We start from the raw sequence: 1,153,433 nt of genomic DNA, 5'->3' as shown, positions 1-1,153,433 counted from the left end.
TCTAGAGTTAAAGTTTACCTTAAAACAAACAAACAAACAAACAAACTTAAATGGTGGAATCCTTTCAAGTACCGAGTTACTCTGTGGAAACGGTGAAGAACAGTAAATCAACCGTGCAGGGCAGATTCGAGGCAGTAGCTATTAGATACATACAACAGTAAGTAAGAGGGGGCTGCCTGGGTCGGCAGCATGGAACCGCTGTCTTCCACTTCCACTGGAAGGACCACTTTGCATCCAAATCCCTGCTGTTTTAGTTTTCCCCAAATATGAGACATAGGTAAGGAAGAGGAAGGTGGAGAGAAAAGAAGGGAAGGAGGAAGGGTGGGGAGAGAAGAAAAGGATGGGGAGGAGACAGAAGGAGAGGAGAAGCAAAGAGAGGAGAAGAGGAAGACCATGGCTTTATGTAGTGTAGTTGCTGACCAGATCCTCTCTATGGCTTTTGCTGTGAATTTGAGGGTGAGAATATTTACCTCTCCAAGATAGTATCACATAGGTTCCACACGTGCTATATGTTCAATCAGGAGCCTTGTCTTCAGGAGTGTGTGTGTGTGTGTGTGTGTGTGTAAATCTAGTGTTGTCCCAATACTGTATTCATTTCAAAGGCAGACATTTGTATTTCGGCTCCAATAAGGCACAGTTGGATTTTCCATTGGCCAGATGATTAAGTAGCCCCACAGTGTGAGACTGGACCTGATTTTCAGAAGAAATCTGTCTTCAAGATTACAGGACAGAGTAGAGGGAACAGAGACAGTTACCAGCAAGTACAGTAACTGACACTTTCACGTCTCTTCCTTGGAGTACTTGCCTTCACAAACTTATAATTTACCTGACCCCCTGTAAATACCACATCTGTCAATCACGGCTGCTTTAGAAAAGTTACTCTGATTCTTCATCATCATCATCATCATCATCATCATAGAAAAATAAGTGCACGCACCACCCCTTCCCCCCAACACACAGGCACAGAAAGTCCCGTTGGAGCCACAACACTTACTTAATTGGATGACACTCCCAACTGTGAACAGTCAATGGGCTACAAAAAAAAAAAAAAAAAAAAAAAAAAAAAAAAAAAAAAAAAAAAAAAAATAGGTTCAAAGTCCCAGAGAACTTGTGCTGACCTTAAATAACGGTGTTTCTTGCATATGATTAACATGATCTGAAAGCAATTACCGTGGAGAAGAAATTGTAAAAGCTGAGGAACAGGTTAATTTTTTTTTTTTATCTCAATGGTAGCTTCCCCCTTTTGTCTTCGGTCCACCAAAGTTTCAAAGACCTGTCTGCAAATGGCATTTCTGAAAAGCTTTTGTCACCAAAGTGTGTGAAGCCACTCTTCTAGAGGAGGTAGAAATTTTACACTAGCCCAGGATCTCTCCGAGTTAGCAGCTGGGACCCATCTGTAACGGTGTTAGCTGGCCTGAAAGCAGAAAATTAGCGACCCCCGAAGCCTGGCTGGCTGTTTAGTCTGTAGAAATGCTTGGGCGGAGCAGCAGACTCTGGAGAAAAGAAACCCCACGCTGGAAGGAGAGCTTATTGTGAGAAACTGGACTGCTGCCGGTGCCCATCCTCAGGCGTGGGAAACTCCCTGTGCAGGTATTAGCCTAGGTCTGACACAGAGGAAGAGACAACAAACAAGTGTGTGGGAAGAAGTGGGGAAGAGGATGGGAGCTCGGAGGGAAGGGAGGGTCACCTGGTCCACCTGAGGCCATCTTCTTTTCAGGGCAGCAGAAGAAAAGTGTGACCTCTGTCTGACAGAGCCAGACCTCGGAAAGGAAGCTCCAGCTAATGTCATGCCCATGAGATGATCATCTCATCAGAAACTTCACTCCTAATGATCTTTATCAAAGAGGTTTTGAAATACCAAGCTCTAGGGTCACTCCATCCATGAAAATGTCACCTCACTGTTTTACCAACTATTAACCAGTGTACGAACTGATGCAATCTCTTCAGGTGAAATTCGTGAAAATGAGAAGCAAGCACCACCGGGGAATCCAGAAGCTAGGTTCCCTTTAGGTGTCAGATGGAAATACAGGAGTTTAAAGTCTTGCTGCGATGATGCAGCTCATCATTTTAAAGTGTAATTAATTTCAAGAAGCCAACCCCCAACCTCTTTAAGTGATCCCTAGGTTTAGTTTACCCTGAAGATCACTGAGCAAGTTGGGCTGTAGTAAAATCATTACCGTCAAAGGGGCCAGTAAACAGCAAATTGCCTCTAGAAGAAAGACAAGAGGCTTGCCCAGACAGCCCCTGTGGGGGTTGTGGTGGGATATGCTAATAACGCCCAGCTACAGGGACCAGCCTCCCTTCCCATCCCCCAGGAATATATAAAGAGCCCCAACCTCAGCCACTGACCGACCCTGGCCAACAGGCGTCTGTCCTTGCTAATTACAGAGAAACAATCCCAAACCCGGGAGCTCCGCCTGGATTTACTGGCCTGCAGCAAGCCAGGGACTGGCGTTTCTCCCTCTCCCGCTGCATCCAGGTATTCCCACTTGGTTCTCTGAAGAATGGACATGACGGACAGCTGCCAGTTCTCACCTTCTGAGTACTTCTATGAAGGCTCCTGTATTCCCTCCCCAGAGGATGAGTTTGGGGACCAATTTGAGCCGAGAGTGGTAGCCTTCGGGGCACATAAAGCTGAGCTGCAGGGCTCAGACGATGAGGAGCACGTGCGTGCGCCTACAGGCCATCACCAGGCTGGTCACTGCCTCCTGTGGGCCTGCAAAGCTTGCAAGAGGAAGTCCACCACCATGGATCGACGCAAGGCTGCCACCATGCGCGAGCGCAGACGCCTGAAGAAGGTCAACCAAGCTTTCGAGACACTCAAGAGGTGCACCACAACCAACCCTAACCAGAGACTCCCGAAGGTGGAGATCCTCAGGAATGCCATCCGCTACATTGAGAGCCTTCAGGAGCTACTGAGGGAGCAGGTAGAGAACTATTACAGCCTGCCAGGACAGAGCTGCTCTGAGCCCACCAGCCCCACCTCCAACTGCTCTGATGGAATGGTAAGTTTCAACTCCAGGACCCACGATCTTTTCCCATAGTCTTTGTGAAAAGTCCTGGTACCTCTTCTAAACCAGGTATAGTGGGACCATTGCTTTCAGAGTAGTATTCACAGAAAGATTAAAAAAACAAACAAACAAACAAACAAACAAATCTGTTGCACAGGATTTTAGCTTGATTTCCTAGCTGTTTCCAGATGCATGTGGATGGTAATAAAAGGTTGGCATGTTCTTAAGTGACCAATGAAGTGTTTTCTCTGTTATTTCTGCCTTACAGCAGTCACCCAGTGTATATAACTCAGTAAAGAATTAAAAGGCAACCCCAGCATCATCCTAATTTCTGCTCTGAGGCGGGGATGGTAGGAAATGTTGATACATTGTATTCAAGAGGGCATCTGCTCCAGTGTTGGAAGGTTTTATAATGGGTTTTTGCCCTGGGAAAGTGTTCTCTCCCCGAATTAGTGTGGCTTCCTTCTACCACAATCCATTTTGCATGGTTAACCCAGTGCACATTGCTGCGGGATTTCGTCTTCTCTCTGCTTCTGTTTTCCTCTTCTCTCAGCACCGAGACTGACCTTGGTGCCCTGGCGATTTGGAGACAGCAGCCCCTTCCTAAATCAGTGAGGCAGAGAGAACTAAGACCATTCAGTTTCCTGAGCTAGGGAGCTGGTATGATCTCACCCTAGGTCTGTTTGTCTTTTGCCAAGGCTTGAAAATTATATTTCTGTGTGGTTTGTGTTACAGCCTGAATGTAACAGTCCTGTCTGGTCCCGAAAGAACAGCAGCTTTGACAGCATCTACTGTCCTGATGTATCAAATGGTAAGAACTAATAACTTCAGACACATTTAAAGATCTGTTCAGTCTCATAAGTCAGTCTGTCATGGCAGTCTGTCCTTCCCAGTAGTATTTGGTAAAGGAATAAAAATGATGGCTGTAATGGGGGAGGCTTTGGACCATTTTCTGCTCCAGATTACCCTGACAGACAGACAGACAAACAGAACCACATACACACATGCACGTGCATGCACCCCCCACCCCCCTCACACACTCACTTTTGCTTGAAGTATTACCAGGGGTCTTCCACACCTCTACCCCGGGGAATCGCTAGTTATTTACTGCAAATTTTTACATCAGTCTCTCTGTGATCACCTGACCTATGCGGTCAAAGGTGCTGACCTGCAGTTTAAAAGGGCACCACAAGCAAGCCTGTCTGCGTGGGGATAGTTTTCTTAAAGCACTTTTCTCCTTGTGCTGTTAGCATGTGCTGCAGAGAAAAGCTCCGTGTCCAGCTTGGATTGCTTGTCCAGCATAGTGGATCGGATCACGTCTGCAGAGCCCTCTGAGTTGGCTCTTCAGGACGCAGCTTCTCTCTCTCCAACTGCCAGCACCACTTCACAGCCTGCAACCCCAGGATCCTCCAGTTCCAGACTTATCTATCATGTATTATGAACTATCTCCTGATGATCAGTCCTGCTAGCGGGCAGTACTATACCCGAGAAACGAAGCCCCGTGACTGAGCGGAAGACAAGCTGTGCAGAATATATACTTTTCAGTGGTAGATCCTGTCTTGCCACTTTATAAGAACATGTATTTCACTGAAAGTCACCTTTGCAATAATGACTGCTTCTCCGCCTGTTCTTTTTGTTTTCAGTTTTAGCGTTTGTTTGCTTTAGATATTTTCCAAAAAATATTTTTCCAATGGAAGGGATTAAGTGACAGTTGCTTATAGTAATTTTTAATTTATATATTGTAAATATTGCTCACAAAAATAACTTTGGTTTTTAGAGCTCTATTTTGTTTTCTTCAAAAAAAAAAAACCATTTTAATAGCTTGGAATCCATTACAGGGAATAAAAAATTATATTTAACTTTTGCTTCTCTCTTTAAACTTTTGTTAATAATGTATCAAATGAAAATATAACAATTCTGCCTAATGATATATATTTTCATCTTTTCTTATAAGAACTACTTCTTTCAATGTAAGCAATAAATAATATGTTGTGGATAATTTCAAACTATAAAAAATGTGTAAATTTCACTATAAATAAAATTGTTAACCGAGATAATTACTTTGTTTCTTGGCCTTTAAAAATAACATCCCTAATGAAATTAGCAAATCAAGAACACGAAACAATGAAGTATGTGTTAAATATAATTACACAGTTAGCCTTCTAGATAAGTATGAAAATAATTTAGGAATTTCTTTTAGACTTATTGATATCACTTATAGAAATATCACATTTCCATTTTAAACATATTTCAAGAATGCCTGGTAAATGAAGTCCTCTTTTCTTTGTTGTTATGCCATACAATGTCAAGTTGTATATAAAAAAAGAATAGTAAAAATTTACAGGATAATATCATTTGTTTAAGCAAAAAGCCTAAAAGATAATTTGTCATTTTACTATATGCAGTACTTGACCAATCCTGAGCCATGAGAAGGTTTTATTACCTTCTTGCATATGACTGAAAATAACTTGATAAATAAATATACTATTATTATAAATAAATATTTAAAGAAGGTGGATATTTTCCTATTATTAGAAAGCCAGTATAAGAAATCTTCAAAACCATATCTCAAAGTGAAATATATAGTATTGTCCCTCATTTTTATAGTCTTTTAGAAGTTTCGTTGTCCACATTATGAATGTGTGTACATATGCATCTGTGAGAAGGACAGGTACTTTTTATTATTCCCTTGAATCTCATGTGAGAAAATTCAGATGAAAATTAGATGATAAAACAGAAAATTAAATGGAGATAATCATTGAGACATTTTTGGGGTAAGTATTCCACCTGTGAGGGATAGAGAGTAGATGTTAACAGAGACCAAATATAGAACATACTCTCATCCTTTTAAGTTGCTTGTTTTTATTTATTTTTTGAAACAGTTTTTGCTCTGTAGTCCTTGCTGATCTCAACCTCACCTCACGGGGATAGCTGTGAGCCTGCTGTGATCGCTCTACCTGTGCCTCTCAACTGCTGATATCACAGTGGGCATCCCAACTCAATCTCTTGACTTGACTATTTGTGTAAAATGGCTTAAGGTTTTGCATGTAGACATTACTCCAGGTTGGCAGTACTCCTGTTCTCCAGAAGGCTTCACTATATCCAACTGGTTTTGTGTGAGTGTGTGTGTGTGAGAGAGAGAGAGAGAGAGAGAGAGAGAGAGAGAGAGAGAGAGAGAGTGTGTGTGTGTGTGTGTGTGTGTGTGTGTGTGTGTGTGTGTTTGTTCAGGCATGAGGCTCAAAGGCGTATAAGCCATTACATAAACAAGGGAGAAGTCCTGAATTAAGATTCTATTGTGGCCACTGTCACTAGATTACCATGGTGATACCACAGTATGGGTGGTTGCTTCTACACAGAAAAAGTCTTTCTTTTCCATGACTAGGGATCATAAAGATTCTGCATGAAGAGGATCCAAGATGCAAGATAAAGAGTTCTATGTGGTTTAACATAAATTTGACTTATTAACTTGTACTATGCAAATTTCTTCACTCACTGTTTCTACAGAAAATGGAGAGGTTCATTGTTCTTAGTAAAATAAGGAAGGACAAACTTACTCAAACGCTGGTTTTAAGGTCAGGTTTTAAATGCAACCACATCTGTTCCATTAAATTAGTTTCTCTCCTACAGGAGAGCACACCAATTAGTTATCTAATACCGATGGTCAACCAGTAAAGCATATACACACAAGTAACATTATATGGACTGAGAAGATTGTATTTATGTGTTTAGAAATATGTGTTACTATATAAAAATTATATATATATGTATATATATATACATAAAAGTGTTTATATATAATTTTTAAGGGTTATGAATTTGAAAAAGAGAAAAAAGGGAAATATATGGAAAGACTTGGGAAGGAAAGAAAGAATAAAAGTGATATAATTTTATTATAATAAAATATTAAATATTAAAATCAATATTAAGTAAATATATGGCAATGGTTTTAATATTAAATATTAAAAACTCTAGGAAGATACAGTTTTATAATTCCCTACAAAACTGAAATAAGATGATGTAGAAAATGTAATGAAGCTTTCACTTAAATGTATTAACACTGAATTTGTCTGTGAAATCTATTTTTACAAGTGCACAAGTGCACTTGATATCTTCAATGAGTAATAGAAAGTATTTCTTTAATTCACATATGTATTATTTCATAAAGTATTCAGAGTATTGAGAGCTTTCCCAGTGATCTAGATTTAACTCAAATGTTTAGCAAAACTCCCAAAGCCAGATTGTTCAATGAACCATGCTTTTAACATCACTCAGGAGGCTGGGGGGGGGGTCTGTTTAGCCAACAGCCCACCACAACACATTACCTTCAGCCCATCCATTTCTTCTTGCAAGAAGAAGTCCCCTTCCCCTTTGGGAAATTGGTCCCTTAATGATTGTGACCAAGAGAAGACTTCTTTACTCCCTGGACACTGCAGGGCAGGAGAGACAGCATAACTGAGAAGCAAGCAGTAAGGTCTTTTTCATCTACAACACTCAGGCAGTGAACGCATCATTTGGCTGCCTCTGACTTCGTATTAGACCACTTCGCTTCAGCTGAGGGTCTAACCTACAGACAAAGAAGTAATAGAGTTACTTTAGTTCCTTGAACTAAAAACATTCTGGGGAGGAGTTTTCCAGGGAAGAGGCTGGAGAGCTCCTTTTTTCTCATACCCATGTTGCAAGTTCACTGAGATATGTACGAAAATTGAGTCTGGGATACTGGAGAGCTTGGCAGCCACCATATGGAATGTATGAGTAGCTAATTGCTATACTCAAGATCTATATTGTCTTCAGTTTCCGTCCACTTGAAAGATGTGAGAGAGATGAAATTCGTGGCTATTTAATACCCATACATTCCTGTTTAGAATGACTTCCTTACTATTATTTAATCTGAGAGTGGTATTTCCTGGAACTCTCCCTTTGGGGTTATAACAGTTGCTAGATTAAAGAAGAAATTTAATTCTCTGTCCTATGAGGAGGTGGTGTTTCTGGGAATAATATCAATGTACAGCTATTTGTTACCCCAGGAAAGCCCTGCTTGAATAACAAAGGACTTCTAAAAATATTAGCATCTAATGCCCCCACATTGCTCACAAAGCACAGACTATTAAATGTATTTACCCACAAAATTATAATTATAGGTATTTTAGTTGGTTACTGATTTACTTTGTAATAAGATTATAAAAATTGACCACTACAGTTGGTACACTTATAAAGTCTTTTAAAAGTTATCATTTGCAAAGCAGAAAGTAGGACAGATCCTAACTTCATACCAGTTAACACACATCACTTTAGATGAAGCAGAAAATAATAAAAAAGCAATGACTAACAAATATTGAATTTTTATTGTACAAATAAGAGATGCAAACCATAAAGAGAAATAATGCCTGAGAACACATACCTAACAGAACTGCTTCTTATCCCATGTTTCAGGAGACTCAGGCAAACGTTTGTAAGGCTTCTTATAACTTGACAATAAAAAATAATCAGTATTTGTGCTGTATTTTCTGAACCAGTTACTTGTCTTACTGCTGTAGCATCAACAACAACAAAATATTGAAGAAGAAAAATGAGAAAAGAAGTGTTTATTTTGGTTTATACTCTGTCGTGGGTGGATCAGCATGGTAGCAAGAGAAGGCAGCTGGTCACACTGCATTTCCTCCGGAAGCTAAGAATGAGGAGGAAATGGGCGTGGATTACAAAGCATAAGGCCAACCTCCAGTAGCACACTTCCTCTAGGCAGCCTCACCCCCTTAAAGAGTCCACCATCTTCCCAACTGTTGTCACCACCTTCTGAAATTGTAGTGTTCAGACATATGAGATTGTGGGGCCATTGTACATCCAAACCATAATTCTCTTAGTAAAGCAAGTTATAAAAGTCAGGCAAGCGTTAGAAAGAAGGAAGTAAACCCACTACTTTTGGTGGTGGGAAGAGTCACGAGTTTGTCTCTAACTTATCACAGTGACTGGAACTCTCCCTTCCTTGCTTTGTACTCAATTCATTTCTTGATTTGTGTTTCTAGCATGGCCCACGACATTTGACAGTCTTGAAATATGTCCTGGTCAATGTTATCCTGCTCTGGCAGATAACCTCTATCTAAATATCTCTAACTCAGCATACTTCAAATTAGGCTCACAGTCAAACGTAACTCAGCTCAATGTACAGCTTCGGGAGTCAGATTATATGTCAGATTCACAAGGTGTTCCAAGATGCCAGCCATTCTGCATTTCCAAACTTGGCTCCCAATACTGACTCATATAGTAAATGACACCAGAGGTTACTTCTGCCATTTCTGTCTCCCTTCCTCTTACACTCTTGTTTAAGTCAGTATACAATGCTCTTAGTTTACTTTCTTAAATACTCTACAAATCTGCCCCCCCCCCCCATACTATGACTCTTTCTCTCCAAAGTTGTTATAGAACCTTGTCAGCCTTCCATAGTTATCTACTTCTGGCTATAATGTGCACATTTTTGTGGTAAAGACTTGATATTTCCTCTTCTTGGGTCATGAGGTTTGTGGGATTGACACTATTGGCTGTAAAAGTGAGCAGGACATGTGTTCATCCTCTTCTGTGGCAGCAATGATTATTTAATGAATAGACATAGGACCCAAGTTGCTCAAATAGTGCCAGCCTTGGGATCTCTCTTCCTCCCTCCCTCCCTCCCTCCCTCCCTCCCTCCCTCCCTCCCTCCCTCCCCCCTCTCTTCCTCTCTATTTGTCTCTCTCCCAGTTTCCTCCCTACCTCTTCACTCACTTACTCACTCACTCACTCACTCACTCACTCACTCACTCACTCACTCACTCTCTCTCCCTCCCTATTTGCTTGCCCCTCAGTTTCATCCCTCCTTCCCTCCCTCCCTCTCTCTTTTGTTTTCTGCTGACAATATTGTGGATAGAGCCTAGGGCATCATGCATGCTAGACAAGTGCTCTTCCACTGAGTTGTAGCTTTAACCCTTGTTGGAACTACAAGGAAAAAGAATTCTCTTTCTGCTGGAGTAGTAATATATGAGATTTTTATTTTCTTCAAAGCAGGCATCTGTCTTCCCCAATGAGGGCAGCTCCTGTTTAATGATAAAGCCCACCCAGTAGACACATTCCTGAAAATGATCATTGGGCAAAACAGATCCTAAAATGTCTCAATATGTGCTCTTTCCTGTATTTTATGCTTTTTGGAGCTGACAATTTTTTTTTTAAATTGGTACGTGTGTGGATGTTATTAACTGAAACAGGCATAGTTTTATATAATTCCACTGTCTGAATACTCTTAGCAATTGTCTCAGAACAATTATCCAAACATATCATTTAATTTTCCTTCCTAGCTAAGGAAATATACATAGGGTACACAGGGCAATAACAAAGCAAATTCGGTAGCAAAAGCTACGGAAATGTTTGTTTTGCTCTTCTGTCTACCTCTCATGAGTTGCTGCTTTCTAGCTGAGTCCCTGTTACTTACACCCCTGTAACTGCAGTTATTGTGATCCTTTACATTTTCTCTTCTGTCTGTTAACTCTGCACCTTTTCTATTTCACCTGTATAATTCTTAGAGATCTCAGCTCAGACACCAGTTCTGGAAGACTCTCTGACTTTGCCCTGACCTCTGTAAAGAACTTCATTGCCTTCTTCTTCTGGAGAGCCTCACATGAATGCCAAATTTAGGGTAGGTACTCAATGGCCCAGAAGTCCTGAATTCAAGTAATTTTCCCGTCTGTCTAGTGTAATTAGGATTGCAAATGTGCACCACGTCACATAGCTGAGACATCAAGCACCAGACAGGCTCCAGTCTCCTTGTTCTTTTTTCTTGGAATACATACCCAGCTCTTTAGTTCCATGGAACCAGTGCTTGTTCTTTATGCACTCCTACATTCTGCATATGATCTGGTTCCAGAAGGCCCTCAGTGAACCAGGTCATGTTTGACATCTTCCAAATGCTTATCTGCGGGTTTTTTGTCATTAGACCACTCACCATTGGAAGAGAAATATGTAGATGAAAATAGGATTACAACAAGGGTAGAACTGACAGCAATTGGAGTCTGTTTCTGTTCCCCAATTTGTTCGAGGCAATTAATTATGTGGAGCATAAGACAAAAGACACATAAAAATAATAGCAGTAGTGATAATAAAAGCAATAGCACCTGTCCTTAGCAAATATCATTTTCTCTTTCTTTCTTTTTTTCTCTGTCTCTCTGTCTCTTCTCTCTGTCTCTATCAACCTCTCTTTCCTCTTATCTCTGCTTCTCTGTCTCTGTCTCTCTGTCTGTTTCTCTGTCTCTCTCTGTGTCTCTCTTCTTCTCACCCATCCACCCTCCCTCCTTCCCTCCCTCCCTCCCTACCTCCCTACCTCCCTCCCTCACTCTGTAACACTAGCTGTCCTGAAACTAACTATATTAGACCAGGCTGGCCTTGAAATCACACAGATCCAAGATCTGCCTGCCTCTGTCTCTGCTTCCTCTGCTGGAACTAAATCACCATTACTCCTGAATCAGCCGACTTCATATGTGAAATCATCCTGAGAGTTTTCCTGTTTGTTCACATTCAGGAATAGCATTCTTTTTCTCTTTTTTCTTTCCTTTTTTTTCTTTCTTTCTTTTTTTCCTGAAAACCCTTTGTCTTCAAATTGTACATCTTACAATCAGCAGGAGTTTGTAGTGAAGGAAATAAGGTGCCAAAGCAATGGATATGCATTTTTATTAAACAAACTTTTCACTACAAAGCATGGCTTATGTGTATTAATAGAGCAACAAATGATTAAATAATCTCTATTCATTGAGCTATTACCATTACCTATTTTAAAAATTCTTTTGAGAGACCCCTTGGAACTATCATGAAATCTGATACATATTAGATGCAGTGAAGAATGAAAACTGCTCAAAGACTTGGATAGTACCCATTGGTTTTACTGTCTGTAATCACAGTTACCCAACTGGCTATTAATCTTTGCTGAAGAAGGACTTAGAATGTATGTAACATGATTAGTTTGCAAATGGAGTCATTTTAAAGCATTCTATTATGGTGTTATTCAGCAATGAGTGTTCAGTGGAAGCCCAAGGCAAGGCTAAGAACTAGAATCAAGTGACTGAGACTTTGCAAATGGTATTTCAGTGTTCTGATGCCACCGGAATGGGTGGGTAGGGAGAGCGATTTTGTAATACCCCGTGCAGGAGGTGACATTGTCTAGGACTAGGTGTTCCTCATTGAAAGTTGTCTATTGGACCACTGATGCTGTTTCTGCATGATTCTAGACATCTGAAAATAGAGGGTGACATCCATCTGTTACAGTTTCATGACATGTCCCCCTCAAGCCTTTAGAAACGTCAAACTGAGTGACTATCATTTTGCTCTCCCATCCAGGTGAGTACACCGAGAGGTTCTACTTAAGCCAATATCCAATACAATCACTTGCCTACTCCTAGTGAATGTCTAACCAAGTTGCCATTGCTCACAATCACTAAGGAAAGAATGGGTGGCCACAGCAGACAGATCAATACCAAAATAAGAGATCCACTAAATAATGAAGAAAGGGAAAAATTATTATCATCGAAGTGTTATTTTCAAGATTAGTTGTTATAGCTTGTTGCCTTCTAATTCAGAGACTTTCCATTGGTTAGCTTTGTGCCTCAAGCTTATAGACCTACAGTTCTCAGAGTATTATTTTTCTTTTCACATCAAAGCTAACTCTGAAAATATTTCACAGATAATTAAATGTTAACACGTTCCTTCCGTTAACATGTTGTGCACTCAGTTAAAATGCGATATGGAAACAGCACCGTGAGCCCGCCTGTCCCTCATTGAATGTGTCATCTTCCAAAGTAACCAAAATAACAGTATGTTATGAAATTTCTTGACTTAACAAAACCATGTTATTAAAATTAAACACTAGTAGTGATGTAAATATATTTTCCTTTGAGGGAAAAAAAATCTATAAATAAAACTTGAAAACATGAGAATTTATGATCAAAGATAATTCATACCATTTTTATGCTCCAGTGGAAGGCCACACATGAAGCACTAATTGAATTTAGTGGGTTATTAAAAGAAAGAGGGACAGAGATAGAGAGACAGAGATAGAGAGACACACACAGAGGGGACACATAAAGAGCAAATTTGGCAGAAATTACAGAGAATTAATGGGATGATTTTATTATATGCATACAAAAATTCTCAACAATAAAAAAACATTAAAATGATAATTTCTTTAAGTTAATCCAGTCTGATTGTAAGTCAATTATATCCACCCTGTTTGAAATGGTATAACCTGTTTCAGAAAGACAAGATATACTATATCAATAGTCTAATATAAATTTAGAATCTACTCATCATGAAAAAATCTACTACAAAGACATCATTTTACAATCATGGAGTTAGAAAAATAGTCTATGAACATGTGAAGGATGGGAAGAATTTTCTATAAAGTCAGAAAAAGAATTTCAAAGTCTTTCATGCTGGCTGTGTTTGAGAGAGAAGTGTCTTGAATTGATACGTTGCCAACTCAAAGCATCTAAGGATCCTTTTAGAATTACATATAAATAAATAAGAATCATTGCACCCACCTCTGGGGTGGAATGTGACAGCTGGTTAAAGTAAGCATAGCAACACTGCACAACTGTGCCAAACAGGATGACTGGCTTAACTAATCAAAAATAGAGCCTCAAAGTAAAATTGTTCAAACTAAAATCCTGGACAGGATAAAACCCAAATAGTCTCCATTCCTAGCATCCTTGATAAGAGTTAAGTGTCATGTTAACATTGTCAATCAAGTTCAAGGTATGCACTCCCAACCTGAGACTTTGATACTGTCACACTGGGAGCTTTGTGGTCTTCTAAGCCAACTTAGATAATGTGGGCGGCACTGGGTATAACAGCTAATGAAATCAACTTTGAAGTCACAGTGACCCTGGTCAAGTTACTAGGTCCCAGTTCATTAATCAAGCTATTTCCCCCTGTTGTATGCTGTCTTCCTCGATCCTAACAGCCGGGTTTCAATACTCACATCCTTAGTTGGAGATTAGTGATCATGTGTTTTGGGCTCCAAAACCCATTCCTAGGTATTTATTTATGTAGGTGGAGACAAAAAAAAATGTTACATGCACAAATAGCCAGAAAAATAAAGTGGGAGGAGACAATACATTGCACATATAAATATCCAGAAGAATTTCTTAGATGGAGACAATATGTATAGCCAGACCAATTCATACTAAGCCTGTGAGAGGTTTAGAGAAACATTACCCATACAATAGCTTATTCTTCACCTAGAAATCTGATAAGTCAATGGCTCAAGAGATAATGTGGAATTTAGATGGTTGAGCAATAATGAGAAATACTGTAGCCAGAAATTAGGTGAATGAAGAAGAACATAGAATATCAATGTTTCCCCTTCCTTGTTTCTGTCAACAATACATTTGTGTTCGAAATTCAAAAATGAATGGTTTAAAACTGTCTGAAGCTAATTGCAACCCCATAGTAAGAACAATATCAACTAACCTGACCACCCAGAGCTCCCAGAGACTAAACCACCAACCAAAGAGTACACATGAAGGTAGCCACAGCTCGAGATGCATATGTAGCCGAGGATGGCCTTATAGGACATCAAAGGGAGGGGAGGCCCTTGGTCCTGTGGAGGCTGATGCCCCAGTGTAGGGGGATGCTGGAGTGGTGATGTGGAGTGTGTGAGTGGATGGAGGAGCACCCTCATAGAGGCAAAAGGGAGTGGGGGAGGGGCAATGCAACAGAGGATTGTGGAGGGGTAACAGGGAAGGGGGATATCATTTGAAATGTAAACAAAACGATTAATAAAAAAAAAGAGAGACAAAAAACTGTCTGGAGAACTCTAGAATTTCCAGCAAAACGTAAGGACTCACAGAAATCACAGCCTGTCCTGTTACTAAACACACTCAATACATTATCTAAAAATTATTTCTTTTACTCAGTAAGTTTAAAGGGCTTGATGAATTTTACTTCAACGTAAAAGACGGTTACATCTAAACTGTTTTCTCAACTCTGAATAGCTGAAGATGTTAGGATTTAAAACACTTCTACAATAAAACATTCTAAGATATCAATAAATGTGTGATTACATTTAATATTAAAGTATTACAAAACTATTTTCTAATCACATTTTGAGGAAAAAAATTCTGAAATCATTTATCAGTGTTGGATCTAAATGGATTGTATCTCTATTGCTGTTACAGTGTTATTTATTATATCTGATGCTACAGATATTGAAGCATAAATAAGATTATCCCTTCCAATTCTTACCACAGGATAATGGTGAAGTCCTTCATTTCAAATGTTTTATGCAACAAAAGAAAAGTGTTGTGCCAAAGCTCACGTTTTGAAATCCGAGGACATGAGATTGTTACTGCATTCGTGGCCCAGAGGTTGGTTGCTAAAACTACAGCTACTGCTTGCCTGTGTCAAATTTACTTTTGTACTTGAAACACTGAGTATCTCTACTTGATTCTGGCTTTACTATGAGTGTGTTCACTTGCTGTTCAAATTTTGTGTGTATGAGGGTTTTGGGTTTTGCCTGAAGCTAATGCAGGTATGCATTACATGTGTGTAATTTTCACAGCAGCTAGAGGAGGGCGTCTGATCCCATGAAGCTGTGGAGAGGTGGTAATGAACAGCCTGGCATGAGTGTTAGAAGCCCAATTCTGGTCTCCTCCAAGAGCAGTACATGATCCAGACTGCTGAGACATCTCTCCAGAATATCTTTTGTAATATTTTCCAGCGATCTGCTATATTAGCTCCCACTAAATAATCAGTAAAAGGTAATGATATTCCCCAGAGCATTTCAAAAAATCTTATACATGGTACTTAGTCTATATGGACAAGGGAAAAAACTATAGATATTTAATTTTATTTTTCCATATGTATTCTAAATGAACAAGGAAATAATGTAAACAAAGTAGGTGTAGTGACACAGTACTGTAACTTCAGCAGTTGGGAGGCTGAGCCAAGAGGACTGTGAATTCAAGGCCAGCCTGGATCACATAGATGTCTCCAAACAGCAGCAACAACAGAACACTAGATAGTGAGAAGCAACTCATATTAGCACATCCCATAGCCACACTGTCCGTGTGAAATTTCTCCTTCAGGTAGTTAATTCCCCAACGTGGATCTAATGCTTATAGTAGGTGGATATACAAAATATCTTTATGTTTACCTTGAGGATGAAGGCTGCGTTGTGAGAGAAAGGAGATGGATACATAAGTAAGTGGACACTGGTTTACTTACCAGGCGCTTACTAAAAACCCAGTAAGCTCCAAGGAAACCCTAATAAAAGGCCTGTAAAAGCTAATCGTAGTGAATCTATTTTGATATTGCTCCTCCTTTAGACTACCTCTTTCTCAAACATATTGATTATATTCAGGCAATTTGGAAGAAAATATTTAATACACAGAAATATTAATTTCAATCAAAGAATTTATCCCCAGTATGTTTTATAACTAAAAATAGGTACTGGTACTTTTGACAAAAAAAAAATTCTTTTTCTGTTCAGTCATTAATTTTACAATTATATTTCTTTCATATCTTCAAAAGTATGATCAATACTTATATTTGGGTTTTTTGACAGTATATTTCAGAGTGGGAACCAATTTCTCCCTAAATTAAATTGTTAGAGTCATTTAGTGAATATACCAGAAGTTGAAAGAAAGAGATTATTCATTTTTTTTTTGTCTAAAAATAAGTGACTAGCTACATTTTAAAACCACTGATAGAATATGAAGGCATATTTCAAGTAAATTTTTCTAATAGGATTTTCAGAAAGCTTTTTTTTTCTTTTTATAATAAAGTGGATGGCCTGGCTGTATGTTATGATGAAAAGAAAGTCAACGACTAAAAGTACTTTGGTGCATTGTAGCTCGAGTAAAATGTACGGAAGTATCAAAAATAATACAAAGTGTGGCCAGGGTAGGAAGAGACCAAAAACTACATCTTCCATTACTCTCTCTCTCTCTCTCTCTCTCTCTCTCTCTCTCTCTCTCTCTCTCCCTATATAAGATCTTGTTCTTGTTCTCTTGTTTTCACTGACATAACTTCCATATTTCAAATTATCTTCCCAGTGAATTATTGAGTCACAGACTATGTTGAGTAATGTCTGCCGTGCTTGCCTTCTGAAGGGCTTAAGCTAGTCTGCATGGTTTATAGCTGATAAAGTAGGCGTCAACCTTTCACGGTAGTGATGCATTCACTGCACAAAGAACCATCTCCATTGTAAATTAATTCTTAAAACATTAGACCATAAATGTCACCAGTACCATTACCCGTTCCACTCCATGCCCAGAAGCAGAGATTGTCAGTTGGATACAGGTGCTTGGTTCCTAAAAAGAAGGTTTTCCAAACAAGGCACATTAAACCATGACTCCATTCTAAGGGCAATTCCTTTCAAAGGCGTCTTTACTTCATGCTGCTTGGCAAAAGATTAATGGATGCTATTTCTGATATGCAATTGGCTTCAGGGGTTTTTCTGTGCCCTTTTAGAAAGAAGTACTCCTGAGTGTTCTTTAACAAATATGTTCTTAAACATTCCTTTATAGAAGCCTGCACTAGGTTTAGTCAGAGTTCATCTGCTTACGAGTCCCTCTGGAATATACGGATTTAAAATACAACCATTTGACATGCCTTTATTGAGTCATCAGTGGGCATAGAACTTTCCAGGAATCATGTAAGGGACAATAAAATCAAGTTCCCCTTGAGGAACTCAAGTTTTGTAGAAAAAGAAATAACCTACTGGCTAAGTTACGAAAGACGGGTAAGCAAATTTCATCCTATGAAGTCTCATTCTTTCATTCTCCTACCCTTTATGATGCTGGCTGTATCTGAATAAGTTTATATGCTATGTGATAATTTCTAAGGAGAAAATATTAAATTCTTAGGAATTAAGGAGAAAATATTAAATTAATGAGAATTACCTGAAGGTATAATTACTTCATATAAATGATGTTGACTGGTACATCATTTTAGAGTATTGGATTCCACAGTTGCCGTATCTGCTATGTTTATCTGCAGCAGAAGACCTCAAAGCAGTTGTCTTTGGGTGTTGTATTTGGGTGGTTTTTTTTTTTTCTTTCTTTCCTTTTTGGCAGATGATAGAGATTTATTTGGCAGAGTGTTCAGGAAATCAAAAGCTCAGGATGTGACCACCTGGTGAAAAAGCTACCATTGAAAAACATTTTCATTTCTTTAACTTATTTTTGGGATTCTGCATCCAGGATAGTACAAGAAGTACTCCACCCCTTTAAGAAGTCAGTAAGAAAAAGTTAAAGGGACATTCACCCAAGAGAAGAATCTGATTTGAATCAACTCTAAACTGTCACTTTAAACTGAGCTCATGATGTGGTGACCTCAACCATAAGATTATTTTGTTGCTACTTTATAACTGTAATGTTGCTACTGTTATGGATCATAATGTTAATATCTGTTATGCAGGATATCTGATATGTAATCCCTATGAGGCTTGTGACCACAGGTTGAGAACCACTGCTTTAAAATGTTATTGAAGATGTGTTGCCCCTCGGTTCTCAAATATGTTTATATGCCTATAGTTAGGACTCTATGAGTAGTGCTTTATCTTAGGAATAATTATTTATTGAACCTGTTTCAGATAGTCACTGTAATGGGCCCTTGTGTGCACTATTTTATAGATGTTGAAATGAAGGCTAAGATAAATTAAGAAATTTTGGCCAATTTGAAAGAAATAGTAACAGATAGTGTTGTTTGACCATATTGCAATTTATTTAGATTTTAAATAAATACTATATATGTATAAAACCACATATTACAGGATCCCGAAACTATACTTTTAAATAATTGAAAGGTAAAGCAAAGGTTAAAATGGATTTGGAGAAATACTATAGATAAACATTAAATACGATGCTAAACATGTGGGACACATTCAATTTCAAAATACCATTTTAGAAATAAATTTAATTAGCTATGAATGTAAATTAAGAAATTATAAAAAGAATAGAAAAAGCTTCTAGCCCTCAAAATTCAACTTATAACTCAATGCCAAATGATGAAACAGAGGTACAGAATAAATAGATATTTACTAACTACAATATAATGAAAGATGTCTCAAGCATTTGAAATGAGGACGAATTTCAGGGGACACTAGTTTTGGAGTTTACTGTTCAGAAACATGTTCCAGTGAATGTAATGGATGACATAGGCAGTGTCCTAGAGCATGATTTCTCAAAATAGAGGAAACATAGAAAAGACTTGTATTTAGCAAAACTAAATCTGTAATTATAAATCTTCCAAGGAGGAAAACAATTAGTATCAAATTATCAAACTTAGAAGTGTTGCATATTCTTCCATTTAACGGCACAAAGTTCGTCCGTCCTAATTTGTATCATATGGATGAGAGATAGTAGCAGTATCAGAAAAGAGAAACTACAGATCAGAGGAACCCTAAATAAGTATTGGTAAACTAATGATAGGTTGCTACATTTTGGAGATGTGATGAAAGAGGGAAACCTCAAATCACCATTTTATAATAGACACAGAAAACCATTTTACATGATCGACATTCGTTTATAATAAAAAAACAAAAGAAAAAAGAAAAGACACTGTTATTATCCTGATAGTCATGTCCATAAAGTCTTAATAACAAACATCTAATTTAATAGTCAAACAGTACAGGCCTTCCACTCTATATCACAGTAGAAGCCCATTTGCTGTCCCTGCTCTTGTTAATAGCCAAACTTGATATTCTATGTGTAGAAGCAAAGTAAGGAAAACAAATTATATATGACCCAGAAAACAGGCAATAGAGGGATGGCAGCTGTGTGAATCTGGCTGTAGAGGAGAGAAAACACACTCAGCACAAAAGACCAGCCCATACAGAAAACACAGATAGGAGTGAAGGATCAAGATTCAGGTTCCACGCAAGTGGTAAACATCCACCCTTCATTTCTTAGAGTAAGAATTTGCCACTCTTCCAGCTAGAGCCCAAGACGGAGATTTGTGAAGAAGCTGTCTATTAAAGAAGTGTTCCCATGGAAACCTGGTACCACGGTCAACAGATCCGGAAGAAAAAGAGGACGAGCAATCATATAATTGCAGACAGAGCTCCTGTGTCAGTTTGATCCCACAGACAACTATAAAACGTGAATTTCAGCTCTGAGTCTGTTCTTACTAAGGAAAAAGAACTGATTTCTGCATTTGAGCATCAAGTTAGCGAGCGAGAGCCTGCATGAGAGCTATGACCTTTCCGGAACTTCTTGCTCTGCACTTCCAGGTCAACTAGGTCTGGCTAAGGGCAGCTTGCTCTGAGTAGAGAGAATGCATACAGACCTGGGAAATGGCAGCGCAGGGTTTTGTGTTGTGAGCAGGTGAGTAGTAGTGCCTGCTATAATTTAAAATGCTTTTCTCAAAGCCACCAAGGTGGCTCCGTACATAAAGGTGTTTGGACCCCAAGCCTGATGATCTCAGTTTGATTCTCCAAACCCATGTAAAGGTGGGTGGAAGGAATAGACTCCACAAAGCTGTGACCCACTGATCTTTCACCTCATCTCATGCACCATGGTACGCATGTGCTCAAACATCTCACCTTTTTCTATGTCTGTCTGTCTCTCGCTCTGTGTCTCTCTGTATCACTTTCTGCCTCTCATACACACGCTCACACATACAACTAGTGATAATAATACGATTTAAAACTCTCTTCTGCATTTTACTTTTTTTTTTTTTTTTTTTTTTTTTGGAGAATTTTAACACATAAGTACTCTCCTCTGCCTCTTACAAACTTTTGTGCCCTCTTCCGTGATGTTTCCTGGGCCTTCCCAGGCACAACGTCTAAGGGTTGTGTTGTGGATGTATCAACTGACGATGGGTACCCCGTGGTCAGTTGCTGTCTGAATTTTGACCCAGTTGTAAGTTTTTGTTTCTGTGTACTGTAAAAGGAAGCTTCTTTAATAAGAGATGAGAGCTACACCTAGCAGTGAACATAAGATACGTTTTTAAAATGCAACTGGTAATTTGTTCTAATTTAGGAAAAGGCAGTAGAAGGTTCTCCCCTACGATCCATGACCCCATCAGTTACAAGCAGTTAGCTATGCTTATAGTGCCACATGTGAATTCCCTCCTGTCGAGCGGGCCTTAAGTCTAACTAGGTGGCTGTCAGTTATTTCAAAGACACAAGTGCCCCTACTGCACTCTTGGGTACATCTTCCTGCACTGGACATAGTGATGGTTCATAGGCTTTGCAGCGAGGTTAGGAAACAGTGATCTGGAGAGGCTCGATGAAAAAACAGACATATAAATAGGAAAGTAATCAGTGGATCCAGGGAAAATTGATATCACAAGTGTTTGCATACACATGTGCCTGCGTGTGTGTGTGTGTGTGTGTGTGTGTGTGTGTGTGTGTGTGTGTGTTGTGTTTGTATGTTTGTGGGTATTACCAAGCCTGGTTCTTTACCTGACAGGTAGAGATCTGAATTCACATTCTTACACTTACAGGCCAAGCACTTGACCGACTTAGCTATCTTTCCAGCTTCTCCTGGAAAGCTAAAAATATAAACAACCTGCCAATAAGATAATTTTTTAAAAAATATGACCTAATACAAGAGTTAATGTGTTTAGGATTTTATTATTCTAGTTGCTTCAATTTCTTTACAGACATAGGAATAAAATAACTTTGCCATGCTGGTAGTATTAGATGAATATGATTTAATTACACCATACTTTATAAGTTTTAAGTGAAGGACCTATTTGGCTTCCTGTGGAGGTCACTGAAAGGTCATCAGATGCATGTATTTCTCAAGTCAATACCAACCCTGTGCTTAGACCCTCCCAGTTTACTGAAGAAAAAACTTCCAGAAGCAGTGTCTAGGTAACAGTATTTCTTGGCTATGTCAACATCACATGAGACGTCTAGGAATCCAGGTATAAATAAAAACGTTTGACTGAAAAGCTGGGGGCTCCTTTTTTATTAGATTGCTCAACTATAATATTAGTAATAAAAGCTGGTCTTTACAATCATATTTTTTCATGAAAGCAACAGAAAAGTAGAAGGGCAGACTAGTTGAAGCACAGCTTCTGCAGACATATTTTGTAGGTCTTTTCTGGGGATAACTAAATTACATTGTTAACTGGATGATTTAGAATCACATAAGAGATACATCTCTGGAATGTCTATAAAGGGATTTACAAAGAGGTTTCACACAAAAGAAAGAACCTTGTACTGGCTGGTTTTGTGTGTCAATTTGACACAAGCTGGAGTTATCACAGAGAAAGGAGCCTCCCTTGAAAAAATGCCTCCATGAGATCCAGCTATAAGGCATTTTCTCAATTAGTGATCAAGGGGGAGGGTCCATTGTGGGTGGTTTCATCCCTGGACTGGTAGTCCTAGGTTCTATAAGAAAACAAGCTGAGCAAGTCAGGGGAAGGAAGCCAGTATGTGACATCTCTCCATGGCCTCTGCATCAGCTCCTACCTCCAACTTCCTGCCCTGTGTGAGTTTGTGTCTTGGCTTCCTTTGGTGATGAACAGCTATGTGGAAATATAAGCTGAATAAACCCTTTCCTCCCCAACTTGCTTCTTGATCATGATGTTTTGTGTAGGCATACAAACCCTGACTAAGACAGACTTGTTTACAATATGAGAGGCACCATTTCATGGGTCAAGGTTCTGGATGGAAGAAAGGGAATTATTTTATAAGGGAGAAATTTAAGCACTCACCTCTGGTCATACAGTGTGAGCAGCTGCTTCATGTTCCCCGTCATGCCTTCTCCATCACGAAAGATGGATCTCCCCAGACTATCAGCTAAACAAACTCTTTATTCCTTAAGGTACCCTTTTCAAGTATTTTGGCCATAGTAATAATAAAAGTAATTAGTGAGCCTATTAAACTTCAGAAAATCATCAAGTTTCTCAGTATATGCACCTAAAACGTGGGGTGCAAGCAAAGTTGTAAAGCATGTAAAACGAGCGAACTGTGCCTGCAAGTACACGGGGTAGCTGAATATAGTAATGTATAATTAAATAGCTCAAAATATGCTTTGAATTTTATAGGGAAGACAGGAGAACATTTTTAATGTCATAGATCTTTGTTAAATGGGAAAAAAATAACCAAATTAAACACGGGAAAAATTAGTGAAGGAGTAGAGACTGTTTTCTCCATAATAATCCAAGCTCTGTTTGTTGCAGTGGATTTTATGTTTCTGGCCAGTTAAGCTGTATTGAAATGTGGCATCAGACACTTTATTTCTGTCTTATATATATTTTTTAATTATTTTATTAAACAAACTGAGCTACTCATGTCCTGGGTATCTGCTGATAACAACCCCCCCCCTTTCATATACATTGGTGTTTTGGTTAAATGTATGTCTGTGTTAAGGGCGTTAGATCTCCTGGAGCTGGAGGTACATACAGTTGTGAGCTACCGTGTGGGTACCGGATATTGAACCAGGGTCCTCTGGAAAAACAGCCTGTGCTCTATGCTCTAAACCTCTGCATCATCTCTCCAGCCTGTTGCCTTATATCTTAATTAAAAGGTAATTTGGGTTTTTGTATGTATGAGTCTATTTAGGCTTCTTTTCTGCTTTTAAAAACCATTACAATACAGATTCCATCCTTTGTGTAGTCATCTCACATTGATTAACGTATAGATTATTTACTGTGAATACTGTAATGAAAGTGTTTATTTGGATCCTTCTTTGAATACATCCAGATGGCAAAACTAACCAATAATATGAAAAAAAAAAAAACCAAAAAACCTAGGATTGACTATTCTAAACTCCACTTGGCTACTCCCACATAAGCAGCCCATTTCCAACAACCAAAATGACAATAACAACATCAACAATAATAAATGAATGAATGAATAAATAAGTAAATAATTAAATAAAAATGAAAATAAGACAAAGCACACAGAAAAATGTCGAAGTAAAAAAAAATACAAGAAACACATACAGTCACTGGCACACACATTTGTACACAGAAAACTTATAAAAATAAAATTGAAAACCATAATATATAAGTAAAAGTTCTTTAAGATTTTTAAAAAGTCCCAATAAAGCATTATAATGCACACACACACACACACACACACACACACAAACACACACCCTCCCAAAATACCACTGAGTTTGCTTTGTGTTGGACATCTATTGCTGGAGATGAGGCCTGACCTTAAGTGTAGTTTGTAAACCCAGTGAGACTTTGCTGGAGAAAATTATTTTTTTCTTTTTTAAGTTGTGCTCAAATGAAGATTGCTTCAGAGTTAGGAATGGGGGCTCATGAAGACTTCTCATCTCAGCTCTGGAACCCATGTGGCTTAAACCTATTCAGGCTCTGTGCTTAGTGCCAAAGTCTCTGTAAGTTCATATGTGTATCAGTCCTGTTGTGTCTAGAAAACATTATTAAAATAACAGTATAAATCTTATAAACAAAAAAGATAGAAGATTTCAAACTGACACGATCTATTGAATGTCTAAGGTGATGAGCAAACACCACTCCCTACAAATAAACAAGCTTCTTTTTCCAGGAGATTTTGTCAAAGAACATTCTATAAGCCCCCAGTATGAACAGAAATCAGGACTCAGTCATCTTAAGAACAGAGGGAGGCAGTGAAGTACACGTCCTTGATTCTATGTGAAAATCTCTTTGTGTCTAGACTTTTTTCAATTAATTCTAAGAGTGGAATGAGACCAATGTTCCATCTTTTGCATGATTTTAAAATTATTACCTTCTGTTACTAGAGAACGTGCTTTATTGCTGCGAAATGTTCACAAAGAACAAGACGTAAGAATTGTGATAGAGGACATCAGTCACAGGAAAAGGCTAAAAGCTAGATCTCAAAGGCATTGGTGCTCACTAAGGATTGGCCAGACAGAAACTTCTATCAAGGACATCTTCAGGAAGATGAACTGAAGAGTGCCTCTGTTTCTAAAAGTAATCACAGAGATGCATAAAACATGGGAGAGTGAGGAGTGAATTAAGTCTCAACCAGGAAAATAAAACTATCATTAATTCGATAGGAAAAAAAAAAGCTTTTCCAGGAAAAGAAAAATAATCCAATCCGTCTCATGATGATCAGGGCTGGAATTTGTAGAGCCATACAACAAAAGCCATCAAAGGCCTTATAAATGGTTCTTCGTTCAGATTTGTGTGGTCAATCTTTGCTCCTCATGAAGTATCAGAGTTTACTGCGGTTTTCATTGATCAACAAAATGTGCTGTGAATTTTTGTATCTGAGACTGGAAGGTCTAACTTGTGTCATGTTTTCCTACGTGGAACCCCCAAGGCTATCATGCTGGAAAGATATTTAATCAGGGTTTGTTGAGAATGAAAGACTGTTAAAGAGAAAATGGTGCAGCTTCAGCATCCCAGATGAGCAGGGGCCCTAGCCATCGAATAGCTAAAAACAATCTTCACAGGGCATATGTGAGCCAATAGAAAAATCCCATTCAACCTGCAGAATTCAGCAAGTTAAACTGCTACAATACTAAAATTTTTGAGGCACATGCATGAATAAAAAACATTTGCTTCTTTCAGTAATATACATCCCTTTCTTCCTCAGACTGGTTTAGTCAATCTTACCACAAATGTTGTGAGCTGCTGAGATTTCTAGTAGGCATTAAATATATCCATCGTCAAATCTGATGGGGCTCGGTCTGATGCTGCTATGTGTTCAAAAGCAAAATTCTGTACCCCAACATCTGGCTGCCCCAAGACAAGTGAATTCCCATGTATACCAGCTTTTGTTGTGTAAACCTTGCTTGTCAAATTAAAACTATTGGTTAAATAAAACTGGCCACAGTCAATTACCAGGTAGAATAGAAGGAGGCAGGGTTTGAGTTATTGGGATCCTAGATAGAGAGCACGAAGAAGACAGAGGAGAATGAAGGAGGAGCAAGATGGAGAGAATAGGATGTTTCCATTAGAAGTGATGGACCAGGAGAGTGTGCCCGAGTAAAATGTTCCCCTAGAACACACTACTGGAGCAAAAGTAACCCAGGCAAGATTCGAACAGCAAGTTCTTAGGTAATGCATCTGGGAAGTAGACAGTCTAGTGTTAGAAATATAGACTTAGAGGTAATCTTCTGGTAATTGTGCTATAGATGATTTTAAAAACAATCCACAGGATTCTGCCTTGATGATTGGGAGCTGGCCATATCATACTAATAACTAATAGAGTTTATAAACCCCGTGTACAATTTTCTTTCCTATTTGTTTGGTTTCACACTCTCTTCGAATATATACTTAATGGTGACTATGGATTTAGCAGATAATATAAAAGACGTACCTTCTGACTTCATCCCTGACTATCACCCCATTCTATCCTCAATTGCCTTCTTCTATGTGACATCTGTCCTAGGCCTTTTAGTCTTGGAGATATAATTCTTTTTCACTGGAATAATCTTCCTGTCTTGTTATACTATTGCTATTTTCTTGCAATGTTTAATGTTTGCAATACAGAGAGTCTCCACTGAACTAGCTTCGTTATTTGTTGTTCAGCAGACTCAAGCTCCTTCATTCCAACCCCCCACCTAAAAAAATTTCTTTACACTGTACTTCTGCACCAATTGGGAATGTCCCTATTTTCTCACAAACATAATGGCTTCTGTCACTGGCTTGGGTTTATTATTTTTGCAGGCATCCAGAAGTTAGCTCGCTAAGGAAACTTTCACTTCATCTGCATTTATTCCGCTGAAGACTCACCTCAGTTGACTAATTTATCCTGCAGCTGGAATATTGATAATTGTGCTGGAGTTCTCTATAATGAAAGACCAATACATACCCCATTCCCTAAGCTATCCTCCTCCCGAAGACTTCCGTTGCTTGGGGTGTTCTGGCTTTCTGTTTGCTATATTCTAATTTCCCTCTGACGTTTCCCTGCTCCTTTGGGAAAACCTAAGTTCAGTGTTAACATTTTAATTGATTCTGAAATTGTTCCCTTTTCTACTGATACGGGTAGAACTGTGAAGATTTTGCTGAATTGGAGTGCTTATTATTTTTGTCTTAACTGGCTCAAAGTTTATTCCTCTAGATTTTGTTTTGTGCCACACATGTAAGTAGGAGGTTTGAAATACTGTTAAAAGGTTGCAACACTCATAGAGCTTTGCACACCTCTATACGTCTAAACCAGGTAGTCAGTCACATGCAGGAGATAGTCTTCTATCATCAGGAACACACATAGATCAGGTGGGCCTGCGTAATCATTCTTCCCAGATGCCTTTGTATGTCAGGAACTCTAATTTTCCCTGAATCCATCCATGCCAACTCTCCCTAGAGCATGACTCCTTTAATGTCTATGTCATGTATGTGCATGTGTGTGTATCCTTGGTATCAATCATTTTCATGTCAACAATTCACCAAGAGATTCTTGAGGGATATATATATATATATATATATATATATATATATATAGAGAGAGAGAGAGAGAGAGAGAGAGAGAGAGATCTATCTGTGTGTATGTATATATGTATATATATGTATATATATGTGTGTGTATATATGTATATATATATATATATATACACACACACATTGTCCTGCTTTCTTTGTCTCAGATCAGTTCTTCCATTTGAAAAGTTATCTTTAGCTTTTCTGTGGTTCAAGAAGTTTTTCAAGGATGCTCGCTTTGATTTTGTACACATTTTACGTGAACTGAATCTTGCTCAAGAGCAGTAATTTCTTCTCTTTGTGGAGGAGTCATTTTATCTCCTTCAAGATCTTTGTTCTTTTCTTCTATTAGAAATCATTAAACTCTAGACATCTTGTACGAACTGATGCAATTCCTCTATTTTATATGTCAATTTAAAAGAAAGGAGACTGGAGTCTTTGGCTCTGTTTTGCTTCACACCCAGACAGTGTGTTCTAAAAATTCTAAATAATTTTCATTTCATATCTAAGGTTTTCTGTATGATTTGAAAATTAAGTAGCTTTCCCCCTCATCAAATTTAATTACTTGTGTTCTTTTTGTTTTTGTTATTTCTTTGCTGCTGTCTGGTATATTGCCTATGGTAGTTTCAATATGCTTGGCCAACGTGGATGGTACTGTTAGAAGGCGTGGCCTTGTTGGAGGAAGTGCATCACTGTGGGGGTGGGCTTTGAAGCTCTGACCAGTGCAGAAGAGTCAGTCTGCTCCAGGCTTTCTTTGGATAAAGATGTAGAACTCTTAGTTCCTCCTGCACCATGCTTGCCTGGATGCTGCCATGCTTCCTGCCTTGATGATAATGGATTGAACGTCTGAATCTGAAAGCTACAAGTAAATACTGTCTTTTATAAGAGTTGCCTTTTATAAGAGTGTCTCTTCATAGCATGGAGGCCCTTGCTAAGACATTACCCAAACCTGCTATGTTGAAGTATTTCTTAATTGTTTTATAACTACTGAATCCACGACAAATACTTTTCAAGAACAGAACACTTTTATTTCTTGACCATTAAAAGTTTTGCAAGATTTTGTTAAAATTTTTTTTGTTTTTCTTTGTTTTTGTTCTTTTACCTCTAGACCAAAAATAGTCTATCTTCTTCATATTATAGGTGCACATATACATATACTTATACATAAACACATTCACTCATGCATACACATATGTACACACACATACACACACATCAATACACATGTACGCACTAACATACATACACACAGAGCCACACATATATACATATGTATACACAAAGCCATACCTACATACACACACGCATATACACACAAAACACACATACATGCATATACATATATGCACACATAAATACATATACTTATAGACCCACATACACTCATATACATACATACACACAAACACACATGCATATACATACACACAACAGAAGGCACACACACATACAAATACACATACACCATGCACACTCATACATAGATGTACACATACATATGCACACACTTATACAGACTTGTGAATGGAACTTTTATTTACCAGACATTATTGTCATCTTGGAGGCTTACTGTTGAACCAATTCTAGTTCTTTTTGAACTCTGGCTGTTTAATTCAGCTCCACTGTTCTGGCTCAAACCTCCTCTTCAAGCTGACTTGATTCAAATTGGCTTCACTCAGCCTCTGACGGAATTGCTCTGCGTGGCCTCAAACTAATTCTGGCAATCTGTTCCAATCTTCTGGTTTCTTTTCATTCTCTGGCTCCTTCTGTCTTCACCTACAACCAGTTTATAAAACTGTCCCGGTGAAAACTGCCTCTGAACTTCACAAACTGCATGCACTCACTAATGAACTCAACTCCACTGCACTAACTCCCAACTCACGGACTCTCCCTGCATTGCTCTTAAATACTCCCTTTCCTATGCTGTTCTCTGACTCATCCTGTCTAGTCTTTTCTGATTCTTCACTTTGTCTGTACCACAATTTGATGTTACTTTCAAACATGGTTCTTTCTATAAACTAACATTACCTTAAAGGTGTGTACTAAGGGTATGTCTTCGCTCCAACCAGATCACATGGACTTTGAAGGTCTTTGGATGTGATCCTTTGCCAGAGTAGCTAGGTTGCTGGATCAAAATTCCTCTACATACATACATATGCACACACACACACATACACGCAGGTGCACACAGTTACACACACATACACACACACACCATGCACACACACATGCATACATACGTACACAAAATACATACATATGTAAATACATATGCAAAACACACACATATATACATGTACATACCCACACATACATACACATGTAGTGGAAATCTTTTATGCACTATATGGATACCTCACTTGTCAATAAAAATCTGATGGCCTATTAGCTGAGGTAGGAAACAAGAGGAGGGAGTTCTGGTAGGAAGAGAGGATTCTGAGATAGAGTCAGGCTTGGGGAAGATTTGCCCCAGAATTTTGATGTAGACAGTTGCATGAAGCTGAGGAGAGGGAACCATCCATGTGGCATTCATAAAATAGAATGTATGGGGTATTATGTTATGAATTATTTGAAAAACAGACCCAAACGATTGTTCTAGGCATTCATTCATATATAAGAAGTCAATGTTTCAGGGAACAAAGAGGCCAGATGGAAAAATATAAGGTTATATATGGTACCAACTATATATACATACATACAATACATGTACATATACACACAGAGACATAGGTATCCCACACATACATACATAGACACACATACTCCCAATATGTACATACATACATATACATGCATCATACACACATACATATAGCATGTACACACACATGCATACACATACACTGTAATTAACAAAATCAACTTTCTGAGTAATAGTACAGAAGGAGCTTATGAAACCTAAACCAGAACTTGTAGAATAATCAAGACTATGGCCAATTTTGCAACCATAGTGGTAGGGGAGGAATACATGCAGCTATGCAGACAAGGCATTTGGAGCTTATTTTACCAAGAATGAGGTTCTTCAAGATATCAGAAAGGAAGAGGAAATTTCAGGCAGAAGATCTAGTACTTTCTCCTTGGAACTGGAGCTAATATTTTAAAGTTAAAATTCTCTGATGAAATCCACACAGCTCTCAACACTTGGTGTGGTTCAAAGACTCAGTCTGAGAAGCCTGGCTGATAAATATAAGAAACCAATATTTTCCCGCCTAACAGTGTTCTACAAGAAGAAGACATTCCTCCACCCTCTTTGCGGTGCCAAGATGAAAACCAGTTCCTGATCAAATTGCTGATATTTGGACTCTAGACCAAGAAGTTTATATCTGCCCAGTCCCTTATGGGGCCTTTTTTTTCTGAGATAGAATTAATTGTCTGAGACTGGAGGCATCCTAAAAATGATAGCATGCCAAGTTGTGCTCATCAAAATTTCAACTTCTAAAGCCATCCATATAAATGCTGCCAGATAAAAACCAAGTAAGCAAACCAAGTGTACCCCATAAGCGAATCACACAGTATGGTTTTGAGTGTAATGGAGTTTTTGCAAAAGTGAGCACTTATGAAAAACTATTCCCAGATGTGTGTGAACAGAATATAATGTATTTTCTGGAGCAAACAAATTCCCAAGGGAATTCAGTAGTCAGTAAGCCTTGAATGTTCAGTTTCTGCCACTTTATGAAACCACACTTGGAATTCTCTCATAGGGCAGTCAGACAGTTCTACTAGATTTCAGTGAAGGTGGTTGTGTCTCCCAGCCTAGATGCATGCGGCAACTGATAGAGGAATTTGAGGTTGCCATAACTGAAGGGGTGTTCCTGGCATCTAGTGGACAGATTATAGGAATGTTGCCAGATGTCCATCAAAGAATGACAGGGATTAATGTGGCAGTGGTGCCACCGAGGTTAACATGGCCCACTGAATCAACTAAGCAGGGTTCATATGGACTCCCATACACTAAAGCTGCAAACATGGGATCCTCATGGGCCTGCACCATGTCCTCTGCATATCTGTTATGGCTGTTTGTTTTGTTTTTGTGTGATTCCTACAAATAGGAGCAGGTCTAGCTCTTACTCTTTTGTCTGCTCTTGAAACTCTTTTCCTCCTACTGGGTTGCCTTGTCCAGCTCGTTGTATCTTCTTTTGTCACATTTGGTTGCTGTCTCTTGGAGGCTTGATCTTTTCTGAAGGGAAGACAGAGGACCATTGAATCTGGGGGAAGTCGGGGGAGTGGAAGGGAGGGGAAACGTGGTTGGGATGTATTATATGAAAGAAGTGGTTATTTTCAATGAAAAACAAATTAAATCACAGCTCATACAAAGAAAAGCATGTGTGAAGAATAGTATTTTTCCCTAGCCCTAGATTTATCATCTCATCAAAATAGCATACTAATGATATGCTGTAGTGTTATTAGAACAAAGGGAAAAAAGGGAGAGATGCTACACGAAAGAATGGCAACTGCCTCTTTAAGAGTTTGTACATGTGTGAGCTTCATAGAGTCACTGAGAGCAGCTGTCCATGACCATCGTTTTAGATGACTTTAACCTGGATGTTTGCGTTTGTGCTCACATGTTAACAGTTCTTGAGTAATTAGTGTTTTTTTTTTCTTGGTACATTTTAAGAAGAAAATTCCTTACTTAAGACTTCTACCTAATTCAAGGGAAAGAAAATGTATATTATGAAACTATTCAGGAGCTTCCCAAACACAGCAAGAAATGTATGTTCCAATTGTGAATTCTACAAACCATACTATTAAATTCTTTGAGCCCTGGTGGGACTAGAAAGGTACATCTTATAATTATTGTTATTTATCTATCATGTGGTCTCAAAATTTCTCTACTCCGACAAGTATAAAAGAACACATGACTCTTCAAATTCTTCCCCATGAGTTTCTTGACTCTTATTTTCTCCTTTTTTTTTCTAATATAAAGGGAACGACAGAGTTGCTTGACTCTTACCATATTATTAACCGTAAGTCACATCTGAAACGGGAGCCCAGCAAGAAGGCTGCAGATAACAGCACATCAAAGAAAGAACGGAGTCTAAAAATATTTGGTTTGAAATCTCATTCACAATATGCCAGGTATTATGTTACTTGACATCCTTTCTTGACTGCCTTTTGAAAATTATAATTAGAATGACTTCCCACTCATATGCGGTTGAGAAGAGGGTGGGGAATCTCATGACCCAGCTGGCGAACTTGTAGAAATTGAGAACACTCTAATTCAGAGAACTCTAAAGTCACAAAGTTGTAAAATGAAAAGAAAATTAGGAACATCCAGACTGCTTTATATTTTAGAAACATAGCAGGTGATGCCCTGGAGTAAGGCTCACATAGCACTATATGCTGTTCCCTACCTGGGGTAATCTCTTTCCTGCTCAGAGGCCTTCTTACATATTTTACAACATTTTTTCATTATATCTACCCATCATCCATTATGAACTCTAGAAATTCAAAAATAAACAGTCAAACTGTTCTGCCCATAATAGCTAAACATAGGGAAAGGCTTTCAAGATTCTAATTTAAAGAACAAACTGATATACACAATGAAAGAAGAAGAAAAAAGTATCAGAGAAATAAAGCCAATCCTTTATAGAAACTGGATGGTGACAGAAATGAGACGAGAGGTCGTATGGTTAGAATGAATGAAGGAGAATTGCAGCCATCGATAAAATTTGGAACATGTGAACTGTTAGCTCTGGGTATAACCATAGAGTGACACAGGTTCAGTTGCTCCAAGATAAACTAAGCTTACATAAAAATGGTCTTACTTAAAACCTCTGATTTTGTATATGTGTTGTGAGAAAGAGGATAATGAAATAAAAGAGGAGTAGAATAGAATGATAGATGGCTTTGGGGTTGAGCATCACAAACATTAGCATGTGCTCTTGTCCCAGCATCCTTAGCATGTCCACATCGGTTTTCGTTTAGTTTGTTTCAGCATGAATTAATGAGGTATTTTTATTATATCATCTCATTATCTTAGTAAGTGACCCAGTCTCTGGGCCTCATAGGCTTTACAAGCATACTTGGGCATAGTGCATTCATTTACAGACTGATATGTGAACATTTCTGCAGCTTGTGGTCTATCCCTCCGATGGGCAGTGAATCTCTTTTGTGACAGCCTTGTTCTGAAACTACACAACAGATGGAAGTTGGCTAGACATCATAAGGAACAGAGAGAGATCGGCCATGAATTATGATTGCCAAGAAATCCTCCAACGATATTCATTAAGTAGCATGGAATACACTGGAACCCAGGATGCTGAAATAATGAAGTTTATTGTTTTCTTCAAAGAGTAGTGAAAGCTTTTTGATATTTTTGATAGATTATGAGCACCTGCTTTCTTTCTCTTCTGATGGAGATAGATAGTGGTCTCCATTCTGTCATAATGTGGAGGAGGACCTGATGGATACTCTGGCCCTCTTCCCAACTTCAGTGTACCACTCAAGTCAGAAGTGTAGGTGCTCATGGTACTGTAGAGAATACCTAACTTGTATCTTTTAAGACACTTAAAATACAATAATTCCTCAAAAATTGAATGGATGCTGTTTTAGTTCTGTGTTGATAGAACAAAAGGAAAAATCTCCACTTCTCTGGAAGTCACTATAAATTTTTTGTGGATAATTTCTATAGTTATCAATGGAGAACTTACAACTATTGGAGCAAGCATTTATTAAATATCAAGCATTTTCAGGTTTTTACCATTGTCTACCAGCTGGGATTTACTAGATAGATAAAGAGGTTTTACACTTAGACCAGCTAAAAGCTGGGCAGGCTGGAATGGTTTTTTTTTTTTTCTTTCTTTCTTTCTGAAATGTAAATTTTATTCTCCTCCTACGCTGGATTTTATTTTATGGGATTCCTTCCTTTAGAAAACAAGGCTGGATTAAGAGCTTTGCCTATAATCTCATTAAAGTGCTTTTGCCTCTGGCATAGCCTTGGATGCCTTTCTTTCCTCAGTAGACTAACATGAGCAGAACTACATTTAGTCTTAGCATATCACACATGCTTATATAAATATTTGAATGGTTGAATGGATAAGTGGGTAGATGAACCACAAAATAGATTGTGGATAGATGGCTAGGGGATGTAGGTAAGTGGAGAATAATAAGATATAGTCTAGATTACAGAACGTGGAGAGTGAGACTCACTTCACCTGTAGGTGTTGATTAAGAACATCATTTTGGAATAGATATAAATATTGATTCAAACTGTAGACATCCTTTAGCTCATGTAGGATAAAGACTTTTTGCATGTTGTAACAGGACCACATACTTTCTGACCCTTCTGTCCAATGAGAATCTCCCTGTTCTCAGACCTTACAGTTGAGTACAAGGAGGCTAAATGTTTACATACCTATCTATGCACACGTGCAAACATGCACTCATGGCGATGATTAGTACTGTGGCTAACATAATATAATATTGTATAAAAGGGAATGAGGGAGAAGCAAAATGAACTCACTTGTTTTCAGGGGTAAGCTAAACCAAAAGTCTATAACTTATTCACAATTTATAGTTAAGATTTCTAGCTTCTTGCCTACTTGAAGCTGTCTTAGAAAATTCATACCAGTCTAGTTTGGTAATCTCCTTAGTATTTGGGGGCCGTTTCTTCTCCCTGTTTTGGACTTCTTTTTTCTACTTACCAAAACTTTTCTTCCTTATCATGTTAGCCTAAATTTCTTAGGAAGCACTTGTATGTTCTGATATCCTTAATCAAGTGATACAATGGTTATTCAAAGAAACAAAGAACAGAAGGATGTATTCTGATTGGGCTTACTTAAAAAAAATGGGTTATAGGTCTATTTGTTAATTCTATCGTTGTTGTGACAAAATACCTGAAGAAAACAACTTAAGAAACAAGAGGGTTTTTTGTTTGTTTGTTTTTGTTGGGTTTTTTTTTTTGTTTTGTTTTTTTGTTTGTGCGCTTGTTTGTTTGGTTTTGATTATCATCATTTTAGGGTACTCAGTCTATCATTGCAGGAAAGGAGAGCCCAGTGGCCGGAGTAGGAGGCAGCTGGCCATGCTGTGCCTATAGTCAAGAAGCAGAGAGAAATTAATGTTGCTACGTAGCTTATTTTCTCCTTTTTATTTGACAGGACCCTAACCTAAATTAATCTAATTTATAAATCCCCTCACGGGTGAGTCCAGAGATTTGTTTCCTAAATCCTATCAGGTTTAAGATAAATATTAACCATCATATTGGGTATGAGAGATCAGCAAGTACAAAGGCAAAGTCTGTGAGATGTGAAAGACATTGCAGAACAACTGCATTACACTGAAATTTCTGTACAAACATGTAATAAATTTTGCCCAGATAAAGATGAATCTAGGTTTTTAAAGTCCTCTGGTAGCTCTGTTTAACTAACAAACTAAAAGTCAGGATGGTCCTCAAACCATTTAGTCCAAATTTTCTTTTGGTGGTGGTGGTGGTAGTGGTGGTGTTGGTTTTTTGTTTTTTTGTTTTTTGGTTTTTTTTTTTTTTTTTTTTTTTTTTTTTTTTTTTTTTGTTTTCTGTTTGGTTGGTTGGTTGGCTTTTGTTTTTCTGTTGTTTTTTATACACAGTTTCTCTGTATAGCCTTAGCTGTCCTGGAACTCACTCTGTAGACCAGGCTGGCCTCGAACTCAGAAATCTGCCTGCCTCTGCCTCCTAAGTGCTGGGATTAAAGGTGTGTGCCACCACTGCCCAGCAGTCCAAATTTTCTAGTGGGAATACTTATGTGTTGGCAAATATAGCAAAGTTCTCCTCCTCCTCCTCCTCCTCCTCCTCCTCCTCCTCCTCCTCCTCCTCCTCCTCCTTCTTCTTCTTCTTTAATATGACTGAGCTCTGGTTTAATTCAAGCATTATGTGACTTGTACCAGAGACACCATGGATATGTTCTACAAAGACTCCAACTTTATTGTAATTATGATGCTTAATAAGCTGAGTTCCAATCACATTGATTACTTAATTAGCTGTACTCTTCCAATTCTAATGCATTAGGTTTTAGTTATTTGGGATAATTAATAGCAAATCATATCTGTTGTCTAAAACATCACTAAACATGAATTATGATGTCCATTATTCTAACTTCTGCATTACTAAGCATGAGGCTCTCCCAATTCCATAGTAAATTTAAGATGCCCGAATTATATGCAGAACTACTCAAAATAATATAGTGCTTCTAACCTACTTTATGTTTGTTTGCTTGCTTGTTTTAAAAATAACAAATTATAATGTTAAGGAGGCTGTGCCCTTCCAGCAGCACTCAATGACAAGTCCTTTGTTTGTATGAATGCATTCAGCATAGATAAACAAAAACCTACAATGCATATATGTTAGTTTCTTTTCCTGCTGTCCTGATAAAATATTCCTCAAAAGTGGCCTTGGGGTGAATGGGTTTATTTTAGCTCAAGTTCCAGTCCATCAGGATGGGTAAGTCAAGGCAGCAAAAGCTTGAAACACCTGGTTAAAACAACATTCACAGACAAGAAGCAATGAACACATGCTAGTACTAAGTTTGCCTTCTCCATTGTATACAGTCCAAAACTATCTGCTTAGGAAATGGTCACACCCACAAGTGAGATGTGGCTTCCCATATCAATGAACGAAATCAAGGTAATCCTCTGTCTTAGTCAGGGTTTGTATTTCTGCACAAAACATCATGACCAAGAAGCAAGTGGGAAGGAAAGGATTTATTCAGCTTACACTTCCTCATTGCTGTTCATCACCAAAGGAAGTCAGGACTGGAACTCAAACATCTCAGGAAGCAGGAGTTGATGCAGAGGTCATGGAGGGATGTTACTTACTGGCTTGCTTCCCCTGGCTTGCTCAGCTTACTTTCTTAGAGAACCCAGTAACTACCAGTCCATGGATGGCACCATCAACAATGGGTCCTCCCACCCTTGATCACTAATTGAGAAAATGCCTTACAGCTGGATCTCATGGAGGCATTTCCTCAAGGGAGGCTCCTTTCTCTGTGATAACTCCAGCTTGTGTCAAGTTGACACACAAAACCAGCCAGTACATCCCTCATAGGTTTGCTCTGGTGATTCTACATCCTGTCAAATGGACACCACCAATCACTATAGTAATATTGTTGGGAAACAATATAATCTACTTTCTAATTACAAATTAGTAGTATGAAGAGATACTTACAAACTATATGATGGCCATGCAGTATTTCGTACGAGTGTAAGAGGGCCCTGGTATAGGCTGGAAAAATCAGAAATTTTTCACTGAGAAAGACATAAGTGACCTGAAACTTTAGGGACTTCTTTGGGATACTGAGCATAGCTGGAATTTGTTTCATACTGTTATGATTTGTCAAAGTAGTCTGCTCTCTTTCCCCTTCTGAACATACCTCAGATCCAGTAGCTTCCTGTTGCCTGCAGTGCACATTTGTTCTAGGTGCTATTTTACTTCAAGACCGTAGTCGTTAACTGTTCTTCTCAACTATTCTTCCTTCACATAGTGTACAGCTTGAAGAAAATGTTCAGCATGCTAGTTGGAACTGTCACCAATGTGAAACACACATCCAACCGCACTCTGTCTCTGCTCCAACACTTTGATGCTTTCTCATCCAAGTCAACATAAGAGTTGCATTTCCTTAAGTGACAGATAAAAGCCAAGATACAGTCCTGTTAACGTTTCTAATCTATATAAGCTTTATTGCCCCCCCCCCCAACTGCTTCTTCTGTCTTGAGTTTATCTTTTCTGAAATTACAAAACACCAACAAGGGCCCACACTTTTATTTCACTTCTCTTTCTTCCCATTCATTAATTTATTCACTTTGCATTCTGAATGCAGACCCCATCTTCTCCTGTGCCCCCTTCACACAGCTCCTCCTCTTGCCCCTCCCCCTCATGTCTGAGAATGGGGAAGCCCCCCTGGGTACCAACCTATGCTGGCATATCAAATCTCTGCAGGGCTAGGTGCATCCTCTCCCACTGAGGTCAGACAGGGGAGCCCTGTTAGGGGAACAGGATCTACATGCAGGCCACAGAGACTGGGACAGCCTCACCCCCTCCCTGCTCCAGTTGTTGGGGGACTCACTTGAAGGCTGCATATCTGCTGCATATGAGGAGGCTAGGTCCAGCCCATGCTTGCTTGCTCTTTGGTTGGTTTTGTTGTTGTTGTTTTGTTTTTTGTTTTTAATTTTTACATAGTATTTATTTGATGTGTATTGGTTTTGCCTGGATGCCCATCTGTGTGCCACTTGTGTTCCTGGTGTCCACAGGAGCTGGGAAAGGCCAGGTTGTGGGTTACAGATGGTTGTGGGTTGTTATGTGGGTTCTGGGAAGGAAACCTGGGCCTTCTAAAAGGGCAGCTAGTATTCCTAACCATGAAGCCATCTCACCAGCTTGTCCCCTTATTTAACAAAAATATCACTTTCTCAGAGCACAGACATGTTTCTCGATCATCTCTAACTCCTCTACACTTTCTGCATCTCTGTCTTGTTCTTTTCCTCCTCTCACCAGGAACATCTAACATCATTTAAATGTTATTTTACATCTTATTTATTTTACCGATAGAATATAAACTCCTAAGGGGCTGGTATAGAAGCATACTCCTTTAATCCCAGCACAGAGGAGACAAGTAGACTTTTGTGAGTTCAAGGCCAGCCGAGACTATAATAGTGAAACCTTGTCTCTATAAATAAATTATTTTTTTTAAAAAAATAAATATTAAGTGGACTGGTATTTGCCTACTTTTTTTTATTATCATCATGATTATAAAATGTAAGCTTTTATATTTGCACTTACAACATGAGACCTAGCCTTAAAATATATTATTATGCAGAGGCAACATTTTCAAAAATTAGGGAAAAAAATGTCCAAAGTCTGAAACACTGAGTCTGGGGAAGGAATGTAGTTGAGATGCTCTAGGATTTGGATATCTGCTTGATATCCACTCCTATACATTAATGCCTTGGCTGAGAAAGAGCTTTAAACCACAGTGAACATGATATTATTCTATCTAATCAATATCATGTTACATGCAAACTAAGAAATTCATCTGTAGAAACAATTCAATTCATTGCACAAAGCTACATTTAATAGGACAGTAGTTGATATGAATGAATGCCTTTTCAAACTAGAATCTGACTGCTAACTCATTCCACCTTCAGAATATTCTAGCATAGGGGAAAAGCTTTCACAAGTGGCTTTAAAATCCTCCTTTGTGAAGTAAGACACCTGTCTCTCTCTGTGAACAAAAGTCAACTCAGAAATGGATAAAAACTCGAATGTGTGTTTAAAAGCTCTGAGACTACTAAAAGAATCCACTGGCTGGCTGGTCATTATATCTTCCATGACAGTTGTAACAGGTGAGGGAGGAAGGGAGGGAGAAGCCAGCAAGTGACAGGGGTTAGGGCAGTAGTAGCATGTGAGAGCTAAGGGACTAGGAGGGTCCAACAGACAGGTCCAAAGATCATTTCAGCTGAACTCTTTATAAAATGGTAGCTCTCCTTTGAGAAAGGACTTCTAAGTAAAACCTGGGGAGGATTTTTTTTAGCATTCAGTGATTGATGTCTATAAATTAAAGGTATATAATATGGTGGGTACATACATCTAAGAATAGTTCATTTAATTTTTTGGTAAGTGTTTTGCTTCAATTTTGTTGATTTTTATAATTAATGGACTGGGGTTTAACATAAAACTGACCAGAGAATAAACTGAGCGTGGCCTTTCTGCACCAAGTCATGTACTGATTATTATTTTTTTAATGCCAGAAGGCTCTGTAAGGATAAAACACACCTGTAAAGGAACTTTGTCTCAACAGAGAAGCTACAGTAGTTTACAGTGTTTCCTTCAGATGCATCAAGCTATTCCAGGAACTAGGTAGAGCACATGCAGACATTTGCAGTTTAATAAATACTCGCCCACCTTAAGAGAGGGAAGTTTCCCGTAAAGATACAGTTGATAAAAATTATCCAAAATATTGAGATAGATTGATTTTTGTTTTAAAATATATCTCTGGATTCTTTCTTTTAAAATTAAGTTTTACTTTATTGAAAATGTATTTTTTTCATGCAACATATTTTAATTATGGCTTCCCTTCCTCCATCTTCTTTCAGTCCCTCCCCACCTCCCCTCTTAGCAGGTTCCACGTCTTTCTGCCTCTCCTTAGAAAACAAACATCTAAGGGATGATAATAATATAATAAATGTGGTGTAATATAACATAGTCATATAATATAAAAGATAAAACAAAACAGACTAATTTGAATAGGATGAAGCAAACGAAGGAAAATGGCCAAAGAAAAAACTCAAGAAAAACAGAGATGCAGAGATACACACATTTGCACTCACAGAATTCCCATAAAAACAAAAAACAGGAAGTTATAATATATATTCAAAAGAATCTGTAAGTTAGAAAGAAAGATAGAAAGAAAGAAAGAAAGAAAGAAAGAAAGAAAGAAAGGAAGGAAGAAAGGAAGGAGAAAGAGATGAATAGAAAAGAAAAGGAGAAAGAAAAGAAAAAGAAGAAAAAAGGCCCTGACATAGCTTATGAGACAAAGAGTCTTCAAAGATACGCTTGAGTTTTTTGGTTTGTTTGTTGGTTTGTTTGTTTGTTTGTGTTTCTTTGTTTCTGTTGGCTGTCTATTGCTGGACATGGGACCTACCCTTTAAAGTAGTTTGTTTCACAGTGAGATCGCCTTGTAGAAAACTCATTTCTACATTTGTAAATAGTTATTAATTGAAAATAACTTCTGGGTTTGGAATGGAAGAAAGTGTCTACTTATCCTTTCAGCTCTTGGATCCCTCCTGGTACAGATCCATGCAGGCCGTGTACACGCTACCTTTGTCTCTATGAGTTTGTATGTGTATCAGTTCTGATGTTTAGAGGTCAGTTTTCTCCATCCCTTCCAGCTCTTATGCATTTTCTATCTTTTTTTTTCTGCAGGGGTCCTTGAACCCTGAGTGGAAGAATTGTGGTGGAGACATCCCATTTCTGGCTGAGTGTTCCAAGTTCTCTTACTTTCTGCATGATACCTGGCTCTGTGCCTTCCCTGTCTGTTTCCATCTGTTGAAAGAGGAAACTTCTCTGATGATGGCTGAGCAAGACAGAATGCCATTAGGTGTCAATTAATTGCCATATTTCTTTAGTAAAACGGTAGTATTTGGCTTTTCAATACATCCCTGGGCTATCTAGTCACAGTCGTATGGTCACCCAAACAGTGTCCAGTGTAGAGTCCAGCTGATGGACTAGGCCTTAAATCAATTCAGATAGTGGTTGGCCACTTCCACTTTGTGCTACCACCACACAAGCATATCTTGCAGGTGGCACACCACTGTGGGTCACAGGGTTTATATCTGGGTCAATGTACATGTTTCTGCTTTGGTAGTATGTAGAATAATTTTGGATCCAATGATCCAAAACCGGGGGATGTGCTCCTGAAGAAACACTCACAGACAGGGGATTCGCTGCAAAAACATGAGGTTTAATGATAATAACCAGTGGACTGGGGCTCCCTTGCACACAGGCACGAGGAACCCCAAGCCAAAGTTGGGAGCAATTTTTATACAGAGTTCACGAGGGCAACTACAAAGGCTGACCTTTCCAGGTCTGGTCTCTAGGTGATTCAGATTTCCACTTAATTTTTATGACAATGAGTGTTAACTAAGTGGCTTCCATAAGCCCAGGTTAAGGGCCTGGCTTCCTGACCACCTCCCATCCTGGGCCCCTCTCCTGGAATGTGTCTACATGCTCTGAGCCTTCCTCACCTGCAGGTGGGTTCCCTCCCCTATGGTCTGAGGAATGTTAATCAGCCTTTCCCTTCTTCCTCTGAATGTTAATCCAACAAGTGTCCTGTGACTAAGGAATGTACTCCTCCTGGGATGTGTCCTGGGACAGTGAGATTTTTTTTCAATTATAAGTTTAGACTGAGACCTGAAATCCTACAATACCTTCTGGTACCAAGACCAATTAGCAGATAGGGATGAAGGCTCTAGGTAGGTGCCAGCTCAACCTCTTCATATTCAATGAGTTCTGTAGATGTTGTCAGCAATGGGGCCTTGCAGTCAGTTTATGGGGAGCAACCTATAGCCATTGGCAACCCCCATGGGACCTTCTCTGACTGACAAATCAATTGGACTTAACCCATTCTTGGTACTGGAAGTTCTATTTGGTGATGAGAAACATTCACTTGGGACACAAGTCTCCCACATAATTGCGGATTTCAATTAGATTGCCTTTCTTGTATATATGGAAGCTTCTACTGCAATGGGTTTCCAAACAACCCCTCAAATGGCTCCAAACTTAGTTTCCTCCTTGTCTTCCTCCCTCTTCCTTCTCTTCCTGCCTACTCCCAATTTGCTTCTCTGGTTCCACTACCCCTCCCCATCCATTTATAACTATCTATGAACTACCTATTCATCTTCCAAGGGAAATCTCTTCCTCCTTATCCTATATTCTGTACATAATCTCTGTGGTTTTATGGATTTATAGGTTGCTTAACAGATAACATCAACAGATAATCAAATACATACTATATTTGGGTTTCTGAATCTGGGTTACCTCACTTAGGATGATTTTTTTCCAAGCTCTGTTCATTAACCTGTGAATTTCATAATTTTACTTTTTCATAGATGAATAATATTCATTTGTATAAATGTACCACATTTTTAATTCATCCATTGTTGGTTTACAATTTATAGATATTATGACTGTAGCATCAGTAAACACATATAAGTGCCTCGGTGGGAGGAGAAAATATCCTTTGGGTACATGTAAAAGAGGTTAAGCTGGACCATGAGGTAGATCAATTCCCATCTTTCTGAGAAAGTGCCATGATGATTTTCATAGCAATTATACAAGGTTACACTTCCACTATCAATGGATGTGTGTTCCCCTTACTCCACATCCTTGCCAATCCACGCTATCATTTGTTTTACTGAACATGGGCATTCTGATGCAGGTAATCAAAGTAATTTTGATGAGCATTTTCTGGATGACTAACAATATTGAACATTTAGGGTTCTCAGTCATTTGTGTATCATCTTTTGATAATTCTGTTTAAGTCTGTAACTCACTTCTAATTGGGTTATTTGTTTTCTTGATGACCAGGTTTTTTGCTTTTTTGCTTGTTTATTTGTTTGGTTCTTTATACATTTTTATTTAGTCATATATATATATATATATATATATTAGTTAGAAAGATGTTTTCCCATTCTGTAGGCTGAAACTTTGTCTGAATGATGGTGTCCTTTGCCATACAGAATCATTTGGTTTCATGAGGTCCCATTTATTGTTGATCTAAATGCCTGTGCTAAAAATATTTTGTTCAGAAATTATTTTCCATTGTCAATGAGTTCAAGGTTATTTCTGTTCTATCAGATAAAATGCATCTGGTCTTATGTTAAGGCCTTGATACATTGAAGTTGTGTTTTTTTGTTTGTTTTGTTTTGGTTTTGCTTTTGCTTTTTGGTGGGGTTTTTTTTTTTTTTTTTAGTTGTTTTTTTGGTTTTTTGATTTTGTTTTTTTTGTTTGTTTTGTTTTGGTGTTTTTTTGGCTTTTCGAGACAGGGTTTCTCTGTGTAGCCCTGGCTGTCCTGGAACTCACTCTGTAGACCAGGATAGCCTCGAACTCAGAAATCTGCCTGCCTCTGCCTCCCAAGTTCTGGGATTAAAGGCATGCGCCACCACTGCCCAGCTGAAGTTGTGTTTTGTAAAGTATGGTGATAAGTTTGAGTCTATTTTCATTCTTCTACATGAAGTCAGCCAGTTTGACCAGCACCATTTGGATAAGATGCTATCCTTTTTCAACATATATTTTTGGATTCTTCATCAAAAATCCGATGACTGTAGGTGTGTGGACTTATTTCTGGGTCTTCAACTTAGTTTCATCAGTTGACATGTCTGTCTTTGTACCAATACAATGCTGATTTTGTTACTATAGTTACTATAGATCTGTAGTACAATTTGCGATCAGGATGGTGATAACCTCCAGCTGGATTGTTTCATGAGCTATCCTGGGTATTTTTGTTATTTCCATATGAAGCTGAAATTGTCCTTTCAGGATCTATGAAGAATTGTGTTGGAATTTTGACAGGGATAGCATTGAATCTGTAGATTGCTTTTGGTTGAATGGCTATTTTTATTATATTAATTTTAGTAATTAACTAAATTACTAAAATGATTAATTTGTGTGCATGGGAGATCTTTCCATCTTCTGTTATCTTTTTCAGTGTCTTTTTAAAATGTCTTTAAGTTTTGATCATACAAGTCTTTCACTTGCTTGGTTTAGAGTGACCCCAAGATATTTTATATTATTTGAGGTTATTGTGAAAGGTATTATTTCCCTGATGGCTTTCTCAGTTCGTTTTTCATTTGTATTCAGTAATACTACTAATTTTTATGAGGTATTCTGTTCCCAGCTACTTTGATAATTGTGTTTATTAGCTATAGGAGTTTCTTGGTGAAAAATTTTAGTGTCACTTATGTATATTATCATATCATCAGCACATAAAGACATTTTGGGTTCTCTTACCATGGTATTCCCTTGATCTCCATCAGCTGTCTTATTGCTCTACATAAGACCTCAAATGCTATACTGTAAATAGGTACAGAAAGGGGAGTCAACCTTATTTTGTTCCTGATTTTAGTATAAATGCTTTGCTTTTCTCTCCTTAAGTTGACATTGAGGATAGGCTTGTTTTTTGTGCTTATTAGATTGAGGCATGTATGTTTCATCTCTAATTGTTCCAGGACTTTTATAATGAGGGGGTGTTAGACTTTGTGAAAGAAAATCTTTATTTCTAAATGAAAGAGACATTGGGTCACCCAAGCCTACTATTTATTTTTCCTGTCATTTAGTCATGATTGACGAGCCTTTCTTTCAAGGCTCTCGTCTGCTACCTGGTGGTCAGAGAAAATATTGCACCCTGAAGCTCAAAGTTCAAGGCTACATTAAAATGATTTTAAATTTACATTCCGAACGCGTTCCTTCAAGTTTTGTTAGAAAGTAGGTCTTATCATAAATTAAACCATTGTTGTATTTATTTTGTTGATACTCTAAATGTCACTCTGATAATAACTTATACAGAACAATTTCTATTCACATAATTTCCAGTACGACCTAAACAATTAAGCTAATTGTTAAAAAATAATGAAGTAGAAAAGGAAGATTAATATTTATTTCTGGATCTATAAGGATACTTTGCCAATGTTTGTGCTTGTAAGGACAAGATTTTCTGTTTTTTTGTTTTGTTTTGTTTTGTTTTGTTTTTACTTCCATGCACACACTGGACAAGCACATTTAACACAAGGAAGCAATGAGCCTCCTTCTACAATGATTTGTAACTTTTCTTAATTTTTCCATACAAAGTTTGTTACATTGATTTATATATTATGTATATGTGAGCATATCTGTGTGCGTGCATATGTAACCTTATGCCAAGGAATGAATGTGGATATCAGAAGACAAATTGCCAGAATCTGCTCTCTCTTTCTACTACACAGGTCCTGGAACTTGAACTCAAGTGATCTGGTTTGACAGTGAGAACCTTTGTGTCCCCAGCCATATTTCTGTGCCCCACTATTCTCTATTTTGATGTTCAATCTCTAACAGAATGGGTACTGCTCAGAGTCTAACCATTACCTGGAGAGCTATCACTTAAGCTTTTCCTGTCTAGTTTTTATCTGCTGTATTCTTGTTTCCTGAACAGAGTCATCTATTTAGAAACCCACAATTTCCAAGCCAACCGCAAACTACTGAAACCTCTACCCCAGGAGCAGCAGAATGAGATGCTGATGAGACAGTGTCTACAGTCACCTTCCATCTGCTTCCTCCAGGTTGCCTTCAGGGTCCATTCACATTGGGCTTTCATGTCATCTTACATTTCTACACAGTTTGCAAAGTGTAAGGCATTTTAATGCATTAGTTGAAATCACTAGACACCCTGATACTACCACACCATGGAACCCAAGCAGGGAGTTCATAATACTTTGTTTATTAGAAATGGGCAAAGGGATCAGATTTTAAATGTCCTCAGTGCCCTCTCTTTCAATTCCTTCTCCCAAAGGAAACTCAGTTTTCTCAAGTAAAGCCTAATGGCAGTGGTTTTGCATTTCAATAACCACATAAAGTTTTACATCCCCTATACTGCTGAGAGGTCTATGTGCATAACCTACTTGTGCCTTTAAAGCTTGCTTAGGTACTTAGCCTGCAACAGACACAACAAAATCTAAAATACTTTAAGTACTTCATTTGCATTTCACTTCTTAAGACTCAGTTTGATTTGGTTATTCTGTTTCATTTCAAATATATATACATGCATATATATAATACATAATAATTATATATATAATTAGTAATATATATTAATATGTATATTATATATTATATATAATATAATAGTATAATATATATTACTATATTATATTATATATTATATATTATATTACTATATTATATATATTATATATAATTATAATAGTATAATATATATGTATATATTATAATAGTATAATATATATTACTATTATATTATATATTATATATTATATACATATTAATATATATCACTATTAACTCTGTCTAATAAAAGACAAAACTACTACTATCGGATATTCTCATGTCAGATTTGTAGTTCAGTGAGACATGAAATATGTGTTTTGTTTTCTTTGTTCAGCAACTCCCTGTGGAGATATACATGGCAATGACATGAGAATGCTATGAGGTATTTTAATCCATTAGGAAAATGAAATGTATTAAACCTTTGTTGCACAGATCTTTCTCAAAGAAACACTAATGGGCTCTCCAAAAATGTATGTCAATCTAACAGATACATTTTGACAGGTCCAACTTCACACACACACACACACACACACACACACACACACACACACAGCACCCAGAGAGGGTCTTGTCAATTTGTTCCCCAGTACAACTTTCTGCCCACAAAACAGTCTAGTTCAGTAGTTTCTCTGTATCATCAGGTCTCCCCTCTAGGTGCTGGTCCACGTTATTCCTTTAGCAGCCTGGACACCTTTCTCTTTCTTGGAATCCATAGGATCTGAGCTGAGAACTTATCTAAGTAATATAAGATGAATGACTATACCAAGGAGTTAAGGCAGAGTCCTAAGAGGGCTGACCAGAGATTCTGTCTTAGACACAGGAAATCCTACATGAACGTCTATGTGCTGAAAGAGTTTCACTTGGGATCTATACTTGTATGGACTCTAGCAATAGACCACACTATTGATTAATTTGTTCTTTGCAAAGGCAATGAGATGGATTAATTAACACATTGGCTTCATCAATGCTTAATGAAGGAGACATATACACCAATGACCTAAGATGTGGTACTTTTATTACAGAAAAACAAAATCCAAGTTTGTAGAACGACAGACTTACCCAGTCTCCCAACTTCTTAGGATTGGATTTTGTATGCAATCTTTCGTTCCAATCTTCTAATAAACTTAGGTCCTTAGGTTAAGAAGTGTAGGAATGGATACAAGAAGAAACATTTTAGATTCTTATGCTTATGGACCTTAAACAGCAATCAGGCACAAATAATTTGTCATGAATTGATTAGAGTTTACCTGTAGGTTCAATCTTTGATTTTCAGTCTTGTAGCTAACAAGCAAGATTAAATGATTTGTCCTAAATATTGTAATTGCTTTAAGAACTGAGATTTCATTAATAATTCACGAAGAATCATATACTGAATTGCGTAGAATCAATCTTAGAGAGACTCTGAATTAGTCAAGATTTCTGACCACACGTGAGCCAGTGTGAATTGGTGGATTGGCTCAGTACTCTGTAGCCGTCTTGTGGAACTGGATGGGGAAGGGACACGGAGTCTCTTCAAAGACAGCAAAGAAATTCAGAGATACAGAGTTTATTTCAAAACTCTGAAGAAGAGATTTTAATATTTTAGAGACTAGAGATTGAATTCATGCAGAACTTAGCATTCATTAAATGTGTTTGGTCCGGCATGGTGGCACACATTTTAATCCCAGCACTTGGGAGGCAGAGGCAGTCGGATCTCTGTGAGTTCAAGATCAGCCTGGTATACAAAATAAGGCAAGGATAGCCAGGGCTATTACACAGAGACTGATGGTTTACAGGAGATTTGCTAGGCTCTCCCCATGGACTTAGCAACAGCTTACATCATCTTTTGTGCTGTCTCCAGGTGAAGGTAGCCGGACAGTGTATAATAGATCTGTTTCCCTTCTCTGCCCTCCTGGCTTTGCACTATCCCTTCTCCAGGCCCTCACTCTCTCCCCTTACCCCAACTAAACCTTCTTTATACTGGGTCTGTAGCATGGTTTGATTTCTTAGGGGGACACCTTGGCATGAGCCTGCCAGGTACACCTTGCCTGCTGTCATCATATTTCACAACAGAAACCCTGCTTCAAATAAAACAAAGCAAAGGCAACAACAACAAAAGATGCCTTCACCTGAGGGATCTGCCTTACTCCATTTTGAAGGCAGGAGCCATTATGCTGTGTTGTTAAAAATAAGTTCCCAGTTACTGTAGAAGATGAGTTTCTGTTTGAAGTCTGTTTCCTGGAGCCTGACCTGCCACAAACTTATTTTTGAAAGCACCCAGACCTCAGACCTCTCTAATCTCTATAACCCTTACTAATCACCTAGTGACCACTGGTGATAGCTTGGTTTTTGGTAGCTTTGTTTGCTGTCTTCTGTAAACCTGCTTTGAAACTACTAGTGATACTCCTCTCTTAAAGGGCCCTAAGAAATGAACTTACGGCTGCTCCCCACCTGACTTAGAAGGCGGTCATTTGCTAGCTCTTAAGTGTACCACAATAAAAACCAAGCTTGCTTCCAAGTTCCTCAAAAATTGTGGTAGTGGTAGTGGTCTTATTCTTGCCCTAGGAACTAAAATAGCACATGCAGGTCAATTATAGTTTTTGTTTGTTTGTTCTTGCTTTGGTTTTGACAGTAACAACAAAACAATCCCAAATCTCAGTCTTTGATAGATGAATTCTTCCCTTTGGTTAAATCAGTGCTGAAATATTTAAAAATCCAAACATCTTTTTAAGCTAAGAAAGAGTGAAATCCTCACCACCTTCTTCTTCTTTTTTCTTTTTTTTTTATTGGATATTTTATTTATTTACATTTCAGATGCCATCCCCTTCCTTTAGACAAAATACATCTGCAGAAACAATACTTGGTTGGTCCTGGAGAATTATTCAGATTTTTCTAAATTTTCAATTAAATACTGAACTTTTTTTTTTAAGAGTTCTGTCTATGAGGCTGACAGTAAATCCACTAATTTTGTTATTTGTTATTCCTCACCCATAGCAGCTGTAATGAACTATGTAACCCAGTCTTTATGACCATTGGTTTTGGAGCTAAGGTGGGTCTTTTCAAGCTATTTCCTGGAAACATAGCAGTAAGTACATAGAGAAATTGTGAGCCTGCCAAACACTGTGTGGGTGGCATCCTCAATGCACATCACACACACACACACACAGAGAGAGAGAGAGAGAGAGAGAGAGAGAGAGAGAGAGAGAGAGAGAGAGACCTATACACACACACACACACACACACACATCCCACGCAAACAAATGAATAAAGCAGGCACACTGGGCAGGATGGGGTGAATATATAGGATGCAGATGAGATGATCTTGTCTGTTTTCCGGAAGTTTAGGGGTCTGAGAAACACCCCTTTATAAGTTCTCCTTTATAAATCCTTGATCTGCTTTAACTAGGGGAAAGTTGTTGCATTTGCAAATGAACCTCAGAAGGCTGAAAGTCAGATCCTTTTCTAAGTTAGATACCAGTTAACTGATCTAGGAAGAGGGAAAGGGAAGAGCCCGTGTGTAATCTCTCCCCTTTTGCTTCTCCAGACAGAGCAACTTCCCTCTTCAACATTTGCTTTTTACTGGCAAAGAGGGAAGCCTTGGAGGGAAGCAGAGACCATCCACCCTGATTGGCAACCCTCCCTTTTGGCAAGGAAAAGGTAGTAACTGTAAAGTGAGTGCCCCAAGCTGGGCTGGCCTCCAGCTCACCTAATTTCATTCTGGATAAGGCCTGAGCTTTTCTGCCGAGATCAGCATTTAGGAGGCAGCCCTCTGGCACTGCTAGAGTGTAGAAAAAGCAAGAAGTAGCTGAATGTAAATGGCTAATCTCCTGAGTAATCTTTCACTGACCCCACTCCCTGTATTTTGCCCCAGGCTAGCCTTCACCTTTCTTCAACTGGTTAGCTCAGGAGAGCCTTCTTTCTCACAAGGATTATTGCAGTATTATTTTCCAAATTCTCTTCTCTAGACGGCTTTTCTAAGAAAGGAAATGTTCAAACCTAGCCTATTTTACCATTTTGGCAGGATTCTGAATTCCATTAGATTTTTAAATGACTATTATAGACTAAAGAAATGCTGACAGATCTGCTAATAGAAAAAGGGACTATACATTTTGAGGAAAAATACTGTATTTTTTTTTTCTGCTTTTCTATTTTGTGCCTGCCAAAGTATATAATAAGCAAACCTGTTACTGCACTTGATTAAACATTAGAGCAGGCAAGTTTATTGCTTTGGCTTGATTTTATTCAAATATAAGTATTTGCATCATGGTAAGATAATGAGACTGTATTACAGTTGGTCTATGGAATAGGTTTATTTGAGGCTCCCTGCACCTTAGAGTTTGAAAATGCTTCTGTTCTTTGCTGTTCCTGTTTCTTGGCATTGTTTTTAACAATGATTTCGGCAATTCCTCCTTGCACACACATTAGGCAGTACCACAGGCTAAGTCTGAAACGTCCTGGCCCTTAACATTTACAGAAATCAAAACCAGTTTTATTTTAAACTGCTAAGTTTTTATTTATTTGATCTAAAGTTCTTTAACCCCAAAGCAAGTATGCTTTGTAGTTGCACTGGTTAATTTCTTATTTATTTATAACTTGACATAAACCTAGACATATCTAGTAAGAGGATCTCTCAACAAAGGAATTGCCTTGGTCAGATCGGTCTGTAGGCAAGTCTGGGGGGCGCATTTTCTTGGTTACTAATTGATGTAGAAGAGTTTAGCACGCTGTGGAGCATCCTGAGGAGGTGGAGGTAGGAGACTGAAGAAAGATGAATGACTGTGAGCCCAGAAACAAACTAAAAAGCAGCGTTTCCCATTCTGTTCCTGCTCCTGCCTCCAGGCTCCTCTTATCTTGAGCTTTCTTCTTGGCTTCGCTTGAACACAGACCGAACCTGTGTGTTGAAATAAATCCCTATTCCCTATGTTGCCTTTTATCGGTGCTTTTTATCAGTGTATCAGCAACAAAGAATAAAACTGGGACACAACTGTAGGAGGAGCTAAGGTGGGAGGAGTAAGAAGAGGAAGAGGAAAAGGAAGAGGAGGAGCTAGAGAGGGCAGAGAGGTAGGAGGATGAAGAGCCATGCAGGTATGGTGAGCAGTCCTGGGTAACAACTTATATTTAGATTAGCTAAATGGGCACACCTCTAATTGTATGGGCATATTGTTGTTGAGCTTTACCAAATATATAAAACCTTTGATTAATCTTTAAGCTTTAGAGTCTCATTTCCTACCAGGCCCGTGTAGATGGTGGGATGGTCTGGGCACAACTCAGCCTTGTAGAGACAGTGTGGAAGATTGGCAAGGCCATCTTCCATGCTGGCATCTCATGGGTGGCAGGGCTGGTGTTTCTGGGTGGCTGTTTCTAGCTGCAGTGTGCACATGGCCTCTGGCCACGGAACATGGCAGCTGAGCTAGGCAGAGTCGCTGCAGCTTAGATAATCGGCTTGACCAGCAGCCGTTTTAAATAATTATTACTTCAACACACAATGTTTCTCAAAGTGTGGCCCGTGGACTCTTTGGGGGCAGGAATGGTTTCTAATTTGTCAGAAGCTAAGTACTTACTATAAGCATTTAGAAATCTGTATGTAATCAAATGTACCCTGTGTGTTGTTTTGAGGTAGGATCTCACTATTAGCCCTGGCTGACCTCATTCAGCTTGGCACAGACCTATTCAGTGTCTTGATTTTGAATCAGCCCTAACCTGGGAATCATCTCAAAACAGTCCAAGAACCTTCTAATCTCATTCACTACAATGTGGAACTACAGATATTTGCAATTCAACATTATCTCTATCTATGAAGAGGTCAGCTCAGGAACTTTGGAAAATTCCACCAGATTGCTCTTCTCCTGGAAGAGAAAGGTCATAGAACACTCAGGCACCTCTCCACCCCTAAGGACTATTGGCAACACACAGACAAGGGAAGTCCTCGACGCCTCATTCCCTAAAGACTAATCAGTTTAAAAGTCACACTGTTCTGCCAATCATATTGTGCCTAATTGCTATTTCTCTAAAAACTGTATAAAAGCTCACTGACAGGGCTGCCTGGGGTCCTCGTCTCTCCTTTTGGATGCAGAATGACCCCAGCATGCTGGAACAATAAAATTCCTCTTGCTTTTGCATCGATCCCTGGCTCCAAGTTGTTCACTCAGGGGGTCCCCAGTAAGCTAAGGTTCTTCAGAGTCTTATAGCTAGAGGCAAGTTTCTTCTCTTTATTTTTCTATTGAAACTAGATTTTTATATGATGTATTCTGATTACATTTTCGATTCCCCCAATTCCTTCCCACTTCCCCAAAATTGAAACCCTATCTTTCTCTCTCATGATGATACAAACAGGTATCTATGATGATGATAATATTTAAAAATAAGATAGAATAGGGCAAAACCAAACAAATAGAAAATAAGAAACACAAAAACACATACAGACACTGAGACACACATTCATACACTAAGAAAACTCACAAAAAATAAATTGGAAACCATAGTATGTAAAAGATCTGTAAGGAATAATAATAATAATAATAATAATAATAATAATAATAATAAATTTTAAAAGCATTATGAGACAAAACACCTCCAAAAATACCATTATGTTTGTACTGTGTTGGCCATCTACCACTGAGCATGAGCCTGCCTTTGAGTGTGGTTTTTATACCCAGTAAGACACCTCTGGAGAAAACTAATTTTCCTTTGTGAGTAGATATCATTTGGAAATAGCTTTTGTGTTAGAGATGGGAGTTTGTGCCTACTCTCACCATGGAGACCCCTGTGCCTTGCTCAGCCATCATCAGAGAAGCTTCCTCTTGCAAAAGATGGCAAATACAGAGACCCACAGCTTGACAGTGTGCAGAGAGTGAGACACCTTGGAATATCGAGTCTACAAGGGAAGTCTCCATCAAATCCCTTCTCTGAGGTTAAGAAAACTCTGTGGAAGAGGTGGCAGAAAAATTATAGCTAGAGAGGATAGGGGACACTAAGCAAACAAGGCCTTCTAAACACAGAAGGACTGATGTACACTTGAACTCACAGAGAATGTCATAGCACACATGGGGCCTGCACAGGTCTAACCCAGAGGAAGTGCTTTTCTTACAGTAGAATTGTTTCTCTAGAGACCATGATATAATTACATCATTCCCCCTTTCTTTCCATCTGTCCAAGTGTCCCTCCCAAACACCCTTAGTTGTTCTCATTCAAACTCCAAGCCTCTTTTTCCACTAATTGTTGTTATGTGGATATAAATAATGTATTAAAATAAAATATATAATCAGCTCACCTTATGAAGTTACTTGTATTTGTTAGGTCTCAAAGAAACCTGGGACAAGTCTCACTACATACCTGTAGCTCCTCACCACAGCCCCTAATCTAAATCTCTCCCTCCCAGGAGCTGGGCCTCTGTTTCTCTTCCCCAAGCTTCTCTTTCCCATATAAACTCAGCCATTTTGGCTGCATGGACTCTTGTTCTCTGGGCTCCTGGTTGGGTCTGCTCTTAGGTCCCTCTTGGTCTATTTGACCCTGCTCCCTCCTACCTCATGGCCTGCTTCAGTCTGCTGGCCCTGCTCAGTCTGTTCTCTCCCTCACATCTATAATAAACTGTCTCCTCAGCCATACCCTGGAGCAGATACATCCATATTTTTTTATTCTTTATTATGTTTTAGCGATTTCAACATTCTTAATTTTAGAGGAACAAACCACTGGGACAGTCTAGATGGAGTTTATTAGTAAAACTAATGCCATCAAGTTCAAGATCAAAAGCTCCTTGCATTTTGAGTTCTTATTCTTTATCAGACATTAGAGCCCTTCGCAAAGTCACTGCTTGGGTTTGCAACTGCACACATTAAAATCGACAGTAACTAGAATGATTCAGCATCTTTCCCCTCCTAAACTAAAAGTAATCTAGAAAGGCAATTACGCTACAATGATGAAGGGAATTCATTTTTCATTAGCTCAGAATTAGAGCTAAGAAACCAAATTGAAATCAAATGTACCACATATTTTCATAATCTAAATAGAGAATTAGACCCTCAGTAAGGGGTCTCCATGGTTTCCCTCTGCATCAGCCTTTGCCATCAAGTGTGACATGAGAGAGGTCGAGCCCAAGCTAGGTGAATGAGAAGAGCTTTAAGATAAAGTCTCATAGCCGAAATGGAGGCATATGCTTGATATCCAAGCACTTGGGAGGCTGGAGCAGGAAGATTGCTGTAGATTTAAAGCCATTGGGATACATGGTACATTCTAAACCTGCCTGCACTACAGTATGAGATCTTCTCAAAAAAAAAAAAAAAAATCAAAACAACAACAACAACAACAGAAATCGATGAACTCTAAATTTTTATGACGGTGGGTGAATGGTTATAAAAAACACATTGTGTGCACGAGCATGCGCCCCCACTTGAGGAAACGTTTTATTATAAGTAAGAGGGAGAGTACAGCTAGAGGCATCTGGAAGGGTCCAGACTGAACATGACTAACAGTCTGAACCTGGTCATGAGAGGAGGTGAGAGAGAGATCAAGAAGCAAGAAGAGGAGATGGCAAGTGGACCAAAAGAGATCCAGAAGCAGAGCCAGCTAGGAGTAAAGAGAGCAAGAGGGCAAGAAAGAACAAGTCGAAAATGGCTGCCTTATATAGCGATAAGAAGTTAGGGGAAGGGATGAGTTAGCCTAGCCCTTGGCAGGGACAGGTTTCAGGTAGAGGGAAGGGCAAGAATGGCTGGGAGGAGCCACAGGCCCAGAGTTAGACTTTTCCCAGGTTTCTTTGTGACCGGGCATTGCAGATATTTGTCGATGACAAAGGAGCAATGTAATCTCTTTTATAACTATTTCCTGCGAAATTTGGCTGGTTTCGTAGGGACGCAGGATGGCTGGAATGATGGTTGAAGAATCCGAAGGCAGAAGTGTAGGCTGGGGAACATCTGTTTCTCAGGTTGCTAGCTGCCCAGATTCTGTGGCAGGACTACCTGGGGTTAGGGAAGTGCAGGCAGCTTTGCAGCCTGGGACTGGGGAAGTGTAGGCTGTTTTGGAGCCATCTGGGATCAAGAGGCCCAAGCTGGATGAAATTCCATTAGAAGTACCTCAGGCTGGCACAGTTCAGAGCACTTTGCAGTCTATAGTTGATCTGCTGGAGAGATATAGACTAGGGAAGAAGGCAGAGCTGAGGAGTTTAAGGTGTTTAAGGGAAAAGGTTTATTTACCTTGGGTGTATATTTGAAAATTCCAAGCTGATGTTTCTGGTAGCAGGGTAGGAGTTCTAAAGAACAGGACACACACACACACACACACACACACACACACACACACACACAGAGAGAGAGAGAGAGAGACAGAGACAGAGACAGAGAGAGACAGAGGGGGAAGAGAGAGAGAGAGGAAGAGAGAAAGACAGAGGGGGAAGAGAGAGAAAGAGAGAGAGACACAGAGAGAGACAGAGACAGAGATTGACTTAATAATTGGCAGTAGGCAGGAAAGATTAAACCATGATTGACAGGAGTACTTATCTGGAGTAGGCTTGATCTGTGAGAAGCCTATCCACATCAGTGACTCCCTGAAGCTTACTTGAAAAAAAAATTTTTTTTTAAGTTCACACAAACACACACACACCAAGATAAAAGTTTTAAATACATTAGTACTATCACTGTTTGTAATCGGTACTGAAATCCACAATGTAGAAAAAGCAGTGGGCTCATGCCTTTGAATCATAGCTTTTACTGTAGAAATTATTTTGGGTTAAAAGCATTAATACTGTTTCCTCTATCCAGAGGGCTGGATATATAGATTAGACAGAGATGGTTTCAGCACAGAGAGAAGCTCTTTTTTTCTATTCTTAGAAAACAACCAAAGGACATTTAAAGTTTTGATGTTGTTAATAATAGTAGCCGTGTTTTGCCAGGGCCAGGTGAACCTTATCAGAACTCCATTGATAAATTTTAAAATTCTGGGGCTGGAGAGCTGGCTCAGGGTTTAAGAGCACTGATTGCTCTTCAGGAGGTCCTGAGTTGAATTCCCAGCAACCACATGCTGGCTCACAACCATTTGTTATGAGATCTGATGCCCTCTTCTGGTGAGTCTGACGACAGCTCAAATAAATAATAAAAAATAAATTGTAAAAAAAATGTGAAAAAACAAAAAAAAAATTCAATTCTGAACTTTTGAAGTCTTAGTGTAAGAATAGCATAAAGAGGGAAGAATCTGTCAGCATCTCCCCACCCCATGCCTTTACGACTTGCATTTACTTTCTTAGAGCTTTACAATTTACAATTTACTCTAATCTTTTCTTTCTAACCAGTCATTTATCATGAGACACAGTGGCTGATTGTTTTGTGTTAGCACTGCAAATCAAGTTCCTTTAAATGAAGGAATAGATAGTTGTGTGTGTGTGTGTGTGTGTGTGTGTGTGTGTGTGTGTGTGTGTGTGTGTGTGTGTGTGTTGGAACCTGCATTGTGAGTTTATCTCTTTCAGAGTCTGCCAACAAGGTAAGCCATCTGTGCCTGCTTCTCTCAGCAGGAGTCTAGCAGCTCTTGTAAAGAGAGGTCTGATTTTTACATATGAAATGAACTAAGAAGGCAGCTGAAGTGATGGAGAAAGCTGTTTTGCTTGCTGCTGTTAACATTAAGTTACAGTTAGATGTCAATATCACCCACCAGTGGTCTGCAAAGGACAAATTATAGAGAAGTATGATCCAAATAGCTATGTATCAGTTAGAATGACAGAGAGACTTACCCATTACCTAGATAGTTACCCTCGACTTCTGTGGGCTCCATGGCTTCATTGGACACAGTGGTCATAGGTCTTTGGCTGTTGCATAGGTCAGCATTACATCTTCAGCTGCTGAACAGGACAGCATAGGCCTTTAGTTGCCAGACCCAGAAGGTCTCAGTGATATTAGTGTGGAAAAGGAACCTGGCAAAACTGAGCAGATGTGGCAAGGCATAGCAGGGCAGTTAATCCAACAATGCCCCTAGTATGGGGAAAGTCCTGGCAGCAGATACGGAATGGAACAGTTCCTCCCAATGGTTAGCGTTACCATAATCCAAGTGGAGTCATTTGTGTCCCATCTTCTTTGGAAACCTTAGAATGGCCTCCAGGGGCTGACATTTCTCTGTATCATGGAAATTTTTTCATTGAACTTTTAAAATGCCATATTCACCAGATCTCTGAAGAGTTTGACTACTGTTATCTTTTATGTATACATGATTTTAAACAAGATTTATTTGTTTTTAGTTACTAGTGTAGAGTGAAAAATTATAAAAATCATTTTATAAAATATATACAGGCTTATTCTTTACCCCTAGACCTGAGCAAAAGAATCCAGAAAGCGGAACTGAATGTAAGATTTCAGGTCTTCACAGCCCCAGGATACATTCCGGGAGGAGTATGTTATCCCTGAGTCAGAGGATACTTGCTGGATTAACATTCCTCAAGTCTCAGAAAAGAGAACCCACCTGTGAGGAAGGCCCAAAGCAGGAAGACACATTTCTGACCACAAAGAAAAATGCAAGTCATCTAGGTGAGACTGAGAATAGTTGAGCAAGTGACAGGACAAGACCACATTTTTGAGAGGAATGGGTATACAGAGTATTTTCCACATGACCCTGATTCACTTAGGTTGCGTTCCTCTGGAATTCTCTGCTATTTTTATTGTTATATTTCCTTAGCAACCTTTCACCCCCTCCTTACTCTCCAGGTTTGTGGTTTCCCCCTTTAAAAACCCTTCTCAGACTGACTGGCTTTGTCAATTCAGCTCCTCCATGAGCGAATGAATTGACCTTGGCTGGCCAACTCTCCCTAATAAACCTCTGCTGATTGTATCCAGGTACAGTGTCTTGTGATTTTTGGGTGGCCGTGATTTCCCGAGACTTAAATAAGGGTCTCCTGAGTTTGGGGGTCTTCACTAGCTTTAAGCTTAACCTTTGCAAACATATACAGCAGGCTAAATAAAGCTGGTTCCTGTAAATGAATGAATTGCATTGGTGGTTTTAAGCACATTAAAGAATTTGATCATTTATAAGGTGACAGCATTCATTTATGTCTTATTTATCTGTAATAATTATAACAAGCTAGTAAGTTTTCTGCAATGAAAATTTCACAGCTTTGTCCCTGTTAAGTTTAAACAACTTAAGCTTAAAAAACTGAGTTGAAGACTTAATTGAAGATCCTTTTGTATCAAAATAAAACTTTAAATGCAGTCCATAGAGAAACTGGGAATTTTACTAGATAATACTTACAGTTCATAGAGAGATTGGGAACCTTACTTTTTTGATCCGTTTTATAGGGGAACATTACAGAGCATTATTTTCAAGGCAGTTACTGTTAATCTGAGAAAACATCAGGAATTTATAAGCCTTATTTATCAAATATATTATTTATTAAACATATGTTGTTATTTATCTAAACTTTTCTAGAATCTTGGTGTTGAATATAGCAAAGATGTAAGTGTTTAGGCATTTTGTTAACCTGATTATACCTTAGAACCTTAAGAAATTATCATCCTAATCTAAACTATTTTGGAGACCTGGTGTTGCCTCCTTGGTTTAAAAAAGGAGATACAATGATAACCAGAGACCTCAGCAGGACTAAGCTATGCTCCTCTCGCATAGCTGTAGCCATTTTGCTCCATGCCTGTTAGCTATTTCATATTGTTGCTGTAATATGCCTGCCAATCACTGATGCAGAAAAAATAACTTGACTCAGAGCAGAATCATGCTGAGCCCATACTCTGCTATGTTCTGTATGTCCTGAGGTTTGTTAATCTTTAAAAATTCCACAACCATAAGCTTTACTTAGGACCCATCAAATTAAAGGTCAATCTGAACTGTTGAGTAAAATAGCTTGAGTCAAGGCCAACCACTGGACAGCCCTTCCAGCACCTGCATATGAGATCACTGTTGGTTTTGCAGTTTTAGCTGGCCCTGAGAAATGTTCAGGGTCATAGATTCAGCTCCCAAAGTCTGACATGTGCCCATGGTGGATCAGTTTTGGAGTATGCATTCAATAAACTATCCCTGTCTGGTGGATATCAGTGTTTGTGTGGTTTGTGGGGTGACCCCTGAACCCCAACACTAAGAAGTTTTCTAATTGTTGCTTTAATTGCTTTATATATGTGATCCTCTTACTCAGTATGGTGGTGAAGTCACATGGCATGTACTCTTTAACACTCTTTAATCTTAGGAAAGATGGTGGCCAGGCACATGTTTGCTTTCATCCTAATTAGCCCATTAGCCAAGACAGAGACAAGTCATATGATTGTTGTTTAAACATATCTATTTTCCTAGTAGATCTATTTTTTAAATGAGTTAAATCCAAGTGACATGTGCCTCCCCCACATGCATATAAAGAAGAATTAAATTATACATAACATGTTCTAGCAAATTAAGAATTGCCTATGTACAGATTTTTAATTATCAGCTTTTGGTTAAAAGTTTTAAGTTTTTTTGTTACAGATTTTACAGACTTCTTTTTTTTTAAACCACACCCAATGAACTTCCAAATCCTGAGATCGTGTTTACATAACAGCCTTAGCAGATTTCTTGAGGCAGAGCATCAGACAACCACAGATAAGAGACTTTGGGGAGTGTAGAACAGCGGAAGTTTATATATAAGAGATTTTGGGGTCATTTGTGCAGTACCAGAAGTTGTTGCAATTTGGGAGAATTTGAAAATCCAGTGTGCCAATTTTTGGCCATTGATTGATTGAGCTGTATTGAGGCCAAACCATTTTTTTAATGGTGAAAAAAAAATAGTGTATATTTAGAATTAGTCATCTGGACTCAGTTTAGATGACTGCAATCTTGTTGGTACCATCTAGAGCTTCATAATCAGGAGTCAAGCGAACACACGCCTTCTTCTCTCCATCAGGCCTTATCAGGTATTGACTTTGGCCACATCAATGTCATAGAGTTTCTTCACGGCCTGTTTGATCTGGTGCTTGTTGGCCTTGACATCCACAACGAACACAAGCATGTTGTTGTCTTTTATCTTCCTCATGGCTGACTCCGTGGTCAGCGGGAATTTGATGATAGCATAGTGGTCAAGCTTGTTGCTCCTGGGTGCACTCTTTCGAGGATATTTTGGCTGCCTCCAGAGGCGCAGAATCTTGGGCTGCCGGAAGGTGGGTGATGTTCGGATCTTCTTTTTGTGGCTGTGGACGCCTTTCGGCACTGCCTTCTTAGCTTTCAAGGCCTTCGCTTTGGCTTTGGTTTTCAGAGGGGCAGGAGCTGCCTTCTTCGCTTTCGGCGCCATCTTGACGGAAAAAAAAGGAGGCCAAACCATTTGTAGTAAGACAGCTAGGCTTTGATGAAATCTCTGAGTCCAGGAAGGAAAAGGGGGCCATATAAGGCCCAGGAGGGTGTGAGGAAGTTAGAGGCATGAGAAAGAGGCAAAGCAAGCAGCTCAGAGGGAGAGGTAAGGAAAGGGTGGCAGGCCCAGAAGGCCTTAAGCAAGCTAAAGACTTGCAGCTTCTAGGAAGCAGATAAGAAGTTCCAGGAAGAAGCTTAGAACAAAGGGAGGAAAAGAGGGCTCAGTCTCAAGGTGAAAAGAATTTTAACCCGGGGCATCCCCAAGCTGTTTTGAGACTTGCCCAAGAGAAATGCGTCATATCACAAAGGACAGTCTTACCTTTCCATGGGATAGGGACCCAGTAGGTCAAGAGGAGCGCGCCAACACTGGTATGATTTTTTTTTTTTTTTTTTTTTTTTTTTAATAAAAATAGACAAAGCACGCAACTCTGGGTTGACCCTTATCCAGTAGAGGAGGAGAGGGGAGTGGCTTTTGGGGAAAGGGTGGGTTCCAGTGGAGGCAAAGGGGTGTTTTAAATAAGTAGAGAGCTGCCTAAGTGCTTGAGATGCCCGTAAGGTAGTGAGTGCTAAGAAGAGTGTAGCGCCTCTAGAATCAAGAGAGAGGCTACTTCCTGAGCAGAGGCATCTGGATGGGTTCAGCCTGACTTAACAAGGCCAGTAGATTGAGCCAGGCCCTGAGAGGGGGGAGAGAAGGGGAAAGTGAGAGAGGAGGGGCTAGGGGCAAGTGGTCCCAGACGGACTCAGGAGCAGAGGTAGCAAGACCCAGGAGCAAAGAAAAAGCAAGAGACCACACAGCCCAAAGAGCTGCGGTTATATAGGGATCAGGAAAGAAAGTCCAGCCCCTGGGAGGAAGGGAGAGGTTTAGGATGAGAGACAAGATGAGAAGTGCTACAAATGAGACTTGTCTCTGATTCCTTTGATACTTGACAATTAAGAGATGTGAAAGTTTTGGAAGGTACCTGATATTTAGTAAACAGTCTTGAAGTACTTGTCAGCTTTAAGTTGTGATGACATGCTAACCAAACAAGTCGTCACTTTTTGATACACCTTTCAATTCCCTCACTTCCTCAAGGTGGCACATTCAGACATCTGTATTATCTCAGAACTTCCTGGTGATCGATGATCATTTTCGTATTGGTCAGTTAGCTGCTGAGCTCTTTAGAAAGCTAGAGTAACACAGAGATCGGCCACTTAAATCCAGAACAACTCCCCAGCTGATACCAACTGAAACAGCCCTCTTTCATAAGTGTGTGTGTGTGTGTGTGGGGGGTCCCACTAAGTCGACAGCGTGCGTTTGCTTGTATGGTTTCTGTTCCGAGAAGGTGTTTCTAAGTTTTCAGGTAAAATGTTATCTCAGTAACCCAACGTTACTCTCTCTCTAGGTTTCTCAGAGACAATACATGATCCTAGATGTGCAACAGTGAGGACTAGACTAGTTACACAGGGAAGGAGACACACGTGTGTATCCATGGGCAGCCCTCCATGTGTCTCCTTCCCTGTGGTGGCCAGTCTGCCTCTCACTTGTGCAAGGCCCTTTACAATTTTTTAAATACTGCAGTGCAGTATTTAAAATTTAAAAGTTAATAAACCCTCACAGGAAGCTTCTAGGTAACAATGAAATTCTTTGGAACGATACTTGTGTGATGCACTTCTTTATGCAATCTAACTTAAAGAATAAATATATATATATATATATATATATATATATATATATATATACATATATATATATATATATATTACATCTCATGTATGAGTATTCCCTCCAGGGTCTTGTAAGTTTTCATCCTTGAAGTAAACAAAAGGACCAAAGGATACTTTGATACTTTGGGTAGGATCAATGTGAAGTAATCTGTGTCTGTGTCAACTTTGTCGTCATTATGAATAAATACCAGGCAGAAACCAGTGTACATAAAGGTACGTTTGCTTTCCATACAGTTTAGGAGGTATCAGTTCATCCCTATTGGCCCTGTAGCTTTGGACCTGTGGTGAAGCAGCACTGTGGTATGTAGGGGAAAACAAACCCATCAGCAACCATGTGGCTGAAGTCTAAAGAGAAAGGGGCTGGAAACTCACTACCGTCCCTCCCTCCCTCCCTCCCTCCCTCCCTCCCTCCCTCCCTCTCCCTCTCTTTCTCTCCCTCTCCCTCCCCCTCCCCGTTTCTCATTTTAATAAATATTTTATTGAGTGTCCATACAGCACAAAGTGTAGATTATGGCCATCTTATATGTATATACAACATTAGTAATTAAGAGAGAATGAGATTCTCCATTTCTCCAAACATTATGGTTTGATTTAACTTTTAATTACATGTATGTGTGGGTATGTGCACATAAGTATACATATTCATCCATGCAGGCCAGTAGAGGGCATTGGATTCCCTGGAGCTCTCATTACAATGGGTGTAAGCCATCCAGTGGATGTTGGGAACTGATATTGGGTCATCTGCAGGAATTGTTTGCATTTTAAAAAATTAATTTATTTACATCAAATGTTGCTCCCCTCTTAGTCCCTCCTCACAGAGACCTTCCCCTCAATCCCCGTCCTCTTCTCTTCTGAGAGGGTGGGGTAACCCCTGGGTATCCCCCTATCCTGGCACATCAAGTCTTTGCCAGGGTCTACTACCCACTTCCAAGGGAACTCTGACAGCTTCCACTAAGCGTTGACATCTCCCAGTAGACCATGCTGTCATTATGCTTTACCATTTGGTCCCCTGTGGGACACTTGTCTAAATTATACTAAAATATAAATGTTGATCTCAGGGGAAACTTAATGTTGACAACATGATAGAAAAGTTAAGGATAACTAAATCTTTTACTCTTTATTAGTAACTTTTATTCACCTCAGTAACCAAATAGCTATGAAGATGGTTATTATCCTCACAATTGGAGCAGGTTGGGAGAAGCATCCTATAGCTGAGCTGATGGCTTCTCCCATGGAATAATGCATGTGGGGAAAATGGGAGATGGAGATACTGTCATGAAAGATATTTACATGAAAGATATTCACACTCAGAGGATAAAACTCAGGTCAGGAAGGCTGAGTGAATAAGAGAGGAGGCTCAGTCTGTGGACCCAGAGGTTAGAATGCTATAAAAGCAAGAGGACCCCAAGTTCAAATCAACAACATTCATGTCAAACAACGCAAAGCAAAGTAAATCAAAACAAAACTAAAGCTAGGTGTGGTTGCATGTGCCTAGACCTTAGCACTATGGAGACAGGAACACTACTGGAATTTGTCACCCAGTGATCCATCTTTAGGTTCATGGAGAAACACTGTTTCAAAGGATTGAGAAAAGAATGACAGTGCAAAATCCCTGATGTTGTTCTCATCTGGATCAAATACAGACAACACACACACACACATACACTCACACATACACACACACACTCATGTACACACTAACACACACATTTTAAATGAAGATAAAGATCACTTTTATTTTTATATTCTTCAATTAAACTATTCAATATTTAAGTCTTTAAAATTGTATGAAACTGAGTTTTCAATTCAGATGAAGTCTGGGCTTAAATACGAAAACCTAAGTGTTCCTAGAATTATAGTGAAGCCTTCTAGACACACACACACACAAGCACACACACAGACACACACACAGACACACACACAGACACACACACACACACACACACACAAAACACCCAAATACACAGAGACAGACACAGAGACACACACATACATATAGACACAAACACACAGACACACACACAGAAACATCCACACACACACACAAACAAATAGAAACAGACACATACACACACATATACACACACACACACATACATACATATATACATACATACATACATACATACATACATACAGATACATAATACACAAGGAACTAGTTTAGAATTGATTCATAGTCTGATATAGTGGTAGAGTGTTTAACCTTATGCTGAAGAAAATGCCATACCATTTCTCAGTTATGTGGCAAATTTTATTCTTATTGTGTTTCATGATCTACGACTTTCACATTTATGAATAAGTGCACCATGTAATGACCTCCTTTTCTGATACTATATTCATGTCCAAGTTTAGAGAATCTTAAAAGTCTGACAGTTTTTATATAAATGATTAGTTTATGTAAACAATTAGAATTTTGAAGAATTCTGAAAATCGGAATAACTTTTCTATAGAAAATCTTGGAGAGGTGTGGCAGATAACATCTAAGATGAGATTTCAAAGACCAGATTGGTGTCTGCTCTAGAATGGCTTCAACTCCCCCAAACTTCAGCCTCAGAATTTATGTGGAATGCAAAAGAGGAAAGAAAAATGTGTGCTCTCTCTTTCCTTACAGAACCTCATCCCTCCACAAAAAGATTTCACTATGTGTTATGAATAGAAAAACATGTGAGACTTCACTTGGGAGCACACACATCTCAGCAACTGATGACTCCTCCCCCCCACCCCTGCAATGATAATAAAAACAGTACTTCCAGTTTGGTATCTAATACGTTTACTTCCCAGCAGCATAATACCACTTTGGTCAGGTTGAACCACTGCACAATTTTGCAGCTCTTTCATAAAAACAACGCAAACAATTGGAGAGACACGATGTACATGCAATGGTGAGAAACGGTACAGTTGGCCAGTCCTCCCCTATAAATATGAAATGCCCTTGGTTCATCTCCACACTGTGTATTTATAAGCCCTTGGATCAGGGGTTTTTGTTCTTTCTGGTTTTTTAGTAGCACCAAATAGACACAGTGGCTGACAATGAATAATTCTGAAGTCATTGAAACATTTTCACAAGTAGAAATTTTCTGGATCAGAACTTGTATGGACGTCCCTGGCTTGAAGTATTGTATTTCATGAGAGTATGCTATCGTGTAAGATTCCATTCTAATCCTGTTTTTGTTTCTGATGTGATTTGTTTGCTATAATGAGTTATAATTTACTAATATCTTTTAGTAACTACTTTACAAACTCAAGATATTTCTATATACAATGATTCATTCGTTTTAATGTAGGAGTGCCCCCCCTCAAGCCTACAGATAATGCTTAGGTACATGGACCACTGTGTTGGACTTTGTGGGTTCAAACCCCCAACTCTGCCAGCTAATCGGGTGACCTTAGAAAAGTCAGGCGTCTGTGCTTCAGGTTTTCTGCGTGTAAATGGAATCCAGTGAATAGTGAGTCCAGTGAATCAGTGAGCCCTGGTGGGAAATGCTCTGAACCTGCAACCTGGCAGAGATGGATGCAATTTTAAGACTGTTAAAATTGCCTACCGCCCTGCGTTGCAACTCTGCTTTATGGCTAAACTGTCGGGCAAATTTGAGTGGTTATGTTCAGAAAGGCAAGCTCACGTAAATCTGTGCAGGAAGTATTGACAGGTTCCCACGTGGCAAGGGCTTGTTGCTGTTGCTTCTCTAGCATTTGTGATGAGGACCCAGTGGATGATAAACTGGTTAGCCAGAATTAGAGTCCCTTAGGATGGGATTACATTTGACTTGTTTCATATTGTGTTTCTAGAATCTAGCATGTACTGGGAACACAGACATATTTGTTAAAAAAAAAATAAATACACGGAAAAGTTTGGAAGGGGGTGGCAAGTGAGTAATTTTTAGCTCAGGTATATTCTAGGAGTCAGGGATAAAAGAAGGGGCATATGAAAGCCCACATTTAGAAATGATGCTTTCAATGACCATGGATCCTTTGAAAAATACAAGTGTCATAGGGCAATCTAATATGCTTGATGATTTAACTGCTTAAAAAAAAAACCCTAAAGTATAGTGTTCTGTAAACTTTAGAAATAAAAATTTATTTTTGAAGCCTACATGCCAAATTAGCCATGCGCTTTTGTAAAGAGCTAGAGAGATTTCTTTTACTCATTTTGTGTGTGTGTGTGTGTGTGTGTGTGTGTGTGTGTGTGTGTGTGTGTAAATTTTCAAGCATTGCTCCTGACTTAAAGGTCCTGGAACCTTTGAGATATTTAATTTAATTAGATTCCTGGATGTATATTAGAGGAAATTCTGGTTCTGGCTATGGCATGCAAAATTATAATGCTAATTAACATATGTTAGTCAGAAGTCAAAACGAATTTATTTACCCTCCTCTTGAATAAACTCACTCATTCAACAAATATTCATTGAGTGCCCAGAGAGTGCCAGCTCATGTGCAGGACCAGAGTCACATTCCTTGGTCTTATGGAGTTTGGGGTCTAAAGGAGGATAGGGTGCTCTTGAAGGGCTTACTCATAGGGGCGTCCTGAATCTTCAGAGAACGCTCTGTATCTGCCGTCATTTTGTTTGAAGCTTAAGTATAGGCAAGGTGTGCTTACAAGCAAAGTCCAGCTAAGCGGTGAGAAATCCAGGGACTCATTCACCCACAAATGGTGACAGATACTGAAAGCAGTGCACCACCTTTGGAGTCCTGAATGTACAGCTGTATAAAAGGAAATAAGGTCAGCTAGATACCACGTTTGCGAACTGCATTTGTAAATGGGCATAATTTGTCTCTAGCTAAAGTTTAGAGACAAACTCCCCTTAACAGGCCCCTGAATGCTAGATTTTTTTTTTATTTAGATCTTAGCATTGTCTTGAAAGGTAGCGGTGGCTCTCTTTGCTAGAGAATTCCCTATTGATTACATGATTGAGGAACACAAGAGTCTGTTATTCTTCCAAAGTCAATTGTAATTTAAGCTCATTATCTTTCTGCAGATGTTCTGTTGCAAATGGCTACAGAATCAAAATGTAAACGCTCCAGTGAAAAGGTTCAGGAATTCTTTTACCTTTTGTGCTTGCCTTAGAATCATAGCAGGGAAAAGATGCAGAAAGAGCTACTTGCACTTGACCAAAGGAAAAAGCTGAAATTCACTACATGAGGTCCCTGTTGAGAAGTCACAATCATTTCTCCCTAACTTTTAACACCCCATTTATTATATTTATATTGAACTGCATGGATGCACAGTCTATGTAAGATGCTTTCTTTTTTTTTTTTTTTTTTAATGGATGACATCAGACAGGTCGGAGGCTCTGTATGTGACTCTTGGGAATAGAGAAGTTCCGTACAAATCATGGTGGATTTGTTCCTCCCTTCCTATCTTGCTTCAGTGAAACTTCAGAGATGCTCCAGGGGCTTCTGTAAGTCTTTGGGGGGTGGGGGGAGTCACTTTTGATTAAGATTCTAGAGAAATGCTTACATTTCAATGAGCTAAACTTCACTAAAGAGAACCAGCCATTTGTATGTAAGACCATGGAGACATATAACCTATCCCTTGGCTTCTGTACGTGTGATGGATTGCTTCATTTCGACGGACAACCTGACATACATTTATCAGCACTACATGTGGTACAAATGAAGCATAAAATTCAAAGACTTCTAGAAAACACCAGCATAAAGTATCTGCTTATTTCATAGTTGCTTCTGACAATACTTGTACTGATGTGAAATCACATGTTAAGTTTGGCATTAACTAAACACTTAACGGCTAAGGGAAAACATTTATCTTAAGCTCCAAATTTATTCAGTGTACTGAAACTCATTGAAATGACCATTTTCTCATAATAAGGGTGAGATGATTTCCTTTTATGAGATTTTTGTGGCATCTCCTGTATAGCTTTAATATTTCTTTGTTAAATGATAAGTAAAATATATGTTTATTACCTATTTTTTTTATAAAAATGAGAACTATCTTTCAAACTGAATAATACTCAAATAGTCTGCACTTATTTCTTTTTGTCATGTTTGTTCCTTTTATCGACCTATTTTATATAACATTCTGGGTCCTCGCTGACCCCTTCCCTAACCTCTCTCTAGTAAAAAATGATACGTTTTTGAGGATGGGAATTTGTTACCACAACAGGATAGTGTTGAAATAAATTGGTGTAGCTCTTGGATTTCTGACTGTTTGTCACCCGGTTGGGAGATGCACTATCTAAAGCAGTAAGAAATTGCTATTGACAATAGTACCACCGGATGGTGTGAGACAGAACACGCTGGGTACATCTAATTGGTTTTCTTTAGTTTCAAGAAGATGGCTTGTAAGCTGAGCTTCACAAATTTCTATGCTGGAGGACTATCTGAAATACCAAATTCTTTGTATCTTGGGAAACCATTTTCTGCTTTTGAAAAAAAATGGACATATTAAAATAACGGACTCTGTTTTGATGATCCATCTGGTTGCTTTAACTAGACAGTTATTCTTTTTGGTGTGTGTGTGTGTGTGTGTGTGTGTGTGTGTGTGTATACACTTTTGTGCTTAAGGTGTTTAAGTGCCTATTCATTACATTATGGAAAACCAGATTACGTGTCTAGATTTACCCTAAATTAAAAAATATTGTGTGTACGGGAGGTTCTAACAGATCTTTGTGAAAGCTGAAATAATTGATTGCTTATTTACAAATGGGAATATGCAAAAATGAAACAGATTTCCCCTTGGAGAAAGCAGTATCTGTCATTTACAATACTGGTATTACTGGATTCCACATACTTCAATGTAAGAGGGCCAGTATCTTTGATCTCAGACTGTCAAAAATATAAGATTTATATTACAGGGTTACTGATCTAAACTTTGTGTGATATATTCCTTTGGATGTATATATATGTGCACATATTATAATTCAGTTTTATAAATCTCCAAGATTTAAAATATCAACTAGATTTCTATGAAAGTACATCAATGTGTGCAGGATGGGTTTAGACTTCTCCAAAGCTGATCAATGGAAATGAATAAATAAAATTTAAGAGAAAATATTGAGGGCAGGTTACATATATCAAGTGAGGAGGAATTCATAAAGCTGAGAGAATCTTTTACCAGAGTTGTGACCCTTGTTAAACAAAGAAGCAAGTTATAACATGTACTCTGGTCTTATATATTGTGTGGAACGAATATATATTATATTCTGTCTAAATTAATAATAGATACAGGCAATATTTAACTTTTTAAAAAGGACAGCATTGAGTTTCAACCTTTACTGCTAATAAATTAAAAGTTCAGCTAAAATATCCTAAAATAATAATAATAAAAAAACTTCTGCTGATGCATTTGGAAATTGGTAGAAATGAAAAATAAAAAGCCAACTGTTTCCAACTTCAGAACAGATTTATGTAGGATAAGAACTTGGCATTTTCAGGAGAAGAGTGGAGGTTATAACTAAATCAAATTCCAATTCAGACAGCTCAGCAACATAGACTGTGGAAGGGTTAGGGCAGAGGTCAAAGTGTAGGTTCCTTTCACGTGGCCACAACCTTGAACTGATGCAGTTTGAACTATAGCCTAATGAAGGGTTTGCTAATCTCTGGAAGAGCCTTAGACCAAAGATTTACTTAATCCTAGCCCAGGTGATTTGTTCAAAAGTCACAGACTTTATTCTTACACTGTTTCAGTCTGCAGACTGGAATACTTCTCTCCCTCAACACACTGCGAGTTTCCACCTGCCGTGAATGGAAGGTCTGAGTAGGTAAAAAAAAGCAATGAACAGGGGGGCTGGTGCCCAGAGGAGGAAGATGTTGAATTGCCTTGGTAAAGAATGGAAACACCATGTGTTCACAGCTTTTGTGAGAGGTGTAATTACTGGTGTTCTTTTTCCCTTTTTCTATGTGCTGGGATTCCGGAGCACGGGGTCCAAATTTGTGACTGTTGGATGATTGACCTGCTAGCTTTCGCTTCAAGTGCCTGAAACGGGATGGGGTCAGGTAGGGTAGGGTGGGGTGGGAAGAGAGTAGAGAGAAATCAATGATTAGTATTCATTTTTAAACTATAAATCACTACAACTTTCAAGAGCATGTACTATACAAATGTCTTAATTACTGGTCCATCGCTGTGAAGAGACACCATGACCAAAACACCTTATACCACAGCACCTTATAAAAGAAAGTAATTGGGCAGCATTGACCAACTTTGGAGAGTATTGTGGCAGGTAGGTAAGTATGCAGCTGGATCAGTAGCTGAGAGTTTGCATCTTATCCACCAGCAGGATGGGGGGGGGGACTGGTCCTGATCCTGGTGGTAGGTTTTTGAAGCCTCAAAGCCAGCCTCGTCTTCTACTTTCTACCTTGTCCCCCAACAAGGCCACACCTCCTAATTCTTCCAAAAATAATCCTACCAACTGGGAGCCAAACATTCAACTGTATGGGCCTGGAGGGTGTGCTGTCTAGTTGTACACCATTTTGACACAGATTGGAGTCATTTGAGAGGAGAGAATCTCAACAGCAAAAATGCTCCCAAAAGACCAGGTTGTAGACTAGGCTGTAAGGCTGATGGGGGTGGGGGTGGGGGAGCCTGTTGTGGGTGTTATCACCCCTGGGCTGATGGTCCTGGGTGCTATAAGAAAGCAGGCTGAGCAAGCCACTAAACAGCATTCCCCCACAGCCTCTCTGAATGAGCTCCTGCCTCCAGGTTCCTTCCTGGTCAGACAGAGTTCCTGCCTTGGCTTTCCTTAATAGATTATGATTCAGGATATGTAAGTCAAATAATCCCTTTCCTCCCCAAACTGGTTTCATCACAACAATAGTCACCCTTAAGAAAGAGAGGGAGCCATACTCATTCACACCCACAGTGAGAATGGCTGGAAATATTTGGAGTGTCATCCTTTATGGCGCAGCTCCCACACACGGAAGAAGAAATGCTATGAAGGAAGTAGTTGATGAAGAAGGCAGGAGAAACCACAGCATCTCCACAAAATAAAATAAAGAATTTCAGTTTGGAAAAAGTTCAAATGTTTAACATCTCTCCCTATCAGTTCTAGATGATTCTAATTCACTCCAGGAATGCAAAAGTTACAAATGACATTCATGGTGTAACTATAATTAATACGAGAGCACTTAGTAATGCTTTTACTGAGATAGGAGCCTGCAAAGCCTGTCACTCACCAGGAGGGAGCACCAATATCCCTTCTATGAAGAAGAAATCGAGGTCCTCCCCCAGGGTCAGCCTGATACTACATATAACAGGCAGTGTCTCGATCTGAAGATGCTGCTCCCCCAAACACCTCAGAACTGTCACTCATCCACTAGTATAGAGTTATTTCTCCCAATCTTTGTTTTTTAAAGATGTTTTAAAATTTTCAATTAATGCCCCCAAAATATGCAAAACAGGTTTTAGAAAAATTGTTCCACCTACTTTGCACCTACCCTCTGGCGGAACATCTTCTAATGATGTGCCAGCAACTCAGGGGCTACAGAGTAAACAGCAGACATGCAAGAAGCTATTGTGGTTCTTCTCAAGTTGCCTACCTGCATCGTGGAAGCAGGATTGCATTAACAGTTTTAACCACTGCAGCATCGGTAGCAGCAGCGTTGTCGTGACTGAAATGTATGATTAGATGGCTACAAATTGACACATTTTAGTGAGTTTACATCATTTTCTCTCTTTTTTAATCTCCCCATGAGGACCTTTTACTGAATTTTAGATTGATGGCTTCCTATAGCGACAGAGCTAGAGACTGATTTTTTTTTTTTAAGTAGCCAGATTATCACATAGTCACACATTGTAAAGAAATAGGGATCTAAAAACAGTTTTCATTGTCAGAAAACTGTAGAGTTTCTCATATACCCTGAAGGTGAATGGGACTAAGAAATATACCAGGAGATGAGAGGGAAACAAAGTAAGGGTCAGGGTAACTCCTGGGAGGAGCCATCTCATTATTTACCTAAATCACATGCTATATGACTCAGCAGATTTGTGATTCATTTTAAGTGGATTTACTTTTCAAGTGTGTGTGTGTGTGTGTGTGTGTGTGTGTGTGTGTGTGTGTGTGTGTGTGTGTTTAGAGGTCAACTTTGTGGGCTTGATTCTCTTCTTCCAGCTCCTTATGGGTTCTAGGAATCAAACTCATGCCTCCAGGCTTACAGATGCCTAAAATAATTCAGTGGATGAAAGTGTGAGACTGAAAACCAGCAGGGTTTTGTGACTTGTGCCTCCATCCACTAAGACGTCTTGCTTTTTCATACACAAATGTCATTTTTGTTTTAGCATGAGTTTTGTTCAACAGCTCCTTTGTCAGCTCTCAGAGGGGCTATTGTGCTCCCCAGAATTATTCTCCTCAACCTTGTTTTGATATCGATACCTTCTATCTTGTAAGAACAGTGGATATGCTGGAATACATATGAGTGGGTAACTCGGGCTGTAGGTGAGTGTTTGATAGTCAGTGTAAGGTAAGTAAACCAGGCACAGAGAGGCACACGGCATGTTCTCTCTCACGTGTTGAACCTGGGTTATGCATATATGGCATGTATAACGTGAACAGGGAAATTAGGCAAATGGAATTGTTTGAAACAGAGAAAGCTTCTTCACTGCAAAGGAAAAAATAAAGTAAGGAGGCAACCAGAAACCGGGAAAAAATACTCGCAATCATGCATCTGATGAAGGGCTAAGAGCAAAAATGTGTTAAAGAAATCAAGCTATTCAATGGCAAAACATAAACAGTGAATCAAAAAGCAGCCTAAGTACTTAGATGATTATTTCCCAAGCAAGATAAATAGCCAAGAGAGATGATGAATAGACAGACAGACAGATAGACAGACAGACAACTTAATAAGCTCATCATTATGAACTATTGGGAAAGTGAAGCTGTAAATCAAGATGAGATCTCTCTCGGCTCCTGGGATGGTTATTTAAAAGGTTAAAAAGGACAGCAAATGCCAAAACCATTTAGAGAAAAGGGAGACCAGTGTTGGTGGGTACATAATCTGTGATTTATGACAGTCATCGTGGGAAAGCCGTATAAATGCCTCTCCTACGCCACGCTGTTTGCTTTACGATGACTATACATTTTGAAGGTGTGAAGTAATGTTAATTCCAGTTTGTTTGTTTTTACTCTAGAATTTGCTTGAGCTACTTGAGGCTGTGATGGCTTGAAAAGCTTAAGATTATTGTTTATAATTTTGTCAAAAGTGTCATTGGCATTTTTACAACAATTGCATGGAATCCTACAGAACTATAGGATATTAAGATTGTGTTATTTACAAGCACTAACTTTAGAGTAAATTTTTATGACAGAAAAGGAAAAACTAGTACTGCTATAATGAGCAAGGATGGCATCCCGCTTTGGAGGTGATTGGTGAGGGTGGATTGGACATGGTTAACTCTAAGCAGTGTGAAACTGAGTCTCCAGGAAGTCCCCGAATACACAGTAGAATCAATCAGCAAACATTCACTAACATGAACAGTGACATAGTGTTTCAGTGTGGTGAGGACGAAGAGGTGTTGAAGCCCACATTTTTCATTCTATATTCTGCCCTGTCACTTGAAAGTTGTGAAATGTTGCATATATTAAAATAAAAATATGTCTCTCTTTTGTAACTTAGAATACAACGAAAATGTACCCAGCCATCGTGGGGCTATTGTGTGGGGGTCATTCAGCAGAGTTCTCGATGGTATTAATTGAGTCATAAACACATTCTTATTACTTCGGCTTTGGTTTTCTGTTTTAGGGACTACGGATTACTTAGGGCTACTTTTCTCAGGTCACTGTATGAGATCTGCTGTTCTCAGTGTCTGGGTCAGTGTTTTTTGGTAATAATTCCTTGATATTATCAGGAGGTAGAGAAGGATTTCAGGAATGACAAATGACAAATGAATGTAAAAGAAACAGAGGTCTACAGGGAAGGGGGAAGGTTCATCAAGGCAGCTGACAAATGCCAGCTTCTGTGTTCCTCTGTGGTGGCTTCACAGCTGCTGAGTTCTTCATGCTCTCCTTGCCCAACAATGGAAGGCAGGATGTGTTTGGGAATGTTAATGTCTGAAAAAGTGTTAGTGTTCCTCTTCTTTTTTTTATTCCTTGAAAGTCAGAGTGAAAATCCAAATGTGTGCATGAAGCCATGTTTTAAAACTAAACAAATCCATATAAGCTGAGTAAACAGCACTTTCTCAAAAGCGTGCCGTCACATGGCCAACCCTATAATCATATTTTCTGTTTGGATTTCTTTAATGTAACAGCAGAGCAGCCCTATTTTTGCATTTTTGGAAATAAAATCTAGTCTTCTCACTTATCAAACACAGAAGCGGGATGAAAGACAAATCTTAGTTCCGCAGAATTTAGAATTCAAGAGGGTATAAAAAGACAATTCCCTCCTGTATAGCTTACATTCAGTATGATTTTCTTTCTTATCTATTTCCCATTTGTAGTGACTTTATAATATCTATATTCTCAGCACGTATTACTTCTGATTTTGAAAATATTACATGTTCTATTTCATTTCATACTTAGTGACAAGTATTTTGGTTATCTGATCTTTCAATGTTGACCAAAAAAATTTCAAGATCTGTTTCCAGTTGAATAGATTTAGTAAGTCTGAAAAAAAATGAAAAACAACTAGTATAAATGATCACGTGCTGTAAATCCTTGCTGCCCTTCTAACGATCAAGTTAATTAAAAATTAAGCAAGAGCGAATAACAGGTCTTTTTGACTGAATTCACCACAAAATCCATGGGTGACATGCCTTGGGTATGTCTTGATTCTTCTTGAATGGGGGCAGACGCTGTGTACTGCAGTAGCTCTCATGATGGGCATAAACGGAAAGTTCATGTTCAAGCAAACATAACTCTACCACATCCTATGTAAACAGCAGAAGACAGATTTTTTTTTCCTGGTTAAATATGTAAGTCTTCCTAATGAACCATAGGAAATCCCAAGGCAACTTAGTGAAGACTGAACAGGGAATAGAAATACCTAGATAGGACCAAACTGTGTATTTCCAAAGATAACGGAAGGAGTAAAACATGGCAGTTTTCAGTAAAATTTCAGAAGTCAACCTGAGGCTTTCAAACAACCCCTGAGCAATTTTACTCAGGATTGATGACATAAATCTGTCAGGAGAATATGGATGGATAGCTTATGTTACCAGGGATAGGAGAAACACTAGTACTAGCAGAAAGCATATTAGTGATTGATTAGAACATCATGGATTTCCTCTATTATCCAAAGGATTTTTTTGATAGGATTCTGGTTGTATTGATTAGGTAACTGAGGAAAAGCCTTTAGGCTAAATGACTTATCTGTGTCTATTCATGGTGTCTGTCCAACTATATCATTTTACTCTAGGCCACTCCATCTCTCTCTCTTTCATTTATAGTGCTATAATTCTCTATTGTCACAGAAGCCAAATTATTCTTTTAAATTAATTAATTCTCTCATGTATTATGTCCTGACCACAGTTTCTCCTCCCTTCTTCTGTCCCCCTGCCTCCATCACCCCTATCTCTTCCTCTCAATCTATTTTTTCTCCTTTTACCTTCAGAAAATGACAGGCCTCCCAGGGATACCAGCTAAACACAGAAAAGTAAGTTGCAATAAGATTAGGCAACACCCTTGTCCAAAACCACCACTTGTGTAGAAGCTGGACAGGGACCCCTGTAGGAAGACAAGGGTCACAAAAGCAGGAAGCCAAATTATCTGAATGGCACATAAATCAAATCATGCCACCCTTTTGATTAAAAACCTTGTCTCTCATTGCAAAAACATTGAATTTCTCTCAGGGCATTGCTAGGCTTTCTGTATCTGGTTCCTCCATGTCCTTTTGACCTCATAATCCACTGCTGTCTTTATTACTCATTGTTCCCGGCTATCTAGGTTCTCTTTCTGTTGCTCAAATATCAAATAGCTCATAAGCTACCATACTGGCTATTTTCTCTTATTATTTTTTGGGGGGCTTCTCCTTGGCATTGGGCTTCATCTGATGCTACATCCTTTGAGCAGTCTTGAGTGACAACTGTGTCTAAGGTAACTACCTTGGTAGTCTCCATTCAGTCTTGTTTTAATTTTTTAAAGTACTGCTCTCAAAAAGTATGTTGACTTATTTTCTTGCTTATTTATTAATTATCCCCTCCTAGCAGAATGCAGCTTCATGCAGGTGAGGTGTTTGATCATGTTACCTGTGGAGCTCACTGGACAGTACCTGGACACAGCTGTGCCAAAAAGACATCTGTTGTTGGATTAATATACTTTTGGTGAGGGATTTAATTTTAAAAGATGTATGTATGTATGTATGTATGTATGTATGTATGTATGCATGTATGTATGTATTTTCTCATCCTATCTATCTATCTATCTATCTATCTATCTATCTATCTATCTATCTATTTATCTATCTATCTATTGTATGTGTTGTGTGAGTGTGAGCAATGTATCATCAGAAGCCGGAAGAGGACACCATAACTCCTGGAGTTAGAAGTATAGGTGGTTGTGAGCTCTCTGATGTGAGTGTTGGGAACCAAACCCAGGTCCACTGGAAAGGCATTAAGTGCTCTTAGCTACTGAGCCATCTCTCCAGTCTGAAAATATACTTAAAAACTGAAGAAAGACCAACAAACAAAACCACTCACTATATAGCTTCTCTTTTTCACAAGTGTCATTATAAAAGAGGTGTGTCTCATGTCACAATCAATATTTCTGTTAAGCAACAGTAAGTTAATAAAGAAAAACTGAAAACCATCTACACCTGTTGCTACTTTCCCCAGAACATGTGAATATCTGTCCCAAGACACACTTAAAGACATCATGGTACACAAGTGCCTTCTGATAGAATTGATCTTTTCCAATGAATAGTTTGAAAAACATATAAAAATGACTGTGGAGCATCTGATACTGGCAGGAGGAGAACCCTAATTCCAAGCTGCTTGCTAATGGTGGCTAATTGAAGCTTCAGACTGCTCCTCCCAAAGATGTGTCTTTAATGGTAATTTTCTTGAAAGCTTCTTCACAGGCTGAAGGGTATGTGATGAGGGTGTCACTAACACATAGTGGACACTTCAAAGGTGGGGGACTTTTGATATTAATACAGTTTTCTTGAAAAATATCCACAGAACTTGATATACTACTTTTTGTTGTAAAGTGGGATTTGGGAGAAGGTAGGAGAGTCAGAATTCAAACAAGCAAGTCTCTCACACTGTGTTAACTGTCAGTCACTGCACTCTTCATGTGGAATGCATTTCATAATCCTCTGTATCTTTCTAATCTAAAGTACATATAGCCAGGAACAGCACCATGGAGTTGTGCAGTTCGTATACTTTGTAAAAGTGACTAGCCAAAAGGAGAAGTGGGGACTAGAATCAACTTGCTGTCCATATATAGAGCTGACAAAAAGAATGCATTATTATAGTCTATAAACAGGTATCCTAGAGTTAGCGGGTACCTCTCCTATAGCATTCTATTTTCCAAGATATCTCTCTTGTTCGGAGACTGTAGCTGAAAGACATGTGGAAAGAGAACAACCTGTTTACATTTCTGAACATCATCATCTCTCATTTGATTAATTGTCCTTGGAGTGTTTATTATGCCTCTCGATTTTATTTTGGCTGAGTAGGGAGATACCTTTGGGATACCAGGAGCTTGTACACAGGGAGGAGAATGGGTCTCACCTATGACATGTGGTTTTGTTGTGGTTGTTGCTGCTGCTGTTGCTGTTGCTGCTGAATGAGCAACTGCTGCTGCTGCCGGCGTCGAGCTGTCCGCAGCTTTTCAAAACGAGCCTCCATTTCCTCCAGGACTTTTGGGGTGTATCTGACCACCAGCTTCACACTGTCCTTAGCAGCCTTGAGAAGTTCCACAGCTTTCTCATGGTGCTCCCCTTCCACACTCTGAGAAGACAAGGAGAGAGCACATTTGTTTCCTCCAGGGACTAATCTAAAATTTCTACTCAAGTAAAAACCCAAACTTTGAGGCAGGTATTATTATATAGCTCTTGTCCATAAATTCCGATACTCATAAGGCTGAGATATGAGAGTTGCTGAGAGTTCACAGTATGAGCCTCGGCTGCACTGTAAGCTTCAGGTCAGCCTGACATATGATGTGAAAACTACATATACATCATACATAAATATTAAATTTAGTACACACACACACACACACACACACACACACACACACACACACACACATATATATATATATATATAAATCAAATCAAAACTGAGTGTCTGGTGTAGTATGCCACTTTGTAGGGTGCTTGCCTAACATAAATGCTGCCCTAGGTTCTATCTTAAGTATCACATACAAACTTGATGGCAGATGCTAATCATGAGGCAGGGACATCAGATGCTTAAGTGATATATATGACTTTATAGGGAGTTCAAGATCAATCTAGGATACAGGAGATTGTCTCTCAAACATAATAATAATACCACCACCACCACCACCACCACCACCAATAATAATAATGATAAACCCTCTCCAACAACTAAACTCTATAAACTACAAAGAATCCAAAGTCTGCAACTTCTAGAAGACATGGCAAATAAGATGTCATTATTATTATGTTCATAGCTGAACTGCAAGTTTAGTTAGGCCATATTATGACACAGGGTGGATTCGATGGCTTGAATCAGTGGGGCTAAAGATGGGAAAGACCTAATAGTAAATTAAATACTAAAAATGGAATTTTAAAATTTCACCTGGAAGGGTAAATGTATGAGTTGAAAAAACTGAAAACAAGAAAGTTAAAAATTGTAACACAGAGAGGCTTTCTCTACCTGAAAATAACCCCTATTAAGTATCAATAGTGATTCAGATCCTGAAATTTAGACACAAGGAAGAGATTATTAGGGAAATGATGCTGAAACAAACAGTAAGAGCTAATCTATCCCTCATTCTCATACTCTGAACTCTCTAAACTACATTTAATGTCTTCATTCAAAAGCTGAAGGGTTTGAATTTCAAAGGCTTGGAGAGATGGTTGCCATCTTGCCATGGAAAGAGGATTCATCAATGCTAGCCAGGAGTGGTATCTCAAGAGCAGATATCCAGAGTTTAAGGTTCTTTGTTTCAAACACTGCACAAGGAAAGGAATCAAGCAGGAGAATGTCTGCAGTGTATCAGTGGATTTTTCAAGTCTTTCACTGGGTGCTCTCTTAAAAGTTTGTCAGCAGAGTGAGCCAGCGGCACACATGCTTAAGGAATAAAACACAAATGGGAAGAGAAGCCATCTGTTTTCTGTACAATCAAAGAAGTATAGCTCAACATATTTCATTTTAAAATTAAGAACAGCAATTTACATATGTTTCATGGACAAGGATATGGGCAAATGAACTTTGATCTAAATCAATTTTTCTGGAGGTGCTCTCATTACTAACTGAAAAAAAATAGCCTATTATGATGAGTGTTTTTACTAAGCATAGCACTAGATATATACCTGTAGATATGACATACAAAATACATACCTGCAAGTGTGTAAATAGGATACACATAAAAAGATTAGAGTTTGGGCTTTTGAAATTCAGTTAGTCTTTGGAAAAACACAACATGGACAAACGATTGGAAAACTATCATTATTTCAAGAGAACCAGGAACTACTGAAGACAAGCCCCGTAGGGGATTCTCTAGGCTGGGAGAAGGGAGCTGTTAAAAGGAAGAATGTTGAAGTTAGATGTCATAGGACCTTATAAAGGACACTGCCCTCTTAGCTGACACTGAAGGCATAGATAGCACGATCCCATTTTACAAGATTAAGTGCAATGGCTTTTTGCCTAGTTATTTGGAATAAGAAGTGAGGGGTGGGGGAAATGACAGAAGATACAGATGGGATCTAGGTGAGGCTTAAATATTATCAGAACATCTGGAGTGGTAAAGACAAGCTGACTCCCCCATGGGTTAAGATTTCTTTTCACACCACAAGTGGAATAAGGACTCAAGACTCATCAGCAGGAACTATGAGAGGGGACAAAACCTGTAAGAACTAAACAGGGCATCAATTAAGCTTGAGATTCATAATTACTAATATATAGCTTCGGACATTTTAGAGGCTATGTTTAACTCAATCCCTTGCCTTCAAGAGGTGGGCATGGGCTGAGGGGGAAAAAAGTTTCAATTTATCAATTTGGTCAGTTGTCGCTGCTGCCTGCCTGTGAGGACAGAGTTTGTTTGAGTACCAAACAGATAACACAGGTTCACAAAATGGCCATAGTGAGCCAGAAAGACAATTTAGGTAGCTATGTCCCTAAGTCTGGATTAAACAGAAAAAAGAGGATTAAAGGGAAATAGTTTACACAGCTTTTGGGTAGAGGGAATTTTTATCTCTGGCTAAAGCCCAAGAAAATAAACGTGTTCTCTGATTAGTACATACTTTTGGTTATTCACCTGATCATTGATAGTCACTAATCAGAATGTTATTAAGCATTTATCTTAGTGTGTATATCTAACAGAAATTTCAAGTAGATAAAAGACAAGAGATAATATTGACCACAGAAATCTCCTTTTTGTTTGTTGGTAATTACTTGGCAATTTGTCCCAAAATGATTTATTACCACATGGACTGTTGCTTTCAAATGAAAGTGTGGTTTGTTTATCCAAACACTTCTTTATTTTTCCACATTAAAACTTTCATGGGGTTTTGTTGTTGTTTGGATTTAGAGAGGTCTTACGTAGCATGGGCTGGTCTAGAATGCCCTATGTGGTAGACGGGTAGGGGATAACTGTTGCCTTTGGTCCTCCTGTCTCTACTTCCAAGTGGCAGGATAAAAGGTGTGTGGCATCCCACCAGATTTTTCTATTTGGTAGTTGGTCCACCGACCTCTGAGGCCAGCTGGTCAGCCTTAAGAATTTACTCTTATATTTTGTAGTATTTGCTTTTATTTAATGAGCTGAAAGGCTTTAGGACAGACTTGGAGTGGCTCATTATTCACCTTTAAGCACTGTGGTAGTCATTCAGAGGGTACTATCAACTTTCATGGGAGTGAATTAAGTCTATTGGAAGAAGTCCTGAAAACATTTACATCTGTCTGACTCAAAATATTTAATACTTATTAAAATCAATATTAAAAAAATCAAACAATGTATAACTATTTTGAAATTCACTAAGTACAGCTCTTGTGTAACACCATAAGAGCTGGGTTTCCTGTAAGATAAATGCGTAAATTCATGTTTTCATTCAAGAACCTGGAAAAGAAACGAGCTCAACAAATATTCCACTGTACATTTGTTTTGTTAGCAACCTCGTGCAGTAGTAAGTACTAGGACGCCTTTACATTTGTCCATTTATTGGAAACATAGCAAAGTTATGGCTGCTAAATGAACCAACCTTTAAACTCAGGTACATTTTGAGATTTCAACCCCTTAGCTATGTCACATAAAGATATCAAAATGCTATTTCTAGGATGATCTATTTCTGGAGTGATTGAGAATCTTCCAAAAAGGAATTTGGATTGTACTGCCTACGTGAATTTGCTCACTGTATGTGCCTCCCTTTGTGACATAGTTACACTTTTACCTTGCCAGGGCAGCAGCTAGAGGAGACACCTGGCCTGGGAAAGAATATTACACACTGGACATATGAACTATTCCCGTGAACTGCCAATGCTCAGATTTTTTTCAGTATTTTCTTCTATAAAATTAATTATAATTTCATTGCTTTGTCCTTCCTCTTTCTCTCTCCAACCAGACTTTTCTTACGGAGATCATATTGGTCTTAACTTGACTGAGTTTGATGTTAAGTGAAAAAGAGGTAGTAGCCTGCTTCATGGGTTGTCCTTGGCATGGCCAGGTTTCTAAGTAACATCTGTCATTTGTGTTGGGGGGCTAGATGATCTTGTCAAGGAGTAAAAGATAGGAAAGGTATAAGGTTATGATTCTTTAGTACAATTAAGTAGCTCAGACTGTTGTCTCAGGAAAGACCCTTAAAAACATTCTCGTTTATCGTTTATTTTTTCTTTCTTTCTTTCTTTTTCCAAAATAAAGAAATAGGGATCAAATCAGCTGGGACCTATCTCAAGTAGAAATCTACTTGTTTCAGGACTCATTACAGACGAGTGCTTTTAAAACAGTCTCATCCTACTTTTCTAACTACTCTAGGAATGGGACACATGGCTGGTCTGTTTTTCTTTGGGTGAAAGGACAGGAAGTAATGGTAGGAAAATGACCTGTCAACTCCCAGCTAACTGTGTAAGCTGACTAATGCTGGAGCAGTGGGGAATGCCTGAAGTGGTCTCTGTTTTGAGTTGTGGCTCTCAGCTTTGAAAAGGCCCCATGTAGTCACACAGAAACCAAATCTTCTCCTGCACAGAGATGAGAGTGATTATTTTATATTTTTCTGCTTATAACTTTACAGGAATATATTAAAGTTGATCAAATGCTGATTCTAAGTAGCGTCCACCCAGCTGTCTTTCAACGTGTAAAGTGCACACTTGCTGGTGGCAGGAAAGCTCTTGAGTATGGCAGAGTGACATGCTCTTTCTTTACACACACTAAACATGGCTGTATAGTAAAGGAAACATAGGATGAGGTATTTGCAAACATCATCACAATACAAACCCTTGAACAATTTCAGTACAATAATGGAAGACTAAGTTCTTTTTAAGAGTATGAAATTGCATTGTTGCGATGAGAAGGGATCCCTTTATTCTTATGACAGTTTTATGCATTTCTGTTGCTTTAATCTTGTTCTATTTGAATGTCTACATTTATGTATATATATGCATACATATATTATAGTATTATATATGATATAATATGTATATTATATCATATATATAATATATGCATATATATGCATACATATGTATATTATAGTGTGCCTACTTAGTGCAAGGCTTGTTTTCTTTCTTTTTTATGTGCATTAGATATACATCTCACAATAAGTATATGAGACAGGTCTTGGAAAAGCTTAAAAATTCATATTTCTTGTAGTAAGAAAAACACACTGACACGAGCTGACATCTAGCTTTTTTGAGAAACCTTATGCTTCCCTGAGTCTAAAACAAAATAATAAAAAGCAAATATGGGAATGGGGCTTTCTTTTGTGGAGAGGGCAATATTTTAGACCAACAGTTTCTAAGTCATGGCTGAAGAACTTTGTGAATAGAGATAGCTCGGTGATTCCATGGTGTGTTATGTCAAGAGCCACAGCACCTTGACCTAAGCATTTGACCATGTATAAAACTCAGACCCAGTCATTGATGTACAGCTTGCATTTAGATGCTATACTCTAAACTGTGGCAAAGTCAGAAAAGCCAATGCCCTCTGCAGGGTCTTTTATGGTTATTTCAGTGTGGCCAGATGTGGGAAATCTAATCATCTTTAGCTTGGTGTGGAGCTCTGCTGAGTTGGTATTTAATTAGGACAGGGATATTTTTGAACATTTAAAGATATGTTCAGGAAAGAACTCTATGATTCTTTGATCCTTCTCTTTTCTCAAATATGCTAATTTCCCCTTTCTAACTGTATTATCTTCTGCTTAAGAAATGTGGCAAGTGTATGAAAAGTGTCACATTTATCCCTTGGAAACAATATGCTAATGTTCTCTCAGAGTACTTTTGTTCCTGCCTACATGCTAATATCCATCTCCGAGTACTATAATTTGTCAGTTCACAATCATTCTCTGCTACTCAATTCTACAAGGGGAGATGAGTCTTGTTTAGCAATCTCTGAGCCAGCTTCTATTATGGGCCCAATAAGTATGTGGTAAATAAATCTATTTACTCATATACTGTCTCTCTTTAATCTATGATAGATTTACTTAGCAATCTATTATCCATGCATCTATTTACAAATCTATGTATCTACTGGTCATCTATCTATCTATCTATCTATCTATCTATCTATCTATCTATCTATCTGTCTATATCGTATATATTCTACTAAACGAAAGAACCAGCACTTCTTTGGTGTGAGTTTGTGCTTTTTCAGTTACCACATCTGTGGACCCAGGGGAGCTGCTTCATATCTCTGGGCTTCAATTTCTTTATTTGAAAATTGAGTATAGAACACCTACTATGTAAAAATTATCATAAACATTTGGAAGAATGCCTGGCATTTACAAGGGTCCAAATAATGTTAACTCCCTGTTTCCTTCTTACATCTTTGTCAGTCTTCACGTATGGATTCAAATGCTTAAGAATAACAAAAAAAAAATGTAGTTCTACAATTGAAGTTTCCTTTATATATTCTGGGAAGCAAAGGTTTACTAGATAAATTAATAGATGGTAGGAAATGGGCTTGAAACTACAGGAGTCCACAGCTTTACCTACCCTTATATGATTTAGCTGCATTATTTCCATACATACATACAGTGATATGCTAATTGCAAGTGATAATTATTCTAAAACAACAACAACCACAGCAACTACAACCCCCCAAACCAAAACAAGACAAAACAAAATAAAACAAAACACCTCTCTGTCTTTGTTCCTTGTCAGTATCATCCTTAGCTAAGGACAAGACTACTGTGTGGGAGATTTACTTGATAGGGGCATTTATATTGTGAGGAACCTTGCGAGGAAGATCATCAAGTCATTGAATACTAGAAAAGAGCATGGAGGTTAATGGAGAAAAGTGTGCACAATTATACATATTTTCATCCTATGAGAATAGTTACAAAGAGAGGAAGTTTTGGACCATGAAAGGGGGAATGCAATATACTAGCACTAAGTTGCAAGGGGGAAAACCCTAAATTAAACAATTGCTTCAGAGAAAAAATCCTGCCAGAAATAAGAGATTCATAAATCTAACGTTTAGTTGATCTCAGCCTGTCGTTCAGATCTGGGGACTAAAATTGGAAATGTATTCAGCTGCTTCATCTCAGTAGTAATGCTTTGTAGTAACTCAGTAGTGATGTTTCATAGTAATTCTATGACATCTCAGCAGTAATGCTTTGTAGCAATTGCACCTCAGTAGTGATGTAACATAGTAACTCCATTGTAGCAACTGCACCTCAGTAATGATGCTACATAGTAACTATTGTAGTAACTGCACTCAGTAGTGATGTTATAGAGTAACTCTATTGTAGCAACTGCACTCAGTAGTTATGCTACAGAGTAACTCTATTGTAGCAACTGCACTCAGTAGTGATGCTACAGAGTAACTCTATGGCATCTCAGCAGTAATGCTTAATTGTAAGTGCACCTCAGTAATGCTTCACAGTAACTTTATGGTGTCTCAGCAGCAATGCTTCATAGTAACTGCGCTGTATCTTAGTTATGATGCTTTATAGTAACTCTACTGTATCACAGTGGTGATACTTCATAATAATTCTACTTCCTCCCTGTAGCACTGTGTCATAGCAACTCCAGTGCATCTCCATTGTGATATCCTGAATTAACTTTATTTAACACCTGTGCAGAGAAGGGGAACATCTTCAATAGTAGATGAGTTGAAGACTGAACCCCACACACTCTCTCAGACATTCATGTATCTGTACACACACACGCACGCACACACACACACACACACACAGACACACACACACACACACACAGAGAGAGAGAGAGAGAGAGAGAGAGAGAGAGAAAGAGAGAGAGAGAGACTCACTTTCAAGTCTGAAGTTATGAGCTGTAAAGCAAGGTTTAAAACCGAAAAAAGCTGCCTAGAAAATTATATCAGGCAATGCATAGTTAAATTAAGGTTATTATTTTTCCCTATTTTTATTATTTTGCAAATTAGCAAACAAAGTAATGAGCTTTCTTACGATATTTTCATACCAATTTGGGCATGTTAATATACCTTGTTCCCTTCTACCACTGTCCTGCTGCCCCCTTGCTCTCTGTCCTCTTGCCAGTTTCCTTTCTCTCCCTAAGTAGTCTTTCTGCAGTCGTTTCACATGTCTATTGCTATCCTACTCCACTCCTTATGAGCTTGGTCTATTTCATGATACACACACACAAATGAGAGGGGGGTGGGAGAAAGAGATCCTAATATTGAGTGGTAGGGGTCAGTAGTCAGCATCACGCCATTTTCTTACACTCCATTTTGGTTGAACTGTGACAATTCCTGAAATTACAGCAATTTGATTTCTAGAACTGTATCTCTCCTTTGTATATATTGTTGGCCTCTATGTTCCATTGACCCTCAGGAACGGCTGGCCCTGAGAGATGTGTATCAATCCAGAATAGGAAACTTTTTCATCACCCCCCTTTCTGAGTTTTTCTAGATTTACCAGGTTTCTTGAATTAGAGAAACCATCCCTATTCCATGTGTTTTCTGCCCCTCAATTAATCTTAACATCCCAGGGACAAATTTGCAATGGAGTTGCACACTGAATTTGTGCTTCTGAGATACATTTTATGCCCACCTATGTCCTCTAGTTGCATGCCCCTCAGCCACCATTTCCTTACCTACACAACTTTCTCTGTCTCTGTCACTCTCTCCTAAACAAACAAACAAACAAGCAAACAAACAAACACACAAAACAAAAGCAACCAACAACCCTCATCCCCACCAAATCCCTGAACGAGCCTACAGAGTCCTGATTCTCCATTTTGAATTCTAAGTTTGAAGGAACATTGGGGATTGTCCAGTGTCCCCATATTGGGACAGTATGGCTGAGATGCCTATGTCACATATCACTGACCACTAAGTTCTCCCAGCATCCCTCAGTCTCTACATGTTTCGGGCTCTTCTGGGCTTCCATACCCCAACCCAGTACTCTACCCTGAATTTTCCAGCCCAGGGGCCTGGGCTGCTCTTCCCTATATAAACCAACCATTTTGGACCTTCACTCTTTTGGCTGATGCACCTGGTCCCCCTCTCCACCTGTTCCTCTCCCCCTCCCCTGTCTTGTCTCTTCATATAGCTCGGGGTCGTGACTGCTATGGATTCTCCCAGATATATCTGCCTCTGGCTATGTTCTCTGGCATATATATATATATATGTATATATATATATATATATATATATATATATATATATATATCCTTTTTCTTCCATCATACCTAAGAGGGAATAGTTGCAGCAATGGGGAACCTCTCTCCACATACACTCAAAAACTGTTTCCCCATACTCAGCACTATAGCTCTAGATAAAAAGACCAAATACATTTAGAGACAAAATTTAGTGTCGTTCCTCAATGAGATCACAAACGCAGATCAGTGCCTGTGTGAGGGGACAGAAAGACTAGAAATTGTCACCAGGATGGGCTGTGAATTGTGAAGATATACCTGATTAACTGTAACCTTTAGAACCTGACCTTTCCTGTATCTCGATTCCCAGGTTACTGCTGCCCTGCTTTTAATACCAAAGAATCCAAGGAAGGCTTTAATCCCAAGGAAATGGAAATAACTGATCATTCATTTAAGACTTGGTAAGATGTTCCAGAGTTGGAACAATGTGCATGTACCTAGCATTAATTCAATAATTTGAAAAACATAATTACTAACCCTCAAGGAGCTGGAATTTTCAGAGAAGAAAGCAAGCAATTGCAAAGGTCAGGATCACCATTGGACACAAAAGGGCTGCATGAAGGATAGATAGAGAAGCACAGACCTAAGGGGAGATTGGAAAGAGTAGCTTTGAGCATACCTAAGTCCTTTTTTGCTCTCTCTGGAATTCTGCTTAGGCAAGAAAGGCAGATATAGTATTAAGAGACATTACCTCCTTTTTCTGCATCTTGATCTAGGCAAGTGAGGGCTTTGGAAAGCTATGAAGCAGGTCTGTATTCCATATACTACCTGAAAACCTTAAGGCCATAGTTTTAGTCTTGACTGATGATTTTAACCAGGAGTGGTTTACCATTATAATGGGTACAGGTCTAAAGCTGTAGTGTTCTGTGGGAGATTTCACAAGTTAGAAAAGAGGGTTAAGCCTTTAGGACATTTTGGGGAAATCCTCCTATCTCAGAGAGAATACAGGTCATATTGTCACCTCTCCAAGAAGACAAATCCATTATGTGGCAATGACATATAGTATTCATTCAATCAGAATTTTTTTCTATTATGAACTCATAGTTTTCTATCATAGAAACAATAGATGGCTACATTATCCAAACCATCCTTTTCAAAAGATATCAAAAAAATGGATGGGCATTGTTGCTGCTGTGTTGCATGAATAATAGAATGATATATAATCTAATTGCAGGGCTTCAGTGTTGCAGCTGCCTTCTTGCAGAAGTAAAAACTTAGAGGATATATCAAGAGCACTGTCCAATATCTCTTGGCTCTACATACAAAGGCTTTTCCGATTAAATGCACAGCCACAGACGATCCTTTGCATTTGTTATCATTGATTTATTTATACAAAGAATTTTCAGTTGTTTTAAATGTTCTAATTTGCTCAAACTTTCTAACTTTCTAGATTGCTTTGGAATGCCTCCAGCTTAATTGATCATGTGACTAGCCGGGACCATAGACTATGGAGGCATCTTCAACTCCTTCCTCAATACATGTCCAATTATCTACCAGTATGTACAAGTACACATCCGTCTCTCTGCCCCCTCAGCCTGATTTAATAATTTTCCTCAGTTTTGATATTATAATTTATTATTTCCCCTTCCTTTTCTTTCCTCCCATAAACCTCTTCTTACTCTGCTTCAAATTCATGGTCTGTTTCTTCATTAGTTTTTGTTGGGTACATATATGTAGGTATATATATTCTTAAGTTTCTAAATATATAGACTGAACCTCCTTAGTCCATATAACGATACTTTATGTATGTTTTCAGGGCTGACCATTTGGTACAGGATAACCAATTGGTGTGATCTTTGGGTACATCTACATCAAACCTCCAGCACCTAAGGGTCAGGGGTCATTTCGGAAGAGGGAGTGGAAAGGTTGTAAGAGCCAGAGGATTCAGGGATTTGCTCTGAGATTGTGTCTTCTAGGGATGCCAGAAGCACACCCGCAACAGTAACATCATACCACTTCTTGAGCTGCTTAAACGTTAGCTGAACAAGGAGAATAACAACAGACATGCTAATGGCTGAGAATGGGGAGAGACCTAGGAGGTTCTAACCTAAACAAAGAACAACAAGTAACTAAGGAATGCTGAGAGAGGAAGAAGGAGTCTGCTCTTTACTTCTTATGTCCTCCAGACTCAGAATGGAGTCACCTTATTTTTGTACACTTCTGTTTAAATAAAGTCTATTGGTAAGCAACAACAACATGACTCTCTCTGGCAGACACTGTCCCCAAGTGCAGGGGTTTAGCCACATTACTAATCTTTCCCGAGACTAAGTGTAGCATACAATACTGACCTCACACTTGCCTGTCTAATGTGGAGTGTGCTAGTTTTAAACCTTAAGCCTAATGAATATAGTAACAAATATGGCACCCATATCTGAAGACTAGTCTTCACTCCTGGAAATGAGCATTAAAATGTCTTAAGCGTACAGCATCTTCCATAACAGGTCAGGTCCAATTCTACCTCCTATATTAATCTTCCTTACAGACATAGCACCATAGATTTGTAAGATTTTTATGCTCTTTCAATTTTACTCATTAAGCCCACAATATTCGTTTTCCCAACCATTGCTCAAATCCCATTTCCAGTAGCACTTGTTCTCCACCATGTAATTTTTCTGTTCAGCTTAAAACACTGTTTTTCATGCAAACAAACAAGCCAACCAGAAGCAATTAAGTACTTGGTCTCCCCAATTTAATTTTCCTGCTCAATTTAAAGCACTGTTTTTTTTTTTTTTTAAATGGAAACAAACAAGAAAACCAAAAGGGATTGAGTAATAAAGTAAATATCCAACAATAGAAGAAGTTTGTATCAATTATGGAACCCATGTATCACAGAATAATATACGTGACATTAAGAAAAAAAGTCTGTGTAGACAAGCTCTCTAAGACATATTTCTGATCAAGAAATCCAATTAAAGTGTAATACATATGTGCATGAAACAATCCAGTAAACCTTAATAATACTATCATTCAACATCTGCTGGATTTTTATGATCAGGCACTTTTCAAAGAGTCTTAGCAACTCCATTTTATAAGTAAAGAAACTGGGATTGTGTAAGGGTTAGACAATTTTCTGGGGCCACACCTTTAATGAATCACACGCCTACTGCTAGAGCCTGACCTTTCAGTCGCTTCTCACAGTCTACTTTAAAAAAAAGGGAGGCTAAAAAAAGAAAAAAAAAGTTTGTATGTATGTGTGTGTGTGTGTGTGTGTGTGTGTGTGTGTGTATGTACATGCCTGCACACATGACTATTTTGACTTCAAAGCAAAAAAAAAAAAAAGTTTGGATACATCTCCATCATGAAATTATTTCCTTGGGAGAGGAGGGAATAGAATAAGAGAATAAAGAAAACAGTAAAGGGCTTTATTTTTGTCTGATTTTTGTCTTTGCATCCGTGTGTGTGTGTGTGTGTGTGTGTGTGTGTGTGTGTGTTAGTAAACATTACCTGGTAGGACATTCTATAACATCCTATAATAAACCAAAGTAGGTAGAAGAAATGATAATATTGCTTAAATAGTGCTTTGAGGTATTGTTTTGACCAAATTTGAGCAAAAGGAATAAATAAATTACAACTATAATTACAGAGGCAATTGACATGAAAGGAAAAGATTTTAGCTGAATGTCACCAGTGATCATGAGTAAAGAAGTATATTCTGTGGGGTGTTTCAATAGCCTTATCCTCTGAGACATGGATCCACTGATCAGTCACAACTAGGCCTGTTTCTTCCTTGTATCTCTCCTAAACTGGAATGTGAGTTCTTTCCTTCCCCTCTACTTCCTCTCTGTGGTTTATTTATTTTGTGTTGCCTCTGTGTCAGTTACATGCCTGGCAAATAATTCATAGTTGTGTCTATTGGCTATCAATCCACATTTTTAGGGAATAATGTTTGACTGGGAAATGGTGAGGAAGGATTGCAAAATACTTCATGTTTAATTTTTGCTTTTCGCTTAATGGCTCCTGAGATGAAAAACTGTAGTGCTTTTTTCAATCTTGACAGATGAGAGACTGCAGAGGGAGTTACAAATCAATCGACCTAGGGATTTATTTTCTGAAAGTGAAATGAGTCAGCTTTGTATTGTTTTCTTGGTACAACTAATATTGAGCCTTTCTTCTCCCCACCCCCAGATAGCATTCTGTTGTAACAAAGAAACAGCATTATTTATTTTTTTCCTCCATGACAGAGTCATACTGAGATACATTTCTTCTCTTCACATTAAATTATTTCCCAACCAGGTGGCCTTGCCTCCAACTCTGTCCCCTTCAAGGCCACTGTCTAAACCCTGTAATCTCAGGAATGACTCAAACATTCAAATTTGATTATATGTTATTCTTGATTTAAATCACTCTGGTTTCTAGTATTGCTAAAACCAAAATCTTCAGCCTAGTGTAACTCATCTTTCTTGATGTACCTGTACTTGTATTTTGAACACTGGGTTGCTAGTCCTTGAGTCTCTACCCCAGTGGTTCTCATCCTTTTCTATGCTGCAGCCCTTTAATACAGTCATGTTGTGGTGACTCCAACTATAGGGATAATGTTTATATGCACTGTGTGAAGAGGTATCTCTGTCTTTCTTTGCTTGCCTAAGGCACCTCTGACTTGTTAAAAGAGAGCCTACGACAAAAGGCAGACTAGAAGCTGGGACACATCAGCAGAGACAGGAACTCTGGGAGAGAGTCAGTACTTAATGCATTTTTGTTGACTACTGGCCCTCTCTAACATTTCCCAAACTAACAAAATGGTGGAATAACTGAGCAGATAATCTGTTAAGCAGATGAATGTACTAGCTTCTAGAGAGAGTAGCAAATCATATATAATGATAAATAATAGTGTGCTGGAGGTATAGCATTCCTATAAATGACTGAAAAAGCATAAGAAAGAAATTATATGACTCCATCCGAGTCATTCCAGTCTTAGAATATTTGAACACACATAGTAAGATTTTTCACATAACCTAGTTCTTGTTTTATTTTGTTTAAAAAAAAATATGGAAGAGCTAGATAAATGGCTCAGTGGGCAAGAGTGCTTGCAGTACAAGCAGAAATGCCTTAGCTCAGATCTCTAGCACCCATAGTGAAAGCTGGCTCACTTGTGCATGCTGGGAACCTCGGTGCTAGGGGCAGGGACATAGACAGACAAATTACTGTGGCTTGTTGGCCAGACAGCATATCACCAAAGCATTGAACCTTAGGTTCAGTGAGAGACCCTTTCAGAGACTAGGGAAGAAAGTGATAGAGGAAGATATGTACTTGTTTCTCTGGCCACCATATGTGCAACCACACACACACACACACACACACACACACACACACACACACGTGCGTAGATGCATACACAGCACATGTAACACACCTACACAGCACATACATATTAAAAAAATAAAAGAAGCCAATCAGAATGAAATTGGCTTGACTTCTTTGTGGAAATACGCCAAATACATGAAAAACTATATTCAAAACACCTGAAAGAAAATCTATTTTAAATATTGACACCGTAAGACAATATGTGGTTGGCAGTCAATATCATATCATACAGAATGCATCGTCCCACCCATCACTGTCATCTAATGAAATAGAAGCCATGTAAAAACAGAACGTGTAATAACGGTCTTGCCTAACTAGCTACAACTCAATTGCCATAGCAGGGGCAGCACTTTTGGAAGGCATCATCACATTGCCTTACAGCAACTAGCAGAACAATTATCATTCAACTTGGACTTTGAAAGCCTAACAAGAGCCTGTTTCTTACAGTGACCGTAGGTTAACAGAACCAGAATTAACTGAATTCCGCTCCTTTTCTCTCAGATCTGTCTCCATTCTGCATAAGCAAGAACAAAGCCAGGAATATTTACAATTTGCCCCACAAATACTTTCCACTGGAGCAGAACTCAGGTGGTCAGAGTGGAAGGAACAAGCAGACTGAAGGTTGAGAAATGAGCTCTCGGTCAGTCTGCATGGGGTCGTGTAGCCTGGAACTGGGGTCCTCTGGCTCTGGTCTTCCAACTCCCCCCATGAGAAGCCTGGACTTTGAGGATCTGCCTGTCCTTCCCTTTCCAGAGCACTGCACTTCAATGGCTCTGTGTTTCCTTTTGAAGCTGCAGTTTTTATAGAGCTGCTCAAAGCACTTGTGTTTGCTAACTTTATGACTCTGTGTTAGGAAATGAAATTTGAAGACTATATAAGATGTGGGAAGATTTAGATTAAATATGGGATACCCTGCCCTACCCCCCAAAACCCCAAATCTATGAAGAACCTGGAAAGAAACACAAGGGCAATTTTGGGACCAGCAGGTGCTGGCCCTGTAGCCCAAATGCTGATCTCTTTTTAGACCCATCACACACCTGGAGAGCCGAGAGGTTCCCTGTGGAGTTTAGTTATAGACTTTCATTGAATTTTCTAGACTTGAGCAGAAGAGCAAAGTGGCAAACGTTTGTTGTATTTCTTTCTGCGGTGTGTTGGCACAATACTTCTACAAACCATCCAGAGCTGAAGGTAAAGCCAGTTAGGAGTAGTGCAGCCAGTTCTACTCATGAAAAACAAGACACAAAAACCCAAACCAAATCAAAACAAAGAAACTGGATGCTTCTAGGACTCTCAAAAGCGCCTTTTGGGTACAAGGCTGTGTTCTTTTCCCCAGCGTGAGGCACATGGGGCAAGGCTGATACTTTTTTTTTGGAAGTCTTATTAAGAACTTTAAAGTGATAGTCTCACAATATTCTTTTCCTCTAGAGATGAAACCAATGACTCGTCTAATCCTTGTGAGCTGTGAGTTACTGGCAGTTACCCTTTCTATTATCATATACCATATGATATATAATCTGTGCAATTAGATCTTAATAATCCAGTTTGCTCTTTGGTTTTTATCCATTTTTCTTTTCCCTTTTTCTTTTTTAAAGACTTATTTATTTATTATGTATATAGTATTCTGCCTGCATGTATCCCTGCAGGCCAGTAGAGGGCACCAGATCTCATTATAAATGGTTATGAGCCATCATGCCATCATGTGGTTGCTGAGAATTGAACTCAAGACCTCTTAATCTCTGAGCCATCTCTCCAGCCCTGTATCAGTTTTTCTTAAAATTTGCTGATTTAGATGAAGATTATGGTTCTCAACCAAGCATATTTTTTGCCTCTCAGAGTGGGCAGGTCTGAAGACACTTCTTATTTGTGTGTGTGAATGGGATAGGATGTCAGTGTGTATTGAGTGTGCATATGTGTGTATTTCTCTCTCTCTCTCTCTCTCTCTCTCTCTCTCTCTCTCTCTCTCTCTCTCTCTCTCTGTGTGTGTGTGATTATGAAGTGGACATTGGGTTCCTTCTTCCATCATTTCTCACAATACTTTTGAGACAGGGTGTTTCACAACACACAGAATGTATCAACTGGCTAGGCTGGCTGGCTGATGGGACACAGGATTCTCCTATTTCCATCTTCTCAGTTTTAGGCATATATATTCCCAGGCTTGCACCAAGCTTTTATATGGGAATCTGAACCCAGATCCTGGATCCTGGTTGTGCAGTATCTACTTTACATACTGAGCTAATGCTTCAGCCTCTGAAGCCACTTTCTAATTAGCACATCTAGAGAGTTGGGGTGTTACATCACTGAGGTGAACATCCTCCAATAGGTAGAATAGCATTTCCAACAAATAATTATCCAGTTAGAAATGCAAAGTACTTGAAGGATAAGACATTCTTATTATGATACATTCAATCTACTGAGGAATTTCATTGTCAAAGTTGTAAAAACATAGTAGTAATAGCACGATTGTAAAAACATAATAATATATAATTGTAGTAATAAAGACTTTCACACTGAATTTCTGTTAGTTTGGTGGAACACAATCAATGTTTCATTTTGCTCTTACAGAAGCTAATGTTAAATTATTACTCTATCCCCATCCCATTTCAGTCTGCAGCTACTACACATGCCTGGGTAGCCAGCTCCTTGTCTGCTCCTCTTAAGCAGCACCTTTTCTTGCAATACTATCACCACCACCACCACCACCACCACCAACAACAACAACAACAACAACAACAACGACAACAAGATACAGGTTTGGGGAAACAATTCGTTTGCCAGTTCCTGTCCTTCATTTATCATATCCAATCAACTGCTGGTCTTATTCTTGGTATCATGATCTCCAAAATAATTTTCAAATTTTTTTCATCCTAGTCAGTATTCTCCCACTAGAGATTTTAATCTGTTTTTTCCCGCTACTTAAGATTTCAGTCTTTTTAAAATCTTAAGAGTTTCCTAGTTGTTCTTACTAACTCCGTGTTTTCTTCATAAAGTTCTTGGCAGAATAATCTAAGTATAAATAAAGTCATTTGGGGTCAATTTCTTTACTTTAATTGATAAACGCAAGCTCCCAGACAGGATTTATAGGGCTTTATAGTAAATCCTTTCAGTGCTACTTGAGCTATAGACTTCATGCTATGGTTATGCTATATGTTCCTTCTGATGTAAGACACTCCATTAACCTTATCACTCTGATTGTGAGTGCTTAAATCTTAAAGCTTATGAATGATCAAAGAAGTGTGAGTTGACAAATGGATGATGACAAGCTTGTCCAGACAGAATTTGAAGATGAAGACTATATTCCCTTGAGGGGAACTGTATGTTTCTTGTCCAGAACAGAAAGATCATTATTGTGTTTACAATGCTTGCATCTACAAATTAAGACTTTGTCATGATAGGAAACACAGACAAATTTATCTAGGGGTTGGATGAGAAGGTTCCTGAATAATTTAATAACAGCAGGGATGCTGTCTTTGGAGAGGCATTAAGGTATATATTTTCAATGCCTTAGGTTTTTTTTTTTTAACCCTGATTGTCATCAGCAGAGAAACATAGGGCACTACTGTTACATTAGTCCTGAAGTTGTAAGGGCACTGGACATTTTAGTGACTTTCTGATAACCCTACCAATAACTAGTATCCAACTGATTTTAATGAGGTATTTTTACTGTCTATTGTCAGACAGAATGAAAAATGAAGGATTTATACTGGGCTGAGAAGTAAACTCTATATAAGGACAAAGTTCTAAGACAGGAGCAGCCATTGGGTATATCAAAGGTATCCAGCATAGTAACAGACTAATATACTGTCTCCCACTTAACCTGCAGATTACTTTCAGCGGAAAGGTGTTGCTACTTTTGCTTCATGGGCGATAAATCAGAGTCACAAGATAAATGATTTTACTCTGGCTGGAATATTCTCAAACTTCCAAGAAACTTTAAGAACCTGAAAATTAATCAGTCCCTTCAAAAACATTGAAGATAATAGTTAAGTATATATATATATAAAACCCTGTAATTTCCATTATTTGTAACAACAAAAATTAGGGTTACAATGTAGTTATCAGATACTAACTTCTAGTCAGGTGATTTAATGATGGGTAAGAAGAATTTTTATTAAGGAAAAACTTGAATAGAGATTAAAAACTAATGGAGATAATTTCGTAATGAACGGCTTCAGGAACTACCAGACACTCTTAGCACATCCCGGAACTTCAGAGTGGCTGTGCTAAGTTGAGATTCTTATCATACCTAAAACAAAACAAAAGCTTTTGTCTACAGCTGGTAAGCGTCTGGTGGTTGGATCTCGATCAGTGTTTCTGCCTTATTTTATCTCACAGACAGTGTCTACGTCATCCTGATCTTCTTTTAGTTACATGGAAAAAAATCTTAGGAGCGTGGGCTTTCTTACTTTGGTAACGTCATTCAATGTCCCCTCATACTCCAGTAATGAATTAAATTTTTGGTTAAATTCTTTAGCATATATGTTATCATTTTTTCTTTTTTATTGGATATTTTATTTATTTACATTTCAAATGTTATCCACTTTCCTGGTTTACCCTCTGGAAACCCCCTATCCCATACCCCCACTCCATGCTTCTATGAGGCTGCTCCCCTACCCATTCACCCACTCCTGCCTCCTCACCCTGGCATTCTCCTATGCTTGGGCATCAAGCCTTCACAGGACCAAGGACCTCCCCTCCCATTGATGCCAGATAAGGCCATCTCCTGTTACATATGCAGCTGGAGCCATGTGTCTCTCCATGTGTATTCTTTGGTTTGTGGTTTATTCCCTGGGGGCTCTGGGGATCTGGTTGGTTGATATTATTGTTTTTCCCTATGAGGTTGTAAACCCTTTTAACTCCTTCAGTCCTTCCCCCAACACCTTCATTGGGGTCCCCATGCTCAGTCCGATGGTTGGCTATGAGCATCGGTATCTGTATTGGTCAGGCTCTTGCAGAGCCTCTCAGGAGACAGCTTTATCAGGCTCCTGGTCATTCCTAACACTGTGGAAATCAGCTCTCACTGCTGTGTCTTACAGCTTTTTGGTTGTTTTGTTTTGTTTTCCTTCCTTCTACATCAGTCAGTGTTTAATTATGATGCAGTGATACACCCTTAAGTACCAACTTTTGTTCCTCACATGCTATCCCTCTTCCTTCACCCTGTACCTAGGAAGGACAAAGGACCCCAAATACCTAAAGCATTGGACTATACAGTCAAACAATGGCTTCATCTTTTCAGATACATATTCCATATCACATTGGGACCATAGGGTGGAAGAAGAGGAGACTTATAGGCATCATTGGATGATTCCCATTGCAAAAAGTAAAAGTAGCAGAGAACCCAAACTAGGAAGAGAGAACCTGCCCAGAGTACAGAGGAAAAGACTGCAAACATGCTACCTGAGAATGGCAAAACCAATGTTGCCATGGATGGTAGAAAACTGGTCTCAATCCTTAGCCGGGGAAGGTATTTCTGGTTTGTGATTATGCCCAACAGAGAAGAATAGATAAGAATAGAAACCATACTCTCCTAGAAAACTATAAATGCTTAAGATCTTGAGAAAAGTAATCTTGAGATTGTACCATATTATGACAGTGGATTCCAACTGCAGTCATTAAGTGTCCTATTACTCTGGAAGTAGAGGGAGATTTGGTATAAGAAAGAAGGCAATGTTACTACAGAGAAGACCAGAATGGAAAAGCTACACGTGGAAGAACTCAGGCAGCCCACAGAGATTGGAAAAGCCAAGAATCTGATTATTTCCTTGAGAATCAGGTGGAGCACAGATCTGTTGACTGGCTGTTTTGGAGCCAGCAAAACTTACTTAGGACTTCTGGCTCTCAGAACTGTGACAACAGAATCAATTCCTGTCATTTAAACCACCAGATATGTGGCCATTTGTTACAGGTACTCTAGGAAATACATATATAATTATATTGTAATGCACACATAAAGTAAAAAATCGGATTTTTCCAACCCATCTGGAATTCGACAGACTCTTTGGGGAAACTTTCCTTAAGTTGGGAAAGTACATGAGCTCATCACGGTTACTTACAAATACATTTGCATGTATATATTTACTATCATCAATATTGCCTTCTTACAGTTTATTAGACAAAGTTCCATGGGGGGCTACAAGTTGTTTGGTTTGTTCCCTGATCTGCATCCAGGGCATAATAATTGTTCTACAAATAACTGAATGGATGAAAAGCGTTGTCAAAGGAACATTAGTGAGGGCAACCCCAAACAGTAAATGGTAGAAACAACAACTATGGGAAGGTATACACCAGACACTAAGTTGAATAATCAAACCCATGTCTAGCCTGTGACCCACACAGCCTTTTGTTCTATTGTGATAGTGCACTATTTTCTTCTGTTTTTCTAAACTGAAGATCTCTGTCATGTGGTGGCTTGGACGGATGGGGGCAGTGTAAGGCCTGCTCAAGGTCGCAAGCATAGCTGTGCCTGTGTCAACCAGCACGTGACTGCCATAAAACACAATTGGACATCTCTTGGCTTCTTCGCCAGTGTGAGCGATCCCATGATGTCATCCCCGAGAACAGCAATGTTCCATACATAACTGAAGTTCCAGTTGGCTCTCCTGTTTAATTCTAGCCCAAGCAATCTCCCACGCTTGGCTGTCAAGAGTGGTTAGAAACCTGCAAATGGCTCATATTCGGAGAGAGGATGTGAGAATAGCTTTATGCCAGACCTGAAATCTGAGAATTACGTTGGGGATGCTCACACTGAGCCCATAGGGGAACTGAGGGTCCAAGTTCCCCGGTGCCAGTGGCCAACCCTTCTAAGACCCAAACGGGTTTGCAGTGGTTGTTCGCCTAGCTGAGCGAAGGTGGTTGGCTGTTCAAACTTCACTGATGTACCCAGTTAAAAACAAAAAGTGCAGTGATGGACCAGAAAGGTATGAAACAATTTTAGACACAATCAAGCTGAATGTTTATTCCCCACTCCTCAGTACTCTGAGACATTTAAATTAAAGGGCATTTCTTTTTTCAAAATAGTACGACCTTTCTTGTGGTTCTAAAACTTTTGAAAGGTCAAGAGTAGCAATGAGAACACTTCACCTTCTTCACACTGAAAGTATAAGGGCATAAAGGTTAAGGAGCCTTCGTCTTTTCTATCACATGCTTGAGTTATTTATGGCTATAAGATTTATTTGTTTTTAAATGGTAAAGGTGGCCAGAGTCCAAACCTCCAGCTCTGCCATTCAATAGTTGTTAGGAGCTTTGATAAGGTACCGGATTTCTCTCTTTCCTCATTTGTAAAAATGGAAATGATATTAATAGCACTTGCTGCAAAATATTATTATGAGGAAAATAATCCACCCATTATGTAACATCCTTACAGTGGTGCCTGGCATCCAAAAAATATTTATGGAGCATCATTAAACTATGCGGTGGGCCTCTTCTTTGACTGGACATGAAGCAATAGAGAAAAATTATTGCCGTTCATGGTGAAAGGGTTTTATTGTAGGACATAAGCTTGAAGACATATCTTGTGATATATTTCACGGGAATTAAAATCCCCTTTGGTTATTTTGGAAAGTTTACTCAAAGAACAAATGAATAAGATTTGAGTTCAAGTTTCTTTGTTGGGAAGCTATAACTTCACATGGACTCAAGTCTATTGTCTTAATTCTTGCTTTTCCTTGTGGTTGTTTTTGTTCTGTTTTGTTTTGTTTTTGGTTCTGGGTACCAAACCCAGGGCCTTGAACATGCTGGGCAAGCACTTCAGCACTGAGCTACAACTTTAACCATCGCTCTAATTCTTCATCAGTCCTCACAGTACACCTGACAGTGCTCTGCAGAGCTAATTTGAGCTGTGAATCTCACCCTTAACTTGGCATAGGCATTTATAAAATGGGAAAAAGGCCAGGTACCAAGAAGACTATCTATTCCCTTCCTTTCCCACATCTTTATTCATTCATCTGTTATGCTCAAAAGGTAATTAGTGATGTGCATACACTGTACCAACAACTTGATTTAGATTTAACTGCTGAGTGAGGCAAATGTAATTACAGTTGTCCTGCCAGGGGGCTCTGGAGCAGTGATAGGATTTCAGACACTAGCCACATCTCTTCTCTATAGGTCACATGACTGAGGTTCTCACGCTGTTGTTTGGTCTTTCTTTCTGTCCTTTGCTGTCTTGCTCCCACCTTTCTCTTGTCCCAACAGTACTAGTAGGCTAGTATTACTAATATTACTAGTACTAGTAGGCTAGTATTACTAATATTACTAGTACTAGTAAGCTAGTATTACTAGTAATAGTATTGGGGGTTGACTGGGAGTTTCTCCTTTTAAAAAACATTATGAAATAATTGTAGCTTTATAATGAAGGGTGAGAAATTGTACAGGAACCTTTCCTGTACCTTTTACACAGCTTTGCAACATGCTAACATCTTATAAGACTATAAAATAACATAAACCCCAGGAAATTGACATTGATGTAGCGATTGAGTTCGTTCAGATTTAAGTGGGACTGGTTTTTCTTTTTTTCTTAAAAAGATTTATTTATTTATTTATTTATTTATTATTTATATGAATACACTGCAGCTGTTTTCAGATACACACTAGAAGAGGGTATTGGGTCCCATTACAGATGGTTGTGAGCCACCATCATTGCTGGGAATTGAACTCAGGGCCTCTGGCAGAACAGTCAGTGCTCTTAACTGCTGAGCCATCTCTCCAGCCCAGGACTGTTGTTTCAAACCATCACATTTTACACTTGATAATTAAATAACATCACAGTAAAGATTGAAGTTCACTTCATGTGTTTATTGTGGCTCTTGGAGTTTATGTGATCTGAGTGAAATCACTGACGTGTGTGTGTGTGTGTGTGTGTGTGTGTGTGTATGCACAGCAACAGCAGCAGAAGTGCTCTCCTCATTTTGTGAGACTGTTTTAAGCAACTGATGGAAAAATAATATGTAGTATGCTTAAGAACTATAAGGTACTGAATACAATGGAGGACGGTGCCACCGACTTTCAATTATCTCATTTAAGAACAGTGTCTCAAGACAGGACCTATAGACAATAGGTTGTACTAATTTTCAGCCCCATAATATAGGGTGGTCTGTGATGGACAACTGATGTTTACTGTACGACTCAGCAAATTATCATCCTAATCAATAGAATCAGGGTCACAAAGGTGTCAGGGACCTTTGAGCTTGATACAACTGTGCACACAGTACCTGTATTTTGAAATACTGAATGGCAGATGGTCTTCTAATCTTCGATTAATGCTTCAGACAATGGGTATATTACCTTTATGGGTGGCTCTCCTTCTATTTAGACTTTATAGGTATATGAGGTCTTTATTATGAAAACTGGACTCTGACTTCCCTGAAACCTTCATGCACTGGTCTTGATTCTTGTATTTGGAACTTGTCACAATTGGAGATTGCCTGGAGATATCATTATTTTCCTAAACTTTCTCTTCTCTGCATCAGATGACTTAAATCCTTTAACAGAGTGCACCTCATGGAAACATTCTAAGCTATGGCCGCATTCACTAGCTTAGGCTACAGCCATGTCTGCACTGACCACTGCATACCACACTCAACAGCTGGCACACAGACTGTGTCTGTCAAATGTATTTGAATTAATGTTCCTACAGAGACATTAACATGGTTTTGATTTTTTTCACTTTTTATTTCAGTTTACTTCATATTGCTTTTAAAAATCAGTTAATATATCCTAGGGACATTATTCAAGTTTCTGTATTTAGCCATGCTTCCCTGATTCTGTATAGACATCGTGTCTGGCATCTAAGCGTGACTTCATGAAGAACCTTAAGTGAAGCCTATTGTGACAACTGCTGGGTTTTTACAAATATCTTGACTCTATCACTAAGTATATTTATTGGCCCTGTTGGATCCACACTGGCTACAATCCTTAGTAATGGTCCTTGAGAGAACACTTGCACATAAAAAGGTGAAAGGAGACCATTAGACAGCTATAGATTCATACTGTGACACTTTGACCTCCTATTAATGTTAAATTTTAATTCAGCTATTAGACATTTTTTTTGCCAAGGCTTGACATAAGACATAGCCACACACAAAAGGACTCTGTATTTTGAATGAGGCTATATTAGGTGATTCAATGTCTCATTTGTAAGAACCCCATGGGAAATTTCTTTTCTAGCCAGAAATGATAAAAAAAAATTCCATGAGAGTTAAGCTGTTATGAGTTCCCTTCTGTTTTGACTTATAAGAACAACAGGAAGAAAAAAAATCAATTTCTCAATTGCTGTATCTTTTCTTTATTTCTATTTATTGATTCTTCCTCTCTCTCCCTTTATTATCTTGTATTTCAAGTTACCAGTTATGTGTTAATAAAATGATAAATTTTGGCAGATATCATGACATTTCCTTTCTAAGTGTAACATATATATATATATATATATATGTATATGCATATATACATATATATGTATATATGTGTGTATGTGTGTGTATGTGTATATATAATTATAATTATATAATTAACATAATATAGTTTTAAAATGGAAACTACTAGCTAATGGTAGCTTTTAAGTAAATGTGAACTTGAGAGTCTTTGGAAACATAAGCAGGGTGTAAAAATCCTATTCTTACTAACAAGGGGTTAGTAAGAATGCTGCCATAGGAAAAATGGATGCTTAATAGAATTTTGACCCAGGAATATTCTCACCTGACTCAAGTGGATCTTCTAAGATTTTTGGAACACTGGATGTACAGAGAGGTGGAACTATCCAGCTTCACAGAAGGGAGGTGATTGCTACTTTCTTATTAATAAGTATTTGCTACTTTGCATATAGCTATGTGTACAGCAGAATTTTCTTTAGGGTTTAATAAAAAGCAATATTCCTGGCAGGTTAAAAGTCTCACTTCAATCTTCTTTAGTGATCACAATTAACTATCAAAGGTGCATATGACCAGGTGATTGATTAGGAGGGGGGATCTTGGTAGACAGGTTACCTCACTAATTTTCACCAATGCCCTTATAATTAGCAACTTTTCTGCCTGTCTTTTAGAAAGTGGAGCTGTGGATTAGGCACAATTAGTCTGTAACAATATAGATGCTAAGCAGTAAAACCAGGTCTGTTTGATTTCATTGTTGCAATGTTCCCTGCTGTTTCCCAGGTTCATCACAAGGTCACTGCAGGAATGGATGACTGACTGTGAAGTGCTTAGAGCTCTGCTGCTTGCAAATGGGTGGGTTAAGCAGAGGCTGTTTGCTCCCTTGATAGATAGTTCAAAGCCAATTTACCTATTAGATTGATGATGATGACATCATCATACATGGCTGTGTTTGCTTTGTGTAACTATAATGACTCCGCACATATTTGAGTAATTTTTTTTGCTACTCTTCTTCCTATTTTTAAACCTATAACTCTTTAGATATGCAAAGTGTACTCAGAGAAATCATAAATTAATAACCCAAGGCATAGCTCACCATGAATCATAATGTTTGACCCTGCTTGGGATCCTCTACCAGAAAGCTGTGTGCTACAATTTTCATTTGACACAAGCCTTGAAAATAGATAGGTATTGAAAGGTCAATAAAATGCTTATCTCAAAGCATTATCGCCTAGAAAAAGTAGAGATAATGGTGATTTGGGGATTGAAGTGATGATATAAAATATTCATGGACTGCTCGTTTTGATGTTCATTAGAGAAGAGCAGAGTGCAGTGAATAGCTTTTATGAATATAAAACCACTTCTTTTTAAGTATGAGCACATGCAAATAAGATAAAAGATATACTCAGAAAATGTATACCATGGTTATCAATCAGATATGGTTTTTCAAATATGATATGTTAGATATTATATCTTAAACATGAATGAATGTCGCTACAAAGAACTCAAATCTAGCTTACATATTAAATCTTGTTCTTATAATAAATGTTTTTAGATCAAAGGGTAAGTATATTTTGATAAATTCCTGTGTGATAAATTTCTGAAATTTGTGACACTAGATTGGTTATGTTTGATACAAGTAAGAGCTAAGGGAAATATTTAATTTGCTTCATAAGAAGCTATTGCTTGGGGGTAGTATCTGTCTTGGTGGTACAGAACTTGCCTAGCATGCACATGGCTCTGGGTTCAATGCTTAGCACCAAAAGAAATGAACAAACAAACAAACCAATTAAATAGCTAACTAACTAAAACAGAACAAAACCTCAAACTCAACCAGTTATAGGAAGTTGGGATAGAAGTGGCATAGAAATCACATTCTTCTGAACACTCCCTTAATAGCAGTATTCTGAGAAGAAAATTCTATGTGATAATTTCTTGGCATGATTTCCTGATTTCCTAACTGTTGATATTTATCATACTTGTGGAAGATGAAATGAGATATAAAGATATGAAATTACTGCCTTTATAGGTTTATACCCATCCAAGTGCTGGAATCCATTTGGAGATGGATACAAAATTGCTGTTTGTATTGTAATCTCAACATTGGCTTCAGTAATGCGGTGGGGGTGGGGGAGTGGAGAATGTACTTAGTGAGAAAATGTCTGGGTATTTTATCAACATACCACTCCGTTCACTGATAGCAGCTGGTCTCCTCTTTTGAGGCCTCCGTGTCTTTCAGCCACCCCTCCAGGGATGATGCGGGAGATGTAAATTGGGGAATTCTGTTCCTTCCCTCCCATCACGTTAAAACCCAGGCCTTCATCAGTCTTTGGCAGTTCGACTACCCGAGGGTGGGAGTGGCCTTCGCTGGCTGCAAAAGCTGCAACTGTTGCCTGAAAGAAAAGACGTCCTTTTGGTAATAAAACATGGGAAGTAAGGCTAAATATGTGATCTTCAGGAAACAATGTCTTAGACATCTCTCTAGCATTCTCCTGTAGAAGGAAGAACACAGAATATCTACTTTTCGATTCGGTATATGAATATGGTCTTCAGTACAGCCTCACCTAGTCATTTCAACCTTTGTAAGGCTTATCTCCTATGAAACATAAAATCAAAAACAAAATCAATGTAAATTCTTTCAGAGTTCCATCAGCTACATGTAAATCCTGATCAGTGACTCCAAATATTTGTACACATATTACCCTAGTATAATCATTGAACCCATGTTGGTCATGAAGCAGGGGCACACCTTTCCATGCTTTTGCTGTGGTATACAGTCTAAGTTGTTCCATGAGCATATATATCCATCAATACTTATTCAACAGACTGATGAGAGCAAGTTTGTATGTATACATTCATAAAAGACGTCTTACTATTGCTGAACCACTGGTTTAGTAAATATAAAGATTTTTATTTGTTTTAAATCCATGATGCCTAAATGAAAATAAAAATTAAAATGAAGTGCTAGATTCAAAGATGTTATTGTTACCTCATACCCATATTCTATATTACAATGAATATGGTATCTTATGGGGTCACTGATTATATTTCTCTTAATTCTACACTAACATGTTAGCTAGGACAATGAGATGAGCAAAATGAATGGCTTGGGGAATTATACCTAGACATACAAAATTTTATTTAATACCATCATAGTTTTATTGTAAAATTAATACACTAGTTTCTTTAAATTCAAGAAATCAACTTACCATCAGTTCCCACCCAACAGGAATAAAATAGTAGTTTCAATCAAGCATAGATTCTCTGCCTGCTTCTTGTATTCCACTTCCATTAGCTTGCCTTAACCACAGTTGATTAGATGTCTAGTATAAAGTGATTTACTCTCAACACTGTGAAAATATTGATTTCCAACTACTGTACGTTCTTTATCCACACACCGCATTATCACATCAATTTAGCATTATGCTACCGCCTGTGTTTAATGAGAGATAGTGAGTGACATGGAAATAATGGCTTGGTTTTAGCTACATGCATTTGCTCATGCAAACCCTGTTGTCATGCAGGGGTCTTAATGGCTGACATGGATGCAGTGCAGACAGCCCAGAAACAACCAGAAAAAAAATATTGTGCTATTGCAACATTACGCTGCTATCCTGCTGTTCTACATGAATAAGAAATGAGAATGGTAAAACACTACATAATTCACTTTCCCCTTAATTAAACCATGTAGGGATCATTTTTCTCTGTGTGCTCCACTTCAGAACAAGCAAAGCATGATGTAATGGTAATCGTACCCTCTATTTGCTGGGATGAGAAAGGAACTAAGAAAAAGAGGAAAAAGAAGAGGAAGGAAAAAGGAAGGAGGAGAAAGAGGAAGGAGGAGGAAGCAAGAGGAAAAAGAAGGAAGAAGAGGAGGAGGAAGAGGAGGAGGAAGAAGAAGAAAAGGAAGAGGAGGAGGAGGAAGAGGAGGAAGAACCTTGCAAGTCAACCGTGTTTAGTTACAGAGTGAAAACTGAATACCAGGGGAGAAATCAAACAACAGGTGATAAAGAAGTTGAATGAAAATTTCTGATTTTCTCAGTGGTTCTCACTTCTTGGCATGATTACAAAGTTACAAGCCCTTTATGAGGAAAGGTGTGTTCTGTTAAAACATTTCTGTATTTGTAAAACACAAGCTGCATGTGTGACTTTAAATTACCACGATTGTTTCCTAGTGATCCATCTTCCAGAAAATTTCCGGGTCCTCTTTCTGTATCCTTTCCAGTGGGCCCTTTGCAGTCTCTGGGTTTGATCCTTTAAAGAACAAAAGTGGTGACTGCCACAAAGGTGCCAGGCCTGTTAGATCACTGCCACTTTCAGCAAGTTACCCATTGCCCAGCTGAGGACAAAGAAGGGTGCTGGCTCAGGGATGTTGGGTGAAGTCTTTTCATGTCTAACTTACATCAGGGCTTTCGGCCTATGCAAATGAGTTTTCATGCTCTACATAGGCTTTGGGTCCTTTTGCATCCTCAGGATGTACCAGAAACCATGTAGAACTCAATACAGTGGAGCAGCAGATTTGCTTGTGCCAAATGGACATTTTGTGATTTTTTAATGAAATCATTCTCCTTCCTTAAGCTACAGAAGCAGCAGAAAAGGTCAGTTTTTCCATTAGGATTTTTTTACCTGGTGAGTAGTACTGGTTCTAGACTCTGGGCTGCCACTGAGGTCTAAATTCTCTTACAGTGTACACACGAGAATACCTGAAACACACACGCGCACAGTCAATTACTACATCACTGGGGTCAAGTGTTCTTTTAAAGTGACTCAAGTCTTACCTTTGCTGTGGCCCTTGCACGGAATTCAGGGCAGCCATTAACAGTAATCGTTTCATGCATGTATTGATACACCTAGAATAGTCACGTGAAAAAAAGAATATGTAAGAATATCATAAGAACATCAATTCTTCCATTACAGATAAGAGGACAGATTTTCATTTTAGGATGGATGCTTTCTATCACAACAGGTTGAATCAATCATCTTGATGATTTGGACCAAACAGACTTCTTCCTATTTTGTGTGTATATATGGGGACAGGGAAAGCAATTGTGTTTATTTAGAAATATTTATTCTGTTCATATTTATGAACTACAAACAGCCCTTTGATTTCCGATTTTATAAGACTGTATCAATACTTTTAATATTTTTGTATGCATCTTTGTATGAATTTCTATTTATAAAAATATACTATTAAGTTACATGGACAGTTACTGCTTGAATTTGGCAAAAATTTTACATATAATTTTCAAAATCGATATTCCATCAAGCTAACATAACAGTATTTTTACTTTGGTTTAAACTTCAACATTCTGGGAGGTGTGTTATTATTAATGATACACATTTATAATTTTGAATGTTCAGAGCTGAACATTTTCCCGAGCAAACAAGATACTCAAATAGTCCTATAAGCACAGAGGTTAAAAAAAAAGGTATTTATTTCTAGAGAAACAAATATGGTAAGAGGTTTGTAAAATTAATGTATTAGTTTACATGGTGCATTGATGAAGGTCAGATGAAACAAAGGATGCTGTGAGCCTGGAGCCCTTTAAGTCAGAGAATGTTTTCTGTCTAATAGACTGAAGCTGGCACCTTGGGGAACAATGAGGCTGTTCCACAATACTTTCCATCTTCTGCCAATCTGGAAAATGGGTAAGAAATGTTTACTAAGTATGTTTTCTTTCTTCCTCCCCTCTCTTGCTTTCTCCCTTCCTCCCTCTCTTCCTTCTTCCCTTCCTCCTTTCCTCCCTTTCTCTCTCTCTCTCTCTCTCTCTCTCTCTCTCTCTCTCTCTCTCTCTCTCTCTCTCCCTCCCTCCCTCCCTCCCTCCCTCCCTCCCTCCCTCCCTCCCTTCCTTCCTTCCTTCCTTCCTTCCTCCTTTCTGTTTTGAAATAAAACTTTCAAGGGATCTGGCCTCTTAATGGAGCTCCTTAAACAGCAAGTAACACAACCAATTAGTGTTTTAGACACAACAATAGAAGACATTGTTACAACATAGTCAATAAAATACTTCCTCATAAAAGTTGAGATGATAACTATATTTATATTGATTATTAAAAACAAAATACAAAGAGTGCTTCATCTTACAAAAACTAAAACATGGGGAGTGGTTTTTAGTTGTATACTTTAAAAAGGATGTTGACCAAAAGGAAAAAAAAAGGCTCAAAATGCTGGACTGTATACTTATTTTGAAATTATGTAACAGAGTTATAAAATCTATCACATATTACATACAGATTAAAATGTCCATTTGTAATCATGCTGGAGAATTTTATTTTGGAGAGAAGGATGAACTAATTCTTTTCTGAAAGACTGAAGTAGAAAAACTGCCACTAGAGGTCGAAAAGAATATTCCTTTCTGTTAGTTACTCCTTCTTTAAATACATGAGTCAAAGCTTCTTAAGAAGGACACAGCATTTGATTAATTCACCATTCAACAACCATTTACTAAGATCTGGGACCAGTGTCTCTCAACAGGTTTAGCTGGCCCACCTTTTTTCAAATATATTGGGTTGAGCCTCCATCTCTACTGACTGATTAACCAGTTGAGGTACCCAGAGGCAAACTGTTGCAATGGTCTAGCTCAGAGAGGTAGACCTGCAAGTTAGAACCGATCTTGTAGTTTTGGAACCTTTACTAAATCAAGGATGTTTTTTAGATGTTCAGTTTCTGTGGGAAATCTACGTATGGTATGAAGATTCAGAAGATTCAGAAGTGTGTTACTCCATAATTCTGCAGGTTCCTAAAATGGCTGCCTAACCATACTCCCCGGAAGTACATTATTTTGCTTCCTTGATAGTTCTTTTTAAAATTTTTTTTTATTATTATTTTTTAACTTAAGCAGTCTTTAACGAAAGCCATGCATGAGATGTCTCTACTCCTGCATCTTCTCGATAGTTTCTTTCTTGTATTTGCCCTTCTCCTTTCCTACTTGTCTGGACTTGGCTTTCCTCTCCAGGAGCTTCTTGCGGTCCTTGTCCAGCTTCAGCCTGGTGATAGCCACCTTGCTGGGTGGATGCCCACGTGGACAGTTGTGCCATTAGCCTTCTCTCACTGGACTCTTTCCATGTAGATGACATATTTCTTTCTGTACACTTCGATCGCTTTGCCAATCTGCTGGCCTTTGTAGTGTTCGCGAACAACCTGAACTTCATCATCCTTTCTAATGGGCATAGACCGAATGTTGTACTTCTGTCTCAGCTCTTTGGAAAGAGGGGGAAGACATGATCTTCCTCTGAATGCGAGAAGGCGCATTGAAACTCTGTTTGTGGTTCTTGCCTCTGTCAGAAGTCACGAAGGGATTGAATTTCATTTTGGTGGTGATGGCTGCTAAAGAAAAGAGATCTACACATGACTTCCGGTTCTGTAAGGTCCTTGATATTTTCTACTTATTTATTTTCGTAGTTGATTAAAAGGAAGAACCACTCCTCCCCTGCCTTGCTTCTCTTGTTAATAAACTCTCTCATTTGACACATTTGTCCACCCCAACTCATAATCTCATGCTTAATATTCTTTTTTTCATGCACATAGTCTCATAATTACGAAACACCCTTTACCCCAACTATCGGGTAAAGTACCTACCTGACCCTGTGTCTAGTGTGATTTGTGCTCCTAGCTCTTGCAAGTTCTGTAGTGAACCCTTCCACTAGTCCAGATCTTTGAGGTCTTTGAACATCTTTATAACTCTGACAAAAATATTTCTCTACCTGGCAGGCATTGGTTTACCAAAGTTTACGAGGATGTTCAAAGGTCTAATTCAAGATTTATCTCCCATGTTAAATGTTTTCTACATCCCTCATAGAGTTCCTGGCCTTCTGAACTTTCTACGGGTCATGCTGATTAGTGTCATCTTTGTTTGTATTCATGGATGTTTATAGAGACCATCACTTAGCAAATAAATAATTAAAAGATTGTCATCAACTGATTACAACAAAAGGTCATTTTTGTTAGGGAGAGAATGTAAATACTTAATAACTATGGCAAATTAAAAATTATTATCCTCAATATTCAAATTTGAATTTTCAATTAAAAACTGGGATACCAAAAGGGCAGAACTGTCTAGATAATTGCACAGGCTCTGAGGATGACTTGGAAACAATCCCTGGCTGTCCAGCTTTCCAATTGTATGATGTCGGCCAGTTCAGTGCCTGATTTCCCTGGGGCTCAATGTTCTCAATTGGAAAATGTGCCTTAAAATGGTAAGTTTTTTATGAGGACTGGATAAGAACAGAACTGTTTGCCATATGTAGTTAGATAACTGAAAGTTTGCTAATAGCACTGCTGTCATGATGTTGGTCATCTTATTTGACCCTGGGATCTTCAGGGAAAAAAATCTCCCAGAATAAACAGTATATGAACAGCTGTAGCTCTCAACTGGGGACAAATTTGTCCTCCGGAGGAGGCATTTGACAATGTCTGCTGCCTTTAAGCAAGTGGCAGTCGCAAATGTAGAAGGCAGTAATTCTGTATCACCTCAAAAAAAAAAAAATCTATGACTCCAATCAAAAATGATGGAGATAATAACATTTTAAACTTTTTATAATGCTAGCATACTAAGTGAAATCAATCCAGTACCATTGTCTATCTTTTTATTTCTACAAAAACACAATAGACTTGGAATGCTTCAGAAGTGAAATAAGGAACAGAGTCTAGTGATCCAGTCAGGTCAAAGCTTTGTGATACTCAGTCTGCATGGGGTGGATCACCTAATAAACCTCCTGCGCCTCTCATTTCCTAAGGGAAAACGATGCATCCTTGCGTGTCTTTCCCGTCAAGGACAACTATAAACACGTCTGTCTGTTTTGAAGAACGTTGTCAGGGAAAGACACTCATTTTGCCAGATACCCAGAAAGGGTTCTTAAAGGCAAAAGAGAAGAGAGTTGTTGGTGCTTCAACACAGGAACGTGGGGTTTATTATCCGCTGAATTCCCAGTCTCAGATGTCTGATAACTTTGAACTATGGCATTTGTAGGCAAATTTCATTGAGCAGCATAGGCTTCATAACTCAGCAAGTGAGATCGTTGTTTGAAGGTCTAGTGCCTTTTTGCCTTCTTTTTTTTAACATTAGTGATTTCCTACCTTTGAAATCCTCCAAGAGATCCCATGATAGTTTGAACATTTAGCACTTTTTCTCAGATGCTAAAAATGTAGAGAGGCAAGTCGATTCGATACAAACAAACAATGGGGGGTATGTTGGTTCAAAAAGTGCATTGAAATATGAGTTCATCTAACACTCTTTGCTGAGTTGTTCTGTGCTAGTCAGCTGTGCTAAATTATTATAGAAAATAGTCTACTTCCAAAAACTGAAAACAAAACATGATTTTCATCGCGGAGTGGCTACTTAATATTGTTCCTTTTTATTTTTTCCTATTTATTCACTTCATGTCCTGTTCAATGACCCCCTTCCTCCGTCTTTCCCTCCATCCCTGCTCCTCATCTCCTCTGAGAGGGTGAAGCCCCCCCCCCTTGATATTCACCTACTCTGGTATCTGTGGGGCTAAGAGCTACTGCTGAGGCCAAACAAGGCTGCCCCGCTAGAAGAATGTATCCCACAGATATGCAGCACTTTTAGGGATAGCTCCCACTCCGGTTGTTTGGGATCCACATCTGCTACATGTGTGTGTGTGAGAGAGAGAGGGTAGGCCTAGGTTCAGTCCCTGAACTGGTTAGTTCAGCCTCTGAGAGCCCCAAGAGTCCAGGTTAGTTGATTCTGTTAGTCTTCCTGTAGAGTTCCTTTTCCTTTTGGGGCTGCAATCCTTCTGCCTACTTTTACACAAGAGTCCCCAAGCTCCCTCCACTGTTTGGCTGTGGTATCTGCGTCCCTCTGAGTCATCCGCTGTGTAGAGCCTCTCAGAAGACAGCCATGATAGACTTCTGTCTGCAAACGTAACAGAATATCATTAATAGTATCAGGGATTGGTGCTTACAACGAACATAGTGGAGCACATGTCCTCGTGGTATGGTGGAGCATCTTTTGGATGTTTGCTCAGGAGCAATATAGCTGGATCTTCAGCGAGAACTATTCTAATTTTCGGAGGAACTGCCTGATTGATTTCCAGAGTGGCTGTACAAGTTGGAAATGCCACCAGCAATGGAGGAATATTCCCCCTGCTCCACATCCTCATCAGAATGTGCTGTTGCTTGAGTTTTTTGATCTTACCCATTCTGATCAGTGTAAGAAAGAATCTCAGGGTTGTTTTGATTTGCCTTTTACTTGTGACTAAGGATGTTGAACATCTCTTTAAGGGCTTCTCTGACATTTGAGATAATTGATAAAATGCAAGGGGTTATTTCAACCTTTGTGTATCTGGCTTGCTTGGTGACACACTATGTGGTTGACTTTGGAGAAGGTTCCATGAGCTGCTGAGAAGAATATATATATATATATTTGCTTTTGGGTGAAAGGTTCTGTAGATATCTGTTAAATCCATCTGGTTCACATCTGTTAGTTTCGTTGTTTCTCTGTTTAGTTTCTGTTTTGATGACCTGTCTATTGATAAGAGATCTTGATGTCCCTCACTATTATTTTATGGGGTTCAATGTGTGATTTGGGGTTTAGTGAAGATTCTTTTATGAATGTGGGTACCCTTTCACTTGGGGCATAGATGTTCAGAATTGAGATGTCATCTTGGTGGATATTTCCTTTGATGAGTATGAAGTGTTCTTCCACATCTCTTTTGATAATTGTTGGTTGAAAATCTATTTTATTAGATATTAACATGGCTACTGCTGCTTGTTTCTCGGGCTTATTTGCTTGGAAAAACTTTTCCAGCCCTTTACTCTGAGGTAGTGTCTAACTTTGTTGCTGAAGAGTGTTTCTTGTATGTAGCAGAATGATGGGTCCCGCTTATGTATCTAGTCTGTTAGCCTGTGTCATTTTATTGGTGAATTGAGTCCACTGATGTTGAGAGGTATTAACGACCAATGGTTAGTTCCTGTTATTTTGTTGCTGGAGGTGGTATTCTATGTATGTGATTCTCTTCTTTTGGTTTTGCTATGAGATGATTAATTTTTTGTGTTTTCTTAAGTGTAATTTCTTTCTCTGTGTTGGAGTTTTCCTTGTAGTATAATTTATAGGACTGGATTAGTGGAAAGATATTGTTTAAACTTGGTTTTGTCATGGAATATATTGTTTTTTTCATCAATAATGAATTAGAGTTTTGCTGGGTATAGTAGTCTGGGCTGTCATCTGTGGTCTCTTAGGGTCCCATTTGTGCAGGGTCTTCTAGATTTTAGAGTCCGTGTTCAGAAGGCAGATGTAATTCTGATAGGTCTGTCTGTATATATTACTTGGCTTTTTCTTCTTCCACCTTTTAATATTCTTTCTTTGTTCCGTACATTTAGTGTTTTGATTAATATGTGGCAGGAGGATTTTCTATTCTGGTCCAATCTATTTGGTGTTCTGTAAGCTTCTTGTATGTTTATAGCCAGCCCTTTCTTTAGGTTAGGGAAATTTTCTTCCAAGATTTTGTTTAAGGTATTTTCTGGTCCTTTGAACAGGGAATCTTCACCCTCTTCTATTACTATTATTCTTAGGTTTGGTCATTTCATAGTGTTCCAAATTCCTGGATGCTTTGAGTTAGGAACTTTTTACATTGGCATTTGCTTTGACCGTTGTATCAATTTCTTCTATGGTATCTTCAATGCCTGAGAAGATTCTCTCTTCCATCTTTTGTATTCTGTTGGGAATGCTTTGTCTGCAGTTCCTGTTCTCTTTCCCAGGTTTTCCATCTCTAGGGTTGCCTTCATTTGTGTTTTTTTATTGTTTCTATTTACATTTTTAGGTCTTGGACTGTTTTATTCATTCCCTTCACCTGTTTGATTGTAGTTTTCTTTTTTTTTTTAAATTGGATATTTTATGTATTTATATTTCAAATGTTATTCCCTTTCCAGGCTTCCCCTCTGAAAACCCCCTCTCCCATTTCAACTCCTTCTGCTTTTATGAGGGTGCTTCCCCTCCCATGCATCCACTCCCACCTCACTGCCCTGGCCTTCCCCTACACTGTGGAATCGAGCCTCCACAGGACTAAGGGCTTCTCCTTCTATTGATGCCAGACAATTCCATCCTCTGCTTTGTATGCAACTGGAGCCATGGGTCCCTCCATGTGTATTCCTTGGTTGGTGGTCTAGTCCCTGGGAGCTCTGGGGGGGGGGGTCTGGTTGGTTGATAATGTTGTTCTTCCAATGAGGTTGCAAACCCCTTCAGCTCCTTCAGTACTTTCTCTAACTCCTCAACTGGGGTCCCTTAGTCAAAGGGTTGGCTATGAGCATCCACCTCTGTATTTGTCAGGCTCTGGCCAGCTATAACAGGTTTCTATCAGCAAGTACTTCTTGGCATTTCCAACAGTGTCTGGGTTTGGTGTCTGTATATGGTATGGATCCCCAGGTGAAACATTCTCTGGATGGCCTTTCTTTCAGTCTCTGCTCCACACTTTGTTCCTGTATTTCCCTTAGACAGGAGCCATTCTGGGTTAAGAATTTGAAGATGAGTGGGTGGCCCCATCCCTCAACCAGGGGCCTTGCCTAACCTCTGGATATGGTATCTACAGGTTCTTCCTCCCCTTTGTTGGGCCTTTCAGCTCTCATCCCTGTTGGGTCCTGGGAACCTCTTGCTTTCCTAGCATCTGGGACATGCTGGTGGCTATCCCTAGTTCCCCATCCCCCACTGCTTTACACTTCTGATCATATTCCTGACCCTCTGTATATCATCCCTGAGTCCTCCCATACCTGATCCTGTACCCCTTTTCCCCTCCCCCTTCTCTCTTTCTCCTAAGTCCCTCCCACCCTCTACTTTCTGTATTTCTTTACAGAAATTATTTATATCCTCTTAAAAGCTGTCTATCATCTTCATGAGATGGGATTTAATATCACTGTCTTGCTCTCTAGTTATGTTAGGATATCCAGGGCTTGCTATAGTAGCAGAGCCAGTTCTGATGATGCTAAGTTGCATTGGCTTCTGATGATTATGTTCTTGCACTTGCCTTTTGCCATCTGGTTGTCAATGGTGTTGGCTAGCTTGGGTGTCTTGGGTTGGAACAGCTATTCAGGGAGGCAGGTAGAGCTGTGTGTCCCAGATTAGACCAGGCCTCAAGGGAGGCAAGCAAAACTGCACAATGGGGGTTGGTGTGCTGATCAAAGACTGCAGTTGAAGGTATCTGAAAGAAGGTGAAACTCTGATAGGGTGGGGCAAAGCCCATGGCTTCTGGGCTTACAGGGGTCCCAGCAGGTGGGAGATTGGGGTAGGGAGTCTCACCTTTGTGTCCTGGGTTAGAAAGGATAGTATAGGTCTCCTGGGTGGCTGGTGGAACTGTCAGTTATTTAAACATTTTAATAAATATTTTTTTCTTTATACTGAAAAGCAAATCAACTTTTTTTTTTAAATAGAATTTTATGTGTCAGAGACTAGCTAGTACACATGAAATGGAACCTTCACTTTGATTCCAGTTTATCAACTAAGGTCTCAGTAGCATTGTCATTTAGAGTGAAACTAAACATCTCAAATTCTAAAGAAGACTTTTCGCTTTAAACTATCATTGGTACAGAAGCTAAACAACACAATAGAAGCTTTTAATGTACAGTTTTCAATCTTGAAAATCCTCAATAACATATAGAGGTAGGAACGAATTGTCAAGATTTGGCTATAAATTTCTCATTCTGCATCCCTTTTCTAGGAGACTCTATCTGTTTACCAGTTGTGAACCTTATTTTCCACTACATGTCAAGCAGGGGAGTGAAAGAAAGATAAAGCACATGATTTTGTTGGCATAACCTATTATTCTTATTATGCCCTAGTTGTAGTAGTTAAAACAGCTTTTATTTCTATTATTCCTTTCCCCTGTATAACTAAGGTCTTTAAAGTTGATGTCTTTAACATGGAGATGTTTAGCTGGCTTCAAGTGTATTTTTTGTTCTTTGCATTTAATTAGACTTTGATTTTTCTGTCTTCTATTATAATACAATAGTTTCATTGTCTTTTTCCTTTTGATGTTATTTAGATAATGCTATGTTTTCCTGATATCATCAGTATTTCATCTCCCCATCACAGTTTTATCTGGGCATATGACTCAGTTGTATTGAGAAACAATTTAGTTAGAATTAAGCGAGATGTATCTAGGAAAGCACCTCGCTTTCCTCATTTTTTAAAACCAGTGTGTGCATATCCAGCTGTGGTTACAGCCTTCAACTTCCAGAGAAAAGGCATAGAAATGTATACAAATCAGAAGTGATTAATGAAGGCCCCAGGTCTATGGCATATACAGCTGCTCATTGCTCTATTTGTTGCAATAATGAAAAATGGCATTTTTAGAGGACCAGAGATATAGCACAGTGGTAGAGAGCATAGGCTGCTTTTAAAGAGGACCCAGGTTGACTGCTCAGCATCTACATGTCAGCTCAGCTATACAAGTCACTAGTTCCAGGGGATCTGACATCCTCTCCTGGCTTCCACAGGCACCAGGCACACAGCTGATGCATAGTTATACGTGTATGCAAAACACCCACATATAAAACCACAATTTCAACATAGTATTTTTAAGTCAAGCCAGCAAAGTTACAGTCATCTGACACTTTTAGCCAAAAGAGTTCCCAGTTGCTATATACTCTAAGTAAACTCACTTATCAGGCAAAACCTTCGTATCCAGAATGTATAAAGACCTTGAGGTGGTCAATACAAAAAAAGAAATATTAAAAAAAATCACTAAAATATTTGGGCAGGTAATGTCATCAAGGAAGATCCATATGCATGTGTGGAAAATATGAAAAGGCTGTCATGAGGGAAATCAAATTATGATAATAATAATTAGATTAATCTACAAACTTACTAGAACATGAAATTTTAAAAAAACCACAAACAACATAAAATGTAGGCAAGGACATCGAACAATGCAGACTTTCAGGCATTGCTAGTGGGAATATAAAATGGTGCAGCCACTTGAGGAAACAAGATAACAGCTTTCTACAAAGCTAAGCCCACGTGTACTCAAGAAATCCATTTATCTACCCCGACCTATTTGTTCAAGACAAATAAAAGTCGTGTTCATGTAGAAATGAGATGTGGGTGCCAAATAGCATCTCTGTTTGTAATTGACTTAAACTAGGAACCATCAGCATAGCTGTCAGCAACTTGGTGAAACCTGAAAGTGATGCTAGACTCAGTTAAGTCGTGAGCAGGCGTAGAAAGCGATGTGCACTCAGGATAAAAGGAACAATTGTGGGAGAAGCACAGAGCACATGAGCAATGATGTGGTCCAAGGCTCAGCACATCGGAGTGTGCACAGTAGCACTTGGTAGATGTACAGCTTTTAATTAGGAGTGTCAAGAGTTTGTAATGGCAATGAAATTTATTGTCTGGAGCAACAAAATCCCAGAGAATACTTTTAAGTATTTCTATAATGTCATTAATGTTGTTCGACAACACATGTCACTTCTTGAGACAGACAAAGCATCAGTAGACTAGTATCACTTACAATTAACGACAAAATCAGACACACTGTATTTAAAGACTTAAGGAAAGCATGATGCGTTGGGATGGAAACCTTCTGATGCAACTTACACATTTTAGCTTTAGCACGCTCTCTAATTGCTTGCCACACCTGCTATGGAAGGACCCTCGCTCATGTGATTGTTCTGCAGTCAGCAACTGTATTAGTCAATGGTTTAACTGGTGCTGGTGATATTGTCCCTAAAAGATAACAGCCACAAGAGTCAGAGAAAAGCTTCCTGCTTTTGGGGGCTGGTGTAGGGAGTCCTTTTATTTTATATTCTACCATCAGATCAGCTCAAACCAGGCAGGTTTGATTCAGAGAGCAGCTTGATTCAGGTGTCTGGGCCCAAGTGACATTCTCTGCATTTTTTTCCAGAAAGAAGTGTATTAGAGAATATTTGACAAAGTGGCACCCTAGCTTTCATTTCCTGTGGTGCTCTCCCCTTGCCTTATTGGACTGGCAGTGTCAGGAAGAAGAATGGAACACAGAGGAGGATGCAATCTCTCCTCACTCTGGGACTACACTCTCCTCTGAAAAACACCGAAACCTCAAGCCTGGTTCTCACTGACCACATGCATATTTCTAAGCTCAGCTGTGCGACTTCTGCACTCTGCTTCGAAGGAATCCATTTCAATTAGAATTTACTTTCAAGGACAAAAACTGGACTGCAGCTGGAATGGAAATTGTCCATAATTTGTGACAAATCTTAGGTTTTGAAGTGAATTTATGTGAAGTGGTGTTCCTGGACTGAAGGAAAATGTACTATTAAATTGCAAGTGATCTCCAATGCCAGGATTTAGATGTAAATTAGGAAAGTGTGGGGCAAAATGGTACTTTGAAATATATGATCATTTGCTTACTCAATTTACAAAAAAAATGAAGGCTCTTTTCTGAATTATTGTTTATAGATAAAGCTCATTGAGAAGGACACATTAAGAAACTTCTCTTGTGTCCTACCACCTAAATCATATGGAAAAGATATGAGACTTCTTTAGGATGGTGTTTGCAAAAGAAGAAGAAAAAAAAAGGATTAAATGTTCCATCTATTGAGACAGCAAATGGTTTTTCCCTTGCTTTTAGTGTGAAAATTCAGAAGTGTGTACGAGAGCTGCAGGTATGTTACATAACACATCCTTTAAATCTCTACCAATTTAGAAATTTGCTGGAAGTTATTTATAGCACTCGTTTTTAAGTGAATTAAAATGACTAGGTAATACACTTAATTTTCCCAGAGGAATAGAAAATACTTTGTTCAGTTTTATGGCTTCACGACTAATTATTCTGTTATATAAAAGCAAAATAATTAGTTGTGCAACTATAAAACTGAAGAATGACTCTAATTTTAAGAAACTGTAACATTAACCTTTATTTCAATGCTTATTTTTTATAATTGGTTTATAATTCCAATGGATACTTAAAACATATAACTTTCATAAGGTAGCACACATTAATTCATATGGGTAAGTTAATAATATTGAGGAGGAAACAGAGAACACAAATAACAGTGAATTTCTTCAGGGACCATATGGCAGGTAGCCAAGCCACCAGGGAAAAATATCTTTCCTTGTAGTTCAAACACATTATTCCCTTGAGGGAGATATTCCTGTCCTGTCCCTGTCACACAGCCAGATTCTCCTGTGACAGGAAATGCCTGAGCAAAATTTTGGGAACATGTCATTTCCAATTAGTGTAACAATATTCAAAGCCAGTGGATTATCTCCACTTGCTTATTTTGAGAGGGGGTTGAAAATGCTTTAGCTTAAGAATGTTGTTTGTTTGTTTTCATTGAAAAAATCTTGGCTCGACAGTTTTAAATTTTGCCAGGAAGAGTTTGTAAGATATGTAAAATCAGTTTCACTTAAAATTTGTTGGGAGAATCAATCAAATATTTTGCACCCCTTAGGTGTGTGATGTCATGGTTACAGGCACCATACCAGCTCATCAAATGAGGATGGAGGAAAAGCAACTCAGTTACTAAGAATCAACCTGATGACTCAGCAGGTTAGATTTAAATTATAGTCAATAAGGCTGTAATAAAAAATTCTGGATACCCAACTAAATTGGAATGTTAGATAAATGGTAAAAATTCTAGTCCATGTTCTCTCTCTCTCTCTCTCTCTCTCTCTCTCTCTCTCTCTCTCTCTCACACACACACACACACACACACACACACACACACACACATACACACACATACACACACACACACACACACACACAAAAAAAAAATCAGGGTGGTGTTATTCATGCCATTAAGGAGCAAACAGGAGAGTTTGGTTATGTTTGGCTCTAGAGGAGAGAAGATGGAAAGAGAGTCAGTGGAGTGAGGATAGAGGATGTGGGAGAATAAGATTACCTTGGACAACTGGCATCTAATTTCTGACATTCAAGAGATGTTTTAGCAGACAGCTAAATATGTAGGTGTGGTATCCAGAGGAAAAAACTGTATGTTCTAAAGTATAATTTGCTTGCTTTACATTTAAATGTCTTACAGACCTCTGTGTTTATGTGATCCTATCAGAGAAATATACAGCAAGAAATTGAGTCAAATTCACCATCTTCTTTCTTTTAAATTTATAATCCTAGCCTTTATCCTATGTTGGCACTAACCAAACAAGCAAATATTACTTTTTAATTGGAATAAGTTACATATGCTCATTTTCAACTCAAATATATCCCAGGAGAAGGAATAAAGAAACAAAGTTTTTATGAAGTGACTTTGAAAGTAAAAGTAGTTTACTAACATTACATAAACAGCAAAATATAAAACTATATGAGTAAGAAATTGAAATAGTCTATGATTTCCCCTGAAAGAACAACTGCCAACATTTTTTTTCCTTTTTTAAAATTGGATATTTTATTTACATTTCAGATGCCATCCCCTTTTTCCATTTCCCATCCCTAGAAAACCCCTATCCCATGCCCCCTTTTCCTTTTTGCTTTTATACAATGTTTTAAAAATGTTAATCAAAAGCTTTATAAGTTTGGTAATGCTCAATCAGAAGTGTAACCCAATACCCAACCTAGATATATCAACTATCTTTGACTGGTGGAGACACATGAACATCTGCCTCCATGTCTGCCCCCCACTTCTCTCTCTCACTCTCATCACCTAGCTTCTCCTCTCCTTCTTTTCTCCTTGCTCCTTCTCTTCCTCTCAGTACTCCTCCCACCTTAGCTCCTCCTACATATTACCCTTCCTGTTAAAATAAAACTTTTCTCTCAAAATACAATTAAAGCATAATTATGCCTATTTGTACCAGTGAGGTACAAGATAGTCCTAATACCCAGTCCATCATTTTGCCAACAATTTTTTTGTGTTTACTCCTTGTCTATTTCATTTATCAATTACAAATATCACGTTATTATTTTCTTTTATAGAGTGTCTTTGTTTTATCTTTTAGCAAGATCAAGGAAATTACCACCTCTTGATACATATTAATGCTGTTTCTACTTAAAGCACTCTAATACAGATGTAACACAATCCATTGGATCTATCCAAATGAAGAACACTTTGTGTTCCCATCTTATCCCAACACAAATAAGCTTGGGTTTTATAAATCTCAAACTACCTGTTTATGAAAAGTTTTTTAGGTGGACTTCTGACTCACAGTCATATGCATTCCCAACACTGATAGATACTGATATATTGCCTCTTCTATAAAGTTTTGCAAACTGCAACCAGTGTTTAAAAAAACAATCTAATCTAGTCTATCTCCAGATGGCCCTAAAAGCAACCCTACTTCTGATGGGATAATCCAGATGCCCATTAATGGGTGAATCAATAAGAGATGTATAACTCTAAAATAAATTACTACTTAACATAATAAAGGGATGAATCCTTGATTCATGCAAGAGTATTTATGGTCTTTCTTCTGAGTGAAAGAAATTGGAGAGAGAAAGAACAAGCATATAATTTATTTATGATTAATTTGTTAAAAAATCATTCATCAGAATTTAGTGCTGGATTCACTGACTGTCATATGAGAAAAATTAAGCAATGTCACAGTTCAGCATTAAAAATTTATTACTTTTCACATTGTAAGAGGTTTAAAATAATATCCAATATAGAAACGAGATTCTTTCAGAAAACTTATTATTCAAAGCATGAATGCAGGCAATGTTCTTCAAATTGTAAAACAAAATCTCTCCAATTCATAGTCCAGGTTCATATTAATCTCTCGGCTTTTTCTTTAGCAAAATAATTGCTGGAACAACATCTTAAACAACACAATCACCATTCTGCAGTTGAATTGTCTGGCGGTTGTTTTGTCCTGATGGCATTTGCTTTCCAGTCTTGAAAGAGTTTTTTACAAATCCTCGGGGTACATTTAAGTTTGTGAATGGTCCATTCCCAGAAATGTTGGCAGGGACTGATTCCTTCAGAAACCAGAACAGCTGAATAAGCTATAAATATCTTTGAATTTGGATGGACTAATTGGCTTATTCTTCACAAATAGCAGGCATATTTTATCCTTTGAAAGAGGTAGATTAGGATGTGCTGTTTGGAGGTCCAGGGGTACATCTTGAAATCTGGGAGTGATTGTTGCAGAGTGGAGATTGTGGAGGAAGCTAACACCCTTCCTTAACCTGGATGAATACAAAGCTGATACCTATCCTGGGTCTTCTTGACACCACCCATCAGAGGTTGCAATTCAGATAGGAGATTGTAAACTCTCCTCTGCCATCTTCCTCAGTAGATCTTTGAATATGGCAGTACAGATAAAAAAAAAAAAGGCTGCTATATCTCTACTGAGTTACTGTTGAATTTCCAGTGTTCATCAGATAACTTTGAAGTGAGTCTTCTCATGCCTGAAAACAAATTCTAGGACTCAAAGTCTAAGGATGATTTCTGTATATCATTCTCCACATTATTTCTGACTTCTAAGGTTTGTGCTCCTTGCACTTTTTTTGTTCTGTATGTTCCAGAGAACGAAGTAGCTGTGGTCCACTTTAGAGAAGAGATGAAGATCTGATTGTGCTCTTGCACAATCCCATGAGTTATATAGTTCCTTATTCTTGCTCTTGATAATGTAGTGAACTTTGACCATTCTGTCATCCTATTTAACTTGTTTTTCTTGAAGTGTCCTTCCTGGCACTCATGATACCAAACAAGGAAGAAAAACTATTCTATGCATTTATAAATGTCTATCAAAAGAGTGACAGAGGTTGTGTTCATAGTTGATGATGATGCCTTCACTCAAGAAACCTAGGCAGATGGGATAGATTGCTTTTGCCTGGACTCCTACCAGAACTGTCAGCCAGCCACTGGGCTATAAGGGAAGTTCCCTTCCAGAAGGGTTAGGTTGGACTACTCTACAGTGAGAGGTAGACACATCCTTGGATCTCACTCTATTGCTGTGCTATTGCCTTTTTTAATTGGACAGAAAAATTCCCTGTGTCCCTTGGTCCTCAGTTTGAGAGGATGTTGCCCAGAGGGGCTCCACTTACAACCTGGAATGATTTGTTCAGTAGGCAACAAGTTACTTCTGAAAAACAAGTACAGCAATACTAAAAAGCAGTTCTCTTGGTCAGAAAGCAGATACAGCCCAAATGTGCCCAGTGTAGATAGTTATGTGATAGGTCTATGAGGTATATATGAGTTGTTTATGAATTTGTCTAGATGATGTATATAGTCTTATTTTATATTTTAAATATTTTGGAAAAATGTTTTCCATAAATTCAATGCTGTCCACAGTATCTTCAAGGTGATGCCATATTTAACGTTACAAATGTACCATAACATATATATGAAAAGATAATTGAAAGACGAAAAGCCACTGTTTATTTTGCTAACTGTCATGGTCTGAATGTTTGTGGTCTTTTAGAAAATTCATATGATAAAATCATTTTAGATCCACTAAAGACTGACTGGATGATAACAGTAACTCTCAAAATAGATCTCAACATAGGGAAATGAAGGATTTGGTTCCTTCTTTTTTCCCTCCCTCCCTCCCTCCCTCCCTCCCTCCCTTTCTTTTTTCCTTCCTTCTTTCCTTCCATCCTTCCTTCCTTTGTACATTCTTTCTCTTTTCTTTGTGTGTGTGTGTGCATGCTGGTTTGTGTATTTTCCTGTTTGGACAAGTACATTTGCTCTTTTGTTTTTTTAAATGAAGGTACAACTTGTAGGTTCAAGGCTTGTTTACAACAAGGTGTGTGTGTGCGTGTGCGTGCCTGTGCGTACAGAGGATAGAGGACAAACTTTTGTGTTACTCCTTCGGAACTACTCATCTTGTTTTGTGAGAAGTGGAGTCTCCTTGGAATGCAATCCACCAGTCTCCATCTGTCTCTACTTCTCCAGTTCCGGGATTACAAGTGTGTTGTTACATACATAGTTTTATTCTGTGGCATACAGGGATTAAGCTCCAATCTTGGAAGGCAAACATTTTATTGACTGAGCCATCTCCACATTGAGTCCTTTTCCAATATAAACATCCAACGGTTGAGGTTATAACTGTGTTAACTATGACCAAGTCAACTTTTGTGAATGCTCTATGTGGGTGAAACAGAATTTATTAATCTGTAAACCTCGTAAAATAGTTTGGTCTCCATGTTTATGAACTGTGTTCCTTTATACGATGGGAATGTATCACCTAGGCCTGATCTCACATCTTAAATCGATCATTTGAACAGAAGGACTAACTACCATCGATTCCTGTTATAAACAATGATGGTCCAGGAAAACTCTGTAAGCATGAATTAGGCAATACTTCTTCCAGAGACAATACAGCAACAGGTTCCTGTGAGTTTCTCATCACCTTTTCAAATCTCAGTTAATGTTTAAGCTTTTTTTTTTTTAAGAAGTGAATCATTATCAGTGAGTTCAAGTCCAGTAGTAACACAGCATGCCTGAGAAAATGTGTTTGAAATAAGCCCTCTCTCTACATGGCATGCAGCAGACTTCTAATGCTCCGGCACACTGACAGACCTCCAGCTTGGATCACTTTAAAGAGGAATATCACTCTCAAAAGCACAAGGGTGTGACAAAGAGGGTAAGAATCATGTTTCTTATGAGCATGAGAGCTGAAAGGAGGCTAAGTATTTTCTTCTTCACCCTCAGCTGGGAACTGCAGTCTGAGCAGTGGGTTATTCAGATTTTTATAAAGAAAAAAAAAAAGTGTCAGGATGAAGAATGCTGGATTGGGCTCTTGTCTTTGTTTGCACCACCCTGATTCATCAATACCAGAACAGCAGACTATACTCTTTACAGAAAGGCGCTTTCTGTAGGAAAAATTCTAACTGTCCTCCCGTGTTCTATAGTACATATTCTAAGTATGTGCTTGTTGTCTGTAATTAATCTCATAAGATGAATAGTAGTCTTATAACACAATCACCAGGTCTTAAGCGGTTACTAAAGTGGAGTTCTGGCTCAAACATATATCGCCTTGAAAAAAAGTAAAGGGAGAAAATTGGCTGATTTTAAAATGGATGAGAATTTGCAGCCGACATCACTAAGGCCCTCTACTTTCAACTCATTTATTTATCAGCAAAATATATACTCCCTAAAAGTGACTCTGTTTTCCATTTTGTTGCAGATTAAAATAGAAAACTGAAGCAGATCAGGGAAATGAGTACAAGTCAACATTTTTCTTTTGTTTTTTAAATGAAGGCAAAATCTAGGAAACTGAAGTAGATCAGGGAAATGAGTACAATCCAACATTTTTCTTTTGTTTTTTAAAGGAAGGCAAAATCTAGAAGTTCAAGGTTTGTTTTACAGCAAGGTGGCTACTGTGTTCTCTCAATGAAGGCTTGTAATCCGCTTCCATATGTACACAGGGACCTCCCCAAAATGCTATTGACATAGATTTTAGTTGGCTTGGCCTATGCAGACTGCCCATGCTCCTTCTGTTCTGTTGAGTTTTGTAATCGTATGCCCTAATGATGATGGTTCAGTCACCAAAGAAGTGTAGGGCACCCATGATAAATCCTCTATTGATTAAACACAAACAAAGCAAACAACATTTACACTTCATTTGATATAATCTTTTCTGGTTCCATTTACCTGCAAAGTTCAGGATTTCACTTTTCTTTCCAGCTGAGTAGAATTTCATAGTGTATATTTACCACATTTTCATTAAGCATTCATCAGGCAAACATTGTTTCCATTTCCTAACTATTCTGAATAGAACAGCAATGAAGGTGGCTGAGATATACCTGTAGAATATGATGTCTAGTCCTTCAGGCATATGCTAAGGAGTGGTAGAGCCTGATCATATGATAGATTTATTTTTAGCTTTTTGAAAACTCTCATTATGTCAATAATTACCAATCTTCCTAAATACTTGAGTTTCTTTAACACAGTTCTCATGCTATAGTGACCCCCAAGCACAAAATTATTTTGTTGTTTCTTTATAACTATAGTTTTTGCAATGGTTTTGAATTATAATGTAAGTATCTGATATGCAGAATAGATGATTTGCGACTCCCAAAGGAGTTGTGACCCACAGGTCAATAAACTGCTGCTCTATGCTGATTTTCAGAGTGGATAGATGAGTTTGCAAAACCACCAACAGTGAAAGAGGATTCCATTCCCTGTCCACCCATCATTTCTTGTGTCTGACATATATGTATGTATGTGTATACACATATATGTCAAATATATGGCTGGCAAACATTCTTTCTCATTCTGTGTGCTTCCTCTTCAAACAGTTCATTGTATCTTTAGCTGTACAGAAAATCTAGTTTAGTCCCACTTGTCAATTGTTGGCCTTAATTTTTGGACAAATGGAGTCCTTTTCAGAAAGTTCTTTCCTACACCTATATCATGTACAGTTTTGTCTATATTTTCTTCTAGCTGTTTCATGCATGTTTTCTCTTGTTTGAGGTTCCTAGTTCCAATTCTTCAGGTGTGATTATATATCGAGGAGTAATAGCAGAAACCAGAAAAATAAAATGAATCCATTGCTAAGATGGAGGAGACAGAAGCAACAGAGCATAGAATAATAGGGTAGAAGTGAACTGATGGGAAATATGGGGTGGGGGCAGTTGTAGCTATGGAGTGGGAGGGAGGTAGACTAATGAAGAAGAGGAGGAAGAGGAAGAGGAAAAGGAAAAGGAGGAGGAAGAGGTAAAATAACCAAAAGGATGTCTAAAAAGGACACAAGTAATTGTACCCTTAAGCATTAACCTAAAAAGCCCTATAATATACCCAAATATACATATGTGGTTTAAATGAAAATTTCTACTCTTGGCTCACATTTCTTCCTCCAAGAGTCAAAGATCACTTAACACAATTCCAACATCAGGCATGAGAAGCCCTCTTGAGTTCTTTGTCAAGCATACACATTATTGCCATTGCCCTTAGTTGACCCCTTGAAATGGAAGGTAAGTCCTTCCTGTTGAAGACTCCATGCACTTCACATAGAGGGCCCAGAGGCCTTTTATCTGAAAGTGATTTGAAAACTTCAACCCTGAGAAATGGTTCATGGTACCAGAAGTCTCCATGCAAGCCTCCAAAGGAGGAAAGCAACCCAAAGTGCTATATAGCTTTGATGACTATGAACCAATGACACCAGCATGGCACACTGACCATAAGGTTCATTAGTGGCACGCATATCTCAGCAGTAACCAACAGCTCTCTAATTGGATTTTAGATGAACTCATGAGCTCAACTAAAGAGGAAATCATGCATTGTGCTGGAAACCCTGCCAACTAACTACTCAGGGCTAGTAAAGTCATGGATCTTTGTTGACCCATCAAGTAATAATTGGGGAGTAATGTTTATACAATATTGAGATAGGAGGTTCTCAGAATAAGGATTGTAGTCAGATAAGGGAGCACAGAAATCAGCATAATCCCTAAGTATATTGTAAATATTTATCATTATATTCAGATTATTTTAGTTCTCACCCCTCATTTAGGGTAACATATTTTACAGTAGTACAAACCATAGCCAATCAAAATGCAGTTTTGAAGCCCAGTTCCAAATGGATACATCTACAATAGAACTCCTGTACCTGAGTTGTTAGTGTTATTTAAAAGAGTGTTGGAGATCTTTTTTCTTAATCCAGCTAGCTCCAAACTAATTGAGACTCGACTACTTTATTTAACAATCTTTAAGGGTACAACAACTGAACAATGTTACTCTATTTTAATCCTCTAAAATAATGTGGCTATCTCCCATTTGAAAGCCCTATGATATTTCCATTTTAGTACTGATCTGGCTCTCTGGGCTCCAAGTGGTTTGTTGTTTTTTTTTTTTTTTTATTTTTGTTTTTTTTTTTTTTTTTTTTTTTTGGTGGTTTTTTTTTTTTTTTTTTTTTTTTTTTTTTTTTTTTTTTTTTTTTTAATGGTGTCCACTGGACTCTATCCCAGTGGCTAATCCCCTCTTTGTCTCTCTCCTCCTCCCCTGGCTGGGAGGAAGTCCAGCCCTATTCCCTCCCCTGCTCAGCTAGCTTTATTGACCCATCAAGAAATAACTGGGGAGCAATGTTTACACAACATTGAGATAGGAGGTTCTCATAATCTCATATTGCAATCAGAAATGGGGGCATAGAAATCAACATTTGGCTAACACAAGGGTAATTTTTATACACTGCACAATAACATTATGCTTACTCAAAGACTTATGTGTCATTTGGGAGGATATGAAAAGATATTTGATACAAGATTGTATCATTTATACCTCAAATCATATCTTGAATTTTCTTTTCCAAATTTCAGTTGAATTTTATAGATTTTCACTTTTTAAAAACATCTGTTAATATATTGATAACGCAGATCTTTTTTCATTATTTCCATGTATTCTACTAAATTACACAAGGCATTCCTACCCATAAATCCAAGAGTAGTGTATCTTGGCGCACCCCTGTTTATGTCTGGGTTGAGAGTGGAACAATTGTCCAAACATAAGGATTGAGATGACATGGCAGATCTCTTCTAGGAGACAGCTTGTAGGACTCAAACACTGTAACTATGATCATTCCCCACTCCATTCTCGACCTGCTTAAGAAGCTTGAAACCCCCAAGATTCAACTCACAGACCGCATGAAGCTTATGAAGAAGGAAGAGCAAGTGTGGGTGCTTCGGTCCTTCTTAGAAGGAGTAACAAAATACTCAAGGGAGCAAATATGGAGCAAAGTGTGGGACAGAAACTGAAGGAGGGGCCGTCTGGAGACCATTCCACCTGGGTATCCATCCCATGAGCAGTCACCAAAGGTAGATGCTGATGTGGATGGCAGGAAATACATGTTGACAGGAGCCTGACATAGCTGTCTCCTTAGAGATCTGCCAGAGTCTGACATATTCAGAGGCAGATGCTCACAGCTTACCATAGGGGTTCCCAATGGAGGAGTTAGGGAGAAGGAGCTGAAGGAGCTGAAAGGGTTTGCTGCCCCATGAGCAGAGCAACAATACCAACCAACCAGAGCCCCCAGGATCTAAACCACTAGCCTGGGAGCACATAGGGAGGGTCCCATGGCTCCAGCTGTATATGTAGGGGAGGATGATCTTGTCGGGCATAGGTGGGAGAGGAGATCCTTGGTCCCATGAAGGCTGGACGCTGAGTGTGGGGGACTTCGAGGATGGGGAGGTGAGAAGGGGTGTAGGTGGGGGCACATCCTCATAGAAGCAGGAGGATGGGGGATAGGATAGGGGGTTCCTGGGTGGGGGAAAATGGGGTAAGAGGATAACATCTGAAATGTAAATAAAATATCCGATAAAAAAATTAAAAATATTTTAAAAATTTTTTTAAAGTACTTCTCTGCCATTTGAGATTTCTGTGTTGAGAATTCTCTGTATAGCTCTGTACTCCATTTTTTAAATTATGTTATTTGTGTCTCACTTCTTGAGTCCTTTATAAATTTTGGAATATTAGCCCTCTGTCAGAGGTAAGGTTGGAAAAAATCCTTTTCTAATCTATAGGCTGCCATTTTGTCCTATTGACAATGTCCTTCGCCTCTCACTGTCTGTTCATGGGATGTGTTCTTCTACCTGGGCTGCCTTGTCTGGCCTCAGTGGGAGAGGATATACCTATCCTAGCAAAGACTTGATATACCAGGGTAAGGGGATACCCAGGGGGACTCTGCTCAAAGCAGAAGGGCAGGGGTGGAGAAAAGGATTTTGGGAGGGGATTCCTGGGGGAGGCAGTGAGTCAGATGTAAAGTAAATAGGTTAAAAAAAAAAGGAAAAGAAAAGACAAAAAGAAACCTTCAATGAAAACCTTTAATTTTAATGTTTGTTAAAAAAATAAAAGATTTTGTATCAAAACCAAATGGGGGAAAAGAGTGAATGAAAAGAAGTAATTCTCTTTATTGATGCAACAGAACTCAGCAAAAAAACGATGTGGGGACAGCAATCATTGTTTACATTTGCTATGATAGGGTGAAGGCATTGGAAAATTTTGTTTGGAACGAAAAAAAATTTTATTTGCCAGGAAGTAGGCATGTATTTTCATTAGGGACATTGTTGGAAAATCCCCATGAAGCAAAACATCTGCATCACGATCACAACTGTCAGAAAGATTCCCTGGCATGCAAAGCACCAAACGGGCTTGTCTCAGTCAGCAGAGATGCTAACTCATTAAAAACGCCAGGCCTGAAAATGAACCAAATTTCATTTAACATTTTGAAGTGATATGCCAGCTTTAATTATAGTATGAAAGAAGAAAGGCACCGAAAGGCAACATTTCTATATGAAAAAAAAAAAAAAAAAAAAAAAACCAAAAAACCTCATAGGACGTTTTCTCTCTGAGAGATGAAAAGTAGGTCAGTTTTATCAATGTGAATGATGATTTGAAGCTGAATGCATTATTAACCTGCCTTTGGGGATGACAAGGATCTGCCTTTGTATTTTCATATCTCCTGGATTAAATCATATTTAAAAAAATAAAAGTAGTTTGGAAACTGTGAAGGGCAGATAAGCTCAGGAAGTTCTAATTGGGTTGAAGTGTTCCCTTAGTCACCTTTTCCCATGAGTGTTAGCAATTCCAGATGGACACACAGTCTGAAGACTGCCACATTGCCCATTCATTTTTATCTGAGATCACTGTTAGCATAACTCAGTGTTAAGTGAAAACAATCCTTGGATTACATGGCTATTTCACAGTCTATGTTCCCTTTTTCAGGTTCTCACTGCCCACCTGGATGTACATTTTAAAGCCTTGTATTCAGATGTGTAAGATCATTTAATCCATTTTATTATCTATGAGGCAAATCACCTATTATAAAATGAAAGAAATTCTGCGTTGCTGTAGCTGAGAGATGTGAAATCTACGGTCTGTATTTTCAAACTGAGTGGTCTGTCTTGCTGTGTGATAAAATCAAAAACGTATGCTCACTTATAACCTATAGGTTTTCTAGCCTGCATTATTATTTGTAGAAAGGAAAGGTAATAATGGAGAAAAGTAATAACATCAACAACACAAGAAAAAATTCAAGAAAGCCATAAAATTGGAGATTTTTCTCTGGCAGCTGTCAAATTCGTGTAGGATGACTAATTAGATCATGTGATCAAAACCATGGACAGACTGTGAATTGTATAATCGCATCCTATAAATTCAAACATTCTCTTCTAGAAGAAAATCCAGAAATCTTAAGAAAGTTACAAGGTTCTGAAATCTTAGAAAGCTATGAGATTGATAAAGCCTGTCTCTGATATTTTATAAGAAGTGAATTTTAGGGGAAAAGGAAAATATTTGTCAGAGTTGCCTGCAAGTTGGGCAGGAAGCTCTAGGTATGCAGGTATCATGAGTTATTATCCATCCTCAAATAGACCAATCATGGATGCAACTTTCTTTAAATAATACAAGTTCCTATAAGTAAGCCTTCCCAACAATGATCCTGTAAGTAATTCCCACAAGTTCACTCAACTAGATTAATGCCCTGCCTGGACTGAACAGGTATTTGTTCATGTCTCATGACTGAAAGTTATGCAATGGGGCCATGAAAGTACCACAAATATTTAATCTTTGCCCACATTAACACAGAAACTCTCATCAACGTCTTGGTTCTCATGTCTTATGAATGTGAGGATGAAAAGGCAACTGGATATGGAATAAAGAAGAGTGGAGAATTAAAAACATGTGATATTTACTGGAGAGAATGATGAGAAATCCCTTCCCTTAAGATCAGAGGAAGTACATCCTTCCAGGGAGTTCAAAGGGTTTCTTCTTCAAGTTGGCTGGGTCTCAGAATTGCTGGCAGGATTCATACTGACATGTGGGAGTAGTTTGGCCTATATCATTCCAGTTGGCATGAAAGCCACTATGGGCCATTTCAGAGATGGGTTCTTAAATGGGAATTTGTGGACTAGGCAAGGAGAAAAATGTTAGAGGGACCCAACATAAAGTGTATCAGTGATTAAAGAATGTGTGTGTATGTGTGTGTTTGTGTGTATGTTTATGAGTATGTATGTGTATATGTGTGGGAATGTGTGTATTTATTGTGTATGTGTGTGTTTATGTGTGTGTGTGTTTACACATGTATGTGTGTTCACATATGTGTGTATGTTTATATGTGTGTGAGTGTGTGTATGTATGTATACGTGTTTGTGAATGTATGTGTGTTTGTGTGTGTTTATGTGTTTGAATGTATGCATGTGTGTACGAGAGTGTATGTGAGTGTGTGTGTATGTGTGTGTTTGTGTGTGTGTTTATGAGTATGTATGTGTGTATGTGTGTGTGTGTGTGGGGGTACTGTGGCTGGGGATGCTGAGGGTTCCTCCAGGCTGGAAGTTAGGCACTGAGAGGCTGTGACTACAGCAGCTTCTCCATGGCTTCTCCATGGTTCCTCACGGCATGGCCCCAATGACACGAGAAAGTCCATGAGTTTTACAGGCTTTATTTTCATGGTGGATGTAGATGGATCTGGATGTGCACACCCCTGAAACCCAGGGCAGACCTGAGTAAAATAGGGAGGAAGAGAGGGGGGAGGGGTTGGGGAAGAATGTTTAATTGGCTCCACCCTCTGACCTTCAGGTACCTCATTAGTATGTAAATCTCTGTAGGGCCTGAGGCCTGTTCCTTCTGACTGATGGCCATAGACCACTCTGTGGGAGGAGTTGTGGAGGGCTGAAGCTAAATGAAAAGAACCAGGGCCGGGAGCAGAGCCAAACTCCTGCTGTCCAATAAGGGTCCGGGGTTCCAAGCTCATGCTCGACCAAGCACCCAGCTGCTTCTCACAGCCCACTGCCCCACATGTGTGTGAGTGTGTGTATTTATGTGTATATGTGTGTGTTTATGTGTGTGTGTTTATGTGTGTGTGTTTATACATGTATATATGTGTGTTTACATATGTGTGAGTGTGTATATTTGCGTTTGTTTATATGTGTATGTGAGAGAGTATGTGTATGTATATGTATTTGTGAATGTATGTGTGTGTGAATGTGTGTGTTCATGTGTGTGTATTTATGTGTTTGAATGTATGTGTTAGGCATGTGTGTCCGAGAGAGAGAGAGAGAGAGAGAGAGAGAGAGAGAGAGAGAGTGTGTGTGTGTGTATGTCTGATCTTTCTTGGGGGAGTTTGTTACAAATAAGATGTATAACTCCTCTTCCCTTTTGAAACTGTAAATACTAGCAACAAGTATTTGTCTCCATTCAATGAACATATTCTTCAAACACCAACATTAATAAAGAGAGGAAGTCTCTCACTTTTAATTATTTTACATAAATTAAAGGTTAGTCGATAGACATAAGGTTTTATAAAAGGAAATAATCAGTGAGACTAGTCTATCAAGATAACAAGTCCTTGATTCCATTTGAATATTATTCAGTTTGACTGCTGAGTCGCTAAGAATCCCTTTTGGGAAACTCTAACTGGCTTTTTCTGTCTTCAATGTGGCTTTTCTTAAAACAGCTTCTTTATTTTATCCATTTTGTCAACTCATACAAATAACAGTCTTTTCCATGTGTTTAAAATTGAGTTTAAATTTCCTTGTTTGGGTTCAGAAGAACTCAGACAGAGATGAAGGTTTTAAGGTGGAATGGTTTAAGGCAGATGTTTTCTCTAATGTTGCCGCATAATCAAATCACCTGAAGACCCTTAAAACATCTTGGAGTCCATCTGGTTCCCACCGCCAAATACTGCCCAAACTGAACTGAGGTAAGAACTAGGCCAAAGATATCATCTGAAAGCTTTCCAGGCGATTCTCTTTGTGAGCAGGCAAGACACTGTAGATCAAACATAATAATGCCAAAATTACAAGAAATGCCAACAATAAAAAGAAAGTTCTGGATAAAGTCAATCCATGTTATCATTTAAGGATTTTCATCTTTCTAACAAGATACCAGGTGTTTACCTTAAAAGAGGCTTGAGAAGGCTGGCTTTGCTTAGAGACTTGTTTTCACATTGTCCTATAACTGTGGTAGTCTCAAAAACCCATGTCAGAACAGCAGACACTCACCCTTGAACTTCCATACACAGAACAGAGTCAGAACTGCACCATCTCCTTGCAGCCCGATGCTTAACAAGGAGAATGAGACTAAGAGTTGAGCCTCAGATCCCTTAGTAAGTGACCCTCCTTGCTTGCTGAGTCATACTGATTAATCGGTGAATACAAACCTGACTACAATCATGGTCCAACCAGCCATGGAGAAGAGTCAGGGCTGGACTCACTGAGAAGCTGGTACTATAAGTGTTGTTTGTGTGTTTTCCACATTCAATTACACAGTCTGATATCCACTTGAATAGACTACCCCTCATGCAAGAATTCCACTGAGTTTTCTTCTACTCCTCTTTTTCTATAGACTTGTGCTCTGTATTAAGGAGAAATCATGACAATTCCTAGGCTCGTAGCAATAGCAGTTGATAACTACAACTATTTATTGAAAACCACAGCTTCCTGGGTGGCAAGGTTTTACTATAAATTTAATTTCTTTCCTCACTTATGTTGTGTAAGAACTCAGTGTCACAAAATATCAACTCCTTTTCTTTCACACTTGGTTATATTTGCCAGCTGTTTCCCCCATACCCACAAACATGTAAGGAAAAAAAAAAAATCCCACGGCATGTGTTCCATGTTGCCAGTTTAACAGGATAATGCTTCAAATTTCATTGAAGAATATTTTAAGTTTACTATACATATATCTTCCCCTTAAGTGTATGCTTATAACTAAACAAATTAGAGATGAAGAACAGATGTTTTCAGCTTCTTGTGTTAAAAGATAACAACTTGATATGATTTTGCATGGTTTCTTTCCTTTGATAATACATCAGTCACCACCCACAAGACTGTAGCAGTAATTATCAGAGACCACCTACCTAGCACCAAGGTAATCATTTACAAAGGTCTTCCAACATGTCAGTATTTGCATATGCAAAGATGAGGAGAGATTTTTTTTCCCCTTACTGGTAAGAGATGAAAGAAACTACAAGGGTTTCCACATTCCTGGTATACGTGTGTTACTTCTCTTTTGATATAGTCTAAGTAGGAGTTCTCCGGAATTAATCAGTATACTAGTCTGAGAGTGATTCCTGTTGTCTATCTAACAGTCTCTGATTTGGGAGACCAGAGATGCCTCCTGCCCAGCTGTGCATCAGAGATCACTGCTTACTGTTAATTAACAAATTGGAAATACATAACCTTTGGATGTGGTCATTAGAGGGCAGGATTTCACAGAAAAGCTCCTGTGAGACATGCTTAGACTCAGTTCCATGCTTGGGGAAAACCTAAGCACAGAGACTAGAACTTAATGTCAGAAACCAGTCATGCTATATATCACAAGGCCCTGCGCTTGATATGTAAGGAAGATAGATACAAATTTGATACCCAATCTAAACAACGTTAGAATTAGCAGCAAAGGCTAGAGTATGAAGCAGAAGACAAAGTTAAGGTGTCCAGTTTCTTTCTTTCTTTGTTCTTAGAGGCCAGGGCAAAGGGGAACTCAATGGAGAAAAGAAAGAAACAGCAATTGTCCCTTTGAATCAGTGTAAAGCCTTTGGTGATTCTATTTCCTAAATGATCTGTGGTGTTCAACTGAAAATGTTTATTGAACATCACTGTCTGAAATAGTATCTCTAAAATATTACTTCTCTATTTTCAAAGCAAAATAAGATTAGTTCTTATGAAGCTGCTTTCAAAGGCAATAAAATAGTTTTGCATATTTAAATATTTAAATTAGTCATTGCAATCAGGAACTTCAGTTTTTCTTTTTTTGGTAGTTGTCAATAGGAATATTGATACAAAGTACGTTGACATGGAATTCAGTAAATGCTTTTCTAATCAGTATAGAAAGGAAATCAATAGTTCTATACATGTAGACATTTTTCATTGAATAATCAAAGTATCCCGAGAAATAGATGGCTGAATTATTCACATTTTGCTTATAGACTTGTGTATAATGAATTATGCATTGTAAAATAATTTTTAAAACTAATGTTAATATTGGGTAGTTAACTGCTTTTAGCACTTTTAAATACAATGTAAACTTTATTGAATACAGAGTAAAAGAAAAATGAGTTCTAATTCCTTTATAAAATGGTAATGTTTTCTAAAACATAAACACTAGCAAAAGTATGATTTCACTGTTTGTTCACTAAGATTATTTAACTAATGAACCTAAAGGTAGAATAAATACTCTAAAATTGCCTTTAAAGCCATAATTTAACAGAGGCCAACATTCACTCTATGGAAATTTAAGTTAGGAACAATTTACTTGCATAGTTACAGGATCATATTATGAACACTTCAGTTTTTGCCACTGAATTTTGCCAGCACTTGGAGAACTATAAAGCCATAACTCGAATAAATTACATTTTTATTATTATGCCACTGTGACTAAGTTAATATATTAAGAAGATTCTTTATTATCAAAGTTTATCTTTATTTACATAAAATTTAAATATCAAGTATGATTCAGTGATTGTATTACTTGAAGTCCTAATGTCATGAAGAGCTTAAAAAATGTCTCTCTTGGCTGTCCTAATGTACTCAGATTAATTAAGGTACATGTACACTGTAAATAGCTCTCTTTTTCTTAACTACTGTTTAAATAATTGCCTTTGCTTGACAGGTATTTTGTATGAATTGTCAGTATAATGATTTGAATCACACTCATAATTACAAATTTTAACCACATAATTAATAAATTATGGTCTTTTCGTTCTATCCTAAAATACTTTAAATATTTATTATAGAGAAGTTCAATTGTCCATAATTTTCTGTATCTTTTGGATTTCATCCAGTCTTGCTTTTTCTTGGCAATTTTTCATTTGAACTGGTAAATAATTTGCAAATCTTTATTATAATTTTAGTTAGGAAAGATTTTCTAACTTCTTTAAGTGAGTTCGTTCCTTAATCCCCAGCATTCTGATTCTCTCAGTGAGCTATGGTTGTTGGTTAGATACTATCTTGTACCAGGACTAAGTCCTTTCTTATAAATAAGGAAATTGAGTGCTATTAGAGAAATTTCAATAGAAAATAAATGTTTTCTCAAATAAGGAATCAATGGTCAATGTGAAACTTGTTCCCTTTGCTTCTTTGTTGATTGACATTCCTCAGAACTTTGCTTGAGAATTCTGCAGAGACATGTTTGGCACTGTTGTCCTTATGTTGTCATAACCTGCTGTCATTTCCGGTTAGAGAGACCTTGTGATTTTATGTTAAAAAAAAAAAAGGCTGAGCTAGGTACCATTGCACACCGTTTTAATGACAATGTCAAGAAGGGAGACAGAGGTAGCAAGATTTCTCTGTGAGTTCTAGGCCAGCCTTGTCTACATAGTTTGGCTATGTAGACATAACATAAGGTTTCCAAAGAGTATAGATTAGTTTAAGAAGTGAATATGAAAAATTAAGAATTTTATTCATGAAAAGCACATGAAAAACAAATTAGCAACAACAACAAAAACACCTGCCATTGACTTTGTGTATGTGTGTGTGTGTGTGTGTGTGAGAGAGAGAGAGAGAGAGAGAGAGAGAGAGAGAGAGAGAGAGAGAGGTGAATGAATAGCTTATATGGACGTGGAGGCAGAGCATCTGTTATTCCCTTTAACCTTGTTTAAGACAGAGTCTCTTGTTTGGACTTTTAATACTCCTGGCTAGCAGGACCATGAGCATCCAGGATTTCTGTCTTCAGGTCCAGTCTTGCTGTAAGAGCATTGGCTAGTTGTGGGCTCTAGGAATTCTAACTCAGAATCTCCTGCTTACATGCCAAGAACCATGCTGATTGTGACATCTCTATGCCCCTCATTATCTTTAATATTAATTATTCTTGTACCTTAGCCCATTCTGCATATGTACCCCTGAGAGTCTGAGGTCCTCTAACAAGAGGCTTATGTGTATCACTCCTCATAGTGAAGACATGGAAACAAATTAAATGACCATCAAAGGGAGAGTATATTAGTGACATATATTAGCATTCACAGTAGAATTTTATGCAGAAGTCAAAACAAAAGAATCACAACACAAAAAATGTGACTAAATCTTAGTAATAACTGTTAATTAGGAAAAAAATGTATGATTTTATTACCATAACTTTTTGTTACATTTTCAATAAATAAACTTGAAATAAGTATATTTAATATATTAGTATGTTTAATATGTATGTCTTCTTTAAATTTTTCAATCTGAAATATGTCCTTCTGAGTGAAAAGGACAGGAAGATATGGGAGAGGAAAGAAAAAACATAGAGGGAAATAGGTGTCTTGCATATATTGGGATTATATCTGATAGCAATTTTATTTATTTTTTTGATATATGTGAATCACTGTTTGAAAATAACAGACAGCTGGATGAAGAAATACCAATCTGTAAGCTAACAATTTCAACAAGCTTATATGAATAGACTTGTCTTTATCTACACTGGCAATACTAAAGCAAGAAAAGGCTAAGTGACTTCTTCAGCAGGAGGGAAGGCAGTTGTCATCTATGGTGCCCAAAATAGATGTTCTGGTTTCCACTCCCGTGATCATAGCCAAACACAGCACGTTCACTTCCTTTGACTGATAGAAAACACAGCTTCTCCAAGGAGTCTATTATTTTGAACTACTGTGTAAGTACATGTAATTACAAGCTTCTTGAAATATGTACTGTTTATTTTATCATTTGTAATAGCAAATAAAAGTGTGGGCCGAGTATTTACTCAACAGTGACGTTAACAGCCTCCTGTGGCATTGCACACTACTACGAGGGTCTGTTTAGATTACTTTAAGATCAATGACCCATTAGAACAATTACAGTCTAAGAAGGTTCCTGCCACACAGCCCCTCTTCTTGCTACCAGAAAGTGACATGTTGAAAACACTTTACACATCATTGTTTTTTTTTTAAAATGTGTCTACTCAGATAAAGCTACAGAAACAGAAACTACAATTGCATTTGAAAAATTCTTTTCCTAATGAATGATGCAATCATTCTATTGCTGCAATTTCCCAGATGAAATTATGAACCATATCCTCAAAAGCAACTGCAGTGAGTACATTTATTCTTTGTTGTTATTATAATTATTATTTTAATATGCATAGCATTTATGCAACAACAGACAGGGAAGCACATATGGCCAGTGATTATAAAAAGAGATGTTCAGCAATTTAATGATCAAATAAATACAAATTCTGACTGCAATGAGATACCACTTCACTGGTGTATATTCAAATGTCTTCACTTTTGTTTGGTGAATATTATTTAAAGGTCTCACATACATTTAAACATTCCATTGCAGCTCATCTTCCTATTCCACCCTCACACACATAATCTTCACATACCTCTACCATCCATATATGATGCCATCTTCCCATGCAGATGATATACAAAGCACGTGAATAAAAGAAAGGATGTGTAACTACAGATGGGTAGAATTTGTAAGACTTTGTTTTCTAAAGTCTAAAGACCAGTATAACAACATTTCATCTTGGTCTCCTAATCTCTTATTGGGAAATAGTCTTTCTTTGAGGGTGAATAACGGGAAAAGTAGGAGATGGATGTTTTTGAGAATCTGGTGAAATTGTGGGGCTATCCTAAATCAAATCCACCATTGTGGTTTGCCATGGCTTGAGTGTTTCTTTGCCACAAATCAAGTGCTGTCACTGTGATAGTGTCAGGGAATAAGGACTTCATACATGTAAGCCATAAAAGCCGTTTATTCATTTGTGAGAGTAAGTCCTTATAAAGGAGGCTCCATTCAGCAGCTAAGCTAGATTCTGAGCTTCTTTTTCTATCTTCTGCCATATGGGTGTGAAGCAAGAAGACACAACAGGCCAAGATGTTGCCACCTTGATCTCAGGCCTTCTAGTATCTGTTCTTTATAAACGATGCACAGTCTCCTTGTTTTCTTCCTTCCTAAGTTCCTTCCTTTCTTCTTAAGTTCCTTCCATCTTCTTTCCTTTCCCTTTCTTCTCTTTCCTGTCCTTCCCTTTTCTTTCTTTCTTTCCTCCTTCCCTCACTCCCTCTCCTTCCTTCCTTCCTTCCTTCCTTCCTTCCTTCCTTCCTTCCCTCCCTCCCTCCCTCCCTCCCTCCCTCCCTCCTTCCTTCCTTCCTTCCTTCCTTCCTTCCTTCCTTCCTTCCTTTTAACAACAAAAACATGGACTAAAATATATTTGACTTCTCATTCATTCCCACCCCTGAATTTATCTTTGGTTTATGTTATACATTACAAAGGATTAACTTTTTTTTTGATAAAATTAGAAGGCAACTTTTTGGAGATCAATGAAGCCAAATTGCTTAATTAAAATGATTTATTTTTGTTTATAACAAATTTCAACAAGTAGTACCCTTCATTGGCTTGGTCAGACATTAAAACCTAGAGGTTTTTTTTTTTTTTTTTAATGTTATTCTTAGTATTCAATCACCTTTGTGCCCAGTTCAATAGCAAGTTGCAGCTTATATTACTTTTAATAAAAAAGAGGATCAAATACCCAGCATAGGCAGAATGGCTGTCACTGGGACACTTGAGTTTTCTCTAAGACACTTCAGTTGAATTCAAGCTTCCCACAGTCCTTTGTCTTCAAGAAAAATAAAATCATCTTGAAAAGTTGTCATCAATAGCCTTTATTAGCAAGGAAAGGCATTTTAAATCCTTCTTTCAAATTTGAATGTTCTAAATAGAAGTGACCTTTGCATGAGTCCTGTTCTCTTCCTCAGTGTTTGTAGAGCTTCCTGGGCATACCTGGGAGTAGGTATCTTACTTTTAACTTCCTTCACCTCTCTCTTGTGGCAGAAAGGCTCTTATTTTTTTTTCACCTCTAACTTTTTGCTCAAAAACAGCAGGCATTCAGAGGAGTCTCCTACCAGCAGAAAATCTATAATTGCAAGAATTTTGGAATTGCTAGACCTCACCTTTAAGCCTCATATTTACAACAAAGTCTTGTCACTAAAATAAAATTCCCTTGTCAAATTGTTCTAGGAGTCTTCTCTCCTGGACACACACACACACACACGCACACGCACACACACACACACACACACACACACACACACACACACACACACATTGAAACTTCTGACCCTAGTTCAGCTACATACATGAATAGTTTTCTTTCTTCTGGAAAAGCCATAAAATCTCAGGTAGCTAAAACAATGCACTTAGTTCACATTCTAAATAAAACCTTTAGAGAATATACTTCCAACGATATGGCTATGAAATTACTAGGACACGGTCAAGGGCTGAGGAAAGGCATCTGTTTAGGGAGAAGCAAGGCTTTTGACACTAATGCATACTGATGGCAAAAGCAGTAAGTGCCTCTGGCTTCACCACACTGAGTGGACTAGATTTTGGATAGAGAAATTGCGCATATAATCCACACGTACAGGCTCTGCCAAGACGTTTCTTCCATTAGGACTTTTGCCTCGTTAAAAAAAAAAAAAAAAAAAAAAAAGAACAGTTCACTGTTGGAAGAACTTGGCCTTTAAAGGTATCCAGGAAGCATCACTCATATGCGCCATGGGTCATTAGCCTTCACATGCTACATAAAATCCAGAAACAATGACAGTTTTCACCCAGTTGCACACAAAATGGGAACGACACAGCTGTTATTTTCACCACAATTGGCTTCAAAAATATTAGCAAAATGTCAGAGTTCAGGAGGAGGTTATAGCAAGTGAACAGAGGCTCTACTTGAGTTTTCTTCCTTTTTGTTCTACCGCCAAGTTCAACCATTTCTAGATCACTTAAGTTGATGAAGCTCTCTCTGGTTACTTAAGGTTTTAGTCTTCTCTTTTTTATTTCATGGAAAAGTGTCAAGATTTTCATGATTGGGCAAATATAAACTTAGTGATGTGCTTTCTTTTAAAGTTTGTGGTTTTTTTCATAATGAAAATCTAAATGAAAAAAAATCATGCAGTTTTGAGAGATTGAGAAATTAGCTTTCCTGATTGTGTATGTTCATTGGTAGGAAACTTAGCACAGAACAGTCTGGCTTTGGTGTTCACTCTACTTGGCAATGGAAATGAAATCTAAAGAAATGAGGCCATCAATTTCCTTTTCTTTGACATTTTTCAGTTTAGTTTAATGTGAAGAGAAAGAGATATGTGTAACCCTAAAGTAGATACATTTTCTTTAATATTGTTGAACGTGGTGATACCCTAAGTACGTTCATACAAGGATGATAGTTGTACATGAAGAACCCATGTAACTCTACCTGTGCTAAACCCGTAAAAGCAAAGCAAAACAAGACAAAACCCAACCCATGCACATTTCATATAAACAACCCATAATAACTGTAGCTTTGGCAGGCTAAGGGAAGGTACTTAACATAATAAAACTTAAATAAAAAGTATCATATATATTCTGGTGTCTCTTTAGATCATGTAAATCTTTTGCCTTTTTCTAAAGACTTCTGTAGAGAGGAACAACTCTGAGTCTTTTTTTTGGAGGACGGGATTAGGATTTTTTTTCTTTTATTGGATATTTTATTTATTTACATTCCAGTTGTCATCCCCTTTCTCCATTTCCCCTCCCTAAAACCCCCTATGCTATGCCCACTCTTCCTTTATGCTTTTATACCATTTTGGTTACATGCATGTATTAAGGTCAGGTCTAGGTTGAGACTCTAGCAACACAATGGCTGCAAATAGTCAAGGAACAAGCTATTCAATAAACACAAATAGTCAAAGAAAAAGCAAGGCAATAAACAAAATTCTGTGAACACTCCCATGATCACTGTTTCTAAGGGCTCATCAGGATGAGCAAAATATCTGAGCCAAATTCCCTGTGCTAGCCCAACTCTGAGTCTTAAACCAATTTTTTGAGGCCTTGTCTTCTTGACAAGGCTCCACATATTGTCATAACAATAAAGTACTTCGAAAAGTGTCATATATGCACATATACTTCTATGTGTTAACTCTTACTTTACCATGTTTATACATAATCTTCAGTTTATGATTTCCTGTTACAGAAGCCTACATATGGCACAATGCATTAGCAAACTCTTGCTCTAGAGTCTTAAAGAGACTTAAGAGTAAATTTGAGGGGGGTAATTTAATGTAAAAAATGGATGAAAGAGTGTAGTATGCATTTCTTAACGCACACAAAAGTCCTTTGTCACTGGGGAAATACAAGTAAAGCCATGATTAGATACCACCTCATTCTAGTTGGCTGGCTATTGTCAAGCAGAGGAAAAGATAACCAGAATTGTTCAAGACAGGGAGAGAAGGGGACACGGAGCACTGCTGACACACATGCTCATATCTAAAACTACTTTGAAAAATGTCACGAAAAGTTCTTCAGAAGATTAAAAATAGACCCAATGTATGATTCAGCATTCCCAGTCTGGGAATATACCCAAAGGAAATTAAATTGGAAAGTGAGAGATCTGTGGTTCTATGTTTATTGAAGGACTACTCACAAGAACTAAGAGTTAAAAGAAAACCTGCAAGAAAGTTCTGTAGATAAAGATGCTTGCTTGCCACCAAGCCCGATGATCCAAATTCAATTCCTGGAACTGCCATGTTGGAAGGAGGGAACCAACTCCTATTATCTGTCTTCTGGCCTCCACACTAGCACCATGTATGGTATGACCCTCTTTGCAAATAAATAAATACATGTAGCTGTTTTTAAGGTATTAAAACAGTCCTAAATCTCTAACAAAGGATGAATACATAGAGATGATGTGGTGCACATACACAATGGAATAGTATCCAACCATTAAAAAGGTATGAAATCCTATTATTTGAGACAGAAATGGATAAGCTTTCAGGGTATTGTGGGAAAGAAGCTGTGTACCGGGGATCAAATACAATGGTTAATGAACGTAATCACTTTGATTGAATTTGAAATTAACTAGCAGGAACACCTCAGAAAATATATGAGGGAGTTTCCATCCATTCATGGTTAACTAAGAAAAGGGTGCTCATTCTCAAGGTGGGAGGTACTATACTATTAATTTAGGTGCCAGATTGAATAAAAATTTAAACACACACACACACACACACACACACACACCAAAACAAGACAACTAGAGTTGCTCCAGCATTCATCTGTGTCCTGGTAAAGAATGCAAAGTGATCAGCTCCCTTCTCAGCCACCGCGTTTGGACCACATGCCTTGTTAAACTATGAGCCCAAATGTCTTTCTTAAGTTGCTTCTCTCAGGTATTTGTGTTAGAGAAAGTAGAGAGCCAAGCGGTACAACAAACGCTGCATAATCTCACTCAGATGTGAACTCTAAAAGCAGCTCATTAGAGGAAAAGAAGAAAAACAACATCTGGAAGAGGGAGAGGGGAGTGGCAGGAGAGGGTTATCACAATCAACAGAAATAAGCTCTGCTGTTCTGCCGTGCAGAATGGAGATGGCCGTTAACCATAAGGTATTTTACATCTCAAAATAGCTAGAAAGAAGCTTTGGAATCAGCTCAACACCGTGACATGATGAATGGATACTCACTACACTGATTTGTCTGATATACAAACAATATATGTATCAAACATCAAATCATACCATGCAAATAAACATGAAAATCTCTGTGAAATATATGCTTTTTGGTTTATCATTGTTATCAGAGATACTTAAATTTCTAGAGAAGTCATCAGTGGATATTCTCACATATGCTTGGGTTATCTATATTCTTAATTTTCTTATGTGGGGCTATAAATGGCTTCTTGTCATTCTTCTTATTCAATCAAATTGGGTAATGAGTCCTATGTTGCATAAAATTTCTCTTCTATGACATCATCACTATCCTTGCCTGGTCATCATATGTCAGGGTATCCAGGTCTCTTACTATGTTGGGTAAAATATTAAAAAAGCAATACTGTGTGTCAATGTCTCCCTTAATATGCCTAATATAATATAATATGTAATATATAATATACAATATGCAATATACAACATACAACATGTAACATACATATAATTAATATATAATATAATATGTAATATGTAATGTGTAATATGTTATATGTAATATATAATGTGTGATATATGATATATTAAATATAAAATAAAACTGATAAGAACAGATACTACACTTGATCTTAGCCAAAGGCCAAGAAGCATCTTGTTATTGAGCATTACCAAACTTAAAAAGCCTTTGATTAACATTAAAAAAAATAATATAAAAGCAAAAAGGAGAAGCAGGGATGGGATAGGAGTTTTCTAGGGAGGGGAAATGGGGAAAGGGGATGGCATCTGAAATGTAAATAAAATATCCAATAAAGATTTTCACATCAAAAAAATAAAAAAATATATATATAATATGTAATATAATATGCCTTTTATTAAAAGCTTCCTTTGCCCCCATGATTTAACAAAGAAACTGCAAGGATACTTTTTTGTCTCAACTAATGTTTCTATTAAAACATATCAAACATTTTAATTATTATCACAAGACTCAGGAAATCTTCCCTACTCTTTTTTTTTTTTTTTTTTTTTGCCATTTACTGAGCATTTACTCCCAGCTTAGCATTCTACTTGTGAAAATATTTAATATTTTATTTCATTTTATTTAGTCTTCTCATAAACTTATCATTGTCTTATTTTATTTTTCAAATAGAAGACACAATCAAGATTGCAGAATTTAAGAAATACAAAGATAATATTGTAAGACGCCCCCACGAAGGGAGGACCTCCCTCAAGCCTCAGGAATTTGAGGCCACCCAATAACTCACAAGACACCATTCTTGATGCAATAGCAAGAGGTATATTTCAGGATCAGGCGACTGATGGTCAATTTATAACCTACACAGGAGCAGAGGAATTGACCCTGTTGGCTGTGAGTGGAGGGCTTATATAGGAAAGAACCACAAACCAAGGGGGTGTGAGGGGGTAACCAAGGAAACATAACATAAAACAGTAGAAAGTCTTAAAAAGTCTCAACCCAAATTTAGTCAGAGTCATGTGGAAAACATCTTATACACTTATATTTTGTAAGGATGTAATCTTGCCCAACCATTTATCTTGTGGTTAGCCAGTTCCTGGGACCACCCAGATGACTTGCATCTTTCTTTGTGGTCAGGAATGTGTCTTCCTACTTTGGGTCTTCCCCACCCACAGGCGGGTTCTCTTCCCTGAGGTCTGAGGAATATTAATCAGCCCCTCCCTTCTTATCCTGATTGTTAATCCAGCAAGTGTCCTCTGACTCAGGGATAATGTACCTGTCCCAGAATGTATCCCAGGGCAGTGATGGCCTAAAATCTTATATTCAGTTCTGCTTCCTTGGAACTAGTGAACCTGCATTCTTTTGCTCAGGTCTAGGGGTCATAAAAACTTTCTATATTTTTCATAAGTTTTCTATACCTTTCAATATAATTAAGTAACTAGCGAGGGAGTGGACCTAGGTTTGCCTGAATTCATTGTCTATAATTTTTGCACATTTTCCTACTTACTATATCAGTCCATAATACTGCTTACTTGCCTGCGTCCTTTCCTTCTATCCCCCACACTCCTATTCTTTTTTCTTCTCCTTTTTTTTCTTTCCAGTTCCTTTCTCCTCTGTTATCTTTGTCCAGTCTCTTGTTACCACTGATCCTACTGCATGCTTCTCTGGGAAATTCAGCTTCTATACTCTATCTTCTAAATAATCATAGCTCTCTCTTGAGGTTATTATCTACATTTTGGTGCACATGGTAGACTGAGCCATATAGAACACCATCAGTTTATGCATCTTGTTAAATGTGCTCCCCCTAACACATGCTGGGAAACCCTGTCCCCTGGGGAAAAACATGGTTTAATAAATATTAGTCTGATGACATCATAGTATTTTCTTTTATACCTTTATACTTGGTTATATCTTTAAGTCTGTGGTATTTCTCATACAGAGAAATAGTATAAGAATTATGGTGAACAGACTGGCAATGGAGGGCTAATGAATTCTATCCCCAGGAACAAAAGAAAGGAACAGAGAAACAATATGACTCACATTCCTCAAAGAGTTATAAGGTATATAGTTGCCATCGGGACTTATACTGACTATTGTGTTTGATACTGGGATTTAACTAAGACCTTACTAATGTTAGGAGAAATATTCTACAGTTCAGCAACAATCCCAAGCACCCTTTTAAATTAAAAAAAAAAAAGGAGGGGAGACATGGGGTGTGTATATCACATCAATTAAAGATACTGCTTTCAGGGTTTACCAAAATAAATAAATAAAATAATTTTGTTTGGTTGTGACATTTGGTCAGTCAGAATACCAAGGGTACTTGGTTATGCTGTGGATCAATAATCTTAAAAGTCTTGAGGACTGGGAGTAATAATCATTGATTTCTGGCTTTGGGTATGTGTTCATTAAGGTTGACTAGACCATCTATTTCTCACTCTGAAACTCTAGTGGACTGATAGCATCATACTATAAACTACCTAGGGAAGGGAGTGCAAGTCATGTACTAAGTCAATGGCTTCCAGAGGAATTCAGAGCAAAGTGAGGCTTCCATTTACACACCACTGGATGAACCATGTCTAGCTTTAATGATGATGGAGAAATCCAACTCTAGTGTATGATAAGTAGAAGATGAGAATTAGGATATTTTGGTTCAACCTTACAGACTATGACAACATAATATGCATGTAGAGGTGGTATACTTTCTTACATTTCACTACATTAAAAAAATTTAACACATAGTGTATGGTGATTGGTGAAGGAAAGTAATTTGGGTGACTATATAATTTTGCTCTATACTTTTGGTTCAAATATGTGTATTACAGTAATAAAGGTTGGAGGTCATGCTCTCCAGGAACCATTCTGGGCAGTTTGTCCCACTTAAGTCTGGAGCACATGATTCCTGGAGAGTTGGAAGGTCAAGTGGAAGCTTTACAATATGGAAAATGGTCACAGTAAACAAATTACTAATTAAAATTTTTGATTACCTTGGCTATGAAAATAATTTATATTCAGCTGCTGAAATTGAATTTTCTCTCTCTCTCTCTCTCTCTCTCTCTCTCTCTCTCTCTCTCTCTCTCTCTCTCTCTCTCTCTCCAGTAATGGTTTAGTTTTTATTATTTTTAGTTTTTATTTGAGAACTTAACACAGTATATTTTATCATCTTTCCTGTCCCCCAGTTCCTCTAGGATTACCTTCACCCAACTTTACGTGCTATCTCTTAAAACAAAAGAAATATCCCCCAGTATTCATGGAGTTCTATTTATGTCAGCCATCTACTTCTGAGCACAGGGCTGTCCCAAGAGTAACTGACACACCCAGTGTTACCTCACTGAAGAAAACTGATCTCCTTCAACTCCCAACAGCTACCATTTGTGAATAGCTTCTTGACTAGGAATAGCATTTTGTGACCACCACCCGATCTTAGTACTGGTATTTTGCCTGGCTTGAGTTGTACTAGTCTTATTCGTGCCTTCACGGTTTCTGTGAGTTATTATGTGCATCAACTCAATTGTGTCTCAAAAATGCTGTTTCTTTAAAATTGTCTACTGTCCTTGGCTCTTACAATCTATCTTTTTTTTTTCTTTTCCTGCATGGATCCTTGAGCCTTGAGGGGGAAGGGTACAATAAACACATTCTGTTTAGGGATGAGCACTCTCCAAAGTCTCTCACTCTTAAAGGGTGGTAGATCTCTGTTAATTCCCATCTACTGCAAGAACAAGCTTATCTGCTCAGGGTTGTGGGATGCACTGAGCCATGAGAACAGTAATATGTCATTAGGAGAATTTTTTTTGTCTTCTTTTCTCTTTCTTTCTTTCTTTCTTTCTTTCTTTCTCTCTTCCTTCCTTCCTTCCTTCCTTCCTTCCTTCCTTCCTTCCTTCCTTCCTTCCTTTTCATCAGGATCACAGCCCCCCTCCTCTCCTTCCAGTTCCACCTTTAAACCCCTCCCCCATTCTTCCTCTTTTTTTCTTCTCTGAGAAGGGAAGGGTCCCCCTACCATGGGTACCCACCCACCCTGCCTTGACACATCAACTAGCAGCAGGACCAGATGCATGCTCTCCCACTGAGGCTAGACAAGGCAGCCCAGCAAGGGGGAAGGGCTTCAGAAGGAGGTGACAGAGTCAGAGTCAACCCCTGCTTTACTTGTTAGGGGCCCCAGGTGGCACATTTGCTACATATAAAGAAATGTTCAACATCCTTAGCCATCAGGAAGATACAAAGTGAAACGACACTGAGGTTTCTTCTTACACCCACCAGAATGCCTAATGTCAAAACCCCAAGTAACAGCACATGCTGGTGAGGATGTGGAGCAATGGGGACACTCCATTGCTAATGGGAGTGCAAACTTGTACAGTCACTTTGGAAATCAATTTGGTGATTTCTCAGGAAATTGGAAATATCTCTACCTCAAGGTCCAGCTATACCACTCCTGGGCATATTCCCAAAAGATACTCTACCACCCCACAAGGACACTTGCTCAAATATGTTCATTAAGGGTAATTTTTTATTGCTATATTCGTTTAGCAAAGTAATAGTGGCATGTTTTCCCCTAAGTCATGTGATCTGTCTTGTCTCAGATTTTGACCTCATTAATAACAGTATAATTCCAGCTCATGTGGGCATTAAATCTAACAGAAAAGTGGTCCACTGCTCTCCTGACATACATGCCACCATTGTTCCAGCCAGATATTTTGCAGATAAATCATTATTGCAGCTTGCAGGGTTGTAGCTGTGTGAGATTCATTGTTTGTCTTCTACACTAGCATGTATAACAGCACCTCCCAGAACTATGAATGGATGGTCTCTTAAATATGGTCATTTATACACTTCTTTCTTTATCTGATGCACTGAACATAAAATATTAGGGGGGGGGGAATCCTATGTTTTAGCAACCATTTTGTCATTAAATTGATCCTATGAAATGAAACATCACCATTTTGAAATCATGAAATTTGTACCTTAACTTTAAAATTTAGACAGACCATTATAGAAGTTATCTATTCAGTGTAGAGCTAAAAAGCGTTAAAGTTACTTAAAACACACACACACACACACACACACACACACACACACACACACACAATGATGCCCACTGCTGTACAATTCTTATTTTATCATTTATTCAATTCTTATGTGAATATTCTCTTAACTGCTTGTATAGATATATCTCATTATAGAATTCTAGTATCACATACTACCCCATTTCTTGATCATGTACTCTGAGGTTATTCACAGAATGGGTGCAGTTTAATCATTGATCAAGTTCTTTCAAGATCTGTCAACAATCAAGCACACCCAAAAAACAAAACAAAACAAAACAAAACAAAACAAAACAAAACCCTCTGTCACTCTGTGTGCCAAGTTTAATGCTGTGCGTGGCTTGGCATATTAATATGTTACACCTATCTACTAAAAGAGCAACACCTTTGTTAAATGAGGACTGGTCTCAATATGCATTTTCTAGACTTTAGTGTTACACATTACTGAAAAATAGTTAAGAAGACTTTTATTATTTTCCGAGCATTGATTTTTTTTAGCACAAAACATAAAATCTCATTCAACTCTTCCCTTAAAAGCATCATACATATGCCAAGAGTTGGTTTAGTAGGCTCACCATACTTGTATAGCAAAGTATGAAATTACCTCATAATATAAGGATAATCATTGTTGCATTTGTAAAAGGCATTGTTTACAAAGGATAACCCTGCCTTTTTATTTTGAGCATGTTATGGGCACTTGTGTGATCTGTATCTTGTTTTACTATGTTAACAACAACAACAACAATTGTTTCAGTTATATTAGGCAATCTTTACAAGATAGGCTAACCCTATCTTCTTGTTTTGAGCATATGCTATTGGCAGTTGTATGACCTATATCTGGTTTTGCTCTGTTGGTTATAACCAATAATACAGTTTAAATTTTAGGTAGCAGATATTTCTGTAAAAAAAAAAAAAAAAAAAAAAAAAAAAAAAAAAAAAGCAGGTAATTTTCAAAAAATACCCTAAAGATTATTCAAGTGAATATCAAAAACTTCAGAGATTTTGTGCCTGCCATAGAGAGACTAGGAATGAACATTTTCTTGGCCCAAACTTACGTCACATTGAGCTATTTGTTGCCAGACTTCCTTGAGTCACTTTCTTTATTGGCTTTTGATTCACCTATCTGGCAACATGTACTTAGATTCTTTGATGTATCATCATTTTGAAGGAGTTTTCATTATTTGATTCACCTATCTGGCAACATATACTTAGATTCTTTGATGTATCATCATTTTTGAAGGAGTTTTCATTAAAAATACCATTTAAAGTTGTTGTGTTACGATGTTGCCATTGCTTCCCACAGCAAATGTAATGCAACGGAGAGATAATAACGAAGATAACTGCAGACTGAAGCTGTATAGCCCATTCTCCACCACTAGTACAAATGCCAGACAAGATGATTTCATAAGAGTTGACTCTAAGAATACAATTATGACTATCTACATTAGTGTGAACTTAAAATTACTTTTACCAGTTCAAGTTTGTACACTCTGCTTTTTAAGTGAAAGTTGTTTTATATTCTTAGTTGTTAGCATGTATCTATTATACTGAATAATGTTCTTCATTGTAACATTTTTCTGCATGTCTATCCATTTTTCAAGCCACACACGAAGAACCTGCTGATAATTCTGTCCCTTAGATGTTAGATACTCAATTCCCCATCAATCTCAGTTCATCTTCATCTCAGAAATATATGAAGCAGTTGACAGCTTTCTGCCATTACATGGCTGCCACCATCTCATCTCTGATTTGTTGCCCTGAGTACTTTGTTTCTGGTCGCTTGTTTTTACTTTTGTACCAGTGTTTGTGTTTTGTCATTAGCCAGAGAGATTTTCTCAAAACAAGTCAAATCAGGTCAATGTTCCCCCAGAATGCCTCACAGGGAATAAAGTCCAGTTTTTTTATATGACCTATGAAGCTTTATGTAACCTGCTCTCAGGCTGCTTTTAGGAAATGTACTTTGCTCATTGCATGAAATTATGCTGCTTTTTGGACTAGTCTATTCATGCACTGAGAACATGATTGCCTTTGAGGTTTTGCATTTGTGATTTGCTGTGCCTGAGATACTATCTTCCTTGGAATGTATGTGACTTTTTTCAATATTTCAATAATTTTTTTTCTGACCTTAAATTGGTAAAATCGAATTCTATCACCTCTGAGTCTGATTGTCTCCTGTCTATAGTATCATTGGGCTCTTGTGTTCTAGTGTATGGCTCTTCGATACTGTTTTCTTTCAGGAAGAGTACAAGTTTTGTGAACATGGAGGCTTTGAATTGATCATGATCCATTTAGTTAGTGAGCAGAGATTCCTTGTCCTTCAGTCAGAGAAACTAGAATGTTAGGACTCAGAAGAGGCGATAGAATCTCTGAAAAAAAGAAGTCTTCCGCTACAAACCCTCAAGAGATTAAAAATTCAAAGACGTAGAAAAAGATTCCAGAGAATTCAGGTGCTTTTTCTACAGCGTTCACAAGAGGTTATCTGAGAGGAATCCACCAGTTTTGGGGCACCTTGTACATTTGGTACTAAGGTGAAGACTTGCCATAGAACTAGTACATCTTGAGAGATTTCCTTTCAGCCTTTGATTAACTGACAGGTTGAAAATTCAATAATGTAATTTTAGTTATTTATTCAGACTCTGCTCAGTACCAATGAAGAGCAAATAGTGATCAATTTCATGAGAGAAAAACTGAGCACAGACATCTTATAAGGCAACAACACCCAAATTGAAACTCTAAATGCATTGCAGTGGGTAGAGTTTACATCTGCAGAGTATGTGCATCTCTGCCACAATAAAGTAGGTCTTTTGTACCTATTGGTACTTATAAATCAGCAGCACCCACTTGAAGTTACAAAGCCTGGTGCATCTGTCCTTCAGAGGCATGCTCTCTGTGCTAAAACAAACTCTTTCTGGTATTGAGTGGGTTCATGTGGCCTCTAGGAGGAGACCAGCAGAAGATTCATCAACTGTGACTCCTAAAACAACAGCTATGCTAAATTTATAGGCTATGGTTTCTGATTAATAGATTTTTAGTGAGTGATGGATGAGGGATAATAGGTTAATAAATAAATGAGAAGGCTTATGTATCTCAAGGAGATTTTCTTGTGACCAATTAAATTAATCAGTTGAATGAGTTGATTCCATCAAGATCCAATTTATGAAATTTAAATTGTCATATGAACACACGTGTTTTACCTCACTAAACAAAACCAATGATTAGCCAAGAAGTGTTATGAGGATTTGCTACAAAGGCATGGCAGTCTATATAGAAATATTTCCATTATCACACTAGGCATTAATATTTGAGTAAGCATAACTTCAATTGGTAGGAAATTATTCTTTAAGACTTAATTATGAAAAATGTACTCAAGTATACCCCTAAGAAATCACCTCATTAATTATGATTATTTCTATTTGAATTTCCACTTGGTTTCATGTGACTGCCCAGTTAATTAGAATGCACACTACAGACACTTGCTGAAGCAGGTCCTTTGCTGGTATCATAAAATCAACATTCAGTTTTATATAAAAGTATAATTTCTGCCTGGGTCTAATTTAGGAGTTTAGCAGACCAAATTATATTTTATCATCTGTCCAAGGAGCTAAAAACAGACAGCAATGATGTACTTCCAAGCTTAACAATTTCAACTGTTTATATGGCAAAACGTGTTTTCTACTCAGAAGACATATGTCCGAAGGCAGTTGTTAAATTCTCAGCGTCCTACCTCTCGGATTGCTGTACAAAACTCACTCTGAAGCACCTTTTTGAGAGACTGGAGCTTGTGCACTGGTACTTCTCCAGATTCTTGTAGCTTTTCCAGTAGTTCGATTGCTCTTGCAACATCTGAGGTGGGGGGAAAAATATTAGCATGAAGACAGAGAATAAATTATTGCATCAGAAAAATGCCATAATTTCAAGTGATGATGTCATTCTACTTGGTCATCATGTGGGATCCATTGTAAAAATCAGAATTCATAACTTGGAGCTTATTGATTGCATCTTCTGGTCAAAGGCCATTTAACTCATCAAAGTAAGCATTTACTTCTGTCTTTGATGGTGTTTCTTAGCCTTAAATGCACTAAGTATTCCAGACTCAAGATCTTTCTACTTTAGCCTCTTAAAATACTTAAGTATGCCCACCACAAATTGCCAGGACTGATTTCTTTCTTTCTTTCTTCTTTTTCTTCTTCTTTTTTTTAGAGTTTGCTTTTTCTTTTTTACATGACATTTATCATAGATGCAATGTTACAGTGATTAGCACTATGATTTGTTTGTTGTGCAGCTCCTTTCTTTGTCAATAAACTCTTTGAGGAAGAAACTTTACGAGTTTGATTGCCTATGCTCCCATAGCCTGATATGATATTAAAAATAACTATTTTATGGAGACAATGATTTGACTGACACTTTCTGTCTCACCACTTGTTCCAAGTCCATTAAGTACTGTGGTGGTTTGAACATGCTTGGCTCAGGGAGTGGTACTATTAGAAGGTATGGCCTTGTTGGAAGACGTGTGTCATTGTGGAGTGTGGGGGGGAGAGGACCTTGTTCCATGTCCTCTTCATCATCTTCTGCCCAATGGAAATAACTTATTCTCCAACATCTACAATGTTGCCTTTTCAAAAGAGATATGGTCATATCCCTATCTACCAGCCTTTGGAGAAATATTGAGAGAGTTTTCAAACATTAAAGTCAAAGGTTAATGTAGCAAGAATTATGTTATCTTTTACAGCCAGCAAAGAAAGCTGAAATAGTTGGATTATTTCACATTGCCAAAAGAAAATAATGTAATGAAAGCCTATTTAAAAATATTTATAGTGATTCCTTCCCACACAGTTGCTGTAGTCAGCACCCCACCAAAAAGCCACTTAGGCATTAAACAGTAGGATATTAAGCTTTCAATTCCTAGGCAACAACTTATAGGAGATATTACATGTCACTGTAGTAAGATTATAAATTCATTCATCCATCTGTTTGTCCATCTATCCACTCATCCATCCATCCATCCATCCATCCATCCATCCATCAATCCATCCATGCATCTATCAATTTAAGGTTCTGTTATATGTAGTACAAAGCTTATCAAGAATAATATTTTTTTTCTGAAATCATGGAATTTCCAATCTGATGAGAAAGAATATAACAGCACAGTTGCCAATGGGGGGAAAATGGTTACACTTCTGAATTTGGGCAAACTTAGCATTGGTATATGTATCTAACTGAAGCAAATAACCAAGAAGGGACTTTAAAATCTCCCCCTGGGGTAGTTATTTTTATTGCCAATTGTAGCCCAAAGTAAAACAAATCATGAAATCAATGCTACCCTGTCAGATCCTGAAGTCTGACTTCTAGTACATAAACTGGAAGACGGCACAGTCAATTCGACAACACCAGGCACATCTACAATTACTGATGCACCAGCTGAGATGTTATGCCTTGTCAGCACATAAAATACTCTACCCAGATACCCATGGGCACAAAGAACTCAGTGTGTTTAAAACTGAGCTCATTATTATTTTTTTCCTTGAAAACCAGCTCTTCTCTTCCTGCATTCTATATTTCCATTAATAGGACCCCAAGCAGCCTGACTCCGAAGCTTGGCTGTGGCATCATCTTTCACGCCCACTCCCACACGCGGTTAGTCAGCAAGCGCTATCGATTCCATCTGAACGGTGCCCCCGAACAGAATTCACTACTTCATTATTTCAGGGACGCCTTCATTGTCTCTCACCTGCTCTACTAGAACACAACCTGCCTAATTAGTCTCTTTTTCAAATGAGTCTTTTCCCTTTTCAGACCAGCCATGGCATTTGTTTTTAGAGTAACAATCCAGAATGAGAGATCTGGTTCTTACACTCTTGAACATTAAACTTCACTGATGTCCACTTCCTAGCAGATAAAATTCAGGTCATTTGGGGATTTATTGAAAGCTTTAGCAACCAAACTCACTTCCTGCATTACTAAATACCTCCTGCTCCTCATGCCATAGTTTGGAAACCTGTTTTTGTGGTTGTTGTTGTTTTGATGTTGTTTGTTTGTTTGTTTGTTTCTTCTTTTTCCTTGGTCTAAAGCAAGCCACAGAGCGCCAGACACACCATTACAACATATTTCTATTGGCATGCAGCCCGTGCATTCTTTCAGTAATGCTACCTTTGTTTGTGAATGGAGACATGTCGACAGAGGAGATAATCCCTTCGCTTGCTTTTATGAGATGCACTGTCTTGGGTCACAGATATGCCACGAAGATGCATATGCTTTAAGCAGTGCACTACAGGAGATCTAGGCATGTAGAGCAAAGAGATATTTCCTCATGTGGGAGGCCAGGGAGGACTGACACTCAGCAAGCTCATAGGTAGGCAGTGAGAACAGGAAAAGGGTGAATGAAGAGTGTTTCAGGAAAACACTATTAGGGAGGATGAAAGCCTTGATTAAAGAAGTGTGGGTCATTTAAAGTCCCCTGAGAGGCTCTGCCAGAGCCTGACCAATACAGATGCAAACGCTTGCAGCCAACTGGACTGAGCATGGGGACCCCATTGGAGGTGTTAGGGGAAGAACTGAGGGAGCTGAAGGGGTTTGCAACCCCATAGGAAGAACAACACAACAATATCAACCAACCAGAACCCCCAGAGCTCCCAGGGACTAAACCACCAACCAAAGAATACACATAGAGGCACCAGATGGCTCCAGTCTCATATGTAGCAGAAGATGGCCTTATCTGGCATCGATGAGAGGGGAGGCCCTTGGTCCTGTGAAGGCTTGATGTCCCAGTGTAGGGGAATGCTAGGATAGTGAGACGGAGAGTGGTTGTGTGGGTGAAAGAGCACCCTCATAAAAGCAGGGGGATAGGATAGGGTATTTGTGGAAGGAAAACTGGGAAGGGAGAAAGATTTGAAATGTAAATAAATAAAATAAGCAATAAAAAAGACAGAAAGGAGTTCAGTAGGATTAAAGTTGCAACAAGAGAGAATGCACAAGGGGATGAGGCAGAGAGAAGGCACATCATGCAGGATGCTTTAGTCCCTGTACCAAATAATCTCTCTACAAGGATGTCTTCACTGATATCTGTGCTGTGCTCCCATAGCTCTTTGTTCCCTCATTGGTTACACTAGCTATTACTCTCACTTTGTCTCAGTTTGCACACTTGTCTTCTTCCTTTATCCATGGGAGTTTATGCATTTCATATGTACGTGTTCCCATGTGGTATATGTGTGTGTTCATGTGTGACTGTGTGTGTGTTGGTGTGAAAGTGGAGGAGTACAAGATGGCTGGCTACACTGATCCACAGTCGGGAAGCAGAGAGGTGACTGTGGGTATTTAGCTTGCTTCCTTCTTTTTATTCAATCCAGGACTCCTCCACCAATGACCGTTCCAAACACATGCAGAAGGCATTTCCTTTCTTCCTTTGAAACCTTCGAGAAATAGTACCCTCAAATATACTCAAGCATGTTTCTGTGATGATTCTGGATCTTGTCAGGTTGGTGGTGAAGATTAACCATCACAGCTGAATATGATAATCACTCAGGGAACTTAAAAACACAGACGCGCAGTCAGACACATGCAAGGGATTCCAATGTTACTGGCACAGCACTGTATCTGGACGTGAGGCATAAAGGCATCCAGGGTTGATACCAGTGCTCTAGAGGGCATACATATTTTAAAGTCCCTGTGGGATTCTACTGTGCATCTAGGGCCTTTAAAATACTGTTGTAGATTAATGGCTCCAAATATAACTGGTTTTGAGCTCATGAAAGAGGGCTGGCTGATATACAGGCTCCTCACCCTCATCTCCATTTGAGAGATGTTGATCGACAATATCTTGTTTAAAAGAACTGCTCAGAGTAAGAGTGCAGATAGTGGTACTGATTCATAAGTAATAAATGTGAAAACCTTGTAGTCTATTATATTTTTGAGATAGCTTATAAAAAGATGCTAAATTGGATTCTTTAAGACATCTAAGAATTACTAATAAGAGTGATTGTGGTTGAGTTACACTTTCATTTTAATACTTTGTTTTTTTAATGACATTTGAACCCTGACTGATGAACCCCAAGTCTCTGAGTAGTTTCCAGTCTTCTGTTTTTTTGTTTTTGTTTTTTTAAATTTATGTTTCCAGGAAATTTCCATGGCCATGCAGTGATGAGAAAAATACTGTCCAAGTAAAACAAAACCAAAAACAGATCCTGTTCCAGTATGACTTACTGAAAATTAAAGTGACTTAATTATATTGCACCATTACATCATTCACACTCCTTATATGGGGTCTCTGGGTAAAGATAGAATATTTCCAAGGAAATTTTATTTTTACTAATTTTGGACAGAATCACATAACATTTGCTTCTGCTTCATTAGCTAAGGGAGGAAGTTCTCAGAGGAACAACTTTAGAGAGTGGAAGCTCTGAGAGGGCTAGCATGCCTTCCTTGGCTGCATAGGCAGTGGGGGTTGTCATCATCCTGCCTCCTATGTCTATCTGGGCAGGTCAAGAGGGCTTAGGCAGAAATGGCACTTGGGCCCTGAGCCTTCTTGCTGATATTGGTCCATCTGAATCCAGTAACAGGAAGCCAGGGAAACCCAGAAGGTGATGAAAGATAAATGGATCCTGAAAGCCAACCTGAGGAAAACAATGGGCTCTCCAATATAAGCCTGGCTAGGGCTGAAAACAAAAGGGAGTGACTGAGACCTGGTCATGAGACCTGGACCTGGACACAGAATTCTGCTTCTGTACAAAACACACACACACACACACACACACACACACACACACACACCAGAAAACAAAACTCCCAAGACGAGGATACTGGAAGGCAGACAAACTTTGGAGTCAGCTCAGTATTTAAAAGTACTACAGTGAAGCTTGTGGCTTATGTATTAGAATGCTCTTGTGGTTCTTGCTCAGAACTTCCCTGCATTTATTTTATGAAACCTGGATTGGTTACGAACATAAAAGCTGCAACCTATGTGTATCTTATTGGGATGGATGCTAGATAAAGATGGAAGGCTTCTAAGCAGCCACAAGGAAAGAAGATCCCCAAATGGTTTTTCTTTCTGAAAAGTTCACCTTAGTTACTGACTCTTAACAGTGCCACCCACTATGAAAAGAGACCACTTGGAAACCATACGTCTCTACCCATCCATCTTTATAACTTCAGTTCTATTTACCCTCCTCTTAAAACCAGTAGCAACCTTTAATTGGTCATCTGAGATGTGACAATCTTAGTCCATTTTCAGATGTTCTATATGAATGTTGTGGACTGGCTACTTTGTAAAGAACACTTTATTTCTCACAGTGGATCTTGAGGCTGAGAAGGTCAAGATTGAAGGGTTGCATCCTGGTGAGGGATTTCTTACTGAATCATGATACAACAGAAGCTATCACATGGGAAGAAGCCAAAACAGAGCCAGCTCCTAGACCCGAGCCACTCTCAAGAGAACCAAACCACATCTACAATAATGGAATACACTGATAATTAACCCATCCACAAAGGTAGCGCTCTAGTGACTCATCCCTCTCAAAATGTCCTGGTTGGTATTGTTTCTATGGCAATCAAATCTCAACATTGATTTGACAGAGCTATTCAAACCACAGCATGCTTCTGTGCCTCCCTCCCACTTAGATTCTTCTGATATACACAATGCATTCCTTCCATCTCCAGAATTTGAAAAGCCTAAATTTATTCTGGCAACAACCCTGATGTTTAAAGTTCAAACTTTCATCTAAATCAGATATAAGTGACATGCAATTCACAGCTCAAGCTGAAACAATTTCCTTTATCCGGGAGACTATGAAATCAAAATTTAATCTACTCTCAAAATACTGTGATAAGACCGATGTGAAACAGACTCTAGCACTCCATAAATAAATAAATAAATAAATAAATAAATAAATAAATAAATACAGGCGAAACAGATAATTTGAGAACAAATTTTATAATTAGGACAAAGTACAAATAAGGCTAAAATGTGATAACAGGAACCACAGCAAGTCTTAAAACTGGAGAATTAATTTAACTTTATATCTTACAAGATGGCCGTAGGAGTATACAAATAAGAATCTGATGTCTACAGGTTTACGCTCTCCTTGACTTCCTCCCATTGCCTTGGTCCCTTTCTCTGCATATTAATTTCATCAAATAGTTGCATGGTCATTTCATTGGTATTCTTTTCCAAACACAATTCTTTCTTTTACCCATGTAAATTCCAAGTTGTTCAAATCTTTATCCGATTCCCAATTTTCTTTTAATTCTATCTTCCATTTTTAAGTAACTTATCTGCTGTCTCACAATGTATATAGTTAAACGTAGCCATGCAGCTGCCTGGGTGCTTGCTGCTTAGATATTTTTGGGGGGCTTGCTATTTTAGTCCATCACACTGATGTTCTGTATCCCATAAAGCCTTAGAACATGGGCATAATTCCACCAACTCCTTTGCTACTATATAGCAAGAGTGACCCTTTCCTTGAGTCTCCAGTATCTTATTGCTCATTTTGATCAGAAACCTCATGTACTTTATTGACTGTATTTCTATCAACATTCTTACCATGGCTGCAGTAAATAATTCTGAGACATTATAAAGTTTCCCTATTCTTTCCTACTTCTTACCTCTCATTAGGATCACCCTTAGTACTTTATTTACAGTGATGGAGCCTGCTGCTAACCTCTTCCTCTGCTTTCTGAGTGTTTCTGAGCCTTTCTGGTTCTTGCTATAGCTCATCATCTGGATACCAGTCTGTGTCAGTCTGTTCTCTGTGTCTATAACACAAACTCACAGACTGGGTCACTTATAAAGGAAATACATCTATTTCTCTCAGATCAAAAGGATGGTGAGTCCATGGGTATGGTGCAGACAAGGAACATTTTTTGCATAAGAACATGAATGAAGGGCAAGCAAGCACACACCAGTCAGGACTCATGCTTAAAGAATACTTAGCCCACTCTCTCATTAATGGCATGGATCCATATGGAGCATAGGTCACTGCTTACCTAATCACCTGTCAAAGCTTTTACTGATTAACATTTAACTGATTACAACTCGAGAAGCACAAAGATGGCGAGGAGACACTAAAACTACAATTTAAGGCCATTGTATGTTAATATCTTCATAAGTTTTAACTCACTTTATTTTCAAACATGATTGTGCAGGGGGTAAATATCTGTGTGTTACAAATGTTCTCATCATGGTTATGCAAGGTTTAAGTAACTCACTCACAAATGGGGGATTTAGTGGAATCTGGGTCTGAGCAATGCTGAACCTGGTGCCCTTTGTTCCCATTTCCACCAATACTTGACTTTAAGCAGCTTTTATTCTTTGACACTCAGTACTTTCACAAGAGTTCTGTGCTCTGCAAGCTTTCCTGATCAGACAGTGAGCTCTTAATTTTTCCTCTTTCAATAAAGATCAACCCTCATGCATACACCAGTGTACCTCTCCCAGACAGGAGTTATTGATCAACAGGATCACCTGAAGGACTTTCTAATGACAGAATAGAATGGCTATTACTCTAGGCAGCCCACTGCAATTACTTGGAAGTACTGGGAAAAAAACCAAAAAACAAAAAAACAAAGATGCCTTGATCCTATTCACATACATATATTTCTGATCTTATTGAGCTTGTGTTTGACTTGGGCATCCTGGGCATCAGAATCCTGAAAGTTTCCCAGCAATCAAAATGTAAAGTCATATTGAGACTCATTGGCATGGATTCTCAGTGTGCCCTTGCTATTTTAATTACAATTATATTCATTGTATAAAAGAGGAAACTCAGATCCAGTGGGGGGGGAAAAGCTTGTTCTCCAGGGAAAGAGCTGACAATGAAGAATTTAAATTTGAATGAAGCAATAGTGTTCTAGAATCTGGGCAACATTTGAAATGTGGCTTAATAAACCAAATGCAGCCAGATGTTTGTATCTTGAGGTTCTACTCTACAGATGTAACTAAACATCAGTCACACATACAGCTAGGATCCATGAATGAATCTGTTCGGAATCTCTGCAGATCTTTTTTTTTTTTTTTGCCATTATTCCATAATACAGCAGAATTTAACAATGATTTACATGGTATATTTGATTTATGCAATAATTTAGGTATATTGAATAATTTTGAGATGACAAAATACACATGAGGGTATCCTTATGCTTCTTTCCTATAAAAGATCTGAGCATTTACAGACTTGTTAGCTATGATGGGTGGAGATATTCTTGAGCATTTACAGACTTGTTAGCTATGATGGGTGGAGATACTCTTCTGAATCAGTGTGAGCTAGTGGCTATCATTCATTGAGAGCTAACAGAGCTTAGGAAAACCCTCACATGCATACAGAGAGATTACTATTATTTCTATCATACAGGCATTGCAAAACAAAATAAGACTTAGATATATGAGCTATCTGGCAGAAAGTTACACAGCCAATAAATGGGAAAGGCAGGCTTAAAAAACAAAAATCATCAGTATTTAGTCCTGTTGCCTATAAATAATCCTCTAATCTGATACTTAAAATAGATTGAAAAAAACAGACAAGTTTCACACAAATTATCATTTAAATACGACAATAAACAGCACCATGAGCTGGAGCAGACATTCATAAGATAGTCTCAGGATGCATTTGTTCATAATGATAAAACTGTATTGTAAAGAAATGGTTAAGGCTCTATCTAGAGATTACTGAAATTTGATAACACTTCATTAAAAAATAAAGGGATGCTGTAAACAAAATAGCAGTATCAAAAAATAGTAAATTTAATAAATGGTGGAACTCAAATGAAACAAGCTGCCAGTAATCTGGAGTAATTTCAGTCTATAATGATGACTTTTGACTAACGTGATTGATCCGTAATTCATCTGAAGTTGGAACTTGGTCATTTAAAGCTATTTTGTATTAGGGCAGCAAAAGTGTATTAAGTACTATGACAGATAATATGAACTATCTACTCCAAAGTCTCTTATCCTTGCTACCATCTACTGCAGAATGCAGAAGTTGAACAGACTTCTCCCTCCAGAATATATCTTAGTTTTGAGCAAGTTATTATAAGTACAAAGTCCACAAAGGTCTTCAAGATGGACAGACTGCACATGCGAGCTCTCACAAGTTTGATCTGTGCTCCTTTCTTCTTTCCCGTTTCTCTTGACAGCTAAATATGTTAACGTGTGGAGAGTTGAAACAACCATTACATCATTCTAAAAATGGCTTCCGGGGTCCTAAGGATTCCGAAGCAGGAAAGGTAACGGCTCTAGCTCTTCATGTCTTTACCCAGCTGTTGTGCCCCTGTCTGTATGACCTCATGATTCTTGGCAATTAGACAACTATATGCTTTACTGTTTATTTCTCTGTGGTTTAACATCAAATGCAAGCTGCATAGTGTTGAGGAACATGAGCTTGGTGGCACGGTTCTAACATGCAGGATTGAGATTATACAGAAAATAGTTGCATGTCATATAATGGTCTCTTTGATTACAGTAGGTATGGGATGTTTCTTTAGGAAAATTTTGTTTAGGGTGAGAAGGACCCAGTGATGACAATCAAAGGAGGAGAATCCCAATAACAACATCATAAATAAAGGTCTAAAAGTGGTAGGAGGAAAGCACGCATGCTAGAAAGTCAGTGTCCTACTTGCTTTTGGGGGCTGTGATGGAATACTGACCTAAGCTGACATAAGGGAGCAAAGGGTTTATTACAGTGTCAGGTTACACTTCATTATTGAGGGAAGCTGTACTGGCTGGTTTTGTGTGTCAACTTTATGCAAGCTGGAGTTATCACAGAAAAAGGAGCCTCCTTTGAGGAAATGCCTCCATGAGATGCAGATATAAGGTACTTTCTCTATTAGTGATCAAGGGTGGAAGGGCCCATTGTGGGTGGTACCAACCCTGCACTGGTAGTCTTGGGTTCTATAAGAAAGCAAGCTGAGCAAGTGAGGGAAAGCAAGTCAGTAAGCGGGATCCTTCCACGCTCTCTGCATCAACTCTTGCATCCAAGTTCCTGCCCTGTGTGAGTTTTTGTCCTGACTTCCTTTGGTGATGAACAGCAATGAGGAAGAGTAAGGTGAATAGACACTTTCCTCCCCAACTTGCTTCTTGGTCATGATGTTTCATGCAGGAATACAAACCCCGACTAAGACAGAAGCCAAGGCACGAACCTGGAGGCAGGAACTAAAGCAGAGATTATAGAGGAATTCTACTTACTAGCTAGCTCCCAATGGTTTGTTCAGCCTGCTTTCTTATACTACCCATGACCACTTGACTAGGGATGGTACAACCCACAGTGAACTGTGCCCTTCCACATCTATCATTAATGAAGACAGGTACACAGGGCAATTTTACGGAGGCAACGCCATAATTGAGAGTCCTTAATCCTAGGTATGTCTTGCTATGTGTCAAGCTGATTAAAACTTACCAGCACAGCCAGGCAAATCCAAACTCAATAGAACTTGGCAGATGAGGCAGAGAGCAGTAGCAACAGTTGTGTGATGGTTGATGATTAACAACCCACACTCCAGAACAAACATGCAAAATCCAAAACAGCCTTGACTTCCAGCACTCACTGATTCTGTTGTGTAAATTCTCCTATCAAATCCTTCTTGAAGCTCCTGATAGGGTTGTCACTGTCTTGCAAAATTTATAAATATTTAATGATGGTTTCTCACAAACCAGGGAGCAATGGATCTGCCATTCTTACCAGATAGGGGTCAGTGTCTGAGAAATAAGCAAACAGTCAGACTTTGTTCAAAGATTTCATAAGTGTGGTTTGTTGTTGTTGGATAATTACTAGATGAAGTTATTAGAGATCATTTGGCCAAAGAATAAGGCAATTTGGTTCACACTTCATAAACATTACCATGGATGCTATCTGCAGGATTAGTTCTAATGGACCAAGTGTATATACAGAATGCTAGTTAAGAAGACTGGTATTCCAGCAGCCCTGTCAGGGACAGAAGAAGCTTAGCTGAGCAGGTGGCAGTGAGGACAGCAAGACATGGAGGTAAAACACAGGTAGGTATGAAAAGAACCAGTGTCCTGATGTTTGCCACTGCTGTCTGACAAAGTCTCTACAGAATGCCTATCAGGCAGAAGTGGGTGTATTAGTGCCAGTAACTATATTATCAGTGCTACCTTAGTTATTCTGAATTTTTGAATATCTGGCTATATCTTAATTATTCTGAGTAGGCAAATGGTGTCAACAAATTTCATAAGAATCAAGAAGGCAAAGACAGAAGAAGAATGAAAACTAAATTGTTTTTAAAGTAAATGATACCAATACGATATGTTCTTGTTATCCACTTTGTGGACATAAAAGATGCTTCAAGCCAAATCAGTAAGGGATTATCTCAAATATTTCATCACTGCATCAATCAGCTGAAGGATGCCACAAAAAATATAAACTCAAAGTAGCCCCAACGTTATAACTTGGTAGCACCCATTTCACATGGTTATCGTGAGCTCTAAATTCGAATTAAGTTTAAGTTTTAATGTAAGAATCCGAAATATCACTTATATTTGAAAACAAATGTTTCTTAGTTTCTCATTATTTTTGGTTACTGTGAGTCTTCACTTACTGTTTTGTTACTGCCAACAAAGGAAGGAATGTAAAGTTAGTGAACAAAGTTCTCGAAATTGGAAGTTTTTCCAATGAAGTGACTAGATGTCTTGTTTTAAAAGACATATTCCTATGCTTGACCAACCAAAGTTTGAATGCAACCACTATGCACAGCTATATTTAGCCCTAAGCCAAAATTTTCTACAAGGTATTTATTGGAATATTTACTGTTAAAAATATGTCTCAACAAATGTACACATGAAACCCCAGTTGATAGCTTTTTTTAATATATGAAAAAGCTGTGTCTAAAGTGACGCAACAAAGCATGTGTACCAACATGTTAAAATCAGTAGCCCACAGTGCTTTGTATCTCCGCTGCGATATAAAAGGAAATCCTGCCAACTTGCAAGTTACTAATGAGAAATGACAATTAGTGTGTCCTCCCCATTTGACACTGTTGCTGCTTTGATTTGCCAACAACTTCCTATGTTTCTTAAATGCACACTAATTGCTTCACCTCTGGAAGAACTGGCTCAAATTAAACAAAAAGATATTTCCTCATTGCGCCGTTGAAATGATTCCACCTCGGAGTTACCGTCAAACACTGGGTGATCGCTACATGGGATTTGAATCAACATTGAGCTCCATCACACACAGAGAAGTTTGACAACAATGAACATTTAAATCATGAATTTATATAATGACAATCTTGGCCGGAGCTGCTCAAAACTGTTTGCCAAGCCCACTGCTTCCAAGAGAACAATTTATGCTACAAAATGAAAAGCTGCAGTTGCTAAGAGATTCTCTGCCATGGAAGGTATCTGTTTCATTTGAAAGTGATTACTTTCCCAATAAACAAATCTTTAGGTACACAAAGCTTAAGATAAAGTGGTCTTTGTTAAACAATTGCTGTTATGTAGTTGGAATGAGTAATACGTTCCCATTTTCTCTGGGTTGCTATATTCAGCATTTCATACTTTTTTTTCCCCCTTTACTTAACGAAAATCACCCAGTTTTCTTTTTCAATAAGATAAAGTTGTAGCTTGGTTTGCTTACCATCCCCTGGGGACCCAGGATGCTGAAAACCTCCTGCTTTCTTCTGCACACATACATTTTCCTTTCTCGTTTTATTTCATGTATTTCCTTTTCTTCTCTATTCCCCACCCCTCCCATTTATCTAGTTATCTTGCACCCGTGGCTTCACATGATTACAGCCCTTCACTGTGCAGTCTTATTCTTAATCAGAGTGAAATCAGTTCATCTCAGTCTTCTGCTTCCTGACCTTGAGAGCATACACACAAATGCATACCTATCTCGATTTTCTTTTCAAAGCTTCTGGGACTGATTTGGCCAAAAGGTAATTTGTCTTAATATGTCAAAAAAAAAAAAAGTCATACAAATCACTGTTCTCCTTTAATACTAAGCAATAGAATACCTGGTTGTTTCTTTCTTTCTTCCTTCCTTCCTTTTTTTTCTTTCTTTATCTTTCCCTTTTCTGTTTTCACAAGTGGGGACATAGTATTCATGCATGTTCATCTTTGTATGTGTGTGTGTGGGTGTACATGCATATGAGTAGAGCTGCCGATAGACTACCAAGGTTGGTGTTGGGTATCATCCTTCATAGCTTGTGCATTTTATGGGATGGTCACTAATCATGCTCAGAGCTACCACATTTGGCTAGATTCTAGTCAAGTTGCTCTGGGCAATCAGTCTCCTGTCTTTACCTTTCAAAGCAGCAATCATAGGAAGGCTGCTATACTTACCTGGCATTTACTGGATTCTGAGAATTCAAATTTGGGTCCTGATGCTTATACAGAAAGTACTTAACCACTGAGTCATTTTCCTATCCCTGAAATCTATTTTTTAACTTAACTTTTATATATGCATTTAAATATAATACTGTATCATGGCAGTTGAAGACACTTTTAACATTGTTAAATTGAAAAGATTATATTAAATATAATTTTTATATGATGTAAAAACTTTTACTCACTTATTATTAGCAATGACATTGTGTCAAGTTATATTTGGCAAGATTTAGATTATAGAATATAAATTACGAATAAAATAAGATTTAAGGGACTGGAATCCACCTATCATTAATGATCCCATTTAATCTACAAATTAGAGCATCGATGAGTTTAGATCACACTTCATTTTAGAACTCATGAAAACATTTAGGGACTTCAGTTTTCTAAGCTCTGTTGAATAGTGAATGAAAACTGAACAGTCTAAAATAAAACATTTTGTAAGTAGATATTTTGTTTGAAAATTTTATGACAATCTCAAAAACTTAAGGAAAAAGCCCTACATCCAACAGAGAGCTAATCTCCAAAATTTGTTGGTACCTAACTCATGAAGTTAGGCACCAACAACCCAAATAACCCAATTAAAAATGGGGAACAAGAATAAACAGGAAATTCCCAACAGAGGAATCTCAAATGGCCAAGAAGGACTTAAAGAAATGTTCAAAGTCCTTAGTCATCAAGGAAATGCAAATCAAAATGAATTTGAGGTTCCATCTTACACCCACCAGAATGGCTACAATCAAAAACTCAAGAGATGGCACATGCTGGAGAGGATGTGGAGCAAGGGGAACACTTCTTCATTCCTGCTGGGAGTGTAAACTCTTACAAACTCTTTGGAAATCAATTTGGCATTTTCTCACAAAACTGGGAATAGTTCTACCTCAAGACCCAGCTATACCACTCCTAGGCATATACCTAAAAGATGTTCCACCATCCCACAGACAATTGCCAAACTATGTTCATAGCAGCCTTATTTGTAATAGCCAGAAACTGGAAACAATCCAGATGTCCCTCAACTAAAGAATGGATAAAGAAAATGTGATTAATCTACATAATAGGTTACTATTTAGCTATTAAAATCCAAGACCTCATGAATTTTGCAAATGGGTGAAACTAAAAAATATCATCCTGCGTGAAGTAATTCAGTCCCCAAAGGACATGCATTGTATGTACTCACTGATAAGTGGATATTAGCCACAAAATATTGGCTATCCATGTTACAATCCACAGAACCAAAGAAGCTAAACAAGCAGGAAGACCCAAGTGGGAAAGCTTGAATCTTACTTAGAAGGAGGAATAAACTAGCCATAAGAGGCAGATGGAGATAGGGAAGGAACTAAGAGGGAGGTGATACGGAGAGAGCAATGGAGGGTTTCAGGATCAAGTGGTGGGAACGACAGGAGAGATGGATAGATGGCCATGAAAATGAATGGAAAATTGCAACTGAAGGGGGTGAGGAGGTGGAGGGCATCTCCAGGAGAAGACAGAGACCTGGGATAAGGGAGGCACCCAAGAATCAGTGTGGGTAACCTTAGCTGTGACTCACTACATTGAGGGATATGGAACCTGAAAAGGCCACCTCCTATAGCCAGACAGGAAACCCAGTGGAACAATAGAGACACCAACCCACCCACTAAACTTTCAAACTCGAAATTTATCCTGTCTACAAGAAAGATAGTCATGGGGGATGAAACAGAGACAGAGGAAATGGCCAACCAATAACTAACCCAACTTGAGACCCATCCCATAGGCAAGCACCAATCCCTAACAATACTACTGATACTCTATTATGCTTGCAGACAGGAACATGTTGTCCTCTGAGAGGCTCCACCTAGGAGCTGACCCAGACAGATGCAGACACCTGCATCCAAACAGTGGATGGAGCTTGGGAACTCTTAGGGAAGAATAGGAGGAATGATTGTGGGCCCCAAAGGGGATATGGACTCCACAGAAGTCCAACAGAGTCAACTAACCTGGACCCTCAGTGTTCTCAAAGTCTGAACCACTAACCAAAGAACACACACAGGCTGGACCTAGGCCTCCCCGCTCATGTGTAGCAGATGTGAAGTTTTACCTTCATGTGGGTCCTGAATAACATGAACGGGGTTTACCTCGAAAGCTGTTGCCTGTACCTGGGATATGTTCTAGCTGGGCTGCTTTGTCTGGCTTCAGTGGGAGAGGAAGCACCTAGCTTCCCAGAGACTTGAAGTGCCAGGGTGGAGGGGATACCCAGGGGACACTCACTAAGAAGAAAAGGGGAGGGAGGATGGGAAGGGATTGTGGGAGGGAGTGACCAAGGGGGGCAGTGAGTGAAATGTTAAGTGAGTAAGTAAAATAAAATAAAATAAAACAATAAATAAATGAATACAGTGTGGATTTATTCACTAATTAATTGAACTATGTTGTGCATAGGTCAGTGAGTGGGGTGTAAAGTGAATAAGTAAGATAAATTAAATTAAATTTAAAAGTAAATAAATGAACACAGTGTGAATCTATCCACTAATTAAGTGGCTTGTGTTGTACATGAGAAAATTTCAAACCAACATGTGAACATTGATAATATGAGACCTCAGCAATGCACAACCAGCTTCCTTGGTTGGTTGTCCATTCTCTTTATTATTTTCAGTTCCTACGTCATGGCGTCAGCTGATGACACCATGCAGCTCTGTGAAAGAACAGAACACTCTCCACGGGGGCTTAAGTGAAATCTCTGCATCTTACCTTTAAACTTAGGTGTAAGTGACATCTGTATCTTTTACCTTTTCTTCTGTGACTTATGTATCCAAGGGTCTCTTGGCAACAATTAGCTTATTAGTTGGCATCTTAAGATACTGGGGACTAAAGTGAATCAGTTGCGTTGTTTCCAAAGTTTAGTAAATACTCAACTAGACGCTTGCTATGGTCCAGTGATTCTACCTGAGCATGGGCACAGAGTACGTGCATGCGTGCATGCGTGTGTGCATGGGTGCATGTGTGTGTGTATTGTATATGATGTATGTTTGTGCTCACACGCACCACGCATGCACGTTTGTATGCATTGTGTGTGTGTAATTATCAGTAAATTCCAATTCCCTTTTTGTCGAGCTGCCGAAATTGGAAGAGAAATACAATCATGAAGTTGCTGGAGAGATGAGCAATCAAATTGGTTGTTTTCTGAAAGGCTGTTATAAAAAAAAAAAAGAAAAAGTCCACTTTTCTTGTCCTCAAGTACATCTGATACTAGAAAATGGATGAATATTTTTATCCAGACTGACAGTTTGATATATTATTCTGCTATCAAGCTACTTAATAATATTCTTCCTCTTTTACCTTATCACTACTCTATCGTAATGTTTTCCAGCCACTTGGCTGCTTTGGGAACTGTGTAGTAAGGTTAGTGTAGTCCAATCTGCATCTTGAAATGATTCGAGGGTGAAGGAAAGCTGGGTGGTTGCTGTAGTTATCACGAAGGGTGTAGGCATTTTGTTGAGTACTTGGGTATTATCAGGGAGCATAAGAAAGACTTTAAACTTCTAAGTAAAAATATCACAAAATAATGAGAGTTTTTTTTTTCATTACTCTAGATTCCCTGGAGCTGCTTCCTCAGACGTTTCTGTTGGTGTATCTCTTGTAAATCGAACATGAGGAGTAGAGAAGGAAGAAAAGCAGTTGCTTTGGGATCTTCCACATTTGGATAACAAATAGCTAATGAAATGGTATTTAACCGTAAGCTTAGTTATATGAAATATTAGATAAATTGTAAACAGTATAAAAATTCACTGGAGTATTTTAAATACTTTCTTTTCTAATTATAATAGAGACTAACATCTGGGAGCTTTATAGAGTAAACATGAAGCCCGATTTTATGCTTGAGATATTTCTCTAGACTTGAAAACGTCTTTCAATTTCTTTTGTCTATGTTGCCATCACTACAGAAATCACCCCACCCCTTTTAACAAAGTGAAAGATTGTGGCATAGTTCACAATAATTTAATTGAATAATTTTAGCTTCATATTAAAGAACCTTTCATATGCTAGGCAAGTACTATTTCTCTGAGCTATACTCTTAGTCTGTTAATTCTTACTAATGTTGTAAAGATTTGTTTTTATTGTATATGTATGAGTGTTTTGATCACACACACATATATACATGTATATCACCACTTTGTGTGTGTGTGTGTAGATGCCACAGTGTCTAGTTCCTGTAGAGGCCAGTGAGGTCATAAGATCTCCTGGAATTGGAGTTACAGATGTTTGTGAGCTATGTGGATGCTGGGCACTGAACACAAGCTTTCTATAAAAGGAGCAACTGTCTGAATCTCTGAGCTATCTCTCCAGCCCCTTTATTCTTATTCCTCATGTATGTTTGTGTATTATATGTGCATGGTGTATGTATGTGTACACCCACCCATTCATGTGTATTCATAGAGGGCAGAAAAGATTAGGAATCTTCCTTCATTTCTTTGTGCCTTGGTACATTGAGACAATGTTGTTCACTGAACTGGAAGCTCATCACTTTAGGTAGGATAACTTTAGTTTTAAGTTTAGAGAACTTCTAAAATCTGCTTGTCTCCTTCCCCAATGCTCGGTTATAGATACATGTGGCCATGCCCAACTTTTTTGTGTGTGTGGATGCTGGACATTCAAACACAAGCCATTTCCCCAGTAACTATTCACTTTTTATATTCAAAATATTTGCTCACATTTTTTTTTCATAATCAACGCAAGATTTGATGCCTCTGCTTTTTACGGGCCTGTTCACAAAGCCTGTCACCATATGCCTGGTAACGTGCTAATTTTGTGGCGAGAACACTTAAATGAAATCTCAATAATTTTGTACAGTCAGTCTCTGGAGTTTATTATACTTCTAATATTTTGCATCCTCTGACCACTATGTGTGAAATATTTACCCATCCTCATCCCTTCTGGAAATAATCATTCTAATTCTTTGGAAATAATCATTCTAATTTTTTTTTTCTGTACGTATGCTCAATTTCTTCTCATTTTGACAATTCAGTGAGACAATATAGTCCTGTCTTTCTGTTCCTGTTTCATTTTGTATAATATACTGCTTCTCCGTGTTAGAGAGATGAAATGAGTCCCTTCTTCCTTAAAGGCTAAGCAGTGTTACACTATAGAGAGCCTATTTCCTTTATTCATTTATCTTATGGACAGTTAGGTTGAATCCACATTTTAGTGCTACTGAATAGTCCTAGAGTGAGCACAAGAGGGTAGCGCTCTGTCTTCAGCACTCCAATGTCATTTCCGGTGTATACTACGCATAGAGCAGGGATTGCTGGATTATATTCTAGCTCCGTTTTTAACCTTCTGGGAACGCTGCATATCATTTCCTGCAATTGATAGATTAATTGGCATTTCTCCCTAACAGTCTATAAGTGTTTCCTTAACTTCTATATGCTTGCGATACCCACTATCATTCATATTTCTCATAAAGGCCATTCTAGTTGATACATCATGTGGCTTCAGCATGCACTTTCCTCATAACTGGAGATATGGGGCATTTTGCTCATTCATATCTCCTTTGGCCATTTATTTCTTTTCTCTTAAGGAATATCCATTCCTTTGGTCCTTTGACTCTGTCTCCTCTCCCAGTACTTTTGACTGTTTTTAAATTGGATTAACTTTCACCAACTGAGTTCTGACATATTTTGGTTACTAACTTCTTATCAGATGCATGGCTTGTGAATATGTTCTTTTCACACCATGTATTTTCTCTTCACTCTGTGGCTTGTCGCCTTTGTTATGCCGATGTTTTTCACTTTGAAGTGATCACATGTGTTTACAGTTGCTTCTGCTGCCTCTGGGTTAGGGCTGTATTTGAAACAGACATTGCCCAGCTAATGATCAGGGTTAAACCTCAGGACATTGAAAAAGCTGTGTGAATTTGCTACCAACCAAACAACATAGGAGCCCTTAAGCTGTTAACAATTCTGGGTGTGAGAACAAGGTTTATTCTAAGTGATTTCTTCTCATGGATACAGGTAACCCACCATTGAAACATTGAGCCATCTTACTAGTTCTGCAGAATCCTACTTTTAGAGTACAAAAGTTAATAAGGAATGCATCCTACACATCTATATAGTTGTATTAATTCATAGATTAAATATAAATAAAATATGATACTTTTATAAAAAACTATCAGGGACCCAAGAGGTTCTCAGGACCCAACAGGGATGACATTAACCAAAATACTCAACAAACAGGAGAGAGAACCTGTAGCGACCATATTCAGTGCATAGGCATGGCCCCCGGGATGAGGTCACCCATCCACTTCAAAAATATTAATCCAGAATTATGCCTATCAAAAGGAAATGCAGGGACAAAGAGTGGCACAGAGACTGAAGGAAAGGCCATCCAGAGACTGTCCCACCTGGGGATCTATCCCATATACAGTCACCAAACCCAGACAGTATTGAAGATGCCAAGAAGTGCATGTTAACAGGACCCTGATATGGCTGTCTCCTGAGAGGCTGTGCCAGAGCCTGACCAATACAGATGCAGATGCACACAGCCAACCATTAAACTGAGTGCAGGAACCCCAATGGAGGAGTTAGGGGAAGGATTTAAGAAATTGAAGGGGTTTGCAACCCCATAGGAAGACCAATAACATCAACAAACCAGAACCTCCAATCCCTAAGGGAATAAACCACCAACCAAAGAGTATATATGGAGGGACGCTAGGGCAGTGAGGCAGGAGTGGGTGGGTGGCTGGGTCGGGGGAGCACCCTCATAGATGCAGTGGGGAGGGGTCATGAGATAGGCGGTTTGTGGAGAGGAAACTTGGAAGAGGTATAACATTTGAAATTTGTAAATAAACAAAATAACCAATAAAAATTATCTATCAATATTTCAAGGAATGAGCAAGTATCAGAAAGTTGTGGTACTTCCTACCTTCCCATCCTTATGTTTTACATTTAAAAAATCTATTGTCAAAGGATAGACTGTCATTTACCTGAGGTTCTGAACACAGAGATATTTAGGGGAACATCCACATTGATTATGAATGAAAAACAAGTACTCAAGAGACAAGACTTCAGGCATCGAGACTAGAAATAATTCTCGGTCATGAGAGATGAGCCATTTTTATAATGCACTCATGAGAGTAATAATGTAAAGTTTACCTCCTTCACCCTCATACATAAAAATGAGGCCTTTAAATTTTGAATAGGAATATCTAGGTGCCATTTTAGTTTGCTTTGTCCCTGAACACTAATGGTTGAACATCTATGCTTAGTCTATGTGCATTTTTTTTTTTTTTTTTTTTTTTTTTTTTTTTTTTTTTTTTTTTTTAGCGGAGTGCCTACTCAAATCTTGGTTCAGTTTCAAGACTGAATTAGTTTCTTTTATTACTGAACTTTAAGAGTTATTTATACGTTCGTAATAGAAATCTCTTATCAGTGTGTTTTGGAAATACTTTTTCCAGTCTTTTCATTCTACTCTTCCGTGTGTGTGTGTGTGTGTGTGTGTGTTCATGATAGCATGTGTGTGCATGTGCTTGGTCTTGGACATGTGCATGCTACTGTATGAGTACAGGAGACAGAGACCAATGTGAGAATGTTGGTATTCACTTTGTTTGCAACAGTGCTTCATGGTGATTGTCTCTGGTACACCAGCATAGCTGTTCTATAAACTTCCAGGGCTTCTCCTGTCTCTGCCTCCTTACTTGTCAATGGACTATGAAAACAACAGACTACACTAACATGCTTACCCTTACATAGATTCTGGGACGTGTAAACTCAGGCTCTCATACATGCAGGCCTTTTTGGTTACATTGCCATGAAAAAAAAAAAAAAGATGACCAAATGCAAATTGGGGAGGGAAGATTTTATTTGGCTTACATTTCCATATGGCTGTTCATCTGTAGATGAAGTCAAAACAGGAGCTGAAGCAGGGAAACCTGGTGGCCATGGAGGAGTGCTGTTTATTGGCTTGTTCTTCATGGCTTGCTCAACCTGCTTTTAGAATAAGGTCCTCTTACAGAATCCTGGACCATGAGCCCAGTCACAATGGGCTGGACCCTCTCCAGTCAATCATTAATTAAGAAAATAACCTAAAGGTTTGCCTTCTGCCCAGGCTATGGCAACAGTTTTCTCAATTGAGGCTCCCTCTACTTTGATGACTATATAGCTTGTATCAAGTTGACATAAAACTAACCAGGATTAATGGCAAACACTTTACCCACTGATCTCCCCAGCCCTAGTTTTTATTTTTTTAAAGGTTTCTTTCTTTCAAATTATTTCTTTTATTTTTTGAGATTGTATTATACTTACATTATTTCCCCTTTTCCCTTCCCTCCATCCGAATTTTTCCATATATCTCTCCTTGCTCTCTTTCAAATTCATGGGCTCCTTTTTTTGTTACTTTTTGGTGTGTGTGTGTGTGTGTGTGTGTGTGTGTGTGTGTGTGTGTGTAGAAAGTTAATACCAATTGGTGTCCTCTTGCCTGGGAAAAACTATTTCTTCAGCTTTAGTATTTATTTCATTCTTTGTGTAGAAGAGAATACTCAGGAGTGTTCCCTTAGTCCTCATTAGCATGTCTGTTGGCGTGTCCTTGTTCACTTTGTGTTTAGGCAGTTATGCTTGTGTGACATCATGGATGCAGCTTCCCAGGAGAGACAAGCTCATAGCAAGCTCCTGGATCTTACTGCTCTAACATCCTCTCTGTTTTTCTATAAGGTTCCCCAAACCCTTTGGGCAGTTGTGTTATACATGAACTGATCGGGACTGGGCTTCACAACTCTGCAATTTGTTTGACTGTGGTTTTTCTGTAATGGGCTTGGTCTGTTGCAGAGCAGAGATTTTTCCTTAAGGAGAGGCAAGGTTTTTGTAGTTTTATTGGTAGATTTTAACCAAATTTTCTATGTAGAGAAACACTGTCCAGGTATAAAGTTTACTTCCATTCAAAGCTGCAGATCAATATTTTACTGCTTTTTAAAAAATATTTTAAATTCATTCTTCTCTCATATTATTTCCTGACTGCTGTGGCTCCCCTCCTAGTTCCCCCCCCCCCAAGCCCCCGCCACCTCCCCTCTGTCCCATCTATTCACTCCTTCTTTCTTTCTCTTCAGAAAAGGGCAGGGCTCCCAAGGATAATAACCAAACGTGGCATATCAAGTGGCAGTAAGACTAGGTACCTCCCCCTCCTATTAAGGCTGGATGAGGTAATCCAGTGGAGGAAAGGGGTCACAAAAGTAGATAAAAGAGTCAGAGACAGCCCCGCTGCCACTGTTAGGAGTCTCACAAAAAAGACCAACTTATACAACTACATGCAGAGACCATAGGTCTGACCCCAGCAGTCTCTTTGGTTATCAGTTCAGTTTCTTTGAGCCCCTATGAGCCCAGGTTAGTTGATTCTGTGGTCTGTCTTGTGGCTTGATCCTTGATCCCCGTTTCCTTTATTCCTTCCTGTCTTCCCCAGGATTCCCTGGGCTCTGCCTAATGTTTGGCTGTGGGTTTATGCATCTGTTTTTCTATCTGTTGCTGGATGAAGCTTCTCTGATGACAATCGGGCTGGACACTGACTATGACTATAGCAGTATTTCATTGTATCTTGCCACATTAAGGAAGACTTCTTGGGGAGTACTGAATCAATGTAATGAGAGCACATATGGTTCACTTGTGCAAAAGAGGGAGGAATTCAGCCCTTTGCTATTAAGTAAAACATCTGGTATAGTTTTATATAAAATTCTCTTATTAATTTGAAGAAGATTTATTCTTAATTTGCAAAGTGTCTATACCATGAATGGTTGTGGGATTTAGACAAATACTTTCTATTAAGTTTTTAAAAATATTTTATTCACTTACGTGTATGCATGTTTTGTGTATATGGGTGTCTGTGCATCACACCCATGCATGGCCTTAATGGAGGCCAGAAGATGGTATTATATTTCCTGAAACTTGAATTACAGATGACTGTGGTGTGGGTGCTGTGGACTTGAACCCCAGTCTCCTAGCAGAGTATCCATGGGTGTTATCCCCCATTCTTTCCAACACTGGCAAATCTTTTTTTTTTTTTTTTTTTTACATATTTTTGTATTAGTGATTATTTGAATTGATGGACAAATGCTAAAGCATGTCTGATTTTCTAGGATTGGTTCACCTGATATATATTACCTTCTATTCACAGATGTGTCTACATGTATGTCGCTTGTGCTCGATTTTCTATGATAACATATTATTAAGCATTTGTACATTGATATCCATGGAAAATACTCAGTTTGATTTTTTTTTTTTTTGGTGTTATTTTTGTCTGGTTTCAGACTCAGGGTAACTCTCTACTATTAAAGTGTTAGTAGAATCTTGTATTTTGAATTTTTTCGTTGACTTGATAATACTTGTTACTTACATATTTAATAGGATTTACTAATTCACCATCAAGCAGTAACACATTTGTGTATATAGAGGTGACCGTTTTAAAATAAAGACCTCATTTCTGTGTCTATCAGATCAGCTTTTATTTACTCTAAATAACCAGTTATTCTCAAAAGTTTGTTCAAATGTCCCCTATTTTTATGCTTCCTCCTTCATTCCTCTGGGTAATTTAATTTTTCCCATCTCCTTAGTTTTTTCTGTTGAGTGTAACAGTGAATATAGCTATTTTAAGTGAATATTTATTTCTAAAAACATTGACATTGGTAAGCACCCCTTGAAGGCCATGTGTTAACTTCTCTGTCCCTGGTTAATAGTTTTAGGAGGAGATAGAATCTTTAGAACATGAATCTTAGTAACAGGTGACAGATACCGAGGGAAGGATGCCTTCAAGGCAGATGTTGTAGGTCAGTCTCTGCCTCTGCCCCTTTTCTCTCAGCGGATGGACCTCCTTTGCTGCTGCTCCTCTGTGCTGATGTTCCCCTGACATAATTTCAAAATATTGGGGAAAACTAGTCATGACTGGAACTTTTTAAACTGTGAGCCAAATAAACTTTGATGTAGAGTTATCAGCTCAATTATTTTTCTACAGGAACAGAGAGCTGACTAACATAAGAACAGAGCAGGTAAGAGTATAAGGTTAGTCAATTTAAACCCATGTTCAGAATCTCCTGTGAGGATAGGTCTTTCTACCTTTTCATACCTGTCGATCTCATTATCCTGAATCGTTTAATGTGACATCCCATTGTTACTGCTTTGCTGAATTCTCTCTTTTGCCTCGAATTCTGTTCTCTGGGATGCACTCTGCCTTTTGTATAAAGATCATCACCTGTCATCTGAGGTTAAGTTTTATAGAAGGTTTTTTATAGCCAATATTTTCATGTTATGTATATCAAAACTACTCCATTGCAAACATCCAAGTTGAAATGACAACCAGAGCAAACCTTGGAAAAAGTTCTCCAACCAGTAACTGCACTTGAAATTCAACTTGTTAAGTTATACTTTTTGAGAATTTTATACCGATTGAATTTTTATTACTTCAACTGTCTATATCCCTCCTCAACGTCTCCTCCCATCTGCAATTTATGACCTCCCCCTTTCTCCTCCTCTCAGTTCTCTTTATTAGTGTGTATGTGTGTGTGCATGTATGCATATATGTCTCTGTGTGTATGTGTGTCTCTGTATATAAAATACAACCTGCTGAGTCTATTTAGTCTTGCCCATATGTACATAGGCTGACCACTTGGGAGTGGATAATCTATCAAGGGGCTAATTCTACCTCTTTAGAGATATTAACTGCCTGAAGCTCTTCATTTAAGAGTGGAGCCTTGTGAGATTTTCCCTACCAACATTGGCATGTCAACTGGTGCCATTATTGTGCTGCTCTTGTTTAGGCAACCATCCAATTGAGTTATCAAGCATGCAGCTTCATGTAATGTACAAATGACGTTATGCTACAGCAGATATCTTGGTCCTCTGGCTCTTAATCTTCCGTCTTCCTCATCTGTGATTTTTCCCTGAGCTTTATATTTAGTGTTTGTGGCCTATGAACCACAACAGTGAGCAACATGGCACTATATCTCCAAACATGTAATAGTGGCAGTTGTATTTTGGAACAACCAATATCCCTCTAATTGATTTCAGGCCTGATTCATGCCTGGTACTGCAAATATAACTGTCTGCATTGGCTGGTGAGGTCATGGACCGCACATGCCTACTTCCCTGAACCAGTGTAATTCTCAATAGCATTAGTGTATTTATTTCCACAGATAAGTGTAGCTTTTAACTCTCATCAAAGATACTTCTTTTATGTTAAAGATGGAGATCATTATAGAAATTCACTAATGTTCAAAATATAGAGAACTGTTGACCATGGCATGTCCAAAATCAGTTGATTCTATATCTATATTGATATAGATATTGATGTCAATATTGATATCGATATCTATATCTAGCTACAGCTATATATATTACCTACAACAACATTTAATTTTTAAAGCTTGAACACACTTTTCCCTTAGGTATTTGTTGTTAGGTGTTTTGATTTTGTTTTTGTTTGGTTGGTTGGTTTAACGTTCAGATTTATCTCTTGAATAACCTGTTTTCAAGAGCTAGATAGAAAAACCAGAAATACAATGTGTATTTTCGTGGACTGCCCCTGCCCCAATAAAATTCTTATAAATAGTAGCATTGTGATGGCATGTTTGTCAACCCACCAATCCCTATTTATCTTCCTCATTCTTTTTTTCTTACGCCTCACTTGCCTGTGTTATTGAGTTTCCTTACTTTTGTATTTTCATTTTGCTCATATTAGAATCTCTCTTCTATATAAAATACTCTTCTTATGAACATCATTTCCTCCCATTATTATTTCCACTTTATATGCTTTATACATTTTTTTTAATGTATAAAGTAAGTCCTTTTTAGACATCGTCTCCACTTCAGCTTCTTCTGGCACCATGACCTTCTTTAACATCTTACAACTTGGTCTTTGCCTTTACTATCTGGTCATAATTTTATGTTTAATTTTGTCTTAAACATTCTTTCCTATGCTTTTTTAAACCATGGAATAATTGCTTATACTTCAGATCTCAAGAAAGATAATACTTTTTCCAGGTCTTTTCTTGGGCTAATTCCCTATGTTATCTCTATGATTTGGTTTTACTTTTATAAATCCAGCCAATTAATGTTAGCAGTCTACCAGTGAATGTGTAATGCATTCAATGCACTGAGTGCACAGGTCTCTTCTAATATGACTTATTTTTGCTTTCACATAATATCATTGTTGTAATTTAACATTTGAAGTCATTATTATTTGATGAATAACTATCTTCTAGATATTAAACTCCATGAGAACAGTAACTGAGCGTATACTTTAATTTTCTTTATGACTTAGCTTCAAGACATTATAAAAAAATGATTGAAAAAAGAAAATACCTGTTCCGAGAATGGAAACAATATTTTGAGTATTTTTTCTCATCTGGTACTAATCACTATGTGTTGTTCAATATATTTTTCTGTGGCTCTGTAACAATAACTCAATATTGGTATATATGAAAAGGTATTGGAAGAATTTACAAATATAATTTTAAGAACGCGTCAGGAGATTCATGGTTAGAAGTTAGGAGGACAGCAAGATTGAGAAGGTAACTTTACATTTTATAAACAAATCATTTAAAAGTAAAAACAGGTGCCTCCTATTCTGTTGTAATTTTGTGTTATTTTAGCTGATGAAGTTAAGCTCAACTTATGATCCACTAGATACCATTAAAATTATATTTGCATCTTTTCAAATTTATGAGCTATTTGGCTCTAATTCACTCAAAAGAAAGAGGCAAGTGTAATGGGCTTACAGTGACTCGTTCAATGAAGTTTTGAACTTACAATAAATAGCTTGGTTTTATTCCATCTGGGAGAAGATTAAAACTGGCTTGGCTTTCTTTTATCGTTTGAACAAGATAATGAAGATCCCAGTACTTAGATTCGTTTTAAAAAATACAAGACAAATTACTCGTATATAAACAAATTTCATGTGGAAGGCATTTGTTTTTAAGTGACATTAATATAAACAATTCCAGTTGTAATTTACTATTCTTATCTTATCTTTAATGGAACACAAACTAAATATCTATACTTGGGTGCATGTGCTCCATCACACGTCCTGAGTGCATTGATCATCCTGCTATGGTTATTAAGGGTAACTCTAACAGATAAAGAAGAATGGAATATGTCTCCTTTAGGAATCTCTTCTTTTCTACATGTGTCATGTGTCGGTACTTATTAATTCACATAATGCAAAAGAAAGAGGGAGTCATTGTGCTGGTTTATTAAACCCTGATGGGAGGGGTGGCTTCCTGTCTTTATCTGACATTTCAATAATGGAATGCCAACTCAAATGCCAGAAGAGTTTGAAAGGACAGGCTAAGAAATGCACACTGCTTACCACATTGTTTATATAAAAGGCAGTATGTTCTTCTCATGCATGGAGATGGAGGAGGGGAGAAAACCCAATGTAACATTTGGATGACTGCATTCAAAGAAACTATTTAAACCTGTTAGACTTGAAGTCCACATAGCTATTCTTATCACACTTAATAGAACCTTTAAAAAATATCTATTCTAAGTAAAATAAATACCACACGTAAAATTGCAAAAGTCTCAGGTTGCTCAAGCCAGTCCTTAGAAAGGGCAAAATGAAACAACTGATGTAGATTTAGTCACTATGTCTGTGCTTTGATCCAATCAGCTAATAAACTGTAAAATGTAAACAATCACGTCCGAAACTCTAAAATATTAATATCATCCCAAGCAAAAACAACAAAACACACGAGTGTTTTGGAGAAAAAAAAAGGTGTCTTGGAGAAAAAGAAGCACCAGGATTTATTGTTTTTATTTGCAATTATAATGACAAATGCAAGGATTCACCTGGCAGGGAGTGCATTGAAGAAAACACAGGTGCCTCCTTTACAAGCTACAAAACACAGTAAAAAGGTGACCATCTGGGGAAAGCTGGCTGTCTTAATTTTCCTATGAGCTTACCGTCTGGCTCCATATTTCTCTTCCAAACTCCATACTCTGACCTTGAAAATGCGCCTGCATGGTTTGCTTCATGTGCTTTCTGAACGTAGATGCAGGTAGGCATAATTATGCACTGGATTTGAATACAGCAAAGGACATTAGGTGGTGCATTTTATTTAGTCTTAGGGATTCTTTTTACTCTTGAATTTTAAAAGTATTTAATTTTTGACGATTGTACGCCAGCCTTTCAGGCACTCTAATAAACCCTTCCCTTGCCCACACCTGCAGTTGCTGACAAGTACTGCTCTGAGAAACACGTTCTGCTTTTTGTTGGGTGGGGTGGAGTGGGCAGAGAGTGAGCCCTGAGAATGTAGAGGAGAGGAGAGATGGAAAGTTAGAATTGTAACTCAGGTGTTTACACAGAGGATTGCCATGTAATTAGCACATGATGGGAGAGATAGCTTAAACAGGGAGAAGTCCTGTACACTGACTATGAACCTACAATCAGCATGCCATAAGTTTAGGGGAAGGTATTCCACTTTACTTCCTTGGCATAATGATTTTCTAATTTATAGATAGATAGATAGATAGATAGATAGATAGATAGATAGATAGATAGATGGATAGGTAGATAGATGATAGATAGATAGATAGATAGATCTGAATACTGAAAATGACCAGGAGACCCAAAGCACTTACATTTAAGTTAACAAATTTAGAGCTATTACTTCTTAAGATCCCTGAGGTAAGCTTTATATTGGTATTTTTCTTCATCAACACATACTAAGTGCTATCTGTGGTTCTAACTTTTTTATTTTAGCCTTGAATAATTTTGCTATGCAAAAAGCCCTACAATTGATGTCCAGCTTTAAGAAGTTTTGAATAATTTTGCTATGCAAAAAGCCCTACAATTGATGTCCAGCTTTAAGAAGTTTTGAATAATTTTGCTATGCAAAAAGCCCTACAATTGATGCCCAGCTTTAAGAAGTTCGCTAAATACCAAGCTAATCTCCTCAACTTCATGGACCAACATGCTTCTTTTGACATTTCCCTGTCCTAATTTTTATCATTAATTAGTTGGTCTCACATCCCATTAACAGCTCATCAATCTGTCTGATTTTTATAACGTCTCAAAGTCTGGCCAGGTCATCCAGATACCACAGGAATATGGACTAAATCACTGCTGATTCAAAAAAATAAGCGAGTTCATTAAATTCATTAAAAGTGTTGCACCGTCTGCATATTTCATAAAATCTGTAAATCTTAAAAGTATACCATTGGGTAAAAACATGTCTATTGACTTAAGAAAAACAATTATTTTCTAATTAATTTTATTAAGGATATTTTGCTCAATGATGTTACTTCAACAAAATGTCCCAGAGTAATTTTTGTAAGACATCGATCCACTACACACAATTTATTCTGTAAGTAATGTTCAAATTAGCTAGTAAATATGTATCTCTGATTATTTCACTCCCTGCTCAATATGTGGTAGCACCTAATTTCCCTCAAGGAAAGTTAACCACACACATACCATTAACCAATGTCTCACCATGTCTGTCCTCATTTCAGTCATATCTACAGCTCCTCAGATGTCATGCTTAGTATTATTACAATTTCCCAGGCTCAAACTACATATGTGCTTCATTAAATCAATGTGCATCACCAACCAGTAGTGGAGAAACTTTTTCCACATAGCTATGAACTCTGGGCAAGCTGTTTTAATGAACAGGTTGAGATGCTGTGAAGATTTGAATCAAATCCTACTCTGCCAAAGAGAAACACACTCCTTTTTCTTATCTATGATTGTTAATACTTCGATAGCTAGTTTTCTTGAATATCTTTACTGAATTAAATTTTCAGATTGCATGTTTTTCTAAAATAATGGCAGTGTATAGGACTTATATAACTGGATCAGATGGAGAACTGATGACTAGTTACAGAAAAATCTTATGGTCTGTGATCTGTTAATGAATATATATATATATGTATATATATATGAATATATATGTATATATCCACATACATATATATATGTATATATATGAATATATATATGTATATATCCACATACATATATATTTATATATATATGAAAATGTAAAGAAAATTATCTCATAGGTAATCATTCTGTCATAATTTTATCTGAAGCGATACTTATTTCTCCAGGTTTATTTAATTGAGTCTCCACTACGTTGGGACATGTGTTGGAGTAATTACAAAATAGTCAAGAAGGCAGACATAGCTGTTACCACACAATATAGTTCTTACCAGTACTACAGATAGGAATATCAAACTGGGTGAGCATTATTTCTTACCCAACGGCTGTCTTTGTTTTTTGATCTTTGTAAAGGGCACATTCTAATAAGTTGCTTATTCTTTCCGTGTGTGTGTGTTCTCAACTCTTGTTAGCTTATACCAGTGAAGTCCCTATATACTGTTACAATTACATAACTAAATGTCAGGTCCAACAATGACCTGTACACTGCTAGAACAATGGTCAATTCCCAATTGACATCATTCTTCATCCATTAGTACTGTGCAAATATGATCTTTTCCACCTCTTTAACACACATACACGTCAACATCCATTAGTACTGTATACATATGATCTTTCCCACCTCTTTTACACACGTGTTTCATTTCTTTTGGTTTTCCCACTGGCCAGTCTTCTCAACTTAAACATGTTCAAACTGTCCAGAAATAAACTCTCAAATTTTATATCTTCTCATTCTCCAGATGGTTTTAAATGTCATCTACATATTGATAATTCCCATATTTACATCTTCATTCTGGACAGTCTCTCTGGGTTCCAGAATGCTGTATAGATCTGCTAAGATAAACTCATCATTTGATATTTTATAGATGTCTCAGCATGTCAAAAACGTATGCTGCTCAATGCTATAGCTACTCCCCACCCACATTATTTACAGGCTGTAAGTTTTGATTTCATTCTTTCAGATTCTCATGCCAGACTACTACCTTGGTCCCATTACCACCATCTCTAACACTGCACAGTTCTCCCAACTTTCTTCTCTGCCTATGCTTGACCTTATTTCCCACACATTAGAGTGAGCTTATGCAAGCATCAGTTGTGTTGTACAATTCTTCCACAAAATCCCTTTCATGGTTCAGTATCTGAGAGAAGAATGCAAAGGGTTTCAAATAGCAAGCCTTAGCTTCAACAGCAACTCCTTTACCCTCTCATTTTCTTCATCTCTTATCACTCTCTCAGGTCAGTCATAAAGAGATGAAGTTCAGTAAGGTGTGTTGATATGCTATTCATTGCTGTGAGTCTCTTACTACACCCCACTAGGAAACAGGTTCAGAAATTAAGACTGCTCTTACTGTATTTACTACTACAATGCAACAGTCCAAAACAAGCACTTAGGTATAGTGGAATTTCTCCATTTCTTGAATGGTGATTGAACAAATTTACAAGCATGTATTACAGGGCACATACAGTGGCAATGGAAGCATGGGACACAAGGTTCTGATTCTTTGACAAGCCTGCAACCTAAATGCTAAGGAGACAGGTTGAAATTTTCTACAAATAAAATAGAGGATGACGAGGAAGAGTAGGAATGGAGAGGGACCCTTCCCTTAAACAAGAATAACAATGTCCAGATCATGTTTATTAATTCAATAAATATTTATTAAACATCCACAGTGTGCCAGATGGTTGTCTAGTCATTTGCAATGAAAGTAATAGAGAGCAAAGACTCGCTATGAATAAAATGTAGTCATTAATGAACGTCAACTTGACAAGATCTAGAATCAACTAGAAAACAAGCTTGCAGGAGTACCTGTAAGGGTTTATCTAAATTAGGTGAACCATGGGCATTGTGGGAATACCTATAAGGGCTCGTCTATTAGGTGAGGCCTGGGCATTGCTGAGGGATTCTCTTGAATATGTTACATGATATGGGAAGAGCCATTCTAATTGTGGGCAGTTCCACTCTCTGGGCTGGGGCCCTGAACTGAGTGAAAAAGATAAAATCAGCTGACCTGAAGCATTCATTGCTCTTCACTTGCTGATTGCAGACCCCCCCCCACCAGCTGTCTCATGCTCCTACTAATTAATATAAATTCACCACAAAGATGGAGCCAAAGTAAACTTGTACTTCCTTAAGCTGCTTTTGATAGGTATACTGTCACAAAATGAGAAGTTAATACAATCAATTAATAAATATTTTAAAAAAGAAATTAATCTGTGATAGGCAGTAGAAATGATGGGGAAGAGACAGCTTTACATATGATAGAAAACACTTTTGGAGAGATGACATCTCTGGATAGACAAAATGAACCTCAGAATGAGGCACTTTTGGAAGAAAAGATGTTCTAAGCAAGACAATAGCAAATTCATAGAGAGAAGAATATGTTTGTAAGTAAAAGGAACTAAAAATGCTGGTATTGAGGACAGGGATGCTGTGGAAAGAACTACCAATGCAGTCAAAGGCCACAGGATGGCTACATTAAGAATGGTGGATTCTGGGAGGAAACTGAAGTTTCTGATGTCATGAACAGATCTCAGTCTCAGAAAACTGAAAGCTGACCACAACTCACTTTGTTTCAAACCTCAAGTCACAGTAGCTTCTGTTTAACGTCAAGTCATTTCAAAAATTAGGCTAAAGCACAGCCTTACTTAAGCGTGCTTGACTCTGGTAAAGAAGTCCTTGCTAGCTAGGGGAGGGTGCTGGGTAACAGGTCATCCATAGACCATTTGAAGTTTCTAAACGTTCAACAGAAAAATTAATTTCATATCTAAAAAGTCCTTAAGCATTCTTTTTGTGTATGTATGTGAGGAATGTATGCATGTTGGCATATTTGAGAGCACATGTGTGTCGACATGTGGGATCATGTGCCCTTTTACAATCCTGTCTGTTATTATCTCAATTTGATGTACTTACTTTACACCTTCTATTTTTGATAGTACGTATTTTTAGTTGTACGTATATTTATGTCTCTGACTTTGCATTTTTCAGCAGTCTTTGCTCTGAACTTCTGTTGCCTCTGTCTGTGCCGCAGGCTCATCCGTATGTTGTTTTCCCAGGCACTGACTCTCCATCCACCTCGTGTGTATAGAAATTTTAGCTGTGAGAACATTTTTGGTGATGGCTGGTTGTAGGACATACACATGCCAGAAACCAAGGTAGCCCGGTAGACCTTAAGAGTAGCCCCTCCTTTCTTTCCTAACATAGGAAGGAGAAAATATAAGAGAGGACATAGTCTACATATCAAAATAGTGGCTTAGCTGTGGAAACAAAGACCCAAGATAAAATGTGCTGTCAGTCTGTCTTCTCATCTAAGAGTACACATTTTAACACTACAACTTGTAGATGAATCATGGCTTATAGAGGATGGGCTAAGTTTTCAAAATGGTAGTACTACAGATTACAGCAACCCCTTCCTTATGGACATTGACTGGAACCCAGTGTAAGACCACGACACAATATGAGAGAATGAGACTCTGGGGCCATACACATTATGCAAGAAAAAACTCAGCATCTTAAACAGATAAAACAACAATCAAACAAAAAACGAAAGTGTGAGCCAGCTGATAACATAGCATCTCATGTCTGAAAGTGCAAGACCTCAAAGACTCTTTACCATGAATATCCCCTGAGGAAAAAAAAGGTACATCAGGAGAAGGCTACTGATGAGCATTGCCGTACAACCAGGAGGAAAGAGATAAACAGTTGGTTCTGGAGGTGAGATGAGAGGAAGGAAGCAGAACACTGCCCTACTTCCTGGAAGCCATGCCAATGCTGAGAGGTCTTATGCCAGGAGGAATGGGCAGAGAACTACCCAACATGAGACCCTCTGCAGTTTGAAGGTGAGTTGTATCTGAGTAGCCACAGAAGCAGAGTTAAGGAAGTTCCAAGGGTGAGACCCAACGTACCAAACCTTGCCTAGACTAAGTAAGGCTAGTAATGGTGGTCAAGCAACAAGCAACAGTAGTCTGCTCCTGCACATAGGTAGAGGGCCGGAAGATAGGGGCCTTCCATGACAGGTGCATGTGGAATACGAAGGCTGAGGATAAAGCCCCACAAATGTCTAAATTGAAAAAAAAAAAAAAACAAAACTGCACTTTCTCTGTTCTCTTATAGCTTTAAAAACATGTTCACCATACAGTGAACAGCTTAGGTTTACAGAGTCTATCATCTGTATATCAACTAGTCAACAAGGCAGCTCTAGTGTGAAATCAGCCATAGACAAATGTGAATGGGGAAGCACAGCAGGGGTTCCAAGAAGGCTTTACCTGTAGACAATGAAATGGAAACTTCATCCCTGTTCATTTGTCATGAAATAGTCTCTTGAGTTTTGTGACCATTAAAAATGTAGACACCATTTATAAGTCACAGATATCTATGGTCTAGAGCTGTCATTTGTGGCAAGAAGTGATTGAAAGTACAATATATATAACATTATCTTAAGAAAAATTTAGATAAATTTATACTATAAACTCTAGACTACAGGGGTACCAATACAAAGGGTAAAAAGTAAACCCCCAAAAGACTATATTAGATCAAGAAAACGTCAATTCATATATGAAAATCCATCAGGCAGAACTACTTGACATCTGAAGAGTTTGCCCACTTACAAAATGAAAAACAACAAAAAGAATTCATCTCAAAACACATTCATGTAAAACCTTTATTTTTTTCCTTTTCTATTTTGATGGTACTAGGGGTCTTGAATACAGAGCCAAGCACCCACCAGGTAAATGTTCTGCCAACTGAGCTACATCTCCAGTCCCCAGAAAATGTCTAAAAAGAGTTTTTAACTTTCGAAATGTGTTAAGAGTGTGTGTGTGTTGGTATTTGTAAAACCAGAAAGAGACTATGAAGGCGAAGTTTATATTTTAATGTGTACACATGTACGTTTGTCTAGTTATAGCTAAATTGGCTATGTAGGAAGGGCGATTACTGAGGTAATTGTCATAGAAAGAGGAAAACATTATCTTAGCTCTAGCCATTCCAGGATTTGAGCTACTTCTATCCCTCCAAACTTCATCTTTTGTAACGAGTTGTGAGTGCAATGGCATCAAGAGATGTAAGACTTGGGATACAAAGTCATGAGAACCAGAGCCCTCATATATAGAATGAGTGTTATAAAAATAGAGACTCCAGAGAGCGTCAGTGCTCCACTGAGTAAGGACAGAAAAAGAAAATGCCATCTGTAGGAACTGAATACTCTACTTGGGCCTTGAACTTCAGAAAGCCTCCAGATTTCCCATGAGAAATGACCGTTGGTTGTTTATAAAGTAACTAGTTTATGGCACTGTGTCATAGCCATAAACTGCTTGGATGAAGCAAAGCAGACTATCGTAATCCACCAGCACAGTCAGTTCTTTAAAAACAGAGAAATATTCTCCGTAGAATCCTGGTTCTTTCGTGTGACAGGTTTGACCCTCTCAGTTTACACAGTAGGGCTCTATGTCTGTTTTCAGATGGTTGAGTTCCTTTGTATGAGGTAAGGAAGAGGGGGAAGCAGAATGAGAGGGAGAGATAAGAAGAAGGTGAAGAAGAAAGGAAGGAGGAAAAAGAGGGAGAAAGAGCGAGAGATGTAGGACAGAGAGCTAGGAAGAGTCTTCATCTTGTACAGACACAGTTATCCAGTAATGGGAGCCCCACCCTCTTGACATAATGTAACCCAAGCAATCTCCCTCAAACTTCATCTACCACAAGTGCTTTTACCTGGGAAAGTAACATTAACATGTACATTTTCAGGAACAAAACCATTCAGTCAGTAACAGTCTGTCATTGTAATACACACACACACACCCTTGGTGACAATCTTTAGTATGCCTGTGTGGCAAGAGTTGGATGTCTGGTGATAGAAAAAAATTGATATGTGAGCAGACACAGAATGCAGCACTTATCCATAGCATGTCTGTTGAACTTAACTCACTAAAATATGTTGAAGCTGGAGAAATGCAGAACTTCCCTCTGAACTTTCAAGATAACTCAACATTCCTTCAGTGTTGTATATTCGGCTTTGCTGTTCCACTATTGACTTAGTCAGATTCCATTTATTAGAAAATGATACACCATAGTGAAGAAGAAAACTATGCCAATCTACAAGTGTTGTATAAAATGATTAATAAGAACATTTAGCTTAAAGGAAACCTGGGCATGGCAGCTCATACAACAGGTGATCTCAGTACCAGGGAACCGACTGTTACAAGTTTGAAAGCAGCCTGGTATATACAGTGAGGGTCAGGGGAAGTTGGGACTACAGAATAAGACCCTATCTCAGAAGACCCAAGAAAGAGCAAGCAACCAAAAGAAATGAAATGAGAGAAATGAAGTTCCAGCTTCCTTTAAACTTTACTGAGAACACCTCTTCCACGTCTGATGCTTGTACTAATGTAGTAATTGGGCCAATGATGTTTGTACTGAACTCCAGAGCTTGTATTTTGGTAAGGATGTGTAAGCTGAGTGTGTTAATACACCCCAGGACATCCAGAACTACTCTAAAAGCAGGAAAATATACTCGAATTTTCTTCTTAAGCATGCAAGTCAGGCCATGCTATAATCCCTCAATCCCTTTTGCTTTTCCTGTTGGGAAGTAATGACCACAGAGGCCCTATTACCCTTTCGAGAACCTGTCAAAATTCCAAAGCATAAAGTTTTGTCTGTGCAGTAAAGATGACTGAAAGGTCATCTAAAAGGCCACAGCCACTATTTCTTGCTTCATTGCCATAGCCCAGAAAAAGGACACATGATATTGCTGGTATATCCCTATAATTCTCTTGAAAGATTCTTTTTTTTTTCTCACCCTAAGAACAACCATTGTAAACAATGCACACAGCCATGTACAACCACCAGCTATTTTCAACTATATCTGTTACGATTTTAAAGTACACAATTTACATCAATCACCTCTAGCAGAGTAATAAATATATTTTCATGAGCACAGATGAAATCTCTGTTCTCTCTTTTCTCCTGGCTGCTCTATGCTCGTCTGTGATTCTCTGACCTGTCTTCCCTTTGAAGCTTTTGCAAGCGTTGCTACTTCTATTTTTCCTTACAAGTTCATGTTCCTCAGTGCATGTTACGGACCTCTGAACTTGTTCTTGACAATGTAGCATAGCCATTAAACCCAGGGGTTAAGAATCAATCCACCTGTGCTAAAATTCTTTTTGTGCCTTAATTCCCAGCTCTTCAAAATAACAATTACACTTACCTTGCAGGCTTTTTTTTTTTTTTTTTTTTTTTGACTGAAATGAAATATTTCAGTAAATATGTAAAGACCTAAGAATAATGTTTGGCATGCAGCCAGTGATTGTGTGTACCAGCTATGGCCATTATGACTCAAAATGTGTCCTCAAATGTTATCTGCCAAGTGCCTCTTGTCCCTGCTATATTGAACTCTTGCCTTGGCAACTGGCAGATCAGAGGCTTCCTTCTGCTTTTTTCCTGACTAAGTGAGGGGGGAAAAAGGAACCGAAGAAATGTATGACCATGCAAAGTAGGTGTCATTGCTTTTGATAAAAGGACATAAAACAAACAGAACGTAAGCACTAGTCCAAGCTCCAGTGCACAGCAAGCAACAGAGGTATCGGCCAAATGCATACCAATCTAAGTCAGAAGTCTCTGTGCTATTCCTTTATTGAACTGGGAAGGTAAGCATGACCCTAAAGGCAGAGGTGGGAAATAGCCCTCAATAATGAGCATTTCCTATAGGGATGATGTTTGAGCTCTTCTATGTGTACACCTGTTAGTGTGGTCTCTCAGCTAACCTTTCCCGCAACTTAATGAGATGGAGACTCATTATTGTTAGTTTTACAGAGGGAAAATAAAAAGGATCACAACAAAAACAGACCAAGGATACACAGTGCTACTGTTTTCTTTCTACTGTTGTAATAAGCACCAAAAGGTAAGGATTTATTTCATGTTATAGCTCTCGAAGTTTGTTCTGTTGCTATGTTTGGTAGTGCTAAGTGTGGAGGGCCGGGGTGGGGGTTGGGGTAAGACCTGATTGTCCCAGAGACTAGAGAGTCTGCAGGTAGACCCAAGTGAACCTATGAGATTTTGTGCCCAAGTTATTTCTGATTGCTGAGTAAAAAATACCTACACACTATAGCTGGACAGAATTGAGGTCGGCAGGGCTGGGTGTTCCCAGGCTTGGCAGTCAGAGAAGACTAAGAGGAGGAAGAGAAGAAGGGGGAGAGGAAAAAGATGCTATGGGTTAGGATTCAAGAAAGCATGGCCCTGAAGGCAGATATCTACCCTCTAAGCTATTAAAAGCTGTTTCTTATAGATAATCCTGAGTTATTACTTACTATGTTTTATCTAGCTTTCTGTTAACTCTAATTGGTCAGCCATTAGGGTCATGCTTTTTTTGACTCCTAACTCATGGTGTCTTTCTCCTCTCTTCCCCATTCATTCCCTCCTCGTGATCTTTGGGAAACACCAAACCCTGCTTACCTCAATTCTGCCCAGCTATAGGCTGTAGGTATTTTTATTCACCAATCAGAAATAATCTGGGGTAAGGTCATATAGTGTCTGTCACTTGGGTCTACCTGCCAACTCAGACTCTCTTTGTTCTCTGGGGAAAACCAGGCCGTGGGGGACCTCACTTGGCATTACAATACACAGCAACTGACCAAACCTCAACATACAGCTTATAGTTTATTCATTAAAGGAAGGAACCTGGATGCAGGAACTGAAGCAGAGACCATGGAGGAACACTGTTACTGACTTGCTCTTCACGGTTTGCTCATTTTTATTTCTAATGATACAATCCAGGATCGCATATTAAAGGCTGCACTATCTGTAAGTTATCTCGATCTTCCCATGCCAATTGTCAATTAAGAGAATGCCCCCAAGACAGGTCCACAGCCCAATCTAGAAGACAATTCCTCAACTGACATATCCTCTTTCCAGACAACTCTGGTTTATGCCAAGTTAACAAAACCTAACCAGCATTCCTAGATGGTAAACATAGTGAGGTCAAGGTATGTGGCTAATACTGGGAAGGGAGACACCAGACTGGGAACCAGCCGTCTGGATTCATACCTCCTTCTCTGACCTACCATGTTTGCTTCTGAGAATCATACTATACCTTAAAACTAAATAATTCTAAAATAAGGGAAGCCAAAATCACTCTTTTGCTTTTTTCTTTCTTCTCCTTTTTTTTGTATCTGTGTATGGTTAACTTATACTTGGAAAAACACCACTGAGCACACACTCAAAGCAATTACTGAATATTTAATCTGTCTTGAAAAAAATTGAAGTTTGTTAATCATCTTTTCCCTGGACAATGTGCACAAACAAAATGCTCGATAATTTTAGAAGAGACCAATTCTAATTTTGAAGGACACAAATATGGGAATATTTCTCTTTGTTAAAAATCTACCATGTCTCCTTCATTTTTTTTGCTTGTTTGTACTACCTTGAAACTATGCAGGCCAAAACAATAACTCATTCAGCAAATATTAGGGAACTTATATTTGCATTACTATGATACCACAAAGCATACGATGGTGAATATTAGAAACTTATGTGTACAGTATTCCTATGGTGAAATGGAAGGCAGAGACAGAAGACAACCTCAGAAACATGTGGACCAAGTAACCTGGAATGCAGATGAGTGACCACCAGCAGCCAGAACAGGAGACTATCTCAAACTAGGCAGAAGGCAAAGATTGACACCCAAGCATGTCTCTGTCCTCCATACCAGCATCATGGGATATGGTGATCAACTACACACACACAGACACACACACACACACACACACACACACACACACATTCACCATATACACAAAACATTAAAACCATGTATGTTTAGGGTGATAGATATATAAAACAATAATTTCAACCACCTCTTATAAATATCTTTATAGAATTATCAAAAATCAGTGATGACCTATCAGAAAATGAACAGCTTAAGGAACATGTGTGTACACACCAAGTTGCATATTCAGAAAACACTTTGTTTGGATCTCTAATCATTTCCAATAACTTCCTGTGACTTTTGAATCCCAAACCTAAGTGTGATCCCAGCCTCTTCATCTAACACAATGAAGGAAGTATTTTCTATCCTTGCCCTGTGCATTGGGATTATATTACATTCAGGGCTCAGGGAAGAAATGATGACGGCTGTTGAGCAAATACTAAGTGTGAGACCTAGTCTGAGTATTTTATGCATATGAGAATATGAAAATCAACAAATCTACGGCACTACATCTTTGATATTGTATTAGCTTTACAATTTGCACTTTACAGATTAGAAAACTGAAACTCAAAAGAGTTAAGAAACGGCTGTGGATGTTGCAGAAAGCAGAAAATCTAGCAATTAAACATAGGCAGGACATCTCTGACCAGCATGGTTTTAAGCATCTTACTTGCTTTAAGCAAGCTAGTACTCTTGAAATGATGGGGAAAAACAGAGGAATGGAAGGAAAATGGCATTGCACTACCCATTTACAATCTACACAGCACGGGCTAGCCGTCGCTCCTTGCATCCTTAAAGCAGGTATTGCTACTGGCAACTCTATATCCTTTCTCATCTCTTCTCCTTTTTACTGTGCCCTGACTTTTCCTTTCCCTTGCATTTACTCATCGAAATGATAACTTTTGCACTTCCGTGTTCATCTTTGCACAATGCCTGCTTCTGCTCTGATGACACATCCATCCTCACATAGCCTTCCAGAACTTACTGTGTAAGTGGCTTTTGCTCCTGCTTCCCTGTGTCCTGTTCTCTGTATGGATTGTTCTATGGGGTCCCACTGGTTTCTCACCTATTTAAATCTGTTGTCTTTCTACACTAACTGCAGAGCACGCACATCATTGACAGAGACCTTGTCCATCTTTTTTTCTTCTCGATTCCCTATTCTCAAATACATAGCAGGCATGTCACTCGGTGGACAGTCAAAATGTATCATCTTTTAGTCCTGCCTTTTTCTTATTGTATTTTGCAACTGCACTTTATCTTTTCATTGACTTTTTAAAACTTGCTATTTGAATGCCAGACTACTATTTTAAGTACTGTGTGAGCTATGTGAGCACTGGTTTGTGGCATTAATGATTACATCTGGGGAAATTCAATTATGCCTTCTAATAGCTTTTCAATTGATAATCAAACACTCCGAGAACAGGCCATTTTGACAGCTCAGTGTTCATTTTTTTTTGCTTATATTTATTTATTTTTATAGCATTGGTTAAATCGTTTTTTTCCTGTATTGTTCTAGAGCTTAAATATAGTTTCATCCTGAGCGTTTAAAATACAGCGTTCAACATTGCATCTGATAGCTAATCCATATCATGTTGAAGAAAAACCCTGTGTGTGTTGAAATCACATATTAAGCTTTGATTTTTATCACACGTATAAAGCATTGAAGTAAAATAGTTCCTAACGTTGAACCACACTACTTTCTAGGAACTCTGTGGTTCACAGCTGAGTGGCGTGATATTTCCTCCCAAGAGGGAATCTAGATATTTACCTCGTGTTTCTTTTAGTTAACACATGATGGGTAATGGTGACTTGTAAGCAGGGCTTGAGAATTCTAGGAATTCTATTGTTATGTCTCTTGTTGAGCATTCTATCTCAGTTGAGTAATGTTTCTGAGCTGGGATGGTTTTCGTTGTGCTTTAAAGCCTCAGTAATATCAGGAATCACCAACATAGACTGATTTGTAACTTTGAAAATTTTTAGTATTTTGTGAAACAATTCCCATAGATTATGGAGTAGTAGTATTTTATTACAGTGTTGGTACATGTTATACCTTTAATTGTCAAGAAATTGATATTTAATATTTTGATGATTTAATCACAGCTTGTTTTGACTTTATTAAATAAAAGGATCAATAGTTTTCAAATCAACCACTCTTAAATAAGATTGTCCCTGTCATATACCAAGGCCATCGATATGAATCTAATCACATACTAACTTGATTCCAGGTAATGAATGAGAGCTACATGTTCCCCTCCATTGAATTTTATTTGTTTCATTGTAATCTTCCATTTTAGCTAGGTACAATCTTAGAATACTGATATTGTTGGCATGACTATTTCTGATTTCCCCAAGCCACACATCACCAATAAATTTGATTAAAAGATAATCCACGGCACTCAGCCGGAGTCTCAGTAACGATGCAGAGGACTGAGAAGCATTCATTCACAGAGCAGCATTCAGCCACTAGAAGCCCACTTCACACGTCGCTCCATGTTTTCAACAAGACCTCTTGCACAGAGAATAGCATCCTGAGTGTGGAACACAGCTGTGCTGTGCTTATGAAATCCAACCCACCCATCCTCCCCGACCCATGTACCTGCTGCAGAACTCCCACTTTCTTTTCCAACGGTCAATATTTTATTATTTTAATAAGATGGTTTATGTTCTGCTAGGAGACAGCATCAAATAGTTTAATCTGTCATTCCTTAAAACATAGATTTTTCTCAAAACCAGGCTCCTTGTTCAACCTCCTGCTGTCTAATTTTCCCTCAGGGTCATTTTCAGTAGTCCCATGGCCACATCGTCCAGTATTCCATGGCAGTTCAACAGACCCAGCTATCACGTGATGCTCACTTTCCCCGCCCCCCCTCCCCCATTTAACATGGAGGTTTAAAATCCCTTGAACATTCTGTGACTTCCATTAATCTATCCTTTTTTGGTAATGGCAATTCTTTGCTAGAAGACCTTATGCAGGATTAATGTTACTATGACAACACTGAGCAAATAAATAAAAAGAGCAAAACCAGGTGGACTTGAAATAGCTCCAGTGTTTCTAGACGTGATGATTCGTTTAAACCAGGAGCTCTGTGCTTTCTGGGCAACACGGACAGATGTCTGAGTACAACTTCAAAAGAAATTTCAGTCCCGCGTGGCTTTTAAGTGGTTTTGAGCTCATTTGCTTCCAATAGGCAAAAGCCTTCAAGTACAGCTAGCACATGACTTAGCAAAACTCAGTCTCAAAAACTTCTTGCTTGGAGGTAATAATTGGTAGGATCATTATGACATTTTAAGACGTTTTTGTCAACAGAGAGTGCTTTCAGAATACATCTATCTTGACCTATTTATCATGTTCTATCGTTCACTAATTGGTAGTTATGAAAAACAAAAACACTAAGTAGCTTATTTATGTGTACTGGGCTGAGGCAGACTGCAGCCCCATTTGACACTACAAAAGTCTTTCCGGGGGCTGGAGATATACTCAGCAGTTAAAAAGAGCACTGGTTGCTCTTCCAGAGGACCCGGGTTCAATTCCTAACACCCACATATTAGCTTACAACTCTCTGTAACTCTAGTTACACAAACATAAACACACACACTAGCAAAGTGACAACTTACGGTAGCCATTGCTTGTGAATTATTTTAAGATGGTATTAATATTTATTCCTTAGGCCCTACTACATAGCTAGGAGCTTACTGTGATCCTTAAAAATGTACCAGCAAAACAAAAATATTAATATCATGAATGGCAGAATCACACCAAAGTAGATGTTCAACAATAATAGTTTGTAAAATGTTTATTGGTGCCTTCAGAAAAATAATTTCTTAAAGTGAGCAACCACGTGATGCTCACGACCTAACTCATATCAGGCTGCAGCTGTTGGTGAAGCCTTCGGATGAGACATAACATATCCTCAGCGCCTTCTTTTTACCTCTCTGTCAAGATAATCAGGCATACACCTTTGAAACAGTATTTAAAATTATAGTTCTTGTTTTTTTTTTCTGCCATAAAAATCCCCCAAATAAAGACAAAAACTGAAAACTGAAGCACGGGAGGGAGAGGGAATGGACCTCTTTGGACTGTGAGCAAAAACAATTTTGAGATAAATACAGATTTCATATAAACTAATGAATGCCATTTGATTAGAAAAGCTATAGGCTCCCCAGAGCTTGAATTGGAAGATACATACAGGAACAGGCTGTGTGTGCCTTGAAAAGTAAGAAGAAAAGAGAACGTGTTACTGCATCACAACTGCTATGGAGAATATGGGATCCTCACTGACATCCATTTTTTTGGTCCCCACGACCCCCACACCATAATATTGAGATCCATAATATAAACTTTCTTCGTTTCCCAGTGGAAACTTTAAAGGACAAAAGTTTATCTGTTAAGATGAGGAAATACACTTAAGACTGGTTTAATCAATAATTAAAATTATGACTGAGAGAAGCCAAGAAATAAGGATTTCCATTTCTGTCTCTGCAACTTATCTAAATTGAAGTCCAGTTACAGAACAGGTGGACAATGGCAGCTGTAACACTTTACCTTGTGTAGCAACTAAAATGGATCGTCAGCTGTTGAGGGCGTCGCCAAACATCCAAGAATTTTAAATTGTGCAATTTTAATCAACTCCTAGAAATGTATTTAAAATTATTCATTTTTATTTTTAATTGTGCCCATATTTATTTGTTTTAATATGTGGAGATATTTTCACATGAGCAATGCACCTGATAAAGCTAGGAGCATTGGGTCTTCTGGAGCAGGTGTAACAGGTATTATGAGTCCACGGAAATGCATGCAGGGAAACAAATTTGGTTTCTGGGATCAGTATTTACTCTTAACTGCAGAGTTATCTCTCTAGCCCCATGGGGGAAAAATAGTTATTCACTTTTTTTTTTCACAATAGATTTTGTATTCTCACATTATAGTTCATAGTTTCTTTTTTTAAAAGCAACTTGGTTTCGATTTAAGCGGGGAAAGTTAATAATCAAGGATGAACATCTAAATGGTTTTTTTTTTCATATTTTCCTTTCTGACCTTGAAATTGGACTTGAAGGAGAGTTGAAGCTATTGTACCCTCTGGAAGCCCCCAGAAGGACTTAGTGTTTAATACAGGGAAGCATTTCTCTTTTCTATAAAGATGATGGGATTAAGTATCAGAAGCTGCACTCTGCCTTGTTGCTCTGAGCTTAGCTGAAGGTCACCCCTAGTTTTAGAGATTAAAATCTGGGCAAGCCAGTCTTTGGGAATTGGAAGAGGGTCTGAGAACATTTTAAAGCTGGGAAGAGATAAATTTCACGCTTCTCCCATCAGAATCTTCCTTTGGCTCAAGGGTAAATTCTAGGTACTACTATCTACACTGCTGTCTATCCCGATAACTATCCATCCCATATTAAGAAAGGCCACCTGGATCAAGATGGAGATTTACATGCAGCTGTATGAAAATTATGGTGCTTAGTGTATTATCTTTGAAAATCAAATGATCATATATAATATATTAGCTTGGCAATAAAACCTGGAGTAATGCCGATCTGTAGATTTCCTTGGTCCGGACAACCACAATTTTAACCTAAGCTATATCCGTATGGTATAATCAGTTCTTCGGTTGTCTTAATCTTCCGACTGTTTTCCTATCAGTGCATTAGCCAGATGATAACCAAGTAGTAAATCTGGAACCTCAGTTATGCATATCTGCTTCACTGGGATTGCTTTTCCTCAGGATTGAAGGCTAACTGTAAATTTTCCTTTCTCAGTGAGCCTTACTTGAGCTACATGAACCAAGTAGTTCACAACCACGTAGTCTCTTCTCTGATTGTTTGCTTCTGAGCATTGCACAGTCTCATATAATCTACCATCATTGTTATGAGTCATATTATCTGGCCTCTGGCCACCATCTTCATCTATTTCTCTTCTAAGGCTCCCCTTCTGCTTGCTTTTGCACAGTAGCTACTTTGATGTGCTGGGAGGCTGGCAGTTCTTCATCCTGAGCCTATTTACCCCCCAAATGTCATTAACTTGTTTCCTCCCTTTATTCGGTGGTCCTCTCAAATGTCACAATCTCAAGGGGGTCTTTCCTTGACTGATATACCTACAATGGTGGTTCTTTGTTATTTGTTCAGTTTGAGTTTTGCTCCCTCGGCCTCATTCTTGTATATCGTTATCTCTCTCATAAGCAGGGGAATACCATTAGATTTTACCTATGTTGCTCTATTTGCTCACTGGCCCTATCTCAGTGCTTGGAGAAGTGTTTGGAATGAGGCTGACGCTCAATATGTTTGAGTCAGTCGGCCCGTTACCGTTTGTCTTCCCTATGGATGCCTCTGATTCATGGGACTAGGAACCCTTTCTTCTTGTGTTCCTGTAGCACAGGGATTCTTAACTTTCCTAATGCTGTGGCCCTTCAATACAATTCCTCAAGCTGTGGAATTGTATTGTATTGTACCCCCCCAACCATAAAATTATTTTTGTTGTTACTTCATAACCATAGTTTTGCTACTGTTATGACTCAGAATGCAAATCTCTGACATGCAGGATATCTGATATGCAAGCCCCGTGAAAGGGTTGTTTGGGTCGAGGCCCACAGGTTGAAAACTGCTGCCCTAGTATATAGTATGCAACAGGTAATACATGTATGTTGAATGAATGGATGAATGACTTATTTGTATGCCAAAAATAAACAAACAAACAAACAAACAAACAACAAACTTTTCCTACCGGCTCTTACTTGTGACAGAAATTAGAATTTTCATTGGTCTAGCTTCTCAATATACACTAGTCCCATAATAAAGTGTGATTTATATTAGAGTCTCAGTAAGTAAATGAATATCAATAAAGAGTGAATAGGAGTGTACTCTGCTGATAGCTACCCTGAGGTCTGCAATGCTGTCTGCTCCAGTGTCGTGATGGCAGCTAGAAAACAGTTTGGGGATACATTGAGAGATGTGAAAGCCATGGGGTCACCCTCTTTATTCCTTTGGGACATTCTGGATCTTAAAGTCTTGGTTATCACACAGAAAACCAAGGTGGGTGTGACTTCTAAGAGTCTTACTTTCAGTGACCCATCTCATTTGAATTTGAAGCAAGTAAGTCTTCATTTCAACCCTGTAGCTTCGACTTGTTTCCTTCAAAACTTGGGCATTAGAAATTTGGGTCTGATCATTATGAAGCCGTTCAGCTTTAACAGTCTGAAATCCAGGTATTCTAACGTAGGCCTCATCGTTTGGCCACCTACTGGGGACTTTAGGTCACTCCAAGCTTCTGGAGTTCCATTTGATACACTATATGGCATACATATGGAATTTATTTCTACTCCTATGGATACTATGCTGTTCATATTGAGCCCCCTCCAGTGGTTATACTGTCCCACTGGACTCTACATCCTTGATTCCAAAGGACATCAACTGAGAATCAAATCTCCCACTTAGAGGCAGCATAGCCTTAAAAATATCTATTAATGTTTCTTTTCTGTAAATGAAAATGCTAGAAAAGTACCAAAAGTCCTAACCATACCTCTTCTGATTTGGTAAGATGCACTTGGTAGTGCCTGACACAAGTCCCATTTCCTTCTTCCCTGTTGTTTTAATTCTACTTAGGGCCTGCTGGCACATGCCTTTAATCCCAGCACACAGGAGGCAAAGGCAGGCAGATCTCTGAGTTCAAGGCTAGCCTGGTCTACAAAGCAAGTCCCAGGATACCATGACTACATAGAGAAACCCAGTCTTGAAAAACAAAAGACCCAGCATTGGTGAACAGTGGTGCCTGGTAGAAATCCACCCAATGAATCTGGGAAAGGTTCATAACCACTGCCGTGCATGCTCCTTTCTAGCATCCTTGCCAGCTCTGAAATGTCGTAACACCATGAATTGTACTCCAGTTCCCTCTGAAATCCGTATAATTAACAGCTCTTGATTTACTCTAGGCTTCAGTTCACTCTCACTAATCTACATTAACTTTATACTCCATCACAAGTCAGGGGCGATGAGGAATTCAAAGATGAATTAAGAAATGGCTTCATCCCTCAAGGGGCTTTACACATCAGGGGAGACAAAAGTAAAGAAGGGTTATAAAGGCCATGATGAGGCCAAAAGCCTTTGAGTGGGCAAATTTGGAGTATATAACGTGGGTCACCACCGCCCAGCCAATGTATCAAGTGGCACTCCTCCAGAAGCTTGGAGTGACCCAAAATCTCCAGTAGGTGGCCAAAGGATGAGACCTAAGTTGGGAATAACTGAATTACAGACTGCTAAGGTTGCACAGTTTCACAATAATCAGACCCTAATTCCTAACGCCCAGCCAAACCAGGACAAAGTTTAGAATTCCATATTTCATCAACCTAATAGAATTACTTAACTAATCATACTAAGTTACGATCACAGTGAAGTAGAGGGAAGATAACTTTAATAGTCGTCTTACACACCAAGCAGTTAAAGCCAGTGGTTGATCAATTCAGATGTTCACGTAGATAACCTAGCTTTGCTTCCTGTGTTACTTATTCTGTGGATCTAATCACAGAAGGAGAGGTACCATCTGAATATAAACAAGAAAACACACTTTAAATCTTGGTCTTCTTGAGACAGCTGACTGGGCCATCCAAGGGCTAAGATAAACTCCCCCAAAGTGGGCTGGTTGTATCCCTAATAGCAGTGATGAGATTTAAATTTGCTTGGGTATGTGGTCTTCTTGGGGTGTTTGCTTCTAACATAGTTAGAACTTGGGATGCTTGATATAGTTAAATTCGGGATGTTTAATGACTGTAATCCAGTAATGGGACAATAGAAGAGCTCATTACATTAAAACAGAAATACTTGGGAAACCCATCGTTTTTAATAGCCTGCCATCTGCTTGGCTCTTACCAGCAATGGATTTATCCTGCTTAGTACAGATGATATTGGGACTAAAAATCATAGATTATACGGCGGACTTCTGAGCTCTTTACCGTTATTAATTTGCAAGCTTGTAAGCGAACATTTCCCAACATAAAAATCAATTATTTCTCAACTCTTACCCTAAGTAAGGTTGCTATGGGCACCGCATAATATCCATTCTGGCACCAACAGATTGAGTTAAAGTCACCAGAGATCTCTCCAAATTAAGAACCTCAAACACAGTTTACAAGCGTTGCCACTGTGCTCTCAGTAGGATGCTCTTTTTGCCTTGCTGGGCCGCTAGTTTAATCCTCCAGAAAGAGAAATTTTAGAGGGACAAGGACTAAATCATTTTCTTCTGAGCACAGCATTTTCAAATGGCTGCACCGGGTCCTAAGCCCTGCCGCTGCGGACCCAGAGCTAGAGGTGCCCTCTCTCTGCAGAGCTGGAACTCTGGCGCCCTAGTAACTGGACCTGGTGAGGCAGAAATGAAACTCCCATTCCCAGCCAGGTACTACTCGTGTGCACTAGGCAGGGCCGGATCCTAGAGGAGAAACCAGTAACCAGGTTTGGGAAGGTTTGAGCAACCGCTGTTTCCCATTCATCCAAAGAGTAGGACGCACAGGTCACAGGCTAGAAGTTAAACAGTTACCCAGCCAGCGCTTTGTCTCCCCGCCTTACACCCAGGCACTGAGGTGCACTTGGCTGGTGAAGAACAAGGTTTGCTGGAGCAGGAGACAGGAGTTGCTACCTCCCGGGAACTGCAGGCTGAGGGAGTACCACGACCGGAGCCGCAGCTCCGGACGGGAAGCTGGAGCCTAGCCGGCTCGGCTCCGGGATGCGGTGTCCCCGAGCCGGTGAAGGGTGCCCGGGTTCTGCTCTGCCCTTTCGCCTGAAGGCAGCGCCCTAGCTCGGCAGCCCCACGGCTTTGCACCCAGCTACCCAGCCAAGCGCCCTGCCGCCCCGGGGCGATCTCCCAGTCACCGGAGCTGCACAGACCCCTAGTCTCCAGCGCGGGGACAAACTTCCTCCCTTCCTGTCCCCGCGCCGGCAGTTGGCAGCTGGCTTCCCCACTGGTCCCTTAGCAGGTCTAACTGGGAGAGCTTTCTCTGCCCCTCTTCAACCTCCAGTCACCAGCGCTCAGCGGTCCCAGCTCATCCTCTCCAACAAAGCCGGGGCCCGCAGGCGACCCGGCGACGGACTGAGACTGGCAGCTGAAGCATCCGAGCCCTGGCAAGCACCCACGCCCGGGCGAGCGCAGCAAGAAGGGGCAGCGGAGACCAGGCGAGGAGAGAGGGGAAGAAAGTGTCCTGCTCCGGGCGCGAAACCCTCCTGGGCTGATCCTCCTCCCCCAGCGGCCCCTGCCGGAGCGCATCCTGCCTTCCCTGTGGGACTGGTCAGGGCGGAGGGCGAAGCGGTGCGGACTGTGTGGCCTGACGGACCAGCCGCTCCCTTACCTCTGTCCAGAGTAAGCGGCTGGACCACTGTCAATGTCGCCATGTCTGCCGTGGGAGCCGAAGTGACGCTCAGCTTCAGCATCAGCAACCGCTTGTAGTGAGAAAAAGAGGAGGAGATTGGGGGCGGGGGTGGAGAGGGAAGACGGAAAGGAGGGGGAGGAGGGGGAGGCAGGAAGGTGGTGATGGAGGAGAAGAAAGCTTGGGTGGGTTGGTAGCCAGATGGAGACTCAACTGTTCCGCCGCGGCGAATCTTCAGTGCGGCGCCAAGCAGGGCAGGTATCCGCGAGCGCCTGCCTGGCCAGGAGCTGAGAAAGGAACGCTCAGCCCTAGAACTTTGCTCATCCACCCATCAGGAGCCCTGGCTTGGCTGTAAGCAGGTTTGCTGTTTTTCAACTTTCCACCCAAGCATAATGGTCAGAATGCACTCGAACACAGAGGAAAAGGACACAGAAACGGGAGAGAGACAGGAGTAGAAAGGTGGGGACAGAATTCTTTTCAGATTAAGAATCATTTCAACCTGTCTTTTCCACATCCTTTTCCAGAGGAAACACCACCAGCTATGGGAGATGCTGCTATATCATTGTAGTTGTGGTTAATTTCTGTTGAAGCTTTTTGTTTAGAATGGCCACTCTCAACAGTACAAGGTAACCGACGGAGGGCCAGGGTTCTTCAAGTCAGTGTTCATTTTTAGGAGCTAGGAAAATAACTTGCCTTTACAAGCAAACTTCCTTAAAAGGTTTTAAAATAAAAAAAAATGAGTTTCTGTCTGTTTTATTATATGTTTGTATTATATGAGATCCTCTCATGTTAATCTAGAAGAAACTTGCATTCAGAGGTGTTATTTATTGATTAGTTAGCATGCATGACAAGAGTTGAGCCACCGATGTTTGGTACCATTTATTACATCTGAATCCCTGGGGATTCAATTTTTTTCTCTGCACCCTCCGAATTACAGGTAGATAATGTGAAAGGCCTTATTTCAGAGTCAGTGGATCATGTTTCAGTTCCTAGAGCCTTCAAATACTGACTGTGGGTCCTTTATTCCCAACTTTCACTAAATTTTCACCAAGCCTCATTTCCTTATCAAATCATGAAGAAACATGGAGAAACCTCCTCTGGGCTTTACAGAGAGGAGTGGGCAAAGTGCTGAGATGACGGTGCAGCCCCTTCCATGTGACAGCTAAATCATCATTGTGACCCAGAGACTCTCAGAGGTAGACCCACTGGATTGCAGAGTATTCGAGTATTCGACGAGTATTTTTGCATATGACCAATGCTACATTCTTCTAATGACACCAAGAGGGGGAAAGCCGCAGGAGTTCAGCAGTAATTGAAAAGTCAAAGATGATTGGCCATCTATCTATTCAACGGATCCTTAGAGACACGCTGAATGTAGTATTCCAATATATGCATCTTCTAAGAGTTTTAAGTTTAAGAACTTTGATCATGAAATTCAACTCTTCATCACTCCTATTATCTGACAAACTCACAGTCCCTTGTAGATCTCCAGGTTCTTCATCTGTCAAAGAAACCGCTTCATTCAGTTGGAAAGTGATCAGGTAATAGGAGGGAACTGATCCTAATTTGCAAGGTCTCTGCTGTTTCTGAGCTTTTGATGGAAAAGAATGTACTCCAAGTTCATAAACATACAAGTAACATTATATGGACTGGGTGGGATACATTTATATATTTAGGAAAATATGTATATGCACAAATTATATAGAAAATATATAAATAATATAATTACATATAAATTATGTATTTGTAAAACAATTAGAGAAATAGAGACCACAATGAGATAAAGGCAACATCAGTACATAGAGATTAGAGGTAGGAATCAGGGAAATTATGTAATTATACTTTTTAAATTAAGGATAATAAAATGAAAGGATATACTCTTTCTTGCTACAGAGATGGAACAATGGTTAAGAGCATACATTGCTCTTTCAGAGGTCTCTAGTTCTGTTCCCAGTGCCTACATCGATGGCTTCAACTCTGTTCTCCTAACTCCAGCTCCAGGGATCTCTGACACCTCTGGCCTCCTCAGCCACTGGCACTCTCATGCACAAACCCTCACAAACACATAATTAATGGTAAAATAACTCTTAATGTTTTTTTAAGAGTAGTAGACTCTATAAATTTATTAGCATAAACTACTAATTATATATTTATTATATTATTACCTATTTATTATTTTAAGGACTATGCGAGGGACTTGTCATGCAAAGGTTGACAAGACTTACACTCTTTTTTTCTACTTAGTCCTTGTCATGTGACAAACAGTGAACAAAGAGTAGAATTCCGCACAGTAGCAAGTTCCCTTAGTGCCATAGAAAGAAAGCATTGCAGGGGAAGGAATCTGTAACTCTTAAGTGAGCATCAGTATACATATGCCCTAAAGGGGGTAAGAGGAAGAAGAAACTCAATTGTTTGTCTTGGTAGTATCGTGTGTTTCAAGGTTTTGCACAAAATATCAAGGCTAATCTAGTAACCGAGGATGAAAACTTACCAGCCCCTTGGCCATTAATGTAATACTTTAAACATAATTTGTGATATAAAATTTGTGCATCAGCAATTGGATTCATCTATGTAAAAGCCTTAATTGTATCCATTTCCAAATGAACTTCAGATTGTGAGGTTTATGATGGAAGAATTTTTGATTTTTTTTTTTTTTGTTTCCCAAAGGCTCTTTATCAGAAACGTTTGATAACATGTTTCTTACATTTTGAGGGCCTTGACTGAGAATTTACTCTGCCATGTTTCTTTCACGTTGTCTCCTTTTATTTTTTTCAAGAACTAGAAGAGGACGCATCATTCACAAGGTAGCCGTCGGTTATTATTTCTAGTATTGATAAATTCAGCATCTTCAGCTTCTGTTTAAACACTTGTAGAAAATTATTGAGTCAGCATGCGTAACCACTTGTTTTCATTAAATTTACTTGAGAACTAGCATTTGTCATTGTCTTTCTGAGACAAGGAGAGACATAAAAAAGTGTCTTCAGTTTCTTCTTGTGCTTGAATATATGTGCCCATGCTCAGGTCTCATGCATGATTGTGTGGTCACTGAAGTTCCAAACATCGTGTTTCAACAGAGTCAGTGGGCTTGACTTATTCATGTACTATTTCTTTTTTATTTCTACTAGAGTTGTTGAAATACATGTAATTACATTTTAGTCTTAGCTGTTTGGTTATCCAGTCACTATATTATTTCCTTAGAAGGTAATTAGTGGTTTAATTTATTGGTAAACACGTTTTCAATAGAATTAATTTAAATTAATGAATACCTTATTAATCATCTCATGTGTTCAAGGATTGGGCGTGTGTTTGATATTCTCCCAGACTTTTCAATCCAGAAAGGTAGATATTTTTATTTTATATTAGAGATAAACAAACTAAGGCTCAGAGATACTGAACCTCTTGCTTGGTAACATTAGCACCTATCTCCAGGAGAGCCTATGTTTTGGGGGAAATAAAAGCTAATACTTTACCTTGTTGAATACTTAGTGTTTCAGACATTTATTTCAGAATCACAGGTGTTATTCTCATTCAGAGTCTCCCCCTTCCCTCTCCACTAGGCACTCTTCACTTTGCTGGAGATCTAGTCAGAGGCAGGAACTTATGGAGGCAATCATTCTGTTTCCAGTGTAAACCAATACAGCTAATAATAAAACAACTGTCTGCTCTGAAATATAAAAATCTGTTCTTGCTAGAAGTTTCATTCAAAGCTAGTTAAATCCTCTTCCTTTAATTGAATCTTTTTAAATTACATGGCAGAATCAAGAAAAGGTTTGCAAAAGGCATTAGCATACCAAGGAAATATGTTTAGCCAAGTTTTAAATGGGGTATAGCAAGCACAGTTTCATATGAGAAAAACAGCAGCTTTGAACTGAAACTCTATCAACTTGAGTGTTAGAAATTATTTTTGATTTGAATTATTTTGATTCAAGGTATCACAATAGCTTTCGTAACTCATATGGCTTTGTCAAAATGGCATTAAACTAAGAGGAAGACTCAGCCTTTACTCCAGTATGTAAATGTTTTAAACTTATCATTAGAAGACATCTATGTTTTTTTTTCTTACTATGTTTGGGTAACTAGTTGTTTGTTGCTTCAACAGATTCTTTGTATTCTTACTGTATGCTAAACACTGTTCTAGGCACTTGAGATAATGTAGTATATGAAACAATAAATTAGGAACTACATACTGTGTAGAGAGTGAAAAAGCTGGCAATTAAATTAGTTCTAGTATAATTTTAGGTTCACTAAGGACAGAGGTACAACATACAGAATCCCAGAGGAAAAGTGAGTCAAGCTAGGGGAGCAGATAGATATATCTGACTAAAATCAAGAGTTTGTCATAGACTATGAAAAAAATAAGCCATTGAGAGTCAAATAGTAAAAATAACATAATTAACAGAAATGTAATGAATCTTTCACTTCATTCCAATTACAAAAGAAACTATAAATAATAAGAGGGAAATTGTTTGGTAGCATCTACAATAAAACTTGCTAAGAGCAGAATGAAGAGTTACTAATTCAGAGTTGGATATCAGAAAATTAAAGATGAAGTGAAAAATTTAAAAGTCAATTCTCATTATTTTTAATTTACCTCAAACTAATAAAAAAAGAGTCTTAAAGGCAGGACAGCTGAAATCTGAGTAATTATTTCTCAGATGCAGGATCTTATCTGTATCCACATCATCATCATCATACAAACTATAAATATAATATTTTACTCTGCCTTTTGTGGGGGGAATAACATGATTCTGTAAAGTCTCTCTGATTTGTGGATGTCTTGTTTATGTCTATTTGGTTCACATAATGTGAAATGATTTGAAATTATTTTTGATTATCATCTTTAGTTGTGATTGGCATACACTGAAAGGTTCGTTTTGAAACAGGACGTTGCAGGGCAGTGGTGGTGCACTCCTTTAATCCCAGCACTTGGGAGGCAGAGGCAGGCAGGTATCTAAGTTCGAGGCCAGCCTGGTCTACAGAATGAGTTCCAGGACAGCCAGGGCTACACAGAGAAACCCTGTCATGAAAAACAAAAACAACAACAACAACAAAAAAAAAAAAAAAAAAAAAAAAAAAAAAAACCAGAAAGAAACAGAATGTCATTTTGAATTCACAGCTGAAGTCAGGGGTGTTCTTTCAATAAAAGAATTAAATTCAAAACTTTTAACTTCCTCTTGTTATTATGTAGCCAAACCTCTGATTTTCCTAAATTGATATTTATGTCTTTTCAGACAGCACAGGGGATAGAAGAGGTATGATAAAGCACAAATACAAGAAAAAACTGTACACAGTTCATCTTTCCTCAGTATTTCTCCATGTTTCTCATTTTGAGTGGGGTTCTCACAATATTTAATGTTTTTTCATCACTATGAAGTTAAATGTTTTAGTTAACTCTGAGTAAAAGATTGTATCTGTTGTGCCAGATACTGAAGATTATTAACAAGACTACAGGGGCAAAAGCCACATGCTTGCGCACTCTACCACTGGCTTACTAAGCCATGGCCCCAGGCAGCCCTGAGTCAAAGATTTTCCATTTATTCAATGTTCCTTAACCACCTGCTGTGTACCAAGCATTAATCTGTAGCTTTTGCTTAGCTTTGATGAAGAGAGAAAATGAAAATATAAATATAAATCACCAATAAAGTAGATACCTTTAGGTAGAGGTATTCATAAACTCTGGTTCTGTAGGACCTCATTTTGTGTATTTTATCTTAGTAATATTTCCACGTATGTCTCGCTATTTTTATACGAGACCTGATGACAGCAAATACTATATAGGAAAATTCTTTTTTCTGGAAAGAGAATTGTTATGCCCTTAAGGCAGGGCTCATGTTGGGCTTTGAATGAGAATGGCTCCCATAGTCTTGTATATTTGCATGCTTAGTCCCCAATTAGTGAACAGTTTGGAAAGATTAGGAGGTGTGTCCTTTTGGAGTAGGTGTGTCTTAGTTGGAGTAGGTGTGTCTTAGTTGGAGTAGGCTTGTCTTAGTTGGAGTGGGTGTGTCTTAGTTGGAGCAAGTGTGTCACTGGGGGTGGGCTTTGAGGTTTCAAACACCAAGCCAGGCCCAGCGCTGCACTCTCCAGCAGCCTGGTCACAGATCAATTTGTAAAGCTCTCTGCTACTGCTCTGGCATCACGCCTACCTGCGACCATGCTCTCTCCCATGATGATAATGGACTATCCCTCTGAAACTGAAAACAAACGAGTCTTTAATTAAGTGCTACCTTTTCTAAGAGTCACCTTGGTCATGGTGTCTCCTCACAGCAATAGAAGAATTACAAAGACAGCCCACAGAAGGATCACATTGTACTACTTGATAGCACCCTCATAGAGGCAAAAGGGGTGGGGGGAGAGGAAGGGATGGGATGGGAGGGTTGTGAAGGGGTAATATGAAAGGGAGATATCATTTGTAATGTAAATGAATAAAATGATTTTTAAAAACCACTTTTTAAATGCTACCCTTGTATTTCTTACTGACCAGGACAATGGACTTGGGATAAAGTTAGAAATAAGAAATCTCCATGCTATTTTTGAGGGGTTTAATAAAATAATTAGAATGGGTTCAGAAGCATGAAATTAGTATATGATGTATCCCCAAGAAGAAATGACACTATAAATTTGTATGTTTTAAATGTATACAGAAACAAAAAAAGGAAGGAAATCTGTACTGTTAACTGTTTTGGAAGTTGTTCATTTTCTTTCAGGAGAAACTAGGGATATTTTCTTTCTTGCATGTAAACAATAAGGTGATTCCCCACCCCCCACTAGTCATGAAGAGACATACTTCAGACTTTGATTAGGGACACCTAATTGAGCTGCCAAGATCTCCTAAAGGATTTAACGGAAAAGTAAGGCAGGCAGTGATGACGTCAGTGAATTTTCCATTATGCTAAGAATTTACCAATGGTGAATGCACTCACCACCTTGATCCTTAATGAGGACCCCGAACACCTAAGGCCTTACTTTGGATCTCAGTTTCATGTGATTCTTATTGCATATATTTGTGAGGTGTTTATGTGTAGAAGAGAAATATGCAAAAGTGCCAAGGTTGCAGGACTGGAGGTCAGAGTCAGTTCACTCCTTCTACCAAGTGGGTGCTGGGGTTTGGACTCGGGGCATCAGGCTTGTTCACGAACACATTACCTGATGAACTATCTCCTGGGCCCCGATTTTAGCCTCATTTAAAAGAGAATTCAAGTAACTTTCTCTAGAAAACTTGTAGTTTTAATTTCTTTAAATCCAGCTTACCTTATTCCAGCCAGCAGTAAAATTTCCCTCTAAATTTGGCACTGTAGGATTAATTAAAGATATTAGGAAGAAATAGACATGAGGGCCATTTTTTGAATTCTTCTCACATTCTCTCACAGTACAGTAATTGGGGCTAGTAACAGAATTTACACTAGGCATGCCAAAAACCATAGATGTCAGTAATTAGCAAGTTTAAGGGCTAACCTTGCCATTGACATGGTCAGCACATTCAAGGGAGTTCCATGGTTGTTTTCATCCTCTAATATTATAATTTATAAGGGGAAAAATGGTACAATTTAAATGTGATCTTTCTGATCCAAAACATGAATTTCTAAAATTAGTGAGGGCAAATTATGATTCCCTAGAGTGGACTCTCCCGACCCCCAACCAGCTTCTCACCTTTCTGACTCTTCAGATACTGAGTTGAACTATCCTTTCTGGATCTTGACTTTCCTGACTCTTAGACCTCTCTGAGTCTGTACAGATCTCAGGCAGATCTGCTTGCTGTACTGCAGTGTGTTCACAACGTTTCCTCCCCTGAAGATTTTAAAGAAGTTTTATTTCTTCTTCAAATCATCAATTCCTGTATTAGATCCGCTTAAGGCTTTATGATAGCTTCTTGGAAATTTCACTGTGAATGAAAAGGAAACGGACAAATGAAAGTTTTAACTCGGCATTAGTGTCTCCTGGTACCTATTATCTAGGATGTAGTATAGATCAACTATGCCATATCAAGTATAATATATATTTTTATCAAGGCTTTCAAGCTGGAGCTGTCCTTCACTGTGGAAAAAATAGAAAAAAAATCTCATGCCCTTACCTAGGTAAAATAAGGTAGGTACATTTTGGTTAGCTTTTATTTATCCTATAAGTTTCTTTCTTTCTTTTTTTCCTTCTCCAGACAGAGTTTCTCTGAGTAGCCAGATTGTCCTGGAACTCACTCTATAGACCAGACTGACCTTGAACTCAGAGATCTGCCTGCCTCTGCCTCTCAAGTGCTGGGATTAAAGGCGTGCGCCACCAGCTCTTTGTGTAGTCAATTTTATTTTTCATAAGGATATTGCATTGAATATTTAAGATTGAGCCAGTCCATATGGTAAACAATCCAAGGATTATTCCAAAAGCCCACTCACAAGGAATAAACTACTACAAAGCCTTTTCAGTATATACACACACTGCCTTGAATGTGTGTGTGTGACACAGACATAGACAAACAGGCTCACCTACATATTCAAAAGCTCAATTATCATGCATATATTGTATTTAATTGCAATGCTATTGCTATGCTTATGAGAACAGAGCTATATAACCTTTCTTGCCTAATTTCAAAATATTTCGTCAAAATGTTGAATATATTTTCAGAGTTTTCCTAGAATTTTACTCTTAAATATTACCCCCACACACACACACACACACACACACACACACACACACACACACACACACACACACACACCACTTCTTTTTATTTATATTGCACTGGTGACATAGCTTGGTGGTTAAAATTGCTTGCTTCCAAACATGATGCTTTGCGTTTGGATCCCACAGCTCATGAAAAAGTAGAGTGTGGGCAAGCACCTATAACCTAGCACTGAAGAGGGCATATGAAACAGTGTTCCTGGGGTTTGTTAGCTATGAGTCCAACCCCAAAAACCAGGTTTGTCTACCCTAAGTCTCTGTGAGAGATCTTGCTTCAAGGAAATGAGGCAGAGAACGACAGAATAAGACACCTCCAACCTCTAGACTCTGGAATCAAAGGTGCATGCATCCTTTCTCCCACGCACTCAGAGAGCATCTTTCTATTTGTAGCTATTTGAATGTGAGTTCTACCTATCTGTGGCCTTCTACACTCTCCAGCATCTATCTAGATACTGGTTTTGTTTATTATTTTATTACACCAAAAGAAATAACATAGGGGCACACAAAGGACATGGAAAACTTCAGCAAGATGTTGAAGTGCCTCAATTATCAAGTAAAAAGAAGCCTATCTTCATTAAATGGCTAAACTATAAAATTTAAAACAATAAGGGATATGATTTCTGTTAATTGTAATTCAAAGACTATTTTAAAAGTTAGTGCATGCACTGCTCTCTACTGGCCTTATCGTTATTGCAACTATAACCAGTGTCGTATTTGTAGTTATGTGAGGTGATGAATTCTGTTTGTACCAAAGGGCTCATAGAATTTTAAGGTCTATTGATGTATACAACATAGCTATAGATATACTGTAGATGTGCATAATAACTCCCTGTATTTTTATAGTACAGTCAGTTGAGGAGTCTGTAAATATGCAGTTAGCAAACAGACTTACACATAATTATGTACTAAAGAGAAAATACAAAATGGTAGATATAGACCATAAGTTTAAGGCAAAATGTGTTGCAGTTCAGCTAATAAATGTTGACAGTGGTTAAAGTATTTGCTTCCTCTTTATCTATAGAAACAAGTGAAGGCCTCCAAGGAGGAGGATGGGTGGCTATGCATATTCACCAACTTACCTTGTGCTCACCATAATGGACTCCTTGTTCTGTTCTCTTCCTGCACAGTTTCCCTTCCAGAACTTCAGTGGTGGTCTTTGAATGCATGGGAAAACATTTTAACACTTGTAGTCACAAAAATCATGGGTGGAGGGAAACTTTTAAAATAATTCCACACTTCGTCAAGGAATGAAGATTCAACAATACTACAGACAGACAGACAGACAGTGTCCCAGTGTGATTTCTGGTATTTGTGGAAGCATTACTCAGTTGAAACAGTTGCAAATGCTGTTAAATCAGGAAATGTGCATAGTGTAATTTACACCAGTGTAATTTGTGGAATGGGTGTGTAAATTGAACTGAGGATTGAAACGGTTCAGAAAAACACATTAGGGATTTATGGTTTTATCCCAAGAGAAACAGAAGACAATAATGAAGCTACTTAGGAGAGTAAATAGAATAAAAAAATTTTAAAAGAATCATTTGATCACAATGTGTAGAGTGACTGGGCCACAGGCAATAGGTATGAATTTGAAGAGTACCATTTAAAAAGCTAGCCAAGAATTCAGGTGAGAGTATTTTGTTGTCTTGAACCTAGAAAATAGAACTGAAATTTGGTAAAAAGAATGCATACCGGACATGTTTGGTGGTCATTGTTGACAAGTCTTGGTAAAAACTTGAAAAAAAGAAAGAAGCAAAGAAGACAAAATATTAAAAAAAAAAAAAAAAACTTGTAAATGTCGATTTTATTTCCTCAGATGAAGGGATGAGCTGTGCAAATACATTGCTTGGGCTGAGCCCAGAGCATTTTCTTCTCTGTTGTAACTATCCCTAAGTCTAGGCTTGGAAATTTGTACCTTTCCTCCATACAATCTAATCTTCCAAGCTGACTGATTCAATCCAGTTTTTCTCAACTTCTGACTGAATTGCTCTGCCTGGCCTCATATTAACTTTGACAATATAGTCTAATCTTCTGGCTCATTAACATTCTCTGGCTTGTTCTGTTTTCACCTGTGTCTGGCTTGTTCTTCCTGCCACCCCTCTCTGTAAAACTGTCCCAACAAAACTGTCATGCACGCACACCCTTCTTTCTTTTTTTGTCTAGGTAGTCTCTCTTTCCTGTGCTGTTCTCAGGAGAGTTGGGTGTATCCTATCTCTGACTCATTCCATCAAATCTATACCTGTTTCTTCACTTTGTCTGCCTGTTAATTAGATGTCACTTGCAAACATGGCTGCTTCCTTCTATAAATTACATTTACTTTCGTTATTAGGTATTAAAGGTACTAAGAGCACCTCTGTATTCCAGCTAGATCACATTGTAATCTAGGACATAATATCTGCATCTCAGCCAGATCATATAGACCTAGAAGGTCTTTGGATATGATCCCTTGTCAAAGCAGTCATGTTGCTGGATTACAATTCCTCTACATCTTCCCAGGATTTCTTGCACGAATGTATGGATAAGTTATCCAGAGAACATGAAATTAGCAATTCCTTATAACAAAAAGAAGATAGATTTTTCTTTGAACGCACGGAGTCTGATGTAGCATTGAGGTATGGAAATAGGACATTTGTGATATACTCATTTGTAACTTAGAGAGTTCTGAACTAAAGCTATAAATGTGAAAATAATAAAATTATTTGAGTCAAGAAAACACATAAAGGAAAACTGCTGAATTTTAATTTAAATGTATTATTAATATACCATGAAGTCTAATAATATTTTAAGCCATATAATTTAAAAAATCAAAAATTGGCCAACAATAGAAAATGAAACCCATAGAAACCACGTTAGCCCCCCATCTTTTCCTGGATAATTCACAATAAGGCTGAGACCATGTATTAATCAATACAGTGTACTTCTATTATACTACTAATATACTAGATTTTAAATTATGTAAGCAGATAGACAATGCTCGGTTTTCCACCATATAGTCACTACCTGGCATAGAACTGGTACTTAATAAATGTTTTGGGATATAAAAGAATATATGTTTCAAACCAATCCCAATTAGCATAATGTTACTGTGCACTATGTAAATATTATCCTTGTACTATTTAAATGCTGATTTCTGTACCATCTATATCTGGTTGCAATCCTTATTATTCCATATACTTTGACTCATCCCCAGGTTATACCTACCACAATATGAATAAGTTGCTATATCATGTGTTCAGGGAATAATGACATGATCAATACAATTCCAATCCTTAAAACATGTTTTCTATCTGTTGTTGGTTAATACCACAGTTATAGAGCCAAACACAATAATATTTGTTACCTGTAGATCAAATTAGTAGCACACGGGAGCATGGAGAGGCTTGGGTCTAATTCTAGACACTCGATATTTCTAAGCACCCTTCAACTTTCCTAAAATATCCCCCTATACAACCAGAAATAATTCTATGCTTCTTTGTAGTCATTCTGATTTTTGTAGTTGCTTTTATCTCCAAATAGTATTGAAACATGACACCAGTGAGATATTACAGCTCTGTAAATTGAAAAAAAATAGTGAAATTGAAAGACATATGTTGTTGCTGTTGTTGTTGTTGTTGTTGTTGGTGGTGGTGGTGGTGGTGGTGGTGGTGGTGTGCGCTGCTGAGGATTGAACCTAGAGCTTCACATATATTAAATAAAGTAGTCTACCTCTGAGCTACATCCTTATCCTGAAATAGAACATTTCTGGTAGAGATAGAAAAGGACAAAGACAAAATGCCAACATTTTATGAGGAATAGAGGTATAAAGGGAAAACAGTGAAGAGACTGCTTCATTCCAGATGAATTCACTGCAGAATGAGGATGAACTTCAAAATAATGATATGATCATTCAGTTAAAATGTTTGCAGGAAAATGAACTAGAGGAAAAGAGTGTGACTGTGAGGATTCATCAGTTCTGTAGCAATTACCATTAACACCAATTTCATAATTGCAGGGGAAGCCAGGGGAAAACAGAACCTGCACCTCACTGAACCTGCAGAAATTATATCATCAAGCGGGAATCCTTTAACTTCCACACCTCAAGCTTTTCACGTGTTCACCAAGGATATCCCCCAGAATCATGTTTGGTATATATGTTTGTCATTTTTATTCAGACTATTGAACATATAAATCACAGGCATATATGAAATACACATGTACAGCATATTTTAAATATATGTATATATTTGAACAAATATATATATATATATATTTGTGTGTGTGTATATGTGTGTGTATCATCTAGGTTTCACTTTTATGTAGAGGGTATATAAACATTGCGCTCTTGAGACAGTCCATCTACATATGGTGTCAGTGGGGCTTTCACACTGGTTGATGTAATAAAATATTTAGGGGAAAGAAGAGATTGCAAATGAGCAGGTTAACAGTTTTCTGGAAAGTGCGGCTCATAACTAGTGATGTGAGGGACTCATGCTGAGTCGATGTGTGTGTGGGTGGAGGTGAGTGCCAGGTTAATTGTTGCATTCAATATCATTCAGAAGAAAACAATAAGAGATAAAATTGCAGCGTTTATATCCCTGTCTTTCAATTTTATTCATCCCTTTTATTGCTTTTATTTTTCTGTTCCTATTATTTGTCTCTCATGTTTGATATTGCTTTCCTCCCCTTTCTCCCCGAATTTCCTTTTGAAAGGATTTAGTTTGTAAGAAAAATTCTTTCCAGATGACTTAAAAAATGAATAAAATACCATTTATTCATTTTCCATATAGAGTTGGAAAGATAGGTCCATGGAAAATATTGTCATGTCTGCTTGAAAAAAATGGTCTTTTGCAGGGAGAAGTGTGCTGCAAGAAGTCTCCATTGCCTGTTCTGGTTATAGGACAGCGACAGGACCAAGCCTGTGGGCAATGTTAATTATTACCTGACAGGTCATTTTTCTTTCTTAGTAGTTTTCCAGCCTTTGGGACCCACTTCCCTATTTGATTATGGATGTTTCTTCCATGTAATGAAATAACTCTGACTTCAGGTACACAGGTTCTCTTCCCATTCTTCAGGAAGGTTCACATCTTTGTGGTGTGATTTAGAGATGAATGATGACACAGTCATGTGTCAAAGATTCTACACCTTTACATGACACCCAAGCCAGGCTGAAAGTCTCCTTGTATTCAAAGCTTCAAATTACTGTAAAAATTTCTGAATTCAGAAAGCTCACAGTTATGCAAGCTCGAGCAGTCTGCCTTTTACTTTTTGCCTGTGCACTTTCTTTTATGCCTCCTTTCTCAAAATGGCCCATAACCATGCTTGGTTTTACTTGAGTATTTGTAATCAGCATTAATGTTGACTCTCCAAATTCTTGATATTTGAGAAACTCATTGTTTATATCTGATACTCCCTCAACGGACATGTGTTAAAGGCTTGGTGGTTGTCTGATTGGCTTTTGGGTGTGATGGAGTTACACATGCTTTAAACTCACCGGTAGGTGAATCCACTTACAACAAATTATGCACTAGGGATTGATTTATACCTACCATGACTTTATTCACTGAAGGTAAATCTAGAAGATGGTGCGTACTTCGAGGGATGAGTTCATGCAAGGCATGGCTGTACCAGCTTCATTCCTTTCTTCATGACTGTTTCCGAACTGTCATTAAGTGATGAGACCCTTCATCCATCATGTCCTGCTACCATGATGTTTCTGCTTCTTTACTGCCATAAAACAGAAACCTCTGAAGCTATCGGTCCACATGGGGTAATTTTGAAGACTCTCTTATGTCTTTGTAGAATGTTTATTTGGTCATTTTTTTCTGCATGCAAACTGATTTAAGTCAATTAAAATATGTTAAGATGTCTTTCTGAACCTCAGCAGTATCATTACTAATACGAGGTAAAATCTTTTCAGATGCACGCCATTGCAATGAGAATGCAGATGTTTTTGTTTTCCTGCAGAAGACACCCTGGTTAAACATCTTCATCTTCCTGGCATGAACTTCTTGCTTCCTCAGCAATTTATTAAGATTGCCATAGCATCACTCATGACTCAGATGTTTTCATGTGGATAAAATACAAACTGGGCAAGCAGCCATTTTCTTATTCTACTTATGCTGTTGGAATATTGGAAAGTTAAGACCCAATAATTTTTACTTGAAAGATAAAGTGTAAAAATATAAAAACAGGAGAGAAATTGACACAAATGATTCCCAAGGTTGATGACAGATAAAAATGTGTTAGAGCCAAACACATTATCTTTATTATCCACTCATAAATAGAAAATACCACAGTGATAGATGTTCAAATTATATTTTTATAATTCTCACTATACACTAGAATTTGCCCATTAAAGTTCTAAAATATGAATACTAATATGTAATTTTGTGTATCTTAAATCTGTCTGTAGATTTAAGCAAAAATTGTTTTAAATTGTGTCTGTATGTGTATGTGTCTACATGCATGCGTGTGTGTGTGTGTGTGTGTGTGTGTGTGTGTGTGTGAAGATCACAGGTAATTCTTACATATCATTCCTAAGGTACACTCAACCTTATTTACCTATTGATCAATTGATTGACTGATTAATTGTGTATGAGTATTATGTCTACATCTATATCTTTGTACTACATGCATATCTGGTGCCTGCAGAGGAGAGAAAAGGGCAGACTCTCTCCTGGAACTGCAGTTATAGATAGTTATAAGTCATCATGTGGGTGTTGGGAATGAAACCTGTGTCCTCTAAAAGAGCAGTCAGTGCCCTTAACCACTGAACAATCTTTCCAGCCTACAACTTTCTATTTAATTGCACATGTTTGTCTGGACACTATGTTTGAATGTGTGTATGTATGTTCATATGTGAGTGCACATGTGTGCACATAGAGGACTGAAGATGATGTCAAGTGTCTTCCTTGATAACCCTCCTCCTTATACCTTTAGGCAGCATTTCTCGTGGACCCAGAGCTCTCAGTTTTGGTTAGTCTTGCTTGTCAGTTTGTGTTAGGTGTATTTCCTCTTCCTGGTCCACCTGGGCTAGGGCGTGAGGCAGGCTGCCATGCACACACAGCTTTTATGTGGAGCCAGATTTAAGTAGTTCATGGATTACCAGCTGAGTATCCACCAATACCTGCTGACAGCCCCTTTCACCACACACACACACACACATACACACACATACACACACACACATTTTAAATACTAAGTCTCTTATGAACTTGTAACTTTTTAGATATCTGTCTCTGGTTCTTTAGTGCTAAAATGACAGTGCAAGTAACCAGCATCTGGCTACGGAAGAATTAATTCTGGAATGGGAAGATGACTTGGTGGGCAAAAGCACCTGCCATGGAAGGGCGAAGACCAAGGTTTGAACTGCCAGAACTCACCCAAAGTGAATGCTACATGTCTATAATCCCAATGCTCCAAAGATGAGATGGGTGACTGCGAAAGACAAGAAGACACTAGCAATCTCCTGGGCTTATCAGCAATCAATGGAAGGAACCCTTCATCAAATATCGAGGAAGGTAAGGAAGGACTGACCCTCAAGTTAGTTTTCTGACTTCATATGTAGGTGACATGTGCACACCTCACACACAGACACAACCGTGTCAGACACAGAACTTTTTAATAAAGAAAATTCTGTTGTTTAGCATTCAAGCTGTTTTAAGTTAATCTAATGTTGAGTGGTATGAAAGCTTGTTGCCCAGCAAAAGGGAGTATGGTGTTCATTAACAGAACCATGTACAGGTGGTGTTTTGCTTGGTTCACAAACAAAGCCCATGGTTATGAATGAGTAATGAACAGAGAGGGTGGAAGAAAGGGAGTGGGAAAGAGAAGTCATGAATAGATCAGTGGAGCAGATATGCCTGATGTAGATTAATTCTACTAAAACGTCTGGCCACTGATGAGTTGGTAATTTATCTGTGATTAACATATACCAGCACAATGCTAAGGGCACTGGTTTGCAGCTTGCATGCAATTTTGTGTATTAGGGTAAGATTGCTTTATAGGACGTTTAATTTCTTCAGTTAGTAAGGAAAAATTGCTGTTGAAATCCCTAACACTGCCAATCAAACTTGAGTTGAACATGTATTCATATATATATATATATATGAATATATATATATATATATATGAATCTGTGAATGCATTAAAATTTCAGAAACACTACAATAAGTTTAAGTAAAAGCAAAGCCAACACCATGGCTAGTAATTTACCCATCACTCAGTTTTAATAGAATTCTTAGTTGGAAATCAGCATGTTTTTGTTGATCTCTAGTCCATAATTTAGTGGCTGTGCAGTATTAGCCAAACCATTTGATATCTCTTGCTTCGTTTCCACATCTGTGAAACTGGGATGTGATTGCACCTGTAGAATAAGTTGGTCTGGGGGAAATCAAATGAGATAATCTGTGTAAAAGACTCAAAGCGGTATTTGCCACGCAGTAAATGTGTTTGCTATTCCTCCCAACTTTATGATGACTATAAAATTTCTAACAGTGGACAAGTGATAGATGAGAATTTTAAAACGTTTCTGATGCCTGAAGAATTTACTCCATTCTATTTTAGTAAACTGCCACTCTAAACTTGAGGTACATAAATATAATGTTTCTTGGGAAGAGGTAAAGGAGATAAACATTGTCCAGCACATACTATGGGATGCTTACTGGGTTTTTATTTAAATTTTGCTTGAGTAGATTGATGTGAACACTATTCTCAGAAACAATGTAGAGATGCCCTAGGCTGCTGGCACCTGATCTTTCCAGGCTCTCAGTGCTATTTTGAGGCCCTACAGAACAGGAACCTGTCCCATGGTTTTAAGCATGAAATGCATTTGAATTCAGGTTAGATTCTCAATCCAGTTCAAAATTAAAATATAGTGGCAGGGTGTCCTACTACAAATTGTTTTAGCTCCTACATTATTTGGTCATATATTATAGATTTAAAATCTCCAAAAGAGTGATTCTTCTACCTGTTTCACTCTGGAGCTCTTAAGGTCTACATGAGTGTGGCATACATGTGTGTTTCTGTATGTATGTATATATACACACATATATATGTTTATGTGATATATACATATATTTCTATACATATATCAATCAATATATATGTATCAATGTATATATATGCATATATATAATATATATGCATCTCTCTATATATATCTATATATATAGATATATATCTATCTATATCTATATCTATATCTATATCTATATCTATCTCTATATCTATCTATCTCTCTCTCTCTCTCTCTATATATATATATATATATATATATATAGAGAGAGAGAGAGAGAGAGAGAGAGGCAGACAGGCAGGCAGGCAGGCAGGCAAACAGACATATTCACTCTTCCTGTCTCACTCATTGCTGACACTTCTATTGCTTTGTAATCAGCACAACTTTTGAGCTGGTCTGTGGTAGAGCCACCAGACATTAGCAGACTCTCAGTCTCTGCTTTTGTAAGTGTCCGGTTTCTCTTTTCCTGCTGAAGGAGTAATGGCACACGTATTCTATTACCTGCATAACCAGTCTGAGTAGTTCACTTTCCACCCAATGCCTTTCCGTGCCACAACCCCAGAGATCACATAGTAGCCTTAACATAATAGGTGAGCAAGACACACCGATTTCATAATACTGACGATTTGGAAGAGAAAATTTAAAATTATATTAAGGAAAGTTTGTTGTCCTATATGCCACTGGTATGAGTCTAAAGCTAACCTACTTTGTAGACTGTTAAGAAAAGAGCACATCCTAAATAAATATGAAATATCTGTGTGCACTGAAGAACGTACAGTACTCTCATTTGTGTGACAAGTACAGCGATTTGAAAAGTAACCACGGTTTCCTTTCCCACTTCTGTCTGTGCGGGAGGAAGCACAATAAGAGTCTAGTGTGTTCTTCCCATTCTCCCAGTTTGTTAAATGGTCACTCTGGGGTCAGTCTTTCCTCCATAATTTAAACAGGACAATGAGGAAAACCTTGTTTCTCAGATGCTGACCCGTCATCACATATTTAAGTACAAACTGTTATTTTTCCTCATTTTTAACTCATGCTAATGAGTAAGATAAGACCCCCATACTGGCTAAAGAGTATTAAAATCCTTAATCCATATTCGAATGCTTTGAAATATCACAGCAATGTTCCTTTGGTATCCTGGATTACACTGTTATCTCATAAAGTCAAAGTCATTATTGACAGAAACGACAAGCACCCTGGTGACTGAGGACTTACTGTGTGTTCCAGCTACACAAGGAATGTTTCAGAGTATTGTTTTGTTTAACCATTCTTGCGTATCTGGCAAGGGTGATAACATTCGATATTTAAAGATAGGAAAGGCAGTCTGTGGGAGAGCAGGGAACAGAAGCACTTTCTCTGCTGAGTTACATCCCAAAACTCATTTACCTTATCCCTCACCATCACATCTTTTAGAAAATTACATTTAAAAATCTACTGGTGCTCTGTATTAGCCCGAGTACTCTAAAAGAAAAGAACTGAACAAAGTCAGTGTATATTGTGAAGAGGGGTGATTTTAGGTTGCAATACAGGATGCAGGGTGAGTAGTCTTAAGGGTGAACATTTTCCCAACGGCAAGTCTAAGAACCCAGTTCTTGCTCAGCTGATGAAGCTGAATACCTTTCCAGTCCTAGCTTGGCACTAATGACCTGTAGATTCCTGAAGAGCTCCCGGACTTCAAACTCTCTTAGGAGGTTGAAGACACAGGGTTCTGATGTCAGTAATGGTGGAGGAACCAGCAACAGAAGTAGATGCTGAGCTGGGTTAATTATTTTGTCAACTTGATACAAACTAGAGACATCTGGAAAGAGGGAACCTGTAACTGACGAATCTATTCAATGAGATTGACCTCAGTTAATCATTTGTGGAAATGTGCTGCTCACCAACCCATCCAGAGGTGCATCCTTAATTGAATTCAGGTTCAATGAAATGACAACTACGGATGATACAGGTTTGAACATGAACACACAGTTCAAAAGCCACTTTGTTTGACTCTACTACCGTATCTTTTTGGTTAGTTTGCCAGATATGATTGGTCAGGCTTGTCAGTTGCTTAAAAGCCAGCCTTGCCAAGAGTTTTTGAATGGATACAAAGACCACTTTGACAAAAATTCTAATGTCAACAAAGTAATATAACCGAAACAATGAGGCCGAAATTAGATTGCTGACACTGTAGTTCGATTTATCCGGTGTTCCGCTATATTTCTTGTGAAAATCAGCAAGAACATTTTCTTTAACTGTTCTCACATGTGTAAGTCATTACTCTAAGAAGCAAGGGGAGGTTCGAATACTCTACACCCATGAAGACAAGTGATGCTTCTTTTTCATTAAATTGTGCCTCTATAGGATTCCATAAAAAGTCTCCAAGAGTTCTCAGATGATAGACCCAAGGGCTCACATATTACTTTATTTTCAGCAATTTCTATTACAGATAATGGTTCCCTTTAGTTTTTGTGCTCCATCTCGAAGCTTTGTTCTGGTTTCCAAATGTCTTTTTGAAAGCTTGAGAAGTTCAGAAATAGCAAAGGACCACATGCTTTCATCCTGGCTGGCTCCTTTAATCTCAGTAATATCTCTCATCTGGTTTCAAAGAAACTTTGGGCATGTCTTTTGTTCTCTGAAATGATAGCTGTAGGCCAGTGCAAAGCAAGAGCATGAGCATGGTTATCTCAAAGGAGTTTGTTTGCAGCTATTTCCTTTTATGGTCCTTCCCTGGACTCTGTCTGTGTCTTCCCTGCTTCATTAACCTTTGGAAATTTGTACTTTGTAACTGTATTCTGACCATTTCTACTTAATAACATTTGGAAATTGACTGGCAGTTTTCTAATTTGTATCTGGAATTATCATCTGTTCTACGAGTACAATACATTGAAGTTTATTATGACTTCTTATTTTCATGATGTTTGTCGATAATTATTACAAACTCAAATTCACTTTTGGAAGTGCATGATGTCCAATTTTAAGAGCACCAATAAAGTTGTAGGATCTTTACTGTTTCTAACTTTAGCTGTTTCATCATTCCCAATGGATAGCTCATTCCAATTAGTACTCCCTTCTTAAGTCAATAGACCCTGGCCCCTAATCAATCTCTCTACCTAGATTCACTACTCTGAATAATTAATGTGCATACAGGTCTAATATATATGTCTATATTTTAAATGTATATTTTTATTATTTATATTTTAAAGCCTGTTTTCACTTATTGTCATAGTATTTTAAAGATTTTACCATTTCATACTATATATAATGACTTCCTTTTGTGTGTGGGAGTGTGTGTGTGTGTGTGTGTGGTTGTGTGAGACCAAACAATACTCTTTTGTATGGTTTCAATCTACTGTTCAGTTGATGGGTATTTGGATTGTTTCTGGTGTCTTTGTCATCACAAGAATGCTTCTATGACTAGCCATGTATGAATTCTCCTGTGGATACATCTTTACTTCCCTTGACTATAAAACAGCATGATATCACTATGTGGTAACACAATTTGAGGAGTTGCTGTTTGACGTCATAGGTCACCAACAGCATACGAAAACCCCAGTTTTTCACCTCCTAGCCAGCACTGGAGAGTGCTGTCATCTTTTTATTGTATGCACTGGGTTGTGATGGGGTGGTACCACATTGCTCTTCCCGTTTGTACGTTTTAGTAACGAGTGATGTTGATATTGAGCATCTTTTCATGTGTGTATTGATCACTTGCGCATCTTCTTTGGATATATATCCATTCATTTTACCTTCTATAAATTTAAATCTCATCTTCTGTTGTTTATGAGTTTCTTTGCATATCCAAATACAATTTTCTTATAGAATTTTTTTTTCTTTTTTTCTGTGCTTTATTTGTATTGTACTAAATAGCAATACAAAGGGTTGTAAAGGAAAATGTCTTAATTCTATTTTTTATTTTATTTAATTTTTTTTTACACTCCAGATTTCATCCCCTTCCTGGTCCACCCTCTGACTGTTTCATATCCCAAACCTCCTCCCCAACAAGGAAGTCCAGTCTCTTGAGGGTTAGGTGTATCTTCTCTGACTGAACCCAGACCTGTCAATCCTCTGCTGTATATGTGTTGGGGGTCTCATATCAGCTGCTGCATGCAGCCTGGTTGGTGGTCCAGTGTCTGAGAGATCTTAGAGTCCAGGTTGATTGAGACTGCTGGTCCTTCTACAGGGTTGTCTCCCTCCTCAGCTTCTTCCAGCTTTTCCTTAATTCACCCACAGGGTTCAGCAGCTTCTGTCCGTTGGTTGGGTTTAAATATCTGCATCTGATTCTTTCAGCTGCTTGTTGGTTGTTTCGGAGGGCAGTCATGATAGGCCCCGTTTTATGAGCGCTCCATAGCCCCAGTAATAGTGTCAGACCTTGGGACCTCCCCTTGAGCTAGATCCCACTTTAGGCCTTTTGCTTGTACCTCCTTTTCCTCAGGCTCTTCTCCATTTTGTCCCTGAAGTTCTTTCAGACAGGAACAATTATGGGGCAGAATTTTTAACTGTGGGATAGCAACCTCAACCCTCACTTGATGCCCTGTCTTTCTGGTGGAGGTGGGCTTTACAAGTCCCCTCTCCCTACTCTAGAGCATTTGATCTAAGGTCTCTCCCTTTGAGTCCTGAGAGTCTCTCATCTCCCAGGTCCCTGGTACATTCTGGGGGTCACTCCTATCTCCTGCCTCCCGAGGTTGCCTGTTTCCATTGTTTCTGTTGGCCCTTAGAGCTTCAGTCCTTTTTTCTCACCCAATACCTGGTCACATTCCTCACTCTGGAAATCAATCTGGAGATTCCTCAGAAAATTGGAAATAGATCTACCTGAAGATACATCTATGCCACTCTTGGGTATATACCCAAACGATGCCCCACAATGCCACAGGGGCATGGGTTTCACTATGTTCATAGTGGCTTTGTGTGTGATACCCTGAAGCTGGAAATAACCGCCATGTTCCACAAAAGAATGAATACAGAAAACGTGGTTCATTTACACAGTGGAATACTATTCAGCTATTAAGAATGAGGACATCCTGTGATTTTTGCAGGCAAATTGATAAAACTAGAAAATATCATTCTGAGTGAGGTAACTCAGACTCTAAAGAACATGCATGGTGTGTATTCACTAATAAGTGGATATTAGCCAAAAAAGTACAGAATACCCAAGATACAATCCATAGAATTCAAAACTTTTAACATGTGGAAGGGCACAAGTGAGGAAGCCTCAATCCCACATGGGAGGGAGAAGAATGCAATCACAGGAAGGGGGAGAGAGGGAGGGAACTGGGTGGAAAAGGGGACAGGGAAGGGAAGAGGGGAATATAATCTTATAGAATTTTCTAATACTTTTTTTCCCCATTCAAGTGAATTCTCTTTTTATTTTCTTCATGGCTGCTTTACAAACACATTTTTTTGTTGTTGTTGTTGTTAATTTTGACACCGTTCAATTTACTCTTCTTTTTCCAGTAGGAACTCTTGTCAGCCAGAGCATGGCAAAAAAATGGCCCTGGCAGGACTTGAGTTTCTCCCCTGCTCCCTCTGCCTTTCTAAAAGCCTTTAGATTGCATTCCTAGAGCTACGTGCCAAAGTCTATTCCCTTATTTGGCTATTTTCTTCTCCTGAGACTGACTACCAAGGTCCAGCTATCAAAATATTGAAGTCCATCCATGGAAATCCCCATTGGCTCTCCTAATTCATACACCCAATTAAAATTGAGCACCTCATCCTAACATGGGGGTTTTCCCTTTTATTATTATAAACCACCATTTTCCTTAGGGCTGCATCTGTCTCCTCTCTATCCAGAGGCAGTCCTTTGACCCTCCAGGACAAGTACCCCTCCCTCTCTCCATCTCCCTGTTCCTTTTCCCTTATCCTTTGTCCTGTATCTCCTGTTTTTCCCTCTTATTCCCTGTCCTATATCCCTTTAGGGCAGACAATATCTCCTTTGTGCTGAGAACCTGGTCTTGGTGTGTTCTGAGCCCATAAGAATTCCTTTCATTTCTTTCTTTTTCTGTTCAGGCATTTGATATTATGTCTAAGAGACTATTGTATAACTAAGGGTCACAAAGATTTACTCCCGAATATTCCTCTAAAAGATTTATAAGTTTTGTTGTCACATAGAGGACTATGGTTTAAGAATCCTTATGTGTGATGCTGAGGTGATTGGAGGAGTTTTCTCACATTATTTTTTTTCCTGTATGACCTCTACGCCAAATATTTTAAAGCATTGAAGAACTATTTCAAGGTCACTTTAATTTCTCCCTTGCAACATACAGGATTCCAATACCTGCACGTATTAATGTACCTTTGTAGTTGTCACTGTGGTAGACAGAAAAGATTGGATGCTGAGCTTTCAAGCACTATTTGTTCGAAAAAAAATTTCTTTCCATTGAATCGGCCTACCACTCTTATTGAAAATAAATTGAACGTAAGTCCAAAGTTTCCTTTTTCCTGCTGGAATTTCTACTCCACTTACCTGTATTTCTGTTTTATAAAAAGCATCCCAGCATTTGATTACCACAGTTTTGCAGTAAATTTTGAAGTAAAAAGGTGCAATATGTTCAACTTTATTCTTTTTCAAGATTGTTTTCACTTCTCCTTCCCCTCTGTATTTCAGTATGGATGTTAGGGTCCTTTGTTAAACCCTTCAGATGAGGTGGCCATGATAATGAGAGAGCTTTCAGGAGGTTACTGGCACTTAGTCGCGAAGAGCTTCAGGATTCATTACTATGTATCTTTGCATGTCTTTGCATTCATGACTCTCGCAAGTAAAATTGCCTAGCTTTACCAGATAAGTCCAAACTGTAGTCTATGGCAGGCCTCAGGTGTCTCAGAACAGTTAGCAAGTGAAACCTAGCACAGATGTAGTTGACAAAAATCATACTGTATGATGCTCGTTTTAATTGTCAACTTGATAGGGTCTAGATCACCTATGATGTGAGTCTTGGTGATGGATTGTGAAACAAGGATAAAATTGGGCTACGAGAATGTCCGTGAGGGATTATCTTTATGACATTAATTGACACGGAAAGCCTCAGCCTAAATGTGAGCAGCATCTTTCCCTGAAACCAAGTTCAGCATCCTATAAGACTAGAGAAAGTAAGCTGACAAGTGCACACACACTTACTGTCTCGGTGCTTTTGTGTATGGATGTGACTATCTGCTCTGGGTTCCTTCTTGACTTTTTTTTTTTTTTTTTTTTTTTTGTCTCCTCAAAACATTTAAACATTTTTAACGATGGACTGTTACCGGGAGGTTACTCTGTCTTAAAGTTTTTTCCCTTCAGGGTATTTTATTACAGTCATAACAAAAGAATTGAGACATGTTGCAATGCCAAGATGTTGGTTACACTTGGTCGATCTTCACTAATGCAAATGAATCTTATGGTTAATTCAGTTTCTGTTTGTTTGTTTGGGTCACTACATGTCCAATCATATTTTCCATTTTATTTTATAATTATTTTATCTCATATTATTCTATTTTAATAATTTTTCAATTACATGTACATTGTTTAATTTAATATCTCAATGCTTTCAATGTTATTTATTTATTTATTTATTTTTATTTCTGAGAGGGAAGTGGTAGAATGCTCCTTGTTAATTCTGATTTCAGCCATTTGACTCTTCAGGATTCTAGTTAAGTTGGGTAAAGTTACATATTTCGTTGATAGTTTCAAAGAACCAACTATTTCATTCATTGGTTTGGAGTATTGTTTTTCTATTCTCTCCTGAGTTCCCAACCTTAATTTCCTTTAGGTAGGTTTGTTTTCCTGGTTATTTTGGTTTTAACCTTCTATATTGTTTCTAAAAGTAAAAAGATAGGCTCTTCACTTGAGACCTCTGTTCTTTTCAAACATAGATTTTACGAATGCAAATGTAGCACTGAACAACATATTGCCTGAATCTCATAAGTTTCCTTATGTTGTGTTGTTTTGTTCTTTGATGTCTCAAAATAATTTCCTTTGGAATTTCTTTTGCATCAATTGTTGCTGAGGAGTGTTTTATTTAACATTTTTAACTGTACATTTCCTCATTTGTTTGTATTTTTTCTCTTGCTTTTTAGCTATGTTTCAGTGGATATGCAAAATCTATATGATTTCAAACCATAAATATACAGGGAATTATTTGATAGTCTAACATATAATCTATACTGATGGAAGTCTGCTCCTTACTTGAAATAAATGTATATTGTGCTATTACTTGAAGTAGTCTATATGTGTCCATTAAGTCCAATATTTTGTCATCATTTTTGAGTCTTCTGTTGGTTTGAGGTTTACATTTCTATCTTCTTTCTAAAAGTGTCCCATTTAGTGTTTTATCTAGTTCCTTACTTTCCCCCGGTCTGGTTACATTATTCATTGTTGAAGGTTAGATATTGAAAGCACTATATTTCTCAAGTGTAGAATTTCATTCTTTTAAATATTTTCTGCTTTTTTGTTGATAATCCATCCAGTTCAAGTGTCCTCATATCTTTGTTTTGTTATTCAAACATAGTTTCTTTTGGTTCTTGGGATAGTATTATAATAATTTATTTAAGGACACTTGTCTAGAGACTGTGCTAATTTCTTCTCTGTTACTGCAGCAAAGTACCTGAGAAAAATCAATTTAAAAAAAAATACTCACTTCCCTGTAAATGTTTGTTTAATCCATTTGATGTTTGATGTCAATTTATTCTGACATCTCTCTACCTTTTTCCAGATGGCTTTTAATTAGAGAAAATGGGGTATTGAAATCAGCTACTAATAATGAATAGATGCTAACTGATGTCTTCAAATCGAGTAGTAGATTTTTTTTTTAATGAAATTACACATTCTAGAGTTTGTCACATACATGTTTAGGATACTAATATATTTTTGGTTTTAACTGCTTCCTGTTTTCTTGATAAAATGCCTCTCTTTATCTCTTCTGATTAGTTTTAATTTGAAATCTTTTAAATCATGTATCAGGCTAGTAATGGCTGCTTGCATCCTGGTCTCATAAGTGTTTTGTCTGTCCTACATTGGAAAGATTGAACAGGATATATATATATATATATATATATATATATATATATATATATATACATACATACATATATTCTCTTTCATATATATGTTCTCTTTTTCTTAATTGTATTTACACACAACATATATATACATATATGTATATATATATACACTCTAGAGTATATATACACCATATATATACATATATGTGTATATATATATTGTGTGTGTAAATACAATTAAGATAAGAAAAAGAGGACATATATATGAAAGAGAGAAAAGGAGATTACATAGGAGAGCTTGGGGGAGGAAAGGGAAGGGAGAAATGTTGCAAGCATCTTATGATCTTAAAAAAAAATTAAAATGAAGAAGAAAATGCTTATTTTGGCTTCCAGTTTCAGAGGTCTCCACTCTGCACAGCTGCTTATAATGAGAACAGCTGTTAAAGGAGACTGTTCACCTTATAGAATGCAGATAGAGGGAAAGGAAGGGATCAGAGTCTTACACAGCCTTTGAGGGCATGCCAAGTGACTTAGCTCCTCACAATGAGCACTCACTGCTAAAGCGTCCAACTGCCTCTCAAGAAGTGCATTTCCTGTGTACCAATCCTTCAACATGTGAACTTTTGGAGACATTTAAATCTAAATCACCACACTCCATCATTCTCCCCAGAGGATAATGTCTACCTCATCATTTGAAACTGCACCCAATCCAGTTTCAAGATCTCTCATGATGATATGTCTAGCCTTGTGCCAAAATTTCTAGTCAACCTTTCCTCTGAGACACACGGCAAACTTATCTGTGAGATCGCATGAAAACAAAGCATTCCACAATATAATTTTGCAAAGTAAATATCACTATTTCAAAAAACGAACAGCATCAAGGAATCTGATCAAACCAAGAAACAAATGTATAAATATTAAAGATTCCAGTCCCTTTCTGACACCAGGATCAATTATGTAGTGGTCACAATATTATTGGCATTCCAAAGCTATGTCTATGCAGTATGATAAATCTATCTCTTGTATTCAAAGAAGCTTGAAGTTTTGATGGAGCTCCCAGGTAGATTAAATGACATAAACTGAGGTCACTTAAGATTGCAATCCTATCCTGTACTCAGCCTGTTTGTTTAACCTGCCTTTAAAAGAACAATGTAACAACCAATCTTACTTGTCTATGGATATCCCATGTAATCAACATTTACAACCTATACTGATACATATGTGTAACTTTAAATTATATACTTTCTATGTCCCTGATCTAACTATAATGTGCATAACAATCATGACTGAAAGTGACAAATATCAAATATAGGTTGAAAGCAATCTTATAAATGAATATCCACTATAAATGGTAGGGACACATATGGATATTGCTTGATAAACACTGATATTTGTTGTGCTGTTTGTTATCATCTGTGTCAGTTGGGGTCAGTTGGGGTCAGTTGGGATCAGTTGCAGTCAGTGGCTTAATCCTTGTAAAATTCTACAAAATACCCCCCTTCCCCCCCCCATTTACTGTCTTATGTGCTGTTTAATGAAAAGAGAGAACTTTGTTAGAGAACGGTATGTTCAGACTGAGAGTAACAGGCATAGACACACAGAGAGAAACAGGGACAGATTTGCATGACTTCAGGCAGTCACTGATTTAGATTCATATAACAGGCAGACATGGAGGGTGGAAAACAAGAAATGCAAAGCAGAGAATTTAAATCCAGGCTCCACCTTTGTTAAATAACACAAAAGGGAAGTACTTTGATTTCTTTCCTTAACGTGACCCTAGTGCATTATTGGTGACTGAGTTCATTATTAATATATTTAATATATTTACTTACTGCTACTAATATATTTAAAGTGCCAAAGTATATAGCTATTCCTGCCTTTATGGAGTTACTGCTGCAGTATCACTGCTAGCTGTGGCAAGAACTTGATGTTACTGGCCTGTCTGGTTTCCTGGAGTCTCCACTCTAACACCAGCTTCACTTATACTGCTTCACCTACTGCCCACTCAATGCACGTGTCAGGGACTCTGACCCAGCCCCAACTGCTGCTGCGTCCTTGTTTGTGTTTGAAACACTAGCGGAAGCATGTGTGACACTGTAATTCTTCCAGGCTTCATGTTTGTGAAAGCAGTGTTACATGAGCAATGCTGTTCCTGGAGATGCTGGAGTCATAGCTTTGTTTTAGCATCCCTGTTGAGCTGGGCTCAGCCCTCCACCCTCAGTATGGCAGTTACAAAGAAAAATACTGTTAAAAAGGCATAAAAAGGAGATTTATTCACTTTAGCCATAACAAGAAGAGGATGATTCCTCCCCACTGATTCCTCCCCTAATATCTGTGGTGTTATAAAATAAGATTTAGGTTTAAATAGCTTTCAATGGTTAAGCAGTCCTATTTAAGGTGTAGTCCCAATCTCCATTGACCCATCATTGTCTCCTGCTCAGTTTGTCCTACAAAGTCACCTGAAAAATTATCAGAACCGTACAATGGCTTCTCTTGGGAGACAAGTTTTCCCTCTGCCTGGCACCAGGCTTTAGCTTTTTCCTTCTTAAAGGGTAAGATTATTGGGGAATTTTCAACTTCTTATTATCTACTGCTTCAAAACTCTGGAAATTAGGTGTGTGGGCACAAGTATGTTTTTCAAATCTCTTCATTTCTGGCAGGGAAGCCATGGTGGGTGTGAAGGTCTTAGCATTCTCAGAGTCCACTCAGTAGCTGAATATAGAGAGACAAATCTTGAGGCACCATCTCCCTGTGTGGTGCCCTTGTAGCAGGCATCCAGAAGTCCTTCTCTCAGATTGAAACTGAAATGTCTACATTTTGATAGCACTGAACCTAAGATAGGTGGGGACTTTCTGATTTAAAAGCTGTTCTCAAGATGAAAATTGCTTGGGATTTTCTAAAATGAGGGCCCACTCTGAGCATTTCACCCAAGTGTTCTGCTCTTGACCTACCTACCCAGGCTCCTTTTCACTTTCTGCTTTAAAGGAAGACCCCATTATGCTGTTCTGACTTCCTTGCTATGTAGCCAAAGAAAGTCTTTAACTGGTGATCGTCTTGCCTCAGCCACTTAGTAGCTTAAATTACAGAACTGGCTTCATTCTAGTGACACTGATCTTTAGAAACCACATCTTCTTTGGCTCCAACTTTAAAAGAAATCCTCTTCTAGCCAAAGAAAAAGATTCTCAAAATTTTCCACTCAGAGGTATTTACTCTTGATTCTCACCCTAGGTCTAATGGAAAGGAGCCAGCCATTTCTGGGGCACCTCTTGAGTACTGTGTGGCCCTGACATACCTTCCATCATAGTAACTAGCTGTCACCTTAAACTTAACTCTTTAAAGACTGGAGGCATGAACAGACTTAGCTCTTTCTACTTCAGAGCATAGCACAGATGGCCTCTGTTCAAGGTGCCCAGTGCATGGCCTCATTTCAATCTGGAAGTTCATAAGCAGAGCCTTTTTTTGTCCATAGTCTTCATCATTCTGGTTTAAACTCAGACCATGGCCACCCATTAAACTGGCATATTCTTTATTGTAAACCTTTAAGCTTCCTCCAGTCTTCCTATCCATGCCTTTCCAAACTCCTCCTGCAAATAAATTGAAAGGAATTTGGATCATATGGCATGGTATTATCATTATTATCATTATAATTGTTCTGCATTGATTGCCATTCTATTACTATGACAAAAAAACCCAACTAAATAAATTTATAGATTCTTGGGGGAGGGCAGTAGAATAGATCAGTGGGGAAAAGTAGTAGCCATATATGCCTTATGACCTGAGTTGGATTTGTGGAATCCACATAAAAGTTCAGATGTGGTTGTATACACCTGTGATCCCAGTACTGTTACCTCTAGATAGGAAGCAGAGATAGATCCATTGCCTGAAAGCTTTCAAGCCAGCTAGCCAAAAATAAGAGAGACAAGAACAGAGACCATACCCCAACAAGATAGAGGGCAAGAACCAACTTCTCTAAATGGTTCTCTTATTTCCACATACATGCTCTAGCACACATGCATGCATGCCCACACATATGTATAACACAACAATAAGAAAATAAATATAATTTAACAAATTCTTATTTTAGCTTATACTTTAAGTGGTCTAAGTAGCCAATGGCAAGGCAGAAAAATCATGTCAGGGGAAGAACGTGGTAGAGTAGGCTGTTTGCATTCTAGTAATCTGCAACAAAAAGTAAGAGAGAAAATAGCCCAGGTCCAAGCAGACTTGTCAGGGACATAGTATCCAGAATGACTTTGCTTTCTTTATCTGAGCTACTATAGCTTTTGCCTTCTCCCAGAGCATCATCTGTCAATCCTGCAATAGAGATGCTTTTGAGGTACATTTATGGGCCAGTACATGATATAGAATTTTCTATTGACTGTATTTTATGTGAACATTCTTTTTATACATCTTCTTCTTCTTCTTCTTCTTCTTCTTCTTCTTCTTCTTCTTCTTCTTCTTCTTCTTCTTCTTCTTCTTCTTCTTCTTCTCCTTCTCCTCCTCCTCCTCCTCCTCCTCCCATTTTTCTGATAAAAATAAATAATAATATAATAATATTATTATTATAATAAATAAATTAATATAATTTAGCAACACTTTAAATTTGAAAGAATACTCCATAACTTTGCTCTTACTTTTGCTATGTGTTGACTTTTTAAAATATCATTGCCATAATTGCTCTTTGCCTATTTAATATCTTTCTTACCTCAATCTGTAAGATTTGTGTTCGTTGTTCTGTTTGCCTATGAAATTTATTCTCTGTTAGCTTAGTAATTAAACAGGCATTTCTTTACCAGCCTTAATACAATAAGCCAAAGTTACATAGTGTGTATACTTTCAGGCTTCTAGCACATTCAAATGTCCTGGGTTTTAATTCTTTGTTTGAGAAGAGCAGTATAGATCAAGGGTGAAAGACTGAGGTCTTCTAAAGTCATTCCTGGGCATATATACAGCTCTTCACTAAAATGTAACTTTCAGTGATACATTGTATCTTTCTAATTCCCCAGAGACCAACTCATTCCCATTGTCAAGTTTTGGTAAATTTCCTGTTAGCTATTCATGCCTTTATTGTTTCATCCACTTGCAATAAAGACTGTTTTTTCCAAATACCCTAAGGCAAGAGCCATAGAGCGAGAATTCTGTCTTTGTATCAAGTAAAGGCAAGTCTGAGACTAACCTTTAATTGGGAGCTTCTATGAAGATAAAATTGAAATGTGTTTCCTGGATGGGGTGTTTAGAATCCTCTCCAAACCCACTTGCTCTCTTTCTTGTCTGCTGCTGCTGCTATACTATGTGTTCCAGTAACATTACTGTGAACTTGCTGACCATCAGAGAGGTTATGGAATTAGAAAGACAATGATGGAGGGAGTGGGGTGTGAGACAAAATGCTATGATGCTCATTGTCTTTGTAGACTTTTCAGCCATTGTTCTTCTCCATGCAGTTCTAAGATTTGGGTTGGTTTTCCAAGTTTTAAAGTAGCTAATTTAGTTAATGGCTTGTATTTTCACTATTTCTTCAGTGCATGATTTCAGAGTTTTGGGTTTCTAGTTTGTTTGTTTGTTTGTTTGTTTTATTCCGACCTCCTGTTGTACCTTCACTCTTGTTTCAGTGGTATGTTAACCTTCTAAAATGTACTCTATTCTACATTGTCAGAGTCTACATCATATTGATTTTTCTAGTCTACCTCAAAGGATAGTGACAATATTTATGCTTCAGTAGCCAAAATTCCTGAGGCAACTTTTTCATTTGTTTGTCTTTATTTCTCTTTCCTTTTGCTCAATCTATCACTATGTACAAATTATTCTCTACATGATCCTCATATTTACCCACTTTTCGGTATCCTCAGAGAAAACAGTCTCGCTGAAGTTCTCATTACTTGACTCCCCACTCCTTTACTAACCTTGTAACCTGACTACCTTGTATCTACACCAGCCTATTTTCCATTTAGACACACTGTAGACCCTGGGAGCTTCATGAAACACACACACACACACAAAATGGTCCTTTGTTTTTGTTTTTTTTTTTCAATGCCTTCCTATTTTCTTAAGAGAAAGATAAGCATCCATGTACCTCTTCTAGATTATTATTTAAGCAATTTCACCTTGGTTTGGATGATTATTTAATTAATACCAATTAGTTCTGTGAGGAAGCAGACTGGTTTTCATGACAGTTCTGGCCTCAAAATGTTTGAACGAAGTCTGGTGCAAATGTAAAGGTCATTGAATATTTGCAAAATAGGATGTCATTAATTGAACTGTGCCCAGGCTATCCCGAGACAAGCATAATAAATCAATGGAAACCGTCTGTTTGCTTAGTTTTCCATCAGCATTTTCCTCCCTATTGACCGACATATCAGGAGCAGTTCTTTTCATTGTTCACTTCAAACAATGGCATCAGGCAGAGGCACCCATAATGAAGTTGTGTGCTCAAGCAACATAATCTCATTTTGAGAATTACTTTGTCAATTACAGTACAATTACGTATCATACTGATTTCCTGTTTAATTCCTAACGTATAATATAAAAACAACTAATGAATGTTTTCTTTTTAACATATATCTCAGGTCTAGTATTATAAAATACATAGATGAAATTACTATGTTTTTTAAATCAGGAGCCATGTAAAGACTAACAGTGTTCTTTAAATATAATTTTTACATCAAAGTCAGGGTGACTTTTGCATACTATTACGCTGGAGAAGGATTGAAAGTATTGATCTTTGGTTAACAATATTCATAATAATGAGTCACTTAGATTGCTTACTTATGCGTCTATAGATTGAAAATGGGATTTCCTAAGGATTGAATGAGGATCCATCTTTTTGTGTTTGACAGCAGAGGGCGGAGATGCCAATGATACTGTGTCCTGAGGGACAGAACGACCCACCCCTCAAACAGTTACCAGTTTCCATTTCGTAAAGATTACCAGTAAGCTTAATCGGCTCAGAATTGATACTTTACGTATGTTATAATGAGTGGCAGCTTTGTATGCCTTCACTTAAGTTTTGAAGGCTTTCAAACTTCACTAGTGCTTAGGTTGAACTGTGTCGATTTTAGATCTCTTCTTGGCATAGAAATGTCCTTGTTTTATGAGCCACACATTTTCTACCAGGTGGGAACTATTTCGTCGGAAATACACTGTGCTTTAAAATGTTTTTTTTCTCGTTTAAATGCAGGAATTTTCTCCTTCTTATGCCGATTTCCCTCCAAAATAACAAATGAGCTGTTGAATCGCTGTATTGCTCACTGTAATGTCCTGGAGGTTGTACTAAGACTTTTGTTGCTTTTCAGTTATTTCCAAAACACAGTCTTTGAGTTAACTGTGTCCCCAGTAGACTATGCCCTTTACCCACAGCCTCTCCTCTTTTGATACTGTTATCATGGGGAGCTTCTGAAGGACTCCAGTGCAGCTAGAGAATGACTGCAAATTCCCTCTCCTTTTGTTCTTTCTTGAAATGGACTGCCACATTTTTCTTGCACTTTTAGGATAGAAGCCCGTGAGTAATAAATGGGAAGATGGCAAACATTTTCTAGTGAAATGTTTACTAACTTTTCAGCCACCTCATCTTGCTTTATTAAAGTAACGTCATTGATTACCTCATAACACAAAAGACACGGGTGTCTGGGAGAATACATTTCAGGTGTCTTCCGCCAAACATTAAAATTTTAATTAAATTAAATTATTTTATTAATTTATTTTAATTTAATTCATTTAAATTCTAAAAGTTTTAGATTTACTGACAGATTTAGATTATAAAATTTCAATTACAAAAAAATAATAGTGTAGATCTACCCCACAGCCATTTTTCCTTATTAGAATTTTTTAATATTTGTTTGATACATTTGTTACAATTAACAAGATAAAATATTGTTATGGTGTCATTATCTAAAATTTGTTTATTAACATTCTGCTATCATTTTTTAGATAATGACTCCTCAGTGATTTCCACACAAGAAATCAGGCTGAGTTAGTGATCTCTTAGCTTGTCTTTGATGACAATGGAAACTGACACAGCAGTCATGAAGTATAAGTTTCTACTTCAAAAGGATGACCAGAATGACTTATTTTGGCTTAGAATTATATTGAATCACCAAATCACTTTGGTTTTAAGCAAATATAGCTATAGAATATAGTTGAGCTGAGATCTCAACTATCAAGTACCTTCTCTAGAATAATATAACAATATTGAAAGTCACATTAATGAACACCATTAACTATTCGACTTAAAATTATATATAATACGTAAATATGTAATTTTAAAAAATACGTATTTTTGAAACTGCCACCAAAGAACCCATGTGCCAATGATCTCCAGTGTTCACACTTACCATAATAAAACTGTTCCATCCTTGTAGTCCATAATACTAGATTTGAGATACTTTTACTAGCTTTGAATTACTTTGATAGTTTCGAGGAGTACTTGTATTGTTAGTTTTCCATTAAAAAAAAAAAAAAAAACATACCAAAATGGGAGAAATCAAAGAAACAAATATTTTTTTTTCTGTGCTTCATCAGTTCAGGAATTTTGTTCATTTTTATTAAGCACATACATAATCTTAGTGAGACAGAAATGTCAGGGAAGAAAATAGGGTTGTGAACCACTCACTTTTTGACAACCAAGAAGGATAAAGCAAGAGAACGGGAAACTACCTAGGGAGAAAATACCTTTTGGATGAATGTTCCCAGTGACCTGTATCCTTCCTTGAGGCCCTGCCTCCTAACAACACCGCCTGCCAGAGGACAAGTCTGTAGTAGATGAGTCACTGGGAGACCGCAGATTCCAGCTATAACAGTAATAGGCAGGTATTCTGCAGTTTTTCCATTAGAATTTATCTAATGTTTTTCTGTTGAGTAAAACTGGATTATGGTATAATTGGTTTTCCTTTTTTAGGGCCTTACTAGCATTTGAACACAGGACCTCTTGCATCCTAGGCAAACAATTTGCCATTGAGGTATATCCCCAGTAGAGGGATAAGGAAACCAACCCACCCACAAAATTTTCAACCCCAAACTTGTTCTGTCTAAAAGAAATGCAGGGACAAAGATGGATCAGAAACTGAAGGTGTGACCAGCCAATAACTGGTCCAACGTGAAACCCATTCCATGGGCAAACACCAATCTCTGACATTATCAATGGTACTCTTCTATGCTTGCACATAGGAGCTAAGCATAACTGTACTCTGGGTAGCTTTCCCCACCAGCTGACTGAAACAGATACAGATAACCACAGCCAAACATTGGGTAGAGGTTGGGGTCTCATATGGAAGAGTTGGAGTAAGAGCCCTCAAGGGGATGGCAACCTCAAAAAAGGATCAACAGAGTCAACTAACATGGATGTTGGGGAGCTCTCAGAATCTGAGTCACAAACTGAAGAACGAACACACATGGGCATAAATGAGGGCACAGGCACACATGTAGCAGATGTGCAGCTCAGCCTCCATTTGGGGCCCCCCAACAACTGGAGCAGAGGCTCTACCTAAAGCTGTAGCCTGAGTGTGATATCCATTTCCCAACAGGGTTGTCTCCTCTGGCCTCAGTGAGAAAGGACTCACCTACCCTGGCAGAAACTTGATGCATCAGGGTGGGAGGATGGGAGGGTACCTGGAGGTGGGGCACACTCCCAGAGGAGAATGGGAGAAAGACCACAAAGTAAAGTAGTTATCTCAATCATCGTTTCAAGGGTAGGCATTGTCAACCTAAGTTTTGCCTTATGTCAAATTTACATGTTATTGTCAGCCTAATGTTAGCCTTAATTGCCTGGCTGGCTGAGGTAGTGTCTGTTGGATTCTTGGACTGCAAAGTTATTGCTTTTTCCATCCTGCTATACTAATTCTAAATAGATGACCATGCACAGTTCAGATAGAAATAGACGGTGATGATTCCCCTTCCAGAAGTTAGATGGGCTACATAAATAATATCAGATTTCTGCACCAAATGTGTCTGGTATCTCCATTATTACTTTATTCAGTCATTTTTTTATATTCAATAACTGGCCCAACTTGAAACCCATTCCATGGACAAACACCAACTTCTGAAATTAGTAATGATACTCTGCTATGCTTACAGATAGGACCCTAGCATTAACTGTCCTCTGAGTGGCTTTACCCAGAAGCTAACTGAAACTGATGCCGATAGTCACCCCCAAATATTGGACAGAGGTTGGGGACTCTTAAGGAAGAGTTAAGGGAAGGGCCCTGAAGGGGATGGGAACCTCACAGGATGTTCATAAAGATATATTTGTATTTTGAGTTAGAATCCAATATTTAAGGGCCTATGAATTTCTTACCTTTCTCAGCTCGGTCCAGCTTTGACCACTTTGAAAATAATAATGTAAGACCACATGAAGCTCAGGAAGAAGGAAGACCAAGTGTGGGTGCTTTGGTCCTTCTTAGAAAAAGTAACAAAATACTCAAGGGAGCAAATATGGAGACAAAGTGTAGGACAGAAACTGAAGGAGGGACTGTTTGGAGACCATTCCATCTGGGTATTCATCCCATGTGCAGTCACCAAAGGTAGATACTGATGTGGATGTCAGGAAGTGCATGCTGACACTGATATAGCTGTCTCCTTAGAGGTCTGCTAGAGTCTAACATATTCAGAGGCGGATGCTCACAGCTTACCATTGGGGTTCCCAATGGCGAGAAGGAGCTGAAGGAGCTGAAAGGGTTTGTGGCCCCATGAGGAAAGCAACAATACCAACCAACCAGAGCTCCCCAGGGTCTAAACCACCAGCCTGGGAGCACATAGGGATGGACCCATGGCTTTAGCTGTATATGTAGGGGAGGATGGCCTTGTTGGGTATAGGTGGGAGAGAAGATCCTTGGTCCCATGAAGGCTAGATGCCAAGTGTGGGGGAATTTGAGAGTGGGGAGGTGGGAGTGGGGGGATAGGTAGGGGCACATCCTCTTAGAAGCAGGAGGGGGATGGGATAGGGGTTCCTGGGCAGGGGGGGATATAGGGTAAGGGGATAACATCTGAAATGTAAATAAAATATCCAATTAAAAAAAAGGAAATCACAATAGGCCTCTTTTGTCTTCTTGATATGCCTATATTTATATTTGCAAAATATTTTTTTCTCTTGTTTCGTGGCATGCTCTTTACTTTTTGACAGGAGCTCACAGGTAGGTTGGAAAATGATGAATAATATTCTGTATATATTAATGCTGGAAATTAATATGGTGGCACCTATTCCTTAACCAGCTATTTCCCCAAATAAGCACAGTTTCAAAGCTTAAGCCTTATCTGGACAGACTCTCAACTCATCTAACTTGACCACCTAGCTCATCCTGCCACGTGGCTAGCTATACCTTTCAGTTCTTCAGTCATGTAAACATCCCTCATGTTTTCTTGTGAAAGGGGCTTTCCTCTTCTTCCCACAGTTTTTTTTTTCCCACCTTTCACTTCCTGCCCACATCTGCCAAGATGTTTATTAAAGGTAATCTGAGAATGCCTTAGGTAGGTGAAGAAGGACAGAGAAACAACTTCATAAAATGTACACCAAAAGTGGATCTTGTATAGAATTTTATCCTGCTCCTGAAATCAGGTATCCGTCCCACCCCCACCCCTCCCCCCAGGTATCTCTAGTTCCTTTCTCGTTCATGCTGCTAGCAGAAATTTGGTGTCAGGTACTGCATTGTCTATTTCAAGCCAAGTAAGTAAATAAATATATACATCCATAGTTTCTAGCATCATCTGTATCAGAGGTCAGCCAATGTTTCCTGTAAAGTGCCAGATGCTAATTATCATAGAAGATGTAGCCCTGTGGTTTCTGTCTCCACGACAAAACAACTTTAGAAGAAGCACAAACAGCCAGAGTTTAGTATGCAAACAAATGGACGTGACTACGTTCCAATAACATTTTCATTACTAAATCAATAGCAGGGTCCGTTTGATTCCCATTCCACCAAGTGCTTTCCTGACACTTTTCTGTGGCTTCTCTGTGTGTGCATGATGAGGCCTATTAGAAAGATGAAGATGAGAATGAGAGCAGAGAAAAATGAAGGGAGAAGAAGAGGGCAGCGTGGGAGAGAGAGCGGGGGTGGGGAATTAAGAGTTATAGGTTGAATTCAGGTGCTCTCGTTTTAGAACTAGCACTGTTATTTTGCTCTCTCCATATCAATGACTCTTCCAACTACATCCAAGAGCTAAATGTATTTTTTTAGTAATAGACTATCTCAAGTATATACTAATCTCATATTCCAAGAGGTAAAACTCTGACAATGACTGTAATTCTACATGCTGTACTTGACTATCAAATCTTCTTTATTTATATTAATGTAATGTGCAGTTATATGCTCTAGTTCACTAACAAAATGATAAACCTACCCAAAAGCATATTTTCTAAAAATGTTTCTGAAAAAAAAATTGTTCAATACAGACATCTTCTAGCTAACAGGTTCAATGCTCAGCTATTTATAGGTCTAACTGCATAACAAGGAGCCTGTTGTCTGGAAGCGCAAGCCAGCATTGAAGGTGACAGGTTCAGCAATGGTGCTCTCCAAAGCCTAACATAGAAAGACAATGAAGACTGATGAACATGACAATTTAAAGACAAAATTAAACCCTTAAAGAAAGAGGAGAATGGGAATCAAAGAAAATTTAACAAATAGACTGATCACCGCAATCACAAATGTTGATTAAATTCAATTGCTATGACAAATACACTCTGTCTACTCAATATTGACTTTTCTGGAATATTATCTGAACTATTTTTTTTAGTTGTAAGTCCTCACAATGAAAAATCTTGCATATGTATATATATATATATATATATATATATATATATATATATATATATATATATTTGGATATTTAATGCATTGACCTATGTGCCTTTTACCCAGACAGACCAGCTGTTAGAAACAAATTACCTTTGCTTTGCTGTGAGACAGTCTTATCTGTGGAGTATATATTTCCTCCTTTCAAATGGTTATAAGTCATGACTAATCAATAAAGAGCTGAAAAGATAATGTGTTAAAGGTAAATCACACAATATTTTTAGACAAGCTTGCCTTGTAGCACAGAAGGACTCTTCTATTATTGATTTTACATTTTTCTAATTGTCCAATAATCTGTACTCCAAAATGCCAGTGATCATAGACTTATTTTAAATAAACTAAATCTCTCTTCCCATTAGACCATTGATGAGAGATGAAAATAAACCTTCAGGAACGTTAAATGAAACATGAGCTCATATAACTATTAATTACCCACTGTGCACAATTCTAGGTTAAGGACAGTTTCTGTGGAACAGGATGGGAGAAATAAATTGTAAAAGCCATGTAGAAAGGTTATGCTGAGAGATGTTTCCATTTCTAGTAAGTATTTCTGCAGGACGTAACCATGCTGCTGCAATGGATAGTCACAACAGTGGAAGCTGTTGTGTGCAGTTTGAACAACAGAATCTAAGCATTTCAACTGTAGGGCGATCTGCTGTGAGGAATTAGTCACAAAAGAAAATAGAATCAACTATTGCTCCAGAGCTGGTATTATCAAGGCTTAGTCCTGTTTTGCTCTGACCTTCCTGAAGACTCTGTCCATGTGATAGTAGCATCACAGAAGCATGTGAGAACCACTACATCCATACTGATGCTACATCTGCCAATTGACTTGCCAAGAGAAGTGGGTAATGGTACCATTTTCTCTTCTTTCCGATCTCAGAGCAAATCATAAATGCTATGCAGTCCGCAAACCATCATGCCTGTAACTTAGAGGAGATCATAAAAAGGAAGACGCAGAACTTATAACTAGAGAAAAAACTGGCAAAATGTGCTCAGGTATTTGAAGTATTTCTCTTTCAAGTATTTGAAGACATGTGGCAGATATAAACTGATAGTCTGCCAGGAAGACAGACGATATTCAATTTTCACCACAAGCTTTATGGCAGAAATGCTTTAGTCCATATTTTAATCATTGGGAAACTGAAGCATAAATGATTTTATTTGACTAAATTCCCATAACTACAAAGACGTCGAGCTAGGACTTAAACACAGGACAACGTGAATGTAGCATTCATCTTTTAAAACATCGCCTATAATTCAACATACACTTAAACTCTGTGCTCTAATTGCTTGACTGAAGAAAAAAAATTCAAGCTTATTCACCCAATAGTTTTTGATATGCGTCTGCCTAGATATCTCATTTATGACCTCCATTTGCCTCTTACTGGCCAAGCTGGATCCAGATGGTGTTTCTGCTTTGAGCACTCAACAACAAAGTCAAATAATTCCATATTTGCTTAATTCTTCTAGGCACCTTCCCTTATGTTTCCATTATATGGAACTACATTCCAAAAGAATCACTATTCCATTTTTCTTACACTCATGACAAATACAAATCCTCAAATACTTCATCCCCAAATGGAGCAGTCCCTTGCTTTAATTTCATAAGACACCAGTAAAGAAGAAGTTATAAATACCTGGCCATAATTTAGTCAGAATTAGGGAAAACAAAAGTCCATTCTTGAGTGCTCATTCGGACTTAGTTTCTGGCCTTCCCCTAAATAGCTGGGGCCAGTTGATGGCTACCTACACGGAGTGACTCTTGAGTCTGTGTTTGTCACTATCCTTGCTGGCAATGCATGCTCTAGTCAGCAAGAACATCTTTTCATTCAAAATTAAGATGGGATTTCCAGATCTTATTTTATTTCTTCTACAATGAAAAAAGCATCCAAACTTTGGCAGTGCAAGAAGATGGTGAGCATATACCCGCCCTCGCCTAAGCTTATCCAATTCTCTAAGAAGCTTCTGTTAGGTATGATTTATATTAACTACTGATAATACTGCAGACTGTATAATTAAGTTTAACCTTTAGAAAACTGTTAGACTGCAAATGATTTTTGTCCAGTTGAGATGCAAATGATTCTGTCTGAGAGAGAGAGAAAAAAAAAATAACCCCAAAGGTCACTCTTCACGGTCTTGGTACTAGAGGACATTAAAGGGTTTGGTATTTAATTTAGCAGTGTTCTCAGAACTTTTATCTTCCTTTGAGTACACATATCTTTGTCCTCCCTATAATGTGTTGAACCAGTTTGACATTTGTTATAATCTCTTATTAAAGTGTTACCACGAACAAGGCACCTTTCTTTGTTTGGATGAGTTATAGTTTTTCCTTTTAGGAAAGTGCATTTCGCCTATCTAGCTTCTACAAATGACTGGTGAAAAACTCATGTTCTTTCCCCTTCTAAACATACCTCAACATCAAGGTTATATCTGCTGTCTATGCAGCCTGGAGACCTACAAATATGGTCTACATATGGTATAACTTCATACATGTTGCAAACTGAGTTTACAGCCAAGTGAAATCCCTCGAATACCCCTTCCTTGACTGTTATTATAGTTATCTTGAAAAACCGGTTATAAGCACCACGTGTTTACTGGCTGTAGGCTCCAAACATATTCAAGATTGATAAATATTGAAACTTCTAAGTTCCCATATATCTATAAAACCATTTTTATCTAATTTTAAAGGTACGATTGTATACTTGGACACATCCCATAAGATTATCAGATCTGTCACAGAACTGGTCAAAGGAGAATTGTGTTCTTATGACAGAGTGTCAGTGAGTTAGAACTTCCCCAGGAAAACATATGGAAAATGTTTTGAGAGACCATAGTTTGGTTCAATTTTTAACACAAAATTCAGAGACTTCATAAATCATTTATAAGGCAGAGTAAATAGTCCAAGTATCAGCTTCCTCAGCATCTTCTGAGTTGAGAGTGTGGCTTAACCTTCATCTTTGAGAAACTTCTGTTTTCTTAACCCCCTTTGTGTATCTAATTTTGGTAGCACTCAAATACTTTGGTAGACACTTCTATACTTTGTCTGAGAATGGCTAGAAGATGTCATTTGATATTTGTTTTGATATTTCAAAAACCATTTTCAGGGCTGGGAAGATGTCTCTATAAATAAAGACCTAGCCATGCGGACCTGAGTCTGGATCCCTAGTATTCACATTCAATCTGGATAATCTCATAAAATCAGCACACAGGTGGTTTGCCAGTGCTGCTTGGGGGTTGGGATGTCAGGCAAGTTTCTTTTTTTTTTTTTTATTGGATATTTTATTTACACTTCAGATGTCATCCCCTTTCCCCATTCCCCGTCCTTAGAAAACCCCTATCCCATGTCCCCTTTTTCTTTTTGCACTTATACATTTTTTTAAAAAATGTTAATCAAAGGCTTTATAAGTTTGGTAATGCTCAATCAGAGGTGTAACCCAATACCCAACCTAGATATATCAACTATCTTTGACTGGTGGAGATACGTGAACATCTGCCTCCCTGTCTCCCCTCTCTTTCTCTCTCTCATCACCTAGCTTCTCCTCTCTTTCTTCTCCCCCTCTCCTTACTCCTTCTCTTCCTTTCAGTACTCCTTCCCCCTTAGCTCCTCCTACATATAACCCTTCCTGTTAAAGTAAAACTTTTCTCTCAAAATACAATTAGAGCATAATTATGGTCAGGCAAGTTTCTGGAGCTTACTGGTTAGCTGGTGTAGTATCACTGCTAAGACATAGGTTCAGTGTGATAACCTGTCTCAAAATATAACCTGGAGAACATTATGGGAAGGCACTGATTATTAACTGCTGTTCTCCACACTTCGGGATGTCGACCCATATACACATATACACAGACATGCATGTAGCACACAGACAGACAGACAGACAGACAGACAGACACATACACACACACAAGCAAATTCTTTTTTCTGTTGGTATAGTAAAGTCATGTATTTTTGTTTTTATTTTCTTTGTAGCCGTTCAACAAGAACCTATATATAGAATAACAAGTGCTACTCTTTGTAGAAGATATATATATATATATATATATATATATATATATATATATATATATGCCACACAATGATATTTTATAAGCTTGCTCTTGAGAGTCTTTTATATCGCTGAATTAAATCACACATCTGCTATTTGCTGTCCAGCAAGGTTCCTCTGAGAACATTTGGTATCATCTTTGTGTTAAACATAGAAAGTGCCATCTAGTAGAAATCTGTGAGGTATACTGAATTTGGAAGGTTTTTATTTTTCACAATTCAAAGCAGCAAAATAAAAACTAGAGTTAATCTTAATGTTCTTTATTCTGTCAACATACCTAAGATGTCATATAAACAAGTAATCAAGAGAAAACATTGATGTATGTGCTATAGTTTCATACAAAGTCTATGCAATTCTGTTTATTTTGCAGGTCTTTGGCTTTCGCTAATAAGTATCACGCTGGATAGTACCTAATCTATACTGAGGAACAAATTTAATATTTTATGTTTCCGACTTCTACTTGTGCAATGTGTTAAAAGTGTCTTTGAAATAATCGAAAGTAAGACAATACTCAGTACTATTGTTATTAACAAAACATAACCCAATATCATCAAACTTTGTTTCATACCTGAGAGAAGGGATCTGGTAAAAAGTATCATACCTTTTACCACACAATCTGTATCTTTTATTTTTTTTATTTTTTATTTTTTAATTTTTAAATTTTAATTTTTTATTCTTCTCTTTCTTTTCTTATATAGTATATCCCGACCTCAGTTTCTCCTTGCTTGACTACCTGCTATTTCTCCCCTCTACCTCTCAAATTCCCACCCTCCAAGAACATCAATCAAACACAACATAATCATGCCACAGTAAGACCAGGCATACACTATGATATCAAGGCTGGATAAGGAGAGAAGAGGCAGCATCCTTGTTTTATTTGTGTATAACTAAATACCTATAAAGTCTCATTTTCCAGTCAAACAAGCTCTGACCTATGGTCTGCATTACACCAGTTAACCTCAGTTCCTGTCCAAGCTCCACCATCTAATTCTATCTTTTTTTTTCTCCAAAACTGATCACTTGAAAAGGTTAGTGTAAGATGTTTTTCTAGGCAATTCATTTGTAGAAGCAAATTTTAAACCACATCTGTTCCATTCCAGCTATTATTTTAGTCACTGACAGTAAAAACGCACTATCTACACTTGTGGTTTTTTACAATGGTATGTCGTTTTCTGGATTATTTACTTGCCTTGGTGAAACTATTACTGTAGATAAGGTGCATGAGGAGCACAGAAGGGACTATTAGACAAATGGGCACAGCAGCCATTCAGAGCTATTTCTCCAGGGTAATGAGAATTAAATTCAATTCCCTACATTAATCTGCATTCGCTTTCTGACTACTGATGACTTTGGAACCACGAATAGACACAATTCAACTTGGGAGCTGATCGCAGCTGGAACCTCCCCTTCAATAATGTGCTAAAACCACAAGGGGAGAAAAACTCAACTCAGTTACAGCCATGTGTCTGTAATCCTCACCACTGTCTGTACAGCGCTCAACTGCTTATTCTGATGGAGGGATCAATGGATTGCGGCTTCTGATAACTTACATCATTGCTCCTCTTTGTTTAGGGATGAAATGAGGGAACTGAACAGCACCGTTAAGATTGAACAAACAATGGCTTTTAGAAATTAATGCTAAGAATGTAGTTTGTTAGCTCTGGACAGCTGTTGACTTAAGTAGAATAAGACATCGTGTTTCTGAGCTTAGGCTCAACACTTCCAAGCACTTTCCAGTGCATCATGGTTCTTGATGATGTAATAAATTAACTTAAAACAAAATAATGAAGTTGGGAGGGAAAAAAGTCGGACGTATCCCCAAATAAACTGAATCATAAGGTACAATAATTCACTAATTTCATTATTGAAAACATTTATGGCATTGTATTTAAGTAAGAAGGAAACAGCTCATCATATGTTCATTCTGTAGTTCATCAAAACCATAATGTCAGTCCAACTTACACAAATATATAAGTATGCACGCGCACACACATACACATACACTTCCAAGTACTTCAAAGTATACTCATATGTATTAACACACTGCCTTCACAATGGGCCAAGAAGGCACAGTGAGGTTTTATGTATCAATTCCTTAGAAAGGTGGGATGTGAAAAACAATAGCTTACAGGAACAGAGGCAACCATAAATTGATTCGTAGCTTTAAAGCCCTGCAAAATGAAATCATGCTTAGTTTACAGTTTATTTTTTTAGAAATAATGGCTTCCCAGCTGTTGTAAAGGTAGTATTTATTGCCGTATGCCTTATCTGATAATTGTAAAATGTACTGGCTTTTTTTTTTTTAGTTACTCTAGAGACTCATTTTATTTTACACGATACAGTCACCTAAGAAAATAATGCCTGAATGATATGTACCTAAAATTCTAATAAAATGTTGATCGATAATTAATTAATGAAGGCGCTTCAATCATTTCTGCATATGCATGAGCATGCGAATAATTCGTTTATGGGTAAATGTCAGCGATGCAATTCACATTTCCTGGTAAGGCTTTACTCTTCTGAACATCTCTCAGTAATCATTCACTTTCAAATGTGTCATATTGAAAGGTTTCATGAGGATGTAAAACGGCTCATATACAATTCAAATTACTTTTATAACCTTGGTTCAAATCAAAAGGTGGGAGAGGGGAGATGCCAATATATTTAGTAGCAAAAACAGCAACAACAATACCAATAACAACAACAACAACAACAACAACAACAACAACAACAACACACACACACACACACACACACACACACACACACACAAACCCTTGACGATAAATAATGAACCTCAAAACTCCTTTGTTAATAGAATGACTGATCTTGAATGCTGGCCTTGGGGAACAGTTTAATTTATGTCCTTGCCTAAGGGGGTCTCTAAGAGGCTTCCAACTCATGCCCAGACATTTACCTTTTCTCTTCCTCCCTTGTCAGCATTAATACACCATTTTCTTTACTGACATTGATTTTGTTGTTGTTGTTTTGTTTTGTTTTTGGAATCTAAGTGAAGGTGACAAAGTCCTTTGTTTATTTGCTGCTTCAGCTCTTAAAAAAGAGCATATATATTTGTGTGTGTAATTCACACATAGTTAAAAATTGACTGTCCCTCTCAATACAGTGCTACTTAAAGATGAACCACAAAGAGGCACTTACTCTCTTGCTGGAGTCTGCAGACTGCTTTCTTGTACTGATTAACTGCACGGATTTGTTATGGAGCCTCCATGTCTGTGTCCAGGCAAACACTGCAGAATGACTAAGAACATGACCTGAGGCAGCGTAGAAGGACAGAGTCCAATGCTCCAATAATTATGTCTTTCTGACACTGACGGGTACAGGAATGAGAACTATCCAGCATCTTGTCTGAGGAGTACATCTAAGGTTTTAAAGAAACCTGGCTACCTTCCCTCTCCTCCTTTCAACTATACAGATAGTGTGGAAGCCTTAGTTTATTTTAACAAGTAAGAGAGATGAAGAGCGACCATGCTTAGATTCCTGTGCAGTGTGGCTCAAAAACAGCCCTCCCTAGCACAGACAAGAAGCTCAAACCACTGTACTTGAGAATTGTTGCATTATTTGCTTTGTATTTAGCGTCTCCAAATAGCTGTTCCATTGGTCATTAGCACAGAGCAGTGCACCTTTGATGCTATAAGGTACTTGGCTTCATCTGGTTGACACTTTAAATTGAGTTTTGATAAGAATAATTACCCTTTGATCAGTCAGCAAAAACTCTGTGGTAAGAATGATGGTGTTCGGTGAACGTCAGACTGATGACATTTTCAAGCTGAAGTGAGTTGACTTTGTTCATCTCTGTGCCTGGAACATTGCTCAGAGAAGAAAGCAGAGAATCAGATGGCAGTGTGATTCACATCATCCCGAAAACCCTGTTGTTCTTATCATGGAAAGTATCCTAATTGGGTTTGCAGCAAGACTGAATACTGGAGAAAGGACAAGTTAATGGTGGAAAGAACCATTAGAAAGGTCAACGAGATTCTCTGTCTGGAGCCAGAATGGCTCACTAATTGTTTTTACTCCCAAACTAACAGATTTTTAAAAGCAGTCTCTCTCCTTTGCTACTGTTGTTTATGAAGTTTCCTTATTCTGTGTAACACAGATGTAGTTCAGAGGAGGTTATATTGTAATAGGTGTATCTATGGCATGCTAATGACATGAAGATTGTCCTCTCAGCTGGTAATCTAAAATGAACCCCTTCTCCCAAGCCACGTATAACCCTTCATTTCATCTGATCACCTTTTGACATTCTCAAGTTTACTTGGTTTTCTTTTGATTTTCTGTTTCTTATCTATTTTTCCTATGAGTTTAGATCGCTTAATACAAAGAAAGTGTGCATGTGAAGGAAGGTCAAAGAAAAAAAGTAGTGTAGTCATTTCTCTTTCCATCTTTTAATATTTTTGATAATTTCATACATGTATACAGCATGGAACAACCCCAACTCCTCACGCCCTTCTCTCCAACTCCCCCCACAATCTAACTACCATCTTTCCCTATCAACTTTTTAAGAAACCAACCAACCAAAAAACATTGAGACCACTTAGTGTTCTTTCTGTGGATATGGGTGTGGGCCTATCTACTGAGGCATTAGTAACCATCCAGATGCTATATCCCTGAAGAAATCTGAGTCTCCTTTCCTCACCAACAGTTAATTTTCAAAAGCCCTTCAGCTATAGGTAGCGCTTTGTGAGGCCCTCTCTAGTCCATGCTGGATATTTGGCTGGTTTGATCTTGTTATAATAGGTCTTATGCCTATAGTCACAGCCATTGTGACCTGTATGTGCAATGGTCCTGTCATGACTGGGCAACACTGGTTCAAGGCAGTTCTCTACTACATCTGGGTCTTTCAATAATTCCCCTTCTTCATCCATGATGGTCGCTGAGCTTTGAGAGAAAGGTTGACACAGTTCATTTCATATTTACCTGAGTCCTGTTAATCAAACTCATGTGTGACAAAGTACTTTTACCTGCTGAGCATCATTGTTCACGCTGACACTATCACAATTCACAATTCTCATGAACACAAAACAAACTGTATGAATAAATGAATGAGAAGAATTAAAGATTTAAGGAAAATTTTCTTGAAGAAATTATTATTCTAAGGCTAATGGCTTTAATGTAACTTTGAATTTTAGATACGTCTTAGGTAAATTAAAATAAAAATAATCCAATTTTTAACACTATTGGTGTTTTTTCTTAAAATGAGAATTTTCTAAACATTCACGTTCCCATATTTCTTAAGACCTATGAAGAGGCCCAGTAAATCTTTAGTACTATGAAATAGAAACCAAAGAAAACCTGGAGTTATTAGATCATAGGAGTTTAGCTGATACTAAATCAAAAGAAATAATGTGAACCAAGCAAAATCTAATTCTTTATAAGAAGAATGAAATATTGTTAGAAGGATACTGGACTAGACAAGAAGGTTCTGAGTCTTTTGAATCTATTATTTATCAGGAGAACAGTTAAAAAAGGGACAGAGACTGTTCTAATTGTATTGTCTACCCGCCATCATAATATAAACTTTTCTAGAATTTTTATTTCTTGTGGGTTTACATAACCTTGTGAGTTATATAACCTAGAAGTTCTTGCATTTGACTCATAAGTATAAGCAATGATTAATGAAATCTGCTGTCTTAGTTTGGGTTTTATTGCTGTGAAGAAACACCATGACAAAGACAACCCTTATAAAGGACAACATTTACTTGGGGGTGGCTTATAGTTTCAGAGGTTTAGTCCATTATCATCACAGCAGGAACCATGACTTTGTCCAGGCAGACTTGTTGCTGGAAAAAGAACTAAGAGCTCTACATATTGGTCCAAAGGTCACCAGGAGAAGACTTTCTCTTTTACACAGTAAGTAGGAGGATCTCTTCTGCACTGGGTGGATCTTGAGCATAGTAGGAGACCTCCAAAGCCCACCCCCATAGTGACATACTTCCTCCAACAAGGCCACACCACCTAACTAAGCCACTCCATATGGGCCAAGCATATTCAAACCACCATGTCTGCTAAGATACATTGAATAATGATGCTACGATGTTAAACTGAAGCTCACATTAGCCAGGGATCTATACAGCAATCAATCTAGTGAGAAATACATATCTAGGAAGTTGTTCTTCTCTGTAATCAAGTTGATATCATGAGATCTTCCCTGGTACTAGGAGCATTAATATTAGTTTTACAACTTGTGCTAACAAATATGCATATAATTCAGACAATAGATATTTAATATTATTCACAAAGTTGTGCTACAGTAGAAAACACCAACATCTTCATTATATAAACCAACGTCTGCTTCTTCCTTACATTTGCATCCAAATTCTGAATAATATGACAACATAAAGATCTAAATGGAAAATCTGTGTAATCAACTAGTAAAGTCAGATTCAAGTTGAAGCTTGTGTGTGCGCCTTGGCAATAAAGGAGAACAAAGATATTGGCTGTCCATTCTGAAATTTTCCTATCAAAATCAGGCAAAGACACATTCAGTTGGTACTGACATTTAATGAAACCAAGCAGGTCAGCCTGACATCGCAGCTTTAAAAGAACTACTTTTCTTCTTGTACATACCCGCATTATCGCTTTCAGTTAAAAATCTGTGGCTCCTTAATTGTTGACTCCTACTATATAAAAAGCATCTACTCTCTGAACTGTTGTATCATGAACTAAGTAGATCTCCACAGCCTGTGAGTCTGTTTCAAATACTTGAGGATCTTTGTTTGTTTGTTTGTTTTGTTTTTGTGTTTCTTTTTTTAGGGCAAACATAAAATAGCAACGTTAACACATTGTGGTAGCCAACAGCAACCAAAGAGCTTATATGCTACAAACAAACCACCTCCAAGTCAAAGCTACATGTTTCCAACTTTTAAGCAACCAAACAGTTGAAAGTAGAGTTTTCTGTGATAATGAGAGATGCTTGGATAATTACTTTATTTCTTCCCAATCAATCATAATTATTTAAGTACAAGTGCATATGCTCATTATTGTGGCAAATTATTTTAATACTGAAGACTAAATTATTTTTCAAATTTGGTTTGGTGATCTCACAGTCTTAATATAAGGTGAATATTAGTTAATAAGCCCTGTAAGGACTGTCTCTAGGGTTTTTTGTGGTCATAAGCATAAATATTACATAAAAGCGTTTTAAAGTAGAAAATCCAGAGGCATATAAATGAAAGTCATAAAATAATAAAAACATTAAAAAGTGATATATATTAGAATTAAAATAGACTTAATAATAAAATACAGCAATGGATGAGTTAGGAACATTCCCTGTGTGACAGTCTTTTGGTTAGAGAGTCTTATTTAATCTTCACAGGAATCTTGATACATACAGTCTGTCATCATTCCTAAAGTAAAACATGAAGAAGCAAGATAGAAAATAGCTTTTATTAGAGATAGAGACAGGACTATGCTCTTTTATCTCAGTAGTGGTACAGGTTTCTGGTTTTTTTCTAAATAAATGCTCAAGAAGCAATTATAACAGAGGTACAGTTCTGCAGAACTCTTCCTGAAGAAATCAAATTATACAATCTTCATTGAGAAAGGCAAGCTTTGAGTGTGAATGCCCAGTGGTATTGTGAGAACAAAAATGCATAAAAGTAAGATAAACAGGGGAAGCATAGGAATCTGACTTAGTCAGAAGGAAAGAATTACAAAGCACACTTTTAGACTTTTTCCATTTGAATCTAAGTTTGCAGAGTAAGTTTTGGGAAACCATAGGACAATTCTGAGCAATATGCAGCTTTCTGATACTTGCTTTTGAAGTATACTCATGGCAATAAAAGATTAACTGCCATCATACAGAAGGAAAGTAAAGTTCCAAACATATTGTATAAAGGTAGGTTACAGAATTATGTGAATACCATGGGTTCAAAGCCACACAGGGTGAGATTGAAGCAAGTTTTAGCATAATAACCTTGTAAGCATGAGAACACTGTATAACATCTTAAAGAATGGTTTTCTAGTAGTAAAATGACAACAATAGCAGCCCTTATCCTATGGAAACACTTGATGATTAAAACATACTGGTCATAAAATTATTAGACAAGAACCTGGGACATGCTCTGTATTTGAACACATCAGCTATCATTGTTGTGAAAATGCTTCAGATAGCATTAGATACATAGTGTGTGTTTTAGGGTTTCATTGCTGTGAAGAGACACCATGACTAAGAAAACTCTTATAAAGGAAAACTTTTAATTGGGACTGGCTTACATCATGGTGGGAAGTATGGCAGGGTTCAGGCAGACATGGTGTTTGAGAAGAAGCTGAGAGTTCTATATCTTGATCTGAGGGCAACAGAAGGAGACTTGGACTCCACAGTGGGTGGCTCTTGACCATTGGAAACTTCAATGTCTGCCCCCAGAGTGACAACTTTCCTCTGACAAGGCAACAACTCCTAATAATGATACTCTTCATGGACTAAACATTCAAACACACCAGTCTACAGAGGTGAAACCTATTCAAACCATCACATTCTTATCCCTGCCCCGCCATAGGCTTATATCTATAATGTAATGCAAGATGTCTTTATTCTAACTTCAAAAGTCATCATAGTATATCACAGTCTCAACAATGTTTAAAAGTCCAAAGTTCAACATCTCAACTGAGATTCATGCAATCTCTTAACTATAAACCCAATAAAATGACAATCTTTAATCAAATAAAATACTTCCAATATGCTATGGCACAGGATATACATTACAGTTCCAAAACATAGGGGAGGGAGCATAGTGAGAAAATACTGGACCAAAGCAAGCCCCAAAACCTGATAGGCAAACTCCAAACTGTATCTCCATGTCTGATGTCAAAATGCTCTTTAGATCTCCAACTCTTTTTTGCATTGTTGTATACAACACACTTCTTTCTCTTGGGCTGATTCCACTCCCTGTTTCAGCTTTCCTTAACAGGTATCTCATGGTTCTGGCATCTCTAACTGCTTTGGGTCTCTGGAGGCAATCCAGGCTTTACCTTCACAGCTTCCCACAATGGTCTTTCAAACCTTTACACAATGACCTCTCTGGGCTTCCGTGCAGAGACACCTCTGCCACATACTTGTCTCAGAGAATTGTCTTTGTCAAGGAGGGAGATTCTATAACTCCTTTTCTTCTCTCTTTTTTTTCCTTTAAATTCTTGACTCAACAGCCAGAGCCACATGGCTGAAACTGCCAAGTTCTGCTGCTTGCTGGGGCTGGAACATGGCCTGATTGTTCTACAACATCTCCACCAGATTTTTGTTTTTGATGATTTCCTTCACCAAGAATGCTAAGTTTGGCTGTCCTGGAACTTGCTCTGTAGACTGATTTTACACTCAGAGATCTGCATGTCTCTGCCTCCTGAATGTTGAGATTGAAGGCTTGTACCACCCTGCTAGAACCTAAATGTTACTTTAATTCCTTTTCACAAGATAGAAGCTTGGTTGGGTAGGATCTTGCATGGATGGTACCACTCCCTTTATAACACTTACTATATTTAATGTGATTATCTTCTTGAACTCAGGATTTAGCTCCATTCAACTTCCTGGTGCTCCTTTAATCCTTGAACCATATATTTTTTTAGTTTTCCTTGCTGAGTTTGCAAAAATCTCTCTTCATAAGAGTACGAGGGCAAAAAAAAAAAATTCCTCATTCTTCACCAAAATATCACAAGAACAATGCCTAGTCAACATAATATTCTTCTCTAAAACCTTTTGAGTAAGGCTCCCACAGTTCAAATCATCCTCTGAATAACTGTCTTCCATGCCCCTACTAGTACACCCATTGAACCCTGCTTAAATATCCCACAGCTTTCTGAAATCAAAGTTCACATAACTATATTTCTCTAAAAAAAAGCATGGTCAGGCCTATCACATCAATACCCCACTCATGGTACCAACTTGTGTTTTATTGCTGTCAAGAGATGCCATGACCAAGGCAACTCATAAAAGAAAACATTTAATTGCGGTTTGTTTACAGTTTCAGAGGTTCAAGCTCATTATCATCATGGTTGAAAGCATGGGAGGGTCCAGGCAGACATGGTGCTAGAGAAGGAGATGACAGTTCTACATTTTGACCTGAAGGCAACACTTGCCTGGACTCTAAACTTGACAGAGCTTGAGCATAGGGTACCTTAAGGCTCACCCCCACAGTGACACACTTCCCCCAACAAGGCAACACATCCTAATAGTGGGACTCCCCATGGGGCAAGCATTCAAATACCTGAGTCTATAGGAGCCATAACTCTTCAAAAGACCAGTGTGCCTTCAGGAAATTGTAGCATTTTTATATACATATCAACATCTTTATCAACCTGATTATTGTTTTTTTTAGTTCAGTCATAGCAGCAGAGTATATTGTAAAGAAAATATTCAAATACCAGACTGAAAACAATATGAATATTAAATAACCCTTGCAAATTATTATTTCTCCCATTAAAAAATATCAATGAAATTATCATACATTATCGATAAAGAACAATCAGGAGAAAGCAAGAGGAATACTGTGTGAACCATGGATCACACAGCTTGACACATTGCTGGCCTTGTAACCAACTCAAATGAACAGTTCTCCCATGTTAAAGTTGGCACAGAAAGCAATAACAACATCAAGGCATGGAAGATGGTGTCATGAGAAAAAAAAAAAGATATACGGACATCTTCCTATAAAAGTTAACTTTCAAAATATCACATGTGTAAATAAGATTCTAATTCCATAATACACAAAAATGAACGTGGCATATACTCCAACATACACATATCAATTGGGCTCCAGGAATAAGCAATAGAAAGGATGCCAAAAAAATTATTTACTTCAAGGACTTAAGAAATTGAAAACTCATTTAACAGGTGGAGTAAAGAAGAGGACGGCATTTCTGCAAGATCACATCCTTGAGTTAGAAGCCAGCCTGGGCTAGATAGAGAGTAAGACTGTTGTAACTAGACAAAAAAAAAAAAAAAAAAAAAAAAAAAAAAAAAGAAAGAAAAGAAACAAAACAAGACAAAACCCAGAAAATGCCTCTATAATCGGAACGTTTCCCACCAGCTTTCTCAACAGTGTGGCAAAGCATACACAGATCCACTATCTCTGCTTAGAGATGCCTGTAGGTCCAGGGCAGGTATTTTCTGAAGTATTCCCAGAGGCAGTTGCAAAACTTCACATCAGCTTTAACTCACTCTATGCCACTGTAGCCCCAAGAACTAGAGACATTTTTAGCTTCTTTTCTGCTTCTCATTTCTTGCATGAATGACTCGAATGACTGTTATTGGTGAATCTGGGGCAGTATCATCTAAACGAGGGGGAAAAAGACAGAAAATAAGATTGAAGAATGCTACTAAAAGTTCTAAGTAATCTGATAAAACAGAATATTTATCTTTATGAATATATATATATATATTCATATATATATATTTGCTACTACTGTCTTACAACAATCATAAAAATTTTACCCAGGGACTTTATAACAATGACTAGTGTAACATTTTCTATCGATTTGTGTGCTTTAAACACATTTGCCAGTATTAAATGTATGTGCTAAGTTATGTCTCTGCCAGTGAAATGAGTGAATTCAAGCCAGATTAAAATATATAAAGACAGGTTTATTGCCATGAGGAAGGAAGAAGAGGGTGGGAGGAAGAGAAAGAGCACAAACAGAAAGAGAAAAGGGGGCAGGGGGAGGGAGAAGGGGATGTGGAGAGGAAGAGGAAAGAGACACAAGGAAAAAGACAGGAGAACAAAATGTTTGGGTTATACTTGGAAGAGTCTCTGAGAGATTGGCAGACAAGCACCTGGGCTGAAAAGTTAAGAGTAGGTTAAGGGGGTAGGGTATGCCAAGCAGGATCTAAGGGATGCTGGGAGAACCTGGAGGCCAGGTCTGCTTCGGTATTTAAAATATTCACTTCAGTTTCTTGTCCCAGGTCTGAGACCAAACAACATGCATGTTCTATAGATGAGCAATAAACAGAAACGCTTCTCACTGACATTAATAGCTAGTACAATCTTTGCAACAAATGTTGGAGATCAGCCGGACAGTCACATGCAGATGAGTAACAATAACGCTGAACCAAAACATTATATCATAACAGAAAAGAACTGTAAAATGTTGAGACACCAATTTAGATCAAACCCCCACCATTGTCAGAAAAATAAAACTTTATGGCTTTAGGTTAATCCATGTCTTCTTAAACATGAGAAAAGAGATACAAGCTTCATAAGCCAACATACGTCAATAAGAAGGAAAACTGTTGTCTTCAAATGGCAGCATTCGTAAAGTAAAATCATTACAATGGGAACAATTTATAGATGATAAAGGACTTATAACTTGTATCTAGAACATATAAAACTCTTAGCGATTTAGCATTAAATTGCCATTGATCTAAATGGAAAGTAGGCAAGGGATTTAAATAAACATATCTCCAAAGAAAATGAAAACATATACATATGCATGTGAAAATAGGTTTAATCTTTGTCCATTAGGAGGGAAATGTAAACCTAAATCAGAAAGAAAAAATACTGCTTCACATATCCTAGCATGATCGAAAGGAATAGAAGAGAATGCCCACACATCCAAGTGCTGCTCAGAGTGAAGAGAAACACATCCTCATGCACTGCTGGTGTTGCCATGAAAAGCTTTAACTGCTTTCAGAAGTATAGTAGCATTTTCCCAAATGTCAAAAATAGAATTATTGCATGAAACAGCAATTCGTTGTCTTTCTGCACACTCAAGATAACAGGAAACATGTATTTATAAGATGTAAATATAGATGATCGTTACAGTTCTGTTCATGAGCCAACCCCAGTCTCAACCAATTGATGTAGTGTCAAATCATATAAGGTTTATCTATACTGCATTATCTCTTCATTAAAAAAGAATTCAAGTTTGAAATATGCTTTGGCATAAACAAACCTTGAACATTTTCATGTTTGAGTGAAATCATACGCACGTCTGTAAGATATATGAATCTACTTTTATGAAATGTTTAGAATGGGTAAAAAACATACAGAGAGAAATTACATAGTGGTGTCTAGTGAAGGGTGGTGAAAAGGACAATTAGTGATGTGATATTTTGGGGGGGAATATAGTGGATTGATAGGAATGGCCCCCATAGACTCATACGCTTGAATGTTTGACCGTATAGAATGGCGTTGTTAGGAGGTATGGCTGTTTTGCAGCAGATGTGGCCTTGTTCAAGGAAGTGTGTCACTGTGGAGGTGGAATTTGAAGTAACATACATTCAAACTATGCCATTGTGGTACAGAGTTTTATTTTTCTTTCTGCTGCCTACAGGTCGATGTAGAACTCTTGGCTCCTTCTTCAGCTCCACCTCTGTACACTTCTATACTTCCTTCCATGATAATAATAGACTGAATCTCTGAAACTGTAAGCCAGTCCCAATGGAATGTTTTCTTTTATAAAAGTTGCCATGGTCATGGTATTTTTTCATAGCAATAAAACCATGACTAGGGCAAGAAAGAATATTTTTTTTCTAAAAATTAAACAGTAGTAAATATACTAAAACCTGTGAATTACACCCTTCAATTGATTGAATTTTAAGCTACATAAATATTTCAGTGAAGACTGTCTTCCTAAAAAAAAAAAAAAAAAAAAAAAAAAACCAATGGTGTACTGAAAAGTGAAAGATTCTCAGAATAGAATTCTACTGATTTACCTTATATTAGCAAATTAACATTAAATATCTATGTTGAGAAATAAAGAAAATACAACACACTGATAAAAAGATATTAAAATAATTTATTCATAGGTGTGTAAAATGAGGATGATTTAGACTGTTTTATACATTAAATAATATATATAATATGCATATGCATATGAATGTAATAAGTGCCAGATTTCCACAGAAAAAGGGTTGTGTATTCTTTGTGCTGTAATCAATGTAGGATCAATATTCTGAGGATGCCTGACACATACTTTTAATGATTCTTCTTTCACCTGCGCATTGTTGCTCTAAGAACATAAAATGCTAATACTTAGATCTAGTGAAGTTAAGGCCCTGGAAGAGGGATTCTAAATTTTTAAAATTCCACTACATTTACATAAAATATGCACCATAAACATGTACTATAAAAAGATACCATAAAAATGAGCTGTAAAATAAACACAGGTAAAATATCATAAAATAAGGTCATAAGATGCAAATTTTTAGATGCAAAAAGAATTAGTAAAAAGAGTAGTTGTAGAGAATTTAGAGAAAAACATTTTTCTTCTATTTAGTTTGCTTCAGCTGAAGCAAAGATTGTTGTAGTTTTCCCACTAGAAACAGTAGTGTGGATGTGACTAACTGCACCAGCAGAGAATAATGAGAATTATTCCACAGAACTGTTTTGGTATCCCAGAATAATGATTACTCTTAGTGCAAATAAAAGAACCTGTATATTTGGGTGTTAAATACGTAGTTATTTTGCACACTTATATTTCAAAGTAAATGTCTGAATTTCTTACCATCAATATCGTAAAAATATTTTCTTCTTCACCAATAATTAATAAATGATCACTTAGATATTTTTCCTTTGAATTTTTTTCTATTTTAAAAGTGAAGGTGATTATGACAGGAAGAATGACTCCATTAATTTGTCATTCGTGAGAAACAAATTTTAAAAGATAGTGGCAGTTTGTTTCCACCTATCAGGATACACACACACACACACACACACACACACACACTGGCTCCCCCATCAAGACTTTCAGTCCACTACTTTGATGATAATCTTTGAACCTGGTAAAAATATCCTTGTCCTCTTGGAATGACAGTTACCAGAAGGTAGGAGTGAGGATTCTCTGTCAGATTAAATGGAGTTCTCTGAGCTCTTGGTTGTAGACTATGAACATCTTTCTCTTTTCATTTTCTTAATTTGTCAACAAACTTGTCATTGAGCTAGCAAGAGGACAAATCACTATTGTAGAACCCTGGGTACTGTACCTGACCAAGAATCCCACAGACTCTGAGACAAACGAGAGATTAAACTCATATCCATGAGATGTACTGATCTTCCTAGGGATTCTACTCCCTAGAAGCACAGGGGAAACGTAAGGAATTGGATTTGAGAAAATGAGCAGAATAGCCCATCTTCATACCGCTCTCTCAATGCCTGCTGGTTTCTAAGTGAGGATAAAGCAACATTCTTATGAAGCTAGAAATTAAGTTTGCATCCTTAATGGCTCATGGTAATGAGCCCACAGTCCAAGAAAGGTCTTACTGAACAGTTTGGGCTGAATGATTCTGATTATTAAGAGGAAATGAGGTTGCTGTTATGCAACCATAAGAGACATAAAATAAGGGGAACATTTCTAGAAAAACCTTTCTTTTCTCTTTCTGTAGTGGGAGATGCTGACAGGAGACTTCAGCATTTCGATGAAGATAAAGTTCTCAGGTCTGGATACTCTACCTAGTAAAGGTCCATAGCAATGAAGATACCTGCTGAGCATGCGTGAGAAAACTCCCAGCTTTCCAGAAACAAGAAAGGTATTTAGTATCAATTATTGCTGCCTAATCCAGTTCAGGAATAACTGTAATACCCAGCTATAACCTCATTTGTATATGCTAGCATATATAATTTTGTATGCAGCAATTTGATAGAAAACAACCCAATATCTTATGTGAAGGTGTATGAAAATGTGTTGTTACTAAACATCACCTTGATTTAAGTAGCTGATAGAATTTACATTCTTTTTTTTTTGTAGACAGACCCCCTCTCTACATTAATAAGAAATAGTTGCAATGGGCTAGATTTGAGGGTGCTGTTTTATTGCTGTGTGTAAGTCCTCAATAGCCACAGTGGTGAATACGTTACGCGATATTTTCCAGAGAATAATTAGCGTGTACTGTGGTTTCTTTTTCTGGCTGTCTCCATTTCACAGTGACTGGAGGCCTAAGAAACACATTATCCAGAATGCTTGCCAGCAGCTTTCTGGTTTAGAATCTACTAAACATAGGCCAAAAGCTTTGAAAGGTCAAAGACAAGAAGAAACTGTTATTCTCTGTCCAGGAGTGAATCCTTGTGGGTTTCAACAGATTTTGACTCTTTTGTAACCAAAAGCCCTGGGAATTATTCTCTTGCTGCTTTGGTGATCAGAGAGCATGGAGGGAAGACAATTCAATTCCTCTGATGCTGTAACAATACTAGGCTTCTCATAGCAGCTAATGAAACTAAGAAAGAATGAGCTCTGTGTTTGGCGGCTCATGCTCCATCCCTACTCAAAAGCTCTTGGGTCACTTTGTTTCTGTTTAAAATATTAAATGTGCACTTACTTCTTTTTCAGTCAAATTTTTCTTTCCTTGTAAAAAGAATAGGTTTTTCTTATTATTTGAAAACTTCATGTATGTATGTATGCTGCGTGTCCTGATCATATATTGTCATGCACACTGGTACAGTAGTATTAGGAGTGTGGGGGTAATCAATTGTTTCATGCTTGGATTTGCAAGCCTGCTCTACAGGCCAGAATTCATGTCTGGCAATCTAAGAGTTGTCAAAACCCATGGATGTTGAGGACATAAGCCCATGGGCAGATTTAATTGCTGTTGCTTTGTTAAATAATTGTGTTTGTCAAATTTTCTTCTAAATATATGTTTATTTCCATAGACTGGAGCTTCTTTAAATCTTGATCAGGGAAACTTCTCATTGTAATGGATACTGGCGTAGTTTTCGTCTTAAACTATAAGTAAGATCACAATATTATTGCAAACAATTCTGAAAATTTGACATTTGGCAACAGCACCAAATTTAGCTGTGTATTTTAAATAAAAACTGATAGACCAGCTTTTCAAACAAAAATTGGTAAATGTGCTTTTTAAATAAAAATTGATAGATCAGCTCTTGGCCCTGAGAAACTCCTTTATCCAAGCATTACAGGATGAGAAATGAGATAGCAGATTCATGGAAAATATCATCAAAATCCTACACTCTAGGTTGGGGAAATGGCTCTGGCAGTAAAATACTTGATGTATGAATATGAAGACTGATTCCAATCCCCAGAAAGCACATAAAAAAGGCCAGACATAGTGGCATACTGTTATAACATTTGACCCAGGGTGGTGGGAGAGGATGATTTCTGGGACTCAAGAGTCAGCAAGCTGAGCCTAACGGGAGATTCACAATGCACAAGGATGAATCATTGGGAACGAAATCTTAGGTTGACCTCTGGCCTCCACTTGCACATAGGACTTCATACACATAGGACTGTACAAGCTCACGCGCATACACACACACACACACACACACACACACACACACACACACACATGCGAAGGCTCAACAAATAAAACTTTGCAGCATAAATGCGTTGAATCAATATTCCTTAAGCATGTACACAGGACTAGACTGTTCTTGAAAATTCAAGTGGACTATAATTTAAGCCTCACCACAACTCCTTGGAAAAGATACTGTCATAAATTATACCCACAGAGGCCTAAGGAAAGGAACTTGTGGACATCGCCGAGTTTGAATGTGATGAAAACACATTTGTGTTCAAGAGTTCCGGAGACTTCACTCACTTTTAATTATGGAAGACAGGTATTGTGTCCACTAAACAGTGAAGCTGGGATGGTGCTAGAAAGCATATTAAAGGAGGATCTTCCAGAAAGATACTTCAACTTCCTATTTTCCTGAAAGGATTTTTTTTTTTTTTTTTTTTTGGTTTTTCAAGACAGGGTTTCTCTGTATAGCCTTGGCTGTCCTGGAACTCACTCAGTAGACCAGGCTGGCCTCGAACTCAGAAATCCGCCTGCCTCTGCCTCCCAAGTGCCGTGATTAAAGGCGTGTGCCACCACCGCCCGGCTTTCCTGAAAGATTTAACTGCTGCTCACTTCACTGCCGTTGTTTGAAATAAACTAAAGGTTAGTCTAAAGAGATACAATCAATAAAAAAAAAAATGGTTAGACAACAGTTCTTTAATTCAACCAAAAAGCCACTCAACAAGAAGAAAATACCACTCGGGAGAAAGGGTAGGAGTATTATAAGAGCCAAAGGAACAAAGATTCTGCTAGGACATTGTGTCTCCTAGTAACATCAGAAGCTACACCCATGAAGTCTCACAAACACTGACTGAACAGAAGCTGAGCAAGGATGACACCAGTCACCAATAGAAACGCTAAGGCCACAGGAGGAAATCACAGGGAGTGTCAACCTTATACAAGAACTACAGGCAGCTAAGCAATGCTGACAACAGGAGAGGCAGATAGTCTTCCCCCAGGAAGAGCACACTGATTGGTTATCCAATACCAAATGGTCAGTCCCTAAAACATATATACAACTAACATTATACTGACTGAAAAGTTTATACTTAGGAGTGTGTGTGTGTGTGTGTGTGTGTGTGTGTGTGTGTATGTGTGTGTGTGTGTAACACAGAAAAAGGCAATGAACATGAAAGTGAGTGGAGGAGGGGTATATGGGAGGGTTTAGGGCGAAGGAATGTACAAGAGAAATGATGTAATTATAATCTCACAAAAATGAATGAAATGGCTTAAGTGGATTACATAGATATGTATAAGGTTTTTTGTAAATTGGAACATGAATACACAAACTTCCTCTGGATATTTGCAAACACATTGCTCTCCTCCTCTAAGGCACTGGCATTGGCTAAGTTGAAAGCTAAGATTGATGGAGCGCATATTGTCTAGGCATTGCACCAAGCATTTCATGTATGTATTTTGTGTGTCTCATTTACACTTAACTGTTGTTCACATTTTACTGACTGACAGGTTAAGGGTTAGGCAATTTATGTGTCCATTCAAAGGGATACAAAAATGATACAAATTCATACCTCTGCCCAGTCATCCTAAGCAGGGGACCTACTAGCTAGTTCTGCATCCTCATGAATCTTATACCATGAAGGGATTGCACTCTGCTCCTTGGAGAAAGGTCTAAGCACTTCAAGGCATTGAAAAAAATTTAAATTTAAGGTTCTCTCTCTTCTCTTCTCTATAAATACCTTTGTGAAAATAAACTCATACCCAGGACTTAAATTAAACTAAAGTGGCAAAGAAAACGAGGACAGTACCCTAAAATAAAATCTACTTTCGGCTTTGTTGATAGTAGTTTTCTGGGAATCTTCTGGTTCTCAAAAACTCTGGATTTATTTCCTACAGAAAGAAACCTTTATTATCTTCATTTAGGAGAAGATGGAGTCAACCCAGAGAATAAAAAACTCTATACTTCTAAAGCAGAATTTTATATCTGTCTTGGTATTTGAAGCAACCTGAAGGCATTTATTTGTCTCTTCATTCGTGTCTTCCTCAAGTGATATGAATGTTTATTTGACAGTGTTGTGGGGTGAGGGTGGGACAGTGGAAGGCTCTTCAACTTCACAACCTTGAGAGGGAAATATTGATGAATGCCAGCAGATGAGCATGTTGCATATTGGCTTGCATTTTTCATTTTGACCTTCATCACACATGCTAACTGGACTTCTGCCCTGTAACCAATGCGACCAGTCTTAGTATGATTGGGTTTTCCTCGTTAGCTACCTCCTAAGAACCCACTGTTTCCTTTCAAGGAAGTTATCCTCCAAGTGCCTCATGAGCCTTCTCTTCACTTTCTATCATACTCTGAGGTACTTAGCACAGTCACTGTGCATTTCCGAAACTTTTCATTTCATGGTAACCTCTTCTTTGGGATGGGGTTGTGTTATATATTACAGCAGGGAAGTTGACTTAGTCATAATTCCTGTAAACTAACAATGGGAGATTATAGCCACATGGGATGTAAAGGGATAGTGAAGTAGCATTTTTATCTTTTCAGGAGAGAGAGATACTGGAGAATGTCATCTTTCTGTTTCAGAATCTCAACGGATCAGGCGAATAAAAGTCATCAGGCTTAGAGCAGGATTTAAGAGTCTTTCTGGTCATGCAGGTATTTCTGTTAAGGACTGTCAAACAATGAAGTGATAAATCAAATTTACTTGGAGTCATTTATTATGTACACACTAATTTTGAAGTAAATCATGCAGAACTTTAAGCTGTGTTTGGCTTTCAGATGGCTTAGCCAGGAAAGGCACTTGTCACAAATCCTAAGGAAGTTCTCTTCCCGGAACCCAGATGGTAGAGAGTCTCATTTTAAAGTTGGACTCTCCCTTCCATACTTGCTTTGTGATATGTGCACACACACATGATAAATTCACGTAAAATTTAAAAACCTCACAATATGTAATAATAAGCTGGAAGCGATCTAAATGATAGCCAGATAGCCAAACTTCACATGTAGACAGACAACTTTTAAAAGTAACAATTACTAACTTCCAAGTTGATATGGAAGATGGTGGATTTTTCTGCATTAATTACCCTTTCCAATAAGTAAAAGACATTACTATGGATCATAAATTTGTATCAGCTGGATTATAGAAAGTACCTTCTGTTGCAGAGGAGAGAAATGGACTCTGGCTTGCTGTAGTACAGATAGAATTGGAAGAAGTATTCTAGAAACATGTGAAATAACATTCCTGTGAACCGGCTTCCTTTGGGTCAATCAAAGGCAGGCTTGGGTTGAAACCTACTAACTTGTAATCAACTTACCAAACTGCAGTCACCTTTCATTTCAGATTGACATAACTTTGAGAAACGAGGAATTCATGATGGTTTAGCATATCAATGCCCTAAAGTTCTGGACAAATCTTTCTCCAGGGAGCAGTTACATGGATGAATAATAACAAGTGCATACTGGGACGCAAGTAATTAAGGCCAGTGATTGAGCTAATGTATTGAATTGTGAATCTCTGGGATGTGTGCTTATAGTGATATCATTTTTAAAGTTCATTACTTTCTACGTTGTTAAATATGCTTGGCATCTGCTTTCATTTATATTCATCCCCTCACATTTACAGATAACAGTTGTTAAAGTTCTGAAATTCTTCATACAAGTTTCTGCTTTAGTTAGAATTTCAACTCTGTAACAACAACAACAACAAAGTTTAGATTTCCCAAGGCAGAGTAGATTTATTTCAGCTTATGATTTTAGTCCATAGTCCTTGGCTCTACAGTGAGGAAGGTCATTTTGACAGTAGTAGAATTATTCTGCTCATGGTAGATAGGAACGAGAGAGAGAGAGAGAGAGAGAGAGAGAGAGAGAGAGAGAGAGAGAGAGAGAGAGAGAGAGAGAGAGACTCTAAGCTCTAAGGCCAAGATATATCACTCAAGGCCAATGCTGTCAATAATCTTTTATCTCCAGATAAGATCCACTTACTACAATTTGTTTTCTAGGACCTCTCAAAGGAGCAGCTCCATCTGGGGACCAGGCTTTCTGACACACAAGGCTTTGTGAGTCTAAAATACTGTCCTGTACTAAGACAATGAATGAGACTATGAGGAACACATTATAGCCAAATCCTAACATATATTTTGCACCCTCAAAACATAACTCATATTTCATAATACACAGTGCACTTTGTCTATTCCCTATAGCTCAAGTAGGATTCTAACAGTGTTCAGATGTTTGGCATCAGGACTCTTCGAGGCAAATTTAATTACGAGTTATTTTAAAATTTAAAGAAGTTGATTACTAGACAGTAATATATATGTGTGTGTATATGTATTATACAAATATATATTAATATATTATCCATTTTCTCATTAGGAAAAAAGGGAACTTGGAATAAAAAAAGCTCAGAGTACACATTATCCTCTCCACAGAAAGCATAGAAATGAGGAATGAGACCCAAGTAAGATTGAAGGCCAGGAAGACCTTCAAATCTGGAGATCCATGTTTGGTATTCAGAGCCCACAGTGGCATGATATGAGCCCTGAATATCATGGACAGCTCTTCTTATGGGTTTGCCATTTATAGCCCATAAGGTCTCCTTCTGCAGTTGGGTCTACTTGTCTGTGTCTTCCTTTGGTCCCACATTTGAGACATCTTCTCTAGTTTCTTAGGGTCTTCGATGTATCTTTTGCTTCACTATCACATCTTAGTTAGTCACCGTCTCAAAGACTATGTGCTCTGATAGTGGCTTTCCAACACATTTCCTGACCCCACAGTCTTCCTTTTGAAGGCTAAGTGAAGTGTCTATAAACTTACAACTTTTAAAATTTGCATACCTGACAAACAAGAGTTATTTGGTTCTTGTTCATGTCTGCTCCTATCTTGAACATAGAATGAAATATGCCCCAGGGCCCTCTGAGACCCTAAAGGAATAAAGCTGTAGACACATTCCTTCGAAAAGGTTTCCAAGCAGTATTCTTCTCTCATGGGATAGTCTTTCAAGTGAAGTTACTCTTTCATACTCCTGAATCTGCAGTGGGTTCAATCTGACTCATATTCTTTAGAAACTTACAAGACATTCTTTACTCCTTCTGATGCAAAGTACTTGTTTGTTTTTAGTGAGTGACAACAATATTGTTTAGAACCATTGGTCTGCAATCTCAGGTATACATGGACTTTTCTGACATGAGGTTCAAGTTTCTCAGTGTTTCTTCTCTGCTTTTATCCCAGTTCTCAATATTAGTGTGGGAGAAATCAATTTGTAGTTGGTTACTATAATGCCATAGTGTAAATGCTGGGTTGTCTTAAAAGGACATCAAGTAGATTAATTAGTCTCTTGGATAAATCAAACAAGAACATGGTAGGTGATCATTTTGATATATGTGTGTATTAGGTTTGCAAGTATTTTATTGAGAATTTTTGAGTCTGTGTTCATCTGGGATATTGGCTTGTAGGGTTTTTAAAATGTATCTTTGTCTGATTTGTGTATAAGAGTAATCCTGACTTTGTAGACAAAGTTCAGAAGTGTGCATCTTTCATTAGCTCTTCCTCTGTTTCTTTTTAAAATAATTTAATGAGTATTGATTGTGGGCTAGGTACAGTGGTACACATCTTTAATCCCACCACTCTAAAGGAAGAGGCAGGTGGGGCTCTGTGAGTTGCAGGCCAGCTTGGTCTACTCCGTGTGTTCAGGAACACAGCTGGAGCCACACATTGAGTACCTGTCTCAAAATAAAAAACGAACAGACAAAACAGCAACAGCAGCAACAACAAAACAACCACGAAAATTGTTGATTACAGATCTTCTTTGAGAGACTGGTAGAATCCTGCTATGACTCTATCTACACTTGGGTTTCTTTCAGTTGGAAGGCTCTCTATTAATGCTTTAATACTCTTAATTGCTATGGGTCTATGTAAGTTGTGGGTTTCTTCTTGGGTTATCTTTGATGGTTTAGATAAATTTAGATATTAATTTCTCCTAGGCTTTTTAACTTAGTAGAATAAAGGTTTTCACAGTATATGCGAAACATATGTGTGTGTGTGCAGTGTTATATGGTGTGATGCAGTGTGGTGTTTCCCTATTTGTCTCTGCTTCTGCTGATTTGAGGTTCCTTTTCTTTATTTTTGGTTAATTGGACTAAGAGTCTGTAGATCTTGTTTATCTTTCCAATGAACCAGTTCTCACATTGATCTTTTGGGGTTTTTTGTTTGTTTGTTTGTTTGTTTCTGTTTCATTTCTGGTTGATTTTAATAAGTTATATAAAGAAAAAGTATCATTAAGCAAGGCAGTATGGTTCCAGGAGAAAAGTGCTCAAGTATGTGGATCTGACTTCTGATTCCCAGCACCCACACACAAAAACAATTTGGCTTGGTAATGCCCTTCTTGTAATCCTAGTGCTGAAAAGCAAGACAGAATCATGGAAGGCCATGGGAGTGTTAGTTTAGACAATTGCTCAATAAAAGACCCTGCCTCAATAAATAAGATGGAAAGTGATCACGGACCATGTCTCATATTGATCTCTAGCCCCTACATACACAAAAACACTTATGTACACACACATGCATGCAACACACACACAGAGAAAAAAATGTGTTGTTAATATTTTGATGTGTTTCTCTGTACTGGAAGTGATATTTTTCAAGCTGGCCTGGCCAACTTTGACATTGTAAAGAAAACATCTTGTTAGTTGTTATTTAAACAGAGATCAAGTTTTAAAAAGATTAGTGTGTGTGTGTTTGTGTGTGTGTGTGTGTGTGTGTGTGTGTGTGTGTGTGATTTATATGCTGGTACCCATGGAGAAGATAGTAGTGGATTCCTTGGAATCATAATTACAGGAGGTTATGAACAACAGACTTGGGTGCTGGGAATTTAACTGAGGTCCTTTAGAAGAACAGAAAGTGCTCTTGATTTCAAATTCCTCTTTCTAAGCCCTATAGAGCTATGAGTTTTATTTTGTAGAAGTCAAAAGAAATAAATTGTACAAATGCAAGAGAAATATATGAGGAAAGGAAGACAACATTTTTGTTTGTTTTTATTTTGGTAAGAACACTTAACATAAAATCAACCATCTTTACTTTTTTTTTTTTTTTTTTTTTTTTGCAGGGCACAACATAGAATCGTTAACAATAGGCACCATGATATGCAGAAACTCTAATTTTGATGTTGCCAGAGCCTGAAAATTCTTAAGAAAAGGAATCATCTAGTTCTTAGAATAGCTTAAACAAACAGCAGGCATCGTCTTTGTTACAGTACATAGGCAAGTGTATTCAACATTTGTCTTTTTTTTTCTCTTTTAATTGAAGAGGAAGACAGTCACAGAATGCCACCATTTATGTTAATTTCAGTGCAACTATGTTAAGATATACAGCATATTTTTATCTCCATTTGTCATGTCCTAGACTTCAAAGATTGGGAAATTATGTACACTGTCCTGCTACCCTGCTCGCCTTTCATATTTCCTATGTAATTAAATGTGAACATAGCAGGGTAGTTTAAATGAACTCTGTAGGATCAAGGGACTATGATAAAACCTCATCACACCAACCAACAGACTCTCTTAATTAAGAAGAATGTATGCCTGACACAACACAGCTGAATTCTGACTCCAGGGCTGACAAACACATAGCAATGTAGAATGAAGAAAATTTAAAAATGGGTTTTAATCTAATTCTGATTGACTCACAATGGGAAATTGCACAGAGAAAATCAGGTGTGAAATACTCCACATTCTAGTCTAATTTTCTGTGTGTTTTTTTATCTGATGTATCAGTATAAATTTTAACCTATTTAAGAATTCATTGGAAAGTAAAATAGTATTCGATTGGATCAAAGTTCAATTTGTAAAGTAAGGATAAATCGAACATTACAAAAATCAGCTGTGATTTTGTTGCTTAATTTTACTGTCTATATATTATAATGAGCTTATATTAAGTGCCTTCTAAGAGAACATTCTGAACACATAATATTAAGTCATATACCTGGGTGATTAATTCAACTTCTGTACAATGATTTGAAAATGCCAATTTGGTAAATGTGTCCCAGATGATTATATTGCAAGCAATTTTATGTAATCAGCTGGCTAAGTGACTTATCTCCACCTGGCACATAGCTACTTTCTTTATCCGTATCAGTCATAAGTGCCAAAATGAGATATGACTCCAGCTGCTCTGGTACTGATGCTCCCGCCTATTAAGTTATAGAGTGCTTTGCTTCATTAGACACCAAGATGGACCTTAGCTGGAAGAACTCTGGCTGTACATGCAGCCTTTATTTCTCCAGTACTATGTGTATCAGACAATCAGAAAATCAATAGGAGCAAAGTGTCACATTGTTTTTTCTGTAGAATACTCATGGTGCTGAGAAATGAGTCACAGTGAGGGTGACCGAATGGGGGAGTGCATCTGAGAGAAACTAGCGGTTTATTGCTAGCACATCTGATTCACCATTCTAACTTCTTCAAACTCTCATACTTCATAGCTAATCCTCATCTCATCAATTAGACTAATAATTAAATATCTGCACTAAATATATAAATCCAGAATACTGAGGTCTGCATCGTTCTTCTGTTTCAAGATTTTTTTCAAATGTCGCTTGATAAAATTGTATATATTAAAGGGGACTAGAAATTTGTAATAAAACAAAATAACTGTCCCCAAACCCTCCTTCTGTTAGTAAATTAATTTGAATGTTATATTACTTAACACAACAAAAATATTTTACCAAAAACATTTTTCATTGCAATTTGATCCCTCCTGATATTTTGTAAACATTTTATTCTTTAATGGCCATCTCATTCTAGGTTTTGTTTCCTGTTCGTTCCATAAACTTTTAATGAGAATCTAATGTATTCAAGGAAATCTCCTAGTATCAGTTGCTAGAGCATCAGCAAAGACAGACAATATCCATCAGGTCATGAAGCTTCATGATGCTTCTCCCTCCTCCCAGATGCAAGGCAGATAATAGGCACATGCACCAGAACGGTATATAAAAGGCAATAAATGCAATAAGGAAAAACAATCACAACTCATTACTAGTTTCAACAGAGAAATGAGTAACTGTGGGTTGGCAGGTGAATTACATCAAAATGAGGTACTGTTAACATTATACAAATATTAGCATGATAATTATAATATTATTTTAACACCTTGTCAAAAATATTGTTAATTCTCCTAAGTAAATTTCACGTGACATTTGCTTGGGAACTGCTAAGGAAATAACAATAGGATGTCGGAATGAAAACCACTAAAGAAGGATGCCCAGGAATTCATGGTAAACATATGGTATGGGAAAAATGCACCCTATATATACTACTCAAAACAAAACAAGGAAACAACTTTTCAGGGTAATGGTGTGTAATCATTTTAAATGTGCATGAGCCATAAGACAATGTTTATTCATATAAATGTATCACTTAGAATCTTCTCGAATTTAATAAGAGGTTAACTGGAACAGAGACTACACAGCAATGATGAATCAAGATTTCACTCATAAAAGGTCAGAGGTTAAAGAATTATATGTGTGTGTGGTATGTGGTGGGGTGTGTATGTGTGTGTTAGTATGTGTGTGTGTTTGTGTGTATATACAGGTGCCTTTATTTAAAGCCAAAATCACAAAATTTTGAACTTTGATCATGTTTCTTTTCCTTAAGATATATACTAAAATAAGGCACTCAGGCACCTATCTGTAATCCCAGCATGTACGGCATGAAAGCAAGGGAGTTGTAAGTTGCATCCCATTCTATGCTATAGAACAGACATTTAAAGAGAGAAATTCTAAAACATTCATTTCCTTGCTCAATTTGTGTTTGAAGCAGTTTTCTATCTGAAGCTTAATAGAGTCCAAGATTAAAATTTTGATTTGACTACACACATAAATTAACTCTATTAGACTCATAAAAAGAACCCCAGAGTGGTTCTGGATGTCATAAGAATGAAAGTCTAAAACCTGGTAAAATCTCAGATCATTACAGTGATTTCCTTAGGATGCTAAAAATTGATTTTTTTTTTTTATTTTTCAAGACAGGGTTTCTCTGTGTAGCCCTGGCTGTCCTGGAACTCACTCTGTAGACCAGGCTGGCCTCGAACTCAGAAATCCACCTGCCTCTGCCTCCCACGTGCTGAGATTAAAGGCGTGCGCCACCACCGCCCGGCGAATTGAAAACCTTGAAATAACTCATTGTGAATTTTTTCAGACTCATATTATTTTTATCAATATTCTATAAATCACCATGCAATCCACCTACTCTTGACAGTGCAATTCCCTCGGCATCACTCCATTTAATTTTTAATCCTACATTAAATAGGCTCAGGATATCTAAACATTAATTAACCTAAAATAGAATACATGATGAGAAAATTTAATTTGACATTAGCTTTAGTATTAAGAAGATGCTATAAAAAGCAAATGAATATATATATTTAAAAGTGCTAAAGTACATGGTGTAGCCAGGCTGTTGGTCAAAGCTAATGACTCAGAGGGTAATCTTAAAGATCATAAAAATAATAACTTTACAATTTATTTACAAGCTGCATATCTGTAGTTATTCACAGTTAAGAATAGAATGATACCATGATATATGTTGATATCAATGTATCATAGAAAAGCCATTTCAATACACTCATATTTAAATTTTATTTCTGGTGTTATTAAGTGCTTAGAAACTAATGAACTAGGAGGAAAATGAAGCCTCACAAAGACTTTTAGTATATTTATGTTGACTTGTGAGGTGTGTGATATTTGTTTGAAATCTAGTACAAACAATGCAAGCCACTCCACTGCTTAGGTGCAAACTCTGTTAACAGTAAAGTGGAGACCATTGTGGGTTGATAGTTTCAGTAAAATCCCAGAGGAAGAGAGAATGAGGAGAAAGTACACAGAGCATGTGTGCTTATCTATGTGATTAACAGGACATAACTATCATAGATGGGTATAATCCTGTATTCTTCTGAATATACACCAATATTAATATACATTGGTGAATTTGAACTCTACAGAATAATGGGCTTCCTAAAGATCCATGGTTATATTTAGCTTGCATTATCTCCCTTCTTGTCCCTCTGTCTTTACTATTCCATAATGATTTCAATTCTCCTCCAGTCCTGGCTGGTTTTTGTGTCAACTTGACACAAGCTGGAGTTAGCACAGAGAAAGGAGCTTCAGTAGAGAAAAACCTTCCATGAGATCCAGCTGTAAGGCATTTTGTCAATTAGTAATCAAGAGAAGAGAGCTCCTTGTGGGTGGTACCATCCCTGGGCTGGGTAGCCTTGGGTTCTATAAGAAAGAAGGCTGAACACTCCCGTTCCGTTTCTGTTTCTGTTTCTAAGGGCTTATCAGGATGACCAAAGTATCTGAGACTACTTCCCTGTCCTAGCCCAAAGTCATTTTCATGTCTGAAGCCTACTTACTTGTTCTAGCCTACAATTTAGATTCCTGTCTTTATACTAGCATAATATTTAGGTTCCTGCCTGAATTTACTTCTTTGTTCTAGCCTAATGTCAGATTCCTGCCTGAAGCCTACTTCCTTGTCCATGGTCAATGTCATATTCCTACCAAGCAGCCCACTTCCTTGTCCTTGGCCTATGTCAGATTCTTGCCATACAACCCCAAAGGCTCTCCATCTCTGCCCCCTTTTTATTTCAATAACAAGTCTGAGCCTGTCTTAGGTTCTTCTGACAAGAATGCCTTCCTTACCTGTCATGGAATATGCATTATCAAAAGCAATGCACTTCTGTCTTAGGTTGGTAAGGCTCTGTGAGGAATCTTACCCATGACTGTTTGTGTTTATTGTATTGCTTGTTCCTTGACTATTTGCTTCTATTGTATTGCTAGACACTCAACCTAGAACTGACCTTAATACATGCATGTAATCAAAATGGTATAAAAGCATAAAGGAGGAGGGGGGATTGGATAGGGGGTTCTAGGGAGGGGAAATGGGGATAGGGGATGACTTCTGTATTGTAAATAAATAAAATATCCAATAAAAAAGAAAACAGGCTGAGCAAGCCAGAGGAAGCAAACAAGTAACATCTCTCCATGGCCTCTGCATCAGCTCCTGATTCCTGACCTGCTTGAGTTTCAGTCCTGGCTTCCTTTGGTGATGAACAGCAGTATGGAAGTATAAGCTGAAGAAACCCTTTCCTCTCCAACTTGCATCTTGTCATGATATTTGTGCAGGAATAGTAACCCTGACTAAGATACCTTCCATGACATGTTAACGCCATACATGAAAGACATCTCCATACTGGTCTTTCTGTTCTTACCTTACTTCATTTAACACAATGATCTCCAATTTAATACATTTCGTCCTAATTACACAATGGTTTCCTTTTAATGGTTGAACAGTACCTCATCCTTTACATGTGCTGCATTTTATTTGTCTGTTCATTTGTTGATGAGCATCTAGGTCGATTTCATAGCTTGTCTATCATAAATAGTGTAATAATAAACTATAGGATGCAGGGATCTCAATCATATACTATCTTTGCTGCCATTAACTGTATATCAGGATTGGTATGGGGGAATCAAATGATAGTAATATTTTTATATTTTTTTTAGAAAATAAGATATTTATTTCCATAGTTGTGGTTTTAATTCATCAAAAACAAACAAAACAAAAACCTTAACAAACTTACATTGTTTCATTGCTGTATGTTCCTTTCCTGATCAACACTTGCAAAATTTGTTGTTGATTTCCTTATGATGATTGCTGCTGTCTCATGGATGTAATAAAATTTCACTGTACTCTTGATTTGCATTTTTCCAGTGGCTTAAATTATTGAATATATATTTACTGATCTTTAATAATTTGTCATTTTGAAAATGTTTAATTTTTAGTTTTATTGATTAATTTATTCCTTTAGTGGTTAATTATTTAGTTCCCATATATTCAACATAATATTTTTAGTTATTTATAGCATTAGATATATTATTCCCCTTTTCTCCATATTCTAATTTGATGTGAAAGCAGTACAGAAAAATTCATTTTTCCCGTTACTTTTTTATTTGCTTATAATTATTTATATCCCAAAGACTGACTCCTCCTATTCCCTGCTCACAGAGACCCTCCCCCACCCTCTCATTCTCCTATGAAGGGCAGGGTGCCCTGGGTTTCACCCTACCCTGAGTTGCTATTACTTTGAATATAAGGTATCTTCTCACTTCTAAAACAGTTCACTTACTTGCCTTTCATAGTCATTGGTGATTTAATTATGCTGCTATTGACTGTATCATCTTTATATAAATATGTGTTGAATTAACCTTTGTTTTTGCACCAAATTTATCACATGGCTTTCAAAGCTTGTCTGTGTTATTGTTCATACCTCCTTTTCTAGAATTCTAGTTTCATGTATTTCAGATTTAGTATTTATTACCATTCACCAAGACCTCATTTGTTTCCATTTTCCATTAGTTTATTTATTAAATAATTCATTTAAATTTGTCCTAAGCCTACTTCCTATCTACAGATAGCATAATTTCAGTTGTTATCTGTTATTCTCTTCTCTTCTCTCTAGTCTGTTGTTAGATGCATTGAAACTATGCCTAGTATCATCTGTGGATCCTTCATCTGACATTTCAAACACTTGGCGGCCACCTTGGAGCTTTGAAAATTACATTTAATCTTTATTGGAAACGAGTCATATTTTCTTCCTTCTTTGAAAATAAAACTTTTCACTGTATGGTACATACTGTAAAGAAAGTCATAGGGCTGCTTTGAATGTTTGTCCTCTGAAAGTATTGTTGTTGGTTTTTTTTCCAATAAATAGTAACATTTGTGGTCATTTTTTATTTGGGTTTGAGGAAATTTGATTGATATTTTCTTGTACCATTTTGACATCTGAAATGTAGAGGTTTAATGACTGTCTTAGGGTTCCTATTGCTCCAACAAAACACTGCAACTTGGGGAAGAACAAATTTATTTGGCTTACAGGTTCATATCACTGTACCTATGTACATGTACACCAAAGGAAATGAGATCAGGAACTCAAACAGGGCAGGAACCTGGAGGCAGGAGCTAATGCAGAGGTCATGGAGCAGGGCTGCTTACTGCCTTGCTTTCCATGGAATGCTCAGTCTGCTTTCTTATACAATCCAGAACCACTGCCTGGGGATGGAATCTCCCAACATGCACTAAGCCCTCCTCCATTTATCACTAAAAAAATGCCTTAGAGCCAGATTTTATGAAGGCATTTTTTTTCAGCTGAGGCTTCTTCCTCTCTGATGTCTCTAGATTGTGTCAAGTTGACAGAAAACCAGCCAGTACAATGATAAAATGCTAAGACCAGCTGAGAAATTCTTGGGAGAAGCTATACGAATAGCTGTGTACTACTCATGAACTGATATACTTGAAAGCTCTTCCATGACCTTCCCTGAGCCTTAATTTCAGAGTTGGAGCTATGTGGTCCAATTATGTGTACATTTTAAATAACATTTATTCTAATATATTATTAGAATTAATTCCTATATTTTATTATTAATGTTTTAATCTCTTACTGCAGCCCAGTTATAAATTAAAAAGAACCATAGGTATTCATATGCAAGAAACAATGTGGTATGAATAGGATTTGTTACTAGCTAAACATTTTGCCTCCTGTGGGAAAGGAGAGCCTTCTGTCCACTGAGACTGGGAAATGAAGAAATCAAAGCTCTTCCCCTTACTGCAGCAATAAATGCAGTCTCTTGAGATTGACATATACCATCTCCATCGCCCTACCCAGATGGTCTGTATATTTTTTTCATTCCCTCTTTATTCTCCTAATATCTAGGAGTAGAAACTCATTCAGACCAAGACTCTGAGCTTTTGCAAGTGCTGTTCTGCACAGCGGGGATCCTCTTGCAGAGAATATCTTTTAATGCCACTCACATGTGACTGCTTCAAAAACCTGGCCTGATTCTTTCAGGCAAAGTTAAATCCATCACCCTGAGCTCTCCCATAATACTTTATAAAAGTGTCTATTACTGACCTGGTTCAGCATATAATGTCTTTAGAGGAAGGCCTCTAATTCACTTATTTAATAGCTACTCTGCATATGTAATACACAAGACCATGGTCTGAACTCTGAGGATGTAATGATTAAGGCTTCATGTACATCTTCTTGCCACACAGTCTTGTGCACATTGCATCCAGATTTTATGGTGAGAAGCGGTCTCGACTGAAGAATCAGAACAGACCTAGAACTAGCTTTCCTGGTTTAGAACTCATCACTATTGAGCCATGTATCTGTTCATGCTTGAGGAAATTAAATTCTTTGTGGACATTTACTCAGTTTTAAATGGTAAATTTACATCACTCCCTCAGAGTCTCAAGGATCATCTAGAAAGAGAAGGTGGATGAAGAGTGAGAACTCAAGATGGAGGAATAGTAAAGTAAAGAGCAGTCTTTTGGATATGACATGGCCAAAGTAATCACGAACATGTGACAGCTATGAGCACCAGTACAAGGTGCACAACACATACACACACATGCACACATGCACACACGTGCATGCATGCACACACTTACAAAGAATACATGGCAGAAAGGAGGAAGGAAAACTAAAGGAAAGGAAAGGAAAGGAGGGACATAGGCATAGGAGGCAGGATATTGTGAAGAAGAAGGTTATCAATAGGAATGGAAAGCAGCGGAAGTGAGTTAGTACTGGGAAGGTGAATACCATCAGAGTGCATTGTTTACAAGCAAGAAATTTACAATAAATAAATAAAATAATTTAGTAATTTGTTATACATTTAATAATCAAAATTATTTATCAAACATATTAAAACATGTTATTAAAACATGGTAAATATTTTAAGGGTCCTTGGCACATAAGAATGAGAAAAATTTGAAGGACAGATTTTCTGTCTCTCCTATGGTGTCTAAAATATGATGACTCCATTTAATGAATGAATAGATGGGTGTCCATGGTCCTTTACTACAAAGGTCAAACTTCTTGTTGTTTAGCTCTTTCTAAAACAAGACCAGATTTAAAAACAAAATAAAACAAACAAACAAACAAAAAAAAACCAGTACTCCAAACACACAGTGATTGTCTTGATTTCATTTGTTTAGTGATATCTGGATTAACCTCTTCTGATTTGTTTCTCTACTCATCAAGTCTCTGAATGCTGCATATATGTGTGTGTTTATCTTCATTATAGACAAAACAATGTGGTGGTATTTCTCATCAAGAGTCTATAAAATATAGGAGACATTGACATGCTTTTAAGTGTATACAACAAAACAGTATGAAAAGAATAAGACGGAATCAAATGGTCATACCTCCAAAAATCACCCATAAAATCCTTAAGCATCTATTAGTTTTGATGACATGAAATTGCTAAGACTTTAAGGATTTTTGCCTACCCATGTGGAGGTTTCACATGGACTGAAAGAGTTGCAGATATTAAAAATATTGCATGCTTGAAAATACTGTCAGTTTTAAGAGACAGAAACCTTAGTAAACCTAAATACCTTAGTAAACCTACTTAGAGAAACCTAAATAAGAAGAACAAGTAATATTTTAAATAGAAAACAATTAGAGTGAATCAGAAGAAAAGGTTAAATGCTAGAGAGTGATTAAAGAAATGTGGTCCCACTGTATGATATGAGCAGAACAATTAATGATCAGAGAGAAGCTAACACAGAGGCCATTGTTCCTGTTTTTATAAAAATCATTGCTTCATGCCACTGATTTAATTTCTCATGATATACAACTCCCTGAAGCTGTGGGTGTTGGAAACTGACAAACAACAGGTATGGTACAAGAGATGAATTAGCTTAAAAATGAGAATTTCCAAATAAGCAACTAAATATTTCTGTAACTGGCAAACTTTATAGGCATGATAGTAATTTCAAACATCTAAGTGTGTGTTCCATGTTAATATTCTCCTTTTAAAAAATTGAATATTTTATTTATTTACATTTCAAATGTTATCCCCTTTCCTGGTTCCCCCTCAAAACCCCCTATTTCATCCTCCTCCCCCTGCTTCTATGAGTGCGTTCTCTCACCCACCTACCCACTCCTGCCTCCCGCCCTAGCATTCCCCTTCACTGGGGCAACAAGCCTTCACAGGACCAAGGGCCTCTCCTCCCATTGATGCCCAACAAGGCCATCCTCTGCTGCATATGCAGCTGGAGCCATGGGTTGCTCCATGTGTACTCTTTGGTAGGTGGCTTAGTTTCTGGGTCTTTTTATTAAATTATTGTATTTATTTATATTCCAAATGTTGACTCTCTTTCCCAAGTTCTTCACCTCCCTCCCACCTCCCCTTTGCCTCTGAGGGTGTGCCTCCCCACCCACCCACCCTCCTCTCTCTCACACCTCTCAGTTCACCCCTCCACCCTACCCCCAACCCCCAGCAAGATCAACAATTGACACATGGGACCTCATGAAACTGAAAAGCTTCTGTAAGACAAAGGATACTGTCAATAGGACAAAATGGTGACCTACAAATTGGGAAAAGATCTTATTAACCTGACATCTAATAGAGGGCTAATGTTCAAAATATATAAAGATCTCAAGAAGTTAGACCACAAGGGAAAAAAAAACAGACAATATTTCATTTAGGTACTTTTTATGTAATCTAAATGCTAAAGTTAAAGTAAGTAAGGTATATTTTTAAAGTTCTAAAAATTGTCTAACACTAAAATATACTCTACTCAGTCAAGAAAAAAAAATATATATAAATATACTTCTATACCTCCTTGATTTACTTAGACACTTTATTTGCTGCAGGACAGCTGCATCTCCTGTAAAAAGTTGGCTCTTTTATCCAAGTAATTTATTTTAATAAATAGGAAAACGGCAGAGCTGCAGGGCATGCATTCCATATGTAAGTATTGCATAGAATTAAAAATCACTGAATTTATCAAAAGCATTTTCTCTGAAATGTCATGTTTTAAAGTGCAAGCAATTTGAACTCTGATTAAATATAGACTGTTGATGTTTTGCACATTAGGCCTGAATTTATGCTTTTTTTTTTTTTTTTTAAGTGTGGAAATGATGTGTGTGTCTTTTGGGATAACCCTAATTAGCTATGGGAGAATTTTGATTAAATTTCATAATAACTCTATGCTTCAGTATTTTTAATGCTATTTTTTTGTATCTCCACATGAAATAGGTATAGCTATTTGATTTAAAAAAAAAAAAAGCATGCTACATGACTATTAACATCATGGTTGGATTCGGAAACTGACAAGATAATTACACCGACTGACCAGTGCATTGTGCTCTTTGGTTTATCACTAGAGGAAAATTGAAAAATGATACACTAGGAAGTGCATGCTCCCTATAATTTACATGAGAGCAAACTAGAGATTTAGAAGTATTTGAATATCATGAGATCACTTCTGATCTGGGATTTAGAAACCTTTGATTACCCCCTGGGAATGAGGTCTTTAGCTTAACCTGCCTTTAGAAGGGTTAAACTTTGTGCTAGAATACTGGATTCACAAAGAATTGTGGGCTATATAGCAATGTTGAGTGGAAAACACAAAGGTTGTCTTTGCAAGAAGAAAAGCTGTGTTCTGTCTTGTCTGTTTCCTTTACTTCCCTAGTTTAGCCTTGTTTTGCCCAGATACTATATTTGGAGAGGTCTTTACACTCAAAAAAAAAAAAAAAAAGATTCCTGTTTAACTGAAAAAAATTAAAAACATAGTAGAAAAGAGGATTCATTTCTGCATTTGAACGATTCACAAGAAATGATTAAAAAGCCATTTGATAATAATCTTCAATGGGTCTCATAAAACCTATATGCATGCACAGAATGAATTGAAAGCAGATTATTGAAGCATCTACAGGAGATACCTTCCCGGGCCAAATGTTTATCCCTAGGCACCTCCTTCCACTGTTCCCACAGCTTCTTTAACTGAGCACTTGTGATCTTTCCCTGCTACACCTGAAACAATTTCCCAACTGGCCCTTTCCTACAGAGCAGCAGACAGCAGTTTATGATCTAATTAACCAGTGATGGATGCATACATCTCCTGGGAACTCAACAACTGGATACCAACGTGACAGCATTTCAATATTATAGTGTATTTTAATAAGCCTTTCTATTATTAGACAAGCAAGACAATAGCCATTGGGAAAATTTCTCATGTGTTTGTAGCTTTGTGTTAAATTTATGTGAATCTTCTTGGTTGTATTTTTGGGGGAGAAAAACCCATTCACATAGACATTACAGGCATAAAATTGTATGTAATAGAAGAGTAGAACAGTGTATGAAATGGGCAATTTGATGATATAAAGAATAAATGTTACTGCTACTACCATAAGCAATGAGAGATATTTATCTAACAGGAAGGAAAGAATCAAGGCAATTTACATATGATGGGCGAACTGGTGTTTAACACTTAGCAGAGAGCATTTAACACACAGTTCAGGAAGAGCAGTCTTGTTTGTGCACACACCCTCTGAACTCTCATTAATTTCTCCAATACCTTCCCACATCCTGCAAGGATGCCCAAAATAAATGAAAATTCCAACTATTTTGACTTGCATGTTTTTGCTATCACTCTATGAATTGAAGTGAAAAAAATTTTCCTTTACTTTTGAAGAAAAAAAAAGTATATTTTTTTCTTGATTGGATAAGGGGAGAATGCATTTTTTGTAAAGCTGGTTTCAAATACATCAAGAGTTAATAGAAATATAAACATTGCTGCTAGATTAAAGCAGGCATGAGACATTTGAATTGGTGAGGCAGATCAGTGGGTAATAGTTCTTGTGGCAAGCACATAGACCTGAGTTCATATCCTTGAACCCATATAATACGATGAGCACCAAGCATGAAGTCTTTTCTCAAAAGGATAAATCAAAAATAGAGCAGGCTAACCAATGTCCCTCTTCTGTTCTCTGCACTTCCACATGGCATGGGCATCAGCACATGAAGGGTTACAAGTACCACATAAACACACACGCAATACAAACTTTTAAGCACAAACTCAAACTTTCTGTCTCTGTTTCTGTCTCTTAGCGGCATATTTTCTAGAGACCACAGATCCACCTGGCACTCTCTTATTGATGCATTTGTATATAAGAAAAAGGGTTGTTTGAAGAAAATACAATGATAAGAAGAGAAAAATCTTTAGAGTAAACACATCAAAGAATTGACAATAGGCACTATAGAAGTCAAGATGAATTCAATAGGGAAATATGTGAATGTAGCAAAGAGACCCAAAGAATATGCAAGATGCTAGGATATATTGCTACTTTGACTATGTCTTTAACACATAAAGTGTTTTATTTTCAATCATTCTTTACTTAAATATGCCTCTTGGTTTTGTTACTTGGATGGAAGCATTTTTCAAAAGGCCAGACAACACTTCTGGCATTTGAAAAAAAAAAAAATGCTAAACACCAGTCCGTGAATTCTCCAACTGCTATACTATAATCTTCCTTGCCCATCTATTAGAAGAAAATTAGTCCTTTTGTTCTACCACTTAAATGGAAAAACAAAGGACAAGAACAAAACAAACAAGAAAACAGAAACATTTGGCATTTTCTTTAAAAATATGTACATTTACAAGAACACTTAAATAAACATATCACATGTATTTGTTTTTCTTATTCTCCCACAATTGACAATTGCTAGAAATTGGAACAAGCATCCTTGGACATCTGATAAACAAAGAAAGTGTGGTACAAATATACAATATTTCATATAGCTCTAAAGGACTAAAACATACGAGTCTTGGGAAAGCGGGATGGAACTAGAGGTCATTGTACCATGTGAAATTAGCCATGCTCAGAAAGATAAGTGACCCATGTGGAATTTAGATGCAAATATTTTTTGAGTGTGTGTGACACGAATATTGAAGGAATTCTATGAGAGCAAACAAAACAGGGTTTTTAACATTTTTTTATTGGATATTGTCTTTATTTACATCTATGAGGGGGCTCCCCCACTCACCCACCTCACCGCCCTAGCATTCCCCTACACCGGGTCATCGAGCTTTCACATGACCAAGAACCTCTTCTCCCACTGATGCCAGACAAGGCCATCCTTTGCTACATATGCAGCTGGAATCATGGGGTCTCTCCATGTGTATTCTTTGGTTGGTGGTTTAGGCCCTGGAAGCTCTCAGCGGGGGGGGGGGGGCATCTGGTTGGTTGATACTGTTGTTTTTCCTATGGGGTAATAAACTCCATCAGCTCCTTCAGTCCTTCCACTAACTCCTCCATTGGGGACCCTGAGCTCAGTCCGATGGTTGGCTGCAAGCATCACATCTGTACTTGTCAAGCTCTGGCAGAGCCTCTCAGGAGACAGGTATTTTAGGCTCCTGTCAGCATGCACTTCTTGGCATCCACAATAGTGTCTGGGTTTGGTGTCTGTATATGGGATGGATCCACCAGTGGGGCAGTCTCTGGATGGTCTTTCCTCAGTCTCTGCTCCATATTTCCTTTAGACAGGATCAATTCTGAGGGAAGGGGAAATGGGAGAGTTAGGACATGAGTGTGACATAAACACAGAAGAGGGAGTTACTTTGAGATGAAGTAAACCAGCTAGAAGACTGAGGGGAAGAGGACAAATAAGGAAAAAAAAAGTACAATGAGATGTCTTTATGAAAACACCACAGAGTAATACATTACTTTATATGCTTTAAAAGTTATTTTTAAAATATTTGAAACTAAGTCTTAGAATAAAAAAAATGCAGGGTGATAATTTTATTTTTATCTCTCTCAGTGCTGACCTAAAGTTTTTCAGAACAATAATTTCATGATGTAGTGGTTTCCGTGTTCAGTGTTGAAGCCATATAATTGCAAACTACGTTCCTCAATTTGCATATTGTTGACCTATTCAACTGTGCAGCCAATTAAGAAAGTAACACATGGGTGGGAGGTTGAGGTGGCTGATACTCTTTACACATCACCATATTTATGAGTTATGAAAATAGGTACTGCAGTAACTTTAGAGACCAGAAATAAGAGAAGGACTTCCCTGCCCAATGTGAGGGTTGAGGAAGGAAAGCAATACACAAGAAAATAGCAAATTACACAGGATCTGTTGAAGAAAATTAGAATAATGGAGGGGCTCTAAGGAGGTAGAAAGAGAAAAATACAGAAGCAGAGTAGCCAAAAATAACAGCAAGAAAGCTTGGAAAGGCATAAGGAATCATACTATTATGGTTTTAGCTTAAAAATCCTGTAATACACATAAATCTGTGTATAAATTATACATATAATTTAAATAAAAATTTACTAGTCAAAGGCTACCTAACAAAACCCCTATCAACAACACGAGAAGCCTTTTTTTGTTTTTTGAGCTGTATGTCAGGTTGACCAAGATGCTCCGCCCAAATTACAGACTAATGGTATTGCCCTTAGTTGTTCCCAAAGAGGTGGAACGTAAGCCCATTTTGCTGAAAATGTACTTCAGACATAGGGCCAGAAGTTCCTGAGCTAGAACTGATTTGGAAGCTTCTTCTATGAGACTAGCTTGCATGGTACCAGAAGGCGCCAAACAAGTTTCCAAGGAAGGAAGAAACCAACAGCCTTACATAACTATGATGCTTATGAACCATAACAAAAAATAGCATGGGACTATAACACTAAAGATACACTAGGGGCATGCATACATGGGCAATGACCAACAGAACTCTAACTAATTTGGTGTAAGGTCTACTGAACCAGAGGTCGACCATGCTTGGTACTGGAAACCTAGCCAACAACTCTGGTCTAATGAAATCATGTGTTTTGAAGGAGAATTTACAACCTATACCTTATTAAACCAACATAATCCATGACTAAGGATTCTAATCATTTGTTCTTATATCCACAGATAAATGTACCGCCACCCCCCAACCCTCAACAAGGAAATGTCTCTTGGCAGCAGATAGAGAGAGCATTGCAAAAACCACAACCAGCCAAGATACAGAGTTGTGGAGCTTAGCGAGGTTGCTGTGAGGTTATATCCCTAAGAATGTCAGAACTGCACCCATAAAGTTTCACCAACATTGTGCCTAAACATGAACTGAACAAAAAGATCAATTAGACATGCTAAGATGAACAAGGGAGATCATAGGAAGCCTCAGCCCTAGACAGAAATTTACAGGCCACTCGGGATTGCCGAGCATGAGGGAAATAGTCTTCCTTGGGAAAGGATACTTCAATTGGTTATCCAACACCAAGTGATCAGCCCTAAAAGCATACAAATACCATTGTACAGACTGAGCAGGTTTTATTTAGTTGTTTAGGAATATATGTATATAAGTCTATATGTATCTGACAACAATTGATGAAAAAAGAGTCACTGAATTGGAAGAGGGCCAGGAGGGGCATATGGGAAGAAGGTTTAGAATGGGAAGTGGGGGAAATGATATAATTACTATAATCCCCAAAATAAAAAATAATTTTAAATTAATTAATAATAAAAACATAGTTACTTTAGAATATTTTGACACCGAACATTTTTTTAAAAGCCGATTGAAGTCCCTAGAAGGCATTCTGCTATCACACTTAGAAAGAAAAGCTTTATGTTAAATAAACTGTGAGTCAATTATCTATCAATTGCATTTACTGAAAAAAGAAAGACCTTCAATTAATAACTGCCTAATTGCATAGCCTCACAGTTTGTGTTTATAAAGCTCTTGGGCGGCTTGTTTTGTTTATTAAAGGAACTGACATATTGTAATATACCTTAGCTACTTTTCTGTTATTGTAGTCTGAGTTTAGGAAACGATCCTTTGAAAAACCATACCAAATAATGAGCTACAAATAACAGGAAGTGAGCTCTGAGTGGCACACATTCGAAGCTGATATAGACATCACATGATTATATTTGAAATGTTGGAATGTACAAATTAGACAACATATATTTATAAGTGTTCAAACTGATGAAATGACTTTACAATTTCATGTATTATTTTGGTTATTTCTCTGAGAAATTCATTTTAATAATGTTGTGCCTCCATTTCATTCTCACTTTTATCAACAACAATTGAAAATTTACATGATTCACACTCATCAGGTATAGTTTTAGGTCTTTGATGATCCAATTATAGTATTGGGATTATCATTTATATTCAGAAACACATCCTAAAGGTGTAAATTATGTAGTAACTCATAACCCATATATACTAAATTTATCTAATCATTGGCTCCACAAGGCAGACAAGAAAATTGAGGCTTATTTGTCATAAATTATTTATTTCTACAAGAGTACCCTAGGTAGCCTGATATCCAGTCTAACAGTACAATTTGACAGATTCATGGACTAATATCAATATGGGCCATACTGCTCTGATACAGTGCAGAGAGTAACATGTGAAAAGATTATCTACCATTAGTTGTGGTTCTATTATTTGTATTGATTAATGCATTCAAATTAAGAAGGACTTCTTAGCACCCATCCAACTATGAGCAAAAACTTATTCAGTGATTGGCATAGAATTTCTTGTTATACACAGTAAGATATAACCAATAATCAAATTATCAGCTCTAAGTGTTTTTTTGACTCTAACTGGCAGTACATGAGACTTTAATAGTAAAATGTATAAAAACAAAAGTGTTTAAGAAGATAAATTAGGAATCAGGTATCCGTTAGTGGTACCCTGTTTGTTAAGTGTACAAAAGGCTCTGAATTCTATCCCCAAATTTGGGAGAATGAAGGAAAACAATAAATATAAATGAAAATAAATTTAAATGAAAAATTAAATGTAGATAAAAATTAAATGTAAGTAATTTGATTATTGGTTTTACCTTATTGATTATACCAAGGAAATCTGTGCCAATCACTAACTTATTGTTTGTATTTGGAGGTGGGTAGAACAACTGAGAAGTCATTATTAATTTCATTGGATTATGCTGATTAATGCAAATAATAGATCCACAACTAATGAAGACAGGAAAGTGAACTAAGAAAATTCTGTAGGAGAGTGACCTTAGTTAACAAAAACAATACCAACACTATCTAAAAGTTTTTCATCTATTGAATAATTTGAATTTAAATTAAAATCTTCAGTGTTACAAGAGTACTTCTTATTTTAAGTGTTCGAAGCAAAAAGAGAAGAAGACACATACAGGAATCTGAAGTGGCTTGTGGGAATCACAGCTATGGCTATAACCTTGAGTGTAGGATGATTTTTACCGTAGACTAAAAAAAAAAAAAAAAATGCATAGAGGAAATATGCATAGTTCATCGCATATAAAATTTAGCCCAATTAAAATTTTTTAAAATACGGCTTTAACAAATATAAACTTCAAGCTTTATCAATAAACCCATTTAAGTGTATAAGAAAAATAATGCCAAGGTGCAAACAAAACGGGTTTTCAGGGCATTTAAAAGGATGGAGTACTTTGCAATGTATTTTATGAAGGTGAAATAAATCTGGTACGGAAGCTAAACAAGAGCTATAAAAGGAAGAAAAAAAAATCACAGGCCATTTTTTTTCCCTTGACATGAAGAAAATACTACCATGCCAATCAAATAATATATGAAATGTACAATGTGTTGAATAAAAAAGATTTATTTAATAAAGGAGGTTTTATTTAGTGCCAGAAAATTTAACATTATGAGTATTCACATAAAAGAATAATAAATAAAATTATGCAATAATTGCCATTTGACTCACTGATGATAAAATAAAAACTTTTCAAACTCAACAATCAAAGTGAGTGTATATGTGTGTGTGTGTGTATATACATACACCCATATACCTACTAATATATCTATATATATATGCATATATATATATATATACATATACATACAGATATATGTGCATATATAATGGTGAGGAGATCTCACTAGCATTTGCCTAGTGTGAGCAATGTCTTAGATACCTTTTCTGTACATCTGAGGCCTCTCCAGAAACCTCGACATTGATGTCATATTTAATGATGTTAAACTATTAAATGGTCTCCACAAATGATCATTTGCTCCTTACTATGGACAGGCCATTTTAATAGCCTCTAATTATAAGAATATGTGTATAGTGAGGGACATATGACACATGGTTAATTTATGATGTATGATGAGTGGAGGGATCCTGCAAATATAGCTATAGTGCTAACAAGTTAAACAAATAATTTTCTGATTATAAGTTCTTTCAAGACTGTTTTGATGGTAGACAACAAAGAAATGTCTCTCTTATCATTCTGAAGCTGCTATTAATTCCATACATCTAATGTACAAATGTATGGCAGTGCTATCCAAGTGTTAGCTAAGACAAGTCTAATTTTAAAATTTATAAGAAAAGGCAAGAGATGGCCATGACCCAAGGAAATTTTGAACAATAAAGTTGTATATCTCCAACATGAAAACATATTACAACAACTGGCCTCATTGTATGAGTTATCAGTGTAAGTAGAAGCAGAAATTCATGACAAAGACGATACTGATTGACCAACCACATATGCTCATCTCTTTTGTGATATACTTTAAAACTTTGTTGTGAAGGATGGTTTTTTTAATAATGATGGAAACTCAAATGGATATTCAAAAGCAATAACTGACTTTGACACATAAAAAGTAATTTAAATGGATCATTGCCCTACACATAAAAGAATAAAGCTTCAAGAATATAAACGTGGACCGCTTTCATGTGCTTGGGGACTATACATGTTTCTGAAACAATTTCAAATAGGATATAAGAGAAGGGATTGACTCATCCTCTTTGATTAAGAACATATGCTCTATAAAGAAGACTTGTGAGGGGAAAAAATCCAGGCCAATCCATTGCCTAGGAAAAGGTGGCTGTGTCACATAATGGAACACAGAACTCAACTGCAGAATATACATACCGCTCAACTGATGGTGAGTTTAAGACTGTCAACAAATAAAAAGATAAACCGCAAGTATATAAGACAACAGTTGAAGAAATTGGACGATTTGGGTGGCCAAGTGACACGAGAACATGGTCTGCGTCGCTAGTTCTAAGGAAAATGCAAATTGGAACCACGATGAGATTTCAGTGCACAGATGCTGCAGTTGTTGACTAATGATACCAAATAAAACTCAGTGCTCTATGGGTGCTGTTTATATTTATTCTCTTTCATGGGTTTGTGTGTTTCAAACTAGTGGATAGAATGGCAATGCTCCCAGGCTTCCATCTTACCATGCTTCTGTGTGAAAGTGGCTACTTTTATGATCTCCGTTTTCCTGAACACAAGAATCCGAACTCCTCCTTCCCATGAAAGCCCCTATCCTGATCTAATATAATAATAACCTTCAAAAGATTCCTTTTATTCAAAGGATAAAAACCTGAGTGAGAATGATTCAATTAGTACCACAGCAGAATTAATTAATGAACTATAAGTAATTCATTGATTTCCCATGCTCATTACTGAGTCATTTGCTAAGGTCCCCAGACATTAGCTGAGAAACTGCAAAATAGTTTTCTTCCTCTGTGTCCAACATCTGCTGATCTCAGCATGTCCCCCTTTTCCCCCATTCCCCTAAGCTGTGATATATCATTTCTTTTGATCACATACCTTGTAACAACAAAACTAACCAGACTGTAATATGCTTTATTCTGGGATTTTTAAGAATGGGATTCATTTTCTTGAACATAGATGAGTGACTCGCTCATGAACACTTAACCTCATCTGATATAATCAAATTTTCTTTTTCAGGAATGTGAAGTTGTGATTCATAGAGATTGGCAGTTTGCATGTAAGTGAGTCTGAAATTCGAAGCCCTGGAGATGTGGGATTCCTGTGCACGGGCAATCATACTCATGCTAATTATAGAATTCTAGATCTCCAGACAGAGAACATAACAGTGGTGTGTGTGTGTGTGTGTGTGTGTGTGTGTGTGTGTGTGCATTCTTTCTTGTGGCAAACTATTGAAACTGAAAAGAAAAGGAGCTTTGAAAGTTAACTCACTGTAAAAGGCTTTGCTCAGTGTTTCACGATGATGGATGGATGTCATCGTGCACAGAAGAGCTCACTAAAATCTTTCACAATAAATGCCACCATCAGGATGAACATAGCTAATGCACATGAAAGACTTCAGACGGTCTTTGACAAAGAACAGATGCTATAGAAGGTGAAGTCGGGTGAATGAAAATAGAAACTTCTGCAATGAGAAAAGAAGAGAGGGAGGAAGTGAAGAAGAAGAAACAATAAAAGATATGTTCATTAGAACATTCCTGAGAATGTTTTCAGAATAGAAAACGCAACCATTGAGTAGCCCAGTTGAGTAGTTGAATAACAGTCAAGTAAAGGAGTTTTCTTCCTTTCAAATTTCAGTAATGTACTTTTCTTTTTCTTTGTAGAAAATGCCCATTTTCTTTTATGTATGCACCTCAAAATTGTTGCAGGGAAGGCAACCATGAACACCTACTACTTGAGAGTGAATTTACAAGCTTAGGCAACAACTGTAGTCGATACTCACAAATTAACTGTTGTTCAGTGATTGATTTTCGTTATTTTTTTTAAATTCTTATTGAAAATAGATTTTTTTTCACCCCATAAATCCTGACTGCAGTTTCTCCTCCCTCCATTCCTCTCAGCTCCCTGTCAACTCCTCTTTTTCCTCAGATCAACTGTGCATCCATTCCCTTTTCAGGAAAGTGGTAGCCTTCAAGAGGTGACAGCCCAACGGGTTAAAACAAGGTATAAAAAGACACAGCCAAGGCCCAAGGAGATGAGTCGATAGTGCAGAAAAGTTTACTTGAAATGATAGTCATAACCCATCTCTCTTCATGGAAACCAGAGCCTGGACATGAAGCCACCTCAGTCTAATTTAGTTATCCTGAATAAATATTCTTAAAAGAATTATTTGTCACATAGAGCATAAAATTTTGCTTTGGGATTTTATATTGTATCCATAAAATGAAATCTAAAAATAAAGTTTTAAATATTTAATATTTAGGCATTTTTATTGTATCACAGAGTCTCTGCTAAGTGTCTGACACATTATTTGTTTTTGTTTGTTTCCCTGTAACCATCCTCTGAGATGGCCTGCAGAGGACGTTGATTCCTGTGTACACTGTGACGTTCTGTGTCTTCCACCATCATTAAGGCACCATGCAGTTCAAAGTTGTGCCTACCTGTTGGCCCTACCTGATGGTGCCTACCATTTCGGCCCTGGTTTGGGCCTCGTGAACAAACCCGAGCCTGGCTTGAGTTTCTGTGGCCTTGTGGGAGAGCTTAAGCCTGGCTCGAATTTGAGACCTGCCTTAGTCACTTCTGAACCGAAGCGACTCAACAGGACCTGTTTGGCCCTGCCTCTGCCCCGCTATAGCTAATGTAGAGCTTTGCCATCGGCCCTGTCAGTCACCCCATACCCTCTGTCACACTTCTCCACCACCTATGTCATCTCACTCCACCAAAACTCCTCCTCCTTATGCTCCGAGTTTATACAAGCAAGAGGTTGTTACCTTAAAGTTGAGGTCCTGCTTCAGGAACTCAAGACTCCCGACGGGTGTGTTTCTTTGAGCTGCCAACACTCACCATCTTGCTCAGCTCCAGAGAGATCAGGGTGAACCCAGACCTCTCTCTCCTCTTTCCTGGACCGACACCCACACCATGACCAACACTTTTTAAGGGCAGCTGCCATTAAGCAAGTCTATCTATATGCTTTTATTTAAAGGTGAGCAAAAGCCAGTTTTCGTATTCTACAAGAAGGATCAATACATAGTATTGCTGCTGTTTTACTACCATTGCACCGAAATCTAAGGAAATGGAGACCTGAGATTCAAAAAATATTTGAAAGCTCTGAAGATTTTTCTTACGTGGTCCAATGTATTCTGGTTAAGGCTGATTTGAGATACGTTGTGCGCCATGAGTAAGAATTTCAAATTATGTATTATTCTCAATATACAAGTGAAGAAGGGCACATTCTGAGTTGTTATCTATCATCTGAGAAAGTAGTCCTAATCCCTAGAGTTAAAATGTGTATTCTGGAAATCTGTGGAGTCATGGTGTATGATGGTGTATGATTAGAAAGGTGGCCTTCCTAAAGCATAGGGCACATTGTGACATTTACTATCAACATATTTAAAGAAATCTTTGCTATCTTTTCATCTAGTTGAAATAAAATTTATGTTTTTAAAGGTAACATACAAAATAATAGAGCCCATTATGATATTTTCATACATGGATTAGCAGTGTTCTTTATCCCCTTCTTCTGTTTTTGTGTTTGGGGTGTGTGTGTGTGTGTGTGTGTGTATCTAGAGTCTGCAGATGAGACTAAGTGTGACATACATCCTGTTTTATTTTTACCCCTGTGTCCTCTATTTCCCCTCTTCTCAGTATCTTTCATTCCCAAATAGTTCCCTTTCTACTTTTGTGTCTTCTCTGTGTATGTGTGTATTTCTGTGTATTCTAAATTCTGCATATGAGAAAAGACATGCATACTTTAGACCCCACATATGAAAAGAAATGTGGTCTGTTTCACCTGAAACTGGCTTATTTTGCTTAATGTTATGATAGCCTGTTCCATTAATTCTCCCTTAAATGACATAATTAGTTCTGTGACTGAACTAAATTCTATTGTGCACACTGACCAGTTTGTTGGCAAGGCAGTTTTTAATTCGTTGGAACGTGCAAGATAATGGTTCAGATAATAGAATGAATGTTTTGCAATTCAAACACATGGGTGACTTTGTTTTTGAAAGTAAAATTCATGTGAAAGATGAAAAATTACAATCAATTTTCAGGTTTTTTTTTTCTAACTAGAAATCACTGGAGTCCTGAGAGTGTCCTTACCTTTCATGTGTTGGACAAACTGTGGAGAGAAAATCTCTTACGTACCGTGTGCATGCAATACCTGCCAATTAACGCTGATTGGCCTGTAGCTGGGGCAGGAAATAGGAGGTCGGGCATCTGTTAGGAGAAAGGGTTTTGGGAGAGAGACAAGCAGGGGAGGATTGGGCCCATAGACGCATGGAACCTGAGCACAAATAACTTGCTATGTGGCTGAACTTAGATCAGAATAAATGGAATATTAATTTATGAGATAGTCAGGAAACAGCTAAAGCTTATGGCATAGGTATATACAAAATGTCATCTTAAATACAATTTGAGTCTCAGAGTTGTTATTCCAGGAACTTGGCTCCTCGAAGAAAATAGCTCGTTACAGTCTGCTTAAAGAAATCTGGAAGGTGCTTTCGAGTTCAGGTTCTTCTAAGCTGGGGTACCTCTAACCAAATGATCAGTCTCTGAAGGACTCTGTGATAACTACCAGCCTTTGAAGTTCGGAACTTTCTTCTAATATAATTAATCATATTCACCTGCATGTCGAATGACTGGGACATGATAATACAACTCTGGGTAGCTAAAAATAATACCTCAATGAATACTATCTAAATTATGAAATATTCTATAAATTCTATGTAATACAGGCCATACTGAGAGTGTAGTGTTTTTTTAAATCCCTAAGCAGTTAAGTGTCTCAGACAATTATTTCTCACAGCATATTTATGATTTCTCTATAAAATAGAAGAATATTCAGAGAAACTCATACGGAACATATTTGGACACGTTTGTCCATTTTTTCTGTTGCATAGGGTATTGGAAAGGAATTTGCCTGTGTACCACAGAATTCCACTCTTAATTCTGGAAACTACTGAGTGGACCATTTGGGCAAGTTGGTGTTTTCTCCCTTGTCATTTACCAAAAACAAAAGGTATGGTTTTATGGACTAAATGCATGGATTAGAACAGATAGAACTACAACTATGCTTAAGTGACATGTCCTGCATAAATTAACAATTGCCTTTATGTTCATTCAGTTTGCCTGTCTTGTCTCCTCACTGAAACCACTGGAGCTTCACATCAGAACCTTCTTTTATCTGGAGAAAGTCAGCACTTTTTAGTGACAAAAACTTCCTCTTTGTGAAATATGAGGAAAACCAGGAAATTCAAAACATCCATCTGGAAATGCCGAATATAGCTCAAAGAGAGGTTTAAAATTAAGCCAAGAGCTGTGTCTCTTGTGCTTCTGATACACCAATGAACTTCTACATAGTACCAGAAAATGTTAGCTCAGAACTTCACCTGACCCAGAAATTTAGGGTGCTCTGGAAGCCTTTGCAGACTTCCTTTTTCCTGAAAGTTTAAAGCCAAATGGTTTGATTGGTGAAATGCATAAAGGATCATTTCATGTAGTTTTGATGCAGATGCATGTTTGCATAGATACACACACACAGAGACATTCCACAACATAGCGAAGCCAAATCGCACATTTCTTAAATAATCTTTGCATTTACATATATAGAAAGATCTCATCTTAGAAACATAAATAATTGCTTCAGCATTCCGTTTTTATGGGCTTCAGTCCACCTTAAATTTCACTCTTTTATGTTAAGTCTGCTGGTTCTCCCAGTAGGTTAGAATGCAGCATATATTAAACATGTTTTTAAAAACCCCAAAAAACAATGCTTTATCATGCATTGTCTTCACCACACACAGTGAATTAAAACTCTCTCAAAGACACAGAAGGTATGGGCGGAATGCTAAGAAGTTGCACGTTGGTTGGCATAGCTCCGTATCTCTATGACCAACAGCACTGATTCTTTAGAAATCAATAAAGGAAAAAGGAAGATAGAACAAAGCAGTAACTGAAAAGGCAATGAAGGCAGGTGCAGAGGACCACAGAATGCAGGGCAGAGTAACGGCGAGCTTTCCCTTTGGGCTTTTGTGGTTTACATACTGAGTAGTAGCTCGGTGTCTGTGGAAGACTGACTTAAAAAGCTATATAACTAAGCTGGTGGTAAAGGCTTCTGTACAACAGAGGAGTATCGTGTGGGGACTGTCTATCATCTGGCACTCCCAAGATTACTTCCAACAAGGGGCTATATTAGGATGCAGACCCTTGTGTTTTATTCCTTTCCCAGTTTTTGTTCTTGGAATGAGGTATCCCCATGAAACTCATTAAATCTTCCATCTTTGCAGCTGACACTCCACTCAAGCGTGAATAATCAAAGGGGTAAACAGAATGTTGATATAAATATTCAAGTGTCTTTTGATGAAACGTGATATAATAGGTAGCTTAGAAAATGAAAACTGCACTTACAAAATGAACTTTGGGCTCTCATTATGTGTAGATATGGGAAACTACATTTGGAGGCTTAAATGCTTTGCTGAATTGCGTGTCAGGGCTCATAAACTGTCAGCTCATCATAGAGGTGTCAGATATTAATATTGTGAATACTGATGGCAGAGAACTGAGAAGATTCAGATAAATAGATGTAAGTTTCATTCACTTAATTATTGTCTGTCATAATTCTTGGGAGATACTTGGTTACGACCAAGGAAGAAATAGGCTTGAGTTCACAAATTCATGCGTGCTCAGAACAGCAACCATTCAATTTTGACAAACAATTTTGCAATATATCTCAAGGAAACAAATCAAAGAAAATGGGATTCCATGCAACAATTGACATATCAAAACTGGGCAATATTTAACAATTGGTAACATTTGTAATTGAATAGAATTCAGTGTGCAGGTAAAAATATCAATGGGAGAATTTCCTTAGGAAAACTGGTCAGTAGTTAATGGATCTGAGAATGAGTAAACTCTTTACAGTAATAGATCCTTTCATAGGTATAACCATAGACAATTTGTGCTTGTGTGTATAGGGGTGAAAACTGTAGTTTCTCATACCAGTGAAAACTTTCTTATGATGTGTACATTAATATAACAAAAAGATCATCATTCACATTGTATTTAAAATCTATTCCTCATGAAGAATCATTTGTAAGAGCAGTCGTCGATAAATTGTTACATATTAGATACACACATACATTTTTTATTAAGCAGTAAAGAAAAAGCACAAAATACAAAGAAAGCATGAAAACGTTCAAAATCATACATCAATTTTAAAGGGTCTTTTATAAAAAGACACTGAAAGGAAAGTTAGCTCTATCACCCCATATCACCCTACCAAAGCTCTGGAAACATCCTGGAAGAACAATAGAAAGAATGCAAGAGCCGGAGGATTCAGTGTGCTGACATGATCCAACAGTGCACACATGAGCTCACAGCAGCTGTGGCTACTTGGACAAGGACCTGCAGAAGATCAAGCCAATCAAGATTGAAGCATGTATTTGTGTTCCAAGATACAGGAACAAAACAGTCAGAGCCTACAATTGAAAAATCTCATTAGGTTTTAAGTGTTGGTACCTCTCTGCATTTCTCTAAAACAAATGTCATGTTGTAATTGCATGTATTTCTTCCTTTATTACTTGGTGATAACATGATTTGAAGTGGTAGACACAGTGCTGGGATTTGTCCTCTATGAATGTGTGTGTGTTAATGTGATCATGTAAGTATCTTGTCCAAAAGATATCTCTTTTTGAGTTTCTTTCATTGCATTGATGTTACCTTGCTCCTTCTAGTTGTCATTTAGAGTTTTATGTGAAATCCCCTTTCTTGAAATCTAGGCAGTTTGCAACTTATGTTTTTCTCATTTCTTAGAGCTCCCTTTGCTCTTTCTGGTAAGAACTTGCTTCTTGGGAATTTTGCTGCTCTAGGACTTCCCCGGGTGTACCTGGACCCCCTCTTCCTCTCCCATCTTTGACCTCAGTCATGACTTTGTAGCCCAGTCTTAGAATTGCTATCATCAGCTCATTATGAAACCATGGTAAGGACTACCACATTGTAATCACTTTGAACTTCTTTATTACTGGCCCCTGTACTCATCTACATTTGGGCATACCAAACTCTTTCCAGATTCAGTTCTGAAGGGTGCTTGTCTGTCAGCACTTCCAAATACTGGATCTGAGGATGTTTTCCTTACCCTTGTCCTGTCTGTGCACATATTACATTGCTCTCTTTCTTTCTCCTGTGCTCCTCTTTTCATCCTGTCTGTAAACATAGATACACCCAAATTATATACATCCAGCTATAATATTCCTAGGCAAATACTTGAAAGGCTCAAAGTCAGCATAACACAGAGATATTTGTATGTTGTATGTCTATTGCTTCATCATTCACAAAACCAACCTATATGTTCATCAACAGATAAAGAAAACAATGGAATTTTATGCAGTTTTAATGCAGAATGAAATTATGACCCATGTAATGTGAAAATGTAGATGCTTATGGCAATCAAAGTAAATCATACTTTGAAAGACAAATATTGCATATTTTTCTCTCACGTGCAGAATCTAGATTTAAATACATGTGCGAGCATGTGTCATGAAATGAGACTAGGGGGGATGAGAGGGAAGCAAGGGATCTAAGGTCAGGACCAAGGGGAAATAAGAGGATACTTGGATATAAGAGGCAGGAAAGCAGAAGAAAGAGAAGCAGTAAAATGAGGAGAAATAAGGGTGAAGAAGTCCAGTGGAGAGATGAATTATATATATGAAAATGTCACAATGAAACCCATTACTTTGCATGTTAACTTTAACAGGTAGTAAAAATCTATGCACAGATCTTGCAGCTGCAACTGCTTTATATCCCACTCATCTATATTGGGAGTATTTAATATACCTTTTCAGCGTTTATTTTTATTTCAAACGTTGTTTATAGTTTGCCAACACACACTTTTCTTGGTTTTATGTAAGAATTTGGAAAGATGGATAAATGAAGCCAGTATTGCAACTGCTAACTCCTTACAGATGTTTTAAATAATGCAGCTTTAAAACAATGGAAATATTCAGCAAAACGAGGCAGGGTAAATGGTTTACAGTATGCAGCAAATACTGCTACAATTTTAAAATGGCTTAAGCAAGGTTAACCTTAGCCAATCCAGAAACATCATTTTTAAATGTTAGTCTTTTGATATCAACATGACTAAGTGGATCATCATCATTTTTTACATTTCTTCCTGGAATGATTTAAAAACAAAAAGAGAAATTTGAACTAACATGTGCATATATTATGTACACGACAACGCCGAACTCAGTGGCTTAAAATGACAATCAGTTATTACTGCTCCCACACCTGCCTGCTGGATGGGCTCATCTGTGCAAGGCTGATTCCTGCTCCGTGCCTGTGACAGCTGGGTTTCCCACTGCAGGTCGGTGTGCCACACAAGGTTGTTCAACTTCATCTGACCTTTATCATTCTTCTCTCTGTGTTTATGATTCTTAAATAGCTATCAGGCCAGGATGCAGCAGCGACTGGCTTAAACAGTAGAGCTGAACACACCACAACTGTGAAGATCTCAGTTAGCAGACCATTTCTTTTGTTCTTACGTAGGGAATGAAATCAGATTCCATAGGCATCCTTTGGATGAGTGATGCCAATAATAAAAAGAGGGTGAGGATGGGGGGGAGAGGAGAATTATTGCCACCAAACACAAAATATATCAAAGACATACACTCTTATTTTTGATAAATCTCTGATATAAAAATAACCCATTTATTCAGCATTTCTAATAAACTTTCTGTCAGCAACAGGGCTCAAACAGTACCATCCTGCAACAGAATAGATACAAATCAGTGTTGAAGGATCACAATAGGTCTTATAGGTCTTATGCTGCTAGATTCCAGTGTTTGTGTGTGTTTGTGAGGGTGTGTGTGTGTGTAGGTGTGTGCACGTGTACGTGCACATTTTTGTAATCTAAAAATGAGGTCTATTCACAACTTTAACAGTCAGATCCTTTATTTTCCACCACATGTGGAAACAGATATCTCTAAAGACTCTTAATGTTAACAAGTTGAGGCATACCTTCAAAATGAATTACAGAAAGTACCCACAAATGTAGGAAGCATCTTGTCTCTGCAGCCACAGGAGTGACCCATTCTGCCAAGGTAGGAACTAGAAAACCTACAACTCTAAAGATTGGCAAACATTTTAACAGAAGGTGAAAGTACACAACAAAAATTACTCAAAGTCATGGGTTTCCAGTTCATTCTGTATTTTTAAAAATGATAAAAAAACGTCAATTTTTTAAAAAGAATGCACAAAAATATACACTGAGAAACGTTAAATGACAAAATATAGAAAAAAACTGATGGCATAGCTGAAAATCAAAGTAAAAAAAAGAATAAAAACTATCAAGGAAAGCAAGCCAAAATGAATAAAGAGAAGAGAGACATTCTCAAAAACTTGGAAGAATATAAATGAGAAAGATATGACAAAAATTGATAGATAAAAAGAGTAAGGTACAAAAATAGAACCAGAGTTTAAGTCAAAGTAGAGATATTCAGTTCAAAAGACATCTCTGGCAAGCCATGAAACAATAGATAGAACAAATATAAGAATATAAACTTCATTGGAGAACTATTCAACCATAAAGAAGAACCAAAATCACATCATTTGAAAAAAAATGGATGAGTCAATTGGTATGTGTCAACCAAAATAAAAATAAGACTAGACCTCATTAAAACAAACAAACAAAAAAAAACAAATAAATTTATGTATTATATTATCTAGTAATTTCCATCTTTAAGAACTGCCCAAACATTCAATAGTACCTTTTATGTTGATATTATATATAGACAGATATCAAATTGGATTTTTAATTATATAAGAATAAATATTAACTACTAATTAAAAATGCACACTAGAAAAGTATTACTTTATTATTTTAGTTAGTCATACTAATGACATGAACTTCTAGCTATACATTTTCTTTAAAATTTTCCTCATATCATAGACATATTGTTTAATTTTTTTCTCTCTCAGCAAACATGGAATCACTCAAAATTGTGAATTGAGAACAGAAACAAAGAAACCATCTATGTACAACTAGAAGTATTGAGGAAAACAGACAGTATTTAAAAGTGCATGGACAAGATATAGGTTGCTTCAATATTGAAGAAAAAAAATTTCCTTTCGTTTAGTAACAATTTAAGTCTTTAAATTCTTGGGGAGCAACATGGCTTCATGGACCTTTCTTTCTTATAACTTTGAGTACCTGTGAATGCTGAGGATGCTTGGAGCCTCCTGTGTCCTCTTCCCTGGTAATGGTCAACAGTTTATAAATCCTTGGCGATGACCAGTATATCAGGAGGCCTCACATTTTCATGAGGAAAAGTTAGTGTGCCTATTTTGTGTAAGTCTCTTTTAGGTAATCATTGCAACCAACAGCCCAACAGAACAGAAGGTATGTCATACCCAGAGGACAGAATTCCGTAACCGTCATTTGGTAGGCTATGATGTTTTAATTGGCACTATTGACAGCTCTTTTATGACTTAGGTATATTTTTCCCCTTTGGACTGAATATTTTGTAGATTAAAAAATAATATATGACAGTTAGCTTTAGCTTTCTGAAATTATTTTTCTGGTGTGTGTGTATACACCCATACAGGTGTTCAGGTACCACATAGGTTGTAGAGGGTCTTTTCTGTTTCTTCCTTACTTATTTCATAAAGACAGGGTCTTTTCTGAACTTGAAACATTCTGTTACAGCTAGACTGTCTGGTAAGCAATGCCAGTAATCCTCCTGCCTCTGTATCTTTATCTCCAGGGTTGGGGTTACAGATATACGTTGCTGTGCCCAGATTTTACATAGGGCCTAGGGATTCATACTCATGTTTGTGTCACAAGCAGTTTAACCCACTGTGCCATCTCTGAAGCCCTCACCCTCTGATACCAATTGTTAATTTGACTGCATTGCAATCACATAATGTCAAGTATCATATTTTCAGTTAGAAAGATTTATTTAGATTTTATTCATATCATAACAAGCACTGAACTCTTATGAATGTTGGATAAATGCTTGAAAAATTATATTTCACATCTTCAATATACAGTATTTAATATACACAATATACATAAATATATGAAGGTCACTTTTGATATTATATTAGATATGGCATGTATGACTATCCTCTGCACTTGTATTCCAAATGTATAAGGTATGAAACTGATGAGAGATTTTGAGCAAGGAACTACTAGCCTTTTGAAGATGCAAATATTACAAAGCCACAGTAGCTCAGGGAGGACAATACTGGCACAAGCATAGAGCGATGGCGCACAGGAGAAAGTCTAGAGGTAATCAAGCTGCTCTAAAGTATTTATTTTTATAGGGAGCATATGAGATCTATGAAAAACTATGCATTATTCAACAACTAGTGTTGCCATAATTAGAAATTAGTGTTGGATGCACTCTTTCTCTTCTTGTTACAGTAAATTGCAAGTACATCACAGATGACATGACATGGAGGAAATGATTAAAAGCAGGAGATGACTTTATGGGTGAAATTTTAATTATGAATCACAATAGAAAATGATGATTTTTGAAAAATATTCAAAATAATACTAAAGTCCCCAATTTTGAAGGCTAAGCAAGTGAAGCTGGAAGGGAAATGATAAAGAGAAACCCTTTCATAGCTGTCACAATATTGACAAAAGCCCTAAAATATAAAAACCCTTGTGTATTTTGATATGCCAAAATGTGATAGTGCAAAATAGTACAAGACAGTGTTGATAGAAAAAGATAAAAAATGGATTTTAAAATTCCCAGCTATGGTTATAATAAAACTTCAATAGGGAAAATACCTGAAGTTCAATACTGTATTAGAAGCATATGTAGAAATGGCACTTCCTCGCATTCTTTTTGAAAGTGTAATTTGTTACACGTTGGGCTGAGCAATTTAGTAATACAGTTGTAATTTCAGATGCAGAATTGATTTGAACAGTTACCTGGCTAAGGACTTTTACTCTGCAGATACAACCATGCGACCACTAAATTGATCCAGGGAACCTAATCTAGATAGGCCCTGTGTAATGACTGCACTGCAATTCAATGGATTCACTGACTTCTCGCGAATCTTAAGTGGTAAGAAAGTGGTGATGACAAGACTTCAAAGATAAGGTTGCCTAAAAATTCCCACCTTTTGTATGTGCCCCTTCCCTTCCGCTCTCTGCCATACATATATCTGCCTATCTATCTATCTATCTATCTATCTATCTATCTATCTATCCAGCTATCTATCTACCTATCCTCTATCTATCTATCCATCTGTCTTTCTATCTATACATCTATCTTCTATCATCTATATATCTATCTATCCAGCTTTCTACCTATCCTCTATCTATCTACCCATCTTTCTATCAATACATCTTCTATCAATCATCTATATATCTATCTATAAATCTGTGTATCTATGTTTCTATCTATCTATCTATCTATCTATCTATCTATCTATCTATCTATCCAGCTATCTATCTACCTACCATCTTCTATTTATGCTCTCTCTATCACACATATCTTGTTTCTCCAAATACTTTCAACAGTTATGATTCAGGAACAGATTTTGCCTATCAAACCTTTAGATAAGAGCACAAGCCTAGCCAACCTCAAACCACAGCCTATAGATGTTACTGAAATAGAAAGAACTTAGTTACACTTTCCTGGATTCTTGGACAACCCAATTACTATACCACAGAAGGTTATTAATATCACATATGTGTCTAAATGAACCTATACCATATACATTTAATACATTATATTTTTTTGTTAAGAAAGCAGAAAGAATCTAAAATTCAATCAATAAATAATGGATTAAATGTGATACGACCCATTCATTAAAAAGGATTCTATACAGCATAAGAAAAAGAGATATCCTTTGTATATCAAAATGAACATATAACATATTAAATATTAAAAGCAATGTACAGAGCAGGACACACACCATGCTGCACTTTGTTTATCCATTAAAATGTCTCTGGAAGAACACAGGAGAACACACAATATTCTGCAGGATAAAGTGGGTGGACGTTGGTGGTTGAGGTACAGCAGTAAGACCTTTGTCTCTTACTTTTTAAATTGATGTCTCAATTATATGAATGGCTCAGACACTCCACAAACCATTTAAATGTTTACATAAGGAAAGCAATACCTCGAGGGCATGCACTGTTTTAAAAGAGACAAAATGTGGAATAAGAAAAAGCAAATTCAATGTTGTATGCATGGTATATATGCATCTACCAGTAAGCAAACCAGAAAGAGAAAGAGATGAACAGGATTGAAGGAGAGAACAGACAGCTTCAATCACGTCATTTTATATTTTTACTTCAAATTGTGCTACATGGATAGGTCAGTAAATATACTGTTGACTTCAGGGACAGGAATTAATTTAGGGTAGTTATTCAAATGTATTTAAACATTTTTATTAAATGTATTTATTTGTGTGTGTGTGTGTGTGTGTGTGTGTGTGCACATGCGTGCATGTATGTGTATACATGCTCCCACCCAGGCTTTTCATGAGTGGAGGTCAGAGGACAATTTATAGAATCTTTTCTTCCCTTCATTCTGTAGATCCCTGGGCTTGATCTAAAGTTGTCAGGCTTACAGGCAAGGGTCATTACCTGCTGAATTATCTTGCTAGCCTGATTTAAATGTATTTTATGATTCAATGTTTTTATATTAACATGTTTCTTTAAAAATCATATGCCGGGCGGTGGTGGCACACGCCTTTAATCCCAGCACTTGGGAGGCAGAGGCAGGTGGATTTCTGAGTTCGAGGCCAGCCTGATCTACAGAGTGAGTTCCAGGACAGCCAGGGCTACACAGAGAAACCCTGTCTCGAAAAACCTCAAAACTAAAAAAATAAAAATAAAAATCATATAAAATTTAAGGTAGCCAATAAACTAAAGTCACTGTACTGATTTAAGAAGACACATGCAAAGAAACATAGAAGCTCACACAGGGTTCTTCAGTCTTGGCACCTGTGACAGCGAAATCATTAGGCTCATTAGGACCTACTGGTTATAAACGACTCTAACAGGACAGTCACAGTTCATGTTCATAATAAGCATAACAATTTGAAATATAATTAGAGTTAATTTAGTAAAAATAAAAAAAATTATCAGCTCCTTAGAAAGGGAAGCAAAGTGAACAAAGATTGTGATCTTTAAGTGTAAAAGGGCTAACAATACATACCATAGGTTCTCTTTCACCAACCAGTTACTGGCTTAATTTCAGTGGATTTCCTATGTAACATACTAACCCCAAACAATAGGTATGTGTAACATTTCTAAAGGTTGGTTTTCTAGCTCTTTTCCCCTCAGGTGATCCTAATTATGCCCCCAGAAACCACGCAGAGCAATTTCAGTTCCTCCTGCAACAGCCCTTTAAATATTTTGGACTCTTCAAATTATCTTCTAGATTTTCTCTTTTTGAAATAGATAATATCATTCTTAAAATATTCTTTCTTTGATAAGTGGCCCAGCCTTTGGCAAATTGTGTTTGAGGGGTTTAATTTTGTCATAAATTTGGCCCTCGAAGCAACTGTCATTGAGGCATGATTTCAGGGGAAAATGTCTTTTTTGTTTTTAATTGAAAATAGATTTGTCTCTTATACAATACATCCTGATCAGTTTACCCTCCCTCCCATCCTTCTAGTCCTCCCCTCCCCTCTCTCCCAGATACATTCTCCCCTCCATTTTCCTTCAAAAAGTAGACCTCTAAGAGACAACAACCAAAGTGGAGAAAGTAAGATACAATAAGACAAGGCAAAGCCTTCATATTGAGCTGAACAAGGCAACCCAATAGGAAAAAAAGAGTCCCCAAAGCAGGCAAAAGAATCAGAAACAAACTTCGTTCAATTATTAGGAGTCTCCAAAACCACCAAGATAGCAACCACAACATATACACAGAGGATTTGGTGCAGAATAAAATGCCTTAAGTAGTAATAGATATTTGATGGATAAATCAGCCTGGTAGAGATCACAGTGAACTAAGTTGCTGACAGCTGTCAGGTTTTATTAACCCCAATAACAAACAGTCCCCAAGGCTCTCAATTTAATAAAACAAATGTTCGTTTTCTATGCAGTCTAGAAATAGGATTAATATGAGAAGGGAACCACAGGGGTGGGAAAAGCCATTCTGTAGGAGGACATAGTAGAACATGTTGGGGGAACGAAGGCACAGAGATGAATACTGGAGTTAAAAACCAACAACTGGGAAAGTGGGTAAAGGCAAAGGACATGGCAAAGAGAAGAAAATACGCAGGTTAGCCAAAGCTAAGGATGTATGAAAAAGCCACATGGAAGTATGTTACATTGTGATCTAATGTAAAACTTACTACAGAAGGAGGAGGGGCTAGAGAGATGGCTCAGTTGTTGAGTCCCTACAGGTCTTCCACAGGATCCGAGTTCAACTACCAACACTCACTTCAGGAGGCTCACAAACTCCTGTAACTCTGTCTCCAAGGGATCCGATGCTCTGGCCTCTGAGGGCACCTATAAGTAAGGACTCATACCCTGCTGCAGATATGCATATACGCATGGTTAAAAATAAAATAAATCTCCTTTTTAAGGGAGTTTAAAAGGAGGTAGCCTGCATAGGTGGGTAATGTTGATGGCAGAAGCTATAGCTTATCTGTTGAAAATCCTAGTGCCTAAGAACTGTTAGTCTGCAAGGCCCCTGAGGCATGTAAAGCCCATTATCATTGCTCAGAACTAGAGACAAGACCTACTGTTGAGGACATCTTATACTTCAATGGCAGGACATGGAGAAAACAAGCTGGCACTGGGACAGAAGCTTCCTGCCTGCTGGCTGCCTTTAATGGTGTCAGAAGACATGCTTCAGGTTGTTTGGAGGGAAATGGCATCAATGTTATTACCCAGCTGTAGATCCCCCATGCACACAAGTCAATTGTCAGATAATAGGTATATACTGGTATATGAATACTGTGACTGCAATCAACTGTTTTATTTACATTTTACAGAATTTGAGAACTATCACCTAGAAGAGCATTTTGCTTGGTACTATGAACCTGGTCAAAAGTCCTTGACCATAGGGGTCCAAAGTCTTAAGAGATAACCTACTTCCAATGCTATGCTAAATGGTCATGTTGAACTCAGAAAAGTGCCTTTATAAGTCTTCCTGTTTATACCTGTAGACTAGTGATATGCTCAGTTTTTGTCAGAGAAGCCTCATTCTGCAATGGACGATGTCATTCTTGAGACTCATAGCTAGTCAAAGTGCTAAGAATAAATGACTGTTAAGTTTTCAGCCAGAAACAAGACATCTATATCTTCCCATCTTAGGCTCAAGGAAGTTCATAGAAGAAAGATCAGAAAGCAGAGAATATCACAGAAAGCTCTTCGAGGCATGCAATGGCTGTTGAAAACAGTAACTTACAATAGCTATGGTTATCGTCACAAAGCTTCCACACAGATGTCAACATTCAATCAAAATTTGGGGTGAGAATCTTGAGACCGCACCCCTTCTATGTAGTATTGTACATAATCAATGATTGCTGAATTACAGGGAGACATTTTTTTCAGTGGTACTACCATTGTTAATTTTCCCATGATACAGCAAGTAAGCCTTCACCTTATGGTCATGAGAACAAACCTAATTAAACCCAATGGGTCATAAGTGAATAAATTACAGGGAAGCAGAAAGGAGTCTAGTTGAGAAGAAGGTGGAGAATAGGAGAAGGTAATGTGGTGAATATGATGAAACTCCCTTATGCACACGTACAGCACTGTAAAAATAAGCCAATGGAAGGTTTATTTAAAATTCAGAGAAAAAAGTTAAGCATGTTCACACAGTAAGAGGACGGGCAGGGATTCTGAAAGCTACACTAAATTTTAAATTCCTCCCTCACTACTTTCCTGTGGCTATATGCTGCTAATTACTCCTCAATCACTATTCAAACCATTTTCAATTTCAGTTAGATATATGACTATTATTAACTTTATATTAGACCACATGATGGAATTCTAGCTATTAATAATAAATGTAAGAACAAGGTGTTCAACTTGCCGGGCATACAGCCATTTCCATCTTGGTTCTTGCTGGGTTGAATGGGCAATTAAATCTGGAACCTCAGCACTTATAAAGGGTCATGGATATGCTGTTGGACAGGTAGCCTGGGCAACATCACAAAAAAGCTAAGGAACTTAGAGCAGAAGCCTGCTATCCTATGAATGGGAGGGTGTTACCATTGCTTATGCTGCAGATACTTTGTGTATTATTTGTCTACTTTCTAATCTTGAATATATTATTTATCTAATATTTCCACTAGAGAAAGAATATATATATATATATATATATATATATATATATATATATATATATATATATATATATGACATAGATGTCTTATCTAAAGGATGCCTTTGAACTTTAACATTCTGTATCATTCAGCAGAAAAATAATTGAAAACATGACTGAATAATTGTATTATTCCATAGCTGTTATAAAAACCTTATGTAAAACTATGATAATCCAGCCACTTACTAAAGTATATTTTAAAGTTATTTCTATGTGAGGAAGTATGCTATTCATCAAATTGAAAATGTAATATATTTCAGTAGGAACCAAAACGCCAATGTATTCCGATTTTAGTCACTGAATGTCACACTTAAAATCCCAAGGTAAATTTCTAATAAAAATATAGAAACTTTAAACAGGTGATTGACATTAGCTTCCACTGGGCTAACATTTCCAACCATGGGCTTTAAATTTACATCTTAAAGGGAAGTGAGCAAAACGCACATATTACGTAAAAGAATGTTTATGTGCTGAAAGTTGACAGGTAAAAACTGTGTCCATGCAAGACGTACTTTGTAATATTGGACATCTGTATACATGGTAGAATGATGATGTATTCCACAATATTGGATGTCTGTATACATAGTAGAATGATTAAGTGCTTATCCACACTTCCTTTAGATATATTCACTAAGTGCATTGGTGCCATCTCAAAAGGGAGATAGCAGAAGCATTTATCATTGTTTAATCAGATACCTCGGCAACACTTCTGTCCATTGTAACATTTTTTTTTTTTTTTTAAGAAGAAGAAGACTTGGGAAACTTACATAGCAAGCTTTTCCAGAATCTTCTTTTTACAGCTCACTGTTTCTCCACTTGGGAAAGTAAACAAAGCCCCGAGGTAGCATATAAGTTTCAATCTGTTTGCTATTTCACTGCACATTCTGCAAGAAAACTGTAAACCTCAGCTCGAGGCTTCCAGAGGAGAATAGAGCTGATCAAGATACTGTCTTCAGGCACCTCGTGCTATTTTGCCTTTGGGGCTGGGCTTCTTGCTGGTAGTGCTCTGTTGTGACTACTCAGAAGACTTATTATCTTATGATAAACCCTCGTCAACAGAGTACACATACTCTGTGCCTTTATGTCTGTGGACAGGTATTTTAAGAAGGAAATTTAGTGATTGTTTTCAGCCTTTCCTTAGCCATAAACCTTACAATCTTACATGAATAATGAAATAGTTGTTTTTCTTTGCATCTGTAAAAAAAAAAAAAAATGAAACCAGTGAATGAATAAAGAGAGCAGTAAAACATTAAAAAAAAATAGCCTCAGTACTTGGAAACATATTCTTTTTAGTACAGTACCATGTTTTTGTTCTTTTTAAATGTTTTGTCTACCAGGAAAACAGAAGTTTTCTACAGAGACTAGGAGACGCCATCTGGTAATTTTTATACTATATTACTAAAATAAAAAAAGTCTCATTTTGCCGATTGTTAATGTATCTAAAGACTCATTCTTCTGAGTAGTTAGAGATTATATCCAGGAAGCCAGACTTTTTTCTCTTCTTATTTGTTTGTTTTGTATTTATAAAAAATAGGCAAAAAAAAAAAAAAAAAAAAACAGGAAGCCAGAACATATTTGTACTAAGAAATAAAGAATAAATAGAAACTAAGATGCATATCAAGAATCGTAAATTCTTAGAATTGTTCATACTCCAAGACTTTTGGAGAAATGTTCTAAAAATGATGATAAACACTTTTTTTTTCTTTTGAAATTCACGATATCAAAGTCCATGCTAAAAACACATGTATTTTGAATGTCGAACAGATGGCAGGTTTTCATTTCATTGAATTGTTTTACAGATTAGTGAGTCAACCATCCGGTGAAATTTTCATTTTAATTTAACTTGCACTTATGATTCTAATTGCATAGAAAACAAAAAAATTAGGATGTAGGATTATTGATTTAAAGACCTTATTCCTGTGAAAACACAGAAATCAGTCAATCATAAGAATATGAAACCTTTTCTCTGAAATATAGGTTAGGTTCATGTTTAAAAATGTCTGGGTTCAGTTATAAACATGTTTGCCATTGATTAATACTAATAAGATGTAATGGTTAAAATACTGAATAAAATAAATGAGGGGCAAGAACATCTGTAAGAGATTACACTGCTGACTACCTCTTAGGATTTTTAGCCAAACTGAATGCACTATAACATGAGACAGAGGGATCCTTTTGTATTTATTTCTAGAACTTTTACATGAGTACCAAATGTAATAGTGTGTATGTAACCGAGAGTAGAAAATATATTCTACTGTCAGCCTGAGGGCTATAGTTTCAGTTTGAATGCAAATATTACCTTGCCCACAGCAATACGTTATGAAGCCATTGAACTTAGGAACCCATCAGACTATGTGGATGATTTGACATGCACAATGTTTGATTGTTATTCTGGATAACTGCTTAAATTAAGAAGTGTATACACTTCAGAATATTCAATTTCAAAATCCAATAAAATATTTCAGTTCATTCTATTTACTTAGCTCTCTAGGAAAGATAGAGATCATTACATTTTCAAAGCTTCTCAGCGGGTACGTGCTCCACTATATTCATAGTGGCCTTATCTGTGATAGCCAGAAGCTGGAGACAACCCAGATGTCCCACAACAGAAGAGTGGATACAGAAAATGTGGTTAATTCTCACAATGAAATACTATTCAGCCATTAAGGACAAGGATATCATGAGTTTTGCAGGCAAATGGATGGAGCTAGAAAATATCATCCTGAATGAGGTAACTCAAACACAAAAGTATGTACTCACTAATAACTGGATATTAGCCAAAAATGTACTGAATACCTAGGATACAATCCACAGAACTCAAAAAGATTGACAAGCAGAAGGCCCCAAGTGAGGATGCTTCAAACCCACTTGGGAAGAAGAAGAAAGCAATCACAGGGGGGCAGAGGGAGGGAGGGAGGAATTTGGGTGGGATAAGAGAGGGGGAGGGGAAATGGGGAACAGAATCAGGTATGGTGGGGAAGACAAGAGAGAAGCCCCCGGAGGGCCAGCTGAATGAATGGAAACATGCAACCTTACAAAAGCGGGGGGGGGGGGGTGTTATGAATACCCATCTAGAAAGTTCCAGAGACCAGGGAGGTGAGAGACTCTCATGACTTAAACGGAGAGACCTTAGATGAAATGCCCAACAGTGGGGAGAGGGAACTAGTATGAGTCCATCTCCAGTAGAAAGACGGCATCAAGTAGAGGGATGGGGTTGCCATCTCACAGTCAAAATCTCTGACCCAGAATTGTTCCTATCTAAAAGAACTGCAGGGACAAAAATGGAGAAGAGACTGAAGGAAAGGAGGTCCAGTGTCTGACTCAACTTGGGATCCATCTCAAGAGGAAGCTCCAAGACCTGAGGCTATTACTGAAGCTAAGATGTGCTTACAAACAGGAGCCTAGCATGGCTGCCCACTGAGAGGCCCAACAAACAGCTGACTGAGCCAGATCCAGATACATACACCCAACCATTGGACTGAAGTTGGGGACCCTTGTGGTTGAATTAGGGAAAGACTGAAAGAAGCTGAGGAGGAGGGCAATCCCATAGGAAGACCAGAAGCCTCAACTAACTGGGACCCCAGAGATCTCTCAGACACTGAGCCACCAACCAGCAGCATTCAGGATCTGGTAGGAGTATACAGAAGAGGACTGCCTAGTCTCAGTGGGAGAAGACTGTGTTTAACCCTTGAGAGACTTGAGGCCCCAGGGAGTGGGGAGTACTGGCAAGGGATGGAGGGCATGAGGACATCCTCTTGGAGACAGCAGAAAAAAAGGAATGGGATGAGGAACTGTGAGAGGGCAGACTGGGATAGGCGTAATAACTGGACTGTAAAAAAAATTTAAAAGTAATGTTAAATCAATTTGTTAATCAATAAAATAAAACCCCTATAAAGATAGATACCTGTAGTAGGAGCTAAGGTGGGAGGAGTACAGAGAGGAAGAGGAGGAGTAAGGAGAGGAAAAGGAAGAGGAGATGCTAGGGAGAGCAGAGATGTAGGAGTGATGGAGAGCCAGGCAGGTATGGAGAACAGTAGTGAGTAACAACTTTTATTTAGGTTAGCTAATTGGGAAACAACTCTCTTTGTATGGGCATATTGTTATTGAGCATTACCAAACTTATAAAGCCATTGATTAATATTTAGAGTCTCGTTTTTGTACTGAGCGCACGTGGATGGCGGGAGGGTCTGGGCTCTGCCCAGCCTTGCAGAGACAGCGTGGAAGATTGGCAGAGCCACCTCCCACGCTGGTGTCTCATGGGTGGCAGGACTGGTGTTTCTGGCTGGCTATTTCTACCCGCGGCAAGCACATGGCCTCCAGCCAGGGAACATGTCAGCTGAGCTAGGCAGAGCTGCTGCAATTTAGCCAGTCAGCTTGGCAGTGGGCATTTTTAAATATTTACTTCAACAGATACCCAGTGTCTTGCTCTCATAAGTATAAGACTTCAGAATACTGGCTGGTATAAATTTAGTGACACCTCAGTGGACAGCAAAGTTCAGAGTAGAGAATAAAGACAACAACAGATGCATGTGCAGTATTCCTCTTATACTATCTTGTATCATACCTTGCATGAAACTATCCCCAAATGTCTAGGACTTAAGAGTACACAATGTTTCTCATTCAATCACACTCCATGGATATGCAATTGCCTATGTCTTACATAGAAGAATTTCCCACTGATTCCTCTGCAGCTGGAATATAGGTAGAAAAGACGTATACATACATACATACATACATACATACATACATACATACATAGTCCCCAAATCTTATTTAAGCTTTAGGGATGAGTCTCAAAGGTTGTATACAACTCAGGCATGCATTATATTGACTGCAATTTTATGAATCAGAATTGTGCATGGTTAGAAAATTACTTTAGTGTCATGCCTTAGTAAAACAGAGAATATGAGGGAAAGAGAGACAGCTAAGAGAACATGGACATGAGAGTAAGAGATCAAAGAGAGAGAGAGAGAGAGAGAGAGAGAGAGCGAGAGAGAGAGAGAGAGAGAGAGAGGTCATTGACTTTTAGGCTTTTTTCTTATCTGAAAAGAAATTCAGCAGACTTGATTCAAATTCTTGAATTTTTTTTGATACGATTATAATAAAATACTATCTTTATGAGTGTTTTATTGTATGCACTCTGTAATTTTTAATCATAATTGATATGAAATTATTGCTGACTGCATGAGATACTTATATACACATTGCCTTAATCCTATTGTAATAAAGAAATAGATTTAACTTTAGTTAAATGAATTAAGTTATCATCATTAGGTTCAATGCAAGTGTACTTAAATCCAATTTCTAAAAATAGAAGATTTTTTTAAAGATCAAGTACTGTTTTCTATAACACTGAAGTAAATAACCATCCCAATCTCAATATTAGTGAAATAGCTTTCTGTGAGATTGTCCTGTACACATTTACCACGTATAATTGATAAGATACCAATCCACAGCAAAAACAAAAAAATTCCAAACAAAAAAACAAACAAACAAAGAAAGAAAAACAATTCCAAGGAAACAAATGTAACAAGAAAGGATTTCCTCTAAACCTTGCTGGTTCTATATCTGATTTGTAATCATTTTTAGCCTTCTATCCTGTTACAGATAAAAGGTCTTAGATGTTTATTTTCAAAACCACTATGTCAATAACTCTATGATTTTTGTACTCACAAAATATTAATTAAATGTGTTCGGTTGAAGATCCAGTTGGTAAAATGGTTGTCATGCAAGTATAAGGACCTGAGTTCAGGTCCTCAGCAAAAATATAAATGCTGAGTTTGGTGGTATATATTTATAATGCCAGAGCTGTAGGGGAGGTTGGAGTGGAGACAAAATGATTCCTAGCGCTTGTGAGCCCGCCAGTCTAGCCAAATCTGTTAGCTCCAGGTTAGCCAGGTTCAGAACTAAATGTTTTAGTTAGAATAGATGACAGAGGAGCTGGTTAGTCAACAAAAGGATGGACTGGGTATTAGGACTATCCTGTACCTCACTGGTACAAATTGGCATAATTATGCTCTAATTGTATTTTGAGAGAAAAGTTTCATTTTAACAGGAAGGGTGATGTGTAAGAGGAGCTAAGGTAGGAGGAGTACTGAGAGGAAGAAAAGGAGTAAGAAGAGGAGAAGAAGAAGGAGAGGAGAAGCTAGGTGATGAAAGAGAGAAAGAGGAGGGAGACAGGGAGGCAGATATTCATGTATCTCCACCAGTCAAAGATAGTTGTTATATCTAGGTCGGTCAGTGGGTTACACCTCTGATTGAACAATTCCAAACTTATAAAGCCTATGATTAACATTTTTTTAAAAAAATGTATAAATGCAAAAAGGAAAAGGGGGCATGGGATAGGGGTTTCCTAAGGGGGGTGGGGTGGGGGAATGGGGATAGGGGATGCCATCTGAAGTGTAAATAAAATATCTAATAATAATAAAAAAAGAAAACTGTCTCAAAACAAAAACAAAATAAAAATGGGTGGAGAGTAACACCACACATCAACTACTGGCCTCCACACATGTATACACACCACATACACACACACACATACACACACACACACACACACACACACACACACACACAAGAGACACAGACAGAGAGAGATTCCAATTGTTCATGCTTGTGACCTCTAATTTACCTTAACTGATTATGCATTAAAATATTGAGATTTTTTGTGGCATTTGATCATAATTCATTCACTTAGATAGGCTAGGAGTAGGAAGCCAACTTAAACTGATAAGAAAAGATAGGCTAGTGCCAGGTTATATAGAACTGAAGATGGAGTGCTAACATGGGCTATATCATGGAGGGCATTATCAGTATTTGGAGTCCATTTGAGAACAGTAGGCAAACACAATTGTCTGCATTTCCTAAGTATTGTATCTCTGTGGCTATTGGCTTTGTTTTGCTTTTAGGTCACAATTTGAGATGAACACCTCCATGAATTTTTTTTTTCAAAATGCACTCATGTTTCTTTTGTTATCTTCCCCCAAAACCATCTCTCATTTATTCTTTTAACTATGCCCTGATGGATTCAGATTTGTTTCCTTCTATATAAGTTGAATATCTAGATTTACCAGATGATACCATCCACGCACAGATCACTGGGCTGCCTGCAACTTAAATTGATATTTTTCAGCGTGGAGCTTTCCAACTATGTGTCTATTTTCTCAGCAGCCTGTAAAAATCCATTTCTGCTCCCTTTACCCTTGAAGATGGATTGATACTGTCTAGATCAATTTCAGTTAAGGGACTAGTAACCTCCAAGAAATAACACTCAACCACATACACACATACACAAGTACACACAGACATGCAAACAAACAGAAAAACCAGTCCAAATGAATAAACACATATCCACATAAGAACACATGTACAGATGATTAAAAAAAACCTTCAGTGGGTCCCAGTTACTGTGAAGATGAGTTCCATTGTACTCTCTGTAGCTTAGAGGATACTAATCTTATAAGTCCTGATTGCTTCTTCACTTCACAGATTCACCGTCTATGCATGAGGTGAATTGGGGCAGGCAGAGAACAAGGAAGAATGCTCCTGAGAGATGTCTTAGCATATAAAAAGAATGAGAAAAGTTTAGGAAAACATATCCAGCTGAATCTATAAAAAAATTGAAGTGTGATTTCAAAGTGCTGTTTTCTCTGTCTACAGTCACTTTCAGCCTTGTTATTTCCTGCCCAGGTCTTGTCCCTTATCTATTTCTGCAGCTTCATCTTTCAGCAAGAAGCATTTGCTACTTTATATCAGTCTCCCACCCTCCTGCACACTTTATCTTCTTACTAAATTATAATTTCATGTTGAAAATCTAGAATGGTTATATTTGTATTTGCCATCCTGGTACGCGTCAGTTGTATGCTCAAATGGAAATCTCTGCCAAGTTAACACCAATTTTAAACTAAGCACTGGACTGATTATGTACATAGTCATACCCAGATCTCCAATAATGTTATGAACGATAATTGTTATTGTCCTTACTTTACACATCTCAAGGAAACTGAGTCACAGAATGAGAAACTTGCTCGAAATCATGTGACCAGTAAAATGGAGAGCCAGGGTTGAAGTCAAAATCTGATTGGAAAGTTTAAGTTCTTAAACTTTATCATATATAATAATTCAGTCTTGGGATTTTTTTAATGTTTATACATTTACTTCTGATTTTCTACGCTTTTTGAAATACAGCAAAGGCTAGTACAGTGATGAGAAAAATCAGCATTTAAAAGTGACTTAAAGTTTTTCTTTTATAAAATTAGATTCACATACTCATTACATATATTTATACCTATTTATCAGTTGTATTTTCATGGCATGTACTTTTAATTATGTTGAATTGCTCATAAAAATGATTACTTGGTACCTTGGTCCACTTTAGTTAAATCAATACCAGATATAGTAAATAGAGTTGAAATAGTTATGTCTTCAGTAAATCTTTCAAATTGGGTAATGCAGTAGCCACTTTTCAGTTGCTGTGGTAAAATACCATGACCAAAACAACTTATAGAAGAAAGAGTTTATTTGTGCTTACAGTTTCAGAAGGTTAGATTCTAAGATGACAGAGTGAAGGCAAGGCAGCGGGCAGAGGAAGTCATGGTTTCACATCTTGAACTGAAAGCAGGAAACAAAGACATTGAAGAAGAGATGGCCTATGCCTATAGAATCTGAAAGCCTGCCTTCAGTGGCAAAAGTCTCCCAGCAAGGCCATAACTCTCATATCTACACAAAAAGCATCACCAAAGACCAAGTGTTTAGGCAACTGAGTTCAAGGGTAACATTTCATTCAAACCATCAATGGATTATAATTTTTTGGACCAATGTTCTCTGTCCAAGAAGAAATCTGGGGTAGATTGTTTTCTTTCTTTAAAATCTTCTGGATTATTCCATTTCTAATTTAAATTACTTATGTATGTTTTGGAAAGCATCACCTACAAAATCCAAGAATATTGTCTACATAATCCAAGACTCATATCCAGATCTTGCACACAATTATAATTACATAACCAAAAACAAAATTCTAGAGGTAATTGTTACATGTATGTGCTATTTTAAATTAGTTACGATGTTTGTTACAGTAACTGTCTTAAATGTCCCCATCAATAATGTTTGTAGAGAAAAGATAGATATGTATGTTTCACGAAAAAAAAATCATACATATGGCTTCAGAGCTGACTACTCAGCAGGCTCATATACATACCAACAACAAAAATGAATGTAGCATATTGTGTTTATATAATGTGTATACACATATGAAAGGCTCTATCGAGCTGAGCCTTAGTTTACCACAGACCCCCTGAGTGAACCATGTGGAGACAAGAATCACTGCAAAAAGCAAGAGGAATTTTAATGTTCCAGCATGCTGGGGCCATCCTGCATCCCAAAAGGAAATGTGATCCCGTGCTCCTGCATGCTCTTGATAACTCCTACAGTGAGTCTTTATACAGTTCTTGGGGCAGCACCCATTAGGCACAATGCGATTGGCAGAACAGTGTGAGTTTTTAAACTGATTGTTCTTTAGGGAAAGAGGCGGCAAGGATCTCCCTTTTCTGTCCGAGACCAATGGTCCATGGGCTCTGTCCCTCCCCCTCCGCCCTCCCCTGCCCCCTGCTCCACACCCCCCAACCTCCCTTTGCCCCACAGGTCAGTACCCACCCACTGTGGTCTGAGCAATGTTAATTATCCTCTCCATTATGGAGGGAAAGAGTGCCTAAGCATTCTATGACCTTTCTCTTCCAGGAGGGGAGGGGTCTGGTGGAATTTTCCTCTTTAATCATTTATGGTTTCCATTGCAACGAAAAGACACCATGAACAAGGCACCTCCTATAAAGGACAGTACTTAATTGGAGCTGGCTTACAGATTCTGAGGTTCAGTCCTTTAACACAATGGAGGGAAGCATGGCAGTGCCCAGGAAGGCATGGCACTGGAGGAGCTGAGAGTTCTACATCTTGTTCCAGACAAACAAGAGAAGACTGGCTTCAAGTCAGTTAGAAGGAGGGTCTCAAAGTCCACCCCTACAATGACATACTTCCTCCAACAAGGCCACACCTACTCCAATGCCACACCTTCTAATAGTGCCACTCACTCCCTGGGCAAAGAATATTTAAACCACCACAATATACATACAATGATAATGATAAAAAAAAAGAGGCTATCAACTTGTAAGTGGGAAGGAGGGCATGGAATGGTTTGAAAGAATGGTTCCTCTGTGGGCTGCAGGAAGGAAAAGGAGATGAAGAATGAGGAAAGTGATGTAATTATATTTGAATTGAAAAAATTAAAGATAAAGCAGTTAGCAGTGTTTACCCAGAACACTAAAGCTGCAGTCATGGAATTGTTAGAAACCTTGGGCCTTCTCATACATCCTCAGAAACAAGAAAGCCAACTTTGGGAGGAGGCAAGCTCAAAGCGCCTAGAGAGGATAGGATCTCTCTCTCTCTCTCTCTCTCTCTCTCTCTCTCTCTCTCTCTCTCTCTCCCTCTGTCTCTGTGTGTATGTGTGTGTTGTGTGTGTTTGTGTGTACGTGTTTACTATTTACTGACAACTTGACTTGTGTTCTGAAACTATGAGTCAAAATAAATACTTATCAAAAATCTTTGTAAAGCAATGAGAAATGTTAAGTAGCACAATATATGTAGATATTGTGTTTTGAATGATAAATGTCCCCCATAGGCTCTTGTATCTGAACACTTGATAGTGTTGATCAGTTGATAATGTTTCGGTAGGTTATGGAATCTTAGGAAGTAGACTATTGCTGGAGGAAGTACATCACATTCCCATTCTTGATTTTTACTTCCTGTGCTTGCATGACATGTGATCTCTCTGTTTCCTTTCCTTATTCTTGTACCATCCTCATTATTGTAGACTTTTTTCCCCCACTGGAACTAAAGAGCTAAAATAAACTCTTTCTTAAAGAAAAACTGGACATCATTGTTATTATTAGTCAGAAATTTATAACATTAAAAATGCCCAGAGAAGCTTAATGTTGTTATAAAAAAATGTCCTTTGTCTATATTATTATTTGGGATTCTATAGAAATTGAAAGCTTTGATCATGAATCATAATTACAAATTACTTACGGCCATTACTACTTCCTTTTAATCAGCACATATGTATTTGTATTGTTAAAATTCAATTTTGGATTGTGGCTATAGGGAGCACTGCTGAAAATCAGTGTGGGGGGGTTCTTTAACATAGACTATAAACAACTATGCAGTAAGTCTTTGTTTGATTTTCTCTTCTCTTGTATAGTCTTCAAAAGGGTAACATTTTACTTTAATGAAATGTTTTTTTACTATTAATATTTTATTCTGTTACTGTTTGTGTCCCCTGTGGCATTCAGACACTTATTGTTCTCAAACCAAAGTGAGGACTTCCTTTAGTGTCTATTCCTTGTGTCCTAAGGAGATAAGATGTAAAGGAGGTGACCATTTACCTGAGTTTCTGCCTCTTCTTTAGTTAGCAATTCTTTTTTGATACTCAATGTTATTCCAGCACAGAGGATTCAAATGGAAAATTATTGTCTTGATAGCACTAAGGAAAAGAATATCTTTAAAGTCACTGATAATTTTATCTAAGATTAAGATATGTTACAAGTAGGTTGGATGCACTAAACCTAGAATATTCATTGAGGGTACTCTTGTTGCAAAGCGATGAACAGTGTGACAAGAAACTCAAACTACTGAGAACAATTTGGCTACCACTTTGGTTCATACCACAGCCCATACAATTCATCTTGAAACTTCAAAAGACCAAAATTGGGATCTGAGCTATTAAAAGTTTCTCTTTGGGTGATAGGTTCCTTTTAGATCCTCAGTGTAGGCTTGCAAAGAAAATTATCAAAGGTTAAAAATGTTTGAAGTATTAAGTGCTTGTCTAGCCAGTGGGTCAAACTACAAATCAGGGGGTGGTAGAAGGAAGGGCTTCCTGCTCTTTAGTCAAAGTCAAGTGGGTTACCAGCTTTGAACTTCTGTTAAATGAAAACAGATTATAAAGAAAGCACACTGTATGATAAAAAAAAAAAAAGAAGAAGAAGAAGCAATTTGAGAAGTAGGAACAGATGACTCATGAAAAGTCTCAGGTAATGGAAAACATTTTACCTTTTATGCAACATGTAATTGTGAGTGGATGTGTGCACTCAGCACAGCTGTTATAAAGTGCCTTAATTATGTTTATACCTTTTGGGGATTTGGACTATCCTTATTCTGGTTCTTACTATAAACCTTTACTATTAATTCTGACTTCCATGATTTATATATTCAATCCAAAGATGACTTGGATTTGCTACCAGTATTGTCTGTTTAATTTACATTTTAATTTTGTAGAAGTTCAGAATTGGTCCTAACTTGACTTTACCTAATGTTCAAGAACCACTCTCAATAGAATTCATTAATCCACCTATTAATCATATGAATGGATGAATATATATTTGACGACAGAGTTCTAATCTTTTAAATGTAATCGTCATCTTTTAATATCTCATTGTAGAGGTTAAATTTCAGTGAGTAGTAAGTTTTAGAGGGGAAACCATATTAAAATATAGAAGATAAATTTGAACTTCAGTGAGAGAGAGAGAGAGAGAGAGAGAGAGAGAGAGAGAGAGAGAGAGAGAGAGAGAACCTCTTAAATGTTGGAATGCTGGAACAGTTTTAATTGAAGTGCATCAAGGCAGTTCTCATTTCTTCTTTTTCAAACACACACACATTAACATGTGTGTGTGTGTGTGTGTGTGTGTGTGTGTGTTTGTATTGCAGTGCCATTTAATATAACACCATGCTTGCATATGTACATTGTCTTGGTTTGAAAGAGAATATTTGAATGTTGGGTCACCAGAGAGTGGAACTGATTAAAAGGATTACCAGAATTAAGAGGTGTGGCCTTGTTGAAATAGGTGTGGCCTTGTTGGAGGAAGTGTGTCACTGAGGGTGACTTTTATAATTTAAAAAACCCATGTCAGGCCTAGTCTCTGTCTCTGTCTCTCTGACTCTCCCTTTCCCTCTCCCTTTCTCTGTCCCTGTCTTTCTCCCTTTCCCTCTCTCTCTCCCTGTTCCTCTCCCTCTCCCTGTCTCTGTTCCTCTCCATTTCCATCTCCCTGCCCTTCCCTCCCTCTACCCTGCCTATGACTCAAGACCTTGGTCACAACTACCTCTTCAGCATCAACTGTCTGCTTTCATGTTCCCCTTTGTGATGATAATGGACTGTTTTGCTACTGTAAGCAAACCCCAATTAAGTGTTTTCTTTTGTAAGAGTTGTCTTGATCATGGTCTTTCTTCTCAGCCATAGAACAGTGGGTAAGACACACATACACATAAAAACAGAACACTACTAATTTTCTTATTCCTTAAGTTAACTTGTATTAAAAAGTATGTCCTATGTTATAGCCCTATATAAAGTATGGAGAGCATGAACTAAGCCAAATTACACAACCAAACTAACAACAAACTAAACCAAATTATGAACCCCTTCATGGGCTCACACCCTTCTGAGTATGTAGAATTGTTACCCACATTTTCTTTTTTTTTTCAGATTTAAGAAATAATTAAGTCAGTGTAATAAATAAATTGACAAAGATGTCAGTGGAGCAGACAAAAGCAGGTGTTCACTATGCTTAATGAAGTCTAGAAACATGTACCACAGAAGATATTTTAACTACATCTAGAAGCAGGATTTGGAAAGGTTCTGAGTGAGAGGAGTTGCTTCACAGATGCCTGATTAGTGAAGATGGAAAGGATGAGAATTTTACAGGGAATCAGGAGCTGTTGGCCTAGGTAGTCCGTAAGCCCATGCCTGTGAGAGAAAGGTAAAATGTCTGACATATTCATGACATCATCACGAAGCTATTTGTCAACACAACTGACATTTTGGTGAGGGACTACAAAACTTTCTTCAGCTCCTACTCATTAAGGCCGTCCTCTGTCCTCCGTCTTTCAGAGATTTGCTACTCTGCACTCTCCACACTGGACCAGAGTTTGTCTAGTCACTTGAATGAGAATTTCCTTTATTGCCTCAGGTGTTTGAACAATGGGTCCCTAGTTGTTGGACATTTGGGGGTTTTAGAGAGTGTGGCCTTGTTGGAAGAAGCATGTCAGAGGTATCAGGTTTTGTGAGTTTAAAGACTCTGCTCCACTTCCGTTTTGCTTACTCTGGTTTGTGTTTGAAGATATGAACGCTCAGCTTCCTGGTCTGGCTACCATGTCTGCCTGCTGCTAGGCCTCATTGGTATAATAAAATCTTATCCTTCTGGAGCTGTGGGCTCAAACAAACCCTTCTTTCTACATAAGATACCTCTGTCATGGTGTTTTTGTAACAGCAGCATAAAAGTTACTACGACAATTCACATGTGTGAACTATTGAGTAAAAGTGATTAATACCCCTTTCTGAGATGACGTCATTGCAGACTGAACATGCACTTCTATTTCCCTTTTTTCCTTCTTTTTTCTTCTCTCTTTTACACACACACACACACACACACACACACACACACACACAGAGAGACAGAGACAGACAGACAGAGACAGACAGAGAGAGAGACAGAAGGAGAGAGCTATGAAGAGTTAATTAATACTTTCTGTGTTCAAGTTTGGGTAATGAAATTTTTTTTTACAAAGCAGTAGATATGAATAAATTACTCATTTCTGTTTTCTAGGGGAGCAGAGCAAACACTAAGCATATTTGGATATTTTACTATAGGCTATAGAAGACCATTGCAATACTTTACAGGAAAATGCTATATGAGTTATAGTGGTTTAGATTCATTGCACGAAGTTTGAACACAAGTTTTCCTATTCTTTTCCTTGGTCTCTTAATTTTTAGTTTTCGAACCGTCTCAGAGCACTAAGAGATTATGGTTCATATAGACCCACTGCCCACCAACTGTTCTCCCATCATCCTAAGAGCTGAGATGGAGCCTTTGTCTTCTAAAAGGATTTTTAAATGATCTTGTAATTTGCTGAGTATAGTAAGAGTCTCAGAATGAGTAATTGCTAATTAATCAATATATGTGGGATAAACATACATTAAGACAACAAGCTAGGTTAGCAAGCTCACTGAAAAGGGGGGAAAGAAATGAACTTTAGACCTGAAAATAAAAAAGAAAATAAGCAGAAATGAATAATTACACACATACAAACACACATTTTTATGGTTAGTTTTGAAGGTATGGCAATTTCCTTTTAAAGAAATCTTTGTATTGCATTTCAGTATTATGACAGAGAGTAAAATAAGTGATTCCAACATCTAAAATACTCTGGTAGATTCTAATTATGTTCCTTCAAAGTCAGAGTTTTAAAAAGAAAAGAAAAAAAGTAAGATTGTTTGCTTTTTCAGATAAATTGTTTTTAATAGATGGATATAGCAAAATTATTACCACTTTCAGTGTAAGTCAGATTATAATTATGTAGTAAAGCACTATACACACATAATTCTAGAGAAAGAAATCTATTCATTCTAACATATGCCAATGGCTGAATCAAAAAGGGAAGTGAATTCACCCACATCCCCTATTGAAAAAAAAAATATCCTTCATAAAGCTATTAGAGATTAGTTGCTCAATTCTAAAACAAATCAGCAGTTACACTAGCAAGAAAAAAAAAGAATAAAGGTATCTCAAGAGCCATCTGTGAATACCATTCATTCAAGTAATGGATGAGAAAAGGCATCCACAGAGCTCTCTACACTTGAGTTATTTTCATTTATTTCTACTCTTCTTTGCCCCCAAAATGTGGTATGATGGTAACTGTTGAGATATGGAACCCACAAGGGTGCAGTGGTTGCACACATACTTTGGCAGCAACAAGAGCTCTAACTGCTCTTAAGACCTACTCATTCAGAGAGAAATCGTGAGCCTTACTGGAATCCTACACTACTATTTATGGACATTGGAGCAGAACACACAGCTGCCACTTTACTAAACTATAATAATTCCTTATTATATTCTAAATATTTATCTTTATACTCATAGGTGTGTTTAGGTCTCACTCCTCAAGAAAACTTATTTCAACGGAGATATTACAGAAACCTACAGCTAATCAAAATGAAGATTCGGGAAGCCTAGTCACCATTGACACATCTAAAATACAACTCTTGCACTCAAGGCTCAGTGATCACTGTGGAAGAGAGGACAGGAAGATTGTAAGAGCCAGAAGAACAGAAAGATTTTCTGTGAGATTGTGTCTCACAGAAACACTTACATCTAATTGTTTTCTTTTCCACAGTATTTCTAATAAACGAGACATCCACTTTCATTCTTAACATAAACTAAACAACTTCATTCTCTCTACGTTCCCTCACATTTAAACTACATTTCAGCTGAGATCTTTGTGCTGTCTTTGAAGCCCTCACACTATTGCTCAATTTTTTTCTGTTACATGAGAGCCTCTCTTGCTTTGGAAAACTGGTCTCACCCTTCAGTTTATAGTTTACTTTTATGCACATCTACCTGAGCATCAAACACATGGGAGTGTACATAGGAACAGGAAGACTAAGCCGCTGCTCTGCAGTGATTATACCTTACAAAACATTACATCAAAGGATGTTCATTTGCCTCTTAATCATTTGCTACCAGGACTCTAAGATCATCTCTTAGGATTATAGTTAGTTTTATGTCACTCGGAATTTTTTCTTTGGGATTATGGAACAGAAATAGTCTAATTCTTCAGGACTTATCCCTAAAGAAGGGTTAAAATGAACCCTGGAAGATTCTGCTAGCTTGATTAAAATATTCATAACTTTTATTGGCCTTCACAGCTACATTAATGAGAATTCTTTTCTCAGTGGCAAACTGTTATGCAGAGGGGGAAGAAAACAAACAGAAAACTAGGATGCTAAAGATGATTAAAAATGATTAGCTAGGTCAGCCTCTTCAAGTGGTGGTCTTTCTCTCTCTCTCTCTCTCTCTCTCTCTCTCTCTCTCTCTCTCTGTGTGTGTGTGTATTGTGTATAGCTATATCATCTCTATCTACCTACCTAATCTATATCCATATAATCTATAGCTATATATCTATACCTATATCTATCTATATCTAATTCGTAGCATTATCTCTATACTATATATAAAATAAAAGTATTTTATATGATACTTTCTAGAAATCTTAGTGGGATGGTAGGTGAATCTTATGTCTTACTTTATTTGACTGAAGGAAGAGCTGGGTACGCAGAGTGTCTTCCCATGCCATGGGAGGTCTTTGTTGTGCCACATTCCTTTCATCAGACTTAGTTCATTATGTTTAAAAGCAATAGGTCATATTTTATTCTTCTTTCTTATCTTATATCCCAACCACAGTTTCCACTCCACCACGCCCAGTTATCCTCCTCATTTCCCTTAAGAAAAAAAAAAAAGATCTGAAAGAGGGACTCCAGTAAGATGAAAAGAGCCCGAAGAGCAGGCAAAGGAATCAGAGACTGTCATTTCAGTCTCTGTGATTCCCTATGAGCTGTTCTTAGTTGATGCTGTGGGTTCTGTATTCATGGTGTTCTCAAGCTCTCCTGAAATCCTCTTCCTGTCCTCTTCTTCATGGTTCTCCCAGAGGCTCCACTTAGCTTTGGGTTGTGGGTCCTTGCATCTGCTCCCTTCAGTTGCTAGATAATATCTTTCTGATGACAGCTGGGCTAGGCTACCAATCTACGAGTGTAGAAAAAAATAACACTAGGATCAGTTTATTGAATTTTGTTCCATTATGTTTGATTCTATCCTATGTCTCTTGGCTGACCAGCCTCTGGTTTCTGGCCATTGAAGGAGTGTTAGATGTGGGGCTCCCTCTCTTTCTGTGGATCTAAATTCAGACCAGTCACTGGTTGGCCACACCCACAAGTTCTGAGCCACCATTTTCCCCAGCACATCTTGGAAGCAGGGTAGATTGTAGGTTAAAGGGTTTGTGTCTGGGTGTGTGTCTTAGTCCTACTGCTGGAACCATTGCCTGGTTATAGAAGATGACTCATTTGGGCTCCATGTCCTCCACTACTAATAGTCTTTCATAGGGTCAGTCTAGAAGATTCCACTGCACTAGGTTTCCACATCACTCTGAAATCCCCCCCCAATTCCAGTTATCTTACCTACTACTCCATCTTTCCCAACCATCTGATCCTCATCTGCCCCCAGGTCACTTGCAAAATCAATCTAGGGATCCATGAATTCCTTCATTCAACCCTCTTTGTTAGTTAGCGTCTCCAGGCCTGTAGATTGTAGCATGGTTATCCTTTACTCAGCAGCTAATGCCCCCTTCTAAGCATTTCCATGTCCAGCAATGGATTATATCACTCGGGATCCTTTTTTCTAGTTCCAGCCATTTTTTTGTTTGTTGTTGTTGTTGATATTGTTGTTTTTTGTCTTGTTTTTTTTTTTAAATAGCTGAGTAATACTCCATTGTGTAAATGTTTACCACAGTTTTTAAAATTCATTCCTTGGTTAAGGGATATCTAGGTTATTTCCAGTCTGGTTATTATGAATAAAGCTGCTATGAATATGAATATGTTGGTTTTATTAATTATGTTGGTTTTATTATTTCTTTGAGAATGTTTTGTAAGGTTTAGGTATTTATGTATATGAGTGCTTTAACTGTAGATAAACCTGCTAGCTAGAAGAGGGCATCGGGTCCCAGGATAGATGGTTGTGAGTCACCACGTGGTTTGCTGGGACTTGAACTCGGGACCTCTGGAAAAGCAGGCAGTGATCGTAACCACTGAGCCACCTCTCCAGCCCAATTCTTTGAGAATCTTATAGAGATAACTTGAACATACTCACTTTCCTTCCTGCACTCCTCCAAAATACCCACCTCTTTCCTACCTACTTTATATTCATGTTCTCTCTGTGTCTCTCTGTATGTCTCTGTCTGTCTGTCTCTGTGTTTCTGTCTGCATCCCCGCTCCCCCACCCCACCCCACACACCTACTCTCCGCATTCACTCCAGTTGGTGCTGACAGACTCCTCTTGGATATGGAGCCTGCCCTGAGATACCAAGTGTTACACCATTAAAGAAAACTGACTGTCTCTTTCCCAGCAACTACTAAATGCAAATAGTTCCTAAGTTAATGACAACAATTCACACCCATCTCCTCCCTTCCTTACTGGGTGTGTGGGTTAATTTAGTCACTTTGACACAAGCTAGGATCATCTGGTAAAATGTAACCAAAATTAAGAAAATTTCTCCATACTGTTTGCCTGTTGTCAAGTCTGAGTGAGAGGGGAGGGGAGGTTTTCTTTATTAATGATTGAGGAAAGCTGAGTCCATTGTGGGTGGAGCCACTCCTGGACTGGTAGTCCTGGGTTTATAGAAAAAATTGCCTGAGCCAGCCATGACAAGGGGCAAGCGAGTAAGAAGCAATCCTCCATAGTATCTCCCTCTAGGTTCCTGACCTATTTGAGTTACTGGACCTTTAAATGGGAGTTATGTGGGGAGTCATATACTCTCCTCTCACCAGCCTTCCCATTCACTGACCCCACTAAATCCATCCACTTTAGTTTTTTATATTGTCATCGCTATGAAGGCAAACAGAAAACAATTTCAAAAATTAAAGTTTACAATGTCATTATATATTCTACTTCATTTTCAGAAGTTTGAAAACTATTTTAGCCCACAGATCTCAGCATATTTCCTAAACCTGTTTTTTGCTGAATCACAGTAAATCAGGCTTTGATTTCAGCTAGCCTTGTACCTGCTTCACAGATAAGTGCTTTCAACAAACACGCTCAGCAAGACCTCAGTGTATTTGGGGAACTAGGCATGCAAGAGTCACAGGACATATTGGTAATAGTCCTGATGCTTTCCTCTAGTTAGGCATTTTGTCAAAGCTAGGCAAAGGCATGATTTGCATGGCTAACAGTGCATACAGCCAGGGAAATTTATTAATAACGTCATGCTTTCTCTCTCTTCTTTACCTTGATTAGTGAAGTCCATTGCTGAATAAAAATTAGAAAGTGAAAAACACCGGCTGGCAAATTGCTGCATCTTTCCCCGTTAATTTTCTTGTTCAACCACTTTCTTAGGCATTTTGCAGTCTCTGTCGAGTTTCCTCCTTTTCCTGCATGGTGGCTTGAACAGGTTTCATTCTTTCTATTCTGCATTCTCTGTATTTTCCATCATCTTTGTCTTTTGACAATGTATTGCATATTGCTGAAAATCTTTGAATCATTGTGTTTTTGTTTAAGGCATTCAAAATGTCGCCCGGAAAAGTACTTTAATTAGAGTGTTATATCAAGAAATACATAGGGTACATTAAAAAAGCTGCAGTCTCACATGGTTTAAACACTTGAGTATCTCATTCTCCAAAGTAATTAAAGTATATTTTTATCTTTTGAAATAGTATAAATATTGCATGCATGTTTAAAATCACATCATGTCTTTTGAAAAAGTCTGATTGCAAAGTTTTAGCTATATTAAGAGGTTTTTGGATGGAAGGGTTTGTTTATGAACTTTACTGCTATCTGGAATTAGCTTGGCTTATCATTTCCCTAATGCAATTTACATATGTATTTATATCTTATATCAATCCTCTGATACGCTATACCCATTCAGATTACAGACATAAGAAATTACGATATGGGAAAGTTAGGGGAACGTTCCAAATTTCAGCATATCATGTTATAGGGTTAGCACTATGAACAAACAGACTCAGATGTCAACGCTTTTAAGCTTTTCCTGTGCTTAGTTATTCATACACAGCTACCTACCACCTCTATATCAAAGGGCACTATTCCATACAATTAATATAAAAACTCAAGGTGATGTGTTGGTGTCTTCAGAGACAAGGTTTTCATCTGGCAACATGAAGATTTACCTTGCCTATATTTTTCAGATCTTCTTTGTCAGCCATAACCTTCATTCTGAATATCCAAAGGAATTCAGGCCTCCAAGTTCTGAGATATTCCAGGTATTAGAACTCGGGGTTATTCTAAAGAATAGTTTCCTCCTTGCTCCCTTTTAAAACATATGCTAGTTTCTTTCCAGTCTTTCATTTGGTTTCTTCCTCTTCCTCTTCCTCTCCTCCTCCCTCCTCTTCCCACCTCCATCCTCTTCCTTTCTTTTTTCTCCTCCTCCTTCTTCTCCAGTTCTCTATGTCCTGGCTGAGTCCATAACACTACTATTACCCAGTTTGGTTCCTATTTGGTGTGGTTTTGCAAATAGAAACTCATATGAATATTTAATTGATTATATTTACTTGAAATTATAAAACAAACCTTTTTTTTAACATGAGAATATAACCAACTGTCATGAAAATTGTGGCCCCTGGAATCAGAGTCCAAAGCACACGTGTATGTGATACAGAGATGTGTGTGTGTGTGTGTGTGTGTGTATGAGAGAGAGAGAGAGACAAAGAGAGAGAGAGAGAGAGAGAGAGAGAGAGAGAGAGAGAGAGAGAGAGAGAAACAGAGAGACAGAGCAATAAAACTGCAATGTAGATTTCCTTTCCTTTCCCCCATGGGGTTGCAGGTGATTTGTGTTGGTTCTTTTTTTTACCCTTAAAGTCTGGAGCTTTCAAAACTATCTATCTATCTATCTATCTATCTATCTATCTATCTATCTATCTATCTATCTATTATTGTATGCATATGAGTGTTTGGCCTGCCTGGACATCTGTGTACTACACACATGCATACTTGGTGCCTGAGAAAGTAGTAAACCTCCATGTGGTTGCTGGGAATTGAGCCAGGGTCTTTTACATCAAGAGTTCTTAACCACTGAGCTTACTCTCCAGCCCAGTGCCCTGGCTCTGAGTCTCATCAATGTTTGAGTCTTCCCTGCTTTCCTTGGTGGCCTTGAGCCCTGCAATGAGTTCACCTATCCCTAAGCTTCCCTGGGAAACATGGGGATGATGTTACTACTTCTATTATAGTCCTGAAAAATCTCAAGACCTTCTAGTTGTTAACATGCTAAGGACAAGGTACATATAGAAAATTTACCAACTATCTAGTTCCCCTCTTGACATTGTTTCTACCAAAACAGCTATAGGTAAGGTAGGCACTCACATGCTCGTTAAGTGATTAGAACATGGTAGTAATTTGGGGTCCAAGAAATTTGTTAGTTAGAGGGCAGCACTGAGTAGAGGGAAGGAGAGGTAAAGAGGTTGAAAGGATTTTAAGTGATGACCTCTTTCCTCTAAGAACATTGGGAGGAATAAAACACGCTGTGGGTGGGTAGGAAAGGTGTGATGTCTTGCTTCTCAGTTAAGGAAAATAGCTGAGGTAGTTACTTAAAGCCATTTTTTTTTCCTGTCTTGCGTTAGATTTAGGCCTGTACCTTTTAGCCTTTATCTCCACATCGTTTTCTCCCTGAAGGATCACGTGTTTACTGCTTTTTAATTTATGGTCCTTTACAGGGTCAAGGGCATTCCACTATTTCTCATCTAAGAATTGGTGATACATTATCTTTATATGTAAAGCTTCAAATATTGTGACGCTACGATAGAGATAGAGTGTGTTTGGCAAGATATTAAAGCAAAAGATCGTGACTTTCATGGAAGTCCGAGAGACGGCAGGTTCTGAAGGAAGTTGAAGCCCTGAAGAAAGTTGAAGCCGGGCAGGAAATTCATCGCACCTGTGTGCTTTGAATTTTCCCAACTTCATCTTTCTTAGGAGTCATTCTATCTTTTGATTTGTTTGAGAATAGCCTTTTGAGACGTAACCCACACGTTACATAATTCATCCTCTAGAGGGGATGTCAGTGTCAGAAGTCACTGTAGTGACTTCTAGTTTCTTCAGAGTTTTGGTGTGGTCACCATATTCGATTTAAGAATATTTTTATTACCCCAAAGAAATCTTGCAACCATGTATTTGTTCTCTCAGAGTTTCAGAAAAACTCCAAAGCAGGTAATAAGAAGGGACAAAATGTTCTAAGTCCTTTGTATTCCTGCCTCTAAATCCTGTGAAGTGGACAGGCAGGTGCCTCCAGGTCCCAGCTTGGCTGCCTTCCCTAGTGGCCAGGCCTGTCAATCACTCCTGGAAACACTCCCTCAACCCTGCTGGGTAACCCTCCTTCCACGCCTCCTCCTCTAGGCTGCCAGGAAATCCTGGAACAAACGATGCCCTGGAGCTGCTTGTGGTTTTAGTAACTAGGGTTTGAGTTGAATTTTAAACAAAGAAATAAATGAGTTAAGGAAAATAATATTCCAGAGCCTCACTATCATGTTCAAAGTTACGTGAGTTTTGCTTTAGGACAGAGATACACACTTTATTTTAAATGAGTCACTGGGTCCTTTGGCCTTGTTCTGGGTGTCCTTGTGTGTACCTAAGTCCGGAGAACACTCTCAAATGACAAGCGGCTGTCATGGACTGGAAATGCGTGTAAGAGTTGAATTTAGGAGTGACGCAACTCAACCCCTGTAGACTCCTGCCCTCTTTCCCCAGGCCTCCGCTCCAGCCTGTTGCTTTCTTGCTGGCTCCAGTTCGGTTTTTATTGCGGACTTCAGTTTGACTTCTAAACTTCGGGGTTAGGGGCTCACCTCCTGATTAGTCCCGCCTCCTGCAGGCTCCCCCTCGGGGGCAGTGCGACAGCTGTTGGGACAGCAAGCTGCTGGGCCTGCAGCTAGGGACCGAGAGAAAGTATGAAGCCATCCTGGTTGCAATGTCGCAAAGTAACAGGCGCCGGGACGCTGGGGGCACCTCTGCCAGGATCCCCTTCAGTAAGAGGAGCCGGTGTGGCCCGAAGGGCATTGGTGGCCGGGTTCGGAGGCAGGGGCTGCAGGGCTCTGACCACCGGCAGTGGTGGCGAGTACAAGACCCACTTCGCAGCCTCTGTGGCAGACCCGGAGAGATTCTGGGGTAAAGCTGCTGAGCAGATAAGTTGGTACAAGCCCTGGACCAAAACGCTAGAGAACAGATACCCGCCTTCCACTAGTTGGTGAGTGATGTCTTAGTCATTTCCAGTATCTCCTAACTTCTTAGATGCCAAGGCTGGAAGGTCTGGGACCAGGAATCTAAAGTTCTAAGAGGAGAAGAAAATCAAAACGTGCGATGCCTTCAGCTATTTCTATTGTTTGTCGGTTTCATTCTCCTCCTCGCTGTCCTACATTTTCCTTGTGAAGTTCTTGGTTATCTAGGGTGACCCCAGTTTCACACAGAGATTTACTTGCAGAGGACCTGCTTGGCAGCGGGATGTTGAATGACCAAAACAAAGGCTTAGGAAAACAAAGGCTCTCTGCGCATGGACTCTGCTGACTGGAAAGGGAGATACTGTGTAAACAAATACAGAGTATGTAATGGATTAGGGAATTGTGGACTTGCCAATTGTCGGGAGGGAGGGGGCGGGGTGAAGTAAAAGGTAACTGAGCAAGCGCTGGAAGGATTAGAACTCATCATTTCAAAGCTGAAGTGATCTTATTATCAAAGTTCAAGGGGGGTATAAGACACCAGAAGTAACTGACACTGTAATTGTGTTAGCTGGTGAAGTGGTGAAGTGGGAGAAAGGCATTGGGAAAAAAAAAAAAGGCTTTCATAGTGTGCCAGATAGCTGGGAGAACCATAGGCTTGTGTATATGAAATGTAAGAATTGCCCGTCGCTGATAGAGGCCCTGTGACCTTACGAGTCATGGTAGAAAGAAAGCTTTCATCTTGATGCTTGATTATAAGTTTCAATTATAAATACTTTTAAACACTGTTTTTATATTATAAAGAGAAGACACTGTAGAAAAGATTTCTAGGCTATTGAGAGTGAGGGAGGCCTCCAGGTTTTGGAAAACTTAAGTGGAGTTTCTAGGTGCCTAGCCCTTTAAGGATATGGTTGGTCCATCAGCTAGTTATTAGGAGATGGTACTATCTGTAAAATTTGAAAAAGAGCTTCTTAGCAGATGAGGGCAATGTGTTGGTCAAGATGCCCTTTGGCCGTTTGGTGGATGACTTTCCTCTCAGAGCAGAGAATTTGTAATGAGACCAAGAAGAGTCTGTTCTGTGTCTTCATCATGCCTTGTTCTCTAATGGTTTTGTTTGTGGGAATGTTTCCATGGTGATTCTTTCAAATGTGAATACATCCCCCCCCACACACACACACAATTTAATTTCTTCTTCTAGTAGTATTTGATCCATTCACTTTTGTGTGGTGTCAGCTAACCAGGCAGTAAGTGTATATAGCAATGGGTGAAGAACAGTGTGTGCTCTCTGGAACACATTGTCTGGTTTGTGTTCTCCTTCACTTAGTTACTGGGCTCACAGTCAAGTGACTTAATCTCCATGTTTTTCCTTTTTTTTTTTCTTCCTCAAAATCAAGTAATTAGTTTGAGGATTAGCTGATGAAAGAAATAAGACTGAGTGACCCTGTGGATTAGAGTGTAATTGTTATCCGAGAAAAGGCTATCTTTTTAATTTCTCAGTGTTTGGCTTGTCTGTCAGAAATTATTGTTCTCTTATAGTCTTATGTGATCATCTTTACCATAAAACCAATATCCAAAGATCTCAGGTAAGAGAGCACTGGGAGCTGGTGAGATGGCTCAGTGGGTAGAGACTCTTGATGTCAGTATTGATGGCTTACGTTCGATCCTGGAGACTCTCGTGGTAGAAGATAACAGACTTCCAAAAGTTTTGTTGTTGTTTTGGTTTTCTGGATATCTGTAGGCATGCCATAGTGCACACACTCATATACATACACACTCAATTAACGCAGTTAACACAATTTTACAAAGAGGTCACTGGGATACTGTAACAGAAAACTAAAGATAGCCAAATAAACCTTGGGCAACAGTAGTGACCAAAGGAGAGATTGAAGTGAGTCCAGAGGCCCAGTGTAGATCAGTGAAGGCCCAAGAAACAGCAAAGAAAGAAAAAAAAAAAACGAATGTGTGTGACAGAAGGTGACTTAAGATGCAGGAGCTCCTTCCAAAGAACTATTTTTCTTCTGTAAACTCTAACTTTTAGTCGACATTTTCTAAAAGTTGTGCAAGTAACACACTGCTTTCAACAAGAACTTTGGAAAGAGGTCCTTGTATGTAAATCATTTCGATGCATGGAGGATCACTGGCATTTGCTAATGTTGCGCCTGAATTCTTTCTTCATCTTTGTATTCTTCCAGTCTCACGTTCTCTTACCTCTCTACAGGCGTCCGAGAAGATAAAAATGAATAATAAATCTTTTTAGTCTTCTCATTAAGTTCATAGGTTTCATTCGGTGTTGCTGAAGTCATTTGTTTGGCATACCTGAGTTGAAGGTGTGGGCAGAGATGGGACAGAAAAGTTCCATTTCATTCAGTAGATGGTTTCCTTTTGAGTTACTGCTGTTGTACCATATTGTTATATAATTTGTGCATGTATTCCTATTTTATTAGTGATTACCAATAAGGTCAAACACAAAAGAAAGGCGAATGTTCTTCACCCTCCTATATATCTCTGTGGCTACAGTAGAGCTAGCATATTGTTTTAAAGATGACAGTCAAATAGCAGCATTCTTAGGCAAGAGGAGTTTGGTTGCTGTGGTTCAATAGTCAATGAGCATAGCCGTGAGTTGAGTTGAGGTAACTTTGGCTTCTTTCTCAAGCAGAACAGAGGTGTTGCTATAGGGAACTTCAGATTGCCAGGGATATAAGCCTTGAGGATGTTATGCCCCTTTTGCAACATAAGAGGCTCACTGAAACTCATCTCTAGCTCTGTACTCTGAGATCTCTGAACAATGAAGGCCAACGTTAAACTGGTGGTTTAAACTTGCAAAACCGAACAAACAAACAGCTCTCCTCATAGCATGGTCGTATCTTCTTGATGCTTTGTTTTCTGGGTAATAATGTCTCTATCTGAGAGCCTCACATTGGAACATTGTAACCACATGGAGAGCAACTGGAAATGCTAGTGATGTCTTTAATCTTGTAACACAATAGTTGCTGTTCTGGGTTCTCTTTCTCTGAGGAAAAAGACATTCTTTCGCCTATCCTGAAATTGAAAGGCTACTGCCCTTCTCTCCAGTATTAGGGAATTTAGTTCTTTATTTCAGACTGTCGTTTACTTTCTGGGCTATCAGTTGATTCTTTTCTATAAAAATATCATGATTCAATTTTATCTCAGCCTTATTTAGACAACATGCACTGTTATGATTTTCAGTATCTGGGGGGTTGGGGGGGGATGCAATGACTCAGTGAGGCTAGGCACCTGTCACCCAATATGGGAAACAGAGTTCAATCCCTGAAATCTATCTGTTGGTAGGACAGAATCAACTCAGCAACATTGTCTTCTGGTCTCTGCAGGTACACCTTGGTTGTTCCACACTAAATATATAAATAAATAAATAAATAAATAAATAAAATGTGCTTTGTTATAAACTGAAAAGGCATTATGAACTAAAAAGAGAGTATAGAAATTAAATATGTATTATTACGATAAACTGAAGGAAACTAAATTTAGATTACTTGAAAATTATTTAATTTAGATCGACCTTCCTCTCGTGGAAATAGTGTGGTTTGAAGGGGTGCAAGGCGTTCATTTCCTACTTGGTTTTAAACGTGCAATACTTTAACCCTGCTAAGTCTTAAATTGGCTCAGAAGACTTTAAGGATGCCAATCTCTTACCCACTGTGTTTTCACTATATAGGAAATGATGGAAGAGGTAACAGAAGGATTCAAGATGATGCATGAGGGACATCATTACAAAACTATGATGGGGAGGACCCGGTGTGTGTCTGCCCTGCAGAGACCAGGGCAGACATTTTTATGAGCTAGTGTTCCAAGGAGGATTTAAAGAAAAAAAAATGCTAGCACTGGAATTCTAGATCTTTCTGTGGAACTCTGAAACTTAGCTGGGCATTTTTGTGTTGCAAACTGCATGGTAAATTCATGGAGATAAGAAAGTCTTAACGCCCTTGGAAGATAGTTATCAGTGTACCAGTTGCTGTTAGATTTTTTTTCTTTTCTGAGTCAGCAGTGTCTGCTTATGGAAGGCAGTTGCATGGTGGCTTCAGAAAGTCTGGAGTAGCAGCAAGCAAAGTCATTTATAGCTTCATAAGCTCTGGGTCATAATCATGGCGGGAATCTGCATATAACTGGGACTGGCTGAGGTGACATTTTATTTATTTATTTGTGTGTGTGTGTGTTTAATTCATCCTTTCACAGCATTGTACGAGTATATTATACCTTCTGGTTATAATCTTCACTCTACCGCCTCTTATTCTTTACCCTACTCTGTCAGTTCCTGTTTCTTCCCACCAAGCCACGATCCCATTTTCATAGTTTTAATTTTTATTTTACAAATTTTGCTTAGTGACCCAATGCATTTAACCAGGGCACACATATGAGGCTATCTACTGCAGCATAAGGAACTCCAGAGGAGTCTCTGTGGAGACAATGATCTCGCCTCTGCCTCCCCACAACCTTCATGCCAGGACTTTACTAGTGGGACAGAATCCTGTGAGCCAGTCCCTCTCTCGTCTATGATGGAATCTTTGTTACTACCTCAGTCTTCTACAGACACTGTTCGCACACGCAGGACATTTGTGAGTCCGTGAGTGCTGTGACCCATGCCCCACTCATAAGACAGCAGAATTCCCTTATACTCTTCTCTATCCCTGGACTCTTACTCTTCTTCTTCTATGGTCCTGGAGCTTTGAAGGTGCTGGTGGTGGTGCTGGTGGTGCTGATGGTGCCGACGGTGATGGTGCTGTGTGCGTTTCAAACTGTGATTATCGTTTAAGTATTTAGCTATTTTATCTTAAATTAAACATTTTGCAAAGAGTTCTATGTCTGGGTTTCTCTTATAAACACCCCTAAGCCCCACCCCTAAGAAACAAAAAGAGAGACGGGGATCGGGGGAGGAGGATGGGCAGGGGAGGGGAAGGGAGAAAGGTGAGGGGGAGAGAGAACGTTTCCTGTACACTGTTCCCACCTCTGTTGCATCATGTTCTACTCATTAACGTTGACCATGGTAAGCATGTTTATTCATACTGCCTTCTGAAGTAGAGACGATCTAGGACAGAAGATCTGTTATGCTTAAGGCTAAAGGGATAAAATCTTTCTAGGTCATATTTGACTTTCTATTTTGGTAGTTCTTGTGTAGGTGTAGAGTGCAGAGGTTAGAGCTATCAGAGGAGCCTTAACCTGAAGCAGTGGGTGGATCCAGTGAAGCCAGGAAGCAACAAGAGGAATGAAAACAGGAACGTCAGGAACATCACATGAGAGAACGGGGGCTTGGAAGTGAACTTGGAAAGGAACGGGTTAGGATAACCCGGGAAGCAGAGTCAAGCATCGAAGTTTAGGAATTGATTGGGCAATGAAAGATAATTGCCTGAAAACTACGAAATAATTTGATCTGGAATTTTAGATTTGAGTAAAAGTTGAAAAGAGATGATGTTTTAACTATTGAGGGGGGTTCATGGAGGAAAGAGATCAAGGGGCAGAGAGGGAGGGACTAAGTGATTGACAGGGAAGGAGGAGAACAGGATGGGAGGGGTAGGGGGCAACATGTAAGAATTACATTTTGTCAAGAAGTACAAGAAATAAAATTGACTGTCATGGGAATGGATGAAAACTTGTTTCAGAAATTGTTAGAAAAGAGAGAAGTGTCCTTTAATTTTATGGTGAATAAAGAAGGGATGATTTTTTTTTTTTTAAAAAAATATGGGAAAGTCTATAGGGGTCAAGTACTCTAGACCTGTTTTAAGAATATTGGATTGGAAGATATTTAATTCTTACTCAGAAACACTTGGTGATGTTTAATCGGGCGATGCCCTCGGAGAGAGCCGTGCCAAGGTAGAGCAGTTTGTTGCAGAGTGACCTGCTGGCAGGCAGAAAAATTCTGTGGACTTGTTTGACAGTGACAAGACTGAGAGACAGAAAAACAGCTCATTGAAGTTCCTGTGCCAAAGTAAAGTCAGTTACTTCACTAGCTATCTTTTTTCTTCTCTCCTCCCTCCCTTTTTTGAGAAATAATGTGTTTCAAGGTTGAAGTGAAGAAACCAGGAAAGAAAGGAATTGTGTTTGTTTGGAAACCCATTGCTTCAGAACTCACTGATTTTGCAAGCTGGACATTTTGTGCTTTTTTGTTGTTGTTCTTTTTGGTGCTGGACGTTCTTGGAAGAAACAGGATAGCAAAATCCAGAAGACAAGATTCAGAGCTACTTAGCCGATCTTTAGGGTATTATTATTTTACCCTGTAATAATTCTAATGAGCTAGATAGCTAAACATTCCATTACGATTCTGGCAGAGAAGATAAGGAAACAGTTATTTTTTTAAGGAAATTATTATTTTTTTTTTAATGCATGCTCTCTAAGCCATGGACTACACAAGATGGATTTGCATGTCTTTCCATTATTGCTTTACTGGGTGCTACAGGGTTGGTAGTGCTCAAGTGCATTGCACATAGGAGGGATGGAAGCCAATCTTCCCAAGAGGCCATTCGGCCAGTTAGTGGAGGGCAGCGATGGTTAGTAATAATAACTGCAGTAGTCCTGGACCAGAGCCCAGAATCTTCATCTACAAATACTTAGGCAACTGTTTCAGAACTCGAGTGCCAAATCTTGAATCATTTCAAGGAGGATTTGGACAGAGAAATTGTTCTAAATTAAAGGAGAATAAAGAGACCTGAACTACTTGCAATAGGTAATTCAGAATTGGATATCGTTTGTTTTTAATTGACATTTTTTTTTAGGACAATTAAAGAACCTGACCAGGATTTGAGGATTATGTAGTTGTCATATGTCAGTGTGAGTTTCCTCAATTTGATGGTTATAGCGTGGCTCTCCAGGGGAATGGCCTTGTTTGTAGCGATTAGGAGATAATTTACTCTGGAGTCATTTGCCAACGTGTCACGTGTCACAAAGTTGTTGGGAAGCACGCTCTCTTGGGCTTGCAACTTTCCTGTGAATTTGAGTTTATTGCAAAGCAAATAGAAAATAATACCATAGTAGACAGTGATTTGTTCTCTCTAATGAACTTTGTCTGTTTGTCAAAACAAATCTGACTACCATTAAAGTATTAGGGATATTCAGTCATTTATTGTATGTTTCAAATGTAGGATTATAAAAAATGTTGGTCCTGTTTATCAACTTTTATGTCCCTTTCAAGTTATATGTCTTTAGCATGTGCACAATTTTCTGATTATATACAGATTGAAGAATGACTAAACTTAATTAGCATAAACACTACTTTATGGTCACGCACACGCGAGTGTGTGTGTGTGTGTGTGTGTGTGGTAGGACTACTTGACATATACTTTCAGCATTACTCAAGAAAATAATATATTCAGATGTTGTCAAAATCATCTTTAATTCTAATTTAAAATGAGAGTTTTGTCTAAGGGTGAGACATGTACCCCCTCCTGACAAGCTTTAAATTAAGCAGATTTATTCATAACATTGTGTCCTGTACAGGTGTACTTAAATTTTCAAATGAACCATCTTTAGAGATATAGATATATTTTAAGAAGGCACACGGTCAGCATGAAAAATCACCTATTAGAAATAATGCCCCTCAAAATAACCTCCTCAGGAAAGACCAATTTGAAAAGATGGGCCTTATTTTGTATTCTGAAGGTCAGGAGCTTGGAGCTGTGCAGTATCTAATTTTCTCAGCCTGTCACACTCCTGAACCTCCAGGACAGAACAGGGTGAACTACAGGAATGCTGCAATTACATAAGCAAGGATGGATTGCCTGGCAAATGGCAGAATCAATGAACAATGGAAATTCAATCAGCTGTGACCGATCAACTCCCAGGTGTGGGGAGAAAATCTGAACCCTTAGTGCCTCCTGCGAGGGACCTTACTTTTCCTTTGTTCTGGCCCTGTGTTGTTAGGAGAGAGAGAGAGAGAGAGAGAGAGAGAGAGAGAGAGAGAGAGAGAGAGAGAGAGAGAGAGAGAGGAGAGAGAGGAGAGAGAGAGAGAGGAGTGAGGAGAGAGACAGAGAGACAGAGACAGACAGAGGAGAGACAGAGAAAGGAGAGAGAGACAGAGAGGAGTGATGAGAGAAAAAAGAGAGGAGAGGGAGGAGAGAGAGAGGGACAAAGCGACAGAGACAGAGAGAGACAGAGTGAGAGAGATGGAGAGATGCAGTGGTTAGAGTTACTTGCTTCATTTTTTTTTTTTAAATTCACTTTTGTTAACAATTAGGAGCCATTTAATAGAAGAGATCATGGCTTTCCCATCATGAGTCAGTGAGGATCGTGTGTGGGAGGCCAGTGGAACTTTACAATACATATATCTGAGCACACTAACACTCTGTAAATTACAGTGGTAAGAAGAACATGCAAGTGCACAACTCAAATCCTTTATCTAAACCACAGTGCAAGAGATTGTTATTCCAAGGGTACTAATTATATTTGCCTTTTCTGGTATGGATGCTGAATGAGGTAAGTTGTGGTGGATAAAAGAAGCTATTTTAATAATAATTAAAAAACAAAACAACTAAAGTACAAGAACTCTGGGTGTGAAAGAATCCAGTTGAAGAGAAAGAAAAACAAATATAAACAAACAAACAAACAAACCCAGACAAAAAAATAAGGACTTTCAAACACTAAGCTAGAGAGGGGTAGAGTGTAATTTTATGTCTTTTAGATAAGTAATCAAGCTTTACTGATTTAAAAGAGCAAATGAACAAACTGGATACAAAACCTGCTAAAATTGTAACTTTTAGATAACAAAAACACCTTCTGTTGAGGTTTGGTTATTAGGATAATAGCACTTCCCAAATATAATCTTTTAAGATGTGTCTTAGAAGTATATGCTTCAGTGAGGTAAAATAACATATTATCCTTGCTAATATTTAAAAGAAATATCGAGAAGTGGAAAACAAAGAATTCTCAGTCTCTCTTGTCGATCTATATGGACAGTTGTAAAAATTAACTAAGATGGAATGATAACACTTTTCATTGTTGAGGAGACATAAAATCTGTATTATTGATCATTTGCTAAATAACATTGTGCTAATGAATGCATAGACACTGAGGACTAAGCCAACATTTTATCTAATGTCACTTTACATTTTCTCTGTCTTCTCTCCCTTTTGACTCTCAATTGAGAGCTAAACTAACTTTTCTGACTCTCTTCATTCAATCAAAATGAGATGAAGGTAAGTAATCATACCGATGGGGAGTTCTCAGATACCCTAATTTTGGTGGCTAGCACTAAATAAAAGAGTTATTCAGTGGTTTAGAATTTGTGGTCTAGAATCCTGGATCTCTTCTTTCAACATTGCCTTGTCCCAAATAATTATGAAACGGGAAAACTGTAAATTGCATCTGTGATACACCTCAGTGGTTGATGTCTTGTGTGTTTTCTACCTTAGACTCCACAGAGAGGAGGGGAAAGGTTGGGCTTCTCTGGACAAGTGTGATTGTGTGATAAGCTTTGGATAATGTAGTAAGTGGAATAAGACTTGTCGCTTGAGTGTGAAGCAAGTCATTGCTACAACTTTAAGCCTTGTGACCAACCATGCACGCAGAACTGAATAGATTGACTAGCAACACTGAATAGAATGTAGTGCATTGGGGAATCCACTCAGAACTAAAATGTGGTAGCATGAGTGACAGAAAAATATTCTTGTAAGCTACTGAGATTCTGAAATTTTTATTATAATACAAGTCATCTCATTATTGTTAGTTAAGAGGAAATGATTTAAAGGATGGTGGCCATTGTTAAGTGTCTTAATGAACACAGACAGTGTTATAACATTAAAATTGGCAACCTTTGTTCTAGCCACAGAGAGACAAGGCACAATGTTGAATGCATTAACCTGTTTCATATTATTACAACCATATGATGTAAAAGTAGGTTTTTTGCCTCTTATATGGGTGTAGAAATGGAGGTACAGACATTGTGAGGGGTCTGACCACGTCCAAAACTCCTAAGTAGAGGACAAACCTAGATTTGAATCTAGTCTATTTTTGTTCTAAACACACTAAATTGCTTCTATAACAATTTCAATTAATTTTAGCACTTCTTTCTTCTTCTATCTGTTCTCCTCTGAAACATATAATGTTGACTTATTTATGTACATAAAGACAAGTGGTATAGGAAAAATAAAAAAAAATTAGATTTGTATCTCAGAAATACTTGATAAATATCATTTTAGCTGTGTAGAAATATATACATGTTGATAAAAAATAACTGTATTTTACTATGCACAACATACCTAACAGTGGGGAGGGAGCTTTAAATCAGCCGACAATTACTGTTTCCAGGAGAAAGCAGTATTAATCTTCATCCTAAGAATCCCCCATTAGTTTCTGGCTTAAGGAAAATCTGTAATGACTGCATTATTCATCATGTGCAGTATGTTTTAATGTTATGTTTTATGAGACGATGGTGATAAATAGCTTAATTAATTCATCTAAGTATGAACATTTGAAATTTTTTTCTTCTAAGCACTCATTAAAATGTTAGGACTCATAGTATGTTTGTAGTTATGAAAGTTGTTGGTTTGGTTTACCTTTGAATACATTTATATATAGTGGTCCTTTTTGCCACCCCCCATAATTCTTTGTCCTCATCCATGCTTTCTTCTGCATCTACAAGGGGCAAGATTCAAGCCAGACAGATCATGATAAATGGTATGCTTAGTAGAGTACAGTGATATATTTCTCAGGAATCCTTACAATCAGATTTTATTAGCTTAAAGAATATCTATCTATCTATGTATCTATCTTCTATCTATCCACCCATGTATCTATCTACCTACCTGTCTGCCTTCTTGCATGTCTATGTATGTATACATCTGTGTATCCTTTCTATCTATCTATCTATCTATCTATCTATCTATCTATCATCTATTTTATCTCTGTCATCTATCATCTATTTTTATCTCTATCGTCTATCTATCTATCATCTATCTATCTATCATCCATATATCTCTATCTATTGATCTACCTATAGCTCATCTATCTCTCAGAACTAGTTGTAGCCTCTATCATTTTTCTGTGTTATTCAGTCAAAATCGTGGCAGTTTGGAGGAAATGAATGGTCTAAAAAAAAGGCGAGATGCTTCATTTCACTATGTTAAAGATGAGCCAAAATGAGAAGCAGGTTGCTGGAGTCTATGATTTATTGAAAAGGAAATACATATGCAATTATTCTCTAAATTATTCTCTATTTCATGACTGAGTCACGGCTTTCTTCCGTACTGATGTGTTACCTCTCAATCATGACAATCATCACGCCATAATTACAACAACAAACAACAGCAAAAGTAGCAATTATTGAGCTCATGTTTTGATCAGTCTCCTTGCTAAGCCTGTCCCTTTGTTTTCTTAGAGCTGACTCACCCAGGCTCTCTTCCTTTTATTCCCTTCTAGTGTGACTAACGATTTTTAACCTAAAATCTTCAGCGGTGATTTCCAAAAAAATAAATAATAAATAAAAATCCACACCAATCTTGTTATCCTTTGTGCTAGTTAGGCAAATAGGAAAAAAAAAGTCTATTGTGTTCATCTTTATTTAATCATAGACACCTGCAGTGTGTATGCTCATGCCCTTCGGTCCTCTTCTCATACCAATAATTTAAAAAATCAATGCCAGGTGATAGAATGGTACATTCAGATTCAAGTCTCCCTTCCCCCATCCCCCCCTCTCTTTCACACACACACACACACACACACACACACACACACACACACACACACACTGTAGATTGTTCAGGGTACATCCGTTGATAAGATTTTAAGATGTCTTACATGAATATTTACCTTTATCATTTCAGACATCTGAGCTCCAATATAAATTACACAGTGATAGTATTTGAATCTTTCATTCAACTAGATTTTCAAGTGGCCTGTATTCCCTCTCTAAAGACATCTAAATAGAAGAGTTCTTCATGACGTTAAGCTTTCTTCTGAGTAAATTGGCTCACTTTTTACTCATTACCTAGCTCAGTTTTAAGGTAGAGGGTATTTTACAATCAACAGGTGTTTATATCCACCAAGACCAAATGTACCTACTACCTAAGGCAGTGTCTCTTGTCTGTGTTACAGTAAGAAATGAATATGCAGTAAGAAAGCAGGGTGGAGCACAGTGGTTCTCTACATGTGGGTCCCAGCCCCCTTTGTGTTTGTATATCAGCGATCCTACATATCAGATATTTACATTACGATTCAAAACAGAAGCAGAATTACAGTTATAAAGTAGGAACAAAATAAATTTGTGGTTGAAGATCACAACAACCCACGGGTTATTGTATTAAAGGGTCGCAGAATTAGGAAGGTTGAGAACCACTGATACAGCATAATAGAGTACAAGGATTTAAGAGTTCACAGCTCAGTTCACCTTCTGTTATTAGATCACTCTAATATAGAAAAAGTATTAAATGATTTAAAGTTATCTAATGCCTCACACATTTAATCTTTGCACTACAGAGGTTGAGGCAGGAGGATGTCCACAAGTTTAAGGCCACCCTGTGTTAGAGTGTGAGGCACTGTCTCAAAAACCAAACACCACAATAACAAAAGAATTCAAAAATTAGTTTTATACTTTTTTAGAACAGGTTTGAAATGACTGTATATTGTGAATTGTTTTATAGTTAGAGGAAAAAACCCTACTATCATATAAAAACTTGATTTTTAAAAAGTATCAAGTTGTTTTCTTTTTGTATTTTTTTAATTCTGCACTATTACATCTCCATGTGTCTATGGTAAACATTTTATTATCTATAAAATATGTTGAATATATTATAAATAATAAGTCTATAATTATAGGTTAGATTTCAAAAATTTTAATTATAAACTTATTAGGTATAATGTGATAAGTCTTTATCTGAGGTTTCTTTGTTTATAAAATGCTTAGTTTAAAATTTATAATTAATGAAAATAACAATAATCAATATTATATTTTCTTATTAAATACCTAATTATTCCAAAGGGCCATACTTTCTGGAAATTATAGCGTTCTTCAATAAAATTCCCTTCAACTAGAGCTTCTTAACCTTCCTAATGCTCTGACCCTTTAATACAGTTCCCATGTTGTAGTGACACAAAGCATAAAATTATTTTCATTGCTACTTCATAACTGTAATTTTGATACTTTTATTAATCTTAATGTAAATATCTGTGGGTTTTGATGTTTTTAGCCAACCCATATATAAAAATTATTCCTTCCCAAAGGGGGTCATGACCCGCAGGATGAGAAACTCTGTCTTACATAAAAGTTGAATTTCCTATGCCTTTATATATTTCTGTGTGGGCTTGTGTAAACAAGTTCGAGTGTGTATTAAAGTGCTATAGGATTCAAAGCATATACTATAATATCAACAACATATCCTATAGTTGTTTAATTTTTCAATACCGGACAATGTTAAAAAATTAGTTCAGGCCATTTACTTAACTGACTAATATTCTTAGCCTGCAAACTCACACTTGTTAGAGTGTAAGGTGCATCAGGGTCGCTTTATGTCATACTTGACCTGGGTAATCCTATTCTATTTATTTTTAGTTTATTATAAATAAATGTCATAACATTAAGAACAAGTCAAGTGCACATATATCTGCATGCACACATTTGTGCTTATATTTCTGTAATGTTTATGGGCCTGACATATTCATGAAAGTATGTTTCTTGGCTCTGTAATTAACTTAGCTCTTTATTCATTTCCTTTTTCATTTGTACTCATCTTTTCTTAAGTTAGTCATTCATCAATATTTATCAAGCACTTTTATGAGCCAGGTAGTATAAATTTGAAAAACATCTAATATATTAGAGAAAAAGTATTTTGTGTATAACCAGGCAGCTAAACAGATGAGCTATTTAATAAGTTGGAAATATTATAGGTGATAGGGACTCTCTAGTTATTAACTTGTGAAATTATGGGTAATGAAGTCCATTTTGTTTTATAACCAGCCCTTGTCTGAATTGCCTTTGACGGTTGAAGTGTGAATAGTATAAACTGATTCTATTCTGGCGAGACAGTGGCTGTTTCCCGTCTAATAGGCCTTTCAGTAGATAAAAGAATCAAGTCATTTTCATTTTATCCTTCTGGGGTGTCTCTCCTTTTTAGATAGAGGTGGTAAGAAGTGGGAAGGTGAGAAAAGGTAGGTAGCAAAAGAGAGAATAAAAGGAAATAATGCCCTTGATTAGCACCAGCTGGATAATGACCTCTTGGGTGAATTAAGTGGGCTGCACTGTATTAAAGCTTCAAAGTATTGACTTGTTAATGGGAAGTGTTTCATTTGTGAATGTGGCCTGTGGAGAGTTAGCCAGGACATAGCAAAAAATCCTGTCTGGCATTATTCTCTGATGGTTTCAGAATGAAACTAGGAAAAAAAATGGCAGGATACAATTTTTTTTCTATTTGGCTTAGTAATTTAAATTATAACCAATAATTAATCCAGTTATCTTTGTAACTTTGTATGTTATGTTCGTGTCTATGTGGAAGGTCATTTCCTTGCGAGGAGGAAGGAGGTTGAATGGAAATATCATGGGATTTAATTAAAAAAGGAGAGGTTTTATAAACATAATCTCTTAGGTTTTACTGCTTAGGTTTGACTTAATTTATATCGACATTGCTTTACTCAAATATAATCCTTGTTGAAGTTTATATCCTTGCCTTTTATTCAACCATAACTTTAATAGTATTTTAAAATTTAAGAAGACAATCATAAGAAATATGAAAATGGTGAAAAACTACTATGTTTCAATATAAAAATGTAATTGGTTTTATGTATTGCTTTTAATTATTAGCTATCTATCATCTATATTTTATCTATGCTGTGTGTATATGTTTATTACAATTTTTATACAATCTTCTTGTTTTCCTTTTCAGTTTTTATCTTGAAGTAGTTGTGGACTCAAAAATTGTACAGATAGGATGATGATTGTACGACTACCCAAATTTCTTCACTGATAACTTCTTGGGAACTATTAAAACTCAAAGAAATTTTGGGGTGAAAAAACTCAATTTTATACATTTTCTGTAGATTCTCCCACTGTTACATGACTTCACATTTTTACATGTATGTGTAACGTTTGCATTAAGATGTAGGTTTTATATATGACTGTAGTATGTTTACTTCTCTTCCCATTGATTCCAGAATTATTGTAATTATATAGTTCTTGTTATCTGATAGTTACCTTTCCACTTCTAATTAATTTTTCTATACCATGATTCAAGAAAGCTTTGATTTTATGGGTTTTAGTATAGCTGCATGTCATTAAAAGGATTCCCTTTTTCCTTCTTTATTTTTTTTATGTTCCTTTGGAAGAGAAAATCAGTGCTAGGTTTTTCTATAGGCTCATGATCTATCTAATTTTCCACCCATTACCTCTAGGCCTTAATCTTTCTGCCTTCTTTTGTGCATAGCCTCTTGAGCCCTGAAGGGAAGAGGTTGATGAAGATACCCCATTTAGGACTGAGTGCTGCAAAGTCACATTCTGCACATTGCCAAATTATGGGCCTCTGCGTTAATTCCCATCTACTGCAGAAGTAACCTCCTCTGATGTGAGTTGGGTACAGCACTGATCAATGGACATAGCAATATGCTGTTTTTGCAGTAGAGGCTTTATTGCTGTTGTTGCTATGTTCCTTTGGCAGAACAATAATATTAGGTTCTCCCCTAAGCCAAGACCTAGCTCATCTCAGGTTCTGGAGCAGTGTCAAGGATGGGTTCCATCTCATGCAGTGGCTGTTACTTCCAATGTAAACAACAACATCAACAAAACAAACAATCAAAATCCCCCAAATTCCACCCCCCCCATAGTTACTTATCCTATAACCTTTGTGAAACATTGCAACAGTATGTCTTATAGGCAAGTTACTGTTATAAATGTGAATACAACTAGAGTTTGTAGCTAGAAATATTGACGATTATCTTTCTCCTTCTGGGAGTGTGCAGAATGTCTTCTGTCGCTACCCACGTCCGACCTCGGAATAAGGCAACGGCAACCTTGTTCTTCTTCAAGTGGTTTATTCAGCTATCCCTGTATAGCATGCTTCCTCTCTCTCCTTCTCCTCCCCGTGCAGTGCATCCCCTTAAAACCTTTTCCTTGTTCCAATCAGTGATTGCCACGATGTCACTACTAATTGGCCACTCCCAATGATGCGAGGTAAGGCGATCGGGTAACCACACCTCTCAGCGCATACAACTCCATATATGGAGTTGTCTTTTCTCTCAAGCAAAGCCAAGCGCTACCGCCACCTTGTAATGGCGAGAGTGGAGCCGCTTCCTACAGTCTTCTAGCAGCATGAATGCTGATCACTAGCTGTGAAACTTCTATTTAGGCATCAGCTCAGTTTCTCTATGTTTTATGGTTAAGTAAGTTTTGTCTTACACAATAGGCCTTCCCTCAGGTTGTTGAGAGAGATCAAGGGCTTTGTCAGTAACCTGTGACATATAGGTGTTCCATTGGCCAATGACCCAACAAGTTGTAACACGCTGTTGACAGTGAAAGTTTTACTTTGTCATTTTTTAGATAGCTAGTTGAGACCTTATCTTTTTTTCTTAATTTGGTGACTTTGTTTGAATTCCTAAGGTAGATGTTTATATTTTAAGGGAGCTTCCAAGTAGGAAGTTTCCAAATGGTTTTTCATATGGTCTTTAGTTCAATGCCCCTCTCTCCACATTCCCTCCTTTACCTTTTCTGCCCATTCTCATTCCTACTGACTCCTTCTATTCTAGTTTTTCTTTATCTTTCCACAACATTTTATTTTGCCTTCCTTCAGGAATCCTCTTCTAACCCCTTATACCTTACTAGTTACCTAACCTGTGGGGCTATTGACTTTGTAGCGTACTGTCAAAGCCTTTACAGCTAGCATCCCTATGTAAGAGACAACATGCAATATTTCTTTTGACAGGACTCAGCATCACCTCACTCAGAATGATTTTAGTTTCAAGTTCTATCCATTTACCTGAAAGTTTTATTTTCCTTTACAGCTAAATGGTATTCCATTATGTGAATGTACATTTTCATTACAGATTTATCAGTTTCTGGACATCTAGGCTGCTTCTAATTTCAGGCAGAAATAAATAAGGATGAACAAGGATCTTCCTAGTAGGATGGAGAATCAGTTGAGAGTATGTCTAAGAGTGGTATAGCTGGGTCTTGAGTTATTAATCAATTCCCAGATTCCTGTGAAACCTCTGTACTGATTTTCATAGTGGCCATACCAGTTCGCCCTTCTGCCAGCAATGAATTAATTGTCGCCTTCCCTGTATTCTCTCTTGCATGTGTTGTCATTTGTTTATTGATCATGGCCATTTTGAATGGGATGAGATTAAATTTCCAAGTACTTTTAGTTGTCATTTCCCTCATGGCTAAGAATGGTGACTGTTTCTTTACATGATTCTCAACCATTTGTGTTTCATGTTTTGAGAATTCCTTGCTTAGTTCTCTACCCCTTTTAAAAATTGAGTTGTTTGTTTTCTTAGTGTTTAGATACTAATTCTCTATCAGATGTATAACTGGTAAAGACCTTCTTCCATTCTGTAGCCTGCGACTCATCTGGCTGATATGTCCTTCGACATACAGAAGCTTTTCAGTTTCATGAGGTCCCATTTATGTTTAATCTAGTGACTGTGCTATTTCTGTTCTGTTCATAGTTTTTTTTTCCTGTACCAATGAGTTCAAGCCTATCTTTCCACTTACTCTTCTCTCAGATTCATGGTATCTGATCTTATTTTCAGGTCCTTATCTATTTGCAATTGAGTTTTGTACACAGTGATAGGCATAGATTTATTTTCATTCTTCTACATGCAGCCATCAAGTTTGACCAACACCATCTTCTTTGTTGAAGATGCTGTCTTTTCTCCAGTGTATATTTTTTGCCTTCTTTGAAAAAAAAAAATCAGGTGTCTGTAGGTAGGTGGAAATATATCTTAGTGTTCAGTTTGATTCCATTAATCAATGTGTCTTTTTAAAAATGCAAATACCATACTGTTTATATTACTATTGCTTTGTAGTATACTTTGAGGTCTGCAATGGTGATGCCTTTAGCAGTTCTTCTATTATTAAGGATGGCATACTGGCTGGTTTTGTGTGCCAACTTGATACAAACTAGAGTCATCAGAGAGTAAGGTGCCTAGGTAGAGGAAATTCTTTCATAAGATCCAGCTGTAATTTTCTCAATTAGTGAACAATGGGGGAGAGTCCAGCCTACTGAGGGTGCTGTCATTCCTGGGTTAATGGTCCTGGGTTTTATAAAAAAGCAGGTCAAGCAAGCAATGAGGAGCAAGCTAGTAAGCAGCACTCCTTCATGTTCTCTGCATCATCTCCTGCCTCCAGGTTCTTGTCCTGAGTTCCTTCAGTGATGCCCAGCAATGTGGAAGTTTAAGCTGAATAAATGGTATCCTCCCCAACTTGTTTTTTGGTCATAGTGTTTTGATGAAGCAATAAAAACCCTAAATAAGACAATAGAAACCCCGACTCAGACAGATGGTTTTAGTTATCCTGGTATTGTTGTTGTTGTTGTTGGTGGTGGTGGTGGTGTGTGAGTGTGTATGTATGTATGTATGTGTGCGTGCCTCTTTCCATGTGAAGTTGAAGAATTCTTTTTAAAATTTCTGTGAAGAGTTGTGTAAGAATATTAATAGAGATTGCATTGAGTCTCCATTTTCTGGTGTCTTCAATTTCTTTCTTCAATGCCTTCACTTTTTGTAATACAACTTTTTGATTTGCTTGGTTAGAATTATTCAGAAACTTTTTAAAAAGGCTATTGTGAAATGTACTGTTTATTTTCTTGATTTTTCGTTTCGGTATATTTGTAGTCTGTATATAGGAAGGCTACTAATTTTTGTGTGTTAATTTTGTATCCTACTACTTTGCTAAAGGTGTTTCTTGGCTGTAGATATTTCCTGGTGCAGTCCTTCATTTTTTGTTTATAGTCTCTTCATCTCCTCCAGTTTCCTTATCGCTCTACTGTGTGGGATAGGTCTTCTCTGTTCTCTCTTTTTGTTTATGTCATTGTGATAAATTCTTAGAAGATAACTGACTCAAAGGTAATTGTAAGTTGTTAATTCTTACTAAATTTTTTCTCCAAAAATTAATATTCAAGATAAGTTCTCATAGTCTTTAATGGAGTATTTCACTTTTACAGAAGCAAGAAACTCTGAAAGAATAGCTATTGGCTTTGGAAATTAAGCATTTTGCCATGTTTATCTGAATCTTTTTACCATAGACAATGAAACAACATGACAGCAAAGCTCCTTGTGTATCTTTTCAAGTTCCACAATCTTTTTATGAAAATTACGGAATATTATATAAGGCTCAAGGGAAAATGTCTGTAGGTATTTGAAATTGATCGATCACAGTCTTCCTCTGTAATAAAAGCTTGCACTCAGTGTCTCTCTGGACTTCTCTAAATAGTGAGCAGGATGAGTTAACAAATAGGGGTTGCCTCTGGGAGCCCTGGGTATAGAAGATAGCCTCATCATAATATTAGAGTGTTCCAATAATTATCCTGGACAGAATGATGATATTTATGTACTTGTGGCCTCCTTTTGAATATCATATTCTAGAAATAATGCATGCCTCAAATTAGAATGTCTCTTTATGAATCTGATCCTGGGAGAAGGACAAATCTGAAAACTGGGTCCAGTTTAACTGTATTTGGTCTTAATATTTACTTCTGACCCTTAATATCAAGTTACCTATAACGTCTTTCTTCCACGTTGAACCAAGTCTTCTTTCTTCTCACTTGAATTCTCTGTTGTTTCTGCATTTACTCATAGAACGCAAATGAGCCATGATAAATTTGTGTCCTCTCCTTCTTTTCTGAATTTACCATCAGGCATGACTCACAGCCTAAGAATCTTGAAGAGCATCCATTCATGCCTTTTCTCCTCACTGACAGTGGATTCAGTTCAGATCACAGGTATTGATTTCCGGAAAGCCTTTCTTTCTCTTCTTTTCACCCTGGGATGTGTTTCTTAACATTGCCAATTCATTCACCTTTCATTTGATATGATCTGGCTGGGGTGTGGATGTGTGTGATGTCCTTTCATGCCTAAGCAGTCTGGTCCGTGCTCAGAACCTTTGTGATAGGTTGTGAGGGTAGATACTCATGGAAAAGGATACGGGGGAATAAAAAACATCTCAATATTTGCACCGAGTTTCTTCGTCAAACTAATTGTCCTTCAAAGAGAAGTTCTTTCCAAACAATTCCACAAAAACCAATATCCCTAATGGTTACGTTAACATAAGGTTATTACTCTGCTGCTAGTAAGCAATTACCCAATTTGGAGGGTTTCCTGGAACAGCCAGTTGCTACTGCCCAAAGCCAAGTGCCTGTAATTTAGATAGGATGTCAGTGTGTGACTAGAGCAACAGGATGCTCTCTCAAACGCGCTTAATGCGCTCTTTGTTCATGTGTAATAGTAGTCTTTCGAGCTAGCCATTGTTTCTGTTGAACTGCAAACTTTAACTCATGAGACTCTTTTCCTATTTCTGTTCATTTGTGTCAGAAGAGCACTACTTGATTTATGCTCATTCAACCCTGTAAGAGTTTATTTAAAAATAAGTGTTGACCTGGCGATCCATCCCATATACAGTCACCAAACCCAGACACTATTGTGGATACCAAGAAGTGCTTGGTGGCAGGAGCCTGCTATGGCTGTCTCCTGAGAGGCTCTGCCAGAGCCTGACAAATACAGAGGCAGAGGCTCACAGGCAACCACTGGACTGAGCATGGTATCTACAATGGAGGAGTTAGTGGAAAGACTGAAGGACCTGAAGGGGTTTTCAACCCCATGGGAAGAACAACAATATCAACCCACCAGGTCACTCCACCCCACCCCCAAGCTCCCATGAACTATACCACAAACCAAAGAGCACACATGCAGGGACCCATGGCTCCAGCAGCCTATGTAGCAGAAGATCTCTTTGTCTGGCATCAATAGGGAAGAGAGGCCCTTGGTCTTGTGAAGGCTTGATGCCCCAGTGTAGGAGAATGCCAAGACAGGGAAGCAGGAGTGGGAGGGTAGGTGAGGGAGCACCCTCATAGAAGCAGGGGGAGAGAGATAGGATGGCGGGTTTACAGGGGTGGGGGGAACCAGGAATGGGGATAACATTTGAAATGCAAATAAAAAATTTTCCAATTAATGAAAAGGAAAAAAATTAGTGTTAAGTATATTGCCTTGTACAATGAATGAGTTACTACAGGCCTCTGGTTGTAGGCAGCTAGTAATCTAGCAGAACATGAAGGTTAAATAAGTGCTGAGAGACTTAAAAATGGAAACACGTTCATATCATTTGCCTTCAAGTCAGAAAACATACTTGTTTCCAATTCTAGAAAATAGATGTCTCTGAGATTCCTTCCTCTCTGCAAAATGGGGAGACCATTGTTTATCCCCAAGGATATTTGTACATTATGTAATTCAATATGCATATAAATTGTAAAACACAATAATACTATGAATAAAATGTTTGTATCTCCTCTTCTTCAAAACTCTTTTTATCCTTGTTCCTGATCTGAAAAGGGCATACGGATTTGATATTTGTAGATCATAAATTCTCTCTCCCTTTGATAGCAGCTTCCCTTATGCTTGTAATTCCTTTTGATTCACCTCCTTCACACCCACGCTTTTATTTCTTATTATGACTCTGCCCGTCAATAGATCCTTCCAGATCCCATTTCCTTGTTTATCTCACAAGTCTTAACATTCACTGTGATCTCCAGGACTTCTCCCTCAAATTCATTTCTGGGAAGCTTTTTACCATGCTGAAAACCCTTTCTTGGATTTCTGTTTATAAACACAGGGCTCTGGCATTGGAGAGGAGGCTGAGTCTTGTCATTCCTGCCTGGAGATCTCCAGTTTCAAAGGAACCCCTTTTCTTGAGTAGCACTAAAGCACTTGACCTTCCCAAGCAGAACCTGATCTTTGCCCTGTTTGCATTCTCATTTCACTTAGCTTGGGCACAAAAACAAACAAACAAACAAAAAACCCAAAAAACAAAAAACAAAACAACAACAACAAAACAACAAAAACAAAAAAAAAACCAAAACCCATCTATCCCATTAATTTTCAGTTCCTCTCTCCTTAGCATTAAACTTTCCATTTCTATTTGCTGGAAAGCAGGCAATAGACTTGTACACCCTGAAGAGAAGCCAGTCCAGCCCAGTTTCTTAAGCATCCTCACTTTCATAGCCTCAGTTTCCACTCTAGTTCTCACCCTGTACCAACCCATCCATGGCTATGGGGCAACACAGTCTATCCTCTATCTAGACTCGTCACCCAAAGGTCTTCAATGACCTGTCTGTCATTTAATTCAGTGATTGAGTCCCAATATGATCTCTCTTCCAATCCAGGAAGTTGCTACTTTCTCGAAATTTTCTATAACTGTCCTACTCTACATGTCATTCATCTGCCGTATTATTTAAGTGTGATTGTTGTGTTGAGTACTTGATAAGTAGCTAGGGTCCCTGAGGACACCTGTCTCTGATGTGCAGTAGGGTAACCTGACCCTTTAGTGAGTGGATGGAAATGGGCTGTAATGCAAAGCTTACTGACTAGAATTCCATAGGCTATGTTGGAAGCTGTACCATGTTTCATTCTTATAAAATAGGATGGTGTCATGGAATTGAGAGACAGAGTTTATATTCACTCAACTCATCTCTATGTGGCAGGATAATTAATGCTACAACTTAAAGGATGTCTATTTCCCATTCATATAAATGATAGGTATTTTTAGGTCTAGAACAATAGTATGTTTTAAAATACTTAAATAATAAATGAAAATTTACATAACAAAATATCTTGGAACACAGGGAAAGAACAGCATGACATTATTGGGAAGGGAGGTTGGTCCTGTGGAGGCTTGATGCCCCAGAGAAGGGGGGATGCTAGAGGAGTGAGGTGGTAGTGGGTGGGTGGTTTGGGGAGCACCCTCTTAGAGGTCAAGGGCAGGGGTATGGGTGGGGGTTCATGGAGTGGAGACCGGGAAGGGTGGTAACATTTGAAATGTAAACAAATAAAATGATTAATTAAAAAAAAAGAAAAAAATTGTGAGAGGAAATTTGCAGCTACCGTTTTAGTTTTACCACTGACTACTGAGTGAATAGAATCAATTGAATAGTATATTTCATCATCATTCAACACATTTTATATATATAAAAAAAGTCAGACCTTTGGGAAATCTCAAAGTGTAACGCCAAATACAGTGTCAAAGTAACACATTATCTTTACAATGAGCCATATTTACACTCTGAAAGAGAAAACAAAATCCTGTGAAGTGTAATTTTTGGAGTATTAGTTATTTTTATAAATGGGAGAGACTGTCATTTAAAAGCTACCCATGGATTTAGAAGTGGCAGTAGCGAGACAGCATGTAGCTTTTCAATTGACCTTTGCTGAAGTGGTTTGGTTGAAAGAGAAATAAACATCTTGTCATAGTAGAGTAATCAGCATCTTGGAGCTGAGAAGTCCCTCGGAGTTCACTTGATTCATTCATGCACAGTGCATCCATCTCTGTGTTTGGCCAATTTGTGCTGCTACTAAGAGCCACATTGCCCTGCTCACTGCGGCACCACAGTTCAGCCGAACATTGCTTGCTAGCCCTTCTTCTTCTGGATTTTCTTCCTAAGTACTCTGGAGGACGTTACTTTTCCCTAAATTTCTTTAAGCATAGTCTCAAAAGAAGAAAGTATACAGTTATAGCAATGTGAATATTAATATATTCAAAATTTAAATACAATAGGCAAAAATCCAAATATAGTGTGTATATGTGTATGTGTTTTTGTATGTGTATGTAAGTTTGTATGTGTGTGCATGTGTGTGTTTGTATGTGTATGTAAATTTGTATGTGTGTGTATGTAAGTTTGTACATGTGAGAGAACATGTCAAAGTCATATAATGACTTTTAGGAGATTGTTTTCTTTTTTCACCTTATTTTATGTTTATAAGACAGGATCTCACGTAGGCCTGGTGGTTTGAACTCAATATGCAACCAACCAACCATGAACTTCATCCTTTAATAGTACTGTTTCTACCACCAGAGTCTGGAATGACATGAGAATGTCACCATGCCATGGTGGGGATCCAACCAACAGCCTTGTGCGTGTTAGGCAAGCATTTTATGAATGAAATTACATCTCTAGTCCCTCTATTTGGTTTATGAGGCAGAGTCTGATTTATTTCAGCTTATTCCAAGCTTGCTGTCCCATAAGCTTCTGCACAGTCCTACAGTTAAGACTTGAATTTCCTCTTAGGCATATTATTGTTACAGACATACTACTGTTTTGTCGATGTGTGCTGGGGATTAAAGGTTATTGAGTTTTCACTCTTTGAGCCATTTCACCAGCCTTTTGTTGTTTTAATGGGTCCATGCATGTGAAGAATTGGCCTATGAATACAGATGAAATAAAAACTAGTGGCTTCTGGTTTTGATTTTAAGTGGAAGACACACTTAACCTTCTTCTTTAGGTTGAGTACAATGGAAAACATAGAACTTTATAATTCATGTCTAAATAGGAAGACTTCTGACAAATGAGCACAGCCAACTAAGAATTCAAGACCTTAGAAGTGGGGATGGAATAAGTTCTCTATGTTTTCTTTGTGCTTCTATAGCACAATTTGTTTGCTGGAGAAGCTGACAACCTAGAAGGACCACAGAACACACATTTAAAAGTGTACTACAATCAGCACTTCTCTCTTCGGGAAAAGAAGCAGAAAATAGAAATCCTACCTGTACAGAAAACACTAAATGATAAGTGTCCTAATCTTTTCTAGCAGTACAGAAAACATTAGTTCAAACAGAGTACTCACCTGGAAAAGCAGAGCAGAGTATCTAGGGATCTAATTTTTTCCCAGGCTGTAAGGAAACAACCCAGTAGTCCTTTCTTCTCTACTGATGTCTGGTAAGTTTATGAGCTAGTTAGAACCTTTATTCTGGTTAAGTTAAGGAGGTCACATGAGGAAGAGTCATGTAGAACCATTCAACTTCTCACTGGGGATGGAGAATGAGAATGTAGTTGAAAGTTGAAATTTCATCTTAGCTAATTTCCTAGGGGTATTAAGGAATTCTAATAACAACGAGAACTTAGACATAGGTTGGGGACGAAGTGTCTCCCTTTCCAACTACACTGTTCCAGAATAAATCAGAAGATTAAAATGTTATATTTAAATAAGCTACAGAGAGATGTAACACCAAATCCATGATGTCCAAGGTATAATCAAAACATGCTATTATACTGAAGACCAGGGAAACATCAGCATGCGTGACAACGATGATCATCAAATAGATATGACATTTAGATGGCTCCAATATTGGACTCATTTGACAAGGATTTTAAAGCAGCCACCATTAAAAAATGCCTCAAATAATTATCAATACATTTGAAGGAGGTAGAAGTCTACAGCAAATTAAAGAGAAAACAAATGAGCAGAAATCGGGATAAATAAATCAGTTATTTGTATCATCTAAATTACATAATTTTATTCCAAAACTTAAGGAATAATATGTAAGTATTTTAAGTGTCACTTCAAATACAACTGAGGGTGGGGGTTGGCCAGTTTGAGAATGCTCTTTTATTCCTGCTTTTATCTTCCACCTTAAATATATCAAAGTTTTTATATATAGTACCAGTAGTGTTCAGTATTTCCAGAATTTGATTACTGAAGCCACACTGCTCACAAGTACACTGAGGCGCCTGCTATGTATCTTCTGACATGGTATTAGGCTAAGCACAAAACTAGAGGAATGACAAGCAGTGATAGTATCTACTAATAGCCTATTATTAGGAGTACTTTGTTTCCCCAGTGACAGTCCATTAGAGAAAACTAAATTTTCATTTGCAATTGGCTATCAATTTGGAGACAGCTTCTTGGTTAAGGACCAGGGCATGTGTCCACTCCTCTTTTTCAGCTAAGGATCCCATCTGGTGCAGAATTACAACGATTTCATATGTTCCATAAATTTCAGTATGCTGTGCATTCATTTACATTCGATTTTAGGATGTTTTCAATTTCTGCTTTGACCCATTTTTTGTTAAGTAGTGAGTTGTTCAGTTTCTTTGAGTTTATAGGCTTTCTTTTCTTTCTGTTGTTGATATGCAGCTTTAATCCATGATAATCAGATAGAATGCAGGGTGTTATTTCAGTTTCCTAGTATTTGAGGATTGTTGAGGGTTGTTTTGTGTCTGAGTATGTGGTTAATTTTGGAGAAAGTTCTATGTTGTGCAGAGAAAATAGTATATATTTTATTTTGGGGTGATATGTTCTATAAATATGTTTTGTTGGCTTATGACATTAGCTCCAGCATATCTCCGTGTTGAAGGTAATATTTATAATGTGGTATCCGATCTGACTTGTAGTTACTGGACACCATCTTCCCAACTAGGCAAGGCCTGAGGCCATGAGCAGGGGTGGGAGCACACCGCTGTTCGGTTCAGCTCAGGCTGCCAGCTCAGGTGGGCCAGAATACCGGCGCTGGCACCAACGAGATGCCAGCGTGGTAGATTGGCAAGAGCCATCTTCCACGCTGTCTTCACAAGGCTGAGCCCAGACTATCCCACCATCAACAGAGTACCCGGTAGAAATGAGACTCTAATGCTTAAAGATTATCCAAAGGCTTTATATGTTTGGTAATGCTCAATAAACAAGATACACACACAATTAGAGGTGTTACCCATTACTTAACCTAGATTACAACTACCTTAGACTGTTAGAGACACGTGCACATCCACTGCCATCTTCCCCTCTCTCCTCTGGTCCTCCCCATCTTCACTTCTTCTCTTCCTTCTCCTCTTCCTCTCCTCCGGACTCCTCCCATGTTACTGAGATTATTGTAAAATATCCAGCTACATCTCTGTTTATTTTTTGTATGGATGATCTGTCTATTGGCAAGAATGGAGTATTGAAGTCTCTGACTATCTCTGTGTGTGAGTCAATATGTGATTTAAGCTTTAGGGTTACTTTTATGAACTTAGGTGCCCTTATGTTTGGTGCACAAATTTATAGGAATTGCAAGGTCCTCTTGGAGGATTTTTCTTTTGGTGAGTATGTAGTATCCTTTTCTATCTCCTCTGATTAATTTTGTTTAAAGTCTATTTTGTCAGATATTAAAGTGGCTAATCTGGCTTGATTTTTAGGTCCATTTCCTTGGAAAATCTTTTGCATCCTTTCATCCTGAGGTGATGTCTGTTCTGTCAGGGTGTGTTTCTTGGATATAGCAGAAGGATAAATCCTCTTTTCACCCACATTTTGTTAGCTTGTATCTTTTTATTGTGGTATTGAGAACCTTGAGGAGCGTTATCAATAAGCAGTATTTGTTGATTCTGTTATTTTGTTGCAGTGTTTGTTTCTCCTGATTTGCTGGTCTGATATTCTTTTTTTTTTTTCAAATCACTCATTTATTCTTATTTTATGTGCATTTGTGTTTTGCATGCATGTTTATCTCTGTGAGGATATTAGATCCATGAAGTTATAGATAGTTGTGAGCTGCCATGTGGGTGATGGGAATTGAACCTGGGTTCTTTGGAAGAACATCCAATGATCTTAACCACTAAGCCATCCCTCCAGGACCCTGTTCTGATATTCTTTATTCCTTATAATTGAGGTTGTGGTTAACCTCTTCAATTTGGTGGGGTTTTTTTTTCTTGTGATCTCTGTAGGGCTGAATACTGCTTAAATTTGATTTACTGTGGAATGTCTTTCTCCTTCTATTGCAATGGAAAGTATATAGTAGTAGTAGTCTGGGCTGGTATCTGTGATCATTGAAGATTATGCAGCATATCTTTCTAGAACCTCTGGCTTTTAGAGTCCTTATGGTGAGGTCAGGTGCTATTCTAACAGGTCTGCCTTTATATGTTATTTGATCTTTTTCCTATGTATCTTTTAATATTCTTTGCTGTATGTTGTATGTTCAGTGTTATGATTATTATGTGCCTAAAAGAATTTCTTTTCTGCTCCAGTCTATTTGATCTTCTGGTTGTTTTTTTTTTTTTTTTTTTTTTTTTTTTTTTTTTTTCTGTACCTTGATAATCACCTCCTTATTTATATTGGGGAAAATTTCTTGTATGATTTTGTTAAAAATGTTTTTCTGTTTCCCAGATTTGGTCTTGTTATTCTGTCCCAGATTTTGTGGGTGGTTTTTGCCCGGATTTTTTTTTTTTTTTTTTTTGGTCTGTTTATTTGCTTTTTTCTTTCTTTCTTTTTTTAATTTAATATTTTTCTCGATTGAGGTATCGGTTTCCTCCACCCCATCTTTAACATCTGAGAGTTTTCTCTTCCATTCCTTGTATTCTGTTGCTGAGGTTTGTCTCTGAGTTTTCTGCTGGAATGCCTATCTTTTTTCATTTCCAGTTTCCCCTCCCAGTTTTAGTTTTAGTTTTTTTTTTATTGACTCTATTTCTGCTTAAAAATATTAAATTGTTTTCTTCATTTCATTCTGGTGTTTTTCTGTGTTTTCATAGATTTCTTTAAGGGGTTTACTCATTTCCTCTTTAAGGGCCTTCTGAAGTATTCAAAAAGGCTATTATGAAGTTGTCGTCTGGTGCTTCATCTATACTGTATTTCTCAGGACATACCATAGTAGGATTTTTGGGCTTTAGTGGAAACATTTTGTCCTAGCTATTATGTTTTTATTCTGCCTTCTAGAATCTTGGGTTTTTGTTGTTGTTGTTGTTGTTGAAAACTAGCTGGACTTGTTTTTATTAGATTAGTATCCCATTTCTGGGTTACTGCTGCCCTCTCTGGTTTTTAGGGTATTGTGTTGGCCTGGTAGAGAATGTCTCTGAAGCTCTGATAGGTATGATCACAGGGGATGCAGGGGTTTCATTAGACTGTGTTTTGCTACTGGAAGATTCCACTTAGAGATGGAGATTGGCTAGAAGAGCGTGTCTGAAGGGGTCCCCATGAGGGAAGGAATCAGGATATAACACCAGGATCTGCTTAATCCTCTGTAATTGAGAGTAGAAAGAGCAAAGAGGCCACAGTTTATAGTATGCTACAGAGATGGGGTTGAGTCTCAGAAGACTGGGTTTTGAGGTAACAAGAATTAGTGAGTCTGAAGAGCACCTACGTGACTCACTGGCCAGTGTGGCCTGTGAAAATGGTTTATTTGGGGCAGGTTATAGTCCATCATAAAGAGACTCAAAGCAGGAACTTCCAGGCAAGAGCTGCAGCAGAGACATGGTAGAGTTCTGTCCCTTGCTTCCTGTCTTAGTTAGGGTTTCATGGCTGTGAAGCCACACCACAGCCAAGGTAAGTTTTATAAAGGAAAACATTCAATTGGGGGTAGAGTACACTTTTAAAGGTTTAGTCCATTGTCTTCATGGTGAAAAGCATTGCAGCATACAGGCCGACTTGGTACTGGAAGATCCTAGAATTCTACATTTTGATCTGAAGGCAACCATGAGGATGAGACTATCTTCTACAGGCAACTAAGAGGAGGGTCTCTCTTTCCACACTGGGCAGAGCTTGGACATAGAGAAATCAAAGCCCACACCCATGGGGACACATTCCTTTTAACAAGCCCACATCTCCTGATAGTTTCACTTCCCATGGCCAAGTATATTCAAACCATAGTTCAGGTGCATCTGACCAGAGATGATATAGTCTACATTGGGCTGGATATACTACCGTTAATTAACAATTTTAAGCAATGACCCCACAGACATGTACACAAGACACTCCAATGGAAACAATCCATCAGTGAGTGTTCTCTCTTTCTAAGTGTCTGTTGACAATTGAAGCTAACTATGAAGATATATTCAAAAAACTGCTTTTGCTAGTGTTTGTCTATTTGTAATAGCTAGCAGGACTTTCACCATACATCTGCCATTTTCCTATTCATAATCTTTAATGCTTCTGCAGCACGCTTCCCTAGGATTCATTTTACCTCTATAAAGTATATTACTCAGGTGCTGTAGACCACACTTTCATCCTCAGCAATAATATCCGCAAAGCTGTCAGTTGAAAGTGAAAAGTATATTTTTTTTTCTGCTATACATTAATATAGATCCATATTTATTCAAGTAAAAATGTTCTTCGGCTGTCATTTTTAAAAATGTGCTTTACCACCCTCATTTCCTGACACAAAGTGCTATAGAAAACACTGTCCTAAGAAATCTCTGGCAGCAAAATATGTAGCAAAGTAGTTAAATAAAAACTGTATTGTGAAAAGAATCATTCATCTTTCTTTCCACTGTGTTTCAGGTTTGTGGAGGGGGTGCTTAATATTTGTTACAATGCTGTTGATCGGCACATTGAAAACGGCCAAGGGGATAAGATTGCTATCATCTACGACAGTCCTGTTACAGACACCAAAGCAACTATCTCCTATAAGGAAGTCTTGGAACAGGTAATGCCATAAACTTTCTGTCCATATTGGTTATTATATAGAAGTTATGTAGATAACATGGGTTCTCATTATATAGCCATTCTAAATATATGTCTTAGCACTTTTTATAATCTTTGAAGTTAGCACTGATTTTCATGTGAACAAATTAGGTAATTTTCTTTTAATTCCTTGGTTGGTAGTTTATTAGTACCAAAAGGTGCTTGTTTTACTGGGAGAAGTGGCCATGTGCTCAGAATAATTTTAAATGCTTTTCTTGCCCTTTCTGCCCATCTCCATTGCCCCTACTGCGATGAAAAGAGACTATTCCTCATGTTTATATGATTGCTGGTCTCCTACTCTCTTCCCACCCAGCACTGCTCATGTTATATTATCATATAATTTTTTTCCTTTCTCATTTTCTTGAAAATTTCAAAGCAGTTTTAATTTTTCATTCATCTAATTACTAAGGATATTGAACCCTTTCACAATTATTTCTTGGCCGTCTTTGTTTCTTCTTTTGAAAATTATCTATTGAGGTCGGTGGCCCATTTTTAACTGGGTCGTTTCTTTTCCTACCTCTTGGTTTTTGAGTTTGTTGTATATTCTGGATATTAATCTTTTGTCAGCTGTGTAGCTGGCAAAGAGTCTGTCCCTGGAGGCTGGCTCTTCTGTTGATTGCTTGAAAAGGCTTGATGGAAGAATTGAAAGGGAAGAAGTGATGTAAATATATTTTAATTACAATGTATTTTTCCTAATCATACTGTTAATTGGAGAGTAAAATCCAGATTCCCATGGTGGACAAGAGACAATCTCATTTCTTATTTATAATCTGCTATTCATTTCCCAATATTCTTAGCCAGTCATACTATGTTTCCTCTTCTGCCTTCCTGCCTTCCTCTTTCCTCTTGTCTGTGGTGTACGGATGTGTATGCACATGATAGTGAATGTGCACACGCCTGCTGGAGGCCTGAGGTTGACTTGGGTGTCTTCCTTTGTGGTTTTGAGACAGGGTCTCCTTGCTAATCCTGAAGATCACTGCTTTAGCTTGATTTTCTGGTTACTGAGATCCTAGGATCTGCCTTGTCTCCTTCCTCCCAGTGCTCGGTCACAGACATGACACGTGTCCACGTAGCCAGCTTTTACGTGGTTGCTGGGGAAGCTCACTCAGATTGTCAGCCTTGTGCTGCAAGCCCTTTATATACTGAGCCATCACTGTGAACAAACTATCATCCATTCCCTCGGCATTTGTGTCTTTGAAGCTCTGCGTTCATCCCTTTTGTCGCACTCACGCTTTTCATATGTTATTTTAGGTGAATCACGTTGTTCATTAATGGATGACAATATGCTTTCTCCTATTGTTAAAACATGCATAAAGTGCTAGAAGTAATTATAAAGATGTTTGAGTATTTTGGATGATTGGAAATTGTAGGGCTGTGAAAAGGGTCTTGGTTTTGGTCAAAGCGCTGGCTGGAAAGCCTGGAGACCCAACAGGTATCTATTGCCTGTAAGGGATGGGCAACTATTCCACTGTGCTCCCAGAATCCAGGAACTCCATTGACCTGCACTGTTCAGTCATGTTCAGGGCAATGCAGCCCCACCCAAAGAGCACAGGTAGAGGGCATGACTACAAGCCTCAGGCCCTAGAGAGATTTACATACTAAGGAGATTCCTGAAGGCCACAGGGCAGAGCCAATTAAGCATTCTTCCCCAGCCCCCCTCCCTATTTAACTCAAGTCTGCCCTGAGTTGGGGGGTGGGGGGGACTGCACATCCAGACTCAACTACCATCCATCATGAAAATAAAGCCTGTAAAACTCATAGACTTCCTGGTGTCATTGGGGCCTCACTGTGAGGAAATGTGGAGAAGGCCTTTAATAAGTTGCTGTAGCTACAGCCTCCATGCCTAACTTCCTGCCTGGAGGAAGTTTCTGCATTTCCAGCCACCCTTCCTACAGGAAATAATTCCAGCTTTGTGGGCATTACACTGTATATGTTTTTAAGGGGAAATAGAATTGCAGGACACTATTTCGTATCTCACTATTGGCATTTTGCATCAGAAAAAATGTTAATGGGGTCAGAGGAGAGTCATCTTCTACATTGGAAAACGTTCAGGAACATCCTGACCTCTACTTGCAATTTGCCAGGAGCAATTGTGCCTGGGTTGAGATGAATACATATGCATTCAAACATTGCTAATTACTTTCCTTGGCAGAATTTCCCCAGATTGTGTTACATAGTCCAAGTAGTTTAATTGGACACACTTAGGTCACATGAGTAGAATTTCTAGAAATGGGGAGGAAATATTTTATCCTCTTCATTTTGTACTATCAGTTGGGACTCTGTCTCACTCTAGACCACTGGTCCTAAACCTACCTAATGCTGCAATCCTTTAATATACTTTCTCATGCTGCGGTGACCCACAGGTATAAAATTATTTTTGCTGCTACATCACAACTGTAATTTCTATATGAATCATAGTATAAATATCTGATATGCTGGGTATCTGACCTTTGTGAAAAGGCCCTTCATCACCAAAGGGATTATAACCCACATGTTGAAACCCACTGCTCTAGAACAAAAACAAAAGAATTTCAGTCCAGTCGAAAAGACTATACATGCTGAGTGCTCCAAGACTTGACAAAAGATAAAACCCAAACAGAATGCTACACTGTATTGTTTAGTGTATTTGGTGTTCTGCAAATTGAAAAATCTATATTTGTGAAATGAAATACACAGAGTTGACACTGGAATCAAGCAAAGAAGTTACTCTATTACCAAATGTGTTTATAATATATGAGAGTCACAATGTTAATATAAGAGGAAATAGAAACCGTATGAAGTACCACATACTTTGTTATAGGTTCACATGGACACATTGTAGACAAGGTTTTATCTGTGATCAAACCTCTATGGTTTGGGCATACTGTCACAATCTCAGCTTGAGAATTTGAAAACTAAAAATAGTTGTACATTTTAATTGATGTTAGATTGTACAGAATAAGATGGGTTTATTCATGCACTGTAAAGCTATTATCTCTATTAGCATATTTGAATTCAATAGATATGCAAACATTAGAGTCAACGAAGATCTGTAGGGAAATTTTAAGCAAGAAGACTGGCATCTTTTTCTGTGGCTTTCCCTTTAAATTACGTAATCGTCTAAGATCATCACATGCCGATGATTATCTCAGATTTTTTTTTTCTGCTAACTCATCTTATTTTCACATTATCAAATCTGGACTCAGACTCTTTTGACTTCTGTGCTAGTTCACTAGTTTCAGTGAAGCCTGCCGTAAAAGTACTTAAGAAAACCATTTCCCTCAGCTGCTGACAGCCTCTGATTTTCTAGGCTTTCTTCTCCAAAGTATTAAAGGAAGAACTGTTCCACAGAGAGGGGGGCCCATTGTTCTGCTGCTTTCATTACCTGTTTCCAGCTCCCCATGGTCTTTATTTTATTAAGTGAGGAAGACAGAAAGATATAATGAACATTGCCTTGAGAACAAATACAAAGAACGTTTTATTTTTTTTTCTCTTTCTTTCTTTCTTTCTTTCTTTCTTTCTTTCTTTCTTTTTTTTTTTTTTTTTTTTTTTGGACCAGGATTCATTTAATCTACTGTGTTTCATTTTCACTTGGCAATTCTGGATAGGTGAAACTGTTTTAAATTTCTTATGTTTCTTATTTAACTAACAAACTGTACATTTTAGACTAACTTGCCTGATAGGGAAGATCTGACAATTTTAAAGGAAGCGCCAATGCCTTTCCAAACTGCTGTGTTCTCTGCAGATCTGATTATTTTAAATAACCTTTTGGTAAGACATTTGTTTAGGGATTAGAGTCCTGCTTAAGGTCTATGTTCCATTCAGTAAAATGCTTACTTTTTTTGTTGTCACGTCTTGCTTGGAACAAAGGATGCCTTATAACTGGACTATTCTTTTACTGCCAAGTGCTGAGAATTTATGTAAATTCAATAAATAAAATAAATATGAAAATTCAATTGTAATACAAGAGTCAGAGTTGGGTGGAGCGATGCAGGAAATGATGAAATGATGAAGTACTCTGCAGGAAAAATCATGGAGAAGCACTAGTGTTTAATGTTTATTCCGCAGTGGTAAACTCCTGCAGTGACTGGATGTGCCAGGGTAGGTTGATGCCCAGGTGCCCCTCCTCCTTCTCAGAGGAGAAGCTGAGGGAGCATGGGAAAGGGGTTGTGTGGGGAGGGTAAGAGGGTGGTTGTGATGAGGATAAAAAGTGAATGAATGAATGAATGAATGAATGAAAAATTATTAGTGATAACTAATTTATTACTTTTTATTTTTGTAGCTTTAATTTTTTAAGTGTATGTGTGTTTTGTCTACATGCATGCCAGCACATATGCTCTCAAGGGCCTTAAGAGGGTGTAGAATCCTCTGGAAATGGAATTACAGATCACTGTGAACTGCATTGTGGGTACAGGGAATTGAACCTGAGTTCTCTGGAAGCTCAGTCAGTGTTCTTAACCACTGAGCCATTTCTCCAGCTAGCCCCTGTAATACCTCGTTTCTTAAGACAAAAGGTTTATTTGAAGCTACCATTCATCATTGCATGGGCCTATTTATTTGGGCCTGTGATGTGTAAAAGATCGACGTGATGGAGAATTTGTGGTGAGGCAAACTCCTCATGACTGGGACTCAGAGCGCCATAAGAGCCATAAACTTCTCTGTAGATAACAAATACCAGTGACCCAAGGAGTCTCCACTGCTGCTTCCAGTCTGTTAGTGATGTTTGTATTATTTGTAGAACATTGCCTGACACATAGTAATATTTATTGAATGATGAATGCATAAACAAAGGAAGAATATACTATCATTTGAAAATCTAATGTCCACCATATTTACTTGAATGGAGTTTTCTAAACTACATTACTTATAAAACTTGATCACCTTTCCTAACTTATTTTTCTTCTGCTTGGTTATCCAAGATATATAGATTCTCATTTGGTTCTTTAAAATTAGTATCTGAAAACTCTGAATTCCAGGAAGCATGTGTATGCTTATTTTACTCTTTTCATTTTAATTATATTCAAGTTAACAGATAATCATATTAAACCTCAGGGTAATATAAGGCACATGAGCTTGTATGGACACACATATATTATGCAGAATGTCACTAATTTAACATTGAACTTGTCTCTCAGTTTGGATTTTAGATTCATTATCCCACCAATTATGAATTTTTATGTTTATTCACCAACTAAAAAGGTGACCTTCCATGAAGGACAGCTGAGAAATTTCATGAACAAAAGTGTATGAAGAAAATTGATAATACATAGTGTGTGTTAAATTTCCCTGATCTAATTCACCTCAAAGTGCCTATTATCTTTATTAAAGGTAATTTTTTGCAATATAATTAGAGCTGTAATTATGAAGGCTTAGTCATTTAGCAGGGGAAATTACTCTGAAATCATGGCCAGTGTTTCGTGAAAAGTCCACTTCCAGGCCCTGCTCTTCAGAAGGCTCTCCTCAAAGTATAGAACCCATCTTCTCAGAAATAGTTTAGGGGACAGCAGCCTGGCACTCCTTTATCATTAGAACTAATATTTTTTTAACAGACTACTCCCCCCCCGCCCCCAGAAGCCAAGGTACAGTATCATATACTCAAATCTATCCCTGCTGGTGATGGACTTGTTGAGGGAAAAGAAAGCAGTATTTCTTCTGTTTTCTATCTCAAGTGACACAAACAAGTATTAAAACCATCATTTATATTGCAGTCAAACCCACAAAAGAGTGTATGTATACAAGATAAATTATTGTTTTGATGCTTGGTAAATAGATGGGAATGATACTGATATATGTCGAAGTTGTAACCATTCATGTAGTTCCCCTCCCAGGGTGCATTATGTTCAGCTGTATACACAGATAACGTATATTGAAATAAAAAGAAAAATGATAAACACATGCATAATTACAAATTGTATTTATGTGGAACTAGACCAGGAAGCGTGGTATTCCACAGCTAACAGAAGTTCTCATTACTGATTCCTTCGTTATTTCTCAACTAGTTCCTATAAAAGTACAACGCTGACATGTACAGACCATTCCTGAGATATGCCTGTGCTTAAGCTTCATACAGATTGAATAATGCAATATTGTTTTAGGTGTATAGGTTTTTCTCTCTCAACTTTCTGTTTGTGACATTCCTTTCATCCCCGGAGGCTGTGATTTAGGTATTTAGGAACTGTCTGGTTACAAGCACTGCCAGCTTTAGCGATGCTATGCATGTGGATTGGGATACACTTGGGCATGAGGTGTTTAGTTCCATTTTGGCTCAAGCAGAGAGTGATTTAATTCACCTTGGTAGCAGCAATTGCTGTTACCCCCTGCTGCATGGGAATATAAGCTTCCAACATTGCTGACAGAAACATGCCTATTTAAATTTAGATCTTTTGGTGTGTGTGTGTGTGTGTGTGTGTGTGTGTGTGTGTGTGTGTGTGTATGTGGTACATATGGCTTTAGTTCATTTTTCCAAGTAGACAATGAAGCTGAGCCTTTTTCCCCCCTGGATTTCATTTTCTTTCCCATCCTCTATTCAGAAACTCTCACTCAGAGTTTCCACCCGTCTGCTTTTGTGCGGGATTGTTAGTCTGCTGTGACCTCAGGTTTTGGGGAGAACCATTTTCACAATTAATAGGAAGTTCTGTGCATATTTGTAAGCCTTTAGGAAAAAATGACAACGATTTTTGTGGCACAAGTTTCAGAACTTGTGTGATTTTAAGAATCTGAAGCTAGAAAGATATTCTTTTCTATTTTTAAGGTAACTAAAGGAAAAATAAACAGAAATCTATACCATGATAGTTCTCCTTAGCTATTCTTTGAAATAATTTGGACAAAAATATTCTCCAGCAGAATGTTTTGAAAGAGGAAGCTTGAGTTCTAGTCTTTAAGTCAGAAAATAACACACACACACAAAAATCCACAAAGATAAACCTGTTTTGATTCTTTTACTAATTTAAAAATGTCCAAGAGCATTGGAATTTCTGTGAGGAGATGCATGGATTCGGATTATGACACAGTTAGGAAGAAGATGTTTGGTTTGATGTTAGCTCAAGCGGAGAGTAAGTTGTTGTGATTTGATTTTGAGTGATCAAATCCAAAGCTTCTTACATTTTTTATGCTTGTGAGTTCTTTTTATGATGTACTATTATAAATACTATTATATATACATTTTCTATGAGCAAGTCAATTCCGCAAAATCACAAGGCTCCTTTATTCATTATTCTGGACTAAAATGGTGAGATATAATGTATTTATGTAAAACACACAGGAGCTACCCATATATTGATACCTTGGATACTTTATGAGGGCCAATAGTGAATGACACTGGCTCTGTATGCAGGGTAAGCACTTTGTCTTTTAACACAATCATGTGTATTTAATTTAAAACAAGTTATACTCAACTAAATACTAACTTGAATGGCTTCAAAACTCTTTACAACTTAGAAAATTTGTTAGGGCTGGAGATTATTCAAAATAAAGGAAACAATTACAAGTCTATTATAATAGACAATACAGGAAACTATTAATAAAATGGGAGAAACAATGATGTGATACTTGCTAGCTTCCTGTTTTCAATATTTGGAATCACTTATTTTTTTTTTTCTGAACAAAAGCTGTCTGTTATTTTTACATCAGTCTAAAATAGCAGCCATACAACCAATCTCCTTCAATTTTCTCAGCTTCGTTTTTATAGATGATGCTATCCATGAAAGCAAGATTACTGTTTGGAATAAAAACTAACTTCTTTGCACTTCTTGCCATGCCAGATGCTATTTTACCACTGAGAGACTGAGAGCACCTTCCTTGTAATTTTCTCCAAAGGACTGGTTTATCCTCCATTTTATACTCTACTTGCTAATGTCCTAATGTGATCTCTTAGATGGAGAAAAGACTCCTGTGGGTAGAAGCAATATTCAATTCATCTTCTAACCTTCACAGTCGCGACACCCGGCCTCCCACAGAGAAGGATCATATCACACACTGACAGAGTTCAGGGATGGAAATTCAATAACGTTCATTAAAAAGTAAAGACAAATCTAGTCTGTGACTAAGAGAAATAATTATTTCTAAAAATATCTCTGTCCTCCCGCATTTTAATTTCCACACGAGGATTTTTATTTTTAATGGGGTGAGCACAGGCCCTGTCTTAATGTGTTTCCTAAATTTGAAGATCTATATCCTATCCTATTTAAAGCTCTACTTATGATATTTTTCTTATGTTGCCGTCTTTAAAGCCTGGAAAACTAGTCTTTATTCTTGTATTTTCTTAGTGAACATATCCTATTCATTGGTTGGTAGACCTTACTAAGTATGTGTCTTTAGGTTAACCACTGAGCTACCAGCAAATCAATTCAATAAAGTTACAAGGCTCTTTTCTTTAATTCATTATTCTGGACTAAAATGATGAGATACAATGCATTTATTTATGCAAACACTCATGAGCTACCCATATATTAATACCTTGGATATCTTATGAGTGCCAATAGTGAATGATACTGACTTTGTAGGCAGGGCAAACACATTTTTGGGGGGCAAATAGATCATGAGGATAGAAGACAATACACTATAAAGAATGCAAAGGATGAATCAAAGACCAGAGAGGAACTTAAGCTGTTCCTTTACATAGGTATTAAGATAAATCTGAGCCAAGCCATAAATACAATGTAACAAATAACATTTAAATATTTATGTAAAAATTTTATCATGCAGAGACTGTGAAACAATAGTAGACCTGGCCCACTGGGAAATCTAGAGAGTGGTAGAAGGTGATGGTGGGAAACCAAATTGTGTAGAACCTTATAGACCAGGATTTTATTCCCAGTATAATAGAAGAATCTCATATGGCTGAAGGAGTCATCTATTCTTCTCAGTAGAAGCACATGAGTTAAAGGGAAGCAGATGACAGCGGTTCAGCAGAGAAATGCATAGGAACAATGTCCATTAAATGAGTCCAGGACAGAAGCTTCCAGTGACAGATAAACAATGTGGAGACAGAGTAAAGATATTTTGTGTCATGGCTTTCTGCTGGCTGTTCCACACATATATGTCATCTCGAATTTCTACCTACAGATTTGCAAAAATCTGTGATCTATCTGTTACTTGCATGAGCGCCCTTTGCTCTCACATTTGAGGTCATGTTCTTTCACCGTAAAGGTCTGCTTGTTTTTATGTGATTTTTTTAATACTAGAATCATTAAAATGATGACATATTTGTTATTTTGTTCTTTTTCTTTTTATGCATTTATTTCTTTGATATAACATCATACAATATGCATGCTTTCCATAATTTAAAGTGTTCATAAGAATTTATGCAGTTCTTTGAAAAAAAAAAAAGAAATATCTTACATGTTGTCATCTGAAGGCCAAGCCACTAAAATTTTAATACTCAGGTTTTCTTTGTACCTCGTCTTGGACCTATGCTGCCATTAACACAGCAAGGAGAAATTCTTGTGGTCACACCTTACCCCCTTTGCTCTCCAACAATGAAGCTACACCAAGAAATCTTTTTCTTTTATGAAGAAATCTTTTCTTTTCCTCATAAAAATATGCTTGTACACTGGTTTAGTTATTTTAATTTGATCCAACCCAATTTCAGTAAATCTTTTTGTACCCTCCTCATCTGTTCTTCATGGCTGTCATTTGTATCATTGAAGTCATAATGAAAGCCCATGTGTTCCAACTCTCGAAACAGTAGGTAAAGATATAAACAGACTCAGATGGCCTTGCTAAATCTTCCATTTGGCTATTTACCCATAAGGAAAACAGGAGAGTAGAGTGTAGTCAGGCGGATTGGATGGGGAGTTACATGTGTCAATTGCAGAGAATTATTTCATAGTTTAAACTAAAGATCTTACATTTAAATAATTACTCTCTGTGAACATCAATAAATAACAAGTCTAAAATGAGTTAGTGCTGAATACAGAGTATCATTTGATGGCTAGTTATAAATAAAAAAAAAATCCATTTTGCTGCAGTATCCCTTAGAGATATAGTGCATGTTTACTTATATATCATTAATTGCAGTAGACAAAGAGATTATAAAAATGAATACATTATAATTCTTAACCCATAGTCTTCCATTGTTTTTCTGGTGAGAAAAACACAGAAAACAATTGAATATATTGTGATACTGTTGCAACAAAGCCTTTTATAGTAACGCACTAACAATCTTTAGTATGAAGAAGGAACCAACCCAGGTTTAGCAGCTCCCAAATTGATACATACATCATTTGGGTCATGAAAGGTGCATAGAACTATATGTCTCTTACCTTAGTGACTCTGCTAGAGCTTGTGCAGGTCCTAAAAAGACTTGCCTTTGTCATACTTAACAATGATGGTACGTATTCTGAAGCTAAAACTGCCCTTGCTGGTAGTAGTTCTTGCTCTCTGCTCATGATGAATTTAGGAGGATCAGAAGATGTGTGGTTGTTAGAGAATAACAGAGGAAGAAAGGTCAATGTCAATGTTCAAAAACAGCAAAGTATGAAAGAAAAATACTTTTATGAGTAGAATTGCAAGAGGTGGATATAATCATGCCGTTTCTCTGTTGATTAGCATGCAAATATCCTGTATACTCAGCAATAGCAGAGCTGGACACCCCAGCAACTCAGTTTCTGACCTTTAATAATTAACATGGGAAATTAGAAAATCATCTTACCTGACATAAATGTCATAAGAACTAGAGGATAAAGTTCATTAACAAATATTTAAAAACACCAAGTGGCTAAAGTGGTGGAAATAAAATCAGGAAATAACATTGCCTTTTGAGTATGTGAAAAAGAATTCTTTATGAGTCTTTTTCAATTATATAAAATAATATCATTATGAAGATAATGTTATCAAAATTATTGAAATTAATTTCATTTGCATCATTTGTCAGTTTTATGTTCATACTTATGCACTTTGTAGAGCTGTATCATAAAGTAAAATAAATCTGAATACAGCAATGGAAATTCACAGTCAATTACATAATTTCAAGATTATAGATCAGGGGAAATGGATGGTTTATTTTATCATGTCATATATGATATTACAAAGCTATATGATTTTATTGTATGTGTTTGTATGGGAAATTTTATATATAAACATTTATGGTATGTTATTATAATAGCTGCTTTGATTATTAGTTAGTGTGTGTTTTATATATGTGCTTTAATCTTCATTTAATTCTATATAGAGTCTTTGGTTGATTCAGTTAAATGTTATTGGAAAATATCTAACTACTGAGGTGGTCCTATATCCTAATCTCATTCCTTATTCCTTATTCTGATAGTTTTTTTTATGAACACTTTATAAGCATTGGTTGACTTTCAGGATGTACCAAGCAACAAAACCATGAAAGTCAATAGAAACATAGCCTAGTGAGGCAAAATGTACTTGATATGCCCAGAGCAATGGTTATATTGTGTACTGCTGATGGCATTTGTTTAATTAGTTCTTTAATTAAATAACAAACACAGAATTGACCTGAACAGGCATGGATTCTGTTGATGTCTTTGTTTATTTTATACCAACCTTTCTTTAAAAGATAAGAGAAAATAAAAGAGTATAAATAAGGTTATCAATCTTTTTTCTTCAAAATCACAAGCCACACAAACATTTTATTTAAAAAAAATGCTTCATCTTTTTTTATTGACTACTTCATTTTAATATGGAATTAAACCTCTTAGTCTCTCTGTTTTTTCTCTTTCTACACACACACACACACACACACACACACATATACACTCACACAAATCAGTCTGATAAGTAAGATAAAAGTAAACCCACAAACAATTAAACTACTTATCATATCAATATATTAATTTAACATAGTGAAATATGTCTCCCTACAACTAAAAGACGGAAGTGATACAGGTAGCTTTGACCTTGAAGACATGATCTCTTCAATGCCTCAATACTTGAATCACATATTGGCGACTGAACTTCAATAAGACTTTTGATTACAAAATGTTCCATGACGATATTGTCTGAATTTACAAGAGATTATAAAAAGGAACACACAATTAATTTAAATGATTGCCTAGAGAACCCAAATATGATTCTACATCAGTGAAAATACAAAAAAATAAACAAAAAACAAAAAACTTTCTTACAGAAAAATGAACTTTGAAAATATTTCTATGGATACCAGTTAGAGAAACCCTGAATTGAACCTTTCATTAGGGCAAGGGAAGAAAAATTTGGCTTCATTCGCATCATAGTTTAGTATATTTAGTGTTCTTCATTAGCCAATTGTGGTGGTTTGAATAAGAATGACTTTCATAGACTAATGTGTTTGAATGCTTGGACACAAGGAGTAGCATTATTAGGGGATGTAGCCTTTTTGGAGTCGGTGTGGCCTTGTAGAAGAAAACACACCACTGTGGGGAGCAGGCTTTAAGGTCTTAAATGCTCAAGATATGGCCAGGGTTACACATAGTTTCTTGCTGCCTGGGTTCAAACTCTCAGCTCCTTCTGCAGCATTACCATGTCTGTCTGGAAGCTGTCATGTTTCCCATTATAATGGTACTGGACTAAACTTCTCAAGCTGTAAGCCAGGCCCAATTAAATGTTTTCCTTTATAAGAGTTGCTCTTTGCAGCAATAAAACCCTAACTAAGACAATAATGAATTTAAAGTATGGAGAGAAAGGGAGCATGCCTTAAAATAATTCTTGCAGAAGTTGGGGAGATGGCTAAGTAGGTAGAGACATTTGTATTAGAATGAGAACTTGGGGGTCACAGCCTTAACATGAAACCCTAGAATTAGGGGATAGAGGGTAACACCAAGAATCTTAGGGATTGCTGGCCAGCCACCCTAGTAAAATAGTCAAAACATTTAGTAAGCTCCATGTTCACTGAGATACTTTGTCTCTAAAAATAAGATGAAGAGTGATAGAGGCAGACACTACATATTTAGGGACACACACATTTATACACACACACACCCAAGTACATGTGCATATACATGTGTACAATACATGCAAGTAAACTAAAAGGCTTTTCATGTTTGTTATTACACAATAAATATGTAGTGTTAATATTGCTAAAATAGGCTTGATGATTATCAAAAGAATATAGTCTTATCTAGAAGAATTACACATAATTTAGCTTAATTGAATAGTGTTCATTAATATAATAGAGCCTATACCATTTAAAACATTGATCTGGAAAAATATTGTATGTTAAACACATATGATAGAGTATTTGAGAGTGTATCTATAAACATATATGAATGTACAATTTTGAGAACTAACTTCTGTAATAGTTAAATTTTCTGTTTCATTGTAGTCTTAGTAGATAATATTTAAAAATTAAAAAAACACTAGAAATGGAGAATTTCATTTTTAAAAGAAAAATGCAGAAAACACTCTACTTTGAGTGGAGTTAATTTTAAAAATTCATTTGACAACTTCAGCGGGAATTCATACATTATTTCTCAACATATCTGTGAATAGTTACTTTTGGGTATTTAAATTTTTATCTAATCATTTTAAGTAGTTTGAATGAGAATGGCATCTTTCTTTCTTGATGTCTTAGTTATTTCTCTATTGTTATGATGTCCTTGGTCTTTTTTTTTTTTCCATCATTAGAAAGTTAATTTAATTTAATTATATAACAATTGTGTTTGTTCCCGGAAGTGAAGAAAGAACAGTGAACAAAGGTCTTATATTTAAATTCTTGGTTCTTAGTTGGTGGAAATCTATGGAAAGGGTTAGGGTTTTTGGAGGAGATGTGTTACTGGGGGCAAGGCTTTGAGGTTTCCAAAGACCGTAACAGTCTGTTTTTTCTCTATGCCTCCTACTTGAAGATAAGGATGTACGCTCTTAACTATTGCCCCAGTACCATGTCTGCCTTCCTGCCTACTTCCATGATCCCTAATATGATAGTGTCGTTATACTCTCACTCTCAGCAACCATTAGCTCCTGTAGTGGTTTGTATATGCTTGGCCCATAGGGAGTGGCACTAACAGGGGGTGTGGCCTTGTTGGAGAAGTATGTCACTGTGGGAGTGAGCTTTGAGACCCTCCTTTGTAGCTACATGGGAGCCAATCTTCTCCTGTCTATCTTTGGATCGAGATGTAGAACTTTTGGCTCTTCCGGCCTTACATCTGCCTGGATGCCTCCATGCTTCCCACCTTGATGATAATGAACTGAATCTCCGAACTTGTAAGCCAGCCCCAATTAAATGCTGTCCTTTTTAAGAGTTGCTTTGGTCATGGTGTCTGCTCACAGCAATGGAAACGCCAACGAGAAAAGAAGTTAGAAACAGGAGTGAGGTGTTACCGTGATAGACCTGAGCATGCTTTCATTTGGAAGACTTTGGATTTGGAAAACAGTGGAATGTTTTAAGTGGAGCTTAATAGGCTATTGTTAACAGGAATATGGAAGACTTTGTTGCTGAGGGTGACTTGAACTGTGGAAACCTGGCTCTAGAGGTTTCAGAGGAGAAGAATTTTAGTATGTGACTAAGAGACGTTTTTGTTTGTTTTTATTTTTTTAATTTTAATTTTTTTTGATATTTTGGTGAAGAATTGCTGCTTTTTGCCCTTGTCTGAAGAGTCTGCTTGAAGCTAAGGTGAAGAGAGTCAAATTAATTGCATTGACAAAGGAGGTCTCAAAACAACCAAGTTTAGATTCTGTGCTGTGGTTCAGTCTCATGAAGAACATTTGAATGAAGTATAACAAGTTTAGAAAAGGAAAAAAAAAACAGCAAATGTGTGGTTTAAGTAATAAAAGGGCACTAGGAAGTACAATGGAGCTGAATACTCTGTTCAGGGAGATAAACAGACTAAGAGAGTGGTAACCTTGGGACAAGATCTCACCCCAGCTAAGCCTATTTTTTATGTGTTTGCATTTGAACAAGGAGTAGTTATAGCATTATTATATGGTTATTGTTTTCATTTGGACTTCTAATCTGGAATTAACTACGATTCAGAAAGGGAGAATACCCTTGTGATACTGACCTTAAGGCTGGAAGACAGTCTTTTGATGTGGATCTTGAGAAAGAGTAGCCATGACAAGTGGGCCATACCTTCTCCTGGAAGCCTACATAAGGACAATAGAAAAAGGAAGGGGCTCTCTTCTTGGTCTGTTTGTACTTACTTGCCAGCACATCTGTTGGAATCTATTTCTTCAGGATTCCAGCTTATACAGAAGACCAGCTGAAACACCGAGCCTTGTGGAACTGAGCGACTACTAGATTCTTGGATTTCCCATTCACAGCTGACCATTGTTGAGTTAGTTGGAGTGCAGACTGTCAGTCATTCCAATATCCTTTAATATATAGATACATTCCATAATTTTTGTGACTCTAGAGAACCCTAATACAGCTCCCAATTCTTTTTTTTTTTGTTGTTGTTTTGTTTTGTTTTTCGAGACAGGGTTTCTCTGTGTAGTCCTGGCTGTCCTGGAACTCACTCTGTAGACCAGGCTGGCCTCGAACTCAGAACTCAGAACTTGGATGCCTGTCTCCGCCTCAATGTTTTATTTTATAAGAAGTCTTGGTCATGGTATTCTGTCCTGACTATAAAATCATTGAACATTTAACTCATAATAGAGCTGAAGTCCTATGTGTTAAGTAATGAAAATTAATACAATCAATAAAGTTAAAATAACTAGGAGGGAAATGAACACAAATGCAAGCCTTTGAACTCACATTTCTAGAAATGTATAATTAAACTTATTGGGCACAGGGATGGTGAGGTCCAGGCTTACAGTTCCATCATGGAGTTAAGAATCACTTTTTGCCTCCATTCAAGAGATCTGACAATACTGGCAAGAGGAGCTCCTTGGTTAAGCAACAATATAAAGCAATAACAAAAACCTAACCAGATGAGGTGATCTGAATGATAAATGGTTCCCCTTAGACTCATATGTAACCAAGGGCTTTTCAACCTGTGCCCCAGTTCCTGAAATAACTACTCTGAGACTTAATTATATATGAATAAATACCTAGGCCATAAGTTTGGCCTTGTTCCCAGACTAGCTTATAACTTAATTAACCTATTTATTCTGTTCTACGAGTGCCACATGGCTGGTTACCTCTTTTCAGTTTCATGCTTCTCCTCAGAGTTAGGCATGAATTTCTCCCGTGACTTTCTCTATCCCAGAATCCTCTCTCCCCATTGGAACTCCCACCTCCTATTTCTTGCCTCAGCTCATTGGCCAATCAGCTGTTTATTGCCAGGTAATACAGAGCACAAGACATTCTCCCTACAGACGCATATATATTTGAATACTTGGTCTCCAGTTTGGTTCTGTTTGGAAGGATTAGGAAGTATGGCCTTGTTTGAAGAGGCATGTATGTCACTGAAAGCAAGTTCTGAGACTTAAAGATTCCTGCCATTCCCAGCATCTCTCTGATGTATGGCTGTGGATCAAGATTCGAGTTCTCAGCTGTCCTTTCACTATGTCATCATGGACTCTAATCTTCTGCAGCCATGAGCTGAATTAAACACTTTGAAAAATAAATGGCCTTCATTATGTTGTTCTATCATACCAATAGAAAAGTAACTAAGACACTAGGGTAATGGAAAGGAAGAAGAGACCTTAGGTAGTGAATATATATGATTAGAGCCACTAAAATATACTGTTTTAGGAATATTGTGCCTAAAACACAAAGTGTTTGAAAACATGATGTGCTTACATTACTTAAGAATGCCAAAAGCTTTTAAAAATAACCACATTAAAAGTTATGAAATCTGATTTCAATTTTTCTGCATGCATTTTTTTTTAACTTCAATCTGCCATCCCCACCCCTCAAAAAACAAATTATAGAATTCTGTTTTGCCTCAGTTGAAAGATTATCTCTACAGACATCTTTGTTCATTTTAACTGCATGGCAAAATTGAAAACTTGAGTGAGTTCTGCTACTTCCATCTTTACCCAATGTGTTCAATACTTTGAAGATAAAAGAATCACTAGTCCATCAAAGTCAGTCCTTCCCCATTCAGTCTCCCACACCTCTGGAATCTTCATGCCGTCTTTAAATATTTTTTTAAAAAACCCTCTCTAATAAATTTCACTCCATTTCAAAACCATTTTTAAACATTCGGCCTTCTCCCTCCAGGGTGATAGGGAAAATTAATTCAAACCCAGGAGCCATGATTGAAACTTTGTAATTAAACTTATAGACTTTCCTGTGGCCACGTGATCTGCATGTTTCTCTCTGTTCACAATTGTCCTTTCTTTGGGACCTGAAAAGCAGTCTTTAAGATCTTTCCCATCCGTTGTTCTCTTAAACATATGTAATATGAACTAGTTCTGGGTCTTTCCTTTAAAACCATGCTTACTGCACAGGAGGATTTGTCACAGGCATGTGTTATAGATTATGCAGTTCTCAAAGTGAGATTATGAATGTCTTCACCATAAAGAAACTGTGTTTGCACAGTTAGACGTTTAACCTGATTGTATCAGTACACAATGTTCGAATGTATTGAAAAATCATATGGAATCTAGTTAGTAATCACAATGTGTGCGCTTTTATATCAATGAAAATTAATTCAGATTTTTAAAGTAACTTTACTAGTTAATTTTGAAATGATAGCCAGTGTGCTTTTTCCTGCTTTTTTTTTTTTTAAATCACATTCTTCCTTAGAGCTCTGTAAAATATTTTGTTTCTGAAGCTACTTCAGATAAAGGAATAAGCATCCTATTATTTTAATACAATCACACAGTCGATATTTTATATCATTTCTTTATTTATTGTCCTTGGAAACTCAGCTCACACTTCTGCCTGCTTCTATTTGCATCCTTCCTTGGCACTGTGTTCTCTCCTTGTTCTCTGTAAGTGTGGTTCTCCCTGGCCCCTCCTTACCACTTCTTTAGGCTTTCTCCTCAGGACTTCTGTTGACAATTTTATTGTGTTCAGCTTTTTCACACTACCCTATATCTTTCTCCAAACATTTACACATTTATGGCATGGGAGTAGATATCCACACTTGGTACTTCATCTTCACTCATCTTCACTCAGTCTTTTTTTTTTTTTTTTTTTTTTTTTTTTTTTTTTTTTTTTTAGATTGGTATATTGTATTTAAGGATGCACTGTCTTCGGAGACACCAGAAGAGGGCACCAAATCCCATTACAAATGGTCGTGAGCCACCATGTGGTTGCTGGGAATTGAACTCAGGACTTTTGGAGGAGCAGTCAATGCTCTTAACCTCTGAGCCATCTCTCCAGCCCTGTCTCCACTCAGTCTTAAACATGCTGAGTCCACCCTTACTCTTTGAATTGACGCGTTGTGATTGATATCATTTGGTAGACAGTCATTAAAGATGAAAACCAAGTCCTATTCTTAAACTTTCTTTCCTTCTACTTCCTTGAATCCATCAATTACCCTTGTCTCTACTCTATAATGAAAATTTCTTATTGGTTTATTTTTAACCACAAGTTAAAGTCTCACAGCAATAATTCATGAAATAACAATCATATTTTAAGAATCTATAAAATTCTTTCAATTATTTTACCTTTTGTGTTTTGAGCATAAAGTATTTCATAAGTCCTGTGTTAAAGGGTTGGAGCCCATAATGGCATATGGGAGATGCTGTGAATCCTTAGGTTGTGAGGTATAATGGGAGATCATTAGAAATGTGCCCTTTAAAAGGTAATTGAACTCCAATATCTTCCTGTCCCTCTGTACCTTTTTCTATCTCATCTTCCCAGTGTAATGTGCTACTCTGCTTAGAGACTTAAAGGCTCGGGTCTGCATATTCTTGAACTCTAAACTCCAGAACCCTGAGCTGAAATAAATATTTTTGTTTACACATTTAATTCCTCAGTTATTTTGTTTTAGAAATTGAAGCTGATTAATAATACCACATCATTCTTAGGACAAGTCTAAACTCAGTGGGCCTTAACAAGTTTGCACATTTGGTATTCTTACTGACTTTTCTAAGCATCTCATATCCTCATGGTGAAATGTTGCCATACCCATTCAGAACTGCTTTGATGTTCTCAGGTAGATGACACAGACAATGAGGACTAGTGATTTGTCACACATTATCCTGTGAGTAAAAGTGGGCGAAAGTTATAATTCTTGAATTATTAACACGTAGAGTTCAGAAATGTCACGCTGGGTATAAAACAGAGGAAGCCGAGGACCTGTTCTTTGTCTGTGTATTTCCTTTCCATTTTGTTCCAAGCACTGTATTCATGCCATGAATATGATAGGCATAAATTACCTTCAATTCCTGAGACTTGGATTTCTCTTTGGTGTCGAATTATTTTTCTCTATCAATAATGGTCTTTTATATAACAGGACTGTTTTAAAATTAACAAGGTATTATTTTCAAGGTGTGATGAATTCTAATGCTGTATGTGTAGGTTTCAACATTTTCATATTAAAAAATAGAAAAATATATCATATTCCCATATTGTGAGCACATAAATATGCAGAAATATGTGATTGAACTAATTTTCTGTGAAATATAGTATGGAATTCACATTAGTTGAAATGTGTTGAAAGCATACAGATTATTGAAATTGAAGTTATTTCAGGCTTGAATCAAATGAATTGAATGATTTTTAATTACACTGCCGGCAAATGCATAGTATTAAAATGGCTAAATATTGATAGAAACTCACATGCGAAGAAAGTGCAAATGAGAAAAATTATTATCAGTGATGATATTTATTTTCACTGGAGAAAATTATTTTACAAAAAGAAACATTACAGTAAATGTTTCAAACAGTCACATAACTGTTTTAAATGTAATACTTTAAAAGTTTTCTTCCAAAATCAGTGTCATTCTTAAGTATTCATTATTTTTTGCTTTAGAAAAATAACAGTAAACATCATTTTTGAATATATATGGTATGGTACTGTTAGGAATTTGTTATTTTTCTTTGTTTAATAACATGTCCATTTCTGCTGTTGTAAGATAGGAGACCTGTCTTAAAACTGACGTAATAATGTATAGTATCATGTTTGCTTAAATCTCATTTTAATGTTCAATATAGTAAATTCCTATTGTCTTCCAAAATGACTTTTCTAGAAGGGTAGGTTATAAGAACAAATGTCCATGCCTAAAATATTAGACAGCTTTGTCTTAATTTCAGATATTAAATAGTTTTCAAATAGTGAGTGTTCATAGCTATTTACCTGGATAGTCAGTTGGTACCAAAAATCAATCATGAAAAATGAATACTTGTGAATGCATTCTCTGGGGTTCAGGGATGCATGATCAATGATCAGTATATGATCTAAAATAAAACAAAGGTATTTTCAGTAATTACATAGTACACCCAGAAAGTCTTCTGTCCCCAAGGGTAGTAATATGTTTCTTCAGGTGTTATTTGTTATTGGTTAAGATTGCTTGTGTGTGGCTGTAATAAAACACTCTCATCTAAATCAACTTGGAGAGGAAAGGATGACAGCTTCTTAGGCTGTCAACCATCATTGTGGAAACTCAAGGCAGGAACCCAGAGCCACACACTGAAATAGACCGTGGAGCAATGCTACTTACTGGTTTGCTCCCCATGACTTACTCAACTTGCTTGTTTAATACTGAGAACCACCTGCCCAAGGGTGAAGCCATTCACAGTGGGTCTGGCAGCTCCCATCATCCATAATGAAAATGCCCGATAAACAAGCCCACAGGCCAATCTAATGGAACCTCAAGTGAGGTTCTCTCTTTCCAGGTGACCCTACTTTATGTCAAGTTGGAGAGAAAAAAAAAACAAAAAAACAAAAAACTAAGTAGCTCACCTTTGGATAAAATAATATATTTACTCTCCTTTTGGCAAATGTCTTTTATTTTTTAATTGAAGTTTATGAACACTTCAAAACTCTGAATGTGGAATACCACTGGTGTATCTTTGGTATTGAAATTTCAATAGCATCCCTTTGGGTGAGCCACTATAAACTCTTAGATGACTGGCGTTTCCTGATGGTTTGCTTTCTGTTGTTCATTGTTGTTTACACATATCTTTTAAGAAATTTTATTTGCATTTGCTCTGTTCTGGACCTTTCCTAAAAATTTGTTCTAGATTTAATTTTATTAAGAAATAGTTAATTACCCGCCCTCTGGTGGCAGACATGTCCTGGCTTTCCGAGTTCGAACCCTGCCCCGGTCTCTCCGTGTGACTCTCAGTGAGTCTCATGGGAAAAAAAAAGACATAGTAAATTATATATCATAAAGTAATATGTATTAAGTCAACATATATTTACTTTTATTGTTATGAACTAATATTACATTTTCATAATCTATTTGTTAGAAGCCTCACTATAAATATTTCTTCCCCTATATTTTTTCCTCTTAGAAACATATTTAAAATTTTAAATTACAGTGAAAAAATTAGAGAGACACTTGATTTTGAAAACATTTAAAAGGAAGTATCTTTATGTTTCTCACATCAAATTTTGTTTTGTACCAATTCTGGTGTTAGCATAGTATCAAATAAAAGGTATCAGGTAGGTCAAACGTACTCCATCTAGTGGTTGCACAGAACTGTTACATCCTAATTTGATGGAATGTCAATCAAAGCAGTGATCTACAGTGTAGTTGCTTGCAGAAGCTAAGCACATATAATAAATAGGTGAAGTAGGTGGATAACAGAAAAATCAGTTCTTGGTGTCTACTGCACTTTTTTTTACAGTTATGAAACTATGGTCTAAGATCCTAGTAGAAGCATATATACCCAGGTTTTTGTAGAAAGTATTTTAAATTTAAATGATATCAGTATATAATATTTATATTAAATACCCTCATGAATAGTAAGTGGCCCTCAGTTGATTAGTATCCTTTAGAGCACAGGCCTGGTATTATGAAACCTTCCAACGTTAGAGAAGTCACCAGGTTCTCTGCATTTGCATATTGTCTTAGCCCATTTTGTCTATGACAAAATATTTGAGCCAGGATAGCTTATACAGAACAACATGAGAGAGAAGAGATCACATAATGGACAGGAAAGAGATTCATAGCTTGGGTGAGTTCTTTTTTATAACAGTCCGCTCTCACAAGAGTCAACTTATCTCCCACAGGAACCTCTTTTATCTTTGCCAACAGTGATGTTTATAATGACCTCATTTTCTTATCTGAAACCTCAACATTTAAAAGATCTGTTACAACTCAAAGAAAGAAAGAAAGAAAGAAAGAAAGAAAGAAAGAAAGAAAGAAAGAAAGAAAGGTAACCTATTCCTGGTCCTAGGCATCTTATTTGATATCATATAATATCTGGTTTGGCCTGTCTCTCCAATTATAAGGCAATGCCATTTAAATTTGTAAAAATTTTCTTCCTACTAATTTTAGGAAGCTTCTCCATTAGTAGATTTCCATCATTTTTCTGTCTTTAGCCTTTTGTCCATGACCAGAGACAGGATAAATTGTCATTGTTCTATGTTACCATTATGAAGTAAAGGGAAGCTCATACTATGTAGTACAGAGACCTTGATGTTCTACAGATGAAGGAATAGGATGTCCCCAAATCCCTTGTTATAGAAACCCACTTACATTACATGGCACCAATGTTGACTTCTAGATGGAGCACTATGTCTACAAAATAAAAATGATGTTATCTAGTTTGCCAATCTGAAGAGAACTCGGGAGAAGCTATTGACCAAGGTCAAGCCATTCCTGCTGTTGAAAACAGTGCTGATCTCCACAAACACTGGTCAGAGTTTACTGCTGACATGGGAGCCACTCCAATTGCTGGCAGCTTTGTGCCTGGGACCTTCACTAGCCAAATTCAAGCAGCCTTCAGAAAGCCACAGCTTCTAGTGGTGACTGATCCTAGGCCTGAACATGGCTCTGTCACACGGGCCTATTATGTCAACCTGCCCACCATTTCTCTGTGTAACACGCTCTCCTTTGTGCCATGTGTGGCCATTGCCATTCCAGGTTACTGTTGTTGGCTCATTCAGTGGATCTAAGGTGGTGATTGTTGGCTCGTGTCATTCTCTGCGTCTATGACATGATCTCCTTGAGCACCCATGGGATGTTATGTCTCATCTCTACTGCTACAGATATCTGGGAGAGACTGAGAAGGAAAGCATGATGCTGCTGAGGTTATATTCAAAGAGGAATATCAGGGTAAATGGACTGCATTGGTTCCTATGCTCACTGGTGTTTAGCCAAAGGCAGCACACTGATCTGAGTGAACAGACTGTTCAGTGGCTTGGAAATACCCGTGTGTGGTCCCGAGCAGCACTGAAGACTCTTGAGTAAAGAAAAATATAGTAGAAGGAAAATAAAGTTTTTGTAAGTTGAGGGGGGAGCCTTTAGAATTACTTAGCTTTCCCTTACTTTATCCTGCCGTCTCATCCCTGACATCTTTAATCCTCCTACTCTGATTTTCCTATTTATCCCTTTATAATAACACTAATATCCTCTCTACACTGGTCCCTTGTGGTCTACCTAACATCTATAGATATTCTAAATGAATCACATATCTGAATCTTAAAAGAAAATATCCACATATGAGGGGAAACAGTATTTTTGTCTTTCAGAATCTGAGTTACCTCATCTAGGATGATTTTTTTTCTAGCTCCATTTACCTGCAAATTTCATTTTTGTTAATAGCTGAATAACGTTTCATCATGTAAATGTACCAAATTTGCATTATGTATTCTTCGGTTGATGGGCATTTAGGCTATTTCCATTATCTGGCTATTATGAAAAGAGCAGTAGTGGACTTAGATGACCAAGCATCTCTGTAGTAATATATCTTTCAGTATATGTCCAAGCGTAGTATAGCTGGATCTTGCAGTAGAGAAGTTTTCAGCCTTTTGAAGATCCTTCAACCTGATTCCATACTCTTCTGTACTCTCACAAGCAATGAATGTCACTTTGTCATTTGTTTTATTGGTCTTGGTTATTCTGACTTGGAAGAGATGGAATCTCAAACTAGTTTTAATTTTCATTTCCCCGATGACTAAAGAGGTTGCACATGTCTTGAAGTGTTTTTTAATATTTGTGCTTGCCATTTTGAGAATTCACTATTTAGTTCTATATTCTATTTTTAATTGGCTTATTGGTTTCTTGATATTCAGTTTTTGACTTCTTAACAATTTCTAGATATTAGCCCTCTGTCAGATGTGTAATTGGGAAAAAATTTTCTACATGCTGGAGGATGACTCTTCTTGAATGATGGTGTTCTTTTCTGTTCATAAAGTTTACATTTTTATCTTTGTAAGGACCAATTTATTAATTGCTCATTATATATACAACATATATAATATAACCTATACATTATGTATTCCATATATAATGTATAATACCTATATTATTAGTCTCCTCTTCTAAAAGTCCTTTTATGTGTCAATGAGTTCAATCCTATTCAATACTTTCCCTTCTGTCTTATTCAGGTATCTGGTCTTACTTTGAAGTTACTGGTCCATTTGGATTTGAGTTTTGTGCAGAGTAATAGATGTAGATCTAAATCATTCTTTTACATGTGGCTATCCATATAAATCGCTGCCCTCAAAATTGCACAATATTGCCAATGTTATTGATTACCATCTCCAACCTGATGGTAAGACCCTACTAGTGTTTCATCAAACATAGAGAAATTGAGTTGGTGTTCAACAATAATCTCCACCCCTACTGACTAGAATTTAGTGTTTAAAGTTAACATATATGCTTCCAGAAGAAATTCTGTAGAAACTATAATACTGACCTACCCACAGGTACAGTTGTGGTACAAATATGATAGGAATTACCAATCACTCTTTATTGAATATAAGAACTGCTCCATAAGACGAAACCCACACCTGACACTTGACCAGAGACCAAGAATCTGAGACTAGATATGTCACAGGCTAGGGTAAAGATATATGTGTGTGTGTGTGTATATATATATATATATATATATATATATATATATATATATATATATATTGAACAGTGCCTCACACAATGCACATCAGAGAAGTTTCTTCTTCTCACAGTTGCAGTAGAGAATAATTTACACAGAAACCCACAAATGGATGGAAGATATTGGAGTACTCACTGTTAAATGAAATGCCCTTACTGTACCCCTACCCTAAAGGCTTAGGGATTCAGGTGGAAAAGTAGGAAGACTCATTGTACGCACCAGAGGTGGTGCAAGATGACAACAAATAGCATTTAGCAAAGGCAACAACAGAACCAGTGCGCACAAGCACTCACAGATACTGTGGCTGCATGCAGGAAATGTACACCAGCTCAAGTCAGACCAATTCCCAACATGGAGAAGAGGAAGTGAGAACCAAGTGTCATCCCTAAACAAGATGTTATTTTAATTCATAGTTGTTGGGAGAGGGAAAATCAGTTTTTTCAATAGAGCGAGACTGGGTATATCAATGACACTCCAGGATAAACCTCATTCTCTGGAATAGTTGGCCAACACAAACTAATACTCTGTACTTTTTGTATGCTTGTTTTCTTTTGATTTTTAAGAAAGAGACAGAAATGAAGTTGAGTGGGGCGAGAAGTGGTAAGAGTTACTGGGAGGAAAAAAATAGGATCAAAACATATTATATGACAATTTAAAATAGAAATGAAAATAGGATCAACAAACCTTGGCCACTTCACATCATCATGGGGAAACAAACTACTTTAAACGGGCTCAACAGCTCACACTCAAACAAGAGCAAATATGAAGCCTAGCACATTTTATACATTGCTTACTTGGTAATATCTGATATAACTCCAACTGAAATTTATTGTGATGTCACATTAGGCCAATGACTCATCTCTGTGAGATCTAGGATTTTAAAAGTAAGTTCTCAAGTCTCTTGATTGTATGTCTTTCAGTAGACAGGAACTTTGTGGGTATCTTCCAGCTGTTCGTGAGCGGACTAAAATATCCAGCTCATGACATCATTCCTAGGTCAGCTTTTATTTGAAGAACGTTTTCAGTCAATAGCAGACATCATTCAAAATGTTGATGCTAATTTTGTAAACAAGCAGTCTTATCCAGAACTCTACTCTATAATGCAGTGTACTAGGCAATGCCATGCCATGCCATGATGATTACATGCTGAAAGGTTTGCCTACAACTTTCTACTGTTTAATTCCTTTTGTGAGACTTATATGAAATTTAAGTTTGGGGTACACACACACACACACACACACACATATATATATACATACATATATATATACATATATATATGTATTTTTCTTTTTTTGGCACAGATTTTTATTTTATTAGATATTTTATTTACACTTCAGATGCCATCCCCTTTCCCCATTCCCCCCCCCTTAGAAAACCCCTATCCCATGCCCCCTTTTCCTTTTTGCATTTATACATTGTTTTAAAATAATGTTAATCATAAGCGTTATAAGTTTGGAATTGTTCAATCAGAGGTGTAACCCACTGACCAACCTAGATATAACAACTATCTTTGACTGGTGGAGATACATGAATATCTGCCTCCCTGTCTCCCCCCTTTCTCTCTTTCATCACCTAGCTTCTCCTCTCCTTCTTCTTCTCCTCTTTTTACTCCTTTTCTTCCTCTCAGTACTCCTCCTACCTTAGCTCCTCCTACACATCACCCTTCCTGTTAAAATGAAACTTTTCTCTCAAAATACAATTAGAGCATAATTATGCCAATTTGTACCAGTGAGGTACAAGGTAGTCCTAATACCCAGTCCATCATTTTGTTGACTAACCAGCACCTCTGTCATCTATCCTAACTAAAACATTTAGTTCTGAACCTGGCTTTAGGATGAATGTCAGCTGACTACCATCCACTCAAATCTTTTTTCTTACGGTAAATAGCTATAAGTTTCAACCCCGTCAGAAATCCAGAATGACTGAGTTAACTATAATTGTGGGAAACACAAAGCATAGCTTCTAAAATTTAGCCAATTTATAGAGACCTTTGAACACCTGAAAAGCCCCTATACTACCGAACGTTGGAGCATCAAATCTTCAGCCTTCTGGCCCAGAATCATCTGACAGACCTTTGTGATGCAGGATTATTAAGGACTGATTACTCTGTCTAGGCAGTTATAATCCGTCGACTATTCTGCATGTGTGTCCTTTTCTGGACAGTAATTTGTCTGTAGATGGGAAGAGGCAATTCTTGCCTAGTGGCTGTTACCACACAACTGGAGTAACTCCAAGGATGCTCAATTTCTTCTTAGAATCCACGACAGGAAGCTGTCAGGAGCAGACAGGTCTCTAATCAATATGAACATTAATATATAAATATTTGTAGCGTCAGTTCTATGAACTTCTGATGTTTTGAAAACCAACTATCCATGTAAGGTAACCTGGACTGTTGTCTGTTCACTCCTCTCAGCTATTTCTAAATAAAATATGGAAAACACCCTAACAATAAACTCAAAGCCATGAATTTGCTATAGTCCCTTAACTCATAGGTTAACCATCCCAAATCAGTTAAAAAAGTTTAAAAAGGGTTGGGTCTAGGCATTGTATTCCTAAATGTTTTATACAGGCACAATGCCCATGAGCGTATCAATATTCATCTCATTTTTATATTAATAAGAGGCTCATACCAATGAAAACCTTAAATTTGAGATCAAAGTAAATTTTGTACCATTTAAGAAATTATAACTTCATCTTGATAATAATTATACAGATTTCTACCAGTAGGTTATGGCTATGCAATAAGTCCTAGCTAATCCCCCTGTTCCAACAAAACCACTACTTTTCCCTAGAAAGACAGACCATTATTAACCACATTAGTCCCCAAGCTCAGGGAATAGGGGCGCTGACTCTTCTTTAACTTCTTCAAGCTGATTAAGGGCGTTGAGATTTTAGAAGAGGGGTGGGGGGGAGAGTAAGTTGATAAGCCTCTGATGCTGTGTCTTCACTGAATCCAGATGGAATTCCAGGACATCAGAGGTTTGGGCAGGTCTGCTCAGTATGCTTGATGAGTAGATACACCAAGGCTGTGTATTCTGCAATATACAATTCTCAGAACAAGTTTTAGTATCAAGAGAAAAAAAATATTATCCCACCCCCAGGGGGCTGATATTTTTTTTAAAGATGTTGGTTCTGAAGACTTTTTTTTTCCTGCTTGTTAAAATTGGTTGTAGTATTTACGTTTCAGATTTTATCCCCTTAGCCTACTTCCTCCCACCACCCAGAAACCTCCTATCCCATCCCCCTCCTCATGCTTCTATGAGGCAGTGACCGCACCTACCCCCCCTCACTATCCCCTCCCCGCCCTCACATCCCCCCCCCCCACTGTGTGTTCATTTTTTTTTTATGGGACCAAGAAACTCCTCTCCCACCTATGTCCGACAAGGCCATCCTCCCCTACATATACCTCTGGAGTCTTGGGTCCCTCCCTATGTGTTCCCAGGCTGGTGGTTTAGACCCTGGGGGCCTCTGGTTGTTTGGTATTGTTGCCTTCCACCTGGGGTCAATAACCCTTTCTGCTCCTTCGGTCCTCTCACTAAGTTCTCCATTGGGAAACCCCTGATCATATCAGTGGTTAATTGTGAACATTGTCCTCTGAGTGTGTTAGTCTTTGGCTGACCTCTAAGGAGACAGCTATATCATGTTCCTCACATTATGCACTTCCAGCCATCCACAACAGTGTTTAGATTAGGTGGCTGTACATGGGGTGAATACCCAGGTGGAATGGTCTCCTGATGGCCCCTCCTTCAGTTTCTGTTCCATGTTTTGTTTCCCTATTTGCTCCCTTGAGCATTTTTGTTTCTCGTTTTAAGTAGAACTAAGGCATCCCCTCTTGGTCTTCCTTCTTCATGAGCTTCATGTGGTCTGTGGGTTGAGTCTTCGCTAATCCAAGCTTTTGGGCTAACATCCGTGGAGATATGTTTGTGTAACTATCTTCTTTTGGGGTTTTTGGAAGATTACTTTCTTGCTTTTTCTAGGTTGTAGTTTCCCTCCTTGTGTTGGAGTTTTCCACCAATTATTCTTTGAAGTGCTGGATTTGTGTTGAGATACTGTGTAAATTTGGATTTGTCATGGAATATTTTGGTTTCTCCATCAATAATGATTGACAGTTTTGCTGGGTATAGTAGTCTGGGCTGGCATTTGTGTTCTCTTAGGGTCTGTATGATATCGGTCCAGGATCTTCTGGTTTTTATGGTCTCTGGTGAGAAGTCTGGTGTAATTCTTATAGGTCTGCCTTTATATGTTACTTTGCCTTTTTCCCTTACTGCTTTTAGTATTTTTTCTTTGTTTTGTACATTTGATGTTTTGACTATTATATGGCGGGAAGTATTTCTTTTCTGGTCTAAACTATTTGGAGTTCTGTAAGCTTCTTGTATATTTATGGACATCTCTTTCTTTAGGTTAGGGAAGTTTTCCTCTATAATTTTGTTGAGGATATTTACTGGTCCTTTTAGTTGGGAGTCTTCCCCCTCATCTATACCTATTATCCTTAGGTTTGGCCTTCTCATTGTGTCTTGGACTTCTTGTATATTTTGGGTTAGTAGCTTTTTATATTTTGCATTTTCTTTGACAGTTGTGTCAATGTTTTCCATGGTATCTTCTGCACATGAGATTCTCTCTTCCATCTCTTGTATTCTGTTGGTGATACTTGTGTCTATGACTCCTGATCTTTTTAGGTTTTCTATCTCCAGGGTATTGTCCCTTTGTGATTTCTTTATTGTTTCTACTTCCATTTTTAGATCCTGCATGGTTCTGTTTAATTCCTTTTCCCATTTGGTTGCATTTTCTTGCAATCCCTTAAGGGATTTTTGTGTTTCCTCTTTAAGGGTTTCTATCTGTCTACCAGTGCTCTCCTTAAGTTCTTTGAGAGTGTTATTTATGTCTTTCTTAAAGCCCTCTATCATCATCATGAGAAGTGATTTTAATTCTGATTCCCACTTTTCTGGTGTGATGGGGTGTTCAGGGCTTGCTCTGATGGGGGAGCTGGGTTCTGATGATGCCATGTAACTTTGGTTTCTGTTGCTTACATTCTTGCTCTTGCCTTTTGCCATCTGGTTAACTCTAGTGCTGTCTGTACTTGCTGTCTCTGACTGAAGCCTGTCTTTCTAGTTATCTAGCTTGTGTCTGATCTCCTAGGGGTCCAGATGTCTCTGTGATCTTTTCCAGCTGCACTGATTACAGTGGTACCTCTAGGATGCCTCAGGATATGGTGCCTCCAAGGTAGTAGTCCAGCTAGGTGTCTGCTGTTCTGGGTGCAGTGTCTCCTCTAGAATATCTCAGGATATGTTGTCTGAAGCTCTGAGTTCATTTGTTCTTCTGTGGCTCTGGATTGAGTGGACCTTCCAGTATGTCTCAGGTGGAATCCGGGGTCCACACAACAGCAGACCTGGCAGAGGTCTGATCCAGGCCTCAGATCTGAGAACTAGTTTCTAAGACACTGTCCAAGTTAGAGCACCTGGGATCCCTGCTTCCTCTGGGTTCTTGGAGGTTGGGGACAGAGCTGCCACCCAAGATCTGCTCAGTGCTCTGGCCCAGACTGGAAGGAACCAGTGTTCCGGGCCGGGAGTGACTTCCTGGGTCCTTTTGGTTCCCAGTTACTCCCTGTTTAGGGCGGGCCCTGCTGTCTGCTTACCTAAGATACTGCCTGAGTTCGATCGCCTGGGATCCCTGCTTCCTCTGGGTTCTTGGATGTTGGGGGCAGAGCTGCCACCCAAGATCTGCTCAGTGCTCTGTGGCACAGATTTTTAATCCCAGCAGTTATGAGATAGAGGCAAGTGCATCTCCATGAATTCAAGGCAAGCGTGATGAGAATTTTGGGCCCCGATCCTTGGACACCATGGTGGAGAGGCTGATATGTCAGTCAGAAACAACAACGACAAGAAATGAACGGCAACATTTTTAGGTCCACAAGATACCAGCCCAACTCCATCAAGACCAGGACATGAGTGCGGCTTGCTGGTTTCAAGCACCAACAGAGAAGGGAGACTCAAAGGTTCTGATCTCCCAGCAGAACCTTCCTGAAGGGTTGGCTATTCCAGTTGTGTTACCAGTTCAGCTCCCGCCCCCTACTGCAGTGGAGGGCTAAGTGACCAGTTCTCAGCAGCCGCAAGTCAGCATCTGGAGTTTTATAGGCTGCTGGGTGGGAAAGCAAACAGGAACAAACTTGAGACATAGAAACAGAAAAGGCCGGCTGTATTTTTCATATAACTTTCTGTTGGGTAGCAGTCCACTATCAGATTTGTAGTACTGGGAAAAATAAAATGCTGTTTGGCTTGTTTTGTTATTTTTGTTTGTTTGTTTTTCCCTCTTGCTTTTTAAAGTTAATTAAAAATATTTTTGTCTTTTTTTGTTTTTAAGGATTTATTAGCAAATATTATATAAGATGTTTCATTATAACATTTTTATTTTTTTGTTTTTCTTATATATTTTATTTACATTTCAGATGCCATCCCCTTTCCCCATTTCCCCTCCCTAGAAAGCCCTATCCCATTCCCTCTCCTCCTTTTTGCTTTTATACATTTTTTAAAAATTTTAATCAAAGGCTTTATAAGTTTGGTAATGCTCAATCAGAAGTGTAACCCAATACCCAACCTAGATATATAAACTATCTTTGACTGGTGGAGACACATGAACATCTGCCTCCATGCCCCACCTCTCTTTCTCTCTCTCATCACCTAGCTTCACCCTTCCTCTTAAAATAAAACTTTTCTCTCAAAATACAATTAGAGCATAGTTATTCCTAATTGTACTGGTGAGGTACAAGATAGTCCTAATACCCAGTCCATCATTTTGTTGACTAACCAGAACCTCTGTCATCTGTCCTAACTAAAGCACTTAGATTTGAACATGGCTTTTTTCTTGGCTTTAGAATGAATGTCAGCTGAAAACCTGTCCACTCAGATCTGTTCTCTCAAAGTAAATAGCCAGGATTGGCTATGAGACTATAGGTCTTCACCCCATCAGAAATCCAGAATGACTGAGTTAACCGAAATTATGGGAAGCACTAAGCATAGCTTCTAAAACTTAGCCAATTTATAGAGACCGCTGAACACCTGGAAAGCCCCTATACTACAGAACGTTGGAGCATCAAATCTTCAGCCTTCTGGCCCAGAATCATCTGACAGACATTAGTGATGCAGAATTACTAAGGGCTGATTACTCTGTCTAGGCAGGTATAATCAGTCGACTATTCTGCAAGTGTGTCCTTTTCTGGACAGTAATTTGTCTGTAGATGCAAAGAGGCAATTCTTGCCTAGTGGCTGTCACCACACAACTGGAGTAACTCCAAGGATGCTCAGTTTCTTTAAAAAAAAATAGATTTAATAACATAAAGGGAAGGATTTAGAAATTTAGGAGGCAATTTCTGTTAAAAATATTTTTGACTTATTAACTCTACCTCCAGCTCACTGCCCCACCTCCCACAATCTTTCCCCCATTCTCCCTTCCCTTCTCCTCTGAGCATGTGGGGGCTCCCCTGGGTATCCACCTCACACTTGCACTTCAAGTATTTGAGAGGCTAAGTGCTTCTGCTCCCACTGAGGGCAGACAAGACAGCCTAGGAGGAAGAACCTATCCCACGGACAGGCAACAGCTTTTGTGATACCCCAGGAAGGTCAAACTGCGTATCTGCTACATATGAGCAGTAAGGCCTAGGTCCAGCCCATGTATATTCTTTGGTTGGTGGTTCAGACTCTGAGAGCCCCAAGGGTCCAGGTTAGTTGTCCCCTTTTTCTTCCATGAAAGCCCTTCACATTAGAGAAACATGGTGAGAATTCAGAGTTGTTTGAACTCACCAGAAAAGAGGTAGAGAGAAGTAATCAGAACCACCAACAGCTGTGTGTCCCAGTTCCCTCTCTCAGTCTTCCCTTGCTCATTTTCTGCAAAATCATTTTTTAAAAAGCCATAATCCTTGTGGTTACCCCCCTGGGCCCTACAGGTACCTCAGCTGTGACCTCATCTGGCTCTCTCCATCCTAAATAGCATAATTATAGATATCTACTTGGCCTTCTACATGTCTTTCCTAAAATGTACCTTCCTTAGGGATGTCTCTACTCCTTGTTCCATCCGCAGCTACTCATGCCTCTCTCAGGAGACTGATGATCTTTGAAAAAAGCACATGCACTTATATTTAATTACAAGTTTTCATTCTTCTAAAATTAAATACTGAGAAGGTAGCATGAGTGAGAGAGTAGTGGGGGAAGGGAGATCAGATACAGTTTCTATTTTGGTAGAGACATTTTTAAGTGGAAGAACAGTTTTTAAGGAATAGAATATTGAACTTATACTGAAGTCTGGGCACACAGCCTACTGTAATTGGGTGTGGAAAGTTTTCTTGCAGTAAATTGCACATGTGCTTATGAGCTGTTTTGGAATATTTTTACTAAAAATTGCAAAAAAAAAAAAAAAAAAGCCACCAAAACGTGTTTTAAGAGGAAAGACTTTTTATAATTCATCCCAAAACATGTGATAAAAGTGTAAAGCGGTTTGTGTACTTGGTTCAAAAGCAAATTACCCTGTAATTATTTTATACAAACATATAGTATAAAAGTATAAAGAAAAATGGACTGAATTATTAAAAAAGCCAAGAAGTGGTCAGTAACCCTGATAATTTTATCATGATTTCATTTATTAGCTATATGCCGTTTGGTTAACAGTGTGTTTCCTCTGAGCCTCAATTGCCTAATCTATAAATGGGAAAAACAATGTAGTGCAATCCACTTTGAGTTTATAGCTTTAGCCATGTTTTCTTTCTGAATGCATTTATTCTCACAGGTATCCCACCATACATACGTCTATGTTTACAGCTCATTTATTTTCCGTTCTGCTTAACAAACTGCTTAGAATGTAAGTTCTACAAGGAATAAAATCTACTCTTTTTCAATATAAATGTTGAGTCAGGCATGACTAGTTGCCTGGTAAATATGATGTATGATGAATAAGCAAATGGAAAACATGGAGGTTTTCTGACCCAGTGATGGTAAACCTTCACACAATCATTTAAAGAGAAGAGACACTGTTGTTACGACGTCTAAAACGTTATCTTCATTATCAAGTCCGCTCTACAAGTCTCTTCAGTTTGCCACGATGGAGACGGCCGTCTTCTAGGTTTACTCCCTCAGCTTCACATTTAGTGGAATCATACAGTTCTAATGATTTTTTCATAACAGGTCTCTAAGCTGGCTGGTGTGTTGGTCAGGCAGGGTGTCAAGAAAGGTGATACGGTGGTCATCTATATGCCCATGATCCCACAAGCAATGTACACCATGCTGGCGTGTGCAAGGATAGGAGCAATCCACAGTCTCATATTTGGAGGATTTGCATCCAAAGAATTAAGTACACGCATTGATCACGCGAAGGTAAGTGCTTTCTTCAGGACCAAGTTGTTCAGCTGTCTATGGCGTACCACTTAACTGTGGAGGACTTATTTAAGCATTATTTTACTATTTGGTCTTAGTCTTTCTTTTTCTATCTTTTTTTCTTCCTTTCTTCTTTTCTTTCTTTCTTCCCTCTTTCTTGCTTCCTTTCTTTTTCTCTTTTATTTTTCTTCTTTTCTTTCTTCCTTTATTTTTCTCTTTCTTTCTTCTTCCTTTCTTCCTTTCTTTCTCGTTTGTATGTATCTACTCATCATACACTAATTTTGGAGTTAGTGCCAGATCAAACACATCCTCCTAGGTGCTTAGAGGGATATAAAATAGGAGATGAAGCATGTGCCTTCCGTGTTATCTTGTTATGTACTGAAATGTATGTGACACCTGAGAAAACAGGTGATAAGTTATTTTCTCCTTAGATATTTCTAAGTGACTGATACTTTTCTTAGAAGTGGGCAATAAATGATTATTATAGAGGTTGGCACGTAGCTACAGGTTTTAGAGGGAACGTTTGGGAGATTGGTGTCATGTGATTAAATTTAGGTACTAAGATAACAAATTTCTTAAACCTACTCTGAAAGATTCTAGAGGTTTAACCTTAAATCCTCCAGTATATGATTTTTGGCTTATATGAATAAAAGATATTGGCTCTTCATTTTATGAATTTAACATTTGTCACCACACATTTTTCTGTAAGCTGTCACACAGCAAATATTTTAGGATTTGCATGTGCCACTTTGTTTCTGGTTCAGCCGTTCCGCTGCTGGTGTAGCACCGAAGTAGCCACAGAGAAAGATGAAGGTGTCTGTGTCACAGTAAAACTTGACAAAAAAAGATATAGCATATGCTTTTAATTTAGAAGTAGGGCAGCTGAGGAGGAATTCCTGGAAAATGGAAATATTTAAGTGGAATCTTGACTGTGATATCCTGGTTGACCAGGATGAGACAATGAGATACTCAATCAATCCAAACCAACATCCAGAGGCAAGAAGGAAGAGTAATTCTGGAGGGAGCATGCAAATTAGCATGTCAAAAAATAGGAGAGAGCTCCCTAATTCTACTGAACCTTCAGAAATAACAGTGAAACTATTATTATTATTATTATTATTATTATTATTATTATTATTATTATTTTGGTTTTTTCAAGATAGGGTTTCTCTGTGTAGTCCTGGCTGTCCTGGAACTCACTCTGTAGACCAGGCTGGCCTCAAACTCAGAAATCTGCCTGCCTCTGCCTCCCAAGTGCTGGCATTAAAGGCGTGTGCCACCACTGCCCAGCACAGTGAAACCTTTAGAGCAGGCAAGCACTGTGTTTTAGGTGATGTTAGAAGACAGCCTTGTGGTGAGGGATAGTCTGGGGGCTTGAGCAAGAATCTTTGGTACATATCCTATTTGCTAAGCTATTGTGCATATGTGGGGGAAATGGTGTTGGGAAGATCAAGGAAGAAAAGAGGAGATGGCTTACCTTACATTCACACAAGCCCCTCATAAGACACTCCTGGGAGGACTAGGTGTTAGTATATTAGACATTGGGAGGCAGGCATGGTGTAAGGCTGTATATCTGCTTCATCTGAAAACCAATTAGTTATTAGAACTGGGAGATAATTTTGTGAATTAAGTACTCGAGTTTGTTGCATTTTGTTGTTTGTTTGCTTGTTCTTCTTTTAAAAAACATATTGAGTTAAGGTTCATCAACAAGCAAACAGCAACAGCAACAAGAAAAATACCATAAAGGAATTATCAGTCACTGTAATTCCTTGTAAATAGAAGGGAAAAAATTGAGGAGGCTGTAGACTTCAGTTTTCCCAAAACCAAAATCCTGAACACCATTTTAACAAATGTATTAGATGCATTAATCACTTTAATGAAAACTTTTGTAACATATAAGAAGATTAATATACAAAATCTGTTTGTGCTATCTTGTTGGAGGAGTTTCGTTACCAACACACATACATGCATACTTAACCTTACTAATGGATTTAGGGCACAGTGCATGCAAAGCCATTCATCATGTCAAATTTAAATAAGTTCATGAGCTGAAATGCCGTTTTCATATTATGATTTTAAAAGTAGGACAAAAATTACTTTGACCAATAAACATAGAGAGTGTGCATTCTGGGAAGTCAGTCCAAATAGTCAGTCCAAACACCTTAAAACCTAGTAAACTGATAATAGAAATGTGAAAAGGGTTATTTCCCAGAGAAAGAGTCTAATTTTGATTTAATTGTTCACATGTCATAAGCTTACATGTGTTCTTTATTCATTGTATTGCTTAGTTTCATTCGTTCCAAATTCTAATCTTAGAAAATGCCATCAAGTACTCTGCTCACAAACATTAAAGATACTGTGAACTAAATTAAAATATGTATCACTCCAATTTAATAAGTTGAATCAAGAATTGTTTCTATTTTCTATCTCCATGATTTTTGAAAAAAAAAAATGTCAATTTACTATAGTGGGATAGAAGTGTTCTGAAGTCAGACAGAACCAGCTTCCTATGCCTCCACCACCTCTAACCTGAGGCAAGTTTTAGAACTACAGTGAGCTTCAGCTCCATGAATATTAAGTGACATTCAAAATGCAACACTGACTGCATAAGCATGTATTTGACATAGTCTAAACCTTCCCGAGAGGACCTATATTGTAACCAGAAGTCAGAATTCAAGCACAGATGCAATACCATGGAATGACTGTTTCCTGATTATCCGTTACCTGGCAGCTTGTCTTGGAACAATATACTAACAAAAATAAGGATGGACTTGTTTCTATAAACTATTGAAAATGTTGGTTTACATTCAAGGTTGCTATAGATGTGGTAAGCACTCTGTTAGGCGTACGAGACACAACGGTGTTTGACATCTAAATGTTTAGTTGGAGTGCTTACTGTGTTAGGAGGTGAAGGGATGTGTGGACCGTAGTTCCATATCTGAGGCATACCCAGCATGTTCCAAAGGAAGAAGACTAACATGGACATCACAGAGACATGTTTCTGTTACAGCTAAATATGTAAGGGAGTCTTCCTAGATGACAGGAGGAAGTCCTGAACTTGTGAGATCTGGACAAGTTATTTGGCAGAAAAATAATCTAAGGCAGGTCTAGTGGCCCACCCCTTTAATCTCAGCACTCAGGGGGCAAAGGCAGACAAATCTCTGAGTATGAGGGTGTTCTGCTCGATGAGGTGAGTTCCAGAACAGCTAGAGCTACATAGTGAGGCCCTGTCTCAAAATAATAATAATAACAATAATTATTATAATATAATATTAGACTATATAGTATGTGCTAGCAAAATTACGTATTAAGAATGAGGAAAGCATCAGTAAAATCTAGTAAGTTTTGGATGGCCTTCTTTGTAGGCTTTAGGAGGGAACACTCTTACAGAAAACCTGATTTGTGATTTCTGCTTGGTTCCTTCTTGCCACTTATACTCCTGTAAACAAAAAGACCCCTCTCCCCCTCCCACTCTCCCTCTCCCTCTCTTTCCCTCCCCCTGTACCTCCCCCGAGTGTGTTTGTGTCTGTGTGTGTCAGTATGTATGTGTGTGCCTCTCTTTCTGTGTCTGTGTGTGCATGTGGGTACATTTGGGTGTGTATATGTATATACTTGTATCTGCATGCATATAACAGGGCATTTTACTGGATGACAGGTGCTTTACTTGCCTTAATGAATATTCTGTAAGGTATTTTATATAGTTCATATTTATGAGCCCTAAGTATCATTGAATGTATAATTTGAACAGGGAATATTTATGTATAAGTAGTTAGACTTATAAACATTTACAAAAAGGACTTAGTGGTTTTTTTTTAGGCCATTTGTTTAATAGCACATAGAAACCAACCATTTCTTTCAAAACATTAAACTGACAGTCTACACTGAAATATTGTGTCATCACCTTCACTATGATTGTTAAAGCTTTCCTTTTTTTCCTTCCCATTTTAGCCTAAGCTGGTTGTTACAGCATCATTCGGCATCGAACCAGGAAGGAAGGTCGAGTACATCCCACTTCTAGAAGAAGCTCTAAAAATAGGACAGCACAGACCAGACAGAATTCTCATTTACAACCGTCCAAATATGGTAACTTGAAGCTTTAATTTCTTCCTTCTGATAGGGTTGTGCCAAAGATAATTTTAGTTTTAGACTTTTGAAAACTACAGTTGAGTCATAAACTGTTAAATAGCCTGAATATAATCGCAATTATGGGAGGGAATGGAACATGATAGTGTGTGTGGAGAGCTAGGTGTAAATAACTAATAATGAGGCATACAGATGCAGGTCAATGTTTTGGGCTTGTGTATGGTTCTCCTGAGCTGTCGGTTATTACTTCAAGTTTTAGGATAATACTAGTAAATAGTAAGTATCTACTATTTGGTTTTCAAGATAATGTGGACATCTTTTTCAAGATTCTAGTAGAATTAAAAAAAAAACCCTATTTTCGGAACTGTGTTAAAGTGTGTTGTACCTCCTATTTGAGGAAGAGGAATCAATGTATGTTAAGATGATGTACCCTGCCTACCATTCCTGATTTGGCCTCAAGTACTTTGCACTGTGCGTGTCTTCTTAAACCCTCCACTGCATGACCTGTTTGAAAAGTCTGATTAGTTCTTATGCAAAATATCTTTTAATAATTAAGGAAAGATTTTTTTCAGCCAGAGATAGATTATCCTCAGAAAATTAAAATTTTCCTATTGCACACAGATAAATTGTTCTATAATCCATGAACGATGAAAGATTGTAATAATAAACATATTCCTTATGATTTTGACCTGATGCTCTCCTTGTATATATTCACAATCAATTCTCTAGATACATACCAAAGGACTAAGTTAAGTTGTTAACTTTTTTAAAGCAAATTCTTATTCTTTTTGCCAATGATAAATTACAAAATCACAAACGTCCACGTGCCCTATGGTAGACCTCTTGAGATCTTTTCAGCAGAAAGTGCTTCACTGACATGCTTTGAGACTAGCCTGCTAAGACTGTGTCATTTTGATGAGTCCATAATAAGAATCATTGCCACATTAAATTCTGTCGTGGAGTTTCAGTGTCTTGGTGCATGAACTGCTACACTCCGTGAATTTAATGTCATTACTATCTCAGAGAAGAATGCTCAGTTTCTTTCAAGCATATATATTTTTAAAGGATGTTTTGTTGCTATTTAAAGCAAGGAACACAGAGTCAGCAGCTCATCAATCTAGGGAAGGGAAGGGCAGGAGAATGGCAGAAACACAGCCACAGAAATGTTTAAGTCTTTACTAGTTACCTGCAGATATGAAATTTCCTTAGGCTTTGTGAAGGTCTTACATTAGACTGGGAGCAAGGTTAAGTACTTTCAAGTACCTGTATGCATTTAGTTCTCACAGGCCTCATAACTAGTTCCATTTTACTACTGAAGGAATAAGAGTCACGAATCAGCAAATACCCACAGTCTCACTAAGTGACAGAGCAACGTTCAAAGTCTGGCTTGCTAACTTTTAAACAACAAGATATATGTTATATCTTCTGCCCCATACACATATCATGTTTAGATATAAAATCTCTTATTAACATTTTAATATGATTCCCTTCTTTCGATAGAATTGTTTTAGCTCCTTACCCAACGTGACTCTCTCACCCACCACCGCTTTGCCCTTTCTCTGTCTCGCCTCTATAGAGATACAGATGAAGGCTTTTCATATATGAGATCTATTGTTTAGGCATTAATTAAACCCAATGGATTGGGTTTGCTTTGAATTTAAGAGAAATAAATGATGAGGTTGGGTATTGCATCTTATTAACTAGCATCCATCCGCCTTTGCCAAATGAGGTAAAAGTTTGGCTGTTGTTCCTAAGCCTCAGGCTAACTATGTCAGAACCAAAGGAATACTACCTGTCACCCTGGTGTACTCTCAATACAGGCAGTTAAGAATTTTAATATCTAAGATGAATTTCCCATAGAGAGAAATACACACACACAAAACACACACACACTCACACACACACACACACACACACACACGCACACGCACACGCACACGCACATGTGTATTCTCGTTTTATGTAACAAATGTTAATATTGTTACTTCCCTCTCTATTTCCTCAGATCCTTTTCATCCACACTTACATTTTCTTTTTTTTAGCCTAAGGAATAACCTTCCATCCCAGTGCCTATTTCATTAGAGGCTTGTAAAAATCAAAAATGTTTGTAATCCTGATTCAGTTCTCATTTTACAGTATTACGATTTTTACAGCTCTACAATTATGATGCTAAAGCTTTGATAGTTTGAAATTGATGACTTTTATCTCATGCATAAAAAGAAATGGAAACATGATTTGCTCACAGTTAGCTGTACTGTTTACGTGATACCAGCTACTACCTATCCAAGGGAAGCAAGAGAATTCAGCTGTGCTTGAAATATAAATGTTACAAATGGTGTTCGGTTCAGATTTTTATCTACAAGTGAATATATTTAGACATATTGTATTTGTGATACTGCATTCATGCATAATTTTGTGAATGTGAATACTTAAATGTGTGACAGGTATTTATAGCCTGGTTAATAGTAGAGATCCTAGAAAACTGAAATTTTAAAAATATTTTTAATATGTTTTATGAATGCCCTAGAGCCTACTAGAGTAGCCCAGACGTCACCTTGATAAAGTCAATAGTTACATACATGTCTGGCTGTGTTGCTCATTTACTCTGCTGAACTTGTATATTGGGTTCTGTTTACATATGTGTTAAGTATAAACATGCTGATATACCAGGTGCATATCTTTAATCCCAGAACTCCTCAGGCAGAGGCAGGCAAATCTCTCTGGGTTTTGAGCCAAGTCTATAGAAGAAGTTCCAGGCTAGAAAGATGCTGAGTTTGAGCAGGTCTCCAAGCCAAACCAAACCACACCAAAAACAAAAACAAAGAACAACAACAATTTTCCCCAGTAAGGAACTGGCTATTTCAAGAAGTAGCCAGCATAGTCTCTTACCTCCATCCATGTTTTTTTCCCATTAGAGCAACTTTTCCACCAGCCCACTCCTTCCTCTTCATCTCTCTTCCCTCTTAATGGTTGTTTACATTTATTTAAAGTCATATTTATTCATGACATGGCTGTTACCATGAAATTTGTACCAATAAATTCTTGTTCTTAAGGAAGAAAAACTGACTTTTTTTTCTCGACTCCATTAATGAGTGAAAAGGAGAAAAACATTTGACTCTGTCATATACTCTCTTTAATTTAAAAAATTGGTTTCCCTCTTGAGAAAACACAAGTGGCACTTGTCCTTATCCTGAGGGTGAATTAAACTGCCCGATTAGAAAGGCAGCTGTCGTGTTACACTCAAATCTCCCTATATAAAAATTATTTGAATGTATGAGGTGATATTTCCTTGTTAAGAACAGAGGATCCAAGTTAAAAATTCAAGCTGGAACTTAGTTTTTCAAGTTACTTGTAAATATTCATATTTTAGACTGTATCTTCAAGTTAATTAAACTATGGATTCATAAAAATATGACATCACCACATTGGAGTACTTAAGGGGAGCTCTAGAGTGCAGTAACAGCATGTGAGAGAGAAACTAACACCAAACCACTAGATTATGTAAAGAAATAGTTTATTTATAAAAAAAAACTACTTTAACTTAAAACTTTGAGATTTATTCATAAATCCAATGTTTAGTGTCATGAAAGCCTACTTTTCTAACGGGTGCTCAAACTTGAAGATTAATCTCCTCCTTCATTCTTCTGTAACTTCATCTCCTACTTATTGTGCATGTCTCAACATTTTTTTGCTGTATAGGAGAAAGTTCCTTTGATGTCAGGTCGTGATCTTGATTGGGAAGAAGAAATGGCAAAAGCCCAGTCCCATGACTGCGTGCCTGTTCTCTCAGAGCATCCCTTGTACATCCTCTACACATCTGGAACAACTGGACTGCCTAAGGTATATGCTTCCTTTGAGATATGCACAATGATAGTTTTACATTGCAGGGTAGGTATCTCTCTGATTAAGAAATGAAAACGCTTGCAGATTGTAGTTTAATGCTTAAAGACAATTTAATTATTCCTAAAATTAATTTTGTACAAGAAGTTTTAAAGGGACAGACTTTCACCATCTTCATTCAAAATTCGCAGCAGTCAGCAATAAGTACTTGCCTTGGTAAGCTGATAAAATCAATATTCAGTTAACTGAATATTGATTGGTTTAATGATATCTTGTAACATATATCACTTGTTAGTCAATGATAATTTACTAATATGAATTAGAGGCATTATACTTGAACTGAAAGTAAAAAAATATATTGGAAAAAATATTTTTATTCTTTTAAGTGGAAGTTTACATTTTATATATTATGAATGGACTTTTCTATTTACATTGTATGTACATGTATGTCTATAAGGGGTGACCCTGTATGCAATAGCATGCTTGTGAAAGTAGAGGACAGGAAATGAGAGTTGGTTCTTTCTTATTGTTTTGTGGGTTTTAGTGATCAAACTCAGGACATCATACTGAGAGGCAAGAACTTGGACCTTCTGAGCCGTCCTTCCAGCCTTGGAATACACCTTTGACCAAGGATCATTCAAAATCTTGTTATAAATGGGAAGTCTAGACAACTTGAGTCAGAGACAATTTATCCAAACCATTCAATTATTTGATTTATAATAAGGAGATACTTGACATCCTTTCATCCATTTCTCATGAAAGGTGCTTTTGCAAAGCAAAAAAAAAAAAAAAAAAAAAAAAAAAAAAAAAAAAAAAAAAAAGGATAGCATCACTACTCATGAATGTTGTCAATATTCATGAATGATGTCAACAAATAGTATGTTAGGGATAGGTCCTGCATACAACTTCATATTTTCCTTGTTTATCTTTGTTAGAAGGTTCAATATTCATTAAACCAGATTTTTACAGGATCAACCTTTCAAAATTTCATATGTCTTTTAGTAGTATTTCTTGACTATCCTTAGGTTTTTAGAGCAACAAAGTTTGGAAAATGTAATCTCAAGCATATTAAGATAATGATGCCGTTAGATTTACTTTAAAAAGGAAACTTACATAGCCCATGAAATAGTTATGTGTGAGAAGGAATGCATCTGTCAAGAGAACACAGCCTCTTAAAGACATGTTTCATCACATTGTTTCCTTCTATTGTACTCTGCATGCAGTTGATGCCCAATAATCTTTTGTTCTTTTGTTGATTATTTAAATAGGTGTGTGCGCATATAAAATGATATTCGCTTTTATTGAATTATAATCTAGGACTTGCTTTTTACAACTCTAGTTACCTGACAAATAGATATTTTCTCATCACTGAAGAGCAAGATTTGTTTGTTTATGCAATCCAACTGATTTATTCTCATTTTGTTTTTCTAACTCACAAGTCCCATGCAGTTCAACTGGACATTTCTCCTTGAAACTGCAGTGAGTTCAGTAATTTTATATAAAAGTCTTAATTATGAAAGGATTAACATTAAAATTTGCATAAGCTCATCAAACTTAAGAGGCCCATTTCGGCAAACATCCCACTTTAGTTTGTTAAAAGCCTAGGCAATCTACACCTCTCTCTCTCTATCTGTATCTGTATCTGTATCTGTATCTGTATCTGTATCTGTATCTGTATCTGTATCTGTATCTGTATCTGTATCTGTATCTGTTCCTGTTTCTGTATCTCTATCATCTCTATCTGTATATCTACCTCTTTCATCTATAGACATAGCTCTATCTATCTATCTATCTATTTATCTATCTATCTATCTATCACCTTACATTCATACCTTAAATGAAAATAATCTTTTGATTTTTCTTCCATATTATATCTTTTCCCAATTAATGGACTATCTTGAAGAAAATTTATTTCAGTGTTGAAGAAACAAACCCAGATAAAATATGAGTAATTCATAGTTGTTCTGACCTATGAGGGTGGGAATGTATGTGATTGTGAGTCACACAGACAGTAGTCACTTTGTGGAGGAGATACACAACAGAGACAAGGAGATTCTTTTTCAGGCTACATGGTTTAGGGTTTTACTTAGAATAGCATCACTGGTTAGTAGGAATCATACTTGGTTCAGAGTTAGGAATGAGACCGAGAAGAAACCAGGCCTTAGAATACATGCAAAGGAAGATGGCTTTGACGTGGGAAAGGCGGCAGGTGCTGAACATACTGTGGGTGGTGTATTTTGGGGATATTAATACTAGTACAGTCAGTAATTGGAAATGAGCCTGATCCCACGAGCTACACTAGGACCTGAATACAGGCCCTTGTGGATCATCAGTGTGGAGCTCTGGCTTTCAAATCAGAGAGTGGGTGGATTTTGTAAAATATGACATGTGGTTTGCCATTGTGGGATTCGTTTTTCCTGGATAGAGGTGAATAAATATCTGTTTCCCACAGATGGGGTACTGTGACACATCAAAGAAATTATCCCAGTCAATCTTGAGATTTTACTGCTATTGCTTACAGAAATATAGGTATGGATTTCGTCTGGAGAACATTGCCAAACTGATCATCTCAGCATGAGACACAAGTTGTATCTCTTGAGGCTCCCCACCCATTTCAATTGCCAGAGACTTTCCATTTCTCTGGCAATTCATTAGTGCTCCTCTGCCACCTCAGTGATGGGTGTTGCAAATTATTTAACATTCTGGTCTTTTCAAGCTTTGTATGTTCCATAATGTTCCTACACTTTATGAACCACTTCTCTCTACAATAGAGAATGTGTCAATTTGGGGGAAATAGCTACATAACTCTTTGTCCTCTATCAATTCGCTTGCATTTTTTCCCATTTGCTCTTTCATCATGTTCCCTGACTCTTGGAGGGTCTGAAATATTTAGTATGGTTATTTTATTTCATTTATGCTGGATTGGGCCATAACACCATGGCAACAGTCACTTATCCTCAGGAGCATGGCCTGTTTTGAAATTCCAGTAATCACCATCTATTGGAGAAATAATTCTCCCTTCACAACCAACCAGTGTTTAATGATCTATGTATAAAAATCCAATATTTAGACAGCAATTAACAGATACCTCACATCCACCTAACCAAATAATAGTGATCACTTACTTTCTGGGTCGTGACCTCCCAGACATAGGTCTTTGTCTTGGGCTAAAATATTAATAATAAATTCCTCAGTAGAAATATCCTAAAACTGAATCAGAAAACAGTTGTTTGTACTTATAACAATCATGCCAAAGGACATATATTGGCCTATCATATTGGTAGTCTAGTATGCATGGTCCATACCAAGTGGAGCAATAGGTGGCAGTTTACCCCTAGTGGTGTGCACAATATCACAAAAGCTACTCAATGGAAAGGAACTTCCACTGTTATCTCATCTTGATTTGTCCACATCCTGTAACCAAAACATATGATGTTCTAGCACTAGGGACCTACATTATAATTTGAAAATAAAATTAAATCAGTCAAAGGCCTTTAAAACTTTATTAGGCTACCTTGGATAGAAATCTATAGGAATATAACCTGTCTCTAGCAAAGGATATGAGGGGGAGGGAAGGGGAGAGAGAGAGAGAGAGAGAGAGAGAGAGAGAGAGAGAGAGAGAGAGAGAGACAGAGAGACAGAGACAGAGACAGAGAGAGAGAGAGAGACTTGTAGATTTTTCTATACAGAATATTTTCTTTCAAACTCCTTAAATGCTATTTATACTTTCATTAGACTTGTTCCCAAACATTCAAAAATAGAGTAATACAGGGAAACCTGATTTTACACATGGTGGCCAAAGTTTCTGAAGGCCCAGCATTGTGTCTTTTATGTCATTGTCCATTGGTCTTAAATGGTTAAGGGAACACAAAAATAAATATTATCATATTCAATACAGTATCAAGATATTCCCATCATTTATATCATTTATTTCATCAAAAGAATGACATTTTTCATTGATGAGATACACTAGCCATTCCACCCTCCATAATTCACATTTAATTTCCTTCAATCATCTGTCATCATACAGACCTTGGGTTACTGCTGTACTGCTGCCTCTGCACATATTCTCAAATCAGACATACTTGATGGGGTCAGACTGTGTGTGTATTTGGGTCTGGTTTATTTCAAAGAGAAAGTAGGGCCATGTTCTGGTTGCTTGCCAATGGAGAGGTCTTCCAAAAACTTATCAATAAATTCTGGAGAAGCTCCATAGCCCTTGACTTTCAGTTAGCTACACCTGGCTACTGGAAGGTCCCTGGACAAAGTGAAAATCTCTACACCCAGAATACTGTTTTTGCAAGAGAGAAAATGTAAACCATATACTTTAATCACCAACTCCTTAATATTGTAAAATTAATTTTACATAGATAATTTCATCACTTGGGTTTCCCATGAATCATTGTCTTAGATTTAAAGCAATCCAGATGTAACTAGCATGGCACTTGGCTTTCTGTTTTTTTCCCTAGGACATCTGGCTGGACCCAGATCTTGCCACATTTTTTCCCACTGACTTGGCCTGACTTCTTTTGTTTGTTTTAACCATTGGTCACCCATCTCTTTCCCAATTGCCTCAGCACTTTGGATACCCGCTTTACATGCCAGCCTAAATCATCTAGATCTTCTAGAACCTTCTTCATAAAGCCCATGTCCCAACATGGCACTAAGCAAAGCTGCCAAAGCCCCAGCTTAATTGGTCTTTTTATTGCTGCCACAAAATTTCTGATATCCCCATTCCTCCAAAAAAAAAAAAAAAAAAAAAAAAAAAAAAAAAAAAAAAAAAAAAAAAAAACCAAACCAAAAGAAAACACAAAGCTAAACTAAACTAAAATGCAAATCTTAAAGAAGAGAATTTAATGCATACTCTGATGCACAGTTCAAGGCTACCATCCCTAATGATAGAGAAGTCAGGAAAGCAAAATTTTAAGGCAGTTAGTTATGTTGTATCTACAGTGTGTGTGTGTGTGTGTGTGTGTGAGAGAGAGAGAGAGAGAGAGAGAGAGAGAGAGAGAGAGAGAGAGAGAGAGAGAGAGAGAGCGAGAGGTATGTGGAGCGGGGGAGATATGGGGATATGTACATACCACTGAGCATGTGTAGTCAGAGGACAACTGAAGATATTGGTTCTTGTCATCACTTTGTTGAGATATCTTCCCCATTTACTTCTTTAGATTCTCATCGCTCTATTACAGCCTTACACTATTTAATAGAACTTTTCATGAGTTCTACCTATTTAAACTCAGGTCTTCATGTTTGCATGGCAAATACTTCCCCCTACTGAGCCATCACCCCAGCTCCCCAATAGACAACTTTTCAGCCATTAACCTCCACTCCTTGTGCCCTTAATCTTCTGGTCATATCATTGTGTAAAATAAATTTAGTCCATCATAAAGAACTTATGGTATTTAGCAATACTAATGCTGTTCAAGAGTCTAGAGACTCAGTCTCTTCTGAGAATCAGAACAATTGCTTGATTTTGAGCTTCTGTAAAATTAAAAAATAAAAACATGTTTCATTGTTCCTATATACAAAGTCACAGAATAAACAGTCCCATTCTACACAGAAGAATGGGGGCAGAGCAAGGAAAAAGCAAACAAAAAGATTGAAATCCAGTGAGGACAAATTCCAAATCCGGCAGCTCCATGCCTGGCACCTAGAGATTGTGATGGGATCACCTGGGAGGCCTTGACTGGCTTTACCCCTGCAGCTCTGCCACCCGAAGCCCATATAGCCTATTCCTTGGGCCAGCTCTATTCTGTGTAACCAGCATTTTTTTTTTTTTTTTTTTGGCAGCCTGTCCATGGTCTTGGCATCTCCAACATCCTCATATCCCCATCGTAACTTGGACTTCATCATTATTGCTTTACACAGTGACCTCAGGAATTTGCACAGCATACAGCCCTGGTTCACATTGCGTGGTTGCAGTGACCTTGTAGACCCTTGGCATATGTTCCATGCTTTCCTATTGCCCTCACTCTTACATCTTTTATGTCTGTAATCAAGTACCATGTATGTAGCACTGTCTAGATTTTCTGTGGTTTGGGGCTTGAGTTGTACCCCTTGAGCCAAGATCGTATTGACATTCACTGGACCTACGGTCTTTGACAGTTGGTTTTAGCAGGGAAGCCCATTCTATGGTGTACTCTATCTAGGCTCTCTCTTTTCAAATTGATTTCCATTTTCAATAGATGGATCCTTGCAAGGGTGGAATTTTATCCACGGGAGACCTATTCTGTTATATCACTGCAGAACAATTGATTTCTCTTTAATGACACTAAACAAATATAAGTACTTTAGAACATGACTCACTTGCGCCTGAATTCACTAATACTGTTTTACTTGAGATTTCTTCTGCCAAACATTAACCTTACTTTTGGATTTAGTCACGCTAAAGTTCTCATGGCACAAGGAGAATGCAACCAGGTTACTTCCCAGAACGTAACACAGGTGATCTTTAGCTCGGTTTCTGATAGATTTTGGAACCTCATGAATAAGGCTGCTGCCATCTGAAGTTAGCATTGGCATTCTGTCCTTCCAAACTCCCAGCAGATGGCATTAGCTTATCAAGTTACCTTTGTGACATTCAAGGGACTTTCTAACCAGTATTTCAGACTTTCCAACATTTTCCCCGAAAAGCCAAAGGCTTAAGAACCACAGGGTCAAGTCCATCACAGCTCCAAACACAGTACAGATTTTCTAGTAGATAATTTTCCTGTCGCTCTGATAGAATACTCTATAAATAACTGTATAAGCAAACGTTTTTAATATTTCCCTCATAGTTCAAAGGTACACTGAACTTATTCCCTCTTTATCACATAGTTTAGGACCCTAGTCCATGGAATGGTAACACACACACACTTAGGATGACTCCTTCTACTTAAATCAATGTAATCTAGAAAATCCTTCACAGACCTTTCTAGAAGTTTGTGTCTTAGATAGTTAAGAATATAAACAGGTTGTCAGTTGACATTAACTATCACAAAGCCTATGCCAGTCCTCTGGTATCTGATGAATCAACGGCTTTTGTAACTTTCCCAATGAACACAGTTCTCTCCAGCCCAGTGAACAGGAGATCAAACTATGACCTCTCTCATAATTAGTGCCATTAATAATTCCCGTCTTCCTCCATGGTCTTCTGGCCTCTGATATTTATGGAGAGATCAGTCAGTGATAACCAATGGCCTTTAATGGCCCAATCCAAATGAGCCAGTGTACCATTGACTGATTTTCCTTATCTCGCCTCAGGGTATACAGTCATTTTTTTCTAGGAATAAAGCAAAGTTAGGGAACCCCATTTCTCCACCTCCACAGCACTCAGACGGATCCTATTAAACCACATGTCCCATAGTCTTACAAATCAGTCTGTAAGAGCTGCTTTCATTCTTTATTTTGCAAATTCTTTACTAATTCAGACTTTCAAAGGCAGACTGCTCCCTGGTTATCTCAGTTTTGTGCACTGGACTACTGTCAAAGCCCTCAAGTACATGCTGAATGATGGACCTATCACTTCCTTTGTATTAAAGGTCAGACCTAAAGGGCACCTTTTTCTCATTTCACCCTTACTCGGTCCTTGACTCAATCTCTAATTCTTCATGTGAGTTTCAAGAGTTTGAGTGTTAGGAGGGAGTCTTCTACACATATCTGATTTGCACTGCCTTCCTCTTGCAGCATGTCAATGTTAAGAAATGACAAGCCAACATGTCCGTTTCATCCTCTTTTTCATTCTACCCCCTCCCCCATCACAGGCTTATGTGGAATGCCCATTTCCATTGTAATTCCTCTTTTATATGGGCATGCTGTTTTTTTCTGTGAAGACAGCCCTGTCTCAGTTGTATTTCTCATTGTGCACAGCAAAGGACACATAACAGGTATATATGTTTCCCATCTAGGTAGATACATGGTATTTTCAGGGATTGCAATATATTCTCTAATCCATCAGGTATGATATGGGAATCTCCATGGTCCTGAGGTGGACTTAACTCAACATGGAGGCATGTGACTCTATGACCTATAAAGGAAGCTGGCTATCATGGGATTCCCCTCACTGGCATTCAGTTGGAAGAATGGAAGAAGGCTTGGCTTTCATTGCAGGACTTATCGCTTACGTCAGAAAGCATACAAATTCCAGCACAGTAAAAAGTCAGAGCATCCCCTGTCATATAGGGAAAGGTAGTGCAGTGGTTTGAATAGGAATGGCCCTCATAGACTCATATGTTTGAATACTTGATCCATAGGGAGTGGCACTACCTGGAGGTGTGTCTTGGAGTAAGTGTGGCCTTGTTGGAGGAAGTGTGTCACTAAGGGGTGGGCTTTGAGATCCCAGAGGAAATGATTCCCTGCTGCCTGCAGATAAGGATGTAGAACTCTGAGCCACCTTCCAGCACTACGTCTGCCTGCCTGCTGTCATGTTTCCCACCATGATAATTGGCTAAAATCTCTGTAAGCCAGCCCCAGTGAAATGTGTCCTTTAAAAGAGTTGCGGTGGTCATGGTGTCCCTTCGCAGTAATAAAGATCCCAAGACAGGTAGCTATACAAATATTGCCTTCGCAAATATTCTACCCATGGAAGAATCAGCTTCCACTACATGTACTCTCACTTTTTACAAGGGTCATGCAGTTTCTCCTCCACGGCGAATCTCTAGTTCTGTCAGTAACTCTCCAGGTACCAATTACATTATGTAGCACTTGGGGAAGAGATATAAACACATGCTTACTTCCTCAGACAGGGCACTGAGGAGAGAGCAAAGAAACAATCTGTGCCAAGTCTATGATGCTGAACTAATGAATGTGTTAGAGGTTGTTCTGTGGAGAGCATAAGTGATGTAAAGGTAGCTGGCTGCATTGCCAAAAGATTGCCACACAAGTGAAGGGCATCTCATGAACTTAGAATCCTTGGAGCTCCCTGTACAACGTGTAGGCAGGTCTACTTGAGAATGTTCTGTCCTCTAACCATGGCTTATTGCTTGTCCCTTGGGAGATAAGCTTTTTTTTTTTTTTTTTTTTTTTTTTTTTTGACTCTTGTAAATTCCTAAGCTCTTGGGCTTTTTAGGTTTTATTAGTTTCCTTATGGTTATGACCCTCCTCTTTCTTGCAGAATGAATTGTTTCAGTTTGTAGGGAATTCCTGCACAACAAATGGCAAGATATCTTACAGAGTCTCAAACACATTTTCTTCCTTTCAGGAGACTTAAGATTTGTAAAAGTTTGGTATATATTGACATCAGACTTTTATGTCCCATACTTTACATGTTAGTGTATGTCTTAGAATATACCCCAACTGCTTTTATCCCAAGCAGTTCTATTATTTATGACCAAGGCAGGACTTCAGAGTATTTAGTGAACAGATTTTCTGTAGTTGGTCTGTTTCACTGCCTTCTTTTTCATGCCTGTAATTCTTATTTCACTTTAAAGGCATAGTAAAAAGTAATTGTGTTCGAAACTATGAACGTAAGATGAGTGTATTTGCAGAATTGAAACAGTGACCTGTAAATTTTATGCCACCATGCAGCATTTTTTCCTGGGGCGGGGGGGGGGGGAAGGTATTTTGTGGTACTTAAAAGTGTTTTAAAACACTCTTGAGCTGGAGAATGGCTCAGTAGGTAAGTTGCTTGTCACAAAAGTCTGATGCCTCAAAGTCAGATCCCCAGATTACACATAGGATTGTAACATAGATTGCACCAGGAGAGCACATGGGTCTGTAATCCTGGTGTGTGTGCCTGGAGGTGGGAGGCAGACAGAAGAAGTACTGGAAGCTCACACATCTGTGCATCTGGGTAAAGCATCAGTGAACCTCAATGCTTCGTCTTAAATAAAGCAGACAGCAAGGATCAATAGCAGAGAGTTTCTTCTGACCTCTGTGCATACGCATGTAACTCAGGGGTGTCTATACCCATCTACACACATCTCACACGCTCCCTTGGAATTCTATACCTTACATGCACACATTAGGTCTACATTAGGTAGTCAGTTCTTTGGTTGAATTGGCAGATGTATGTCAGGGTTGTATTTGCCTCTACATCTACCAATCCTGGAGTTGCCTGGGAACTGCATGGGAGTTTTACCTATTGGCTGCTGCCAATATTTAAGCATCCATGGGTGAACTACTTCTCATACAAGTTAGTTTTGTGATGGTTTTCATACTCTGTCTGCTACTCATGATTGCGTTCAACAGTCATGAGTATTAAGCAAGAGTTTAATAGCAATCACCTTTGTCTCTGTTCAAATTTGCTACCTTGGAAGGACTCTGGTGAACAGAAAAAGGATTAACAAAAAGCTCCAGTGCCAAAAAATGAAAGAATAAGAGGGTAGCACAAGCAGAAGGATGGGGCTGAAACTAAAGCAAGGAAAGAAAGATGGAGACGAGGCTTTTTATACATTCACAGTACTTTGGTACATTTCGTTCCTACTGTGTGAGCTTACTCCTCTTCCCTGCCCTGGGGAACAGATGAGAGAGATAGAGCAAGCGTAATACAAATAAGCGACCATTTTTCTATCTCTGGTACAATTCTTGCTGAAGTTGCTATATCTTAGCCCCTTAACTCAAGAGTTGTACAGATCAATAAAAAATTACATAGCTACTAAAGAATCCTCCGCAGGGATACTCTTGGAGTCCATAAGAACTCATACTGAGAGATTTTGTATTTGATGAAATATCTCAGGTGGAAACATTCCATCTATTCTATGATGCTTCACTAAGTTCTATGACTTAGAAGGATTTCTTCTGGAAAGAAAAAGAAGTTTTTTTTTTCCAAACTATTGTCTTGTTGATACAGGTGCTTAATCACTTCACTGTTTAGTTTCTTATTCAGTCAAAATCTGGACCAGATGTCCATTCTGTGGCATACAAATTGCACTATGTCAGGGCCTCACCCTTAAAATAAACTGACTCATTCTCCCCTTAACCATCCCTTACTTTCATACACATTGAAGTTGATTTTTTTCAATACTGTATCAATCTCTATGTGGTCAAAAATAAAAAAAAATATCTAATTTTCATACTTCCCATTCTGAAACAGTATTGATTTCATGCCTTCTTTTGGGTACTAAGTGCTACAACCACATGAAGAGTTGTCAGCTTTTTTATATCATAAGGTTTACCTATGATCCTGCAGAGTTCAGAATCAACATACTACATGGGGCTTTTCTTAGATTGTATTAGATTCCTAAGGCTTTTACATTTAAGGTGGAGGGAGTATAGGGATAGGTAGAAAGTGGTAGCAGGCACTAAAATGTCTGAAATACTTCAGACTTTCATTTTAGAGGGAAACATTATTCTTGAATAAAATTTTTTTATCTTAACCACAATATTTAATATTTAACTTAAAAATATCCCCCTTAGAACCAGGCCTAGCAAACACACCTCTTGTTTCCTATACTTTAAGCTAAAGGCAGGATGGTTACTTGGGCCCAGGTGTTCGAGGCCAGCCTAGGCAATATAGCAAGAATCACTCTTTTAAGAACATCTATTTTTAGATTCTGATTAATTTCTCTGACTTAGAATGAACAACATTTCTCCTTCACATTGCAATTACTTTTACCTGATAACCATGGTTATAGGTAAGAAACAAAATATACTTCTCTCCCTGTTTTGTTAGCGAGTTGATATTTATAATAATGTCTGTTAAAACCTAATATTTCTTCCTTCTTTTTTTTTCTAAACTGATAAAATATCCACACTGTGACTATGAGTCTGTGTGGTTTTTTTATTTCTGTATCATTAAGAGGTCCCAGAATTTTCTAGTCTGTTGTCTGAATATTTTAAGATGCCTGGGAAAATTACAGAACTATAGTTAGTTAATGAACTGATGCTGACTAATTTTTTAAATTTAATTTTTTTCTTATTCACTTTACATCTTGCTCACTTCCCCCATTCCCAGTCACCCTGTCACACAATCCTTCCTCCATCCCCCATTCCCTTCTCCTTTGAGTGGGTGGGGGCCCCCTGGGTATACCCAGACTCTAATACTCCAAGTATCTGCAAGGCTAGGCACTTCCAATCCCCCTGAGACCGGACAAGTCAGCCCAGTTAGAAGAACATATGCCACATATGCCAGGCACAGCCAACAGCTATTGGAATAGCCCCTGTACCAGTGGCCAAGAACTTGATACTAGATATGTCATGGGCCTAGGGCAAAGACTTACGTTATTATTCTGTTAACGAAATATAGTAACAACATGATTCCTAATGGCATGCTGCTATATCTGTAGATGAGTGTCTCACTCCACCCCTAACAGAAGAGCTTCTTCTTGCGGTAGGTGGCAATTAACACAGAAACCCACAACCGTGAAATATGCAGAAAGTAAGAAACTGGAGTACTTAGTCCTAATAAGGATACCTTTATCAAACCCATCCTCTTGAGTCTCGGCAATCTATGTTGAAATGGGATAGAAAGATTTTAAGAGCCAGAGGTAGTGGATGACCCTAAGGACACAGCATCTTCCTTACCTAGACGGATGGTACACGTATGAACTCATTGAGACTCTAGCAGTATGCACGAGACCTACACGGGTTTAAAGCACGTGGGGTCCCAGCAGTGGGAGGTGGAAATGCACACAGGATACAAATCTAACTGAGAATCTATCTGCAGTTGATATCTATGGACAAGAGAAACCCATTTTTCTCCAACAGAGTCAACAGGGTTCATCAACTACACTACAGAGCAAGCTGCATGCTTACAAGTGGTTAGGCAACAAAAAATGAACCCAGTTTTATTTTTGAAGATGTTTTATTTCATTTTTCTTTTTTTTGATATTTGTGGGTTTTGTTTCAGTATTTTGTTTCTTTATTTTAATTTTTGTTTTTGTGGGACTTGTGTGTGTGTTTCTTATTTTTTTTTCTGTTTTTTATTTTCAAATTAAATATTTGAATTACAGACAGAGAAAACATAAACTGGACGGGGACGAAGGTGTGGAGGGGCTAGGAGGAGTCGGGGGTAAAGCATCATCTACATGTATTGTCTGAATGAAATTCAAGGAAAAAAAAAACAAATTTAGAGAACAGCCTTTCACGAACAATCAGGCAAAGTACTGGGTTCCACACATTGATGCTTCTTCAGATAAAGAACAACAACAACAACAACAACAACAACAAAAAATGGAATAAACTTTATGAACCTTCTGTGCTCAAGAATCCCAGAATATGAAAGTGTTGGGTGCCTTGGTCTTAGTGGAATTTCTCCTGAAAGTTGAGCTTAAAATATGATCAAATCTGTTTCTCTTCTCATAAGCAATTGTTTCCATTTTTCAAATATAACGTAAGGGCTAATGGTTATATCTCACATATTTTGAGTAACAATTAAAATAGTTTTACAAGTCTGTAACAGGAGATACCTTGAAACTGGAGATATTTAAAATATGGCGCTCAATCCGGCTTGTTCCCAGGCAGCCACCATTTTCCCACTGCTGCTCTGGCTCTGACATTGGCTCCAGCTGGCTATCTAGAAACACCAGCCCTGGCACCCAGGAGACACCAGTGTGCCCGCTGGCTCTGCCAATCCACCACACTGCCCCCACAATGCTCGGCTGAGCCCAGACCATTCCTGCTATGCCAGTGGTACCCGGTAGAAATAAGACCCTTAAAGCTTAATGACTATCAAATAGATATATATATTTAGAAATGCTCAATTAATAAGATACCCACACAATTAGAATTGTTACCCAATATCTAACCTTTAGATATTAATTGTTACCCGGGACTGCTCTAGAGCTATTCGTGGTTCTCCATAGCTGCTAGCCTCCTCCTCTCCTTCCTCCTCTCTCTCCTCCTCTCTCTCCTCCTCTTCCTTCTCCTTCCCACTCTTTGCTCCTCCCATATTAGCTTCTCCTCAATTACTGAACTTTATTGCAAATATAATGTAGCAGTAGCAGGAAATTATCCCGCTACCCAAGTCCAGTAAAAAAAAAAAAATCCCAGAATATGAATACTGCTCGCATAAAGCACTTTTTCAATTAAGTTAAAATAAAATGCTGTGTCAGGTGTAGTGAAAAGAAACTTCTAAAACATCATAGTTGAAGTCACTGCTGGTATTAAATAGTGTTCTCTACTGTAATATATGAAAACATATAGTATACAAAAGAAATTGTGTGATGTTTCCTTTTCAAAGGGATGGAAGGTTTTTAGGAAAAATTATTAATACCCCAAATCTTTAAGGTCCTAGACCATAAAAAAAAAACCCAACACATTTTAATTGAAACTAATTAGCAAAGGAAGATAGGATTCAGTTCATCTAGAGTATTCAGATTTGGTGACTAAGTGTGTATTGAATGGTTATTGGAAAGGGGCTTATAATTTCTAATATTTTCAAAGTGAACAAGAAAGCCAGCTACATGCTAATTGCATCCTACAACATAGAAAATAGTTCTCAAATGCCAATAAAGCTGCACCTGATATTGTCAAGAGACCAGGTATTGTTGGTAGACACAGTATGTTCCACAGTTTGACGCCTACGTTTTATTGGTGGAGCCTGCAGAGAACAACAATAATATGAGCTACAGCAAATCAGTGTGTTTTATTTATCTTTTTCTTTTTTATCTCCAGAATCAAGTATACATGTTAAAATTGCACAATGATACCAAAAGTGTACAACTAAAAGAACACCCATTAATTAGGTCATGTTTAGCCCATTGAGCAGAATAATGTTTTGAAGAAAACAACTCAGAGATGCTTTGAAGGCCATATGAATCTTAAATTATTGTTTTTACTCAGTACGCATTTGCCAGCTCATTTTTATAGCCATGTCTTTTGGTACCAATGACCACTAATATTTACAATGGTGAAATAAACTGATCTCTAATTATTGTATTTATCATTCATTCTTATCTTGGTGACTCATGTGCCCACGTTTCAGATATTGGCTGTTGAGTTTGGATAGTTTCCAACACTAAGGGAAGGTACTGGAAACAGACTTGCGAAAATGTAGTAATGCCTTGATTTGCCCCAAATGCAACATAAAACACATCTGTTAGCCTTAAGGCTAACTCATCAGGATTCACTGTTCCGAGTTCTGGAAATCCTCATTAAAGTATTGCTCAACTCCCATATTGTTCTGTGTGATTCCCACTTAGCGGTGTAATTAGGTCTCCAATTAGAATGTAACATTGTTTCCTCTAAGCAGCATATTGTCATCATCATAAGGAATGGATGTTCTTATGTTGGTCTATATTTTAAACTGATAACTTCATTTAGCTTTTTGTTAAATTTAATTTAATTTGGGTTTAGTTTGAGGAGTTTCAATTTTTGTTTTGAAAATGTCATATTGATACTGTGTATCACCACTAAAATCATATTATATATGACTGTGAAAGTGAATGTTTTTGTATACCATTAAGAATGTCATATAACATTTTTCTATAAATAGTAATTTATATTTGTATTGAATATTAGAGAATTAAAAGAAATAGTAATTTAAATGCAACTATATATGAGTCAATATAATTTGTAGCTACAGAATATTGAATGATTTAAATCTGTAAATTATATGGGAGATTATATGAAAACAGTGAATCTTTAACATTATTCATAGATGATAACTTCATTGTCCCCTCTCTTTAAGGGCGTGGTTAGACCCACCGGGGGCTATGCTGTCATGTTGAACTGGACAATGTCTTCTATATATGGACTCAAACCTGGAGAGGTAACCATGATTTTACACTTATAGCACATGGTATTTCTCTGACTAAGACACATGTTTTATTATTGTTTTTATTTATTTATATTTATTTATTTTTTTTTTAGGTATGGTGGGCAGCTTCTGACTTAGGCTGGGTTGTTGGACATTCCTATATTTGCTATGGACCTCTTCTGCATGGAAACACAACAGTTTTATATGAGGTAACAAAGCAGAAGTGATACTATATACAGGACCCTTATTTTACAGGCTTTTCTTGATAAGTAGCCCTGATAATAGTGTTGAAAGACGGATGGCAACAGAAAGCATCGTTATAGATTCTTTACTTTAAAAGTTATTTCAAAAGGGAAACAAATACGAAGAAAATAATTTCCACCTGTTTTTATTGTGTCAATGAAAAAAATCAATAGAAACAAAATTCTGGAGAAAATACAATAACAAGCATAAAACCTATGCCAGGAGAGTCATATGATATGGATTTTTTTTCAAAGAGATACGGATTTTAGCATCATAAGAAAACATCATTGTAAAATGATCAATATAGATTCACATTTTGTTTTTCTACAGAATCAGTGGATTTAACAAAATATCATTGTCTATCTTAATTACATATTTTTCATGGTTTCTAATAACAACTATGAATGTAAAAAGAGACAGAAATCTAGCATAAGTAGATTCAAAGCTGAATGGTTAACAACTTGAAGATTTTAATAATTAATGTTGACCTGAAATAAGGTTTCTATATGTGGAGAAGTCCTCTCAGGAGCCTGCTTTCTGTAGTTCTTTCAGCCATTTACATGAAGACTTATCAACATACTGAACAATATACAGTGTTTCACAACTTGTCGGTCATGACTTCCATAAACCATCCAAAAAACACAGGTATTTACGTTACAATTCATAACAGCAGCAAAATTATCATTCTGATATAGCAACCAAAGTAATTTTATGGTTGGCGGGGTCACCACATCATGAAAAACTGTATTAAAGGACTCAGCATTAGGAAGACTGAGAAGCACTGAGCTAGAAGTTGGGCTCTCAGGTAAAGCTCCTTGGTACTATGTCCGATGATCTGAGTTCAATCTGCAGAACACACATGATAGAAGGAGAGAGCTGACTCCTTCTGCAGGTGATCTATGACTACATCCACAGCGTATAAATATGCATGTTGTGTGCACACAAGAAAAAAAATAAATGCAGTTTTTAAACATCTGGATGTGGTGACTAATATAGTATCCTATTTAATATGATACAAGATTTCCTGGAAAATCTAACAAGGTGTAAAATATAGAAACCTTCACATATTCCTATTTAAATTAAAACATAATGAAGAGGACCCAGAGAGATGCCTCAGTGATCACGAGGGCTTAATGCTTGTGCACACAGAATTGGAGTTTGCTTTCCTAGCATGCAAGGCAGGTAGGTCACGAAAGCTTATAACTCCAGACTTCTGGTATTTATCAGCTTCTTCTGTAGTCCATAGGCACATGCCCTTCACAAGTGCACATGTACATTCATTCTCTCTCTCTCTCTCTCTCTCTCTCTCTCTCTCTCTCTCTCTTTCTCTCTCTCCTCTCTCTCTCTCCCTCCTCTCTCTTTCCTTTCACTCACATGCACACAAGTCAAAAATAAAACAATAATATAAAATGGTTTAAAATCTTATCATAGGGATGAAATAGAATGATCTTCAGTTGTCTGTAGCTTTTGCCTCAACTTTTTCCATGTGATTGCCTATCACTCAGCAAGCTATTGGTATGTTGCTTTAAAAATGTTCAACATATGCAGTGATATAATCTTACTTTTCCACACTTGAATTTTTCCAGTTCACATATCTAAGTGAGAAAGTACTTACTTAATCTCCTAAAAGAGATGGGGAAATTGTCAATAGTTGATAGAAACACCGTGCTTAGTGTGAATATTTTATAACTATCATTGGATGTTCGACTGGCTACTGTATTTTATAGCACTGTACTAAGGCGTCTTTATACAATTATGAGACACAGTTTAGGCATAATCAGGCACAAATGAAATATCTGGCAGTGTAGATGAATGGGCAGCTTCTCAATCATTGACTGTCTTCCACATTAACAGTCTCTAACTAGATGATAAGAAATCTCAGACCAATAAGTGGGGCATGTAGGGAAAAGTATCAGATCATTTAGATATTTTGTTATATTAAGAATTGTCAACTCAACAATTGTAAGGGAAAAAAAAACGTGAGGCCAATATCTAACTTCATGAAATTTCTCCTGCACACTTCACCATTTTAGGACTCCCATAGTTTTTAGTTGGCTAGTTTTCTGTCTCTGAAAAATATATATAATAGACTTTGAAGCAAGTGTTAAAGTATCTCACACTATTATGCTTTTCTTGTACCACGATTTCATATCCTGCAGACTTGATAGACATTTAGAGTTTGTAATATAACACATGAAATAATCTTGACACATCTGCTCCATACTAACATTCTCGTGACACATCGTGGTTTTTTTTTTTAAGTCAGCACTCTCGAAGAAAACAAAATAAATCCTAACACCAAATACTTACTTTGAAACGTGACATTGCCTATTCAAATGTGAGAAGGCAGAATTCATTATTAAGCTTTCCTGACTCTCAGGCTAACCTTAGAGTTGAAATACCTAGAATAGGATCATTTAATTTTGAATTGGCTTTCTATTATTTTTCTTGTTTATTTAAAACATGCTAACACTACCAAGAGAGCATGGCTGTTTATCTTAGAATGATGTTCTCAAAAACAGAATAGAGATTCTATAAACATTTGACATATGGCTGACAAGATATATATTTAAATCTTTGTAAAATTTCTGGATTTTTTTATCCTCCTAACTTATAATATCTTAAGTTTTTTAAAAATTTTTTTTTCTGACCTCAAAATGAAAATTCTTAATTCTTTACCACTTCAGAAGTTATCATGTACTAACTTTTGGACTTTGGTTTTCTTCTATACAACCTAGATTCCCTGAAAAGCCTTCTTCTCCAAATCACTTTGGCTTCATACTCTTCAACCCATGCTTCATCCCTCTGTAATCTTGCTTCCTCCTGTATCACTCCACAGAACTCTCTCTTACCAGATGTCACTATTGACATCATTACATGGCAGCGTCAAAGACCTCTGCCAGTTTGCTTCTGTCAGCAGGCATCAGCCATCATCATCTGTATCTTTCTCCATCCTTATTTATTTCCCCCCATGCTGATGAAAATTTTTAAAGGAAATGGTTAAAACGTCCTTGGAAGCTTAACTTCAAGATACAAGACTATTACATTCTTGAACAAAGTCTCTTTCAACACTGATGAACACAATTGACATGTAATAAGATTTTTTTTCTTCTTCCATAAGTGGACATACAATTCTAGAGCTGCAGGGAGAAGACCTAATGGACATTTTCAGCTTCCTGATCATTTCCATGTTCAAATGCATTAATATGTCTCTCATTAAAATGAACAAATACAATCCCTTGTATCAATTTCTCAGTTGGAGTGTTCTTAATTCAATTAGTGGTGTTTTTAAGTGTAGAGCACTCTCTCCAGGCCCCAACCACACCCTCTTAGTGACTGTCTTCCTTTTCAAGTCTTGCTTTTGTATCTTTGGTTATTCTTATGTTCATTGCTGCCACAGGAACTCACCTATGTGTTGTTACTTTGTTTTTTCAAAAATATCTTTCTGTTATACACCAGATCACATTTCATGTACACTTCCTCAGTGAGACATTTTTTTCTTTCTTGGAAGAGACCAACCAGTTTTGGACAGTCCAGTGCCTTGTGTTGAGCTGACTTGATTCTCTGCTGCAGTTCCGTTTATTTTCAGGCACGTCTAAAATGTTGGCTTGCCTTCTGCTCTCACTTGGATTAAGAGGGAAGACTCATCTGAGTTTTACATAGCATCAGTGCTCAACGTCAAAGCTTGTTTTTCACACCCATCCATTTACCAATAAATACTTGTGAATGGAATGACTGAGCGAAGATATCAAACAAAAGTTGACTTAAAGGTTTTATTTTTGTTGTTGTTGTTTCTTGGATGAAAATATATAAATTTAACATTATTTTTCATCAAGGGACTTCATGAATGGCTTATTCAGATAAATTACATTTTTATAGACAAAGGTGTAATCTTATTAGCTCATTTGAATATATTTGAAGACTCAATTTTGTATTTAATAGTTAAAACAGATCCTCACAATTGGTTTTCATATTTTTGAGAGGAACAAAATAACCAGAACTCCATTAGATGGCTAATTTATTAATGAAATGGTGATTGAAACAGACCTAACTCCAGTGTCATATGGGTGGGGACAGAGGTTTGCTATGGTAGCTACTTAGCTGTCTTTCTGCACCTGTGACAAACTATCTAAGGTAATCAATCTAAAAATAAATACAAATACTAATTTGGGTTCATAAATTTAGTGGTTTCAGTCCATCCTTGCTTGGTTCAATTGCTGTGGGCCTGTGATAGAACAGGAAGTGAGACCAGGGAGTACATAGCAGCAAAGAAACAAAGGCAGAGAGGAACAGGCCACTGTCACAGTTTCCCCTTTAAGAGCATGAGCCTGTCACTAAGGTCTGTCAGATGATCCTGGACCAGAAGGTGGAAGAACAGATGCTCCAATGTCTTGTAGTAGAGGGAGTGTCCAGGGGTTCAGAGGTCTCTATAAATTGGCTAAGGTTTAGAAGCTATGCTTTATGCTTTCCACAATTATAGTTAACTCAGTCATTCTGGATTTCTGACAGGGTTGAAAACTTATAGTCTCATAGCCAATCCTGGCTATTTACCTTGAGAGAAAATATTTGAGTGGATGGTTTTCAGCTGACATTCATTCTAAAGCCCAGGAAAAAGCCAGGTTCAGAACTAAGTGTTTTAGGATAGACGACAGAGGTTCTGGTTAGTCAACAAAATGATGGACTGGGTATTAGGACTATCTTGTACCTCACTGGTACAAATAGGCATAATTTTCTCTAAATGTATTTTGAGAGAAAAGTTTTATTTTAACAGGAAGGGTGCTATGTAGGAGGAGCTAAGGTGGGAGGAGTACTGAGAGGAAGAGAAGGAGTAAGGAGAAGAGGAGAAGAAGGAGAGGAGAAGGTAGGTGATGAGAGAGAGAAAGAGGGGGGAGACAGGGAGGCAGATGTTCATGTATCTCCACCAGTCAAAGGTAGTTGATATATCTAGGTTGGGTAGTGGGTTACACCTCTGATTGAGCATTACCAAACTTATAAAGCCTTTGATTAACATTTTTAAAAAAGTGTATAAATGCAAAAAGGAAAAGGGGGCATGGGATAGGGGTTTTCTAAGGGGGGGATGGGGAAAGGGGATGGCATCTGAAGTATAAATAAAATATCCAATAAAAAAAGAGCATGAGCCTGGGACGAATCCCTCTGGCACATATGTAGCAGACGTGCAGCTCAAGCTCCCTGTGAGTCCTTCACCAAATGGAGCAGAGGCTCTCCCTAAAGCTGTAGCCTGTCTGAGGTATCCATGCCTCAACAGAGCTGCCTCAGTGGGAGAGGATTTGCCTAAATTGATGGAGACTTGATATGTGTGCACATGGAGGTGGGGTGGGCTGCAGGTGGAGGGGGATACCCAGGGGCATTCCTCCCTCTCAGAGAAGAGGCAAGGGGGTCCCACCCTCTCATAGGAGAAGAGGAGAGGGATGGGGAGGGTGGGTCACAGTGAAGGGGAAACTGGGAGAGGGGGTTATTTACAGCACTTGGGATGCACATTAATTAGTTAATTAATTAATAAAAGGGTATGAGCCCAATGATCAAACTTCACAAGTCTGCAGCCCCCACACAGTGTTGTTTCCGTCAGTTCTTGCTGCAAGCATTATAAGACAGTTGAGATTTTCACACCAGCATTTGAGAGTATAACAGATATAATGATAACAATATTTTCGTGTAGGAATTTTGATGCCTAAGTGACTCTAGTATTTTAGTATCAGGCACAAAAATGTGTTGGCACATGGTGAATATACGGATAAATGTTTCTTAGTCTTTTTCTGTCTTCTCTTTACCGTTTGCCTACCCTTTATGACTGCTATCTGCAGAATCAAGCCTAAGATTATTTCTCAAGGGCAAGGAGTACTTGTAGATCCTGCCTTCGCTTTTTACTTTGTTGTGCACCAGCTGCGAATCTGTGTCTTATACACCTATTTTCATTTCGGAATACTGTGTACCCATGTGTCTTTAGTGGCAGCAGTGTTGTTGAGCAAGAAGCCAGCCAAGTATTCTTTAGCTAAATTATTATGTAGGTCCAGAGGATAACATTAGTTATGGTTTCTATTCAATTTATAATGATATTAAGCCATAAACTAGATGGTATACTTGATTTTGACAGAACTGTTGTTGTTCCAATACAATTAAAATTTTAGGAACCCTCAAAAACAGCTGAAAATATAGTTCAGTTGGTAGACTACTTGACTAGCATGAGTAAATCCCTGGGTTTCATCAGCAGCACCAGATAAACCCATGATCCTAGGACACATATATAGAACATTCGATGCCATCCTTAGCTTCATAGTGAGTTTGAGGCCAGCCTGGACTAACTGAATCCATCTTTTAAGCAAAAGAACAAACAAACATGAAAACAGAAAAACTGCAGTCGATTAAAAAGTACATTCTTGCTTTACATCTGCTTGCACTTTCACAGAGTTATAGATCTGGTAGTCTCAAGTGTCTCTTATAAATTCTTCAATATTCTCTTCAGGTTAACTAGGGTGGTGGATCGTTAATGTTAATAATTCAATAATGAACTTCAAAGGACTGGTTTAAAAAAGTAAAACTCTTCGAATCCTGAATTATGGTGTAGAGGCATGGACACTTGTCTGGGAAATTTATATCTGCTTTATTTCCCAATGTGACCCTGGGTAAATTCAACTTCCTTAGGAGAGCATTTCTCATATATGAAAGGAGAAAACTGAAACACACTCTCTCCAGTTTCTATTTCTGCAGCTCGTTTTGGGATCATTTCCCTTTTAAAAAATAAAATATATTACCTGGTATAGTGTTTTAAATTTTATGTTGAAATTCATGCTCTTCTGGACTTCACTCTAGTTTCCTCTTTAGAAATTACTTATAATGTTGTATTTATTGGAGAAACTGCTCTTGTGTGTTAGAGTCTGAATGGCAAGGGTCCTGGTTCTTCTGTGACTAACCTGCTTCAGGCCAGTGACTTACCTGCTGAGTGGCAGATTAACGGTAGCAATCCCTTTGTATCACTTAACTGATCAATTCATACAAAGCATGTAGAATAATTGGCAAATCGTAAAAATAAAGTTAATTTTGAATGAGATTCTTCTAAGTCATTACTCACAAAATAATTTTTCTTTCCTCTAGACTAGGATATTAAAATTAAAATCCAAATGACTCATTCCTCTGCATTGGAGCTAAATAAGATGTGGAGTTTTAAGTATTCCACATTTCTTCTTTCAAAGCGTGTTTGTCCTCACAACACAGGAGTGGTCACTGGAATACGGGAGGCAGCTCCCTTTGGAGCCCATTAATTCTCTTCAAAGCCAAGGCTGAAAGACCAGCACACTAGGTACCAGTTGTCATGCTACCATCAACTTTGAAGAAAGAGGAGTAGATGCGGAGAATATTCTAGGGGTGTCGCTGCTCAAGGATCTGTCCTTTGTGAGTGGAGCTTTTGAGGGAACTAGGTCTGGCTTTGAAGCTTTCATTTGAGAGAAACAACAATGATCATGGCTTGCTGCTACCCATATATATATAACCTCCTACTTCTAGTATTAATCTTTATGTTCGAGGACTTCAGGACATGAAGCTTGTTAACCTTTTATTGCTTGGCTTTTTTTCCCCTGAACTGGTAATAAAAATTGAGAGCTGAGGTATTCCTGCCTCCATTCTTTATAGTATTGCATAGGATACCACTGGGAGAGCATATGTAAATGCATCTTAAAGCCTCAAATATTGTTTGTATGTGAATGTTCCAGTATAAACACATTTTACATGTGTATAATTTATCAATAAACTGTAAGTAATTATAATTATTTTAATTAACACTGATTTTAGGTTATTTCAAGTATGAAAATCTCATATTTGAGAATATTAAAGATGAGAAATACTTAACAGTTGGCTTTTGTAGATGACAAACGTGCCTAGCCATCTATCTCATCTTGGATGGTCTCTGGGATGTCCGTGCTACCCTGGATTTATAGTTTTCATGAGATTATGCCGTGCAATGCTTTGCAAAAAGTTCACTAGTAACGTTTCTTAATTTAGCATCCCAACTGGGCCCTTAAAGAAACAAAAAGAAAAAGACAATGCAACTGTTACAAGAATGCGTAATTGTATTCCACTATGCATTGTTTGAATTTTTACATACTTTCTCTTGTTTTTTATTCCATTCTCAAAGACATGGAATTTCACTTCTCTTTGAGACTTGTAGCTGTTATGTAACTAAGTCATACAGTAACCAGCAACACATGGATTTCCCGTTTCATTGATGTAATGGAAAATTCTTTTACCATTTTCCCTTTTTCTTAAACGTAGCATAGCAGCCATCTACTTTACTGAGTGTTTGTGATGAGGCAATTGCCTAGGTTATTACTGTGATTGGGTTTGTATAATTTGATCTTCTCAAATAAAAAATATGAGGCAGTTGCCAACACCTCTTAAATTCTTCAAAGGACAGGCAGTAGAGAGATACTTATTTTTGAGTTTATTTTTCTTTATATACACCTGTGTGGTGTGCTAGATCAAGCAAGTGAAATGTGTCATAGCTCAATGGGCAATGTTTATAGGAGCAGATTGTCAGTCACGTTGTTCTAGGGGCTGTGTCGGGGGAGGGGGAGGGACAGAATAGGCATTAGATATGGTCCTTATACTATAGGAGCTGAAAATGTAGCCATAGAATTAAAATCAATCTGACAAATGGAAAGCAAGCAAATAAAGTCAGTATCAAAATAAGAAATCTCTCATACAGTATGAAAAGTGCAAATAGGAAAAAAAAAAAAAACCTAGTCACCTTCAGAGAGCTATCAGCTATGGAAGGTATTCCGTAGTAGAATGGAAAGCTAGCTCTGATATGTGTCCATTAATTTTTAAGAGAACATTATGTCTTATAAAAGGGAAGAGTTTGTATACAAGAAAGTAAAGGGAAAAAATCGCTATTATTGATTGAGTCTTAGGGAATCAGAACTCTTTTAAGCACTTTCTATATATGAATTCACACTACAAATCTATAAAACAGGATTTTGAATCTCTGACTTATAGTAATAAAAAAACACGGGCCAGAGACTATTAAATGACTTTCCTAGTGATGAAGTCAGGTTTTCAAGTCTACCTTCATTGTAGCACTCCTAAGTCCTCTCAACAGACATTTGGTAATCTTGTAGCTGATCAGAATGATATATCCAAGTTCAATGTTAAGGAGCAGGGTGACCTTGGGGGTGTCAAGTGGACAACCTTAGGAAGATAGGAAGGACATTGAATACAGCTCTGATGACTTCAACTAGGAGAGCTGGTGGAAAAGCAGTTATCAACTGTAGTTCTGCGGTAGGAAGAAAGGTCAGATGAGAAGGACACAATGCCTTCATTTTTGATCACTAGTTTCTTTATGCTATTCAGACATCTGTTTGTAACGGAAGCGTCAGTTTTGAAGCTGCGGAAAACTTCACTAGCTAGCTGATTTAATAATTTAATTCTCCATGTTAATCAAGAAGCACACTAAAAAGAACATTAAGACTAGAAGTTGGGTGAAATTTTGGAAGCTTAAAAAATAGAGGAGAGGTATAAAGTAAAAATTGAGAAATCTGAAAGACAGTAGCGGAAACTGAAAAGCAAAGTACATAGAGGGGCAGTGGGTTTCAACATAGATGGAGAACAGCATCACACTCTAGGTAAGTGAGACAGGATGACTAAAGTGGGCTTCAGGGACTGGTATGTCTGGAATCACTTGTAAGACAAGAATTACAGGATTTTGAGGGATTGATGTGTTTGATTTTATGGAAAACTATGAGCAGGTCCGAGGTGTATGGGCCATGCTGGACATGGTGAAGGACTTTGGCATCATACAACATCAGATAATGAATATACAGTGCTCGGCTGCTTGCATAGGAGTCAGCTTGTATGGTTAGCAAGAAGCTATTTAACATCGCTACTAATAGCCCACACTCCGTGATCACTGTGAATAAAAAAAAAAAATCTTAATGTTTCCCTCTAGTACACGGTAGCAGAGTGATTGAAAATCAATTAGCATGGAACAGCGCAGGGGTAAGAAACATCCTACTAGAAGCTGTGAACTAGAAGCTGTGCGGAGGATAAATGTTCTCTGTGACTACTGAGGATGCTAAATATGTCAGACCCCTAATTAGCTCGGCACCAGGCTTGCAGAGTTGCCAATTGCATGCTCTGTATCATTTACTTGACACTAACGCTTCCAGAAGTAAGATTCTATTTCCGGAGATCCGTAGATGCTAATCACCTAGAGGAGAGCAACGACTTCTTAACTAGAATTAGTCTCATTTTAAGACCCAGTGTGCTTAGTTTAAAGAGCTAGCAAAAGACAGGCAAAAGGTAAAATGAAAAACAGCAACAACAAAAACGGAAACAAGACTGCTACAGCTTTTCAGGGTGCATTCCTTTAGAACTGCTATGCCACAGACTGCATGATTTTAAGAGTACATATTTTTTCTCATGATTTTGAGTTTTACTGTTTGTTTCCATCATGAAACCTTGTTATACACGCCAGGCAGGGGACAAGAACTGCATTCAAGTTGTAGAAGAATTGATAGATGGTGGGGAGGGGGTATCCACCCTTGCAGACTGTGGATAGCAGCATTAATCAATTCATGGAGGATAAAGATCCTGCCATATAAATGTCTCATTAAAGGCCCTTCCTTCGCAATCTATATTAGGTATTAAACCTCCAATGTGTGGAAGTTATTCAGACCACATAGTACTCCATGTACTTAACAGACATGAATGATACACACATGCACACACACACACACACACACACACACACACACACGTGCAAAGTAGTCCTCTATGATTACAGGAGATACTATTCTAAAGCCCTCAGTGGATTCTGGAAGCCACGAATTGTTCTGAACCCTGTGTGTAAAATATTTTACTATATCTATGATAAACATAAATTCATTAGTGAATAAAGCAAGAAATTATCAACAATTATAAAACAGAAAGTTTCTCACAGAAATAGCTGTATAAACAAAACAACAACAAAAAAGAACAATGACAACAGTATCTACAGACATCCTGAAGGGGAAGTGGGTTAACTGGATGGGGTTCTACCACTAGACAAAGAACGAAAATCAGCTAATGACTTCCGGGAGAGGAGAATTAGCCTCTCTCATGAGTGAATTCTGAGTTATTCAATAAGAAGTGTGGCCATCTCTGAAGCCATGGAAACGATCCCCAGCCATTAATGCTCCTTATTTGATTGCTTCATGTTTCAGAGCATAGAAAAAGGCAAACAAGGGAAATATATCTTTTCTCCATTTCAAGATATTTGAATTCCTGTCACTTGAAATTTATTTTTGGCTATATCTATATCTATATCATCTATATCTATATCTATATGCCATCATATACATACACACATATTTCATATATATACATACATACAATCAGGTAATTAGTGTATCAGCAATATATTTTCTGTGTCATACAAACAGCACTGAGCAAATTCCACACTCTGTTTTGCATTCTGACTTCTTGCAGTAAACAGTAGACGTGGAAGATTTGTTTATATTTTAGTAAGTCTCAAGTTTAAATGTTGTGAGCCAAAATGTTGTCATGCCTCGGTAATGGCATATGACATGAAGTAGAACCTTAACAAATGCTGTTGCCAGATCCACCCCTATTCCAAAACAAACCGGGCGATGCTTCGCAGCACCTGTCTGCCGAAATGAAATTCATACTGGATGGTTCAAAATGTTGTTCTCTTTGCCTCAAGACCTCAGTAAAACATGCCTTGGGTGACATTCTTGAAAATAGTGTTCAGAAAGAAACTAGATGTATTTGTAGCTTGCAAAAACAGAAGCAAGCACTGCACTGGACTCAAAAATATTTATACCAAAGCCTGAAAACCACAAGGAGGAATGATCTCCACCAACAAACTCACATGGTTTGTAAATAAAGGTCTTCATTTTGTTTAGAGTTTAAAGATTTGACTTGGATGTTTATCTCTTTTTGATGAGGGTTTATAATTTCCTCGCACTCTTATTTTTTGAGGATTTAATATTGGTAATAAATATATATGGATTTGAATGGTTCTTTGGTTTTTCTAACCAGAACCTTGTCATCTGTGGTCCATTAATAACAGACTGAATCTTAAAGTGGTAGAAAATTATACAAGAAACAATTTGGAATATGTATATATCATATATATATATATATATATATATATATATATATATGTGTGTGTGTGTGTGTGTGTGTGTGTGTGTGTGTGTGTGTGTGTGTATATCTTGGTGCTTGTACTGTGAAATGTCACTAACTACTTATAAGTCAAGTTAATAATAGTAACTGCTACTTTATAAAATTGATGTTAAAATCAATTAACAAGCAAGATGTGTGGACTAGCAAGATAGATCAGTGGGTAGAGGTGTTTGTGTGGAAACCTGAGGATCTGAATTGAATTGTGGATACCAGAAGGTAGAGAGAAAGAACTGACTCCTAAGAATAGCCTTCTGATTTCCATGTGTGTCTTGTAACATATCCATGCCTATGCATGCTCTTTCTCTGTTTTTCCATCAACAAAGGAAACACATACATAGATATGAGTAACAAATGAAGCTGTAGAATCTCTGCACTGTCAGTATTATTATTATCTGATGTCATTACATAGAACCAATAACATAGACTATTTGAGAGAAGGTCATTAAAAAGTATACAGTAAAGAAGCAATGACATGGATTTAAGCATAGGTTTTACATTTTTTTAATGCTGATTTTTTGGCTGTTCTTTGGTTTGGGTGTATCTTTTCGGTTGCTTTTCAATATCACAACTTTAGAATTGTATTTTTAAATTGAGTGATTGCCTGTTGCGAGTCACTGAAAGGAGAGCTATAGAATTGGGGTCAATTTCTACTGTCAGATCAGCATGGTTGCTGCATTATTGAAAGGCATTACAAAGGTTATATTTTGCTCGTGCACATTTGTTTATATACATGCTCATGCAGAAGGGCAAGAGATGAAATAGTACCCAATAAAATCAATAATGTATTGATGTCACTTTTATTTAATGTTCATAATGAAATGTGTCCCTGGAATTTGCTTCAGTTTTTTAAACTTACTAGTGGCAATAGACTGACAGCATAACACTCCTGTACTCCTTCCATTTATTGTGCACACACCCTGAAGCATCAGCTATATGATTATTTATAATATGTATGTATATATCCTTCCATATCATTTTTGTCATATTATAAGTTACATTAGTGTAGGTCCTTCCCTGGATTTTTAACAAAACAAACCCATAATGCATGCTCAATACGTATTTATTAAATCTATGGTTACTCTAACACAATTCCCTTTTTTAATATCAAGGTGTTTTATGTTGTCTAATGAAATGGCTATGCATGCTCTGCTTGATATTAACAAAAATATTTACTCAGATCATAATATCATAATAATTATGTTTTATCACCAGGCTGGTTTTTTTTTTTTTTTGGTTTTTCGAGACAGGGTTTCTCTGTGTAGCCCTGGCTGTCCTGGAAGTCACTCGGTAGACCAGGCTGGCCTGAACTCAGAAATCTGCCTGCCTCTACCTCCCAAGTGCTGGGATTAAAGGCGTGCGTCACCACTGCCCGGCTCACCAGGCTGTTTTAGGAAAAATATTTTCTTTAGTGTTATTTTTTTAATCAGTCTTGAGATTGTATAGAAATTATTAGGACAATAAAATAGGTGTTTAAAGTAATTTTAAAATAGGAAAACATCTTTTATAATATTTAACTTTCTTCTGGAAAATGGGGAGAAAATTCAAAACAATGGAACTGTGATAGTTCGATTAGTGTATGATGGATCATAAGACTTTATATGTTACTTCAAAGACTCCTGGTATTAACACTACGTCATGCTTTTCCAGTCTTATAATATTGGTATATAATTATTTGACATGTCATTAGAATTGTAACATAGTTATAATCTCATATTATTCATAAAATATTTAAGTGATGTTTCTAATATTTAGTGTATCATTTTGTTATTATCAGATGTGACTAACTGAAGGCATTATAAAAGAATCAAAGCACATCTTGTATGAAGATAGTCCCACATGGCACACTATATTCATTGTCACATTTATGTCTTCTTTCAGCTGACATAAAATACAAGTATCAAGTTTGGTGCAGTATCATTTTCTTCTTACCCTGTCAAGTAGTGAGATTCTATTTCAGTTGGCAATAGAGTGTTTTTTTAGTGGTGGTTTCACAATTTCAAGAGATCATCTCGGTATTGTTGACTTACCAAGCAAATATTGACAAAGTGGTTTATAGTGGTTTATCCTTACTTAGTGGGCAAGAGAATAAGAAGATAGACAGGGAAAGTCAATTGCATAAGGCTTATTTTATAAATCATTTCTCTCTGGGTGAAATCAGATTTATCAAATCACTATCCAGTGCTCACAAGATTGATTGATGCTTAAGATACTTTGAAGACATATAAATCAAGAGTGTTCACCTCACTTTATGAGAAAGAATAAAGATATAATATCATTCTTGACCCCTGGTCTTAAAGCTTCAAATTTTATCTCACATTATGTGCATGTGTTGACATCTTGTTACAGACAGCTTTCTTTACTATTTGAATTTACTGACCCATATAGAGGAGCCATGATATCAATGGAAATTGATTCTAGGATTCATTACAATGAATTTCCAGTTGTAACAGATCATATTTAAACTATGAGAGTAAAAGCATTATTATCCTATAAGAGGCCTGAAAGATTATTATTTTTTTGTTTTTAATTTTTTTATCTCTCTCTCTTTTTTTATTAGCAAATGATAATTTTTACTTTTTAACACAGGGGTTATAAACACAAAATGCAGGATATGGGGAAGGGGATGACACAGGAGCGTAGGTGTTCAGGGGGAGTACAGATATCTTTCAGAACAGGGTATCAGCTGGGTAAAGGTTCGGGGTCAGGTCACTGTGACTCTGTCTGTGAGTCACTTGTCCTTATCTAAGTTGGTACTATCCGCCAAGGCTGCCTATTTACAGTTATATTAAAGAACATTAATAGTGATTGTTTAAAAACAAACAAACAAACAAACAAAAAAACCCTAAGCCCTAAACATGTCTTATCAAATACCCTCTGGGAAATAAGGACTGAGTCTAAATTATTGTCCAGCTATGGTCTTCCTCAAATTGTTTGTCTTAGTTACTTTTCTATTGCAATGATAACATACCATAACCAAGGCAAGATATAGAAGAAGGAGTTTATTTGAGGCTTACAGTTTCAGATGGTTAGACTCCATGATCATCATTGTGGGGGGCATGGCAGGCAAGCAGGCAGGCAGGCATGTCGCTGGGACAGTTCCTGAGAACTCACAGGTTGGAATATAACCACAAGTCAGAGAGAGGAGGGAAGGGAGCGAGGGGGACGGAGGGAGAGAGGGAGAGAGGGAGGGAAGGGGGAGAGGGAGAGAGAGAGAGAGAGAGAGAGAGAGAGAGAGAGAGAGAGAGAGAGAGCTAACTGTGTATATCATGGACTTTTGAAACCACAAAACCCTTTCCCAGGGGCACACCTCCTCCAACATGGCCATACCAACCAATGTTTCTCAAAGAGTTCCACCAACTGAAGAGCAAGTACTAAAATATAGGGTCCTATGGAGTTCATTCTTATTCAAACCACCACATCGATTGACAGTTCTTTTCTAGTTCTCCATTTGAAGATGTTTCTCAGTTTGCTGTAAGCAAATTCTTTCCTCTACATGCCTTAGTTTAGAGTTTACCATGTGAGATTTCTAGAACCAAAGATCGAAGGAAGCTAAGATGGAATATGATCCGTGAAGCTCAGCAGATATTATATAAGGTGCCCCATCTTTCAGGAGTGTCTTATGTTTTCTAGCATATTCAAGGCAGCAAAAATGAACTAATATAACTATATTTTTGATTATTTTAATCTGTGCCTAATATGTTTCACCCTGAAATATGTATTTATTTTCATTCAACTTACATTAATAACCTAGGCACCTTGGTCTAAGAACAGGAAGCCTAGCAATGATGAGAAGAGATGGACAATAGACGGCATAGGGATGAGTCAAGATTTCTGAACACTCAAAGTAGTTGGAAATTACTGGTCTGTTCCTTAAGTCTTTCCTGCTTGTTGTTTAAACGAGCATCTACCAAAATATTTTGTGCTTTTGAGTTACAAAATTTCCAGCATCACTATGTTTTTATGCATTCTCCTTCAGTTGGTACACACACACACGCACACACACACACACACACACACACACACACATACGTATATGTGTGTGTGTGTATTCATTCAAAGACCAAAAGGCATATATTTTTTGCTAGCATGTTGAGTTTTTTAATTTGTAGAAGGAAGCTTCTTTCCTTAGAGTCAAAACTTTAATTGTGAAAACGTAGGAATCATTGTGATTTTAACTTTTTTTTTCTCAAGAATTGCTCCCATCACTTTTAAAGTTGGAAACTATAAATGTGCTAATATTGAGAAAACAATATTTCTCATTTACTATACATCAGAAAATTCCCTCTACATAATATTTTATATATAAATATTAATATATAAATATATTGTTTAGATATATAAGAAATATTAATAGATAATAGTTAATTATATAGTATATGTAATTATTTATACATATAATTAAATATATAATATACAAATATATAGCATATAATCTATATATTGTGTATATACAATTTCTTGACATAGAGAAGATTCTGTTTCTAATTTCAATGTGATACCTACTTCCAAATTTTTATCTTTCAAAAAATTGAAAAAGAATTAATTTTAATTTAAAAGCTTCCAAGATCCTAAAGTGGAGAAAATAATAGCCTGGCTATTTTTCTGTTAGTTTTAAATTATAACAGAATGAGGTAATATTTTAAAATTAAGATTTGTTGAGAAGCTATCTTTGTTAATATTGCTGTGTTTAAATGTGTATGTATAGAACTGTCGCTGAAATATGAGACATTTAGCCAGTGACATTTTAAATGAATCTCATCATAGGGAAAGCCTGTGGGAACACCGGATGCTGGAGCTTATTTCCGTGTGCTTGCAGAGCATGGAGTGGCTGCCTTGTTTACAGCACCAACCGCAATTAGAGCCATCCGTCAACAGGACCCTGGGGCAGCCTTGGGGAAGCAGTACTCTCTGACAAGGTGAACCAGAGATGCACAGGGCAAATTACATTAGAAACAGCAGTCAAAATATAACTGAGCATTAGTTTTTGGTTGTGTGGTACCTCCATAGAAGGAGTAAAATATTTACAATATTGTTAAGAATGGCTCTGTATATGTATGTAACTCAGACTGTTGGATAACTTTCCATATTTTTAAACATTATAGTTTTATTTGTTCCAATTTAACTCTAACCAGATAGTCTCTCTTCTTTCTTTCTCTCTCTCTCTCTTTCTTTCTTTCTTTCTTTCTTTCTTTCTTTCTTTCTGTCTGTCTGTCTGTCTGTCTTTCTTTCTTTCTTTCTTTCTTCCTCTCTCTCTCTCTCTTTCTCTCTCATCTCTCTCCCTTTCTTCCTTCTTTCCTTCCTTCCCCTCTCTTTTTTCTTTCTTTCATTTTTTTGTGGTGACCCTGTTTATATTTTAGTTAAGAGCAAAATTATGATTAAAATTTCAGATACACATTATTTCAGTACTTAACTGTCTTCCAGAAATGTTAATATAAGCATGTCTTAAATGGAGAGATACATTACCTGAATACACATAGACAGACGTAATGTGAATATTACTGTCCAAATTACATCTGTTTTTAATGAGACCAATTATTCCACTTTATCTTCCTAATGCTATCCTGTAGATTAGATACCATAGATATTTTTGTTACTTTGTTGATTTCATTAGTTGTGATAGATATCTTCAAATGTAAGTATTACAATCTACATCCTCAAGACTGTTTCCCACCCTCTGATAGAGCTCACAGCTGACATGAGCTAAAAGATGAGGTTTTACATTTCTTCAAGTTAAAGAGTAGGCTTGATTAAGATAGTTTGAATAGTTCAAACTATAGTTGAAGTTAAATGTCATGATACTTGAATAATATGTTTCTGCGTCCTGAAACAATTAAAATAGATATCATACATCCAGCTGCTGAGATAAAATAAGTTTTTTAATATGACAAGATCTTTAGCTTTGTTTACTCATATCTAAAATTATTTATACAATGAAACAATAAACCTTTTAAAATGCATAATGTAAAAAAAACAGAATTACTTTTCACAAGTGCATAAAATGACTCATGCACTACAATATCCTATTTATCTTCATTTTGTGCCTTCATTTACTACACTTAAGTTGGCCCTAACTTCCATGCTGATGGTAGAATATAGATTTTGGCAGAAATCCTCTGGAAGTTATGTAGTATACATATCCTAAGACAACTGTAGAGATTTTGAGATGGCATTTATTTTCATAAATGTCTATTGACTAACATAATATACCCTGATTGTTTGAATGTAAGGCATGGATTTATATTTGCCAGTAGGCTAAAATGTCATTTGTTTTCCTCTGTGTTCCTATTTATTCATAGATTTTTATGTATCATGTTCCACACAATAATGCTCATTAAATTAACACTTCTCACATAAATAACTATTCACAAGATTTGAGAATTTATCATAAGTCTACTGCAAAAATTTTTCTAATCCTTCTCCTCTCTATTGATTGGAACCTGTGGTATTTATCTGTTTATCGGTGGCACATTTATCTGTTTTTAATTGATATTTGGGAATACTTATATGCTTAGAAGACTTTAATTTATAAGCACCCCCAATCTTGAAAATACTCTCATTAATGAGTGAATACAATGTGTATCAGATACAAGTAGCTTAGGATCTCATTTAGCAGAAGCATTTTCGTTAGTAGACACTGTAAGCATTATCTTCATTTTTCCATTGAGTAAGCAAATCTAGGATCTGGGGTCTTAGGAATATCTCCGGAAAGAAATGAATTCAGGCAATCTCAACAGGATTCACATACTCACTTAAAAGAGATGTGGTGGTACTATCAAGAAAATGTGTTGCCACTCACAAGCAGTTTTGACCTTCATGTAATTAAAGTATTTTTTTGCTTTTCATATTTATATTCTACACAAATGATGTCATCATTGAACTGTTTTAATAGATTCCCATTTGAGCACTAAGGGTACAGTGAAAACAGAGGAGTTTGATGAATTCCAATTCTTTTACTGTAAAAAAAAAAAAGTAATTGGGGTCCTCAAAAGTTAAAATTGAGTCTGAGGTTGAGTATTGAAAACAATCCAAATCTTCTCATATTCTCATACAGCAATATGTGCAACAGTAACATCATGTTTAACACATGTAATACTCACTGGGTAAGAGTAAAGGTAAAATAGAAAAGCAAACAAATGGGTAACACTAACAGAACTTAATTTTAAAGACTTTCATCAAGGAAAGATATGCATGTAGCAGGATGATGGACAGAGACCCAAAACAAGCAGTGCCATAGGGATGAAGTTTATTAGTGAATTTACATAAACACCTACACAACCATGATGGGATGCTGCGTTCGAGTAGAAGCAATCACTTAACAGTAAAAGAAAATAATGGTTAAGCATTACCTCAAAATGCAAGGGTAATCTTTGCTGTAGATTGAGAAAGCATATAAGATATCCCTTTGACTGTGGGGAGGGGCTGTGACTCATGGGATGTGGGAAGATCATGAAACCCTTCTACTTGCGAAAGCATGATTGTGCTGAGAACATTTTTACGTTCCTCCATTTCCATGAAAGCACGTTCATAGGAGACGTGGCTAGTCAAACGAGTGATGTGGCAGACTTAGTTAGATGAGTTTATTGCTTTATTAACCGCCAGTAAAATAGTATTCCCCAAATAGCATTTAAAAATACATCGAGACCAGTTTGCTAGATCAAGGATATAAGGGGAAATGAGCTTTTGATGTTTCTCACAAGGAATATGTGATTTTTTTTTTAAATTATGGATTCTTTGTGAGTTATGCATCATGTACTGCAATCCCACTCATCTCCCCATCCCTTTGTATCTGCCCTCTGCCTACCCTCAAAAAGGAAATAAATAAATGAATAAATAAATAGCATAAAAGACATCTCATCACGGAAGCTGTAGTGTATCACAGTGTGTCCCACAATAATACCACTTTGTCCACACATCTTTACTTGCAAATGTTCGTTTCGATGAGTCAGTGGTCTGGTTCTAGGCCACTGGCTCACGCTTCACCAACAATACTGGATCCTCACTGGGATTTCTCTAGGATATTCTGTTGTTGCCCTGTGTCATGGAGATCCAGCAGCTTTGTAGCTCTAAGGCCTTCTTGTGCTCCAGCAGATCATAAATGGCTTAAATGTTGGGGTAGGCCAACTCAAAACTCTGGATCTAGGCCTGGCGGGTTGGGTAACTTGAGTTGTTCAGCCTGCCAGCTTTCCTGCACTGCTTCTAGTAGGGCCACCCAGTGCTATAGCTGGCAAGAGGCAGAGCCAGCTCTCCTGCTCTCATGCTGTTAGAGCTGTCTCATGCCATTAGAGCCAGCTCTACTGTTGCCCAGTCAAGGAGTGGGGCTCTCTCTCCAAAGGGCCATAGCCAGTGAAATGTGAGGCCGGCCATCTTGCTCTCATCTACTCCAGGAGTTCAAAATCATCCAGTTGTCTTTTTTTGAGCAGGAACTATAATAGCACAGAAAAGGAATTTTCTAAACAGAATCACTTACATGCCACCTTCAACATATTACTATCTCTCCTGACTACCTCAGCTGGCAAAGTAGACATGTCATCTTCCCCACATCCACATCACCTCAGAACAGGTGAGGTGCAGGGCCAGCTCTCTAGCATGCACTCTCTCAGGTATGGCTCACCTGCATCCCAGCCACCAGGGCCATTTCTACTTTGTTGCTCAGGCTAGGGCCTGCTCCCCCAAGTGCTACAGCTGGTGCGAGGTGGGGTCAGTTCTCCAGAATGATAATTAAACTCACTAGAGGCACGGAGCCAGCTTTGCATGGTCCCAGGTGGCAGCCCAGACCAGGGATGTCACATGGTAATATGATCCATGGCCATTGACATAGTCCTCTCCTGCTACATAGCTATGCAAGGAATACCTTTTAAAGTATGAATCACAAACCATTAAGGAAAATATTCATAAAATCTGACTACCATAATTTAGTCAATTGTCCATTCATTTTTTAAAAACTTAAAAGACATACCAAGAGAAGATGTTTATGACATATACAACCATTAAATATTTAATATACAGAATATGTAGATATTCTCAATAAGGAAATAGACAACTCAACAAAAAATGGATGAGTAATAAAATGAGTTCATGAACAAGGAAGCTGGAGCATGAAAGGGTCTTTTAACTTTCAGGAATACAGAAGAAAATTAAATAAGATTATATTGTATTCCCATCATAAATCAAAAACCAAATTACATATCAGTGGCCTTCCTGACAAGGAGAAAATACATCTTACATTGCTACTGAGAGTTTATACTAGAATTACTAGTAATATGTTTATACCCTATGCTCCAACCTTTGCTAGTATGAAGGGATAACAATGAGAGAAAGACAATGCTGCTGTTTGTTCCCTAACTCAAAGAATAGGCTGTTGCCATGGGATACTATTCCAGGGGCCAGAGTCAACACCATGTACTTTCTCATTCCCACAGAGTCTGAGCTGTCACTATGTCTTGTTAGTACTTATTCCTGTATTACAGCTATGCTAGACTCAGAACAGCATAGGCTTGAAAGCATCTTCTTTCTTCCCTGCACCATGACAGGGCTATGCTCTGCAACTTTTCCTATCACCATCATTAGAGCCAGAGTTCCTCCCCATTATTTGTATTTTGGACTGCTGAGGTGGACCACAGACCTACACGGTGTACTATGTGAGCTGGATTCAGCTGCACAAGAAGAGACTACTTATGCCTCTCTTCAGAAAGTGCTATAGAACTTTACAATATTCTGATTCCAAGAATCTGCCTCCACAGCTTCCTTGAGTGTTTGGATTTCAGTGCTGTTATGAATGGCCACGTGCCTTGTCTGACACATCAATAAAGCAACAAGTTATCTTTAAATATGTTTTCCTAATTGCCTATGCAGCCAGCATCACTTTCATCAACTCCTGTAACCTAAGTCATCAACACATCCATAGCCGTTGTTAACATTTGGTCACCTCTAAGTAACCACATAAAGACTAGACCACTGGGCCATGTGGCAACTAGTTTCATATTCTGACCAATCAACCAGTATTCTCAGGCTTCTGTAAGGAGAAACTTTTTATCTCTGGAAGCCACCTTGTAATGTTTGGGCAGAGTGATTGCAGTCTTAAAGACAGATATAATGAACAGACCCAAGGAATATAAAAAGCAGTTGTAAGACACGACTGTAGAATACAGACTTTCCAGTAACTGTTCTCAAAGAAACAGTTCTTGAACTGCCACAATCATAAGCAATGTAATGGAAGAGTAGATTTCATAACAGACAAACAATTCTTGAAGCTGAAGAATTAAGTCTATTAAATAGAATAAGCAATTTAGAGTTTTAACTGTAAACTAGATAGAGCAGAAGAAAAGTTGAAGCTGAAACCAATTTTTCTTTGGTGACTGGATCAAAAAGAAAACAAGAATTAAAAAGAGTAGAAACCGTTTATGAATACCAAGAACACCATTAAGCAGCCAAAAATTCACATTATGAAATTCAATAGGTAAAAGAGAAAGAATGGGAAGATCACTTATTTAATGAAATAACTGGAAAAGAACTCCCAAATATTAGGAGGAGGAAAGAGAATTCCCATCTATGGCATTCACAAGTAGGCAATTACATTTACATGTTTTATAGTTGTATTTATTTTTGTTTAATTGTTAAATTAGGAGTATTTTGATATAATTAAATTACTAAATTTAGGTAACTAACATATATTATCTTACACTGTTATCAGTATTTTATCAAAATTCCTAATTTTCAAGACTATATTACATCCTAAGCGTGTGTCAGTGTTTCACAACGTATGTCTTCAATCTATTATTCCTCTCTGACTATAAATTTGTATATTGCACTTGAATCTCCTAAACTTATCCTCTCGAAACCTTCCCAGAATGCGAATGAAGCATTATAGTATGTATTAATGTATCATCAGCTGAACAATTTTTAGTCATTTCCAAAATGTAGTTGGAAATGTACCACATTTTCTGTATCCATTCCTCTGTTGAAGGATATCTGGGTGCTTTCCAGCTTCTGGCTATTATAAATAAGACTGTATGAACATAGTGGAGCATGTGTCCTTGTTATATGTTGGGGCATCTTTTGGGTATATGCCCAGGAGTGGTATAGCTGGGTCCTTAGGTAATGCTATGTCCAATTTTCTGAGGAACCGCCAAACTAATTTCCAGAGTGGTTGTACCAGCTTACAACCCCCACTAACAATGGAGGAGTGTTCCTCTTTTTCCACATCCTCGCCAGCATCTAATATCACCCGAGTTGTTGATCTTAGCCATTCTGACTGGCATGAGGTAGAGTTTCAACGTTGTTTTGATTTGCATTTTCCTTATGACTAAGGATGTTAAACATTTCTTTAGGTGCTTTTCAGCCATTTGGTTATTTGGTTTATTGGTGTCTAATTTCTTGAGTTCTTTATATTATTTGGATATCAGTCCTCTGTAAGATGTAGTGTTGGTGAAGATCTTTTCCCATTCTATAGGCTGCTGTTTTGTCTTATTAATGGTGTCCTTTGACTTACAGAACTTTTTCAGTTTCGTGGGGTACCATTTATTGTTGATATTAGTGCCTGAGCTGTTGGTGTTCTGTTTAGAAGTTGTCTCTTGTACCTATGCATTCAAGGCTGTTACCTACTTCTATCAGAGTTAGCATATTCAGTTTTATGTTATGGTCTTTAATCCACTTGGACTTGTGTTTTGTGCAGGGTGATAGATATGGGTCTATTTGCATTCTTCTATATGCAGACTTCAAGTTAGACTAGTACCTTTTGTTGAAGATGCATTTTTTTTCATTTGTATAGTTTTGGCTTCTTTGTCAACAATCAAGTATCTGTTGGTGTGTGAGTTTATTTCTCAGTACTTGATTCAATTCCATTGATCAAATAGTCTGTGATTATGCCAACTCCATGTGGCTTTTATTACTATTGCTCTGTAGTTCAGCTTGAAATCAAGGATAGTGATACCACCAGAAGTTCTTATATTGTACATAATTGCTTTCGCTATCCTGAGTCTTTTTGTTTTTCCATATGAAGTTGAGTATTATTCTGTCACGGTCTGTAAAGAACTGTGTTGGAATTTTGAGGAATATTATATATTGCTCTTTGACTCTGTATATTCCTCTTGGTAAAATGATCACTTATATTATGTCAATCCTACTGATACATGAGCATGGGAAATCTTTCCATCTTCCATCAGGTGGGTGACAGAAGAGGAGAACTGCGTACCTGAAAGAGTGGGAAAGAACCAGGAGGCATCATATTTCGGGAGGACAGAGGGAGGGACAACTGGGAGGAAGAACTAGAATCGATGAAAGGGGCATCTCTTGGATGAGCTAAAAACCTAGAACAATAAAAACTCCCAGGAAACTAGGAGGATGTCCTTAGCTAAGACTCCTAGCAATAGGGGCTGTAGAACTTGAAACCACTACCTCTTATAACGAGGTAAGATTTAACAATGGAGAGATGGAAATACCAGCCTAGCCACCAAAACTTAGACCCTACATACAAGATGAGCAGGGATAAAGTTGGAATAGAAATTGAGAGAATTGGGAGAATGACTCACCCCACTTGAGACTCATGCTATGAGACAGAGCCCACCTCTGACACTATTATTGATAACTTTGCTATCTTGAAGACAGGAGCCTAATATAACTGTCATCTGAGAGGCTTTACAAAGCAGATACTGGAAACAGATGCAGAGACCCACAGCCAAACATTAGGTGGTACACAGGAAATCTTATGAAAACGGGGCAAGAAGGATTTACGAATCCAGAGAGTTCAAGAATACCACCTGAAAATCTAGAGTCATTAACCTGGGTCGATGGTGGCTATTAGAGATTGAACCACCCAGCAGAGAACATGTATAGAATGGAACTAGTCCATTTTACATATGTAAAAGATAGACAACTTGGTTTTCATATGGCACCTGAAACAGAAGTAGCAGGGGCTATCTCTGACCCTGTTGCCTGTCTTTTTATTCCTTACCCCTAGCTGGGATGCTTGTCTGTGCTCAATAGGAGAAGAGGCACCTAATTTTACTACAACTTGATAGGCCAAGGGGGTTGATATCCTTGGGAGGTTACCCTTCTTTAAGGAGAAAGAGAGGGAGAGGGAGAGAGAGGAGAGGCATGAGGGTATAATGCAATTGGGATGTAAAATAAATATATTAATTAATCTAAAAAAAATCCAATTGGCAAAAGTTTCAGCAAAGAAAACAGAGAAGCAATAACTGGCTTATTCTTTGTAACCTGCCTCCATTTATTTTCCCTTTCCACTTCTGAAGTCTCAACTGGTCCTTGCTATTTACTGGTGGATCCAAAAGATATTATTTAAACAATAAAGCTGCTTTTCTGGTTGTATTTTGGAGAAATTGTAACACAGAATGCTGTTTTTTCATTGGTAGAGTTTGCAAAAACCATGGGAGATATCAACACAGGAAACTTTGCATTCCGAAGGTGAATTCTAATGTAAAGCAGAGTGAAGGGAAGGCAGATATGAAAATGAGCGTACAAGGGATAAAATAATGGTGATCCCACATATTGAATGGAGGTTGAGGCATCACTGAAATGGTCTATTTAGTGTCTGTTGGCACAAATGAAGAACAGTTTTGCTTGTTTGGTAGTTGATAGACCTTGTAAGAAAGATTCACTTGTTTCCTTCTGCACCTGCTGGCTGTTTAACTCTCTATTGCAAACAAAATTTATTTGGCAACCTACCTTCTTTCTTTGTTATGGTTCAAGGATCAGGCTCAGGACCTTATTTACACTAGGCGCATTCTGTACCATGAAAGAAACTCATGTGTAAGATAACATTAAATTATAGGTTTCCCTGAGAAAGTAAGATCTTTTGATATGTCCCAAGTTGGCCAGGAATTTAATCTGTAGCCCAACCTGACCTACTGTGAATCTCTATCCAGTTCTCAATGCTGACATTATAGGCAGGTGCCACAATTCTCAAAAAAAAAAAAAAAATTATAGGTTTATAATAAGATATTCTTTTAAATGTCTCATAGTTAGAAAAAAATGGGAAGTCATCTAACAGTTTTATTTACTTAAAGAAATTGGGAGCTAAATGATATTTGATTGAATGTAATATTTCAAATTATTTCATTAATCATTTTATTCTGAAAGCATTTTGGTGTTTTCAATTTTTTGGTTTCACTTTTTAAAGATTTACTTATTTTATATATCCGACTGGTTTTCCCGTGTGTGTGTGTCTGTGTGTGTGTGTGTGTGTGTGTGTGTGTGTAATATCCTCCTCTGGTGCCCATGGAGGTCAGCAGAAGACATCCAATTTCCTACAACTGTAATTTCAGAGGGTTATGAACCACCAAGTGAGTTCTAGGGATTTAATTCAGGCCTTTGTAAGACTGGACCATCACTCCAGCCCCACATATTATTTTATACAAGCAGCAGGAGACAATTTACACAGAAAGAAGCCTTTATACCTCTGGAAAATTTAACACGTAGGTTCTGAAAACTTTTATGTTTCTAAGTCATTACTGATCTCACAATTTTGCTTTTGGTAAATGGTAAAACCATCTTAATAAGCATAAGGAAGGCTGGAGGATCTGCCGATGCGGCTCAGCAGTAAATAGAAACACCTTCCACCTGGAAATCCTTGCTCACAGTGCTTGGAACTCCAGCCTAGGCCATCCATCACCCTTTTGTTTGTTGTCTAATTGGCCATCCAGTATCTCATCCTACTTTGCTTGTTAATGCTCACATGAAGATTATTCCTTCAACAGCTATAATCTGAAGACAATGTAATAAAATTATACGATGAAACAATATGCCACTTAAAAATATACAATGCTATCATTAGCACTCCTTGGATAATTAGCCACAAGATAACCCAGGGCCAATGTGTTTTTCATTATTACTGTTAATTAACATAGTTTACCTTTGCTACTTAAAAATATCCAGTGCTATAATTAGCACTCCTTGGATAATTGGCCATAAGATAACAACCCAGGGGCAACATGTTTCATTATTACTATTAGTTAACATAGTTTACCTTCTGCCAGTAAAGACAAGCATTAAAGTAGATTAGATTAAATCAGTAATATGTGTGCACTCCCAATATTCAGGAAGAAAATGCAGAGGGATCATGTATTCAAAACCAATCCTGGATCCATGGTGGTTTCTAGGCCATCTTGGGTTATAAACTAAGACCATATCCAAAACCAATGCAAAATAGGAGCAATTATTTTAAGAAGTTCCCCATATAGACAGTCAGTTTGACACAGAAACCAAGAACATAGCATCAGGACCACCTTGACTTTGAAGAAATCCGTGGCTTGACAAATGAAAGATATGGTCTTGATATGTATAAGAGCACTTTCTTCTGACTGATGTTTAGGTGATATAAGCCTGCAGATACAGATGGTACTCCTTCACGTGCAGACATCATATAACAGATAGTCATTTGTACTTTGTTGATCAACATGCATTTCCTATCATGTGTCTCCAACTAGTAGCTTCTCCTTGAAGTTTTACTATTTTCATTCCTATGAAGGCTAAGCTACAGCTTTGGGGTCAAGATTAATCATAACTGTACAGCAGGATCATATCCATGAACATTCTGTATATTTAGTAACCCAATTTTTAGTTAACTCCATATCATTTGTTTGAATCACTGGTTTCCCCTTTTCTCACTTTTCTTCTGGGACTTCAGTCAGTTTGTTTGTTTGTTTTTATTTTCATTAGTTAGCTCCTTGGAAAATTTTCAATATTTTGATATTAAACCTTCTCTCAATATTATCATATTTCCTCCAGTGTCTTTTCATGTTAAAGTTTCTCCAGCCCTTAAACTTCGTCTTCCTTCATTACAGACAAGCTGTTAAGATTTCTACTCTGTTTGTCTTACTCTGTCTTCATTTCCACCAACATTTTAATTCTTTCTGGACTTTGATGCTTTTTCTCTAATATTTTCTCTTGAACCTTTCTCTTTTCTCACAATGTGTAATCTCACTATTCTCTGGACCTGCCTTAATCTCCAGATAGTCTTGCTCCAAAAACTACCATTCCCTTCCCTCTGTCTCATACTCAACTTTGATGTCCTTTTGTGGAACACAGAGTTACTCATTAAGTTTGTGAAAACTAAGTTGCTGGCCTAAATTCTTTCAAGGCTACATTACATGTGAAAGATTCCCTAAAACAATAACTTAAAATATTTTCTCCTCATATCACTGTACCTTCATCAATTCCTGTGTTCTGCAAACCCAGTATTCTATTCTTTAATTACATTATTCATATTCAAACTGACACACATTTTTGCTCACACCAACCTCCATAGCTCACCATTTTTGTGAATCTAGAAATCCAATTAATCTTCTTGGGCTTCAGATTCATAAAGATGAAGGTTCATAAGCAGGAATAAGTGTATTGAAGGTGATGTATGCTTATAGCAAATAGAAGTGGAATGTTGCTGAATCACAGAGGCAGGGTTATTTAAAACTGTAAGATCTATGTGATCAATGTAGACAGCAGGAAGATACTGTCAATGGCAGACTGCATTGTTCATGAGGAGCAGGCAGGTTTTTGTTTGTTGAATATTTTTCCTTTGACGATAACAAATTAACTGCTCATCTCCACATTCTTTCTTCTGACACACAGGCCACAAGGGCAATGACCATGAAAGAAAAACAGCCTTTCTTTCAATGAATCACTAGCAGGGTCACACTAGGTCCGTTTTTCTATTTTATTCTTTCTACTCTGGGGCACAGTTTGCTCCATCAGTGATGTTAATTCTCCTTCATCCTTCAGTAACCCGGGTTCTTTGTGATAAGAGTCTGTTTAGCCCTAGAGGCTATGACAATGCTTCTTTATTAGCCATTTTTTTTTTGGTCTGTATATTTCTCAGAATATAGAAAATATGTTCTTGAGAGCATAGTAATCTCTCCGAAAGGAATACATAAGAAAGAATCATGTGTGTGATCAAATTTGCTGCCTTAACGGGTATCTGTGATCATATTTCTGGATATATCTTTCATAAAAATAAAGAAAGAATATTAGGAGTTAAGATTAACAGGCTAAGAATGTCAAGGGGAAAAGGCTTTTCATGTTTGATCACTGGAGGAATGTGACAGGTACATTACAATGTCAACTCGGTTGCCCTTCCCAGAGCTGAAGATCTATGTGTAGTTCTGAATTCTGCTTTTTAAGTACATCAGTGCTGCAAACTACATGTGGTTACATTTGAGTTCATGAAGGTAAATTGTTTCACTTTCCTACAACATAATATTCATAAAGGGCCGTTCTCCACAGATATAACTGATATGGTTAGATTCTAGCAGAAGAGTTTTTAACATAAATGAAATTATTTAACTCCCAGGAAATACTTTGAACGCACTATCTCTCTTATATTCAGGTTCAAGACCCTGTTTGTGGCTGGGGAAAGATGTGATGTGGAGACCCTAGAATGGTCCAAAAAAGTCTTTCGAGTTCCTGTTCTAGACCATTGGTGGCAAACAGGTAAGTGTTTTCTAAACTCTTCATGACAGCTACTCAAGTCCTCCAGTGCAGCTTTTCTGTGTGGACTGAAGGAGGCTCTTAGTTATGCCAGACAGGATCCACAGTTCTGGTTTTTGTAGAAATAAGCAGTTTGATATCAAGTTGTTAACAATATGTACATTAGTCATATAGACACGACCATCCTCTTAGCCACAGGTATACAGTTCTGACAGGCATCTTGATCATCTTGGCTTTGTTGCTTTTACAAAGTGAGTTGCTATATCTCAGCTTGCCCTTCCTGAGTTCACCCACATCCCCAGGGCTTTTGAGTTGTGACAGCAGGGATGGGATCTGACCTGCTAAGACTTACCATTCCCTCCCAGCTGTGCTCTGTGCTCTCTAATTCACTCAGCCATTGCTTCCATGGGATTTGATAAAGCACTGTCCCTGTCATAGGGAGCTCTGTCATCCTTGACTCATCAAAGTCTAATTCCTGTGTCACTCTCGCAGCAGATACATTAAATTTTCTCCAAAAACAGTAATAATACATGGGTGTCATTCATTTACAAGTTTGGCTACGATATATTTTCCTCACACTAAGTGGTCTTTGGGAAGCAAATTTTATATTAGGCAGATAAAATATAAGCTATGGAAAAAGACAACTGGAAAAATCAAATCCTTCCTCTTTGGTTTTTTTTTTTTTTTTTTTTTTCATTCTGTTTATGCACGGATGGCTTGAGTATATGTACAAGTAACTCAGTGATCTGGAATCCAATTTTCTCTCCTTAATTTGCATATTTTTTATTTAGCCCACTAAAAAATAGTTGGCTAGTGGCCTTCAGGTGTTACTCTCACTAAGTCCAGCAACTTAGATAAAACCATAGATGTAATTCTGTCAGTACTTCAATTTTCCTAATGCCGAGGATAGAATATCCAGCTTCTATACAAATACTGAAGTTTCATGGTGAAAATTGCTATTGCTCTTAACCGTAATTGAAATTTGGATATGAACATTCCTAATCACTGTGAGCCTCACTTGATCTTGCTGAGAATGTAGCCTAGCACATTTGAAGATTGCATTGCACCAAAATGTTGGTGCCCCTTATAGGAAAGCAAAGAAAAAATGAAAGTGAAAGTTGATAGTTGACATAATTTTTACTTTATGAGTTTTTATATCTCCTTGTATATTGCCCTTTGGAAAAACATCTTTTCTCTACACTTTTGTAATATATGGTTTAAAATAGCTGACCAGAGCCTGAGACCTATTCTTTCTATAAAGGATAAATACGATGTTTATTTTTTCTGTACGTTTAGTTACTAGAGGAAAACTTATTTACCTGTGTACATATTTTTAAGTATAAATGGACTCAAAAGACAAGAATTCACTTGAATAGACAATAAGACACATTATAATAATTTTTAAAAAAGAAAAGTAATTATGATGTTAATAAGAAAGAATGTTAATAGTATTTTTGTGTTTTCTATTATACATAAAATTTGTTTTTCTGGACCTTACTGGAAGATACAATGAACTTTCAACAAGGTTTTCCTTGTCTGGAAAACTGGAGATGTATGTAATTAACACTTTCTAAAATAAGAAAAAAGCTCAGCAAAGCCTGTAAAATAACTAACTACATACATATACACTGATTATTACATATAAAATATCTATAAGAAAAAGATATATCACTTTATTTTTCAATTTTATGGCCATGTTTTAGAGCAAGATGTAGGCCTAGTTATATTTAAGAATGCAAACTTTTAGGAAAGATCACTTAAAATTGAGAAAACTCTCCAATATTTTGAGGCAAGAATTGAATGCAAGAATGAAGAAAACATATTTTTTTCCAGAATTGAGTTGAAATCTAGAGGATGCAGGTATCAACTGATAATTGCATGGGTATGTGTAAGCTCCTATGCTTACTTACCTGGTCAGGCTACCTGATATAGCTGGCTAGAAATTAAACCAGGCTTTGGTTGGTGAGGTCACAGCAAGACTGAAGCTGTGTGACAATTTTATCAAGAACAATTCAACAGTTTATTCTCTGATTATAGAAAAAAAAAAAAAACCAGAATACAGTGCTGATTGCCAGGATCAATACAGTTGTAGTTGCCAGAATTCAATGATGTTTGTGAACTATACAGAGTACACAAGATGAAAGTCCAAGATCAACGTTCATGTCAAGTCTCCATGTTTCCTTAACTTCTAAAGGAACATGCAGTGAAACACAAGCAATCTGAATGCTTTGCGGCCTGTGAGAGTGCTTCAGTTTCTCAGGAACTGGAAGGCACATTGGGCATCAGGAGCTATGGACTGAAACATAACAAGTATACATGCATGCCTCTTAAGGTGGCTAGGCCAGGCCAATTCTATGGTTCCCTGTAGACACATAGTTAGATTCTTAACTTATTTGCACAGAAAATTATTTTTTTCACTTCAAAAATTGTTGCGGTAAAGTGTAAAGCAACACCAAATTTCATCATTAAGAATAAGTACTGACTTATTCTTAAAGCATGAACTACACTGTGGAGATGCTAGGGACCCAACTCTTGTCCTCTGAAATAGAAGCAAGAGCCATCTCTCCAGCACTCACCGCTTTCCTTCTTAAGGTGGAATTAAAGAAATATTAAATCCTCAGGAGTAAAAGACAAAAAAAAAAAAAAAAATGGGTGATAACTAATTGGCTGAGAAAGAAAAAGGTCTTGATTTTTTAGTACATTAATAAATGTCCTTAACTTTCAAAAATCAAATAGATGTTTGCTGATCTTCCTAGATACATGCTCAAAAACACCAGATAGCATTCCTGACAGGGTTAAGCTTTGACCAAACCGGGTGTTTCTGTGTTGTGAATCTCAAACATTCCCAATCCCCCTCTTATCATGTACATAGAAATTAATATTTTATAAACTTATAAATTTTGTGAGTCTTCCATACAAATATTATTGTGAAAGACTCATGAACTTCATTTGCTCATTGTTTGTATTAATGTATGTGTGTAAGTGAGAAGTTAGGGAATTCTTGTGTGTTAATTTGAAAATAGTAAAAAGTATGTTAGTTACTTAAGAATCTGTATAAAATCTATGAGGTCATACGATTTCAGTTGCATTCAATATGTTCATGTAACTACGATTTTTTAAAATGATTTGTTGTTACTTTTTATGAAGTACATGTGTGTTTGTATGTGTGCTTGTATGTATGTCTCTGTGTGTGTGTCTCTGTACATGTGTCTGTCTGTGTGTGTATATGTGTGTGTGTGCGTGTGTGTGTGTATTTTTGTATGTGAGTGCCTTCATTGGGCAAAAGAGGGTTTCCAATCCCCTGGAATAGGTGGTTGTAAGCCAATTGACTTGCATGCTAGGAATTGAACTCAGGTTCCTCTGAAGATTAGGGTGTACTCTTAACAACAGAATCATGTCTCCATCCCTGATATATTAATTTTTGTCAATTGAAATATAATTTTTGATAACACCAACTAACTTTTAGAGATGAATATTTTCTTTTGGCGTGTTAATAGCAGTATACTTTGATGTTTGATTTAATATCTACTAATCTAATTTCCAATTGAAAGCTAGTCTCTATGTATCTGAGAATAGACATGCCCTTCTCCCAAATATTATTTCAATGAAGCCTTTTTGCTGCTCATGGCAGCTGAAGCGTTAAGCTCCTGCTTTTGATTGTAATAAGGTAAACCCTTAGTGCTATCATGTAGAAAATCAGTTTTGCTAAGTCTAGAAAGGTTATATCAAATTTACTCATTAGTCTCAATGAAAACTGAATTGCTATGCATTTAAAATTTTTATCTAAGCAGTAAGTTATCTGTAAGATGATGAAAGACAGCTGGATTGTTGAATGAGTTTTTTATTTTCATTTTCAGCATAGAAATATGGAAATGGGTGGCATTATCACCATTTTAAAAAAGAATAATTAAAAGAATAGATAACCATTATAACTAAAATATGGCATTTCCTGTACAATAAAGCAGTCTGAAGTTCATTAGTCCCAATCATACAATCCCCAGATAAAATATTGTTATAGGTAGCTTTTAGGACAAAAAAAGGAAGCTTTCCTATAAATCAGACAAGAACATAATTTTCACAGTACAGGACTGTTCATGTCATAAAAGGTGTTCCTTGCAAGAATTCTATTGTCTGATTCAAGATGAGTTAAGGATGTTCTTAAGGTTAAATGGCCAAAGAAAATTTCCCTCACACTTCAGACTAACTTCAACCAGAATAGACTGTCCACATATAAGTTTACTTTCTTCTCTTTTTCTTCTATCTTTCTTTCCTACTTGTTACAAAAGATGATATTACTTTGGAATTAATTACAACAAAACATGTCAGGGTCCTATATTTGAGTCTCTGTTTCTTTCTTTCTTTCTTTCTTTCTTTCTTTCTTTCTTTCTTTCTTTTTTCTTTTCATTTGTTGTCATGTTAAAAAATAATGGTCACTGGGCTAGCGAGATGGCTCACTCTTCTCAGTCAAGGCCCACTACCTCCCCTCTTGCCAATATCCACACTTCCACCCTTGTAACATTAATTTCTTAAAAACTTCTACTTTAATTGATGCTTCTTAAATGCTTTAACCTCTCTTGTAGCACACCACCCACCAGAAGCAGTGGGAAAAAAAGAATATGGGGAAAGTGGACCTGTTTAGAAATCTTTCTTTCTTTCTTTCTTTCTTTCTTTCTTTCTTTCTTTCTTTCTTTTTTTTATCAAATTCCTGTCAGGCAGTGGCAGGCAGCTTGATCTACTCAAGAACATTTCATGGATATACCAGCAGTCCAGTTCAGTAGTGTTGGGATAGCAACAGGGAGTATAACCTATAGGAACACCCATGGAGGAGAGATTCGGATCAGCAGGGATGTCAGGAGCAGTTTTCCACTGTGCCTCTCTCAATGAAGCAATGATCAGAGACAATGTGAGACCAATAAGCATTGTATGGCTAGCTCTGTAAGCAAGCCAAGCTCAGCCTCTGTCACTGTCCGTCAAGTCCTTTTTATCCTACGTATAGACATCACCTGTGTCCTCCGTGAGTCTTGACTCAACACATGAGTCTGTCTCGGCTGAATCACTCTGTCAATCAACTCAAATCCATGGAAGTTGCTAGAAACCTTGGCACTGCCAGAAGGTTTTTTGGTTGTTTGTTTGTTTTTCTTTTTTTTTGTGCATTTCACTCTACGGAGTCCAGACAAATGGAGCTCAACTACGTATGTAAGGTAGACCACTCTCTATGGATTCTTCCTGCTAAATAGGGTCAACGAGAAATTCTTTAAAGGGTTGGGGAGGGGTAGGAAAATTAGACACATTAGGTAGACTTAGGAAAGCTATCTTTAGTATCTGTTATCCAGTTCCTATATGCTTAGAAGACTCAGGGCTCGACTGAAGTTTTGACTAGAGCCATTTGAAAGGTTGAGTGAAGCAAAAACATCTAGAGTCAGCAGTAATTCCTGAAACTGTTTGGGAAGCAAGTCTCTGAGCAGCGTCAGGACAGGGTGCTGGAATAGCAGGTCAGTTCAGTGTCCTGAGAATGAATCTTGCCCAAGTTGTACATTCTGTAACATATGAATCTCATAACCAAAATTTTAGTACTATAAAGATATTTGTATGGATAGTGCAAGGTGCACAGATCAGTTAACGATGAATTTTGCTCCTTGTTTGGGTAGGTGAAAGGCAACTGTCTTTTTTATGAGTTAATTTGATCAATATCCAATTGTAATAAATCTTTATTCATGCCATGTGAAGGATGGCATGATGAATCTTAAGAATTGCAGAACCAACAAGTTTTATTGTTTAAATTTAGTTGAAATTTGGGCTAGAGACGTTTTTATATCTAAGCCAGTTATTGGGCTTTCCCCATGTCAAGGAATCAGCCTATCATGTTACCTGTCCTGTTTGATCTTTTTTACTTTTTCTTTTCTGTCTGTCACAAAGATCTTTAGGGTGTGTTCCCCTATCATATTACATCCATAACATTCTGGAAGGGGTCCAAAGTCTTTTCTTCTTTCCTGTCAACACAAATAAAGAGACTCTCTCCTAAAATAGTATGTCCTTGGTACAGTACCTGGAAATCATTAAAGCTATAGAAATAAATTACCAGCTTGACCTCTCTCCCAGAGGGTTTTTAAAATCATAAATATTACCAAACTTATAATCATCTCCATTTTGATAATTAAAACAATTCAAAGCAGTTGAAACAACTCAGTAGATGAATGATGGTCCCAAGAGCAGTTAAAAATAGTTAGAAACAGCCCCACTCTCACTGTAAAGAGTCCCAGAAGAAGACCAAGCCAAATAACCATAATATATATTCAAAGGACCTAGCTCAGACCTATACAGGCTCTCTAATTGTCTGTTTAGTTACTGTAAGCTTCTAGAAGCCCTGGCTATTTGAGGGTATTGTCCATGTTCTTGGGGTGACTTTGATGCCTCTAGCTCTTACAATCATTTCTTCCCTCTTTCAATAAGCCCTAAAAAGGAATACAATCACTAGAAACTTGTAACACCTAGGTTCTTTAAATACCTTGTAAAGGGGTGCCTTATAAAGGGTTTAGATCAACAATTCCTGAGTCTTTTTAGTTGCTTGAAAAGTACTAGTACTTTTGCTATTAGATGTTACAATGCTTATATGGAAAACATTTTTAATTGTTTTGATGGCTAGGGACTAATGATGTAACTGAAGTTATCTACTCACCACCTCCTTAAGCGTACCTGGGTGACTTAATTAGTTTTTTTTAATTGGTTTCATCACTCCAATGGAAGAATAAAATTCTTCCTAGTCGTTGAAAAGTCCTAAGAAATAATTTCAGAGAGAAAATGATAGTCACCTAATAGACACTGGTGGTAATTGAAATGATTGATCTCCCTCTGTGTGCCTTGACCATGGTTGTTGTGTTCTAATATCTTAAGTAATTAGGTCATTTCTCGCCCTATTTGATTGAACTGCTACAATTTTAATTACAGCTCAAGTTCTGATGTAACTACAGTCTTTATACAACCTAAATATTTGTCCTTTGAAAAAAAAATTTAATCACTCTAAATTTTATTAAACTAGAGGTTAAAATGCTCCAGCAAATGTTGGCTTGCCAGTACATAAATCAAAACTATTTCTCTAAATGGTGCCCATACACTGAGAGCATGTTTTAAAGGACATCAAAAGTGATTGAAGTGACAGATATATTTTTGCTTCATTGGGTACTGTAGTGGTTTGAATAAAATGGCCCCAAAGTCTTATCTGTTAGAATACTACTAGCTGTAGTTGGTGAAAATGTTTGGAAAGGATTCGGATATGTGGCCATGTTGGAGATATGACACTGTGACTTTGAGGGTTCAAAAGATTTGTATCATTTCCAGTGTGCTTCGTCAGCCTCCTACTCACAGTCTTCAGGTGTTCCTGTGTTCCTGTTACCATGCCTTCACTCTGCCATCATGGGCTCTAAACCTCAGAAACCATAAACCTAACCTCATTGTCCCACAAAGCCTTGCTCCTGGTGTTTTGCCAAAGCAGTAGAAAAGTAACTAAGAGAATATACTTCTGAACAATAACCTCTGTAGTTGGTTGGGCTTTCCAAATCACATCCATAACCTTAAGAAAATGTCTAGAAGACTCATTAGACCAGTACTCTTTTATTTTTTGTCTCTCTCTTTCCTTCTTTCCTTCTTTATTTCTCTCGTTCTCTCTCTCTCTTTCTGTCTTTCTTTCATTTTTCTTTCTTTCCTTCTTTCTCTCTTTCTTTCTATTTTAAGAAATTGATGCATGTTTACTTATATGAATCAAACTCACATGAGAGAATAATTAATTTCAGGGTTTTTTTTTTTTAACAATTATACGAAACAGAGATCTTTGTGAGAAATGTTACCAGCACATACTTGCACTATCTTATTTCTCATATATACATGCATATATATATATATATATATATAATATCTCATATATGAGAAATATATGTGAAATATATATTGAACAGTTATAGAAATATATATGTATATATATATATATATATAAATACTAAGGTAATATTTGACAGTTTGATCCATAATGTATCAACCTACAGGTCATTTAATTTTCTAAATTATTCATCTCCTTTCTTATCTTTGTATTCTCAGACTGTCTTCTGCATGTACACAGGTTGGTCCATGTATTGACAAGGGACTTCAGCTCACTAGTCTAATCACTTTACATTACGTCTCCTCGAATAAACCTCAGCTCTGAGAGCTTTACAACTCCTCTTATACCTCCATTTTACCACTTTGCTGACTGCATGGCTTTCTTCCAGTTTCAACATACCTGTGTATGGAGCCTGTGCCAGAGAAGCTTTGTAGCAGTCCCTGCACAATTCCTTCTCAGAGTTAAAGCATGCGAGGCTCCACTGAGCTGACACAGCAATAAGTAAAGTGTCTTTCTGGTGACTTTACCTAAAGGACTTTATTGACAATCCTATTTTCTGGCTATTGAATATCAATTGCCACTAGTCTATATTTTGCTGCCTGTAAATCTGTGAGCAAAATATAACTGTAGGTAATGAAAGGCTGCTTTCTAAATTTATCTTATTAACTCTTTGCTATTTTCTGTATCTGGGCTTTGCCCTATTCTTACTGTTATATCAAATTTATGCTATGGTGAATGTTTCTTCAGAGTATACGCCTACAAATGCAAGAATAGTATATGAGTAGGTACTTGCAAATTGTGTACCTGAAAGGCTGACAAACTAGACCAATATTGGCATTACCCATGAGCTGGATCTAGAAGATTCTCTATAGTATTTTTCAAATAGTAGAATTCAAAATACTTTGGGAAAATATGAATGAATTTCTAATGGATGATTCAAATTTATCTTTCACAGTTTCATGCTCAAAATAGATTCGTCTTGCTTTTTCTTTGTAAAAAGGATCTTTTGGGTATCATAGTATTTTATGCTGTGGTTGGGGGAACAGCAGTTATACAGATGAACTGTCACCTCAGTAATGTGCAGCTAGAGAGACTGTGCCCATATCCATCTGGAAAGAGAGAAACAGAATCTTGATGTCATCCTGGTTGCCTGGTAACTGGATCTTTCTCTCATTTAGAACAGTCTTCATTAGTTCAGAGTAGCTGATTTTAAATGATCATTTGAAACACAGGAGCTTAGAGGTAAGCTATGTGAATTTTGTTTATGGAAAGAATAATCTTCTGTCAAATGTAAGACATGCTTGATAAGATTCTTGTTTGGAAAGTGAATAACTAATTACAAATTGTCAATCCACCTGAAACATGAATTTTCAAACCAAGCAATAATTTCTGAATGAGACATGAATGACACTGTTTGTGCCATTATTTTATTAGTGATAATGTATTGGAAAGAGATTTTACATTAGGAAACTGATCAATAGTGTGGCTGGCTTAGTCTTCGATATATCATGTGCTCTGATTCTCCTGCATTTGGCAGGGTTCTGTTATAACCAAGCCCACAGCAATTAATATTATGTCACGTTTATAAAGATCTTCACAAGAACAAAGTTTTCTCATCCCTTTTCTTGAGAAATACTGATTTGAAAATTTGTTTTCTCCTGTAACATTCAACCCTTTGTTTTAACCCAAGGGAATCAGCCCAGGTAGTTGTTACTGTCATTCTTAGTTTAGAGAACAGCAGGAGACAGTGATTCTGGGAACAGCAAGGTGGAGAGTGTAAGGTGATGTGGAATCCTAATAGGAGAGTATTTAAATCATAGTCCAGCCCCTCACTCTACTGCAACATATGCATTGTTGATCTTCTGCTCAGTCGTTTCTCATTGGGCTTACACAAAAGCTTTTAGTAAAGTGAAATGTGTAAAAGAAAAAGCAATTTCTAGTTTATTACCAAAAAAATAAATATCATTATCATTTTCTTTTCTTGCTATTAATAACCTTTCATTGCTGTAATGATCACCTTTTTCATTCTGCCCTGTAGGTACTCCAGATTCAAGAACACAGAATGCAAACACTGTTAGCCCATACTCAATACGTCTTATTTACATTTCCTGTCTTTTTCTTTTCTTCTGAATCCTCTTACATGCGTGAAAAGGCCGCCTTTAACATCCTGACCTGTAGATACTACAAAATCATGAAAACTTGATTTGCATGCACATGAATGTAAAGGTAGCATTTAACCATACAGAATTTAATTCCATAAAGTCATGGCAGATTTAACTAGAGCTACGTTTGGTCTCTGCAGTCTGGGATGCTTTCTTCCCATGCCTTATCTCAAGCCTTCATTCATTCAGCGTTTCTTATCTAATTGAGCTGCTGCTTATATGTGGGACTCTTCACTGAACCCACCACCTTATGCTGAGATCAGTTTCGCGGCTCCACTGAAAGCTCTGCGTCTAATACAGACGTTAGATTGCTTTAAGTATTTTAAACCATAATTCTATCACCTCCTGAACACCAAGATTAAATTGATTTTCTTTCACCAGTGTACAGAGCTCACTGTTTCTTCTTTCTTTTTGCTACCGCCATTCAAGTTATTTATAGCTCACGGTATAGATTCAGAAGTGGGAGCGAACGATTTCTTTACAAATTGCCTCTGCGCCCACCGTGATGCTATGATTAATATGACTCAGCAGTAGCCAGCCTGCTGAACTGATTTATCCCCAGAACTTCAACCTTGAGCATGAACAACCAAGTTCTCAATCCAGATTGCCCAATGCAGTGTCTCGAGAGTCACCGTAGGAGCAGAAGAGTAGTTTTCCAGATTCAACAGGGACTGAGTCACACAACTGGTTTTGTTTCCTTGCTAACCTTGCCCATTCTCTTGAATGTCACTCACATTTAATGCTGAGTGCCTATCTTCTGAAATAAATCCTGGGAGTTTAAACAGACATCTCTCTTGCTCTATTTAACTGCAGCTATTACTATAACCTTTGATTCTGAGTATAACTTAAGTCAGTCTTGTCTTCTACCTCAGCTGACTATTGCCATATTATCAATTACCTGTTTCATATTGGGTTTATTAACTTAGTGCTTTAGTGTGCAAATAAGGAGACTATCTTATAAAGTAATTGATCAATGATTGTCTCTACTGATGTCTGTGGATCCTCCTGTTCTTGGACTGATGTCCAGATTTCTACACTTGGCATTGGCATTGACAGTCCTTTGTAATTTTCCTCTTTTACTTTGCCATTTGTTTATCTTCTTTAATCCATCCATTCTCTATGGACTTTGCTATGCTGAACAAATGAAATTCTCAGTGGGCTCATTAGAGAAACTTCATACGTGCTGTTATTTCTACTTGGTGTATAATTAATTCCACCATAACATTTCTTTATTTCAAAAAAAATTAACTTCATTGGAGGAGGTGACTGAATCTAACAAACCTATATTGAATGATAGACCTTTAAATATTACTAAAGAAAAAAATTCTGTAATGGAAATATAAATTACATACAATCTTTCTCCTTTTGAAGTCTTCAATATCTTTCTCTGTGGTTCATTTCGGGAGCACAATTGCTGATTTCCAATTTATTTTTTTAAAAAACTGTGATCTTAGTAATGAAAACTGAAGCCTACAGCTGTCAGAGTGTGCATTTGCTAGTTACAAAAGGGTTTTTTTGTTTTGTTTTGTTTTGTTTTGTTTTTTTTTTTTGAACAAAATGAAAAGCACTGAAATGTTCAGACCTGGCGATACAAGTTCAGAATTAGAAAATGTCTACTTAACTCATACACTCATTGTGTGTGTGTGTGTGTGTGTGTGTGTGTTATTTATTTGTTTTGGCAAGGATTATAATACAGGTCCTCTGCACATGTATTATAGGTATTAGCTTATTATTTAATTGGACTCCTGAGTGTGAGATTCTTTTACATGCCTTTGGACCATTTTTTTCTCCTGTTGGATTGTCATGTCCAACTTTGATATGATAGTATTTGCTTCATCGTGTTATGTTTTATTCTGTCTAAAGGGGCTTTGTAATCTTTTCCCTGACGTCTTCCACTTTTGTGTGCAGCTACATAAAAGTAGTGGGTACAGAAAACCAGTGGCTTAATAACAAGTATGTCTCACAATTGTGTGGATCTGATATTCCGTATGCTATTGAAAATACATCTCAGGCAATTCCTAGTTCTGGATGGTTCATTCTGGAGAGCCTGACTTTGTAGAGTGGCTTTCTAGAACCCCTTGTGATGACTGGAAGCCTGCCCTCATCAAGGACTGTTGATTACAGCGTCTATACATAGCATTTTTACCCTGGTGGGTTCAGGTTACTGGCCCATACATTATACAAAGTGGCTTAGGGAGAAGAGTCCAAGAAACTTACATAAACCCTCTTTATTCTTGGTCAAAGTAATCAAAATGACTCCAAGTTAAGTAAAGCTGGCCACTGTTTATTAGGTGGCGTATGGAGATTTTTGAGTCAATTTTCTCACTTTTCAAAGTTGTTGGTGTTATCTCTCTAGACTCTTCCATTTCCTCTTTGAACACCAACCAAAAATAAATTCTCTTATTATTTTCGCATGTGTCTCACCAAGAAGTATGCAAACATAAAATATCCATGTAGATCAATGTATAATATATTTTGGAAAAAACAAACCACTTTGTATACATTGTCTAACAACTTTCTTCTAGATCTTATTTTGTAAAAACCATTCTCCTTTTTACTAAACGTTCGTCTCTGGCACTTGAATGGCTTTACATTCTTTTTAAATATGAGACAGTTCCCACTTGAAAAAAAATCTATGCTTTGATATAAGCAATATAGTTGAAAACATGCTTGTCATTAAGGATCTATGAACTGAATGTATTTCTTTGCACACATCCCTAGGATAAATGTATGAAATATATATGCATTTTAAGGTTCTTGTTCAAATATTGCCAAATTTCCTTTCAGATATGCAGCAATTTATTTTTAAATGTGTGCGTGTCCATGTGTGCACACTTGTGTGTGTGTGTGTGTGTAACTTTACTTTTTGAACATGGATGCAAACACTGAACGATATTGCTTGTTTCAGAAATGCAACAATTTATATACACACTCACATATACAAAAAAAGTACTCTCTTTGCTTTGTGTGGGACAACTACCCATGTGACCCATCTCCCACTTCCCATTCTGGCTCTGGTTCTTTCAGCAATCTTATGCAATGTCCTACAATTGGCCCTTGATTTTCAAGAAGCCACAGAAATCTACCAGCCAGATATTCTAACACACTTTCCATTTGCTTCTACATTTCTTCTCTGTTCTGTATCATAGATGGTGGCAGGTTTTTCTTTCTGTACTAGAAAGCTACTTTATACTGGGCCACCTAGATCAAGAGTGTGTCCATCAGGACTTGTGTGTGTGGTCGGGTGGACACATGTGTACATGATGGTGTGACAGAAGGCTAAGTTGTTATCTTTCTCATGATAATCATAGTTACAAAGACATAAATCTTTAAGTACCTCTTCATCCTACCTCACTCCTATCCAAGACTCCATATTACCCTGACAGTCCTAAGAACTGCCTTTCGCTGGATCATATGAAATGGCTCTCCCTAGGCATACCAGTCCCTCCATGTTAATATAAAATTTAGCAAAACCCTAGTATTTGAATTACTAATGTTAAAGGCATAATCTGTATCTAATTTATGTGACCTAACTGGATTATCTTTTAATCACCCTTACAATTTCTGTGTCAAATTAATAATCTAGAAAATATGGTTTTAATAAAAAAAATAGCTAAAGATTAAAAGATTAACTGTAATAACTGAAACATATCAGGACATGTGTGTGCCACCTTCTCTTCCCGCAGGGCAGGGCTGGGGAAGGCATCTCACTAATCCTTTACTACATTTTTATTTAAGGAAAGTTTTGTTCTTCTGTCTTCTTTCAACAGCTTCTTTCTATATGGAGTAGGAAGATGAGAGTGCTAACACCATTTATAAGATTCCACAATGAGCCAGGCTTTCTGATGCCTGCCTTTAAACCACACTGCTCTGGAGCCAGAGACAGGCGGATCTCTGGGAGCAGTCCAGCCTGGTCTACACCAACATAGAATGCTCCGGGTCAGCTAGGGATACATAGTGAAACCATCCTGGAGTAAATCCCCCACTCTAATGAGACCAAGTACAGTTTAGTAGTTTTGTTATTTGTCCTGAGGTTTGCTTGTTATTACTGTGGGATGCAACACTAGAGTCTGGTAGGCACTAGAGACTTCTGGTTCTTTTATAGCTAGATTTTCAAACTGTTTGTTAACAAGTTGCACAGATCTTACATTGCTAAAACCTGTAGAGGTTTTGAACTCCAGTTGATTAGAGTGACCATTGTGGCAAACCTTGATAGCCAATAATTTTAAATTAGATGACCATAGCTACTGATAGAGACAGAGGCCTGTGTCTCTTTCATAAGCCTGTCCTCTTTCCTAACATGTCCCAATGTCCTGTTAGGTTGTGTTTGTGTACATAAGAGGACTTCCACATCCTGTGTACCATTCTTTTAAGCACACCGCTCTGCTATGGTGCTTCCTGTCATTATCACCAATCCTCTCACACTACGTATAAAGGGGAGCTAAGATGATTATGTTTTCAAAAATATAAAGGAGAAAACACACACAGTCTTTCCAATCATATACATTTCCTTCTTTGCATTCAATATATGGTAAGGGAAATAAAAGTTAGATACAAAATGTCATTTTATGAAAAAGTGAGTTATGATATAAAAATAACCGAATTCTCCCTTAAGACTCAGAACATCTGGTCCTTTTAACTGATTATCTACACCATGCCAGATATGATCATCTTAAAATCTTTAGTATCTTAAACCTTTAGCCAGTGGTTCTCAACCTCTCAAAGCTATAACCCTTTATGTTCCATCAAACCACAAAATATTAAGTAAATAAGTATATTTATTTTCAAGTAACACAGTTCCATTTTTGTTTCTACTTAATATCTGTAATTTTGCTTCTATTGTGAAGCATAAGGTAACATATGTGTTTTCTGATGGTCTTAAGTAACCCTTGTATAAAGTTGTCCCACTCCCCAAAAGGGGTCACGACCCAGAGGTTGAGAACCACTGACTTGGACTTTGGTTTAGGGCCTATGTTTTAATGTTCAAAAGTCCACCTTCTGCTACCAGTGACAAATAAGCCACTAAAGATAATAACGTGAATTGTAAACCTAGCTTTGGTCAGGAAATGAAAAAAAGGCTGTGAACCTTTCCCAACACTCAAGTAACATAGGTTTTATGGCAAAGCTCAAAGCAAAAGGCATGTATTTAGACTATTTGGGTCAATGCTCTTCTATGACTTGCAAAATTATTGTCTTCTTTACATTTAATCCTCTCACCCACTTGCTCTCGCTCTGTGTGTGTGTGTGTGTGTGTGTGTGTGTGTGTGTGTGTGTGCTGAGATGTACACCATGAAGCAAAAAAAGGGAACAAGTCTCTTCAGTATCTTTATCCTGTTATCCTGCTCCTCCATTGCTGTAAAAAAATCCTTTTGATTCCAAATGTTTATGTTACAAATAGTTTTCTCAAAAATGTAATTGCCCTCAGAATTTATGGTTACAAGCATCAACTGGGGTTATTATGGCAGATGATTTAGGGAGTAACAAACTTAACACGTTCTTAAGCTTTGCAGGGTGATCATAAGCCTATGGGCTTGATACCTAGTGTGGTATGCATGTAGCTTTCTGTGTTTATAGCTATGCTGGATCCATGAACAGCAGCGTGGGATTTCTTTGATAAAGTTTTGGTAAATTCAGCTTGAGATGTCTCAGGAGACAGCAAGCTAAAAGTATCAAATTAAATGTATATTGAAAAGTAAAATAACTTTAGATAAGTCCATAAGAAATACCTTTTCTCGTTCTCATTTCTCTTTTAACCTATGTTGTGAAGCCCAGAATGTTGTTATTCCCCATTCTTCCACTTCTTGACCCATCACGAACACCAAAACCCTCTTTTCATTCTTTAGAAGAAACATACCATATGAAGTACTCTAAACACATCTCTTATTTTAAAATCATGAATGCTCCAAACACTGCTGTTTTTCATTTTTAATAATGTTTATGGGATTTCTCTTGTGATATAAGAATATCTGTAAGCTCTGTTAAACATTGAGTGACTCTGATTTTTTGTCACTTCTCTTCAACACTGACCATAAAGCTAAGCATCTTGAATACTAGATTGCAACTAGACTTGAATCTATTCCTAATGAAATGAAAATTATGATGTAAACGTATCTGGGTCCATTGTACAAATACCAAATGTTGAAGCACTAAGTGATAAGCCATACTTTTCTCCCCAGAGACTGGATCCCCCATAACAGCATCATGTATTGGATTAGGTAATTCCAAAACACCTCCACCAGGGCAAGCAGGAAAATGTGTTCCAGGATACAATGGTAAGTTGCTACACTGGTAATTCCAAATGTTCACTGTTAAGGAATTTGGCATTTTCTAATACCTGGTGTATAAAAAGTACTTGCTTTCAAGAAAGTCATACATTGGAAATGAATGCTTCAGTTTTTGCTATTAAAATTAATGCTATGGTCTTTTAATGAGTTATTTTGTTTGAATAGCTAAAACAATCAAGAGTCTTTTAAGACTATGAGTTTGAAATTATTACATGTGAAGTGTGCAGTACTTACGTATATCATTTCAGTTTTGATGACTCACATTTAATCTAAGATGTTGTTAAGTATTTGGTAATGAGTAAATTGAAATACTTTGAGACTGCACATCATTGCTATGGTAACAATGATAATAGATTTTTAACAACATACAGATCACTGGGGTTTGTTTTGTTTCCTTGCTTCGTTAACAAAAAAAGCTATAGCTTATTCCATAATGCTCTTTAAGATTGTTGACAAAGTTCTTGAATCTTGTTGCCCAAAATTAAATGCAGAGTAAAGTACTTTTAACAAGTATCTTTATTTTGAGATATAATGACAATAATGTATCCTACCAATCTTTGATTTTCTTTTTATAGTAGTACCCATTATAGCTAGATCATTTTTACAGGACTCTCCTCCTTTGTTGCAAAATTTTTAACTTTTTAACATTCAGTTTTCTTACTTCTAAATGCCTATAATTGAATGGACTTTGTTGGGCTGCTGAAATGTGATGTAACACAGCAAAGCAGTTACAAAGGCCACAAAAGGCATTGGTGCTATTGGTGCTGCAGATATTTCATAGACTCCTTGTGACCTTTCCTTGTCCACATTAGCTTGTCTATTGCTGTATTCAGCTCATGTTTATACCTTCATGTTTTACTTTTTATTGTAGGAAGATATCTGTTTTATAATTCTGTGATCTCTCTGACTTCTTCTGCTATGGGAAAAATGATCCCATATCCAATGAATCCCTCAACTGAACAGTGGTTGTCCTCTTTGATCAGAAGACTTGCTTTGTGTTGAGATACTTTTAGTGGTTGCCAACTGTGAGGGACGTTAAACACATTTTCCCTTAGTACATCTGTTTCATTTTTATATCCAGTTGTAAGAAAGAGTTAAGCTTTGGTGCCTCCTGAAACTTTAATACAGAAAATTCTCATTGTTCAAAAACCTTTGGCTTCCAGAGGACAGATTAAACTACTGTAGTTGAAGCATCAGGGACTTTGTGACTGATACATTTTTGGTTTGTTTAATGGTTATACAGAACTTTGAAAGTATAAGGTAACATACAACATTATAGTAAAAGAAAGCTACTTTGAGAAAGGAAAGGAAACCTTTCTTTGTGAAAGAATCTATGTGGTATTGTATTTAGTTTTATACCCATTCTCTATATACCACTACAATTAGAAAACATTGCTCTTATTTTATAAACAGAAAGCCAGAACCAGATAAAACAACATGGCTTGGGGCATGCAGTAATTAGGATGTTGTCTTGCAATTTGATGAAACAAGGGTGAATTTGGATGTGTTTTCTCTTACAATGAACTCATAATCAGCGAAATACAGATATTTATAACTTTAATAACTGTCATTATAATGTTTTTCAACAGTGCCCTCCAGAAATACTAAGAAAAGATTGATTAATTTAATCTTAGTTCAGTGCCTTCCTACAGTTGTTTAGGAATAACCTAAGTGAATAGAACAACATAAAAGACTTCAGAATCTGGATAATTGCAATGCATTTTTTATGTGAGATATGGTGTAATCTGGACACCAGATACTCTATTGAATATTTTCCATATTCTATTGAGGCATCATGGAAAATATTAGAAATGATATGTTTCGAAACATTAACTTAACCCAGTTTACATATCACAAATGGATATGCTTGTTCTGTCTTCATTTTATGTATACTTAGCTGTACATTACAGCATTCTTTAGTTCATAAAAACATAAAGATATAGGTAATATTCATACCTCACTATAGGCATGTAAATGGGAATAACCATAAAAATGAGATTATGGTGCTGTAAAAAATATGTATTTTCTTTAGGTATGCCCTGATAAAGTTTATGATCTTGCTACATGTCAAATGCATGTACCTTTTATACTTTTATAAAACATGTTTAGCCTACTTTTGTATCTTCATGGTCTCACAGAAATACAAATATTATTTGGGGCTAGAAACTTTAGAAGTGATTTTAGAAAACACAAGAAAATATTTAATGTTTGGGGGTTAGTATTTGTGTTCAGAATTATATTTATATTTGTGTGCATATTTTTCTTTATAGTTATGATTTTGGATGACAACATGCAAAAACTGAAGGCTAGAAGCTTAGGAAATATTGTGGTAAAGTAAGCAGTTTTATTTTTATTTGTTTTAAATTTTCCTTGGTTATTTTGTTTATTTACATTTCAAATGTCATCCCCTGTCCCAGTTTCCCCTCTGAAAATCCCCCATCCCACCATCCCTCCCATCTGCCTCCATGAGGATGCTCCCCCATTCTTCCACCCATTCCTGTCCCACCATCACCCTAGCATTCCCCCACACTGAGGCATCAAGCCTTCACAGGACCAAGGGCCTCCCTTCTCATTGATTCCAAATAAGGCCATCTGCCACGTATGCAGCTGGAGTCATGGGTAGCCACTGTGTACTCTTTGGCTGGTGGTTTAGTCCTTGGGAGTTCTATGGGGTTCTGCTTGGTTGATATTGTTGTTCATGCTACGGTGTTGCAAACCACTTTAGCTCCTTCAATTCTTCCCCTAACTCCTCCCTTGGGGTCTCTGCACTCAGTCTGATGGTTGGCTGTGAGCATCCACCTCTATATTTGTCAGGTTCTGGCAAAGCCTCTTAGGAGGCAGCCATATCAGGCTCCCAACAGCAAGCACTTCCAGGCACCCACAATAGGTTTGATGACTGTATATGGGATGTATCCCCAGGTGGCTCAGTCTCTAGATGGCTTTTCCTTCAGCGTCTTCTGCACACTTTATCTCCATATTTCCTCCTGTGAGTATTTTGTTCCCCCTTCTAAGAAGCACTGAAGCATCCACACTTTGGTCTTCCTTCTTCTTGAGCTTCATATGGTCTGTGAATTGTATTTTAGGAATTTCGAACTTTTGGCTAATATCAACTTATCAGTGAGTCCATACCATGTGTGTTCTTTTATAACTGGGTTACCTCACTCAGGATGATATTTTTACCTTCCATCCATTTGCCTGAAAATTTCATCAAGTCATTGTTTTTAATAGCTGAGTAGTACTGCATTGTGTAAATGTATCAAATTTTCTGTATTCATTATACTCTGTTGAGGGACATCTGGCTTGTTTCCAGTTTCTGGCTATTATAAATAAGGCTGCTATGAACATAGTGGAGCATGTGTCTTTGTTACATGTTAGAGCATCTTCTGGGTATATGCCCAGGAGTGGTACAGCTGGATCCTCAAGTAATACTATGTCCAATTTTTTGAGGAAACACCAGATTGATTTCTAGAGTGATTGTACCAGCTTGCAATCCCACTAGGGAGAAGTGTTACTCTTTCTCCACATCTTAGCCAGCATCTGCTGTCACCTGAGTTTTGATCTTAGCCATTCTGGTGTGAGTGGAATCTCAGGGTTTGTTTGTTTGTTTGTTTGTTTGTTTGTTTTTTGATTTGCATCTCCCTGGTAACTAAGGTGTTGAACATTTCTTTAGGTGCTTCTCAGCCACTTGAGTTTCCTCATTTGAGAATTCTCTGTTTAGTTCTATTTCCTATTTTTAATAGAGTTATTTGATTCTCTGGAGTCTAACTTCTTGAGTTCTTTGTATATATTGGGTATTAGCCCTCTATTGGATGTAGGACTGGTAAAGACCTTTTTGCAATCTGTTGGATATAAAACAACACCAATGGTCATCTCAGGAAACACGCATACATACAAGTATCATTGTACTGGTGGAGCAGGTTATAGTTAGGGATTTACACATATACACACATATACATGTATGCAAAAGCATATATGCATGCAATAACAATTGGGGAAACAAGAAGAATGTGATCTTGGAAGGGAGATTATATATGGAAGAGATTAGAGGGAAAAATGGAGGGAGAAATTAAAATTATATTATAGTCTCAAAAATAAGAGAAAAATACAAAACAATAAGTAGCTAGTATACTTCCCTCTCACTCAGAAGCACAGCAGTAATTTTGCAGCTTTCATTCCTGGTGACATATCTGCCATGCTGAGTCCATCTTGCTCCTGCAAGATTTCAATGCTAACTTCTTCCTCCTGCTTACATCTTGCAGTGTCAGGGGATTGTGTCACGCTAATGCAAACAACCTACTGTTTCAAATACTCTTCTAATATTTTAAAGTGCATCATATCTAATATGTATGGATTTTTATGTTTGGTTCAGTTAATAAATATCTATGTTATCAGCTTCTATATTCTATACATTATATCACTCATTCATTGCTTCTGTATTTACAAGCAAAGAAACATTATTGTAAAGCAGTTCAGTGTTATACAGTGACCATAACTTATTGATATCATGTTTTATTCTATTGAATACATGTTCAACATTTTGTATGTATCATTAAGTTTGTGAAAATAAACTCTGTGGTGCTCATAAATTTCTTAAGGACATATATTTTTAAAACATGTTGCATCATTAACCAGTTTGTGATTGAATATGACTGTCTATTTTTGACAGACTGTTTATATTCTTAACTCAGTTAATTGTTTTATTGGCTACAGTTTTCTCTTAATCCTGTCTCCAAAGCAGTTTTTTTTTTTTTTTTTTTTTTTTTTTTTTTTTTGCCCCGTCCTCTAAATTTTTATCTCCATTGTGAAATTTGGTTCTTTTGACATTTTTATGATTATTCATAGTGTTGTATTGTACATCTCTTTGATTTCATCTTTTCTCATCTTTGGATGATCTGTATATTATTGAACATTTAACTGAATGCAAAATTATTCAATCAAACAGTAGTATAGTATTAAACTTTTGACAACAGTAAATACCACAATCTCTTGAAACATTTTTTTATCTCTGTCTCTTTATTTTACTTATTTATTTGTTAGTTTATTTTTTTATGTATTGCAAGTAGTGGGCATTACTGTCCCTTTAACTGGCAAAAATGCTGAAATTTGAATAAAAATATTTCAACTTAGATTAATTATAAAAGAGTGGAATTATGTATGATAGTGGAATCTGAAATGGAGTTGATTACATTGGTACCTATATAATACGTGACATTTAAATAATTGATACAGGCTTTCTTGTAGTTCTGATTAACAATTTTCACACCTTTCTTGGTATGTCTGAAGGGGCTGGCTTCAATAGAATGAGTTCTTATGACTAAAGAATAACACATGTAAGATCTAAAACAAGATTTGTCTTACAATTTATTTCTTCCTAATGAATTTTATTACTTTCATCTTCAGATGGTACAAGGTTCCTTTCTTTTAAAAAAAAAGTACATTAAATACTATAAATTTAATGGAAATATTTTTTTTTTTGCTAAATATGTCTTCATGTATAATTATGTTGTGGCCCATAAAATAGAAAGAATCTATATAAATTTTTAAAAAGATAAATCTTGTTATCTTTAAAACAATTTTCTTCTCATTAGACTAGATAAGAGTATATTTATCACGTTTCTATCAGTAAGTATAGAGGTATTATGTTGCCATTTTAGGTGTAGTACATTCAAAGCGATGGAAAATTTTATTATCCAAGGTTCTACTTGTATCCAAGGTTCACATTTCTTCAACGCACATTTGACTCCTGAGCACATACCCATACAACTCTATAACCTATCCTAGAAATGATCTCAGTCGTGTTTGTTGCTGTTCTATTCACTATAGCAAAGAGTTATAATCAACCTAGATGTCCATCAACAGATGAATATATAATGAAAGTTATGCAAATATTCCCATGCACATACACAGTCACACATACTGTAATCCACTAAAAAATATCATAGTTCTTTAAATCAGATTTCCTACCTTCATACATCTGGTTATAATGTGACCTGTTGTGGGAAGAATGGAGAGAGAACAGGCCATGCTAGAGAAAAAAACAAGCCAATTTGTGGGTGGGTGCTCACTTAATTTATGGATGTACATGTTTTTAGAATTTAAAAAAACCAACTCTCTAGTAGCATACACTTTTATATAATCTAACTTTAAATGAGTCATCTCTGACAAAATGAATTTTTTTTCATGATCTCTGAGGTGAGAGTTGAGACTTCGATGGTTTTAAATCATTTATAGTTCCCCTCATTCTAATTACTGATGGCTTTGCTCTGCATAAATCCAGAAGAGGTAAAATACAGTAGTATCATTCATAAGCTATAATTTTTCCTTATGGTTATTACTGTTATTTAAATCCTTGAAGATAAGACAAATCTGGCCTAAAATAATTTCATGCTTAGCCTGAAGCCAGGAAGAAATGGATGGTATTTTTCCTCTGTATCCAAAAAGGTTTTAATAGATAAATTCTGAATTCTACATTTAATTACGAATTATAAAGATTCGATGTGTCATGGCATGGTAGAATTTCATTTCTCCTAATGCTTAGTGATAAACCAATATATTTGAATGTAAACTATACAATTATATTACACGTGGATAGTAGAGTAGATCAGAAAAACAACACAAGAATATCTCTTTTCTCTCATTAACAAAATAGTTTTGGAAGATTTTTGTTAATAGTTTATTTTATCTGAAAAAGAAAAAAAGAACTTAATTCTAGGTTCATATTTCACTATCCATAACAATCAATTCATCAACTGGAAACTTTAGTGCACTCTAGTGCTTGCTTAACTTGTATTTGCAATTATTTTTTTTTTTAAAAATAAGATTCCTCACTAAAACTTGTTTGTACACCTCATGTTTAGAAACAATGTTATGTGGGCGGGGGCTAAGAGGTGGAGAGTGGGGATAAAACAACCAAACCCAAAAACCCAAAACCTTGTGATGACTTTAGGTTCTTCCACTTGCTGTATACAAATTCTAGCATTGTAGAAGTCATTTCTATTTGGGTGACTTTATCAGAAAGCATTCTGGTGATGGCCCAACTACTGTGGGCCCTGGAATGAAGTAAACGGGATTCCGGTGTCTTCGCTGTTTAATGGCAATTACTTTTGTTTATAGAATTTGCATTTCTCTCAGACGAGAAAACTTCCTGTCCACATGGCTGCTAGAAAATTCTTTTGATTTAGAAGCCTACTGCCGCCTGTTAATTTAGTGCGGCAGTTATGGTGTGTGAGTGGCTATGAATGTGAAATGCTCATGAATTTTAGAAGGTGCTCCTGTAATTGCATCCAGAGTTCCAATGTGCAGAAATAAAACGGTGAGTAATTTCCAGACAACAGACCTCGGTGCCTTTAAGATTTTAACTGCAATTGCCTCCCTTTGAAACGCTGGGCTCAAAGTTATTAAAGCCATTGGTCTCTGACTCTTCCTCTCTCTGGGGCGTACATTTTTTTCTGACCAGGTCTATTCCTGCTATGGGAAGTATGGCTTGTACACTCTCTGATGTGTTCTCCTGACCTTGTCCCCAGGGCAGCAGTAAGCAGGTAGGGAATTGTGTGGAGTACGACTTTCTGTTCACTGTCTGCCAATTCCTCATTCTACAGATATCGAACTCCTGACATTTAATGATGTTTGTTTACATCCTGACAGTTTCACACCAGCTGTTCATTTACCAAGGTCCCATCTAGGGAAAAAGCCAAGAATGTTTCCTTTTGGGGACATCCTCTGACTAAGAACAAGTATGCCACAGGGTTATAATTCTGCTGTTTTATAAATAAATCTCAAACCTAGGTTTTCCTATTATCTTTATTGGCCTTGTAATAATACTGTGAGGGAGACTAAGAGATACATTGAGTCCTCAATTTTGACATAAAAAACAAAAAACCAAAAAACAAAAAACAAAAAAACTAAAAAACCAAACAGTAGCATCCAAGAGTTACATAGCCAGAACCCACACAGTTCATACAGAAAGAAGGAAATGTTTTGGGCCCTCTCTTTTAGGAAGACAAAGTAACTTTGTATTCAAATCTGAAGAAACACCAGACTCTGGACCACGTAGGCACTACCAAGGGGACAAACATAGTATTTCATTCCAGAATTCTTCAGAAAATAGGAATTAGGTCTGAATTCTGAAGCCCAGGGTTTCTGCATAAAATAGAGAATAAAGTTCATAGTTCAAGAGGAATAATAAGCACGAAGAAGCTTTGCATTTTATTATTTTGTCTTTTTTTTTTTTTTTTTTTTTTCAGAGCTGAGGACCAAACCAAGGGCCTTGTGCTTGCTAGGCAAGCGCTGTACCACTGAGCTAAATCCCCAACCCTGCTTTGCATTTTAGATGACTTAGGACTTTGCAACTATCTTTGGCAAGTGACTTTCTTGTCTTGTTTTTTAATGATTTCATAACACTCTGGTCTCACATACAGGAGTTGTTGCTGCCTTGGCTATTTCTTTTCACATTCAGTATGGTCTCTTTGAGAAGGGTATTATCTAAACTGAACTACTAATTTAAAATTAGAGAAAAAGAAGACTCTAATTTCACTCTGCTTGCAAGAGCTAAGGAAAGTATCACAGGGGAGTAGAATTTGAAGGATGAGAATAGAAACTAGCAAGATCATTTGAGTATTTTTGCATCTTTCATTTCATCCAGCCCACTGTACTGTGTTCATTTTGCATAATATCAGAAAAAGACCCCATTGTACCATTATTTCAGAGGAAAGAATTGCTCTTCATGCTGGATAGTACTTAAGATATAATACAGTCAAAAGTGCTTGCTTGGAATATTGCCAAAAATGTTATATCTGTCTTGTCCACATTTAATTTCTCTATCATCTATCTATTTATTTATCTATCCTCTATGTACGTATCTGTCCCTCTATATGAATGTGTGTACATTTATATATGAATGTGATATATACATGAATGTGATATATATGTATGTATATATGTATATATATAATATACAAATATTTGTATCATATGCAAATACTTTCAACTCTGAAACTTTTCTGCTCTGTTTTTCTCTAGTGTCATAATGGGTCTTACCTCAAGGTTCTCTGATTAAACACCTTTTTAATATTCTAGAGAAAAATCAACTGAATTTATTGAGATAGCAACCACACTCGAGTAGTGAATAGCAGAGAACATTCCACTCTTGTGTCTTTAGATAATGTTGAATTTGTGAAGAATTAAGCTATTTTCTTGAGGTGTTTTACTGACTTGAGATAGCTCTACTTGTCATTTCTAGCAACGCACATCTTAAGTCCAGATAAAAATTTCATTCTGGAAGCCTCTGGAAGTAGAGTTCAAACAACTGCTATAAAACATTCTTTTCAAAGTATCTTGGGTATTTGAATTTTGCATTACTCAACAGAGAAGGCACCATTAACTATAGCCTTCCTGCTATTTGTATTTGTAAATATTAATTTTTTACACAACACTCTTTATGACTCTTTATGCCAGGATCTCCATGCATCAGAGATCATATCTTATTTCGCTGCATTATTAATGCATGGCACACTGAGTGAGGGAAAGCAAGCACCGAGGAACTAGTAAGTCAAGTAAATTAGAGAAGGAAATGGATGCCTGACTTAACAGAAATGTGATTTTGTGAATGACTGTAACAGTTGAATGAGTCCTCTGGTATCCTTCCGGTTCTCATGCCTTCATTTTCTCTCCACAAGCTACTTCCTCAATTAAGCCATTGAGCTGTAGCTCTCCTGGTGAAGTACAGTATAAACTCTTTTTTTAAAAATATTTTATTGGATGATTTATTTATTTATATTTCAAATGTTATTCCCCTTCCTGGTTTCCCCTCTGCAAACCCCTATCCCATTCCCCCTCCCCCTGCTTCTATCAGGGTGCTCCCCCACCCACTCCCCCTCTGGACTCACTGCCCTAGCATTCCCCTACACTGGGGCATCAAGCCTTCACAGGACCAAGGGTCTCCCTTTCCACTGATGCTAGATAAGGCCATCCTCTGCATCATATGCAGCTGGAGCCATGGGTCCCTCCATCTGTACTCCTTGGTTGGTGCTTTACAAATTTTTAACTGTAGTGTTACCCGGGTGTGTTAGTACATACTTTTAATCTCAGCACTCAGGAGGAAGGTAGGGGCAGGAGTGGGGGCAGGAGCAGGGGTTGGGGCAGGGGGCAGAGGGGCAGAGGCAGGTGGATCTCTTGAATTTGAGACCAGCTTGGTCTACATATGGAGTTCCAGGCCAGCCTAGGCCATGCAGTCAGACTCTTGTCTCATCAAACCAAAACAAACCAAAAGATACAGTATCTGTATTTTCAACTGCTTGTTCCAGTACATTTCTGTTTTCTGGTCTACATTCCAGAAATGACAATTGTAAGAATCTTCAAAATATCTCACTCAGATACTAGTTTCATTATTAAGTAAAGAACCTATTTGAAAGCAAAGTTTGTCATTCATTTGATTCATGCTTGGTCACTATTATTCTTTTCAGACTTTTATTGATAGATACTGTGATCTACTAGTTTCTAATTTTCCTGGATTGATATTTTTGTTATTTATCTTAAATTTTCTTCTTTCTCTTCCATAAACTTTACCTTGATTGTCCCACTAATAATTTCTATGCTTTTTATTCTTCCTGAGTCCCTAACATCCATACCAGTGTTTTTAAACTTCTAGACCTAGGTTTATTATTTATTTCTGTTTTGTGTGTGCATGTCAAGCCGAGGCTGGCCTTGAACTACTGATCTCCCTGCCTTTACCTTCTAAGCTCTTGGGTTACAGACATTAGCCACACCACCTCAACAGACTCGGCTTTATCAAAACCTTCAACGACAGCTCTGCTTTTTCTTTGTGAAAGTCAACCTTGCCATCTCGCTACACCCCCAGTTAAATGAAACACAAGGAAACAGAAGTTGTTGGTCCAAAACTGAGTCTAACACATAATTCATGACATTCTCCAGGGGTGAGGTTATTGGATGGGAGGGCCTCAAGGCTATGAATCAAGCTTCAAGGTGAGACGGAGAGTGTTAGACCAAACAAAGATGATATATATGAACATCTAACATGATAGAGCCTTAAAGGGAAGGAATGCAGGAGCTTTATTATAATAAGAGATGAGGAAGGTTTGTGTGTGTATATTTGTGTGTGTGTGTGTGTGTGTGAGAGAGAGAGAGAGAGAGAGAGAGAGAGAGAGAGAATGCTGGCGGAATGTGAGGAAGATGCACAAATGCTTATGAAACAGAATTTTGCATTTTGTATAGATACAGTAAGAAAAACATTTATTTAACACTATGTTCCTCAGTGTGCAGGTCTCATTATGGAGAATGCATGTGTAGGTAGCTGGGCCCACATTCCTACATGCCATTATTCTCTCTATTATCCTTATAGAGGTTTGGATGTTGGTCATCATTTATTGCCATAGTTTTATTTTCTTCTTTTTTCCTGCAATGTAATAGAGAAGTTACTTCTGAAACTCATGTCTGTGTCCAAACGTGGCACTAAGAGGGTTAGCAGGGGCTCCTTGGCGTGATATGTTTTCTGTGAGAGCAGTTGAAAATGACCTCTTCAGTGTGCCCCCTCCACACTCCATTCTCATTTACTTAATAGATAATCTGGTTCACTTATTATTGTTGTTCCTCCTGGCCCTTTGTGGGATTTGATTTTTCCACTTAATGTCTGTTTTACTTTTTTCCTTCTGGCATCTCCATGATGCTCTTAGCTTGATTATTTGAAGTTATTCTATTTGTGTTATATTTCAGTTGTTTAAAATTGACTTTTACTCTTATTTGCAAAAATGTTAACAAGCTGACCAAAAGCAAACTGATAAAGCAAAACTATTTACGTGGCCTCTTTAGAAGAATTAGCTTAGTAAAGTCATTTGAAAGAGCCTAGGGGGTTTATCACCTTCAGTCTGCTGCCTTTAAACAGATTAAGTGATGAGCAGCAGGGGTTATGAGCTGCAGCTGTAGCAAAGAGTTAGCATTTCTGGAGCTTTTGCTGTTGTTTTGCATTTTGGAATACTGAATGCTTTCACATGCATTTTCTTGCACAATGTCCTGAAATAATAGCCTATTGCTATTTTTAAGAGAGGATATTAAAAGTCCTAATAAGAGAAAGGGTGAGATAACCATGTGACTACTGAACTTGGTGGGAAAGGGAAGCTTCAGCTTGGATGCCCAGGTTGGTATTCCCAGCTGCTCCCACTTGTCTTAACATCATCTGACACAAGTGGGGATAAAAATCAGTGTCAGGAGTACCTGATGGCATTCTGACTATCTTGCCCTGTCTTATCTCTTCATGTAAAAGGCTGTGTGGGGTGGAGGTGACATGTTGCCTTATGTGGGCAGTAGCTGCATCTCCATCACTTTCTTTTTTTCCCGTAATAAAATTGTGACATCATCACTTGACTTAGTAAAAAATAATTAACTGAATGAGTTGAAAGTCCTCACGTTGTCTCTTATCTGAATTTCTAAACTATAAAGCATCTAAAGTCTTTCTATGTCCAGTAAACTACTTGAATCTGCTGCTAAGCACATTTTATTAGGAGCCTTAAGAATTAATTCAGATTTATATAAGCACAGATCATCATCATTTTCTGTGCAAATAATGCAAGTTTAATAGTGTAGAGAAAAGAATGAAGTATGTGACAGGATTAATTGTATAGAAAAGAAACACAGAATTTTATATTCCAAATGTTTCATGTTTCCCTGTGTTCATTATACTTATAAAATATGCAGGGCTTAGTGGTCATAAGAAAGAAGAGTATTTAGTGAAAAGCAACTTCAAGAATGTGGGGGGTATTAAGATTGCAAAGATGTGTTCCGCACCCCTTCCGAGTCCCCTCGCCCGCAAGAGAGACACGGGTGGCAGTGTTCGGGTAGTTACTACAGCGATGCTTTATTCTTGTATCAGCATAAGCGGAAGACCTCAAGTCCAGAAAAGGCACTGCTTATATGCACCCTAGAGTGGCGTGTTCCCTTCTGATTGGCTGTTCACTCATCACCCCATATTACGCCCTGGGATGGGCAGTGGCTTGGCGCGCTTTCGCCTCTTGCACCTGCACAGTTTAGTTGTTTACTTGTGGGAGGACCGGATGCCAGCACCATCTTGTAATGGCGAATGTTGTCATTGCTCGCCACAGCTCCCTACATCTCCCCCTTTTCTATTTTATTAAGATGGAACAGCCTTTTGCCTATCAAGCGCGGCACCAACTCAGTGAGGGAAAGCAGAGGCCTGATCCTCTGTGCAAAATGAGATATTGTAATGGGTTTCTTCTCTTGTCATCCTGCAATGAGTAATACTTCCCATACCCATCTCGATGCCTTTTGTCGGGGAAAGGGAGCCTCCACCCTGGGGCGCCACCAGGGGAGGAGGTTTCTTGGCATCAAACCTTTGTGCAATCAGGCATACTTTCGGGAAATCTATCCACACACGTGGAACATTCCCTGTCGAGTACCCACTCACAAACACCTCTAAATATTCAGGTACCACAGTTATTCAGGCAAGGGCTGGCTAGACTTAGACCTCTCATCGACCCAGTGCAATGGGCTGAACCCTTGGGGTGCATCGACTGAGGGTCTCAGTCATCAGTTACTTTCTTAGCATAGATAGCCAAATTTCAGGGGAAGATACTTGTTCCAAGGCTACGAGTGCTTGGGCGGTAGCAACCTTGTCACGTTTTTGTTGGGCTCTGAGCTTGCAGACCAACCATGACATGAACACTAATCCACAACATAGAGCTGCACCAAACAGGCCTATCCCCACCCTTTCCTTAAAGAAAGAAAAGGCAGAAGAAATTCAAGAAGAAAGTTCTTTAACGATGGAGGGATCCAGGTGGGTGGAGTTGACAAGAATAATTTCTCTTCAAAGTTGTTCAAGAAGATTACCAAAATTTTCAGACCAATTTCCTGAAAGATATAAGGACAATTTACGTGAGAGATTGGCTGCTTTCGTAAAGTTTTTGTATTGAATGTTGGTAATACACAAAGCTCTGAATTTCCTTTCACAGCCAATTTATGTCAACTGAAATAAGATATCCAGTCTTTCCTCAACCAAATCTAATCTCTGATTGAGTATCATAATACCTCCTTTCAATTCTGCTGTGGAGGAAGAGTGGATAGCCATTGCCTGGCTAACTCTTTTTGCCAAATATTGACAAATTCAGTGGTTTGTACTTGGTGAAACATGGCAATAGCTCCAACGGTAGCACCGTCTGCTCCAAGCATAATAACTGTGACAATGGCTGCCGTTATATCAAAATCTCTCTTCTGTCGAAATAAAGTCAAGGTCCCAGATGTCTGAATGGGGATAGGTATCCATTGTGGTATTCTGGCTATTAGGGCCTGCTTATAGACAAGAGCAGACCAGCACTGGTACATAAAGCAAGTTACATTGGTACAAGTATTAAAGGAGTGGTTGGATAAGATGAAAAGAAATGGAGGATACACACAAACTGCAGTGAGGCATTAATTCGCTCGGTATAGTTAAAGGTATAGGAGAAATTCTGTTTAGCAGAAGCGGCACCTTTTAAGAAGGCAAGGGCATAGGTTTTGGAAAAGCAGATAGGATAGCCCATCTAAATTCACTATATATACTAGGAACCCAAGCTTGGAGAATCCATGTAGCGATCAAAAGCATTCGTAGGGGAACCCGCTGAGGAATCATCGTTCACAACTGTGAGGCGTCGCGTCAGGCGTTCTGGCAACCAAAATGGATGGTCTTCTTCCTGTGGAAAAACACAAACTGCTCCCCTGGATCTTATTAAAATAGGATCCGGGCCTTTCCATTGACCCGTCAAAACATCTTTCCATTTTATCATTTCTTTTGGCCTAGTTGGTTCCAGGCAATGGTGATCAGCCGCCGTGTTGCCCTGACTGTCCAAATTCAAAAAATTAAGAGTAAAAAGTGCCAGAGAGATAATAACCCATGGCACCGTGGTCAGGGTTTTCTCAACTTCTTTTTGTTTTATCAAATAAGTTTTAAGGGTACGATGAGCACGCTCAATGATGCCCTGTCCCTGAGGGTTGTAAGGAAGACCCGTCAGGTGTGTCACCTCCATTTGGCGACAAAATTGTCCAAACTTTTGAGAAGTGTAGGCTGGTCCATTGTCAGTTTTAAGGATTTTAGGCTTTCTCCAGGCACTCCAAGCCTCGAGACAATGTTGAATAACATGGGCCAACTTTTCTCCGGTCAATGGAGAGGTGAACATAACTCCAGAACAGGTATCAATGGAGACATGCAAATATTGTAATTTGCCAAAGGATGGGATGTGGGTAACATCCATTTGCCAGATCTGTAATGGCCTAATTCCCCGAGGGTTAATTCTGGTATGGGGAACAGGTAGGAATTGACAGCAGTTTTGGCATTGAGTCATGATATCTCTAGCCTCCTTTCTAGTGATGTTAAATCGACATCGTAGCGTCTCAGCTGTCACATGAAACCCTTTATGAAAGGCTTTAGCCAAATCCAATTTTGGCGAAAGGGCAATTGCAATCAACTTTGTGGCTTGATCTGCCAGGTCATTTCCACAGGACATAGGTCCCGGTAAGCCTGAATGAGCCCTAATATGAGTTATAAAGACAGGGAATCTTTGCTTAGCCAGGGTAAGCTGAATCTTTTGAAAAACTTCTACAAGTCTGCTAGATGTCTTAATTAACCCAGCAACTTCTAATGCTTTTACTGCATTAACCACATAGAAGGAATCTGAAACAATATTTAAGGGACCTGGAAAGATTTCCAGAACCTCTGACAACACTAGGTATTCCACAATTTGAGGTGAGGTTTCATGGTATTGTTTGGATGTAACCTTATCATTAACCACATAGGCACTCACTTCTCTTTTTGACCCGTCCATATAAACTACCATTCCATCTGGGAGTGGCTCCTGAGACACAATATGTGGAAATATGATAGCTTGAGTTAAGGCAAATTGTAAGATGGGCTGCTTAGGATAATGATTATCTATTTGACCATTGAAGGAAGTAACCAGCACTGCCCAAACATCAGAGGTTGCCATTAATATTTGGACTTGATGGGCAGTATAAGGCACTATCAAAACCTTAGGCTCCCTTCCAAAATGGGTAATGGCTGCTTTTAGTCCACGAAGGGCAAGTTGAGCAACTGCATCTGGATACCATTCAATGGTCTTTGCAGGAGAAGCATTGGGATGGATCCATAACAAGGGCCTCTCCTGCCATAACACAGCAGTTGGTAAGTGTCTAGTTTTAAAAACACATAAGTCAAAGGTTTTGGTTTCATCTATGCGTTTTAGTTGGGTATCTTGTAAAGCATTTTCTACTACTTGTAGAGCACGGCTCGCAGCTGGTGTTAAGGCCCTCGGTGAGGAAATATGAGCATCCCCTTCCAAAATATCAAATAAAGGTTTCAGCTCAGCCGAGAGAATTTTTAAAAATGGTCTTAACCAATTTATATCACCTAATAATTTCTGAAAATCATTCAAAGTATGTAAATGGTCTCTACGAATCTCTAATTTTTGAGGAACTATTTTTTCTGGATAAATAACTGTTCCTAGAAAAGAGCCAATTTCTGAAAGTTTTGGGATCTGAAATCCCCAAAGATTCTGCCAGCTGCCTCAGTCATACGGACCACAAAGTCAGAGAAGGACTAACTAGATATCTGAATTATCTTGGACAAATAAAGGTTACTGTCTTCCTTCCTAGGGAGAGACTTCCATGCCTTTATTGCAGCTGATGCTATCTGTGCGTAGACCTGCCAAGGGTGAGCAGTCTGGTCATTGGCATGTGCGCCAACTCCTGCCAGCATGTCAAAAGTCCATAACTGTTGACCCTCAATGCTTGCGTTAGCTCTGGCTTGTGCTTGTAACTGCTCATGCCAGAGCGCTTTCCATTCCAAATATTGGCCCATATTGGTAAGTACCACCTTCACTGTGTCCTGCCAGTCTCCTGGCATCATAGCAGCTGCACTTAATCCCTCTACTTGGGATACAGTAAAATTAGCCCCAATTCCATATGCACGTACTGCCTCAGCTAATTCTTTGACCTGCCTATACTCTACTGGGGCATGAACATGGCTCCCTCTGCCCCTTCAAAGACCGGAAATGCCAGCTGTAGCTGTCTCTGATCTCCTGGGCTGAGAAATGAATTAGAGATGCTGCCCGGGGTCGAGGGACTCAAGGTCTTTCTTGGTCTTATCTCAGGACGGTTATTTTTTGGTCCATATCTGTTTTGTTCATAGGTGGCTGCCTCTTCCTCTAGGCTTTCTTCCTCTCCTTGCGTTAGATCTTCTTCGGAGCTGCTAAGTTCTATGGCGGCAAGCTCCTTAATGGGGTAAAGGGGGGGGGGTCCTTTTGACCTCCACTCTCTCTTCACCAGCCGGTGAAGGGTCATTATTCTTAACAGGCCCTGGAGTGGCCTCTGTTTCTTTTGAGTACTCTCCCTTTTTACCAGACTCCTGGGTCTGCTTCTTTTGTCCAGGCCTTCTTGCCTGCTTCCCTTTCCTAGGCTCCTTGGCCTTATCTTTTTCCCCAGGCTCCTTGGCCTGATGCCGACTAACACGCTCTGTTTCTGATACACTGGAGTGGACCTCTTCTAAAACCTCTTGACTTGCATTAATAGCTGTGCTGCAAGCTGGATCTTCACAACACAAATAAGCTAAAAACGAAAACAACACAAGCAAGAGGCCAACTAATGCAGCGGTGGCAATGGGTGAAAATCCACTAGCAACCAAGGCTTCCACCCCAAACATACCTCTCAGAGATGTACCTTGATCCTGTAATCTTTTAACCTGCCCCGAGTCTCGGGGGGGTCTCTGCAGCGCCTTGAAGTTCCCGTGTCTCTGCACCAGATGTTCCGCGCCCCTTCTGAGTCCCCTCGCCCGCAAGAGAGACACGGGTGGCAGTGTTCGGGTAGTTACTACAACGAGGCTTTATTCTTGTATCAGCTGAAGCGGAAGACCCCAAGCCCGGAAAAGGCACTGCTTATATGCACCCTAGAGTGGCGTGTTCACTTCTGATTGGCTGTTCACTCATCACCCCATATTACGCCCCGGGATGGGCAGTGGCTTGGCACGCTTTTGCCTCTTGCACCTGCGCAGTTTAGTTGTTTACTTGTGGGAGCACCGGATGCCAGCGCCATCTTGTAATGGCAAATGTTGTCACCGCTTGCCGTGGCTCACTACAAAGATGAGATTGTATAGTAACTATCTAAATGAAAATATTCCATTATTCAAACAAAGTTAAAACTTGTTTTTTTTTTTTCAAAAATAAAACTATTTTCCTATTAAAAAAATGTTTTTCTTGAGAAAATAATTCACTTTGATCAATCGCTACATATTATGGTTTCTGCTGAAATACAATGTTCACTTGTATCCCAATGTTGTCTGTCTGTCTATCTGTCTCTCTCTCTCTCTCTTTCTGTGTGTGTGTTTGTGCGTGTGTGTTTGTGTGTGTATGTGTGTGTGTGTGCATGTGTGTGTGTGTGTATTGCCTCTGTGCTTGACTTGTTAAGAAACTATAATTCTTAAATAGTTGTCTTATGACATGGACTCTACTTACCCTCAAATTAAACATAATCTTCCTAGCAAATTTATGGTCTGCATTTGAATGAATTATTTTATTATTTGAGCACGGTGTAAAATAATAGCAGCAGTTATTATTGATTGTCTTTATTATTTATTCACAAATTTTATCTTCTCTGTGTTTAAGGTTGCCGTTACCACCTGGGGCTTTTTCAGGACTCTGGAAGAATCAGGAAGCATTCAAGCACTTGTACTTTGAGAAATTTCCTGTAAGAGCTTTAATAGACTTTCAGAATTTTGTGTGCTTTTGTTTTCTGTTGCCTTGTCACTGAAGCAACTTGCTTCCAGCATCATAGATACAAAAGAACTCTTCAAGTTTTACACGCTGGTTTTCAGATCGCATACATAACAATGTGCAAGCCAGATTTATCCAACTAAGTCATGTATAAGTATGATCAGAGTCTACACACAGAGAATTTTTATCCACTCTTACTATGATATCAGAATATTTAAAAATTAAATCCAGTAAAATTGGACTTCAATAATTTTGCACCTATTGTTGAAATCCTCTACAGAGACTGAGAGCAAGCAACCAATCAGAGCTAGAAAGTCATTAGGAACCCCAGCCTTCTCTACACTTATATGAGTTAAATATAATGTATTTCTGTCCTGTTATCTGTTTTTGACAGTTTCCCTTAATGTTTTTCTTTTAAATATCATTTTACTTTAAATAAAGAAGTCATAAGAGACAATATTCTTGAAGCCGCACCCATTGTCCCAGGAACCTGGATGAGCAGTTTCTCTTCCTGTGTGTCAGAGTGTCATTCATTTATTACCCCATGCCAAGGCAATGGATGCTGTGTCCATGGCAACACTTTTGAGAGTGCAATCCACATCCTACCTTCACCTTGTCCTTATTATGTGCCAGGCAGGAATGAATGAATGATGAGACTATCATAAAGACAATGGGTCCAAGTACTTAGTATCCCATCATTATTGTATGTGAGGGAAAGATGGATGCCCCTCTTAACTAGGCAAATAGCAAAGAGTAAGATAGCTTTCTTTAGAAAGTCATCTGGGAGTCAAGTGACCTCAACAGCCAAGATTAAACATTTTCCTGGTCGAGTGTGGCAGAAATATTTGTCACTTGACTCCAGCCATTCAATTCAGTCTATATCATAGGCCACATGAAATTCATCAGAGTACTGATACAATTCATTATCACCTGATAAGGGCAAGCAGTATGTACATGTGGTTCAGCATGCTTACCTTTAAGATCAAAAGTCCAAGTGCATGGCCAATCTCCATGAAGCACCTCTTCATTTTGCCTTGATTCCTGACTCCAGGCCTCTCATCTACAGGCGTGATAGAAGCATGCATCAAACAACTTAATCAGGGTTCATGCAAATTAGATGTGACTGGGCTGAGGCTGGGACAAACATGGCCTCCCCTTCACTGTTTTATTTCTAGATGGTCTCTCCTAATTGCTGCAGGACGTGATAAGAACTACAACTCCCAAGGGCTTATGGTGTGTCTCATTCTGCCTTCTGCTTTACACACCATTTTATAGAGTTGGCTGAAGTCTGGAAAGAAAGACTGTATTAACTCATCTGAGAGGCTCATACCAAAGATTAGAAAGGTTAAGAAATACAAATAATTACTGTTTTGGATTTGTTTTAGAGACTATTCTTAAACACGAGTATCAAATAAATTAGAAGTATTAAAAATAATAAGAAAGATTTATTTTTCTTTGTACTGTTTACTTTTGATTCTTCTTTGTATTGTGATTTGTAAACAAAGATATATTACTTTGATATTTGTGAGGTGTTATATTTCATATGGATTATTAATCTTTGCTGAAGCCTGAGTTTAATCCCAGTCAATGTCAATAAATTAGTGATGTCTTTCTCTTCTTTGGCTTTTGCTTTTAAAAACCTGTAATGGATGTTAATAATCATAGAGACTGAGCCATAATCCTTAGCATTTAATTTACTGTGTGCCTTCAGAGCTGCTTTTGCTGATTAAGGCTTGCAGACAGCCTCCCTGTTCTTGACATCTAACATTATATCTTGATCAGACTCCCATGTAGAGGTTCCTTCCATTACTTGCTTATATATTTCATCAAAATCTGGACCTCAGTAATGGTTTTTTTTTTTTTTCAGTCACCTACACTTCCTTTTTTTCATGAAGGCAGAAATGGACTTGGTCCAGGGTAGATTTGGAACAATTTGTCAAAGGATTATCTTTTATTCCTTCAAGTGATGTCTCCCAAATGATTTGACCTAGTACTGCTTCATCCAAGTTACCTTGGATGTTACTACCATCCTGCATTACCTTGTCGATTTCATGGTTTGAGTCCTTAATCATAGCTTCATAGAAGAGGAAGAGAATCTGGCATCTCTGTTGAATTTTCCAACATTTCACATGCTCGATACAAGATCCCCAACTTACTTTTCCATCGATGAAGGTTTCCAAATACTTACCCAACGTACCTAGATCTCAGATCATCTGGCTCATCCTATAGATAAGTGGTAGTAGGAAACCATGTAGTCGTTGGTGTTTCGAACCACATAAAGGAACTTACAGTTATTTCTTCAGAAAGACAGTGACAGCAGCTTAGTGGGATGATGGGTCCTTAATATCCTTGGAACTGGTATTGCATTGGCTTTGTCCCCATACCTGATGTCTGGGGAGGCTATGCCCACTTGATAAAAGGGTGCCGGTGTTAGTTGAGGGCTCACTGGCATTTCTCTACATTCCCATTCTGTTCAATAATGTCCACAATTTCTTGAATCCATGTTATCCTGAATTTAGTATAAGTTCTGGCTTGACCGCGAAGGTCTGAATCTGCCTTCAGTTATCCACAGTTGCAACTTGCAGGGGATTCCCTGCCTTGCTTCCTCTTTCAGTTTTATTTGGTCAGTTCTAAAGTCAGGGCCAATAGTGTCTCAGGGTAGAGGGTCCAGTCACTTAAATCTCTAGTTGTCAGTAATCCCAAGGCTGAATTGCCCCCTTTCTGTAATATCTATAGAGAGCTTTGGAAACATACAATTTGAGATGACTTTATTAAAAAACTCCCTTGTAACACCAAAAATATCAGAATTATTGAGCCATTACTTCTCCATTAAAAAAATTAATTGGGTTCACAAACGTTAGAATTCTAAGTTCAAATAACAAACTTGAACACATACAAGGGCATTTTAACTTTCTGTCTTGTAGTTAGAAGGGCAAAACCAATCTAGTTAGGATTCAAAGCTAAAAGCATTTTAATCTCAAAACCCTGTGAAAATAGTTGCATGCTCACAGTAAACCCATTTAGGACACATTTTAAATTTTACCCAGCTTTAAGATGATCACATCTTTACCTAGCACTGCATGCTAACTATACATATTCTCGTTTCAGGGATACTATGACACAATGGATGCTGGCTACATGGATGAGGAAGGCTACCTATATGTGATGTCCCGAATGGACGATGTAATAAATGTTGCAGGCCACAGAATTTCTGCAGGGGCTATTGAGGAGGTATTCATGAATGCTGCTCTTCTGTATCATGTAGTGACTATATATTGTAATGAACTGAAGAAATATTGAGGGTCACCTGAAAACTGATCATGCCTTTATTAATGAGAAAGGCTGGGCTATTTTCTCCCCAATGTTTTGCCTCTCTGTGTCTCTGTGTCTCTTTCTCTCCTCTGGCTTTTCAGTTCTCCACTTTCACCTTTTCTTCCCTATATGAGACATTTAAGAGCAACTGCACATACTTGTTCTTTGTGGAAAGGTCTGTGAACATTCCATGCTTCTTACCTGATACTCAGTCACCCCCAGCATCACTGTTTAACATTCTTTTGTGATTAGGCTTGCTTTTAGTCTTCGGGTGATATGGAATTTTTTTTCTCTCAATTCTTGGACAGTTTTATTTTTCTAGTGTCATTCATACAAATAACCAAAATTACCCTTTTACCATTTAAAGTTCTAATCAAATAGGGTAAATATATTTCACTGTATAAAATCCAAGTGTTTTTATTTGTATAGATTCTTGCATCCATCATTAGAAGACATAATATAAAGAATTTCAACAGTGTAGCTGAATTAATATCATCTTTATATTCTGATTCTCATAACCCTTGATAATCCTGAAGTTTTCTTTGCTCCTAAAATAATGTCAAATGAAATATTTCATATTAATGACATAAATATAGTATTGTAACCTTCGGGACTGAGGTATTTCTTGTAGGCTAATGTATTGATACCCTATTGAAGTTGCTGTGGGCATCCATAATTGTGTTTCTCTATGTCCTGATGAGTTAATATATTTATTCATCTATTGAAAAACTTCTTTGTTCTAATGTTGGACTTTCAGTTTTAGATTCCTTGGATAACAACCATTTTATTGCTGTAGGCTAAATAGTTACAGTATATTTACTAGGTTATATGGAGTACCTAGATACATTTATGACAAACTGCAAAAGTCTTCCTGAATAGATATACTGTCCCAGTCCCACGGGGGGTTGGGGGGGGGGGAGGGTTGAACTAGGTTCTGAAAGACCTGGAAGGGAAAACAGTAGACGCAAAGAATGGTGGCTTGTCTATAGTCTGATCAAACCGCCATTTTAATTTTTTCACACAGGGGTTATATTCACAGAGGCAGGATGTGGGAAAGGGGATGACGCAGGAGCATAGGTGTTCTCAGGGGGAGTACAGGTATCTTTCAGAACAGTTTTGGCTGGGTGAAGAAGCAGGGAACAGGTCACTTATGACTCTGTCTATGATTCATTTGTTCTTACCTAAGTTGGCACTTTCCACCAAGGCTACCTGTCCACAAGCTCTATGACTACTTGTTCTTATCCAGGCTGCTGGTTTTCCACCAAGGCTTCCTGTTCACAAGATCCATAGCTATCTGTTCTAAGGTCAGTGTTTTCCCACAGAGACCAAGACTCTTTCTTAGCAGGCATGTATAACTGAGTTGGGCTTATGGCTGATTTAGGCCTTCAATGTATAAGCAAGGTTGCTCCAGACAATATACCTTTTGTTTACCCATTGACAATATGAGGTAATTTTTTTTATCTTTTGTAGAAGTTGTTTGTGTTACTAGTCTTTAAACCTTTCAAGTAGGTATATAATACTACTTCGTTATGTTTGTTTTTCACTAAGGTAACAATTAACAATGTTGAATTTTCTTGTGCTTATTAGCAGTGTATATAAATATTTTTGAGGGAGCATCTGAAAAATATGCTTGTTTTGTTTTCTTTTAAATGGCATGATTAGTATTTTTGTTAGTACTTTTTACCCGGTATCATATTTGTTTCCAAAAGGTAACACCTTTACCCAGTGGTTCTCAAAATTTGGGTAATAACCCTTTCACAGAGGTAACCTAAGAGAGAGGTACTTTCATTATGACTCATTACCATAGCAACATTACAGTTGTGAAGTAGCAATAAAAACAATGTTATGGTTGGGGGTCAACACCACATGAGGAACTGTATTAAGGGTGACAGCATTAGGAAGGTTGAGGAAATCTCACTGCCTTATTTGCTACAAATCAGCTGGATGATACTTGAGTGGTCTGTGTTTTAGTTCATCTGTTTCATTAGTCTAGGTGTTGGTCATGTCTCCTGTACCAGGCTGTATTGATATGGCAGCCCTGAAGAGGTCGTAGGGTCAAATACTATTTTCTCTGTATTTGATGCACTTTCTCAATATCAATTTAGTGACTCTAGCTAGCTCCCCAACTTTTACAGACAAGATGAGCTTTTCTCTAGCTATGACGAATCCATTCACCAGCGTTGATTGTTATAGAAAAATCCATAGCCATTAAATCTATCCGTTGCCTTGGGAAAATTTATGTCTAAATGACTTTGACTTTCTAACCCATAAGCTTTATGTGTTTCCTTATTGCTCTTTCATATTTTGTTTCTATAATACATTTGGTGAATGTATTTTGTCAGATTTGTAGTCAAACATGTGATGTTTAGCTATGGAAAGTAGGGTATATTTTTAAAGTAGCTTAGGAATGCTCATTGCGATTAAATGTAAATATTCCAGACTCTTCTAAACTTTTAAATACTCGATTATGTTGCTAACTCTATGTAATTAATTCTAAATAGATTTATGTTTGTTTTGTTTTAGGTAACTTAATATTGTATGTGTGCACACTCATATTGTCTGTGAAAGTAGTTCCTTTTTTCTATTTTAATCTTAGGTTCTTATGCTTGTCTTTCTGCTCTTTGGGAACTGGATGAAATTTTCCATGTAACTCTATTCAGAGTAGTGAAAGGCACAAAGGAGGCAAGAGGCCGGTAGAAGTATTTCTATTTCTAGGTTAACTTAGATGTAACCCTAGGCTGTTGTGGCAAGGCCAGATTTTTGTTTGTTTTTGCTTTTTTGTTTGTTTTGTGTTTTTTTTTTAAGTATGGCTTATAGAGGAGAGCAGAATGTTCTGAAGCCTTTCAAAATTATGCATTTCTTTATTCCATACCCAAAGCACGAGGAGATTTTGTCTCCGGCATTCACCTTTGCTTTTAGACATGAAACACAATGTTCTGAAGGCAGGGTTCTCTGAGAAGTTTTCAGCTCTCAGACTCTTCCTTATTGAGCCACACCATTTCATCCATTTCATACTAGGTTTTTTCTCCCCTTTTACTTGGTCTTACGGGTTTCATTTCAGGAGGGTGTGATTGCCTCTCCCTTTTGCCTTCACAGTTTTCCTGCAGTGACCTGTCCTGTGCCTCCACCTTTTAGTGTATTCCCATGACCCACCCCCACCCAATAAACATTGACATTTTCGCTTGGTACCATGATTGGCTGCCAGGATAGAGTACTGACTTTAAAACTAACTACAAAAATCCAAATGTCAAGCCTTTATTCATTCTAGTTTCCTGTCAGTCTTCTGTGTGATAAGCTGATGCTTCACTCTGCCATTGTGTTACCTGGGTTCATCCCAAGTTGTCCTTTAAGTATGATATGATACGAATAGGGAGTAGACAGATACAGGTCTGTGTTAATCTTGTCACTTCCTGGAGTAGAGCAGGGCAAGTCCATATAGATCCGTTCTCAGGGTCTTGATGGATTCTGATGGGGAACGAAATTAATCATCCGTCTCTCTTATGTTTTTAGTATAGAGAGCCTCCTCCTCTTCCTCCTCTTCCTCCTCCTCCTCCTCTTCCTCCTCCTCCTCCTCCTCCTCATTCTCCTCCTTCTCCTTCTCCTCCTCCTCCTAGGTTGTGTTGTTTGATCACGATGGGAAAATAAAGAGAGAATTCGGCTTAGTTTGTGTTCGCTTGGTGTGAAGTGTGGAATGTTTTGCAGTCAGGAATCGGACCTGGTTCAGTAGGGAAGATAAAGCCTATTTCAAAGCTCCTCTACTCCTTCTTGTGGGCCTCTGGCAAAACAGGAGGTTTTGTTGGTTGGTTGGTTGGTTTGCTTGTTGATTTTTTTTTTGTTTGCTTCCTTGCTCGCTTTTTTTTTTTTTTTTTTTTTTTTGATTTCTTTTGTATATACCTATTGGAACTTTCACATTTTGGAAAAAGAATATATTTTTTCTGGGAGGAGGGAGGTACAGATAGGAGTAACAGGAAGGTTAGGGCAGTACACATTGACAAAGTATACAAGAATGCCAGTAAAAAATTTCTTCTAAGCCCATCACTGCATATAAGAAATAAATCAAATAAAAATAAAAATCAAACATAGAAAAGAGAAAATGGAAAATGTAGTCAACCAGTTTACACCAAGTTTGTGAAACAGCTTCAAGTCATAGCTTCTAAAAATCTGTATTTCTGAGAGCTTCATGAAACAATCAAAAAAAAAAAGTACAGTTACCTTAACTTTGCCATTTGTATAAATATATGTGGTAACAGTATTTTGGAAGCATGAAATGTCTTATAGGTATTTTAGCTGGTCAGATTTCATTGTAATTAGAAAAGGCAAAGTAGATCTAGTTATTCATTTTTTTCCTGTAGAAAAAACTCCAGAATAGTTCTACCATTACATGGAGTAAACAAAGAAGGAGAATGTTTAGGCTCACATCATCACCAAACCAGTGGATCAAGCAGGAATGGAAGATTTATAAACCCCATTCTTCTTGTAATTGTCAGATCATCCTCTCTGATGGCCCTGCCTGACTTCATGACAAATTTAAAAACTTACTTTTTCTTGTACTGATGACTGTACTTTATCTTTTAGTGTCAGTCAGTGTGGTATTTTTGAATTAAAAATATCATTAAATATCCTAGAATGTGCAAGCATCATTTTTGTATTATAATAATATTCTCTTATTTTTAAATGGGAGCATTTTCTCATAACCTGAAATAGAAATTTTATTTTTTTTGCTTCAAGTATTTTTAAAATGTTGTCAAATGGTGGTTCTGGTTGCATGAACATTTAATTTGTATTTCTTGCTTCTAGAAGATTAGTACCAAAATTCATATGCATTTCTTGTAGCTCAGCTAATCAAAATACGAAGACACTGTTCACATAGCTTCTATCAGCCAATTACGTAGTTTCCTTTCTTTTAGAATGAAAACTGTTGTATGCCATTATACGTTGTGAATTTTTATGTCTCTACTGATATCTCTCTCACTGTGTGTAATGGCCGAGTTTAGACAAGCTGAAATAAGCATATCAAGTGAAAAAAAATAAAGAGACGGGGCCAGAGTTGTTGACTTCCAACAGAAACATTGTTACAGGGTCTTATTAAATATTATAAGAATAATCTTAGCTTGGTAATCTAACATTTCTCTTTATATAAATAAATGATTAACTTTTATTGATTATTTATGCTTAGTGAGACCTAATCACTTCATTTCATATCTGGCTTATTTGATCTTAATTTGGAGTCTCCTGTAAACTCACTAACTTATTGGCACTTCCCTGATAAAATCTCTTAAAAAATTAATATACAGTAGGTGCCTGCAATGCTCTCTTTAATGATTTTAGTATCTTTTTTGAACATTTTACTACTTAGTTTCTAAAATTTTTTGGTGAGGAAGGCTCGGATGTTAACACTTTTAAAAATAGGCTGTGACATGTTTTAGTAATTCAATGGAGTCCCCAATGGAAGAGGTAGAGAAAGGACCGAGGAGCTGAAGGGGTTGACAACCCCACAGGAAGAACAAAAAATATCAGCCAACCAGAACCCCCAGAGCTCCCAGGGACTAAACCACCAACCAAGGAGTTCACATGGACGGATGCATGTCTCCAGATGCAGATGTAGCAGAGGATGGGCTTGTTGGGCATCAATGGAAGGAGGGAGGAGAGACCCTTGATCCTGTGAAATCTGGAAGCCCCATTGTAGGGGGGCTTCAAGGGCAGGGAGACAGGAGTTCGTGGGTGGGTGGGGGAATACCTTTATAGAAGCAGGAGAGGGGGGATGATAGGGGTTTTCTGGGGGCAGAATTGGTAAAGGGGATAACATTTGAAATGTAAATAAAGAAAATATCCAATAAGAAGTCATTCATAATGTACCCGACAGTGCATGACTTTTAATGCTATTATACTGTTAACTTGTTTTTAAATGACTTTAATTTGTGATAACCAGAACCTTATGTTTTAGTATATTTCAAAAGAATGCAAGGTTCTGAGTGTACTAAAAAACCCCATTTGTATAGAAGTAATAACAAGGTAAAAATACCTATTATATTTAGTTTTACTAAGTAAAAATTTTAATCTTTTTGCTATTTAAATTCTTAAATTAAAATATAGTTATATTAGTTCCTTTTTCCTTTTACTCCCTTTAACCCCTCTCGAATAACATTTTTCAAATCCTTGGACTCTTCTCACGTAAATCTATACCATTTCTATCTTCATCTTTATCTCTATTAGTTACATACCTCTCTTTTAATACATATATATCTATATATCTTTATATCTTTATTCATATATATAAGTATCTCTATCTGTTTATTTTATATTACACTTATATACAGTATAATATAACATAATAACATTATATTATACATAAATATATATTTTTATTTCTGTGTCTGTTTAGTATTGCTTGGGTATATAAGATTTTAGAGCTAAGCACTTGATACTGGATAACCAATTAGGAGGCTAAATAAAAATTTAAAAGGGTACTAAATTAATGAACGTGAAATCAGCAGATAGTCTATGAAAAACTACTGTCAGAAATATTTCAAAAAAATCTGTTCTTTCCACTCTTTGTACAAGAAAATGGAGCTGTCACGTAGTTTTTATAAATTTAAAAGGACATTATTCTTGCAGATCCCTGAACAAGAAATAGCCTTCTGTGACTACTTAGTAATAAGATCTATTTTAAACACTGATTAATCTTTCAAAGCCTAGCAAGGAGCTAGAGAACTGAGAAACTTGGAGGAAGTTCAAAGCGTTTTTGTGAAAATTGTGACTTAAAATTTCTAATTCAGGTTTAGTGTGGCTACGTGAACAGGAAGCAGCATGAGGCCTTTTACTCAGCTTACTCTTATGCTGTAGACAGTGTGCATGGGAAAGAAGTTGGACACTCAACCTTCATTCTTTCATTTGTAGCTAAAGTTTCAGGTTGTTAATTAATCCAATAATATCCCTGTCAGTGTGAGAATCCACTGTCAACACAGTGCCTGGAAACCCAGAGCAGTGCCTTTGTACATTTTTCCCAGGAGAGGTCAGTCTGATCAAGTAAACTGTTTTCAACTTGACAATATATTCTATTATCTTGGAATGATCCTTATTAAAAAGCAAACAAACATAATAGCCGTGTACTGCTATGTCCTCTCTAAGACTCGTGGCAATTTCATTTCCACACAACATAAAATGACTATTGTATTTAAGTAGTGACAAAATTTCTGAGTATATCCTGAGAATCCTGATGAAGATCCTGAACCTCTCTAAGCATGTAGACTATGTCAGAGGCACTAGAAAAGTATCCTCCTCCTTCCTGCAGTGGAGACCAACAATTGCCCCAGAAAGACATAGAGAATGGTTGATTTGAAATATTTCTTTTAAGATTAAAATAATTATTAAACTATTTTAGTCAAAATGATATCATTTCTCCCTTTCCTTATGCCCCCCAACTTCCTCATATGCACCCCCTCTAACTACTCTCTTCCCCTTTAAATTCTCTTACATTCGTGACATCTTTTTCTATGATTATTATTGCTACATACAGCTATAATATATGTGTGTGTGTGTGTGTGTGTGTGTGTGTGTGTGTGTGCGTGCAAATATGAATACAACCTATTGAATCTGTTTAATGTTTCTTGGGTGTAAAATTCTTAAGAACAGAACTTCAAATTTGAGTATATTTCCTTCAGGACTTAGGATCTTACAAATGCATTAAACTCTATAGAAAAGTGGCCATATTTGGAACAGCAATGATAGTTACTTACCAAGACAGCTGTGCTTCAAGTAGTACTCTTGTCTTATCTCCTTAAATGCAAGTTCATTACCAGTGGTTCATTGGCTTCATGTGGAGACAGAGCTTTCACTGTCCTCCCCCGTGGGATTCTGATTGATTTCTTGATCACAGATGTTGTCAACAAGCATTTTGATACTTTTCTCTTAAATTGTCCATTTAAAACTATCATTTGCCATGCAAATGCCATTAGTAGAACAACTACAAAAGCCTCCTTTCTTTCTTAGTGCCTATTCAATGGTTGAATGGCATTATATTTTTTCCACCATTATATTGTACTTTAATGCATGATAATGTACTTTATTTAGAGCTGACATGAGTTTCTAGAAAATGAAACACTGTGATAATATATTCCAGGGAACTGTGTAATTTATTCACAAATTATCCTTGACTTTTAAAGATAATCAGCAGTTCCCTAACCAGTTCAACATGTGTCTCCATTAAAGATAGAAAAGGGAAGCAACTGAATGGTAATTGTTACAAAGTACAATGTTGGAAATTTTGATATTTATATTTGGTTACAAGTATTGTCTAACTAGTTACACAACCAAATATCTAAAAGAAGTATTCAATCAATGTCCTCTGAATGGATGACATTAGCATTTTACAAATTAAGTTGCAGAGGCTTGTGACACTATTGAACACTTTTTGTTGATGACCATTAACTCTAGATAACCAAGTAAAATAGTCCCTCTTCATTCGTGCAATCAAATAGACACTAACTATCTAGCCTACCAAATCTATATGTCACTTGCTCTGGGTAAGCATTCTGTTATCAAGGCTTGCAACCAACTATAGTAACTGTGTAAGAAAATCAGGCACTAAGTTATGTCTGTATTTTCAACATGTGGATTTTAAAACTAAGATTATAAAAATGTGAAGCAGTTTGGATATCTACAGACAGAGAATGAATTCCTTTCTTAAATCACTAACTTAGCATGTATTATTCTCAGCTGTGTACATAGAAAGAAATACAACCCAGGAGTTCAGAGAAGTGATGCAGTCATAACATTTATATACAATCAGGACCATGTGAGGTCACACATTGATTCTGTACCAAATGATTTTGTATTTCTGGAGTATTGTGAGCATTTTGAAAAAAAGAAACTGCAGTTTCACTATGGCTTCATAAGAGAAAACAATAAAACAGCAACATCAACAAACAATAGCAGCAAGAAAAAAAACACTTGGATTTTAAAGGTGGCACATTCCTAATGCTGTTGTGTTTTGTTTTACCTGGTCTTTCTGGCTTTTTATTTTATGTTGTCAGTTGCTCGTGTGTGTGTGTGTGTGTGTGTGTGTGTGTGTGTGTGTTTGTGTGTTCATTAGGTGTTGGAGTTTCTTATGTCCTTCAAACTTTCTTCTTGCTACTTTCTTCCTAACTAATGTGATCTATGTCTACAACTTCCATTGTCATCTTTGCATGAATCACGTGTAATTATGATATTCAGATCATGATTCTTTTCAGATCCCTGTATACAGCTCTTCTACCTGGATGTCTTCAAGGCATCTGAAGGGAACATCTCCATTGTGTTTTCTTCCTAAACCTACCAGTTTCTAGCTACAATCTCAAATCATCTAACCACCTTACAGGGTTTTCCTTATTTTTTTCTAGATTATTCACACCACAGATCCAAAATATTACCACATATTGCCTGGTTTTCTTCTTAGTATATGTTTATATCTACTACTACAGCTTAGTATGTACTATAAGACTCTTAGACTATTGCCCTGTCTAGAATGACACCTACCACTATAGTTTGCTATTCTCCATACTGAAATCAAAGTAAGTCTCTGCTTCTCTAAATCTATTCTTTACTATAAAAAGCCAATCTGAAAATGTATACAGTATGATTCTAATTATATGGGAATTTGGATAAAGCAAGAGGATCATTGTTATTGAATGCTCATGGAAAGAGGGTATGGAAGGTCAGGGAGGGCAGTTTTAAGTGAGCCAGGCTATTTTGTATATTGTACCGTGGTAACACATCTCACATATTGTTGAAACCTATAGATTACAGAAAAGATGCACAAGTATGTAGATGGTGGACAAGAGTAACGGTAACATCCAATATTAGTTCTTTTTATTAACAAATATGCCACTTTGGTCCTGGTATGTCAGGGAGGTTGTGCATCTGTGAGGGCACAATCTATATAGGAAGTTTCAACTTTCTATTTAATTTATTATAATGTTATGGCTATGGTAAAAAAAAATGCTTTAAAATGTCACTCTGAACTTGTGCCGCCTACTCCTGAAGTTGCTGCATTCTTTCCCAGTGTTGCTAAAATAAAAATTGAGTCAAGTCCCCCAAACAGGTTCCATTTAGAAGATAGCTGCTTCTCATCTACTGCCCCCATTGTCTTTCTCTGCTCTCTAGCCTCACCAACTTCTTTCTCATTTGAATGGATGCTGTGAAGTTTCACTGAGATTTTCTTGCCCCCTCTTCCTTACATGGTAAACATCTACCCATGTCTTCTTATTGTCATCTGCTAAGAGATGATATCTCTGAGGTCCATATCCTTGGGTGAGTCTTGCACTTAGATAACACATTTTCTCAGGAGCCACATCCCTTTTATATAAAAATTAAGCATACATCTTCTCTGGTGCACTATGCTCCACAAGATGATACTCTGTATTTTTGCTCTTCCCTGAGCCTACTGCGATAGCACTGTGGTTTAGAAAGCATCCAATATTTGTCAAATGAATGAATAGAAGATAGAAAAAGCTCTAGGAGATGAGGTTTGTATTGAGATTATTGACTATTCTCTCTTGTTAGGCATTTGAAAAGCCTGAAATACACATCAATCCCAGAGAAGGCATAAAAGTAAAACACATACTTTTATAAGTATGTGTTTTATAAATCCCACCTTAGCAGACCATTGAACTACAAGCATGTATGCTTCCTGTGGTAGATCAGTCTTCGACCCTATCGAGATAACTGTTTTGTTCTGTATAACCTAGAGAGCTAAGGGGAGCACTGTACATAGTGGTGCATGCCTTTAATCCCAGCACGCAAGAGGCAAAAATGGGAAGATCTCAGAGTTCAAAGAGAGCCTAATCTACAGAAAGAGATGCAGGACAGCCAGAGCTACACAGTGAAATCTTGTCTTGAAAGAGAGGAGAGAGGGAGAGAGAGAGAGAGAGAGAGAGAGAGAGAGAGAGAGAGAGAGAGAGAGAGGGAGAGGAAGAAGGAGGAGGAGGAGGAAGAGGAGGAGGAGGAGGAGTAAGAAGAGGAGGAATAGGAAGGAAGGAAGGAAGGAAGGAAGGAAGGAAGGAAGGAAGGAAGGAAGGAAGGAAGGAAGGAAGGAATAAACTACTCCCTATGGTGGTGACAATCTGTTACCAGGACTACTCTTCATGGCAAACCTAAGTACTAGAAAATCCTCTCTAGGTGGAAGAAGAATCCACTGAATAGAATTCTGTGTTTATTCTTCAAAAATAAATTCATTCCTTTATCTTGGGGCATCGTTATTAGGTAGGCAGTCCTGTAATGAAGTCAAATGTACCTAAGGCTTCCCATTAGAGAAAGCCAGTGTGCCTTACTTGTGGTACCCACAGCACTTTCTTTGATTTCATTAAGAAGCAATTAAGAAGCAACAAGCCCTTTCTTTTCTGGGTAAGCTAAGCAATTTTTTATTGTCACCATCAGCCCTCCGTAACCATGGGAATCCTAACTGTTCACCTCAGATGTAGTGAAGTGAACCAGTAGGGAATTTCAGGATAGCAGCTCTGGATTATTAATTTTTTATTGAATATTTTATTTATTTACATTTCCAATGTTATCCTCTATTTTCATGTCCCCCAGACATCCCCTATCCCATCTCCCCTCCTCCTGCTTATATGAGGGTGTGCCCCCACCTACCCACTCCCACCTCCCCGCCCTCAAATTCCCCCACACTGGGGCATCCAACCTTTTGACTGGTGTGAGATGGACTCTCTGGGTTGTTTTGATTTGCATTTCCCTGATGATTAAGGAAGTTGAACATTTCATTAGGTGCTTCTCAGTCATTCAAGTTTCCTCACTTGAGAATTCTTTGTTTAGCTCTGTACCCCATTTTTAATAAGGTTATTTGATTATCTGGAGTCTAATTTCTTGAGTTCTTTGTATATATTGGATATTAGCCCTCTATCAGATTTAGGATTAGTAAAGATCTTTTCTTAATCTGTTGGTTGCCGTTTTGTCCTATTGACAGTGTCCTTTGCTTTACAGAAGCTTTGCAATTTTATGAGGTCCCATTTGTCAATTCTTGATCTTAGAGCATAAACCATTGGTGTTCTGTTCAAGAGCTTTTCGCTTGTGCTCAAGTATTCGAGGCTCTTCCCTACTTTCTCTTCTATTAATTTTATTCTATCTGGTTTTATGTGGAGGACTTGAGCTTTGTTCAAGGAGATAAGAATGGGTCAATTTTCATTCTTGTACATGCTGACCTCCAGTTGAACCAGCACCATTTGTTGAAAATGCTGTCCTTTTTCCACTGGACCGTTAAAATCCATTTGGTTCATAACTTGTTAGCTTCACTGTGTCTCTGTTTAGTTTCTGTTTCCATGATTTGTGCATTGCTGACAATCTTGCACTTGTCTTTTGCCATCTGGTTATCTCTAGTGCTACCTGCACTCACTGTCTCTGACTGGGGCCTGTCTCTCCTGTTATCTTGGTTGTATCAGAACTCCTCAGAGTTCATCTGTCTCTGTGATCCTGTGATCCTGTGATCCTGAGCTCCTGGGTGGAAGAGCTCCTGGGAGTCAGGCTGCCTCTGGGATCCTAAAATCCTATGATCCTGGGCATGTTAGAGCCCCTGGGAGTCCAGCTTCCTCAACTGCTTTGAGTACAGAGAATTCTCTGCTGCTCTGAGTACAGTCGTTTTTCTAAGATGGGTCACAATATGGCGTCTTCACAGGAGCAGACTAATTAGGAGTCTGCCCCAGCAAAAAGTACCAAGCAAGGGCTCTATTCTTTTACTTATGAGTTAAGATTATAAGCATATATGTCAGCTAACTGCAGGTCTTTTCTCATTACAGTCAGTCCTTTCACATGGCACTGTGGCTGACTGTGCTGTGGTTGGCAAGGAAGACCCCTTGAAAGGTCATGTCCCCTTAGCACTCTGTGTGTTGAAGAAAGGTGAGACTTGTTTTTCATCCCTGACTGTTTGGCCATGGATGAGTGGCATTAATTTGATGCTTAACAGCTCAACTTTCTCCCTAGATATAAATGCAACAGAAGAACAAGTTTTGGAAGAGATTGTGAAACATGTTAGGCAGAGCATTGGCCCCGTGGCTGCTTTTCGAAATGCAGTTTTTGTCAAACAGTTACCCAAAACCAGGTCTGGTAAAATTCCACGCTCTACACTGTCTGCCCTGGTCAATGGCAAGCCTTATAAGGTAAATGATTCAGAATCTTTAATGCTGACTCCTGAAATAATTTTCACAACGTCTTTGGCATGAGAAACACTCTAATAGGTTAAGGTTGTCAATCACAAATTTTATCTACACCAAACCATCTTCACTTCTGTAAGGAGAGCTTGGGAAAGAAGTATTGGTTAAAATCACGTGCTTTAATCATCGGAACTATTGTTTGATCATGTGAACTTTGCTTTCAGCAGTTTTGCAAATTTCAAACAGACTTGCAGAAATCCATTCCTTTGAACTAAATGTACACATTGCTTGATTTCAGTCACTAATGACTATCCATGATGAGAAAGTGAAGTGTTTGAGAAGTCTAAAATGTTCTAACCTATCACTTCTAATTATTTTTACTATTATGAGAGAATTCATCTTTGGAAAATTTAGACTGATTCAAGCACATATATATTTCAATGTCAAGGCATGTTATTGGCATGCATATCTTATAAGTTCATCGTCAACTTTAATAATAATAATAATAATAATAATAATAATAATAACCTCCTAACCAATTTTTAGAATAAATAAACAAAAACTTTGGAGAAACATGTAGAAACACCAGCAATTTTGCTAAACAAACTCTTTCCTTCACTATCCCCAAAAGATCAATTTTTAAGTCTTTGGCTTAAAGTTCCCTATTTTAGAGGTATTTTATGAAATAATTGGGGGCATAAATTCTATGCACCTATATAAGCTTAGCATTTGGGAGGTAAAGCCAGGCAGATAAAGAACTCAAGACAGATTTCCTACCCAAGACATTTGAAGCCAACCTGTATCCCCAGGAGACCCTATCTCAAGAAAAAAAAATCAAAACAAAGTCAAAAACAACAATACAATGAGCAGTAAAACAAAGCATGTCACTATTTGTTGTACAAAGTCACAGTGAAGTCCAAGGGAAGATGTTCATCTGACACTGTCCATTTATTTTCAGGTCACCCCTACAATTGAGGACCCCAGCATTTTTGGTCACATCGAAGAAGTACTGAAGCAGGCTGTGTGATTTTGTTTACTATTTTCAATTACTTTGCTTAAATTTCTAGCTGGATTTAAGTCATTTATTTCCTATAAATATATACTTGAAGAAATGCCTTATCAACTCAAATATGAGCTATAGTGTTGAGTCAATCTAGTGGCCTCTGAAAGAGTCTGTACATTGTGTTTCATGTGAGCCAGTTTGTACTGTTACCTCTTTTCTGTAACCTGGATCATTATATGCTATGTAGTGTATTAAGGGACATGTCTTTGGTGTATAGTTTTACAAATTCATTTGCTTTACAAACACATTTTAATTGAAAGTATCTGAACTATAAATGTACTTTCTAGAGGTAAGAATCAACCACACTTTGATCAAAATCTAAACTGAAATCAAAGTCAGAATATAGTTTAAAATGTTATTGTGGAGACTCAAATGTCGTTTAATATTTTAAAGGTGGCTACCATGCTTTTAGGTAATTATCAATACAGAATAGGTTGCCTAGCAACACAGGACCCAGTGTTGAGCAGCACTTCTAGGTTGCTTGTTACTGGGTAACGGGGAGGGGGAGACATGTATCCGGACAAGAACCTAGACATCCTTCAACCAAATATTTTGAAGAGATGAAGACTTCTGGAATCTCCTGTCATGGTTGACTCTGTGTATCTGGATGCCTTCATTTTCCAATGGAATCAAGGGAGAACCTCCAAATGGAAAGGCATGACAAGAAAGATGTTACAAGAAATTGAAACGTTTTCTTCTGCTAAATGTCAGTAAATTTTCAGAGCCATGTCAATAGCAATGAGTCTTCTTTCTTTCTTTCTTTCTTTCTTTCTTTCTTTCTTTCTTTCTTTCTTTCTTTCTTTCTTTCTTCTCCCTCCACCTCCCTCTGCCCCCTTCGCTTTCTCTTTTTTAACAATGTTGTTTCCTAGGTTGGCCTCACAAATCCTGGTCCTCCTGACTCTTACTTACATCTGCTGAGGTTAGAAGTGTGTTACTTCCACATTATCATTTATTTTCCTCTTAAAAGGGCTGAACCAAGAACCTTGTGTATGTTAGGTAAGCCCTCTTCCTCTGAGCTATACCGTTGGTGCTCAGTGAATTTATGGTGGTCCTTGAGGTGCATATCCCAACAAGTGCTTTTAAGAACAATATACAGCCATAAATCCTGGAAATTATGTGCTCCATCAAGGGTGCAGGTCTATCAGATCCCAAAGAAATATGGCTCAGGAGAGTGGCTGTACTGAACTGCAAGAGCCTCTGGTTTTCAAGAAAACCCTAAACATTTACTTTTATTACAAGTTTTAATTTGAATTTGAATAAATATCAAATCATCTAAAACTTATGGTCTAATATATATTTCTGTCTACACTTCTCTAAAATAATGGAGCCTTTTCAAAAATGGAGATAAGTCTTTAATTAGTTTATAGAACTATATCCATTTACTAGAATAGAAATAAATTGTTGATTAACCAACTTAGAGTTCTACATGTGTTATGTTTTAGAATGTACACTTAAATTCAAAATGTATACTGTGTTCATTGAATCTCTGAGAGTTCTTGGAATAATTTCTCAATTCTTCATTTTTTTGGAAATATTATGAAGAGCGCATTGTCTTCATAGAAGATAGTCTAAATAGATGAAATGTAGGTAAGAAACAACATATTAGAATTTACTGGTCACAAAAGTTATGCGTATCTTGCATAAAGCTCTCATTTTAACTCTTTGTGGTCTGTGTCCTAACAGATAATTCCAAATACAAGAAATATAGTTGAGAATTAACAGATTGCAACTTGCCTGTCATAAACATTATATCTCTATCTGTCTATCTATCTATCTATCTATCTATCTATCTATCTATCTATCTACCTATCTATCTATCATCTATCTATCTATCTATCTATCTATCTATCTATCTATCTATCTATCTATCATATATAAAGGCTTCATTTAGTCTACTTTGGGCTGAAGATTGGATAATAAATGGCTTCTCAATGGGAAGATTTATTGATTAAACTACCTTCTTTATTAGTAATATCGAAAACATACTTTTTATCATCTTTAATTATTTTGGTGTTCTGAATTAAACCAACTGACATTTTGTAACTTGAAGTTCTTGAGTTTCTTGAATTATTCATTGTATATTTACATTTTATCCATTATCACAACTGTGGGGATTACAAATCAATAATTTTTAATATGTTAGCATTAAAATACAGTTCATTACTTTCTCGACATGAATCAGGTACTTTAACTAAGTTTGTCATTTTCTTATTTGCCAGTTATAAACTCAGGCAGATCTAAAAATTGAGTAACATTTTCATCTTTGTACCACTTGTAGATTTTACTTTTTATCAGATCAGCAAGTAAGCATGGGTTATTTTCCAGTAGAGAAAATCTTAAAAAAATAAATAAATAAAATAGACAAAACAAATGAATAAACATACAAACAAAACACAGTTTTTTTCACACATGAGAAGAAGCTGTTTTTCTTATGTTTCAATGAGGAAATTCATCTTGCCTGCAGACTAGAGACAGTGACCACTCTGTGGTGCTAAAATTGAAGTCATCCAACTGCTTAAAAATTTGGGAGAAAATTAAAGAATGTTATATTTTAACATCTCACCATAAAGTTTTTGTTTTGTTTGTGAAATTTGCATCTAAAAATATTTTGAATTGAATGTGTCTTTAATAGTAATGATATAATCTAAGAAATGTGACCATACTTACATTTACCTTGATGACTTCTCTGTGATCTTGTATTTTGTGAAATTTTTAAATTTGTAAGACACTTGGAAAATGAAAATAAAAGTACCTTTAATGCTTAAAGAGTATGACACTTTAATTTTCCCCATAAAAATACACTAACTAAAAGTAAAACCTGTTTTATACTTCAACTTATAAGTTATTTTACTTATATAAATTTGTATTTGAAAGGGCTTGGTGTGATCTTCTAAAGTGTTTGAATTCCTGACATTGATGGTTAAAGGGAAAAACCAAAACCAAAACCCAAAATACCCAGAAATATAGTTGACTAAATTTTTCTTAAATTATACTCTTAAATTATACTCAAGCATATTTTACATAATTCTTGAGGAAGGTAATTTAATACTTTGTATCACACTATTAGGACCTATTACAGATCATCAGTATTTTGCATGTAATTTCTAAAAAGAAGAAACTGCCTTTGGTGACGGCATGAGTGGTTTATGTAATTGGATATTGATTATTCTCCAAAAGCGCCTGGCCAGGGTAATGCTGGTGCAAAGTGTTCAGGTCACTGAAATGTGCCCTCTATGTGTTCCCAGAAGCAGCATCTTGCTCCAGTTCTTGCGTCAATGAGGCGAGTGGTTTTCTCTAGAAACAGGCTTCCGACCATGTCATTCTACCCAAAAGCATGCAGACTGCAGGTTCTTGAGATGGACCATGGGAAAAAATAAAATGTTCTTCCTTCAAGTTCATTATCACAAGGATTTCACTACTACAGCTATGGAAAACTATTTGTCACACGGGTATATAAATACGTGTATAAATCGTTCTGCAACATGGCTATCAGAGTTTTCTGTCTTCTGTTTCCTTTAGATGAATCAAGAGTCTCAGTGTTCCTTCACATTGTTTTCTCTCAAGCAACTTTTTTTTTTTTTTTTAAATCCAAACCACTTCTATCAGCTGGTTTAGACCTCCCTCTAGTGGCAGACTTGATTTCTAATAAACTTGCATTGGAAATCGTTGAATAATTTTCTTTGTAATTCAAATAAATCATTAAAGTGTTATGCTATTAGAAAACAAAGCTTAAGCAGAAAACTGGAGGCATTTTTTTTATTGATAATGGAGAGGGTTTCTGTTACCATTACCTTTTGATTGAATCTGTTCAACAAAAATAGACATAGAAACAAATGTACGTGCAAATATAACAAATTAAAATACAAAATAAAAATAAATAATTTACTAATGACGGGTCTTGCATTTAATAAGACCAAGCAGCAGGAAAACAGCAGTTAGATCAATGGTATTATTAAATAGGTTTCACTTTGAAATCTCTCATATCAATAAAGAATAAACAACAGTGACACCACCGAATAAAGCCACAGGGAAGAAGAGATTACTCATCTTTACTTTTTATACACTATATACGTTAATCATTCTGTCTTTATTTCCTCTGATGAAAGTGAATTCAGGGAAGTCACAAAAAATGGTTATTTCAGTTAAAGGCTTTTAATATCAGACTTGAGTCTGGCTAATGCCCTGTTAACAGTGATTTTAAAAAGGAGGTGGATTATCGGGTTCTTCCCCTCCACACCACCCCCAGTGGAAATGGACCTCAGACTCTACAATGGTTGACATTCACTGTCCAGTGCTGGCTGGAAGTTCAGGGTCTTTGAATGAACATGTAGTTCTGTGTGTGTGTGTGTGTGTGTGTGTGTGTGTGTGTGTGTGTGTGTGTGCTCGTATGGTCTTTGCATTGAGTAACTGAGGTGTGTGTGTGTGTGTGTATGTGTGTGTGTATGTGTGTGTGTATCTTGGTCCACAGATAACAAGATTAGGTAATGGTTTTTTTAATATAAATTGTTAAAATCATTGCATTTGACTCTTGTAAACAGTTTGGCTTTGTTTTCTTTTGAAACAGGTTGAGCCATCACAGTGCTTTTGTAAGGAGAGAGAGAGAGAGAGTATCACATCCCTGATTGCCTTTAAAGGTCATTTTGAGCTCCAGGTTAAATCACATGATCAGAGGCAGGTGTTCAGCTTTAAGGTTTGACAGACTTGAAGGAGAAGCATGTTGAAGCATGAAACACACTTCTAAGAAACATATTCATTGACTGTTACAATTCAAAAACCGTATAAATGGTGGAATGGTAAAATACAAACAGTACTTGGAATTGTTCAATGTTTGCACTCGAGACTCCATGAACCATATATTTTATTTTTTAAAAAAATCATATTTATATCCATTTACAGAAGACTTACACATTTAAAAAGAAATGATACACAGTAATACATAAATGCCTATTATATTACAACATGAAAAAACAAGTGGTTCCATCTCATAAAAGCATCAGATGTACAGAAGTTATGACGTGGATAATGCTCTCATATCAGATGACTTAAGCATTTTATTACAATCATAGTAAACTAATCAAACTCAATACCCAACTCCCCCCGGAGAGTCATTTATTTAACGTTTGGTAAACCATTACTTATAATATTCCTTTAGGATTCAGTCTTCACAAAGGATTCTCCTTTGTCTTCTGAGGCCGTAGTGCACTTTAGGTTGTGTAGACTGAAAAGATGACATCTGAAAAGGGGACATACAGCATGAGTTCACTGCCAACTCCCAGCCAATGGATCCCACACCTTTCCAGTGAAGCTTGAAGCCTGTCCTAGAACCCCAGTGCAAGCAAGGGTATTAAGGATGTATCTTATAGTAGATAGTGTGACATTTAATACTCTCCACTCTTTATTTATTTATTTATTTATTTATTTATTTTCAGGAGCATTAAGTAGACTTTGTTCAACTTCAGAGAAAGTATAGGTGTACTAGAAACACATCATATAAAATGCAAGCATGCTTTCTGAAGTTTTTTTTAGGTTGCTAATTATTAAACTAGGTTGAGGTTGGCATATTCCATAGAATAGGTTTATATTCTAGTTCATATTTTTTTAGAGTATTTAAGATGATGCTTTTCTTTGATCATGATAGAACATCAAACAGCATATTTTGATGTCTCTGTATTAGCAATATGTATTACACCATAAATTTCAGCCATGACACCACACGGAAAAAATCTCACCTTATTACTGGCACAATAGAGTAATAATAAAAAGTATGTTTAGGATTATTTTCATAACATCTATTTTAATTTCTTACCAAATTAAAAATAAATATTGCCTTTGATTATTCTATTAATATTTTTATTCCATTTAATGGTTAAAAACTAAAAAAAATATGAACTAGAATAACATGCAGGAAAATATAGTTCAAGATAAATTCTACTCATGAGTCTAAAGCTAAGAAGCAAGCACTACTGAACATATTAGTCATTTATGAACTAGTAAATTATTAAGTTTCTGAGAAAATTATTATGCTATGTGTTGAATCTGTTATAAACAGTATTTTGAAAAGTCTCTTATTTAGCCAAATGATTATATAGTGTAGGCCATGACTAATGAGACCAAATTGTATAATCACAAAAATGTTTATATTATTGTACCATTTTGAGAAATTAAATTATTTGTCTGAGTGCTTTTTTTTGTTTTCTGTTTTCTTAATTAATGGCCCATATAAGGCAGCATGTCAGCTCTGTTGTTAGTCCCTCAAGATATGTTGTACATAGATGTTGATTCAAGGCAGTAAGTAAACAGCACAGAAAGGTTGCGTCTCTACCATTTTCTTCTTCCATCTCTGGGCACAAACACAGTTGAAAAATATTTTCTTCCAAATATCAGGCCATTGAATATGATAGTATGGTATATGCAAATTCTGGGTCAATGTATTTTTTTTTTATAAATTTAAAGTTTATATATCTAGGAAACATATATATATATGAAAGTTTTAACATAAAATTTTGTTATATTGATATAGCAATATTTCCCACTGATTAGCATTTCCTTATAAATGTCATATCTTCTATCTGTATAATATGGTTTTATGCAATTTTTATTCCTAATTCTTATAATTTTTGTTTCTATGTTATATTTCCCATGTTCTTAAAATTTATACTTGATTTTAGCAAATATAAATCAAAGTGATAGAAAATATGATGTTGACATTTCAATATTTTTATTTTCAACTTTGTTGTTAATATTAATCCACATCTAATTTCCTGTCTCTTGCACTATTTGGCTGTGAACTTGCACAGATGTTTATTGCTATATTTTGACATCCTTCTAAGACAGGCACTTGAGATCTGTTATTGTTTTCAAATGCCAGACTCTTACTAATAAAACTTTATGGAGTCAAAATAAAATGCCCCTGAAAGCAATCTGCTTAGCAACCCATCAATGTAGAATGACTGAGTGACAGGCCTTTAACAGGCAGACCATGAAATACAGAAGACAGGTAATGATAGGAAACCCAAGGTAAAGAGTTACAGTTTCAAGATTCTTTGAGGGGGCGATCAACTCTGCATGGGTAGGCCATACCAAAAGGGCACGGACTATATTGACTAGACTCTGTAAATCCCATCTTTCTGTTGGTTTGTTGTTGGCCAGCCAAGAGAAACTACTCACAGCAGGTCAGTGCTGCCTCCTTTGAGTGACTTGTCAACATGAGTATGTGCGAACAGTGGAGTTGTCTAACCTCTGCAGTCTTGATGAAGCAACTGCAAAGGAGAAAAGGGCTTTAGCGGTTCTCAGATCATAGATGAGAGAGACTGATTTTCTCTGCATAAAGGGATCCTGAAGATGTTAGTAGACTGTCTTGTCTCAGACAGAAGCCACTCACGTTCCTCTCCTCGAGACCCAGAGACTAATGAAAATTTACCCGAGTGCAATTCAGCTGAGCTCTCCACTTGCTATGTATTCCTCCTTAGATGAAATCTGTTGCAAAGCACCTCTCAAGGGCGCGTCTGCTTTTGTTGTAAAGATTACTCTCAGAGAGTACAGTGTTGTGGATTGTGTTGTTTTCCTCTATGTATTAGCAAACTTCTATGCTAATTTCAGTCATGTTGAATTATTCATGGACCTGCTAACAAGTTCCAAAATATTAAGCTAAAAGAAATGTAAATCAAAGACCACATTTTATGCTCAAGATGAATTTTAATTGCCATAACAGCTTGAAAAAAATGAAGATTGTGTATTATTATCTTAATAATAAGAGAAAGGCTTTTTTTCTTTAATGCCTACCAAACAGAAATAATTTGGGGGATTTCTATTATTATGTCTAAGTTGTCCCTCCAGAATGATGGTTCCCTTTTGTGAAAGATGTATCTATCGAAAGTCTAATGTCCACAGAAGGAGATGTGATTGGTAAATCACTCTTTGATTTGTGTTTGTTTACTTCTCATGTTTGTGCTTGTTTATTTAAGGCTTTGTGCCTTGGTCAGAGACAAACATGTTTGGCGAATCTGAATTTGAAAGATCCAATATAAAATTTGTAATATTTCAACATATAAAAGAGCCAGTTAGAGTAAACTTCCTTATCTAGTGGTATTTGAGTTTAAATCTAACCTCCATTTTAAATGGAATATTCATTTTCGAAATAGAAGAGTAAAGAAACACAAAGATGAACGTTGTTTTCTCTAGATGTGGACATTATTGGAGCTTTTGGGGGGATGTAATTTATTTTTCAAATGCATATCAAGTGTCATGGATTCATGCATTGATTGTTTTCAAATGGTCTTCTTCTTGATAAAAGCAAAGTAAATTTCAAGCAAAGCAAACTAATTTAAGAAAAAAAAATCAGTTCTAGAAGGGTCTGCAAAGTTGAAGAATTGTATAGCGTTGCCTAGACAAGATTTTTACTTCACAAAGAGAAATGTAAAACTACTGTACCATCCGTCGTCATTTTTCTGGACTGGCCAGACGTTGTGGTCAACCTGAATCCAGCTGGTAATGTTTCTGAGGACCCAGGCATCATGCTGATTCCATGAACTTCACGAGGAGGGAATTGCCTCCGCCAGGTTGATCCACGTCTGAAATTCTTGTCATCACTCTGCCAGTACAGAGGTAGAATTCAATGTCATAAAAACAAATAAAGCTATAGTACATAAATCTGTGTGTTTGGGAGCTCATGATAGAGTTTATTTACATTCAGTCTGTCAAATACACATAGGCATGCTTTGCTTCATCTTGAACCCCTCTGGTGATTCCAGATTGAGATAGTAAATATGACAGAAATATGGGATTTAAAAAAATCAATAGGATTTCAAATATAAAGTTTGTCACCTTTAAACATCCTTGAAATTATAAAATGTTCAAGGTTTTCTTCTATCAAAATGGATCATTGGATTTATTTTGTTAAACATCGTGCTAGTTTTTCATTATGAGATGATACACTTAATCTTATTAGTTGTTACACAGAATAGAAAGGATTAAATAGTCAATAAATATCACTTTCATGTACACAAGAGTGAGATAGTATGCAAAATCTATATTTGAGACACTCTGGTTAGTGTATGATCCCATGGGCTATAATGTGAATAAAAAATATTGGCCTTGAAAATTGTGATATTTCCAGGTTATTCCAAGTTAACTAGAATTTTTTGAAAACCTTTGTTTTCAAAAGCCTGGGCTTCACCCTTTCAATTAACACACTTGATTTTAAGGTGATGCCAAAATGAAAAGATAACTCTAGTTAATACATATTACATGCACTCTTCCTGGTTACCCTTCAGTACTTGGTGGTAAGATCCTGTTGCTGAAAATACCAGATATAAGAGCCATACAATTTGGTGAAAAAATAAATTGGAATTCTTCTAGAAACTTCATCCCTATTGACTAGCTTTTATAGTTCTATAATGTACTGGAAAAGAAAAATAATTATTGGTCAATCTTATACAGCTGCAAAACCTGAGGGTTTCAAGGATGATTGGCCTGACAAAATATGCTCTGTGACGCAGTGGTGGCACTCACATTATGGGAATAAACAACCATTTTCAGATTTAATTTAAAGTCTGCTCCATAAGACAGGACTCATACTTAAAATCATCTTCATGGTCAAGAACATGTGGCTAGACAGAAAATAGTTCTTCAGAGAGAACCTACTAATAACGTATTATACTACTAAAGGGATATAGCATTATCCTGACTCCTGATGACTTGCCAGTGTGCCTAAGATGGGTGTAGATCTCAAACCTCAAGTTTTTCTTGCAGTTGATTGTGATTAACCTAGAGGTGCTCACCTGGTCAAGGTGCACAAAATAATAAAAAGTCTTATGTCGGACATCTGCATCACACCCCATTGTCCTTCCAAGGCTCAGGGACCATTGTGAAAGAAAGAGTAGCAGGATCATAAGAGCCAGAGGTGGTGGATGACTACATGGAAGCTGTGTTCCAGGCACAGCAGGGCAGCTGTACAAATGAACTCACAGTGGTTGTGATTGCAGGCCAGAGACCTGAGCAAGCTCATACTAGACAGAATTCCAGACTGGAGAAGGAGGCGATCCTAAATCCCCACCTATATCTTAGGGGCTATTGATAACTGATAGTTTTCTCTAAAGTTGTGGCCCCTGGGAGTATTGGTCCTGTTTTGGATCGCCATACTCCCAATAGTATATACGCAGCATTAATTGAATTTTGTGTGTTTACAACAAACAAACAAACAAACATGAGTGAGTATCCAAAGTTGAGATATGTAAGGGATTTGGGAGAACATTTAGGGGATAAGTAAGCTTAATTAAGATACAGTGTATGAAGTTTCCAATAAAGGCAAAGATGTAATTCTGGTCACCAATTCTGGTGTGTCTCAAGGATAACCACTTTCGTCTTTCTTCACACACAAGGTTCCTGTTCAAAGGCAATTATTTTCCTTTGAATTAGTGAGATGAAACATGTAATTCACCATTTTCTTTGTGTTGATTTCTAGCAAATGTACAAATCACTCCACATAGATCTTACCTTCTTAGATCACCAGGACACACCCTGAAGCTAAGCAGCCACATGTGTAATAAACTGAGTATTGACTCACTAAGGTATCACAGAAGTATGGGCTGTGCACAAACCCATCTTTAACACCAGAACAGGAAGAACAGGTGACTGAGTGCATTGTGATGGGGCATCAGCTTGATGAATGAGCAGAATACTTCTGAAACGTGCTGCAGAGGTCTACACTTGGAGCCATCTTTTCTGCTGCTAACATGGGTTTTTCTCACTTTCCCTTGCTTGACATGCGATCTATACTGGGCAAAGGAACACACTTCTCTCTGGCAGTGTGTAGGTCTAGGAGGTTAGCATGAGCCTCCATGCATGTAGTTTTTGGTTTATACTCTCTGTCATGCAAATAGAGACCATGAAAATCAAGGCAATCCTAGCCGATTAATATCAGATTCTGCTCAGAGGGTCAGGACACAGGACACAGGACACAGGACACAGGGTATAAGGCATCTGGTACAGGACACAGGGCTCTATGGAGTCAGAGTATAGGGTTTTGGGGCTCCAAGTTTGGAAATTTTAAAATACACTTGTGAAAATGAAAGACCTGCTACTCTATTTTCTGATCCAATTGGCAGCCTTTCTTCAACAAGACATCTGCCATTTACTTTGCTACTTCATTTTACTTTATTCTGACATGTCAGGAAATAATTGAAAGTATTGATTTCTAATGGTTTTGGTTCTCTGTGAACAATATAACATATCTCATATAGATTGTCAATTTAATTACCACTGAAGGTCTACTTTGGAGAAAGAATAAATAATTTGGATATTGATCAGGGTTAACATCTCTATTGTCAATACCTAAATCTCATTTATATTTGTGACCATTTTTAAAAATTGAAATGATACGTACTACATCAAAAATGATTTTGGTTGACATTGTCCCACATTTTAGATACTCACAGATGGATAAAATATATTATGCCCTCTCTGACTTCTAGATTTTTGGACAAATTGTGTTCAAGTTAAAATTTATCAATTACGTAAAACCCTATCTGACATTTTAAAGATATATGACTCTTTTATTAATTATTTATTCTATTTATTTATATCCCAAATGTTGCCTCCATCCCTATCTCTCTTGCAGAGTTCCATATGACTTCTTTAATATACGTTCTTTAAGTCAGTGAGTGAGCATCTCAATTATAATACTCATCTACTGTTCTTTTACCATACAAAGGAGCTACTGCAAAAAAACTATAAATACTCAAGCAGCAATAACTTATGAAAGAGTCTTCAAGAGATAAAGTTAAAAATACATCTTTTAAAAAAAATTTAAAAATCTGACTTTGTCTATATATGGGTTTGTTTGTGTACAGTGCCTGCAGAAGCCAGAAAAGTATGTCAGATCCCCTGGAGCTGGCAGGACAGATGGTTATAAATTGCCTGATGTGGGTGCTTGGAACTGATGTATGTGGGGTTCTCTGAAAGAACAGTGCATGTTATAAACAATAAAGCTATCTATCTAGCCCCCAAAGGTTTCTTTTAAATTGAAGTCAAACTCTTAGATATACATTAGAGCTTCTCAAATTATTTCTACAGAATATACATGTGGTCAATAGAAATGCAGAAGTGATTTCACTACAGTTAAGGCCAGTTGCTTATTTAGACTTGTTTATATACAAAAACCAGTTTGTTGTCATTTAGCCTTGTGTTGTTTGTTGTGGGGCCGTGTAGGGTGTCTTGGTTTTTGGTGTGGCATAGGCCTTGAACTCCAATCCCAATGGGGCAATGGCAGGTTTTCGGCTGCACCATCAGAACCCAGGGTCCTGACATGCGGTCTAAGACCTCCATTTGATCTGCACCAGTCAGTCATGTAAGGCAATGCTCCCACCAGCTCCTCCACAGCTAGAGGGTGTGACTACAGGCTTCAGCCTCAAGAGATTTCCATATTAATGAGTTACCTAAAGGCCAGGAGGTGTAGCTAAGTATTCTTTTCCCAGTTCCTCCTTCCTTCTCCCTCCCTATTTAAGTCAGGTTCCCCCTGGCTTAAATGGGGGTGTACATCTAGATTCAACTACCATCCAACATGTCAGTAAATATCTTGGAACCCCAGACTTTCTCATGTTATTGGGGCCTGCCAACTTGTAGCCTTCATGAAGGACTTCCCTGCATTGCAGCCACAGGGACCAGCAGTTTGTTACTCTGTGTGTGTACATGGGTATGGTGCATGTGTGTGTGTTTGCACATATACATGTATACTTGTGCATGAAGGCTGGATTTTTTTTATCACTAATCTTATTTATTTATTTATTTTATGGTAGATATTCTCACTATACCTGAAGATTATTGACTCAACTAGTTTGGCTGGCAAACTCCAGCCATCCATTTGTCTCAGCTACCCAATGCAAGAAACCATAGATGTGTATCTTACCTGGTCTTATGTATTGGTAATGGAAATCTAAATTTAATTCTCCATGCTGGAATGACAAGCACTTACTGGCTAAGCTACCTAATTAGCATTTTAACTGTGTTTTAGAAATTTATACATAATCCTGTTTGGGCAAGATTATTATTCTAGGAGTTGGTTAGGATTATATTTATAAGGTTCTCAAGTTATTTTTTCACAAGATGACATGGGTTTATAACAGCAAGCTCATCTGCCTTGTTCATTTAGATATAGGATTATTGCTATATTTTCTGATATTTCAAGTTAACTATAGTTTGATGCATCTCTGTGGAACTGGATTGGCATAAGATCTTGCATTTTTTAGGTTCACCCCCTCACTGATCTACACACATTTTCAGAATAAAATATATTTTCAACAGCTGCTTTTATGGTTAAGGAGCATCCATACTTTCCACAGGAATTATATAAGACTGTTTTCTATCCCAAGATTTCATTTTTATAATTCTTCCATAAAAATATCTTACTTAAAAAAATGTCCACCTGCCTCTGCCTCCCAAGTGCTGGGATTAAAGGCATGCGCCACCACCGCCCGGCCTTAAGCATCTTTCAATCATAGAGATTGTAAATCTTCATTGCATTCAAACATTTCAGGCATCTTCTTACATAGTCCTTGTTCTCCAAATCATTTAAGTGTGTGTTTACTATGCTCTGGGCTTCTTGGTTTTATTTAACCATCATAGCCAATAATTTTTAAGATGTTCTCTATTTTGAAGAAAATGCAGCATCTCCATATAAAACTATACAATTTTCCCAATTCAATTGAAACAATTTTTTCCACTTTAATACTCTGAAGTTGTTTTTGAAGATGTAATGAGGTTGAGAAAATAAGCATATTCCATTTTTTAAAAGTCAACTTATCAATACTAGTATATCTAGTATATTAATTGTTTGTAATAAAAAAATCTGTTTCTTGAAATCTTATGGTACACACACACACACACACACACTCTTACTTTAAGTTACTTTTCAATGTCCAAATATCAAAGTAAGAACATTCATGAATCTTACTCCTAAATAAAAAGTCAAATCTAGGAAATATAACTTAAAATTAAGGAACAAGAGAAAAGCTTTCTAGATGCTACACTTAGAGCTTCCTCATTGGCAAGCATGGTTCCTCCAAAGCACAGATGTGTTGTCATTCTTCCTGTTTGCTCTCGGGAACATCTTTACATGTTAAAATATAATCACATCATTTCTCTACCTTTTTTTTTTTTAACCCACAACCCCTCCAGTGTTATAACTCTCAAATTCATGGCTTCCTCATTATTTTTGAGATTATAAAGAAAATTATATTTCTTTGTTACTGCTTCTAAACCTTCCTAATACCCTTCTTCAGTCTCTTTCAAATACATGGCATTTTTATCCATTAATTGTTATTATATTCATCTATGTGTGTACATATGGATTCCTACATATAAGCTGGTGAGTCTCTATGTTGGTACTTATATCTATGATTTCAGGTTTGACTATTTTGTACTGGACAGTCAATCAGTGCATTTTTCTCTGGGAGGCCATTTTAAGATAATTCGGAATGAGAGGTAACAACTTACTTCATCCAGTCGCCGCTCAGTTCCCAGGGCCAAGAGGTTATTGTACTCACGTTCAAGAATCTGCCTTGCCTGTTAACATCAAGTAAAACATACTGTCACTGAAGTTACATTTTATAAAAAAAAAGAAAACCATAAAAGTTTTATTTATATGAAGATGTGTTATAAAACACGCTTTAGTTTTAAAGTCTTAAGTTTTTATACTCCTCTGTTTTGCTGTTGATTTTTTGTTGTTGTTGTTCTTCTTGTGTTGTGTAGACTGTAGAGATATACCCTTGTAAGAATGGCTATAGCCAAGAAGCTTTTACTTCAAATGTTTATTTTATTTCAATTGAGTATCTCATTTAAACTTAAAAATATTAAACACGGAATAAAGTTACTTTGCATTGGATTTTAGCAAGCTTAATAGTAGTTCAAAAATTGAAACTAGATTTTTTTTGTGCTGTTTGTTTGCTTGTTTAGTTGGTTTTTCTCTTTTCTTCTCTTACTTTTTTTTTTTTTGAGATAAATTGAAGACTCTACCCCAGACTTGCTTTGAACTAGTTGTCCCCCCTGCCTCAGCCACCGAATTGATAGAATGATTAGCATGCAGCTCAGCACCATGCCCAGTTTAAGCTTCACATATTTAAGGTTTCCTGTGCTGTAGCTCTTAAAATGTTATTTTATGGGCTGTAAAGCAGATTGGAGGCATTTTTAACTTGTGTGGAACTCTGCTGAATCATACAACTCCCCAGATTTAGGGATCACTGGAACACTCAGTTAAAGTAAGTATAATTAGATATTATATTATATTATATTATATTATAATTAGATATTAGAGAAGGACTCTCCCTTAGAGAGGCAGAGACTGCTGGCCGTCACTCACAGACGTTGCATTGGGGATGCATGGTATTCAGGTAGGAGGTTATACCACACAAACTCAAAGTCTCTGCTTTTCTAATTTTAAGATTGTGTTTAGATAGCAGTTCATTACCTTATAATTAAAATTACAGTATCAGAAACAAATCATGACTATATGAAATGGGACAAGCAAGGTGCAGAGAGATATATGCACAAAATCTCAGGCAAATGTCAAATTTGAACTCACAGAATTTGAACTCACAGAATTTGAACATAGGCCTTTGGTTAAGAGTAGAGAGAAGACGGACTGAAGGAAAGGTACTCAGTGGGCACAAAGTCAGAAGGGAGCAGAGAATCAGGACAATTGCATAATACATTTTGCAATACTAAAGCTAGAAGAAATATTCTAATTTCTTTCTGACAGATCTTATCTATAGCCCTGGCTGGCTTAGAAGTCACTGATTAGACAAGGCTTGGCTTAAAGGCAAGATCTGCCTGTTCTTTTTCTTGAGTACAAGGATTAATGTACGTGCCACCATGCCTGGCTGGTTTGAAAGTTTTTACCATAGTAAAATGAAAATGTATGAGAAATTATATGTACTAGCTGGTTTTGTGTGTCAACTTGACACAAGCTGGAGTTATCACAGAGAAAGGATTCTCCCTTGAGGAAATGCCTCCATGAGATCCAGCTGTAAGGCATTTTCTCAATTAGTGATCAAGGGTGGGAAGGCCCCATTGTGGGTGGTGCCATCCCTGGGCTGGTAGTCTTGGGTTCTATAAGAAAGCAAGCTGAGCAAGCCAGGGGAAGCAAGTCACTAAGTAACATCCCTCCATGGCCTCTGCAACAACTCCTGCTTTCTGACCTGCTTGAGTTTCTGTTCTGCCTTCCTTCGGTGATGAACAACAATGTGGACATTTAAGCTGAATAAACCCTTTCCTCCCCAACTTGCTTTTTGGTCATGATGTTTGTACACTATATATGTCTAATTGAATTGAAACAGTACTCTGTTAAACATATATGCATATATATCACATTATCTTATTTTACACATTACTATGTTTATATGTGCTAAATAAGATAAATTTAATAAAAAACAAGAGTACATGCGCAGCCCTACACTTAACTAAATGTTTCATTTGTTATTAACCAAGACCTTGTGAAATGTAGCACAAAGAAGCATGCTTGCCTGGGTGTTCTGTGTTGGAATCTGCAGCAGTAGAGCTAAGCTGCTGTAGTCAAAGTTCTCATCCAGGGCTATAAGTGAGCCATGCACTCCACTCTCAAGAATGTTATTTGCATATTCCCGAAGTCCAATCGCTTGTATCCAGCGAATAACTCGATCATTGCTCCACACTAAAACATCTAGAAAAAGAGACACACATAGCATGTCAAGATACAATACTTCCTAGCTGCAATGAGCACTGGTGTTTGGCCGAGTCACATGTGTGCTGATCTCTCTGAGCTGTAGAGATGCTGGTTCCTTTCTGTTACATGAAGTACTGTTCTTCTAATCGTCAACTTTTGATGTAATAAATACTGCAATAAGTTGGTAGTTTTAGGATGCTTATTGTTACTGAAATGACAGCATAAGTATCATACTGAAAGTGTTGATTCTTTAAAATGAGGACCCCAGGGTCTAACTGCAGTTGTGTGTTTTGCCACCAGATGGAGATAGTTCTCCTTCTCCCCGCCTTCCTTTTCTCCTCCTCCTCATTTAATGCCCTTCTTCGTTTGAAAGGATTAACTAAGACTTCAATATTGCATATAATTAGAAAATCCCATTCTCTTACTGAAATTACATTTAAAACATAATAGCAGCATAATAAACAAAGTACATTGACAATTTGATATTAAGTCACTATTTTTTTCCAATAATGTATTAATGAAAAAAATTGAAATGCACTTTGACGCCCACCACAAAGTTGATTTTTCTTTGTTTAAAAGCATTTTAATGAAGTTGAAAACATTTTTAACATTAACTTCCTAAAATAAAACCTTGAGAGTAAACGCCTTGTGTGGGTGTTTGAGGCGAAACCTGAAAAAAGATTTTATTCACTGTTATTATCCTATGTTTCCTTTATGAATCAGCAGAATGATGCATAAAATCTATAAAATCATATATAGACCATAATGTGTTATACAAAGAACATATAAAGAATTAAAGATTAGATAAGAAAAAAATAAAAGATTTTCTTTACTTGTAGGCAAAAGATTAAAGCGTTTTCTAGTGTGAAACTGAAAGCTGTATATCTATAAATATTTTTCTTTCTGAGTAAAATTTATACTTAAATATATGTATATATGCGTATATTTACATAGTTACAGTTTGCAAAACTTTTATTAACTTGTTCTAGCTTACTTATTTGTCATTAGTATGGGTTTTCTCATGCATAAACAAAAGTGTAGAGGAATTTTAATCCAGCAGCATAGCATGGCTGCAATGGCAAGAGATCACATTCAAAGACTTCCTGGATCTATATGATCCTGCTGGAATGCAGATACACCCTGGAGTGCAGTGTCATCTGGCTGGAACACAGAGACTTCCTTAGTATACTTCTTTTATCCCTAACAATGAACATAGGTTTAGTTTGTGGAAGGAAGATGCCATGTTTAAGATTTATGTCTAATTGAGGGGCAGACAAAGTGATGAATCAGAGAAAGATTTGACAAAATAAATCAGAGATAGCATGTGGCCAACTTTTATGAGAACAGTCAGGAAGGAGTGCTGTTGGGTAGAGTTGTTTCTGTCAGTTCAGTTTGTGGAGTTAAGAGGGAGTTTTTACCAGGACAATTTTGTAGATAGGTTGCAGAGAGAACAAGTGAGACAAGGTAAGATAGAACAAAAAAGAGAATGAGGAGCCAGAAGATTAGAACAGACTGCTAGAGTTAGTTTGAGACCAAGCAGAACAGTACATGGAGAACCTGAGGGAAACTGGTTTGAATCAGTTAGCTTGGAGAGGAGTATGAGCCTCCAAGAACATCTGAGATGAATCAGTATGTTAAAATTCAGAAAGATCTAGAAATAGTGAACTTACTAAGCCTCTGAGATAATCACATCTGGCCAAAAAAAAAAAAAGTTACTTTTACTCAAAATGATACCACTGTCCTATACAATAGCACTATTTATTTTCTCAGTCATAGGTCTCAATAGCCTGCATTAGCTCTGACTGATACTTATATGTGTTTCTCCATTGCTTCTGAGTCTTAATGCTCTTATATTATAGTGTATCTTTTATTCATACCATGTCTATTTTGATTTTTAATTTCTGTTTTGAACACTTCAGTTAGTAATATATTTTATATTATTACTCAGATATCTCAATGTAAATCTACTGTCATTATCCTTGTCTTAGCTTACATTTTCTTACCACTTTATAATTGTATATATTTTTAAATTTTATTCTAACTCCTTAGTATAGTACTTCCAGTTTATATTATTCTGCCACATGTCATAAGAAAACTTAAACTTCACATTCTTAACTTATAAAGCCTTCTATATCTCAGCCCTTATATTATTTTCTAGATAATGCAAAGATCTTAATCATTTAATTTCTTTTGCCCCACTACAATCACTGAAGCATTTCAGTTATTTGCTGTAATTCTTTGTAAAAATCAAAGCCCTCTAGACATTATTAAATGCAGGAGTAATAATAATTTTACTAATACATCGTTTGTTTTTTTATCCATGCTACAATTTGTATTATCTTCACAGTTTTTTGTCTAATTTTTTAAATATTTATTTTTCATTTTAAATTTGTCTCAGATCCTGTTTTCCTAAAATTTTATTGACTCTGCCTTTACTATAGTGTACTTATAGATTCCTAACTATTGATTACCTGCACTGAGTAATGTGGACATTTTATACTACTAGTTCAACTATTTATATTTTAGTAAGTGCATAGGGATTTTTTAATACTAAAGTGATAAATGTTCATCAAAATTGACAATAAATAACCAGTTTTAACTTCACATTATGTAGATGCAGATGTGTACATAAACTTGCTTGTTCATGTTTGATAGTCTAAGACTTAATGGGATTTTTCTGCAGTTATATAGCAGGCAGAATTCCCATCATACATATAGTTAAAAATAATTAAATGAAATAACACATTTATGAGATTAAGACAAATAAGTTCTAATTATAACTTTCCTTATTCAGAACAGCATCATAGTAACTATAATATTATAAATATCTTTCATGGCAAAATTATACCCTGACATTTATACTTAACACGAATCCTCTTGGCCTGAACAACAAATGGCTGGAGATCAATGTCAACTGTTTCTTAGCAACAAACTAAAAGTACACTCTCAACACCTTCCTCCCATCAGAAACCCGTTTTCTAATGTCGAGGTTAATTAGAACTTCCGATAATAACAGAGAAGTCTAGTCAGAGTTGAGAGCTATTTTTCTAAATGCCATCAGATCAATTGTTGGAAGCAAAGGCTATTTATGCTCTCACTCACAGCCACTTATCATAGGTGGCTGTTTGTATGTAATCACAGTGAATCAGGGCAGCTTTTTCTCAGGGCTCCAGCCTAAGTAGCAACTGCCAAATAGAACTTTTGCCGCTGGGCCAAATGAGTAATTCTTCTCTTTCAGATTGATCCAGCTGAAAAGAAGTTCATGTACTGTGAACAGGCAAAACGAAATCTAACTGGGAAAAATACTTCAGGAAGCACACTAGAAAGTGGTATCCCACGGGCAAAATCTGCTCATGAAACAAAAACATCTTTTGTTAGGTCAAACACATTTCTTTATAGGGTCTGTCCTCAGTCCATTAGTTCCCAAATTTGAATTCAACTGTCAAGCAATACATTTTGAACAACCTACAATTTCCTGGGGTCGAAAAAATAAAGGAAAAACAAAGAACTTGATTTTGAAAAAGAGAAAATATATTCTTGTTTCTTGGTAGCAAGCTAAATGAAGTTTAGAAGAAACCAATTGTGTGTTTATCTACTCACATCACAGCACTCAAGTACAGCTTTCTAGAAGTAATATAATGCTCAAAATGACTAGAGATAAATTTTCTGAAGTTTACAGAAATAAATGTAAGGGAAGCCTGAGACAGGTAATTGTAAATAGAAGTACAACAGTGTTAAATTTTAATATAGGAAGAGAGATGTCTGCCATGCACATCATGTTTGTATGTAAAATATGCCCCAAAGAAAATTAAGATAAAAAGAAAGTTGTACCAAGTGTAAGTGGTTAATGTAGCATAGACTAACCCACTCAATATGATGAAATGCTTGCAAGTGTCAATTCCTCGGTCACAGGAAATGAGAATAAAACTGATAAATAATTTCATATCTGTGTTGGATATTTAATGTCAACTTGATACAAGCTAAAATCATCTCAGAGGAAGAAAGTTCAATTTAAAAATGGCTGCAATAAGATCAGGTTGTTGGCACTTTTCTTAATTAGCAATTGGGGTAGGGACAGGCCTGGCCCATTGTGAGTCTTTCCATCCCTGGGCCAGTGGTCCTTCTTTAAGGATGCAGTCTGAGCAGGCCATGAGGAGCAAGACAGTAAGCAGCAACCCTCAATGGCCTCTGTACAGGGCCTCATGCCTCTAAGCTCGTACCCTGTTTCAGTAACAGTGCTGATTTCCTTCAGTGATGAAAATATGAATTTTGCAAGCCAAATAAAAGCTTTCGTCTTAAACTTCATTATTGGCTGTGATGTTTCATCATAGCAATAGGAACACCAAGACAATATTTTTCAAAAATGTTTAGACACAGTTAACGACGATTTTTCCTATTTTAAAACATATGCACAGATTAAAATTGTTTATTAAAAACAGAGGCATGTGTCCACTTGTTTTCCTTTTACAATTAGAAAGATCTAATGGTCTTCAACTAGTGAAAATCTAGCATACTGGCTTTTAAATCATCTTCTCTCCTCTATATTATGATGAACAAGTAGTTTGATATGACAGTGTCCCCAGATTTTCCTGTGTTAGATGCTGGTGATTATGCAATAGTATATAGTGACATTAGTGTGGAATCCTTGAGGGAGTAATGCAATTCTTGTGGATCTCTTGCTAATTTTTATAAGAGGGTGGTTTAAATGACTGAGTCTGGTAAGATTCAGAATATTATCTGGCAATGTAATTGTTTATAACCCCTGTTTGCTTCTCCATTGTTAGCCACCATGAGTTTATAAGGGCAAATGAGATGGCCCACAAAAGTCTGTGCTATGCTGTGTGGATCTTTGGCCTCCCAAACTGAGAGACTCATCTTTTCTTTTGCAAGATAGCTTACCTTGCATATTTTGTTATAGTCATTCAAAACTGAATAATAGAATGGTTAATTATTAAATACAGTCCTTTTCAAATGCATCTGCAACCGTGACTGTCTTTGTACACAGAATGATTGCAACAGCTAACCTTGGTAACTGGTAACACAGTTCACAATTAAAATTATTAGTGGGCTGGTAAACTTCAGAGGGAAAATATTTATAGAATTTCTACATAAATATGCAATATATTTTTATAACTATTTATGAGAAATATTTGAGGGCTGAAATTAAATTCAACTGCAATAGCCAGGATAGACTGCTGTAGCAATGAAATACTATGTTTTCTGAATGATAATGACAACATTTGTTTAAAAGTTTGACAAAAAGTTCTACTGAGAGCAATTTTTAACATAGGCAGAATACATAATTTGTAAGTTCAGCAAGATAAATTTAATTCCAGAAAGTCAAAAGTATATCCCCAAAATGATTAATCCTCTGATGTGGTAATATTCTTTTCTGTGTTATAATTGCAGACAAAATAGCAACAACACTTGGAACAAAATGTAAAATACATTCTGATGATGTCATCATATAGGTCACCTTAGGTTTAAGTATAGAGATGTGCAAATCTCCACAGGAAAGGCATTTATTACTAAAGGAGGGCATGCTACCTTTTATCTCATGTTGACTTGCTTCTCGTCTTCTCTCTAGTTCTTTTCTATCATAGTTCAATCTTTTCAAGCACATAATTCCATACTGTAAACTTGTTCTATTTCCATAAAGAAGAAAAAAGAATATTAAATTGAATCAATAGGTGGAAAAATATTCTGTTATTAAATATGGTCAACTGTACATTACTTCTAGTTGGGCATATTTATTAATTTCATTCACAATTGCATCCTTCCATTGGAAGGATTAAACATAATTATCTCAAAAATAAAATATTTAAAAATAAATTATTTGAGGAACATGCTATCCATAGATTTGAAAATAATTGTCCATAGTTCCACACATATCCATGTGTATACATATACATAATTATACATATTTATCCAGACAATTTTGTGCTTTTCTTCAACTTAGTATTTTTTTCCAGTATACTTAGCAAATTAATATTTTACTTCTTCCCAAAGAACTCAATGTACATCTTTGGAGACAGAAATAAATTTATAAGAAATTATCAGTTCTCTAGCTGATAAAAAAAAAAAACATAAAACAGGAGTGATTTAGTAGTGACGCAGAGTTCCAAATAGGAGAAAATAGCCACATCACTAGAGACAGACAATCATGTGAGAAAGAACAAGCCAGAGTATACTGAGGCTGTGCAGGAAGGGTTCCATGGGAAAGAAAACTTCATGCACACAGTGGACTAGGATACAAGAAATGTTGGGCTCTTAGGGGGACACCGACATTATATATTGCACTGCCGTACTCCGGATGATATTTCCAAGGTGTAGTGATATTGAAGCACACCTTGTAGAGCTGAAATCCAGCCTGGGAATTACGGAGCAAATCCCATAGCATCCGAAAATCTAGGTATGCCAAAGAAAGACTTCATTCCGTGTGTGAGATGCAACTGGGGGAATGTCCAGAGGAGGAAGGGATGATGGGATTAGGACTACTTGTTATTTTTGGTTTGTTTGGTGAATAATAATAACATAGCATGCAGGACACAGGGCTCACAACATTAGTTATGAAAAGAAAACCTCACAGATTTCCAGAGAGAATAAATAATAAAATTAGAGCTAGTAATGATTCATTCAGTAATATCAGAAAAAATGCTGTAGAAGAATAGAATAGAAAAACAAAATGGCTTCTGGAATTAAACGTAAACATCGTTGACTATCATTGATTGCTCCACTGTTTACCAGTAGATTTATAATTATTATTCAGAAACAAACAAACCTAGACAGTCTGTACATATATACTACATGCATTTCTATAGTATACATTTTACTGACAACAATATGACACAAACATCTGAAATCCTAGAAAAAGGAATATGAACATAAGTCTCCCTAAATGTATATATAGAAGCTTTGACTAACGTAGCCCAGAATGTGACTGTGTTTGGACCCTTAAGAGTGAAATACCATGAAGGAAGTCACCAAGTATACCCTGATCTGTTCTTCTAAGAAGAAATAATTTGGAAAGTTAAAGATAGTAGGAGTGTGTACTTACAGAGGAGGGACCTTACACATAGACACACAGGAGGATGGGAGTCCTCCAAAGACAACAGACCTGTCCATACCTTGACCTTAGCCTTCACCACCTACAGTAAAAACTACTAGGCTATAGCATAGTATTTAACAAACAGTGTATAATTCATGATAAGCCATTTGACACCTGATAGAACATAAATAAAATGTTTCTTCCTTTCCCACATATTTACAGCTTTTAAACAAAACAATTGTAGTTTTTCAAAACTAATATGCTTATAACCAAAATATTAACAATTATGTAAAAATCAGAAACATAACTATCTGCTTTGTAGAAGAATTTTTTTCTATTTTTTCCTAGTGTGTTCTTACATTACATGGTTTATAACCATATAGCATTATATGCTGAAACTATGAATATTGAGTTATTCTTCATAAAAAAATTTTGTTCTTAGATGAATTTTCATTTTATTTTATGTGATTATTCGCTTTGAAAGCACATATGTGCACCATGTACATGCTTGATACCCATGGAGGTCAGTCAGAAGAGGGCATCAGACACTGTACTTACTGATGTTTGGTACCCAAAATATGGGTGTGGGGAATAGAATCTGGGTCTTCTGCAAGAAGAACAAGTGCTCTTAATCACTGAGCCATCTCTCTACCCCATATATAACTTTCTTATATAAAATAAAAAGTAAAAATATAATCAAGAAAAAATAAAGTTATACATCATATGACTTACTCTTTTTTTAAAATCTGTGGAATAGAATTGAAGACCCAGAAATAAAATCACACTCTTATGGACACTTGATCTTTGACAAAGAATTCAAAAATACACATTGGAAAAAAAAGAAAGCATCTTCAATAAATGGTGCTGGTCTAACTGGCAGTCAGTATGTAAAAAATGAAAATATATCCATATTGCCACCTTGCATAAAGTTCAAGTCCAAGCAAATCAAGGCTCAAAAAACCTGATACATTGAATCTAATAGAAAGAAAGTGGGAAAGAGCCTCAAACTCATTGTCACAGGGTATGGGATTTCTTAAACAGAACTCTAGTGGCTCAGGCTCTAAGATCAAAAATTGATCAACAGGACCTCATGAAACTGGAAAGCTTCTGTAAGGCAAAGGATATAATAGTCAATAGGACAAATTGGTAATCTACAGATTGGGAAAAAAATCTTCACTAACCTCACATTTGATAGAGAGCTAATATCCAAAATATATAAAGAACTCAAGAAGCTAATCTTCAAAAGACTAATCCTTATATTGACTTTTAAAACCAGTTCAGGGATATATCATAAATATAACTTTCCATTAGAAAACCCTTCAGTGGTATGTCTGAAAACTTGTAAATAGATTCCACAAACCTTGTGAACAGTAAACATTTTATTTCTATTGTTTTATTTGTGTGTGTGTGTGTGTGTGTGTGAGCTAGATATTGTTTGTGGTTTTATTTTCATTATTCTTTGAGGAAAACCTACCGATGGAAACTATCCACCATTTTTAAATGGACACGAAGATCCTTTTTTGTGAGGTGATCTAACATTCTTGCATCAACCAAGCATTCCATAAAGTAACTTCTGTATTGAGGTAACCCCAGGCTGGGAAGCCATTCATTTCCAATCCACTCGTGGTTCATATCTCCATAAGCCAGGGTCTGTAGGAAAACCGGACACTGGAATTGTTTTATAGCAGTCAAGTTTCTTAACCAATAAAATGAGATGGTAAATGGAAGATGTCAACAATTATTATAAGTGAAGTGCCATTGCTATGATATCATGATACTATGTATTAACAAAGCAGAGAAAATACTTAAACTACATGTATTTTATTTTCTTTAGCAGAAAACAAACTGCACAATTTCTGAGAATATTTGCCAATAAAATAATTAACACTGTTGTATATCTTAAAATAGTAAGTTTTGTCTAAATATGTGTCCTGTTAATAGAAAAAATATAGCTAGAAATATGGTATGGGTTTTAAGCCTAAAGATTTCATTTCTGTGCTGGTAGAATTCTTTTATTTCTTTCATTTTAAAGTATTGTGCCATTTCTCTCTCATCAATGCTTCTATTGCCAATGCTCCTGTGTCAGAGCAAAGTCTGATGTGAAACAAAAACCTCTGTAAACTAACAAAGAAAAAACAGTGAGTGTGAAAGCCAGCACGCTGACACTTAAGTCAGCGTCAGAATTATGCTTTTAAAACGAGTGTATATCCAGTATTCCATTATGTTCCTGGAAGAGTCCTTAACCAGAAATTTAGATTATGTATATAAAGCAGACATGATAAAAAAAAAAAACTAAGACAAATAATCTAATTCTCTTTTATAATGTAAGAACTGATCTAGCCACATAGTATTCAAAACAAGTAAAATAAATGTCATGTCAATCATCTTTATGAAACCCAAAATTTATAAAAGGATAATTCATTTTAAGGATACCAATTTAAAATATTTATTATTATTTAAAGGATATTTATTTGAGAGATACCTACTTAGTGTGCTATGAATCCATGGTCCTAATTATAATATGTAAATACAGAAAAATCTGAGTGGTTTTTTAAATTATGAAATTTGTGTTTAGTTTTAAAATTGATTACATAGCATAGCATGTTTAAATAAAGATTCTTATAACGGAACCGGATTTTATTTATTTTCTCAATTTATTTTCCCAGTTACCCAACTTATAGAATGCTGAAGAAAACATGTACTGGTTATTTATTTTTTTGCACACACAGGATTATTTATTATAAATTTCTGTCTTTCGTGATCATATTACTGATTGGGGTTGATCCCACCTTACCCTTGCTGTGTTAACACCTGTCACTCTCAGACCCACACCCAAATACTACACATGATACCATAAAACTTATAGGACACCAAAAAAGTCTTTGTAAAATTTCCCTTGAGATTCAACTTGAATGATCACATATCATAGTTACATATATTAAAAAGAAATTGAAGTTAGAGGAAGAAAGAAAATAACCTTGTTATATATACCAATTATGAAATGATAGTCATGACCTATGGTATATAAAGATGCACTGATAATATTAGGTATGATATTGACTTAAATATAATCAGTCTCATTACTAAGACAAGTGATTATTTCAATTATTATGACCTACAATTGTTTCCCAGTTTATATCTGAATAGTTAACTATATCTCAAAGCATATGAGTGTCCTACCTGGGCCCAGCTTCCTTCCTCAGATTCTTTCTGGGTTAGCAGCAGGAAGTGATTAATAAAGCAGGTAAACATAAATTAATTTCAAATTCTACCAGAAGCATAATTTTAATATAGTATGTTAATTATCTTGACATAAGCAGATATGCATATTATACCCATTCAATTTCCCAGATAAAGAACACACAATAGAGTTTTAATCAATTTTAATGTAAATATACATAAAACATATGGGAGGTTATGAGTTTTGAAAAATTTAAACTGGTCATTTATAAATTTATATACATTTTTAAATTTAGTACACACTTATGATTACGTGTTTCAATATATAATTCAGAAAGGTTACAGATTAGAAATTAATGAATTGAAGAAAATAGCTGTATCTTTCTGTTAAAGTTTTTGGAGAAACACATCCAGCAACAGCCAAACAAGAAAACAGAAGAAAGTATGCTACTAAAATGCAATTTGGGATGTGACTCTGCATTGATAATTTTACAGCATTCCATTCTAGATAATCAAAATTTTAAATGAGAATTAAAGTGAAAATAGTTTATAATGAAATGGCTACAGGTAAAATACATGCTGTGCCCAAATTTGATCCTTCCAATTAAGAACAACTTTAAAACATAACATTTTTAAAGCTGGTGACTAGAGTCCTCAAAGTAATTTAAAACTGTGTTTGTAAAACCAAATGAAGATAACACTTCAATAATTTTTTTATAAAAGGCTACATGTAGGATAGTATAGCCCAAGGACCTATATTATCACATTAAAAGTGAAGATTCAATGTAAGTTTTTCTACATCTGGTAAAGATTAATTTAGTAACCATATTCCTTTGACCATTCCCAGTTCTAAGAGGTACTGACTACCAGCATTTCCAGTGTTTCTAAGTTTTACTAAATTATGTATTACTGTTTGTGTACAACAACTCACAGACCCTTAGGATATAAAGCAATAGCAATCTAACACTGTTTCATTTTAAATTGTCAAACAAATTAAAATAAACACTAAACAAAACATCAGTTATCCTTGTGTTTAACTACATAAATACATCCCATCTTTTGCTGTATAGTAAATAAATTTCTCTCCCTCCCTACCCCCCTTCTCTCTCTCAACAGCAAAATAATTTAGTTCAGATTCAAGGTAGATTTGAAGACTAACCGTTTTTGCTGGAGCTGCCAGATTTTCCATTTCTTCATGGGTCACCCAGACATTGCCTGAAGGCTAATGAGGACCCCAAAGGAAATAATGTCATCCATGGAGGGGAACCGTGGTAGGGAAAGAAGGCACCTCTGTCAGTTAACAGCATTACACATAGCAAATTGATTCTTATCTGCACATGCATCATGAGAAGCTAGCTGAAAGCCCCCTTTATTTTTATTAAATGGACTAATTGGATAGAGACATGCTATGATACTCATTTTTGTAATAATTCTTCAAATCTGAATCTCAAATTGCCATGTTAAAACGTCACATTCTAAAAGAACATGACCATCAGGTTCAATTTTGTAAAATGAGCAACTTTGTCTTCTAACATGATGACTCAGTATACCAGGTGGTTATCAAGAGAATTTCACTTCCATATTTTTATTCATCAGCGTCCTAAGAAATGGTAAATTGACTGTCACAGAAGAGCTATAAACCTCCAAGACTGTTTGAAATACAAAATCAGCTTTATCGAGTGGGTTTTTGAATTCAATAAGTTTGCCCTTCCTTTCCTTCATGGAGAAAATAAAAGAACTGAAACATTTTTTTTCTAGATAATGTTCATTTAGTAAAAGGAGTTTCTTAGCCTCACCAATACTAACAAATTCATATTCTTATTGTTCAGAGGTATCTCAGTACCATCTGTCATGGTTTGAATGGGAAATGTCTTCCATGGGTACAAGTGTTTGAAAACTCTATCTCTAAATGGTGACAATGTTTAGGAAGGATGTGGAAACTTTAGGAAGTAAAACCTCAATGGACAACTGAGTCACTGTAGTGGCCATGTTTTGAGGCTTTACAGGCAGGATCCATTTTTGTACATGTGCTTCCTGACTATAGACACAGCTGGTCGGCTTTTGGTTTCTACCACCGTGTTTCCCTTCCTGCTGCCATGTCTTCCCCACCATGATGGCCTGTGTCTCTCTGAAAGACAGAGTAGGACAGAGTCAATTCTTTCTTCCCTAACTTGCTTTTTTTCAGGAACAAAAAGGTAACAAGGATTCCATTATAATATGTTTTTCTTGTGCATGTAAGGTAAGAGCTTTCCCAGTCATACCCATACTATGGCAGAAAATAGAATAGACTGAAATTCTTTTTCTACAATGGACTATTCTTTTAGGAAGTCTCTCCTTTCTTTTGTAACAAAATAATCTTTGGTATTAGCTCTCTCTATACAATACAGTGAATAATTTGAATCAAAAATCTACTTATTAACATAGGAATCATGATATTATTTAAGGTTCCTTCTATTTGAAACCACTTCACATCAAATTTCACAATTTTTTTTTCTAGAAAATCTGTATGCAAAGTCCTCCAAGTCGTGAAACGTTCTAGTTCCTTGTTTTCAAAGGAGCAGCAAATGAAATGCCAAAATATCATGTTAGTCATGGAATTTTCTATAATTTACCTAGTACGATGTTTAAATTTTTTTATAAAAATTAATAATGCATTTTGATATAATTTTAAATAATGATATAGGAAATAAAATAAGTATTATTTTATATAAGAGAAATCTCACAAAATTATGTATCAGTGAATCACACATATTATTCACATACACATACATATATATCCTATATAATGGCATGTACAAACATATTTCTATTATAAAGATTTATATGGTGAAGATTCATAATTCTAATAAATCAGAAAATTTACAGAGGCTAGATGTCATATCTATACACAAAATTACCCAACTTGACAGCTTCAGAATTTATACCAAGCCAATTTTTTCTATAAAATAAAATTACCCTCTTATGAAACACATTTAGAATACAAGAGCTACTCGTGTCATCAAACGTCCCATTAACACTGAATTATGCAGCTTCTCTATTGATTCTGATTCCAAGTAGTGATGATCTTACTTTTCCCTGAGGGTCTTGACCAGTTTGATGTCTTAATCGCTCAGAACCATTTCACAGGTATTCTGAAATTCTGCACTGGTCAGCATGCAAAGTATTCTGGGATTGGCATGATTCTAGAAGCTAGAGTTGTATTTTTATCTGTACTTACAAAATGAACATAATTATAGGAAAATGTGCAAAAATGTGATTGCCATACTTCCAGAAGTAGCATGTTCAGAAGTTGCATTTCATGTGAAGGTATCTTCTTAAAATGCTCTTTTATTAATTATTTTTGTGCATGTGTAGGAGACAGGGTGTGAGTGGGTGTGTTATATGAACATATTTTCAGTGTGTGTGCAGGTGGGAGCACCTGTCTACATCTGCAAAGTTCAGAAAAAGGTGCTGGAAATCATCCTCTATCCCTTCCTGTCATTTCTTGTTGGGGCATGCTCTTTTCCTGAATATAAGGCTTGAGCCTTCTTAGCAAGACTGGAAGCCATCAAGTTCCAATGATTTTTTTCTTTCTGCTCACTTCATTGGTGGAGTTTACAAACATGTATAGGATGCTTGGCTTGTTACCTGATTGCTTGCATCATAATTCATAAACTCATACTATAACATAAACACACTTAAGCATTGAATAATTTCTCCAGCCCATGATGCTTTGAGCTTGAAGAACATTTCTTGCCTTATAACAGTGTGAATGAACCCAAAATGTATCTTCTATACAGTCCTTTCAGGTAAACAGAAGTTGATGTTTGGGGTTATTGTTGCTTGTATCAGATTTTTTTGTTTGTTTGTTTGCAATATCTTATTCTGTATTCTTTCTTGACCTGGGAACTCATTAGGTATTCTAGGCTGATCTCAAACTCTGTTTCCTTAGAGCTGAGATTAAATATATGTACTACCATTCCAGAATAGCTATGGTTTAAGGTCTTACTAAATAATCAAGCCTACATCCAGCAAGTAAATTAATCAATTTACTTTCTTTGTTCTCCCACTATAGAGGACTTAATTCTCATCTAACTGTATGACACTTAGAGGTGCAAGACTGTAGAGAGGAGCAGGACATCTTATCTAGGAAGCTATGAATAACCAAAGGACTCTTGGACATTGAGAACATGGGTAAAGAACATACCAAGAGTATTTTGCACAAGTATGAGGACAAACATCAAAGAATCTGTGGCTCTCTGAGAAGCTCACCACCAAAGCAGTTTATGCTCAATACCCAAATATATGTGATCCACAGAACAAAAACTAACAGCCTTCTTAGCAGCCAGCATCATCTAGCAGGTGATTAATGAAGTCACAAGTGCATCACTAACTACAGTGTTGGAAGCTTAGCCTCCTGTATTGCCACTTTTCAGTAATTTCCCAAAATGATGCCAAAATACCTTTGAATGTCAAATTCTCCATGTTTTAAGCAGAACTGAAATTATATACTTCATAATGGAAAAATAGCAAAAGTTTAAATCATCACATAAGGGCAGACTAGATTAAGGAGGGAAAGATGTTATGGGGCTAGACTTAAGGAAGTACTCATTTTCATTTTAAGGAGGTACTGAGTAACTCCTTAAACTTTGTTTCCCCCCCCCTTTTAAATGAATATGGGGGAATACTTACAGAATGTTATTAAGTGAGACTTGGGAAAAAAATCCTAAAGGATGTTAAGAATTCTGGTCCCTACCTAACTAAATCATCATGGAAAGAGTTGTGACATAAAAATAAACATCACCTTGACTTAAAGAATAACTCATGAAAGTTAATCAGGAGATATAATTAGTTTTCTGACTGTCAAGTCAGAGCCAGACCTCAGAATGTTCCTACAATGTGTCTTTCTCAAAGTAAAATTTGTTAATATCTGGATTATTCTGAAGTACTGTTCCTCTTACAAGTAAATTACAAAGTAAAGTAACTTAAAATTTACAATTTAAATCTTATAGAACTCCAATCTTAAAGATGTGCATGTGTGTGGGCATACAGGTGACCATGCTAATATGTATGCATATGTGTGCAAGACCAAGGTTTACCCTAGGAGTTATCCTCCAATCAGAATGGGTAAGATCAAATCCTTAGGTGACAACACTTGTTGACAAGGATGTGGAGAAAGAGGAACACTCCTCCACTGCTAGTGGGATTGCAAACTGGTACAACTACTCTGGAAATCAATCTGGAGGTTCCTCAGGAAATTGGAAATAGATCTACATGAAAACCCAGTAATACTATTCTTGGGAATATACCCAAAAGATGCTCCACCATGACATAGGGGCACACGTTCTACTATGTTCATAGTGCTCTTGTGTGTGATGGAAACAACCCAGATGTCCCACAACAGAAGAATTGATACAGAAAATGTGGTTCATTTACACAATGGAGTACTACTCAGCTTGTAAGAATGAGGACATTCTGAGTTTTGCAGGCAAATGGATGGAACTAGAGAATATCATCCTGAGTGAGGTAACTCACACGCAAAAGGACATGCATGGCATATACTCACTAATAAGTGGATATTAGCCAAAAAGGTACAGAACATCCATGATACAATCCACAGAACTAAAAAAGATCAACAAGCTGTAAGGCTCAAGTGAGGATGCCTCAGTCCCACTGGGAAGGGAGAAGAAAGCAATCACAAGGGGGGAAGGAGAGAGGGAGGGACCTAGGTGCGAAAGGGGACAGGTGGGGAAGAGGGAAATGATCTGGTATTGGATTGGAGAAAAGGCTGAAGACCTAATGGCCAGCAGAAACAATGGAAACAGGCAACCTCAGGAGGTAGGAGGTTGGGGGAACCCTCCAGAATGTACCAGAGATCTGGGAGGTGAGACACTCTCAGGATTGTAAGGGAGGGACCTTAGATGAAATGCTCTACAGTGGGGAGAGGGAACTTGCAGAGCCCACCTCCGGCAGAAAAAAACAGGCATCAAGTGAGAAAGGGGTTGCCATTCCACAGTCAAAACTCTGATCTATAATTGTTCCTGTTTGAAAGAACTGCAAGAACAAAAATAGAGAGAAGCCTGAGGAAAAGGAGGTCCAGTGACAGATCAAAAGTGGAATCCAGCTCAAGCAGAGGCCCCAAGCCCTGACACTATTACTGAGGCTGTGTCACGCTCACAAAAAGGGACCTATCATGACTGCCCCCCGAAAGACCCAACAAGTAGCTGAAAGAGCCATAAATAGTTAATATCCTCTGTATAACTGAGAAGAATGTTTGACAAAATGATTGTGGGGTGTGTGTGTGCATGTGCGTGTGCGCATGCACACACACACACACACCCACACACACACACACCCCGACAGATGTCCAAACAGAGACCAGAATTAGACCTTCTGTGTCTTTCTTGGTGGTGTTCCACCTCAATGAGGCATGTTCGCTTGAACTAGGAAGTTAGAGGTTTAACTAGGCTTCCTCTTCCACTTTGAATCTCTGCTTCCCAGTACCAGGCTTACAGACAGGCCAACAAACTCACCCAGCTTTTGACATGGGTTTGAGTATTGAAATTGTTATCCTAAAGCTCAAATGTCAAGTACTTTACCCATTCAAAGATTACTCGGATCTGCAATGATGATTCTTTAGATGAAAATTTAGAATAATTACTATGTACCTGATGACAATTTAAGACCTGTGGCAAGCACTGACATTATTATTGTTTAGTCTAGTCAAAGATGAGGTAAGAAATGGGATGATTTTTAAAAGACCCTTAAAGGTACACACAAGTCACTGCATGGTAGAAAACAAAGCTAGATTTTAGGTTATTTAATAGAACATTTTTTTTCAGAGATGCTACATACATAGGTTAATAATGGAAATGTGTGTTGACGAGGTCTTATGATCCTGGGGGTAGAAAGAATCTTGAAGGAACAACAGCAAACAACAAAATTCTTTTGACCCCCAACTCCAGGTAACTTCTGAATGTTGTAAGAATTCTCCATTTTGTCTGCTTTTTTAAAACAACTTAATGTACTTTTATCTTTGATCTGTAATTTAACTTGCTTCTGTGTAAACCTGGGAAGGGTTGCATGTGCTTTAAAAGGACCAGCAGTCTCAACTAACCTGGACCCCAAGATTTCTCATTACAGCAATGAATAAAGCAATGCCACTTTCCTCATCAATTGTATTTTACTCTCTCACGTGTTGTTATATTGTTTAAGATGTGAAGTGGAGAAATCTAGTTCACACTAGATACCCTACATTTATGGGCAAAAAGTTACTCAATAGTGGAATAAAACATTTGAGACTATTATTTCTCAATGACTGTATTTGTCATTATGAATGTTATATTTTTAGTAATATTCTTTTTTATGCTATGTTATGGATACAATCATAAAAGGGATTTATAAATGCGATGCACACCTTGAAGAAGAGGAATCCAACTTGTATTTATAAAACAAGTCATATATGATTGTTTTAAGCATGAAATTTTCCTATCAGTAATAAATTAAGCAGTGCATCTTCAGAAACCTGTGATGCTTTGGGGGTAATCCCAAGAAGATGCCGGATTAAAAAGAAAAGGAGATTCTGAGAAACAGCAAGCTTTGGGGTCTTTTAGCTAGGGAGGAAAATCTGAACAATCATCTAAATTCTAGCACCAACGTCTTTCTTGGTTGCAGCTTTCAAGTCTGATAGGAGTCAGAGCTCCTCAACTGAAAACCCGATTAAAAGTAGCAGTGAGGTTAATGAGGATCTAGCTGCATCTCTTTAAAATAATTTATGCTGACATTGAAATGTGCCTTGTCACATTTTGCTCTGTGGGGTTAGACAGCTGTGTGGTCAGCATCAGGGGAAGGAGGGGCGCGCATTAACTCACAGTACGGGATGTGGGAGGAGCTGAAGGGCTGGTGAGGGAAACCATCTCCTGGATGGCTAGTCTGAGCTTTAAGCGATGCAGAGGGTTGCTGATTCCAATCTCCCTCTGGATTTCAGTGTCCGATAAAGCTGACATGATGGCACCGCTCTTCACGTTGGCTCTGCATGCTGCCACGTACCAGGCAGGCATGCCCAGCCAGAGCTGTTGTATTGGGAAAAAAAAAGAGTACAGAGTTTAGAATAACCGTGGTGCTTTATGTGTGATGGTTGAATCTTCCTTACAACATCAACATTCTATTTTTCTTGAATGAGGATCCATTGGATCACCTGATTCGCAGACTTTCCTTCATACCTATGCCCTCTCTAACCCCGCTCACCAGCCTTCTATTTCATATGCTAGTTGCACCATCAAAAGCTGAGCCAAGCTCTTAGTGACCGGGAGAGCTCTAAGGTCTGCCCTGCGCAGAACAGTAGACAACGTGGACTTCAACCATTCCCCAAGCTTCTGAATAAAGTGTTTCAGCAACAACAACAACAACAAAGCTGAGCCAAAACTTTCTTTCTTTAGTTGCTTTAGTTACTTTTTTTTTTCACACCAACTGGAAAGCTAACACATTATTTAGTGTCTTTTGCATCTTCAGGGTGTTCAAGGTTATCTTTGATATGTAAATTTATTTGCTGTCTACAACTCCCTGAGATAAATTTTATTAATTCTGACTATATATATATATATATATATATATATATATATATATATATATACATAAAGACACTGAGTATATGTTCCAAACAACATTTAGGTAGGCATTCATTTGAAATTAAAACATAGTTTTATTGCTAAACTGGACAGGCATCAAATTTCTCCTACACGTAATGAAAGGAACAGCTATCTATAAATTCCACTGGGTAAGTGGTTTGGACCCTCTTTAATAATTACATTATAATTCTCCTTTTAAATTCTGGGTGCAGAGACAGTTTGTCTGTCATGAATTGAGACATGGTCCATTATTGCTTGCCTTGTGATTGTGACCAAAGCATAAACTTTAGCCAAACCAAATTTTCTACTCAAATACTTATATCTGACCCATCAAACTAGTGAGATATTGTATCCATGTTTGAGGATAATTTATTATGCAAGGGTAGATAACTAATACAGACATCCTTTCTTTCTGTATAGCTTACAAAATAATAAGTCTATAGTGGGAAAGAGACAATGAACAGAATCCCAAATCTGAATCAAAGTGGCTTGGGTCATAGCTAAAATCAAACACAGGATATGAAGATGTAGTATAAGAATTATATAATCCATGTTGTGTTCCAGAAGAGGAAGCACCAAGGGATCAGCCTCATATTGACAAGGACACTTGAGGTGACAGACGATCAACAATCTTTCTTGCTTCATAGAGTCAAACTTTTCAAGATAACTCAGCATCATATTACTTCTATGTTTCCTAATAATTTCCTAGTTTCCTAGTTGTCTTCTAAGGTGCTTGAATTTCCACTCTGGTTAATACTACATAAATATTATTTATTAATTTTTACATGTGTCATCTGTGATGAGACATTATAGAGTTTTGATGTAGACAATTTATGTGGAAAGCAGTAGACTCCCTCCCAGTCTACATTTTTTTTTATAGACAGTCCAGACAAGGATGAGGGAAAGAGCCTAAGAGTTATGGGCACCCATTCACAGGCTCAGCATGCCTGTTCTCTTTACTTATTCCATTTGTCAGTTGAGTCACATTAGGAAATGCATTTGAGCAATTTCTGCACCCAGGATAGGTTTAATTAGCTCTGGTTCCACTGGCTGTCATTTCTTAGCACCTTAGTGTCAGTAAATCTGTTTTATTTTTTTCTGAAGGATTTGCTCATCTCTTACTAAAATAGCAACCAAGTCTCTGTCAAAACATAGCTCATTATACTGCAATAGCACCTGCACAAGAAATACCTTTGTTGAGGTAAGATTTCTTAAACTGTTTGTCTAGTAGTTACTTCAGCAATTGATTGCTTTTAAGAAATATAACAAAAGTGAAACACAGGTTTATTTCAGTCAGTCCAAGAAAAACAATCTAAAAGGCATATTTTTATATCTACCCATCTAAGAGAAGAGTTTTGAAGCAAAGTAAGCTTTAGTTTAACTTCGCTGACTATTTGCTTAGGTCTGAATTTAGTAGAGTAATAATGGTAAGTTATTTTATAACCCCTGATTATTTCAATGTACTCTATTTCTTGGAGGCAGGACAAACCTCAATGGTGTCCTTTGACATCAGGTATACTAGGGGCTGTGAAGGGAGAACTGAATTCAAATGTCAAGCAATACTATTGATGTGCTACATGGAGCCAACCTGGGGTCCAACATGCCTCTTGTGGTTGTCAGAATGCTGTCCTCCATGCAGGTCAAATATTTCCCTATTATCTATAACATTGTATTGTAGAGGAAACACTAAATGCTGTTCTTGTTATATCAAACTAAATTTAATTAATTGATTAATAAATCTATTTAATAATTATAAAGTAACATGAATGTTCAAGTGATTTAGACAAAGGATGATACATAGTCTTCTGCTTATTCATAGATGTCTAGACTTAGACAATATATAGCCATTTTCAAAATAAATTATACTCTAAGGAAGAGCATATTAGACAGTTCATCAGTATTTATTTCAGCGTGAGAAGAAGTGTTTGTATGTTTGTTTCTTACTGATGATAGGTAATAGACAGGTGCTGTTATTTCCTCAAAACCTCCAAATCATGTCAGTAATTATTTCTTCTCCTATGCATCAAGCATAGTACACATCAAGCAGACTGGATGTGGGTATACTTCTCTTTGCACTATTGCATACCTTTTTCTGTTCCAACACAAAAATAATCAGTCCTCTCTCACTGCTGACAAGTCTGTAGACATACATGTGTTTCCTTTATGGGAAGTTCTAGGACACTGAAGCTGTGGTCTCAGAAATCACTTTTTACATGTCTGTAAACAGCCAGATTACCAACGATTGACTTAGGTTTTGCTTACCTCCAGCCATGCAACCACTGTTGGTCCATCCCACTGGGCAAAGGGTAATCCTTTTCTACGAGCTTCTTCAAGAAGTTCATGCCTGAAGTACAGCAAAGATCACTAGTTAGGTAATATGGAAAAGATGCCTGTGGTTGTTTTGAAACCACAGTAAGCTCTTACAAGTATTTAATGAGGAGGAATACAGAATGGAGGAATTCCTTTTTGCTTCGAATCATATGGAAATTCCCTTTTGATTTCACTGAGTGAAACATTAGTATTTAAAAATAAATTTCTCCAACATTGATTCACAAAGATTTAAACAGTATTAACCAACTAAGCTGAGAGTATTATCAGCCAATATATTTTGTTTAATCAAGGGTACATGTCACATATTCATATGTAATCATGCGTTCTAAGATCTAAATCTATCTTCTATCTGCCTTTTCCATTCCTCACTCTCTTAGTGGTGGAGGCAAAGCTTGTATGTTGAGACATACCACCTGTGGTGGTTTTAGTCAGTTCTCACGATATTTACATTAAATATGACCCCTGAGACAACATTCTATTTTAGAAGTTAGTTCCTTCTCCTGATTGTTTTGAAGTTTTGAACAAAAGCTAATGAATTGGAACCTCTGCCTATATAAAGGCCACCACCTCAAGCTTTTGCTGGTATATATTTAAATACAACACCTATTGTTTTAAAGAAAAAAAAATGTACAGTAAGATAAAAGTCAATAGCAGTGAAGCTTATGCCAAACTAAAAAGAAAGCTAGAATCTCTGGACTTGGGGAGCACAAAATAAGGCATGCTTTTAAGGCAAAAACAAAATACTGTAAAATAAACCTTGCCATCAATGTCTACAGTTTAAGTCTTCTAAATGAATGAGCTGCAGTGAAATCTTGGGGAGCCCCCAAGCTCCCACACTTACTTCTAAAGCTATTCACTTACTGACTCTTTGAGGTCTTGATTTCTCAAGGACAGCTGAAAACTCAGGCCATACTTGAGGACTGCACCAATATAAATTGATTTCCTTCACTAGGAAGCAATGCAAAGTGTATAATTCACCAGAGATTTTTAATTCCTAATCGCTAATATTCCCTAATGAAAGGCTAATACATTAGTGAAAGTATATGCTTCTTTCTGATAACTATAACCTTTATGTATACATGAATTCATTGCACCCTAAGAATTTAGAATTAACACCCATGTTTAAAATCAGCTTAAGATAATTTACAATTGAAATAGTGGAATCTATTTGTATGTAATCTCAAACTATTATACTTATCTGGGGATATAGTGAGAAGTATATTTTCTGTACCTCCATATGCATACTTAGGCATGCAAAAATAAAAATGTAGTATAGTAATTGTTTTATTTTTAATGTATGTCTTTTGTGTTAACAAATATATCATGGATCTCATGTATAAACTCCCCCCAAAAAGCATGTATCTATTTCCAATTACTAATATTTACTTAGTATTGAAGATTCATATATTAAAATACGTGAGAGAAGGCCTTTAGGTACAAGATATATTGTTCTTTTCAATAGACATTTTAAAAATCCATGGAAACCTAGTAAGGTATAAAGAAAAAGTTGAAGGTATTAATAACTTAAAAGACAAATAAGTTAACTGCAGTTTGGGCTGAGGAGACAGCAAGGACAAGTTCTGCATAGAAACTATTCTTCAGTTAAAAATGTGTTTGGAGACATGGATACTCTGAATCTACAGTGGAAAGCACAAGCATTCTCAAATGTAGCCTCGATCCCATCATCCAATTCCCTTGGGCTTCCCAGTGACACCTTGCTCAAAGTCTGTTTCCAGCAAGTTAGTCTTCCTGTGACAGATATATTTATAGAAGTGGGGTGAGGTATCAACTGTCCTGTGTTGTGCACATGCTACAAGCTGAGACTTGTGCTCAGTGAGGTGAGTAGAAATATGGATGTGATTTTCAAGAGAATGCTTGCTAGACACAGCAAATGCACAGAAAGCATCCAAATATATACCATGCACAGATAGCAGCTTAAACTTGTGAACACACATCCTGACCCAAACAATTTTGCTTATTAATGACTGCAAATGTCTAACTGAATGCCAGACACCATTCATATCTTAGTGTGTCTTCAAATAATTGTGTTCCATAATGTTTTAATTTTGCTTATGTGGATTTTGATTGTTTTAGTACAAAGACATTTAGATTTTACATCTAAAGAGTGCTAGCGTTGTTGTGTCTTGTGTCCCTTTGACTATTTCTTTTCTCTCAGAATAGGAGTGGCTTTAGGTGAGTTCAAGCCTTTGATCTGGTTTGAAGTCACTAATAAAACTGTAATTATAATGCTATTCATGTGCTGAGAAGTTCTATTCTCTTTATGAATAGAAAATATGGCATGATTGTGTTGTAACAGACAGAACAATCTAGACCCTAAGAAATCCTTGGTTTCACTTAAATCACAACCTGGAAAACAAATCTTCAGTAGGGTAACTCAAAGAGTGAGACAAAGATGCCAAATATGTCCTAGATATCCAGTTGCTATGACTGAATCCAAAACAATGAGTTTAATGTCATGAATTTGAGACTATAGAAGTGACTGACTTGAATTTTACCTGAATTCACACAATGGGAGAATAATGCCAGACTACCTTAACATTAACACAAGGGTTGTATGAGTTATATTTAACTAGTCAAACATGGTGATTTGTGAGAAAAATCAATGCTGCAGAGGTAACATGGGCAATGGTAAATTTGTTGATCTACTGATAAATATTAAGGAGGTTCACTGAACACATGGAGGATGAGTGGGTTTTTTTTTCTGTTTTTTTTTTTTTTTAAATTGGATATTTTATTTATTTACATTTCAGATGTTATCCTTTTTCCACATTTCCCTCATCAGACACCCCATCCCATCTCCCCTCCTCCTGCTTCTATGCGGGTGTGCCCCCACCCACCAACCCACCCACCCACTCCAACCTCCTAACCCTCGAATTCCTCCACAATGGGGCACCCAGCCTTCACTGGACCAAGCATCTACTCTCCTACCTATGCCCGACAAGGGCAGAGGATGAGTGTTCTTAAGGGAAGTTTCTGTTCAATGTCAGAAAAATAGTGAATGCCCAAACTCTTCATAAAAACAGACAAATCAGTTTGTCTGATGCAAAATGCAACTGATTTGGAAACTACTATATTTGTGTATGCCTGCTTTCACAAAAAGCATTTGAGAGTTAGAAATAGAAAGATCATACATTTATGAGCTCTCCCTGCCTTCCTCACGATTATCTAATGAGCTTGTCTCAAGAAATCAGCAGCTCAGATTGTAATTCAGTAGTGGAAAACTTGTCTTGCATGTACAGGGCTCTGATGTGGATTTCCAGGACCAAAATGAAATAAAACACAAGCTGATTGGAAGCAAACAATATTGATGATGCCTGAACAACTCACAGTTATATATTACAGAGTGCTTTCTCCCCTTAACTGGAATTCAGCCTTTTAAATAGCAAGCCTCAGTTCCAGAATGAGTGTATGACCATTTCATCTGGAAATACTTCACTTTGCAAACTACTCTCTTTCCTCTTTGGGCTAAAAATCATTTCTGTTTTCCTTTCCTATCCAGAGAATATAGTGTTTAATCATTCTTTCCCCAAGGAATCTGTGCACATCATTGTAGGTATGAGCATAAATCTTAGTTCCCAGATTTAGAGTAGATTTTCAAAGACATTGACTGATCTTTCTTTCCAGGGAGGTAACATGCACAGACTTGTCATTGTCTGTGTGAAAATCCAAAAAAAAAAAAAAAAAAAAAAAAAAGTAGTGGACAAATACATCAGGAGTTTGTTTTGAATGCATAAAACTCTCAAGTCATTCTGTAATCTTAAGAAAAGGGTTCTCATCTTCAGTAAAGAATGTACTTAATCCTTTAAGGTCCTGGGACTCTTGCCATCAGTGACATATTTTTGTAATGGGATGTGACATAATGATAAGGTCAAAACTATGGTGAGAATACAAGGATGTTGAATTTGCATATCATCATATAGAGAGACAGAATGAAGCCTGTGCAGCCTAAGTCTGATCTTTAAACGAGAATAAAGGCTGGATACCCTAGAAATTATTGTATGCAAAATTTTCTAGTAAAAAGAACAAGAGCTGAGACCAAAAAGATGGCCATGTCTGTTCTTCCCAGATACCTGAGTTAAATTCCCAGCAACAATGTCGGGTGGATCACAGTGCTTTTTATCTCAAGCTTCTGAGAATCTGTCACCTCTGGCCACTGCCCACACCTGCACTCATGTATATATAGCCCCTTGCCTATACATAATGAAAAAAGAAATCTAAAGAAAAATATGATCAAGAATATTTATAATATTTAAATAAAAACCAGGACCCTTCTCAGTCATGATTTCTAATTCCTCATCTAGACTAAGTAATGTTCTATGATATATTTTTAATTGTTTATTTTGTTATTGCTAAGGGACTGTATCCAAATTGAAACATCAGTGCTCTTTCTTTAAGTCACCTCAGCTATGACAGTTGTGGACAATTTTGCCACAATATGTCAACGGGACTCTAGCCTCTTTTCTGACATTTTTGAGCTACACGTCTACTGTCCTGGACAATAAGCATGCCTCCCTGTGTCAGGTTATAAAGCCAATTTATCTCGGTTTTTAAGATAGTGAACAATGTGTCTGAACTCTTCCTTTCCTTCCCTTTCCTTATTTTCCCTTTCTTCTACTTTCTTCCCCCCTCCACCTCACTTTCATCTTTTATTTTATTTTGTCATTTCAATTCACTTCATTATTTTTATACTGGGACTCATGAATCCCATGGCATCACATAGGATAATACCTAGCCCTAGTCTCTGTGTGTGTGTGAGTGTGTGTGTGTGTGTGAGAGAGAGAGAGAGAGAGAGAGAGAGAGAGAGAGAGAGAGAGAGAGAATCAAACAATCTTCCCGACATCCCTATTTAGCATTTTACCGATTTGAATACTTTATAAATTGTTTTTTTCCTTCTCTTTGTGCTTTGTTTTGCTTGACATACTGCTAAGCAAATTAGCTAGGCAGTCAATCATTCGATATTTATATATTACAGTATGCTATAATCTGTTTAAAGCATGCAGAATACAGTTAAATGAATCCCTTATCTCAAAGATCATAGACTTGAATGAGAAACAAACATCAATATAATGACATTAAAAATAAACAAACCAGACACGGTAGCACATTCTTGTGTTCTTAGCATTTTGACACCTGAGGCAGGAGTTGGAGGCATGCCTGGGCTAATTGATGAACGGGTTTCAGTTTAGCCTGGGCTACATAGATCTTTTCTCAAAAATAGTGATAAACAAAATAAGCTGAGGCAGTTGTATGTATGGCCAAGGAATCTTACCAGGGGTCTTGCCTCTAGTCTCTGAGAAAGTTCTCTTATAAGAGGCATAATTTGATCATCAATATTGTTTTCAAATAAGATGCGAATTTGTGCTTTCAGAAACAAGAAGTATTTCAAGGAGAATAAACAAAATGTATTTTGAGTGAAACGAGTAGACTTAAGTGTTTGGGCGAGAAAAACAATCAAGCCTGGACTATCATGAGAAATGGGTGTGTGACATATGGAACTGGAGAGTCAAGAATATATCAAGATCACAGGCATGAGGGTGCTATAAGCAGAGGAGTCTGGGTGCTAGTGGAAGCAATCAGATGCTGAATGCACAGGTCCCTAGCATGGTGTGTACATTATAATGTCATGCTGGCTACTGACAGTGTAATAGACTTGAAACAGCCCAGAACTGAGTTATGTAGTTAGGTAGCTGTGCCAGTTCTCAGATAAAGAACAACAATGTTTCAACTGGGAGGCTTGACAGTATAAATAGTGAGAGGTTGTCAGGACAGGGACTCAAACATAGGCTGTATATTCAGTCAAATGTAACCAGATGAGCAGATGATTCCCAGTACCTCATCTGATATATATGCTCTGGTTACTTACTAATTTCTTTATACATAGTTTTAAGTTTGTGCTTACAGATGTTTATAGATAAATTCAGTGTAAATTATAGAAATGTAACAATATTCATGAGACCATGTAACAGGAAATAGATATTTAAACACGCTAATTCCTGTTTCAGTTTTTTTCTTACTTGGGTAATACAGGTCATTTTAAAACTCATTATCAGATCACAGTCCTTAAGTGGAAACATTTATTAAATTAGCACAGAGCTCAAGTTTCTGTAATAACCTCACTGACTACTGAATCCTGTTTTCCTAGTAATATCCGAAGCTATGCTAAATTCTATATCTGCTGTGTGTCCTAACATGATATCAAAATCCTTTGCAGTTTACTTCCTCTGCTCTTGGGCCTTCCTCTCCATTCAGAATGGTCTGTACCAGTACTTGTCCCCCAACCTTCCTGATTCTATGAATACGGCTGCTCATAGTATGTGGAGAAGTTCTATTATGGATGAATAAGCCTGGTTTCTTTATGTGCTTGTATCCAGGACAGTTTTCATATCTCCACTTGTTAAAAGTGCATGGTAGTTCAGTGACTATGCATACACACACACACACACACACACACACACACACACACACACACGAAAATTAAGTTAGTTGTAACATGACAACATGCAGAGTAAGCACTTAGATAAACTATTTAATTATCATAATTTGTTTGTATTTTGATCTACCATGCCTAAATTTTAAGGAAATTTAAGAATTTTAAGACTAGGGTTACTTAGAAACTTGGTCCCAAAAGGAAGAAATTTGTTCACAATCTTTTTTTGTTCTACTGTTATATTAGTATACAGATACCCAAATAGGTAGAAAAACAGTGACACAGACAGAAAGACAGACAGATGGTTGGACAGATTGATTCTGTTATAATACATTCACTTTGGTTAACCCACACACAAATCAACATTACCATAATTTATGACTCTGAAAAAATTATTTGTTAAGAAATTTCTTTGAAATAGCTGTCTTTGGGAGCAGTATTTCAAATGGCAAACCTTGGATGATTAGTGTTTGTATTTGCATCTCTGAAAAATGAAATTTATTATTTCCTCAGGAAGTCATAGACCATGGGGGTGATAATGCATGCTCCCTATATATTTTTTGTCAATGTGAAAAGGTCTTTGGTGTCGTTGAAAAGAGACTTTATTTTCAGACTATTGTCCAGAGAATTATTTTAATCCTATCACTTTGTGGAGTGACCATTTATCCACGACATGGTACTTTCCCTCTGTTTCTAAATTGTCCATTCCTTTTACCTTCCGTTCAATGCCTGGTAATCTTCCCTTCATGATTTATACTGCATCTTCCTTTGGTTTTGGTTTTTACTGGCACCATGCTTTTTAGCTCAACCTATAATTGGGTTTTCTCCCCCAAGGCTTGATTCTTCTAGTGCCATGAAAAAAAATTCTGCCTAGGAGAAAAATGGTTAATAGAATACATGAGAGTTTGGTCTCTAAATGGGATTATCTTGTCTTGATTCTTGTTCCTCTTACTTTTGTCTGGATATTTGCATGTATTTTTTTTTCTAGTTTTAGCCCTCTTTCCTCAGTGTATCGTGAAGCTGAACTGTACCTATCTCAAAGGACTGAAGGTTTCATCAGAACAAATGTAAAAACTGACATGGCTTGCAGAAAGGAAACAGGAAATCCATGCTTCTTGTTACTAATTATTGCCTAAGGTGGCACGATCAGCCTATGTGAGAACGACTTTCTGTTTTAGCCTGAACTTACCTTTAAGCCGTTTTCCTAACTCTGAACCAGAGTTGAAAACTTTCTTTTATAAGACTACTTTAGGCATTGCTACCTTTGCTTTATAGAGGGGAACATTTCTAGTCCCATCAACTGTTTTTCTCTGTTTCAATTACCTGAAATTCTTTGGTACGAAATAAGTAACAGTTCTTTCTGTTTAAAATCATGAAGCATTTTACTTTCCACTTTACAGCATATTTAACCACGACTCAAACTCATCCTGCAGCTACACCTCATGTTTTATCCATCATTTTACAATTCTAGGATGCCTCCCGAGCAAACTCATTATTTTATGTGTAAATATGATGTGAATACATCCTAGGTATTTTACTAAATAAATTTTTTAATTTAAATTTTTTAAAGATATGAATTGATTTGGATATATCGAAATGTATTATGTTAGGAGTTTATCTAGCAATTTTCTCTCATTACAATTTTTTGACTTTATAGTCTTGGAAGACATTCTACAGTACTTTGGAAAAACAAAGGTTTTAGTGTAGATAACATAAACACTGCAGGTCACAAGAGATAGCATTCATTAACATTCATTCATGATTAACTACCTGTGAAGCTTTTTGTAGCTCAAATGCAAATGAGGTACATATATATATATATATATATATATATATATATATATATATATATATATGAATTTACTTTCCACAGTAACTCACTGTGGTGTGTATTGACACACATGAACACAGGAACAGATGCTACTTAGAATCAGAGCAATTGAGGAAAAAATCTAAAACTTAAACCCCAGTAATCTGGCCAAAAAATTTGAAACTTATGCATAACTAAATGATAAAGAGAGTAATTGCATTTTCGTTGTTGTAGGTAAAATATAAAGATGTTATCCCAGCTCTCCTTTCCTGTGGCTCATGAATTTATGTGACTAAGCGGTCTTTCTGTCCTTCCTGCTATGCATGGGGATTCTTATCTGTGCACAGCACCACAGGAAGACTGCTTTACATTGCCATTTCTACTGAGTTCTGTGTCTTGCCCAGAAGATGATGGAAATAGCTAATAGAACAGTAATGGAATGTATGAACTTGCTGTTACAGTGATTCCCTGTGCTACTGTCATCTCCTAGTTGAAAGGCTTGTCTTGAGAGCTTATGGTACAGTATACTTCATTTTAAGTACTTAGTTAAAACTAAAAGAAATAAATGTGTGGCTTGAGAAAAATTTCAAATGATTCAACAATTTAATCATCAGTGCTTAATGTTGTGTCAGCTATTATGTCTTCTGAATAAAGTGTTAGCAGGAAGTATTCCTAGATTTCATAGAGTTACTCATTGTGAAATTTATTAGAATCCAACAGATGACAGGGTAAAATTAAATTGTCCCAGCGTTCAGCTGAAGAGCGGGCATACTGTGTACAAGCATAAAATCAGAGCTCTATAATACAAACGTCTGGGAGGCTGAAGTAGGAAGACTATCAGTTTGATGTCAGCCTGAATTACATAAGAAATGAGGGTGCAATTTATTACTCTATTATTAAGAAATTTGTATCTTTTGGTCAAGTCTATGGATATTATACTAACATGTGAAACTAGTTGGAATTCTTGTATGCAAATGTGAATACTGTATGGTGCCACCTAATCTGTGAAACATCTGCAAGCTGATAATGCATATCTTAATTAACATAATTATTCTGAATAGAAACACATCAAAAAATCCCAATCAGATTCCTCAGAACACTGATTACTTAAATATATAGGTAGCTTCATAAATTTAAGTTTCAAATTCAATATTAACAATGTTGATTGATTTTTAAAGTACAGCATACAATGATATTATGTATGGGAAAGAGTATGTAGGTGTAAAGATACGAGTACTTTCATACCAAACTTTGAATTTATTCATATTTAAACCTATTATTGTTTTTAAATTCTAGAAACTCTGGAATATAGGAACTAGCGTCAGGGAGGAAATTGAATTGATTTGTGAGTTTGAGTTGGGATTTACATAATTTCCTCTCCCAATTTATTTTGAATTTAATCACTTTCAAAACCAATAAAAAGAAGTAAACATATACATACACTGACTGTGATTTAGGAATATAATCAGCCATACTGCTTTTGAAAACTGGAGGGATCTTTGGCTCCAGATACATATAAGCAGAGGATGGCATTGTTACTGAGAAGGTTTGATTCCCCAGAGTAGGGGATGCTGGAGCGGTGGGGCAGGAGAGTGTAGGTGGATGGAGGAGCACTCTCATACAGTCAAAACAGAGGGGGAGGGCAGATGTGGGATGACAGGTTGGCAGAAGGGTAACTAGAAAATGGGATATCATGGGATGGGGGGTTGATGGAGGGAGTAACTGGCAAGTGGGATATCATTTGAGATGTAAACAAATGGAAAAAAAGAAAACTGGAGGGGCTTGTATTACTTTCCATTAAACGGTATCATTTTTATTTGTCACTGTGGTCTGAAATCTTTACTTACTTCCTGATAGTCATTGAGGATTTACTGGAAGAAAATTTACTGACGTAAATGCTTTAAAACAGTTGTACATATTTTGCCTAACTTTTACTTTAAAACTCTTATTTGTTTTATGAATACCCTAATTTTATTTCTAAGAACGAGATATTTTTTCACATTTTTAAATCTTGCTATAATTTGGAGAAAAAATTTTAAGTTAAAATATAATTTCACCATTTTATATCTGCCTTTCCTTCCTCCAAACTATCTTGTGCTCTTCTTTGGCTGTCTATAAGTGTGACAGCTTTCTTTTCTTTAATTGCTGTTACACAAACCCTGACTCTCCACTCAGTAATGCCCCAATACCTAAACATGGTTTAGTATTCTAAATATGTACACAAAAGCTGTTCATCTATATAATGTTATATGCTCAGTCCATATACATACACACACTCCACCATATACATATATATGTATATATATATACACATATTTAGACAGACACACATATATGTGTATATATACACATATACACATACATACATACATACATACATACATACATACATACATATGATTTCCAGATGATCATTTGCTATTGGATTACCAGTTGGTGTTCTCCTCCCTGGAGAAGAATATTCTCTTTTTCTCAGCATCCATTGGTTGCCTATAGTTCTTTGTCTAGCAATGAAGACATGTGTGATTTTTTTCCTTTCCATTAGAGAGAAATTTTAAGCTTGAAACAGTTATTTGAGAAATATGTTTGGAATCACTAAAAAAAAAATAACCATTAAAATAATAAACGTTTGGAAAAGGCACAGATGTGGCTAAAATCTAGGGTTACTTTAGCCATCATAAATACCTTGCTGAGGAGATGGCACACGTAACCTGTTCTACCTAAATAAGTCCTGAGAACGGAAAAATGAGTTTCTCTCCTTGAATATAACATTGAAGAAGTGAACCACATGCCCAAGGATAGTGCATTTTCAGACATGCGGTACAGAGGGGCAGAGCTCATCTTGAAATCATGACTTGAGGGTTATAGAGTTCCTAGTAACTCCTTAAACCAGACTCAACCCGAGAGCTAGTAGGATAAGGTCTGCAGGGTCGCCTTGCATGCATGCCATAGAAGTAAGCACTAACAGTGTCTGAAAGGCCAGTGTGATTCAAATGTAAATATTTCTCTGAACCAATGATCCCTTTTTCTGTGTATAAATGAGTGCACATCATGAATTTCATTTTAGGTCAGAGGCAGTGCAGTTTGTGTTACAACTGAAAAGAGAAATACTAACGATAAAACAAAAGAAAAGATGGTGCTGAAAATCAACACGTTCAGCAGTCGTCGTGAGTCAACTTACCCCGATGTGCTTTTCATGAGATGGGGAAGGATGGGTGGAAAAGAAAAGCACATAAATGTTAATGGATACATTTCAATCGAAAGAAAGCCATGGAATAAAACAACAGCATCATTTCAGATGTGAGAAATCTCATGGGAGAACAATATGGTGCCTTAGAAATTATTTCAGTAGTGGTAGTACTGTCTTTATTCCACCATGATTCACAAACTATGTAAAGAAGACTGGTTAAGCTGAAGGCAGGTCTGGCAGTTGACCAATAAGTCTGTATTTAGTGTGAGGCACTCTGAAACATGCAGGACCAAATTTTCTTAGCCTCTAGTACATCCCAGGAGAAAAGCAAAGAACATTCTTTACCTGTGGCCACATCTATGTCATGTTATAAATAGAGAAATTAGCTTACTGAACAGCCTCGTCTTTCAAGGCCACTGTGAACGCTTACAAAAAACTGTAAAGCAGAAAGCCAAATCCATAAGTGGAAAAAGCACTAATTTGAGGGTCAGAAAAGTTGAAAACCATTTTTTTCATAAATGTTGTGATAAAATTGCTAGCAGGTGCTTTACTCGACCTTATCCAGTTGCAGAAATTTATTCTATCAAGTTCTACAATAATTACTATTTTTAAAAGATGTGTGTGCCTGTAATAAGAACTGAAGGATGTACAAAACAACTTGATTAATCTTCTGTTGTTTTATTATATTCTCTTTTAGCTACACTATAAAAACAAATACTAAACTTAATCCAATTATATGGATTTTAGTGGGAGACTTAGTTACTTGAATATATATTTATAAATTTTGCTTAGAAAAAGTGTAACCTGGTGTTTTTTCAGTCCTACCAGACTGAGGTCATCACAAAACCAATCTCATTCAAATTTAGTTTTGAACTTAGCCAATTACTCCCTGGAGGTAGTAGAGGCATTTAGAAAATATGGCAGTTAAATAATCCAACAAAAAGCCATGAGAATAATATTTTAAAATTTCTACACAAAAAAACATAGAATAATTCATAGAAAATGAAACTATTACTACAACTTATAAACTATATTCAGTACAACAAAATATGAGGCAGAAACTCTTATTTCAGAAATTAAGCAAAGTAAAGCATTTCCATTTTTGATTGCAAAGCTATTATAAAGAAAAGCTGGATGCGTGGTAGAACACGCTGCACATGCCTCCTCCAGTAGCATTCATTCAGAGAAACCAGGGAGCTTTGAGAAAACGCATATTCTTTGGCCTCAGATCCAGGACAGCTGCAGCAAGCTCTTTAAGTTTTCTTATAAAAAGCAAAATGTAAATGTCTAAAAGTTGGCAACACAATTTCCTAGGAAACTTATGTCATTTTTTTCCCACATTACACATGGAACAGAAAAAAAAAGATATGACCTAAAAGAGATAATTTTGTACATGTTAACGGGGTTTCTTATCAACACATCTGTGCGCTGTATCGTGAACTTTTTGAACAAAAGGCATAAGGGAAGTTTCTGAGCCTTCCAGGGAAACTGCCCAGTGATCTGGGATGGGTTGTGACCGTGAGCAAAGGAATAGACCTTACCCTGACCATGATTAAACTTCACTTTTCAGTGACATGAGTTGATTAAATTTGTGCACAGGGAAGCATTAATAGTCCTAAAAAATTCATTTGTCACAGTTTTAAAAGTTAGAGATTGTACAGTAATGTAAAAACAATTGAAATATAAAAATAATAGAAATTATGAAAATCAATACGAAACATGAATTTCAAAGTGGAGTTCATATTTGTTAACTTTTCTTATCAGTCTGTTTGTTGTTTGGCATCTCGTAAGCCACACAGTGTTTCTTTTCTTCCATAATTAATGAATTCTGAGTTGATATCCCATTTTAGAATATTAAGCATGTGAGCTTAGACATGTGTTAAGCAAAGAGCAAAAATGTATAGATGAGAAATGACAAATGTCTCTGACATTGTATAGTATTAGTTTAACTAGGAGGTTATATATATATATCCTCCTATATATATATAATTATATATATGTGTATATATATACACACATATATACATATATATATATATACACATATATACCTATATATGTATATATGTAGAGAATATATATATAGATCCTCTTCTATATAAGGTTTATTTTTTCTTTTATAAAACTTAATTTGCCCTTTCCCACAATAATTATTTGCTTATGCTATGTTGTGAACATTATTATTTTAATATTTATCTTACTGATCCATAGGTACGATGATGGGAATACAGGGTTTGTCAAGAATAGGCTTTCCTCAGTTAAGGATCATTAAGTGTAACAATCAAAGATGGTTTCATGGATTCATAAAGAAATGAGTTTTATTACTAATGAAAAAAAACAAATCAATAGGTATATGCTTTGGAAACTTTCATTTATATTCAGCCCCAACAATTACCACATGGTTTGTGTGTGCGTGTGTGTGTGCATGTACATGTATATGTGTCTGTGTAGGTGTATGTTTGTTTGTGTTTGTGTGTTTCTGTGTGTATTTGTGTTTTGCGTTTCTGTGTATGTTTGTATGTGTATCTGTATGTTTTTGTGTGTTTCTGTGTGTATTTATGTTTCTGTGTATGGGTTTGTATCTGTGTGCTTGTGTGTGTGTCTGTGTGTATGTGTGTGTAATTGTGTGCTTGTGTGTGTGTGTTTGTGTGTATGTCCCTGTGTGTATTTGTGTATTTGTGTTTGTGTGTGTGTTTCTTTCTGTGTGCTTATGTTTGTGTCTCTGTATGTGGTGTGTTTTTGTGTGTCACCTTGTGTGTGTCTATGTGTATTTGTGTATGTCTCTGTGTGTTTGTGTGTGTCTCTGTGTGTTTGTGTATGTGTGTATGTGTGTGTGTTATTTTAAACCGTGGAGCTTAACATTTTCAATCATCCCACTGGAGTCTACACAATCTGCTAAAAATTAGGACCTCTGCTTATAAAAATTTTAAACCAGCCAAGTTTAGATTTAAATATTCAGATGAGAAGCAGCTCACTCAGTAAGTCTCTTGCTTTGTGAGGTTCAAGTTTGTGAGTCACAAATACTTTAATTCATTTATCATCATCAAATTCAGGAAAGTGTGGGTAGAAGTTGGAATGGATGAGTGCAATAAAGATTGCACTTGAAATCCACTCACACATGCACTTGAATTTATTGTGAGTTCTTCTCTAGTGAGCATCAATAGTGCATCTTTTAGACTTGCAAACCTTAGATGTTATTTGCCTTGTTAAAGACACAGATGAGGTAAGATAGGAAGAATTATTCATAAAATGGCCTAGGAAATAGGTAGAAATTGATCTTGGATAAGTAGAGTAGTTTAGTTTTCTGGTGCTATTTTTCTCTCTGTCTTTCCATCTCTCTCCCTGATTGATTGTAAGCTAATAAGCAGAAGACGCATGTTGAGTGACTGGAAAAGAAATAACTCACTAATAAGAATAGTAGAAAATAGAAAAAGTATCAGTGAGAGAAAACTACTATCCAGGAGGCAGTGAGACTCCACTAATGTACCAGGCACACTTTCTCTACTGAGTGTTTCTCCAGCAGATCAGACAGTCCTAGTTACATAGTAAAAAATGCAAATTCACTGATGGCTATGGACATGACTCATAGACATTACCACATGAAAGTGAAATAAAAAAATGTAAGGTGTTTATTTTTTTTAGTTGATTGAAATTCTGTGCATGAAATAATAGTACCAGAAGGGGCAAGGGAGTAAATAAAAGATATGCCTAATATGAAAAGAAAGACATTAATAAAAGATCATTGCACTAACTTAACAAAATAAGGACTAGGATTAGGAATCAGTGATCTGTTCAAATAGGTAAGTTCAGAAGAATAATTAGCATTGAATTCTTTGTGATCCTTATTAATGAAAAAGAAAATAGTCTAGAAACTATAGGTATAACTCATTATAACCCTATTTCGTACAACTTTTGTTTGTTAATAATAACTTCAAGTAAATATAATCTTTAAGGGTCTTTGTAAAAGCTTATGAAATCTTTATTTCCATAAGAGTTTAACTCTTTCTTTACAAACAAACCCACATTGTCAACTTATATTTAGAATATGTAGAATTTACAGAATACATTATTATATGTTTGCATATATGTATACATATTACAAAAATTTTAAGTGAGAAGCCTTTGAGTATAAAAATTATTATTCCATAAAATGATGGCAGGTAAGTGGGCCAACTATGAAGAGAAGTTTGTGTCATGAATGGCCATGGTAACTATATACTTCTTCAAAGACTTTAAGATATGTAGATACCGTGGAGGAATTGAGAGGAATTGAAGGAGGAAAAACCATAATCATGATATAGTATGTGAGAAAAGTTCTGTTTTTCAGTAAAAGGAAACAAAAGAAAAGTAATTAAAAGAAATGTAGTTACTATTGCATAGCTGTTTTTTTTTTTTTCCATATTGAATGTACATCCGAGAGAGAGCAGGGGAACCCAGAAACGGGAAGCTCAAAGAACTTACAAAGTTCTGGGCTCATAAATATAAGGCACTGTTGAGATTGTCTACAGCAGTGATTATAAACCTGGGTGACCTCTATGGGGGTTGAAAGACCCTTTCACAGGTGATGAGTAAGATGATTACATTATGATTCACAATAGTATTGAAATTGCAGTAATGAAGTAGCAACAAAGATAATTTTATAATTGAGAATTACCCCAACACGAGGAACTGTATTAAAGGTCGTAGCATTAGGAAGGTTGAAAGCTATTAGTCTACAAGCTTCATGGGAGCTTCTTCAGAAATCAAGTTTTCATGAGTCTTGACTCATGTGGAGTGGACTGACTAGTTTTGTGTGTCAACCTGACACAAACTGGAGTTACCACAGAGCAAGGAGCCTCCCTTGAGGAAAAGCCTTCTTGAGATCTAGCTGTAAGGTATTTTTTCAATTAGTGATCATAGGGGGAGGTCCCATTGTGGGTGGTGTCATCCCTGGGCTGATAGTCTATAAGAAAGCAAACTGAGGAAGGCAGGGAACCAAGCCAGGAAGCAGCATCCCTCTATGGCTTCTGCATCAGGTCTTGTGTCTATGCTCCTGCCCTGTGTGTATTTCTTTCCTGAATTCCTTTGGTGATGAACAGCAATATGGAAGTGTAAACTGAATAAACCCTTTCCTCCCCAACTTGATTCTTGGTCATGATGTTTTGTAGAGGAATACAAACCCTGACTAAGACATTTGAGTTAGACATTTTAGTGATGGTAGCTCCATTTGAGTCACCCATTCTTTTGTAAGTAACTGAATAAACGCCTTAGTTCACCAAGCAAAACTTCAAATGGCTTTTTTTCTTGTTGTCAATGCTACATATGGAGTGAATAGATGCTTATTGAGTCTTTCAAAGAAAAGTTATTCAAAAGCAGAGCCAATATGTAATGCTATATTTGTGGTACCAAATATAGAGAATTATGCTAGGCTAAGGTCAGCACTGCATTTAAATGTAACATAATTAGTGGAATTTCTTCATTTAATAAAGGAGAACAATTATTATATGTTACTAAATTTTAGAGAGATAATTTTTAAAGAAATAAATACTATATTTAAAGAAATTTAAATTTCTTTAAATTTAATTTAAATTTAAATTTAATTTAAATTTAAAAACTATATTTAAAGAAATACTATATTTAAAGAAATATTTAAAGAAATAAATACTATAGTTTCTTATTTCATGTCTTCAGATTATTGCATGGCTTGTTTTCTATGAATGTAATACTTTTACAAACAGTAAAATAATGTGTGTATTATATTTATGTATATATTATAACAAAACATATTGTTTGTATAAACAAATATCTTTCCTTGTTTGAAATTGCCATTTTATTCCAAGTAGTACCTGGAACAGTATGCTTCTCCTTTAAAAATATTTTTTGTTAGAGATGATAGTATAATTATATCATTTCTGCTTCACTTTTCCCCCTCCAAACCATCTCATGTACCATCTTGTTCCTTTTTGAATGCTTGATTTTTCTCTTATTGTTTCTATATTTATATATAGATATGTGTATGTATATATTATGTAAATTTCTAAATTCATGAATATAAACTTTTCAGTCTGTGTTATGTCTCAGTGTGTATAGTTCTTTTTATTTGTGTGTATATGTCTTCAGGACTGTCTATTTGATATTGGATAATCAGTTGTTGTATTCTTCTCTGAGGAACTCAATTTCTCCTGCTATGTTCTTATAACTTACCTGTAGTCCTTTGTCTAAAGTTGAGAACTCATGAGATTCCCCTGATCACTTTAACATATTTACTGATATCATTCTTGTTCAGGTCATGGATTGGCAACTAATTTTGGTTGGACTTCAGGAATGCAGCTTTTGGTCTTTCTAGAAGACTTCAAGAAAAGCAGTTTGTATGCCAAAGACTCCATGTGCTACAAGAGTAATACATATTAAATAAACAGAATGATGCCTAGCCTTGCCATTTTTATTTGTTCACTACCATTATTGGTTAATGCACATAAAACAGATATAGTCATGATTATGACAAAAAATATGAGGAATGAACTTGAGCAGAAGCAATGTACACAAAGCATTAGAGGAAACCCTAACCAATAAATTGATAAGTGTTGCAAAATGATGATATTCAAGATGATAAACAGGGCTCAGTGTGGGTAGTGAGGTAAGTAGAAACCTGGCAACGTGAAGGTATAGAGGCTAGTTGAATGTATTCAAAAATCCTAGGGAATGACTGATGGATTTTAAGGCATTGAGAGAAATAATTTAGATAAATGCAGTTAGCCATAAATGTGAAGAATGAATTATAGGAAGGCAATCTGAAACAAGAGAGATTCATATAGCTTGAGAACCACATCTGCATCGAGGCAAAGAAGCTAGACAAAAAGAGTTGTAAAGGGCAAGATTTACAGTATCGTTGGCAGTATCGTAAAGACTGGACAGGGAAGGATGTGAACAAAGCAGAAGTCTAGGGCTTGGGTTTTGTAAACTTACTAGAAATTAGTAGCTGTGTTTTGATTTTCTCTTTATCCAGTCTAAGTTCCTAATCATGACTCCACGTATTCTAGAAATGTACTTATGTGAGTCAGCTGGATTTAAAAAAAAGAAGAAAAAAAAAAAAAGTCCACATGTTCTTCTGACTTTAATTCAGCTCTGAATTGAACTCCAGAATTGTAGAGTAAGGACAACTTAAAGAATACTTAGTTCAATCTCTAAGGTAAAGTTGATTCACCAATTCAAATCCTACCATGTGGACATGTTGGGTTGGTCTGAGTTGAAAATAATCACAGGTCCATACTCTATTCCAGGTGTTCAGTACTTTCCTTGCAGATCTGTGATTACCAGTAACTCCCTGTTAAAGTTGGCTCAACATTATCAGCTCAGTAGCCTCTGTCTTTGGCTCCAGTTCTTATCAAAAGATCAGAAGATGACATAGTTGATTGATACTGCTCTTGACAGTGCCTGGGATCTCTGTCTACACATTCAAACATACCCCCAATCTTTCTACCAGAATCTGAAAGCATGTCTTGTTGTTTTCTATTTTTGATCATGTTCCTCTGAATTAGCACACATTAACTTCAAGTATATTTTTCAGAATTTGACAAAAAGTACACTTACAATCTGGTTAATTTGCATAGAATTTTGATCCTTCACCAACTTTGCTGAATGTAAAATTCTTTATTAGACATTGTTCGTTTACCTTTTTTATAGAAATTATTTCCCCACCCCTGAGGAGCTGCAAATATATATGAACATGTATGAACATTTATAATGGTCCTGCAGTTGAGAGCAGAATTATATAATTATCTCTATTGAAACTCATACATTTTTGATACATTTATAAAGGAGTTTATTGAAATACTTTAGCTAAAATCTTAGGTGTACTTTTTCTTACATGGTTTGACAAAAATCTGTTCTTATTTTAGACACCTATAACAGTGCCTTGCATCTATTTTCCATTTTGTTCAGCAATCATCAAATAATTTGTTCAGCTTCTTTTGTCAGAAAGGTCATTAGTCTAAATCTTGAAGAATATGTTTAAAATATGAGCAACAGGTGGCTTTCAGGCTAGGACATCTTTATTATTCCCTTTAAAGACTCCTGACTTAGATAAATGGCCATAGAATCAGAAGAAGATAAGTGCACTTCTTTGTTCCCATGTGTGGCTCCTTAGAGACTTGTCTTGTAAAATCAAAATGTCAGTCGCCTTCATGAAAGTCATTATGCTATAACAACCCTAAATGAGTGGATAAAGTGTTGCAATTTGTCAAATTTGTCCTGGACTCATTTTTTTTTTTGGCAGGACTTATTTAGTCAAATTAATAATAGGATTTTTAGCCAAATTTATAATAGAATTTATTTAGAAAATCAAGTTATTACAGCATTTGTAAAACCTTGGAGTTTAGTATCTAGTTAGCCCTTATTATTTTAACCTTTCTAAATCAAAATGTTTCTTGAAAGCATAATGCCTATAGATAATATGAGTTCAATCATGCTTATCCTGTAATCAATTGTTACTCTACTGTTGGATCAAGGTAACTCTGTCTTTTCTCACTCTTCTCCTTTCTTCAAATAGATCATATATAAGTAAACATACATGGAGGAAAGCACTCCCATTTCCCTTAACTTTAGCTTTCATGCAAGAACAGTGGATTATTTTTCCTGGTAGTCTTTGTGTCTTATTTAGTATCACAAAATGCTTTTAATTGTTCTTGGCTGGAGCAAAATAAGATCACTGATGTGATAGCTTGGTCCCAGTACAGGCAAAAATCCAACCTCTGGAATATGAGTAAGAGCCTGAGACATATTTCCCCAGAGAAATAGTGGAAATATTGGGTTTAGGTTCTCAGAAGTTCTACTATAATAGATCATTTGATTTAGCTACCCACTAGGAGACTATGAATGACTATATGTGAACACTTGACTGCCACATATTGGCTGAAGAGCAAATTCCTGTGCTGCATAATTAACTGGATTTCAATGAATGAATGCCCTTGTGAATGCACATTGCAGAAATATGATCTCTTATTTTCATCTGGAAGTATCCTGGCTCTGATGTCTTGGTAATCTGTTAAAGGCTCAGTATCTACCAACTGGTTCTCTTTAATGCTTTATCTAACTAAAGTCCATTTCTACAGTGTACCTAGAAAATGGACATGTGTGAAGGAAGCACAGCTGTTTACCTTCCACGTACTGAGTGCCACATAGAAAGGAAAACATGTTCACACATTTGAACACAAGTTCTGGACTCCAACTCATTTATAAGTTAAAACTGGATCACAGCTACTAGATAAATATTTATCAAGTGGAAAATGTTGCAGAGTTTGTGGTACCTTAGAGTATGAATAATTTAAGTGGCATTTGCTTTGCTTAGAGATATGCTCACTCCGAACCTTTCAAATGCCAAAGATTAAAAGTGAGGCATCTCAAAACATAATACAAATTATGCATGGAAATAGAGCCTCAGGACTGTGATGGGAATAAATTAGTCAAATCTATAGAGCTTCACTCTTAGCTCTTTGAAGTTCTAATATAAAGATTCATTGGTGGTGATTGAGTTTGACTGATGTGCTCCAAGGATAAGGTTGCTTCTCTGGAGTGGATGCTGTTGGTAGCCGAATTGAAGTGTTAACTTCATTTTAATGAGGTTTAAAAATTGAATCAAATACAAAAATCAATGTTCATTTAGTAGTGTTGCCTCTTAAGAAGTATGTAAAAAATTAAACAGAATTTATACAATATGTTTCAATTATACATGAAGACGGGGAGATTGTTTCAAGACATCTAGTTCTTTCATCGAAAAATTTGATACAATGTTTAGAACCCAGGGGGAAAGATAACTACAAAAATTATGCCAACATTTAATGACTAATGCTTTTGAAGATAAATAGTCACTGAACGACATTTATATTGGTTTTTAAAAGTGCCCTGTTTACTCATGGCTGTTTTTAAAGTTAGACAGTTGTGTTATTCAAGCATACATCTTTAACTTTACTCCTTGCAATAACATGTTTCTTGGGATCAAAGATGACATTACAAATGTAAACTCTTTGGATCAATATATGTTAAATGGTCTACAATGACAACCGTATGGAGTGAAAATATAAAGAAGAAAGGCAAAATGTATGTATACTTTATTATGGCTAGGATATAGGTCATTGCTTGAGTGCTTGCTAGCACAAACGTGGTCCTCCAGCATCACAATTAATAAAGCAACTTGATAGAACTTAGAACCACCATGGAGACAAATCTATGGATATGCTTGGAAAGAGTTTTTTAGAGTAGGGTAGTTAAAGGGGGAAGATGAACCTTAAATGTGGTGGTGCTATACACAAGGCTGGACTTCTCTTCTTAATAAGAAGAGCAAAATAAGATGATTGATTCCTTTCTACTTCCTAACTGTGAATAGGACATGGTCAGCTTGCTCCTGCTCCTACTAATACCCGTTCCCCACCATTTAAAACTGTATCCTCTGAAACTGTGAATCAGAAATGAACATTTCCTTCCTTACATGGCTTTTGTTAGATATCTTGTGACAGCAATGAGAAAACCAACTAGGAAAGAACCCTAAGAGACCAAATGTAATCTTGACATAAAATTTGGGTGGATTGAACCTCATTCAGAAATTAAGATGTGAATGTTTTGTCGGATTGTTTGTCTAAACTCATCTGTATTTGGCTAATCCATAACAGTCTATGTTTTTGTGTTTAATATCTATGTGGCTAGCATTAGATTTTAAATCACCCCAAACAAACATATGTATGTTTTAAAAACTGGCTGAATGGCTAAGAAAAGCAAACGAGGACTTTATGATCAGAATGGTAGGAAGGTGAAGATGCAAAATTTTTATTCCCAGTTGTTCCCATTGTCAATTTTTAAAAAGGAGATGTTCATTCCCACTGAATAGAAAAAGGCACCTATAATCCAATGAGAGAAGACAGAGGAGGATGTGAAAGATATCACCATCTAACACATGTGGAGAGGTGTTGCTTGGCTTAACCTGTAAAAGACTAGAAGAGAAAAGGCAGGAACTGAATGATGACTACCAAATCTTTTGATGGGAAATAGTCAAATAAGAAAGTTTCAGCTAGAGAACAAGTCACTGATACATAACGAAAGTAACAAAGGAGTGTAAACTGAAAGGTTTGATACACAACTCAATATCACCTTTTGATAACGTTGCAACTGAAATAACAATTTCATGCACGTTCTGACTAAATGTAAGATTTAATCACATCACGTCACGCTGCACTGACCACCACACACATTTGCTACTGAGTTCTTGTTATGGAGTAGTCAATGTAAAAGAAAATATCTTTGTGTATTTTTTTAATGAACTATGTCTATTGGGCAGATTTGTTTTAAGATTTTGTTTTTTTTTACAGAGTTATAATAAACTAACCAGAATATAAGCAAAGGAAAGAGAAGAAGAAAGTCCTTCACAGATAGCTATGATATTAAAGATTTGCCTTCCATAATAGGATTATGCAAATGAAGATATTTGAAGCAGGTTATGAGAAATATTGATATGTATATTTAAGTTATCAATAACTAAGAAACATTTCAGGAATTAACATCTAATTCTATTCAAGATATAACATTTTCGGTTGAATTTCTATTGGTCCAGTAAGTTATTGCCAACTAGTAAATAATTATCAATAAATAAGCCCGTGTTTTGTAAAATTAGAAATATATCTGTCACAAACTGATATCTAGAGCAATTTTTATTCTTTAGTGGGAGGAAACAGAAACATAAAAATCATTAAGAATAAGTTATAAATATTTTAGAGAGTGGAGAAGGAGCAACTTACAAAGAGAAAGGGGATAAAGTGAAATTATAATGCTTTTAAGGACTATGCTCTCAGGGGAATGCTTTTTTTTTTCTGAAAAAGTTACTATGCAGCTAAAAATACATTATTTATGGAATCCCTTCCTAACAGCTGTTGAAACCAAGATTTTTCCATTTTTTCAAGTCATTTAAATGTTCCATATTACATGTGAATGGAAAGATACACTATCAGTTTCCTGGCAGATGCCAGACAATCTGTTCCCGCCTGAGAAAACTTTATATTCAGCCAGAGAAATATTTTTCCCTTTAAACCCTCCTTTATGAAGACTAGACACATAACTGTCATAAGAGGGAACACAAAATATCACTCCCGTTTTGTCATGCCAAATCAGAACTTCATTTGACTTCAATATGCTGTCAATGTGGTCAATACTACTTCTAAGTATGTTGCAATATAACTACATTGGAAATCAATGTTTTGGTCACTGGTTTCAATTATGTCGTTTCTTGTGTGGGAGAGCTTTATGCCGAATTGAATCTTCATTATTATCAATGTGAATCACGAGCACCAAGTACTTGAGATAATACCAAGAACACAGTTAAGTGGTTTTAGGTTCCCGTTTCTTTCTTCCTTGCAAAAGAAAAAGAAGTTAAAGGAACATAATAAAGCATGAGAAAGATGAGAAAAATTAACCTCCAAACCTACTTTTTCTTCAGCCTTCTGTCCTTTTCGGCCTGAGTTCCAAGTTTGCCTAAGCCCAGGGATTCCTGTGCAGCAGCTTCTGTCTCCATGAAGCCTCCTGTGGAGAAATGACTCGATATCAAAGTAGAGGTATTTGTTCATTCTGAAGTTAACCTCTTGAAGGATTGTTGGAGCAACTACTCAGAGACATTTATTCTTTTAGGATTGACCTGCTCTTACTGTCTGAACATATATCAAAGGACAAGGTTACACACACAAAATGCACTGAGAAAAATCGAAGCAAAAGAATTACATGCCGATGTTCATTCATTCCCATATGCATAGATGTGGAAGATAGTAAATTTGTATGTGTACCAACATCCAATTGTACAGTATTCAATGCTCACACCCATTCTGTTTGACTTTTCTAGTGAAAGGTAAGAGTGAATAATTGAATAGCAAGCTTGTCATATCCCACTTACAGTGAGAAACACTCTACTGAATAGAAACCTAGATGTATGTTTTAGTCCCAAATTTTAAAGCTTGCAGATGCCCTTTGTTGGGTCTTAAAGGTTCTGCATATAGAGTTCTTAGGACTCACTGTGTATATCTGGCTGAGTCTCATGTCCTTATCAGAAGCCTCATGCATTCTAAAATGGCACTCTGTTTGTTAAATATATACCTGAAACAATTTAGGTCTGTTTTCAAAAGACCCCAGTAAGAATATATTTTTATCTAATATACTAAAACTTACTTGAATTAGTGTCAATATTAGTGAGGTCAGTAACTACAGTATGCATGCTATGTATATGCATATATGTATATGTATATGCATGCTGTAGTATGTATAGTTTGCATGGTCTTGATATGAACAGAAGAAATTTCATGTGTGTCAGTTACTGGAATACACATGTTAAAATGTCATTATTTCACTCCAAGCCTCTTTCTATGTATTGATTCATAAATTGCTAACCACAGTAAAAAAATAAAAATTGTGAGGTTAATAATACATCATTCTTTTTGGTACTTTGAGTACATAAAAAAGGGCATGAAGTCACATTCAAAGAAAAGTATTCATTGTTTTCAAGTGGATGAAGATATACATATGCTTTTAAATGGAAAAGAAATCTTCAAATAATACCAATCTGATACAAATCATAATTTCATTCAAATACTATTCTCCAAATTTAACCAGTACACCAGAAACTAATGGAAGTTTCCTCATTATTCAATGGAAGTTAATTGTCATTCATTTCTTTTGTATATTTTCTTGTTTAAAGATTGAGGGCTTGACCATGATATGATTTCCCTTATTACCAGAACAAAATGGTCAATTAGTTACTACCATTTCTCTTTAATTTACTTTAAATTTATTTGTAAATGAATTTAATTTACAGATTAATTTGTAAAGCTGGAGAGTATTAATACAGAATCTTGATAAAAATTAACTTAATTTTTAGCCTGACAATCTTATTACTGGGGTAGATAATTGTTTTTTTTTAAAAAGTCCCCTTTAATCAAAACACATCATTTACTGTCCAGATTCAACTCAGTGTAATGGAGCTAGAAAGCCAAATATATTTTATTTCTTATGTCCATGTGCAATTAATTCTGCAGGAAAGATTTTTATTATGTAAGAGACTCATTGTGCTCTTATATGGAAAGCCACCCGGTGGCGAACTGAGAGGCTCCTAGGGAACATTTTCAGATCTGAAATTTTCCATTATGCATGGTGATAGAATATTTTGGCTCCATTTCTCTCACTTGTGTATATGCCTTAGTGTACATCCACAAACTATCATTTCTAATCAGACAGTAACAATAAAAATGTTCTCTTAAAATGGAAATAAAGTGAATATGACTGACTTAAAAGTCATAAAATTATGGATGGGTCCATATGGTGTCACCGCAGACTGATGAGACAGATCTATTTGATGAGTGAGGAGATGCTTTTGGTTTCCAGGTTGTTGAATGAATCAGGTATTTTTGGTTTTCAGAGTAATAAAAGAACAATTAACTTGTGATTTAAAGTTTTTTTTTTTCAAAATTGTAAATGTTTAAATAAAGCATGATTTTTTTTAAGCAATAAAAGTTTTGGGAAAAAATTCTATGATGAGAGCAGAAATGGATATTGCTACTTCCTGAGTTTGGAGGAGTTGATATGACAGTAACTGTAACTGAGCACAGTTTCATATATTCTGATATAAAAATGCACAGCCTCTGAACATACAAAATAAAGTTTAGATTGCTAGAAGACTGTATTTTCTAGGTTTTAAGTTATACCTGCGGTGATTCAATAAAACACAATTTTGTTTGAAAAAAAATCCTAATGATTTAGTATTTTCTTCTCAAATTCAACTGAAAATAAATATAAAAAAAGACCTAAATGTAAAGGTTAATCAAAAGATTTTTAGAGGAAAAAAGTTAAAATATAGAACTTGATAACCATATATGTTAAATAAATTGTTTGTAAATAAATGATCCCTATGTTAGCAAGCATTTTAACAAAACAATTGTGAGTTATGCTACAATATAATAACATTAGCCAATAATTTGGTAAAGGCCTTAATAAGTCAGCAAATTAGATACAACAATCATTGTTGACTGGTCTGTAGATTTATATTGAAAAACAACCTTTAATTTCATATTATATTTCTATTGACTAAGGATCCCTTCTCTCTCTCTCTCTCTCTCTCTCTCTCTCTCTCTCTCTCTCTCTCTCTCTCTCTCTCTCTGATCTTTATTTACATTTCAGATTTCATCCCCTTTCCCCATTTCTCCTCCCTAGAATCCCCTATCGTATTCACCCTTCTCCTTTTTGCTTTTATACCATTTGAATTACATGCAAGTATTCAGGTCAGTTCTAGGTTGAGGGACTAGCAATACAATAGATGTAAATAGTCAAGGAACAAGTATGACAATAAACACAACTAGTCAAAGAACAAGCAAGGCATTAAAGATAATTATGTGAACACTCCTGTGATCACTGTTTCTAAGGGCTTACCAGGATGACCAAAATATCTGAGCCAACTTCCCTGTCCTAGCACAAGGTCGTTTTCATGTCTGAAGCCTACTTCCTTGTTCTAGCCTAAGATTTAGATTCCTGTCTGAAATTACTTCTTAGTTCTAGTGAATGCTGACGAGGATTCAACTGCCCCGCTGACTTATGCAAGTCACACATGTGCTTCAGCTTTCCACAGTTTCCGTTGCTTTGTGTGGTAGCACACACATGAATGTCAGGGAAGGGGTAGTGAAAAAAATTTACTGTCACAAACTCGCAAACATGAACGTCATGATCAGAAATTCTTTCGTGCTATAGCAGGAAGTTAACCTAAGTGATGGGGCGTTGCATGTAAATACTTGGTTTTTTTAATTGAGCAACCCCAGAACATACCTAGACATCTATATCACTCTATCACTAACCATTAAAAGCATTTTGATTTTTTGCCAATATTTAAACTCTAAAGAGGAATGTACTAGAAGATTCAGCCTCTCACACCTTTTTTCTGCTGACTGATCAGGATGTAGGACGAAGAGCTCTTTGCTTCTGCTCTTGTGTTATCCTTGCCTGATTCCACTATGATGTTCATGGACTGAGCTTTTCACGCTGTAAGCAAGCTAATTAAATAAATGTTCTTTTTCATAAGAGTTGCCTTGGTCATGGTGTCTCTTCCACCAAAAGAACTTTGACCAAAATCATATCCTTCATCAAATGTCAGGGTTATATAATTTATTTCAGCTATTTCAATTGTTAATTTTGGATAATTTTTATATGTAGGCGTGTATGATTGTGCGTAGATACCTTTTTCATTGTCATATCCTTCCTTAGGATCATTTTAAAAGTACTAATTCATATGTTCATATTAGTAGTCACTCCTAATAATTTATCCTAGCATAATTTCTTTATTCTATATGTCATGTCTACATAGGCTCTTCTAGATATGTGCTCAATAATCTGCTTGAATATATAGGTGTGCATGTGTGGTCATGCTTGTGCTTGTGAGTGTCTACTTTAATTGTTCTCCACTTTATCTTTTTATTGTACGTCACTCAATGAACCTAACGTTCACTGACGGACGCATTTAGTATGGCTGCCCAGTAAGCGCCAAGAATCCCTTATCTTTAACCCTATCAGCACTGGAGTTATAGATTATGTGTTTTCAAACTGACTTTCACATGTGCTCTGGCAATCTGAACTCGGGTGCTTATAACCCCAAGTTTGGTATCTTATCAACCGACCCATCTCTCTAGCTCCTTTATGGTGGTCTCTATTCTTAAAAATCACTAAGACTCTGTTTCCTCAACAATAGATTATGTATGGCAATGGTAACACTTGATTCACAGTGTTAGTGCAACTCCATTAATAGCATTAAAACATCCCAGCTTTTATTTAGCGTTAGTTAGCTGAACTGGCTTAACTAAATGGAAAGCTAGCTAGTTATGAAAAAGAACCTACAGGTGAGAAATGAAACACTGGCAAACTCAGAAGCGACAAATCCAAGTGGGAGGAGAAAGCAAAAGCCCCATACTTACGAAGCTGTCCAAGTCGAGCCTTCTCCTTTTTACCAAACAAGCGCCCAATTGAAGACTTGATTCCTTTCTTCTTAGGGACTTTGTGAAGAGAATCTTGGCTGCTATTGGCACTGCCAAGCCCAAGGCTTTCTGGCTCAAGAGAGGCAGATAAACTGCTTCAAAACACAAAGGAGGAAAGACTGTTGATTTTGATGCACTGTCCACAGTGCACACAAGGTTTCTTTCTTTTATAAGCATCAAAAGAAGGAGTAAGTAGATTTTGAATGTAATTTTTTCTCTTTTCTTCTCACCTTTCTCTAAGTTATTGAAATGTATCTTCCTTGGTCTCTGGGGTCTCCAGATTTTTTTTAAATAGAAATCAAACCTCATTTTGTTCCAAACAACTCTTTCCCTTCTTATTCCTGTACACCTTGAAATTTATCAACTACCTCAGCTCAATTTAAAAACAGTACATTTAATATATTTTGGTTGAACATACAATTCATTCCTTTTTCTGTTCTTTTTTTAAAATTTTAAACAGAATGACCAATGGCAATCTGCAAAATTCAAGCTGCTAATTTATCCCTTGTCTTATGGGTGGTCATTTTGGCCATTTTTCTTTCCTTATCACATATTTGAGACTAGTTCACTTACTATAAATAACTTCTTATGGGGATCTCTTAGCAACACATTCCAAATGTTCAACATTCTCTTCCTTATCTACAGCTATCAATAAGATACTATTTTGAATGCACAGTAAAGTAAAATGACTTCCAAATGGTTGGTCAGTCTTCAATTTTGATCAATATTTCTGGGTAATGACTTAATAAAAGTTGTTCGCTAGATATTGTTATGTATTTGCTCATCTATGCAATTTTTAAACCTTACTAATCCTATGTAATCTGAGTTTCTACACTCTATCCTTCATAAAGAAAGAGCTTCCCATATATTAAAACATAATCCTCTACTTTTGAGGAATAATAACATACAAATTTTCAAAGCAGTAACTGAAATCAACCTAATAGATGGAAATGCCTGAATAAATCATACTTTCCAAAACCCGTTTCTCATGAAGCTACTCATTTAGAGAAGCATTGATCTTTAAATCATTGTTTGTTTCAGATACTTGGCTGCAACTGATAAGCAATGAGAAGACCAATGTGTCAGATATAAATTAAATACTGAGATATACAGTACTGCTGTGATCATAAAGATCAATTTGTCTTAGGCATTTGGATAGGTCGTTATGAAGAATGATATAGCATATTGAATGCGTTCTCAACAGGTTTTTTTAAATTTTTGGTCAGTGCTCATTTCCATGCTAAGACCTTCTTAGCCGAGGACTTTGAATCAGCCCAGTAGCCTGGGATCTGCAACAAGTGAGGCCCAGGGGTAGATTGTTTTCAGACCTTAATTTCTCTTACAGTACCACACAACATATTTATTTTTTTCTACAAATCCTATAATTATTTGTCACTAGTCATAAACTTAATAGAAAATGCGTTCTTCATACAGAAGAGGGATTCTTATTTTCTACTTGGCTGGTAACAGAACACAAAGATATAAATGTATTAACCTGCTAATTTTAAAAGTAAAAGGGACACACGACTGCTAATTTTCAAGTGTTACAAGAGATATGGAAAAGAAGAGAACAGGGAAAGAGCATTATAGAAAATTATATTTCAAGTCAAATTATGTACCTAGTAAGTTTATTTTTAATCATGGGTATACATGTATGTCTGTATGTGAGCCACGAACACATGAGAACATGCCCCTGTAGATGATATTAGAGGCTGTTGGATCCCTTGGAGCTAGAGTTCTATGCATTGAGGAGCTACTCAAAATAGGTGCTGTGAAGTAGACTGTGGTCCTCTGCAAAAGCAGTAAGCACTCTTAACAACTGAGTCATCTTTGAGTCATTTTTCTCTAACAGTTTATTTGGCAACAGTAAAGAAAGATGAAGAGTTTGGGGAAGGAAGTATTTAATGTGCACACTGCTTGAGTCTTACCTCCGGGCTTCATTGTGGTAGGAAGAAGGTAAGGTGTGAGTCATTCTGATGGCTCTGGGTGTTGGGGGAGGAGAAGTTTCACATTTAATTGTTGCTTTATCCTCTCGTCCATCTTCTTCCACCACTGCTATCTAGAAACAGGAGCCGTACATTCAGTGAGCTGATTATAAGTCCAAATGAAAGTTCCTCAAAGGTGGACTCATTAAGGTAAGGATGCTAGAGTAATTCTAACACAGACATGCATGTCTTACAAAGGCAAGCTCTTATTAGTAAAGATATGAGTTTCATAGGCATTCAAGAGTAAGGCCAGTATATCTTGAAACTAATGAGCTATTACCTAAAAATGTGGTTTAAGGGTAAAAAAAAATGTCATACATCCATAGAAACCTATTCTTGCCATGCATGGGCATGCATTTTATTTTCGGTACTGCATATAAACACAGCACCTCTCATATTAGGCAAGCAATGTCTCTGACCAACAGTGGCAGTCCCTGGATAGATGCTCTCTACAAAGGGACCTGGACACATTTCAGGAAACTTATTGAGGAAAAGATATTATGCCTAGTAAGGGTCTTACAGCAAAGGCATCCTTAAAAGAGAATATAGAAAAGGGGAAGGAAGACGAGTTGATAAAATAGGTTTTGTCAATAAAAGTGCTTTACATTAGTCAATTTAATGAAACAGAGCAAGCATATTTAAAACATGTAGTAAGAGTGCTCAATAAACATTTATACAGGGAAAACAAAACATGTTGTGGGTTATAAGAAATAGTTTTTTTTCCCAGTGAGAGAATTGAAAGTTAAAAACATAACTCCTGGAAATTGTTCAATTTAGCAACAGTTGATGGAAAATTTTGAAAGTAAGCACAAAAGAAAAACCATAAAAATATGAGAAATTGGATAATAAAGAACAATGTTGTTCAGAATCCTGAAAAACTCCAAAATCATTCAGTTTTCAAGAGATAGAAATACAAAATAATTATTTAACTATTTTGTCAAAAATAGGAGTTGTTATTGCATAATACAGCATACGTAGAGAGATTAAGGTTATGGAAAATTGTTGATATATGACTCTGGAAATGCTCATGAGAATTTTTTCTGTGGGTTTAGCATCCACATAAAGCTGTATACTGCAAAATGCCTTACTGGTTTCTACATTAACTATACTGTGCACAGAGGTTGTTATGTATGATGAAGCCTTAAGGCAATCCAAGATAATTTTACAATTTAGGGAGGTACCTGAATATGATCCCTTCCCTCCATTTAATCACATGGTTCCTATCTGAAGTATCTTTTCAATAATTGTTTTCAGCAGGACTTCAGTGTGATGAGATCAAAGAGTTTTAAACCTGCATCAATTCTTAAGGTCATTAAGCATAGTTCAGATTCCATCCTAACATTAGTATTTTCACAGTTTCATGATCTAACTATAATTCTTTCCTAAAATGGTTCCTGTTAAGAGGATTCATTTCTGCTTCTCGATTTTCTTCCTGATACATCTTCAAATAAAACACACCTCTACGCACCATCAAACAACTCTCTTCCCAATGTCAACTATTCAAAACACCAGACACAAACAGATCTTAGTCCCTGAAGTAGAAGAATCTTGCAATAGGTCAATAAAATAAATATAATGACTATCTTAATTCATTTTTCTGATATTTAAATGAAACTAAATATATAAATTTTTACCCTTACCCAACTTTTGGTCAGTTTTTCCTTCTGTGATCTTATGTTGCAGCCACCAATTTTCCTTACAAAATCTTTCATCCTACCTTTTTATTTTCTTATCAGGCTTTTTAAAACATCAGTTACTTAGATTTATTTCTTTACTCAAATTGTGATAGATCATTTACAACATGTAGAGGAAATCAAAAGCTGATGGACTTGAAAGTGAATTTGATTGCTCAGAGCCAATTGGGAATGTTGACACTATATCCATGTATGTGTTTATATGTGTATATTACAGTTGTCTCTATGTACTCATAATATATATAGATAGATACTTAGTTTTATAGATAGGTCACAGCTAAGAAAAAAAAACACAAAAATTTCCAGCAACTTAAATCATGTAATTGTAGCATACATCTCTTTAAGGAAATAATTAATGATGTTTTCTAGATTCAGATGTGTTTTAGCATATACTAACTACCAAATATTTTTCAATATTTCAAGATGTCAAGACTTATTTATTTTTACTCTATGGCTATTAACGTTTTTTCTGCCTATATGCATGTGCAGAAGCCTGCAGAGGCCAGAAGAGGTCTCTGGATGTTTGTGCGTTACCATGTGGGTGCTGTAAATCAAACTTCAGTAAGCTGTAGGGACAGCAGGTGTTCTCAATGGCCAAGCTATCTCCACAGCTCCTGATCACATCATCTGGATGATGGTAAGTGTCAGAGAGCAAGCTGTAATCTTAAATCTTTCACATGTATATCCAGAATCAAATTCCTTGTATCTTACATTGAATTCACGTCATATTTAGTATCTTTATTGTATCCTATAATTAAGAAAATGTTCAGTGTTTTCTCTATATAATTTTATTCATTCTCTTTCTGTGTGTTTGCATATTCATGTGTGCATGTGCTTGTGTGTCTGAATGTGTTTGTGTGCGTATGCTTGTGCCTGTAGTCTTGGATGTGCCACAGTGTTCCTGTCAGATCAGAGGTAACCTTGAATGAATTTGTTCTTTTTTATTTTCTTCCTCCACGTGGATTTTGATGTCTTAAAATTTGGTAGTAAATACCTATCTTGGATAAGTTATCTAGTTTCCCTCTTACATAAGAAGATTGTTTCTTATAAGGTTAACTAATATATAAAGATTGTAAACTACTTTGTAAGTAATTTTATATGAAAACCTATCGACCTAGAACCTGTTCTGGGAATCACCCTCCCTAGCTGATGACTATACTCTTGATGTAATGATAACTTGACTGAATTGTCCTGGAACAGATGTTTGAGAACTCATGTCACCTGAACTCATTCTATCAATCCTAAACTTGGTTAACCTGTCTTTTCTTCATTTTCTGAAACAGAATTAAAAATAACCCCTACCTCTGTTGTCTTCTTGGTTCTGCCTCTTGCATATCCCTACTGCTTTCTCAGTGCACTGAGTTCCCTCTTCTTTTGAAACTTTTGGTAAAGAACTGTTAAATTATCTTTGATAATTGTACCAAGATCTGTTGGCTCATCATCACTGAGCAACAATTAATGCAACATTAAAAGCAATCAGTAGTGGAAAGAAATGAAAACAACCAGTGCTGTTCTAACATTGATTTTGAGATATCTTGCTCTACCATGGGTAGCTTATATGAGTTAATTCTTTGAATATTTTCCTAGCAACAAGAAATAATATGATTTTAAAATATTTGCTGTTATAATCATATCTTAAAACTCAGTAATACCTAAATACATTAATATTTATTTATGCTAATAAATAGTTTGGACAATAACATTTTCAGTGCTTTAAAGAACAAAGTGATGCACAACTAACAAACATTTTAAAGTAATTTACAGTACCTTTCTTCGATGTTTTCTTAGATCACTTGGCTGCAATGGCAATAATAAAAGAGACATAAATGAGAACTAATTAATGATTACTATTTGATGATGTTGCAATTTGCTTAGTATCTATAACTTGAGTATCATTTTTCTTCATTTCATTCTTTCCTGAATACATCCTAATATTGAATGAATAATATTCAAGCACAAATTAGTTTCAAAACGATTATTTTCTATGACATTTTATGGAAATTAAAGAACATTTCACTATAGATCTTTATAAAATACTATTTTGGTTACAAAGTGTTATTCAATGGTAAAAGACTTCCTGGATTGCATACACTGCTTTAATGGCATAGATATTTAAATTGCTATTTTTCTTTCAGAAATTATCTTATGCAACAGAATTTCAGACCTAAGTTATGATAAATATTTTATTATTATAAGATTAGCAGATGATATGAAGCAGAAAGAAGAAAGTATCATGGGGTTAGAAAAAGAAAGCAGAGGAAGGGGTGATAAATAACATATGGATGTTTGAAAACATCATGTAAAAACCTAGCATTTCATAAGTTTCTGAAATACGTTTATATACATATTCCTATCAATAGCTTGATTGAAATTATAGAGGGATTAGAGGGATAATACTACTCCCTAAATCCATAGGCTACCAAGTAAAACCCAGTGCCAGGAGTAGAATATCTTCCTTTGAGTTGATGTCCTAGAGACATCTAAAAGTATACAAATTATTGTCATTGCTTTCTGCTGCAAACCAGAACTTTATAAGTTTCTATTGCTAAAGATACCATACATTTTTTACCACAAGATATAGAGAAATCAGGTTGGTACTAATAAGAAATTCTCTCCATGCTGTCTAGATTTAAGGTACTAAAAAATATTATTAAGATGATGTAGCAAAGGGGCATCAGCAGTTTTACCTATCTGTGAACCCCCTGAACTACAATTATGATGGATGGTATTGTATGCCTAAATATGCTATAAGGGCAAAAATGTTACAGAGTTAACAAATCAATTTTTATTGTGTTTAAGCATGCTGAACATGTGGAAATACATATCTAGTACTGTAAGTCTGGCCAAGAACCTGTTTAGGGGTCCTATCCATAACTATTATTAATCCTACTATTATTCTGGCAGGTCAAGATAATAATATCACTGCCTTCCAATTCTGTATATGAATACCCATAGATTAGTGTAATGCTCTTAATCAGAGACTTAATCAGAGAGTTTTCTTTTTCCACATGATAGTTGTTAATGTAGAAACTCACAACTGGTCAATGCACAGTGCCAGTGGAATGTTTAGCCACAAAGGAGATACTTATATCACCTCTCCTAAAAGATTCAGGGGCTACTGAGGAAGAGGAGGGTGAAAGATTAAAAAGTACTGAGGTTGAGAAAAACTGGAACAAAACTGTCTTCTGGATATTCCAGGACTGCTGTACTTATACATTTGGTTGCCTGCAAAAGATTTTCCCAAGACTAAGCCAATCAACATTCAAAAATAGAAGGAGGAGGAATGGCTCATGAGCCTTCACTTCTTAGGAGCAATGAACAGTTGATACCTATCAGGAAGGGAGACAAATGTTTTTTAGAGTCTTGCCCTTGTAAGTCAAAGAAAATCCACTGGATGACACCATTCTTTTGTGAGTATACAGGCATCAAAAGCAGGATTTTCCAGGTGTAAAAGAAAAGAGAGAAAAAAGTTGGGATGAGGTTTGGGAGGTGGTGTTTGAAAATGGAAGTAGGTCAGGAAGGAGTGAGGAGTCAAAATGATAAAAATATATTGTATGAAATTCTCAAAGATTGATAAAATATTACATTGAAAATTATAATATCAACATGATATTAACATTAACAATGCATTTTGAAGAGCAAAATATTTTACCATAAAAGTATAAGAGCATCACATATTGCTAAAGTATGCCTGGTATAAAAACTACCTAAATTGTGCTTTATGTCCCAAGATTTTTACTGTAACATTTGAAATAACTTAATTATTAATAAGAGATGCTAATATCTTTAGTTACTGAGATCAGAGAAATGTTGCATAGATTTCCAAATGAGCAGAGCACAATATATGTAAGTATACCTGATGAGTATAACTCAGTGTATTGACAAAATATTTGAGCTATATTTTATTGAGATGAGTTGTGATTAGGTAATTATTATTCTGATTGGTTATCTTCTTGTATATTTTAAAAATATTTTAGATATCAAGGATCCTATTGAGTACAAATAAAGATAAAATACTTGAAAAAAGGCAGTTCTTTTTAGTTCTTTTTATTTTATGTAAAATGTATTGCTTAGACTTTATCTAACTATAGATTTTGAATAGGCTCAATGTTCCAAATCCATACAGATAGTTTTGTACCAATTCCCAGTTTAAAGAAAAAGAATACTATCTAAACTGTAAAATAAGTTTAATGATGGTGACGTGAAATCCTTTGAGCATAAAATAAAATGTCATTTACTTATATGACTATTTTTCTTATAGCAAGAAATATGTGTGTGTATATCTATACATATGTAAATTAAATAGACTCATATAGTCACATGGTTTCAGCTATTTACTATATTGCACATTACTTAAGAACAATTACTGTTAACTTTTAGACATTGAGTTGAACTTCTCAGTTCAAATTATGGAGCATATGCAAATATACATGAGGTCAGTATGTACTGTCACAGTCGACTCAAGGTCTTCTGACCATAGTACATAAAATACAGGTGAACCTATCGTGTCATTAATTTTCCTCCATTTTGTTATAGCTGGCTAGATTTTACAGTGTGAATTATTCATTTGTATTTCAATTAGTTTCTGCCACTAAAGTGTTTTATTTTCATTGGAGTTTTATAATTTTAATATTCATTACAGAAACAGAATTTTGTCTCAGGTTTGCAATGTTTTTAATTTTCATCTGGGTCAAGAATGAAAATTTCAATCATTTTGGAGTTAAGTGAATATGAGGAAAATCCAACTCCATTCATTAGCCAATTTTAGCACAGGCAGTTTATCCATGCTTTCAAAGCCTTAGCTACGTCCTCTCTTCATGGAGAAAGTTCTCCCTTACTTCAATCTGTGATGGACATTAAATTACCACACCTTGCAGCATTCGTTAGTCATTCCAGTGAAATTGACTAGAATTTTTCCTATATTACTGTTACTAAGCTGCCCATTCATTTGCTTTCAGTTTTTTTCTAGTCTACTTCCTTGCATAAATATCCAAATTTAACAATAAGTGAAAAAAATAAGAAGAGGATTGTGAAATATGAAACAAACAAACAACAACAATAAACCCTAAAGATGTGGTGCTGCTATTTGGGAACATTTTATAGAGATATGTATTACAAAATTACATATTTTTATCTTGATATATTACAGTATGTAATTTTTGCTACTAGCTATATTTACAAGTTACTGATGCATTTCTCATCTGATAAAAGATACTCATGGTTTAATCATTCAAAGTTTTGATGTGTATTTAGATCTCTGCCTTGCTAGTGGCTTTGAGGAAGTTTCATTACTGTTAAGGACAACTGTTTCCTTAGCCCATAATGTGATGGATTAGGGATGATAACTAACTTCTTGAGTTCTTTGTATATATTGGATATTAGCCCTCTATTGGATGTAGGATTGGTAAAGATCTTTTCCCAATCTGTTGGTTGCCATTTTGTCCTATCAACAGTATCCTTTGCCTTACAGAAGCTTTGCAATTTTATGAGGTCCCATTTGTCAATTCTTGATCTTAGAGCATAAGCCATTTGTGTTCTGTTCAGGAATATTTCCCCTGTGCCCAGGTATTCAAGGGTCTTCCCCATCTTCTCTTCTATTAGTTTCAGTGTGTCTGATTTTATGTGAAGGTCCTTTATCCACTTGAACTTGAGCTTTGTACAAGGTGATAAGAATGGATTGATTTGCATTCTTCTACATGCTGACCTCTGGTTGAACCAGCATCATTTGTTGAAAATGCTGTCCTTTTTCCACTGGACAGTTTTAGCTCCTTTGTCAAAGATCCAGTGACCATAGGTGTGTGGCTTCATTTCTGGGTCTTCAATTCTATTCCATTGATCTTCCTACCTGTCTCTGTACCTACACCATGAAGTTTGTTTTTTAATCACAAAACAGCTTGAAGTCAGGGATGGTGATTCCCCCAGAAGTTCTTTTATTGTTGAGAATAGTTCTCACTGTCCTGTTTTTTTTAATTCCAAATAAATTTGCAAGTTGCTCTTTCCATCTCTATAAAGAATTGATTTGGAATTTTGATGGGGATTGCATTGAATCTGTAGATTACTTCTGGCAAGATGTACATTTTTATTATATTCATCTGGCCAATCCATGAGCATGGGAGATCTTTCCATCTTCTTAGATCTTCTCCAATTTCTTTCTTCAGAGACTTGAACTTTTTGTCATACAGATCTTTCACTTGCTTGGTTAGATTCACACCAAGGTATTTTATATTATTTGTGACTGTTGTGAAGGGTGTCGGTCCCTAATTTCTTTCTCAGCCTGTTTATCTTTCCAGTAGAGGAAGGCTACTGATTTGTTTAAGTTGATTTCATAATCAGCCACTTGGCTGAAGTTGTTTATCAGGTTTAGGACTTCTTTAGTGGAAGTTTTGGGGTCACTTAAGTATACTATCATATCATCTGCAAATAGTGATAGTTTGACTTCTTCCTTTCCTATTTGTATCCCTTTGACTTGTTTTTGTTGTCTAATTGCTGTAGCTAGGACTTCCAATACTATATTGAATAGGTAGAGAGAGAGTGGGCAGCCTTGTGTGCAGTCACCAAAGGTAGACGCTGATGTGGATGTCAGGAGCCTGATGTAGTTGTTTCCTTAAAGGTCTGCCAGAGTCTGACATAATCAGAGGCAGATGCTCACAGCTAACCATTGAACTGATCAAGGGGTTCCCAATGGAGGAGTTAGAGAGAAGACTGAAGAAGCTGAAAGGGTTTGCAGCCCCATGAGGAGAGCAAAAATATCAACCAACTAGAGCTCCTAGTGTCTAAACCACCAGCTTGGAAACACATAGGGAGGGAACCATGGCTCCAGTTGTGTATGTAGGGGAGAATGGCCTTGTCAGGCATAGGTGGAAGAGGAGATCCTTGGTCCCATGAAGGCTGGACTCTGAGTGTGGGGGAATTTGAGGGTGGGGAGGTGGGAGTGGGGGTGGGTGGGAGCACATCCTCATAGAAGCAGGAGGAGTGGGTGGGATAGGGGGTTCCTGGGCGGGGCAAATGGGGTAAAGGGATAACATCTTAAATGTAAATAAAATATCCAATTAAAAAAAGGATGATAACTAACACAAATGGCTATTGTGGTAAACAAATTTACACATTATTTACGTGTGTAAATAAACAATAAAATGCACATAAAACCACATGATAGGAAATATCTTGTAGTGTTAGTTAAAGAATGAATCATCTTAACAAGTCCAGTATCTTTGGACATATAATCATACCAGGGTCATGACTCCCATGCGATCCATTTCTCGGGCAGGGCTTCTTGGTGTGAGCTTTGGCGTTGAGTGTCCACTTGGGGGAGAAGAACTGGCCAGTGATGAAGCTGTAACAGAGGCAGTGATGGAGGTACCTGGATGGACCCTCGCCAAATTCAGGCCTTCCAAGCTTACACTAGCCACCCTATTCTCAATTTCTTCAGCACGCAATTCTGTAGATTCCTTCTCTTCTTGAATTAACCTAGAAGATAGAGAATTAAGTCTTTTCATTATGAGGTCACTTGATGGCAATTAGATTTCACCTAATAAAGGTTAAAGACTGTGAAAATTTTATTTCAAGCCAAGCATTTCCATTTTTCTTTTGAGGTTGAACAACTTTAAACTTTATGGAATTACCGGTCATGGCTAATAAAAATCAGTTTAGTTTTCTTTTTTAATTATTATAGTATATACTTGAAATTTCAAGCTCTATACGTTTAGTGGCATAATGGAACTTTCCACTTGAACAATCTCGTCTGTGTATAAGAAGTAATTTTAAATCATTGTCATTTCTACTGTGAAATAATTCACATAAAACACATATTCCATATTTTTATTGGCTCTGAATTTTAAAAGTAATGAAGGTAGACCTGGTTGTACAAGATTATAATCCCATTTTAGATAATCTGCAGATTTAATGAGGCACCAGGAGCTGCTAAGCCTAATAGTTTGAGAAACATATTTAAAGTATTAAGGTTTTCTAAGCTCTTGACACAATCAGTATTGATACCTTATTTCTTTGTTGATTGCATCCAATTGTTCTTGAAGCATCATAGCTAGAGTCTGGGCATCAGAATGACCACTTGGAGAAAGAAGATCCATTGAGCTAAAAATCGTTTCTCTGTCATCATCATCAATATCAGACATCTCAGTGTCACTTTCGAATGGGTGGCTGCCTAGTACTCCAATTTGCTGAGTTCTGTTCCATTCATGATCTCCAAGGGATTTCACCTGAATGATAAGTGAACAAATCAGGTATCCATAGTAACAGAACTAATCAGAAAACTGACAACCACAACAGCAACATCAGAACATATGTGCATGCCTTCACGGCTGCCCAGTCAAAGGCAGACTGTGAAGTAATATTTTAATTTAATAGTTCAATAAAATATATCCTGACATCCTATGAGGTGAAGCTATTAATTGTTCACTTAAATAAATATTTCAGCAGGAATAGAGATGATAAATTTCCATATCATTTATATTCCACCAGCTTTCAAGCTGGCAATTGTTTATAAGCTCTTACATTTGCAAAACTTTTTTTTAGATTTCTAAATGCAACAATCCTCATTTAAATGCAAGCATTAACATTTCTTACAGTGACTAGTCATAATACAGTTTTTCTATGCAAAGATAAGCATATAAACATTACTAGGTAGCATTGTATAATAATTGTTCTCAAAATTTACTTACTAGGTTTGAACAAAATATTATTTTCAATAATGGAAAACAATATAATTCATCTATACTCTCATGTTCACTTGTACCCTCAATAACCTTTTGAGTCAAACATGTTAATTTTAATGGCTTAAGTTTTATGTTTTTAAAGTAAACATAAATATTCTTTTGTTTGGGAGTTTTGAGTAACCAATAGATCAACAATTTTGCAAACTGTGATTTTAATAGACAGGCCCTAAAATTTTATGCTCTTAATATAATTAATTTCAATGTTATGGTAATTCAAAATGAGTTATGTAGAAGATAAAGTTGCAGTTTGTGGTATATTGAATTAACAACTAAAGAACTGAAGTAGAATTTGATTTGAACTATTTTGTTATGAAAGAACATAAATTAATTTCTCTTAAAGTAAAAAGAAAACAGACTATTTTGTCTTTATTTGTTCTTTTATATTTTCCATGATTTCCACTATTATTATAAGCTACCATGACAGATTAATTTGCATGTGATCTATTTATGCTAATTATCAACCCAAAGCATTAAGATCCTGTTAAAAGAAAAAGAAACAGAATTTTGAATATAGTTTTAAAATGTTGTATAAACAAAATATGCTTAGGGCAGAGAGGAACTTTGTTAATTATCATACGGCTGTATTGATTAAACAGAAACATGACTTAAAAGTTTAAGCTATATCCAATGAACCAAAAAATATGTTTGTATAAAGAAAACCTGCCCAGTGACAACACCAGTTAGCATGCCAATCAGGAAGGGGGAGTTACTGGAGAGCCCTAAACTCTTGAATAAGAGCTACATAAGAATAATGGCTGCTGAAAGAGGAACAGTCTTCTCTTGAAACAAGTGTTCTGATAGTTTAACCAATTCCAGCAGATCAACCCTAAATATGTCCACATACCTCAGCAGGTTATAGTTATAAAATGCATGCATTTGCAAATGTTGATATTAATTTAAGTGCTATGAATTTGAGAAGTGCAAGTGATACAGGAGGAGTTGAAGGGAGGAAAGGAATAGGGGGAAATGTTGTAAATGTAGTATTCATACCTGAAATTCTCCATAAAATTAAAATTTACTCTTTCAAATTCTCCTTATCATCATTACTCTATATATACTTCTTGCATGTTTGGTAAAGAAGGTGACTTGTCTTAACAAAATATATTTTGGGTCTGTTGTTATAATGCAATAATGGACTTGGCAGGTGTTTTTTGTATATACACATATTCATATGTAGCAATAATAATTAAAAAAAAGTCATGGATTTGAGAGGGAGTAGGGGATAGGGAGGAGGTGGATCAGAGAGAAGCAATGGTGGACATGTTATAAATATAGTATGCATATATGACATTTAAAAGCTAAATAAAAATAGGTTATGGATTACAGGAGCAGTTGCAGTGTGTCTTGAATAAGACTTCACTGGTACTTTTAAAATTCTGTGTTCATTTTTAAAGAGGTGTTTTGCACATAGTAATTTTTAACAAATAATCTTGATTTTAGAGAAAAATACAAACGTCAGTACTCAAGAGTCCAAGGAAATTGAATATCCATTTGTCTGGCAACATAATATAATGGTTATAACATTATATATGTCACTATCTACATCTACTTTCAATTTTGAACCAATCGAGGTGCTAGCCCTGTAATATGGAACATTAAATCCTTCAGAGCCTAAATCTTAAAATTCCTGAAATTGGTATAAAAATTGCACATATATAATGGCAGATAAATAAATATATGGAAATTCTAGTACACATTACACATCAGTTAATTTTAAAATGTATCATTTTCTATGCACAAAACTAACATAAATTACTGCCAGCATTCAGGCTCCTCTTCTAGTAGAAATTCTATTTAGAATAGCATTCTGGTTTTAGCTAACATGAATAATGCTGAAAGAAGAGCAATCACCTTTGGCTCATCTCTTCTCACACCCATGCGGCCTCTCCTTGGTCTTCGTATTACTTTTGTGGTTCTGTAATCAGACTGGCTGTCTACAAGGGACCCAACTGAATACCGCAACTCAGCGGAGGTGTCTATATGAGTTCTGAAAAACAGAAAAAATAAGATTGAGTCTGATAAATTACATTTACAACTATGTGCTTCTAAATTATCAATTCGGCAGTCTCTCAAGCAAATAAACTTTGAGAAAGAACAGTGTTATTCTTGTTAAGTTCTGGGATGTTTGAATCAGGTGATACAGCAGATTTTCATTCTTAAATATAAGGTGCATTTTTTTTCTATTTTAGACTACACTTATAACCTTGTTGTTTCTTATTATTTTGAATGCTTTACAAGGAAACATGCTAACATTAATAATCAAAGTCAACTGATTTAAATTCTAGAATTCTTTAATTGTTTCATCATTTGTATGCATCTGAATATTTTTTCTATATATTTTTAAAATATTTTAGGTTGTACTTACTTACTGAAAATTGTATCATCTTGTGAGTTCAGAACTTTTAAATTATATTGATATAGAGAAAATATTAACATTTTCTAACATGGAGTGTTCTGTTGTCCAATTTAGAGAAACAGTAATGTGATCATTTTACAGTGAATAAACTCATTTTAGTAAATAGCTAGGATTTTAGCTTTGAGTAAATCATTGTTCAAGATGGCAACAAATCTTGGTAATCACACTTGATGCTGCAATCTGCTTAGAGATAAAATAGGTGGAAAATTACTATTGGAAAATATCACCATCCTCATTTTCAATAAACATGGTAATAAACTATACTGGAATCAAAACATGGAGTCAGGCACATTGTCTATATGTAGATTTACAGCAAGTTCGATTTATTCCTGTAATCATGATGATGATAACAAAAGCAACCTCATGCTGTCCTATAAAATGAAATCACTGATTCATCATCAGTAGGTGTTTTCTGTTCAACTTGGGGCTGCTGCTGATTGATGATACCACCTCCCTTAACTCACTCAGAGATTAGAGATAAGCACTTATTATATGTTTGTCAAGTTTATAAAACATAGGTGAGCTCTGGCAGTTAGACACAGTGGGGGATGATGATATAACTTAAGGAAGACTTTGTTTTACCAGATGCTTAATGAGATCAAATGAAATGAGAACTCATTGTGCAAACAGATGACACCGTATTTTTATAGCAGCTAACATAAACTGACAGTCAACTTGTGTATAGTGAATGAGTCATATATAAAAGTAAGCTAGCCAAGCCATACTCAGAAATGGCATAACTTTTTATCTTAATCTCTTGGACTGACCACTACATTTTATAAACATAAAGACTAAAAATTTTACTTGTCATTATTTACTCAGAAAGATGTGTCTTCCACACAGTGAAGACTTCACCAGTTCTGCTGAGCCAGTGAGTAAAAGAAAAACAATTAGTTCACAGACTACCTACATCAAAAGAATGTAAGTGTGTATCATCAATGGCTGCTCTTTGGGCATCACCGTGGATTATCTGACATTACAAATTGCCATTCTGAAAATGGCTTCATTGCTTTGTTTTTCCTAACCCTGAAGTGTATATTATTTTAAAAATTATGGAACAAATCAAAAGTCACACAAAAGTATCGTGTTTACAACACACCCGTGTCCCTTTGCAGTCTCTATAATTTGGGATTTCCTAGTTTGCAGATTCACTTTAGCTACTTCCTCCTTTCCATCCTCCTCTACCCAGCTTAACTGAGCAGCTTTCAGTTCCCTCAATAGCTTACACCTTAGTTCGTTTCTGACCCTTCGAACATGTTATTGTTTCTGTTGAAACTGTCTCTTAGCATGTTTTTATGTCTAGCACTCTTTGGGCTTCAGTTTAAGTGTCCTTTGGTCACATGCTATTCTGGTTTTCTTCGTAGTTCATCTTTGCCAGAGTCTCTAAGGTAGCACTTCCCTGTCCTCTTTCCAGGAGCATCTGTCTTAATCACAGCTGGAGCTCTAGTGCATACCTGTCTGGCAAATAAAACATGGTTAATAGACCTTTAGAGAAAACATCTGAGTAAACACCAAACTAGAAGGGACATCTTCATGTAAAAATTACTGCTTACCTCTCTACACTTTGTCACAATTGTTACCTTGTCTCCTAACAAAAGAAGACAGAGATTATATCTCTACTAATTCTAATTAGATTTTCAAATCATTTTTACACATAAATTATAGGAGAATTAACAAGTTTAAGTAAATTTAAATTTTTTTAATTCATCCAGCAATTATTTTCATGGATCATAAATGTAACTGTATTAACAATTTTTATAAATGCTTACTTATTATATGATGATATGACTGTTAAATAAAACCCTTTTCTATATTCATTTAGAAAGCTTGTGTGGTAACCTGGACTTTATATATATATATATAAAAATCTATGGTAAGAATTAGAACATAAAAAATTATTTCTCATACCAAACAGCAAACATATCTATCCAAAGTATAGAAATGTGGATATATACATACATATATATATATATATATATATATATATATATATATACTTGTCTCCACAACTTTCTTCCTTGAGATACTGATTATTGTGGGCCCGACAATCTTTTCTTTAGGGAAATGCCAAGATATCAGGCTGTCAGGAAACCTCACCATATTAATGGAGCTTTCTATATTTCCACAACACAATTTCGGAGACATAATACAAAAAATGTGGACATAGCATGTGAACATGTTAGAATACATTTGATGTGATTAGACAATGACTGCTCTATGCATTGACTCGTATGATATTTCAAGATTATTCTCTGTCTTCATTTTAAATATCATCATTATATCTCTCACACTTTGTGAGCACATATAAGATTTAGTCATAAATCTTATATGACTAAGTAAGGGTATCTCTGTGACCACAGAACTGTATTTCTCGAAATTTAAAAGCACTCAACTATTGAATATTATGTTATTTTATAGTTCTTCTGAAAAGAGTAAAAATATTTAGTGAAATTTTTAATATTCATTTTATTGAATATATATGAATGTCTTGTCTGCATATATTCATGTTTCCTGTGTAGTTCTCTTCTACCAATGAATGTCAAAAGAGGCAGTCTGATCCCCTAGATCTCAGTGACAGATGGTTTTAAGCAACCACATGGTTTTCTGGGAAATAGTTTTTATCTATGCAGGAGAAATAAATGTTCTTACACTACTGAGCTATCTCTCAGGCATACTCTACAGAAAAGTTTTAGTTTTGATTTTATCTAGTCATTTGAAACATGGAATTTAGGTAACCATTTATTTTATCCAGAACATACTATATATCAAATAGATAGTGTGGTTCCCCTACACAGTATATTAGCAAAGCAGGCATACATTTTTCCTCTTGTGGAGATAATATTCTTAGTACAATAAATGTTGACTTCTAGAAAGTAATAGTTTTTAAAGTTTCATGTGTTATCCCTCTGTGATTCTTTGAAAAATATATGGCTTAATTAATTTCATTGCCTCTTAACAAACATAAGGAAAAATCTAAATTTCACATATATTATTGTCAAATATATCTATATGTCATCCTAATATTTATCTACCTACTAAGTGATCATCTCATGTCTTCTTGCCCTAATTACGGTAGGATAGAATAGATAAGCCTGGATGAACTCCACTGAATGCTTCCTTTTTTCATGAGTAATTTTAGTTGCCATATTAATTTTCAATTTATTAAAATAGGGTTGTATTTGTTCATTTTAAGGACCTATCTTATTTACGTGTTGAAAGCATTAAGAAAAAAAATAGGTCAAACAATGGAATCAGATTGAAGGCTCAGACAAGAATCCATGCAGCTATGGATAACTGATTTTTGATAATGAGGATAAAAATACACATTGGCCAAAAGAGCACATTCAAATACAAAAGATCTTGGTAAAACCTGATGGATCCAGGAGGAGCATCCAAAGAGATCCATATTTATTCACGTGCCAAAACCTCAACCACTAAAGGATCAAAGATCTCAACATAAAACCAGAAAAACTAAACATGTTATATGAGAAAGTGAGGAATAGCCTTAAACTTGGCACAGAAATATTTTTTTTTCTGAACTGAAGGACACCATTAGCACAGGTGCTAAGCACAGGCGCAACTATTAATAAATTAGACTTCATGAAACAGAAGCATAGAAAAGAACACTTCATCCAGAACATTCAGAAAAAGAAGTAGACTAAAAAATGTGAAAATATATTTTACCCACCAACTACATACGTATCAAATAGAGGGCTAATATCCCAAATACAAAAGGAACTAAAATTAAAAATAACTAGATGTCAAGAAAATAAATAACCCAATTAAAAATGTGGCATACATATACATGAACAGAGAATTCTCAAAGGAGAAACTCAGTTGGCTAAGAAATACTTAAATGTTCAACATCTTTACCCATTACGATAATGCAAATCAAATTCCCTTTGAGATTACATCTTAAACCCTTCAGTATAGCTAAGAGCAATTTTAAAAAGTAACAGCGTATGCAGGCAAAGGTGGGAATTAATAGGAACAATCCTACAATGTTGGTGAGACTAAAACCTTGCACAACCGCTATGGAAATAAGTGCCATATTTTCTAAGAAAACTGGATATTAATCTACCTCAAGAACCAGCAATACCATTACTGAGTTAATACCAAAAGAATGCTTCATTTCGTTCTACCCAGAGATACTTGTTCAAACTTGTATTATTGCTGTTCTATCATAATAGTCAGAAATTGAAAACAACCTATAACTCCTTAATATATGAATGGGCAAAGGAAATGGGACATATTTATACGATGGAACATTACCAAGCAGTTAGAAGAATTAAATGAAGAAACTCACTGATAAATGGATGGAACTAGAAAACAAATCATACTTAATCAGGTAACCAAGACACAGAAAGTAAAATATGGAGTGTATTAATGTGGATAATAGCTTTTAAGGCAATGATAACCAAGATAAAATCCATAGATCCACAGAAGATGAGTATATAGTAAGAGACTATACATCTCCATTGGAAAGGGAAACACAATATACAGTTATGGATGGATGGGAAGGGGGAACTTGATCAAGTGAGGAGAGAAGATGACGATGCGATGATGACAATGGAAGGAGTGTAGTGAGAGACAGCCACAATTAAGAGCTACTTGAGGGGTAGTATGGAAACCTAGTACAATAGAAGCTTACATGTATGCACACATACACACAAATGCAGACATTCATACACACAGAGAGACACACACACGCACATATCTATAAATGTGTGTGTGCATATGCGTGTGCACGCATACGTGAGTGCGTGTGTGTGTGTGTGTGTGTGTGTGTGTGTGTGTGTGTATGTGTATGAAGGTGATATAAAAGAAAGAGCCCCAGCTGGACATCTTAGTGTCACTACATGAAGTTTTAAGTATTGATTTGGATTACATCTCATTGAGTGGTTAGCCAAAGTGTTACTTGGGGAATCCACAAACTACTCATGCTGCTGCCAGTCCTATAGATAGGTTTCTTTCTATAAACTTAAGATCAGTCTACATAGCTGAAGACTATATCTCTACAACTCATTAAAATGGAGAAGTTAAAAAATGGAGAAGTTAAAAACAGGTGCTAGCATCTTTGGAATAGGAATGTACTCTGGCCACTACCAAAAAAAAAAAAATATGTAGCTACCAACACAGTTACAAATGCTTTGATCTACAATGAGAACCTGCCTACAAGATATGCTAGGAGAATGGTAGAGCAAAGCTTGTGGGAATAACCAAGCAATATCTGATTGCTTGATTCCATAAGATGAAAAGAATACCTGATGCTGCCTGACTAACCAAGAACAAGAGACTGGCTAGTCCACTGGCCTAAGGTAAAACCAAACAGTACTCTTCTACCAAAATAAATAGCAAGAAAATGACTCCAGTGACATTTTTTGTAGTTATAGACCAGTTCCTTTCTCAGCCATCACTAGAGAAGCTTCATGCTACAGCAGAGGGGAATAAACAGAGAAACCCATAGCCAAAAAATATTCAGAAAATGAGAAACCTTGGAATACTCAGCTCTAAATGGGATACATCCCTCCTTTCATGGCTCAGGGAACCCAATAGAAGAGGGGGCAGAAAGAGTGTAAGAAACAGAAGACTGAGTATGATAGGAAAACAAAACCCTCTAAAATCAACGGGACCATTACATCTATGAACTCAGAGAGACGACTGAGGTAGAATGCACTGGTCCTTAGGGTATATGTTGAGGCTTCCTGTTAGATAGATAGATAGATAGATAGATAGATAGATAGATAGATAGATAGATAGATAGATGGATGGATGGATAGATAGATAGATAGATAGATAGATAGATAGATAGAGATATAAGATAGATATAGATAGGATATATATATATATCTTGTGCCATTTGTCTGCTTCTTATATTTCTGATGTGTTAGTTTTTGTTTTATCTTAATATATTATAATATTATCTTAATATATTATAATTTTTATCTCTAAGAAGCCTTTGTACTTTGCAATTAGAGTGAGAAAGGGAGTGAATCCAGAGGAAGAGAAGGTGAGGAGGAGCTAGGAAGCATAAAGGGAAGGGTATCATACTATAATCAGTATATATTATATGAGAAAAATATATTTTTAATATAAGTTAAATGATTATTAATAAAAACAAAAAGGAAAATGCTAATATATTCTCTTGGAATACAGTGCAATTTTTCTATGTACTCTCATTTTTCCTTTAAGAATTTTTATGCACTTATAACTATACTTCAACACAGAGTACAAAAGATTTTCAGTTATATTTTGATAGGTTAACTTCAAAAGGATTTCTAAATTAGGGAATTATCTTTGAATTCAGAAACTATAGAGTATTAGATTAAATTACTACAATTTCTACTGAGTAATACGGGACCCTCATTTTATGTGAGAAAACATTAAAATATAAGAAAATTTACATTAATGCTTGCTGAACCAGAATAAACATAACTTAATGTTACCTTGATATAGTGGGTTCAATTAGAGAGCCAGTTCTCATTTTCATTTGGTCAAGTTCAGACCTCAGCTTCTCAATTTCTTCTGCTAATCTTTCCTAAAAATAAGACAGTAGTTACTCAGATGATGGACACAACCCATGTATTAGCATTCCATTATGGCAAATAAATGGGTACTCAAAAGAGAACATATTTTAATTTTATTAAAGGACAATGGTTATAATCAGAAAATATACTTATGTTTATCTTTCATAATGAATATGTCAATAACAGAAATAAATTCCCTATTATTTCTTAACCCTAAACATTTGCAAATGTGTGAGATTATTAAAATCATGAATGGTTATAGATATGTCATTTCAAATGCAAAGCACAAATCACAGCTTAGATTTAAATTAAACAATACACCTGTGTGAACTAATGGAATATGATGGCTATTCTTTGGGTTGTGAAGTTGATTACATGTGGAATTAACTTAAAACCCAAGTGCTGATTTCACCTGTGAGGAAGTTTGTTTCATTATCATTATCATTATCATTATCATTATCATTATCATTATCATTATTATTATTATTATTAATTTATTTGAAGTGGGAAGACCCACTTTTAATCCAGAATTTTTGTAGTGGGAAGATACATCTTTCATCTGGGCCACCTCTCCTCATGGCAACCTACATGAAAGACATGGGAGAGGGATGCTTGCTTGCTCTTTGTAAGCCAATTTTTCACTTCCATAAGAGCCTACTTTTTCAGGATTCCAGAGTGCATCAGCTGAGACTCCAAGCCTTGTGACTGAACAACTACGGGATTTTGGATTTTCCATTGAAAGACAGCCATTGTTGGACTAGTTTGACCACAGACTCTAAGCCATTCTAATAATAAAAATCCTCTCATTTTTATCAGTTCTGTTCCTCTGAAAATCCCTAATCAATAAAGTGAAGAATTTCACTTATTTCATTAGGATGAAAGGGCACATCAGTAAAAAAGGGAAAGACAGAGACCTGGGATAAGGGAGGCACCCAAGAATCAGTGGGGGTGACCTTACATGTGACTCATAGCACTGGGGATATGGAACATGAAGAAGCAACCTCTTGTGGCTAGGCAGAAATTCCAGTTGAGCAACTTGAACACCAAACCAAGCAGAAAACTTTCAACCTAAAATTTATTTTGTCTACAAGAAATTCAGGGGCAGGGGATGGTACAGAGGATGAGAGAATGTCCAACCAATAATCAGCCCAACTTAAGACCCATTCCATGGGCCAGCACCAATCCCCAATACTATTAATGGTACTCTTTTAAACTTATAGACAGGAGTCTAGCATGGCTGTCCTCTGAGAAGCTCAACACAGCAGCTGACACAAACAGATGCAGACATCCACATGCAGACATTGAATGGAGCTTGGGGACTCTTATGGAAGAGTTGGGGGAAGGACTGAGGGCCCTCTAAGAGATAGGAACTTGACAGGCAGACTAACAGAGTCAATTAACCTGGTACCCTTGGGGCTCTCAGACACTGAATTACCAACCAATGAACATATGTAGGCTAGACCTAGGCCTCCCTGCATATATGTAGCAGATGTGCAGCTTGGTCTCCATATGGGTCCCAAACAATTGGAGCAGGGCTTATCCCAAAAGCTGTTGCCTGTATGCGGGGATATATTATTCTAGCTGGGCTGCCTTGTCTGGCCTCAGTGGGAGAGAATTTGCCTAGCCTCACAGAGATTTGATGTACTGGGGTAGGGTAAAAGAGAGGGTGGGGCACCAATTCAGAGGAGAAGGGGAGGAGGAATGAGTGAAAAGATTTTGGGAAGAGCACTCTGGGATAGGGTGGGCGCAGTGAGCTGGTTGTAAAGTGAATAAGTAAGTAAATAAATAATAAATAAAAGAAAAATGACTGGAAGAAGCAAAACTTCATTATAAAAAGGAAGCCAATAGTCTTAAAATTTAACATTTCTTGAGATGTGAATAAGTGGATAAGTAAAGTATATTTATGATTGGAAGACCCATAATGAAAGAAAGGCTGTCAATAAACTAATTACACACTTTTAAAATTTTTATTTTATTTCTCATCACAATAAGACTGTATTTACTGAGAATTTCCCCCATAGGCTAATATTTGAGTGTTGGTGGAATTCTTTGGGAAAGGATAGGAGATGTGGCTTATTTGAAAGAAGTATGTCTTTGGGTGTTGTCTTTGTATTATCAAAAGCCCACAATATTCCAGTCAGTTTTCTTTCCTCTTCTTGTGTATGAATTAGATTTAAAAATCTCAGGTACTCCTCCAACACCATGCTTGTGCTAGAGGCCATGTAGCCTGCCATGATGATAATAGACCCAACCTCTAGAATTGGAAGCCATAACAATCTCTGTCTTCAGTGAGTTCCTTGGGCTTGATGTTTCTTCAAAGCAACAGAGAACTAGCTAACATAGTGACAATGTAGCATTTGTGACATTTCTCTTATATCTTATTTATATTATCAGGACCACAATACTATTTACTCCATGTTTCTTGGACATTTTTGTAAATTATTTATTATATCGTTGGCACACATTCTTCTGAAAGCATATCACTTTGAAACGTATGGATAGTCAAATAATTTGCTTAAATAATTTCTTGCTTAATAAATGATAATTAATATGTTTTTATTAATAATAAATAAAATAATAATTTTAGTATTTTCAAAAATACTCATTGAACTTCTCTTCTGTGTACCTAGTGTACAATAAATGCAATGCCTTTCCTTAATGTGCATTAGTAGAAATGGCAACCAATAAATAAAACTCACTAGTAAATAATATTGTTGGGAAGAACATAGAACAGTTGTGCAAGAATGATGCGTAACGTGATGTTGGATGGAAGGTCTGAATAAAACGTAATAACCTATCAGGAAAAAAACATTGCAGATGGAAGTATATTTGGTGAGACAGGGCAGGTCCTCAAGTTGTTCTCTTAGAGATAGCAAGAAAAAAACATAGCTAGGGTATGGATTTGGTAAAATTACCACTGAATGAGGGGAAACCATAGTTCTGAAAGACACTAAAGCATTTGAAAAGTCTATGGTTCTGTACTAGGAGTAGAAAAGAGAGCAAATGGGGAAAATCTGGGCAGAGAAGCATTATACACAATGACTGCAATAGCTCTGAATAAATGCTTGCTTAAAATTGGAAGGCAGGGAAGAAATAAAATGTGGAGTTATTCAAAATCGTATTAGCAGTGTCATAGGATAGACATGAATATTCACTGGAGAAAGTGGATAATTTTTTTTATATTTTTTATTTATGGAACAAACAGAATTTTCCTATTAGGTTCTACAAAAAAAATTATATAAACATGAGAGTTAGTTATTGCCAACTCTTCTACTGGCATATCACTCTGAAACAGAGAAAGTCAAATAAATAAATACTTTAAACGATTTCTTGTTTGGTTACCCAATTCTGTTACTAATGTACATTAGTAAACATTATTCATGCTTATGTATTGGGAGGGCTATATGTGATTTACTCAGAATGTTAATGCTGGTAATCCTGGTTAGGATAAGTAGCAGTGGTGTTTGGTATATCTGAGTATGTGCTAGGTAGGTAACACTGTGGAAAAATCAACCTGTTAAATCAGACATATTTTTTTTAAAGTATCCAGATGAAAATATGAGTTGGCCCTGAAACACAACAGCTTCTTCCTGGAAAAAATATGTAGTAGTGGTTGAAATTAGGAAGTATTTAATTAATAGTGGTGTTGAAATTCATGAGATCAAATAAGCCTGCCAGGGACTGAACAAAAATTGCTTCAGAAAGAAGTGTAAATACCTTAGATTTCAAAGATAGAAGTCATAAAATAAAAAGACAGGAAATGGGTTTGTGACCCCATGGAGAGAGCAATAATACCAACCAACCAGAGCTCCCAGGGTCTAAACCACCAGCCTGGGAGCACATAGGGAGAAATCCATTGCTCCAGCTGTGTATGTAGGGGAGGATGACATTGTTGGGCATAGGTGGGAGAGGAAATCCTTGGTCCTGTGAAGGCTGGATGCCCCAATGTGAGGGAATTAGAGGGTGATGTGGAGGGAATGGGTGGGTGAGTAGGGATATATCCTCATAGAAGCAGGGGGAAGGGGTAGGGGATAGGGGTATCTGGGTCTGGGAGAAAAGGGGAAAGGGGATAACATCTGAAATGTAAATAAAATATACAATAAAAATTAATCTAAAGAAAAAACAGGGAAGACATGCAGAACATATTGTTTAGGGTGATTTGTAATCATAGTAATTTTAGTGGACATTTAAATAATTATAGATATTCTAAAATCAGTGAATATGATTAGCCATATGATATAATCGCCCAAAAATGAAGTTTGGCCCAGGAATACCCTTTTTGGAGATTGACATTAGCAAGGACATATTGCTTAAGATGACTTGTTATATTGGTTGTTGCTTGGGTAGATAGCTGAAGCTGTAGGATTGTGTAGGTGCTGGGGAGTAGGTTTTGAGGATCTTGCCAGAAGCACACAGAACTTTAAATAACTTAACACTGCATAACAGGATCAAGGCCAAAATTCACAATATGGCCAGAACTAGATCACTAAACATGTGGTACTTCCAGCAAAATTCTGATGATTCATCTAGTCACCCATGCTTGCTTCCTCAATGCTATTTCATAGGTCCAACCTCCACCTGGACCACTACCTGCTCACTAAAAGGACCTACAAGCCTAGTAAAATATTGTCCCCTCTGTGCAATCTCTATTAAACATTCAGTAATAAATCGAAGCATTCTTTGAGCAACACCTGCAATAGTGGTGTATATCAGAAGAGCATGAGCATCCATGGTGTGAGACCACATGGTTATTATTTTTAAACTATTGTAACAATGTAAAATGTCCCATTTTCAGTGCCTTCTGTATTATTGTACTGATGCCAGATCTTTTATTCTTTGCTTCCCCCTTCTCCTTTAGATCCTTTCTATTTCTTTTTTACTCTTCTTTCTTTTCTTCATTTCCCTTCCCCCTTCTTTTCCTCTATTCCTTTGTTGTTTGTGTACTTCCAATACACAACGACTCTTACAACGTGAATGGGTAGTCCTCACCAAACTCCTCCTCAGTTTCAAAGTGTCACACATATGAATAACACCCCCCAAACTAACAAGCACCTCTAGGCATGATATGTATTCTGTGCTTACAAGGCCTGCAGGACTATCTGCAATTGCCTAATTCTTTAGTCACATACCAAATCCCAGTTTCCTTTATATCATTAGGATACTCTGTTACTACATGTGGCTCGTGTCACTCTCCGGAATTTTCCCTTGACTTCTGCCATTTTAAATCACTCTTTGCAAGATTTGCTTCTTCTCTTCAATTTTCAATTACCCCAGAAGTAGGAATATGCCAGAAAACACTTACTAACACAATTTTATATAACAGTGATTTTTTTTCAGAAATAACATCCGTAACTTCACAAATTGTAGTGCATATATACCAATAAATATGATCCAAAACAGGATCATGTTTGTCAGTAGAGATATTGATTAATAGTGATTTTAAGATAACATGGGTTGTTTACAGAGTGTTTCCAGGGTTTGTAATGTATTCAATGCTAAAATCTTTTTAGTTTCTACATAAATATATGCTTTGCTATAACGAGTTAAAAATGTTTTAAAGTCTAACAAAATTGTTTCTATCTTATTTATTTCATAATATATTCATCAATGTGAATAAGATAATGTTTTCCCATAATACCTTATCATGTAAGGACTCTTCAAGATTTTTTCTGAAGGTTTCTGATTCTTGAATCAAAACATTCTATGGAAAAAATAAAAGAAAGAAGTATGCTGAAAGTATTTAAATATGTACATGAATACTCTAACACTCAAGAACCTTTTATCATTCTTTCTCTGGTAAATATATTTCCTTGTTTCTATGGAAACCAAGTTTTATTGAAGTCTTTAATAGTGAGAGTGAACCTTTTGAAAAATAAATTTTTTAAGCCAGAATGCTATTTTGCTACACTTGGATAGATAAACAGAACAAATGTTACACTATGAGTTATTACACTGATTCTTCAAGGACTTTATTATAGACAAGAAAGAATTAAGGTATTCTTCAATTATTACCCAACTATTAGTACTATACTTTGACTTCCTACTGTGTCAAAAAATCAAAATTGGCTAACATTTTGTTAAAACATTTTCTCCGATTAAATGGCAACAAAAAAAAATACCTGAAGAGGATAGTGAGTGAAATTCTGTTTATGTTCTGAAATAATCCGTGCTCCTGAAGTTTTAGTATTTACATCTGTGGCTTTTTCTGAGTTTGGTCACCATCTCTAACAATTCTGATTAGTGTGATAGTTTCTAGTTATTAACTTGACAAACATGATTTTGAATCACTTGTCAGCCCGAACCTAAGCACATTTCTGGAAACAATGCAGTTGGAAATAGAGGTTTCTAAACCCTCTATCTTTAACAATAATTCTCTACTACCTGACAGCATTTCGTGCCTTGGCTTCCATGTTAATAATTATAAGAGATCAAGCACACAATAATTTCATGTAAACACATGCTCAATATTTATTTTTGTCTTCTTCTAAATTTAACAAATGATGAGAAGATTAATGAAAAACTTCATCATGTATTCCTGCATGTTTTCATACATTTGTTTCTTATGAAACAAATATTAATTGATATGTATTAATATGTAGTATTTATTATGTGTCATCTTATTATTTGTTCAATTCCTGATGCTGTAGCATTTTGTTGAAATTATTAACTCACTATCTAAGACTGTATTGAGTTTTTTTTTTTTTTTTTAGACTAAGGAAAGTAGGTTGATTGCCTGATGCAAAGAATGAGTACAGCTGGCTAGGAAAAATTACAACCTAGACAATCTGGTTAAGCATACATGTGCTTCTCTTGTCTCTGACTGTACCTTCTCTTCCAAGGCAGCCATCCTTTCCTTCAGGTGTAGTTGCAGGCGCTCATTGGATTCGGTCAGAAGCCTGTCCACGGTATCAGATAACCTTTTATTATGCTCTTCATTCATTTTCTCCCTTTGTCTAGCCTTATAGTTAAGAAAAAGAGAAAAAATATATTTGGCATGGTAAAATAAAACTTGCTGCCTTTCATGCTTAATTTGATAGATTTGTGGGGTTTATACTGAACATAATTTTATGCATGGTTCTGATTAAATTTGTAGAAACTATTTTCTTTCAAATGCCTGGAACATAGACAAATGATTTTAAGCACAGCTTTTAATTGAGAATGTTTTTCTCTTATACACAGTCTGAATTTAAAAACACTAATGATAGAGGAGAAAGCTTCATGCATACTCTTTGGAGTTCTTGATTCTTCTCTTCAAGTTGACCCTCTAGGTGTCTCATACGTTCCTCGATATTTCCATGCCTCTCTTCAGCCTGTTAAGAAACACAAAGATTGGACCTAAAATGTAAGATGAGTTAATGCATCCCATCCAAATAAACGGAAATAAAATGTAAAGCAAGCTACTACCAACTGCAAACATAGTTTCCAAACATAAACTTTCTTTACACAGGCAGCTGAACAGCATTGCTTGAAATGTGTCAGCTAACAAGGGCCTGTTACATCCAAGCATCAGCAAAACACTGGACTTATTTATGAGCGATGAAATCAGCCAAATGTGACATGCAGACTGTGCATGGTTTGAACACAAACCTGCCATTGTCCAATCTTAAGCTCCTGAAGCACTGAACTGCACAGATGGTCGATTATCAATAAATAAAAGTAACATAATCTTTTATATAAATGAAAAGAAAAAAACTTAGATGGATTCTATTATAGCAATAGAAAGTAAAGTCCAGTAGGACTACCTTCCTACGTATGGAGATCATTTCTTGGAGTTTAGCTTCCATAACATATTGATAATCATCAGATGAGGTAGAAGAGGTTGGATCAGACTAACAAGTCAAGGAAAAGGAGAAGGACAAAATTGAAAAAATCAGAACTAAAGACACTGACACCAAACAGAACATAGTACAGAATGCTTAAAATAAAAGTGACGGCAAATTCAATACTTTAATAGACGCTATTCTGGTATCTGGTGAAAGTAATGCAATTGATGGTTATAAATGAAAGACGTGATATGCTCAAATCAAAAGCTGGGAACCTGAGGTATGAAGGGTTAGTGACAGCTGGCAATGATGGACTTTTACAGGGTGAGTTAAAGCAACTCTGTAAATGACATGTAATAACTGGAATTATGAGAAACCAAACACTAGAATATCTCTGATAGATACTTAAGAACATCTTTGCTTTTGTTTTCATCATGTACCTAGAAAAAAAAACCTGATAGAAACATTGCATCTCAACATTGAAAACTGTTCTTCAGGAGTGTCATATTTGGATCAGGATTATATAAAACCTTGTGTGTAGAAATCAGATTTAGGACTAACCCACAGTATATATTATTATGAATATTCTTCAGTTCAAACAGGATTGGGTTTCCTCAGCAACAGTTGTCCATGTAAGAGATGATTACTATATACATATGATATATATATATATATATATATATATATATATATATATATATATACAGTGGCCTTATCCTCAAGTGTAATTTTAAAAAATTAAGTGAAAGAAATAAAATGTCTCTACTTATTAGACGATGATAATGTCATAAGGACAAGAAACTTTGTGAATGCTCAAAACCAAAATGACACGAAGGACCACACCAAGGTACATCTGCATTAATTTGTTGCTATAAAACAAAATAGTACCCTAGAGTGAAATGGATGCACAGACGCCTTGTGAGTTAAAGATTGCCTAGTTACAAGAGATTAGTTACATGTCTCGCTGTCAGGAAACTACAGGTTTAGAGTGTTAACACATGGGACATTGCTGATGGCTGAATTGTGTTAGTACATTATGCACAAACACAACATTGCATCAACATTTTAATTTACAATTACAAGTTAAATAATTATAACACCCTAACAGTCTTATATCAGTAATACAATTTTAACTCTCTAGAACGTATCCTTTGACATGATACTAGCTCATGCTGAAATACTGAAATTTATTTTAAACTATTTTAGAACTATATGCAAACATTTCATACAGTAACTGAAAAGAAATAATGACCAGTTGATATACAATTGTACTACTTTATGTACAAGTTCTAACTTACTCTAAGGAATAACATTTAATGTTTTAAATCTGTTGTATTAAACTATAATTTGTCATATATACATATAAACTTCCAGTCTCATAAATTTATTTTATAAACACAGAAAAATCACAATTTCTTTGCAAGCATCTTACACTGGCTTCTAAATATAAAGAGTAATGAAAGCTACCATGATCCTCAAATGAAAGCAAATGTATTTTGTATTATTTAGTTATTATTTTTCTACATTGACTTAATTATATTCACATAATTCTGTGTGTGGGTTTGTGTGTGTAACTGCAGTGTCTTCAGAGGCAAGACAAGGGTGGCAGTTGAACAGTGCTGGATATATAGGTGATAGTGAGAGCTACCCAATGTGACTGCGGGTAACTGAACCCAGGTCATTAATAAGAATTTTCTGTTTCCCACTCATTTTATGCCATTTAATATTTGCAAGTCTCATTTTTTAAAAGTGCAGATAATTGATGAAGAGGTTGTTGGAACTGTATAATTTAAGTTTGTAATTTGTAACTAAACCTGTATAGTTTATCGTCATTTAAGTTATTAAAACTAAATAAGGGATTGATCCAAAAAGGTGGGGTAACTATTTGAACTTCTATAAGTTAGTCTTCAAGAATACAAGTTCTTTAATATCTTAAACATTTTCATGTTTCTTTCAATAATGAACATGCAGAGACATTGTAGAAATTTACTTCAGATTCAAAACACAAGTATTGTCATGTCTAAATTATGTTATTACTGACACTTTTATCAGCACTAAATAAATGAAATAGCTCATAAAATTCAAGAAGAATTATAACCTACTTGAGTAAATGTGGGTTTTAATTAGAGAAATAGCTATAACAAATCATAACAGTGGGAGTCCAGAATGATCTCTGATGGTTAATTGTACATAAATACATCAAATATTGTATTATGTATGGCCATTAAGCTAGAATCCTTAAAGAACTAAATGAGGTTTACCTACTTTGTGTCTCTCTCTAGCTAGATGATGAAAAACAAAACAGTCTTATAATCTAAAATGTAAATTCAGTCAGCATCTATAAGCAATACTGGGTCCAGTTTTTACCCAACAGTGCAGTGCTATGTTGCCCATAGACCTCTAAGAGCACAATTGACATTAGCTCAGGACTGGAAACCATCAATCTGCTATTATTTGTCCTTGAGGAATCCATCTGGGTTTTACTCACTGGTATTGGGAAATTCTAAATGAGTTAAGATTTTAGCAAAACAGTAACAGAAATTATTATGAGAAGCATGTGAATACAGACACAATGCATAATAAAGTTAGTAAGAGAAAATACATAAAGAAACAAAAAGATATAGATAGATAAAAATAAGACACAAACACACACATACACCCCCCCACACACCAAATACTTGATTAGTTGTTGAATTGTGATTTAAAAGCTCAAAGGAAAACAACTAATACTAAATAAACAACTAATACTAAATAAATAAATGCTAAGTAAATGTTTCACAATTTAGAATGGTGGAAAGACGAAGAATAGAAAAAAAAGACCATTGATAATAATGATATAATGACTGTGAATTGAAATTGAATAAGATGGAAACACTGTTTAGTTGTTCTCTGAGCTTTCTGAAAAGAATCCAAGAATAAGTGGAAGAGGGTTGAAGTCACAGTGCTTTGAGAAAATGATTCATCTACAAACCTATAGACACATCATAAGCTAAGGGATATAATCTTAGCAGTTTTAGTTTATAAAATAAAACAACTGTCTTATAAAACTGTCTTATATACCCAAAAGTACTTGTAGCTAACTGTTAGAAGCCAAATTCATAGTAAGCAAAGAATCAATTATACACTATTAGAAGAATTTCAAAGAATGCTAAGTGATTTCTAAACTACTGAAAATTTAGAGGGTTCTGATAAAGGGGAAATTTATTCACCATGGTAATTAATTACATCATATAGTATATAATTATAGTACATAATCCTGTTTGTATCACATTCTAGATCCTAACAAAAGTGCTGACATGTTTACAGAAAAATGGCAGTAATAACTGAGTCAATTTCTAGGGGTTTTATATCACAAAAGGTGATTTAAAGCCATGTAAGTCAATTATTTCATTTTAAATGATATTTTATTCTATATCTATCAATGGCTAATCTGTGGCAATGATTTCATAAATCTGAAGCAGTATTTCTTTAGGAAACATTCTAAATTTTTTTTAAGTAAAATAAATACTGATGATTAATCTACCCTGTTTTATAAGTTATTTTCTTAGTCAGTCTTACAATAGCAAAATTTAAAATGGTAACTCTTTATGCTGATTACTTATATCTCTAAAATTAAAACAGAGCAACTGTGTTGTCTTGGTCTATATTATAGTAATTTAAAATAACTCTTTGTAAGAAAAGGCATAATAATATTGACATACTTGGGAAGCTTTATGTGACTTAGGATCTATTTTGAAGTTACCTGATTGTACATTCTAAATTTTGGGGCTCTAGTATTTTAAAGTACCAGAGTGACTTACTAGTGGGGTCTGTGGTTATAGAAGAGTGTAAATTTAGTAGTCTTACCCTAATATACTAATGTTTCATCAGATGATACTTTAATACTTCAAAAATCATGATATAATCCAGTGCTTTTCCCCCTGACCATCTGTATGTGATATTTGATTTCTCATATAAATACTTCATTTTAACATATAAACATCATCAAAGTGTTCATGTCATTCTTTGCCTTTCTAACAAAGACAATTACTTTGCCTCCCCTTTTCCACAACTGAACCAATTATTTTGCATAATTTGTATTATCAAAATGTAACTTCAAGTTTAAATATCTATAGCACAATTTGTGTAGCCTACAGGACTTAGAAAACTGCAACGGTCATATGAACATTCAGAATGTGTGCAGAGTTTTCAACTGACATAAAACAAATCAGGATATAGTGACAAAACGAGAGCTTTTCAAGTGAAATGGATGTGATATCTACTTTTCCTCTAGAGTTTGAATGGCTGTGTTTGAAAGGCTTTATAATATATAACACCAACAATTTTTAGAGTGTACAGTTCATACTATAAAAAAGCAGTTCAAAAGTACATTATTCCCAATCTCTTTTTTTTTCTTTCAGAAGAAAACACAATTATAAAAGCACTTTTTGTGACTTAGTGGCATTCAACTGTATATTTTAAACTTTTTCTAACAAGGTTCACCATCATACAATATAATTGGAATCAATGGTTATTATGCTTCTTATTGTTCCAGTAGCAAGCCACTTATACAAAGCTGATTAAATTGCTGTATTTCATATATCTTTGTTGAGCTTTTAAATACCATGATTATTATTATGTGCAGAAACTACCATAGAAAATTTACTGTATCAACAACATGCTATTTTTCATTTTTTGTTAATGTTAAAATAGGCAAGGATATCTTCTTACTTGTGTAACAGTCATTCAAGTCATGGTTAGTAAGCTATATACAATAAGGAAGCAAAATGTTAGGAAGCAAACAAAGCAAAGATCCAACTAAGGTAACTTTTATGTAGCCTGAAGAGAGTAATGCAGACCCCACTTTGATGAACAGTTATTTCTGCAGATGCACCTATGCTGACCACATGTGTTTAGTGCAGTACCTTTGTTAGGGCTGCGATTCTCTGAGCAAGTTCGGCCTCTACTTCAGGTAAAGTTTCAGCTTTTCTCATGGTCTGCTGTAACTTTTGCTCAGCCAGTTCAAGACGCTCCTGTAACTGCCTGTTTTTTTCTTCCATCTGAAATGGGAGTGATAAGGGGACCATTTAAACAGTCAAGAGTCAGAGGGCTAATAGTCTATGAACTTTCTACTTCAGCTATTCTTGGAGTCTTAAAACCAACTATTACCATACTTAACTGTACTAAATAAACAGAGGTATCATAATTACTTGTGTTGTCAATTTTAACTACCGAATTTTTAGATGATGAAATAGCAACTATCATGACACTGGCAGCAAACAGAAAAGAAATTTCTAGTGAGTATGAATTTGAAAAAATTGAATATAGCTCAGTATTAATACTGCAGAGTGTCCACATCACAATCACCGCAACAACAATATACATATTACAAATCAAAGTTTTTAGACTGGAACAAAATAAAGAATATGGTAGTACCAGAGTTCATACTCTAGAGCTTGGACAAACAAGTTCTCTGAATAGGACAGATAGTGTTTTAGGATTGTGCCCTATAGGATATCTGGTTCAATTATCCACTATGTTGTTGTGACACACAAACAACCAAACAGCAATTAAATCATTAGTTGTTGGTGCAAATTTAAGAATGGAAAGATCATTTCTCTAGCCTGGCTAGCTCACAAATAATTAAGACAGAATCAGATTTAACAAGCTTTCAGGCACAATAACAGAACATATATTAATTTATTCTAATCCTCTAAACTAATCTAGCTGCTTTCCTGTCCAAATCTCTGAAATTCTTGCATTTCAGTATTGATGGGTTGTCACTGTTCATGTGTGTTCTCATGGTGGCTCCTGGTCCTTCACTTCTGGTGAAAAACTCTCCTTCTCTTTTTCCCTCCCCTGGCTGGGATCAGAATTCCAGCCCTATTATCTCCTCTGTTCCATCATTAACTGACAATTTTTTTCATTCACCAAGCAGAGATATTAGGGAAGGAATATACTCACACAACTATGAGACAAAAGAGTCTAAGAATAAGTATTACAATACATGTCTGGATTGCAACCAGATACAGAAGTCTGCATTTAAATAATAGAACGATATTCTTTACACAGTGCACAATAACACTATGCCAAAGATTAGGAATGTATATTTGATTGAAACTGCATTTCTATAAGAAGGTTATAACCACCACCACTGTCTTATAGGCTGAAACTTCTCTTTTTCTGTAGGGTTGGGTGGACCTTCCAGCCTGTCATTTATCATATATGTGACCTTGGGAAGTAGTCATGTCTTTGATCCTCAGAGTACACAGTATGGTGACTGCCACTAACCAAGTAGGTGGTGGCTAGAATTAAGTGAAGTGATATAAGCAAATGCTCTGTTTTATAAGATTCAAAGTCAATAGTTGCAGTATTATTTTCATATGAGTGATTTCTTAATTTTGTTAAAAATAAACTATAAAATAAAATGTATTTCAATAATACTATCCTAAGTTTTAAACCATAATTACTTATCTGCTAAAAAAAAATCCTACTCTAAGCTTTATGCAAATGATGAGAACACATACACAGACCAAAAGAAGTTCAAAACAGATACTGAACCTGACGCAAGATGGCTTCCTTGTTTGCCAACTCATTTTCTAGTTTATCATTCATGTCGTGAATGGAGGTAGATTCTCTCTGAGCACTCAGGTAACGCTTCTCTAGAGTTGTGATTCTTTCTTCCATATCTTCCTTCTGAGCCATGGCCTGTAAATAACACTGTAAAAGTCATGTGCAAGCCTCTGATTTCATCCTCATCAGAGCAAAACACATACACACACATTCACACACACACACACACACACACACACACACACACACACACACAAATATAAAATCACAGCGTCTTAGACCTATGTAGTTTTCTTACTTAAGTGAAAAAAAAAAATATATATATATATATATATATATATATATATATATATATATATATTCATCTCCTTTTTTCCCAAGTAAAGACACATTCCTCAAGGGCATTTCAAAAATTCTATGTATGCCAGGACTGGTGACATACAACTTTAAATCCAATATCTGGGAGCCAGAGGCAGGCAGATCTCCGAAATGGAGGCAAGACTGGTCTACAGATAGAGGTCCAGGACAGGCAGACCTAAACAAGAAAAGAATCCCTATCTTGAAAAAACTAAACCCAAAATTTTCCATATATATTTTTATTATTTTTATCATAAGTTCTTATTTTTAGTTTTGTAACAGATTAATCAGGAACTTTCTAATGTTTAAGAGTACAAAGAATCTTTCTGCTGTAAAATTAAGTGGCAGGTAAATTTGTTTACTATAATGTACACAGAAGTAGAAGTATGGGTAGAGTTGAAAGCCAGGAAATTGTTAAATTGGTTATCATCATTTTACAGTTATCTTCCAATAAGACATCTATCTGTCTGAGGGCTGGAGGGATGGCTTAGTTCCTAAAAACATTTTTGCTTTTGTAGAGGGACCATATTTGGTTCTCAGTAACAGTGAGTTATCTAAGATCAATTTGTAATTACAGAATAATCTAACATTCTTTTCAGCTCTCCACAAATTATTGCTCACACAAAGTATACAGACATACATTCAGGCAGATCACCACACATACAAATAAAATAAAAATAATAAATATTTTTAAAAAATCTACTCAGTGTTAGTTAAGTCATGGTTATAAGAAGAGCATATATAACCACTAATTTGGTAATCCAACATAATTCCTATCAACAATCTATAAATATCTGTTTGTATACCCACAAATTAAGTTTTGTCTTCATCCATCATCAAGGAAATTTCTCTTTATTGCAGACACAGAGAACTACAGAAACCACAACTGGTCAAAATGTAGACTTGTGGAACCCAGGCCCAACCTAAAACATCTACACAACAGTTCTGCACCTGAGGCTCAGTGAAGATTGCTGGAGAAGGGGCAGTACATTTGAAAGACCCAGAGGATCATAGAGTTTTCTATGAAATTGTGTCTCCTAGTAATGTCAGAAAGTATACCCATAAAGTCTCACCAACATGACTGTCCAGATATGAGCAGAGCAAAGATGACACCAATGACCATGTCAAAGGGGACAAAGGAAAGCCCACAGTGTCTCAACGCTACATAAATGACAGTAGGCGATTGAGAGTATCTGGGAGCAGAAGAGAAGGTCTTTCCCAGGAAAATGAATACCACAATTATTTTCTAGCGCCAAATGATCAGCTCTGAAAATATGCACACAAGTAACATCATTGGAACTGAACAGAATATATTTAGAAACATATGGAATTGAGGGATGGTTATAGATTTTTTTTTACATTATTATCAGGATTCATCATTCCATTTTTAATGGGACGCTTTCTTCCCTCTAGAGTCCAGAGCCCATCTGCTTAATGTGAAGCTTAACTCTTAATGTGAAGCATTTCTTCCAAATTTCCAAAAGAAATAGAAGCCCATAAATGGTAATCCTTTCTTCTCCATCATCTACAAATAATTAGTTACACATAAATCCTTAATTCTTTTTTTTCAGCTTAGATGATTATTCCACCTTTATCCAAAGAAAGACACTTTTATCACTCTGGCTCTCCCTTAGAGACCTGGATCACTCCTTTTTCCCTTTTGGAGTATTTAGATAACAGTTATTCTATCTCATTTCTGTTGCTTTCAACAAATATTCTGAAAAACAGTAATGTAGAGTGTGAAAGGTTTATCTGGCTTATAGTTCCAAGTTGCATTTTACTGTTTTAGGGAAGTCAAGGCAGGACATAAAGGACTTAACAATATCACATGCACAATAAGGAGTTAGCATCCTTGTATCCTTGTGTACTTTTCTTTATTGGATATTTTATTTACATTTCAGATTCCATCCCCTTTCCCCATTTCCGCCCCCCCCCCCAGAAAACCCCTATCTCATGCCCCCTTTTTCTTTTTGCTTTTTAACACTTTTTTAAAAAGTTAATGAAAGGCTTTATAAGTTTAGTAATGTTCAATCAGAAGTGTAACCTAATACTCACCCTAGATATATCAACTACCTTTGACTGGTGAAGACACGTGAACAACTGCCTCCATATCCCCCCTCTCTTTCTCTCTCTCATCACCTAGCTTCTCCTCTCCTTCTTCTCCTCCTCTCCTTACTCCTTCTCTTCCTCTCGGTACCCCTCACAACCACTCTGGAAGTCAGTCTGGCGGTTCCTCAGAAAATTGGACATAGCACTACCTGAGGACCCGGCTATACCACTCCTGGGCATATACCCAGAAGATGCTGCAACATATAACAAGGACATATGCTCCACTATGTTCATAGCAGCCTTATTTATAATAGCCAGAAGCTGGAGAGAATCCAGATGTCCTTCAACAGAGAAATGGATACAAAAAAAATTGTGGTACATTTACACAATGGAATATTAATCAGCTATTAAAAATAATGCATTTGAGAAATTCTTGGGTAAATGAACGGAACTAGAAAATATCATCCTGAGTGAGGTAACCCAATCACAAAAGAACACAGATGGTATTTACTCACTGATAAGCGGATATTTGCCCAAAAGTTTGAAACAACAAAGATTCAACTAACAGACCACATGAAGCTCATGAAGAAGGAAGAACAAGTACGGATGCCTAGGTTTTACTTAGAAAGAGTAACAAAATACCCAAGGGAGCAAATAAGGAGACAACTTGTGGGACAGAAACTGAAGGAGAGGTTGTATTGAGACCATTCCACGTAGGTATTCATCCCATGTGCAGTCACCAAAAATAGACACTGATACGGATGACAGAAAGTACATGCTGACATCAGGCTGATAAGTCTGTCTCCTTAGAGGTCCCCCAGATCTGACATACCCAGAGGCAGATACTCACAGCTAACCATTAATTAGATCAAGGGTTCCCAATGGAGAAGTTAGAGAGAAGACTGAAGGAGCCGAAAGGGTGGATGCCCCCACGAGGAGAGAAACAATATTAACCAACCAGAGCCCCCCAGGGTCTAAACCACCAGCCTAGGGGCACATAGGGAGGAACCTATGACTCCAGCTGTATATGTAGGAGAGGATGACCTTGTTGGGCATAGGTGGGAGAGGAGATCTTTGGTCCCATGAAGGCTGAACACTGAGTGGGGTGGGGGAATCTGAGGGTGGGGAGGTGGGAGTGGGGAGTAGGTGTGGTGCACCCTCATAGAAGCAGGAGGAGGGGGGATGAGATAAGGGGTTCCTGGATGGTGGGGGGAATGGGGTAAGGGATTAAATTCTAAATGTAAATATTATATTCAAAAAGGGGGGGGGGAAGAAAAGCTGTTAGAACCAACATCTTTAATAAAATGTCAGCCCTCTAAAAAAATTTATCTTCATACTAAAATTTGTTAAGAGAATTGTACATTGTAGAATACACAGCCTTGGTGTATCTACACATCAAGCAAGTTATGCAGACCTGCTCAAACCTCTGAGGTCCTGGAATTCCAACTGGATGCAGTGAAAACACAGCGTCAGAGGCTTATCAATTTACTCCTCCCCCCCCTCCCATCTTCTAATATCTCAATGCCCGTAATCAGCTTGAAGAAGTTAATGAAGAGGCCGGGCGGTTGTGGCGCTCGCCTTTAATCCCAGCACTTGGGAGGCAGAGGCAGGCAGATTTCTGAGTTCGAGGCCAGCCTGGTCTACACAATGAGTGCCAGGACAGCCAGGGATACACAGAGAAACCCTGTCTCGAAAAACCAAAAAAGAAAAAAAAAAGAAGAAGAAGAAGAAGTTAATGAAGAGTCAGTGCCCCTATTCCCTGGGGTTGGGGACTAAGGTGGTTAAATTGGGCTGTCTTTCTAGGGAAAAGTAGCAGCTTTTGTGGGAATGGGGAGGAGTAGTTAGGATTTATTGCATAGCCATAACCTATTGGTAGAAATCTCTATAATTATTATCAAGATGAAGTTATAATTTCTTAAATGGTACAAAATTTACTTTGCTTTCAAATTTAAGGTTTTCTTTGGTACGAGCTTCTTATTGACAGAAAAATGAGATAAATATTGATACTCTCATAGGCATTGTGCCTATATAACACATTTAGGAATGCAAGGCCTAGACCCAGTCCTTCTTTAACTTTTGCAACTGATTTGAGATGGTTAGCCTGTGAGTTAAGGGACTATAGCAAATTCATGGCTTGGAGTTTATTGTTAGGGTGCTTTCTATGTTTTATTTAGAAATAGCTGAGTGGAGTTAACAGACAACAGTCCAGGTTACCTTACATGGATAGTTGGTTTTCAAAACGTCAGAAGTCCACAGAATTGATGTGACATACATTTCTGTATTAATGTTCATTTTGATTAGAGACCTGTCTGCTCCTGACAGCTTTCTGTATTGAATTCTAAGAAGAAATTGAGCATCTTTGGAGTTACTCCAGTTGTGGAGAGACAGCCACTAGGCAAGAAATACCTCTTTTCATCTACAAACAAATTACTGTCCAGAAAAGGACACTCTTGCAGAATAGTTGACTAATTATATCTGCCTAGACAGAGTAATCAGCCCTTAATAATTCTGCATCACTAGGTCTGTCAGATGATCCTGGGCCAGAAGGCTGAAGATCAGATGCTCCAACGTTTTGTAGTATAGGGAGTGTCCAGGTATTCAACGGTCTCTATAAATTGGCTAAGTTTTAGAAGCTATGCTTTGTGCTTCCCTTGTGTACTCTTAGCTAGATTTTTTTCTTTCTTACTATCAAGGGACCCATGCCTAAAGAATGGGGCAGCCTCAAATAGGTGTACTTTCCAAAACAGACATTCTTACATGGAAACATGATTTAGAAAATTCTTCATTAAGACTCTCTTCTGAGGTGAGTTTATATTGCATCAAATTCAGAGTTAAACAAAGCTAAGTCCCATGACCCAAGGTGCTACAGACAAGAAAAGGAAGACAGGGGAAAGAGAGATGATTCCAAGGAAATAAAAAATAAAACTGGTGAAGTCTTACTGGTTATTAATGAAAATTTAAAAGATTTTTTCAAATTGCTAGAGTATGTGACGATTTAACCAAGGAATAAAAACAAGTAACAGAATAAACATAAAAATTAGCTAATAAGATTTTTTTAAAAAAACAGAGAGTTGTGCACAATGGAAAATATTATAGAAAACTACTGATTTGATTAATTGTGAAAATTATTCACAAAGTAATAGTAGTTACAATAAATGTGATTTTCATATAATTACAATGAAAAAAATATCAGATCAAGCCTCAAGTCATGCAGAGTATAAGCTAAAATCCTACCTAACATATTAATTAGCAAGACTTATATTAGTTTTTTTTTTGTAAAAGACAAAATACAAACAGAATGCTCAATGGATTGAAAATCAGAATTTAGAAAAAATGAGATAGAGAAAAATGAGGTAATACATTGTCAGAGAGCTATCTTCATGTCTCTGTCTCCTTCTCCTCTCTACTCTCCTCTGTGAGCCTCTGGATTTTTTTTTTCTGTTGGAAATGTATATTTATGTAACAATTAATTAAAAGATGATAATTCATGCTGCCCTGAGTCTCTGTCTACATAGAAGCCAACTGTTCTTTTGGAGCACAGGTACAATCATCATTGAAAACTGAATAGCTTCGTTTGCTATCATACTTTTTATTTTCTTTGTCATGCTATTGTGCTATTTACTAAAAGTCTATTCTGAATGCTTGAGTTAAAATTGTTTACTTCTATCATCAATGTAAAATATAAGCCACGAAACTCTTGCTTTCTTGACAAAATACATTCCTAATTCCGTGTATTGAGGTATATGATATTCCTTCTAAATTTGTACCTTCTTTTGATTTATGAAAGTAAGTTTATAAGCAAATAAAATGTTAAAATTTTATTCAGATTAATGTAAAAACAAAGTAGCATTTGAGTAGACCCTATATTGAATGATTGCATCCTTGGATAAAGAGTGGGAATCATGGACAGAGTTGTAGAATTTGAAATTAATCTGCCACTTAGCCAAGAATGCTAATCATTGTAATCATTTACTGGAAGCTCAAAGGACCAACAACTGAATTCTTCATTATTGCCCTTGCAGAGAACCTGATTGTGCTGAAGCTTCAATTTCAGACAACATCCTTAGCACATATGAGGAAATGAATTAGAGTTGCTAAAACAGAAAGAATAATTGTTGACCAGGTAAGGACACTGCTAACCAGATGAAAGCCTTTTGGATAAGCCAAGGTGCATGACTAGAGTCCACACAAGGGTGGAAGGAAAGATCTATCTCTATAAAGGTGACAACTGAAATCCACATGGGTGCTATGATGTGTGCATTCACACACATGTCACATACGCACAGAGTATTTTAAAATAACAGTTATTACATGCTAATCATTTTGTACCAATTTGCTAGGACAAGCACATGAAGCAATCGTTCTATCTGATGACTTCATTTCCATCTGCAAAAGGGTTTCATTCCTTCCTTGATTTGTTTCAACCTTTCTGACCTCCACTAGCTAGTGAAAGAAGAGTTATTTATGTTAAAATTAAAGTATAAACATATAAAATAAAAGCGATACATTATTTTGGAAAAAAAAATCCAGAATAATGTTACAAAATGTTTCCAGGATTTCACTAGGTTATAGAAAGCCCAGAAAATAATTATGGTTCTTAGTGTTCGAAAAGATGTTGATTCATGATCTTGATTTTATATATTTCAATGAGTGAGTTTATATTTTGTGTTAGTTTTCATAAAGACCTCTAGAAATATTTGTCAATTTCAAGGAATAAAAGAAAATTCGAAATCTGTCATCCACATAAAAATTTCTCTTAAAATTTAAGGCAATGTTATGTTCAGAAGTAAAAGACAGTCATTTCTTTCTGGGAAATGAAAGTTGGTATAATACACCCTATGAGGAAATGTTGTCCTTTGGTTTGTTTTTACATCCTTTTTGTAGATTATTAATGAAAACCATATAATTACTAGGAACTGGGTGATATAATAGTTTGGCTACTTTGTAGAGTGCCTACCTAGAGTAGAATACACAGTCATTAAATAGATACTTTGGATTAGTGATTACAAACCTGTCCACAGTTAGCTGCTCAGATCTACTGCACACATTCCCAGTAGGAGTCCGTGTATGTAGATTTGGAACTGCATTTTTGACTCAGTGATTCATGTTAGTGATTCAATTTTCAACTGCAGACTGTGTTGCCAAAAATAAAATTTGAACTTACAAGTCATAGAAATAGCTTTTCCTCTGTGTTATTTGCAGATTCTAAAGAGAAAGCTTCTCCTTTAGTCCCTAAAAGCTGTTATGTAAAAAGAAAAACAGCAATGTTTATATATAACTGGATTTTTATTGTAATAAATCCATATAGTTTTATAGTAATATAAGGTAGATTGAAAATATAATTCGTCCCTCAACTAATATAAGAGAAGAATTATAGATTCATTTATTTAATTAATTTGCAGATGTGAGGAGAGCTATTTAATGTGAAGTCAGAAAGATTTGTTGGCTTTATTGACACAATAAATGTAATTACTTTACATTTTAACCCTTCTCATACCTACATAGAGAGTTAAATGTTAATATCCATATATGGCTGATATCGTCTTGATTAAAAATTGGAGAATAAAGGCACCGTTTACATTGTCCTTTTTTTGAATCATTGCATTATGTCTACCTCCATCTATTTTTAGAACAAAATTAATACAAAGAGCTGGTAAATAGAAACTTCAACTATTCTCGATGAAGCAATTATAAACTATGTTCAGAAATCACTGACTACATGTAATTATATAAGTCAGTTTCGATTCATTAGATTTTCCTAATAGACAAAACAAACTACATTTTCACTTGTAAATCAATGATTGTCTACCTCCTACGGTACATGTTTTTCCTTAATTAATTCAATGGGTGGCTTTTACTTGTTCTATATTTACATCATACTGTGCTGAAAATTTGAGGGAGTGAAAAAAGAATTATCCAAATCTCATAATATTAAGAAATTAATAATATATTGGATACATATTTACAAAGCAGAATCAGGACATTGATAGGGATTTCACAAAATTTTGACTTTTTGGAAAAAAAAATGACAAAATACTGTTTTTGGTTTTTTTTGTTTTGGTTTTGGTTTTTTTGTTTTTGGTTTTTTGTTTTTGTTTTTGTTTTGTTTTGTTTTGTTTTATTTTGTTTTGTTTTGTCTTTCAAGACAGGGTGTCTCTGTGTAGCGCTGGCTGTCCTGGAACTCACTCTGTAGATCAGGCTGGCCTCGAACTCAGAAATCTGCCTGCCTCTGCCTCCCAAGTGCTGGGATTAAAGGCATGCGCCACCACCGCCTGGCAAAATACTGGTTTTTTAATTGGTAGTATATTGTGGCTGAAAATGTGTATGATGGTTGTCATCTATGCCATCTTCTCCAGTAAAACTGTATCTAGATGGAAAGCATAACCCACAACTAAAAGAGAATAAGAGAATTTATTCTTGAAGCCAAACATAAGTGACCATAATCCAGGAATACAGATTTAGATTAGCAAAAATTCCGTGTTAAACTGTGGTAACAGTTTGATGATTTTTTTTCATAAAACAGTGATAAATCAAAACGTGTTCCAAATATGTTGTTGGGACATTAGAAAGAAGAATACAGAACATAGTAAAATCACACTGCTACAGGTCCTGGATGCTATTCTTACATATGAATGGTTAGAAAGTTAAGGGTCTGTTTGTAAATTATAAAGAATTTTCATAATGGTCACAAAGATGCTAACCCAGGAATGCAGGGGTACAGAAATTGGCCAATAAAGGGTTAAGGATGGATGCTCTGATAGTCTGGCTCTAGACCTAAAATATTTTAACCTTTTTAGATGTTTTTTTTCCCTAGTCATTTCTTCTTGCAGAAGTTTCAATGAAAGGTGTGATCTTCTTAGAAACTTTCATTCTCAGAAGTATGAAGATTGAGGAAGTACAGTATAGTGAGAAAAACATAAAGTTTGAGGACATGTTATTTATGTTTCTTCCAGGTTCTAGAGAGAAAGTGGTTATTTCTTATAGACTCTGAAAAACAGAATGGTAGTCCATAGGCCACAAGTAAGTCGTGCTAATTCAATGAGCCTCATGGTGCTCTCCTAAATGGGAATGGTACGGATCATTGAGATTACTTGCAAGTAAGGGAAAAGGACATAGCATACTTGTGATTGTTTTAAAATATTTCTGTCAGAAATAGCAAAAAGACAGAGCAAAAGCATGTAGCTTTAAAATCAATACTTTCAGAACTATTTTATTCTATATAGTATGTATATATATAGATAGTATATAGCGTATATGTCTCTTGTTCTCTGTGACTCTCTGTCTCCTCTCTCTCTCTCTCTCTCTCTCTCTCTCTCTCTCTCTCTCTCTCTCTTTGTGTGTGTGTGTGTTTCTCTTTGTTCCCCATGCGTGTGTGTGTCTGAGAAGGAGAGAGAGAAAGAGAGAGAGACAGAGAGAGAGAGAGAGAGAGAGAGAGAGAGAGAGAGAGAGAGAGAGAATAAAGTCCTGCTATATGCAGATAGCCAGGGTTGAGGAGTGAGTGCAGGCTCCTTCATAGTTCTTGTCAAGGATGTCACCTCCTACCTACTTCTTACATCTATACCTAGTCCTTATACTTCCATTTGCTGCCAGGCTCAGAAAACATTTGTTTCCGATTGCCTGTCTGAGGTGGATGATGGGATATGTTCCTTTTTCATAAGTCTTAACTAAAACATGCTAACCTAGGAATTTGGAAATGTAAAAATAAAATTATATGTTGCATAAAAATTGCTTAGGATAGAGAAGACCTAACCCATTAAAATACATTCCTAATGAAACAATACCTGGCCATACAGGGTTTATGTTTCCTGTCTCACCTAATTTTTCAGTCACCTATATCTAGATACTATTTTTATCAAAGAGTTATTTTAAAATGTGCAAGAAGGAAGGGAGAGCATGAGAGACCGCACCCTCTCTGCAAGAGCTAGCTAAAAATAAAGTTGATGAGTGGCTAAAATGCAAAGAAAAGAACTAAATCTCTGGAGCTACAAGCATGGAGAGCTGAAGAATGAGCAAAAGTTCATGTAATGGTGTAACAACTTATAAAAGAAATCTTAATGTTCCTTACTAAACCTTGTATGTCATGTAAGTTTGGGCTGTAGGAAGCAATGAAGAAGAAATGAGTATTCATGAATCTGATCTTATGTGTGATTATATTGTTATCTGACCATCAGTGAAAATATCCCTGTATTCTCATTCATGGTGAGTGCTGCGCCCAGGAACACTCTAACCTCTCATTTTAGTGAAAGATGATCAGTACCCATTTCTCCAACAAAGGATTTTTGTGTTATGTGCACAGTAGTTATATATGTAGATAGAAAAGATAAACCAATAGGTTTCAGTGAAGGAAATATGTTAAATAAGTAGGACTGACTATTGTGTTAAAATTGAAATAAAATATGAACGAGCACTTGTACCTGTAAAGAGCAAGGTCTGAGAGCGCTTATTTGAGAGGAGAGCATTTGAGCAAACACTAGAGGCTAAGAACATGAAATCAAGCAAGTCCTGCTTGCTTGAGAGTTCACTTTAATTGAATAAAGTTGGGTAGGATGACAGAGGGAGAAAACAGGATGCATTACACTTTAAATATTTTTCAGGCACCTTACATGGCTCTAATATTACTGCAAGTAGATTATACAGCAATTAAAAGATTTAAAAACAATAATGTGACTCACAGAACACATGAAGCTCATGAAGAAGGAAGACCAAAGTGTGGGTGCTTCAGTTTTTCTTAGAAGGAGTAACAAAATACTCATGGGAGCAAATATGGAGTCAAAGTGTGGAACAAAAACTGAAGAAGGGGCCATTTGGAGACTGCCTCACCTCAGTATCCATTCCATGTGCAGTCACCAAAGGCAGATGCTGTTGTGGATGCCAGGAAGTACATGATGACAGGAGCCTGATATAGCTGTATTCTTAGAGGAGATATACACAGAGGCTGATGCTCACAGCTAACCATTCTGATCAAGGAGTTCCCAATGGAAGAGTTAGAGAGAAGACTGAAGGAGCTGAAGGGGTTTGTAGCCCCATGGGAGAGCAACAATACCAACCAACCAGAGCTCCCGGGGTCTAAACCACCAGTCTGAGAGCACACAGGGAAGGGACCCATGGCTCGAGCTGTATACATAGTGAAGGATGGCTTTGTCAGGCATAGGTGTGAAAGAAGGTCCTTGGTCCTGTGAAGGCTGGATGCCCCAGTGGGAAATTTGAAGGTGGGGAAGTGGGAGTGGGTGGGTAGGTAGAGGCACACCCTCATAGAAGCAGGAGGGGAGATGAGATAGGGTGTGTCTGGGGGATAAGAAAAGGAGATAACATCTGAAATGTAAATAAATAAAATATTCAATATTTATAAGAAGGCATAAGCCAATGTCAGCCCACTAAGTAAAGTATTGTAACATCATCTTCAAATATAATGAAAGCATCAAACTAGGAAAAGCTGTAGAAGACAGTGAGAATTTACAAATTATAGGATTTACCACGGAATCAAATGCAGAATGGGGCTGAAAGAAAATTCTAAGGAATCTCCAGGATTTAGGCCTAAGCAATAATATTGCATGCACGAAACTGCTGGACAGTAAGGCTTAACGGGGGCATGTAAAAGAAGCAAATGGCAGGCTGATTTTGCCGAGATACCTGTTAGAGGCTTAGAAATAATCTCTGGGCAAGGGAGAAGAGAGAAAATGGAGATAGAGAAAGAAACTTGGAGTCTATGGTGGATGTGTAGCTCATTCACCTTTATCAACTTAAAGAAAGCAATGGGAGACTGGATAGGGAGTACACATCAGGGTAGGAGAAGGAGCCCAAACTAGTAAAACATGAGATGAGGGAACAGTAAACAGGACATCAAGGACAATTTGGCATAATACTAGCCCAGAGAAAAATAAATGTTCCAAGAACAAGAGTAGAATTTACTAGCCCTACAAAGGATGGAGAATTCATCCACTCCTTCAGTAATATGAATCAATATAATGTTTTATTATAACATTTTTACTGGGTCAATAGGGGAAGATGTGATAATATATCTTTGAGAAGAGAAAAAACCAATTTGGATACAACAAATGGGGCAGCTATATTTACTAGTTAGACACATAGAAACGTATTTAAAGATATAAAGATATGCTTCATAGGAAAATGTAAAAATGAAAAATATCAAATGTCAAAGAGCAAATTTTTCTGATATGCCAAGTATTGTATTTTTAAGAGTAAGAAAAAAGAAAAGAACTATTTTAGAATTTTACTCTAATAGGCAATATAATTTGATGTTAGAAATAAAATATTTTCCTAGATCATTTAATAAATTGAAGCTTTCTTTCTTTCTTTCTTTCTTTCTTTCTTTCTTTCTTTCTTTCTTTTTTCTTCCCTTCTTTCTTTCTGTCTTTTTCTTTCTGTTTTGTAGATAAAGTTATGTTAATCCTTGCAAAGTGTACTATAACATACATAAAAGAATGGTTATATTATTCATATGCATATCATCTTCATACACAGGTATTCACAGACCCAAACAGGAAATAAGAGACAATTTAAGGCAGTGCTTTTGAGCACTCTATATTATACAAAGTCATGATTCATTCCCCTGTGCACATTTATTCAAATTTAAAATATGGAGCCTTCAAACATCATTGCATTTTCAGAAATACTTTATAATAGCTGAGACTTGATTTCAAAGCTTTCCATTCATACATATTTAAAGAAGCGATAAGTAAACCATAACAGGTACCTAACTAAAATAATAATCCTAATTATCGTCTTCTAGAAGAAAAGACTACTGGCCACTAGGGAAGTTCATGGGGAAGCTTCTCAGACCAACATTTGGGAAGCCATTCAAGAAGCAAAGACAGACTGCTATGAGCTACCTACCTCTCGGATGTCCCGTTGATATTTTGTGTTCATTTCTTCTGTTTTAATGAGGTCCTTTCTTGCTGTCTCTGCTTCTTGCTCCACTTCTCCCACCCGAGAAGAAAGAGCTGTTAAGCGTTCTTTCATTTGGGCCATTTCATAATTTTGCTTTTCAAGCAATTCTTGCAGCTCGACGATCTGGCTGGTGTCATCTGTTGAATCTATGGAGCCATTGGATAGTCGCTGCAAGAAGAGATGGAAGCATGACACTTAGTATCTTCTTTATTCCTAACCCAAAGCATGAGAGGTAAAATGGGGAACTAAGCAGTCTTCACAACGAGAAATAAGAATTCTGAAACAAACTAGTGTTGGTGAGAAACTATGATATTGATAAATCTGATATTACTAGATAAAGAAAAATGACATGGAGGAGCCAGAGATGTCACTGAGCAGTTCTGTCCTAGCAGGGGACCTGGAAAGAGTTCTGTTTATGCCCTGTGTAACTCTAGTTCCAGGAGATCTTATGTCTAACTCTGGGCTGCACAGGAACAAGTCCACATATGCACACACACACACACACACACACACACACACACACACAGAAGAGAGAGAGAGAGAGAGAGAGAGAGAGACAGACCGAGAGACAGAGACAGACAATAATTATATATATATGCAAGCCAGTAGTTTTCAGCCGGGGCTATAGATGCATTTGCATAACAATTTTATATGTTATATGTGAAAGCTAAGTGATTTAGGATAGGTTACATATATATGTGATAAATATAACACATTATTTTAATAAATTGGAATATAAACTATGTAATATTTCTATTTTTGATCCAAATAATTTTGAACTTCGCAGGCTTTATTTCACTTTATGTTTTAAATAAAATATTTTATATACTTTAAACAGTTTATCTGGCTCATGTACTTTCTCTTCCCCAAAATATTCCCACATCCTCCCACCTTCAAAGCTATCCAGCTCTTGAAAACATGTTATCTCCTTATGCTGGCTAACTTTTCCTATGCATAGGGCCCATGTTAGAGTGCGGTTGATATGCCTAGTGTCACTCCGTTGGAGAAAATTGATTTTCCCTTTTCCAGAAGGCATCAATTACAAGGAGCTGCTTGTTTAGAGATGAAGCTTTGTTTCCACTTTACCTTCTCAGTGCTGAGATTATTGTATGGTTTGAATTTGGGCATCATGTATATAACGTTATAGTCTCTATGAGTTCATGAGTTCCCATGTGTACCAGTCCTGTTATAGATGGTTGGTGCCTCTTCCTTTGAGTCATTAAACACTTCTGGGTCTTACAATATTTCTCCCTCCTCTTTCACATAGATTCCCCAGCACTGAAAATGGGGACAGTTGATAAAGAAATCCCATTTAGGTCTGTATGTATCAAAATCTTTCATTTTCCATATAATGTTCAGTTGTGGGCGTGTGTTTTAGCATCTACTATAAAAAGTTTCTCTAATGAGGCCTGCATGATGAAATGATTTATTCAAGTAGCAATATGTCATTAGGAATGGTTTTATTGGTATTTTTTTTTTTAGCAGACTAATAGTATTAGGCTTTCCCTTAGGTACCATGACTTGATGTAGTTTTAGGCTCTTGACCACTTTATCAACATTAGGTTTGGTTCCATCTCATAGAATGGGCCTTAAATCAATCAAAAAGTGTCTGGTTATTTCCACAACATCTGTTCCATTATTCTACCAGAATTATCTTGCAGTCAGATTCTTGTTGTAGGTTTCAGGATTTTTATCTGGGTATTATTTGATGATTACTTATCTCCTCCTGTAGTGTGCAAAGTATATCTCAGCACCATGAAAACAAGTCACTAATGGCTAAGTTTCAAGCTGGGCACCAGCTTTATTTCATGTTGTATAATCTAAGTACATCGTATTTTCAGCAATAGGGCCTTATCATCAGTTCATGGATGTTAACCACAAGTGTTGACAATCTCTAATGATGGCTGGGCAATCTTAGGACAATTTCAGCCAACTACTAAACAAGACGTAATACATTACTAGCACAGTGAATTCTACTTGGTGGTTATAGATGTTTAGTTGAGGTATGATCTCCCCCACCCTATAGTGACTGCATTTAAAATTCTTTCATATATTTATAAATTTTAGAAACTTTCTACACTAGCAGATTTCCATATGGCTTGTCAAGGAGCTTTTAATGACAGTAGGACCTCCCCATACTTCCTTCTTTACCCAGAATTCCATCCTAATCCCAATGTTGTTTTATAGAGTGATGAATGGGACACTAAAATTACAGGTCTTAGTCTTAATGATATGCATACAAATAACATTTATACTTTTGTTGAAATAACATAACTTTTATGATGATACCTCTGAAATTATGATTTCTGCATTGCCAGAATTTAAACATTGTATATGCACAAGACACAGAAGAGGAAGCTGACAATGCTCAAATATGCTGAAACAGTTATTTCCACTTTTTGGAAAAGATGTCTAGAAAGTAGGGGAAATCTATGTTTCAAAAGTTTCTTACAAACCAATACTCAAACTATTTAAAGAAAGCAAAGAACTCAATATCAAAAAAAAAAAAAACCTAAAGAGAAGCATATGAAGAAATCTTCAAAGGATCTAGAGACATATTTCTTAAAGTAAAACTTAAATATGATCAGATTTATGAAAATAGTTTCAGCATTAAAAATCATCAAGAAAGGTAAAAAGCAAAACAACAATGAAATATTTTCTCATGATTATTCTATTGCAAGTTATACAAATGTTCGAGGACAGCATATGTTGACAAAAATTTACATTGAGTGAATATAAATAATACAGTGACTACGGAATGTGATAAGGTATCAATATAAGAAAAACAGAATTGCATATAATTTAGCACACTCAGTGTTCACTGTATAACTAAACATCCAAAGGAGTATTTTACTATGCCATCCCTACCTTGTTATTTAATGTAGTATATTATTCATAATAGTGAACATACGGCATCAAAATGCTTCGTAACTGATCCCATGGGTGGATAAAATGTAGTACATATGCTAATAGAACACTGTCTCACTTTATAACAAAGAAACCTTTCATTTGGTGTACCATGATTGAACTTGGAGGAGACTATAAATATAATGAACCAGAAAATTGGTGACAACATAATCTTGGGTAGATGCAAAATTTCATGTGTGTGCAGTGTCAAACAAAGGTAACAAAGTATAACAGAGTAATAGAATAAAAATTCAGAAAGAAAAGAAAGATCATTGGTAAAGGAATGCATTAATCAAAAGAAAATGAAGTATTTCAGTTACATAAAAGGAACATGTTTTAGTGATCTATTGTACATGTGACTAGCAGTTACAAATTTCAAGTAGAGTGGACAATCAGACAGGGATTAGTAAATTATCATGAATGAACATACATGAATTATTTTTCAATGAGTAAGGTGACATTATTGGGGTGTTATACGTTGGTGAAAAACACCTACCAGACATAAACATATACATATAAGGACCTGAATTCCCTCACCAATATTGTACACAAGCAGGGAGTGCCTATGGATAGAAAGTAAAGAAGGGAGAGAGACAAAGAGAGGGAAGGAGGGAGAGACGGAGGGAGGGAGGGAGGGAGAAAATAGGAGGAGAGGAAACTAGAAAAAAGGAGAAATGAAAGAGGAAAAAAAGACAAAGAGAATTAATTACAAAGTAAGGAAGGAAGGGAAGGAGGAAGAAAGAAAAATAGCAGAAGGAAGGATGGATGGATTAGAGAAAGGAAAGGGAAGGAAGAAATATGGGAAGGAAGAAAGGCAGGAAAATAAGAAATGTTGTCCCATAGAAACTTAGAAGCTAAGTTCAAGTTCTGTGTCTGTAGTTGTACAGAGACAGGGAGGAGATGATTTTCAAAAAGAGAAAGATCTCAACCAAGCAGAAACAGGAAGGTCTGGGAAGAGCTAAGCAGCACAGTTTGTTCCACCGAGATGCTTACTTAACAGCATGAGTTTGTTCCAACTCTCCATAAATTAGGAAACATTTGAATAGAAATGTAAATGTGTCCTCCTCGTATGTGCAATTTTGTTCCTAAGAAGCATCACCGAAACCAGAAAATATCTCTTCTAAATTAGTTGTCATGCTCTCTCTGCCCGTTGGCTACCTCAGTGGATCTAAGTCATAGGCATGAATTACAAGGTAACTCGTCCACATCTGTTTCGCACATCTCTGTGGATCTTAGTTGCCTCTGCAACTACCACTTAACAACAAAAGACAAGGTTTTCTCTCTTGTGACACATGCACACCCTTTTTAAAAACAAGTGCTTTTTGATGGTAACGAACTGTATTTTTCAGTTCCAAGATGCTATTATTACAACTTAAAACCCTGTAAACTATCACAGCGACTACACACCTAGAAAATGGTACTAGCCTTCCCTGAAGTCCATCTCTCAGTTGCTCATCAGTGTACTCTTCTCGGTTGTTGTGCAGATAGTTGCATAATGCAAGAGTTTACAGTTAGCTTCTTCTAAGAACAGCTCCTGGAGAGTTACTCTGCGATCACCCCTCTACAAGCAACATCTCAGGCATGGAGGACAATAGTCACTGAAGGAGAGTATAGCTAAACATCTACATTCATACGGGTCTCCTAACAACTGGAGCAAGGACTGTCTCTGCCTCTGTTGTCCTTAGATCCCTTTCTTCTAATTGGTCTGCCTTGTCTGGCCTCAGTGGGAGAGGCTGTACTTAGTCCTGTTGCTACATGATGTGCCAGGGCTGGTTGGTACATATCAGGGGCCACTTCTTCTCCTCAGAGAAGGGAAGGTGGGAATGGGGGAAGGGGTGGGAGGGCGAGACTTAGAGTAAAAGATGGAGGAGGGTTGGGATCAGGATATAAAGTGAACAAATGAGCGAATACATACATACATACATACATACATACATACATACATACATAATACATACTATAGGATTAATTGGAATAGCTTCCATCTTTTTCCTTTTTTTGTCAAGGTCCAGAAACTGCTTTATGAGTGTATTGTTATCAAGTGTTCAGTGCAACCGCAACTGTATGAGAATGAGTTATAGAGATCCAACTACAATCCTAACACAAACACATAATGTGTAGTGGTTTGTTGTTTTTCTGGTAAGAAAAATACCTATACAGTTAAATTTTTAAATGTCTGAAAAATTATAGAATGGAAATCTGAACTCACTGTTTAAGATAGTTTATATTTCCCACAATGGAAAACAGCAGATTACTTGCATCTGCAATAACTCCAAATGACTCACAGAAAGCATTATGTTAAGAAAAGGAAGGGTAAATCTAGAGAAGTGGACAAGTACACTTCAGTTTACATGGACATCTACGCCAGATAATTCTACCCAAGAAATGCAGGAAGGCAAAAAGCAGATTAGCTGCTTCCTTGGCCATGGTACTGGAAGTTATTGCACAGGAGCATGAATTAACTTTAAAGTGTGAAGCAATTCTTTTTTCTGAAATGGGGTGGTGTTCATATAGATATAACTCTATAAACATGTAAAATTTTATGCAAAATGTAATTAACAGAGTTGCTTTATTAAAACACTTCACAAATCTGTAAAATGATTCAAAAATACTTTTTAATGAAAAAAATTCCATTTAGCATCACAGAATCCTGAAGACCTGTGGCAAATTAAGATTTACGTAGTTGTCTTAGTTCATATCACAGTGATAAAACACTATGACCAAAAGAAACTTGAGGAGAAAAGGGTTTGTATCATCTTGAACTTACAGGTTATAGTCAATAATCAAGAAAAGTCAAGGCAGAATCTCAAGCCTGGCAGAAACATGGAGGCAGAAATTCAAGAAAACCCATTGAGAAATGCTCCTCACTGTCTTGCTTTCCATGGTGTGTTGTTTCTGCTTTCTATAGCTCCTAGAACTTCCAGCCTTAAGGTGGTACTGCAGATACTGAGCTAGGCTATCTAATATCAGTCATCAATCAAGAAAATACAGCACAGGCTTGCCTACAAACCAGTCTTGTTGGTATTTTTTTCTGAGTTAAGTTTCTCTTTTCCTGTATAACTGTACCTTTTGTTAAGTTGCCATAAAACTAGCTATCATAATATTCAGTTGCTTACCTAGTCGTAATGAACTGGACTAAAATGCATGACTAAATTCCAGTTCAGTTTGTCTACCACTCACTGTACTAAGCCTATAATACAAACATACACAAAAATGGTTAAAATTGTATACACTGTGTAACTGAAAGAAGGACCAAAAATCAAATATACATACATATATATATGTGTGTGTGTAAAAATTACTGTTATATACATAAAATATATAAGTATATATAATACATATGATCAGTTATGTGTACATTCATAAATATATATATAGATTTGAATAATGTGTATCTATCTCAATTATGTACATATTTTATGAGTATTTATTTAGTACAAGCTGGTGGCAATTTTTTAATTAGAAAAAACTATTACTGTTGCAATTCTGTGCACCTAAAGTCCATTAAAATCTTGTTTAATACCAGAAGCTTTAAAAGGTTTAAGATGAGATAATTTTAAACAAATATAAACAGTAATCAGGTAACTAAAATAAAATACTTTTAAAATGTTAACCTTTAAATTCATTAAGCAGCAGAACTGCATTGCGTAGCCTGAACACACCTGTGAAATTTAGAGCACTGTATGAAAATCTTCTGGGTTGATCTGCCAATTTACTTTTACCTGAAGTGTTTATGAAACTTCCTTGTTTATAACTATACAAACAGTTTTAAAATTCTATGCTATCGATGGAACCAGGGGATGTTGTGTAAGTACTGTATCCCCCAAATTACAGCTCAAGCCCCTAAAATAAAGGTTCATTTAAAAAAGTATTCATTTCTGATTAACCATATATTTAAATATTATTTGTTTACTGGTGCCGAGAAAGAATATTTAGTTTGTATTAATACATTTAAGAGTTATTATTTTATTTTCAGTTATAAAAATATTCTCAACATGTACACCTACACAAAAGCTAGTTTCTCTCTTTACTATATTTCAAATAGATTACCATTCTCTCATGTGTCTTCTTAATACTGATATTTCTAAAAGAAAACAGAAATAGGAAGATAGAAGAGTATATGATTGAAATTGATATTCTTATTAAGTAAATTCTTATAATAGAGGCATAAATACTATTAAAATTTACTAAAACCTACAGTGACCACTAAATAGCTCCATTCCATTTTTACAAGTAACTCTGGCATTTAATAGTTAGCAGTGTATTGCCAATTATATTGTCAAGAAAATATAGTGAAATTCTCAACCATTTTTATATATCATCAGGCTTTTCTAGACTGGGAAGAGTCCTAAAAAGTAGGAGAAACTTTTAAATATCTATTTTTTTCTGTGAGAAAAAGATTGTATAAATAAAAGTATGTAGAGCTATAAAATAAATACAGAACACAGATTCAGACAGGAAAATATTGATAGGCATAAATATAGTGAGAAGAGTAATAAAAATGTAGGTGGTTGATTTACAGTTAGCATAAATCAATAATGCATTTATGTAAAGAATGTATCTGAATGAAATGTTAAATATACTATTCTGCAAGCTAACAAAAACATGAGTGAGTGACATAAATAAATTCTATTCTAAGCATTAGTACAAGGAGAGATCTTGGAAGGATTCAAGTACTGGAGTAACCTAAAAACACTACTGTTTCTTCCTAGAGATCATGAAGGACCATGTAATATGCTAAATTCTTGTGCTTCCATTTAGATCCAAGTTGTCAAATAAGACTGTATACTGATTACAATAGCAATATGACCTGCCTTCCCTCCCAAAATAAACTGTAAGGATTCTCTCTCCAAATGTGAGTTCAAAACAATATTCCAGTGCTGCTGAAATTCCTTAAGTTCTCATCATGTAAATATAAGTGAATGATGTAACTTGGTTATTTAATGTCTGTTAATTATATAAGATGCATAATAGAAATTGATGCACAAAGAGCAAAGTAGTTTGGTTGACACTTCAAAATGTCACGAGATGAAGTTTTCACATTTGATATTCTGGTTCCAATATCTGCTTCCAAAATTTCTCGTTCTTGCCTCCCCCTATTTCTGTTCATTTTTTTCTTTCTTCCATTTATCTACTAATTCAATAAACACAACTCTATTTAAAATTCCAACTCTATTTATTTGTATTATGCCAGTTACAAAGGAAGTCTTGTTCTTAGATGAACAAGACTCTTGTCCTGCTTGACAATAACGTAATGTGTGCTTTACTGAGTATGGATACAAGCAAACCATGTAAACAAGTGTGTGCATGGAACCTGAAATAATTTACTGAATACAGGCACAAAGGTTTTAATATTGTAAATCATAAATTAGGTGAACTTTAGAACTGTCAACAATATTGTTCTTTAAATTTTCTTATTCTGCTTTTTTTCTTTCAAATATTGGAAATGTTCACTAATTTCAAATGTATCTAACATATAACATATTTTATCTTTTATTTAAGGTTCTCTACCACATAATTGAGAGCTGTTGTTTTCACCTCTGCATTGTCTCCTTAACTCTATTTTATACCATTAAAGCTTTTTATAAATCTAGAGTTTAAGCAGAGCAGAAACAAATTTTTATTCAGTGTCTGATTTTTAGAATACTTTGGATAGCTGAATGAGAAACTATTGATGCACTCCATTCTGGACAATATAAAATGGTAGATTTTTCTATGTAATTGTTTTACAAATTTTCTTAGGTATTAACATTTAGATGGGACTAAGAGTCACAGATCAAGGTCATGGTGGTACTTTATTGGTTGTTGTATCTTATTAGCCATTAAATATAAAAGTAGCACAAAAGTAAAATGGAATAATAAAGCAATAAATTATTGAGAAAGTCAGAGTCATAAAATGATAGGCCCCCAAAAATATTTTTTAACTTGGTATCAACTACTAGTCATCTTTAAATGTTTCACATCAAATGTCCTCTATCATTCTTAATTTTAAAACAAACAGTGGTCTTTGTTGGTAAGCATAAAATATACTTTTTTCTTATGTCCCCCTTATTTATTTGTTATTTTTAACCAACTGAATTCAGTTATTGTTACCTATTTGTGAATGAGGTGTGGAGTCATCTATTGCACATGGGGAATCTGTCACTTGCCATAAACTAAAGAAAAGTGACTTTCTTCCTCAGGAGGCATCAGTAAGTTCTCCTCCCCTAAAGGTGAAGCTTCACAATCTCCTTTTATTTCTAAAATTTTTAGTGGCGAGATTTTGTGCACATCTTTTGTAGGTAACCACAGATGTTAAGTATTTGATTTTTTTTTTATGATAGCCAACAACAACAGCAACAACAAAAATAGCATCTCACGGCTCTCTTGTCCATCTTCTGGCTCTTATATTCTCTATTACCGCTGCCCCTACATTGTTGGAGACTGGCAGGGAAAAGGTGTTAAGCCTGTCTACAGCTGAACACTCAGAGTAGTTGGAGAAGGGACTGAAGGAGCTGAGGGGGTTTGCAGCCCTGTGGGGGGAGCAACAGTGTCAACCTGGCAGACCACCCGGAGCTCCCAGGGACTGGATCTCCAACCAAAGAGTACACATGGAAGGACCCATGGCTCCAGCCGTGTATGTGTCAGAAGATGACCTGTTTGACATGAGAGGGAGGAGCGGCCCTTGGTACTGTAGGACTTCCATGGCCGTGTAAGGGCCAAGAGATCTCTGCTCAGTTCAAGATTAATTTACCCCCTGTTGTTTAACTAAAGTCCACTGTAACTTTAGAAATATTGTTTTACCTTTGATTTATATTGAACAACCAAGAGTACAGGCAATTACCTGCATTGTTTGGGTACTTGTCAGAAAAGTTGGACCAACAATTTTAGGGTTGTATCCTGTACCTGGCACTGAGATTTTCATGCAACAAGCAATGCTTTCCGGGAATAACTCTCTCTCCTTCCCTCTCTCTCTCCCTCCACTGTCTCTTTCCCCCGTGTGTGTGTGTGTGTGTGTGTGTGTGTGTGTGTGTGTGTGTGTGTATGTATGTGTGTGTGTGTGTGTGTGTGTTGGTTAACACACTGCCTATTCCTTTCCTCTGCTACCTTGTCCCCATTTCCACATAAATCTTCAGTTCTCAGTATTCTTTCTTTGTTAGTTTATATCACATATGTTCTACTGTCATCTCTGATTATATATTTCACTTGGGTTGCAAGATTACAGACTCCCAAATAGCTTCTTTATGCATAATCTATTTTGGTTAAGCTTTCCTCTAGTCCCTCATGTCCCAATCCCTGTCATTCTAGAACAATATGCTTGAACCTGTCTGCCTGTAGTATTGCCTATCTCTGCTTTCATTTCCCAAAATATTCTACTCTATTAACCTTCTCTAAACACATTCCCTGCACCACCGATGGCTTGTGTCTGTTTTCTGAAGTAGCCACATGTACTCTATTGGATGTACAAGACCTGTACAAGTTCAACCAGCAAATCCTCCACCAACCAGCAAATCCACAATTAATATCTTCTTGGAAACACAAAATTCTATTTTTTTCAATGGAGTGAAACTGTTTATACAAACCACAATCTGGGACAGACTCCATTCTTAGGTATAGGTATAGTTGACCAAAAAAACCCTTTCTCTCTCTCTCTCTCTCTCTCTCTCTCTCTCTCTCTCTCTCTCTCTCTCTCTGTGTGTGTGTGTGCGTGTTTAATTTTATTTATTCTGTTTTTGGAGAAAGAACATGAAGCTGGGAAGGTAAAGAGGTGTCAGAAGATCTGCAAACAGCTGAGGCAGAGGAAAGAACATGATAATAATAGAAAAAATATTAAAAAGACAAAAGTATTATATCCCCATTAGACTTCCCATGAGTGAAAATAAAAATAACAACAAAAATAAAATGTATTATAAATATAAGGCATTACTAAAAGTTAAATATAAAAAAAACTATACTATGTGATGTCATTCAGACTCCTGAAAATGAGCAACACAGTATGACAGTCATAATTTCTTTTCTTTTTCTTTTTTTATTAATTATTCCATTGGTATACATCTCAAATGATATCCCACTTCCCAGCTACCCCTCTACAAACCCTCCATCCTACATCTGTCCTCTATTCCCTCCCCTTTGCCTCTGTGGGTATGCTCTCCCACCCACCCACTCTCACCTCACCGCTCCAGCATCCCTCGAAGCTGGGGCATCAAACTTCCACAAGACCAAGAGACTCCCCTTCCATTGATGTCAGGTAAGCCCATCCTCTGCTACATATGTATCTGGAGCCATGGATCCCTCCAGGTACACTCCTTGGTTGCTGGTCTAGTCCCTGGGAGCACTGGGTGGTCTGGCCAGCCAATACTATTCTTCCTATGGAGTTGAAATCCCCTCTGCTCCTCCAATCCTACTGCCAGTTCCCGCACCGGGATCAGTCTTATGGTTGGCTCCAAGCATCCACATCTGTATTGGTCTGTTGCTGGCAGAACCTCTCAAGGAACAGCCACAACAGGTTCCTGTCAGCAATTGCCTCTTGGCAACAGCAAGTATTGGGGTTTGGTGTCTGCAGACAGGATGTATCCCCAGGTGTGGGGGTTCCCCGATGGCCTTTCCTTTAGTCTCTGCTCTATTTTTTGTCCCTGTCTTTCCTTTTGAACAGTCATGGTTTCAAAATAAATTTTTAATTATTTATAAAAATTAGAATATTTTAAATTTCTATAAAATTTAAAAGCAAGAATTTGATTGTTTGGTTTTGTTTGTATTGTTCTTTCTAAGGAATTGTAGTGTACTTAACTTCTTTTATTGTCATAATATTTAAACCAGCAAGAAAACTTACTATTATAAAAAACATTCGGATTCGTAGAACTATGCTATATTATAGCATTTCAAATCAAACTTAACTAAGGAATTTCTGTTCAACACGTCCATGATTAGTGTTCATAAGTATTAGAAGTGAAAATTAGTAGACTTATTCCATGTTATATCATGAAATAAACATTTAAAGTGGTTTTCATGAAAAAAAGACATCCATAACTTTTAAAAATCTTGAATATAGTTTGCAAGGATAAAAGAAGAACTTTTTTTCTTCTTTTATAGAATAAAAAAAAGTAACTATGTTATTATTTTACTTTTGGTTAGAAAGTCACTAACAGTCTCAGAAATCATTCTATGCTAAACTAAGAACTAAAGTAATGCGCTGGTTCTATTTTCTCAAATGTATCATTATTGTTTTTTAGATGTGTATAAACTGCCCCCAGATGGGATCTATGTTGCAGCCTTAGGTAATTCAAGAATCAACATATCAATTAGGTTCCTGTCAGGCTGACTATTATTTGGATCAATGGGTTCATTTTCATTTTGTTAAATACGGAGACACTTTTCCCATCTGTGTGTCTGAACTGGGTTGTAACAATTGTGTGTGTGAAGGACTGATGACAAATGTAAAACTATAAACATGAATTAAAGAGAATCAAGTTTATCTTTTGTCTGTATAAAATATGATTCTCATCAGGGAAATGTGCATATGATTAAAACACAAATATAAAATTATGTATTCATAGAAACATGATTTAGCGTCAGAATAACCGTCACTGAAATCAGCTACATTGTTATGAGCAAAGGCAAGCACCTCGTGTATTTCTTAGCTGGATAGACGCACATTAGAGTAAGTAACGATCTGTTGTTTGGCCAAGAATTTGGGGCTTTGAGATACCAGCACATGAGTCTAAGTATGGGACCTTAGCTAAAGTTGCAGAGTCACACAAACAATAATCAAACATTTGGGATGTTGCTTCCTTATGAATTCAGCTCTGCATTAAAAATTATATTCAGGAGACGTTGCAAGTATTTTGTAAATACGCTCACATAAAATAGATTATCAGCTCTAGAAAAAAAATAAATATGTGTAATTCTGAAAATAAGAACACATTTACTTGCTTGAGGAAATGTGAAGAAACAATAAGTTCTGGATGTTGAACACTTTTGTCCACACAGGTCATTTTATCTCGATCACATTTTCTTAAAAGAAAAATTAATAAGGTCTACATACTGAAGAATGTAAAAATGACAGGTATATATTAACCTGTCATGCAAATTATTTTGAAAATAATGTGATTGAGGAACTTCTAACCTTAAAACCTTTTCAAACTTTTTCATTGTAATAATAATAATAATAATAATAATAATGATGATGATGATGATGATGATGATGATGTAGCTAACTCTACCAGGGCCTGTCAGAATTTTCTTACCCTCACTGTTCTCTTTAGCTGTTGCTACTAGCTTTCTTGCACACTCTTATCTAGTTATTTTGTTACTCTTTCATTCCTAGAATATAAAAAAAAAAAGTCATCCATTCTTAGCACATTTGCATACCAAGTGCTTACTTTAAATACTCAAGGTTTTTTCATCTGTCTAAAGCCTTATCTTTTTCTTAACCCCCAATATAATATTCACTTAACTCCTAATACCATTTTATCAGGTTTTCAATATGACATTTGCATGAATATTGCTCAATGTAAGTTTTTACCAATTTTTTTTCTGATTTTTACCACTACCATTCTACTGATCTGCATCTCTTAGCTTCCTAATAGACTAGAGACTTAGAAGTGTAGAGATCAGATTTAGAGACAAGAACTAAGGGTATGATTAAAGGTATGACCAAAAGGCATGGCTTAGAAGTGAGACATATAAAAGGCAGAGGCAGACGGTAGAGAATCAGACTCTTTAGATATACTCTTTAGGGAGACTCTTTAGAGAGTACAGCTATACTTGGGACTTGGACTAGGAAGAGAGACTGAAGAATAAACGGGATTGAATCACACTCTATCTGGTCTCCATTCTTCGAGTCCATCTTTACGCTCTCTCTCTTGCTGAACCCTGACCCGCAGACCGGAGTGGCAGCTTGGGCCAGGATACAGTGACCGCCAAACGTGGGGCAGCTCGGGTCTCAACATTTTGGGTGCCTGAACTTGGGACTAGTGCGGTTCCTGACAAGAAAAGATCTGAGTGGATGATCTTCAGCTGACATTCATTCTAAAGCCAAGAAAAAAGCCAGGTTCAGAACTAAGTCTTTTAGTTAAGAGAGATGACAAGAAGTTCTGCTTAGTCAACAAAATTACAGACTGGGTATTAGGTCTATCTTGTACCTTACTGATACAAATAGGCATAATTATGCTCTAATTGTACTTAGAGACAAAAGTTTTATTAACTTTTTAAAATTATTTTTAACTTTTTAAATTTATTATTAACAGGAAAGGTGATATGTAAGAGGAGCTAAGGGGGAAGGAGTTCCGAGAGGAAGAGAAGAAGTAAGGAGAGGAGAAGAAGAAGGAGAGGAGAAGCTAGGTGATGAGAGAGAGAAAGAGAGAGAAAGAGGAGGGGGCATGGAGGCAGATGTTCACGTGTCTCCACCAGTCAAAGATAGTTGTTATATCTAGGTTGGGTATTGGGTTACACTTCTGATTGAGCATTACCAAACTTATAAAGCCTTTGATTAACATTTTAAAAAATTGTATAGAAGCAAAAAGGAAAAGGGGGGGGGCATGGGACAGGGGTTTTCTAGGGAGGGGAAATAGGGAAAGGGGATGGCATCTGAAATGTAAATAAAATATCCAATAAAAAAAAAGGAAAAAAAATTTAAAAAAGGAAAAAATAAAATAATTTTAATATTTTAATAAAAAAGTGTTCTGAAATTTTATTACGTGAAAATATTCTCTAGGCAACACTAAATCTAAGATCATGAAGAAACCTTTAAAATTGTTTCATCTAAACTTATTTCCTTGCTTCTTTTTTCCCTTTTGTTCTGGAAAAGTTGACAATAATTACGGGGCACTCATGAGTAATAAAGTCTATTATTCAGGGAACTTTCAATAAGGTTATTTTGTTAACTAGTTAGTCAACTGAATTCTCAAAGTGCTGTTACAAAACATCCCCAAATGGCTAATAACCTATATGATTATGTAATATAAGTGTGTGTACTACCATGAACAAGAGGTTGCACTTTCACACATTCTCCATAATAACGTTCCATTTCTCTATGCTTAGATAGACTTAAAAAGCAATTGTTAAATTATAATTCTATCATAACTTGTTTTTCAGTGGTCTTGCTATATCTCAAACGGTCATGCTATGAAAACAAGACTAGAAATGCATAACACACAATGCTTTTGTGTATAACTACCACACATACTTAAATGATCAAACTAGGCCTTATATTTTGTGTGTGTGTGTGTTTGATTAATACTCATCAGATAAGGAAATTTCCTGTAAATGCAGCTGGTATTTAATCATGACAACTCAATCACAGATTTAATATATAATGGATCATAGTCTTATTATTAAAATTCAAATTTAAAATAGTGTTCAAATCATACGTTTTAGGTTTGTCTTTATTAGGGTTATCATCATAAAACACCACGACCAAAACATTTGGGAAGTAAAGGGTTTAGCTGGCTTAGGTTTCCAAATCATTGCTCATTACTGAAGGAAATTATGATGTTAATGCAAACAAGGCTGAAACCTGGAGACAGGAAAGATTGTAGAGGCCAGGGAGGAGTCCAGCTTACTGGCTTCCTCAGCCTGCTTTCTTACAGAACCCAGAACTACTATCCCATTGTTGGACCATCCACAATGGGGTGGGCCCACTTCCATCAATCATTAATCAAGAAAATGCCCTACAGGCTTGTCCACAGCCTGATTATGGAGACATTTTCTTTATTGAGGATCCCCTTTCTAACACAATTGACCCATTTTCATGTCAACACACAAATATCCCTTTAAAGCCAAGAACTATATTGTTCATCCCCAAGTTCAGACATTGATATAAACATCAGGATAAACATTTTACAAACTTAACACTTTAAAAATTTAGTCCCTTTAAACACAATCCATAGTCCTTTTTAAAGTCCAAAGTCTTTCAATTGTGGGCTCCTATGAAATTCAGAATAAATTATTTCAAGAAGGAAGAACCAAGACACGGCCACAAGTAGATACAAATAAAACCAAACCTCAACAGTATAAATCACGCAATGTCTGATACCAGCGATTCAGTCACAATTTTCTGGTCTCCTCCAAGTATTTGGGTTTACTTCTCTAACTCTGCCCTCTGCAACGTATGTAGCTTGTTTTTACTCTGGGGTCAGTTTCTCCCCATACCTGCCACTGTTCTTGGCCGTTGTCTCTGGTGCTGACCTCTCCAAAATGCTGAGGTCTTCTGATGCAACTCTGGTGCTCTTTCACCAATATCTTCACTGTGCTGATCTTTAGGTTACAAAGCCTCAACTTTCTCCATGACCCCTTCAATTCTAGCTTCCACCGCTACTCCTGCTTCAATTTCACAAATGCCCTCCAGCACCAAGCCTCAGGTGACCCCTTCATGTCTCCAAAACCAGTAACACCAGGGAGACTCTTTCACATGACCAGGTTTTGCTGCCAAAACAAGACCTGACTCTGGCCATCTCAGGAATATAGCTTTTTTTGTACTGACTCATGGAAACACTTCCTAGAAGATTTCACCTCAATAATACTGGTTTCCATTTAATCACTGTTAAATTCTCAGCTCCAGATAACCAGCACACACTGTCACAGCAAAGCACAAAGGTTTTACTTTAGCATTTCTGGTCTCTTGATCACAGCTAATGTTTCATCTCCAGTGGCCAGATACCACATATACTTCAGACAAAGACCCTCTGGAGACTTTGCTGTCCTCCGATGCTTTATGAGCCAAGCCTACATTGTCTGTTTTGCTCTCCACAGTCTTACCTTCTAAGTTTCCACAGAACAGCGCACCAAGCTTTGAACATTCAATGGTTTTTCTCTTCCAAAGTTCCAAGCCCTTCCAAAATCCTTCGCAAAACACATGGTTGTGTCTGTCCCAGCAATACATCACTATACTGATACCAGTTTCTCTCCTAGTTAAGGTTAATATTGCTGTGATCAAACACCATGATCAAAAAGAGTTGCCTACACAAGGGTTTCTTTGGCTTACATCTCCATATCTTAGTCCATCACTAAAAAAAGTCAGGAGGGTAACTCAAACAGGGCTGGATCTTGGAGGCAGGAGCTAATGCAGAGGCCATCAGGGATGTTAGCTCTTACTGGCTTGCTCATCATGGCTTTCTCAGCTTTGTTTGTTTTTGTTTGTTTGTTTGTTTGTTTGTTTTCTGTTTGTGCCCAGCTCCCCTCTCCTTCAGCTGCACTCACATTCTCGTGCTCATTAGGAAATAACAAGCTTCTAAGAGACAACGACCAAACACAAGCAAAAATATATAAAATAGTATAAAGAAAATAAATTATATCAAAGTTGGACACAGCATCCCAACTAGAGAAAAAGAGCCCCAAGAACAGGCATAGGAGTCAGAGTATGACTCATTGTTAGCCAGGAATCTCATAAAAGTACTAAGGTAACAGCTATAATACATACACAGAAGACCTGATGTAGATACATGTAGACACTGCTTCACTCCTTATAGGCTCATATGAGCCTTGCTTAGTTGATTTAGCACATCTTGTTCTCATGTCCTTCATCCATGCTGACTCTTGCCATCTTTCTGACTCATCTTCCTCAGGATTCCCAGAGTTTAGAGTTGAGGAATTTGATGATGACCTCTAAATTAGACTCTATCTGTTTGTCTGTCATCTTTCTTTCTTATAGAACACAGGACAACCAGCTAAGAAATGGCCCCACCCATAATGGATTGGGCTCTTTGTCACAATCACTAATTAAGAAAAAAAAAAAAAAGCCTTACAGGTTTGTCTACAGCCTGACCCAATGGAGGCACTCTTGTTTCAGATGATTTTAGCTTCTTTCAAGTTGACATAAAATTATCTAGCACAAGGCTCATACTGAAGGCTATTGAAGAGGTATAATAAACCGTGATTATACACCATGAATCCCAAGCACATGGAAATATCTCTTCAATTGTCAAAAACATTTAAAAAATGAATGTGTAATCACAATGTTTAAAACATTTTATTTATATTCCTGCCAAAAGAATGAACAGAAGTACAAATGTTTTTAAGTCATGAGTATCTCAGATTCTTCCATATGTATACCTATAGCTATGAGGTCAGTCAGTTGTAGTCATAATGTTTTTGTATACTGTGTGTTAAGTTTATGCTTGGATTACTCAAGTGCTCATTTTCTGCCCTTATATCCCATTTCAATCTGAACAGGGCATCAGGGCACTGTAATACTTATTTTTATCTCATTTCTCAAGTTTGTGTAAACAGTTCTTACCATTGATTCTTTACCTCATCGATAAATGTTGATCACCCAATGGCTGGGGAGAATAGAGAATAGGGTGTGACATACACCAGCCAGAGGAAGGAGAGAGAGAGAGAGAGAGAGAGAGAGAGAGAGAGAGAGAGAGAGAGAGAGAGAGAAACAGAGACAGAGACAGAGACAGAGACAGATTCAGATCAATGAGCGAGAAAGATGGAGAAATAGGAGCCATGAGGAAGGGGTCCCAAGACAGACCATGAAAACATACTTGAAGCCCAAAGAGCCAGGTCAATAATAATATACAAGTAACATGGGATGGGGCTGGGAGGTAACCAGATTAGCATAGAAAGTTAAGGTAAATGACTTAACTGCTAAGCTATTGAGGTGCAGTTTTAAATAACTCTTGTCTATTTGCATGGATACTAGGGAGTACTATAAGGTAAATAAAAACAGCCAGCAGATTAATTTATTGCTATATTTATATTAAAGATACTACATTTAAGGTTAGTGACAAAATCCAGTTGTATAGAATTGTTCTTCCTACTTCAAAAGATGCAACTTGCAAATTAATTTGATAAAAACTATGTATAGTTTGAGTAGAAAAAAATGGAGCTGTGTGCTGCCCAATAATGAGAAAGTCTTATAAATTATACACCACAAGACAATATTGTCACATGAGAATGACAGCTAAGTTACATAGTAGTAGCTGATGTGTTTACTACATACTATAGCTGACATACATCCTCATTTATGTTATCTGTCATTAACTGGAACCTCATTTGATGGTTGATAATAGTAGATTCATGCAGATACTAATGTACATGCATGTTAAAAATAGACAAACATTTGAGTTATTTATTCTTGAAAACTTATTTCATGTATTTCTACTATTTGGAGTCCAGTAACACAATGTTATTATGTATTTTTGTTCTCATAGATACCTAAGTAAAGATTATTATACACATTCAATTTTCATAACCAAATCTATGTGACTATAATTTTTGAAGAAAAGTCTATTTCTAATGTCATCCTGTAAATGAATCAACAATGGCAAGTTTTATGTTCCTTTCCTTGTTTTTCTGAATGCAAATATCTTGTTCTAAAGAGGATGGTGGCACAGTGACTGACTTAACTGAAGGAAAGGTAAATGGTTTATTTTTATTTTAATCTCATATAATTTATGAAATTGTCATAAATTATTTATTATTAAGATTCAGCTTAAGATTTCAGTTAAACACATGGACTATTTCTAAAATGGTGGGTTTTACTAAAGACCTGTCCAGTTGTCGACTATCAAATCGGACGGGTGCCTCTGGAAACTCATCCGAACAACTCAGTTTCCTTGACACTTGAAGGAAGAATGAAATTCCCACGCAACTGCTGTAACAGCATCAGTGAGGAAGTGCTTACTTTACAATTTAGCAGGAATCCAATGCTATTTGTTGTCATTCTGCCACTACTTTCTGAATCTCTGGGTTTTAGAACCTCTTGGCACTTGCAATCACACCAGTTAAGCTACCTGATTCATGTAGTCCAAAGGAGCTTAATGTCCAAAAATATAACGGACTACAGCAATCTAGTTGATTCTCTTGAGTTTTAAGCTTAATTTATGCAAATATTTAAGTAATTTTCGTCTAATTTAAGACCCACTTATAATTTATATTCCCTGTCTTATATGCTAGAAGCATGGGAACCATCTCTAGATAGTGGGCAAACATACCACTGATATCCTTTACCTGTGTTTAATCTACATTGCAAAGAAAAATTGCTTCTTTCTAAAGGTAAATGAATGATTGGATGAATGAATCAATGAAACTGGATAAAGTCCAATTGCTTAGTGTATTTGACTTTACAATATTTTATTATCAGAAGTATGACTAAAATTACTGAGAAATGAAAAAGAAATTAAGTGCTAAATCAAAAAGATCACCAAGAATATTTTTATTATTGTACTATATGCAATAATATTTATAAACTAAGAAATAGTGCCTTTAAAACAGTACCATACAAAATACTTTATATGTAGTTTAAAGGTTATATTTTATGTACCTTTAATACATAAATAAAATTGTACATTTACTCAAATTAACAGCAATTCATAAAATGTTGTATATATGTAATTACTACAAATCAAACACACTAAAATTTAAAATAAACAAACTGAAAGCAATAAAAAAATGTCTCATTAAGAGCAACAATACCAACCAACCAGAGCTCCCCAGGGTCTAAACCAACAGCCTGGGAACATATAAGGAGGGACCCATGATTCTATTTGTACAAGTGGGGGAGGATGGCTTTGTCAAGCATAGGTGGGAGAGGAAATCCTTGGTCCCATGAAGGCTGAACACCAAGTGGTGGGTGGAATTTGAGGGTGGGGGGTAGGTGGGGGCACATCTTTATAGAAGCATGAGGAGGGGGGAAGGGATAGGAGGTTCCTGGATGGTGGGGGGAATGAGTTAAGGGGATAAAATCTGAATTGTAAATATAATAACCAATAAAAAATTCTCATTAAAACATTCAACACTTATTACAGATTTTTCATTACATGATTTTATCTTATCAAATGAATCAAGAAGTAAGCACTTGCATTTAAGTTATGTATGTCGTACCTTTTCATGGACTTTCTGGCCTGGTTCCATTCCTTCAAGATGTTCTGACTCTGTGGACCCCTCACTTGATACCATTTTTCTTTGAATATGAACATTCTGCTCACGCAAGGCAACAATCTGCAAAATAAAAGAATACTTTCTTTAAAAGAAAATTTACATTAATGTGGCTAATGGCTAATGAAGGTGGGTAAATGATTGAAACACAAGTTTTAAATTTACCTACATTATTATTTCAAAAATGCTTTTATATAGCTTAGGTCAGTAATTTGAATAAGACTTTGGCAAATTCAAACATTCCTCTCTAAAATTTAAAGTCACTGCAAATCTTACCTAAAGAATATATCTTCTATTTATAGAGTCACTGATTGCAAAATTAGCTTTTAAGTTGTGTTGTTATAAAAATGCTTGTTATGTGTACTTTCAAAGCATATCAGAAATCTACCTAATAAATATAAAATGATAAATAACTAATTATTGTTCCATTTATATAACCTACAGAGACAGCCTTTAGCAAATCCACAAGCAGGACTTATATGAGTTTATAGATGATACATACTACTATATTTAAGTCTGACTCAAAGTGGTTATTTCAATGGTCATTTCTCTTCTAAATTCACTTAATTCAAAAATAAATCAGCAACAAATTCTTCTGCTTTTTCAGCTGAATTTCATGGCATGATATTCTAACAAAGAAAAAGGTTCTCAAGCAGCTTCAAGTGTGACCCGATAATAAGCTGAGTATAAAACATTACACACAGGGGGATTCTCACAGCTAACCACTGATCTGATCATGGGGTTCCCAATGGAGGAGTGAGAGAGAAGACTGAAGGAGCTGAAAGGGTTTGTGGCCCCATGGGGAGAGCAACAATACCAACCAACCAGAGTTCCCAAAGTCTAAACCACCAGCTTGGGGGAGGGAGGGACCCATGGCTCCAGCTGTATATGTAGGGGAGGATGACAATGTCAGGCAAAGGTGGGTGAGGAAGTTTTTGGTCCAGTGAAGGCTGGAAACCCCAATGTGGGGGAAATCAAATCGTGGGTGGAGAGGTAGGAGTGGGAAGGTGGGTGGGGGCATATCCTCATAGAAGTAGGAGGGGGGGGGATGGGACAGGGGATTCCTGGGTGGGGGAAAAGGGGATTACATCTGAAATGTAAATAAAGTATCCAATAATTTTTTTTTAAAAAAACAAACAAAAAATATTATTATAATCTTTTCAAATATTATTAAATATAACTAACTATATAAAATAAAAATGTACATGATAGTAATAGTATAACTTCATGGAATCTTTTTTAATATGATTAATTTATATGTTATAACTGGATCCGGAACAAATTCATTTCTGTGATATTTTGTGTGTGGTAAATACTGGATTGTACAAAAGTATGCAGTATTAGAAGTCATTTGACCAATGGATCACCCCGAACAAGAGTCACTAAAGCAGAGGACAGCCAGAATCTGGGTGCTTGATGTATTACTTATCAGTGCTTCAAGGGCTAGGATCTTTCATGATGTGTGTATCAGTTCACATGATCTTCCATATGGCCTTTAACATATGAATGTATGTAATATTGTTTTATGAAACACATCACTACATAACAAAGAACAATTATTTAAGTATTGTCTTATAGGAAAACAGTCATCAAATTTCTGTTTTTTAAAAAAAATCTTTCTTACCACAAGGTATTATCTATCAAATGGTCAAAATCATTTTGCAAGAAGAATGTATGTACATGTAAATATCTGTATTTGTGCTACATATGTACGTACATACACATGTGTGTAAGTGCATTCATATCAGGGTTTGAGCACATTGTTTCCAGAGGTTGACACTGGGTGCATTACTTAATTCTCCCCACATTATCCATAGAAATAATTTCTCATTAAGCCTGGAACATATGTGTTTGACACTGCCGTCTAGCCAGGAATCTAGCTCCAGGAATCCACATGCTCCTGCCTACCCAACCCCCAACCACAACTCAGCACTGTAGTTCCAGGTGCAGGCCATAAAACTTTGGATTATGTGTGGATGTTGGGAATCCCAGTGCAAGTTCTCATGCATGTAAATCAGAGACGTTACCCATGGAGCCATTTCCTTGGGTCTAAATTAAATTTGAATAATTTATTTTATATTGTGTTACTCAGTCTTGAGAAATAAAAATTACATTGTGACCTTAATTTATTTTCACACATTTAAACTTTTAACAAGTTATTTTAAATATTATTTTGCTAACTCTTTAGAATTCTATGTATGTTATAAGACGTGATCAGATATACTCTCTGACCCTCCCTAATTTCTCCCTAAATGGCCTGCTCTCAGCTTCATTGTTTCTTGTTTTGACTTGTCTCTTCTTCTCTTCTTTCTCCTCTCTTCTGTTTCTTCTCTTTTTCTTTCATGTTAGCTTTGTTATCCCTCTAAGTTCATTTGAGCTGCTACCTTAAGTAAGGGCATGGAGCCATCCACTGGACCATGGACCTTATACTAGTGCCAACAGATTTAAAAGAATGGCTGGAGCTGGAGAGATGGCTCAGGAATTAGTAGTGTTTGATACTCTTGCAGAGGATATAGACTCAATTCACCACAACCTTTATCTCTAGTTTCAGGATATTTGATCCCTTTTTAGCTTGAATAGATAAGTGGCAGATATGTGATGCACATGTGTAAATTCAAACACTCCCATGCCTATAAGAATACATAAAACTCTAAAATCCAACAGCAGTTTTAATTTCCAATATTTAGGCCAATTTCCATTTCTTCAGTAAATCATATGAATTTCAAATATATCTTAATGCTTAAAGAAAAACTATATGAAAACATAAAGAACAAGTAACTCAATGAGTAAATTTATTTTCTGGGGAAAACAAATTTTTATTTGAAAACTACCATACACATAAATGTAAGACGACTTTCTTTTCTTTCCTCACAATCTTCCTCTCACATAGCCCCTCTCTCCATCCGGATCTTCTCCTCTGAGAATGCAGGAGTCAGATACCCTTCCTGCTACCATCCCACCCTGACACATTAAAGTCATTCCAAGACTAGGAGCATCCTGTCTAGCTGAGGCCAGGCAAAGCAGCCCAGTTAGGGGAACAGGATCCACAAGCAGGCTACAGAGTCTGAGACAGCTTCAGCTTCAGTTGTTAAAGGACATGCATGAAGACCAAGCTATACATTTGCTAAATATGTTGGGACAGAAGGGGTGCTAGGCCCTACCCCTGTGAGGTCTTTGGCTGGATGTTCAGTCTCTGGGATCCCCAAGAGTGCCTATTCCCTCAATCTTTCCCCCAACTCTTCCATAGGATTGCCTGAATCCCTTCTAATGTTTGACTGTAAGCCTCCGTGCCTTTTTCAGTCAGCTGCTGCATGAAGTCTCTCAGGGGAGAGTTGTGTTAGGCTCCTGTCTGTAAGCATGACAAAGTATAATTAATGGGGCAGGAGATATGGCTCAGTAGTTAAGAGTACTGACTGTTCTTTAGAGGTCCTGAGTTCAACTCCCATCAATCACATGGTGGCTCATAACCGTCTGTAATGGGGTGTAATGTCCTTTTCTAGTGGGTCTGAAGGAAGCAAGAGTGTACTCACATACATAAAACAGAGTATCAGGGATTGCCCACAGGATGGGTCTCAAGTTGGGACAGCCTTTGGTTACCCATTCTCTTGGTCTCTGCTCCATCTGTATCCCTACACTTCTTGTAGGTAGGACAAATCGTGGGTCCAAGATTTTGTGGGTGAGCAGGGTGACACTACTTACAAATGTTATACATTTTAAGTTTTTCCAAAAGTATACATAATTTTGTTCCATGTAAGTCAACATTTTCAGCCACTACCCTGAAAATCCCAATTTTAAATAAATCAAGACTTTAAAATAAGACAAAGGCAAGAATTTAAATAATTTCAGTCAGTGATGTATAAATTTACAATTTAATTTTATTCTGTTTCTGCAAATAACAAGTTTCTATAGGGGGCTGTGGGAGTGACCTTTTATCAAGTGATTTAATTATTGGAGTTAACAAGATGAGTGCTCCTTTTGCATTACAGAAAACAAGATATTCTCTCACACCAATTTAATTTTGGAGGCTATACTTGCGCTAACGAGCCTTGAGGACCGAGAACATTGCCTAAGAATGTTTGTTGATTGAGATACTTCACATCTTTTAAGAAAAATAGCCCGTTGCCTAAGAATTAGACCTAAGAGATGACTAAAGAATCAACTGGACACATACACCATAATGAAAGTCAACCAATGCTCTCAAAGCACTTTATGAGTCCTCTCCCTCATAAAAACACTGTTGGAAGGAATGCTACTCTGGAAGAACATTAAAGTAGGTCCATGCTACCCATTACTGAATAGCATCATCCCTTCAAACACAATGAATCCAACAGGAGGAAGCACTTCTGTCAAACTCTCACTATCCAGTTCTTGACACACTTCAGAAAATACAGACTCCATACTGGGTTCAAACACTATATTAAACTATTTTTTAAAATCGGGGATAATCATATTATTCACTTTTAATACATGTTTACCTTTTAATAAGTGAATTTTCTTAGAGTGGGATGTTGTTATAACTAATATCTAAACATGTGGGAGTAGTTTGGATCTGAATAGGAGATGGACAAAGGTGAGACTCTGAAGTGCAGTTTAGAATACTGTTGTAAATGAAACATGACTGTAAATCCTGGAGGGCCCAAAAGAAGGGAGTCATAGGGAGACTAGATCTTAGAGATAACGTGAATCATCTTAATCAGAATGCTGGTGCCAATAATGTCTTTGATAAGGTAGTTTTAATAAAGAACTACCTAAAATTAGGAAGCAAGGGTTTGGAAGTAGAGGAAAGGCTGTGTTTATTATAAGGCAGCTCAATAAGATTCCATCCTTGTTCTAGTGCTTTGTGAAAAGCAGAGGTAAAGAGTTCCATATTGATATTTAGTGGAAGAAATTCCTAAGCTAAATATTCAATGTGTGGCATGGTTCTCCTTGACTGGCTAAGTAAAAAGTCAGATTATGGGGATGAATTCCAGAATAACTCATAATAAAACAGTGAGAAATAGAGTTGTAAGGCTTTTAGTTTGATCAAGGCATCATAGATATCTTAGAGTCTCCAGTCTAAGGAGTCTTTTGTGCACAGATCCAGTGTAAAAGAGTTCATACACAGTTCCTGGAAAAGTCATAGAGATCGTTGCCCCATGAGCCAGAGAATGAAAAGGAACCAGAAGATTAGAATATTGCCAACCAGAGCAATTCAAGCAAAAGCAGAGATAAACTGGATTGAATCAGTCATCTGGGAAGATTAGATTGTGTGGAAGCTAGAAGTTTCCAGGCCTAGGCCTAGGGATAATTAGAACAGAGAAAGAAATGTTCTAAGTTCAGGCCATATAATCATACCATTTCATTATGGCTCTTATCTCATCCCTTCATCTGAAGAAATAAAGGCTTCCTTTACAAATGCTAAGCAAGCCTTGTGGTACAAGCCAGTATGCAATACCCCTCCATAAGCTCTGTATCAGCTCCTGTCTTCAGGTTCCTGCCCTGTTTGAATTCCTGTCCTGATTTCTTCTATGATAAATAGTACTGTGAAGTATAAGAAAAATAAACACTTTTCTCTCCAACTTGACTTTTGGTCATGGAGTTTCACTATATCAATAATAACCTAAACTAAGACAAGGGTCCCATAAAACCTATTCAGGCCTCCAAATAACTAGGTAGCTGAGGATGTTTGGACTCCTAACCCTATGTATTGTGGGGGGTTTATGCTCTTTTCCACAACTAGACTGAGTATTAGCTATGGCTGGTATAATAGTTCACTGAAAATACAAGATCATGTGAGGCAATATAGCAAATATAGGCTTCTATGTGCCTAGAGCTGAGGTTTGCACTATGCACCACTATACCCAATCTTAACTGGCAGTGGAAATCTAATTCAGGGCATTGGGTATGCTAGGCAAACACTCTACCAACTAAGCCACATCCTCATCCCCTCATCCATGTAGTTTACATGATACTTTCATGAAGTATGGAATGGAGGCCTTAAAGTTCATATTGGGATGACTCAGAATACTGGTTATATTGCAAAATGAATAATCTTACATTGCATGAATTGTAGGACATCCTGAATAGTGCTATGATGTTAACATATATGTCAACCCAAAATACAGAGGTTGAAGATTCATGATGATAATATTAATTTATGAGACTTTAGGAAGTGATCACATGATAAAAATTATGGTATCAAAAGTAGGATTGAAATCTGATCCAATGGGTTCAATGAAACAAGGTAAGCCATCTTGCCTCTCTGAATTTTTTTTTTTTTTTTTTTTTTTTTTTTACTGTGTGGAAAAAATGTTCCCAGTGTCATTTGGAAACCAGGCTGGGCTGTCATTACTTTTCCTTAAACATTGTTCTCTTAGAATTTCTAGCACCCAAAATGATGACTGACAAATTGTTGTTCTTCATAAATTACACAGGCTTGGAGATTTTGCTATGGGCTAAGATATGAGTAGGAAAATGCTACTATTTATATTTTGCTTCACAGATTGAATCTACTTTGCTATATTGTCTCACATGATCTTGTATTTTCAGTGAACTATTATACCAGCCATAGCTAATACCCAGTCTAGTTGTGCCCCCCCCAACACAAACACACACACACACACGTTCTGAAATCCTTTCACTCTGAAATATTTGAATATTTTATAGATTATGTAGTTTAGACTCTTGTGCAGACAGATATAAGGGATGTATTTGAGATGTTATATAAATATAAGGCAATTAAATTTCATTCTATTTGAAAAGGGTGTTTAAAATATTTTCAGATGTATTGCAAATTAGGTGGCCAATGCATCAAGCATGGTATATTCAGATTCTCAACTCAAAATAGTTTTATATTAAATGAAAAGGCAGGTTTCTGAGAATACCAAATAATTTAATTATTTCCATAGATTTCTGAAAGTAGTACAAGAAAGGCCATATATACTAATCAAATTCTCATTTGATTTTCTATTTTTATGACTTTGAAAATTTTATGTATAGAACATTTTCATAAGATTATATAAAGAAGACAAGTATGAATTTTTAAATGTAACTCTAGTTAAAATAAATTCCAAGTTAAAAAGTACTAGCTGCCATAAATTAAACATTATGTGACACGTCTAGGGTATAGAAATTTTATTATATATATATTACATTCTTAATTAATTTTCCTATAATATTATAGTTTAGGTTTTATTTTTGCTAATAGAGAAACTAGTAGAGGGTGAATGGGAAAATACATATCTACTTTTATAGTAAGCAATATATCGTAGCTAATTTTCTAATCTGTATATAATTATTTCAAAACTTGGGCATTTTATGTATTACTTGTTAGTGCTTTTGAATAACAAATTAAATGATTCCCTACAAATACAACCTAAATACTTGCCTAGGTCAGAGTAATTTACCTCCTTACTCCTGACCAACAATTTGAGATATCTATTTTAAAACCAATTTCAAGATGTGTAGACTTCTTATATTAAAAAAAATAATAATGCTGTCTACATTACTCAATACTTTTATTTCTAATTTCTAGGTGGCCCCTCTAGCATTTTTTTCTTGAAAATTTCCAACCTATTTTTAAAAACTAAGATTGCATTCACATGAACCCCACAGGTAATTCCACAGGGATTTTCATGCTCAGAGTTTAAAATTCACATTTTTTTCTTCACCAATTTCACAACAATTTTCAGGCAGCATACCCATGTGATTAACAGTGATTCACTTCATCTAATTTTTTTTTTATTTCAAAATCCAAGAGTGAGACATATGAACTCTCACCATATCAACACATAATTAGCTTCGAAATGGATCCATATTCTAATTCTAGCTGAATTCCACGTTTATGTAACACTGTGATGGCAATAAACAAAAACAAAATACAGTAGAAATGAGCAGACCAGTAGAATGTTCCTGATGCAGTGACTATTTTGTCTGGTTTGACTATTTTGACTGGTTTGTTACCTGCATTTGCTAATCCTGAAATGTTGAGACACATTCAAACAGAATTTAGAGTCCTAAGTAGTAACCATTTCAGTTTGAATCTTTGTTTTGGGGAGAAAAAATTTATAAAAACCACAGAGGCATATTAAGATAACGTGAACATCTTTCTATGATCTGTGCAGATTGAAAATTTATCTTGTGAATGGCATATTTAACCTATGCATTTATCTTTTTTATTGGCTATTTTATTTACATTTTAGATGCCACCTCATTTCCCCATCCCCCCCTAGAAAACCCCTATTCCATGCCCCCCCTTTTTTTGCTTTTATACACTTTTTAAAAATGTTAATCAAAAGCTTTATAAGTTTGGTAATGCTCAATCAAAAGTGTAACCCAATACCCAACCTAGATATATAAACTATCTTCGACTGGTGGAGACATGTGAACATCTGCCTCCATATTCCCCCACCCCCTCTTTCTCTCTCTCATCACCTAGCTTCTTCTCTCCTTCTTCTCTCCTCTCCTTACTCCTTCTCTTCCTCTCGGTACTCCTCCCACCTTAGCTCCTCCTATATATCACCCTCCTGTTAAAATGAAACTTTTCTCTCAAAATACAATTAGACCTATGCATTTATCTTAACAAGGTCTCACACTTGATTGTCTTGAGTTTGGATCACTTACTCTACCTCTTCTCAGAATACAAATATTTATTTTAAAAGTTCTCTCATATTCACTTTTGGCTGGCTAGGCTGTATATTTTCTGAACAGATTAACTCCTGCAGTAACATCAGAAGCACATTGTCAGGTGGGTTCTGGGGATCCTTTAAGTGGAAATATCATACCTATGAAGTAGGTGAAATTACCTACTGCCAAGTTTACAAATGAACTGCTTTCCTTTAGATGTTAAAAAACATAAAAATAAAATAATTTTTGTACCAACAAATGCAGTTTTTGTATCGAATAGTCATAAAAAAACAAATAAATTAAAACATTTTATTGAGGATTAAAACTGTATGTATTTATTTTGCATGTTTATATTTGTGGGTGGGTACACTATCTACCACCCCATTGTGGAGGACAGAGGTCAGGTTTTGTGAGTCTATTATCACTATCTACCCTGTAGATCCAGGGATCAGATCAAACACAAGACATCAGAATTAGCAGCCTGAGCCATCTTGCCATTCCTTAAAAGCTTTTTAAAAAAATAACACTCCACAAGCATTACATTGTAAGTAATTCCAAATTTGATCTTCATTTGTTTATTTTTAGGTGAAATCATTTCAGTAGCTACTAAATATCAGATATATGGTCATTTTACAGTGGATGCTTACGATAACTACTTTCAATAATAGTCACTTCAAGAATAGCTGTGTGTTTCAACATACACATTGATAAAATTTCATATTAACTGAATTTTTCTACCAAACTCACAAGTATATTCACCTAACCACCACTTCAATTATATTTTCTTACACCCAGTTACACTTTATTTCTACCCCTTTTTTTATACTAGAAATAAGAATAAATACTGGCAATTTTGTGAGAGGCTAATAAAGCTACATAAACACAATAATACGGAGGCTAGAGAGAAGGCTTGGTAGTTAAAGCATGAACTGCTCTTACAGATGATGTAGATCAGTTTCCAGCAACCTCATGATAGTACCTAATCTTACATAACTCCATCCTGGGATCTGACATGCTGTATACCACTGTGGGTACCAGACTTACATGTAGGCAAAACACTTATACATCATAGGCATCTAATAAAAATGAATAAATCTGAAGAAGTAAAACACAAAATAAGTAAAATTATCTAGAAAAATTAATAGCAGTTTTTAAAGCACAATAAAAAATTTATGGTGAGTTCTCAGGAGTGGCATGCAATGATATTAGTAGTAGGGACTGACAAAATTTTTAAATGTTGTTAAGTTCAAGAATTAATTAAGAAAATAATAGAGAAATAAAACTGTAGTTTTTGAAAAGTAAGAGTGGTATGAAAACACACATTTTTATTTTACTTTTTGCTGTTTTTTGACAGGATCGCACTGTGTATAGGTGGCCACTTTCAAATTTGTCATGAGATTCCTGATTCTGTCAAGTGCTGGGATTGTAAGAAACACTTTTAACATTATCTACTAAGCACTGTATGCCAAGAGGCCTCCGTTTAAAATATAAATAAATAAGAAAATAAGGGATAAACTATTCACTGGGGTAAATAAGAGGTACAGAAAAATTCATTTTACATCACGTGTAAAATTGAATGACATGAACAATATTGGGCCTTAATGTTGAGTTCTGAGACGGCTAGCTACCACACAGCTAAAAGTTTTTAATTACATTTAATTACATCAAGATATATTCTTTTTCTGATTTAAATAAATTTTTGGTGTACAGGGATATACCTCCCCTTTTTTTATTTTATGAAGATATTGTTTTACACTTCCATGGACCCCTTCCACTGTCCCTTGTCCTTGACAATTATTAGGAATCCAAGTAATATGGGTAATATTAAATTGCTGCCAAAAAGTCTTAGGCTAGGACAGGGAAGTAGGCTCAGATATTTTGGTCATCCTGATAAGCCCTTAGAAACAGTGATCATGGGAGTGATCACAGGACTCTGTTTATAGCCTTGCTTGTTCTTTGACTATTTGTGTTTATTATCTTGCTTGTTTCTTGACTATTTGCACCTATTGTATTACTAGTTCCTCAACCTAGAACTGACATTAGCACTTGCATGTAATTAAAATGGTATGAAAGCAAAAAGGAGGAGAGGGGAAGGGAATAGGGTTTTCTAGGGAAGGGGAATGGAGAAAGGGGATGGCATGTGAAATGTAAATAAATAAAATATTCAATAAAAAAGGTATATTTTTAAATCTCCTAGAGGGCATCCTGGCTGAAAATTTATCACCTTTAAGAAATATACAGCAGAGTCCTACTTTTACAAAATGAACTTTGTGTCTACCAATGGAACTGAAAAATAGAACTGATTAGATGCAGTGATTTTTAGAAAGTACTTCTTAGCAAGGAATGGGATCTTTATTCGGCTACATTCCTCTGGAACACCCATGGATCCTCTTGTATTCTGAAGCTACCGAGAGTAAAATATGCTGAAGTGGTCTTGCCTTTAGCTAAGGACAAGAAGACAACTGATTATACATGAAACTTTCCCCTTCACAAGAAAAAAATACAAAGAAGCATAAATGAGGAGTTCAAGCTATGCAAAGAGAAACCGGAAAATGTCCAATGGGTTCATAGGTCACCACTGTGCAAGCAGAGGCACATTCTGTGAATAAGATTCTCTGGCTTCAGTAGTCTCAGAAAATATTTATTTTTAAATGATATGAAAAAAAGAATTACTTTGAAATTTGCTTTTTGTATGTTAGGTACCAAAAAAACCCTTGCAGCTAATATTGATTATGAATTTTAAAACTATTTTTACATAAGCCTAATCCTGTCCTTATCTTCTAGTTATTTAACTGTGGCTGGTTTGCTGAGAGGAACTTTTGACAGTTAAGAGTGAACCTTCTCTTTTATAACCAAACACAGTCTAGTTCTACTAACAAATATTAGCATCTTGTAAAATGTCACATTCATGCCAATGTCTGTTTTGATGGACTTGCTCATTACTGTCTTTCCCCTTTCTGCTTCATGAAATATGACCTCCTTGGGCAGGCATGGTAAGCACTGAAAAAAGTCATTTTGGTTATTGTTTTGTTCTGTTTCCCAGTCAAGGCAGACGTGACAAAATAGCAGGCTATGTTTTAGCACCATTCTTTTTAGCCCTATTGTAGCCAGTGAAAGAGTCTTAAGGGAAAGAAAGTGTTTCCGTGTTCTTGAGAACTACTTGAGCAAAATGTAGGGAGCAGAAACAATATCCATTAGTCATTGGTGCATGTAAAAAATAAGTCAGGGAGATGAAAAGGGCTTATGCAGTTAGTCCCTTCCTTAGAAAGAATAAAAGCCTACTAGGCCCATTATTCTGAACAATTCCTTTTGAAGAAATCCATCTGCTTGGGCTCCAAGGATAACTATTATGTGCTATGTGCACATGCATGCATTTCAATTTTACCTTTATGTCATTTTAAAGTGGGTTCACATGGTAAAATGTCACTAGGGGAAGGGAAAAGAGTGGTTTTAATGACCTTCTTTAATGCCAAAAAAGAAAAGAAAGAAAAATATTCTCACACAATGAGCAATAAACTCTTTTCCTAGTGCCAAGAAATTGTCATCGATACAGTCCCCTTTTGGCAGAGATTCCTTGGATCTTTCTTTTTCGAAAGAGCTTAAACAATATTAACTATATCGTCTAGGACAACAGTGGCATTCGCAGTATCATTAACAACTGTGATAGTTATCCAAAGGTTCTTTTGTTCTGAGAGTCATTTTCATTTTATAACATTAATGCATTAAGCCATTCAAACATTATGACATGTTTATAAGATGATTTCTATTATTATGTCAGAAATAATGAAGGAAAGGCAAATAGAGAAGTTGTTCTTGCTCATGGAGTGACAAAACCACTGTGGGAGGAGAGCTAGTTATCCTGAGCTCGGACGACAATTGTTGTTTGGAGTGTGTTTGTCGTTTGGAGTGTATTTGTCACCTTCCTTCTTTTCAACCCATTCTCTTCAAGGTAGGATATACTTAGAGCAATATTATATCAGTTATTTTGTACAGGATGCTGAATTATGTTTATTACTTTCTTTTAATATACTCATGTTATGTTTTGATTAGCCATAAGTATTCATTTATGCTTTCATATTTGATCTATTTCTTTATTGTTTCTATCTTGACCTTGTGGACAAGCTAAAAATTGCTTTTTAAATTTTGTATAGTTTTAAAAGAATGATTATATTTTGGGACATTATAAAAATATCTAGTCCTTGTATCTGTTTCCATTGGCTATGGGATGGAGTCTCTCAGAGGACAATTTTGTTACACCCAACAGCCAATGGAAAGAGAAGAGACCCCCAGACAAACATTAGATGGAGCTCGGGGAGGGGATATTATGGAATAGTTTGGGGAAGGATTGAGTGACCTGAAGAGGACATGGACTTCAGAGGAAGGCCAAGAGTGTCAACTCACCTGGACTCTTAGGGGGCTCCCAGTGAATGAACCACCAACCAAAGAGCAACCACAGGTTGGACATAGATTCCTGCCCTGCACATATGTAATGAATGTGCAGCTTGGTCTCCATGTAGGTCCCTTTACAACTGGAGTGAGTTGTCTCTGAATCTATTGTCTGCCTGCTTGCTTGTGTGTATCTAGTTCTCCTAACTGGGCACCCTTGCCTTGTCTGGCCTCAGTGGGAGAGGATGTGTCTAATACTGCAATGAGTTGATGTACAGGGGTCAGAGGCAAGTGAGGGTAGTAGTGTAGGGTGTGAGGAGGGAAGAGTGGGCAGAGGCTCTGCATAAAGGAATACTGGGAGGAAAGGGAGGCTGGTATTTGAATATAAAGTAAATAAATAAATAATTTTTTTAAATTGGGAAGAAAACACTATATTTTTAGTACTACCAAATGACTTTCTTTTGGAACACAGCTAAAACTCATGAGTTTGCATATCATATCAGTTGCTTTTATTCTTCAGGTGTGATAAGTGTGCTAGACTGTCTAGAACATTGTATCTAAAATGTAGGTTAGTATCCGAAAATGTTTATGGTTGCCTCATCCAGTGATTCTTTTCCATTTCCTTTCAAAAACAGAAGACAATAATAAAACCCTACAAAACAAATTAAAACAAACAAAAACTTTCATTATATAGAAAGATAAACACACCAAATGGACAAATGTCGGGAAATCAAGATACCTGGCCTCAAGTCATTATACAAAGTCAAATATCTTGACTCAAAGAGCTTTGTGATAGCATAAAAATCAACACAGCGACAATACAGTGCTGTAAATATATATTCAAGAGTAATCAAATGATTCTAAACTAATATAAAAGAGATAAATATTTGAGAATGATAATTCCCTTTAATGAATAAGGCAAAGAAAATTGAATATCCACAGACAAAAGAGCAGACAAGATATATGAATATATATGCAAAACAATCAACTCAAAACAAGTCAAAGTTTTAATTGTTAGACCTGAAAATTTGTGTGAAACTATTGAAACACACTTGGAGGAAATACTTGAAGATACTGGTATAAAAATGAAGTTTCTGTTAGACTTTAATAGCAGAGATAACAAAAGCTAAACAGATGGGGTTATGACACACTAAGAAGTACACATGCAGATGGAGAGATGGAATGAGGAAATAAACCTCACATCTGACAAGGTGTTAATAGGATGATTCATAGAAACCTAAATAACTCAATGCCAACCACACAGTAATCTAATTGAAATAGATTAAGGATGATAAAATATATAGTAAAAATCATAGACATGTCTAATTAATATTTGAACTGATGAACACTCACATTATTCTATGGGAGATATAGTGTAGGTGAAAACCACAATAAGCTATTACCACAATTGAGTTGAAGACTATAATTTCATGACTGAAAACAATCTACATTGGTGAAGATTAGGAAAAAGGAGAGCTTTTACATTACTGGTGAGAATTTTAATTTGTGTAGCTATTGAGGAAATTAATACGCACTTTTCTCAAAAAGTCCAAGATAGAATTACTCGATATTGTTAAACCCCTTAATATTTGTATAAAATGGAAAAAATAAAATTGTTACATGAAATAAACACTTAAGTGCTCATGTTTATTGAAGATGTAGATTTCATATTCAAGGTATTAATTTGAATTAAATATTGAAAAATGGATGTATATTTTAAAACATAGTATGCATACATAATGAGAAACTGTTCACCTACCATAAAACCCCATGAAATTTTGTATTAACCATAATGTTGATGGATTTGAAGGATATTCAGTGAAATGGTACATGCACAGGAAAGCATACATGAAATTATCATTCATAAGTGATAATACAATGGCAATTGTGTTAATATCAATAATATCAATTAACATTAAAAGAGTGGTTAATAGAGACTTGAGAGACTCCTGGGAAGGACAGAGACTGGAATGGTCTATTACGATGAGGCAAGGTTAATTAAATATGATGAATAAATTATATTATTTTATGGTATAGAATTAAATAAAATTAATAGCAATCTTTATTACTTGCTTCAAAAGATGAGATGGTTTTAAATATATTCACATAAGTTATAAAATTATGTGTTAATGTGCTAATTACTTTGAGTTTCTATATAAGTCAAATAATTTTAACTGTATTTTATAAATGCACAAATCACAAAAAAAATCAAAAGAACATTATACTTAAAAAAATAAATCACACTGATTAAGCAAATAAAAGATCTTCATTTAATTTATAGGTATTGGTTTTATTAATTAGTGATAACTGCTTGAGTTCATTATTATATTGGGTTACAAAGTGTTGAATTTCTAATTTTAACAATTTTTATATAGTGTCATATAATCTGTAGAGTTCTAGTACTTACTCGTGTTATTGCTCAACTAGTTATAATTCACGGAACCTTACATAACCTCTCTCATATGTGTGTTCTTTATTCTATTAAGATATTATCATTTTATATCAGTAAATTCAGATCTTCTCAATTAGTTTAATAAAAATAGTTTTTTATTTGTCATGATACCCCAAGAACAATAAATATTCCTATTTAAAGAAATTTAAATAAAAATTTAAAGGCATTGTAGTTTAGTCTATAACACCAACAACTTTCTCCTCTTCTTTTCCCCACTTTTACATTTCTTTATTCACGTTTTCTTTTCTTTTCTTTCCATTTCTTTTCTTCTCACAATACAATCTCTCATTTTAATACAGGTTATTTTCCTATTTGAATCCCAATAACAATATTTTCTGAGGGGAAATGGTATGTTCATTTTAGCAATATGTTAGTAATAAAAGAAGAGCTTAGTTACACTCACTAATTGTTTATCCAAACGTTGATTAAGATGTCAGAAGTTAGGCAATTTGCAATTAGGTATTTAGAATTCTGTGGGAATAATTTTCTTTGTTTAATTTGAAGAGGTATCTTTGTGTTTATCCTTAAGTGGTAATCATTAGAATTCATAATAAGAGTGTGTTTAAGGTATTTGACCAGAAAGCATTTGGGGGTGGTGGTGGTTTTTTGAGACAGGGTTTCTCTGTATAGTCCTGGCTGTCCTGGAACTCACTCTGTAGACCAGGCTAACCTCAAACTCAGAAATCCGCCTGCCTCTGCCTCCCAAGTGCTGGGATTAAAGGCATGCGCCACCACCGCCCAGCAACCACAAAGCATTTTAACCAATAGGATTAGGATAAAACAAATTATGTGAGAAAAGCATTCAGTTAGATGAGGGTTCTTTGTGTCTCACCAGTAAAATCATATGTTAAAATATTTCTCAAGAAAGCAACATGCTGTATGTAATATTCTTTTACAATAGTGTTTATATAGGAAATACACATTTTTGGATTATGCTACTTTTAATTTGTGATGAGTTTATGTGGGAAGTAGTTCTACCACAAATCAAAGAATATGATGATTACTTATAATTGTTAATTTGATGCAATGTAGAGTCAAGTAGAAAGGGAAACTCAATGAGAGTTTGTCTATCAGGTTGAACTATGGGCATACCAGGAAAGATTTCTTAATTGAGTCAATTCAACTTGGAAAACTCCACCATGAAAATGGATGGTTCCATTTCATGGACTGAGTCCTGAATGATGTTAAGAATAGAGCAAAGTCAGTTGAATACTTGTAAGTGGTTATGCTTCAGTTTCTCTCGGCCCTTGACCTTGTTTTTGACACAGTAGCTATTTCAAATTCAGGTAGATTGAAACCCAGTGCACTAAAATTATTCCATTCTCCCCTAAGTCAGTGTTTGTCAGTACATTTTGACAGTGCAACAGAAATGAATCTTTTATTAAGAATATTTTAGTGCTTATTAAACTGTGATATTTTTGGCTACAAGGTACTTTCAAAATTAATTTGATCAGTAATTAAGTATTAGTTAAACATAAGACAATCTGTTTTATGTATTTTTTCTTTATTTCTACAATAAGAAAAATGATTGGTGTGAAATGTACTTAATTTAATCAGACAAATAAAAGACCTGTGTGACAAGATCTTCAAGTCTCTGAAGAAAAAAATCGAAGAAGTAATTAGAAGATGGAAAGATTTCCCAAACTCATGGATCAGTAGGATTAACACAGTAAAAATGGCCATCTAACCAGAGGTAATCTACAGATATAATATAATTCCCTTAAATATTCCAACACAAATCTTTACAGATAATGAAAGACCAATTCTCATTTTCATATAGAAAAGCAAAACACCCAGGATAGATAAAACAACCCTGTAAAATAAAAGAACATCTGAAGGTATCACCATCCCTGATTGTAAGCTATACTACAGAGCAATTGTAATAAAAATTTGCATGGTATTGATAGAGAAACAGGTAGGTTAATCAATAGAATTAAGTTGAAGACCCAGAAAAAAATCCACATACCTATGAACACTTGATTTTTGACAAAGAAGCCAAAAAAATACAGTGGAAGAAGAAAGCTTCTTGAACAAATGCTACTGCTCTAACTGGGTGCCTGCACGTAAACTCAAGTCCAAGTGGGTCCAAGATCTCAAAATAAACTGATACACTAAATCCAAGGAACAGTGGGGAATAGCCTTGAACACATTGGTACAGGAGACAATTTCTGTAAGGCAAAGGACACTGTAAAGATGAAAAAAACAGCAGCCTAAAGAATAGACAAAATGGGTGAATGGGAAAAGATCTTCACCAACTCTACATCTGACAGAGGGGTGATATCCAAAATGTAGAAATAACACAAAAAAAATTGACACCAACAAACCAAATAATCCAATTTAAAAGTGGGGTACAGAGTTAAACAGAGAATTCTCAAGGGAGGAATCTCTAATGGCTGGGAAGCACTTAAAGAAATGTCCATATCCTTAGTCATCAGGGAAATGCAAATCAAAATGACTCCATACTAGATACATATACATATATGTATACTGAGATTCCATATTACACCTGTCAGAATGGTTAAGACAAAAAGCTCAAGTAACAGCACATGCTGTAAAAGTAATTTTTATTCATGAGACATCATTGTTGTATCAGAGGCTTACTGCTGAATAAGCTCACCCTTTCTAGTCCTATGTGAACCCTGGGTGGTTGGTTCAACTCAGCTATACTGGTTGCTGACTGATTCCAACTAGTTTCTTGCTGCTTCTCACTGAATTTTGCTGCTTGGAAGAACTGCCCCTGAATTGCACAAACTAGACAGTACTGACTGCACAGACTTATTAGAACTGGATAGGCCTACACAGACTCAATATAACTTAACTGCATTTGACTGAACTGCACTGAACTGCACACACCTGACCTCAATGAACTCCACTGCATTGACTGAACCTAACTCAACTACACTCACTGAACTGCTCTCCACCCTGAGTCACTCTGCACTGCTCTAAAGTAGCCCCTCTTTTACTGTCTCTTACTTTTTTGACATATTAACCCTGCTTTAATTAGTGACTTCCACTCGTGTTTCACAAAGACATTTCTCATTTACTATCCATTTGCTCTTAAATAATTACAAGTTGTATAACACATACTTTAGAGATCACCAGTCAGGCTAATAGAAAAGGGATTATAATATAGTAAACATCTCCCCTGTTCATGTCAACATGTCTCTTAACATTATCCCTGTTCTATATTTCCTTTGTGCAGCCATTTCTAGGAGAGACTTCACAGCAGACATCCTGGCATGATCACTCTTAACATTCTTTCCCCTTTTTCTGAGATGTTCCCTGAGTCATAGATGCTGGGGCTGTAATGCAGACGTCTCCATTGGAATTGGGCTCCCCACCATGTTGATCTCTGCCTTGTGTCCAGTTGTGGTTTTCTGTGATGATTTCCGATTGCTGTAAAGGGAAGCTACTTTGATAGGGGTGTTAGCTATGTTCATCTTTGGTGTAAGGATAAGATTTAGAATTTTTAAGGGGTTATGCTGGTCTAGTCAGAATTCTTTCTATTAATTCATTTGAAATTACTACAGTAGCAAACATTTATTAATTATCTTCTATGTGTCAAACATTGGCTCATGTATTACGGGGTAGAGAGAGATCAGTTACAACATATTTATAATATCTGGATTTTTGTTTGTTCGTGTGCATGTAATCCTGGCTGTCACAGAACTCACTCTGTAGACCAGTAGGGCTTCAAATTCAGAGATCCTCTTACCTCTGCCTCCTGACTGCTGGGATTAGAGGTGAGTGCCACCATCACCTTGCTAAATTTTTAATGCTTTAAACATTTAAATAGAGTTACATCACTTTCCCTGGTCTTTTTTTCTACTCTAGCTCCTCCCAACAACCATCTATGCAACAACTCCTGTGTCTTTCACTCAATAAGGGAAATCATTCCTGGTACTAGAAACATAGCTAATTTCCTGGGACAAGACAGATCAGAACTTAAATCAGCATGGAACTTAAGAAAGAATCTTCGACCAATACTTGACTAGACCAGCATACTTTCTGTCTGTTCTTGTAAGAGTTTGGTGTATCCTATCTCTGACTCATTCTGCCAAATCTTTCTCTGATTAGTCGCTTTCCACTCAAGTAGTCATCACTTTAAAACAAACTGCTTCCTTCTGCACGCTCATTTTACTTTCATTCTTGGTAGTAACGATGAGTACTAAAGACATGTTTGTATTCCAACCAGAGGGTTTAAAGTTTTATCATTCTAGCCATATCACACAGATCTAAAAGATTTTTGAATGTGATCTCTTGCCAGAGCAGCCATGTTGCTGGATTGAAATATTTTTTACAATTTATTTAGATAATAAAATAACATCACAAAGAATAACCTTGAAGTATAATAAAAGGTTACAGATCTTTCAACTACTAGTTTACTTGCCAGTAAGACAAAAAAAAAAAAAAGATATATTCAATCACTATTTAAGTCGTTTAGGAATTATCTGCTAATAGCTATACAGCTTTCTAACAAAAAGAGGCAATTCCAATAGGAAACTCACACTCCTGGTATGTTTGCCAAGAAGCATGAACCTCTGAGGTTTACATATACTTCAAGTGGTTAAATTTCAGTGCTAACGGGTGCTATTGCTACATGCAAACACTTTAGTCATTAAACAAACACTGTACATAATCACATTTACATCCACCCAGAGGCTCCAATAATATTTTACTTTCTGATACAATCTTAATTGAGAATTTACAAGGAATTGGCCAATATGATTATTGATGATGAATAAGCTAATCAACTGGATAAGGTTTCTATGGACATGAAGAAAATTTGAAAGCCATAATGAGAACAGCTACTTCTGTTATCAATGCTAAGCATACAGAATTCAATCCAATTTTATCCCACAGAAATGAGAATGAATTACAGTTAAAAGATACAAACTGAGTTTTGTTTGCAAAAGATTGGCCAGGGGAAGCAGTTTCTACTGAGAAGCAAAGCCACAGAGCTTTGCAGTGGGTTTTTTAGCCTTGGCACCTTCCCTTACAAGAATAGAAATTTTAATTCATAGAAAAAAACAAACTCAAACATCCTCTGTCTTTCTGTGTCTCTGTGTCTCTGTGTCTCTCTCTGCGCCTCTCTCTCTCTCTGTCTCTCTCTCTCTCTCTCTGTCTCTCTCTCTCTCTGTCTCTCTCTCTCTCTCTCTCTCTCTCTCTGTGTGTGTGTGTGTGTGTGTGTGTGTGTGTAACTGGGTTTTACTGTGTAGCAATGGCTGTCATAGAACTCATTCTAGACCCGATTGCCCTCAAACTTAGAGATCTGCATGCCTCTGCCTCTTAAAGTGCTGGCTGGGATTGATGGCAGTTACTTGTGGATGTCAGAAGTTTTTTTTTTTTTTTTTTAAACTTATGGAATGTTAGAGACATATTTTTTTCCTGCCATTACTCCATAAGATAGACATCATAGGAGACACATTATATTTATATTTGTGTCTTCACCCTATTAATTATTAAACAATTTCATAGACATAAATGTGATAGGAAAATTCCATGCTCTTTTGATTTGAGCACTGGGGAGAATCATTGTTTATTTGGCTTGATGTGGAGACTTGCTGAGAACTCCACGAACAAAAAATTCATAAACTCCACTTTAGAAACTTCAAATTAATATGTAATTTCTTTCTCTGATGTTCTGTTTCCATTATCATTACTGAACGCTGTCTTTGCAAGCCTATATAGTGATTATCTGATAGTAAACACTTCACAATATCCACTCAGTAGGGAGTTCGTGTGGTTGTTGGACATATAGATGTTTGGTAAATAGACAGAGTATAATCCAATGCCCTTCATTACTTAACCCCTCCTCTTTCCCCTCTCCTGTGTTGGCTTGACTTCTTGATATTTATGTTTCTTGGCTTCTTTTCAGTCTCTCACTTCCATTTTTCAAGTGTTTTACAACCTATGCTTATGACTATCCACATTTTCCACTTTTTAAAAAATATATTTCTTTCTAAACATTCATTAAAGTACAGGGTTTTAATATAGCTCACCAGATTGATTATATCAAATAGAGTATGTGAAACTATGGCTCTAATCAATAGACCTAACTTGTTCTCACCTAAATATGAATACAGTTTTTCTGATTCCTTTCTCTATTCTGACCCAGGATGCTTCTGAATGTTTATGGAGGTTAACTGTATATGCAGGTTCTTTGTTTTCTCTTTAGGAAAAAATACAAGTCAAATAAGACTGTAGAAGGGGGGCAATGAATTCTTTATTTTCTTAAGAAAAAGTTACTTGAAATTTGTTTGGTAAATTAAATTACTAGAGTGAGCGTGTCTGGGATTAAATGAATATTAGAAACAGTTCAGGTTGCAGCTGAATGGCCTGGGTATTTTTGTGTTTGATGCAGTCGTGTGGAAAAGCTGTTTAAAATAAACATGTTTGTTTCTGTATTCCCTGAAAATTAACCTGTCAATGGAAGCTTTACAGGTACTTCTGAATAATCCATTTTATGTAATTCTATTAAATAATTAAATGAGCATACGGGATTCTGGTAATGGAAAACACACTTTTAGAATTCAATGTATTTTTCTTTGGACTTGCATTGTATTATACATCTTGTGTGCTTTTCTGATTTTAAGCTACAACAAATTTTCTATGAAAGAAACAAAGATGTTTTTGTACCTTTTATACTACATAATCTAGAGTCACTATTTAAAGATAACAACCTAGAAAATGCATTGTGCTAACAATGCAGTCTCCCCACACAGAACTCTTCAGAGAGAGTTTAAATTTGGCAAATTTCAATTATGCATATATGTATTTATAATATTTTGTCTTTTCTTGTTGTGTTTCCTAGAAATGAAAGGTTCAAAAATGCAGATTTTCAATTCAATATGTTGTATTCTGTCAGTGGCCTGTGAAATTAGGATTCTTTACTGTTATAAATTTAGAAATTATAGCGATTCTTCTTAATCAAAACTGTAACACATTACCAAGTTCATCACATTTTTCTTTTAACTTTATAGTTGGCTTGCAGAATTAAACACAAGCTCATTTCTTCCCTCCATGAAAATACTGTTTGGCTTATTATTATCTCCAGGATAATACTGTCACTAGAAACCTTTGACTCAAGTATTGTTTTCTCTGTAGCCCGAATCCCATTCCTTCCTCACCCTGCTTCCAGATTCATCTGGATATTCCCAGCATACATCTCCAGACCTTTGTCTTCCCAACTATGACTTCATTATACTTATGCTGCAAGGCTCCTTTCTCCTATATTAAATTATAACAAAAATCTATTTTGTTCTATTTATATAGAGAATTTAAAGCAATTCTTGACAAACAGAATTGTACAAAACTGAAATGGAAGTCTGATAATTGCAGTAATAAATACAATACGATATTTAGGTAACCATATCACATTATATGAACTCTCCAGGCTTACTCTACCTGATCTCCCATTTACCAAAAAATACAGTATGCAAAAATGCATAGCTTTAAGAGTTTTGCAACTAAAGAAATACAAGCATATAAAATGTGATTTTGGTGTTCTTTGAAGATCTCTCCTGAAACTGAATTCTATCAACCTTGTCATTGTCATCTTTTTCCTTTTCTTACATTCCATTTCTAACATACCATCATTTGTTATTCTGAGCTGGCATTTCATGTTTCCCCAAATCATACTGCCTGCTCACCTTGAAATGGTTTTCATAACTTAACAGAGTATATAGATTACATTATATGATCACAAGCACACCTTAAAGAGTAGAATGAAGAATTTTGAGTTTCATTCTTAGTCTTCCTGCACATGCTCAGATATTGTGCGCAGAGTGAATACAAACAACTGACAAACATATATTAATCACATGGTTCATGTTACTATAGTGAATGAAATAAATAATAGAGAAGGTGTAGTTTACTCATGGCAAGCGATGATCAAGGCCTAGGCAATTACAATGCTAGCTCTGGTGCCTACTGAATAGTCACAATGCATGATAAAGCAATGAGATTTAGAAATTTAAACTAAGGATCAAGGTTATTCCTTGTTAGCAAGGAATAATAAGGGGCTTCATGAGGAAGGTAGCTTTAATGATTTCAATGTTTTTGTTTAAGTTATGAAATGATTCCAGGAGAGACATTAACACAAGTAAGATGTAGAGTCAGCGCCTTATGGAATGCTTTAAACACCAATGCATGCTATCCCCTAAAAAATCCTTTAATCTTCCAGTAATTTGGATAAGGGGACAAAGGAACAGTCAGTTAAATTATATTTGTCAAGAGGTTTTAGCAGCATATTTCAATTCTGTGTAATTATATCATTGCCCGGTTAGTATACATTAAGACTGTATGTTGCACATTAAGATTGAACATATCATACATATATGTGCTAATCTGGGTCAAGTTTAACTTTGCATGAGAATGGGTAATGAACTCAGTGTAGGTCTTCGCTTTGATTTCACTGATCAATGAGTATGGTTGTTTTGTGTCAATATCATGCTGTTTTTGTTACTCTTCCCTCAGAGTACATTTAGAAATTGGGGAAGGAGAAGCTCCTAGGTTCTTTTATTTATTTATTCAGGATTGTTCTAGCTATTTTGATTTATGTTTGTTTGTTTTCTTTTTCATTGGGTATGTTATTTATTTTATTTACATTCCAAATGATATTCCCTTTCCCGGTTTCTCCCAAGAAACCTTTTTCCTATCCTCCCTCCCCCCTACATATATGAGAGTGTTCTTGCATCCACCCTCCCACTTCACGTCTCCATCTTGGCATTCCCCTACACTGAGGCATTAAGCCTTTGCAGGCCCAAGGGCCTCTCCTCCCATTGATGCCCAACAAGGCCATCCTCTGCTACATATGTGGCTGGAGCTATGGGTCCCTCCATATGTACACCATATGTACATTGTTGTTGGTCTGGTTGGTTGATACTGTTGTTCTTATGGAGTTGCAAACCCCTTCAGCTCCTTCAGTACTTTCTCTAACTCCTCCTTTGGAGACCTCATGCTCAGTCTAATGGTTGGCTGTGAGCATTTGCCTCTGTATTTGACAGGCTCTGGAAGAGCCTCTCAGGAGACAGCCATATCTTGCTCCTGTCAACAAGCACTTCTTGGCATCCACAATTGTGTCCTGGTTTGGTAACAGTTTATAGGATGGATCCCCATGTGGAGAAGTCTGTGGATGGCCTTTCTTTAGTCTCTGCTCCACACTTTGTTTCTATATTTTCTCCCATGAGTATTTTGTTTCTCCTTCTAAGAAGGACTGAAGCACCCACACTTTTGTCTCTTTTCTTCTTGAGCTTCATGTGGTCTGTGAATTGTATCTTGGGTATTCTGAGCATTCGGGTTTATATCCACTTATCAGTGAGTGCATATCAAGTGTGTTCTTTTGTGATTGGATTTCTTCACTCAGGATGATATTTTCAAGTTCCATCCATTTGCCTAAGAATTTCATGAATTCATTGTTTTTAATAGCTGAGTAGTACTTCACTGTGTAAATGTACCACATTTTCTGTATCTATTTGTCTATTGAAAGACATCTGGGTTCATTTCAGCTTCTGGCCATTATAAATAAGGCCGCTATTTCTGTTTTCTTATAAAACTGAAAATTGTTTTTTTAATGAAACGTGAAGACTTCTGTTGGAATTTCAGTGAGGATTACCTTGTATCTGTGGAATACTTTTTGGTAGGCTCACCAACATTCGTATATTAATCCTAACAATCCATAGGCCTGGGAGAATTTTTCCTCTACTGTAATCTTTTTTAATTTCTTTCTTCAGTGTCTTAAAAGTTATTGTCATACTAATCATACATTTGGTGTTTTAGAGGTACCCCTAGGTACTTCATACTTTTTAGCCAACTGTGAAATTAATTGATACCTTGATGTCTTCTATGAGTCTATGTGTCATTAGTATATATGAAGATTTCTGACTTTAGTGAGTTAATTTTGTACCCTGCCACATGGCTTGAAAGTATTTATCAGCTGTACGAATTACCTTGTGGAATTTATAGGGTCATTTACATATACTATAATATCATCTGCAAATAAAGATACTTTGACTTCATCCTTTTAGATTTGTATCTAAATAATATCGCCACATAATGGGATAGAGTCCCAACTAACCAGCCATCTCATGTTACCAAATAAAGTTTCCAGTACCAAGACTGTTACACCTAATTGAGTTCTTGGTCAAATGGACCCACAAGAAGATCCTAACAATCCTCAGGCTATTTCCAAGGTGTGGAGGTACTATGCACAAACTGACAGCAAGGCACCATTGCCAAAGACAACAGGAACACAAGTAATTGAACATAGATTAGTGCAGATAGTGTAAAAATGCAGCCTTCAGCCTATGTTCTAGCATCTTTGGTACAGTAAGGTACTCTTCATACTAACAAAAGAAAAATGAAAATAGCAAGCAAGTCCCAAACCCTTTATCTGTGATGGTGTACTGTATGCATGATATGTTAGGGCAATGGTGACAGAAAGCTTGTGTTATTAATCATCCAATAGGTGATTCGTTAGAAGATGAGATGGAACCCACAGCTGACACTGCCTGAGTGATCATGGATGCTTAACCAGATTGCCCAGAGATCTAGGGTAAAACCAATACCACTGTTGAACAACAAGGTAGCAATAAAATGAATTCTAGTGACATTCTGCCATACTTTTAAAACAGTGCTTTGCTCATCCATCATCACAGAAGTTTTCTTCTGTAGCAGGCAGGTGAGAACAGAGGCCCAGAGCCAAACATTAAGTATAGAGTGAAACATTGGAACACTGAATTCTAAATGGGATGTCTCTATCAAATCCTTCCCATAGGGTTCATGAAACCCTGCAAAAGAGGAGTCAGAAAGAGTATAAGATCCAGAGGAGATGGAGGACACCAAGGAATCAAGAGCCTGTAAATCAATATAACTAACACTCATATGAGTTCACAGATACCAAGGCAGTAAGCACAGGACCTGCAGGGGTCTGCACAAGGTCCTTTGTATATATATTAAGTCTTCCAGTTTAGTGTTTGAATTGTATTGCTGAGCTTGTGAAAAAAAAATGGTTTTCTGATTCTTGTGCCTTCTCTTAGACTCTCTTCCATCTGTTTGCTTTGTCCAAATTTGATTTGTTTGTTTTATGTTATTATCTTTTAATTTATTTTAGTAGTATTCCCTAGAATCCTATATTTTCTAAGGAGAGTCAACTGGAGTAGATCTGGATGGGAGGGAAGGTGATGAGTGACTCGGAGGAGAAGATGGAGGGAAAACTATAATCAGGATATACTATGTGAAAGGAAGAAATCTATTTTTCTGTGACTTGTCATGTGAGAGTCAATGAAGATCTGATCTATATTTATTTCAGTATAGACTGGATTAATAAGTTCAAATGGATATGGGAAACATCGCATACATATGTAGACTGCAATCCCCTGAATGCAGACTGAAGACAGTTTGAAAATGACTTTTTACAGAAGGGGAGAAGAGTGATACCTCAAGGGAAATAGTGTTTTGAGACCCGTCTTAAAGCAACTACTGTAAATAATTGTTAGGATTATTGTGTTGATGTGAATGCATTCACCAATAAGCCAGAGATGTAAAAAATCAGTAAATATCAGCTTCTATTAATAAGGCTTCATTGTAATAATCTAACATTAGTGTCATCATTAAAATGGCATATGAGTATAAGATGTTTTATCTATTAGAATAATAAGAATTCATAAAACAACTCAAAATCTCTAAGTCCATATACTCACAGAGACTGAGACCAACCAATAACTTTCACTAATTATAAAATATTTTCTTTTTCTTAAAATGATCTATTATTGTAACTTGCACTTACAAAATATTGGGGAAAAAAAACTCATCTTTTATAAGAAAACAAAGTATTTGGAGCATTGACCAGATTGGAACTTATAAAGGCTCCATATTATTTTTAATAAACCAACGTATTTTATTGTGTTAGTATGCTATGTAGACACTAAAGAAATAACATATAAAATAAATGAAGATACCAGAGTAAATGAAGTCTTTGGAAAAATTAAAAATGGCGCTCCTAGACATGGTTACAGTCCTTTCAGTTTGAATTGATTATCCAATTAGAAGTTGCATTTCTGTTTAACTTTCACCCCAGTTAGACACTTTTGGAAAAGAACGATATATAAAACCTACAGAAAAGCAAATTGTCTTCAACATATTTTACAAAGATGAATATGAAACTAATGTGTGACGACAAGAAGCCAAGGTGGGAGAAAACTAGTGAAAGCAAGCAAGAGACACAGAGAGAGAGAAAATACTGTTGACTGAATTATATAAGATGACATAGGACAAATTCTCGGCTTGTATTTACTCATAAATACATTTACATATGGAAGCGTCAACATACACCCCCATCTAGATTTCTACTCCCTGCCTTGCCATTTCTAATCTCAGGGAATGAATAAATTTCTTGTTACTTGAAGAGTTATTATCACCATCAGAAACTCAAGAACCAAAGTGAGATCATAACAGTAGGCTGACTCTCCAGGGTTGCTTTGTGTGGTGAGGGAATGATCCCTTTGACAGGGATCTGAACTGTGTAAATGGAGAGAAAGTGACCTGACAGGTAGCATGCATACATTTATTGATTGCTGTCTGCTCTGTCTGCTTTACGGATGTAATGTGGCTAGCTTCCTATACTATCTTATAGTTATCTTGACTCTGCCACATTAACCTGGAAGTGTGAACTAAAATAGCCCTCTTTCTCCCCTATACTGCTTTTGTATGGAAATTTTATCACAACAACCAAAAAGAAACTAAGATAATTCTCCTCATTCTTACATGGCAAGTGCTTTAGCCACTTGGCCATTTCTCCTGACGTTACCACCTTTAAATATAGTTTTGTTTTGTTTTGTTTCTGTGAGGGTGACTCACCAACCTGCCAACCATAAAATTATTTTTGTTGCATCTACATAAAAGTAATTTTGCTCATACTATGAACAGTAATATAAATATCTGATTGCAGGATACCTGATATGTAATCTCTATGAAAGTGTCATTCACCATTCCCCAAAAGGATCATGACCACTGTTCTATAGAAAGTCCATTATTTTCAAGGTTTTAATTATTACTTGTGGAGTGAACAAAAGCATAAGCAAATGACTTTGTTAAAACCAGGATATTTTAATGAACCAAGACATAGCAGTTTGTAATAAACAGAATTTACTCCATCTTTTAAAAACATATGGAAATATTCTATACTACTATAAAAACATCATCAAATAAATAATTTTAAAAAATGTTTGGACACATTGTTTTGTTAGTATACTTCTGGGTAGGTAGTGCACTTGTAAATAACCATAAAATTAGTATAGATGTCACTATTTTATTTTATAATAAAGATTCATTTTAATTGTGCGTATATATTCTAATTATTCAATCTTACTAATAAAATAAAATACAAACAAAACTTGACAAGAAAAATCTTTATACCTACTTTTTCCTTTTTATAACTAAAAGTGGATTTTTCATGCAATATATTTGTTATGGTTGTCCGTCCTCCAGCTCTTCTCAGATCCTCATCACCTTCCCACCCAGTCAAACTTTCATTATTTCTTGCTTTTTCTCATTAAAAAAAGAAAAGAAAAGAAAAAAAAGAAAACAGTAATCTAACCAAGAAAAAGAAAAAATTGAATAAAACCAAGCTTGAATGATATAAAACAAAGAAATATACAGAAACCAAAGAGGCAAGGAAAAACACAAGAAATACAGAAAGACTTAAGAGACACAAACACTAACATTTTATAAAGACATAAAGCCATAAACTGTGATACATAAGCCAAAAGCCTATAGGGTAAGGAAAAAATGAACAAAATCCCAGACAAAGCCTCATGAGACAAAAACCTTCCCAAAATACACTTTCATTTTGTGTAGGCATCTACTGCTAGGCATGGATCTTGTCCCTAAACATGGTTTGTATACACAGTGAGACTCCATTGGAGAAAACTATTTCTTTCATTTGCAAGTAGCTATTTATGGGAAATAGCTTCTGGGAGCACATCAGGGAAACAAGTCTTCTAATGCAGCAAGAACAATGTACATATGAACTCACAGAGGCTGTGACAACATGCACTAGACCTGAACATGTATGGTCCTGATGGGGTGTCACTCTTTGAATCTTAAAGTCAAACCTTGAAATGGTTGTTTGATTTATACAAAGATGGTATTTCAGTGGTGCCATTAGGTATGGGCACATCTTTTTGAGGGGCTGAAAACCGTTAAGAGTCTGAGGGGAAGTGAATACATGTGTACATCTGGGATATTTTCTTCATTTATAGCATTTTTAATTCTTAAGAGGTACTTGACACAAATTCCTTCCAAAGACAATATTTCTAAATTTCTTCTTCACTAGCCCTTGGTGGCTTTTATTCGGTCTTCTGGCGACAGATCTGAACAGCCAGACATCAGCAAACAGGCCTCTGGCAACTCATTTAAATGGGCATCATTCAGTAGCACAGACAGGACATAATTGATTTAGTGACAGATTTAATGAAAGCAACGTGTAACACAAGGGCCGGCATGTTAGTAAGAGTGGGCCTCCAAGGAGGAGAGGGTGGTGTGTTACCTCCTGATTAGCTGCAGCTAGTTCCTCTTCCAGTGCAGAGACTCTTTCTAAAGAAACCCTCAGTCGCTCCCTTACCTAGAAGAAAAATCAAAATATGTGCAGTAATGTACATTCCAAATATAGGAAATTGTGCTGAAGCCAGCATAGCATCAGAAACCAAAGGTCAAATTCTTAAGCATTTGTAAACCTAAAATCCCTGAGTGATTTTTAACCTGGCAAGAACAACATGAAAACATTGTCATCTCAAAAGCATCATTGTTTCAAGGAATATCCTTGTAGCAAAGACTTTTGCATGTGAATGGACAGATCTTCTGACAGGGTTGCAAACTGACTTGGTTTGCTGCAATTTCTGATTCATAGTAAGTAGAGGCATAGCTAAAAGCATAAACAGAATATTGCAAATTATCAGTGATTAAATAAGAAAATAGGCGAAATCAATCTTAAAAATAAGTGAATTTTATTTTGTCCTGGAGTGCCTTACTTCAAAGGTGATTTGTTCTTGGAAACTGAAAACTGACTGAAATATTTTGAGAGGCTCCAAAGTGTTAATGGCTTTTAGAATTCTCCCTTTGTATCCAGATACCAGGGGGAAAGGCACTGCATTTTAGAGACTAAATAGTTTAGTTTTAAAGCAGTGATGTCTTAAAATTGTTTCCTATGTAATTAAACTTGGGAGAACTGCTTCTCTGATGTATGCTTTCTAACAACTTCCAAGGTTGAAAGGATACACACCAGTATACTGCCAACCCTTGGAAGAGTTAGGTGGAAGGTTTTGGGTCAAAGGTCAGACTGAGGTGTATAGAAGGTGATAGGCTAGCTTGGTTTACTTAGTGAGACCCTATCTCTAAAGGAGCAGAAGTCAAACCAAATCAAAATGAAAAAAAAAAAAAAAGGCACAAATCATTATATTTTTACACTGATGTATTAACTCTATCCTACATGTACCAAAGGCAAACCACCCTGGGTAAAAATCAAGTCATTTTTCTTAATGACCACTGTAGTTTAATTTGACCAGGAAGCCAATAAACTATACATTTGAGACACAGTTCATCACATGTCCTTGATTTATTATAAATTAACATATTTTCTATAAAAATGTTAAAAAATGTTTCAATAAATATGAATTTTAATGCTATAGCTATATTCCTGTAAACTAAATTTGTTATGTAACTGTGTTTTTTCATTTGGCACTTTTTTTTTACATAATAAGGTTTAAGTAGAAATATAAGCTAAATATTTAAGACATTTGAGTTTTATTAAATTTTAAAGTTAGAGTAATCACCTTAATTATTAATTACGTAAGAAAATCAGCAAGTAGTGCTTCTTTAACTTTAAGGCCAAATACCAATTTTAAAGGTGTCAATCATTCATTTGAATGTTACATTATGTTAGTGAGTTCAGTTAGGGGAATGAGTGTACTTAACTGCTGAAATGTAATGCTAGCCCAAGTCTAGTATTACATTCTAATTCTGGTATATCATTAGTGTAAAATAAAATAACATTTATCATTAAAAAACCTCCTCACGGAATCTCTTTAGCTGTATCATAATGATTGTTATGTTCCAGTGTTTAGATAAGTATCAAATTATCCCTAAGAACAGCACAGCCTTAATTCTCATTAACAACTCAGCAACGCCCAGATGGAAGTCTTTGCTTATTTGATATGGAGGACTGTAAGATGTGGGCCTTTATAAAGGGGTCTGGTTACCCTGGTTTATCAGAATAACCTGGAGTTGTTTAAGAATAATCAATGAATTCCCTGTGTTCAACATTGATTAGGTCATACTTAGAATCTCACAGAGTGTTAAGGTACCACATTTCAACTGAAGTGCTAATACATTAGAATGTTTTAAAATTAGTGTTGAATCAAGGTGGCCTAAATGCAAGCAGTACTGTAGATTAAAGTAATTTTTAACTATTTCTGCTTGCTTAAAAATCTTAGAAAGTCTTAGCTACTGATTTCTTTTCCCAGAAGTAAAACATATCAAGGCATAAAAGTCATGAAGTCGATCAAGAAATATGAATAATGAAATATCTCTCCATGAATTAATGTATTGACAAATAAGAACATTTTAACCACAAATAAATGAATATAAAACCATCTCTATATGACAATAAACACAATTTTAAATATAGTTTAAAATAATATTATGAATGCAAATTTTTGCTGCCACTCTCAAAGAATGCATTAATAATGATTATTCACTTTGCTCCTCCATCTTAGACAATATTTTTATGAATAAAATGTAAACTTTATTTACAAAACTATCTAAGGAGAAGAAAGGAATACAAATATTTAACCTACCCAAAAATAATAATTTGATCATTTTACTCTATCTGGTTGGCTTTTATTATATCACAGGAAAAAAAATCATTATGTAACACAAATGTTTCAGTTCTTTGCTCTACCACCATCAGACCAGCAGAATATCATAATTGTTTTTAGCAATCATGATTTTTGTTGGATTATGTGTTTCTATATGTTTAGGTAGATTTGATAGATTGTTGAAAATAACAATTGTTTAATTTTTGGCTAAAGAAGAAGTAGACCTTTGTAGTTGGCAGCTATTTTTACTTCTAATCTGTCTCTTTTCATAGTATTCAACCACTGATATCATGAAGTTTCCCTTACTTACACTGCATGCAGATACATGTTGACAGACAATCAGAATTTGTATTCATCAAAAATTACTGAAACTTTAATATACACATATACATCATACACATACACATATACATCATATACATACACATATACATCATATACATACACATACATATACATGCAGGTGTCTGTCCTGCATATTAGCGTAACTGTCTCTAGCTTCAAAATAACTGCTTTTTCTTGCTCTTTAATATTTTGGTAAGATATGATTCACTTTTAACTTCTTTTCTATTCAAATAAAATCAGATGCTACTTTTGTGACACCTTGGGGCATTGTTCATGTGTGTTTGCAACTGCCTCTTACTGATGTGTGAAAGTCTAGGACTCTGAAACCTTTAGTCATAAAGAGAATGTCTTACTTTGTGTGAAAAATCTGTCAAGGATTCTAACACAAAGCAAATGTCCTATAAATTCTTGCAGAATTTTATTTTATTCATTGTGACAAAAAGAAATACGATAGAAACTAAATAAATAGGACTAAATACATTACAAATAGTACATACAATTATTTGATATTATACTTAAAACGCTATTTTTATGATGGGCAGTTTTGTTTTCTTCAAAATTTTCATGAGTTTTTGCCTCTCATAACCAAGATGAAAAATGGAATACAATTTTTTCTTAATAATCTAGAAGACAGAATTAATGTTATCCTTGTTCAGACATTTCACATATCCCTCTCCTAAGAACTATCTGAGAGACTGATGATAATAATGTATAAATATATAAATATTAAATGGAACAAAATTCTACATACTCAAAACCTAGATAGATATAAACTGACAATAATCCCTAGTTTGAATTTTTATGCACAGTGCTTGTCATATATCTTACAGTGAAATGCCCCAGTTCTTGCTACACTAAATCCTAACAGTTTTTAATTTTTTTTTAAAAAAAAACACTTCTTTGAACTTCTTTGAGAATTGAAATTGTGTCATAAACCTTAACTAATCCCTAAAGGATGTTACTTCCAGATTGCCTTATATGTGTTAGCAGAACTTATTTGAATACCAGCTAAGAAAAGCTTACAGCTACTTTTGCAAAGACTGAAAATGAGTTTTCCCTCTAATATCTTACGTTGTTAAAGGCAGAACCTGTCAACATGTGTCTTTGAAATTAAGATATTAGCAGCAGCAAGGCCATGGAGAAGGCTTCACATACGGATGTCTAACGGTTCAAGCGTGCCCATTTTGCACTTCTAAACCCATGTGATTTCCCAGTTACTGGTCTGCTATTTTGGAATCTATAAAATCTACGGACATGAATGTAAGAGACAGACAGATAAAGAGATGCTAGAGACAGAGATAAAGACTGAATACAATTACATTATACTAGATTCCAAATTTACAAATACTAGATTATGCCTCTCAACCGGGGGGCTGGGGGGAGGTGGCATCTAAGAATGCAATAGGATCTAATTCTAACAAGTTATACATTTAATGGTATAAACAAAAGAACGTGCCCCGTGAATACTGTTAATCCATAGTAACTGAATTTTAAATAGTTTTTTTTTCATAACTCAAAAGTGTTCCTTTGACCTAAGTTACTTGTTCCTTTGTGTGAAAATAACTGGTTTTCAGTTAATAATGAAAGCACGGTTTGGCCTGAAATCTTGTATCTCTACTATACCTTTTCATCCAAGGCTTTGTGGTGCTCAAACAAAGATTTCAGTGCTTTGAGAACCTCCACTTCACTGGACACTCCAGAGGGAGACTGGGCTTGCCGCTTGACCACTGTCATTCTTAGTGACCTTTCGTGTCGGGACACAAGGCACTCCAAGTGTTCCAGTAACAGCTGTTGGATCAACAAAGAACACAGTTATCCTATGAATAAAGCTGGCCAGCATATGTACGTGAAATCTAGCTTAAACTATGACAGGTTTTCACAGCGCCCATGATAACCTTAGGAAATACAACAAGGAACCAAAAAGACACGCAACTAGTTAGTTCAATGTTTATAAAACACATTAGAGTGAAATTGCCTTCAGTCATGTAACAAATCACTGAATGTCATATGTACGTCCAGTACAGTGGTTTTTCAACCTTCCTAGTGCTGCAACCCTATAATACAGTTCCTCACGTTGTGGTGACCCCCCCCATCATAAAATTATTTTCATTGCTAATTCATAACTGGAATCTTGACAATGTTATATAGATCATAATGTAAACACATGTATTTCCTGATGGTTTTAAGTGATGCCTGTGGAAAGATCATTTGACCCCCCCCAATCAATGAAAATCACTTGACTTGAAAAGAGTGTGTGTGAACCAGGAAAACTGTGATTAGACAGCATTTCTCCCTTAAATAAGCACAAGTATATAACAATTTTAGTATATTTTATTAATCACTTGAGAATTACTGTCAGAATATGTCAGGATGTTTAATTTTTTTTTTTAAATAGTATGTTCTATTTACTTGATGTAGTGTAAACTCCCTAAGGGCAAGGGTCTTTTATGTATTTAGGTACCAGGCTTTTGAAGCTTTGTGTATTTTAGGTAGCTAGCAATACAAACAGAAGAAAATACACAATGGATAAAAAGTGAAGTCAGTTTCCCTGTGTGTACACTCAGCACTGTCAAAGTTAAGGTCAGGCTGTGGGTGCATTGCATTAATTTTAAAGGCTTAGGCTAATCAATGTGGCTATATGCATATGCATGCACGTTTCAATGAGCATATCTTCATGGAAAAACAAACCTTACCATTCATTTTTCCCCAAGTATAAATGGAGATATGTAGATTCAATTAATATTTGCAGTTTGTATGTGGCATCCTGCCGGTATAGGATGAGTTTATATCAGATTAAGTAGATGCAACATGATTAAAGATTATTCTACCACAGACAGCTGTTTTTAGAGCCCTCTTAAATCTCATCATCGCCCTGTTTTCTTGAGGAAAGTTCTTCAAATGGCAAATTCCATTTTCCCAACATAGAACACACATAAAAATACTACAATTTTCTGCCCTGTTTTTTTTTTTTTTTTAAATAACCACACAGTTTTTTTTCTAATTATATATCCTGTCAAGATAGAAGGCTTTCTGAAGGGATGTATGCAAGCATCCATTTTGATCCATGGGTATGCAAAGAAGTCCTGGTTCTGACGTGAAGCAGAGAACCAGTCAGTTTCCTCATTGGCTTCGCAGTGGGTTTCTGGCCTTTAGTTCTGAAAACTCAGAGTATCCACATTAATTGTCTTAGCAATTCTACCAAAAAGGCTAAGCATTCTTACTACCTGCAAAAACTAAGTGCTCGAATTCTGTTTCCTGCAACTAAGAGCATATTAACAACTAAGTTGTTAGGTTCGGCTGACTGTTCGATTTTCTTGTAATTATCAGTTCTGAGGCCTATCAATTCTGTGTTTGATAAGTTAGCTTCCTGGTCATTATGACTTCTGATGAATACTCCATCCACAATTGTTGATGGTCTTTATTGTTTATTTATTTATTTATTATTATTATTTATTTTATTTATTTATATTCCAAATATCTACTCCCCCAATACTCCCTTTCAAAGAATTTCCCCCCATCCTTCTCTCCTTTGCCTCTGAGAGGGTAGGACCCCTGGGGTTTCCTCCTCCTGTTGGATGCTCTTTAGTTGGTAGCTTAGTCTCTGGGAGCTCAGGAGAAGAAAATAATCATGGTATGCAGAGGGACAGAGAGACTGGGGAGAGGAAAAGAAGGGAAGGGGAAAAAGGAGGACAGGATCGGGTATGGGGTGGGGAGGCAGGGTGGAAGCCCAGAGTACCAAGAGAATGAAAGGAAATATACAGCTACAGAAGAAGCTTGGTGGTGAGGGGAATTTCTTAAAAGACCTGGGATGAGGGAGGCTCCCGGGACTCAATGTTTGTCACCTTACCCAAAATGTTCAACAGTGATGATATAAAACCTGAAGAGACCACTTCTAGTCATCAGAGAGGACCCCAATTGGAGGGACAGGGACACCAACCCACCTTCAAAATTTATTATTTATTTAGATGATTTTTCTAATATTTTACTCTGTAAATTTCTAAATTTTATGTATTCTAACAATCTATATTTCTACTCTATCTAATTTCACTGACTTACACCCAATGGTTTCGTTATAGACTCTGCCATTATCAGTAAAGTGTAACTCTTCTATAATTGTAGTTCTATGTCCCAAGCCATAGATGACATTTCTAGCTTGCCTATTTATATGCTCAACCTCAAAAAGTAAATTAACTTTCACATCCTCTAACAAAGGGAACTTGTTATTTCAATCCCACACTCCTGGCATTCCCTCCATTTTTCATTCCCCTCTGCATAGTTATTTTTCTGTGTTCTGGCAACCTCCAGAATTCCTTCACATGCCATTACATCCACTGATGACATGTGGATTCAGGATTCATTATCTTCTCTTGACTCAGTCCAAAGACAGCATTGTGGTGGTTTGAATATGCTTGGCCCAGGGAATTGGACTATTGGGAGATGTGGCCTTCTTGATGTGGGTGTGGCCTTGTGGGAGCAAGTGTGTCATTGTGGGCATGGCTTTAAGACTCTCATCCTGGCTCCCTGGAATACAGTTTTCTTTACTTTGCCTTTGGAACAAGAGGTGGAACTCTCAGCTCCTCCAGCCCCATGTCTGCCTGGATGATGCCATGCTCGCTCCTTGATGATAATGGACTGAACCTCCATACCTGTAAGCCAGTCCCAGTAAAATGTTGTTCTTTGTAAGAAATGCTTTGGTCATGGTGTCTGTTCACAGTAGTAAAACCCTAAGACAAGCTTATTAACTGGAACTCACATTTAAATCCTTTCATCCATCAGGTTATTGCCCCAAACTCTTACATTTAAAATATAATCTAGCCATTTGGCTTATATAAAATGGCTTATATAAAATATTTTATATAAGCCATTTGTGCTTTAGCTTAAGTCCGTAATGTCTTCTCATTTGGCCAAAGCAAAAGTCAGAATCCTTACACATCTTAAGTGAAAGCATAAGAGAGGTTACTAAATTATAGCACGTCACAAATTCTTATGCAGAACAGGTATCTTCTGTGGAAATACTTCAAAAATACTAAAAAATGAAGTAGAAATTAGCAAAGAGACATTTGAGTAGTTTCAAATGTGTCAGCCACATATCCCTGTGCCTCCTGCCTCTCTGATGAAGCCAATCCCATTCATTTTAGTGAAGTTGTAAAAATTTCACTGAATAAGGATGTCTTACTAACAAAGTCTCTGCTTAGCATGCTCTACTCTCAAAAGCCCGTCATAGACCCAACATTAAGAAGATAAACCTTCCTAGTTTATTTTGTTGTTGTTTATTTCTTTCTTCTGTAATACATGAGATCTTTCTATTTTGTAATCTCAGCATCCTATGAATGTGTGTGAAAAGAAGCCAATAGAGATCACTAGAAATAGTGGGATAAAATGTTTGATCTGAGTATATATGCTTTCACTACATCTAGCTGGCATCTATGCTCCTGGAGCACAATGTTTTTAGTACCCAAGATTGCTATGCATAGTTTGTGAGATCCATGGGACTCATCTGCACTATTTGATGGGTTTACATACTGCCTTCTAAAAACATTAGCATGAAAAAAAATCAAAGCTATTAAAATGCAAGAGAACTCAAGATGTCTGATATTTTGAGGGAAGCAGAAGTGTATTTTTTAAAAAAGGAACATGTCACAAAAGGAAGACATAATAACAGAGTCACCCTTAGCATAAAGATACAAACCTATCACAATTATAGCAAAGATGCTTAGCCCAGACTCCGTTCTTCCCCCCAAAATGTGTCTACCGCAGTTCCCAAAATGACAGTTATCTCAGCCAAAGTAGATCTAGAATCTGGAGCTCTAAATGAGTAGACCACACTAATTTAAAACATTAGTAGTAACTCTGGTAAGTTTGAACCTGGCCCTCTGACTAAGGATCTCAGAATGCCAATAATAACAAGTAAAACGTTAGTAAGGATGATTTTGACCATGAGAGGGTGGAAGAGGAATGGGAGGAGGATACCTCTGAGTTAACAGATGAAGTCAGCAGCTCTTGTCCTTGCTGCAAAGGTCAAGGGTAAAAACCAGGACATGCCAGATGGTGACAGCGCTATCACTATCATGAGGAAGGTGAGTCAGAGAAGAGGTTGTAAGGCTTCAGAAGCCAGAGAGAGAAAAGGTCCTGCAAAAGGTTTTCCTGGGAAAGCTGAAAGCAAAGGTACAAGAGAGAAGAAGTGAGAGAAAAGCAAACAAGAGTGTCAGGGAGAGAGGAAGATGGGGAATACAGAAGGATGGGAAGGAAACAAGCCAAGATGTAGATGCAGAAGCACCACACAAAGAAAAGGATCAGAAAGAAAGTGGTTTCAAGAACCAGAAATCATGCATACTGCAACACATATACAGCACAGAACTGCCTGGTCTGGCCTCAGGGAGAGAAGATGCAACTAACCCTCAAGAGACTTGAGGCCCCAGGGATTAGAAGGTCTGGTTGGGTGGGGGTGCAGGTAGAGTGTGGGGACATCCTCTTGGAGACTGGGAAGGAGGTATGAGATGAGGAACAGTCAGAGGGCAGACCAGGACGGAGAATAATGAGTGAACTGTAAAAAAAGATTAAAGACAAAAATAAAAGAACCAGAAATCAGGAGCCCTGAGCCAACTATATCTTTCAACCTCTCTACAAAACCTGAATGCTCACAAATCTAGTGTTAAAAATTGATACCAGTGATCTTTGCTTTTATCTGAAGCTGTGTTTGCTACTGGGGTCAGAATTGGTACATTGGCATGATGTGGACCCTCTGCTGAGGGCCCAGTCAAAAGCTTTAGAAATCACCACTTTAATCCTTTGCTATTGAAATCAAACTGGTGAAATTACAGAAAAACTTAAAGTGATATTTGAAAATATATTAAAGCAAACCACTGCCTTACAAAGTCACTTGGGATAAATTAGCATAAGTGTCTGAAGATGCTCCGAAGATCAAATTAGTCAGCAAGCTGAAAGAAGATAAAACGATTGCTCTATTAAATCCAAGACAAGAACAGATGCAGAACCAAACTTTTGAAGAGAAACAGGAACAGACCTAAAGCCAGCCTACCCTCCCTGGAGAAAAAGACTAAAGTCAAGACTACAGAGTTCCAGAAAGAAAACAATTTGGAGAGGTGAATCAAATACTCTGGTTTTAAGCACCCCTCATTACAGAGCTACAGAAGAAACTCTTCAGAGCTACAGAAGAAACTCGTCAGAGCTACAGAGGAAACTCTTCAGTAAGTGTTTGAGGAAGCAGATTTTATCAAAATGCTTTAATGCCTCATGACTATAATAAATAAAAATGTGTGTGATTATATATATATATATATATATATATATCCTTAAAAGATAACAAAGAATACAAAGAATATTCCCTTAAAACATGACAAAGAAAGATATTATTCCTGTAATAAACACTGAGTTGATGGTTAATCAACTCAAAATAAACATCAGGAGTGAGTCCCCGATGCTGTAATAGAAGCAAGCAGCCATTGAAAATCTGTCAAAGGTCATCATTGAGAAGCTGTAAACAAATCATTCTATGGCTCCTCCATTCACCTAAAGATAGCCACTGCAGGGGAAATCAGATCCTTAAAAGGGTATGGTTTTGTGCACTTCAATAAAGGAAGATGTTGAAGCTTTCCAGGAAGCCATGGGAGGTGGCAATACCCAACAGAGGACAATGGCTTGAGGGTTTTACTGGCCACAAAAGTAGATTTGTAAGATAAGCTGGTGATACAGAAAGCATGTGCAGATTTGTTAACACAGGTTTCAGAAGCCATAGAGAAGTAAGAAGCTTCTGAGGAAAAAAAAAAACAAAAACAAAACAAAACAGGAGTGAAGACAAAAACATAAAAAAAAGGAGACGGGGCTTATATATTTTCTTTAGTGAAAGATAGGATTCTGGGGTTTTGTTTTGTTTCTCTCTCTCTCTCTCTCTCTCTCTCTCTCTGTGTGTGTGTGTGTGTGTGTGTGTGTGTGTATGTGTGCTTGTTTGTTTGTTTATCATTGGTTGAAGTTTTAGCTAGAACAATGACAAGCAAAAGGAGATCAAGAGGACACAACATGGAAAGAAAAGTCAAAGTATCGTATTTGCAGATAATAATGTCATTATACATAAATGATCCTAAAAATTCCACCAAGGAACTCATACAGTTGATAAACACTTTCAGAAATGTGGCTGGATACAAGATTAATCATCCAAAATAAAACAAAACAAAATAAAACAAAAACGAAACCAAAACCAAAACATTAACCCTCCTATATACAAATGACAAACAGAATGAAAAAAAGAAAGAAATAAGGAACAAAATCTTTCAGGATAGCCTCAAACAGTATATAAAATATCTTGGGGAAACTCTATTCAAGCAATTGTAAGACTTGCAGAATAAACACTCCACATCTTTGAAGAAAGAAACTGAAGAAGTCATGAAAGATCTCCTATGTTCGTATATTCGTAGGATCAACATAGTAAAAGTGGCCACCTAACCAAAGGCACTCTACAGATTCACGAAGTGCACATCAGAATCTTTTTGTTTGTTTGTTTGTTTGGTTGGTTGGTTGGTTTGGTTTGTTTTTTTTTTTTTTTTTTTTTTTTTTTTTTTTTTTTTTTTTTTTTTTTTTTTTTTTTTTTTGAGACAGGGTTTCTCTGTGTAGTCCTGGCTGTCCTGGAACTCACTCTGTAGACCAGGCTGGCCTCGAACTCAGAAATCCGCCTGCCTCTGCCTCCCAAGTGATGGGAGTAAAGACGTGTGTCACCACCGCCCACACATCAGAATCTTAAGATAATTCTTTACAGCCCTTGAAAGTCAATTCTCAACTTATTATGGAAAAACAAAAACCCAGGATAACTAAAATAATTCTGAACAATAAAGCAACTACTAGAGATATCACCATTCCTGGTTTCAAGTTTTACTGCTGAGTTATAGTAATAAAAAGCCACATGATATTACCATAAATACAAATATATCTATATTGATCAATAAAATCTAATTGAAGACCATGACACTTATGAACACCTAATTTTTTTTTTTAAACAAATAAGCCAGAAATGCATCTGGGAAAAAGACAGAATCTTCAACAAATGATGCTGGTCAAATTGGATTTCTGCATATATGAGAATGGAAATAGATCCAGTTTTATCACCCTCTATGAAACTCAAGTCCAAGTAGAAGAAAGACCTCAACACAGAACCAGATACACTGAACCAGACAGGAGAGGAAGTGAGGTATAGTCATGAATGCATTATTACAGGAAATAATGTCTTAAGAAAGCACCAATAGTGTGGGCACTAATTCACAAGTAGAACCTCATGAAACCAAAAAGCTTCTGTAAGGCAAAGGACACTGTCAATGGGACAAAGCTGCAGCCCACAGAATGGGAAAGTATTTACTGTCTTCACATCTGAGAGAGGACTAATACCCAAAATAAATAAATAACTCAAGAAATTAGCTAAAAATAATCCAATTAAAAATGAGCACAGATCTAAATAGAGAATTCTCAACAGAGGAATCTCAAATGGCTAAGAAACACTTAATGTTCAACATCCTAGCCATCCAGGAAATGCAAATCAAAATTACTCTGAAGTTTCATCTTACACCTGTCTATATGGCTAAGTTCAATAACACAAATGACAGCTCATATGGGTGAGGTTTTAGAATAATAAATCTGTCCTCCACTGTTGGTGAAAATGCACACTTGTACAGGTGCTATGAAAATCAATATGGCAATTCCTCAGAGTCGGAAATGAATCTACCTCACCCAATGATACCACTCTTGTAGGAGGGTACTTCATCCACCTACAAGGGAACTTGTTCAACTAAGTTCATTGAGTCTTTATTCAAAATAGCTCAAAACTGGAAAAAAAAAAAAAACCCTAGATGCCCCCAGACAGAACGGATAAAGAAAATATCCTACATTTATACAATGGAATATTACTCAGTTATTAAAAAAATGAAATTATAAAATTTTCAGGCAATTATATGGGATAAGAAAAAGTGAATAAACCATCCTGTTAGATTAGACAAAGAGGTTTCTGGGTGGGGATGCAAGGTTCTTTCTGGGTGGTGAAACACAAAAGATTTTATGGGTGTTCTGGGGACAGATAGGGAGAGATTTTGAGAGATCAGATGGAGGGAGATGGGCTAGAGGGACAGAGAGCAGAAAGGGGCTGGAATTGAAAGCACGTTTGAGGGGATGTATGGAAACCCGAGTGCAGTGGAAACTTCCTGAACACAATGGAAGCAATCCATTTGAGGGCTCCTATTAAAGAGGTATGTGAATTCTCTACTGACCATCTTTTATAGTCAGGGGTCAGGGGATGCTGCCAGTGGTTGGACTAGGTTACATTCAGTTGATTTGTTTGTCAAGGGGATTCCATGAAAATCCCCAAACAACCCAGAGTATTCCTAAGACAATGGATTGTTCTCTGCAAATGACATGCAGCCCCACTCTGAGGAGAGAGAGAGAGAGAGAGAGAGAGAGAGAGAGAGAGAGAGAGAGAGAGAGAGAGAGAGAGAGAGAGAAGAGAGAGAACACACACACACATACACACACACAACTTTTTGAACATGGAGAAACTGAAACTGAACTAGTATCTACCTGGAGACCTTATCTCCATGTTCTAATTTCTTTAGAGAAACACAGAAACCAACCCAGCCACAAAGCTTTTCATCTACAATTTGTCCTGCCTGAAAAATATGCGAGGGCAATGGTGGCATAAAGCTTGTGGGAGTGACCAACCAATGACTATTTGGCCACAGGATCAAATGAGATAAAAAGAAAGAAAGAAAAATAAGGTACTGATTTTGTTGATGGTTTATGAGCGATTGGTTTATGATGTGCCTTCTAAGGGTGTTCTAATGCCGTTGAAAGTCACATGGGCTTTTGAGAAAGCCATGAAAACAATTTTTCTACATCTAGAATCCAGTTTATATGATAGTCATATAAACTTTTAAAATATACGATATTGTGAACACTCATCTGCAGATTTTAAATTCATATTGTTTAAAACCATGTTCATAAACAATATTGCCCGAAAAATCTCTTTCCTCTCCTTATTTATGGTTGAAATCTATAATTTTCTATCACAATTTTGCTTCAGTAAATTTTTAAAAGTGTACACTATTGGTGCAAGAAAAAGATTTCATGAATTGAACTTTTACATACAATTATACTTATGTAGTAATCTGGATTTGTGTTGATATCAAACATCATCAAGTGGTCATCGTTGTTTTCTCCGGTAATTGGCAAAAATGACAGAGTCATTTGTACCCCAGGCCAGTATCCATATCCACAAGTAGGTGGCCAATATAAAACAAAAGGAACATTATTTGTGGACTTTTTGTTTGTTTGTTTGTTTCATTTTGCTTTGTTTGGGTTTTCTCTTTCTTTGTTTCCTTTCTTTTTGTTTTTATTTTCTTTTATTGTTCATTTGCTTGGTTGTTTTGATTTTTGTCTTTGGCTTTTTATAGTTTTATTTGTTCGTTTCTCGCTTTTTTCATTTTTCTTTTCTATGTTTTGTTTTATTTTTAAGAGGAGAGAGGTAAGAGCATAAACTTAGGAGGGTAGAGAGACTGGCAGAACCTCGGAAGATTTAGAGATGGGCGAACATGCTCAAAAGTTATTGTATAAAAAAATAATAAAAAAATCTCAGTGGTATCTCAGACTGAGTAATTATGTGAAGATAATTAGTTCTTTTGTTAAAATGTATAAGGGAACTAATAATTTATGAAAAAATGGAAAACAAAACAGTCACTTTAGAGGTTAGAGTATGCTTGGGGCTAAGAGTACTTGTGATCCCCATGTAAAAATGCAAATGGCCACATTTCTGTTACCACATCCCTGGAGGCTGGGGAGGGATAAGAGGATTATTAGGGCTTTCTGGCTGCCTGCCTAGCTGAAAATAGACAGGATTTAATGAAATATTTTGACTAAAGGAAATAAAGTGTAGAGTAACACTGGCTTTTTTTCTGTGCTCCACAGGTGCACAAATAAGCATGAATGCCTGAAGACATGTGAGGACACATATATATCATATACCACACATACATATACATGTGTATATGTATATTATGGGGGGGGGGAAGAGAGAGAGATTACTCTCAGGTATTTATTTTTCAAGATGGCCAAAGAAAGCAATACTGGCCTCAGGCATACTTGTAGAAAGAAACTTGCAATACAAACTTTGGGTAACTCTAGTTCTCTAGGGAAAAAGAGGGAAAATCAAGAGAAACTCTGAGTTCCCTGGGAATGAGAGAAATATTTCAATGATAGAACTAAGAAGTAAAATGGGTGGGGATATTCTATAATGTAAAATAGCATTTGGAAAAGAACTTAAAGTCTTAGCTACATCAATAAGACAAGAAAAAGTAATACAGTTTACGTGCAGAACAAAAGGTTAGAAGAGTATCTTTTCCAGATAGATCAGTTATCTGAGTCTTCTAGGCAGGTTGGCTGGTCTCAGTTTCTTTTGTGGATCTTTGTTATTACCTATTCCTTCCAGAGCTTCTTCTAGGCAGCCCACATCTCTAAGTCTCTAAAAGTCTACATCATTAATATGGAAAGGCATGCATATTTATCAAAACTCTAGAAATTTGAACCTTTTTAAAGTTAAACTCATAACTGTACACAACCAGGTACTACCTAAATGGGAGAAGTAAGTTTGTGTGATGTTTTGTTGCTGTCTTTCCAGTAGCAATGCATAAGTATTCAAAGCAAGATGGTAACACAACAGGAACCAAAAATACTATTATTTAAATCTATCTGAAAGATGATTCTCTATAGCTATATCATTGTATATTGAATATGGCCATTGGGGAGATTTGAGAGGGAATAGGAAGACATGTTTGGATTGTAGCCCTGCAGTTTTATTATTGTTTTTGTTTGTTTTTGAGGTAATTAAGAAGGTCAAAAGTAGTATGTAACCTAATCAGTCATTTTATTATCAAGATTTTATATTCCCTAGAATTCAGAAATCTGTTTGCTTTGACATAATCAACAACAAAATGTCTTGATAATACTTCTTTACAGGAAGATAGGAAAAATGTTTGTTATCATTGTTACATATTAGTAACTATTAATCTTGCTTCTAATTAAAAACTTTATTGTCGTTGTCTTAAAGGAAACTTATATTCCTCTCTACGATTTTAGCAGGTATTTCAGACTAGTTTACCATACTCCTGTGATCCTTTGTCGATAGATAGCTGAATGTGCTTGTAGACTCAGGACATTTAATATGATAAAAATGATCTGGCTACTGAAACAAATCTCCATCAGTGACAATTTTAAAAATGCCATATGCCACACAGTAGGGTGTTGACTCTTGAGCTTGAGCAAGGTTTCATGTAAGCCATGAAAACTCTTTGAGATCCTGAGCGGGTACAATGTGGGTAGCTATCCCAGTGGTCTCATGGGTCTGTGCCAATGGCACAGGCTCTACATACACAGGATTACCTTTCTAATCCTCTGCTCCTTTACTGCGTGTGACCTATGATACATTTGATTTGCTTTGTCTGTAAAGCAGGGGTAAACACAGTATCATTATCACAAGGATGTATAAAGCAATAAATGACTTCAGAACAAAAAGACGTGGATAGAAGAAGCACAGATGTAGCTAGCAAAATGGCCCAATGCATTTTTAATTTGATGATTCTGTGAAAATAAAATAAAAGGCATGTATTTCCCTAGTTTTCACTCTGTCTGTACTCTGATACATCAGGGAATGTAGATTAACATGTTACAGTTCAAAATAATAGGACAGGGAAAAATAAATAATATGGTAGAAAGAGGTAAATTTGCAAGAAAATGCAGTACTAGTTTTAAAAAAGAACTATGCACAGGGAGAGGAACCAAAAATTCCATCCCATTATAAGCAATCGATGTCTCATGTGTCTCATCAAACCCTTGATGAAAATGAATTTACACAATGCACATGTGAGAATTCTTTTCACCATACAATCAGATCCTGATGAATGAAGACAGAAATGAGTTTGATGGTATAACCCTCTTGCAAGGAAGTCCACTCTTACAGGAGACACAACACTGTCTCTGGAGCTGTGTTTGTATAACACTTTAAGCTCAAGCATAAAATAAGTTGGCTACTAATCACCTTATCTGCAGAGGATTAACCCAGGAAGACTATGATGCTTAGTATAAGTTCACCTTCTTAATAGTAAAATAGCATTTATGACCATATGAAAGTGGACTCTCCTTTTGTTTAACAATGAGAATACATTAATTTATGGATAATATAATTAGATATATATTCTGAAAAATTTAGTAATTTTGGGGGGGTCCATAAAAATATGTCATCTTGGAACTAATTTCATGGCACAAGGTCTGATGGACAACATGAAGGAATTTCTAAGAGCAAAATGTGTAAGTACATATTTTATCATACAACAGGATGCATGTAAAAACTATGGGTTCCAGAATACCTAATGAAATAAATGTGGTACACCTCTTTTAACTGGTAGAGGTTCTAATAGTTTTCTAATTTGAACTCCATTTTGATTATTTAAAAAAATATTACTCATTTTATTCATTTACATTTCAAATGATATCCCACTTCCCAGTTACCACCCTCTACCAACCTCCCATCCCATGACATCCCACTTCCCGGCTACACCTCTGCCACCCACCCCCCTCCCGCCCCCCCACCCTCATATTTTTTTTTTCTGGTCATGAGTTCATTTTTATTGAGTCCAATTATACAGGTGCTGGGTTTGTTTTTGTTTTTTTGTTTCTGTCTTTTTGTTTTTTAGGATTTTTCCCCCAATCTGCTTTTATGCTATTTTAATTACTTGCAAGTATTAAGGTCAGTCCATATTTTTAAGAAAGTTCTTTGCTAAAATGAACTGCGGATCAAATGCAGGCTTCTTTAAAGAACAATGAAGTAAAGACCAGAAGGAATGGAAACGTTTTGCAGGGCAACATAGTGATTTAACCGAGCCTATAATTTTGGTTTCCTTTCTATTTTATTTTGGGTACTATACCATGTTCCCATCTTTTAAAAGTAACCGACTGTGTATTGGAACCCACACAGCTTTCGAACTTGTTTAGCATGCTTAAAGTCTTTTGAAAGCTTTTAGAATTGAGTTCTGATACCTGACAGCAGACTATGCCTAGATACCAAGAGAAGGCTTTAATACTTACTCTTGTGTTGTTTCTTTCAGCTTTCAGTTCTGAAATCTCTTCTTCCTTTTCTAGAAGTTGTTCACGGCAAGCATTCAACTCTTTAGTCAGTGCGGCGAACTCCTAGAAAGGGGAGAAAAATGTTTGCAGATGTACTTGAAATATAAAAGACAGAATCTTCAAGTAGAAACAACATAATATTAGACATGAACTTTGAAAAAACTAAGAAAACTCATATAGATGGCTGGTTGGTCAAGGCATACTACTATCATTTAAGCATCTTGTTTTATGGTTCCAACAAATAATAATCCATGACATTTATGATTTGCATAATTTATTGCTTATATGTGTTTATCAAATATGTATTTCAGAAGTATCACATTACATTTAATTTAGTGTAAATTATTACTAGAATACTTTGATGATATTTGGGATCAAGTTATCTAATCTTAGAGTTTGATTCATTTATAAGTTTCACACATGATAAAGTAGATAACAATCATAATACACACCCATGATCAATATGCTGTTATTTAGAGTTGCTATTCATACTGATATTACTATTGTTATGAAATGAAAATTGTTTTATAAAGATAAATATCACATCATATCAAGCAGTGTTACCAATGACTGAATTCTTACAAATAAAAAAAAATCAAGCAAATTATATTTTATTATCATATAATTATAATAATTTTATAATAGTATATAAAGTATTATTAGTTTATAGCCTATTAATTACATAATAAATTGTTATTTGCATATTATATTTTATTTATTATATTTTATTGTTGTGTTTTATTAATTTAAAATATAACATAAAGCATATTAACTAATTATTCTTTTTTTTTCTTTACTTTTTAACAAGCTTGATATTTTTTTATTCATTGACTTAGGTATAGATTTTTTGTTTGTTTCTGTTAGTTTATTTTTAAATTAAATTTAATTTTTTACTTATTTACATTCCTCTCACTGCCCCCTCCTGTCCCTCTCATAATCCTTCCCCCATCTCCCTACCTCCTCGTCCTCTGAGCATGTGCGTCCCCCTGAATAGGTACTTCAAGCCTTTCTGAGGCTATGCACTTAATCTGAGGCTTATTATTTTTAAAATATAATATAAAACACATTTTATTAAATACTTATTAATTTCATGTCCTAGTACTTTCAACTTGACATAGCCTGGAACCACCTAAATAAATTTCAGTTAATAAGTCATTGTCTTTAACAGGATTGTCTATGAATATGTCTGTGAGGAGGGATTGTTTTGATTATCTTAATTGAAGTAAGTAGGCCCAGACCATTCTGAGTGGTATTTCCTGGACAGGTTCTGACTGTATCTGAAATCTAGGGTGAGCCAGAAAATGCATTAACAAGTAGTCCTCCTTCGTGGTTCCTAACTTGAGTTTCTTCCTTGACTTTCTTCAATAAAAGATGGTGACCTAAGAGTTGTAACTTATAACAAACCCTTTTTCTCTTAACTTGTTTTTGATTATGGTGTTTGTCACAACCACAGAAAGTAAAAACAAACCTCAAATTTGGTATGAAAATCTCACTGAGACTTACAGAAGTTGTATTATTATCAAGAAGTACACTCTGAAACATTGCCAGAGCCGGCTATACATATTGACCATTTATCTCCTAGAAGATGATTTCACTCTGTTCATTAATTTTCTTCTGACAGGCTTTTTTTCTTTTACTTTGCCATCTCTTAATCTGTGTGAAATTTAAATATTTCTTAAACTTAAAAAAACATTGAGAGATTTTTTTACTACCAAAATATGCAACTGTAACAGATTTTATGTTTAAAATTTTAAACCATGTAAAACTTGAGAACCTTTCAAAATTGTGTATGTTAGTTATGGATACACATAAGGACTACCATTTTAAGCAGTAGACATTTTGTATTGCTTGTGCATTTCTGTGTTGGGAGTTAGACAGTGGATGAAGAAACATTTTATAGCTTCATCATTTCAGTATATGAATGGCAGATCTTGACACTGATCAATAACCTGTTCAAATATACAAAACCATAGCATTACCCACTATAGTCCTACAACTGTGATTTCTGATGCATTGATTTTATGTAAAGATGATAATTATCAAGTAAAAAAATTTTTCATGGTCTTTCCAAAAGTATCATCTCTTCACACATGCATGATTCCTTTCATCTGTCCATCTATACATCTATCCTTTCATCCAACCAACCATCCATCCATCTACCATTCATCCATCTATCTGTATATCTAAGCACCAAATTAAATACATACTGTATTCCATGGTCTATATTGTATACTAAACTATTAAAGGAACTAGAAACAGTTATTTCACTTTGTGTAACTCAGTGCCAAAAATTCATATTTAAATGATTTCCACTATTCTCTAAAACTCAGTACCAGTTGCTATAGTGCTATGCCTGTAATAATATTTAAAACCACTGAGTATGTGAGAGGTAAATGTGATACCACTCATTGAAGCTTCTATGTCAGATGTACAGTTTGTACCTAATAGAATATTTCACTTTCCCTCATCTATTTCTAACTATCCACTTTCTCATCTCTGTTTATTTCCAACACTATTCTTCCATAAATCATTTACATTAAGCATCACCATGCTTTGTTAGTGTTCTGTAATACGTCCTTGCATTTTATTGTAACTTAGTAGAACCATTTATTAGGGTGTTTTTATAGCCTTAGGGCTAAGCATAATTTCTACACTATTAAAAATAGTAAGCAAACAATAAATCTTTGTTGTAAGAATAAATTAATGATTAGCTAACCTTATAAATTTGACTTTGGTAATGAGGTAATACTTACTAGTTATACATCTTTTATTTTCTAAGGGCATTATAATTTCCTTTACATAAAAGAAATGATAATAAACTTTCTCTTTTGCAACTATTTTCTTATTGTTATCTGATATTTCATCTATACCAAAATGATATTATTGTCTGTTATTTCTTATTTCATGTGTGTGATTGGTGGTTGCCTGGAAACTTTATGAATTCAAGAGAGCATTTAAGGAATCTACTCTGTTCCTTATAGCTTCAACAAGTGTGTGTGGAGTATGCCTAAAAGTTAGGAATCAGCCAGCTCTAGTCCTAAAGTTCCTTCTCATGAAAACATGGTATCATATTTGTGTTAAACATGAAGTACATTAACATAAATGAGAACTTATATATTAAATGTGTGAACTTGTGAAGAGAGAAACAATACTAGAACTATTTTCTATTACTTAACACTGTGAACTTAATTCTCTGGATAAATCTTTCATTTAGATTTACCATTCATTATTTTGTAACACCACATTAGCACTGCTCAGGAAGCACGGGTATAAACAATATGTTATTTCTCTTGTCTGGTGTGCCTAAATTTATATTCTTTAAACAGACTCCTAAAATTTTCCAGGGAGAATAAACAGATGAATCTGAGAAATAATATATGTTATATATTTCCAATGGCTATATGCCATTGGAAATTTATACATAGCAGTGAGAATGTAGCTGATTGTGAGCCAAGAACTGGCAATCATCCATAGTCATAGCTATAGAAAATTAATAAAGTGATAGGGAAACTCAACATGTTGGCATCTCATTTAAGAAGTAAATCAGATGCCCAATTATAATAAGAAGAGTTCAAAATCTAATAGTTGACAGGGTATTATAAGAAAGTGAAATCAATGAAGGATAAGTGCTAACTAAAACTTCGCTCATACTTTTGGGAAGTATGATCAAAGGAGACCACAAGAAAAGCTCAACTTTCTCTAAAGCAATGAGATAAAACAGCAGGTTCACTACCAGCAGAAACACCCAGTTCTCCAGACTACTCATTTTGTTCCCCCAACCATAACTTGGCAAGTTATTACTTTTCCAATAACCAGAATTATTTTTGTTCAGTTTATGTTTTTCTTGGAATTTTAAAGAGTGGTAGGAATCTACAAAACACAATGCCATAAAATACTCCCAGACTAAAGGGAGTTTTTCTTTCTGTCTGGGAGTTACTCAGGCACACTGCTCACATGCCTTTCAACACACAGTGAGAACTGCACTGTTTTAAGTGTTGCCAAAACAACATTAAAGAAAAAGTAGCTAGAGTTAATATATTTATACATGTTAAAATATTTACCTCTCATACAGTCTTTGGTCAGAAGTAACCTCTGCTAACCACATTTATATGGTTTTTCAAACAATGTTGACTCGAGATGGAGAGTGTGAGTTATCTTTAAACCCAAATGAAAAATAAAAAGCTTTGCCATTGATGTCTCTAAAAAATTGAGGGTGGCATGACATGTCTTATATACAAACACAAGTCTTGGCATGTCTGTGTCTTCCCATTTTAAAGACATAAGTCTCTGCAATCATATACAATATAAAGTGTCTTTACTTCAGTTAATTTTCCTACTTTTCCATCTCTCTACTCCAGCATCTACCCGTATATTAAGTTATAATGTTATGGTGACTTTATTTTAAACTAGAAATAGCCGGAAAAAACCTTTGTTATTGACCTTGTCAGTCTTATTTTTCAGAGGGTACAAATGAGAATACATGTATAAAATAGATTGGAGTAAGTAATGCTAGCCAGACCCATTTTAGTATGTGTTAATATCTTCCAAAGTATCAATGCCCCCAGATCTGGCACATGCCAGCGAAAAGTTCACCTACCTTGGGTCCTAACTGTGCATTTATATCTGTACTAAGGTGAGCCTGAGTCATTTATAATTCATGTTTCTTCGCTGTTCTTATCTCAAATGAGAATCCCTGGTCCAATGAGTTGTACCTGTTTAGGTTTTCTCTTGTTTGTTCTGCTTGTTTTATTTTGCTTTGATGAATAGACAAGGTTTTGAAATCTAGGTCAGCCTGGCCTCAAGCACACCTTTTTCTTTCCTCAGCCTCCTGAATTTTGAGAATAGAAGCATGCACCACCTTTCCCAGGTCCATAATAGATTTATTACATTGAACCAGTTTTTGTTGGGGGTCCCTTCATACCTTGGTAAATAGACATTCATTCAGTTTTGTGCTTAAGACACTCGATGAGAGTAACCTAGGTAGAAGGAAGAAAGAAGGTAGCCTAAGAATAGTGCCATCCTTTCTTCTCTTCATCTCAGGCCCCTTTCCATTCTGCCCACCACCGTCAGCAGTCAGGAGTCTTCCAACAAATGCCACAATTGTACCCTCACATGTCTTCACTTCAAATCCTATTTTGAAATTCAACATGAAATGTATATGAGTCACTGACTATTCTATCTTCCTGACTCATTTCATGGGGTCTATTTCCTTAAAGTTTAGTTGTGAAAACAGAGACTTCACACACACACACACACACACACACACACACACACAAACACTTTTATTTACTAAATGTTTAAAAGGTTTTACTTATCAGAAGAGTCCTTGCTGTAAGGAAGCAAATCAGAAACTGCATGCCAAGAAGGGTATTCAAGCTTACTACTTGGTGAGTCACTTAATTAACAAGCCCCACATTGGTGTTATTTCGTCAGTGATATATCTGAATACGTAAGTACCAGTTAAAGACTCATGGGTGCCCGTTAGACTGAGAAGGATGAGAGAAAATAAAGGCTGAGTTGAGAATCAGGTTCATTAAACATTATCCACGCCCTCCCCAAATACAAATACGTTTTTTTTTTTAATTTTATTCATCAACAATTGGTGCCACTCAAAAATTAGCTCCCAGGAAAGTGTTTATAGCACAGATGCATACATATATTAATATCTGAAAGTAAATTAGAAACATCAAGCCTTTCTAACTTTAATAATTACTGTTAAATATTTGAGATTATAACATAATAGGATCATTTCCACCTTCACTCTTTTCTCTCCAAAGTGTCCTACATCCCTATCTTTGCTCATTTTTCAAATCATGTTCTCTTCTCTCATTGATTTTTGTTATAAATGTGTGTGTGCACGCATGTGTGTGTGTGTGTGTGTGTGTGTGTGTGTGTGTGTGTGTGTGTGTAGTTGTGTAGCCAATACTAATGCATTCATCAACAATAAAACTCCAGCACCTGAGGTTCAAGGATCATTGTAGAAAAGAGGACAAAGACATTTTAAGAGCCAAAAAAAATGTAGTTTGCTTTGAGAGTGTATCTCCTAGGAATATAAGTAGTTATACAACAATACTTTTAAAATATTTAGTAATGACTGCCTTCAGACTGTTCCATTCTCTCCTACTAGGTTTGGCATTCTTGAAAACTTGGCTCTTCGGGTGATTGGTTTTGTCTAGAGTCCTAAGTGGAAAGTGCTCTTATAAAATTTGTGTTTATTTTTATATAATTGCACATAAATTTACATGTGCAAAGTTAAATTTTTGTTTGACAAACCAGAAGATACATTCTCTAGAATAAATTGAAAACAGTATTGTATTAGTGAGATGAAAATTGTATTAGTGAGATGAGCACAATGCAAGAGAATGACTATGTCCTTAAAACAGTTACAAATTAAAATGTCTTCAAATATTTAATTTAGAAATATTTTATAGCAACAATGAGTTTGCCTTATATAAATTAATGCCCCAGTATTATACCATTCTACAGAGTATATACTTATATGGATGTTTGCATTAGTGTTATGTAATAAATTGTAATACTTATGACCTCTGTTTCTAGAGTTAGCTCCTAGACGCAGATAAACCCAGGGAAAGCTGTCATCCACAATTACTGTGTAAAACAGCTATGTCTCATGGTCAGCTCTGGGCAAGATAGCTTGAAGGAAAATCTCTTGCATGAATAATGTGATTTGACATGTACAACGGAACTCAGGATTTTAACCAAACTCTATAAATAAGGCTGCCCAAATTAAAACGAAAGCTATTCCAACTCTATGCAAATATTTTGTGCCTTTTGATTATTTTTGCATATCCTAACTACAGATGTTTTGGCTTTTTCAATAAAACTGCCGAATGGATCGTTCAATCCACCATGGTGATCTGGGGGCTGGAACTGAAGCGCTTGTCTAACATACCAAGCTGCAAAAGCCTTTTTAAAATGACAAATATGTACATGAGAACGTGTTAAACATGTGTTTTCAAAACTTTCCAACCAAGGCAACTGGATTCTTGTAAAATATGGATGTTTGTTGAAATCAAACAGTGGTGCTGTCAGGCAGCTCCAGGCTGTGTAATCTTTGAGCCCTGTTTCTCCCATGAGTCATTTACTGTCCTCCCACTGAAATGTGTCTTGTATCCCACTTGCACGTCGCTCTATAAACTATAATTTGTCAATCACTAGCCCTTATATGCTGATACATAGGCAGATCCCCCCAGGGGCTAGTGTTCTGTAATTTGTTGAATCCTATATCATAAAGGGCAGATTGCTTGGAAACAGGACTTAGAGAAATAAAAGTTTCATTTTCATTTTTTTTTTTGTAAGCCAAATCATCTCCCTTGCTGGCACTTTATCGTGTTTTCTGAGAACCCTCTGTGGTTTCAACCTTCACAGGCTTGTTTGGAATTATCTTCCATCTGTGGACCATAGTACTCTGAAAGGACTTGAGTATTTCTGTTGTAATTGTTATCTGTCTTGGTGACAGAAGCTTATTTGTAGGTAGGTAGGGGAGAAAAGACATCAGTGGCATTATCTAGTTCAGTACCATATGTGTTACAAAAGAGACCTACCAGCCAAGATGTACTGACTAGTGTAGTAGTGACATGACTTTTATGGTGTGGGATAACTAATGCCTTCTGATTGAATTTGAGGCTTGCTCAGGAGAAGGAATTTTGTACTTAATCCTGGTCAAAAGCTTATAGCTGAGGATGTCATAAGGGCTTTGCAGTTCTACTTTGCTAGATGATCATGTTGACAAATTACCATTTAAATACTGATGGTTCTATTCCTAGACCTAGACCGCTCCCAACCCTGGTAAGTGGAAAGTAGTCAGAGGCTCATATATGTCAAAATACTAAGACTAGGAGACTGCGAACTTAGCCCAAAATGAATTGTATTGTTTACAATTAAAGAATGAGGACTGCTTCAGAGAAGGAAGCAGAAAAAAATTATAAGCGCTTAAGAAGAAGTGCTGAGACATGCAAACATCTGGATCTGACATGACTACATGTTAACAAACTCACACCATCGGAGTTGATCTAGCAAGATCAATCCCCCCACAGTATCGCATAGGTGAGGGAGCTACTCACATGCCCCATCCTTTACTACTAACAATGAGATATTTGCAGTTGATACCCATCAAGAAAGGGAAAATCAGTGTTTTTCAATGGAAAGATACTAGGTACATGAACTGCAATGCAGGGCGGGCCTCATACCTAATAGCTTGCCTACACAAAATGCAGTTTTTTATTTCGTTTTGGTGTTGTTTTATCTTATTGGTTTTTGTTGTTTTGACTTCTGTTTTAGTGTCTTATTTTTATTTTGAGAGAGAGAGAGAGAGAGACAGACAGACAGACAGACATAGGAGAGAGGGGAGAAAAAAATACAAATTTGGGTCAGTGAGAAGATAGGGAAGATCTAGGAGAAGTTGGGTGAGTAGAAATATGATCCAAATATATTGTTTAAAAATGTTTAAATTGGATATATTTCACTTATACCAGTAGCAAAATTACAACTATAAAGTAGCAACAAAATAATTGTATGGGGGTGGGGGTGGGGCAGGGCACCACAACATGAGGAACTGTATTAAAGTATTGCATTATTAGGAAGGTTGAGAACCAATAGTTCAAAGTAAGCTACTTTTTACCCATATGTGACTAGTGTACATAGAGTATTTTAAAGTTCTTACAGAGCTCAGTTCTCCACATAAGGAAAATACATTAACGTAATTGTATGCTTCAAAGTACATAAACATTAGATACTTTTCCCATTGGTGTTACTGAAATACACCCTGAGAATCATTTTGAATCTGACTGACACAAACCCCGTGGTTACTCATTGTTCTTTTGCTTTAAGTTGTCCTAATGATGATTCTAATTACAAAGCAGAGGCAGCATAGCTATCTTCAAGAGGAGAGAAAGCTGATCTATGCCGTTATCTGACTAGTAATATAAATGAGACATTACCATGTCAATGTAAAAGTACTTGGCATTTATGTGCAAGAAAAAATGTCTCAGTGTACCCTTTTGCTTCATTTTGCTTAGCAAATTTGTCCTGAAAAAAATATATATTTATATTTATATATATATAATGAAAAACCACTTGACAAGAGAAATGCTGACAGAGATAGATATGAAGCAACAAAGGAATCTTTTGGATATCACAAACATGCTTTTATTTTCATTTATTGTTTTGAGATAAGGTCTCACTATGTGGCTCTGGCGGACCTGGAACTTGCTAGGTATAGAAAGATGTCCTTGAATTTACAGAGATCTTCCTGTTTCTGCTTAAATATTGCTTGGATTAAAGATGTATATCACTACAACCAGCACAAAACTGTTTAAAAATCAAAGAAAACAAAACTCCTCTAATAAATATCTTTTACTTTTCCCCATTTTGTTTCTGTCTACATTTCTCTTCAAGAGATCACACAAGTCCTCAAGTGGCATCTAGTCGAATAAAATGATAACAAGGCATATTCGAACTATCTTCACTGAATCTAAGTATTTATCCTACAAATGTCACTTAAGAGATCCCATTTACCTACTAGTTTGGCAAAGATTTAGTGTTTTCTCACACAAGTAAGTAAAATAAAGCTTGCTGAAGTAAGGTAGCTCTTAGTATCTGGCTCTAAGTTTGAGAGCCTCCTCCACCCTCAATCTTGCCATGATACATATGGAAAGATATAAACACAGAGTCTTAGAATCATGATGTAGTTCCCCAATCCAAATTTACTAATCAATTGATCTATTTCACCTCTCCTTCAAGTCCCCTTAAATCTATTTTGGCATCTTCTGGATGTCAAAATAAAAATAAGACACGAAAACAGAAGTCAACATAAGAAGCATATGAAAGAAGAGATAGGAGCCTCAGAGACAGTTTCTCATCAAGAAATTAAGATTTTTAGCTTTATAATAAAAGTAGTGTGCTGTCTTTGATCTTAACTCATCTGTACTGAAAGGAAAAGAAACAATTTTTTCCTGCCACAATATGCAAAAGATATCTTTTATTATTATATGCTTGCATTATTTGTAAGTTTATTAAAATATAACCTTTTAGATGCATTAGTGGAAATTGTGAGTCCCAGTAAGCACTATTGCTAACACATGTCAAGGCTGAACCCTTGCCAACGAGAAAGTCTTTTGGCAGAGAAAGCCAGGTTTCCACAGGTCTGACAGTGTGAAGCAGGAGGCATGCTTAACAAGATGCTCTGTATTAATTTGAAAGGCTTTAGCATCTGGTTAGATAATACCTGCTGTGGAAGACACACAAAATAGCATCCAAGATGAATATTTAAAGATACCAACAAAGTTAACCACAATCAAACCATGTCTCTCTTGAAATTAAGAGAATTATAATTACATAACTAATAATGTTTGGAATACGACACTGCTGGCTATTCACTGAGCTATAATGGTTGCAGTGGGTTCTGTTGAAATTGTAAAGCTTAGCCAAACATTGTCGTGCCATTGAGAATCTTGCTGGTGGATTAGAAGATGCTCAGAGCTTAAAACTCAGTCCCTGTACTTTGTGTTGTCATAATGTATATAATTCTCTAAAGAAAAGAAGGAGGATGTAAGAACATTGAGTAACAGAATAAAACCAAGCATAGCAAAGGAGCCTGAATGGTGTCTACTAAACACTCTTTCTCTGAAAAAGGTTCCTGTTTAAAAGGAGTTTAGCTGTCTGTGACCAGAGGTATACACAGATGTATTAGTGTTCTGAAATTATCACAGAACTGTACCCACAAGATCACAAAACACTCAAAGCAATGTCTTCTGATTGCATGTACACCAAAAATAATCTTAAAATAGTATAATTTTCCTTGATGTTTTTTTAAAGGATTTGCCTTTTTAGCCTAGTTTCAATAAAATTTCTGGTTGGGAATTCAATTTTTCACTTCAGAGTAATCATTTTGACCTTTTTATTGTTTCTACCTATTATTACTGTAAGCCTACCATAATACAATTCTGCAAATTACTTCTGACAGTATAATATGTTTAACTGTGAACAAGTGTGATAAATAAAGAGAAATGGCAGCAGCATCTCTCATGGCCTACTTAGTTTTCTTGTTAAAAAAAAGACACCATCCATTCTTTTGCTATAATAAAAAGGCTACCATCTGCCAACTGAGATAGAAACTCACCAAGACCTAATAATGGAGGTACCTGATATAGGCCTCTAGGCTCATACAGAACTAACTCATCAGGACTAAATCTTTGATGCATAAGATAAATGATATATGATACTGTATATTATTTTTGTCATGACAACTCAAGATATTGTACTATTAACAACTTGCACTTGAAGCTAAATAAAGAAATTAGATGACCATCCATAGTATAAGAGCAAGTATGTGAACATGCAAACATCTGTAAAAAGCTCACATTTGAAATAAGAAACATACGAGTATGTTTCCAGAATAAAAAGTTCTTTGCAATCTTATAATAGAAAAGACAACCTATTGACTTAGAAATGTATGATCCAACTAGACAAATGTCCAAAGGTAGACAAATAAGCCTTGAGGGAACCGAAATGGAAATCTCAGGAAAATATTCCTTCATAATCATGAGAATGACTCCAAAAACATAAGTGTTAATGAGGCACAAAAACATGGATAAATCTCAACACAAAAGCAGAGGACTATTGGGTCTGGATTTAGTCAGAGAAGCTGTGCCTAAACCTCAAAAGACTTGGGGCCCCCAAGAATGGGGAGGTTTAGTGGGGTGGGAGTGGGGTGGGGAGACATCCTCTTGTAGATGGGGGAGGAGGTGTGGGATATGGAACAGTTGGAGGGTAGACTGGGAAGGAGATAAAGTCTGGACTGTAAACAAAGATTAAAGAATAAAACAAACAACCATGGTTAATAAAAACAGTTAACAAGTTTGTAGAGAAAGCTCAAATATTGACAATGAAAATACGAATTAGTGAAGCTGCTTTAAAAACAGTTTGGCACTTTTCCAAATAGGAAAAGTATATTCCTAGTACTACTCTCCTAAGTGTAATTCTGATGGTAGTGAATTACATCAAGTTGTTCCATTTTTGAGACTGAACTACATTACTGGTTTTATAATTTACATTCTTTTTTTAGTTTGAAGGTCTGGACACCTCTCCTGATGCCATTTTTTTGATGAATGACTTGAAACCCCAACATTCTAGTTTATAAAATCAGCAAATATCTCAAGGGAGGTCCAACATTCAGAATACATTGTGTTTTGTATTTAATAGTTCATTGTAATTTGTTTTATTTTCTAGTTCATTTTGAGCAAAATGGTTTTAGGTATTTAAAAAGCAATCACATTACATTTTATTTAGGTTTATTTAGTGGAAAATTTTTATATATTCATATTTGCCATACAGACAGAATCAGACATAAGCGTGATGAAATATTTATAAATGTCGAAACCCCACATGAAATTAGTATTATATTGGATCTATGCCATTGTGGAATTATTTTTAGAATGTCTTTTTCTCTTCCATTTATATGTTTGGTGAGACACATAGTAAACATAATGTTTATGCTACATGCATAAGGAAATTCAGGTGTGTAAAAAGGAGAAAAAGATACATTTGAACACTGAGCATGCCTTTAGTTAAGAAAGTTGGTCTAAAGTATAGTAAAAAAAAATTCATTGTTAGGTTGTGTGGAGAAGAAAAGCTGATTCCCACTACTGGAAAAGCTTTTGTCTGGAAACCTGAAAGGGTTTTGGTATTGTAAGAAAGAATGCCATACAGAGAAAGATGTGAAAATATGCATTTGCTAAAGTATAAATTTATTCCAGTCAAACCACCTATTATTTATTAAATGTTTTGCAAGTAACTCTCATTGTCAAAAATCCCCGTGATCATAAACATGAGTTGAGTGAGTCCAGCTTTGAAAGTTCTGCCTGTGGTTTAAGAAGCCGTCAGGTCCTTACAGTAACCAAGATTATATTCTATGAACGTTTAAGACTAATCTACAAATGAATAGAAAAACTCCACAAATGGACCGTGCATTTAAAATAAAAACTTGCATTCGTGATGGCTAGCAGAATTGCAAAATAGCTGTTACTTCCAGCAACTAAAATTCATCATTGCTTTTAAGTTTAAAGTGCTTCAAAAAATTAAGTATTGGGCAATAGCACGAGTCGGAAAATTATCCTGTAAGAGATATGAGAATACATGTATGTATTCGTGAGCAGTTGGATGTAAAAAAATTATAGCAGCATTTTAAATAACAATAAATAAATAGAAAGTGTGCAGCTAATATATCAGTTGATTATATGTAGATTGGAAAGTTACATACATTTAATAGAATATAATTTGATAAGAATAAGAAGTGAAATATTCATTTGTACTGCTATAGGACCAAATCTTGAAATAGATACTAAGTGAAAGACGCTAGTCATAGTGAACACATATTGTATAATTCTGATGATATGATTGCTGAAAGCAGGCAAATATGTAGAACAATAAATTAAATTAAGGGGCTGAAGACACGACTCAGTGGTTAAGAGCACCATGCTGCTCCTCCAGAGGACCTAGTTCACGTCCCAGTACTCACATATGACTGCTCACAACTACTTGTAACTTCAGCTACAGAGGGATCCAATGCCTCTTGCCTCTGTGGGTGCCGATAATCATGTACACAAACCCACACACAACACATACACATAATCAAAATGATAACAAAAATGGAGAGGAGATTAATGGTTGCTATGTATCTACAGTTGGATGATGAATATAATTGCCAGTGATGATACTGGTTAATTTGTGGTGCTGAGTAAGGTACTGAAATATTCTAAAATTGATGAAACACTGAACCATTAAGTAGGGTTAATAACATGAACATTACAAAAGAGTGTGCAACAGATATGCAATTTTAAATTATGCAAATTTAAAAATGCAAAATTAAAAATTTTAGTCCCAATTTTCCATCAAAATACAGATTAATTTGATGGATTAAAAAAGAAAATCTATTGTCGAAAATCAATCACATTCCCAGCAGATATTAATTAGAAAAAGCTCCTTTGTTGGGGTAGGGTTTTGTATAGGCTTCTCTTTCTCACAATGTGATTTTTGTCTGGTTTGAACCTGTGTGGGTCTTCCATAGGAAGGTTACAGTCTCTGTGGGTTCATAAGTATGTCAGTCTTGTTAGGTGTAGAGGACGCTGTTTTCTTGGAGTCATCTGTCAACTCTGGATTTTACAATCTTTCCACCTGGTCCTGGTTGTTGTTGTTGCTGCTGCTGCTGCTGTTGTTTTGTTGTTGTTGGGAAATGAAAGGGGAAAGAAAGCCAGAGAGCAAGAGTGATCACACTAGAGAGACAGAGAGACAGAGAGACAGAGACAGAGAGACAGAAAGACAGAGAGAAAGAGATCCTGATATTCTATAACTGAATTGAATGGTTAAAGATGGGAAGATCTGAAAGGAATTGGTAGAGGGAAAAACATGATCAACTATATGAATAAGTTAAATAAAACAGAAACAAATGTATCTTTATATTGTCTACAAGAAACTCATTTTATTTTCACAGATAGAAACCACTTCAAAATGAAGGGATGGAAAACAAATCATTCTAAGCAAACAGAACAAGGAAGCAAGCAGATAACTCTCTTAATATCTGACAACCTAAGCTTAAAAGGAAAACAAATCAGGAGAGAGAGAAAAAAAAAAAAACAAAACCAACCAAACAAAAAAACTTCTTTAGAATTAAAGAAGCAATTAACCCAGAAGGAGAAGGCATTGCAATCCTAAACATGTAGTCATCAAACGCTGGCACACCTAATTTCATACTGGACATAGACAAAGATGAGTTCTCACTCAGCAAAAGTTAGTGATTTCATCATTATCCTCTCTCTCCAAGTAACTCCATTTATCCTAACTGAACACAGTGCTCTCGAGCTTAAAATCAACAGCAAATAAATCTCTAGGAATATCCTAAAATTAGATAGTGGACACGGACAAATTCTAGCAACATGGTAAAAATTCTGGCATACATTTAAAAAAGCAGATTCTATAGTATGTAAATTATGTTTCAATACAGCTTACAAGCTATGAAATAATTGTATGAGGCATTTTAAAATCATAGTGGAACAGAACATTTAGAGGGGAAAGTTCTCTTCTATTTCTGAGGTCTGATAATTTTGATTCTATAAAATGTATATTTAAATCTAATTAAACTCCTGTTGCACTCTTGGGAATCTTCAGTTTAAATAGTTTCCCAGAATAAACTTTCTCACCATTCCCCTCCCTCCTCCATTTTTTAAGTTTAGTGAACTTAGAAAGCAAATTAGTTCTTGCCCATATGTGTGAATTTGAAGTATTCCCAAGAGGTTGAAATCACTCAAAAATTACCCCACAGTATTGCATTCTGTAAGAACACTGGAAAAAAAAAAAAAAAACCTGTCATACTGTATAGGTGAAGGTCATTTCTTTAGTAATGGCTGGAAGGTTATTATTGTAATGTTATGTTAGAGATTCATTGTCCAGTTATACATAAGGCCAGGCAAAAACCCTAAACTACCAGTAAAGTAAAAGGCAAAAGCTCTTATATATAAACACAACAGAAACATTTATAAATGGTTCGCACTGTTTTTAGTGCAGGACTATGCTGGATGTGTTGAAATTAGTTGTAATTCAGTGACACGTAGGTTATTGTCTAGTGATCCCAATCATTTTAATACAGGAGAGACACAGTCACTTGGGCCTGTGGCGCAGAAGCAGCCTAATTCATAGTCCTAGAAAATAAAATCTGATTCACTGTTTTTAAACACCCCAAATAAAGATTCCTATAAACAGAATCATCTGATGACATCTAGTCCATTGCATAGACTTTAAAAATATAATGCTTTACTAGATTGACAGTTTCATAGTGCCTGTAATGTATTTTGAGATAATTCTCTCCTCACCCTCTCTCTAACTCTTCACAGATCTATTCCGTTTCTTTTACAAAAATAATAAGGGCCCATGAGATGACTCATAATGGAAAGATGCTTGCTCACGGAACTGGTGACCTGAATTCTGCCCCTGGTTCCTACAAATATGCAAGAGAGAATCAATTTTTGAGAGTTGGCTTATAACTGCCACAGTTGTATGACTACACATAGAACTACATCCCCCAACACACACTCACATCTCTTAGGCCCCACATTCATTCTCTCTCTCTCTCTCTCTCTCTCTCTCTCTCTCTCTCTCTCTCTCTCTCTCTCGCACGCACACATACACCAAACATATAAATGATATCTAAATGATACTTTGTTATAGCTTGTTTATATCAAATGTTTTCTCATAATTCGTTTCATTTGAATATTTCTTAGTTTGCTTTATTGTGGCTGATAGGTTTTTTTGCTTAATTTTGGTTTTGCTTCCTGTTTCAGTTTCTCTGGGCCATTTATAAGTCTGGATTCAATAAACATTTTAAAAAGCAATTCTGTATTCAATGACTATGGTTTCAGTTCAATCTTGAATGTCTCCACCCCAAAAGAAGACTTGCTTTGGAGTCTTCATCTTTTGCTTAGGGTGTCATTGGGAGTTGATGGAAACTTTAAAAGGTGGGACCTAGTAGGATCAAGTTGGGGAGTTGAGAGCACATGCTTAAATTGTTGTTGGGACCCCAGATTCTCCCTGTTTCATTTGTAAGTTTCCTGGGAACCATGATGTAGCTTTCTCTACCACATGCATCAGTCATAGACATGAGGTATTGTACATCATAGGGACCCAAAACCATAAATGAACTAAAGATGTGCCAGCATGCCTTCTAGGTTCTGCCAATTACCTGGTAGGCCTGGGTTGCTATAGAAGGGGCTTATTGGCCCCTCCTCCCTCTCTGCCATCTCTCTCTCTCTCTCTCTCTCTCTCTCTCTCTCTCTCTCTCTCTCTCTGTCTCTCTCTCTCTCTCTCTCTCCCTTTCTCTCTGTCTCTCTCTGACTTTTTTCTCTCCCTGATCCGTTTCTCCATCTCTCCCCTTCCCCCTTTCTCTCCATGTGTTCCTGGTAAGTCTCTGCTCTTTCTTCTCCCTTTCCCTCCCCCACCAACTGTCTCTATTGCCTTCTCAACTCCTTTTCCCATGCCCTAAATAAAGTATTGTACACTAAGGCTGGTACCTTAGGGGGAAGGGATGCCTCAGCATGGGCCGACAGAAGCAAGCCTCTCACTCTATCATATCACATTCTATAAAACATTTACTAGTCTTTTTTATAAAACACAATAAGATGTATTGAAATTTTTCATACTGTTTTGTGGCAGAAAAATCTTTAGATTAAAACCTTCTTTCTCAGGGAAAGTCTATTTAAGATACAAGATAGGAAAAGAGAAATAAAACAACAGGATTGAGATGCCATTTACTGAGAGGTGATACAAGAGCATGATCTAAGGCAGTGTTTCTCACTTGTGGGTCAAGATCCCTGTGGAGGTCTATCAACCCTTTCACATGGGCCACATATCAGATATACTGCATATCAGATATTTACAGTATCAAATTACAGTTATGAAGTAGCAACAATATAAGTTTGTAGTTGGGGTGGTCATCACAACATGAAGAACTATGTTAAAAGGTTGCAACACTAAGAAGGTTGAGAACCACTGATCTAAGCAGTGAAACATTCGTCCTTAGAGGAAGCTCCTTAAGACAGGGAGTCAATAACTCAAAATCTCTTCAGGAAGTCCTTGAAACTGACCAGATTCTATAGCCATTCCTTCCTAAGAGGATAAAAATTTTAAAGATTGCAGAGAGTTACACACACACAAGCACGAGTGCCTGGAATAAACAGATATCAGCTAAACTGCCAAGAAATAAAGACGAGTCCAAGCTGCCGAGGAGAGGTGCAGTCCAGCTGAACCGTCAGGAATGGATAGGACACCATGTTATCACTTGGGCTGATTGCAGACTGTGCAGTGCACTGCTGCTTCTGAGCTTTGAGGAGCTGTCATACATGCTTGGATTAGCTTTGGTGATGAAGCTATTTTTCAGTCATTTCTCCTTCTGTAAGTAACTCTGCACCCATATTGCTGTAAGTAACCCCAACAAACCTAAATGGTTCATTGAGTTGGACTTCGGTGTGTCCACACTTTTGTGTTGTATCTTTCCTAGTATCTTTCTTTCAATGCTAAAACTCAAGAGAACCTTAACGAAAATTTAAGCATAAACTCTTAGCTTTGTTTTATCACCTGTTTTATAAATGAAAAAATATTTGTTTTAAAATTTAGGTTGGAAAACTCTCATAAATAGATCTAAGTGACTCCTAGGGAAAAATGAATCATAATTCCTAAAATTAAAAGATGAAAGTATTTAAACTTTTGTGTTATTATTTGTAACACAAGTCAAAAAGTAATAACTCACTACAAAGGCACCATATAATCACAAACTCAAGATTCTATAGATATAATTAATATAAACCTATGAAATATGGAAGCAAAAGTTATTTCACACACTTAACCAAAGGAATACTAGTCACCATACATAAATTATAGAAGATACAATATAGATCTTGGACTAAATGATTTGGTAATTTCAGTTAAAACAAACCAAATTTTCATCTATAATTATATTTATTAAATATAAAATTTGCATATTTAAAGACATTTCAAAAGAACATCATTAATGGTTTAGAAATGAAGTTATTTTTATGTCCAATATAACAGACAGAATCTATTTAGGGGAAATATAAGAATTTCAGCATATTTCAGTATTCTATTATGTAATTTGTTTGCACTAACTTTTTAAATAGTCATGTCATCTATGTTATTGCTGTAATGGTCACCAAATTTGGGTAAAAATCAACAAAGATTTGAATTTGCCTATACTGTTTGCATATTAGTGTTGTGCACACATGTAATCTTTGCACAAACCATCTAGTACTAAACTTTCAGTTGAAGTAAAAGAGTTTAATCCAAACTCACAAAAGTATTTTGAGCATTACAATATAAACTGCTTTGCAAAATAGGGGGATTTAAGTATACGAGCTTATTGAAAAGATAAATAACAGTATGACTCGAAATATTGTCATAATATTTTCTAGACTAAGCTGCAACAGGGAAAACATCTTTATTGTAAACATATTTAATATTCTAATGTGTAGATCCTTAGTGGTAATTCTACTCAATATATTGCACTGATATTTTCAACATTATATGATGTATCCTTCTTATATACCCATCCCTGCTCTCTTTTAAATTCATAAACTCTTTTTAAGCTAGCTGTAATATACATATATATGTAATATATATTACAGTACATATCCCGTTCGGTCCATGTCATGTCACTTGTATGTGTGTTTTCAGAGCTGGCCATTTGGTACTGGACAATTAATCTGCATGCTCTTCCCTGGGGACGACCATCTTTCTGCTCTTAACTTTGCTCAGTTGCCTATAGTTCTGTGTGTAAGGGTGAATTCTCTTAGACGTCACTCTATCCACTTTGACATGAAATCACATGCCAGAAAGTTCTCTATCAAAGAATGAAATATCTGAATGTTTGTTCTAAATTACTTTAAAATATTTTATATTAATACGCTCCTGTGTTCATTCAATGTATATTTATATTTCATGAAGCTTGGTGTCATCACTGACTTTAGGGAACCCTTTTAGTAAAGAAAATAAAATACTCACATAAACAAAGCACAGTCTGTTAAATTTTGGAGTCTCTGGACTCTCAACTGGACATGACTGCAATGGCCTCTAATGTCTACTGTTTGCCGTTCTTCTATTTTCATGAACAATAAAGATATCTGTTGGAGGTTGTAATTTGATTGAGAATGGCTCCCATAGGCTCACATATTTGAAAACGTTTTTCGTCTTCCACTGCCCATATTGAGCTATCCTGCTGTCTTCAAACTCACATTGGTTTTGGGAGTATTAGAGGATGTGGCTCTGCTGAAGGATGGTGTGGGCTTGCTGGAGGAGGTGTGGCCCTACTGGAGAATGTGGAGTCCCGCTGGAGGAGGTGTGGCCCTGCTGGAGAATGTGTAGTCCCGCTGGAGGAGGTGTGTCATTGTGACAAGCTTGAAGCTTCAAAGGCCTCCCATCATCCTCAATATCTCCTACTGCTGCTTCCAAATTATCAGCTGTTCCTGCCATCACAGATTCTAACTCTCTGAAATTGTAACCTCGGTTTAAAATTTCCCTTTAAAAGCAGCCTTGGTCAGGGTGTTTTATCACTGCAATAGGAACGAAATTAATACAAAGAGGTCCAAGTAGTGAATGGGTTAAAGCCTCTAGCTCTGATGGCTACTGCTCCATCTGAGTCCAACCATGCTTCCTACTTCTTAGATGTGAGCCCTTGAGGAATTCGGTATACTTTTATGTCTCAATTTATTCATCAGTTATGGGGAAATCATAGCAAAAATATACATTAATTCTGTTCCCTAGAGTCCTTAATTATTTGTAAAATGTGCTTAGGAAAGTGCAAATACTTAATAAATTTAACTATTTGGATTATTATCATTATGATATTCCAATATAGGCACACAATCACAGTTGATTCTGTGAAAAAGTCAAATGCCAACCTTATCCTATAGGTACGGATTCTATCACATGCACATTCTGCTTCCACAGCTGATACCTCCTATGTCTAATCCCAAGGAAATTCTATGAATCCTAGAACAATGGATTCCAATTATTTATGCCATGGTCTTATGTTTGGCTCAATATCATGATGGTGATTAATGTATATCTGCGACTCTGGTGTTCAAAGAAGCTTATAAACAAGATAATTATTGTGAAGTGTATAGATGACTAATCAAATACAGACAATCAAGATTATACACACATAAGAAAAAAAAGAGTATTATAACCTAATTTTTGGACTAACACTTCCATTTATAGTTGATTTTTATTCACTGTAGTTAAATTTAATAAGATTCAATAATCTTATTCTTGACTATGGTTTAAATCTTCTTTAAAAAAAACTTACAAGAATTAAAAATATTTTGGGATAAAACTCACAATAATTAAATAGCACTTACCTGTTTTATTATAAAATTCTATAATGTAAAAGTTTTTTGTGTGGTCGGTGAAAGTATATCTTTCACACAAACATATGCTAAAGTGTTGGCTTAAATATCAATGTTTCCTAAAAATTCTTGATTTCAAAACTATAAATAAATTGATGAAAGAGTATAAATGGAAGAAAATGTTGAAAGACAGAAGTCAATAGAGTACCAGCTTGAATGCATGCATGCACACATAGTCTAGTATTTCTGGCCTCCAGTCCCAAACCCAGAACTGAATACATGGGATAATCTGAGTGACTGAATGTCTTGCAAATTTGAGAGGCTCATGGTGTCACGTTTTATGAATTACACAAAAAGGGTAGTCCTATTTTGAGGCACAGAAGTAAATCTTAGAAGTTAGATATACTCTGTTCTATTCCTACTATTTGGTATTTGGTCTCCTTTATGATGTCATGCCACAAAATAAATAATAGAGGCACACATGATAGATGTTAGGATGGCTAGAATTACTGATACTCTATTTATCTAGAGCAATAGCTTATGTAATTTTATAACATCAATTATGAGTAATAATAATTTGTCATAGTTAATAAGCAAAAAGGTCAAAACGTACGTCCTGACCAATGCTTGGGTTTTCATGCATGCAAGCAGCTTGGCAGCAGCCTCACTTCCCTAGTGAGATCTTAACACTTTATTTACCGATGACAGTTGTGACTATAAAAACAATTCTCTCACAGAGAGATCTATTTAATATGTTAAAATCAGAACAGAGGGAATTGCAACATATTATATTTTCAAGTAAATTCATTATTGTTTTGATGTAGCAGTATTGCAAATTAATTTGGAGGAGAGGCCTTGGTCCTGTGAATACTTGATGCCCCTGTGTAGGGGAATGCAAGGGCGGGGAGGCAGGAGTGAGTGGGGGGGGAGCACCCTCATGGAAGCAGAGGGAGGGAGGAGGGAATAGGGGGTTTCTAGAGGGGAAACCAGGAAATGTAAATAAATAAAATATCCATTAAAAAAGAAAACTAAGTATTAATAGAAAACTTTTAATTGTCTAAATAAAGCTGAATATTTTGGTTTTTTTTTCTTCTCACATTTTTTTTTCTTCATTAAGGCACAGGTTTTCTTAAATGCTCTGGGCATATCTGTTTTACAAGAAAAACTATCAGAAATGAAATATTAAAAGGGTGAGGTCTATCCACTGAATTTGTCATCTATCTAAATAAGTGCCCATAATTCTTTTAGGTGCTCCAGAAAACAACTTAAAACTTTAATTACAGAATTCCTTTCACCTTTATTGGCATGTGATTTTCTTTCTCGGGCCTTTGATAAAACTGTTTTTAAAGATAGCAACACAAACATAGATACACACACACACACACACACACAGAGAGAGAGAGAGAGAGGGAGAGGGAGAGGGAGAGAGAGAGAGAGAGAGAGAGAGAGAGAGAGAGAGAGAGAGAGAGAATCACAGAACTTAAGAAATAGCTATATGGCTGTTACTTGCACAAACTTACAGAGCTGGTATGATCCAAGAGATTAAGTATTCTAGAGGGTTTTCTCCCCTTAAAAATAGTACATAATTTTAGGTTTGTAAAGGTCTTACAAATATACTAGTGTTAATAATCCCTTCATCCAGATGCAACTAGTGTTAACAGTATACATAATCATGGCACATATATTTGTAAAAGCAATATTTGTGTAGAACTCCTGATTACACACCATCTTTAGGTTTCTCAAATTTTCAAGTACACTAAGAAAAAGACCACACACATTATTTGCACATATTAAACCGAGATTTATAATGATTAGGTAGGCAATGAATTTATGGTCACAAAACAAGCATATAACATAGCTGGTGTTCTAGTCTCTGTTCCAAACTAGGCTTCATAACCACACAATATCCCTCCATGATCATTGTGTCCATCCCATGGACCTCTGAACAACATAAGATCCCAGTCTTTCTAGAAAGTAACTTGCTTGGAACGTAAGGACATCACTGTATCAAAGTAAACAATTTCTGTGAACATATGCAACTTTTCTGTGACCCGAACTTCCCAAATTCTAGACCATTCAGTTTAGACAATGCCTAGAACAAAGAGAACATATTCCATGCACAATACAGTTGGGAGCTGACCTTTAGCAGAAAGTGGCTAGAAAGCAGCTATCCACATGCTAGCCATGCCTCCAAGGCTCACTTCATATCCATGCGCCTACAAGGGGCGTGGCAAAAATACCCTAGATTTCCCTTCAAATAAAGAGACTTGATCAGAGACTTGATCAGAACGTCTGTCTTGTCTCCATTCCTTGCATCTTTTCTCCTTATCCTCACTCTCTCTCCCTCTAGACCCTGACCGAAGACCCGAGTGGCAGTTTGAACGGAGCAGGCCGCAACATAGTAACTATTCAGGCTTGTTAAGTCTTTTTGTCTCAAGCCAGGTAGAGCGGGGCTGGCTGCTTTAAATCTAACAATATGTTCCACTGATTTGCAATAGAAGTAGAAACTCACATTTCTAAAGACACATGAAATTATTTTTTTTTAAATGTAACATAAATAACTGCAATTAATGTTTTGTTTCATGTTAGTGTTTCACAAAGTAAATGTGTTAAACAACTATGATAGAGTTGATCTCAGATGAGAGGTTTTAGTGTCAAACCAGTTAGTTTTACTAATCATGTACTTATCTCCTATTGGCTCCTTCAGACATGTATTTGAACAGTGATTTCTCGGAAACGTATCTGTTATATTGACACTGCTTTCTTGACTGTTGCTTCTGTTTATAAATTCACCTGGCAGTTTGGCTTCTTACTGTTGCTCTTCATAATCAGATTAATTCAGACAAAGCTGCTACAGAGAAGCAGCAGCCCAAACCACTGCCAATAATAGTCTTTGCCCTACTTTCGCATGTTTTCAAAAGAGTTACCAGTGGGTCTTGTTCACAAGATAGTCACATTAGCCTATTGCTGTCCCTGCTCACAATATAGTCATGATAGCAATGGACTGTGACACTAGTTTTGTGTGTGTGTGTGTGCGTGTGTGTGTGTGTGTGTGTGTGTGTGTGTGTCGTACTAGGAGAGACAACCTGTTTTGACCTAATTTATAATTTCAAAGGATTAAATTACATGAACTTATGGGATCAACCCTTTGCCACCACATGCAATTTAAATACCAAGAATCGAGTAACTAAATGCATTTATTGCTCTATGGTTACTCAGCAGGAAATTTACTGACAGTTGTAGCTTAAAGGAAAAAAAATGATAGGGCACCGCTGATTATCTCTTTAAGAATGAACACATTTTGATTCCTAGAATAAATCGGAGAAAATGATAATTAGTATATTGCTGGTGCAAATGACAAGTGTTCCTCTCCATTCTGGCTGTGTATTGCTATCTCTTGGGTGTTTCTGAAAATAAATATGTAGGTTTGTAAGTCTGTGCTCCTTTCACACCCACAAAAATATGCCCCAGTAAGTTTCAAGCAGAAATAATTTGATAGTTCTCCAAAGAATTTAATGTACAACTCATTCCCAAGGGATATATAGAGGAGGAATAATGCCAAGAGGCCTTTCTGTCTAGTGCTTTTTATTGACTCATCTGTTTTGACTTAAACCAAGGATTTACTATGCATTAGAAATCTACCCATTTCATACATTAGTTGATTAAAAAATTATCAGAAAAACAGAAAATATTAAGGAAAAATGTACATGCCACAGCTCTATCCATCCAAAGTAATACTGGTCATTTATTTCATTTTAATCCACACTCTTAGAAATTTTGACATCAAGCTAATAGTACATTTTATTCTTTACATGAGGCATACCATAGACATGATCAAATGGGGCTACCACCTGTAACTCATCACAGCTGACACTACAGCCTAGCTTTCTCCATGTGGATAGCTCTCTCTTTCAAAAGCCCTGTATGTGTGGAAATCTTAAGAGGAAATGAGAGAGAGAGAGAGAGAGAGAGAGAGAGAGAGAGAGAGAGAGAGAGAGAGAGAGAGAGAGAGAGATTTTACTTCTGGTTCAGGCAAGCGCTCATCAATGGTTTCGAAATCCTGTATGAGGTGTAGGTGTATGTGGTGCAGGACCGCAGCAAAATGTTCCTATTCTCTATAACCAGAAGTTATCTCAGGTTAGTCCTTTGCTTTCTTTCACTCCTGCCCTTTGTGCTACTCTGGTTCTAACAGTGTCTTAGGCTAACAGCCTTCCAGACCTTACAAACTTTTTTAAGAAGAGTCACCTTCCGAACAGAAATTATATATATATATATATATATATATATATAGATATATATATATATAGATATATATCCTAGCTGTGTTCATCATTTTCAAAATCATACCAAAAACAAAAGAACCCCACATTCACCAATGGACAGGTTATCAAAAACAGAATCTAAATAGAGACATAATGAAACTAACAGAAGTTATGAATCAAATGGATTTAGCAGATATCTGCAGACCTTTTCACCCCTCAAACAAAAGAATATACCTTCTTCTGTGCACGTCATAGAACCTTCTCCAAAACTGACCATATAATTGGACACAAAATAAGTCTCAACAGATACAAGAAGAGTGAAATAACCCTTTGCGTTCTATCAGGTCATCATGGACCAAGGGTGGAATTCAAAAACAGCAGAATAACCACATCCTAATGGAAACTAAATAACTCTCTACTCAATGATACCTTTGTGTAGGCTTTCTACAATTCACTGAAAATGAGGCATAATCTATTCAAACGTATGGCACACACAGGAGGAGTAGATAGTGAGAAATAATCAAATTCAGGGACTGAAATGAGCCAATTAGAAACTAAGAGAGAACAATACAAAGAATCAACAAAAACCAACAGCTGGTTCTTTGAGAAAATCATCAAACCCTTAGCCAAGCTAACTAAAGGATGAGAGATAGTATCTAAATTAAGAAAATCAGAAATAAATAGGGAGACATAACAACAGAAGCTGAAAAAATTAAAAAAAAAAAACCCATAGGATCTTACTTTAAAAGCCTATGCTCCACAAAACTGGAATATCTAAAGGGAAATGCATGATATTCTAGACAGATACCACAAACCAAAGTTAAATAAGAAAAGGTAAAATGTCTAAAAATCTTATAACCTCTAAGGAAATAAAAGCAGTCATTACAAATCTCATAAACAAAAAAAGCCAGGACTAGATGGTTTTAGTACAGAATTCTACCAGACTTTCAATGAGCTAATTCTAATACTCTTCAAACTATTCCACAAAACAGAAACAGAAGGAACACTTCTTCATTCATTCTATGAGATTACAGTTACTCTGATACTTAAACCATACAAAGACTCAACACAGAAAGAGAACTTCAGATCAATTTTGCTTACGAATATTGACATAAAAATATTCAATACAATTCTAACAAACTGAATCTAAGACCACATCAAAAAAAAAAAAAAAACAATCATTTACCATAATCAAGTATAAGAGATACAGGGATCATTCAATGTAAAAAAAGCAATCAACACAATATACTAAATAAATAAATACAAAGAAAAAATAATCACATGACCATCTCTTTAGATGCTGAAAAATCCTTTGACAAAATCTAACTCCTCTTCATAATAAAAGTATTGGATAGAACAGAAATTCAAGGCACATACATAAACATAATTAAAGCAATAGAGAACAAGCCAATAGCTAACATAAAATTAAATGGCGAGAAACTTCAAGAAATCCTACAAAATCAGGGACAAGACAAGGCCTTTCTCTCTCTCTCTCTTTCTCTCTCTCTCTCTCTCTCTCTCTCTCTCTCTCTCTCTCTCTCTCTCTCCCAGTCTTCAAGTAAAGTACTTGAATTGCTAGTTAAAGCAATACAACAACAAAAGAGGATCAAGGGAATACAAATAGAAAGGAAAACTTCAAGGTATTACTATTCATGGATGATATGATAGTATACACAAGTGACCCCCAAAATTCTACCAGAGAACTCCTACAGATGATAAGAACACTTCAGCAAAGTGACTTGATATAAAATTAACTCAAGGAAACTAGTAACCTTCATTCATGCAAATAATAAATGGACTGAGAAAGAAATTAGGAAAACAACACTCTTCACAATAGCGACAAATAATATATAATATATTGGTATAACTTTAACCAAGCAAGTGAAAGACTTGTATGCACTTCAAATTCCTGAAGAAAGAAATGGAAGAAGAGATCAGAAGTTGGAAAGATCCCCAATGCTCATGGATAGGTAGGATGAACATAGTAAAAATGTCTATCTTGCCAAATCAATATATAGATTCAATGGAATCCCCAATAAAATTCCAACAAAATTCTTCAGAAACATGAAAAGAGCAATTTTAAACTTCATATAAAAAAAACAAAAAAAACCCTACAATAGCCAAAATAATTCTGAACAATAAAAACTTTCTGGAGGAATCCCTGACCTCAAGGTGTACTCCTGAGCAATAGTGATAAAAACTGCATGGTATTGGTACAGAGACAGGCAGGTTGGTCAAAGAGATAGAAGCAAAGACAGAGAAATAAACCCATACACCTATAGACAATTGATTTTTGACAAAGAATTCAAAAGCAAAGGGTGGAAAAAAAGAAAACGTCTCCAACAAATGGTGCTGGACTAACAGGTGATATGTATGTAAAGGAATTCAAATTGATCCATATTTATCACCCGCACAAAACTAAATTTCAGGTGGATCAAGGACCTCAACAAAGAACCAAATACACCTAATCTAAGAAGAGATAAAGTTAAAAATAGCCTTAAACTCATTGGCACAGGAGAAAATTTCCAGAACAGAAAACAAATGGCTCAAGCCACGGATCAACAATTGATAGTGTTATCTTGAAACTGAAAAGCTTAGGTAAGTCAAAGGACAATGTCAATAGGACAAAACGCTAGTTCATAAATTGGGAAAAGAGCTTCACTAACAACTATACTTGACAGAGAAATAATATCCACAATATGTAATGAATTCAAAAAGTTAGACTCTCAAAAACCAAATAACTCAATTAAAAATGTGGGTACAGAGCTAAACAGAGAATTTTCAACAGAAGAATCTTGAATGGCTGAGAAGCACTTAAAGAAATATTTAACATTCTTAGTCATGAAGGAAATGCAAATCAATATCACCCTGAGAGTCCACCTTATACCAATAAGAATAGCTGACACCAAAAATTTAAGTGGCAGTACATCCTGGTGAGGATTTGGAGAAAGGAATACACTCTTCCATTGCTGTCAGGATTGCAAAATTGTACAACCACTCTAGAAATCCATCTAGTTGTTTCTCATAAAACTGGAAATATTTCTACCCGATGACCCAGCTATACTGCCCCTGGGCATACACCTAAATATGTTCCACCATACCACAAGGGCATGTGCTCCACAATGTTTATAGCAGCCGTATTCATAATAGCCAGAAACTAGAAGCAAGCCAGATAGATGTCCCTCAACTGAAGAATCAATACAGAAAACGTGGTTCATTTACACAATGGAATACTATTCAGTTATTAAAATCAAGGACAATATGAATTTTCAGCCAAATGGATGTAACTAGAAAATATCCTGAATGACGTAACCCAGACCCAAAATGTTATGCATAATATGTACTCACTGATAAGTAGATATTAGTCAAAAGGGACAGATTAACTATGATACCCCCCACAGACTCAAAGAAGTTAAACAAGAAGGAAGGCCCAAATGAGGATGCTTAAAACAGACTTTGAAGGGGAAACAAAATAGCCATTAGAGGCAGAGGGAAGGAGAGTTCTGGGGTGGGGGAAGGGACATAGAAGGAAATAAGGGAGCAGGAGCAGGTATTAGGAGCCACAGGAGAGAGACCCAATGAGCCAGGAGAATGAATGGAAATATCCATCTTCCAGGGCGTGTGTGTGGTGGGGGGCAGGGTGTTAGGGCAAATGTCTAAGAAGTCTTAGAAGCATGAGATAGATCCCATGATTCCATTCAGGTGACTTTAGCAAAAATGCCCAAAAGTTGGAATATGGAACCTGAAGAGACCACCTCCAATAGTCAGACAGGACTCCCAGGGGAGGAATGGGCACACCAACCCACCTACACAATTTTCAACCCAAAATTGCTCCTGTCTAAAAGAAACTCAGGCTCAAAACATGGAACAGAGACTGAAGAAATAGATGATCAATGCCTGGCCCAACTTGGGATCCATACCACAGCTGGGCACCAATCCCTGACACTATCACTGTTGTCACATTTTGCTTGCAGACAGGGACATATCATGGCTGTCCTCCAAGAGTCTCTACCCAGGAGCTGGCTGAGACAGAGATCCACAGCCAAGCATGGGATGGAGGTTGGGGACTCCTATAGAAGAGTTAGGGCAAGGATTGAAGGAACTGATGGGGATGGCAACCCCACAGGAAGATCAACAGTATCAGCTAACCTAGGCCCCCAGGAGCTCCCAGAGATTTAGCCACCAACCACAGAGCATACAGTCTGGTCTGAGGGCCACAGGCCATATATGGAGCAGAGGACAGTCTTTTCTGGCCTCAGTGGGAGAGGATGTGGTTAATCCTGCAGAGACTTGATGCCCCAGGTTGGGGAGATAAGGGGGGGGGTGTCACACTCTCAGAAGTGAAGAGGAAGAGGGATGATGGGAAGAACTCTGTGAGAGGGGACTGGGAGGGAGGGAGCTGCATTTGGAATGTAAATAAATAAAATAATTAATGAGTAAATAAAGAACTGAAAAGATAAGGATTTACCTGCTACTAGTGTTTACATAAAAAATCAAGCAGTTGAGACTGCTGCACACAGTTTTCTACAATCTGGTCTGTTAAGATGGATAGATTTCTCTCTCTCTCTCTCTCTCTCTCTCTCTCTCTCTCTCTCTCTCTCTCTGTCTCTCTCTCTTCCTCCTCTTCCTCCTCTTCCTCCTCCTCCTCCCCTTCTTTCTCTTTCCTCTCCCTCTCTCTTTCCCTCTCCTTCTCTTGCTCCCTCCCTCTCTCTCCCTCCCTTCCTTCCTCCCTCCCTCCCTCCCTCTCTCTCTCTTCTTGCTCCCTCTAACAGGAATTAGATCTATGTGCTTATAGATGTTTGACAAGCAATCATCCACTAAACTGTACACTTTACCCTCCTTTGCTGTCTTTCAAACAAGAATAAGCTTTATTAAATGAAAAGGACACACATAATGGAGGCATTTAAGCCATTTATATAATTTTGATGACCTTACAATTAAAATATGAACTTAAATTCACAGCCTTTGTATAGGATTTACATCTTCCTGTTCCTGAACAGACTGTGTCAGCAGGTAATTACTCCTCTACTTGCAGTCCTCACATCATTTAAACTGACCCCATTGCCTAAATAATCGTAAAAATGTCCACACATAAGCAAGAAAACATTATTTTATAGATATACAATGCATGGAAATCTAGCACAGACTAGCAGGTAATGCTTGGTTCCTTAACTCATTAAAATTAAAATATTTGAGGATGCTTCAATTTACAAAAGAAGTATGAATCCATCTGAGTAAATAATACATAAAATAGGATGATTAAATTTTTGCAACAGTAACTTAAGAGTGATTAATTTTTGTTGTGGGATTCAGTTTTTGTGCAGTTAATAAGAAATAATTTAATTGTAACCTAATTACAAATAAATTAAGTGTTTTCCAGGTACTTAAAAATCCTATCCATGCATAATCCTCTTTTTCACAAATGATTGAAGCTCCCACACCTATAAAATATGAAAAGAAACAGAAGGGAAGAAGGAGCCAAAGTACTCAAGACAGGGACTGAATAACGATGTCGTGGGAGTTTTAGTAGTGTAACTGTTTTTGCTTCATCTTTACAAAGAGTAAATAATTTTGGCAGAAGCTAGAACCAGGCATTCTGTTTCCTTCAGTGAAGTATTCACCCACAGTGCTTTTTGTCAGAGTGTTTGCAAAGCTTTTGTTCCTGTGTAAGTGGACTCCAACACACTTAGACTGACAGGCATTCATTGCCAGAGATTATTTTCTGTTTGACTACAGAAGTACCACAAAGCAGTTAGAGAAACCACAAGAGAAGTACAAATGGAAGTTCAATAATTTCTACCTTTCTCTCCATTGCAGTCACCTTTCTTCAACAAAGTGAGGGACCTTGGATGTACATGCACATATTTTCAGCCTGGCTCATGTGTATAAAACCCTCCAGCACAAGCAGCCTGCTCGCTGCTCTACGGCCCCAGTGATGCACATTCTAGATGCACAGTTTGAAGACAAAAGAAGAGGTACAGCCCAGCTTGTAAGGAGGCATGAAGCAATGGGTCAGGATTACCAGGTTCCTAGATCACAGAATTGGTCTACGGTGAGTAATAAGATGTCTAATTGGATGTAGCTTTGTGACCACGGAAACATTTAATCTGGTGTGGAGAATTGAGGTCAAAGGAAGATCACAGAAAAGCATGACTTGCCAACACACAGAGCCCATAACACAGCTGCCTCAGATTCTTAGGTCCCTGATGAAGGCTGCAGGCATATTCTGAATATGAGAAGGCAATTGCTCTTCCCGTGAAAATGTGGGCATGCTTCAGAAATAGTAAGAGCTAGATTCCAGAGGTCTACACAATCATATGGGTTACGAGATACATTCATACTTACAACTGACTTTATCTTTCTCTCTCTTCCAGCCATGCCCATCCTTCATTAGTAATGTTTTTCTTTTGTGTGAAAACGCCCCAACGTTTCTTTAAAAGCCCAAGTTACCTGCCCCTGTTGTTCCTTCTCTAGGTCAACAGCAGCAGAGTTACATTTAGATACCATTTTTCATGTTACTTTGACATATGTTCCCACACAAATTTACGTGAATTAATATGTAACCTCTCTATTACAGTATAAGTTTATTATGTCTTATAACACAGATCATTCCTTCTTTGCCTTAAACCAGACAAACACTTGTTGTATACAAAGGTCAGATGTAATGGCTGATGCATTGCAAACACATTTTAGACTTTTTTTTAAAAAAAAATTACTGTGCTATTAAGTTCATCTTTTTTAAAACTCTGTTTATCAACTTCTTTATGGGAAATTTTACATATTATACATATTATACAGTATATCATTCATGAGTGGCCTGCAGTCTGTAAGACTACTTCCCTGACCCAGACCGTTATTCCGCTACTTTTAATTCTTATGTAAATGGACATCATGTTAATAATACACAGCTTTGTTTCCCCATAATGTAACATTTCTGCTATGTCACAAAAGCAATTTACATAATGTGGAAATAAATGTGTGTGTCTGCGTCCCAAATACAACCTCACGTCTGAGAGCAGATTGCAGGACAGATGTAGCCCAGATCTGTACCAGCCTTTCTCAAAAGTAATTAAAAGGGAGAGTAAATCCAATTCCTGAAGGTGCCCATTTACTTATTTGAGGGATGTTTGTCTACATTGTATATCTAGATAACTGGAGGCTATTGTAACCATCTAAAGAGATCTGAGAATATAGCTACTAGATTTCTTTCTTTCCTTCTTTCCTTCCTTCTTTCTTTCTTTCTTTCTTTTTCTTTCTTCCTTTCTTTCTTATATTCTTATGCTTCAGATGGACAATTCTGATTGACAAAAATACATAACTGAGCCAAAGAACATATAACTTTTATCATACATTAGCATTGTTTTTATATTGATTTTTTTTCAAGAAACTCTTAGATCTTTCTTTATAACTTAAGTTATTTGATTTTATATAACGCGAAGTTGCACATTTATCACTACTAATTATTTACTAGACATACTATAAGGAAAAATTTCAGTCTTGGGTGCAAATTATAAGAAAGTAGTATTTTCCTTAACCTTCAACTTATGAACTTGAAACCTAATACAAGCAACTCTAACCTGATACTTGAAAAACAAAAAGAAAAGAAGAGAAAAGAAAACGTTCTTATTAATTTTCTATCTTGAAAAGCTTTAACTAAAATTTTACAGGTAACTCATATATCATTTTTGATACAAAATAGTTAAGCCAAATTCTTCAGATATTATTCTCTCATTTTATTCAGTTTACTAGAAATTCTGTCATCTACATTTTTAAAAAAAAAGTCTAGAACATGACAACTTTTGATCACTTTTCCAGAAATCAAGTTGGTTCAAACCTTACTCTTTCCTGTGTATTACAGCAGTAAATTTGGGACTCATTTCAGCTTCTCTTGCCTTCTTTAACTCACTCTGTAAGAGCTAGCAAACATAAAACTAGGTGGCTGGGAAAATGGCATAGGGTCCAAAGTACTTTCTATGAAAACCTGAAGACCTGAGTGCAGACTCCCTAGACCTATATTAAAAACAGGAGTGAGTCACAACAAAGCACATTACATGCATATATAAAAATACTAAACTTATTCACACACATAGATATATGTATATATATGAAAATTAATATAGATTGAGTCTTGGTGGCATGTGCCAATAAACCCACTGGAGGGGCATTAATTAGAATCATATAAATCTAAGAGATTCATTGGTCAGAAACCCTAGGTGGAACCCAAAGCTCCAGGATCACTGAAAGACAAAATTTCAAATATTAAGGAGGAAAGTAATAGAGGAAAATACTTAAAGTCTACCTCTTCTTAAACATGCATGCAGTTACATGTTCACATACACATAGGTACATACACACTATGTACAACACACACACACACACACACACACAAAGAACAGATGTTTTTCTTTTATTTAAACCCAAAGTGTGTGTATCCCCAGAGGACTGGTTAGGGGAGGGGATCTAGGTTCACACAGATTGTGGACAGTCTGTTCTGGTCTGGGAACCAAACACAAAACATCTGGCACTGAAGCTGCACTCTAATCACATGACCTGAGTTCCCAAATTTAGACTCATATGCTTTGTTTAATGCTATGAATTTTACAATCTCACAATATCAAGTAGTCGTTATCCAAATTCTGACGTAAATTAGTTTTATCATTCCTACATCTAATTCTAGTAGCAATGTTAAACTTTAGGAATTGCCATTCACTTACAATTTTGCATATATATATATATATATATATATATATATATATATATATATATATATCTTACATGTGTATGTATTCATGCCTTAACTTCGGAAAGAAAGTCTATGGTATAAATTCTATGTCTCTTATGTCTTAACTGCAAGGACCAAATGATCAACTATCTATGACTCCAATTTGTTTCTTTAAAACTTTATGCACATATGCAGTCTAATTTTGTTATGTTCACTTTCTACCCTCTCGCTCCAGCTCTCTCAGGTCCCCCTAGACTTCATATCATGTCTTTAAAAAATAACAACTGCATCCAATTAATGCTGCTCATATGTGTATGGGTATAGACAGAGTCATCTGCTAGGTCATGGGCAAACCTACCAATAGTAATGCTTCCATTGAAAATGGACTCTCCCTTCCTATACAGGCATCATCTACCATGAGATCCACACCTAGGCAGAGTTGGATATAAAGAGCTCCTCTCTATTCATATTGCAATTCTTCACTGGCTTAATCTTATGCATGTAACCCTAGATACTGTACATTCATGTGCTGAAAAGTCTTTCCACGCTCAGAGATCAGAATTTCATGCCAAAGGATGACTTCATATCATATTATACAGATAACTGCACATTTATTTTCATTAATGATTTATTCACAATAGCTAGCAAATGAAACCAGCCAAGATTATGTTATCAACCTAGAAATGAATAATAAAAATAGGATATATATATATATATATATATATATATATATATATATATATTCATGGAATATTACTCAGCAATAAAGAAAGCAGAAACCATAACATTTTCCTATAAGTGGGTGAAAGTAGAACCAATTATTCACATCAAATCATCAAAACCCAAAGAGATAAGCACTGTATGTCATTTTATATGAGGGTTAGCTTTCAGTTGCCATATTGTGTGTTTAGTTTTGGTACATGTAGAAGCTACAGACCTACAAATGGACCACTGTACTGGTGTGCAGAGGAAGGAGAGCATTGAATACTGGGGACAGAGAGATGAAGCAGGTAATGGAATAATTGCTATGAAGTAACAAAAATGGAGAAGAGCTAGCCAAAATGAAGTACTTGTGAGAAAGCTCCATGGTAACCTCTGATCCTAAATACTAAATACCAAATACCAAATACCAAATAATACCAAATACCAAATACCAAATAATACCAAATACCAAATACCAAATACTAAATACTAAATAATACTAACTATTAAATACTAAAATGGTAACAGTAGAACACACATGATATAAACGAATGGGGGAGTACAGATAACCAAATGGCTATGTGAGGATGAAACACAATTAGGAGGGAAAGGAGGTGTGTGATGTGTTAACTGAATCTCTCTCTCTCTCTCTCTCTCTCTCTCTCTCTCTCTCTCTCTCTCTCTCTTTCTATCCCCCCCCCCACACACACACTTTTAAAGAATTAAAAAAAATTCTTACTCATGGCTGGACAGTGTTGTTCCCAGAATACATAGGTTATTAAATGAAAATCAGCACATGGACTAAATTTTTCAATACTATAGAACTACAAAAAGAATAAGCACATACTTCCAAAGATGAGACACAAGCAGGTTACTAGGGCTGAAACCATAGGAGAACTTCGGTGAAACACTTCTCTATAAAGCAAGTGGATGCATCTGTGATGCACAGCTGGCCTAAGCCTGGCTTGTGAGCTTCAGATTTGAGGTCCCATAGGAATTCTAAAATTGTAAGAGTGGTGATTAATCTGTAATTTCAATATGATAAGACATAGAACCACCTTAGAGATGGGCCTTTATGTATGTATGCAGGGAACTATATTGTTTAGTTTAATATAAGGTAAGAATGTCCACACTTGTGGAGTGAAGCTACTGCCTGGTTGGAGTCTTGACCTATATAAAAAGATAAACTGGACTGAGCAGAAGTATTTATGACTGTCTGCTTCTTGACTCTGGATATGACCAGGCCATTTGCTTCAAACTCTGGTTGCTATGATCTGCCCGCCATGGTATACTGTAACCTCAAACTGGGAGGTAAAATAAGCTCTTCCTTAGGTTGCTTTTTAATTTATTTTTTCATCACTGAAACTGGAAAATAAACTGGGACAGAAAAGGAAAAGTTTGTGCTCCAGTCTTCTAGAGACGGGAACACAATTGAAAGGAGCTTGTGTAGTCACAGGCTTCTATACTTGGCTTCTTTGTTCCCTGAATAACAACAATGAGACCTAATTATTTATGAATAAATGCATAGGTTATAAGCTTTGGCTCATTCCCCGACAAGTTCATAACTTATATAACCTGCTTACTATTTTCTTTGTGTGCCGTATGGCTGGTTAACTCTCTTCTGTTACGTTCATCCATCTCCTCTGTGTCTGGGGTAAAATCTCTCACTCCGGACTCGTTCCCAAATTCTTATCTCTCTCCTAGATGACCCACCTTCTATTTCCTGCCTCAGATAATAGACCATCAGCTTTTTAATCGACAGGAGATGCTTCCACAAGTACATAAGAGATGGTGCCTACAAGCTTGTGTTATATTTCCTTCTCTATTATAGTTCCTTCTCTATTATAGTCTAAGAGTGTGAATATATCTCAGGTACCTGTGGTAGGTACAGGATTCAAATGAACAGACTTTTTAACTTTAGGGCCTTGGAAAGGATGTTACTTTCATCATAAGGTCTTCTAGATCCTTGGTGTCCTTCATAGCTGTTCTTCTTCAGCAATGCCATCTTTAATCAGGAACTAGCTCATAGGCCTTTCTTTTTGAAAAAAAAAAATGTCACTCTAAGCATATTTTGCATGTTTTGCTCTTGGTATGACACTCTTCATGGAGTTAAAGTCATATAAAAATTTCTTTCATAAGACTCTGCATGTACTTCTAAACACCAAGTTTAAAACTGTGGGCTACCTCTTCCCAGTCCTACACCCAGATATAGACTTTGAGGGCACACAGCAGGTAAGACTTTTGGAAATCTAGCACAATCAAACAAAAAGTCAGATATTATGGTTACAATATTCTCCCTCTCACTTGACTATAAAATATTCACCATCATTTCTATGAGAACATAATTTGTTTTCTACATCAGAATTCAAATGTGACTTTGTTGCAGTCTATGAAGAACACATACTATTTATCACACATTCAGAGAAACAAGAAGCTGAACGAGGAGTAAAGGAAGCCACATAGACTATGGACAGAGGCAACTTGGCCACTCCAAGTGTCTTAATTACCTACATGTTATATATTGGTTTCTTTACCTGGTTTATTTAAAACAAATCTTCTATGCAATTTTATCTATCAATTGAATTTTAGAATACTGTTAATATTGTAATATTATACATTCTAACTACTATTCTACATGCCTGTTCTCCTAACATGTTGACAATTGACATAACCAGCAGATAGATACCTGGAAAGAAGTGTATGTATCTGTACTCAGCACATACAGATAAAGTGTGTGAGTGTGTGTGTGTGTGTGTGTGTATGTGTGTATGTGTGTGTGTATATTTGTAAATAGTGCTTATGTACAGGTGTGGGGGGATTTGTAAGTGGGTTTGTTCCAATTATAGTTCCCACAAATACCCATTCATATTCTTCATGGGCTCTTGGCAATTTTAACACTATTCGACCTAACAACATGTTACTTCTTTGAATTAACAATTATAAATTCAAACTTTTTACATTTGTACTTGAGCTCCCTGTGTAACTGATCTTTATTGTTACTAATTCTATACATGTTTGAATTCACATTGATCATTCTCTCTCTCCACCTACCTACATGTGTTTCTAGCCTCTGCTCTTTCCACAGTCTCACGGGTGCATGGCTTGTTGTGTTTTGTTTTGCTTTGTGTTGTAAACCATTGCAGTTAATAGGGCCATTAATCTCTTTATAGTTTTAGAGCTCTTTGCTGGCACTTGGTAAGTACAGAAGGGTACCCTACTAGAGATAGTGACTTCCTTTCTCCAAGACTTGATTCCTATATCTCTTGTTCAGAGATAAATCGGTTGAGGCCCATGGACCCTTCCATTCCTTGATTGATTGTTAATGAGAACTCTTCTCTTGTGTGCCTACTAAGTGAAACTGCAGTTGAGAGCTAATGATTGCAGTGTTTCTATCAACTCAAGATAATGGCATTTCAAAGTCTTGTATGGCTCTTATTTACTTCCCATCCTTTATTTGGTAATATTCCTTGAGCTGTTGTGAAGGTAGTATGAATGAACTGTTTCGACTGGTCCACGGTTACCACTTATTTTCTGAGTTTTACACAGCTACCATTCTCTACGTGGTGTGTAGATAACCATTGGCCCTCTGGCCGGATTCAAATGCCATTCCATGGTGGGAGGGGTCATGTGTGATACTGTGAGCCTAGCTAACAACCCAGATATGGGAAAGGAATAGACCCACAAGGGGAGCTTATTTCTGATGGTTAACTAAACCAACAGAGAAGCAAATGCCCTCTAAATACATGAGTTGATAGAAGAACATTCCTAAATATAATCAGAGAGAACTTCTGCTGCAATAGAGAGTGGGGAATGTAGATTCAAAATTGTGTTGTGAAACCTTAATGTAGCAAATTGTCAACAGTGGAACCAAGCATAAATCATCCCCCTGTTTATCATGCACACGTTCTCTGCTGCCTCCTCCTTGCTTTCATAGTAACTTGCTCGCTCATACCATTAATCAGGTAGCTTAACCATTTCTAATATAACAGCTAACACTCATTTTTCACATTTTAGGGGTCACAAACTATTCAGCAATCTTTACAAACTTTATTCCTTTAATCCTCCTAATCCCCCCAAATGTCGTAGGGTTTATGATTTTGCAATATTTAAAAACAAAGAGTAGATACAAAATATTATAAATGTAGGAGACGCAGAAAATATTTAAACACAAAAATATCTCAAAAACCAATGCCCTTAACTGTTTATTTTTAAAATTCCACATTATGATGTACTAATCTTGTACAGTTGTCAAAAAACACTTCAAAGAAAGTGCTCTTGTAAACACACTATTCATGACTAGAAAGAACGAAAAGAAGTTCTGTTCTGAAAACATGTCCACCCACACTAGGCATCAAACTGAAACCCAGCCAGGGAGTTATGTGCTTATTAAACTGCTCTTATTAACTGTCTTTTATTATTTTCCTTGCTGCTTCTCATCATCTTCCTGTTAATTTTCAAATGGCAGTTTAAGAGATGGCTGTTGTCACATCTGCAACAATGATTTACTAAGTAAAGGAGAAACTTATCTTCAGTAATATTTTCATTGCAGATTATACCCAGATTCTCTGAAAGCTCTCTATATTCACGATGCAAAGTAACTATTCCTTAGTAGGTTCATACACAAGTTAAATATTCCAGAGACTTAGTACATTTAAAAATAATGGGGAAATCTTCTGACTACTTTTGACTCATATCTAAATGTTTTCCAATATCATGTAAAGAGATATTACACTTGAAATGTTTAAAAACTGTTTACCATCCAGTATTTGGCTGGCTGTAGGTTTAATCAACTGTATGACGTGTGTTAAAGAAGGTGGCTTCAGAGGGACAACAGAAAATTTACAGTGCACAACTGCTATTGAGTGAACTAGTGCAGTTCAAAAAATTTTAATAATAAATTGAACAGAAATATAATACTATAATGAATGTTAAATGTTCAATTGGTCATGTATAATGAAATATGGAAATGTTTACAGAGAGTAAACACATTTGTAGCGGCTTTTGATAAGCTATAATTATGCCTGAAGCCATCCATCATTAAAATGTTTTATAATATTTATAAAACTGTCAGTGTTGGAGAAACCCAGAATCCCTATAAAATGCAAGAAAACTTAGTTAACTTAAGTAGTGATTGTCACTATAAGACAGTGTAGCTGCATCTTAAATCATTAAATTTTTATTTTGCTTCGGTTTAATTATTTTGGCTGTTGTGAAGCGTTTTACTTTGACTGATTTAAACTTGTTCTTTGGTGTGACTCTAAGATGTAGAGCAGAAGTCTTACATTAAGAAGGGTGCACATTTAAAGTTTAATACAAAGTTCACTATTGCCTTCCAAACATTCACACCATTCTAATGGACATCCACATAAAAGGCATGGATATCTTACTTACACTTTCTTTGTATGAGGTCTTACACAATTTCTGTTTCAGACCATTCTGTTTATTTTTAATATGTAAAGTGCTATATGAATTTAATGTATAAACACTGATGATCTTGAAGATGAATATGTACATGTAAAACTATACAACAATATCACAGTTACAAATACATTCATTTTTTTGCCCAAATTTTTACATTGTACCCTTTCATAGTGTGCTTTGCTGTTAAAATTCTAGGAAAACAGTAAGATACAGATGACATGAAACAGGGAAATGGAAAGTGAGGGTACTGTCTGGTCGTAGAACAGGGAAGAGAAGACTAAAGATGGCTAAACACCACCAAGGGTAATTGATAAGAACTTGAGGAATATTATATCTGTTTATATTCATACACAATTGTCAGGCACTAGGGCTAATAATGCTTCCTATAAGAACCACAGACTAACAGAACCTTTGGACCAAGAATGACAAATCTTTAGAATGGTTTTCAGTTGAGTCTAAGTGATTCCCAAACAGAATAGACTATAGCTGTTGACCTTGGTTGCCACCCAGGGGTTGTAGGTGAGTCCCTATTGCTAAAGATGCCAAATACTTTGGACATAGAAATCTGACTATTCTGTCTAAATCTAGTGTAAAAGGCCTTTATCATATGGCCTTTCTTCCTGGCTACTTAATAATACTATACCAGATGCCAAGGGATGGGGGCAATTTATAGTTCTACATAGCTGCAACATCTATTAAATTGCAATAATGACTGACATGGAAAGATAACTGTAAAGCTGCCTCAGGCGGCAATCATATATTGATGGTAGCCAACAGTAGTGTCACTGGACTTAATAAAATTCCCAAGTAAAATCTAAATCTCATCCTTATACCTACTAATATATTTAGCTGCCACCCCTCATCAAAGGAGCTTTCCTTCTATAGAATGTGAAGAATATCATAGAAACTACAGCAGTATAATATCCAGAGATCAGTAGATCATGGGATGTCCACACTAGTGGGTACATCTACATCACAGATGTTGTGTTTATGGCTCAGAGTACATCACAGAAGTGGATGGAAGACTGTAAGAGCCAAAATACCGGAAAGTATACTGTGAAACATTCTTTCATAGACTCAGGTGTATAAGCACAATCTGCGCACCGACATCAATAGACACGTCAACTTGAGTGGAATAAAACCCTAAGGGGTCATACCTCTAGACAAAAACTGTAGGTAGGTATTAACTACTGAGAGGGAGAATTAGCATACCAATATAAAGTGCTCAGTCCTGAGCCCATATACACATATGGGCTCATGGAGGTGTGTTTATACATTTTCATATGTTAATAGTCAGGGAAGCTATCCAATTGATGGGAGATTTTGGAAAAAGTGGAGAAATGGGACAAGGAAGAGACTGAATGGATGAAAGTGAGGGGATTAAGAAATGTAATTAAAAATGTGTAACTCTTTTTTATTCCTTTTAAAAAATTTTATTGGTTATTTTATCTATCTACACCTCAAATAATATCCCCCTTCCCAGCTTCCCTTCTGAAAAAACCCCTTCACACCTCCCTTTCCCTGCTTCTATGATGGTGCTCCCCCACCCACTCACCTACTCCCACCTCACTACCCAAGCATTCCCCTATGCTGGGGCATCAAGCCTTCACAGGACCAAGGGCCTCCCTTCCCTTCGATGCCAGCCAGACAAGGCCACCCTCTACTACATATGCAGCTAGAGCCATGGGTCCCTCCATGTGTATTCTTTGGTTGGTGGTTTAGTCCCTGGGTGCTCTGGAGGGTCTGGTTGGTTGATATTGTTACTGCTCCTATGGGGTTGCAAACCTGTTCAGCTCCTATAGTCCTTCCCTTAACTCCTCCATTGGGGGTCCCAGTGTTTAGTCCTATGGTTGGCTGCAAGCATCTGCATTTGCATAGGTAAGGCTCTGGCAGAGCCTCTCATGGAGACATCTATATCAGGCTCCAGTCAGCAAGCACTTCTTGGCATAAGCAATAGTGACTGGGTTTGGTGTCTGCATATGGGATGGATCTCCAGGTGGAGCAGTCATTGGATGGCCTTTATTATGAAAACCTATTGCTTATCTTTAATATATCTGAGATACCAGCATCACTGGTGCTGTCCTTTGGGTGATGACTGAGTAAAGCAATGGCTATTTAGCACAAATTCTTCTGTCTAATAACTAGTGAGCTGATAATGACTACTAAGCAATTAGGGAGTAGGCTTGCATGATGGAATGGAGGAAGATGGTTCCCCACATGAGGCAAAGAAGGATATATGAGATATCAGCTTAGTACTTAGAACAATGAGTGGTTTAAACTTTATGAATTGTTTCTTTCTAAAATTTTGCATTTACCAGTTTCAGCTCCCACACATTCTACCTTAAGTAGATATTAGAAAGAAATAAGAGGAAAATAATGTAAACTCACAGAACTAAATAGATAGCTTAGAGTTAGTAAGCAAAATCCCTCAGTATTGGAATATAATCTGTGATTTTTTTCTTACTGGACCTTGATTCTTTCTTCTCAAGTTCACAGTAATATCAATATATTAGCTAATAATATGTCTAATACACAGACATTATCTCATCATCAGTCCTCACTTAAAATCACTCAACTGTTCTTGATGTCTTCATGATAAAATATAAACACTTCACACAAATACAAAAGACATTTGATGGATTTGTTTCTTTTTCATTCCCAACCTACAACTGCTATTTTTTATACTCTCAGAAAAAAATTTAATATAAACTGAACTGTCTTTCATTACTTTACAAATTTTGGTCTCAAGCTAAGAATGAAATGTTTTTTATAATTTCATATTGACTTTTAAAATCAAATTTTTCACTACATATAGGCTTCATTGGCCTGAGATGTGGTTGAGATAGTCCCAAATATATGTCTTTCTAGACCAAGGTCAGGTTCTGTGAATTATTGGTTATTTTCAGTGTTTAGCACAAAACTCAAACAAATTAAAGCTGAAATAATAAGTATAAAATCAATTCATTGGCTATTTACTGAATTGATATTAACTAGACTGTTAAAAACAGTTTAGGAGAATGCTGTATTGAATTAGTTAGAAGTTACAGAAAATGTCAAAGTTTATTATTTAATTAGGGCTACATTGTCAAAAGAGCCAATTGACCATAAAAAATACATAGAACATGAACCTGGTTTCTCAAGGTATCTTACAAATTAGAAATTGATGCCTTTATGTTCATAGCCGTAAACACGACTCATGCCTTTCTGATAGAGTTCTTAATTGCTATGAGCTTGCTAAACTGCTTTTCTCTTCATTGTTAGACATGTATTAAATGTTTAGACTATGTTCTTAAAAAGCATTTGTTATAATCCAAATGAAAAACAAAACAAAACTAAATCAAAAAAGAAGCATAGTCCATTTTCCAAATAAGACAGAAGGACAACATGAATAAACATTTTTAGTGTATGTTTATATACTGTGATTTACTCTTTGCAAAATACCAATTCATCTAGCCTGGAGGAACTACTACTATTAAATTAGTATTATGAATTATTTTAAGTGTCAAAATATTGTTTATTTACTTATATGTAAATTACCATCACAGTGAAAGTACAGAAAAAAACTAAACAGAAATTTTACTTGAACAACAGAATTTTGATAAAATTTAACATTCTCCTGGCATACTTTGCAATTCAAAATAATTTGTTTCCTAAAATGATTAACTTGATGCTTATTTTTAAAACAAATATGCTAAATGATTTTGGACTCTACCATTATCCCTTTTCTCTACTCACTGTAAACTCTTTGACAGCATATTGTTAGGAATACATTACTTGTTACTTGGATACTGGAATTCTGCCTTAGGTATTAAAGTGTTTGCAGCTAGTGTTGTTGTTCAGTAAACCATCTCCTCAGTCCCCAAGTATACTTAATGTTTGACTGACAATATTTGGGTCTTAAAAACAATGAATAAGACTAACCCAGATTCAATGGAACCTATGAGTTCTTTCCAACTAGTTGGATTCACTGAAATGTTGGAATAAAGTAAAAGAAAGAATATGAGTATGGGACATAAAACATTTTGCTGCTCAAAAAAAAAAAAAAAATTAAGTATTGCCCAACAGAGTAACAAATACTCTCTCAAGAAAAAAAAAAGCAATTCATACGTAAGTTCAATTGCATGCTATTCATATTGATAAATACTCTATTTATAAAATTAATCTTAAAATTCAAATAGAATCATTACATACTTTGGCATTCCATGCAGTCCTCTGATTATTGATACAGGTTTGGATTTTCTATTCTTTGGTGTCTACTCTGATGGTAAGCTTTCGATAGTGAAGACTATCTCTTACCTTGGCTGTCATCTTAGGTGCTCATATTCTAACTCATTAATGCACGTTATCTGAAATGGCACATATTACACCAACATCCATGCCCTCTAGACTTAAATTCGTTATGTCTCTTCTCTTGGAATGATGCACTATACACAACGGTGTGCTTTTACACATGACTTTCTTCAAATTGTAAATTAAAGAGTCATTCTAAATTCTTACTGCACACTATAGAGGACCTATGTCTAAGATTCTAGTCTTTTAGTCGGTGTAACCCATTGCCAAAAATCTTACTGAATTTTTCAGGATTCCAACATGCTTGGACATGCTTGTAAGGGATTAACTAGGCTAGCCACTGGTCATGACAGTGAAAGACTATTTGGATTATGTTTATTGAGGTGGAAAGACTGTTTATCTGTGAGTACCAGCATTCCATGGACTGGGCTTCCTGACTCAATAAAAAGGAGAAAGTATGATATGCAACTGAATCAATCTTTCTTTGCTTCCAGACTGTGGATGCCTACTCAGCTATGTAGAGCTTCTGTCAGGACTTTGCAGTAATGATGGACTATACCCATAAATAATGAACTATCATCATGCTTTTCTTTCATAAGCTGCTTTTGTCAAGAACAGTGATAGGGAAAAGTAGAATGGGAGTAGCTAACACAGCAATATATCAGGATAAAGGGAAAAAAATTAAGCTCCCACCATGTCAAATATTTTATTCCTTAGAATTTTTTATTTTCCATGCAATTTGTCAAAATAGAGAAAATTATGTTATTATGTTTTTAAATTAACAATACTGATATATTACTTAGTTAGGGGACTACTATAAAACAAGAAAAAGTAATGTTCGATTGGCCTTAGACATTGATTTTAGTGCTATAGAGTTCACAATCATTATCTTTCTTTACACTTGGCACAACTACAGCAAGGCACACATCCAGTTTAAAAGGAGAATAAACTTTTTTTAAAAAAGTTATTATTTGGATTAAATTAGATATAAATTCATTATTCTTATGTCTGTTATTATTGTTTATTATGTTATTGTTTCTTATTTATTATTTATTATCATGTCTACGATTATTTTTTATTTCACTTACTGGTTAATTGAGACTTAAAATATACTGATTTGGTTTTATTTTCTGTTGTGTTGTGTCTCTCAAAAATAGGGTGAATCCAAAACCACCAGGACTTGTGAATGTAGATCATCAACTTGTATTGTTTTGGTGTTTCCTAATTCGATGTAACTGTATTGAGATTGAGGAATTGAGACAGATTGACACATGCAAGGCAGAGGCAATGGGAAGTTAGGTGAGAATACCATCCAAAACCAAGGAGAGAAAATTGGAGAATACTCAGCTTACCATCTCTCAAATACAATCAAATATATAAATACTTTGATTTAAGACTCTGTGTGGCCAAGGCTGTGAGAGGTAACATTTTACTAAAGCCTTCCTACTCTAGTCATTTGTTATAGCAGATAATAAAATAAACTTGATATATGTACTTGACTTAACATAATGAAACATAATTAATATTTCTATCAAACCTAAACACACACACACACACACACACACAATGTGATTTTTCTTATATTCTACAAAGCCCATAAGGAAGACTTCATAATCCAAAAAGAAGCTAAACAAAGTTGTTCATGCTTTGTTTCTCCTATAAGTTTTTCTCCAAGTAGATCATGAAATTCTAAACACTTTTGTAGGCTATCAATCTACAATGGTTCCAAATCCTAGCAGAGAGACCAGAATCTATTCCACCTATTAATCTTTGACAGCATGTTGAATGTCATATAAAGTTAAAGACACCTTGAGTGCTGAAAAAATATAGAAAAAAGATGCAAGAGGCATCTCTCCTTTCATCGGGAACTCACTGTCCTTCATCCCTCTGTCACACTGAGTAAAAAAACACCATGGTAGCAGCAACAGGTCCTGACTGAAACATTTGCCACAGTCTTCAGTGAAATCTATGGCATGTGCTCTGTTGTTGTGCATCTAAAATGCTTAGAAAGGTGGTGAGCCCAGTGATGCTATTTCCAGGTAAGCTTTAGATGTACTTGTTGATAGATGCAATAGAAAGGCAGAGAGAAATCTAGAGAAGCATGGGATGGACCCTAAACCATGCATATAGAACTTAGTGCAAGATAGTTATTAAAATATTAGTTTCTGCTATTGATCAATGTCTTTAGGAAGGGGAATGAAACAGGATGAATTTGGGGTAGCCTTTTAAATGTCATTTTTATGTTTTGTTATGAGGCAGTGGGCTGTAAGAGGCAGATGGGCACCTGGTCCAGCACAGGCTTCAAACCCTGGGCCCTATTTGGATGGCATGTGTTTGGCTCCATTCCTGGGCCCTGGTTCCTTTCATTTAGCTTCAGCCTCCCCAGCCCCTCCCACAGAGAGGTCTATGGCCATCAGTCATGTAGGAACAGTGCCTCAGGCTCTCCCACATGTAGATGAGGTATCTCCAAGCTCTCAGACCAAGCCAATAGGCATTATCTGCTGCCAGACTCAGACCCACTCCAAAACTGTATAAATGAGCCCTATTCGGGAGAAGTAAAAGTGTGCGAGAATCATCCCATTGTCCAAGAGTTTCTGTAGCAAAAGCTGTAACACTTGGGAAGAGATCTGCTCTCAGGAAGTGCCTTCAGGACCCTCCCCTCCTCGTCAGCCAGCCTGCACCTCACTGGCTTAGCCTGGACTGGCAGAGCACAGACAGGTGCAGCACCTGGGAGTGACTGGTCTGGACAGCAGAGACACAAGCAGAGACACAAGCAGAGGCAGCAGCTAAGGCAATCTCCCCTTCCTGCTAGCACTCTGTCCCCTTGGCCCGGACCTCTCCCCCCAACCCCACCCGCACCATCATCGTGGGACGCCCTCTGGAACAGTGACTCACATTTTGTTAGTAACAATAATAATACCCCCAAACTTTTTATCTCAATTCTAAATATCTCTATCACCCTATTTAACTACCCCTGCAAATAGCTGAATTTCACTAATACTCCAAGGTTAGCAGAATTTACATGTATATCTTCCTATCCCATTTTTCTTCACAAGCTGAATTCCTTAACTATACTTCGTGAATTCTACGAATCATGTTTACAATCACTGGGATGTAGAAAAATTCACATTTCAAGAATTTCCTCTTCCCAAGCCTTCTCTAAACTATTTTCCCTGCCTTCTAATTTTTTCATAAATTCCTCTGGTCTATTGATCTATTTCAATGGAATTATTAACTAAAGACTCTTCTGCTTCTGTGCTTGGAACAGTCTCTGTTGTGCAGTATGAGTTCAATAAATATCTACTAAGTAAATGAATGAAATAATTACATTAATCTTAATTTAATTACACTTCATTGTGCTATCAACATTCAATAAAATAGATGATTTACACAGAATGAAATTTCCTAAATTAAACTCCTAAAAATTTCTCTGTTCTTTACATTAAAACTAATATCAACTTTGTAAAACAATGACATGAAAAAGATATAAAATTACTATCAATTTTTTCAAATCAATGATATACATTTATTCTAATTTCTCTAATAATAGTTTTGCAATATGCCCTGCTTTGAAAATTTTCTCTTAAAACTATACTCATAAATATTCCACATTTTAGTAGAAATTAATTCAGTTAAGATAACAATATATTTTTGTGATTAAAAATGTTTAAGATAACTAATGGGATGATATTTTAAATTGGCCACTTAAACCAATGACATCTTATATTGATGTTGTATTCAACCCCAGATAATTTTCACATTGAATCTGTTGTTTTCAACTGGCTCTTAAGGAAGAAAATTAAATGACTTGAAAAAAATTAAAACTTCATTTTAATTATGCAATTGAGCAGTTATACAGTGGCTCCCAAATTGTTAATTATTTCAGCTAAATCATCCATAATATTCTATTAGCAAGAAATAGAGAATACAATTAAGTTAGTAAAGATTATTTAAAGTGATTATCTTTTTATGGAGACACACATTCATAACCATGCACTAGGAGAGATTGAGAGATTCTTTGTACGTAGGAGCTGTGGCTAGGTTACTGTGATGTTGCTTTCATTAGTGTCATGAATCATATGTGGGTGAACAATAGATTGAGTGGCATGGAATTGCATATGTTTTGTTTTTTATCTTCTTCCTTTTATTGTTGATGAACAGTTAAATCCTGCACCGTGTATATTGCACAAAATGCACTCGACACCTTAGCATCTTGCAACTGATGATGGTTTAGTGTTGCAAGGTTACTTTGTAAACAGGTATGTATCAAAGTAGAGTATATAAAATAAATCACTACAGGTGATTACTTTTATATGTTTTTATGTTTATTTGTTTTGTCTTCTTTTCTTCATAATTGGCTATCTACTATGTGCCAAGAACTTTGACAGATTCAGTAGATTAAAATATAAAATGACAGAAAGAATGATTGAAAGGCAAAGGACAGGAGGTGGTCACTCACACTGAGGGAAGAGAGAAGATAGAAATATTCACACATGTTTCTTCTGGTAGAAATGGGATAAGTTTTAGAGTTAAATAGCTAAGATTAAAACAGGTAGCAATGCATGCAGCAAAAGAAAAAGATGGGAATGAAGAACTCATACTCATACCATGTAATGCCTGAAGCATAAAAGAAGTGTGTGTGTGTGTGTGTGTGTGTGTGTGTGTCCATGTTTATATGTGTAAGGGGGTGACTATGTGAAGTTAAAGTTAGGGGAAGAGGAAATAGATAATAACCATAAACCTGAAACACAACTCAAAGTTCTACCCTGATGATGTACAGGCATCAGAATACATCTAAAATAGCTTGATATTGAAATAAACAAATAAAAATTCTAGAAAAAAGTTCAAATGCTAATTCACATGCAGACTAAAGTTGCTTACATGAGAAAGAAGGAAATCATGTCTGCTATTGTAAACTTGGCCAACTATGTAGGGCTAGCGAAGCCATGGATCTTGGAAGAGAACCTTCAGTCACTACATTATGAAGACAATAAAATCCTTGGCTACCTTCAAAGTATTATCCTGATATCCACAGAGAAGGGTATTTCCCACCCACAATTAATGAGACTCCTCTTTGCAACACAGAACCTTACAGAGAATTACAACTCATCCAAATGAAGAGAACAAGAGAAAATATGGCATCTTACTCATAAATAATGCTGTCACAATATTCCTGTACCTAAGGCTCAAGGATCACTGTGAGGAGGCTGAAATATTTGAATAGTTAGAGGAACAGGAATTTGATTTGAGGGCGTGACTCCTAGAAATGTCAGAGAAGCTACACGATAATGTTTTGCCAACGTAGGTACCTACGCATGACCTGAACAAGGACTATGCCAATAGATATGCTAATGTAGAAGGAGTAAATTCATGAGACCTCAGCTCCACACAGAATTGCGGACAACTATGGAATACGGAGAGTGGGAGAAATACTTGTCACTAGGGAAAATCAGACCCATTAGTTATTCAACATTAAATGGTTAGCCCTGAATACCTATAAAAAGGCATACATTTCTGAAGTTCAGTAATCAAGCATAATAATCAAAATAGCCTGTGTCTTCCTGCAATTGGAAATCAAGCATCACTGTTATCTAGGTCATTAGAGAGCAACTATCATGAATGATGCAGGTGACCTAAAAAGTTCTTAACTCAGAATTGCTCCTATCTAAAGGAAATACAGGGAGCAGAGACTGAAGGAAAGGCCATTAGAGGCTGCCCCACCTGGGGATCCATCCCATGTGCAGCCACCAAACCCGGACACTATTGCTGATACCAAGAAGTGCATGCTGACAGGAGCCTGATATAGCTGTCTCCTGAGGGATTCTGCCAGAGCCTGACAAATACAGAGTTGGAGCTTGCAGCCAGCCATCGGACTGACCATGGGGACTCCAAAGGAGTAGTTAGGGGAAGGACTAAAGGAGCTGAGGGTGTTTGCAACCCCATAGAAAGAAGAACAATATTAACCAACCAGATCCTCCCAGAGCTCCCAGGGACTAAACCACTAACCAAAGAATATATATGGAGAGGGACCCATGGCTTCATCCTTATGCAATTTCCATCGTGTTGTTTATTTACTTTCCTAATGCAGAGACCCACAGCCAAACAAATGTCTGAGCTCAAGTAATCTGTGGAAGAGTGGGTGAGCCAGAGAAGTCAAGACCACCACAAGAACACCCAAACAGTTAATTAACCTAGGACCATGGGTGCACACAGAGACTAGGCCACCAACCAGGGACCATGCAGAAGTTGGACCTAGACACCTTAAACATTTGTGGCAAATGTACAACTTGGTCTTCATATGGGTCTCTTAACAATATGAGTGGGGTCTGTTTCTCTCTCTGTTCCATGCCATTGGATCCCTGAACCTTACCAGGACTGTCTGATTGGGCCTCAGTGGAAGAAGATATGCCTAGTCATGCTGGAACTTGATGTGCCAGGGCCAGGTGGTACCAAGGTGTGTACTGTTTTCTGAGGAGAAGGGGAGGGAGTACTGGGGAGAGGAGTTTGTAATGGTGAGGCTGGGAAAAGAGGAGAGATGAGGGCTGTGATCAGGGAGTAATTGGATAAAAATATAAATAACTCAATAAAATATATGTAAACCAAAAGAAAGACGAGGAAAAGGAAGAAGAGAAGAAGGAAAAGGAGGAGAAGGAGAAGAAAAAGAAGAAGGAGAAGGAAGAGGAGGAAGAGGAGGAGGAAGAGGGGGAGGAGTAGGAGGTGTAGGAGGTGGAGGAGGTGGAGGAGGAAGTGGAAAAGAAAGAAGAAAAAGAAAAGAAAAAAGAAATATTTCTATTATCTTATCATCTTCTAATTGTTCCCAGCTCATTTTTTTTCCTTTTTTTAGAATAAAATTCTTTGAAAACTTACCATTTAAATTTTCTTTCACAGTCTATATCTTTTAAGATTTCAACTAAATTCATCTTGACAACTTCCACAATGGTCACACTTCTAATTAACCCCAAACTGATATCCTTGAATTTTTATCTTCTTTTCTAGGGCTGTTATCCAATAGTGCCATCTCTGCTGACACATCTCTCCTGTTTTCCTACTATTCTCGGTTTCATTAATTTTAAATATTTGATCAACAGACACATTATATGATTAATCATATATTTGTAATGGATTCAAATTTTGTGTGCCTTCCCCTCCCCCAGTCCATGTCATGGATACCCCTCACTAGTGCAATGGTTTTAGAGGAGGTGATGTTTGGGATGTTCATCAGAATTCATTGAAATTAAGATTGAGGTCCTGATGCTATTTTGTTGTAATAATCTAAGAGGTAAAACAATGATTTTTTTCATAATTACTAATAACTTTCTAGCTGTAAGCTATTAAGAATGAATCTTTGTATTTGTTTTCATTATATCAGATTCCCAGTTCCCAGAATAACTAGGAATTGAGTTCTTAGCTCAGAATTAATATGCGTTTTTGAATAAATATGAAAATGCTATCAACCAACCAACTTGGCAAAGAGTTTAGTAACCCTCTCTGTAGAAAGAGGTTACACAGTGGATGCCCCTCATGAAGGAAACAGCTCATGTGAAAGATATGAATAATAATTTAGATAGTAAGCCATGAAAATGGCTCTGCTGATGAAAACCCTTGCTGAACAAGTCTAGAAATCACCTAAGTGTCACCCCCACCCTAAGCACATAAAGAGCTGCATGCAGTGGTTTCACCTGTAAGCTTGGTAAGTTGGGAGTAGACACAGTCAGAAGAACTGGCATGAATCTCAGTGATCTACTATTCTGTACTGTGGAAACAATTGAAACCTTACCTTTAAAACATCTTAATGATGGCACTAACTACTCTAAGTTTCCCTTGTGAACTGTGCATATACATTCTGGCATCTTTAAGTCCATAGTCATGTACACCCAGTTAAACAAAGATATAAAAACACAGAAATTCAAAGTTTCAATAAAATGACAGCGAAAGGCATAAGACACAAAATAGAATTTGCCATTACATCAGCTATATCAGAACAAGTGTGAGTACCATACAATAGCCACAATATTTTCTGAAGTAGGCTGATTTTTTAACATATAATATAATATAATATAATATAATATAATAATATCATTTCCCTTTCTCTTTCTTACCTCCAAATAAGAAATAAGCAGGCTTATTTCTAAATGGAAATAGCACTTCTAGGTATAAGGGGAAATAGAAGGACTCTTGAGAGTGAGAAAGAATATGAAATCTATTGAAATCTTGAGCATGCACTGATTTAAGTGTAATCTTTCTAATTGTCTATAATCACAAAATAGAGTTAGAGTTCATCAGTTAGTATATAATGATATGACTAACCCCCAAAATAAGACAAGCCCCAGAAACTGATGCTACAGAAAGATGTCATTAAAAGTATTTTCATAGGAAAGTAAGAAAAATTATAATATATACAGTAAATAGCTTTTATTGGTTCAGACTCATGGGGCTACAAGCTCTTTCACAAGCAGAATCAACACTACGAACAAGAAATTCTGTTTTATATATAAAGTGTCATTGAATACTACACAATTATGTGTAAGCCAATGATCATAAAATATATCTCATATTAGCTACTATGAAAACATATTATTGTTTTAAGTTTCAATGAACATGTTTTTCCACAATTAACATATTGAAACTATGGTCCCCATATTAGGAAAATTTAAGTCCAAATAAAATATCTTAATTTGTATCTGTATCGATATAAATATTTTCTTCTAACACTGGCAATATCTGTCTGGAACTAAGCAAAGCATAGACTAACATAGCCAGTGTCCTAGAAGAGAGTCAACTGTCAACTCAAGTGAAAATTGTGTTTAAGACACACTCCACCAAACAAGAACACATTGCTTTATGTAAAATAGATTTAATGCATAGACATAAAGCAGAAGTTGTGATAATTCATTTTGCCAATCAAAAGTTATATATGGGGCGGTGGGCTGTGAGAGGCAGCTGGGTACTTGATTGAGCACAGGCCTCGAACCCCTAATGGGACAGTAGGTATTTAGCCTTGTTCCTGGGCCCTGGTTTCTTTTACTTATCCACAGCCCCTTCCAAAGAAAGGTTTGTGGCCTTAGGTCAGGTAGCAGAGGTAGCACAGGTAGAGGGCATGACTACAGGCCACAGAGCCTCAAGAGATCTCCATATTAATGAGATACCTAAAGGCCAGAGGGCGTAGCCAATTAAGCATTCCTTCCCAGACCCTCCTCCCTGCAAAAAATATTTAACTTCAGGCCCGCCCTGAGGACACAGGTATAGCTTCATCCACTTTTTGCCATGACAATAAGCATTTTAAAACGAAGGACTTCCTCCTGTCTTTGGGGACACAGTGGAGAACCATAGAGGGGGCTTTCAACCTAATCTCCACCTAATCTCCACAGTAGGACCTATCTGCATTCCAGCCATGAAGGCTGCCAACTCAAGCAAGCTAGCTGAGTCAGCCATGGCCCAGCCAAGTGAGTTGCTGAGCTGCCTTGACTAAGAGTCTCTACTCCATGGGGGCCACTGCCAGAGCTTCTCCCTCTAACCGCTCTCAGCTGCCCCAAGAGCTCTGTTCCTGCAGGACCTCAGACTGAGATCTCCCCACACCGGAGCAGAGTTCTGAGACTTCTCACAGCCCAACGGCTGTCCGTGCTTCTGCCCCCCTGAGCCGTGGCAGACACGGGATCCACAACTCAGCCCCACAGCACCCATGCCCACGCATGAGGTACAGCCCCACAATTATATATCTATTCGAGATTATTTATTTATAGTCATTTATTTACCTGTTTAGAATCTGAAGTAATATGTTTAGTTTAATTTTCCTGCTTTTTAAAAATAAAAGGTATCATTTTTGTTTCATATCTCATAGTCCGGAAATCACGTCTAATGCATTTGTTATTTCTTTTGTGACTAGAGATGGAGAGAAAAGGGTAAAGTTTTAAAATAATAAGATAGAGCCCAAGCCAATGGGCTCCCACCACAGAATAATTTTCCATAGCAAATACAGCTTTCTATTCGTTAAATAAACAAAAGAGACAGGGAGACCTATTGAGCAGGGTTATTTTAGATAAGTAAGTTTACACTAGTAACAAAAACCACAATTCCATATTGTTGGTCAGTGGAAAGCACTTAGAAACTGTGGCTCTGTTGTAGATGGTTAGGCCTCTCCAGCCCATAGTCAAGTCCAATTGAACCTTTAATTTCACTAGCTACACCATTACACCATTAAAAATTAACAGCGAAATAAGAATTATAGACTGGTGAAAAGCATATGAAATTTGAATTTCAGTGGCTAGCTATAGTCAGAACATTAATAAATGCAACATCAACCTCTATAATTCGCACCTGAAATAGTATGCAAATTTAAAAGGAGCTGGGCAGAACAGAAAAAAAAAAAAAAAGGCTCAGTAGTTAAAAGTATTTGCTGTCCATTCAGAAGACCTAAGTTCAATCCCCAGCAGTCATGTCAGGGTGCAGACAACTGCCTAGAGACCAGCTCTAGAAGATGCAATGTCCTGTGCTCGTCTGTGAAACACACACACACACACACACACACACACACACACACACACACACACACACTAAATAAATAAGCATCTTAATAGAGAAGGCAGTGCCCTATGAAATCACAAGATATTTAGAATTAATGTCTTATTAGTTTAAATATGATTTTATATGATAATGATTTAAAACAGCTAACAGGCTTATAAAAGAAACCCACAGCTTAGGAATCGTGGAATAGTAATTCAAATCAATGTTTTTAGTTTGTGATTTCTGGAAAGTTGCTCAGTAAGGCAATGGCAGAGAACAGAACAATCCATCAGAATGTGGGTCAAAGCCTTTGATTGATGGATCAGTGAGCCGAAGTGGCATGGACACCTTTCTGTAAGCCATCAAGGAGGAAAAGGATTCCAGCCCAGGGCAAATGAAAATCAAGAAGAGAAATGAGAGAATGTACCACATTCTAATATATTTGTTGCAGAAAATGAACCTCTAACTATTTTTTAATATCATGTATGTGATATTTTATGAATTGTGCTTTTATTGGAACTAGAGGCAGCCTGATGTTTCTCATTAAGAATCTATACGTGGGTAATTGATCATGTACAAGGAGTAGCAATTGTAGCTTCTTTTTCTTCCCAGATAATAAGAGCTAGAGACTTCTCTTTTACAGAGGCCTCCTACAAAGTCTAGCCAACACATTCTTCTGTGCTGGGTTGAACAAACACATAGAGGTTCTGGGTTGTGGAACTGGCAGTACAGTAGCAAATTGAAGGCTTTAGTGAAAAGTATGAACATCCTAAAAGCAGTCAGTACATCATTATGTGAAGAATACATTATATGGCTTAATTACAAAAGCTCATAAATTTGATCAGTAATCACAACACCACTGACAACTATTATTTACTTCTACATCAGATTAAAATAAAATTAACATGAAGCATGAACAGACATGGCACCTGCTCTATATAGTAAAAACACTGTTAATCACTTGTTCAGAATGATTTGTAAACTTTTTTATTTTTATTGGTTATTTTATTTATTTACATTTCAAATATTATCCCCCTGCTCAGTTTCCCCTCCACAAGCCTCCTAGCCCCTCCTCCTTCCCCCTGCCTCTATGAGGGAAAGTACACTCATAACTTATAAACTTTAACATGCTTACTAATATTTAATATCATGTGATATCATACCTTTAAAATCTTTGAGTGTTACTCTGCCTTAAAATAATCATTGCAATCATTCAACTGTCACAGTAAAAACTATCAGTGAACTTTTTTCAGATGTGGCCTATGGACAATTCATATTTTTCTAACTGAAAACCAGAGTAAATAAAATGCCTTTATCCAACTTCTAAAGTGTCCTTAAGGACGTTTCATATGTGTGTGTTTATGTATGTTGAGTTTGGGGAACAAATCTCTTCACTTTTATTTTTTAAATGTATGTGTATTATGTTCCATTAGATACGCAGCTCTGTGTGAGTGTGTACACATGAGTGCAGGAAACAAGGGTCATGGAAATCTTTGGAGCTGGAGTTATAGGGGTTATGAATAACCTGACAGAAGTGATGAAAGCCAAAATTGAGTCGTCTGGAAAAACAACCAGTGCTTTGAATAGCAGACTTATTCATTCTGCTTCTTAACTTCGCTTTTAGAAAAACTCTTCTGCTATGAAGGGGAGGCTTGAAAGAGACTATGGTAAAGTTTAACAAAGCCAGGTAAAAGGCTATATTTCAAATAGATCATAAATGCTGAGAAAGCAAGATAATTTTAAATGCTATGCTTCCTTTTAGTCACCTGCTAGCTTGTATTTTTACAAGTTCTATTTTATTAGGCACAAACTGCAGTATAACCTTAATGCCTGACTAGAGAGAAAACGGTAAAGGACTATTTTTAAATGCAAAGCAAGTATATTAAATAAAGAATTTAAATTTGTAAATGTTTGATGAGAGGAAAAAAAAAAGAACAATTTAATCTGAAATATTTCTGCAGAGACCAGGAAACAGATGATAATTATTTCATGTGATGTGTGGCTTTTAAAAATTCTTTGCTGGGAAATTGTTTAGCATATGAATTTTAAACATTTGACTTGACTTTTCCCATGGCTTTATACCATGCACTGGTTACTCATAAACTATAAGAAACAAGAAAGAAAACAAAGATTTAAGGGAAGATAATAGAGAACAAACCATTGAGGTACTAAATAAAATAGATGGGGTCCATCATACAACCAAGTTCTCCTTCCCTTGTGAAGCTCCCCACTGTAATGTTCTTAGATTCCTTCTTGTCCTATCCTCTAGAGAAAGGACTTTTCATTTTGGTGTACCTCTTGCATCTTCTATTAATATGCACAGGAGTAAGTACTATTTTTATTTACCACCCCAAGATTTGGTAAATAAAATGTCTTGAAAAGGATTAATGGAGCAGAAGTAGACAAGAGGAAATGTGAGAGAAGATTCTCTAAATAATTCCTTCTTGTTCCCAAAATACATTGTAGGGCGAACCATTTGGGAAGAAGAGAGGTGGTTATCTAAATTGGAGCAATAGGGAAAGGGGCTGACCCAGGGACCCTAAAATAGTAGAAAGCTTGTGTGGGGGAAATGGTTTTGAACATCATCAGATTTTGTGATATGTGGTAAGGTCAACAATCACCAAAGTTTGGCTTTGTAGTGTTTTAACATTATAAATTCTGGAGAAGAAAAGCCATCAAAGGCCATGGAGAAATAGTTAATGGGGTAAGAGAAAACCAATTGCATTTCCACAACTAGTATTAACATAAGTATAAGAGAAATTGTGACCATAAAATTTATATGCCATAGCAAGCTCAAATGAATCAATATCTACAGAATTGGACATAGGAATTTGTGTTTTAATAACCCTTTCAAGTAATTGCTATATACTCTGAAAAATAAGAGAAGCTGATGGAAAGTAGGCATATGAATTTGGTATAAAAGAGAATATTCTTTAACTCTTCAATTGTTAGTAAATTAACACTGAAATTATAAAAGAATCACCTACTGGGTATATATTGATAAGTCACTCAGGAATATACACAATTTCACTCTGAAATGCTACTATACATTCTTCGATGTATGCTTTATATAAGTTTATATCACTTGTCTAGATTTTATGGATATTAGACTCAGTTGCTCAAACTGTTTTACTACCACAATTTAATTTCATTAACTTCAGTTCCTATCCATTGAATCTTCTGATTAAAATCCCTCAAATTTAGCATTCATAAGAATTGATTTAATACGATCAATTAATATGATATGAGATCTGTGGGGAGAATAGAGAGCAATATGGAAAGAAGAAATTGAGGAGAAAGGATGAATGGAGGTCGTGGAGACAGAGGGTTGAGGCAAAGACAGACAAGAAGGGAAGAGGAAGAGAAGTAAAGGGAGAAGAGAAGGCAGGAAGATGGAATATAAGTGAATCAGTAGATGCCTCATATGTTCATTATCCGTTGCTGGTAGATTCTAAACTTCTTGCTAATGCATACATCATCTATGAAAGCACATCAGCCAGCAAGCAAACAAAGGCATGTACTACAAGAACAGAATCACAAGCCAGACAAGTGGCAAAATAATCTTTTGAAGTTCCTTAATATGTAAGGAGATTAAAAAATGTTTTCATAGAATTCAGCCATTAATACTAGAAAGCATTGGACTAACAAGACAAGTTAGTGGTCATTCTTACTGCATGTAAGAATGAGAAGCAGCGTTCAGATCCTCAACATCCATATAAATGCCAGGTATCTTGGTCAACCTGTAGTAAGAGTTAGGTAGTGAAAACAGGGTATCCTAGTCCAGTTGGCTAGCTAGACTGATTTATTACTCCTGGGCTTCAGGTTCAATATGTGACCCTGCCCTAGTAAACAATGGAAAAAAGGCTCACTAATTCAATCTTAGAGGTACACAAGTACACAAAAGCATGTGCATGTGTGCCCATGAACTTGAGCACACATACTCCTCACAGTTCAAAATAGTTGTACCCATAATAAAACTAACAATTTACAAAAATATTTTATACTAGCCTATACCAAATTAACAAATGTGATTTAACTTGTTATTTCAACAAACATTGACAATTTGTGTAGTGATGCCTACATTCTATACATTTCAATGAGGGCTATTATTGATAGATTCCCAAATGTGGCTATGCTTTGTCAAGCCAGTAAATCATAAAAGATTATATTAATAATACAAAAGAAGACAGATCTGTGTTCCAGGAAAATAAGTGAATTTTAGGACAGGAAGAATTTATTATTTACTTTAAATATATATGGCTATTAAACTAGAACTTCAAAAAATAGTTTAAATACAGACTTCATAGATCCAAATGAGACATTAAATGATAAGCATTCCACATATTCAAAGTAAAGATTCACATAATTGTCTATAATCAAACCATTAACAGAATTATGAATAACACTGATTTATTTTAGAGAATAAAACTACAGAAAACATATAAATTGAAACACATGTGTGACTAAAGTGAGCTTTGAAGAAATAGCTCACATTATTATATTCATTTTTAAATCTGTCATAGGAACAAATGTGTCACAAACCTGTGCTTTTCATTTCTGTTCCCAAGAATAGCCACTATATTGAGTTTGGGTTGTATTATTCTCAAGAAAATTGTTGCATATTCTTTGCATACGCACATACTTCTGGGCAACATACGGCATCATTCTGGTTTGAAATATATATAAATAACTTCCTCTTTTAACTTACCATTGAACCTTTGCAGTGTATCAGTGCTGATATCTGTTGCTAAGCAGTCTTCTGTTATAAGAATAGAATCATTTATTTATACACTTACACAGAATGTTGAGTTATTTCTACTTTCATTCTCTCCTGTTACAAGCAGTATATTGGCAGGCACTTCCTTTCTCTTTTTTTTTTTTTCAAAATGAGTCCTATTCAAATGAATTCAGCTGTACAAAACTGTGGCATATTCAAATTTGACAGTCCTGCCCATGTGCTCCTCCTCAACACCTGCCCATACCAATGCAAGATGATTTTATGTAAAATTAATATTTTCAGGAGATGTTCCCATGAGAGGACCTGTCTTCAGGACTGGGAAAGCTAAGGTCATTGAAAAGTCAAACATGCCACAAAGAAACGTGCAATGAAATAAATCAGTTTGGGTGGTTTCCCATGCAATGCTTGTAGTATCTACAATAATTGGGGAGAGACTAATTTAAATTTTGTAGAAAAAAACACAATTACAAACAATCTTTTTTTTAACTACTGGACAAATGGTTCCCCTTTATGTTAACCTTTATGTTAATCCATTGAAGAGTAAGAGGCTCTATTAACACTCTGATATGTTTAAAGCACCGAATAAGAAAAACTATAATTGTTATTTTAAACTTAGTGTGGTTGTGATCAAAATCAAACCTCTTTTGCCCTTTTGATTAAGTTGCATAAGGAGTTCACTTCCTTCACAGTTAAGCACAATTCTCAAGTCCCAATACCAAGAGGAGGAGATTTAACAATGAAACTAAGTAACAGATGCTACTAGTAGCCCAGTTTTGCAGTGGGTGGTTATGAGCGGGCAAGATAATATAAAAGGCTGCACTAGTCAATATGCTACAACACTGAGGATAAATGAGCCAGTGTGCATGTACATTTTTTTTAATAGTGAATGATGCTAGGGTGGGGTCATGGATCACATCCTGAAGGTTGTGTCTGCTTTAATCCCAGAAACATGATTTTACAAAGCAACAGTTGGGTGTTTTGTTTTTTTTTTTAAAATAGGTTAATAATCTTTAGTGAGGTCTTTTCTAATATACTTGAAAAGGCCTTCATGTAATCACAGATTTCTTTCTTTCTTTCTTTCTTTCTTTCTTTCTTTCTTCCTTCCTTCCTTTTTCCTTCCTTCCTTCCTTTTTCCTTCCTTCCTTCCTTTTTTCTTCCTTCCTTCCTTCCTTCCTTCCTTCCTTCCTTCCTTCTTTTCTTCCTTCCTTCCTTTTTCTTTTTCTTTGTAACACAGGGCCAAGGTAATGGGTGAGGCAGAGGAATTCCTAATATAAACACAGAAACAAAGACGTTGTAGACAATGGAAAGAAGTACCTGGCACTACTGGGGTTTTGGAGAGGTACATGCTACATTCTAAGATATGCCATGGAAGAGTGAGAGGCTCTATTAACACTTGAATATAGAATTTCTGGTCTTATAGGACCAGATTGTGAAAGATTATATTTTGGTTCCTTTCAATCCAGGGAGTCTTCAGTAATATCTTAAAACAAAAGACATAGCAAATATAGTGATAGTTTTGTGGGAAGATAGATAATAGACAAATGATGGATTATATACAGATGATAGAAAAATAGATAAACACAAGATTTAAAAATACAAATACATTTACTGGCTCTGCCAGCTGAGAAAGGTGAAGAGTAAGGACCCCAGTAGACAAAGCGAAGTAAACCATAGTGGCCTTTGTTCCCTTTCAGATGATTCAAACTTTAGACTGATTTTTTTTCTGACTGTAGAGATTTCCTGAGATTTTTCTTTTAGATATGCCTTTTGAAAAGCCTCTGAAGAGCTTCATAACTCAGGAATATCTTTCCTGAGGATCCAAATGGCATACTTTTTAAAAAAAAAAAATAATCTTCAGGAAGGCAGGGCACTGTTCTCAATCTCAGGGGAAGGTCAAGCCTTGTAACCTGTGCAACACTCGGTCCCAAGTTAGAAACAGAACACTTTCTATGAATGTGAACAAACTTTCCCTTTGTATAAGGACAAGTAGCATGATGGCCTAATATCCACTTCCCTCAGTGTTCAAAACCTCTCAGCCCTTTGTCTTAGGGAAGGTGAGCTCAGCTTGAGTTCTGGTTAATCATCCTTTCTGCAATTGCCTTCTTGTTCAGCTTTGCCAGGTGCAGTCTGTATTTTGACCCTTAGAGCTCAGATTGTGCCCACTAATTAATTCTCTTCTCTAATAAAAGGAAATAAGACTCTGATGATAAATACCTTATTCTAGGAAAGAGGTGGGAAATTATGTTATCGGAGGATAAGTATCTTGCAGTTTCAGGAAGAAACATGCTGAGAAGAGAGAAAACAGGAATAATAAATAGCATACACACAGCACATGTACAAACAGAAACACACACACATATAAATACACACATAGTTGACATACATTTGTGTATATATATATATAACATAATGACAATATATAACATATAAACATATAAAATATGTTTATATAACATATGTTTATATGACACATAAACATAGTGACTATATACATATATATAGTCATGTTTAGCATGTTTAAGCATGCATCACCTATGTTAGATAGATAGATAGATAGATAGATAGATAGATAGATAGATTGAGATGTTTTCTTCAAGAATAGCTAATATATTCATCAGCATAAATGATAAAACATAGACAATTGCATTCATGTCTATAAGAATAATTAATTCTCATTTATATATATATAAAATGTCATATATATGTACATACACACACAGACATATGTATGTATGTCACCTATCACTGATCAAAATAAGAACACTTGAAGCAACAAAAGAAATAAAATATTATGGTATAAAATCATGGTATAAAATAAATGTCCATAAGTTTATCCTGATGTAAATTACCAATTATGTAGTGAATACAGAAAACATACAAACCTCAAAATATTTGCATAATTCAAAATGATTTGTGGAGATAGTCTTACTCAAAGGTTTATAAAGTCAAACTCCAAATTTCTTAAGCATAGGTGATATATAATTAATCATGGTAAACATAGTGACATTCCTCAGATTAAGTGTAGAAGATGAGGATGGGAATGTAAGGAGAAACTCAACAAGCACCCCTTGTCAAAGCAAACATCATCAGTAAAGTCCAATGTGCCCCCCCTTCATATGCAAGGATGCTCGCCTACATCATCTACAGGATCAAGGCCTAAATAAAACAAGTCAGAGAAATGCCATACATAGTGGGAAGCAGCAGATAAGGTGAGTATGAGTATTGTCCTGGCAAACAGAAAATATAATAGTAGAAAAAAATGAAATATAAATAGAAGTGTAATCTTAGCTGATAGTGCTGTTGTGAGCCTGGCTTAGGGACTGGGACAAATATATGAACAACTGAATGATGCTAAAAATGAGGCAGCTGGGTATCGACAGACATACAGACATGCAAACTGTATTATTAGCGTTGCATTTTTTTCTCAATTAAATTTTCTAAAGTAAGAAAGTTTTATGTTTGATTTGTTTAAGAAAATCCTTTATTCTAGGGTTCATTTTAGAGGAAATGAAAAGAAAGATATAAGCTTTTTTCAAGAATGGCTAATATATTCATCAGCATAAATGGTGAAACATGGACAATTACATACATGTCTATAAAAATAATGAATCAGTTATTTTGCTAATTTCTGAATACAGTGATGTACGTGGCAATTGATTATGGATTACCTCCTTCCTGTTCCTGAACCGTTTAATTGGTGTATTACATTGACAACTGCATTGTATATGTAAATGGACTAGTTTACTTGAATTCAGCTTTAGGAAAGAAGGCATATCATTTATTGTTTCAGGATTACTGTGTCCGGAATTTTGATTCACTGACTGTTTTCCCCTCTAGTGTGAAAGTGTTAGCAGGTTGTGACTTTCCAGCTCCTAATCATGCCCTGTGTCTGGCAGAAAGAAATGTGGCAGATGCTGGGGTGGGTGAGCTGGAGGGAGAGCAAAATAATATGTTCCAGCACCTAGAGTTTAGGGTTGGCATGGAGATTATTTGTCCATGACAAAATGCATTTATCTTTTTATAGAAATTAAGATGGAGTTAGTACATTCAGTTATACTAATATCAACAGGAGAGCTGAGCTGCATAAATTTTTATTTTATTTTATTACTTAAAGAGCATATTGATTAACCATGTACTTTAAATAATATCAAACTCAGATAAATGTCCAACTATGAAATTTAGTCTAAAAATGTCTACATTCGTACCGGAAGGTAAGGTAAACTAATGGACTAAGGTTTTCAGAGGTTTATATGGATTGTATTTTATGTGAATTTTGCTTTAGAAAATAAAAGAATATTGTATTGGGAGACTGTATATTTATTATGTATTGAAGAAACAGCCAAGAGGGAGAACAAAGAGAATTGGAAATTTGGGTTCAATCATACTGTGGAGTTGCTCTGAGCTTTTTTTTTTTTTTTTCTCTTTTCTTTTTTTATTATCCATGAAGAGTCCATGGGACTAATATTTTAATAAGAAAAAGAAGTAAAAAATTTTCTCATTATATCTAAGATAATTAGTAACTAGACAGAATCAAACATATAGGGAAACATATCAAAGCTCTTCTGTATTTTTCTAGCAAAGGGACAGAACACCATTAGCACAGGATCTAAGATCAACAATTAATGAAATGGACCTCAGAAAACTGAGAAGTATCTGCATGACAAAGGACACTGTCATTCAAACAAAGTGACAGCCTACAAAATGGAAAAGAATTTTTACCAACTATACGTTTGATAGAGGGCTAATATCAGAAATATATTTCTTTTAACTAAAACCTAAATGTTAATAAAACAAATAACCCAATTTAAAAAAATAGGTTACAGATCTAAACAGAGATTTCAAATGGTTAAGAAATACTTCAAGAAATATTCAGTATCCTTATCCATCAGGGAAATGCAAATCAAACTACTTTGAGATTTCAACTTCTATCTGTCAGCATGACTAAAATCAATAAAACAAGCTCATGTTGGCAAGGATAATGTAGGAATTCAAATTTGTACTGTCACTGTGAAAATCAATGTGGTGGTTCCTCAAGAACATGGGAATCAATCTACCTCAAGATCCAGCTATATCACTTTTGGGCATATATCCAAAAAACAGTTAATCCTACCACTGAGACACTTATGAGACACTCTATTGATGATAGCCAGAAATTGTAAACAACTTAGATGTCCTTCAAGAGAATAATGGATTAAAAAAATGTGGTACATTTATGCAACGAATTTTTACTTGGCTGTTTAATTTTTAAAAAAAAATGAAGTCATGAAATTTGCAGGTAAATGGATAGAAATAGAAAAAAATCTAAATTAAATTGCCAAAAAAAAAAAAAAAATGGGAGAGACAGAATCACAATTGGCCATCCATCATCGCCAAATGAAGTGTCGAGTTTGGGGATTGTGTTACCTTTAATTGAGTCATAGACCAAAGGCATCTATCCCCCAGGAACTCCCAAATATTCCAGATTGTTGTCAAGTCTGTGAGTTTTTCTTCACAAACTGACAGCCAAGCCCCATTGCTGAAGACAGCACCTATACAACTTGTTGACCATGGAGATGTAGAGCTTGTATCTACACGGAGCATTTACATCTACATTCTAATGTATTTTGGTACCAGAAGGTACTCTGCGTGCTACCAAAAGAGAAACATAAAGACCAAACCAGGTACAACCCCTTTGATTGACAGAGGTGTCCTGTGTGGAGGATATGGTATTCCAATGAGGACAGAAAGTCTGTAGGTGTAACCTCCCAATATCAGATGTGGCTTAAGGCTCGCTCCATGAGATGGAGCCTATACATGACACTGCGTAGGTGACTAAGATTCTGAGACTAAATAACCCTGTTACTTAGTGTAAACAGAAAAGTATTGTTCTAAAAAAAATGTAGCAATAGAATGACTCTTCGTGATATTCTGCTATTCATAGTTAAGTGCTTGCTCAACCATCATCAGAGGAGGCAGAAAGAGTGTTAAGTCAGAGAAGGTGGAAGAAATCAAGAAAGCAATGGTCTCAAAATCATCAAGATCAAAACTCACATGAACTCACAGAGACTGAGGCAACATGTACAGATATGGCTTCCAGTTTAGCATTTTATTGGGATGCATGAGAATATAAAGCATTGGGTTTTTTATTATTGTGCCTTCTCTTGGGCTGGTTTCCTAGTGTCTCTTGGTCTTATCCATCTCCAAATTTTGTTTTATCATATCATATCATATATTGTTGCATTATTATATTTTAGAAGCCTGTTTGTTTTTGAATGAGAGACAGAAAGAGGATGGATTTGGATCAGAAGAGAGTAGGGAAGAAACTGGGAGGAATAAAGGAAGGGGAAACCATAAGCAAGATATATGAACAATCTATTTTTTCAATGAAGAAAAAATAACTAAAATTTTAAAACAATGGAAAAATAAGAATAGTTTTAGGGATACTAGAGTGATGTCTCTGTAGTTGAGAGGACTGCATAGTCTTCCATAAGATCCAGGTTTGATACCTAACATGGCAGCTCATAATTATATGTAACTGTATTTCCAGGAGTTCTAACATTGTCTCTATTCAATGTGGGTACCAGACATGTTTGTGGTACACAGACATACACACTAAGAAATATCAATACATAAACAATAATAATATGTTAAAAAGTTTTAAAGAACTAGTTTTGAAACATCATAATATGCTATTAGATAAAGTTGAATCAAAGATTTTATGGTACTTTAGCAAAGCAAAATTTTACAATTCAAATTACTGTTTCAAAGCTAGACATTTGCAATTCTGGGGGCTCATACACACTTACACACATGATGATGATGACAATGATGATGATTTAAAACATTTGCCTATTTGAATGTCTGGATTTTCACATAAAAATATAGGTTTTGTAAATTTGTTCTATCAATGGAGAATAAACTATGATGCATTGATGTTAATCAATGATTCATCTGTTAGTAGTTTTTAAAGTCTCTTTATAACATTTAAAAATGTAAATTAAAACATTTAAAATTTGAACCATTTGCCAGATTAAATATAATGTCAGATATAGAAAAGAGAAGAAAAAACATTATTCAAATGACATAATTGAACTCATTATTAATTTTTTTCTGCTCAGTGGAATGGATATTCTGATTATCTGCATATAAACTGCAAATATTTGTTATGAAACTATACTAAAACTTGAAAAAAGAATATTTGGGTTATTCCTATGCTTTGGTTGGTAAGATTATTTATAGCAAAAATAAATAAATAAATAAATAAATAAATAAATAAATAATAAATTAGGAACTTTGTTTCTCAGTAAAGATATGATGTCTTTGAGATGAAGCTGGGCTGCATACAAACAGTGAATAATATTCCATCCATTTCCAACCTAAATCTAAGCTTTAGAGCCTTTTGTCTTTTAGGGAAGATATTGGCACATACATGCATCATTATTTCTCATTCATGTATAGTTCTAATTTTGTCTCTATCTCTCTACAGCCATCTGTACCATTATAATATTTAGTAAGGGTCATATGGCTTATTGGAAAGATCACTCACTAGTATTCATTAATGAAACAGAGCCTTTAAATTGACTCATGGAGAAATTAACACATATTCTAAAGATATCAATGATGCACACCATAATTACTATAGGGGTTGACAGGTATGTCTATAAAAATAACGCTGGACATGTCATTTGGAGTCTTTTTTTTCATAGCCAAATAACAGTTACCTCTTATCCACATTATACTCTATAAATGCATTTTTTCTATGTTTTAAAAATACACATTTTCATTTTGCAATACTTGGTCACTCTGATTATCATTCTCCAAGTCTTTCAATGCACTACTTTCTCTTACAAAAAAAGAAAAAAAATTGTCGAGCACATAAACTATTTGTGTATTTTGGTAATAAAATAATCCTTTCACAGTAATATTAACGTGCACAATGACAGAATAAATACTAGCCACACAACAGTTTGTTACACCATTCTACTCTGAAAATATTTGTATTTGCCAGTTGTCATCATAGAAGGTTTGTACTTGCCTAAATGTTTCCTCAGCAATCCCTAGTCTCTCTCTAGACAGGATCTGATTATAGAAACATCCTTTTTAAAACTATTTTTAATCATTTCATTTGTTTACTTCCTGGTTACCCCATCCACCAATCCCACCATCCCACATTTGCCTTCCTGGTCCTCTTCCCCTATATGAGAGTGCTCTCCCATCCACCCACACTCTCCTGCTCCACTGCTCCAGCATCTCCCTTGAAATTTGCAGGCAAATGGATGGAACTACAAAATATCATCCTGAGTGAGGTAACTCAGATGCAAAAGAACACAAATGGTATATACTCACTAATAAGTGGATACTAGCACAAAAACTCATAACGGCCATGGTACAACCTACAGACCATATGGAGCATAGAAGAAAGGAAGACCAGGGGGTGGATGCTTCAGGCCTGCACTGAGTGGGGAACAGGATGATTGTAGGAGGTGGAAGGAAAGGGGGACAAGGGAGGGAGAAAAGAGGAGGAGGAAATAAGAACTATCAAGAACTGGAAGAGATGTGATAGAGATACGGAGGTCAAGAAATTTAAAAAAAAAAAAAAAAAAAAAAAGGTAGCATGGGGGATGAGGAACTGGGGAAAGCCAATGGAAGGTCCCAGACACCACCAGGATCGACTTTGGCCATACTGCACAGAGAAGGGGAGATAGAACCTGCAAAGACCACCTCCAGGAGATAGGTACAGCCCCTGGTTGGGGGATGGGCCACCCACCCATCTCAAAGTATTTTAACCCAGAAATGTTCCTGTCTAAAGGAAGAACAGGAACAAAACCTGGAACAGAGACTGAATACATTTTTACATGAAACAATTTGTCAATATCTCTCCCAGGTTAGCTAAACTATTCCTAAATTGTTACATGTGAATAAAAATTGAAATTAAGATATATTCCATGACAAAGATGTTTATCCTTCAGAAAGTACTCTAAGTTTTCTAGTTAAAAAGGATATTTTATTTTCTTAAACAAAGGTAATGGTTAAAATTAAGTAAATGGCTGAGAAGCACCTAAAGAAATGTATAAAGTTCTTAGTGATTAGAGTACAAATCAAAACGACCCTGAGATTCCACCGTACACCAATCAGAATGACTAAGATCAAAACCTCAGGTGACAAAATATGTTGATTAGGATGTGGATAAAGAAATACACTATTCATTGCTGGTGGGATTGCAAACTGGTACAACCACTCTGGAAATCAATCTGAAGGTTCCTCAGAAAATTGGAAATAGATCTACCTGAAGACCCAGTAATACCATTGTTGAGAATATACCCAAAGATGCTCCACCATGCCACAGGAGCATGTGTTCCACTATGCTCATAGTGGCCTTGTTTATGATAGCCAGAAGCTAGAAACAACCCAGATGTTCCAAGACAGATGACTGGATACAAAAAATGTAGGTCATTTACACAGTGGAATACTACTCAGCTATTAAAAACAAGGACATCCTGTGTTTTGCAGGCAAATGGATGGAACTAGAAAATATCATCCTGAGTGAGGTAACTCAGATCCAAAAGGACATGCATGGTATGTACTCACAATAAGTGGATATTGACAAAAAAAAAAAAAAAAAAAAAAAGTATGTAATACCCAAGATACAGTCCACAGAACTCAAAAAGGTCAACAAGCTGAAGAGCCTAAGTGAGGATGCCTCGGTCCCACTTGGGAGGGAGAAGAAAGCAGTTACAAGGAGGGAGGGTACTGGGAGGGAAAGGGGAGTCAGGGGAAGAAGGGAATGTGATCCGGTAGTGGGTGGCGAAAAAGGACTGAAGCCCTGAAGGCCAGCAGAAAGAATGAAAACAGAATGTACCAGAGATCTGAGAGGTGAGAGACTCTCAGGACTTAAAAAGAGGGACCTTAGATAAAATGCTGTAAAATGGGGAGAGGGAACTTGTAGAGCCTACCTCCAGCAGAAAGACAGGGCATCAAGTGAGGGAGAGGGTTGCCATCCCACAGTCAAAACTCTGACCCATAATTGTTCCTTTCTGAAAGAACTGCAAGGATGAAAATGAAGAGGCGCCTGAGGAAAGAAGGTCCAGCGACAGGCCCAGAGTGGGATCCAGCTCAAGGGGAGGTCCCAAGGCCTGACACTATTTTGAGGCTATGGAGCGTTCAAAACAAGGGACCTATCATGACTGCCCTCCTAAAGACCCAGCAAGCAGCTGAAAGAGTCAGATATAGATATTTGCACCCAAACAATGCACAGAAGCTGCTGGTCCTTGTGGTTGAATTAGGAAAAAGCTCAAAGAAGCTGAGGAGGAGGAGGACGACTCTGTAGGAGGACCAGTAGTCTCAACTAACCTGGACCCCCGAGATCTCTCAGACACTGGATCACTAACCAGGCAGCATACACCAGCTGATATGAGGCGCCCAACACATATACAGCAGAGGGCTGCCGGGTCTGGGTTCAGTCAGAGAAGATGCACCTTACCCTCAAGAGACTGAAGGCTCCCAGGAGATTAGAGGTATGGTAGGGTGGAGGTGGGGGGTTGGGGACATCCTTGTAGAGAGAGAAGGATGGGTAAGAGGTAGCAATGTGAAACAGTTGGAGAGTGGAACAGGAGAGGAATAAAATCTGGAGTGTAAAAAAATTATTAAAGATTAAACAAAAAAAGAAAAATGAAAAAATAAAATAAAAAGGCCAATTCGTTTTATCTTAGGCACTGAAAAATAAAAAATGTCAAATTTTAAAGCTGAAAAAATAAACAAGTAAAAATCATATTAAGTAATATTCAAAATATCACTCTAGAGCTATATGTTTAAGGAATAGGGTACATATGAAGAATAGAAACCTTGGACTTTGGAAAGGATTCACACACAAGGGAGCATCTACAACATCTATCTTTGGAGGTTGGAACATCTTTTAATTAGCAACATGGAGGTTGGGTTATTCTTAACCCAGGGAAGAGAAGCTGTTAGGTGCATGTTAGTGCAGCTGAAAGAGTCAGATGCAGTTACTTACACCCAACCAATGGACAGAAGCTGCTGACTCCTGTGGTTGCATAGGCAAAGGCTGGAAGAAGCTGAGGAGGAGGGCATCCCTGTAGGAGGACCAGCAGTCTCAACTAACCTGGACTCCTGAGATCTCTCAGACACTGAGCCACCAACCAAGCAGCATACACGAGGCTCCTGACACGTATAGAGCAGAGGACTGCCTGGTTTGGCCTGAGTGAGGGAAGATGTAACTAATTTGAGAGACTTGAGGCCCCAGGGAGTGGATAGGTCTGGTTAAATAGAGGTACAGGGGACATCTTCTTGGAGACTGGAGAGGAGGAATAGGATGTGGAACTGTTGGATGTTGGACCGGGAGGGGGATAAAGACTGGACTGTAAAAAAAAAAAGATTAAATAATAAGAATTTAAAATAGAATAAAATAAAATTAAAAGAAATGTGCTTTCCAGAGTCCAATCTTGTTTCTTGTGTTTACTTTTTTGGTGTTACTGTTATGTGCCCTTTCACTCTCTCTCTTGTATGAATTTCATAACAAAGTAAGTTGAATTTATTTCTTTTATCATTACTAAGGAAATCCTCCTGTGTGTCCACAACAGTCTCGACACAACTCAAGTACTACATTATAAGATTTCATGACTATTGCTTTTCTTTTAAGGAGGCAGTGTAAGAAGAATAAAAAAAAAAAAATCTCATCCAGTATAACATCATTCACAGAGTATCCCATAGAAAAAGCATCATAAATGAATATTTATAGATGCATCTAGAGCTAGAATTTTATGTTTCTGAGTATTATTTAAAACTTTTTTTTTACTAATTTTCCATATTCTGTGTGGTAGGGAATGCAAACAATTTTGATTTGCATATGCATTTTATGATTACATTTGAATGTGTGATTAAGCTAATTTACGCTATGTATTGTATATTATAGTATAAAATAGTATGTATCAATCATAACATTATTATTCAAAGTCAGTTGAATTTTGTTTTATCCAATAACATAATCAAAAGATAACCTTGGTGTGAATCATTTTTCAAGCTTTCTCAGTATATAAAAAATGTCTCATTCAACAAATTCCTTTGAATTTATATGCTATAAATCTGTATATTTTATATAGTGATAAATTTTGTTATAATGAAATAAAAATTAAACCATAATTTTTCTCATCCTTTGCACCAGTATATATGAGATAAACACAAAACATCATTATTAATATTTATTGCATAAGAACATGTTAGAATACAAATTAATAAAATTTTAATTTGCTAGAATTGAGATGATTTTCCATACTTATTTTAATTAAAAACAAGGTGGGAAAACATTCGAAATCGCAATTAATAACTACAAGTCAATAAAATCCACCCACTTGCCATGTATTATAGTTATGCACATTTTCTAGGCATTTCATTATACCATTCACAAAGTCTAATGGTTTTGAGCTGAAAAACAGGAATGCGATAGGAAGCAGTTTCCCAGGTCTGTTTGATTGTAAAACTTATACTAACACTCATACATTCACTGATGCATGAATGCATAACAGCCAAGTTTTAACAAATAAATCTTATCTCTACAATCCTTAGAAAATGCAATGGGTATTCATGTCATCCTAGTTAAGGTGACTTACAAATAACCGCACAATTGAGTAACTGGTAAAATCACCTCAGATTTCCACTAAATAGAGCCTGCAATGACAGCAACAGGATTGTGGGAAACAGGAAATTACAGAGGTGAGATATTAACTCTGTTACTCTGTAGAAGTGTTCTTATTCTCTTCTTCAGTTGAAGCTTTCTTTCTTTGCAATACTTTTGCATTTCACTGGGATCTACTTCGAGTGTTTGCTTGATTGTATTTGTCTGTCCAATGAACTGAATCATATTAAAATCCCTTGCAGAGAGGGGCTAGATTTGTTTCCACTTAAAATTATATTCTCATACTATTGTAAGTTTCTGGAGCAATATGGATTCTCAAAGTCTCCAAATTCCCAAATTTATAGGAATATTACAGCCCTCTTCTGATACAGACCTACAATGCCCCAGTGTAGAGAATGCTAGGGTGGTGAGGCAGGAATGACTAGGTGGGTGGAGGAGCACCCTCATAGAAGCAAGGTAAGGGGGGGTGGCATAGGGGTTTGCTGAGGGGGAACCTGGAAAAGGAGATAACATTTGAAATATAAATAAATAAAATTCTTTTTAAAAGTAAAAAAAAAAAAATTTCAGGGGCTGGAGAGCTGGCTCAGCAGTTAAGAGCACTAACTGTTCTTCTAGAAGTCATGAGTTCAATTCCCAGCAACCACATGGTGGCTCACAACTATCTGTAACAGGATCTGACACCCTATTCTCGTATGTCTGAAGGGTGACAGTGTACTAAGTACACACAAACAATAAATAAATAAATAAATCTTTAAAAAAAAAGAAAAAATTTCGTCTCCAGTGTACAGTCATTATGGAAATCAGTGTAGTGCAATGCAATATTCAACTTATTTTGGTTAGAATTCCTATATGTTTCCTTTTTCCTTTACAATGGTGCAGAAGAAACTTTTTTTTTGTGGGGTTGCAAATCCCTTCAGCTCCTAGAAGGAATTTTAAACTGGTCAGTATTAAGCAGTCATATAATTTTAAGAGTATATGTTTTCTTATGTGAAAGTTTCATCATGGAGTTATCATTTGATTGGGTAAATGTCACTCCAGTAATAATTATTATTTATCACTAAATGCTAGTTTAAAATTTGTGAACAGGTAAATTCTTTTCTGGGATTTATGTGAATTCATGGAAACTATATTAAGTTAAGGCCATTACTCAGTGTTACATATTTTCAGATGATAGCCAGCCCTCCTCAAATTACATCAAAGCTGATTGACTAACCGTGTAAGTTATTTAAATGCGTGAATGGCCTTGAAAGAATACATGCTTATGCTAAAATGATCTTACAAATTCTCTGGCCATAAATTATTCCTCTAATATCCGCTCAGACTTCCAGAACACATTTTAGCAAGCAGTGTGGCCTGATTTATATGAACTTTCCTGTGAACAATTTAAATGCACTAAGCCTTGTCGAGACTCGCCGCAAGTACTGTGCTTCTCAAGAGTCAAATGAATTATTAGTAAAATGGATGAACAAGACCTTGAAGAGGTGGGTTTATGTTTATGTATTATTGGCTCTGGGCCATTTTGAAATTATATTACAGTTTCTTTCAGATTTCATGTATTTGCTCCATGTAATTTTGATACTCAATATATTTTATTTTAGCAGAAAATAAATATTTTAGTGATGTTCTTCAAAATGTGTACAAATATTTCACATATGCCTTCAAAAATCCTACACAGCCAATGGAAATAAAATCTAATCTTTGTCCTGTTCAGCCTTCATGTTACCTAACATGTACCTTTAAATATTTCTGACTCTCATCTCTAAAATCTGGTATGTGGGGATATAGAATTGCACATCAATTAACCACAGTGATTAGCACAGTTCTCTTTCAGAAACTATCTGTCACATTAATTTGGTCATAATTAAACTTGGTGAAAATATGAACTTGTAGAAATATGGCATTATAACAACTTATTTGTTAACAAAATAAGTGATATTTACTATATATAAGTAAAATATTCTCTATCAATTTCTGAGCCTCTATGAATATATATATATATTTCAATTTTATAATACAAAACATCTATGTGCTGTTAACAACCCAAGTAAATAAATAACAATTTACTCAAATTTTTATATCTTTAAAATATAAAAATGAAATTTATATTTATTATATTTTATTACACATCTTTTTATGTTGATACAAGTTATCACTCTGTAACACTGTGATGGCTTGGAATTCATTATGTTAAACAAACTCTCTTTGAATTCACAAAAATCCACCTGCTTCAATCTCAAGAGTATTGGGATTAAAGTAAGGCACCATAACACATAATTAGTTTCCTGTTATTGTTTAAAAGTAAGTGTGTGTGTGTGTGTGTGTGTGCGTGTGTGTGCAATGGAAAGTGTAGTACTACACCCCACCCCCAGAAAAAAATTATGACTACATTCTACACTGTGTCATGGGAGGCTTGGAGACATATCTACACTGCAATACATAGTAGGTATCAGTACATGACTTCCATTCTATATTTTACAATTCTGTTATGCCAACTCTAAAGGACTATGTCCTATATGTAGAGTGTTAGTTAATACGGGGGAGGGGTTGGAGAGATGTCTCAGGGGAGAAGAGGACTACCAGGTCAAATTTGAAGCACCCACATGGCTTTCCTCTTCTGGTAACTGGTAAATGCCCTTAAAACTGAGAAATCTTTGAACATTTTCAAAATCATGCATGTGGTAAAATAGTAAAAACAACTTGGGGGAAAAAAAGCAGAGAAAATCCCACCGTCATTCCTTGGAATGAAGGTGGCATGGTTCATTCTGGCATCGAAGTAGTTAAAAATTGCTCCAGTGAATTCTGAATGATGACAATGTAGGTAATGGCTGAAAACAGTGTTTTAAGATAAACATGTTGAGGAGCCTGGCAGGTCTTCATTATAAAGAATACGAGCATAGGGATAGCAGTAGCTACGTGTATGTGTGTCTGAGGATACACGGTTTTAAGGGTAGGAATATTAAAAGACGAAAGAAAATGACCAAAGCTAGCAATTCTAGAACTTTTAGGCATAGTGAATCCTTCACAGGAAGAATATTTCATTTGGCTTATTGAGAGAAAAATAATTTTTATTCTAAAACTAAAAAATTTCTTGGTGCATAATAAAAATTAGGACTTCAACCTAAGATGCTTTCATACGCATATAAAATTGTAGATTAACTACTATGAGAAAAAATATTTTTCTTAGGGAATGTCCATTTTGGAGTTATGTATGAGTTGTCTTGATTCAGGCTGGAGTTCTGATGAGTATGGTCCTGTGCAGGTCTTGTAGTGGCAACCACAATTGTAAGTTCATAAATATAACTGTCCCGTTATGTCATAAAGACATTCATTGTTTCTTAGAAGTTTCTCTCACTTCAGGATCTTACTTTTTTTTTATCAACTCATTTTCCATGTCCCTTAAACTTTGAGGGTAGGGGGTTACTACTGGTGTCCTATTTGGTGGTGAGAACTATACAATCACTTGTTTTCTGCAGTTTGATTATTTCTGAGTCCCATGTTGACTGATGTCCACTACAATAAGAAACTTCTCTGATGAGGAAGTGAGTGATGTACTAATGTATTAATAGGAGGGTAAGTACAAACATTTTGATATGTGCCCATTTAGAAATTAGCTGATAAGTTCAATCTATTGATCACAGAATAGATATCAACAAAACAGTTAACAGTTACCATTTACACAAAGAGATACATATATATGTTTCTTGCATGGATACATGTGAATTACCTGTGTTCCTGTTGCCTGCAAAGACAAAACAGGTATCAGTTTCCCTATTACTGGTGTTATAGGTACTCATAAACAGCCGTATGAGTGCTGAGATTTTTAACTTGGTATTCTAGAAGAGTAGCTAGTGCTGTTAACCATGGAACAATCACTCCAGCACCTATATACATATATTTTAAACAAATAACCTATGTTTCAAAATAAAAATATACTAATTGCACACTATTTTAATACAGTGATTTTCTTAATTCACTGTTTAAAGTTAAAACAAGTCACCAAATTAGGCCTATATATAATTGCACATATTTCTATTGTGGCTTACAAGGGAAGGAAGACAGAGAAATCATTTTCCATGAGATGACAAAAAGACAAAATACTACAAATTACAGATTAGTATTCAATGTGTTTTCGTATTGCAAAAGATACCTGGTGACTGAGAGACAGAAATTATGAATTTCATAAGAGTTCCCAAATTAAAAAAGAACCCTTATAATATCTCAAAAATGACATATTATATTTGAAGAGGTTGCTATAGTTGGACATGCATAACATGATTTACTAATATATAATTTATAAAACATTTTACTATCTAAAAGTCATTTTTGATAGGAGGTGTATTGTAACATGAGGATGCCTACTGGAGAGAAGTGGCTTAGAGTGTACACCAGATTGACTAAAGCTACCTCACTGGCCTTGGACACCTCAGAAGGATAATCTTTGGTCTTTGCCTGAGAAGAATGAATTATATACTCCCTGGGTGCTGATTAAGACAGCTTCAAAAATCACTTTGGTAAAAATTACAACACAATGTTCTGATGAAATTGGTAACAGATGCAAACCACCAACTTCTGTTTTCTATTTAAAAGCCAACCATTTGCAAAGCCTCACCGCATTCTTTTTGAACAAACTTTGATCAGGGAACATATTATGAAATATCCATCATTTGGCATACGGCAGCTAATAGCATGTCAAAAGTTCTGTCTTTAGATATTTATGTACTTTATCAAAGGCATCATATTTAACTATTGAGCACTGAAGAAGTGTTAATCGTTTTCATAGTTGAGTATAATTTCATCTTGCATTAACTCTTTGAATTGACTATGAGGAATGTACGTGAATTGACTATGATTAAATGTACGTGAAAGAGGGGGACAACTTAAAATGAGAATCATGGATGTCTCACAAACATCAGAGATAGTAAAACTTCGTCTCAGAAATAAAGAATGTAGAACACCTAAATGTCATGATATTCACTCCTTTAATCTATACTCCTCTGCTATCTTTTTTTTATTGGATATTTTTATTTACATTTCAAATGTTACCCACTTTCTAGGTATCCCCTCTGGAAAGCCCCTATGCCATCCCCCTCCCCCTGCTTCTATGAGGGTGCTCCCCTACCCACCCACCCACCCACCCACTCCCCCACACCTCCCTTCCCACCCTGGCATTTCCCTACACTGGAGCCTGGAACTCCCACCAGGATCAAGTGCCTCTCCTACCACTGATGTCCAACAAGGCCATCCTCTGCCACACATGTGGCCAGAGCCATGGGTCCCTTCATATGTACTCTTTGGTTAGTGGTCCAGTCTCCAGGAGCTCCAAGGGTCTGGTTAGTTCTTTTCTCTCTCTCTCTCTCTCTCTCTCTCTCTCTCTCTCTCTCTCTCTCTCTCTCTCTCTCTCTCTCTCTGTCTCTCTCTCTCTCTCTCTCTCTCTCTCTCTCTCTCTCTCTCTCTCTCTGTTTTTTTTTTTTTTAGTTTTTCTAGACAAGGTTTCTCTGTGTAGCCCTGGCTGTCCTGGAACTTACTCTGTAGACCAGGCTGGCCTCGAACTCAGAAATCCACCTGCCTCTGCCTCCCAAGTGTTGGGATTAAAGGCGTGCGCCACCACCGCCCGGCTTCTCTTATTTTTTTTAACAGTATCCCTGCATGTCTTCTTTTTCTCTCCCCTCAATACCTGCTGCGTTTCTTCTCTGAATTCTCTATTTGGTAAAAAAAAAAAAATAAAAAAAAAATAAGACGTCACAAAACTCCTAATTTTTATGTGTATATGTACAAACAAATTCATTCTTCTGTAGTTTTGTTTCTAAAATTGTCTTAAAACCTTTAATTGGTGTATGTGGCTATGATTGAGGACAGTTTGTACTCTTGAGTTGTAGGATCAGTGAGTCTTGAAGAAAGAAAATGCATGAATTTAACTGCAAACTCGAGATTAAACAAATTATTTATTAAGCAAATATTAAACAAATGGGTTTCACCTGCATCCGTAAAAAGATCTTTGGATGCATCTATCTGAGACACTATAAGTGTCATCTATAATGACAATTTGGAGGAAAGTTAAAGCTTTGACTTTTACCTGAATCAGGTCTCATATGCTTTACTCTCTGAGTAGTAGAATAAGTATATCCGACCCCAGTGACCATACAAAACACCACAGAGAAGACGAGACCATTCCCCGACAGCAGACATGGTACTATCCAGAAATAGCCTTTCATGTCTCAAGTATGGTCCAAGTAAAAGTTATGAAGACAGTGGTGACATCACGGACTGAAACTGGGGAACATTTTTAGTTGTGGATTTAATGTATAAGGATCTCTTAGCTGTTTGTACATCAAGATCAAGCCTTAAACACAATTCTACAAATTTGTTATATAGCAGTCTTGACTCATGCAGCGTGTACTCAATAACCTGTTTGTTTATTTACCTACCTGTGCGTGTCCCTTTTAGAGAAATAAGCTAATAAATAATCTGACTAGGCTTTCCATTAAGTTTAGCAAACATTCCCTTTTTACATATTTTAAAAGACAATGCAGATATCATCAAAAGTAAAAATCAGGTAATAAATTAATATTATTGAGACTTCTAAAGTTTCACTTTCTTTCAAGAAGATAAGCTAATGCCAAATTATCCAGCATTTTTGTGGCATATTCTCTTTTACTAAGCATTGTAAAAACATAAAATAACCCAGATAACAGAAAAAAATATAAAACCAGTGAAATAACTGTAATGTTTAATCAAAATTGGTAAGAAAAATTATGATATTTTAAATTCAAGGGTCAATTACACAATGTTTTATTATAAAATTGATTGTGTGAGTGTGTGTGTGTGAGTGTGTGTTTTATTTTCTAGACATGGTCTTACTACATAGCCCAGGCTAGCCCAAAACTCATTATGTATATTCAGCTGACCTTCAACTCAGAAGGTATCAGCCAATCTCTGTGTCCCAAGTATAGGGATTAAAAACATGCTCCAATGTGCCTCACTATAAAATTATATTTTAAATAAAAACTAGTAACAACAACGAAATTAAAGTAATTCAGAGGGTTCTTTGCTTTGTTGGTAAGTACTAATTTGTTTTTATTATATAGGTAAATAAATAAAATATTAAATATTGAAATTTCTTAACTTTAATATTTTCTGCATTTATATATAATAGAAGTATAAATGTACATATGTGAGGAAATGCATATTAAACCACCACTGTGCATCACTGTCAAGGCTGTGGCATGCATCATTAGTCATGCTATAGTTTAATTTTAAAAAACTGATCTCTTGATTTTGAACAAAATACAACACATTTTTCATTAAGTTATTGGCAAGGCATCAAAAATCAAAGTTTCTGTTCAAGTAAAAAATCATCAAATGACTATACATAGATAGTTTTACTTCAATAAAAACAAAGACTAATCACTTTCAAATATTTTTGTGCACAATAAAATCTTATTCATTTTGTAAAATAGTAAAAACCATGATCCTTGAATAACTTTGGATGGCTTGATAATCTAATTAAGAGCAAAAATATAGATCATTAACATACAGTGAATTGATTATTCCTGCCATGCTTTTCATGCAATGTATTTGATGTGAGAAAACTTACACTACACATCTAAAATGGAAGGACCTTTAGGACTATTTGCTAAAACATTATTTCACAAAGACTAAATTATTGTTCAGAAAGTTACTTCTTCAGTCCAGTAATCTTTCAACTGTGTAACCCCTTTCTGAAAGTTATTAAAATTGTCTAGAGCAAACTATTTTAATAAGGTAAGTGCTTGCCTGCTTCTACAAATGTGGTCCAAAATCATGGCTGGGGAAGCCATAGGCCCTAGGTGAGATTCCACTGATGTTTTGCTAAGTCAACGTGTTGTTCAATTGTCCTGTAATTCTTATGGTTATTTTTATGAATTTATGCTGCTCTCAACATTGTTCAGAGAAGCTTCTTATTGTAGAGGTACTGTTCAAGATGCTGAGTATAAGTAACTGGGAATGTCCTAAACATGGGACATCTTTATGGACCACCTTTCTCACAGACTCAGGGAACATTGTGATAGAGGGGCAGAAAGAATCTAGGAGTCTGAGAATGAGAAGAGGAGCCGAGAAAAGTTAGCCTCTGTACAGGGCGTGTTTGCTATACACATGAACTCACAGCAGTTGTGATGATGTACGTGACCTTCACATGTTCAATAAAGTTAAAGCTTCCTTCATGAAACCTGTGGCAAAAACAATGTTATATTACTAGCTGGGGAATTAATGGTAGTTGTTGACTGCTGAGGAAGACAAATTCACTTTTCCTTGGAGGGGGCGACAATTGGTAGATCTCCTAGGTCCCAGTGGATGACCCCATACATGGGAATTTGGCCAGCGCTAGGAACTCAATGGGTTACATATAAAATGACAAGATGTTTTGAGATAATATGAGATATTCTTGAGGGAGGAAGTTGAGGATATATGTTATCAAGATACATTGACTACAGGTATGAATTTCTTAAAATAATGTCAGCTGACAAGGTTGACAACAATGGACATGCCAAAGTGGATGAAGTTACAGGATACAAGGCCTCAACCCTACACAAGGAACTATAGGCAACTCAACAAAGTTAGGCATGGGACAAATAGTATTCTCCAGGGAAGAACACACTAAATTTTTGCACAATATTGAAAGGTCAACCTTGAGAAAACATACAAGTAACATTAAAAACACTGTTATATTTATGTATATATATGTATATATATAATCTTTATATATCATATATAACATCTTTGTTATATATATAACATATATATGATATATAACAATTATATATATAACAAAGATGTTATATATGTGTGTATGTATATGATTATACATGCATGCAATAACAATGAAAGGGAATTGGAAAGTGAATAGAAAGAGGCATATGGGAAGGTTCAGAGGGTGGAAATAGAAGGGTGAAATGTGATTATATTATAATCTCAAAATCCTTTTAAAAAGTGGAATATCAGCTTACTAAAAGACTAAAACAAGATAGCCTGAAAGTTACACAATAGATTCTTATCAGTGAGTACAGACATTTTACTTATTAAAACAGCAGCAGTTCTTATAGCTCATACACCAACTCCACCATTTTGTCTATATGTGTTTCATAATTTGATAACACAGTTTTTTTTTCTCTCATTTCAGATTTATGATAAGTGAAGTCTGAAAACATTTTCTAAAATTAGTATAAAACTTGACCTCTTGGCATGGACATAATATACAGTGATGCCCTAATTGTTTCCTGCTACCCTTTCCAACCAACATTCTAGCCCATTTCCATTTCTCTGTGACTCCTTGCAACCTGAAAGACCACTCTCCACCAGGGACCATAGCTGATACAATGGCTGAGACTCGAATCAATGTGTCACTCCATGCTCATCAGAGAAGCTTCTTACACTGGATGCTAACATGGAGACTCACAGCTCAACAGCTTGCAAAAAGTCAGAGATTCTGGAGCATTCACCCCAAAACAAAAGTCTTTATCAAACCCCTCCCCTCAAGGCTCAAGAGTCTACACAGAAGAGGAGGCAGAAAGAACGTAAAAAACAGAGATAGTGAAACAGCATCTTCTCAGCATGGAAGTACTGATACACGTATCAACATAAAACTCTGTGGACAGCACACACACAACCTGCAGAAGTTCAAACCAGACAAAATATCATCAAAAAGAAGAGAAATGTACACAAAGCACCACCAATAACTAAGAAGCTATTTGCAGTTGATAGCTACTGTGAGTGTCACTGGATATATCAATTGCAATTCAGGGAAGGTGTTATGCCCAAAAGTACTTTACCAACACAAAATAGACTCTATGTTTTCTGTGTGTGTGTGTGTGTGTGTGTGTGTGTGTGTGTGTGTGTGTGTGTATGTAGGCTGTCATTTTGTTTTGTTTCAGTATTTTTTATCATATTATTTGATGCTTTGTTTGCTTGTTTTAATTTTTTGCTCTTTATTTAGGGGATATTTTTGATTTTTTTTGGAAAGTGAATTTGGTTAGGAGAGAGGTGAGATGTACATTGAAGGAGATGTGGAAAGGAGATAATATGACCAAATGTATTGTACAAAAATTAAATGTAATTAAATTATATTAAATTAATATAAAATTTTAAAAGTAATAAATAGAACCTTTGAATTTAGGAGATTTTGTGAACATTTGCTTTTATTGAGTATGATTCAAACTATACTGCCGTTTGATAGGTTATTTCTGCTTACTGGGCTAATATTTAGAATACTCATATGAAAAGAAATCATCCTATATTTGATAATAAGAAATGGTTTTGCCACCCCATTGGAAGATCAACATAGGCTGGCCTGACCACCCAGTTCTCCCAGAGTCTAGACCACCAACTAAGGATTGTACCTGGAGGAATACGTGCTCCAGATACATATGTAGCAGAGGATGGCCTTGCCTGACAGCAATGAGAGGGGACACCCTTACTCCTGGGGTGGTTTGATGCCCTAGAGTAGGGGGATGCTTGATCAGTGAGATGGGAGAGGGTGAGTGGCTGCAGGAGCACTCTCATATAGGCAAAAGGGAGGGGGGGAGGGCAGATGTGGAATGGGGGTTTGGTGGAGGGGTTAACAGGAAAGTTGTGTAATCATTTAAGATGTAAAAAATGGAATGATTAATTAAAAATATCATGGTTTTTAAAAAATGAAGATGTTTCCTATACAAGTTAATTTATGTTAAATTAGGAATGAATAATTAATATGGGAAAAAAGAAAAACATTGGTGATGGATAGGCACAAATTGGAGAAAAAAAGAAGGAAAGGTTGAATATTTTATTTTGAAATACTTCAGACCCACGCTGAGTAACTTTCCCCACTTGGAGAAAGACATGATCTATACATCTTATGCTTTCATGCATTAAAGGAGCTTTATTTTATTTAATTTTTTATTTTGCTGAAAACACATGTGTATTATATTTACATCATTTCCAACACTTGCTCTCCCTATTGTAGGAAGCTACCTCCTGCCTGACACTGAAGTACTAATTTAATATCTTATCCTTTGGACGATCATTAGTTACCTATGCAGGCTCCCTCTGTTTGAATTATGTCTGAAGGACAATGAGCTTTCAATAGCTTACAGACTACCAAGTTTCTTAAGTCTTATTTATATAACTTTAGTTTTGTTTAACCATTCCCACTGTTAACTTTTCCATGTACCCCTTTGCGTCCTCATCCCTTTTCTGTTCTGTTTTGTTTGTATCACAAGTGTTTCACCATCCCCTTTGTTTTTCTACTTTGGTTGGAAGATCATAGACTACCATGTAGCTTTGTCCTGCACACTTGACTTTAACTAATCCTTTCCTCCTCTCCCCCTTCTAGATACACATTGCTTCACTACCAACTTAAACCAGTCTGTTCCCAGAAATCCCCATTCCTATTCTACGGAATGTTTTTCCACACCAAATGGCCCATCACAAGTTCCCTGACTTTGTTCTAGTCATTTGACAAAGTTTTTAATCTCTAACTGTAGTTTTAGGTAGACATTTACATATTGCTTGTAATACAGCAATTTTGATGGAATTCCAAAGCATTCGCACATCTACAAGTTGTTGGGGCCCCATCGTAAAAGTTCAGAAGTCACTTTACCTGCTTATATTTACATAAAAATTTTACGTTCAACAAATCTAGACTCGCAAGTTATTTTCTTTCATACTAAGTTTAAATTGCCTTCCATAGACAAACATGTTTTCTTTGAGCATATCTTTTATTCAACACAGAGAAATAGTAACTGATATCTTCATATTAAAATATTACCAACTCTACTGTTAGGATTACACAGACTACTACAGATACCAGCAAGTGCAGAGCCTACTTAAAGTACATCGGCATGAATAAAGCCAGAATTTTATGTGACAACTTTATTATTTTAACATCCTGAGTTACAGTTTGAGTACTTAAGTAAGAAACCAGTAATAGATAATTTTTTAAAAAGTCTACAAAATTATGACTATGCAAAGGCAAAGTATTAAAAGAAAATATTTATAAATACTTTCAGCTTTCTCCCTACTGTTCTGTTTTAGATTACTTTCAGCAACACGTTCACAAAACAACTCACTTGACAACATTACTAATTGGTTCGTACAATTGGAACCAGACTGCCTGAATTGAAACACCAGATGCCAGATTATGGTTTTATAACCTTAAGCAAGCCACTCATCTGAAAATGAGATAATTATACCAGTTACCAAAGTGAATTGTTATATAAAGTTCAACTAATTAATAGTTGTGGGTAAACTGCTCAGGAAAAATAATACAATGCTTGTGTATATGTGTACAGCATTTATAAAATAAATTAAATTCATTACTTATTTTATAATCTTTCAAAATTTATAATCATTGAACAATTACTCATTCACTTATTCAAAAATATTTACAAAATACTACACATAGTTTTTGTTATTTTCTGGGCACAGAACATTTTGTCAAAAGTGGCAATGAACAGTATTTATTGAATTGTAAGTGGTATAAAGTGAACAGAAGTACAGTGTGTCATATGAAATGTACCCTCTTAATCATTTTGTTTCGGTTTATTTTTTTCTTTACCCTCCCTGTCCTTTGCACGTATATTATGCCTTCTGTTTTCGTATATTTAAAAATTTCTGTCTGTGTGTGTGTGAACAATTGGTTCTCTGTATCTACTCTAGTGCTGCTTCTTGAGGTCTTTTCCTATTGTTTGTTTATTTTGACTTATTCCAATGTAATTGTTTTTATAAATATCATATCATATTATATTCATATCCATTAGGTGCCTGTTTTATTTTCTAATGAGAGAGGGAAAAGCTGGTGGATTTTGTTAGGAGAGAAGGTGGGGAGGAACCAGGAAGGCAAATCATAATCAACGTATCTACTATGAAAAAAAATTATTTTCAGTAAAAAAAAAGCATCTTTCTAAATAGGATATTATCTCATATGTGTCCTGAATAAGCAGACCAAATCAGTACTGTATTATACAGTCTTGATATCCAGGGATGCTAAAGAGAAGACCTGTTCCAGGGAGTTCCTTAGAGCTCACCAGAGGTGTATGGCTGCCTAATTGTCTTTGATCAAGCATTCACAGACACATTATCCTTTCTTCATTAAGGCACATCACGTGATTTTTTGCACGGGAATTTATATATCTACTGTTTCTCTAATGCCCCATTCACAGTCCGCCAACCTTATTGCTTTAAGGAGCACACCTCTATGCTCCAGCTATCTAATCCTCCAGTACTTACCACCATATCATTTGTTTGCATATGGCATGCTAAATGATTTTCTTACTTATCGTGTTTTGTTTATTCACCACATCATATAAACTACAATATATTATAAGTCAAAATAAGGCTACTTTCTATAAGCATGTGCATTGTGGGTTATTTTCTTTCTTTCAAGCCAATTAAATCAGTCCACAATTTGGTCCTATATATAATGAGCATCGAAATGTGTCTGGTGTACACCAACACCAATGCATACTCTGAGGCCCAGATCCTGGTTTCTAAATACCTTGTGCATTATTGGAACAAGAATCCTCTGAAGAAACAGCTGATTTGAATAAGAGAAGAAATTTAATCTTCATTTAATCTTCAATTGTTTGATTTTATTTGGTGTAATGAAGTAACCATTCAAACAGTAGCAGAGACATAATATGTTTTGGCCCAAGCATTGCTGAAGAATGATACCCCAGACTCAAATAGTGTGAAAAGGCATTTATTCATCTGAATTTTCTGCATGCAGGGGCCACCCCAGTTGGGAATGGAGACCTCTTGTGGAATCTCAGATCCAGCTATTTTTTTAAAGGGAATTTCAGGACGAGGCATGTGTCCTTTTAACTTGATTGGTTAGCTCTATCTCTAGGGTTCTGACTGATCTACAATGGGTTAGGCTTAGTGACTTCTGAAGTAGTTGCTCACTCATTCCATCTACCTATTCTTAGTGCAGGGCAGATGACAAGGTGTTCACGAATTGGCTGCCCACGGGTCCTGTTGGGTGACCACAGGTCCCTGGATCCATTTCTCATTTCTGGGAAACAAAAATCTCAGACCTAGTCTCCAAAACTGATAGTTTGAAGCCTGCCATGGAGTCAGCCTGGCTGTGGTTAACTCAGTCCTTTCAGCTAAAAGACACAAGAACTTCTTGATGGTCTCATGTGGACAAAAATTGTGATGACTTCATGATTTAAAAATGATATCACACGTTTTCTTTCACTTTTGTCTCCTAGATTTTGCATAGCTTCATAAAATCATGTATGTATGTATGTATAATATGAAAATAGAGGTAAAATTTTTATGGAAAATGAAAGAAAATGGTGAGTGGAAAAACAGATGAAAAATGAACATGTTCAAATTATAATATATACATCTATGAAAGTGTCCTTAGAAAATTCAACACCAAATGCAATGAATTAATTATGATGATGATAAAATATTAACTATAACTTATTTTTATGAAATAAAGAGTTAAAAGTATAATGGTCCAGAAGCAAGCACTTAGTGGCCTACAGAGGGATTTAGCGGCCGCATTAGAAGTTTCTAGCATATAGCTTCATAATTTCTCACTGAGTACCTTATTTTACATGGAATTGTGATTTCTACTAGTGAAAGAATGCTCACTCTTCTTTACAGCCCATAAAAAAAAGTCATCAAACACATTGGAAACGTATTGCAGTGCAATGATCCGGGGAAGATGGTACAGTCAAGCATCCTCAGTGTAGGCTAGAATCATGGTATTTGACTAGAAGAGGACACTGAGACATGTACACATTGATAGAATGTATTTAGAAGAATAAAATAAACATTCAGAATGGAGTTCTAGAATAAAGTTTATAATGTTTTAATAACAATTTGTTATTAATGATCCTGAAGTGATGTTGGTTTTCACATAAATGATGTGATTGTAATTATTAAAGCAAGTATTTTACTCTTCACTTTATGCTGAAGTGTAATGACATAAATTTGAAAATGTTGAGAAATAGTAGAGATAACATAAAGAAATATCACAAAATATTAGCAGGTGTTGATCCTATGTCTTTCAAAATCACTCTTATTAACATGTGGCACAAAGTAGATGACTAACAAAAGGTTTTAGTTTAAGTGAAATTCAGGCAAGTACAAAGTGGTAAAATCCATGTTTCCTTTCAGAAGACCATCTTGGGAAAAAAACAGCACAGTGATAAAGCAAACCTTGAACTATAAGAGGTGGAACACATGTGAGGATTTCAGCAGCAGACTCTGAGAACTTGCTAAGCCAATACCCAATTCTCTTTACTTCAGAGCCTGTAGTGACCAGGGCCCTGATACAATGAGTAATTAAGAACTCTATATCCCAAGGCAGAATGGATCTGTGGGAGAAACTGCCTACTCTATGCTGTCATTTTCAAGATGCTGAAAGCACCTGTGTTCCTGCTTAGTCCCCCACAGCTGCCTCATCTTTGTCTATTCTTCCTTTATGAAATTGTCAATTCATTCAATAAGCCTTTCCTACGCTATCCCCAAGCTTCCCTTGAAACTTCATTTTGAAAGCCTCAAATTTAAAAATTAGAAAAGCAGATGTGTTTTATTAAAGAATCAAGGCTATGTAAATTAGTGATCTGAATATTTTCTCTCAACCATGTGGTTCTTTGGATCTTGGCAAACATGCTTTTAACACACAGAGACATGTGTGGTATGGTGGTGATGATGGTGGTGTGTGTGTGTGTGTGTGTGTGTGTGTGTGAGAGAGAGAGAGAGAGAAAGAGAGAAAGAGAGAGAGAGAGAGAGAGAGAGAGAGAGAGAGAGAGAGAGAGAGAGAGAAATGGTTATTATCCACTGAGGAAATAGACAAATCAGAAATCTCTGGGTATAGATGAGAATTGCCATGCTACAGTAATCTGTCAATTGTCATTTGATTTTGAGCAGATTCATTTAGTTGAACAGCAATTCATTTCATTAGGGAAATATCTGGAAAGCATATTTTCTGTTGTAACATGTGCTTTTCCAAAAGTCTCTGAAGCAATCTTGATGTATTTGCTCTTTGTAAACCTCAACTGGAATCTCCTCTATCTTGCATACATGATATAGAATCAGCAGAGATTGATATCTGCCCACTCACATACTCATTTAAAAAAAAACATACTGATATTTACTGATGATATGCACAGTATCAACTCTCAAGAAACTTAACATCTGATAGCAAAAAGAAAGCTCTATAATTAATTGATAGCTAGTGCAAGTGCAATATTATAATTTGACAATTCAGGAATAGGAAATAGAGGACTATACCTGAGAGAACATGCCACTAAATGTTTACCAGAGGAATTGGTGTCGCACATAAAGCCTGATTATGGAGTGGGACTTAGGGAAAGAGGAGAAATGTACTGTGAAATGGCAGTATTCATGGTAAAAACACAGAAGTAATAGAAGGAATGAAAAACCCAAAAGAGTATAAGAGAATAAACAGGACAGTTGAAGTTGAGAGTTCCAGATATCCTTCCCCAGTGATCTGGCAGGGAAACTGAGTATATATCCAAACATCAGTGGAAATGAACTGAAGAATCAACATATTAGACTCAACATACTTCACAATACACCAATGACTTTGTGATAAAACCTAATCCCGTAACTTGAGCTAATCGTACTTAAAGCATAGAACCAGGAGCCAGCAGAGTAATCAAGAAAAGCCCAAAGTTTGAAGACAAGAGAACAGCAAGTGGAAAACAGGGGCTCCATCATGGCCAATGGGTTTAATAATTCTACAATAAGGTTAAGGTCTCCTTACAAGGGTCCTTTAAGTCTGCTAGAGAATGTGGAGTGTGCATGAGACTCAATCTAAAGTATGGTAGATTTAATTCTGATGAATTAATGATGGTGATAAAGATGATAATGAACAGACACTGGGAAACTATAATGATAAATCAAGTAGGAATTTCATTTTTGATTGGTTATTTTATTTATTTACATTTTAAATGTTGTCTGCCTTTCCTAGTTCCCCCTCCGCAAATTCCCTATCCCTTCTCCCCTTCCATTGGTTCTATGAGGGTGCTCCCCCACCTACCCACTCCCCACCTCCCTGTCCTAGCATCCTCCTATGCCGGGGCATTGAACCTCTACAGGTCAAGTAGGAATTTCTAAGCAATTGAATGGCTTTCTGACTGGGTGCTGGTGTTGATTGCATGATTCTGCACGTATGCTAAATTTGACAGGACTTTCTCTAAAAAGAAAAACATGTATGTTATTAGAAATATAATGTTAGAAATCTAATTTTAGTTACATGGAAAATGACGCTTATTTAATGAAGTGCCTTCTCTAGACAAGTTTATTTCTTATCAAATCGCATGGTTGAATCATGAATATGTCATATGTTTAAGGGGAAATCAATATAAATTTACAGTCTAGGTTTATTAGTAATTGTGGGAAAACACAGTGGAAACAAATGTAGCCTGACTTGTATAATAAAATGACGATATATTCATTTAATTAGTTCATTAATTCAATAGTAGACCCCAAGTATAAAATGTGACTCCATTTAGATACTCAGATTACGACATGAAATTTTAGGAAGAAAAAAAATCTCATTCCTGCTCACTACTAGATAGCAAAGAATAAAACAATGGCCACAGATGTTTTTCTAAAAATTCTCAGACCTCACTCTTGCCTTCCACCCCTCCCATGTCATTTATAGAGCTGAAAAAAATAGCCAGATCCTGGGTGTTAGCACATAGTTTTCTGTAGAAAGCTTATATTACCACTGTAGCATGTTCATAGGCTGTGAAGGACTATTTAAAACACATTTATGGACATTCATTATTCTCCTTCTTAGGCCTTTATTTGGTATGAGTAAAATTATGTTCTTAAAAACTTACTACAGAGTCAGCACCTAGGCCCCACAGCCCATCTTTTGCTTAGGGTGAAGCCTGAAAATCATTTCAGTCATTTTTATCCTTTGATTCCAATGCACTTAAACCACAGTAATAATGAAATAACCTCTGTCTTCCTAAGACAAAAACACAGCATCATTTCAGTCTTTGATGTCATGTTCTAGTATTGTTTGTTAAAACACTTGGAAATGCCTAGGGTTGGCAGCAACATCTGAAATCCCATCACCTGGGAGATTGAAGTGTTTGGATCATGAGTTCAAAGCCAACCAACCTTTGCTGCAAAGCAAGAACTTGTCTGTAAATAATCAAAACAGAAATCTCCCATGAAAGGACGATTAGGGCACTAGTAAAGATAGTGCCGATGACTGCCTGTTCCTATACAGGTCAGGATTTCTTTCTTACATAAAGATAGCTTAATACTGTAATGGAAAGGATAAAAAAAATCCTATTTGTAAACTGTTCTAGACTGGTGATACCCTCACCAACAACTGTAGCATTCATACCCACTATTAGATCTTTAGTCTGTAGATTAGATCTGTGGTCATGAGTTGCCTTGCATCTAGACAGATGGTACTCAACTGTGCATTTGATGTTACATTTTCTAATAACACAATATAAAAATAGCATCAGCTACATATCCTTTTTCTATAGACACTTAGGAAAATTAACGTTCACATTTTCCTTTTTTTTTTTTTTTATTATCTACTTCTGTGTAGCCAGAAGATTGCATGGCCTGCCTTGCCATCTGTCAGAGTATTGCTTGTTAGTATATATTTTTTTTTTATCATTTTCAGGGAACTGGTGAAGAATTCTTGATAGCATAAAAATATTGATAGGAAGAGATAATGAGTTCTTAATGAGCTAGCCTGCACTAAAGACTAAAACAATATAAATTACTATTGATTCTCATCTTGATCTTTCAGAACACCTACCACTGTGTCCAAATTCTTGTTATTTTAAAAATGAAATGCTTGAAATATCCTATTTCATAAAAATATGACCACAATTAGAGAGAATCTCTTTTTTTAACTACTATATTTGCCTTTCCAGACATAAATCATTGTAGCCCTTTGTGAAGATCAATAGTCTGCTCATTGTGCAACCCAGCAACTGCCCTTTTAGAGACACAGATCCCAGAAAGTGCTGATTCTGAATCTTTTATAAATAAAATACATTTGAGTGAACTTTTGCCTATAGCCATCCCAGTATTTTCACAGATATTTTGATTTCGTGGTAAAATCCTGCTCTTCTGGATGGGCTCTGCTTTCAGTGAGGTACCTGCCCATTTATAGAAAAAGGTTCCTAATTTATATGATTTTATGGTAAGTCAAATGCTCTAGCAGTTGTCAAGCCTGCTGGCTGTCACATGCTCTTATGTTAGCTAGGATAGGTAACATGGTACAGAAATATTTTGATGTCACATTTCCCTTCTTTCATAGAATTGTATTAAAACAAATTTGAATGGTAACTTGACATTTCCTTTGCTTCTGAAAACACTCTGTGAAGCAAATGAAATACATATTTAAATTATGTAGGACACTGAAGAATAATCATCTGAAAGGATGTCATCTAAAATTAAAAATCCAGTATTTGTGAGCAAAGTGATTTTTAAATCACTCGAGTTCGTGACATTTCCATCTTATAGTAGATTTATGAACACAAAGCTGGTCATTATTTCAATATGCCCTTTCCCATAATAGAAACAGTGCCTGTAAGTGAATATAAATGTAAGGAAAATGTCTGAAATTTATATACAGAGAGTTTCATCAGATTCAGACAAAATAATGTTTCTCACACTACTTATGATTAAGCAGAAAACTGAAAAAACTCTGTTCTCATTTCTGAGCATCTATGTAGTGCTGTAGTAGCCTTAGATTGTACCTTCACTTAAAATGTTTCATAAGAAGTAGAAAAAAAAATGCCACTTAATCTTGTAAGTCTCTACAACACACACACACACACACACACACACACACACACACACACACACACACACCATAGTCCTTATTTGGTATCAATGAGATACCAAATGCATATTTGTTGGGAATTTGTTCTAATGCTTTGTCTTAATTCTACTCCAGAAAGCCATGCTGCCAGAACTTAGTGTCCCTGCCCCCAGCTGGCTTTGTTTGGTAATAAAGAATTGCCATACAGCCAGTGGCTAGACAGGGAGACAGAGATACAGGCACATGCAAGAGAGAAGGGGGGGCATGGGAGGGGTAGGGGAGGGGGAAAAGAGGAGAGGAGGAGGGAGGGAGGAGGGGAGAGAGGAGGTGAGAGAAGGTGGGAGGGAGAGGCACAGAAACAGAGACAGAGAGAAAACAGAGTCACACAGAGGCAAAGAGAGAGTCAGAGATAGAAAGACAGAGTCAGACAGAGAGAGACAGAGAGAGACTGAGTCAGACAGAGAGACAGAGTCAGAGAGAGAAAAACAGAGGGAGGGAGGGGGAAAGAGAGAGAAAAAGAGAGAGAGAGAGAGAGAGAGAGAGAGAGAGAGAGAGAGAGAGAGAGAAGGAAAGGAAAGAACAAGAGAATCTCCATGACTCAGAGGGAGAGGGATCAGATTTAAGAACAGCAGGGGAAAAACTTCATCCAGCAATGTAGGTAAAGGGTACGTGCCCTATTGGGGGGAGGGCTAGCTGTGGGGAGGTTTAGCAGTGCCCAGACACAGAGATAGTCAAGACATCAAAATTAGCCTGCATATGTGTGCATCTTTCAAATCCAGAGGTCTTGGGCAGGTACAGCACTTGAGTGACTCACCAGGAGCAGCAGCAGTTAATTAATTCACGGCTACACATATTCAAAACCATGATGAACTCTGTGATACCAAGGTGAGGTCACACACACAAAAGCATTTCTATACAAAAATTTCAGTCAAAAATTTAAAATAAAATGTATTGCAGGTTTTGGTTTAAGCTTTTGTTGAATGTAAAAAAATATCACAAAATAATGAACAGGATGGACAAATATTACTTGCTCTACCTTTGAAGACTAAGCAGACATAGGAAGTTATTCTATTCTGTCTGTACCATTTGGACATATATTTCAACCAAATATTCAAGATGGTGGCTTAGGCAACAGTAGCCAGGTTTGTATTCCAGTTATGAAAAATGAGAGTGTGAGTTGGCATTTCCTATTCCATTTGTGAAGTGCTCTTGTGTTGTGTGTAAACTAACTATCCTTTACACTAAGGATACAAATGAGGCTGGAGCTGCTCACACTACTTACTTTTGCTGAAATAAACTAGATTAGGAAAAGTTTTAGATTATCATAATTCATATTGTAGCAAAATTAAAAACATTAAAATAAAATATTCAACTACGATGATTTGTTTTATAATGGTCTAAAAGCAATCGTTGATAATTCCTTTTCAGTGGGAGAGTTGGCATAATATCCCAAAGAAATTTTTTGAAACATGGCTTCTTTGTGTAGCCTTGGGTGTCCTAGAAATATCTATATAGAATCAAACTCACAGAGATCTGTCTGTCTCTGCCTTCAAACTTCTGGGACTACTACATTTTAAGACTTCAGATATAAAATAATAAATAAACAGGAAAAGGAAATTCGTGTATATTCAATGTGTTGTTCAGAATAATAAAAGCCATACTTATTGGGCTCAGGTTAACTCCATACAATGGTACCAAAAGAAGAGAAACATTAGTTTACTTTTTCCCTCATAAAATAATTATTTCAATTAACAGACTTACTACAATTAAATTTCTCTTGCATAGAAGGAAAATTTATATGCTAGAAAAAATATTTTTATTTTTAAAAATATTAATTGGTTACTTCCTCCATATTTTTTCAGGATTCTGTTTGGACTGATTAGTCATGGCATGAAGAATCATTTCCAAAGCACAGTATTATGTATAAATAGGTACCACAAGTTAGATTGGGGTTTCTATCCCCCCAAAAGAAAAGGCCACTGAAGATGTAACAATATACTTATTTATTCCATATATAATAAGTTTTAGATTATGCAAATGTCAGGGGGACTCAAAAGAGGAAACATTAAATCATTAAATTACCTATATCACCACACAAAATTTTATTGTGTAAATTCATGTACAAAAATTATTAATGAAAAAAAGCCATTGATTTAAAAGACAACAGGGAAGGGTGTATGACAGGACTTGGAGGCTGGGGAGAGGAAGGTAAAAAACTGTAATTTAATTGCAATCTCAAAAATAAGCAACAACCAAGATAATTTGGAGAACAAAGGCTGATAGGAGTTAAATAATGTAAAAGATACTGTCCTTCTAAAATCAGAGCCTTTGAAAGGTGAAAGTACTTTTGGTAATTCAAGTAGCAAAGATAAATTGGATAGGGAGAACAATTTCTTTTCCCCTAGGAAAGTTGAGTTAAGGAAAATAAAATATACACAGGGAAAAAAAAAAAGGTTACCTTTTAAATTTTTAGATACAGTTGCTTTCTCTATCTTGGTTACTGTGTGAGTTAGTATTGTTCCATGACATTATCCCAAGAGTTAGTGGATTAAGACCAAGAGTACTTATCCACAGTCCCTCATTAGAACTCTGTAGGTTAGGATTGGAGAGCAGTGTAGTCAAGTGGTTCTGCCAACAGACCTCTCATGAGCTAGCAGAAGTCAGCTTGATCAATGGTTGGCATTTCCAAGGTGATTCATTCACAATTAATTCAACATGCCACGAGAGGAAGTTGGTACCAGTGATGCCGGGCAGATCTGGGTACCTCTCTTAGTGTTGCCACAGGATGGCTTGAGCGTCTTCACAATGTGGGTGCCAGTTTCTGAGAAATTCTCAGGAAACAGGGTGTAAGCTGCAACACCTTCATGATAGCCCTTGCAAGAGGCTCCGTCTACCACTGACACCATTCTAAGAGTTGAACTAGTTAACTCTAAATTATTGACAGCCTCTTTAGGAAGCCATGGACTTTAAGAGATGAGGCTCACCAATATAAACCAACCAGACCCCCCAGAGCTCCCAGGGACTAAACTACATACCAAATAGTACACATGGAGGGAACCATGGCTCCAGCTGCATATGTAGCAGACGATGGCCTTGTCAGGCATCAATAGGAGGAGAGTCCCTTGGTCCTGTGAAGGCTTGATGGCCCAGTAGTGTAGGGGAATGTCAGAGGGTGAGGAGGCTGGAGCTGGAGGTGGGTGGGGAAACACCTTATAGATGCAGGGTGCAAGAGATAAGATAGGAGGATTCCTGGGGGGGGGGGGGCGTGACCAGGAAAGCAGATCACATTTGAAATGTAAATAAAGAAAATATCTAATAAAAAAAGAAAAAAACTAGAATTTAGAAAACAGAGAGATGAGGATTATTGGGGAATTGTCCTGCAGGGTAGTATCATTACAGTTCTATTAATACTGTTATTATCATCAATAATTATTGTCATCAATGTGGTGATCATGATGATGATCATGATTTTTAATACACAGCTACCCTAGGGCCGAGGTATAACTCAACATTAGAGTATCTGCTTCACATATGTGTAGCTACTAGTTTAATCCTAAGCACCATAAATAAAAGGTTATTCTATGTTATCAGTGACAATATTATATCATTTCCAGTCTTTGCAATATATCACAAGTTCTACAATTGTTATCATAAAAGAAATCATGCTTAGAGTAAACAGTTTGCTCAGTACCGCAAGCAAGTACCAAATTAAATGTGAGTGTGATTTCAAGTCCTACACCTTTCAGTGAGACCATGATGCTGCTTAACATACTCTTCCTGCACCAAGCGTCTCTCACTGATATCACTCGGTGCCTGAACAGTAATTGTTTCATATTTTAAACACAGCACACAAAGATAAAAATGAATAAACTTAATCAGAGTATGTGTTGGGGACATTTCTCAAGAGCAGTCATTCAAACATTCGGAGTAAATTAGTGAATAACTAGATTGAACACATTTTACCTTAGATTAAGACTTCCAATTTTTTTACTCATTGCACTTAATTTCAAAACATATACTTTAGAGAGATACTTTAACTCTGCTTTCCCAGGTGTGAACTAATGTTTCCGCTGAGACTATTTTAAAAGCAGATGGTAGTGACTTTTAATAATTTTTATGAAATTAAATGTCATCACAAAGATTATAACCTAATGCTAGACAGGATGGGTCAGGGTGCGCTTAGAACCAGGAGCCACATGATTCCTCACTTTTAATTGGAACACTGGCTATGATCTATTTGTTTCATTGCTTCCTTGCTTACTCTCTAGCTTGCTTGCTTGGTTTCTTTGTAGGAATGCTGGAGACTGGACACACAGCAAGCATTGGGACACTAAGCTACATACCCCAACTCACTTGCTATGCTGTGGATTCCCTCAATTTTAAGGGTTTGGGTGGCCAACTCAATGCTATTAACTAGTGGTAATTAGTGTGATAGGATATTTGATCATTGGGTGCAGGGCCTTGAAAGGAATGCTTAGATCTAACCCTGAATTTCTTACTTTCTTTGTCATTTACACAATTATATGAGCAGCTTACTGTACCATATCTTTCCACCATGATAGTTTGATACTTCACAAACCCTAAATGAGGATAATAAAACATGATGTGAAACTTTGAACCAAGTAAAACGTTCATTCTTTTCAGAGTTGTCTCAGATATATTTTCACAGTTAACAGAAAGCAAAACACACATCTGTTATTTTAATCATGTTATAATTTGAAATCACAAGTCTAAAAGGGAAATTGTCACCCTTCTGGTATGGACTAGATGAACATAGTCCTTCTATTTTAAAATTTCTGAGTGACAGATGCATTACTAATTAACATCAGATGAATATCATTCCTGACATGGCAATCTATTGTCTCAATTTGGAAAGTTTTTGACAAACTTATGCCTTAAGGGAAATACAATTTAAAGCTTTTAATTACTGAGGGCTGACCCTTGATTTAATTCATTTATTTATTTATGTATTGAACCCTCAAAATGCATATATTAATTAAAGTTAAAAACTGGCCCATGAGAGACATTTCTAAATGACTTCATCATAACAAATCAAAGTACATTTTTCTGAATCAATGTAATTATATTTGAAGGGAGGCGTTGTAGATATTTAACCTTGTATACATTTGCTATTTGATATCCTTCACACAGAGGACATCCTTTGTAGTGCTATAAATACTCCAACATTGATTGTCCAACATTATTCAGTTTATGACATTTCTGCATATGCATCATCACCTGATATTCAAATATTCAAATTCCATGGTCCTACATAAGTTTTGAATCATCTGTGGAGGTGGCAGTTGGTAACTTGCATCTATTACGATAATTTTGCATTCTAAACTTTGAGCATTCACAGAACCCTTATAAAGATATTTTACTTCAATTTAGGAGATGTAAGAGAGTAAAATAAACTTCAGTTAGTAGCATAAAATCTGAAAGCTAAGTTAATTTATGAATTTTAATCTACAATGAACATTAATTATATTTCTGAGGAATAATACATTATATTAGAACTTTTTACATTTTAATATCAAAATTAAACCTATCTATTCATCTGGTTTACTCTTGTATATGCTGCATCAATTTTAATCATGTAACACACAGCCTCTCTTTTACCTAAATGACCATGCCTTGAAGTTGGTATTGATGTCTATAAGCCCATATTACAGATGAGAAAAAGAAACTCACAGAGAGATGGTCATGTGCCCAGCATATAGTATAAGGGGCAGAGTAGTAGTCAGGTGCTTCAAACTTCAAATTTAATTATTTCAATTAATAAGGACTTTCTACTCAACAAAATATAGTTTAGGAAGTGCGAAATGCTAAAACAAACCTAAAGCTAATCTGAAAACATGGATCAATAGATAAGAATGGAACAGTCAAATCATACACTTGGTGACACAAATGTATGGTCTCAGACTCCCATAGACATCTAAGAACGAGAAGAAAGGAATACCCATTGGCACAGGAAAAGGTTTCTGAACAAGAAACTGGCAGCACAGGCATAAATACTGAAAAATAAATGAATGAGACCTCACAAAACTGAAAAGCTTCTGTACAGCAAACCACGGTATCATTCTGATGAATATGCAGCCTACATAATAGGAAACAATCACCAGTGTCCAGACACCTGACAGGGGTCACTATCTTAAATCTACAAAAAAATAGTAATAAATAAATTAATTAAAATAAAAACCTAAACGTCAAGAAATAAAGAACCGACTTTTTTTTATTTAAACATGAGAAATGGAATGAAACAGAGTTGAAATACAAGTGGCCAGAAAGCATTTAAAAACTGTTCAGTATCACTTGTGATCAGGGAAGTATAAATTATAACTATTTGGTGTCTTTACCTTGGCCGAGTTAGAATGACTCAGACCCCAAAAGATCAAATGAATGCTGACGTGAAGGGAAGCATGGGTTCATTGCTGCTGAGAGTGCAAAAGTGCAAAAGGCTCATGTTACATCACTATGCCCAGTACTTTAAATGTTCCCTAAAATGATGGAAGTAGATCTACATGATCCAACTGTATTCTTTCTTGTATATAAATATACTCAAAGGCCTCCTTGACCTACTATGAAGATACCAGTTCATCTCTGTTCATTACTGTCCAAATTAAAAGGTCCGTTGCCAACAATAGCTTGACTTTTCGAGCTGCTGGATGGTGAGAGCCTAAAGATTTTCAAACCTTGTAGACAGTTGCCCAAGGTCTTCACTTCCTGCTAGCACTTGCTGGTAAAACACTATTCATTGAGGCATAGAACATGGAGACATCAAGCTGGTCCTTACCCAGAAGCTTTATACATACTGGCTAGCTCTCATAGTGATGGAATATGCTATATACACTCAAATGGAGAAAAGAAACCCTCGGTCTTACCCAGATATGAACATGAGAAGCTAAAATTGTAACTGAGCTTATAAGACACCTCACTAGCACAATGGCAATAAGAATATCATGAGAATGAGCAACTTCCTTCTTGGATTTAAGTCATGCTCCACAAGAAGAAATCTATTCCTGGGACCATTATCAGGTCAAAACGCTATAGATAAGTAGGTCATTGGCACCAGAGAAGAGAATCTATTACTATTGTTCTACTAAATGGAAATAATAATTTGTTGATTCCTAATGATTTATCATTATACTTATATATTAAGGCATCTCTCAATTCACATAAGAAAAGCTCTCATTGAAATGGACCATGACTAACAGAGACTCATAGCTTTGTATGATGCAGAGAACAAAGAATGCAGAATGCTCAGCTCTATGTGGGACATTAACGGCAAACTCCATCTTCTCAGGGGTCTGCCATCATTCTGGCAAACTGGTGGGATGATTGTAAGATTCCAAAGGTACGTACAACTACAAGCAAACCGTTTTCTGGACCCTGAATGGCAGCTACACATAGTACTCACAACGTTTGACCGCATGCCCAGCACCTGTATGAGATCAAGACAAGCCAAATTCCAGCACTCAGAGGAGTGTGAGCATGAAGTTCTATGCCTAGCAAAGAAACTGTTTGGAACTGATAGCTGAGGAGAGTGGAAGAAATGGTATTCTTTAAGGATATAAACCATGGTAAGTTCACTAAACTGAAGAGGAAGCCCATACACTTAAGAATTACATGGGTAGGTAGCACATATTAGACTTCATGGTCGGAATCAATGTAAATTCACCTTTTAAATCCAAGCAACTCAGAATTGTGGGGTTTTTTTTTTTTATTTTTTAAGTTTCCTCCATAGACTCTTGTTTGAACATTTAGGGTAGAACTGACAGGGCTTTATGAGAAGATTGTGGGACCATTCGGGGTTAGAGACTAGCAAGAGGAAGTATGTCACTGCTGAGAAAGCCCCAGCATTTTATGCACCAGCCCCATGTCAGGTTTTCTACACCTTCCCCAGTCCTGTTCACTTCCTTCTTCCTGTATGGATTAGTGTGACAGTCCAGCCTTCTGCTCATTTCTGGTCTGCTGCCATGTTGTTCTTGCCATGGAAAACTGCGTTTTCATGAAAATGTGAACTGGAAATAAACCTTTTCAGCCTTAAGGTGCTTTAATCAGGGTATTAATGGTTGTTAAGACAGACCAGTCATTTCTCTTTCTAGAATATCAGATTGTCTCAGGGAACAGCGTGTGTATCAAGCCACTAGTGGAAGAAGAATCAGATGAATGTTATAATCATCTTAAGTGATAGACCGCATTGTGTCTATATACAAATGTATGACCAAACATAGGTTCAGGGGCATGTGTTGGAACTAAAGAAGAAAAGGACAGAATAAGTCTAGAGAAACTATGTCATGGAGAAGTACAGAGTAGGATGAGTCCTTAGATTGCTAGGTAGACCATGCAGAGAGCCTGAATCAAGCCCATAGTTCAAAATATATTGTACTTATGTTTGAGTTATTTTGAAATTAATTAATGAATAAAAATCTAACATTCTTCCCTAATCTGCTAAAGTTGAGAAACACGTAATTAATTCATTATTTTGGCACAATTCCACTTCACTTCAGATTGACCTGATTTTATCACAATATTCATTCCTTGAAAATATACACCAAATCTAAAGCAAGTATTTTGTGTTTCCTCAATAATTACATGTGTATGAGAAGATTTTAATAACATTATATCACTGTTAAAATATGCTTCCTTGCATATATAACATGCTATAGAAACAAAATAGTATTGAACAACAGTTAAATAATGGTAAGGTACAAGTATAACAAATTTATAATATTTTATTTATAACAGATTTGTCTTCAATTCTCAAAAGTGTATATAAGTGAACACATAAAATGAAAGGAAGCAATAACTTTGATGTGTATAACTGTGGTGGTTTGAATGAAAATGGCCTTGGAACATGTAGAAATTCAAATACCTGGACCACAATTGGTGCACATCTTTGAGGATTCAAAGATACATCTTTGTTGGAGAAGGTGTGTTACTGAGGCTGGGTTTGAAGGTTTCAAAGGACTTGTATCATTTCCAGTGTCTCTCTGTTTTTCATTCATCTTTTTTTATGATACTATTATTCATTAAGATACCTGATTTCTTTCTAACAAGAAATTGAGATGGTGTGGATCCAGGTGGTAGGAGAAGTGTGCAAGAACTGTGAGAAGTAAGGCATAGGAAACTATAATCAGAAGATATTGTATGAAAACATTATATTCAATAAAAAAGACTGAAAGATCTAACAGAGAACATCCTGTTAAATATGAACAAGTTTAAGGCTGAATTTCATGATTCTGAATATTATAGTATTACATAGTCTTCCAAGGAATGTTTTTTTTTTTGCTTTGTAAAATATAGTATGAAATAATTTTAAAAGTACATCAATCATTAAACAGGGTGAAGGTGATCTTTCTGTTGTGGCTGCCGATGATAGGCTTTACTCTCTTGTCCCTAATCTCTGCTCCATTAAAAACTACCCTCAACCTAGAACTGACCTTAATACATGCACGTAATTAAAATGGTATAAAGGCAAAAAGAAGGAGGGAGAATGGGATAGGGGGTTCTAGTGAGGGGAAATGGGGAAAGGAGATGACATTTGAAATGTAATAAAATAAAATATCCAATAAAAAATAAAGAAAATGTAGGAGAGAAGGAGGGAAGGAGGAATAGGTAAATATGCTTGAATACATTATGCATTTTATAATACATATGTATATATAAATTATATATTATGTACATAATTTTTTTAAAAATTTGCATGATAAAAAAGATTATTCAACATAAAAAACTCTCATACATCTTCTAATATTATATATATATATATGTACATATATACATATATATATATGGTATTGCATAGGAACAAAAATATACTTTCATTCTTTCAAAATAAGTTAATCTTAATAGAATGTTATTTGAATTTCAAGTAAGTATTTTGTGAAATTTTATGTCTTCTGTTACATCATCATAATGACCTCATGACTAAGCAGTATTACTATCAAAATTTAAAGAAACTGAATACTGAGAAGTAATTTCACTTGCTAATAGCTATAAGTACTTAATGCTGAGACCACATTATAGACCACTTGTTTCATTTTAAAAGACATAATTTTAAGTATTAATGTATTTTCTTTTAGGAGGGTCTTGTTATTTGTAAGATACTCTGAAAACAAATAAATAAAAACATAGAACAGACTGGGAAAGTTTACCATGAAAAAAAGAGCTTACATTGTACTTGGAAATTAAAGTATATATCTTAATCAATTTAATGTATCATTACTATTTAAAATAGTAGTTCATATGTACCTTAAAATCAAAACTATTTTTATCTCTGTCTAACTAACAGAATCATTTGCTACTGAGATTTCAGTAGGAAATAAAAAGGAGTTTAGCTCAACATTATTGAAGTCTGATGGAATCAGGAAATTCAGTCAGTTAAGTTGAATGATTAAGAAGTAGCAGACTCATTTTAGCAGCTTCCAATTTATGCCATGTATGTATGAGATAAAACAAGTATATACAAGCAAGCTCTTCCGTATTTAGGAGCGTGTAACCTGAGGCACAGCATAATATAAAAGAAGTCGGGTGGAAGAATAAGAAGAAACACAAAACCAAACACAACTTCAAACTGTCATACTACAAGGGTCTCATTCATTCCACCCTCTTCCAAAGCTTCTTCTACTGTACAAGTGGATACTACTTCCACAGAGCCTTCTTTTGAGAGCTAAAGTTCTCTCCATTCATCATGCACTCAGTACAACTGAATTTAATACACTGTTATCTAACCCCATTTCTTACCCTCTTCTCTCTCTCTCTCTCTCTCTCTCTCTCTCTCTCTCTCTCTCTCTCCCTCCCTCTGTCCCTCCCTCCCTCCCTCCCTCCCTCCCTCCCTCTTTCAATTTTGGCATCTACAATGCTGCCTTAAAATCTTTTTTCTTCTGTATTCAGAAGTATATGAAATTCATTGAACATATTTCTAAGTCACTTACCTCTGTTCACACCCTTGCTGCCTCTGCTACAGCCTAGAAACTGTGTATCTGTCTTGGCTGCTTCATTTATTTTTGTTTTCTAATCTCTGGCCAATGTACTAAGTATATTAAATGTTCAAATTTACGTAACATGTACATCATAATTCTAACGACCTTCTCTTTAGGAATATATGAAACATAACATGATTTTATCTAAGCACAATAAACATTTCTCCAAGAGTAGAAATCTTAGAAATAGTTTGTTTCTATGGAGATGATACAGTAATTAGGTCATTACCAATGAGTGTGCAACAAATAATAAAAAGTCTTCTTTTTTCTTTATAATCAAGTTGATCCTTATCTACATATCATAGCTGTAAGCAAGTCATACGAATCATATCTTAGTGGCTTCCAAACGATGAAGTACATGGTTCCTTGTTTAACAAACACATTTTCAATTAAGTAGCAACTTATTCAAATCAAAGAGTTACAATTATTTTCTTATTTGGAACCCCAGAGAATGATTCCTGTGTTTAGTCTCAGTGGCACTGAGTATAAACACTGAGGATTTCTTTCATGTGTCTTCTGGTGCAATTCTGAGACATAAATATAATGGCAACTTGATAATGAGGAAACCAGAAAAACCAAAAACATATTTCCAACTAGGGAAAAAAACTGTCAGTAAATATTAAACAGGCGATGTGACATTAACAAAAGGCAAGATCTCAGATTTCAAAGCTAATGTGGATGTATTACTATACTGGATGACATAAAATAAAAATTAAACATACAATAAGTACTCCATTCAGGGAAGCATCAAATCTTCCCTGCTCTGCCAGCTTTTTTCAAATTTAATCCCCAAGTCTTCTCTCAATTTTTGCAACAAAACACTTGCTTTCTCTTTCACCCTACCCCTGGCCCAATATCCAATGATTCGTGCAGATTTGTCCATTCCCAACATTCATCCTCCTCACATTGCTATATGCTAGCTCCCAACTCTGCCGGCACTTCCTGAGATTCCACAGGCCACCCCTGCTACCAAATCACACAGGCTAAGTGTACATATCTTCATCTCTCTCGCCATTCCTCCAAGTCCAGTCCCACAGACTCATCCACAGCTCTGTAGCAGACCACCTGCTTCAGACCCATCTCACTTTCTGTCTCTGTTCCCAAAGGACTAACTAAGCATGTCCTGGTGGAACATATGTCTCTTCTCCCTCCTATGGAAACCCTCAGCCTCACCTCCCATAGTGCCTCCCAGGTCCTCTGTATCAGTTCCCAATACCTCTGTATCAATTTCCAATACCTAGGACTACATTTTACCTGGAGCCCACCTTGGCCACACCTATCAATATCCCAGAAGAATTTCCAACCAGATGACAAAGAGCAACCACACTTTCCTATGAGCCAGAGTGGGCAACAAAATCCAAGGAAGAAAGTATCCACGTAACAAAGACAAAACATGGATAGATAGACAGATAGATAGGTAGATAGATGGATAGGTAGATAAATAGATAGATAGATAGATAGATGATAGATAGATAGATAGATAGATAGATAGACGTAGAATTACTGTATTCCCAAACTCAGATGCTTAGATGCCAGTGTAAATACACAATAACAGCCAGGACAACACGTCTCCACCAGAGCAGAACAACCCTACCATAGCAGTGCATGAGTATTTAAAAAACAACAACAACAACAAAAACCCTTAAAACAGTCTTCATGAATATAAGAATTCCTTAAAGAAATTCAACCCCATTAAAAAATCTGTAAATGCAAACAGTCAAACAGTGGAGGGAAATGAATAAAATTATTCAAGACTTAACATTGTTAATAGAATCAATAAAGAAAACTCAAACTGAGGAAAATATGAGAATGAAAAATTTAGGAAAAAGAACAGGAATCTCAGAGATATTAGCATCAAAGAATATAAGAGGTGGAAGAGATAATCCCAGGCACTGAAACTACAGTAGAATCAATGGATACATTGGTCAAAAAAAAATTGAAATCTAAAATAATCTTGACACAAAATATACAGTAAATGTAGGACATTATGTAAAGACTAAATCTAAAAGTAATAGTAACCTAGGTGAAAGTCTCAGAAATTATTTTCTTTTTAATAAGTTATTTATTAATTTACATTCCCGCTGCAGTAACCAGGGGCACAGGAGATCCAAATCAGAAATATAAAGTTCCCTTGGCATACAATAATCATAAAATACTGAATTTACATAACAAAAACTGTATTAAAAACTGCAAAGGGAAAGGACCAAGTAATATATGACAGCAGATCTAAGAGAATAACACTTACCTTATCATGGGGACTCTAAAAGCCAGAAGGGTCCAAAAAGATGTTCTACAGTCTCTAAGAGATCACACATGCCACCCCAGAAGACTATGCCCAGAAAAACATTCAATCACAATAGATAAAGAAAATAAGACATTTCACAATAAAATTATATTTAAACAATATTTAGCTACAAAGCTAGCCCCATGGAAGGTGTTAGAACAAAACCTCCAACCTAAAGAGACAAAGAACACACAAGAACAAATAATCCAAGACCAATAAACCAAAAATGAAACATACCACCATCAGCACCACCACTAACACTGTTGCCACAACAACAACAACAAAACCAGGAATTTAAAAAAAAAAATGCTCAATGTTACTTATAAACATCAATGTTTTTACATTAATTCCCCAGTTAAAAGACTCAGACTAACAGAATGAATTCAATTAAAAAAATATCATTCTGCAGCAACCAAGAAACAAATATTAACGTCAAGAATAGACATCATCTCACAGTAAAGGATGAAAAAGATATCTGAAGCAAACTAACAAAATAGACATAAAACTTAACATAGTCAGAAGAGTTAGGAAAGGACAGTAAATACTCACCAAAGGAACTACCCACCAAGAGGGCATTGCAATTCTTAGCAAAACATAAAGGCACCCCAGCTGTAAAACTAAACAAAACAAAATGAAACAAGAACCCTAGTACATCTTGAATCACATATTTATTCTCACACATTGATAGTGTGAGACTTCAACAACCCATTTGCACCCATGGTAACGCATCACCATCAGGACCACCACTGTAATTCAGACAAAACTAAAGAGAGAAATACTGGAGCTAAATGATGGTATTAATCATTTGGTCCTAATGTATTTGCAGAACACTTCTCCCAAAGGCCAAAGAATATAACTTCATAGCACCATCTTACGGCACTTTCTTCAAAATCGACCACTTTTTGGGATACAAAGCAAGTCTCAAGAAATGTATCAAGAAAATTGAAGGAGGACGCTGTATCCTATCAGACCACTGCAAATTAACGGTGAATATTAACAACAAAAAGCTTTAAAATGCATGAAAACTGAATAACTCTCTTCTGAATTAATAAAAAAGTGCATCAAGACAGAAGTTAAGACAGAAATTAGAGACTTTCTAGAATTGAATGAAAATGAATTCACAACATACTCAAACTTATAGGGGCAAAATAAAGATGGTTCTAAAGGTCAGTTAACAGTACTAAATGCCTATTTTAAAAAAAAAAAAAGATTTCATACTGGTAACTTAACAGCACATTTGAAATCTCTAAAAATGAACAAAAAAGAGAAACAAAAAGAAAAAAATACATACCCTGAAGATATAGGTGGCAAGAAATAATCAAACTCTCAGCTGAAATCCAATAAAATATAAACAAACATACAGTAAGAGTTGACAAAACTAAGAATTGGACCTTTGAGAAAAGTAGATTGACAAACCCTTATCACAATTAACTAAAAAGTGGAAGAAAGAGAATACAGAAATTAAGATAAGAAGAGAAAAAAGAAGACACATAACAGACACTGAGGAAATACAGTGAATCATAAGGACATACTTTAAAATGTTGTATTCCACCAAGTTACAAAACCTAAAAGAAATAGATAATTTTCTCAATACATATTTCTTAGCAAATTTAAATCAAGTTTTGATAAGAAATTTAAAAAGACCTATGACTCCCAGTGAATTAGAATTAGTAAGTAAAAGTCTATCAGCCAAAAAGCCCAGTACCTGATGGCTTTATACAGAATTCTACTAAACTTTCAAAGAAAAATGGATGCCAACACTCCTCAAATTATTCAATAAAGTAGAAATAGAAGGAACTTTGCACATTTTGCTTCCTGAAGCCACAGTTGCCATAATAAGCAAACCATGTAAGGACCCAACAAAGATAATCACAAATTAATTTTCTTTATAATATAGATGCAGCTATTCTTAATAAAATATTAAAAATTAAATCAAAGAAACCATCACAAAGCTTATCCATCACAATCAAGGAGATGTCATTCAAGAGATGCACAGATGTTTCAACATATGTAAATTGATAAATTTAATGCATTTATATAAACAAACTGAAAGACAAAAACCACATGATCATCTTATTAGATACAGAAAAGACTTTTGACAAAAATCCAACACTCCTTCATGAAAAAACTCCTGGAAATATTCGAGATATTGGGTAGATACATTGCTATAATAAAGCCAGTTTATAGCAGGCACATAGCCAATACAAATTTAAATGGAGAGGAACTCAAAAACAATTCCACCGAAATCAAGATCAAGAAAAACTTGTCTATTGTCCTTTCTTTCCATACCTCTTCAATACCAGTACTAGATTTAGGCAATATCTAATTATGTTGTTGCCCAAAGGGGTCTTATGGGAATTCCCAAATAATCCTTTCTGTTTCTAAGACTATAAGTTGTTCTCCACAAAGTAGATGTAAAGTCCCAGTACTCATGACAATACCTACACAACTCATTGAACATGGAGAAGTAGAACTAGAAATTACATATAGCCTACAGTCCTAGATGCTACAATCTTTGGTACAGGAAAATGCTTTGCAAGGTGCCAAGGGAGATATGTAAACACCAAACCAACCACAAAACTTTTGATCAACGACGCTGTCCTGCCTGCATGATATACTAGGACCATGGTGGCACAAAGCTTGTGTGAGTAACCACTCTGACTAAAGTCCCACTCGGTGAGATGGAGCTCATACCTGACACTGATTCAGTGAACAAGACCTTGTAACTAGAGTGCACAAGGGCCTAGAGGAAAACCAAATGATACTGTTCTTAAACAAATAGCAATAAAAGGATATCCTGCTATACTTCTAGACCACAGCCTTGCTCAGCCATATCCAAGAATCTTCCTTCTGCTGCAGGTGGGAAAAAAAAATCACAGAAACACACAGCCAGACAATATGGAGAGAATGAAAGACTTTGGACAAAAGATATGTCTCCATTAAATCCTTATAAAAGTAGTTTAACAGCCAGTGATGATGGAGGATATCTAGGGAAAAAAAAAAAGCCTTCTTAGTCAACATGACTAAAGAAAGCACATATGAACTCACAGAGACTGAGGCAGCATGCACGGGGCCTGCAGAGGTCTGCACCCGACCCTTTACACAAGTAATAGAGTTTCCAGTTTAATGTAATTACAGGATTCCTGAGTGTGCAAATGATTGGATATCTGTTCCTCTTCTTGGACTCTTTGCTTCTCTGTATTTGTCTTGTCCAATTCCAGTATATTAGTTGTTTATCTTATTAAATTTTATTTTAAAAATAAACAATCAAAATGGGAAAAGAAAAAAATATATAAAAATACTGTGCCATGGCTGGGCAGTGTTGGCGCACGCCTTTAATTCCAGTGCTTGGAAGGCAGAGGCAGGCAGATTTCTGAGTTCGAGGCCAGCCTGGTCTACAGAGTGAGTTCCAGGACATCCAGGGCTACACAGAGAAACCTTGTCTTGAAAAACAACAACAAACAAGAAAATACTGTGCCATGAAATATGAATGAAATTAAGTTGTCTCAGAATACTTTTGCTGCTGTATCAACCCTTTAGAAAATAGGTTCTATGGGACGGAATTTGGTTTGGTTTTTACCTTTATATCACTCAGTTTAAGCAGTATCTTATTAATTGTTCTTTACCACATTGACACCCTTTTGATACATTTTGTGAGTGTGCTTTTTCATCTATACAGTATAGCAACCATTTTTGGAAACCAGTTAATTGCTCTCTCTTGACCAATTCTTACTTAAAGTTATATTGAATATTATAACTGCAGAAGAGTTCCAGGACAGGACCCTTCACTGGGAATCTTTAAATCCAAGTCTAAGATCCTAAAGATGACAATCATTTTTTTACCATTATATTTATGTAGTTTGTTTTTCTCCATTTCATTCTACAATTCTCCTTATGCTGTGTTTTCTTGTCCAACGAATCAGTTAGTAGCTCTATGCATGATGTGATGTCAACAGGAATGTGAGCAATCAGAAAGCAAAGGAAACTCCATCTCTCTCTGTTTTAGCTGAAACTTTAGCCAGTATTACTCCATAACCCAGACAAGGAGTGTGTTTTATCATGCCTATTATGAGGTTAGCTTGGCATTCCCTTCACCACCCTTTTGAATCGCACAACTTGTGCAAAACATTCTCATAGGGATATTCAGATATATCTTAAATTATTAATGAAATTTTACATGTGACCCCTGAATATAAAAGTAAGTTTAAAATTTTGGCCAATAACAAAATGGTAAAATATACAAAAATCTGGTACATTTCTAGAATCTCAGAATTACCCTGTCAAAGTCGTTTGATTATAACGATACGTTATACACACCAATTACCAATGATGTCTCCCGAGTGAGAGCTTTTATGCCAATTGGGACTTGAAGACTAGTCATTTTCACCTTTTAGATTCTAAATGCTAATCTCATCTATTAAATTTGAAAATATAGCTCAATCAGTTTTAAATCCTCTGGCTTGATGAAGGGCAAGTACAACATGTACTTTTAGGTATAAAAATCAGTATTTAGAATGATGTTAGAAATTATACTAATTTAAGAAAGTGGCCATAATAGGTTCTCTTCTTAGTGTCTATCACCACTCCAGTCATGGGCAGTTGGCTAGATTATGGTACAAGGCATGAATTTTCTTTTATTGAATGAAAGTTAGACTGCTCTTGGTTACTCCAAAGTAAATGTACCACTATTATATTATTGGGAAAACCTTGATGGACATTCACTGTTGTTTGTAAGTTTTACAGCAGTGTAGAACTATTGATTGCTTTTTTCTTTTTCATCTTAAATACTACTTTCTTGTACTGTACAAACTAGTTCTTAGGGACGAAGCTTCTAAGTCACTTCTTGCTCAATTTCTCCACATTCTGTGCCCTAAATGTGTGGTATCTTTAGCAATGGGTCTTATCTTCAACTTCTTCCAGGCAACTAGATAAAGTGAAATAACCTCTAACCTGTCCTCAAAGAAATGTCTTTGTATAGGAGGAGAAGACTGCAGAAATTCACAAACTAGTCAAAATGCAAAGAACTGGCTGTGGTGGTCCCAACCCCAATTGGTACAACTGTAATTGGTACATCTTAGACCCAGTGTTCACTGGAAACTGATAAAGAGGGGCTGAAAGAGTATGAGCCAGGGCTAAAGACCATGACACCTGCTGATCCTCCAATGTGACACAAAAAGCCGCATCCATGAACGAATATGATTTCCTAAACAAGACCTTCATGATGACATCACAGGTTGTCATTGTAGACATGGAAAAGTTCTTAAGGCTCTGCCCTTAGATGAAAAGTTACAAGCAATCTATGGTTGCCGAGAGAGAATACCAGTCTTCTACAGAGCTAATTCTCCTGATAGTTTATCCAATAACAAGCAGTCAGTCCTAGACACTTAGACATCCGAGCAGAACTAAATGGAGCCAAATCTGTATTTATATATGCATGTACCTACATGAACATATATGCATGTACATATGTACATACATGCATATATACATACATATAGAGAGCTGGAAGATATGTATATATAGATAGATGATAAGTAGATGAAAGATAGATGTAACAATAAAAATTAAGGAATAAGTGATGAATTAAAGATGGAGTTGGAAGGAAACACAGGAGAAGTTAGAGACCAGAGGGAGGGCTACAATGTAATACTCATCTATGAAAGTCTCAAAATTAAAAATTATAAATTAAAAATTAGTCCAGATTAAATATAAACAAAGAAGTCAGTAAAGTGACAAAGAACGTAGAGACAGTTGTCAAAAGGGTATTAGCCAACTGCTACATAAGTGCAGTTACACATAGATAAAATGGGAGGATTTCTTCGTTTACTTGTGTAAATTAATACATATTGCACAGAAAGGAACAGTATCAAACACAATTTTACTTATACAAACTAACTATGTTCACCTACTGTCTCTACTAACTTGAAGTTATTCTTTACTACCTATGCAGTTATTTTTTAAAGTACATTGTTCGCTTCTTTAATAAATCACCACAGCTTATTACACAGAGATATTGTTGGCATCCATATGTTACAGGTGAATTATTAAAATGGCCTCACAGATCATACAGAAGAAGACTAGCTTGTTCAGTAGTGGGATGAACAGGCAAAGGGGATGCAAGGAAGCACCTTTAATACAGCTTGAAAGAGCTCCTAAAAGCCTTATAGAAAAAGTCAATTTTTGAGATGAGTTTTTAAGGAAACATTTTTCCAACTGCACAAAGGCAAGAAGAAGCAAAGGCAACAGAAAACATGTAATTTTCTAGTAAAGTGTAACTGTGCATTACATGAGTTCCAAGTGATGAGGGGCATTTGAGGACAGAATAGGAAGGACTTTATCCCTTAAGAAGAAGGAGTAAGTCAATTAATTCAACCACAGAAATGAGAGGTTATGGTTGCATGCTCAGGAAGATGTGTCTTTCTCTGGATGTCTGTGTGTATGAGGATTCCAGAATGCCTCTTCTATACAGTCTTACCACACAATGCTCTAACTTAGTGACACAAAACATTCTTCTGTGAGATAAAGGAGTAAAAACATACCTCCTGAAGTAAATTGTTTTGATTTGAGGAGTCTGTGACAGACATTTAAATTTTTTATTGCAGCACAATGATTTTTGTTTTCAATAAACCACTACAGAAAGTGGGGAAGTCGGGTGGGGTGGGGGGCAGGGACATCCTTGTGGAGATGTGGGGGAGAGGTATGGGATGTGAAACGAGAGAGTGGACTGGGAGGCAGATAAAGTCTGCAGTGTAAAAAAAAATATTAAATAAAATTTAAAATATATATATATAAAGCACTACAAAGAACTGTGATGAATAAGATACATGAAGGCAGAAGAAAGGGCAATTGCTGGGTGACAGTTGTTAAATTGTAGGAAATGGAGAAAGTCATATCAGACATGGGTGTGTTGGAATGATTAGAATTTTTTGTACCTATCCCACCTAAAAGTTTTAGCAGGGTACGTAAATGGTTTCATTTAGAAAGACAGAATTGGAAGGGACATAACGAAATCATGCGTGTGTGTGTGTGTGTGTGTGTGTGTGTGTGTACATAAAATTAAAAATTAAAAAGAATTAAGTTGATATGTATATCAACATATGTATATCTACATATGGCATATATATACATATATACATATATACATATATACATATATACATATATACATATGTATATACATATAATTTTATTAAGAAAAGTTTCCCACTTGTGCACATTTGAGTTTCACAGAATTTTCTACAATTGTGTGTATAATATTTCCTAGTATCATTTGTCTTAAATTTTTGACCATCCATGGGCATTACAAGAAAGTATACTCAAAAAGCTCCAGTTTTGGCTTAGTAAACATAATTTATAAACTGTGTATTGGGATCACACTGATACCAGGCTCCTCTGAACAGAAATAAGTAGACAGTAGCATATTCATAGCAGCAGAGAAGTGAGAGTTCGCACATATAAAAATTAATTTAAATTATGTCAGCTATTCTGCACAAAATGCATTTGCATATGTAGAAGTATGAATATATTTTATTAAATTAAAATGCCATGAAAATAAATTCTTGTTTCCTAGTGTGTACTTACACTTCTCATTGGCCATTTACCCTTTGCCTTTGAAATTACGCGATGAAAATATTCTAAGTGATAGTCATAAAATTTGACAACATAATCTTCAGAAAATAAAAAGAATGGTTTGTACTCTTTATGAAGCGATGAAAGTAAAATCTCATGCTCTCCATGCCAGAGTATCTAGTGATTCTGTGTGTGTTTCTTCTGTGATGGCATAATTTTAAGAACGTTAACTCTGAAATCCCAATTCCTTGCAGAAGGTTCCTCTCAGAAGCATAAGGCACCATTTCAACAATAGTTACATTTTAAAACTTTATTCTTTTCTTAAGATACTTTTTTTTATATACAGTGTTCTTTTTACAGCATTTAGTTTGATTTCTTTCTGCACTGTTTAGGCCAGAAAACATACTGTCTTAAAAACAGGTTAAGTCTGGTGGGGTGGAGGTGGGGAAGTGGAGATATCCTCTTGGAGACAGGGGAGAAAGAATGGGATGAGAAACAGTCTGAGGAAGGACCTGGAAGGGACTAATGACTGAACTGTAAAAAAATATATATATAATAATAATAACAATTGTTATTATTATTATTATTATTATTATTATTATTATTATTATTGTTTATTGGTTAAGTCACACAGGTAAGAATAATAACAATTTAATTCTTCCCTTTGAAAGTAAAAATAAAGATTCAACTACCAAGCCTTTATCTTATGCTTTAGGTACTATCTTGTCTACAACAAAAATCCTAAATTATAGCACCAAAAACATAATCACCCAAACTTAACCCCTTGCTTGTTACTGCGAACTTCAAGATCACATACCATTTTATGTGACAAGAATGTTGAAAAAATGAGTTTGTAGTTGGCAAAGTTTATGCATTGTCTGCACACTAAGGGTTTTTACCTGCGTATGTTATCACATCAATGCAACAGTGGTTAGAAATTTTTCCTCTGCATTTTCAGAGAAACATCACCTGCGGAGGACGGTGTTAGCCAGACTCCACTGAAGGAATTGCAAAAAGCCTGTGTCGTGACCGAGCATGTGGAAATCAGTGACCCTTAAACTTTGAAACACTGGGGCAGTGCACCTAATCTGCCCACACAGTCGGCTTCAGGGTATTGTAAAGTGTTTATATCTCGGTGTACAGGGAAGGAATAAAAAAGTAATGCTTCTGTGCAGAGCCTGAGGGCAGTGGCATTTTGAATCACTGCCACAATAAGCAGATTGGCTCTGAGAAGAGAATATACTCCAGAACAACACAGAACAGACACGCGCTATCAGCGTAACACAGGAGAGGTGACAAGATTAAAAATAAAACTATCAAGGGAAGAGTGAGAGAACGATCGTATCCAGAGATTAGGCTTTGCAAAAGCAAGAAACTTCTAGAAATCCAGTATTCATTTACACAGAGGTCCCCTCTAAAATTCTGGATACCCTTACCATGTTTTTCCTCTGTATCTTTGCACTTGTTCCAGAACACCGTACAGAGCAAAAATGATGATTAAATTAGAAGCATTTATATCTTCACAATAGAAACCGTGCAGTGAGAAGAAGCCCATTGTTTCTTGCAGAAATGATAATACTGAATTATAAAGTCAACCTTGGTACTGAACGATACACACATTTGAGCATTAAAACGAAGTCAAATCTGATATGGTTTAGAATTAAGCATTTTCTACACTGGGAACTGATTTATCCCCAGGCATTTGAGACACACTTGGCAGGCAACACTTTTGTAATTCATATAAATCATTTTGACTCTTTGACAACAGAGAAAAATCTATCCTAATTAGTTTCTACTTTACCTCATATTGAAAAGCATAGTAAACACGATACTTAAGTCTCCTGCAATTGTGATTGCTTTTGCATCACAGTTAACGAAATTAGATAACAGGCATTATCTTATGCTGTGTATATAAAGCATAGCTGATTTTTGTTCACTGAATGCTTAGTTTGTAAACTACTGATGCCTTTAAATTCGACTCTGTGATACATGAGAGACAGAACTGCACCGCATTCACTATATAGCAGCCATAAAAACACACAGCAGGCATGAAACATCTCCATACCGTTCCATGACAATACGAAGGAGTATTTAAAAATGCCCATGAAGTAAATAATTCGCTATTATTCAGCTGGAATTCACAGAGAAGGCTTCCGCCATCCCTTCTGTACATTTAAAAACAGACTAATTGCTTGCACATTACCCACTAGGTACACCCACTTGCTACTCCACACTGCCTACTTTTCCTTTCATTATTTCCTCTTCATTAAAAGTTTGACTGTATATTAACTTCCTCCGTAGTGAAGCCATTTAAAGCAGACTTACTTGAAAAGTGTAAAACCGGGTCCCATTAGGAAGATGCACTTTAGGGGAGCCAGAAACGGTGTTCATATCCGAGAAAATCATTTCTGATCACAGAGACAGTGTAATCCACAAGAGCTACAGACGCCGAGCCGAGAGCTTAACGTGCAGATAAATCCGTGCACGCACTGAGGGAGACTACAGAGTAAAATGAAATCTGCCCCATCCTTCCTGGATGCACAGGAATAGCTTTTAGAAGCTCTCTTTCCCGTTAGAAATCTAAGCTCAAAGGGCACCAGCTACTGACCTTTCATATAGCTAGCTCTTTATAACGTAGAGTGTTTAAAAAAAAAATTAAAAACACAGAAGGAAAGAAGCAAGAACCAACGATAAATGGAGCCTGTGCAGGATCTGGCAGGGCTGTGGACCTGCCCATCTGTTCTCAGTGATAATCAGCTCCCTCCACCACAGTCTAGCAGAGTGATTATGCTAAATATCCTGGTTAACCAATAACATACACTTTCATTTCAGGGATGCATCCACCGTGTTATTCAGAGGACCTCTTCTGACGAACGTGGAGCTTGCTTCACACGCTGTTACTAAGCTGCGTTTAGTAACTGAAGCTTGTTTTCAATCACTCTAGTTTTTTGGATTTTTTTTTTTTTTTTTTTTTTTTTTTTTTTTTTGTAATCCTCAATCTCTCTGTCTACTCTCAGTCTTTCCAATGGTGTCAATTTTTTTTATAAAGCCTTTATAAGGTGAGACTTCTTCCATATAGATCAAAATATAAATAACTACAACGCTGGGAAGCAACAGTTACAACCATTTAAATCTCTGTAATGTTAGGAATATTTACAGATAAAATTAAAATAATTTCCTTCTGGACTATAAAAAAATCACCATTGCAACATGTTTATTATCCAGTCATTTCTAAACTTAGCTAAAAAATAATATTAAAACACTTAAAACATCACACATTTTAAAATTAAGACCATTTCTTATATAAAGCAGCTAATAAAGGTATTTATAGACAGAGGACCTTTAATGGAGGATTCACTAAGTGTTTGTAAGCATTGAAATAGTTTGTTAAAGATTCTTATTTTTTTCTCTATGTCTTTAAACAATTATTCACTCCATATAAAAGATCAGATCTGGATGACTTGGCAAGTTCTTGAGGTAAAAATAAATGTTCCATTTACACATGGTTCAAAGGGTGGAGATGTCAGGAGTGAAATGGAGTGACCCAAAAGGCTGTCTTAGCAAAAATATCCAAGTTCAAGCGGTGAGACATCATCAAGGACTAGGGACCACCTACTTTGAAGAGGCAGGTGATGAGAGGCTGGTGAGGGATCAAATGGCTACGACCAGGCACACACAGAATCTTAATACTAGATTGGGAGGCTGAGGGGCGAGGATTACCATGAGTTCAAGCAATTCTGGGCCAATACAGCATTTTTAAATTATCATTTGCTTACACTCACAACAGTTGGGAAGCAAATCGAGGACCTGGATTTGTTTGTTTGTTTGTTTGGTTGGTTGGTTGGTTTTTGTCTGGAAGAGAAAGTACCTACACATGTTAGCAGGAACTCTATAAAGAAGGTTTGCCAGACGTGGGTGGACTGCTCTGTGTTTAAGGGAAATGTTAGGTAGCACATCAGTGAGCTGCTAATCCCAGAGACAGAAACTCCAGAGCGAGCCAGCTAGCAGGCATATTAGAGAGTTCTAAGTTGTAGTGGGAACATCTACCTCAATAGGATAATTCTCAATATCACCTCAGGCCTCCCCATGCAGGGACACACAGACACATAGACACACAGATACACAGTCTCACACACACGCACACACACACACACACACACACACACACACACACACACACACACACACATTGTAAGCATATAAATGTGCACCCATTTTAATCATTTATTTAAATTTGTATAAATTGTTCTATTTGCTCCTTTGCAGTGTTACTTGGTATTTCATATCTTCCCTACTTTCTCTTCTGCTTACAGTATTACAGTATCTCCTCACCAGTTTGACTTTTGTTTCCTTTTGACATGCTTGCACCATTTGTTACTTGGGTTTTGATTTGTTTTTGTTTTGTTTTGTTTTTTTTTTTTTTTTTTTTACTTAAATGAGATTTTAAATATTCTCTAGTACCAATAACTTGACAACTGTTCTTGTATTATTACAAGTAATTCTGAGGGCATAATTTCAATAATTATTTAAGTACTCATAATATCCCATTTTTTTTTCAGCTAATATCCCCCCTCTTATTTCTTACCTCCTGGGATTCTCTCAAATGGGTTTAAGGTTTAAACTGATTGCACAGTCCTACTGTCTGTGATGAACAGACCCAATGAAGAGCTTCGATTTAGAGTTGTTCTCTCTACACAATGTTAATCATATTATCTCATCATTCTGAAAAAAAAAATGATTTGTAAACAAGACAGTTTGTTCTCTGCCTGATAGCAATAGAGAAGGTGGTATTCTACCCTAGACATGGCCAAGCTTGTGTAAGCAGCTACATTCACAGTTGTTGAGGCTGAGGCCAAGATTTCGCCCACCATCATTGTGGAAATAAGAAGCATTATACAGATCAGATCATTTGACAGGGAGAGTTTGACTCAATAAAAAATGAAAAAATGCACTTACATGGACCGGGTTCTGCTTAAAGCAAACATTGGCAGTTAAAGTTAGTCCACCACATGCATACAACTTCCCCACGCTGTGTGCATCTTTTAGTCAGGTCTAAAGAGTCATAATAATAGACGTAATGTCCTTCAGGAGTTTCAATACTGCTCTGAGTTTTGGGTTAAACTCTCTGTGCAAAGCTGTGTTTTTCAGTCGGTTTACTCTCTTGAACTTACCCTGCTTTTTAAAACTTGGTAGTACTTGTCCATCATAAAAAAAAAAAAAAAAAAAAAAAAAAGGAGGCTGAAGTTTAACTTAACAAGGATGTATTTATTTTTACAAATTAATCTGTTATGATATGCTAAAATTAAATTTAGCATATTGAATAGACACATCACTGCAATTTAATAGGCATGATCTACTTTTAGAAAAGCAAATGAAAGAAAACTAAAACCTTTAAAAATTGACATTTTCGTGCCATTTTCTTCTCTTTAATTCTCTTCAGTTCCCTAACCAACCACATTGTGTTAACCAGAAATCCATGAGTATGATTCACTTCTCAAGCTCAAACCTTCAGCTTCATAGACAATTGGGTTTAAGAAGTATTCTCTAGTACTATTAAAAAATCTAAATATTAAACTTGATTTTTTTCAAATGTTCATATGGAAAATGGATAAATTTTTATTTTTTGGTAAAATTGTTCTGTTAAATGCTGAAGTACAGAGTATGAATTTGTTAATGATATAGTATAATTAGTTTTTTAGTATCTTTTGTTAGTGATTATACAGGCAATTAATACTTGAACTATGAATTATTGGACTAGAACAACAGATATTAACAAAAGGTACCATTGGCAAGCTTCACTTGTGGCTTTCCTACTCATGGCAATCACAAAATTATGTCTCTGTTTAGGAAACTTTTGAAACATTTAAAAAGAGAACATACTTGTAAATATTTTATGAAAATTACATAAGTCTGAAGGAATTCTGTCCATGAGAATATCCACATAAAATGAATGGGTGGGACTGAATTCATGGAGGTAAATTGTGTGAGGACATGGAAGTACTTTCATTATGCTGTTTATGCTTCAAGCATACTAGTATGTCATCTTTAGACCTAAGTAGTATTCATATTATATGTGAATTCTTGACTAAACTAAGTAGAAGGCTATAGTCTATTAAGTGTACCTTGCTCTCTATTCATTTTCTCTCAACATCGTATATTTGCTTCAGCATATATTAATGGCTAGTATTCAAGGGTTTTCATTGACTAGTATTGTTCCCAAGCTCTGAAGAATAATGGTAAAATATGCAGTATGAACCAACCTTTATATTTGGTTGGGCACATAGTAAATGACAATAGAGAGTAACTAACCAAAAAATTGCAATGCAGTGTTTCAAGTACTAAACAGTGTTGCAACCTACAGGGTCCTAAGTTATTTGGTTCAAAAAGTCCCTTATACGAACGCTGCATCAGATTGGTCCCAGCAAAAGCAGGTGGATGTCAGCTTCCCAAAGGTCAGGTTTAACCATCAAACAGGCATTGATGGAATGGAGTAACCAAGAAACATAGCTGATAGAATTTCAAGGCATAGGAGATACTGGCACTGGATGTATGTTTGTGTATGAATTCCGAAGTGAAATTAGGAAAAACTTTAATCTGATCATTACTATATTTCTCCACAACCAAGTATAACCAGACCATTTTTGTCTGATCAAAGATTTGAAATTTAGAGCTATATTTTCACAGTTTTGGTGATGATATTTGGACGTCATTCTTTAGCTTGAGAACTTTCCAAGGTTAATTTAAAATACTAAAAAACTTAATTCTTTGATTATCTTCAATCTATCATAAGATCATTAAGACATTTACTTGTAAATAAAAGAACATACATAAGAGGGCCTGTGGAGTTATCACAATGGGTAAGAGCCCTTGTCCTGAAAACATTAGAGACTCAAGTTTAAAAACACAAGCACCAAGAGTATTTTTAAAAAGCCAGACATGTTTGCATATGCCTGGAACCCATGCATTGTGAGGAAGAAATAGAAGGATTGCAAGAGCTCACTGGCTAGCCAGCCTAATAGAAAAATTGAGCCTCTGGTTTAGCAAGAGATTTTGTCTCAAAACAGTAGGTGGAGCACAATAGAGAAAGACACCTGACATTCTGCTTTGGTCAATTCATATGCATGCATAGGTGCATTTACCTGCACATACATGTGTATATACCATGCACAGTATAATGAATGTATAACATAATACACAGAAAAAAGCATTTATCACAGAGCAATGTTATGTGAGGAAAACATGTAACAATGCTTTTCAAGCAGCGTGTACTATATGGAAAAAAAAAAGGAATCTACTACAATTGGAATAGACAGACAACTGCAAAACATATTAGGGAGATGCACAAAAAGAAGTAAATGGAGAATAAAACTTTATAAAGTTCAAATATAGCTGTCCCAAACACTTGTATCTTTATGGAACTCAAATGAAAAAGCAATATTTGAAATACAACTAAATTATACTTTCTTAAAACTTGATAAGCAGAACTTTGAATTCCAACACTGTTTTTAATTGACTGCTCCAAGTCATCTCCCATGTCATTCTGCCTCAGAGGATATTCCATGGCCTTCTAATATGCTTACAGGATTGCACTTACAAGAATCCTAAAATGCTTCAGAAGTTGTCATTATGTAGTCTGTCAATATAAAGATTCAGCTTAAAGATGGTATACAATACTTCAAAATAATTTCCTTCCCAATTGGTGGTTTTCAATCTGTGAGTTACAACCACTTTGAGGGTTGAAAGACCCTTTCACAGGGGCTTGCTAAGAACACTGGAAAACACAGATATTTACGTTACAATTCATAACAGCAGAAAAAGTATAGTTATGAAGTAGCAGTGAAGGTAATTTTATAGTTGGGGGTCACCACAACATAAGGCATATATTAAAGGGTTGTAGCATTAGGAAGTTTAAGAACCACTATTGTAAGTAGTTGTGAAGAGATGGATCAACAGTCAAAGCGTGTGGTGCTCAGTGAGGAGTCTGAGTTCAGACTCAAGAACCAACACTGGTAGGCTTACTAATGCCTACAGCTCTTGTCCCAAGAAACCCAATGCCCTCTCTGGCCTCTGGATTTGCTGCCACATGTGGGCATACAGACAAATATACATAAATTAAATTAAATATACATTTTAAAAAGTAGTTGTAAGACACATTTCATTTCATGTAAAGTCATTTGCCTTTAATGCATTCATTTATGCACATGGATAAGAAGCTCAGAAGTTTGCTATGGTGACGAGAATTTTTGAAACTTAAACAACATATTAAACTGGCTGCTCATTTTTCTGTTAGTTTGTGGTAAACTCTGAGGTGAAAAGAGGACATTGTAAAAGAAGAAAGAAGGATGAAAAGGAGAGAAGAGAAGGGAAGAGGAGGAAGAGAAGGGAAGGGAAGATAGGCATATTGCTATAATTTGCATCATAGCACTGTATGATAACAAAGAAATTTGTCAGCATACATTCTATTGTAAGTCATGCCAGATGGAGAGAGTGTTGGAGCCCAGATGGACACTGATTCTGACTGAGTCCATGTGGACTATGATAGCTCACTAAGTTATTGCTAGCTAGCTATTCATTCTCCTTTCTCACAGCTTCTCTGAGATCTTTATCCATTCCCAGATCTAACAGTGTGTATCTTTATGTTCGTATCACATATGGTATGTACACATCTTCATACAGAATAGGCAAGCTTTTGGTGAATTAGAGAAGATGAGATCAGCTATCAGAAGAATGTAGTAGTCCCAAGTGTCTTTAAGATATTGAATAGGTTATGTTATGTACAGGAAAACAAGCTTTTGCTAGTCTACATGTATCAACTTCCCTACCTATAGATACAGATAAGTTCACAACCACAAAGCATGAGAGAGAAATGTCACTGAATAAGAGAAGTGCAATGGGAGGAGAGGCCCTTGGTCCTGTGAAGGCTCCATGCCCCAGTGTAGGGGAATGCAAGGACAGGGAGGTGGGTGGGTGGGTGAGGGAACACTCTCAGGGGGAGGAGGTAGGATAGGGCGTTTGGGAGGGGCAGAACCAGGAAGGGGATAATGTTTGAAATGTAAATAAAGAAAATATTCAATAAAAAAGTAGTGGTTCTTGTCTTCTTAATGCAAAACACTTCCTTGAAGCCTTTTCATAAGAAAGTGACACAAATGATGAGAGGAAGGAAAGATCCAAAATAGTTACCAGTCCCATGGAGAGGACTTGGGATCATATTGTGTTGGTATGAAATAATAAAGCTTTGTTCGTAAAGAACAGCAGTCGAAGTGAATGAACATTCTATTCTGCATCTCACGCTTAATAAAGATCAGAATGTTATAGAAGCAAGGACAATGTTGACAGTACTGAAGACTAGACTAATGCCCTATTCTTTTTCTTTCTTATTCTTCAGGATCTCTACAGCCACCGTTGCCATGGTAGAAAGAACATCATTTCCTGTTTAATTTTACTTTCCCCAAGAATTTTGTTTAGAAGATCAAGCCAATCACTGTCATGCTTTAATTCAGTAAAGAATAATGGCAATAGGTCAATACCTACATTCACTGAAGAACTTTGTAGGCCATTGTGTGCACCTCAAAAAAACCCTCATGAAGAAGCATTTCTTCCTTTCTAGTGTATATGAAAAGTTATTTTATTCTAATCATCAAACACATTCAAGATCATAGCTAAAATGGTATAAAGTCTTCATTTAAAATCCATTCTATTTGATTATCAAGTAGCTTTATTAAAATAAGTTTTTGGCAGTAATTTATCTGACAAAATTTTTCTTTGATGTTTAACACAACAAGGTTTCTAATTTTTATTAATTAATGTATACTTTATATAAAATAATTATTAAATGTCATTGTATCTGATTAACTACGTATTTTTATTTTATGAAATTATGCAAAAATTTCCTAACTCACTAGATGTGGATTGTATGAAAAGGGGAAAAGAATCAGAGACTTCTGTTCTTAATAGAGATTCACATTTTTAGACTAATTTATGGAAGAATAAAACAGCCATCATATGAGACAAAAGATTGCTTTAGAGGAACAAGCTTGGTAAAGATCCAAGTGTTTCGTTTTCGGTTGTATTTGAGATTACTATTACTCAGTAAATAAAAATGTCACAGAGAAGAATGAATATACAACCACAACTGAATATAAATTGAAAACAAAAGTCTGGATGAGGTCAGTAAGGACATAATGTTCATAGAAAAAAAAAAAACACTCTGAATGAAGAGTACAGAAGCAATTGATGACACAGGGAAGACAAGAAGATGGATCTGTACTGAAAGTCCTGTCAATCAGGTAGATGGTGGCAGTCAAATGGGTTTCAAAGTGTTCTGGGAGAACAGATAAGTCAAGGACTGAAAATTAGCAATGGGCTATTAAAATACACAGGTTACATTGGTGGAACAACACAGAAAAACTGAACCATATTGACACAAATATAAATGTGAATTGGGAGAACTAGAAGCAGTATTTATAAAGCCCTTAATTATTTTTAATATGTGCACATGGGGAGCCTATATCATATGAGCACATGTGTTTGTGCGCATTTGCATGTGTGCATGCTGAGAAGAAAGGTTTGACATCACATGTCTGTTTCAATCACTACACACAGTATGTACTGAGGCAGTGTATCTCATTAAGCATGGAACTTGTCAATTTGGCTCCTTTGGCTACTAAGCTTGCTCTGAGGATCTTTGTATGCTCCTCAAGCACTAGGATGCAGGTCATCACTCTGCCTTCCCAGAATTTATATGGGTCCTAGGGATCCAAACACCATTCCTCACATTTCCAGGACAAGTGCTTTACTCTCTGAGCTATGTTCTTGGGCCCATAAGACCTCTCGGTAGCATGAGTTCTTTTTAAAAGAAGCCAATAAGCGAAGGATTTGCTAAGAATGAGAAGAGAGAAGAAATAGCACGTTCACGTGGAAGGGGAAACCTCTAAGGGTGAAAGATGATGGTATAGGACGCAACGAACTGCATGTCTAGAGTATGATCATTGAGTAGAGAAGGGGAGAATCTGTAACTAAATAGACTTTAGAGAGGAGCTAAAACTCCCTTGGGTACTAGATGAAAAGCATAGCTTGGGGCTCAATACCAACTGTTAGTAGTTGTGGTGGTAGACGTTTGTATACATTCTCAAGAACTAGGAAGCGAGGATATCAGGTACGAAAGACTGAGAGAAAAGGTTTTCCATGCTTGGAGCTTAAAATACTCAATCACAGGCTTCAACATTAGTTGATATCCATATCACTGGGTTATAAAAAAATATTATTATCTTTGTGATAGTACAAATACAGAGAAACAGTGATCTGGTGTACTTTTCTTAAAACCTGTTCTTTTGTTTATAAGATCTATATTTTTGTTCAGTCAAATTTTATCTTTTAGTGTGATCATCACTATTGTCTTGGTCATGTTATCATTTTCATGATGCTAATGAAACTTGATAATGTTATTATGCTACAATAACTAAAGAAGAAAAAGATGAAGTGTTGCTTAGAGAGGAATGACCTCTAGCACAACTTCACCTGTTAACACAAAATTATTTTAAAAGATATCAAATCATAACCTCTGCCCTGGAAATATAGGCTCATGAAAGACTGCAATCAAGTCTCAAGTTGTTGAGCTTTCTTAATAAGAGGTTATGAGACACAAAATTAAGAATCTGCTATGATACCAAAAAATTATAGGGCTACATAATATATTCAAATTATCTTCCTTGTACTTGACATTCACAACATGTAAATAAATGAAGGAAACAAATATTAACATTCCATAACTAATGTAGAAAGTCTTATTGCAAATGATGCCCTCTAATATCTCCAGGGTACATAATCAGAATGTAATTATAATGCCCTGGAAAGTGTTATCTACATTAGAGGTCCTATTCACACAAATAAATATTAATTTGATTGAACTGATTAGGTGCGAAGAATTGGATGTTTTTTTTTTTCAATGCTGATTGTACCACTATTAAAGAACGAACTCCATATAATCATTAAGAGCACTGGCAATCGTGTCAGTCTCAAGACTATATTCCTCTCCTTTTACTTTCTAAATGAATCAAACATTGACTTAGCATCCCTGAGCCTAAGTTTTCTTCCCTCAAGTGTGGTTTAGAATAAGATCTAACTCACCAGGATGCTTTGAAAACTAAGTGATATGCATTCCTGGTTACATCATGTTGGATATGTACATTTTACAATAACATCTCAATCACCCACTGTCTTAAGGTTCCCATTGCTGTGAGGGGACACTATGTCCAAGGCAGGTCTGTATCAAGGACAACATTGAATTGGGGCTGGCTTACAGTTTCAGAAGTTTAGTCCACTATTATCATGGCAGAAAGCATGGCAGCATCAAGGCAGACATGCTTGAGAAGGAGCTGAGAGTTCTGCATCTTGATCCAACTGCAGCCAGGAGAAACTGTCTCCTGCAGGCATCCACAAATATCTCTCTTCAGCATTTGGTGAAGCCTGCACTTAGGAGGAGGCCTCCAAAGCCCACACCCACAGTAACACACTTCCTCCAACAAGGCTTCTCCTTCTCCAATAAGGCCACATCTCCTAAAAGTGTCATTTCCCATGGACCAAGCATATTCAAACCACAACACCCACTAGGATACAGTTTCAGTGTCTTATTTTGATGCTTCAGCTGGTCAACATTAGGAATCCTTTTTACCCTAGAACAATTGTGTTAGCTGCAACACTCCTTAAGATGTTCAGTAGAGTTCATAACTAGTCCCTATGCTTGTCCTTCAACAGAGACCTTGGGAAACTTTACCAGTCACTCTTGTTTCTGATTTTGCTCAACAGTGTATTGAGGACATATGTGCACCTGTAAACCAAATCATTCTATTTTACTGCTTTCTATTCTCTGATAATTTACTGTAACAGTTTGTATAGTACCCAATCCTCTTCACAGCAATTTATATTCCTTTGACTTGGGCCTCTAAATGGCAAGAACCAAGCTCAGCCACGTTCACCCCCAGGCCTAGCTCCAGGAATGCTGCTTTGCTGGTAAACTCCCCAGAACCTTGTCCACCAACTCCATCCCCAGATTCCTAAGCCACCCTCTCATCACACAGCTCCAAATTGGTTCTTGCTGGTGAATTGTCTTAAAACCATATCTACCCTCACAGTCTCAATACTCACAGTCCTATCTCCAGACAGAATCTGCAGTGGTTTACCTGAAGAATACACTCAGAACAAAGCCTACCCAGCTCTCTCTACATACCAGGCCTCATTCCTGCTGTTCAGCTCCTCTATTTGCCCAGTCTGAAGGATGCTACAATCTCATATCAGACACACAACACAAGAAAATCTACATATCAGAGTCACATCACAAAAACACAAACAATATCAAGTATCAAGACACTATGTTGTAACCAAATTTACTAGTCCTCTAGAAGTATTCTCTGATAAATATTACATAAATGCAAAAGAGGAATAATTCAAGGATGGTAAGAAGACATGAACAGATACATCAGTGAACTTGGAGAGGATGAGAAAAACTAAGTCATGTTCAAGAAAACACAAATACATGGATGAATAAAGTGATGAAGGCAATACATGGTCTGAAACCTGAATTCAGTAAAGAACCAGAAATACTGAAGCAAACCCAGGCTGAAATGAAGACACATGAAGAGAAAATAAAAATAAAAATATATAACACAATCAGAAAAATCTTTACCTGTAGAAAAGGTTAAGTATAAGATAGAACATCAGACCTTGGAGACAACATAGAGGAACAAAATCTCTCAAGTACAGACTATGAAGAAATTTTAAAGCATACAAACAAACATGGATAAGCATTGATACATAATAAGAAAGATCAAATATTTTAATTATAAGGCATAGAAAGAGAAAAATCCCAGGTGAGTGGCATAGACCTGACCATCCACAGGTTCACAGAAGACTTCCTGCAAATTAAGGAAAGACATACCCATGGAGACACAAGAAGCATACAAAGCACTAAATGAATAAGGCCAGTAAAGAAACTCCCCATAGTATAGCTAGAATATTAAATGTACAGCACAAAGAAAGGCAATAAACAGGACTTTCAAAACCTCACTCTAACTTTCATACAGAGAGTACATGATGAGGAGAGATGTAATAGTAAGAGAAGCTTAACACACAAACGGGCAAATAAACCGAATGGTGGCTTAGCTATGCTCTTAACCCTGAGACATTGATGGACTCTGAAAATACTTCAAAGAGAGATTTGAATATGAGGGAAGTAAGAATCAAGAAGGCAGCCAAGAGGTTTCCTAATCACAGGACAGGTAAAAGCTGCCCTAAACAAGGATGAATCATTAGTGTGTTAGCTTTAGAGAGAAATCTCAGAGTTTAGCTTTTGCAATTACCAATTTTAAGATATCAATCAAATAGTTGCACTTAGTTACAGAGTGTATTTCAGTAGAGTCCTCATTGGAGATGTTCATTTTAGATGACTTGGCCTTTTGATGTAAGAAATAAGAGAAGGGTGATCTAATGACAGAGCCTTATAGAACCTTGGTATGAAGAGAGTCCAGAAAAACAAAGAGCTGACAGGAAATGATGTTAAACCGATATGTTGATTAGCATCATACCAGTACCAAATGTTTAAGCCATGAACCTGCCACACACTAGATACTGAAATCCCAACGCTGCCACTTCCAAGACCCTGCCTGGACACAGTTCTTCCTTCTTTGGCTTGGATGTTAAATCATGTACACTAAGAACAGTAGTTTTGTCAGTTGATCAGATCAGTCAGTTCAAGTTTCATGACAAGTTTGCATATGGTGATTTACTTATTCTAATTTCAATGAAGTATCAGAATGGCAATCAAATAAGAAAACCATACACTTTCAATGTGATCGTTATCTTACTGAATCTGGAAGAGCCAGAAAGTCAGTTTACAGTTCCAAGAGGACAGTGGTGACAGGATCCCAAGAGAGATAGCAGGCATATGAAAGTGAAGTGTGTTATTTTAAGCAGACATAATGCAAACAGCAAGCTGCCAAATGCAAGTTCTCCCTGACACTCTGAGGCATCCCGACATTCCCAGAGTGTACATAAAGCCCACTGTTGGGCTTTTGGAAGAGGAGGTTTGGCTTAAAGAAAAGTCAATGCAGAAAAAAAAACCCACCTGGAATTTGAAGTAATTGTGGAAAGTCTGTATTACTTAAGGAGGAAGGTGGACAAGACATATCGTGAGGTGAGCCACAGGTAACACCTTAACACATTGAAGTGTTCACAAACTGTGGATTTTCAGCTTAAAACCCTAATTATATGACTATCACCATACAGTAGAAAAGCTTGGGCCTTTTATAATTTCTTGTCTCATTTTTCTTTTATTATGATTACACAATATTTCACTTCCATTTCCTCCTTGCAAATCCTCCCATATATCTCTCCTTACTTCCTTCCAATTTTACAGCCTCTTATTTTTAATCGTTGTTACATACGTATGTGTATATGGATAGCCACATATATTTCTAAATATAACTTGCTCAGTTTGAATAATGCTATGTGAATGTCTGTGTTCAGAGTCAACCATTTGTTGCTGAATAATAAAGTGATATGGTCTTGCCTGGAGAAGACATGTCTCCCACGCTGAGCATTCTTCAGTTACCTGTAGTTCTTCATATAGGTTTGAGTTCTAGTGGTCTTTGCCTCTATCCACTTTGTCACGTGGACTAGTGCATTGTTCAGTGCATGTGTAGACAGTAGTTTTAGTGAGACATTATAGGTGTGGCGTGTAACAATGCCAGGACACAAAGTCTCTCAGTGAACTCCCGAATCCCCTGGCTCTTACAGTCTTTTCTGCAATGTTCCCTGAGCCTTAGGTGCAGGAATGCTTTATAGATGTATTACTTGGGACTGGGCTCCACAACTCTAAATTTTGAGTGGTTGTGATTTTCTGTAATGTTGTCCATCTGTTGCAGAGGGAAGTTTTCTTGAAGATGAGTGTTGTGGCATGAGCTGCCCTATGTTTGGGGGCCAGAAATATTGAGAACTGCACTACCCCACATTTGGGGGGCAAAATGTCTCGGACCATTCTGTCAATGTTAAAACCCGTACTGCCAAAGCCTTGGGGACTAACTTGTTAGCCCGCACTGCCCCAAGCAGCTCTGATCTGAGGGTAGGGGTTCAGCAAGAGAGATAGTGAGGATGAACTCAAAGAATGGAGACCAGACAGAGTGTGATTCAATCCCGTTTATTCTTCAGTCTCTCTTCCTAGTCCAAGTCCCAAGTCTTGAGTTACTAGTCCCTAGTCCCTAGTCCTTAGTACCTCCAAGTTCCAAGTTACTTCTTCCAAGTGCTAGTGCCTAATGTCTAAATCCATGTTCCTCCTCCAAGTGCCAAGACTCAAGTGCCTACTACCTAATAATCCTTTCTTCTGAGTTCTCTAGTCCAAGTGTCTTCTACCTAATGCCTAATAACTAACTCCAAGTTGTACTCTCTAATGTCTAATAACTAAATCCAAGTTGTTCTCCAAGTTGTACTCTCTAACCTAATTCCTAGTTCCAAGTTGTACTCTAAGTTGTACTGAACGCTTCTGTCTGCCTCTTGCCTTTTATATGTCTCACTTCTAAGCCACGACTCTAAGTCACACCTTTAAGTCTTGTCTCTAAATCTGATCTCTAAGTCACACCCTTAAGTCTCTGGTCTAAATCACAGCTGTAAGTCTTACACACCCAAGGGAAGATCCTGGGTATCTAAAACAAGATGTTATCAGAGTATGCTCAGCTGTTGCAAGCTATTGCAATCAAATCTCTTATCAGGGTATAAGGCTCAAGATGGCTGCAAGGATGATATCTGCCTTCTGTCGGCTCCCCACAGATGAGTAAGGATTACACTGGGTACACGAACAAATTTTCGAAAATAATTTCGAAAATAATGGCAGATTACGTTGGTCTAGGAAAGTGGTGGCTGCAGGTTCTCCTACACAACCTAGGACTTTACAAGCCCGGAGGGAGTGGCTGACCAGGGTTTTTAGTACCAGGCATGTTTCCTTGTTGTGTAGGCTTTAAGATCAGTTAGAGAACTATTGGGTACCACCAAGGTATGCACATTTCTACTCTCGCCTTAGAGTTATGTTGCCATGCTCTTCATTGCACTGGTCAAAAAGATATCATACTGAGTAGCACTGTTTGCTGCTTCTCTCCATTTGAAGCATTTATACTGGTGTAAATATTCTGGTATTTAATAAATAAATTTATATTGCTGTATGATATTTGGGTATCATAATAATTAGTCCTTAGGGTGACATGATTCAAGTCAGTGAACTTTTATTATTTTTAAATTTAAATAAAGTGGGGAAAGGTACAATACAGTCTAAAACTGGACCATTTTGAATAAAAGAGTAAGCACACAATGAAGTTTACCCATGCAAATAAAAGTTGACTGTAAGGTAAAGAGGATATGCATTTAAAAGATTCTTTTCTTTGAAGAAAGGAAAGCAGAATAATGGCTATTCTCATTCACAAAATAATGACTATTCTCTTATTATTAAAAGTAGTTTCAACAAAGAACAGATGTAATAATGAACCTATGATTTGCAGCCAGTATTTGTCTATTTTAATCAAATGGGAGATCAGCTTCGCAAGCAGCATTAAGTAGAAGTGTAAACAGAAAAACAGTTATGTAGGGTCGCTCAAGAGAAATACTGCAGCTAATTTGAAGAAGAGAGAGTTTCAAGGGGCATTCAGAACAGAAAATAATAGAGATTCTAAAAAAGCAGGGCATTCAGAACAGAAAAAAATAGAGATTCTAAAAAGAGATTCAGATTTTAAATATTGGACAAAAAGAAGTAAGGGTCATGAGAAATATAAACCCTTATTAATGGATGCTGATTAAAATAATGGTTATCGCCGGGCGGTGGTGGCGCACGCCTTTAATCCCAGCACTTGGGAGGCAGAGGCAGGCGGATTTCTGAGTTCAAGGCCAGCCTGGTCTACAGCATGAGTTCCAGGACAGCCAGGGCAATATAGAAATACACTGTCTCGAAAAACCAAAAACTAAATAAATAAATAGTAATACTAATGGTTATCTTAGGCACTGTAAGTGATCCAGACAGATGTATCTTGACCTCATACATCTATTACATAGAATGACGTCATTATATTTAATCATTTAAAATAAAACATGTATTAGCAGATTATAAATATGATAGTGAAATGGTGTGCTAAGGCCATTGGATGAATATGTCTTACAATGAGAGGCTACATCCTGTTTTCAGGATGCGTTTAATAAAGGCAGAGCAGTGTCCTATGGATGTACATTAACATCATTAATGTGCAGCAATGATCTAAATGAATCACTGACATCCACTTACTCAAGGTCAAAATTAATTTCTCAAGTTGGAAGAATGAACTGAGTCTTTGCTCCTGTTGGGTCACTGTAAATAGGAGAGCTTTGTCTGCTCATTGTTGTAACATCAATCCTATGAGAAGTTCCTCACAGAGGAAAAAACAACTGAATATACTATTTACTGAATAACTGAACTACTTAGTAGACACAAGCCAGGACCTCAACACTAGGGATTTTTTGAAAAATGTCACTTGAAACAAGCTATTAGCATGGCTGAATTACAGGCTTGCCCAGAAAGAGGGCCTAAAAATATATATTTACTTTCTAAGAAAAAGCATTAGCTATCCCCCGATTATAGATATCAAGCTGTAGTTTCAGTGAAAATAGAAACAATAAATATGGTAATCAGAACTAACTGTGGGTTAAGGGATTGATTTCTTTTTATTTGAGCTCAACACGTTCAACAACAACCGACATGCCAAAGTGGACGGGGGAAAGAACAGGAAGCTTCATCATAAAGGAATAATTGACTTTGTTTTCCTTGTAATTTTACTCAGACAAGAACCAGCAGTACTTAGAGAAGCTTGAAAACCTTAAATGTAATGAGGTAACTTTAGAGTTTTCTGTTCAGAGGAAAGTAGGACAAAGCATGAAAGAGCAGGAAAAGTACAAAGAGACAAAAACACTCAATAATGAATTCTCCCCCCACCCCCACAGTGTGCACGTGTGCATACTTCTGTGATGGACAATCAAAAGACAATATGGGTGGATACATCTCTGACTGACAATCAAAAGGCAAACATGGCTGTCATGTCAGGAACAACTCTTACCTGTGTTAAGATACAGACTCTCATTGGTTTAGAACTCACCATTTAGGCTAGATTGGCTGGTGAATAAATCCAAGATGTAATCTTTCTGTCTCTGTCTCCCCAACATTGAGATTAAAACACAGTATCAATATTGGCACTGTGTTGTGTGCCTGTGTGTGTTTGTGTGTGTGTGTGTGTGTGTGTGTGTTGAGTGCTATTGCATGTATGTGAAGGTCTAAGTCAGTGGGTACTCAGTCCCAAGGGTACTTAGTCCTCAGTTTCTACTTGGTTTGTCACAGGGTCTTGTTATTCACTGCTGGGTAACAGCTGGGCTGTGAGGTTTCAGTGATCCTCCTGTCTCAGTCTATTGTAAGATACCCATGGAACTGTAGACACTTGTAGCTTGACTGTAGTTCTTATGTGGTTTCCGAGGATATGAATTCAAGTAGTCATGCTAGCATGGCAAACGTTTTACCCACTGGTCCATCCGTTAAGCCTCAGTCTTGGCATTATTACATAAATTCTGAGATCAGACTCAGGTCTTCACATTTGCAAGACATGGTCTTTACGAAATAAACTATTCTGTCAGCCTTTTGAATTTTTTTTTTTATTTAAAATGTACAGCTTTAGACTTTTGAAAAAAAATGTACTGATAGGCTGGTACCTCGTTTTCAACACATGGCAAAGGAAACCTTCTTGCTCTTAATAGTTCGGCTTACCATGGCAACAGTTCATCGGTTGGGTGAGACTGCATTGCTATGATTGTCATTAATGTGCAAATACTCACAAAATAATTGCTAATTTTATGGTGAAACATCTACCCATAATGAAATTATATTCCTAGGTCATTCTGCTGATAATTTTGGTAAAATTTAGATTACATTTATTTGTGTAGCTATCTCCTTCAATCATGCATCAGTACTCTTAAAGAAAATCAGTAATGCCATGTAGATGAGTCTCTTCAGCTTCTATACCTCTAAATTGAGACTACAAGCCTTATGGGAACGAAAATCCTTACTCTGACTATATCTTTTGTACTTAACTGGAGTTAAGCATAAAAATGATGTGTGTGGGTCAGCAAATGATGAGTTCAAATTTACTGTGTTGTTGGGAAGAGCCATAGACACAGGGATAGAACATAGAATGTAGTCACATTCATTAGTTTGAGAACAGTCTTACCTGAAAATTTAAACAAACTTCAGCAAAAAGAACTTAAAACACTTGAATATTTTTTTTAATTAGAACTGCTATGTGTTAGCCAAGAATACTGGTTTTTAAAAGCAGAAAGCCTATTTTCATTAGAGAAGTGTTAACCACATCATTTTCCACCCAGATGTGATGAACGTAAGACTGTGATATTTGGGTTAAAACAGGGCAAACGTGAGTCATTCCACTTATTTCCTATAAAGAAGAAAGCAACAATATGGGTGGTTCTCAAAAATTTATAAAACCTTGCCACAAAGACATTATTTTTATTACTATGTCTTATTTGTCGAGTATTATATCAAGAACTATGCTCAGGGAAGCACTGTCACATTGTTTTGTGCTGAATGGTTACAGCTATCTGTCTTTCACTTGCTAAGGGACATTATTCAGTGAGAAATGGTGAACAGAAAGCTGCAGGTGCAGCACAAAGGCAGGTGGCTGGAAGAAGGATACTCATGCCTACATGTTCTAAATGTCAAAACACACGCTCCTCACATCAGCTGAGGGCAATATATAACCTTATATATGCAGTCCAGGTGATTTCTTTTCATTATACCTGGGACAGTATATAACCCTAGGAAAGCAGACAGTGGCTACATACATATTAATTTCTGTAAGAATTATTCCTGATGGGTTATTTTTTTATGCTCTGTGCCAGGCAAATATTATATTCTGTAGACTGCTTTAGCAACTACACTATGACAATGAGGTGCATAAATGATAGACTTCTGATACATCAATGACACAATGATGATTAATACCATAAAAATCAGTTCTCACCTTTTTCACAACACAGAGAATTTAGAGGCTGATACAATGTTTTACAGGTTCTTGGTCTTTTCAGAATTCCTGTAGCAGAAGTAATTTCTGAAAAGGTGTAGATTACATAAGTAAAAATGTTTCCACATTCTAAAATTGATTACTAATGACAAGCAGAGGCTAAATTCTAGTATTATTTTAAGTCATAAAATCATTCACTTGTCAAATATGAACTATTGAATACATTTCGTCCAGAATGTTATTAATTTAGCATAGTTTTTATATGCTAAGTATAGTGTTTTTATACTTTATAAAATTTTATGCTGATATTTCTTATATTAATTACTAGGTTTTATTCTCTTTAATGACACTCAAGTTTTCTCTATTATAGTCTTTAAAAGAGCTAGCCTGGACAGGCAGTGGTGGCGCACGCCTTTAATCCCAGCACTTGGGAGGCAGAGGCAGGCAGATTTCTGAGTTACAGGCCAGCCTGGTCTACAGAGTGAGTTCCAGGACAGCAAGAGACACATAGAAAAACCCTGTCTCAAAAAACCTAAAAACTAAATAAATAATTAACAATAAAAAATAAATAAAAAATAAAAAAATCACTGATAAAAATAAAAAAAGAGAGCCAGCCTGAGCCATAGAGAAACTTCACTCAAAAAAGTGTATTTCAATGAAAATTTATCAAAGTATGCAAAACGCCATTTCCATTTTTACAGAAATAAAACAAAATTTATTTCCTTTAAGCAACATGTTATTTGTGGTATGTTTACACAAATACAGTGTTTATAAGTCTTTGAATATATGATTATATAAAACAGGATGAATACAAAGAGCAAGAACTTGTAGACTACCTGAGATGTGTCTCTTCTCCTTATGAGAATTGTATAAAATGTACACGAAGTAATAGTTCAGTAGGTGATCTGGACTCAAATCTATCGATTTGGGAAGCTATTTTCCAAAGCCAGGCAAGTGTGTCCAATTTGCATGTGCATGTCCCAAGTATTTGGAACCAGATATTATTAATAAGGAGCATAAAACCTACATATAACTAACCTGACACAGGGAAACAGAACTCAAAAATATCAGGCTTAACTTCAGACACAGTATTCTGTCTGGATCAGTCAGCTTTTAACTATCCCTGGATGGCAGCACAGGTAGATAAGAAAACTTGTGTGACAGAAAACATAAAAATAAAAACAAACCAAACAAACAAAGACCCCTGAAATCTATGAGTCAAAATCAAATAAATAAAATTATAAATAAGCCATGGCATCATGAAAGATATACAACACATACACACACACACACACACACACACACACACACACAAACATGGAAGAAAGAAGGGGGAAAGACATGAAATTGAAGTAGGATTCCTTAGGAAGAGAAACAAGTTCAACAGATGTGAAAGAGGGAACAGATAGATTAAGGGGGTGCAAATATTCTTAAAATACACTATAAGCGTGAGTTTGTATAATGAAACCCGTTGTTATATGTATTAATATATGCTACTAAGAATAAAGAATGTTTTAAAATAAATAAAAGTGAAGATTTCACTGTCACGGCTGTACCGTGAGGAACACAACCGAGAGGAAGTGTTATTACAGGATAAAGAACAACACAGACGAGCTAGTTCATGCTCAGAGCCCAGTAGCTGAGCATGTGTCTGTAGAATCCTTTAGCAGTGACAGACAGGGCGAAGGAAATGAACAGAGAGGAGTCTCTTGTTTTGTGATTGTTCACTGGAGCAGAATGCAAGATGCAGACTCGAGTTTCTTTACCTCCTCATCCGGCCGTCGTTTTCTCGTTACCTGAACTCAAGCCCTGCTCTTTTTTTCTCCTCTCCCTTCCACTTTGCTTTTCTATTACGCAATGCGAATGCCATCTGTTAATGTCAAGCACCTGATGGGTTAGTGATCGCCAGTGTAAGGTTTCCCAATGGCACAGGCATGCACACAAACATACAATGCAAACATGCCATAATATATGTAATTACCTAATGTGAAGTAGGACAGCATGGGTTGGCTCCTTTTGTGCTGCTTTGTGTGATGTCTAGTTTCCCTAACACTCATATTTTAAAGCCATGGATCAAAGGCTGTTACCCAGTGTAGCAATGCACCCAAAGGATCTTTTTTGTTGGTTGTTGTTGCTGTTTGAAACAAGGTTTCTTGTGTCTCAGATGATCTTGAACTTTTGATTTCCTTCCTCCATATCCTAAGGGCTAGGATTTCTGTGCATTACTATAATTTACTGATTATTCTCTTTAGTTTTTTTTTCCACTCATTGTAATTACATTATGTACTATTCCATACATTTCTCTCTGATAAAGAGAATTGTGTATATGTCTTAGAAAAAGAGATGAGCAGTTACCAAAAGCAATTATTGTCCTGCCAGATCTTACCACACTGAGCAAAGCCAAGTTTTCTGAGCCAGATAAATAAAGTTGGTGTTTCTTATTTCTGTAAGTCTGATCCACAGGTCTTTAAATAATCAACTCATGTTGCTGTCATTTACAAAACATTTGGTAATTTGCTTTACACATCCTTCTTAATTACAGGAATGTTAAACAAGACAGAAGACTCCAGGCTAAAGGACAAAAAGAAAAATTAAAAGATGTCAAAGCTCACAGAAGGAATTTTCAACTGATAGAAAAAGAAAGAATTTTGCAGATCTGGGAGTCATGCATCCAAGGACAACTTTCTGTTAATGCAGAGTGTGTCAGCTTATATCAGCTCAAAAGTTAAAGTAATTTTTTATAACACTAGTGCTATATTCAGAATTCCATAAAGTATTTGATCAAAAATTATTGCACACAAATTAAAATTCCTAATGCCAAATTTTGATTATTAAATCCTGTAATAAAGTCAACATGTTGAGAAATGAATAGAATCTTTTTCTCTGTGTGTTTCTGTCTCTGTCTCTCTCTTGCACACCACACACACACATACACACACATACCCCCAACACAACACCTACACATATAAACACATATATACATATACATATATATATATATACACACACGTATACACACATACAACACAACACACTACACACATATACACACAAAAATATATTATACACACACATACACACCACACAATTCACAAAATCATATACAAACACATACATGTATGTATATATACACACAGAAAGACACAGACAGACAGACACACACCCACACACGTACACACACACTTTGAAACATGCTGCCTTATATCTGGTTTGCCTGGGAAGCACTTCAAACAATAACGAAATTAATAAAAATGTAATTTGGAGCTGAACATGATGTTCTTGGCAAGACTAACAGCGATCCTATCATAAAGGACACCTGCTTTCAAAAATTCAATTAGGGGACTCTGAGACATCATTTTCCAAAGAGCAAAAGATAGGTACATTTTCAATGATGTACAATAAATATTTGGTGAGTGTTAAGGTGGGAGTGGAGGGAGCAAGCAGTTTTTGAAGTAGTCATTGTAAATTATCCTGTATCCTGTAAATATTTTTCTCCTTATTGATATAAAATGTTTTTATGGTCTATTATCATGAGCATTGGAAGCACACAAATGCATAATCAGTCTCCTTTTTCCTGTGTTTTAATTCATAATCAGTGTCCTCTTTCCTATCAAAAGTGTTTTAATTCATAATGGATGCTCTTTTTTTTATCTGCCTTGGTTATTTGAGATGTGTTTGAAAGTAGGTAATGGTATTGTCAGTGTGAGGGAACTTAGAGGGTATGGGCGGGGGCAGAGCTCGGAGCACTGCTGTCTCAGAGTGTTGGTTCCTTTGTCTTCCAGAGAAAAGCTGCATTGAGAAAAATCCAGCTCAGGAAAAAACATCAAACATTTGGAGAGACTATAGGGAGAACAGGAGGACCCAGGGGTCTTATTAAATGTCTAACCCACAGCCCCACCTCCTACTACTGACTGGCAACTCTGGTTTTCCTCCCAACCCAGACAACAAAGGGCTTTTTGTTTTGTTTTCCTCTTTCTGGTCTTTTGTCTTTCTCAAGTTTTAGTCTGTTACTCCTGGACAGTCACTTCTTTGCTTGCCCCATGGAATTAACCAGGGTAATACCACAAGCCCCCTTCCACAAAAGGTCACAAAAGGATGAACAATCGTTAATAAATAACATTTATTAACAGCATTCTCACAGAACTACACATTGTTATTTAATCAAAGACAGTACAGCAATAAACATATAATCGGACATCAGTCTTGTATATACAAGGGATGTATCTGTGCTGTCAATCAACACCACAACCAACAGGAGTGTGTAGAGCTTCATTTCCCTCTGAGTTTTCTTACTTTGAGTAAGACATTAAATATCAATAAACCTGAACGTTCTTTATGCAGCTTAGAAGAGATACAGTGATTTTATAGATCGATGCAATAACCATTGCTAAATTTGGTAAAATGCTGTCTTCACTATATCAAAGAGAACAACCTCTAGGAGTTTTTAAATTTAAAAATGTTTTCATCGGTTGCCCTCTTGTGGCCATATGTGATACTACTACAAAAAAGGGAAAAGAAATTGGCTAATTCCAAATACTATGAATATTGAAAGCATTCATCAGCCATACAAACAACTTACAGATTATGTTGTATTTATGTAAAAGACTTTATATATATATACATATATATATATATGCAACAATGCTGAATGAAAACAGGTCATGACTAGGAAAGAAATATGTAATTATATTATAATATCAAAAAATTAATATTTTTAAAAAGAGTTCCATGGTGTTATTTTATTTTTCATAATAAATATTGTATATATATATATATATATATATATATATATTTTAACTTTACATTAAGGTGGAATTTATATAAATATTTCTTTGAGTAATAAGCCAAGTCATGATATTTTTAAAATTTGTACATGCTACAGTGAAATTATTTGACATATAGCAGCAAATAGAGAACAGTTTATATGATTCTTGGCTTTAAATAATGAGCATTTATGGAATCAAAAATTTTCATAATTAATTGATATTACAAACCAAAATTTTATTGAGATAGGTATAACATTATATAGATGAAAGACTAAAGTTATTATATAACTATCTTAGTTATATAACATAGCGAACTGAGCATTTTGATGTTTTTTTCCAAAAATCCAGTGTCATTTATCATTAGTGTGTGTGTGTGTGTGTGTGTGTGTGTGTGTGTGTGTGTGTGTGAAGATGTACACATTGAGGTCAAAGGAGAAATTTCAGGAGTTGGGGCTCACATTCTACTGTGTGTTCCAAGATTCAAGGTCAGGTGGGCAGGCTTACCCAGAGAGTAACCTGAGCCAGCTCCCCGGTTCATGCTCTGTTTTAATGATGGCAGGATGAATAATACCAAGCTATTAAAACTTAGCTGAATCTGGGCTACCATTTTTTGCTCTCCTTAGTCTTAGAGCCTTAATTTGTAAAGTGAAAACTTGGGTCCACATGATCACGTATGATAAAAATCATGTTAGATGATTCTGACTTCCTTCTGACAAAAAGTTCCCAGTATTCAGTACCCAAGGCTTCCTTTCCTTTGATCCCTTTACCTGAACACTACAATTATCCCTCCCTTACTTCCCTCCTTCCCTCTTTCCTTCTCTCCTTCCCTTCTTTTTCTCCCTCCCTCTTTCCTTCCCTTTCTCCCTTTCTCCCTTCTTCCTTCCCTCCTTCCTTCTCCCTTCTTCCTTCATTGCTTCCTCCCTTCCTTCCTTCCCTCTTCCTTCTTTCTTCCTTCCTTCCTTCCTGCCTGCATTCTGATTACACACTGATGACTCTGAAGCAGTCTGCTCCATTTAAGAGGAAAGGTCTCTGGGGACCTAAGCCATACATTCATAATTTTATCTTCTTTATGGTGAGATAAATTATGTTGTGCATAACTGCCACGTTTTAACCATCTGTTAACGGACAGCTAGGTAGATTTCCAACACATTCTCTGGTGACTAGGGCAGCAATGCATCGTCTGCAAACATCGATGCAAGTCTCCCAGTGATAAGACTTGGAGTCTTTGGGGTTTGCATTCAGGAACGGTACAGATGGGTGTTATGATAGGTTCATATTCATTTTAGGAGACAGCTTCATGCTGGCTTCTATAGTAACTGCAGGATTTTATACCCCTGTTAACAATGATCAGGGTTCCTCTTTCCCTAAGATTTGTTGTTACTTATATCGCTGCCAGAATTTGCTGTCATTTGTATTTTTTTTCTTGATGACAGTCATCTTGACTGGGATGAGATGAATAACTCTAATCTTTAAATACCATCTAAGCTATCTACTACCTTCTCTGTTATGTACCCTTCCTTTTATTTGTTGGCATACAGAATAATGTATGAAAGAAGCAAACTACAGTAAAGATATTTAATAACACATAAAAACTTCCAAACAATTGAGAGACCTTACTTTTTAAAGTTGTGAGGAAAGCAAGGAGGCTTAGATGTAACACGAATTAGATCCCATCACCAGTAAACATCCATTTCAGGACCCAGCAAGTGAGGGCTTTCCCTACAGATGTGAACACCACACTGCTTCCAGCTTTGCTCATTCTTTGGATGTAGCTAATAGAACATAAATCATTATGTCCAGTAATAAATAAATATTGCTGCTGCCGAGGAGCCACTGGGGGATGGGGAATCCTGCAGTAGGCAAAATAATGAGGCTTCACAGGGAGTTCACATCCCAGTCTTTAGTACTTGTAGATATTTCACTTACTTTATATGGCAAAAGTTAGAGATGTAAATAATACATATATTATATAATATTACTATATATATATATATATATATATATATATATATATATATATATGTTCAGGAGTTTTTCAATGGCCTCAATTCAATTGCCATGACTCTTGTCAGAGGAAGACAGGAGGGCAAGTTGCTGCATCAGTTCTAAAAATATCACTAGCAGGTATTTATAAAGGGAAGTGTAGGCTTTAGGAGCTGTAATAAATGAGGCAACCTCTCCTTCTGAAGAGCTTTCCCAGACAGTCTGGCGAATGTTATAATTTTAACATAGTAAAGCTACTGCCAGGGTTCTGCCAGGTAGAAGAATAGTTGATAAAGCTGTAAGGCTTTCAGCTACTACGCTGGATGTATAGTAAGTTGTTGTATTTGTAGAAGGGCTTTAATCCAGTTGCCCACTACAAACATTTCGTTGATTATTTGCTTTCTGTTCCAGACCAGAGCGGATGCATCAGCCTTGTCTGGTGAAGAATGCAACTGGTCCCAACTGTAATGGCTGTGTGGCTTCAGAGTGCACAAGTCACGGTTAACTCTGACATGTACATGCTGAGTACATCTCCAAAGACGGGTAAGGTTTTCCACTGCTGAGAAACCTGAACAGAGAACATCTGGCCACTATCACACTTTAGTCCTCTCCTTTAGACCCATTGCCCGCCAGCCTTTGAGTGACTACCTTGGAAAGTTAAAAAAATAAAAAAAAAGAAAGAAAGAAACTTCAAAAGGTAAGAGTTCTGACTCAGCCAGAGAGAGAGAGATAAAAGCAAATTTCTCAACCTACAACTGTTTGTGTACATATTATAAAAATGAAGGACGTTGTTTTGTATAGTTGCACAATGCTTTATTTTAAAAATCACATTGCTCGGTTCTGTCACAGTTTTGTAAGAATATTTCTGTGACAAAATGGTTGACTTATTAAACCCATTTTCTATGACTAGGAAATAGTATGCATGCATTCAGTATGTTGTTCTAAAATACATTTCCAAATATTATACTGAATACACATCATGAATTGTATCATTAAAATTATCATTTTTTTTCAGGTAAAAAATACTATCTTAACAGACAGGGTCATATACTAACAATAAATTTCCTTTAAATGAATCACTATGATGATTATGCTTTCTGTTTTCATCCTCTGTTTACTGAATCCAGTGGTTTGACAGTGAGATTTAAAAAAAAAAAAACAATTCTTAGGATTATACAATGATAATAATTGCTAAATAAGCATAATTTGAAAATAAAAGAAAAAATTCAAAAGATATTTCTTTGTACTAAGGTGACTTTTGCCTACTTTGGGACTTTTCCTACTAGGTTACCTTCCCAAGCCTTGATATGAGGGTATATATGTAGAGTTATTGTAAATTGCTATCCCATGTATGGTTAATATCCCTAGGAGCCCTGCTCTTTTCTAAAGGGAACTGAGGTGCAGTAGACCTGGGAATGAGGTAGGAGGTCTGGAAGGTGAGGAGGGAGGGGAAACTGTGATCAGGATGTAATATGTCAAAGAAGAATAAATTTTAAAATAGATGCTTTCAAAGTGACTGGTAGATAGCACGCTTATGAAAAACAGGTTAAAATTGAAGATTTCATCTCAACTAACTTGTAACATGTTTGAACAATGAATGCACTATCCACACTTTATAACATGTTCAGAATACTTAAGCAGCATAAACCTGTACCCATGATCAATATCTCCATTCTCAACATAGTTTCAAATATTCACTTTGACTTATTATCATGTTGATTTATTTTAGCACTATATCCACACACCTCTCATCTCACGTGAAAATGGGATTTTCCAGGTACCTCAGAATTTAGTAACATAATTTCCTGGTACTAAGCAATGTCTTCAGAGATTACAACCTGGAAGGTGGTTATTTCTTAATATATCTCTGTTATTGATATAAACAATAAGTAGTCAAATACAATTTAGGTGTGTATTTAGCACGTGTTCATTTTTAGGGATACATCTTATCACTAGTGTTGCATGTGTTTCAACATTTAAGTGTAAAAATTATAGACATCCCCAAACAGATCTGGACCATCTTGGGGTCTCTAACTTCAATGTTACAGCTTCTTGTTTCAATGTCTAGGATCCACGCATGGCCTTCTGGGCTCTTCCAAAGGGTTTGGGTCACATCTCCAACACTGCCTTCTGTAGAACTCTAGGTTCTGGATGAGTTCACTCTACTGTTGCTGGTATTCTTGGTGATTATTCCAAGGTACTGGCATCTGTAATACTCTGGGGTATTCTGCTGCAACTCGGCTTCACCAATAGCCTCTCATAGGCTCTCTTCATAGTGCCAAAACTTAACTTCTTTGCACGACCCTTCAGTCCTTGACCATCGTCTACAACTGAGGCTCCACCTTTGCCAATGGCCTTCTCTGACCTCTTACAGTGCCAAGTCTTAGCTGTTTTTCATGACCCCTTCATGCCTTTAAACCCAATACCACCTGGGTGATTCTTACACACTACCATGTTCAGCTGCAGCATGTGGTATAACTTTGACAATCTCAGGAGCACAGCTTTGTGCTCTCAGAAAACACTTCAAAGAAGATTTCCCCTCAGTGATGCTGGTCTCTTCTTCCTCACTGCAAATCTCGTAGCTTCAGTTGACCAGCATCATATGTTCCAATAGTTCCTTTTCTTCACTATAAACCCAGAGCCACATGGCTGAAACTGCTGAGTTATGCTACTTGCTGCGGTTGCGGTTGGAGCATTCCCCCCCCCCCACCCTGTTCTATTACATCTTTTACTGCCTAAGCCTAGACGTTCTGGAACTTGCTTTATAGACCAGACCTCAGAATGCTTCTGTAACCAGAGTTCTGGGATTAAAGGAGCGTATCACCATGCATGGACCTACGCCTTTATTTACCTGGAACTTGCTCTGTACTAGACTGGCCCTGAAAGCAAAGATCTGCTTACTTCTGTCTCCTGAAATTAAAAGTATGTATTCTCATGACTGGGCCTAAACTTTGCATGGCTACTGATCCTCAAGGTCTGGACCAAAAGGCTATGTCTTTTATTTCTGGACTGTATTTCATTCCAGATTAAAAGTCCAAGAGAAAACAATAATCAAGTAATAATAATGCCTAATGTGATATAGCTATTTCTTTTTCAATGGCAAATGAATAAACAGTAACGTTAGCTGGGTGGAATCCTGTCTTGAGAACACCACTCCTTTAATCTGTTATCTCCTAGAACATAGGATTCAGCTCCATTTTACTTCCTGGTGTCCCTTTAATACCTGAACCATACATTTTGTACTTTTTCTTCCTCGGCCTGTTCCTTTTTGTTAAAATGTTCTTCATAAGAGTGAACTTTAGTGACCACACAACAGACTTTATACCAGGCTGTTTTAAGATATACTTTTTCAAAGCAATTATTCTAAATCTCTTCACCTTTGCCTCAAGTAGACTCTTCAGACAAGGGCACAAAGTAGCCACATTCTTCACCACAATATCACAAGAATGGTCTCTCTGCCACATATTAAAATTATTCTCCTCTGAAATCTCTAGAGCTGTGCGTCCAGAGTTCAAATCACACTCAGCAACAAAGTCTCTCATATTCTTACCAGAATAGCCCATTAAGCCTCACTTAAACCATTCTAATGCTTTCCAAATACAAAGTCCCAAAATCTACGTTCTTCCAAATCAAAGCATGGTTTGGCCTATCAGTACAGTCCCTGATTATATATATATATATATATATATATATATATATATATATATATATATATGTGTGTGTGTGTGTGTGTGTAAGTTGTCTTAAAGTGCAAAGTGGGCAGCACAAATTAAGTCACTTTTTATGAAAAAGAAAACACTCTATTGAACAGAAGTTTTGTTACACCACTATTTCTCTATTTGTCTTCCAAATTCTCTTTTGTATTTTATTACCTTACCTAATAATAGGGTTTATATAATGATATAATTGCATTCACATCCGTGTTAAGAATAAATACAGATATCTCTAAGCTACAAATTCAAAGCCTTGTCATCTTTGAGCCAATGAGCAGTAAGTAATCAGGGTGTGTCCAAGGGTTATTGAGCTTTAGAAAAAATCCTGGAGGTTTGTGTGCTATGACTGCTATAACTTTCTGTTGACAGCCATGGTGAACTGGTAAGCATATGCCATAAATCTTGGTACTCTGAGTTTTCAGTAGACATGAACCCTGACTGAAGCCTCAGATTAATTTTTGCGTGACAGTGAAACATGGAGATTACTTAGGCAGCACGAATCACTTCATTATAATTACTTACTTTATTACATTTAATATTCATTCATATCTTTTTTGATATACTTTATTATTTGTGATAAAAAATAAAACTTTCAGCTTAAAAGATTTCATAAAATCACTTCTAGTAAATGCTCATTGTGGTATTTGTGAGCAAGCTGTTGTTAATGTTTTCTATTGAAAATAATTTTTCATACAATAGTCACAGTTTTCCTTTCATTCATTCTCTCCCCAGCTACCACCCATACATCTCACAACTTCCTTTTCTCTTTCTTTAGAAAAAAATCAAAATAACTTAATTCTTTTTCTTATTCTTTTGTTTGGTTGTTTTATTGCAAAATTATATTTTCTCACATTATTTTCAGAATATAGCTTGCTGTCCCTCCCAGGCCGTCCCCACTTCTCCACCTATCCAAATCCATATACTTTTTATCCTTTTGCCTTACAACACACACAGGCATCTAAATAATAATAATGATGATGATTAATAATAGTAAATAAAAATAGAGAATGGAATGAAACAAATAGAAATATTATATTCTTTTGTTTTACTGCTGTTTTATCTTAACGGAGCTACAGAAAGAAGAAAACGCTTCCAAACTGTTTCATACACTTGTTACATACCCACGATTTCTTATTATTTTTCAAAAGATAAGAGGGTAGTTTCTACATGACTTAAGTATTATTAGGAAAACATTTTTACTGTAATGTTTTTAATAACAGATTTCATAGTCAGGTGGTGAATTTTGGGTTATGCGCAAGAGGTCTGGTGACCGCTCCTCATTTATAAACAGACCCATTTTAGATTAACAGTGTTGAAGGAGAAGAGAAACATAATAGATGTGAGTCAGATTAGCCAAAATATTCTTGCAATTGCCTGGAGACAGTGGTAAGAGAACTATGTTGTGGCTTTGATTAGCTTAAACAGATAGAGAACCAATGGTATAAAGAACAGACATAACAGAGAGAAAGCAATTTGCATATTGGTTCTTGAAAGCTTGAGAGACCTTTTCTTGGCAGAGAAGGAGGTGAAAGGCAGGGATGAAGCAACCCTGAGATTTTTATAAACAAAAATAAATCTCAGCAAATGAAGGATTGTAAGATGTACAAGAATGAAAGGATGGAATTTTAAAACTTAAGTACATGATGAAAATAATTGAGAGAGAAACAAGTCATAGTTCACAAAGATGATGCCAAAAATAATTTTCGTTGTGTTTTGGGGGTGGTAGTTGGGGATATTGGATAATAACGTGGACTTTAATATTTTCATAGGAGTGGAGAAAATACCTTTTTAAAGGAAAGAATGGAGGAGTTCAGTGGGCAAAGAGTTTGCAGCATATAAATGATGTCCTTTGTTTGGATCCCACCAGACCCTGAGAATGCAGAGACAGCAGAATTCCTGGAGCTCGATGGCTAAGCATTCTACACAGACTTGTGAGCTCCATGTTCGATTAGATACTATGTCTCAAAAACTTAGGTGGAGAATGACTGAGAAAGATATCCTATTTCACTTCCTGTCATCCATATGCATGTGCACCCATGTTCTTGTAACCTTACACACTAGTGCACATACAGGGAGGTGCACACACATCACATACACCTGAAAGGTCTATGAGAAGCTTTGGCCTTTGACAATGTTTAGAGAAAAAAAAAAACCTCCACATATTATCATCTCCTGTGTTAAGCTAGTGAGTGGAGATCACATAGTGATTTAGAACAGAAACAAAAAAGACACTTTTCCCCAGTAAATTTTGCCACATCAAATATGGGTCTGAATAAAAGACGAGGGTTCACTTCAGAAATGTAACTTTTACAATGGTAGGTGCAGTTCTTACAGCCTCGTTATTCAAGTGCTGTTCAACAGCTGCATTTTTTTTTTTTTTGTAACAAATTTTGTGCTGAGGATATAACTTGAGGCAGTAAATCGCAATTCTGCCTTTGAATGTTCCTTGTTCATACGACAGATTGATTTTTCATGGAACCAGAATGATTTAATGGAATTTATTTAATGGAACGCAAGTATGTTGAATTCTTCATTTTGTATCTTTCAAAGCAAGGGACTCCATCCAGTCTTAGCTTTGTTACTCTGTGGAGATGGAATATCTATCAACAATATTCCGTGATTCTGGTATTTCCCTATCTTATCTGTTTCATGGTTAAAAATAAGTTTCTTTCCCAAAGGGTTTTTTTTTTTTTTTTTTTCACTGACCTTTTGTGATAAAAATGAAATAAAATTTTTTTGAAGGGAATATAACAATAATTTTATTACTATAAGAAAATATAATAATAATTGTTATTAAAACATTTTCAGAGGCGTTACTTGAGTTATTGCAATTAATTGGAGGGACTGCCTTAGACAGCTGCAAGGATTTGAATAGCACCTGCCCCTATAAGCTAATGTGTTGAGCACTTCATCTTCAGCTGATTGAGCAGTTGGGGGAGGTGATGGATAACTTAGAAGGTGGGCCCTGTTACAGGAAGTACATCACTGAAAGCTGGAATTCAGATGCTACATCTGGTGTTTCTCTTATTTCTCTACTCCATGCTTAGATGAGAGTCTCTCACACACATTGTCACCATCATGACAATAATTTGGAAAACTCCAAAAGCAAGGGGAAAATCTCTGATATTCATTTGCATTTTTAAATCTTCTTTATCCTTCCTTTTTATGTTTCAATTCCCCTTAGCATATCCAATGTTATTCCCAAGTTAATGTATCCTTCAAAATTTGTTGTGTTTTACCAAATAACAGCATATGAAATTGTTTATCATCACTAAATTCCCATAGTAATTATCATGTTCCATGATACATTAGTTTAAGACACAATTCTCTTCCATCTCAGAGTGTAATACGTTTGTATTTTCATTACTATATAATTGAGACTATCAGATTGATCCCCGAAATGGAGCAACTATGAAAATTTTGAATAAAAAAGAAATTTAAAATCTTCTCGTGTATTCTAACCACGGTACCACTCATCTTCTCAATGTGAGCCAGGATGGAAACATTTTAGGTTGAAAAAAAAAATCTCTGGGATGTCCCTGATTTTTAAATTAGATGCAATAGAATAATTAAGTTCTCCTTAAAAGTATAAAGGATGGCCATTCACCAACATTGTATTTATTCTACAAAGAGAATAAATACATAGCCATCTTTCTAGCGGAAGCTGTATGAAAAAATTCTCACAGGAAAATGATGGTTTTTATTATTGCACATATTTGGGGGTTGGCAATTTCAAAAGATTACAATGAGGCTTCCCTGGCTTTGTTCACTGATGTCTGCTGCCTCAACCAGTAATAAATGAAATGACCTACAGCTGACGGGGGAAGTCATGTGGAAGTGCTCTAGTCCTGCCTGCTGGATGTGCTGGCTGTCAGCTGAGCCTCCAGCTGTGCCTTTAGCTGGAAAACCCTGCTTGACTTGTTCATGCAGCCTCTTTAAATGCACCACTTTGAGTTTCCTTTCTGAAAAGAGCCAAATAGACGCTACACTGCGTTCTACGTCCTAGGAATAGAAGCCACATGGCATGATTTCTAGTCAAAATCACTTTCAGACACAAGCATAGGAAAAATAGACTTCTCTTGGGAGTGATATGAAAGTCTCACTTTAAGAAAAAAACACGTGAAATAGGAGAGACGGCTGTGGCTATTTTTTAATCAAGCCCTGTTTGCCATATACCACATCTCACATGCTTGCGTTTTAGAATGAAGATGTCTACATTGGCTCTCACAGCTACTCAAATCTGTGTCCTTTTCTCTTCAACCTTGTTTCTGCCAAACGTGATGGTTCTTGTTAACTGTGAGCAACATTTGCAAATACATTGCAAGATAGTACTTGTCGGGTCTGCTTTCATAGTGTCAGACTCAATTCACTCCAGTAGAAATTAATCTCTAGGTTACCACTAGTGAATTACGTTCAACACCAACTTGACTGTATCAGTTGACAGTGTGAATTAAAGAAATGTCAGTATAGACAGGGCTTTAGGGATAGTGTTCAAAATCCTTACAGTGAGATTGGAAACGCCTTCAGAATTGTCCCCCAGCTCTCCTTTCTCATGTTTTATCTCCTCCTAGACCTTCATGCTCAGATGATTTATATACAGTAATGAAATTATACACAATAATACAAGTCCTGTGAACCTTTACTTGTGACACTTCCCTTCACTGGATGACTCTCATCTTTCCTAAACCTTACTTCCCTTTAACAATATGAGAGACATGTGCCTTCTTGATCTAGCTCAAGATATGACCATCTCTAGTTTTAGTGGTGTGGAGTCCCTTTATGTAACTGTGCTTTTTGATAGTTACCACATCAGAGACTATTCATTTGCATAACTGATTCCATCTGTTAGGGTTTAGATGATCTAAGGCACGGAACCAAATTAAATAATAACATCTATTCATCAATTGGTAGTGAGAGTGAGACCTTATGATATCTAAAGAAAGATTTTAGAATGATAACAACCAACTTGCATTCAGTTGCCTGGGATCTTATACTCAATAGTAAGAACAGACAATAGTTGATATCTACCTTTCTTTCTTTCTTTCTTTCTTTCTTTCTTTCTTTCTTTCTTTCTTTCTTCTTTCTAATCTATTTATTTTTGTCCTGAATGTGTACCATATTGCCTAAGGCCATGACTTTATCTGTCATAGAAAGGCACCAACAGTTTCAAACTATCTAGCATCTGTGACAGACAAAAGAAAAGAGTGTATATCTTATTAAAAATAGAAATAAGTCTTGACTGATAGTACAGTTTGGCAGTGTCTACAGTTCAGATGAAGACAGAAGAGAGGCATCTATGTCCCTCAAGACTCTGGGAATTTGTTAAGCAGGATTAAGATGTACTCAGATTTACTCGGCATGTTAATAATGCTTTGTTGTCGTTGTTGCTGTTTGCTTTTGATTTATTGACATTTTCAACATCAAATCCATTTGGAGGCTTGCTTTTTCAAAGTGGACCTCATGCTCAGCAGAGGCTAAATTACACAAAATGGATTCCATGGTTTCCATGTGTTTTGTTGTTTGTTATCTTTATGGTTGGCATTTTTTTCTGTTGTTTATGTTTTGTTATGTTGTTTATGTTTGTTTTGTTTTGTTGTTATGTTTTGAAAGGGAGAGAAAAGACATGAAATTAGATGCATATGGAGAAGAAAATATCTGGAATGAGGACATATATTATACAAATATATTGTATAAATTTTATTTTAATTTGAAAAACTATTGTCCTGTAAGCAAGCAATGTTCTTATGGGATGGTGAGATGTAATAACTTTCTAATAGTAAACGTTTTCTCTTGCTTCTTTGCATCTCTGAACAAAGGGACAGTAAGCCAATTAGCTTGCTTGATTATTATTAATCATTTTATTTATTTACATTTCAAATGTTGCCACTTCCCAGTCTCCCCTCCACAAACTACCCACTTCATTCCCTTCCACTTTGCCTCTAAAAATATGCTCCCTCTCACCCACCCACTCTTTCCTCACCCCTCTACCATCCTGAGCTCAGGGACCCCAATGAGAGTTAGGGGAAGGGCTGAAAGAGTGTGACCACTCTTAAACCAACAGTTGCCATCTTGAGCACTCCACAGGTGCCTTGAGAAAATGACTTAACAATCTCTGCTGATTTCAAAAGCCTCAGCAAACTCTGTCAGACACTATAGTCGTTCCCATTACGCCTGGTAGCCTATAGCAAAGAGACTATGCGATCCATGATAAGGGGTAAATTTGAGATTAGTCCTAAACACAGCTTAAATGATTGTAAACACTGTTGAAAGGTAAGGATGTAATTATCCCAAATATATCAAGTCCAAATACCCGTGTTTGCTCTATATACACAGGATGCATGGGCTCACTAAGTAGTTGTCTGTGTAACAATTTCCTGTGCCACCTGCCCTGGTGTTGAAACGTAAGGTCTTTCTTTTCTCTGAGTATACCCTTTTATTTTTTAGTTAATTTATTTATTTACATTTCAAATGTTATCCCCTTTCCAAGCTTTCCTCCACAGACCCCCCCCTCCCCGCGCCTTCTATGAGGGTGCTTCCTCACTCACCCATCCACACCAACCTCCTTGCCCTAGCATTCCCCTATGCTGGGAAGTCGAGCCTCCCCAGGATCAAGGGGATCTCCTCCCAATGATGCCATCCTCTGCTACATATGCAGCTAGAGCCGTGGGTCCCTCCATGTGTACTCTTTGGTTGGTGGTTTATTCCCTGGGAGCTCTGGTGGGTCTCATTGGTTGATACTGTTGTTCTTCCTATGGGGTTGCAAATCCCTTCAGCTCCTTCAGTCCTTCCCCTAACACCTCCTTCAAGGTCCCTGCGCTAAGTATCCTTTTCTAGCCTGATTTCAGTAGTATGGCCTGAGAGAATAACAGAGAAAGAGCAGGAGAAGGAACACAAGAACACAGAAATGGCAATGCTGTCAACAGCTGACAGGCTGAACTGCAGAAGGAGCAAGACGACAGGCTATCTGACAGCTGAAGAGGCAGCAGCTGAACAATGAAAGGATCCAGGGCAGGATACAGGACAGCTTCAGGAAGAGCAGTAGCAGAAGGAGAAAGGCAGACAGAAGCTCCAAGACTATAAGTAGCAACAGAAGAAAATTTGTAGACCTGGTCGCTGGACAGATCTCATAAAACAGTCAAGTACTTAAGGCCAGTGGCCTTAGACCCTGGGCTGAGAGCTGTCACCATTGCTGATGTGAATGTCTAATAAATCACAGCCTCCTGAGCTCACACAAGGGTGATGACAATGGCTGCTGCCAAGAGCTACGCAATCTCAAGTCATACCTTTCTAGCCTGGGAGCTATACCACCAGCAACAACAACAACAACAACAACAACGATGACGACGACGACAAAAAAACTGAAGAAGAATCCTGACTTAATGGGGCCATCCAATGGCTGGGACACTTGCAGAAATAAGGTCTCAGTATCCCAGGCCTGCAGAACTGAACAGCACCACCTCCTGTGAATCTCAAGTACATGTTTCTCACTGTTGTCAAGATGCAGAGGAAATGGAAAGAGCCAATCATCCATGAGTGCCTCTGACAGGCCCAAGCAAGGCAAACATGGCGCCAGCAAATCTTGCCCTTCCTCTTCCCCTTCCCTTGCTAAAACGTTAAATTACATTCCTAAAACTATTATTCCTAATAGTCATAAACTTCTCTTGTTTGATCACTTTCATTTTCTTTCTTTTCTTTTCTTTTTTTTTTTTTTGGAAAGTAATATGTTTTTATTTATTTTACTGGATATTTTATTTATTTAAATTTCAGATGTCATCCCCTTTCCCCATTTCCCCTCCCTAAACCCGCTATCCCATCCCTCCTCCTTTTGGCTTTTATACTGTTTGAATTACATGCAAGTATTCAGATCAGTTCTTGGTTGAGGGACTAGCAATACAATAGGTGCAAATAGTCAAGGAACAAGCAACACAACAAACACAAATAGTCAAAGAACAAGCAAGGCAATAAACAAAATTCTGTGAACACTCCGGTGATCACTGTTTCTAAGGGCTTTTCAAGATGACCAAAATATTTGGGCCAACTTCCCTGTACTTGCCCAAAATCATTTTCATGTCTGAAGCTTATGTCCTTGTTCTGTCCTAACATTTAGATTCCTGCCTGAAATTACTTCTTTGTTCTGGCCTAAGATTTAGATTCCTGCCTGAAATAATTTCTTTGTTCTAGCCTAAGATCAGATTCCTGCCTTAAGACTACTTCCTTGTCCTTGGCCAATGTCATATTTTTGCCAAGCAGCCCATTTCCTTGTCCTAGGCCCATGTCAGATTCTTACCAAGCAGCCCCAAAGGCTCTCCACCTTTCATGCTTTTTTTTTTTTTTTTTTAATTTCATTAACAAGACTGAGCCTGTTTTTGGTCGGTCTGACAAGAATGCCTTCCTAACCCAGTTTGACCACTTTCTTATGTCTGATTCTTTCCTAAGTCTGATCACCAAGATCCAGCCATCAAAATGTCCCATCTGGCTGTGCTAATTAACATGTCCAATTACGTCAATTCATGATTGAAACTCATCCTAGCTCATTCTACCAAGTACCTCCCTTATTCCTCTTAAAACTATACCTGCAAAGCTCTTAGCTGTTCTTTCTGCCTGATTCAGATTCAGCTACCTTGTCTCTTTACCTTGCTTAATAAATAATGTCTTTATGTTGGGAATTTATGTTCTGGGTGTGGTATGTACCTAATACCATGTCCAGAGGAGAGTACCCCTAGAAGAAAAAATATTCTTGCTCACCTATGACAGCTGACTGCTTGATAATAAGGCCACTAATATTTATCAGTTACTATTCTTCCTTCTCATGGTTATTAGTCCCCCTACCCTGCATCTTGCCGCCATAGTTATTTATTGTCATGCATTGTCTAGTTTAACAACTATATGTCTTTTATATTTCAACCTTAACACCTATTACTGTTCCTTGTGACTTGAAATCTACTCAGGAAACCTCTTGGACATCGTCCTTTTCCAGGTGTGTGGTCTGTTCACGAGCATAGCATTAGATCATCCCTGATACCACTACTGTTCACAGCCATCTCTTGATATTGTCACCCACAGGCAGAGACTCATCTCCTAAATCCAAGCTTTAGGAATACAAACCCCTGACTGTCTTCTATGCTGCTGATGAATTTTCTCTAAAATGCCATTGGAGCTGTACTAGAACAAGATATGTTTATCAGAGGACCATTGGTGACACAGAGTTTATGAATTAATGTAACATGCTGACTCTGTGGAAGGACTCTACTGTAGAGGCTAATGCAGATAGGTACACTTGAGAGATGTGAGTAATGGCACCCAGAACAGTGGCATTAAAAATTAAAGAGCCTGACAAATATAGAGGTAGATGCTCAGAGCCAACCATTGGACTGAGCACAGGAACCCCAATGGAGAAGTTAGAGAAAGGACTGAAGGAGATGGAGAGGTTTGCAACCCCATAGGAAGAACAACAATATCAACCAACCAGACCCCACCCCCCCGAGCTCTCAGGGACTAAACCACCAACCAAAGAGTACACATGGAGGAACCCATGGCTCCAGCTGCATATGTAGCAGAGGATGGTCTTGTCAGGCATCAAAAGGAGAAGAGGCCCTTGGTCCTGTGAAGGCTTAATTTCCCAGTGTAGAGGAATACCAAGGTGGTGAGGTGGGAGTGTGTGTTTGGGGTTGGGGGATGGAATAGGGGGTTTGCAGAGGGGAAATAAGGAAAGGGGATAACATTTGAAATGTAAATAAATCAAATATCCAATAAAAAAAGAAAAGAGTGTTTGGAGATGAGAGGTATTTCACAAATTGAATTGATGCAGTTGATAGTAAGAGAACAGCTTGGATAAAAGGAAGATTCAAGAGTGAATGATATAGAATGTTTGAACGGGAGTGTTTCCCTGTGGAATAAGATATACTCAGATAACGGATGTATGGTCATGGTGGTGGTTATTGTGGATTTTATACTGCGAGATCTTATGTGTCATCCATGTAATGTGGTTTCAGAGCTCAAAAAAAAAAAACCAAATAAATAAGCAAACAAGAAGTAACACAGCTATCTATATGAAAATAAGTATTTACAGTGATATATTATTCCTACAGCTATACTAAGAGCCATGGATTTGGAGGATTCTTTTTGTAGACAAAATTATAAAGATGCATCCAGGAAAACCAATTGCTTAATATATTTCCCTTGTGTGAGATCTAGGCATGATGCTAATCATTTGGTAAATCTGGATTCTTTGTACAAGGACTTCTTAGAGCATCATAATTACTATGAAAAACAGAGTGATTTCTGTTATGTCTTTCTGTTCTTGTCCTTAATATCTCTCTCTCTCTCTCTCTCTCTCTCTCTCTCTCTCTCTCTCTCTCTCTCTCTCTCTCTCATTAATTTATTTTGGAACTGCATTTTTAGAATTTTTCTTTAGGGTTTTTTTTCCATGTTTTTCTTCTTCATTGGAAGGAAGTACTTTTCACTGAGGATAGAAAGTGTCAAAGCTCTGTGTCCAAGATTAAAACAAGGTGCATTTTATCACCCAATAACTTTCTCTTGGAGAAACAAAATAAGACCAGAAAACAATAACAACCACCAGCTGTGTAGTGTAGGAGCATGTGTGACTAGTATCAATTTTCCCACATTTTTTTAAATCTTCAAACCTGTTCTTCTGGATCATATTTCCAAATACCATTTGCAAGAGAAACAGAATAACAGATATCTAAGCATAGAAAATAGAAACTACAATAGAACACTCACTCCCAAACCTGGAAATATCCCCAACATATCAAAATACCACCCACAGCCTAGAAAAATAAAATAAACCACCTACATTCCCTCCAACTTTCAGCATGACTCAAGTACACACATTCGCTTTATCTACACTTAACATCAACAAAAAAATCTACTTACTGAATAATTTTAGTCTCTTTAATGTTAGCAATGAAATATAACTCGATGCACCACACACTCATTACAGGCTCTACCAATGCTGAAACTGCTATTGGATTTAAATCAAGAACCTTTATGTGTGTGTGTGTGTGTGTGTGTGTGTGTGTGTGTGTTTTCTATAAAAGTTAAAAAAATATAGTAACTGATAAGCAAGAGCATTGTCCACATAATTTATGCTAAACCTTTTGGTGTAGTCAGACTGAAAAAGAACAAACTATTTCACTGCAGTTGGCACAGGTCTAATAACAGATTCTGCACACTGCACCATTTCTGTTGGAAATCTGGCCCCCCCCCAGCTCTGTGGTGTATAATTTTGGAATGCCTTTCCTTTTACAAAGCAAGCTGCATTACCTTAATATCAATGTGCCTTCTCTTGAAGAAAGATGATGCCATGGTTGCACACATCAATTACAATTAATATTATGTTATGACTTTTCCTCTGGTAGTACGATTTAGTTCACCAAAGAGGAAGATATTTATTTTATATGTGAGTACACTGTTGCTCTCTTCAGACACACCAGAAAAGGGAATCAGATCCCATTACAGATGGTTGTGAGTCACCATATGGTTGCTGGGAATTGAACTCAGGACCTCTGCAAGAGAGACCAGTGCTCTTAACCCCTGAGCCATCTCTCCAGCCCCTGTTTTGCACATCTTTAATCCCAGCAGTTGGGAGCCAGAGGCAGGTGTTTCTCTGTAAGTTTGAGATAGCGTGGTCAACAGAGCTAGATTTAAAACAGCCATGGATGGTTATACTAAAAAGGTGGAAATAGTGTAGCATCAATGTCTGGGAGCAGAATGAGGAAAAACTTATTTCCCAACACAACCAAAACCTCATCCCACACATTTGATATTTGTCAAATCAATGATAATGATATCTTCTAAATTCTTAAATTTGTTTCAGCTGCCCCTCCTTGCCACCTCTCTAAGGGAGTTCTTTGATTTTCTTTAAAAATATGATTACACTGGCTCAGCCACCGTTCCATCCACAATTCAATCAAAATGACTGGGATGGCAGCTGTCATAGTGGTGATGGCATGGTGTGGTGTGTGTGTGTGTGTGTGTGTGTGTGTGTGTGTGTGTACTTAATACTTGTATTCACATTCAGACTAAGGGTATTGGGCATCTCTACTATTGCTCAATGGCTTATTCTCTTTGAAAAGGCTCTCACTGAACCTGGAACTCACATCTCTGTTCAGCTGATGGCCAGTCAGCTCCAGCTCTCTCCCTGTCACTACCTCTCTCCCATGTGCTGAAATAACAGGCACCAACTACCAAGCCTAACTTTTTACGTGGGTGTTGTGAATCTGAACTCAGGTCCTCAAGCCATCTGGCACTGCTTCCGGCCAAACAAACCTTCCTTGGCTGCTACAGGATGACAACCCACACAAGATGTGTCATCTCATTCCTTGACCCTATGACTGATCATAGTCTTGTGAACAAATGCAGCAAAACTCAACGAAGCACAGTCCACACAGCAGAACTGCCCTATAGATCTCCTAATAAACCTCAATTGAATAGAATCATACACTAAACAAATGGATTTTATTTGAACCACAAATGTTGGGTGCCTTCTTACACTTTAAAATACAGCTTAATGACTTGTGAACGCTGTTCTAGTTAGATTGGCCTACTTTTCTTTCACCTCTTTGTTTGTATAACGTATTTCTAACTTTATATCTTCTTGCTCTAGTGATTTTCTATTAATTAAATATGAAATACAAAAAAAGGTGAAATATTTTCATACAATATTGCAAAGCTTGTGTTGTCCTAGGCTTATAATGTCAAATATTGAAGAATAAATGTATTTCTCAATGAATTTCAACACTGAACCTGGAACTCACAGTTTTTGTGTTCTTGCTCAGCTGCTGGCGAGTCAACTCCAGCATTCTTCTTGTATCTACGTCTCTATTCTAATAAATTATGAAGAAGATCTATCTATCTATATTCAGAATATATATTCCATTATATTCTCACGAATATATTATATTATGCATGGCTTACTCAAATTGAGAGAAAAACTGAATAAACAGAATTCATATAATTCAAATACAAAGATTTTGACACCAGCGAACTTATAATGTGTGTGTGACAATTGTTAATCATCAAGAACCACAAGAACAGGAGAACCAAGATATTAGATATAAGATAGCCTAATAATTAAGCATTCCATTATAATAAAACATTCCTATTTTAAATCGTGTACATTGAAAATACTACTCTAATATATAGCATATTACCAACTACCAACTGATACTTTCTCTTTTAGCTAAAAATAGAGATTATTTGAAATGCATTCAAGATAAGTTATGGTTAATTATAATCTCTCTGAAGGATAGATTTCTAATAAATAATAAAAAGAATTCTAAAAGTATTAAAGACCCTTTATGTACAAAAGTGCTTTCATAGCCCCTAGCCAGGAAACCTCCATGCATAAAGATGCATATGAATTTCTAGAAACTGTACATTCCAATCATCCACCATTTTTACTCTTTCACTATTGAGATATTTTTTTAGTAGATGCAATAAATTATCCAGGAAAAGACTTAGAAGTAGAACACCTGTTTGAAACTAATGTATTAATGAGAATAGACAGATACCACACAACAATCCTGACAACAAATAGCTACACAAGTTATTGCTTTCACAGAAAGCATAAGGCCACTCAGGATAGGAAGTAAAACAATGAGGTAATGTTGTGTTAGACTGAGTAGGTTGGTATGTGGTCATCTGAAATTAGTTTACCAAAAATAAGAATCACTGATTATAATTGATATAGCTCACTCTTGTTTTTTCCTATGAAACCACAAAGAATGATCAGAAAGTGCATTGCCTAATGAGAGTGAGAGAAGAAAAGGAATAAAGAACAAAATTCAAATTTTCAAACGTTCGAGCCCCACTTTGAAGCCCCTGACTTCACATGGCTCAGCAGCTATTTGAATGCTGTCCACCATAAACCTTTGACTGTTTACACTTCTGCAAATCCTCCCATTCCCCTAACATGGTAGACTCAGATATCTGCATCATTCAATCACCTCCTGGGGCAGCTACATATTGCACAGCTTCATGTGGTCTGTTTGGGGAACCCTGCCAACCCTTAGACCCTAGAGTTAGCAGATATACTAGAGTGACTCCATTTCTGTCAGAGCATGACTTGCTGGAAGATGTTCCTGCTAGTTTTCACTGAACCAGGTACAAAATAAAATTCTTGCTGAGAATTTTGAATTATATGGTGGAAGACATTGTACCGAAATTAGAGTCTCCCTCTTCTTCCCTTCTTCCCTCCCTCTCTCCCTCTCCCTCTTCTTTCCCTCTCCTCCTTCTCTTCCCACTGTTCCTCCTCTCTCTTTTCTCTCTGTCTTTGTGATTTTCTGTCACCTGACCTCCTCTTTGTGTATGGCCTGTGGCTTCACTACGTACCCCATATAGCTTTTGAGGAATACAGTCTTTTCTCTTCATCTCAAATCTCTCCTACTCATGGTGTGTATGGGGGAGGTGAACTCATTGAATGGAATATCTGGGGTTTTTTTTTAAGCTATTACAGAAAAAAATCAAAGGAAATAATAAACTATGTAAACAATAGTGCATGGGTTATACATATTTCGAACATTTATCTGTTTTGCTGTATTTATCAATGAAGTATAGCTATATTATAGCAACTGACAATTGAAAAATCAGTCAGTTCAAAAGAACTGATGATATTGTGATTAAATCTCATTACACATGTCAGTAACACACTAAATACCTCCTCTCACATTTGGATATTTTCATTCCATATTTTAACACAACGTTTCTGACGTTTATATCACATAACAGTTTCACACAGCCCTATTTGTTACTTTATTCTATTAAATTCAGGGTAGCAAATGCTTACACAGGACAAACTATTAGCAACGGTAATTTTGCAAAGTATTTTTTATTGACTCATAAACCATTAAAATTTGAGTTAACTCATATTTTCATAATTTTAGGAAAACAGACGAGGTCTCCTTTTCATATCAATAAATTAATATGGTATACATTAGAAATATTCTAAACAAATTGTTAACACAGCCAGCACTTCTCCATCTGCTCTTTATGTAATGCGCATATATATCCACATAGTGGCGCTATGGCTTTAGAAACGCCCGTGGGAAGCGATTTTGCTTTGTGTTTGCATAGTGCGCCCTGATAGGACATTAGCCTCAGAATACTAAAAGTTCCCAGAAAGGAAGTGAAATGCATTTATTTACAAAAATTTTTATTGGCTGTTCATTGTCTAAAGATATTAATACTGGAGGAAGTTTTGATAACAACCAATGTTTAAATGTTAAAATCTGAATCCAAAAATGTGGATTCAAGCCTCAGCAAGAAACAGGGAAAGGTCATGGTCAAGAGATAAGTTTAACCAGAAGCTTTTCACAAGAATGCACATAAATTAAACGCTAGGCTATAACATGCCTGCACATATCTAAATCCTTACATATTAAACTAAAAACAACAAAGTCATATGTTTAGCTCATTTTATCCTTACATATTAAAAATAACAGAAGAGTCATAGCTCCTTTTATTAACTGGAATTCTGCTAGTGGTGAAACTAAGCAAGGCATATAGGTAGAGGGGCAAAGGAGGTAAGGAGGGAGGGAGGGAGGGAGGGAAGGAGAGAGGGAGAAAAGGAGAAGACAAGTATTCCCACTACCATTATCTCAGAGACCTTATTTCTGATGCAGGGACAGAGGACAGTTTTCTTTAGGTCCTCAGATTCAGATGCCCCAGCTTCTTAGTGTGTAGCATCTGAGGCCCAGCCTAGTGTTTAGAATTTTTAATGCTTATCTCATCCACAGCACAGGCCCAACTGCTTCCTTGGCAGCAAACCAGAGGTAAAATGATACTCTAATGCCAAAAAAATAAATTTAATAACTTCTCTGTCCCCTTCAGGCATAAAAAAATATTGAGGGAACATTACTATTGTTCTAATAAGATGCCAGGTATATAAAGGGGGGGGGGGCAGGAACTTTTTTTTTCCCTTTTAACAATCAGAACGTTCAGTACTCCAAGTACGAAGAAGAAGAAGAAGAAGAAGAAGAAGAAGAAGAAGAAGAAGAAGAAGAGGAGGAGGAGGAGGAGGAGGAGGAGGAGGAGGAGGAGGAGGAGGAGGAGGAGGAGGAGGAGGAAGAAGAAGAGGAGGAGAAAGAAGAAGAAGAAGAAGAAGAAGAAGAAGAAGAGGAGGAGGAGGAGGAGGAGGAGGAGGAGGAGGAGGAGGAGGAGGAGGAGGAGGAAGAAGAGGAGGAGAAAGAAGAAGAAGAAGAAGAAGAAGAAGAAGAAGAAGAAGAAGAAGAAGAAGAAGAAAAGAAGGAGGAGGAGGAGGAGGAGGAGGACGAGGAGGAGAAAGAAGAAGAAGAAGAAGAAGAAGAAGAAGAAGACGAAGACGAAGAAGAAGAAGAAGACGAAGAGGAGGAGGAAGAGGAAGAAGAAGAAGAAGAAAAGGAGGAGGAGGAGGAGGAGGAGGAGGAAGAGGAGGAGAAAGAAGAAGAAGAAGAAGAAGAAGAAGAAGAAGAAGAAGAAGAAGAAGAAGAAGAAGAAGAAGAAGAAGAAGAAGAAAAAGAAGAAGAAGAGGAGGAGGAGGAAGAAGAAAAGAAGGAGGAGGAGGAGGAGGAGGAGGAGGGGGAGGGGGAGGGGGAGGGGGAGGGGGAGGGGGAGGGGGAGGGGGAGGGGGAGGGGGAGGGGGAGGAGGAGGAGGAAATCAGTCTGGAAGATTTTTCCCAAAGGACTGCTAGAATCTGACAGATCACGTGGCCCCAGAGACAGAGCAGTCTGTTCTCAACACCCTGGACTTAAAGAGCCTTCCTGTGTCCTGTACACCAGGTTCCACTTAAATCTAGCAGCTTTCCTGATCACTTGGTATATGAGCAAGAGTATCGTGCTCATGTTTGGGAATATGCTATCTTCAGACTCCTAATACAGTCAATGAGATTCTTGCGTTTTTGTTGGTGGTGGTGGTGGGTTTTTTTGTTTTTTGGTTTTTTTTTGTTTGTTTGTTTGTTTGTTTTGTTTTTGGCAGAAGAACCTAGCTATAGCAATGTCTACACTGGCTCTCAACCTGGCTCTCAACCTGTGGGTTGTGGCCATTTGAAAAACTTGCATTTCCAGTGGTGTTAGGAACCCTCCGGTCATAAACTTATTTTCATTGCTACTTCCTGTTATTTTGCTACGGAGCCATCCATATCTCAGTCCCTAAAACCATCGGACATGTGTGTTTTGCCATGGTTGAGACCCACAGGTTGAGAACCACTGCTGGAAGGTCCGTCTCGGGGTGCCCTATACCACTGTAATGTTGGAAGTTAACTGGGGTAGAAGTTCCCTTAATGTTTGTTGGACTTATTTCTCACCTGCTGGTGCGTGTATGCATTCACAAGTCCAAAGTAATTCCTACTCCCTATCCACTTGGTCCAATCAAGAAAACATCAATATAATGGATCACTGTGAGATTTTGGAGTCACCAAGTTCCCTACCAAGTAAATATTTACACAGGGCTAAAGATTTAATATACTCTTGGGGTGGAGAGGTGAAGTAGTGCTTCTGGCCTTGTCCAGTGAAGGCAAGCTGCTTCTGATGGTCCCAAAGGGCGGGCATAAATATAAAGGTGCTTGCTAGACCGACAGCTTCAGATAAGGGACCCAGAGATATATCTATTGCTCAAACACAGAAAATGCATGTGGTACAACAGCTGGCTGGAATCACTGCTTGATTATGTTTCTTATAATCACCTGTCATCCTACATGATCTCCATGGACCATATAGGAGAGTTTGAGGGAAAGGTGGTGGAAACCTGCACCCATGCTTACTTCAAGTCCTTGGTCATGGTACCATCCTCCAGGGATGTGATGTTGTTTTGGGCTCAGTGTTTCCCTTGTAAAAGGAAGTGGTCATTGTTTCTATTTGGTTCTTGCAAGTGTAATGGCCTTTGCTCCACAGTTCAGAGAATTAACGTAGGATTCTAACAACTTCTAAGTATATCTATTCCAATTACACATCCTGGAATCATTCCTTTGCAGTACCTTGTTTAATAATCCAGCTGCCAAACACTCAATAAAGTTATAAAAAGGCACTTAAAAAATACCTATAACCACACCATAGCATCAGTAATAGTGTCAGGCCTTGGAGTCTCCCCTTGAGCTGGATCCCAATTTGGACTGGAAACTGAACCTCCTTTTCCTCAGTCTCTTCTCCATTTTTGTCCCTGCAGTTCTTTTAGACAGGAACAATTCAGAGTTTTTGACTATGGGATGGCAACCCCATCCCTCCAGTTGATGCTCTGTCTTAGGAACTATCAGACAGTGGACTGAGAGGATTATAATGATAAGGACTAAACTGTTAAAAAAAGATTAAAGATTAAAAAAAACTATATTTGTGAAATGCTGAAACTAATATTGTTAAAACCATATATTACCAGTAATCACCAATCTAGAATTGCTATAATTCCTATCAAAGTTCTAAACACTTTCATCATAGAACTAATATTATATACACATATGTATGTACTTATATATCTTATACCACATATATGTATATATATATATATATATATATATATATATATATATATATATTATACCTTAGTTATACTACAGAGAAATCATAACTAAAACAGTATGTCACACACACACCAGACAAACAAATCACTGGAATACAATATAAAGCACAGAAATGAACTCTCAAAGTTATCATTGTTGAGTGTTTTAACAAAGGTACCAATAATATATCATGGAAAGGAATCACCTTCTTTAAGGAACAGGCAAAGTGGACAGATACATATAAGAGGAAAACGTGGCCCTGCCTATAACTTTGAAAAAATAATCAATGGAAAGCAAACCGGCCTTTAGGATAAAACTGAAACTTTGAAGTAGTCTAAGAAAAAAAATTAGAGAGATCACTTCAGGTATGAACATAGGCTACAGTTCCTTACTGCTTATACAATAAAAACCATGATATTATTAATATGCTATAAGAAAAGGCTAAATTAAAAGAAATGGTTTATGTCAGGTGGTGGTGGTGCACTCCTTTAATTCCAGCACTTGGGAGGCAGAGGCAGGCGGATTTCTGAGTTTGAGGTCAGCCTGGTCTACAGAGTGAGTTCCAGGACAGCCAGGGCTACACAGAGAAACCCTGTCTCCAAAAAAAAAAAAAAAAAAAAAAAAAAAAAAAGAAAGAAAGAAAAGAAAAAGAAATGGTTTATTCTGAATGTAGTCTGAAACATTGAAAATAATTTTTAAAACTTTCAGTGAACACTTGAAGGTGAAAGGGTCTCTGTTGTGTTGTGTGAAATGGAAGTTAAAAGTTGAAAAGAACTTTTGCTTCTTTTCCCTTTTCTCAAATATCTCCCTTTTTTCCTGGGTACTCTGTTCTTCTCTTCAAGGTGAATTTCTGAGTAAATGTTTTATCTTGTGTTACATTTATGTCTCTGAGATTGAATCCACAAGAGAATCAGTCTTAATTTTAGTCATCAAGAATTATCACAAATAGACTCCTAACAGACAAATGCAGCTTTAATTTTATTTATGAGATACTGATATTCTGGCATTATGAGTAGCTTGTCGGAAATTAAAGAGCCAACAAGAAAAAAAATCAAATAAACAAAAGCATACCAGCTTATGATCGTGAATCAGACTTCATTCCCAGATGACATAACCACAGTATTTAATAAATATTATTTGTCTCCTTCTATGAAATTAGAGACTATTATTTGAGGGTAGCAACCCCTTATGATTCATTTCACAGAGGGCTGAAAATTTTATCAGCCAAAAGATTAAACTCACTTTTCTTAGTCCCGGGGCTTCCACTGACAGCATTTGTCCATGGGTTTCAATGTTCTCAGTGAACCTGGAGTGTAGGTGAAAGTGCAGGCATGACCTGGTGGCCCACCTTCCTGGCATACTGTGCTTCTCAATAAGAAGCATGGCACCCAATGCTCCTGAGCATCCCCAGAAGTCCCAGCACTGAATTCTGTAGTAGCATGAGTAATGGTAGGTTGACCCGTTAATGAGTCTGCACTCTCCATGTCTGCTTTTATGTGCTTCTTCCACACAGAGACATAAAGCAGACACTGAACCCTCAAACCATCACCATGGTTCATATCCACAAACTTTGTTGAGCCACAGGCCTGGCAGTCTTGTCAGGAGATAGCCAGGTAATGACAGCATTGAAGCTCACCAAATAGCTAGACTGGTAACCCAGTGTGCCCTTGGGGGTCATTCAGTGTCGACTTTCCAACACTAAGATTATACATGCATTCCACCACACCCAGACTTTCATACTGGTGCCAGCCAGTGATCCAAAACTTTGGTATTCCTATTTGCACAACATGTGCTTTACCTACTGAACAATTTACCCATCACTGTAATGTTTTGATATATAAACTTTTTACAATTTTCTCACATAAAAGATGCTTATACCATGTCTTTCTGTCGACCTGAGAAAACAGACAAAATTCCTACATGACTCAACATGATCTAGCTGTGCCTTCTCATGACTCAATACAGTGTAGTTGATCTCACACTCTTCTCATGTTTAATGTCACTTTGCCTTCAGTTAGCTCGACTTCTTTCGAATTAAGTCCCATCATCTTAGGAGCATTGTAACAAACTCTCAGTGACCTGATCGCTTATAGCAACAGATATTTCTTCTGTCATAGTTCTGGGCAGTAATAGTCCACACTAAAATTCCACAGGTTTAACACTTTCTGGTGGTTCTGGTAGATAATTTCCTTATATCTCCCTATTATTATCATCTGTCTTTGTTTCTAGTCCCCTTCTCGTGAGGGTGCCAATCAGCAAATTTAGAGCCCCACATTCACAGCAACTACATCTTAAGATACTTGAATAGCTGCAAAGAAGCTATTACTAAATAATATTACACTTTGAAACAGTGATTGGGCATAAATTTTGAATGTTGTGAGGATATAGTTTCTCTGATATATATTTGTTCTGGTCATGTCTACTTTTTAACTCCTCGAAGGTAAACCCTTAAATTTCACAATGGCTCAGTTAGGATTTTACTGCTGTGAACAGAAACCATGACCAAGGCAACTCTTATAAGGATGGTGTTTATTTGGGGCTGGGTTACAGGTTCAGAGATTCACTTAATTATCATGAAGGCAAGAACATGGCAGCATCCAGACAGACATGAGGTTATAGGAACTGAGAGTTCCACCTCTTGTTCTGAAGGCAGCTGTCAGAAGACTGGCTCCCACCTAGTTAGGAGGAGGATCTGAAAGCCCATGCTCACAGTGACATACTTCCTCCAACAATGCCACACTTCCAAATAGTGCCATTCCCTGAGCCAAGCATATTCAAACTACTACATACAACATCAAAGAGGCTAGCTTAGAGTCTGTTCTCCATTCATAATCATGGTTCCCTGTTTTTCTAACAAGAACCCAAAATATAATTTTAGTAAAATATGTATGTAATTTATATGTATGTAACTCTATAAAGGTAGAAATTTGTGATTGCGGGTGCACATGGTTTCATACTTTGCTATTAGTTAAAAACATGAGAATATTTATTAATAAAATTTAGTTTAAGTCATATACTCAAAAGAAACTTGCAAGGAACCACTAGAGTATTTAAATTATAAAGAAAAACAATTTCATTTGAACAGTGAGAAATACCATGAAGAAGGAAACGAAAAGATTTGAAACATTGCAAATATAAATAGGCATTAATGGTAATACACAAAAACTAATAAAAGTGTACAGAGACCAGATTTACAGAACCATTCATGGATTACTTTTTGTGGAGAGGTTCTTCAATCCAATCAGAGAGCAGTTGGATGGTTCAATATTGCCACTGTTACACAAGTGGGCACATCTTGCTATACAGGTTGCTCTCATAGATCTTTGAATTTACAGATGTCTAAGATCATTGGTCTATTTTCTTCCTCAGTAGCCTGCATGGTAACTCTTAGGTCTATGAATGTTCAGTAGTAGAAAGGAAGCTCGCAGCTCAGATGCAACTCTCTACATGATGCACACACACAGTGTGTGAAGTTTTCGGATTAGAGGGTTTGGGGGTGGGGGGCCAACAAAAGGAATGAAAAGAGAAAATGGTCACACAGATTGACTAGAAAAAAACCTAAACAGTCCACCATATAAGAACAAAAGCTATAATTCTGAGAAATATGAGGTAATCGTGGGATGTGGCTGGTAGAGATGGGAGCCACATAGGAACAATATTTTACTTTTTTTTCTTTACATACATGGATTTATCACATAACAAATCTAATCAAGAGAAAAAGTAATTTGACGTGAATGAGAAGAAAAAAATGAAGTCATTTTAAATGATTTAAAAGGTAAACTGAAGAATGAGACTATTTTCTAGTATGTGAAATGTTTTAAAAATTGCTGAGAGAACGAGAGAGAGAGAAAGAGAGAGAGAGAGAGAGAGAGAGAGAGAGAGAGAGAGAGAGAGAGAGAGAGAACTATGAACTGAATTCCAGTCCCCTAAGAGAACCTCAAGCACTATTAACAGCTAAGCCATCTCTCCAGGACCCTGGTTTGGATTTTAAATGTTTCATGAATTCTCATGTGCTGAAAGTCTACTCTCCAACAAAGTTTTGTGCAGAGGTGGACCTTTAGAAAAATCATTGTCATACGCACTGGGACCACAACCATAGATTGACTGATCTGTGGGTTTATAATCTGATAGTTTACCAAGAGGTGTACAAAATAAAGGAGATTCAACAAAAATAAAAGGAATAAGCCCTGCAGAACATATCTTTGAAGGCCATATCTTGCCATATTTACCTTTCTTTTTTCTTTCCACACTAGGCCATGAGCTATACGATTTTGTTCATTACAAGGGCCCTATGGTCATGTTCTCTCTCACCACAAGCCCAGGCGACTCTTGAACCAAACCTCTCAAGACCTAAAGCACAACAAATCCATTTCTCTTACATTACTTTTCTCAGGTTTTTTGTTTGTTTGTTTTCAGTGGAGTAGGGATGAAGACAGAGGAGACATTAAACAACAGAGCTGACAACAGTTTCGACATATTTAAATAATGAGCTTTTCAGCTACTAATCTCAGTGAGGATTCCAGAGACATTTAACCTCAGTCTGAAGCCAGGCTCTCATGAATGAGCATCCAGCACTCCACTCAGCAATGAGATACGTCTCCATCCCTCATTTTACTTGGGTTAAATTTTTATGTTTAGCTCAAGTCTCACTAAGTAGCGTGGGTTATGACTTGTATTCTAGGATAGTCCTGTGATCCTTCGGCTTCACACTTCCTCCTCCTAGAGGTCTAGCCTTATGCTGTAAAGACAGACAGGACTGGTTGACTGATTGATTGAGTCATTGATTTTGATGCCATTAAAAAAAGGATCTGCCATGCCAAAAGTAATCACAGCCTAAGAAGGGGACAAAAAGGAAAACATCTTTCCGAGGCGTTCCTATTACGTGTAACCTTGAAAGGACGCCGGCAGGTTTGATGTAAGTCTGTGAATACTGACTCACGGGATTTAGATGGATCTGTGCATAAAGCCTTCACACACTTCAGGAAAGCATGCATTTCCAAAATTGCATTATGGAAACCCATTTGAATTCTTGGCACCTTCCCAACACTAATTCAAAAGAAATTTTCTTTTGCATCCCTACAGATCTTTACTTACAGTGTTATCTTGGAAACAGAATTATTTTGCATTTAAATAAATATTTTTTTAAAAAAAATGGTTGAAGAGCATTGATATATGTGGGGTTATTTTAAAATGTTAGGTACTTTAGAATTAGGCCTCTCACAGACTGGGACATAAAATTCTTATCTGTGCTTGTGTGATTATTATACTTAACAATCAACTAGTTTAAATCAGCAAAATATTACAATGTGAGACAGTACAAATAGTAGCTTACAGTTCACAAAGAAACTCATCACAAAGTAAGAATCTTTAAAGCTCTGGGAAGAAGGAAAGTGGAGCCATGGAGGATGGAGAACATATGCCTTGCTGTATGAAATTGATTACACTCTCTTTTTCTTTATGAAGAGTCAAGCCCACATCAAATTTTACTGACAGAAAAGTATATATTTGTCCATAGTTTAACACTGTAAACTCTTGGGAAATTAAATCATGGTCATTTAAAACTATATATACAAATTGATTATACTCTTAATACTAATTTTTTTCCTTTAACAATAATGATTTAAATCCTTTTTAGCACCAGAAACAATTTCCAGGAGGAAGAAAATAAAATTACAATATGGGCAAATCCAAAATTAATAAAGTGCAATTGCCAATTACACGTTGAAATCTACTGACCATGACATAGCCATTGAATTCCTGAACTCGAGTTACTTGCACAAGACCTCCATAAATCACACCAGCCAACATTCCAGTTTAGATGAGGAAGAGGTCCTCAGGCCCCAGCATTCAAGAGCTCCTGGCTATAGGTCATTTCAGGGAAAGGAGAATCATTATTTCATTAGGATGTGTCCACCAGATAGCTGTCTTGTTCTCCTGTGGATGTCCACTCATATATGGACAGCAATAACTAGACTTAGTTTATAGTTAAAAGGAGGAAGGAGATGGGCATGTTGCGGAGACATGGAGAAAATTAGGGGGAAAGGGAGGGTGGACATCATACTTCATTGTATATGTATGTGAAAACCTCAATAATAAGGGATGTTTTAAAAAGAGAAAAATACTTTCCAAAGCCTTAAATTTTAAAGCATACTAATAGAAACCTCAAGTTGTCATTAATAATGCTTGTTTTCCTGTAAAGTTAAAATGTTTTGTACATAGCAACGAAATGGAAAGGATGGAGTATTGCCTTACAAATGACCACTGTGTCTTTTTTTCTGACTTTATAATAAATGGCTATGCAGGTGCTGTTTCCTGTTAGTTCCTGATGTCATAATACTAATCCACTTCTCCATTTAATTAACTGAACTTTGATTTCTTAAAACTTGGGCTTCTGAGACTTCCCATATGGAGAATTGACTTGTGTTTGATTTTGATTTGTTCAGATCAGTATTTGCTTCAGTTATAGCCTTGTGTGTCAAAGACATCTCATGATGGGGTCTATGTTCATTGTTTTTATCATTTTATCGTTTTGAAGTTATATAGAATACGTGATAGCCCAAGGTTAAGGGATACACTTTTATTAAGACATGAGTAAAATAAACACAGAGGGAGAGAGAGAGAGAGAGAGAGAGAGAGAGAGAGAGAGAGAGAGAGAGAGAGAGAGAGAGAGGTATATGAGTACTCGGTAGAGAATTATAATATACATATGAGAAAATATCCAAGCTACCTTCACCTTGGCTTTGGTTAAACATTGTGCAGACCAAATATATATGTATATATATTTGCTATTAATTTGTCAGGTTTGGTTGCCTTCCACATGGCAACCTACAAATAGCTCAGTACCATTGATTTGAAAAGGCCCCATTTCATTTTTTAATTCTTCTCTGGCCAATGAGTTAACTAGAGGTATCTGTCTTAATTACTGAGAATATAAGTATTTATAGTTACCATTTACATTTTTAAATTTGCAGTGTTGATTTTCATCTGACTTGTAATGTTAAGAGAAAACAACATGTATTTTTTAAATTCTTTTAAAATATATTGTGTCTCTAGGTAGAACTCATATACGGCAAATTTTGGGTAAATAGAACAGACTTTCACACCCTCACGAACCCAAGCTTGCTTATCATATTTGTCTTTGCAGAGGCTGTCTTGAGTCCAGTCAAGTACTGGAAGATGCCTATATTGAACTGAGAACAATCAAACTTATTAATATTTGAAACTATTCAATTTTCAGTAGTGTTTTAATATTCTGTTGAAGCCACCCTCTTAGCATATTTTTTTGTTTTTTCCTGAAAGGCTGTGGTTACTGAAGTTCACACACTGAACAAGCTTTTGCCTGTTATTATTTCACAGCATGTATTCTCTCTCACTTGAGTTTCAAGTTTGCTCTTTTATCATGTCTTGTATTTTTTATTTAAAAAATGTATTTAGAAATTTGTTCTTATGAAATTTTTCTGAATTTATTACTTTTCTGCCTTTACATAATGCAAGTAAACAATCCATTTAAAAGTTAGAAACATGATAGTGTTTGGAATACCAACTTTTATTTAAATGAAAATGCAAATCAACACAGCATCACTATTGCATCTCATGCTTGCCTGCTAGCTATCTACAAGAAAACAAACAGCAGATGCAGGTGAGGATGAGAACCAGATCCATTTACAATATTGGGAAGTTGGTCCAGCAACCATGGAGGACAATATTAAATTAATGCAAAAATCTCAAACTATGGGGCTGGGGAGATGTTTCCGTAGTTAAGATTACCCAAGACACTGGAAGATTATCTAGGTTTGGTTCCCAGAATACTTATAAGACATCTTACTCTATAGAAATTTAGCTCTATGGAGACCTGATGCCTCTGGTTTCCTTTGAAACCTCACATGCATATATCTACAGACACACACCCATACACACACACACACACACACACAGAGAGAGAGAGAGAGAGAGAGAGAGAGAGAGAGAGAGAGAGAGAGAGAATTAAAAATAAATAAATGTATTTAAATAACACAACAACTTCTATATGCTCCAACTAATCCTAGATCTATCCCTAAAGGAATCCAAAGCAGCTTACTGGAGAATAACCTGTATGCATGTTTATTACAGTACTATTCACAATGAGCAAATGACTGACTCAGCCTAGAACCCATCACAAGGTGGAGGAATAAAGGAGACATATAATGGGGTGTTTGTACACTGGTGCATTCAGTAGGCTTTTACTCCTACTTATATGCTTTTTAAGAACAGAGATGGAAGTAGACAGTATCATTATGTTAATTGAAATAAGCCAGCTCCAGAAAGACAAGTGTTCAATATTTTAGATGTGAAATGTAAGCATGGAAAAATACATAAAATGATGAGCAAAGACACGGGAACACTAAGGAACAGGATGAAGCAGAGAAGAGGTGAGCGTGAGTAAAATAGGGGGTGAATGTGCTACAAGTAGATAATAGTTATGTGATGTATTGGCATGATGGCATTGTTCAATTAACATATGCTAATATAAACTTTCTTAAGTGTAAGATACAATAATGAGCTCAGAGTATGTGGTTGGTTCTGTGGAGTTCAGAGGACTTTAGTGAACGCTTGTGAGTGAAATACTTGAATTTTTAACCTGTTAACACGTCGTCTCACCCTTCGTCACTCATAGTTTTCTAAATGGACTTAAATTATCTCGTTGAAAATAATTTAACTTTTATAATGTGTTTGCAGTGTGTTTCTGTCTTCCTTGGTTTTATTTTTATAACATTGGGTCATTTTTATTATATATAATTTTTGTTATTTTTTGAGAGTTTCAAATCATGTGTACAATGTACTTAGAAAATATAGTATTTTTTTCTAAAATGTATTTTGAGCAACTATTAATTTAGTGTGTGTGTGTGTGTGTGTGTGTGTGTGTGTGTGTGTGTGTGTGTGTGTAAAAGTGATTATGTGTATGGGTGTGCACAAGAAATGCTACTTACATGGAGAGACAGGTCAGATGATAATTACCTGCAGGAATCAGTCATTTTCTTGGATTGGACAAAGGTCTGTATGCTTAGCAGCAAGGGTATCTTTAATCCTTGAGCCACTTTGTCTGTTCCTTTTATGTATTGTTGGGTCAGTATAGATTTTAATGGGAAGCAAGAATTCTGAAAGGTGTTAACTTTAATTGATTTTGCATATAGAACAGATTCCTCATAAGTGTCTATAGTGAATATAAGTAATGTTTTGTAGCAACAAGTAACAAAATGAGCATGCAATTTCAAGCATGTACAGTGTGGTGATATTTCGCTGCATACATTTGAATAGCTTTTATATCTTTCAGAAGAGCAACTCAAATAAATGCCTTTCCTCGAAGATGAGTGGGTCTTAAAATACAGATTCTCAGGCAAGACTAAAGTGTTCTAATATCGGGAGACTCGGGGAAATAAATGGGGAGAATCTTCAAACACAGAATTCTGCAGCTTCCAAAATGTAATAAACATTAGTGTTTAAAACGTGACAGAATGCTGGAAATGCCAGATCCTTTCTCCCCTGAATGAACACAAAGAACATCACAGTCTTGGGTCCCAGGAAACACAGGAACAGCAGCTGTCTCAGGTAATCCTTTGATTGACCCTTATACTCTTACCTAGGTATCATCATGACATCCTTTTGGAATAATCAAGCAAACAACAGTTTTATCTACTTGACTGATAAATGTAGCCTCATTGACTGTGTAGACATGTCTAGCTGTTAGGTTCACACAGTAATATGGATGCTATAAGTGCTTTCTGCTTATGTAACTCATAAATCATTTTGAAAAGTTATCTATGAACCAGATTTAATTTAAAACCCATTCTACATAATTTCTTAACTAAATTCAAACAGGCATATCATCTAAAACTTTTATAATTTTTTTATTAGTTGCTAAGGTCCACAAAATTCCAAATATTATTGGGTACTAAGAAAAAGAAGTTTCTTTACTTACTCCTAGCCAGAAGAAAGGTTGTAATTTAGTGCAGACGATCCCTTTAATAACTGTTTCAACATTTATCTCTCAAAAATCCAATATAATAAGCAAAAATGTCCCCAAAAGTATGATGATGACTTTTATATAACTAGCCATTTATCTATATGCTATCTTTTATATTTATTTCACCAATAAAAGGAAAATTCAGTAGCAAATTACAGTGTGAAATTCTGTAGCCGACTTGTTATCTTGTACTTATTTTCTAAAATGCCCAAAATAGTACCATATACACAGTAGACAGTCCAAGATGTTTTCTTAGTAAGCATTTATTTTTACTTCATATTTTCACATTTTAATGAGTAATTATATATATATAGCTGTATTCATCTCTGTTCTTCAGATAAACATCCTGAATTATAGCATCTATGATAAAAAATAAAAATAGCTCCATTTATTGTGTTAGATAAGAACATTCTAATTAGCAAATTTCCTCTACTTAGCCAAGAAGTTAAAATACACAAAAAATCTGTTCTGTATTCTGTAGTAGGGAATATATAAAGATATATCATATATTTATATTTGCAATACATATGCAATACATTTTATAGTTATATTTGTTATATATAAGAATATATAATATATGCTAAATAAGAAGATGCATAAATAGTAAAGTCATACAAAGTCATAGAAAGCAAAGGAAAAAACATAAATATCAATATCTAATATATAAATATTATGAGCATATTTATAGTAATCTGCTTTAGTAGTTAAAACCATGATTTTTATTTTAAAAGCAAAAAGAGCTGTATTAAAATTATTCATATTTGATATTATATAATATTGTGTGATAAAACATGTATTTTAGTCAGTCATTTATTTATATTTATATTGCATTGTTTTGTTTGTGTATGCATATGCAAGTTACATGCTTATGTAGACTTCTGAGGAAAATCTATAGTGGTTGATTCTTTCCTTTGACCCTGTGAGTCTCAGGGATCAAGCTCAGATGAACAGCCTTGATAGCGAGTGCCTTTACCAACTGATCCATCTTGCTGGCTCTCAATTGGTTTTTTTTTTTTTTTGAATCAACAACAAAAAAGGATACTGGCTATAATACATTTCTAGTTCACTTTGATTATCATGTCCCATTACATTTATGCATTGATTTACTTTTTACTTTTGATGCTTTTCTTTAAGGATGGAAATACAGCTGAACAGTGTGTGACGGGCCCCAATTAGTCCCCATTATCTACTTTTTTTAACTTTAAGTATATATTAATAATTTAATTAACTACTAGAAGAAAATTAAACAAAGGTTATTTCCAACAAGTGAGCTTCTTTATTATTATAAAATCTCAAGTAATTTGCCAGGCACTAGAAAAATACCATTTCTCCATTGTTTCTTATCATCTCAACCACTGGCAAAAATAAATGTTAGTCAGTGTCTAATAATGTTTGTCTCCCTTAGTAAACAAACTTAAATCAACTTGTAGATGTCACATCCTACTTTATATCTCCTATGTATTTTTTTAAAGATTTATTCATTTATATATAGAAGTACACACTTATACATAAATCTGATCCCATTACAGATGGTTGTGAGCTACCATGTGGTTGCTGGGAATTGAATTCAGGACCTCTGGAAGACCAGTCAATGCTCTTAACTGCTGAGCCATCTGCCCACCCCTTACATCTTCTATATATTAAATCAATATTTATAATTCACTTCTATGTGTAGCATAATTTAAACCCAATTATTCATTCTTTTTGTGTGTGTGTGTGCTACTGATCAGACTCTGAACTTTGAAATTACATGGCAAGCACTTTGTCACAGAGTCACAACCCATAACTTGAGTCATAACTCATAACTTGAGCTTCCGATTGCTCATTATACGAAAAGTGAGTTTAGCAAAACTATCGACATTTCAATTGCCCTGAGTTGCAAGCATTTTAAAAATGAACATGCACATGGGCTAACCACTATGCAGACCATTCTGCATTTACTAACTCGTTGAGTGTAATGTACCCTGTGAGAGAAATTCTATAGTTACCCTCTCACAAAATTCAGAAAACTGTGTCACAAGGAAGAAACACAAATCATTCACTATTTAATGTGGCTAGTAACAGGCAGAGTTAAAAATTTGAAACCGATATTCTAGAGTTCAGAGATTTTAAATAAATTACAACTTGTGTTTGGTAATGGTCGTGTTCTTACTTTTTTCAGCTGATGTGAGGAAGGACGGGGTTATTTCATATAGTCCTGGCTACCTATTATATCTTCTTGGCTGAAACCAGCCTTAAAAGTACTCTGCTGCTCTTGCCTCAGTCTCCTAAACCACTAGGTCTACGAGCATGCATCATTATAAGCCATCATGACTCTATTGTAAAGTGAAGAAAGCTTCCTTTTCCTTCATCATTAATAATAACAATTGTTCCATAGAGCTTGGAAAGATGGATCTGTAGTTAAGAGCACTTGCTTATCTTCTCAAAGGTCTAGAGTTCAGTTCCCAGCACCCATGCCAGATGGCTGTCAACTGTCTGTAAATGTACTCTCATCTCAGGGCCATTTATTTACACTCATGAGTATATTCACATTCAGATAATCATGCCTCCATATAATACAAAATTTTAGACATTTTTTAACATAATTAATAAGGTATCATAATTTTCCCAATGTCAGCAAATGATTAAGTGAGACTAATTAAATACAAAGAATTAACTACATGACTTAAATAGATCTCATATAAGAAACATTTTTTTCTCATTTATTTTATTTTTGAACATGCTTTTACTAAGCTTAAGTTGGCTAATAAATATTTGTAAATTTAGAGTTTCAAGACCATATTATTGGAGCATTAAGATATTTTTCAGCTTTAACAGACAACAGTCCAGATTGCCTTACATGATAGTTGATTTTCAAAACGTCAGAAGTCCACAGAATTAACATTAAAAACATTTCTGTATTAATGTCCATTTTGATTAGAGACCTGTCTGCTCCTGACAGCTTCCTGTTTTGTATTCTAAGAAGAAATTGAGCATCTTTGGAGTTACTCCAGTTGTGGTGGGACAGATACTAGGCAAGAATCACCTCTTTTCATTTACAGATGAATTACTGTCCAGAAAAGGACACACTTGCAGAATAGTCAACTGATTATATCTGCCAAGACAGAGTAATCAGCCCTTAATAATTCTGCATTACTAGGTCTGTTAGATGATCCTGGGCCAGAAGGCTGAAGATCAGATGCTCCAAAGTTTTGTAGTATAGGAACTGTCCAGGTGTTCAGTGGTCTCTATAAATTGCCTAAGTTTTAGAAGCTATGCTTTTTTGCTTCCCATAATTTCAGTTAATTCAGTCATTCTGGATTTCTGACGGGGTTGAAGACTTATAGTCTCATAGCCAATTCTGGCTATTCACTTTGAGAGAAAAGATTTGAGAGGATGGTTTTCAGCTGACATTCATTCTAAAGCCAAGAAAAAAGCCAGGTTCAGAAGTCTTTTAGTTAGTAGAGATGACAGAGGTTCTGGTTAGTCAACAAAATGATGGACTAGGTATTAGTTCTATCTTGTACCTTACTGACACAAATTGGTATAGTTATGCTCTAATTATATTTTGAGAGGAAAGTTTTATTTTAACAGGAAGGGTGATATGCAGGAGGAGCTAAGGTGGGAGGAGTAAGGAGAGAAGGAGAAGGAGAGAAGGAGCTAGGAGATGAGAGAAAGAGAGAGAGAGAGAGAGAGAGAGAGAGAGAGAGAGAGAGAGAGAGAGAGAGAGAGAAACATGGAGGCAGATGTTCATGTGTTTCTACCAGTCAAAGATAGTTGGTATCTCTAGGTTGGGTAGTGGGTTACACTTCTGATTGTATGGGCATCTTGTTTTTGAGCATTACCAAACTTATAAAGCCTTTGATCAACATTGAAAAAAAATTATAAAAGCAAAGAAGAGGTGGGGGGGATGGGATAGGGGTTTTCTAGGGAGGGAAATGGGAAAAGGGGACAGAATCTGAAATATAAATAAAATATCCAATAAATAAATATTTTTTTAAAGGATGTTTTTCACACTAAGGAAATTCAGCAGTTTTCATATGTAAGCTTTAATCTCATTCAGCTTAAAGTTTCTCTAAGATTGCTAACTCCAAACTGAGAAAACTCTATGAACAAAAAGAGAGTTGATCCATTCTGTTTTTACTCGTCTTCATATATTTTTATCTCAAGTTGGGACAGAGATAAGATGCTGGCAGCTATGTGTCAGGCAGTTAAATTCTAGATTTGTAAATTGAGATTAATTATAGATGAGCCATTGGAAGTTTTCCCATGAGAACATTATTCATCTTTGCCATGCATTGTTGCTATTACTGTGGCAGAACTTCTGAAGAAAACAACTTAAATGAGGAAATTTTACCTCATCTGAGTTTTAGAAGATTCTGTTTGGGGTCACTTTTTCCCATCACTATAGGCCTGAGGGTAAAGCAAAATAGCATAGTAGAGGGGCTTTGGTGGAACAGAGCTGCTTAACTCAGGGCCAGGAAAAAGAGAGGAGAGAGTGAGGGGAAGAGGAAGGCATAGAGAGTGAGAAGAAAAAAGAGGAGGGAAGGAGAGACAAGACAAAGGATAGAGAGAATGAAAGGAGAAAGAGGAAGAGGAAAGGGAGACAGGAAGAGAGAGAGACAAAGAAAGGGAGACAGAAAGATACAGAGAGGGACAGAGAGAACAGAGAAAAACTTGGAGCTTTGAATGAGAAATAATACCCTGCAGAAGAAGCATGTCCTGTGACCTACTTCTTTCACTAGGTTCCACCCACTGATTGTTACCCATTGCTAGAGCTAGAGTGCTCCCAATCCAACCACCATTCAGTAGTTCATCATGAGCTGAAAACCAACACATGAGCTTTTAGTGGACTGTTTCATTTTAAATCTTAACCGTCATTCATTGCAGTTCATTGATATAAGTAAATTCCTGTTTGCCCCTTTCTCCCTTCCAGTTCATGTATCATTTTCTATGACTCTTGATCCGGCCACCCCAGTAATAAGTTACTGGGGAACTGATTTCTTTGTCTTTTTTAGTTTGACACATGGGAAATGCACAAGCCTTTGAGACAGTGTTTAGCTATAATTTTCACCTTTATTGCTATGGCTTCTCACTCAACTGACAAAAGATAGTTCAGAACAGATTTCTACTTTCTAAATTTACTAGAAGAGAAGAAAATAGTCACACAGGTTCCTAGACACCTACTAATTTAATTGACTCCTTACCTTTAATTACTCCTTACCTGAAGTCTCTCCCACTGAATGCCTACAATTTTCTGATCATCCAAACCTGGATTTTTAATTGTCCATTCTTCAATACACTAGTTTGGGGCAGTCTCATTGCATTGGTGACACGTGTTCTTCCTTGCATCACAGAACATAAAGCCTCTGCGGCTCTTCTTACCAGCTGACAATACTTTCCTGTCATCTTTTAGATCACTGATAAGTCACATTGGCAAGGCTTGGCATGATTATTAGTGATGACTTTGATGTGAACACATTTAATCTCCCACTATACAGTGTGGAATTAATTCCTGCCAATGGTACAATTTATGGCTTCTTATGATTTAGATGTTGTTTGTTTCCCACAAGCTCATACACTCAAAGATTGAACCTTAGGTGGTAACACTATTTAGGGAGGTGGTAGTGATTTTAGATGGTGGAGTGTAGCTCAGGAAGCACATCTCTGGGCTGCTGCCTGCCTCTCTGCCTACCCTGCTCAGCATGATGTGTAGAAATTCCTTCAGCATCCTCTTCTGCCATCGTGATGATCTGTCCAAGCTTACAGTCCCAGTTAACACTTCCAGAAGCCTCTGCAACACTGAACTGAGATAAACCTTTTCCTCTTTAATTTTTTTGTCGGGCATTTGGCTGGAATGTTGCAGAAGTGTCTAACATAGGCCTTTCAGTGAAGCCATGGAACTCCACTCCATTTTTTTTTTTTTTTTTTTTTTTTTGAGCTCCATACTTACTGAAGCGTTTCAAAGCAATGATCACAGTTTTGACGTCTGAAGATCTACTATTACCAGGCTGCTGGTCTACCTTATTTGTGTATCAAATATTCATCAATGGCAGGAAGTATTCTAGCATTCTAAGAATATTGGGCTTCTGACAGAGAAGACACTACACTAAAGAGAATGCACTGTGCTAAAGAGACTCCTGCAGTAAAGAGACATAGATAAATTGCCCTTGTTCTGCTGAGTAACGTCCCACCCACACTCAGGCAAGGAGCTCTAATTATCAGTGGGCCACACACAAAAAGAAGATGTAAATGTAGGAGGGAAACTCATTGGAATGAGAAGTGCCAGTGGGCGAAGAAGTGGAATTTTGGGGACAAAATGACTAAAATTCATTAAATAAATTCATGAGACTGTCAAACAATTAAAAATCTCAACTAGAAACAGCAAAAAACCGGTTCTCATATCCAAGTAATATTAAGCAGTGTAGAGATAAAAGAAATGGGTCCATGGGTAAAGTAATAGCTTTGCAAAGATGACTGCCTGAATTTAAATTCCAATCTACTCCTTCTCTGCTCCTGGACGTGACAATGATTATCAAGGATGCTAATACTTTAGGTATGGAAACAAATGAATCTCAGGGGTTTGGGGCTAGTCTGTCCAGCCTAAACTGCAAGCTCCAGACACCAGAGATTGCTCTCATATTTAAATAATGATAAAGAACAGAGAAAACCAGCTATATTCATCTCTCTTTTCATTTATCTTCTTTGTTATTATTTCTCCTAATCAAAGGTATTTGAAGTTTTCTTGGAGTCCTATTCCTTTCTTCAATTTAAGATGTCAATGTACAAGTTTTATAATTTCTTAATTCTTACTGACATCCTTATACCACCAGAACCTAAAGTCAACATTTACCACCATTGAGCTAAGAAAATTTCCTATTAGAGGGAACCCAGCAAAGATTTAAGCATAAATGTGTCCTGATCTTCCTCACATACAAAAATATCCATCCTACTTCTTTCATTGAAAACAGATGTTAGAAAAGATTGTAGATGTACAATGTAAAGATTGTTTTCCAGAATAACTGTGAAGAGATACATTAGTATAACTCTCTGGCTGTGGTTACTGGGCAAAGTGGGTATGAAGTAGTTGTTAACAGATAATGGTAAAGCTCTAGGGGCCTTGCAAAGAGGAAAACAGAAGATCAGAAACATGGTTTTAACTTGCAGTGATTAAAATACTAACGCACAGCCCAGATAATTTTTTAAATATTTTGTAGAGCCCAAAAGTCTAAATTTTGTCAATATGGTAAACATGTTTTTTAGTTACCTAATCAGTTAAGACTAGTGATTACTTAATTAGTATTATTAATCATTAAAAGTAATTTGGATTCAAAAAAAGTAAATGCACATAGAAAAGAGTGCAAGGCATGTTTAAGCTGCGTCAGACAACCTAGCCTGTAAGTTTGTTAATGTAACCAGCTCCAGTGAGATTAATTCACACTGAGATTTATAGTTCGTGTTCATAAGTATATATGGATCTCACAGATACTAAGCAGTGTTTTCATCCTCAGGTTTATGACATGAACACATTCACATTTGTTTTCTACTTCATATCCTACATTATACACACAAATTTCCTTCATAGCAAAGCTTAATATAAGATTCTAATCCAGTTTTTTTTTTTTTTTTTTTTTTTTGTCTGATTAATCTTTCAGTCCATTTCAAATGTGATTTCCTGTCAAGTATTCCAAAAAATATATCATTCTCAGCTACATTTATCTTCTTGTCACCGAATGCAAAGGACACTATTCTAGAACTCTCTGTAATATGGAACTGCTAATAACCTTTGCAATCAATCTTTGCTCAACCTTGGTATTTATCATTGCATGCTTTCTTAGGATTTGCGTGATAGTCTCTCCTTTGCTTTGTCACTTAAGGACATTTCATTGACATTTAACCTTCTTCTTGACTTTACGTAAAAACTTTTCTTTGTAAGAGATTTATATGCAGTTCCTTTCTCATTTATCTCTTTCTACAGCATGATAAGAGAATGATCTCACCCTCTCTAAAACGTCAATGAACTCTTCTACATATTCAAGGCAATTGTGTAAAGTGAAATGGCATCATGAGTTCCAAAGCATTCAATATCACTCAGTGATATTGAATTTGTCTATAGATTCATCCTATACCCTAGAAAACTTTTCTCTACCATCAGTTTGTGTCACTACAAAAGGGCACTTCTTTAGTCATTGACCAAAGCAGAAAGCTAAAATATATATTTTTAAGTTCTGTTCCCTTCATCGTGACTAAAAATCTATTCCTGTATAACTATTATGACCTCATGTCTCACGAATCAGTCTACTCTTATCTGTTCACCCTGACAAAATGCTTGTTTTACTATGTACTTATTTATTATTTTAGTAATTTTTTTGATTTTTGATAATTTCATACAGTGTATTTTGAATCGATTCACTTTTTTTTCACTACTTCTCCCATAACCACTTCCATTTACCTTCCTTTACTTCCTATTTTATTGTGAGTTTATTTTCTCTCCTCATCAAGTCCATGTGTGCTGTAGATCTAGTGGAGGAAATGGGACTTATCCTGGCATGGGGTCAGCCTACCATGAGATACATCATTTAAAAATGGTGACCTGACCATAACAGATACTCAGACACTTAAAATCTCCTAAAATGGGGGTCCCTATTACTTTTTATTACTCAGTTTAAATGTTTTAAATACGAAATTACATGTATTCCTGGAGCAGGGTTGCTAGTTCAGTATGTTCTGATCAAAGTCCGTGGGAATTTACATTTCTATTCTTTTATCATTATGCTATGCTTGGAGCTTTTCAAGCTCCTCTTCGGGTTTAAAAAAAGAAAAAAGCCATAATAATTCCAATGAGCCACAGTCCCTGTTCTGTGCTCCATATCTTAGGACTTCTTGTTTCTATCTAAACTCTTTGGAACCTATTATAAGTTCTCTTCTATTCCCTCCTTCCTTTGCTAAGTTCTCATGATTACTATTGCACACATTATTTAACTTAGCCTCTATATATGACAAAGATCACAAGGGATTTTTCTCTCTTACATTTTATTATTAAATCACCAACATTATACTTTTGCACCATTCCTGGAAGACTTCAAGATCTTCTTATTTCCTCTTCTCTGATTTTTTTTCTCCAAATACAGTCATGAAAATATTGTATTACAAAGAAACAGCCAATAAGATTGTCCTCATGTTTTAAGACCCCAAAGATTCCTAAGAAATGAATAGAAATTTTTCCCATGTGCTCCCTCAAACTTGTAGCCTTCAGTCTAACCGTATCTCCCATCCCAGGTAATTCTATAATGTGTGCACACACATATATTTTACTTTCTGTTTGTAGAAAAGCAGTTTCTGACACACAACATTTCCTCACTTGGAAAATTTCTATTCATCCTGCAATTGTAAAGTGGTCTTTTACTTTGTTGTTTTTCTATTTTCATCAGTTGGGACTTACGGACTTTTACTGGGTTTACACCTGACCCTTCACCTACATGGTACTGTGATTATTGTCTGTCAACTAAATTGAAAGATTCTAAAGTTAGGAGTTATTATTTATCTGAGAAACCCCCCTGCCACCACATGGCAAGGGCAGGTGGGTGTCAATCAAGATGCACACCACCATGCTGTGAGGCAAATACCACTAGAATAAGCAAGTGTGTGATGGGGGTTGGGAAAGGCAGAGAAGTGGACAGTTTCTGCAGTGTGAAGAAAGGCAGAACTGGAGACATGATATCAGGTGCATGATGTAAAAGTCACAAAGAATCAATAAAGCATTTTTAAAAAGGTGTTACTTATCTCTAAAATCTAATCAACTACATAGCACATAATTTACAACCAAGTGTTCAACAGATTTGAAATAAATAGAATGAAAAATGCTAAATATGAAATTTATAACGTAAAAAGTTGAATTAGTTTAAAATTAAAATCAATATTACCTCATTTATTATCGTGAATAAACTGATGGGGTGTTGGAATTATCAAACTCAAAATGAGTTTGAGAGGTTTTCAGTTTTTAAGTACATTTACAGTTAGAAAAACATATATAACCTTGCTTCAGCAGCAGCCTTGGGAAATTGAATTTCTAAAAGTTTGTTGCTGTGTGTGTACCCAAATTGCAAGAACTATTAAGAAGCTATAAAATTTGAACAGAAAGTACAAAAACACAGAATGTGCAATTTCTGCCACTCGGTGGGGGAAATTAACAGAGCTAAAGGATGTTCAGAACATTCTGTGCTTCAAGCTCAGGACAAACCGAATGGGGACTCATTTATTTCATCTCACTCCAGAACTGAAGAGATCCATTGGCACTTAACAAAAAGACTCTTAGAAGAATTAAAAATAAACCCAGTCCAATATTCAGCAAACACAAATTTTGCTGCTTATGGTGGGAAAAGAAAAAAACAAAAAGAAACCACATTCCCCTGGCATTCTTGCTCTAATTTCCTGGTGAGACAATGAGACAGATATAAAACTCAACTACATTCTGGAGTAGAATGAAATGATTGCTTTTGCCACATATATGATATATGTTAGAATGTATTCAGGAACAAGCTTCCTGCATTTTGGCCCACATCACTTCTTTTCAGGTTTTTTTTCACAATGACCTTAAGAAACATCAGATTTTCCCATAATATAAATGCTAATTAAAGAACAGAATATATCCCATAGTCCTGCCGTTTCAAATTCTCATGGCTCTCTTGAGAATTCCTAAGATGAGATTCCTAATCCTCACCCTAACCTTTGTATGAATAAGGTAAAAATTTGATCAGTTAGGTTCTGGTGGTTCCTGAGGGTCACTAAGTATCTTTAATAATTTGCATTTTAATTTTGGTAGTAATTTTGAAATGCACTCATCTCTACCTCCAAAGGAATGTTTGGTTTTAAGATTGCCTGCATTAGGAGACAAAAATTATCCAGGTAATAAATTACTTTACAATAAATAGTCTGACTATTTGAGTGTAACATATGTACAACTTCTTTTTTTTTGTAAATTACAGGTCATCTTTAATACATATTACAAGGTATATTCTATATAGACATTTGTTATACTCTATTGTTTAAAGATATTGAAGAGAAAAACATCTGTGACTGTTAAATATGTATTTAATTTGCATCTAATTAAATATGCAGATATAGGAGACATAGGTTTTGAGGAAGAAATGTATTTTTAATTATGATTTTTGGATTTAAAATATAGCTTGGTGGTAGAACACATAATTACCATGTAAAAATAAGACTACAGATTTTGTCACCAGTATTGTAAAACAAACATATGACCATTATTTAGCCAGTTGATCTTGCTCTTTGGTTAGTAATTATCTGGGTTGCTGTACTAACATTTCTACCTAAGCATGTACCTGCATAAGCGTGTTTATGCTGATTAATTTGTGATCTAATTTCCATGAACTGAAAGCATAGGCTGAATGTGGAGCATCTTTGAAATATTTTTTTTGAAGACAGCTCTAAGTTATTATTTAGCAGACATTTTTCTCAGTAATAGAAGAGTTATTATTCTAAAATAAACCTGAGACTTAGAAGTAACAGAAGCACTGTTCTTAGCAACATCATTTTTAGAGTCTATATTTTAAAAGACCCTTAAAAACACTTTTAAAAAATAAAATCATTCTAGATTCTTCTTTAATTATGTCTGAACATATTAAATTATTTTCTCTTTAGTGATGAAACAGAGGCTACTTGACTTTTCAAAAATTGTACTTAACATTTATTATTAAAAATACTAAGCCTGCAGGTGGTGGCATGTCCCTTTAATCTTAGCAACTTGATGCAGAGGCAGGCAGGTCCCTGAGTTCAGAGATAGCCTGGTCTACAGAGTAAGTTCCAGAGTAGCTAGGGATAGACAGAGAAACACGGACTCAAATATAATAATAATAAAAATACCAATACCAAACATTATTAGAATCCTGAACATTTAATCTTACCTGATAAGCCATTTTATCAGTAATGTCAATGGATTTACTAAACAAACATCCCTACTCTTTGAAATGAAACAAGTTTCATAGTGTTAATCTTTAAAATTATAAATACTTTGATGTAACTGTTGAAAATGGAAATCAATATTTTGATAATCTCTTTTGCTATATTTTAAATTGAAAGCAAAAACCAAAAAAACCACTTGGGTTAAAAATATGTGTAATTCAATCTAATTTTTAGTTTTCTTACTTTATTTTGGTTTTACAGTTCTGGGGGTCAAACCATGAGCCCCAGTCATTTTAAGATGATAGTTTGTCACAAGGCACAACAAATCTTAGTGAGGAAACATTTGCAATCAAAATTGTTATCTTTTTATTTGTTTCACATTCACTGATGCTTTAATAGATACAACTGAGTTATGTAAATTTAATAAACATGAGTTATGTGTTGTCCTAATTATGGTATTGCTATGATGAGACATCATGACAAAAAAGCAAGATCTGGAGAGAAGGGGTTTATTTGGTTTATTTACATGACCACACTGTAGCCCATCACTGAAGGAAGTCAGGGCAGGAACTCGTGCAGGGCAGGAACCTGGCGACAGGAGTTGATGGAGAGGTGCTGTTAACACTCTTATTCTTCATGGCTTGCCTAGCTTGTACAAGTCATCACCACAGCCACAGGAATGGCAAAACTCATAGTGGACGAGGCCCTTCTACATCAATCACTAATTAAGAAAATGCTCTAGAGCCAGATTTTACAGAGGGATTTCCTCAGTTAAGGTTCCCTCCTTTCAGATGCCTCTAGCTTGTGTCAAGTTGACATAAAACTAGCCATACATGCCTACTACACATCAAATCTCCCCACACTTAAATAAAACAAACAATGAAAAAAATTCATTCATTGATCATTTGCTAACACAATCTGCATATAACATTACTTGACTTACGTACTTTGAAATTTGTTTCTCAATATTGAAATCATAGGGAAATCATTGTAATTAATGTCTGCTAAAATCATAGGCGCAGAATAAAAAAAGCTATAATGTTCCAACACGTTTTGCTTACCTTAAAACTAAAAATTTTCCCTCAAGTTATTCAGTGATTAATCCCTTCCCACACAAATATTAGGACCAGAGTTTGGAGGCCCAGAACCTTTGTAAATTCCTGGTAGGTACAATGCCCACCTGTAATTCTTAATTTGGAAGATAGACACAGGGTTCACCAGAGCAAGCTGGCTAATAAGAATGGCTCTACAATGAACTTCTGGTTTTCCATGAGAGACGATACTTCATTGAAAAGATGGAAGAGTGATTTAGGGTTGTTTATAACATTCACTATGGGTCTCCATGTACACATGTTCCCACATCCATGTACCTCCTAACATGTGCCCGTATACATGTTAACATGCATGCACACCTATACATACCACATATTAACATGGAAAAATACAAGAATACGTTCCTAAAAACTTGATAAGTCATTCCTTAATTGTGTAAAGAACCTTTGGGATAAATAGGGAAGAAACAACAGTATGAATAATCAAGCAAAGCACAACATTGATGCAATTTTTGTCTGTAAATTCAAATGGTGTGAAATTAAAATCGAATACTTGTTGAGACCTGGCCCCCAGCTTAACTAACTTTTATGTTACATGCTTGCCAGCAATCCTGTACTGCTGACATAAAAGCAGCTTGACTATAGGCAGTCATATATTCTGAGGCTTATTATTATTATTATTATTATTATTATTATTATTACTTTTATTGGAAAATCCCCAACTGTAGCCTTTACTCGGGACCCATCAAAATAGAGGTCAGCTTGAACTGTCACATCTTAATTACTAAAAACCTTGGAAAAAGGCTGACTAGCCTGTAGCTCTCCCCATACTCACATATGAGTGCATGTGGTTTTTTTCCCCCCTATATAAGCTGCCCCTGAACAATGTTCAAGGCTATGGCCGAAATCAATCAGTCTTGGGTTGTGCATTCAATAAACCAAGCCTGTTTAACTGAGATTGGTGTCTGAATGGTTTGTGCAGTAGTTCCCAGACTCCATCAATACTCAAATTTAGAATTATAAATTCTCAAGGTCATAAGACTATTATTAGAATACAAATAATTTAGGATTTCAAACAAAATATTTATTCATTTCTCTCTTTTGTACTGGGAATTTAATCTAGGGCATTGTGTGTGCTAACCAAGTGTTCACCAGTAAGCTAAAACCCTAATTCTTTATTTCTGTGCTGCCAGTTTGAATGTAAATTAATTATTTGAGAATGTACCATTTTTTAAGCCTGCAGAACACTCTTGAAATCAATTTTACACTTTTTTATTACTTACTATAATAAGTGTACTTTAACAATCCTCAGCACATGACATAGTATACAGCAACACTGTGTTCAATGCAACAGTTATATCTAATAAAGGTTCTAACTTACCGGTGGATCAGCCCCCTTAGAACCAGTAAGCCCTCCTGTTAGGGATTCGATGTCCTGAAAAGGGGAGAGGTGATGATTGTAAATGCTATTCAATATCATGAAAATTACCCAGTCACACAGTGTATTGTCATTGGCAACAAAGCTAGAATGCTTCATTTGTGTGTGTCTGTGTGTGTTTGTGTGTGTGTATATGTGTAAATATTGGATCCCACAAAACTTAAAAAGTAGACTATATGAAAAGATCTGATTATTTTCTCTAACTTTTTACAGTATGCAAATGCAAAAATAAATGTAAGTGAGCAATTGTTCTCAAAATATGAAAAGAAAGTAGCTCTAGATTTTAAAAAGAATGTTTTATCTTAGAGAGTTAGAGAGCACAGAACAACAAAAGAAATGACCTCAACATATTTCCAAGAGCATTGCTTCATGATGCTATTTTATCTACAAAAACCTTGAAATTATCTATGGTCAACTCTATTAATACATGTGTAAAATATTAAAATATATGGTTAGATTAGGTATTGTACAAACATCAATTCTTAATTTTGAATTAACAGCCACAGAAGTAATGCATAAGTAATTATACATAAGTATAATAGGCAGTGAAGTTTATAGAATTGCAAATAACTATCATATCCGATCTAGGGCTTTGATGTAATTGATATCAACCATACCAATCATATAACCTTTACAAAATAAAATTAAATGCCAGATTTTAAAATAAAATCTCACAATAGTTTAATAAGTTGGCAACCTGTTTAACTTGTAAATCACCACTCACAAGTAACGCTGCAAACACATAACCAAAACACACACGTGAACACAAACACACACACACACACACAAAATCATACAAAATCAGACTGCTCATAGGCACCCTGCTACTGGCCATACCTGACACTGACATTTTGTAGATAAAAACATTTTAACTCTTGATATGTATGGATTCAGAAAGATCTAATTGTACTTGATAAGCTTCTTATCAAGTGGGGATAAAAACTCCGAGAAATAAACTGAATAATGCTTTATTAATTAAAAAAATTGAATGCCAATGAAACAGGAACAATAGCTCCTGGAGTATACTGGATTATAGGGAAAAATTATTGAATTAAATCAACCTGTATATTTTAAACATGTTTCAACTTCAGAATGGAAGTCAGGGAATGTAGGTAAAATGCTTTGTCTATATTTCCACAAGTGATGAAAGACTATGGGTTCCATCAAAATTGATACAAATCTGATCTGAATAAGAGAAGCTTCCACAGGAAAAGCGTGTCGCACAGAAGGAAGGGATGCAGAAGGACAGCAATGCAGATGACACAGAAAGCTGAAAATCTTGCATTTGGACAGCTTGGCAATATCAAAATTGAATATTTCTATTTTATTGAAAAATTATTCCAAATTTTACTTCTTTCCCATTTCCTCTTGATGAAATTTCCAGTACACAACTCAACACCTTCTATCAAAGTTCCCAAAGACAAATTGCTCTTTAAATGCAAAAGAAAATGTTCATTCAAGAATCTTTTTTCTTGTTAAGATACATGGGCACCATGCAATGCTCCATCCTCATTGAAATCCCTTCTTTAGTATTTGAAATTTCATGCTGTACATTATTTTATTTAGTACTATTTTTTCAACTACTGTCTATGATAACAAATTACTTTTTAAAGTTCATTAGAATGTTTATTTCATTATTACTATGTATGGGTCTCTCCATGTGTAAACAAATATAATTGATCACAGAGGCTAGAAGAGGGCTTCAATTGTCTTGGAGTTGAAGTGTCAGAAGATTGTGAGCCTCCCAATATGAGTGAGTGGTAGAAAGTGAACTCTGTCTTTCCATAAGAGCAACAAGAACTCTTAATTGCCTGGCCATTTCTCCAGCCCCAATGTATTCTGAATTTCTGTCTTCAGATTCAGTTTATTCTCTGATGTTCATACTATCTATTCAGTTTATATATTAATACTTCTTAAACTCAATTTTATTAAGTGGATGAAATGTCAAGTCATGTTTTCACCTCAACTTCCCCAAGCTAGGAACCTGTTGCAATGACTGGACACTGAACAACTATCCAAACTGTTCATCAAATTCTACCAAAAATGTCTTAATGAAAGAATTTTAATTTAATCGCTTCTCATCACTACTAGTACATTAATCTCTTGGACTTCTTCAGCAGTATAAACAGCAGTCTAATAATTATTTTTGGACCTGCTCTTATCTCCAGGTCCATCCTACATTCTCTATTTTGAATTCAAGTTTGAATATTTAAATCCTTATCCAAAACTAATTTGTGGGTTTTCAAAAATCTTAGAATAAAACGTAGCTTATTATTGTGCTCTGCCTTGCTCGGTGGAATCTTGATTCAGAAATTTTCTCTAATGCCACCATTTGCAATGCACCCTGTCTCTTGTGCCAATCAAATCATATTGATCTTAACAAACTTACTAATTAATAACCAATCCAAATGTGGCTTCTGTATTAAGGCCATTGCATGTTTTTCTATTCTGTACAAGGAACACATTACTTCAGTGCCTTTCTAGTTCATTAACTGACTTACTTTACTTATAAATATAATTAATTACCAAAGTGAACTTGCATAAATCAGCAATGTTTCAAATAAGGAAAAATGGTTAAACTCAAAAAGACTTAAATAAGCATGCATAATGAAGCCGTATCTCATAGAGGTGTGAAGAGTTTGGCAAGTCCAGGTGAATGGTGAGTAGCTGAAGGTTATAGTATCTTTGAGTATAAAAGAATAAAGTATAAAAAGGTGCTGTTTGTCAGTGTCCAGTAAGCAATGAATGTCTCCCTTAGTCTCTACCAAGACCACCACACAGTGAAGTTCAGTAAGTATTTAATGTAGAATGACTGAGAGAATGAATATTGATGCACTATCATTCCGATAAAATCTTTGAAACTCCAGGTACATGTGGTAAAATATTTCTTAATTTATAGAAATGCATTCCTTGGAAAGCATAGAGCAAGGGTATTGTGTTTGCACAATGAATCTTCATAAAATTTAGAAATGACCAAAATAATGAATTACCTTCCCGAGGTCACACAGCTGTTGAATGCAGGAAAATGCTTTGAAACCCCTGTGTTATAACCTCAAGCCTAGTTTACTTCAGATTCTGTCATATATCACTAATGAGAAATCCACTCAAATAACATGCCTTTGGCTCAGTGTGATCTCATCTTGAAGCAATAAATTTCTATACATACCCAGGGTTTTATGGCTCATAGGAAGGGATTTTTAAAAGAACTTAATAGGTTACACCATTGTACAATGAATAAATCAATATTTGAGCCATTTACCTAACAAAAGTGCCTAGTATAAGGATATATATACTTCAGAGATATTAAACTAGTATTGATAATATTTACTTTTGTGTAATATTTTTGTAAGTTCACACAAGAAGGAATGGGTAATGAAAGACAAAATTTCTTTTAAGGAGTCATTTTTCCCCACATGCTGCTTAATGAAACAATCTTTCATCAAAAAAAAAATCCCATCTCCTTTAGGCAAACATCCAAAAAAAAGTTGAATTTCTTAATGAGGTTTAAGTTGTTATTGCTTCCTTGGCTATATTACAGGGTAAATTCCCCGGGGGACAGAGAAGTAGAAAATACACAAAGGAATATTATAAATCTTACTCAGAAAAGTAAAGTTTCATTGCTCTAAGTTCTAAAAATTAAGAAATTATTTTCTGTCACTTTGAGCATAGTCCATCTCAAATCTGAATTGCCTTCTAGTTAGCTCCTGTCAAAATAAATGGCTGAGCATATATTGTGAATTCTTCATGGGAGAAAAATGATGGAAAATAAACCAAGTCAAAGCTTTTATAACATTTGGGATGTTATGGAAAATCATAACAAAGAAAAGCCACTCAACAAAAAAGACCTTCAATACTTTACAGACATGAAATACAACACCAAACCTGAAGTGCAGTATTCAGTATTTGAGATACATCTTTTATTTTAATCAAAGGCAGAGCACAGAACAATATATTGAGGAACTCTAAGCATGAAGTATTACATTAATACATAGTGTTTGTAGTGGTAAATTATATAGGGTGTTGGTAGTTCAGTTTTCGATATTTCCAGATTTGGTGTTTTTGTTTTATTTTTGAATACGTATTGAGTTCCCACAGAAACTAGCTGGGTAACAGTAATTAGCACTGACTGGGTACATACTGAAACTCACACCCCATTAAGCTCTCCATTGCCTCATGAATAAGCATCCCAGTTCTCTTAGCTGTTATCACCTGACATTTTCAAGCTGGTCAGTCTGGGACATTTAGGGTTTAATGACTTGACAAAGGTCATACAACTAACTAATAATGGTTCAAAACCAAACACTGACTCTTGAGACAGTGCATTTCCATGGCTATGAAGTCTTGAATCAGCTCAAGTATGAGTAAGGAATTGGAAGGGCTTTCTGGGATGGTGCATACTGACTTAGGAAACAATGTTAATATGTATTAACAATCTGAAGACGTGAACCTTGAGAAGCACCATTGGAGCAAAGCATTTAAGCAGGATTTGGTTTGAGAAAACAGAGAACAGGTTCTGTATTTTCAAAAACACATAATTCACACTGTTAGAGAAATTAGCCAAGAGATGTTACATACTCGTAGATTAATTTTGGAAGTCACAAGTCAGCAAGATTGGATAAAGCTAGACAGTGAAATGAAAGCTTTGGACAATATCCAAAAACATAAGCCAAAAAATTTTTCTGAAAGAAGTTGAATTAATCTAAGTTAATTGGAGGGATAAACAAAATAAAACCAACCGTAAAACTAAGCAAACAACAAGAACAACAAAAACAAAACAAAAAACAAAACAAAAAAACCTATTGCTGTATTCTTTCTAAAAAATGAATCAAAGCTGGAGTCACAAGAGGTGAATTTATAATTTAATTTCTTATTTCAGATTTTAAAGTGACAAATTATTATTGTAATCAATAGTAATAGGACATATGATATGTATACTTCTGTTTGGGGAGCTGTTATAAGTGATACTACTAATGACTGCAATAACAGCACATTTCTTAAAAACTATGAATGAATGAGAGCTATAATTCTACACTATTACATTAACTTGGTCTGTAGCATAGAATATGATTATTAGAATAGAGAATGATGGAGATTTAACATCAGTGACAGAGAGTTTTATAATCATGGTATGTTCTACAGACAGTCCTATTTTCTTCTATGCACACAATAAATAAGAAATCAAGCTTCAAAGTTCATGCTACTCTGTAATTTTTTGGAGAATAACTTGAAATATTATTTACTTGGAACGTCTCTTAATATTTTTCAAACATGATTTTAATTAATTAATATTCTCGAATGTAACTGTTATTACCATTCCTTTATAATAGATAGTATAGCTGGTTTCCAATTGTAATTGGCAGTGTCTAATGGAGCCACACAGGCGGTTATGACTTCTAAGCAGCACACCTACTGTTTGGGGTAGTACTATAGCAAGAAAATTAGAATTCTATTGCTTAAAATGAGCCAGACAGAGAAGACTCGTGGTTCTCATTTGCACAGTACAACATTAACAGAAACTATGGAATATATAATGATGCCTTCAGTTCACATAGCTTCATTGCATGTCACTTGTGTAAAATTACTATGTAGAGTGAAGATATGGTTTACAGTTTGGGAGGATAGGAGACTGGAAAATTAGAGCATTGTGTTTCCTTTTTAAGAACACAGAGAAGAACAATTTTCTTGTCATCCCCTGCTCCTAGAAACCACCTGCATTTCTTGGCTTATAACTCCATCTTCAATCATGAAAAAGTATCCTATTTCTAACTCTATCCTTGCTGTCTTTTTTTAACAACCTTTATGAGTTCAATGGGCCACTCAAGTCATTTTGAGTAATCGCTACAAATCAAAATTTTTAAATTTGCCTGGTAAGTCTCCTTTAATATTAAATATAAAAGTCCTGTGATTTCTGAATTAGAAATAAATGAAATTAAAAATATAAGGCATGATACACTTGCCCTGAACTCAAGAAATATATAAGAATATCTCACATCCCATATAAAATGACACCACCTAAAACTACCTAGTAGGAGTGTCCACTTCATCTACTGAATTTCCACATCAGTTGTTTTTTTATTTATATTACCCTACATTACAATACATGTTTCCCTCCATGCATACTTTAACTCCTTTAACAGGTAATTCTCTGTATTTACAAGTTCTCAATATATATTTTTTGTTTAAAAAAATCAAATAAAGTTCTGGCTGTGGATGGATGTTCTGCTTTGAATAGGCATTCTTGAGTACACAGAATACTAGATTTTCTTTTCAAACAAAAAGATCATATTTTATTTTAAACTATGTGCATATGTGTAGCAGAAAGGTGTGTGTGTGTGTATGTGTGTGTGTATGTAGATGTCCACTGATGTGAAGAGAGGGCCACATATATTGATGATTATCAGTGGCCTTATGTGAATTGTCGGAACTAAACCCAGGTTCTCTACAATAACAGTGCTGCTCTTAACTTCTGAGCCACCACATCTCTAGCTACAATAGTAGATTTTCTTGAGAACTCTATGAAACTGTATTTGTGGGTAGAAATAATTCTCTCATGATATATTCCTTTATGTTCTAAGGCTGTGAGACCTTGGGAACAATTATGTGATTTTCACTACAAGAATTAGTCCCAGACTTCAAGACAATTATACCAACATATTCTCACAAAAGTGAAACACCTTCACTGCAAATTCATTAAAAAATGGATAGTAAATTTACTTTATTATTTAGACAATGAAGAAAGGCCTTTCACATAAAACAAGAGTACATCAATAACAATATATTGGTGGATAGTAACTGAGAGCAAACATTAATTACAGTAGAATAAGATATAAGAAGAATTCCATAACATGAAGGGGAGAAAGGAGAGAGGGCATTGATGGCTAAATTTATAATTTTATTAAGATCATCGTTGGTCTCTACTAGAATTTGAATATTCTTTGATGAAAGATGGAAGCTACACTTATTTGCGGTTGTAAGACTAACTATTAAGAAAGCAATTAGAAGCCCATTTACCTTCAGATTGGTACCTCCACCTGAACCTGTGGCAGATAGGCATGCCTGTACCCCAACTGTTCTAGACCCCACAGCCTACCTGTCTCCCAGTTTTTCTGCCTTAACCAAGAGTACCCTGCCCTGATACGACCCCAAAGATCCCAACAAATGGGGGATCTATCATGTTTTACCTAAGCCCTGCCAGGAGCGATCAAAGAGAAGCTTAAAAACTAGCAGAAGATCTTCCTGAGATGGTTCCACCATGGATTGTCAAACTTATTGATGCATTCATTTCTTTAAGCAAGGCCAAGATTATTACATGTAATAAAAAATTCATGCTATTAATATATTTCTGTTATTATTAAATATGTATAACAATCTCTAGGTATTAACTCACTCTTTAAAGCACATCTCTGCAGAACTGTCTTGTAGTGATGCTAAATAGACAAATAGATGATTTCTTAATTCTTAATGATAACCCTATAAGAATTCCTAAAATTATACTATTAATTATTAAGTTCTTTTATAATGGGGTTGCTGTTAAGTTCTTTCTGATGTCAAAACCACAATGAGAACTCTGCCAGACTGCAAGTGTCATGAGTTAATTGTTTCTGAGATAACAAGCAGGCATCTATAATTGAGATCACATTCACAGAGGCTGTAAAACAGTTAACCAAAGGTCATAAAAAGGGAACTAGGAATTCACTATAAAATCAAGGACAGAAGATAAAATATTAACTGGGTTTATCTATACGAAGCCTCACTAATAGCTCAGAGACAACGTAGAAATAAAGATTAAAGTCACTTTTCAAAGTGTCCTTCTTTTCTTTCTGTGACTTCAACTAGCAGGCTGGAAGTTAGAGCCACAAAGTTCCTGCTGTTTTACAATGAGGTGCTAAATACCAGAGATTGCAGTTTCTGATCTCAGAGGAACTAACGAAGGTCAGGTAAACATTTTATTATTAAACAGTTACCCTAAATATGTCACAAAATCAAATCTTGCCCCTGCCAATGTTCTTCCCTGTCTGTTATACCAGAAGAGAAGCAAGAAGAAAGGTCTGCCCACTCCCTCATGGGGTTCCACAGTCCTTCTGGTCTGCACCTCCACTTGAACCCCTGAGAGATTAGTGTCTATCTTTCATCCAGAAGGTCTGCTCTAACCAGGGGCAGCCCTGGCTGCCTCCCAGGAGACCTGATCCAATCCAGGTCACACAGACCTCCCTGCTTCAAAGGAGGCCTGCTCCAATCTGAGACACCCAGGCCAGTTAATACCAGAGATAACCAGATAGCAAAACGCAAGCAAAAAGTACATAAGCAACAGAAGCCAATATAATTTGGAAGCATCAGAACCCAGTTCTTCTACTACAACAAGCCCTGGATACCCTAACGAACCTGAAAAGCAAGATTCCAACCTACAATCCTATCTCATTAGGTTGATAGGGGCCTTTAAGAAAGATATAAATAACTCTCTTAAAGAACTACAGAAAAATACAACAAAACATGTGAAGATAACAAACAAAATGCTCCAAGACCTTAAAATGGAAACAGAAACAATGAAATCACAAATGGAGCACAGTTGGAGATGAAAAACCCAGGAAAGAGATCAGGAGTGATAAGTGTAAGAATCACCAACAGAATACAAGATATGGAAAAGAGAATCTCAGGTGTAGAAGATACCATTGAAGATATCAACATGCCAGTCAAAGAAAATTCAAAGTGTAAAATTTTCCTAACCCAAAACATCCAGGAAATGTGGGACTCGACAAAAAGACCAAACCTAAAAATAATACGAATAGTAGGTGAATATTCCCAGTTCAAAGACCAAGAAAACATCTTCAACAAAATAATAGAAGAAAACTTCCCTAACCTAAAGAAAGAGATGGCCATAAATGTACATGAACCCTACAGTACATCAAATAGATTGTATTAGAAAAGAGAATCTTCCTGCCACATAGTAACCAAAACACTAAATGTACAGAAAAACAGAAAGAATATTAAAAGCTGTAAGGGAAAAGGGCCAAGTAACATATGAAGGCAATCCTATCTGAATTATACCAGACTTCTTAAGAGAAATGCTAAAAGCCAGAAGATCCTGGGAAGATGTCATGCAGAACCTAAGAGACCACAAATGCCAGCCCAGGCTAAAATACCCAGCAAAAGTCTCAATCACCATAGATGGAGAACCAAGATATTCTGTGACAAAACCAAATGTAAGCAATATCTTTCTACTAATCCAGCCCTACAGAGGATACTAGAAAAGACCTCTATCACAAGGAGAGTAACATCATCCCCCCCCAAAAAAACAAGAAATTAATCATCTCACAACAACCCCAAAAGAAGAGACTCACACATACATAATACCACCTCCAACAAAAATAACAGGAACTAACTATCATTGGTCTTTAGTATCTCTCAACATAAACAGACTGAGTTCCCCAATAAAAAGACACAGGGTAACAGACTGGGCACACAAACAGGTTCCATAATTTTGATGCATACAAAAAACACACCTCAGCAACAAAGACAGACCTCAGAGTAAATAGCTAGAAAAAAAGTTTTCCAAGCACATGTTTCAAAGAAACAAGGTGGAGTAGCCATTCCAATATCCAATAAAATAAACTTTCAACCAAAGGTAATCAGCAGAGATGAGGAAGAACACTTCATATACATCAAAGGAAAAATCCATCAAGAGGTAGTCTCAATTCTCAACATCTATACCACAAATGCAAGGGCACCCATATTTGTAAAAGAAACTTTACTAAAGCTCAAAACACAAACTGAACCTCACATAATAATACTGCAGGACTTCAACACCCCACTCTCACCAATGGACAGGTCATTAAAACTGAAAATAAGCAGAGACACAATGAAACTTATAGAAGTTATGGACAAAATATATTTAATAGATATCTACAGAACACTTCACCCTCAAATTAAAAAAAATAAACATTCTCAGCACCTCATGGAACCTTCTCCAAAACTGACCATATAATCATATACAAAAGAAGCCTCAACAGATAGAAGATATTGAAAATAATCCCATTTATTCTATCAGATCACCACAGACTACAGCTGAATTACAAAAACAATAGAAAGCCCTCATCTTCATGGAAACTGAACCACTCTACTTGGTCAGAAAAAAAATAAGAAAATTGAAGACTTTCAAAAAGTCTATGAAAATTAAGGCACATCAAACCCAAATTTATGGGACACAATAAAAGCAGTGTTAAGAAGGAAGTTCATAGCACTAAATGTCTACATAAAGAAACTGGAGATATCCTATACAAGAATATTAACAGTACACCTGAAATCTTTAGAACAAAAAGAAGCAATCACACCCAAGAGAAGTAGATTTCAGAAAATAGCCAAATTCCAGGCTAAAATCAACCAATTAGAAACAAAGAGAACAATACAAAGAATCAACAAAAGCAAAAGCTAATTCTTTGAGAAAATCAACAAGATAGATAAACCCTTAGTCAAACTAACTAAAGACACACAAAAGACAGTATCCAATTTAACAAAATTGGAAATGAATAGGGAAACACACCAACAGAAACTTGGGAAATTAAAAAAAAAAATCACTAAATCTTACTAAAGCCTATATTCAAAAAAACTGGAAAATCCAGATGGAATAGATGATTTTGTAAGACAGTTACGTGTTAAATCAAGATTAGGGTATGCTATCAAAACAGTCCCATAACACTTAAGGAAATACAAGCAGCCATTAAAATTCTCCCAATCAGAAAAATAAAAAATTAAATAAAAAGGCCCATGACCACATGGTTTTAGTGCATAAATCTACAAGCCCTTCAAAGAAGAGCTAGTATCAATACTTCTCAAAATATTCGACTAAATAGAAACAGAAAAAGCACTACCTGATTCATTTTATGAAGCCACAGTCACTTTGATAGATAATTCACACAGACTCAACAAAGAAAGGGAACTTCAGATAGTTGATATATCTAGGTTGGGTATTGGGTTACACTTCTGATTGAGCATTACCAAACTTATAAAGCCTTTGATTAACATTTTAAAAAAATTGTATAAAAGCAAAAAGGAAAAGGGGGCATGGGATAGGGGTTTTCTAGGGAAGGGAATTGGAGAAAGGGGATGGCATCTGAAATGTAAATAAAATATCCAATTTCACTTAAGAATATTGTTGCGAAAATACTAAATAAAATTATTGAAAACTAAATCCAAGAACACATCAAAACCATCACTTACTATGATCAAATAGGCTTCATCCCAGGGTTGCAATTTCAATAAATAAAAACCTATCAATGCAATCCACTATATAAATAAACTCAAAGGCAATACAAAGCTGCTCACTTTCTTCATATCTATTCAATATAATACTGGAAGTTCTTGGAAGAGCAGGTAAACAACAAAATAAGATGAAGGGAATACAAACTGAAAGGAATAAGTCAAGGTATCACTAAAAACGAGGACATTATGAATTTTGCAGGCAAATGGATGGAACTAGAAAATATCATCCTGAATGAGGTAACCAGACCCAAATAGACATGCATGGTATATACTCTCTGTATATTTTCCTAAAAGTACAGACTATCCCTAAAGCCAAGAAAAAAGCCAGGTTCAGAACTAAGTGTTTTAGTTAGGAGAGATGACAGAGGTTCTGGTTAGTCAACAAAATGATGGACTGGGTATTAGGACTATCTTGTACCTCTGGTACAAATTGGTATAATTATGCTCTAATTTTATTTTGAGAGAAAAGTTTTATTTTAACAGGAAGGGTGATGTGTAGGAGGAGCTAAGGTGAGAGGAAGAGAAGGAGTAAGAAGAGGAGGAGAAGAAGGAGAGGAGAAGCTAGGTGATGAGAGAGAGAAAGAGAAAGAAAAGGGGTGGGGGGACATGGAGGCAGATGTTCACATGTCTCCACCAGTCAAAGATAGTTGATATATCTAGGTTGGGTATTGGGTTACACTTCTGATTGAGCATTACCAAACTTATAAAACCTTTGATTAACATTTTAAAAAAATTGTATAAAAGCAAAAAGGAAAAGGGGGCATGGAATAGGGGTTTTCTAGGGAGGGGAATTGGAGGAAGGGGATGGCATCTGAAATGTAAATAAAATATCCAATAAAAATGGAAAAAAAAAGAAAATATACATCATTGACTTCAGTTGTACAAAGATTAAAAAAAAAGTACAGAATATCCATGATATAACCCACGAGTGTATGAGGTTTAACAAGAAGGAAGGTTTAAGTGAGGATGCTTCAATCTCATTTAGAAGAGGGAAGAAAATAATCACAGGAGGCAGAGGAAGGAAGGACCTGGATGGGAAAGAGGAGGGGGAGGAGAAAATGGGGCAGGATCTGGTATGGGGGGAGGGGCAGGAGAGAAGCCTAGAGGGCCAGGAGAATCAATGTAAAAATTCAGCTACTGGGGTTGTGGTGGGTGGAACCTCTAGAAAGTTCCAGAGACCTGGGATGTGAGAGGCTTCTAGGATTCAATAGAGAAGATCTTAGCAGAAATGCCTATCACTTGGGGGATGGAACCTGAAGAGAACACCTCCAGTAGATAGATAGGACCCCCAGTGGAGGGATGATGTCACCAACCTACTTTTAAAAGTTTTGACCCAGAATTGTTCCTGTCTAAAAGAAATGCAGGGACAAAAATGGAGCAGAGACTGAAGGAAAGGCCATACATTGACCAGGCCAACTTGGAATCCACCCTATGGGCAGGCACCAAACCCTGACCCTATTACTGGTGCTATGTTGTACTTACAGACAGCCTGCTAGCATGGCTCTACTCTAAGAGGCTCTACCAGCAACTGACTGAGACAGATGCAGATCCTTACAACCAATCATTGGACTGAGGTCGGCAACCCCTATGGAAGAGATAGGGGAAAGCTCCTTCAATGGAGCTGGAAGAGAAGGCAACCTTATAAGAAGACCAAGAGTGTCATCTAACCTGGACTTCTCAGTGCTCCCAGAGACTAAGTCACCAGCCTAAGAGTATACATGGGTTGGTCCATGGCCCCAGGCACATATTTAACAGAGGGCTACTTTGTCAGGCCACAGTGAGTGTGTGATTAGAAACTTGATACCTCTGGGAAGGGGGATGACTGGTGGGATAGGAAGTGGCTGAATCCCATCTCAGAGATAAAGGGAAGAGCTGATGCTATGAAGTACTCTTCAGGTGCACTGGAAGGGAGGCAACATTTGGAATGTAAATAAATAAAATAATTTTTAAAAAGTAAAAGTTTATAAGGGGAAAAAGAATGCAATTAAGAAATATACTGGCTTATGAAGTACCTGTAGAAGGTTTTCTTGGAGAATCCTCTAGAATCCATTATAGAAACATACAAATGGTCAAATTTGGAGAACTGTCCCTGAGGTTCTCAACATCTCCTGATACATCTACAACAGGACCCAGGCCCAAGGAACATCATGAAAGAGGAGAAAGAAAGATGGTACTGGGGAAACCCAGGATGTCTGCTGAGAGATAGTGTGTTTTAACACAAGGAAGCTGTCAAAAATAGGCTATCTAAATAAGTTCTTAATGGTGATATTAACAGTTGACATGCTATCATGGGTGAGAGGAATCTCACAAGCCCCCAACCCATCTATCCCCAGGCAAAGGGCTACAGGTCTTTACCCGCTGCTGAGATTGGGAAGACAGTCTTCTGCCAGAGACAACTCCCTGATAGGTTATTGAATCTCAAGTAGTCAGCTCTAAGCAAATATAAATACAAGCAACACTAGTTGAACTCACTGTGTGTGTGTGTGTGTGTGTGTGCGCACACACACACACACACGTGCATTTGTAAAGCAATAATAACTGAAGACAAGTCATGATTTGAGAGAAAGTAGGAGAACAAAAAAAAGGAGTTGGAGAGGAAAAGGAAGGTTGTAAATTATGTAATATAGTACTCCCATATGGAAATTTCAAAAAAATTTTTCTATTTGGTAACTGTGAAAGGAATATATTTACAATCCCCAAATGGTCTCCTCTTGGTATGCATGTTCTTTCTTAATCCCCTATCCTTGTCTAAAGCCCAATAACATGTCAAAAGTCATGGGATCTCTCTTCTGAGGTAGTTACAGAAAGACCTATTTCCTTCATTTCTCCTTTCTTCCCAGCCCCTCCCTTCTCATTCATTTTGGCCAGAAACTAATCTTTCATGCCAGTGATCACTCCATTGCCTAAGCATACCAAACTCAGGCTAATTGGACACAGCATCCTCTTCTTATCCTCAAAACTCCTGAAGACTGAGATGATTAGACCCTCACTGGTTCATAGATTGCAACTGGAGTGAGTCCCTAAAGTAGAAGGCCTACTTAAACTGCACTCAATTCCTACCTGTAGATTATCTGAAATAACTAATGTTGTTGTAAACCAGCAAGTGTTCCTTTTTACACAGGAAAAATAAATACAAAATAAATATTCATACATTTCTATGATTCATGTGTCCTTATCACATAAATGTTTATTATAAAATAAAATGCTTTAAAATATGAATATTATATATCAATGAATCGATTAACAAAATAAAATCTAGAGCAAGGAAATGTTTATGTTTCTATAAATAATTATATTTCTCTCATCCAAATACTAACCAGATCTGACCTTGCTTAGCTTATGAAATCAGACAAGATCAGGTGAGTTTACAGTGGTATGGCCATAAATAACTAAACGTGAAATAATATTATGAAAAAGAAACAAAGTGATTTGGTTCAGAAAAACAGTAAGGACAGCTTACAATATATTTTATTTCATACATATTGTTATTTTCTTGGCCAGTTCTGAATATTTAAGAATCACTCAGTTTATCTGACAATCAGTTTGAAGTAATAACTGTTAGGTTGAGTTCTGATACTCAAAAACTATGTAATTATTAAAGTAGGTTTAGAAACTCATGAAAAAGTATTTCCTTTCGATAATGTATGAATTCATTGACTCAGTCATGAACGAACTGAGAAGAGTGAATTTTTCCTGAGAGTGGGATTCTAAATTGAGAACTCCCCTTCATGAACAAATGAGTCATGTTTACATTGCACAGGAAGCCATCAGTCAGAAGTACATATGTATTCTCTATAGCACATTGACTTTCAGCTCGTATTGCCCTCGCTCTACATAAACTGGTTTCTCCTTTTAATTGGATTTTTATTTCATATTTTCCAGTTCAATTTTCCTTAGGCAAACTCATGACCCCATTCTACAATTCCCACTGCTAGGTTATATAATAATTGTTTGAGCAAGCAGGGTCCCCCAAAGTGAGAATTTAACTGAGTAGTTTACAGTAAGAAAATCAGTTGAAAATATAATTTGGCATCAATAGGCTATGATTTCCGGTCATGTTTTTAATGCTGATATTACTGCTCGAGATGTAGTTACAAAACTGAACTTTCAAGCTGATATACTAATGTTCGTGCACTTTGATAAGGCCTAGATACAAAACCTTGGGATAGTTCTGTTATATAATTTCCCATAAAGAAATCATAGAAAATAATATTAATCTCAAAGTGTTGTTTTAAAAGAAAAATGTGTATGCAACACAAAGGGAAGTAATTTAGCTGGTAGCTTTATTACTTAAATTTTATTCTACATTAGAAGAATCTGGGCTTGTTGGTGTCTGTATCAGACCTGTGGCTCTGATCTCTCCAGTGTCATCAAACTGCAAAGGGTGCAGCAGTAGAGCTTCCAAAGGAGACACTGTGATTGAACGAATGAATGGTCAAGAAAAAACTCACATATTATATAGACTCATATTTACACATAACTCACACATCCAGCTTTACAATCCCAGAAAGTAACAGTTTTGTTTGTAAAGCAGAGACATGATCTCAGCATTTCCACAGTCTTGATTGGAACATAATTAAACAGGGTCTTTTGAGGACTTCCTGTGTGTAATGTTTTCAACAAAGCCCTTTTCTTTATAAAGAGCATATATCCACGATTTTGTTTAATTTGCTTGATTTACATCAGCTAGTTTTATGAGCCAGCTCATGAATTCTGTGAGCAATGAGTTAAAGATTATTTTGGACACTTATTTGAAGATATTCAGAAAATAATTTAACCTATTAAACAGAGATCCAATTATCCCTCTCCTAACTGATCTCCTACAGAGCTTTCCTGCACAAGATGACAGAATATAATCTTCTAGATAAACATCAGACACTTGAAAGGAAATGGTGTTCTACCTTTTGACCTTGAATTCCCTTTCCTCTGTCTCAGTGGTTCTCAAACTGTGGATCTCAACCCCTTGGTGATCAAATAACCCTTTTACGGGGATTGTATATCAGACAGCCTTCATATCAGATATTTACATTCCGATTGATAACAGTAGCAAAATTACAGTTATCAAGTAGCAACAAAATAATTCTGTGGTTGTGGGTCAGCACAATATCACAATATTAGGAAGGCTGAGAGCAGTATGTACACAATAAATGAAAGTTAAAATCTTTAACTTAGGTTCACATTGATTATTAATCTGGAATCTTTTTATTACTGAAAAGACCCATAACTATGTAATGCTTAGAGAAAAAAGTGCCTGAATTACTAAGAAAAAAATATGGGTTCTCTTGATTATTTGAGTGTTTTAATATAGTGATGTAAACATAAAAATAAATGCCCTTCCTTCTCTTATTAAATGGCCCATTCTCATCAAATGGTGTTTGGTTCAAATGACATATACTCACTTAATTTTTCTTTTTCTTTTCTTTCTATTTTTTGTTTTTTGTTTTGTTTTTTGTCATTTTGAGAGAGGGTTTTTCTGTATAGCCGTGGCTGTCCTGGAACTCATTCTGTAGACCAGGTTGACCTCGAATTCAGATATCCATTTGCCTCTGCCTCCCAAGTGCTGGGATTAAAGGCATGTGTCACCACTGCCTGGCCTTAATTATTTTTTCAAAGACTTTAATGTATACTAACTTTTTAAATGTTATATTCTATGGTGTTAAAAAACTTATTCTAAAACATTGAAAAACTAATTTATAAGAAAAAATGTTTATTATATTTATGCCTTTCAGCAAAATGACTCTCAGCTCAGACTAAACACATACTGAATTTCTCATAGGAAGGAAATGAGTAACCATAGAAAATTAGATATTTGTAATTAAAAAAGAGTTTCCTAGAACATTTATGATGAACACTCAAAGCACTGGATTAAAATTTGCCTTGTTTAGAACTGGAAATTTTATAGTATTTTTTAACAATATCATAGAGATGTATTAAAACAAACAAAATAAAATATGGTGTCTCCTAGAAGAGCTGAAAAATCAGTCAATAGAAAGTTTTCTGAATGTTTTACGTGTTTTCCTGTGTCTACCTCCGTTGTTGCTCACTGTCTCTGTCTTCCTAGAGAAGACTTGTCTGTTTACTGACTGTTACTATCTCATGACATCCACCTGATCCATGCCTCTATAAGATAGGAACTCAAATGTGACTGGGGCTGGAGGGGACTTAAAGTTTTCGAGCACTAACTACTCTTACAAGGACCATGTTTGGTTCCCTGTATCCAATGGGCAGCACACAACTCACTGTAATTCCATTTTAGAAAAATTAAAACCCTCTTCTGACCTCCACTAGCACAAAGCACCAACAAGATGAATTTATATGTGTAGGGAAAGCAACCCTACCTGTAAACAAATCTAAAATATCCTTTAAAGACATATGGGTTTATGTTAAGATGAATATAACCTTTCAGTTCAAATAAAACTAGAATGATCCATCATGGAAATGACTGACATGAAGTTTTATATAAATTAAGTATGATGTCTGGAACCTGAATACATGTGAACACTGTAACAGTGCATGTGTGAATACTAGAACAAATGTGGTAAGAATAAATTAATACAGAGGCATTTGTTGAAAAATGTAACTTCTATGGTGATGTTACTAAAAACTATGCAAAAAAGTTATATATATGCCTAATATATTTGCATATGAATGCTAATAGATTTTGCTTTACTCTCAGAGTAATATTTGGAATCTAAGGTTTTAATCCTTCTTCTTTTTTTTTGTTTTTTTTTATCCTTCTTCTGAAGACTTACTGATTTATTAGTTCGAGAGACTAAAAACCTTGTTACCAAATAAAGACTTATGTTCTTTAATTGCTTATAAAGTTAGAGAAAGAAACTGTATTATTTAGGATTTATTGGACATAAATACTTTATTGTTTTTGCCAACCCCCTTTTGTAAATTTGTTTGTACAATTTGTTACAATTCTTATACTTATGGAGGAAAGACTAGAAGATGTGTATTTCAATTTAATTATATTTAATCTATGTATTCTCTCTCTCTGGCTAACTTTGTCTCTCTTCACGTCTCTATCTGTCTGTCTCTGCTTTTGTCTCTTTCTCCCTGTCTCTGTCTATCGCTGTTTCCTTCTCCTTTCTCTCTCTCTCTCTCTCTCTCTCTCTCTCTCTCTCTCTCTCTCTCTCTCTCTCTCTGTATGTGTGTGTGGTATATATTTGTATCTGTGGATATTTATTGGAATGTATATAAGGGTGACTTCAAGCATGACTATATAAATACCTATATGTAGGCCAGAGTTTTACAACAGTTGTCCATCTTACTATATTGTACACCCCTCCATTTCTGAGGTGAACCTGGAGTCAGCATCACTGAGCTTCAAGGATTGTCCTGTCTCTCCAACACTGAAGTTATATATGTACTCAGCCTTTAACAGCCTTGTATGTTCTGTATTCTAATGTGTCCTTATGGTTGTGTAACAAGCATTATACTGACTCAGCCATCTCCCAACCCACAGAAAGGTATTAGAAAGGAAATATTATAAGATTAAACAACTTGTGACAAATTATTAATGATTAAATAACTTTTATTTTTTAATTTTTTATTGTAATTCATTTTATTATCTAGGATGTGTTCACACATCCATTTAGTAATTGACTTTGATAGCATTATTTTCAAATAACGTTTTTAATGAGTGAATAATCTAACCATCTTCACAAACATGAGCCAAAGGTTTAAAGGTATTAGTTTAACAATGGCTGAGAGGTTTCTTTATTTTTATAGCAATCCAACATTTATGTGATAAAGATTTTGGAATATATTCTATATAAAGATTTTAATAAATACATTAATAAATCAAAATTACTTTAAGCTTTTAATGATTTTAATATTGTAGAAACATGGCTTGTGTGGAGATTTTTTTTCTAAGAATTTTCAATATCAACATAAAAATTTTATGTAACCAAACTGTGGAGTAATTCAATTAAATTATTCCTGAGGGTCATAATATAAGATCTTCTCTAGGTCTTCAAGCTTATAAAAACATGATTTCAGCAACCAAAAGTTCCAAACATCTTCAATTGTTAGAAATAAACAATAAACATATCTTAGTTTTTTTGTGATCAAGTGAAAGTAACAAAAATAATTTATCAGATTAATTTCATAAACTTCAGCCTAAACATCTACTTTGTTTAATCCCATCATCATGACATTTTTAATACTTATAGCATTATACAACAACTGCTATCTGTGAACACATATCTTATAACCTACTCAATCCTTCAGTCACTTCTTTGTCCTATCTGTTGAATCTGACTTTTAAAAACACTGTAGATGCCTTCTTCCCTTATCATTCATTTCTAATCTATTTCTTTCTGACAATATGTTAGTATGTAGTCATTGAGAAAAACGATTTCAACTAGACATATTCATTTTGGCTCATCGTTTCTGAGCTTTCAGTCAATGGGTGCTTGGCCTCATCACTGAGAACCTGGACAAAGGTAGCTTGTTGTGATGGACAGAGTCTATTAAAGCAAAGGTGCTTCTGAATAATGTCTAGAAGGCAAAGAACTACAAGGAGTGGCCAGGGAAAGTTATACACTTTAAAGTCACACTCCACAGATCTACTTTCTTCAACTAAGTCCCATACCCTGATACCCCAAATTCATTCATGAATTAGACAATTGATGAGGTCAGCAGTCTCAGAAACAGATCAAGGCTACCATCATTTGAGGACCAAGACTTCAACATGTTACCCATGAGGACATTTTATAGTCAGACAACTACAGCTATTCTATCAAATATTATCTCACCCAAAGCCTCATGACCTCCATATATAGCTAAATCTTCAGTCTTGAAATTTTAATCTATAAAATATATGTCATCTACAAATAGGATGTCACTTGTTCATTCTTATAAGCAGGTATTTCAGGAGACAACATGGATAGCTTTTGCTATCATCTTTCCTGAAGTGCTGGATTTCCTCTCAGTTCAGTAACTGACCTGTCTTTCTTATTCTATAATTGATTGGGGTATTTTCATTCATTTGTATTCATTATCACAATATGAGATCAACTAAGGATTCTCCAGTGTTCAGAGACATTTCAACAAAATGTGTCCATACTGAAGCTCCTAATCTTTTTCTTTTGATCTGCCCCTGTTACTTCAATTAATAATTAAATTATTAGTCACCTAGGCCAGGCTTCTAGAATTACTTGTTTCCATATCATATTTAATCATTCACCATGCTCTGTTAATTTTACATCTTATAAATGAGTCAAATTTTTCTGTGCATAAGAGGAATTCATAGAACTGGTGAAGGTGAGAATTGCATAGGCCATGCAGAAGTTTCTAGCTCAGAAGATCCATATACAGACATCTAAATTCCTAGCCAGGAAGCTTTATTTTATATAATGGGCAAGACCTGAGTATTTCTGTAAGGTATACATAGGATGAGATTATTCACGGAAGGAAAAAAAATTGTGTTATTAGGTATTTAAGAATCTTCTGTCCTGTGAAAATAGCCCAATACATTTTTATGATTTACTGTGCTTTGGAAGGAATGAAATATAAATTACATCATTATGTAATTTCCTCACTACCATAATCTTATTCCTAGTTCTTGTGTAGGTCAAATAATGTCTATCTTGTATTGTTCTAGATTTTATTCATTGGATTTAGTTTTTATTATCATTGTGTCTGTGTATGTGTGCGTGCGCATGTTATCATTGTTTGTGTGTGTGTGTGTGTGAGAGAGAGAGAGAGAGAGACAGAGAGAGAGAGAGAGAGAGACTTTAGATTCTAGTTAGAAAAACTTCAAGCTCTAGTCTGTGTTTGAAATAATAGGCCTGAGAAATGGCCTGAGAAATGCATGAGGGTGAAAGAGGAACTGAAAACAGTCAGAGGAGAAGCTAGGGGCAGCTCAACAAATTAGGATGAGTTCTTAAGTACACAGACTGAGCTTCTTACTGAAAGATAAATGCAAACCCCAGAGCTAACAGGGCTATCCAGTTGGTTGCTTTGCAGTGGCTCAGGGCTATTTAATCTACCAACTGACGCAAAGACTGCTCACTAGAAAGAGGCATTAGGTTTCTGGGATGTACTAGTCTGTAGACATACTTTTTTGTTTGCTGATACTTCATGCTCTAAAGTGGCTCTGTCCAATTTGAGAGCTACTAGCCACAAAGTTTTGAAACAAGTTGATTTATATTTCTGATGCATAGGGCTATGTAAAATGTATCATTAAATTCAGAAAACAGTAAGACAAAACACAAAAACACAAAACAATATGAAACACAAAGCCCCCTGATACACACACACAGAGAGAGAGAGAGAGACAGAGAGAGAGAGACAGAGAGAGACAGAGAGAGACAGAGAGAGACAGAGAGAGACAGAGAGAGACGGAGAGAGGCTTTGTGTTGGTTAATTTCTGTAGGACTTGGGGTCTGCCTTGCATGTGATTGATAGAGCCAATGTTACACCATTGGAAAAAAACTGATTTACAATTTCTCAGTAGGTATCAATACAAATAGCTTCCTGGTTAGGGTTCTTTTTTTCCTTCCCTCATTCCTTTCTTTTCTTTTCTTTCTTTCTTTCTTTCTTTCTTTCTTTCTTTCTTTCTTTCTTTCTTTCTTTCTTCCTTCCTTCCTTCCTTCCTTCCTTCCTCCTTTCTTTCTTTCTTTCTTTCTTTCTTTCTTTCTTTCTTTCTTTCTTCTTTTCTTCCTTTCTTTCTTACCTTCTTTCCTTTCTTCCTTCCCTTTCCTTTCTCTCTTTCTTTTCTTTTTTAAAGAGAGGAAGAGCAGAAGTAAGAAAAAAGGGAGAAGAAAAGAGCATGAAACTGGGTTTAGAAAAAGGTGAGTAAAATCTGAGAACCCCTAAGTGAAGGAAAAACATGATCAAAATGTGCTGTATAAAATATCAATAAATAAAATGTACAATATTTCTTGAACTGTTCTCAACGTTTCCTCAGTTAGTCTGGATCACTTTGTAGTCTAGAATAGCCTAGAATTTGTGGTCTTCCTGACTCAGCTTCTTGATGGGCTGAAGAAGTTTGCAACTATACCCATCTATGATTTTCAAAGAGTGACCACTTGAAAATGCAACATTACATGCACAGCCACACCTGTAACTCCTGCTTCATTTCTGTCTGTTACTGATACTGCGTAAGTTTATAAAACAAGTTTGTATTCTTTTCAAGACAGGGTCAACTTCAATTTAGGTTTTAGGGATTACTTAACAGTGAATCTGTAAAACACACCTTGAAGGAAAATATAGTGTAAATAAACCCAGGAAAGTTTCACACTCAATAAAACTTAAACCCCTAAGTATTAGAAAATATGCTTTCGTCAAAGTTATTGTTTTATTGAATTAATTAAATAGAAAATTTTTAAAAAATCTGTACTAACCTGGTGGAGAATTTTTTTAAAAAAAAACTACTATGATTATCTTTAGCTTTTTACTCAGAAAGTTAATAAATTCTAGGGGCTAATAATTTAAACGTAGAATAACATAAAGTGTTCATCATTCATTTGCAAACATTGAAGCAGACACTCTCCAGCTTCTTTATCATTTCTTTTAAAATTAATAAAAAAATCCAGTGAGAATTTATTCATAAGTCAACACACCACATTTAAAACTCTTGTTATCTTGACAAAAATCACCACGTCTAGCTCTATTAAAAATAAATTTGCTTAGCAGAGTTGATGACAAGAGATAGCGACACGAGCATTGAAGAGCACAACATTTATTTCTGTTAATTCCCTTAAAATAAAATTGCTTTTTTCCTACCTGCTGTACTTAGTGAATCTCTGCTAATAAGGAGACTCGGTGTACAGTCTTCCTCAAGTGCCTGGGCATAACGCAGCTGTTAAAATGCATAAGATTCCATGATGGCATTCTTTACGGAATCACAAATCAGGCCTCAAATACTAATCAACATAACCACTGGGGCCTTAATGGGAGATTTCTGCTAAGAAAGCTTGATGTTTATCTGTGATAATGGGCCTTTGTATCTCTGGTAAATTAAATTCTTGTGGAAGCCAAATTGTGTCTCCTGTTTTCAAAATATAAAATGGATAGTTGGATAGCTAAAAATTTTATTTTTTACATCTTGGTTTAAGATGAAATTTGTTTTTATTCTTCTTCTTTATGTATTTATAAAATTAAATCCCACTTAATTCATACATCATAGCAGGACTAAACTTCCATTTCTATTTTGTTTCAGGTTCATGACCATCAGGCCTCTCTGATTGCTAAGGTCCCAGAATTCCCCTCTCTCCTTTCACTCATACCCTAGTTCCATAGGACTGCAACACTTCTCCAGCCAGCATGCTGGTCTTAGGCTGAAGTTCTCACTTTTGGTGTCTGTAACCTCTCTTGTAGAGGAGTCCAGCAGCATGGTTCCTCTGGCAAAGAAACACATAAGTAAACCTTGTAGGTCTATGTGATCCAGCTGGAATACAGATAACCCCTTAGTACACACATTTAATTGCTAACAGTGAAGGTAAGGTTAGTTTGTAGAAGGAAGCAGCCAGGTTTGAAAGTGCCATCTAATTGAGGGGCAGAGTGTTGAATCAGAGAAAGTTTTGACAGAATGAGTCAAAAGATATGCCCAACTCTCATGAGAACAGGCAGAAAAGTGAGGATACTTAAAAGCAGAGAGAGAGAGAGAGAGAGAGAGAGAGAGAGAGAGAGAGAGAGAGAGAGGATTGTCTGTGGCAGTTTTACCAGAGTAGTCTTACCAAGGTATGTGTCAGAGAGAGAAGAAACTAGACAAGGGTGAAGACACAATGAACCAGAGAATGAGAAAGAACTAAAAGATTAGATCATATTGCCCACGTTAGTATAAGGCCAAGTAGAAGTCAAGAGAAGCCAGTTTAAATCAGTCATCTTGGAGAGGAGTTTGGACCAGAACATCTGAGTTGACCCAGCCAGCCAGAGTTCATAAAGAAGGGTGTTTTATTCAGCAGTCAGTCTCAGGTGCTGAAACATTTTATGCCTGGGTTAGCAGATGAAAGCTGGACCTAAAGCTTTCAAAACTCAGGTTTGTAGAAGATTAGATTGTATGGAGGCTAAAACCTTCCAGAAGTAAGCCTGGGGATAGTTAGAACAGAGAAAGAAATGCTTTGTGTTCAGCCTTGGGTATGGCTCTCATCTCACCCCTCCTCCAACTGAGGACATAAAAGCAACATTTATATCCTCCTTTTAAAACTTTACTTCCCAATCCTCTCACCATTACTTCTTATGCTCATTTACATCTTTGTGCAATATTGAATGCAAAAACCCTTTAAAATTGTCACTATTCCTTCTGACCTTGAATTTAGTGGTGTGTGTGTGCGTGTGCGTGTGCGTGTGCGTGTGCGTGTGCGTGTGTGTGTGTGAGTGCGTTGATTACAATATGTGTACTTAGTTTTGATTGTTGAACTTTCCTCATGGGTTATATGTTCTAAGAGTAGAAACTTCCTTGAGTCATCCATTTATTACTAATGAGTCACTATTGATCAATCGACTGTGTACACAAGCATATGCATGCACATCACACACATACATGAAACACACATATTCGTAAGTATATTTAACACAACACATACCCTATTTTTCTTGCTATTTCCAGCAAGCTTTCATTCCAATCAAAAAATTATGATAGCCTTTAAAGTCTATAAGTGCCATGTGGTTGTATTTGGAAAAATCAAATCCCTATAAAAGAATATTTAAGTTAGTGTCATATATTTAACTCTTATGAGCAATAAGTAGGTTTCTTTCATTGCACAGAGATATTTAATCACTTTCCTGATAAATCTCTATTAATGAATTTCTGAGCAAATGTTGTGTATGTATATGTATATGTCTATGTATGTATGTATGTATGTATGTTTAGAAAAAGGCAGTTCTTGTTGCTCACTGAACTCAGAACACATTTGCAGTTATCTCCACACAACAGTGTTGTATCAGTGACTCACCACACGTGACTACAATTATGACTATTTGTGAACTCAACAGTAGATGACACATGCACTTTTACTTAATTCTTTATTGTGTTTTTCCTCTTATCTATTTAAATATTTATGGGTTGGGGTAATTTAGAAGTTTCATTTATATATTAAAGACATATAATAAATATCTTGCTAAGTTCACTGAAATTTATTGAATTATTAATAATTTCACTAAATTATAAATTCACAAAATTATAAATTATACATTTATACTTATAAAATTATAAGCTATTTCCAGTTTTCATATGTGATTTATCAATTTCAGGTTTATAGCTTTGGCTCTTTCACATTTAAAATACATTCTCCATCAAGATTTTTTGAAGTAACACTGTTTTAAGAGGCACACTTTCCCCCGACTATGAAAACTGCACACACTGTACATATAACATATCACGAATGTATGTTATCTAACTACACATTATTCTATAAGCATAGCCAATTTATTTTTATAATTTTGTAATTTGTATGTGTGAGAGAGAAGATATTGTATGTTATGGTATGTTTTAGGGATCAAATTTGGTTTATCGTGTTTGTGTGGCCAGTGCTTTTTGCCCATTGTGCCATTTTGGTGGCCCAGTTGATGTGCCTTTAATATCAAATCAATAAGTGGTCATTTAAAAATGTAGGTAGTGTATATTGTAACATATATTACATAAGTACATACTTAAATTTTCTTCTGTCTTTATTACAATTTATGACATAGAAGCCATATGTTCTAGAAATATGTTAGCATTTTTGTGGAACTGTAAATGGAAATAAATTTTCCCCAAAGTATAGATTAGTGGAATCACACATGCAAACACATACAGTAAATCTTACCCTATAGAGTGTAATGCACACTTTCCATTTGTAAGTATCTATATATATTTACTTATTTATATACATATATTTACTGTTTCCTCAATAGTTCTCTTGTTACTGTTATTTCTGTTATTCTCTATTTCTATTATTTATTATATTATTATTCTAAGAGAATATTATTCTAGGATTATATATGTGAGGTTGCCATAAAGCTTTTATAATATGGTTTACAATTTAACCATTAAACTCCCATTTCTGCATATATTTCTCCTAAATGAATTTGACAGTGTTTTTCTACTTAAAGATTTTATCAGTACATAACACTAATTTGCAATTCTGATGTCTACAATACATTCCTCTCTGTTGAAGCTATTTTTTTTAATTAATCATTCCATTTGTTTGCATTTCAAATGATATCCCTTTCATGGTTATGCCCCACAACTCTCCCATCCCACATCTGCCCTCTCCTCCCTCCCCTTTGCCTCTATGAGGGTGCTCCCAACCCAGCCACTGACTCCTGCCCCACTGCTCCAGCATCCCTCTGCGCTGGAGCATCAAACCTCCACAGAACCAAGGGCCTCCCCTCTTGTTGATGTCAGACAAGGCCATCCTCTGCTACATATGTTTCTGGAACCATGGATCCCTCCCTGTACACTCCTTGGTTGGCAGTCTAGTCCCTGGGAGCACTGGGTGGTCAGGCCACTGGACATTGTTCTTCCTATGAGGTTGCAATCCCCCTCCACTTTTCCAGTCCTTCCACCAGCTCCCCCACCAGGGATCCCTGAGCTCTGTCTGATGGTTGGAAGTGAGTATCCACATCTGCATTGGTCAGCTGCGGGCAGAACCTCCCTGGGAACAGCCACACCAGGTTCCTGTCAGCAAGTGCTTCTTGGAAACAACAACAATGTAGGGGGTTGTTGTCTGCAGACAGGTTGGATCCCCAGGTGAGACAGTCCCCTGATGGCTTTTCCTTCAGTCTCTGCTCCATATTTTATCCCTATCTTTCTTTGGGCAATTCTGGATAGGAACATTTCTGGGGTAACAACTTTGAGATGGGTGGGTGGCCCCATCCTTCGACTGGGAAGCCATGCCTATCTACTGGAGGTGGTCTCTAGAGGTTCTATCTCCTCCTTCTCTGAGCATTTCACCTAAAGTCATCCCCACTGAGTCCTGGGAGCCTCTCATTCACCTGGCTTTTGGGACCTCCCCCCCACCAGAGGTTATCCCCAGTTCCTCATCCCACACTGCTACATATTTTTATTCAATTTCCTGGTGCACTGTACTGCTTTCCCATTTCCCCTTCAATACCTGATCCTGCTCTCCTTTTTTGCTTCCCGCTCCTCTCTCTTCCTGGACTCCTCTCACTCCACCTCCCATGAACATCCTGTTCCCCCTTCTATGCAGGACTGAAGTATCCAAACCCTGGTCTTTCTTCCTCCTGGCAAAGGACACTGTCAATAGGACAAAACAGCAATCGACAGATTGGGAAAACATCTTTACCAACCCTACATCCAATAGAGGGTTAATATCCAAAATGTACAAAGAACTCAAGAAGTTAGAATCCAGAGAACCAAATAACCTTATTAAAAGATGGGGTAGAGAGCTAAACAGAATTCTCAACTGAGGAATCTCAAATGGCTGAGATGCACTTAAGGAAATGTTCAATATCCTTAGTCATCAGGGAAATGCAAAACAACCCTGAGATTCCAACTCACACCATTCAGAATGGCTCAGATCAAAAACTCAGGTGACAGCAGATACAGGTGAGGATGTGGTGAAAGAGTAATTGCTGGTGGGACAGCAAGCTGGTAAAACCACTTTGAAAATCAATTTGGCTGTTTCTCAGAAAATTGAAAATAGTGCTACCTGAAGCTATAACACTACTAGGCATACACCCAAAAGATGCTCCAACATATAAGAAGGACACATGCACCATTATGTTTATAGCAGCCTAATTTATAATGTCCAGAAGCTGGAATTAACCCAGATATCTCTCAACAGAGGAATGGATACAGAAAATGTGGTACATTTACACAATGGAGTACTACTCAGCTATTAAAAACAATGACTTCATGAAATTCACAGGCAAATAGGTGGAACTAGAAAATATCATCCTAAGTGAGGTAACCCAGGCATAAAAGAACACACAAGGTAGGTACTCACTGATTAGTGAATATTAGCCCAGAACTCACAATGCCTATGATACAGCCCATAGACCATGTGGATCTTAAGATGAAGCTTATTTGGGGAATGGAGTCCACTCTTTAAGTAAGAATGAGCATCTTCAAATCTTATTCATGAAGCTGATAGAATATAATTTTCTCATGGTAAAGTTCTAACCCATGCAAACTAAGAAAACTATCTTTTAAATATTTTATAAAATTTTTCTTCCAATTATTGCACAGGGAAAAAATAAATTCTTTATAAATTCTCACATAAAATGAATAAAAATCAAGTACTTAGTAACAATAGTGATATATTATTATAATTTACTAAGTAATTCTTATAAATTTTATTTTAATAAATATATTTATTTGTGTATATGGTGTACTCACGTGTGCATAAATACATGGAAGAGCCAACATCACAGTGCCTTCTTATTTTGTTAATTTTATTTCATTTACTAATTTACTTACAATTAGTAATTCTTGGTATAAGACTTACCCCAAGTACACATCAACAATTACGACTGAGATGTAATGGTGGAAGACTTGCTACATAGTCATCTCTAATGATCAGTGACTATTAATGAAGGGGAAAGTTTATTTTCTAATTTCATGCTCATATCTTTTTATATTGCTCTGATGGCTAGGAGGAGATCACACTAAAAAAAGCAATAAATATGTTCATTGATTTTGATATTATAAGGTGGCACAAAACCTTAGTTTAAATATTCTGATAATTTTATTTTTTATGATTTGGTTTTGGCCTTTGGTTTATTGAGGCAGAGCCTCTCATAAACCAGATTACCCTCAAGCTTCCTATGCATAAAAAAAGCCATGGCCTCCTGAGTGTTTTTGATCCACCTCCTCTTTGCTAGATTACAGACCTGTGGCATCAAGTCTTTTTTTTTTTTTTTTCCTGTTTTCTTTTTTTCCCTCTTCTTTTTTATTGACTATATTCTTTATTTATATTTCAAATGTTATCCCCTTTCCTGGTCCCCCCATAACCTCCTATCCCATCCTCCCTGCTTCTATGAGGGTGTTCCCCCACCTACTCTCTCCTCCCCTCCCTCGAGTTCCCCTACACTGGGTCATTGAGCCTTCATAGGACCAAGGACCTCTCCTCCCATTGATGCTGGACAAGGCAGGAAGACCAAACAAAATGCTCACGGAAGAAAATATGGAGACAAAGTGTGGAAAAGAGACTGAAGGAAAGGACATCCAAAGACTGCATTACCTGGGAATCCATCCCATATACAGTCACCAAACCCAGACACTATTGTGGATGCCAAGAAGTGCTTGCTGACAGGAGTTGATATAGCTGTCTCCTGAGAGGCTTTGCCAGAGCCTGACAAATACAGAAGTGGATGTTTGAAGTCAACCATCGGACTAAGCATGGGGTCCCAAATGGGGTCCCCAGTGGAGGAGTTAGAGAAAGAACTGAAGGAGCAGAAGTTCCTATGCAACTCTATAGGAAGAACTATCAACCAACCAGACGCCCCAGAGCTCCCAGGGACTAAACCACTAACCAAAGAGTACACATGGAGGGATCCATTGCTCCAGCTACACATGTAGCAGAGGTGATATCAAGTCTAATTAACTTTTTGATATATGTGCCAGACAGTAGAAATAAAAACACTATTACATAAGTCCTGGTAAGAATGTATATTGGATACAATTTTGAACCATTTATTTTCATATATGTCATCTGTCCTTTATTAATCAAAGGATACTTTAATCATTTGAAGAAATAACTGTTACACAAAACTTCTTGCATAGGAATAGTTGAATCTTGTACACAATATTAAATATTTCCTTTTCTGTAAGTTTCAATGCATAACTTCATTACTGGTTGAACAGTGGATTACAGCCATGGTTGTGTGTTCTCTAACGTTGTCATATTCCAGCCTTCGGACAAAGAGAGACGCTAGAGATGAGCAGCTTGGGATCTGGTCAAGTTTTACATGATTTTTTTTTCTCAGCTTTTTTCACAACTTTGAGGAATATGTAGCTGTCCTGTCATTTTTCCATGAATATCAATGTCAATACAAGAGTAAATAATGGCAAACACATTTATCACTTGAGAAACTTAGAAAAGAAATGTGAATTATACGGAAGAAATGCCATTGATAAAATTTCATAATTCAAAGATAAGCATAGTAAAAATAACTGAAATTCTGGGTCTTAAATGGTTGATGTATGAAGAAGAGGAAATAATATAAGACAATCCGAAACTTCATAGAGAGTTTGAGACCAGCCTAGTTAATGACTACTACCCCTTCGATACACATGCACAACACATACACTCAAACAAACACACCTACATGTGTGATTACATAGAGAAGGTAAAGACAAATACTTCCTTGATTTCATTTTGCATGTCTAACTAAACATAAATAATGAAATTAGATTAAAATATTATTTTCAGCACAATTATATTTTGTTGTTGTTTGGTTGGTTTATAAGAATGGGTTTGTGCCTCCGAGTCACTTGGTACAGAAGTCCAGGGGCACAACGATTTTTGATTTGTTTTGTTTAGATTTATTCATTTATTTTATGTATGTGAACACACTGAAGCTGTCTTCAGACACACCAGAAAATGGCATCAGATCCCATCACAGATGGTTGTGAACCACCATGTGGTTGCTGGGAATTGAACTCAGGACTTCTGGAAAAGCAACCAGTGCTCTTAAATTCTGAGCCATCTCTCCAGCCCCCACAATTATAGTTTTAATGTGACTAAACTTGCTAAACACATAACTTTAAAGTATAAGTCAAAATTCAATGAAAATATTTGGATAAGCCCCACAAAGACAAATGTTGTACTTTCTCTCACACGTGTGTTTTCTAGCTCCCAGTCTTCTGATGCAAATATCTGATGCAAATATCTCAAGTAATCGAATAAACTGGGAAAGTAGAAAGAGACTATGGGCAGGGAAATAGAGAGAAAAATAACAGAATAGAAGTGATATAAGTGAAAATTTTTAAAAAAGGAAGTGGGTCTATAATTGGGGAGGGGAAGGGAGGTCAATGCAGAATAGAGGGTGGGAAGATGGATAAATAACACTAAGAATTTTATTTTATTTTATATTTTCAGAGCTGAGGACCAAACCCAGGGCCTTGTGCTTGCTAGGCAAGTGCTCTACCACTGAGCTAAATGCCCAGCCCCAACACTAAGGATTTTGGCGCAAAATTGTGAGGAGCAGGTGCGCTAGAGCTCCGCTTCTTGCTCGCCGCACGCTTTTCTCTAACTCAGCCACAACTGCAGAACTACTGGGCAGACTCGCTGCCATGCAGGATTGGGCTGTTTCAGGTGCACCAATGAGGCATGCCCACGTAGCAGGTGTTGATTGGGACAGGCAGGGGTATAAAACGGAGGCTGTTAAGGTGCTAGAACAGAAAGGCATCCAGAGAGAGGAGTGGACAGAAAGGCATCCAGAGAGAGGAGAGGACAGAAGGGCATCCAGAGAGAGGAGAGGACAGAAGAGCTTCTAGAAAGAGAGGACAGAAGGACTTCCAGAGAGAGAGAGAGGAGAGAGAGGTTTTGAGAAAGAGAGAATGATTAAGGATCCTGAATAAACTGCATTGAGAAGAACTCCGAGTTGCATCGTTCTTGTCTGCTGGTTGGATAGAGAAGCGACATGCCTTGTGCTTGCTAGGCAAGTGCTCGACCACTGAGCTAAATGCCCAACCACAACACTAAAGATTTTAAAGAAGCCTACAAATCACTATTTTATATTAACCTAAATTACACATAATAAGTATAAATGCAGTTTTGTGTGTGTGTGTGTGTGTGTGTGTGTGTGCACGTACGTGTGTATGTGTGTAGTTTGAATGAAGTGGTGTTACTTCCTGTGATAATTCTTACTCCAAGAGCCACAGACTATCTAGCCAAAAAAAAAAAAAAAAAAAAAAATATCTAGTACCAGGAATAAAACATGATCTTCGAATAGTAGGTCAGGGGAGTCTAATAGACTCCAAACCTGTGTATTTGGGACGCAGGACTCAGAGTATTTGAGCTGGGTCAGTCTGCATAGCTTCTTTCTTGAGGACTAAGGAGGCAAACAGTTGTTACTCCTACCCAGCTGTAATGCTATGAATCACAGCACTGAGCAGCAAGATAAGACATTCCTACAGGAGCAGTTGTGTCACCCATATCTTGTAGCAACCAAAAATGTTCCTATTAGATTTCAGCCCAATCAAAAGGACATAATGCCAAAGACTTTCATCCTAGCAAACTACTCCAACCTAGAGAGATCATGCATCTTAGAGAGGAAACTACTCCTGTCACTTTGACAGCTAGTATAAGTTTTTAACTGCATTCTAGATACTTACCCTTATACCCACAATTAAGTATAACTCTCATCCTTCATCCAAAAAGCCCTTCTTTGTAAGAGATGGAGACCATTGCAGGAAGCCTCGACTGGTCCAAATGCAAAGACTGATCATGAGATAGGCAGCCCCAGTTGATACATCTACAACAGTATGCCCAACATTAGAGGCCTAGGGAATATCACAGAAGAAAGGCAGAAGAACTTGCTAGTCAGAGGACCTGGGAATCTGCTGTAAAATTGTGACTCCTCAAAGTGACCAGGGAGCTACAACTATGAAACCTAAGCAATATGGCTGCCTAAACAATAACTGAACAATACACCAATAGACATGCTTATGTAGGATGGGCTGAGCCCCTAAATAAAGGGCTACAGTAAATTAAGCACTGCTGTAGGAATAAAGAATAGTCTTCCTCAAGGATGAGTGCCCTGATTGGGTATTCTGATTGGTTATCCAATACCAAGTGTCTAAGAAGGTTGTGTTTATCTATTTATGTGTTTATGTTCCCTCTCCTATCTCTCATATTTGTATGAATCAATTTTAAAATAGGAAGGTTTACATTTGAGAGAAATGGGGTAATGAGAGAGCTTGCAGGGAGAGAGAGAAATGATGTATTATGTCTTAATGTTTAAAATTACAAAGAAGCATGTAGAGAAAGTGAATGTTTGAGGATAAATGAATTAGCTGCCTTAATTACATCTTATATATATAAAGTTTTGGATTTTTCAAAAGAAATAATAAAATGGCATGTAATGCCAATGCATTTCTAAGAATATTTATTTTTGTACTAACTGTCCTGACACTAGCTAGTAAAAAGAATGAATCTTTCTTTTTGTTTTTGAAATTTTATATGTTTGTATACAATCTTGTATATGAGACCAGAGGCCCGAGGGAGTCGAAAGGTCTGGTGGAGTAGGGGTGTGGGGTGGGGCCACTCTCGTGGAGACTAGGGGAGGAGGTATGGGATGTGGAACAGTCAGAGGGTGGACTGGGAGGGGGATAAAGTCTGGACTGTAAAACGATTAAATAAAAATAAAAAATATTCAAGCTAAACAAACGTTGTCATTAACATTATACAATATTAATAAAAACTACAATATTAATTTTATATCTATATATTCTCTACTGAAATGCTTTATTTTGTACAAATGTATTAGATTTGAACAGTAAGATGTTTGACTTGAAAGCTATTAGGGCCTAAGATGGTCATAATGCTATTTAGTCTTTACAGAGAAGAAGTTCATGTACCTAGGCATCCTAAGACATGCTATATAGTCACAACATTAGAATGCTGAAGCAGGAGGATTGCAATTTGAGACCAGCCTTGGCTGCTTATAGAGAAAGACTTCATCTCTGGATGGAGAAGGAGAAAGAAAAGCTTATATTAGCAAGTCATTACAACAACAGTCTAAATACTCAGTAAGTTTTTAAAAGTACATACAATTGCCTTGACAGTCACCTTTTGAAGTTTAAGTCAACTTCTTCCTATTTTAGCGTTTCACACATGTATTCTATGCACACAGACTACTCTCAGTCCCTGGTCTTCGGCCCACTGCTACTTCCGTCGATCTCTCTCTAGGTCATGCCGAGTGTTTCTTGACCCACCAAGGTTAATCAGAGCCACCTGTGTGACTATGGGTTTGTGACTGTGGGTGTTGGAGCCTCAAGGCCTTTTCAGTGATTACACATCTAAACGACCATATTTTCTTTCCATATCAGAGTCTATCAATAGTTGATAGCTAAGGTGTAAATGGGAGGGAGAGCCCTGGAAGATGTAACCCCTTCCTTGTGAAAGTCACATTAAAATCAAGTATAAACTATTTATGACCGAATTTCTTCCTTTTTATATGCAGTGTGGCGTATAGTGTGTGTGTGTGTGTGTGTGTGTGTGTGTGTGTGTGTGTGTGTGTGTGCATGCATGCGTGCATGTGTGCCTGTGTGTGTGTGTGTGTGTGTGTGTGTGTGTGTGTGTGTGTGTTTGGATGTGCATGTAAGCGTGTGGGTATCCAGATCATTGGAAGATATTGGATATCTTTCTGTATTCCTGCCCACCTTATTTCATGAGAGAGCTTCTCTTGTTGAACCTGGACTTTAGTGATTTGCTTCAGCAAACAAAAATCCAAGATGTGTTTGTCTTTATGTCCCAAGTGCTAGAATTATAGATATAAACTTTCTTACTGAGATTATTAGGCATTTTACATAAAACCAATACTAAACTATCTCCCTAGATTCTTGAAATTACATTTCTAACCTAAAATTTCTTCAACAAATGTTTAACTATGTCTTAATTGGAAAGCAGAGAGAGAGAGAGAGAGAGAGAGAGAGAGAGAGAGAGAGAGACAGAGAGAGAGACAGAGAGAGAGACAGAGAGAGAGACAGAGAGAGACAGAGAGACAGAGAGACAGAGAGACAGAGAGAAAGGAGAGGGAGAATATTCTTTCTATGAATTTTTGAGGAATGAAACAAACAAAAAATCTCTCTTTTAAAAAAATTAGTAGTATTTCTACAAATACTGTTTTGAATAAGTTATTGTAAAACTTATATCTGAAAGTAATGAAGATGAACTAGAAGAAAGTTGTTCTAAAGGCACTTATTGGTTTTGACTTTTGGACAAATTCCAATCCTGAAACTTTCTTTATAGACTAGGCTGGCTCAAACATCTCTCTCTCTCTCTCTCTCTCTCTCTCTCTCTCTCTCTCTCTCTCTCTCTCTCTCTCTCTCCCTCCCTTCCCCCCTCTCTTTCTTCCTTCAAGGTGCTAAAATTAAAACTGTGCACCACAAAGCAATTAAAATATGGAGGGTTTCTCTGTTTTAATTTTTGCCACATTTTGATTATTGCTTCAAATTCCTACAAGTAATATTCTCAGAGGTCAGATAGCAAATGTTCTTAAGATTTACAAAGCTTGGTATAAGTAAGAATTTTTGCCAGATGGACAATTATCTGGTGGTAATCAGGACAAAGATAATGAACATTCGCTTATGAAAGAACGAAGTTTATCCCAAACATCCTGAACAAAACTGGTTTATAACATGCAAGGAAACAGTGCCTTATTTCAGGTAGAACTGTCATCATCACAAGTGACAGTATTTGAAGAAGCCAAGGGGCACTGGGACAGAATGAAAATCTCAATATGGAATCGGAAAAGGTTTTCTGTGGTGACCCAGATAATTATTTTAGGCAATGTGGGCCACATGGTCTCTGTTGCAGTGACTCAGCTCTGCTTGTGTAGCAGCCAGAGACACTGCATAAGTGGATGACCAGAGCCAAGTCCTAACACTACTGTAATACAGTAGCGTCCTGGAACGGTGCTGGTGTTTTCATCTTTCACAATCATTTTAAAACATGAAGAAAATATTATATACTGAATGACTTGAAGGAGCTCCAGATTTGTTTAGAAATCAGCTAACTTCTGCCTAAACCATCTTACAGATGCAGAAAATAGAATATTGATGAATAATAATAGCATGGTACTGTGTGAGAAATGTGAAGAGATGTGAGGAAATGGAGTACAGGGTGTGAAGTTATCTGAAAGAACCTTTAAAGCAAGATAGACTTGACCTAGGAATGTTACATAGATGGACAGAGAGGTGGCAACTGAGGCAGAAGATGAAAGAGGTCATGAGGAGTTCTGTGAGGGTGGCACGGTAGTGTAGACTGCTCAGTTGTTGTGCCAGTAAAACAAAATCACCAACTTCTACAAGATCACTGCATCATAATTTTAGAACCAGAAGGGCTCTTAAAAGACATCTGGTCTAACTTCAGATTTTTAGAGCATTTTTTTATAGTGGAAAATCTCACTGAAACTAAAAGGCAAGGAGAGAGTTTTAAATGTGTGGAAAGTGACTTCCCACTCAATACATTTGGAGTAAAGTCTGTTAAATGTTTGAACAGTTTCTCCACATTATATTTCATTTGTTTAAGTCCTGAGTCTTAATGTCATCCCATCAACGCTCAAGCTGTGAGCGGAGCAGTACTCGCTGCCGTGCATGGCGTTTATACTCACAGGCTGTCCCTAGCATAGCATTTACTCTAGCTAGAATTTCAGCACCTGGGAGAAACATAAAGTGATAATATTTTCAAGTGTGTAAGCCAGATTTTTTTTTACTACATATAATGGTCAGCCATTGCCAAGATGAGTATGGCACAGAAATTATTGTTTCTGCTAAATTCAGTGGAAAATACTTTCTTTTATCATTTTAAGAGTGTAGAAGGGAAGACTATCTATGAAAATAACACACTGAACATGGATGCGTAAGTGTAGTTGATACATTGTAATTTTATCAACTTTAAAGATAGAGTTTGACTCATATGAATATTTATGACTAGCTTCAGATCTGGTGTTGTTAAGAAACCATACTCAGTGTTTGTATGGACCCACACCTATGTCCCACCCTCTCCTAAAATGCTACAGCTTATTTGTTTTCTTGAAACAGAATGTTCTAGGTTTCCAGAGTTACTATAAATAACTTTTATTTTAACCTGAGCTCATTTCTTTCCCCTGCTTGAACTTTGTTTCCTAATTCTTTCTCTCTATTATCTGACTTTAATATCTTCTCCTCTTATTATTGGCCCTTACCAATGTTTTCTTTTGTTTATTGGATACTTTCTTTATTTACATTTCCATTGTTTTCCCCTTTCTGGGTCTCACTTCAGAACCCTCCTATCCCATCACCCCTCCTCATTGTAACAGCAGAGTTTACCAGTGGTTTCTTGAAACAGAAGACTAAATTTCTTGTCAGTAGTGGGCATCCTTTTCAATACCATTAGCCTTGCAATGTCATGTAAGTTTAATTTAAGATAAATACAATTATGGGAGTCAAAACATTTCAACATAATATATGTATCTACATAAATCAAATGTATTTGTATATGAAAGAGAAATCTAATCATACATCTTAAAAAGAATAGAATGAGATTTGATATTTAACATAAATGTAATAAACATATACTTATAATATGAAAGGGGAAAAGCCATTGTGTAACATGGTTATTAATTTTCACTAGCAATTGAACTATATTATTTTCACAATTAATAACATAAATTAGCTTAATTTACTAAAATATTCCTATTTCAGACATATACAGCATTGTGCTGAGACACAGCGCAATGTGGTTTGTTTCATAAACAGTACTTGTATGATGAACATTCTAATTACATTTAAATCTAGCACATTTCAAAATCCCAGTGCCATTTAATGTCTGGTAGTCACGACTTTTAGAGATCAATCATAATTCTTGTGAAAAAAAATGAAGAAGAAGAAATTCTGAAGTAGCTAGTGAGAAAGCACAGGCTGCACTTGCCATGACTAAAATTTCAAATGAAACCAAATCTCTTAACTGTCACTACGTTCTATGCAGACACACTTGCTCTCAACAGAGTCCTTTAATTAGGAGATGAAATGGTTTGAGAAAAGCCTCTTGCTGATTATAAAATGTGTTTTGGGGGGAAAAAAGCTGAAAATGACTTGTATAAAAAATGCAGTTGGGTCTGCATATGAAATATATACACATAGTGAGTATCACTAATTGCAACGATTGGACCATGTCTTTTTTCTTTTGGAATGTGGTAATATGAGGTATCTTAGTTCAAGATCCAAATCAAACTGAGGTTTGTTAGGGATGGCACCAAATATATAATCTATCATGGAAATAAACCAAAATCTCAACTACAAACTTTTACCATTTCACAAGGAACTAATATATACAGCCAACGTATTATTTTAAACATTATTTCAAATATGTTTATGTGCAATATAATTACGTAAATTGTGAAGTTTTCCAGTTGCAATGCTGGTGCTTCAAATATTTCAGTGAAAGCATTTTAAATTCATACTTTTCAAGTTAGAGATCATCAACCTGAACATTCATTTGAGAATATTTTATTTAATTTCAACAAATGGACCTAGCAAGACATTAGTGACAAAACTTCTCTCAAAATAATTGTGGTCTTGAGGGACCTGGATTTTTTTTTCTGCACCTGTTCAAGTTTTATTGGGTTCCTCATTCATTGTTGAAACTGGTATGGTAGTTACTATATTTTCTATATCTGCCAGAGTAATTTTTCAGATAAGGTGTAGCTACTATTATTTGAAAATTTAAAAAGAGTTGGTGATCTCACAGAGCATATCTATCTTCATGCATGCATGGTCTATTTCCTAATATGCAAATCAAATCTTAATAGTGTCTACAATTTTACTATTAAAATACTATTTTTACTACAATGCCTTTAAAAAAAAAAAGAAACTTCATTCCCTTACTTATGACCTCATACAGTAGCATTGATAACTATGCTGTCAAGATATAATTTGTTGACCTAAGCCTCTTAATTTCCCCAAGAACACACCTATGGGATAGTTTGAATCAGGCCATCATATGCTCATTTGTTTCATTACTTGATCCTCAGTTGGTGTAATTTTGGGGAACAATTTTTATTCCTGTCACTACAGCTTTTTCTGTCATCATTAACTGTCACCTACTGAAACCACAAACCCAACTAAGCATTTTTTTTTTTTTTTTTTTTTTTTTTTTTGGTAATTGTCTTAGTCATGGTGTTTAACACAGCAATAGAAAAGTAATTAAAATATTCAAATGATAAAAGCTGCAACGCTGTTTAACAGCACTGAATTCAAGGTTTTCAAATTAAAGTTCATCAATTTGTTCAATTCACTCTTCTATAGCCATGAACTAATCATACATAAGTTAATCAAAAATAGAAAGAAAAAAAAATACCCTAGCAGGAATGCCACAGATTTATTTCTCTGAACAACCTTTACTCTTCTGTGCTGCTAGAGAGACTTCCACTGTTCCATCACACATCCAAGTACTGACCATTGGCTCTTTCTGGCCAATGGAGACTAAGTCTTCTATGACAAAACTCAATGAGTATTTAAAATCCAGTGACTTTGTATAAAGATATCATCCTGTAGGACTTTGACATTTGACTGACAAAAATCTTTAGCTATCTTGGTGAAACTCAAAACAGGAAATAAAACATGAAATGACATTGCAGGTGCCCACCTAGTCACTGTGGTTGAAATGGAACTGCCATTATCAAAGGTTGTTCTGAGCAGTTTGGTCAATGAAGAACAGAGAGCATGGTCACTCTTGTCTTTAGGGATTCTAACTTTGAACATAAACTATTCAGATGTTTCCTGTAACATATCTTTAAAGCCCATGGCTACCCTACTTGGACTCTTCTATTTCAGAATAAATGTAAGCCCTAGTTATCAGATGACACAGAATTGAAGAGAGACTGAAATTATAGGCTTTCAGTGAAATCTCTCAAGTTTTCAGCTTTGCAAATAACGCAAAGAAAGAAAGTTAAAGTAATTAGGTATGTTTAGACTGCCTGGACTTATATTTTACCTTCCTTGTTCATGTCATCTATAAGCATTTTCTTTACTTTTTATTTGAAAATATAAAATAGTAGCAGCATTAACTTTGTGGGGTAATTCTGAGGATTTCAATGTGATATAATTCAGTATTTGATAAATTAAAAGCATTTAATAAATATTAACTATTTTTACAATATTGTAAAATTTTGCCAATATTGCAATATTGCAAAACAAAAATATATCTTTATATGTTAGATTTCTAAAATTTTGCTGTTTCTAGAAGGTAAGATGACAACACAAAAGCAACAAATGCCGTAGGCTTTTGAAGGAAGACCTTTCTGAAGTGTCTATTTCTAAACGATTATTTTTCTTGCAGAACTTCTGTTGTTAGCACAATATGTGAAGTAGATCTAACACACATGGAACTCTCCATCACAAGTTCCACATTTCAATAAGCTGAGATTGGTTCCAACAAGGACTAAGTGGTCTTAAACATTTCTGGAATATTACAAGAAAATATACTGCAATCTATACTAAGAATTGGTATATATATATATATATATATATATATATATATATATATATATATGAATGATATCAACTTGTCTCTTATATTGATTTTCTGTAAACAAGAATCACTGCTCACATAGCTCAGTGTTCATGAGAATTCTGCAAAGTTCTAGGCCTCCGCATCATGTCTCTAAGTCTAAATCGGATACATCTTACATTGACCATCATTAAATATTGCTAAAGTAGAAAAGAATTGAACCTCTTCAGTTTCCTCGGAAAAGTGAAAACAAAGTCCCTCATCAATCCAAAAGGATTTCCCTAATATGACAGACCCCAAGAGAAACAGGAAGCACATCTCACTTCTATTTTAAGTTCAGCTTTCCCAGAAAAAATCCCTTGAGGAAATGTTATCTTTATTTCCTCCCTTGTGCCTTCAAAAATGCAAACAAGGACACTGCTGCAGGCAACTTCTGCTCCCACAAAGGAAGGTGTTTATGTACTTATTTTTCCAGATTGCCTTATTTCAACCCTGAAAAGGAAGATCTATGTTACATATATATATATATATATATATATATATATATATATATATATATATATATATTTCTTTAAAACTATGTGGTGCTGATATTAACTGGCAGCATTGTCTGGCCCTTTTATGATTTATTTTTTTAAATTTCTCCTCAAAAGTTTCTATGAGTACATGAAGGATACAAGTTACCCTCAGTGTGGCGGGCTTCCAAAATCTATGACTTACTAATCGGCTGTAATAATCCAATATCAAATTATATGTCTTAGTTTGAAGGTATGATCTTTTATTCTGTGCAACCTTCAAGTAAAACTATAGATGCACATGTGCACATGTCAGAGCATACAGGCAAACGTATGGAAGCTTTTGTTATGAGAAGGCTGTGGTCTGCATTGTTGGTTCACACATCACTAGCCTACTAACTCCATGCAACCCTCTAAGCCCCATAATTAACCTGTCAAAACTGGCTAGTTCCCTGCAAGCTTTTGGCCTGCTTTTGAGTACAACACCTAAAGGAGCAAGTTATAATACATAGAAGGTGCATAGCCAAGACTTCACATATTGTTACAGAGTTGTTGGTGAGGACTAAATTAAATGGCTCACGACACACATGCAATTATTTCAAGTACAGAAAGGGCCTTACTAAACCCAATAATAAACAGAAATAAATAAACAAATAAGATTTAAAGAATAATAGCCAATAAATAGAGTGATGAAGAGGCAATAAATATATGAGTACCACTATATCAAAAGTTGATGAATTTTAAGTATTTTCTAAACATTTCCATTGTATTGCTCCACAGGAAATTACCCATATTGAGATATCTGGATGAATCTATGAAATACAATCTCAATTGCAAACACAATAGTCAATTGTTCTGTCGTTACTATTTTAATTTTAACAAACTGCTCCAGGTGTTCACAGAAAAATAATGATTTTTCTACCAAAAAAATATAAACAAACAAAAAAATATGTCATTAGTTTATAGCCTACAGCTCTCAACTTACACCAAAATGCTTCTTGCAGAGCTTCTTCAGTCCTTGTGAACACATGTATTGTTATGTAAATTATGAACTTATAAAGATGTTCTACAATTTCTGTCTATAAAGCAAGCTCATTGAGAAAATTCTGCATGCAACAATGGGATAATTCCCCCAATTACGGTGCTTTATTTCTAAAAGCATAAATTAGAGAGCAAAATTGAGACACTTCTCCTTCAAGATTATAGATGAAATAAGCAGCAAATGATATTTTCTCTAATTCCTTATAAATTTATCAACTAAAATATCTCAGATTGAAGCCTATTTTGGGGATCTTTCATATTATTCATAACCTATCTCTTCTTTTTGTAGTACTATTATCTACGAAGAAAAGAAAAAATAAAACCAGCTGTTTTGATTTGCTCTCTGGTAAAACACTTACCAGAAACAACTTGAGAACAAAGGGTACATTCCATTGAGGGAAACGAAGGCAGTAACTCAAGACAGAAGCTTGAAGAAGGATCCATGGAGGAAAGCTGCTTATTGGTTTGCAATGCTTGGCTTATTCCACTTGCTTTTTTATATACAGGTCAGGCCTACTACCATAGGAATGGTATCAAAGATTTCTATTATCTACTGAAACCAAGTACATAAAAGTAACTCACCAATGGCCAATGCCATGCTAATCAAAAAGTATTATTTATACTGCCATGGTGGCTTGTATTGAAATAGACCCCATAGACACATAGGGAATGGCACTATTGAAGGTGTGGCCTTGTTGGAAGACGTGTGTAACTGAGGGTAGGCTTTGAGGCTTCAGATGCTTAAGCCTGGTCAGTGTGTCACATCACAGTCTTTTCCTGTTGTAGTTCAAGATGTAGATCTCTCAGCTGCCTCTACAGTTCCACATCTGTCTGCATGCTACCATGATTCTAGTCATTACAAGAATGGACTAAACCTCTGAAACTGTAAGCAAGTCTTAATTAAATGTTTTTCTCTACAAGAATTTCCATAGTCATAATGTCTTCAAAATGATAGGAAATTTAAGACAGCTAGTACTAACTGTGTGGAGTACCTATTTCTAGGCAAAGTGAACTGCCCATCTTATCACTTCTGAACTTGGCCTTGGCGAATTGAATATAAGGAAAGGTGCTGCTGGCATCTAACAGATTCACTGAATATGATTGCAAAGCTGTCCAGTTACTCTTTCTCTTTCCTGATGTTTCTTGTATCTTGACAAAAGCTATAGTTTTAGCTAGATCTTAGGTTATGAGGGATCATGAAGCCAAACTACTGACAAGATAAAACAGTAGGATGTAAAAATGGAAACAATGTTTGCTTTTACAAACTAATGAAATTGGCCTGTGGCTCTTTTATGGTGGCTTAACTGAGCAAAAATTAACATGTGAACATGGAACATCTCTGTTCAAGGGTGTCTAAACCATTAAGTCAAAGATTCTAGATTTCTTATACCCATTTCAGACAACCAAGTGTCACATCAAATCAGAATAACACTATTCTTGTCACGACCTTCCTTAAGTAACTAAAATTCCACACAGACACCTGAATTGATGCTACTTCCAATTAGAAATCTCACTTTTATTTAACAATTACCCTACTTCACTTTCCTCTTTCTTATCTCTTGGAAAATTAATTTATAAAAGACTTTCTCACTTAGGGCCAGAGGAAGAATTTTTATTCTATTCAGGTTGTTAAGTCATTCCCTTAACTAAGCACACAAATTGGTTTTGTGAAAAAGCAGTTCAGTTGGTATAGCTAAGCAAAGAGGGCACCAGGGAGATCTGAATGGGCTGTCCCAAGGCAGGAGTCAAGAAGTATAAAAAGTAGAAAGAAAATAAAAGTTATCCAATTGCATTGAAATTTAAGTTTGCAAATCTACCTAATTTTAGTGGGCATTGCACTTTGATCTATAAGAGTGTGCCTAGATTTCTCTTAAATTCCTCATAGACTGACTATAAAACTACAGATTTAGCTGAAAAGAGAATATGTTATACAGTGTAACAATTATAATGTACAAAATGAAAAAACTCTTGGCTCTAAAATCTGCTTTACTAGTGCAGCTGTGTGTTATAATACTGAAACAGAGACTCATACAGTGGGTATCTGAAATATTACAGACATTTCTTAGGTTTTAGATTATCATCTTCTTATACTCTTGTCAGAAAAAAAATTGACACCAGATACTATTTATCAAATGAACATGCAATTATAGATAACTATAAATATATAAATATAAACACATGGCTTCATTGTAGAGAAACAAAATTATATTTTGGAATGAATGGATTGGCTCTTAACCCAAAACTCTATTACTATTATTACTCATTATGATACATTAATTGGAAACTGGACAAGAAATATAACCTTTCCCCAGAATCAATTATTTTCCATACAACCCAGTGAAGTGTTCTATATTCAGATGACTACTTCAGAATAGTACAATAACAACTCCATCACCAAACTTGAATAGGTTCACTTTACATAATTGACATTTACAGACACCATATTACTCATGGTCAAACAGAAAAATTCCATAACTAATAAAACATCCAGAACATCTGGATTGAGTTGTAAAACAAGCACAGTGGATATTTGCCAAATCAATCAAGGCATGCTTCATAAGAACCTGTCAAGTCGTGGTGACATGGTGAATTCACAATGTGAAATTTATTTTTCTTCTGACCAACTCTGTACTTCGAAGTGAATTCCTGACTGACATCATAAAATGTTACACATATTTTATCATTGTAGACTTTGTAAGAAGTAGTCCCACCTGAGGTAGAAAGAATGACCTCAAAATTTATGGTGAATTAATTCCTGGAAATTGTACTTATATTACATGTTTAGTTAAGGGGACTGGATAGGTAAGTAACCTGAACAGTAGAAAGGGTCCTTGACTATGGGTCTAATCACAGGAGCTCTTGAAAGATGCAACATTTCTCAAAGAAACATCTCATGGTTTCATTGATGCTTTGTTAGTATTTTCATTTCCATTTCTCTAATTTTTCTCCCAAACGTAATTGTTTCTTTCTACCTAGTACTATGGGGTTTTGTTTGGCATACCTTTAAGTTATATATTTCTCTCCATGTCTCTGTCTTCCTCTGTCTCTCTGTCTCTCCATCTCCCTGTCTCTCTTTTTCTGTCTCCATCTCTTCTTCCTTCCTTCCTTCCTTCCTTCCTTCCTTTCATTCCTCCTTCCTTTTCTCTCTTTTTATGTAAGCACCAAGCTTTACAAACTCTCCTCTTAGGACTTCATTGAGTCCAAGAGAGTTTGGCAAGTTATATTTACACTTTCATTCAGTTTTAGAATTTTCTTCCCTTTTGATTTCTTCAGTGACTCATTTACCACTCAAAAGTCTGTGGTTTAGTCTTCCTGTGTTTGTATGCCTTGTGTTGTTTCTATGACTGTTGATACCTAACTTCATTCCAGAGTTGTCAGAGAGAAGGCATGGCATTATTTCAGTTTTCCTTATTTGTTACGAATTAATTTGGTTCCTAAAATGTGTTCTATTTTGGAGACTATCCTATGAGATACGAAGAAGAATGTGCTCTTCAGTGTTTGGATGGAATGTTATGTCTGTTAAGTCCAAGTGTTGTATGACGTCACTTGGTCTCAATGTTTATGTTTTATTTTTGTGTAGGTAATCTGTCTATTGGAGAAAGTAGGGCATTGATATCACCTCAATTATTATGCTGAGGTGAATTTGTGAGTTCACAACTAGCTGTGCTAGTTTTATCAAATTTGATGCATCTGTGTTTGGTCCTATCTTTTTAGAGCCCTGATAACCTCTGGATGGGTTGTTCACTTAGTATAGATGAAGTGGCTTTTATCTCTTCTGAATGATTTTTATTTGAAGTCTATTTTATCAGATATTAGAAAATGTTTACATGCTTGTTTTCTAATTCTACTCCCTTGGAATATCTTTTTCTATGCTTTTAAATTCTAAGATAAGTGTCATGGGTAGAAAGAGAGAAATTTGAAGCCTGTGCAGACTTAACCGAGATTCCTGGGTTGAACACACAGGAAATACTTAGGTTGCTAAGAGAAATATCTGACCACTAACCAACAAAGAAAACAGGCATCATGATTTCAACTGTTGGGACTGGATTCCACTTACAATTGAGAGGAGTTCGATATCCTATTTAAAAAAAAAAAAGTATTCCCTCTGAAGCCTGGATTTTGGCTTTGTGAGACTCTATGCAGAGGATGTCAAAGCAATCCAGGTTGTGTGTGTATGTCTTGGCCACACAATTTTAAGGGGAAAACTGATTCATGTCTTAAGCCAATACACTTATCATCGCTTCTTACAATGGCAAAAGTAAATAAAAATGTATTGCTTGTTTAGATACTATACTGCTATAGGAATGCTTCCACTCTCCATATTAAGTGCAGTCTAGAAAAAGTGAATGAGTTGTTAAGGATTATTCAAATTCAAAATAAGGATATTCTTTATATTTGCACAAATAAATTCTTGGACCACAATTTAGCCTGCATCCTTAAATGATAAATTAAAAATCCTCTCTCCTTCTTTCCCTCTGTCTTTCTGACTCTCTGTCTCTGTGTGCACCTGTGTGTGTGTGTGTATGTGTGTGTGTGTGTATGTGTGTGATGTGTGCATGTGTGTGTGTGCATGTGCTATATACAAGACAATATATTATTAGGATTACCAACAATCTATTATGTAAATGTCACAATATGTAATCAGTTTTATTGCTACCAAACCTGTGTTATTTATAAACCATCAAAACCTGTTTTATTTTAAGGAATTAATTTGAGGAGAATGAAAAGTGTATAAACAAATCCCTTTGATAATAGAAAAGGAAAAAACAGGAAAAAGAAAAAAACTTCTGAGTCTTCACTAGTGAAACTGTTAGTCGCTAGAATGACAATCTTGATCAAGAATAGAATCAACAATATTTGCTTATACTTTGGGATGTCTGGGATAGCTGTTCCTACTCCTGTTGCAAAAGTCAAGTCTCCCTGGAAATCCCATTCCAATTTCAGAAAGCTTTCTTGGGACACTGTCACCTTGGCCCAATCCTAGTTGCTTCAACATGCTTTCTTCTCTTACTTCCCACTTTTTCTTTTCTGTCTGAACCCTAAAATTAAAGGGAGGCCTTTCACCTGCTTGGGAAGATTCCAAGTCATACCATGACTTTTCATTGCATTTCTGTTTATCCAGATGACAGTGTGAACTAGGCAAAGCTGATTGCTCAGCGTATTTCATAATCTTCCCTGGTTGTGGATGTATAGCTAAATAACCCTTCAAAAATGGAGTAGAATAATCTGCTAACTGAAAGATTTCATAAATTAAAACTGCAATCCCTCACGTGCTTTATATAATAAGATTCATCTGTTCTAAATTTATTATGATTATGGGTATGGTTCCAGTTCTTAGGGGCTATTTGTCATTTGTCTAACTTTATATAAGGTATATGTAATATATATTATATTTGCAGTTTATAAATATTCACATTAAATAATTTTACAGCAATATAACATAACTAAAACCAAGTGTTTAGTCCTTGTTTGAGTTCATCATTGACTCTAAAATGTTAAATCCTTCCAGAGAAGCTGCATGTCAAAAGTTCAATGGGCATATGTTTTTCAATTAATCAAGATGAACATGTTCTAGAGATCTACTTTATGACCCAGAGAACATAATTAAAATTGCATTCTGTGCTCAAAAAATTGTTGAGATGCCATGATAAGAACTTGTACAAAAATGACAACACAATTAGCAAACCTCTCTGACATCTGTGATGTACGTTTAAGAGGCATGTGTTTTTTCAGAGATTTTTATCTTGCTAGGTGTGAAATTAAATTAAGTGGTTTAATCTCACGAGTCGATGAAGATGAAACATTCAAAAGAGCAACTAAGATGATTGACAGAGGATTCTTTTTGTTGTAGCCCACTGAGTTCTGTGCTCTTATTCTCTCTCTCTCTCTCTCTCTCTCTCTCTCTCTCTCTCTCTCTCTCTCTCTCTCTTGGAAATGGAAGAGAGGTAGAACAGAAAGGTGGCTTTAAGGCAAAGTAGAATTATTCATTTTTTTCCAAACAGGAATTTTGTAAACTTAATTATCTGTTTCTTATCTATTGTAAGCTCTGAATGCTCAAAGGTAATTGTCAAAACCACTAACATAAAATCAAAAATTTTCTTACTAAATTATATAATTGTACACAAGTAATGCGAATGATTCTTTTTTTCAGACATGTTTGTAAAAAAAATCACTCTAGATGTTAGAGAACCAGAGAAAGATACTTTAACATTATATAAAGGAGTAATTTACATGATACAAAGTTTAACTTCTCTATATAGCCAGTATCATGATCTTACATATTTGTAAACTGTGTAATCTCCATTATAATCCACTTGGAAGCAAGTCTTGTGTCAATTTGGAAGACCCCCAAAGTAACCACTGTTCTCTACTTCATTTTGTAGCCTTGCCTTTTCTAGATAGCTCATGGATGTTAACTGCTTTCACATGAAACATGTAGCTTCATCTCTTTTGTAATTCTAGTAGGTTTTTCATCCTAATTGCCAAATAGAAGTTTGTTACACAGTTAGGATCTCTTTACTATTTGAAGGATTTCTGTATTGTTTCTGTTATTTGTGTGTTATAAATAATGCTGTTGTGAACATCTGTGAACAGACTATATGTGGAAATATGTTTTCAATCTCTTGGTTAGAGTGCTAAGAACAGAATACTAAGAACAGTCATGCCTGACTGTTATTTAAAGTGTCAGTTTGATTTTGAGAATGACCCTGTCATATTGTATGCCTTCTAGCAATCTCTTAAATGTATAAAGTCAGCACTGATGCATGCATTGCCTATTTTACTGACTATATGATCTCATTGTAGTTTCTATGAAGTGTATTTCTATAAAACGCCTAATTACTGCAAATGTTTAGCATGTTCCTCTGTGCATAATGAAATCTATATACAAAACCAATGAAATGTCTCTTTGTGCTGGCTTGAATAAGAATGGCCCTCATGGTCTCATATAGATGAATGCTTATTCACCAGTTAGTGGAACTATTTGGTAAGGATTAGGGGATGTGTCCTTACTGAAGTAAGTGTGACTTTATTAGAGGAGGTGTGTCACTGGGAGTATGCTTGGAGGTTCAAAAGCCCTGTCTGTCTCTGTCTCTGTCTCTGTGTCTGTCTGTCTGTCTGTCTGTCTGTCTGTCTGTCTGTCTGTCTGCTTGGCTACTGACCATGGGTTTTTTTTGTAAAATTCTCATCTACTATACTAGTATAATACTATACTAATTCTCACCATGATGATAACAGATTAACCCTAAGCAAATACTTTATTTTCTATAAGTTGCCATGGACATGGTGTCTCTTCATGGAAATAGTAACTAAGACACTATTCAAATAGTTTATGCATTAAAGTAAATATGTTTGTCTTCATAATAATGACATTTTGGCAGTCTTTATCTGTAATATAAGTTTTTAGCCAATATGCTTCTTAGAACAATTTTTCTTCTTATCTTTAAGTTTTCTCATATTTAAAAAAATTCTTTTTCTGCTACAGGGTGTTAAAGATTTTCTTTTCTAGGATAGGCAAGATATCATATTTCTGTGGTTGCAGTGTAGAATGGTTGAAAGGCCAGTCTGGCCTACTACAAAAGGAAACCCTGTCTGAAAAAGTAAAATACAAAACAAACACAAACACACCCCCTCATACACACACACACACAAAACAAAGACTATACTTTATTATATTTTCAAATATATATTTATATATATATGAATATAAATATATAAAATATATGTGAATATATATAAAATTTGTTTTAATCAAATTTTTAATAAGTTATGGGAAAGACCTTAATTCATTTTGTGCAAATATACAATAATTTTAGCATTTAAAGAGATCACATTGAATTATGTTGGGATATTTCTTGAATTGGCAGGAAATATACATAAGGGAGTGAAGTTTCATAGCCTTATGTGCTCCATTGATCTGTATGTCTAATTCAAGCTGACCCAGTTACTGCATTGCTGCTGGCGAAATCAATAAGCCTAGTTTTACAGCTTTGTCAGGATTATTTTTAGTCATTTGTCTTTCTTATCTATTTTTTAAAACAAAGCATCCTTTAATAATAATAAAAAATGCCTGCTGATGCTTTTATGTATCTATGAAAAGATTATTAGACAACATTAGCATACATAACAGGACTGTAACTGGAGACTGGGGACATGTTACCATTAGAACACTTGCCTGCCATGCCTGACAATGTTTCAAATCATTAACATTTCAAAGGACGTATAATAAAATTAATAATAATAATTTTTATTTAATTATTATTTTTGGACACAAGGTTTCTCTGTGTTATAGCCTTGACTGTCCTGGAATATGATTTGCAGGCTTGTCTCAAACTCACAGAGATCTGCCTCTGCTTCCTAAGTGTGGGGTTAAAGGTATGCCCAGCAATGTGTTTAGAACTTACATGACTTTTATTAGTACCTCCTAGCAACAATCTATTCTTCTTGATGTTAGATAGTTCACCAATGATCAAGACTATGAATGGAATTGTTTTGCTAGTATGTGGTTTTTTTTTTTTTGTGACCAGCTTTTCATATACTATAGAAATAAAGTCAACTTTTATATATTCATCCATTATTCTATGCTCTTGGAGAATTTGTTTTTTTCATTATAGTAAATATTCTTTGTAGACTTGAAAGTATTTTAAAAGAGGGAGTCACACTGCCAGATTTGCATTTTAAATAAAAAGTGCTGCATCTGTGGGGAGAATGTGTTTGCAGGAAGAAAAAAAAAATCATTTCCCAAGACTCTTAGGACAGTCACTGGTATCCAGAATTTTAAATATGGCTAAAATATGCCAAGATGAGGAAAGTGTACCAGAAAGTGAATAATGCAAAATAAGCACTTATTTTTCTCAGAAAATAATGTTTAAATTTCTCTTCAGTTAGTTGCGTCTATTGTGCTTATAGAAGTTCAGAGATTTCCCCCATAACAGAAGATTGTGCATTGTGGACCGGTGCTATCTCTTGCTAAGAATCAATGATAAAAGTTGAGTCATTTTTAGCATTAACTTTGGAACCATGTAAAAAGACAATAAAGTTTTTGGAGATTTGGAAACATAGGGAAATGGGGACTTAGTTTTTTAGGCCAGTGTTTACCCAAGTTTTGTGTTTTGTGTGTTTGATCAGTTTTAAATTTGTTTATCTTATGTTAAGGATATGAGCATTTTTTCTTCATATATATATATGCACCACATGCATAGTTGATGCCCAGTGAGGTCAAAACAAGACATTAGATTCCTTGTAACTGTAGCTGTGGATAGTTGTGAGCCACCATGTGGGTACTGGGAAACAAACAGGAGTCCTTCAAAAAGAGGGCATGTGCCCTTAACATATGAATTCTTTCTCTTACCTCATGGGATTAGAACTGGGATCAAGTCCTGACCAGAGCAGGGGTCCCAGAGAATCTTCCCCATTTAGTGTGAGAAGCATAAAGACTGCAGCATAAAAATAAATGGACTGTGGCTGTGAACATCACAGTTTCACAGGCATCTGGCCAATTAAATAAATAATCTGTCTAGAAGGAAATAAGAACACCTTAATGACTTCCACTTAGAATTTTGCAAATGAAATGACACCCACAAAGTCAAAACTAGGCATGGGTAAGTAATGACAAGGCAGACGGGTAAAGGATAAACAAAATGCCACAGGACAAAACCCATTATCAGAGCTACCAGACTGAAAGACTTAGTAACTGCTGGTAGTGTTCAGGGATATAAAAATAACAATGTAAAGTCAAGTGAAATAAATGGTGATAGAGGATTGTAAAGGAGAAGACACTAATCAAAACAAAGAGCCAGATGAATACATCTGGTTTAAAAAAAAAAAAAAAGGCACATTTAGAAAAAAATTGAGAACAAAAAAGCAAGTCTGAAAACGAAACGCCAAACAAAAGAGAGAGAGAAAGACAGAAAGAAAAATAGAGAAGAAAATGTGAGAAGAATTGAAGAGAAGGAAATAAAGAAAAAAGTTCCACATGGAGATGAAAGAAGTTACAGAAGCAGTATTTTCTAAAGTAGTGTTTTCTCAAACAGTAAGCGGTATTAAGTCATTCCAACAATAATACTTAAGGTTATAAATAAAAATAAGAAAGCACTTCAAGTGCATCAAGGCTTCTAAAAATGTTGTTTGTCTAAATGTCAAAGACAGGGAGGGCATCAAGTGGAGGGATGGGGTTGCCATCCCATAGTCAAAAACTCTGACCCAGTATTGTTCCTGTCTAAAAGAACTACACGGACCAAAATAAATGGAGAAAAAAGACTGAAGGAAAGGAGGTTCATTCAGTGACTCGCCCAAGTTGGAATCCAGCTCAGGGGGAAACACCAAGGCCTGACACTATTATTGATGCTTACAGACAGGAGACTATCATGACTGCCCTCCAAGTGACCCAACAGGCAGCTGAAAACAGTCAGATGCAGATATTTACATACAACCAATGAACAGAAGCGGGGGTCACCTGTGGTTGAATTAGGGAAAAGCTGGAAGAAGCTGAGGAGAAGGGCGGCCACATGGGAGGACCAGCAGTCACAACTAACCTCGGATCCCTTTAATCTCTCAGACACAGGCAGCATGCACTAGCTGATATGAGGACCCCAACACATATACAACAGACGACTGAGAGAAAATGCACCTAACCCTCAAGAGACTTGAGGCCCTAGGAAGTGGAGAGGTCTGGAAGGGTGTGGGTGGGAGGGAGAGAACATCTTCTTGGAGACAAGGGAAGAAAGGGATGGGGAACAGAGGGCAGACTGGTAGGGAAAATAGAAAAACGACAGTGGTATACAACTTATCTTCAGAGGGAGAAAGCTGATGACTACTTTCCTAATATAGCAAGTTAAGATCCAATAACACAATAATACAACACAATATCAGAATGTATGGCCAAGTGATTGCTAACCTAATCTTTTATATCACCGCAAACACCCTAATGCTTTAAAGATGAGGGTGAGTTGAAATATCCTAAATATATTTATTTAGAGAATAAAAATGAAATGAAGACATTTACATTTTCTGAAAATCCAAAGTGAGGAAAATGACTTATCTGAAAATTTTACACCAAAGGAAACATTGAAAGTAGTTTTCATGTAGATTAAAAATGACCCAGATGGAAGATCTGGGATCTAGAAGAAATAGTTCATGTGAGAGTAAAGTTAAAGTGATGCCATCCTGTAACACTACAATATACATATACCCTGTAGGAAATGCAATAAAGAGGTTGGCACACTGAGAAGCCCACATTGTTAAGAATGCACATTTCAAATTATAGGTAAGATATTAGGCAATATAAAGTGCAAACTTTCCAGAATGGAGGAGATGCATGTTTAATAAAGAAAACATGTTCTTTCATTTCTATGAAAATATTTAAAAATTACTAAAAGAAACACTGAATAGATAAGACAATAGAAATGCTATAGATTGTATGATAAACACACGCATGTATATAAAAAGACAAACATAAACAGACCACATAAAAGTAAAACTCCAAAACTGCTGTTTTAAAGATACACACACACACACACACACACACACACACACACACACACACACACCATACAATTTAAGCATACAAAACATTGCTTTTACTAACTGCCCTAGTTACTGTTGTATTGCTGTGAAGAGACACTGTAACCAAGGTTACTCTTATAAAGGAAAGCATTTAATTGATAACTTGCTTACTATTTTAGAAGATGAGTTTATGATCATCATGGTGGGATGCACAGGCATAGGGCTGGAGCAGTAAATGAGAGCTTTACCTCTTGACCCACAGGAAACAGAGAGAGACACTGGGCCTGGGATGGGCTTTGAAATCTCAAAGCCCAGCCCCAGCTACACATCTTCTCCAACAAGGCCACACCTACTTCAATAAGGTTACTTCTCATAATTCTTCCTAAACAGGCTGCTAACAGGGAATCAAATATTAAAATATATGAACATATGGGGGGGCATTCTCATTCAAACCTTCACACTAATAAATAACCAAGATAAAATTTACAGGAAAATAGATACCTAGAAATGAACATTGTGATAATAAAATTGAGCTATTAGGTCATAACAATGGTACAGTTGAGTGAAACTAATAATATCAAGATACAAACGAAGAATAAAAGACTTGAGAATTAAAAGAGAAAATCTGTAATTGTTGTAGGCGCTAAAACATGCTTACACGAACACAAAATTTCAAGTAGTAAATTTCAAATAAGGTAACATTTTATAAAACATTACACATTTAATGTAGTCATTAAAATTTGTCATTTCAAGACTCAGACAATTTCTATCTAAAGACCATTAATTTGATTGGCTTCTTTTAACCCAATCAACATTGGCTGCTACTATTTGCTGAACTTGAAAATAAGTCAGGAAAGTGTCAAAAGTTTATCACTAAGCTTAGGTAGCACACAAGAAGAATGATTTCATCAGTGTCACACATGTGTATCATTGTACCCTCCTTTATCCTTCATCTTATCACCCCCTTCTCTCATATTTCTGATGTCCTACCTTGACCCTTTCAGCTTTCATGTCATATGTGATTATTTCAACCCAGATTTTAATAAGAGAGAAAAAAATACAGTATTTGTTCTCCCATTATCTTCTCATCCTTCTTCCTTCCTCTCCCTTCACAGAGCCCTTCCTCCATCTGAATTCTCTAAATATATTTATCACAGGAGGGGGATGAGTAATGAAATCAGCAAAAGCCACTGCCATTTTCAAATAATTTATATATCACTGTGCTGTGCTGTAGAACAACCTTACATGGTTACTAAGGGTCCCTAAAAATTGCAACACTTACAATGCCTTTAGAGTAGAACCTGACACAAAAGAAGTCATGGGATAGTTAGTGAATCAAACAACAGTTTTTTTTTAGACAATTGTGATTAAGTTTACACACTAAAACTACGTACTTTATAATCACTTAAAACTTACAAAATTAAAAAAATATATAGAACATCAGGGAAATGCAAATAAAAACAACCCTGCTATTCCACTTCACACCAATCAAAATGGCTAAGATCAAAAACTCAGGTGATAGAAGAATCTGTTGAGGATGTGGAGAAAGAGGAACACCCCTCCATTGTTGGTGAGATTGCAAGCTGGTACAACTACTCTGAAAATCAATCTTGTAGTTTCTCAGAAAATTGGACATAGTGTTACCTGAGGACACACCTATACCATTCCTGGGCATATACCCAAAAGATGCTCCAACATATAACAAGGAAATGTGTCCCGCTATGTTCATAGCAGCCTTATTTATAATAGCCAGAAGCTGAAAAGAACCCAGATGTCCTTCAACAGAGGAATGGATACAGAAAATATGGTACATTTACACAATGGAGTATTACTTAGCTATAAAAAAAAAAAAACAATGGATTCATGAAATTCTTAGGCAAATGGGTGGAACTAGAAAATATCCTGAGTGAGGTAACCCAATCAAAAAGAACACACATGGTCTGCATTCACTGATAAGTGGATATTAACCCAAAAGCTCAGAATACTCATGATACAATTCACAGACCACATGAAGCTCTAAAAGGAAGACCAAAGTGTGGGTGCTTCAGTCCTTCTTAGAAGGGGGAATAAAATACTCAAGGGAGGAAATATGGAGACAAAGTATGGAGCAGAGACTGAAGCAAAGGCCATCCAGAGTCTTCCCCACCACCTGGGTATCCATCTCACAAAGAGATACCAAACCTAGACACTATTGCAGATTCCAAGAAGTGCTTGCTAACAGGAGTCTGATATAGCTGTTTCCTGAGAGGCTCTGCCAGAGCCTGACAAATACAGAGGCAGGTGCTCACAGCCAACCATTGGACTGAGTGCGGGGTCCACAATGGAGGAGTTAGAGAAAGGACTGAAGGATCTGAAAGGGTTTCCCACCTCATAGGAAGAACAACATCAACCAACCAGACCCCCCAGTGTTCAAGGGACTAAACCACAAACCAAAAAGTACACGTGGAGGGAACCATGGCTCCAGCCTCATATGTAGCAGAGGATGGACTTGTCAGGCATCAATGGGAGAAGAGGCCCTTTATCCTGTGAAGGCTTGATGCCACAGTGTAGGGGTATGCCAGGGTGGGGAGGTGAGAGTGGGTGGGTGAATGAAGAAATACCCTCATAGAAGGGAGATGGGATAGGGAGTTTTAGGGGGAAACCAGGAAAGGGGTTAACATTTGAAATGAAAATTAATAAAATATCCAATAAAAAATGTAGATGGTTGGGAGCAGAGCACTAAGGTCCTTGCACCCACAGATCTCCAGAGATATCAGGGATGTTAAGCACACAGGGTTATCTTTTCAATGGGAAAAATATAAAACCTGTCCAGAAAACTGTGAATTGAAAGTGATTAATAGCCTGGCAATCTAATGTTCTAGGCCATATCAAGTTACTACAACTAAAGACATAGGTGGCTAATAAACTAAATGACTCTTACAGCCAAGGGTCCTCAAGATCCCACAATGAGAACCAGAGGTAATAGTACAAATGACATCTATAAGACCAAGATCAGGCTAGACCCTTCTTTAGGCCCTTAAACTAGCACAGGTAGCCTATTGCTAGAACCCATCCTCTTGGAAGAAATGATATGGACTGTGAATTAAATTTTGATTTAATGTTTTCTTATGTGCCTGTGACTGTATTATACCAGGAAACCCTTTTTCAAATAGTACTGTGTTTCAAATAAGCTGACAATGAACCACCTGGTGTCACACTCCCTGAAGTTTGATCCAGGTTGACAAAGTCAATATAAAATGCTTTCCCATTCACACATCTTTTTGGTTTGTTTTCCTGCCTTCTGTGACCACCTGCTATGTCTCCCTCAGTAGGAAATACTAGAAAGAGCTAAAATTTCTTCTTTTCTATGTCAGATATAAGATGTATTAGTTTAATGGCTTCTCCAGCAACATGAACTGAGATGATATTTAGTTGTTTAGATAGTCAGCTGGATTCAATAGGCCACAGACTCTCCTATGATTTTCTTGGATGAATAAACAAACATTAATGACATTTTGGAGAGATATCTTACCTTCCCTGCTATGATTAGATAAACTATCTGTCCCTTCCTCTTTCAATTGTAAAATCCAATTCAGACTGACAAGCCTCCTTTTCCCAGATCTGTACAAGAACATAAAATACCGCTTGTCCTGTAGTTCTACCCAACCTAGGTCTTCTACTTTTACACTCGGTATAGTCTGTTTCAAGATCCTGGGAACATGATGGTCTCTCTCTACTCTGTCACTTTCCACTCAGGGATCTCTTCAATCTCACCAAAGTCAAAGAATTTGGGGTGGAGGGAGGGCCACAGTGGGATAGAGTTGCTCTCCTTGTCACTCCTAGTCTTTGTGTTCATAATGGGACTAATATAATCAATGGTCCTCTTTCTTTTTCCCAGGAGCCTATCTGTGGCTATTTCAAAAAACTCTTGGTACATTCTTCTTCATTTTAGTTGGCTTGCTCTGTTTCCTCTTGGGGAGCCAGTCCTCCAGTTAGTCATTTACGTTTAAACATAGACACTGTGCATGTGTCAGTCTACCATTCTGTTAGTTGAAGACAACCCTAAGGAAGACTCCACTGATATTTTAAGTTTTGGCTGCTTTTTATTTGCATTGAAAGACCAGAAGTCTGCCTCTAGCTTGCTGTAGAGGCAAGTGCTTCCTCTGCCTCTACTGTGATATTCTTTTTTTCTTTTTTCTTTTAACATTAAGCTCTACCTATAGTCTCTGCAAAAACTCCTCAAGCTTTCTGAGTAGTTTCTTTGAAACTCTTCTCTTTTTCTAAGAAGGAGAATGGTATTTACTTCTTAGCCTGTAGTGCATACAGTGATGGATAATGCACAGCAATTAAAAATTTCTCTGACATGATAATGTTCCTCTTTGACCATTTCAATAGAGACTTTGTAGATGGTGGAAAAAAACAGAATGCAGTGGAGAAAATGAAGAAATTTAGACAGAAGAAGAGTCTGAGAAAGAGGGTTAGAGAACCAAAAGGGAGTGGTAGATTTCTAAAGGAAAATAGAGTCCAGGGTGGGGGTTGTTGTTATTATGAACAATTGATGGTATAGATTTGGATGTTATAAAGCCTTTAAATTGAGAGGAAGATGATTTGAAGTATTTGATATTATGCATAGGGAACCAAAGGAGAAGATAAAAGGAATGGTTGAAAGTATAAAGGCTGGAGAACATAGTTACAAAAGGAAAGTATGAACAGTGACTATTAGGAAGAATATGTAGGGGAAAACATGACTCTGGGAAAAAATGATTTTCAAGTACAGGAAGGGGAATTTCCAAAGGAAACAACTTATAGCCTTTCTTGACTATTCAAGGGCATGAGAATATAGTTGTAAGTATTACAGAAGTAAAAGAAATAAAAAATAAAGTCTCTAGTGGATAGTACTTTGTTTAGCTGTGGAGGAAAATAACTACATAGCGGTACGTATGATCTCTTTTAGGCAGATAGAAGAGATGCAGTCTCTGTGGTAGACAACTGGTAAAACACTGGTAATGTGTTTGATTAATATATACCACAAGTGAGTTTGCTCAATCCAAATGTCAATTTCACACAGTATGAAAAAATCTTTTATGTCACCAGGGCCATGTGACTACAATTACTATAGAAGCAGAGAACTTGAGAAAAGTATCAAGAATATAATTATGGCATTGGAGAGATGGCTCAACGGTTAAGAGCTCTGACTACTCTTCCAAAGGTCCTGAGTTCAATTCCCAGCAACGACATGATGGCTCACAGCCATCTGTAATGAGATCTGATGCCCTCTTCTGGCATGTCTGATGAGTGACAGTGTACTCACATTCAATAAATAAAAATAAATCTTTTTTTAAGAGAAAAGGGAATATAAAAAAGAATATAATTATGAATACTTTTAAGATTTATTTTTAAGAACCTGTATATGTGTGTGGAGGAGGCTGTTAAGCATACTTGGGTGCCAGAACCCATGGAGGCCAAAACAAGGCATCGGGTAACCTGGAGCTGGAGTTACAAACAGTCGTGAGCTGCCTGATACAGTTATTGGTAAATAAGCTTAAGTCTTTTACATGTGCAGCACAAGTTCTAATATGCTGAGCTATTTTTCCAACTCCTAATTAACATTTCTAATAGTAAAAGAATGTTAACCAGAGGATACCCAAATCTTGATTAAGATTGATTCAAGTTAACATTTGTAGTATTCCAAACTGTACTGGTGGTTATTATCACTGTATAAAGCCACCACAGTGCTGATGCTAAAACTATAGTTCTGTGTAGCATTTATGAGCGTATAGTATCTGTGAGTGTTTAATTTAATTAATTATTCAATGTATTCCAACCCATGTATTTCTCATAGTGATCCAATGAACCACTTTGTATCATTGCAATTCAGTAATTGTACCAAGGTTATCGAGTTAGTATTTCCTGAGACAAAAAGATAGGAAGACAGTGTGTTCCTAGCACAACACTGCTTTTGGTGCAAATCTATCCCACTGCAAATTTCCCCTAAATATTTTGCATTTTAAAATATTGAATCAAAACCATTCTTTACCTCAATAAACATCCTTTTCATAACAATTCCTTATCAGGTTACACGCCAGTGCGTGTCACCTTAATAAGCACACCCGACAGTTTTTAATGTTTTCACAAGTGTGTTTATATACCGCCTCACAGTTCTCTCATGAATGAGAGGGTAATAAAGAATTGAAATAACCTGAACAGAAACCGTTCAGACAGATATAAATGATCCTCAATTCAAATCTCTAACCTCTGGCTAGAGTCCACAGTCTTGGTCATTCAGCAAGTTAATAGTTATGAACATTTGTGTGTGTGTGTGTGTGTGTGTGTGTGTGTGTGTGTGTGTTCTCACATATGAACTATCTTTTAGAGTTTGATGCCTTCACAAACGTATTTCAAATATCATCAATTCCAACAGTCTATTTCTTTCATAGTTATTTTGTCATAACACAACAATGTCCTAGACAATGATTGACTACACTTGTGGTAGACCAAATGGAGTGGTTTTCTCTTTTAGCGTCAGTGGAGCACAATCTCTGTGCATGTATTTGGTATTTTTTCCCACTACATCTCTGACCTTGAGCAAAAGGCAATACAAAATAAAAGCAAGAAGCAGAATTGTAAAAAAGCAATTTCTGCTCTGTTCTTTCTCCTGTGCCATGAGCATGATATGGCATGCTCATGTTCATGAAAGCACCCGAGATACAGGTTTATCCTAGGATTTGGCAAGCACAGAGATTGTGCTCCAGTGGGCACTATCAAGGTCCACTGGGAACAGTAAACAAGCAAGTGATATGCAATTAACTGGATTCTTTGTAGCAGGAGTTAACCCATCCAAGGACCATCTATCCCAAGCCCAGGTTAGCTGAATTCCATAAACACGGTTTTGTATTCTACTGACAATTTTGTGATGTTTGTTACCACATCAGTACTCCGGTAGTCTAGAAAGGTATAGAAGTTTAAGACATGTCCCAGATGTCATGAAGCAGTGGTTTTCAAACCTGTGGGTTGTAACCCCTTTGGCAAACCTCCATCTCCAAAATATTTACATTAGGATTCATAAGAGTAGAAAATTACAGTTATGAATTAGCAACAAGAATAATTTTATGGTTATGGGTCGTTCCAACATGTGCAACTCTATTAGAAGGTCTCAGCACTAGGAAAATTGAGACCACTGGATTAGGAAGTTGAGGATACAGAGCTAAGTTATTTGCCATATGGTAAATAACAAAGTAAGTGAGACAGGAAACATATTTAGGTTTCAGAAAAGGATTACTACAGGAGAAAAAACTCTAAACTAGACTTCACTGCTTTTGATGATGAACTGTTATATGGAAGTGTGAAGAAAACAAACCCTTCCCTCCTGGTGTTGCTTTTGGCCATCGTGTTTCAGTGCAGAAATGGTAACCCTAAGTAAAACAGCATAAAATAAATGTGCTGTAAAGACAAGGAGTTTATTGCTGACCTAGGTGTACTTTAGTAATTTTTGTGGATACAATAAGACCAATTTATAAAGGGGGGGGGGAGGATTTTAGGAGGCATGAGAGAGAAACCAAAGGCAAAGTGCAGAAGGAAAAGGGCCATCTGAGGTTTATTATTTAAGAGGTAAGGCACTGTGGCTCCTTGATGAAGGGGGTCAGAGTTGGAGTACTAAGCATAATCTATGAGGATGCTTAGGTTTTGTATAGGAAACTAGAGAGCTGAGTGGAGAGCAGAAGGCAAGGGAAGCTGGCTTGCCAGTGAGACGTATTTAATGGATGGTTCTGATTCTATGAAGTAGTAGGATGGATCTGTACATTATAAAAGCAGGTAAGTGGATATAAAGCCAGAAACATCAGGGTGGAATGTGGAAGGATGTGAAATTATCGGCACTCTTTAAACACTGATCCGCTCCAAAGAGAAATGGAATACACTACGAGGTAGATATTGACATAGTTAATATTGTTGAAATATTGCTGCATTTCTCCCAAATGTAGACAAAAGAAAAGAGGTACCTAAAATAAAGCCCTCATCACCAGTGCCTGGAAGCCTCGTATAGTCAATTTAGAATACCTTTATCACAGGGTTTATGTCTGATTTTAATTCTGCCTGCTCTAATAATGTCATTTTTATATCACTATAGTAGTTTTTCATTTGGTTTGTTCTATATATTTATGCCTCAAACCTAACATTTATGATAGCCATCTCTCCTTTTGCATCCCTGTACAATGTGAATGTCCCCAAAGATACATATCTTAAAAATATATCCACAAATTTTCAAACATACCAATTAAAGAACATCTATCGATTACTTGAATGTAACCTATACTCCTAACAGTACATATTGGGATACTAAATATTCACATTAAAAAATAAGAGTGCAACTCCTATGTTTAAGGACTATGAAGGTCTGTGTGTTTCAGGTGTTTGTAGTAGTAACACAGAGACAATATTTTAAAATGTTAAATAATGCAAAATAGAAGGATATAATAATGTAATGGTATGTGATCATAATCCGTATCCACAATTCATCAATAAATATATCCTAAAAACTGGTATTTTGTTGAAAGTAGAAAGCAAAACTAGATCTTTAAAACATGAGACCACAGACTCAATTTTTCTGTAAAGTATGACTATGTAATAGTGTTCCCTTCAGAAGTGTACATTTATAATTAAGAATGCTCTGTAATGCAAATTATATACAAGTAGAAAATCTGATTTCAACAATACAATCCGCTTAGGAATGAATAGGTGGTTTAGCAGTTAAAGTGTTTGACAGACAAGAAGCAAACGTGCGAATTGTATGTGTTACTGCTCTGCTGCTTGACTACCTGTTTGTAACTTAGTTCTTAAACAGGAGAAAAAAGGGTTGCTTTGGGCTCTCCATCAAGCCAGACTAGCCACATGAGCTAGCTCTGGGTTCAAGTGAGAGAGAATATACTTCAGTGAATAAGATACAAAGTAGTGTAGTAGGGCTTCCATAACAATAATTGGCTTGCACACTTGTAGTCACACACACACACACACACACACACACAAGAATACAACTGAAAGAGTTGTCATAACAAATTGTACATTAGCATAATAAACTATAAAGATATAAACTATTAGGCATTATAATATCAATATCTTAGTCAACTAGAATTGCTAGGAATACTATTCTCACTCTTTTTCCCAGGATATTGCAAAAAAGTACAGTGGGGCTCTTTATTAAACACTGTCATGAAATAGAAACAATCACCCTGTGTGACACAGATAAGTAAGGTGTGATTTACTGTAGAATACGATTTTAAAACCATGTGTGACCAAACGGAGCATTCTTATTAAAGAGTGAGAGACACAATAGTTTGAGAAATCACTTTATGAAGAACAATTCTCAACAATGAAATCTCTAAATTTAAAAAAAAAATTATCATTCTGAGTAAAGATTAGATAGCTGCTCTTAGGAATTAGTCAATATATGCGGGGTGCTGAAATAAACCAGGGCTTTCGAGATTTGAGAATTCCTTGGAATTTTATTTCTCATTGAAAGCAACTAAACTTGCTTAGATCTAGAACAGAAATCATTTGTATAGGGGTCTGGATAAGACAGAGTGATCCAGCCCATGCAAGAATGATAACCATCTTAACATAACACAGAAAGTTAATACCAACACTGGAGGTGGCTTTGAGTATTATTCACTTTATATAATGAAAGGATACGTATTGCGAGATATTCTTTATGAAGATAAATTGTTCAAAATTTGCTATTCTATTTTTAAATTAAAAAAAGAAAATTAATACTTAAAAATGTAGTTTATTACGGGAAATTATTTAAGATGCCATTTATATTCTGTGCATTTTTCAAAAAGCAGCATTAGCATGAAACTCTTCAACAGGTCACTGGAATGTACCATTAACTCCCTATGCAAATAAAATTGGAAAAAAAATCACTATTTTTTTTATTTCTGTAATATTCAAAATTGGCAGAAACAAATGTAAAATTAACTGACAACATTAGTTTGAACAAGTTTCTACAATTTGGATTTTATTGTTTTCCTTCTTTCATTGGTTGATTCATTTTGACTTGCTGAAAGAGTTTTGTTGCATAGTCTAGGCTAGCTTTGAACTCTTGATCCTCATTTTTTCAAGTGTTGAGATTACAGCCACAAGACCCACATGGCTGGAAATTTCTGAAATATTTTAAAAGTAAACTGCATTGATTATTTTTTTAAATGCAATGTATAAATATTTATTAAAAGTTAATCAAATACTGGATATTTTTTGAAGACAGGCAAATTAAACACTAATTATGGAGTGAATTGCCAGACTACTACCAATGCCAAAGATGGACCACACTGATAAAAACTGAAAATAAGATTTTCAAAAGTCATGACCATGTTTAATAGATTAACCTTTTGAAGAAAAGATTATCCATTTGCCCTATATTATGCCTGGTAAAGAAGTGTTTTTCTGTCTTCATCAGAACATAGAGATGAAAATTTTAATAACCAAAAGCCCAGGTACTCAGTCACTAATTCTTCCATTAAACACACACACACACACACACACACACACACACACACACACTATACTCAGATTTTGTGTAAGAGAAAGTTGAATACACAGTAATAATTTATTATGAATTTTCATCAAAAGCACATTAAGTATTTAGTAGAAAAAGTCTTTGTAGAAATGGACTTGAAGTAAATATTATTAAAAGCTTGCTCCATTTTAACATTTGATCGAAAGAACCTGTAATACAGAAGCATACCTGAGGTAGGGCTGAATTGAGCTGTCTCTGGAGTGAATCTCTGTCATAGATGACATCCTGGAGTCTTTGCTGGGCAAGTGAGAGGCTTTCCTGTGTCTCTCGAAGAGTGTCCAGTAAACGGTCCCTTTCATCCAGCATATTGACCATCAGTTGCTCAAAATGCGAGTCCGAGTCGGAGCCACTGCTTTGGGACCCCCGTTGGCTCATTGGGGTGTCCTCGTTAATCGTGGGCATCACTTCACACATCATTGCTTAAAGAACATAAAGGGAAAAATTTTAGTGAGCGCGTTCTCTTTAGTAATGTACCCCCACCCCGCCGTGGTTTTCACCTCACTTAAGCATTTGTACGTCATTAACTTCTTCCCCTGACCCTCTGCCTCCAGTACGATCCAGAGAGAGGTGTGCACCTCAGGGAAATATCTCTTTACTGTCTGCAACCTACACATTTTCACCTGTCATGGCAATCCAAAGATGTCTTGTCTATAATACTTAATCGGCCCATTTAGTTCTCCACTTTCTTCTGCATAATTTATCACACATCATTTTATTTAAAGACACACATCATTTCAATAATCTCTCCTCCCCTTGTCTTCCACCCTGGCAAGTTTACAAATGTCTTATAACAAACACAACTGTATCTTATTTGTCAACAAGTACATCCTTGTGCTTCAGAGAGGTGAGCATATATGATTTTCGGATTGATGCACTGATAAGTGACCTAATAGTTACTCATTTAACGGGAAAATCCCAAATAAATGACTATTTTAGGTAATAAACAGTTATTTTATTACTTCTACAACAGAGTTCCACACAATAGCTAATTCAAGCCTTTTGGGTTAATTGTTTTTTATTTATTTTTATGTTCTAGCTTTCACAACTGTACACAGATTTGATAGATGATTCAGAATTATGAATTAGACATAAACTTTAAGAATTAGTCTGAGACATGAATTTGTCTCAATTAGTATACTGCTAATTACATTTAGTATTCCTGTTAAATGCATTGTCTGGTCTCCATCCAAACAACACATACTAACACTCTTTCAAACATTCCACAAACAGATGCAGTAAATTGCATTACCAAATACAGTCACTTCACTTCTCAGCTGCTAATCACAAACACTCAGTCATGGAACAAATGAACTGCTCCAAATACTTTTTGCAATTATTTACTTATTTGATTTAAAGTAAGATTATACAGACATTGTCATGTAGTATTGTCTTGTCACATGAAGCACCATTAAAAATCAGAACTTTGGCCACTTCCCTTTTCATTCCTCTCTCTCTCTCTCTCTCTCTCTCTCTCTCTCTCTCTCTCTCTCTCTCTCTCTGTTTCTCTGTGTGTGTGTGTGTGTGTATGTGTGCGCGCGCGCGCGCATGTGCACGTGCGTGTAAGTGTCTAATTTTTCTCAATTTCAGTTGTGTGATGTCCAGAAGCTATAAGAGAGCCTGATTTGCAGAATTTCAAATTTGAGGAAAGCCTGGTTTGGTCATGGGTCCCAGAGTTTTCTCAGTACTTTATAATGGAAGGTCAACTCACTTTTCTGTCTACATATATGTCCTTAGGGAAACTTTCTGGTGATATTTTGAAATAAAATGTCAAATTTAAACAGTTCAATATTTAATTACTTTTCATGTGCTTCTTTGTGTGTGTAAGCTTAGTTGTTATGGAGTAAAACTTAATTATTTCTGAACTCTTGGGTCATGCATGGCCTGATGGAAATGAAGAAAAGTTTCAAGAAAAGGAAAAGAAATCATCTTATGATAAGTATTTTAGGAAAAGGAAAGAAAGAATTGAAAATTCCTAAAAATAAATAAATAACCCAAAATGCTTTGAAACCGTATTCATTCCTTAAAACATTGAGCTATCTAAAGACAGGACCTGTACTCATTGAATACATATATACTGTAGTATACATTGTAGAGCAGAATGTAGAATGTCTTTGCAGACACACTCACGAACCCTTTCACCTTACCAACAAACATTTGTTATTTCATGTATATTTTACACTTCTTAATTACTTTGATTTTCATTTATCCACTATCACGAAGGTTGAAAAAAAAAAACCTCTTCCCTACTTTAACTGCTATACATTCATGTTTACACTAATAGAAAACCAAACAAAAACTCTTCAGCACATTGGCTATTTAAAAGGGTCAGTTCCCACACCATGCATGGCATTCACACATGGAATAACCGTGACACTCTTGAGAGACATGGCTGTGAGCCTATGTGTCGATTTCCGGCACTGAAGGTTAAAACAAAGTAGCAGAGCGAACTGTGCCAAGAAAAACAATTATCTATACATTCTTCAATCTATATTTTACATCATGCCTTAAAAAGAAGAAAGCTATTACTAACAACTTTAACTGAGTGAGTTTAACTGTTGCCATTACTTAAAGCATAAATTTCACTCAACTAAAGCAAACTACTTGGATCCAACCTCATGCGATTAGCAGGAGACATTGGACAGTCACAAATTTAAGACTTAAAATCAGTGTAAAAAAAAAAGAGTTGTGGATTTGGTCAGTCAAAAGAATTCTGATAGAAAGTTTAGAAAACCTATCCAATTTGCACTGTGATAACACAGGACCATCCTACCCTTGAAACATGAAATGAAACAAGTTGGTTTACCTTTCAAAAATACGTTTCCATCCACAAAGAAAGAATGACAATTTGTTCATAAAATTCCCACTTTAAGCATTCCAGTGGGTTATTCAACAGAGAACACAGAATGAAACATATTTAAAAATTATTATAAAACCCAAACATGTAATAGAGAGCTATTACAAACTGGTTACCATTTATCCTTACAGAAATGATACTGTACATCAAAACTCTTGCTTCTGGATCTATAGCTGTCATCCTAGCAGATACTTCTGAACTCTCCAAATTCAATCCATAAAATCAAATCATGCAAAATTACTTAGGACATAAAATGAATGCATGCTACTTTCTTCCAAGCCAATGCAAATGAACAAATCTAGAGTCTTCTCCTCCAAAACGGAAAAATAAAAAACAAACAAGCAAACAAAAATCTGTCTACAAAAACCAAATCAACTTTCATGGGCTAAGTTAGTTATTATGTTGGACCTCAGATTCTGATATAATCTTATAAAGTACTTGTAAGTACCACAAAACATAGTCTAACATTTTCTAAGTGCACAGCTTGAGTGTATTAGGAGTAATTATAATCCTATGTGGAATATATTATAGAACCCTGGCATGGTGCAGATATGGTTACCCAGCATCTTGTGTATTGCACCCAAATATATCACATTTTGCTTTTATAGCCATTTTTGGAACTAAAATTGCAAACATTACACCATCACTGAGAAACAAGTCAGCTCACAGTTTGCTGAGGTATTTGCTTTTTCATTATCCCTCGTTCATGTCAATGTGAAATATAATTTTATTTATTAACCTCATCTAGATAGAGATTACTTGATAAGAAAACAATTGAAGGTTTCAGAATCCAGTTTCAGACAGTGTAAATTTCATTTTTAAGAGAGGAAAAAATAATAACCCTGATTGGTTTAATTATCTCAGTGCTTAAATTTAGCACGAATAATTTTATACCAAGAAAACCAACTCCCACGCTGTCGGGATATAACCTTGACTGTCTTCTAAACCTCTCAGGATCCAAAATAAAAAGTTTTGAATGCCTAGTGGAGTCATTCAGCAAGAATTTTGAGACCTAGTGTGTTCCTTAGTAATACATGTTCTTATGAGGTATACCCATTCAGACAAGAATATTCCAAAAGACTTTTATTTCTGTAAGTCAGTAACTTCATTTAATAACATTGTTAGAAATTATACACTACCACAGGCAACGAAGCTGTCATTCTCTGTAGTAAGTTTCTTCGGCAAAGGTTTAATCTTCGAAACCCTCCCAGCTCCATCTCCGTTAACCCGCAAGAAGTAATTCAGTAAGAGAAAGCCTAGCCATTGTCTGATTACATTACACGAATATTCCTCCTCCTCTTTAACTCTTTGAAATCCCCTGTCCTCAGAAAATATTCCTACCACGTCTAATGGAAGCATTTTCACTTTCTTTACCCCAGTGTCTGTTCAGATGGTCAAACGGCAAGGCTACCCCACACTGCTGGACAGTTACTGTGCAGCCACACCCCCAACCACCCAGAAAGAAGTTGACTTCATAATTTCCACACTAAAATTGTCCGTCAGCCCCAGGAGAGACCCAGGTAGGCAGGAGGCAGAGAAATCGCGGATGGAGAAGATGGGTGGAAAGCAAAGGTAACTAATACCCACAAGGAGGACTTTGCCTCTCCTCTTCCCTGGGGGCGGGGTGGGGCTGGGGAGGTGGTCAAGAAAAAACAAAAAATGAAGCGGAAGAGAAACCATGCAACTCGAATACAGTTTCTGTACCTAATGTCTCTTATTTCAGGTCCTGTTTCTTCAATTGTCAATGACAACCGCAGTCTCGGCTGGAGGAGAGGTGAGGCTCACACCCAGCAGTCCTGGACCATTTCCCTAGCAACGGGAGGAGAAAGGCAGCTCAGACACTCGCGAACCCCAGCGTTCTCTTGGAACGTGCCCTGGCTCCTTAACGTGGCAGCAGCTCGGCATCTTCCCGTGGCTCCGTCAGCAGCCAAAAGGAGAAAGGTCCATCGGAAAAATGGCATATTACAAATTTTGCTTTGGGAAGCAGAGCTCGGTTCAGACCATTGTCAAAGGGAAGAGAGGGGGAGGCGGTTCTTAAAGCAGCCGCGGCCCCTTTGCCGCCCAGCAGCGGCAGCCGCCACCGCCGCCGCCGCTTTCGCGTGCAGCAGGAGCCCCGGGGCGGAGAGATGGTAATCCGGGACTGGATCTGACTTTCAGAAACTTAACGTAGCACAACTTCTCCCAGTGGTATCCCGGAGGTGCAGAAGGGTCTCTCCAAACACCAACTTCGGGATGAAGTGTGGGAAGTACCTGTCTGGAAGGGACATTCTCCACCCCAGTACCCCACCCTGAGCTCCTGTGGAGTTTATGGTAAATGCTGGGAGTTTGATGGTTAAAAGGAAGTGTGTCTCCTGGGGATGCTAGAAACAGGACAGGTCTTCTCTGGGCACCCAGCTTACTTCTATACTAGGGTGTATTCTTTCACTTAAAGGAGGTACTTCTTTTCTGTGAAGGTAAGCACACACACACACACACACACACACCACCCACCTCCCAAGACACCCCCGCCCCATCATCGCTCGCCGCCTCCTCCCGCAGCAACAATTTTTTCCCTTCCAGTCCCTCTGCAATTCATCTGCTTGCATCAGTTGGCCGACAGAACCAACCTGCGGGGAACTAGTGAGGATGCTACAGCATCTTCTCACTTGCCTCGTGCAAGCCTAGGATACTCCTCCTTCTGTGTCTCCTCCCCTCCTCCTCCTTGGCAATCTCCGCCTCCTCTTCCTCTGGAACAAGGGCTTCCCCTGGAAGCTGCTGCAGTGGTTTCCACCGGCCCTTAAATAAATTCTGAAGTAATCACGTCTTTGCTCTCCTCCTCACGCACACGCGCTCGTGGATACACTCCACTCTTCTCCCCGAAAAGCTTCTCCGGGGTTGGTGAGGATCACGCTGGTCTCAGTGTTCCCGATGATGGCGAGGACCGCGGATGATCTAAAGTATAAGGGGCTCTGCTTTGCTCAGCCCGAGGTTTTCCCACACAATCGTCTTTGTAGAAAAGCTTGTGTTGGTATGTGGTTTTGAGAACTGCGAACCTTCCTGCTCTGTAGCCTTCCGTGTTTGCTGTGGCTTTCTGCAGCTTTCTTCCCTTGAACCAGAGGCAAGGTAGTCAAGCTTATCGGAACCTGAGTCAGTCTAGGGTGTGGCTGGGTCTGTCACTTTGCAATACCTCTTCAGGTCTCCATTCATTGCCTTAGTACTGCTGAGGCTCTCCTGTTAAATGTTTCCTGTATGCGAGACGAAATTTCGGCTTACAACAGTCTGGCAGCACTAAGAACATCTTCTGGTCCCTAGAAACTTTCCCCTCCCCCACTCCATTTCCCACCCCGCGCGTCTCTGTCTCTTTGTGTCTCTCTCCCTCTCCCAGTCTCTTGTCTCTTTCTCCCCCTCGTCCCTTCCTCTACCCCCCCCCCACCCTCGTGAGTGTGTGTGTGTGTCCGTCCATTCATATAGATCAAGAATAAGGAGACATCAGGAGACAAAAACCAATACATTAAGGAAATGTTTGAGTGAGGAAGATACTAACGCACTCCGGGAACTAGAAGAGAATTAAGTATCAAGTAGACAGCAAGTGGAAGTTACACCAAGCGCTGTAAGAAACCCAAATGGGCAGAGTCCAGATCTTACTGAGAAAGGATGCTCACATCCTGACTCACTGAAGTATGATCACTTACATGAAGTTCTTTCTTGGGGAAGAACTGAATTAGTTGATGTCTCTACAGTAAAATTGAAGACGAACCATATGAATGATATCCCTTTCTCTCCTAGACTGTTTTGAATCACAATGTAAGAATTGAGTGTAAAACATTAAACATTAATAGATGGAGATTATTATATGGTAGATGGGGCACTATTTCTCAGACATGCTCACTTGTGGATCCTATTTCTTTCTAGATACTGGAACCAGAGAAGCTATGCCGCTAACAATACCTGTACAGTATACTATGTTGGTGTGAACAAAAACTTCCCCAAAGAAGCTGTGTCTGTTGAGACTAATGGACTGGTTGGAAGGTTCCAGGTCCAGAGGCTGATTATTTTGTCTCATGCTAACTTTAGCCACTAGGAACAGTCCTTCTCTATCAAAATGGAGAAAGGTTCGTAAAAGAAGTTTGCAAAGGCATTAGACTAGTCCATTGGCAAGAACACAAAAACCACCATCTGTGAATGTTCCTATAGCTTATTGAATATCAAGTGCAGCATAGAAGAAAATATCCAGGACAGTTTTTTACAATGAACATTGCTTGGCCTCAACCCCCATAGCCATGCATCCATCGGGTCAGAGGTGCTGTCTCCACATTATAGTTTCTGAAAAGTTCCAAAATGATATTAGTGCTGCTAGGTCAGTATCTCATTTTGAGAATCACTGCCTAAATATTCGCAGGAATGTTAAAAATACTGAGCTACTAAATATTGATTCATGAAGTGAAAAGTCTTTTTATATTATATATAAACAGTTTTAATGTTAAGGCCCCATCACCTGCTTCCACTGATTTTAATAGATGGCAAATAAAAAATTATGATGAATTATAACTATCTCCATATAGTTGACTACATGATATTAGCCACCTTTTTATTAGTAGTATTAGTGCATAAGATCAAAATACGGATTTACTTCACAGACACATAAAAGATCATGGTCATGGATAAATAATGCTTCTTTTGTACATTTTATTACAAATACTACCCTTTACACTTATTCTTTTAAAGGAGTATAGTGCAAAACTACTTTTATATATACTATAGTGGCTGAGTCTTCCAACTCTACATGTTTTGAATATCAAATGAAATATTAGTATTAGCCAGATCCTCTAAAGGAACAGACCTGATATAATGAAAATACATAATGGATTATAGATTGTGGTCTGGCCGGTTTTACAACGCCTGTCTCTCAATGGAAAGGCTAAAAATCCTGTAGTCCTTGAGTGTACCAGGCTGTATGTGATGCCAACAATATAAGTTCTGGTACCAGCAAAGGAATTCCTCAACCACAGGATATATGAAATTGTCCATGAGAGAGCAAGCAGGGGGAAAAGCAACAGCATTGTGTTTCCGATTCCTTTGATGTGAGCTGCTATCAGAAGGTGTGGCCCTGGTTTAATGTGTCTCCTCAAATGACCCAATCAAGAATATCCCTCAGAGGTATATTCAGCTGCTTGGGTTGGAGTTGATTCCAAATGTGGTAAAGTGGACAATCAAGATGTCAACTTGTCCACTTGACACACAATCCCATCTGTTTATTTCATATGTAATGTCCAAATGCAAGCAATAACCAGAATAATTCTACCTAGCATGACACAACTGTCCCACTTAAAAAAACCACAAATGCGTTATATATTTTATCACAGGTGGTAATGTCCACTGAGGAATAATTGGTGTTTTAGTGCATTATATCAGCTTAATATACATATACATACACATATTCATACACATATACATACACACACAAACGTTAACAAAATATGATGGAAACACTTATTACAATGTGCACTTCTGCATATGGTCATGTAGCCTCAACTAGTGGTTATAAATACCTACCTCTATTACACATTCTGTTTTTCTTCCACACTCAGAAGGTACCTCAGTAGTTCCTGAGAACTGAGAGGAGTGACTCTTACCTTCATTCACGAAGAATTTGGACCTTTTTTGTCCAAATTCCCATGATATCCAGCTGTGTAAAGCCTGTCCTCAAAGAACCTTGACTCTCCTGGGATTAATACCTCTGTCTACCAAAGGAATGATGCTGGCAAGATGCGTCCTCTCCTTCCTTTAGCAATGCAGCTGAGCTTTTTACAGTCTTTATACTGAAGTCACCATTCACCACGAGACTTTCCATCTCCTGTGAGAATCTGGTGATAGTGATGATAAGTATTCTGTAAGCTTTTCACGGTTTCTCTGTCTCTAATTTGAACTCTATTTGAACCTATAATGGAAATAATAGGTCTATGAAATGCCAGTAAAGCACTATGGTGTATCACAGCCTTGTTCCCCATTGTTCTGTTAAATCTTGAATTCCATTGCTGTTCCTCTGCACAAGTCATTGGTAGAATCTCAGTACTGGGTAGTTTGGACCAATAAATCCTAACACTGGCATTCCTTTCTTAGCCTCTTGGAACATCAGAGGCTTAAGAACATCAGAGGTTTAACCAGGGGAAGTCAGAGGAAGTCTGAAATTTTAAGTTCAATGGAATGTTTGCTTTGTCTCCTGGCAGGAGGACTTCCCTGTCAGGAACCAAAACTTCTAGGTCAGCAGAACTTAAGGCCACAGAAACAGGAAGCAGAATGTTTCATAGTGCATCACCAGAGATGTTGTGATAGTGAGTGGGAATGATGCCAGTTAGTGATACAAAACAATTCATGATGTGTGTTAAAAAGGTTTTTATGTTAATGTTAATCAAGATGGATTTGAATGTACAATACAGTTTCATAAGATTATGCACCAAAGAAAATAAGTAATTAAGGATAAGCTATGAAAATAACAAAGATTTAGCAAATAACACAAGTTAATTTTTCACGTATGTTTCAAGGATGTTTTCAATGCAAATACAAGGCAAGTAATAACCGATTAGAACAAGTGTATATCTCTGTATCTTCTAATTTCAACTCCATAGGTAACCATTTTGACAATGTGTGTGTGTGTGTGTGTGTGTGTGTAATTGTACTGGCAAGTGGTACTAGGTGGTATGAAAAAAATGGGCCAAGCAAGCCATGTACGCAGTGTTCCTCCATGGCCTCCGCTTCAGTTCCTGATTCTAGTTTGCTGTCTTGAGTTTCTTCTTCGACTCCCTTCAGTGATGGAATGTGACCTAAAATTTGTAAGATAAACCCTTTCCTTCTCAAAAAAAGTGTATGCTTATTATTGAATTTAATTTTTTTGGTATGGCTTTATGTGTAAATAATAAATTTCATTTCTTTTTAAAAAATAATTTTTATAAGAATTTCATATATAACTATTAACAAAATTTTTGCTTTTCCCATCTGCCCCTCCCATGCCCCCTGACCTCTTCCTTTGTTATTATTGTTACATATACATATTCATATGTCAAGTATGTGTATATATAAATACAACCTGTTGATCCCATTCACGATGGCTTAGATATGTATATATTTAGGGTTCTCTACTTAGGATTAGATAACTTATCAGGGCCTCGTTCCTGGAGAAGAGTAATTATTCCTTTCAGAAGCCATTAATTGCTTGTAGTTCTTCATTTAGTTGAAACGCCTTTTGGCATTAAGATGCCAGATAATGCCAATGTACAGATCATTGACTATATTGTTATAATTTTGGGGGTATAGCTCCCTGTCATATATAGAATACATTATCTCCTAGCTGTAAATGTTGTTTTTATTTCCTCAAATGAAGTGATGAGATGAGAGCTGTATCCAAACTTTACAAATACACAGCTTGGGCTGAGTCCAAGCAGTTCTTTCTCTATATTAACTCTCGCTAGGCCTAGGCTTAGAAGATTCTAGCTTCTGTACAATCTAAACATCTACAAGCCCAGCCTCTGTCTGCTAGGTTTAGAATGGTTCAGTCTCTGAAACGTACTGCTGAATAAATGTAATCTTTCTAGCTCTTTCTGAACTCTGGCTTGCTTTTCAACTCAGGTATTCTGGCTCAAACTCCTCTACAATCTGATTCAAATTGGCTTCTCTCAGCTTCTTACTGAATTTCTGTGCTAGAAAAGACTGTCTCTGAACTCCATGAACTGAACTGCACTGATTGATCTGAACTTCTCTGAACAGAAATGGCCTCTCTCCTTCGCTCCTCTTGAGGAACCTCTTTCCTGTGTGTTCTCTCGAGAGCTGGGTGTATCCTATCTGTGACTCATTCTGTCAAATCTTTCTCTGATACAACACTTTGTCTGCTTCTCGATTGTACATCATTGTTTGGGATTAAAGATGAGTACTAAAAGCCTGTCTGTATTCCTAAAGGAGTGTGGCTTGTCTGTATTTTAGTCAGATATCTTTGATGTGATCCCTTGCCAGAGCCATGTTACTGGATTAAAATTCCTCTATTCAAAGCAGACTTTTGGGTCTTCTGTATCTTGCAATTTTTCTCCTCTTCTTCCATGATGTTCCCTGAGCTTAAGAGTTAGATTTTAGATGTACCAACTGAGGCTAGGTACCAGAGAGTCAATTGTCTATATTTTTACTAGTTATAGTTTTCTATGACGATATCCATCTCCTCCAAAAATAAAGTTATTTGATGAGAGGTGAAAGCCACGACTGACAAATAGGATTTAAAAAAAAAAAAAAAAAGCCAATTCTGTCAGCAATAGGAACAATCAACAAAGTGACAATGAAGCTTACAGAGTGGGATTCATTCTTTACCAGCTATACGTGTGATTGAGGATCAATATTCAGAATATACAAATAACTTAAAAATCAGAGTAAAAGCATAAACAAAATAAAAACTTATATTTTTTTACAAAGGACTGTAACTCCTAACAGTCATTTCCACTTTTTAAGAGGCATGCAATTTATTGACCTTTGTAGTGTATGCCTTTAATTCCAACTCTTGGACGGCAGAGACAGACACATGCAGATGTCTGACTTTTAGGCTCCATGTGCATACCAGGTAAGCCAAAATGATGTACACATTGTCTAAAGATGAGTCATACAATATTAATATGCTCCATTACTTGGGGGAAGAAAACAAAAACCTCAATATATACAGCAGGTCAGACACAACTGCAATTAATTCTTGCCTTTTCTACCCTCAGTAGCAAGAATTGAGGAGCGGTTACTTTCTACAGAAATGTAGTTCAAGCTACTTTCCCCATTTGTGTCCGGCTCTTTGCTTCTTATATGGAGATAGTGGAGAAAGCCTACTTTCCAAGAAAACCTCAAATGGCACATTTCCTTCACGTCACACTAGTAAGAATAGCTCACTTCACAGTATCGAAGAGGGCCTGTGAAAGGCTTAAATCCTGAAGAAGAATAAAGACATTTTGAAAAGACATAGCCATGACTTCTTTATACTGTTGGCAAAATAAAAGGACCTAAATTATGAAAATAAAACATTTTTAAACTTTTCCTGGTATATAAAAATGTAAACAGATGTGAAACGTTATGGGAATAACCAAATACTTACATTTGTCATTTAGACATGCTCTATAATATATAGTCCCACTACTGAGACCATGATCGGGACCATAAACCTGTTCTGATAGGTCACAAATCCTAGAAGGAGAATCTACTACTGTTATTCCACTAAATGTATATATTATCAAGACAAATTTTAATGACATTATTATACCTGAAGATTAATGAATTCTCCTAACCCTCAACAGAGAAACTTTTTTGGGATGTAGATGGTAATTTATAAAGAGACTAACAACTGCTCAAAGTGCAGAGAATGAGAGTTTTCAGAACCTCAGTCCTAAGTAGGACATCTATATCATGTTCCTTCCTACAAGTCTCATAATAATCACAGAAGAGGGAGCATAAGGATTGTAAGAGTCACAAGGGGCAAATGATAACAATGAAACAGTCTTTCCTAAACACAATATGGCAATTTTAGGTAAAAAAAACACGGGTTTTTTTTGGCAGCATGCATAAGACCAGTGAAAGCCTAGGTCACACAAAACCTTTCTGCATGGACAGAAAGATGGGTAGAAAATCCCACACCTAGCTGAAGCTATATTGTCAAATGATAGCAGCTGGGAAAGAAAAAGTAAGGATAGATATTTTTAAGGGAAAGATCCCTGGTAGGTTGTCTGTGCTCCAGTGGATACAACCAAGATTATATGGAGAGCACAAATTGAACTCCATGGACCTATCAAACAAAAAAAGAAGACAACGTGATATTGGGGTTTGGGAAGATTGGTGAATATGAAAAAGTTTGGAATGGGTATAATCTAATTATTAAGAAATTAATAAAAATAGTGGGTTGATGGGATAGCTTAGTGGTGAAGTGCTCCCAGGTACATTTCCCAGCATTCACATGGCAGCTCACAATGCTCTTATTTCGTTCATGTGGGATTCGATGCTTTCTGGTCTCCATGGGTATCAGGCATGCAAAATATGTACAGACATGCATACAGGCAATACACTCATAAACAAAATAAATAGTTTAAGTAAGTTAATTTATTATGATAACAAAACTCATACTAAATATTATTACAATAGTAAGCTTTAGTTTCATTGGCTTTCATGTTTACCGTTATGCTTATACTATATACCAATACTTATCTCTCCAAAAACACTGTTTAACGTAAATATTACAGTGTACATGGTTGCTGACTTATGTACCTTCATACAAATAAATATATGTCATCTTACATGATAAATTAGTGTGTATAATTGTCAGCCTTTACACGTACATATGATTACTGTAAACTAGCAGCTTGTCAAATGTAAATTTGAATTTCAAATAAAACACTTAAGACTATCTTGGTATTTGAAAGCATGATATTAAAAAGCAAGTTACAAAGAGCTTTATATCATTAACACTAGATGGCATTGACCTAAGAGAAACACATGTGGAGATAAATAGTAAAATGATTGTTCTAAAATAATTTATCAATTTTTAAAAAAAATAGTTTAGGTAGAAAACACTCCATGGTTAGTATTTCTAATCTCAATATCTCCTTAGACTATTATGAAGTCTGCTATGGGAAAAAAAATTCACAATACATTTAAAATTCTAAATAGAAAAAGTGCTAGTATAAACCCTCCTGGACAGACTTTTTTCCATACTGTCATCCAAATTAGAGGTTGTTATTTATAGTTAGAGTCATGGAATTTTATGTACAACTTCATTTCCTTAGATGAGTAAACTAAGCTCAGTTATGTTAATTCCCGCATTGAATAAAAAACTTATCAAGACACTGCTTGGCTTCTCATAGATATTGAACACCAAGTATCAAATGCAAGCCATTAATACATGTCTCTTACTATTATTTCATTACTTTGATCATTGATATGACTGAAGCCAATTGAACATTTAACTTAGGAAGAAAATAAGGTGCATGATTACCTTTGTTCTTTAGGTGAGAACCACAGGATAAAGCATCACATAAAAATCTCCTGATGGTGTTTGCAGTACATTGACCAATTAAAATACCTGATGAGGATACTCCTGGTTTCAGATAGAGTTTAGACCCACTCAACAACAAAGAATAAAAATATATGTTTTAGAAATAATATGGAGAAATAGTAGTATCTTTTCTTCTTTAATTTATTGATTCACTTAACATCCCAATGGAAGCCCTGTAACACCCTTCTCTCCACTCCTCCCACCTTCACACATTCCTGCCTCCCTATCCCCTTCCCGTTCTATTCTGAGAAGTGAAGGCCCCCCATGGATATCAACTCACTTTAGCAAATCAAGTCTCAGCAGAACTAGGAGGATCCTCTCCTCACTGAGGCCAGACAATGCAGCAGTCATCAAGGAAATGCAAATCAAAACAACTCTGAGATTCCCTTTTACACCTTTCAGAATTGCTAAGATCTAAAACTCAAGTGACAGCACATGCTGGGGAGGATGTGGGGCAAGGGGAACTCTCCTCCATTGCTGGTGGGAGTGCAAACTTGTACAACCACTTTCGAAATCAATTTGGCAGTTTCTCAGAAAATTGGGAATAGTTTTACCTCAAGACACAGATTTACCACTCCAAAAGATGTGCGACTATACCACAAGGACATGTGTTCCACTGTGATCCTAGCAGCCTTATTTGTAATAGCCAAAAGCTAGAAACAACCTAGAGAAATAGTAGCATCTTTAACATTAACATAATAAGGTTAACCTATTCTGAAGGCCTAGGAATTGTCCTGCAGGAAAATCTTTCTAAAATAGTTGATATAGATTTCATCTGTCTATGAGCTGCTGCCTGTGGGTAGTTGGATTGTATGTCAGGCAGGAGGAGAAGTAAGAGGTGAAAAGGGGAGTCAAGCCAAAGTTAAGAAATAGCAGGTATTCCACTATCTACTACTGAACAATTGTTAAAAAATCATGTAGATTGAAAGTCTAAGCAACCAAGATTTCATAGTACAAGTTCTGAACGAAAACCACCAAGAACACTGCAAGCAAACAGTGTTGACATACAGAACACAGGAATGGAGGGGCTCCTGAAGCAGTCGAGTGTGTGTAGGGTTCCCTTCAGTTGTCTGTGTGCATGTGGCATTATGGATTCTCCATGGACTAGCATAAAGTGGAAGAGCTTGGGTCTCATAAAAGCAGGGCGCTCAGGCAGGAGAGTTCTGCAAGAGCAAGTAATGAAAGAAGGCAGAGTTGATTCATGTTCATGTTTCCTAGCCTGCCACCGGCCAATACTGAATCCTAATCTTAAGAAAATCTTGCTTCAAGAGAAAACAAAAACAACAACAACAACAAAAAACAAAAAACAAAAAACAAAAAACAAATAAACAAACAAAAAAAAACCCAGCTATCTGCCTCTGCCTCAAACACACCAAAAAGCAGGCTCAAATCATATGGTTAAATGATTCAGTTATCCTCAGCAGGACATTCTACTACATGAATAAATCTCTAATGTGTAAAAACAGAGACTAAGCTTTTAAATTATTTTAAGAATGATTTATATACCCAGGAAGCAAAATGTTTAAGTAGGACACATAAGAGTTGTGCAATATAAGATAAATGGTCTGTAGAACATGTTAAATATACATACAAAGGATGCAAAGCAAAGAGCGGCGATGTGTACTCACATGAGTTCTTTGTAAAACTACTACTTCGATAATATGCACACAGGTTCTAAGAATTCTGGACTCAGAAGTCATAAAAAAATTACTTGTATTGATAAAGCCCTTACTTGGCTACTCATTGGTGACATCAAAAGTGATCTTATGCCAGGCAATGGTGGCACACACCTTTAATCAGAGCACACAGAAGCAGAGGCAAGTGGATCGTTATGAGGCCAGCATGCTTTACAAATAGACTTCCACAGGACAGCCAGAACTGGTTGTGTGGAGAAAGCCTGTCTTGAAAAATATGATCTAGCCGGGCGGTGGTGGCGCACGCCTTTGATCCCAGCACTTGGGAGGCAGAGGCAGGTGGATTTCTGAGCTCGAGGCCAGCCTGGTCTACAGAGTGAGTTCCAGGATAGACAGTACTACACAGAGAAACCCTATCTCAAAAACAAAAAACAACAACAAAAAAAAAAAAAAAAAGCAAACAAAAAAAACCAACCATATATATATATATATATATATATATATATATATATATATATATATGATCTTATATATCCTTCACTCAAAGTAACACAAATAAAATTCATGGTGTCTTGTTAAACAGCTGGAGAACTACTTTCATGAGCAAGATATATTTATTCTTGAGTTTCTCTAGAGTATGTAGCATCAATTGTCATTCACATTTAAGGATCCATCTTAGGTCTCCTCTCTGGTCCTTTCTCATTTCATTGGTGTGCTCTGACTTCAATATGAAATGTTCCCAGTTAGGATATTGTTTGAATATAGGGTCCCCCACCTTGGAGTACTATTTTGAGAAGCTCTGAAATCCCTGAAAATTGGGAATTAGTAGATAGAAGTCACAGTAGGTAGACATTACTGATTATATCTAGGCCTCAGCTCTCTGTGTCTGGTCAGCTGTAAGCTTTCCTACTACAGACAAAACCACTTCAGTTGCCATCACTACCACCCCTGCCTTGCCAGAATGAAGTGCATCTCCTGAACCTTGAGCCAAAACAAAGCTCTCTTTATGTTCTTTCTGTAAGGTATCCTGTTACTGTGTAAAAACAATGATGAACAAAACAGATTGCAGTGTTTAAGGTTGATGTCACAAAGATAATAGTACCAATGTGTGTAGATGCCTCAGGACTCAGGTATGGTGTGCCCACACCAGTTGAATGCTGTCTTATAGGTGCTAACCTACTCCATCTTCCTTCCTTGCTTTTCAAAACTTTCTCTTAATTTCACATTTTACTTATGGGTTTCCATAAGCATTTCATTTTGTTTGATTCATTTTCACCTACTCTTTATTTACCCCCTGCTCTCTCTTCCACACTGTATCATGTTGCCTCTGTGTTCCTTCTTTTTATTGTGTTCTGCTGTCTGCCCATCCATCTCCTTAGATATACTTTTATTTTAGTCACATGGCCCTCTTTACATTTTCCAGTCATTTGGCCATGTTTTTCCACAGCCTGAATATACATATTTACTAGGCTATGATTCATATATGAGATAGAACATACAATATTTCTCTTTCTGAGCCTGGATGTTTTTCCTTAAAATAACATGGTCTAGTGACATCCATTTTCCTGCAAGTTTTGGGATTTTTTTTCTCTCCAACTAAATAAAACCCCATGTTACATAAATACCACATTTTCATTATTAAGTCATCTGTTGATGGTCATGTGGGATGATGTCATGTTCTCGCTATTGTGAAAGCAGTAACAACAAACACAGGCATGCACGTGCCTCTGTAGTGGATATAGACTCCTTTGGGTATATGCCTATGAGTGGAGCAGCTAGGTCATATATGTGGTAGTCAAATTTATAGCTTTTTGAGAAAGTTCCATGCCTTCAAATATGCATTCATGGTTGTTAACTAAATATGTAAATAAAGATATCAAAGGGAAATACCAGCAAATGTCAAGAATGAGGAATAGACTGCAGCACAGAGGTGGAGAAGGTGAACCTGAAGTCAAGGTATGAAAAATCTAAGCTTGGACAACACGTGAAAGAACACGCAAATCTTTAAAAGTGGTTTAAATACTATCTTGAAAACCAGAATCCTAGTAAAACTCTAAGCCAAGAACATCGGGTATGTTGAAGAAAGTGACTGTTGTGAGTACCAAGCCAATTTTCAAAGAACACACATGGAAAACATGAGGTAAATATGTGAGCCGAAACGAAATGGAGCCAGGTTTGATTGTGTTTAGTGTCTCACTGTGAGCTATCAAAGTAGAGATATTTATGGGGAGTTCAAAATGCCACTTTATCAAGGAGATACCTAGGCTGATGATAAATGCTTGTAAAATAGTAGTACTTGAAATGATAGAGTTCGATGAAATAGGTGATGAGGAAATTGTGAATGAGATGAGACAAGAGAAGAGTGGTGGACTGCAGTGATCACTGGTAGTAAGGAAATCACTCTGACAAGAAGGAGTGGACAGAGTTAATAAAGGAGGGGCACAACCAAGAGTTCCAAGAGCAGACCCAGATCATCCCAAGAAATCAAGAGAGGTAAAAATTGGAAGACATTGTTTGGGTTGAGCAACAGTGAGTGCATTTACTCAAGTGGTTAAGGAAAATTCAGAAAAAAAAAATGATAATTGCAGAAAAGAAGTTAGAATGATTCGAGATCATGGGAGATGCTTAAGTGAAAGTACTGACTTTCTAACAAATATGACTGCTAATGGCATACGTAAGCGGGGAGGCAAGCCGCAGAGAGATAATAGCAGTTTTTGACTTGAGAGCCAATATAGCTCTGAGTGGCTTATCCCAGAATCTCCCGAAACAGGAAGTGAAGTTTGCACATATGCACATAAGTGGATTTTTTGAGATGTTATAGTTCCTGTTATTATGTGATATTTTAATGCAATCAGATAAAAATAACCACAGCTATGTAGATATAATACTGATTGATGTTATACACTGTGTTTATAATGCTAAAATATGCAAGGACCCAAATCTATTCCCAACAAACACATATTACTATAAGCTTCGTTTGGCTAATGACAAATAATTTTGTTTATTATAATACATATTTTGATATGCATTACTATTATTTACTAGTATTCAATCCACCTGAAATAAGTGAATAAATATAAATAATCACCCAATATCACATTCATTGCACATACTTCTCTGCATGAAGCAATCTTCACTTCTGTAGTCTTAAGCCAGTTCATATTTATTGTTTATGAAATGTAAACAGAAGTTGTCATGCAATGTTCTTATAGAAATATGAAGCCATTTTATAATTTGCCAAAGATCTTTGCTCCCTACCTCAGATCCAAAATAGCTGACAGCTTAAAGACAGAACAGCACAAAATACATACTCCTAACATTCACACCTTGCCAAGTAGTTTTGAATAATGATACCCATTTGAAATTGACAGCATTTTCAGGTGTTTGTAGTTTAAACAGAATAAAAAAGCATACATCAAGCATAAAAGTAGTAATTACAGGGTGAAGGGAAAACATCATATACGCATATAAATGTATATATGCAAACAATATATAAATTATATGTACCTACATATGAACAGATAGATACATAGATACATACATACATAGATACATACATACATAGATACATAGATATATAGATGCTAGATACCATGCAAAAAGACAGCTAAGGCTACAGTTCTTGGCATGTAGAAGGAAACAAAAGAAAAAACAATTAATTTAGCTTGAAATAACTAAAAGTATGATTGTGTGATTTTTGTGCTAACCAAATGAATAATGAATATATATGAAAGACATGTGAATTTGATTTTAAATGTAACATTAAATTGGTTATACAAATAGAATATATTTGGGACATTGTCAAAATGGAGAAAGAAATGCTAAAAACAATCCACCTGATAAGAATGATGTGTTACAACCTGCAGAGAGTGAGACAGATAGACCTTGGAACACTTAGTCATAAATGGGAAGTCTTCATCAAACCCCTCCCTTCTGATTAGAAAGCTATGCAGAAGAGGATTCAGAAAGTTTGTAAGAGCCAGAGGGGATAGACAACACTGAGGAAACTGAGTCTCTCATGTGCAGCAGAGCTGACACACATATGAACTCACAGAGCCTGTGGAAGCATGCACAGGACCTGCAGTTTCAAGCTAGATGAAGTCCCAGTTCTGATAGGAAGAAGCAGACACCAATACCATGCCTAGCCAAGAAGTCATACACAATTGACTTCTGCTTGCAAAGGATGAACTAGTTCTCTCCACTGGTATCTTACTGGATATATAAGCCACACTTAAGGGTAGGTAGGCCCCATGTCCTGCAGTTGATGGTTAAAACAAGACAAACTCAATGATATTTGGATAGACATTTTATCTCGCACAGTTTTATTTGGATATTCTGGCCATATTGGCATTCTGCTTGCATATTAATCACGCCTTATGATTTTGTGATTTTTGTGGATTTTGCTTGTGTGTTTGTGTTTGTTTCATATATTCTTTCTTTCTTCTGTTTTTTTTTTCCTTTTTTTATTTTCTTTCTTTGCCTATTTGTCTTTTAAAAGAAAGAGAAGAAAGAGTGTGGCGTTGGATGGATGGGGATGAGGGGGAAGATCTGGAAAGAGCCGTGGGAGAGGAAGTATGATTAGAATATATTGCATGCAAAACATTTCTCCAGTTAAGAAAACAGAACATTGTCCAAGGGATTAAGACATAACATAGGTAACAGGATTACCAGTTTGACATTCCTAAATTGTTCTCATAGGGGAAAAGTTTTAATTAGAAAACAAACTTGAAAGATACTTGCAGTAAAATACCAAATATCTATTATTTATTTAATTGCATATAAAAATAAGGCACAGGAACAAGAAATAAAGGGATTCAAGATAATACCTGATGGCTAAGAATTGAACAGAGGGGCTTGAGAGACAAGCGCCAAGCATGTGACTCAAAAATTATTTTTCTGTCTAGACCACCTCTTCCTTACTCAGATTTTTTGTTTATGAATATTATTTATCTTATCCTAATTACTATGTTAAGAATTCATAATATGCTAAACCTTGGTTTCAGGACTGATGCAATAGCAATTTTAAAAAAAGAAAAAAACATATTGTCCTTGGGGATTTTACATTCTAAATTCATTGATTCTAAAATATAGATTTACAAATTTCCTTTCACAAGACAATCCACCAATGTAATGTGTACACATAGAAATATTAGTCACTGTACAATAATGCAATGTTTTTTTTAAAAAAGAAAGATTTATGGTGTGTATCTGTGTGTCTGTATAGATGTATAGACACACACATTCAGAGAGAGAGAGAAAAGAGAGAGAGAGAGAGAAGAGAGACAGAGAGAGAGACAGAGAGACAGAGACAGAGACAGACAAAGGCACAGAGAGAGTACTTAACAGTTAAGTGTTTACTGTTTCCAAGAGATGAATAGAGTTCAAGTCTCAGCATCCACATCGAGTGGCTCAAAGTCACCATCTAGGACACTCATCGCTTCTGGCCTCTGTGAGCTCCTGTATTCATGTACATATATATACCCACCACCCACAGAAACACCATGAATTTGCTTTTAATAAACAGAGACAGAATTTGGTCAAAGAAACATGTAGCAATTGCCCTGATTATTTTTAAGTCAAAGGGAAGTGTAAACACAAACGCGATTTTCAAAAAGACGTAATGTTTTTATTTTTGTATGTGCATGGGTGCCTGTGTGTGTATACACACATGCATACAGTTTTCCATAGAACCCAGAGGAGGGAATGAATCCCTTGGAGCTGAAGTTACAGGTGAGAATGAGTCACTTGATGTGAGACTGAACCTCTGTTATCCACAGCAATTAAGTTTAACAGCCAAGCCTGGCCCCACAAATAGTATACACACACACACACACACACACACACCACACATTTACATATAGAGATAGTCTACATTTTAAATATTTGTTGTATTTATACACCCAAAAAGAATGAAAAAAATTTCAATAAATTAATACATTTAATATATTTTATTCAATTTTAAGTGAATTGTCATTGGAATTGGCAAAATTAGTTATTAGTTGATGCCTTGGATAATTAAAAATCAATTATAATGAATTTCTTGAACACATGCTATTTATTTCCTTTTTAATGCAATTTACTGAGTTGTCTCTCAGTATAGAATACCTAAAAAATGTTAAAATTAAAATCTCATGTGAAATGAACAAATAAGTTTGCAGACATAGTGATATTGTTATGTCTCTGTTTAAATGTCTTTCTTTTGCCTCAAAGTCAATGTATCCAAAATAAAATTTATGCTCATTTTCTTCATGTGTTACTCCTCTAAGAAGGTGACTATTCTGTATAGCACATGTGTCATCTCAGTAACTAAGGCTTGTCCTTTTCAAATCCACACTTAATTCTAATTTTTACCATTTTAAAATAATGTAATGTAGTACTTGTGGAATTTTAATGGCTAAATATTAGTTTTCCCCATATTCTAGTATGACTCGTTATACATATCTTATTATTGTAAAAGTCATTTACCTGGGGCTAGAAAGATGCCTCCACTGATAAAGTGCTTACAGTGCACGCACAGAACCCACCAACCCAGGGAAAAGCCAGGAGTAGCAGTGTGGAAGGTATTAAGGGTGGGAGTCACAACTGAATGAATGCCTGTAGTCTTGGTGACTTGCCATTGTGGTCAAACTGGAAAAATTAAGGTCCAACCATAAACAATATCTCACAAAAGAAAGTGGGCATTAGACTAGAACAAAGAAGTAATTTCAGGCAGGAATCTAAATCTTAGGCTAGAACAAAGAAGTAACTTCAGGCAAGAATCTAAATTTTAGGCTAAAACGAAGAAGTAGGCTTCAGGCATGAAAATGACTTTGGGCTAGGATAGGGAAGTAGGCTCAGATAGTTTGGTCATCCTAAGCCCTTAGAAATAGTGATCACGGAGTGTTCATGGGACTTTTATTATAGCCTTGCTTGTTCTTGACTATTCGTGTTTATTGGCTTGCTTTTTCCTTGACTATTTGCATCTATTGTATTGCTAGTCTCTTAATACTTGCATGTAATTAAAATGGTATAAAAGCAGATTGAGAAAAAATAAAACTTAAAAAAAAAAAGAAAGTGGAGGGCAATTATGTAAGACTTCAGCTGTCACCTTCCCTTTGCGCATGCATGTGTGTGTGCATCTTTGCATGTGTATAACATATATACTAATGTTGTTTACTGGCTCTGAAGGAATTAAGCCACTTTAGGAGACAGAATACAAAAGTAGTTTATAGTCAATAGAAGACAGGTAAGAGGTATACCAGTGAGATACAGAGATGCTTTTCGTAATGATTTTGGTAGGAAAAGCATTGGAAACTCAGCCCTTACAGAAGATGTGTGATTCAAACAAACAAGTGAGGGCAGTGAGGTAGCTTGGCTGGCAGCATGTGGGATTTATACAGATATAGACAAAACAGAACTTCAACCAGAGAATGTGCAACGGCTGGGCATGAGGTGCTAACCTGCTTTAATACAGCTTAGGATGAATATTCGGTGAACTAAACGCAATCCTGAAGAATGCTTTAAGCACGTTGCCTGGGTAAATCTTGTCTGCTGCTTGCCAGCAGGTGTAAAGCAAATTTTAATCTTTCTGTATGTCTCAATTCATTATGTGTAAAATAGGAATAAGATGATGTCTACATTGTAGGATTAGGAATGCGTTCACATGAAAGGGATGACTGCCATTAGCATCTGTCATTTCTTACCTGAGAAACCTGGAAAACCTTTGTCATAGTAGTAGCTGAGATTAAAAACTATACAACCCACACATTGAGGACCACCACGATAAACATTTTTTTCATCATATTTTGTTCTAACTAATGAAAAGGCTATAGCTTTACAGTTAAGGAAACTTCATCTCCGCATGCAAATAAGAACAGGTGGTTTTCAAAAAGAATAAATATGAAGTTTGAAAAAAAAAGTCAGGGATGTCCTTAATAGATAAATGTAGCTGTTACAGGCTCTTGATTCTGTAATGCTTGATCAAGAAAGTACAAAACAAATCTATGCATACTTGGTATTGACATGAAAACTGCTACTATATCATTTAGCTTAAAGAATACATAGGATGCTTTCAATACCTCAATTAATCAAGATGGATATGACTACTATATGTTATTAAAATAAATATTTTTAATTAATTTTAATTTTAACAATAAATTACATTTCTTTCCTGTTGGAACATAGTCCAAGAATGGAGTCATCTGAGGAGAATTATGAATACTTGTGAGAAAACTCCAAGAAAACAATACAAGAGTCTTTTGACCTAAATTTCTTCAAGAATAAAAAAAAAAAATCTTGGGACGTGTTTTTGTGTGCCTCCCCGGTATAGCAGATAAAGGTGAGTTTATTTCATATTACTCATTACCACTGGCTATTACTACCTCTGTATTTACCTTCATGAAAAAAACGTGTTTTGCCACCTGCGATTTTTTCCTGAAACATGTGGCTTGTCCTCGTGATTGCATGCTTTACACTCAGATCTTCGTAGTCCTCAGAATACAAATTGTCTGATGCTTTGAATAAAGTTGGCGATTGCATGAGGGTTTAATCCACCTCACTCATCAGCTCCATTCTTCCATGTCGTTCCACCTCTAGAATGGTGAAACTTCCCTCTTCCCTCTTCTCCTCCAAACCCTATATCTCTCTTCCATTCTCTGTGGAATACATAATGCTGTTGTTGTTGTTTTACACACACACACACACACACACACACACACACACACACACACACAATGCCTAGTCTATTTGATATGACTAGAGTATACATGATTTCAGAGCCGACCACTTTGTATTGAACAACCAATTAGCAGCCTCCTCCTTTGGGAGAGGCTAAAATATCTTCTTCTCCTCAGTCATTAGTTACTTGTATTTATTTTTCTGGGGGGTAGAACCCTGTGAAATGTTCTCTTTCAGATTTAACTTTTCTATCGATATTGGATTCGTTAGGTCTTGTTTAGGCAACCATATTGCTGAGGTGTCATGGGTGAAGGTTCCCTGTCATTCTAGAGACTATGATCTCACAGCCCGACTTCGAGGTCTTCTGACTCTTAAAATCTTTCTATCTGGAGAAAGTGAATTGGAATTGTTTGTTTTAGACTGCAGAGTATATTCCTAAATTGTATCTGTTTGAATTAATGTTTAATAAGTAAGTTCCATAGGCAGGTTTGCTATCTGCCTCAATTGTCCATGTCCCCAAATGAAAGACACACACACACACACACACACACACACACACACACACACACACACACACAGCCTTTACATTTTGATATACCTTAAACAGTGCAATAGCTGGGCCATTTTCTAACTTCCATGCAGTTAATCTACCCTCTCTCTGATAATAGCGAGTTATTACTAAATTCAGTATTATACCTTGGCAGTCCTGGATCTAGTTGGGCAGGCCTCTTGGGCCCCCCTCTCCTGACTCCTTCACATGACACTCATGCCTCTCTGCCTTCTTAGAAGTCATGGCTTCTTCTCTCTTCTCCTCTACACTCTCACATCATGGCAGATTGTCTCCTTTTTCCTATCTCCTAGTTCCAAGCCTGGGACAACCCAAATTCCTGCCTCTGTCTGTTCTTCCCAGTTATTGGCTATTGGCATTTTTATTTACAAACCAGAACCAACTGGGGACAGGTTCCCAGAAGCTATGGGCAAACAATCGTGTAAGCAGTTTTGGGGACCCAGATTAACATTAGAGAACAAGCAGCATTAGGCAAAACCAACTACAATGTCTTAACTTACAAAGTTTACAATACCAGCTGAAGTATTTCCAAAGATAATATGGATTTTCTCACACAGTATATGAAGATTTTTTTAAAAAAATGAGGCACATAGAAAAATACTACTAATAATATAATTATTATTGCGTTGTATGTGTGTGTGTGTTTGTGTGTGTGTGTTTTTTAGAAATTTAACCACTCATTTAAATCAGTCAATGATCCACTACACAAATCTTTACAATGACAAATTCACAGTAATTGACAATGACCATAACCTTAAGCAGTAACCACAGATTAAAGGCAATGATTTATCAAAATAAACAAGGTCTAATCACAGTCCTCCGAGATGTTACTTTTATTAGACAATATAAGTATGTGCTGAATGAAATATTAATTCACAGTAATAATTCAATATGGCTGCTGGTAAATGAGGTATAGGAAAAATGTGAGTGAAGTGTGAAGTATTTATTATTAAGTATGTAAGCAAAAATATTCACTTGAATAACCTTCAAATCTGCTATCTCTACATTGAATTAAGCTTTATCTGTGTACCCCTCCACCTTTTGGAGTTCTTTCTGTAAGCAAATATTGTAACCATCTTAGGCCAACTGTCAACACAAAGAATAGTAGCTGTGAGGAAATATTTCAATCTACCAGTATTAGGAACTCATATGGCCTTAGAAGAAATTATTTTCAAAATCTTAAGTAAAAGACTTGCTATTAAAATCAGTTTCATTATGTGATATTTATATGATAAAAGTTCCACATAGAGATGATATTATATAATAAACTGTGTACCAAGATTTTTAAAATTGCCATGAGATACTAAAATGGTATTAGTATTAAAAGTAGTAGTTTTTCCAATAATATGAAAATGTAACTATTAATTAATAATTTTACATGATTGTATACAATTAATAATTTTACATGATCATTTTACATGATCATATATTTAATACTTATATAAGTCCACATTTAAGAATATAATCACTATATATAGTCATATATATATATATATATATTTGAAACATATAGATATTTATTTTAGGATTTTGTTCATCTCAAAACAGGCATTATTTTTATATCCAATGATATGTTATGCTATGAATGAATAATCTCCACATGAATATATTTTAAATATAAATTAAACTATGTGTGAAAGAGCATTTATATTTTTAAATTGACAAAGTAATTTAAAATTTGACTGATAAAAATGGGCAATTTTTCTTCAGTAAAAGTTAGCTTGCAACTAACAAGAGTTTTAGTTTATTAATTTCTCATTCCATTAGATGTTCTATATTCATTCGCTACATATTTTTCAATCATTTTCTATTTCATGTTATGTATTTTCTTTATTTTGCATATTTGTTTAAATGGAAACTATTATTTCCTAGCTGCATGTATATGGTTGATACCCAAATTTATATCTTGCTAGACATTACATTACAAAAATCACATTAAGTGAAAATTTTTCTGAAGTAGTAATTGCACTTACTTATTTTCTTGTTACAGGAATAATGTATTTTTTCTCTACTTGCCTCTCCCTAAGGGTCTTTCAGCTCTTTCAATTAATTGCTATTCTATCACAATAAAATATGCTTAATTTGTTCAAGTTATAAAAACGTACAAACTTCCAGAGTTGCATTGATGTTATCTGAGAAGTTTTAGTTAAAACCTTTGCTTAGAAAAGAAAAGGCATTTTAGGAAGGACTAAGTACATTGCCACATCTGGATAAGATGACCAAAAAAAAAATACCAATTGATCAATAGACTGTAATATCATGTAGATGGCACCAGGTAAATATCAACAATCTAATCCAATACACCTTACCTTTCAAAGGACAGAAGGGCTTTAAAGATGGGCAAGCTTGTTCAGTCAAGACTAATTTACAATTATCATGTAACAATTAGTGACTGTACTTTGTCCTCTAGAGATTTCCCAAAATGTTGAGTTTAATTTTCAGTAGGTTACCTTTGCTCCTTGTCAACCTTGGCTATTTATAGGCCTTGGTTTCAAGGTTAATGACATCATATCCATTATGCTGTCACTTTTTAAGGATAAATCAATTCTTAAATGACATCACTGAGAGCCCAATTTTTTCACATCAAGAGTCATTCTGACCATTCACTTCACAATTTAATCGTTGTGAAAGGAAACTGAATTGAAATGCCATTATATCAAATGACGCCTTTGTAGCAAGTGCTACCACATTTTCATATTTAAATTTTCATTGTTAAAAGTGAAGCTACTTTAAAATAACTTAACTTTAAAACATTAAGCTACACAGTTTTTAAAAATCGGCACCAGAAAGCGGGTTCTTTATATATTATAGAATATGTATTTAGAAGAAAATAAAATTATATATACTCTCTTCAAATGATTTCATCTATAATCATATAAGTAGTAATGGGAATTATAGTAAATTGGAATATATGAGACATTTTTAATTTCTTTAGAGACAAATGCTCACCTAGAAGGACCTTTGGAATAAGTGACTGTCATTTTGAAGCCCTTTCCTATTATAATATATGCCACGACTCCATGGCCCCATTGTGAATTTTAAAAATCAGTAATAATTATAAGAAAGCTGCATGTATAAAATGACTTTTAAAATTTTTACACTAACTTAGAATACGGATAAAATATTTGGTCCTATGATCTACATGTCTGATATTTTAGGAACATTTCTGGAAGACCAGAAATTATTGAAAAACTAGGCACAGATATTTCATTGTAGTTTAAATGTGCTCTAAAGATTTATAAAGCTCATTCTGGAATCTATATTTGCCTACATAGGTAATCAGATGGTCACAAAAATAAGTATTCCTCTGTGTAGAATACATAGAAGATTTTTAATAATATTAATAAAAGCTAACTGGGGTCCCTCACACAGCATCCTAAAGCCCCAGGTATGTTGTTTGTTTATTTAAATATATTTAGGAGAACAAGGGTAATTATTCACAAAGACCTTCTCTGTATATATCTTTGTTTGGCTGGCAGGCAAAATGCAGATTCATTTATATCTTTGAACGTTTTAGTCTGTGAGTTTAATTTCTACTTCATGTTGCAATGATTAATGCAATCGATTATTTCACCCCTATCTGACAATATCAATACATAATGTCATTACAATTTAACTTCATCATCACATAATATTTTCTTGCATGATTTTAAAAAGGCACAGTTGATGTTTCTTATTTTGTGCCCTTTTTTGAGAACATGAGCTCCTTCCAGGCACAAACCAGGTCGCTGTCTGAGAAGCTAGGGTCCACCTTGAAACATCTCTGCCATTGAGTGAATTAAGATCACGTTTTGTCATTTCTATCTAAGATTTTCCCCCACAGACTGCCTTTCTTCATTTTTACTAAATGCAGCAATTGGACAGTGGTAGGATCTAAACAGATAAATAAATCCAAGTATGTTAATCAAATCTGTTTGATGCAATATTTAATGTCATATAAATTTTTGAGAATGGAATTCAAGAAAAAGTTATCTCTCTTTTCCTGAGTAGCAACTGTAATCACAATATTTAAGCATTAATCTTAACAGTTTGCTCTGATGTTTCATCAGCCCTTCATTCTCCACAGTAAACCTGAATTGGAACCATAGCTTGACGTAAGGATGCATATAACCTTTAAACATTAAAATAAAAATATTTTATCCATACTTACATGAAGTTCAGCTGGCTTCCTTTTGTATTATATCCTGACATTTTATCCTGATATCAAAAAGTCCTGCTATTTGCCTTTATCCAACACAATAGAGGACTAACAATAGAAATGTTCAATGATGAAACCATGGTTACATTTGAAGTTTTTTACGTGTTAGTCAGAGATTCTATTAATTTGTGTGTGTGTGTGTGTGTGTGTGTCCTTCATTGGAGACCCAGTCTAGTACTTTAAAGAAAATTCTACCCTTAAGGAAAAATGAAATAAGAGATGATTTCAGAAATGCAACTATTTTTAATAAAAAAAATATTGGAGGCTTTTAAATAACATGGGGGGGGAAGCAAATTGTACTCTTTAGTTTAACACATGCACAATTGGAACCTTGTTATTGGCACTATTTGCTCCACTCCAGTGAAATGTGCAGAGTGGGCATTGTGGATTCTGGCATCAGCCTGATTTAGACATGTTTGTAAGCCCTTGCCCCAAGAGATGCCATACATCATTGCTCTCAACACACCATCCTGACCATACATAGCATCATTCTATCAGAAGTACATGTTTTAAATGTTTCTATGCTAGAGTACTGTTCTGCTTTGCAGAATTGGAATTCTTCCCTAAGACTATCCGTGCAGCTGCTGCACACATCTTCTGCTGTTCGTTTTCAGTTTCTACACTCTAGGAGTGGACCCTTCTCTTTGGCACTAGTTATCTCACAAGTAAGGAATTGAGGAACTGTAAGAACCCCAAATGTTCTATTGCCAGAATGTCGCATTGCTGTGGCCCATTATTAGTTCTGAGATAAGCTCTACCTTTTGAATTTTTTAGCCTTCTTAATACCTTAATATTCATGAGCACCCTTCATTTTCTATCTTCAATATAGGATAGTCTCCTCCACAAAAGTTAACTATCCTGTATCCATTAAAGCCCAAATCACCACAGTATAACAAATACAAACCTCAATTACTAATTTTGGAGTTCTTGACCACTGAGGTCCCAAAGATTTCCCAAACATTACAACCTTTGCCATTGCTCATGGTGACCCTCCAGAACTTGATGGTAACACACTATTGCTGAAGACACTATATGCTTGAGTCGTAGAACATTGTGAAATCAAGCTGGTGCAGACCTGCATTTTCAACACTATGACCTAGCTTTCATAATGCTGGAATGTGCAATACTAAAGGAGAAAAATAATCACAGTTTGTACACAGCTGATGATCCTGAAAGGTACAAAAATTACTTGTCTTTCCAAGTAATGCTTAATGGTGCAAAAGAGACATAAACATCATGTGTATAACCAGCCAACTGATGCTTGGATTTATTATTTTGCTCCATATCTGGTACCATTGCTGGGTTGAAAACCTATAGCTAGACAGACCACAGGCTTTAGAAGAGAACCTACTATTACCTGCTAAGTGTATCTAGTACTATACTGGCTCCTAAAGCCTTACCCAAGATCAATGCATCTATGAACCTGAATCCCAGAAGCTTCTAATGTACTACAAAGAGTGATTAACAGAGTGACCCTGGCCAAGGTGCAGATGATAAGGGAATGCAGAATATTTAGCCCTGAAGTGAATTTCTGCTCCAAAGTCTTACGGATTACTACAGAAGATGGAGACAGAAAGATTTTAAGAGTGTGAGGTTTTGGGTATCTGCAAGGAAATGTTATCATCTGGACACAGACAAACAGCTTCAAACATAAACTCAGAAATTGTTAACACCATGCCCAAAAGCCGTGCAAGGCCAAGCCAGACTAAATCCCTTCATAGAGAGGGCAGTTGGGAACATTATCTCCTCTCAATGCATATTGGGTAAGAGTGAGACCATTTTCTTTTCTTTTCCTTTCTTTTCTTTTCTTTTTTTTTCATATGTGTGTACACATGTGTGTGCGTGCATGTATGGGTATATGAAGGTCAGAGGATATTTTTCTGTAGTATATTCTCTTTTTCTACCATGTGGTTTTTGGCAGTCAACTCAGGTCTTTAGGCTTGGTAGCAAGTGTGCATAGCCACTGAGCCATCTTCCTTTCCTGAAATTAACATTTCTTTTTCTTTTTTTTTCCTTTTTTTTATTAGATATTTTATTTACACTTCAGATGCCATCCCCTTTCACCATTCCCCCCCTTTTAGAAAACCCCTATCCCATGCCCCTTTTCCTTTTTGCATTTATACATTTTTTTTAAAATAATGTTAATCATAGGCTTTATAAATTTGGAATTGTCCAATCAGAGGTGTAACCCACTAACCAACCTAGATATAACAACTATCTTTGACTGATGGAGATACATGAACATCTGCCTCCCTGTCTTCCCCCTCTTTCTCTCTTTCATCACCTAGCTTCTCCTCTCCTTCTTCTTCTCCTCTTCTTACTCCTTTTCTTCCTCTCAGTACTCCTCCTACCTTAGCTCCTCCTACACATCACCCTTCCTGTTAAAATGAAACTTTTCTCTCAAAATACAATTAGAGCATAATTATGCCAATTTGTACTAGTGAGGTACAGGATAGTCCTAATACCCAGTCCATCCTTTTGTTGACTAACCAGCTCTTCTGTCATCTATTCTAACTAAAACATTTAGTTCTGAACCTGGCTTTAGGATGAATGTCAGCTGCCAACCATCCACTCAAATCTTTTCTCTTAAGGTAAATAGCTATATGTTTTCAACCCCGTCAGAAATCCAGAATGAGTGAGTTAACTATAATTGTGGGAAGCACAAAGCATAGCTTCTAAAACTTAGCCAATTTATAGAGACCTCTGAACACCTGGACACTCTCTCTACTTCAAAACGTTGGAGCATCTGTTCTTCTGCCTTCTGGCCCAGGATCATCTGACAGACCTTAGCGCTGCAGAATTATTAAGGGCTGATTACACTGTCTAGGCAGATATAATCAGGCGACTATTCTGCAAGTGTGTCCTTTTCTGGACAGTAATTTGTCTGTAGAAGGAAAGTGGCAATTCTTGCCTAGTGGCTGTCTCACCACAACTGGAGTAACTCCAAGGATGCTCAATTTCTTCTTAGAATTCAATATAGGAAGCTGTCCGGAGCAGACAGGTCTCTAATGAAAATGAACATTAATACTGAAATGTTTGTCATGTCAATTCTAAGGATTTCTGATGTTTTGAAAACCAACTATCTATGTAAGGTAATCTGGACTGAGACCGTTTTCTTGAAATATGTAGCTTTGGAGAAGACAGTCAGTCTAGTGAGAGATCATGCAAACAAGAATATTTTGCCAACCCTCACTGGCCCTTGAAGGTTCAAAGCAAAAAAAAAAAAAAAATACTAACAGTAATAACATAAAGTTGGATGCATCAGAGAGGAGGGAATGAATGAATCCAGGAAGATTTGGGAAGGGAGAGATGAAACTCTTATCAAGCTAATAAAAAATGTAAAAAAATTTATGTAATAGTTTTATATTACGAATGTTGTTTTTAAAAGACATGTTAAGGATTTTTAAATGAAAAAGTCACAAGGAGGCATGACAGTCCAAAGGAAGTGTTAGCAGCAGAAGAAGCAGAACTGAGAGAATCTGTTGGGGAGTGGTTCAAATGATACACATTCATTAAATGCACACATCAAACTTAGCAAATGAAAACACTCATTGGAAAAGTCCCAACACACATCAAATAAGTAGTACTGTAACAGTGACACTGTTGCTCTACTTCTTGGAGGAGTAGGATTGCTAGATCTCTTAAATTTCTTCCCTTCTGGATGCATTCACAATTGAATTTAACTCAGTTTTGCCCGTGGTGGTGAATATAAAAGACAAGGCAGCATTTTTATTGGTACATGGTGAGACAGTCACGTTCCTACAAGACAACAGTTTCCAGTTTTAGACTCCCACTAGATTCACCACATCGCAGTGTTGGGAGCCGACTTTAGCAGAAAGCGGCTAGATCAACTTTGCAGCCATCTGGAACCATATACCCTGACGAAAGATTTGGTTTTCAATTGCCTACAACAGCTAAAGCACACTCTGATATCCCACATATTTTGTGTTGCTGTTTACTGGCCCCAGCTGCAAGGTGCACGTGGTAGTCACGCCTACAAGACATGCAGTTCACGTGCTGTCCACGTGCTATCTACACCATACATGCTTATAAGGCGCATGTGCTATCCACGCCTGCAAGGCATTGCGGTGCACGTGCTGTCCACGCTATAGATGCCTGTAAGGCTTACGTCATATCAACACCTGCAAGGCACGTGGTATCCAAAAGCCTATAAATAGCTCAGAATTCCCTTCAATAAACGAGACTTGATCAGAATCTCTGTCTTGTCTCCATTCTTCACGTCTCTTCCCCTTTATCCCTCTCTCTCTCTCTCTCTCTCTCTCTCTCTCTCTCTCTCTCTCTCTCTCTCGCTAGACCCTGACCCTCGGACCGGAACGGGCAGTACGGGCTGCAACATCGCAGATCTTAATTTTAAATAAATCCTTGTCTTTTACAAGTCAAAAAACTTTTTATCAGCTACAGCATATATGCAGATGTTGGTTTTCTTCTAGTAGTGGTAAAAACAGTAAAGGAATTGGTGAGACAAATATAGACCGTAAACCCTTTCTAATAAGTTGAATTCTTATGCAGAAATCAAAACAATGATAGAATTGAGCCAAAAGTTCTTTTATTAAAAAACACTTTCATACACTGTATATTAATCCTATCTCCCCTCTCCAAATTCCTCCCAGATCAACCTATTTTCATAACAATCCAAATGTATGGTTTTCTCACAAAACAATAAAACAAGACCCCAACAAAACCCTAACACACACACACACACACACACACAAACCAGATAAACACAAAAATAAAAATCAAAATAAACACACAAAAGATCAATGAAGCAAAAAAAAAAAAAAATCTCAAACAAAGCAAAATGAAACAGAAACTCTACAAAAATAACATCAAGTTAGTCTTGTGTTGGGCATCTGTTCCTTGCTATGGGTTCTGCCATGAGGTACAGTTAACAGATCCAATAGGATTCCACTGGGGGAGAGGGGGACAGATTTTTTTCCTTTATCAATATGTAATAATTGTAGATAGCTTCTGGATTAGGGGTGGTATCTCATGAATACCTCCTTTTTTAAATGCTGGTATCCCATCGGGTTGGAACCTGTGCTTGGTCTTGGAAATACCAGCATTGCCTTTATGAGTTTGTGTGTACATCAGTTCAATTTGTGACTGATGGGCAGGTTCCTTGTAGTCATTCCTCACTTCTGGCTCTTACATCCTTCCACCATATCACTCAGACACTTGAGGCCACAATGAAGACATCTCATTAACAACTGAGTGGAGCTACAAGTTTTAAACATTCTTTAATACTGCCCATGGAAAGTAGTTTCACTAACTTTCAACCTAAAAAAAGAAGCAAAATTTACTTTTTTTTTAACTAGCTCACATCCAAGTGTTTTAATTCAGCAACCATAAAGATTATCATAAATTATTTTTCATCCTATAAAAGCATTTTCATTGCATTTAATAGAGATTTGAGATGATAAATGTGCCACTGTTGTATTTATCTGAGGACTTTAATAACATCCTGGGTTTTGTTTCAGTGGCAATTTTGCATTTCCAAAGATGATCACTCGACTTCTACTTGAAAGTTCTGACCTAATTATCACAGCATTTTATAAAACTTAAAATCCATTACTGCCACAATCAGCCTCCTTGATATTTTCTCATTTATTTAATTCACTTTATAATGAAATTCATTTCAAACTACTGGAAATTTGCCTTCATAAATCATTATTGTATCCTTTTTTTAAAAAAATAAGTGTGTTATTTCTCTCTTATTTCTCTAGCTCCAGTTTACTATCCTTTACACATGCACAGATTAATTTTGCACAAAGAACTGCCTGCCCTTCAGACACTTTGTCTATGATGTTCTGAGCTTTCTCAGGTTTTCCTTTAATTGCTCTTGTGATTTTTGTTTTACTTTTGCTGCTCTGATTGGAAGATAGAAACTAGCATGTGTTAGGAATGTGTTTTGCTATAACCCCCAGCCCTTGCTCCCCATTTTTTAGTGATCCCACCCCTTTCTTTCCCTCTAACCACTTTTCTAATTATTATTAGCCCCCCCATTTATTTTGAGTAATTACTAAAAGCATGCAAAATATACTTACAACGTATACTCTCTCTCCATTTTATTAGCTCTTGTTCATTCATTCCTTAATGCCAATGTCCTCTGAGCAATAACACATTTGAACTCCATGTTTCTAAGCCTCTTTAGTGACATTAAATATGTTTAGAGCTTATATCTACAGATTTCCTATAGCAGAAGGGGTGATTCATCGATTGTAGGCACATATTTAAGAAAAAAAATACTCACTTCCTTTTAGGATCACTGGAACAGGATTGTTTCCCACATGAGTCAGACTTTAAAGAAATGATGAGCAATTCAAGTGTGCTGACTTGGTCATCTGTCCCTGAGGACATTGTGTACAATCCAATTTATATACTGATAAAATACTTCCTATTTCCTGGTGCCTTCGTTTAGAGTTCTGGAAATGCCAATAGCTTTCTTACCAGACTTATATGAACATATTGGATCCAAACAGATGAATTGCACAGGTTAGGTTGAGACAAAAAGGAAATTGTTTTCTGTTACCCATAATCTTCAAGGTTTAGCTCAAAACACTTCATTTGGTTTCTTAACAAAACCAAGGTTCTCAAGATTTATAGAACCTTTTCTACCAAAGATAAAATTATCCTAGCCAAACTTCATGCATTCCTACCTATCTAACACCTCTAAAAAAGTGATTTGAGAATGAGTGAATTTTTTCTTTCTTCTTTAATACCATCCACCCAGATATATCAGAAATGTGATTATTGTGTCTTTAAAATAGATAATCAAAAATTAATGGTGGTCAACCACAAAATATTGAAAATAGGTATGATTATTGTTTGACACCTCTATAATACTAAGCACATGTAAAATAATAGATACAGGGTTTGATGGACAATACACCATAATATTTGTTCCTTCTGCCTCTTGGATAGTAGGAGGGCAAGTCAGAAGAGATGGCCAGGATTGTGGGAGTATCAAATCCTAAGGAACTCCCTGTGGGTATTACATATTCTTATGAAACAGCCTGGAGAAAGCCCTGCATGACCCTGCAGAGCTAAGCTACGTGTCTCAATTGCCAAAACTTCTTTGGCTTTGTTTTTATCAATTCAGCACTAGTCCCAAAATAAGAGATATGAAGTTGCTAGGGAAATCATTTGAAAACTATCCATTCTTAACTACAATTGGTTTTCATTGGGTTAATAAGTAGTTGCATGCAATGTAATGTATTTCAAATCAATGACATTATCAATTCATTTGTGGTGAAAATTATGCCTATCTCTGTTTAATATTGGGGGAGCAGATTACATATTTGTGCTTCCTCCTCATTTTAGTCAATCCTTGAGTGCACTTAATTACTATGTAAACAGCATTTTTGTATGTATTATTCTAGCCTGAACATGTAGTGCAATTTTTGCAATAGGCTTTTAAAAACTCTAATAGCCATTGCTAGTATATTGTCTACTCTGTAATCTAGAGGATGGCCAAATTATATTTATGTATCTAGGAGAGAGTCAGAGAGAGAGAGAGAGAGAGAGAGAGAGAGAGAGAGAGAGAGAGAGAGGAGAGAGAGAGAGGAGAGAGAGAGATTTAATGAAAAAAGGCCTTGAAGGTGAAATACAGCAAGGAGGGGTAGACTGGAGGATTTGGAGGAAAGAAAAAGGACAAGTAAATGGTTTAATTATTTTATAATCCCAAAACCAAAAAATTTTTCACACACACAGACATACACACACACACACACACACACACACACACACACAGACAGAGAGAGAGAGAGAGAGAGAGAGAGAGAGAGAGAGAGAGAGAACCTGACAGAGAAAATTACATCATGGTGTGATGGCTAAGAAAAGGTCACTAACTTTTGAATGTCACCAAATCTTATATACTGGCTTTTAAAATTCTCTAACACTTATCATCACCATCAATCATCTGAGGAATTGTTCTGTGTACTGATTTGTGTGCCTCTCGCCACCCATTCCATGTATCTCCAATTATAATCTAAACTATTTAAAGGTGGCAGCTTTGGACTTTCTTTTGATTTACAGCTCATTTAAGACATATATTTTGTGTTGTAGGTATGCTGTGTATGATCCTTCCCTACTTAAACAGCAACTAGAAGTCCTTATCCACATAGAAGGGTACCTAAGTCACGTGGAGATTTAATTAGTGCATGTCTCTTCTGATAAATGACAAATCCATGATTGACACAGAACATCCTTAGCGCTGACCCACTGCCCTCCCCCAGGAAGACAAATACTGTCACTTATAACCTAGGAACATTTGTAATACAATGTGGTTTCAAAAGACCAAAGTATCATATTAATGCAATTTCAAATTTTTTCACTAAGATTGTTGTAACTGTCTCTGCTTGCTTGATTTTTTTAAAGCCAGGTGGGGGAGAAAAAAAAAAAAAGAACTATGTAGGAGATGGCAGGGAGTGCCAAGCAGACTGGGCATGTTACATATTGCATCTTTTTCTGATTCGGTGAATGCCCTGAATTAGTGAAGGTAGTGAGTACCACGTTTTAAAGTGAATGGGGAGGAACAATGGCCAATAACTATCATCTTACCATAATGATTCATTTCAGAACAAAGCAAGGAAGCCAGAATTTGTCAGGCTATTTTTCCTAATTGTTGGAGCTCACAGAGTACAGCTTTTCTACTAGAAGATGACAGTTCCTTCTAGAATCGTGGTTAGTGGTATTTCATAGATGTCTAACATGGAAACCAGCAAGCGTGAAGACCTTTTCTTGAAATCCTAGATCAATAAAAAACAAAGGAAGTATTCAATAAATATTTGTTATTGAGTAGTTTGCCTGATTTCAAGTGTGATCTGTTAGTAAAAACATTCAATCACTTTTTATCACAGGGGCAAGCGTGAGCAGAGTCTGAAGGAAATGTCAACCAGAGACTGTCCTACCTTGTGATCCATCCCATGTACAACACCAAGCCCCGACACTATCGCAGATGCCAAGATGTGCTTGCAGACAGGATTCTAGCATGGTTGTCCTCTGAAAGGCTCTGCCAGCACCTGACTAAGACAGATGTAAATACTCACAGCCAACCATTTGGATGAGCTCAGGAACCCCAATGGAAGAAGGACTAAAGGAGATGAAGGGGATTGCAACCCCATAGGAAGAATGACAGTATCAACTAACCAGACCCTTCAGATCTCCCAAGGACTAGGACATCAACCAAAGAGCATACATGGGCCAGTCCCTGGCTCCAGCTACATATGTAGCAGAGGCCTGTTTTATTTGGCCTCAGTTGGAAGGGATGCACTTGGCCCTGTGGAGGATTGATGCCCCAGAGAAGGGGATTCTAGATCAGTGAGGCAGGAGTGCCTTGGGGAGCACCCTCTTAGAGACAAAGAGGAGGAGGGATGGGGTGGGAGGCTTGTGGAGGGGGGACCTGGAAGGGGGGCCACGTTTAAAATATAAGTAAATAAAATAATTAGTTAAAAAACAAATTTTCTATTTCTTTTTTAACACTGGAAGGTAGCAAATGAGTATTCCTTGGGACAGAAAAGATGAGTTGGCGGTTATGAGAACACAATATTCTTCTAGAAGCTCACTCATTTAATTAGACCGGCTGGTCAGTGAGTTTCACGATGTTGTCTGTGTCACAAGTTAAAGGTATGTGCCATCAGGATTGCATGGTTTCTGAATATTTAAACTGAGAATCCCTCCTAAACATCAGAACTTTTCTGACTGTACCATCTTCCATTTTCAGACATACAATAAATTTTACTTTTATAAATAAAAATATTGCAACAAAACCATATCTACTCACTAATCAAGAAGCACATAGAATAAAGTTCCACCCTAATTAGGAGAAACAGTCAAAAGAACTGATCTGTTTCTCTTCTGAAGTAAAATGTTGCAATGAATCATGATGTAAATTTTTATTATCTCAAAATGTACTTACGATATATAGTGTAAATTACACTGTACAAATGTAACTTGCTGCTATGATCATTATAGCTGTGCAGGATTCTTGGCATCTGTAGCTCACTGACTTGTCTGTATGAATGACCCTTTAGACCTTTGTCCACATTTCCCACAGTAGACAAAACTCTAGGAAGCTAAGTTACAGTACACTTCACTGAAAATGGGGATTACTTTTGACTATTCAGAAAATAGCATCGAAATACTCTTAAGCACTAGCTGCTGTACACTTTTCCTTCCACTTTTGTTTCTACTCAGACATCTCAGCATGCAAAGCATCAGCTTTACAACCTCTGGGATCTATGCTAAAGTCTCCCACCTCCTATCTCTTTACAGTGTAATTTGGTTTTCCTGTTCCTTCTTTCCTATTACTTGGCTCAGGGTGCACAGCGTGTTCCTTGTAAACTAGTGGGGTTTGAAAGAGTTAATATGTTTGTTTGTTATAATGAGTTCTTACTCAGAAGTTAAGTAATTATCAGAAAGCAGATGTTTGAAGATAGGTTACAGGAGAGCAAAACAGTTTATGGGGCAGAATTACAGAAATACACTTTTAGAGTGAATGAGTTGTAACTAGTTGTCACATAGTATCATCAAACATTAACCTATAAAGACAATTTGTTAAACATTCATGTTTTTTTGAACTACGAACTAAACATGTTATTGTTTATATTGGAGCTTCAAATGCCCCCTTCACTTCCTAGCACATCCACAATCCATCAAGGAAAATAATTTCCTTTAAAACAACTTCATATCACAGTTTGTGAGATTGGCCAAAAATCTCAACAATCTCAATTGTGAGATTGAGATAATGAGAATCTCCTAACAGTGGAAAAAATGATACAAAGAGAGATTCATTATCACAGACAACCTAACACTATCCGAGAAAAAAAAAAGTCGACTTATTCTAAATGTAGTTTTTTGCATTTATTTTTTTCCCATACACTCAGGCAACAAAGCCGTACAGAAAGTGCATGTTACTGGCACGTTCAGCGTTTTGTTACCAAAGAAAACTGGGGCTCAGCTTCCCCTAAGGGACATGTCACATCGCACATGTTATGCTCCTTTGATTTGTCTGAAGATTTCTTATTCAACATGCTGGAATATTCTGGTATAACGTTGTCCTACTTTTTGTCAGAAGAGCTTAGGTAGGTAGTGGTAAAAATTATATACTTTAAATTGCCTGGTGTTTGCTATCCTTTATATGCACTATAAGAGAAACTATGAATTATTTGACAAATACCCAGAATGAGTAAAAGACTAGCTTTGAACCACTGAGAGGATTGGATTTAGCTACTATTCCTTAATCAATAAATCAAGGGGGAAAGTATCTTCACTGAAGATTATGACAGGAGAACTTTCTGTGTCCAAGAATCACAGCTTTAAGCATGACTGTGAGTTCTTGCTCTGGAGGGATCAGTTTAACCCTGAGGTGTTGAGGGAGGAAGAAGGTCGAAGTGCTGAAGAATACAGCAGAATTTATTGGGCACCTGAAATGGCTAGTCTCAATTGTCAACTCAATATTTAGGATTGTCTCAGAGACAGACCTCTGGGCATGCCTGCTGAGGATCACTTGCAGTGGGAAGTCTTACCCTGCCCACTGTGGGAGCACCATTATCTCGCTGGGATTCTGGGCTGTATGCAGATGAGAAATTGAGATGAGCATAGATACCCACTGTTCTCTGTGTTCTGAAAACACATGCAATGTGATCAAGGGCCCCAGGATCCTGCCACTTGCATGTCCTTGTCATGGTAGACTGGACCCTCAAACTGTGAGTCGAATTAAATTTTTTCCTCTTGAAGAGGATTTTGTCAAGATAGTCACAGGAACAGAAAAACTAAGACAACATCTTTTGTTTAAAAAGGCATTTCATAGTTCTTAAATGGAGCCATAGTATCGTTCTTGTCAAGATTAGAGAAGCCCCAAGGTGTGATTTTTATTAATGGGTATTGAGCTAAACAGGTTTTCTATGTGTCTACTGTGTCTTGGCCCTCTCCTCTGTTCATGCAATCTTCTGTGTAACTGTCTACCCATGATTGTTGCTTCTGTGGTAACTAGACACTATATATATATATATATATATATATATATATATATATATATATATATAGTGTCTATATATATGACATTAATATATAAAAATATATTAATATATAATATATATATTAATGCATATATCCATAATAACTCATAAGCTTTTCTTACCAAATCATAGCTTTAACAGTACTGATGTCATTTTATTTAGAATTTTAGTTAGAATTGTTTATATTGCCCATAATGTATTTTCTTTTTATATACTTAGTATTTTAAAAGTTCTGGAGCAAAAAATTAAAAACACATTTTGGCCCATTTCTTACATTTCTTTAAGAATAAACTACTGTAGACATCTATAAACATATTTATAAATAATGCTTCCCTCATAAAGATGCAATCCTACATCATCCAATTTAAAGAAGCATACTATTAAATGACTTTAAATAGATATAGCATAATATTCTCTGACATATAAATTCTCAATTACTTAGTGACAGAAAATTTTAATTATATTGTAAGTAATATAATAGTGGGTTAATAGAAATAAGTCAAGAAATTTATCAGAGCCTACTAAGAAGTTTAGAAATTTTAATGATTTCTTCTAAATCTTTTTCAGCGCTAATGAGACTAACAGCTTACGTGGTTTCTATCAGCCATACAAATAGTGATCACGAATTCTTAATGAGCACCGAATCTTTGCCAGACAAGATCATGTCTTACCTATTGTCTTCTTTTCTCATCTTACATCAATTGTTATGAAAACATATACTATTAAAACAATATTTTTACTTTTATGAAGGAATTATACCATGCCCTGATAAATCAGAAATATACTTCATATTCATATTGCTTGGAAAATGTTTTTTATAATAAAAGGTAACCTTCTGATGAGGCAGTTAGCATACCATATGGAAGCTTTTTTCTTTTTTCATTTCAATGTACGGTATTCGGTTCTTTGAATTTATATATTCAGAATAAAAAAATCAGAATAATTTTCTGATACAAACATAAAAATAGAGCACATTTATTAACAGTAGGAAAACTTACAATAACAATGCATTAAATCTCACATAATAAACACATCCAAAAGAACACAAGAAACTTCCCAATATTCTGAAGCCATATTGTCAAAGACTGTTCAATACACATCTTAACATGTACCTACATAAAGCATTCATTTCACAGGCAGGAAAAAATGACTTTTGTCTGTCGTTGAAATAGATTTCCTGATTTTCAGTTTTGATTATGTACTACAGATGGACTTCAAATTTTTTTTTATAGAACCACAGACCAAGCTCGACATTTTATAGACAGATGTGATGTCTTGATAGACACAGAGCAGTCACTGATACCAAAGAGTTCTAAATAACACTCCCATCCTTCACTAAATGTCTACATTTCTACAATGCCTGTTATTTTTTTATTGGATATTATATTTAAATTTCAGATTTTATTCCCTTACCCCATTCCCCCCACCACCCAGGAACCCCTATCCCATTCCCACTTCTCCTGCTTCTATGATGATGTGTCCCCACCAAACCCCACTCTCACCTCCTGACCCGCGAATTCCCCCCACCACTCGGTGTTCAGCCTTCATGGGACCAAAGATCTCCTCTCCCACCTATGCCCTACAAGGCCATCCTCCCCTACATATACAAATAGAGTCATGAGTCCCACCCTATGTGCTTCCAGGCTGGTGCTTTATATCCTGGTGAGCTCTGGTTGATTGGTATTGTTGCTCTCCTCCTGGGGCCACAAACCCTTTCGGCTCCTTCAGTCTGCTCTCTAACTCCTCCATTGGGAATCCCTTGATCAAATCAGTGGTTAGCTGTAAGCATCCGCCACTGAATATGTCAGACTTGACAGACTTCTAAGGAGACAGCTATATCAGGCTCTTGTCAGCATGCACTTCCTGCCATCCACATCAGCATCTACCTTTGGTGACTGCACATGGGATGGATATCCAGGTGGAATGGTCTCCAGATGGCCCCTCCTTCAGTTTCTGTCCCACACTTTGTCTCCATATTTACTCCCTTGAGTATTTTGTTACTCCTTCTAAGTAGGACCATGGCACCCACACTTGGTCTTCCTTTTTCATGAGCTTCGTGTGGTCTCTGTGTTGAATCTTGGCTATTTCAAGCTTTTGAGCTAATATCCATTTATCAGTGAATAAATACCATGTGTGTTCTTTTGTGATTGGGTTACCTCACTCAGGATGATATTTTCTAGTTCCATCCATTTACCTAAGAATTTCTCGAATTCATTATTTTTAATAGATAAGTAATGCTCCATTGTGTAAATGTACCACATTTTTTTTTTTTTGCATCTATTCCTCTGTTGAAGGACATCTGAGTTCTTTCCAGCTTCTGGCTATTATAAATAAGGCTGCTATGAACATAGTGGAGCATATGTCCTTGTTATATATTAGAGCATCTTCTATGGAGTGGTATAGCTGGGTCCTCAGGTAATGCTTTGTCCAATTTTCTGAGGAACCACCAGACTGATTTTCAGAGTGGTTGTACTAGCTTGTAATCCCACCAACAATGGAAGAGTGTTCCTCTTTCTCCACATCCTCACCAGCATCTACTGTCACCTGAGTTTTTAATCTTAGCCATTCTGACTGGTGTGAGGTGGAATCTCAGGGTTGTTTTGATTTTCATTTCCTTGATGACTAAGGATGTTTAGCATTTCTTAAGGTGCTTCTTGGCCATTTGAGTTTCCTCAATTGAGAATTCTTTGTTTAGCTCTGTACCCCCCTTTTTAAAATAGAATTATTTGGCTGTCTGGGTCTAATTTCTTGAGTTCTTTGTATATATTGGATATTATCCCTCTATCGGATGTAGGATTGGTAATGATCTTTTTCCCAATCTGTTGGTTGCCGTTTTATCCTATTGACAGTGTCCTTTGCCATACAGAAGCTTTGCAATTTTATGAGGTCCCATTAGTCAATTCTTGATCTTAGCTTATAAGCCATTGGTGTTCTGTTCAGGAACTTTCCCCCTGTGCCTAGGTATTCGAGGGTCTTTCCCAACACCTCTTCTGTTAGTTTTAGTGTATCTGGTTTTATGTGAAGATCCTTTATCCACTTGGACTTGAGCTTTGTACCAGTGGATAAGAATGGATTGATTTGCATTCTTCTACATGCTGACATCCAGTTGAACCAGCACCATTTGTTGAAAGTGCTGTCCTTTTTCCATTGGATGGTTTTAGTTCCTTTGTCAAAGACAAAGTGATCATATGTGTGTGGGTTCATTTCTGGATCTTCAATTCTATTCCATTGATCCTCCTGCTTGTCTCTGTACCAATACCATGCAGTTTTTGTTTGTTTGTTTGTTTGTTTGTTTGTTTTTATCACTATTGCTCTGTAGTACAGTTTGAGGTCAGGGATGGTGATTTCCCCAGAAGGTCTTTTATTGTTGAGAATAGTTCTCTCTATCCTGGGGTTTTTGTTATTCCAAATGAATTTACAAATTGATGTTTCTATCTCTATGAAGAATTGATTTGGAATTTTGATGGTGATTTCATTGAATCTGTAGATTGCTTTTGGCAAGATGGCCATTTTTACTAAATTAATCCTGCCAATCCAGGATCATGGGAGATCTTTCCATCTTCTGAGATCTTCTTCAATTTCTTTCTTCAGAGACTTGAAGTTCTTGACATACAGATCTTTCACTTACTTGGTTAGATTCACTCCAAGATATTTTATATTATTTGTGACTATTGTGAAGGTTGTCATTTCCTTAATTTCTTTCTCAGCCTGTTTATCCTTTGAGTAGAGGAAGGTTACTGATTTGTTTGAGTTGATTTTATATCCGGCCACTTTGCTGAAGTTGTTTATCAGGTTTACGAGTTCTCTGGTGGAAGTTTTAGGGTCACTTAAGTATCCCATTATATCATCTGCAAATAGTGAAATTTGACTTCTTTCCTATTTGTATCTCTTTGACTTCCTTTTGTTGTCTAATTGCTCTGGCTAGGACTCCCAGGACTATATTGAAAAGGTAGATTGAGAGTGGGCAGCCTTGTCTAGTCCCTGATCTTAGTGGGATTGCTTCAAGTTTCTCTCCATTTAGTTTGATGTTGGCTACTGGCTTGCTGTATATTGCTCTTACTATGTTTAGGTATGGGCCTTGAATTCCTGATCTTTCCAAGACTTTTAACATGAAGGGATGTTGAATTTTGTCAAAAGCTTTCTCAGCATCTAGTGAGATGATCATGTGGTTTGTTTCTTTGAGTTTGTTTATGTAGTGGATTACATTGATGGATTTCCAAATATTGAACCATCCCTGCATTCCTGGGATAAAACCTACTTGATCATGATAGATGATTGTCTTGATGTGTTCTTGGATTTGGTTTGCAAGAATTTTATTGAGTATTTTTGCAGCAATATTCATTCTGAAGTTCTCTTTCTTTGTTGGGTCTTTGTGAGGTTTAGGTATAAGCGTAGCTTCATTGAATGAATTGGGTAGTGTTTCTTCTGTTTCTATTCTGTGGAATAGTTTGAAGAGAATTGGTATTAGGTCTTCCTTAAAGGTCTGTTAGAATTCTGCACTAAAACAATCTGGTCCCGGACTTTATTTGGTGGGGAGACTTTCCAAATAATTTTTTTTTAAATTTACCAACAAAAACTGAGCATGGGGTACATATCTTTAGTCCCAACATTAGAAGAAGCAGAGACAGGTAGCTCTCTCTGAAATCAAGGCCAGCCTGCTCTACGTATCAAGTTCAAGGACAGATAGACCTACAAAATGAGACCCAGTCTTTACAAAAAGAAAACCAACAGCAAAACCCAATATTCATTCCTAAAATAAGCATCTTTATAGATATAGCATCTTTTATTTTAAACATCTTATACAATGATGGATACTTAGAATGTTCTGGGTGTTAACAAGTCTCACCAACTAACTTGCTTGCTTGAGCAGGTTTTCAGTTACCCTGGGAGTCACGAATGCTTTTGATCCGTTGGTCCAGTGTACAGAGATTTCTATTTATTTTTCCTCTTCCTCAACAGAGCTGCTCTTGGTACTGCTGCTGCTGCTGGAGGAGCTGGAGTCTGAGTCTGAAGAGGAGGAGCTAGAGAGGCTTTCATCTGAGTCACTGTCCTCTGAAGAGGATGAGGCAGATGTCTCTCTCTGATGAAAACTCACTAGCTGAGTTTTCACTGCTAGAGGTACTGGAACCCGTGACACTATTAAAGCTCTTCTTCTTGGTCTTTCTCTCTATGTTGGTCTCTCTGATGCTTTGGATGTTTTGCTGCAATCATCCATTTTCTTTTTCCTTTAAAGCTTTCTTCAGCTCTGCTATTGTCCAAGGCCTGTGTAGATACTTCTTATTCCTTTGCATTCATAAGTCCAATGTCCAAATTCCAAACATTTCTGACATCTGACGTGTTGCTTATTGGCTTCGGCTTGCCTCCGAGCTATGAGCCGATGCATGGGAGTTGCCATTGTAGATCGGCCAGAATCTGCTGCACCTGATTTTGGGCCATACGGAAGTTTAAACTGTCAACTAATAAGCATCCTTGTATCCACTTTGGGATGCAACTGCTTTGATTATGTCACTGTTGGAAAACATTAGAAATTACTCGAAACATGTTTTCCCTCTAAGTACTGAGAAAATTTTTCAATTAATTGCTAAATAATATCAGAGTGAGAAGCAAGAAACATGTTAGAACATACTCATGAGTACAAAACTCTTGACATAATGAGAGGAGCTGGATTCCACCATGCATGCTTTTTAATCCATAACAGAAAGAAGAAGAAATGACCCAAAGTTTTCTAAAATGAATGTAGCTAATGTCTACATTTTCATAAAGAAAAGAATAGGCATAAAATGGGAGTGATTTGATGTATTGGGACAAAATTATAAGAATAAGACCTCTTGATAGTCAATTTACAAAATTTATTATGTGTCTTATAATTTTTTCACAGTACTGGCTTCTACAAAGGAAAAACAGATTAAACGTGGAGCACAGTTTGATGACAAATAAAAATGTGTAGCCTTACAGATGAGCTTCTTTGGGGTCACACACTATAGTAACATGCCTCCTCAGGAAGATGGGTATGCATGAAAAGGTATTATAAGAGTGCTAATATTCAGAGCTGTTAAAACTCTAATGTAAAAGAAAGGGTTTTTTTTTTATTATTATTATTACACTTATCTATGTGTGAGTGGGAGTGTGTGCCCATGGATGCATGCTCACGTGCCTATGGCTTGCATGTAGAGTTCAGAGGACAATTTGCAAGTGTTGGTTTTTCTAACATCTGGAACCTGGGGGTGAAACTCATGGCTTTAGGGTAAAAGACAAGCATCTTCACTGCTGGGCCATCTTGGTGGCTTATAGCTGCTAGAATTCTTAAACAAGTTGACAGATTTTTTTCTTATACTGAGGACTCTCCCACATTCTAGTAATAGACTTACTTTTCTTCACCAGTTTTTCCTCAAATTATAAACTTACTAGTGCCCAGGTCTCCATGGCTGGGGAAGCAAGAGAGTAGATTTACTGCATTCTGGCAGTAATTTTTTTTCTGCCAAATGACATTGTGTCTTATTTCACAAATATTGAAATCTAACCCATATTTTCATGAATTGAACAAAGAAGATAATACAAGATACTCCTATGTAGACAGGTCCTGAGCAGGCTCATTGTTAATCTCATATGTGAGGCTCATGGCCACTCATGCAGTAAAATGAACTTTGACAGACAGGATCTGTGCCACACACATATGAATGAACTTTCATCAGTTGCATTCTGAAGTAGTCTCCTTAGAGTCTAAGCACCCACTGGGAGCACGTTTCTAGGGGAGCCACCACCTAAATTTGAACTTCACTATAATTTTGTGACATCCATGTGAGGCTGGAAAAAGAACTACAAATATTTCTAAGTATCCAGCAGGAAAGAATTTCGTCCTTAAAAGTTGAAAGAATAAGCAAAATGATAACTAAATTATTTTCTAATCTTACAGAAACACACTTCTTAAAGCCTGCATGGCAGTAGAAATTTGGCAAAGGCTTTGCACATCAAACTGTTTTCAGGATAAATATTGGGGTGAGAAGACATTTTGAAGGGCTGCAATGCAATGTTGGAGATTCTAAGGGGGGAAACAGGCATCTTATCAGTCCTGAACAGTTAAATATTTGGATAGAGGGAATTCTGTTTTTAATAAACAAAACAAAAGAAAACAACCAAAATAAAACACTGTATGGAATTACAGAGTAGAAGTAGGTTTGCATTAATGAAATTACATAAATATAATTAGGGCATTGTCCTAACTCAGTAGAACACTTGCTCTTGCAAGACTAGACAGGAATTGGTAGATAGCATTTACTGTGTTATAATAATATAGTAAAACTGAACCATCTTAGAGAAAAGGAAGAAAAATGGAGACAAACATGCATATTATAACTGTATGACAGATCTTGGAAACTTTGGTAACATCTAGATCTCTGACTCTATTTCATCTAGTTATTTAACTTTGTACAACTATCGGGCTATAATGTGTGTGCATCTGTGGGGAAAGGGCTGGGGTTGGAACAGAAAGATAGAAATAGCCAGAATATAGAGATACACTCAAAGAAGTCATGATAAAAAATAGACTCAATAATATTATTTTTGAGAATATTTACAGTTTTAGATAATAAAACCTCGATTCTATCTTGCTGATCAATGTGCCTTTGTGTTTTTCAGTACCATGCTCTTTTGATGATATAGTTCTATATTATAGTTTGAAACCAAAGATGGTGATACCAACACAGGAATTTTCACTTGCAGTATAATTGGGCTGTTGAGTTACCCTGGATCTTATGTGTTTCCATATGAATTTTATGATTTCCTTTCAAATTCTTTGGATGATTATATTGGAATTTTGATGAAGATTACATTCAATGTGTAGATAGCTTTTAGTGAAATGGCCAGTTTCACAATATTAATTATTTCTTATTTCATTAATTAATTAATTAATTAATTCACTTTACATCCTGACTGCAGTCCTTTCAATCCTCTTCTCCAGTCCCCCCTTAAATCTCCTTCCTTGTATTCTCCCCCCCTTTTCTCCTCAGAGAAATGGAACCTCCATCCAATCACAGCTAACAACCCCATTTCGGCACATTAGGTCCCATCAGGTCTAAGAGCATCCTCTTCCACTGAAGCCAAACCCAGCTAGGGGAAAATGAATCCAAAGGCAAGCAACAGACTCAAAGATACCTCCTACTCTAATTGTTAGGGGACCCACATGAAGTCCAAGCTACACATCTGCTATAAATTTGTTGGAAGCATACGTCCAGCCCATGCATGTTCTTTGGTTAGTGTTTCATCTATGAGCCTCCCTGGGCCCTTGTTGGTTGACTCTGTAGATCTTCTTGTGGTACCCTTGACCCTCTGGCTCCCATAGTTCTTCCTCCTACTTTTCCACAAGACTTTCCAGTTCTGGGTAATGCTTGTCTAAGTGTCTTTGCATCTGTTTCCATCAGCTACTAGGTGAAGCCTCTCACAGGAAAGTTAAGCTAGACACCTGTCTGTAAGCATAACATTGTCTCTCTCACATAGGATGGGTCTCAAGTTGGGCTAGTCATTGGTTGGGCATCCTCTAAATCTCTGTTCTATCTTTATCCCTGCTTATCTTGTAGTCAGGACTGATTTCGGGTTGAAGGTTTTATGGATGATTTGGTGCCCCCACTAGTCTCACCTGACTACAGCAGGTGGCATCATACAGCAGCATCCCCTGCTGCTAGGAGTCTCAGCAAGGGTCATCCCCACAGACACCCAGAAGTTCCCATCACAGAGAAGCCCCCCACCAATTTTATTATTTCCCCAGTCCTTTTCCTCCCCTCTACTCACACCCAATCCTCACCCCATTTCCACCTCAGATGGCTTAGCTGTTAAAGCCTAGGCTCACAACCCAATATTAATTTAATTCTTCTAATCCATTAATGATGCATATATAAACTCAAATTCTTACAACCAACTAATTTTCTTTTAAAGATAGCACTAATGTGCACTGGGAAAGAGGCATCATCTTCAACCAATGGTACTTGGAAACCTGGTATTACATGAAGAAGAAGGAAGCTAGATTCTCACATTACCTTTCCCAAAACTCAACTCTGAGTAGAGCCAGATATTCAACATAAGACCTGATACCTTAAAAGTGCTATAGAGGAAAGTGGAGAAAACTTCAACTGATAGGCACAAGAAAAGTCTTTCTGTAAAGAAGTCCAATAGCACAAAGACTTAGAAAAACAAACAACAAATATATTCTCATGAAATTTAAAAGCATCTGCAAAGCAAAAGACAGCACCACTTGAGTGGAGAGGCAGCCTAGAGAGTAGGCTTCCTTTTACAGAAGACTTTATTTTGGCTTCTGATTTCAAAGGAGAGATTCATAATTTTAGGAAGAGGCATGACAGCAGGTAGCTGAAGCAGGAAATTGAGACATCACATCTTTAGCCATAAATATAAAAGAGAGCCAACCGGAAGTGGGAAAAGGTATAAGCTCCCCCAAAGCCATTCCTGGGGACAAACTCCCTCCAGTAGAGAAGAATTGGGGAAAGATTTACCAGCTACTCATCTGACATAGGATTAAAGTCTAGAATATACAAAGGAAGTGGGGGAAAGTACACACCAAGAAAACAAACAACCCAATTAAAAAATAAGATGTGTAGCAAAAAAAAAAAAAAAAAAAAAGAGTTCTCAAGAAATGAAAAAAAAAAAAAAAAGAAAACTATGCTTTTAACATCCTTAGCCATCAGGGAGATAAACATTAAAATGACTTTAAAAATTCCATCATATCTTGGTCAGAATGGCTAAGAGAAATATTTTTTAAATGACAAGAAATACTAGCATGGAATTAAGGAAAGGAGAGCACTTAGTGTTAGGGGTGTTGAAGCTACTGTGTAAACTGATGTTAACGGTCCCTGAAAGCTAGAAGTTATTGTGTGGACAGGTACTACCACTCCTGGGCAGATACCCAAACAATGCTGTATCTTATTGCAGAGATAAATATCTCATCCGCAATATTGCTGTTCTGTTCATAATAGGCAAAAAAATGGAAACAGCCTAGACAGCAAAGATATTAATGTCAACAGCTAATAAATGAAATTAAAATGTATAATTGCTTTTTCTAACCCTGCCACAGCTCCCCAGTAATGACATGGAGAATTATTTATGTATTTATGCATTTGGCCTTAGCTGAGGTTTGCTGCCCATCTTGCTCTTAATGTATATCCATCCATTTATACTATTTTATCTCTACCATGTGGCTGATGAGTTATCTCTTCTCAGTTTCATAGGATGTCTTGCCTATTTTCTCCTCCTCCTTGGCGTCAGGTTTTTATTGATAATGAATGCCTTTACACAGTGCATAAGAGCTTACCCCTGCAAAACCATTTATGCCTATTAAAGGGTGTGTGATGGAGCAGCCCAGAGAATTTACATCTGGCAGAGGGTTATGTTGCAGGATATTTGATCACATTGTGAACCCCAAAATTGTGAACTGGAGAAAATCTGTTTCTTGTTGTGGTGTAGCTCAGCCCTTGCAAATCCTTTAACCCAGGAGCTTTCTGTTTACTGTAAACATCTATTTGCGGTATGGCTCAGCCCTAATGCACATCTTTAGCCTAAGAGCTTTATGTAGACAAGAGCTAAATAAAATCAATGTTAGGGCAACTGGAAAAGCAAGCATCCAGTTGACAGTGAGTGAACATAGGAAAAACCAGAAAAGAGAAGAGAGGGTTTTTGAGTGGAAGGATATTTAAGACAGTGTGGAGAAGCAGCTTTTTTTTCTTCTTCTAGGATATCAGTGGAATAGGAAGTTTAGCTGGGTACTTTCTCTGCCTTTCCGAGCTAGCAGGCTTTCACCACAGCATCTGGCTTCTGATTCTCTATTTGACAAACCAAACACTTGGGATTTTGTTTTAAAAACAACAGGATTCGAATCTGGACTATACACGGAACTAAAAAAAAAATACAAAAATTAAACACGAAGAAAACAACCTAATTAAAACTGGACCGTGATTTAAAAAGAATTCTCAAAAGAGGAAATATAAATGGCCAACAAATTTAAATTTAATGGAGAACATTTGTAAAAATGTTCAACATCATAAGTCATAAGAAAGGTGACAATTAAAACTATTTTGAGATTTTTATCTTCCCCCAGTCAGAATGACAAAGAGCAAAGAAATAAAGCAGCACAGACGTTGGTGTGGATGTTGGGGGAGGGGAGCAGTTAGTCACTGCTGGTGGGAGGGTAAACTAGTGTAGCCACCATGTAAATCAGTGTGGAGGTTCCTTGCAAACCTGAAAATAGACTTACCATATGATCCAGCGATCCACTTTTGAACATAAACAAAGGATTGTATAACCTACTACAGAGACACTTGCTCATCCATGTTCATTTCTGCTCCAGTCACATTAGCCAAGAATCAGAAACTGCCTAGGATGTCCATTAACTGATACACAGATAATGAAAATGTGTTAAATATACAGAATTTCACTCAGCTGGAAAAAAAAAAAAAAAACCACAAATGTATGAGGTAGAAATAATCATTCTGACGAAGTTAACTAAAACCCAGAAAGCCAGATGTGTCGTATGTTCCCTGATATGGGGATGCTAACTTTCACTCTTTGGGTTTGTATTTGAATTGAAGTGCTACAGAAGACAGGAAACTAATAAGGTGCCTGGAGAATTTACAGGCAGGGGATAGAATATAAGCTATTTGAAAGGGTGAAGCGAAATAATGGAACAGGGCAGGTTAAGGTGTGTGTGTGTGTGTGTGTGTGTGTGTGTGTGTGTGTGTGTGTAGACGGGTAACTAACCCTAAAGTCTTTTAAAGTAGCTATATGAAAATATGCTATTATAGAAGTTTCCTAAAATATATATGAATAAACATAAAATGTATTCATTGGAGCTGCCTTAAATAGGGGCTTCTCATTGAATTGCTCTGCTTGGCCTCAAACTAACTTCGGCAAATTAACTTGTTCTAATCTTCTGGGTCTTTCTTATTCTCTGATTTGAACTGCTTCTGCCAACCTGCTCTGACCTGCCCTGAACTCATGAATGAACTCAACTCCACAGCCCTGCACTCACTGAACTGACTTCCAACTGACCGACTGCACTGTTCTTTTAATGCTTCTCTGTGCTGTTTTCATGAAAATTCAGCATATCCAGTCTCTGACACATTCTGTCAAATCTTTCTCTGATTTGTCACTTTGTCTGCCCTTCAATTAGACATCAATTTCAAACATGCCTGCTTTCTTCCACAAACTAACCTGACTTTCATTGTTTGGGAGTAAAAGTATATACTAAGGGCATGTCTGTGTTCCAGCAAAAGGGATTAAAGGTGGTGCGTGTCTGTCTTCCAGCCAGATTATTCAGACATAAGTCTTTGGATGTGATCCCTTGCTGGAGCAGCCATGTTGCTAAGTTGAAACTCCTCTACAGTTTATACAATATAAAAGGAACTTAAAAACTCCCACCTCTGGCTGAGAAGGTATTAGCAATTTATGGCTACTTGGGCAAGAAGACTTGGCTTTCATCAAGAAAGCAGTCATTGATAGGTTACCTGCATTCCTATAGATGGTCTCATGCTCTTGCACATATTGGCACCTCTAAGTGGGTTTTACAGTCTTAGTAGCCTGTTTTGTTTTGTTTTGTTTTGTTTGTTTTTTATGATCACAGAAAGTTGGAAGAGGGAAATGGCAGTAAAGGTCAATATCTGACAGGGAGAGAATGGAGAAGAATTTGAACAAAATGTTACATTTGTGAATTAAATCTCAAACAAAAAACAAAACCAGACTAAATAAAATCAGAGGCAAAGTTGACTCAAGGGAAATATTCCATCAGAATGAAAAGAGTGCTGTAATAGGTGAAAGGCTCTCACAAAGCAACGTCTGAAATCACACCTTCTCATATTTTAAGAAGGTATTCATAACTGCTATAATAAATATTTACAAGCAACGAATATAGAAAACACAAAGATTCAAGAAGGAGAGTGTGGTGTAAGTGCTCAGGTTTGGCACTCACTCCTGCTTGGAAGAGAGCCAAGCACCTTCTTTCTGGGAAGCAATTTCATTTCAGCTATTTAAAAACAAAAGTCTTTAGCAATAATACATACCCTTTGACCTACAGTGTTCTTTTTTATTATCCTATTGAGGACAGCAAAAAAAATCTGGCAAAGATTAATGATGTGGCATTACTTTTAATATCAAGGTATTGAAAACCACTTACATGTTTAAAGTCAGAAAAAATGATGAAATGTATATTGACACATCCATTTGCTACTTGGGAGTCTAGATTATGAATAGATGTAAATCCAGATTCTGTGTCTATACTTATCTTTCAGTCTTTCTTCCTTCAAAAACAAAATGATTTTAATTATACCCACTTCAGGGTATTTTGTGATGATGATGCTTTTACACCGTGTCAAAAACATATGAAATAGAAATGCTAGTTTAAGTAGTATTACAAATAAATCTTGTTTGAACAGAGCCACATGACATTGTCTATTCACTCATTCAAAACATCTAGTACATTATTCTATTTTCTTTTTTTCTGTCCATCCAGTTCTGAGGGCTTGTTCACATGCTCTATATCTCCCTGCATTTGATCTGGATTTGGAGCTAGTGATCTGCAAACTGAGCTCTGTCGGGTGTTACTTCATTACAAACAAGGCTAGTTTGCCTCAGTGAAGGAGCTAGCATGCACACAAATGGTATTTCTGGGATGTCACCCTCAGGGAAGCATGCAGTTTGCAGAAGTCGTTATGATCAAGCACTGTTTCAGTGGGTTGAGTAGTTGAGGCAAGTAATAGGCTTTTCACTTAGGTTATGGGAGCTAAATATTGTTGCATGGTTTTAACCAAAGTGATTTGCAAAGAAGACACATGGCAGTTTATACAGTTTCTCTGTGTCCTCAGTAAAACAAAAATGCAACCTCATAAACTGAAAGGGTGTAACTGAGATGTGGTAAAATAAAGGAATATGAAGCAATTCTCATTTAGGTAATAAGATATATTAATATGGCCAAGTCAGTAGGTTTATGTGGGACCTTTTTTGACTTGGCTTTAATTCATCCATTAGTTATAGCATCCATATGTGTCTGTTCATTGAGTAATACTCATTTATAAAGAAGGGAAAAGAAATAGAGGAAAAACAAATGACATCATCAGAACCATATGCCTAACAGGCATGTATATAAGGATCCAGATCCACACAGTCTTATTTCAAAATCTGAGGTCTTAACAGTAGATCAATGTCATTAACAGACTCTTTGACTGCAATATTAATAGCAGTAGCTATCATCCAGCTCTGAACAAAACATTATTTTCTTGAATTCTCATATAAAAGATTCTGATATTATATAAATGTGTTTGTTTATTAGCACACTTTGATGACTTTCTGACCATTAGACAATATATATATATATATATATATATATATATATATATATATATATATATATATATAAACTGGCCATAAAAATTCAATGTATATCTCCTGAGATCATAGCCTGTTTACTGAAATCCATTTGACAATAAATAAGCATCCTTACCTACACAGTGGTTGGATCCTGAACATCAATCCTTCAGAAGTTAAAGCTCTTTGTGTACTTTCCTAATTACAGAATTCAAGTTAACTACCGTGATGAATGTATAATTTTATAAGACCTAAAACTTATATTCAATCCCAAATGCCTATTTCTATTACCTATCTCACAAATGAGATTCCTTTTAGAATTAGAATTAGCATTCCACTATTGATGATGTGGCATACATTAGACCATAAGTTCAACTCCCAGAACCAGAACTTTACAAACTGGGCAGAAGAATCAGAAGTTCAAGCTCATCTTTGACAGTACAACGGGTTCCAGACTACACTGGACTACATAAAGCCCTGCTTTAAAATATAAACATCTGGGGACAGAAACAGTTCAGTAGTTAAGAAAACTTGCTGATTGTTTTTGGAAGACCTGGGTTCAGATCCCAGCACCCACATGATAGGTAGCAATTATCTTTTATTCCTGTTCCAGGGGATAATACCTATTCTGACCTCCCTAGGCAGCAGGCAAACATGGGATGCACAAATCAACATATATGTGATGCAAACAAACATATAAAACACAATACACATGAGACTAAATAAATAAATAGAAACAACTATTCTATGACAAATTCTATTGATGTACAAATGTACATACGATAGTTTCCTTAGCTGTTATAACAATAGGAACAAATTTAGTGACTTGAAACTGCAGCATTTTATTCTCTTGCAGTACTTGAGGTCAAAGCATGAAATTATTTGAACTATCAACACTAAGGTGGTTGTCTTCCAGTTGCTAGGGAACTGTCTATTGTTTTCACGATTCTCCCATTATCCATTATCGTGAAAAGAATTATTCCTTGTCCATGGTTGCTTTCTCCACTTACAAAGCCAGCAAGAAAGTTTCCTGCTTCAAAATCCATACTGGTTTCTTGTGTCACAGATTTGTATGCAGGGCCCATCAAAACAATCTAGCATGTTTTTTTTTCCCCCATCGCAAGATTCTTAATTTAATCATATCGGAAAGTCTACAGTGCTAAATAAATTCTAAAGTCACAGGGATTAGGCCTGGGTAATCTTTGGAAACAATTATTCCATCTAGCACAGTTCAGACATGTGATTACTTTCAGCAATAGTAAACCATGAAATTGTAAGTTAGGCAGATGGAGGACCAGGAGCACACAGTATCTGTAGATACAACGGGAGATTCATTGCTTGGTTTACTCAAGGACTCCTAGTGAATTAGGAGCAGATTTTAATAATACAAATATATAAATACATACATATATATTATAAATACAAATTCAGGGACTATAAGCTAACCCTCTACCTTCAAAATTACCCATTTACATATAAATTTTAACTTTAAATATTTACCTTGTAGAAAATTTCATTTTCTCCATGTTGGTCAGCTTTGCTTTGCTGTGACAAAGTATCTGAGGTGAGCAACTTAAAAGAAGAAAAGCTACATTTTTGGCTCATGGTTTTCAAAGTATAAAGTCATAGTTATCTTGCCCACTGATTTTAAAACAACACAGAATGTTATATCCAGTTGTATACGATGATTCAATGCTGCTCATTTTATAGCAACAGGGAAACAAAGTCAGAAAAAAAATCATCTAAACCCATTGAGCTAACTAATCTACCCATGAAACCAAAGCTTTCATGGATAAATTCTCAAATATCCCATAACTAAACTGCTTCAGTGAGGAATAAGAAATTTGGCTGGAGAAGTATTACAGTTCAAATCATAAAACTCATATGTTACTTTCAGAACAAAGTGTGTTTCAGCAGCTCTGGAAATCAGTCCTGCTCTTTATAAAAAGGTGAAACACCTGGATGTAACATGGCTCAGTGATTTTATTCCTAGATATTTACCCCCTAACAAACAGACCTATCTTCACACCAAAATATGTATACAATTGCCCACAGCATCATCCGATTGATAGTAGGCAAAGTAAAATTAGTTGAAGATCAACCACTGGATGAATAAGTATATAGTGCATGGTTTATCAATACAACAAAATGTGTGTGCGAGGAAATGAAATGAAGTACTGTTGAATGTTACAAAAGGATGATCCTTCAAAGTTTCATGCTAAATGAACAATGAACCACAAAGTTTCATCGAATAGAATCTATTTATAGTATATATCCAGAGTTAATCAGTGTTTGCTTGGGGCTATGAAAAAAAAACAGGTTGGAGAGGAGTATGATGGGGGAGTGGTAATGGTTATGTGGCTTTTTTCAGGGGAAACCACTGTAGGGACAGTCACACAACCCGGGAAATATACTAAAATGTTTGAAGTATATACCTATGATGACAAAAGTTATAATTAGTAAGCTATTTTGCTTTATAATACCTCTTTTATATACTGTTTATATTTATAAACATTTTACATAGTTAATCCACAAGGTCAGTTAAAGTGATCACTGTCTCTCCTGAGTTATTGAAGATGATGTAATTTTTCTGTGGAAGCTAAGGTTGTTTGTTTCCTTTCTTGACATAGTCATTTTTCAAGGCTAGCAGCCTCTTAGTTTTCTCAAATTGTTTTATGTGTGGTTGAAAATGAAAGCTCTCCCAAATCCTGATACTATACAAAAACCTTTACAGCATCTACTTTTTTGCTGTTTGCTATAAAACATACTATAACATGTATTGTTCAAATTTTGGGTCAGTCATGATCTTTTCAGGGGTATTTCCTGAGTATGCAACAATAGAAATTTGTGTATAGTGGTATTTATTTATGTGCTGTCTATTTGTTTTCCACGAAGGTAAATTCCATAGGGTAGGAGACAGTTTAGTAATAACCTGGCCTGATTTAGTCATGCACAACTTTTACTTTTTTAGGTTTTATTTTTGTATGTGCTGATTACAGCATCTGTCAAAATGCTTCAGATAGCACGCTCCTCTCCCACGGCCTCTCTTTATCTTCACAGTTTTGCTGTTAGATCAGAATTGAGAATTGTTCCAGACCAATGTTGTTACATGCCTGGCACTACTAAATATATGGTCACTAGTAGACATAAAATAATTCTCACAAACCATTCTGTACATCAAAAGAGTAGGACCCTGTCTCTTCAAAATCTCCAAGCACATTTTGCACAAAGAACAGTCAAAACAATGTCATTCTGTATGTATACACATCTCCTGGCAATTAGCTATCACCCTACTAGAGACCAAGTGTAAGATAAAAGGATACCAGATTCATTAGATTTTGGATTTCTTTGTGTAAAGACAGAGATGAGCTCCAAAATATTTCAACCAGTGGATGTTTTTGACAATCATTAAATTTTCCACTGACAGTTCAAATGTTCAATTTATCATAGTTGCAAATTGTTGCTACTTTTCATTAATATGAATCTATTTTTCTGACATCCAGAATACCAACTAACAATGAACCCAGTGATCAAAACACCTTCTTTTTAACAATCACTAGTACATGGGCCTTCTGAGCATAAAGACTGACAATCCATGCTGTATTTTTTATCCTGACCATGAACTTTTCTTAGCCATTGTGTCTTAAACTAATCTGTGAAAAAAAAATCTCATCCTTTCTGAGCCGTTGTATTTAAAATAGGGCAAGCATCTTATCCCTGCTGCTTAGTAACACGTTTTTGGTATCTATAACTATGAACAATGAAGACATAATACAGGAATTTCTAGAATGAGTTCTTGGCACTAGTTGACTTATAATTTGTCTGGAAATTTGAGGATTAGTTGTATAATACAGTCTTCATAGTGAGATTATTTTATATCTGCCTTTATAAAAATTGATTATTTTCTTTATGATTTCCAATGGGTCAGCACTGGATGGTCTCCAGGTCCAGGTTTTTGGGAGTCTGAATCAAAGGATTTGTCACTGTTTCAATAATAGAGGCTCATGAAGTACAAGTTCAATCCCCAAACACTTGCTATATTTTTCAGAAAGAATCAAGAAAGTACCTCAAACATGTATCAGTTATTCCCATAAAACTGTTTCTAGGCCTGGGATAGGCCCAGATTCCACTCCAGTGGTTACCAGGCTATGATCTGACACTGTGTGTTCTTTCCCAGAACCAGGAACATTTACAATGGAAGGTAGAAGTCTTCTCTTATGCATCACACTTGAGGTCAGAAATGCCATCAAGTTGTGGCACACCCCCAAGTCAATAGCTGACTAAGACCAGCATATCACTGAGGTATAATAATTCCTGTGTTACTGAAGACTGTCTACTATCAAAGTAGACTCATGGACAACACCTTCACAACTAGCCTCCTATGCTGGAATAGAGGTCCTGTATAATGTGGCCTTGGCTGTTGAGTTCTCTCAGAGTCTCTGCACACAAACAGGGCAGCAGCACTAGGAAGGCATCATTAAGAACCATTCCGTGCTATGTTAGATCAGTTCAGACCAAATTTTAACACTTAGTATCCTGTTTTGTGACCAGAAAATAGAATCTTATACATGTTATCCTGTCTGAATTTGAAGTAGAACCACATGTAGTCCCCATGGCTCCGATTTTCCCTTTCTCAAGTCTCTCACCTCACCCTTATTAAAGGACAAAATTGGCTTTTTACCTTGGCAGACACTTCAATTTCCCACAGGATAGAGGCTGTCCCTCACTGTGTGTGCTAATAAACACAGTCCCATCTCTTGACGTCACACCCTCATCTCTTTTTGCCTCATGTCTCTTTACTCTGTCTCGGAAATCTGACAGGTCTCTTACCTGATTTCTTTATCTCTAATAGAGTTAGTCTGGTAGGTGAAAAGCTACTGAACTTGTTTCATCTCCTCTTTTTCCATTCCTTTGGATGTATTGTCAAAATGTTTTTAAAGAAGTGTCAAGCAGTAGGATTTTAACTTAAAATAGATTTTATTTTCTGAAAAAAGTTAATAATGAATATATAATATTCTTACTCTATATTTTGAATGTATTATCTGATCCCATAGTTTTGCAAAATACATTTTCTCATTGTCTGAATCCTGTCATTATATATTCATAATTAATCATTTATTTAGTGTCCTATGGTATATAAATATTTTGCAGTCTGTCTTTAATATAGTATACCAAATAAAATCAAAGTGTTTATTCTAATGGAAGCATTGAGTTCACATTGAGTGTAAATTCTGGTAGCTGACTTAATCATAACTATCTGCAAATCTTGTCTCCTTCTGCTTTTAAGTCAGGAAGCAAACCAGCAATTATTCATCTTTTGCATCTTCTTTAAAGTATAGGGCTAGGGTGTCTGTCAGCTTCATGTTACTGCAACAAAGTAGCAGAGACAGGGCTATTGGCCAAATCCAAGATGCTCAGGTAGCCACAATTGTTCTGCGCTCTTCTTAGGATGTCATATCTAGGCAAAAATGCTCCTAAGAACACTCACACCTTGAGAGAAGAGGCAAAGGGAGAGACCATGTTGAATAATCTCAAGATGTCCCACTAGGCTCAACTTCTTAAAGGTCAGCATACCTGCCCCATTATACCCTTGTGAGCACCCAAGTCTTCATGTTTGGGCTTTAGGAGAACATTACCAATATCAAACCACTTTCCTGTGATACAGATTGATCAGGAGAATATGAAATATTATGCATGAGGCTTTATTTCCTGAATGAATGAGCTTATGTTTTGAAGGAAAAAGGGCATTTGTCTTTGACCAATGTCACTTTTCTTCTTACTTCTGCCTGTATCATTAACATGATGATCAGAAAGGCTGCAGGGAGATACACACAGCAGAGGAGATGGGAGAATAAAAACATCAGTGAAGCTTGGTCTGATGATGGCATCTTGAAGAAAGCCGAGTAATCATGTGCTTCCAACCATCAGATTTTTGGCTAAAAATATAAACTATTATTTTGCCTTGATAAATAAAATATATGAAAATATAAAAAGCATAAAAATTAAAACAGGTGCAACGATAGAAAAAGCAGTTCTTTATTTTCTTTCTATCATGGCACAAAGGTAAACTAAAAGAGTTATTATATTTTACTTTTTTCATTATTTTATTTATTTGTTCACTTTATATCATGATTGAAGCCCTCCTCTCTCTATCTTCCTAGTCCTGCCCTCCCACTCTCCTCCTATTCCTTTTTTCAGAGAAGGAGAGCCCCAACTGCTGAGTACCAACCCTCCCTGGCACATCAAGTTGCATCAGAATTACATATATCTTCTCTCACTGATGCCAGATAAGGCAGTCCAAGTAGAGAAAAGGGATCCAAAGGCAGGCAACAAAATCTAAGTCAGAGACAGCCCTAGCTCCAATATTTTGGGGAACCTATATGAAAACCAAGCTGCACATCCACTACTTATGTGTAGTGGAACTAGGTCTAGTCCATGCTTGCACTTTGGTTGGTGGTTCAGTTTCTGTGAGCCACCATGGACCCAGATTAGTTTTCTCTGTAGGTCTTCTTGTGGTGTCCTTGACCCCTCTAGTTCCCTCAAGCCTTCCCCTGACTCTTCCACAATACTCTCTGAGCTCTGCAAAATGACCAGAATTATTCAGTGAGAAAAAGGACAGTGTAAGCAAGCCATCACTTACATATATTGTGGCTTTTTCTTTAAGTTTTTTTTTTTTCAAGAATCCCTTTATCACAGAGACCCAAGTATGCCAAGTATCCTAATAGTGGCTAACACAGAACTTTTCACTTTTTAAATACAAACTACCAATATCTATGCATTCAAAACAGAATACAAAAATAATTTTATGTGTTTTCTTTCTTTAGGTTGAAAATAAGGAGTATGAATAAAAAACACCAGAAAGATACAGGATATTATAGTTACTATTTTGCAAATTGTAATACTAAATGTCACCATTTACCTATTGCTACCTTCAAATTATCATTTCTAGAGCCAAGTTAAGACGTTTGTTGTTCCTGGGAAGGAAAGGGTAGGATACGAGACCAAACAACTCTAACAACAGCAACTATAACGACAAAACAAACAAACAAGAACAATAATATTCTATGGAGAGAGGAAACATTACTAGGCTGCATCACTGCCAGTTTGATCAGGTAGCAAAAGACACAGTCATGCACTGCGAAGAAGTTTATTCCTTCTAAGATGGCTACACTTTACCCTTTTTTGTTCTTAATAGAAAACAGCATAGATATAAACCAGTTTGTATGTGTCTGGGAATTTATGGGAGCAGAGGAGAGTGTATATGTGTGATTAAATTTAGTTGATTTTTCTTTTATAAGTTTTGGAAAGACCATATGGATTATAACTTTTTTTTGATTATTTTATTTATTTACATTTCAAATGTTGTCCCCCTTCCAGGTCTCCCCTTTGCAAATCCCCTATCCCAACTTTAAACTTTCTCACAGGTCTTAGCCCTGATAGCACACATCATAATACACCCATGGTAGTGGACCAAGGATATACTTTAAAAATGAGGCTGGAGTTCAAGACCACCAAAATTCTTTCATGAAAGAAGGGGACCCAGGAAGCATCTTAGAATAGAGAATCTGAATTTCTTTGCTCACTAAAGAACTTTGGCCAATCAAACTGGGGATCATTTATGTGGTGTGCCACAAAAAGCCTGAGATGGAATAGATGGAGTCACTTATGAAAAGTATGTAACTTGGATCAATGATTTCAGATTTAATGTTTAGTAGTATTGGCATATTGACAAACAAAGCCAGAACTGATCAATTTGAAGCAAGCCCTTTGTGTATCTCTCTGCCTGTCTGGTCTGTATTTCTACCTATGATATTTTTTGTTTGTCCATAAAAATACCTGTGAAATGTTGCACACTACTGTGCTTATATCTATGATTTTATAGATTACTTCTACTTGTATAGACTTTAGATCTTTTTTAAAAAATAATTTTCCAAGGCACTGTAAACAGCACATACTTCTGTTTTCTATCCAGTAAAACATGCCCATATTATAATAATATCTCTTGCTCAGAACTCAGTCAATCTCATGAGTTGGTAAGCTGTCACAGAGAACAGTGTGAGAAACCAGGTCTACAAAGGGAAATCTAGCAGAGACAGGGCAATGCAAAGGAATAGACTGACCCTTGCAAATCCAAACTAAACACATCATAAACCTAACTACTCCTTTGCTGGAGCTCACAATGCCAACATCCATCAGTATTTTATCTAAGATGTAATAAAAGTATTGTTGGGTTAAGTATAGTAGTTTTAACTGATTGCAATTAAATAATAACTTTCTTTAATAAAAATTTAATTAAACAGATGTAAACTCAGACTGAACTGAGGAATCTAGGAAGGGTTATTGGCTCTCATTTCTTCTACTGGAATAAGTATGATTGAGGCACATAGCTTATATCTTTGATTTTTGTTTCTTTACGATACATATTAATTACAATAAAACAGGTAAGAGCATTACCCAGATAATTGCATTATTAATTTCAGAAATATCTCTTTATTTTATTTTCTGAGAGTTCATGTTTCTGATACATAGGTAATGAAGATAAACAAGAAATCATTCATACAAACAAAAATCCATAAGTCCTATAAATAAACTGAAAATTGACCAATGTTTGAGTTAGTAATTACACATGTAGACACTCATCTATGTAAGCTGTATAGAAATGTATCAGTATGACCAAAGGCATTCTGAATTATCAAGCAGGTATTTCTTCTTTGTAAGCCCTTAAACTACATAATGCACTTGAAACATTTAGATCTAAAAAAAATACCAAGACAAAAAAATTCACTATAATTAAGGAGATTAAGAAAACTGAAACTGGATATTTTCATGGATAACATGAGCTTGAATATTATGATCATTAATTTCAGTAGTGTGACCATTAATCATTTAGTATCTACACTTATACTGAATATATACTTGTGTTTATCATTAAAACTATGTCATAAAATGCTAATATTGTCAACATGAGCTATGGAGACAGAACAATGGTAAAAGTCACTTGCTGCAGAGCCTGACAACCTCTGACCACTCACACAAATTCTTGTATTCACTACATGAGACTTAAAGTACATTTTAGTCCATATTTTACTTAATCAATAAAGTATTGATAGTCTATTTTAGTTCAAGAAAGGTAAGAGATTTACTCTGTTGTAACTCAGAAACAAAGCAATAAAAATAATTTATTCAATTCAAATGGAATATCATTTATTATTAGAAATGGAATTTGATTCTGATTTTATATTTGAGAATATATAACATATGAACATATGGGTGGTTCCTGAACAGAACATTAATAGTACAGGCACGAGGAACAATTTATAAATGAGACCTGATGAGACTGAAAAATTTATGTAAGGCAAAGAACATTATTACTAGAACAAAAAAATGAACCCCATATCTGACAGAGGGCTGATATCCAAAATATGTAAAGAACTCAGGGAATCAGCATCAACAAACCAAACAATCCAATTAAAAATGGGGTACTGATCTAAACAAAATTCCCACCAGAGCCTCTCAAATGGCTGAGAATCACTTACAGTAATGTTCAACATACTTACCCATCAGGGAAATGCAAATCAACATGACTCTGAGATTCCATTTTACACCCATCAGAATGTCCAAGATCAACAATGCAAGTGTCAGCTAATGCGAAAGAGAATGTGGAGCAAGGGGAACACTCCTTTACCACTGGTCAGATTGCAAATTTGTATAGCTCCTATGGAAATCAATATGGCGGTTTATCAGGAAACTGAGAATTGATCCTCTTCAACACTTAGCAAAACCACTCCTGGGCATATACTAAAAGAATCATCCATTATATCACAAGTATGCTTATTTAAATATGTTCATAGCTGCTTTATTCATAATAGTCAGAAACTAGAAACAACCTAAATGTCCTTCAACCAAAGAATCAATAAAGAAGTTGTGGTACATCTACATAATGGAATATTACTCAGCTGTTAAAAAGAAGAATTTCATGTAATTTTCAGGCAGATAAGTGGAACTAGAAAAGATCATACTGAGTGAGGTAACCCAGACCCAGAAAAACAAACTTGGTATGAGCTCACTTATAATAATAGCTGTAAAGATAACCATATGAAATATAATAATAATAAATATAAAAGATAACTATGCTACAATACACACACCCCAAGAAGCTAAGTAACCAGGAGGTCTCAATGAGGAGCCTTAATCTCCTGGTGAAAGGGAAATAGACTAGACATCACAGGTGTACTGTTGTGGAGGTGAGAGCAACTAGGTTAGTGGATGGGTACAGGAACAGGAGAGATCAGGTGGGGTGGAGATGGAGTGAAAGAGTACTGGGAGAAATAACAAATTGTGGGCATCTCTGGGACAAGCTAGAAATCTAGTGTAATGGAAACTCATAAGAATTTATAAGTGTGACCATATCTAAGACTTCGAGTAACTGGTGAATATGGCACCTGAACTGGCCTTCTCCTGTAACCAGGCGAGACTTCCAGCATAGGGGTTGGAACAACAACACAGCAGATCTTTGCCCTACAATTTGTTCTGCTTACAAGACTTTCTGGGGTAAACGTGGTACATAAATTATGAGAGTGGCCAACCAATGACTCTTCCAACTTGTGACCCATGTATGAAAAGAAGCCCTTCCCTGACACTGTTTGGAGGGACAAGACCCAGGGGCTGGGTACTCTAGAGACCTAGGATAGAAAATAATTCCCAATGATATTGTACTATATTCATAGACTGGTGCCTAGCCCAATTGTCATCAGAGAGTCCTCACCCAGCAACTGATGGAAACAGACTCACAGCTAAATATTAGGCAAATTTGGGGAGTCCCAAGGAAGAAACAAGAAAGGATTAGAGTAGCCAGAAGGGTCAAGGAAGACCCACAAAATCAACCTCACTGGGCTCATAGGGGCTCACAGAGTCTGAATCAACAACCAGGGAACCTGTATAAGACTGACCAAAGCTTTTTGTATATATGTTACCATTGGGTAGGCTGGTCCTGTAGAACACCTAACAGTGGGAGCAGGGGCTATCTGTGACTCTTGTCTGCTTTAGGACCCCTGTTTTTCCTGCTGGATTACCTCATCCAGCCTCAATACAAGGGGAGGTGCCTAGACTTACCGCAACTTGATATGCTATGGTTGGTTGATATCCATGGGATACTTGCCCTTTTCTGAAGATAAATGGGAGGAGGAGTGGATAGGTGGGGCAGAAGGGAGGTGGAGGGAGGAGAGGAACAGTGAAGAGAGGAAGGAAGGGAGACTGCACTCAGAATGGGGAGAGAGACAGAGACACAGAGAGACAGAGAGACACACACAGAGACAGAATATATCAATATATGCAGAAAAGACATACTGGTTATACATTTGATTTTTATCTGCATATCATCAGAACAGTGAAAATAAAAACAAATATTTAAATTTCTTATCTGTTAGTGGAATAGCACATATAGTTGTTAAACAGGCCCGTGAAAACAAACTTATATTTTTTTTTATGGGAATGAAGTTATCTTGTGTTAATGCAGACATCATTTAGGTCAAAACATGTGCCTTTTTTTTTTCTCCTCAAGGTAATGATAAACTTTGAGGGTTTTAAGGTGAACATTATTTTGTATAAATAGAAATATATTTCTCTACAATTCCATTAAAATAGTACAGTAGAATTCATATGAGAAAAATAGATATATCAGTTTGGAATTGGGCATAAGAAAAGAAAATATATCAGGTGTAGAGTATAACTTGGGGAACTTGAAGTAAATAGATCTAAAACAGTCAAATTCACCCACCAACTGCTTATTAAAGAAACTAATTAATAAGACAAGGTCACAATTTTCACTCAAAGGATTCCTCATGGAAAAAACTAGGGCAATAAGCATCTGCCTTCCTTTCCACATATCCACAGCTCGGGGTTGTTTTTGTCCCAAACCAGTTAGATGTCAGAGAACAGAATAGCTTGCTAAAGCAGTCAATAGAGAATCTTTCCCCAGAAGATCAAGCATTATGAATCCAAAGGGACACACTACAGACATTTCACAAAATTGGGACTTTGGCTTTTCAGCACACACTCCTGTATCTTGGCCCAGGTGACAGGTATAAAGCTTACAAATACCCAGAAAGACCCATGGCACTTCAGTTAATGTCTTTCTGAACTCTAAAGAACCAGTGACAACCATTGTTCTTACAATGAAGTAGAAAGATTAGCTATGTATCGTATGACAGCAAAGTCTCTATTTCTGTAGTTCATTGGAAGCTCTAGGTTGAGAAAACAAATCCTCTAATCTACAACATGTTTACTTCCTATAATTCCTTCTGTCTGTCACTGATCGAGCCCCTTCCTGTAGACTTGGAAAGCTTGCTTCCCCAGAATTCCATTGATTCAAATGAGGAATCTCTTGGTGAATTTGCTGGTTTCTTTTAACAGGCTTACTGAACAGTTGCCTTTCTACTAAAGAGACCAATAACCCCAGAAAACTCTCATCCTGTTGATATAGAAGTAGTAGATTTAGCTTCCAGCTGCTTGGAATAGTGTCTATTTTTAATTTGAAGAAACATTCTTGCTTTGGTCCATGGGACTCCTGTCTATTTCTAAATCTTAGATGTGAACTTACCCTTTCTTATTACTGAACAGGAAGGAAAACTTCTCAAAGGGAGGCTACCTTCACAGTTAACATTATGTTCCCATGACTGAGTGTGCTAAGAAAACAGGAGGCAGATAGATAATCATGTTTCTCAGTTTCCCAACAATCAAGGTTCTCATTATGTGAACAGATAATCCTTAAATCCCATTAGTCTACTTCCCCTGCCAGAAATGCCACACATTCTCAGAAGAGGCAATATTGCCCCCAAGTGGGAGAAATTTGATTTGGAGTATATAAATTCAGTTTTTTACAAGATGAAGAGGGAGAGTAAGTAGGGAAATAACACTTAAACTCGTTAGGAGAAAGAAGTTGACAAACATTTTTCCTTTATTAGGTCAGAGTCCAAGGTTCATGCAGTTAAAAGACAATTTAAGGATATGAGTATGAGGAACACCACAGAGGGTAGTGTAGCACCCTCAAGATGTTAGTGAGGGCTGTTTCCAAAAAAAAAAAAAAAAAAAAAAGGAAAATACTAGAAGACAGAGTATTTATTGGAACTCAGACACAAGCAGTCTTGTGTTAAGGACTAATTTGAGAAACTGAAAACTCCCGTTGCTAGCCATTAAAACCCTTCGGAGGAAAACAATTCAAAGCTATCAAATCCCCCAATCTCCTTTTTCCACTTCTTCTTTCCTGGCTCACTGATTTCCTCCTCAAGGGAAAGGGGAAACAATGACATCATCTACTCGGGCTATTTCCTATGGTAGAGAAGCAAGTGAAAATGGTGTCTGGATAAACAGTAGTCATTCAATGTAATGACGTTTAGAGATATCCATAAGACAGAAAAATTTTATAAGATTTCCCTATATAATCATCATGATAATGTTGAATATCTCTAAGGTGAATGTGGAACAGAACACAGAGCCCAAGGATGGCAGTATAAAAAGACTCAACCCAACATAGCTAGCCTTGAATAAAGAGCCATGAGCCCATGGGCCAAGAAATGTGAATGACTTTCAGAAATAAGGATAATAACAAAGGAAATGGTTTTTTTTTTTTTTTTTTCTGTATGTTTCCAGAAGGAATCTATTCCAGTAACTCCTTGATTATAATGCAGTGAGGGATTGTCATTGTTGTTGTTTTATTTTGTTTTTTCCCCTTTTGTTTTCTTCCAAGTCCTTAACAATAAGATAATACATTTTTTATTTGTTTGCTTAATTTAATACATTTGGGATAATTTGTTACAACAACAATAAGTTAAAAACTAGTATAGTTTCTTTGTTCTGAGTATCTCCATTTAGGACCTGTTTTCCACTGCCTTTGGAGTTCTTTATGATGATAAATTTCTATGATAAATACCCCAAAAGTGGATTCTCTGCATGTTCCATGTTTCTTCCAGCCAGTCTTTAAATTGTGCCTTTAGAAGGCTTGATGTAACATCCTACAAGCCTTTTGGCTTCTGTGTGTTATCATTCTTAGACTAATCGACAGATCCCATAGTCTTGATTTTCCTCAAAATCCTCCACTTTTTTTTCTCTCAAGTGTGTTGGGTGGAATACCATGCTCATAGATTGGTTTTCGAAAACAGTTGAATACATGTGTCTAGAAAGACATTCAAACACACGTAAAAACTGTCAGCCTTTATGAGAGGATAGGAAATTATGAAGTAATTAGTTTACTTCTAAATACCTGACTATTCTCAAGGAATACTCTGACATTTGGAGCTTAATGTGTTATAGCCCTAACATTTGGACTCTGAGAGGCACAATTCATTATCAGACAAGGTAAGAGAAACCATGAAATTGAACCCAACTCTGTCATTTTGGCCACTTTAAATATTATCCTCATTATGTTATTTCTAATATCCAGTAAAGAAAACTAAGATACCTACTTCTTTAATGTCTACTTCCTTGTTCCATACCAGCCTACAATATACTTTGCTAGTATAAAGTAAACGTAAAAATTTCCATTTTGTTTCATCTGCTTATATCTTATATCTTCAGATCTGTTCTGTTCATCTTTTGGTTTCCATGGATCTGAGCAGTACACAGAGCAATAACCATTGACTTGATATCTGTAGTAATCATGCCCCACACTATCTAATTGTGACATTCCCAAGTCCCATGTTGAAATGAACAGGTTATAATACTGAGAGATGCCTTTCAGAGGTGATTGATTAGGATGCCTTCCTCATGGTTGAGATTAGTATACTTGCTATGGGGCCTTAGGAAGTTGGGCCTTTCTCTTCCACATCTTCCATCTGATGACAGAGTCTGGCCTCTTCCTTTTTCTAATATGGCAGTATGATTCCAATATAGTTCCACTGGGAACCAGAAGAAAGTCTCTCACTGGATACCAAAAGTGCTAGTGCTTCATCTTACAACTTCTCAGACCTCAGAATTTTGAAAAAGAAATTTCTCTTTATAAGTTATCCAGATTGTTATGTTTTATTAAAGTACCATAAACAGACTAATTTCTTAGAACTATCTCTTGGTTGACAATGCCACAGTGATATTATGTCAATCAGTGTACTTAGTCAGTGTGCTGTTGTGTAGAATATCTTCATGGCCTAAATTTCTTTGAACTGTAGAATAATTAATTGTATGAATGATCTAATAATTCTGAGACAGAATTATAATTATTATTCATCTCTGAGAATCACTCACTACTTATGACTCTTTTATGACTAAAAGGAGTTAATTTTTAAATGCATTTGTGAAATTCATGACCAGATGCCATGTTCTTGGTACACTAATTTGCTCTGACATTGATACCATACTCAAAAAAAAAATCATTCATGGATTTCTAGACTCAGTGGGATTCTATAAATCATACTGTCATTGAACCCTGAGCTCCCTTTTGAATAGGAAGATTAAAAAAAACGAACACGACAATGCATTGGGTGTCTGGATAGCAAAGTCTATTCAGATTCTAATTGGGATAATTTTGTAAATGTTGGTGCAAAAAGACACATACGAGATATCTAACAAAGCATAGAGAAGTTAACAGATTATGTTGTAGATTTAAACTCAAATGAAGAAGAGGATGAAAAGTAGTTGAAATCTAAGATAAACTGGGAAGGGCATCTCACTGTGATTTTAATTTACATTCCCAATGATTCTTTAGAGAAACATATATATTCAAACACTTCTTAAGGATATGACTTTAAAATGGCAGATTTTTTCCTTTCTTTATTTCCATTTTTCTTAGATAATATCTTCAACATGTTATTTAAGTTATAATTTAATTATTATTCTGTGAAATATAAAAAGGTAGTTTGGTTCAGAAAAAATATAAACCATTTTCTTTACTACTTATAATACTTATTTTGAGATTGTAAATGATATTGAGTCACATAAAATGTTCAATATTGAACCATGTATTTGAAACTTGGAATTGTTCTTTAAAATATTCAGTTAAAATGTAAATATTAAATTTCTTAAGTATTTAAAATTAAATGTTTAATTATACTTATTATAATTTGGCTTATTCTATATTGATTGAATCTATTCTATATTGATTGTGACAGCACTGACAAATTAGAGAATTTTGATGTATTTTCTGAAGCATTCTTTTCTTTTGCCTAAAGCATGTAGATATTATAACAGGATTACTTTAAATAGTTTTATTGGATTTAGCCATTTGAGTAACTAATTTAAAGTTTTATAAATTAGTCACACAAAAGAAGAACTGCAAAATGAGAAGTGTCCTGTGTCTGGTTCTCTCGGATCAAATGACATCACATGAAGAAACATTAACAATTAGGCTTTTCATGCAGGATTCAATCAATCCAACTAAAAATGCATTAATATTCTATGTTGGGCCAAAAACAGCACTAGGAATAAAGTCAGAACATTTGGATTAATGACTCTGTATATGCTGCACAAAAGAGTTCCAAGAACGCAAGACAGAGAAACATTTAGTCAGTGCTGCCTTTTCATGAAAATGGAATATTAATAGTTCTGACAATACAAGGAGCATGATGATCAAACAGAGACAAAATTGACCCAAGACTTGTATAAAAGGTACTTGGTGCTTCATAGAAATGATGATAGATGACAGAGATGAAGAGAGGGATGTATAGGGGATTGATAAATATCAGGAATTTAACTTGAAATTGGTAAAAAACAAAAAATGAGTTTGTTTTTAACAATGCACACTTACAGGAAACCTACACTGCAATAAAAACAGAAAACTAATCTAAACCACAATATCACAGACACATTGTGCAAGAATAATATAGGGAGAAGTACAGCATCCATTAAGTATGCAATTAACATTATTCTGAAGGACAGAAAGTAGGAGGGAAGTCAGTGTTAGTAGATATGAGAATATTGTTGTCCATGGAGGGTAATAAAGAGGAGTACCAGAGAAGTTTCTAGACTTTGATATCTCTCTCCATGTAGTGGTTACACAGGTACATTAACATGGAGGCATTCATATGTTAGTAGATATGAGAATATGGTTGTCCATGGAGGGTAATAAAGAGGAGTACCAGAGAAGTTTCTGGACTTTGATATCTCTCTCCATGTAGTGGTTACACAGGTACATTAACATGGAGGCATTCATATGTTAGTAGATATGAGAATATGGTTGTCCATGGAGGGTAATAAAGTGGAGTACCAGAGAAGTTTCTGGACTTTGATCTCTCTCTCCATGTAGTGGTTACACAGATACATTAACATGGAGGCATTCATATGTTAAAACCCTCCCAGACACTTAAAATTATATTAGTGTCAAACCATTCTTACTGGATAGGCATAGACTCTTAATATTATATTAATGTCTAACCATCATCACTGAATAGGCATTAAATTAATATAATGAATTATAAGTACATTTCAATTTAGAAACTAAACACACACAATCGACATATGAACAAGAAAAAAATACAGTAGATGTGATGAAAATGGTTTCGAAATACAGAAAAGAAAGCCATAAAGTAGCTGAAACCCCATTCTTACCAAATGTTTCATATATTCAACTGAAAATGTGAAAATCCAACAAATAGCAAATTATGTTACATTTATGTTAATGTGTAATGACTGATAGTTCCTTCATGCTTCAGGAATTTTGTTGGATCTTTTTTAAATTCATGAACTGACTGGATAAAAATCACTTTGGAAGCTCCATTTTAAAAAAAATGGTGCTTCCTTCTTAAGCAATTAATAATTTTCTCCTATAACATTAATATTCTTAAATGGTTTCCTCCTTTTCCTTCAAAAATGAAGCAGATAGTTGTTAACCAGCATTTGGTTTTCAAATGGAAAAGAAACACAAAATTAATTTCTTTGGCGACCTATATTTTCCAAGGTATTATAATTCCCATATTGAGCCCCGTGATTGACAGCACTTGAGCAATGCTTACAGTAGTTTACTTCATTGCATGCTTAATGTTGTAATTCTGATTAGCTTCTAGCTAAATCATGAGTGAATGAATTTAAAATAGTATGTATAACAGTTGAACTTAGCATTTTCTGAACAGCTGAACATACGAGCTCACAGCATGCTTGACAGCATGAACAGGACAAGTCCAGATCTAAGCATGAAAAGAGGTTATGGGTACAAATTCCATCCCTAGCCAAGTAGTTACAGACACCTGTCTTGGTTTGGGTTTCTTTCCTGTGATAAAACACTATGACTGAAAAGCAAGTTGGGAAGGATTACACTTCCATATCATAGTCCATTACGGGAGGAAGTCATAACAGGCATTCAAGCAGATCTGGAACCTGGAGTCAGGTGCTGATGCAGAGGCCAAAGAAGAGTGCTCCTTACTGGCTTGCTTCCCATGGCTTGTTCAGCCTGCTTTGTTATGGAACCCAGGATCACTAACTCATGGATGGAACCACCCAAAATGGGCCAAGCACTCCTGCATTGATCACTAATTGAGAAAATGCCTTATAGCTGGGTCTCATGGAGGTATTTCCTCAATTGAGTCTCCTTCACCTTATTCTCTAGTTTGTATCAAGTTGACACACAAAACAAGCCAGTACAATGCTTGTTAGCTGCTGTGAAAGAAAGGCTCAATTCTCTACATTTCTCTTGATAACTTATCATGCTTCAGCAGAAAGCCATACATTTGAAGTATTTTCTTACTGCCAACTGGATTTGATGAGAAACAAGCAAACAGAAAGGACACAGATTGTGTGGGAGGAGAAGGCGGAATCTATCTGGGAGGAGTTTCGGGAGAGAGGGTGACCATGATCAAAGTCATATGAAATTCTCAAGGAAGTAATTCAAATACATTAAAAATTAGAATTTATGAGTCAATTGGAAGTTGAAAGAAGATATTAATTTGTACAAATTATACTTATTTTTCTATAATTTTATTGAAGAAAATCCACATTATAATGTCAATCTTCAAGACAAATGAGTTAAACTTATAAGTTATATATAAAATATGTATTGTAATGCAGCTATATGGCTCGGTGTACTAGCCTCCTCTATATTTTTCTTTCTTTATTTTATTTATTTATTCCACATCACAGCCTTCCTGTCTTCCTCTCCTTCCAGTCCCACTTTGACAAATTCTTCCCCTCATTACCTCCTCCTTTGAGGAAGCCCCCTTATGTTCCACTCTGTCTGGGACATCAAGTTGTAGCAAGATAAGTGCATCCTCCCCCACTTCAGCTGCACCAGGCAGGCCAGCTAGAGGAAGGGGGTCCAATAAGAGGCAACAGAGTCAGAGGCAACTCCTACTTCAATTGTTAGGGGACCCACATGAAGACCAAGCTGCACATCTGCTACAAATGTGTATCAGGTCAAAGAGCTCCGTGTTCTTTGATTGGTGGTTCAGCCTCTGTGATCTCCCATGGGCCCAGGTTAACTGGTGGTCTTCTTGTGGTGTTCTCGACCCCTTCAACTTTCTATGTCCCACTCTTCCACAGGACTCCTTGAGCTCTGATTGATATTTGGCTGTGGGTTTCTGCATTGCTTCCATCAGCTGCTGGAAGAAGTCTCTCAGAAGAGAGTGATGCTAGAATCCTCTCTGTAAGCATAGCAGAGTACCATTAGTAGTGTCAGGGGTTGGCTCTCTCCAACAGGATGAATCTCAAATTGAATCGCTCATGCTAGTCCCAGAGATGCAACCCTCAGATTACAGTTCTTTGTTCCAGTCCTCTTCTTCCTCCTTTCTCTCCACACCATAACTCCATCTCCATTCCCCTCTTCACCTCCCTCACCCAGTTCCTTCTTTCCATTCACCTCTGATGTCTATTTTATTTTCCACATACTTATAAGTGAACATTACCCATAAAGTACAGGACAGACATGTTATAATCCATAGACCCAAAGAAACTAAGGAATAAGGAGGGCCAAAGGGAGGAGAACTCCTCTCTTTTTAACAGCATTATTGAAATCTAATTGTTATGCACATATTTAATAGACACAACCAGGTAAAACTATTTATGTATTCAGTTTAAAATATTATAATTATTTTCTCTTTGCAAACATTAGAAATATTTAGTCTCATTGTGCACGGACTGAAGAGAAGGGTAGGCAATAATGTATTTTATAATTCAGAAATTATTTTAACTGTGATAAATTATATTTGAATAACAGAAGCAACCTGATTGAATTTAGAAAATAATAAACAACTGGAATGTAATTAATCTTCAGTTTTCTGACCCAGGGTAAAAATCTATGGATCTAAAATATCACTCGAGATTAAGCATGTCCATCCAAAAATTATTTCCTTGCTATTTATCTTGTCTCTTCCTTTTCCAATCATTTCCTCTTCAAGTCAAAAATTTAATATATTAATACAGTACTAATTAATATAGTATCAATTTATGATATTTATCATACTTGCGTATTTTATGTCTACAATCTTGCCAAGATGTATACACTGAGTGAAATTATTGTGAGCAGGGGCAGTTTATCATCTACACTGGGAAATGGCTGTTGTTTACCACCATGATCATTCATGTTCCTGGCTTTGACTGTGGCTTCTGTCTAAAAGCATCCTTTGTATTTCTATGCAGAATCAGCATCTTCCTTCTCCCCTGATGCTCTTCTCTATGATTTAGTGTTGATAGGCCTAAGCTTCTTTGGGATTTAAGGAAGTAAAGTTATCACACTGCCTAGTTAATATGAGAGAACAGATAGTCACAGAATTCCGCAACAAGTCAGGGGCAGATTGAACTTCTAACTTTGTTCCAGGGCAGATGAGATGAAGCAAAGGACAAATAAAGGCACCTACTTCTGAGCCAGACAACCAGAGTTTGATCCAAATAGAAAGAGCAAAGCAATTCCTACATGTTTTCTTCTGTGTTCCACATGCATCCCATGGCACATACATGAGCATATGAATATACATTCTCTCTCCCTCCATCCCTCTCCCTCTCCCTTCCACTCCCTCTTCCCTTCTGATTCCACGATCTCTCTCTCTCTCTCTCTCTCTCTCTCTCTCTCTCTCTCTCTCTCTCTCTCTCTCTCTCTCCCCCTCTCTCTCTCTGTTGGGAGCTGACTTTAGTAGAAAGCAGCTAGATCAACTTTGCAGCCATCTAGAACCATATACCCTGATGAAAGACTTGGTTTTCAAAAGCCTATAACAGCTGAAGCACACTCTGATAAATATATTGTTTATCCCACATAGGTTGTTTTGCTGTTTAGACCTCAGCTGTATGGTGCACGTGGCATGAGTTCATGGGCTCCTGGCAGGGTTTATAAGCTGCACCCGGGAAGGGATCGCGGGCTCGCCATCTTGACTACCAACTGCTAAGCATCCTGAGTAAACTGCTGTGAGAAGGAACCGGTTGTTTCGTGTCTTAATTCCTGCTGGTCAGGGTTGGCACGGCACATTTCTCTCTCTCTCTCTCTCTCTCTCTCTCTCTCTCTCTCTCTCTCCCTCTCTCTCACACACACATGCATACATACATAGTGCTATTAAAATCTTAACCTATACTTGAGTTCCTTGTTTCTATTACATCTTCATTTCTATTACATCTATTACATATCCATCAGAAAAAGTATTTTCAAATGAGAATATGATAATTTCCTGTTACCGTCTAACAAATGCCCTGTGTATGGTTTTTTAGGAATAAAGAAGCAAATTGTCTGGAATAAAATTCTATATACCTTACTTACATATTATGAATAATGTTAAATAAAATATTTACAATAGGATGTTATCCTGGCCTATGTTACCCATTTTGTCATTCAAACCTTAGCAATGTTCATCTGTGTTAGCAATAGGTCATAATAGTGCATTTTATGTAGTAGGGTTATTATGGCTATGCAAACATTTATAACATAAATGCTAAGCAAATAAATTATTTGTTTGTTATTAAAAATATAACTTACATATATTTTAAAATATGTTTAGAAGAATTAGCAAATCTGTAATATATCCTATCTATACTTTTTAAATTTTAATTTGATATTGTCTTTATTTACATTTCAGATGTTATCCCTTTTCCCCATAACCCCCCCCAATTAACCCTCTATCCCATTCCTCCTCCTCCTTTTTTTGCTTTTATACTGTTTAAATTACATACAAGTATTAAGGTCAGTTCTAAATTGAGGAACTAGCAATTCAATAGATGCAAATAGTCAAGGAACAGGCAAGACAATCAACCCAGATAGTCAAAGAACATGCACCGCATGACAATAAACAGAGTCCCATGATCACTCCTGTGATCACTATTTTTAAGGGCTTATCAGGATGACCAAAATATCTGAGCCTATTTCCCCCATCATAGCCCAAAGTCATTTACATGCCTAAAACCTACTTCTTTGTTCTAGCTTAAGATTTAGATTCCTGCCCATAATTACTTCTTTGTTCTAGCCTAAGATTTAGAATCTTGCCTGAAATTAGTTCTTTGTTCCAGCCTAATGTCAGATTCCTTCCAAGCAGCCCATTTCCTTGTCCTTGGCCAATATCAGATTCCTGCCAGACAGTCCCAAAAGCTATCTACATCTCCCCCTTTTTATTGCATAAACCAGACTGAGACTGTCTAAGGTCGTTCTGACAAGAATGCCTTCCTTACCCATCATGGAATATGCATTATCAAAAACAATGTGCTTCTGTCTTAGGTTGGTAAGGAAGGCTCTGTGCTGAATCTTACCCATCCTTGGCTTGCCAGCCTGTTAATTTAATAACTCTGTCTGGGGGTCCATTTTCAGGTTCAAGCCATGTACTTTGGCTGCCTACATGTTGATTTTGTTAAAGATAAGCTTTAATATGATGGGCAGGAATAAAACTATTCCCAGGACAAGTAGGGCTAGCACGATCAAGCATATATGCCATTCCTAAGGTTTGACCAAAGTGGAAATACTGACCTCAGGCCATAGATAATTTTATTGGCATTATCTGCAGCATCAAAGCTCAACAGAGCAGCATTCTTTAAATTCATAATCTCACTATGCAAAGTTAAAACACCTAGAGAAGTGTTAGAATTATGTCAAATATCCAACAGGTGTCTTTAAACTTTTTTTTTTTACAGTCATTGTATATTTAGAAGTAACACTACTCCAAAGGCATTTGTCATGACACTTGAGATGGCTCCTAACTCTTGAACCCTGCATTTCCTTCAGATAATTTGAATAGGATATAGAACATCAATCTGTTGTTCCAGTCACCTATATAAATCCTTTTATATACTCAGTATATTAGTAACATTTTTGCTAGATAGTTAACAAAATAGCTGTCTTAACTCCATATGTCAAAGCTATTGTAGAAGCAGAAGTGCTAGAAATTAATGTAATTAAAGCTGTTATATCAGCAATAATCAAGCCTGCTACCCTCTTGCTTCTGCTTAAAGCCCTACTCACTTCTTCCAGCACTTTCAAGCTTTTTTCAGAGAATCAAGGTTTTCTAATACTCAGCGAAGTAAGACAAAAGTTGGTTGATAAACCCCTGTAACAGACATGCCAGGTTTCAACATACTAACACAATTAGAAAGTATACAGTCAATGAAACTTACAATAAATGCTGTAGAAGAGACAAAACCAATTTTAGCTTGACAATTAAGAGCCTTAAAACATGCACTAACCCTTGTTTAAAATCCAGATCCTGTCCCAACTTTATCTCTTGCTATCATAACATCATGGAAAACTGCAGCTAACTTCCAAATATGTCTCTTAAAATGTCCAGATCCAGCTTTCCAAATGAAGACTTATTTCCAATATTGGATTGATTTCTAGATCAGTACATGATTGAGTCCGAATAACTGGTCACCTTTAAGAAAAATACAAGAGTCATTATCATTTCTCTTTTTGATTCTCTATCCCACAAGGTCTAAAAACTTGAGGCAAGGAAGCCTGTCCCATGTGGGATATAGGCAAGCAAACGTGGGTCAGGAACATATGTTTAATACAGCTTCCTAGTCACTCTTGTTAGGGCACACAGCAAGCTCACATGTCAGCATCATTCTTTTTGTCTCAGCAACAGCATGTCTCATCAATCATCCTGGCAGCCACCATGCTCCTTCAGCATCCTATTAGACAAAACACAAACATGCCCTCTTCCTCGTATTAGATACATGGCTGGGATCATGCCATATGCCTGTAAGTGGATCTTTCCTTTTCACCTAGACATAAATAAGTATGCCTAGTTGAAGGGAGCCCTAGACACTCAGCAGAAAGTTCCTTGGCATACATTTTTTTTTAATTTAAAATAAAAAGAGTATGATTTAAATAAATTTGTGGTGTTTGGGTATATACCTCTCCCTTTTTATTTTATAAATATATTGTTTTAACGTTCCATTCCTATCTATACTTTTAACTAAGAAGTTGTTTGACTATAAAAAGCTATGTCAACCTAAGTATATTTAGACCATGGCTTCTGTTAGCATACTGGGTGATCTGCTGCTGTCTCAAGAAAAATTAAAAATAAAAAAAAAAATTAAAAGAGCTTCTCTCCAGAAAGGTACAAGAGTGAATGCAAAGGCTAACTGTATGTGTTAAATTTCAAAAGAATCAATTTCCTGACCATTATTTTGCAAGCAATAGTAAAAGTATATAAAGAGCTAAAACCACATTTAAATATCATCTCATTCATATTTTTATGACATTCATCAATAAACATCAATAATTTATTTCAAATTACTTTAAAATTCACTTACTTATACACCATTATGCATTTGTATGTTTTTCTTCTGGGTTCAGCCTACAATTATTTTAACTATGCCACTATGACCAACAATTCAAATCTCTTTTAGTATTTGGTAGTTTTGACATGTAGTAGATGTTTCAAAATATGTCTCAAAAATCACAGGTTTAAAGGATGTATATGTATGTATATATACGTGTATATATATACATATATACATAAATATATATATGTGTGTGTGTGTGTATGTGTGTGTATGTGTTTGATTAAAACAAAAAGTTATTTTTATCAAATGCACCTAGAAAATTCTAAAAAGGATAAGGGAAAAATGTTTAAAATTCTTTTCTTACTTTGTTTTGTTTTTCCAAGACAGTGTTTCTTGTTTCTCTATGTAGCCCTGGCTGTCCTGTAGCTCACTCTATTCTTATATTCTTATATTCTATATCAAGACTATTCTTGCTTCAAACTCAGTGATCTGCCTGTTTTTCCATCCTGAGTGCTGGAATTAAGGTGTATGGCGCTGGCATCCACTTTAAAGTTCTTTAACAATCTAATGGTTAATAATGAATCTTAAAAATAAGAGAAATTAAGCAAGTGTATATTTTAGAAAAAGAAAACTATATCAGAGACCTTTTAAATGATGGCAGAGACACATTGATAGATAATTTAGTGTAGTATTCTAATTTCTATAACCCAAAATAAAGCAGTCTGTACTAATTTTTAACTTGCATTTGCCTAGTGTTTACATGAAATAATTGTAAGATATTGTTTCTCTTTTCCCTGATGTAACTAAAGACATTGAAGCCATCTTTGTAAACTTAACGCTTACCATAAGGCAGTATATGTTTGTCCTCCCTTACACCCACACATTACAGACAGCTATCCTGTCATAAGTAGGTTTTCTTATGTCTTTTCCAGTTAGATGGTGACTTTTATAACTGTCTCCCAAGACCACAATGCCTCAGGCACAGTAGGTGTTTGGCTGTTATTAGTGAAATAAATGAATATAGTCATTGGGGAGTTCTGACTTTGAGTGAAAGACAAGATCTCAAAGTTTGATACATAAGAAAAAATCTAAGTCAAGATTGAAAACCATTCTTGTTTAAAGAACAAAACATTCTTTACTTGCTATCATTTTCTTATTAAATAAAGTAAATTTGCAAAGAGACTCATTTAGTGCTTAAATTGTTTCATTTTTTGTGATTTTTATCTATTTACCAGAAATTTAATATGATCACTATCTCAAAATGTTTAGTAAGGTGAACAGACATTAAAAGACCCATTTTGAACTTTATTCAACTGGAATTACCCAATATGAAAATCAGATATAAATTTTATTAAAGTATGTCCTTTTATTTGAGGAACAGTGATTGACAATCAAACAGAGCCTTTCTTTCCAAACCTACAAAACAAAATGGAATTTGTTAATATAATCATGAAGTGGTTATGATAATGATTTTGTCTCAAACTGGGACTACTGTAAAGAAACAAATCTCTAACACATATTATATCACACAATAAATATAATAATTTATAAACTGATTTATAAAATAGTCATAATTAAATGAAATAGTTTTCAAATATAGCACTAAAACTCTGAAGTTCAGTTTTACAGTGCTCAGTGACTAAAGACAATACATACAGTCCTAATGTTAGGGTTCAAGATTATTTGAATCTGATACCCCAGACTCAAATAGTATGCAAAAGCAAAGAGTATTTATTCAGCTGAATTTACTACATGCAAAGTTTCCCCATTTGGGAATGGAGATCTCTGGTGGACTTGCAAGCCCAGCTTTTATTGTCAGGGTTATTCCAGGGGATATGTGTCCTTTTACCTTGATTGGTTAGCTCTATCTCTTGGGTTCTGAATGATTCTACAAATGGTTAGGCTCTGGATACTTCCCTGGGGGGTTCGGTTACCCATTCTTACTTCAGGCCAGATAATGTTCTCAGATTGGATGTCCGCAGATGTGGTTGGCTGACCACAGGTTCCTGGATCCAGGTTCTCATTTCTGGGAAACAGAAACTTAGGCCCAGTCTCCCAAACTGCCAGTTTTCAGCCTGTTCTGGAGTCAGCCTGCCTCTGGCAAACTCTGCTCTCTTACTAACAAAAACCACTAAGGATTTATAATAGCATTGTTTTAATCATTCAAAGCAGGGAGTTAAAAGATACCCCCCAAAATAAAATGGGTAAGTAAAACTTGACACATACTCACAATAGAATTTTGAAATGCAATGAGAATTAATTAATTATGTTAATAGATGTGACTAAAAACAATTCTGTGATAAGAAGCCACATACAGGCAAAAGTGACAGGAAGAATCAATACAAGGTTCAGTTCCAGGAACACGTGAAGCTTATTTGCTTCCTATAGCCCTTTGGTTTCTGATTTTGTTCCAATTAAAATTTACTAATCCCTAAATATATAGTTAGTATATAAATATATACTAAAAACATACTGTTACAGATATTCTTAAACTAATATTTCAATTGCTAGTAAATAATTACTCTGGATAAATCCAACGAAATAATTACTCTGGATAAATATTCACAAATGTTTGTGCATTTCGTAGACATTTCTTTTTTTCTTTTTCAATTTTTATCTGTGTGTATGCATGTAAGGAATGTGTGTGTGTATGCATATGTGTGCTCATGTGTGTATGGGCACACACGTAAAGTGGGTTCAAAGCATACATTTGCATGGGTGGAGAAGCCCAAGGCTGATGTCAGGAATCCTTCAGAATTATCATTATTTCCCTCCATGTTATCCACTGAGGCAGGATTTCTCAGTTGAGGATCTCCCAGTATGAGCTAGCAGATATGATGAATCTCACGAGTGAGCTTGCCCTGGAGATCTGATAAGGGGATGCAGGTGGACACCCACAGTTTTCTGCATTTATGCGTTTTCCGGAGATTTGAAGCCCAGTCCTTAAGTTTGTACAGTAACACTTTCTCCCAGAGCCATCATCTCGCCGGCCCCTTCTACACGTTTAGTTGTAACATTCTGTTCCCATTTTCTACAACTTTCTTTCACTATTTTATTTTTTCATAAACTAAAATGCTCTACAAGCCCTTGTTGATGTTGTTGGCTGATAAATATGAGAAGTTTCACATGTTAAGCTGGACCTCAAGAAGTAAAATAGTCTTATTTGAGAATATCTCTGTATCCATACTGAAGTGGAGCATGTGAGAGAACAGTCCTCCAAACAGAATTTTAAATTGAGGTTAATAAGTAATTCAGGCTATGTTTTCAAATGTAAACGGATTTCCTTCATTATGAGAGATTTTTGCATTAAGAAAAACCTTAATAAAGTATCTACTTAAGTTTTAATAAATTTTTGATAATTTTTGTGGTTTCAGTTTATCACTGATTGATTGATTGATTGATTGATTGATTGATTGATTTACATTCCAAATGCTGCCACCCCTCCCAGGCCCCTCATAGAGTTGCTTTCCCCCTCCTCCCTCTTCTTCACCTCCTAGAATTTCAGTTCTGACTATTCCAAAGCCTAAGACTGTTAAGAGAGCATTTTCTTACAACAAGCTTAGATAAACACAACAAGATTTTAGAACACTAAATCACACAAGGACTCAGTAGTATTCTAGGACACTGAAATTCTTATACAAGGTAGTCATCAAATGGTAACTTGAAAGTCAATAGGTGGTGGACAGTAAAGAAAGGAAAGCCTGGCATGAAGCTCCAGGAAAGTCTGGGATAAAGCTACATGGTAGAGAGCAGGTCTGGCATGTATAAGGGCCTGGGTGAGATCTCTGATGTCTTTAAGAATTAAAAAGAAGAAGGAAGAGAAGAAAGAACAGCGGGAGGGAGAGGGGAAACTGAAGAGGATAAGAATAAGAGTGAATTTTATTTCACTCATTTTATAGTATTTAATAGAACTCCACTATAAAATACATAGTCCAATAGGTTAGCAAAAATAATAAATAATAAAAATGATTCAGAATATTGGGTCTCCCATTTTCTGTGTGCATTATCATAGTGTAAACAAAAATAGAATGTGTGTGCACTGTAATAAAATCAAAACACATTACTACTACAAAAATTCCTAAATTCGGTAATAAGAAAGGTTTTCTGTGGCAATCTGCTTTCCTAAAATTTGTGTATATTGCCATTGCAAAATTACTATTTTTGTGTTTAATAGTAGATTTTCAAATCCACTTACTGCACCATTTATATTTCAGCTACTAGAGAGTAGCCTTCTAAAAACTTGACTTTGATTCACAGAATGGAGGAAAGCAATAGTTAATTGACCCAACTTTCTGTTTGTAATCAGTTGTCATTGATGTCGCACAAGTATCCTTCACTTCCTTCCAAATTGTTTCACTAATGAACCAATATGCTAGCAGAACCACGAACTAGAAACTTGGGCTGAAAGAAAGAGGGGATTAATGAAAAATCATTCATTGCCATCAGCAAAAGACCAGGCTTTCAAAAGTGATCCATAACCAAATCTCTTCTCTCAACCTGAGCTAATTATTCATGTTCTGGAGAACAGGTTTCTTAAGATAAAACACTCACATGTAAAGCATTCAGGGACCCCATTTCAGCAGATGTGACAGTTTAGATAACACCATACATCGAGCAGAGGTTAAGTTTGCTGACGGGATTATGGATTCTTAGAAAAGGTACCAATAAGTGTTTGGCTTAAGTATGAATGCAGAAGAGGGAGGAGAAAAACTCCCCTGTCTTTATGGGTCATCGCTACCACTCTAAGTAAGTCCCATAATGCTAGTTAAATACTTAGAAAATTGTGGATTGGGTTACACATAACATCATAATTTTTTTGAGCAATAGGACATCAGAATTTAATATACTTTAAATAAACACCTCTGTGTTAGACTCATTGTCATAATAGAAATGTTATGTTAATAAGCATGTAATATTGGGCCTTTTGACTGGTATTTTCACTAAGTAAAACAATTCAAAACTACTTAATAAGACTAAGACCTCTATGGTGACTAAAATACAGGTTTAACATTTACATCATTCTAATATTTAAACAACTACCTATAAATTGCTAATCACTGCCTTGCTGCTTTATATATCCAACAAACCATGGAATAGGTCATGTTACAACTGCCTGTAGCATTAAAACCCTGCAGAGAATCCAAAAACCTTATAATATTTCTCTGCATGGTACTTGTGGAAAACGCACATTTGTATTTTATGTTATACTTGCAAAGAGCAGGAAGGCAGATTCTCACTAGCTGTTTTTCAGTTTTAGATACGTTTATTTATGTTAGCTGAGATCTCTTCACTCTTTGTGTTTAGTTCAAATATATCAGAGAGTGCTGTGGCTGACAGAATGGGAAACAGGCAGTCAATGACTATGAATTGTATGGTAACCAGGTATGAGGATGAATTTTTATTCAAATAGAGTGAATAGATGACAGTCTGCACTATATCATACATCAAGCAAAGGTTAGGTTTGTTGACTGGATCATGCATTCTTAGGAAAGTTAGCACTAAGATTTGGGCTTAAGTGTGAATGCACAAAAGGGAGGGAAAATGCTTATAAAGAAAGCTGCATTCTTCTGCAACTTACCTTGCTGCTAGCAGTAAAAAACTCTTGTTTTTTTGTAGCAATAATAATAAGATGAGTTTAAGAAATATTCAGATGCCCTAAGAAACATTGAAGCTTTTAGTGTCATTTCACTGAAATTTCTGGATGCATTCTGGCATATGGAATTATTTCAGTTGTAAAATAAAAGTGATTTTATTCGGTAAACACAATGATAAATAGTTAAGTCAAGTAGCGAGACAAGCATTTTCTTTTATTGTTTTAGTTATTAAGGAAAAATCTCACTTTGCTATCTATAATTTTATTAAATTTATATTATCTTATTTTCAATAACATCTGATAAAGCTTTAACAACAATTAAATCATTAGCTTAATAACCTGTGAATTTATACCATAAAATTATTTTAAAATCTACTCTGACATTTCTTTAGCAGAAACGTCTCTTTTTTTGTTTAAAGCAATGGTATAAGATTTTTTATTTTAAAATAAATCTAAGGAAAATAGTAAATTGACCTAGATTTTAAAAATAACCCTTCTTTAATGTAATTTTTAAAATTGAAAAAAAAATATTCAGAGATTACATGTAAACTCCTAAATTTGGAAAAATTGCATCTTCAAACTTGGAAGTGATGTCTAAACAAAATTCTGAATGTGAAGAACTACTACTAAGCATTTTTTATTTATGAATCTCTCTGCGTAGGGGGTGCACATATATGGGTCCACTCGTGTGGAGGCTAGAAGAAAACTCCAGGACTATTCTTCAGGTGTAATCTATCTTGTTTATTGATACACCGTCTCTCACTGGACTGGGACTCCCTGACTAGGCTGGCAGGCCAGGGAGTCCAAGTAATCTGCTTGTTCCTGATTCCCAGCATTGCAATTAAAACCACAAGTGTGTGACACCACGCCTGCCTTTATGTGCCTGCTGAGTGTTACAAATAGACAAACACATGCCACAGTCCAGTTATTTTCATCCTATTTTTGTGATTATAATATAATTACATCATTTCTCCCTTTCCCGTCCTTTTTCCAAAACCTCCCATATGCATGTGCTTGTTCTTTTTCAAATTCATGGACTCTTTTCTTTAATAACTATAGTTACAACTTGAGAGGCAGAGACAGACAAAAAAAATATGAAAGACAAGTAATCTCAATTGAGATCCCAGTAACGGTCACGCTGTGCTGAAGATACAGAAAATATGAGACCTTGGGTTCAATTCCTAGAGCCACAAAAGATAGATAGCTGATAGATAGATAGATAGATAGATAGATAGATAGATAGATAGATAGATAGATGATAAATACATACATAAGTACATATATAGTCATTGTGTTGTCTTCAGGTTTTTTAATAATCTTATACTGTGTTTAATTATTAGCTAAATGTAAATTAATATGCAAAAGAGTCTGACCCACCCCTTTCTGAGTTAACTAAGTTATTTTAACAAATGTTAATGCACTGGTGAATCTGATTCTTAATTCCAACTGCAGGCAAGTGCAACCCTTTTTTTTTCCGATTCATGTTAAGGAAATATGAAAAGAAATAGAATTTGCCTCTTCAGAGCAATGATTATTTTTGTATTTCCCATGACACCGCCGGGAAGCAGCTGAATTGTTGTCTTGAGGACAAACACTTGTAAGAGTTTCACCACTACTATAGACAAATGTGTGACAGAGGAAGTCTCAGAGAGGAAAGAGGTACTTTCTTCATGGTTTCAAACAACTCAATCCATCAGGCTTAGGTAAAGAAGGTGGAAGAGCTTGTACCATTTTGGACAGGAAGCTGAGAGAAAACAGTACCAGGAAGGGGCAAAGACATGGTAACACTTCCTAGAACATACCCCAAATGACATATCTTGAAATAGGCTCCATCTTCTGTAGTTCTCTTCCTACTTAGTAGGGCATTAGTATTTTTAACCAATCATTAACTTAAACCATTTTTTATGTCTGAGTCCTCCTGGTCTAGTCATATCTGAAACGTTCCTGCTGACATGTCTAGAGGCATGTTTTATTAATCTCCTGTGCATTTCTCAATCCAGTCAAGCCTACAATAGAAATTAAACTTCCTACCATGTGCCAGAGGTATTGTGATTAAACTGTATAACTGTTCCAGTCATTCTATGACATGTGAATGCTATGCAGCCTGCCTTTGTTGTGGAGAACAACTTATGCTCTATTTCACAATCAAAGCTTAGAAGCTGTGAATAATTTGTCAGAAATACTGTTTTTCCTCTCTTAGCCATTTATTGACAGTACAGTGAGCTACTTCTTCATATTTATTGCTTACTTTTTTAAGCAATCAGCTCTTTTGATTAGAGAACTGAAAGAAATGCCAATCAACCTTAAATAATATAATTTAAACATATCCAACTTTTAAAGACAATAATATTAGCAAGCCAAAAATTCAAAAGATATTTCCTTTCCAAACAAAAGACAATGCTGCCAACAAATACCTGATTTTTTTTGTTTTGTCACCATATTTTTCTGATAAATAAATGTTCTAAAATTGAATTCACTGTTAAAATACAACTATGCCACTCTATGATAGCCAGAGACGGTTCATGGAAAGTAACTTAATAGACCTTTGACAATTTCTTTCCAGCATTGCTTAATGTTGAAGACATCCAATATTTAAAATAACTTACTGTGTATTTGATAAAGTACTGAGATCAAGTTGTTTTCTGGTTGCCTTTTTGTTAGACTTGAACTGAGTCTTTAACAGTCCATTCAATTTGCTACAGACTGCCAGTATTATTCAATAAACTCCCTTCTAGAAGTTAGAAATAACAGAATGGATAAGATATGCTATTTCTTAGAAATATCTTCAGGTGTCCTCCAAGTCATCCACATCCTATTGTGAAATATTTCTGGTACCCAAATAACCTTCCCATTATGGCCTGTCCTGCTCCAGGTCCGTGGCTTCATAAGATTTCTGCTATCCTATGAAGCAGTTCATTTCACTACTCTAAAATAGTTTAAAGCAAACTAACTAGCTAACAAACATTATTTCCATTTTGTTCAGTGGGAAACACTGTAAAGGCAAGCACATGAAAATGGTTGTAAATGGAATAATCAAACAGATTGACTTTAGTCCTCATACACTATTCAGTTTTCATTCCAACATGAAAATAACTTGTATTCCCAACCAAACATTAGGCCCACATATTTTTCTATGTTTCAATAACCATAACCTTCATTTTAGCGAATTCAAATGCCAAAAATACCACATGTATAAAATAATGAAAGCTATTTTTTTTAAAGATTAGCTATTTATCTTTTGTTCTATTTATTGCTGTCACAAAATAGTGACCAAAACTAGCTTGGAGAATAAAGGGTTTACTTTCCTTATGCTTCCATCACTGAGAAAATTAGGGATGGACAGAGGTTCCAGACAGGAACTATGGACGGACGGGAATAGCTAGCTCTCTTCATTGCTTGCATTCAGCAATCACTTTTACAAACCCAAGACTTACAGGCCTGGAGGTACGACTACTCATGATGGACTGGACTTTCCTGTGTCAATCAACAGTCAAAAAAAAAAATGCTCTATTAAAGTGCATCCAGGCCAAACTAGTCGAAGTAATTCTGTAGTTGAGAATCCCTCATAAATTATAAGCTGTGTCAGGTTGACAGCTGAAGTTATCCAAGAGAATTTCCTCTTACGGAAAAATATAAAAACATTGTGTGAAAAGAAAATAAATAAGGAAAATATTATCATGCAATACTGCTTATGGATCTTGTTCTGTTTGTCTTCCTGAGTTTCTATCTTCCTTCCATCCAATATTTCTTCCCTATCCCCCTTCTAACCTTTGGAGGCAGTAATGTATATTCTGTGCTATTGTATGCCATTTGTCTTTTGATTTTACAAATGGCTGCAATTAAAGAGCTCACCTTGAGTCACAGAGGAGAAGTTGGATTTTTGACTTCTAAAATGTGTTCAGCCTAATATATTTTGAGAACTTTTGTGTTTGGATTATGATATGATCATAAGCCTGTCAGGGCCAGGAAATGGGATATGGGGGGGGGTCTTATGAAAATGTCTTACATATGTTTGAATACATGGTTTCCAGTTGGTAGAACTGTTTGGGAAGGATTAGGAAGTATAGCCTCATTGGAGAAGGCATGTCACTGAGTTTTGAGGTTTGAAAAATCTATACTATTTTCAGTTAGATCTCTATCTCCTACCACCACTCATTGCCTCCAACTTGCAAATAAAATATAAGCTCTCCATGGCTTCTCCAGAACAATCCCTGCCTTCCTACCTAGTGTGATCCTCCCTGTCATGATGATTACAGACTAACCCAATGGCAACTCTGACCCTCAATTTAAATCTTTCTTTTTAAAGTTATCGCAGTAACGGTGTTTGTCATGGCAATAGAAAAACAGGACTGAACATCTTTGACTCATTCTGTATGTGCCTTCTTGGTTCTAAAATGGTGTGGGTAGACTCATCTCCAGTTCTGCAATCTGGAGCATACAAATCTTCTCTCTTAGACTAGCTCTATTCATACCAGAAATTCTCCTTAGCAGATACTCCACAGTCCTTGTATCTCCAATAGCCAGATGTAGCAAATTGGACTGTAGCTCTCCCTTCACCAATGGTCCCACATAGTCACTCCATGGGAGCTTTGACCCAACCATACAGTGCATGGCCTTAACTGTTCTCTGGGACCTCTTCATGCATTCAAAAACCATACCACACGAACAACTCTTACATTATCAGATTCTGTTGCAGGCTTGAAATGTAGCCAGGTATGCTTGGAACATAGCTCTATTAACTTGTATGTGCTATTGTTGAGTAGATACATTCCTATTGTACTAATGATACACAGGTCGTTTCATGTCAGTGCTGTTGGCCTCTTATCAATCAGAGATGACTCTTCAGCCACAGTCTTATGATACATACCAACTGTGGTGCTTTGCATATGCACAGTGCAGAGGTTGGCACTATTAATAGGTATGGCCTTGTTGCAGTAGGTATGGCCATTTTGAAAGAAGTGTGTCACTGTAGGAATTGGCTTTGAGGTTCCTATGCTCAAGCTCCACACTGCAGAAGAGACTCTTCTCCTAGCTGCCTTCATACCAAGATGTAAACTTTTCAGCTCTTCCAGTACAATATCTACTAGCATGCTGTCATTCTTCCTGCCATGATGATAATGGATGAAATCTCTGAGACTGTAGGCCAGCCCCAATTAAATCTTCTCTATAATAGTTGCCTTGGTTATGGTATTTGTTCACAGTGATCAAATCCTAAATAAGACATCATCTCTTAGATTCCTGACAAAAATCTCTCTTTCCCTCTAACAAAAACTGTGCCTCCACTGTCTATGCAACTCTCAGCATTTTTATCTTCTCAACACCCATCATACTTTGAGCAGCTAATGGCTGTTACAGCCACCAGTTCCAAACACCTCTATATAAGTTCCTTCCTTATTGCTGTATAAAAGCAACATGGCTGACTCTATCCCAGGAACAAACTCACTTCCTCGGTGTCAGTTTCTCTTCTAATTTCTTTCGGTGGCTGTGACAAAAAACCATGACAAAAACTCAACATGGGTTAGAAAAGGAATGCAGTTCATTATTACAGAGAAGTCAAGGCAGACATATATAGTGCTATACACACAGTCAAGATGAGAGATTTTATACATAATCACTTTTTGGGTGCTATCAGCTAGATTTCTCCTCTGTTATATTCCTTAGGACACTCTTCCCAGGGAGTGGTGCAGTTCACAATGGGCTGGCCCCTTGTATATCAATGGAGAAAATCTTGCACAGGCATCCTCACAAGCCAATCTGCTCAAATTAATGCCCCATTAAGATTCTCTTCCCCAGTGACTCTAGGCTGTATAAAATTGGCAGTTAAAAATAACTCACAGGGCAACCCTTATTCTTCAAAATTTGGCCAAAATACTAACTTTTCTTTGGCTAAGATGACTAAACTCCTGAATCGAGTTTTATGTTCCCCAAGTTTACTGAAGGAACATTCTGTGTAACAAATTTTAAATGTGTTCCTAGTGTGGAGGAATACTTCTTCATTGTGATATACTGTAAATTGAGGTATAACAATAAAATTGTATCTTCTTATATATAGTTCACCCATGCCCATGAAATATTTAATTCATATGGCTTGCTTGTCTGCTTTGACTCTAAAACACGAGCAATGTTGTTTCTTAATCCTTTCAATTTATAACTTTACTTTTACTTTATGTTAAAAACTAATCCTCAGGTGATTTTTAGTTGTATTTTCTGATGGGTCTGCATATTAGTGACTTTTTTTTGTCTGTGACAAAAGACTTGCCAAGTAGCAATTTAAGAAAGAAAGAGGTGCTTTAGCCTATAATTTGAAGCAATAAAATCCAACATAGTTGGAAAGCACAGTGGTTGGAGGCACCATGGTATACAGCTGCAATGCTTTGCCTTCTCACATTTTTCAAAGAACAGGAAGCAGAAAAAGAAAGACAGAATTTAACAGGTTATCTGTAGCAGGATATTTATCTGCTAAATTATATTTGCAATGGAGCTTGGTGATTGGGCAGTAGAAGAGGAGCTGGAGCTAGAAGAAGGAAAGAGGAAAGGTAGGGAGAAGGAAGGGAAAGAGGAAGCAACATGGAGGAAGAACCATGGATCTCTAGTAGTCCCGGGTAGCAATTTCTATCAAAAGGTTAGATATTAGATAACAATTCTAATTGATTGGGCATCTTGTGTATTGAACATTTACAAATATACAAATCCATTGGATAATCTTTAAGCATTAAGAGTCTTCATTCACCAGGCAGTCGTGGCACATGCCTTTAATCCCAGCACTTGGGAGGCAGAGGCAGGTGGATTTCTGAGTTCAAGGCCAGCCTGATCTACAAAGTGAGTTCCAGAACAGCCAGGGCTATACAGAGAAACCCTGTCTCAAAAAACAAACAAACAAACAAACAAACAAACAAGAGTCTTCTATCTACTGTGTTCTGTGAGAATGGCAGATATTATCAGGCGATGCCGAGCTTTGTGGGGACAGTGTGGTGGATTGGCAGAGTCAGCCACAATGCTGGTGTCTCATGGATCAGCTACAGTGCTTGGCCTCTGGCCGCTTCTAGTGCACAGAGCTAACCAGAGCTGCCCTGCTGATTAGCTAGCCAGCCCACACCACAGCTTTTCTAAATATTACCCATTTCAGTTATCGATCTTCAATTCTGTCCTCCAGTTACTCACTTCAGCCTGGGAGGTTGCACCACTTAAAGGTACCATAGCCCTCCAAAATAGTACCATTATCTGGGTACCAACTATTTTAACCAGTGGTTCTCAACCTTCCTAATGCTGCAACCCTTTAATACAACTTCCTCATGTTGTGCTGACCCTCAACCATAAAATTATATTTCTTGCTACTTCATAATTTCAATGTTCCTACTGTTATGAATTGTATTATAAACATTCTTGGAGATAGAAATATGCCAAAAGGCTCATGATCCAGAGGTTGAGAATCCCTAATTAAAGCACACAAATACCTTTCTATGGGGACTATTTAACATTCAAACAATAGGAAGCTACCATTGGTTACTTTTCAATATAACTTTCTGGTTAATAGTTATAAGTTAATTCCATTTAATCTCCATTGAACATTCAAAATTTTAAATATTTTATATGTATTTAAAGGACAAGTATTCAAATAAATTATGCACTAAATATCAAAATAAAACTTGAGAAATTTTTCTTTTTCTTGTAACCCAAGAGGTAAATAAAACAGATGTCTTATAGTTACTTTGTCCAGTAGAGGGTTTTGCTATGTCCGTGAAAATGATTAGCTCTGGTATCTTTTCTCCCTTGTCTTATTTGTCTAGAACTGTCTTTTCTTTTCTTGGCTTCCAAGGAACAATTTGCATTTTGTCAGGAGGCTGTGATACATCATGGCTATGAACTGAGATGGATGGTATCAGTCAGTCTGTCCTCTAAACTTAATTAAACACAACAGAAATAATAAGAGTTTCCAAAGTCTAGGCTAAGGTTTGATCTGTCATCTGGCTTGACCTCCCAGTGTCATATGTTTTTGACAGTTTTCTTTCATGACCAGCATACCCAATATCTTCAAAATTCTCTGTAGATATCAATCTTGGCTTGTTCTTCTAGGAGTTCTTTTCACTCAGGATGTTTTAGAAACTTGGTCAAGTGGTACATTTTGTGGTACTTTTGCTGTCTTTGAGTTTCTGAATCTCTTTTAGATTGTAGCACTACACAGACTTCTCTACATACCCAGACATCTTGACTCCAGGCTCTGACACACTATCACCTCCACCCAGGACATCCCACAACCCTTAGGAACATTTGACAGGAATCAGGTGGTAGCTAAATCCATGCACTTAAATATTTGTTTAAAGTATTATAGAATTATAGTATTATATACAACAAAATTGTATACATTTTATGTCAACTTGCCACGAGGTAGGATCATCTGAAAGAAGGAACCTTAATTGAGAAAATGCCTCCATAAAATCAGGCTGTAGAACATTTCTTAATTACTGATTTATGGGGAAGACCCAGCCCATTGTGGATGAAGCCATCCCTGGACTAGTAGCCCTACGTTGTATAAGAAAGTGGACTGAACAAGTCATGAGGACCACTCCTCCATAGCCTCTGCATCAAAAAATAAGAAAAACAGACAGTACATGCAATCAATTTAATAATTATCATTATGATAAACTTCATTTGCAAACTAATTTTTTTCAAACTTGAAGTATCTATTCCCTTTTCTTACAGTTGGAAGGATTTTCCTTTGTATAACAAATTGCTGATGCCATTTGGTTTTTGGCATGTAAGATTCTTCTATAATAACCTATTGTTTATGTAAGAATCTCATCATTAGAACATTTTTGCATTTGTTTAGATGTTGGATTCAACTCATTAACTAAGATGCACAATATTCATGTTGCTGAACCAAAGACAGCAAAAAATTGGTTTTGATACAAATTGTCTAGTGTATTATAAATACAGTTTAAAAATTAGAAAATCACAATTAGTGAAACCTAAAACCACTTCTCACACTCTGCACTGTACATATTTGTTATATATTGTAATAAATGAAAATATGAAAATATCAAATTTTAGGTTAATTTGCATATGCCCATATTCAATTAAACATATTTCCTCTTTTTCCTCACATTTTATTGTAGTTTCTTCTCATTAAGTTGTATTATTTATAAAATAGGCTATTTGTATGACTGTATTGGCAATAATTTTTAATGCTAGTTATCATATATTAAATACCACTTCTATTATGTGTCACAAGTTCTGTGCTAATGGGTCTTTCACACATTAAATTTTCAAAATGAAATAAAGATAGACAATTTTACCAATTGCCCTCCTTTTTATAGCCAAAGCTCAGAGTCTGTAAAATAACCACATGCTCCATTCACTTTTATACCCCTTAATTAGAAAAGCACCACTAGAAATTATTTATCCTTTACTTCACCATGAAATACAAACACAAATGGAAAATATACGCATTCTGCTGCCTGCTGTTGACTCTAAAGCTTTATGTTACCTGGAAAGCGTGCACACAGAAGTTACTTACTTACTTAATATCATATTGTGTAAGTTACATAGCCTCAATATCCATAGTACCAAATTTGTGTATTGTGACCCTGAATAACGATAATTTGATATTCAACTACTAATTAACATAACCAGAAAAATAAATATTATACATTGTGGGGCAAGTGGAACCATGCCACTAGACAGAAAAACCTGGTAAGGTCAAAGCAGATTCAAAAAACTTGGGTAAATCTTATCATTGAGAATGGTAGGTGTTAGAATCAGCTCCTGGCCATACTACTTGTCATGTGATCATGACTCCCCACTACTGGTCACATAGCATAAAAACCTAGAGTTCTTCATGTCAATGAAGCAGCTAGATGAGCTTCCTTTCCTGGGCATCCTTTCCTACAAAAGGTTCACCCTGTATCTCTGTTCTATGCCTTAGTATGATGTAGACATCCTCATCCTCTATGAATAAAACAGTTTGGACAAGCAAGAACTGTCTTCTTCCTCAAGGACTGGGTATGGGGATTGTGGAAGTGGGAAGTAGTGTTCATTCTGGTTTTCACCCAGGGAAACAGGGGCTGCGATCCCTCTCTTAGACTGTGTTTTGCCTTTTTCTGAGCAGCATGTTGGCAACCCATTACCCTAGCAGCAAGTAAAACTTGTAGCCTAACACCCTGCATTTTGCCTCAACTGAGCAGGATATCGGTGGTATTCTGACACCCCAGCAGTGAGGCAGAAATGCAGCCCAACAACACATCACCTATGAAGTACTTTTAATGATGTCTTGTGGGATATTTTGAACATAAATACATAGGGACTTGGTTGTGGCTGCTATTTTGTAAGCAGTTTAAATAATTAATTTGCTTGATAATATGCCTCTCATTCGAAACTGTCTTACTATATCACAGTGGCTGACCTGGAATTTTCTATGTAGACCAAGTTAACCTCAAACTTAGAGAAATGCACCTCCACAATACTTGTAAAACCAAGTAACAGTGGAAATGTTAATTGACATAAGCTTGTACTGAAATTAATAGTAACTCCATAGGAAATCCGTGTTTCAGGTATAACTTTTCTTCTGATTCAGGAAGGCTACAGAAGTCCAAGACCTGCCATTTATCGTGTGACTTTATGTGAGTCAATACATGTCAATTTCCTTATGTTGTAAATAGGGACAGTGATAGCATCGGCCTTCTCTCTAATAGTTTATGTTCTAATGGTGACATTTAATGCACTAATCAAGCAACCTAGAGATTAACTTTTTAATAAACATTTTAGTTATAGGAAATAAGTTCAAGAATTGGAAGTCAATCCAGAATATATGAATCAAGTTCAAGAACTGGTAGTAGATCCAGAACACAACCATTAAGTACTATACCAGATGATGAAGCTAGTTGAGTTTTATTCTGGCATCTCTTTAAAGCCCCCTAAGGTATTTTTCACTTGAGTGGAGGTAGATGGATAGATGGTAGGTAGGTAGGTCGGTAGGTAGGAAGGAAGATAGACAGATAGATGATAGAAAAAGAAAGCAAGAAAAGAAAGACAGACAGACAGACAGACAGACAGACAGACAGAAAGAAAGAAAGAAAGAAAGAAAGAAAGAAAGAAAGAAAGGTAGAGAGAACAATAAATCAGTTAATTAGGCTACTTGATCTGGTTGTATCAAGAGTACTTAAGTTTGCTTCAGTTTGGGAGAATGTTGGGTCCTCACATTAACTGGTTTTCAGTTAAATCAAAACTGAAAACATAATTACTCTAGTTGATTTTCCAGATAGAAGTGACGACTTCATTTATTATTGAAAAGCAGTTGGAAACTTCACAAAGCATGCAAATCAGCTGGACCACTCTTACTACTTTTCTTCTCTCCTTTCGACAGACCTGCAGCCTTCTTGTTGGTTGGAAATGGAGTTCTGGTCATTAGTAGACAGAGTCAACGTAGGGTTTGTCACAGGTTATCATAATCAAGTGGATTCTGCTTACAAAAAGACATGATTCTTAGTGGGAAGAGTAAGAGCTCAACATTTATTTATTATAGAAATTTGAGTTTGCTCTATAACTTGGCATAATGCTTTTTAACATGATAGATTGTTTTAATATTTCTTGGCCTGACATTTGTCATCTGAGATCAGTATATAAAGATAAAACTTAATTATATTTTGTATCTCCAGAAGAGAGCAACAGAGATTATTTTCTTGGCGATGCCTTTTGTGTGAACCTAATGCCTGCCCTTTGCTTCACATTTTAACTCCAAACCTATTTTGTTTGAAGTAGTGGTTTAAGACAACATGGGACTTTGAAATGTGAAATTATATTTAATAAAGTTCTTACCATATTCTTATTTGGTAACTTTAATCATTCTTGACTTTATTCGTGGGTAAACAAGTCTTTAGGAAAAGATACCAGCAAATATTTGTGGAGATAAAATTATCTTTAATGAGAAAATTGATATGAAAGGAATTATTTATTCTACCATCAAATACTGGCCTTGTAAATCTAAGCCTTATAACTTAATGTCACTTGGTTAAATTCCTGACTAGAGTTGAGAATATATGATGAAAAAGGTCACAATGCCCTTATAGTATCTCTATAAAGGTACTCAATAGAGGTTGGGAGTCAGCATGACAGAACATGCTCGCAATACTTTATAAGAGGGAATTCAAGACTTAGAGGAGTTAAACAGGCTCTGTGTCCAAGAGACTTTAATTCATACTTTAAGTAGATGCACAGTAGCATCCTCCAAGAAGGACCTCCAGGACTCCGCCCTTCAATCGATTTCACCACATCATGCAACAATGTTTAATCAATGTTAAATACAAACAATTTGTCCTGTGGGGATTTATGATGTTTTGAAAAAAACATTTAAATCCATAACTCATAGACTGATTATAGGACAAAAAATTATTTGTTATAAAATAATTTTTATTTTTGTGGAGGTGTATGTGCGTGTGTGTCTTCCCATGAAGATCAGAAGATGGTGTTGGATTCCCAGGATCTTGAGTTATAGGCAGTTGTATATAACCAAACATGGATGCTGGGAATTGAACTCGGCTCCTCTGAAGAAACAGTAAGTGTTCTAAAATATGAAGCTATCTACTTCCATAAAGTAATTGTTAAATATACAGTATTATATCTAAAAACATATATCACCCTGTAATCAATTTATGAAGACTGGCCTTACATGTGGTGAGTGAATATGGTAAACATTATCGAAAATTGTTTTCCCTAAGTTGTCATTAAGCTTTTCCTTAAATAATTTATAAATGTGTTAGTATAGTACTTGCTCTGATATATTGAAGTCATGTAAGTATATAGAAGAAAGTGGTTATTATGTAAATCTACAGATGAAGCTCATAATTATTCATGCTCATTGGTTCGGTGTTTAATTGCAAATTATATGGTGCTGGAAATATCTATATCATGTGGTAAAATTGCCTTTGATATGGTATGATTTTAATATTAGTTATTTTATTCTTTAGGGCATGCATGGGATAATATTAGTACATTGTCTTAAACATAGACTCAGATTTTACGAGAGTTTTTAATGACTGGAGTATGCAAGAAAATCATAGTCATTTGCTAGTCCTTTTCCTCAAACTACTTAAATATGTAAGAAAAATATATATTATTTGATACATTAAAATATTCCTTCGAGAAAGAAATTTTTATTTATATAAAAATTATATACTCTCAGTTTAGACAAGTGTAGCAAGGAAGAAACAGTATATTTCCTTAGCCTTACTCATTGCCCTAAGATAGTAGTGACAAAGATATCCAAGCAAAACAGAGGTATAAAGTAAATTACATTCTTAATTATATTACATAAACATTGTAAGAAAAAGTAAATGATTATAAATGCAATAACAGTATTCATTGAGTGTATACTATTAGCATCACGCTATATTTGCTGAAGTTATCAGGTATATTAGTTCATTAATTTTTTTTTCTTGGCCGTTGTCCATATTTTATTTTTTTGAACTTTGCATGATTACTGTTTCTTTTATTTATTTTTTTATATTTTATTTACATTTCAGATGCCATCCTCTTTCCTCGTTTCTTCTCCCTAGAAAACCCCTAACCCATGCCCCCTTTTCCTTTTTGCTTTTATACAATTTTTTAAAAATGTTAATCAAAGGCTTTATAAGTTTGGTAATGCTCAATCAGAAGTGTAACCCAATACCCAACCTAGATATATAAACTATCTTTGACTGGTGGAGACACGTGATCATCTGCCTCCATGCCACCTTTTCTTTCTCTCTCTTTCTCTCATCACCTAGCTTCACCCTTCCTGTTAAAATAAAAGTTTTCTCTCAAAAATACAATTAGAGCATAGTTATTCCTAATTGTACCAGTGAGGTACAAGATAGTCCTAATACCCAGTCCATCATTTTGTTGACTAACCAGAACCTCTGTCATCTTTCCTAACTAAAGCACTTAGTTTTGAACCTGGCTTTTTTTCTTGGCTTTAGAATGAATGTCAGCTGAAAACCATCCACTCGGATCTTTTCTCTCAAAGTAAATAGCCAGGATTGGCTATGAGACTATAGGTCTTCAACCCCGTCAGAAATCCAGGATGACTGAGTTAACTGAAATTATGGGAAGCACTAAGCATAGCCAATTTATAGAGACCGCTGAACACCTGGAAAGCCCCTATACTACCAAACGTTGGAGCATTCATTAATTCTTTACAACATATATTTAACTGATTCATTGTTGAGAAAACTATATACATAGACATTAAGCAATGCATTTTCTAAGAATGCAGTAGATATTTATAAATTCATGTTTTCCAAAATTGACACATTAAAGCTATATATTTCATCACATCACAATGTCACAGTGATTACTGTGAGTGTCTGGGTGTGTCTGTGTATGTATATAGTGTGTACTGTGTATGTATATAGTGTGTATTATATATATATATATATATATATATATATATATATATATGCACATATGTGTGAAGGCAAGAGGATAATCTTTTGTCTTTTGTCTTAATCCTCAGTAGCTGTCCATCTTGTTTATTTGTTTTATTTTTAAAGAAAATATTACATTTACTTACTGTGTATGTATGTTGAGGTGTGTGCAGATGTGCCACAACATACATGTGAAGGTTAGAGGAACAATTTCTCCCCTTCCATGTGTGTATTGGGGAATATAACTCATGTCAACAGACTAAGTGGTGAATGCTTTTTTTTTTATTGGGTGAGTTGTCTCAGGATAAAGGCCCACCTTGTATTTTGAGATCCTGTCTTTTCTTGTAATATGGAACTTGGCAATAGGTTTAGGAGGTGTCTTAGTTACAGTACTATTGCTGTGAAGGGACACCAGGACCAAGGCCTCTTGCAAAAGTAAGCATTTAAGTGGAGGCTTGTTTGAGTTGTAGAAGGTTAATATATTATCATCACAGCAGGGAGTATGGCACCAGAGCAGTAGAGAGCTTTGCATCCTGATCTACAGTGAACAGGCAGAGAGAGGAGGGGGGAACACCAGACACACACAGAGAGAGAGAGAGAAAGAGAGAGAGAGAGAGAGAGAGAGAGAGAGAGAGAGAGAGAGAGAGAGAGGCAGAGAGAGACAGGGATTGCCATGGGGTTTTGAAACCTCAAAGCCCATATGTAATGATATACCTGCTCCAACAAAGTCACACCTACTTCAACAATTTCACACCTCCTAATCCTTCCCAAACAGTTTCATTAACTATGGACCAAGCTTTCAAACACATGAGCCAGTGGGGGACCACTTTCCTTTAAACTAACACATCCAGAAATCCAGAAGGACCTACCTGTCTCTGCTCTCTCAGCTCAGAAATGAGAGGCATGGACCCTTCCATGTCTACTCTTTGGTTGATGGTTTAGTTCCTGGGAGCTATGGGTGGTCCAGTTAGTTGGTATTGTTGTTCTTCCTATGGGGTTGCAATCCCCTTCAGCTTCTTCAATTCTCCCCAACACTTCCATTGGTATCCTGGGGCTCAGTCCAATGGTTGACTGTGAGTATCTGCATCTGTATTAGTCAGGTGCTGGCAGAGCCTCTCTGGGGACAGCTATACTGGGCTCCTGTCAGCAAGCATTTCTTGACATCAACAGTAGTGTTAGGGTTTGGTGTCTGCAGATGGGATGGATCCCTAGGAGGGGTGGTCGCTGGATGGCCTTTCCTTCATTCTTTGCTCCACTTTTTGTCCCTGTGTCCATGTGTGTCCTTTTGTGTCTGGGTTGCCTCACTCAAGATGCTATTTTCTAGTTCCATCTATTTGCCTGAAAATTTCATGAAGTCACTATTTTAATAGCTGAGTAGTACTCCATTGTGTAACTGTACCACATTTTTTTGTGCCTATTCTTTTATTGAGGGAGATCTAGGTTGTTTCTGGTTATTATAAATAAGACTGCTATGAACATAGTGGAACATGTGTCCTTGTTATATGTTAGAACATCTTTTGAGTATACACCCAGTAGTGGTAGAGCTGGGTCTTCAGGTAGAGCTATTTCCAATTTTCTGAGGAACCGCCAGATTGTTTTCCAAAGTGGTTGTACCAGTTTGCAATCCCACCAGCAATGGAGGAGTGTACCTCCTTCTATACAACTTTGCCAGCATCTGCTGTCACCTGAGTGTTTGATCATAGTCATTCTGATTGGTGTGAGGTAGAATCTCAGGATCATTTTAATTTTCATTTCCCTGATGAGTAATGATGCTGAACTTTTTTTTAAGTGTGTCTCGGCCATTTGAGATTCCTCAGTTGGAAAGGTTTTTTTTTTTTTTTTTTTTTTTTTTGCTCTGTACCCCATTTTTTAACAGGGCTATTTGGTTTTTTGGAGTCTAACTCCTTGAGTTCTTTATATATTTTGGATATAAGCCCTCTATCAGATGTAAGATCTTTTCCCAATCTGTAGGTTGCCATTTTAGATAACATATGCTATTCAGTAAGAATTTTTCCCAAAGTAATGAAAATAGTTAATTCATATGATTTATATTTAATGAGTCTCCTGTTTCAAAAGAATGTACAAAATATTTTTGGAAAAGTTCAATAAGAAGTTTGGGCTTCCAAAATGGCTCAGTGGATTGATCTCTGGAACCCACATAGTAGAAGGAGAAAAACAACTCCTAAAAATTAACTCTACACAAGCTTCATAGTATGAACACACATACATGTTTACACACATGCATGCATCCATAAATACATAATAAATACATTACAATAAGAATTGTCTGTCTTATCATCAAAACAAAGTCATAGATATGTCATAGATCCTAAAATAAAAACATTACAAATAAAGAAAATTATAATTTTTTCTTAGTATCCCAGGAAATAAAAAAGCTATAAAAACAAAATTATATCAATGGGACTTTGTGTTAATCACACACATGGGCATTGGAGGATACATTTTTTAAACAACAGAATCTTTCAGTGTATGTCACAAGCAAAACACCATTAATAAGACAGAGTCTCCTATAATATTTTCATCATCAGTGAAATAATTTATATTATTTTGGCTCACATAGCACTTGTACATGAAGAAAAGGACATTTAATTTTTCTGCTTTAAAATTTTTCTTCTTAAGTGATACACTTCTATAAATTTTATGTATGGCAAGATAGGATATCTTGACTGTTATTAAGTTTCTAAACGAAAGGAAAAAAAAAATTTTGCCAGGTTCCATGCTGGAATCCCTAAAATCATTTCATTGTTGATAATGGATACTACTTTCCCCATCTGGCACATAGAAAGACTGGTGCCAAAAATAGCCAGTATAATATAGTACACACACAGAATCGTCAAAAGAGAGAGGTTGTCCTCTGGTCTCTCTAAAATTTGTATAATTATAAACTTTGAATTTTTTATTTAGGCTTTAAGCTTACCCCAGATGGTTTTTTTTTTTTTTTTTTTTTGCTGAGATTCTTCTTAAAATTTTAAGCTATACTTGATCACAACCTTCTGACTTATTTTTTCTGTTTTTATCATTTTGACATTATTATTCATGTATGTATAGAAGGAATTTTAGTTGGTTTTACTCCCTGTCAAAATCTCCCAAATCTCTCTGTCTCCTACTGAAAACCTTTTCAAAAAGACTCCTAGTTTCATGTCTTCTTTTTGTATATACCTTGTTGAGTTTAATCGGCATGTCTTGCCTAAACATGGATGGGAGTTTATTTACTGGTGCATGGGCTACTTTTTCAGAGGACACACTTATAAAGAAAACAACACCCACTTCCAAAACCATTAACTTCTCCATAGGACCCTAGGGAGGAGTGGAGCCTCTTGGGAACCTTAACTACTCAGGATGAAATACTAGGCCTGACTTATTTTTTAAAATTTATTTATATATTCATTTTGCATCCTAATCACAACCCCTCACTTCTCTCCTTCCAATCCCACCCTCACATCCCCTTTCCTGTATACCCCCATCTTCTTGGCTTAGAGAAAATGATTCCCTCTTATGCCTAGGTAACAACCCACCCTGACATACCAAGCCACATCAAGGCTAAGCATAACGTCTCCCATTGAGGACAGACAAGGCAGCCCAACTATAGGAAAGGAATCTAAAGGCAGGTAACAGACTCAGAGATAGCACCTGCTCCAATTGTTAGGGAACTCACATGAAGACCAAGCTGCACAATTGTTACCAATGTACAGGATTCCTAGTTCCAGCCCATGCATGCTCTTTGGTTAGTGCTTCAGGCTCTATGAGCCCCAGTGGGCCCACGTTAGTTGACTCTGTAGGTCTTCTTGTGTCCTTGACCCCTCCAGCTTACTTATTTCTATCCCTAACTCTTCTACAAGGCTCCATGAGCTCAGCCTGATGTTTGGCTATGGGCCTCTGCATCTGTTTCCATAAGCTGCTAGATGAAGCCTTTTAGAAGACCATTATGGTAAGCTCCTGTTTGCAGGCATAGCAGACACTAATAGTGTCAGGGGTTGGCTCTCTTCCACGGGATGGAGTTAGGCCAGTTATTGGTTGGCTATTCTCTCAATCTCTGCTCTATCTTTATCACTGTGCATCTTACAGGCAGGACAAATTTGAGTTGAAGTTTTTGTGCATGGGATGTTGTTGTCCCCTGCTTCTACTGGAAGACCTGCCTGGCTACAGTAGACTTCCCTTCTTTTGATGCTGTCGAGAATATGGACCATTACATAAGTAAAAACATGATTATATATTGTTCAACTTTACTGTATTTGATTTCAAATGCTATTAGAAAGCCTCTAGCAGTATTTTATATATTAATTAAAATATATTAATTATATTTACCAATGTAACATTTTATTTCCAGTGACAAAATTTCTGTCCCCAGATGTTTTCACAAGAATGCCTATTTTCATTCCAAAGGTTCCCAGATACTGTACTCTGATTCTTGCTTTCATTGAGCTACACTTACAATTCAGTGTCTTACATACTTCCATAGAAACAAAGAAAATGACTATATATTGCGATTATGTGATGTAAATTTAACAGATTACACAATTATGAAAGAGAAACTACTGTAAAATAAGGATTAAATATTAAGCTTTTTAAAGATATTTCCATTTTGTCTCCTTTTCTCTTTTTTTCCTGCAGTTTGTCTCACACTATACAATCTTGTAATTATTAATATAATTAAATTTAAGAACAGTAACTAATAGGCTATGTTGATGATGATTTATCATCTTTAACGATGCTTTTTATGTTATTTTGAATAAACAGAGACAGTTTATTAGTTTCCATAGAAACTTGAAATTCTATTTTAAAAGGTGACATTCCATTTTCTCAGAAGACATTTTAACTAAAACATACTTGTGTTTACTGAAATAAATGTCTAATCTCACCATTATAGAAGGAAGGCATATGATGTAGCCATATCTAATAATATAAGGAATACATATTGCAAAAAAAGATGAACTAAATTGAGACCATTTTTTCATGAGTTTAAGTGTTTCAGTAATTGGGGTAACTTTAATTTACTTTTGCCATTATTACTAATAATTCAGCATTATTATAAACCAGTACACTAAATCTACTGGACATATTGCCATTTGACTATTTTAAACTATTTATTGCATCCCACCCTGAGTCTTAAGAATACATCAGATAAATATTTTTCACCTCATACATATAAGTTAATTTTCCTTATATTCTTTAAGGAAATTTGCCCATTCTAACCATAGGAAGTATTGTCCATTTCTCTTATACTCCTGATGGTTTCTATATAAGCTACTAAGCATGTTAAATTCTGTTTCCAATTCACTGGGTTGATAATTCTGAATTACAGGCAGCTTTTATTTCTATTATCATTTTTAGCACACATAATGCACCTTCCAAAATGTTCTCTAAGTAGTCTAGAGCACAATGTTGAGTAGAAAATGTAATGAGGTAACAACTTATAACATATGTACTACATGTAAATTGTGTTTGTGTGTGTTTCTGTAAATTGGATATCTAAAATGGTTCATCAAAGTATTAGAGTTGTTATTATACAAGGATATTAATTCTTGTCAGGCTGTCTTTACTCTATTTGAAAATATTACTTGATCTTTCAGATTTGTTAAATAATTTAAAATATACTTCATGAATGAAAGTATGTTATCAAATATGAGTACAAAAAGAAAATATACTGGTTGAATATAAATACTAACATTTAAAATTTTTAAATGAAAGTAATTTCTAGGCAATCAACAGATTGTAAATTATTTTATTTTTCATATAATGACAAATAATTATTCAAGCACGACAATTTTCCACCATGAGAAAGTTATAACCTTTAAAACATATACATCGACTTTGAAATGCAATTTCTTTTCATGTTTAAAAGCCTATGATGGAGAACTTCCAATATTTTTTAAAAGACAAAGAATAATTATATATAGAGTGAGAGGCATAACACATGAGTGTTCCAGATGATTTGGAGAATCTAACAAAGATTCTGGTAGAAAATAAGAATAAATACATAAATACAGTTAGGTGGTTTTCTGTTTCCCAAATTATAAGTCTATTGATAAATTATTTCCACTATTGTTTAATTAGATACCCTGTAGAATCTTCCCATGAAGTATACATTTTTCAAGAGGTATTAAAAATAATTCTCATTATCATAAAAAGAAAGATTTGTTTCTCCAACAGTGCAGTGGTTTCAGTGAGTGGTTTGCTAATGATCCTACTGCTAGGTTATAACAGGATGATACATAAGTTGAGTCTGAATTTCCCCAATTGCATTGGAACCACAGGAGACTAAAAAAGACTCAGTGGAGACTTCAACAAATGCAGGAAACAATCCTTTCTAGAAGAAAGATCTCTAAATTAATGCCTGCACTGGGTTGGATGAAAGTACCCCAACATGCTGAGGGACTGTTCCAGGGAATTACTGAATGCTGAGTATGCTGAGTGCTCATTTCTAAATGGGCCATCATGTATATGTGTATGTGTATGTTGTATGTGTATGATGTATGCGTATGCACATGTGTATGTATATGTATGTACACACACACACACATATATATATATATGTATATATATACATATATATTCCATATTACCATAGTTTTTCATAAGGTCTTAATGCCATGTTCTTCAGTAGCACAGCCATAGAGAGACTTTTTGGGAAGTATAGAGAAAGTATAAGAAAAATAAGGTGACAAATGATGGTAGTAAGGGATAAATGCAACCACAACATGTGTGTGTGTGTGTGTGTGTGTGTGTGTGTGTGTGTGTGTGTGTGTGAAGCTGTCAAAATTAAAAAGAACTAAAGTATTTATTTAAAAATTTTAAAAGTTAGAGTTAAACAAAATGATCAAGAACAAAATGGTTATATAAGTATAAGACAATGATTGTGGGCAATTGAACCACTGCATAGATTATGCATTTTTGAAAATGTTTTTCTGCAATTCAATAATCAGAAGTTAACATCTCAAAAATACTATATGGAACTTTTAAACAAAAAGAAGCATTTGGGTAGGTTAAAAAGTAGATTAGAGAAAACAAAAACAAATGTCTAAATAAATGGGAATACTGATCCCCACATAACTAGAAGGTATCACATGGGTAAGGTGAAAAAGCTACTTAAAGGAAATCAAAAGGTAAGGAGGAAGAAAATGAAATATCTAGTGATAAATACTAGATTTTAAAAAAATCAATAAAGTAAGGAAAGCTTAATTATCATCTGAAACATATTAACAAATATTTTGAAATAGATAATATTTGAAATTATATACTGAATGTAAAATAGTCGACCTAGCAGAAATAGTGTGTACTTATAATGAATTTTATTTGGGGAAAAAAATGCTTCATAATATAGAAGTTAACTGAGATTCGTAGAGCTTGGGGCTGAACAAGTATATGCGTGAAATTTTTATTTGTGTGCTAATTAAAATAAAGTGCTTTTAATTATTAATGATAAAATAAAATATGCAAAAAGCTCCATATTGAAACAATGTTTCACAAATAGATATTTTGTTATTGTTTTGATTTCTTATTAGTGCTAACTTAGCATAAATATGAAATAATATTTTAGCCATACTCACCACATGAAACATTTTTCCTCTGTATAATTTTTTACTACCGTAAAATCATACTTACATAGTTAGCATTTCTGCAAATATATTATGATTACTACACAAATTTTTGCTGTCGTAAGACAATTTTGCTATATATCAAGAAAATGATATTCAGACTGTGACATCAACTCCACACTCCAGTCTATCTTAATTTATTTCAGGAAGTCATCAATGTTTAATTTCTATAACCTCAACCATATTTTCTAAAACATTGCATACTTCTATCTAGAGGTGATTTGTGCATGATATGTGTTGCCTCTCTTCACTCCCTTTATCATCAACCCTAGACACTTTTGGTTCTCTTCCTTCTGTCCTCCTAACCAAATGTCACTTTCAAACAAGAAAACTAGTGTTAAACAATGGTAATGTAAATTTGCCCTAAAGACTACTCACAGTAAGTACTTAAATAGTCAGGCCACCCTGGTAGTGTACCATGTTGTTACTGTCTGAGTCATGTGACTAAGTAAGTAGTCATAAGACTACTATAAGTCTTACCAAAGCTAACTTTTCCTTAATTGTGGCTTGATCAAATAATCAAGATCTTATCTTGTGTCATTTTCTCACATTATCACTGAAATTTTGCCTCCAGTGTGTTGTCAAAAAGAACATAGAAAAATGTTCACACTTTGGTGGTACAGGAAATTATAAATCCAGTCAAAATATCAGAGCATTATTGTATCTGAAGAAGCATAAAAATTTTAAAATTTGTTCTAATTTATACATTTGTATTTTCTGCAAATACAAAAGTTAACACTGAAAATAGTCAATGGCCTCTTATTTATTGTCAGTACAACACACAACAAATAAACTTTTCAGATTCATTGACAATTACCACCTTTATCAGCAGAAAACAAACAAACAAAAACAGATCATCAGCAGACAGGAAAAGAGGGAGTCTGCTCTTTGTCATATAGTTGTGTGTTAAAAAAAATCTTTTGGGAAAGTACGGATTTAAGATTCTGACATCATCAGAATAAGCAGAAAGGAAGTATAAATCCATATTATTTATAATTTTCACAGGCAACTTTATTTCATAACAACAATCCATTTTTACTGCTTCAAAGATAAAAGTGTTTATACTAAGATACATGTATGTTCATATGTATAAGAATGTCTAGCCAGGCAGTGGTGGCACACGCCTTTAATCCCAGCACTTGGGAGGCAGAGGCAGGCAGATGTCTGAATTCAAGGCCAGCCTGGTCTACAGAGTGAGTTCCAGGACAGCCAGGCTTACACAGAGAAACCCTGTCTCGAAAAATAAAAAAAATAAAAAAATAAAAAAATAAAAAAAAAGAAGAAGAAGAATGTCTAAACAATCAAGTTTGAAATAGTCCTAGCAATATAACTATTTCTACCTATCACTTTATTGAAACTGACTGGAAGTTGGGAACATTTCTCTTATTACATCATCTCAACTTTTAGCACAGGCTCAATTGAGATACCCAATCTTTCTGCATTCCATTTGTTTCTTCTTTGCTAAGATAAATTGATGCCAGCTTCGCATCAATGTATCTAGTGTAACGATTAGATAAGCATGAAGGAAAAAAAGAGACATGTTTGCTGTTCTCACTTCTTAATCATTAGTATCCTAGCAACTAAAATTGGCTGTTAAGCTTAGAAGACAAAATAAGACTTTAACAAAAGGTTTGTGAAAATGATTGAAAGAAAAAGAAATTGGAGAATAGGATTTCTGTATACATACATACATACATACATACACACACACACACACATACACCTAATGCCTTTGTTATAATTGAAAGTGAGTGAGTAAAAGAGTAGTGGCAATTTATCGTTTGGTTACTGAATAGAATATAAGCCTTTAACAACTACCTAGAAATATGCCCACTCAGTATCAAGTATCAGCCAGGTACTTTCTTAAAATCATTTTCTTCAAAGGCACCTACCAAAGTTAAAAGATGACTCTTAACCTATGAAACAGGCTTCCTGATAAGTTCTTAGCAGATGAGATACATTGAATTGTTTAGTCAGTAGTGGGGAGAAATTTCCAGTGAAGCTAACAGCGTTCCATATCATTCTTAATCCTGACATTCTTTATAGAACTTAAAAAATTCATAAGTATGTTCATATATATTTAACGCTTATACTGTTATTAGGAACTGGCTTTTTGTAATGTACCCAACTAAGGAAATGGAAATAAATTAGATCTAAGTATCCCACCAAGTCTCACACAAATATTAAGTAGGAACTAAAATTTGGGTTATTTAAAGTTAAATTTCTCTCTTTTTAAACAACTCTTTGTCTATGGGGGTTTTGCCAACATGGATGTCCATGTAGCATATATTTGTCCCTACCTGTGAAGGCCAGAAGAAAGCTTCAGGTCTTCCAGGACTGAAGTTACAGTATGGTGGTTGTAAGCTGCTTCATGGCTACTGGGAATGACTCCAGAGTCCTCTGAATCAGCAGCAAATGGTCTTATTGCTGAACCACCTCTTTAGTCTCAAAGTTGCACTTTTCTTGATTCATCATTATTTTATAATCACAGGGTACATTTTTAGCCATAATTTGAAAACAATATCATGATCTCATAAGTCAGAGTCAAATTCGTTAAAAGAGAGGGAAAGGAAAAAAAGTCAAACTAAAGGTAGAATCTTAATTTTGTCTTCAAAGGTATACATTTGTAAAACTTGAGAGAAAGTACGGGTAGTTGGGCTGTTATTCTAAATTTGTGACATGATAATTTAGTAATGAATGCACAATTATAGCTATAATTATGTATGTTAGATTTAGTTTAAAACTCTAATCCAAAATATTTTGAAGATTATAGGTATGATAAAAAAAAATGGTGTGAGGCCCCTGACATCAGAGGACTGCCTGGTCTGGCCTCAGTGGGAGAAGAGGTACCAAACCCTCCAGTGACTTGAGGCCTCATAGAGTGGGGAGTTCTGGGGAGGGGGAATCATCATTTTGTAGACAGGGGGAAGGAGGATTGGGATGAGGAACTGTGGGAAGGTGGATCAGGAGGAGGGCAAGGACTAGAATGTAAAATAAAGTAAAAGTAATAAAAAAAAATGGGGTGCAGAGCTAAACAGAATTCTGGTGGGTTTTTTTTTTTTAGATTTATTTATTTTATTCGCATGAATACAATGTTGTTGTCTTCAGACACACCAGAAGAGGGTATCAGATCCCATTACAGATGGTTTTGAGCCACCATGGGGTTGCTGGGAATTGAATTCAGGACTCTGGAAGAGCAGTCAGTGCTCGTAACCACTGAGCCATCTCTCCAGCCCTAAACAGAATTCTTAACAAAGGAATTTTGAATGCCAAGAAGCACTGAAAGGAATGTTAAACATCCTTATTCATCAGGACAATGCAAAGTAAAATAACCCTGAGATTCCATTTTGCACCAATCAGAATGTCTAACATCAAAAACTCAAGTGATAACACATGCTGGGAGGATGTAAAGCAAGGGGAACACTTTTCTATTTCTGGTGGGATTGTAAACTTGTACAACCTCTCTAGAAATAAATTTGACAGTTTCTCAGAAAATTGGAAATTGGTTCATCTGAAGAACCTGTTATACTGCTCCTAGTCATTTTCCAAAACAAATGTCCCTCCATACCACATGGTTACATGCTTTACCATGTTTGTGGAAGCTTTATTTGCAATAGCCAGAAACTAAAAACAACACAGATTTCTGTCAACTAAAGAACGGATACAGAAAATGTAGTTCATTTACACAATGGAATGCTACTCAGCTATTAAGATCAAGGACATCATGAATTTTGCAGGCAAATTGGTAGAACATGAAAATATTATCCTGAGTGAGGTAACCCAGACCCAAAAGTACATGCATGGTACATATTCACTTATAAGTGATCTTAGCGATAAAGTACGGGATACACATGATATGTTCCATAGATCCAAAGAAGCTAAACAGCAAGGAAGGCCCAAGAACAGATGCTTGAATCTTATTAGAAGGGCGAAAATTAGGCATAAGAGGTAGGAGAGGAGGAGGAAGAGGAGGAGGAAGAGGAAGAAGAGATGGAGGCTGGGGAGAACATGGAAAATATTTCAGATGCAGAGATGAAAGCAAGAATATGAGTAAAAGGGAAAAGATGAGCAAGAGGAATAAAAAATAAGTATTAAAATGAAATCAATAGTTAAAAATCTACATATATGTACATACAAACTCAAGTATCTTGAGTGTTTTTCCAGATCAGCTTCATAATATATTAAAGAAACATTTGCAAATTATATCTGAAAAAGCTGAGTGATACAATCTATAATTGAATGCATGAAACAGATACATAATTGCTGCATAATTGATTTGATAAAAATTCCCATTTCTAAAATTTGAACTATGAAATACAAAAGCAGAAGCTCCTGTTTTATCACTCTTGTTAATCTTTTTCCGTTACTCATATTCTTGCTTTTGTCTGCATCTGAAGCCTTTTCCATTTCTTCCTTCTCTCCCTCCTTCTCCTCCTCCTCTTTTCTGTCTTCCTCCTCTTCTTCCCCTCCTCTCTTTAACTTTCTCTATCCCTGTTCTGTCTTCTATGGATAACTGGTAATGAAAAGTATCCTCAGAAGAATAGGACATGAATTTGAAGATTAGGCAGTAGTTTAGTTTCTAAGACAATGTTTAAGATGCTAAATGTATTTCTAAAAATTACAGGTAAGTTCTAGGGAGAAGACAACAGGCTAATAGTGTGATTTTAAGTTGATCCATTCTGTGGACATTTGTAAAATACACAAGAAAGACAATATGTATTGCATTAAGATAATCTAAACAGACTTAGGAATATTGAACACATGAAAAACACAAACACATATTGTGTCCATATAATGAATAAGTACCTCTACTTTTGTTTCAGAGACTACTGTGTATTCATTTCCCTTGAGTTTAAACATTCTATCCATGGAGACATGCTCCATGGATAAAATAACTTAAATGCTCAAAAATTCTTGAAATATTTCTGGCAGGAAGAAAAGGAGGAGCATGAACCTTGGATGGAAATGTGTGATTCTGAGTGCCTTTGAACTTCTGATGCTATAAACAAATTCTTGCCTATAAATAATGCCAATTAACTTACTAATTTTTTATGTCAAATTTTGATGGAATCTATTAATTCAGACTATATTTAAATGATAGAATTTTATTTGTTTTAATAATTACAGATTAAAATTATGTTAACATTTATTTTATGATTTATTCTGCACACTAATTTTTGTGGAAAATTTACATAGTGAAAAAGTAACTGTATCTAAAATTCCTGGTATCTCATTATGAAAAGTAGTGTTACTAACTGGTATTACTAACCAGCATTCTTCTTTGCCACATTGTAGGAAAAACTCAAACTAACAAGAGATCATGTGATGATGTTAAAGAACAGTAATTTTATTAACTCTTCTTTCAAACTCATTTTTAAATTAAAATTTTCTTTCACAGCTTAAAATATTTTAACACTTTTTTATAATATTATTTATATTTCATTATTCTATATCATAATACTATTTGACAATCTCATAATATGTGTAGTTAATCATATTTATCTCATTAATGTCCCTTATCCTTTCCTATTCACTCTGGATTCCTTATAACAGATGGTCTTCCTGTTTTCATGACTTTTCAATGCTCTTTTGAGTTTAATTATAATTAATTGCATCATGGATATGGGATTATTTATTGGAGCATGGGCAACTTACCCATGCCAATGGGGGAAGAAAAAAGATTCTTCTTCCTCTAGTAGCAATTAGCTCTTAATGACTCCTTGGCCAGAATAAAAACCTCATGAGCTCTTTCTTTGACATTATTAAGCCTTAATCATTAACCATATACCTCACTAATGTTCTAGGTATGAAATGGGAAGACTATATAAAGTGTTTTTGCTATACATGAACATTTAGTGGCTAAGTGAAGGAAAATTCTCTCAGAGTTGAAAGCTAAATTTATTATCATTTTTTAAATCAAATATTTTTATTTGAAGAAAAATCCGGCAAGTAAAGGTTTTCAGTTTTTGTTGCTTGATAGATATTTATTCCAAATGAATAGGAATGAGCCAGCCACTTCAAAACACAGCCATCTACATTCTTGGCCAATGGTTAAATTTGATCCTTCAAATAAAAATCATTTATAGCAGCCTTATTTATAATAGCCAGAAGCTGGAAAGAATGCAGATGTCCTTCAACAGAAGAATGGTTACAGAAAATGTGGTACATTTACACAATGGAGTACTACCCAGCTATTAAAAACAATGGATTCATGAAATTCTTAGGCAAATGGATGGAACTAGAAAATATCTTCCTGAGTGAGGTAACCCAATTACAAAAGAACAACATGGTATGTATTCACTGATAAGTGGATATTAGTCTATAAGCTCTGAATACCCAAGATACAATTCACAGACCACATGAAGCTCAAAACAAGAAAGATCAAAGTGTGGGTCCTTTAGTCCATCTTAGAAAGGGGAACAAAATACTTATGGGAGAAAATACAGAGACAAATTGTGGAGCAGAGATTGAAGGAAAGGCCATACAAAGACTGTCCTACCTGGGGATCCATCCCATATGCAGTCACCAAACCCAGACACTATTGTGGATGCCAAGAAGTACATGCCTACAGAAGCCTGATATAGTTGTCTCCTGAAAGGCTCTATCAGAGCTTGACAAATACAGAGGCAGCCAAGTATTGGACTGATCATGGGGTCCCCAATGGAGGAGTTAGAGAAAGGACTGAAGGAGCTGAAGGAGTTTGCAACCCCATAGGAAGAACAACAATATCAATCAGCCAGATCTCCTAGAGCTCCCAGAGACTAAACCACCAACCAACGAGTACACATGGAGGGACCCATGGCTTCAGCCACATAAGTAGTAGAGGATGGCCATGATGGGCATCTATAGGAGGAAAGGTCCTTATTCCTGTGAAGGCTCAATGCCCCAGTGTAGGGGAATGCAAGCGTGGGTAGGTGGTAGTGGGTCAGTGGGGGAACACCGCCATAGACGCAGGGGGAGGAGGGATAAAATATGGAGTTTTCAGGAGAGTTAACCAGGAAAGGATAACATTTTAATGTAAATAAAGAAAATATCCAAATATATATATATATTTGTAGAGAATATATATATATTTGTAGAGAATCAACTAGAAATAATTTACTTGGTGAGTTGCAGTTGGAAAAACATAATAACTATCTCTGAGATAGAATGCTTGTAGGATAAGACAGCACCAGATCCTTATCTCAGAAAAAGTAGCTAAGATATTCATGTGGCACACCATGAAGTATGTCTTTTCTTTTTCTTTTTAAAAAAGGAATCCATCAGTCTTCTTTTTAGAAACTGTGCTTTAGTTACTAAGTTAGCATCTTCTTTTGAAGAAGTAGTGAATCACGAGATTTAGCTATTGGCTCAATTATAGCTCATCTTACATATAATGTAGTTTGGCAGGTTGCTTAAAATATTTGCTAGTAAAATTTTTCAGCATTATCAATATCTACAAATGAAATACCTGGCCAATGTTTGAAACTATAAACAAATACATACATACATACATACATACATACATACATACATACATACATGCATACATACATACATATTTGCATGTCTTTCCCATGTAACTAGATTGGTTCACTACAATCATATGTGAATAAGAAAATGATTAAGAAGCAGACAAGGCTATTAAATGGCAAGCATGTTGTATATCTAGTCCATTCATCTAGCTCAACAACTTTGCAAAGTATCAAGTTTACAAGTGAAAGTCAGGTTACAAAGATGCTTAGGTCTTAGGTACAGCATGCTTGGCCTGCAGCTCATAGTGAGCCATAAGGACAGAGTAAGCTGTTTTTAGATCTTGCAACCTTTCTAGCTTGACTTTCACACAAAAGGGAGGCCCTAGTAGTTAACCTTTTATTCTTCCTTCCTATTTAAAGTATTAAATGATCTTCATTTTCCTGTGACATTAAAACTCAACTTTTCTACCAATTAAATCTATTTTCTAACCATTGCATAAATGTATATGACGAATTCTAATTAGTCTCACCTGCCATCTCCTCTTTTCCACACATGTGTCTATTCATTATGTTTTGTGACCCACAGTGTTTAACCATGAGTTTGGAGCAATCTGCAAACTTAATTTCTAATTGTGTTGTGTATATACAATTACCAGCGTCTTAAAGGTTAATATTGCCTTTTAGGTACAATATCCCCAAATATGAAGCACACTATTTTCCTCCAATGTAAAATGTATCTCTCATGCTTTAATATTGACAACATACTGCATCAAAGCATGTGTTATGAAAACCAAGAAAACTTAATTGTGTTTTAAAGGCAAGATTTCCTTTAAGGTTTAGTTTCATTAGCTTTAATGAAGAGTGAATCAGGCAGCTTTTGCAAATCTAACTTATGGTTAGTCCTATCACGAGACAGGACCCATATATGACCCTATGACTTGTAAGTCTTTATTATATAACTTAGATCAGTGGCATTCAGCTGACCACTCTGCGAGAATACAAAAACTCTCTGTCTGAACTGTGCAGTAAAATAATGGTGCATAGCTTTGAACACTTGAAAAAAAAAAGTGACTAGGGCCAAGGAACTGAAGTCTTACCTGTGGTTCTCTGACATTGTCCCTGAGAAGGCATGGGGAATCATAAGAGAAAACTACCAAGAAAAATGTGTGTTGGAACGAGGAGTAGCAGCATAAGCACAGAACTATGGAGCTGATTCCTCTCCCAGCTTCCAGCCCGGCCACCGAATGTTCATGTACCCATCTATGAGACTACTTAAGATACAGGATTTAAAAAATAATGTTGTACTTAGAGCAACACTTATCAGCAAACTTAATAACTATTCAGACAAATGTTGTATGAAGCGCCAAATTTTTCTTCCCAATTTTTTTGTGTGATGTTCTCTTTTAAATATTGTATACATTTTTGGTCTATCTGTATATTATCGAAAGTTTTCTAGGTTTGTTTCTGAAGAAGCTTCTACAGGAGTAGGTTTCCCTGTCGTTCTTCAAATGGCCTTCAGTGTGAGTTGTCACTCCCAATATTATTATATATGAGTGTTTTGCCTGCATGTGTCTATGGTCCTCACCTGTATAGATGGTGCCCAGAGAAGTCAAAAGAAAGCACTAGATCCCCCGGATCTGGAATTACAAGTGATTGTGAATCAGTGTGTGTGTGTGTGTGTGTGTGTGTGTGTGTGTGTGTGTGTGTGTGTGTGTAGGGGGAGTGGTGTTTCCCATTAATATGAACATTATTCAGTAGGGAAGAAGCTTCTAGTTAGGCACCTGCTGAATTTCTCTATGCTTGCTGAAATAATCAAGTATTGTCTTCAGCAATAGGGGCTTACTATCCTGTTGTGTCCCTCAACAACAGTCTTTGTAATAGCCTGTGATATTCCGGGATTTCAATGTGGCCCCTCAGACAACTACTCAAAAGTAGTAAACCATCCCAGAAACTGTGGTTTTATTTGAGGAATACAATGTCTAGTTGGAGAATTGTCTTCCCTGTTATTTGGTGGCTCCATTGAATTTCCTTTCATATATATATGTATTTATATGTATATGTATATATATACATATGTATGTACATATATATATGAGGCTTCTACAGTAGTAGGTTTCAATATGTCTTTTTAAAATGGCCCCCAGTATTTGTTGTCCCTTCTCATAGTTCTCAAAGTTTTTCTCTTTTAACTTCCTTTCCATTTTATCTTCCTATTCACGTTTCCCTGTTGTCACTCACTAATTCCATGTACTTTGTTTCTCCATCATTGGGAAAGCTGCTCCCCCCACATAGTCCTGCAACAGGTACATAACCTCTGTGTTTATTCAGATTATAGCAGACATTATGTGTAAAAGCTAACCCCCACATATAATAGAAGCAATACAATATTTGTCTGTTTGGGTCTGAGTTATTCAATACAATTTTTTTATACTTTCATCTACTTACCTGTATATTTCATGCTTCTTGACAGCTAAACAATATGCCATTGTGTAAATATATCACTGATTAATTATCCATTCATCTTTCAATGGACATCTAGGCTATTCCTAATTTGACTATTATGAATAGAACAGCAACAAACATAAATGAGTGTCTCTGTAGTCCAGTGTAGAGTTCATTGAATTTAAACTCAAGTGTTGTATAGCTGGAATGTGAGGTAGATCCATTCACAGCTTTCTGAGAAAATGATACATTGATTTTAATAGTAGCTGTACAAGATTGCACTCCAACCAGCAATAAAGGGGTGTTCTCCTTATGCAATATCCTTTTTCAAAATGTTCTTTCATCTGTTTTATTGTGTATTCTGACTGGAATATGATGAAATATTAAATTACTTTTAATTTGCATTTTCCTGATGGCTAAGGATGTTAAACATTTCTTTAAGTGTTTCTAAGCCATTTGTGGTCCATCTTTTGAGGACTCTCTGCTTAGTTCTGTTGCTCATTCTTAATTGGGTGATTTGTTTTCTTTATGCTAATATTAAGTGGTTTTAGTTCATTTAATACTGTAAATACCAACCCTCAATCATATGTATAATTATTTATAAGTGTTTTCCATTCTGTAAACTGTAGCTCTGTTCAAATGATGGTGTCATTTGCCATGAAGAAGCTTTTCCACTTCACGAAGTCTCAATAATTGTTGGTCTTAGTGCCTGTGTTATCTATCAGTCTCTTGTTCAGAAAGTGCTTTCCATTAACACCAAATTTTACTTTCTTTTCTATCAGATTAAGGGTATGAGGACTTATGTTGAGGTCCTTGATCCATTTCGTAGTTGAATTTTGTACAAGATAATAAGTGCATCTTTCTACATTGGCTATCCAGTATGACCAGTACCATTTCTTGAAAATGCTGTCTTTGCTTAAGTGTATGTCTTAATTCTTCTGGCAACATTGTGAGAAAATAAGAAAATAAATAAATAAATAAATAAATAAATAAATAAATAAATAAATCAGTGTCATCAGGTGTGTAGAATTCTGTGTGGGCCTTCAGTCGGATTCTATTGATCAATGCATCTGTTTTTATGCCAATACCATGCTACTTTTATTACTATAGCTTTCTGCTACAACTTGAGATCCATGATGGTGGTACCCCCGGCAGCTTTTTCATTATTTAAGATTGTGTTACTAATCGTGATGTTTTGTGTGTGTTTATGAAGTTCAAAATTGTATCTTCAGTTTCTGTGATAAATCGTGTTTAAATTTTGATGGTAATGGTATTGAAACTGTAGTTTGCTTGTGTAGAATGGCCATTTACCCCATATCAATCCTACCAATCCATGAGCATAGGAGATCGTTCCAGCCTCTTATATCTTCATCAATGCTTTAAAACCTGTATTATACAAGTCTTTGTTTGGTAGAGTTAGCTTGAGTTATATTTATTTATTTATTATTTTCTTAATTACTTACTTATTTCAGCCTATAATGCTGTGTATTGTTTCCCCGAGTCCTTACTCAGTATGGTTACTGTTTGTGTATAGGAGCACTATTGATTTTTGTGAGTTAATGTTGTAACCTGCTACTTTGATTTTGCTGAAGTGTTTATCAACTGCAAATAAAGATGTTTTGACTTCTTCTTTTCCTACTTGAACCCCTTGAACTCCTTTGGTGTTAGAAGCTGACTCCTCCAGTTTTGCCTTCACTGTTGATTTTAACATGGATTATATAATAACAGACACTCCGTTCAGTTTCCAGACTTGTTTCCAACGTCTTAATACTTGCACTTGTATTTCTTAGACAAAACAAGATTCATGCCTTTATTATGTAGACTGTTTTCAAAGCAACAGACCACAGAGATCTTCTGAAAAACCAGGTTGATTTCATTTGAAAAATGAAGCTTTCTAAAGTGTCTGATCACAATGATGTTAAAGACTTGTAACAACATGTTCTACTTTTGTTAAGCTTTGCTTGCTTTAAAAAAGGCTATGAAAGACCTACATAAGAATGGCTTGCTGCAGCTTAGCCCCTGCTTTTTCTAATACTCTCACGAAGTAGGAGAACACGTTGGCCTGGACATAATAAAAATGTTTGTCTTGTAATACTACTGTCTCCAAATTGTTTGGATCTCTTCTTCAACACTCAACATTCAGTTGTCCAATTGTTCGCATTAAAATTTTGAGTACTATATATTAGCATCCTAATCATGTTCATGTTCCTGATTTTAGTGGAACTTTTTTGAGTTTTGGTTTATGTTGATATTATGTTGTGGTATACCCTTTGTAACCCTTATGTCTCAAGGACTTTTATCATGAACGGACATAGGATTTCTTCCAAGATCTTTTTTGGCTCTAATTTGATGTTCTTGTAGCTTTTGTCTTTTAGTCTGTTTATATGGTAGATTACATTTACTGACTTATGTATGTTGAACCATCCTTGCATTTCTCAGAAAAAGGCAATGGTGTATATTTTAGGTGTTCTTGGATTTGGTTTGCAAGTTGCAAGTATTGTATTGAGAAAATTTTGCATCTATGTTAGTAAGAGAAATTGGTCTATAATTTTCTTTTGATGTTTCTGAGCATGGTTTTAGTATTGGGTAGTAGTAGCTTTGGAAAAAGAATTAGGAAGTGAACATCTATATTGGATGGAATAATTTAAAAGGTACTAGCATTAATTCTTTGAAGGTCTGGATATTTCACTGAATACATCTGGCTTTGGAGGAAAAAGAAGTTTTAATTTCTGTTTCTATTCCAGTAGGAATTTGTTGGTTTGTCTATATTGCTTCCTCCGTCTTTATTTAGATAAGTTGCATATATCAATAAATTTATCCATCTCATTTAGGTTTTCTAGTTTGCTGGAATATAGATTTTTAAAGTACGCTCTTACATTATCTGGATTTACTTGGTGTCTATTAATTATGTCCTCCTTATCAACTCCAATTTCATTAATTTGGAGCTTTATTCTCTGTATTTTAGTTAATTTGAGGGAGAGTTTATCAATCGTGTTCATTTTCTCAAAGAACTCAACATCATTTCATTGTTTCCTTGTAGTGCTTTTTGTTGTTATTGCTATTTTATTGATTTCAGCCTGAAGCTTATTTTTGACATCTGTTCTTCTTGGAGTATATCTCTTCATGCTGTCCTAGAGCTTTCAGGTATGCCACTAAGTTGATAGCATGAGACTCCTCTGAATTTTTTATGTACACACTTAATGATGAAAATTTGTCTTAGAATAATCATTGTGGTTTTACTTGTTATTTTCATTTATAATCATGTTTTTAAAGTTTTATATTTTTTCATGATTTTTGTCTTGACCCAGTTTTCAATCACTAGTGAATTGTCAGGTTCCATGACCTGTAAACTCCCTGCTATTTCTGGTATTGTTGCTACCAAGCACTATCCTATTGTGGTCAGACAGGATGTACGGTATTATTTCAGTTCCTTTGTATCTATTGAGATTTTTTTAGTGTCCTAGTTTGTGGTCAATTTTAGAGAAATTTTCCTAAGCTTCAGAGAAAAACATTTAGTTTTTAGTGTTTGGTTAGATATTGGTCTATTTTCTTAATGGTATTATTTAACTGCAGCATTTCTCTATTTAGATTTATCTGGTTAACTTATCTATTGGTGAGTATGGGGTATTAAAGTGACCAACTGTCCCTGTGTGGGAGACAACATGTGGTTTTAGTTGTAGTAGTATTTCTTTAATGAACTTCCTGGTTTGGTGCAGAAATGTTTAAAATTGCAATGTTCTCTTGGTGACTTTTCCTTTGACAAATATGTAGTGTTCTTTCTTATCTTTTCTGATTATTTTTTGTTTGAAGTCTAATTTGTTAGATATTAAAATAACCCCCATCTATTTACTTCTTGGGTTCATTTTCTTAGAATACCTTTTTTTAAAATTCTTTTATCATGAAGTTGTATTTACCCTTGATGTTAAGGTATATTTCTTGGATGCAACAGAAAGATCCTTACTGTTTCTCAGTCTAGTATTTTACTTTGTGATTTGTTTACAGGGGAATTGATATCATTGATGTTGAAAATATCAACAGTATTATTTACTGATTCCTGTTACTTAGTTCATATTATTTGGATTCTCATCAGTCCATTTCATTTTCTGTAGAGTGATGATTTATTTCTTATATCCTTCTGGGTATAGTTAAGCTCTCCATATTGAAGATTTTCTTATAGTGCCTTCAGTAGATCTATGTAGGCAAATTTAAATTGCTTAACAGTAGCCGTACTGTGAAAAACGTTTTATTCACCATCAATTCCAGTTGATAATTTTCCTGGGTATAGTAGTTTTGGTTGGCATGTATGGTCTCTCAGTGTTTATAGAGGATCTATTCAGGCCCTTCTCTCTTTTGGAGTCTCAAGTGAAAATTCATGCTATCCTAATGTGTCTGAGTTTATGTTACTTGGTCCTTTTCCCTTGAAGGTTTAATACCTTTTTTTTTTTTCTTTTCTTTCTTTTTTTTCTCCATACAATTTGTTTGTTTGTTTTTACCATGTGTTTTGAAATTTTTCTTTTCTGTCCCTGTCTATTAGGTGTTCTGTATGCTTCTTATATCTTGATTGATACCTCATTCTTTAGATAAAAATATTTTTTGTGCATTTGAACTGGCTTTCTTCTCCTTCTCCTATACTTACCATTTCTTCACTTGGTCTTTTCATAGTGACCCAGCTTTCCTGAATGTTTTGTAATTATAATCTTTTAGGTTTCACATTTTTCTATTTGAATGAATATCCATTCTTCTACTGTATTTCCAAGACCTATTATTATCTCTTCAAATACTTGTAATTTGTTGGTAAAGCTTACCAACAAATTGAGATTTTTGTTTGACCTCCTACAACTTTCATTTCTGGCATTATTACTCTTTTGTTGTCTGTATTGTTAATATTTCTAGTTTCATGTATTAAAAGGTTTTCATTAGTTCATTCAACTGTTTGTGTTTCTATGGTTTTCACTGGGGCATTCATTTGTATTCTCTTTAAAAATCCTTGAACATATTCATGATGTCGATTTTCACATACTTACTTGCCTTTTGCTTCAGCTGAATTGCATTTTAGGGCCTTTTACTGGCTTTCAAAAGAGGCATGTAGTCTTGGCCTTTCATATTTGTGTTTTGGTTTGGATTTATATAGCTGGAGTTATGATGTTTGTGGTGTTTCTTGCTATAGATATTTGATCCTGTCTTTATTGGGTAAGTGTTCTATTCTTTGGTTGCTACTGTTCATTCTGTATCTTAGACAAGTGTAATCCCTGGTCCCAAGAGTGTTTTTGTGGTTCCTAAGGTTACAAAAAGTAAAAGACATAAGCTAATGGGAAAGGCTGGGAAGACTAACATCATAAAAGAGCTGGAAAAGTGGGGTCAAACAAAGAAGTGGTGGACTCCCCAGGGAGTAGAGGTTGGATAGGAGGAGACATCCTGTAAGAAATATAGCTAAGTGACTACTAAGTTTAAACCGTGAGAGGCAAGAAGGAAAACCAGTTCAGCATAATTTAGTACGTTGGGCTAGTTCAAATTTCTGGAATCTGACCCAAAGGAAGCTTAAGGCATGATTACATAGAAACTCCTTTGCAAAAGCACATGACTTTTGTAGAGTACATAGGACCTTTTTTATAAGGACTGGTTCTATTGCCTGAAAAACAATGTTCAGGCTAGGGAGGAAGGGTAAGCATAACAGTAAAGCTCCTTTGCAAAGTACATAGAATGTCTTTTATAAGAATGGCTTGTATTGACTGAGAAACTATGCTCAGGATTCTGAATCACTTCCCTTGAAGGGACAACCTTACATATTCAATATTTCTGACTTCTTTGGTGCTTTTCAGTGAGCACTGGGACTTCATGTCCTTCTACAAAAATATAAGTTTGAAACGATCAGAGCAGAGGACAGGAAAGTTAGTGAAAATTGTCTACCTATATCTCAGCCTCACATGACCACTGGCAGTTTCTGGTAGAAAGTGTTTCTGTGGATTGGAAGCTGACACACAGCAATGTAGATGCATTAGAACAGAAGGCTAAGACCCTGGGTCCACACCAAGAATAGAAAAGAATTGTGTGAGAAAAAAATAATTGATGAAAAGATATTTTTAAATGAAAGAGAAATCATAAACTGTTCAACAATGAATATTGTTCATGTAGCATCATATTCTAAACACTGACACCATGTTCAGCTATGAGTTATGATATCCATATTGAGTAGATATAGTGGCTGGTACTTAACTTTTGTAAAAGGAAGTCAACACATCCTACAGAAGTGTATAAATTAAATGATGGCTTTAGCATGGTGTCCAAAACTGTGTAGAAAAAAATCTGAATAGACAAAGAATTTGCCAAGAATGTGAACTAGGGGTTATGAAGAGTAACATTTGCAAAATTATGTGTTATTAAACTGTGTTTCATATATATATATATATATATATACCATATATATATCACAGAAATATATATTTATATATACATATATATGTACATGTCATACACATATATACATATATATATATATATATATATATATAGAGAGAGAGAGAGAGAGAGAGAGAGCACTACCTAATGATTAGAGAAGAAATAGAACAGCCTATGAATCCAATAACAACCTCTGTAATGAAATGTTTTAATATGCCTACTGCAGCAGGTATTTCAAAAGCCAATTCAATAATATTGCTTGCTATACATATACAGCATAGTATCTGGGCAGACATGACAGTTAATGAGCAATTTAGTGTCTAAATTGAAGTCCGAATCTCTTTTCAGGCTAAAAAAAAGATCATCTCTGCAGTTTCCTTCCTCCTCAAAAGGTGTATTTGACTTATCTCTTCATTGGACAAAACCAGAAAGACCCTGACCTAAAAGCAGTGCAGTGTGAATGCACACAGAGCTACCTCAGAGATATAAAAATGTGCCTACAGATCATCTGTGATATCAGACAGTGATATCAGAGATCTAATTCTATATTTTTAAACATGGTGTGATTAATAACTATTATTGTTGAGATGAAAAATTTTTAGATTATCTCTAAAAGCATTTTCAAATTCTTTAGTTTTAAATATTCATAAATTTAGCTTTTCTCTTCTATTTAAGAATGATTCTCACCAAACAATCTAATAATGATGTAGGTCTCCATAAACCCTACTAGATTAAACAAGTTAAGATGAATACCCATTGTAATCGGGATAATGAATTATAGTTTTCTCTATTCTTACAGTGAGAACTGTTAAGAATGGAATTCTCTGAAGCTGTATAAGAAATTTTATTATCTTGTGTGATCTGGAACACACTGATGCACTGCTGAACATTTCCATCCTGAACTGGGCAACTGTGATATCTTTCAGTGAGGATTCTTTTATGGTGTAATTTGGGATGGGGGGGTGCATACTTCAAGCCTTTGTAGGTCTTAACTTATTTAGTTTCACAATATTGGGCGTGGTTCTTTTTATATTCTTGAAGATTCATTTTGACTCAGGTATGTTTATGTATGTGTGTCTATGCATATGTGCATATGACTGCAAGTGTAATAGTTGGCAAGAAATATCAGATGCCCCTGGAAGTCATCTGTTAGTAGTAAGCCACTCAATCTGAGTGCTGGGAAGACAACCCAAGTGCATTCTAAGAACAATATATGTGGGCTGGTGAGATGGGCCAGTGGTTAGGGGAACACTGACTGCTCTTCTAGAGGTGATGAATTCAAATCCTAGCAACTACATGGTGGCTCACAACCATCTATAATGAGATATGATGTTCTCTTATGTGGTGTCTGAAGACAGCTACAGTGTACTTACATACAATAAATAAATAAAAACCTTGGGGCTGGAGCGAGCAGGGCCAGAGCAAGTGGGGCCACCAAACTTCCTAGAGAATACTTAGATATTATTCAAGGAAACATTTGGCTATTAACCTTTATTTGTTATCATGCACTTTGCGCTGTTGAAAAGTTTTGCAATTGATAAAATATAATTACTTATTATTCAGCTTTAAAATTATAATTATTATATTGTAGTATTAAGTAAATTATTTCTATGAGGAAAAAAGTCTTAATATTCTTAACTTTTAACCCTGACAAAGGTTTTTTTTGCCTTTTATCTTATTTCCAACTTCCATAGCTCTGATGTAATCATTCTTTTCTTGGTAACCCTGGTCAATCTCATTAAGAATCTCCTGGGAACATAAGGGGCCATTATAGTGATTATGTCATCATAAGGTGTGAACTTAGCAGTGTTCTGGAACAAAAGATAGCAAGGCAGGTTTAAGTTCTGATGGAGAATTCTTTCTCATGCCCCTTGATAACATTGTGTACACTTACCCTTCAAAAATATACCCACAGACAGTCATTAAACAGCACAGAACTCAAACCTTATGTTTAAATTAACTGTTGAACACCCCACAGCTTTGGAATTGGTCATTTGTATTCTGTGACCATGTGTTACTTCCTTTTGATGAAACAAAGGGAGCTGGCAGGTAATCACCGGATATTTTTAGAACCCTAGCTCTATGATTTATCTTCTTGTTTACATCATATATTGAGCTCTGTTTGAACTGCATCGTTGTACACAGATGAGTCACCCAGCTGACACAAACAAAGCAAATGTATTACTGCTTCCACAGCAGCTTTAGAGGGTGCACTTGAATGTTTATAAAATTACAATAAATTAATCATAAAGACCCAGTATTTAACAAAGTTATTATAAAACTACTTACTCTCCTATTATTGTTAAAATGATTGAACCTGGAAAAGGGCAACTGAATTTAGTAAAATATTATACTTATGTACCATGGTATTTATTAAAATAGTTTGTTGTATGCATGATTCCACATGGAATTCTATTAAAATGTCAGCATTAAGAATACATAAGCTCAGAAAAATACTTTGTTTAATATTTTATACACCTGGTTTTCCTACAATATACCTTATTAGCAGTGTTTTATTGGCATGGCCTACTATTGGATGCTTACTGTATCTGCCAAGATTACAGCAAGAAATAGTCTCACATCTGAATGAAAAAGTGAGAATGCTTTCAGAAAGGAACATAGTTCTCCCCACCCTCCAATCCATGTGACATTGGTTTCAAGGCAAAGCCTCACTACCTCAGACCAAGACAAGCAGGAGAATCAGCCTCTTATAAAAATGGATAGTGTTTACACAACAGTTGCAATGCACTTGCCCTACCAGATAAGCAAAATTCTCTCTCAATTCAATGTACTTTCTGATACAATGTGAACGCTATGCAGATTGATGCTGTATATGTCGTTCAGTTTACAATGGCAAGGAAAAATAGGCACATGTTTCTTATGCAATTAGCTTAACTTATAACAGGAGAACCTGGGACTACAGAAGAGGAATTCATAAGACACAAGAATCGCTGGAAGAATGAAAGAAACAGAAAGGAAGGAAGGGATTAAAAACAGTGCAGGCTTCCCCCAGTGAAGGTCCTGAGGAAGAAACAAAGTTGCAGTTAGACATTAGCTTTCCTCACATTCAAGGAAGGAACATGGAAACTATTGCCACCTGAAGAAAAATTCAGCTATAGTTGTGGAGGTTACAGGCAGTCCTAAGCAGTCTAATATTTTTTTCTCCCTGATACACTGAGAGTAGAAACTAACACTTAAGGGACTCCACTATGCAATCTGGAAGATGGCCACTGGGACATGAGACAGGAAGAACTGGAAGTAGTCATATTGCAGCAGCAGAGAACAGCCAGTACTCTGACATGTGTGGACTTGGGCTGTGCGATATTCCCAGTAAATAGAATGACATCCCTGCAGGACGCAGTTTACATTCTAACAGTGTAGTCAAGAAAGTAAGCAAAACGAACAAAATATATGTTATGTACAAATTATACACAAAATGTATAGAGAGAACAAGAAAAAAAGTTAGAGAAAGGGATGCTTTCCAACAGAATGGCCTGGAAAGGTTGAAATGAGGAACTGGTATTTGAGCAGAAGAGTAAAGGTGGGGGGGGGATGGGGATCTGTGATCGCCTCCCAAGGAAGCCTTTATCAGAGAAGGACCAGCAAACATGGCTCTCTACATGAAGACACAACAGATAGTACTTAGTGACTTAATAAACAAGATAATTAAGATAGCTACTGAGAAAGCCATGAATGAAATAACTTGCCAAGATAATTTGAACCCAACCAATGCAGACCCTGGTATGTCTTATACAAAATTCAGCTGTGATTCAAAGGCACAGACATGCCACCAAAAAGGTGAAATAAGAGATATGACATTGATATTATCATAAAACTACATTCTCAATAGATCTCTGCTTCTGTAGGAGTATTTTGATATTTTGTTATGTTTGAGGCTTGGCTGAGAAAATGAAGTGGAGAGAGATATAGACAGTCTACCCACCAGTTGTGACAGTTGTGTCTAGGTCAAGTGGTGGCACTGCAAAGAGGAGAGAGATGCGACATGTAAATGCAAGTGCAAGAGTTCAAAAGATGCTCAAGATGTTACCACACCATGTCACAGTAAATCAGTAGATGTGGACAGTGTGGAGGGAAAGGGAAAAATCTGTAATGTGCTGCCAGTGGCAATGTGGGTAGGCAGCCCCAGCAGTGGGTCATGTCTAGTTGATCATCAGAATGTCAAAAGACTCTTTTGACATTCAGAAGATGGTAGGCAAAATGTTCGTGCTTGACAGAGGACTTAGAGATCAGAGCTGTGTAAAATATTGGTCTGTTAAGTATCCAGGCAGCTTGCATCATGGAATAAATGCAGCATGGATGAGAATTCCTGAGCAGAAGCTCTGTTGGCAATTGCTCAGGGACTGATTAGAACTTCAGTGCTTTGAAGAGGTTAGGATGCTTCAAGTTCATAGGCAAATTATCTTGGGGCATCTTTAACCATTTTATTGCCCTCCTTTGCACATGCCCTAACATCCTTTGTGGTTATTAGGTTAATACAGTGGTTCTGAATTAATAGGTTAATACAGTGGGTGGTGATTTCTTTGGGAAACCTCTATCTAAAAAGAAATGTTCATTATGATTCATAACAGTGGCAAAATTGTAGTTATGAAGTAGCAATAAAAATAACTTTATAGTTGGGAGTTAACACAATATGAGAAACTGTATTAAAGGGTCACAGCATTAGGAAAATTGAGAACTACTGTGTGAGAAAGTATGTCTTATTGAATTTTTGTATTATTGTGTTGTTGTTTCTATTTTACTGATTTCATTCCAGAATTTTATTATTTCTTGCTATCTGCTCCTTTTGGGTGTTATCTCTCTCTTTTGTCCTAGAACTTTGATGTGTGTGTGTTTTGTGTTTACGTTATTAAGTGAGACCTTGCCATGTTTTTTTTTAAGTTTGCACTATTAACTTACCTCTTAGAATTACCATGATGTGCCATAAATTTGAAAATGTAGCTGTTTCATTTACATTTAATTCTAAAGTTCTTAGTTTCCATCCTGATTTCTCTCTTGAACCATTTTTCATTCTGTAGTGAGGTGTTCACTTTCCATGAGTTTGTAAGCTTTTGGTTTCTGCTATTGTTATACAGCTTTAATCATGGTGGTTACATAGAATTTAGGGTGTTATTTCAATCTCCATGTATCAGTTGAGACTTCCTTTGTGTTTTAGTTTGTGGTAAATTTTAGAGAACATTTCAAGAGCTGCTGAGAAGAAGGTATTTCTTTTTCGTGTGTTGGGGTAAAAAATGTTTTGTAAATATCTATTAGGTACATTTGGTTTATTGTGTCATTTAGAACATAAAGGACATATAGAAGTGTCTATTACTTCAATATTTAGTTTTTGTCTGGCTGATCTGCTATTGGTGAGAGTGTGAAACTGCTGAATAATAGGAGAGATGGATTCCCACGTGCACGTCTCTTAACACCAAATGAAGCATCTAGCACCAGAAGTTGTCATGTCTAATGGGTTCTTGGCCAATGAAGCCATATAAGAACCCATAAACACTCCAGGTTATTGTCAAGCCTGTTGGTTGGAAGCCACAAACTTGATTGTAAAGCCCTATTTTGGAAGACAAGACCTATACAGCTCATTGAACAGAAGACATTAAGCTGGTAGCTACCTAGAACTTTTACACCTATGGACTAGTGTTCATGGTTGCAGTACTGGAAGATACTCTGCATGTTACCAGTGGAGAAAGGTAAACACCACCTCAGCTATAAACTCTTTGATCTACAACACTGACCTGCTTGTAAGCTATACTAATGCAATAGTGGCACAGTGTTAGTAAAGTAACCAACCACTATCTGATTAGATGTAAGGCCCATTCAATGAGATAGAACACATACTTGACACTATTTAGAAGACAGAGAATAATAGATATCAGGCCAAGGACCTAGAAGAAAAATAGGCACTATTGTTATGCTAAAGGAAAGTAGCCAATAAATGACTCCTAGGGATATTTTGTTATACTAACACATCAGTATCTTGGTCAATCATCACCAGAGAAGTTTTCTCCTACAGTAGATTAAAAAAAAAAAATACAGAAACCCACAACCTGACAATGTGCAGAGAGACCTTGGGCTACTCAATCCTAAATGGACTTCATAAAATTCTTCCCCTCAGAGCTCAGAGAACCCTGTGGAAAAATAAGCTTAATGGTTAAAAGAGCCGGAGGTGATGGAAGAGACCAAGGAAGCAAGTCCCTATAAACATAGATGGACCAACATGCATATGAATTCACAGACATTGTGGCATTGGGCACAGAAGTTGCACAGGTCTGCACCAGATGGGGTCCCAGCCCTGAGAGAAAAATGAACACATGCCCCCATTCCTATCTCCAATTGATATTTACTTACACATGAAAAATTAGTTTTCTCCAACAGAGCATCACTGAGGATAGAAACCACTCTTAGAGGCAGGCCACATGCTCACCAGTAGATAAACATCACAAAACAAACTCGATAGCATATTTGGAGGTTCTTTGTCGCATAATGTTTTGTCAGGGCATTCTTTTAACCTTATAGATCCTCTGAGTACAAATTATGGCTTCCAGATTTTCTTTTATGGAATTCCTGTGAGTAGAAACATATATATTTGGTGTGTATTTGGTTTCCTTGTGGTTTTTCTTTGGCTTTTAATCTTTCTGTTTGTTTTGTCTTACTCTAATTTCTTTGTTTTTTGTTTTATTTTATTACTGTTATTAGATGCCTGCTTGTTTTCTAAAGAGGCAGAAAGTTGTATGAATTCAAAAGGGATATGGGGAGGATTTTGGAAAAGTTAGGAGAGGAAAATCTGTGATCAGAATATATTGTATGAAAAACTTCTATTGTTAATAAAAGAAAAATAGAAAGATATGTGGAGAGTTTAACAAACTTCTAGATCCACCCCCTTCTAATAAGGCTAAGAATGCTGTCAGATAGCATCTCAAGCCGATAACAGAATTTTCTCTTTGTGGTAGTCTGCCTAACAGATATACCTAATCATGTTTAGAAAAATGTGCTGCTTTTTGATCCCTTTTGTTCTGCTACTATGAAGTTCATAGGACTGCTATCTCATTAAACACGGGCATTTGAAGTGGCCTAAATCTGTGTTCACAAAGCTTTATTACTCACACTGGTTCCAGAATAAACCATCTCTGTATCATTTGAAGTGAAAAGTGTTTCATTTGTGAACACTCTATATAGTTGTAATTAAGTGTTGTCAGTGTAGAGAGGGAAAGGAGTGAGGAAGGGTCAAGCTTTGAACAATTTTACTTTGAACAGCTTCATCTTTAATAACACAAGTGAACACATATGCGCATATATGTATATATATATATATATATATATATATATATATATATATATATGGAATACCAGTATTTGTAAATACAGTTCATAATATTTGTCAACTAAGAGGTTATTGGACTGTTATTAGGTTAATAACTGATAATATCACAAATAGCAGTAAAATTCAGAGTGTGGAAAACTTACATATGAGTACTGATAAGTAATCTGTTTTCTTCCCTGAAATGTTTGTTGTCTGGATTTCAGACTAGCAGGAGACAGCTTCTCTTTCCTGTGTTTCTCGCACTTTTCACTAATCTTTCATATCATTTTGTCTTAACTTTTCTGAAGTGTGTTTTCCAAATATCTTCAATTCTAGCATTGCAGTCACACAAAAACAAATATAAATATAACCTTAGATGTCCGTCCATTTTTTTGTTTTTGTTTCCCCCCCCTCAGGAAATGAAACACGTATTTTGTTGCTTATCTTTTCTGAAGAGTCCCAGAGATGTAAGTCCTTAAATATTCTGTAAAGAATTTCTCCTAAGTGCTTTTTTTTACTCATCCTAAAAACATAACCAGGTCAAAACAGCAGTTATAAAGTTTATAGGCAAGAAAAACCGGAGTCCTTGGAATGAAAGTGGATTTAATAAGAAAAAAAGAGTGGAGGGGTTCAAACCAATCAAGTAGTTTTGTTTTACAATGAACGCCCTAATTTTTTCCTCACAAAAATAGCTGTTGATGCCTTTCAATTTATGCTCATAACCGACATCCCGCAAAGGACCTCAGAAATATGGATGTTTTTTTCAACAGCTGGATACCCCATGCTTTTTTGTCTATGACAACAGATTATCTTCTCTTTCACCCTGGAATAAAGAACAGGAGTGGTTTTTTTTTTCCAACTATATGGAGACCTTAATTTGATGGCAACATGACAATTTAAAGCAAAATAAGGTACAAAATAATCCAAATAGATAAAATTGAGACAGTGTGTTGTTATTTATCATCAAGCATATTTAAAGTAAAAGCTACAAAATACATCATTTTATAAAATACTTGTTTCTCAGATAATAATACAAATATTAATACAATTTAAAAATTAATTATATAATTGACATAGTTATGCATCTTAATACCCCACAAGTTAACATGGATTTAGGCAGACATTTCTTTCTTGGAACCCTAAATGTCCCTTCTGAATATATTTACTTTAGAACATTGACATTCTTAAATTCTTTCTCTGTTCTGGAGATTAACAAGAGTGTAATGTATTTCTATAGTACCTGAAAGTCAACTTTTATCTTCTTTTTTACTTTAGTACTCTAAAAATGTTAGAAATTGCACGTTATATGCAGTGAAAGATATTGCATTACTTTAAGATATATGTCAATTATAAAAATAATCATTAAAAGAGAAGGGAAATATATAATTATAATTTCAAAATCTAAAAAAAACATAATTAAAAATAAAGAAGATAAAAATAGTAAAACGTTCACATCTATGCAGTCACTTAGAAAATTTCTGGAAAATATGAAGTAATATAATAAAGTAAATAAATATTCCTTCAATGAATTATTTTAATATACCACATGGTGTTCTTTAGAGTAATTCTTTTAAAATGTGATCATCTCAGAAATTTGAGCCTCTTTGTCTCCCCTCGAGAAAAAGAGTCTAATTGCTGAAAATGACGTGAAATACAATTAGCACACTCTAATGGCCCAAATCACAATGATCATCCTTCCTTTGCACCTAGGTTTGGGTCATTTTTTTTCTCTTTCTGAGTTTGTTTCATGTAAATTTTCTTCTGTCTTCATTTTATTTTGTAATTGTTTCTCTCACTGATTATAATAAGCTTGAGTTAAGTCAATCTTCACTTTTCAGATCGTCTGGTGCAATTTTGTTTTAACATAGAAGAAACTATGTGAATATCTGACTCAGATGGGAAAAGTTTCACTGCTGCATATAACGACACTTTCATTCAATTAGGAAGTGCATATACAAAATTGAAAAGGACTATGAAATCCAAAGGTTCGTAACCATATTCATTATTTTCTCATCATCTTAATATAGATTTAAAAGCAAGAGAATGGCCATGAAGTTCACATCCAAATGTAACTGACACAACAGCAGTTTGGGATAAAACTCTTTATAGAAAAACAGATAATTTCTAATCAAGAGAATGAAATATCTAACCTAACATTTCAGTTCAATAGGCTCAAAGACCTGGCTAAATGACTATTCTCTTTAGGAAGGCGAGGACTACCTCTACAAAGGTGGTTTTACCTTAAATGATGCTAAAATTTATGAAGAATATGTAGCTTTTTAATGAGACATCATACTTTTATTCCCAGAGTTCATGCTGCCCAGCTCAGTTCCTACAACATGAGATAAGGTTTTGCTGGGTTTTTTTTCCACTTTCCCAAAACATTTTCTCTTATGACTTTCCCCTGTCTCTTTGTTTCAAAAGCTGGCCAATCTGTAAGTGTGGCTTTTATGAAACAATGGGTTCCCTTGCTTTTGTTAAAGATCCCCTCCTTATCAAGTGGTAGTCTGCAGCCCTGTGGCTTACCTCCCTGCTCACTTATCTCAAACTGCATCAGCTGTGTTTTTGTCTTTGTTACAAGACAAAACAGTGTAGAGTTTCCTCTATTTCATATTCTTCCTAAGGCTGTTTTGATTGCGATTGAACCTCCTTGATGGAAAAATCCCATGGAAATTACCCAACTCTATTCTAGGAAGTTAAGGTCAAGATAACCCAGCTAATTTATCTTGATTTCTTTTAAACTGTCTACTTGTCAAACCTCTGTTGCCAGCTAACTGCTTATCTTAACTTCTGTTAAGCTGTTTGCTTGTGCAAAACCTCCCCCTGCTTCTGTTGGCCTGTATAACAGGACATGGGTTTGCCATTATAAGCCCCTTGCTCTAAACTCACAGGCCTACACTTGGGTCCCAAACACCTGAATATAGTCCCAGATGGCTGGAATAAATAATTTCAATTAGTGGTAGACTATGTCTCAGTGGTCCCCTCTGGTGGACTCCCCATAATACCTTCTCTTTCTTATTCTCCTTTGGGAAGCAGCTAAGAATTACAGCTTCTTTCTTCTGGGATTTGTATTTTAAACTCTAATAAAAATTGTCTTCTAAATTCCATCTGACTTTTCTCATAAATTCATTTATAAGTGATACTAAGAACCCCCCAAGTGAATTCCAATTTCCCTGGTATCATCAGGCAACTATGAAGGTACTTCTACAAATTTCATACAACACAACCCAATACCCTCACTCTTGTTTAAATTTTCACGTTTAAAATCTTCCAACATTTATGGTATTATTCTGAAGTTACTAGATGAAGTTTTGTGGAAAACATAATTATAAATTTTGGAAATTATAAATTCAACTAAAAAAAAGAGCAGTGGCCAGGAATATAGATGACAAGCATCTATAATTCTAGTTCATATGAGGCCAAGGCAAAAAGATTTAAAGTTAAAGGCTGCATTATGCAAAAAGTGACAATCTTACTCCACAAAATACTTATTTTTACTTCAAGCTGCTTGTTTTTCAAATAACCACATATATTAGAAATGGAAATTAAAATGCTTTTGATTTTTTTCCACATCAGAGGTGAAACATAAAAAATAAAAGCATGAACATGTCTTAAAATACAAAGACCAGATTAAATACTTTAAAATACTAACATATTAGCAATTCCTCTAGAGAAAACCAATAGTTTCTGACTTCTAAAAACACAACTTTGAAAACTATTTAGTAATACTATGAAATTACTAAGAACCTTGTAAAGGTTTTGCTTTAAGGTACCTTAATTTATTAAAAATCATTAGCAGAGTTTTCGTGAAATGGGTGTGTGCATTGATAATTTCTCTGTGGTGCACATTCACTTCTACCCAGCTCATCATTAATTCTGTCTGCCTGTGCTTTATTTTCTGTACCTACAGCTTAAAGTCCATGGGCTGATTCTTACCTGGGCTTCAGCAAGGCAAGCAATCATGATAATGCCTTTTCTATGTGTGAATTGCCTCCTCAGCCTCAGTTCTTCATTGCTGGCCTTTTCTCAAGACATGACTATCACAGATTCACCTTACTTATATGTGTTATGAAATCACAACTTAGACAAAATATGTATATTACAGGGTTTTTTAATATAAAATATCATATGGAAATCTGAGGCATACAAGGGAGAAAACATTTAAAGTGAGATGAGAAATATCTGAAATTATAAATAGGGATGTGTAGGCTTATATTTCTCAAAACCCACTTTAATAAGGGTCCTTAAATGTTTCAATCTTCCTTACATCCCACCAAAGGTAGGGGAGAAAGATGGTTAATAGGACAAGGAGGATGTGGACCCATTTAAAAGTAGTTCTTTGTGGGGGGTGATTCCAATCTTTGTTGTTAGCAGTCCAGTCCACTAGCAAAACACCAAGCACAAGTCAGCAGCAGCAGGTCAATCCAGAAGAAACTGTAGCACTAATCTGCCAAAGCTACAAGAAGCAGCAGGAACACCACTGTAAATTCTATGGTGTGTTTCTCTATACAAGGTCACAAGTGAATATCAGCAAAGAAAGCAATGTGAACCAATGCCAGAGTGTTATCCACTGTCTTCTATTGGGTTATACTTATACAATTTTCAGATATCACATGTCCTCTCAAGTATCCTGCTCCAGCAAAATATAACATGCCCTTTATCCAGGCAGCTTCCAGAATACAACCATATGTTTGTTCTCAGCAAAACATCTTCTCACATGTTTGCTTCAGCAAAACATCTTCTTTTGTGTCCACTCTCAAAACATTTTCTCATAAGACAGCTTCCAGAAAAACATTACATGACACAACAGAACCAGCAATTCCCATTTCAGGAATGCCCATAAGTCTTTGACTATCTGGGATACATTCCTAAGGGCTATATTCATGTATACATGTAGAGAAGACATCGATAATTATTATTTTTAAAAAATTGTAAAATAAAGAAAATGCAAAGGGCAAGATAAAGAGCTACATATACTGACAGAATAGACTACCTTATCCTGACCAGGGTGAAGAGAGGTGAGGTGTAGATGTCTCTTACATCAGACTTAAAAGCGCAAGCCTTAATAGTCAGGACCATGGAGAGAGCAAAGACTCATCCTAGAAGACTAAACGGCCCAACAAAGAATAAAATGTTTCTAACAAGTCCCCTGCATACCTGCTTGCAAGAACAAAACTTAATATTCCTTTTTCACTTTTGAACTCAACATGATGCAGTCTTAATATAAAGTATTAATCACAAGGTTGTACATAAACACATGTCAAAAATGATTCAAAATACTTATAACTTGTGATTGCAAATGCCATACGTCTTCATTTCATATATTAAATGCTGTCACTTTTGGAAAATGTTCTTGTCAGCAAGGTTAATATTCATTTATGGTTTCAAAGCCCTACTCAAACTTGACTGTTTCCTCTCATTGTTAGAAAGAGTGAAGCAATAAGAAAGTAGTTATATATAATTGTATTATGAATTTGCATTAATTGTATTGATTTCTGATGCTAAATATTCAATGAGCTAAGTTTATATAAGGCTTCTTTTCATAGTGAAATATTTTTAATTTTTAAAAATTATGTTTTGAGTGGCTGGAGTGATAACTCAGTCAGGAAAGCGTTTGCTATTTATGCACAAGTACCTAGATTTGATACCCAGCACTCTCTTGAAACAGCTGAGTGTAGTAGAGTATAAATAAAATAGCAGCACTGGGGAATCAGAAACAGGAGGATGCCTGGGCTTTGTTCAATCAGGCAGTGCAATTCAATCAGTGAGCTCTATAACAGTAGTAACAGACCTTGTCTCAAAATATAAGGTAAAGATGAAGACATCCAGCCATGTCTTCTGGTCACCACAAATACACAAATGCATATGCATGGTGCTCACTCTCTCTCCCTCTCCCTCTCTCACACATACAGATTTATTACTGATAAACAAAGTATAGTTTATAAATTCTCTTGAATATCTCATATATGAATAGCATTAACTATTAACGTAACACTGCAAAGGTAAGAAAACTTTATTATGTCATATGCTTGAGGGAAAAAACAAAATAATCATACACAGTCTATAAATTTTGATTAGCCTAATGTATTTATATTCAAATGACCATAAATTCTAATAAGGTGAAATGACATAAGACACCAGTTACTTGCCTATTGCATGAAGATGTAAAATAATCACATATATTTCATTTCATTTAGATTACTTTTTCAACATGGCTCTTTTATTTTTTTTCCTTTTTTATAGGTTCATACAATATATTTTTATTTTAGGGAATATGGGGATAGATTTTGACACTCCCTCAGAGTGTCCAAAATGTAGAATACATTCTTTCAACACAACTATCCATGCTTTTCTTCTGTTCAACTCTTGTTAAAAAGTTCATTCAAAATTCAAATGTCTTCAGAATTTTGAAGTAATAAAATACACTCACCATTAGAACTCGCCATTCTCTTAATCATGATTCATATCAGCAGAATGCACTCTCTGGCGTATGCTTTGCCACCCTTTAAGAGATATAAGTACTGTTTTCTATTTGATATTTATCTCTGTCACAGATGCTTTTTCATAGTGTAGACTCTTTTTTTCTGACAATTTCCCAACTAGGTTTTAGTTTCACGCAAACTTATCTTCCTTCATAAAGAACAGTGCTGTGTTTGGTTTTATCTTAAAAAGAAAAATAAATTTCTCATGTCTACACTATCTTTCCTCATTAATTCTATTTAATCTTTTTTGATAGAGAAAAATATAAAACATTTTATTGTTTATAATCTATAAGTACTATGTTTTATATAGTATTTATACCAACCTCAAATAATGCAGAACTTTTAAAAAAGGTTTATTTATTTATTTTATGTAGATGAGTACACTGTAGCTGTCTTCAGATACACCAAAAGAGGATATTACAGATGTTTGTGAGCCACGATGTGATTACTGGGAATTGAACTCAGGGCCTCCAGAAGAGCAGTCAGTGCTCCCAACTTCTAAGCCATGCAGAACTCCAATGCAGAACCTTTTACATGTCACATCTTTATATATCCAGCCATCATTTCACTATTCACTGTGATAGAGCTAGTTGTAGTGCTGGGTTATAGGGTACCAGCCAGACATCGTAGTCAGTACTTATAATCTATACTTGAAAGACTATTCTATGAGAATCCCTGTGGTTTCAAGGCCAACACAGCTACACAGTAAGTTCCAGGACAGCCTGGACAATAGAATGAGACCTTATCTCAAAATTACAAAAACAGCAAAAATTATTTGATAGTCACCAAACAATCAGTTTTTTTCATAATATATCCTACTTTGTCCACATGCCTTCAAAGAAGGCATATTTGCCTTTTAGAATAATATCTTTAAGCATTGTTAATGCTTTTATGGCTGCCCCACTTTTCCTAGAAAATAACACGGTAAAGCTTATGAGATTATTTTTCCTCTCCAAGTGCAGGCTGAGGCAAACTTTTCTCCTTTCTTCTGAGGCTGGATTGGATGCCAATCTGATTACCAGTGTAGTGACTGCTCCCACGTGTGTACAGGAGTCATTTTTAAATATCTTTACCAAATCTCTAGCTTCCTCCAGAGCACTCACTATTATTTTCCTATCTCTATGGCAAGCATGAGATCTACACTACAGCCAATCAGCCCATCGTGTCTTGTCTGATCATTATGATTGGCTCACAATCATCCAAGCATGAAAAATAAAAAGTCTAGTTGTAAAATCAGAATACCTGAAGAACAGAGTTTGGACTTTGCTAATATGAGGCTTATGGAATTCCAAAGAGTGAAAGGTTAAGAAATGGGAAAAAATATGATTAGACCACAACAAAACCAGAGTGGAAAATAAAGCTTAGGAATCCAAAAAGTTATTATATTGAGTTCATAGTTTCAGTAACACCTGAAATGCCCCCAAAGTTTCAATTTATATGAGTTGAGATCTCCTTAAATTGGGTTTCTGCAAGCTGAATATGAGTTATATCTATCACAATAGTGTAATAGCTATTCTTAGTTGTTTCCTTCCTTTCTCTTTCTAGTATGTGGCAAGACTGTGAATTTGACTGCAGATGGTGGATAAGAAATAACTTAATCATCTAACTAGTGGGTTTTCTATACACTCTTAGCTGTCAGGTAGTATAAGTCAGTATTCACCAAAAGAAACAGAACCAGAAGGATGGAGATACACAAACACACACACACACACACACACTCACACACACACACACACAGAGTGTATCTCGCTCAAACTTGTTTTCTTGTGCGAGGAGTAGTAAGGTATGTACACAATCTCTAGGGCAGGCTCTCAGCAAATGAGGGCCTTAGGATCTCGTGCACAAACTGAAGCTGCCCTGATAGGTGGAATGTTTTCATCTTCAGTAAAGCCTTAGTTATATTTTCTGATCAAGGGGATTTTCAGTGTTCTGAATCAATCTCAACTAAGATAGCGTTTTTAATAAATGGCAACAGGAATCACAATGGCAACTTCAATTTAATAGTTTGCATAACTGAAGACTGCAATTCATCCACTATAATAGGTGTGAGCATGATTGCATCACCTTTAGAACTTCCACAGTTGAAGACCTTCCCCTCATGTCTCCTTTGAAATGCTCCAACAATTTAGTGACTTATCAATGTAAGCATACGACAGCATGGCACTCCAAGAACAATAGAAAATTTCTGAAGAGTCACATTAATTTTGTACTTTCTCTTCCTGTTTAAGCCTTTGTAGTGATTGCTGAATTCTGGCCAGCAAGTCTGCTTTCTGATCTGCCTTCCAGATATACAAAGCTAATTCTGAAATCATATACAATGTATGAATCTGCCATAGTGGTACATATTTATAATCTCAGAACTCAAAAAGCTGAAGCAGGAGAATTACTGCAAGTCTGAAGACAGCCCGGGCTGCAGTTTGAGATCTTCCTTCAAAAATTTAATTTGAGAAATGTCCAAAATTTCACAAACAAATCCTCTTCTGAATCTTCCTTATGAAAGAATAGTCTGAAACATGTCCCAGCATCCTCTTTGACATTCGTTCTAAACACACAAATCAACAATATTCCATGTGTTTTCATTTACAAATATTATAGAACATTAAGACAATACTTTTTCAGGATAGTGTAACAATGATATTTTAGGTATGTGGTTTAAAACTATCACAAAGCTCCATACAGCACCTAAAATATATGTTCAATAAACGCACATGAATAAAATAAACTGTTAATGAAAAAATCTCTACTTATAAAAGTAGAAGCTAAGTATTTGTTTAATTAACATCTAAGCTTATAATATTTTGCTATTATTTTATAAAATAAATTATCTTACAAAATATTCACTTTAAAACAAGAAAAGATTATTGAATACATTTTTAGTGCATTATAAATGACCAATATGTTATATAAAGAATCCCCAAATTAGCTTGTGGTGCTTATTTTCAGTCAATTTAAATTCTTGACTGTTAGAGTGGAAATGAGTCTGAATTTAATGACACCATTTCAATCAATTCTCTTAGTGCCTTCATTACGAATATAATAGCTTTTATATTGTATTTCTATTATTCTACTTGAATGGAGAAAAGAAGAGAACTCATGTAAAAAAATAAATATAAGATTAGGCTTCCCACTTCTTCCAAATAAGAATGTGAGTACTTTTGAGTAATAGTGGTAGCACATATATTAACATTTTCTTTGTGTTATGCTATGGGATCTGGCCAAATGGCTCAGTAAATACCCTGTCAACTTGAGTTTCATTCCTTGCATCCAAGTAGAGATGAAAGGAGAACTCCCATCTCTACAAAGTTCTCATGTGACCCCCACTAATGTGATATGCATGTACATGCCCACTAATATGTCACACTAATACACACAAACTAATCATTTAAAATACATTGGGAAAAAATAATTCTGAGAAAATTGCAAGTTTTTGACAAATAAATTTAGTTCTGGCCAGGATCATTGCTAGACTGAGAAGAAGTATAACAATTTGCCATAAAGTGTATTTATAGCACTAAAATAGGCAAATGCTTTTTCCCAATATGTCATCTATCCATATTCCAATATGTATCCTAATAACTCCTCTCACTTAAGTGCACGAACCATCACATTTTCTTTCCCTCCCTTGTCCAAATTTGGCCAAACACTGAACAGTCTAAAAATTAATACTGCAGGATGACTAAGTTTACCAAGTTTATATTAGTCTGTTCAAAGTAGTAAAATAGTGTTCAAGAATGTGGGTGTTATGAAACAAAACTCAGCACATATGTTCAAACATTAGCAATGCAAAGACGGGCTAGAGAAAAAATGTTTTTGCTCAGGGCTTGTCAGCTAAGGAGTTTATTACTTATTGGAAGTGAATAGTATTCTAGTGTTTAAAGGATTAAAAGCAAAAGAGATAACCCAATTCGTGCAAGGTATTCCATTATTTGAAGGAATAAAAGCAGAAGGCATGACCCAATTTGTGATCACGTGTTCATTCGAAAGTACAAAGTGTTCATTTTGTTGACGATAATGCTACATGATATGTACATAATTCACGATGGAACCAATTCACATAGTCAGTTCAGGTTGTATTTAAACACACAACACCACCGCATTGAAACCCTTCCAATAGTAACGTGTTTAATCTAAGGAAAAATCAGAGATTTTTGTTATGACAAGGAAAACTATACGTGGTGCTACCTCCATGACGACAGCAATTGCCTTTTCATTGTCTACTCTTTTGAGTCAGGTCATAGAAGTTCTTTATGACACAGTCCATGCTCACTAGTGTCCCAGTGTACTTACCACATTTACAAAGGTTTGGTGAGGAAATGCCTAAGTCCCGTGCCACTTCCATCACTGGCAGTACATTGTTTTTACAGATATCATCCCCCAAACAATCAAAGTTGCACAATAATATCCTGCGTGTGTTGCGTACCTCCCTGAGAACAAAGCTCTGCTTCCACCATGATAGATGTGTTCTGTAGTGTACCATCGCCATGTGGATTGTCCATACACCGAGTGGTCCTTTAGTTTTAGCCCTTGCTGTTAGCAGATTGAGAACTTAGAGTTGATCAAAGCTACATAGGCACCTGATGAGCATTCATGAGGAACATAAATAGTGTCATACAAATGTTTAGGTAACTCAGAGAGTGAGGAGTCCCAAATCATCCCTGCTCTTCGTCATGAGACTGCTGCACTTCATTTCATTGGCTCACAGTTATGGTCACCCCGGATGTTGGTGATATTATTATTATTGTGATAAATTACAAGTTGTTAGGTGAATTAATAACCAAAATTATATATTTTATATTTATTTTTCTATAATTCTCTTCCTTTATGTATACATCAACCTTTCCTCTATGTCATTTTTCTTCTTTTCTGAGGAACGCCTTTATTATTACTTGAATTTAAATTAATCAATATGTGCCTGACATAGAAATTATTTTTCTTCATTTTTGAAGAGTAATTATATTAGGTATAGAAATGGAGACTGGTGGAGGTTTTTTCTTGCTGCATTTGTTTTGATCAGTCTGGCAAAATTTTTAACTATAGTCTAAGTCTGTGATTTGGTTTGTGTCATGAATGTGGGAAAGTCTCAGTCACTTTTATCTCAAATACTTACTCTTTCTTCCTTTGTGTCTCTCTGGTTTCTCCCATTGCCCACATATAACTCCTTCTGTAATTCTTTATAGTTTTGAGACTCTATTCCAGTTCTCCGTTTCTTTAAAAAAAAATTCTGATGTCTATTTTTTTTTAAAATCTCAAGATCATTATGTTTCCATAAGTCATAGGAAGTCTATTGACCAGCCCTTGAAAGAAATGTTTTATGTTTCATTTCCTTCTCTCAGCTCACATTCCGTAGCATCTCTTGAATATTTCCCATAATAATTGTTATTTACAATTTTTCCTCCAAAACTTCAATACTTTGTACCTCTATGTACCACATGATTATTGCTATAATTTATCCTTTGTGTTTTCAGACTGGGTTTTTTTACTCCTGGCATTTCCAGAATTTTTTTTCATTTTTGGTGCAAGTTGAAAAGGCACTTTTGATATACTTTACTAAGAATTAAGATGTGTTTACCATTTTGTGTGACTTTAATATCACAGGCTACCACTTCCTTTGGGAGTTCTTGCATTTATCTCTTCCATTGCTTTAAGTTACTACAGAGAAGATTTCAGAAAGAGGACATAAGGCTTACAATTTTCCACTTGTAATATATCCTTTTATTGTACTGAACCCAAATGATGGTATGGTTAAATATAGAATTACAGAATCATTTACTAATCCTGTGACTACTTCCACCTTTACTGAACCTCTGTCTGTGGAGTGTAACCTTTATTTGCATTTCTCAGGTAGTCTCATCTTCTGAACAAGGGATAAGACCAAACATGGCTTAAAGTATGAATATCTGTGCCTGTCTCACTACTCCACCCATCAGTGTGCTTTGTTTTAATCCAATTTGATTAGGCTCTTCTAAAATTATTTCTTTTTCGTATAAGGTCTTTGGTAAAGACCACAGGGAGCTCTCAGTATATTGTAGAAATATGCTCTTCTCTCCACAAAGAAGAAAAGGGGGGGGGGAATCTTTAAGTGCAACTTCCCCTGAGAAACTTAATTCTGCAAGCAGTCCATGATCTGTGTTCAGCATTCAGTTGCCCTTCAAGTCTGACCTACTGCTCTCAGTACACTGTGGCTTTTCTCTGCTCATGTGCAGAGATTTGCCCTGTAAGCTATTTCCTCTGCAGTTCTAAGATGACTGGCAGTTCCCATTTCTGTATTTCCCTCCCTGTGAGGGAGTCCGTGATGACTTCTAACTTATTCACATATCAAACCAGAAGCCTGCTCTAAGAGAAGAGGGAAGTAAAAGATAAACTTATGGGAACCTATCTGATACTTTGATACTTCATAGGAATACCTTACTATCATTAATGTATGGTTTAGTCAACGCTTCTTCAAACATTAGGCTGAAGAACGCATACATTCATTATCCATGGCTCATTATCTCGTTCATTAGCCATACTCAAATAAATATGCTAATTGAGCTAATATTTATTGGAAACATGATTAAATTGGCATTTTCGCAAATTTGCTATAAAAAGGGAACAAAATAACAAATCAATCCTAATAAACTAGGTAACCTAAGAATGAGTAAGAACACACACACAATTTCAAACTAACACAACAAAAAAATATTTCAAGATAGAAACAGTGGACCAGTTGTACTTATGAGGATGAGCAGGTGAGTGGATCGCAGGACTCTCAATACATGACTGTTCCTCTGACTGTCAATGACTATATACTACCATATACTCAGTGCTATACTTATAGGAAATACCTCTAAAGAAATCATCGAGTACTTATCTAATTTTAGTAAATAGGTCATTTCTCTCACCTAATTTTGAAATCCGACCACCACACATTTTGCTTGCTTACAGAAATAGAAAGGCATAATAAATTCAGCCACAGTAGATATTATCTGAGAATTTGAATATTGTGGGTTTAGAGAATTTGTCTAGCTTTTACAAATAGCACATTCCTATACTTGATTCTTTCTCAGACATAGTATTAAATTTATCTTTGATCAGTCTTCATTTGTTTCTTAAAACATTATGGGTTTTTTGGGCTACAATTTTTAGAACAATTTTATTTGAATAAACTTTTAATGCTTACTCAAGAAAACTTCAACTTCTGAGTGTCATTTTGGAATATATATCTATTCTTGCTCTTCCTAAAATAAATTGTCATTACCCTTACCACATAATTGTAGGAGAATTACTTTCTTCTGTGTGCTTATATATTAATATATTCAGTGCTTATTTTTATGCTTTTCACATTAAACACAGACAGTAAATATTAGTACTCACTCAAATTTTTATTACATATGACATGAGACAGTTTGCCAACTGCTAGGAAAACCTAATAATAAACAGATACATTTTAACTACAAATTTAAACAACCAAATAATAACCTCTCATAAAATATAATATCCTAAGTTACTTAGGGAAAAATCCACTGATTATCCTAACAAATTTTATCTAAGCCCTCTGTGAAAAACAATGAGTATGTCACAGACTATCTTGTAGAAAATTAATTTGGCGTCTGTAAAAACATTTCTTCAGGAGAAGAAAAAGAGTTCCAACAATGTTTTTGTTGGCAATTTTGGTAGATAATACTAAGTTACTGTGAAGAATCAAACAGTTGCATATACAGTTGAAAATGTGTCTCTTCTGCTACAGAGTATCACTGATACTGTTCTCAACCTATTTATAGTTACTTTTAAAAATAATTGCCAGGAAATATGGAAATGGAATCCATGCATGATGTGTTTAAACATTATAATAATAAAGTATGATTCCCAAAACTGACTTTTGTAATATTCTAATTACCAAATTCTGCAATTGTTTAACTGACAAAATAAAAAATTGGCTCTTATTAATCATTCTGATATAAACTGATTTATTTGTATACTATATTGCATATCATGCAATACATATATTGCATATGTATCATGCAATACATATATTGTATCATGCAATACATATCATGCAATACATATATATATGATACATATATACATGATACATATATACATGATACATATAATGTATCATGCAATACATATATTGCATATGTATCATGCAATACATATATAATATCATGCAATACATATATTGCATATGTAGGACAAATGCCAAATAGCCCTTGTGACATTTAAAAGAATTTTCTATAACTTGAACAAATTTATACTTATGAGAATAATAAAACTGTTTTTATTTTACTTAAGCAGTATAGTCAATCCAAACATCTACCCATCCATTGGAAAAGAAAACAAGACAAATGCTGAACTTCTGCCTTCTTCAATGCTACAAAAGTAGCAATAAAAAATTCCAGTCAGAACTTGAATCACTGTTCATAAATTTTTCAGAAATTCTAGTACAGTGTCTGCCATGCTTTTAATGTGTGTGTGTGTGTGTGTGTGTGTGTGTGTGTGTGTGTGTGTGTGTGTTTCCCCTGAACCCTTGGAAACTACAAGATTTTTTATTTTTTCTTATAGGCTTCCATGGGTCGATAGCACTACTGAGTAATATTTTATAGAAGGAATAAGCCTGAATTCTTTAAATATTCCTTCATTATGTATATTGTGTTGCTTTCCATTTTTGCAAATCTGAGTAAAACCACCATAAACATGAGTGCATATGAGTTTGTGCAGATATAAACTTTTAGGTCACTTGGAAAATACAGGAGTAGAAGAATTGCTGAGTCATAATGGTCTTAAGAGTTTTGTTGCTATGAGAAGACAGCACATTTACACCCTGGCAAACACAGCCTTGTTCAAATACAAGAGTCTATAAGGGCCATACCCAGCCCATAGCATAAAGCAAAATACATTTAGTCCAACTTTAAAAGTCCCCATGGACTTTAGAAGTCTCAACAATGTTAAAAGTCAATCTCTTCTGGGATTCTTATAATCTCTTAACTGTAGTCCTCTATAAAATCAAATTTTAAAAAAGCTGATTACATCCTTCCAGCATCACAGGGTATATATTGACATTCCATAATGTTATAGGAAGTATTGGAAAGAAACAAACTCTGCATCTCCATGTGTGATGTATACTCCTTTCCTCCTTGTTGACTGCAACACAATTTTTTCTCCTAGGCTGGTTCCACTCCCTACTACCAGCTTTTCATGGAAGATATTCCACGGCTCTGACATCTCGAGCATCCAAAGCAGCTTCAACTTTAAAGCTTCTTGTTCCAATGTCTAGGAGCCACAGATGATCTTCTAGATTTCTCCAAAGGGCTTGAGTCACTTCTCCAACTCTGCCTTTTGTAACACTCTAGGCTCTGACTGACTATTCCTGCTGCTGCTGCTGCTGCTGCTGCTGCTGCTGCTGCTGCTGCTGCTGCTGCTGCTGCTGCTGCTTTAGGTGATCATCCCATAGAACTAGCATCTCCTATGTGCTGAAGTCTTCTATTGCATCTAGGCTGCACTTTCATCAATAGACTCTCATAGGCTCTCTTAGTGGTGCTAAACCTCAACAACTCTGCATGATCCCCTTAGTCCTGGGCCTTCAACTGCCACAGAAGCTGCACCTTCACTGATGGCATTTCCTAGCCTCTCACAGTATCAAGCCCCAACTACTCTCTATGACCCCTTCATGCCTTCAAAACCAGTACCACCTGCGTGATTCTTAGATTAGACATTACCAAGTCTGGCTACCAGAAAGGTTTGTCTCTCGAACACAGCTTCTTGAGAAAACACCTCCCAAAAGATTTCACCTCAGTGTTTCTGTTCTATTCTTAATTATGGGTAATTTGTTAGCTCCACCTAATCAGCATGAATTGTCCCACTAACCCTCTCTATTCTCGACTTAAAAGGCAGAACCACATGGCCAAGGATGTCAAGTTCTGCTGTTTGCTGGAACCGGAAAATGACTCTCCTCCCATTTCAATTATATCTTCATCAGCTTTCTGTTTTTAGTACTTTCCTTTACTACCTAAGTTTGACTATCATGGAACTTTTTCTGTACCAGATTGCCCTTGAACTCAGAGATCTGCTTGCCTCTGTCTCCTGGGATTAAAGGCATGTCCCACTATGCCTGGACCCAAACTTTTCTTTAATTTCTTTTTGCAAGATCTTTATAAATTCTGGATTATATTTCATTCTCGATATAGATGGTCAAGGTGACAACCAAGTCTAGCCATCACAATCGATCCCTTGTCAGTTTGACACAAAATTATATCTCCTTATGTCCAAATAAGGACAAATATGTCCAAACCAGGTCAAATTAATGCCTAACATGATATAACTATCTCTCATTCAACAATAAGCTTAGCTGGGTGGGATCACCACTCCCTTAATTCCATTTAATATACTTGAACACAGAATTTAGATCCATTCTACTTCCTGGTGCCTGTGGGACCATGAAAAGAATAGCTTGGTTTCTGGTGGAGCACTGGCTAGAGATGGCCAGAGACCCTGCAAGGGATGGAATACATTTCACCACGTTCCCTGACTCCAGGCTCCTGACACGTGGTCTAAGACCTCCATTGATCAGTGCCTTTCAGTCACGTGGGGCAATGCCCTACCAGCTCCTTCACAAATAGAGGGCATGACTACAGGCCTCAGCCTCAAGAGATTTCCATATTGATGAGATACCTGAAGGCCAGAGGGCATAGCCAATTAAACATTCTTTCCCAGACCCTCTTCTCTCCCTATTTAATTCAGGTCTGCCCTGAGAATTGGAGGGTACAGCCAGATTTATCCGCCATCCGCCCTGATAATAAACCTTTTAAACCATGGGCTTCCTCTTGTCTTTGGGGCCCTGCCATGGGGAACCATGGAAAAGTCCTTCAACTAATGAGCTACCACCACCGCCACCTAACCTTCCGCTGAGGACTTCTCTGCATTCCTGATGCAGAGGCGGTCAATTCAACCAAGCTAGCCAACCCAGCCAAGCAAGTCTCAGTAACAAAGAGTCTCTACCTGCAGGGCACTGTCAGGGCTTCTCTCTCTCTCTCTCTCTCTCTCTCTCTCTCTCTCTCTCTCTCTCTCTCTCTCTCTCTCTCTCTCTCTCCCTTGTCCCTCTTGGCTACAGGCTGGTTCAACCCATATGTCCCCAGTCTCAGCTCTTCTGCAGCTACAAACGGCACCTCGTTGCCCAGGAGTGTGAGACCAGTTGATCCCCGCATACCTTCTTGTTGGGGGTCTATGGGGCGGTGGGCTGTGAAGAGCAGCTGGATGCTTGCTCAAGCATAAGTCTGGAACCCCAGACCCTTATTGGACGGCAGGAGTTCAGCTCTGCTCCCAAGCCCTGGTTCTTTCCATTTAGCTTCAGCCCCCACAACCCCTCCCACAGAGTGGTCTATGGCCAACAGTCATGAAGAACAGGCCTTAGGCCCTAGAGAGATTTACATACTAATGACATGCCTGAAGGCCAGAGGATGGAGCCAATTAAGCATTCTTCCCCAGCCCGTCCCCCATCTCTCCCTCCCTATTTAACTCAGGTCTGCCCTGGAGTTTAACTGGGGTGCACATCCAGATCCATCTACATCTGCCATGAAAATAAAGCCTGTAAAACTCATAGACTTTCTCGTGTCATTGGGATCACGCTGTGAGGAACCGTGGAGAAGCCTTTAATGAGCCACTATAGCCACAGCTGCTGTGCCTAACTTCCCCTTGGAGGAATCCTCAGTGTTTCCAGCCACCTGACCTACAGAGGTCCCCACTCAAAAGCCTTTCCCCCTGCAGGACCTCAGACTGAGATCTCCCCACACCTAGGTGGAGCCCCGCAGCATCTGCCTGGTGTCTCATGGAGGGAACTTAGTCAAATTCCACGCTTCTGCTCCCCGGAGCTGTGGGATCCACAACTCTGCCCAACAGGACCCACCCCCACCCCCAAGTGCGAGCTAACCACCCCACAGGTGCCCCTTTAGTTTTTTTTATCATATATATATGATAAAAAACTAAATTTATAAATTTATATATATATATATATATATATATATATATATATATTTTTTTTTTTTTAATTTTTCCTTTCTCAGTTTGCTAATCTTGGTCATAAGACTCTTCATAAGAATGAACCACAGGATAGAGTCTATGCTAGGTTTTTCTTTTTCTTTTCTTTTCTTTCCTTTTCTTTTCTTTTTCCTTTTCTTTTTCTTTCTTTCTTTCTTTCTTTTTCTTTTTTCTTTTTTCTTTTTTCTTTTTTTTTTTGAGGCTCTTTTTGCCAGTACAATATATTGAATATCTTCACCTTAGCCTCAGGCAAAATCTTCAGACAAGGGCAAAAACCAACTCCATTTTTCACTATCACAAGAACAGTATCTAGGCCACATACTAAAATTCTTCTCCTCTGAAACCTCTTGAGCCACAACCCCAGAGTTCAAATCTCCCTCAGCAATGCTATACTCCATGTTACTACTAGTATGTCCCATAAATCCCACTTAAACAATTCTACTGCTTTCCAAATTCCAAAAATCCACATTCCATCAAATAAGAGCATGGTCAGACCTATCCCAGGAATATTCCAGTAACTGGTACCAACTTCTGTGTTGGTTAGAGTTTTATTGCTGTGAAGAGATACCACAGCCAAAGCAACTCTTATAAAGGACAACAATTAATAGAATGGGAGCTGGCTTACCATTTCAGAAGTTCAGTCCATTATCATTTTATCAGGAAGCATGGCAGCATTCATGTAGACATGATGATGAATGAACAGACACTTGATGTGAAGGCAGCCAGGAGTAAGAACACTGCCTTTTGTAGTCAGTCAGGAGGAGGGTGTCTTCCACTATGAGCTGAGCTAGAGCATAGGAGCTCAAAGCCCACCCATACAGTGAAACACTTCCTCCAACAAGGCCACTTCCCATTGGCCAACCATATTCAAACTGCCATAGTCATATAGAACAAATTTTTATACTTGTCGGTTTGTGGAAATGTATTTCAACATGGCTATTTCAGAAGCAATGAATTACTTTTTGTTTGTTCTACATTCCCATTTGGTGTTTTCTATATTTTGTTTTCATACATGTATAGTGATATAAATAAGTTTTGCTAACTCCAGTGTTGATAATATCTCCCAATGATATCTCTTCTCTTCAGATACTAAAATTAGTCGATACTGCCAATGTCTTGTAGCCCTGAATTTCAGGTGCATCTACGTGTATTTTTTACAGTTACATGTATTTTTCTCTGTAAACCTAGGGAAACCTTTTATCTCACTGCAATCTTCAATTTCATGACCAAGACCAAAGTAAGCAATGGTAGAGGGTGTAAACATGGGTGTTCATCTCCCAATTTTTTTTTCTACTGCTAAAACTTCGCTGGGTATAAAATGACTTTACTTCAGAACACAAATTCACCAAATACTTTGCTACAGTTTAATATGGATTACCATTTCATAATATGGATTGATCTATGTCTAGCTACCTACTAAGTGAATATCATACTCATATGAGTGTGTGTGTGTGTGTGTGTGTGTGTGTGTGTGTGTTCTGGAAGTTTTACATTAGTTTTCTAATTTCTGAATTTATTAAAAACTGGCATATTTTGTAAAGTTCTAACTCATAGTTCAGCACACTCACAAAAATAATCTAGTTTTAAAGAAACAATACATCCCCCAAATCCTATTAAATGTTATTTTTTTTAATTCAAAGTTCCTTTATTTTAACACTTTTCTCTAAGAAAGATTAAAGTATCCCTAAAAGACATGTGATTAAAAAAAAACTATGTTAAGCAGAATAGCTTTGCTTAGGCACCAATTATTGAGATCAAGGGTAACTAAAATGAAATACCTACACTTTTAAAAACTAACTTTATTGAATATTAAAGTTTCTATGATCTTTGCAATCATAAGCAAAAAATAAAAGATATTTAAATTTTTATTTCACTTCGTGTAAAGGAGATAGCAAATAAGAAAAAAAAGATTGAGCTAATGGACTCCCTTTGAAATCATAGGAGACAAAAAACAAGACAACATTAAATATTTAGACTCAAAACAATTTACAGATATAATGATCAAGTCCATTGTAGAAGAGTAGCCTTCAGGTCTCAGAAGAGAGAAATAGAATTATTGTTTGCCTACATTAGGAAAGAAAAAATAATAATAAAAACAAGTTCTTAAGAATATTTTTTTAGTGACTTGAGGCCTCAGGGAGTGGGGAGGTCTGGTGGGGTGGCAGTGGGGGGTAGGGACATTCTCTTGAAGATGGGGGAATATGAGGTATGGGATATGGAACAGTCAGAAGGTGGACCAGGAAGGGGATAAAGACTGGACTATAAAAAATGATTAAAGAATATTTTAAAAAGAAAGAGAAAAAGAAAAAAACATTTTAAAGCAAGTATTATAATTTTTCTAAAAATTCCCAATATTTCTATCAAACCAGGGACACATTTTAATAACAATGGAGAGAAAGAGCTTGATTTAGGAGCTCAAGACACATTGCTTTAATAGCCAACCTTAGCCTGAAAGTTGCAGCAGTTTGATTGACAATAACTTATCTTAATAATTTTGGTTTTTCTAAAATAAGAAATTTTCATGAAAATGCTTCAATTAATTCACATAGAAATGAATAATTGTAGTAAATATTTAAACATATTCTGAATCATTAATATTACTTATTCATGAGGAGATCATTCTAAGAATTGGAAAGAATATCAGTAGTAACAACTTTACCCCTCGCATGAGGGGCTTCAGTCCTTAGAGAAAATATATCTTTGAGGTCAAGAGTAGATGTAGAAATCTCTGTAACTCCTCATAATTATTTCCATGAACCTATAACCACTGCAAAACCAAACTTCATCTGATATGCTCTATTTTTCCAGGTTTTAAAGTTGCTATGGGACATTATGAATTGGTTGTCTGCCTTCCCCTACATTAACACATATCAGACAAAAAAAAATTTTTTTTTTACAACTTATCTTTCTTCTCTGGACCTTCCTCTCCATCTCTGTGCAAAGAATTCATTTGTTAATGAATTCCTCTACCCATTCTTATAGCCTCAAATACCACACAGTTTCTGTTATTTTTGTGGCCCATTGCGCTAGTCATTGAGGATATAATAATTCTAGAGAACATGTTGAGGAAACAGAAAAGATTAACGCTGGCATGGGGTTTAAGTATGATTATCAGTATGAAGATTAGGTACAATTAAAGTAAGATATTTACACTACAAATGAAATTGTCATCAATATTCTGTAAAGGGGTACTTCTCAACCTCCCGATGCTATAGCTCTTTAATACAGTTCCTCATGTTGGGGAGACCCCAACTATAAGTTATTTTTATTGCTGCTTCATAGCTGTAATTTTGCTACTGTTATGAGTCATTAAGTAAATACCTATGTATTTCAATAATCTTAGGTGATCCCTGCGAAAGGGTCATTTGGCCCCTGAAGGGATCATAATCCACAGGTTGAGAATCATGGTTGTAGAGAAATTAAAATTTGCACTATATCTTACTCATCATGGTTGGGTCAAAAGACTGAGTTGCAGTGTAATTTTGCAGGATGTCATCCTCCATTCCAACTCTCATTCTCAAACCGGGAAATAAAGCTTTTATTGCTGAAAGAAAAAGTAATAAGAAGTGAATGGAGTCATAGAAATAAAAACATATAGCCTTAGCTGTCTCCTTAATATTTTACAGCCCTAATATTTCTAGGGCAAAATAGGTAGCATTGTAGAAAGACAACCACTGACCTGGAAGTCACAGCCAGTGTTGTGTCTTGGAGTTATGTCCACTCTAGGGTCTAAACCAAATAGATAATCACTATCAGATAATGCCAACTTGTATGCCTCAAAAGTTGGATTAGACCATTAAGTAGCCTCCTGGAAGCTGGATAGTAGGCTAGACAAGTGCAGGACTCTTTTCACTGACTGTATTATAAAATAATCACACCACTTTGGGATCAAATTTGTTAGTACACCTTTTTCATTTGGCTTGGCACATTACAAAGAAAAAAGAGTTAATACAAATGCTGATGGTTTGCATCTTTGATGTTGAGGAACTGAGACCTTTCTGCCTAACAAACTCATTTTATATGCATAAGGAAGCAAGTTCATGTGATGAGGACATGTAGATCATACATTCATACATTTAACATCAATAAGATGTTAAAGATAAACAAAAAATAAAACTATCCCTACCTTGTTGCAACTAACTCCTCAGCTGACACTCTCTGTCTCCCTCCTGCTGCTGAGACCTTTTAAATGTCTCTACTTCCTGACAGGACTATGGTTCTATCTTTGTGTAATGTGCACATTCACTTTGGGTAAGCCTTCAGGGTATTGTTTCAATCTCTTTCCGTTCTAAAATGCAGTTTCTTAGAAATGAGTATCTAATGGGACTTGTTTAGCTCAATTAGAACCACCTGAAACAGTTGGCTGTCACCAGAAGTCAGCATCATAGAATACAGATGGCCAGTTGTAAGGAAAAAAAGCTATTTATAGTAAGGAAGAAAGTGTTATAAATAAGAGAGCCAAGCAAAGTATTTCTGAGACAGCCTTCTTTTTGTTCTTGGCATCTTTCATTTCCAGGTGGCTCCTCCTTTTAGTCTGGCATTTATCCAGAATCAGAATCGTTGCAAAGTCCTTTTCATACTCCTGGACCACCCTCTAGGAATTTTCTGTCTTCCCCAAGAATTCATGAATATCTGATGATGATGACTCCTACATCAAATCACTTTTGCACCTCTCACTCCCAAGTTTCAGGCTTGGCAAATGCCAGAGAACTTGGGGACAGAAAAAAAAAAGAAAGAAAGAAAGAAAGAAAGAAAGAAAGAAAGAAAGAAAGAAAGAAAGAAAGAAAGAAAGAAAGAAAGAAAGAAAAAAAAATTCTTGATGGTGTCTGAAGTGCCAAAGAGCTGGATATAGGTGGCCTGAAACAGATCTGCTTTGGGAAACTCCCTGATAAAAATTCTTGTATTTTGGCCAGATTAAGCTGTTTTTTATTAAAGCTCCTTTCCTTCTTTCCTGAGGTCTGTCTGATATCACTCCACAAGCAATTTTCAGTCTTCTCCGTAAATCATTTCACAATACTCACACTATCACCCCCTTTTCTTAACCCCACCCCCAACACCTACACTGAAAAATGAATGCAGAGTGTTATCATTTAACAATTAACAGTTTACCTGAGTGCATAGAGGTCAGAATTAACCCCAACACAGGTATTTGATTTCTGGACAGACTCCAGATGTCAGGATGTTATATCATGAAACAAATCAAATAAAAATAGCTCAAGCCCTCCCTATGTCAATGACAAAATTATGTGGAAACACAGTCTTTAAAAAGTCTACCTTCATATATCCTTTAAAAAATTAATATGTTCTCCTCATACCATTGCTTCTAAATCTCATTAATAGAGCTTTTGTTGCGGGGTATCCACCAGAGAAGATCACTCATACATTGTTTCAAAACAATGGAAAGTCACTATAGAGCTGGCTAGCGACTACACTGGGTATTTGGGACCCTTGTGCAGGGTAAGGTTTTAAGTAAACAAACATGCACAAATTCTAGACATTCTGGCATCCTGTGTTGAAATAAGCAATAACACTTAACCAAGGATGAATGACCTACAGGACTTACCCAGAACTATGGATTTTAATAGACTAGTTCTTTGTTCTCATTTGAGCAAGTGGTGCTGCTTGTGTGCTCGATTGCAAGGTTAGTTGCTGAATGGTACTGCCATCATGACTCTTACACTTTGGCATGGTTTGAAATTTAGAAATTGATCTCAGAAAATATTATCACTGAAGAGATACATTTTTTAGTACCAAGAAAAGCAATTTAAATAGCATTAAGTGGAGCTCTGGGGGGAAGTCATGAATCTCTTTGGGAAAGGGAAATAAAATAGATTTTGTGTGTGGACTTGGGGAAGGTGGGGATGGGAACAGGAGAAATCAAGTAGGTGATAGAAGGATATATGAAGAAAGTATTGGGAGAAACAACTGGAATTGGGGAACATGGGGTGGATGAAGAAATCTAGTATAGTGGAAACTTTCTGAAATCTAGGAAGATGACCCTAGAGAGGACTCCCAGTGATGGAGGATACAGAGCCTGAAGTGGCCATCTACTGTAACCAGGCAAGATTTCCAGTGGTGAGACTGGGCCACTAACGCAGCCACAGAACCTTCAACCTCCAATCTAGCCTAGCTGTAAGACATGCTGGGGGCAATGATGGCACAGGATTTGTATGAGTGGCCATCCAATGACTGGTCTAACTTGAGTAACACATCAAGAGAGACAGAGAGAGAGAGAGAGAGAGAGAGAGAGAGAGAGAGAGAGAGAGAGAGAGAGAGAGAGGGAGGGAGGGAGATCATGCTTGACACTGCCTGGATGGACAGGAATCAGAATCTGGGTAACCCAAAGATCTAGGATACAACTGAACATGACTGGCAGGATGAGGAGGAGAAGGAAGAAGAGGAGAAGGAGGGGAAAGGAAAAAGAAAGAAGAAAAGAAAATGAAAAGGTAGTGAAAAGACACCTAATGATGTGCTGCTATACTCATATAACAATGCCTAATCCAATTATGATCAGAATAGCTTCTTCTAGCATCTGATGGGAACAGATTCAGAGACCATAGTCAAACATTAGATGGAACATGGGGAGCCCTGATGAAGACGGGGAGGAAGGATTGTAGGAGCCAAAGGGTTGAACACTGCTCACAAAATCAACTAAGCAGGACTTATAGGGGCTCATAAAGACCAAAGAGACAATCATGAAACCCGTGTATATCTGTGCTACGTCCTCTGCATATATGTTATGTGTTATGATTGTCTAGCTTGTTTTATCTTGTTTGTTTTGTTTGTGGGACTCACAACAGAGGGAACAGTGATATCTGTAACTCTTTTGTCTGTTCCTGGGACACTTTTCCTCCTACTTTGGGTTGCCTTGTTTAGCCTTTAGATGAAGGTTTGTACCTAGTCTTATTTCATCTTTTTATGCAATGTTCACTTGATATGCCTGGAGAGCTGTTCTTTTCTGAATGGCAATAAAGGAGCAATGGGTCTGAGGGAGAAGGTTAGTCGGGAAGGAAGCAGGAGGAGGGGAGGAAGGAGAAAGAAACTGTGGTTGGGATGTGTTGTATGAGAGAAAAATGAAAAAATAAAAGTAAAATATATAAATAAATGATATTAAATGAATATGACCTTTAAAGAAATTCATGTGTAAGTATTTACAGATGGGCCATGCTCATCTTAACAGATATAGTATATCAGTATTCTTGTTTCTATAGACCAGTGGTTTGTGATAATGCTTTGCAAGTTCTTTTCAAGTTGACATGCATAATAAAATAAACGGCACAACTCATAGGTAATACAACACCTTTATATATACACAAATGATGTAATTGAAAGAAAAAAAATAACCTGGACAGTGTTCAATATTATTCAGACATATTTGTGTATTGAGTGTAGGAGCATTTGGTTTACAAACATGCTTCTCTTGTATGTGGACTTATAATAAAGACTGTGCGCAACTTAATAATATGTTGCCATCAGGTCCAGGAGACTGTTTTAGAATATGCATCAGTAATTCCTGGGGCAAAATTCAATTTCATTACAAATTACATATGGATAATAGCCTTCACTTTTAACACAGATCTTTCTTCCTTCACCTTGTCTGCTGCTAGCATTTGTCAGGTTCTCAAGAGGACATTCCAGCATGCATTCCAACATATCCCGAGCAAGATTTTGTATATATTAAACAAAAAGCAGTCTTTATAAAATTTGAGCAGATGATTGCTATACAAAGGTAGATAAATCTTTTCAAAATCAATTTAGTTGAGCCAAAAGCAAAAAAACAAACCCTTAACATTCTTTGAATATACAGATAACTTTAAAACAATTGCTTATGACAATGGGGTTATAATGGTATAAACACTTGTTTACTGCTTTGCAAAAGATTTTTGTTCACTTCCCAGCACCCACATAAAGTACCTCATAACAACCTTTAATTCGTATCCAGGGGATCTGACATCATCTTCTAGATTCTGAGGGCACCAACACTTATTTGCAAAATACACACACACGCACAGACACACACACACACACAGACACACACACACACACTATTAAAGAATACTAATGTTAAATCCTTAAAAATAACAACAACCAAAAATATGTAACGAAACAACATGTTAAACCAAAAGGAAAATTTTAGCGCTAAAATTAGTTAAGTGGACTACAACATATATAGGGACAAAATTAAATGTTTTGCTATGGTTTAGTGGTTGTTGTTTTATAAAATTATTATTTGATAGTATATGACCTTGACTTGGCTCTCTTGTTTCCCAGAGCTCCAATTTGCTCATTTGACTAGGTATTGCTCATTTGAGAGGGTATTAGATTTTACCAAGCAGATCCCTCCTGGTCTTAAGGTGCATTTTCAATGTGCCAATGATGATTTAATTCCATAAGGAGAGAAATGAGCATACACATCATCAGAAGCATATGCTCAACTTCCAGCAATATTACAGTGAAGACCAAAGGGTGAGGGGTTTCTACAGAAGGCACATTGCCCTTTAAATTACCAAAGGTATCTATGAAAAGATATCTTCAATCTATTTTTAAGAAATAATATATTATAAGCATCCAGAGATTGTATTTTGTCACATTCCACTGTGTTTTCATAAGTAGATCATATGTTTTATGCCATTTTTACCCTAAAGAGTTAAGAATTTATAAAAATTGAGATGTAGTTCAAAAGTCTACAAAGGCAGTAGGTGACGTAAAATTGTTTAGAATGTATTTGTGTTCCATTTTAAGAAACATAGTAAGTCAGAGAAGAGTAACTAATGGCTTGCCTGGGGACACTTTAACTTATGCACCAATGGCACTTACAATATTCACATGACATTTGGTATAGCTATTATTTTTCTATTCCTATCCGAAAGCAAACATAGCAGGATCCACTTAAAACTTAGTCCTGTCATATCAATGCTGGATTTCTCTTTACTCCCAAAGGCCATTATACTAACACAATATTATCATTATTATGGGAGAGACTGGGGCTGATTCTGGGATCAGAGATGCCCAGATAATTTTGTCACTGTCACATGAATCATTTAGCATTTTACAACCATAGCCTTACTTGGGTGAACCCTGTCTTTTGAGACAGGAATAAAACATAAGCCACCTGCTCAATCAACAAAAGCAATCAGAGAGAAATGAAGTCAAGCTTCGCTGCAAATAAAGGTTAGGACAATATCATCTGGGAGAGAAGTAACACCAAGCTCTCCCTTGAGAATTATTTTGAGAACAAAGGAAAGCAATTTAGCCCTTTTAGAGGAAGAACACCCCAGTAAGACTTCAATAATGGAAGAAATGACTGTCCACAGGCTTAAGTGAGGTACTCCATCAAAGCCCTTGCAGCGATTAAAACTACCATGCTTTCAATACTTACATCACTACTCAACTCACATAATAATTATAAAGTATCTATCTCATGTCAGGCACTCAGAGACATGAAAAAAATCTGCTCTGTAGGTTAAAAATTATGAGAAAAGTTACACAGAATATGATAAGGGAATGAAGAGTAATAGTTGACAAGTTCAAGAAGCATCAAAAACAAGTTTCAGAAAAAATTAGTAACCAAAGTCTTGCCATATTAAATCTTCTTAAGAGAATAAAATGTCTTTCATTAAAGCAATAGAAATCCAGAGATATATTAGGAAAAAAATAGAGTGTATAGTATATATAAGGAAAGAAAGAGAGGTCAAGTTACAGAGCCAATATTAGGTTTTTCAAAGCAATGTAGGTTAGACTGGTCTCTCCCAGAATCCCTTGGAGAAATATCTAGCAGAAAATAAGATTTATATTTTCCAAAATTTTCTTTTGGTCCAAGCTTAACATTCAATTATTGCATCAACAAAAGTTTATTGCACATCTGCTGTGAGCAGTGCACTGCATTATGAAATCAGAATACAACTGTAACTAGTAAATTTTGGGTCATTATTTTCATGAAGATTACAGTTCCTCTGAGGACAGTGATAGCTAGTCATTGGGAGACTGTTTAACCATAATGAGAATGTATGCAGTTAAATTAAGAATGTTCACTCAGAAATAGAAAAGAAGAAGAAAGGCTATTAATGATTAAGAATGGATGAAAGAAGATTTAGTAATCCTGATGGACTAAACCCCGGTATTATGTTCTGACAATAACCATGAATCAGATAAGGAGATACTACTCAACCATACAGTTTCAAGCCAGAGAAAGATCTCAGCATAAAAAATAAGAAATGAGCATGAAGTCTCCCCATTGGTTGAGAGACAACTGGCATTTGAGTAATACTAAAAGAAGGAAAGCCAGTTTGTTTGTTTTTTTATGATACCTGATATACCGACCACACTCCAAAGTATGTTCAATACCCAAAAGAAGTTCTCCAGCAAATGCTGGACTAGAAGGGGTTGAAAAATAGATAGAGATGAATAGATTAGTTTTGCCAAATAGACAAAACTAATAAACTAGGTCCTTATTTTGGAACCAATTGAAAGATATGTTGGGAAGCGTGAATGACATCAACAGTCAGCTTTAATTAATGATTAATCCTATATATGAGAAGGGGGAACTAGAAATAATTCACCCCAAATATGTTAACTTTACCTGCACCATCAAAAAACAAGACATATAAGTGGAAGTCTCAAAAGACCATCTTCCTAAAGACAAATCACAGTGTGGAAGCAAAGGCAATACACACCTCTACCGTCAGGCAAATTTTAAGCTAGAGGAAAAGGAAAGGAATGTCCTGTCCACATCAGGGTAGTCCTCCAAGTCACAAAAGAAACCAAGCCTTTTTTTTTCCCCAGAGGCCAAGTCTCATTCCAGGGATTCTTAATTCACTTCTGCCATAAGCACTTTGGAAAAATGACCTGCTGGGTTTCTTTGTGCAGCCAATAATAGCATTCTCCGGTGCAGACATTTTCTAGAAAAGAAAGAGCTGTAGTCAATCTACACCTTTTGCATTCTTACCTGTTGGTCTGAGATATCTGATCTAAGGTAATTCTAAGTTTAGAATTACACAGGTAATCATGTCACTGATCTTTCAAGGAAAATCATACTTCTACACTAAAGAAGTCACCAGAAAAATGCCACTCATTTCCTTCTGGAGTATGGCATGGCAGGCACTTATTTTGCTCTTTCTAGTCCCGAGAGAATTGATTTTTTTTAATTCCTCAGAAGTTTATAAATATTCTAAGTTTTTGGAACACTTTTAATGTTATATAAGTGAATGGGATAAGGAGTCCCCATGTGCTTCCTCAATATTCTCCTCTTCTGATAGCTCTGTTGGGTGTTAATAACTTGCATTCATGTGTTTCTTTGATAGGACATTGGCAGAGTTATTCATTGATATCTCTAGTTATTTTGGAGTTCATTCAGTCTTCATGTTGTACATTAGACAGAGTTTTGACAAATGCATTCATCATTATTATGTCACATGGAATCTTTTATTGACCTATGCTATGGCTATTCATCCATCTTGTCACATGAAGCCTTGGCTATCCTTGACTTTTCTTCTGCCTCGTAGCTTATTCAGAAGATTTCCCCACTTAGATTTAGACAACATGCAGCCTTCTAAGATTAGCTTCTTTAGGGTAGCACAATTCATTGCAAATTTCTCCAAGTCATTTGCAGTTTGAAAACACATTTGTCTTTATTGCTAAGTAACGTTCCCACACATGGCTACATCAGCCTGTTTATTCACTTGCCTGTTGAGAGATGTCTTTATCCAGGATATTGTCATGTCTAACTAAAATCAAAAGTACATGCCAAAGACCTATGTTAAAAAGGGTGATGGCATTTATGAGAGCCACAAGGATGTCACATGCCCCCAGTGATGATGTATATTTACATATGCAGAATTGAATCTCATGAGTTCTCGTGAGGAGTTCTCAATGAGAAGTTAATAATTTTTCAATAAAGAATTATTTATTTATTTAGCTTTAGTTTTAGAATGAAAAGCAGCTGCTTGTGCTGATGTCTCAGACCGACAGCTGAGCAACTTCTGCCTTCTTGTGAAGCTTGGAATTTTAAACTGCTAACAGCTCTGTTCACCATATGTTGTCTTACTCCCCTTCTACGTAGATTCTAAATCTGATTTAATCTGTGCTAATTTCATTTAACTTTTGGCGCTGTGATTTCACACCTTCCTGTTTAGAAGTATTTTACGGTTGTGCTTCAGATCTGTTATTTAATAAGGTTAACCTTAAAGAATTTTAAAATAGATGGCACGGGAAACTTTGTCTCCTAGTTATTTCATTTATTTCAATGGGACAATGCCTCTCGGCATATTTCTATTGCAAAATTACATTGTCTTTTCTCTATAGTTTGTTGCCCAACCTAAGATTGACCCATTTCTTCTATGTGTCTCCCAAATACCTTGTCTTGCTCTGACTTGTACACCTTAGGTCTTGTATAACATTTCCTATTTGTCTCTTTTATCACAATATTTATTGAGACAAAAGTGTTGTAATTAAATTATGATCTCCAAAATAATAAAAATAGATTTATTGAGATAGAATTTACCTAAAATAAAACTCACTCATTTTACATATACACTTGACAACTTTTTCAATATACTTAAGGGTTTGTACATCTATCAACACAACAAAATTTTAGAATGTTTTGACCCCTTAAAAGTACTTGTTCTCATTAACAGGCAATTCTCAATTAACCTATTTTGCTCTAGCCTTGGGAATCCATGAATACACAACTTGCTTTTATATATCCTCTTATCCCTATAACGTCATATAAATGGATATTTCCAATACTCTGTTACATACTTCTGTGACTGATTTCTGTGATTTAGATGGATGCTTTTGAGGATGATAACTCTATGTATATCATTTATAATGATAGAAAAAAACTTCAGTGGTTCAGATACACTAAACATTATTCAGATACTCATCAGCTGAGGAACCTGGATTTCTATTCCTGATCTATTATAAATATCCATTCACAAGGCTTTATTTTTAATGTGTGTAGGCTTCATTTACATTTCGTCTACACATTAGTGTGGAATTAAGGGTCATATGACAACACAATGCTTCTATTTAGAACACTGGTTTTCAACCTGCAGGCCATGACCCCTTGGGGATTGAATAACCCTTCCAGAAGGGTTGCCTAAGACCATCAGAAAACACAGGCATTATGCCAGTGACCAGCTTTTGGCATCCATGTGGTGAGTAAACTGAGGCAGGCAGCCATTTGGGGTTCAGTGCTTCTTGCCACTGATGGGGATGGATCCAGATACTTACAGGGGCTGATGCCAAAGGCAGCCAGTGATTAGAGAAGTTACTCAGCAGACTTTTATTTGAGGGAGCAAAGCTTAATTTACTGGAGTTGGCACTTCCTGTGTCCAGTGGCAAAAGTATGAACTCTTTTAAGACCTTAGGGCTGACAAGAAAGAGAAGGAAAGAGAGAAAATATATATACACACACACACTCACACACTGAGTGGATGAAACAATAGGCAGAGTCCAATAGTATCCTACACACAAATATATACATACATGTATACTTACATACATACGTACATATATTCAGACCTATAACATGCAGATACACATTCACACATAGAATGGTTAGAGCAAAGCTTCAGAAAGTTCCACACATACAGCATTTCATGCATACATACATACATACATACATGTAATTGATGAATGGATCAAGCTCTAACATACACACAGACAAACTTTATGTATATACATACATACACATAGTTAATGGGTGGAAGGAACCATGTGTCAACCCCCAGTCACACAAACCTTACACATGTAAATACAAATAGCTGATGAATGAAAGAATGTTCCAACACACATAAAAACCTTACACATATTGATACATACACACAGTTGATGGATGGAAGGACCAATATTCCAACCCTCCACTCACACAAACATTACACATACACATAGCTGACAGATGCTCCAACACTCATAGCTTTTTCTTTCTCCCATAGCTTATATATTCTAGAAAATCTTTCAAGCAATGTAAAATTACTATCCGATTACACTTTAGTTTTCTTCTAGAGAATGGTTACAGAAAAGCAATGCTTCCCAATACCTTTACAAGAAATGACATTGGGTAATACAGGTAAAGAAAACAAATTATTTCCAAAACCCTAGTATGTTCATAACTAAGCAACTTGTTATAGATTAAGAAAGTGTATGCTAACAAGGTAGTTAGGCAGCAAATTGTAGTTATAAAGAAAGAAGTACTTCTTTTATTATTTACCTATAAGGGTAATCTTATATGAATCTTAAAAAAAATCACAAATCTAAATTTTTATATAAAATCAGTCATATCTACTTTAAATCTTCAGAATACCTATCTATTCATTCACAATTCTTAATAAATCATGTCAGAAAGCAGAAGGTTAAAAAAAATGGGTATAAGAAATCAATTGTCACCAGTTAGTCTCACTGAGAGTCACGTCAGACAATGCTGTGTCATTGTTCTTATTCCCATAAAGATCCTAGCTTAACAAATAAGAGTGTGCCTCTCTGAACTTCAAATTGTTCCCTAAGATTTTCTAGATCAGTCCCAGTAATAAAAACATCTCAACCTAGCTTCACTGACAATTTCATTTTTCCAAATGTGGTAGTCATTGCTGACAATTTACGTCTCTTAAGTTCTTTCCTAGCGTGGTGATTGAATCTTTAATCTGCTCCAGCAGCAATGACTGAAACAGATCAAGAATTATTTTGAATGCCAGAGATACTGCACAGTGAGGGGCTGGAAGCCTCCTTAAAGTTTTCATATAATTCTTACAGTAAAAGGGATGTGAGGGCAGCAGCAGAACACAAATCCCTAAGAGCATGAAGTTCTCAAGACATGTGGTCCTTAGGGTCATGCCACACCGAGGCTCACCCATGTGGCTATGGTAACCCATGAGCTGTATTCCAGTTCTAAAGCCATTTGTTGCTCCTCTTGCATGGCCCTTGGCAACATTTACAATTTATAGCAGCAGCAAAATATATGGTTATGAAGTAGCAATGAAAATAATGTAATGATTAGCAGTCAAAGCATTGGTAATGTTGAGAACCACTGACTTAAAAGGAACTACCAAACTGTTGCACAAAACACCTGCACCATTTTCTGTTCCCATCAGCAATGCATGTGGACCAGTTCCTTCTCATCTTTGCCAAACTTGCTGTTGCCTTTCCGATAGTCATCCCAGTCAGTGTATAGTGACTCAGACTTAAATCTTCAAACTGAGTTTGAACTAACGATTAATTGCCTTTAGTATGCTTATTGGCCACATGCCTATGCTCTTAAAGAAATAGACTTCCAAATCTTTTCTAATTTTAATACCGTTGTTGGCATTTTATTATCAAATGGCAAAGCTTGTTTAGCTATCTAGATAGAAAGGATTTGCTAGTATGCTTTGCCATTCTGCTGTTTTATTTTCCTTTGAATCTCAAGCATTTTAAGGATGTAGTCCAGGTATGGTTTTGTTGTTGTTGTTGTTTCATTTGTTCAGTGTGTTCCTGAGACTCTGTCATCTATCTAAGGGTCACAAGTACTTTATATATGTTTTCTTCGGAGAATGATATTGTGTTCTTGTATATAGGACTGCAGTCCATTCTGATTTTTGTGGGGGGTTGTCTTATTTTTTATTTATGTTTGTGTGGTTTTTGTTTTGTATGTATGATCTGAGGTGAGGTTCTAACTTTATTCATTTGCATAGAGTCATTCAGTTTTCCCAGCACCATTTGTTGAAATGACTATTTTTTGCCAGTCAGTTTTCTTGGCACCCTTTTCAAAAATAAATTGACCATATGTTTGTAATTATGCCAGTACAGCCCTATCTTGATTACCGTAGCTTTGCTGCAATGGTTGAAATCAGAGACTAGCAGGCAAGATTGTTTGGCTATTCTTGGTCCTTTGCAGTTCCGCTTCAGATTTAACTTCAGCTTTCCAATTTCTTCCTAAACTCCTCCGGAGACTTTGCTAGAATTTACACTGAATCCTCAGATCACTCTAGAGTCTTGCCGTCTCAACAGTGTAGAGCCTTCCAATGCATAAGCATGCAATATCTTCCTAGTTTTGAAGTCCTTTTGGTCTCTTTTTCCATCACATTAGTGTTTTCATAATACAAATCTCACACCCCTCTATTTAAATTTATACTTGAACGTTTTATTTTTATAGCGTTAGTATAAACAGCACTGTCTTTGAAATGTAATGGAATTAATAAATTTTGTTTATGATCTTAAGTGTTGCCAATTTAGCAATCTTTTATTTTTGGTGTGTGTGTGTATGGGGGGGGTGTTCTTTAGATACAGAGTCATATAATCAACAAATAGAATTCAATTTGTTCCTGTTTTCATACATTCCAATCCTTTTCTTGCTTCATTCTGTAGTCTGGAGACTCCATTAAAATGTTAAGACAAGTAATGAGATTGGATATTCTTGCCTCCTTCTTAACCTTAGGTTGAAATGTATATTATTTTGTCATTAATCTTAACTATATTTGGTAGGTAGATTATATAATTTTGGAAGCCTGTTTTTATTCCTAATGTGGTAAATGATTTTTATCATAAAATACAGTCAGATTATCAAATGATCATAAAATAATTATGTTTTCTGTCTTTTTATTCCATGAGTGCTGTGTGGATTTGGGGATGTTAAAACAACTATACATTAACTGAATAAGTCCTGTTGGCATTCTTGTGTAAACATTTTAAAATGTATCTGTATTTGGTGTGCTAATATTTTATTTTGTTGAATAGTTCTGCAAATATAGTTAAAAGGAAAATTAAGCTCTCACTCTCTCTCTCTCTCTCTGTGTGTGTATGTGTGTGTCTGTGTGTGATATTGTATCTACTTCTGATACCAAGATAATGCTGACCTTATAGAATATACAAGAAAATACATTTGAACCCATCTATTTTGAAAAAGTAATTTTTCCTTGGATGTTTGGTAAATTTTTTTACCAGTGTTAACATTGATCTGTGTTTTGGAGAGGTTTTAATATGATAACTTCTATCATTTTAAGCAGAATTAGCATGCTCAGAGTTTCAGGTAGCTATTCATTATATTCAGAAATGGTTGTCTTTTTATTTATTTATTTTTTGAGAGTGTATTTTAGTTACAATGTATTCTCCTTCCTTTACTCCCTGCAAGCTCTCTATACCCTATCCAGTTATTCTTCAAGTGCATGGCTTCCTTTATTCATTCATTGTTATGGTATGCATATATGTATATGTACACACACAACATATATATATATATATATATATATATATATATATATATATACATACATACATATGGTCTCTTTCATTCAGCTTATCTAATTATAGGTGTTATCAGAAATAGTACTTTCATATTTTTTCAACTTCAATATGGTCAACAGCAATGCCCCTTCATTCTTCATTCCAATAATCTAAATCCTCTTATTTTGTACACTCATTATGACTAAAAGCTTGTCAATATCATTATCATTTTCAAATTAGCCCACGTTCACCCCAGTTTTCTTTCATTCTCAGTTTCCAGGTATATCTTTCTCTTCCCCATGACCTGGGACATGTTTATATCTCTGTCCAAAATACAGCTAATGCTTTTAAACATTTTGTATGTCATGCTTTTACTGACATAGTATAATTAAACCTGATATTTGGACTTTGGGTTTCTCCATCTCACACTCTTTGTTACTGTATTAAATTACTGTAAATGAAGCAGATTATATATAGTACAATACTTTACATGTATTTGAATTGTATTGGTGGTTGTTCTAAGAGGTTTAATGCATGTCATAACTTAGAATCTATCTCAGCCCCCTTCAAATTTAAATCCCATAAATTATGGTAAACATGTTTAGTGTGGTTACATTTTCCCTCTATTTTTCTTTTAGTTCTTATCACACATGCTACTTATAGTCTACATAGTGAAATAATAGCTTGTCATAAAAACAACTTCATGTAATCTTACTGTTTTAAAGAGTGAAGAAATAAGAGCAAATATATGTAAAGAATAAAATAAAAATAGAGTCCTTGTGCTGACTGTAAAGCACAAGGACTCTATTTTTTCCATGGTATGGATAATTACAGACTTGTAGTTGGGAAAGAAGGACATAGAGGTATTCTGTTACAATACCTACTCGGACCCACCCCACCACCCTAAAAACGTAGCAGCCTAGACAGAAAGCCATCCAAGATAATTTTGAAAAATTGTGATAAGAATGCTCAGGTGTGGCTTGTAGCAGTATATATTCCCTTATGTATGAGAGTTAGGCAGAGTGTAGAGGGAGGGAGAAGAAGAGGAAGAGGAGGAGACGAAGGAGAGAGAGGAGGAGAGAAGATGACAGTGGATGTCCAAGTGTCTTTAGCAGAGGTAGTTATTAATATCAAGGTTAAGTAATTGGGTTTACAATTCTAATTATGTGAGCATCTTGTTAATTGAGATTTCTAAATATATAAATATTGGATAATCTTTAACAGTAAGAATCTTCATTCTCCCAGGTACCTAGGGCATGGCGGGTATTGTCTGGGGTTCATTGGAGCTTTGTGGATACAGTGTGGTGGCTTGGCAGAGCCATCCGCCACACTGACATCTCGTGTGTGCCAGGGTGGGTGTTTCTAGATAGCCGGAGCCGAGGTCCAGAGCTGGAGCCACAGGAAAATGGTGGCAGCCTGAAAATGAGCTGGTCTGGGCACCGTTTTTTAAATATTACCCACAACAGTAGCTGTCTACAAGAGATGTCTTCTTGCCAGCGGACAGGTGGAAAGGACTCAGACTTTTTTTAAGGGCCTGGCCATCAGGAGTTTTACCAGGTTTCAGTTCTTTTTCTTCTTCCTCTTCTTCCTCTTCCTCCTCCTCTTCTTTCTTCTCCTCTTCCTCTTCCTCCTCACCCCCTCTTTCTCTTCTCTTTCTCCTTCCCCCTCCTACTCCTGCTCCTCCGCTTCCTCACTTCCTCCTCCTCTCTTACTCCTGCTTCTCCCCTTCCTTCTCTTCCTCTCTTCCTCTTTTCGTCCCCTTTGTCTCCCTCCTCCTCTCATTCTCCCCTCCTCCTCCCCTTCCTCTCCTTCCTTCCCTCCTCTTTTCCTTCTCCTTTTCCTTCTCTCCTCCTCTCCACCTCCCCTCCTCCTCTTGACTCTACCTCCTCTCCTCCTCCCCTTCTCCTTCCCTCTTTCTCCTCATTCTGCTCTTCCTCCTTTTTGTGGGAAGGGGGAGTTCACAAGGTAGAGTAGCCCTGTGAAGACTGGGAAAAGAGTATGTTCAGGGTTCATGATGTGAAGTCGCCAAATAATCAATAAAAATATTTTTAAATAGTTTTGGTGGAAGTAGACTGTTTACTTTGAGGCATTCTCTCTATTTAGATACCTGACATTAACTATTTTAATTATGAAGGAAGTTTATTTTGCACTATTTAAACCGCACTTGTCTTTGTGGACAGAAGCCTAAGCCTGAGCCTGTAGATTCAGCCAAGAAAAAAAAAAAATGTAAGCAGGTGAAAAATAATTTCTTGCCTAATATCTAAAAGTCTTCCTAAAGAAGACTCCACAGGGTAGACAGTCACTAGTTTTTCCTCCTACTTTGCCGGATACACTTCCATTGAGTTACAAAATCTAAAAACTTGTGCTACTTTGGAGGGTTTCCTGAGACATAATTTAAGTTTTTAATTAACAAGTGGAAATTCAGCTTTGATACATTCAGAAAAGTTCATAAAAAATAAAAATGAAACAGAAGAATTGACTTTTTCTTGAATGATGAGTACCATCACATCTTACAAATATAGTGTATTTTTCTTTATGCAGCCATCAGTGGGCAATTGGGCTGTTTCTGTATCATAGGTACTATGAATAATACCAAATTAAACAAAAGGTTTACATTTTTAATCAGCATTAAATTGAGTGCCATATAAAGATTTGATTTCATTGCATTTTATGTAAATATCTAGTTTTCTTAATGCTATGAGACAATGTGGATGAGGCTGAAAAATACTAAGATGAGTCTAATCTGCGTGTCGCAAAAGTACAGATAACACTGCATGACGACTTGTTTGAAGTCTCTAAAACAGTCAAAATCAGAAATAGTGGCTACAAAAGTGTGTCCTGGAGCTGCTGAGAAGAATACATGGGAGGAGTCACTACTGTTCAGTGACTATATATGAAATTTAACGTATGAAATAGAAAGCTATTAAGATCTACCAACAACATGTGTACAATTAACAATACCATAGTGTGAGTTTGAAAACTTTATCATGTGGTAAATTACATGCTAAGTCTTCACAGAAAAATGAAACATGTATGTTAATAACTATGCAAACAAATGAACAAATAACAAACAATAAGATAAAGTATAATGTACCTGGCCTAGAAAAACTTGCTTTCATCAATTTCCTATCTGTAAATCTATGAATTTTGTAAATTCTGAATAAGATTGGAATAGATCTTCTGGCTAGAGATGAGAACAGAGATCTAACTCACACACTGATGTTATTTGATACCTGGGCAGAAAATTATCCAATCCCTGCACAGGGTACTGACTCATGGAAATGGTGAGATTATATACTTGTATAGTTTTTAAGTGGATAAGGTTTTAGAAATCTGTTATATGTCATCAAACTAACGAATTGTTTTTTATGTATAATGTAATACCTCATTGCTAGGGGCAGTACTTTATATGTCCTGTTTCTAGATCTACACGGATAGTCTTTTCCATAAAAAAATAGCCATTTTCTTGAATAAAGGAAACATACATAAATGAAAATTTCTAGAAGCCTAAGTGTGACACCTTGGGTAGTTTATAAGCCTGTATAGACAGTTCTTATTGTAATCCATGTACAATATTATCTCCCTAGGCTGTACAGCACAAACAATAAGAATTAGATCAAACTAAAACTTTCAGTAAAGCAAGGGAGATAGTCTATGGTGAGAGAAAAAACATACAGTAGGAAAGAGTTTGCAAATCATGGGCAGCATGGCATACACCTACTCCCATATCATGTGTTCACATAGACACAATATGAATAATTAATGTTTAAACATGCAATTGTAATTGTTTATTTTGATAACAACATAGTTTCATATGGAAGACAGAAAGATAGCATCCTAATTCTAAAACTACAATAATATATCACATTATTATAAATGTAAAAAAAAATCTGTATGAACATTCTCTTGATTTCTGTGGAAACTAGACTGTTCATACCTGTAAATTTTTATAGGTTTCAAGGAAGAATTTTCATACTTTAAATTAACTGAAAACAGAATCCAACAAGAAATAATAAATCCACTCTCTCACAGTTTTCTTCCATGTTACAGACTTCTGCATCATTTCTCATAATATAGACAAGTTACTTACCAACAGTAACAAAATGCCAGAATTAGTAATTAAGTATAAATTAAAACCGAAAGTTTACAATTAGTGAATAAGTATAAATTAGAACAGAAAGTTTACCTAAGAACTGTAAAAATTTTAAATATAAACTATAAATTAAAATTTTAAATTATAAATTACATTTTTGATAAACACATACTATATAGTACACTATATATAGTATATGGTATGTAATAATACACTATCATATATAGTATATATACATAGTACATTATATATAATGTATTATAAATAATTTTATAATATATAAAAAAGCTTGAGGCTACAAGTAAGTAAATAAAAAGTGACCTTTAAAATATGGTATTAGTCCTTCCGGTCTGGGCCTGAGCACTGAGCAGATCCTGAGTGGCAGCTATGCCCCCAATCTCACAGAACCCAGAGGAAGCAGGCCTCCCAGGAGCTCTAACCCGGGCAGTATCTTAGGTAAGCAGACAGCAATGCCCATCCCAAACAGGGAGTAACTGGAACACACTAGGACCCAGGATGTCACTCCTGGCCTGGAGCACAGGCTCCTTCCTGTCTGCACCTGAGCACTGAGCAGATTTAGGGCCCAAGCTATAATCCCATTAGTAACAACCACCTACATAGTTCTGATACAGCCAAGATAATAGGAAGGACAGGCTCCAGTCAGAGACAGAGCAGGTAGCACTAAGGAGAGCCAGATGGCGAAAGGCAAACACAAGAACATAAGCATTAGCAACCCAGGTATTTGGTATCATTAGAACCTAGTTCTTCCACATAAGAAAGTCCTGAATTCCCCATATCACCAGGAAAGCAAGATTCAGATTTAAAATCCCTTCTAATGATGTTGATAGAGGACTTTAAGAAGGACATAAGTAACACTCTCAAAGAATTTGAGGAGAAAACAGGCAGACAGGTAGAAGTCCTTAAAAAGGAAACACAAAAATCCCTTAAAGAATTACAGGAAAACACAACCAAATAGGTGAAGGAATTGAACAAAACCATCTAGGACATAAAAATGAAAGTAGAAACAATAAAGAAATCACAAATGGAGACTATGCTGGAGATACAAAACCTAGGAAAGAAATCAGGAGTCGTAGATGCAAGCATCACCAACAGAATACAAGAGATAGAAGAGAGAATCTCAGATGCAGAAGATACCATAGAAAATATTGACACAACGGTCAAAGAAAACGCAAAATGCAAAAAGTTCTTAACACAAAATATCCAGAAAATCCAGGACACAATGAGGAGACCAAACCTAACGATAATAGGTATAGATGAGAGTGAAGATTCCCAACCTAAAGGTCCAATAATTATCTTCAACAAAATTATAGAAGAAAACGTCCCTAATCTAAAAATGAGATGCCCATAAACATACAAGAAGCCTATAGAATGCCAAATAGACAAGACCAGAAAAGAAATACCTCCCATCACATAATAATCAAAACACCAAGTGCACAAAACAAAGAAAGAATATTAAATGCAGTAAGAGAAAAAGGCCAAGTAACATATAAAGGCAGACCTATCAGAATTACACCAGACTTCTCACTAGATACTATAAAAGCTAGAAGATGGTGGACAGATGTCACACAGACCCTAAGAGAACACAAATGCCAGCCCAGGCTACTATACCCAGCAACACTCCCAATTACCATAGATGGAGAAACCAAGATATTCCACGACAAAACCAAATTTACACAATATCTTTCCACAAACCTAGCATTACAAAGGATAATAGCAGGAAAGCTCCAATACAAGGTGGGAAATTATATCCTAGAAAAAGCAACAAACTAATCCTCTTCCAACAAATCCAAAAGAAGATAATTTCAATTCTAATAACAAAAATAACAGGAAGCAACAATCACTGTTCTTTAATATCTCTTAACATCAATGGACTCAATCCCCCAACTAAAAGACATAGGCTAATTGTCTGGATACATAAACAGGACCCAGCATTTTGCTGCATACAGGAAACCCACATCAGTGACAAAAACAGACTGTACCTTAGAGTAAAAGGCTGGAAAACAGTTTTTCAAGCAAATGGTCCTAAGAAACAAGCTGGAGTAGCCATTCTAAAATCTCCAGCCTGAGAACACAAAGGGAGGGACTCATGGCTCCACCTGTATAGGTAGTTGAGGGTGGCCTTGCCAGGCATCAGTGGGAGTGGATGGCCTCAGTGCCTGAAAGTTTGGATACCCTAGTGTTGGGGAATTTCAAAAGCAGGGAGGCTGGAATGGAAGGATGGTGGGAGCACACCCTCATATTAGTTGGGGGGGGGATGGGGTAAGGGGTTAGGCATCAGTGGAAGTAAAGGGACTTGGTGCCTGAAAGTTTGGATTCCCTAGTATTGGGGAAATTGAGAGCAGGGAGGCAGAAATGGGAGGATGGTGGGAGCACACCCTCATAGCAACTCCCAGAAATAATGGATTAAACATGACAGAAGCAGGCTGCCAGAAGACTAGATTCCAGAATTCAAACAAAAAATTATCTTGATACTAAAATTTGCTTTGAGAATTGTATATTGCAGAATACACAGCCTCGGTGTATCTACTCATCAAGCAAGCTGAGCAGACCTGCTCGAACCTCTGATGTCCTGGAATTGCAGCTGGGTGCAGTGAAGACACAGCATCAGAGGTTTATCAATTTACTCTTCCCCCCACCCCTCTTCTAATATCTCAATGCCCATAATCAGCTTGAAGAAGTTAATGAAGAGTCAGTCGGTGCCCCTATTCCCTGGGCTTGGGGACTTAGGTGGTTAATATTGGGCTGTCTTTCTAGGGAAAAGTAGTGGTTTTGTTGGAACAGGGAGGGTTATCTAGGATTTATTGCATAGCCATAACCTATTGGTAGAAATATGTATAATTGTTATTAAGATGAAGTTATAATTTCTTAAATGGTACAAAATTTACTTTGATTTCAAATTTAAGGTTTTCATTGGTACAAGCTTCTTATTGATATAAAAGTGAGATGAATATTGTTACTCTCATTGGCATTGTGCCTGTATAACACATTTAGGAATACAAGGCTTAGACCTAGTCCTTCTTTAACTTTTTAAACTGATTTGAGATGGTTAGCCTGTCAGTTAAGGGCCTATAGCAAATTCATGGCTTTGAGTTTATTGTTAGGGTGTTTTCTATATTTCATTTAGAAATAGCTGAGAGGAGTTAACAGACAAGGAGTCCAGATTACCTTACATGATAGTTAGTTTTCAAAACATCAGAAGTCCACAGAATTGACATTACAAACATTTCTGTATTAATGTTCTTTTTGATTAGAGACCTGTCTGCTCCTGACAGCTTCCTGTCTTGGATTAAGAAATTGAGCATCTTTGGAGTTATTCCAGTTGTGGTTATACAGCCACTAGGCAAGAATTGCTTCTTTTCATCTACAGACAAATTACTGTCCAGAAAAAGACACACTTGCAGAATAGTCGACTGATTATATCTGCCTAGACAGAGTAATCAGCCCTTAATAATTCTGCATCACTAGGTTTGTCAGATGATCCTGGGCCAGAAGGTTGAAGATCGGATTCTCCAATGTTTTGTAGTATAGGGACTGTCCAGGTTTTCAGCTGTCTCTATAAAATGGTTAAGTTTTAGAAGCTATGCTTTGTGCTTCCCATAATTTCAGTTAACTCAGTCATTCTGAATTTCTGATGGGGTTGAAAACGTATAGTCTCATAGCCAATCCTGGCTCTTTACTTTGAGAGAAAAGATTTGAGAGGATGGTTTTCAGCTGACATTTATTCTAAAGCCAAGAAAAAAGCCAGGTTCAGAACTGAACAGAGTTCTAGTTAGTCAACAAAATGAAGGACTAGGTATTAGGTCTATCTTGTACCTTACTGACACAAATTGGTATAGTTATCCTTTAATTGTATTTTGAGAGAAAAGTTTTATTTTAACAGGTTGGGTGATAATGTAGGAGGAGCTAATGTGGGAGGATAATGGAGAGGAAGAGGAGGAGTAAGGAGAGGAGGAGGAGAAGGAGAGGAGGAGCTAGGTGACCGAGAGAGAGAGAGAGAGAGAGAGAGAGAGAGGAGAGAGAGAGAGAAACATGGAGGTACATGGAGGAGGATGTTCGCATGTTTCCGCCAGTCAAAGATAGTTGATATATCTAGGTCAGGTATTGAGTTACACTTCTGATTGATATTGAGCATTAACAAACTTATAAGGCCTTTGATTAATATTTTTTTAAAAAATGTATAAAAGCAAAAAGGAAAAGGGGTTATGGGATAGGGGTTTTCTAGGGAGGGGAAATGAGGAAAGGAGATGGCATCTGAAATGTAAATAAAATATCCAATAAAAAAACAAAAACAATTCAAATAAAATATGGTATTATAATTAACTTCTGTGTCTCTGTTACATAACATCCGAACGAAGCAACTTAATGGAATAATTTTTTATTTTGCTCATGTTTTGATAGGACCTATTTTGTTGCATGCTCCCAGGTCTATCATAAGGCAAGTATCATGACATAAGGAGAATATGGTAAATGAGCTTTTTAATATTAGAAATGTCCCACACCTATAATTATTTGCATGGCAAGGTAGGCCTATGGTTGACAATAGTGTCATTAGCATTATTGGAATAATGGTGGTCATTTGAGTGAGAAAATTTGTCCATGGGCTCAGATATTTCAACACGTGGTCTCCAATTGTTGGTGCTGTTTGAGGAAGTTTAAGAAGAGTGGTACTGGAAACCTGAGGGAGTTTAGAGGCCTGGTGTGGTAGGGGATAGGGTGGTGGGGACATCCTCGTGGAGACAGGGGTGTGGGTAGGAAGTATGGGAGGTGAAACAGTCAGAGGGTGGACCATGAGGGGAATAAAATCTGGAGTGTAAATAAAAGATTAAAAAAAATAAAAGAAGAGTGGTCTTAATAGAGAAATGGATTTTTTTTTTTTGTGCCAGGCTGTAAGAATATGTAGCATCTCCCTACCTCCAACTTGCTCTCTCTGTGTGTTTACAGTTGAGATGTGATCTCAGATTCATGTGATCTTTCAGATTCATGATCCTGCCACCATTGCATCCCTGCCAAGGACCAGCCTCAGCTTGGAGAGGGGTTTTGAGGAGAAGTGTCTGGAAGCAGAGAAACAAAAGACAAATTGTGGGTCCCAGATAACAGCCTACTTTCTGCTAGAGACAGCTTTCCAGTTTGCTCTATATTCTCATTCTCTCTCTCTCTCTCTCTCTCTCTCTCTGGAGATTGCCAGACAGGTCTCTTTCTATGTCCTGTTCATGACAGTTCTCCATGCAGTTCTCTTTTGCTAACCTAAAAAATTTCTCTGAATAGCTCATCTCTTGCAGATGGTAAACCCAGTCGTCCAGTCATTTAATCCAGGTTCATTTTGATTATCTTATAAATCAGCATGACCCAGCCCCTTTCAGTCTTCAGAGACAGAAAGCATTTTTTTTTTCAACATTGCAAGAGAATTCAGAGATCTGCCTGTCTCTGTTAAGCACAGAAAGTAAACTGAAATGATCATTTCTACCACACCTGGGCCTGGATTCTTTGTGTCCCAGGCAGATCCTGAATTCAAGAATCTGCCTGCTCTTGTAATCATAAATAAAAAAAAAATAGCAGAGTGAGATCTCCTGTGACCACCACTCCCTAAATCTCTTTATCTCCTTCCATAGTGTCTTTCTAACAAGTTAGATCACAGCACAGCTGCCTCTGATACTTTAGATTCATGAAGCCCTTCATATGATTCGATTCATATTGCATCTTTATATTTTGTGTAGTTGAGAAATTATATATTTTGAACTCATGTTTTTAGAGTCCTTTTCCATAGCCTTAAGGGCTGTCCTGAAGGTCCCAGCATTTACCATTTGGCTAAGACATTAGCCACACCTTCACCTCCCAGACTTTTGCTGTCTCTGGTTATTATGGAGTCATTAACATTAACAGTACATCCCTTGAAGAAGGATTGTAAAAATATGTACAGCGTTATACAAATAAGTCTTACACCTGCAGCAGCCACTGACACTCCTGTTGGCTCACACCTGCTGGCCCTGTCCCATGGGCAGGAACCATAATGTTCCACCCATAGTAAGGCCATTCTGAACTCAGCAATGGATTTTTATCGCTCTGACATCATAAGCCAAAGTAAAGCCTTCTTTTTATAAATTACCTTGGTCATGGTATTTAATCCTAGCAATGGGAAAATAGCTAGGTTCTAACCTATAACTGTCATTTGCTACGTTATGGGTTCTTATTTCTTCCATCCTTCTCCACCCCTCTTCTTCCAGCAATACAAACCCCTAACACTAGATAGGAGATTTTTTTTTAAAGAATAAAGAGGAAAGGAAAGAGAACCTTGAATTAAGACAGATGTCTACATTATTGTTTGACTACTTCCAGCTGATTAGGGACATCTGAGCTTCCTGGGGGCAAATCTGATCTTAGCCATTAGAATATATAAATTTTTCTTCTTGTTGTTTTTTGTTTGTTTGTTTGTTTGCCCATTGCTACTTACCAAACAGTGACCCAAAACCAACCAATATGCTCCACCCCAGCTTCCTGTGGCCCCAGCATTTATATTCTGTCTAAAAAGCCCCCAGAATTCCAAACATCACACAATCAGAGAAACTATAGCAGCTGGCAAAAATCCCACCCCTGATAGAGCACAAGGCAAATCATAGTCAGGTGCTATGGAAAATCTAAAGCAGCTCCATATCCCACACCTGGGATTAAAATGAAAACATATTCTTATAACATTTCTGTTTTTTTTTTTAATAAGGAACCAAACCTCCAAAATTGTCATGACAGTAACTAACCCTTTTCATATTGGATTTAAGTTGCACACCACAGAAGAAGTTGCATGCTTTGTACTGAAAACCTAGCTGATGGGTAGGGACATCACAAGCTCTAAGAATGAATGCACTGCTGTTATTTTCTTAAATGGACAGGGTATCAAACTAATCTCTAAATTCATTTCTCCTATACTCATGGATTAGGAGAGTTCTCATGCCTCATCAGAGAATTGTTTTTGTGCAGTGACTTTTCAGTTAATTCAGAAACTCACAACTCATCAAAGTTTAAAGATATCAGTGAAATACTAAGTCCCAGAAGGCACACCTACTTCATTCTTCTCCCTACAAGGTTTAAGAACCATCACGGAAAAGGAAACCAAAAAATTGTAAGACCCAGAGATCAGAAAGTACTGGAACAAAATTTCTCTTCTGGATATAAAACCGCTGCATTCAAGAACTCACAGTGTGATCATCTGCACAAAACGTACACAAGACTAAACCAGTTAACATTCTTGCGTGGAGACAGAAAGAACTCACGAGCTCTCATCCCTGCCCATGAAGCTATACAAGATAATTCTGTTTCATAAGCCAGTGAAATTATTTCTAGTTTTACAAAGATGCTTTAATACACCTCCTCCAAATTCAATGTAAGTAATCTATCACACAATAGTCTAAATAATGAGAATACAAGGCTATTATGCAAAGACTTAGCATTTTCCTGTAAACTAGAAGTGGAATCCATAGTGTTATTTATATTGTCTATTCTAGAAACGGTTTTTCTAAATCTAAAGTATTACCAATGTGTGTTGGAGAAACAACACAATTCGGTTTTTAAAAAAATCAAACAACTGAACAAAACAAGAGCTAACTTATGTTTTGAGTAGGGACATTCGATTTTATCAAGTTAGCTGTTCAAGTGCCACATTATAAAATTCCTAGAAGATTACACAGAAAAAAATAATGGACATGGTTTGAAACAACAGATAAACTAATTTCATTAAAATTGAGATCTCTGCTCTATAAAAGATAAAGCTAAAAGAATATAAAGTCATATCACAGAATTCCACTGAATATTTGCAAAAGACCTGCCTAATAAAACATTATTATCCACCATATTCGAAGAACTCTTAATGTTTAACAATAAGAAAATAATTAAGCTAAATATTGTACAAATTTTTTAATACTTCTTGGAAAGAGTCAAGATTACAGATTACAAACTGTCTTCAGAGAATTGCAAATTAAAGCAATTGTGAGAGAGAACAATGTAATTATTCAAAAGGAAAAATGCAAATATCACCAAAGGCTGGTGAATTGGTGAAGTCACAGAAACTCTCATTTGCACTGAGAATGAAAATTGAAATAGACAATTTGAAAGGTGATTTATTGGGTTTTATGAGGTTAGACAAATTTTTATCATATAATCTACCCAGTAACTTTCTTGTATTTATCAAAAGAATTTAAACCACCCAGAAAGAAATATAACACCCAGAAAGAAATATTTGTTGCAGTTTTATTGATAAGTAACAAACCTAAGAAAAATCTATTTCAGTTTGTAAATGGTAACTAGTAACATGTTATCAAAAAAATCCCACGGGATATTATTCATCACTAATAAATGGTCTACCATGCAATGAAAAAACATAAAATAAACATAAGTGCATATTAGTATGTAAAAAAATATTATTAGGTTAAACAAAGATAATCTCAAAATGCTACATAGTATATTATGGAAACTCAAAGATATTAGATAAAAGGAACACAGAAAAGGGATGGGGGAGAAAGGAAAAGAAGAAAAATGCTAGTTGCCACTGGTTAGTACTGAGGGGAGAATGAGGATGAGTAAAGAGAAAATAGAAGAAATTTGGGAAGTGAAAATGCTCAGGAAGAGACTGCAGTGGGAGACACAGGACATCATAATTTCTCAATTCATTCTATGTCAGGCATCAAGAGTAAACCCTAGAGCAAACAATGGAGTGTGGGTGATGAGAACATGCCAATGTAGACAAATGTAGTATAGGCATTATATCATTCAGGAAGCCAGTGGTAATAAGGCATGACTCTATGTATATGTCAAAGAAAGACAACCCAAAAGCCTCTGTATTCTTTGCTCAGTTTTATTTTGAAACCAAGTAATAGATAAAGTCTAATTTTAAAATTAATAATTTCTGCCCAAAGGAAATGGTAAATATCAAAATAATCCCACAGTACAGAAACAAGTCAGTTATACGACATTCTCAGTCCCTATTCTCATTTGTTTGAAATTCCAATAAACTAAAATAATAAGCATTGATTATATAAAAAAATTAAGATCCTTAGTTACCTGTGGGTGAAAAAAAATGAAAAAAATAGGATAAACTACGAAGTGTCATTTGAAGGAAGTGAATAGAGTTGACAAAGTTTTCAATATCTTGATTGTGATAAATCTTATACAAATGCCAACACAGTAAAGTTAGTATTTTAAGTATGTCCAGTATATCATGTAATAATTATATCTAAAAATATTACATAAACAAATTTAAAAAGCAGATCAGTATTGTTACTAGGCTCTTAACATGACAAATGAATTGGGAAGTTCTCCATTTGGTTCCAGGGAAACCAAATGGTAACTTCATATCATGTATGAAACCAAAGTGATGACTACATCTCATTCAGTCCTGTAAATGTGTATTGCGAATGGACATGCCATATACCCTTTGTCTCTGTGGTTTCTAGACTAGAACCTCTGTCATACATTATCCTTGGATTTAAGATGGTAGTAAGGATATGACATGGTCCCTGTGCACCAAAATCCTTACAGGAATTCCCAGCAATGACATTGATTGTTCACTCATTCTCCATATCAGCTAAATTGTTGATTTAAGAAGAAACCATATTCTATACTATTAAAATATTATAAACAAAGGCTAAGAGCATTTTGAATTAATATAGTCATACCTAAAGATTATCAGAAAGAAGAAGTTAATATAAATATAAACTTACAGAAATATTTTGGCATGGTTGAGAGAAAGAGTAACCTGTCCTGGCTCCATGCTGAGATTCTCTCTAGTGTCTTTACATCACTATCCTTCTAACTTGAACACTGACATCAGTACAATGAGTGACCAACAGATCTTGGTTTATGCTCAAAACTGACCAAGTAGCCAGGGACAGTGGCTCATGCCATTTATACCCAATACGGGGAGGCAGAGGAAGATAGATCTCTGTGAGATCAAGGCTAGCTTGGTCTACATAGTGAGTTCCAGGACCTCCAGAGATCCAGTAGTATGTAGAGAGAACATTCTAAAAAAGAAAAGAAAAAGAGAACAAATAACAATAAAAGCCACCACAAGCCTCTAAATCACATTCTCCTCAGAGTGTGGTAGATACATATGTTGCAAGAATTAAACATGGTGGGGAATCCTGAATACTCTCGTTTCTTCTGGTTTTCCTCATTCTCTAAGATTAGGCATGTTCAGCTAAAGTTGTTCCAATAGAAACTATGAACAAACTCTATATTAACCATAAAATGTAATCAGTAATTAGAGTCAAAATTTGGGAACAACTACTAACATCAGCTTATGAATGAAGAGATATTAATCAGTCGGATGAGGAAGCAGAGGGAGAACTTAGAAAACACCCATGCTATTTATAGCAAAAAAATGAAAGCTGTGCTGTTATATTCTATTAGGTAACAGCACTACTACTACAGAAGCACTTTGTAGCATCTATGGCACTTGGCAGGAAGAAGGAATTGATTCTAAGCCAAGAAACTGATAACACAGTAGAGCTGCTTCTGAATGAAAGAAAGATGAAAAGGACTGAGTAATACTGGATGCACCTGGGAGGTGGGGGGAGCAAGGAAAAGTGTGAGAAGCTCAAACTAATTACAAGTCCAAATCCTGTGCCAGGGACAAAGGTGACAGGTGGAGTGGCAGGTACATCCTCATAGATATGCACATAAATAAAATTAAATCTTTACAAATCACTAAGTTGTCTTAGGGTTTCTATTGCTGTGAAGAGATGGAATGGCCACGGCAAGTCTCATAAAAGAAACCATTTCACCTTCATGGGGCTGGCTTACAGGTTCAGAAGGTTTGTTCATTATCATCATAGTGGGAAGCATGGTAGCAGGTAGGCAGATGTGGTATTGAAGAAGGAGCTGAGAGTTCTATATCTGGATTTGCAGGCAGCAAGAAGACAGAGACACTTGACTTGGCTTGAGTCTCTGAAACTTCAAACCCCACTCCTGGTAACACATTTCCTTCAAAAAAGCCATACCTGCTCCAAAGGCCACGCCTGCAATAATGCCATCCCCTATGAGTCTATGAAGATCATTTTCATTCAAACAACATAAATAAAATATAAGTTTAAGATAACCAGTCCGAAGAGGACCACATATCACTCCCCAAGGGCATTACTCAGTGAACTCATTCTTATCAACCAATAGCCCATGTTCATGTGTACAATGAAACAAAATCACTAAAATCTCCTTGGCCCAAATATATATCAAACAATTCAAGCACTTTAGTCACAGAACCAGTATTCAGAGTGAAACTCCTGTTTTATGATGTCAGTAAGATTGTGTCCTTCCCAGCAGTTACAGAGCACATTATTCCGGAGAAGGGCTGATATAGGAAGTTAAGAACAAAATATTATAGAAAAAAAAAAACACATAAAAGAGTCAAAATTTTAAAAAAAAACAACAGACTTTTTAAGAGAGGACAGTTAATGGAAAACAATACATATATTTACATCAATTATAAAGACATAATATACTATTACACAAGACAATTTGTGTATTACATAACATATTTCTATTCTGAGTGGCAACTGGAAGCCACAGATGTGATTGAAGCAACCAAGTATCATTTTTGTATGCTTGGTGAGAACAGGAAGAGAAGTATAGTACAGAATAGTGACTTACAGTTACTATTGTTGTGATGAAACACCATGACCGAAATCAACCTGGGGAGGAAAGAGTTTATTTTGCTCACAGCTCCTTATCATCAATAGCAGTGAAGGCTAGAACCTGGAGGAGGAGCTAATACAGAGGACATGGAGGGGTGCTGCCTACTGGCTTGCTCCTATTGCTTGCTCAGCCTGCTTTCTTATAGAATCCAGGATCATCACCCCTGCCATGGCACCACACACAATGGGAAGGGCACTCCACCATCAGTCGGTAATTTAAAAAATGCTCCATTGGCTAGCCTACAGACTGAATACCTGGAGGTATTTTTTTAACTGAAGTTTCCTCCTCTCATATGAGTTGAGCTTGTGTCTAGTTGACATAAAACTGTCTACCATGAGAGGTATCCATACGAAATGACTAAAATGAAAAGAATTGCCTTGATTTGTAAAATTTACACAGTATATTTCTTTATGAGAAATATCTCATTGGTCATGACACTTTTCTAGACCGACATCAGCAAACTCAATGAAAATTAAAGTAACTGTAGATATGTTCCTTGTCTCTGCCATGGAAGTAGGAAAGCCTAACAATCCTACCACTGGATATTTCATGTGGCAGAACAGTAATATAAAGAATATTCGACATCTATTTCTAAATATCTTTATATCTGAGGCAAGTCATGGGCTTTGTCACTTATAGGTTACCTCTAAATATGGCTAAAACTGTCAGTCACTTTATAGATGTGTCATGATTCACATTTCTGTAGTGTTTGTTCAATGTGATCTTGAAGTCATGTACTTTTGACAGGAATACACAGCACTCATGATTTCCCCCATAAATTTATAATAATGAGGATGCAATATGAATATCTTATATCTGGCATTCTTGACAGTGAAGATTAGGTTACGGTTCAGTTCTGCAACCATGTTTTGTATTGAATATTTTTCTCTTTGTAACTAATAAATTATATGAAAGACACTCTAAACTTTGCCAATATCCATTTTCTTCTCAATCATTCATGCAATAAGATTAGCATCTATTGCTGGATACTGCTTATAGCATTTATTCTAAGGTTTCCAGCTAAAATAGGGTTCTTTTTTGTATTAGCTGCATTATCAAAAAGATATTGCTTAAGAATTAATGGCCACAAATTCTAGAATTAAGTCAAAACATCCAGTGTTGCCAATGTAAAGAACACATTCATCACCAACTGTAACAAAAGACCTAGTGCTACCAATTGTGTATTTCACTTAAGACACACATTACTAAACAATGACATTATACAAAGGAAGAAAGGTAATTGTCAAAAAGCAGAGATGAATAGATTCCCAGCCCTATACTCAAGACATAAGTACCTCATTGTGGACACTGAACTGAGACTAACAGAGAAGAGATTTCTGAAAGGGAAAACTTAGTAGAATAGAGAACAGACATGGCAGGCAGGACAAACACAGAGGCATTGCCACTTTAGGTATAATTCTGTTTCTGTGTGCCCCAAAACCTACATTTCTGAAAAACAATTGCTAGCCTCATCAATTCCTTAGAATACAAGCTTTTAATTGGCCTATCCATAATAAAAATAATATTATTTTACCATCTGTTTTAGTTTCTGTTTAAGGTACTGTAATAGTCTGTCTTTGAGTAAGTTAGTAATAATTCTTCTTTAATATTAAAAGACAATAGTTGAAAAAAATGTATTGCACATAGATGACTACTCCAGATATTATCATTATTACTATTATTAATATATTTACCTTGGCACATATTTATGAATTGCCTGTCATATAGAATTCATTCCTAGATTCCAAGTAACTCAAAGATAAATAAACTATATATCTGATTTTAAGGAACACAAACAACAATATAGTTTATCAAATATGTACAAAACTCTGACACCAAGAAGAATGTATCAAGTGCTTATGAAAGATGCATGGGCACCTTGTTTACCATGTTTGAGTGATTTAAATATTAAGCCCTTACTTAATCTTTTCTTCTTAACTCATTATAAAAACAAAGGACTGCATTTTAATCTGGCTCTTCTCAAAAGACTAGTTCACATAGGTAAGATTAGCTCACTTAAGGTTTTAGACATAAGTTGAATATTACCTTAAACAACTGAACAAGCAGACCAAAGAACAGTTGACTTCATTTTTATCAATGTCTTAAATAAAGGGACTTTATCTCAACAAACAATGTGATTTCCAAGATGTTAAAATGATTATGCTTTAGACAAAACACAAGACAGCTACATTTTCAGTGAGAAATGAAAGTCAAGAGTATTTTGTTTCTCTTCTACAAAAAGCTTTGTAGCTTAGAAATAGCTTTGGAATTAAATGACCAGATTGTTGCTAAGCAACATTGTAAAGCAATTTTTTAAATATGGAGACATCCTTACAGTGTGAGCATGGTAGGCAATGCATCTGACTTTTTCAGAGACAAGTCCATGGCTTTACAAAAATATTATATTTAAATTACTTTTGAGTGATTATGTAAATTGTTAATGTGTGAATATTCAGATACAGTAGAGAGTTTAATATGAAAAATAAGCAAATCCAAATGATGATTTGGTTACCACTAATTAAAATTTCAGCATTGCTTTATCTGTGTTAGTGTGCCAGTGCATAACTCTTTTTCAAGCTCATTTTAGTTATAATTCTTGCAACATTCCAAGCAAAAAGCCATCCAGATGTTCTGGGTCAATGAACTTGTTCTGGAAATAGAGCATTTTACAGATGTTACAGAAGCATGGTCTTTTGTGGTCACAGGAAAAGACTTAAATTATTTGTCTGTGAACACTCTGATCTTTTTTTCTTCAGAGATAAACTGACTGCAGGGTGAACCTGGAAAATGTTACAGCAATCACTGTGAGGAGTTGGGTCAGTAATAACATCTAATTCAAGACATGTTGTCTGGAGGCATGGCCCACTCACGGGCTCAAAACACTGTGAAGTCCTAACCTAGAAATATTGAACTCAGCTTTTACACAGGCACATAAGGTCTTTGATATAACGTAGGTAATTTTGTTATTTATAATTATTTTGTCTACAAAATGCATTGAATTGATGTTTGGATTGATTATTTAGAACATCAGTAAGTTGTCATATATAATTCTCAGGCAACTATGCTTTGTTCCAGTGTGTTTTGTGTTTAGCATCTTTGAGATGTGGGTCACTGTCTGTTCAAGTGAAATGAAACTTATCATAACTTTAATTACATAATTATGAAGTTCCCTATGTTAGAATCACACAAAGATATTGCCTTACGCCAGGCAGTGGTGGCACACGCCTTTAATCCCAGCACTTGGGAGGCAGAGGCAGAGGCAGGCGGATTTCTGAGTTCGAGGCCAGCCTGGTCTACAGAGTGAGTTCCAGGACAGCCAGGGCTACACAGAGAAACCCTGTCTCAATAAACAAAAAAAAAAAAAAAAAAGATATTGCTTTACAACAATAATATAAGTACTAGTTAATAAGAGAAGTTTACAAAATGTGAGTCAACTGAAGTAGTGTTTAAGGAATATGATTAAAATACTAATTTGTACGACATGTGGCAAAAAGGCAATAAATAGTAAACTGCATTTATTCTGATCTAAAAATACGTAACAGCCTAATATTGAATAACATGTTCTCTGCTAATACCTTCCCTAAGAATAAGGGTCCCTTTGTTTCTGATCAAATATTTTCTCAATCAGAAAACATCTGATGTAAACAAGATTATTTTAATTAATAAGACTTTGCCATCAATATTACATTTTAAATAGAAGTTAAAGTATAAAAATCAATAAGGAGAATAAAACATCTCATTGGGTTGCTAAGTTAGTTATCATGTGATCATGAAGCATATACCATGAGCTATACAGTATCCCCAACCATGTCACATTAGAGTAGATGAAATGCTTTTTAAATATTTTGGCATATATGACTAATTATTAGGTAGAAATTTTAAATATAATTCAAAAGAAAATTGAGTTATATTTAACATATATTTAACATAGTTAACATTCTCAGTATATGTCACAGTGTACTTTTTTCCATTTTTTTTATTTTATATTTTATTTACATTTCAGATGCCATCCCCTTTCCCCATTTCCCCTCCCTAGAAAACCCCTATCCCATGTCCCCTTTTCCTTTTTGCTTTTATATATTTTTAAGTGTTAGTCAAAGGCTTTATACATTTGGTAATGCTCAATCAGAAGTATAACCCAATACCCAACCTAGATATATAAACTGTCTTTGACTGGTGGAGACACATGGACATCTGCCTTCATACCCCCTCCCTTCTCTCTCTCATCACCTTGCTTCTCCTCTCCTTCATCTTCTCCTCTCCTTACTCCATCTCTTCCTCTCAGTACTCCTTCCCCCTTAGCTCCTCCTACATATCACCCTTCCTGTTAAAATAACACTTTTTTCTCAAAATACAATTAAAGCATAATTATTCCTATTTGTACCAGTGAGGTACAAGATAGTGTACTTTTAATCAGGATATATCGTTATGCAATTTATTAACTTACCTCACTTTGCTGCAATATGTGCCCAAGGCAATTGGCTTATATAACTTCAAAATCTTTGTTACAGTACATGTATAGTTATAAAACAGTTTTGTCTTCAAATATTTACCTGTATGCCACCACTGCTCCCATTCCTCCATATTTTCCAGATTTTAAATGCCAGTACCTTAAGATGAGATGGACACAGTACATTTTAAAAGGAATTCCGTGTATACTGACTGCATAAGGTAAATGTTCCTTCTTATTTCAATTTCACCGTGACTTCTGGAAATATTTTTTTTTTAATATAAAGTATTTCCAGGCAACTGAAACAGAAGAATTATATGCATTTAATTTTGTAAGACATATGAAATCATCTAAGTGCTGTTATCCTTGAGCTTGATAATATAAAACAATGATAATGCTCATACACGCATGTGTTTCTTGAGTGTAGCTAAGGGACTTGGGAATAAGCGTGAATATGAATATAACTGTTTCTGGAAGGAAATGGCATTTCCTCATGAAGATTAGCAATTTAATACAGCATAAACTCTAGCATGTGCATAGTTTAAAAGCTGACCTAAATTACACAGTAAGAATCATAATGATTATAATCAATGGTGTACACATACACACACACAGAAAGAGATTCATGAAGAAAGACTCATGGACGTCCTACTCAGTGATTTCCTATAAAAGTTTACTTCAGTGCAAAAGAATGCTAATACCTTGAAACACTAAAATTTTGGTAAGTACTGAAGATAATTTTACCATAATATTATTGTTTTTAATTGAAAAGTTTGATTTTAATTTCATATTACATAGATTTTTTCCATTTTATTGAGTATAGATTCTTTGCTCTCCAGTATATACTAATTATAGATTCCCCTCCCTCTACTTCCATTTCCTCTCTATTTCCCCTTTCCTCCAGAGTCACTCTGTTTCCATCTCTGATTATAAAAGATCAGACTTCTAAAAGATAACAATCAAACATGTCAAGATAGAATATAATAATATGAAGCAAAAACTATCATATTATAGTTGGACTTGGCAAGCTAAGAGGAGAAAAAAGTTATAATATCGGACAAAACAGTCAGAGACCCACCTGTTATCACATCAGGAGTCCCATAAATATATTAAGCTAATAGCTTTAATAAATATGCAAAGGACCTGGTGCAGACCCATGCAGGCCCTGTGCTTGATGGTTCAGTCTCTGTGATCTCATATGCATCCTGCTTAATTCATACAAAGGGCCTTGTAGCCCTGATGTCCTCCATCCAATTTCATCACAGCCTATGGAAGAACAAATGGAGGTATTCAATCATAATTATATTACATGTAAAATTAATTAAGGAAATAACAAGTAGATTTTTGAGATGTCATTCATCTCCAAAATGTTTTAAACCTCAGAAGTGAAGTGAAAACAACTATCCTAACTCCTGTCAAGGTGGAAGAACAACAAAACTTTCTGTTAAAATACCAAAGAAAACCAAACCTTTGTATGAAGTGGCATTTCACAGGACTCCTCTGACTCTGTCCTCAGACACAGAACTTCGAGAAGAGCATCATAAATTATTTATTTCAAGTTTTCTGGTAGTAGAACAACTAAATGTCACTGTATACATGCGCTCTCCATAACACTTTGGATGAGTGCTACTACATACTCAGAAAACAATTCTGAATTTATCACTGCTAACTGTGAGGATACAAACTAAACTAAAGATTCCTGTGAAATGTTACCTACTATGTACATCCCTCCTGTAGTCTATCGATATGAGTTAAACTATCATAGTTTAATGCACTCGTGTATAATTTAATTTGTATATTTCTTTTGTCTAGGATGGACTTAAGATGATGCAAAGAGAAAGTCATCTATCAGATCGAAAATAAGAGTGAGAAGACAAAGTGGAGCCAGAACGAGGTTAAAAACTCACTAACCATTATGAAAGATTCAAAAATTGACCCAAAGCTTTGAGAGAATTGCATTGATTCAGTTATACACATTTTGGTGCTAAGATAAAAATAATCATTTTCTCAATGAGAAAAATACTCTTTGTAGATCTGATACCAGAGTAAAAGTTGCCTTTCTGTCCCTCCTAAAATACTTTCCTCAGTAACATTATTACAGTTGATAATGTAAATCTTAGCATTATTTTCTGTGAGGAAATGGATGCATAAATCTTCAGTTTCCAAATATGCTTCAAGAGTGATATTTCTTGTTCTTATTTTAAACTGCTTTTGGCACAAAGGATAGATAAGTAAATAGTTTAAATTGTGGTTGCAATGGCTAGAAAAGTGATATTGATGAAGTCTCCAGTCCCTCAAAGGTCATCACTACCATTTACATTCAAGTAAAGAAATAGAAGTTATAATATATTAATTTAATATCTTTAATTCTGTGGGAGAAAAGATCATATGAATATATGTGGCAGAAAATATGTTTCTATTATTACTACTTCTATTTCTATTATTACTAAATGGTGAGATTATGATTCCGAAATAGCACAGAAAAATGTTCCACCTTTACACAGAGCCAACCATGACCCTTGTTAAGATGATTACCAATCAGTGCTAAAACAAGGATAGGTGACAAGTTTCTTCCTATTTTCTGGGTCAAGAATTCCTTTGCAATTAATTTGAAAACTAGGCCAATATCAGTCCTAAAGAGAAAACCTCAGATTGTAGCCAAACCTAGATTTAAAAAAAAAAAAAAAAAAAAAAAAGATTACTGAGGGGAAAGAAAAATAATGGTCAGAAGAAATGGAAAACAGAATAATGGGGAGCAGTCCCAACTAGATCAGAGGGGGAGGTCAGTACAGAAGGAGATGCAGGGACTAAGGAATAAATACACCAAGGTTGTTCGATAAAGCCTCAAGGAATCGCATTATTTTTATTCATGTGTGTGTATATATGCATACATAATATATATAAATACACATAATATATATAAATACACTAGATAGATCATACATGTATACACACACACACACATATATATACATATATATGTATATATATATATATATATATATATACATATATGAAGTTAAGATGCTCTCCCCAAGAATCATAGACTTCTAAAAATTCCAGTACAAGCACATGCGTGCGCACACACACACACACACACACACACACACACACACAAGCTTCAAATGGGTGGACAGGGTACTCTAGGTGGCTCACAGTATAGATTATCCATGTAGCTTTCAGTTGCCTCTCAGGAGTTAAGGGTTGGTTCCTATTCCTGAGGACAATGCACATTTAGAATACAAGACTTGTATCCTGGAAACATCAGTAATGATACGTGTCCAAGAATACAATGAGTCATGTTTTCAAATTAGCGGCCACACTCCATTGAAATTCTGCCTGCACATGCCAAATGGAATTTTGCCATGCTTCTTTAGTTTGATCTCAGGAAGGCTGATTGAGACCCAGGTGCACGATGTCATTGAAAAATTTACTATCCTAACAGAAGGCAGCTACTCGGTTTCAACTGCTTAAGAAACATTCAAATTTCAAGGACAGTTTCTCTGTTTCCTGAATGGAAAAGTGGGCAAAAATCTCTACAGAAAGGTAGCAAATCATAGAGTCACAGCAGTGGTGGTGATTATGTCAAAGATAAAAATCAATGGTAAATGCATGGATTATATCCAGAACATTCTCACATACCATGAAAATAAAATTTTTCTTTCAAAATCCCCCAGTGTAGTTGTTGTTTTATCCCTAAATCTCATTTGCGTAAAGAAAATTTTGCCACTTAAAAATGTGCATAGTAGAATTTTCATTTTACCTCATAATTATTAATTTTTGCATTTGTACTAAGAGACCCATAGACAGGCATGCATATTCATTCACTGAAAACCTTTTTATTGCTAGACATACTTGGGTTTTGAAGGAGAGAAAATTTTCAAGGCCTTGAGCACCAAGGAGTTGAAATACACAGAGTACATAATGGTTTGTAATGGGAAAGTGTTAAGGCAATACATACAACCAGATTTTTTAATAATAAATATTGAGTTTAAAGAGAGAAAGGTAGCAAATATATAGTCAGTTGAGTTTTGAGATGTAATCTATGAGTGCTACATGGCTGGTTACCTCTGCTCAGTTTCATGTGTCTGTCTCTTCAGAGTTTGCGGGTGACTCTCTTCTGCGCATGACTCTACCCCCATAATTCCACTCTCCTTTGGGAACTCCTCGTATTTCCTGCCTCAGCTCATCAGCTAATCAGCTTTTTATTGACAGGTGATATTTCCATACGGTACAGAGGAGATTCTCGCTACAGTGGAGTATTTGAATGAAGTAGCAAAAAGAAGACAAAAAGCATGTTAAGTTGGTAAATGGCACAATTGGTTAAATGATAGTGTAAACATCTTCTTTTTTAATTATTATTATTCTTTAATCGTTTTTTACAGTCCAGTCCTTATCCCCCTCCCAATTCGTCCACCCTCTGACTGTTCCTCATCCCATTCCTCTTCCCTCTTCTCCCTTGTCTCCAAGAAAAATGTCCCCAACCCCCACTCCCACCTCACTAGACCTCCCAACTCCCTGGGGACTTAAGTCTTTCAAGAGTTAGATGTATCTTCAATAAGTCCAGACCTGGCAGTCCTCTGCTGTATATATGTTGGGGACCTCATATCAGCTGGTGCATGCTGCCTGGTTGGTGGCTCAGTGTCTGAGAGATTTCGGGGAGTCCAGGTCAGTTGAGACTGCTGGTCTTCCTATAGGATTGCTTTCCTGCTTAGCTTCTTCCAGGTTTTCTTACACCTCTATAATAACTGCACAATTTTACATTCCCACCGTAGTGTGCAACGATTTCAGTTTCTTGATCTTTCTATTCTTTACCAACAGTTTTGTTGCTCACTTCCCCTGCTCTCTTTTAATATGACTCGCATGGTCACATAAATGCAAACTGTAAAAATGTCTATTAGTGTATCAGTATTTGCTACAGATTTATTGGACTTTCTAGGATGTAAGCCTCATGTATGAGGAGAGTCAGCTCATAAAATATGCCTTTTACCTCCATAGAATCTTCTCCTGATGAACCGCATGCAGAGCAGATGCAATATTCAGTGTAGGGAGAATCAGAGTAACACAATGGGGACTGTGTTACGAACAAAACACAGATGTGCAACATGTTATCTTTGTAAAGATTGTATATGTTACAAAAGCTTTGTCTTTTACTTTTAAGGCAATATCCTGATTTTTCCAAGATAGGACATGTAGTCCCAAGATCAAGAGAGACATTACGGCCTTGTAGGTTAGCATGAGAATTTTTTTTTCTTATTAGGATTAGGAGTTTTTCTCTTATTCTCAAGTCTTTACTGTAATACAATCTCTTCATGGCACTTTCTGTTTTCTGCTTACCAATATCAATAAGTGGAAAGAATATATCATGGAATAGTATACTCTAGACTACTATCATCATAGACACAAGATAAAAGCCTAGGAAAACAAAACAAGAACGGGAAAATTCACTTTAAAAGAACACAAGGAAATCAGTAATTGATTTCACATTTTTAATTAGTTTTCTGAACATATCAGGATGAATAATCTCTAGTTTTCAGAAAAATATTTGTAGTATTGGTGCATTGGCTGCACTAAAATGGTTTGCTTTTTGTATGCGCAACTGAAATCAATAAATAATATTTATTCTTAATTTGTAACATTGAATGCATTAAACAATTAATAATATGTCTGATGGGTGAACTCTGATGTAGGCCACATTTCAATTGTATTAGTAATAGAAATAATGCCATGGATGATAAACAAGAAGTGGTAGTTTTTAGTTCAGCAGGTTATTGCACAAATTAACAACATTTAATAAACATTTAATTCAATTATATTTTATATTCCCCCTCTCTCTCTAAAATGTTTTCTCTATTTCAAATTGATATATAGTATGAACTCAGGATATTGATATTTCATAGAGCTGTTTTGACTTTAATAATTTAAATTCCAAATGCATTTCATTTGTATATGAAGTCTTCAATAAGCTATTTAATTACTACATTATTAAAATATTCATACATTTATCATTTAGAATTATTTTGTAAAGTAGCCTAAAATAACTTAAATTTGACACTACCATGTTCATAAATTCATGAGCACCAATGTGAATATTTTCAAATAAGAAATTCAGTAAAAATTAATTTGTTTTAAAATATTTCATAATCTCAGTTTTTCATCTATTCAAATTTCTGGTGAAAAGGAATATCATAAATAAAATTATATATGCTGTTTAATAAGTCTCATGATGCTTATATTTGAGATTAGTAAACCAAAAATCAACTAGATAGTATATACATGGGTATATATATGACTTTTCTGACATACACACATACATACTATTTTAATGTCATGAGTGGCATTCATTACACTTCAGTTTGGTCATTATAATTCTTGTATAACTCATTCATTTTAATATAAATGTTTTAAATGGTGCTCAAAACATTTTAAGTATCACTTAATAATTTATGTTTATAAACTACAAATATATAACATAATGTGTAATAGATAATAAGTAATGTCATATAAGCATACTTCTATTAATGAGATATAAAATTAACATAAGTATTATATCATTTTAAATGCTGTAAAACATATCAAATATAGTAGAATTGAGTTTACGAAATTAAGAAATATATATATATATTTCTTAATTTCTTAATTAAGAAATATATATATATAAGAAATATATATATTTCTTAAATATATATATATATGTTGCAATAATTCATCATTAGTATTATGCAAGAATTTCCATGTTGCGATTGCTTACCATTTTCACTTTTAGCTTGTGAGACAGAAAAAATCTATTTTGAGCCAAGATATCTTTGAATTATAAAAAGAGTTAGTAGGCATTTGACTTAAATAAGGTATTTCTTTCCTACATAAAAATATAAACAATTTATAGTATTTGTTAAAATCATTTTCCATTTCCCATTTAATAAAATTTGTAAACAAACTTACAGATGGATCTAGTTGATGGATATATAGATAAATATATAAATAGATGATAGATAGATAGATAGATAGATGATATAGATAAATGATAAATTAGATAAATGATAGATGATAGACACATAGATGCATAGAAAGATGATAGAAAGAAAGAAGGAAAGAAAGAAAGGAAGAAGAAAGAAAGAAAGAAAGATGGATAGGCAGGCACATAGATATATAGACAGCTGATACCAGTAGATCATAGATTAGATATATGATAGATGATAGACACATAGATACATAGATGATAGATAGATGATAGATAGATAGATGATAAATACAAAGATAGATGATAGATACATAGATACATGATGGATAATATATACATAGATGATATAGATAGATAGATAGATACATACATACATACATACATAGATGATGTATATATAGATAATACATAGATGATGGATAGATAGATAGATAGATAGATAGATAGATAGATAGATAGAGTCATAGATAGATACATAGATGATACAGATAGAGACAGATTAGATAGAGGATATAAAGATGATAGATAGATAGATAGATAGATAGATAGATAGATAGATAGATGATACAAATAGATAGGTGATAGATTAGATAGATAAATAGACATATGATAGATAGATGATAGATAGATGATAGATAGATAGATAGATAGATAGATAGATAGATAAAGAGATAGATGAGAGTAGATAGATTAATGATTCAAAGAAGAGCTATGAGAGGACAGATATGTGGTACATGGATAGATGATAGGTTTTAAAGGCATGCATATTTCAGATGAGTTATTAAAATCTACAACAATATGCCTAATTAAAGATAATCACTTGGTACCATATAGGATTATCCCATAGTTTATAATGTTCAAGAAATGAATTCTGATCTTTTTAAAATTTTGAATGTGTGTCCATTCTAATAAGAACTTGAACCACAAGGCTAATACTTTTCTGAAAAAAAAATTAACAACACTCTCCCTTCTCCTGTACCTATTTTTCTTTTCCTTTTAAATAACTTATTGCAATTATTTGCTGTGCATAGTTCAATAACCCCATAAGTTGCATTACAGAACCTAAACAGGTGGAGATAAATTTATGTAGGCACAATTTCAGAGAGAAGTTTAAAGTCTTCCAAAATTATAGAATTTTGAAGTAATTTACTTTTCCTTTGCTGCATTTTTCAGCTTTTTCTATAAACAGACAACTGAAAACCATATATGAAAACATTTTTGGTGAACCACAGTTGCTTTCAGACAAGATTAGCACCAAATTGTTGTTGAATAAAATAATGTGAGTTGACACTTTCATAGCATTTTTGAAAATGATTTTCAAAGCCATTGATTATCCCTTAATTGTTGGTTTTTAAAATTGTATTTTAATTACATTTCTGGCTTTCTCGTCCTCTCCTAAACCTTTCAATATACCCCTCTACTCTCCTTCAAATTCATGGCCTCTTTTTTTTTCATCAACTGTATATGTATTTATATATACACATATGTTCCTACCTGTTGTATCTATGTAATGTTACTTTTATGTATGTTTTCAAGGCTGATCATTTGGTACCAGACAGCTAGCTGACTGGTGTACTCTTCCCTGAGAGAGACCACATCTCTTGGTTACTCATTTTAAATGAGGTCTGATCCCAGAAGAAGTAACATAACACTAAAGGATTTTTGTTCTGCTGAGAGTGACAGACAGGCCAGGAGAGGCCAGAAAGAAGAACATAATCAGTAACCAAGTGCCACATATCTGAAGCCTGTAATAGCAAGAGAGGCAAGAAGTCAATTCCAGATGGATGTACGTGTCTCGGGAAAATCTGGGGCCATAACTCAAATATATAAGTCCTGCATTCTGTGTGGCTGACAAGACAGCCCTTGTAGAAACTTCGAGAATTCTATTGGAAAGAGTTAGGTATGTCAGCAAAATGAATTGTAGAGACTATAACAGGGGAAATGATATCTCTATTGTTTTTTGTTGAGAAGAAGAAAAAAAGCAAAATTAAAAACAAGAATATTTCATCATAATGTGAGCTTTCTTTAAAATCTATGTACTTGAAGATACTATTTTCAGATTAATAGCATAATGATCTTCTTACTAGATACTGTTAGCCATGATAGTAAAATTTAGGAATATTATTTCTAAATATGATAAGTTAAATTCATAAGCTAATTAATTATATAACAATATGCACAAATCACATAAAAACTGTATGAGATAAAATTAGCACACAACTCTATCTATTATCATCATATTCACAGGAAGACTATATTAAGAACACTTATCAGTGTGCTAAAATGAATTGCATGTAATTTTAATTTATTCTAAAAAATAAACTATACAAAAACTAGCTTACTTTAAATAAAAATAGTTGAACTATGTCAACTCGTACAACTTAAATGAATAACTATGAATTACAAAATATTCTTGCAATATTTCTCAAGCTATACAGTATAATTATTTTAAAGCACATATACACATACCTATAAATTCATAGAATATTTCAGGAAAGATATAGACATCTGTCTATCATGCATGCCTCTGAAGGGGAAAAAAGACATTCGTGTATATGTATTGAAAAGAGATTTAACTTTCTTAGAATATGTTAGAATTTTTCTTGACATTTTAAATATTATTTCTAATAACATACAAAATATTTTGTTTCCTATATGTACATCCTATATGTACATCTATATGTTTATCTTAACTCATAACATACATTTTGTTTTAGTATCACTTGCTATGCTAGACACAATCCACAGAAATCAAAGATGTGCACTGAATTATGTATGAACATTAGAAAGCTGTTTAATTCTGGCACTGACAGCCATGTGGTAAGGTAGGACAGGAAAACACCCTGTGGATTGATGACCTGCCAGAGAAAGATTAACAGAATGTGCCTTGCCAAGAGGGGCATTCTCTGTTCCAGGTTATTTTAAAGTATATAATTTCCCCATACAGAAAGCTATATTGGGATTATAGAACCATTGTTATCGCTGACATCAATGAGTCAAAGTATGTTTGCAGCAAATACAAGTGATACATCACAAGCTTATAATGGATATTTTTCATTCAAGGAACCACAGAACCAAAAAACAAAGAATACAATTTTATTCAGAGGGGAAACAACAGAGATCAGAGAGTCTTTCTCTATTGCAATGTCTAGGAAAATTAAAAAAGTATTCTTTTTTTTTTAAGTCTTCGCACTATTGATTATGTATATTAAATATACATAATTATATTTCTTATTCTTAACATCTTCACATCAATCATTATCTGATTTTAACCATGTGATATAAAAGCTCTTCAGAGTTATTTTAAGGCATCAGAGTTAACAATAACATTGGGGAATAGTTCAACTCTTCTGTCCTGTAAAAAGTAGTTCGAAAAATATAAATTGGATTTTTTCAATCATTAGCCTAGACATTTTATAGAATCTGGATGTAGAGTTATTTTGACTTTTTTAGCATATCTGAGATATTCATGTTCATAAAAGCAATGAAATGAGTTGATAAGAGTTATAATTATAAAAGAGAAGTGATTTTGTCTTGCTATTATAAAAGTTTAATAATTTAATCAACATTTTCTTATAGGGAAATTAAATTTTCTTCAAAATAAACTAGTTTTAGTAAGTTGAAGAAATTAGACTCACTGTAATATCTTACATAAAAAGTTTGGTTATTAATAACTTTTATCTTACAGAGCCATTTGAAATGTGATTTGCACACTTGTCTTTTTTGGAATAGCATTCTTCACGATCATGGACATAACAGAATACTGACTACCAAAAGAAACTAGTTTTTTTCTTATCTTTTTAATTTAAGTTAGTGTTTAAATGAAGTCCTACCTGCAGAGGTTCCTCTGGGCTTTACTCCTGTTTCCCTCTAATGCCTGATCATGTTCGCTTTTCCCCTCCCTGTCCCCTCTCCCACCCAAGTCCCTCTCTCCTTCCCCCAGACCCCCTCTGGGCATTGATTGCTTTCTTCTCCCTCCCAAGTGGGATTGAGGCATCCTCACTTGGGCACTTTGGCTTGTTAACCCTATTGAGTTCTGTGGATTTTATTCTGGATATTCTATACTTTTCTTTTTCTTTTTCTTTTTCTTTTTCTTTTTCTTTTTCTCTTTCTCTTTCTCTTTCTCTTTCTCTTTCTCTTTCTTTCTTTCTTCCTTCCTTCCTTCCTTTCTTTCTTTCTTTCTTTCTTTCTTTCTTTCTTTCTTTCTTTCTTTCTTTCTTTCTTATTTTTTTGGCTAATATCCACTTATTAGTGAGTACATACCATGCCATGGGAAAAAAAATTGTCACTGGTTTCCTTTAGTTTAATGAATGATTTAGAAGTCACATATCCCTCAAATAAAAACAATTGCTATAATGTGGCCGTTCTTTCTTTTCCATTAACCAGCACATAGTTATGCAGAATACAGCCCACCATTCTTACACATAACCTGAATTCTAACCAGTTACACCATTGCTTCGTAAATAGTAGAATCTTAGATTCTTTTACTTTTAGTTAATCCTACTTTTTTCTCATATAGTTTTTCTCTATGTGTTTGCCGTGTTTCAGATGAGGCTTGAAATATGCTTTAATTTTCACTTTATTTATCTGAAGTATCTTTACTGCACCTTGAAGATTGTTATGACTGACTAAAATCTTCCAGAATGGTAAGTATTTGCTTTAAGCAATTTAGAGATATGCTTGGACGGTCATTTTGCCTCCAATAGTGCTTTGAAAAAATGATCTGAGTTTCTGTCCTGCATTTCAAAATGCTCTTTTTATGACTGCTTTTAAATTTTTTATCATTTTATGCTTACCTTGGCTTCGTTTTATGCAGAATACTTCACATCCCTTGTTTTGTTACCATCCATCAGTTTAGGAATTTTTTTTAAGGAGCTTTCTTATTAAATGTTATTATCAGCTCTCATTCTCTCTGTTTTCATTGGCAATCCAATTTCAAGAATTTTCAGTTTCTTCAGTGTTTATCACCTTGCCCTGTTTATACTTCATACTTTGTGCATAGGCTTAGTCTGACTACTTTTCTTCATTAACTCATTTTTCCACTATTTCTTATTTTATTATTTTAGAACATATATTTTAGTTTCATAGTCAATCCTTTATATAATTATTTCTATGTATTTTATATATTTATAATATAATAAAATGTTAAATATTTTAAACTACATGTCAGATAACTTTGGTGTCTAGTTACATACATCTCTTAAAATGTTTTAAAATAATTTTCTCTTTATTTTCATTCAAATTATGCCTTATGTAAGTTACATTTGACTAGTATTGATATTTTATCTGGAAAAAATGTAGAATTAGATTGCAATTCCTAGTAATGTTACATTCTTTCAGCAAGTCTTTACCAATGGTTCTATTGAGTAACTAGCTGAGGTGCCTTCAGACATATTTCCATGAAATAACAAAGCTGAAATATAAAATGATATGCATGCTACCAGCAATCTGACATGCTAAATAATGCAATACAATCATGCTCATGTACCTCTACCTAAAATCTTTTCCAATTCCAGAAAAAAACTTACTCCAAAACAATCTAAAGATTGTCTTAAACTGTAAGAAAGCGTCTTTTTTTTTATAGAGTTTTAGATCAGATACCATTTCTAACTATTTGAAATCAAGATTTAAAATTTAATTCCCCATCAAAGAACCAACATTTCTTATTTATTTATCTGCCATAAAAATGAATTATTCTTCATTATGATGTAGAAAAGTAAGTGCCATAGAGTTCTTTAAAATGGACACTGCTATAAAGTGAATGTAAATAAAGAGAAATATATTTCTGGAGGAAACAGACTGCTGTCAAATTTATTTCATATCTCAGGGAAAAAAATTGAATAATTATATATAAAATTGTAAAACCATACAGTGGACTGTATTTTCTTTTCCAGTTCTTTTCTTTTTTCTTTTTTGTTTTGCTTTGTTTTGTTTTATTTAGAACTTCATGGTGTGCATACTTTTACATCAAGTCCATGAGCCACCCCCTCCCATCCTTTCCATGTTGACCTTCACTGATTTTCCCTGCTAGCTTCAAATGTTCTCATCCCCACACCACTGATTCCACTTTGTGCATGGGTTTAGGGTCATGGGTGTGGGAGAATCTCCTGATGCATAGGTAGTTTTCCAGGGCCTGTATTATTTACTTATGCAACTTATGCAACCTTCTCTCTATATCCCTCAATTGCACAATAGCTTCTTAGGTAAGAGTAGAATTTCATGACCCCTTCTCCATCTTTACGAGGATTTTTTTGCTAGCTTGATTTTGTGAGGGTCTTACGCATATAGTTATAGCCATTGTGAGTTCATGTGTACAATGAACTGGTAGTGTTTGGCAAATATTGTTTCTCTGGAGATATCCACTACTTTGACTATCACAATCTTCTTTGTTCTCTTCCATGATGATCCCCGAGTCTAGCAGGGAGGAGTTATATAAAGGTCCCATTTAGAAGTCATTATTCTTCATTTCTTATTCTCTGCACATTGACCAATTGTGAAATTCTGTACTAATTCCTATTTACTTCAGAAAAAAAAAGGCTCTCTGACAAAGGTTGAAAGATTCACTAATCAAAGAATTTAGGGAACCCGTTTATTATGGTGTCCATTTATCAAAGTAATAGTATTGGGTTCACCTTAGACTTCGGACCTTATTAAGCATTAGATTTGGGGCCCGGTTAACAGGACAAGGCACGAATTCTACCCTACGGTGTGGTGATTGGTTATTTTCATAACATTTGTGTCACTACTACAATAGTAAGTCTATCTTGACTGGCCAGTTGTTATTGTAGTTTGAAGTATGCACACCTGCATAGAATTATTGAATTCTTTCCTAACTGGTAGTATAAATAGAACCTTCTAGCACTATAAAAGCTATTCAGTAGAAATGAGACCCCCCAGGTCAATACTTGCTTGATTTCTCTTTCCTGTGACATAAGTAAATGTTATCTTTAGAAATATGCTCTTACTGTCAAGTTCTGGAAGATAATAAAGAATAATTACCACAGACTGTCATGTCAGAGGGGGCTGTGAAGTTCCAACCAGAAACCTCAAAAGAGGCAACTTATACCTCTCACTGGGCTTTTTATTTGGTAATCTGTGGTGTTTGGAAGAAGGATCATCTCTTCATTATTGAGTGACTCCATTTAAGCATCTTTTATGTATGTATATGTTTTAGGAAAGCTCCCAGGGTAATAAATGTCTATATGGCATTTTCAGAGATCTTTGGTGTTAATTATTGTTCACTATACCCTTGCCCTCTCATCTTCTCATTCCTCACTCCATTTAACCATTCCCATCCCATAATCCTCCTTTCCTTCTTTATGCCATCTGTGTCCTATCCACTTTACCTTAATTATCCCCTTACTAGCCCCAGCCTTCTATATCTACTCCTGTCTAAACACAGATATCCAAAGTTCCAAAGATAGCATGCACATCTGAGAAAAAGTATGTAGCATGTATCTATCTGGGTCAGGGTTACTTCACGAAGAATAATTATTTCCAAGTCCATTGCTTGGTCCTTACAGTTGAATAAAATTTTGTTTAGCATATGTACAAGCTTTTCATTATTCATTCAACAGTCGATGGACATCTAGACTACATACATTTCCTGGCTATTGTGAATAGAACAGCAATGAACATGGATGAGCAAAAATCTAAGTAGTAGGATATAAATCCTGTAATTAATACATTTGAGAATAGCAATCAACTAACAAAGATAGATGCAAATAATAAAGACTGCACATTTCAGATTCATTAGTTAGTGGTAAATAATTTGAATGTAATTTATGCATGTTTTCTCAGTGAATTCTCTGTTGTCTTGAGACCCCCCCAAAAAAATCAGTAAAACATTCTGATTTATTTTTTTTCTCCTTCCCATAATATTTTTCTTCACCTAATTTTCTCTCTTTATGGTTCAAGAACAACGTTCCCATAAAATCTACTTGCATTCAGGTATTTGTATCAGTCTCTTGTATCTGAACTAAATCAAGACAAAGTAGACTTGCTCATACTACTGATGAATTAAATCTATTTGACTTAAAATTAGACTTTAAACTTGGAATGCTAGTCAGTTTTCTCCTAGTTAGAAGCCATTCAGAAGACTCAGACCTAGATTCACTGGTCATCCTTATAGCTGGTGGTGGTACTCACCATCTAAGTCTCATCTTTTGAACTGACAAAAGCCCTAGTTCTTCTTCAATGCAATCAAATACATGCATTTATTCAAGACTCTGATACTTCAACAATAAAATGAATTTCCTTGTCTATTTTTGTCCAACCTTTCTTATCTAAGAAAGTTGGTGTCAAATTATTTTCCTTAAAAATATCATCCAAAGCTGATATATTATTATCATGTTCATCAGTAGAGATAGATCTCATTAGGAAAGGGAAATAGAAAGATACTGAAGGATGTGGGTGGGGTGGAATAGGAGGATTGGGTAATGAGAAGGAGGAAACAGGAACTAGGAAGGGTATAAGGAGAGAGAAGGCTAAATTAAGGGCCATTTGAGGCATGGTAAGGAAACCGAATACAGTAGAAGCTCCCCAAAATATGTAAATATATGTAGATTACCTAAATAAAATCTTCAAATAATGTGAGAGACAGAGTCCCAACTGACCAAGTTTTGTCACAAATTGAACCCTCTTGTGCCAGAAGTTGTTGACCAAAGGGGTCCTATGGGAATCCTCCAGCAACACAGGTTGTTGCTGAGACTGTAGGTTGTAGAGTTTCTCTACAAATGAATGGCTTGATCCCATTGTTAAAGACAACATCCACACACAAGTCACTGAATATGGGAAGTTGAGCTAGTGCATACCAAGAGCCTTTGCCTCTGTGTTCTAGTGTCTTTGTTATAAAAATGGACTCTGCATACTACCAAAAGAGAACCGTAAACTCCAAGCCAGCCACAAAACTGATCTGCAATGACGTTCTGCCTATATGATATGACAAGGCAATGGAGACACAAAGCTGGTGGGAATAACCATCAACATCTGGTTTAATTTAATGTCCACTTCACAAGATAGAAATCGAGCCTGACACTGCTTGGGTGACCAAGAATCTGAAGCTAGGTAGCAATGGAACCTAAGGTAAAACCAAATACTACAGTTCTAGAAAAATAATTTAGCAACAAAATGACATCTAATGACATTCTGTTATACTCATAGATCAGTGCTTTGCTTGGCCACCATCAGAGAAGCTTCCCCCTGGAATAGATTAAAACAAAGACCAACAGCCAGACATTATTCAGAGAGTGAGACCTTGGATACTCAGACCATTCCTTTTTCCCACAGAATATATTTTATAAATCATAAATACTTTCAAATTTGTAGCATGTTGAAATTAGGGGTTAAAGATAGCATTTCATTACTAGACTGCTTGTTTAGCATGAAATCTCTGGGTCCATCTCCAGAACTACATAAAAATGAGCTTAATGGAGCATGCCCAAAAACACAGTATTTGGGTAGATAAAGGAGAAACAAAAATTTAAGTTCATCCTCATTTAGATAAAAAGTGTGAAACTAGCAAATGCTATATAATATACATTCCTGAGAAGAAACCAAAAGAAATTCGGTAGTATGTTGCAAATTATGAATTCTTTTATGCACTGTAAGATGTAAGGCATGAAGTGGCTGAATGATAAAGTTTCTGCTCAGTTGCTTCTAGATGGAAGGCACAGGTTTTCCTTTAGTCTCGTGGCACTACAACAGTGAAATTTCATACCTAGTTCTGACTACTAGCAGCAAATTGTTTTCTTCTATTCAAAGGGTTGGTTATTAGTAACCAACCCTTTACTAATCAGTGTCTGCATATTGCTAACTATTGGTGGAAAAAAATAGTTATGTCAGAAGGGGGAAATTGCTCAGTATTCTGGTAAGAAAAATGCTGGTATATTATGCAGTCATTTGAGATAATAAGCAAAGCAGTTGCTGGTTTTGTGTAGACTACAGAAGACATATTGCATGTCTTCACATTATATTAGCTTTGAATATGTGCTGCAGCAGAAACACAGATGGAATCAACTGTAAGATGAACTAGCTACTTTGCATCTTTCTATCAGAGAATGTGCAAAAACCTGAGTCACAGCTTCTCTGGGTCTTGGCAGAATATCTGCAAGAGAAGAGGATGAGAACCCTATAAGGAGCTGTTATAAGGACATGTATTCATTTCTGTCTCTTTCAGGAGGCTAGCAAGAGACAGTTTGTCATCTCTGGGTTTTCATGAGGCATGGAACTGTCTGCCTCAACATCCTGGTAATTGTGTCTGAATACAAACTCTATAGTCTGATTTTTACTCCTGTCTTCCATACATCTCATGACAGTTTTCTGACTTCTGTTGTTCACCCTTTTCAATTAGTGAGAAAAAAATCCTGATATTTTTGGCTTCAATACTTTTTTTTCTGACTCTTCAACTTTAAAAAAAAAAAAGTATTTTTATCTAATAGTCTGGCCTTCCAATGAAATTTTTGATTTTTCTAATTTTGTGTGCTCACCCTACAGTAAAATAATCTGTAATAATAACAGTCAAATAAAATAACAGTCAAACATGAACATGAGTAGATAGCAAAGAGAAAGCAGTCAGAGTACAGGAGAATTGAAATATTCAGAGTAGTTTGTATGGGGGTAATGTATTACTGTCAATTTAAGCTATTTTATACCATTTTGTTATAAGCATCACTGGATAAATAATTTCCAAATCTCAGCAGCAGAAATAAGAAGGTGGTAATCAGCTCATGCAGATATGGTAAGCTAGCTTTTGAAAATCTGGTATACGCTTGGCTGAGTTACAGCAGGTCTCTGTCTCTATTGATCTCTACTGGGTTCACTCACTTGACAGAGAGGTGACTAATGTGGAGACAACCTGGTCAGATTGGCTGTACTCCATAGATCATTATTTTTCTTCCTCCAGGACCAGACCACAGTTTTGAACCAGCATGTTCATCTCAAAACAGCATAGAGAAGTGGGGTGGGCAATCACATACAAATCCTTTTAAGTCTCTATTTACATTGTGTGTCTTATTATCCTGACTAGCCATGTTGCTTTTGAATGAAGAATCCAGGGTCAAGATATATTAACTTGTCAATGGTAGAAGAAAATGCCAAAGGCATATGACAAGGTGCGTGAGTGGATAATCCCATTACTATGGAGGCCGCAAAGAGTTGGAACAATACTGTAACCTGCCAAATTCTCCCTGGCTGAAGTGCCTGTGTACAGATATGCTTCAATTGAGTGCAATTTTATGTACTCAAATGTCTGTATCCACATCAAAGTGCATAACTATCAATGTGTATTTGTGTGTATGCATGTGTGTGTGTGTGTGTGTGTGTGTGTGTGTGTGTGCATACTAGTGCATTTGCATGCATACATGCACAAACATATTCATATTGCTTGACCTTCTGGGAAGGAAATTTGAAATTCACTGGCTATCAGATAAGATCTTTAATCATTTGCTGATGCAATTCAAATTTATTATCCATTATGGTTATTATTCCTATACATTATTAAGTAAAATGTATCTTCCAAAGCTGGTAAAAAAAAACTTTGGGGAGACTAGTTGAACTTATAAGTGCTACAAAAAGTTTATGTGTTTAAGGAAAACTTAGGAGTTATAAGCTGGATTAATAGGTATAACACATAAAAATTAGAAAATCTGACAGGAAAGTGTGTAAGAAACCTGTTTCAGTCATGAGCAAACAATTAATTCTGGAAACTTTTACCATGTTGCAAGAATACAGTTTAATTTTTAAAGTAACTGGAGAATATTTTGTGTAGTAAAGAGGTGACTCTAATCAGCCAGTAATGGTACTTATTGTGATATGGCCACAACAGAATATCCTAAACACATCCCAAAGTCTGTGGAGAGCTGGTAAGTGGAGGAGAAAAAGGAGCAGATGAAAACACTGAGTTTCAAAGGAAACGTGAAATGGATCAAAATGACTGGGTAGTGTAAACCTGACCCTTTAAAATGATTAACGGTGTCATTCATAAATAGAGAAATAATATCAGTTTATCTTCCTAATCAACAACAGTGAACTTAGATGAAATATTTACAGTATAAAACAAGCTTGTTGCCAAGACACTTTGTCATCTTACATTTCACCATTGAACTAAATAAAAACAGAAGACACTTCATAACAAATCTTAAAGTAGTGTTAATGGACCAATAACCCATTGGCTGGAAGAGACATAGGCCCTGGGGGAAAACATGATACTATCACTATGCTAAATGAAGGTAGTAAGAAACTGCCCTGTCATGTTTATTTTTATCATCTCTCAACTGCCATAAGAAAATCTTTTGTGGTGGAACAGACTGAAGGATGAGCTGACCAGGGACTGCCCCACCTAGGGATCCAGCCTGTATACAGACACCAAACTAGATACTGCTGCCCTTGCCAAGAGGCACTTGCTGACAGGAACCTGGTATGACTGCTTCTTGGGAGGTTCAGCCAGTAACTGACCAATACAGATGTGGGTGGATACTTGGTACCAACCATCAGACTGAGCTCAGGGATCCTTATAGAAAAGCTGAGGGAGATTGAAAAACCCTATAGAAAGAAAAACATTAGCTTACTGGACCATCCAATGCTCCCAGGGTCCAGACCACCAACCAAAAAGTGTATAGGGAGGGATCCATGGCTCCAGAAACATAGGTAGCATAGAATGGCCTTGTCTGATATCAATGGGAGGGGAGGCCCTTGGTTCTATGGAGGTTTGATACCCCAGATGCTGGAGGGGTGGGATAGGAGAGGATGGATTGGTGGGGAAGCACCCTCATAGAGGCAAAGGGGAGGGAGGTTGTGATATGGGGGGGGGGGGGGGCCTTGTAGAGGGATAACCAGAAAGTGAGATATCATTTGAGATTTAAATGAATGGAATGATTCATTTAAAAAAAAGAAAGAAAGGGAAAAGAAAAACTTTTGTACGTATTTGATAGATTATCATTAAAAGAGAGGCCCACAACCAGTTAACCTGTGGCGAATATAAAACTTCAGTGACTGGCAGTATGCTCAGGTCTAAATAGGACATCTACAGTGTCCATTATTCAGAGATCATTGAGAAAGAGGGAACAGAAAGATTATCAAATGCCAGGGTGAGTAGAAGTCTGCAGCAAAGCATATTTGTCAGATATGATGGTGTAGTTGCATATGTAAACTAATGGTGGTTGTCACTACATGAAGAAGACTTATCAAGCCAGCCAAAATTCCAGCATGGGTGGGTAAAGGCCCATAATGTCTCACTCTAAAAACTGAGATACTATTGACAATTAATGGCTACTAAAGAAGGTTATACATACATTTTAATATTCAAAATCTTCACTAAGGAAAGAAGGCTCAAAAGAAGTTGATTTTAACTTTTCCCAGGGTGTTATATTGCAGAAATTTCAAAAAAAAACTTGGGGTTCTCAGGCAGGCTCTATAAAGCACCTGGGAAGAGAAGACTGTACAGAAGGTAGTTGAATTCACACACAAGTGAACCATGGGAATTTGCTCTTTCGCTTGATCTTTGACTAGTTTATCTTGCTCAGCAGTGATAGTGACCATCATATCAACCTCATTCTCCTGCCACCAAACAATACCCGATGTCAGGGTCAAGTAAGTATAATTTGTAAACCTTAAAAAGTCTTATTCAGTTAAATATATTTGTCTATACTATGGATTTTGAAATTTTTATTCCTTAACTCTTTATTTCAATTTGTTTTGTAAATTGCATAAAATGAAAGGGGTAATTAAATGTATACCATTAAATTTCCCCCTGATATACTTCTAAACAATAGTAAATCAACCAAAATTCAAATTTTTCTACCTGGAGATGAATGAAGTGAACAGAACATATCACGTCTTACATGTATAGCAGGTTTCACTGATGGAAGAAGAAAAGGTCTAAAATGAGCAACTTTACTTCATGTCTGAAGGAACTAGAAAAATACTCAACAGTGGTAAAAAGAAGGCAGTAAACACATAAATAAAATTACAAATAGAAAAAAATAGCAGAAAAGATAAAGGAAATGGGTTGTTTTTAGAAATAGTGAGCAAAGTTGACAAATTCAGGGGAAAGAGAGTGTGAAATAAATAAAAGTAGACAGAGAAGATAAATATCTAACATCCCATGTATACATGCGCTCATATGAGAATGTTAGGAGATTTTTTTTTGCTTTGTTTAATTTCAGCATTAATTTTGTATATTTCACTTGGGGATGACTACAGAATATACAACAAAAATAAAATATTAATATAATAATTTGAATAAGACCCAAGGCTTGGAAGGAATAAAGGAATAAATGAATAATTAGAAAATAGGACTGTGGGGAAGTTATTACAGAATAGGGAACAATGCAGAATGGCACTGGAATCCACTGTATTAAAATTTTCATCACTATGTATCTTTCAATTAAATCTAAATATACATAGTTCATTACTTTTGCCAACCCCTATGCAGGGAATGAAGGACTGATGTTCACCCCAGAAGGTTCAACAGAGTAAATATTGCCTGTGAATAAAACCAGACGAAGGGAAAATAGTAGCCTGTCAAAAATCTTCACAATCCATTTTTATGTTGATTTTATCTGCTGGCTACCTGAATGTTTGATGAATTTTTCTAGATAGTATCCTCAAATATTGTTTATAAAACATTTCATTTCCACCATACAGCTTGGGAGGAAGTAACCTGTAATTATAATCATCTTTGCATTTATTAGGTTTCAATATTTTCTTCCAAAAATTACAGCTTCCGATCCGATCACATGTGGCAGGTCCTCGGTTGTTATCCGCCAAGCTCCTAAGCCTCTATGTTCTTTAATCACAAGGTCTGCCCAGTTTCTTCTCCTGTATTTGTCTCCAATCACAATACTGAGCTCTGAGGTTCTAATTTTAGCACTAGTCTTCAACCCATTACACCCTCCAGCGCATTTCTAAAGTGAATTGAGGCAGCCCACTCTCTCAAGCCCTCCCCAGCTCCTGCACATAGACGTTTAGACAGAACCCAAGAATTATCTGCTAAGGATGCATAACTGTTCCTTTTTGCTCATTCCATTTTCTTATCATATCCTCCCCCGAATCCCACAGAGACCAGTGTTTGCCTTCTCTGCTTCTGTCGTGCTTTTCTAAACCCCGGTTTCTCTATACATATAATTTACAGCTTCTGAATGGTTCTTCTCATATTTTGTCTCACTGATTCCTTATTCATTGGACCTCAGTTGAGGTGTCACATTTCAGGAAGATTGAGAACTAGACTGGATCTGTGCTTATGTGATGTCACCTCACCTCCTCTCCTCCTCTTGATCATCTGCACATTATCTCTACTCTAGTGTAGAAATAGCATAGTAGTCAGTTATCAATACTCAGTACTCGGGTTCCAGTACTCGGGAGACAGAGGCTAGAGGATCTCTGTGAGTTTGAGCCCAGGCTGGTCTATATAGGTAATTTCAAGAGAGCTTATAAAACACAAATAGACATGTAAAGGATAACCTATGAAGAATTAAATATTTTAAAGCTGGGAGGGGCATATGCTTATAATTCTTGTACTTTGGAGGTTGAGGCAGAAGAGATGTTAGATTTTGATACCATCTTGGCTACATTGCTGGAGTCTACCTCCAGTGGGGTACTGGAACCTGAGCGTAGATGTCTAGTATCCAAGAAAGTGACAATGACGACCACCTGTTGACACTCGAGCAAAGGGCACCTAATAGCTGAAGCCACCTTTATTTACACAATCACAATCCTGAATGTCTGAGCAGTGACATCGTTTGTGGGGCATGTGGGCTGTGCCAGGAGAAAAACTGATGAGGCACAGCATGTCCACACTTCTGAAATGTCAAAAATTGAGATTAGGATTTCATTCTGTGACCCGAAGGAGTAGGGCCCTTCCTGTTTCAGAGCCTGCCTGAGAATATAACCCAGAGACCCTCAACCAGGTAGTCAATCTTATAGCACAGTGCCTGGAATTCTTTCCCATGCAAATGAGGCATCTCAGTAGTCATAGCTTCAGCCAACGACCTTTTCCTTCCCTGGATATTTTCACACCCTTTCTCCAAACTATATAACCCTTGGTTCACCACAAATAAAGAGTATGCATTCAAAATCACCCCCGGTAAAGAAATATGAACAAGCTAAGATCAAATCAGAGAGTTGCTTCATTAAAAATTACCTCAGAAGGCTTTCACCTAAAAGAGCCATAACACTAAGATTGTCAGAGAAGCAGACCTGAATCTTGCTTGTCCAGGGATCAGCTCATTCCTTCCTAGCCTGGAAGGCAGTGGTGTCTGATGCTTGGGAGTGAAGAGGCAGACTGCGGACCCCACCCATTCTAGACTGCTCAGTCTTCTCCAAACCAATGTACAGGTGGCATCTGGATACCCCAAGAGGAGAAGTGTAGCCTGGAACCATAATCATTGGTTATTTTATTAAAAGAAATCATAACATCAGCAGTATAAAAGCCCCATCATTATAAAAAGTCCCCAATAGGTTCCCTTCCTCCTCCCCCTCACCCCGCTGGGTCAATCACCTCTGCAATCCCACTTTCTAGTTTATCATTTTATTCCTTTATTTCCTCCAAGCCGTGGGTATTATTAAAATTATTACATTAATAGTTTATTTTTGTTGTATATTCTGTAGCCATCCCCAAGTGAAATATACAAAACCAACACTAAAATTAAACAAAGCAAAATCAAAACTCTATGCCACTACAATTGGGTACACGGTGACTGATAAATGGAAATTTTTTTGTCTTGTTATCCATTAATCTCCTAAGAATGAAAGTTATTTACACAGAAAATTTGCAGTATGGTGAAGGAAACATAAATGAATGAGTTGAAAATAGAAGGGGAGATATTAATCTCAAAATATCAAAGTTAAGGCACAACTTTTACTCATATTCTTTGTTCTTTGCATTGTTCTATCTTAATGATGTTGTAAGAGGTTACTGACATGCAGGAAAAATGGAAATGTAGTGATAGTATTGTTTATTTAGAAAACATCACATTGTGGTGGAGCATCTTTTGGGTATGTGCCTAGGAGTGGGATAGCTGACTCGAGGTAAAACTATTCCGATTTTTCTGAGAAACCACCAAATTAATTTCCAAAGTGGTTGTATAAAGTTCACCCTCCCACCAGCGAATGAAGGAGTGTTCCCCTTGCTCTGTATCCTCACCAGCATGTGTTGTCATGTGAGTTTTTGATCTTAGCCATTCTGATGGGTATAAAATGGAATATTAGAGTCATTTGATTTGCATTTTACTGATGATTAAGGACACTGAGCATTTCTTTAAGTGGTTCTCAGTCATTCAAGATTCCTCTGTTGGAAATCTGTTTCACTCTACACCTCATTTTTAACTGGGTTATTCAGTTTGTTGGTGTCTAATTTCTTGAATTCTTTATATATTTTGAGCATTACTCACTTGTCAGTTGAAGGGTTAGTGAAGATAGTTTCCCATTCTCTAGACTGCTGTTTCATCCTATTAATGGTGTCCTTAGCTTTGTAGTTTTTCAAATTCATGAGGTCTCATTTATCAATTGTTGATCTTAGTGTCTGAGCTACTATTGTTTTGTTCAAGCATTTGTCTCCTGTGCCAATGGGTTCACAGATATTGTCCACTTTCTATTTTATTTGATTTAGTGTGCCCAGATTTATGTTGAGGTCTTTGATATACTTGGACGAGTTTTGTGCAGGGTGATAAATATGGGTCAGTTTGTGTTCTTCTACATGCAGACATCCAGGTAGATCAGCACCATTTGTTGAGGACACATTTTTTTTTCCATTGTATTGTTTTGGTTTCTTTGTCAAAACTCAAGTATCCATGGGTGTGTAGGTCTTTTTTTCTGGGTCTTTGCTTCCATTCCATTGATGTACCTGTCTGGTTTTGTACAAATACCATGTAGGGGGTTTTTTTGTTGTTGTTGTTTATTACTATTGCCCTGTAGTAGAGCTTGAAATCTATATGTCCTTCAAGTAAAGAATGGGTAAAGAAAATGTGGTACATTACACAATGCAATACTACTTAACTATCAAAAACAAAGGCATCATGAAACTTGCAGACAAATGGATGGAGTTAGAAAATATCATCCTGAGTGAGGCAACCCAAACTGAGAAAGACATGCATGGTATGTACTCACTTAAAAGAGGACATTATCCACAAGGATAACCATGTATAATTCACAGACCCAAAAAAAAAGATAAGTAACAAGGAGGAAGGATGGACCAAGGGATGATGCCAAATGACTCTTACTCAGAAAAGGAACTAAAATAGTCATTATAGTTGGAGGCAGAGAGGGAACTGGATGGGAGTTAGGGTCTGGAGGGAGCATGAGTGGGGGTTAGTGATGGGGAGAATAGGGGGAAGAATAAAGAAGACTGAACAAGAGAACAAATTGTGGAAGGGACATCTCTGAGAAAAGGCTGAGATCTGGAAAAAAGGAGGCTCCTGATAGTCTATGGGGGTGACCCTAGCTAAAACTTCCAGCAACTAGGGATATGGAGACTGACATGGCCACCTCCTGTAACCAGGAAGGACTTCCAGTTAGAGGGACGAGGACACCAACCCACCCACAAAAGCTTTAACCCCAAATTTGTCCTGCTTATAAGATGTACAGGGATAAAGATGGAGCTGTTTTGAAGAGATGGACAACCAATGACTCGCCCAACTTGAGACACATCCCATGGGAGACACCCTACTGCTGACACTATTAATGACACTCTGCTATGCTTACAGATAAGGAGTCTAGCATAACTGTTTGCTGGGAGGCTTCATTCAGCAGCTGGTAGGAACAGATGCAGAGGTCCATAGCCAAACATTAGTCAGAGCTCATGTAGTCTTCTAGAAGAGTCAGGAGAAGGATTGAAGGAGCCAGAGGGATCAGGGACACCACAAGAAGACTGACAGATTCAACTAACCTGGGCTCATAAAGGCTACAAAGACTAAATCACCTACCAAAGAGCATGCCGAAGTTGAATCTAGAACCTGTACACATTTGGAGCAGATGTGCAGCTTGGTCTTCATATGGGTCCCTTAACAACTGGACTGGGGCTGTCCCTGATTCTGTTGCTGGCCTTTGGATCTCTTTCCCCTATCTGGGCTGGCTGCCTTGCCTGGTCTCAATAGGAAAGGATGCAGTTAGCTCTGCTGCAGTTTGATGTGAGAGTGGGGTACCCATGGGAGACTTCACCTTCTCTGACAAGAAAGGAAGGGGTAGTGGGGGAGAGGGTTGTGAGGGTGGGGCTGGGAGTAGAAGGAAGGGGCTGTGATCAAGTTGTAAAGTGAATAAATTAATAAAAAATGAAAAAGAAATTCTCAGGAAATTGAATGGTAAAATGAAACAGCTCTAGGATCAAAATAATTCTATTAGTTACTGACTACTCTGTGAAGGAAGGAAGTCAATTCTCAATTTCTTCATCTTAAAAAATTGAATACAATGCATCTGCCTATGGAAATTCTGAGATGTTAATATCCCAGTTTTAAACACATAATCCAGTTCAAGTTATAAGTATATTCAGTGGTAGTTA

General features: G+C 36.5%; 4 protein-coding genes, 1 long non-coding RNA gene, 1 other non-coding gene and 4 pseudogenes across 39 annotated transcripts; 4 read left to right on the top strand and 6 right to left on the bottom strand.

The window, feature by feature from the left end:
* The first annotated feature begins 2,294 nt into the window (after positions 1–2,294).
* Myf5 (myogenic factor 5) lies at positions 2,295–5,017 on the top strand. The gene is made up of 3 exons (XM_076919184.1): positions 2,295–3,005; positions 3,747–3,822; positions 4,262–5,017. The coding sequence occupies exons 1-3, from the start codon at positions 2,505–2,507 to the stop codon at positions 4,450–4,452; spliced, it is 768 nt and encodes a 255-aa protein (XP_076775299.1). The 5' UTR covers positions 2,295–2,504; the 3' UTR covers positions 4,453–5,017.
* A 55,344-nt stretch (positions 5,018–60,361) lies between these two features.
* LOC143435705 (large ribosomal subunit protein uL23 pseudogene) lies at positions 60,362–61,008 on the bottom strand (annotated as a pseudogene).
* A 4,355-nt stretch (positions 61,009–65,363) lies between these two features.
* Positions 65,364–205,448, bottom strand: Lin7a (lin-7 cell polarity scaffold A). 4 transcript variants are annotated; one of them, XM_076920153.1, is made up of 6 exons: positions 205,037–205,448; positions 154,543–154,661; positions 107,901–107,972; positions 105,306–105,515; positions 78,224–78,442; positions 65,364–70,540 (listed from the first exon to the last, which is right to left on the bottom strand). In XM_076920153.1, exons 1-5 carry the CDS (start codon positions 205,116–205,118, stop codon positions 78,224–78,226), a joined length of 702 nt encoding a protein of 233 aa, XP_076776268.1. In that variant the 5' UTR covers positions 205,119–205,448; the 3' UTR covers positions 65,364–70,540. The 4 variants fall into 4 exon arrangements, with proteins under 4 accessions (XP_076776268.1, XP_076776267.1, XP_076776270.1 ...); XM_076920152.1 differs by having other exon boundaries at positions 154,579–154,661; positions 205,037–205,374; XM_076920155.1 differs by lacking the exon at positions 154,543–154,661 and adding an exon at positions 107,749–107,825 and having other exon boundaries at positions 205,037–205,135.
* LOC143436158 (uncharacterized) lies at positions 125,426–221,224 on the top strand. 3 transcript variants are annotated; one of them, XR_013106355.1, is made up of 6 exons: positions 125,426–125,591; positions 163,938–164,027; positions 171,708–171,839; positions 217,713–217,845; positions 219,267–219,467; positions 219,618–221,224. It is a non-coding gene; the product is annotated as an uncharacterized LOC143436158 (long non-coding RNA). The 3 variants fall into 3 exon arrangements; XR_013106356.1 differs by lacking the exon at positions 163,938–164,027; XR_013106357.1 differs by lacking the exons at positions 125,426–125,591; positions 163,938–164,027 and adding an exon at positions 165,521–165,792.
* Positions 143,249–143,359, top strand: LOC143436509 (U5 spliceosomal RNA). Its single transcript, XR_013106477.1, has one exon. It is a non-coding gene; the product is annotated as a U5 spliceosomal RNA (small nuclear RNA).
* On the bottom strand, positions 145,872–145,959 carry LOC143436508 (U2 spliceosomal RNA; annotated as a pseudogene).
* A 112,687-nt stretch (positions 221,225–333,911) lies between the features above and the next one.
* Positions 333,912–507,547, top strand: Acss3 (acyl-CoA synthetase short chain family member 3). The gene is made up of 16 exons (XM_076920151.1): positions 333,912–334,351; positions 364,476–364,620; positions 398,595–398,783; positions 402,732–402,866; positions 406,566–406,706; positions 422,254–422,334; positions 422,436–422,531; positions 439,525–439,676; positions 452,096–452,199; positions 468,405–468,500; positions 470,783–470,846; positions 487,163–487,244; positions 490,379–490,501; positions 503,365–503,464; positions 503,549–503,724; positions 504,677–507,547. The coding sequence occupies exons 1-16, from the start codon at positions 334,056–334,058 to the stop codon at positions 504,743–504,745; spliced, it is 2,049 nt and encodes a 682-aa protein (XP_076776266.1). The 5' UTR covers positions 333,912–334,055; the 3' UTR covers positions 504,746–507,547.
* Positions 489,138–490,290, bottom strand: LOC143436462 (sulfotransferase 1C2 pseudogene; annotated as a pseudogene).
* Positions 507,548–508,523: 976 nt separating the features above from the next.
* Positions 508,524–944,603, bottom strand: Ppfia2 (PPFI scaffold protein A2). 29 transcript variants are annotated; one of them, XM_076920120.1, is made up of 32 exons: positions 944,463–944,603; positions 940,073–940,323; positions 875,868–875,921; positions 688,639–688,740; positions 675,136–675,300; positions 670,842–670,916; positions 640,798–640,914; positions 620,032–620,253; positions 606,760–606,918; positions 605,124–605,258; positions 599,683–599,766; positions 599,283–599,414; positions 598,095–598,157; positions 592,376–592,467; positions 585,365–585,500; positions 582,777–582,997; positions 582,011–582,248; positions 576,549–576,578; positions 573,031–573,161; positions 571,043–571,197; positions 566,534–566,627; positions 542,571–542,652; positions 539,553–539,753; positions 532,862–532,924; positions 531,703–531,732; positions 529,997–530,190; positions 527,022–527,119; positions 521,296–521,471; positions 519,272–519,340; positions 513,212–513,371; positions 511,949–512,040; positions 508,524–510,014 (listed from the first exon to the last, which is right to left on the bottom strand). In XM_076920120.1, exons 2-31 carry the CDS (start codon positions 940,319–940,321, stop codon positions 511,982–511,984), a joined length of 3,786 nt encoding a protein of 1,261 aa, XP_076776235.1. In that variant the 5' UTR covers positions 940,322–940,323; positions 944,463–944,603; the 3' UTR covers positions 508,524–510,014; positions 511,949–511,981. The 29 variants fall into 29 exon arrangements, with proteins under 29 accessions (XP_076776235.1, XP_076776241.1, XP_076776246.1 ...); XM_076920124.1 differs by having other exon boundaries at positions 509,870–510,014; positions 529,997–530,172; XM_076920121.1 differs by having other exon boundaries at positions 509,870–510,014; positions 571,043–571,194.
* Positions 944,604–985,825: 41,222 nt separating this feature from the next.
* On the bottom strand, positions 985,826–986,284 carry LOC143436497 (zinc finger CCHC domain-containing protein 10 pseudogene; annotated as a pseudogene).
* Positions 986,285–1,153,433: the final 167,149 nt, after the last annotated feature.

This window comes from Arvicanthis niloticus, chromosome 22, assembly GCF_011762505.2.
Source record: "Arvicanthis niloticus isolate mArvNil1 chromosome 22, mArvNil1.pat.X, whole genome shotgun sequence".
NCBI classification, from domain to species: Eukaryota; Metazoa; Chordata; class Mammalia; order Rodentia; family Muridae; genus Arvicanthis; species Arvicanthis niloticus.
The sequence above is the reverse complement of the archived record's forward strand: the minus strand, read 5'-3'. Positions and strand labels throughout refer to the sequence as shown.

Bases quoted from the DNA above. Each gene is read 5' to 3' on its own strand.
- Lin7a (XM_076920153.1), bottom strand. From the start codon at position 205,118: ATGCTGAAGCTGAGCGTCACTTCGGCTCCCACGGCAGACATGGCGACA. The intron at 105,516-107,900 runs GTAAGACTTGAG...CTTTTCTTTCAG, and splicing joins GTGCAAGGGCCACAGCAAAG to GCAACAGTTGCAGCTTTTGC. The intron at 78,443-105,305 runs GTATGTTGATAA...TTGTCTTCTCAG, and splicing joins TGCTATCAGTGAACGGAGTG to AGTGTGGAAGGGGAGCACCA.
- Myf5 (XM_076919184.1), top strand. From the start codon at position 2,505: ATGGACATGACGGACAGCTGCCAGTTCTCACCTTCTGAGTACTTCTAT. The intron at 3,006-3,746 runs GTAAGTTTCAAC...TTTGTGTTACAG, and splicing joins CCAACTGCTCTGATGGAATG to CCTGAATGTAACAGTCCTGT. The intron at 3,823-4,261 runs GTAAGAACTAAT...TTGTGCTGTTAG, and splicing joins CTGTCCTGATGTATCAAATG to CATGTGCTGCAGAGAAAAGC.
- Acss3 (XM_076920151.1), top strand. From the start codon at position 334,056: ATGAAGCCATCCTGGTTGCAATGTCGCAAAGTAACAGGCGCCGGGACG. The intron at 364,621-398,594 runs GTAATGCCATAA...TTTTCATAACAG, and splicing joins ATAAGGAAGTCTTGGAACAG to GTCTCTAAGCTGGCTGGTGT. The intron at 503,725-504,676 runs GTAAATGATTCA...ATTTATTTTCAG, and splicing joins TCAATGGCAAGCCTTATAAG to GTCACCCCTACAATTGAGGA.
- Ppfia2 (XM_076920120.1), bottom strand. From the start codon at position 940,321: ATGATGTGTGAAGTGATGCCCACGATTAACGAGGACACCCCAATGAGC. The intron at 670,917-675,135 runs GTATAGTAGAGA...TTTTTCTTCTAG, and splicing joins ACAAAGCCTTGGATGAAAAG to GTAAGGGAGCGACTGAGGGT. The intron at 606,919-620,031 runs GTAGGTAGCTCA...TGACTTTTACAG, and splicing joins ATCAACGGGACATCCGAGAG to TGTTATTTACAGGCCATGGC.